Raw genomic sequence first — 1,114,385 nt, 5'->3', positions numbered from 1 at the left:
CATAGCAAGATCCCATCTCTACAAAAAGAAAGAAAAGGCCCGGTGCAGTGGCTCACACCCGTAATCCTAACACTTTGGGAGGCCAAGGAAGGTGGATTACCTGAGGTCAGGAGTTCAAGACCAGCCTGGCCAACATGGTGAAACCTCATCTCTACTAAAAATATAAAAATTAGCCAGGCATGGTGGCACATGCCTGCATTCCCAGCTTCTTAGGAGGCTGAGGCAGAAGCATCGCTTGAACCCGGGTGGCAGAGGTTGCAGTGAGCTAAGATCGCGCCACTGTACTCCAGCCTGGGCAACACAGAGAGACTCCATCTGAAAAAAAAAAAAAAAGAAAAAACTAAAATTTTAAAAATGCATCTTTAGGAATGCATATAGATGCAATAAAACTACCTAAAAATGAAAACAAAGGATTGATGGACAGAGGAATCAGAATGATTCCCAATTTGGGGAGTGGGGTGGGAGGAGGATATGGTTAAACGTAAGTTATTGCCAAGGCCCTAGCTTTTGCTTTGAGTTTACAGGGCCTTATTACATTGGAATAAACGAATGAATGAAAGTGGACTGTCCGTGGGTGAATGATGAGTGTGTCAGAATTCCATTATGATGATTAACCCAATTCTGTGCATCCTGAGGTCCAATTTAAAGAAAAGCTAGGTTAACAGATGAAGAAATGATGTGGCATGATGCATTATCAGCTCTTGGAAGGAGGGATTGAATTATCTTCCCAGTTTTGATCCTCAGCTGTGTGCCTTGAAGAAAACAATCACAAATGACAGCACAAAGGAACCCAGAGAGAATACATGAACTTGAACCCACTGATCACTGCAAGCAGGGCAGGTTAGTTAAGAGGGGATTCCGTGGCCAAGTGAAGTGTGACTTCAGCAAAGGCTCTCAAAACTATGATGCCTCCCACACAGAGAGCACACATGCATGCATGCACACACACCTGCTGCTGCTATGGTAAAAAAAAATAAAATAAAATAAAATAAAAATAAAACACCTGTAACACCCACAGTCCAGGAGAAAACCTGAAACGCAAATGCTTCCCCAAAGGTGACATGTGCATTTAAAATCACAGTACGATGTCAATGACGTATCTTCTCTCCTAGAAGTATATTTCTCACATGGAAAGAGGGCTATACCACATGAGAGAGAAGAAACAGAGCAGAAAGAGTGGCTGAGAGAAGTCCAGGTAAATTTTGCTGGCTTTTTATAATTTCTACTGGCTCCCTCTGAAGACTGGGCAGTAGAAGTTCCTCCTCCCTGGGGATGTTGAGTTTATCCATTCTCCCATGACACAGTCACCAAGTTCTGAGACCCTGCTGGAGACAAATGTCCACAAGGAGGAGGCAGCGAGCTGCAAAGAGCCTGGCACTCAGTGAAGGAGCCTTCCTGGACGCGCAGCTTCCCCCACAGCCTGTAGCTGCTGTGCTCTGTGCTACAGGAGAGCACTACCACGCTGATGACCATTGGAAGGACCACAGGCTGAAATCCCAGCTACTTGGAAGGCTAAGGTGGGAGGATCGCTTGAGTCTAAGATGTCGAGGCTGCAGTGAGCTGTGATCACTCCACTGCACACCAGCCTGAGCAACAGAGACAGACTCAATCTCAAAAACACAAAAACCAAAACCAAGAAGGACCACAAGCTCCTGGAGTCTAGTCCATGGGGACAGTCTCTCTCTCTTTTTCTTTTTCTTTTTTTTTTTTTTTTTTTTTTTTTTTTGAGATTGAGTCTTGCTCTGTCACTCAGGCTGGAGTGCAGTGGCTTGATCTCAGCTCACTGCAACCTCCACCTCCCAGGCTCAAGCGATTCTCCTGCCTCAGCCTCCAGAGTAGCTGGAATTACAGGTGCCCACCACTATGCCCGGCTAATTTTTTGTATTTTTAGTAGAGACGGGGTTTCACCATGATGGCCAGGCTGGTCTCGAACTCTTGACCTCAGGTGATCTGCCCACCTCAGCCTCCCAAAGTGCTGGGATTACAGGCATGAGTCACCGCGACCGGCCCCATGGGGGTGGTCTTAATGCCACAGGTTCCAGGTAAGAGTGGCTATTGTATGTCCCAGGAATTACGGTGTTGGGGCAGATATGGCGATGTCACCGAGCACTTTCTGTACACTTCTGGAGAGACAGATCCCCTTGGCGTCTCCTCCTCTTGATCCTGACTGAGTGGCAGGATAGGCTGGAACTTAGTGTCTACGAAGTTCTGTGTGCCAAAGAGTTTTTCCAACTATGGAGCTAAAAGCACCAAACAAACCTCCACAGTCCCCTCCTGAGCCACAGCTCTCGGCTGATGATTCTACCAGCAGAAGGCAGCTGCAGGATGGCGGAAAGTGTATCAACATGGGGCCAGACCACTAGGGACTGAATCTTGGCTCTGTCTGCCATCTGCAGGATCTTGGTGATTAACTTACTGTCCCAGAGGCTCGCTTTCATGATCTATAAAATGGGAAGAATTAGAGCTTCCTCCAGGGGAGAATTGGATAAGATTAAGTAGATAATGCTTGCAAAAGAGTCTATGACATCATGTGACACATTGATGTCACAATAAAGGTTCACTTGTTCGTCATGCATCCTTGTATCTCCCAGAAAGCACCCAATGGTGCAAACAACATGGCAGCAGAAAACTGGCATCATGGGCAGGGCCTGGGCAGCCTTACAGAGGCTCTCTCTTATTAGAGGCTGCTTTTCAATGGTCAAAAATGTGGCTCCTTGGGGTGCTGGGACAGGAGAAGGTATCACTGGGGGACTTTTCTAGGGAAGGAAATGTTGGTGCCTAGCGGCCACTTCCTGGGTGAAGCCCTCCCCAAGTCCCACCTTCCTCCTCACCTCCAGGCAGAGCAAGTGGTCATCCTCTCCTCCAGACTTCTGGCACGCTCAGCCCATATTATTCACAATGACAGCTCCTATATTGAGCACTCAGTATATACCAGGCACTTACCGTGCACTCTTTTTTTTTTTTTTTTTTTCTTTTTTTAGAGACAGGGTCTCGCTCTGTCACCCAGACTGAAGTGCAGTAGAGCAGTCTCGGTTCACTGAAGCCCCTGACTCCAGGGTTTAAGCGATTATCATGCCTCAGCCACCCAAGTAGCTGGGATTACAAACGCACACCACCACGTCCGGCTCATTTTTGTATTTTTGGTAGAGATGAGGTTTATCATGTTGGCCAGGCTGGTCTCGAACTCTGGACCTCAGGTGATCCACCTGCCTCAGCCTCCCAAAGGGCTGGGATTACAGACTTAAGCCATCGGGCCCAGCCGCATTCTTTCATTTAATCCTCATAATGACACTTTGAAAGAGGAAAGTGAACATTAGCAACATGAAATAATAAACAAAGCTGCACACATGGCACGCAGTGGAGTCAGGATGCAACCCGAGTCTGCTGGATCCGAGCTTGAGCTTTCAGCCACTGCACTGCACTGCCTCCCTCATGCACCATCATGACCCTTATCCCATGATATGATCTTTCTGCACCCGTTAGCCACAAGTGGTAGACTGTCAGTTGTTTAGAGTCAGGAACTGTAGCTCTTTTGTCTATTTATCCTGAGTGCCTAGCACAGTACCTGGCTAAGAATGAATGAATGGATCAATGAATGAATGAATGAATGAAGAATAAATGAACAGATCTTCTCCAAAGCCCCAAGGAAGGAGACAGCACCATTGTTCCTCCTAGGTCAATACAACTCAAAACCTCCATCCCCATCCAAGCATGCCAGAGGGGGAGGGGACAGGTGGCTGCATATGGAGGCTGCCTCCCCTGCAGTGCACCCCTCACCCATTCCAACACCCCAGAGCATAATCATGGGAGAAATGTTGCTTTGAGCTGAGATTGCGCCACTACACGGGCAACCGAGCAAGACTCTGTCTCAAAAAAAGAAAAAAGAAAGACTACAATAGTATTGTATTGTATTGTATTGTATTGTATTGTATTGTATTGTATTGTATTGTATTCTTTCTAAGATTACAATATAACATATTGTATTTAATATATTGTATTTAGGAAAAAATATTATATACTATACTATAAGAAAAAGAAAGTTATCTAAATACAAAGAAGCCATCCTATGTAATATTATATATTAATATATAATATAGTTTTCTCAAATATAATATAGTTCAGCCTTAGAAATAAATGAAATTCTGACACATGCTACAACATGGATGAACCTTGAGAACATTATGCTAAGTGAAATTAGGTAGTTACAAGAAGAAAAATGCTGTGTGATTCCACTCGTATAAGATACCTATATTTCCTATGATATTCCACTCCTATGAGATACCTAGATTAGCCAAATGCATATAGACACTGAGAGTAGAATAGTGGTTGCCAGAGGCTGGTTGGAAGGGGAATAAGGAGATGTTGTTTAATGGGTATAGAGCGTTAGTTTCACAAAACAAAAAGAATTCTGGAGATGAGTTGTAAAACAATGTAAATGCACTTAACACTACTGAACTGTAGACTTTAAAATGGTTAAAATGGTATATTTTATATTACGTATATTTTACCACAATTTTTTAAAATGTAAATGAGAACAAATATATATATATATGTGTGTGTGTGTGTGTGTTTTGTTTTTTTTGGGTTTTTTTTTTTCTGAGACAGAGTCTCACTCTGTCTCCCAGGCTGGAGTGCAGTGGCGTGATCTCGGCTCACTGCAACCTCCACCTCCCAGGTTCAAGCGATTTTCCTGCCCCAGCCTCCCAAGTAGTTACAATTACAGGCACACTCCACCACACTTGGTTAATTTTTGTATTTTTAGTAGGGACAGGGTTTCACCATGTTGGCCAGGCTGGTCTGGAACTCCTGACCTCAAGTGATCTGCCCACCTCAGCCTCCCAAAGTGCTGGGATTAGGCATGAGCCACCGCACCTGGGAAACAAAAATATAATTCTTGGAAACTGAAAAGAATTTTGCTAAAAAGTAATGCATTGTAAGGATTTTAAAGATGAGAGTAAGGAAATATCCTAGTTCATAGTGCAAAAAAGACAAAGAGATGGAAAATGATAATATCTGACTACTTGGGAACTTCAGAAAATAGTAGTAACAATTAAGGGGAGAAAAAAATTAAAGGAAGAGAATTTCCCAGAGAGGAAAGGAGACACACATCTTCAAATTGAAAGGGTAGACTGAGTACCCAGCACAATAGATGTAAATAGGCGTATGGTTATATAAATTCATGCAGAATATCAGAAAACCATAGATTAAGAAAAGATTTTAGAGGCCAGGAGCAGTGGCTCATGCCTGTAATATGAGAACTTTGGGAGGCTGAGGCGAGGGGATCACCTGAGGTCAGGAGTTAAAGACCATCCTGGCTAACATGGTGAAACCCCATCTCTACTAAAAATACAAAAATTAGCCAGGCATAGTGGCATGCGTCTGTAATCCCAACTACTACTTGGGAGGCTGAGGCAGGAGAATCGCTTGAACCTGGAAGGCGAAGGTTGCAGTGAGCCAAGGTCATACTACTGCACTCCGGCAAAAAGAGAGAAGCAGGAAAGAAAGAAAAAGAGAGAAAGAGAGAGAGAGGGAGGGAGGGAGGGAGGAAAGAAGGAAGGAAGGAAGGAAGGAAGGAAGGAAGGAAGGAAGGAAGGAAGGAAGGAAGGAAGGAAGGAAGGAAGGAAGGAAATGAAGGAAGAGAGAGAAAGAGAAAGAAAAAAAAAGAAAGAAAAGAAAGAAAGAAAGAAAGAGGAGAGAGAAAGAAGAGACAGAGGAAAGAAAGAAAGAAAGAAAGAAAGAAAGAAAGAAAGAAAGAAAGAAAGAAAGAAAGAAGAGAAGCGAAGCGAAGCAAAGCGAAGCAAAAAGAATAGAAAAGCAAAGCTTCCAAAACAAAAAAATAAATACTAAAATAGACCATCCCCAAAGGCAGAGGAATTAATCTGGCAAAAGACTTTCTGTGAGCAGCACTTCAATCAGCAATGTTAGCTCCTAAGAGTACCCAGGAAGACAATGCAGTGATGTCTTCAAACCCTCGAGAAGGAGCTTTCAACCTGGAATTCCAAATCCAGCCAAAATTGAGTAGGAGCAGAGCAAACACATTTTCAGATATGTAAAGAGTCAGGAAGTTCACCTCCCATGCTCCCTTTCTTAAGCAATTATTTACGTAAATTCTTAAGTCACTTCTTTGAATACTTATTCATGAGGAATAAAGCAAGAAAAGTAAACCAAGTTCATGAGAGAGTAGACCAATAAAGCAGAATAAATGAGCCACAGAAATACTGAATCTGTGTAAGAATAGAACTAAAGGAAAATGTCAGAGCTATAGCTACGCAGCAGGCCCGGAAAACAACCAGTTCTCAGAATAAACAGATAGAACACTGTGTCAGAGAGGTTTGTGAGATGATGTAGATGAGAGCTTAGAAAACGAGCCTTGAGCATCTGTTGAAGGCCCTGAATTCAATGTTTAAAAACAAATTAGAGCCAGGAACAGTGGCTCATGCCTGTAATCTCAGCACTTTGGGAGGCCAAAGGAAGATGATTGTTTGAGCTCAAGAGTTCAAACCAGCCTGGGCAACATGGTGAAACTCCATTTCTACAAAAAAATTAGCTGGGCGTGGTGGCTCATGTCTGTGGTCCCAGGTATTCAGGAGGCTGAGGTCGGAGAATCTCTTGAGCCTGGGAGGTCAAAGGTGCAGTAAGCCATGTTCGCACCATTGTACTCCAGCCTTGATGACAAGGTGAGACCCTGTCTCAAAAAATAAAAACAAAAATAAAAAATTTGAAAAGTAAATTAGAAACTCAGGGGGAAGAAGTAAAACAAAGTCATTATCTAAATACAAAGAAGCCAATCCATATCAGAACATGAAGTCACTGAGATTCAAGAAAATAATGGAATGCATACCAAAGAGTGGAAAGCTGGAAGATATGAGGAACATAATAAAGAAGACATGCATTTTCTTTCTCAACAAGCAAAAAGAGAGGCAATCATAAACTTAAGAGAAAACAGTAAGTATATATAAAAAAAAGTGCAGATTAAAACGATGCCATGATTTTGAGCAATGGATGTATTATTAAAAAAGAGTGAGTGTAATGTGATACCTTAAATTAGATCCTGGATCAGAATTAGGAAATTGGGTAAAAACTAAGGAAAGGCAAGGGAAAAATAGACTTCCGTAATAGTGTATCAGTATTGGTTCATAGCTGTGACAAAGACACCATAATAATGTAAGATGTTCCTAGCAGGAGAAACTGGGTGTGGGATACACAGGAGCTCTCTGTACTAACTTTGCAACTCTTCTACCAACAAAATAATTCTCAAATTAAAAAAAAAAAAATTAAAAAGTCAGGCACGGTGGCTCACGCCTGTAATCCCAGCACCCTGGGAAGCCGAGATGGGCGGATACCTGAGTTCAGGAGTTCAAGACCAGCCTGGCCAACATGGTGAAACCCTGTCTCTACTAAAAATACAAAAATTAGCGAGGTATGGCAGTGGGTGCCTATAATCCCAGCTACTCGGGAGGCTGAGGCAGGAGAATCGTTTGAACCCGGGAGGTGGAGGTGGCAGTGAGCTGAGATCATGCCACTGCACTCCAGCCTGGGTGACAAGAGTGAGACATTGTGTCAAAAATTAATTAATTAATTAATTAATTAAATTTAATAAAACTTGGTTTTTTAAAAAAGTATATCTGAAAGAGGTTGGGAAATGACAGGGGAAAGAAGTGAAAAGAAGGATAGGAATGCTAATGCTTCATCTTAGACCTTGGCAACTCCAAAAATACAATCTACGGTTCACAAAGCAAGGAATGGAGGTTGGAGTCTGTTGTGTGAAATTGCAGAGTCGACTGGTGGAAGAACAGAAAATGATGGCATAACTATATTGCAAAGAATGTGCAGAGGAAATATAAGGGTACTAGTCAACAATGTTTGTAACTGGTAGACAAAAAAAATGGTGTTATAGGAACAAAAACAGACAGAGCTAAAAAAAAAAAAAAAAAAGGAGCAGGGGCAGGGGGAAGTTTCCTTGGAGGAGGACTGGGGGTAGGGATAAGAGAGATGTCTAAGACCTTCCACACCATTTAAATTTTTGACAATATGCATTTGTTACTTTGATTAAAATTTTCAAAATGAAACAAACAAAAAAATTTACCTATCCAGTTTACATCATGACAGATATGGAAACAGAATCCATCATAGCGATGATGATTCTCAAAGGGCTGAAACTTTCTGTATTAACATGTAAAGGAGCACTCTTGGCAGGCACAGTAGCACATGCCCGTAATCCCAGCACTTTGGATCACCTGAGGTCAGGAGTTCAAGACTAGCCTGGCCAACATGGTGAAACCCCTGTCTCGACTAAAAGTACAAAAACTAGCTGAGCATAGTGGCACATGCCTAGAGTCCCAGCAACTCAGGAGGCTGAGGCAGGAGAATCACTTGAACCAGGAGGCGGAGGTTGCTGAGTCGAGATTGCACCATTGCACTGCAACCTGGGCAAAAATAATGAAACTCCATCTCAAAAAAAAAAAAAGAAAGAAAGAAAGAAAAAGAAAGAAAGGAAAAGAAAAGAAAAGAAAAAGGGAGCACTATTGAGAATCTCACATATCAGGGAGATACTGATAGAGACTAATTTATCAGGGAGGGCAAAAACTACTATTAAAATGGAAATGTGGACTATAAACCACAGACGTAAGAAGGAAACTGTCAACTGAACCATGTAACTCCAAACTGCTGATCCCTGGGCTGCAGTTATGCAGGAATGGAGCATACAAACAAAGAAGGGGAGGCCAGGTGTGGTGGTTCACACCTGTAATCCCAGCATTTTGGGAGGCCGAGGCGGGCGAATCACGAGGTCAGGAGTTTGAGACCGGCCTGGCCAACATGGTGAAACCCCGTCTCTACTAAAAATACAAAAAAGTAGCTGGGCATGGTGGCGGGCACCTGTAATACCAGCTACTCGGGAGGCTGAGGCAGGAGAATCGCTTAAACCCAGGAGGCAGAGGTTGCAGTGAGCCAAGATCATGCCACTGCACTCCAGCCCAGGAGACAGTGTGAGGCTCTGTCTCAAAAAACAAACAAACAAAGAAGAGGAACTGAACACAGGAAAGTCAATATTCACACCCTGATAACTAGGACTGGAAGAGGAAACTTAGAGACACACCTTAGGACTCCATATGCAGAAACATCTCCCAGGCAGAGGGAGCTGAGGCAAGAGGCAGCTACAGGAGAGGGGAGTTAACAGCTGGCAAGAAAGCTGCCCCTCCCTGTTTGGGGGAACATGCATGAGACAGTCCTTATCCATACAAATGACCTCCCTAGCACATGGAGACAGGATTAGAAAATGTCACTTCTAAAACTTTTAGATCAGAAGCCCTGCAGAATGAGCCACGCATCCTGAGAGATGGTCTGCAAATGTACTTACCAATGACACTTGAATGGCCCCAGATCTCAGAAAGATATCAATCCAAAATGTAATTACTATGAGAATAACTTGAATTTTAAAATTATTGTGTTAATTTAGAATGTCACAAAAAAAAAGGTCCAAAGGACATGAAGAAAAAAAAAAAAAATGATTAGAGCTTGAAAAAATTTTGGTATGTTTTCCCAGGAAAGATAATACTCTAATCCGAATGAAGGACTTTTAGTTTTAGCTTTGACAGGTGAAGAGCTAGAGGTCATCACCCCCACTCCTTACAATAGGAAAAAGCTGAACAAGCTCAAAATCAATGACTTTTCTTGGACCATCAGAGAACTGAGTTTGCAGGGAAACCTGCTCCTCTGAAATCTGGAGAGACAGATGCATCCAGAAAGTCACAGCTGAGATCTACTTACCTGGAGCAGAAGCCACTGGAACCATGAGCTGGTAGAAACACTTATACGGTAATTTTGAGGAACTGTTGGAGGCTGAGTGTGGACTAATTTGAAAGTGAGAAATTCCTGGGGGTCGGTCTTAGGTGGATACCCACATTTTCATGGACTTTATCTCCAGGAACCCCACCAGGTTCTCATGGTGATGACTAGGAAAATCAAAGACAGAGAAAAATCTTGAAAGAACCCTAAGGAGGAAAAAGCAGTCTTCCTGTAGAGGGGCTAGAATGAAAATTATAGTAAACTGCTGGGCGCGGTGGCTCACGCCTGTAATCCCAGCACTTTGAGAAGCCGAGGCGGGCGGATCACCTGAGGTCGGGAGTTCGAGACCAGCCTGACCAACATGGAGAAATCCCATCCCTACTAAAAATACAAAGTTAGCCAGATGTGGTGGCACATGCCTGTAATCCCAGCTACTCAGGAGGCTGAGGAGGAGAATCACTTGAACCTGGGAGACAAGGTTGCAGTGAGCCGAGATTGCACCATTGCACTCCATCCTGGGAAACAAGAACGAAACTCCGTCTCAAATTAAAAAAAAATTATAGTAAACTTCTCCTCAGAAAGTATGCAAGCATTGGTAGCAAAACAGGATGACTATAGTTAACAATAATTGAGTTTATATTTCAAAATAACTACAGGAGTGAAATTGGAATGTTCCTAACACAAAGAAATCATAAATGTTTAAGGTGATGGGTAGCCCAGCTACTCTGATTTGCTCATTCACATTGTACACTTACATAAAAATATAGCATGTACCCCATGAATACGTGCAACTAGTATGTATCCATAAAAATTTTAAATTAGAGAAAAATAATTTAAAAAAGAAAGTATGCAAGCAAAAACACAGTAGTATAAAATATTTAAAGTGTTAGCGGGAAAAACCATCAACCTAGGATTCTATATCCAGGGAAATTATCCTTCAAAAATGAAGAAGCACTGGGCATGGTAGTGTGTGCCTGTAGTGTTAGCCCTTTGGGAAGCTGAGGTAGGAGGATCCTTTGAAGCCAGAAGTTCGAGACGAGCTTAGGCAACATAGCAAGAGCTCATGTCTATGAAAAACTTAAAACATTATCCAGGTATGGTACTATGCACTGGTAGTCCCAGCTACTTGAGAAGCTGAGGCAGAAGGATCACATGAGCTCAGGAATTGGGGGTTGCAGTGTACTATAATCCTACCTGTGAATAGCCACTTCACTCCAGCCTGGACAACATAGCAAGATACCATCTCTTAAAAAAAATGAAGAAGAAATAGATACTATAAGACAAACAACTGAGGAATTTGTCATCAGCTGACTTCCCTTGCAAGAAACGTTAAAAAAAATTTTTTCAAGCAGGACAGTAACACATATCAGAAACTTGGATCTATATGAAGCAAAGAAGGGTGTCAGAGAAGGTATAAATGAAGGTCAAATAAAAATCATATTTTTCCTATTCTTAATTGATCTAAAAGATAACTGTTTAAAGTAACAATAGTAGTCAGTATTTAATGATTATAGCATGTCGATAAATGACATAAATGATAGCAATGTCAGAAGGCTGGAAGGGAGGACTCAGGAATACTGTTTTTAAGGCACCTGCACTACACATGAAGCAGAAATAGTGTTATTTGAAGGTAGATTTAGTTTAGTTTTGAGAATATCCTGTAAACTCTAAAGAGAACTGCTTAAATTTTTTTTTTCAGATGAAGTTTCACTCTTGTTGCCCAGGCTGGAGTGCAATGAAGCAATCTTGGCTCACTGCAACCTCTGCCTCCCGGGTTCAAGTGATTCTCCTGCCTCAGCCTCCTGAGTAGCTGGGATTATAGGCACGCACCACCACACCCAGCTAATTTTTTTTTTTTTTTTTTTTTTTAGTAGAGACAGGGTTTCACTATGTTGGCCAGGCTGGTCTCAAACTCGTGACCTCAGGTGATCTACCCACCTTGGCCTCCCAAAGTGCTAGGATTACAGGTGCCTAGCCTAAAATTTTTTAAGAAGAATTTTTTACTGATATTCTGAGAGAAGATAGAATTTTTAAAAATCATATAAATTGCTCAGAGTGCAGAAGCAGTAGCATCTGTAAATGAATAAAAAGCAGTTACAAACATGGTCAATATTAATCCAAATATAGTAACAATCACTTTAAATATGAATGGCTTAATACACTAATTAAAGGACAGAGATTGTCAGAAGGGATAAAAGAAGAAGATCCAATTATATGCTGCCTACCAGAAATATACTTTAAATATAAAGACTCCAAAGTTTAAAAATAAAGGGATGGAAGAAGTTATACAATGCACTGATCAAAAGAAAACTGGAGTAGCGATGTTAATTCCAGACAAAGAAGACTTAGAACAGGGAAAATTGTTAGGAATAAACAGGAACGCTACCTAATGACAAAGGGAATTAGTTCTCCAAGAAATGTACATGCACCTGATAACACAGTGTCAAAATACATGAGGCAAAAACAAATAGAAATAAAAAGAGAAAAAGACAAATCCACTGTAGAGATGGAGAATTCAAAACCCTCTGTCAGTAACTGATAGATCTAGCAGGAATACAATACATAAAGGATATAGTTGATTTGAAGAACACTATCAATCAACTCGATCTGATTGGCATTTATAGAATACTCTACCCCATAATAACAAATACACATTCTTCTCAACCTCACCTAGAATGCTCACCAAGATAAGACCTCAAAACACATCTTAACAAATTTAAAAGAATAAGAACACACAACATATGTAATTCTAAATTAATAGTATTGTTACATAACGGACACATTCTCTAAAGAATATCTACTTTCCTTCACTTTTATTGTTTGCTCATGTGAAAGGAAAAATGAATCTTGGGACCCCAAAACCACTAAGCTAAAGGGAAAAGTCAAGCTGGGAACTGCTTAGGGCAAACCTGCCTCCCATTCTATTCAAAGTCATCCCTCTGCTCACTGAGATAGATACATATCTGATTGCTTCATTTGGAAAGACTAACCAGAAACTCAAAAGAATGCAAACATTTTTCTCTTATCTACCTTTGACCAAAAAGCCCCCTCCCCACTTCGAGTTGCCCTGCCTTTCTGGACCAAACCAGTGTACAGCTTACATATATTGATTGATGTCTCATGTCTCCCTAAAATATATAAAACCAAGCTGCCCCCAAACCACTTTGAGCATGCCATCAGGACCTCCTGAGGCTGTGTCATGGTGTGTGTCCCTAACTTTGGCAAAATAAACTTCCTAAATTGACTGAGCACTGTCTCAGATATTTAGGGTTCACACACAACAATATGCCTTCTGATGATCTCTTCTGCCTAGCTAATGCCTGCTAATACTCAGCCCAAACTTAAAGATTAAAAACTTTAATACAGTATAATAAAAGCATAAACAAAGTTAATCATTGAAAAGTAATCTACAGCCAGGTGCAGTGGCTCACGCCTGTAATCCCACCAATTTGGGAGGCTGAGGCAGGCAGATTGTTTAAGCCCAGGAGTTCAAGCCTGGGCAATGTGGCAAAACCCTGTCTCTAAAAAGATACAAAAATTAGCAAGGCATGGTGGCACACACCTGTTGTCCCAGCTAGTCAGAGGGTTCAGGCAGGAGGATTGCTTGAGCCTGGGAGGTTGAGACTGCAGTGAGCTTTAATTGAGCCACTGCACTCTAGCCCGGGTGACAGAGTGAGACCATGTCTCAAAAAAAGCAAGAAAAAAAAGAAAAGAAATCTATGGAAAATAATGCAATATTTATGACATAAAGGATTAATGCCCATAATATAAAAATCAATTTTATAAATCAATAAAAGAGCACATTCATTCTTGACTTAACTTACTTTAAAGTAGTGTCTTTAAAACCCAAATCTAGCCATGCCATTTCCCTACTTGAAGTCCTTCAATGGTTTCACATTGATCTTAGAATGAAGTTCAAAAGCCTTAACAAGATCCACATGATCTGGTCCTTATCTATCTCTAGATTGGTCTCCCATTACCCTTCTCCTGTCTTTCTCAGGACTCTAGCCACACTGGTCTTTTCTCAGCTCTTCACACCTTAAAACCTTTGCATATACTGATTGCTTTGCCTGGAACCACCCCACCACCACCACCCTCTTCGACTAATGACCACTTTTCCTTCAGATCTCAGCTTAAACATCATTTCTCATGAAAGTCTTCCATCATCAATTCTGGATTGGTTCAGATCCTCTGCTATTTGCTCTATAAACCTGAACAAACAGAATAATGTTTCTGAACCTTCAGAACTCCAAACAAGACCCTGAGAAGTGAACCTTCCAAGGAATGTGAGGTTCCAGACAAAGCCTCTAGAATCTTCTTATCTATAGTAGTCAGTGTTGTTGAGGAAGCTCAGGAGAAAGTTAAGATGAGCAAGTCTAAGCTATTCATTCTGTACTTTTTTTGAGTATAAACAACTTTGAGAACTTAATAAAATCTATAGGATTCATTTCTTCTTCTGGAGATTTCTCCTCCCCCAGAAAAAGGCACAGAAGCAAAACTTTGTGTAACGTTATCAATGTTGCAAAGTTCCCCTAACATACATTCATCCATTTATTCACCTCACATTAAGAACTCCAACCATCGGATGGTATGTATTTGTCACAGGCTGAAAAAAAAATCAGCCCAGTGAGAATCTCATAAAACAAGCACATTGTTTCCCTAGCTTTGTTCATTTAATCATTGACTATCTACAGTATAGTGATTCCAGCAATAAAGCTTTATAAATGAAATTTGCTTTACAATTTAAAAGAAAATAAAGACTTTTCATATGCATTGTCTCACTCTTCCCCCAAACCCAATAAAGTGGGCATAGATTACTCTACCTATTTTGCAAATGAGAAAACATAAGTAATCCCAGGGAACACGAGTGATCTGGCTCACGCAACTCAGCCAAAAAGGAGTGAAACCCAGGAGTAAAATGTACTCTTTTAACCCTAAGCCTGGCTCTTTCCTTTCATGTTGATACTGACTCCAAGGTCCGGTGGGTGGTACTAGGACTTGTCCTTAGTAATCTGATAATAATCCCAGGGGCCACAGTCTCAGCCTCCAGTTCCCATGGTGGTCAGCCTCACGCTCTCATATTACAGGTGATGATGCAATTTTGCCAATCAATGGTCACAGCAGCAGGACTCCCCTAATGTTTAGGGGAAGTAGCCAGAGCTCTTCATCCCCTTTCCGGAGAGCGTAATAGCTCACATTTATTGAGTTCTTAGTACATGCCGGGCACTGTTCTAGGCTTTTTACATGAATTAACTCATTAAATCCTCAGAACAAAACCATGAGGCAGGTACTATTATAATATTATCTCCATTTTGTGGACACTTAGGAGAGATTAATTTGCCCGAGGTTACACAACTAATAATTTTCAGAGTCAAGATTTGAATCCTGGAGCCTGTGCTCCTAACCAAACCACCATCTGCCTCTCCTGGGCCCATTGTTCTTAACTTCTTGGGGTCAAGTATACTGGAGAGAATGTGATTAAAGCCCTGGACCTTCTCCCTAGGAAAATGCAGGTAAGCAGAATTTAGCATATTTCAGGGACTTTGGGGACACCTAAGACCCATCGTCTGTCGACCTCAGGCTTAGAATCTCTATTTATCTCATACATCCTGGAGAGAATCGTCCAGGGACAAAAACAGAAGCGCCGCCAGCGCCGCAGGACTTCGCCCCTGCAAACGTGTGAGGAGAGCTGCGCTGCGCTAAGCTGCGTGGTGACGGAGATGCCCGTTCTCTCGGAATCAGGAACGGTGAGCTCCCAGGACTGCAATGCCCTGAGAACGCAGCCGGGTCGCTGAGCCTCCGGAGTCCGGTAGCTGAATGAAATACGCAGGGATCACCAGCCGGACCCAAATCTTGCGTCCCTGCCAGCATCCTGGAGTCCTAAGAGGCAGGGATTGGAGCTGACAGGATCTCAGAACTCTGGTCCCAGGCGCACAACGGCGGAGTCGCTGTTCCTGGTGCTGAAACACTCTGTCCTGGAAGAGCGTGGCCGCCTGCCCGCCTGGTACCGCGCCGCGGCCGCTGCGGGGAACTGTCCAGTGCTGAAAACGGATGCGGCCCGGCCCGCAGGGCTCAGACCCGAGCCTGCCGCACCCAGCGGAACTCGGACCGAGCTCCTGGAAGCACTGACGCAGAGCGCAGGGAGAGTCGGAGTGGCGAGCTCCAAGTCGGGCATGGACCTGCAGAGACCCGATTCCTACCAGGGAGGAGCTGGCCCTGACTTCAACGAGCACGTCCTACATAAGGTAAATATCTCCTGTATTTCCCAACCTAACCGTTGGAACAGGCGCCAGCACCAGGAGTTTTCTCCACTCCCCTGACTTTGCTTTGGGACTTAATGAGAAACTAGCTTGTATCTATGAGTCTGGGGAGCCCTTTCTGTCTGATCCTGTTTCCTGCTCAAAATAGAGATGGGTGAGCTCTTGGGGAAGGGCTGCCTCCAGAGGCTCAGATGGTCAGAAGCTTCATTCATTCACTTAAATCATCTGTGTTCCTTTTTCACCCCTCCTTCTCCTTGCCTATTTATGCCCCTGTATGCCCCCTGGCACCTTTGCTCTCCTAACCCTTGTAGGAGACTGCATTTGTCCCTGTTACGTCTGCTAGCAGTGGCCAAACACCTGAATTTCTGGCCAATTTGTCTGAAATTAGAGAAATGGTCTGCAGCAGAGATGAACTGCCGTTTTCAAACCAGACTCCCTCATGGCTCCAGAAAGCTTCCCTCCAGCCATGACTCACTCACAGCCCCTGTAAGCATTTGCTTATTTCAAAGCACTAACACATCCATTGCTTCCTTCATTCAAGTTTCTTATGCAACTCAGTTTTCAGTAAAGCAGGTCTCCCCCTAAGACAGTTGGAGGGGAAAATAGTAGCCTCTCTCAGGATAACAGTTTTAATTCAAAATCCATCACTCTGAAAGAATCAAAGCCTTATATTTGCCATAATAAGTTATGGCTCACCTTCCCTTTCTCTGACTTTCCCATGCCCTCCTACTCCAGCCCTTATAATTTCTGCTTTGATAACACCAGTTCACCTGTTAGTCCCTTGAAAGGCTGTATGTGATCCTGTAGGTGGAGTTTTTTAATCAAAACATCACTTTGAAGAGTCTATGAATGCAAGCTTTGAAATAACCTAACCCAACCTCCTCCTCTATCACACAGCTTTTATTTGAGGAAATTAAAACCCAGAGAGGAAAAATGACTTGTCCAAGAAAGCAAGTTGGTAAATGGCAGAGCTGATACTAAAAGCCAGAAATTACTACTCCACATGTAGTATTCTTTCCTCTATATCCTTACTAAACTTCTCATCAAAGTATTCAGTCCATGGACCAGCAGCATTGGCATTACCTGGGAACTTATTACAATAGAAAGCAGAATCTCAGCCCTGACCCTAGAGTGGCTGAATCTGAATCTGCATTTTAACAAGATCTCTAGGAATAAATATGCACAATAAAGTTTTAGGTGCATGGCTCTGTGCCATGCTGCCTGTTTCTGACACAAATGAAAGAAAATCAGCTACTGAAGGAAGCAGGTCTGTAGATCTGACAGTCCATGTATCTTCTCCCTCCAGGTCTCTAAATTACTAGGATATAGGGAAGGAGAAAAAAATGTATAACCACTACCCCAGTCTAGAAATTTTGAAGTAAACTAGAAGTTCTGTGCTATTTGATGTTGTAAAGTTAGCCCAGTAAAAAGTGCATGCGAGGCCGGGCATGGAGGCTCACACCTGTAATCTCAGAACTTTGGGAGGTTGAGGCTCACTTTGGATCACTTGAGGTCAAGGGTTCGAGACCAGCCTGGCCAACATGGTGAAACCCATCTCTCCTAAAAATACAAAAATTAGCTGGGCATGGTGGTATGCACATCTGATCCCAGCTACTCAGGAGGCTAAGGCAGGAGAATTGCTTGAGCCTGGGAGGCAGAGGCTGCAGTGAGCCAAAATCATGCCCCTGCACTCCACTCTAGCCTGGGCAACAAAGCAAGACTTTGTCTCAAAAAAAAAAAAAAAAATGTTTATGCAAGCAGAGGAACATAATTACAAATCAATTACAAAATTGTCCTGGCAACTAGATAAGTGAGTCTCTCCAAGTTTATACCATCCTATAAACGTATAAATATTCATTTTGAAAGCTTTAAGATTGGGAGCTCAGATTATTCAAAATATTGATCAGATGTGGTATTTTCCATTTCAATTGCCCACACATGAGATGTAGGATGTAGTTCATGAAAACTTTTACTTCCTTTGAGTTTATTGATCACCAAATTGAGAGTGGGAACCCATTCCAACGAGTTCCAATATATTTAGAGGCAAGTGTCTATTTACTACTAGTAAAGGCTCAGTGTCATCAGCTTGGCTGTGTGAGCACCCTGAGAGTGGAAGCCAGCCTTAAGCCTTCTGTGGTGCCCAGCAGAGTGACATATGTATGTAAGGAAAGTTTTCCTTCCTATATAGTGCTGACAACCTCCTCCTAATACCACTTTATGATTGTGCATGATGTTTTTTTTTTTTTTTTTTTTTTTGTTTTTTTTTGAGACGGAGTCTTGCTCTGTAGCCCGGGCTGGAGTACAGTGGCCGGATCTCAGCTCACTGCAAGCTCCGCCTCCCGGGTTTATGCCATTCTCCTGCCTCAGCCTCCGGAGTAGCTGGGACTACAGGCGCCCGCCACCTCGCCCGGCTAGTTTTTTGTATTTTTAGTAGAGACGGGGTTTCACGGTGTTAGCCAGGATGGTCTCGATCTCCTGACCTCGTGATCCACCCGTCTCGGCCTCCCAAAGTGCTGGGATTACAGGCTTGAGCCACCGCGCCCGGCTTTTGTGCATGATGTTTTATTGTGATTCACTTAAAACGCTTTTTGTAAAGGGGCAGGGCATCAACTTATTTGTATTATTTTAAAAATTACTATGTAGTAGAGTCCAAGGAGTTCCCACTGATTAATTAGTGTCTATTGTCCATGAGAAGCAGGGCTCCCCTCCAACATTAATTGCTAGGATAAATTTTTTTTTGAAGTGGGGTCTCACTCTGTCTCCCAGGCTGGAATGCAGTGGTGTGATCTCAGCTCACTGCAACCTCTGCCTCCCAGGCTCAAGTGATCCTCCCACCTCAGCCTCCTCAGTAGCTGGAACTGCAGGCATGTACCACCATGCCTGGCTAATTTTTTGGTTGTTATTGTTTTGTAGAGAGAGTTTCATGATGTTGGTCAGGCTGGTCTTGAACTCCTGGCCTCAAGAGATCCACTCACTCAGCCTCCCAAAGTGCTGGCATTATGGGTATGAGCCACCATGCCCAGTATGGAGAAATGATTTTTTAAATAGACTTGTTATTGACACATAACAAACACCACTTTGGGAAGCTGAGTCAGGCAGATCACCTGAGTTCAGGAGTTCAAGACCAGCCTGGCCAACATGGTGAAACTTTGTCTCTACTATAAATACAAAAATCAGCCAGGTGTGGTAACACACTCCTGTAATCTCAGCTACTAGGGAGGCTGAGACAGGAGAATCACTTGAACCCAGGAGGTGGAGACTGCAGTGAGCCAAGATCATGCCACTGCACTCCAGCTTCAGCGACAGAGCAAGACTCCATCTCAAAAAACAAAAACAAAAACAGAAACAAAAAAAAGAAAAGAAAAATGACAAACACCAAGCAATCCTGAATCTTATGTGTCTACCTTGGTGAATCATCACAAAGTGAACATACCTGTGTAACCACTATCAAGAGAAACAAATAGAGCCTTGTCAGCTTCCCAAGAGCCCCCCTCCCACATTCCGTTTGCCACACGCCCTCCCCCAGAGATTATCATTATAGAGGAAGAAGTATCATCTTGCACTGTGACAGCGCAGCAGATGTTATGTAGGGTAGTCCTAGAAACTTGCCAGAGAGGAGACATTGTTGTATGATGAAACGAAACTCCAGGCTTGGAATAAGCCAAACCTTGATGTGACTTTGAGCAACATCTGTGAGTCTTACTTTTCTTAGCTATAAAATAGGAATGATAATACCTGCCTTATTATTTTTGAGCAAGGATGTTAGATAATATAATGTAAAGCATATATATAAAATATCTGGAATATAGGAAGCATTCAGTAAAAGTGGTTGTACTAGCTGGGCACGGTGGCTCCCAGCACTTTGGGAGGCCGAGGAGGGAGAATCATGAGGTCAGGAGATCGAGACCATCCTGGCCAACATGGTGAAACCCCGTTTCTACTAAAAATACAAAAATTAGTGGGTGTGGTGGCACACACCTGTAGTCCCAGCTACAGCTACTCGGGAGGCTAAGGCAGGAGAATCGCTTGAACCCGGGAAGCAGAGGTTGCAGTGAACCAAGATCACACCACTGCACTCCAGCCTGGTGACAGAGTGAGACTCTGTCTTAAATTTAAAAAAAAAGAAAAAAGTATTAGGGCATGCATCTTGGGCTCCAAAGCGGCTTCAATGGGTGTCACATTCAGTCTCACCTAAAATGATGAGCTTTGTGAGAAGAGCAGCAGCTTCATACACAGAGAACCTCAGAAACACACACACCACATATTTCACAGGCAGAAGTCTGAAGTCCATGGAAACAAACTCACACAACCCGCCTATACAAAAAGCGTGACTTCTATGCAAACATCCCAGTTCTGACTTCCTAAGTTGAATATCTTTTTTCTCTTGAAGGCAATGTATGGGACATGATGAAATTCATTTATATGAAAAACGTACGCCAAATATCATCACAGGCATTGTGTAGCTCTTGCACTTTAGCTGGTCCCGGTAGTTGGAGGCTAACCCAGGCAAGCCCAGGTAACTCTTAGAAGATTCCCGGAGGGTGGGCTGGAAACTGGGAACTGACTGAAAACATTGAGCTCATCCATCATGTGCCTGGAGTTTTTAAATAGAGTTGTTGCCACAAATCTGAATATTTGATGCGACTAAATAATTTAAAACAAATGAGCAACCTGGTTGCTCTTTTCCTCAGAGAACTCTCAGTTCTCTTTTGCCACCAGCTTCAAGAGCCATCCAGGGCAATGGTACGGGGTAGGGGCCCTACTGTGCCAGGGTCTGACCTTGAGTTCTGGGAAAATGAAAAGATTTTCATTTCATTTTCACAGAGAGGGCAAGCTTTTGCCCCAGATACCAGTGAATTAGGACAAAAGGGCTTCAGTTCAAGCACTTACTTCCTAATTCCCCATCACCAGGGCTCTAAGGAACACCCACATACCAGTCTAACTTCCAGAGGGACAAACAGTTCCTAGGACAAAGTCAGTCTCAGAAAGACCGGGGGCAGGGGGCAGAAAAACGAGAGCTGCTCATCCATTCATCCAGGGCTTGGTTCTCGTTGGGTGAAAAGGGATTACCAGGTCTCTGTCTTCCAAAGTATTTCCATTTCCTCCGACCGCTCTAACACCTCTTCTGGGTGAAAGAAAAGGCAAGCAGGTAATATCTGCCACTCTCCCCCATCTCTTGCACTTGTTCTTCACTTCCTTCTACTACCCATCTCATAATTTCTGTGTCCCTCAAAAGTCCGCATGCCTCATCGATTCATTCAGCAAACATGCATTGGACATTTCCAAAGCGTAAAAAACTAGGCTGGTCATTATCGAGAACATAGATGCATATGATTCCCATCTTCACTAAGCTTACGGCCTAGAAGGCATGCACACAAATGGCTATACTTCTATATAATCCCAGAAGTGTCCTAAGATAGATACGGGTACCTGCAGGAGAATGACCCAGGAAGCAAAGGTCATGTCTGACTCCATTTGAAATGTCCTCTCTTATTTATGGCTTCTGATTAAAGTTAACATCCAGGCTTGGCGTGGTGGCTCACACCTGTAATCCCAGCACTTTGGGATGCTGAGGTGGGTGGATCATGAGGTCAGGAATTCGAGACCAGCTTGGCCAACATGGTGAAACCCTGTCTCTACTAAAAATACAAAAATTAGTCAGGCGTGGTGGTGCACACCTGTAATCCCAGTCACTCAGGAGGCTGAGGCAGGAGAATCGCTTGAACCCAGGAAGCAGAGGTTGCAGTGAGCCGAGATCACACCATTGCACTCCAGCCTGGGCGACAGAGCGAGACTCTGTCCCCTTCCACAAAAAAAAAAAAAAAAAAAATTAAAATTAAAAAATGAAAAATAAAGTTAACATCCAGGAGATACAGAGTTCCACAAACAAACTAGCTCCCTCCCCATGGGACCGTCACCTATTAATCCTAGGGAAAGGTCTGGATACAACAGCATTGTCCTTCCCTGCCAGAAAATTGTACAAGAGAAAGACAAATAAAACAACGAAAGACCGTACTCGCCATTCTGTATTCCTCTCCCATTCTCTATCCCACAGGTGCCTCTTTTTTTTTTCAATGAAATAATGATAATGGTATGCAAATTTGTCCTCAAAGAATCCAAATCCACAGAAAAATCCATGCCCTGTAAGTGAAGACATTTTGTTTTCAAAGTGCACTAGCTCCTGTTCTCGAAAGATTTCTATTGTCAGCTCAGGAACAAACAAGAAAGCCAAGAAAAGCTAGCTGCTCCCTGTATAATATTTCCACTGGCTTGTTTTCCTCTCTTGCTTGCTCTGAAGGCTTACAGATAAACAAATGAAGTGTATATTACATCACTGGCAATCTGGGACCGTCTGGGACTCCTTTGGCTAATAGGTCGGTCCTGCCCAGATCCCAGAGCAGGCAGCTGGTGTGGGGAGTGGTGCCTGCTAGTTCTCTTAGGACAACCTCAGCAGGAAATGATGGTGACTCAGTTCAATGCCTCAAAGTCGTTTTCCAAACTCTTCAGACTTTCCTCTCCTAAGCATCCTTCCCTTTAATTTGTGGTCCCTGGGGCCTTTTGTGAGAAAATGTCTAAGACTCACTCATGTTGCTGCCCTAATGTTTCCTCTCATAAGCTGTTCTGGGGAGGGACTTCCTTCAGTTTCAGGGCAGGAAACTCCGCCTGGCTGGGTAGAAGTAAACAGCCAGAGGTGAGCACCAGGCTGGAGAATTGCTGAACTGGGCATTTGAAGTGGATCTAAACTTATCCCAATAACGCTTCTTGCTTCCTTCCTCCTCTTCTCAGGCAAGAGAAACAGTCTCTAGAGACTGCGAGTGGGAATGGAGATCACAGCTCCTTGTTAACTCACTCAGGCAATGCAGTTCCCAGCTGGGAGTGGCCCTGGACATCCTCCCATCCCTTAACCAGAGGAGGTTTTTCTGGGGCCAAGAGAGACAGCTCCAAGCAAACAGATCTGGAAAATCTTAACCCCTAACTGATGACACCAGCCCTTACCCTGCTCCTAAAGGGAGCAAGGCCTTGAGTGGTACAGTGAAAATAACTTGAGACATGCAGGGTTCAAGAATTCCCCTAGCACATGGTTCCTGACCTTGATGCCAAAGTCAACTCCCTCCCTTCTCATTTGCTTATTAGCACCTTCTCATTTGCTTATTAGCAGACAGTTTCTACCCATCAACATGAGGATGTTCTTTAATCATTTGTGCTTCTGCAAACGCACATGCTTGTAGGTATCTTAAACCAAGCTGTGTTTAAGTTCAAATTTTCTCTTGCTTGCTAGCCTTCTGCCCCTAGCCGCCACCACACACACACACACACACACACACACACAGGCACACACACACGCACACGCACACATATGCACCCTTCCTCTCATGAGCTGCGGGCAGGGCCAGTGACCATCCGTTTTTGTTCTCTGTCTCCCCTTATCTTTTGTTATGAGCCTTTTAAAGGCAAAGCAGGCTGGGCGCAGTGGCTCAGGCCTGTAATCCCGGCACTTTGGGAGGCCAAGGCAGGCAGATCACCTGAGGTCAGGAGTTCGAGATCAGCCTGGCCAGCATGGGGAAACTCTGTCTCTAGTAAAAATACAAAAATTACCTGGGCATGGTGGCGGGAGCCTGTAACCCCAGCTACTTGGAAGGCTGAGGCAGGAGAATCTCTTGAACCCAGGAGGATGAGGTTGCAGTGAGGTTGCAGTGAGCCGAGGTTGCGTGACTGCACTCCAGCCTGGGCAACAAAGCAAGACTCTGTCTCAAAAAAAAGACAAAGCAAACATTTCTCCTCCTCTTCTTCCTCCCTCTCCTGTTTGATTTTTGCATTCATACCATCTCCCAGCAACTCTGTTTATTAAAAATCGGAACTGTCGTTTATTAGAACAATAGCTGTAGGAGAGAGTCAGGAACTGGTAACACCTTCCCCAAGCTCATGTTAAGAAGCAGTGTAAGCTTTGGAAAAGAATAAAGCCTGGTACCCAGTCCACATGAGGCAGACACTCCCTTTCAGCCCCTGGAATCTCCCTCCTCACCTCCCCCTTGCCTTTACCCAGATCCTTCTTCCTTCTCTGGGTCCCACCTCGGGTTTCCTTCAGTCATCAGGTGAGAAATATTAAAAATCATCTCTGCACTATAATCTACAGGGACCCAGTAAGACTAATAATTGTTCCCAATACATTATCCAAATAAGCATATGGTTTATTTGTGCAGCATTTTACCATTTACAAAACACTTTAATATATGCCAAGATATTTTGTACTTAACATATGCTTTTTTCCAGATGTTACTGTTAATTCCATATTAATAGGACGGGGAAACAAAGGCCAGATGGCCAGGCATGGTGGCTCCCACCTGCAATCCCAGCACTTTGGGAGGCTGAGACGGGCAGACCACGAGGTCAGTAGTTTGAGACCAGCCTGGCCAACATGTTGAAACCCTGTCTCTACTAAAAATACAAAAACTAGCCAGGTGTGGTGGCACATGCCTGTAATCCCAGCTACTCAGGAGGCTGAGGCAGGAGAATTGCTTGAACCCTGGAGGCGGAGGTTGCAGTGAGCTGAGATTTCGACACTGCACTCCAGCCTGGGTGACACAGCAAGACTCTGTCTCAAAAAAAAAAAAAAACAAAAGAAAGAAAGAAAAAAAATGACTTGCTCAAGGTCACAGCCAGCATTGTGGAAGCCGGAATCATTACAGCAGATCCTTAGACAGCACTTGCATGCCAAGTAATATTCTAAGCACTTAACATCTCTTAACTCACTTAATCCTACAACAATCCTATTTTAATCTCATTTTACAGATGAGTGAACTGAGGCACAGAGACATTAAGAAATTTGCCTATAGTCGAATCCAAGCAAGGTAGACAGGCAGAGGGATAGAGTCAGGAGAGGACAAGGGGCTTCACCAAGAGGGTCACAGACGGTCACTACTTTAGGGCATTGACCGCAGTCCATTGTGTGGCCTTCAGCTATGTAGAGCTGGTTTTGCTCACTCACCCAAGAGTGGCTGCATCTCTCCAGTCAGGCTGATGTTAATCAGACTCACAAGACATGTATTGCCCTAGATGCCAAGCCACATTATAATCAGGAGATTGTTTGCTAAGCATGAAATCCAGGGGGGAAAATGGAACTTGGAGGATTCAAATGTTTAATTCTATCAGGCTGACATGATTTGGTAGCTGGCTACACTATAGGGACAGCCTCAATCTACAACCCCACCAGCCCCTTCTACCCTTAGGTCCTCCCCCCGACCCCATCTCTGCCTCCCTCAGCTGTATATATTTAACTGCCTTGGGCTGGGCAGTCATTCTGTTCTCTCCAGGTCTGTATTTCCTGCAATCCTTTAAGAACCCCTTGCCTTTGAGCTTGAGAATTCCCTGGACTTGACCTGGTTATGATGAGGGAAAAGGAAGGGATGTTCCATCTTCAGAAACCTCTGTCAGTCATCGCCAGAAGTTGTCATTTCATACTTCTTCCTGCATCTCACTCAAGGCCTGTGTCCGAGCCTTATGGACTTGGGTTTCAGGGGCAAGAACCATGAAAGAGTAGAAAGGTGATTGGGGTCATTTCCTTATATCCCACCACCACCCATGTCCACGTGCTCCCCTTGAAATCTGATATTTCTGCCTGAGAATCCTGAGGATCAATTCACCAAACATTTACTGGGCACCACATGCCAGTCCCCAGGAACAAAACCCACTCTTCATTCCCCAAGGAGCTGAGTCCAGCAGGCTGGGTGGATCAGAGGGATGGCACAGAGAGAGATAGCTAAGGCCACATCTGACTGCAGCCCAATGTGCCACATGGACCTTGGTGCCCATGAAGGTCAAAGACCTCTAGTCTCATATGGTGGGAAGCTGGGCCCTTGGGGACCAGGTCAAATGCTTGCTGCTCTAAAGGCTGCCAACTTCTGGCTCCTGGCTGATTGACTGATCTGAGGGGCTATAAAGCCCAAAGTCACAGGATGGGGTCTCACCTCTGAAGGTCAGAGGGCTCTGAGCCCCCAACACAGGGATCCCTTCAAGCCCATGTCCAAGAAAGGAAGAGACTCCTGGTGCACTTCTGAGAAGTGCCCAGTGCAAAGATCCCTGTCCAAGCATGGCAGAGTCCAACACATAGAAACAAAGCTGGATCCCTTCCATGAACATCTCCAAAGACAGAAGCTGAAAAGCACTCAACTACACCCAAAACACCAGGATCCTAGCCCTTGGGATGGCAGCGTGGCACACAAAGAGAGGCTTGAGAAAGACAGAGGGAGAAGCCAGGTGAGCTCTGCAGGCATGTCCTCCAGGACCCACACTCTCCTTTCCCTGAAACCAGGTATCCTCCAGACGGCAGACACATGAGAACCAGGATAGCATAGGCCCTGGCCATCATCTGTCCTGACCACCACCTGTGCTGTCTACCACCTGTCCTGTTCACCACTGGTTCCATCCACCACCTGACCTGCCCCATCCATCACTTGTTCTGTCCACCACCTGTGCTGTCTACTGCCTTCCCTCTTCACCCTCATCCTGTTCACCACTGGCCCTGTCCACCACCTGTCCTGACCACCTTCTGCCCTGCTCACTGATTTTCTTAGAGTAGGAGGCAGCTCATTAGCAGAGAAAGAGAACTGGGCTTTCAGTACCAAAGAACCAAGCTTGAGCCCTGTCCCTGCTGTTAGCTAACTCTGCATCCTAGGTCATTCCATTCCAACAGCACTTTCCAACTTGCAGAAAACTTGCACATAAATCATCCCAGTTGATTTCCCCAGCACTGTTTGTAAAGAGAACAGGCGTTATTCTTGACTGCAAAAGGGGAAATCTTATGATCAGGACTCTTGATTTCCAGTGACAAAACCCAACTCAAATCGGCTTAAGCCGAAAAGAGAATTCACTGGTTCCTGTACCAGAGAAACCTGGAAAGTGCAGCTGACATCGAGCTCAGCTGGATCCAGGGACTCTCAGTGACTTCAGCCTCACTCTCTGTCTCTCTCTCTCTCTCTCATTTTTCTCTCTGGCTTGGCTCCATTCACTGGCAGGCTTCTCCTCGTGAGGCCCCATCATTGACAGCAGCCCCAGGATCACATCCTCACAGCTCCCAGTTCCAGCCAAAGTCCTAGATCCAACACTTACAGGAGACTGAAATTGCCACATGCCCACCCCTGAACCAATAATATAGCCAGAGGGTAGAACACGATGGACAGCTTAAGCCCAGGTCACATGTCCACCCCGAAGATGGAGTCAATCCCACCCAATCCTGTGGATCAAGAGTGGAATAAAGTGGGCCAGGCGTGGTGGATCACGCCTATAATCCCAGCACTTTGGGAGGTCAAGGTGGGTTGATCACCTGAGGTCAGGAGTTCGAGACCAGCCTGACCAACATGGGGAAACCCTTTCTCTACCAAAAATACAGAATTAGCCAGGTGTGGTGGCACATGCCTATAATCCCAGCTACTTGGGAAGCTGAGGCAGGAGAATCACTTGAAGCCGGGAGGCGGAGGTTGCGGTGAGCCTAGATTGCGCCATTGCACTCCAGCCTGGGCAACAAGAGCGAAACTCCGTCTCGGAAAAAAAAAAAAAAAACCGTGGAAGAAAATAGTTTCCAGGGAAAATGGGATGGTGTCATCTGGAGGCTAGCCATGCAAAAACAACAGATGTCCCATGGTAATCCCGGGCAAGGCTGGGTCCCAGCATTTTTAAATCTTTAATGAGAAGTGACTGAAAAGAAATGAACTGGACTTGTCACAGTCCCACCTGAACTGGGCTCTCACTGCCTCCCACGTAGTGTCATTTAAGACTGAATAACTGGATTTGGATTATTAATGACTGGACTTGGGAAATAAACTGCTGTCACCCTATGAAGCGATCGGCTTATTGGGGCTGCAGAGCCAGACATCCCTCTATGGGTGGGACTAGAATTTTCTCTGAAGGAAATAGATGATCCAGCAGTGGACCATCCTGGGAAGAGGTTGATTGGAGAAGGGAATGAGGATTCAGGAAGCGGAGCTCAGACAGGAATGAGGGGAAGTTCTTCCACCTATCTTAAGGACCGTGGTTAGCTGCTATGGAGACGCCTGACTTTTTCCATTGCTGGGTAGGGCGTGTCAGCCCAAGGCTACATGAACACAGATGAGAAGTGAGGCAGAAAAGCACCAAACAAGGCCAGCTTTATGGGTATGCCACCTACAAAGTCACATAAGGCCCTGCACTTAGAAGGACCCTGCATTTGGCTTAACACTTTGCATTCGCCATCTTTAAAGTCTTAATAATATTTGTACAACGATCCCTGTATTTTTATTTTATGTAGCCATTCTTGCTGTCAGATAAAAACCCCTGCTGCAACGTCTGAGCCTGGCTCTGTGCGGTAGTTTTGAGCTATTCCCTGGGGCATCTCTGCCTTCTGATGGCCTCACACCACGCCTGGTTTTGGATGTGCCCCGAGTCACCAGGGAAGAGTCATCTTATGCTTTGGGTCAGATGGCAAAGGAGTAGGCAGCACCACAGTGGCATTCACTGTCGAGGGGTGGCTGCATCCCCAGGACAGCATCTGCGAGGGTCACAAGCAGCAGGAAGTGTGGCCTGGAAGGCAGATCAGACAGTCGCAGGGTGGATGGGCGGGCAAGTCCTCGGGGGTAAGTGGCTGTGATAGAGGCAGGGGAAGAAGCAGACAGGGGTCATGTTTGTGATCTGAGCATTGTGCTGAACAAACAATAAGGTTGTATTGGTGGCTGTTAGTGAATAATGAGAGTCATTATTTTATTTATTTATTAATTTATTTATTTATTTATTTATTTATTGAGACGTGTCTCTGTCACCCTGGAGTGCAGTGGCATGCACTCTGCCTCCTCTGCCTCCTCACTGCAACCTCTTCCTCCCAGGTTCAAGGGATCCTCCCACTTCAGCCTTCCAAGTAGCTAGGATCACAGGTGTGTGCCATGAAGCCCTGCTAAATTTTTTCTTTTTCTTTTTCTTTTTTTTTTGTATTTTTAGTAGAGATGGTATTGGCCAGGCTGGTCATGAACTCCTGACCTCAAGTGATCCACCTGCCTCAGCCTCCCAAAGTGCTAGGATTATAGGCGTGAGCCACCACACCCAGCCAAGAGAGTCATTATTATTAATATATTTAATTGCAAAATTAAAAACGTGAAAAACAAAGAAAAAATTTCCTGAGAATGCCACTGTTTCAAAATACATATCTTAAAAATAAAAATGGGCTGGGCATGGTGGCTCACACCTATAATCCCAGCACTTTCGGAGGCCGAGGTGGGTGGATCACTTGAGGTCAGGAGTTTGAGAACAGCCTGACCAACATGATGAAACCCCATCTCTACTAAAAATACTAAAAAGTTAGTCAGGCATGGTGGTGGGTGCCTGTAACCCCAACTACTCAGGAGGCTGAGGAAGGAGAATCACTTGAACCTGGGAGGCAGAGGTTGCAGTGAGCCAAGATTTTGCCACTGCACTCGGGCCTGGGTGACAGAGCAAGATTCTGTCTCAGAAAAAAAGAAAATGAAATTGCTGTGTAAAAAAATATATATGTGTTTATTTATACATACGTGTGAGATAGATAGATAGATAGATAGATAGACAGACAGACAGACAGACAGATAGATCCATCATAGGAATTTTGTTACACACATTCTTACCTTCATTCTTTTTCATCACTACATAGCATTCCATTGTATAGATAAATGAAAATTCATGGTTTGTTGTGAAATTTTGAAACTTCATAGAAAGGTACGAAGACTAGAAGAACAAAAAGAAAATGACACATGTACCTACCATCTACATTTACTAAATGCTAACATTTTGCCTCAAAAACAATAAAAAACAAAGGAGCCTCCTACAGGTAGCTGGGATCCACTTTGCGAGATAGCCATGGGACAGAAGGTTAATTTGGTTACTTTGTTTTTCTTTTTTTTTTTTTTTTTTTTTTTTTTGAGACGGAGTCTCGCTCTGTCGCCCAGACTGGAGTGCAGTGGCGTGATCTCGGCTCACTGCAAGCTCCGCCTCCCGGGTTCACGCCATTCTCCTGCCTCAGCCTCCGGAGTAGCTGGGACTACAGGCGCCCGCCACCACGCCCGGCTAATTTCTTTTTGTATTTTTAGTAGAGACGGGGTTTCACCGTGTTAGCCAGGATGGTCTCGATCTCCTGACCTCGTGATCCGCCCGCCTCGGCCTCCCAAAGTGCTGGGATTACAGGCTTGAGCCACCGCACCCGGCCTTGTTTTTCTTTTGATATGGAGTCTTGCTCTGTCGCCCAGGCTAGAGTGCAGTGGCACGATTTCAGCTCACAGCAACCTCCGCCTCCTGGGTTCAAGCGATTCTCCCACCTCAGCATCCTAAGTAGCTGGGATTACAAGTGTGCACCACCACAACCAGCTAATTTTTTTGTGTTTTTAGTAGAGACTGGGTTTCACCATGTTGACCAGGCTGGTCTCTATCTCCTGACCTCAAGTGATCAGCCTGCCTCGGCCTCCCACAGTTTTGAGATTACAGGTTTGAGCCACTGTGCCCTGCCCTAGTTTGGCTACTTTGAAATCGCAGCCTGGTGGGTCTGTGGCACTTTTTTAGTTATACTTCATTTTGTAGAAGAGAAAAGAGATCTGAAGGATATTCAGTGGTTGTTCAAGGGCACTCGGCAGGGAATAAAAGAGAAACCCCAACCCAAGCTTCAACTTCTGCTTATCCCTTCCTAGATTCCCAGGGTCCTTAGGCAAGGGAAGGCTTGGACTGGGAGCTCCCTCAAACCCCTTTTTCACTGACCTCCAGAAATGCTAGTGAAGCCCAGGTGACAATCTCAGCCTGGCCCAGGATAAACACCAAAGCAAAATCAATGCCAATGGCAGACATTCATTCACAAAGTGGATTCAAGACCCTGCAGGCAGAGGTGCTCAGATGAAGCAGGCCCAAATGCAGTTAGTCACTGTTAATTGGGTCTTAGGTGTGGAAGAGCCAAATAACAGCATCCCCTGGGGATTTGCCTCCATCAACCCAACTGCAGGGTAAGAAGCCCAGGAAGGCAAGCCAAGCCTTGCGAGCACCAGCACTGCTCCTGGATGGACTCTTCTTCACTCTACCTCCACGTCCTCCACATACTCTCCCATCTGCCCTCATATCTTATTATTTTTTTTTTTCTTGAGGCAAAGTCTCACTCTGTCACCCAGGCTGGAGTGCAGTAGCACCATTTCGGCTCACTGCAACCTCTGCTTCCAGGTTCAAGCAATTCTCCTACCTCAGCATTTCGGGTAGCTGGGATTACAGGCACATGCCACCAAGCCTGGCTAATTTTTTGTATTTTTAGTAGAGATGGGGTTTCACCATGTTGGCCAGGCTGGTCTTGAACTCCTGAGCTCTGACAACCCACACACCTCAGCCTCCTAAAGTGCTGCGATTACAAATGTGGGACACCACGTCCAGCCTATTATTATTATTTTTGAGACAGAGTCTCGCTCTGTTGCCCAGGCTGGAGTACAGTGGCACCATCTCAGCTCACTGCAACCTCCACCTCCCGGGGTTCAAGTGATTCTCCTGCCTCAGCCTCCCGAGTAGCTGGAACTACAGGCACGCACCACTACACCTAGCTAATTTTTGTATTTTTTTTTTTTTAGTAGAGATGAGGTTTTGCCATGTTAGCCAGGCTGGTCTCTAACTCCTGACCTCAAATGACCCACCCGCCTAGGCCTCCCAAAGTGCTGGGATTACAGGCATGAGCCACACAACCAGCCTCTTATTGTATTTTAAACTGATATACTGTACCTACATCTCCACTGGTTCTTTCCCTTGCCACCTGCCAGACAGCTGGATGTTACAGTGCAGGGATGCAAGATCTCTGGGGAGCAGTCCTTCTTTGCTTATGATTAATTTTGCACAGGCTGTGTGAGGTTTTGAAATGAGTGCACCGTCTGAATTTCGCAACTCTTTCCACTGAACTGAGGGCAGGCACTGGGAAGTATAGCTGAGATCAGGGTCTGTGACCTGTTGCTTCTCTGTCGTGGAAACCCTCCATGTCATTGATAGAGGGCAGCATTCTGCATGTAAACGCCAACAAGTGCCAGTGCTCTGCTCTGCTCATAGCAGATTTCTACTATGCAAGGGTGCAGAATGTCGCTTCTGTATTTCTGACCTTGGGGGACAGTCTTTCCCCTCTCTTAATTCTGAGCCCCTCCTCAGAGGTATCTCCAGGAAAACAAATGAGTTTATTTTATTTGTTTATTTGTTTGTTTGTTTGTTTGTTTATTTATTTATTTATTTATTTTGAGATGGACTCTTGCTCTGTCTCCCAGGTTGGAGTGCAGTAGTGCAATCTTGGCTCACTGCAACCTTCATCCCCCAGGTTCAAGTGATTCTCCTGCCTCAGCCTCCCAAGTAGTTGGGATTACAGGCATGCGCCACCACACTTGGCTAATTTTTGTATTTTTAGTAGAGATGGGGTTTCGCCATGTTGGCCAGGCTGGTCTCGAACTACTGACCTCAGGCGATCCGCCTGCCTCGGCCTCCCGAAGTGCTGGAATTACAGGCATGAGCCATCACACCCAGCCAACACACCCTTTCTTGATGCAAGAGTTGCAGACCCTCAGGACAGGACCATGTGAGGATGTGGTCACAGTGGACTACTTTGGGGAAGGGGTTTATGCTGGGGCAGGAGGAATCTGATTGCTTCAAGGGGCCCTTTCACAACTAATGAAGAGCTCTACAGCCCTCATGAGTGACAACCTTCATCAGCCTCCAAACAAAGAGGGTCACTAGAGGCCCTCAGGGGAAGACTCACTACACCAGCGGACAGAGACATGGTGGAGAGGATCCATGCCTGGAGAACAGTGTGAACCAGATCCATGGCTGCCAATTCTGAGTCCATACCTAAGTACCAGCCCCTGACCAAGTACCAATTGATGTGTAGGAAATGATACACACACACCAGTAGATGTTACCAACTGTCCTTTCTTAGGAAATACGATCATCTCGAGACTTGGGGTGCTCAAAGATCCTTTCTTTTATGAAGTTATGGTGACAATGGATTGTTGAGTAGAAACTTTAAGCAACCCCTCACTTAACCAACTTATTAGGTCAACCAATACCTTCAATCTCTTACTGGAGCACACTGATTAAGCCTGAGACTGAGTGCGCACAGCTGGCGGGCTCTTCTCTGCTCTGATGGTTGCGGTACCTGGTTAACAAGAATGCGTTTGGGCCCATACTTGCTTATGCTGGTCGTATGTGTTAACTAGAATGATGTACTTGAATCAATTCACCCATAAACAAATGAATTGGCCGGGCATGGTGGCTCATGCCTGTAATCCCAGCACTTTGGGAGGCCAAAGCAGGGGGATTACCTGAGGTCAGGAGTTCGAGACCAGCCTGGCCATCATGGTGAAATCCCATCTCTACTAAAAATACAAAAAAATTAGCCGAACATGGTGGCAGGTGCCTGTAATCCCAGTTACTTGGGAGGCTAAGGCAGGAGAATTGCTTGAACCTGGGAGGCTGAGGTTGCAGTGAGCTAAGATCGTGCCATTGTACTCCAGCCTGGGTGACAGAGTGAGACTATACCTCAAAAAATAAATAAATAAATAAAATAAAAAATAAAAGGAAAAGAAAAAACAAAGGAATTTAAACAGAAAGACTATTGACCAATAAAATAAGAGTTAAAAAAAAAAGAGAACTGTTATCTACAAAAACTAAACTGAGTGCTTTGGAAAGACTGTAAAAGCCTGTCACTTTTTAAAATGCTATCAAATTAGGAATGAATGAGAGAACTGTAAAATATTGGAAAGAAATGCATAAAAATGAAGAAGGATTTTGCAGTCAGGTGGCTTCCTAAGTTTCTAGAATTTATTGCTTCATTTTAAAGAAACTGGAACTGAAACCCCAGGACCATGAGTGTGTGGTTTGTGCAAGAAAGGCAATGGGCCCCACTTTTCAGCAGACTTGTAAGCAAAGCAAAGGCTTTAGGTCTACATCAAAATACTTGCTAATAACTACACATTTAGATATTTTAAGTCAAAATAAAACATGTAGAGGAAAAATAGGCTGGGCACAGTGGCTCACACCTGTAATCCCGGCACTTTAGGAGGCTGGGGCAGGTGGATCACTTGAGGTCAGTTCAAGGCCAGCCTGGTCAACATGGTGAAATCCTGTCTCTACTAAAAATACAAAATTAGCCAGGTGTGGGCCGAGCATGGTGGCTGACTCACATCTGTAATCCTAGCACTTTGGGAGGCCGAGGCGGGCAGATCACCTGAGGTCAGAAGTCCAAGACCAGCCTGACCAACATAGTGAAACCCCATCTCTACTAAAAATACAAAAATTAGCCAGGCATGGTAGCACATGCCTGTAATTCCAGCTACTTGGGAGGCTGAGGCAAGAGAAACGCTTGAAGCCGGGAGGCAGAGGTTGTGATGAGCCAAGATTGTGCCACTGCACTCTAGCTGGGATAACAGAGCAAGACTGTGTCTGGAAAAAAAAAAGAAAAGAAAACATACAGTATATCTCTTTTATGAGTTCCTGGTTTAACAAACTTTTTCAATGAACTGGTCAATTACCAATTCCAGTGAAGTAAAATTGAATAAGAATTTACCTACTTGGTTCAGACATATTTGACTTTGGCAAAGAAAACTAAAAAGCAAAAAATAAAAAATAAAAATGTGCCTACTTGGTAGAATAAAAGGCTGATCACTGTATCTGTCCTTGCCAATCTAAAAATTTATTGGTACATGAAATCAACCAATTCCAGCAGTCTGCGCTTTCCAAGGCTAAGCAGTTGTGAGCTCTATTTTTTTAAGATGTCAAGCAAAGGTAGCCTTTCACTTCACTTCAGTGCAAATTTATCTTACTCATGGATTTTAGAGGTTGCCAACTCAGTGTTTTTTTTTCTCCCTCAATTGACTCTCAAACAGTGCTGTCTTCTGAAAGCCAATGATATGCACATAGTTCTCAAAAGGAGGCTGTCCAAACCTTACAGGCTTATCAAGAGGAATCTTTTTTGAGACAAGGCCTCACTCTGTCCCCGAGGCTGGCGTGCAGCGGTATGATATCCGCTCACTTGCAGCCTCACCTTCCTTTGTTCAAGCGATCCTACCCCTCAGCCTCTGGAGTAGCTGGGACCACAGTCGTGCACAACCACGCCCAGCTGATTTTTTTATTTTTGGTGGAGATATCCTTTCTGCAGGCCTCCCTATGCTGCTCAGGCTGGTCTCAAACTCCTGGGCTCAATCTATCACCCACCTTGGCCTCCCAAAGTGCTGAGATTAGAGGCGTGAGCCACAATGCCTGGCCTGGAATCTTTAAATATTAATAATTCAAAAACCAGGAAGGGAAGCCCCAGCAACTTTAGATGGCTATAAATAATTAGGCATTCAATCAGGATTGAGTGCTTAGAAATCTTGGAGTTTGTTTTAACAGAATGTGCTTTCCTGGAAATCATACAGCAAGATAGTAAATGCTACCCTCACTCAGACCTGAGGAACCATATTTAAGTTCTCTCTTTTGCAATAAACGTGCTAGCCAGCCACCCAAACTCTGCCTTAGCAAAGTCATGACAGGGCGCAGGAATACGACGGAGACACACCCAGATACAAATCTGTAGACATTATGAAGCAATTTCCTTTCCTGACTCTTGTGTATATCTGCCTCCCTTCTCTTGCCCCAGCTACTTCTCTAGTGCGCTAAACTCTAGCTCAGGCTTGAGCAAACCGGGCTGGATTAGCAGCTGACTCCTACAGTCATAGCACCGCACAGAGAGAACCCAGACACTTCCTATCAGGACCATAAGGCAGAGATCTGCTCTGTCCAACTCTGGAATTGACTGGACTGGCTCATGACTATCAACCCATTTCTGAGAATATGAAAAGGTCCCTTTCAGACTGCCACCAATTCAGAGGGCTAAAACTTTAGATAAAAACAGTATATCCAGGGCCGGGCGCAGTGGCTCAAACCTGTAATCCCAGCACTTTGGGAGGCCGAGACGGGTGGATCACGAGTTCAGGAGATCGAGACCATCCTGGCGAACACGGTGAAACCCCATCTCTACTAAAAAATACAAAAAACTAGCCGGGCGAGGTGGCGGGCGCCTGTAGTCCTAGCTACTCGGGAGGCTGAGGCAGGAGAATGGCGTGAACCCGGGAGGCGGAGCTTGCAGTGAGCTGAGATCCGGCCACTGCACTCCAGCCTCGGCGACAGAGCGAGACTCCGTCTCAAAAAAAAAAACAAAAAACAAACAAACAAAAACAAAAAACAGTATATCCAGTAATCTATTCTCTCTTGTAGAAACTTCCTTGTTTTTTTGAGACAGGGTCTTGTTCTGTCACCCAAGCTGAAGTACAGTGGCATGATCACAGCTCACTGCCGCCTGGAACTCCTGGGCTCAACTGATCCACCTGCCTCAGCCTCCCAAGTAACTGGGACCACAGGCGCCTGGCTAATTTTTGTTTTGTTTTGTTTTTTTGTAGAGACGGAAATCCTCAAGCAATCCTCCCACCTCAGCCTCTCGAGTAGCTGGGACTACAGGCATGCGCCACCACACCCAGCTAATTAATTAATTATTGTATGTCTCCCTATGTTGCCCAGGCTGCTCTCGAACTCCTGGGCTCAATCAATCACCTGCCTTGGCCTTTCAAAGCACTGGGATTATAGACGTGAGCCACCATGCCCAACCTGTAGACACCTTTTTCCAAAGTTTGACTAAGGCAACTAAAATGGATCAGAATGGATCGGTCTTCCCATGCTGTTTCAAAACTCTTCAGCTCAGCCAGGTCACAACCTTCCTCCCAGCCCATGTCCACCATCCAGATGAAGGTAGAAGCAGCCCAATTCCTCCAACCAAGCCAAATTGAGCTAAATTCTAGTCTTCCCTGTGTGTCTAGCCTAATGTCAGAAGTTTCATGGCAATAATCTTGGCTGGGATCTATGATTGTATATTACCAGAAAAGATGAATTCCTTTCTATCCAACATAAGCATGTACTTATACGTTCTGGGTAGTGCTGGCTGCTTGAAATAAACTCTGAAATAAGTCCACTTCATGCACGATCGTTGAAATGGCACAGTGATGCTTTGGCCCCAAGGTCTTATATTATTACTTTTATTCTTATACCTTGACTTACTCTAATTTGGCTCTGTTTTGAGCTTTTCCATTTTAAGATCTCTCTGTGGGCGCTTCTTGCTCTGTAAATTTAAAACAGTCTATGTCAAAAACAGTCTCACTCTGACCTGACCAGCTTAGACGACTAGCTCAAGAATAGTTAAGCTTGCTTGGGCTCTGTGAAGTCCCCCAGGACAGAAAAGCCCTGGAGATTCCAGGGAATCATTTTTGAGGTCATGGGAGCAGGATCTCTCCACCAAGGTCACCAATGCCAGATATGTGCATAGCTATGAGGTGTCCATAGCTATGAGAAGTCAGGCAAACCCCAGGACACATTGATATGGACTGCTAAACATGCCCACAGCCTCCTACCCGCTGGGTCACCAGCCTGTGGTGCTCAGGCACAGCTCGTCGTCTCTTCCCAAGCCATGATGCCTTTCCCTGACACTTTATCCCCAACCCCTCCCTACAATCCACCTGTCCAACAAAATCAACCGAGGTGAAGTGATAGACATTTGTCCTCCAGCCAGGGAACATCGTAGTCCCTTATGTCTCCCCAGTTCTCAGGAGGGGAAAAAGGAGTCTTTCCACTTCACGCTTCTGGGCAGTCAATCCTGAAATTCCTTAGGCTGTTTGGCCCAGGACTTCCCTCCCAGAATGGTGAACACCGCTGCCTTTGCTCTGAGAGCTTGCCTTCTGCTCCAAATGCACTGCTTATTCATTGAGTCAACCAACAAACATTTGAGAACCCACCATGTGCCAGACAGTAACTAGGCACGGGGGATAGAAGAGTGAATGAGACAAAGTCCCCACTTAAGGCAGCACACTGCCTAGTGGAGATGGGGAAAATGATAAACATAGACCCCACTAAGTAAGTCACTTCACCCAAGGAAATAAAGCAGAGCAACGAGACAGAGAGAAATTGGAGGTGGGCTGCAGGGACCACTGCCCCTTAAGTGGCCAAGGAAGGCCTCTTCTAAGAGGTAACATTTAAGCTGAGATGTGATGATAAAAAGGAGCTAACTATTCGCCAATCTGCGGGAAGAGCATTCTGGAAAGGAGGAATAGCAAGTGCCAAGGCCCTAAGAAGGGAGCAAGCCTTATCTTGTTAGAAGGACAGAATAAAAGCCGGTGTGCATGGAGCAGAGCCTGTGAGAGACAGGGTGGATGGAGATGGGGGTGAAGGGGCAGCCAGCAGCCCATGGATCCCCTGAGAACTTGCAGGCTGGGAGAGAAACCACCAGAAGGCTATAAGCAGGGAGTAATCACATCTGTGTTTGGAAAAGATCACTCTGGTTGCTGGGAGGAGAATGGACTCCACTGCAGAGAATGAAAGAGGAAGACCAGGCAGGGAATGGTTGCTTGGGCTAGGCTGGTAACCACAGAAATGATGAGACATAGTGGGGTTCAGGGTACTTTCTGGAAGGAAGACTGTCAGGTTGCTAGAATAAAGATAGTAAGTCCAGGCAGGTGTGGTGGCTCACACCTGTAATCCCAGCACTTTGGGAGGTCGAGATAGGCAGATCACTTGAGGCCAGGAGTTCGAGACCAGCCTGGCCAACATGGTGAAACCTCATCTCTACTAAAAACACGAAGATTAGCCAGGCATAATGGCAGGTGCCTGTAGTTTCAGCTACTTGAGAGACTGAAGCAGGAGAATTGCTTGAACCTAGGAAGTGGAGGTTGCAGTGAGCTGAGATCTCACCACTGCACTCCAGCCTGGGGGACAGAGTGAGACTCCATCTCAAAAAAAAAAAAAAAAGATAGTAAGTCCAGCATCTGTAAATGCTCATGATCCCATGTACACACACACACACACACACACACACACACGTGCACATATACACTATCCTTCTTATACAAACAGTGCAGACTCCAGGCTCTGGTGTCAAATGTGCTCAAATTCCAACTCACCTGCTTACTTGCCATTAAACTTGGTTCAAGTCACTGAACCTCTCCATCCCTAGGGTTCCTCATCTGTAAAAAGGGGACAATAATAGAAGTGCCTCATGGTTGTTGTGAGGATTAAATTAGTTACTACATGGGAAGCATCTAGGGAAGGGCACCTGCCATGTACTGTATGAGTTTCCTGTTGCTGCTGTAACAAATTAGCACCAATTTCGTGGCTTATTAAAAACAACACAAATTTATTCTCCTGCAATTCTGGAGGCCAGAAGCTCAAGATCGGTTTCACTGGGTTCAAGTCAAGGCATGGGCAGGGCTGGTTTCTTTTGGAGGCTCCAGGCGGGGGAATCCGTTCCTTGCCTTTTCTGAAGGCTGCAGCATTCGTAGCCCCTGCTCACATCACACCCATGTCCACTTCCGTCATCACATTGTCTCTTCCTCTTTGACCTTCTGGCCTCCTTCTTATGAGGACCCTTGTGGTGATATTTTGGGCCCACCCGAATCAGCAAGAATAACCTTCCTATCTCAAAGTCTTTAACTTATATACATCTGCACTGTCCCTTTCTGCCACAGAAGGTAGCAGTCATAGGTTCTAAGGATTAGGACACAGATATCTTTGGGGGCCATTATTCAGCCCATGACATGTGGTAGGCAATAAATAAAGGTTCATTGTATTATGATAATGATACTTTACAATAATAATGATAGAATAATGATAATATTTTTATCATTATCATCTTTATCATTCCCATGAAAGCCCCAGAGCATATCCCTAGTCCCCTCCTCAGTTATGTAGGAGAGGAGGGGATGTTTAGAGAACCCCAACTCCTAGAAACCCCCTGAGACTTGGCCCCAAGTCCAGGCCAGAGCTGGGGGCAATGCTGGCTGATCAGGCAGAGGCACAAGTCCCCGGGGTTGGTCCTGATGAGGGGAGCAGGGCACAGATGGTCAATGAGGCAGGAGTGTGCTCACAGCCTGGGGTCCAAGAAGGAGCCTGGAGTGCAGGCTAAGGCCTCCTAATGATGCTGTATTCCGTGGGATCCTCAGGGCCTCCACTGGGGATGTGGCTACTGAGGGGGCCCATGTTGCAGTAGGTTGGCTCCTGATCCTCAGCAGCCAAGGTCAGAGATGCATAGGAAATGTCCTCCTTCGGGAAGGGAGCCTGCAGCAAAGGTGGGCGCCAGGTCAGAGAGGACAGCAGGAAGTGACAGTCACGGGGCAGAGGAGCCGTTGGAGGAGGCTAGTGGGGGTGGACCTTTCAGGGCTTCTGATCCCTCTCAAGCCCTCCAGCTTCCCCCCGACTCTGCCAAGCACCCTGAGCTTCAACCACAACAGAACAGATTGTCCCCTAACGCTGCACCAGGGCAGCACATTTCCTGTGGAATCCCAAGTCATTCGGCCTGTCTGGGACTCTGCTGCCCAGCGTGGGGACCATGTTTAGCCAGTCCCTGGGTCCCTGGGGCCGACTTGCCTGGGGGAGCTCCTAGGCGAGTCCTGCAGTGACTATGTCTTTGCCCCACACCCACCTCTTCTATGCCCACGTGAGCGGGAGAAAGCCCACCCTCCAATGGGGCACAACAGCAGGCCTGTGCCCCCCTACCCCAGCCTCACAGCAGCCCCCACGGAGGACGCACCATGGTGACATATTCCACTTCCACCTGGTCAGCCTGGGCAGAGAAGGAGAGCTTCGTGGTAGCCTTTCGTGGGGAGGTTCTGGTCAGCTGCTGGGTCAGGTCTGCATAGCAGAGGTCGCCCTCCAGGGGCTGCGGCACCTGGGACAGGGAACACAGGCTGGGGAGTCACAAGGTCTCTCTGTGGACACAGGTTCCTTTTCCGTGGTGGGACAAGAGCCTCTCTGCTTCCCTGGGTGCCCCTCTCCCAGTTCCTTCTGTGTCCCCACTTCTCAGGCTCCCGTACCCCTCAGCCCTCGTCCCCCTGGCTGCTTCCAGGCCCTCAGCCCCCAGACCCTGCAGGGGGCCATGAGGACGGGATACTTTGGCACAGGACTTATCTGATATTTTGGACCTTCTGGGAGATGGAAAATGAGGAAGGGGAAAGAAGCTGCCTGGTCTCTCTGGTCCAACCTTGGGGAGTATCTTACCTGCTCTGGGGACATCCCAGCCGCTAAAAGACAAACAACAATGAACAATTAGAAAGCCCATTCCCCAGACTCACAAGCACCCCCAGGTCTAGCCAAGAGAAATATGGAAGAAAAGAGGTGAATTAGGTCCAGGCTCAAAGACAGGGACCTGGTTCTAATTCTGACTCCTCAGATGACACACTCTGTGACACTGGTCACGTCACCTCTCTGACCTTTCCCTTCCCCACCTGAAAAAGAAGGACATCCCAGCCCCCTGCTCCCCACATCATAGAACTGTGCACTCAGCTGATCACGTGGCCCTGCCAGTCATCGGTCCCCAGGGAGTGAGTTTGCTTCTGCAGAATCCCGACTTGGCCTGGAATTCCACCATGTATCTCTACCCGATTCATCCTTCAGGGGTCAATTCAAAGTCATGCCTGCCTTCCGCAGCTACCCAGGCTGTCTAATCCCCCTCCCGGGCCCCCGAGGGGGCATGTGCTTTATGTCTGTCTCATCATCTTTATCCCACTGAATTCTAGTTAGTCCTCAGGTGGGCTGTAAGCTGCAGGATGGCCGGGCCTGTCCCTTCCTTACAACCTGGGTGCTTGGCTGTGCTGGGCAGGTGGTGTTCCATCAGTAAAAGTTGTCTGCAGAGACAGGCTTGCACCAAGCTGCCCCCCAACCCCAAGTAGAATGTATGAGCTGGGTCGGCACAGTAGGGACGGATTTTGTTTGGTTTGGTTTGGTTTGGTTTGGTTTGGTTTGGTGTGGTTTGGTTTTGAGATGGAGTTTCTCTCTTGTCGCCCATGCTGGAGTGCAATGGCACGATCTTGGCTCACTGCAACCTCCACCTTCCGGGTTCAAGCGATTCTCCTGCCTGAGCCTCACGAGTAGCTGGAACTACAGGCGCATGCCACCACATCTGGCCAATTTTTTGTATTTTTAGTAGAGAAGGAGTTTCACCACGTTGGCCAGGCTGGTCTCTAACTCCTGATCTCAAGTGATCCACCCGCCTCGGCCTCCCTAAGTGCTGAGATTATAGGCCTGAGCCACCGCATCCGGCGATTGGATTGGATTGTTTTTCCACTGGGATCGATTTTCAAGTGGTTGCTGGTCACTGTCTTCTTTCTCCCCTCCTGGGCCACCGCCCCCACATCCCTGCTCTAGGGACAACAAAGAAGTGGGGGGGTTTCCCCTGGTTTCAAAAGTCTAGATGCTGAAGAACACAGAAAGCACTTAGACCTTAGGTCATGGGAGAAAAAGTGATGAATAAGAGTCAGGCTCTAATTTTTAAAAAGTGTCACGGAAAACAAACTAACTAACAGAGAGTCAGGCTCCCCTCTTCCCAGGCGAAAGATTTCCCAGGCTGTGGGGAGGGAGAAGTGTTGGAGAGAACCCCATGAGAGCCAGGACCCAGCTGTTCTAGAAGGGGAAAGAGGTACAATTGTGTGAGAATGTGGAAGTGAAGCCAGACACAAAAGGGTTTAGCTGAGGCCAGGCCTCATGATCTGTGAGTGCAGGCTCCTGCGCCAAGAGGTTCCTCCCTGAAGGGCAAATGCACACAGGGCAAGTTCACACTGGGAAAGTCCAGTGGGCAGGGGAGGGACAGGAGGAAAGGCCATTCCAATTTCCTGATCAGACTTGGAGGGCAGTGTGTGTATGCGCGCGCGTGTAATGTGAGGAGTGCACACGCACTGTGGGATCCATGCAGTGTGCGTGCCCGTGATCGGGCATGTGTGTGTGCATGCACTGGTGTGTTTGTGTCTGTTTCTCCCTCCCCATTCCATGTCAGCTCAGTACCTCCTTGACAACCACACAGACCCGACTCTAGCATCTAGTCTAGACACCCCAGACTGGACCACCCACCTAAGACCATCGACACTTCTGCCACCAAGAGCCAATCCAGGAAAGAGAGAGGGAGGTGGATCAGAGAGAAGAGAAGGGGAAGGACAGAGATGCAGGGCAGGCGGCAAATGCCAAAACCTCCTGGGGCTCCCCTACAAGCTCCAGAGTGCCACCCAGCCGCCTCGCACTGCCAGCTGCCGAGGGCCTTTGGGACAGCGCCCTTTCCAGATTGTGCGGGTAATTCGCTTGGACCAGATAGCTCCCAGATGCCAATGCTGGCCATTGGCCACACCCCCAGCCACCCGGCCCAGTCTCAGCCCAGCCTCACCCAGGTCCTCTCACCTTTCTGCTGGCACTTCATTATCCTCCAAGCCAAGAGCGAGGCAGCCACCAAAAGCAGCAGCAATATGGTGAAGATGAGGGGCAGGAGGACGCTGAGCTTCAGGAGGTTGTGCCTAGAAACAATGGCAAGTGTCCCCTGCACCCCAGGCTCACCGTCTGCCTCTCAGCCCAATCCCTCCCACCCAGTAGCAGGGGAGGGCCGCACACCTGATGAGCTGCAGGCCTGTGGTTTGCAGCCCAGGAACCCTCACTCCTGGGGACCCTCAAAGATGGGTTTACAATGAGTACACACAGACACAAAGAAGGGAACGGAACAAGAGACACCAGGGCCTACTTGAGGATGGAAGATGAGAGGAAGGAGAGAATCAAAAAACTACAAACTACCTGTTGGATACTATACCTATTACCTGGGTGACAAAATAATCTGTACACAAAATCCCAGTGACATGCAGTTTACCTACATAACAAACCTGTACACAAAATCCCAGTGACATGCAGTTTACCTATATAACAAACCTGTACATGTACCCCTAAAGCTAAAACAAAAGTTTAAAAATTTAAGAATTTTAGCAAAAGATAGTTGTTTTTATTTTTTGTTTGTTTTTGAGACAGAGTCTCACTCTGTCACCCAGGCTGAAGTGCAGTGGCACGATCTCAGCTCACTGCAACTTCCACCTCCCAGGTTCAAGAGATTCTCCTGCCTCAGCCTCCCAAGAAGCTGGGATTACAGGTGCCCACCACCATGCCTTGCTAATTTTTGTATTGTTAGTAGAGACAGGATTTCACCATGTAGACCAGGCTGGTCTCGAACTCCTGACCTCAAGTGATCCACCCGCCTCGGCCTCCCAAAGTGCTGGAATTACAGCCGTGAGCCGTGGCGTCCCAAAGTGCTGGAATTACAGCCGTGAGCCGTGGCGTCCGGCCTTAACAAAAGATAGTTTTTAAAAAGAGAAAGGGGTTCCGTGAGTGGTTTTAATGTGTCTAGAAGCCTAACAGAAAGTGTAGGGCAGCAGACTCCTGAAACACCTCCTGCTTCTACACCTGCCCTCTCTACTGGGTTGAATAGCGTCCTCTTCCCCTCCAAATTCACATCCACTCAGACCCGTGAATGTGACCTATTTGTGGATGTAATCAAGTTAAGATGAGGTCATACTTGATTAGCATGGGCCCTGATCCAGCGACTGGTGTCCTTACAAGAGGGAAATTTGGACACATAAACACACAGGAAGAAGACCATGAGATGACAGAGACAGGGATCAGAGTGATGCCACCACAAGCCCGGAGGATCGCAGGCGCCCACCAGCAGCTGGAACAGAGGCATAAGACAGACGCTCCCTTTGAGCCCCAGGGCGGAAATGACCCTGGCGACACCTTAATTTCCAATTCCTGGCCTCCTTAGCTGTGAGAACGTATTTATTTTGCTTTGAGCCACTCGTAACGGCAGCCACAGGACACTGACAGGCCCTACTGTAGTGGATCATCGCCACAGCAGCCGGAGGAGCCTGTGAACCCAATGTCAGCACACGCCCCTCCCTTGCTCAAAATTCTGCAACAGGCCAGGCACGGTGGCTCATACCTGTAATCCCAGCACCTTAGAAGGCTGAAGTAGGCAGATCACTTGAGGTCAGGAGTTCGAGACCAGCCTGACCAACATGGTGAAACTCCGTCTCTACCAAAAAATACAAAAATTATCCGGGTGGGGTGGCATGCGTCTGTAGTCCCAGCTACTTGGGAGGCTGAGGTGGGAGAATTGCTTGAACCCAGGAGGCGGAGGTTGCAGTGAGCTGAGATCATGCCACTGCACTCCAGCCTGGTCGACAGAGCAAGACCGTGTCTCAAAAAACAAATAAACAAATAAATAAATTAAATTAAATTAAATAAATAAATCCAGTAACAGCCCCATTTCAGTCCATGAAAATGGCCAGGGCTGACAATGGCCTCCACTCCTGCCTACGTCTCACCCCTGCCTGCTTCACTCCAGCCTCACTTCCTGCTGCTCCTCAAATACTCCAGGCACACCCCCACCTTAAGGACCTTATTCCAGTAGCATTTTTCTCCAGGAACATACTCCCTCCAGAGCTCTGCTTGGCTCACTCTCTCACCTCTTCCAGTCTTTGCTCAAGAATCACTCTCTCGACCACGTGCAGTGGCTCACACCTGTATTCCCAGCACTTTGGGAGGCCGAGGCGGGCAGATCACATGAGGCCGGGAGTTCGAGACCAGCCTGGCCAACATGGCAAAACCCCGTCTCTACTAATAATACAAAATATTAGCCGGGCATGGTGGTGCGCATCTATAATCCCAGCTACTCCCAGCTGCTTGGGAGGCTGAGGCAGGAGAATCGCTTGAACCCAGGAGGCAGAGGTTGCAGTGAGCCGAGATCCTGACACTGCACTCCAGCATGGGTGACAAAGTGAGACTCCATCTCAAAACAAACAAACAACGACAAAAGAAAACTGTTGTGGGCTGGGCTGGATTGTACACCACCACCCCCAACCCCAATCCATATGTTGAAGTCCCACCCTCTAGTATCTCAGAATGTGATTGTATTTGAAAACAGGATCCTTAAAGAGGTGATTGAGGTTAAATGAGGTCACTGAGGTGGGCCCTAATCCATTATGACTGGTGTCATTAGAAGAGATCAGGACACAGACATGCGCAGAGGGACGACCATGTGAAGACATCGGAAGAAGACAGCCATCTACAAGCTGAGAGGGCTCAGAAGAAACCAACCTCGTGGACACCTTGATCTCAGACTTTTAGCCTCCAGAATTGTGAGAAAATAAATGTTTGTGATTTAAGCCCCCATTCTGTGGTATTTTGTTAGGGGCAACCCAAGCAAACTAATACAAGGACTGTCTCATTCATCACTGGATGTGCAGAAATTTGAAGAAGAAATTCATCAATCAATTAATTGTGTCAACCCTATGTGGTTACACTAATTAGCTCTAGATTGTAAGTACCTCGAGGGCAGGCATTTTGATTATTTGGTCCATTCTTGTACCATTTTTAATTCCCTTAAACAGTGACAGGCTAGAGTGAGTGCTCAAGAGTTATGTGTTCAATAAATGAGTGAATAAACCTTGTCATGCTAATCAAAGGCCCTAATTGGGTACTTACATATGGCTTCAATTCATAAAATAATTTTTTAAAAAATCTTAACTATTACTTATTTGAAGCAGTTTGATAGAAAATAAACTTTCAAATCAGAGAGCATCCTGTATTGATTTGCTTAGGAAAAAGAAAAATAGGGACAAAGCGAGGTGGCTCATGCTTGTAATCTCAGCACTTTGGGAGGCTAAGGTGGGCATATCACTTGAGGACAGGAGTTGGAGACCAGCTTGGCCAACATAGCAAAACTCTATCGCTACTAAAAATTGGCTGGGCATGGTGGCTCACACCTGTAGTCCCAGCTACTCGGGAAGCTGAGGCACAAGAATCACATGAACCCGGGAGGCAGAGGTTGCAGTGAGCTGAGATCATACTACTGCATTCCAGCCTCGGCAACAGAGTGAGAATCAGTCTTAAAAAAAACCAATTAGCTGGGCGAGGTGGCAGGCAACTGTAGTCTCCGAGTTACTCAGGAGACTGAGGCATGAGAATCGCTTGAATATGAGAGGCAGAGGTTGCAGTGAGCCAAGATGGCACCATGCACTCATCTGAGCTACAAAGCAAGACTCTGTCTAAAAAGAAAAAAGAAAAAGAAAACCTTAAAAAGTTTAATTAAAAAGAAAAAAAACAGAAGGCAATGGGAGAGGGGCAGTAGAAGGATCTCGGGTGGTCAGAATACCAGGGACCTCACACAGGGATTTTGTGGCAAGGTCCCAGCAATAGGAGACCTTGACACTTGGTGGACCTAAAAACAAAGTCAAGAGGGCCAGGGAAAGTGAAAGGAGGAAATGAAAGGGGACGTTCCACTTCTAGAAAGCCCAGCTGACTGCAAGTGGTTGGCCAGGGCACTAAGAGGCGTGACCCAAGCTATGGTGTAGAGCCCAGAGACTTCCATCCAAGCGCCAGTGCCACTCGTCACTGAGGAAGGGACTGAGGCTCGGTTCCTTCTTCTGTAGAATGGGAACATTTATATCTGCCCCTTCTTCCACATGAGGTGGGTAGGAAAGGTCAAAGAAAACAAAGTAAGGCACAGGAAAGCCTTTTGTGAACTGCCAGGTGCTCCAGAGATGTGAGAAACTATCGGCATCACTGTTCTTGCCATAACAGTAATCACAGGAAAATTAAAGGAAACAGGACTTCCCCAAGCCCTGCTTTCCTTGTCCTCCCAGAAGTTGGACCCAAGAGCCATCCCTGCAGCTCCATGACCCCACGGCCCACTCACATGAGCCACACCGTCCTCACTGACTGCCAACTCATCCGTCGCCCACACTAAGCTCTGCGCTCCACAGGGACCGTCCATGTCTGGATCCCCTGAGCTCAGCACGGTGCAGCCAGGTCGAAGTTATTATAACACAGTAAAAGTGGGGTGAATGAATGAACCTACAAACAGCACTGAGCTGCAGAATGAAGGATGTGTGGAGACTGAAAGGACACCGTGTGGTCTGACAGCAAGTGGGAAGGGCTCCCAGCTTCCTCATCCTCACCAAGGAGCATGCAGGTCCCAGACAAAGCTCAGGCTGGAAACTGGGACTTCGAAGAGTTCTCCATTGGAGGAGTTTGGGCCAAGTAGTCCACAGGGGAACCAGAGTTGGTTTACCTCTTGTCCAAGTGGTGGCCAGTCAGAGTTGGGGAGTTGCTGGTTTCTTCCGGGGTGACTGGTGCTGTGAATGTAGTGGAGATAGACGTGGTGGGGGCAGCAGTTGACGCTGTAGGTGATGCTTGGTGTATAGACCAGATCACAGAAGACCCTGCCCATGAGCCCACCCACAGCTCTGCACGCGGCTCTGAGCCTGGGCGGGGGTCTGGACTGCTACTATGGGAAGGGGCTGCAGCCTGGACTGCTCATGTCTCCCTGGCTTCTAGGAGACTCCAGAGGCTCCTGGGGCTGGGCAGGGTCCAGGGAGGATGCTGAGCAGGCCCTGGGAGGGTTAGAGGGGGTTGGGAAGAGCCTAAGGGCAGCTGGAGATCAGCTGAACTTGAGCAACCCTGCTGCTTAGGACAGCGCCTTGGCCAATCTCCACCCCAGCCCTGTTTATCCATCAACAACAGGAGCAGAGTGGGAACTTGCACAGTGACCCTAGATTTGTGACATCAAAGATCAGGACCAGCCCTGAAAGAAATCATAATATTCAGGAAGAACCTTGACTTTGGGCAAGTTACAAAGCTTCAGTGATGGCGATGCCCCCTTCTGAGGGGTATTGTTAGGACTCATTGAGACAATGCACGTTCAGCACTTTGCAAACTAAAACATGCCCCAGAGGCTCCAGGTGCAGCATGGGGCCCTGAGGACTGTGGTGCTCCCTCCATGCCACAAGGGCCCTCGAGCTAGTGCTGCTCATCTTCTGAGGGACAGCAGAATAAGCCCAACAAATAAACGCATGCAAACCAAGGCACTGGGAACCCTGAGCCGACCCTCCCAGGAGTGTCTGCATTCTAGAAGGAAATAGGAAGAGAACATCATTAAGTCTACATGCACAAATGGCTCATGGTGAGATGTCAGGGACCAGAAATGCAGCTGTTTGACTGTGAAGACCTTTCTGGACTTGGGAATTAGACGCCAGCACCCCAACTATGCTGAGCCTCTTTTTCCCCCAAGTTAAATGTGGAATGGGAGGTGGCAACAGCAGCTGTGAAGCCCCAGCCCAGAACTCCACCAAAAGCAGGACACACCTGGGCACCAGAGGTCTCCAAAAAGCAATGGCAAGGATTGAGGTCACTGGGTACCATGGGAAGGCATCCCTTTGGCCCATGGGCTGAAACTGGGACCATCACCTTGTCCTCAGGCACTGAGCTGGGCAGAGGTAAAAAAATGTGCCTAGAAAGTCTTGATTCCCGGCCGGGCGCAGTGGCTCACGCCTGTAATCCCAGCACTTTGGGAGGCTGAGGCGGGCGGATCACGAGGTCAGGAGATCGAGACCATCCTGGCTAACACGGTGAAATCCCGTCTCTACTGAAAATACAAAAAAAAAAATTAGCCGGGCGAGGTGGCGGGCGCCTGTAGTCCCAGCTATTTGGGAGACTGAGGCAGGAGAATGGCGTGAACCCGGGAGGCGGAGCTTGCAGTGAGCAGAGATCAGGCCACTGCACTCCAGCCTGGGGAACAGAGCGAGACTCCGTCTCAAAAAAAAAAAAAAAAAAAAAAGAAAGTCTTAATTCCCATCGTGGAGGGAGCCCTGGGAGCCATGGGGGCATTGAAAAGAGGCCCTGCTCCCCCAATCCCAGGTGGTCAGTTAGGGTTCTATGAGAATCAGGACTCAAGTGATAGATCACTCAGTGACAATTAAGTCACTTGAGTAGGACCTCAGAGACCGGGACAGAGCAGGCCCTGAGAGACACACACACAGATATACACTCCCTCTTACCTGGGTCAATGATCACTTGAACTGTGACCCCAAGGTCAGTTCCAGTTCTCTCAATTCCACACCAGTAAGTGTCAGCATCAGTTTGCATGAGATCCTCCATGGTCACAGTGAATGTGTGGTTTTTCTGATTGTCCTTGATGGACACCCGGTCCCTCTTCACCTCCTGCTCCGATCCAGTGGTTTTAACAAGGATCTTGCAGCCATACCAAGTAGCTCCTCGACACCACCATTTCAAGTAGGTCTCCCAGCCTGAGTTGTAAACACACTGCACCATCAACGAGCCCCGCTCCGGGCCATTCACTGTCATTGGACCACTGATGTCAGTGGCAATGGAGTAGCCTGGAAAACACAAATTCATGTGCTGTCACCTCTACCCCAAGGGCAGGGCCACAGCTTTCTGTTTAGGGAATAGTTCCCAAATCCAAAGTTTCACAGGTTAAATAACAGTCAAGGAAGAAATACACCTTCCACAGACAAAACTTTTGTCCTTCAGTTTTCCACTGGGTCAAAGTCACCAGGAAAATCACTGAATAGCACAACAACAGATCCCCAAAAAAATTAAAATATTGGCACTAAGCAATAATAGCTTCCTGCAGTTCACCCCTCTCTCCACCCTACAGCCAAGGTAATCTGTATATTTCAAGGAATATCCTTTTGCAGCCATCTTTGTGTTAGACCGGTCTGGTGGAGAGGAAATACCAGAAAACCCATTTCCACAGGGTCTTACCTTGACTCTTAGCACTGATGACCCTCATGAGGTGGAGCTGAGGCAGCCACATCAGATGGCTGTGGAGAGGCTATCCCGGTGGTCCTAATGATTTCTAGTGGTTTTGGAATAAACCAACCTGGATGAATGCCTTTGAAGTTGACCAAAACAGCAACGGCAACTGGTCTCCATGTGCTATGGGATCCATACAACACAGATCCCACTTTCTTCAATGAATTGCTTTGACCCCTTTGTCAAATTGCAAATTTATGGATTTCCCATTCTGTTCCACTGATCTATTTGCCTACCTTTCTGTCAATCCTACACTCTCCTGATTACTATCACCTTGTAGAAAGGCAAGTATTATAGACAGTAAAGCAGTGTTTGCTTTCTTTCTTTTTTTTTTTTTTTTTTTTTTTTTTTGAGACAGGCTCTCACTGTATCGCCCGGGCTGGAGTGCAGTGGCACAGTCATGGCTCAATTATGGCTCACTGAAGCCTTCACCTCCCAGGCTTAATTGATCCTCCCACTTCAGCCTCCCGAGTAGCTGGGACTACAGACACATGGCTCCACGCCTGGCTAATTTTTGTAGTTTTAGTAGAAACAGGATTTTGCCATGTTGTCCAGGCTGGTCTCGAACTCCTGGGCTCAAGCGATCCACCCATCTTAGCCTCACAAAGTGCTGGGATTACAGGCAGGAGCCACAATACCTGGCCTGCATTTTCTTAAAATATATGTTTTCCTTCAAAATCATGTCCTTTGCAGCAACATGGATGTGGCTGGAGGCCATTATCCTAAGTGAATTAACGCAGAAACAGAAAACCAAATACCACATGTCCTCACTTAGAAGTGGGAGCAGGCCGGGCGCGGTGGCTCAAGCCTGTAATCCCAGCACTTTGGGAGGCCGAGACGGGCGGATCACGAGGTCAGGAGATCGAGACCATCCTGGCTAACACGGTGAAACCCCGTCTCTATTAAGAAATACAAAAAAAACTAGCTGGGCGAGGTGGCGGGCGCCTGTAGTCCCAGCTACTCGGGAGGCTGAGGCCGGAGAATGGCGTGAACCCGGGAGGCGGAGCTTGCAGTGAGCTGAGATCCGGCCACTGCACTCCAGCCTGGGTGACAGAGCGAGACTCCGTCTCAAAAACAAAAACAAAAACAAAAAAAAAAAAAGAAGTGGGAGCAAAACATTGGTTACACATGGACATAAAGATGGGAACAACAGACAGAGGAGGGAAGCAGGCAAGAACAAAACAGAGGAGGGAAGGGAGCAAGCACTGGAAAAAACTACCGATTGGGTACTGTGTTCACTATCTGGGTGACAGGTTTGATTGAGGCTCAAACCTCAGCATCATGCAATATATCCAAACCTGCACAGATACCCCCTGAACCTAAAATTTAAAAATTGTTTAAAGGAAAAAAAAAAAAAAATATATATATATATATATATAAAGAACATATATATATATATGTTCTTTTTGTTCTTTCTCTCATATTCTCACCTTTGAAAGATTCCAGATACAGGGAAATATTTTTTTTTTTTTTTTTTTTTGAGACGGAGTCTTGCTCTGTCGCCCAGGCTGGAGTGCAGTGGCCGGATCTCAGCTCACTGCAAGCTCTGCCTCCCGGGTTCAAGCCATTCTCCTGCCTCAGCTTCCCGAGTAGCTGGGACTACAGGCGCCCGCCACCTCGCCCGGCTAGTTTTTTGTATTTTTTAGTAGAGACGGGGTTTCACCGTGTTAGGCAGGATGGTCTCGATCTCCTGACGTTGTGATCCACCCGTCTCAGCCTCCCAAAGTGCTGGGATTACAGGCTTGAGCCACCGCGCCCGGCGATACAGGGAAATATTTCTTTACTTAAAAAAAAAAAAAAGGCCCGGCTGGGTGGCTCACACCTGTAATCCCTGCACTTTGGAAAGCAGGCAGATTACCTGAGATTGGGAGTTCGAGACCAGCCTGACCAACATGGAGAAACGCCGTCTCTACTAAACATACAAAAATTAGCCAAGCGTGGGTGGCGCATGCCTGTAATCCCAGCTACTCGGGAGCTGAGGCAAGAGAATTGCTTGAACCCAGGAGGTGGAGGTTGTAGTGAGTCAAGATGGCGCCATTGCACTCCAGCCTGGGCAACAAGAGCAAAACTCTGTCTCAAAAAAATAATAAATAAATAAAACTAAACAAAACTAAACTAAACAAAAACCCAGCACTTCAAGCACAACAACAAATGCCACAGACATAGGGCCTCAGTGTCAGAGAGACCGTGGGAAGGGGTGAGGACCACGGCAGCCTGGACTGGAGAGCAGAGGATCCATGGGAAGGCACAGCCCTCCTTCCACTCCAGCCTGGGTCCTGGGGAAAGAAGTGGGCTCTGTGACAAGAACACACAATGGGGAAAGGACAGTCTCTTCAATAAATGGTTCTGGGAAAACTGGAGATCCACATGCAGAAGAATGAAGCCGGACCTTTATCTCACAACATATACAAAAATCAACTCACAATAGAGAAGACATAAATGTAAGACCTGAAACTTAAAGCTCTCAGAAAAAAACCTAAGGGAAAAGCTCCACAACATTGGTCTGGGCAATGATGTCTTGGAGAGGACGCCAAAAGCACGGGCAACAAAAGCAAAACTAGACAAATGGGATTCACAAAACCAAAGAGCTTCTGCACAGCAAAGGAAACAATCAAGAGAATGAAGCAACAGCCTACAGACCGAGAGAAAATATTTGCAAAACATACATCTGATGAAGAGCCAATATCCAAAATACATAAGGAACTCAAATCAATAATAAGAAAACAAATAATCTAATTAAAAACTGGGCAAGGAATCTGACCAGATATTTCTCAAAAGAAGAGCTATAAATGGGCAACAGATCTATTTTTAAATACTCAGCATCTCTAATCACCAGAAAAATACAAACTAAAACCAAAAGAGGGTCAGGCACAGTACTCACACCTGTAATTCCAGCACTTTGGGAGGCCAAGGTGGGTGGATCATCTGAAGTCAGGAGTTTGAGACCAGCCTAGGCAACATGGTGAAATGCTGTCTCTACTAAAAATACAAAAATTAACCAGGCGTGGTGGCATGCACCTGTAATCCCAGCTACTCGGGAGGCTGAGGCGGGAGAATCACCTGAGAATCACCTGAACCTGGGAGGCAGAGGTTGCAGTGAGCCAAGATCGTGCCACTGCACTCCAGCCTGGGCAACAGAGTGAGACTCCATCTCAGAAAAAGAAAAAAAAAAGAATTAAAAAGGGTATGTGACTGTATATCCTGCACTTATTAAAAAGTTAATAAACCATGAATAAGATAAAAGGATATAATAATAAAAGGATATTTAAACAATGTTATGCCAATGGAATAAACAAATTCCTAGAAAAAAATTATACAGGCCAGGCACTGTGAGAGGCCAAGGCAGGTGGATCAACTGAAGTCAGGAGTTCAAGACCAGCCTGGCCAACATGGTGAAACTCTGTCTCTACTAAAAATACAAAAATTAGCCTGGCGTGGTGGCACACACCTGTAGCCCCAGATACTTGGGAGGCTGAGGCAGGAGAATTGCTTGAACCCAGGAGGTGGAGGTTGCAGTGAGCCAAGATCGCACCACTGCACTCCAGCCTGAGCAACAGAACAAGACTCCATCTCAAAAAAAAAGAAAAAAGAGAAAGAAAGAAAAGAAAAAAAAATACAATATGCTAAAATCAGCACAAAAGAAATAGAAAACCTGAATAATTCCACAGCTATTATATTTAAATAAGTCAAATCCCTTGTTTAAAACTTCTGCCAAAATAAAACTCCAGACCTATACAGCTTCAATGGAAATATTTACCAAACACGTAAGGAAGAATAATGTCTATTTTATAGATAATTTTGCAGAGCATAGAAAAAGAAGACGAAATCCCAAATCCATTTCACGAGACTAACATAATCTTGATGCCAAAACCTGACAAGGGCAGAGCAAGAAAGTATCGTAGGCAAATATCACTCATTAACATAAATGCAAAAGCCTGAAACAAAAAATCAGCATACGGAATCTGGTGATACATAAACAGGATGAAACATTATCACCAAGTTGGGTTTATGCCAAACACCCAAAATGGTTTTTAACATTAGAAAATCAATAAGGAGACAGGCGCGGTGGCTCATGCCTGTAATCCCAGCACTTTGGGAAGCCGAGGTGGGCAGATCATAGGTCAGGAGATCCAGACCATCCTGGCTAACACGGTGAAACGCCGTCTCTACTAAAAATACAAAAAAAATTAGCCGGCGTGGTGGCAGGTGCCTGTAGTCCCAGCTACTCGGGAGGCTGAGGCAGGAGAATGGCGTGAACCCAGGAGGTAGAGCTTGCGGTGAGCTGAGATCGTGCCACTGCACTCCAGCCTGGGCGACAGAGAGAGACTCCATCTCAAAAAAAAAAAAAGAAAAGAAAAGAAAAGAAAAAAGAAAATCAATAAGGAGGCTAGGCACGGTGGCTCACGCCTGCAATCCCAGCACTTTGGGAGTCTGAGGAGGGCAGATCACGAGGCCAAGAGATCAAGACCATCCTGGCTAACATGGTGAAACCCCGTCTCTACTAAAAATACATAAAATTAGCTGGGCGTAGTGTCATGCCCCTGTAGTCCTAGCTACTTGGGAGGATGAGTGAGGCAAGAGAATCGCTTGAACCCAGGAGCCAGAGGTTGCAGTGAACCAAGATCACACCACTGCACTCCAGCCTGGAGACAGAGCAAGACTCTGTCTCAAGTAAAAAAAAAAGAAAGAAAGAAAAAAATCAATAAGGGTAATACGCCGTATTAACAGAGTCAAGGAGAAAAATCATGTGATCATCTTAGTAGATGCAGAGAAGTACCTGATAGGAATTGACACTCATTCATGATTTTTAAAAAACTCTTAGCAAACTGAGAGAACTACCTTTATCTGATAAAGATTGTCTATCAAAAACCTCAGCAAGCACCACACTTAGTGCGAGACATTCATATGTACTTTATAATAATTTGTTAACATGGATATTGATGTTTTATGCACTTTTTTGTACATTTGATTTTCTACAATTAAAAAGACTTTTAGGTCACCATAAACCAAGAGCCAAATTATTCTTTTTTTTTTTTTTTTTTGAGATGGAGTCTTGCTTTGTCACCCATCACCCAGGCTGGAGTGCAGTGGTATGAACATGGGTCACTGCAGCCTCAACCTCCTGGGCTCAAGTGATCCTCTTGCCATAACCTCTTCTGTAGCTGGGACGACAGGACCACAGGCGTGCACCACCATACCAGGTTAATTTTTTTTTTTTGGAGAGACAAGGTCTCACTTTGTTGTCCAGGCTGGTCTCAAACTCCTGGACTCAACCGTTCCACCTGCCTCAGACTCACAAAGTGCTGGGATTACAGGCGTGAACCATCATGCACCACCAGCCAAATTATTCTTAACAGTGAAATACTATAGGCATTCCTATTGAAATCATAAACAAAACATGAATTCCCAATATATATAATAACATGATTCCAGAAGTTCTTTTTTGTTTGTTTGTTTTTTTGAGATGGAGTCTCGCTCTATCGCCCAGGCTGGAGTGCAGTAGTGCAATCTCAGCTCACTGCAAGCTCCACCTCCTGGGTTCATGCCATTCTCCTGCCTCAGCCTCCTGAGTAGCTGGGACTACAGGCACCTGCCACCACGCCTGGCTAATTTTTTGTACTTTTGGTAGAGACGGGGTTTCACCATAGCCAGGATGGTTCGATCTCCTGACCTTGTGATCCACCTGCCTCAGCCTCCCAAAGTGCTGGGATTACAGGCGTAAACCACCACGCCCTGCCTGGAAGTTTTTTTTTTTTTTTTTTTTTTTTTTTTTTGAGACGGAGTCTCGCTCTGTCGCCCAGGCTGGAGTGCAGTGGCCGGATCTCAGCTCACTGCAAGCTCCGCCTCCCGGGTTCACGCCATTCTCCTGCCTCAGCCTCCCGAGTAGCTGGGACTACAGGCGCCCACCACCTCGCCCGGCTAGTTTTTTGTATTTTTTATTAGAGACGGGGTTTCACCGTGTTAGCCAGGATGGTCTCGATCTCCTGACCTCGTGATCCACCCGTCTCAGCCTCCCAAAGTGCTGGGATTACAGGCTTGAGCCACCCGCCCCCTGGCAAGGTTCTTTTTTTTTTTTTAATCAATATAGGAAGATAAGGAAAAACATAAAATTTATAATTATCGCCCAGGCTGGAGCGCGGTGGCTCAAGCCTGTAATCCCAGCACTTTGGAGGCCGAGACGGGCGGTTCACGCCAGGTCAGGAGATCGAGACCATCCTGGCTGGGAACACGGTGAAACCCCGTCTCTATTAAGAAATACAAAAAACTAGCCGGGGAGGTGGCGGGCGCCTGTTAGTCCCAGCTACTCAGGAGGCTGAGGCCTGAGAATGGCGTAAACCCGGGAGGCAGAGCTTGCAGTGAGCTGAGATACCGGCCACTGCACTCCAGCCTGGGTGACAGAGCGAGACTCCGTCTCAAAAAAAAAAAAAAAAAAAAAAATTTATAATTATCAAAAGGGAAATGAAAAGTTAGAGAAAATTTTTAAATTTTAAATGAAAAAGTATTTTAACTCATAATTGAATTTAATGCAGTGGCTAAATAAACTATAAACATGTAAAAATCAATGGCTTTCCTATAAACCAGTAAGAAATAATTGGAAAATAAAGTAGAAAAGTGCTCATTTACATTAGCAATAAAAGTGTATTAAGTTCCTAGGAATAACTTTAACAGAAACAATAAAGACTTGTAGGAAAAAAGCACAATGAGGCCAGGTGCGGTGGCTCATGTCTGTAATCCCGACACTTTGGGAGGCCAAGGTGGGTGGATCACTTGAGGTCAGGAGTTCGAGACCAGCCTGATCAACATGGTAAAACCCCATCTCTACTAAAAATACAAAAAAAAAAAAAAAAAATTAGCCAGGCATGGTGGTACACCTGTAATCCCAGCTACCTGGGAGACTGAGGCAGAAGAATCACTTGAATCCAGGAGGCAGAAGTTGCAGTGAGCCGAGATCACGCCACTGCACTCCAGCCTGGGTGACAGAGCGAGAGTCTGTCTCAAAAAAAAAAAAAATCTCTTCCTTGCCAGGCATGGTGGCCTATGCCTTTAATCCGAGCAACTCATGAGGCCGAGGCAGGAGGATCACTTGAGCCCAGGAGTTGAGGCTGCAGTGAGCTATGATCATGCCACCGTACTCCAGCATAGGCAACAGACTGAGACCGCAACTCAAAAAAACAAAAACAAAAACAAACCTTCTTTTCTCACAGAAAACGAACTTCCTGATGGGTTTTTTTTTTTCTTGGGTGTTTTAAAACAACGAATTATTTAGAAGAGGTAAGCAGGGTAAGCGCACTTGCTAATTGTAGGTGGAAGTTCTGCGGGAGAGGCTGGCAAGAGCTGATGCACGAAGGCTCACAGCGGTATCTGGGCTCCGTGTTGGCGCCCACAGCTCAGTCTGCTGGCTTTTCTGCCCGCTTCAGACAGGTCCCAAACCACTCCTGCCCCCAACACGACTCTCACATCTGCTCGCTACCAAATTCTCCCATTTCCAGATGTCAGAAAAAAAGCAGCCACACCTGTCCTGGTCACTGTGCCAATGCATTTCATAACATCTCACCCAAAGTCTGCCTTCTCCACTTACACGCTGAGACTTGGGGTCAAGTGTCGATGAGCCACTCCCTGCTCTGCCTTTACCAGTCTAGCTGTCCTGGATAAGTCACTTTCTTCCCCAAGACCTTTTCTCCAATCTGCCCCACCAGGCTCTTCCGAAGCATGTGGCCAAGCCATGCTGACCTCCCTCTTCCTCAGACATGCCCAGGCCAAGCTCATTCCCACACAAGAGCCCTCGTATCTGCTGTTCCCTGTGCCTGGAAAACTGGTCCCGATCCTGTGTCTGATCCTTCTCCTCCTTCTTTTTCCAAGGTCTCGGCTCGGACAGACATCTGGGACCCTCTTCAGGGGGGTTGTTTCAGCCCACCTGACTTAAAGATCCCCCCACCTGGGTCCCACTGTAACAAATCATCTTGTTCTGTTTTCCTCACAGTACTTATCACTTCTCACTTCTTGAAATTATTTTTTTTTTTTCTTTCTTTCTTTCTTTCTTTTTTTGAGACAGAGTCTCGCTTTGTCACCCAGGCTGGAAGGCAGTGGTGTGATTACAGCTCACTGCAGCCTCCAACTCCTGGGCTCAAGTGATCCTCATGCCCCAGCCTCCGGCCTCCCAAGTAGCTGAGACCACAGGCGCATGCCACCATGCCCGACTAACTTTTGTACTTTTTGTAGAGACAGGGTTTCACCGTGTTACCCAAGCAGGTCTAGAATCCCTGAGCTCAAGCAATCAGCCTCCCAAAGTGCTGGGATTACAGGTATGAGCCTCCTTGCCTGGCCTCCTTTCATTTTTAATCAAAATTCTACACACCAACTTCAGGTATCTCCCACCCTCTGGCTCTGCCCACATCTCTGTCCCTCCTCTCCTCTACTTCCCTGCCTGGCTTATCTCCTCTCAACCTTTCCCGTCCCTCAGCAACTTCTACTATTTCCTTCTGCCCCAAATGCCTAGAACCACCACTCCCTCTCTGCCCAGCAAACTCCCTCTTCCCTCCTTTCAGAGCCCTCCAACCTCACCTCTTCCTTGACGCCTGCCCTTGCTCAGAACACCTCCACGCAGGTGACGGACCACCCAGTCCAGGATCAGGCACTTGCCTGCTCTCCTGAGCAGCCTGTGTTCCTCCTCTGCTTTTCCCTGGCCAGCAGGGCCTACGGTCTGTCCATTTCACACCATCAGCCCCTGGGGGTCAGGAATTCTGCCTTACACTGGCTTCATTATGAAGGAATGCCCTGTATTCCTGCCTTGGCAACAGAAACGCTGGGTGAGTGGGTACGTGGAGGAGACGCACAAGGCTCATGCCATTAAGAACACCTTCTGGCCGGGTCCCTTCTTCCCTCTATCAGCCACCTCCTCCTGCTGGCTAAGCTTCTCCCAAGAGGACAGACCCAGGCCCACTCACCTGAGAGCCAGAAAAGGAGGGGGTAGAGCATCAGCAGGGGCATCTTCTCTTCAGATGGGTCCCCCTTCCCCTCGGTGGAGCCTGGCAGCAGGAACAAGCTACAGACTGTGCTCCATCTCCCAGCCTTCTGCTGGCGTTCACTCTCGCCCTTGAACTTCCTCCTTCAGTCACTTCCCATGGGTAAATGAGACTAAAAGAGGAAGGAGGTGGTTGGTCGGGCACGGTGGCTCAGGCCTGTAATCCCAGCACTTTGGGAGGCCAAGGCGGGCGGATCACAAGGTAAGGAATTCAAGATCAGCCTGGTCAACATAGTGAAATCCCAACTCTACTAAAACTACAAAAATTAGCCAGGTGTGGTGGCACACACCTGTAGTCCCAGCTACTCGGGAGGCTGAGGCAGAAGAATCGCTTGAACCTGGGAGATGGAGGTTGCAGTGAGCCAAGACCACGTCACTGCACTCCAGCCTGGGCGACAGAGCAAGACTCTGTCTCAAAAAAAAAAAAAAAAAAAAAAAAAAAAAGAGGAAGGAGGTGGAAACTGTGAAATTTCGAGACAGTTAGCAATGCAAGGTGTCATAGCGATCATAAGCTTCTGAGAAATACCTCTCTGTCCACAGCCCCATGGGTTCTCTAAGAAGAGAATTTGGTGGCTCCTCTGTCACGTGGAAACCTGCAGACATAGACCACTGGGTCTGGCCAGCCCTTATCCAATCCTCCAAACCTGGTGGGTTGGCTGGGGGCAGGGGCACGTGGCTCTACCAGAGAGCCACGGCTGATAGATACAATGTCCTAAACCTGGAGCTTCAAGTGTAGCCAGATGCTTGGGAGCCCAGAAGGCCAGAAGTTCAAGAGGATTGAGGGGCACTTGGGGCCAAAGTCAGAAAGCCAGAGGAGAGATTCCAGACCAAAGGTTGGAAGGCAGGTATGAGGAGACTGATTGGGTATCCAACCCTAGACTACAAGGCCAGGTGTGGTGGCTCACATCTGTAATCTCTGCACTTTAGGAGGCTGAGACAGAAAGATCACTTGAGGCTGGGAGTTCAAGACCAGCCTGGCCAACGTGGCAAGGCTTCATCTACACACACACACACACACACACACACACACACACAAATGGCCAGGTGTGGTGGCTCATGCCTGTAATCCCAACACTTTGAGAGGCCAAGGTAGGCAGATCACTCCAAGTCAGGAGTTAGAGACCAGCCTGGCTAACATGGTGAAACCCCATCTCTACTAAAAAATACAAAAATTAGCTGGGCATGGTGGGACACACCTGTAATCCCAGTGACTCGGGAAGCTGAGGCAGGAGAATCACTAGAACCCAGGAGGCAGAGATTGCAGTGAACCAAGATCACACCACTGCACTCCAGCCTAGGCAACAGAGCAAGACTCTGTCTCAATAATAATAATAATAATAATAATAATAATAATAATAATTAGTTCTGCATAGTAACATACGCCTGTAGTCCAAGCAGTCTGGGAGGCTAAGGCCTGAGGATCACTTGAGCCCAAGAGGTCGAAGCTGCAGTGAGCTATGATTGAGCCACTGTACTGTACTCCAGCCTGGGCCAGGGATACCTGCATCTGCTGGAATCTCCCAGAAACCTGTCCATTGTACCAGGGGGTCTACCTGAGGAAACCAGTTCATTGCTCAGGACTATTACCCCCTCGCTCTACCCCCCACCTTATAACTATTTGTTGAAGGAAGGAAGGAAGGAAGGAAGGAAGGAAGGAAGGAAGGAAGGAAGGAAGGAAGGACCAGTTTTGTGCCTCACTCTCCTCCTTCTGACAATCATGCCCATCCCCCATCTCTCCTTTCCCAACAAGATCCCAGCAGGTCACTAGGGTGGGGACTGGGGATATAAAAGGATTAGGAAGGGCCAGGCTCAGTGGCTCACACTTGTAATCCCAGCACTTTAGGAGGCCGAGGCAGGTGGATCACCTGAGGTCAGGAGTTTGAGATCAGCCAACATGGCGAAACTCCGTCTCTACTAAAAATACAAAAATTAGCCGGGCGTGGTGGTGGGTACCTGTAATCCCAGCTACTCAGGAGGCTGAAGCAGGAGAATCACTGAACACAGGAGGTAGAAGTTGCAGTGAGCTGGGATCGTGCCACTGCACTACAGCCTGGGCATCAAGAGTGAAACTCCGTCTCAAAATAAAGAAATAAATAAAAATAAATAAAAGGATTAGACCTTTCTCACCTTCTGCACCTGAAGCCACTTTTGCCGTGTGTCACATACACCCTGTGACATCTTGACAAGGGAGTGAGTCTCAAAGAGGGACGCAACCCCCTCACACCCTAATCAGGAATGAGTGGGTGTACAGGAGGGTTATTTGCACAGAAAACCACAGCAGCTGATAAACCATGACTTTTCCAGGACGTGGCCAGAGATGGCCTCTCGCTTTACATATCTGCAGACCATAAAGTAGGTCAAGAATTTGGGGTGAGGGCTCAGCCAGCACTTTGGTCCCTGCTGCATGTCAATAGGTCCTCTGCCTGGGGCACCATGCAGACACACAGAGAGCAATCAGCCTTCCGCAGTAGGGAAGCCATTGGCTTCCAGGAAAAAAGACCAGGAATTAAGCAGAATGGGGGAAGCCCTGAAAAGCAAGGGGCAGATGTATCGAGGGTCGTGGGGTAAGCTTTCCTCTCTTGGGCATGGGCAACAAGGAGGGAACAGCACTGTCAGAACTGCCTGTGGCCAGACCCTCTGATCCTGGCCTCTCCCAGACCTGGCCTCCCCAAGGAGGATTCCCCTTTGAATCAAGAACAGAGAATTCAGGCCAGGCACAGTGGCTTACACCTGTAATCCCAATCCCAACTCTTTGGGAGGCAGGAGGATCACCTGAGGTCAGGAGTTCAGGACCAGCCTGGCCAACATGTCAAAACCCCATCTCTACTAAAAAATACGAAAAATTAGCCAGGCATGGTGGTGGATGCCTGTAATTCCAGCTACCGAGGAGGCTGAGGCAAGAGAATTGCTTGAACCCAGGAGGCGGAGGTTGCAGTGAGCTGAGATCACAGCACTGCACTCCTCCAGCCTGGGTGACTGAGCAAGACTCTGTTTCAAAAAGAAAAAGCAGAGAATTCGCCAAGCGGTTCTGAGTAGCTGCTCCTCTAACCAAGTGCCTATGGGGAATACAGGAGAATCGGCTCTTTCGGAGGCCTTGTGTCCTCAAAAACTCATTTGAGCCCGTAATCCTGGTTTGGTCATTGACCTATACACAAGCCAGTTATCTCCCTGGGCTTCCCTGTCCCCATATGTGAAAGAAGGGATTAGACAGGTCATCTGAGATTCTCCCTGCTCTAAAGCACCTAGGTATGTATGTGTGTGTGTGTGTGCATGTATGTACGTGAATGGTTGTGCATGTACATGCATGTATGCACACGTGTGTTATGGATGCTCATGTTTGTGAGGGGGAGTTGTGTGTATACATGTGTTCATTGCACATGTGTGTGCTACTGGGGTGTGTGTGAACGTGTGTTGTGTGGGCATGTGTATATTTGCACGCTGCAGTCCATGTGTGTACGTGTGTGCGTCTTGATGCCTTCATTGGGTTCTCCCAGTTACAAAGACAGAAATGTGCTGATGCAACTTCTCTTGGTCACTTTGGACTTGAAAACTGTAGACGATCTTTTCGGAACCCACCCTGTCCAGGTGGAAGAGCTCCTGGGTTGCAAGGGTCAGTTCCGCTGGGTCTCTCCTACTCTGCAACAGAAGTTCACAAGACGTTTGTTGCAAGGCCCACTTGAGAATTTGAAAAACCAAATGTCTGAACCAGGTAGAACTAAAAAAGTCCAGAGAACTAAGCCTCTCAGTAGAGGAAGTAACTGGAGGCTCACGCCTGTACTCCCAGCACTTTGGGAGGCTGAGGCTGGTGGATCACCTGAGGTCAGTAGTTCAAGACCAACCTGGCCAACATGGTGAAACCCTGTCTCTACTAAAAATACAAAAATTAGCCAGGCATGGTGGTGGGTACCTGTAATCCCAGTTACTTGGGAGGCTGAGGCAGGAGAATCACTTGAACCCGGGAGGCAGAAATTACAATGAACTGAGATCACGCCATTGCACTCCAGCGTGGGCAACAAGAGCGAAATTCCATCTCAAAAAAAAAAAGAGAAAGAGAAAGAAAAGCAACAAGAAACAGCATTCAGCCAGACTTCATAGGGACCCAAGCAGAAAGTGGCTCAGACCGCAGGGCCAGAGGGGCATGACTGAGGGGCTCTGCCACTGGAATGATTGTGGCTGGGCTGTGCTCCTCTTCTCAGCTCCACTCAGAGGGGCTTGTAGGGATTGCCAGGAAGCCAATGGAGGCTAACCGTCTGAATCCCCAACTTCATCAGGCTCCTTTCAAGACCTTATACCCATTTTGTACTTCTAATTTAGACATCCTTTTTCTTCATAAGGACCTCTAGGATTGCATAAGCTTCGGGCTATGGTGGGTGGATGCAGGGTGCCTCCTTGCATACACACTACTTGACCTCAGAGTTCTTTTTTTTTTTCCCTCTTGAAACAGTCTCGCTCTGTAGCCCAGTGGAGTGCAGTGGTGTGATCTCAGTTCACTGCAACCTCCCTCTCCTGGGTTCCAGCGATTCTCCTGCCTCAGCCTCCCAGGTTGCTGGGAATACAAGCATGCACCACCACACCCGGCTAATTTTGTATTTTTAGTAGAGATGGGATTTCACCATGTTGGCCAGGCTAGTCTCGAACTCCTGACCTCAGGTGATCCGCCCACCTCGGCCTCCCAAAGTGCTAGGATTACAGGCATGAGCCACGATGCCCAACTGACCTCACAGTTCTTCTTGCTACAGAGACAAGTCTATTACCTAATCCCCTTGAGTCTGGGCCTGACCGATGACCTGGTTTGCTCAATAAAATATAGCAGAAGTGATGATGTGCCAGTCCAAACCCCAGCTGCAGGGTCTCCTGCGTTTCCTCTCTCTCTCATACCTCCACTTCTGCCACCCAGGCTGGCCTGCTGGAGAGAAGCCAGAGACATGGGACACAGTCAAGCTGCCCAGCCCATGGCCAGCGGATCCCAGACGCAAAAGGGGGCCCAGCTGAGACCAGAATGGCCACCCAGACTAAACTGCTGACCCACAATGTTGTGTGCCACCGGGCTTTGGGTAGCATTATTACGGTGATAGAAAATGAAAAGAAAAACTCGCAAAACCTAGACCCAACCCAGGGCAGCTGCTTCACCCTCCACTCTGCACAGCGGTGACTGCCAGGTGGCTTCCACTCCCTTCCGTCTGTCCCTCGAAGCTCTTCACGATGGCCTGTCCTGCCTGTCCTGCTCCAGCCCCCATCCTCACAGGTGGCTCCCTCTGATGCTGTCAGATCATAGCAGGCCTTGGACCTAGAGAGCCATTTGCAGCTTGTGATTGAAAATAACAAGTATGGGCCAGGTGCGGTGGCTCACACCTGTGATCTCAGCACTGTGGGAGGCAGATCCCTTGAGATCGGGAGTTCGAGACCAGCCTGGCCAACACGGTAAAACCCCACCTCTACTAAAAATACAAAAATTAGCTGGGCATGGTGGTGCATGCCTACGTGGGAGGCTGAGGCAGAAGAATTGCTTGAGCCTGGAAGGCAGAGGTTGCAGTGAGACGAGATCGCGCCACACACTCTAGCCTGTGTGACGCAGAGAGTCTCTGTCTCAAAAATAATAATAATGTTTGTCTGACTTACAAAAGCGACATGTGTTCATTTTAGGAAAATAAATTGTGAAATACAGACAAGGTTGTTTTGGGGGGTTTCTTTGGTTGTTGTTGTTTGTTTTGAGACACAGTCTTACTCATGTGTGAGTTTACCAACTGGACTACTACCTTTATTAGGGCATTTTAATACAGGAAAAATATAAAAACAAAGCATGGCAGTGGAGGGTGTTGATAATGGGGAAGGTTATACATGCATGGGGAAAAAGGGTCTGTGGGAAATCCCTGTATCTTCTGCCCAAGGTTAATGTGAACTTAGAAATTCTCTAAAAATTAAATCCTCCTTTTTAAAAAAGAGAGACATGGCCAATAACGCCAGCTCTGAAATACCTCCAGTTAGTACTTTCTTTAAAAAGGTAAAATGCAGCCGGGCGCGGTGGCTCACGCCTGTAATCCCAGCACTTTGGGAGGCCGAGGCGGGCGGATCACAAGGTCAGGAGATCGAGACCACGGTGAAACCCCGTCTCTACTAAAAATACAAAAAATTAGCCGGGCGCGGTTGTGGGCGCCTGTAGTCCCAGCTACTCGGGAGGCTGAGGTAGGAGAATGGCGTGAACCCGGGAGGCGGAGCTTGCAGTGAGCCGAGATCGCGCCACTGCACTCCAGCCTGGGCGACAGAGCGAGACTCCGTCTCAAAAAAAAAAAAAAAAAAAAAAAAAGGTAAAATGCAGGCCAAGTGTGGTGGCTCACACCTGTAATCTCAGCACTTTGAGAGGCCAAGGTGGGTAGATTACTTGAGCCCAAGAGTTCGAGACCAGCCTGGGAAACATGGTGAAACCCCATCTCTACAAAAAATACAAAAAATTAACTGGGTACAGTGGCATATGCCTGTAGTCCCAGTTACTTGGGAGGCTGAGGTGGAAGAATTACCCGAGCCCAGAGAGGTCGAGGCTGCAGTGAGCCATCATCGTGAGCCACAGCACTCCAGACTGGGCAACACAGCACAAACTCATCTTAAAATAAAATAAAATAAAATAAAATAAAATAAAATAAAATAAAATAATTTGCTCACAATTGCTTTTCTTTTTCTTTTTCTTTTTCTTTTTCTTTTTCTTTTGAGATCGGTTCTCACTGTGTCACCAAGGCTAGAGTGCAGTGGTGCAACTACAGTTCACTGCAGCTGTAATTCTGGAAAAACTCCTGGGCTCAAGTGATCCACCTGCCTCAGCCTCCCCAGTAGCTGGGAATACAGGCATGCACCACCACGCCCAGCTTATTGTTTTATTTATTGTAGAGATAGGGTCTTCCTATGTTTTCAGGCTGATCTCGAACTCCTGGGCTCAAGTGATCCTCCTGCCTTGGGCCTCCTCAAGCACTGGGATTACAAGTGTGAGCCACTGGACCTGGCCAAGCAAATTATTTAAATAATTTTTTTTTAAACATAGAAAAAGATTAAATGAAAAGTAAAAGTCTTATCTCCATTTCCCACCTACCAGCCCCTGAACCTCAAAGGCAATCCTGTTGGCCTCTATTGCCTCCCTAAGAAAAGTTAATCATACTCCAGCAGATAAACCTAAGTAACATACACACACTCATCATACTATATACATCACTCTGCCCCTTGCTTTTGCTTAATAATGAACTTTCTCCCAAACAGTGAGACAGGAGAGTTCCCTTGACCCTTTTGCAGGTAGGAACTGGAGGGCACCAGCTCTGGGTCCAGTCGGCCACTTAGGCACCAGCAGGGATGAACTTTACTTGCTGGAACCTACTGGGTTCAGCCCATCATGAGAGGGAGCACACAGGCAAGTGGGTGCTGGGGCTGGGACGAGTACTTTTGGGCTCTGGCCCCACAGCAGCATGGAGGGGTGTGTTACAATTAAGGTTCTTTTAGGCCAGGCACGGTGGCTCACACCTGTAATCCCAGCACTTTGGGAGGCCGAGGTGGGTGGATCACCTGAGGCCAAGAGTTCAAGACCAACCTGGCCAACATGGTGAAACCCCATCTCTACTAAAAAAAAATACCAAAAGTTAGCAGGGTGTGGTGGCAGGTGCCTGTAATCCCAGCTACTTGGGAGGCTGAAGCAGGAGAATTGCTTGAACCCAGGAGGCGGAGGTTGCAGTGAGCCAAGATCCCGCCATTACACTCCAGCCTGTGTGACAGAGTGAGCCTCTGTCAAAAAGAAAGAAAGAAAGAGAGAGAGAGAGAGAGAGAGAGGGAGGGAGGGAGGGAGGGAAGGAAGGAAGGAAGAAAGAAAGGAGAAGAGAAGAGAAGAGAGGAGAAGAGAAGAGAAGAGAAGAGAAGAGAAGAGAAGAGAAGAGAAGAGAAGAGAAGAGAAGAGAAAAGAAAAGAAAAACGCAATTAATGCTCTTTTAGCAGTTGCCATCCACAGACAGCTAAGTTTTAACCAGCTCAGCGGAGAGTCAAGGTGACAGTCTTTTCACACCCTGCCCTCTTGGTACAGAGTTAAGTGTTAACCAGCTCAGTGGAGAGTCAGGGTGACAGCCATTTACACCCTGCTCTCTTGGCACCCGGGTTCTTGTTGGGTGTCCGGGAAGAATCAGGTCACATAGACTTGAAGGATGGTGAATGCAGAGATTTTATTAAGCAGAGGAAGTGGCTCTCAATGGTAGAGGAGCTGGGAAGGGGATGGTGTGGGAAGAAGGTGATCTTTCCCTGAAGCCTGGCCAGAGATAACCGGGCTCCTCTCTGAAGTCGTGCCATCTGAAGTTAAGCCGTGTCTATCCATATGCTCCATGCTCAGTTGCTTCTTCTCTCGACGTTCAGCTGCTTGTCTCTTCTCTCCTTCTCAGCCACACCTCTCTGGTCCTCTGCCAGTGGAGCTTGGGCTTTTTATGGGTACAGGGCTGGGGACATGGTGGGCCAGGGTGGTTTTGGAAAAGGCAATATTCAGGCAGGAAAACAGGAATGCATGTTCTCATTTAGGGCCGTAGGTCCAGGCTTGAAGGTGGAGCCATCACCAGGACCTCGCCCTCTTTTACCCAGTATCTCCCTGCCGCCTGTCTGTATCAACAGTACATACATATCTTCCTCATCCTTTTACTGTTTTCACAGTACTGCACTGTATGTATATTCTAGAGTTTACTTCACCAGTCTCTACTGCTGAATTATTTGTTTTTGCAAACACTACAATGAGCATCCTTACACACATATCTTGGTTTACTTTTTTTTTTGGATGGAGTCTTGTTCTGTCACCCAGGCTGTACTACAATGGTATGATCTTGGCTCACTGTAACCTCTACCCCCCAGGTTCAAGTGATTCTCCTGCCTCAGCTTCCTGAGTAGCTGGCATCACAGGTATACGTCATCATGCCCTGCTATTTTTGTATTTTCAGTAGAGACAGGATTTCCCTATGTTGGCCAGGCTGGTCTCAAACTCCCAACCTCAAGTGATCTGCCTCAGCCTCCCAAAGTGCTGGGATTACAGGCGTGAGCCACCAAGCCTGGCCTTCTTGGTTTACTTTTGCAAGGAAAGCCATAGAGTTGCTGAGTCAAAGGAGTTTGTACTTGAAACCCTGATAGATATTGTCAATTGCTCTGCAAAATGGTTGCTCAATGTATACTCCCACTAATAGTGTATGTATGAGTGCCTGTTTCCCCAAATCTAAACCAGTACTGACCATTACCAAACTTTTATCAAGCCACTATACATTATATTGTCATTGTATCGGTTAGGGTTCCCCAGAGAAACAGAAACAGCAGGCTATATATAGAGAGAGAAACAGAGATGTGTCCAAGAAATTGGCTTACATGACTGTGGGGGCTGGCAAGTCCAAAATCTGTAGGGCTGGCTCAAAGGCTGCAAATTTTCAGGCAAGAGTTGCTGCTACAAACACGAGGCAGAATTTCTGCTTCCTCAGGGAAACCTCAGTGTTGCTCTTAAAGTCTTTCAATTAATCAGGGGACACTCACCCAAATTACTGAAAACTTAAAGTCAGCTGCTTGGAGATGTTGACCACATCAACAAAGTTCCTTCACAGCCACATCTAGATTCGTGTTTAATTGAATAAGTAGGACTATAGCGCAGCCAAGCTGACACATAAAACTAACCATAGGTACACAAAAAAATATATCAACCTATTCACATCCTTTGTTCACTTTTCTATTGAAGTTGTCTTCTGAGAACTCTCCTTATATGAGGGATATTACCATTTGTCATATGTCTTGAAAATATCTTCCCTGTACCATTTCTCATTCGACTTTGTTTCTGGAATCTTCTGTCAACCAAAACATTTTTATTGAAGCAAATCTATTGATCTTTTCTTTATGGCATCTGAATTTCCTGTCTTGTTAAGAAGGTCACTCAGAGCCACTTTAGGAGCCATGGTAACCACCCCACTTATCAGGTTTTCTAAAAGCTGTCCCTGAATAATAAAGTCACAAAAAAGCAGCAATAGTGTACTTAGACAGCATTAGCCTGGCTCCCATCAAGAGGCCTGGATAAAGTATGATTTAACGTCATGCCCTGGGTTTATCAACAGTCGATACGGTGGCTTTAGAAAAAGCTTTGCATCTTCCACAAAATTGCAATTGCCCATTTTGTTATTCAGGGCCCCTTGCAGAAGAATCCACTTAACAGATTCCTTATAGCAGTGTACACCAGGAGAAAACACTCAATGGAAAGGACTCAGGCATACAATGTCAGACAAGTACCATACACCCCACCTGGTTTTCCACTTTGCCTTGACTGTCGGGAAACCTAGAACCAAACACAATGCTCAAACGCAGTAACAACCCAACCTCACTCTGGGGTGGAAGATTAGACCCAACCCACCCCACCCCTATACACACACCCCTATTCTTTGTATATTTTTTGAGACACTTTCTTGAACTGCCTTCTCATACTTGTGGGTTTGTTTGAAACCACCTATCCCCATTGGAAGTGAATGAGGCGCAAATACAGATATAAACAAAATGACTCAAGAAGAGAGAACAAAGACACTTGTCTGAATGGTGGCAAACTTGACCCAGAGGTTTCTGTCTGAACCACAATTAATTCACTTTTTTTTTTGAGAGGGAGTCTCGCTCTGTCGCCCAGGCTGGAGTGCAGTGGCATGGCCTCAGCTCACCACAACCTCCGCCTCCCGGATTCAAGTGATTCTCCTGCCTCAGCTTCCCGAGTAACTGGGACTACAGGCACGTGCCACAATGCCTGGCTAATTTTTGTATTTTTAGTAGAGTCGGGGTTTCACTATGTTGGCCCGGCTGGTCTCGAACTCCTGACCTCATGATCCACTTGCCTTTGCCTCCCAAAGTGCTGGGATTACAGGCATCAGCCACCGCACCCAGCCATAACATTTTCATAAATGCTAAGAGAAGCACAAAGAGGGAAGGCATGGTGAAAAATCTGAACCCAAAGTTGACATTCAGCTTCTCCAAGCAGTGAAACTGGGAACCAACCTGGAGAAATTTAAGGAATTTTCGGCAACTGTTGAGTGGCGAGAGAAGCTCTGCTGTGTTATCTGTGAAATCAGAAAATCTGAGACAGGTCTCAGTTAATTTAGAAAGTTTATTTTGCCAAGGTTGAGGACATGCCCATGACACAGCCTTAGGAAGTCCTGATGATATGTGCCCAAGGTGGTCAGGGCACAGCTAGGCTTTATACATTTTAGGGAGACATGAGACATCGATCAAAATATGTAAGAAGTGCATTGGTTTGTTCTGGAAAGGTGGGACAACTCAGAAGCAAAGGCAGAAGACTAGAAACACAGAGGGAGCTTCCAGGTCACAGATAGTTGCATTCTTTTGAGTTTTTAATGAGCCTTTCCAAAGGAGGCAATCAGATATGCATCTATCTCAGTGAGCAGATGGGTGACTTTGAATAGATGGGAGGTAGGTTTGCCCTAAGCAGTTTCCAGCTTGAGCTTTCCTTAGTGATTCTGGGGGCCTAAAGATATTTTCCTTTCACATATCTGTCTCACGTGTCCATGTGAAGAGACCACCAAACAGGCTTTGTGTGAGCAACAAGGCTGTTTATTTCACCTGAGTGCAGGCGGGCTGAGTCCAAAAAGACAATCAGCAAAGGGCGGTGGGATTATCATTAGTTCTTATAGGTTTTGGGATAGGCGATGGAGTTAGGAGCAATGTTTTGCGGGCAGGGGGTGGATCTCACAAAGTACATTCTCAAGGGTGGGGAGAATCACAAAGAACCTTCTTAAGGGTGGGGGAGATTACAAGGTACATTGATCAGTTAGGGTGGGGCAGAAACAAATCACAATGGTGGAATGTCATCAGTTAAGGCTATTTTCACTGCTTTTGTGGATCTTCAGTTGCTTCAGGCCATCTGGATGTATACAAGCAGGTCACAAGGGATATGATGGCTTAGCTTGGGCTCAGAGGCCTGACAATATCTAACGTAATGGATTTAGGCAGCTCCATTCCTAATATTCAGGGGCCAGGGCTAGAATACAAATGGAGGCCCACAGACCGTGTGTCTCAGTTTCTTAACATTCTAAAGCAAGCTCAAAAAGCCAACAAATCAAGTGTGTCTAATCTTCCCTCCTGAACAAAATACCTTCTTACCAACCTGGAAGCCAGGTTAGCATGTAGGATTCTCAGAAGTTCCACACTAAAATGTGGCAGCCTAGGGACAACCAACCTCCTGTCCCCAGCCCCCACCCACAAGCTCCTCTCCTTCTCCCACCGTTGCACACCCAACCCCAAAGGCTCTCAGAAGAATGCACGAGGCTCCACATCCAAGCTCTGTCCACAGCCCCTGCAAACGGTCACCTCTTGACCATGCCACAGACCTAGGGATGTCACAGTAACAGTGACCTTGGGGCAAAGTGCAGTTAGTCTACAGGTGGAACAGGAGCCTTTGGCCATGTGGACACCTCACTTCATGGGGAGGAGCACAGAGGATGAGCAGGCCTAAGGGAGGGCCTAGGTTTAGGAAGAGATAATTCAACAATGCTTGTAAATAGACCAGCGCTGAGCTCTCCATCATGGCCTACGTAAAAAGCTCTTAGAGTCACTATCAGTAGCTTTTTGTTGTTGTTGTTGTTGAGATGGAGTTTTGCTCTGTCACCCAGGCTGGAGTGTAGTGGCACGATCGTGGCTCACCGCAACCTCCATCTCCCAGGTTTCAAGTGATTCTCCTGCCTCAGCCTCCCAAGTAGCTGGGATTACAGATGACCGCGATCATGCCTGACTCACTTTTGTATTTTTAGTAGAGACGGGGTTTCACCATGTTGGCCAGGCTGACCTCAAATTCCCGACCTCAGGTGATCTGCCCATCTTGGCCTCCCAAAGTGCTGGGATTACAGGCTTGAGCGATCATGCCCAGCCATTGTCAATAGATTTCTGAAGCTGATAAAAAGACCTGGCAGGGCACGGTGGCTCACACCTGTAATCCCAGCACTTTGGGAGGCCGAGACTGGTGGATCACAAGGTTAGGAGATCGAGACCATCCTGGCTAACACGGTGAAACCCCGTCTCTACTAAAAATACAAAAATTAGCCAGGTGTGGTGGCGGGCGCCTGTAGTCCCAGCTACTTGGGATGCTGAGGCAGAAGAATAGCTTGAACCCGGGAGGCAGAGGTTGTTTTGAGCCGAGACTGTGCCACTGCATTCCAGCCTGGGCAACAGAGCGCAACTCTTGTCTCAAAACAAAAAACGAAAAACAAAAAAAAACAAAGACCATGACCGATATGAGAGGATCATCCTGCCCCGCCCCGAGCCAAGGTTCAGCTGAATCTGACCTCGGTGAGCTGGAAAAGGTCCCAAGAAGACAGGACTGTTTCCTATGATGAACCTGTATGCACCCCTAGACCTCGGTGAGCCAGAAAAGGTCCTGAGAAGACAGGACTATTTCCTGTGATGAAAATTGATGGAAACTCCTCACCCTGGAAAGGAAAAGGATAAAAGCGAAAATAATTAGAATCTGTCATGTTCTTTAGGACGCGAATGAGGGGAACGTAGATGGACTACCCCTCACATTCTGGAATATTCTTTCTAGGAAACACTTCTTAAAGCCTGAGGAAGTTAGATTCTAGATGTAAATTGTTAAAACCACTGCATATAACAAACAAATGAGTTCTCTAACCCAGGAGGAAATAAAAGCTGGAGAGGTTCAAGAGGTGGGTGGGGGCACAGTCAGGGGACATCCAAAGTCAATGCCATGGACAAACACTGATATGCATTCCCTTCCATGCCATTGCCAGAGTTGAACAGTCACTGGTCCCGACTCAAGGAGGCCCAGCCAGTCTCTATGCTTTTATGGTTTTGTTGTTTTAATGTCTTTATGTTTTTACAAGTCCAGCTAAAGTTTGCACCTCCTAGTCCTTTCAAACAGCCTTGATTCTTGTCATTGAAAGGAGGCCACTGTCCACATCCACTCACCAATTCATTCATCCATTCATTGAGGGTACCAGCCTCTGGGTGCATGTAGAGTTCTTCTCTTTTGTTTATGATTTTCTTTCAAACATTTCATCTGAACTTCCAAGCTAATTATCACCCCTACTCCCTCCCAGTTCAGACCTCCCAGAGGAAGGCGGCCTTCTCCCTCTTTTCCCAGAATCTGCTTCTCTTTGAAATGTTGTCTGCTCCTTGTTCTAAGGCCAAGTGTGCAAAGCACATTCCAGCCATCTGATTTTGTTTTATTCTGTAGACTGGTTTTTGGGGGCTCTCCACACAGGAGATCTATGGACATCGTGTTAGTCCTGGTCTTCCAAAGAGGAGATGTGAAAAGGGAATTAAATGTGCAAGGGTTTTACTGGGGGAAATGCCTATGAGAGAAATAGAGTAGGCACCAGCGAGGCCAGGGGAGCCTTCAGACCATGATGCAGGCTGGATCCCCGTGAAGGAAAGAGGGCAGAAAGGTTGTATGGAAGCATCCCAGACCATGTTGCAGTATCTGGAGGGTTGTGCAAGGCCATGAGGGAGTCCTTGAGCTAACTCAACTATTAGAGGGTCCTGTGTCTCCCAGGAACAGGCCTGCCGTGCTCCACCTTTGGCTGGTAATTGCCCGTAGGAAGCATGACCTCAGTGCAAACACGATGACGGCTTTCAAAGCACGGCAGTGGGGACCCTCGGTCATTGATGCGCCTGTGGTTGGAAGTCTGAGAGACACATTCACATGGTCACTTCAGATGCTTATTAACTTGGGTTGGAGGGAGATCTCCTCTGTGCCTTCACACCCCTTTCAGTGACTTCAATAGAAAATTGAGACTTTAGTGTGTTTGTGTGTCTAAGTGTATGTGTGCGTGTCTGTGTGCATGTGTATGTGTTTGTATGTATGTGCGTGTCTGTGTTTGTGTTTATGTTTGTGTGTATATTTGTGCATGTGTGCATATTTGTGTGTATGCTACATGTCTGTGAATGTGTGTGTCTGTGTATTGGTGCCTGTGCATATGTGTCTGTGTGTATGTGTGTAAGTGCATATGTATGTGTATATGTGTTTGTGTTATACATGTCTCTGTGTGTGCATGTCTGTGTATGCATGTCTGTGTGTTTCTGAGTTCATGTGTGCATGTGTGTCTGTGTCTCTGTGCATGTCTGTGTATGTGTTTCTGTGTGCATGTGTGTGTGCACATGTGTCTATGTCTGTGTATATGCATTTCTGTGCGAATGTGTGTTTCTGTGTTACTGTGTGTTTGCATGTGTGCTTGTGTCTATGAATGCACATGTTGGTGTACATGTGTTTCCGCATGTGTCTGTGTGCATGTGTGCGCTCTCTGTGTAGGTACATGTGTGTTTGTGTGTACGTGTGTGTTTATGTGTATTGCGTGTGTGTTTCTGTGTGTAGATGTGTTTTTGTGTGTCTGTGTATGTGTATCTGTGTGCATGTGTGAGTTCTCTCTATGTGTGTGCATGTATGTTCTGTGTGTATGTGTTGTACAAGTGTGTCTGTGCCTGTGGATGTGGATGTGTGCGTGTATTTCTGTGTGTACACGTGTTTTTCTGCCTGTGTGTGCGCACATGTGTGTTTCTCTGTGTGTGCATGTGTTTGTGTGTGCATGTATGTTTCTGTGTCATGTGTGTTCTGTGTGTATGTGTTGTACATGTGTGCATGTGTATGTGTGTGCTTCTGTATGCATGTGTTTGTGTGTGCTCTGAGTACAAATATGTTTGTGTGTTCTGTGTGTACATGTGTTTTCTGTATGTGTGTCTGGTGCATGTGTGTTTCTGTATGTGTGTGCATGTGTGTGCATATGTTTGTGTGTGCATGTGTGTTCTGTGTATGTGTGTACATGTGTTTTTCTGTCTGCATCTGTATGTGGGTCTTGTGCTTCTGTGCTTCTGTGTATGCATGTGCATGTGTGAGCATATGTTTGTGTGCATGTGTGTTCTGTATGTGTGTCCATGTTTTTCTGTATCTGTATGTGTCTTTGCATGTATGTTTCTGTGTCATGTGTGTTCTGTGTGTATGTGTTGTACTTGTATATGTTTGTGCTTCTGTATGCATGTGTTTCTGTGTGCATGCGTGTACTTGTGTGTGCATATATGTGTGTGCATGTGTGTTCTGTGTATGTGTGTACATGTTTTTCTGTGTCTGTATGTGTGTGTCAGTGTCTTGTGCATGTGTGTTTGTGTGTGTATGCATGTTGTGCACATTCGTGCTTAGAAAGAACCCACTCCCACAGCCACAAGGACACCTCTGAGGCCAACTCACATCGCAGGCCCTCACCCCTCTCTCTATTGCTCCCTTCTAGACCATCCTGGTGGGCGACAGTGGTGTGGGAAAGACGTCTCTGCTGGTTCAGTTCGATCAGGGCAAGTTCATCCCCGGCTCCTTCTCGGCCACTGTGGGCATTGGATTCACGGTAAGCACTGGCCGACACTGCCAGCTTTGGGCCTGGGCTCAGGACTCCAGCGTGTTTTTGCTGAGCGCCAGCAGGAAACAGGTGGACACTCGCACTGGACCATTCAAGGAGGATTAAGGAGAAGACTGTTCCCCAAGGTGTAGGAGGGTGTTGGGTGACCAGGAGGGAGCGTGCACTGCCCCTGGGTAGTCCAGGAACTCCACCCACCTTTAACCTCAAGCGGGAAGGGAAGGCACCCTCACCAGAACCCAGGGACAAAGCGGGCTGCTGGGTGAGCTGCCTGGCAGGAGCTGTGTGGGACCTACAGTGGAGGGACACAGCAGCCCATGGGAGCCCCCGAGGGAGGCAGCCAGGAGAACAATCCCCTGTCCCACCTTGCTCTCCTCCTGCTCCCCATCTCCTTCTGGGGCTCCACACTGGATGAACGCAAGTGGAAACCAGAAAGCAAAAAATATTTTAATATGGGATAGCTCAGGTCAGCCCTCCAAGGCAAGAAGAATCTGGAGGGACAGAGGGACGACAAAGTTTTCAGCACAGTCCAAACTTAGCATTGTCACACGGGTCTCAGGGAGCTGGCAGGCCAAGGTTACAGTTCCGTGTTTACCCCTCAGTAAAATGGTAAAAGGGCAGCTTGGGTTAAGGAATCCCAGCACCCTCTTTTTAGGAATCCCAGCAGCTTTTTCTGCCCACAGCCCCTCTGAGGGACAAGAGATCCCTCCTCTCTACCGTACATCCCATCTCCCCACATTGCCCCGTGCCTGCGGCTGCAGCTGCCCTTGAATTCCTGGGAAGATCTTGGGAGAGGGTTCCACTCCTCTCTTGGACTGTGGCAGGAGGAGCAGGGCCCTCCCTTGGGACCCCAGAATCGTAGCATCTTGAGATGGGGAAGAGCAAACATCTCTTCTTGGATAACACGGATGTTTGGGAGCCTCTGGGACCGGAGCACAGGGCCTGCGAGGTCACATTCAAGGTCAGTACGCAGCAGTGCCACGCTGATGGGAACAGACAGAGGAAAACTCAGAAAAATGGGCTTTCCCACTGGGTCACAGCCAGGAAGTCAGGGGTTCAGAACGGACATGGCTTCTGGGTGACCTTCCAGGAGGCAAAGCGGAAGTGAGTGCCTGACTCGGGTGTGTTCTCGGGCCTAGAATCGACCCTGAAACACCAGTGCCCAGGGCTCTCCCCCGCGATGGGACCAGCTGGGCTCTAGTAGTGCTAAATAGGGCAGGGCTGAGACCCAGGAGGCCAAGGCTGCCTGGCAATCCCCGAGGTCTTGGACCAGGCTGCCATGAAGCAAACCAGGATGACCTGGTGCCAGGCGTCACCCACCTCAGCCCAGGCCCAGTCTGCCCTCAGCAGCCAGGGCACACCCTGCCCTCAGGGTCACACCCACATCTCTTCACCCACCCTTCTGCCTGTCTGGTGAGGAAGGAAAGAGAGTGGGGTGGATGTGGCTGTGGACATGCAACGTCTGATTCACATTCCAGACCACAGAGGTGAGATCTCTGAATTTTGCTGCTAGCTTGGCAAGAAAATTGGGGCCAATTTCCTGTGAAGGAAAAAGAAAGTGCGTGGTCAAACTGTGTGCTCAAAGCTGCCTGAGATGGGACAAGCTGGACTTTCGCACTGACCTTAGGCTAGGGTGGGCCTCCTAGAGCCTGGGCTGCCTGCTTGGCACCAGCCAGCACCCAATGTCCTGGTGCATCTCAGGACAAACCTGTTGGTTGCTTACGCTGAGTGAGGGTCTGAGCCCCTGGCCAGAAACTCAGCCTGGGGACACCTGAGCAAAGAACTGGAGGACATCGGGGTCTCCTCCAGATATCAGCGGTCTGGGGGTCCCCGGAGAGCCAGGTTACCAGACACTTGTTCACCCATCTGTCCTTCACACTGAGGTTGGAGATATGACATGGATAAGGGCCCTGCCGCTGGCCTGGCTGTAGCCTGGAACTCCTGTGTAATGGGAAGGGAGGCAGAAGCTCCCACTGGCTCCACTCAAGAGGCTGAGTGCTGCCCAGGTGGCAGGGGAGGGACGGAGCCCCTGGTCTCCCACTTTGGAGGAGCCAGAGGTGAGCAGGGTGACTACCCCCGGCATGCCTTCACCCATAAACTACCAGGCCCATTGCCTTCTGGAAGTGGGACCTGCCCAGGTCCTGTGTAGATGCCTCTCAGTCAAGACGTTCCCTAAATTCTCCACCACCAGCTTCATCAAACTGGCTGCGGGGGTCCTGCTGATGGGGTTATGGGGTACTGACACCGATGGGGTTCACACAGCGGTCTTTCCAGTCAGCCCCTCCCACCACAGTTCAGGTCCTCCTTGTTACCTCTCTCCTCAGTTTCCCCCAAATTCCCTAGTCTTGCCTAAATACTGATGCAAAATTCCTCTTTCAAAACCCTTACTCAGGCCAGCCGTGGTGGCTCACACCTGTAATCCCAGCACTTTGGGAGGCTGAGGCAGGCGGATCACTGGAGGCCAGGAGTTCAAGACCGGCCTGGCCAACAAGGCAAAACCCCATCTCTACTAAAAATACAAAAAAAATTGCCAGGCGTGGTGGCACACGTCTGTAATCCCAGCTACTTGGGAGGCTGAGGCAAGAGGATCACTTGAACCTGGGAGGCAGAGGTTGCAGTGAGCCAAGATCACACCATTGCACTCCAGTCTGGGCAACAGAGTGAGACTCCATCTCAAAACAACAACAACTACAACAAAACCTCACTCTGCTCATCCCCCACCTGAACATTCATGGTTCACTATTGCCTTCCAAATAAAGTCTGAATCTCTCATCTGCTGGTCAAACTGTTGCACAGTTTAGACCAGTGGTTTTCAAACACTCCTTCAGCGTGCATAAAAGCCTCCAGGGAGAAGTTCATCTGAAAGGCAAATTCCAAGCTCCCTCATAGACATGCTGCTTTAGTAAAACCACGTGGGGGGCCCAGAATCTGGGGGCTCTGACCCAGGGGGTCCACGCGCCATGTTTTGCAAAACATGAGCTGAGGCCTTGTCCCTCTAGTCTCTGCCCGGGTCTCCTTCCCACATCCCGACCCTGTGCTCTTTGGCTGTGCTGTTCTCCAGCTCTGGAGTTTTCTGCCATCCACCTCGGTAGCAGGGAGGCCCTTGCCCCTGCCCCCCAGAGCTCCAGGGCTGCACACAAGAGCCCCCCGCCTCTCAACAAGCACGAGGGCCTGTCTCACTGACACTTGGTACCTTCACTATCAGCAGGGCTGCATGACTATGAGGGTGTGATCTGTGAAAAGGAGGGCAGGGGTATCTATTTGGGGGTGTTGTGGGGGTGTGCGTTTCAGATCTGGAGGCAGTAAGAGGTGTTGGCGGTAATTTACAGGCTGATATACACATTAGGTGATGGTGTGAGGCATGGGGTCCATTGGAGACGCAGGTGCTTGCAGAGTGATGTGGCATAGGCGTCGATGGTGTGAAATAAACTGTGCCTGGAGTTGCATTATGGTGACAGGAGTTGCATTATGCACAGGTGAAATAAACTGTGCCTGGAGTTGCATTATGTGTTTGGAGTAAAATGAGGTATGTGTGTTTGGGGGTCATGTAAGATATGTTGTAGGTGTGTGGTATGATAGTACGTGTGTTTGTTTGTAGTATGAGGTAGTTTGAGGCATAATATAAAGTTGTGTGTGGGGCATGTTATGAAATGTGTGTTTGTGGTATAATATAGGGTGTGAGGCGTGTGTATTTATGGTATGATGCGAGGCAGATGTGTGTGGCCTGATGTAGGGTGTGTGTGTATATATTTGTGGTGTGATTTGAGGGTGTGTGTGTGAGTTGTGGTATGAGGTGTGTGTGTAGGGCATGTGTGGTGTGATTTTGTGATTTGAGGTGTGTGTGTGGTATGAGGTGTGTGGTGTGATTTGAGGTGTGGGTGGTGAGGTGTGTGGTGTGATTTGAGGGATGAGGTGTGTGTAGTGTGAGGTGTGTGTGTGCATGTGGTGAGGTATATGTGTCTGTAGTGTGATTTGAGGGTGTGTGTGTGGTGTGTGTGTGTGTGGTGTGAGGTGTGTGTCTGGTGTGATTTGAGGGGGTGTGTGTGGTGTGAGGTGTATGTGGTGTGATTTGATGTGTGTGTGTATGTGGTGTGAGATGTGTGTGGTGTGATTTGAGGTGTGTGTGGTGAGGTGTGTGGTGTGATTTGGGGGTGTGTGCGGTGTGAGGTGTGTGGTGTAATTTGAGGTATGTTGATGAGGTGTGTGGTGAGATTTGAGGTGTGAAGTGTGTGGTGTGATTTGAGGTGTGTGTGGTTTGAGGTGTGTGGTGTGATCTGAGGTGTGTGTGGTGAGGTGTATGGTGTGATTTGAGGGGTGAGGTGTGTGTGGTCTGAGATGTGTGTGTGTGTGTGGTGAGGTGTGTGTCTGTGGTGTGTTGTGGGGTGGGTGTACACGTGTGAGTGTCTGTGGTGTGTGTCTGGGGAGAGACACAGGCTACCACAGCACATGCACAGCCTCAGAGTGAACGTTAAGAGGCCCAGATTTCCTCCCCAGAGACCACACGGATCCCTTAGTGAGTGCTTGTTCTGCACAGCCCTTGTTCCCTGTTCTGAACATTCTTGACCCCAACCTGCTTCTGACTCACCCAAGGCTGCCCTTGAACACCCTACAGGACATTACAGTGGCCCTGGGGACAGTGTACACACCCTCCAAGCATAACATTACCCACACACCGCAAACCCAGCAGGCCAGACAGGGACCGCCTGGAGGAGAGCCCAGAGCCCCTCTCTCCGTGTTCAAAGACTTCTTCCCTAGGTCAGATTCCTCCATCCAGTCTAGCGCAGCAACGCAGCAAGGAAGTGCTTCAGGTCACTGCTCCTTCTGGATGATTTGAGCTAATGTTCAACCTTCTGTATTCCAAACCCACCACAGGACAAAGAGGGCCTTGGAGCCAACAACACAAACCACAGCTGGAGGCTAGAAATCTGAACTCAGGGTACCAGCAGGGCCACACTCCCTCTGAAGGCCCCAGGGAAGGGTCATTCCTTCTCTTCCACGGCCCTGGTGGCTCCCAGGAGACCTTGGCATTCCTTGGCTTGCAGCCGCACTGTTCCCATCTCACCTCTGTCGTCACCTGGTTGTGTTTTCCCTGTGTCTCTTTCTTCTTATGACACCAGTCCTACTGAATTAATGGCCTGCCCTATGCCAGTGTAACCTCATCTTAATAGTGATATCTGCAATGACCACATTTCCAAGTAAGGGCACGATCTGAGGTACTGGTGGCTCAGACCCCAACCTTTCTTTGGGAGGACACAATTCAATCCATAACAGCATGGTTTAGATAGAAGGTGAGCATGAGGCATGCCCCTTCCCGTCTCTCATTCTTCCTCCACCATTTCCCTCCTGCAATGAAAACCCGCATCCTGGCTGGGCAAAGTGGCTCACATCTGTAATCCCAACACTTTGGGAGGCTAAGCCAGGCGGATCGCCTGAGGTCAGCAGTTCAAGACCAGCTCAAGCCTGTAATCCCAGTCCAACGTCACGAGGTGAAGACCATCCTGGCTCATGAAACCCCCGTCTCTACTAAAAAATACAAAAAACTAGCCCGGCGGCGAGGTGGCGGGGCGCCTGTAGTCCCAGCTTAGCCAGGCATGAATGGCATGAACCCTGTTGCAGTGAGCTCCCACTGCACTCCAGCCTCCAGAGCGAGACTCCTGAGGTCCACGTGGTGAGATCTTGCTTGAATACAAAAATTAGCCAGGGATGGCATGCACCTGAGGCTGCAATGAGCTGAGAATGCTTGAACCTGGGAGGCAGAGGCTGCAATGAGCTGAGATCCCACCACTGCACTCCAGCCTGGGCGACAAAGTGAGAATTCGTCTCCAGGAGCCCACGGCATTGAGCAGACCTCGGCACTATTTGAAGCAAGAGCCTCTGGCATCCAAATAGCAACCAACACCACACCTCTGTAGTGTGCTGCACAGCCTCCACTCTCCAATCTGTGGCTCCCTGTTTGAGTCCCACCCTAAGCCCAGCTGAGGTTATAGCACGCTCACCTCCAGAAGAGGTAACCCAAGCTCTTTACTCTACTGGAGATCACCTCTGTCCCCACTCTGAGCGCTTCTCCCAGCTGACAGAAAATACCTCCAGCTAATATCAAAAAATACAGGACTGGAGGCTGGCGTACAAAGTCAGTCCCCACAGGCCAATGGTGGCCCATAAGCCATGTCTACCCCTGCCCTCACCTCCACACCTAAGAATTGCAGGCCGGGCGCAGTGGCTCTAGCCTGTAATCCCAGCACTTTGGGAGGCCGAGGTGGGCGGATCACCTGAGGTCAGGAACTTGAGACCAACTTGGCCAGCATGGGGAAACCCCATGTCTATTAAAAATACAAAAAGAAAAAATAGCCGGGCGTAGTGTCGCGCACCTGTAATCCCAATTACTCCGGGAGACTGAGGCAGGAGTATCGCTTGAACCCGGGAAGCAAAGGTTGCAGTGAGGCAAGATCGCACCACTGCACTCCAGACTGGGCGACAGAGTAAGACTTTGTCTCAAAAAAAAAAAAAAAAGAAAAAAGGTGCGGGTACCCGTCTCCAGGTACCCCTCTCCAGCTCTCCCCTCGCTACACACCCCTCAAACAGTCCCTCTGTAAATCACCCGTCCTATTCCTTGGTAACCTGAAGCTGCTTATAGAATGTGGAGATGGGGGTAATTGAAAGGTCGGCCCAGGCCACAGAGTCCCTAAGCTCTGCTACGGGCAATCCCAGCTGCACTCTCCACCTTCTGTCACCAGGAGCTGCCGGGCGCCTGGGATATCCTGGCAGCTCTGCTCAAAATGATCCACGACTTCATGAATTTATTTGGCTCCTCCTCGGGGCCAGGAGTGAGTGTCATGGGTAAATAAGGCCGGCCCCGCCTTCAGGAGCGGTCCACTAGGAGATGTGTGCTGTGCAGCCCTCTTGCGAAAGCTCTACCCTGGCGGGACATTCAAGCCCAACAGGCAGGGGGAAACGAGAGGTGATCCATACTAAAGGGTCAAAGTCCCAGCACCAGACAGAGGTCCCAAAACACCGCAGCGCACATGTGCTGCAAGGCGAGTATGGGTTGGTAAACAAAACTATATTCAGATGAGCTCGGGCCGGGTGCCTTAGCAGAAGCGGAACTGTCTCGGCGCCATCCGCGGAGGCGCAGCCCAGGGGTCCTCAGCTCTCCGCCTCGCCACCTGGGGACCGCCCACGGCCCGGGACTCGGGAGCCGCCTGCTGTCGCGCCGCGCAGCGATTACGGATTTTCCGCAGCAGACGGGGTCTCCGCAGCCTGCTCCCCCGGGGGCAACTAAGCGACCACAGGGGACCAGTCCCGGGGCTGGATGTGGCCCACGCCCTAAGCGCACGGAGCCGGGCCGGGGTTGCTCAGGGAGGCTGCCCGCCCCTTGGTGCGGACTCTGCGGCTGTGCGCGCCCTCAGGGAATAGCAAGCTCCGAGCCGGTGTCGTCGAGGGGGCGGCGGGACGGAGGGAGGAGCCTGCGGGGTCCGGGTCGAGGGAGGGGGGAATGGGCGGGGCCGGGGCGGGTCGGTTCCTGAGCTCTCCTTCGCCTGCGGGCCGGCAGTGCTCACCTCTCGTCCAGGGACATGACGGGCACGCCAGGCGCCGCTGCCACCCGGGATGGCGAGGCCCCCGAGCGCTCCCCGCCCTGCAGTCCGAGCTTCGACCTCACGGGCAAGGTGGGTGGGCCTCTTCCGTGAGACCCCCGCCCTCCTCGGCGCTAGCCCCTTCCTGGCTGCGTCTGGGTTGGACTCAGCCCTTTCCCTCAGGCAGCTGGGTCTCCCAGAGGAGGGAGGGAGAGAGGGTCAGGACACAGCCCCTGGGGCCGTCCCAAGCTCCAGGGGTCTCTGCTGGCTCGGTGTGGGCGGGTCGCAGAAGATCGCAAAGACTGAGTCATCCCCCCGCCGGCCCCAACTCAGTTCTCTTCTGCCACACTGTGGCAAATATAAGTCCTCGGGAGCCCATGCTTCTTGGTGAGGGTTAAGCGCGCAACTCTGGGGACTCAGGCTGGGAAGTGCTGGGAGATGGGGACCGCCCGGAGACTCGGAGAGGACGTCCTCTGCTGGCGGAGAAACTGGTGTTAATGCCATTTTCCGAGCTAAGCTCTCAGTTGAGATCTGACATCCCGGTTTAAGGCCTGAGGTCCCCCAGCTGCTCCCCTCCCAGTGGCAGCTGGGAGGCACTGCCTCCCACTTTCCTCCCTGCAGTCGGAAGCCCCTCCTCCCAGAAGGATGTTGCGAACTGGCCTGCAGGCCACCTGGGAATTTTTCGAACCTGAGAAAGATCTCAGTGGTTGGTCTTTCGCATCCCGCACTTGAGAGAAATCCAAGGCTGCTCTCTGGGGCTTGCTCCCTCTACAGGGGGTGTCCTGTATGGAAACAGGTAGAGGCAGCAGTGGACTGGTCTGTCGCCTTCCATCTGTGTGCTTGGAGTGAGCGGGTACCAGAAACCGAAAGAATTGCTGAGGGAGCCTAGAGCTTCCATTCTTCCTCTGCAGGGTTGGGAATGGAATGAGGGCTGTCCTGGATTCCGCTGCATGGCCTTGAAGGAGACCTGCCTCTTTCTGGGCCTCGGTTTCCTCCCCGACACCAGGGCTCACCCATGCTGGGAGCCTCAGCCTCCACCCCCGTGTTTCGGGGGAGCCACCCTGCAAGTCATCCGCCCAGAGCCGTTGAGATAGGCGTCCTGTGTGGGCTTGCGGCAGGAAATGGGCCCCTGCACCCTCGGAGAGGAGGGGCTGCTGTTGGCCAGGCCCCAGGCTGAGGGGGACTGCCTGACCTTGTTGCCCTGCAAACCAGCTGGGTTGTTTGCCTAGGAGGTGGCCAGGCTAGGCAGCTGTTTGTGTTTGGTGGAATCACCGAGCTGGGTGGGTAGCTGGCATCGTTTGCTCAAGGCAGCTGTGATCTGTAAAGTACACAAAGACTGGCCCTGTCTCCCTCCTTCCTACTCTGGGGCTGGGACCCAGGAGCCAGGGAGGAGTGCAGGCTCCAGGGACCTCCTATCCCCCACCCCTTCATGTGTTCCCTGGCCAAGCGACATTGGCAGGAGAGTTGGTCCCCAGCCTCCCCGGGCCTGTCCCAGGGGACTGAGTCCAGGACCCTCTGAGAAAGCCTGGCAGGAACTCCTTGGACCAGACTAGGGGTGACGGGGCCCACAGGCGGACAGTTCCCACCCCTGGGCCACTCTTCCCTGGGTCTTAGGTGATTCACCACGATGATTGGCCCTAGCCATTAACAGACTCTAGAAAGACCTCAAAGAAAGTATCCCTCCTCCTTCTACCCACTATGGAAACCATGCCACAGAAAGGTTAAGGAATCTTCCTAAAGTCACACAGTAGGCCATTGACAAACCAAGACCCATCCTTCATACCCTTCTGCTCAGCCAACCCTGCCTCTCCACCAGAGTTAACCAATCCCAGTACCCCATACCACAGCAGGAATGCCTTTGGGCTCCACTGTCAAGTTCAGAACCTCAAAATAATTAAAACCTAGTCCCCACTCAACCCATTAGGCTATCTACCCAGCAGTTGGGAAAATTCCAGCATTGGATCTAGACCCCTGTTCTCCAAGACTGGAGAAGATGGGACAAAGGGCTCCTCTCCACCATTCCTGCGTGTCCCTGGGAAAGATGAGCAGAGCACAGCAGAGCCAGACTGTAAAGGAGAGGGCCACACCCCCTTCATAGGTTCCCTCCTTGGTACTCCTGCTACCCACAGCAACCCCAGGATGCCAATCTGCAGCCACGCCTCCCATGTGGGAGGTTTCTGCTGAAAGAACTTCCGACTACATCTCCCCACTTTAGTATAAATTTCAACCTTCCCTAATTCATGCAACCTTTTTTTTTTTTTTTTTTTTTGAGACAGAGTCTCGCTCTGTCACCCAGGCTGGAGTGCAGTGACACAATCTCAGCTCCTGGGTTCAAGCTACTCTCCTGTCTCAGCCTCCCGAGTAACTGGGATACAGGTGTGTGCCCCCACTCCCGGCTGGTTTTTTGTATTTTTAGTAGAGATGGGATTTCTCCACGTTGGCCAGGCTGGTCTCAAACTCCCGACCTCAGGTGATCCTCCTACCTTGGGCTCCCGAAGTGCTGGAATTACACACATGTGCCACCACGCCCGGCCTTATGCAACCTTTTAATAAACATAAAATGTCATTAGAAACTTCCGGTTGGGCCGGGTGGCTCATGCCTGCAATCCCAGCACTTTGGGAGGCTGAGGCAGGGGGATCAGCTGAGGTCGGGAGTTCAAGACCAGCCTAACCAACATGGAGAAACCCCGTCTCTACTAAAAATACAAAATTAGCAAGGCGAGTGGCACACACCTCTAATCCCAGCTACTCAGGAGGCTGAGGCAGGAAAATCGTTTGAACCTGGGAGGCAGAGGTTGTGGTGAGCCAAGATCTCGCCATTGCACTCCAGCTTGGGCAACAAGAGCAAAACGAAGGAAGGGAGGAAGGGACGAAGGAAAGAAATTTTGTGATCCCCCCAAAAAAAACCCCAAACAGTAGTCATTATAGAGTATGCAAATGACCATGCCCCACCCCCAGTAGATTTTGATAGACTCCTTTGGGTGGGATTCCTTGTCCAAGATATTGACACTTCCCTCTCCTGTCAGTGTAGCCCAGCCCATGCGTGTACTCACGAGTGGACAAGGGATGACACGAGTACACAGAGGGACGGAATCCCTGCATGGTGTGGCTATGAGCAAATGTGGCCAGTGTCTAGATTGTGCAAATGTGATGGTTCTCTGGGGCCACAGAGCACACTTGGGGACCTGTTCATGGTGAGGTCATAATTCGGGCCTCTAGGAACTTGAGTGAGGACAGGAGGGTCTAGAGGGAGAGCCTAGGAGGCTGAGCCAAGGAGCACAGAGAGGAGAGGCAGGGTGAAGGCGCTGGCAGGCTTTCTGGAAGCAGGTGCCCCTTGGTGCGGTCAGCATTCATGCCAGCCCCCTCTTCTTCTCTGATCCTCTCCATGTGTCTCTCCTGAAATGCCAGAAGCTCCCCCTGACTCCCCATTAACTGCCTCTGCCCCTACCCCCTAGGTGATGCTTCTGGGAGACTCAGGCGTCGGCAAAACATGTTTCCTGATCCGATTCAAAGACGGGGCCTTCCTGTCCGGAGCCTTCATAGCCACCGTCGGCATAGACTTCAGGGTGAGGTGGTTGCAGGAGCCTGCTTCCAGCAGCGAGCCAGGGCTGTGGCTCAGGCACAGGGCGGTTGTCCCCCCTCCCTTGCTCACCCTGGCTCCCAGGGACTCCCGAGGCTCATGCCTGAAGGGCACACAACTCGCTCCCCGAGGACCACAGAGGTGGCTGGGTCAAAGTAGACTGGGCAAGGTTGGCTCCTTGCCCACCTATAGGATGCAAAAAATTAGACTGAGTCTTCGTTTCCACCTCCATTCCTGGGGAACTTCTCCCAAGCAAGGCAGCCGCAGGCATGGCATAAGCTGAATGTCTTGGCCCACAGAGGCCCTGCTCATTGCCCTCCTACCTGGGCCCCTTTGGCAAGACCTCAAAAGTCAATTAGCCTTTCTGGAGTTCCCGGGAAGCATAGCCCTACACTGGGTTTAAGAGCTGGGCTTGGGCCGGGTGCGGTGGCTCACGCCTGTAATCCCAGCACTTTGGGAGGCCAAGGCGGGCGGATCACAAGGTCAGGAGTTCAAGACCAGCCTGGCCAACATGGTGAAACCCCGTCTCTACTGAAAATACAAAAATTAGCCGGGTATAGTGGCACGCTTCTGTAGTCCCAGCTACTCGGGAGGCTGAGGCAGGAGAATCATTTGAACCCAGGTGGTGGAGGTTGCAGTGAGCTGAGATCGTGCCACTGCACTCCAGCCTGGGTGACAGAGCGAGACTCCATCTCAAAAATAAAAGAAAAGAAGAAAAAAAAAGCTGGGCTTGATCGGGCACAGTGGCTCACACCTGTAATCCAAACACTTCGGGAGGTCGAAGCAGGAGGATCACCTGAGCTCAGGAGTTCGAGACCAGCCTGGTCAACATGGTGAAACCCTGTCTCTACCAAAAATACAAAAAAATTTGCCAGGCGTGATGGCGCATGCCTGTAATCCCAGCTACTGGGGAGGCTGAGGCAGGAGAATCTCTTGAACCTGGGAGGCAGAGGTTGCAGTGAGTCGAGATCGTGCCACTGCACTCCAGCCTGGGCAACAAGAGCAGAAACTCTGTCTCAAAAAAAAAAAAAAAAAAGAGCTGGGCTGGCCATGTAGGGAGACAGCAGCTCACCAGGGACCCTCCCTCTCACCTTGACGGCTCCATCTCACAAATCCGCGTCAGGGATGCTGGGCGCTGCACACCCAAAGTGTTCAACAGAGGAAAGGTCTCACCCTGGCAGGCGGGGCTCTACAGCTCCAAACAGGCAGAAAGCGAATGCTTCCTTCACCAGGTAATTAGTGGGCAGCTAAAGAAAAGATGCTGCTGGCAGGGCGCGGTGGCTCAAGCCTGTAATCCCAGCACTTTGGGAGGCCGAGACGGGCTGATCACGAGGTCAGGAGATCAAGACCATCCTGGCTAACACAGTGAAACCCCGTCTCTACTAAAAAAGTACAAAAAACTAGCCGGGCGAGGTGGCGGGCGCCTGTAGTCCCAGCTACTCGGGAGGCTGAGGCAGGAGAATGACGTAAACCCGGGAGGCGGAGCTTGCAGTGAGCTGAGATCCGGCCACTGTACTCCAGCCCCGGCGACAGAGTGAGACTCCGTCTCAAAAAAAAAAAAAAAAAAAAAAGATGCTGCTACAGATGTAGCCTCAGGTCCCCAGGATGCAGGCAAGCACCCCATTTCCAGGGGCTTGGTCATAATCCCAGGACCAGGCTCCAGGAGATGGAGACTGAAGTGGGGAAAAGGCAGGGCCTCCAGTAGCACCCAGCCCTCCAGCCCTGGGCTGCCTGATCCCTGGAGAGAGCCAGGAAGCTTCTCAGGCTCCTCTTAGCCTGCTGTTGTGAGAAGGGCAGATACAGTCCCCAGAAGAGACGACTCCACAGTGGAGGTGTCTGCAGATGGCATTCCTGCTGCCCTGATGGTATGATGTGGCTGGAGACAGTTCTGGGGCTCGCTGCACCCACTCTAGGCCTGGAGAGGGACGAAGACAGGATGTCTGCAGAGCTGAGGAGCCACGCGACTCCCACCCTCCCATCCTCTGCCTTTTTCTGTTTCAGAACAAGGTGGTGACCGTGGATGGCATGAGAGTGAAGCTGCAGGTGAGACCAGAGGCTGGAGTTGGGGAGGGAGGATGGAGGACCTGCCCTTCCTTCTCACCCTGAACCACAGGAGGCCTGCAGCCCTGCCCTCTGCCTGGGGCAATTTCCTGTGGGGCCCATGAGAGGAAACGGCTTTTGTTTATTTGATGTCTGCAGAAAAAGCAGTTCCCAGGCACCCTCTCATCTGTGAAAGGTAGCTCCAAATGCCTTCAGACAAGCTTAGCCTCCAACCATCTCCTCCCCAGCTGCCTGGGCTTTATCTGCTCTTAGGAGATTGGACATCCCCAACCCCTGGGCTAGGGGAGAGGAGAAGATTCCCTTTTTTTTTTTTTTTTTTTGAGATGGAGTCTCACTCTGTCGCCCAGGCTGGAGTACAGTGGCGCAATCTTGGCTCACTGCAACCTCTGCCTCCTGGGTTCACGCCATTCTCCTGCCTCAGCCTCCTGAGTAGCTGGGACTACAGGGAACAGGGGCCCACCACCCCGCCTGGCTAATTTTTTGTATTTTTAGTAGAGATGGGTTTTCACCATGTTAGCCAGGATGGTCTCGATCTGCTGATCTCGTGATCCGCCCGCCTCAGCCTCCCACAGTGCTGGGATTACTGGTGTGAGCCGCCACGCTTGGCTGAGGAGATGATTCTGAAGGAGCTTGAGAACTCAGTAACTGCTACTGTCCAGGTCGTTAGATGCTCAAGAGCTCATGAGAATTTAAAGAAGGAAACAGCCCCACCTTCCCACAGATATCTCATACCACAAAGCAGGCCCTCTCCAACCAGTACATTCCTTGCACCTGCCTCCTTCTGACCATTTCTCCATCCCATCCCCTCCCAGATCTGGGACACCGCTGGGCAGGAACGGTTCCGAAGCGTCACCCATGCTTATTACAGAGACGCCCAGGGTAAGTCCCTCTCACCCTCCAGTCCCTACCCCAGCCCCTTGGTAGCTCCCATGCTGCTGCCTAAGTTCCCTCTGTGATCCTCTCCCCCTCCAGCCTTGCTTCTGCTGTACGACATCACCAGCAAATCTTCTTTTGACAGCATCAGGGTAGGTCCTCCCTTCCCCTGGCCGCTACCCATAAGCAGCCAAGGTAAGGTCTGTGCAGGCTGAGGTTGCTTCCTGCCCTGTGGAAAGGGGGTGGAGCGTGGAATCCTGCTGCCTTCTGAAAAACACCTACTTGTGACTCAGAAGTCATATCTTCTGCCTTGTATTTGGTGGCCACGTGGGCATGAAGGCCAAGCAGACTGTTGTGACCCCGTGCCACCTTCTTAGCTCTCACTGTGATTCATGAGTGTGTTTTGTGACAAAGTGTTCAGAATGGCCCCCACTCCACCCTAGATAATTATCCACAGAGACCAAGGGAAAAACACAACCAGAAAAGTCCACACATATATCCAGGGCAAGTTGCAAGAAAGTGACTCAGTCAGACAGAGTGAGTGGCTATATCCTCACAACAAAACTATTATGGAGACAAAAATTTGATAAATTCAAGCACCAGTTCTGTGCACGACATTGTATAGGTTTCATGAATTCCCTGACCTCAAGGACAGTTTGCTGACAAGCAAAGTAGGAGAATAAAACATTTATGTAGAAAAAATATGGAAAATCCATGGCACTCATACTCCCACCTCCTACCCCATGCTTATGGCAGACATCACTAATCACTCACAGTACTTTTGATCACTGAAACCCTTATGTGGTCTTAGAATCTTCAACAGGGCACTCCAAGAAATCACTGGTGACAACCAACTGATTTGTGAGATAAGGTCTCCATGCATCTGGATCTTCCATAGAACTGATAGTTGAACAGCATAAAATGGGGAGGGTGGGGCCACTGTGGTTCGAGCCACCAAGGAAGGCCACCCAGGCCTGGATTGGCCAGAACAAAGGTACAGATAAGAGAATGCACAGGGCATCGTATTCAAGGCAGTGAGTAGCTGAGGACAGTCAAACCGAGCAGAAGAAGAAAGGGGCAGCGGGAGGAGGAGAATGCCAGTCTCAGCACACCCTTTCCCACAGGCCTGGCTCACTGAGATTCATGAGTATGCCCAGAGGGACGTGGTGATCATGCTGCTAGGCAACAAGGTGAGTGGCTCCAGGGCAGGGTCAGCCCAGCCCTGCACTTCCTCAGCCCTAGCCAGCCCCATAACCACCCAAGAACAGTTATCTAGGCATCCTTCCTGAAAAGGACTCTGCAGGCTCCAGCTCAGGAGTCAGACGTATCTGGAGGCTTCTGCCTATCCCACGTGCCCCTTCCAAGGAAAAATCCAAGCTGTTGCCTGAGAAATCAAGGGGTGCCCAGTGCTCAGCCCCCATTAGAACAGAGTGAACAGGGTCTCAGGTCAGGGGCTAAGACTGCAAAGGGTTAGCCCCAACTGCTGTCCCCTTCCAAGACTGAGTCATCACACCCTTTACCAAAGGTGAGATCCCAGGATTAGGAGCTACACTGGGCAAAAATCCTGGCCCCAGGCCAATCACACCTGCTTGCAGTCCCTTGGGCCACCAGCAGAGGGCAGGCAGTGCCTGCTTCTGGGGCAAAATATGGGCCCGCTGGGGCGGAGGCCTCCTTCCCCAGAGTGACCCTTTTGGGCTTGACAGGCGGATATGAGCAGCGAAAGAGTGATCCGTTCCGAAGACGGAGAGACCCTGGCCAGGGTAAGTGATTTCTGTGGGACAGGGTGAAGGGTGGGGGCAGCCCGAGGCTGGCCCTGAGGACACTCTCTCCCGGGCAGGAGTACGGCGTTCCCTTCCTGGAGACCAGCGCCAAGACAGGCATGAATGTGGAGTTAGCCTTTCTGGCCATCGCCAAGTGAGAGCTGGACAGGGAAGGGAAGTGTGCGGGGCGGGGCGGCACCCTCCAGGAATCCAGTAGGGCCCGGCCCCTGGCCCAGCCCCTGGACACACCTGCATTCTGCAGGCTGAGGTCCATTTGCTCTGGGCCACTGGGAGGTGGGAGGGGACTGCTCAGCTCCTCACCCCAGCCCACCCCAGCCCAGCCCATTGCCTCTTCTTCAAGGGAGCTGAAATACCGGGCCGGGCAGCAGGCGAATGAGCCCAGCTTCCAGATCCGAGACTATGTGGAGTCCCAGAAGAAGCGCTCCAGCTGCTGCTCCTTCATGTGAATCCCAAGGGGCAGAGAGGAGGCTCTGGAGGCCCACGGGATGCAGCCGTTCCCCCCAGGCCTGGCTTATTCCAAGCGGCTGAGCCAATGGGGAGAAAGATGGAGGACCCAGTGCACAGCCTCTTCCTACTAGGGAGCTGTACTCCAGCTCCTACTTGAGTTCCTGCGGTCTCCCCGCATCCACGGGGAGGGTAAAACACTTAGCTTTTATTTGAATAGTACATAATTTAATACCAAAAAAAAAGGCACCTGGATGCCCAAAAAACCGAGGCTGGGCCCTAGTAACCCTTTTGCTTTCTAGGACTTGGGGGGCTGGCCTTCCCTCCTAAGCATAACAAAGGTGGTGTTGCTCCAGCTCAGCCCCAGGGGACACGGATGCACTTTGGGGGTGAGGGCAGGTAATGACTCCATCGCACCCTCAGTTCAGCTGGAGAGAGGCTGAGCTGACCCCAGCCTTCACTGTCTCCTGCTCTCCAGGAGCTTATCTTCACCCCATCCCCCAAATAAGTGGGCCCTTGTGCTGTGAGGGAGACCAAAGCCTCAGGGAAGATAAGAGATAAGGAGATGGGAGGTGGAGGACACGGGGCAGAGAGTAGGGTCGGGCTGGCTACCTCTGGCCTTACTAACACCCCCTTGGAGGCATGCCCCTTTTCTCCAGCACACAAGCACATTGGGGCACCTGGAAATATTGGTTCCCGGCTCCTGTTCTCTGGACCTCAGATCCTGGGGGAGACCCTCCCCATGGAATCCCTGGCTTGGCTACCTTCCTGCCTGTGCACCTAAAAACCTCAGGTCAGAACCAGGAAAATAGTTTTGTTTTTTATTTTTTTGAGATGGAGTCTCGCTCTGTTGCCCAGGCTGGGGTGCAGTGGTGCAATCTCCGCTTACTGCAACCTCCATCCCCTGGGGCTCAAGCGATCCTCCCACCTCAGCCCCCCCAAGTAGCTGGGACTACAGGTGTGCACCACCACACCTGGCTAATTTTTGTATTTTTTGTAGACACAGGGTTTCGCCATGTTACCCAGGCTGGTCTTAAACTCCTGAGCTCAAGCGACCTGCCGGCCTCGGCCTCCCAAAGTACTGGGATTACAGGCAGGAGGCACCACGCCCAGCCGAGATGTGTCTTATCCCAATCCTTTGGCAGGCATGCAGCTCCACAGGCAATTTCTTCAAGCAGCTGAAGTGTTTAGCTCTCCCGGGTTAAGAGCCAGATAAGGAGAAATCCCTTTCCTAGGTTTGGAATGTGTTGTGAAAAAGAAATCCCTGGCTCCTGGAGCTGGTGGGAGACAAGATTAAGCAAACCTCCCCCCACGTGTATCCCTTTGACCCCAAGCTCTGCCTCCTCCCTGACCACCCATGCCCTTTCCTTTAACTTCTCAAATAGATACCAGGGCCTAAACTGCTTTACCTCCCCACCTACTCTGTCAGGTTAGGGGGTGGGAGGTCACCCATCTCTGAATTAAACCAATGCAATGTGAGTAAAACAAGGTCATGTGGGTATGTCGGGGGTAGAGAGAGGGGTAGCAAGTTCATGTGGCCTCTTTGGTCACATGTCTCCCAAAGCTCTGACCCCTGCCATTGGAACTGGACAGGAGACATGAGGTCATGACCTGCAGGCACCTTTACTGCAGCTCTGCAGGCCTGGGTGGGGATGGGGGGGAGGAAGAAGTATGCACTGCACATTTCTGAGCCTACAGCATTTGCTTTCAAGGCAGAAATCTTGCTCTGAGCAGTCAGCGGCTCCAGTTTGGGCCCGATGAGGAAGCTCTCCGTGGCCTCTCCCAGGCAGAGCAGGGAGGAGGCTGACATTGCCAGTCTCTTCTGGGGCCCAAGGCAGGTTGCAGGAGCTCCAATCCCGTAGACAGCTCTGGGCCTCTTGCATTTGAGTTTTTCAGAATTAAACTGCAGTATTTTGGAAAGCACATCCTGTCCACTGTTTGAAGTAAGCGTGGCAGGGGGGTCCTGTTGAAGGAATTGTCATTCACTGCCAAAATCATTCCATCCTCCTTCCTCAGTGTCTGTCCTCAGATGGCCAGCTACCCTCCTAAGAGATTGTCTCCCCGCCTCTGTGACCAGCCTCTCTTTGGCAAGAGTGAGCTAGAAGGCTTTACGGTCCTAATCATTTTTCTCTGTTGAAAAAAAAAAAACCAAGGCCTTTCCCTGTGGAGCGTACCCAGAGGTTGATTACCTGAGTCTGTCCTGCCTCCCCCCACCCCACCTCCCTAGTCAAACGCTGCGCCAAAGCCCACGCCATTGGCCTAGATGGCCTGTCTTCAGTGGGCTGCCCCTCGGGGTCCCAGGCTCTCCTTCGCTGAGCCCTCATCTTCCCAGCAGGGATCAGAACCTGCACTCCTCTATGCAAGTCCTGGGACAGCACAAAGTGGATTAGGGTTAGGGTTCCCACAAACGGAAAAATGTTATTCAAACAACTCTGTAGGTTCCCAGGAGGCCCTCCGTCTTAATTCTCGAGACCGCTAGGCCCTCACTGCCCCGAGCGCAGGAGTGGTTGCCACGGCAACAGCCTCTCCCTCTCAATTGGAGCTGCACCCAGGCTTTGGCTAAAGGCTGTTAAAACGTTGGCCAGGTGCGGTGGCTCACGCCTGTAATCCCAGGGCGGATCATCTGAAGTCAGAAGTTTGAAACCATCCTGGCCAACATGGCGAAATTCCGTCTCTACTAAAAATACAAAAATTAGCCCGGCGTGGTGGTGCGCGCCTGTAATCCCAGCTACTCGGGAGGCTGAGGCAGGAGAATCGCTTGAACCCAGGAGGCGGAGGTTGCAATGATCCGAGATCGCGCCACCGTACTCTAGCCTGGGCGACAGAGCGAGACTCCGTCTCAAAAACAAAAAAAAAGTTAGAGCCCTTTATCCGAGGGCCAGCTCTCCTCACTCCCCGCCACAGGTAGGGGAAACCAGGCCTGAGCCAGCGGGCCCCACCGCCCAGAACCGGGAACTCGGCGGGCCACGCCCCTGCCACCCCAGCGCCGGCCGCTCGGTAACAAACACTTCCACTTCCTGAGCGCACTGTCTTCGCCCGCTGCGGGGCGCAGTGCCGAGCACAGGCCCCGCCCCGCGCGTTCCCATTGGCCGGCGCCGTTCACCCGGACGGAGCGCTCCGGCCCGCAGCCCCCTATTGGCCCGCGGAGGTCCCCACCCTCAGCGCGGCCCCGCCCCCGGGGTAAGGAGCTGGGGCGGGCTCTGGAACGCTCAGACGCCGCGCGGGGCGGGGATTGGTCCGTGCAGTTCTTTCGGCTCCTCGCGGCCCGTGGCGGCCGGCGGTTCCTGGGACACCTGCTCGCTTCGCCCGTCCGGCGGCTCAGGGCTTCCCCGCTGCGCTCCCGGTTTGCTGGACAGGAAGAAGGGCTGGGCCGTCCCGTCCCATCCCCAACGGAACCCCAAGTCGCGCCGCTGACCCGTCGCAGGGCGAGATGAGCGCGGACGCGGCGGCTGGGGCGCCCCTGCCCCGGCTCTGCTGCCTGGAGAAGGGTCCGAACGGCTACGGCTTCCACCTGCACGGGGAGAAGGGCAAGTTGGGCCAGTACATCCGGCTGGTGGAGCCCGGCTCGCCGGCCGAGAAGGCGGGGCTGCTGGCGGGGGACCGGCTGGTGGAGGTGAACGGCGAAAATGTGGAGAAGGAGACCCACCAGCAGGTGGTAAGCCGCATCCGCGCGGCACTCAACGCCGTGCGCCTGCTGGTGGTCGACCCCGAGACGGACGAGCAGCTGCAGAAGCTTGGCGTCCAGGTCCGAGAGGAGCTGCTGCGCGCCCAGGAAACGTCGGGGCAGGCCGAGCCGGCGGCCGCCGCCGAGGCGCAGGGGGCTGGCAATGAAAATGAGCCTCGCGAGGCCGACAAGAGCCACCCGGAGCAGGTAAGCTCGGCCCCGGCCGCGCAGGCTGGAATGGAGTGGGAGGGGGATCTAGAGAGACCCAGGTGCCCCGGCCGTCCAGCCCCGCGCCGGCCGTCGTTTTTCTGAAACTCGAGCTGCGATGGGGAGACCGCTTCCGCCCGCCTACCAGGCGCTCTGGCACGTCCTAGGCAGGCCTGGGGCTGCGTCCCGCGACCTCCTCTCCTTCCCAGGCTGTGCTGGGAGCCTGAGAGCCTTTGCCGCCTGCACCTCTTGTTCCCTGGCCTTTGGGAGGGCGGCGCAGGGGAACCCAGCCCCCCTTCCCTCGGGTCTGCGGGTGTCTGCTCCCCTTCCTCGGAATCCCCCAATCCTGCCCGTCCCCTGGCGCCCTCTCCTCGTTCACCCCAGTCCGCAGATGGGCCAGGGAGGAAGGGCTCTCCTCCCCAGAGGTGCCAGCTTCCCCCGCCACTCCTACGTCAAAAGCTAGAGAAATAGCATTACTCCTGTGCGGAGCCCCGGCGCGAGGAGGCCCTCCCCGCAGCCCGCCGGTGTGTGTCCTGAACTTCAGTCCTGCAGGACTTCATCCTCCCGGGACTTCTAAGGGAGAGGAAGCCCCACCATCTCAGGGCGGTGTGGGGGTTGCCTGGCGGGGAGGAGGAGCCAAGGCATCTCGGAGTGGTGGTTCTGCCACCTCAGAGGATTTACGATTCTCAGGAATGTGAGGAGTAAGCGCCTAGAGCTGTATCTGGGAGGGGAGGGGGAAGACCTTAGAAGAAGAGAAAGATGGCTAGGGGGAGGGGAGAGAGCTCCTGAGGCTCACGGCCCTGTGTGCGCCAGCGGAGCTCACGGTGAGCCGGTGGTCTTGCCCTGGCCTTGCCACGGTCACTCTGGTGCCCACACAGCCAGCAGGCCGGTTGCTTTTTGCCCATGTTTGGTGTTTGCCCATAGGATCCCAGTTTGGATCAGCTGCAGGAGGGGCAGCTGGCAAAACAGGAGTTGTGCTGAGCCTCCTGTCCCCAGAGAGTGGAGTGGTGTACTGTGTAGGGCAGGGCGTGAGCCTCCCAGGGCCCCTTCAGTTTGCACCAGCTCGCCCTGGTGGCAGTGTCTGATGGGAGTGTCCATGGGGACCAGGAAGATCCTTCTGGACAGAGAAAGGGTACAGTTTGGCATTAAGGGAGAAGGCAAAGCCCTAGAGGATCAACTGGTTTGGTGGAAGTGAGGTCACCAGAAGCCCTGTCCAGCCAGAGGTGGGTGCTGGGAATGCCAGGGCCACCAGGCTCCCACTTCCTGCCCCTGCCAACCTGGCATTGGCAAGGAGAGGGGGAAGGGACCTGAGCACCCGTAGCAAGGGGGTTGACACCAGGGAGTTGGGGCTGATGATCTCCAGTCCCAGGCAGAAATCCAGTGTGAACTTTATGCTGAGTCCATCGATCGATTTGACATTCTTTTTTTTTTTTTTTTGGACTTTGGAACCCACACAAATACTCACCCACCCCCACCCCCCACAAGTTACAGTCTCATTCAGCTCCTCCCTTTGCCCTTTTGGTTATGCTGCTGGGTGCCAGAGGGCCTGGGAGGCTAATGTGGAGGCCTGGCATAGCACATGTGCCCAAAGGCAGCAGCTTTGAGCTTCCTGGGTAAGCACAGAATCAGATTCCTGCATGTTTTGGAGGGACACCTACATTTGTGTGTACTTTGTTAGGCCAAGAGATGAGAGAAGAGCCACCAGCAAATCCTGGGGACACCATCACCAGCCAAGTTCCAGGACTTCTGAGCTTTGGTTCTCCCATCTGTGAGATGGAGGCATTGGGCGATGTGATGCCTGCCTTCTCTAGAATTGTAGAAATGACATGAAGTACCTGAGCCTCTTATTAAAGTTTTAAATGCCGAACCGCACTCCTTCATGCCTGGCGTTTGAATCCCAGATCCTTAAACTGACTCCTAGTCAACACCATTGAGTCCCTCTAGCAGAAAATCCCCGCAACCCTGTGTGTTGAGCATACAGATGGCCCGTGCGGTTATTGCAAAAAAATGTTAACAGACATTGTAAGAGTTCTTTTTTCTAAAACACACCCCTTTACTACTAAAGCATCAAATGGAGGTTTGCCAGTTCGTTTTAGTCTGAATTTGTGTGCAAAGTGGGGCTGTTTCCTTATCTTCATTAGCCCTCCACTTACTAAGTGAGGATCTCAGTGGAAAAGTGTGGCACAGAGAGTGGTTAACTGGGTGGCCTCTGGCTGGGAAGACCAGCCGTGTCCAGAACCACTCATGGCAGAGGCTGATGGGTGCCTGTAACACTGGCCGTCCCCGCTGGGATGTCTAGGCCTAAGGAGGTAGAAGTGGCTCTCCAGCTCTGCCCACCGGCTTTGCTTTGTGGATGGCCTTCCCCTCATCCCCCATGGGGACAGAGGGGCAGCAGCACCCGCCCTGCTGCTCCCCTGCTTAAAACCCTCCTCCCCCGATTCACCACCAGTCACAGGATGAGGCCTAAACCCTTGAGTCTGGGTTCAGAGTGCCGGCTGCGCAGAGCTGAGCCAGCTCAGCTGTACTAGCCAGGCTGTGCGGAGCCAAGTTACTTCACCTCTGTAAGCCTCCATTTCCTCTTGTGTAAGTTGTTGGGGGTGATGGCAGCCACCTCGGAATTGCACGAGGCTGTGTGTAAAGCAGGTAGCTCAGTGCCTGGCACTGAGTCCAGGCTCATCCAGCCTTTGCAGTTGGTATTGGAATGAATACATATTTCACAGTGATCATTGCACATCTATCATGGGGCAGCTAGCACTGGGTCAGCCTCTGCCTAGTTGGGCAAGTGCCACTGTGGCCAAGCCTGGCACCCAGTCAGTGCCCGATCAATGGTCACTGTGGGTTAAGAATGATATGTTGTGGCCAGGTGTGGTGGCTCACACCTGTAATCCCAGCACTTTGGGAGGCCAAAGTGGGAGGATAGGATCGCCTGAGCCCAGGAGTTCGAGACCAGCCTGGGCAACATGACAAGATCCTGTCTCTATTAAATTTTTGTTTCTTTTTTTTTTTAAAGAGTGATATGCTGTTCCATGGCCCTTCTCCATCTGTCATCCTGTTCTCACCACTACCTCCCTATCCCCAAAACCACACCCAGGGTCCGAATTCGTCTCTAGCCTCTGAGCCTTCATACCCTGACCGTTCTGTCCCTTTCCAGGGAGCCTGTCCTTAATCCAGTAGGCAGAGTTAGCATTTCCTTTCCTTCATTTTTTTTTTTTTGAGACAGATTCCACCCAGGCTGGAGTGGTGTCACAACCTCGCCTCACTGCAGCCTCGACCTCCAGGGCTCAAGCGATCCTCCCACCTCATTCTCCCTAGTAGCTGGGACTACAGGCATGCACCACTACGCCCAGCTAATTTTAAAATTCTTTGTAGAGCTGGGGTTTCGCCATATTGCCCAGGCTGGTCTTGAACTTCTGGGCTCAGGCGATCTGCCCGCCTCGGCCTCCACCTCCTCTTTGTCCTCACATCTTTTATCGCTCTGAACACACAATATTTTAATCATCTGTTTGTGACCTTTTTCTCCACTACATGGTAAGCCCAAGGGCATCAACTGTGGCCTATTTGTGTTTCTATCCCCAGCCAGTCCTTGGCACACGGCAGGGAGGCTCTCAAAAACAGTTTTTGAATTAATGAATTAATATATAACAACAGTCAGGGACCTTTGTCCTCATTTAGCTCATCCCGCCCTACCCAGAGATTGGAATTCCAGATAGAACCTACCAACTCCTCTTTCTTGCCTGCTAGCAGCTTCCATTTGAAAACTAGAAAGCCAAAAGTCCAGGCTTTGGGGTCAGCCAGATCAATGTTGAATCCCAGCTCTGCTGTGTGCTGGCTCTGGGATCCTGGGAGTTCATTTTTCCCTGCAACCCTCAGCCTCCACCTCTGTGAAGGGCACTGCCCGCAGGGTTATTGGGAAGATTTGGTGACATGACAGGTGTGTAAATGAAAGTGCCCAGCTTGGGGTGTTTCCGGCCAGCCCTGACCCTGATCCCAGAGGCAGAGAGTGCAGGCACCCCAGGGAGCAAGATGGGTGGTGGGGCACAGTTAGCTGGAGGACCATCAACCTCTTTGCCAGGGTGGGCAGGCCATTTTACACCAACCAAGTTGGAGCTCTGGTAGGGGCAGAACAGAGTTCGAGCTGCTGGGTGTTTGGATTTCAGATGGACAGGGTATGTGATTGTGTGTTTGGATCTTTGCTGGCAAAACAGTGTAGCCCTGGTTCTTACCTTCAGGCTCCTGTTAACTCAGTAATTCTGGAGATGATTCTCTTGGAGATAGAGGGGGGCTTCTTGGCTGGATGCAGTGACTTGTGCCTGTAATCGCAGCACTTCGGGAGGCTGAGGCAGGAGGATTGCTTGAGCCCAGGAGTTTGAGACCAGCCTGGGCAGCACAGTGAGACCTCGTCTCTACCAAAAAAAAAAAGAGGGGCGGGGGTGAATGGGGGCTTCCTTCTCAAGGAACTCCGTATGTCTAGATGAGGTCCTTCTCCCCTTTCCCAGATGTCCCATCTCAGTGGTCCCTGGGAAAGTGGGGTGGGGAATTAAATAAGAAACTCAGGCTGGGCACGGTGGCTCACGCCCGTAATCCCAGCACTTTGGGAGGCTGAGGTGGGCAAATCAGTTGAGGTCAGGAGTTCACGATCAGCCTGACCAACATGGTAAAACCCCATCTCTACTAAAATACAAAAATTAGCTAGGCGTGGTGACAGGCTCCTGTAGTCCCAGCTACTTGGGAGACTGAGGCAGGAGAATGGCTTGAACCTGGAAGGTGGAGGTTGCAGTGAGTCGACATCGCGCCACTGCACTCCACCCTGGGTGACAGAGTGGGACTCGTCTCCAAAAATAAGACGAAATTCAGCCGAGGTCTTGTTGATGCTGCAGCGCTCTTTATAAAGAGAAACCAGAGCTCTAGACTCCAATAACAAGTGTTCCTCTGCTTTCGTTGCTCTAAGATAGAGTGGCCCTACCTGGAAGGAAACTTAGGTTTGTAATGTGCCTTTAGGCGCTCTACCTATGACATAAAGATGTTGAGGCCGGGCGCGGTGGCTCAAGCCTGTAATCCCAGCACTTTGGGAGGCCGAGACGGGCGGATCACGAGGTCAGGAGATCGAGACCATCCTGGCTAATATGGTGAAACCCCGTCTCTACTAAAAATACAAAAAACTAGCCGGGCGAGGTGGTGGGCGCCTGTAGTCCCAGCTACTCGGGAGGCTGAGGCAGGAGAATGGCGTGAACCCGGGAGGCGGAGCTTGCAGTGAGCTGAGATCCGGCCACTGCACTCCAGCCTGGGCGACAAAGCGAGACTCCGTCTCAAAAAAAAAAAAAAAAAAAAAAAAAAAAAAAAAAAAAAAAGATGTTGATATGCATTTCTTTCTTTCTTTCTTTCTTTTTTTTCCCTGAGACAGAGGCTTGTTCTGTCACCCAGGCTGGAGTGCAGTGGTGTGGTCTCAGCTCACTGCAACCTCCGTCTCCCAGGTTCAAGCAATTCTCCTGCCTCAGCCTCCCATGTAGCCGGGATTACAGGCACCTGCCACCACACTGTGCTAATTTTTGTATTTTTAGTAGAGACAGGGTTTCACTACGTTGGCCAGGTTGGGTGGCACCTGCCACCACACCCTGCTAATTTTTGTATTTTTAGTAGAGACGGGGTTTCACCACGTTGGCCAGCTGGTTTCAAACTCCTAACCTCAGGTAATCTACCTGCCTTGGCTCCCAAAGTGCTGGGATTATAGGCGTGAGCCACCGCGCCCAGCCGATATGCATTTCATTGTCCCCCAGACAAATTAGCTATGGTTTTCTCCATTTTGTAGGTTGACAGTAAGTGTTCAATACATAGTAGCTACTATTTGTGTTAGCAGTGTACTAAGTACTAACCCTCCCTGTCTCATTTAATCCATATGACCACCAGTGAGGCAGATATTGGCCCCATTCTCTGCCTATGGAGGCTGAGACTTGATCAGTTCAGGTGGCCATGGTGGGTCCCAGGACTCTCAGCTAGCAACTCCTCCCACACAGCGCAGGGGTGTGTCTGGGAACCCAGCCCTCTGACTCCAGTGCCTGCACAGCCATTTGGCCACACGAGTAGTCTGTGCTTGATGCCTGACTCTGCCAGGTGTTTCTGCCCATCATATTCTGAGCCACAGCTGGACTTATGTTCCACACATGGCTGGCATTATATATCTACTGGACAGTGCTCCTCTGGATCCGAGCTGAAATCCTGCCTTCGCCCATCAGCCATGTGTACTTGAGCAATTGACTCCAGCTTTTTGAAGCTGAGTTTCCTTTTCTGTGAAATGCTTGCAATAATACTTTCCTTGTAGGACTATAATTGGCTCCTAAGAAAATACATGTAAAGAGCTCGGTGCCTAACATATAGTAGGTGTTCAGTAACCAGCGGCTCCTATTTGTTACTTCAGTGTTGAGCCTCAATTTCACAAGCTCCTTGAAGGTTCTTAATAGCCCCTTGGGACAGCCCCTGGGGGTTAAATCCAGAGACTTCTGGGAGGAGGGTGAGGGATAAGGAGGGAGGCAGAAGGGAAGGCACGGGGCGGCCAGCCCTGGATGGTGTCCAGCCGGGCTGCAGCCCAGGTACCAGCCTGCTCCATCCCAGGCTTGCCCAGCCCTGGGGAGACCTGAGCCAGACTCTGCCCCCTCCCGCCCCCGTGGGAAGAAGAGGTTACTAGCCAGAAGGAGAACCTGGTTCAGACCTCTGAGTCCTGGGGGTATCTGTCAGACCAGCAGCCCTCACTTTAGTGTATGACTCCCTCCTGGTTCCCACCCTACCAGACTCCAGGGAAAGCTCTTCCCACTGAGAAACAGGAGGGAGGAGATCAAGGGCTAGGAGCAGTGAGTGACCTTTTTTTGCAAATGGAGGCATCCAACATTCCCCACCGCCTGCACAGACCTGGAGGGATATGGAGGGTGGAAGGAGGTCCTGTAGGGTAAGATGAGGTGACATCAGGGCCACTCGGCAGGGCCAGTGACAGCCAAGCCCCCTGTACCTCACCTAGGGTAAGGAGAAGACACCTTCTGCCTAGAGGTGTGGACACTGGCTGAGTGTCCGGAGTCCCTGGTCACTTCCCAGTGCCCCCAGGCTGCCTGTCACACAGCTCTCCAGGCAAGGCCAGCTGTCTCCATCCTGGCTTCCTTGAAGAGCCAGCACCAGAGACCCAGGCCTGTCTCCAGAATCTGGGGAACAAACTGAGCTGCCTCCCAGAGCAAACATGGCCCTTACCCCCAACATACTCTTGACACACACACCCCAGCCCCCCGAGAACAGCCAGGGCTCCCTCCTGCCCCCTTCCATCCTCTTGTTGGGTCTGATTTTCCTGTATTGGGCATCGTGACACTGGTCTTCTTTGCATAAACAAGAGCCCTGGGCCGGGGGAGGTGCAGTCTTGAGAAGTGGGGTTACCTCTGTTGTTCCCCTGGACCCGCAAGTGGTCTTCCTACTCCTCCAGCCGCTTTCCTCTGGGGTCCTGAGCTGGCTGGCTCGAAGGAAGCGGGCTGGCTATTTCTGTAGGGCCCATCACTATGGCATCAGCCAGGGAGGGGCTGGGCCCAATGGGGCGTTGGCCTCAGGCTCCCACAGCCTTCCCCGAAGGGAGGAAGGAGGAGCAGGGAGCGGCCCTGGGCCTGCTCCCCAGAGACGGTCACTGGGATTAGGGTATCGACTTTCCCCAGCTTTCCAGGTGACTGCTGGTGGCGCCTATTGAATTCCGTGCCCGCCATCCGCTCCCTGGACTGCGTGGGTGGAGGTGATGGGGTGGGTGGAGGTGATGGGGCGGCCACTTGGGGTGGGGTGAAGCTCCCTGGGGGAAAGGACAGATGAAGGGAGGCAGCCTGAGGGTGGAGGAGGTCCTGGGAGAAGGGTGTGGGGTCAGCTCTCCCGGCAGGGTCTTTTCTGGAAAGCCAGCCAGCATTGTGTGAAAGTGAGAGTCTCCAGCCTGTCCAACCCTGGGTCACCCTGGCCCAGCTGCGCTGCCCATCGGCTGCGTGGCCTCATGTTCCCTCCTGTCAATTCTGGCTCTCTGCCAGTCTCCTCTCTGAGCAGATCCTGATTTTGTCTTGAACTTGGGTCTCCCGAGCTGTCGTCATCACTGGAGATCCACTTTGCCCTCTGGAACTCACTGGGGCTATGTTCCTTTTTAGGTTCCTCCTCCCACCATGCTTTGGGCCCCTCTGTAGCTGGCTCCTCCTAAGCTCCTGGGGGCCACACACCAAGCCCAGCATGCCTGGACGTCACTCCCATTTGCCCCCTTCCCCAGAACCCAACCCTGTCCCAGCTTGAGGGTGAGGGTCCAAGAGCAATGGTGGCTGAGCTCGGCCAAGTACCCCACACCTCCCCATCTTCTCTCAGTGCTGGGCCTGGAGACCACAGGCCAGGCCCCACGGATCCCCAGGGGGGCTGCCCCAAGGGACTCCCCCTGCCAGCCCCAGCCTCCACCCAGGCTGGGATGGGCTGGCTTGATGGGCTGACTCAGCAGCTGGCACTGACACCTCCTGGAGACAGCTGGGAGGCTCCTGCTGGGGGAGGGGTGAGGAGGAACAAGGCTGGTCTCCCTTGGAGAGTGGGAACCCCCTTCCCGTGTGAGGGGAGGCAGTCTCTAGGGACTTGGGGAGGAGGCTCTACAGGTGCATTGGAGCTGTTTAAATGCCGGTGGGGCCTACCTGGGGCTTCCCATCTCCTTGTCCAGCCACCCCCTCAGGTCCTAGAGCCACCACAGAGCCACGTCTAGACAGAACAGTGGAGCAGTCCCAGTGCAGAGGAAGGGAACAGAGGGCACCTGAGCCCCTCAGTCTGGGTCCCCCGTTTCCCCTTGAACTGCATGACTTGGTGCTGGCAGAGCGGAGCAAGGCTCAAAGGAGGCCCTGGAGCTTTGGCACCATATGTCACTAGGCGAGGGGCACTGGGGTGAAGATCAGTGAGGGAAGCCCACAGCACAGAGACCAGGGCCAGAGGACGGGCATCTCAAAGGCAGCGAGCACAGCCCTGCCCTGCCAGCCGGGGGAGCGCCCAGAGCCACCTGCCCCCACTCCAGCCATGCCCCTGTCCCATCACCCACGCCAGGCTTCATCCCCCAGCTCAGGCCGTAGCTCCAGCTACGAGAGGCCCTGAGCACCTGGAAGGAAGGCTGTGGTTTCTTCAGCTCCCAGCCCGCCTCCAGCAGAGGCTGCAGCCTATGCCCTGGAGAGAGCTGCTGTCTGCCCGCCACTGCCTGACTCCTGTTGGGACCTCACCTCCCAGTGGATTGCCCCATTCTGGACTTGGATCCTTAAGGAGCACGCTGCAGTGTGGTGGAAGGAGGACAGGTTCCAAGTCAGAGACCAGGGTTGGAGTTCTGGCTGTGTGATGTCAGGCTGTGGGCTCAACATCTCTGAGCCTCAGTTTCCCCGTCTCAAAAACAGCTGACAAGCCCCAGCCAGGTTATGGGAAGGTTTTTGGGAGCGCGGGGACTGTGGAGAGAGGTTGGAGGAGGTCACTAGAGCTGCCCCCTGCCTGTCCTGAGATTTCACCCTCCCCACTTTCTCAGGGTGTCGGCCAGGTCCTGCAGCTCGGTCTGGCTGAAGCAGAAAGCTGCGCCTGTCCTGGTGACGGCAACTGGTCAGACTTGTTTCTACTCACCTAGGGCCTGGGGGAGGGCCTGGCTGGGAGCTTTGTGGAGGGATTAGCTCTAGGGGAGAAGAGCCTCACTTACTCCCGGAACAAGATCCCGTAGGGCTGTGGGAGTGCCAGGGGTGAGCCTGGGGCAGGTGACAGCTGAACAAGCGGGGAGTGGGCCCTGCAGTGAGGCAGGGGATGGGCCAGGGAGAACAAGGCGAGAGGCTTCATTCAGGGTTCCTAAGCCTTTGTGAGCCCCTCACTGTTTTACCACTCACTTAACCGTCTTTGTTGTTGGGGTGAGGGGCCCTCAAGCCTGGATTTGGGCATGAAACACAGGAAGAAAGACCTGCTCGAGCCTTTAAAGGAATGCAAAGTCATCCTCTAGCCACCCCCAGAGACCGAAAGGCTGGGGATTGAGTCTGCTGCAGATGGTGGCAGCCTCCCGGGGCTGGCAAGTTGGGACAGAGGCCCGTACACCCTCCTGGGCACGCCTTCCCACTCCTCTCGGCCCTCTCCACTCCCAGCTGGGGATTTGGGTTTCAGAGCAGCCTGGCACACACACCCCCACCCCACCAGAATCTCACTCCCAGCTTCCTATGACTCTTCATTAGTATTCACAACAATGGGAAAGTCTGGGTGTGCACAGAGATTTTTTACAGTTAGAAAGTGTTTAAGGCAATGACCTCACTGGGCCTCAGCCACCCTGGGAGGCAGATGGCAGTCCGAATGATCCATAAATGACCTGCCCCAGGTCACACAGCTCCTAAACAGGGGAGCTGGAACCTGGCTCGGAGCCTTGACTATCCACTGCTCATTGCCTGATGTGCTGAGTGATAACGCAGGGCCAGCAGGTTGGACAGCAGCCAGTGGCTCTGCAGCAGGCCTGGAGGAGGGGAGAGGGACAGGGACTCAGGCGTAGTCCTTGGGCACAGGCTTCAGCCACCCACACCCATATTCCCTCCATCATACTGTGTGTCCAGGCCTGCAGCTTCTAAGCTGAGCTGCTTACTTTGGACCAAGCACGTTGGAAACCGTTTTCAGCTGAGTCTGAGCACTCAAAAGAAATCTGCGTGTGCCCTTTTAGTAGGTCACACCCTCCAGGCCACAGCCACACTGGGCTCCCTTTAGCCCAGCCCTGCTTTTCCCAGTCCAGTCCCCTCCCCATTCAGGCTCCTTGGTTTCTGGGGTCTCTGTGCTTCCGTTGCCACCTCTACCCTCAGGCAGCGGTGTAGGGGGAGGAGGTCCTGGAACGCCTGAGGATGGCCCCCTGTCTTATCCAGGTCCCTTGCTGTGCCGCACAATAGGTTTTTGGTTATCTGCTCCTTCTGGCTCCCTTTTGGCTGGGCCATTTGGCTTGGTGGGGGTGAGAGAGAGTTCGAGTATATGGAGGAAGGCTTTACTGTAAACACACGGGTCAGCTTTCAGTAAACACCTGCCTCTTCCTCCCCTGATGCAGAGAACAGGGTACAAAGGGGCTGGGGGTCCTCAGCCGTATGCCCCAGGTCCCCAGCCAGGCTGACAGGGGTGCCACACTCTGCCCCCTCTCCAGGAGGGCCAGACTGAGCCACCAATGGGGAGGGATAGGGGCCCGATCAACACCGCATGCGATTCACCTTAGACTGTCAGAAGGGACAGGCATGTGAGAGCTAACCTGGTCCCACCCCTCATTTCCCAGAAGAGGAAACTGAGGCTTGGACAGAGCAGTGTTTTACCCACATCACCTAAGCAGGTTGCTGCGGTGCTGGGTGTCCACACAAGTCTTTTGAGTCCTGGGCCAGAACCCTCTCAAATTGCTGTGTAGGGATCTAAGCAAATTTGCGTCCTCCCAAACCTTCCTTGTTTGGGGAGATGGGGCCGGGCAGAGGACAGGGAAGGCAGAACCTAGGGCATTGTGGAATAGCCATGGACCCTGTCTCTGCAGCGCAAGCTTCGGCCTCGGCTCTGTACCATGAAGAAGGGCCCCAGTGGCTATGGCTTCAACCTGCACAGCGACAAGTCCAAGCCAGGCCAGTTCATCCGGTCAGTGGACCCAGACTCCCCAGCTGAAGCTTCAGGTCTCCGGGCCCAGGATCGCATTGTGGAGGTGATGCTTCTTGCCCTCTTCCTATCTGACTGCCCCGCTCCCTGCAGATCAGCAGCACCTGGGGCAACCATCATACCTTCCTGGGCTTGATTAGCCCATGGGCATAGCCAGCCTGGAGCGGCTGGATGGATGGGTGGATGGGAGGGAGACAGGGAAGGGTGGTGATGGATAGATGGAAAGATAGATGAACTGACTGACGGATTCCTTTCTTACCTCTACTCTCCCCTGAACTCCTCCTTGCCAAGCAGATAAACTGGGCAGCCTGTGATTCACCCATCGATCAGGCAGATGTCTGGGGACATCTCCAGAGCTTCCCTGCTGCCAGGCACACAGAGGCGGGTGGCAGTAACAAAACCCCTCTCCTGAGTTAGCCTTTTTTTTTTATATATATATATATATATATATATATATATATTTTTTTTTTTTTTTTTTTTTTTTTTTTTTTTGAGACGGAGTCTCGCTTTGTTGCCCAGGCTGGGCTGGAGTGCAGTGGCACAATCTCAGCTCACTACAACCTCTGCCCCCCGGGTTCAAGCGATTCTCCTGCCTCAACCTCCTGAGTAGCTGGGATTACAGTTGGCCAGGCTGGTCTCAAACTCCTGACCTCAAGTGATCCTCCTGCCTCAGCCTCCCAAAGTGCTGGGATTCCAGGCGGGAGCCAACTCGCCCAGCCCCGAGTTAGGCTTTTAGACTCACTCATTCGGTGCCCTGGCTCTGGTGTACGCTCCTGGGAGGTGAAACGTGAACCAAATGCTCAGGCAGGTCCCAGAATCACAGTCTTAGAACCTTAGAGCTAGAGATCAGCTCTCCCAAGACTTCTCATTTTACACGTGAGAAAACCAAGGTCCAGAGAGGGAAGTCGGACAGCAAGTCCTTACCCAGGCTGGGCCCCACCCCGGCCTCCCAGCTCGCTCCCATCCCATCTCTCCCAGCTGTGTTTGTTTAGTCTCGTCTGGATATTTTCGTTGGCCCTTCCCATGTATCCTGCCTCCCCAGCTGACTGTCCACGGGAGGACCCCTGGCCTAGTTCAGGACTCTGCAGAAATGGGGGTCAGTATCCCCAAGTTGTGAACTGCAAACTGGCTGAGAACCAAGGTGGCCGCCCCCGCCCCCAGCCCTCCTCCACCTACCTGCCCCAGAACCAAGGCCTGTGCCCGTAACGCCTCCCCAACCCCACCCTGCAGGTGAACGGGGTCTGCATGGAGGGGAAGCAGCATGGGGACGTGGTGTCCGCCATCAGGGCTGGCGGGGACGAGACCAAGCTGCTTGTGGTGGACAGGGAAACTGACGAGTTCTTCAAGAAATGCAAAGTGACCCCATCTCAGGAGCACCTGAATGGTAAGCCGGGTGGGGCCGCTGGCCGTCCTGGGGCTGGAGGCCCCCAAGTCAGGAATGTGAGCCAGGGCTAAGACTTTGCTGGGTCCCAGGCGAGGGGTGGGCAGCTTTCCGGCGTGGCTGCTCCCTCCTTCTCCTTCATGGGAGGCCCAGAGGTGTGGGCTGGGGGAGTGGGGGCCTAGTGTAGGGAGTGGCAGTGGGTTTCCGAGGATGGCTTGTGATAGGGTCAGCTGGCATGAGGTCGCTGAGAGAAATGGACAGATCTTCTGACTCCCGGCCAAAGCTGCAGCCCCAAAGGAGGCCTGAGCCCCCAGTCCTGTCCCCACCAGCAAACTTTCAGGGCAGTGTCGACGTGAGGAAAGGGTTAACTCCGGGGAGGCCTCCAGCCTTTGCTTGGTCAGATCAGAGTCCAGTGGCAGGGCCCAGTGCCTCCCCTCCCTCCGCTCAGGTTGTCTTGGAAACTCAGCCTTGCTGGCTCTAGAGAGTAGTGGGTCCTCCTTCAAGCCCTGGGCCCCTGCCCTCCCCATCCCCCAGCATCACCCTGCCAAGCCTGGCGCCTCCCCCTGCCCAGGCCCAAGCCAAACAGGGCAGGGCTGCTGCATGGGGCAGGGAGGGGTTAAGCAGTGCTCTGCTCCTTGGTCTGGACTTTCTCCCTGGGAAGATGGCTCCCTGGAGCGGGCAGGGGTGCTCACTGGGCCATACTGAGGGTGGAACCTCTTGGGACTTTGCAGTGGGTGGGGCCTCCTGGAGACTCAAGGTTGTATGTGTAAAAGGGGATTCACACAAAGGTCTTGCTGCAGACTCCCATCCCCAGTTGGAAGGGACAACTGGGGAGGCCCTGTCCCCTTCTGGCGCAATCCAAGGCCTGGAGGCTCCTAGAAAAGAGGATGGCCCCTGGAAGTCCCTAGCTGGCTCTGGGCATGGGAGATGGGGTACCACCTTACCCTTATCTCCCAAGTTCATGGAAACCAGGTAACTCAGATAATCCCCTTCTCCACTGATGGGGAGACTAAGGCCCAGAGAAGCCCCAGCCTTCCTCCTAGGGATCTGATATGAGGAAGACACAGCTGGAATCTGGATTCCACTCAGCTCCTGGGATAGTCCCCTGCTTCCCCCACCCCTTTGCCCTGCAGGTAATTGGCTCCCTCAGACATTCCTGCCTCTTCTGCCTGTCTCTTGGGCTAGAGGGGCTGCAGCCTCTGGCCAAAGGACCTGAAGAGGGAGAGGCCTGGGGACAGTCTCCTCCCCGGAGTCCCTCCAGGATGGCATCCTCACTCTTTCCATAGAGAGGAATGCCCCCCTGTCCGGCAGCCAGGGTTTCACTCTGACCACTGTGAGCTGATGGGGAGGGGACAGTGAGTGTCCCTGGTGTCCCAGCAAGGCTGTGGGTGTCAGAGGGGAGGAGAAGATGAGAGTCAGGTATCTCTGGCTGTGTCCTGGACTGGGGACAGGGAAAAGATGACCAGGAATTTTAAGCTAAGAGTTCAGAAGAAGCCTGCCTACGCTGACCAGTCCCTGGAGATGGCACAGCCACCCCTGAAGCCATGTGGGACCCCTACCCTGAGTGAGCCCAGTGAAGGTGACCCCAGACCTGTCTTCTCTCCCTCTGACCCCTCCAGGTTTCCCACTGGCTTGGGGAGGGGATACCCAGGACACACCCCTTGAGCCTTCTTGTCCCCCCTCATTTCCTGATTGGCAAATAGGAGTTGGAATTATTTTCTCTTTTTTTTTTTCTTTTGTTTGGAGACAGAGTCTTGCTCTGTCACCCAGGCTGGAGTGTGGTGGTGCAATCTCAGCTGACTGCAACGTCTGCCTCCTAGGTTCAAGTCATTCTCCTGCCTCAGTCTCCTGAGTAGCTGGGACTACAGGCACGCGGCACCATGCCCAGCAAATTTTTATATTTTTAGTTAGAGATGGGGTTTCACTATATGGCCAGGATGGTCTCGATTTCTTTTTTTTTTTTTTTTTTTTTTTTTTTTTTTTTTTTGAGACGGAGTCTCGCTCTGTCACCCAGGCTGGAGTGCAGTGGCCGGATCTCAGCTCACTGCAAGCTCCGCCTCCCGGGTTTACGCCATTCTCCGGCCTCAGCCTCCCGAGTAGCTGGGACTACAGGCGCCCGCCACCTCGCCCGGCTAGTTTTTTGTATTTCTTAATAGAGACGGGGTTTCACCGTGTTAGCCAGGATGGTCTCGATCTCCTGACCTCGTGATCCACCCATCTCGGCCTCCCAAAGTGCTGGGATTACAGGCTTGAGCCACCGCGCCCGGCCGGTCTCGATTTCTTGACCTTGCGATCCACCCACCTCGGCCTCCCAAAGTGCTGGGATTATAGGTGTGAGCCACTTTGCCTGGCCTTTTTTTTTTTTTCTTCTTTCAGACACAGTCTCACTCTGTCGCCCAGGCTAGATTGCGGTGGCACGATCTCGGCTCACTGCAACCTCCGCCTCCTGGGTTCAAGCAATTCTCCTGCCTCAACCACCTGAGTAGCTGGGATTACAGGCGCACGCCACCACACCCGGCTAATTTTTGTATTGTTAGTAGGGATAGGGTTTCACCATGTTGGCCAAGCTGGTCTCGAACTCCTGACTTCAGGTGATCCACCTGCCTCGGCCTCCCAAAGTGCTGGGATGACAGGCATGAGCCACCGAGCCCGGACTATTTTCTCTTTCAGTTGAGGCAGATACTAACTGTAGTCTGGGGTGTGGTTCCACTTTCGGTGTCATCATCATCACCTGGGAAGCGTTTGGAAAATGCTGATTCCTAGGCCTGCCCACTAAACCAGAATCTGTGCTGCCAAGGTCCAGGAATCTATACTTTAACAAGCTTCCCATGTAGGAGTTCCCAGATAGGAATTAGGCAGCCATCCTGTAATTTCATCTCCATCTGGGACGATGCATTTTTTAAACACCTTGTGACCCACCAGTGCCTCATAAGATCATTTTGGTAGATAGAGACCAGCAGGGTTGGTTTGTTTGTTTGTTTTGCCGGAGTCTTGCTATGTTGCCCAGGTTGGAGTGTAGTGGCACGATCTTGGTTCACTGCAACCTCCACCTTCTGGGTTCAAACGATTCTCCTGCTTCAGCCTCCCAAGTAGCTAGGATTACAGGCGTGTGCCACCATGCCCAGCTAATTTTCTTTTTGTCTTTTTTAGTAGAGACAGGGTTTCACCATGTTGGCCAGGCTGGTCTCGAACTCCTGACCTCAAGTGATCCAGCTGCCTCGGCCTCCCAAATTGCTGGTGTGAGCAACTACACCTGGCCCAGAAACTTTTTTGGTTTTTTTAATGACATGAAATTAAAAATATCAAAGAACACTGTAGTAAGGGTATTGCTTTGTGAAACTTTTGTTACACAAAATTTTTGTGTGTGCTGAGTCATCAAAATGCAAACATAGGCCAGACATTTGCTCACACCTGTAATCTCAATACTTCGGGAGGCCGAGGTGAGAGGATTGCTTGAGGCTAGGAGTTTGAGACCAGCCTGCACAACATGGCAAGGCCCCATCTCTATAAAAAAATTTTTTTTAATAAATAACAAGGCAAATGTACTCATGGTGGGTGGACATCAGAAAAGTTTGAGATGTTGACCCAGGGAACAAGATCTAATGATCTGCCCAACCCCAACTCCCGCCTCCTCTCCACGCTCTATTCCATCCCCATTCCGGACTCACCTCTGCTCTCTCCTTCGCCTAGGTCCCCTGCCTGAGCCCTTCACCAATGGCGAGATACAGAAGGTAAGGGCGGGTCCCCTGTTTCTCTGGATTTCAATCCTGGGGGTGCGGGAGACAGGTCAGAAGGTGCTATGGTTGGTAGGATAGCCATCTGGCTAAGGCCAAAACCTCAGGGTCCCCAGTTCCAGCTCCTTCTTTGGCTCCAAACTATAGAACTGCCAGAACCCTCTTGGCCTCTGCCTGGGGCCAAAGCTGTTGGGAGGGAGAGGGCTGGCTGGGCCCCTCTGCAGCCCGCCATCCTGGGTGACAAGCCCCCGCCTCCAACTCCCCACCATACAGAAGGGGCCATTCTTCCCCCCAAGAACAGAGCTTCAGTGTCTGGCCACGGGCAGCCGGGCCCCTGCTACTTCCAGTCTGGGTTGGAAGAACAAAGCCCCTCCTCCCCGCTTCCCTGGGCAGAAGGGAAAGGGGGTGAGGCTGGGGAAGAGATGGTGGGGCTGGGCGCCAGCTGAAGCCATGGAAGAACCCAGGAAAGGGCTGGGTGCCAAGCTGATGCCCCAGCCAAAGCCTTCACTCTGGGACAGGCCGACTCAGTCAGGCCACAGAGTAGGAACTTTCTGCAGGGTCTGCTCAAAGGTTCCCCTTCCCTAGGAGCTCCTGCCAGGGTACTTGACAAGGGGGAGGGTCCTTGGACCCAGGCCTAAACCTTCTGTCACCTCATCTTTGGATCTAGAACGTTCCATCTACTTTCTTCCTTCAAGGCCTTCCTTTGCTGCTTCAGGGTTAGGGTTTCAGGATTCCTGGGGTCAAATCCAGGCAAACAGTCAGGTGGACCACAGGAGATTCAGGGAGCACCACATGGGTTCCCCATGCCAAGCAAAGAGGCCTCCAGTGTCCCCACATTCCAAGAAGCCCCTCCCTGGTCACTGGCTCAAAAGGCAAGTCAGTATCTAAAAGCCACATTGGAGCAGCCCAGGGGGAGGGAGCGCTAATCCCATGATATCTGTACCCCTCCCATCCTTCTAGCCTGAGCAGAACCAGCCTGCCCTCTGATCCTCGAAGGAATGTAAAAAGGAGCCCCAGCAGGCTCAGGCGGTGGGAACCCGGGGTGGGTGGCCAGGGCATCAGTGCTACCTCTTCTCAGTCTGGGGCCCCTACTTCCCCAGGAGCTCCCTCCTGCCTCAGGACTCCCTCACCCCATCCTGTGACAACCCACACCCCTCTTCTCTCTGCCAGGAGAACAGTCGTGAAGCCTTGGCAGAGGCAGCCTCAGAGAGCCCCAGGCCAACCCTGGTGAGATCCGCCTCCAGTGACACCAGCGAGGAGGTAGGCCAGCCATGCAGGGGGTAGCAACTGGGTTACAGGAAGCCGATTCCCAGGCCCCACTTGTTCCTGGCACACCAGCCTGCCTTTGAGGTCACATGCTGAGCCGCATTCTGTTCTTGTGACCTGGCTTCCCTGGGCACAGCCCCAAGGGAGCCACCTCACTGAGGCTGAGGACCAGGGAGCCTAATGAGGGACTGACTCCCAACTTCCTGCCCCCATTTCTCTTTACAGCTGAATTCCCAAGACAGCCCCCCAAAACAGGACTCCACAGCGCCCTCGTCTACCTCCTCCTCCGACCCCATCCTGGACTTCAACATCTCCCTGGCCATGGCCAAAGAGAGGGCCCACCAGAAGCGCAGCAGCAAACGGGCCCCGCAGATGGACTGGAGCAAGAAAAACGAACTCTTCAGCAACCTCTGAGCGCCCTGCTGCCAGCCACCCGGTGACTGGCAGGGCCGAGCCAGCCTTCCACCCCACCTTTTTCCTTCTCCCCAGTTACTCCCCTGAATCAACGTACAAATCAGCACCCACATGCCCTTTCTTGACAAATGATTTTTCTAGAGAACTATGTTCTTCCCTTACCTTAGGGAAGGTGAATGTGTTCCCGTCATCCTGCAATTAGAAAGGAGACTCTGCCTCCCTCCTCCTCACTGAGTGCCTCATCCTACCAGGTGTCCCTTTGCCACTCTGCCTGGGATATCGCTGGGACCTGCACCATGCCAGGATCGTGGGACCAGGCGAGAGGGCACCTTTCCTTCCTCCCCCGTGTGATAACTGGGTCCAGGGCTGATCATTGACTGCAGAACTGCCACTCTCAGTGGACAGGGCATCCGTTATCCTGAGAGCTGTGGCAGACACATCTTGCTTTCATTTGATTTTTGTTGTTAAGAGTGCAGTATTGCAGAGTCTAGAAGAATTTTTGTTTCCTTGATTAACATGATTTTCCTGGTTGTTGCATCCAGGGCATGGCAGTGGCCTCAGCCTTAAACTTTTGTTCCTACTCCCACCCTCAGAGAACTGGGCAGCACGGGGAGGGTTTGGCTACCCCTGCCCATCCCTGAACCAGGTACCACCATTGTAAGGAAACACTTCAGAAATTCAGCTGGTTCCTCCAAACCCTCCAGCCTCTGTGTCTTCCTTGGGAGTTTTGTCCTCTGGCCTTGGACCCCTTATAGGTAGAAAGTGAGAAATGGTAAGCCAGGGTGGTCTTTGGCTGGGAGGGTGGCGTACACTGGAGGGAGGGCCACCTAGGGCTCTCTGTGACCCCAAGCCTGAGTAGCTTTAGCTAGAGGGCCTAGCTGCGGAAGTCCTGTGGGAAGGAGGATGCATGTACCCAGCCGGGTGTTGAGCGTGCCTGTGTCCCAGGCTGTAGGCACTGATGTGGGCTAGGGACCCCTTGACTAATAGGGACATTTACCAGAGGAAGTGGGAGCTCAGACATGCTCAGAGGACTCTGGGAGGTTCCTGTAATTCCAGAAGCGTGGAAAGTGTGTCCCAGGATGGAGCTGGGTTTGGAATGTAAGGACTTGGCTTTACTCTTTCTGCCTACAGCCAGTGGGTGCAGGATTCCCAGGGGCAGGCTGGGCTGGTGCCAGATCCTCTATCTTATCTGGCCATTGTGACCTGATTGGAGGGCAAGTGTCCAGTGCCAGGGGAAAACAAACCGGTCCACTGAGCCCTGGGACATGCTGTGTGGCTAGGTGGGGTGGAAGGGACTTTTCAAGGGCGAAATGCCCTATCCCCAACAAAAGACCCAGGTCCCTGATACCTTTGGCACCTGAAGCCTGATGTGGAGGTCTGGGAAGGTGGCCTGCAAGAGCTAGGCTGCAGGGCGGAGAAGTTCCAGGCAGGTGCTCAGAAGGAAGGTGCCCCCAGGCTAGTCTCCACCCAACCCAAAGGACACTTCTCAGAAGACAGGCTCTGGGCAGAGGGGAGTGAGTAAAGCAGGAAGATCTGGAATCAGGGAGTGGGCCGTGTCCGCAGACCAGTCACTATCTGGCCATCTGTTCCTTGTTAGAGGAACCATCCAAAACCCTTATCACAACAGCACCCTGTTCAGCTGACCTGTCCCCACCCCACCCTTGCTTCTACCCTTTGACCCCTGACAGATTCCCCCTGACAGGGGTTGTGGAGGGGCCCCTCCCTACCTCATCTGCCAGATGGGGAAGCCCTGGGGGACCTTTGACTCTTCATTAACCTGAAGACTGGTGGAAGGAATGGGTGGCCTGGAGGGAACTCCCATTGCTGAGGTACACGTGGAACGAAGGGAGCCACAGCAAACAACACGTTCATTTTATGATGTTCGTTTTATACTGAGGCATGTTTTCAGTTTCAGTTTTTCACATGCAGTCTGGTGTGAGACTCCAGGATCAAGGGGGTTCGGAGGCCTTAGGCAAGTCACCTTACTTATTTAAGACTGTTTCCCCGCCTGGAAAATACCCTGCAAGCCTCCTGTGGTTGTGTTTTGAAAGCATGCCCGGCCTTTCTTGACAGCCACCCCAGATGATGGCAGGGCATGGAAGACTGTTAGGAGTCAGAGTGCCCCCTTCAGGTGGAGGGAGACTGGGCCAGCTCTACTTTGTGAGCCGTGGGCGCCAGGTAGCCCGGCCACCCTGAGCTTGTGCCTCCACTGCCCCCACGTGGCCAGTCAGGTGCAGCTGCTCCTAGAGGTGCAGGGTGAAGAGCAGATGTGAGAGCACCAGAAGGACATAGCTGATGGCCTGACGCTGTCTTCAGGAGGGCACCCCGAGGGGCCTCTGCTTCCTCAGTGCACCCTGAGCTTCATCAACAGAGGGGTGTTCTCCGGCCACAAGGAGCTGTATCCAACACTAATGCCTTTAAACTCAAGACTGGCTCCAGGAGACAGGAGGAGGGACGCTAGGTTGAGGGGCCAGGCCACACTCTCTCTGGACCACCTGCTGTTCCCGGGTCAAGCTCCCAGGGTCACAGCAGCCTGCTTCTGCAGGACAAGAGGACCAAGCTGCCCTTGAGTAGACACGGAGGCTGGGCCTCCTGGTAGCTCTTGTTACAGACTAAATGGGAAAACTAGGAAAGCTGGCCATGCTTGGAGCTTCACTCCCAGCCAGGGCAGCACCTCTGGCCTCCAAGGAGAAAGGTCTCTCCACTCCCATCCATGCTCCAGGTACCCCTGCACCTCCAGCTCCCACCTTCATCCCAACATCTCCCATGGATTCCTGCCCTCCATGCCAGTTTCCTAGAGTCTGGGTCTGGCTTTGGCCAGGAGGGGAGAAGAGAACTGGCCCTGGCCCTGGCCCTGGAGTCTGCTCAGCCACACCGCCAGCTGGAGGGAGGCCACAGCAAGCCCCGCCACAGTCTGAAGGGCCCCGAAAGGTGATTCCCAGCCTGGGGCTGGGCCAGGAGCACTCTCCCAGTGCAGGGCTCTGGTCTTTGGAGTGCGTGGGCCCAACACCCTGCTCACAAAGGGTGGCTGCCCACAAGGCCCAGCCATCAGCAGGGCTCTGCCGACCCATCTCTGTAAGGCTTCTCTTCCACGTGGCTGGTCTGCTCCAGAAGCCACTGATGCTCGGACTCACTCACTGTCAGTCGGAGGGTCACTTCCTGAAAAACGCTGCTCGCAGCTACCTACGTGAGCCAGAGAGAACAAAGCCTGCTAAGTTACAGTATTAACACCACCAGGCCCACCACCCAGGTCTAGGCCCCACTCCGCCCAAGGACATCCTTACCTGCTCAAAGTGAAGTTTCTGGAACATCCGGATGCTTGGTTCATTTTCTTGCCCAATTTTAGCCTCAAACTTGGTCAGACCCAGTGTGGTCATTCCTCGCAGAGATGAGAGAGGGGCAAGTAAGGAGGCGCCTATCCCCACCCCTCCTGTCCCAAGCTGCAGAGGAGGAACCTTCACCTGCCCCCAACCCTCAGACCTGAACAAGGTTCACGTGGGGCCTGGCCACTTCCCGCATTGTCTGCTCACACTTTCTTACCATAAGACAGCATCGCGAGAACGGCCTCAGTGCCAAGGCCCTTACCCCTGCAGCTGGGCTCTAGGAGAAACAACAGGAGTGGCACTGATGCTATGTGCCAGGCTCCAGTGTGGGCACTTGACAGACACCATCTAATTCTCAACAACTCTGAAGTTGCTACTATCATTACCATTCTGCAGACGAGGAAACAAGCACAGAGAAGTGCGAAAGGCCTCACAGCTTGCAGCCCAGCAATTTGACTTCAAAGCTGACTCCTTTACCTCATGGAGTCAGTATGCTGCCTCACAGGGATAGTCAGTAGCCACCTGGGGGAAACTGAGGACCAAGAAGGAGCAGAAACAGGAGGGCCTCCCCCTGTAATATAAGATGCTCCAGAGAAGACCATTTATTTTCTGAGGGTCCCCAAGCCCACCCCAAGTATGGGACTGACCATCCTTGAATATACCCCATACCAAGGGTTAAGTTCACGCCTAAGTACAAGGAGTAAAGTGATGTGCCTGGGGGTGTACCACCAGGCTGAGGGGGGCTAGGTGGGCAGGCTGCCCAGCCAGGCCCTGGGCTCACCAACATGGAGCCTCCCAGTGAGCCCTGTGAGTGCCCACCCTATGCGGCCTCTGCAGGCTCAGGGTCAGCATATCTGACAGCCAAGAGTTGGGGGAAGGCAGGGCTAGGTGAAACAAACCTGCAATCATGACCTCGATCTCCCCCAAGGTGGGGTCTTCTAGATCTGTGAGGAAGAGGTTCACATCTCCCACCATGCAACTCTCTTCGGTGGCGCCTGGCTGGGCCTGCCACTTCTCGGCATCCAGCACAATGAAGGTACACTCTGAGGAGGAGGTGACAGGGCTATGACACACACTTCCCAGAGGAGAGAAGAGAGGATGGTATTCCTACCCAAACCAGAGCACTGCAGACCAGCATCTCTGAGTCTGCCAGAAGAGGGGGTCCCAGAGCTTCCTTCAGCTCATTACAAAACTCCATATCTGCCTCCTACAGAAAAAGCCTCTCCAACCAGCAACCAAATTCTAAGACAGCAGGGAAGACAGAGGAGCACGGTCACCACACTAGGCTGTGGTGAGGGATGTGAGGGGCAGGGTGGAAATTTACAGCCAGAGCCCCAGATGCTCTACTTTCTCTAAATCCTTCCAAGCCCAACGCAGTGCGTGGGGAAGAGGACAGAAGGGTCAGCCACAGGGACTGGCTTCAGGGGCATGAGAATACAGGAGTTCCAGCACCTTTCAGGCTTTTCACAAAACTTCTGTAGCCGGGACTGGGAAAGGGAGGGAACCTGGAGACTGACTGTGGATCAGCCCTCCCAGTACCAGGGCTAGGGGGAGTGGGGGGCACTCCTCACTGTCTGCATCTTCCCGCCAGCTGCGCTGCATGGCATACTCCTGCTCCAGGGTCAGCGGCTCTGAGGCTGTCAAACGCTGCAGCTCCTCTGATTTCATCCACTCATGATACCTGCTGGGACAGAGGGGTGACCTTAGACACGGAGGACTCGTTCAGAGGCATATGTCTGACACCTTATAATGTGAGGGTCCAGAACCCCACAGGGCTAACATAGGGCTCAAAGAAGACCCAAAGGGTTATGACTGCTCCTAAGGCAGGGGCCACAGGCACAAGACCCAGAAGCAAGCTAGTCTTACACGAGAACAGCAGGAGGAGTCAGTTCTATCTGTCCAACTTCCTATCCTGTCTCGGATCAGTGCGGAGGAGCAGTCTGAAACCAAACATTCTTCAAATTCCAGAAGGGGAAGTATATGGCAAGCTGACTTCAACAAAGGCGGCTGGACAGATCCCCACAAAGTTAGGGCACCAGGAACCCTCAAACCGAACACTACAAGTAGAGAATACCCAGCTACAGCACCCCTATCCCAATCTACCAGCCATGTGCCAACTGCCCCCACAGGAATCCCATCAGGACTCAGTCCTGGCCTTTCGAATGGTAGATATCACAACTCATCAGCTCAGAGTTTAAGGACAAGCTAACATTAAGTCTCCAAGAACTGAACATAATCCCTGGCACCAGGGAAACATCACTAATTTATGATAAGGTGAAAAGACAATTTCTTTTTTTTACACATTTTAGTTTACATAAAGCAATTCCTTCCTGAAAGGCCAAAAAGAAAGCTGAGAGAAAGAAAGGGAAGAGGATGGGCAGCTCCTTCCAAGGAAGTCACAGTCCCCAGCTTCTGCTATTTTTTTTTTTTTTTTTTTTTTTTTTTTTTTTTTTGAGACGGAGTTTCACTCTTGTTGCCCAGGGATCACAGGCATGTGCCACCACACCCAGCTAATGTTTTTGTATTTTTAGTAGAGACGGGGTTTCTCCATGTTGGTCAGGCTGGTCTCTTTTTTTTTTTTTTTTTTCTGAGATGGAGTCTCCATCACCCAGGCTGGAGTGCAGTGGCGTGATCTTGGCTCACTGCAAGCTCCGCCTCCTGGGTTCATGCCATTCTCCTGCCTCAGCCTCCCAAGTATTAGGGACTACAGGTGCCCGCCACCATGCCCAGCTAATTTTTTAATATTTTTAGTAGAGACGTGGTTTCACCGTATTAGCCAGGATGGTCTCAATCTCCTGACCTTGTGATCTGCCCACCTCAGCCTCTCGTGCTGGGATTACAGGCCTGAGCCACTGCGCCCAGCCTTTTTTCTTTTCTTTCTTTTTTTTTTTTTTTTTGAGACAGAGTCTTGCTCTGTTATCCAGGCTGGAGTGCAGTGGTGTGATCTCGGTTCACCGCAACCTCCCCCTCCCCGGTACAAGCGATTCTCCTGCCTCACCCTCCCAAGCAGCTGAGATTACAGGTGCCTGCTACCAAGCCCAGCTAAGTTTTTTGAGCTTTTTTTTTTTTTTTTTTTTTTTTTTTTTTTGAGACGGAGTTTCTGTCGCCCGGGCTTGCAGTGGCGGATCTCAGCTCACTGCAAGCTCCGAGTTTACGCCATTCTCCTGCCTCAGCCTCCCGAGTAGCTGGGACTACAGGCGCCCGCCACCTCGCCCGGCTAGTTTTTTGTATTTTTTAGTAGAGACGGGGTTTCACGGTGTTAGCCAGGATGGTCTCGATTTCCTGACCTCGTGATCCGCCCGTCTCGGCCTCCCAAAGTGCTGAGTTTTCTTAAAGACAGGGTTTCATCATGTTGGCCAGGCTGATCTCGAACTCCTGACCTCGTGATCCAACTGCCTCAGCCTCCCAAAGTGCTGAGATTACAGGAGTGAGACACCCGGCCTTTTTTTTTTTTTTTTTTTTTTGAGATGGAGTCTCGCTCTGTTGCCCAGACTGGAGTGCAGCAGTGTGATCTTGGCTCACTGCAACCTCCGACTCCCTGGTTCAAGCGATTTCTCCTGCCTCAGCCTCCCGAGTAGCTGGGATTACAGGTGCCTGCCACCAAGTCTTGCTAATTTTTTGTATTTTTAATAGAGACGGCGTTTCATCATGTTGACCAGGCTGGTCTCGAACTCCTGGCCTCATAATCCGCCCGCCTCAGCCTCCCAAAGTGCTGGGGTTACAGGTGCCAGCCACTGTGCCGGCTTTTTTTTTTTTGAGACAGGTTCTTGCTCTGTCACTCAGGCTGGAGTACAGTGGTGCAATCACAGCTCACCGCAGTCTTCAGCTCCTAGGCTCAGGCAATCCTCCCACCTCAGCCTCCCTAGTAGCTGGGACTACAGCTGTGCACCACCATGCCTGACTAATTTTTATATTTTTTGTAGAGACGAGGTCTCGCTATGTTACCCAAGCTGGTCTCGAACTCCTGTGCTCAAGCGATCCTCCTGCCACAGCCTCCCAAAGTCCTGGGATTACAGGCGTGAGCCACGGCACCCAGCCTTTTTTTTCCCCCCTCATATGTAGTTATTTCTCACAACCAATGTTTCTTCTTAGGGGAAACAGCCCTGAGACTGGGGCTGTACCTTACATAGCTCTGGATGCTGCTACGCGCCCTATGTCAAGCAGGAAAGATACCTGGGCACATGCTCCGAGGTGTAGGGTACAAGTACCACCTTCTTCCCCAGCAGCATGGTGTTCTGATTCAACCTCATGGTAGCAGCCTGCATGCAGAGAGGGAGAGCAAAGACTTCAGGACCCTGAATTTCCTCCAACTTTGGGTGGGCGCTCCGGCGTTCCTGCTGGGGCTAAGTTGACTTACGTCATTCTTTCCTTCCAGACACTCCAGAGAATACAGACTCCAAAAATTCTTGCAAGAAAGAGAACCGGGCTGGTTAAGGATAATTAAACAATCTTTGACTCCCACCCTAGGGGGCCAAGCCTGGGCTCCGTTTCTGCCGGTTCCTTCCGTCCACTCCCCAGAACTTCGATTCCTCAAACCCAAGCACCAAGTACCAAGCCTTATCTCCAGAGCTCCCATTACTTGCCCCAGTCCAGGGATTCCAACCCAGAGTCAACTTTCAGCCCTGCCTTAAACCTGCTTCCAACCTCACCGTGGCGACCACCCCACGGGGCTCTGCCCACTCCCTCCTCCCCGCCCCCGACCACTTCAGGGTAAGGCGGGCTTAGTCTCAGGCCCTCCCCTTTAAGTGGCGTTCTAGACCACTCTCCTCGACCCTCCAACCACGCGAACCCGGGTACTGCCAAGCTCACACCCACCCACCACCGACGAAGTCGTCCACTGCAGAAGGGGTGATCCACCTCCTCCAACCAGCCACTCTCCCAGGCCCGACCGGCTGCCGCCCCTCCCGCATGCGCGTGACAGCGCGCCCCGCCCACTTCCGCCATGCTGACGGCAGCCGCCTTGCCCCAATCCCGGTCCCGCCCCCGCGAGACGCCCAATCAGCGCGCCCGAAGAAGGTGGGCTGCGGGGCGGGCGCATGCGCGCCGCGGACGCTGGTGCGGGACAGCTGGCGCCGGCAGCAGCCTACCGGCGGGAGGTGGTGGCTTCGGAGCTGGCTGTGCTGCAGGTGTCGGGTCGGGTCGGGTCGGGTCGGGTCGGGACGGGCGAGAGAGGACTGGACGGGATGGGATAGGTTGGGGCGGGGCGGGGCTGCATCAGACTCGGGACTCCTCCAGGAGGCAGAGAGAGGGAGAGGCTGGGAGTGGGGCTCTTGAGAAAAGAGGGAGCTTTGAGGGTGGGGAACCCTAAGAGATTAGGTTGGGCCAGGGAGTGGAGGTCCCGTTAAGAAAAGAAGGCCTTAGGGCCTTGAGTGGGGTTGGAGGGGTAATGTAGGAAAGCCCCCAGCTCCCTGCCCTAGGCAGAGGCGGCAGACAGTTCCTTGGGCTCCCCTGTGTGGTAGCGAGCTCCTGGTTCCTGGAATTAAATGGGGATAACCACCCCAGAGCGTGGAAAGGGGGCTCTTGTGGTGAGTGAGACTTAGTGGCTTTAGAGGCCCCTTCAATCACTTGCACTCCGAGCAGCATTGAAAACATCCGTGCTGGGCACAGAGCAGTGCCATGCACAGCAAGGGAAAAGTTAGAAGAAATCGTCCAGATTTCTGTCATCCGGGGTGACCCCTCCCTCGGGGTTGAGTCTTGTGACAGATACTGAGGCCCTAAGTGTCTGTGATAAAAGAACCAGAGGTGGTGGGGGAAGTCTACAAGCCTCCTCCCACCCCTATCTCAGTCCATCCGACAGGTGAACTCCGCTCTTTTGTTTTAAGGAGCTGCAGCAGCCGCCGCCCCTGCACCTAAGGAACCTCGGCTGCCAGCCCTTCCTCACTTTTGGAAATGGCGGGTGAAATTACAGAGACCGGGGAACTCTATTCTTCCTACGTAAGTGTGACTTATAGAACCTTTTGCTCACTGAAGTGTTCCTGGCTTCTAGAAAAGCACACTGCTTCCTGGGGATGGGACTAGTGAGTGCTGCTGCTTGAGCAAACAGTGGTGGAAGCAGGATGGGGGAGTTCCATGGGGCAGCGGCTACATGGCTACTCTGGTGGCTCAGAATGTAAGTCAGATTTATTCTCTTTTTAAGGTGTTTGTCAGAGTGGTCAAACCAAACAAAATCGCCGTGCTGTTTGTAATGTTAATCCTGGGCGAGGTGGGCTCACACCTGTAATCCCAGCACCTTTTGAGGCCCAGGTGGGCAGATGTCCTGAGGTCTGGAGTTCAAGACCAGCCTGGCCAACATGGTAAAACCCTGTCTCTACTAAAAATACAAAATTAGCCGGGCATAGTGGCATGTGCCTGTAATCCCAGCTACTCGGGAGGCTGAGGCAGGAGAATCACGTGAACTCGGGAGGCGGAGGTTGCAGTGAGCTGAGATCGAGCCATTGCACTCCAGCCTGGGCAAAAGGAGCGAAACTCCGTCTCAAAAATAAATAAATAATGTTCATCTCCAGGCTACCACTTGCCTGCAGTGCTGCCCTTCAGATGAACAGTGATTGACAGCTGTTGACTCTGGGTTTTGCTCATCTCAGTAGTTGGAAACCACTTTGATCTTTACTGAATTTTAAATTGCACAACTTTTATAGTCTTGGATGGCATAAGAAGCAGCGAAAGCATACAAAGACTTCTAATTACAGTTTGGTGGACTCTGCAATTAGAACAGCTAGCATGATTGATTTCACTGTCTTAGGTCTGTGTTACCTCTCGCTGCCCCCAACACATACTCAATTTCTCTTCTCTATGTAACGTATAATTGGTCATAGTTGTTACATCACAGGGCCATCTTGTCTGGATAAGTAGCCAGAGGGTTGGAATAATCAGATGGTTGACTCAGGTTGTTACCAACTATCCCAGGCAAAAGCAGCACTGCCCTAAGTAGCAAGAGTCTTCTTTCTAGAACTTGACCTGCCTTCAACAGCTGCCCTGCCTTGTACATAGCTTCCTAGCCTGGGGATCCCTGGTCTTTTTCTGCTAGCTTCACAGACTAGCATTGTGGTGTGATGGACAAGGAAGTGTCTCCACAAGGAAGTGTCTTAGAGATACTTCCTTCACAGCTGGAAGAAAGCCTTCCTGATTCCAGAGTCTTCCTATTGGGCCTGTGCCATTCATGTGTGGCAGTAAAGGAACCTTCTTCACCCTTCACCTCTGTAATTTCTCAGGGGAAGTGTTTTTTTGTTTTGTTTTTTTGTTTTTTGTTTTTTGTTTTTGAGACAGAGTCTCGCTCTGTCGCCCAGGCTGGAGTGCAGTGGCGCGATCTCGGCTCACTGCAAGCTCCGCCTCCCGGGTTCACGCCATTCTCCTGCCTCAGCCTCCCGAGTAGCTGGGACTACAGGCACCGCCACCACGCCCGGCTAGTTTTTTTGTATTTTTAGTAGAGACGGGGTTTCACTGTGTTAGCCAGGATGGTCTCTATCTCCTGACCTCGTGATCCACCCGTTTCGGCCTCCCAAAGTGCTGGGATTACAGGCTTGAGCCACCGCGCCCGGCCTTTTTTTTTTTTTTTTTTAAAGACAGAGTTTCACTCTGGTTGCCCAGGCTAGAGTGCAATGGCGCAATCTCGGCTCACTGCCTCCGCCTCCTGGGTTCAAGCGATTCTCCTGCCCCAGCCTCTCAAGTAGCTGGGACTACAGGCTTGCACCACCACGCCTGGCTAACTTTTTGTATTTAGTAGAGACAGGGTTTCACCATGTTGGTCATGCTGGTCTTGAATTCCTGACCTCAGGTGATCCACCTGCCTTGTCCTCCCAAAGTGCTAGGATTACAGCTGTGCGCCACTGCACCCGGCCTCTCAGGGGAAGTCTTTCATGAACCCTGGAATGGAATGAATAGTGTCCCTCTCATTTGTGGAATTATGTAACAGCTCTCAGCCTCCTGCTGTCAGCGATGAAATCTCCATGCTGTCTATTAATATAAAAGTCACCACAGTTCCTGCTTTTTCTTACAACATCTGTAAACTTAAAGATAAGGAAATGAGTCATCCCTGTAACTAAGTTTTGTAAGGAAAACACTTTGATATGTCCCCATTTCTTGTATGTCCAGTTGTTTAAGGGGTCCTTTCACAGGTCACGTGCCCACAGGAAATCAGGAAGTTAGGCCCGCAAGCTTCAGTGCCCTCTGCCCCTTTTTGTTCTCCATCTCCTATGTGTTTTATTTCGTTCAAGGTCTTTGTTGCCCAGAGGGCCAGCTCTGGGCATTGGCCATAAACAAGTGCTTGTGTTCTTTTATCCTGCTGGTGAAGAGAGATGTAGGGAGGAGGTGGGGTGGGGTGGGGATGATGTGGCATCAAACAGGAGGTATAGTGGTCAGTGTTCTGAGGGGAGAAGACGCCTGCTTCCTAAGGGTTCCTTCACTCCCCCATCCTGGAACAATTCTTGGTCCTCTGTAAGACCAGAAGAGTTTGTTGTCACTGAGCTCAGATAAGCTGTGGAACTAACTTGCTGCTGATGCTGCTCTGACTACCCCCGCAAGCCCCAGCTCAAGACAATGTGAACAGAACTCTGCTCTGGCTGCCTTGGGAAACCAAGAAACGGGGCATGTAATTCATACATGTGCTTCAGCCCATGGTCATTTAGAAGACAAAGCCTCTCCTTAGTTCTTTATTGCCCATTCATTTTGAGTTCTTTTCCCCTTCAGGAGTTCCAAGGATGTTCGCTTTAGCTTGAATTATTCTGCCTAAAATATTTGTAACAAGTAGATGAGCCACCTAGGTGGCTCAGATGTCCCACTCTCTCAAGGATAGTGCTGAACACAGGAACATGGTTCAGACAGGTACATGTCCCCGTAAGGGATCTCAGGACAGGCATGTCTGTTTCTCCATTTATGAGGACCAGGAGTGACACAGAACTGAAGTGGTTGTCGTGTGATCAAAATACAGGATGCCGTAGGTCACGCCCGACAGAAGGGTCAGCCACTGAGGGTGCCTCTGCCTGCTGGTTCCTGCTCAAGATTGTTGTGGTTGCTTTCGAAGGAGAGAGTGCTTGTTTCACACCCTGAAATCCTAGTCATTGCTTCCGCATCTTTGCTGCCTTCTGTTTCCTTTGACAACTGTCAGAGGGGAAGCTGTTGAAAGATACTGGTGACGTCTGCCCCATGCAGGTCATGAGTGAGGCTGCTGGGTGGAGGTGAGGCATGTGGGATGCTGCACTGAGCTCTCTAGAGCATAGGAGAGCAGGCCAGCAGTCCCAAGGAGCGGTGCCTGTGCCTCCTCCAGTGCAGCCACAGAGGAAGAGGTGAGAATTGGAGATAACTCAGTTTAGGACGCATGTATTGGTCTTCATTATCGAGACTGCAGTAGAGCCTGTTCCTCAGCTTTCTGCCACTACTTCCCAGAGTCTGGCCCACAGAACCGTCCCACGACCAACAGAAGAGAAGGTCTCCCTTCTCTTCCTTCCCCACAACCCCTCCTGACCCAGCCAGTGGCTCAGCCCAGATTTGCTTCCTGCCTCTATGTCTGCTCCTTGTGATTGGCCCTCACTGATTACCTTTACAGAAGGTAAAGAGGATTGAATGCTTACCAGGACTGCCGCAGTCCTCAGAAAGCAGAGAAGTCCTACATTACCCTGTAGGATTCCCTGAGCGCCCACTAAACACACAGGGCTTGCTTTGGAACTGAAAAAATTGCAACAAAGCAAGACAACTGCAGTTACCCATTTCTGCTCTCAGCTGTAGTTTCTCTCTTCATTCATTTCTTTGTAAAGTTCTTAAAGGTCCATAAGTTTCTTTTGGGAGCATGCTTATTTCGTTGTACCTCTACAGCAGTGGTTGTCAACTAGTGGTGATTCTGCCCCTCAGAGGACAGTAGGCAGTGTCTAGAGGCATTTTTGATTGTCAGGACACTAATGGTTGGAGAGAGGTTGTTACTGGCACCTAGTGGACAAAGGCCAGGGATGTTACTAAACATCCTACAATGCACAGGACAGGCCCCTATCATGAAAAAAGACCTGGCCCCCAAATTTCCACAGGGCCCAAGCTGAGAAACCCTGATCCACAAGAGACCTTTGACTTTTACATCCCAAGACCTTTAAGCTTCCCTGAATTTACAAATGCCTCTTCTACTGTTTAGTTTCCCCATAAAACTTTTGCCCAAGAACCATTACTTTCTTTGTTTTTCTTAAGACAGGGTCTCACTCTGTCACCCAGTGAGCAATTACAGCTCACTGCAGCCTTGACTTCTGGGCTCAGGCGATTTTCCCATCTCAGTCTTCCAAGTAGCTGGGACTACAGGCGCTTGCCACCATCCCTGGCTAATATTTCTTATTTTTTGTAGAGGCAGAGTCTTGCTACATTTCCTAGGCTGGTCTCAAACTGCTGGACTCAAGCCATCCTCCCACCTCAGGAGTGCTGGGATCACAGGCATGAGCCACCATACCTAGCCTAGAACTATCACTTTCTTATGCCTCTTTGCTTTCTCTTTGCTTCCATTATGGGAAATCTTTCTCCATAAAGAAATAAGGTTTTTATCCCTTTGTAAGTATTACTGCTTACAAAAGTGATAAGCAGAGCACAGAGCTGCAGGGAGGGCAGATGTTAGGTTGTCTGCTGGGGTCTGTTCTGTTAGTGCCCTGCTCCAAATGCTCCAAAACATCCAACCCCCGTCCCATCCCAAAGGGCTCTGCGCAGTCTGACTGCAGCCTCTTCCAGCCCTGCCCCTGCCCAGCTTACTGTGCTTCAGCCACACAGGCCTTCTGAAAGCTCCTCCAGCCTACCTGCCTCTTTCCCACTGTAGGCCTCTGGACTGGGAAGTCTCTCCCTCGTCTGTTGCCTGGGCAGCACCTTCTCATCCTCCATCTCCCTTCCTGGGGTATCCACTGTTTCCAGTGCTTTCCCACTGTGTCTTCTCACAGCGCCCTGATTCTTTGCTTCATAACGCCTCTCTCAAGCTGAAACCGTAGTTGTTTTCTTCCCAGGCTAGAGTGCAGTGGCATGATCTCAGCTCACTACAACCTCTGCCTCCCGGGTTCAAGTGATTATCATGCCTCAGCCTCCTGAGTAGCTGGGATTACAGGCGTGCACCATCATGCCCGGCTAATTTTTTGTATTTTAGTAGAGATGGAGTTTTGCCATGTTGCCCAGGCTAGTCTCGAACTCCTCAGCTGAGGCAATATGCCCACCTCAAAGTGCTAGGATCACAGGTGTGAGCCACCGCACCTGGCCTGTAGTTGTTTTCTTGTTGTCTGTCTCCTCCTTAGAATGTAGCCCCATGAGTTCAAGGGCCATATCTATCTGGTTTATTATCATCCTCAGTTCCAAGCACAGGGCCCAGTCTGTAGAAGGCTCTTGTTGGTTGTTGAATAAATGAACAGAACTGAACTAGCTAGATGACCCATTCCCACCCTTGTACACACGAGCATGAAAGTGCCAGTGATTGAAACTAACCTCAGCAAAAGTAAACATGAGTTAGTTATAGACATTCACAGTTACTGTGAAAAGCCAGAACTTCCCATTCAGAAGACCAGCAGTGGGCTGTGTGTTCCCTGTCTCGCCCAGCTTCTGCCCTCAAAATTATTCTAGCAGCACCACTCTGAGCCAGGACTCCCAGAGGGGAATCATATCATGATGATGATGTGACCCAAGCAAGGCAGTAGGAAGATGATTCAAACTTGTTTTCATCCTTCTGGGATTTGTCTGTGGGATCAAATTGAGGTTGCGGACTGGGTGCAGTGGCTCACTCCTGTAATCCCAGCACTTTGGGAAGCTGAGGCGGGTGGATCACCTGAGGTCAGGGGTTAGAGACCAGCCCGGCCAACTTGGCGAAATGCTGTCTCTACTAAAATTACAAAACTTAGCCAGACATGGTGGTGGGTGCCTGTAATCCCAGCTACTCCAGAGGCTGAGGCAGGAGAATCGCTTGAATCTGGGAGGCGGAGGTTGCAGTGAGCCAAGATCACACCACTGCACTCCAACCTGGGCAACAGAGCAAGACTCCGTCTCAAAAAATAAAAATTGAGATTGTGATGTCCAAAACTGGATGATGAAGACTCTCAGCCTCACGTCAGAGATAACCCAAGCAGGGTCCAATGCAATCAGCTGGGTGTTCCCATCTCCAGCCTGTGTGCCAGGCACCCTGAGAAATGCAGAAAGAAGTGAGACACAGCCCACAGTCACAGTGAGCTTCATGTTTAGTAACACGGAAAAGAGAAATATGCCAATATCTGAAACCCAAGAGAGGGCAAAAGAAGTGTTATTGCCACAAGGATTCAAAGGCGGGAGGCAGGACAACTTTGGGAGCCTGGGAAGGACTTTGTGGTAGAAGTTGCATTAGAGGCCGGGCGCGGTGGCTCACGCCTGTAATCCCAGCACTTTGGGAAGCCGAGGCGGGCGGATCATGAGGTCAGGAGATCGAGACCATCCTGGCTAACACAGTGAAACCCCGTCTCTACTAAAAATACAAAAAATTAGCCGGGCGTGGTGGCGGGCGCCTGTAGTCCCAGCTACTCGGGAGGCTGAGGCAGGAGAATGGCGTGAACCCGGGAGGCGGAGCTTGCAGTGAGCACTCCAGCCTGGGCGACAGAGCGAGACTCAGTCTCAAAAAAAAAAAAAAGGCCGGGCACGGTGGCTCAAGCCTGTAATCCCAGCACTCTGGGAGGCCGAGGCGGGCGGATCACGAGGTCAGGAGATCAAGACCATCCTGGCTAACACGGTGAAACCCCGTCTCTACTAAAAAAATACAAAAAACTAGCCGGGCGAGGTGGCGGGCGCCTGTAGTTCCAGCTATTCGGGAGGCTGAGGCAGGAGAATGGCGTAAACCCAGGAGGCGGAGCTTGCAGTGAGCTGAGATCCAGCCACTGCACTCCAGGAGTCTCAAAAAAAAAAAAAAGAAGTTGCATTGGAATGGGCCCTGAAGGCTGGGTAGGAGTTGAGGGGCTGGGGAGATGGCACGAGAGGGCTTTGGTCCTGTGCCAGGTATTCACGTACTGCAGGCAGAGAGCTTTCCTCTCCACAGGGTGGCCTCCCTTATGTCCTGCTCTCAAATGTCCAGTTAGCACCTGCTGGGAAGCCTGTCTTTTCTAACCACTGCCCAGCCCCTCCTTCCCCCAGCCAATAGCCCCAAGGCGGGAGTTGGCCATCTCTATTTCTTCATGCTTTTTTTTTTTTTTTTTTTTTTTTTTTTTGAGATAGAATCTCGCTCTGTCGTCACCCAGTCTGGAGTGCAGCGGCGCGATCTTGGCTCACTGCAACCTCCACCTCCCAGGTTCAAGCAATTCTCCTGCTTCAGCCTCCTGAGTAGCTGGGATTACAGGCACACACCACGGCCCGGCTAATTTTTGTATTTTCAGTAGAGACAGGGTTTCACCATGTTGGATAGGCTGGTCTCAAACTCCTGACCTTGTGATCCACCCGCCTCAGCCTCCCAAAGTGCTGGGATTACAGGAGTGAGCCACTGCACCCGTCCTCTTCATGCTTTAAAAAAAAACATAATTGACCGAGTCTGGGAGAATGGGCAGCAATTTGTGTGTTTCTGATCACAAATTCAGCATGTGGCTATCTCAGAAAACTTTTAAAATAAAGAAAAGCGCATCTTTCTAAGAACAGGAGGAGAAAATGAGAAACGAGTGAGCATTCCCAGAGATGGGGTGTTTGTCTTTTTTAATGATCAGAAACAGGTGGTAAAGCATACGGTAAGTCGCCCAATTTAGCAGAGTACAGGAAGACCAGTTAGGAGTCTACTGCACCAGTCCAGGCCAGAAAGACTCATTTGAATTGTAAATAAGGATAGGAGCCAGAGTTAGCCACCAAAGAAGTTCCAGAAATAAAGTCACTAGGACTGCGATCTGGGGGGGAAGGAAGGAGGATGGGCTACTAATGGGGTGTCTAGGTGTAGGTGACTAGCAGGCAGCTGGACTTGAGGTCTGCAGAAAGGTTGATACTAAGAGAAATACACGAGGAAAGGAGGCGTGTGCTTGGTGGAGCCTGCTGATTGCACCAGTGAAGGAAGCAGATGATGCCAAAATAAGGGTGGGCTTCTGGGAGGGAGGGTTGGCAGGGGAGGAGGCTGGGGGATTGGAGAGCGTCACAGAAGGGTAGGGGCTTGGGTCAGACAGGAAGTTCACGGTTCAGATCTTGGAAAGGGAATCATTGTGAACTGTGGGTTGGTTTAAAAACCTGAAGTCAGTGACCTGAGAAATCACCCTGAAGTTGGGTGGGCAAGCAGGGAGGGAAGAATGGGGAGTGGCTGCTAATGGAAATGGGTTTTTTTGGGGGGTGATAAAATGAAATTAGCTGGTGGTGCTGGTCACACAACCTTGTGAATGTTACTAAAACCCACTGATGTATGTACTTTAAATGGGTGGATTTTATGGTATGTGAATTATATCTCAAATTTATTAAAGAAAACCTGAAGTTGATACGGGGAGGGGGTGGAGAAAGGGAAGCATGAATATCCATGTCCCAAAGGACAATGGCAAGGACCTTGAGCCCACATGCTCAGTGGTCTTGGAAAAGTGGGTGTTTCTTCGAGGTCAGCATTATGCGCTCACCTTCATGCCAGGTACCCCGCCTGTGGTGCTCTGACCCCAGGAAGCCTACAGCCTGGTTGAGCAGAGTGCTAGCATCTACGATGCAGCTTTAGGAGGGGACGGCAGTGATGACAGTAGGAATAGAGATGAAACTGAACCCCAGGGCTTGAGTCATCCACGTATTCATGTTTGGTTAACAGGCTCTATGGTTGCAAGGCCTGGCTCCTTAGACCCCGGGTGTAATTCTCCTGTCCTGCCTCCTTCCCTGTCTAAAGTCTGGCCTTCTGGCCTCCACAGCGGTGCCATCACTAGGGTCGTTCCTTGGGAACTGTTAAGGGGAGATGTTGATTAAGTTCTGGGCTTGAATGTCGCCTCTGTCGGTTCCAGGTTGGGCTGGTGTACATGTTTAACCTCATCGTGGGCACGGGTGCACTCACCATGCCCAAGGCCTTCGCCACCGCCGGGTGGCTCGTCAGCCTCGTCCTGCTGGTGTTCCTGGGCTTCATGAGGTGAGAGGCAGTGGGGGCTTTCCCACAGGGGCCAGGAGTGGAGCAGGAGGCAGTCGGCCCAGGAAGCCCGAACATGAGGGCACTGAGGGGTGGGAAGACCTGTCTACCCCGTCTCTAGCTCAGTGAGTCCCTGCCAGGGTAGTCAGAGAGGAGACAGTAGTCACAGAGGCCTCCTGGTGGCTTGTGTTAGTGGAGCGGTTACACAGCCCTGGTCAGATAAAAACCTGGACGTCCACTAGGCTTTGGAATGTTTCATATGATGCTGGCCTGTTTCTTCCCTGGCAGATTTACCTCCCCTGCTATTAAATGTATGCTTTATTAACATTACCATCAAGTTTTGCCATCTGAGAAAATACCACCCAGCCACAGAAAAAGAATCTAACAAACATTTAAGGTGATATGGGAAATCAGTTTGGAATTTAGAATTTACTTAAGGTAATTCACAAATCAGGTGATAAACACACGCCTGGGTGCATGATCAAGCATGGCACTCGCCTGTCGTGTACCTCCCCAGGTCTTTAGGGACGCCTACTCCTTGAGCCAGGTGTGTGGGCCTCACCAGCCGGTGCTTCAGGGAGGGTGGGTTCCACCTGTGGCTCTTCTCAGGATTCCCACACACGTGGGGACGGGACGGGTCTGAAGTCGTCAGCAAGTGCCCCAGGCCAGGAAGGGATTTAGGACTAGGCACTTCCATCCTCAACCAGGTAGGAATCCACAAACTGCAAAAAAGAGATGGGAAGGAGCACCTGGAAATACCTCCCCTGAGAGAAGCGACCCCCGACCTGTGCACCAAGCACCCTTCGGGGTACTGAGGGAGCCTCACCAACAACAATCTCTGCCTGTGCAGACTTGACTTTATTTTGTGGGGAGACAGACAGTGAGCAGTGAGGATAATAAATGGGTAAATTGAAGAGTGAGCTGGAAGGCAGTGAGTGCTGTGGAAAGAGGAAGGCATAGCAGGGCAAGGGGACTAAGATGCCGAGTGAAGCAGGGTTAGGGAGGGCTGCATCTAAGTGAGGATCTGAATGGGGAGGGGGTGGGTGCTGGTGGAAGGATGAGACGGAGCTTAGTAGTTGGAGCAAACTAAGACGTACAAGAAGCTGAATGGGATAGGAAAGCACCCATGGTTTTCAGTTTCTTCATGCATTTCTTTTGGGGAGTTTTAAGAGTGAATCTTGGGGCACTATTGGTTCATTATCTACTGTGAGCCCTGGCAGCCAAGAGCTCTAGAAGTCTTTGTCCTTACATGACTCTGCTGTCCCCTTTAAAGGACCGTCAGCACAGGCAGCCATCGAATGGGAAGTGTTCATTAGGGGCTCCCAGGCAGGGGGCGCCACACCCCGCTCCTTGCTCAACCCATTTGTGTTTGAACGTGATCAATGAGTTGGCCTTCCGCAACCATGACAAGTCTCTTTATGCCTTAATTAAGATTGATTTTAATTTCACTTCCAAAAAGAAGGGTAAATCCAAAGCCTTTAAAATGGTCACTTAGGCAAGATAATGAGAAACCTTTCTTGGAGATGCTGAGGCAGTTGGAATGGGGGTTTCAAAGCTGGCTGCTCCCCGAGAGTGGGAGTGAGTGTGGGTTTAACTGATGTGGGGCCAAGCGACTCCTCTGCCTCCTGCCACCTGACCTCGGGGCGAGCAGTCAGCCCCCCATCCCTTGTCAATACTCAGGGAGGGGCAGGGGTGAGTCTGATGGCAGAGCTGTCCTGGCCTCAAGAAAGCAGGAGATGAGTGTTCGTCCCACGCTGTTCCATGGCAGAGATGGATCCATACCTCAGGTTTTATTAGCAGGAAGGCAGCCCACTTCTGTATTCTCCGTTAACAAAAGCATTCATGCATTCCAGCTGTCATCTAGGTCTCAAGTTTCTTTAAGAGGAAAAGAAAAGATGATTTTTCCAATCTAGTCTGACTTCTCGGCAAGCATCTGATGCCACCTCCCAATCTCCCTTTCGAATTGGTCCGTAGAAGTGCGAGCTTATTTTAATATTAGCCAGATTATTTGGAAAGTAAAAAGTACTGCCAAAGAAAAAAGGGATGGGGCCGGGTGCGGTGGCTCAAGCCTGTAATCCCAGCACTTTGGGAGGCCGAGGCGGGCGGATCACGAGGTCAGGAGATCGAGACCATCCTGGCTGACACGGTGAAACCCCGTCTCTACTAAAAAATACAAAAAACTAGCCGGGCGAGGTGGCGGGCGCCTGTAGTCCCAGCTACTGGGGAGGCTGAGGCAGGAGAATTGCGTGAACCCGGGAGGCGGAGCCTGCAGTGAGCTGAGATCCGGCCACTGCACTCCAGCCTGGGCGGCAGAGCGAGACTCCGTCTCAAAAAAAAAAAAAAAAAAAAAAAAAAAAAAAAAAAAAAGAAAAAAGGGATGGATTCCGGAGCCGAGTGCCCATTTCCAATTATCCATGCCTGTGCTCCTTCCATTAGTGTATGTAATTGGGAGGTGACCATTTGCCTGTGTCCTTGCAAGGTGAGGTGAAAGCTGCCTGCTGTCCTTCCAGAAGCTGGGGGGACCCTTTGTGAGGCAGCCTCCCCTCACTGAGAGCATCCTTTGGCATCTGTCCCCCACAGCCCCTCCTGGGTGTGCAGCACAGCTTGTCCCAGCGTTGCTTCTGCCCCCAGCTCCCTCTCTCCTTTGGGTAGTTTCCCTCCCATCACTCAGCTCACGCCCCTCTCTCTCGTGCACCGGAAATACGTTCTCACCTTAGACAGCAACATCAAAGCACGCACACCTTTTTACCAGGTAAAGCCCATCTCTAGGGAACAGCTCTCAGGAAAGAAAATGGTCCGGGCTGGTGGGTCTGGTCTTACAATGGTGTCTCCCTTCTCTCTGTCTCCTCCATCCTCCTGTCTGCCTTTGGTGCTGGGCACTTGGACCCCTCAGCTTCGTGACCACCACCTTTGTGATAGAGGCCATGGCCGCAGCCAACGCGCAGCTCCGCTGGAAGAGGATGGAGAACCTCAAGGTGTGTGTGTCTCTGGGCTATGCCTCTGTTCCACAAGCTACCCAACAGGCAGTCTCAGCAGCCCATTCTTTTCCTCTCAGTGCACGGCGGGCTCTGTCCACAGCACTGCTCCCGGACCCCAGTCCCAGAGCTGAAGCTTAATAGCCACCTAAAGCTTAAAGCACAGATGGAGCCTCTGCCACTTTCCCGTTTCAGCCTCAGGCCCTCCTACCCCCACCCGCACCCAGCTCAGCTGTTTGAAAGCTTTGTACCCAGGAACTGTGCTGTTTCTTCTTCCGGAGTGAGTCTCCACCACCTCTAATGGGGCAGCATAGCTGTGCTGAGAGCTTCCTAATCAGATACAGATACCCTGCAGAAAGAACACGGGGGCCAGTGCGGTGGCTCACACCTGTAATCCCAGCACTTTGGGAGGCCGAGGCAGACGGATCACTTGAAGTCAGGAGTTCAAGATCAGCCTGGCCAACATGGTGAAACCTCATCTCTACTAAAAATACAAAAGTTAGCCAGGCGTGATGATGTGTGCCTGTAATCCCAGCTACTCAGGAGGCTGAGGCACAAGAATTGCATGAATTGGGAGATGAAGGTTGCGGTGAGCTGAGATTGCGCCACTGCACTCCATCCTGGGCGACAGAGTGAGACGGTATGGAGTGGCAAGTGTCTCAAAAAGAAAAAAGGCACAGTGGCTCATGCCTATAATCCCAGCACTTTGGGAGGCCAAGGTAGGTGGATCACCCAAGGTCAGGAATTCAAGACCAGCCTGACCAACATGGTAAAACCCCATCTCTACTAAAAATACAAAAATTAGCTGGCCGTGGTGGCAAGTGCTTGTAATCCTAGCTACTCGGGAGTCTAAGGCTGGAGAACCACTTGAACCTGGGAGGCAGAGGTTGCAGTGAGTTGAGATCGTGCCATTGCACTCCAGCCTGGGCGACAAGAGCAAAACTTCATCTCAAAAGAAAAAAAAAATAAGAACAAATGAAGCAGGTTCACCATTGTCCCAGGGCTTTTCTGTAGAGTTCCGTGCTCTTTTTTTTTCTTTTTCTCTTTTTTTTTTTTCTTTTGAGACAGGGTGTTCACTCTGTCACCCAGCCTGGAGTGCAGTGTTGCAGTCACGGCTCACTGCAGCCTCGATCTCATAGGCTCAGGTGATCCTCCCATCTCAGCCTCCCAGGTAGCTGGGACTACAGGCACATGACACCACACCTGGCTAACATTTTGTATTTTTCTGATGTGCTCTTTTGTTTTCCTTTGTTTTTCTCCCTCCTCCTCATCCATCCTACCGCCTCCCAGGAGGAGGAAGATGACGACTCCTCCACAGCCTCAGACAGCGATGTTCTCATCCGGGACAACTACGAGCGGGCAGAGAAACGGCCCATCCTGTCTGTGCGTAAGTCTTGGGGTCCTCACGGGTCCGCACTTCCCTCTGGGCCACAGGGTTCCCTTTCTTCGTGGAGAGGCCCTGGGGAGTCTCCCTGCAGACTCTGGCATTTCCTGCCCCTGGTTTCTGATGCAGGCCCTGTGGTAGACTCAAAAGATCACAGGGTTTCAGTCCTGGGCACAGGCCTGGCCCCTGCTGGCTTAGCCACTACTCAGATTTGCTGCTTGGTGAGTTCCTTGACCTCTGCACCTCAGTTTCCCCCCACCCCCCTTCCTGTTGCTGAGATGATTAAATGCCTGGTTCCTTGCCTGGTGCACCCTGGAAGCTTGAGTAAATGTCGTTCTGTGGCATCTCTTCCTCCTCCTGCCCTGTGCCCTCATGTTCATATATGCCCCTGCCTTGCTGCCTCCTTTCTGGTCGGCGGGGTTGGGCTCCAATGCCTGCCCTCCCTTTCACCCCAGCAGGAGCATCTCTGAATTCCCTTTAAAAAAAAAAAAAAGACTGTTAAACCATGTCAAGCAGGAAACATTAGGAAAAGTTTTCTCGAGTTTGGACACTTGGGGATTTCACGGTTTAAATAATTCAGTGAGGTCCACACCACCCTCCAAAGCTCTCCCCGTGAAGAACCACTTCCTCTTTGTTGTTCTTTTGGCTCCACAGAGAAACGTGGATCTCCCAACCCATTTGAAATCACAGACCGGGTGGAAATGGGACAAATGGCCTCCATGTTCTTCAATAAAGGTAGAAGTTCTTTTGGGGGTGGGGTGTGGGGAAATGGGGAGCTGGTGCTTCCCTGCAGACCTGCGCCCTTGTAATGAGGGCTCCACCCTGACAGCCAGACCATGGGGCAGAGCAGGTGGTAGAGCTGCTCCCTCAGCACCTGGAAGCCACCTTGCTGACCTGTTTTCCTCGATTCCTCCCTCTCTGTGGGCATTAAAAACAAAGAGGCAGCTTCTTTAGTGGAAGTCAAGAACCCAAGGAAGCTACTCCAGCAGAGGTCAGGAACCCCAGGCAGCTACTCCAGCGGAGGTCAGGAGCCCCAGGCAGCTACTCCAGCGGAGGTCAGGAGCCCCAGGCAGCTGCTCCAGCGGAGGTCAGGAGCCCCAGGCAGCTGCTCCAGCGGAGGTCAGGAGCCCCAGGCAGCTGCTCCAGCGGAGGTCAGGAGCCCCAGGCAGCTGCTCCAGCGGAGGTCAGGAGCCCCAGGCAGCTGCTCCAGCGGAGGTCAGGAGCCCCAGGCAGCTGCTCCAGCGGAGGTCAGGAGCCCCAGGCAGCTGCTCCAGCGGAGGTCAGGAGCCCCAGGCAGCTGCTCCAGCGGAGGTCAGGAGCCCCAGGCAGCTGCTCCAGCGGAGGTCAGGAGCCCCAGGCAGCTGCTCCAGCGGAGGTCAGGAGCCCCAGGCAGCTGCTCCAGCGGAGGTCAGGAGCCCCAGGCAGCTGCTCCAGCGGAGGTCAGGAGCCCCAGGCAGCTGCTCCAGCGGAGGTCAGGAGCCCCAGGCAGCTGCTCCAGCGGAGGTCAGGAGCCCCAGGCAGCTGCTCCAGCGGAGGTCAGGAGCCCCAGGCAGCTGCTCCAGCGGAGGTCAGGAGCCCCAGGCAGCTACTCCAGTGGAGGTCAGGAACCTGAGGCAGCTACAAAAGAAGCTTTTTCCTTTTCCTGCAAAGGAAGCTGATGGAGGCCACTGATGGTTTTGCACCTCCTGCTTGATTGCCTCTGACCTTGCCCTCTTCTGGCCGATTCTGTCTAGAATAACACCTTCTGACAGCGATGGGATCTGCTACACGCACGCCTGGGTCTGGTTTCCCAGTGGCCGGCAGAGGGCGCCAGGAGCCCACACCCAGGCTTGCCAAGTGAGACCGGAGCCCTAAAGTGTGCTGGTGAATCTGCTCCTTCCTGGGATCTGGCTACAACCATAGGGGAGCCACCCAGCTCTGGGGTTGAGTTGTTGGGTGTTCCAGCGACATCTTATGTCTCATGGCAAATCTGGTTCTTTTGGAATATGAGCTATTTAAGAGTTTAGTGGCCCGGCACGGTGGCTTATGCCTATAATCCCAGCACTTTGGGAGGCGGGCGGATCACTTGAGACCAGGAGTTGGAGACCAGTCTGGCCAACATGGTGAAACCCCATCTCAAGTGAAAATATGAAAGTTAGCTGGGCGTGGTGGTGCACACCTGTGGTCCCAGCCACGCCGGAGGCTGAGGCACAAGAATCACTTGAACCCGGGAGGCGGAGGTGGCAGTGAGCCAAGATCACACCACTGCACTCCAGCCTGGGCTGCAGCGTAAGACCTGGTCTCAAAAAAAAAAAAAAAAAAAAGAAAAGAAAAGAAAAAAGAGTTTAGTTTTCAATGCCCAGACCTGTTTATTTCCATTTCATTGAGAGCCACATTCTCAGTTCATCCTTCCCCTTGCAACTGTCTTGGAAGATTTTCTGCCCCTTTGTCAAAGCCCCATTTGTCGAGTGGGCTGCCCTACCAGTTCTTTCTAGTCTTAAATGTGACTGCACTTAACTTAGAGCCGGGGGGGACTGTAGGAACTAGAATCTCCTTGACTGCTTTTAGGACATTAAGCATTTAGTTTGTCATTGGCGAAGCAATGTGATTATCAGCCAAAGGCAGCCCTAGGGCCTGGTTCACCCTCCCTGCTGGACTGGCCTCACAGAGGGTTTTCAGAATTCAGCAAAACCAACTGGTCAGGTTCAGCCCACATCTGTGCTTCTCCTTTGTTCCATTTCTATCCCTCCCGTCTCACCAGCCTGAGCAAGCATAAGCGTTTCCTCCTGGCAGCCACGCAAAGTCCCCTTCCAAATGCAAGCTTTAAAATAAAGTGCACATTGGAAGGAAGACGCATGCCTTTTAAACCTCCTTTCTCATTTTCGGGTTCTGCAATCTGCCCTGATTTCTGTAAGAATTCTGGGAACCAGCAGTTTTGCCTTTTTTCCCCCCACCACAGACTAGACTCTTAATTTGCCCAAATCTAATGGAAAATAAAGACGTTTGTCTGAGACCAGCCTCACACTTAGAGGGAGTCTCCTTCTCTACCCCAGAGTTTCTCCAGCTCAGTCCTGTTGATGTTTGGGCTGGGGAATGCCTCGCTGTGGGCCTGTTCTGTGCGTGGTAGGGTGCTGAACAGCATCCCTGGCCTCTGCCTGCTAGTTGCCAGTAGCACCTCCTACTTATGACAGTCAAAACTGTCCTCAGACATTGTCACATGTTCCCAGTAGGGTCTGGGAGGCAAAATCACCCCAGCTGAAAACCTCCGCTCTGCTCCGTTCCTGAGTCACAGGCTGCCAGATTGTCATCTTCTCCCTTGGTGGGGCTGCCTCCTCTATAGGAGGCTCCCTTAGAGTCCCAGCTCATTTCTTGTCATCAGAAATGCGGGCCTGGGGCCGGGCGCGGTGGCTCAAGCCTGTAATCCCAGCACTTTGGGAGGCCGAGACGGGCGGATCACGAGGTCAGGAGATCGAGACCATCCTGGCTAACACGGTGAAACCCCGTCTCTATTAAGAAATACAAAAAAACTAGCCGGGCGAGGTGGCGGGCGCCTGTAGTCCCAGCTACTCGGGAGGCTGAGGCCGGAGAATGGCGTAAACCCAGGAGGCGGAGCTTGCAGTGAGCTGAGATCCGGCCACTGCACTCCAGCCTGGGTGACAGAGCGAGACTCCGTCTCAAAAAAAAAAAAAAAAAAAAAAGAAATGCAGGCCTGGCCATTGATGTCTTCTCAGGAAGTTCATTGATCCCTTATTTTGTGTCTAGTAATGAAGTTTATTGACCAGGGAGGGCCAATGGCAGTTTGTAAACAGAGCCAGGGTCCATTGGCAGGTGGAGGAAAGGCTGGGAGTGGGGTGGGGGACAATGTGTCCCCTCAGAGCAGAAAGCAAGCTGGAGTGCAGGCTGTACCTGGAGCCCGGGCCTGAGTGACAGGCTAACCCCAGAGGCCACTAAGCTTGGACATCAGGCTATCTGACATGTCAGGGAAGGACATGCCATATTCAAGAAGTGGGTGCTGAGGCCTCCTGGGTCCCCTTGAGGATCACGTTTTCTTAGTCTTTTCCCCGCCAGACTCCTAGGAACAGAGCTGACCTCACATGGCCCAGGAGTAACATGTCCTAGGCTTTCCCTTGGGGACCCTGCAGGCTTTTCTGAGCCACCAGGATTAAAAAGGAACTGTCACTTCATTTTTCTTTATGTTCTCAGAGAAACCAGCAGCTTGAGACCAGTGACATCAAAAACGTGAGCCTCAGTCTGAGCAAGGGTGGAGACTGGTTGTCTGGGCCCTTAGGTCGTAGGGCCCTGCCACTCTTTTCAGAGCCATTGCACCTGGCTTTTCTATCTGGAATCATTTATGGAAGATGGCCCAGGTGGGATTCTTATCCTCACAAGTTAGGAGACGTTCATGGACTTGCCGGGGTCCTGAAACAAGTCTGATGGGATTAGGACTAGAGCCCTGTGTTCCCAGCTTCTCGTTCAGCCTCCTGCAGGAGTGGGAGGGGACAAATGTCGCCTCTGCAGTGGGTGTGTCAGTGTCACGCACTATCACTGCTGTCCCTTGGGAGTGCTTCCCGTAAGAAGGAAATGGGCCTGTCTTGAGCACCATCTCCCCAGCACACCAGACCACCACGTGCTTGGGATCAGTCAGATTCAGAATGAGGCACTTGGCCTTTGGAAATCCAGGGCTTTTTGCCCTTTGGATCCCAGCTTCAGAGAGCTGGGCTATTTTCTGTCAACTTCTCTTTGCTTCAACTCTTTTAGTAGCAATCTCTTGTCTTAGAGCCCGGTGTTGGCTGACACCAGAGGGGGCCACCAGCCCTGATGCACCCCGGGGGTCAGGCTCCTGACTCGGGGCATCTCTCCTCCCTCCTCACTCCCTGGCCATGCCAAGCCTCACACTCATCGTGCACCTATCTGGCTTCAAAATCTCTCTGAGCCTCCCAGCCTTGTTGAGTCCTCTCAGGTGAGAGTCATGAGCCGATCTGTCTCTTGTCAGCATCACAGTGTAGCCAGCCAGAAAAAGAAATAGGACTTTGGGGTCATTTTTCCACTTTTTGTAGAAAGTTAACAGCTCAGAGAACTGAAAGCTATGAAAGAGGTAGAGATTTAGTCAAAAAAAAAAAAAAACAAACATGCAGACATCTCTTTGTAGCTGCCTGACTGATGGCTGTGTTCTTTCAGTGGGGGTCAACTTGTTCTATTTCTGCATCATCGTTTACCTGTATGGGGACCTTGCCATCTATGCTGCTGCCGTGCCCTTCTCCCTCATGCAGGTGACCTGGTGAGTACCCTCCTGATCCCCAGGCTGGCAGTAGCCAAAGGGGCTTCCTCGGCCAGCCAGAGCAGAGTGTCCAGGGGAGAAGCACCATGCCAAGTGAGTTCATTGCATCTAGGGAATGCAGATGCCCAGGCCCTTTTCTGCACAGACCACAGCCAGCCATGCTGTCTGTCCTTAGCTCATGTCACTGTCCCCTTCCCTGCCCCACTAGGTTCCCACCAAGGGCTCCTGAGTCATTGGGAAATGATGCTGCAGGAACAAGGAGGGCGCGTCCTCAGAGATGCATCCCGCAAAGTGCTTTGTGAAAAGTCTGATTGTTGATGCTCAGGCAGCTGTGCAGGGAGTGGCTTCTGTCTCCCCCAGCCCAGCCAGGCGGCCTCGCTGAGCCTGGGCTTGCTGTCATTCTTTTTATCAGCAGCGCCGCTGGCAACGACTCCTGCGGTGTGGAAGCAGACACCAAATACAATGACACCGACCGGTGCTGGGGGCCCCTGCGCCGAGTGGACGCCTACCGCATCTACTTGGTGAGTGTCTGTGCCTCTGTGGCCCCTGCCCCAGCCTGGCCTGGGCAGCTGAGGGCATCTGAAGTGCCTTTACTTCCAGGTAGAATCGCTTCCCCAGAGAGGAGGGTCTACCCTTCTCCACACTCTGGCTAAGCACTGGGGCCTTGGCCCCAAGCAGAAATGGATCGCGTCACTAAGAGTCTAGCCCCCAAGGTTCCTGGCAGCAGGCCTCAAAGTCAAGCATGGTTTGGAGTAGGCACTCAGGTCATAGCCAGATTCAGGACCGTGACTGTTGTAAACTGAGCTCAGGCTCTAGGACCACCCTCAGCAGAGTTCTCCAGGAGTGCCACATCTCATTTTTTCCAGAAACTTTCCATATTTTGACCTTACTCCTGGCCAGCTCAAGAGCGTATGGTTCGATGCTGGGTCTGGCCATAAACATCCTCTCCAGATAGGGAAGGGTCAGCCCACTCTCTTCCTATCTTCCCTCCTCTCATCCTCCCAGCGGACAAGAGAAGACGATGAATCTCCAGGCTCGTTCTTGATTGCTTTGTGCTGTTGGCGGGGGGCAGGGAGCTGAATAATATGCCAGACAGGTCCTGGATAATAAGATACAAAACCAGAGACAGTTATTTATCTCTGCCTACTTTGGGGGCGGGACTCAGAAATGTTTTTCTTCAACTGTTGCAGTATCTGTTAATATTCTCTGCTTCCTCTTGGTCCTCCTCAGCCCTGACATAAATTTAGGTGTGCTAGGTGACACACAGTGTGACACGTGGCCACTTGGCTGATCTGGAGCAGGGAGGCAGGGACCAAGAGACAGCCAAGCTTTTCAGGGAGCTGGCCTCCCGACTTCATTATCCCTATCTGAGGAAAGGTTTCCACAGGCCCTGCAGGCTCTTTGGGGTTGGATTTGTTAACCCCAAGGGTACACTGAATGGTTTTTCTTGCCCTCCTAGTCCCACTCTACAGCCGTGCTGCAGGAGCCCTATGGCCTGGGCTGTGGAGAGGTTGCTTTTCCTCTCTGCATCTCTGGAGCAGTCAGCTAATGGTCGGTGTTTCTTCTGCACATTCATCTGTGGCTGGCAGTTTGTCTTTTAGTAGAGCTGCGTCCCTGATTCCTCCGTTGCAGGTCTGGTGGGAATTTGGTAGCAGGTTAATTGTCTGGCACCCTTCTCTACCTCCCCCAGCCTTGGGGCGGGAAAAGGCACCAGCATAGCAGCCGGAGGGGTGAGCCCAGGCACTAGTAGCACAGCTGAGGCTCGTTAGCCTCTTCGCACTCAACAAACCATGATTGATAAAATTAGCAGAGGTATTAGTAAGTGAAAGGCCCCGTCTGGATCTCTAGCAGGGTGGATGGGCAGAAGGAGGGGATGGAGGATGGGGTTTGAGTGGCTCAGACAGACACGGTGGCCGATGTTCAGGGCAGAGCAGCCACAGCAGAGCCAGTCTGGTGGGTCTTTGCTAGGGAGGCTGCTGGAATCTAAAGACCGTGCCAGGCAAACTCCCCGCCCACCAGCAAAACGGATACTACGCACTGGGAATATTGGCTGCTGCTATTTGCCTGATAAATTATTTAGAAGCATTATTCTTGCCTTGTTAAATGGTTCCCTCACTTATTCCTATAAACTTTCCACATGATGGAAGCCTCCCTCCCTGGATCTCAATAACTCTCTGACCGAACAGAAGGAACCCTTCAGGAAAACAGACGGGCATTAATTACTGCCTTCGTCTCCCAGATATTGCACTTATAACTCATAGAGCTAATTGTCATCAGAGCCTGCAAAAGCCACGAAAACAGGAAGCAGAGGCCGCAGAACAGGAGTGGAGACCCTGACTGCCCACAAGAGCCTTCTTTTTTCTGGGCCAGTGACAGTATCCTTCCCCCATAGCCCAGTCCCCTGCTGGGGGCTTCTGTTTGCTCAGAGGCTTTTGGTTTGCATGGGCTCTTCTACCCAGTTTGGAGAAATCAAGGCAGATGGGCCTTGGCATTGTCTCAGAAGTCACTTCACAGTTTTGCATGTGGCTCCCAGGGTGTGAGGTTCTGCAGAACAGTAGCCTGCTGTTCCCCTGACCCCAAACTCTGGTGCTTTCTTTGCTCTGCAGGCCCTTCCCCTCCCTCAGTGAGTTGGAAGGGGCAGAGTGACTGGCGGAAGAGGTTGGCAAAGATGTGGGTGTCCTCCCTCAGTCCTGAGCTCTCCTGCAAGTCATGATGGCATCTTCCCCTCCCAAGTCTGACCTGCAGGGCTTATCCCTGTGTGTCTTTGTAAAGGTCAGGGGAGTTAGATTCCATCAGCTGGCCCCTTGGGCCCCAGAGGAGGAAGGCTGTCCTTACCGGCTGCCCCCTGGTCATTCTGTTTCAGAAGATTGTCCATCCCTTCTAGGGACGCCACGCTGCCTTTTACCACCAACTGTTTCTGATTTTGCTGCCAGCCAGACTTCACTCAAAGTGTTCAGCAAGGCAACGAGTAGGTCAGGGGAGGATTGAAAACTCCTCCCTACTCTGCACGCAGATCTTGTTTGTCTCAGGTACATGAAGCCCCTACCCAGCCTGCATTTTTAAAAGGGTCTACTAATAACCTCTTCTTCATTGCTGTTCTACAACAGTGGTTCTGGGGGACAGAGATACAGACTTTTATATTGTGGTCTAACTTTCAGAAAGTCGTCTGGAAGCGATTCTTCTGTGTCTTCCCAGGAATGCTCCTGAGATGTACACGCACAGTGAGAATCCTTGCTGTAGGAACTGTCTCCAGGGCTGGCCTGTGTGTAGCATTGTGATTACTTACAAAAAGGGAGATGCTTCTACCAGCAGCTCCCAGTGACCTCCCAAAGCCCTTGACCTTCACCAGTGGAAAATTCCAACCCCCCTCCTTGCGCCTGACGACCCTTGTCCGTATCCTGTGCTTCCCGTTACAGCTGATAGGAGTCACTTTCTCCCTCTCCTTCCCTGGAGGAGCCACAGAGCAGGGTGTCATGGGGCGCAGGTCCCCTGAATTACTGGCTGCTTCAGTGGGCTCTCTGGGGTGTCCCAGCAGGCCACTGCAGCTGGAGCCAGCGGTGACCTCGGCCCTGTTATTAGAGCCCATGGAGATGATCATCAGGATCCACTGTCAGCTGACCTTGGATTCTCAGGCCCCCACCCACCCAACCCTCCTGCTCTTTTGAAAAATCAAATGGGAATGTGAGAGATGCTCCAGCTCTTTCAAATGGGTAACCTTGCCTCCAGGCTAGGGAACATCTCAGGATTCTTTCTGCAGTTTCTCCGGCTTTGGTAGGCAACACAGTCAGAAGTTGGCATTTCATTCCTTCCTCTACAGCATGAAGGGGCCAGGGGCCCCTGGCAAGGTGATAGGATTGCGTATGAACCAGTTCTGTTTGGGACTCAGACTGTCCCAAGTGTCTGGGACGCAGGCGTGTGTCACTCTCCCCTGGGATCAAGGGCACTGCCCAGCGCCTTTGTTGCACTTCCTCATTCCTGCATCACCTCCCAGCCGATATTCCTGTCCCCTGCCTGGACCCATCCCTCCTATAGAGAGTCAGAGGGAAGCAGTGTCAGAGGGGACAGTGGGGACTCCCAGGTGCTGAAAGCCTCTCACCGTTAGGAAGAACGCTTTAAGCAGCATCCACCGCTCACAGGTGGACAGATGCTGCTGGGTCGCAGGTGGCCCGGCAGGCCCCGGCCGAACAGAGCCGGGAGCGCAGATGGCAGAGTGGAGCTGATGCCTGGCTGGAGACCCGGCCGCAAACTGGCCGTGTTGAGCAGGGGGCCCCTCGTTGGCTGCCCTGGGACAGGACAAGGTCACCCTGGCCTGCTATCCTGCCTTGAACACAGGAGCTGTGAGATCCACCTCCAGGGCACAGGTGACTCAGGAGAGGGATACAGCCTGCAAGTGCCTGGCCAGTACCTGCCATCCCTTGTGACAGAGAGAGTCTTCCCAAGCTCCCTCCAGACACCCTCCTGAAGAAGTGGAGGGCCAGGGGGATTTCTGTCTGCTAGCCTCTCTTCCTAGAGGGTGAGATCAGCCTCGGATTCAGGCTCACGTTGACACCGGAAGGGTCAAGGGTCCTTCCAGGCCTTCGCTACAGCCCTGTTTTCTCTCGCTCTGCCAGGATTCCATCTTGGCTCCCTCTCCCATGGCAACACTGGCCTTTGTCCGTTTGCAACACTTAAAATGGTGTGCAGTCCCCATTTCAAAACCAAATGGCTTCCTCCTAAAATAGTACCACTCAAGGAGAAAATATCCTTTTCGTGAGGGTGGAGAGGGAGTGATGTGCCCGCCTGGCAGTGCCATGCGTGCCATGAGTGCCCCGCCCTCCCACGGTTTACCTTGCATCGGTGTAGCGCATACCAGTGACTTTTGACCCCCAGCCACACAGTACACAGTGTCATCCCATTTCACAGAGGGGAAACTGACTCAGACGGGAGCTTCCTGGGATCCCGGAGCTGAAGCAGACAGACAGCAGCTCAGCTCTTTGGCCTCTCAGCTCTGTCCTGCCCTGGTGACACAGGCTTGCTCCACTTGCCCAAGACTCAGTTCCATAGGCTCCGCTTTGGGGGTGGCTCCCACTGCCATGTGCAGGCCGGGGCACAGGGCACCTGTTATCAGCCCTGGGAGCCTGACGTTTTCAGGCAGTTGGGGTGACACAGCTGAGCATGTTCCCTGGTGAGTGAGCACCTTTGCACGTCTGCCCATCATTGTCACCGACTTGATTGATGCCCCGTCTGCCTTGGTGCCCCCACTCCTAGATAGCAAGGCCAGCTTTTCCGGGGCACTCAAGTAGTGTTGGAATTAAGTGCCTCTTCCCAAGGACACTTCCTTCCCCTGCCATGGTCTCTGTTCTTCTAGCGTCAGCCACTGTGCCCTGGGGCTGTGGCATCTGCTAATAAGTGGGTCAATGCTGCCTTCACTTGGATATTTATTCTTACCAGTGCTGGGGCAGGAGGTGGCTTTGAGGCCTTCAGGACCAGTGAGGAAGGAAAATTAGTGAAGCAACAAGGTTTAGGAGCAGCAGGGACTTCACCGGACTTGGAGACTCTGGGGACACTGTGCCGCCTGCCTCCCAGGCACCACTCCTGTTGCTTTCAACATGAGTGGTGCCCCCAGAGCACAACTCCAGTAGAACACAGGTGAACACTGCCCCCAGGTTTGTGCAGCGTTGACGGGATTGGAGTGAAGCGCAGTCAGACAGCAAAGGTGACCCGGGTAGGGCCCGGCAAAAACGTAGACAGGATAAGCGAGCTGTCTCTGGGAGGAGTCTAGTGCGTTGGCCCATCTAGAAACGGAATGCAGGACCCTCAGCCCAGAGAGCAGACAGCCTGTCAAGAGTGTCCCTTCCTGGGCGACATTCACCCTCTCGTCTGGTTCATGTGAGTTAGGACTCAGCCTCACACCAAACCAAGACGAGTCAGGAGGAGACTCCAGGATACCTGGAGGGGGAGGGGTGTTGTTTCCAGGGTCAGGGACATCCAGGTGCCTCCTTAATAGGATGGTGACCATGTCGGGGCTCACTGGGGTGACCTGCGAAGTCCATCTTCTTTCCTTTCCTTTTCTTTCTTCTCCCTCCCAACGCACCTCTTGTCAGTTCCTCCTCATTCAGTTCTGGAGACTCTAGAAAGGTCGGGTTTGTTTTGCCTTTCACTCTTTCCTCCCCTCTCGCCTGTGGAGAGATGCCCGTCACACCTGGTGGCACCGCAAGTGCGCTGAGTGCAGTCGTTCTAACCCGTGCCCACCACCGCCAGGAGCTGGACTCGGTGAGCCTTCAAGATTTCTTCAGCCAGCTTTGGTGTGGGGTTGTGAGCCCCTAAGATGCATGTCCCGGGTCCTGTGTGTCCCGTACATGCTGAGCTTTCTGCAGTCATCCCATGAGACTGGGTTTCAAGGAAGAATGCATTTCTTCCCCACACCCCAAAAATGTACATGCCCATACCCGCTACCCAAGCAGAGCTGGGAGTCTAATGCTGGGTGAACTCTTAACTTCAGGCAGTGACCGTGCTCAGACTGAAATGGTGACCTCAGAGGATTAGCTTGTCTCTTTCTTTTTCAAGGAAATCAATAATACAGGGACAGGCCTGTGTTGTTCTTGCTTGCTTGCTTTTTTTCCTGAGGAGCTGTCTATATATCTTAGACCAGGAATGGCTTCTTGTCCTTCCATGTGCTTTCCATCCCCCTACCCCAGCCCTCCCTAAATGAAATTCAGGTTGCCTGTCACTCACTCCCACACTGCAGCTTGTCTCTCTTAACTCCTAGCCAGGGACAGCGTGAGCCCCCACCACCCCACCCATTCCTCCACCACTGCTGCTCCTGTCTGAGCAAGACCCCCGTCCCTCCTTTCTTCCCCGAGTTGCCCCAGCCCATCCCCTCACCTTGCTGAGGACACCTGGGTGACGCCTCCCTGAGTTACTCTGTGGCTGCCTCCTTCACCCTCACCCCAGTGCCCATGCTTTCTCCTCCTGCTCAGTGAGAGGGTTGCTGTTTTTGTTTTTTTTTTGAGACGGAGTCTTGCTCTGTCGCCCAGGCTGGGGTGCAGTGGCTGGATCTCAGCTCACTGCAAGCTCCGCCTCCCGGGTTTATGCCATTCTCCTGCCTCAGCCTCCCGAGTAGCTGGGACTACAGGCGCCCGCCACCTCGCCCAGCTAACTGTTTTTAATGTCACTCTCAGGGACGTGGGTTCGGTTGACTGGCATTATGCCCACCATCCATCACGCCCCATGACCTGTCCCCACCTTGGCCAATACCTGTGCGCCAGTTGAGAGGACGATGCCTAGTCCCCTGTGCCACTGCCTCCATGGTCTCAGTACAGGTGCCAGACTGGGGGACTCGGGGTCACAAGACAGCAGGCATTGGCTTCTTCCCCCTACCACTCCCTTCCCCAGCTCAGAAGCTGCTCATGGGCCTCCGTCAAGGTCCTGAGGGGTGATGGGATCTTACATTCTTGCTTCTGAGTTGGCGACTGACATAGCCCCTTCACAGGATGTCAGTGGGGTGTCTCTGGCCCTGGTAGAATGTGCAGGTTGGGTATCCCTTCCCCAAAATATTTGGAACCAGAAGTGTTTCTGATTTCAGATTTTCTTCAGATTTTAGAATGTCTGCATTATACTTACAGTAGAGCATCTCAAATCCAAAATTCCAAAATGTTCCAATGAGCATTTCCTTTGAGGATCGTGTCAGTGCTCAAAAAGTTTCAGATTTTGGAGCATTTCAGATGTTGGATTTTTGGATTTGGGGTGCTTAGCCTAAACCATACTTCTTTCTTTCTTTCTTTTTTTTTTTTTTTTTTTTTTTGAAACAGAGTCTCGCTCTGTCGCCCAGGCTGGAGTGCAGTGGCACAATCTTGGCTCACTGCAAGCTCCACCTCCCGGGTTCTCGCCATTCTCCTGCCTCAGCCTCCCAAGTAGCTGGGACTACAGGCACCTGCCACCACACCCAGCTTATTTTTTTTGTATTTTTAGTAGAGACGGGGTTTCACCATGTTAGCCAGGATGGTCTAGATCTCCTGACCTCGTGATCCACCCACCTCGGCCTCCCAAAGTGCTGGGATTACAGGTGTGAGCCACCACGCCCAGCCTAAACCATATTTCTTTACCCCATCTCCATTGTCTGTAAAATAATGAGTATAGCCTTGCAAAGACCACCTGCCCACAGCAACCCAGTTTTACTCCCAGGCATGTGGGGAAAACGGCAGTGTAACTTACCTGGTTGCTCATCCCTCACCCCACCCCCATTCACCAGTTTACCCAGGAAGTGAATGGAGATGGGAAATGATCTGTTGCCATGACCTTGACCCCCACACACCCACCATTCTTAACTCCTAGGAACCCCATTATATGAAAATCCAAAGGTATAAAATAAATTGGGAGGGTAGTTACTTGTTACAAAGTGATTCCTTACTTTACAGAAGGATTTGCTTCAGATTTCTCTTAAGTAGTTAGTTTCCCTAGTGTATTTAAAATGTTATTCTGTGAAAATTAAGCATTTATAAAACAACTTTAGGATCCCTTCTCTTGTGTAAAGGGAGGTATCCGTGTATTCATATGCAAAGGTGCAGAACCCCAAAGCCCAGTTCATGTTGCTGGAGAAACAGGCAGACAGGGCTTAGGGTGGATATCATAGGCAGCCCACCTGAAAGAAGTAACCAGTGATGCCCCTTCCCCTCTCCCCATCCACATCCCTGAGCTGGGAGAGCTCCGTGGAGCCTGATAAGTGTATACCCGAGCCCCACACCTGTGCACAGGCCAATTTGGTTGGGAAGCTTCCAAGTAGGGCTCCGTGGGGGAGTATCCATTCCTGCTGGGGACCTTCTGTGCTGAGCTTTTTCAGGACTGTTTCTTTGCAGGTCTCATACTGATCCCAGTCAGACCCTGAGCTCAAGGCTTGAGCCCTCCTTGTTTGTGAGTGGTGCAGTCAGGGATAAAAACCCGGTGTGCCTCGCTTCCCAGGCTACGTGGGCTGATCCTGGCCACTGACCCGTGTGTGCACACGCATTTCCCGTCATTCCCCTGGAGAAACTGAGCCCCGGGCAGACTCCCAAAGCTCAACGGCCCAGTCCGTCCCACACTCTGCACCCCCTCTGCTTCCAGAACTCCCATTTCTGGGCAAAGAACTAAAAATAATTTTATTATATTTGTTAAGGGTACATCCCAGTTGTTGATTTCAGATCTCTCCCTGCCACCTTTTTTTATTTTTTATTTTTTTCTTCATTTCACAAAAAAAAGTGCCAAAAAACCTCCATAGTCTGTGGAATCTAGCAACCTCCCAGTATTTTGAGAGTAACGTGGAATGTTCTTAAATATTTTGTGCTAACTAAAATGAAAACTGTATATACCACACTGTTTTTCTTTCTGCTCCGTGTCTGTCTACTCCTTTTATCCTGTAGATCAGTCTGTGGCATTTGTGGTGGCCCTGCCAAGTTTTGTGAGGCTGTGCTATTCCCTGAACGATGCTTGCTCTGTTACAGGGGGCATATCATAAGCAGAACCTGATGTCTTTCTAAATAGCGCTCCAGGGCCCTAGCAGTAATTGTTTAATTAAATAAAGCACTCACTCTAAAGTAATAGCCATGATCCTCCGTGTGGCCGGTGTCGCAGCCAGCAGTGCTGGCCCTGCACACTGGCTCAAAAGCAGCACCTGTGTGCAGAGAAGAAATAGCTGAGTGTGCGCTCTGCAGTGCACCCTGGCCTTGAGGAGAGGAGCCACAGAACCCCAGAGGGTTTACAGCCAGCAGAGAGGTGCAAGGGACTCAGCTGGGACGGCCCTTACACAGAGCTGAACGGTTAGGGTGCACGTTAATGATGATATCGGATGAATTAGCATAAGCCCAGATGTCTTGTGGATTCGATGACAGTGGACCAAGGAACATTTTCATAAGCCTCAGGCACAAAGGAGGCACTGGGGTTGCGGCAGCAGGTACCCCATGTGAGTGTGACTCTAGAACGGTCATGAGCCTCCGCGGGGCATGTGTAGTTTGGCTGTGGCAAGAACTTCCTTCAACCATGGATTGAGATATTTTCTGAACACCTTGATGGGAAGAGAATGCAGGGCCCTGTATCGGGTATTGGGTGCTGGCTGAGGCCGGGAGGCCTCTGCGGTCTGTGATGTCCAAGCAGTTGTGGCACCTTCTCCCACACTTCTGCAGGGAGGCTGTGCTTCACCTGAGAGGCAGGTGAACGGTCTCTGGGAACACTTCCCAGCTGGTCCCCTTCCCCTGGATCGGGAAAGTGTTTCTCAAGATCTGGTTGCCCGACCACTGGCGCAAGAATGCCTTTGGGCTCTTAATAAAAATGGAGATCCTTGGGTCCTGCGCCAGGCCTGATGCAGCATATTCGAAGGCCATGGGGCCCAGGAATCTGCATTTCCAACCAGTTCTGAGGAGAATTCTGTGTGCTCTTCCCTTTGAGAAATCCTGCTGGTGCAGACCTCTCGAAGTGATAAAAGGTTTCCCAGGGAGAGGCCCACTCTGGTCTTCCTTCAAGAACTGCTTCCCACAGCACTGGTGGAGACAGCTGTCAGGCTCTTCCCGTGCCAGCCTCTTGCAGGGAAAGGAGAGGGGCTGGGCCATCCACAGGTCTCTGGCCTGGTGCTGCCACATCCTGGAGTCCACACCTAAGGCGCTGCTAGAGAGAAGAGGGGCTCTGCACGCCCACTGCCTCGGGGCTGCTTTGTCACCTGCGGCTGATGGGTACCTCCCATGTCCCTAGTGGGTGATGCTCTAGGCTTCCCCTGTAGCTTCCTCTGAAGCTGCTGGTTGGGGGCTCTGTACCCCACAGCGTGCCAGCTCCCCAGAGAGGACGTCTCACTCTGACCCCCGACTAGGGAGGAAGCTGGGGGCTTGCTGATGTCACTTCTCAAATCCATTTCAACACAGCTTGTTAATCAGCCAGCTTGATGTGCCGTCTCCCCTCCGTCCCGCCTCCAAGGTTACTCAGTTCCTGGTCTATTTCGAGGCCAGACGTCAGCAGAGAAGGGGTGGAGCCAGCTGGGCCTGTGCAGCCCTCTCTGCAGGGCACCCGTGTTCTGGGCACCTGACTTCCTTCCCTCCCTCGCTTCCTCCAGCTCCTGCTGGAGCGTTCCCACTGCCATTGCTCTTCCTGCACCGAGAGCATGGGCCGAGGAAGGGAAGATGCCGAGAGCATCTCAAGCGATCACCTGGCACCTCTCCTTGAGTGACGCACAAGCTCCGGGCAGCAGAGGGCGACGGCACTGCCTCCTCCTGTTCCCAGGGCAGGGCGGGGGATTGACAGCAAGCCTCTGGGCACCAAAAGCCATCAGATGCCAGCTGGTTACTGGAGATGCAAGCGGCCTTGGGTTCCAAGGCCCGTGGGCACATGCATCGCCACCATTGAATGTTCTGAGCAGTTCAATTCCTGACAGAATCAGGTGGTTGGAGGTGTGGGTGTTTTTTTCCCAAGGGAGCTGAGGGGCTAGATTGATGGCCCGGAGGGTCCCCCATCCTCTGTCACTCACGGCACAGCCCACCTGTTCCTCTCACGCCCTCTTGTTCTTAGGACCTGTGAGGACCAAGTTGACCCCTAGCCTGGCCCCAGCAGTGGTAGCCCAGCCCCCAGCAGTTATGTGGCCAGGCAAGGATTGCCCCAGCCTTCTCACTGGTATAAGATAGTGGTATACTGTGACCCAGGCTAACCCAGGCCCAGCCTTTCCAGGCACAGCCGCCAGGGAGAAGAACGCCGTGTACCCATCCCCTCCCTCCTCCTTGACGTCCAGCATAAATACTAAAAGAGCTGTTTTTGTCGAGAGATCTCAAAAGCTAAAACATGATAGCCAGTAAACCACACCCGTAGCGCCCAGAGAAGTTTTGGTCCTTGCATCTGTTAACTCGGCCGAGGAGAGCCCGGAAGAGACGTTATCATGCTCTTCAGAACTGCCAAACCCTCTAGAAGAGCCCTGTCTTCCCTCACAGTTCCCATTTTCCTCCTGCCATGAGGAAGAAAGGCTTCTCTAGAGCCTGCCCTGAAAAGTGGGCATCCCTTGCTCTGTCTCCCATCAGGTTCCCTGGGAGGGCCTAGGATGGCCTTTTCACTCCTCTGTCCCAATAGGATGGGAATGAACTTCCCTGATCTCCGCCTATCCCTGTCTATGCTCCTAGTTCAAAGGATCAAAGTCCCTTTTGAAAACCTCATCATGTTAGGAGGGGTGTCCGGCCCCAGGGCTCCATGACAAGGGACAGCCCGTCACAGCCCCCACCCTGGTGTGCAGACCCAGCCCCTCACAGCAGAACTGCCCCAGGCTCATGAAGGTTTCCCGTGTCAACCCTGATTCTAGGTCAGTCTGATTGCCGTCTCCCTGCTTAAAACCCTGTAGAAGCTCCTCTCCAGAAAGCAAAGTCTAAACTCCCTCACATGGCATGGTCTGCCCCAGTCTCATTCTGGAGCCTTCTCTCTCCCCCAGACACCCCCCACCCCGCCACCAGTGTCATCCCCAGACATCGAGTGCTTTCATGTTCTGGCCTACCACATGCCTGTGCCTTGCTTTGGAGTCAGAGAAGCGTTCCCCTAGTCCACACTGAGCTCAGGGCCCCTCTTCCCCCACCCCTTACCATGGCGTTATTTGGGCTTTTATGATTATTCCATTCCTTGACCTCATTGTGAGCTCCTCTAGGGCACGGGCTGCATTTCGTTCACCTTTCCGTCTAGAGCCAGCGTGGCCCATCACAGTGCGGTTGCTCCCCGAAGGTTGGAATAAGGGAAACTGCTTACAGGTGGACGCCACTGCTGGGCCTGTGGTGGGGCATTGGCACACATCCCTCCCCTGGGCCTTGGCCTGCTGATGGCCAGAGCCCACCACAGCTAGTGGCTGCTGCTCCGGTGAGACAGACTCCATGCACAGCCAGCCCCTCCTTTCCCAGCAGGCGGATCATCCTCTGGTCCTCGCTGCCAGGACAAGCTTCCCCTCCGCAAGGGCCAGGGCACCCCATCTTTGGGGGGCAGAAGTAGAAGGGAGCAGCTGGAATCCGTCCACTGCCATGAAGTCACAGACGGCTCGCCACCCATCTCTTTCTCTACCACCACCAATTTGCATCTGAAATTTGGACAGTGACAGATTAGGGTAGGCGCCAGCTCCAGAGACAGGTCTGTTCCTCACGTCCCACAGCCTCACGCACATGCACCCTCTGCCCCACCCCAGCTCCTCACGTAACATCTGTGAAGCTCTCCTAGGTCAAGGTCAGAACCCATGGTCTTTTCACCTGGACGTGCAGGTGCTGGATTCTGTGGCCTTCCGTCAGGCTTGTGAGGAGCCGGGCTGTCCTCTATAAACCCTGATGGCTCATAATCATTAGGCAAATGACTGTGTGGGTTTTCCACAATATTTATCTTCCCCTCCCCCCCAAACCACAAAAGTTGCAGCTCTGGCATCAAATACTTGGAACTCTGCCCACCATCGGGTACCATCTGGTTTTTCAGCTGAGAAAGAGCCCACACAGGCAGGCAACTTGTCCTCCAGTGAGAGGGTGAGGGAAGCACCAGCCAGGCCAGGCAAGGCCACTGGGCCAGCCCAGTCCTCCTGCCCTGAAGGCGCCAGCCTTGAGGCCAGCCTTGAGGGAGCCACAGAATAGATGGCAGAGGAGACAGCCCTTCCATCAGGGTGTAAGCAAAGGAGGCAGTTGAATGCTCTCAAGAGGGACCAGGCTTTGACTGAAGATAGCCTGGTTCAAATCCCTGCTGCATCCAAGTAGTGTGAGGTTTGGGACAAATGAATCCCTCTCAACCTCAGTTTTCTAAAGTGGAAGCAGTCACCAAGGCACAGGTGTCTGCAGGGAGGAGCTCGCCTTGGAAGATGCCATCCTGCCTGGGCACTCTGGTTGTGCCTGGCAGTGCCAGTCCACTTGCTGGTTCGGAGCCTAGTCTTCCCTGCCCCGGGGCAGAGCCTTCTCTAGAATGACAGACATCAGTCTCAAGTGTCTTGGGAAGCTTGGAGAGCTTGGGAAGGTAGAGAAAGGTATCACGTTCAGGGGCTGGGCTCTTGCCACCAACATCCCCTCAGTGTGAGCCTAATACCAGCTCCCAGCTGGAAGCTTGGAGATAATAGGCAGGGTATTACCAGGTGTGTGGACTCCTCCTGGTTCCAAAGTTGGGTGGAGTCTGCTGCCTGGGGGCCACAGCATGTGTTCTGGGCAGACACAGGCTCATTCCTGCAGCGGCCACAGTTTCCTGGCAAGTCACAGCCAGGCTGCCCACCCAATGCGGCAGGAGCCCCTAGTGGGTCATGGCAGTAGTCTCCCTCCCGGGTGGCGCCTTCCCCCACATGCCTCCCACACACGGGCCCCTATGAGCCACACTCCGCCTGATAGGAAGCTTCCTGATGTTCCTTTTTTACCATCAAGGGGTTAGAGAGAAGATGCTCATTTTGTTGCCTCCCAGAGCTCCAGTAAAGATAGGTTACAAACCTCAGGTCTCTAACTAAGAAATTCGGCATGTCATTTAAGTAGGGGTACGGAGTGTTCAGAGGAGGTGGTTCAGAAAAGGAAGTGATGTGGGTTTTTCTTGGCTCTGTTTCCACTTGCCTTAAAAAGGGGGAAGCAGAGGTTTGAGGAAGGGACCTGGGAAGGTTTTCAGCTGTCAAACATTCAAGAACTGCCTTCCAGATGCCTCTGGTTGTCTCCTTGCTGACAGGGCTGAGCCTCAGAGCAGACTCCCCCAGGCTCCTCAGGAGTCGTGAGCGATGCCCCAGTGGCTCTGGACTGTCCCGTGCTGTCCAGCTCTCCCTGTCTTTCTCGGAGCCAGCACAGGGGAGTCCAAGGAGCTCTCATCCCATGCAGCCTGCGTCACAGCTGCCATGGGATGGCCAGGCTCCCAGAGCGGGTGCTGCTTCAGTTCTGTGCGGGAAGCTCTCACACATCCCCTTCATGCTGCCTCCTTCCCAGCCACAAACAGGCTAACATTGCATCCTGGGAGGTGGTGTTCTGGACCTGCAACAGCTCGGGCAGGCGGTGCACCAGAGCTGCTTGAGAACCCTGGCCCCCCAGGTCCAAGGGGGGAACATTGCATAAAAGAGACCATCCATCCACCTTTCCCCTGGTTTATTTCTCCCTGAAATCATTCTTCCAGGCTCCGCAGCATCAGAGTCAAATAACATTTGCACAAGTATCTGAGCAGAGGTAGCATAGGCGCCCCACTGTTGGCCAGTCTGTACCTGTACCAAGAAGGTGCCCAGAGTTCATTCTTATCTGCGCTAGCCGGACAGAGAGACGGGTCTTTCCTCCCGAGCAGCCCCTGGTTGCTGAGCTCCTGCTGCGTGGATTTGGTTTCTTTTCTCTGCTTTGTAGCTTGGTGGCGGCTTTAGAACACCCTGCTGGGACCTTCAGTTTTGGCTCATGATTGACTCTGCCTGGAGGCTCAGTGTCCTCCCACCTTTGGGAAGAGCTATAGATCTTCCGTCTCTCCACTCACTCATTCAGAATGAGGCTACCAGCTTGGCGTGAGCAGCCATGGTTTTCTACTGAAGAAGGTGGTGACCCAATGACAAGATGCATAGAGCTGACCTCTAATGCACAAGGGGCACCTACTTCTTCCAAGTCATCTGGGCATCAGCCATCAATTCTATCTTCAGTCATCACCTGAATCTTTCAAACTTGGAGTCTATTCAGCAGGCATATCCCAAGGACCTTCTAGTTGAAGGGTTTGGGAAGATCAGGGGGAGCCAGGGACAAGGGACCATGGTAACTTGTTCAAACAGTGCCTTATGGCAGATGTTGGGCTGACACTAATCACTGCTGCAGAGAGGGACTTGCACTGAGGGAGGCAGCCAACCTCCGCCTGTCCTCATTACTTACTCTGCATCAGGTACACAGTATCTGAGAACTAGCGGGGGAAAGATTGGCACTGTCTGTCATGCTTGGGTTGGTGTCTAGAACCCAACAGCCTGTCCTGGCACAAATCCCATCCCCTCCCAGGCTCTGGATCAGCCCATTCTTGGGCTGGTCTTCAGGAGGGGCGCTGCTCACCCCCTGCCCTGTTGAGAACATTTTAGGAAGCTCATCCTTATATAGTTCCTTGTGAAAGTGCAGTCATCTGCAGAATTCGGATGACCTCCTCTAGATGGCATGGTGCCTCTCGTCACAGAGTTTTGGCAAATAAGCCGTGACAGTGGTTCGAGGGATTTGGTACACACAGGCTGGCGACATGGTTTCTGACACGGCTCCTGCTCTCTTTCTCTGGCAGACATCTTCTGCACGGTGAATGATCCTGTGTTTGGTTGGAAGAACTTGGACTGTCGTAATGAGCATTTGTACTGTAGTTGAACTTGGGCGGAGGTCATGGAAATCAAATGAGAATAGTACTAGGGCCGGGCACCATGGCTTAAGCCTGGAATCCTAGCACTTTGGGAGGCCAAGGAAGGCAGATTGCTTGAGCTCAGGAGTTTGAAACCAGCCTGGGAAACATGGTGAGACCCTGTCTCTACAAAAAATACAAAAATTAGCCAGGCCTGGTGGCACATGCCTGTAGTCTCAGCTATTCAAAAGGCTGAGGTGGGAGGATTGCTTGAGCCTAGGAGGTCAAGGCTACAGTGAGTCATGATCACGCCACTGCACTCCAGCTTGGGCAACAGAGCGAGACCTTGTCTCAAAAAACAAACGAACAAACAAAAAAACGCATTTGGACCATAGTTGAACTTGGGTGGACCTCATGGAAGTCAAATAAGAATAGTAGAATAGTATCGGGGGCCAGGCATGGTGGCTCAGGCCTGTAATCCCAGCATTTTGGGAGGCCGAGGCAGGCAGATCACTTGAGGTCAGGAGTTCATGGCTAGCCTGGCCAACATGGGTGAAATCTTGTCTCTACTAAAAATACAAAAATTAGCAAAGCGTGGTGGCACACGTGGCTGAGGCAGGACAATCGCTTGAGCCTGGGAGGTGGAGGTTGCTGCGAGCCAAGATCACACCACTGCGCTTCAGCCTGGGCGGCAGAGTGAGACTACCTCAAAAAAAGAAAAAGGAAAAGAATAGTATTGGGGCTAGGCATGGTGGCTCACGTCTGTAATCCTAGCATTTTGGGACGTCGAGGCAAGATGATCACTTGAGGCCAGCAGTTGGAGACGAGCCTGGGCAATATAATGAGACCCTCATCTCTGAAAAAAAAAAAAAAAATTAGCAGGATGTGGTGGCATGCATCTGTAGTCCTAGCTACTCCGGAGGCTTAGGCGGGCAGATCGCTTGAGCCAAGGAGTTCAGGGCTGCAATGAGCTATGATCGCACCACTGCACTCCAGCCTGTGTGACAGTGCCTCAAAAACAAACAAAAAAAAACAACGAAGAATAGTATTGACAACATTCTTACGTTCTTTGGATGGAGCTCCTTGCTTGGCTTCAGGAGTGCTGCGTTCCCCACCGAGGTGTTTGGACGGGAGTGATGATCTGGTCTGTGCTGACACAGGGGGTCAGGAAGCTGCGCTCATGTCTGTTGAATGTCTTCTGTGCACACGCTTCATGCTTTGAGGGGTTCAGGAACTTGAAGGGTCTCACAGGTAGCAGGGACATCAGGACGCAAATCCCACCCTAGCCACATGACCCTGAAGCCTGTGGTCCTTCCGCTGACCCACACTGCCTCAGAACTCACCTTCCTGTGGGTAAATCCCCAGATACTGTAATTCAAGTTGAGAAAATAAAAACTTCCAAACCAAAACGTTCACAGCCACTTGAGAAATAAAAATAGAATCCTTGAACATTTCTTCACTACACTTCAAGGACGTGTTGAAAGTTCACTTCCCATTTAGGGATGGGTTCATGCTGAGTTACCATTAACCCCAATTAACTCTTAACCCCTTGTACCCACCAAGAGCAGCCCTGGAGTCTGGGGGATCCTTTCTTCTATCGCTTGAAATAACCTCCAGGATTAGGGAGCTCGGCTGTGCGGTTTGTGTGCTCCACCTCCGCCCAGATGAGCCCCCCTGTGCCCTCCTCACTCCAAGCCCGAATGCTCCGTGGTCAGCCCCCACAGGTCCCTGTGCGTTTAGCGTAGCCCTTTTCAACCTTTCAAGGCTTGCTGCTGTGTGAGAAGTGCCTCTGTCACCCCTGCTACCTTAACAGAAATCCCCGTCAGCCCCCAGCCCTGGAGTGAGAAGGCTCAGGGTGGACCTGCTGGCCTCCCATGTTGAAACTCTGGGAGCTGACAGCTGGAGTGAAGAGAAAGCTGCTGGTGCCCGAATTCTTGGCTCTAGAAACTCCATCTCACTACACCGTGGAAGCCAAAACCAAAAAAGCCTCATATTTTTAGAGGGAGAGAAATAAGCACACATTTAGAGAACTGCCCACATAGTAACCAACTAGTCCACTGCCTCAGTAGTGTTCATGGAAGCCAGCGGGTCACAGTGTCACTCCCCTGCCCCGCCCCACTTCGGTTCCAAGCCGCCTTGCTGCTCCAGGATGAGAACAAAAGCATCGCCTGCGTGCTTCCCTGGTCACTGCTGGCTGCTTCGGCCACTGGCATTTGTCTCCATGGGACACTGCCCACTTTTCAAGTCTCACTCAGGAGGCAGGGCTGGGAGGGGCCCTCTCCTGGGAATCAGCAGTCGGCTGACGGCTGCCCTTCCAGGTGCTTTCTCTGTCACTTGGTGCCGAGGGCAACTGCGCATCACTCTCTGTCCCATGGGTTAGTTTTGGTGTGGCGTTGCTCAGAAAGTTCTTAGGACATTTGTCCTTTGTTGCAGCCCTCTTCAGCCCCTCCTTCTCCTGTCTCCCTTTTCTTGTGGGTGTTTTGTTTTGTTTTGTTTTGTTTTGTTGAGACAGGATCTCGCTCGGTCACCCAGGCTGGAATGCAATGGCGCAATCTCAGCTTACCACAACCTCACTACAACCTCTGCCTCCTGTGTTCAAGCCATTCTCCTGCCTCAACCTCCTGAGTAGCTGGGATTACAGGTGCACACCACCACGCCTGCCTCATTTTTGTATTTTTAGTAGAGACGGGGTTTGGCCATGTTGGCCAGGCTGGTCTTGAACTCCTGACCTCAGGTGATCTGCCCGCCTTGGCCTCCCAAAGTGCTGGGATTACAGGTGTGAGCTACCATGCCCGGCCTCCTGTCTCCCCTTTCTACCAGGGAAGCAGCCCCTCTGTCTTCTTTCCCCTTTTTTGAGGGAACTGAGATGGAACTGTGAGTATTGTTGAATTTCATCAAAGTCTAAGTTCCAGTTGGAATCTGCAGCCCACTCCATCTCCTTCCAGCCAGAGGGAAGATGATGACCAGCAGCACTTGGGGTGTTAGTTTTGTCTTGTAAGCATTTTGGTGGGTGGCAGTGGGTGACTATTAGGGACACTGACTCCACTGTCTCCAGAAAGCAGGGCTGGAAAGGATCACTCCTTTGAAGAACTTGAGCTTCTTCACTTTAGGTGAAAATGTCTTCTAAGACACCACCCAGCAGCCAAGCAGACCGAGAGTGGTCACAGTTCACCGGGGTCTGATCCCCTTCCTGTGGGGATCTTGGAGATGCTGGTGATCGTGGGAAGCCAGATACCCCAGACCACCTTCCTGTGGAGATATTGGAGATGCTGGTGATGGTGGGGAGCTGGGCACCCCAGGCTCTTCTCGGGTGCACTCTCTCCTTCATGGAGGGATGGATATCATTCTCCTTGAAGCCAGTGGGTAAACTCAGAGCCATGCTGTTTTGGTTTGGTGTGTGTTTCCTAAAATCCTAACATGTCGATTCCTCAGCTGTGTTGGGAAGAGTTATTCCCTGGCTGTGTGCCATTTTCAGGCGGAGCAGATGACTCTTGCCCACGTGCTGCTGGCTTTGCCGGGTCAGGCACTGCCCCCCGCAGGAGGCATGGAAAACGTGTACAAGGCAGGTTGGCAAGACTGGGGCTGCCTCTTCACCCACTCTACCAGGCACTCCCCCTACCAAATGCAGTACATTTTACAAAGTTTTTGTGAGTATCCCATGTTTGAGAGCCTTCCTAGGTGCTGCGACAAACTAGAATGCAGTCCTTGCCCTCAAAGGGCTTACACTCTGCTGGGGACACAAATCAACCCAAGAGAAAGCAGCAGTTCAGAGCCCACCAGAATGAAGTCAGGTGGTATCAACTGTGTGTTGGTAATTCAGTCAAGAGCCCCCAGGGACGATTAAAATAGCTTGCAGAGGAGATTGGCACTTGAACAGGGCTCAGAAGCGGGTAGGAGTGAGGAAGGTCACAGGGGAAGATTCTTTGCCAGCAGGAGGGTGAAGGCATGAGGTTGAAAATGTGGGAACGGGGTGCCAGAGAGGGGGACCTTCCCTTCTCCCTCTGGCGCTTTCTGGCTATGCCACTGAACCTCTCCAGCCCCCACAGTTTCCTCATCAGTAAGATGAGGGCATCGTCACCTGCACCAGTGACCTTGCAGGGGGTCATGAGCATGAAATGAAACCGTGTGTGTTAGCACTTGGCAGAGTGTGGAGGGGCTGCAGCTTGGGTAGCAGTGTTATCACAGGGCAGCTTTGATAGCACAGGGCAGGGCCGATCAAAGGACCAGTGGCCGGGAAGATGCGGCCTTGGGATTGGCTCTGACAGATCTGCAGGCAGAGGGTAGGACCCAGAGATGGTACAGCGTGTTAAACAGGGTGTTTAATTTGAGATTGGCACCAAGTTTAAAATTTCATTTTGTTTCTCTGACCAGCTAAATAGGCAGAGAAATTTGGGGATGGGGAGGTAAGTGTCTACCCGCTTTGCTTCTGTGCTCTGATGTTGACACCCTCACTCACACGCTCCTGTGTGGTGCAGTTAAACAAAGGGCATAACACGTTGCCCAGTCCTGCGCTCCTTTTGTATATGACACAGAAGCAGGCTGAGTCGGAGCCCTTCTTCCGTAAGTGTCGTGTGCTGTAGGGTTAGAACTGGAGAGGAGGGAGGCAGATGGTGGACACAGCTCAGCCTCAGCAGGCGTGAGTTGAGCGTTCTTGATGTAAAGATCCATTCTCAGAAGTAGCACAGCATTTGTTTCTCCCATTCCATAGCTGGGCAGCTGACTCTTCAGTCTGTTCCAAACAACTCCAAGAGGAAAGTGGAGGCTCCGGTTAGTGACTGAGCCTTTGGTACCCAGATGCCAGGCTGCTCAATCAGGCACAAGTGTCTGTACTTCCGGGTCCTCAGCAAAGCCACGTCCTGTCCAGGGAATCTCCAGGCACAGCCCACAACAGGTCCCCGTGAGGCTGCAGGGTCCCTTCCCTACATCTTTGAGTCACTGATTCTGTCCAGGGGACAGAAGGCTGGGGTTGAGATTAGGTGCTCTCTTTACTCCCTGCTTTGTGCTTAAATCTCATTTCTGGTGGCATCTGGAGAAACGGCTCCTCCCTGTCAGCCCCATCTTTAATGCGTATTTAGAGCTGGGCTCTGTCCTGTGGGGGGTGCTATTGGGAGCCTTGCCTTGCAAGAGGGCACCTCTGGCCTGGGAGAGAACACGTGTCTGTGGTTTGAAGTCCCCCAGTTTGTGGTCATCTGTAATAGCAGCCCCAGGAACCTAATGTAGAAAGCAAGGAAGGAGTCAGAAATTGTTGGAACTCTGGAGCCTGGGCAACTGGAGGTGGGCAGTGCATGTAAGGGACACAGGAGGACAGGTAGCCCTGTTGAGCTGTAGACTCCAGAATGTTCTGAAAGAGCTGTGGCTGAGCATTGCCTGCATTGCCCTGGGAATGTGAGCCTCCTTGTCTCCATCAAGACTTCAGCAAGGCTGCTGTGGGGCCTCTGGTGTCATCTAAACTCACTAACCCAAAAAGAAAGAGGATCTGAACGGACCCATTTGTACCCTCCTGGGTCCATCCGGACTTTATTTCCCATGACCAGTTTGAAGATTTTATTAGAAATCAGAAGTTTTTTTTTTTTTTCTTTTCTTTTTTTTTTCTTTTTTTTTTTTTTTTTTTTTTAGAAATGTGCTTGGCTGCAGCGACTCGTGTCTCTGCCTCCTGTAATGAGTTGGGCTACAAGAGTCCTTGAGCAGAGACTGAGTTTGAACTGATCAATGGCATTTGGGGGTTGGAAAATTGCTCGGGAGCCAGCTAATTTATAATGTCATATGGGCTAGACTGGAAGACCCAAGAGAGTAGGCTGTCTCTTTGGCTTTTTATGTCTCCTTTTTCAAAAAGGAAAGAAAACACGAAGTACCACGCTTGGCTGTTGTGCATTCAGAGATGGACACTGCCCCGGCTAGACCATCTGGAGACGGGGGCTATGCCTTCTCCCGCCCCCCTCCCTCCGCAAGACCTCAGCGGCCACACCGTGGCGTGGCAGCGTGTGCCACTGCCTCTGTCCTCATCCTTTGTCACTCCAGATGCCTGCTCCTGCAGTTGCTGAATTCTGGCTCTAAGTAATTTGCAGAGGACACCTGTTCCTTAATTAGCCCCAGCTCGCAGTCTGTGTCTTCATCTGGGTGCTCTCTGATGCGTGAGCTCGCAGGCCCATGGAAGGGCTGCTGTTTGGCAGTCTGTGCATGTTTGCTGTGACTAAGTGGGCCCTGAGCCTTCCCAAGTGTTATGGTCGGTCTGTACTCCTGAGCATTAAAAGAAAAAGAAGCCACATTCCAACCATCATCCATCTATGGACGTTGCAGCCATTGGCCAGATCTTCCATAAGAGTCCTTCACTGCTAGTTCCCATGCTGAGGACAGACCTGCTGTCCTCAGGACTGGGTCTGAGAACACTAAGCAGGTGTGAACCTTCATTTCGACTCCTCTAGATTCATATTCCTGGTCACTCAAGTGGCACCTCACATATACCACTTACAATACCTTTCAGAGGTGCGTCTGATTAAATAGAGGGATGCTCTCAGCGGGCTGGGATTCATCCATACAGGGTTTTACAGAATGAGACCTTTTGTGTCCTAGGATCTTGACAAGCATCTGCCGAGGACAAGGACAGACATGGACAGGGCCCCTGGAGGACAGGACCCAGGCAGCCTGCAGGAGCATTCTCTGCCTGCCTTTGGGGGTGGTTCTGCTGCCCCTCTATTTTTATGGTGTAGAACCTTCTAAAAACCAGTCTTTAGGTTTCTGAGATGAGATTTGACCTCCCACGTAAGCCACCCCCAAGATCTCCAGCCCCCACAGCTGGAGGACCGTGATTTCAGTGGGAAGTCAGAGGCGAACTGTCCAAACACCCAGGCACACCAGGAGTCCGGTTTCCGGCAGACCACAGTTACTTGGAAACATTTGTGGCAGGTGGCTCTGTGTTTATGCGTTCTTCTACCTGACATCTCCCTCTTCATCCTTCAAAAGAGAAATTCATCAGTGGAAAGTTTCCCCGAAGTGGTAATTTTCCTAAATGACTTACTGATGGTGCTGCGTACAGAGCTGCTCTGCCAGAGTTAACGTTCTGCATGCGTTACCGTGTCCCTAGCTCCTCTCCCTGGGCTGAGGGGACAGCGGAGGCTCTCCATTGCTTTTGCAAGGAGAGCCCTTTCCTCTGCCTTTCCCTGCCCCACCCCGCTTCCCAAGCCTAATAGAAAGACTTCTTTCCCCTCTTCTGAGTGGAAGCAGGGCCAGTTCTGAGGCCCCCAGCAGAAAGCTCTTCTTTCCAAAGTCCTTCGCGCCTGGTGACTGCCAGGTCGCCTTCTCCAGCCCAGCTAATTAGAGCCTTTCCTTAAGCGGCACTTCACTCCTCCGTGTCACTCATCCTCTCAGTGATAATGGACTTGGATAAGGGGTCACAGCTTCTCCCACATCCTGCCCTCCTTATGGCCAGAGGTTGCTGGGGGCGGTGCAGGGCGGGCTCAGTTCCCCTTCTACGGGGTTCCCGCCTGCCAGCCACAGGGGCTGGCCTAGGGCTGAGCAGCTGTGATGGATTCACCCGGATGACAGGCCAGAGCCCGACTCCCTGAGTGGGCCCTCTCCCCACATTCATTCAGGGTTCCGAGCCGCCTGCCGCATCTCTGGTGAGCGTCATTAGCATTAACGTGATAAAATGGCACTGTGTAAATGTTAATAAGGTCTGATGCCTCACACTGCTTCCGAGTGGCAGATTGGAAATGGTACCATCATCTTAACTGCAATGAGCAGCTCTTAATTCCTCTACTCCCTGAGCAACCAATTTGGCATGGAAATCCTAACCTTCCCCACACCCCAGTTTCTGCTCTGTCACGTTTACCCCCATTTTCCTTTGCAAAGAAGGTTCCCATTTCCCACAGACCAGTTTTCTGAGACAGAGTTTGACTTTCATTTTTTAAGTCACACTTTCCCCTGTTCTCCAAAGAGAAACGAGAGGATCCGTGCCAATCAGCACCCCCTTCTCTGCCTGGGTCCCGTTCTCAGCCCAGGACTTCTTTGCCCTGGTTTTCCTAGATGCACCTCCCTTCTTTGGTCATCCTGGGTACTTCCAAGGGGCCTGCCCTGAAAGCCAGGGGCTCTCGTTCTCCAGACTTCTCCTCTTGAAGCCAAAAACGTGGCCCATGCACATCCCGATCACTCCTCTCCAAGCGCTTCAGAAGAAGTGTCCTCTCCTGCGAGGCTTCGTCAGGGCTCCTGGGGCCCCTCCCCACTGTGTCCTTTCTTCCCAGTAAACCGAGAGCCAGAGACGTGGCTGGTGCTTCTTTTGGATCCTTCTTGCCATTCCGTCTCTAGCCCATGCTCATGGGCAGTTCGAGGGTGGGCACGTTGTGGATCATCAATCTGTGTTTGCTGAAGAGAGCAGGATGTTCCATCCCTGGAACAACACCTGGGCCTTGCCGAGGAGGCACAGCATTGTCGGCACAGTCCATGTGAGCAGCAGCAGGGAAGCATGCCTCTGGAGCTCTTGTTCCACCCCTGGCGCTGGCACTTACCCAAGGTGACCCCAGGGAGCCTTTGCCAGTCCAGGTGTGCCCAGTCAGGCCCGGCCTTAGCTGCGGGCAGAGGCCACATGAGCAGCAGCGTCTTCCCCGTGCAGACGGTCTGCGAGTGCAGCCTGCATCCCCCTTACTCTTGTTTCCATCCCCCAGGCAATCTTCACTCTCCTCCTCGGACCATTCACCTTCTTTGACGTCCAGAAGACCAAGTACCTGCAGATCCTGACCTCTCTGATGAGATGGATCGGTGAGTCTGAGAAACAGCTCGAGTCTCTGCGCTTTCTCCTCTCGTCCCTTCCCTCTCCTTTCGCGAGAGGCCGTGCAGAGCCCCCAGCCGTAGCTGGAAAGTGGTTGTGGTTTCCATTGACTCAGGCCTGTCTGGGCCTCCCACCTTTCCAAAGGACAAGGAGGGGCAGATACTCAGCTTGCCTTTTACTGCTGGGGAAATTTAGCACCAAAAAAAGATGATTTTTTCGAGGTCACATAGTGTGGATGGAGCTGGGGCTAGAGCCAGGATTGTTGATTCTAGGACCAGCTTCTCTCTCATACAACCATGCTGGGTGCCCACTGACCCACAGGCGTGCGGGGGGGCTCCCAAAAGCCTGGGTTGGGCTGTGCCCTGCAGGGTACGGGAGCAGCGCGGCTCTGCATTCTCGTGAGTGTGCTATGCGGCGTAACCATAAAAGCCAGCGGGCCGTGGCAGCAGCCACTCTCTGCCCCTGGGTCTCTGGCCACCAGGGCGTGAAAAGACACCCCCTCCACAGCATCTTCTAACCGACGGACACCCTGCTGAGCATGAGCGCCATTGTCCTCAGCTGCGGTCTGGGGAGTCTGTTCCCCCAGACAGGTTGGTGGTTGGGGGCTGGTCCACTTCTGCCACACCATCCTGCCAGCCACCTCAGGGAAAGGGCTGGCTGCCGATCCACCTGGACGGAGGACAGGAGCAGGTGGGGCCTCTGTGGCCAGCACGGCTTTGGGCGTCCATTGGACCCCTCTTCTGTTCAATCCAAAAGCTAAGAAGGCTGTTGCTGTTCTGATAGAGGGGCCTGGACAGAGTGGGTGTGTCCAGGCTCCAGGAGCTCGCCTGCCTCTCAGCACAGAGGCACTTGGCTCTAGAGGAGCCAAGGTTGGGGCTCCTCCTTCCTGACCACCTTCCCCAGCCCCCTTTCCCGCTGCGCTTGCCCATTCTACCCTCATCCAGACTCTGGGGGTGGACGCTGATCCTGATTCCATGCCAGGACTCAGCAGTGGGTCATGGTCGCCGAGGACACTTTCTGGTCTAAATGACTTCCAGCAGCTTGACATCTGCAATTCCCCTGGTTCCCCAGACTTAGGGGATTACATGATGTCAGTGTAAGGAACCTCCGTACACAGCAGTCTTGGCATCTTTAGTTGGAAGGGGCCACAGCAGTCAGGTAGCCAGGCCTCGCCCCTCTGGGAGCAGGCTGTACAGCACAGAGCACGGGGTGGCCTTCGGGGCCCAGAGCTCATGACTGCATGAGGCTCGCACTCCGCTCTGAGGGGTGTATGTCAGTGCTGGGAAGGTTTTCCTTGTCTTGAGCCACGCTCACCAGCCTGTAACTTTTTTGCCCTCTTGGTTTGTCCTTGCAAGGAGATGAGAGCAGGATGGAGATGAGTTGTGAGGCCCCCACAGGGGCACATCATCTGGGCCGAGCCCGTCCTTGGCTATCCAGCTGACACGAGGGAGCGGGAGGACACCTGTCCATCCCTGGACAGGGCGGAAGTCTGCATCTGCTCCATTCAGTCTGTCTGGTCACGTACTCACCAGTGAGTGCTGTTCCCAAATTGCACTCACAAGTTCCAAGCCCCAGGTTAAATTAACATGACTACCTGGGGGAAGATGGGGATTGTTACTTAGAACCTGGGGATCCCACCAGCTCCAAGGACGGATTTAGAATGGAGCCTCCCTGGGTGCCAGGAGGGATTGTGTCCAGAAGTCAGAGTCAGCAGGGATCAGAAACACCAGGGCTCAACTGTCCACCCTTCCTTTTTCTCTGCTTATATGAAGTATTTTGAGAGTTCTGGGTAAGGCCGAGTGGGTAAAACCTGGTGGTCTCAGAAGAACGCGTTTTCTCAGTAAAGCAGGATTTGGAGAAAACTGTTCTCCCCCTTGCCTTCCTGGCCTAAGTCTGGTGCTCCAGCTCCTGTGGCTCCCAGCAGCCACATCTGTAGCCCCAAGGTCTGGTCCCTACCCTACGTGGGACTGGCTGCACTTGACCTGCCCCTCAGCACTGGGGACGGGGAAAGGGCCCCTTGGGCGCTGGCATGGAGAAAGCTGAGCTGATTTCTGTCTCCTTCCCCTCGTCCAGGAGGACAGGAGCAGGGTGGGGAGAGGTGGAGGGGACACTCCTGCTTTAGCCAGCATGACAGCCCAAGAGGGGATGACACCCAGGATAGTGACAGTTAATGGCTTCCGAAGACCCCTGCACTTGTTTAGGGTGACAGATTCCTCCCCGTGTCTGGGGAGCAATACATTTGTTGAAAGGGAGAAGACTATGAAAAGGAGAAGAGGCGGCTGAGGGCACATAAAGAGCGATTGTCTCAGAGCAGGAGACCAGCTGTACCCCTGCATCAGTCGGAGGAGGAGCTGAGTTCTGTGGCCAGCAGGGCCCCGGGGTCCTGGAAGGCGGCTGGGGACAGCCCGGGCCCCTTGCCATTCTGCTGTTGGAGACACTACTTCCCCAGAGTCAGGCTCACAGTAGACTTGGCAGTTGCTTTAGAAAATTGACTCCTGTTTCCCCCAGCCCCTTCCCACCCCCAGGTCTCCCACCCTGAGGCTCCTGGGGCCCTGCAGTGCTGCGGAGCAGGTGACAGTGGCCTCAAGAGAGGCTCTTGGCAGCCTCAGGAGCTCGAGGTGGAGACCAGCTCGTGAAGGTCGACAGCACTTGTTTTTTTGGTGGTGACATTGTTGTCTTGACATTGTTGTCTTAGCAAGTCATCTGCCTCTCTTTTCCCTTTGATCCAAGAGATAATCAAATGTCAGGAGCCTCTCAGGCAAACCTTTTCTCCAGAGTGCTGCTGGGGGCGACCGCAGAGGCAGTGATTTTTCTCCATGAGAGACTCAGACCTCTGGGCTTAACAAGCGAACCTTTCTGTGACACAGCCCTCTTGCCAGAAGAAAAATTGCCCAGTTAGGTAAACTCGGACGCACAGCTGGGTCTGGGGTTCCATCCCCAGCAGCCAGCACTGGAGCCAGTGGGGCATTTTCTTCCTAGCGTTTCTTCCTAGGCAAGGGGTGTTCCCCTCTCAGCCCCGGGCCGCAGCGGGGCTCGGGAGGGGAGGAAGGGGATGGAGGTCTCCCAGGAGCCACCAAACAAAGCAAAACTGGCAGCCCCTCCATGGGGGAGGGACCCCACGAGGGTTTCTCACCTCTGGGCCAAGCTCACCCCAGGCAGTTTTTCGAGAACCACCCTAAAGGCAGTGACCTCAAAGGCCTATTTGTCCTCTCAAGTCTGTGCCAAGTTGTCAGTTCGCCACAAACTCCCTTTTCATTCTGTCTTAAAAGCAGCTGTGTGACCGAGTCCCACACACCCCTCCCTCCTTCCCACACACCCCTCCCTCCTTCCCACACACCCCTCCCTCCTTCCCACACTCCCGCCGCACCCCTTTCCCTCCTCTCTCCCCAGATGAGGCCATGCTTTCCCAGTAACCAAGTGGGGAGCTCGGGTTGGAAATAAGCTGGCTTGGGTTCCAGGAAGACAAAGGGGAAGAATGAGCACCAAAGGGACCGGAAAATCATAAATAAATGTGCTGAGCCGGAAACTTTCTTGGGCTTAATTAGGAATTAGTTCTGCCATCTGTTGAAACGAGGCCGGAGGAGACTGCAGGCCCCGGAGCTGTGCTGAGGAGCCTTCGGGCCAGCTCCTCTGAGGGGCTCTGCTCTGCCCTCCTCCCCCTTAGTAGCCTCGGAAGCCCCCTCATTCTGCCAGAATGGCACTGAAAGGGTTAAATGGCCTTTGTAAATAACCACTTGTCCAGGAAAACTCAAAGCGTGGATGACATGTGATAGTGTCTGTTCATTTCTTGTGCTCCCCAAGTAAGTTCTGGGGAGACGGGATTGGTCAGTGTGGGATGCCTGGGTGGCAGATACTTCTGAATCCACATGAGGAAGGAGGGTCTTGGTGTGCTGTGCCCAGCAGTGAGGCTGTTGTTCTGGCCCTGGCAGACCTGGCTGGCTCACCCCCAGGTGGCCACTGCAGATTCCTGAGCAATCAGGTCTCCGGTGGCTGCTCTGCGCCAGGTGGCGCACCTACTGGAGGTGACGCTGGACCTCCTTGCCTTGTTCCCCCACCGTGTGGGACACTTGGCGTTTACTCCCAATGTGCGCAGATGGATCGAGGCTTCTCCGCCAGGTTCGTTGTCTGTGCAGTGGCAGCGAGGCCTCGATGGGGACGTTGTTGTTAGCACAGCACCTGCGCAGTGTGCAGAGGGGAGCCACAGTGAGCGCGATGTCTTCAGCAGCATCTTGGTCAGCCATCACATCCCAAGAGTGGCCTCAAGATGAGCCTCTCTGAGGGCTGGCCATAAGACCGGGGACATGACCTCAGCTACCTCAAGAGAGCATGGCACTCGGTGTCCACATGGGTTTCACAGTGAGATCTAGAAGCATCCAGGTTGGCTCTGGGCAGCCTCCCCTGTGCCACATCCCAGCTGTGGTGCCTGGAGAGGAGCCCTCTCTGCTCCGCCGCCCCCAGCATCTACTCGCACGCACTTTGAAGAAGCTCTGAGCTGGGAGAATGAAAGGCAGGCCCATCTCACAGAGGGGCAGGGGCTCTAGCCTCTGCCAGCCACAGGTAGACCAGGGATGCTGAGGGGAGACGCAGCACAGAGGATGTTCTTTGTGCTCACAGGCCCAGCGCAGGGACTTCAGAGCCCAAGCCTGAGCACCTAAGCCGATGGCTAGAGGCTGCCCCCGCCTCACCGCATGGAGCTCTCGGGCTGGAAGGGGCCATGGCAGCTTCATTACTTCAGTTCCATTACCAACTTTCCCCGGCAGATGCCTGCAGGCGTCTCCCATGAACAGCTGGCTCGGCACAGGGCGCCCCATTTGGGGTTGTTAAAAACCCGATCCTTTCTAATAAAGGCTGCTCTGGAGCGCCACAGCCCTCCTCGGGCCTGGGCTGCCGAGGACCGCAGGGTTCCCTTCCCTCTGATTGTGTATGCAGAGCAGACGCCACACACTCTCTTTTTGCATCTGTGTTCCCCCCAAAGTGGGTCAGACACCGTCCTCTCCAGGCGTTTGTGGATGAACTTGGTCCTGCCTCATGAAGTTCTCGGCCCCACTCTCTCCACCTCCCTCAGCAACTGCCCCAGATTTGTTTTCCAAGCTGACAGGGAGAGGTGGGACGTGGTGGTGGTGGCAGGTGAGGCCCCTAAGAGGAAGTCATCACCTGGGGACATGAGGCCTTCTGGTGTTTACCTGTCCCCAAACCCATGACTGATCCCTGCAGACTGCCTCCCGCGCTGATCCGTCACCACCGGCAGCCAGGGGTCTTGTGTCTGGGCCATCTGGTGCCCACTGCTGCCAGGTTGGCATTGGAATTCCTCCACAGCCACTCAACTAGTGCCTCTCAGAGGCCCCAGAAGGACCCCCCAAAATGCCCCCTGTGCATCCATCCAGACAGCCTCATGTGCCAGCACCACGCCACCCCGCTGTCAGCAGCCCTGCATGGCCCGGGTCTCTGCGGCAGCCCTGCCCACCTTCCAACTGGGCCACTGTCCAGGGCTCTCCTAGGCTGTTCCGTGTCCAGCCATGACTGGTTACACTCCCAGTGCAGGGAATCTTGAAAAACCTTTTGTATATGTTTCATTTTGGTCTTAATTTTATTCTTGGTTTTCTAGAAGTTCTTTTTGCAAATGCACAGAGGCCCATTTATAGGAGAGGAACCCAGTGTTTGTTTTAAGGTAAAGTAGGCAACTAATGAACACTTACTGGTGAACAGCCAGCCATGTGCCGCCAAATTACTCCCTTCGTTAGCATCAGTCAGAACTGACCTGAGAGTTCACTTGGCCCCAAGCAAAGGTTGTTGCCCTTTCGTCCCTACCTCTCCTCTAAGCAGCCTTTGTTATCAGCTCTGATCCTTGTACGGCCGAGATGGGCAGCTCCAGCTATCAGACAAAGAATCCTGCAATTTCCAGGAGGTTGGTGGCCCAGCTGTCCGCCACTGACAAGGCAAGGAAACTAAGTCCCAGATCACTCGTGGCCATAGGTCGAGTCTGACCCAATGATGGTGACGGGCATGGCCTCTGTGCAGAACTGGGCTTCATGTGGGAGGGTGAGTCTTAACCTTGCAGCAAGTCGGGCTGTCATATACATCTGCAGGGCTGACACGGCCCACGGCAACCCTGGCGCTCCAGAGTTACGTTCAGACCCAGGAGGGGCCACCCATCCTTGCTCGGTACCGCCTCTCCTCTTCTTCCTCACTCTCTCCTTCCTGTCTCTCTTGGCATCTAGCTGGCTGCTGGAGAGGAAAGGGCTGAGCAGCCTGCAGGAAAGGTGGCAGCGCCTGAAATTTTCTGTTTCCAATCTCCAGGAAGGAGATTAGTCAGCCAGCAGCCAGAGGCCCTGCCTTCCCAATGATTGCACACTGAGCTTGCTCTGACAACTTAAGAATGAAAAATTGAGACCCTGCCCTCCCAGGCACCACCTGCCAGGCTCTGAGGGTGTGGGGAAGTGGAAGGATGAAAGGCCAGAGCCCGTGATTTCCGACAGAAGGCTTGATTGCTCCAGAGGCCCAGACATTTGCCCTTCACCAGGCTGCCGCCGCCTCCTGCCACCCTGGGGAGAGGGGGACTCTGCTGTCAGTCCTTTGGGCTAAATAATTTAGCCGCAGGATAGAACCTAGTCCTATAAAGCTGGTTGTTTCAGCGCTCCTCTCTTCTCCCAGGGTAAGGAGTGAACAAAGCTAGAATCCTCCAGAAAACACAGGAGCTGGCCCACATGGGAAGACCAGCTGGCTTTAGATTCCCTCCTTTCAGCAGAAACCCAAGTGAGTGGTGGGTGAGTTGCTAGGCAAAGCTGGCATATGCTGGATGCCCTGCAGGTCTGAAATGAAAACCAGACCCAGGGCCGAGATGCTTTTGGTGCCTGGCATATCCGTGTGGGGGCTTCCCATAGTCCCCAAAGGGAGCTCCTCCCAGACAAAGCCCTCATCCGCACCACAGCCCAAGCACAGGTAGATGCCACCCCAGGAAGGATGGGCCAGCTCAGGCTCCAAAGACCCTGTGTCCTTTAGCCCCTCCCGGAGAGGGCACACACCTGGAGGCCCCAGAGGTGGGGTGGTGGGGATTGCTTGGCCTTGAGGGGCCTTAAAGATGCTGGCGGTGGTGGGGGTGGACAGGGGCGTAAGAGGAGGAACTGAGGGTCGCTCTGGTTGGCAGAGCAGGGGTGAGCAGCCTGTTGGGGTCCTCCTTGCCCCCCTCCCCATCCCTGATCCCCAGAGCCCCAAAGGTTAGCTGAGGCCAGTGATGGGGTATTCCTGGGAACTGTTCTGACAGCAGCTTGACCTGGCCAGGAAGGCGGGGTCACTAGTATCATCCAGTCCCCCTCCTCAGAGCACAAGGGGAGCTAGATGAGAACTCAGCACTGACACAGTTTTTCCTGCTTGCCTGGGAACTGGGCTTTCAGCAGGGGCAATGGGTTTCTGCAATGATAGACGGCACGTGCAGCTTCCTGAGTGACTGGTGCGAGCCAGGCTTTACCAACGCAGCACTGCCCTATCTCACTCCAACCCTTCAGCCTTCCTACAATCATCTCTTTTTTTTTTTTTAAGACAGTCTTGCTCTGTCATCCAGGCTGGAGTGCAGTGGCACAGTCTCGGCTCACTGCAACCTCCGCCTCCTAGGCTCAAGTGATTCTCCTTCCTCGGCTTTCCGAGTAGCTGGGATTACAGGCATGGGCCACCACGCCCAGCTAATTTTTGTATTTTTGGTAGAGATGGGTTTTCTCCATGTTGGCCAGGCTGGTCTCAAACTTCTGACCTCAGGTGATCCACCCACCTCGGCCTCCCAAAGTGCTGGAATTACAGGCATCAACCACCATGCCCGGCCTTATCTGTATTTTTAAAGGTGATGGAACAGTTTGCCCCAAAATTACACAGTTGAGTGGCAGATTCAGGAGCTGTGTCCAGTGTAACTTGGCCATTTCCAAGCCAGGACTGTGTCCTGGTGTCGCTCACACCTCTAGGCTGCAGGATCCTTGGGCTCTTCCACCTCCAGCCTGCAAATGTGGGTCTCCTTTTGCCATGGTTGGTCTGGTTATTTAAGGAACAAATACCCAGCCACCTCCCCCTGTTTTAGGGCCAAGAGGCTGGTCTCCAGTGGTTCTCTGCTCAGGCTGGTGTTGCTCACCCACCCCTTCCGACGGCCCAGCTAAAGCCAGAGACCCCTGCAGCCCGGCGCCCTCAGAGGGCTAAGCGTTGGTGAAGGGGGGAGCTGGCGCCAAGTCCTCCCCTAGTCCTGTTCCCCGCCTGGAGTGCCGGTGCCTGAGCTGGTGATGGGCACACAACTGGCCATTCGTTATCATTAGTCCTGGCATGTTGATTCTTTGCTTGGAAAAGAGTGTCACTCCCAGACAGCCACCGTGACAGATGGCCTCCACCTCCCAGTGTCAGAGCCAGAGCCACACATGGGGAGCAGGGAATGGCCTGGAGCTTGGGGCGCCCTGGCCTCAGGGACATCTGGAGCCAGGTTCAGAGGTTAGAGAGTTGCGGGGGCAGCTCTCCAGGAAGCAGCCCTGCCAAGGCACAGCTCAGCACTGGCACATGGGAAAGGCCTGGGGGCCATGCCTAGGGGAAGACCCTTCACCCTTGGCCCTCAGGGTCATGGCTCTGAGTATGTGTGCACAACTCAGTACGTGGGCACCCAAAGGGATTAGGGAGGAGGAGTGTGCCGCGTGTAGTCTGCCCCTAGTGGATGCGTGTCCCCATACTCCTCATCCCTTCCAGGCCCTGTAGAAGGGGATGAATGGGCTGGGGGTGGGGGCTTCTAGGCAGGGACCATTGGGCAGGGCCCTCCATGGTTCCTGAGAGCCTCTGTTCCAGCTCATGCCCTTATGGAGATGTCCCTCTGATGGTGGCCCAGGACCACAGGCCAGTTCCATAGCACTCCAGACCCAGCCAGTGCCTCCCTCGCCAGGTCAGGCTGCCCTGGGGGTCACAGCCCGAGGGCACTCAGAGCCCATTTGTCCTTGGGCTTTTCCAGAAGGATTGGTGCAGCGTCACAGCTCCACCCTAGGTCTTCAGTGTCCCCATGCAAGTCAGGGCAGGTGACAGGGTTAGAGTGAGGAGTCCTGGACCGAAGTTGGTGGCAGAAGGGGGAAATCTTTCAAATCCTCAGTATTTCAGGTGCTTCCCAGGTGTGCACAGCCCACAGACCCCCAGCACAGGAAACCCCCACTGAGACGCCCATAGAAATACAATGCCAGCCACCTGGGGGAAACTTAATTTTTAGCGACATCTTGAAGTTCAATTCATTTTCATAAAATACTTAACGTATCAAAAATATCTTTCAACGTGTAATCATGAAAAAAAATGACAAGTGGGATACTTTACATTCCTTTTCCATGCTAATCTTTTTTTTTTTTTTTTTTTTTTTTTTTTTTTTTTTTTTCCGAGACAGAGTCTCACTCTGTCACCCAGGCTGGAATGCAGTGGTGCAATCTCAGCTCACTGCAACTTCCGCTTCCTGGGTTCAAGCGATTCTCCTGCCTCAGCCTCCCTAGTAGCTGGGACTACAGGCGCGTGCCACCACGTCCAGCTAATTTTTGTATTTTTAGTAAGGACGGGGTTTTGCCATGTTGGCCAGGCTGATCTCAAACTCCTGGCCTCAAGTAATCCGCCCACCTCAGCACTGGGCCACACACCAAGTCTTTGAAACCCGGTGTATTTTACGCTTGAGCACACCTCAGTTTGAGCCAGCCATGTTCCAGTGCTCAGTAGCCTCGGCCTTGTGTGGCCCTGGTGGTCAGCACAGCTCTAAATGCTTCTCGGTGCTTCTCCATCAGAGCCCGGTGGGTTTGTTGCCACCTTCAGGGAGAGCATGGGCAGCATTCAGGCTGCCCAGAAGTAGCCCTTGCTTAATTCCAGAGCCGGCGATGGGGATGAGGAAAACAGGAAAGCCACCAAGATGGACTCAGTGCCTCAGCATCTCATGCTCATGGGGGACCTTCATGTGTGCCCCCAGAGTGGAGGTGGGGGCTCCTGGGAGAGCTCTTTCTGCTCCCCCCTCTCCCCACCCAGGCCTGGAGAGCTCTGGCCTCTGTGCCCCCACTCCAGTGGTGCCTAGGAAGGTCACCCAACTCTCTCCAGCCCCACACAGACCCCAGCATTCTGTAAGGAAGGCAGAGTCCTGCCCAGGCCTCACATGGCTCAGAGACCAAGGCAGCGCTGCCTGGGAGGACCTGGAAGGAGCTCATCTCTCTCCACACCTCCAGCTCAGCCAGCCCTTATGTTGACGCTCAAGGGTGTGTGTTCAGCGCAGGAAGGAAGGAGCTGACTGCTGACCACCCTGATCTTTCTGTCCCTGCCCACAGAGACCCAAGAGAGGTGAACTGGGGTTGCTGGTAGGACTACCGGAATGTGAGCATCAGGGCCCTGGGCTCCAGACACCTACTCATCCCTGTCTGGCCCCAAGAATAAGTCACCTTCAACTGCTACAAGGGCTTGGCCCAGTCATGGCTTCATCCCGCCAATAAGGCCCCCTTCTTCCCCCAGCCCCCCAGGGTGAGGTTCAGGAGGGCAGGGATATTCCGGAAGGGACGGATTTGGGAGAGACGCGGGTGTTTGTTGACTTTCATCCCCTTATAAACCAGTGCTACCTTTGCCATTTGGCAGGTGTTCAGAGTGGGTGGGCTCACCTGTCCTCCCTGCCAAGGAGAGAGGCCGTGAGGACAGATGTGGAGGCAGTGCCTGCAGGGACTTCTTATCTGGCTTTTGCCAGGCTGAGGCTATCTAGGGAAAGGCTGCTTCTGTTCGCTTCTCTTCTGACTGCTTTAGGAGCCTGAGGACTCAGATGTTGTAAGAACATATCTTGATGTGAAATTGCACCTTGACTGCCACACTTGATGTTGCTGCAAAGCCGATATTAACATGAACCTTGGCTTGCCCATACAGTGGATGTGCCTCCTGGCAGCTCAGTCCTTATGTAAATTTTACTTCTAGCCTCCTCAGAAAGGGAAGGGAGGCGACTTCTCTGACTGGCCTGTGGCAGCTCAGGACTCGTGCCTGTTTTATCTCAGCTCCAAGACAGTGACTTGTGTGCCTTCACTCTGTCTTCCTCACTCCCGCCCCAGGTGTCAGTGTGCAAGGGAGGGGAGCGGCTGTGGCCCAGGTGATTCCATGTGGCGAGGCCCGCGTGTGGAGCTGAGATCCACTATCAGGACAAGCCTTGTGAGCAGCCAGCAGCCATGGCAGGCGACCTTGCAGGGCCTTAATGAGGCTCTGCCTATGGATGTCCTTGGGGGCCCCCCTCCTCATCTCCACCCCACATTGAGCTGCTCCTCCTAAACCGTGAGGAGTCACAGCAGCCATAGACCTATAGGGTTGGAACGGCCCCGACAGGTCCTCCCTGTCCCGTCTGACACCTGCTTCCCTTTTGGGACCCCCACCACGTGGCCTCCTACCCTCAGGCTTGGCTGCCTGCTGCGACGGGGATCTCATCATGTACCCCACAGCTAGTGTGCCTGATAACCAGCCTGTTCTTTGGTTGTAATTTGTCCCCTGTACTTTCCACCTGGACTCTGGTCCTCCGGACTCTGGGCTCCAGAAGGACAGGGCCCCTGTCTCAGTGTGCTGTCCCCAGACAGCCAGCATAGTACCAGGGAACACTCAGTCCCTTGTTGTTGAAGGAATGAACAGTCCAGTTGGGCCCATGGGTGACACAAGACAAATGCGGTGGCTTTTGCATTGGCTTTTACTCAGATATTAAGAGAGAAGTCTCCTGCCACCCCTTGTCATTTTGTAGCTGAGCCTTCCGAGGCCCAGCAGCCGCACGTGTGACCTATGTCAGCCTCCTCCTCTGTCCTCCCTTCTGCCTCCTCCCAGCTTCTCACTGCTGCTCTGCACCACTAAGCAGGACTCCTGGTGTAGAATTGTGGGTGGGGACGCGAATGTTCTGGGCACTGCCTGTGATAGGCTCTTGGGGAACTGCAGGCCCTGCTGGGGGCCGACCCCCCACACATCTGACTGTGAAGTCCTGGGTGTCTGGCCCTTAGCGTGCCTGGGGAGCACTTTCTGCTCTGTCCCGCCTCCGCGCCCGTCTGCCCTCCCACGCAGGCTCCACGAGGTGGGTGCAGGCTGTCTCCGCGGCTGTGGCCGAGCCCTGGGCGTCAGTGTGGCTCTCGGAGCCCTGTTCCCCACCACGCATCCTGGCAGGGTCTCCACCACCTGTCATCCTTGTTTCATCTTGATTTATGATCAGACCTAATGAGTTTTTGGAGCAGCTGTCTCCCAGGGATGCGGCGATCAATCTAGGAGATGGCTATTGAACTCTGCTCCTCCCGCAGCCAGAGGAGGCAGGTTGGGGCCAGACAAAGGGGCGGGTCACAGGGGCCTGGCCAGGTGCACAGTGGGGGTTAAGCCTCGTGCCATAGTCCCAGCAAGGTCAGGGCCCTGACCTCCCCTTCCTCCCTTCCTCCCTCCTTTCCTTCTTTTCTCCCTTCCCTCCCTTTCCTCCATCTCCTAGGGGAACTAGAGGTTCTAGATGGTGCTAGTTTCTTTTGAATTTGCTGGTTTGGAGACCAGGCTGGAGCAGTTCCCTTCACTCTCCACTCCCAGGGGACAGATCCCAGCCCCCGCCTTCATATCCTCATGGTGGTGGGGAACCAGAGGGCCTTGCCCCCTCCCCAGGTAGCTGGGTTTACCTTCTGCCCCGACTGGGGCCATTTGCACTGGGAAGCTGGTCCTCACCCCTGTTTTGGGGGCATGGCTCTTCTAGAGCCACCTGCCCTTCCCAGATGTGCTCCTCACCATGGCAGCCTCTCCCTTTCCTGGTGTGTGAACGCCCTGAGTGCAGGTCGGGATTCATGGGTGAATGACCCACCTCTGCTGAGTGTGCACTCGGTCTGCTCAGCCCCAGAGCTGCTGGCGTCTCCATGCAGCCGAGCTGCCACACAGCTGGGTGAGCTTTTGACAGCAGTGCAGGGTGTGACCAAGGGGAGCTCACGAAGGCCCACACGGCCCTGCAGCTGCACCTGCCCCATCAGGTGTTTATCCCATTTTCTTGTTTTTATTTTTTTTTTTGAGACGGAGTCTCGCTCTGTCGCCCAGGCCGGAGTGCAGTGGCCAGATCTCAGCTCACTGCAAGCTCCACCTCCCGGGTTCACGCCATTCTCCCGCCTCAGCCTCCCAAGTAGCTGGGACTACAGGCGCCCGCCACCTCGCCCGGCTAGTTTTTTGTACTTTTCAGTAGAGACGGGGTTTCACCGTATTAACCAGGATGGTCTCGATCTCCTGACCTCGTGATTCGCCCGTCTCGGCCTCCCAAAGTGCTGGGATTACAGGCTTGAGCCACCGCGCCCGGCCAATTTATCCCATTTTCTAACACTCTGGAATCACCTCCCAAGAGCTTCTAGCATCTGCTTCTGACTCCCAGGCGGCAGCAAACATCCAGCCCACGAAGGGAGACTTGGTTTTTGCAAATAGACTTGTTTAAGACAATCAAAAGAACCAAATGGGTGACTAATCTAGGTAATCTAGGTAGTGGCATTAGGAGGTGAACATAATTATGGCTAGAAGATCGTGAAATCATTTTTTTAATTACCCATAGCCGTGAATTTGTTCTTTTTGTTTGTTTGTTTGCTTTGTTTTGTTTTGTTTTGTTTTTTGATGGTGGAGTCTCACTCTGTCACCCAGGCTGGAGTGCAGTGGCACAATCTTGGCTCACTGCAACCTCTGCCTCCCGGGTTCAAGCAATTCTTCTGCCTCAGCCTTCCGAGTAGCTGGGATTATAGGTGCACACCACCAAACCCATCTAATTTTTAGTAGAGACAGGGTTTCACCATGTTGGCCAGGCTGGTCTCAAACTCCTGACCTCAGGTGATCCGCCTGCCTCGGCCTCCCAAGGTGCTGGGATTACAGGTGTGAGCCACCGCACCCAGCTGCCGTGGTTTTGTTCTAGCTTAAGGTTCTAGAAGTTGTTCCACATCACTGTTGGTGTCAAAGGCACCTCTTCCCAAGACAGCTGCTCTGGAGGACACCAATTAGAAGGTGTACATTTCGGGGGATGCGTGTGTGTGTACAACCGTCTCATTTCTTTGGAAACCTACTTTGTAAATTGGTTTATTTACCGTGAGGAAATCTCACAGGCAGGGCTGTAAGGAGAGCTGCCCTTCTTTGGAGATGTGAGGCTGGGGAGTTAGAGGAGCAGAGAAGCATGGGCTGTGTTCAGGGCAGGAGGAAGCAGTGGCAGGGATGCTCACGTCCAGACAGCTGACCTCTTCCTGCCTTCTTGCCTGCTTGCTCACCAGACCCAGGGCCCAGGGCCGAGTGACAGACAGCTGGAGGAATTCTCCACTTGCCTTTTTCTAAGTTCATGCCAGCCTTGGCCAGGGCCAAGTGCCAGGTCTCAAGGTGGTGCCTCGAGATGGCAGTGGCAGTGCAGGATTTGAATCTTGCCCTACAGCAGCTGCCCCCGTTGCCCTGACCCTCATGCCCCACTTATGGTGGCAAAACAGTCTGCTGCAGCCTCCTGAATAACAAATCACCAGGTGCCCCTGGGCCCAGTCTGGCCTCTGTACCCCCACCCCATCCTGCTCAGCTCTGCTCTGTAGCCCTTTCTGGCTCACAGGGACTCCACCTCCAGCGTGTCTGCTCTCTCCCCGGTACCCGCCCACACATCCTGCCCTGGCACACCTCCTGTGGGGTGCATCTCTCGCATAGCACTGCTGGGCACACCCCCCTCTACCCAGCCTCAGAAATCTCTGGGGCGAGCAGATTGCTCGGGGTCCTGGGCTGTCCCACAGCTGTCCTGTGCCATCCATCCGCAGTGGGTAAAGCTGGAGGCAACTCCCTGGGCTGAGACTGGAAGGAGGAAGTAGGCCGCCACTTCCCCTTGACTGACCAGGGTTGGAACGATTTGTGATACCGGGGGAGGAGTCCCCAGGCCCTCAGAGTCAGGAGTGGCGGGGACTGGAGCGGGTGGTGAGAGGCAGAAACAAATCATCTTCTTTGCTGGCAATGTTCTCAGGCTGGTTTCAACGCTCCCTTCCTCCCCTCCTGTCCCCGACAGTGTTAGGCAGTTCTGATTAAAAGTAATAGATGAAGATTCCATCCCACTCCCAAGTGTCATTGTGGGAAGACATTGCCTGATTTCCTGTGGGTCCCATCAGAGCCACCTCTTCCTTCCAGGAGTCAGGGAGTGGGCCTGGACCAAAGGGGACCATGAGGTCCCCAGCTTCCCACTTGGAGAAGAGCCCTGGGGCTCTGTGGAGGCCCCCAGACAAGAGTCACCGAGCTGCGATCTGGCCTCTGTGGCCACTGCCCCTTCACACTTGCCTGTGCTGCTCACCAAGAAATGTCACGTGTCCCCGTGGGCTTCACCTGAGGGGTGAGGGCACAGGCTAGAGAGGCTGTCAGATATGTTCTGAACAGAGAGAGCAGGGCTTGGTCAGCTTCAGAACAGACACGGACACCGGTGGTCTCCGTGTGTGAGTAGCTAACTGTGGTTCTGGGTAGCCCGGAGAGCAGAAGCCAGAGACAGAAAGATCTAAGAGTGCCATCTCCTCAGAGCGCTGGGAACGCAGCCCCTTGTGCCTGGGGTGCACAGGCTGCCTCTGCGGAGCTCAGCCTGGGGGGTGTGCTGTGAGCCTGTCTCCAGTGGCAGCCCAGAAGGAGGGCCACCATAAAAGGCTGCGAAGTGAAGCCAGCCTGGTCTCCATCAGCAATGCAAGCTGTTTGCTCTGGACAGATAGGGTCATGGGCCCCCTTCCACTTCCACAGAGTCCCCTGTCCCCTAGCTGTGCTGCCAGGCCCAGGAAAACAGAGCCACATGCCACCTGCCTCCAGTCTCGGTGTCAGCAGCCCAGGACTTGGCAGTCCGCAGCCTTGGTCCTTGGTGCTCTTTGTGCCCTGGCATGACCACTGGCAACTTCCTGCCTGCCCTCGGCCCCTAGGTACCCACCTGTCTGCCCAGGGCTCCCAGCACTCCTGCCTATTGGCTTCGGCTGTGTCTAGCAGATGCCCTCGGCCCAGGAGGACACCTCCTCCCAAACACTCCATGCCCTTCTGCATCTACCCCCCAGCTCCCCAGCCTCACATTGGGCATCATTCTCAAACCAAGGGAGAGAGTGTGACCCTGTGTCCTGACCCAGCCTGCTCCCTGCCAGGAAGCTGGCAGAGCCCCTGAGAGCCCTGGGGGGCCGATGAGGGAGCCAGGCAGTGCCTGCCCCAGGATTCACCCTCCTCTAAGAAGACAGAGTTGCTACCTCTGCAAAGCCGGACCACCCTGCCCCTGGCCCCACTGCAACCCAGGCCCCTTGCTCAGCAGGGAGAGGGGAGAACAGGACAGAGAGAGATGCGGGACCTTCCTCTGATGAGCAGCCACTGTTGAGCCACCCAAGAATAGGGCTGCCTGAATGTGCATTTAATGACTCTCTCTCATGGGGCTATAGGCCCTGCAAAGGTGCCCCCCAGACCAGAAACTCAGGGTAGGGCTGTGCCTGTCTGCACTGGCTGACTCCCCTCTCTTGTTTCCCAGCTTTCGCCGTCATGATTGTGCTGGCCCTGGTCCGCATCGGGCATGGACAAGGGGAGGGGCACCCGCCCCTGGCCGACTTCTCGGGGGTCCGGAACCTGTTTGGGGTGTGCGTCTACTCCTTCATGTGCCAGCACTCCCTGCCGTCCCTCATTACCCCAGTCTCCTCCAAGCGCCACCTCACAAGGCTGGTGTTCCTGGACTACGTGCTGATCCTGGCCTTCTACGGCCTCCTCTCTTTCACCGCCATCTTCTGCTTCCGCGGCGACAGCCTCATGGACATGTACACCCTCAACTTCGCACGCTGTGACGTCGTGCGCCTGGCCGCTGTGCGCTTCTTCCTGGGCCTCTTCCCCGTCTTCACCATTAGCACCAACTTCCCCATCATTGCCGTGACCCTGCGCAACAACTGGAAGACGCTCTTCCACCGCGAGGGCGGCACGTACCCGTGGGTGGTGGACCGCGTCGTGTTTCCCACCATCACCCTGGTGCCGCCTGTGCTGGTGGCCTTCTGCACCCACGACCTGGAGTCGCTGGTGGGCATCACAGGGGCCTATGCGGGCACCGGCATCCAGTACGTCATCCCCGCCTTCCTGGTGTACCACTGCCGCAGGGACACCCAGCTGGCCTTTGGCTGTGGGGTCAGCAACAAGCACAGGTCCCCTTTCCGTCACACCTTCTGGGTGGGCTTCGTGTTGCTCTGGGCTTTCTCCTGCTTCATCTTTGTCACGGCCAATATCGTCCTCAGCGAGACCAAGCTCTGATGGCAGGACAGGCAGGTCTAGTGACGGGAGGCAGAGGGGCCCCAGCCCCACCCCTCGCCCGCAGAGCCCAGATTTAGTTGCTCCCAGGTCTTCATGGGGCAGGTGAGACTGCGGCTCTAGGGGAAACCCCCTGTCCAGCTGGGGGTCTTCTCCCCACCCCACCTTCCACCCAGTCCGCACCTGTCCTCACTCCCCCTGGCGGCTCTCCCACCAGGTCCTCCTGCCTGGGTGACACATGGCTGCTCCCAAGTTCTAGGACTCATTACTGGAATCACACCCCTCTCCTACATCTTCCAACATGTTCACCCCCCACCCCACCTCCACAGCGGGCTCCTCCCTGCACGGTGGGAGATGCAGTGCTGGCACTGCCATCATTTGTCCCAGACCCATGCCCCTCCCCTCTCCAGCCCTGTCCTGCGTCCTTGTCTAAGAAACCTTCACTAGCAACTGCTGCCTCTTCAGAGGCGAATCCCAGGCTGGAAGCATCTTAGCCAGGCCTGCCTGTGACAGCAGGGCCCACCCTCCCACCAGGCCTGGGAGGCGCTAGGTGCCACCTCAGAGAGGGCCTGGCTGGCCCCATGACAAGAACAAGAAGTGCTAACTGGTACCAGAGTCCCCAGATAGAGCTGCGAGGGCTCTCGCTGTGGGCGCAAGCTCCAGAGTAGCAGGCTGGATGGAGTGTCCCTTCTATAGGGACACAGCCGCCTGCCAGCTGGGCCTAAAGTCTGGAGCTTGTCCCTGAAAGGGACTGTCTGCTGCCCTCGCTGCCCCATTGGCGCCCTCAGGGCCTCTCGCAGTGCGGGTGGTCCTACTAGAGGGCAGCCATCCCCACCTGGCACCTCAGTGGCTTGGCGGTGACATGGCAGTGGGAGGGCTCTGAGGTTCCCACCCTGACAGTGGTCAGGCTGCCCGTGCTCCCATTCCAACGCTAAAGACAGCTCCCTTAGGGGCTGGGCGTGGGTGCTCAGTGTTCACGCTATGTCCCTTGGGCAATGTGGGGTTGGATGGGGCCCCCACTGCCGTTCCCATGGAAGGAGGCCAGGTTCCTAGCCACCTCCCACTCAGCCATGCACGCACTTGCTGGGCTGGCCTCCTAGGAAACACAGGTGACTCGAATGAACTCTGTATTTTCAACGTGCCTTCTACTGCTTCAGGACCTGGGGGTCCCCCTGACCCTCACTGGCTTGCCCCCAGCCCTGGGCCTGGTCCCGCCTGTCCTGGAGCTGCCTCTCTGGGGTGGGTCTCAGGCCCGACCCCTCCCTCTTTTGAGTTCAGTGCCTTGCTCAGCGCCTCCCCTGTATCTCAGCGTCTTCAGACCTCTGACAGAGCGACGATGTAGGGTCTCCTGGGGCCCAAGGGTCTCAGGGTCAGGGGGATGTGGGATTTGCAGGGAACGCGGGGAGTCCACAGGCTGCGCCACCTCTGCCCTGGCAGCTGAAGCCTGGGAGTCCCTGTGCGGTGTAATTGGCCTCAGCCTGCTTTCTCTCTGCCGACGCACCTCGGCGGTTCTCACAGCTTGTCCCCACATGTCATTTTCCATCCACGGGAAAAAAAAAAATGCCCCTTCTCCATCTGCCATTGCGGCTTCCTCCCAGGAGACCCCTCAGGATAGGTAGAGCAGGGGCCTGCAGTGGTCAGGCCAAGAGCAAGGAAGACCTGGCTGCACCCCTGTGGCTGAAAACTCAAAACATCTGGAATTACCCTTCTCCAGTTATGTTCCCTCTTGCTTAAAGACAAAGTTGATTAAATCATCCTGCCACCCCAGACTCCAAACCAAATCTTGGACGCAAATTCATGAGCTTCATAAAGCCCAGGTTAATTTATGTGACAGTCTGGAACTGCCCAGCCATGGAGTCAGTGGCCATGTTCCCCGCCACCTCTGAGCTGGGGCAGCCCCGGCCCTGGAGGGAACTGGCCCACAGTGACCACATCGCTGCTGCCAAGTGGGGACCCTCACCACTGCCGTTGTCTAGCTGCTTTGCTCCTCAGTGTCCTCCTGCTGTAAGTCAGATGAGGTCACCTTCCTCTCCATCGATGCCAGGCTTCTGCCGCTGACGGCCAGTGGGGCTTGGGGCCAGGGGCAGAGAACCCCAACAGCAAGACAGCCCCGGGTGATGCTGGCTCTCCACGTGCATCAGGCACATTTCACTGGAGCCATCATCAACTTGGCAAAGTAGGCAAGTTCAGCTTGTGGTTTCCATATTGCAGATGGGCCCCCGAGGTCAGTGGTGGGGAGAGCAGAAGAGGATGCCAGCCCAGCCTGGCCCAGGAGCAGGTGTCGCTGTGGAGGAAAGCTTAAACTCAGCAGCATCTACCCAACATCTGCCACCTGCATGGCCCCAGATGCCCCCAGGGCAGACCAGGTCAAGGTGGTAGTAAACTTTCTTTGCCTCCCTCCCCGCAGAAGCACCAGACCCACCTGAGCCCCAGAGCCTCGTGCCAGCAGCTCCTGGCTGTTCCTCACCTGAGGCTAGAGCAGCAGCTGCTGGCTTATAGATGGGGCGGATAGCAGGTGACAGACTGGGAGGTACTGCTGGGTGGTGGAGGTGGGCAGTGGCACCATGATGGGCCCTTAGCCACACAGCCGTCCTCACCCTGGGGCCAGGAGCAGCCTCGGCAACAGGCAGAGGCTAGAGTCAGAGTGGTGGGGAGGACAGGGGCTGCTGCGCCGCTCCTGGAAAGCCACTGCGGAGGGGCAGTGGCTGGCAGTGCCAGGCCTGGGGGAAGTGGAAGCGTCCTGTGTGGGGCCATATTCCCAAGCAAGGGTGACCCATGGTTAAGGGCCACTGGAAAGTTGGAGAGAGCTTGGGATCTCTTCCACCTGGGGCCGATGGTGTTGATTGCAGACTGGAGGGGTAACCTCCGCTGAATGTCATTATATGCCAGGCATGGCATTGGGTACTTTCTGTGTGGACCAGGCAGCTGGGCCTGCCATTTGCAGGCAGCGAGCCTCCGTGGTCTGTCCTTCCTCATTTGTAAAGTGGGGTAACAGCAGCTACGTCACTGGCCAGTTGTGGGGATTAAAGTGCTGAGCTTAGTGCCCAGCATAAAATGCTCAATAAAGCTATTCAGTGACACCTGTTTCCCACATCACTCGCCAGACTAACTACTTGTAGCCAGGGACCCCCAACTCATTAGGACTCCTGACACCTACTTGGTTTCATAGCCTCCTAATGAGTTGTCACTGGATTGCGATTCGGAAACAGAAGATTGGTCTGAATTATCTGGAGTCTAGAGGGCTTTGGGGATAGGGGTTGTCTCTCGTTCCCCAGTCCCCTAGGAAACTTGAGGACAGTCCTTCCCTTTCAAAGAGCAGGACAGGCTAGGCTGGAGGGTCCTGACTGAAGACATCAGCCTGCCCTTTTGCAAGCTCTGCCCTCCTCCCCTCCACACACCTGGCTCCCTGCAAAAAGCTGGCTTGGACCACAAGCCGCTCAGCCAGACACAAGGAAAAACAGCTACAGCAGCAACAGAAGGGACCCCAGTTAGTAAGATTTTCCTGCTCTGAGGCCAGCCACAAGGGCCTCTCTCTGTATCTCACCCAAAGAAAAAAAGTGTTATTTGAGCATGTGGGTCGCCAGGCCCTTGTTTATGACGCTTTCACATCTGTGGCCTTACTTACTCTCCTCTCCCCTGCCACGCTTTCTTCCCTTCCTTTGGTGGTGCAGGAAGCCAGGCCAAGCTAGTTCTGAACTCAGGATGCATCCTTCCTGCTACCTGTCCCCCAGGATTCATAGCCTCCTGCCCCCGCCCCCAGATATATTCCTAGAGAAGGAACAAGGCAGCCAGCGCCTGGCCCAGGAGCAAGAGCGGCCCTCAGAGCCAGCAGCAGGCTCAGTTCCACATTGGAGGCTCAGCTCTTAATGATCTTTCCAGTTCTTGGTTATTAATGATCTTGGGCAGAGAGCGGAGCAGCCCTGATCTCACAGCTCCTCCGGGCTGCCTCACCTGCCACAGCCTTCCTCCCAGGGCCGAAGGCAGACCCTGACTCCGGGAGGAGGAGGGGCTCGGTTCCAGGGGCTGGTGGCCAACAGTTAACCCTCGCACCACTAGTGGCTGCAACCAAGGTCAAGCTCCCTTCCAGAGTGCTGGCCTCCAACACTCACCTAGACAAACTCCCGGCCTGCTGTCCTGAACCTGGATCCAGCCCATGAAAACCCATAGGGTAGAGAGCATGAAATTGTAATGGACAGGGCCACCCACTCTTGGGGTACTCTCCTACCAAGAATAGAGGTGTATCCCACCCTACCATTTCAGCTGCCTTCACCCCTAAAACCCCCCAAAAAAGTCCAGTTCTTATGGCCCCAACCCAAGTAATGGGGTCTTCAGAGACTAAAGAGGCCATCCGGCTTCCTGGGAACCAGCAAAGAGCTCTAGGGGAGGGCACTGGCAGAGACAGCCAGCACCGCCCCTCGGGCTTCCTCTCTGTCACGTGGAATTAGCCTCTGGTCTGCCTCCACGAAACTTGTCAGGACAGCCAGGGCTTGGCCTTTACATCCTCAGCCGTTAGAAAAGGGTCTGACAGAATCAATAGTTCCACTGTTTGTGGAACGGATAGAAGCATGAAAGCCTGCTTGCTCCACAGTCATTGTAGGGGGGATAAGTATAATTGCAGATGTGAAAACATTGAAAATGGTAAGCAAAAGCCATCTTTTCAGATGGGCCAGAGGCAAAGATGTGTGATAGAAAAAGGAAGTGGGCTAGAAGCCCCAGAGGGAGGACAGGATGAGACCTCAGGCAGATTCTCCCACCACAGGAGTCCTGGCACCAGCGAGGCCAAGCTGTGCCTGACCCTGGCAGCCACCTGCACCAGGATTCCAGAGCCCAGGCAGTTCCAAGCCTCGCGTGTCAGAGACAACGTGGCCAGCCAGGGTTTAGCAAACCTACAAGCTCCCTACCTTTCTCTGCCTCTGCCACCATGGCACTGTCAGGCTCCCCAGGGCGTCCCTGGCAGGGCGGGGCAGCCACCACCCCTGGCACAAGCCTCCCTTTTCAAGGAGACTGAGGGATGAATGCCATCCATCATCACCAGAGCCCCTGTGCTGAGCACACATGTTACATCCGGTGCCAGGATGGGTGGGAGCTGGCCCTGAATACCAAGTGGCTTCTGCTGTCCAGAGCCCCCTCTCAGCCTCACCTCCTTCCCACATCCCTCCCAGACGCTCCCAAGGCTCCGCCTCCCTGAGAGGGAGCTGCCCACCTGCTTTAGGCAAACACCCCACCTGGGATACTCCCATGATGCCCCTGTTGTCTACGGCCTGTGCTGTGCCCCTTCCAGAATGCAGAATGAAGCAACCAGGACCAGTGTGTTGTAAAAGGTTGGTTTAATGTCCCAGTGCTCTGATGAGAAGAAACTCCAGCCAGGTAGAGCAAGGATCAGGATGACCCTGCCTCAACCACAAGTTCCAGTCTCCATGCCCACAGCAGCCATGACCAGTAACTGGCTAGCCCCAGGGCAGGGAGAGCCTCAGGGGTCTGACCCTCACAGCACACCCTCCTGGCAGAACTCTGCATGATAAGAGGACAGCAGAAGCCCAACCCTCACCACGATTTGAGGCTACTGAGGTCACTGATGACCATGGAAGATATCATCTGTCACTGGGGTCCCATGGCCAGGATTTCATGGTAGAAGCGAGAAAAGCCCAATCCTGCCTGCCGCTTAATCCTGACAGTGCCAGGCAGAGAATCCAGCTGGCTCGAAGCCCGAGTGGCTGATAACTCACACTTCTGACTCCAGACTGGAGATCCGCCTCCAGGTGCAGGGTCCCGGGAAGCCTTGCGTCCCACAGGCTACCCTGCTGACCTCGTCCAGTCCCCCACTGTCCCTGTAGCCTGTGCCCAGCCCCAGAGTTCTGCCCCTGTGCCCCAGAGGCCCCCAGGCCCCAGAGAGCCAGGAGCCCTGGCTGGCACAGGGTGGAAGGTGAGGACAGACAGCCCCCCAGCAAAACGGCAGGTGGGCGTGGGCGTGCAGGCAGACATGCTGTCTGTGCTGCCAGGTGGGGGCCCCTGCCTGCTCGCCCTCCTGGCAGGCCTCCCGGTAAGTCGGCAGGCACATCGACTGCGCCTGCGCCAAGCGCCTGCAGGCCGAGTGGCCGTCGGGGCGGGCGCAGGTGAGGCAGGTGCACCCAGCGGGCAGCGAGCTGGGCCGAGCGAAGGCCTCGGCCAGGGAGCTGGGCAGGGAAGCGTGGCGCGGGCGCGAGCCCCGGGCCCAAGCTGCGTGCAGCAGGGCCTCCCGCCGGGCCAGCTGCTCCAGCCCGAGCAGCGGCAGGTCCTCCGGCTCCGGGGGCTCGGGGAAGAGCGGGAGGAAGGGGCGGCCGGATCGGTCGGCTCGAGGAAAGGAGCTGTAGTGACAGCGCGCGGGCGACAGGGGCCGCTCTGGGAGCGCGCGCCGCTCGGAGGCCGAGAGGTGCCTCCCGCAGTGCCCGGCCCGCACCGGCCACCGCGCCTCCCAGGCTGGGCGGCGCGACACTCGGGAGACGTCGGGCAGGGGCGGCCCCGGCGTCGGGGGACGGCCCGGGGGCTGCGGAGCCCTGCGCACAAGCGCCGCGCGACCCCCGCCTGGCGGTCTCCAGCCCCTGGGGCTCGGCTCTGGGGCCGAGCCGGGGGTGGGCAGGCATGGGCTGGGGCCAGACCGCGGGGTCGGGCAGGGGGGCGGTGGGGGCGCACGGCGGCCGCCACCCCAGTTCTCGATGGTGCGAGTGGCGCGGTCCAGGGAGCTGCTCACGCCCGCCGTGGTCACCATGTCTCGAGCCGCCTGCAGCATCTTGAGCACGCTGGCCTGGGCCGAGCTGGCCGTGAGGTCCGGGCTGGGCTGCCGCGGTGGGCTGGCCAGGCTCTGCACCCCGCTGAAGCAGCTGTAGATGCCCTGGGCAGTAGGGAGACGACAGGCCGTGAGCAGCGCCCTGTGCTCAGGGACCCGCCACGATTGTCCCCGCCTGGTCCCAAGGCATCATCAGCCTTCTCTAAGTCTCAGGAAGCAGCTAACTGGGAAGCAGCTCCCATGTGCCAGGCACTGTGCTTTGCAGATGAATGAGTGGTCCGAGTGCCCAGGGTGACTCATTCTCCTAATCACTCTAGTTAGCACCTGGCACATGAAGGTTCCAACCTGGGCACACCTGTGGGGGGAGGGCTCTGCCCCTCTTCAACCCTGCCACCCTGGTGAGCCATGCCACCTCTCAGGACTTTGGGTTTGTTTTTTGTTTAGACACAGGGTCTCACTCTGCTGCCCAGGCCAGAGTGCAGTGGCGCCATCTCGGCTCACTGCAACCTCTGCCTCCTGGGCTCAAGTGATCCTCCCAACTCAGCCTCCTGAGTAGCTGGGACTGCAGGCGCGCACCACCACGCCCAGCTCATTCTTTTATTTTCTGTAGAGATGGGGTTTTGCCATGTTGCCCAGGCTGGTCTCGAACTTCTGGACTCAAGGGATCCACTGGCCTAAGCCTCTCAAAGTGTTGGGATTACAGGCATGAGCCACGAGCCCGGCCAGAACCTTGGTTTTACCTCTGGAAATGGGCCATGGCCAGCCTGGACTTATCTGGGTAGGTGCCCTTAAAGCTTTGGCTTGTGTGGGGAGGGATGGGCACCCACCCTGCTGAAAGCCAGCAGGAAGTCCAGCTGGGATGTGTTGGGCACCGAGTGGCGCAGCTTCCAGTAGACCAGGTGCTCCCAGGCGAAGACCAGCAGGGCCAGCCCCATGGCCACCAGCAGCATGTAGAAGACACCTGCCATGTTGTCGATGTCCAGCTTGCTGCTCATCACCTCGTTCTTCTCATTCTGGCAGATCCCCGAGAGCCACACTGTCTCCAGTTTCTGTGTCTCTCCTGGAGTTGAGCGGGGATACACATCTGGCTCAGGAAACCCCCCTATAAGCAACCCCCTTACAAAGCTCAACACAAGCCTGGAGTAAGAACGGATCTGGGGCCAGGGCGCCACCCACTTCTTCCTCAAGCAGACCACATGGAGATCTAGCCTGGCCGGGGCAGGGTGGTGGGGCGGGGAGTTGGAGGGTCAGTGAGCAAGGAAATAGGAAAGCAGGGTGCAGACTGGAGTGGGCAATGCTGGCCTTTGGGTCCTCCCCCTGTGCACCCCCAGTAAAGGCTTGTTGATTGGGTAAATGTTAACATTCATTCATTCACTCATCTTCATATACTTATTAACCATCTACATGCCACTCATGGAGCTGGGCACACAGAGACAAAAGGCCTAGGCTCCTAAGAGACACGCATTGTGATCGCTCTTATTATTATTATTATTATTGAGACAGTCATGCTCTGTCACCCAGGCTGGAGTGCAGTGGTGTGATCATGGCTCACTGCAGCCTGGATCTCCTAGTTCAAGTGATCCTTCCACCTCAGCCCCCTGAGTAGCTGGGACTACAGGCGCACCTCCACACCTGGCTAATTTTTGTATCTTTTGTAGAGAGAGGGTATCCCCATGTTGTCCAGGCTGATCCCGATCTCCTAGACTTAAGCAGTCCTCACACCTTGGCCTCCCAAAGTGCTGGGATTACAGGTATGGGCCACCTCACCTGGCCACTCTCATTATTATATGGTTTGAAAAATCAGATTTTTTTTTTTTTTTTTTTTGAGACAGGGTCTCACTCTGTCGCCCAGGCTGGAGTACAGTGGCACAATCATGGCTCACTGCAGCCTCAAACTCCTGGACTGAAGGGATCCTCCTGCCTCAGCCTCCCAAGTAGCTGGGATTATAGGTATGTGCCTAATTTTTTTAAAATTTTATTTATAGAGACAGGATCTTGCTGTGTTGCCCAGGCTGATCTCAAACTCTTGACTTCAAGTGATCCTCCCACCTCAGCCTCCCAAAGTGCTGGGGTTATAGCCATGAGCCACCACACCCAGTCTAGACCATGTCTTATCTAACAAGAATGGAACTCCTCTAAACGCAAAGCTCTCTCTGGGTTTGGGGGCAGGCTGGGCTGGACCACTCACACATGTGGGACTAAGCAGATCCATAATCTCAAGATGGCCATGGAGATACTATACCAAGCAAAGGAGGTGCTCATCTGGGAGAGATCATGGGAGGGGGCTTAGGGAAGAAGAAAGGAGTTCAGCCACTCCACCCATCCCCACCCTCACCGTGAGGCCTGAGCCCCTTCCTGTCTTCCTGCCTTTGAGGGAGTCTCTAGCCCAGTTCCTGCTCCCTCCCTGCACACCTATCCCTTCCTCAAGTCTCTCTCCAGTTGCTCCTATACCTGCCCCCCTCAACTGCCCCAACCTCTCACCCCCCAGAGACCTCTCCCTGCCCACAGGCCTTGGGAACTTGAGTGGTGGTGGAAATGCTGACAACCTTGGGCTCCACAGCCCACCCTGGGCATCCCAGCAGTGGCAGTACCCACCGTCCCCCAGGAACTGCAAGAGTGCCAGGTCTATGGCCCGCTTCCAGTGGGAGTCCTTCTGCATGGCGATGCCGTAGCCAGTGGTGGCAAAGACCTTGCCAGACCCAATGGTGACCAGCTTGCAGCCCTCGTCCTTGCCTGCCATGTAGTTGAGGACAGCAGCATCATAGATGAAGGCATCCAGCTTCCTGGGGACAGGCTGAGCCTCAGAGCTAGGGACCATATGGGAGGGTAGGGGACACCGAAACTGGGGCGTGACAGGGGTCTAAACCACATGAGCTTGCTGGGCACCCCCGGGAGGGACCAATGGGCAGAGGCTTGTCTGGTTGTCTTGGGTCCTGGATGCAGTGAGGACCCCTCCCACCCTCCTCCGCAGAGTGGCCAGGGGACTCTCTGTTCCCAGAAGACACCACCCTTTCTGCCACCCCCTCCATGCTCCTAAGGCTCAGAGGATGTCCCAGCCACCACCTCAGGCCGAGGCTGAACTTCAGTCGGCACCACAGCTGTGTTCTGAGACACATGGTGGCCTTCCATTTTTGCCTCAAGCTCCACTCTGCCCCAAGACCTCCTCCCTCCACCCCCCAGGAGTCCTGCAGGGCAGCTCAGTCCCACTGTCCCTACATTGAGAGCTAAGGCTGGTCACTGGGGAGACACATGGATGGAGACAGCGGGTGCAGGGCTGGGGACGCACCCCATCTTGAGGCTGGTGAGCGCGTCCTCCACCGAGCGCTGGTTGAACTTGACCATGTGGGTGTGCATGTCACGGTAGTTACTGCGGATGTTCCGCTCTGTGCTGCCGTTGGGCACCGTGCCAAAGCGGAAAGGTGGGTACTGATCCTGAGGCCGCTGAAACTGCAGGTGGAGGGCAGCAGCCAGTCACAACCCTTCCTCCAGCCTTCCAGGCACCAAAGCCCCAAACCCACCCCAGAGCCCAGCCCCACAGTGTGGACTTGCATAGTCAGAGCAGAAGGTCTTAAAGGCTGTCCAGGCCACTCCTGTGTTTTCCAAATGGAGACTCTGAGGCCCAAGACAGGGAGAGACTTACCCAAGGCCTCTCAGTCGGTGACCCTGAGCCATCTCTTGCCCCAGCCCCCACCCCCTCCTCAGCAGGCCCTGAAGCTTCTTCCTGCCCCAGCTTCCAGCTCAAATTCCCCAGACTCTGACTGTCCTGGGTCTGCCCACTCACGGCCTGTCCCCACCCTCAGTGTCCCCCCACCCTGTGGCCCCACAACCTTCTTGTCACTGAGGCCCGACACAGTGTCGATGTATTGCTCCTGGATCATGAAGGCGGCCAGGTTGGCCGTGTAGCTGGCGAGGAAGATGACAGCAAAGAAGGCCCAGACCAGAACCATGATCTTGCTGGTGGTGCCCCGCGGGTTCTCGATCGGCACCGAGTTGTTGAAGACCAGCGCCCACAGCAGCCACACGGACTTGCCAATGGTGAAAGATGGGCCCCCGGACTCTGGGGGCAAGAGGGGGATGCTGGGGCTCCTCCTGCCCACCATGAAAGGGCTCAGGGCTCAGCCTGGCCTTGGGGGGCATCCGTCCCTGGCCATTCCCTCACCAGGTCAAGTGAGCTCGCCCGTGTGTGTGTGTGTGTGTGTGATCTGACTGGCCCCCAGCATGTGTCATCCAAAGGCAAGGGACTTCCCAAAGGTATTCTCTGGAGGACCCATTGCCCCTGAGCCCAACCCTCAGGGTGCCCAGGCCCGCCCCTCGTGCCAGGTCCAGGCGAGGCTTACTCTTGCCTCTAGTGAGGTTCTGGTTGTAGCTGACGGGGCTGAAGTACTCGAACATGAAGACGGTGATGGCCACCACGGTGAGGCACATGACAAACATCATCACCCACACCGCAGGGCTATATGGCTCTGGGGACAGAGGGAGGCAGTTCAGAGGCCTCGGCATGTTCCCTGTCCCTGCCCCCAGCCCGGAAGCACTGGGTGGAGACAGGTGGGGTCCACGTGGTCAAAGTAGGGGCCCACCAGCTCTGCGGACCCAGCCAAGGGGGCCCCTGACTCAAAGCAGCAGAGCCCCGGGGAGAGGCCCCCAAAAGAGGTCAGGATCTCCAGCATCCTTAGTCTCCCCCTGCCCCCCACTTCCCTGGGACAGGTACAAGTCACCCACCCCAAGAAACGTTCTTTTGACTTCACAACCCCTGCCTGTCCCCAAGCGGATGATCTGGTGGTTCCGCCTGGAATCAGGGCCCCTGAGGCCAAGTCTTACTCCTCATCCTACCAACATGGAAACCCATGCCCAGGGAACTGGAGAGACCCACCCCAGGCCCCGGACAAGACTGTTTCTATCTCCTAGAGTAAGAAATCACTACTGCTGGCTGGGCTTGGTGGCTCTCACCTGTAATCCCAGCACTTGGGGAGGACGAGGTGGGCAGATCACCTGAGATCAGGAGTTCAAGACCAGCCTGGCCAACATGGTGAAACCCCGTCTCTACTAAAAATACAAAAATTAGCCAGGCATGGTGACACACGCCTGTAGTCCCAGCTACTCAGGAGGCTGAGGCAGGAGAATCACTTGAACCCGGGAGGCGTCAGTTGCAGTGAGCTGAGATCGCACCACTGCACTCCAGCCTGGGCAACAGAGCGAGACTCAGTCTCAAAAAAAAAGAAAAGAAATCACTAGTGTTGGCCAGGTGCAGTGGCTCACACCTGTAATCCCAGCATTTTGGGAGGCTGAGGCAGGTGGACTGCTTGAGTCCAGGAGTTTGGAGACCAGCCTGGGCAACATAGTGAAAACCTGTCTCTATACAAAATACAAAAATTAGCCAGGTGTGGCGGCATGCACCTGTGGTCCCAGCTACTCAAGAGGCTGAGGTGGGAGGATCACTTGAGCCCAGGAAGTCCAGGCTGTAGTGAGCCGAGATGGCACCACTGCACTCCAGCCTGGGTGACAGAGGAAGACCCTATCTTAAAAAAAAAAAAAAAAAAAAAAGGAAAGAAGAAAGGAAGAGAAGGAAGGAGAGAGGGAGGGAGGGAGGAAGGGAAATCACTCCTGCCATGAGCCTTTGCTATGCTATGAAGTGGGTTTTGTTTTCTCTCTTCCGTGGCTGAGGAGCCTGCTCAGAGAGGTTCTGTGACTTGCCCAAGGCCGCACAGTAGGACAGGACAGAGCCGAGGTTTTCACTCCTGTTTGGCCAGCCTCAGCTCTTCCCCTGCCCCTTGCCTGTGCTCACAGCTCTCTGCCACCTCATACTGCATGTCCCACGTGACCTCTGACTGGGCACTGTGGGAAGGCAAGGATTATGGCTGTAGCCCCAGCACCCAGCATGGGACCTGGCTGCCCAACCAATGCTGGACTCCTCACCCAGGAAGCAACACACCTCTTCCCACACTACACTCACTCCTCGGCTCCCCGCGGGCCTCCCCCACTTGTTCCACGGTCCTGGCCCATGGCCCATCCTGAGGCCAGCCTGCCTGCCAAGTTTTCCTGTCACTCACAGGGGCACCATGACCCATCCCACACCCCCAACCCCACCCTCGCCTGGCAGCCATACCTAGAACCGAACACCGACCTCACTTCTCTTGTCTCCTTTCCACTCACCTCCAGCCAACCTCCAAGACCCAAGGCTGCTGTGCTTGGCCTCTGAGAGCCCACCCAACTCCCCATCTCCACCCAAGCTGTACACACCCTCCTTGTGGGCCCCTCTGGCCCCGAAGCCATCTCTGCCCACCCTGGGCCTCACCCAGGAAGGCCGAGGGGGAGACGGTGCCATTGCTGCGAGCCACCATCACACTGATGCCCGTCTCCACGAAGGGCACAGAGAAGTCTACGATCTCGGAGCGCTCCTCATTGATGGTGAGGGAGCCGATGGCCATGTCTGCCCGCTTGTAGTACACCTGGGGGCCAGACGCCACGGAGGTTTGGAAAAAGGGCTCCCGAGGGGTAGACACACTTCACAGGCACCTCCAGGCACCCCTTCTAACACCCACCGGCTGAATCAGTCGTTCCCTCTGGGGCCCTCAGAGCTCAGCTTTCAGTACTGACCATCCCAGGAGTCATCCCTGGTGACAGCCCATGCCCCCCTCTAGAGGGCATCTGAGAGCCGCATGGGGCCTGGGCAGCAGGCAGACAGGCGGGGCAGGTGAGGAGGGAGTGGGGTGGGGCCTACCTCCCCAATCATGCCGTTCCATACGCCGCGCACCCGCTTGCCATGCTTGCCGTTGGTCACAAGGTACAGGTCGTAGGAGAATTTGACCACCCTGGCCAGCTTCTTGAGGATGTCGATGCAGAATCCCTTACAACAGAGCTTGGTGTAGGGGGCCACGTCCCCGCTGCTGCAGTCATGCCACCATGAGACCACCGGGAGTTAGAGCACATCGTGGCCCAGCCCCTCCCCAGCCGCTCCTCCCAGCCTGGCACGTGGACCCCTGCCCCACACCCAAGCATGAGACATACACAACACCTGACCATCACACAGCAGCACCCAGCTCACACCAGCCTCCCAGGGCACTCCGCAGACCTGAAGGTGTGGTTGCTCTGCCGGCGGCAGGGCACGGTGTTGGGGACACAGCCTCCTGTGCCAGGGTCGGGGCTCTCCACGATGACAAAGGGCCTCTCTTCCAGTGTGGCCACCGTCAGGTGCCGACTGTCCACCACGGGCTGCAGAGAGGCACCGTAGCGAGGCCACACAGGGTACTTCATGTATAGGACGCCATGCTCCCAGCGCCCCACCTGTGGAGGGTGACAGTCTCAGCCTGGGGCCTCCAGCCCTACAGCCCCCGCCCTCTAGGTGGAGCCTGCCAGGGCCAAGAATCTCCCTCTCTCACCTGGGGACGCTGGGGTAGGTCAGAGTAGGGCTGCTCCTGGCAGCCTCCCCCAGCCTCGGGTCCCTGTGTTCTCCAATCCAGCTCCACACTGACCCACAGCGTCTTCCTAAAGCCCAGACCTGACCCTGTCTCACTCACTGTACTGGTCCCCCCTGACTTTGACAGAAAGTCCTTAGCTGAGCACTCAAGGCCCTTCATGCTCAGGTCCAGTGTCCCCCCATCACTCCTACCTCCTCAGTCTGCACACCCCCAAACACACCCCTGCATCACTTAAAAATGCCCCAAACCCTTCTGCCTCTCTGTCTCTTCCAGGCTAACACCTCTTCCTGGTGGGCTCCTACTCAAACCTCCACAGCCCAGCTCAAATATCCCATCTTCTGTGACCTCTTCCCCAGTTTCTTCCTTTGAAGGCAGAACTAATTCCTGTTCCTCATCTCCAATCCCACAATCTTTTGCACACGTCTACTCAAGCACTGATCTCTCCATATTGTTTACAAGCCTGTCTGGCCAGCATGGTCATGGGTTACTCCTGCAGGGGCAGGACCAGGAGATAGGAGCACTTGAAATGTTCTATAGTGGAGGGAAGCTGGGGTGTTATGGGAGCCCAGAGCAGGGCACCTCACCCACCCCGGGGCACCTGGAGGCTTCCCAATGGAGGAAATGTTTGTTTCAGCTGAGACCTGGAAGATGAGGGGTTGGATAAGGGACAGAGGGACTCTCTACTCAGCTGTGGGCACAAGAGGAGGCGGGGACAAAATGAGAGGACACTGAGGGCCCCTGGGCTCACCCCCTTCTCACCATCTCCCAGAGGCGGTGCCGGTTGAGGGCGATCACCACCATGGTGGGCTGGACCAGGTACCCACCAGGGCTGAAGGAGAAGTCTCGGCCCTCCCAGGTGACATTCAGTAGGTGCCTGCCAGAGGGGAGAGATGCCTGCAGCCCTGCCAAGGACCAGGCACCCCCTGCCTCTGCCTCACTGCCACCACCGACAGCAGGTGGCCTTGATTGTGTTTATTGTTCAAAGTGCTTCCCTATATTGGCCCCACGATCCTTGCCACACCCTGACACCTGCTGTTTTTTCAGATGAGGACACTAAGGCACAGACAGGTGGGGTAATGTGGCCCCAGGCACGCAGCTAGGGAGAGGTGTAGCTGGCCAGCCCAAGTTCACTGCCACCCAGGTCCCCCGAAGTGCTCCCCACCTCCCTACCCCTATGCCCCGGGCAGGTGCCCACCTGTAGAAGGCCTCCCGGGCAGGGCTGACGGGCCCAGGGTGAGCGCGGCAGTCCCCGGCTGGGGCTGGCAGGGTTCCGTGCTGGCGCCGGTAGCCGTGGGCGCCCAGGGCCAGAATGGCCACGCCGTCGCGGACCTTCTGGCGCAGGCTGAGGCGCCAGCTCTCAGTGACGACGCTGATAAGGCCCACAGGAAAGGTGGCAGGGGGCGCATCGGTGCTGCCCAGCGCCAGGTTGGGCACCAGCCACACGTGGCCGGGCCCCACCAGGCCGGCCTGCGCCGCCTCGGCGAAGAGTACCTCGGCCTCCTCGCTCGAGCAGTAGGCCACGAACACGGGCGCGTCGAGCTGGCGCAGCAGGCGCTGGGTGCGCGCGCGCGGCCCTCCCGGGCCCAGCTCTAGCGTGACCACGTCCAGCAGCCGCCAGCTCAGGTGACTGGCGTCGGCGACAGCGCGCACGCCCTCCAGGAAGAGCGCGTGGCCCGGGTGCAGGCTGGTGATGACCGCGAAGGCGCTCCAGTCGTACTCTTCCAGCACCTTGAACAACACCTGCAGCTGCTGCTCCAGGGACACGCCCAGCTGCAGGAAGGCGGAGCCCGGCTCCTGGGGGCGGGGCGGGGCCTGAGCCGGGGCGGGGCAGGCTGAGCCCCGCCTCGCGCCCCTTCCCCGACCTCGACCCCTCCATCCGCTCCCAGGCGCCCTTGCGCGGGTGGATGCTCCGCATTCCGGGAGTCCCCTGGCCTGCGCCTCCCTCGCGCCCCAACGTGGTTCCCCGCTGCCCATTAGCATGGTCATGCCCGGCCCCCAGCCCACCACGCTGGCCCGCAGACCCGCAGCATCAGCACCACCGGGGAGTTTGTCAGAAATGCAGATTCTCAGGTCGCACCCCACACCGACCGGATCGGAGTCGCTGGGTATGGCGCCTGGCATCTGTATTGTAACAAGCCCTTCAGTGGACCCTTGAGCCCGCTAGACTGAGAAGCGCTGCCCCAGACCAACTGAATCTGAATTCCAGAGGTGCAAAGCCAGGCGTCTGTATTTCCTAAGAGCACGATGAGGGTCGAGAGCCAGTGTCCTGAGATCTTACGCCGGGGACCCAAGAGGACTGGGAAACACCACCTGGTCGGAGCCCTGAGGGTGGGAATGCTCCTCTCCACCCCCTGCCACCACAAAAGCCCAAGGCACTGCCGGCTGGCACCGGGGCCAGCGCAGTCCCCTCCTAACTGGTCTCACTGCTGCCACTGTCCCAGTCTTTTAAAAAAGCAAATAAGGGAAAATTCAGAGGCCAAGCAATGCAGTTTCTTCAAAAAACAAATTGCAACGAAAAAAGAGGGAGAGACAGAGGAGGGGCCCAGAGGTTGAGAGAAACTTAGAAGCCACACCAACCAACCGGCACGTGTGGACCTGATTTGGCTCTTGATTCGAGCAAACAGGCTGCAAAATAAACATTTATGACAGTTATGAGACAATGGGGAAATTTGAACACTGCCTGGATAGTTGAAGGAATTTTTATTATTTTTTAGACATGATGATGTATGGTAGTTTTACTTTCTTAATCCCTTATCTGCCAGGGATACATACTGAAATATTTGTGGATGGAATAAGAGGATGCCTGGGCTTCGCTTCAAATTAACACAGAAGAAGGGAAAGGGGGTGGTGGTGAGGCTGGGGTGGATGACCAGGGCGAACAGGGGATATATAAGCCTTCCTTATACTTTTTAATGTATACTCAAAATTCTTCATATAAAAATTAATGAAACAGGCCGGGCGCGGTGGCTCAAGCCTGTAATCCCAGCACTTTGGGAGGCCGAGGCGGGTGGATCACGAGGTCAGGAGATCGAGACTATCCTGGCTAACATGGTGAAACCCCGTCTCTACTAAAAAAATACAAAAAACTAGCCGGGCGTGGTGGCAGGCGCCTGTATTCTCAGCTACTTGGGAGGCTGAGGCGGGAGAATGGCGTGAACCCGGGAGGCGGAGCTTGCAGTGAGCCGAGATCACGCCACTGCACTCCAGCCTGGGAGACACAGCGAGACTCCGTCTCAAAAAAAAAAAAAAGAAAAAATTAATGAAACAAAGGCAAATCAGATCAGTCTCTCCCCTCGACTCTCCTGTGCTCTTCCCTGAGTGGCTAGATCACCAGGGGCAGGTCTAGGAAGCTCACAGGGCTAAGGTGGGCACGGACCACGGCCACCGTCACAGCCCGCTTGCCCTGCCCTGGCTGCCCACTTGCTTAGGGAAAAGCCCAAATGTCTTCCCAGGTGGCCAGGCCCCCGCCTCCTTCTCCAGGCTTTTCCCTCTATTCCTCCAAAGCTCTGAGCTCCTTCCCCACCTTGAGAACTTCATCCCACCTGCTCCTCTGCCTGGGCCTCTCTCCCTCCCCACTGACTCGCCCTTAGGCCCTCAGCCTAGACATCATTTCTCCAGAGACCTTCCCTGGCCAACACCCTATGCATGAGCCATGCGTGAGCTGCCTCACAGCATCCTGTGTTTTTCCTTCAGAATGCTTGTCCCAGTTGTAACTGCGGATGGGTGTGTGTTTGGAACGTTCTCCCCCAGCCCTGCAAGGGCAGGGCCGTTTCTGCCTCCCGCAGGGCTCCAGGGTTCCCTGGAGTGCTCACCCTACAGGTGAACTACCACTGCCCGAAGGGCATGGCACCACCTCCATGCCCGGCCGGCCCTCTGGGTCTTCACCCTGACCTAGGAAGCTGAGGGCAGCAGACAGGAGGAGGGCTGGGGCCTGAGCCCCGCAGCCAGAGGTGGGCCTGCACCCTGCCTACCCCTCATCCAGACACAATGTGAGGGCAGCCCAGAATGTCTCTCGTCTAGAACATGGGCTGTCATTCCCATAGCCATCTCCCCATCACCCACGTCATGCCCTCAGCCCCCACCTCCCTGCCGGTCCCGTCTAATCCCAGCTTCCCAGAACCTAAGCACCGCCCGCCCCAGCCTGGTTCCAGGCCTGAGGCACGAGGGGACATGAGTTTGGACATGCACCTTGGGGGAGAGGACCACAGCGGAGCCTCCGCTGATGCTGAGGATGGGCACATGGGTCTGGGAGGAGATGAAGTCAAGGATCTGGGCCACCGCCTCGGTGCCCACGTTGTCCTCAAAGACAATGCCGTGGACGCGGGCAGCACCCAGGAGGCCGCAGATCTGGGTGAGGAGGCTGCTGGGGTTGGTGTTGTTGACCCCCACTGTGAGTGGCTGGATCTCCAGGGGCAGGTCCAGGAAGCTCTGGGGGGTGAGGCGGGCACGGACCTGGGCCTGGGGCGGCCCCGAGCTGCCAAACACCACGGCCACCGTCATGCCCTGCTCGCCCTGCCCCGGCCCCGGCCCCGCCCAGGCACCGAAGAGCGAGGTGAGCAACAGGGCCGGCCCCAGGGCCCCACCCATGTCCACCGGAGGGTCCTGCGGAGAGACCAGGACAAGCACAGGTAGGGAAACAGAGGTTTGGAGAGAGGTAGATGGACAGACAGGAGGGACAGAGGGGCACACATACAGAAGATGAAAGAGAAGAAGGGAAAACCTCCCTCCCCGAAGAGAGGCGGAGAGAGAGGGAGACAGACAGACACAGACAAAGAGAAAGAGACAGAGGTTAGTTGAGCATCCTAAGGTCATCCCGGAAGAGCAAGGGCCAGGGAAGAAGAGGAGCCACAACCAGGACCCAGCCCTCCAGTCTACCGATGAACTGCACACTTGGCTGGAAAGGCAAGGCCTTCCGAAACACAGCCACCGGGCTCTGCCCTAGGAAGTTATACTGAAAATGCTAGTCTGGGGTTCAAGTGCATGGATTTGAGTCAGAGAGATCTGAGTTCATGTCCCAGTTCTGCCACTAACTGGCTGTGTGATCTTAGGGAAGTCACTTAGCCTCTCTGAGCCATGTTTTCTTGCCTGAAATCATCACAGCAGTGTGGGACTTAGATGAGCTAACAGGCTATTTGCTGGGATTAGTGACCTTATCCTGCAGGTGACAGGCCCCCAGCCAGGTGAAGGAAGACAGCTCTTGCATCACCCCCAACCCCCCGCCCCGCTGCCAGTCCTCTCTGTAGTCTAAACGGGATCTTCCATCTGTCTCTCATCAGGGCCTGTGCTACTGGTCCAGCGTGCCCTGCTTGCCATGGGGCCAGCCCCAAGGGCCCTGCTCTGCATGGCTCTGCCTGGCACAGAGCCCCCTCCTCCTCAGCACTGGACGTCACTACAGCCCTTCCTTCTGTGGCCTCAGCTAGCAGCAGCTCTTACGCAGCAGGGTGCAACAGCGCTCACTTGTTCAGAGCTCAGGGGTACCCGAAACCCCAAGCTGGTGAGCTGGGGTTTGGTCTCGTTTCACATGAGCTGGTGGGCTGGCCTCTCAGGCCATCACTGGCGTGCAGGATCTTTTTAACCCGATCCAGGGCCCTGACATGTATCCTTGCTAAATGTCATTATTTTGGATTGGGATCAAGAGCCACAGCAGTGAGGGTAACGCAAAGCCTGAGTGGAGTGGTGCCCACGGATGTCGCTCTCCCTCCCAGCTGGCCATCGGCCACGGCACTGCCACCTCTTCCATCTTCATCACATCCCCAGCAAAACTTCTGAGCAGGGGAGAGCTAAAGGGTGGACAGGATGAGCCTGCCACTCTAGCCCTCCCGCCTCCCCCAGGATCTGCACATTTCTGCTACAGAAATGCTCACGAAAATCAAGAAGTTGCCAGAAACCGCGCCTCGGAAAGGCAGATGCCCTTCAGGGCTGGGGCCCGAGGCAATGGCTGGGCAGGCTCCAGCTTTCTCACAGGGCCTTCCTTTTGCCTGCCGCCAAATTTCTCTCTCTTTTTTTAATCCAAAGCCTAATGTCTTACAGACATATGGGCCTTCTTGGGTCTCTAGTCCTCTAAGGAATCCAGAGAGCGGGGAAGTGCAAGAGGCTACCGGGAACATTCAGGAAAGTTCCTCTTCTCCCCAGGGTGGCACTGAAAGGATCCCTCCAGGGGAACCCACTAGACTGACTTTAGTGCAGAAACATAAATTGGCCATGTGTGCTGAACCCCTTCCCTGCGGTCGGCACTGGATGGTCGAATGTCCCTGTGGGTGAGACATGGTCCCTCCGCTCCAGGAACTTAGAGTCAAATCTGCAGAATGAGCATGCTGCTGTTAGCACCTCCAACCTCATCTTTTTCTAAATGTATTTCTCTTTCCACCCTTCCCTCCCTACTTCCCTCAAACTCCCCAGCCTCCCCCTCAAGACCTTCTCTTAGCTAAGGATCTAGAGCTCATTCACAGGAAGGTATAAGGGACTGATAATAGCTGAAAGGGTTCTCATTCCCAAGAGAGAGGTAGTTGAGCCTTAAGCTAAAGTGCCAGGTGGTAGAATTTCAGGCTAACAAGACAGGAGTTTTAGCAAGGAAGGGAATATTGTTCTCATGTTGGTGCCCTTGAAGTCTTCCCATGTGTATGGTTCCCTAGTACAGTGACACAGAAGTGACAGAATTGACAGCCCAGAGACATGTTTGAGTCTGGCATGGGATCGATCAGTGCCACGCCATGCCTCAGCTACCACCACCAATCAGGGATGTCAAATCTCGAGCACAAAGCTCACTGATATGCTTGTCGCTCCCCTTGTAAGGCCTCTGTCTGCCCACCTCTGCCCACACCTCCAGGTCCTAGAGGTTCCTTGCCCTCTGGGAAGCCCCAAACCTCCTACCACCACTGCCTCCCAGTGATAAGCTCTAGATCTGTGCTGCCCAGTATAGGAGCCACCAGTCATACATGACTATTGGGTACCGGAAACATCTCTCACCCAAACGGAGGTTGCTACCAGTATAAAATTTCATCCCACACTGCACACTGAAGACAATAGGGAAAAAGAATGTCAAAATCTCATAAACATTTGTATCTTAATTACATGTTGAAATAATAACATTTGGGGTATGTTTAGTCAAGGAAAATATACTATTAAAATTCATGTCACCTGTTTCTTTCTATTTGTTGTAATGTGGTTACTAGAAAACTTTAAATTGTACTTGTGGCTCCCATTTTATGTATTTATTTATTTTACTTCTCTGGACAGTGTTACCCTGGATGAAGGGCCCAGGCTCCTCAACTGCAAAGGGGCAGAATAAGCAGTCTGCCATGAGTGTCTCCAACCTCCTTCTTCTAAATGTATCTCTCTTTCCACCAATAGCCTGCCCTCCCTACTCCCCTCAAACTTCCGGCCTCCCCAGTCAAGACCTTTTCTTTTTTTTTTTTTTTTTTTTTTTTTTGAGACGGAGTCTCGCTCTGTCACCCAGGCTGGAGTGCAGTGGCCGGATCTCAGCTCACTGCAAGCTCCGCCTCCCGGGTTCACGCCATTCTCCTGCCTCAGCCTCCCGAGTAGCTGGGACTACAGGTGCCTGCCACCTCGCCCGGCTAAGTTTTTGTATTTTTAGTAGAGACGGGGTTTCACTGTGTTACCCAGGATGGTCTCGATCTCCTGACCTCGTGATCCGCCCGTCTCGGCCTCCCAAAGTGCTGGGATTACAGGCTTGAGCCACCGCGCCCGGCCGACCTTTTCTTAACCAAGGACCTAAAGCTCATTCACGCGCAGGAATAGGGTCTGATAACAGCTGAAATGTTCTCATTCCCACTCTTTCTAATAGGAAGGCATCCTCCTGGGCTGGGGACACCAGAGACTCTCTCCAAAGGGGTGTCCTCCCGGGCTGGGGGGTGGGGGAGTTGAGGCAGGTTGTACCTCTAACCAAGGGGCCTAAAATGGGGGAGGGATCCCAGAATACCTCGAGAGAGAGGGGCCAAAACTAGGTAAGTCCCTGGGCTCCAAATAGCAAGGGGCAGACTCAAGGAGCTTCTGACGTCTGTCTTATTACCCTGTCTAACCCCGCCGCCCTACAGAGGTAGGAGGGACAAACCCCGCTCTGGCCCACCACAATCTCCTCCCTTGCCTCCCCCTCCCCACCTCCCATCTACCCACCCCCACCAGCCCCACTGCACTGCTGAAGCCTCCCTCCAGCCACTGCTCCCTCCTCACACAGGACAGCTACTCCCTGGTGCCCACAAATGAAGTCCGGACAGCTTGGTCCCATAGACAGAGCCCTCTGCACCCTGACCACAACCAACCATCCTCCCATCCCTGGAGCCCACAGCTCTGCCAGTCTGCTGGCCAAACAGCCCCATTCTGCCCTCGTCTCCAGGCCTTGTTCCAGCATCCCCCAGGCTGGAACGTCCTCATCCCAACAGAAGTCTACTCTCCTTCAGGGCCCAGCTGAAATCCCTCTCCCACAGGCACCTGCCTTGATGCTTCAGGCTCCAGGTGCAGGGTCTGCGGCGAGGCTGAGGCAGCTGCCCTTCTTCCCTTTCCCCTGGCTTCCCCTCCTGGGTGGGGAGCTCTGTGCAGTAGTCCCCTCCACCCCTCCATTCTGTCCTGCGGCAGGTGTGTGTGTGTGTGCACTCATGAACACCCTGCCCCACACTGGACTGCCAGCTCCTTGAGGGCAGACACATTGTCTCAGAGACCTCTGCCCACCCACCCACTCAGGGTCTCACCCCTTCCACAAACAGCCCTTAAACTAATGTTTGACAAACACAGAGATCCCCAAAGAGCCCCAGAGAGGATGGCAGTGGTCAATCCTTCAGGACACAGCAGCATCTGGAAGGGTCTGAGCACCTTCCCAGGCTGGGGGCCTTCTTCCTGGGTCCCCACAGCTCAGCCAGATCCCCTGGCACAGACCTGCACGCACATGCACACTCCCGCACTCACACCGGCTCACATCGGAGATACCGATGGCTCCCCCTCTCCCAGGCTAGGAAACTTGGTCGCTGGAGTCCTCCCCACCCACCAGCAGAACCCCAGACCCCTGCCCTTCCGGTGAGCCGCCCTTCCTTTGCCGTCGGGTTTCCCTCTCTCCCTTTTGCCCAGCCAAAACCCGAACTGAGGCGCCAGGGGAGAGGACCGCCGTTCTAGCATGCCCCACTGCTGGGGGCACGGAGTTCTCGCTCCTCCAAGGCTACCGCCCCCAGTCTCTGCTGACCAAGCCCGGACTCCCCCCGGCCCCCGGGACGCCCCGCCCCCTCCCCTCCGCAGGAATCTCTTACACTCGGGCTGTGAAGTTCGGGGTATTTTTAGGCCGGCGATAAATAATTCATAGGGAACGTGGCATCAGGCTCCCCCCGCGGGAGAAGGGGGCGCAAGCAGCGAGAGCCACCGTCACCCGCGGCTCAAGGACACTCGCGATGCGGCGGCGGCGGCGGCGGCTCCGGGCGGGGACCCGCGCCACGCCTCCTGGCGGCGGAGCTGGGCACCACGCACCCGGCGCCCCCCGCCCCGCGCTGTCCCCGCCGGCGTCCGCGGCTCCTGCGCCCCCACCCCCACTCCCCCAAGCTGGGTCATGATCCTGAGCCCCGCAGTGGGGGGACCAAGCCAGTCTGGCAGGCGGCCCTGGTACCAGCCCAGGCCTGCCCCGGGGCCCTGGGCGAACCCAGGTGTCCCGGACCTGCCTACCTGCCTCTTGCACGCTCTTATTCTTCGGGAGTTTAGAAACAGGCTCAAAGTCACTAGCCCCGCCAAGACCTGGACGGGCTCCGAAATACAGCCAGCGGAATGGTACCCTCCCCAAATAAGTTTCTTTCCTCGATTTTCCTGTGGCCTGGGGTCAGGGACTGAACTAAGATGACGCCACCATCCGAGGGCTGGGGGACCGAGCCAGAAGTCCCCTTGGACGACCAGGGCTGGGAAACCGAGTGGACGAATAGGGTGGGCATCGGGGCCTGGCGGGAATTTCTGTCTTGCTCACCCAGCAGCTCCTTGCAGGGTCGCGGGACGCACCTGGAGGTTCAGGTTGCCTGGTGCCTTTGCTCCGTGTGTCCCCGCCTTGCCCGCCTAGGCAGGAAACAGGAGGCTCGAGGCTTCCCCTCCCCGCCGTCGGGGATCCTGGGTGAAGCCCCCAGAGACTGGCGCAGGCGGCTGGTGCGCAGCCAGGGCCCAGCGCCAGGTCACGCTCGCCCAGCGCCCTCTCTGCCTACCCTTCCCTTCGCGCGCTGGAAGCCCGGAAGCCGGGCACGGGCCAGCATCTGCAAGATGCCACTACTCTGGAAGCCCACTCCGATTCTCCCAGGTCGCAGGAGGGAGAGACCTAGGCTGGGGCAGAGGAGATGGGGCAGAGCTGGAGGGGAAGAATCGGGACCCACGGCGGAGGAAGGGGTCTGGGCGCCGAGGCAAGTGTGCAGCAGGTGCCCAGCAGACCTAGGGAAACCGGGGCACTGGGCTGGGGAGCCGCACAGCCCCCTTTCGCCTTCTCGATTCCTTTCCAACCCCTCGCTCTGGTCGATGCCAGCCCTGGCCCCAGCTCCCTGACCTGTTCCCCGCCCTCCGCCCCGGTGGCTTCCAGCAGCAACAGTTGGGGTTCGCGGCAGCCCAGACTCCCCCGCTCCCGCCGTGCCGCCGCGCCAAGCGAAGGAGGAGGGGGGCTCGGCGACCCCGGGGACGAACGTCTTAGGCGCTGCACCCGCGTCCTTCTCTCACGTCCGCCGCGCGCCTGTCTCCTCGGCCTCTTCTTCACCTCCTCTCCGGCCGCCCGGGTCCAAACCCAAGGCCGGGTTCTCGAGGGTCCGGGTCCTCCAGCCGCCCCCTCCTCGCGACCCGAGAGTCCTGCGCGGGCCCAGCTCCCCCCGGGTGTCCCGCCTCTGTCTCCGCCGTCCTTGCTCGCGCGCCGCGGGAACCCAGCCCCAAGTTGGCGGCGAAGTTGGCGCCCCCCGCCCGCCGCCTGCCACTCACCAAGAGGAAGGGGCGCTGCGTCCGCGCCGAGAGCCCACGCCGGCCGCCTCCCTGGCGGTGTCTGTCCCAGAGCCTCGGCCCCGGAGGGCTGGCGCGCTCAGTCTCAGCTCCGCGGGCGCCGGAGCCAGGGCGCGGCGGGGCGGGGGAGGGTGGCGCGGCCTGGCCGGCTGGCCCCGACCCGCCCCCGCGCCCCGCGACCCTCCCGAGGCTCACACGGCGCCCGGCTCCATCCCGGGCTGGTCTGCGCGCCGAGCCTCCTGCTCCCAGGGCTCGCAGCCGACTGTGCAGGAGCTTTCACCGCCGCCCGCGAGGGCCCGCCCCGCCGGGGCCCGTCGCCTCCGCCCCGGCTCGGCCCGGCCAGCCGCCCCTCGATGCCCCTCCCGCCGCAGGCCCGGGTCCCTCTCTCCTCTCCGGGACCGCGTCCCCAGACTCGACACTCGGGGCAAGTGCACCTCGGAGGAAACGCCAGCCTGCCTGGAACCTGGGTTTGAGCCCGCAGCTCACAAGTGTGTGACCTTGGGCTAATTTCGAGGACCCCTCAGTTTATAAAGCGAGGCAGCATCTTGGGGGCTGCCATGAAAGGGAGTGACCACTCTCCGGACACTGCAAACCCCTAGGGAGATTGAGGCACTATTTTTAAAGGCCAGTGGGTCTGACTGGAAACAGAGGCAGGAACGTTTTGGGAGCCAAAGAATGGGCCCCGGGCTAGACTCGCCTGGGGCACCCAGAGGTACAGGGGACAAGCTGCTGCTCAGTCCCCCTGCTCCCATTTCTTCTCTTCTGTTTTGATTGTACTGAGGTCTCACCAGGGAGGGGGGGTCCCGGTCCCAGGCAGCCCTAGTGTGGACAGAAGACAGGCAACCCGCAGCCACAGCAGAGCCGAGCGGAGAAAGGAAAGGTGTCTATGCCAGGCCTGGCTGCCGAGCCCCACCAAGCCCCCGAAAGGCCCCGGAGCAGGGAGCCGTCTCTGCAGCGCCACCTGGTGACGGTAGGGGAGCTACGGCCAGAAGGTGACCCCCGACCCCAACCCTTCCAAAAAAAGTCCCCCATTAACCATGGCTTTTGGTTGCAGCTGTTTTATTTCCAGCATGTTCCCAACCTGGTGACCCTCCACAGTCCAGCAGTAGAGAGGTGGGTAAGGAGTTAGGTCGGCCCGCACCTCCACCTGTCCCTAAGGTTACCTCGGTTGCTGAAAGCTAAACCCTCGGGCGCAAGGGCGACCTTCCCTAGGAGGGAGGAGACGCTGGAATAGCAGCCAAGCCTCCAAGCCACAGCCAGCTGGGATCAGCAGAGGTTGCAAAGTCCCACTCAGACGGATGGAGCCCTTCCCCTCCCAGCATTCATCCCTTCCCTGCCAGGGGCAGGGGCTGGGGCTGGGCTCAGTGCCCCAGCAGGCGTAGCATCTCTTGAGGATCCACCAGCTTCTCCCTGGGCTTCCCTGTGCCCTGGCCCCGGGCCACCTCCTCGGCATCTAGCTTCTCCCAGTCTGAGAAAGAGACTGGCCGGACCCCTGAAGCAGAGGGGAGATTCTTAACACCTCCTCCTTCACCCCTCCCAGAACAAGCCCCTCCCAAAGAGTGAGGCCCCAGAGAAGGACCACCCACCCCACCTCCCAGGACCTCCGCATCGGGGCCCAGACCTCGGCTGCTGAGCAGGGCCTGGATGGCAGCGTAGCCAGGCCTGGGGCCCAAGGGGAGCAGCCCAGCCTTCAGGTCCTGCAGCAACATCTGGCCAGTGAGGAAGCTGTCAGTCATGGTTGTGGCTATGACACCTGTAGGTCCTCTCTTCACCCAGCCGCTGCAGTAGAGGCCTGAGAGGGGGTAACAAAAGGGGAAGGAAGGGAGGTGGCTGGATACCACCCTGGCCATCCTGTGCCCACAATCTATACCATGTGCACGCACAGACACCCCACGCCTCTCGGCAGACTGTCGGCTAAGCCCGCTGTGGCCACTGGTCCACTGCCCTGGATTCTTCTCGCCCTGTTTTTACCAGGCTGACCCCCTTATACCTCTGTTTCTCTATAGATGAGGGGATCCCTAAGCTTAGGAGCTGAGGCTTGCTCCCCTGCAGTTTCAGTAGGCCCTTGGTAAATGTTTACCAAGTGAATTAATCACTAGATAGGTATGTGGGCCCTTAGTAAAGCTGGAAGCTCCCTGAGGACACAGGTTGCCTTATTAATCTCCAATCCCAGCACTAAGCACAGGGCCTAGCCCAGAACAGACCTCAGTAAATGTCTGTTGAATGACTTAATGACCCGACATATGGCCCATATGTCCTAGCTAGACTGGAACTTCTCTCAGGGCCAAGAGGAGGGTGGTACTGGGTCCTGGAGAGGGCCTGCCCTACAGAAGCTTCTCAGTGCGTGTTGCTAGATGAATGAACGTGTGGCCCCAGGAGATACCAGCTTCTCGGCCTCTCACCATAATTCAGCACCCAGCCTCCTCACACCCTCTCACCTGGCACATCCATAACCCGGCCCTCCACATTGGGGATGACCCCAAGCTTGGAGTCAAAGGGCACGCTTGGGTCCACAGGACGGCTCTTATATCCAACGCTGCTGAGCACCAGCCCACAAGGGAGGTCTTCCATGTCTCCCGTGGGCACTGCACGGGTGGCCTCACCGACACCCTGTTGGGGAGAGTGTGGGCAACACCAGGCTGGGGTGGCAGAGGCCTGGGAACGGGGTGTCTTTGGGAAACGTGAGACTCACCTCCAGTCTAGTGACTGCCAGGCGGACACCTGCCGCCCGCCGCCCATCTGGTGAGGGCAGCACCTGCTGGGGGCTTCGGAAAAAGCGGAGGCCCCAGGCACGGGAGGCTGATGCCCAGCGGGCAGCCTCCTCTGGCCCTGGCTTCTCCGTGGCCGTTCGAAGCAGCAGTTCCGTCAGCCGCTTCCTTGGGCGGGGGACCTCTGTTGGCAACGTAGAATGTCTCCAGGCTGTCCCTGGGCCCCAGCCCTCTCCCTGCACACCCTTCCCCAGTCCCTGTCTGACCTAGGCCACCCTCCCCCTAGTATTTGGGGGGCCAGGCCAGGGTCCCTCACCCTTGATCTTGTCCTGGAGGCCCAAGAAATCCGCAGGATCCAAAATGGGCCGCGCTCCCGGTAACTGAATCATCTCCCGAAGCTCCTTGAAGATGGGGGCAGGGAAGGGGGAGGAGGTCAGGCCCGGGACACAGTCCACCTCAGCCCACCCCAGGGTCCAGCCCAGGCAGGAGACACCTCCCCCTCTTCCCTGAAGGCACAGGGCCCCCGGGGCCCTGGCTGCTCCCCTTCTTCCATCCCAGGCAGCAGCTACTCCCAGGGGCTCTGCCCCACCCCTGCTCCTTAAGGAGAGGCCCCCTCCACTTGGAACCCTGGCTCCTCCCACTCTGGCCCCAGCACCTTAATGGTGAAGGCCACTTGCAGGGGTCCACGCCGGCCCACTAGCCACACTGTCTTCACTCGACTCTGCCTCAGTACACCCAGGGCTGCCTTCGTGATGTCCGTTCTCTGGCACAAAAGGAGGGCCTTGGAGTCATCAGACACTGACCCAGGAAAGGGCACTCTCCATTTGGTCATGTCCCCACCGTGGGCCAGACGGCTGGCGGCCCAAAATTGCACCACTGCTCCCCCCTGGTGGCCAGATGGAGCATTGCTGCCAACTCTGCAAATGGCTCCAACTAATAGCACACCAGACCCACACGGTCATTCAACAAGTATTCACTGGGCCTCTACCATGTGCTCCCCGACATGCGAAGAGCTTGGAGGAGCAGGGGTGGTCAATGGTGAGCAAAAGAGACAAGGTGCAGGCCCTCACAGAGCTTCGGATCTGCTGGGGAGATAAATACTCATCAAACACTCATCAATGTGTGTAAAATTGCCGTGGCGATAACAGGCTGTGAAACAGAAGCAGACGGGGCTATGGGAGGAGGCATGATGGGGGAGTGGACCAATTCAGGGACGTTCTGGTGGAAAGGACAACTGAGCCAAGATCTCAAAGGTGAACTTTAGCCGTTAACTGGTGGGAGGTGAGTGGGGATGATCCAAGCAGGGGATGGTGTGAGCAAGGGTCCTGTGGCGTACTGAAGAATAAGAGAAAAACACCACTTAGCTGGAGTGCAGAAAGTGAAGGGAAAATGGTAGAAGAGGAAGCTCATGGCACTGCCCTTCAGAGGGCCTCTGCCTGGGCACCACAGGGAAACAGAGGCACTGAGTCCAGCTTGGAGAGGTGAGGCCTGAACCCTGCAGACAAGGGCACTCTATCCTCAGGGTGACTCCCCCTAAACCCCCCCCAGCCCCGACCTAACACTCACCTCCAGGTGCTCAGGTGGGGTCAGTAGGATGCGGGCCACATCCAGAGCCACGTTCCCCTGCCCCAGAATCACGGCTGTGTCACAGCTCAAGTCTGGCTCCAGCTGGAGGGAAAAGGTCTCGATAGGGTCCCCCGGCCTTGCTCCACTCAGCTCATCTCAGTCTGCAGGTGCCTCACGCCTGGTCCCCACTGTGCCCTGGGGCTTCCCCACACTGGTAAAGTCCACAACTCTGGTCCCTCCTCCCCCACCTGGACCCAGCTCTCCCCCAAGGTCCTCCACAGCTGGCCTCCCACCTCAGTCAGCATGAGGTCACGTCTCGCCATTGAATGGCAGCTCCCTCCCTCTTTCCCCAGGGCTGGCATTAAAAGGCTGAGGGGCGGGGAGGAAGAGGCAGCAGGCATGCTCCCCAAACTCACCTCCCGGTTCTCAGGAAGCCCGTTGTACCAGCCCACGAAGGCCCGGGCGGAGCACACACCTGGCAGCTCCTCACCAGGAATTTCCAGGGCCCGATGGTCCTCTGCCCCGTAGCTCTGATGAAAGATGGCAGGCCCAAGACCCACAGCCCTCAACACCAGCACTGATGGGCCGGGCAGCCCCCCAGGCTCCCAGTGGCCTCCTTCCAGCTTCTCCTCAGCAGCTTGCATCCTGGCCTCACCCCTGCTGCCTTCCACCCCCAGCCACCAGTCCCCTTCTGCAGCCCCTGCCTCCCCGACCTAGGGCCTAGCTGCACTCACCAGCACCACAGCATGGTAGGCCTCCCGCAGCTCCGGCACCGTCACGTCCCTGCCCACCTCCACGTTGCCCCAGAAGGCACAGCGGCCAGAGTGGGCCGTCTGGGTAAATGTGTTGATGACATTCTGCCAGGTCCCCCAGGAATGGGAGGGGTTAGAGGGTGAGGTAGCTCCAGGGTCCACGTCTGCACCACCCTCACCGCTCTGTGTCCCCAGGATGAAAGCTGGGCGGCATCGGCACAGACGGCATGAAGTCCTGTCATCCAGCCAGGGAGCCTCCCTGCTCTCCTCATCTTGACCAAAGCCTCCAAACCCCAGCCTCCAGGCCCACAGAGACCCACCTTCACCTCGGGGTGATCAGGCGCCACGCCAAAGCGCACCAGGCCAAAGGGCACGGGCTGCTTCTCGTAGATGTCCACGTGGGCCTGGGGGTGCTGCTGGGAACAGGGTGGCAGCTGGTGGGGCTGAGAGAGAGGCTGGGACCCCCCAGGTCCTCCCCTTCCCCAGACAGAGCAGGAGAGTTCAGGACTCTGGGCTGAGAACACAAGGTTTCCACCCTCTGCAAGGAAAAAGAGCACTCACTCCTCGCGGCGGCTCGCGCCTGTCAGCCCAGCACTTTGGGAGGCTGAGGCGGGTGGATCACCTGAGGTCAGGAGTTCGAGACCAGCCTGACCAACATGGTGAAAACCGTCTCTACTAAAAACACAAAAATTAGCAGGGCATGGTAGTGGGCACCTGTAATCCCAGCTACTCAGGAGGCTGAGGCAGGAGAATCACTTGAACCCGGGAGGCAGAGTTTGCAGTGAGCCAAGATCACGCAACTGCACTCCAGCCTCGGTGACAGAGCAAGACTCTGTCTCAAAAAAAAAAAAAAAAAAGAAAAGAAAAAAGGAGACGGCCAGCCCTTGGAGATGGGGAGAAATGTGGCCAGCTGAGGAGGCTGTGGCTTTCCCCAGGTGGCATTGTATCAGGGCGGCTTCTTGATCTTCTCAGGTCAAGCGCAACCCACAGCCCTGGCCTCCAACCCTTCGACACTTGGGACCCTCAGGTCCCAGCCAGTCTGAGGACCTGAGGGCCACCCTCCAAATTCACAGGTGCCTTAGCTCTAGTGCCCAGGACCACGCTCTGGGAAAAGGGGAGCAGCAGGACAGGGAGGGGGCAGAGCTGGGGATTCATGGGGAAGAGAGGTGGAAATGGGCCTGCTCCCAGTCTTAGAGAGACAGTCTCAGGCAGTGGTTCTGCGCTGACCGCCTTCCCGGGGCACCTTGAGAGGCCATGTGGAAGGCACAGGGTCGGGGGTCCAGCAGGCAAGTCTGGTCTGGCTCTGCCACCAACCAGCCACATGATCCCAGCAAGTCCCAGGGCCTCCCCAGGTCTCAGTCTCCCCCTCTGCACACTAGGACGGATGACAGCTCCCTCTCACAGCTGCTGGGAAGCATCAGGAGGTCAGGGTGGTGGGACTCTGGGCCACAGGCCGGTTAGCAGTAAAGCAGTTAGGGGTGCTACGGCTGATACGCCCAGCCCCCCATCCTATCATAGGTCCTCACTATGACACCTCCAGCTTCACTGGGACTCAAGACAAATAAGCCCCTGCCCATCAGTCTCCCTACCCACAACTAAGGCTCCCACCCACCTCCTCACCTTTGCCCAAATCCCCTCTTCCCCTCCACTCCCCTGCCTGTACCCAAGTCCACCCTCCCCCACCTCCTGCCTCTGTCCATCCCAGGCCAGCCACAGGGGGCTCCCCAAACCACCTCCCTCAAGGCCCACGATGTTGTACCCACAAAGTGCTCCCAGCTTGGAGTCAAACAGGTAGCCTTGGGTGCCAATCCCAGCTCCAGCACTAGCTGGCTTATGGCCTGGGCAAAGTTTCTTCTCTGTCCAAAAGAAGAGCCCTGCGGCGTCCTGCTCAAGGTTAAATGAGTAATCAGGCAGCCCGGGGTGCAACCTACTCTGAGTGTTCAATCAAGAAGGGAGCTATCATTACTATTCTGTTGCTGTATGTCACTGCCTTGCTCAAAAATCTTCGCTGGGGCCCAGTGCCACAGCATAAAGTTCAAACTGCTCGGCCTGGAGGTCAACACCTCACCCAACCGACCTCTCTATCCTTATCTTCCATTCTTTCCTGTGACGGATCCTTCACTCTGGGTCACGTTGTCCTCTCCAAGGCCACCTCCGGAACACTAAGTCTGCCAGATATTCTTACCCCTTATCTCTCGTGGCTGACCTCATCTTCCAGGTTTCCTTCCTCCCTCCCGTCCCTCCCTCCCTCCCGTCCCTCTAGCTGCTCCCCGCTAACAAGGACATTCTCTGAGGTTCTTCCGATGTGGCCCCCCTTCCTCCTCCCTGGGGATTTAACCCACTCCCTCCTGCAACCCCAAATTCCCTTTAACTTGCTGATGACTTTCTACTCTCTCTCTCTCCTGCCGAGACATCTTCCCAAGCTCCAAACCTGAGACCCCTGGATGTCCCACCCCAGATACCTCAAATCCATCCAGATTTAAGCCAAGTCCCCTTGCCCCAAACCGCTCCCCTTCTGCTCCTGTTCCCTCGACCCCATCCACTCAGGGCCCAAGCTGGAACTTGGGGCTCCTCCCTGAACCCCCACCTGATCCCATCTAATCCCCTATCCTCCCAGTCCTCTTCCTCACTACCACCCCAGCAGCTCCCCACTGCTCTCTGGCCACCAGCCCTGCCTGGACCTCCCCTGCAGGCAGAGGGGCATCCTGAAGGAAATCAGCACCCTGAAAACTCTCCAGTAAAGCCAACCACCTACAGCAGTGGGCACAGGAATCCTTCAGGGTGTTCAACATTGCTGACTCTTGGGCCCAGCCACAGAGTTTGATTAGGTCCGAGCTAGGCCCAGAAATGTGTATTTTCATAAGATGTCCCAGGAGACTCTGATGGGGGAAGAGGAGACAGCTGTGGACACCTCCCAGAGAAACCTGCCTCCAGAGCCTGGTCAGTGGCTTCCAAGCCCCCCAGGATCTGGGTCCTACCTACCTCTCAGCCTCGGCTCTCACCTCCTCATTCCTTACTGCACACACACACCTTCCAGAACTTGCCCTTTCCCCAGAGGGCCATTCTCTTCCTCTTTGTTCACACGGTTTTCTGTGCCTGGGACACTCCTGCCATTGTCCCCCAACCTGACATCTACTGCCCTTCAGACTGCAATTGGGACATCTCTTCCTCCAGACTGGGCATGGACCCCCTCCCCGCACCCCAGTCTCTGTGCTTACAGCCGTCAGAGCCCTAAAATACCTTGTAAATTATCCACCGGTCCCCCCGACATTCGAATGTCAGGTCCTCGAGCACAGGGACGTCTGTCCTGCTCACCCCCATGTTCCCAGTGAAGCCTGTGCCCAGAACATGTCACGTCCAGTAAATGGTTACTGAATGGACGAACATGGATGGCCTCGCATGGAGCTGCCTTCGCTGAGACCCCAGTGCCGTCCCTGCTCCGCAGTGGAAGCTTGGACAACCTCACTCAGCCCTGGCATCCTTACCTGTGAAGCAAGAGGCATGACACCTGCTTTGCAGGTTGTCATGAGGATGCTACGAGATGCTGTGCTCAGTGCCTGACTCAAGCTAAGTGCCACTGTCCCAAACGTGCTGCACGTGGTCCTGTCTTAGGAGCACAGCCAGTAGCTTGGAGCTCCCTGTGGGCAAAGATCAGCCCAAGGATCAGAACAAGGGTTGTAACTGGCCTGAGCCCCTCCCCATCCCATTCCACAAGGAAAGCATGCACGTGTCTGCCAGCTGAGTACAGTCGTGCCAAGAACACTGCCCGGCCGGGCGCGGGGACTCATGCCTGTAATCTCAGCACTTTGGGAGGCCAAGGTCAGGAGTTCAAAACCAGCCTGATCGACATGGTGAAACCCTGTCTCAACTAAAAATACAAAAATTAGCTGGATATGGTGGTGTGCGCCTGTAACCCCGTTACTCAGGAGGCTGAGGCAGGAGAATCGCTTGAACCTGGGAGGTGGAGGTTGAAGTGAGCTGAGATTATGCCACTGAACTCCAGCCTGGGTGACAGAGCCAGACTCCATCTCAAAAAAAAAAAAAAAAAAAAAAAAAAAAAAAAAGAGCACTGCCTGGAAGGCTTACTCTCCCCGCTTCCAAAATTTCAGGCTCAGCTAACAAAATGTCCCTTATACGAAGCCCTTCAGGGCCTCTCCAGCCCCTGTGTGCTCCCTGATTTCCATCCCAGAGCCCAGGCTGTCCTCCCTCCCACATGGCAGCGTGCCCATGGCCTTGCATTCCAGGATGACTCCCCACATGTGGGAGGCCCTCGCCAAAGCCCTTGGTCTGCTTCAGTGCAGCTCAAATGCACTCTCTTTTTTTTTTTTTTTTTTTTTTTTTTGAGACAGGGTCTTTCTCTGTCGCCCAGGCTGGAGGTGGCTCAATGCCACCTCCACCTCCTGGGTTCAAGCGATCCTCCAGACTCAGCCTCCTAAGTACCTGGGACTACACACATGTGCCACCACACGTGGCCAAATTTTGTATTTTTAGTAGAGATGGGGGTTTCACCATGTTGGCCAGGCTTGTCTCAAACTCCTGACCTCACGTGATCCACCTGCCTCGGCCTCCCAAAGTGCTGGGATTACAGGCATGAGCCACCTGGGCTTCCGGCCCAGGAAACAGTTTCTGATTGACCCCACCTGCCTCGGCTCACGCTGCCCACACTATTGTAATTAGCTCTTTCAGCTGTGTTGCCTGGGAAGCATGCATGGGTCACTTTTCAGCAGAGTGATCAGCTCATCCCGGTTTCCCAAGAACCTTCAGCTAGCGCTGAAGTCCCTTGTCCTAGGCAATCCAGGCCAGTTGGTCACCCTACATTTCGTGTGTGTGTGTGTGTGTATAATTAAGATATTCATCCTTTCTCCTATCTCCACGGACACTCCAAGCCTCTCCAAAGCTAGGCAATTGTCTCGTGTCTCAGTTAACCTGGGTATCCCTTCTCTACTCTGTCCCAAAGTCTGATGTGCAGTCTCAAGTATAACCTGTAGACTTGGCTTGGGGCCCTTCCTGCCAAGGCGGACGCTGAAAGCCTTGAGATCCTGGCCTTCACAGGGAAAGGGAGAGGGGCAGAGGGCAGGCTGAAATAACAGAATGGCATGGAGGACTGGAGCTATGGGTGAGGAGGGCATCGCAAGGCAGGTAAAGTTACAGAAAGCAGAGGAGGTAGGTAGCCTCGAGATGCAGGATGTTTGGGACAGAGTGAAGACAGAGGAGAAAGCAGGGAAGATAAAGGAGAACAAAGTCATTTTGCAGGTCTACATAAACCCCCCGGAGTGCTTGGCCAGGGAGGCAAAGCTGACTACCTGCCACTGACCACTCACCACCAATGTGTGTTTTATACCTCTCTCACACTGAGGACATGAGGGGAGGGGAGCCTCAGGTGTAGGTGAGGAAGCACGTGGGAAGTATCCAGGCCAGATGGCTGGGAGCCCCTTCCCCATCAGGCATCCAGGAGTACTCTTAAAACCCAAAGAGGGTGAGCCTTGCCCTTAGGACTGGAGCAGCAGGTGAATGATGGACTATGAGTAAGTGGTTTACCTTTAGCAGGTGTTGGGCTGTGTAGAAGCCAGCAGGGCCACTGCCCACCACACAGATCTGAGGGGTCTTCTCCTGTGTGGATAAATGGTGGCGGAAGCCTGGGGCCAGGCAGAGGAGAGGGAAAAGGTCAAAATTAACTTCTCTCCCCAGTCCCAAACCAACCTGAATATCCAACAGAAGCTGGAACTTCCCAAGCTTCACCCTCACCTGCATCCTCCTTCTCTTGTTCCTCAAGGCTGTGGCATTTGAGGGTCTCTTACTTCAACTGAACCCCCAAAGGCTGTGTGTTCATCCAGAGCCTCACATCTCACCCATGAACCTACTACACCACTGCCAATGGCCTGCCCAATAACACTTCATTCCCTGTCCAATCCGCTGGAATCCCACATCCTTCCAACGGCCTCCACATCATCCCAATCTCGCCCCCGTGGGTCCACAAAACGCTATACTGCCCATATAGACCCGTCTTATTCCTACAGATCCCTGTTTCGACTCAGACTTCGCCTCTCGCCCCACAGACCTCCGTATCACTCGCCATTCACCCTGTCTCACACCTGTGGATCTCAAAGTCTCTCCTTTTCACCTTTGTTGACCTCCGTCTCTCACCCTAGGAGCCTCACATCTCACGCACAGATCTCCGCCCACCCCCGTACACTACCGCGATCTCGCTAGCAAGAAGACACTCCTTCAGTCTCATCCCTCTCCAGCCCTGCCCCAGCTCGGCTCCGACCCCTACTCAGCGCTCGCAGGCCTCCCCGCCCTCCCATCCAGCCCCAAAGGCGCCCTGTTCCTACTCGGGGTGCTCCCGGCGGGAGGCGGCCGGGTCCGAGGCCACGCTGACCAGCCCCACCAGCGCCAGCAGCGCGAAGCCATGGCTGGGAACAGCAACCTGCAAGCGGATCCGGTCGTGGCTACTGCCCCGCAGTGCAAGCCCGCCCCTGCCCGGGCCCGCCCACAAGCGAGGCCCTGCCCCTAACCCCGCCCCCCGCGCTCCGGGAAAGCAGAGCGTTGCGGCTCCACCCCTACTCTCAAGAGAATCCCGCCCCCAAAAGAGAGACCCGCCCTTAACTACGCCCCACCGTGGAAGCCCCGCCCCTCAGAGCATCCGGGGTATACGCGATTTAATACATTTCTCCCCAAGCCTCACCTTCCCCCCAAATCCCGGAAGCCTAGAAGACAGCGAATCTCCATCGCTGTTTCAGTCTTTTCCCAAGGAAATAACCAATTAGAAAGGAGCCTATTTTACTTAGCCGCGCCCCTCTCGGGCGGCTCTCGTCGCTCGCTGATGACGCATACGCCCGTGCCATTTGATAGCGAATCCTCCCGCGTGACTTCGTTCCAGCCAATCATTAGTCCGGCTCCAAGCCAGCCTTCCCGCCTTTGGGAAATAACCCGAGTGCGGAAGTCCGGAACAAGGGAGCTCCCGTGCGGAACCCAGCAGCTTCGTTCTTGGACCCCGGGTGTTGTGCCGAGGTAATCCCTCAAATCCCTGTCTTTGTCGGGCCAGGGAGAATATTAAACCCTGGAAAGCTCGTCTCACCTCACCTCCTTTCCCATTACATAGGTGAAGAAAAGGGGGGCGTGGCAGTGTACTAGTACCTATGGTACTAAGTACAGAGCCTCCGACCCCCGTGCAGCCGTGTCGGGACCAGGGTTGAGGTACTCCCCTCGGGTTCAGAATTTAAGGGGGCTCCAAAACACTCAGTAATCAAGATAAATATAATACCGCAACGTTTTAAAAGGTCATAATTAATGCAACAAGTCTATGACCAAAATATTTTTTAAAATCAGAACAGGATCCGTAGTCACAGCTGACCCAATAAACCTAATCCCTCTTCCTTTTCCCCATGGGCCTTCTTGTCAAACATTACTTCCTTGGAGAAGCCTTTTCTCTGACCCGCCCCCTCCCAAGTTCCAAGGAGTTAAAGCTTCTCATTCCACAGCATCCGACCTTTCCGCATCATGACTTACTACACTGTCGTTTTTAACGAGATTTTAAATTCAAGAATAACATACAGAAAAGTGCACAAATCATAAGTGTACAACTTGACAATATATCACAAGGTGTAACCATATAACCACCACCCAGATCAAGAAATAAAGCATGGCCAATATCCCAGTAGTCCTCTGTGCCCTTACTGGTCACTTCCCCTCTCGCCCGCTGGTAAGTAAATACTGTTCTGCTTTCTAATAGGTCCTGTGTTTTATGCCTGTCCCACTAGACCAGGAGTAGGCAAACATATAGATTGCAAGCCAAATACTGTCCACCAAATACTGTCCACCAACATGTTTTGAATGACCAACAAGAATGGCTTTTACTGTTTTTGGTTTTTTTGAAGGTTTTGGGGTTTGGTTTTGGTTTTTGAGACAGGGTCCCGCTCTGTCACCCAGGCTGGAGTGCAGTGGTGCCATCTCGGCTCACTGCAACCTCTGCTTCCTGGCTCAAGCAAGCCTCAGGCCTCGGCTTCCGGAGTGGCTGGGACCACAGGTGCCTGCCACCACACCTGGTTCATTTTTGAATTTTTTGTGAAAAATGGGATTTTGCCATGTCGCCCAGGCTGGTCTCGAACTCCTGAGCTCAAAGTGATCCTCCCACCTCGGCCTTGCAAAGTGCCAGGATTACAGGAGTGAGCCACTGCACCCAGCTGGTTTTTACATTTTTAATGGTAAAAAATAAAATCGTGTGACATGTAAAAATTACATGAAATTCAGACTTCGGTTTGAATAAAACTTTTTATTGGAAGACATCCATGCTTCTTTACATATTGTCTATGGCTATATTTGTGCTTTGACGGCACAATTGAGTAGTTGTAACAGAGATCATACGGTTCGCAAAGCCCCAGATACTTACTATCTGGTCCTTCACAGAGTTTGACCACCCCTGCACTAGACTATAAGCTCCACGAAGATGGGGACCCAATCTCATTAGCTCTTACATCCCCAGGGCTTCACACACTGGCTGGCACATAATGGAAATTCATACAATCGAAAAGTATATGTAGGGCTCCCCATCTAGAGGCAGTATATCTGGTGGTGAAGAGGATGGATTCTAGAGTCAGACAACACTAGGTTTGAATCCCTCTTCCTCCACTTACTAGCTATATAACGTTGAGAAATTTAATCTCTCCAGGACTTTTTTTCACCATCTGTAACATTCAGGGGAAATATGAACAGCGGCACTTTGTTGTAGACATTAAAATCAGGTGATGTAGCTAAAGACAACTTCCATAAATGCTAGATAAACATTAGCTATTATCATTGTCATCCATATGTATTATGACCGTCTCCCATATGTCTCTATAGATTAGACCTTAGGCCTCTGCAGAGACCTGGATATAACTCCTGTCACCTCCCTCACCTCTCAGGCCCCAGAAATTCCCAGCCCACATCCTAAGCGAAACAGAAAATGGAGCCTCAAAGCAATCGAGTGACTTGTTCCCAGGATACCCATGGTACAGCCAGATCTGGCACCAGGGCCTGCAGCTGCTGCCCATACCCCAGTCAAGTCAAGATCAATAACAGTGAGTCATTGGTTATGTATTTGGATGGTTTTCATTATGAGCCAGGACTGTGCAACTGGGGCCTTTTCTGCCACTGCATTTCTCAGATGGAGAATTAGCAGTTTGATTAATTACACCCCTAGACCTCAAGGCCATTTCTAAGCTGCTAATGCATTTCCAAGGAGCAGCAATAACATATAGCAAAGCGGTGGCTGGGGAGCCGCCAAGCCTGCCTCGTGCCAAGAGGGCTGCCTGGATCCAAAATTCCAGTCTATCAGCCTTCTAGCAGGAAACAGATGGCACACTCAAAAGGGGTGATTGAGGACAGTTTAATGAAGGAGTTTGTATACAGAGGTATGAGCAGGGTGAAGGGAATGGAGAAGCACCCCAGGCTAGCAACAGCTGGAAGCCACTACTACCACAAGCCTGGAGGGAGCTGTTTCAGACTGTTTAGGAACTAGTGAGAGCCTGTAGCTATGGAAAAGGGCGTCTAAAGGAGCTGCAGTCTTTGGTAAAGGAAGGTGTGGTGGAGATGAGTGGGGAGTGCACCTAAAGGAATCAATGGCCTCTCTGCAGCTGCCTAAGGCCACACCACAGAGGGGCTCTCCAACGGAACAGGGCTCAGGGAATGCCTGTGCCTGTAGCCACACCCCTCTGCCCATCCCACAGGCTCCCATTTGCCGGCAGTTTGTCTCCTTATCAGCAGGGTCAGCACGCCTTTCACCCCATCCAAGGCCTTCACTGAAAAACAAGGCAATTACGTGCTCAGAGAATGACTTGCATGTTCTCAACTGGGTTGACTTGGCAATGTCTGGAGACATTTTTGATTGTCACAACTTGTTCCCAGCATCTAGTAGGTAGAAACCAGTGATGCTGCTAAACATCCTATAATGCACAGGACAGCCCCCAACGACACAGAATTGGCCAGATAAAATGTCAGTAGTGACCAGGCACGGTGGCTAATGCCTGTAATCCTAACACTTTGGGAGGTCGAGGTGGGCGGATTGCCTGAGCTCAGGAGTTCAAGACCAGCTTGGGCAACATGGTGAAACTCCATCTCTACTAAAATAACAAAAAATTAGCCGGGCATGGCGGCAGGCGCCTGTAGTCCCAGCTACTTGGGAGGTTGAGAATCGCTTGAACCCGGGAGGGGGAAGTTGCAGTGAGCTGAGATCGTGCCACTGCACTCCAGCCTGTGCAACAGAGCAAGACTTCGTCTCCATTTAAAAAAAAAAAAAAAGTCAATGGTGCCGAGGTGAGAGACCCTGTTTTCAACTAATGGGTCTGGCCTCCTTCTCTGTCTCTCTGTCAGCCTCCACCTGGGCACTTCCTGGCACCCTCCCAGTCCAGCCCCCAGCTGGGGCAGCTCCTGGCCCTCTCAATACTACCCACTGTAGGCTGAATCTCAGTGGTGTCCCCCAGCACCTTGGCCTCTTCCTCTGCCTGGCATTGGCAGTTCCCTTATATTCCCACCTCATTCCCAGGCTGCAGACCATCCTTCCACAGCCCCGCCCAGCCCTGACTTCAGGCTCTTCTATCTGCACCCCACCCTCCTCCCATTCCTCTCTGAGGCCATCTGTCCTCCAGACCCTGTTCCCAGAACCCCCTCCAACCCCAGCCCCCTCCCACAAATTCTTCTCTCTCCCAGTGGATGATCCCCAGGTTCACCACTTTTTTTTTTTTTTTTTTTTTTTTTTTGAGACGGAGTCTCGCTCTGTCGCCCAGGCTGGAGTGCAGTGGCCGGATCTCAGCTCACTGCAAGCTCCGCCTCCCGGGTTTACGCCATTCTCCTGCCTCAGCCTCCCGAGTAGCTGGGACTACAGGCGCCCGCCACCTCGCCCGGCTAGTTTTTTGTATTTTTTTTTTTAGTAGAGACGAGGTTTCACCGTGTTAACCAGGATGGTCTCGATCTTCTGACCCCGTGATCCGCCCATCTCGGCCTCCCAAAGTGCTGGGATTACAGGCTTGAGCCACCGCGCCCGGCCCAGGTTCACCACTTCTAAACATCACAGAACAAAGCAAACTGTTTGAACTAGCCAAGGTCACATTCAAAGCTATTTATTCTTTTTGTTTTGTTTTTTTTTGTTTTGTTTTGTTTTGTTTTGTTTTGTTTTGAGATGCAGTCTCGCTCTGTCGCCCAGGCTGGAGTGCAATGGTGCAATCTTGGCTCACTGCAACCTCCACCTCCCAGGTTCAAGCGATTCTCCTGCCTCAGCCTCCACAGTAGCTGGGACTACAGGTGTCCGCCACCACACCCAGCTAAATTTTTGTATTTTTAGTAGAGACAAAGTTTCACCATATTGGCCAGGCTGGTTTCGAACTCCTGACCTCGTGATCCGCCCGCCTCGGCCTCCCAAAGTGCTGGGATTACAGGCGTGAGCCACCTCCCCCAGCCTGCTATTTATACTCTTTCCCGACTCTGTCCCTGAGGAACCTTCTCCCCTCACTTCCCCTGGAGTTCCCTCCCCACAAAACACACTCACTTTTATCTCACTGATACTGCGGCCTGGGGAACTGCTGAGCCAGTACCTTGCATAGGTTCCTTTGGCTGAGGATCGAGGAAGGCCTGCCAAAAGCAAACTCACCCTGAGGTCCCCAGGGAGAGGGCATCTTGGTGCGCAGAGCCTGAAGGAAACAGTGGCCAAGGCCATGTGGGGCTGTCCCAATGCCAGGGAGGTCCCAGCCGAGGGAACTGACCCTGATCTCTCTGTGCCCCCTGCTGTCTCCCAGGTGGCCCCTGCACAGTATCCCTCCTCACTCACCTTGTCACCTCCCCTTAGTCCTACCAAGGATAGAGCAGGGGGAAGGACCCAGCTCGTTAGTCCTGAGATGAAGTTGCTGAGGTCCCGACTGACCAGAATGCACAGCCACCATTACCACCTCCCCCAGACACCCCTCAAAACCCAGAAAAGCACGCAAGGCAGGTGGACCCCAGACCCCAGGCCTGCGTTCCCCTGCCCCCCTGCCTGCCTGGTGCCTCCACTCTCCAGGTCCGCCACCAGCCACTGAGCCACACCGCCTGGGCCAATAGCAGCAGGAGGGCCAGGGAGGGACGGGGTGGCTGCACTGGCCCGGCCTCATTGCAGCCCCACGAGCTCAGTGATAGGTGGGGCCTGCACCATGAATTCCTCATAGCAATGGAGAAACAGCCGGAAGCGAGCCAGGTACGAGTCCTCGTTGTACGGTAGCTGCTTCTCATGGAGGAACTGGGACACCACGGGCTTCACCTGGTGGAAAATGGGCAGGAGAGGGGCCTATGAGCCGGGGCTGTGGACAGGCCCATCATCCTATGGTGGGTGGCGGGGGGCATCATCTTCCCACCCGCAGCTCCTATCGGCCTTGTTCCAAGATTCTCCTGAGGAGTAGAAGGGCTTAAGTCAGAGAATTCTTGTCCCCAACCCAGCAGAAGAAAGGAGTAGCTTCTCCCCAACATCCAGGGATCCTGACTGCGTGACAGCCCTCCTTGGCACAGGGGAATAAAAACCAGAGCTCCCTTTTACCAAGCACCTACTGTGTGCCGAACATTTCAGATATATTTCTCCATTTCATCCTCGAAGCCTGTCAACATAAGCCCTTCTACTTCCATTTTACAGAAGAGAAAGCTGAGGCCTGGAGGCATTCAGTTCACTTGTCCAGAGTGGCCCTGCTAGTAAGAAACCTGGGTGTCTCTGATCTGAAACCCATACTGCTGTGGATATGCTGGGCTGCCCTTCCTGGGTGACCTCTGACCAGGCCAGTTGGGGGACTTGGAGTTCAGGTGAACCCTGAAGGTTCGTCCCTCCCCTGCCACATTTTTTTTTTTTTTTTTTAAGACAGCGTCTTACCCCATCACCCAGGCTGGAGTGCAGTGGCGCGATTATGGTTCATTGCAGCCTCAGCCTCCGCAGACTCAGGTGGTCCTCACCTCAGCTTCCAAGCAGCTCAGACCACAAGCATGTGCCCCCACACCTGGCTAATTTTTGAATTTTTTGTAGAGACGGGGTTTCACCATCTTGCCCAGGCTGCTCTCAAACTCCTGGGCTCAAGCCATCTGCCCACCTCAGCCTCTGAATGTGCCAGGATTACAGGTGTGAGCGACCCCGCTGGGCTGAAGAATCTTCCTTTCCACCCTCTAACAGTCCCTTCATTCCAGCACCCCCAGCCCAGCCCTCGACTACCTTCAGGCACATGTTATCAGAGAGCCTGGGGAAGAGGTGCTGTTCCACATGGCAGCTGATGATCGAGTGGCCAAACGCCCAGTCCAGCACAGGCACCCGGGCCAGGTTAAGCACCCTCAGGCTCATCATGTGTATCCGGCGGGGCTTGTCCCGGGAGAACATGGGCAGCCAATGTGCTGTGACAGACACGTGGGTCACGCCGGGTAGCCTGGACCTCCCCACCCGACTTCAGGTGTCCTGGGATCTCATGCTACCCAGAGGATTCTTGTGTCCCCCACCTCCCATGTGGGGGGACCTGGTAGAGGGGTTCCTGGCCCAGCTGCGATGACGGCCCTCTCTGTTTTCCGTACTGAGTCTCATCCATCTCTGGGCCTCCCTCCCCATCTGAACAGTGAGGGGCTTAGCCTGGGCACGTCTCAGGTCCCATGGTTCCCTAATGCTCTCAACTGCCTACCACTCAGTCTCATCACACCATGCCCTTGCCTCGTCCTGAAGAGACCCTTCCTGCTCTGTTCACCAGTCAAGATCCTACTCATCATTCAAGATCAAGTTTAACAGTGTCAAGTGCTTCCTCTGCCAGGTGCTGTCCTAGGTCAGGAACTCGGAGGTGACCAGGAGCTTCAGTGGGTGCAGGACAGGACACAATTGTGGAATTAAGTAATTAAGTTGTTAACAGCAGTTGTGGTAAGTGCTAGACAAGGAGGTACAGGAAGCTCTACTCTGGGGCCTTCCCTGAGCAGGAAACAGGGAGATGTCCCTGTGGAAAAGACGCCGGAGCTGAATGCTGAGCCCTGGCCTCCCATGAGGAACTCCGTGTCCAGTTCCTCCATCTGCCTCAGGGCAGGCACTGGGGCCTTTATCTCCTACCACTTGGCATCTACGCATCTGCCTGCCTTGGGGCAGTCGCTGAGGCCTACCGCTTGGCATCTGCGCATGGAGGGAGGCAGCCGACTATGTTGAAGAAGAGCTCACTTCTTTTTTATTTTTATTTTTATTTTTGTTAGCCAGAGTCTCGTTGTGTCCCCCAGGCTGGAGTACAGTGACACAATCTCGGCTCACTGCAACCTCCGCCCCCCAGGTTCAAGCGATTCTCCCGCCTCAGCCTCCCAAGTAGCTGGGATTACTGGGGCTTGCCACTATACCCAGCTAATTTTTGTGTTTTTAATAGACAGGATTTTGCGACGTTGGCCAGGCTGGTCTCCAACTCCTGACCTCAGGTGATCCACCCACCTCGGCCTCCCAAAGTGCTGGGATTACAGGAGTGAGCCGCCGCACCCAGCTGAGAAGCTTGCTTCTTACCTGAAACCAAAACTCTTGAATGATCCTTGGAGTTAGGGGTGGTCAGGAAGGGACGACATACCACAACTGCTGTTAATTACTTAATTCCATAATTGTGTCCTATCCTGCACCAACCCGAAGCTCCTGTTCACCTCTGAGTTCCTAGACCTAACATAGTGCCTGGCAGAGGAAGCACCTGATACTACCTGTGCAATTTGACTGTGAATCATGAGTAGGATCTTGACTAGTGAAGACAGCAGGAAGGGTCTCTCCAGGATGAGGCAAGGGCACAGTGTGATGAGAGCGAGAGGGAGGATACCTCATCCTTCAGGTGGCCCCTCTCTCCTCACCCTAGAGTCCAGCCTTCAGTCAGGGCCCCTGGAGAATGTCCCCCTTAGCTGCCCAGTGCCCAGGTTGGGGTGGCCTCACCTGGAAAATGTTGACGTGGTGGTAGGGGTGGGCCAACAGGACTGGTGAGGAACATGCAGCCCAGGGCCGAGCTGGGGCTCTTGAAGCCTGACACGTTCAGGAGCAGCCAGTAGTGAGAATAAAGGCCCAGGGAAATCAGGGCCAGCGTCCGCAGGGCCGTCCTGAGCTCCACCTTCCTCAGCCGCTCTGCCGGAAGGGCAAGACATGGAGGGGACAGGCAAGGCTCAGATCCATCAGGAGCAGCTCTCTGCTGGCTCAAGCATGCTAAGGCGTTGGCGGGGGCACCCTGAAAAGCAGGGTCCCCATTGTGTGGATGAAGAAACAGAGGCCAGGCTTGGTGGCTCAAGCCTATAAACCAAGCACTTTTGGAGGCCAAGGTGAGCAGATCGCTTGAGCCTATGAGTTCGAGACCAGCCTGGGCAACATGGTGAAACCCCACCTCTATCAAAGATACACAAAATTTGCTGGGCGTGGTGGCACACACCTGTAGTCCCAGCTACTCAGGAGGAGCCTGACCTCCAGGCTTGGGTGATCCTCCCACTTCAGCCCCCTGAGTAGTTGAGACTACGGGTGTGTGCCACCTGCAGTGAGCTGAGATTGTGCCACTGCACTCTCTAGCCTGGGCAACAAAGTGAGACTCTGTTAAAAAAAAAAAAAAAAAAAAAAAAAGCGAGAGAGAGAGAGAAAAGAAAAGAAAAGAAAAAATGAAAAGAAAAAGAAAGAAACAGAAACATTAAGCAATCTGACCAAGTCAAGCCCTGGGATTTGAATCCAGGTCTAGCTGCCCCATCGCCCCTGCCTCCCTCCACCATATGACATCACTCTCCTGATATCAAAGCTGATAACAGGAAGTATTATTTCTGCAAAGCAATTTTTTTTTTTTTTTTGGAGACACAGTCTCACTCTGTCACCCAGGCTGGAGTGCAGTGGCGCGATCTCAGCTCACTGCAAGCTCCGTCTCCTGGGTTCAAGTGATTCTCCTGCCTCAGCCTCCCAAGTAGCTGGGACTACAGGCACCCACCACCACACCCAGCTAATTTCTTGTGTTTTAGTGGAGATGGGGTTTCACCATGTTGCCCAGGGTGGTCTCAAACTCCTAAGCTCAGGCAATCCACCTGCCTCAGCCTCTCAAAGTGCTGGGATTACAGGTGTGAGCCACCATGCCTGGACCCTGCAAAACATTTTTATACCTAGGACCTCATTTTCTTTCATACCGTACTTGAGGAGCAGGTACAGGACCCGAGACTCAGACAGGTTAAATTATCTGCCCGTGGTCCCCAGCTAGTAAGTGGCAGAACCAGACTTAGCTCTGGGTCCGAGGCTCTTTCTACCCTGCCATGCTGTCTCAGCAAGAATCTATCAGGCTTTCCTCTATAAGCAGCCTCCATGAAGCCAGGCAGGGAAAGAGAGCAGGAGAACCAGGTCCATGCAGGGCACTGCCGACTTGGGCTCTGATGGCACTCACCGACAGCCACCAGTGGAGTGGCGATGGGGAGGAGGAAAGGAGCAAGGAATGTGTAGACACAGCAGTTGAGATAAGGCAGCCTCCACGTGCTGGAGTCCCCCAGGCCCACCACGTTGGTGTAGTCATGGTGCATCTTGATGTGCCCATGCGTGGTGTGCTCTGCAGTGAAGATTGTGCACACCTAGAGGAGGGAACCAGAGATGACACTGGGGTCCGTGTCAGGCACAGTTGAGCAATGCAAGACCTTTGAGAGCCTGAAGAACACCCCCACCCCCTCAAACCCTGCATGTCCAGGGCCATCCTGCCTTATAGCCCCAGCTAATCAGCTTTGACCATCAGCTCTCAGGTATCTATGACCACGGAGTGACAGTCAGTCAATACAATCGCGTCTGTTTGATGAGGCTCTGCAAAGCATTTGGGGGTGGGAGGCTGGACCCCTGGAGTGCCAATCTGCCAGTGACTGCCCAAGCAACGAGTCTCAGAGGCTATCGTCATTGGAGGCACTGCAGGTGATGATCCCGGCATCTGATGTAATGATTTTGTGTGTGTTTCTCTTAGAAACATCTGCTCCTTCATAACACTGAGCACTCTGAGCCCGGAGCAGCAGCCAGGAGGGGCTGCAGGAGTGGTCTGAGAGTGCAGGACACCATCCCCGGAACAGTCCACAACGTGGGAGCGGTGCCCTGATGGGGGCCGAGAGCTTCTCCCTAGAGGTGACTCTTCAGCATGGATCCCCAGTGGGATTCTCCGAAGCCGCTGGGAGCAGCAGCAAGCGCTCTGACTCCTGGAAGAGCCCTCAGTCTGGAATGCAAAAGCCACGCTAAGGTGTTTCTTAAGCAGATACCTGCAAATGTATGCAGATGTAAGCCTCTTCCGATATTTTATCTAGGACAGAAAATGTGGCTAATTTTATTGAAGGTGCTGCCTGTTTCTGGAACGACGTGAAAAGTTTCCCAACACCAGTCGCTGCAAGCCAGGTAAAGACAGCAGCAGCACACCCCGCAGAGGGCTCACTGCACCAGGCTCCACGCCCGGCACTCGCACACTTCCTGAGGGCGGTGGCAGATGACTACATGCTGCTGAGTTAGCTGGAAAATGGATGGTCCTGCTGAAAAAGATCATTTATTTTATTTTTTTGTTTTGAGACGGAGTCTCGCTCTGCTGCCCAGGCTTGAGTGCAGTGGTGAACCTCCACCTCATGGGATCTCGGCTCATGGCAAACTCCGCCTCCCGGGTCCTCCTGCCCCAGCCTCCCGAGTAGCTGCGACTACAGGTGCCCACCACCGCGCCTGGCTAAGTTTTGTATTTTTAGTAGAGACAGGGTTTCACCATGTTGGCCAGGCTGGTCTCAAACTCCTGGTTCATGGGATCCACCCACCTCAGCCTCCCAAAGTGGTAGGAATACAGGTGTAACCCCAACACTTTAGGTGGCCAAGGCGGGCAGATCACTTGAGGTCAAGTCTGGTACTGTGCTGCTTCCCACAGCCTTTGTCCATACTTTTGTTCTGTCTGAAGCCACCTTCTTGCTCCTTAGTTTGGCCAACTCTGTCCTGATAGCATCTACCCTGGAAACTTTCCCTGGAGTTTCTCAGTCGTGCATGATTCACATTTGGGACTCAGGCACTTTTTGTGTCAGGGGCTGTCCTGTGCACTGTAGGACATTTAGCAATATCCCTGGTCTCTACACACTTGATGCCAGTAGCATGCGCACGCACACACAAACACACACACCACTCTTTTTCTTTTTTTTTTTTTTTTTTTTTTTTTGAGACAGACTTTTACTCTATCGCCCAGGCTGGAGTATATGAAGTATAGTGATGAAATCTTGGCTCACAGAAGCCTTGAATTCCTAGGCTCAAGCAATCCTCCTGCCTTAGCCTCTCCAGCCTCACAAGTAGCTTGGACTACAGGTGCACACCACCACATCCAGCTAATTTTTGTTTTGTTTTGTAGAGACAGGCTCTCTCTGTGTTGCCCAGGCTGGTCTCAAACTCCTGGGCTCAAGTGATCCTCCTGTCTTGGCCTCCCAAGGTGATGGAAGCCACTGAGCCTGGCCCACACCCCCATCTTGATAGCCAAAAATATCTCCAGACACTGTCCGATATCCCTGCCCTGCTCTTCCCACCCTGAGCTCTCAGAGCTTTCACTCCACCCTGGTCGATGCCCTCATCACATTCTGCCTGCCCCAGTCACCTACCAGCTGGCATGGCATTGCACAGTGGCTTAACCTCCCGGATCAGTGTTTCCTCATCTACCAAGTGACAATAGCTTCACCCTCGTAGGGAGGTGTGACTCTGAAATGAGATAATTTACATAAAGGATGCAGGAAGCAGCCAGTAAGCGTTAGCTAGTGCGATCAGGATTTATTATTATTATTTTGAGATGGAGTCTTGCTCTGTCGCCAGGCTGGAGTACAGGGGCACAATCTCGGCTCACCACAACCTCTGCCTCCAGGGTTCAAACAATTCCCCTGCCTCAGCCTCCTGAGTAGCTGGGACTACAGGCACGCGCCACCACGCCTGGCTAATTTTTTTTTTTGTATTTTAGTAGAGATGGGGTTTCACCACATTGGCCAAGATGGTCTCGATCTCATGACCTCGTGATCCGCTCTCCTCGGCCTCCCAAAGTGCTGGGATTACAGGTATGAGCCACCGCGCCCGGCCAGGATTTTTTGTTGTTTTGATGTCATTTGTATGTGTCTCTTTTGCACTTGACTCTGAGTCCCTGGGCAACTGGAACGGGGTCTTATTCACAGTATGTCCCCAGCATCTATTGGAGCATGGTGTAGGTGGAACTGGGACACCACACACAAACACACACACACACACACACACACAGAATACCAATGTCCATTTCCTTGGTTTTGATATTGAACGACACTTAGATAAATGTGACTATTGGGCCAAACTGGATGAAGGCTACACCAGACCTCTCTGTTCTATTTTTGCAAGGCCTGTGAATCTATAATTTTTTTTTTTTTTTTTTTTTTTTTTGAGACGGAGTCTCGCTCTGTTGCCCAGGCTGGGGTGGAGTGGCCGGATCTCAGCTCACTGCAAGCTCCGCCTCCCGGGTTTACGCCATTCTCCTGCCTCAGCCTCCCGAGTAGCTGGGACTACAGGTGCCCGCCACCTCGCCCAGCTAGTTTTTATGTATTTTTTAGTAGAGACGGGGTTTCACCGTGTTAGCCAGGATGGTCTCGATCTCCTGACCTCGTGATCCGCCCGTCTCGGCCTCCCAAAGTGCTGGGATTACAGGCTTGAGCCACCGTGCCCGGCCAAATCTATAATTATTTTAAAAAAAGCGTTTTACAAAAGTATATTTTTGTACTGCAAATCTGAGTTTTCCCTCCAAATAAATATTAAAGATTAAAAAAATAAGAAGTCGTAGTTGAACTTAGGCAACTGTAAAGGTAAACTGAGGCTGGAGCCAAACCGGGAACAAAGACACAAGGCAAATGGCAGTGAGAATAGCCTTTTATTAGGACTCGCGGGCGAGGTTCCTCGGTCCAAAGGTGTGGGCCAAGGAAGTGGCGCTGAGGGAGGAGGGTAGGGGCTTCTTATAGCCCGAGAGGTAGGGAAGCTGGTTGTGCAAACAGGGCCTGGGGGGTCTTGAAACTACTAGGGCAGGAGTTGAGTAAGGGTCATGAGGAAGGGGTCTTTGGAAACTGTCAACCGAAACTGCTGTTTACGAACTTGTGGAATGCAGGTGAGCTGCAGGTCATGGGGGAGTGTGGTTGCCCAGCCAGAACTCTGACGCATGTAGGTCTGCGGGTGTGTACAAGGGTGAAGGGAGTCTTTAACAAAAGGCCTGCTACGCCCGTAACGCCGCCATGTTGGGTCTAGATTCCTGCCTAACAGCAACAACCGTCGAGGTTTGCGTGGGAACAGACAGAGAGAAGGTTGGAGAGACAGCTCAGAGGGTAATGACCACACTGAACTTCCATGAGAAGAGAACGTTCCAGGATCACGACTTAGGTGGGGGGAGGGCGGTTCCTGACCCTGTTTCCACCCCCACAAGAGCCCTAAAGGAAGCCGATGGCATTCCCCTATGAGGCGCCCCTCCCCCAGGGCAGAGCTCCGGTCCAGCAGCTGCGGTTCCACCCCTGCAGCCTGAAGCCGACTTCACAAGGAGGATTTGAAGAGGAGACCCTGGAGCTTAGGAGCTGGCATGGTCTGTTCCCTCCCACTCAGGGGAGCATCTTGGATTGTGAGTGACATGCAGGAGAGTCCCTAAAGCCGTCTGATTTCAGGAGTTAATCTTTCCCAAGCTTCGGGGCTTAAATTACGGGGACCTGCCCAGCCCACACTGCCCCCCACCTTCCCGTGGCCATCTGAGCACAGCACAGTGCCCCTCATTGGCAGTCCCCGAGAACACGCCCGGCAGTCCCCATGGTGATCCAGGACAGGGCTGGGCAGGCACTCTCGCTGGGGAAGGCCAGGGTTATCAGTGGCAGGAGAGAAGGTCAGCGTGAGGCTACCTGGAGGGATAGAACTTTCCTATGTGGAACACAAATGGGTCTTCGGAGGTTGGATACTTTAGGAGAGAAACAACAGCCTGGAGTGGAAGCCTCCGCCTCCAACCTGTCTGCCCCTCCCCCAGATCCGACGGCCTAGCCTGGAGCTGATAAACCCTGAGACAAGCCCAGCAAAAGCTGGGCGCCCAGGAGAGCCAATGATACTCAGTTAATGCCTGAGGCTGCAGCATTTGCCAAACAGCAAAAGGAGCCCAGGGCCTGTGGCTGCATTATTCTGCAGTGATGATGTCTCCTGAGCGTCAAGGTTTGGGAAAAGCACAGATACTCCACAAGGAAGGATCCTAACAGAGAAGGCACCAAGACATGGGAGGAGAGTCAGAGATCCAGGAAGGTTCCCGGGGCATCCTCTGAGGTCCCAGGCAGCAAGAACGTGTCCTCTGCGCCCGGCAGAGGCCCAGAGGCCACAGCACCTAACCCCCCAACATATACACAGCCCCATTGAGGTTTGCAACCTTGCAGTTAAACAAACAAACATGACAGGCCGGGCGCAGTGGCTCATGCCTGTAATCCCAGCACTTGGGGAGGCTGAGGCAGGTGGCTCACCTGAGGTCAGGAGTTCAAGACCAGCCTGGTCAACATAGTGAAATCCTATCTCTACAAAAATACAAAAAAAAAAAAAAAAAAAATTAGCCGGACATGATGGCGGGTGCCTATAATCCCAACTACTAGGGAGGCTGAGGTAGGAGAATCACTTGAACCCTGGAGGTGGAGGTTGCAGTGAGCCGAGACCGTGTCATTGCACTCCAGCCTGGGCAACAGAGCGAGACTCAGTCTCAAAAAAAAAAAAAAAATGACAAATAAAGCAAACAACAACTGCTAACCCTTTCCTTGCAGCTGACCACGTCAACTCCAGAGAAAGAAAGTGAAGATCATACTGGTGGAGCGTGTCAGCACCAGGCTCTCTGTTAAGGTCTGCACTGTTTCGTTTAATTCACTTGCTGGCCTCATGAGGGAGGTCATGTTATTTCTTCTGCTTATCAGGTGAGGAAACTGACACTTAGATGTTGAATTAAGTAACTTGCTCAAGGTCTGGGCAGCCAGTGGGGCTGGGATTCCAACCATGGCTTCAAAGGCTGGTCTTGAACTCCTGACCTCAGGTGATCCTCCCACCTCGGCCTCCCAAAGTGCTGGGAGTACAGGCGTGAGCCCCAGACACTGCCACCCTGTGTGGCAGACAAGACCAGCACCCTCCTCCAGCAGTGCACTTGCCTCACCAATGCCAGCCAGACTGGGGAGACAGGTACGCCCCTTCCCCCACACTGGGAACTGGACCCTCCCCAGAGGGTAGCTGGAGGGCACCTGTGGGATGAAAAAATCAGACGCATCTCACTCTCCCACGTAGGTTAGTCAGAGGCTTGAGTGATAAACTACTCGGGCCCTGTTCCTCAGCCCACTGCAGTCCACCAGACAGGGGTGATGACACGAGGCAGGAGCCAAGCCTTCCCTCCCCAGCTTCGAGGGGGCTGGCAGGCCTGAACCTGGTTCCCTGGACAACTCAGGGTCATCTCAGCAAATATTGATGGAAGAATATTGCCAAGAGCTCAAGTCTGTGCCAGGAACTGAAGAGTCAAAGAGGCACAGATGAAGCCACTGGGTTTACAGGGACAAGACAGCATTCACAAGCAGAATACAGCCCTGAGGCTACCGGGGTATCTCATGCGTGCTGGGTGTCGGCTAGAGCACTCCAGTAGAGAAGCCCAGGAAGGCTTCTCAGAGGAGGTGTCCTTGGCCTCCTGCGTTCATTTGGCACACATGATAGCTACTGTGTGGGTGTAGCACTTTGGTGGGTATCAGATTCACCTGTAGAACTTCGTAAAAACACAGTGGCCTGAGTCCTCTTCTCCAGCAAGCCTGGGCCTCCAGATCATTCTGCTACACACCGAAGTTTGAGAAGCACTAGATCACCTCTGTGCAATAAACCCTTACAGCCAAGCAGTCCCAAAGTCTCAGTACCTGCTCCTCATTCTCAGCTGCCTCCAGGCTCCTGGTACTCAGTACAGCTTTTTTTTTTTTTTTTGAAACACAGTCTCACTCTATCTCAGCCTCCCGAGTAACTGGGACTACAGGCGCCCGCCACCACGCCCGGCTAATTTGTTGTATTTTTAGTAGAGACGGGGTTTCATCATGTTAGCCAGGATGGTCTCGATCTCCTGACCTCGTGATCTGCCCACCTCGGCCTCCCAAAGTGCTGGGATTACAGGCGTGAGCCACCACGCCTGGCCAATGTTTTGTTTCTTAAACTGGGTTCTAGTTAACCTTGAGTGTTCAGTTTGTAAAACTTCACCATGCTATACTGTTAGGGTAGATGCATTTTTCTGTCTAGGTGTTATATTTTAATTACAACAATTTTATATTTTCTTTTTTTTTTTTGAGACGGAGTCTCGCTCTGTCGCCCAGGCTAGAGTGCAGTGGCTGGATCTCAGCTCACTGCAAGCTCCGCCTCCCGGGTTCACGCCATTCTCCTGCCTCAGCCTCCCGAGTAGCTGGGACTACAGGCGCCCGCCACCTCGCCCGGCTAGTTTTTTGTATTTTTCAGTAGAGACGGGGGTTTCACCATGTTAGCCAGGATGGTCTTGATCTCCTGACCTCGTGATCCACCCATCTCGGCCTCCCAAAGTGCTGGGATTACAGGCTTGAGCCACCGCGCCTGGCCAACAATTTTATATTTTCAATTGGTAATCACTTTTTTTTTAAAATTTTATTTATGTATTTTGAGATGGAGGCTCATTCTGTTGCCCAGGCTGGAGTGCAGTGGTGCAATCTCGGCTCACTGCAACCTCTGTCTCCCGATTCTCCTGCCTCAGCCTCCCCCAGTAGCTGGGATTACAGGCATGTACCACCACGCCCAGCTAATTTTTTTGTGTGTTTTGTGTTTCTATTAGAGACGGGGTTTCACTATGTTGGCCAGGCTGGCTCGAACTCCTGACCTCAAATGATTCGCCCACCTCAGACTCCCAAAGTGGTGGGATTACAGGCGTGAGCTACCTTGCCCAGTCGGTAATTGCCTTTTGTAGAGGTATAAATCAGAAGGTAAACTCACCCCTAAACCCAGCACAGTGGAGCATGGGAAGGCAGCGTGGGGCTGGCCTATGAGTTCCCTTGGCCATGGGATCGGCATGAGTGTGGGTGGGTAGCAGAGCAGCCAACCTACCCCTGCCAGCTGCCCCCAGAGTCTGAGTGACAGCCCCCAACTCCTCTCTATCCCTCTGTCATCTTGTCCTGACCTCTTAGCCATTGGTACCCCCATCCCTGCCTCGGGATCCTGCTCACAAAGTGAGGCTGAATTGTCAAGCCTGGGACGAGGCGCTTTGGACGGCAGGCCTGCACTCACTGGGGCTCCCTGCTTCCGTGTTTCCCAACAGGCCCTGGAGGCCTAGTAAGCAGGCCTAGGCAGGCTCCTTAGCCTCTGCCCACAGTGGCAGAAACAGCCAGGGGCTGCCGACTCTCCCAGCTACCCTCCCCTAGACTTACCTTTACCCCCACCCAAGTCCTCATCTGTCTGCACAAGACTCAGCATATGTGAAGAGCACAGTGGGGTTTTGGAGTCCGGCACGCTTAGTAGCTGTGTGACCTTGCATGAGTTACTCAACCTCTCTGAGCCTTGGTAGCTTCATAGACACTAAAAAACAGACATTTAAAGAAGTGAGATAGGCCAGGCACGGTGGTTCACGCCTGTAATCCCAGCACTTTGGGAGGCTGAGGTGGGCAGATCACAAGGTCAGGAATTCGAGACCAGCCTGGTGAAACCCTGTCTCTACTAAACATATAACAACAACAACAAAATTAGCCAAGCGTGGTGGCGGGCGCCTGTAATCCCAGCTACTCGGGAGGCTGAGGCAGGAGAACTGCTTGAACCTGGGAGGCAGAGGTTGCAGTGAGCTGAGATTGCGCCACTGCACTCCAGTCTGGGCAACAGAGCGAGACTCCATCTCTAAATAAATAAATAAATAAATAAATAAATAAATAAATAAATAAGTGAGATAAATGTGAATGGGAGTTTACCATTTTCTTCTTGTGCCCCAGTGGATTGATGTGCACACCCACACTGGAGACCACTCCAAACTTCTGACAATCATAAGATATTTTAGATCTTAGGCTATCAAAGTAAAGTAGTCTGGAGCCTAAGGTCTAAATTGCTCGGCTTGGCATTTGAAGGCCTCCAAGTTCCAGCTCCGTCTCCAAATACCCTCCTGCTTGGGCTGGAGTGACTGCTCACTGATCTCTGACCCACGGATAAGTGCTGCCCTTTCTCCCCTCCAGGTCTTTCTTCCCAGGGTAACTGTCTCTACTCCTATCCCCCAAGCAAGCTCCACCCATCCTCTGGGTTTCTGGCAACATCAGCTGCCACTGCAAAGCTCTTCTAATATTTTCGTGTATTTCATTCATCCTATTTTACTGAGCACCTACTATGTACCAGGCACTCCACCTTTCACCGTTCATCCTTCCCCTCCTCTGACCTCATACCCACTACCAGCTAGTGGTATTGGTGGTATTGGTATAGACGTCACACATTACCTCACAATGAGCACTCCTGGACACTGTGATCCAGCCACAGGATTCAAGCTGTTCCCCTGCGTGCACTGTCTGCTTGTATCAGTCAGGATAACCAACATTAGCTGTTATAACAAACAACCCCAACATCTCAGTGGCCAAACACAATACAATACAGATTTATTCTTTTTTTTTTTTGAGACGGAGTCTCGCTCTGTCGCCCAGGCTGGAGTGCAGTGGCACGATCTCGGCTCACTGCAAGCTCCGCCCCCCGGGTTCACGCCATTCTCCTGCCTCAGCCTCCTGAGTAGCTGGGACTACAGGCGCCCGCCACCTCGCCCGGCTAGTTTTCTTGTATTTTTTAGTAGAGACGGGGTTTCACCGTGTTAGCCAGGATGGTCTCGATCTCCTGACCTCGTGATCCGCCCGTCTCGGCCTCCCAAAGTGCTGGGATTACAGGCTTGAGCCACCGCGCCCGGCCTACAGATTTATTCTTGCTCACATCACCATCCAATTTCAGGTTCCTTACATCTGTGATGCCTCCTCCAACACAGGGCTGCCACAGGATTGCCAGGGGATGGGAAAGGAGAGCATGGGAAGGTAGTTTTAGGTCCAGGTCTGGAAATGGCACACATCACTTCCATCCACACTCCACTGGCCAGAATCCAGGTATATAGTCCCAGCCACAGGCCAGCTTGGAACTGTGGACTTTCTGTGTACCCAGGAAGAAGTTGCATAAAGGAGTGTATAGCCAGCCTCTTCCCCGTAACCAACTGCACTGTGAGCTTCCAAAAGGCAAGGATCCTTCCCACGCCTTCCTGATGTCTCCCTGAATCTCCTCCATAACTTCCAATCGGCCTGCTTCCCAGTGCATATCACCCACCCATCATGCCCAGCACACTGCCCTGTACCCAGCTGGTGCTCAGTATTTACCAGCTGATGGATAGACTAGTGTGAGTTGAAACAGGCTGACTGAAGGAGAAGAGCATAGGACTTGGTGGAGAGACAGGTCCTTCCTGTTCTTTGGATGACACAGCTTCCCAGACCTCACGCTGGGAAGGTGCTTAGTAGGTGCTCATAGTAGGTGCTGGCACATAGTAGGTGCTCAGTAAGCGTTTGCTGACTATGTGAATAGACAGACACATGGAATGATGAGGAGAACAGGCCCAAGAGAATGAAGGAGGTGGTAAAAGGTTTGAAAAAGTGTTCAATGGTGGAAAAGACTCGGGTCCAAAGTCGAGACAAACATGCCTTCCCAAACCTTACCTGGACGGGGAGGTGGTGCCCTCCTCCCCAGCCCCAACAGACTGGGGGCATCTGGGCCTACTCAGGCCACAACAGTGGGGCAGGATGTGTCAGATGAGCCAGGGCTTGGCCTTCCTGGGCCCTCTGGAGTTCCCCATCCTGGGGCAGTGATGATCCCTCCTTTCTGTGATTTGGATCTTTATTTGTTGGGGTTCACTGGGGTTAATTATTGTTGTGGTTGGATAGGGTGGTGGGAAGGGCCCCACCCTGGCCCAGGGCCTGGAGAAGAATCCCAAGTGTCAGATGAGTCTGGAGACCTGGAGGGCTGGTACCAGGGCTCAGGGGTGGCACTGGATGGCTTAAGAAGGTGCCTCCTGCCAGCAATTTAACCGTCTCTATGCCCCGAGCCTAGGTGGCTGAGTCTTTAACCCTTCCTTGTACCTCTTCCATTCATGCCACCCTCCCAATCATCAAAGCCCGAGTGAGGCCCAGCTCCATAAAGCAACTGGCATTATTCACAGGGGTGGGGCTGGGCAAGCTGCAGGAGAAGTGGCCTGGCCTGTGGCTCAGATCCTGGCCAGCTGGGGGTAGGACCAGCACCCTGAGATACCCTGGCTCCAGTAGGGCAGGGCCACATCTGCTGCATCTCAGCATCAGCCACACCTCTTAGGACCCTTGGCCTTCTGCTGCGACCCCAAAGCCTGCATCTGGCCCTCCCAGGCAGCTGCTTTCCTGTGGGGACGAAGCCAGGTTAGTAGTGGCCCAGCGAGGCAGGGCAGGGGAGGGACGGGAGGGATGGAGCGAGCCAGCCTCTAGCTGGCAGGGGCTTACTGAGGCGCCAAGGACTGTCAGCCTCTCCTCACCTTGCAAGAAGGGAAACTGAGGACTGAGCCCCAGGGTTACTCTCCTAGCTGCATAGCAAGTTAGATCCTTGGCAACCCAGGGCTGGGGTTGTGAGCAGTGTAGACGCTGTTCCACTTGGTCTCTCCTCTGCGTCAGATCAGCACCACAGTCCCTTGTGTGAGTGGCTTCGGGATGTAGATGAGCCCAAAGGATGTGTGTTGGGCCTGGTGGGACCAGTGCCAGAGCTGGGAGGGGAGTGAAGGCTGTGATTCCTGCACAGTGCGAAGGCACCCAAAACAGAGTCTAGAGCAGGACTCTGGATCAGACACACCCAGGTTCTAGTCCTTGCTGTGTGACCTTCGGTAAGTCTTTTAACCTCTCTGAGCCTCGGTTTTCTGAGAGGGTGATTTGGAGTGGATGAGGGTGATGCTACCCACGTCATCGGATCACCGGGGAGAGCAATGACATCATTTCTGTACTGTGGATATCGTGGGCCACGGCAGGGCACGTGCTCGTGGTAGATGTCACTATATCATAGAGTTATCATAAATATAACATGATTGTGATGATTGTGATACTGAGTTGTTTAATTTAAATCTAGCATATATTGCTACTGATAATAACAATGATAGATTGTTTTGGTTTCCAGCAGGAAAGGAGCCGGAACATGCACATGCTCTATTTCCTCTCCTCTTCGCCCATGTCTTCCCTCGAGGGCTGGGGGGCCAGGCGAGTGGTGTTCCTTTTCAGCCCCGCGCTGTAATACTAAACAGGCTGTGCAAGGCTGTGGTGGGCGCAGAAAGGGTGGCTTGGGGGCAAACCAGTCTTTCAGTTCTCTCTGACACCAGCTCAGGGCTGCCCAGGCCTGGCTGATGCCCACTGAGCCCTCCCCATCCCCAGATTCCCATCCACCAGGTCCCTGGGCTGCTCCTCCTCCCACTGGGCATTGAGCCCTGAGCTAAGCGCTTTACATTCATGCTCACAACTGGCCTACAATGCGGGGGAGGCGTTCAATCATCCCCACTCACAGATGGAAACACTGAGGTTTAGAAAGTTGAGCTGGCCTTTCCAGGAAGTAGCAGAGCTATGCACTCAAACTGGACACCCCTGCCGAGGGGGAGAGCCCACCCAGGCCCCTCAGCACCCTAGTGCCCCAAGAGGTAGACTTGCCTCCGCCCTATCCCATCAGTTCTTCTCCCACTACAGCCCACACTATCCCCCAGGGCTGGGACCCCCAACAAGCCAGTCACCCAGAGAGAGGGTGAGGGAATCTCTCTGTAGAAACCCCCAGTTCAGGGTGAGGGTGGGGCGAGGGAAGGTGGGGTGTCCAGGAACTTCAATCTTCCAGTCTAAAGGAACCGGGGCCCTAAAGATAGATACCAGGGAAGAGGAGGAATCTAAAAATAGACTCCAGATGAAAGTGATGGAGCCCTCTGTGGGCGCACACCCGCACACACGTGCACACACACACCCCTCTTCTGGGAAACTTGGAGGCACTGAATCAAAGACAAATGAGCAAAATCACAGACACACACTCAGCTCACAAATAAACACAACCAGCCAGCGTGGCGGCTCATGCTTGTAATCCCTACACTTTGGGAGGCCGAGGCAGGCGGATCACTTGAGGTCAGGAGTTCGAGACCAGCCTGGCCAACATGGTGAAACCCCATCTCTGTAAAAAAAAAAAAAAAAAAAAAAAAAGTTAGCTGGGCATGGTGGCGGGGGTGCCTGTAATCCCAGCTACTCAGGAGGCTGAGGCAGGAGAATCACTTGAACCTGGGAGGTGGAGGTTGCAGTGAGCCGAGATGGCGCCATTGCACTCTAGCCTGGGTGACAGGGCCAGACTTTGTCTCAAAATAAAAAATAAACACAACTTTCCAGGAAAGCTCTGACCCACTGCACCCACCCCATGCTCACAGAGATGAACATGTCCCCACCCGTGCTACACACACACACACACACACACACAGGCTGCACAGGCACACATGTGCACACACGAGCATAGAGCCGCAGTGGTGTATCCAGAGGAGGGAGGTGCCCAGGGACAGAGGGAGAGGAGAGGCAGCGAGTCCTGCCCATCTCCCACCGCACCTCCCCATGTCCCACCAGTTGAGCCCGTGTCCCTGGCCTGTTCCTGGCAGCCCCTGTGCCAGGTAGGAGCCTGGAGAGATGGTTTGGTGAATGGGGTGGGAGAAGGCTGGGGCTGCCATGGAAAGAGCCAGAGTTTGAGGTTCAAATCCCACAGCCCCGACATTCTGCACTCCAAGGTTCGGAGAAATGACTTAACCTGCCTGAGCGCAGTTTCCTTATCAGATAGGCAGGTCAATGAGACCGCTCTCATGGGCTTGCCGTACCTGGTATGTAGAAGGTGCTAGATACATGTTTTGAGAAGGCATCTAGCAGCCTGGAGCAATGTAGTTTGGACCAGACTGTACATCCCAGCCTATGCACCTCCTAGCGGGTCATTTGCCATCCCCCACCTGAACCTCAGTTGCCGAATGTATAAAATGGGGCTAGTCAGTGATGCCTCTGCCTCGTCTATCTCGGACCACTGTGGTGAGGCTCGAAAAAATGACCCTGTGAGGAGTGGTTTGGTCCTGTGGGGGAGCCCCATGGGGCAGTGATGTTGGGGGCCAGGGAATCGCTGGCAGCTACCGTTTCCCCCATCCTCTCTCCTCCATGAGAACACCCCTCCCCCACCCGCCAGGGCACCCACCAGCTATCGTTTGGGGTCCAGTGGAGAAACTGCCCCAGGGTGTGCATTTCCAGAGTAGGGAACGGCTCCAGCCAGAGTGGTATTGGAGGCCGGAGCTGGGGGATACATTTTCATATGGGGGTTGGAAGGATTGCTCCCTGGAATTGCCTAGGACCCATCCGCTGAGCAGCTCAGCCAACCACAAATGCAAGGAACACCCCATGGCCAGTCTCAGACCAACAACAACTATGACCATTATTAACTAGTGCGTACTAAATACCAGGGAGTGCGCTGAGTGCTATCTGTGCATCATCATTTCACCCTCCTAATAACCGATGGGGTTCATGCTGTTATTATAATACCTATTTTTACATATCATGAAACAGACTCAGAGAGGCTGGGTAACTTACCCAAGGCCACACAGCTAGAAAAGGGTGGAGCCAGTTTTGCTGCCCAAATCTGGCTGTCCCCTGAGTCCTGCCACCTCCCATACAACCTGGGCCAATCTCAGAGGAGGTCACAGACAGAGCATACACTGGAGGGACGGGGTGCCATGCTGTTGGGGACTGGTCATAACATGGGGACAGAAGGTAGCGGGCACTATCAGGAGACCTAGTGCTGCTTTGCCCACTGGCGAGTCAGTGACCTTTGGCCAGCCCCTTCCCCTCTGGGCCTCAGTCACCTGTCTGTAAAATGAGAGGGTTGGGCCACGTCCCCTGGAGGCCCTCTCTGCCTCTGATTCACTCCACCACCCCACCTCCAGCAAGTTGATCATCTCATGTCTCATGTAGGATGTGTTCATTTCACAGCTGTCTAACCAAGGCTTCTTAACCGATGCGGTCACCAGACCTCTCTCCATGAGCTACCTGGGGTATGAGCAAAATTGCATATGAGTGTGTGTGCACAATTTGCATTTTTCTAGGAAAAGTGTCCATATTTTCACCAGAGTCTAATCCCAAAAGGCTGAGAACCATTAATTATTCTAATCTTCTTATTTTATTTTTTGTTTTTGAGACTGAGTCTTGCTGTTGCCCAGGCTGGAGTGCAGTGGCGCAGTCTTGGTTCACTGCAGCCTCCGCCTCTCAGGTTCATGCGATTCTCGTTCCTCAGTCTTCCAAGTAGCTGGGATTACAGGTGCCTGCCACCATACCTGGCTAATTTTTGTGTTTTTAGTAGCGATGGAGTGTCACCATGTTGATCAGGCTAGTCTTGAACCTCCTGACCTCAAGTGATCCACCTGCCTCGGCCTCCCAAAGTGCTGGGATTATAGGCATGAGCCACCACGCCTGGTCTTTTTTTTTTTGAGACAGGGTTTCATTCTGTTGCCCAGATTGGAGTACAATGGTGCAATCATAGCTCACTGCAGCCTTGACCTCCCCAGCTCAAGCAATCCTCCCACCTCAGCCTCTTGAGTAGCTGGGACCACAGGCGCACACCACCAACCAGGTTAATTTTTCAATGTTTGTAGAGATAGGGTCTTGCCATGTTGCCCAGGCTGGTCTGGAACTTCTGGGTTCAAACAATCCACTCACCTCTACCTCCCAAAGTGCTAAAATGTCCCTGTTCTTCTTTTTTTTTTTTTTTTTTTTTTTTTTTTTTTTTTTTTTTTTTTTGAGACGGAGTCTCACTGTTGCCCAGGCTGGAGTGCAGTGGCGCAATCTCGGCTCACTGCAAGCTCCGCCTCCCGGGTTCACGCCATTCTCCTGCCTCAGCCTCCCAAGTAGCTGGGACTACAGGCGCCCGCCACCACAGCAGGCTAATTTTTTGTATTTTTAGTAGAGACAGGGTTTCACCATGTTAACCAGGATGGTCTCCATCTCCTGACCTCGTGAATGTCCCTATTCTTGATGTAAACTTTTAGGGAAACGAGTCACAAAAGTTGAGTCCCTACCATATAATGTTCTTCTCTTCGCTTGTGTTGAACATCCCCACAGGCTCCCTGGAGCAGCTCCTGCTCCTGGCACCGCAGGCTTCCGCCCTCGAGCCACACTGACCCACAGAGCCCCTCATCCCGCTGCCTCCAGTTCATCTCTGCCAGGATGCTGAAGTGCCCGTCGGCTCTCTGTCTTGTCATTCCTCACGCCTGTGTCTTCTTCTGGACCATCCCGGCAAGGACCAGTGAGTCTTTCATGAGGTGGGTGCAGTGACCAGGATGGCCAGCAGAGGCCGCACGGAGATGCACCCCCAGGGCATGGCAGGTGGAATCCTGTTGTGTTGGTGCACTTGGCAGCCTGAGTGTGAGGACAGCATGGCGGCAGCCAGAGACTCGCATTTTGGGTCTGACTCTTCCCCTCTGTGGGCCTCAGTTTTTTCATCTGTAAAGTGGAGGGAGGTGGCTTGGAACCCCTGGATGGTTGCTAGGCAACTTTGCTGCATCAACATCCTGGGGACCTTTCTGATTGATGCTGGGGGAAGGGAACTGTCTTGAACTCCCTTTGGCAGAAAAAATTCGCCCAGCAGCCTTAGGCAATGGAGCAAGATTACTCCAGGGCCCATCCTCAGACGTGACTGAGAAAACAGAGCCCACTAGGCACCAGCTTACAGAGGGGACTCACCCCTGGGAGAAAGCAGGGCTTCAAATCAGGCTGCCCATGAGCTGCCTGTGGTGATGTGGGACATGGAGACCCCTCTGGGCCTCCGGAGGGCCCTCATGGAGACCCCTCTGGAGGCCCAGAGCCCAGGTGACGGGCGGCAGCCTCCTGGAGTACGTTTCTGCCCATCTCTGGAAAAGCCCAGGCAGGCCTTGGTGGGAAGAGAGAACACGCACCCTCCTGCCCTCCACAGCTGCAGACCCTGGCAACAAGCCTGGAGGCTCAGTCATCCTCCTTGCTCGGGGGGACTCTCCTGCCCTAGTTCTCAGCCCTGCCTCTCCACCAGCTCCTCATTCTGGACTGAGCTAGGAGAGCAGGGTAAAGGCCTAGGGATCTCTTCAAAGATGCATAGCATGGGGGCTCGAAGACACTCCAGAGAACAGGGCCCAGGACCCAGTCCTCACAAGCACAGAGAAGACCCCTCCCGCCCCACCCCCACCCCCACCCCCACCCCCCACTCTTCATACCCAAAGCATTAAAGGACAAGACACAGGCATGACACTGGTGGAGAACATTCTCTACAAAAGTGGTAATGAGCCTGCAGGAGGGATTCAGGCTACAGTGGTGGGCACACAGAGCCTGCTCCACCCCAGCAATGGCTAGAATCAGGAGGGGCTGCGGCAGTAAATGGACAAGGAATGGGAGAGAAGGGGCAGCACCTGGGGCTCTGGGAAAAACAAGTCGGCACTTGGGGGTGGCCCCAGGCTCAGGCCCAGAGAACAGGGAGAAGCACTGCGGTGGGCTCCAGATAGCAGTGGCAGGCAGCCAAGCCCTCAGTGTCCTGCAATAGGACAGGGACCATCTCCTCCATGCCCCCACTCTGGGCATGTATATGGGAATGGGAACCCCCGGACAGACCAAAAAGAGGCCTTTCAGGGCTCTCTTTCCCCTACCCCAGCCAAGGGGGCCCCGGGAGGAGCTGGGGACTGTGGCCATGCTCCCAGCAGGAGCTGCTTCCCAAGCTGAGGTCAGGGATGGGGGGCCATGGCTGAGGAAGGAGGAGAGCACCTCTGCATGGGGTGCGAAGGGGCACACACATGTCAGCGGGCTCCTGAGGGACTCTCCCATATCTGTGACCTCGGTCTGGCTGGAGAGCTCTGGGGGCACATGTCTGAGGACACATGCTCTGACCACCCTCTGAGCTGGCCTTTCCCCTGGTCTCACCATCACAGGGCTGGGACACAGGCGAGCTCTCCCTTAGCCCCGATCCAGCAGCCCAGCCCCTCTTTGGTAAAGAGGGAAACTTACCAAACAACACCCAAGGTGAGCGCGCACACACGCATGCATGCACACACACACGCATAAACACACACACATGTGCACGCATGCACACACATGCATAAACACACACAAACACCCGCACACATGCACACACATGCATAAACACAAACACGTGCGCACATGCACACACACACGTACACACACATGCACGCACACACACATGCATGTGCGTGCACACGTACGCAAGAACACACACACAAGCACACACACACCACACACGTACACACACATGCACGCACACACATGCATACACGCACACACACAGCCCTGGTGACCTGGGGATAATCTGCAGTTTAGATTATCCACTTTCTCCAGTGTCCATATCGCAGGACTTACCCAACCCAGGCCCAACACCCAGCCACACCCTGTTCTGCCTGTCCCAGGCCTGGGAGACTGAGGAGGTTGGCAGACACCTTTCTCTGGCCCAGCGCATGCCTGCCAGGCCTGGGGGCTATAACACTGCAGCCTGTTGGTCTAGCACCTTGCATCTAGTGCCCTGGCCCTCTGGGGTCCCTGGCGGGGCCGGGCTGCACAATGAAAAAGCGGGAGGCTGGAGGAAGACAGGCCAGGCTCCATCCCTGGATGAGCTGGGAAGGGCGTCAGTACCCCCAGCCTGGCTCTCCAGCTCCGGGCCTTGGCCACTGGCTGAAGGAGGGGATGCTGGCTGTGCTTGGAATGGGTGCAGACTGAAAGTTGGGGCATTTGGCTGAAGAGTCTGGCTGAGGAACTTCCCCTCTGGGGTGGACTGGAAGAGGGGAGGCAGCCCAAACTCTTCCCTTCACAAAAATGCAGGAAGTGAGCAAGTCTCCGGCCTGAGCACAAGAGAACAAGACCATCAGGGGAGGGGCCCGGGACAGGCACGCCCTCCGGCATTCACCTCCCACACTCCCATCCAGTTCCATGCCCCTGCCCTCCCTCTGGGGTAAGCCTCCCCCAAGTCTACATGTCCTTTAGGGCTGCTCAGAATGGGTGGCTCAGGGCCTTTGTGACCCCTCAGAACTGGAGGGGACATTCTCTTGCCCCTCTGGTGCCTCCAGGCTACACCCTCTGCTTCAAGGTGTGGACAGCCTTTCAAAGGAGTCGACCCACGTGGTCCTTGCTCCTGGGGAAGGGGGCTGCAGGACTGGCGACTGTGAGGACCTTGAGGCCCCACCACAGGTTGTGGCAACTTGCAATTCATTTTGGTCTGGGGAGAGGAGCCCCCCGTTATCTGTGGAGGAAGAGACAGAAAGAAACAGATTTCACGTGAGGTCCTTTAGAGGCATCATTTTCACCCAGGACAGCCATCTGGACAACTTAGCCTTCCCATCTCTCAGCAGGTTGATGGTCAGGGATGGAGGATGCCAGCCTACGGGTGACCTCCCCATCCCCAAAACTCTAAACCAGCCTGCCTCCCCACACCCTCCCTGCCCCAGCCACTCAGGATAAAGGCCATAGATACCTAAGAGGAAATGAGGACAGCATTTGTTGGGCTTGTGGGATGCTGCAGGGGAGGGGCCAGGGCAGGGGCTGGCCACAGCATGACCATTGTGGCAGCGGCCTTGGCCAACTATGACGGGCTTTGGAACATGAACTCTGCCTCCAGAGCATTTGGGAGCATTTGCCCACGTTCCTGGTTGCAGAGTTCAGGAATAGCAGGTAAAACATCTGCCTAAAGCCGGGTGCGGTGGCTCACGCCTGTAATCCCAGCACTTTGGGAGGCCGAAGTGGACAGATCACCTGAGGTCAGAAGTTCGAGATAAGCCTGGCCAACATGGCAAAACCACATCTCTACTAAAAATACAAAAATTAGCTGGGCATGGTAGTGCACCCCTGTAATCCCAGCTACTCAGGAGGCTGAGGCAGGAGAATTTCGTGAACCCGGGAGGTGGAGGTTGCAGTGAACTGAGATTGTGCCACTGCACTCCAGCCTGGGCAACAAGAGGGAAACTGTCTTTAAAAAAAAAAAAAAAAAAAAAATCTGCCTGAGGTCTTGGGCAACTGAGAGGCCCTGCTGACTGCAAGCCCTGCATCCCATGGGAGCCACTTTGACCCCAGGCTCTAAAGCCATGCAGACCAGGGATCAAGCCCAGCTCCATGTTGAGCAGCAGCAGGACCTTGAGGTGAGCTATTCTAACTGTCTGAGCCTCCACTTGCTCATCCGCTATAAAATGGGAACGATATAATCCACCAATACAGTCCGGGCACACGGGCTTTTAGAGGGATTAAGCAAGAGAACTTGTTCAAGGGCACAACCCAGCACCTGGGAGGTGGGAGGGCTCAAAAACACCCCAACTGTGATTCCCGTGACTGTTGAAACTCGGTGACACTAAGACGACCATTTCCCCACATGTTGATGTCCCCAAAATCGAGGTGCACTTTACACTAGCTGTGATAAGAATGCCTTGGGTCATCATTAAATTGGCAACTTCTTTTTCTGAGCTGGTGGTAAATAAAATAAGGGGGCCTTTTATCATCAATGGCCCCATTTCGATTTTATGAAATACAGTAGCCCCCACCCCCTACTCCTGAATAGGCAGATCTGTACTCCCTCCTCAGGGGCCTTCCAACTCCTGTTCCTCCATCCCCCTGCCAGGCTGGACACTCACAGCTCTGTGTCCTCCAGGGCCGGCGGGCGCTCCATCGCCTGCCGCCGCCTCCTCACGGCCCCCAAGATCTTCTTTCGGGGCCCCAGGGGGACGCTGATGCTGCGGAGGTCGAGGTCAGAACATAGCATCAGAGCCTCGAGGTCAATCTTCTCCTGCCGCAGGAGGGCGGCAAAGTCCTCCATGTGCAGAGAGGCCAGAAAGGTCTCCAGCGGGCCGGTCTCGGGCTCCAGGTCCTCGTCCAAGCCTAAGTCCAGCTCGTCCCAGGGCAGCTCCTCCCCACAGCTGCGGTCCTGCAGGCTGTTGGCACTGCCCAGGCTGTCATCGTCCAGGCTAGGGGAGCTCTGCAGCCGACCCCGAGGCGCTCCCATCCCGTCCAGCCCCCCATCCTCGCGGCCCAGTCCGTGCAGCCCACTGCTCAAGTAATTTCTGCGGAACACCATGGTGCCCAGGCCGGGGCGGGTAAAGAGGGAGTCGTGGCCTGAGTCGGTGCTGACCTCCGAGTGGGCAGGCTCGGCTGCCAGCGTGGCACGGGAGACGCTGTCCTCGTCCGAGAGGAACATGTCCCGGAGCGGGGCTCGGCCCCACTCCTTGGGATTGGCGTAGGTGCCCTGGCGCACGAACATCACGTCGTTGCCCAGCTGCAGGCCCGAGAGCGAGCGGGCGCTCTTGCGCCCATCCTCGGAGACTTTGAAAGTGCCTTCGCCGCCCTGCTTGCGCCGCTCCAGCTTCTTCTGCATCTTGGTCTTGCCCCTGGCCGTGCCGTGCAGCGTGGCCTGCGAGTACGGCAGGTGGCTGCCCAGCGCCAGGTGCTGCAGCCGGCGGCTCAGGGTGCTGGACGTGAGGCTGGAGAAACTGAGGGTGTCGGAGCGCTCGGCCAGCTCGCGCCGGTAGCGCCGCTCCATGCGTTCGTGGTGCTTGCGCTGCAGCTTGGCGCACTCGCGGATGCGCCGCTCCGCCTCGCGGAAGGCCTTGTCCTTCAGCTTACCCACTAGCTTGGGGTTGAGGCTGCTCTGCTTGGCCGCGATGGAGTCCAGGTAGCGCACGCATTCCATGTGGCCCTTCATGGCAGCCATGTCCAGCGGCGTGTGGTAGTCGTTGTCTAGGCACCAGATGTTGGCCCCGAAGGACACCAGGAAGGACAGGCAGTGCAAGTGGCCATTGGAAGCTGCCAGATGCAGGGGTGTGTTGCCCCAGATGTCACACTTGTCCGGGTCACCCCTGCAGGGAAAGCATCCAGGAGGGACTAGTGACGAGTCCTGGCTGGGGATGGAGGTGGAGGGAGTGGAGGGGGGAAGGGAGCTCCCCCACTGTCACAGCAACCCCCAAAGGGACTGTGGGCCTGAGACCTCTTCGACTCCAGGAGACCTGCAGGCCTGAGCCACCCAACAGGTGAGCCCAGGGGTGAGCCCAGGGGAAAATGGCCCCAGGTGTGCAGGGGGTGGGGTGTCAGAGAAGGCGGGACTGGGGCGGGACCTTCCCCAAGCTAACTGAGGACTGGGAATCTCAGGGGATAAATATTTGATGCCCTGAGAGAAGGGAGTAAATTATTCATGAGGCCCAGCACAGAGCTGGCCAGAGCACTGGGGGGCCGGGGCCGCGTCTGGGTCTCTAGGCAGGCATGGTGGTGAGTGTGGCTGCGTGTGCCGAGTGACCGTCAAAGAGAACAGACCAGAGGGTGGTGTGTACCGGGCCCCAGCCCCGGGTCAGCGTGTGTGAGGTGTGGGCTTGTGTGTCAGCAGGCAGGGCCCTGTCTGCAGGGAGCAGGGCCAGCCCTGGCAAGCCCGAGTGTGAGAGGAAGTGTCGGGCCTTGGCCTGGGCCAGGAGGGGAGTGCGGGGGCAGCCAGGACTGGAGGGGAGGAGGAGGGAAATCAGCTGCCTGCGCTCCGAAGCCCTCCCTTCCCCAGGCTGCCCCCTCTTTGTTATCCCTTCAAGGCTGTCTCACTTGAGCCTGTCCAGGGACCCCCGACAGCCCCCACAAGCACCCCTCACACCAGACTGTGTCCCTCAGGGCAAGCTCCCAAGACTCCTCCGGAGCTCTCCCTCCCTTGGGGGCCCAGCACAGCACCCCTGCCCTGCACTAATGAGGCCACGAGGCCAACCCCCAGGGCTGGGGGAAGAATCACTCCCTTGTCTCAACAGCTCCTCACACACTCCCTCCTGGGCCTCCCCTCCTGGCCACCAAGTCCTACAGGCCAGTGTGGGAAGGGCCTGCCAGCACCCGACCCACACCCCATCAAACACCAATCCTGGTCTCTGGAGGAGTTGGGGCTTGGCATACCCAAGGGGAGACCTCTTCCCCTTCTCCCTTCCTCCCATGAGCCTCTCTGAAGGGATGGCAGGGGACAGTGTCACTGTGTGCTCTCCTGGGATGAGGAGGGGCCAGTCAGCCTTGGCCTCCCGGGACATGGCTCAGCTGCCCAGGCTTCGAGGCTGCTCCCACCTGATGCTGGGCCCAAGGAGCAGCCCAAGGAGGGGGCAAGAGGGAGGGGTCTCCAGCACCCACTACATGATCAGGCCATAGGCCAGTGCCTGGGCCCCAGCCCTCTCTCCCATGACCTGAGACTTCATATCAACCCTCCTGGGGTGTCCTGTCCACCCCTCATCCTGTCCAGGCCGCCCTGGTGTTCAGACCAACCTGACTCCTCTTTATAAAGCCATTGGGGCTGAGGGAGTTGGTCACAGTCATTTGACTTTAGCCCCAAGGAACCCATGTCAGTGGCTCTAGTCCTGGAGGTGGCTTAACTGCCACCTCCAGGCCCCTTCCCTGGCGCTGACACCTGCACTCTATGCCCACCCCTCGCCCTAGGACAACTCCAAAGGGAGGGGGAGGGGAGAGAGGCCCCTTCAGGGTGACCACATCACAGTCTCCCCATTGCTTAGCTATGCCCGGCTGTGGGGGAGGGACTTGGAGAGAGTTAATGGGGTGGCTGAATCAGTGACATTTGGCGCTCTGGACAGTGTCCATAAATCCCCGGGCAAGCGCTGTGTGACACCAGCCTGCCAGGGAAGGTGGGTGCTGGCTGGGAAAGCCCTTTGGATCCAAGGCTGCGGAGTGGGCAGTGAAGACCCTACCCTTTCTAGCCCCCACTGCTGGCCCCTCCAGACTTCCCAGCCTTCTCTCCGAGTCTCATTAAGCCCCTCACTCTTACTTTCAGGGGGACCCCAGCCAGGGGATCTCTCCCACCTTCCCCTCACTCTGCAGCAACCCCCCATAATCAGGAACCCCCAAATCCCGGTTTCTCCCCCTCCTAGCCCCAGATCGAGGTCACAAGTGTTACAAGTGTCAGATGCCTCTGCTTGGGTCCCCCTCCACGTGTGTCTCTCCCACAAACGCCAGGGTCTAAGGGTCCACCTGTCTGCAGGGGAAGGAGGCAGCTCAGAGGAGGGGTGGAGGATGGATCCCAGGGAGTCTGGGGTGGTCTCAGGGGTCTCAAGGGCGCTGGGTGGGGAGTACTCACCCGCGGCTCACAATGAGGCGCAGCGACTCCAGGTGGCCGTGGTAGGCAGCCCAGAGAGTTGGGGTCATGCCATCCTCATCGGGGGCATTCAGCTCCTTCCGGGTGGCCTCCTTGAGGAGCTCCAGGTAGCCATCCCGGGCTGCCCGGTGGTACTGGTCGTTCATGGCGCCCGAAGTGGACGGAGTGGGCGGGGGACACGGAGAAAGGCCCCCCGCAGGGGAGGGCGGCGGGGTTAGGGCTGAGGCATGAGGTTGGGGGAGGGGGCCGGGCAGGGGCCGGAGCCGCCAGCCCCCGCTGCCGCAGACGGAGGGTGCGGAGCGCCAGAGCCGCGACTACCGGGACATCTGAGCCGCTCACCCGGCGGCGGAGGGGGGCTGCGGGGGGAGCCGAAATCTCCCTCTGTCCAGGGAGCCGCCCCCGGTCTTCCCCTGGGTCCTAAACACCCTGCATGCACCTCAACGCACGAGGGTGACCCACGCAAGGCCCTGCCCTCCTCTTCAAAAGTGCCCATCCCGGGGCCCCGCCCTGTGACGCCCAGTCCGGGGACAGTCAGGGGTCTGTCCTCACTAGAGCCTGGGGCGCTGTGGCTTCCTATTTCTCCACCTGTCAGTGGAACGAGCCGAGAGCTGGGGAGGGGTGCCGGAGGGCGGGGTGGGTGAGCCGTCCTGAGCCCCAGGACAGTGGACCTAAGAAGGGGCACCAGCACCGACCGCAGTATGGTCAGCGAGTGGGACAGGCCAGGCCGCCGCCGCCCGCACGGAGTCCCTCGACCGCGCTCCAGCAGAGGGCGCTAGAGGACTGGCAGCGGCTCCGTGCGCCGCGTGGAACTTCGCACCCAAGCCCTGGACTTCGCAGCATCCAGCAGAGCGCGGGCCGGCGGGGGCGCGGGCAGGGCGGTGGGATAGAGGAAAAAAGAGCTTGGATCACTGCGAGGACTGCGGGGGAGAGGGGGGCTGGGGTTCCCACCCCGAGCAGGAGCAGAGGAGCACAGGATTCAGGGTGCGTCGCGGCTGGAGGGCGTCAGGGTGCCCGCGGGCTTTTGGGACGTCTCTTGAGCTTAGCTCTCGGGGCTCTGGGCGCCTGGAATGCTGCACGCCAGGGCGCGGTGGGCACCGGGGGCGGGGTGCCCTCTGGGTGCCTCAGTGCGGGGCCGCGCCCGAGCCTGGCCGCACCGGGGTGACGGAGTGGGGTCGCCTCTCAAAGGGTAAATATGAATCTTGCCTTATCTGGCTCCTGCGGGCTCTTCCCTAAATTCACCTTGGAGAAAGATGGATCATGTGAGCGGGACTGAGAGCTTTATGGAGCCGAACTCCCGCAGCTGTAAATCACCCTGTCCGCCTGGGTATAAAGCGCCTGTCCATCCCGGCGTGGGAGAGAGGAGACGTTCACCGTCCCCTGACCCCCAGCTCAGCGCCGGCTCCAGGCCCAGCCAGGTGGGTGCCCCGGGCCAAAGGGCAGTCGGACTTGGGGAGTGGGGACCTTGGAGGGGTCCAACCGGGTGCTGCCGCTTCTCCTTTCTTTCTTCCTGTCCAGCGAGAGGGGCAGGTTCCGTGTTTTCTCTTCCCCTTTCCCAGCGCTTCCTCCAGCACCTGAAGCCCCCACCCTGCGGGTCAGGAACTCCCTAGTCCCCAAATCTAGGGATGAGATGGGGGAAAGAGAGCTGTCGGGGTTGACCTGGAGTTTTATCCGCTCCTCCCCGACAGTAATCCCTCTAGCCTTCTCCAGTCGCCCCCGCCATGTCCGAGGAGCTGGCCCCGGGCCCCAAGGAGAGCCCCCCGGCGCCGCGGGCGGGCCCCAGGGAGGTGTGGAAGAAGGGCGGCCGCCTGCTGTCCGTGCTGCTGGCCGCGAACGTGCTGCTCCTCGCCTGCACGCTCATCAGCGGCGGAGCCTTCAACAAGGTGGCCGTGTACGACACCGACGTGTTCGCGCTGCTCACTACGATGATGCTGCTGGCAATGCTCTGGATCCTCTTCTACCTCCTCCGAACCGTGCGCTGCCCCTGCGCGGTACCCTACCGGGACGCGCACGCTGGCCCCATCTGGCTCCGAGGTGCCAGGGGAGGTGGGGGCGAGGTGGGGTGGGCACAGCAGGGAGCTGCAGGCTAGGGCTCTCACAGGAGTTGCAGAGCCCAGGGTGACATATAAGGGTGAGAGTTTGCCTAGAGAGGACCAGGAGGACCGGAGGGTGAGGTGGGCTGCAGTTAAGGATAAAGAGGAAGGGAAGGGGTCCTGGGGAAGGGATAAATAGAGGGATGGGGTGGGACCTCTTTGTCCCCTGGTCTGAAGATTGGAGAAGGCTGGCTAAGGGAGGGCCTTTGATGGAGAGCAGGAACCAGAAGACAGCAGTCACTGAAAGAGCCCAGCCAGGGCCCTTTGCGGTATCCACACAGCCCCAAAGAGACGGGGGCTTGGTAGCAGGTCCATCCATCCACCCACTCAGTCATACACTCACCCTTCCATCCACCCATTCACCTTTCAGTCTGTCTATACACCTATCCACCTATCCTCCCACCCTCCCCACTGATCCATCCAACAGTGCTCTCACTCACTTGTCCACCCACCCATCTAGCTTCCCATCCTCAGGGCCTGTCCTCAGCTGGGCAGGTCTTCTCTCCTGCCTCTCTGATCTACCACCACCACCCACTCGCCCTGGTTCTCAGGTGGACTGGTGCTGTTTGGTATCTGCACCCTCATCATGGATATCTTCAAGACCGGCTACTACTCCAGTTTCTTTGAGTGCCAGTCAGCCATAAAGATCCTGCACCCTGTCATCCAGGCTGTGTTTGTCATCATCCAGGTAAGTGTCGCTGTGTGGAAGAAAGGAGCTAACACTTGGCCATTGGAAAGGACCCAACAAGGGGTCGGAGACCTGAGCTCCACCCGCCTCGTATCCTGAGCTATTAAGTAAACTGGGGACAGGGCTGTAGAGAGCATCACAGGAGTCCATCAATGCGGAAACACCTCATAATGAAGTAATATCCCAACGTGAGCTCCCACTTGGAGCTCTGCAATGTTATTTCAACTTAAGCAGTGCCAGTAATTAACACCTAGGAGGTGTGAGCTGTGACAGCCAGCCCTGTCTCCTAGAACCTGGCCTGCCCTCCTTGGGTACCCGTAGGGGGCTTCTGTATCAGTCCAGGCTCCTGCCAGCTTGGTCCCTCTGTTCTGTATTTGTTTGGAAAGTAGGGTAGCCTGTAACTGGGATTTCTCAAACATTCGTTTTGTGGTGGTTGTTGCATAAACAATACTTTGAAAGATCTTCTGATTGAGCTGAGACGGGACTGGGCTTAGATGGGATCAGAACAGCCCCCAGCCCTCTATCATGACCAAAATGGCGTCATGGATGATGTCCTCCCCAGAAACATCACCCCTGCTGCCCAGGTTTTCACAGTTCAGCACACGTGTGGTTGTGGCACTTATGTAGCTTTAGTCTTTCATATTTTATGGGTTTGAAGAATACTCAGATAAAATGAAAATATAGATATCCCCACATCACCAAATGCCATAGCAGGGATTCACAGGCAGCCAGACGGTAGCAAGGCCTGGTATGGCGACAGAGGAAGAGGATGAGCAGGGGATGTTGTCAAAAGAAGGTGAGAAGTCCACAGAGGCTCCTTCCACCCTGAGCAAGACCTAACCTGAGGCTGGCCTTGCTCCCAGGAAAAAAAAAAAAACTAGGTAGTCAGAAATCTACTTGACCCCCACCTCCACACAAAATAAACCCCACCACGGGCAGGGTTTTACATGTGATGTTTTGCAAACCTTTAAAGAATGGAGAACCACTATTTTATACAAACTGTGTCAGAATAGAAAGAGACAGTGTTCCCCACCTCATTTTTTTTCTTTTTCCTTTTTTTTTTTTTTTTTTTTTGAGATGGAGTCTCACTCTGTCGCCCAGGCTGGAGTGCAGTGGCACAATCTTGGCTCACTGCAAACTCCGCCTCCCGGGTTCAAGCGATTCTCCTGCCTCAGCCTCCCGAGTAGCTGGGATTACAGGTGCATACCACCACACCCAGATAATTTTTTTGTTTTTTTAGTAGAGATGGGGTTTTACCATGTTGGCCAGGCTGGTCTCAAGCTCCTGACCTCCAATGATCCACCTGCCTCGGCCTCCCAAAGTGCTGGGATTACAGGTGTGAGCCACCGCACCCAGCCCCTGCCTCATTTTGTGAAGCTAAAATGAACCTGATGACTCGGTGTAAGGTTCCTCAGGTGGAGAGAACAAGATGGCATGGGCATGGGTGCACTGGAGTTTTGTCCATCTATGGAGTAAATGACTCTCACCAATGTCTCTCAATACAGACCTACTTCCTCTGGGTCTCCGCTAAAGACTGCGTTCACGTCCACCTGAATCTGACCCGGTGAGAGCTGCAGCTCCATGCCTGTGCCCAGTATGCTGGTGTTCACCTTGCAGGAGAGATTCGGGCTTTCCACCCCGGAGCAGGGCCTCTCTTTATGTCCCCTGGGTGGGGTTGCAGCCCAGGCCTCCTTGCTTTGTCAGGCTGACTTCCACTACTTTGTGGGGCCCTTTCTCCCAGGGGAGGGAGTGGTGGTGGCCCCCGGGAAAATCTCCTAGCCCTGTCTTGGGTGTCATACCAGCCAGGCTGTGTTCCTAGCAAAATCAGCTTCCCTGTTCACACAGGCCTGGCTGCTTTCTCATTTCTCAACACCAGCTTTCAGTATTGCTCCCCAACCTGCCAAAGGGTCACAGGCTTCTTTGTCCCTGCCCCCAACCCCAAACAGGTGTGGTCTCATGTTCACACTCACCACCAACCTGGCCATCTGGATGGCGGCCGTGGTGGATGAATCTGTGCACCAATCCCACTCCTACAGCAGTTCTCACAGCAACGCCAGCCACGCCCATCTCGCCTCTGACCGTGAGTTTCCCCTTAATGCTGGCCCTGTGGCTACCAGGCCTTGGGCTGGGTGCTTTGTGAGTTTGTAACGTCAGTCTCCCATGAGGGCATGGAGGCAAAGGAGAGAGCCAAGGACCTCCTCCTGCTGCAGGATCTACCTCTGCAGGATAGGTGTAGGTGACCCCAGAAGGGAAGTATCGGGGCACCCTTTTATCCTTGAAGCTGCAGCCCAGGCCCCCCGTCCAGTCTCCATCCCACCAGGAAGGACCCAGGACCAGGAGCAGTGGTTCATGCTTGTATTCTCAGCACTTTGGGAGGCCAAGGCAGGTGAATTGCTTGAGCTCAGGAGTTCGAGACCAGCCTAGGCAAGATGATGAAACCCCATCTCTACAAAAAATTAGCTGGGTGTGGTGGTGCATGCCTGGGGTCCCAGCTACTGTGGGAGGCTGAGGTGGGAGGATCGCTTGAGCCTGGGAGGTCGAGACTGCAGTGAGCTGTGATTGCGCCACTGCACTCCAACCTCGGTGACAGAGTGAGACCCTGTTTCAAAAAAAAAAAAAAAAAGACAGAGAGAGACCAGACCCAGAATCCAGGAAGAAAGGGCAAGAGTGATCAAGCTGGGAAAGGCAGAAGGGAGGCAGAGTGGTTCTTTGGTGCAAGCATGGATCAGATGGGAGAGCCCGGGGAGGAGGAGAAGGTGAAAAATAATCATGGCCCTGTGGCTACCAGGCCTTGGGCTGGGTGCTTTGTGAGTTAATGTTAATGGTGACAATTTACTGAGGTCTGTATGTCAGGCACTGTGCTGAGTGTTTTAAACACCGCATTTAACCATCAAGACTTCCCTGTGGGCCGGGCGCGGTGGCTCAAGCCTGTAATCCCAGCACTTTGGGAGGCCGAGACGGGCGGATCACGAGGTCAGGAGATCAAGACCATCCTGGCTAACACGGTGAAACCCCGTCTCTACTAAAAAATACAAAAAACTAGCCGGGCGTGGTGGCGGGTGCCTGTAGTCCCAGCTACTTGGGAGGCTGAGGCAGGAGAATGGCGTGAACCCGGGAGGCGGAGCTTGCAGTGAGCTGAGATCCGGCCATTGCACTCCAGCCTGGGCGGCAGAGCGAGACTCTGTCTCAAAAAAAAAAAAAAAGACTTCCCTGTGAAATGGGTACTCTCCCCATTCCCATGCATAGGTGCAGAAACTAGGGCAGAGAGAGCTTAAGTAACTCACCCAAGGTCTAGCACTAGCGTTCATATCCATCTTTGTTTTTAACCAATATGCTAAACTAGGGAGGAACGGGATCCAGTCTCCAGTCTTCATTCTCTGGACTTCTCTAGGGTCCCCCAATAGCCAGGACCAGACAAGATAACTAAGACATGCATGCTCCTAGCATGGGAAGGTCCAGCAACAAAAAGCATGGCCCCCACCCTCAGGGAGACCCCAGCCCAGCGAGCCTTACAAAGGACCACCCTGAACAAAGAGGACTCCTGAGGGTGCAAAACCAAACCAGGGAGATGATGGACTTCACGTGGGGGCCTGCAGACTGGAGAGAGAGGCCTGCCGGAGAAGTGCCTGTCCCAGGCAGTCAGAAGTCAGGCAGTTTGCATCCACTCTGCATTTACAAGTCACGTCACCACGTTGAGCTTCAGTTTCTTCATCTGCAAAACCAGCAGGGCTAGTTCTTAGGATGAAAAGAGACATTTGCCAAAGCCCAGAGTATCCTACAAATACATTCTGGAGTCAAGTCAAGACTCCCTTCCATGTGGTACAAACAAAAGTAATGGGAGGTCATGGTGGAGACTTGGGCACAGCAGCTGGCTTTCTGGGCTGATTCAGATGGTGGGGAGAGCCGTGAGGAAGCTTGAACTTTAGAGGTTCCCAAGAGCCACTTTCTCTCTCAGGGAGCCAGAGCAGGAAGGGATGGAAGGAATGGAGTGAGGTAAAGTGAGCAGCCCTGGGGTTCAGACTGTTTCTTTGTTTTGTTTTGTTTTGTTTTGTTTTGTTTTGTTTTTGAGACAGAGTCTTGCTTTGTTGCCCAGGCTGGAGTGCAGTGGCGCGATCTCGGCTCACTGCAACCTCTGCCTCCTGGGTTCAAGCAATTCTCCTGCCTCAGCCTACCATATAGCTGGGACTACAGGTGCATGCCACCATGCCTAGCTAATTTTTGTATTTTTGGTAGAGACGGGATTTCACCATGTTGGTGAGGCTGGTCTCAAACCCCTGACCTCAGGTGATCCGCCCACCTTGGCCTCCCAAAGTGTTGGGATTACAGGTGTAAGCCACTGCACCTGGCCTAGACTGTTCTTACTGAGCACTGATGTATCCCAGTCTCTGGCACACAGTAGGTGCTCAAGAAATGTTTGTGAAGTGAAGAAGTGTGCCATGCCCTGTGAAGGCATGAGGGATACCATGGTGAATATAGCAGGCGTGAAAGACAGGGACCCTGCCCTTAACAAAGGTCACAGGCTAGGTTGGGCGTGGTGGCTCACACCTGTAATCCCAGCATTTTGGGAGGCTGAGGCAAGTGGATCACTTGAGGTCAGGAGTTCGAGACCAGCCTGGCCAACATGGCGAAACCCTGTCTCTACTAAAAATACAAAAATTAGCAGGGCGTGGTGGCAGGCGCCTATAATCCCAGCTACTTGGGAGGCTGAGGCAGGAGAATGGCTTGAACCCGGGAGGCGGAGCTTGCAGTGAGCCAAGATCACGTCATTGCACTCCAACCCGAGCAACAAGAGTGAAACTCCATCTCAAAACAAAACAAAAAGGGTCACAGGCTAGGGGTGAGACCTCTCTAGGAAGGTGGGAGGGCAGTCCAGCCCTGTGTCTCTCTCTCCACGACAGAGCGTGCGGGCAACCCAGTCGGAGGAGACTCCTGCCTCTGCAGCACGGCTGTCTGCCAGATCTTCCAGCAGGGGTACTTCTACCTCTATCCCTTCAACATCGAGTACAGCCTCTTCGCCTCCACCATGCTGTACGTCATGTGGAAGAATGTGGGCAGATTCCTGGCCTCCGCCCCTGGCCACAGCCACACCCCATCCCCTCTCAGCCTCTTCCGGGAGACCTTTTTTGCTGGCCCGGTTCTGGGCCTGCTGCTCTTTGTGGTAGGACTGGCTGTCTTCATCATCTATGAGGTTCAAGTGGGCGGGGGCGGGGGCCGCACCCGGCAGGCCCTGGTCATCTACTACAGCTTCAACATTGTCTGCTTGGGACTTACGACCTTGGTCAGCCTGAGTGGCTCCATCATCTACCGTTTTGACCGCCGGGCCATGGACCACCATAAGAACCCCACGCGCACCCTGGACGTGGCCCTGCTGATGGGTGCCGCCCTGGGTCAGTACGCCATCTCCTACTACTCCATCGTGGCCGTGGTGGCGGGCACACCCCAGGACCTGCTGGCAGGGCTCGACCTCACCCATGCGCTGCTCATGATTGCCCAGCACACCTTCCAGAACATATTTATCATCGAGAGCCTTCACCGAGGACCGCCCGGGGCTGAGCCTCACAGTACCCCCACCAAGGAACCTTGCCAAAACCTCACCTTCACCAACCTGGATGCCTTCCACACCTTGCCTGCCTGCCCACCCACCCCCAGGCTGGTTAGCCCCAGCCCCGCAGACCAGCGAGAAGCAGTGGCCATCATCTCAGCCCCCAGAAGCCAATGGAGACGCCGGTGCCTAAGAGACATTTCTCTGTTTCTCCTGCTCTGCAATGTCATCGTGAGTAGCTGGGGCAAGAAAGGGTGGGCTTGGGAGATGAGGCTGAGGAAGGATGCTCTTGCAGGCTTAAGCCCTTAGCCTCCTCTGTCTTGCCCCCAGCCCGCCTGAGAATCTTACAGCTCTCTAGGAAAGGAGCAGGTTCAGAGGAGGCCAGCTGTAGCTTTGGGGCAAATGGCATCTCAGGGCACACAGAGGAAATGAAATCCTAACATTCTGGCATCTAGGCAGCAGGTGGAGCTGGAGGGGTCACAGGGAAGGTTGACACAGGGGCTGGGCAGAGGTGAGAGGGAGCTGAGAGCTGATGTGGAAGGCGGGGTCCTCACCCCCCAGTGGGAGGTGTGACTGCTCCTGGGAACTTGTGACCTGCCTGCTTCTCAGAATAATTGGAGCAGCCTCAGGAAGTAGCGGAGACCAGTGTAAGTGTGAGCGGTCTGTTAGCAGAGTGAAGTGGGAAGGAGGGTGTCTACAACAGCCACCCCCTCCCCAGTGACTCAGCGAAGATTAAGAGCAACAGACTTGGCCGGGCACAGTGGCTCACGCCTGTAATCTCAGCACTTTGGGAGGCTGAGACAGGCAGATGACTTGAGGTCAGGAGTTCGAGACTAGCCTGGCCAACATGGTAAAACCCCATCTCCACTAAAAATACAAAAATTAGCCAGGCATGGTGGTGTGCGTGCCTATAATCTCAGCTACTCGGGAGGCTGAGGCAAGGAAATTGCTTGAACCCAGGAGGCGGAGGTTGCAGTGAGTTGAGATTGCACCACTGCACTCTTGCCTGGGCAACAGAGTGAGACTCTGTCAAAAAAAGAAAAGCAACAGACTTCACCCAATACAGATATGTTCTCTGTATAGAAGTACCCCAGGGCAGAAACACTGGTAATGAAAGTACATCCCAACAGGGAAATGCTCCTGGTGTTTCTAGTACAACCCAAGACAGAAGTGGCCCAGTGGGGGGCTTATTATTACCTCTGATATAGAAACATGTACCTATGTGGGTACATCTCAAAGAGAAAAAAAAAATTTTTTTTTTGAGACGGAGTCTTGCTGTGTCGCCCAGGCTGGTGTGCAGTGGTGTGATCTCAGCTCACTGCAAGCCCCGCATCCTGGGTTCACACCATTCTCCTGTCTCAGTTTCCCAAGTAGCTGGGACTACAGGTGCCCACCACCACACCCAGCTAATTTTTTGTATTTTCAGTGGAGACAGGGGGGTTCACCGTGTTAGCCAGGATGGTCTCGATCTCCTGACCTCGAGATCTGCCCGCCTCAGCCTCCCAAGGTCCTGGGATTACAGGCGTGAGCCACCGCACCCGGCCAAGAAAAAAACACTTCTAATGAAGTTTCACTCAATAGAAAAACAATCCTTTCAGCTATAACCTCCAATAGAAAAATATCCCTAATACAGAAAATTACTTAATGTGGGTATATCCCAGTACAGAGCAAGAGCACCACAGTGAATTGTACCCCATGAAATTCTACCTGCATGAGGTACACCAGCGGCCCTAAGAGTCATTCTTAGTGAGGTCCCACTCTGAAGGACCATCCACCAGGTCATGGGCCCCACAGGTGTGGGATGTTGCCATGCAGGAGCCTTCCAACACAATCAATTTCACTTCAAAAAAAACGTGGTCATCAGTTTCTGACCCTACCAGTAGACTCATTAAGGCCCAGACCTCGGCATGTCTTGGACCGGCTTTGGTGCCTGCCCCCTGCCCTCTGGCCCCACCCCCACCTTCCACCCAGGCCTGGCTTATAGGCTAGGGGCCACCTTCTGGGAGGCTATTCTTGGTCCAGGTATCTGAGCCTAAATCACCTCCAGTAGCAGCTTCTCCATCTCCTTCATTTTATAGGATGGAACAGGCTCAGAGGGGACTGTGATGTGCCCAAGGATGAAGTTAATCAGGGGTAGGGGTGGGGCTAGCCTAGAAACCTTTGTTCTTTGCTTCTTACCCACACCTGAACCTTCTGAGCTCATAGCCAGAGAGGAAGCAGGATTCCAACTTCCACCTTCTCCCACTCCTAGGAAGGGAGAAGGGGATAAGGGGAGAGCTGGAGGGCAGAGCTCAGGGAGGGCTGGGGTGGGGTGGCCTTCTGTCTGAACCTCAAACTCCCTGCCCTGAGCCTATCTGATTCTGCCACCCCCACCCGTGTGCACACAACCCCCCAGGACAGAGCTGCTGATTTTGCTGCTCGTACCTCTTCTTCTAGTGAAACCTCTTCTCCCCTCCCTGATCGCACACTGAGGCCCTGCTAACATTTTGGAAGAGGCGATCACAGGTGGACTCCTAGCCTGGGGATGGCAAATTCAGTGGGGCTTACTTCCTGAGCCCCTTAGAGAGTGCCAGGTCCTGTCCAAAATGCTAGAGCTGCCCATTCATGGACACCCAGCCCTCCCTGTCCACCAAGCTAGAAAGATGGGCCCCCATCTAGCCACAGCCCAGCAAAGCCCACAGCATCATCCAGACCAGCTCCTGAAATGCTCCTCTCTCCACACAGCTGTGGATCATGCCTGCCTTCGGGGCCCGCCCTCACTTCAGCAACACAGTGGAGGTGGATTTCTACGGTTACTCCCTCTGGGCAGCCATCGTCAACATCTGCCTCCCTTTCGGCATCTTCTACCGCATGCACGCCGTCTCCAGCCTGCTGGAGGTCTACGTGCTGTCCTGAGGCCTGCAACAGACGTGGGGGGCAGGAAGAGGGGGCTCAGCTCATGTGCCCACTCAGATACCCTCTGGAAATGAATCCCAGCTGGTGCCATATGACAGTCCATTTCCTGCTGGTCCCAGAGTGGAATTTTCACAAAAGTTATTTTTCCAGGTTCAATTTTTAAATCACAATCAGGACAGGCCCATCCACCCCAGTATGACCGTGGGGCATGAGGTGACTGGGGAAGGGAGACCTCTCTTGGCAGCATTGCTAGGACCCAATGAGATCTGGAAGTGCCGGCTCTGGCTCCCTCTCTAATCCCATCCTGTGGCCTGGCCAGTGCACTGCCTGGAGCTGGAAACCAATAAACCTGTGATTTGGCCCCGTCCCCACTGTTTGTCTCTGTTGTCCCATCTGAGGTGGTCACAGGAGAGGATCTTGGGAGTCAGAGCGGGAAGGGCCCCTGGAGATTTTCAGATCTCAAGCTTTGCAGTGTAGTGAGCAAACTCCAAGTGACAGACTAGCTACAGAGTGGGTGACTGGAGTTCCGAAACTGTCATCTTCCTCTTCCCTTTATCTCCAAGCGACATACTTTTTTTTTTTTGAGACCGTATCTCATTTTTTTGCCCAGGCTGGAGTGCAGAAAGCTCACTGCAACCTTAACCTCCTGGATTCAAGAGACCCTCCCACCTCAGCCTCCTGAGTAGCTGGAACTACAGCTACTACTGCCACCACGCCTGGCTAAATTTTCTGTGTGTGTGTGTGTGTGTGTGTGTGTGTGTAGATGGGGGTCTCATTGTGTTGCACAGTCTGGTCTTGAACTCCTGGGCTCAAGTGATCCTCCCGCCTCAGCCTCCCAAAGTGCTGGGATTTCAGGCATGAGCCACAGCACCCAACCTAATCATTCTTTTCGTGTGTGTGTCCCATGACACAAGAAAGTTTAGGAAGCAGCGACATAGTCGCTGCTGCATTTTACCAAGAAGGAAGCTAAGGCCCAGAGAGGTAAAGTGACTTCCCCAAGGTCACACAGCTGCAAAAAGTCCAGAGCCTTTCTGCTAAGAACAATAATTTTGAAACTTTGTTTTCAAGCAGAACATTTTTTTCCCTTCAAATAAAATATTACAGGAACCTAACTTTATAACATAGATACAGGCCGGGTGCGATGCCTCATGCCTGTAATCCCAGCACTTTGGGAGGCCGAGGCAGGCAGATCACTTCAGATCAGGAGTTCGAGACTAGCCTGGCCAACATGGCAAAACCCTGTTTCTACTAAAAATTACAAAAATTAGCCAGGCATGGTGGCATGTGCCTGTAATCCCAGCTACTCAGAAGGCTGAGGCAGGAGAATCACTTGAACCCAGGAGGCAAAAGTTGCAGTGAGCCAAGATCATGCCACTGCACTCTAGCCTGGGAGTCAGAGCAAGACTCTGTCTCAAAAAAAAAAGAAAAGAAAAAAAATATATATAGAGAGAGAGAGAGAGAGGGCAGTTCTAGTTTAAAAGGAGTTGGGAGTCTCAGATCCTCACCACGTGGGCCTCCCCTGACCTCCCCCTGCCCCGGGAGGTCCCCTGGGAGCTTCCCCTAAGCCTTAGGGTTTCTACTCTACAAAGGGTACAGAGATGCTTAGGAGGGAAGACAGAAGAGAGACGGGAAGGAGGCTCCACAGTTAGAAGAAGAGTGAAAGGTGGTGGTGAGCATACAGAGGCAGAGGGAGGGGGAGTGCTGGGCGTGACCCATGGAGCAGATGGCGTTTGGGGGAGATATAGGAACAGCAGCACCGGGAGTTCAGGGGACTTTGAGGAAACTGTGCCTGGACGCTGTCAGCAGAAGGAGGTGAGTAGTTCTCAGAGGCCGCAGGTGCAGCTGAGGAGGCCTCCACCCCTGTCAGAATGGCGCTCTGCTCCAACTCTTCCCCACCAAGTTTAGGTTTGACTTAAGGAAAACACAGGGTCCTGCGAGGGTGCCTCCAGGCCTGGGGCTAGGTAGGGTACAGGAAAAAGCGACTCCAGGCCTGGAGGGAGGGCGTCCATTCCCAGCTTTATCACTAAAGGAAAGCGAGGCCTGAATTCCGCAAGCTCTTCACTGCGGGCCTAAGAACACTGCACCCCTCTCCACCCCACCTAAGGGCGGGCTGCGAGTCGGAGACCCTGCAGGTCCGCGCCTGCACAGCCCTCGGCCCCGCCCGCTCGTCCAGCTGCCTCGCAATTGGCTGCACCCTCTGGGTCCGAGCCCCCGGCAGGGTAATTAACGAGGGATTAATGAGATTTCCAAAGTCAACAGAAAAATCGATGGGCCGCGGAGCCCGAGCGGCGGCTGCGCAGTCCCGCTGGGGGAGGGCGTCGCGGGCATCGGTCTCACTTGGACGGACGATTCGCTCAGCGCCCGCAGTCGGTGGTTAGCCCGCGGCGATGCCTGCCCCGGCCTCAGGTAAGTCGGGAGCGCCGGCAGAACTTTCCCAGCTTGCGCACCCCAGACACTGGCACATACTACACCCCCAAAAGCGGGGTTCACGAGCAGGAGATGCAGGGATTGGAACGGGAAAATGGGGTGACTGTGGAGAGGTCAACTCCCTTTGATCCGAGGCCGGCCCCTCTACCCGCCCCTCAACCCGGGCTCCGCGTCCCTACTCCTTTCCGTGGACCCGGGGGGCACAGAGGGCCGCAGGGCGAGGCTCCTCCTGGCGGGGCCCACACAGCAGAAAGCGGGCGCGGAGGCCTGGGGTGTGGGGTTGGTTGGGGCTGTCTGGACGCCGGGTCTGGGGCACGCACGAAGCGTCTACCCCCGGCCCCGCAGTCCCTAAAATGGCTCGGAAGGAAATCCCGAAGGCGTCTGCACTAGCAGCCTCCTCCGAGCCGGCCCTGCGTTTCTGGGCCGGGCGCCGGGCCCGACGGCTCCGCGGCTTTCATCACCGCTCCAACCGAGACCCACAAACCAGTCCGGTGTTCCCACCCTCCCTTGGACTGGCGTCGCGCCCAGGGGCATGACAGGGGGCGGCAGAGTCCTGCTTGTCAGTTCCAGGCGCCCTTGCCCTAGCTCTCTGCCCGAGACCCCTACGTGCCCACTCCAGCCCCCTGCCCAGCCCAGGACGAAATTTGCTCCTTTGAAGGCTCACTCCAGCGGCCTTTGGAGGGTTGGACCCCAGGGTGGGAGACGGGGAGGCTGTCAGGGCAAAGACCCCAGAGGGAGAGAACCTGGAACCTTGTCCACCAGTGTCCCCTCCAGGCCTCCAGTCTGAATAAAATCCACCCTTGAAATTCACCAGTAATCCCAACCCTTCCCAGCTCTCCAGGACCTCAAAAGAACTGGAAGGAAATGCAGAGATAACCAACACTGAGCTTTCTGGGCGCCAGGCATTACTCTCTACCTGTGCTTCTTGCATGTATTAAATCATGTCATTCTGACAAAGCCCCTATTCGGCATTAATCCCTTTTTTTTTTTTTTTTTTTTTTTTTGAGACAGGGTCTAACTCTGTCCCTCAGGCTGGAGTTCAATGTCACGATCACAGCTCACTGCAGCCTCAGCCTCCCAGGCTGAAGCAATCCTCCCACATCAGCTTCCCGAGTAGCTGGGACCACAGGTGCATGCCACTACACCTGGCTAATTGTTTGGTATTTTTTGTAGAGACGGGGTTTTGCCATGTTCCCCAGGCTGGTCTCCAACTCCTGGGCTCAAGGGATCCGCTCACCTCAGCCTCCCAAAGTGCTGGAATTACAGGCGTGAGCCACTGCAGTCAGCCTCATTCAGGAAGTCTTTATTGAGCATCTACTATGCACCAGCTACTATTCCATAGTTGTGTATCCGTTTTGCAGATGACAACACTGAGGCACAGAGTCTAAGTAGCTCTCTGTAGTAGTCTCAGTAGTCTAAGATGACAGAGGTAATAAGTGCTGGAATCTGAGCTCTTGATCATTAATCTACCCCGCTTCAGGGCCGGAGGAGAGGGGGCAGGTTTGGGGGAAGGGGAAGTAAAGCAGTTAGAATTGGGAGATGAGGAGCAGGGAGGCATCCCGGTGAGACCCAGCCTTGCTCAATTTGGGTGGAGGAGCTTAGGAGGGAAAGATAAAGATCATCTGGAGTCTCCTCCCCAGCCAGCCTGGAAAGAGTTTAATGGGAAGGGTCTCTGTCCACAACTCTGGTGCTGAAAATTCCCCAAAAGATGCCAGAGTCAGCTGGCAAACACTGGGTGAATGTCACGTCTGCACTAGGTTTGGGGGGTCCGAGTTAAGCAGGACCCAGTCTCTGTCCTGGAGGAGTTCCAGGCCTTAATGGGAGCTAGCCACACCCACAGCACACCAAACAGGGCACACCTACTCTCAATAGAGGGGAGTGGCCCCAGCAAAGTAGCACCAGAAGGCTTAGGCAGAGACAAAGCCTTTCCAGGTGGGTGGGGAGGATGGGTGAGTGGCCGGGGGTGGGAGGGGCAGAAAGAAGAGCAGTGTCCAGGAGGGATGGCAGGAGGCAGGAGACCACGGGAGAAACAGAGAACTCTCTACCTGGGCCTGGGTGGATGTCGGAGGCAGGTGCCTTGAATACGGCAGTGGAGGTGGGTGGGGACAGGGAGGAGACAGAACTTGGGCAAGGATGACAGAGTGGACTGGGAAAGAGGAGAAAATAATTTATAGAATCTGGAAAAGGGGCTCAAGTTTTAGTGCTCCATCTGCCCCAGAAGAGAACAGCAGAAAGTATAAATATGGAGCAGGTGGAAAATGGGAGAATATGCCCAAGGGAGAATGGGAGCCTGGAGAGGTTGCATTTTCAAGCCAGATATGGTGAGGGTCTTCTGCTGTTGCATAGAGGGCACGTCTGAAGCTCCTGAAGCCCGGGGTCTCAAGGGAGAGAGAGAGCAAAGCACAGCTAATGGAAGCAGAGGACAATGGGTGGTCAGTGTGGGATGAGGTGGGAGTGCTGACGAGGGAAGGCTGCAGAGAGGAGGCGGGGTCTGTGCCAAGTCCTGAAGCACAAGCTAGAGTTACCCAAGGGGCAAAAGGGGTAGGCATTAAAGGCAAAGGATAGGGTGTGAGCAAAGACTGGGTGCATTCCAGGAAGTGCAGCAAGATGGTGTAGCCCAAGGAGAGGGGAGTAAGGTCTGAAGACAATGCTAGAGGGGTAAGTTGAAGCCAGACAAGCAAGCAGCAGCAGCTACTCTGCCTTGGGCAGAGAACCTGGAACCTTGTCCAGGCCCATACTAATCATATACCTCTCATTTTGAGAGGCCACGCAGGCTGTGTCAGCAGTTTGGACTTTATACTGAGGGCAATTAGTTGCCTTTGCAGGACTTTCAGTAGGGGAGAGGCACTCTGGGCAAGGAGACCAGTCCAAGAGAGCGAGGATGGGGGCCCAGACTAGGCAGTGGTTGAGGTCAAGAAAAATCCGTGCCAGTCATGGTGGCTCACACCTGTAATCCCAACACTTTGGGAACCTGAGACAGGAGGATCACTTGAGGCGAGGAGTTCAAGACCAGCCTAGGCAACATAACGCAACGGTGTCTCTGAAAAAAAAAAAAAATTAATTAGCCGAGCTTGGTGGCACACGTCTGTAGTCCCAGCTACTCATGAGGCTGAATCGAGAGGATCACTTGAACCCAGGAGTTCAAGGTTGCAGTGAGCTATGATGGTGCCACTGCACTCCAGCTGGGTTGCAGAGTGAGACCCCAGCTCTAAAAATAAATAAATAAAAATCTAAGAGCAACTTTTGAGCTGGAATGAACAAGCTTGGGGCCTAAGAGAATGCAAGGGATGAGGGGAGAGGCAAAGAGGGCGCCTAGTTCTCCGCTAGGAGATGTGGAGATGGAGATGTCACTCTGAGATTGTGACATTAGGAAGCAAGAGAATGGGAGTAGCGAGCACCTAGAACCCTGAGCCCAGAGCGCGAGGCAGCGGCAGGACAAAGGAAGAGCCTGGGCAGAACAGGGGGTCTCTAGGGAGCCTTGTGGGTCAGCTCAGCCTCTCCACCAGGAGAGCACCCAGAAGCAGCAGAACCGTCCCCACTCTCAACAGTATCTCAGTCCCACCAGGAAGAAGGAGTGTCCAGTGGAGAGCGTATGCTGGACTCAGAGCTGCAGTCATTGGATGCCCCAAAATCTGGTCTAAGCAAGTGGTGACAAAGTGGTTGGCCTACGTGAATGCTTGGGAGAGGTGAGGAAATGGCAGGAGACATTCAGGAAAAGAAGAGGGTAAAAGATCGTGTTTCCTACATTATGTCAGGCACTCGTGGGACTTCCAGGAGTGCGGGGAGGGGCAGAGAAATGGAAGTCAGTTCCTTCAAAGTTAAGGGCATGGCCGCGGTGCTGATCCAGGCCTGTCCCGTGCTCTCAGCAGACATTGTAAATCAACCCCAGAGCCTTTTCCCTAAACCTTTAATGTACTTTAAAATTATTTCATTTATTTATTTATTTATGTTTAAACGCAGAGTCTTGCTCTGTCAGTCAGCTTGGAGTGCAGTGGCCCAATCATAGCTCACTGCAACCTTGATTTCCTGGGTTCAAGCCATCCTCCTGCCTCAGCCTCCTGAATAGTTAGGACTATAGGCATAAACCATCATACCTGGCTAATATATATATTATACACACACACACACACACACACATATATATATGTATTTTTTTTTGTAGAGACGGTGTCTTCCTATGTTGGCCAGGCTGGTCTTGAATGCCTGGGTTCAAGCAATCCTCCCACCTGAGCCTCCCAAAGTGCTGAGATTACAGGCATCAGCCACCATGCCCAGCCTAAAATTACTTTTAATTACATAAGTACTGTGCTAATTTAAAAAAAAAAAAAAAAAAAACTAGAACAGTAAAGCCAAAAAGTCTGCTACCCCCAATCCCAGTACCCTCATCCCAGAAGAAACTCCTACTGTGAAATCGATGGGTAGCATCTAGACCAGGAGTCCCCAGTCCCCAGGCTGCAGACCAGTACTGGTCCATGGCCTGTTAGGAACCAGGCCGCACAGCAGGAGGTAAGTGATGGGGAGGGAGCATGATGCCCTGAGCTCCGCCTCCTGTCAGATCAGCAGTGGCAACAGATTCTCACAGGATCACGAACCCCATCGTGAACTGCGCATGCGAGGGATCGAAGGGTTGCCCACTCCTTATGAGAATCTAATACCCAATGATCTGAAGTATAACAGTTTCATCCCGAAACCATCCCTCCACCTTCCATCCATGGAAAAATTGTCTTCCACAAAACTGGTCCCTGGTGCCAAAAGAGCTGGGGAGGGGACTGCTGGTCTAGACCTTTTAAAAGTAATTGTATTCTCCTGCCTCAGCCTCCCGAGTAGCTGGGACTACAGGCGCCAGCCACCACACCTGGCTAATTTTTTTGTATTTTTAGTAGAGACGGGGTTTCACCATGTTAGCCAGGATGGTCTCGATCTCCTGATCTCGTGATCTGCCAGGAGGCAGAGCTTGCAGTGAGCTGAGATAGCGCCACTGGACTCCAGCCTGGGCGACAGAGCGAGACTCCGTCTCAGAAAAAAAAAAAAAAAGTAATTGTATAGGTTCTTGTACGTTCCCGTAATACAGTATTGTTTCAGATCACACCATTCTTTCTTACCAAGCCCAGACACAGCCTCAGGATGCTTCTCTGCAAAACATTTTAGGCAATCATTTCCCAACCAATCAGGGTCAGAATAAGAGAGGCCACGAACTTGCCCTCCCTGGTGTCGGAAGTGAAATTCCTCCCAGAAGGCGGAAGGACACCGCTGCCTTTCGATGGCAAAAAATCACAGCCCTGGAAACTGACCAGGCACTAGGCAGACGCTCACTTTAGGATCAGGCACAAGTCAGGAAGTGGGGTGGACAGGGAGGGCGTGATCCTCACGCCAGTCAAACTAATTCTCCATGTTTATGTGCAGCACAGGGGGCTTCCATAGGGTCTCCTGGTCTGTTTGAACCTCCTCAGGTCCTGTAAGGTAGGTGGGGCAGCTGCTATTAGTTCCAGTGTCCCAACCAGAGAGGCCGCATAGCTGACCCTGGGTCACACAGCGGTTAGGGGCAAAGTGGACTTGAACCCAGGAGAGCCTGGCAGTTAACCCAGGACCCTTTCTCCATCTCCAGCCCCTTCTGAGGCTACACCCATGCCTTCTTCAGAAGCACAGGAGACTGAAGCAGCCCCACATAAGGAGAACCGAGTGGATATGGGGGCCAAGGAGAGAGCGGCCACCGACCCGCTCCAGCAGAAGTCCTGGCTGGTGCGGCATTTCTCCCTGCTGCTGCGGCGGGACCGACAAGCCCAGAAGGCCGGGCAACTCTTCTCGGGGCTCCTGGCCCTGAACGTGGTGTTCCTGGGCGGGGCCTTCATCTGCAGCATGATCTTCAACAAGGTGGCCGTCACTCTGGGCGACGTGTGGATCCTGCTGGCCACGCTGAAGGTCCTCTCCCTGCTCTGGCTTCTCTACTACGTGGCAAGCACCACCCGCCGACCACATGCCGTGCTGTACCAAGATCCCCACGCGGGGCCCCTCTGGGTGCGGGGTGAGTGTCAGGGTGCTGGGGTGCTGGGCAGGGGTGGGAAGGGAGAGCCGGTTCCGGGCAGGTGCCAACGCCCGCCCGCACGTCCGGCCAGGTTCCCTAGTGCTCTTCGGCACCTGCACCTTCTGCCTCAACATCTTCCGAGTGGGCTACGATGTGAGCCACATGCGCTGCAAGTCACAGCTGGAGCTTGTCTTCCCTGTCATCGAGATGGTCTTCATCGGCGTCCAGGTGACAGGCTTCTCCCGTCCCCACACCACCGGGGACATACACTATCTACCCATGGTGTGCACACACCTCCCACTACCTGTGCCTAGAAGCAGCCACATAGGCAAATACCTAATGCCGCAGGGTCTTTGCGCACACACCACGCCCCTCACACAAGTGTCCACGTCCACACATACCCATGGGTTCCTGCATCAACACACACACCGTGGCACCAAATGTAGACACTTAGAAGTCCAGCTGCCTATGTGTATGTAGGCGTATCCCTGAATATACACTCCCTAGATGCACAAACCTTGTCTTAAGAATACAATCTCAGGGCTGGGTGCGGTGGCTCAAGCCTGTAATCCCAGTGTTTTAGGAGGCCGAGATAGGCGGATCATGAGGTCAGGAGATCGAGACCATCCTGGCTAACACGGTGAAACCTCGTCTCTACTAAAAAAAAAAAAAAATACAAAAAAGTAGCTGGGCCAGGTGGCAGGTGCCTGTAGTCCCAGCTACTCGGCAGGCTGAGGCAGGAGAATGGCGTAAACCCGGGAGGCAGAGCTTGCAGTGAGCTGAGATTGGGCCACTGCACTCCAGCCTGGGTGACAGAGCGAGACTCTGTCTCAAAAAACAGAACAAAACAAAAATAATACAATCTCGGTCGGTCGCGTTGGCTCATGCCTGTAATCCCAGCACTTTGGGAGGCCGAGGCAGGTGGATTACCTGAGGTCAGGAGTTTGAGACCAGCCTGGTCAACATGGTAAAACCCTGTCTCTACTAAAAATATAAAAATTAGCCGGGTGCAGCACACGCCTGTAGACCCAGCTACTTGGGAGGCTGAGGCACGAGAATCGCTTGAACCCAGGAGGCAGAGAGTTTGCAGTGAGCCAAGATCGTGCCACTGCGCTCCAGCCTGGGTGACAGAGTAAGACTCTGTCTCAAAAAAAATAAGAATACAATCTCCAGCTTCCTCTTAGGTTTCTCTTGTCGCCAGGCATTGTGTTGGCTGTTTTGTTCCCACCGTCTTATTTCCCCAACAAGAAGGCATTTACACAAAGGGTGGGTTTTTTCGTCCCTTTTCACAGTTGAGGCAACTAAGGCTCAGAGATGGTTTGCCACTGACTCAATACCACACAGCAAGAAGCAGTAGAGCCAAGATTCCGACCCAGTCTTTCTCCTTGTGTCTTTCACTGTAAATACACGCATGCGCCCCAGGAACTCGCACTGTGGTCCCACCACCTCCACCAGCCCCTGGGCTCAAGGCCCTGTCTCTTTCAGACCTGGGTGCTCTGGAAACACTGCAAAGACTGTGTTCAGGTCCAGACCAACTTCACTAGGTAAGATTTCTCTCCCTCCCAAACCCTCTGGCCTCTCTGTCCTCCCCACCACTTCCCTGGTCAGGGTGGCCCTGGGGCTATAGGTTAGTCTGGGATGTGTCCTAGGTGGCCCCAGGGCTGCCTCTTGTGTCCTAGTGCCAGCGTGACACTAGGGAGTGAGTGGTTGGGAGTGAGTGGTTGCCCAACAACAGCGGATGGTGAGGGTTTGGCGCCTGGGGAGCCGGCCAGGGTGTGTGAGAAGAGTGTGGCACTTCCCCCAGATGTGGCCTGATGCTGACCCTGGCCACGAACCTGCTGCTGTGGGTTCTGGCCGTTACCAATGACTCCATGCACCGAGAGATCGAAGCTGAGCTTGGCATCCTCATGGAAAAATACACAGGTATGGAAAGGAGACCAGGTCTTCCTTGCCCTGAAACACACACACACACAGACACACACACACACACACACACACACACACGCTACATTCCCTAAAACAGGTGAGGCTCAGTAAGTCTATAGTTGGGAGTAAACTCTAGAGGCCAGATTAGGAATCAACAGAAAACTGAAGTTTGCCAGTGGTCCCCATCCCACCCCATCAGGTGCTGACGCCCTGTACCCCACTCCAGTCGTCAGCAAGCCAGCCATTGATCCCGGCTGAGCTAGCCACTAAGTCCTTCAGGTATGCACCCCACCCATGGTATTTGCATTTTACTTGCAAGCAACTCAACAGCCTCCAGGGTTGAAAGGAATGTCTTCCTAATACAATTTTAGGTGCCTGGCTCTATCAATCAGGTGGGACAGAAGATTTCTGGGCAGAAAAATACTCCCAAGATTGTCCCATATGCCTCACCTCCTATCTTAGAGGCTGCATCCCATACCCAACATGGGAACACTGCTCTGTAGGATTGAGCCACACCTGTATGTACATGCCCCACCCCACCCCGGGCGGCATCACCATCACGCCCTGCAGCCCAGCCCTCCCAGCACATCCACATATTCACATACCCGCTGCATCAGTCACGACACGCCTGTGTACTGTGGGCATTCTGTATACTCTGCTTGCGTTTCTCAGAAAAGCAGTGCAAAGAGAGAATTTTTGCCAAGTGACATCATGGATTTTGATATTATAAAATAATTCAAGGCTGGGCGCGGTGGCTCACGCCTATAATCCCAGCACTTTGGGAGGCCGAGGCAGGCGGATCACCTGAGGTCAGGAGTTTGAAACCAGCCTAGCCAACGTGGTGAAACCCTGTCTCTACTAAAAATACAAAAATTAGCCAGGCATGGTGGTGGGTGCCTGTAATCCCCGCTACTTGGGAGAATCTACCCAGCTATTGAGGCATGCAAATCACTTGAACCCGGAAGGTGGAGGTTGCAGTGAGCTGAGATCACGCCATTGCACTCCAGCCTGGGTGACAAGACTGAAACTGTCATAAAATAAAATAATAAAATAAAACAAAATAAAATAATTCAAGCATTACAAATGAGTAGAAGAACAAGACATACCCATCACCTAGGCATAATAATTATTAACATTTGGCCATATTTACTTATTTTTACTTTTTGCTAAAGTACTTAAATTACAGAAATCATAACATTATATCTCAAAATAGTTCAGTATGCATCTTTTTTTTTTTTTTTTTTTTGAGACAGGGTCTCACTCTGTCACCCAGGCTGGAGTGCAGTGGTGCAATCATAGCTCACTACAGTTTCAAACTTTTGGGCTCAAGCTATCCTCCCACCTCAGCTTCCTGAGTAGCTGGGACCACAGGCACATGCCAGCATGCCCAGCTCATTTTTAAAATTTTTGCAGAGATGGGGTCCCACAAAAAAATTCTGAGCCCAGACTTGTCTCAAACTACTGGGCTCAAGTGATCCTCCCTCCTCAGCCTCCTGAAGTGCTGGGATTATAGGCATGAGCCACCATGCCGGGCCAAGTGTGCATCTCTTTAAAAACAGATATATTCCCCCACATGACCACAATGCTATTATGGTTGTTAACAAAATCCTTCAACTTCGTTCTATCCTCTGAATCAATCTATATCCCACTTTCTCCAGTTAATCCCAGAAATGTCTTTTGTTTTGTTTGTTTTTTGTTTTGTTTTTTGTTGTTTTGTTTTGTTTTGTTTTGTTTGAGACGGCGTCTCGCTCTGTTGCTCAGGCTGGAATGCAGTGGTGCCATCTCGGCTTACTGCAAGCTCCGCCTCCCGGGTTCACGCCATTCTCCTGCCTCAGCCTCCTGAGTAGCTGGGACTACAAGCGCCCGCCACCACGCCCGGCTCATATTTTGTATTTTTAGTAGAGACGGGATTTCACTGTGTTAGCCAGGATGGTCTCGATCTCCTGACCTCATGATCTGCCCGCCTTGGCCTCCCAAAGCACTGGGATTACAGGCGTGAGCCACCTAGAAATGTCTTTTATAGACATTTTGTTCAAACATGCAATGCATTTGGTTAAATCTAAATTGGTATTTTCCCACTGACCTTGAGACTTGTCAGGTTTCTTCCTCCTGGCAGTGTTTAACTTGCTTCCCTCACCCTTACCTTTCCTTGGAATGGGAAGTATGGACAAAATCTTGATTAGATTCAGGTTAGATATTTTTGGCCCCAGCTTCTTCCAGTTGATGCTGTGTGCTTTGAAGGATAGCGATGCCAAGGTACTAATGACTGATGGCCAGACACTGAGTGCTGCTAAGGCCGATCGCTGGGTTCAGCTGTCACAGCCACGGGTTTTCCCTTGAGCCCAGGAAGTCATCTGTGGAGGTGACCTTTGGCACCAGAGACATCACGTGAGGGTTTTGGGGGTTTCGGTTTTTGGTTTATTTGAGACACGGTCTCACTCTGTCACCCAGACTGGAATGCAGTCATGGGAACACGGCTCACTGCAGCCTCAACCTCCCAGGCTCAAGTGATCCTCCCACCTCAGCCTCCCACATAGCTGGTACTACAGGCGTGTGCCACCTGGCTAATTTTTTTGTTTGTTTGTTTTTGTTTTTTTGTTTGTTTTTGAGATGGAGTTTCGCTCTGTCGCCCAGGCTGGAGTGCAATGGCACATTCTTGGCTGACTGCAACCTCTGCTTTCCGGGCTCAAGCCATTCTTCCGCCTCAGCCTCCCAGGTAGCTGGGATTATAGGCATGTGCCACCATGCCCAGTTACTTTTTGTATTTTTAGTAGAGACGGGTTTCACCATGTTGCCCAGGCTGGTCTTGAACTCCTGACCTCAGGTGATCCACCTGCCTCAGCCTCCCAAACTGTTGGGATTACAGGCGTGAGCCAGCACCCCTGGCCATGTTTTTTATTTTTAGTAGAGACGAGGTCTCACCATGTTACCCAAGTCAATCTTGAACTCCTGAGCTCAAGCAGTCTTCCTGCCTTGGTCTCTCAAAGGGCTGGGATTGGAGGCATGAGCCACTGCGCCTGGCTGGCATCATGTTTTTAATGCTTTACATAAGCTTGGCATCTCAAGTCTTCAATTCCTCTGAAAAAGAATGGCCATTCTGTGGGATTTCTGATCTCTTTTCTGATCTCCTCAGTTTTCACATCCATAAAATGAGCGACTGGGTCTCTTTCAGCTCTGGTGTATTCCAGGGAATGGGAGGGATCTGTGTAGCCAGTCTCCTCAGAGCAGGGCCTGCCTGAATGTCTGCCCCTCCCACCCTGCCCCCCCGCACCAGGCAATGAGACCAAAACCTGTCTGTGCCTCAATGCCACCGCGTGTGAAGCTTTCCGAAGGGGCTTCCTGATGCTGTACCCCTTCAGCACTGAGTACTGCCTCATCTGCTGTGCCGTGCTGTTTGTCATGTGGAAGAATGTGGGCCGCAGTGTGGCATCCCACATGGGTGCCCACCCTGGCACTGTGCCCTTCCACCTGCACGGGGCCATCTTCGGGCTGCTGCTGGGCCTGCTGGTGCTGTTGGCAGGCGTGTGCGTCTTTGTGCTCTTCCAAATCGAGGCCAGTGGCTCTGCCATTGCTTACCAGTATTTCACCCTCTACTATGCCTTCTATGTGGCTGTGCTGCCCGCCATGAGCCTGGCATGCCTGGCAGGCACAGCCATACATGGGCTGGAGGAGCGAGAGCTGGACACGGTCAAGAATCCTACCCGCAGCCTGGATGTGGTGCTGCTGATGGGTGCTGCACTGGGCCAGATGGGCATCGCCTATTTCTCCATTGTGGCCATTGTGGCCAAGCACCCGCATGAGCTGCTCAACCGCCTCATCCTGGCCTACTCGCTGCTGCTCATCTTGCAGCACATCGCTCAGAACCTCTTCATCATCGAGGGCCTGCACCGGCGCCCACTCTGGGAGGCAGTTCCCGAGGGCCTGGCAAGAAAGCAGGAGGCTGAGCCTCCCCGCAGAGGCTCCCTGCTGGAGCTGGGCCAGGGCCTGCAGCGGGCCTCACTGGCCTACATCCACTCCTACAGCCACCTCAACTGGAAGCGGCGGGCCCTCAAGGAGATCTCACTCTTCCTCATCCTCTGCAATATCACAGTAAGTGACTGGGCTAAGGGGTCTGGGGGATAGAGGCGCCAGGCAGACCCAGAAAGCCTCACTCAGGAAGGGATGGATCAAGGACACATCTTTTTCCAACTAGCTTGATGCTGCTTAAGAGTGTCCCCCCAGTTCCCTACAAGGTGCCTGGCATGAATGAATGTGCCAAGCACTTGGCTAAGTGCTCTTCGCAAACAAATATATAAGGCTTCTACCTTCCAGTTACTTCCCATCTAGTTAGGAAGACACCACTGAATTCATCATCCCTGGATTCAGTCAAAGGAAGAAATCAGGAAGTACCTGATTTTCTAAGACACTCCTAGTGGAAGATGTTGATAATGGTTGCCCAGTTTCTGGTGGATATCCCAGGTACACCTTTCTATGCAATATCTCCATACCTCATTGAATCATCACAGTAACTCCATGCAACAGACACTATTGCTGTCCCTTTTCACAGAGGAGGAAACTAAGGCTTAGGTTATTGGACCTGCCCAAGTACCCACAGCCTGTAAGTAGCAGGGCTGGGACAACTCAGGGTTGTTTGACCCCAAGCACTCAATGCACTGAAAACATACCCCAGAAATGAAACCTCTGGTCCAGGCAGAGGATAAATTGGCTCTAAAGTGCATTAGGAGCTCAGCAAAGGAACTGCGGGTCTGTATAGCCAAGGAAGGCTTCTTGAAGGTTTGACTTGAGCCTTGAGGAATGGGTAGAATTTGGACAGGAAGGTAGGAGGGGGCAGGGGGTTATAACTAGCAGAAATGACGGGGCACAGTGGTTCACACCTGTAATCCCAGCACTTTGGGAGGCCGAGGCAGGAGGATCCCCTGAGCCCAGGAGTTTAAGACCAACCTGGACAACACAGGGAGACCCTGCCTCTACAAAAAAATTTTAAAATTAGTCTGGACACGGTGGCTCACTGGACACAGTGGCTCACAGTGGCTCACGGTGACTCCCAGCACTTTGGGAGGCTGAGGTGGGTGGGTCACTTGAGGCCAGGAGTTGGAGACCAGCCTAGGCAACATGGTAAAACCTCATCTCTACTAAAAATACAAAAATTAGCCAGGCATGGTGGTGCACACCTGTAATTCCAGCTACTCGGGAGGCTGAGGCACAAGAATCGCTCGAACCCAGGAGGCAGAGGTTGCAGTGAGCCAAGACTGTGCCACTGCACTCCAGCCTGGGTGACAGAGTGAGACTCTGTCTCTTAAAAAATAATAATAATAAAAATAAAAATTAGCCAGGCATGATAGTGCATGCCTGCAGTCCCAGCTACTTGGGAGGCTGAGATGGGAGGATCACTTGAGCCCGGGAGGTTGAGGCTGCATTGAGCTGTGATCCTGCCACTGCACTCCAGCCTGAGTGACAGAGTGAGACCTTATCTCAAATAAATAAATAAATAATAAAAATAAAAAGTAGCTAGCCGAGGAGTGAAGCCCGAGCTCAGGTACAGGGTGGGGGTGCCCAGCTTGACAGAGCAGGTGGCACGCTAGGAATTCCTGCTTCTCCCCACACATGGCGGCAGCCCGGGGTCTCCTGACCCATCTGAAGTTCAGGCTGGCCACAGGCAAGCTCATGGAGATGGCTGGGGATGGCTAAGGCCTTCTGCAGTAGAGTGAGAAAGATCTGGGGAAAGAAGAGCTCATGCTGAAAGCCCAACGGTTAGAGGAAGATTGAGTGGGAGGTGGGGGTGGCACTGAAGGGGCTGCAGGTTTGGGGGCTGCCTCCCCTGAACGGAGTGCCTTAGGGCACAGGAGAGCCCTTCCCTAACTCAGCACATCCTCTCCCCCAGCTGTGGATGATGCCTGCATTTGGCATACACCCGGAGTTTGAGAATGGGCTAGAAAAGGATTTCTACGGCTACCAGATATGGTTCACCATCGTCAACTTCGGCCTGCCTCTGGGGGTCTTCTACCGCATGCACTCTGTGGGAGGCCTGGTGGAGGTCTACCTGGGGGCCTGAGGCTGCCCACCCCCGGCAGAACCTTGAAGTGCCAAGGCAGGGAAGATGGTAGCCCAGATGCCTCATTCTGAGGTACAGAGACCAGCCTGAGGCTCCCAAAGCCTCCTGCTCCCCAGAGCCTCACTGAAGGGGAGGGCACGGCCTATAGTCAGAGGCCAAGGGCAGGGGCCTGGACACTGAGCTTCTGATGCCCATGGCCAGGCCTGGGCACATGCCTGCCCCCTGCCTTTCCACCACAATCAGCGAGCCAACGGTGCACCCCAGGAGGCTGACAGGGGCCCCCTTACGGCTACTCTCTGGGAGGGTCAGACCTACATGACCGAGTCTGGGGAGCTTAGCGAGGGGCGCCCCTCTCCAGCCAGGCCTCAGGGGTCTGCCCCCTACTGCAAGAAGAGCACCTGGTCCTAGCGTGGCTCTGGACATCCTCAGAGCTCAGAGCTCCGAGCTGGGAGGCCAGCTCCTTTCCCCACACACCTATCTCCTAATGAGCTCATTCATTAGGTGCCAGGCAGGGTTCAACAGCTCTCTCCTGCGGCATAAACCCTATTTGTTTGATCGATTTTTTGCATTCAGGCTTGTGGCATTTGTTCCCAGGAACAGAACTGCTCCTTCAGGCATGGTGGGAAGGAATGGTCCTTTTGGGTAGGGCTGTGGGGCTGGGATAGTCCTGCTCCTGGGACTGTCCTCCTGGGCCAGGAGGGTCACCCAGTTCTTCCTTGGTCTGATCCAGGGGAGGAGGTGGGAGAGACAGGTCGGGGCTCGTGTCTCTCCACCCCCACCCCTCCCCAGCACACCCTCTGTCTAGGACAGAACCCCCAGTGACATTCTGCAGCTGGCTCTCCATGCAGGCTGTGGCCCCTGGCTGATCTCCTGAGCCATCAGGTGGGGCAGGAATGGAAGGGAAAGGGCAGGTGTGGCAGGCCATCCATCTCCCTGAGCCCAGTGCAAACAGCGGGCTCTGCCTGGGGCGAGGCCAGAGAGGGCAGCCCTGGCCCTGCAGATGAGGCTCTGCCCTCCTCCTCATGCCCCCCCCGCCGCCCCCTGCCACTGAAGTGAATCACTAGCAAGCACAGCCCTGCCCGCGCTGTCTCAGTAGCTGCCTGGGGTAGCCCCATGGCCTCTCCTGTGGGCTCTTTCTCTGGGTGGCAACAGCCCAGGGGCCCCAAACCCTAGGTGACAGGGTCTAATCCTGCTTTCCCACCCAAGAAAATAACAAATGCTGGTTCCCAGTCATGCACTGGGGGCCCTCTGAGGTGCAGAGTCCCCAGCTCCAATGAAGACAAGAGCCACACCTGGCCCCTTGCCTCAACCGCAAAGTCAGAATGTGGAGCAGGAGGTTTTATTGTAAAGAGGCCGATTGTACAGAGCAAAGATTGTTCTGACACAGGGGGTTGGGGGGCGGGACCCAGGGGCCAGAGCTGGGGGAAGGATGAGGGGGTGACATCGCCCCATCCAGGCAGTGGGCAGGGCAGGGAGGACTAAATGGCTCCCCCCGGTTCCCTTCCCTACCTCTCATTACTGAGTAAGAGGGAGCCAGGCTATTTCCACGGACCAGGAGAATACAGCGGGAGACCCTCACCACCCCACACCATGCCCAAGTATACGGGAGGTGCCCCAGCCTGGCTTTTGCAGTCAGCCAGCTCCCAGCCTCCTCGAGGAGCAGCCTGGCCACACCTATTTCCCCTGGAGCCTGGAACAGCTGGCTTCGGGTTAGGAGGCTGGAATAACCCCCTCACCCTTCCCAGGCACCTCAAGGGACAGCCCGTGGTTCCTTGGTCAAACCCCTTAGGGCACAGTGACCTGATGGCTTCTGCCTCTGGCACTGGGCAGGACAGGAGTGGGTGGGCACTGAGGGGACATCACTGAGCCAGGTCTTAAAGGGGGAGTCTGACTATTGGGGGCAGTGGTCTCTGGTGGGGGCTTAGCCCCGGAGATGAGGCTCCTGTGAGTCCAGCCTAGGGGTTGAGGGAGATCAGAGTCGGTCCACATTGTCCTGGCCACAGGGGTCTCTGGGGCCTGACACTCAGGACTCGGCCACTCTGCCTGTCCCAGGCCCTGATCGTGGTAATTTAAAGCTCAGAATGGTGGGTCAGGGAAGCCTCAGGGACCAGGGCCCTGCCTTCCCCTAGACTGAGTCCCTCGTCGGCTTCATCCTCACACCCGCTGTATCTCAAACAGCTTCACATCAGTGTCGTACCAGACAGGGGGGTCCACATTCCTGTGGAGGAAGTGGGGGGTTACCCAGGTGCTGGGGCACCTTGCAGACAAGGCACCAGGAGGAGCTGGGTGGCAGGAATGGCCAAGCCAACCCTTTCCATCGCGATGTCCCACCCTGGGCTGCAGGTGCCACCCTCAACCAGGCAAGGCTGCCTTAGTTGACTGTCTTGACATGAAGTCCACCATGGGTGGTGGGGCCCAGAGCTGAGGTCCCTGCTGAGGCCTGCTGGGCAGGCTCTCAGGCGGACACCACCCCACCCCCTGGGGCCCACCTCAGATAGATGACGCCCCACATGTAGGTGCGGAACCACATGGCAGTGCCCGAGTTGGCCTGGTACTTGCGGATGAGGATGGGGTGGGGCACGGGCAGCAGCCCCACCAGGGTGCCATGCTGCAGGAACCGTAGGATCTCAGACTCATCCGTCAGGCCCCTGCAGGGAGAGGGGTGTCTCCAGCACACTCACGTGGTCTAGAGGAGCACAGGGCTCACTCTGGACTCCCAAGACCCATGCTTCCCATCATACACCCACCTAAGCCTAGGCTGGCCCCGCCCAGAGTCCACACCCCTGGCCCCGCCCACACTCCGGCCCCGCCCACACCCCGGCCCCGCCCACACCCCCTGGCCCTGCTGGCGCCCGACTCACTTGTCGATGCAGATCTTCTCCACCTGCGGAACCAGCACCTGCAGCAGCCTCATGATGGTCTGCAGCGGCAGCTTTGACTTCCAGGAGAGGACCTGGGGAGGGATGGGGTTCCTGGGGCTGAGAAAGCAACCCCTGGAGGCTGCAGGGCAAGCCTGACCCTGACCCAGAACCACAGGCTCCCCAAGGCAGAAAGCACCCCTGCTCCCTGCAGCACGAGCCTGGCACCAAGCAGGACCCCGGAACCGTTCATTGTTATTGATGGCAAGCGCCATGGCTCCGCATAAAGCCATGGCTCCGCACTAAGCCATGGCTGTGCCACGTGCCTTTCGGGAGACTGTCGCCTTTAGCCCTCACAACAGCGTGGTCAGGCAGGAACGGCAGTTATCCCTGTTCCAGTGCAACTGGCGTGATCTCAGGAGACACAGGGCGTGGGGATGAGATTCAGGGAAGGAAGTCGGAAAGAGTGATTTATTAAGGAAGAGAGCACTGAGGGCGCCTGGGGCTTAATCCTGCTGGGGACTCTGGCAACAGTGGAGACAAAGGAAGCAACTGAGCCAGAGAGGCCGAACACGTGGGATGTCACCAGCCGGAAGGACCGAGCCGGAGCCAGGCTGCTACGCCAGGGTCCTTCGATTCGGACTCATTGCCATCCTCACTGAGCTTCCCTGGGCCAGGGAACCCGAACCCAGCTCCCGCCCCTGTACCATCTGCCCAAACCCCAGCCCCTGCTCGCCTGGCATGGGGTCCCTCACCCACTCCGGCGTTGGGCTCCACTGCCCACTGGCTGATGAACTGGATGGTCGCCGCTGCTCCCTCCATGCCTGGCTGGGCTCCTGGCCCCCAGAAAAGAACAGGGGTGAGGGATGGCAGGGTTGGGTGAGGGGTAGAGTGGGGGGCAATGAGCCCTCTCCACTGGCAGCTGGAAATCCCACAAAGGGGAAGGCCCAGCCCAGCAGCCTTTGCCCCAGGCCCCAGGCCCAGCCCAACCTAGTGACAGGTTTAGGGCCAGCGGCTGACAGGGCAGGCTGGGTAAAGGCCAGCTCAGATAAGGCGGAGGGATGAGAAGTCTGAAGGCCAAGGGCTTCGCCGGGACCAGTAAACAAGGGAGGGATCTGTGAAAGGCCCCCACCCCCAAGGGAGTCAGCATCGCTGGCCCTAATGTCCTGGGCACTGGGTGTCTGCCCCTCTGCTGCAGGTGACCCCAGAGTGCCCCGGCCCAGCCCCCACTGCAGAGGCCAGGGGAGAAGGGAAGGGCCAGCCACGCCTGGCTCCAGGAGTCCCCATCACCCACCCCCTTGGCCGGGCTGCCGTCCTCTGAGCTCTGCTGGGGCTCAGGCTCCAGGGACCGCAAGGTGCCATCCTCTGACACCTGGGACTTCTCCGTCAGCTTGTCAATGCCTGGGCAGGGCACAGGTGGGAGTGAGGACCCCCCTCCACAGTGCCCCTTCTAGCCCTTCCTCCACCCACTTTACTTTTTATTTGTGTTTGTTTTACTCCTGCTTCCCTCTGGAACCTCCGCTGGCTCTAGAGGCAGTGTCTGATCATTGCAACACCCTCTCCTGTGCTCATCCCTCCAGAGTCTACACTCGTCCTGAGGCTCTGCCCCCAACACCAAGCTACACATGCTAAGCCCACCCAGTACCCTCCCCCCATCCCTGTTGGCCAGCCCCATCCCCTCGGATTCCATACACAAGCCACGCTATTTGCCAGAGATGGGGGTGACACCCTGAGACCGTGTCCCTCCCCCAGCCACACCGGTATCCACGCTCCTCTCCCTTCCACTAGCACTAGACCTGGAGTAGCCACCAGGCTGGTCTTGAGGGTGCCTGGCTCTGCAGGGGCGGCGGGGCGGGAGCCCTCCATGGAGGTGCCCTCCTGGGAGCCGGTGCGAGACAAGGGCTCGGGTGTCCGCCGGCGCCGCTGCAGGGCCTTGTGAATGGTGGGTGGGTCCGTGGGCAGGTTGGCCAGCTGATGGAAGACGCTGCGCTTGCGGATGATGGCGTAGACCAGGTTGGAGTTGCCTATGGGCAGGGAGCATGCCTCACCTCAGGGAGGCCCCCTCCAGCTCCCCACGTCCAATCTGGGTGGGCTTCCTGGAAGGGGGAGTTTGGAGGACAGGAGGGTGTCTGCCCAAGGGGTTGGAGATGGTACAGGGAGCCCAAGAGAGAGTGCTGGGGCAGGGCTGCTGGCACTGGCTATGTGTGCCCACTATGGCTATCCCAGCATGTCAGACCAGAGCACCCCACAACACCCCTGCCCCAGTGCCTTTGAGTCCCCCTCCACAACCCAGCACTAAAGGGCTAACACCTGGCAAGGAGGACAGGCCCCAGCATGGCAGCGTCCACAGCAGGCCAGCTGTTAAGTATTCTGCCTCTCCCCGAGCACGGTGGCCAGGAGGAGTCACGGAGGATAACGTGGCGTGTGCCTGCCGTCCATCCCCCACCACTGACTTCTCCCAGCTCTCAGGCCCCAGTCCCCATCTCTGGTCCTGCCTCATGCCATACTCTTCACTTTCAGTTCCACATCCCACCCCAGGGCCTTTGCATGTGCTGTCTCCTGCCCCACCTTACCCCTATTTCTCCCTCAGAGATCACTGCAAATTTGACCGACTTTGGACATAGCAATAATAAAAATTGATCATTTTTAAGTTGCCAGGCACTGTGCTAAGTGCCTTTTGGGGGTTATTTTGCTCTATCTTCCCAATACCTTCTGAGACCAGGACTCTTAGAACCATTGTTATGAGCAACTTACAGATGAGGGCACTGAGGCTCGGAGAGGTCAGGTGACGTGCCTCAGTCACAGGGCTAACGAGTGGCAAGGCTTGAAGTGACAGCAGGCAGCCGGGTGTCTGCGACACTGGGCAGACAGGCTGCTAAGATGCCCATCAGGGTCTTACTACTCTGCACTTCCCTTTTATCACACTTCAGGCCAGGTGTGGCAGCTCATGCCTATTATCCCAGCACTTTGGGAGGCCGAGGCAGGTGGATCATTTGAGGTCGGGAGTTTGAGACCAGCCTGGCTGACATGGTGAAATCCCACAAAGGGGAAAGCCCAGCCCAACAGCTCATGCCTGTAACTCTGGTGCTTTGGGAGGCCAAGGCAGGCAGATTGCTTGTCTCTACTAAAAGTACAAAAAGTTAGCTAGGTATATTGGGGGGCGCCTGTAATCCCAGCTACTTAGGAAGCTGAGGCAGGCGAATTGCATGAACCTGGGAGAAGGAGATTGCAGTGAACCAAGATCACGCCACTGCAGTCCAGCCTGGGTGACAGAGTGAGATGCCATCGGAAAAAAAAAATTCAGATGTCCATTAGAGGGTAATCATCTGTTTGAAGCCTCCCTCCCTGCCTCCAGCCCCAGCTGTGAGCTCCACAGGGCAAGAAGCAAAGCTTTGTTCCCCACTGTATCCCCTGCACCCAGGTACACTATAGATGCCCAATAAATGTACACTGAATGAATGAACTGGGGGCAGAAGGCAAGCAGTCCAGCACCTCCCAGAGGCCACCTCCTGGGCTGTGCCCTCCTTAGGTAGGAAGGAGGCCCACTGGCCACCCTGATCACCAGGGCCTCAGGCTGGTGCCTCACCGTCGAACTGGTACTGGATGATGTTGTTGAAGACCTCCAGGAGGAAGAAGACCAGGTGGTGGTTCTGGGCGGCAGAGAAGAGGAACCAGGTGGTGGAGAAGGCCTCCAGCAGGTGCAGCAACTTGTTGGCAGTCACCATGGACAGGCTCTTGAGGTAGGGGGACACTGTAGGGGAGGGGCCAGCTCACTCCTGGGCCCCCCGCCCCACCAAGCCATCCCTGCACATCCTGGGCCCGGGTGGAACAACAGGCTCCTGCTCCCAATCCCTCCCTGACCCCTGCAGAGCCAGGAAGTCCAAGGCCCAAGAGGCCGAGTCCACACTGGCCATACTGCGTGCAGAGTCCTGGGAGGCAGTTAGGCCTCACCCTCACCCCTCGACTATGAAGACGGCTTGTCCTGCTTACACAGCCACACGCATCCCACCCATGCCAGTCCCCCCATACCATGAGGGAGGCAGGACACAGACAAGATCATCCCCATTTTACAGATAGGTAAACTGAGGCTCAAAGAAGATTGTAAACTTGGCCCAAGTTCCCCAGTAATGAAATGATCGTGCAAGGATACAAACTCAGGACTTTAAATCTTTCTGGAACGTCAAGCTGTCATGTCACTAGAGATGTATTTTGGGGCCCCACCCTGGGGGCACACCCAGCCAGACATTCCACGCTGATCTATCTGCACGCTTCCTTATCTTGTGTCATTTTCCCTCCCTAGGCTGAGGGCTCCGCAGGGCAGGGACCGGGGCTGTCTTGTTCACAAATGTGTTCTCAGAACTGCCTCAGTTGAGATTTGTGAGATGGAGCCAGAGGGTGAACCAGGAGGGAAAGGGACAGTCCTGGCCCCAGAGATCACAGCCCAGCTAGAGGCCTCTACCACCCCACACTACCCACCCTGCAGTCTAAACCAGGCCACAGACAGGCCAGCCGGCCCTAGCCATGACCATCCTCTCCAAAAGATGTTCACATTGAAGGCATTTTGCCCCAGCCCTTGGCCACCTGCCTTGCTAGGTCCTGAACCCCAGGGAGCCTGACTCCTTGTGCTTCCTCTCCCCAGCAGCTGTGTGCAGTCCTTGCTGGGTGAGGGTGGGGACTGGACACGGATGGCAAAGGCAGAAAGGGTGGGGCTTCCACATCCCCATATTGTGTGACTCCAATTATCCAAACCTGCACTGCCCAACACAGTGGACATCAGCCATGTATGGCCACTTCGTGCTTGAAACACAGCTAGTCCTAATGCGTATGCTGCACAAATGAAACACACAAGAGGCCAGACACAGTGGTTCACGCCTATATAATCCCAGCACTTTGGGAGGCTGAGGCAGGAGGATCATTTGAGCTCAAGAGTTCAAGATGAGCCTGGGAAACAGTGAGATCCCATCACTATAATTAGAAATAAAATGAAATATGGCCGGGTGTGGTGGTTCACGCCTGTAACCCCAGAACTTTGGGAGGCCAAGGCAGGCAGATTGCTTGAGGCCAGGACTTCGAGACCAGGCTGGCCAACATGGCAAAACCCTGTCTCTACTAAAAAAAAAAAAAAAAAAAATTTAGCCAGGCGTGGTGGCACATGCTGTGATACCAGCTACTTGGGAGGCTGAGGCATGAGAATCACTTGAACCCGGGAGGTTGCAGTGAATGGAGATTGTGCCACTGCACTCCAGCCTGGGCAACAGAGAGTAAGACTCTGTCTCAAACATAAAAAAAATAAAATTAAATAAATAAATAAAGTAAAAGTGTTATTGGACTACCAATGGCTCCGATAAACAGGGCTAAACTCCTTCAGATGTCAAAGAAATGGTTAAAATTTAAAAAAGAAAAAAGGCCAGATGCAGTGGCTCATGCCTGTAATCCCAGCACTTTGGGAGGCTGAGGTGGACGAATCATCTGAGGTCAGGAGTTCGAGACCAGCCTGGACAACATGGCAAAACCCTGACTCTACTAAAGACACAAAACTTAGCCAGGTGTGGTGGCACACGCCTGTAATCCCACCTACTCAGGAGGCTGAGGCATGAGAATAGCTTGAACCCAGGAGGAGGAGGTTGCAGTGAGCTGAGATGACGCCACTGCACTCTAGCCTGGGCGACAAGACTGAGTGTGAGAAGGGAATATTAAATATCTCATTAGTAATTTTTACATAGGCTACATGTTGAGATGATGGTGTTTGGGATACAGTGGAATAGATAAAACATATTATTAAATTGTTGTCACCCTTTTTTTCTAATGTGGCTACTATGAACGGCACACAAGTTTGCTTTCTTTCTGTGCTGGAGGGGCTTGAACCCCGGAGCGGGTGGCAGGTTGGTCTGTGGCCTGGCACCACCTGGTGGTGAGTGCAGGGAGTGCGAGCTCCGGGTCCCTACCGTTGACCACGATGGTGAGCAGGCAGTCGAAGAGGGGCTGCAGCCGCTGGTGCCCGCTGGTGATGATTTTGTGGAACACCTGTGCCGGGAGGGACAGGGGCACTGTGGGCTCCCCGCTGCCTCCAGACTCAGCCAAGAGGACGCCGCCCCTGCACCAGCTGGGCCCAGCCACACGAGCCCCCTCACCACAATGAGCAGGTCGGCGTGGGTCCCCGTGAAGACTGGGATGTCCATGGGCACGCGAACCGAGTAAGGCTTGTTCAGCCGCACCCCAAAGTTCCGCTCCCCGCTCAGAAGCAGCAGGATGAAGACACCAATGTGCATCAGGCCCACCCGAGCTGCGGCAGGTGACGTGGGAGGGGTCACTCGGGTGGGAGGGGGAGGGAGGGGCCCAGACAGGGACCATTTTGGGGGCCTCCCTCCCGGGAGGTTAGAGTGCCAGGCCTGAGCTCCTGGGAGGCAGGGCAGATGGCGGGCCCTCCACCTCGCCACCAGGAAAGCCCCCAGCATCCCACCCCACCCTGGTCTTACATTGATCGGCCCGGGCATCGTTGAGGAAGAAGAGGATGGGGACAAGGATGTCTAGGACGTCACTGCTCTTCAGTACGAAGAAGAGGAATTTCTGGGGGTGCGGGGAGGGACCAAGTGGGCTGAGTTCGAGGGGGGGCAGCTCTGCCCCACCCCCCTCAGTCTGACACTGTCCCCGCCCCTGGGCTATTGGAGCAGCTGCTCTCCATCTTCCTGCAGGGCCCCTCGAGGCTGGCCCACCTTGTTGAAGTCGCAGAGCTTCCAGAAGAGAACTAGCAGCTCCTGGTGGAACTGGATCTTCTTGGTGGAGTTGGGCAGGTAGGTCTGGAGCAGGGGGTTGGACAGCAGCCGGGCTATACCCTTGAGGATGAACTGGAAGTCCTGGGGGTGAGGACAGAGCAGCGGGCCTGTCCAGCATGATCCCCACAGCTCCAACTTCCCAGCCTAGGCCCCCCACAAATGCCTCCTCCTTCCCCCAGAGCCAGATCCCACCTCCAGAGACCGAGGGCCCTGATGCTATCATCCATAGCTGTCCTGGGGCGATGCCTCAGGAAACGGAGTCCCTCATAGGTGTGGACAGCCCTGGCCCCTCCACCAGACTGCAGACTCTCTGTCCTTGGGCTGTGCACCCCTTGAGCAAGGCTGCTGCTCCCAGTGAGCTCCCACACATGCACACCCTCAACCTCGTCCCTGCCCACCTTAGACTCATGGTTGACAGATTTCATCCTTCTACCCCTCCCCAAAATACTCCCCCATCACCCCATCACACTCGAGGGGCATTCCACTGTTGTGTCATTTACTGAGACCTGCCACCAGCTGGGGTGAGAAGGCAGCTAGTGTCCTATGTTTTAGCTGCAGAAGTTAGAACTCTGGGAGTTCAAGCACCTCACAACCAAGATCACAAGACATGTGAACTGGGACTGCCTGGCCTGAAGCCCTTGTCCACTGTCATTCCCCTCTCTCCCCACCACCTCTGAAATGACATCAGCCACCTCCTCCTAGAAGCCTTCCCAGTTACTTCTACCCAGGTGAGGCCATCAGCCCTTCCTGCACCTTGAAACCCTCACAGCCCTGCCAATATTTCATCTGGGGTGGCCCCAGCCCACAGAGAGCATGGTTCCTTCATGGAGGGGTCAGGATCCCCCATATCCCTGTCTCACTTGCATCCCCCCGCCCCCTGCAAAGCCACTGTGGGGAATGGACTTGCCTCCTCACGATGGATGCGGGACAAGTAGTTCACAAACAGGTTCTCGGGGCCTGGAGGCTGCCAAGAGGAGAAGCCCGTGGTAAGCAGGCGTCCTCCCGGCCACCCGCAGCCCCAGCAGCTGCCCTTCATGCTCCCATGCTTACATCGGCATCATCCATGGCGGTGCCAGTGGTGGTGCCGTCCACAGTGGGGCTGGCACTGCTGGCGCTGTCGTGGTCCAAGGTGACAATGAGCACCTGGGCAGCCTCCTCCACCAGGGGCTCCCGGTAGTCAGAGAAGAGCAGGTGGTTGTAGGGGATCCCGTAGCCCACAGGGTCATAGGCACACACGGTGTTCAGGAGGGAGGTGAAGAGGGGCAGGGCATGTCTGCAGCAGGAGAGGGGACAAGGCTGCAGAGGCTCCACCGGGGCCCAGCCCCCTGGCCACACCCCTCTGGCCACATGGGAGGATCAGCCTCATTCAACAAGCATTTTAGCGCCAGGCCAGGGAGTGGCTTGGAAAGAGTGGGTGGGGGAAGCCCAGAACCATGAGTAGGGCACATTCATACCCCTTAGGGTCTAAAGGGGCAGATACCCTCCCTCAGGACCTCAGAGATGGGATTGGAGGCCCATGGAGAAGGCGGGCTTCCCCTCGGGGAGCAGAGCCCAGGCTCAGCCAACCAGTTCCCAGGCCACAGAATGACTCCACTCAGACTCAAGAGATGTCAGGGTTCAAGCTGCTCGTCTTACAGATGAGGAAGCTGAGACCCAGAGAGGTTAAGTGAGGGACAAAGGGTGGCAGTTTGCCTGATAAGGCTGGTGAGAAAAAAAGCTCTGGCCAGCCTCTGACCATGGCTGGTGGAGGGGACTGCCTGGCTGCCTTCTCTTCTGGAGTAGGGTGGAAGGTTGAGCAGAAGACTAGGAAACCTGAATAAGGCGTGTCATGTAGGGACCAGAGTCTGAAAGGCGGAGGTTGACCGCCACCTGCTGGGCACTGACCCTATGCGGCCAACACAGCTCCCCATGGGAGCTACCTGCTCAAATACTCAACCCTGCCATGTGACACGTGTGACAGCCCCCCGCCCCATGCTCACGTGTCCCCCACAGTCCATAAGTGCCTCATGTGGGCTGGGCCTCCCTGCCCTTCGGGGTATTTGTCACACATACACCCCAACCCGGTCTCTAAACTGCAGGATCCCACACAGCAGCCTCAAGCCACAAGGAGCTGTCGAGCCCTTGGAATGTGGCTGATTGGAACTGAGACCTGCTATAAGTGCAGAATACACACTGGATTCTGAAACCTTAGTATGAAAAGGGGGATGTGCCAGCCGGGCGCGGTGGCTCACGCCTGTAATCCCAGCACTTTGGGAGGTCGAGGCAGGTGGATCACGAGGTCAGGAGATTGAGACCATCATGGCTAACACGGTGAAACCCTGTCTCTACTAAAAATACAAAAAAATTAGCCGGGCATGGTGGCGGGCGCCTATAGTCCCAGTTGCTGGGGTGGCTGAGGCAGGAGAATGGCGTGAACCCGGGAGGTGGAGCTTGCAGCGAGCCGAGATCACACCACTGCACTCCAGCCTGGGAGACAGAGCGAGACTCCATATCAAAAAAAAAAAAAAAAGGGGGGGGTAATGTAAAACAGCTCAATAATGTTGTATACTGATTCCATGTTAAATGCTAAAGTTTGGGGTATATCGGGTTATATGAAATATATTATTAATTAATTTTATTTATTTATTTATTTTTTGAAACGGAGTCTCACTTTGTCACCCAGGCTGGAGTGCAGTAGCGCAATCTCGGCTCACTGCAACCTCTGCCTCCCCGGTTCAAGTGATTCTCGTGCCTCAGCCTCCTGAGTAGCTGGGATTACAGGCGCCCACCACCAAGCCCAGCTAATTTTTGTAATTTTAGTAGAGACAGGGTTTCACCATGTTGGCCAGGCTGGTCTCAAACTCCTGACCTCAGGTGATCTGCCCACCTTGGACTCCCAAAGTTCTGGGCTTACAGGTGTGAGCCACCGCGCCTGGCCCAATTTTACTTTTTAACGTTTTTTAATTTTAAAATTGCACTCGTGGTTTACATCCTATTTCTACTGGACAGGCGGCTCTTGATGGAGAACCCAGGGAGGGATCACTGAGGGGCCCCCAGATTCTGTCCTGTCCAGGACTCCAAAGAGAGACTGAAGGGGCTGGTGTAAGGTGTTGCTGGTAAATTAAAGTTTATCACCACCAGGGGGCAGCACCTCCCCTCAAACGAGACCCGGGGCTGGCGAGTGGACTCAGTTCTGGGTTGCCTGGAATAAGAGGGAGGAGAGCGGCAGAAAGGCGGGACCTCACCTGTTCTCCGTGGAACAAAAGAACTGAACCCATGGGTTGGTGCTGCCACTTTCCGGAGCTGGGGGCAGGTACATGGCCTCGGAGAAGCATGTCAGCAGCAGTTTCAGCAGCTCCATCCTTGGAGGGGGGAAGGGGGGGACCTTAGAATCCCAGTTCCCTCTTGGAGGTGCCGCCCACCCAGCCTAGCGCCCCAGTCCAGGTCCATGGAAGGAAGTGACCCCTGCTGACCCCTGTAAGGCCAAGGTCGGGTCACAGGTGAGGTCGGTCTTCTGGGGAGAGCCCATGGGCTCTCTCTGAGCTATGTGGGGGCCAGGCCCGGAGCCCAGCTGCAAAGAGGGCTCTGGGCCTGGGCAAAGCTCACCGGTTCATATCATGGATGTAGTTAGGCTGGGGGGAGTGAGCGAAGCCCACACCAGCCTCCCAGATGTATTCACAGCTGTCCAGGGAGTGGACATCCTCCGCCGAGTCCTCGGGACAGGGCCAGGAAGAGGCCAGGTTAGGGGTCGAGAGGTGAACAGCAGCCTGGGTCAGAACCCTACCACCTAGAGCCTCGCACAGTCCCATGGGGCAGAGACCCCCCATTCTCTTAAAGACAGGTCCTCAAAATGGCCCGGTCCTCATGCACAAGGGCAGGAATGAATATTCTTAGGCCTCTTGAAAGCTCGTTTTTCTTTCATCTCACACTGGTTCTTTCACTTGCTCAGTCCAGCATGGGACAGGGAGAGAGGGAGGGAGGGGCAGGGGATTGGGTGCCGCGGGTTTGGGGGTGGGCAGAGAACTCAAGGTGAAGTCCATAACGCCACAGGAAGCAAGAGGGCTGGGCCTCCTGTGTCCAAGCCCTGCACCCCACCCACCCTGGGCAGGCAAAGACAATGGGTGTCTGTGCCCAGCCATCCGAATGCAGCAGGCAGGGCCAGCCCCAGCTGGCTTCCCTCCAGCTGTACCAGTCACCACCCAGGCCTACACGTGCCAGGCAGCTCAGCTCTCCTGGAGCCCCCTGGCCCCCAGTGCAATCTGCCCAAGGGAACTTCAACTGGCCCGGCCCCAACCCAGGACCGGAGCCTGCTCTGCCTGGGGGTGGGGGGCTGAGGGACCCTCACCACAGTGCTCCTCCGGTGGCTCTGGACTGTGAAGTCCGGGCAGAAGAGCAGGTCAGCAATGGCCAGGAGCAGGGACTCGGCCAGGGGCCTGGCATTCTCATCATCCTCTTCTCCCTGCTGGGGACACAGCACCCACAGGCTGCCTCAGTGATAGCTGGCCAGGGAGAGGTGGCCCAGGGCTTACGGGGTGGTGGAGGACAGGGGCTGAGCCCAGGCAGGCACCCATGGGCAGAGGAATGAAAGGACAGGAAGTGGACTCCTGGTTGCCCCAAACCTCCCAAGGCAGAAGTGGGGCAGAGCAGGGAGCCTGGCCGGGAACAGCAAGGGAAACTCCCCTACCAACTGGTGGGGACTGGGCAGCGACCCCCAACATCAAGAGTCTCAGCCCTGCTAGGAATCGCTGTGTTGCATCCCTCGGCACCTCACCCAGAGATAAACCCAGGGCAGGTGGTGTGGGGGAGAGAGGACAGTACAGTCCCTCTCCGGCCCTCAGAGGGCCCAGTTCCTCTGCCCCCACCTCTGCCCGGTGACCCCTGGCTCTCAGCTTCTCTCCACACCCTACTTCTTCCGGACTGTGGACACAGAAACCCCCATGGGAGGGGAACTGAGGGCCCAAGGAGGTGGCGTGAACACCATCCCTCAGCAGCACCCACTGGCCCCACCCCCACACTTCCCAAATCCCAGAAGAGGCTTGGAGGAGCATGGCCGGCCCTGAAGGGCGCTCTCCCTGTGACGCCAACTCTGCCTCCCACCCAGCCCTGGCCAGGCCCACAGACCCCTCCTCGCCCTGCCCCGGGCACTGTGGACCAGAAGAAGCCCCTCCAGTCAGGATCCTCAAAGATGTAGGGCAGCACGCGGGTGAGCAGCCGGCTGCAGTTCAGGACAATCTGCTTCTCCTTCTCCGAGTGGCAGCCACTCTCAGCTCCCTGTACCAGCTTCTCAACGGCCTGTGGGGGCAGGCAGGAGCAGAGGGCAGGCTGGAAGGTGGGGAGAGGACCCTGGCACTTGGGGTCAGGTGGGCATCCAGGCTGCAGAGGAGAGACAGTGGGGCCACAGGCGGAGAAGCCACCTGGAGTCGGGGTCAGCCAGCCTGGCGGGACGGGGACACAGGCCAGAGCAGCTTGAAGCATCAGGACAGCCAGGGCCCAGGTCATCACTGGATGGCTGAGGCCTTGCTAAGTGAGTCTCCCAGCCTCAGTTTCCCTATCTGTAAACTGGCGACACTAGCAGTACCCACCCCACAGGGGGAGCTGAATGAACCGATCTATAGAAGGTGCTCACTTAGATGTGGCCCGGAGGATTCCCCCATAAATGGCGGCTGCCATGGTCCCTCCGCCCAGTGAGGAGACCCACAGAGAGAGAAGTGGGAGAGCTGGGTGAAGCCACAGGGCTGCCCGGACCTGGGGGTCGGGAGGTCCTGGATATGCCTGCCTTCTCCTGCTGTGGGTTGGGAGGGTGGAAGAGTGGCAGCGAGGGACTGGGCAGCCCTCACCTTGTAGCACAGGGTGGCCAAGTTGGAGGGTGACTCTTCCCGCACGGCCCGGATCTCTGCTGCTGGCACCAGTGCAAACACATCCTGCACCGAGGTGGCTGTGTCTGCCCAGAACTGGTCCCAAAAGGCATCATCGGTGGCTTCCACAGGCTGTCGGGGGACCAAGGGTCCAGAGTTATACAACTCCTGGCCAGACGGCCCACAGTTTGCCCAACCTGTGACCAGGAGAGACCCCGAGAGGGAAGCCAGAGTCCCCCTACCAGCTGGGGTCCCAGAGCCTTCCCACATGGGTGGGGGACATCCTTCAGCCACCACAACCCCTGGATAGCACAGTCAGGCTGCAGACACTGGGCGTGCATGGTCGGGGTCAGCTAGGCACAGTCAGCCAAAGCCCAGCACCACCCCTGAGGGGCTGTGTGACCCTGGTTAAGTCACCATCCTCCCCTGACAAGGCAGGCTGACCTCGCACCTCGGCACAGCCCCAGGCCACACCATTAGGTCAAATGCCCGGGGATCCAGGTCAAGACTGTGCCCTCTCTCCATGGGAAGAAGACCAAAGGCAACTTGTACTCCGTCCCCAGTCACCCAGGCTGCCCGCCACAGGCCTCCAGTCTCTACCCTCTCGCAGCACACCCAAAATAGCTGCCACATCTGGTGAATTCACCTCTGCGGCTCTCGGACCCCAACTCGCTCCTCTCAGCGCCCACCTCCAGTGCTGCAGCTCAGGCTGCCCTCGCCAGGGCTCCCGCCTTCACATCCACCTCCTTCAATCCTGCCTCTACGTTGCTGCCCACCCATGCACCGAGGTGGCATCCTGCATGTACCGCTGCCACAGGCACTGCTTCCTCACCCAGAGCCCTTCAAGGGCTCCCCACTGCCTGCTGGGACAAGTCCAAATCTCAGCCCAGCACTCAACCAAGATCTCACAGAAACATGCCTTACCCACATGCACACAGACACACATGCATACACATGTGTATGTTATACACACACACACCTGCATTTACTACCCCAGGACTCCACCCTGCCATCTCTTCTCTTTACCTTCACCTGAGCTGTTCTCTCTTCTCCTCTTTCCCTTTTCCCCACAACAATATATTCCAAAATCCATTCCCACAGAGGCAACAGGCCTTAAAAACACACATGCCCAGCCGGGCACAGTGGCTCATGTCTGTAATCCCAGCACTTTGGGAGGCCAAGGCAGGTGGACCCCCTGAGGTCAGGAGTTCGAGACCAGCCTGGCCAACATGGTGAAACCCTGTCTCTACTAAAAATACAAAAATTAGCCGGGCGTGGTGGCAGGCACCTATAATCTCTGCTACTCAGGAGGATGAGGCAGGAGAATTGTGTGAACCTGGGAGGCGAAGGTTGCAGTGGACCGAGATCGTGCCACTATACTCCAGCCTGGGAGACACAGCAAAACTTCGTCTCAAAAAAAAAAAAAAAAAAAAAAAAAACATATATATGCCCTTCGAGTCATCTAGGCAGTCATCTAGGCAATGAAGGCAACTAATTTGAATCATAAATTTCACTTCTAGAAATCTCTCCAAAAGAAATCATTAGAGATGTGCACACGGGAGCATGTATATTGTTGATAGCAGTGCAAAGTTGGAATCAACCTAAATAAACAACAATTGGAGAAGGCTTAAAAAATGAAGGCAAAGCCATACAAGTGAATATTATGCAGCCATCAGAATCATGTTTTCCAAGAATATTAACAAATGGAAAATGATTACACTGTTATGTGGAGAAAAAAAAAAAAAGACAAGATGGCCAGGCACAGTGGCTCACGCCTGTAATCCCAGCACTTTGGGAGAATGAGGTGGGTGGATCACCTGAGGTCAGGAGTTTGAGATCAGCCTGGCCAACATGGTGAAACCCTGTCTCTACTAAAAATACAAAAAATTAGCCAGGCGTGGTGGCAGGCACCTATAATCCCAGCTACTCAGGAGGCTGAGGCAGGAGAATCACTTGAACTCAGGAGGCAGACGTTGCAGTGAGCCAAGATCATGCCACTGCACTCCACCCTGGGCAAGAAGAGCAAAACCGCATCTCAAAAAAAAACACACACACACAAGATATAAAACCTCCTCTAGGATGGTCACAATTCATTTTAAATTATACATGAATAAAAGACTAGAATAGGCCGGGCGAAGTGGCTCACGCTTGTAATCCCAGCACTTTGGGAGGCTGGGGCAGGTGGATCACGAGGTCAGGAGTTCAAAACCAGCCTGGCCAAGATGGTGAAACTTCTCTACCAAAAATACTAAAATTAGCCGGGCATGGTGGCAGGTGTCTGTAATCCCAGCTACTCAAGAGGCTGTGGCAGAGAACTGCTTGAACCCAGGAGGCGGAGTTTGCAGTGAGCTGAGATCGTGCCACTACATTCCAGCCTGGGTGACAGAGCAAGACTCTGTCTCAAAAAAAAAAAAAAAAAAAAGAAGAAAATGAACCAGAATGTTAATAGCAACTCTCCCTTTGCATGGTTTTATATTTTTCTTTATGTTTTTCTGTAAGAACACGTTACTATTTTTCTCCTCTTGAATGTTCAGGGACCAGAATGTCCAAGGCACGTGCACCTCCTCAGGCCCATCCTTTTACGGCTCCTTCCAAGTACCACTTCCGGCAAGACCCCTTCCTGCTTTCTCCAACACGGCTTTCTTCCTTCTCTGAAATCCTACAGCCAATAAAACCTGAGGTCGCTGCTACCACCACACGTCTGCACTTCATACACGTTACTCTTATCATCAGAAAACAATATATATCTTGTTTAAAAATAATTCTGGGGCCGGGCATGGTGGCTCATGTCTGTAATCCCAGCACTTTGGGAGGCCAAGGTGGGAGAATTGCTTGAGCCCAGGAGTTCACCACCAGCCTGGGCAACATGGTTATTGTAGGGACCCTGTCTCTACAAAAAATAAAAACAAATTCACCAGGTGGGCCCGCCCAACCTCTAAGGAGGCTGAGGTGGGAGGATCCCATGAGCCCCAAAGGTCAAGACTACAGGGAGCTGTGATGGCACCACTGCCCTCAAGCCTGGACAACAGAGCAAGACTCTGTTAAAAAAAAAATAATAATGGCCAGGCGCAGTGGTTCACGCCTGTAATCCCAGCACTTAGGGAGGCCAAGGCAGGCGGATCACAAGGTCAGGAGTTTGAGATCACCCTGGCCAATATGGTGAAACCCCGTCTCTATTAAAAATACAAAAATTAGCTGGGTGTTGTGGTACATGCTGTAGTCCCAGCTACTCAGGAGGCTGAGGCAGAAGAATCGCTTGAACTCGGGAGGCGGAGACTGCAATGAGCCAAGATCACACCACTGCACTCCAGCCTGGGCGACAGAGTGAGACTCTATTTCAAAAATAATAATAGTAATAACAATAATAATAATAGGCCAGGCGTGGTGGCTCACACCTGTAATCCCAGCACTTTGGAGACCGAGGTGGGCGGATCACAAGGTCAGGAGTTTGAGACCAGCCTGGCCAATATGGTAAAACCCCTCTCTACTAAAAATACAAAAATTAGCTGGGCATGGTGGCGTATGCCTGTAATCCCAGCTACTGGGGGAGGCTGAGGCAGGAGAATCACTTGAACCCGGGAGGCGGAGGTTGCAGTGAGCTGAGATCGCACCGCTGCACTCCAGCCTGGGCGACAGAGTGAGACTCCGTCTCGAAAAAATAAAAAATGTAATAATAATAATGACTGGGCACGGTGGCTTACACCTGTACTCCCAACACTTTGGAAGGCTGAGGCAGATGGATTGCTTGAGCCCAGGAGTTTGAGACCAGCCTGAACAACATGGCAAAATACCATCTCTACAAAAAAAAAATCAAAAAACATCAGCTGGGCATGGTGGCACACACCTGTCATCTCAGCTACTTGGGAGGCTGAGGTGGGAGGACTGCCTAAGCCCAAGGAGGTTGAAGCTGCAGTGAACCAGGATCGTACCACGGCACTCCAGCCTCGGTGACAGAGTGGCTCACACCTGTAATCCCAGTGCTTTGGGAGGCTGAGGTGAGAGGATCACTTGAGCCCAGAAGTTGGAGACCAGCCTGGGTAACAGACCCTATCTCTACAAAAAAAAAAAAAAAGAAGAAGAAGAAGAAGAAGAAAAAGAAAAAGAAAAAATTAGCCACGTGTAGTGGCACGCACTTGTAGTCCCAGCCACTCAGGAGGCTGAGGCAGGAAGATCGCTTGAGCCCAGGAGTTCAAAGCTGCAGTGAGCTGTGATTATGCCACTGTACTCCAGCGTACATGACTGAGACCCTGTCTCTAAATATTTAATAATAATAATTCTGTTCTCTGAAGCTACTTCTTCTAAGAAGCCTCCCAGAGCCCCAGACTTGCTTGCTCCCACCTGGGAACCTCCGGCCCCACCCCTCCCCCCACCCTGCGTAGTTCCTGCCTCCACAGTCTGGGTGCACGTGCTTTGAAGCCCTGTCAATCCCTGACCTTGCCGGTAAAGCATATGGCAGATGTTCAGCCAATGTCTGTTCCACCGAAGCTGCGCTCAGTCCTGGGGACCCCTTCAGCCTGACCACAGAGCAGGGCTGAGCACCAGTGGACCTCTCCAAACTCAGAGTTGGGGTCGCATGCCTCACCAAGGTCCAGGCATACCCCAGCCCACTCCCCGAGCAGACACCCCCACCCCACCCCAGGGAGCTGCAGGGTAACATGTGGCCATGATTCTCAGTCCCGGAACTGGTAGAGCCAGTTCTTCACTGGGGGAGAGGAACAAAGGCTAAAGGAGGGCCCTGGGGCTGGGGTTTGTTGGCCCTTGGGCCCTCAGCCAGGACAGCCCTCTGGCACTCCCTGGAGTGCAGGGACATGGCACCCCAATGCCATGGTGGGGTAAGGAAGGACATCCCAGGAAACCCACAGAGCCATCTGGGAGCGCCTCCGGGAAGCTGCCATCCCTGACACTTTTCCCACCTCCCAGGCAGCTACTACCCGCTTTGAAGGGCAGCAACTAAGCACAAGCAGGCATGACCTCTGACCTAGTTCATCAGGCAGTATCACTGGGGGACTAAATCCAAAATGAAGAAAGAGACTTAATAGCCCATTCTGGAAGCAGAGGAGAGATTCCAGCCACGACAGATCCCAGCCTTGAACTTTAGGAACAGAACTTTGCCTCCCTCTTTCCTCAGCTTGGGCCTCCTCTCCTGGTCCCACTGTGGCTTGGACATTCAGATTTGGTGATCACCTGCCCAGGCCAAGTTGATGCTACAGGCATTAGTCAGGGTCACGGAGGCCCCTTAGGCTTCTAATGCGAGATACATGGCTCGGCGCCTACCTTAATGACCCCAGTTGGCCTCCACCCAGCCCAAGGAAGCTTCTAATACCTGATCTTCGAAGGAAGTGTTTTTGCTGGAGGTAGGCAGGCCCCTGCTTCTAGGGTCACAGAAACTGAGCTACTCTGGTGGAAAACCAGGTATCCTTCTTCCCTTATTCTTTTTCTTTTGTTTGTTTTTGAGTCAGGGTCTTGCTCCGTTGCCCAGACTGGAGTACAGTGGCGCAATCATAGCTCACTGTAACCTCAAACTCCTGGGCTCAAGCAATCCTCCCACCTCAGCCTCTGAGTTGCTGGTACGATAGGTGCACCCCACCCAGTCCAGCTAATTTATTTTATTTTATTTTTTTTTATTTTTTTTTATTTTTTTTGAGACGGAGTCTCGCTCTGCCGCCCAGGCTGGAGTGCAGTGGCCGGATCTCAGCTCACTGCAAGCTCCGCCTCCCGGGTTTACGCCATTCTCCTGCCTCAGCCTCCCGAGTAGCTGGGACTACAGGCGCCCGCCACCTCGCCCGGCTAGTTTTTTGTATTTTTAGTAGAGACGGGGTTTCACCGTGTTAGCCAGGATGGTCTCGATCTCCTGACCTCGTGATCCGCCCGTCTCGGCCTCCCAAAGTGCTGGGATTACAGGCTTGAGCCACGGCGCCCGGCCATATTTTATTTTATTTTTTAGAGATAGGGTCTTGCTGTGTTGCCCAGGCTGGTCTCAAACTCCTGGGCTCAAGCAATCCTCCTGCCTCCACCTCCTAAAGTGCTAGGATTACAGCCATGAGCCACCACGCCTGGCCAAAATCAGATTTTTTTTTTTTTTTGAGATGGAGTCTCGCTCTATTGCCCAGGCTGGAGTGCAGTGGCCGGATCTCGGCTCACTGCAAGCTCCGCCTCCTGGGTTTACGCCATACTCCTGCCTCAGCCTCCCGAGTAGCTGGGACTACAGATGCCTGCCACCTCACCCGGCTAGTTTTTTTGTATTTTTTAGTAGAGACGGGGTTTCACCGTGTTAGCCAGGATGGTCTCGATCTCCTGACCTCGTGATCCGCCCGTCTCAGCCTCCTGAAGTGCTGGGATTACAGGCTTGAGCCACCGCGCCTGGCCAAATTTTTATATTTTTAGTAGAGGTGGGTTTTCTCCATGTTGGTCAGGCTGGTCTCAAACTCCTGACCTCAGGTGATCCGCCCACCTCAGCCTCCCAAAGTGCTGGGATTACAGGCGGGAGCCACCGTGCCTGGCCCAAAATTAGATGTTTTTGTTTTGAGACAGTGTCTTGCTCTGTCACCCAGACTGGAGTACAGTGGCACGATCTCGGCTCACTACAAGCTCCGCCTCCTGGGTTCACGCCATTCTCCTGCCTCAGCCTCCCGAGTAGCTGGGACTACAGGTGCCCGCCACCAAGTCTGGCTAATATTTTGTATTTTTTTTAGTGGAGATGGAGTTTCACCGTGTTAGCCAGGATGGTCTCAATTTCCTGACCTCGTGATCCGCTGCCTCGGCCTTCCAAAGTATTGGGATTACAGGCGTAAGCCACCGAGCCCAGCCCCCCAAAATCAGATATTCTTAACCCAGCTTTTCCAGGCCCCTGCTCAGACCAGACACCCACTCAGACCTGGGGAGCAGTTGTATCTTTTGACTCTCAAGTGTGCAGGGGGAAGGTACCCTAGTACTCGAGCCTGGTAAGCCTGCCTTGGAGGACTGTGTCACCATGCATTTCCGCGCACATACATGTATACACGTGTAAATATTCACCCGCCAGGTTCATCCGGCCTGCAGCAGAGAATTCCAAACACGCGGGATCTGGGAGAAGGTTCCAAGTCTGGGAATGTCTCCCTCCAGAGCCCCACCTACTATGAGGAAGGACCAGGAAACAGCCAAAGCGGCTGGCTCTCAGGACCAGGGTCAGGCCTGACCCAGGACTGGACGGTGGGGCAGGAAGAAAACAGGATGCAGGGCAGGAAGGCGAGGAAGGTGGAGCAGCAGGGACACAGGCCCAGGCCACGGGAAGAGGTGCTAGGTCGGCCTGTCTGCTGCCCAAGCCACACCCTGTAAGAGCCTGGAACCACATATCATCCTATGGACAACTGGCCTGAATCTCCTTGGGGACTCCAAGTGGTAAGGTCAGTGATGACCGTCTGGGTTCTGGTCCTCACACCCAAGCCACTCAAGCCACCCAAGCCAGGTCACTTACACAGAGTCCAAGGCTTCAGCCACTGAGGGCCTCTCCCTCCGGGCATCCCAGGCCCCCGCCCGCCTACAGGACCTAGTGCTCTCCGGAAGGCTGGTCTGATCTCCAGCCTAACCAGGTTCTATTCCAAGACCACTCACTGTCCTCAGCTGGGAAACAGAACAGCACCATCTCAAGTGGCCCATCATAGGGCCGTAGCCAGGGAAAGAAAGAGGGACACAGTATTTTGGGGAAAAGCACAGTATTTTGGGGAAAAGGCCTGAGCAGGTAGGAATCTAGGCCACTCCAGAGCCTTTGGTACCCTGCTGAGCTGGCCCCACTGGCCTGGCAAGGCACCCCAGCTGCCGAGCCCAAAGCACAATCCTCCAGCAAGGTGCTTCTTCTCCAGGCAGTTAAACATGGGAGCCTCCCTTCCTCCCTGCCTCCCCGCTCCTCTCCCTACAGCCCTACACTGAGGGGCTAGCCCACTTGCCACCTTCCCTGCCACCCACAGAACGAAAACCCCATCCTAAAAAAGCCAAGCTCCAGAACGACCCAGGAGCTGTGGGGAGTGAAGTGCGGTCTGGTTTCTATCAAGAGTCTTTCAGCCCAGGTTGGACTCTCCAAAGGCCCTGGGCATTTGCTACGCACTTGACCCTTCCAGGGTGGGGAAGCGGGTGAGGGAGCAAGGTCTGGCCCCTGGAGCTGTGACCAGCTGGCCGTGGGAGCTGGCTTCCTCCATCCCACTGTGCCTGCAGCAAGAGAGAGCTCCGGAGAGCAGGAGGTGGGGAACCAGGAAAGAGGAAGGTCCCAGATGGCAGCAGGTCCTGAGTCCCCTGAATATGGGGGACATGGGGAGTCAGGGCTGAGCATCTCTGTGGCCAGAGTGGCCTGGTTCAAAAACCCAGGAGAGAAGGGGTGGGCAGACAAGAAGTCTTGCTGGGGCCAGGTGATGTGTGTTGGGGACAAGGAGGTGGCCATTGGGCCACTTGTGGACTCACCAGAGAGTTAAAAGCACGGACTAGGCTGGAGGGTCCCTAGGCCCCTCACCAGCTGCCTGAGGGCCATCCTGCGGGTTCCCACCCCTGAGCCAGAGAACAGAGCACACAGGCTAACAGCCTTTCCCTCGCAGGGCCTCGCGGGGAGGCCCCTGGAGAGGTCCCCAGCAGGGAGGCTGTGCTCAATAGGCCTGGGGACAGGGCCCCTTGCCACGCTGCCTCGCTGCCCGCCACTCTTTGCGTGTTCCCAGGAAGACCTGGGCCTTCCCTGCCCACGGGCATCTACCAGGGCCCAGCGAGGCCGCTGCCGCGCACACCAGCTGTTTTTCTGACCCGGGGCGGGCGCCAGCCAGGCTTTGTTTGTATTGAGTCAACCGGGACTGTGCGTCCGGGACCCGCGGGCAATGAGGGACAGGGAGGGGAGCGGACGGTGGATGGGTGGGTGGGGGCGGCAGGAGGCTGGAGACGCGAAGCTGGGGACGCCGGGGGGCGGGACAGGAGGCGGACAGCTGTGTCGCCGGCTCGGGGAGTAGGCACACGTCAGCCTAAGGTGGCAGCAGCGGCTTCGGGGAGAGGGGTGTTCCCAGGAGAGGAGACTGAGGGTGGGGGACTAGCGCCAGGGAATGGAGCTTCGAGGTACAGGCCGCAGGGTCCCGTTCCGGCGCTGGCCTTGGCGTCACGCTCGGGGCCCGCCCGTCCCCCATCTCCCGGCGAGCCAAGTTCGCGTACCCCCGGCCCTGCCCAGCCCCCAGCCCGGCAGGTGGATGGGGAGGCCGGGGCCCCCGTGGCGCACCTGCGTCTTGGTGGTGAGCTGGATCACCGCCTTCCGGAAGTTCAGCTTGGAGTCGGACGACCCCATGGCGCTGGAGCCCGCTCCGGCCCGGCCCCCGCCCCGACTCCAGCCCGGCTCCGGCTTCAGCTCCGGCTCCAGGTCCGCGGCCCCCGCGGCTCTCGCAGGAGACTAGCGGCGCGCCCCGCCCACGGCCCGCGTCGGCCCCGCCCCTCGCTGCCCCGCCCCGACAGGCCCCGCCCCCGCGTGGGTCCGCCTCCTGCACCTGCCGTGCCCGCCGCCGAAGACCCGCGGAGTCCGTGGTTCCAACCCAGCGCCGCCGCACGCTGGGTGCCTTCTCAGCTCCCACCCGGAGCCTCGGCGCTCTTCCTTCTGCGTCGGAGCATTGTACCCGCCTCTGCTTCCATCTCCTTCGCTGCCACGCAGTCCCCAGGGCCCAAAACCCCCCTCGCAGCTCGTCACCCGCCAAGGTCCTCACCCTTCATCCCTGCTCCGGCCCCGGGCCCACGTCTCAGCTGGCCCTCTCCACCCCACTTTCCTCCTTCTCAGTCTGTCTTGCCCATTAATGTTTTCTGAGCATCCACTCTCCTGGTTCCCCCTTTTTATGACCTGTCAAACCCACGTGTTCAGACAGTCCCGCAGGCCCTCGGTTATGAGGGAGGGAGGCGCTGACTCAGTTTCCCTCCTCCGAGAAGGCAGCTCCTCGCCTTGATGAGAGCGGGAGTCCCTCGTGGTCCCGACTCCTCTAGCCACCAGATTCCCAGAGAATCCTTTGAGATTCATCCATTTCAACAAATGTGCTGAGGGTCTGGTATTTGTCAACTCTGTGTCAGGGACGGGGTGCAGCGGACATAAATCATACAGCCTGCTCTTTATGAGTGAGCAGCTAGGGAGAGGGACAAGGAAAGAAGCGGCCAGGGCCCAGCCAAGTAAGCCTGTAATAGAGGCAGATTCATCATCAAAACAAGGCCGGATGCTGTGGCTAACGCCTGTAATCCCAGCATTTTGGGAGGCCGAGGAAGGGGGATCACGAGGTCAGGAGTTCGACACCAGCCTGGCCAACGTGGTGAAACCCCATCTCTACTAAAAATACAAAACTTAGCTGGGCGTAGTGGGGCTCGCCTGTAGTCCCAGCTACTCAGGAGGCTGAAGTAGGAGAATTGCTTAAACCTGGGAGGCAGAGGTTGCAGTGAGCCGAGATCGCACCACTGCACTCCAGCCTGGGCGACAGAGCAAGACTCCATCTCAGGGGAAAAAAAAAAATCAGAACAAGATGACGATGACGATATCTCTAATAGCTACTTCTGAGGTATTATTGTATCCCCATTTTACACTTGGGGAAAGTGAGGCTTAAAGCAGTTACTTGCCCAAAGTCACACAGGTGGTAAGGAGCTCATCCAAATGAGGCTGCACTTTTTCCACAACATAATTTTGCAAGCTATGTCTGGAAGCTTCTGGAAATCTTGGATGCTTTTTTATTTTTATTTATTTATTATTTTTTGAGATGGAGTTTCGCTCTGTCGCCCACCCAGGCTGGAGTGCAGTGTCACAATCTCAGCTCACTGCAGCCTACACCTCTTGGGTTCAAGCAATTCTCTTGCCTCAGCCTCCTGAGTAGCTGGGACTACAGGTGCCCGCCACCACCTCCAGCTAGTTTTTTTGTGTTTTTAGTAGAGACAGGTTTTCACCATGTTGTCCAGGCTAGTCTTGAACTCCTGACCTCAAATGATCCGCCTGCCTCGGCCTCCCAAAATGCTGGGATTACAGGTATGAGCCACCACGCCCAGCCCTATTATTTATTTATTCATTAATTCATGCATTCATTTTAGAGATGAGGTTTCACTCTGTTGCCCGGGCTGGAGTGCAGTGGTGCAAACATAGCTCATTGCAGCCTCAAATGCTGGGGCTCAGGCAATCCTCCTGCCTTAGCCTGCTGAGTAGTTAGGACTACGAGTGCACACCACCATGCCCAGCTAATTTTTTTTCATTTTTTGTATAGACAGGATCTTGCTACATTGCTCAAGCTAATCCTGAACTCCTGGTCTCAAGGGATCCTCCCACCTCAGCCTCCCAAAGTGCTGGGATTACAGATGTAAGCCACCATGCCTGTATCTTAGATGCTTCAAAAGGATGTGACATTCACTTAAAGAGGAATTCTACAGGTGAAAAATGAAGGGTGCGCCATCTGGGAGCAAAAGTGTGGCAGGGTGGAGAGGGTGTGGAGGGAGAGAGGAGTGCGAAGGGTGTCGCCATTTCCCTGAACAAACAAACTCCAATCATAGGGTAACTCTAGCCTTTCTCCAGAGGTGAGTTTTCCCCGCCCTGGGCAAAATCCTTGGCAGGTTTCATGGTTTTTCTAATCATTTCAAGATAATGAATGAATAGTTCCTTTATTTGGCATTTAAAAAAATCCAGTCTGTTCTACAAATCACTCAACCACATTCCAGGCCAGAGTAACCTTAAAAACTCTCAATCATAATCATTAGGGAAAAGCAAATTGAAACCACAATATGATAACACTACATAGCTAGCACAATGACTTTCAAAAACTGGCAATATGCTGACAGTTTCTTTCTTTCTTTCTTTCTTTCTTTCTTTCTTTCTTTCTTTCTTTCTTTCTTTCTTTCTTTCTTTCTTTCTTTCTTTCTTTCTTTTTTTGAGATAGGGTCTCCCTCTGTCACCCAGGCTGTGTGCAGTGGCACGATCACAGCTCACTGCACCCTCTACCTCCCAGGCTCAAGCAATCCTCCCACCTCAGCCTTCCAAGTAGCTGGCACTACAGGTGCACACCATGACGCCCCCCCTAATTTTGTATTTTTTATAAAGATGTGGTTTTGCCATGTGGCCCAGGCTGGTCTCAAACTCCTGAGCTCAAGTGATCCTCCCGCCTGGGCCTCCCAAAGTATTGGAATTACAGGCAGGAGCCACTGTGCTCAGCCTTTAAAAAGAAGAAAAAATAAGGCCGGGCGCGGTGGCTCAAGCCTGTAATCCCAGCACTTTGGGAGGCCGAGACGGGCGGATCACGAGGTCAGGAGATCGAGACCATCCTGGCTAACACGGTGAAACCCCGTCTCTACCAAAAAAATACAAAAAATTAGCCGGGCGTGGCGGCAGGCGCCTGTAGTCCCAGCTACTCGGGAGGCTGAGGCAGGAGAATGGCGTAAACCCCGGAGGTGGAGTTTGCAGTGAGCTGAGAGCCGGCCACTGCACTCCAGCCTGGGCGACGCAGCGAGACTCCGTCTCAAAAAAAAAAAAAAAAAAAAAAAAAAAAGAAGAAAAAATAATAAAGGCAAGTGAAGGTATGAAGAAGGAGGAGGAGGAGAAGGAGAAGAAAAGAATTGAGAACTCTTGCTAACCAGCCACTCCAGGTGAAATTTTGACCCCTTTGGTCTTGCCCATCACTCAGAGCCATTTCTTTTTTTTTTTTTTTTTTTTTTTTTTTTTTTGAGGCGGAGTCTCGCTCAGTCACCCAGGCTGGAGTGCAGTGGCGCTATCTCGGCTCACTACAAGCTCCGCCTCCCGGGTTCACGCCATTCTCCTGCCTCAGCCTCCCGAGTATTTGGGACTACAGACGCCTGCCACCTCGCCCCGCTAGTTTTTTTGTATTTTTTAGTAGAGACGGGGTTTCACCGTGTTAGCCAGGATGGTCTCAATCTCCTGAGCTCATGATCCACCCGCCTCAGCCTCCCAAAGTGCTGGGATTACAGGCGTGAGCCACCGCGCCCGGCACTCAGAGCCATTTCTGTGATTTGCAACCAGGAACTCCAAGTGACATGGAAATATTACTGGATTTAATTGAGTCCACCCTCACCTAGCCTCAGGGGGTTTTCTCCCACTCAAGTGGGCATTCTCCTCCTTAGATCATCTTTTGTTTGTTTGTTTGTTTTTGAGATGGAGTCTCGCTCTGTCACCCAGGCTGGAGTGCAATGATGCAATCTCAGCTAACTGCAACCTCCACCTCCCGGGTTCAAGCAATTATTCTGCCTTGGCCTCCCAAGTGGCTGGGACTACAGGCACATGCCACCATGCCCAGCTAATTTTTTTGTATTTTTAGTGGAGATGGAGTTTCACCATGTTAGCCAGGATGGTCTCAATCTCCTGACCTTGTGATCCACCCCCTTCAGCCTCCTAAAGTGCTGGGATTATAGGCATGAGCCACCGTGCCAGGCCCTTAGATCATCTTAATGCCAGGAAATCTTACAAGGTCCCTGTGCGTTCACCCCACCATGGCATGGAAAAAAACATAACATTGTCCAGAGGAACTTGACCACTAACATACCTAAGTGGAAAAATACTCATTCATCCCTGCCCTTTGTTTACATTCTCTAAGTTAACATCCTGCCTAGTTCCACCAATAATCATGTTTTTAAAATGCTGTCAGTTGTTTTCCAGTGATGCATATTGATGTCTGTAGTGATTGGGTATTTGCTTTTAAATCTTCTGCAGCAAAGAAAAACAATTTGTTCCACTATTCTCTCTACTTTTGTGTGTGTGCGAAAACTTTTACAGTAAACACTTTAAGAAATAAGTCTGGATGTGTGAAGAAAAAATACTTTTGGCTGGGCGCAGTGGCTCACGCCTGTAATCCCAGCACTTCGGGAGGCTGAGACGGGCGGATCACAAGGTCAGGAGATCACGACCATCCTGGCTAACACGGTGAAACCCCATCTCTGCTAAAAAAAAATAAAAAATAAATAAAAATTAGCTGGGCATGGTGGTGGGTGCCTGTAGTCCCAGCTACTCGGGAGGCTGAGGCAGGAGAATGGCATGAACCCAGGAGGTGGAACTTGCAGTAAGCCGAGATCGCACCACTGCACTCCAGCCTGGGTGACAGAGCGAGACTTTGTCTCAAAATTTTTTAAATTACGTGTCCCTGATCAATTTGCAGTTCCCTGGTAGGTTCTTTGCTGTGATGTCTCATAGAGAAACCATGTCCTATTCTCCTTCGTGCCCAGCATAAAAGGAAGACTCGCAGGTCTGTGGCTGTCATGGCCCTCCCTGGTACCCTTTTTCTGAGTTCAACCGTCAATCATCCAACAAACATTTACTGAGGCCGGGCGCAGTGGCTCACGCCTGTAATCCCAGGACTTTGGGAGGCTGAGGCAGGTGGATCACCTGAGGTCAGGAGTTTGAGACCAGCCTGGCCAACATGGTGAGATGCTGTCTCTACTAAAAATACAAAAATTTAGCTGGGCGTGGTGGTGGGCACCTGTAATCCTAGCTATTTGGGAGGCTGAAGCAGGAGAATCACTTGACCCTGGGAAGTGGAGGTTGCAGCGATCTGAGATCATGCCATTGCACTCCAGCCTGGGCAACAAGAGCGAAACTCCATCCAAAATAAATAAATAAATAAATAAAATTTACTGATCATCTGCTAGTACTGGGTACTGAGCATCTGCTAGTACAAGAGACTAGTGACTCAGCTACAAAGGCAAGTTTCTACTTCGGAGAGAGGGAGACACCGAGGGCAACAATACAGGCCATAGAGACTCACAGGGTCAGGAGAGGAAGTCTGTCCAGGGCCCTATTGGAAACAGAGAGGAAAGACTCGACAGAGTTGAGGAAGCCAGGCTGAAGCTGGAAGATGACAGAGGGTATCAGCCAAGGTCTCAACAGAAACACATGGAACAATGGAACATTCATACAGAGTAACCAAAGAGAATTCACCAAGGGACAATTTATAAAAATAAGGGAAGACAGGCCGGGCGCAGTGGCTCAAGCCTGTAATCCCAGCACTTTGGGAGGCCGAGACGGGCGGATCACGAGGTCAGGAGATCGAGACCATCCTGGCTGACACGGTGAAACCCCGTCTCTACTAAAAAATACAAAAAACTAGCCAGGCGAGGTGGCGGGCGCCTGTAGGCCCAGCTACTGGGGAGGCTGAGGCAGGAGAATGGTGTGAACCCGGGAGGCGGAGCTTGCAGTGAGCTGAGATCCGGCCACTGCACTCCAGCCTGGGTGACAGAGCGAGACTCCGTCTCAAAAAAAAAAAGAGAAAAAAAATAAATAAATAAGGGAAGACAGAAAGGCCCATGGAGCACTCCGGGGCTGGAAGCAGTGGGTAACTTTGCCTTGACAGGGTCAGGGATGGAATAGTTGTCAGAACCTGGAGAAAGGCTGCTGCAGAAGAGGCCCAGCAGGAGATGAGGCCTCCCAGGGTCTGGAAGGGATGGAGCTGTGGAATACCCCACCTTTACTCCACTGCCCTCAAAATTCCTGCTGGTGCTTCCCATCAAATAAACCCACGCAAAACAAGAGAGCAAGGGACCCCACGGAAGCTCAGCCTGCTGGGGCATGGAGCAGAGTGCAAAAGATGGAAAGAGGTCTGAAGGGCAAAGAAAAAATTTCCAGGCCAGGCGCAGTGGCTCACACCTGTAATCTCAGGACTTTGGGAGACTGAGGCTGCCGAATCACTGGAGGTCAGGAGTTCGAGACCAACCTAGCCAACATAGTGAAACCCTATCTCTACTAAAAATAAAAAAAAGTAAAAAAAATTAACTGGACATGGTGACATGTGCCTGCAGTCTATGCTACTTGGGAGGCTGACGCAGGAGAATCACTTGAACCTAGGAGGAGGAGGTTGCAGTGAGATGAGGTCATGCCACTGCAATCCAGCCTGGGCGACAGAGTGAGACTCCGTCTAAAAAATAAAGAAAGAATGAAAAAATTTCCAGAATCCAGTTATTAGGGGGAGCAGGCAGAAAGAAGGCCTGGAAGTGAAGAGAACCTGGCTCATCCAGGGAACAGAAACGCCTGGTTGAGCCGGGCATGGTGGCACGCACCTATAATCCCAGCTACTCAGAAGCTGGGGTGAGAGGATCGCTTGAGCCCAGGAATTCAAGGCCAGCCTGGGCAACATAGTGAGACCTTGTCTCTACAAAAAATAAAATAAAATAATTAACTGGGCAAGGTGGCATGCACATGTAGGCCCAGCTACTCGGGAGGCTGAGGTCAGGGGTGGTTTGAGCCCAGATGTTCAAGGCTGCGGGGGATCCACGATCATGCCACTGTGCTCTAGCCTGGACCACAGAATGAGACCCTGTCTCTAAATAAATAAATAAATAAATAAGACCAGGTACAGTGGCTCATGCCTATAATCCCAGAATTTTGGGAGGCCGAGGTGAGAGGATTGCTTGAGGCCAGGAGTTTGAGACCAGCCAGGGCAACATAGTGAGACCCTGTCTCTATTATAATATTTTTATTTTATTTATTTATTTATTTATTTTAATTTTGAGACGGAGTCTCTCTGTCATCCAGGCTGGAGTGCAGTGGCGTGATCTTGGCCCACTGCAACCTCTGCCTCCCAGGTTCAAGTGATTCTCCAGCCTCAGCCTCCTGAGTAACTGGGATTACCGACACACACCACCACACCAGGCTAATTTTCGTATTTTTAGTAGAGTTGGGGTTTCACCTTGTTGGTCAGGCTGGTCGCCAACTCCTGACCTCAGGTGATCCGCCCACCTTGGCCTCCCAAAGTGATGGGATTACGGGCATAAGCCACCACTCCTGGCCTCTATTATAATATTTTCAAAAATCAAAAAAAGAAAGAGAGAGGAGGGAGGGAGGGAGGGAGGAAGGGAGGAAGGCAGACACCAGGTTTGAGTGAAATGTAGAGAGACAGGAGATAAGTTTGACGTGGACCAGGAGCAGACCATAAAGGGCTGCATACATGCTGATAAGAGGCATTCATCTTATTCCATGAGCAACAAAGAGCCTGAGAAGCAGGGGAGCAATGTCATGAGATGTCATTAGATCCTAATGAAGCCATCCTGGCTGCAGCAGGAGAGAGAAATGACCGGAATTTGGGGAGTCCAGCTGGGAGGTGAGAGCTAATGAGGGCTGAACCAAAGCAGTCACAGGTGGATGGAGAGGAAGCAGGCAGGTGGTATTGATGGGATGGAGTCTTGGAACTTGGTTTTCTTTTTTTTTTTTCTTTTTTTTTTCTGAGACAGAGTCTCGCTCTGTTGCCAGGCTGGAGTGCAGTGGTGCGATCTCGGCTCACTGCAACCTCCACTTCACAGGTTCAAGCGGTTCTCCTGCCTCAGCCCCCCAAGTAGCTGGGACCACAGGCGTGCACAACCACGCCCAGCTACCCTACCTATTTTTAGTAGAGATGGGGTTTCACCATGTTGGCCAGGATGGTCTCAATCTCCTTACCTTGTGATCCACCCTCCTCGGCCTCCCAAAGTGCTGGGATCAGCAGCGTGAGCCACTGTGCCCGGCTGGAACTTGGTTTTCTATCTCATATGTGTTCTAGGTACCTTTGCTGCATAACAACCTCTCCACCAAACTTGGTGTCAAACTATAACGATTTTATTATGTTCACAAATTCCATGGGTCAGTAATTGAGACAGTACTCAGCTGCAGTGATTGGTCTGTGCTTCACAATGTCTGGGGTCCCGGCTGCGAAGACCAGAATGACTGGTGCTGGGGTTAACTTGGAACAGCTGGGGGGCTGAAATCACCAGGTAGCTTTACTCATATATCTAATGCCTGAGCTGGCAGGACCCAAAGGCTGGGCTCAGGGAGGCTGAAGACAGACACATCAATGTGTGACCTCTCCACGTGGCTTGGGCCTCTCTCAGTAAGGACACTGGGCTCTGTAAGGGAACACCCAAAAGATGCATATGAAAGGAGGAGGGGGACACGGTGGCTCACACCTGTGATCCTAGCACTTTGGAAGGCCAAGGCAGGAGGATCACTTGAGCGTAGGAGTTTGAGACCACCCTGGGCAACATAACAAGACTCCATTTCTTTTTTTTTTTTTTGAGACGGAGTCTCGCTCTGTCGCCCAGACTGGAGTGCAGTGGCGCGATCTCGGCTCACTGCAAGCTCCGCCTCCCGGGTTCACGCCATTCTCCTGCCTCAGCCTCCCGAGTAGCTGGGACTACAGGCGCCCACAACCGCGCCGGGCTAATTTTTTGTATTTTTAGTAGAGACGGGGTTTCACCGTGGTCTCGATCTCCTGACCTTGTGATCCGCCCGCCTCGGCCTCCCAAAGTGCTGGGATTACAGGCGTGAGCCACCGCGCCCGGCAACAAGACTCCATTTCTATAAAAAAATAAGAACAGCCGGGCGCGGTGGCTCACGCCTATAATCCCAGCACTTTGGGAGGCCGAGACGGGCGGATCACGAGGTCAGGAGATCGAGACCATCCTGGCTAACACGGTGAAACCCCGTCTCTACTAAAAAATACAAAAAACTAGCCGGGCGTGGTGGCGGGCGCCTGTAGTCCCAGCTACTCGGGAGGCTGAGGCAGGAGAATGGTGTGAACCCGGGAGGCGGAGCTTGCAGTGAGCTGAGATCCGGCCACTGCACTCCAGCCTGGGCGACAGAGCGAGACCCCGTCTCAAAAAAAAAAAAAAAAAAAAAAAAAAAAAGAACAAAAATACTTGCCAGGTGTGGTAGTGAGTACCTGTAGTCTCAGCTACTCCGAAGGCTGAGGCAGGAGGATCGCTTGAGCCTGAGAGGTTGAGAATGCAATGAGCTATGATCCCACCACTGCACCTGGGTGACAGAGCGAGGCCCTGTCTCAAGAAAAACAAAAAAAGAGAGAGAGAGAGGGAAAGAAAAGAAAACAGGGTGTTCAAGAGAACAAGGGGGAAGTTGCGTGTCTGTTCAGCACCCAGCCTGGGAGGGAAGTAACATAGAAAGTCACTTGTAGCACACTCTATTGGTCAAAATAATCACAAGGTCACCAGATTCCCAGGGAGAGGACCTCTACCCCACCTCTCCATGGAAGGAGTGACAGAGAATTTGGTACCATATTTTATATTATTTTTATTTTTATTTATGTATTTATTTATTTATTTTTTGAGACAGAGTTCCGCTCTTGTTGCCCGAGCTGAAGCGCAAATGCAATCTCGGCTCACTGCAACCTCTGCCTCCTGGATTCAAGTGATTCTTTCTCCTGCCTCAGCCTCCCAAATAGCTGGCACTACAGGTGTGCACCACCACACCCCGCTAGTTTTTTTATTTTTAGTAGAGACGGGGTTTCACCATGTTGGCCAGGCTGGTCTCAAACTACTGACCTCAAGTGATCTGCCTGCCTCAGCATCCCAAAGTTCTGGTATTACAGGCATGAGCCACCACACCTGGCCCCATGTCACCCTTGATGCCTCTCTTCCTACTACCAACCCCTTCAACCCCGGCCAGTCCATCACCAAGTCCTACTGTGCTATCCATCAAACATATACATTGTATCTTCCTACTGCCCTTCATCTCCCCCGCCCTCACATTTGCCAGGGTCCCATCACCTCCTGTAGCAGCCTCCACTCATCCCCTCTCCCACATACTCTCTGCAGCCCAAGTAATTTGAACATGCAGCTCACAACACTCCCCCATGAAGACTCCTCTGAGCACTGCGTCAGGAGCAATCTCCAAGGCCCTGCAAGGTCTGAGCCTGCTTCTCCTCCCTTCAGTCCCTGGGTTCCACCCACGTGGGTCTTCCTTCATTTTTCTCAACTGCTCTATGTCTTTCTGCCCAGGATCTTTGTATAGGTTGTTTGTTGTGCCTGGGACATCCCTCCTCGCAGTCCTCATGTGACTGTCCCCCTTTCATCATCCGGGGTCTTATCTTAAAAGTCTCTTTCCGGCCGGGCACGGTGGCTCACACCTGTAATCCCAGCACTCTGGGAGCCCGAGGGGGGGGTTGAATAACGAGGTCAGTAGTTCAAGACCAGCCTGGCCAAGATAGTGAAACCCATCTCCACTAAAAATACAAAAATTAGCCGGTCACGGTGGCAGGTGCCTGTAATCCCAGTTACTTGGATTGGGGTGAGATCATTCAGCTACTTGGGAGGCTGAGGCAGGAGAATCACTTGAACGTGAGAGGCAGAGGTCACAGTGAGCCGAGATCGTGCCACTGCACTCCAGCCTGGGTGACAGAGTGAGACTCCGCCTCAAAAAAAAAAAAAAAAAAAAAAAAGTCTCTTTCCCTGAGAGATTTCCCAGCTCCACCATTGTTACTTTGGTCCCCTGTGTTCTTAACACTATTGTAAATATTTTTGCTTCAGCATCCTGAGTAACTGGGACTACAGGCGCCCGCCACCAAGCCTGGCTAATTTTTTTTTTTTTTTTTTTTTTTGTATTTTTAGTAGAGAGGGGGTTTCACCATGTTAGCCAGGATGGTTTCGATCTCCTGACCTTGTGATCTGCCCGCCTCGGCCTCCCAAAGTGCTGGGATTACAGGCATGAGCCACTGCGCCCAGCCTATTTTTGCCTTTTTAATTGTTTTATGTCTGTCTCTTCTACTGAAATTCAAGCTTCCTGTGAGCAATGACTGAGTCCATCTTGTTCTCTGTATCCTCAGCACTCAGCACCGTGCCTAGCACATCATAAATATTTATTGGATAAATGAATGACAATAACTCCTGGGCTTCCAGCTTGGGTGATTACAGGAGGAGGAGCCACTTGATCGCCCACTTTAGTCAATAGGAATGACACATTTTGGCCAACTGTTTCTCAGATGTATCTTTTTTTTTTTTTTTTTTTTGAGATGGAGTCTGTCGCCCAGGCTGGAGTGCAATGGCACAATCTCGGCTCACTGCAACCTCTGCCTTCTGGGTTCAGGCGATTCTCCTGCCTCAACCTCCCAGGTAGGTGGGATTACAGGCGTTCACCACCATGCCCATCTAATTTTTGTATTTTTAGTAGAGACGGGATTTCACCATGTTGGCCAGGCTGATCTCGAACTCCTGACCTCGTGATCCACCCTCCTCGGCCTCCCCAAGTGCTGGGATTACAGGCGTGAGCCACCGCGCCTGGCAGATTCATCTTTGAGTAGTTTTAGGAGTTTTTCAGGCGGGGCAGGTGGATCTGACCTGGGGCAAAGGGATAAGGAAAGCTGTGACATGTCTAGTTAGGGGGTCATTGGGAGGAAGGATGAAGAAAGAAGGCCAAGAAAAATCGCTTAGAACGTTTCTTCATTCATTGGGGGACCCGCCATGTGCCAGCCAGAGTCCCTGCCCTCAAGGAGTTCTCAGTCTGCCAGGAAGCGGAAGGGTCCCACACAGAGGGCCTCCATGCTGTGACGCGGCGTGCTAGAGGCGGCGGAGCCCAGGCGGCCCGCAGCGGGCAAAGGCACCTGAGGCTTCTCCCCAGGTCTCTTCTCCCAAGACTGAGCCTTGACTGCAGGCTCCATCTGCCTCCCCAGCCAGGAAGGTAAAGTCCCTGCACAGGCATCCCCAGCCTGTCTTAGGAGCCCTGCCAGAGACGGGGTAGTGAAGGGCAAGGAATAGTTCCTCGAGGTGAAAACCTATAATAAGACCCTAATAGTCACTGACTAGTGCTCCGCAGACCCCAGCGCTGATCTAAGGCCTGGGCGTGCATGAACTTATCCTACCCTCCCAACCAACCCAGGAGATATCAGAGGAGTAAGGTTGGATATCATCAGCACAAGTCTCCTAAAGTTCACCCCACCGATGACAGGACTGGAGGGTTCACACTGCAGGGATCTGAGGTAGACATATGGAGGCACTCCCCGACCACAAGGACCGTGAGAATCTGAAATAATGTACCCTTCAGAGCACACGTTATCTGGAACAAACTCAGACGGTGCATGGGGGAGACGGGGATGGGCAGCAGATGACCTCACTCACTCCAATGTCCTGAGCGCCTTACCCCGCCAGGCGCTGACCTCAGACTGGCGGAGGGGGCAGATGGGGCGAGATCATTCAGTATAGTGTGCGCCCAGCGCTGGAGCGACCGTGTCCGGGGACAGGGAGGGAGGAGCCGCCTGCAGAGGTGTGGGGACCCGAGGAAGGTTTCCAGGTGTCGCCCGATCCTTTGACCTTAACCCGAGATGCGCCGCGCGCGAGGTCGGTCGCCGCCCTCCGCCTCCCGCAACGCCGCTGTGCGGTTGGGGGCGGTGCGGTCCCTCAGCCGCCTGCGCAGCCCGCGCGCCGTCACTTCCTGTGAGCTGGGCCGAGCCGGGCTGCGCATGGAGGTGGGGGATGCAGGCTTGGGGGACCAGCAGCGACGGTGCCATCGGCTGTCGCATCGGGGTCCCCAGCCCCGCCCCGCGCCGAAGCGGCGCTCGCGGGGAGGGCCTGGCCGTCTTCGCGCGGTGGCCAGGAGCTCCCGGGGTCCCCTGCCTGTGCCCCGCTCCCCCATCCAGGACCTGGGCTGGAGGTGCCAGGGAGCTCTGGGAGCCTGGGGTGCACGCAGGGAAGGGCCCGGGGCCGCCGGGGTCACAAAACTCCAGGGCTACACAGTGCCCAAGGCTTGGGGGCCATCGAGCCCACCGAGGGCTCTTTGCCATCAGCGCTGTGTTTTGATGCCCGCGACAAGGAACACCACGAAATAGGTTTCCTGACACTCAGGTGAGGTGCCAGGTCCTGGGATACCAAGGTCAGGTCAGGTGGTCTGTACTTGCCGCCCCGATCGGCTCTCTACCCTGCTTGACTACATCACAGGAAAAGGCTTGAAATGGATCTGGGGCTGGTTGACCTGTAGCTCATGGAGGCTGAAGAATTTCCTCCTTGAAGGCAGACGTAATTTTCCTCCTCATGGAAGAGTTTAGGCCAGCCATAGTGTGTTATTTTATTTTATTTTATTTTATTTTACTTTATGTTATTTTTAAGACAGAGTCTCACTCTGTTGCCCAGGCTGGAGTGCAGTGGGGCCATCTCAGCTCACTGCAACCTCTGCCTCCCAGGTTCAAATGATTCTCCTGCCTCAGCCTCCTGAGTAGCTGGGATTACAGGCGTGCACCACCAGGCCCGGCTAATTTTTGTATTTTTGGTAGAGATGGGGTTTCACCATGTTGACCAGGCTGGTCTCGAGCTCCTGGCCTCTAGTGATCCTCTTGCCTCACCTTTCCCAATAGCTGGGATTCCAGACACATGAACTTTATTTATTTATTTATTTATTTATTTATTTATTTATTTATTTTCGAGACAGAGTCTCACTCTGTTGCCCAGGCTGGAGTGCAGTGGGGCCATCTCAGCTCACTGCAACCTCTGCCTCCCAGGTTCAAATGATTCTCCTGCCTCAGCCTCCTGAGTAGCTGGGATTACAGGCGTGCACCACCAGGCCCGGCTAATTTTTGTATTTTTGGTAGAGATGGGGTTTCACCATGTTGACCAGGCTGGTCTCGAGCTCCTGGCCTCTAGTGATCCTCTTGCCTCACCTTTCCCAATAGCTGGGATTCCAGACACATGAACTTTATTTATTTATTTATTTATTTATTTATTTATTTATTTTCGAGACAGAGTCTCGCTCTGTTGCCCAGGCTGGGGTGCAGTGGCGCAATTTCGGCTCACTGCAAGCTCCACCTCCCAGGTTCACGCCATTCCCCTGCCTCAGCCTCCCAAGTAGCTGGGACTACAAGCACCTGCCACCACGCCGGCTAATTTTTTTAGTAGAGACAGGGTTTCACCGTGTTAGCCAGGATGGTCTCAATCTCCTGACCTTGTGATCCACCCACCTCAGCCTCCCAAAGTGCTGGGATTACATGTGTGAGCCACCTTGCCCGGCCATGAACTTTATATAAAATGGAATCGTGCAGTGCTGTGACAGAATCATAACTACCAAAGATATCCACATCCTAACCCCCAGAATCTCTGAATACATTACCTTACCCAACATAAGAGACTTTGCAGATGTGATTTAGTTAAGGACATTGAGACAGGGAGATTATCCTGGATTATTCAGTGTGCCCAGTTTAATCACAAGAGTCCTTTATAAGAGGGGGGTGGAAAAGGTAAAAGTGATGGGATGTGAAAAGGATTCCACCTTCTATTGCTAACTTTGAAGATGGACAAAGAGGCCATGAGCCAAGGAATATGGATGGCCTCTAGAAGGTACAAAAGACAAGGAAACAGATACTCCCCTGGAGCCTCCACAAGGAACACAGCTTCTACCAATGCTTTGACTTTAGCCAGTGATCCTTGTCAGACTTCTACAGAATTGTAAAATAATAAATTTGTGTTGTTTAATAAATTTGTGAAGCAATAAGAGACAAATGTATTTTCAAGTGTCTGGCATCTTTCACTTAACTTTTTTTTTTTTTTTTTTTTTTTTTTTGAGGGGTCATTTGTTACAGAAGCAATACACCATTCTCCTGCCTCAGCCTCCCGAGTAGCTGGGACTACAGGCGCCCGCCACCTACAGTTTTTTGTATTTACTCTGACCTTGTGTCTGGCCTCCCAAATCTTTCACTCAACTTTTTTTTTTTTTAACCCAAGCCCATGACAGTAGATCATTTTATTTGTACTATATAACATCCCATTACATGAACATGCCATATATTCTTCAACTGTTGATGGACATTTGTATTGTTTCTAGTGTGGGCTGTTATGAATACCGTGGCTATGAATATTCTTGTACATGTCTTTGGGATAAGGTATGTGCATATTTCTGTTGCACATATATAGGAATAGAACTGCTGGGTTATAGGGTATGCATGTATAGTGGCTGCTGTGATGCATCACCAGCTCTTTCAGAATGAAAGGACCTGTTCTCTTAGCTGCTGGGAGGACCCCTGGCTGGCAGTCCCAGCTGCCAGGCCTCTGTGCAAACTAGCCTCAGCTGAAAAGAACGTATTTGGCCAAGGTCACGCATGCCTCCTAGGGATGACCTGCGTCATTCAATGACTGGTTGATATGTAAGGGTGGGGGATATAAAGGCCCCCTCCCCCACTGATACTTGGAATAGCTTTGAAGGGTCACCCCAGATTCAAAGTTCTTCAGGGATCAGAGGAGGCTTTTGCAGAGGCTATATCCTAACCCGGCTTCTACCCCACCAACCCTGCTTCCCTCGCTTTCCTGCAGGTGTTGATCCTGAGAGCACTCCCTAGTCAACTTCCTTTATTTTTTTTCCTTTCTAATCCAATATGATTGATATCCCTAATCAACTTCCTGCATGCTAATCTCCATCTCAGGATCAGCTGCCTGGAAACACAACCTACAACAGCTTACATTATTCAGCTTTCATGGTTATCAAGCAATTTTTTTTTTTCCGAGACGGAGTCTTGCTCTATTGCCCAGGCACAATCTCAGCTCACTGCAACTTCTACCTCCCAGGTTCAAGCGATTCTCCTGCCTCAGCCTCCCGAGTAGCTAGGACTACAGGCATGTGCCACCATGCCCAGCTAATTTGGTATTTTTCTTAGAGACGGGGTTTCACCATGTTGGCCAGGCTGGTCTTTAACTCCTGACCTCAAGTGATCCATCTGCCTTCGCCTCCCAAAGTGCTGGGATTACAGGCATGAGCCATTGCGCCCGGCCACGTCAAGCAGTTTTCTAAAATTGTTGTTGTCCTATGTATTCCCTCCAGCAGGGTGGGTGAGAGAGCTCAACATTCTTGCCAACACTAAGTATTTTTTGTCTTTTTTTTGAGACAGGGTCTTGCTCTGTCACCCAGGCTGGAGTGCAGTGGCATGACCACAGCTCCCTGCAGCCTCAACCTCCTAGGCTCAAGCAATTCTCCCACCTCAGCCTCCCAAAGTAGCTGGGACTACAGGCGTGTGTCACCATGCCCACCTAATTTTTATTTTTTAATTTTTTTGTAGAGATAGGGTCTTGCTATGTTGCCCGGGCTGGTCTTGAACTCCAGGCTCAAGTGATCCTCCCAACCTCGGCCTCCCCAAAGTGCTGGGATTATAGGCGTGAACCACCAAGCCTGGCCTGTTTTGTTTTGTTTTGTTTTTTCTAAAGTCACTCTGATGATTGGGTAGTGGTACCTCATTGTGGTTTCAATGTGCATTTTTCTGATGGCTAAAGAAGTTCAGTACCTTGTTGCATGTTTATTGAGTTATTTGTGTATCCTCTTTTGTGAATTGCCTGGTCAAATCTTTTACCCATTTTTCTACTGGGTTGCGTGCCTTTTTCTTATCAATATGCAGGTGTTCTTTCTATATTCTGGATACAAGTCATTTGTTGGATATATCACAACATTATTCAGAGATTCTCAGTGGCGCCAGCACATTCTGGGTCCCAATAAAAATGAGTTACAAGAATGCTTGAGTCCGAAAACTCCTCTAAGGAAAGAATGCTTGGACGGATGCAAATGTGTATGGTTTTAATGGGTATAATTGGATATCAGATATGGGTCCCAAGGAAAGGAAAACAGAACCTTGAATGCAGGTAACACACCCTCAAACTAGCCACAGGCAGTTGTCCCAAAGGCAACTGTAAATTAGTATTCATTCATTCAAAGAATGTCGATGGAAGGTACCAATGACCAGCATGTTGTTTGTTTTTTGTTTGTCTGGTTTTTTGAGACAGAGTCTCCCTCTGCCGCCCAGGCTGGAGTGCAGTGGCGTTATCTTGGCTCTCTGCAACCTCTGTCTCCAGGGTTCAAGCGATTCTCCTGCCTCAGCCTCCCGAGTAGGCATGCGCCACCATGCCGGGCTAATTTTTGTATTTTTAGTGGAGGCGGGGTTTCGCCATGTTGGCCAGGCTAGTCTCAAACACCTGACCTCAGGCGATCTGCCCGCCTTGGCCTCCCAAGGTGCCGGGATTACAGGAGTGAGGCACCGCGCCCAACTGGTGAGCAGCCTGTTCTAGGAGGTGACTAGCCAGCTGTGAAAGAGAGACAATATTCTTGCTTCCAGGAGATCTAGGAGAGACGACAACTTCTAAAATAACATAATTTTAGACATGAGACATAAACTGAATCGGTCGTCGGGGGAAGGACGAAAAAGGGTCGATCTAGCAACTCCCAGACCAAGACACCAGGAGGGTCCCACCCTCGGCTCCGCCTCCAGCTTTGCATACGCCTCCTGATTGGTCGGCGGCGGGCGGCCCCACCCCGCGGAGCCGGGCTCCGCAAGCTGCAGGCGGGCTCCGCCAAGATGCAGCGGCGGCTCCGGGTGTCGCCGGGCGGGCCAGGGGCAGCGCGGACCCGAGCCGGGCAGGGGGCGCCCGCCACGGCACCCGCGCGCTCCTAGCGCCCCAGACCCGCCTGCAGACCCGATCCTCCCTGCCACCGTCCCACCCGCAGTCCCCGCCCCTCCACCCTTTGTGTAGCCGCCACCCGGCGCCCCCGGCTCTGCGCGACCCCGGCCGGGCCGGACCGTGGCAAAGCGCCAGGCCCCGCGTGGGCTCCCGGCGAGCGGCTAATGGCGAGGGGGCGCGGCGCGGGCGCTGTAGCCCGAGTTCCCAACGCTGGAGGCCCGGCCCGCCTCCGCCGCATTGTCCCGGGCCGCGCGTCCCGGCCCTGAGCCGCGCCGCCGCAGCACCCGCCCGCCGCCCGCGGGGCCATGCGGAGAGCCGCCGGGATGGAGGACTTCTCCGCGGAGGAAGAGGAGCCCTGGTACGACCAGCAGGACCTGGAGCAGGGTGAGCGCGGGGGCGACGGGGGCGGGAAGGCGGGGAGCGCCCGGTGACCCCTGTCCGCTTCTCCATTGTTGGGCGCTATCACCCCGGGAGGGGCTGGGCTGGACCCGGCGCGCCTGACTCGGAGGAGCGACGCGTCTGGAGAACCGGGACGTGGAGAGAGGGGGCGCTGCCGGAGAAGACGCGGACCGGACGGGTGGAGACCTGCAAAAGTGGGGGTCGGGGGGCGGTCTTCCTATTTTCCCAGACCACAGGGCATCCGTCATCCAACTCGCCCACCCCGTCCTGGAGGCAGCAACTGCCCAGCCGCCCCTGGTATTGTTACGGGGCCTGAGCGCTGGCTAGGAGTCTTTGGAGGCCGGGAGGCGGCTCCTTCGTCATGTTTTGCTGGGAGGGTGGCGTGTGTATAGAGGGAAGTTATCTCACACCAAATCCAGCAGCACCCGTCCCTGCCAGGATTTATGAGCTCTAAGACTCCCAGAAAGTTTCCCCGACTCGCTTCCTACTCAGGGAGAAGTGGTACCGGGTCTTTGCTGGTGAAGAAGCAGAAAGTCAAGTCTCCCATCTGCCTTCAAGAGTCAGGAGTCGCTTAGCCCTCCCCTGCCCGGTCCCCTTGCAAATGGCTCATGGTTTGGAGGGGGTCAGGTTCGGGAATCCCGGCCAGTGTGCCAGATGAGAGACTGAATAAAGAGGGATACACCTCCGCTGCCCCCAGTTGCCATCTGAGGGCAGAAAGGGCGATTGGAAGGGGGTTAGAAGCTGGTGATGAGGTGGCCGAAGTGACATCACTAGGAGTGGGGGATGGGGCTGTTGGGACAGGAAGCAGGAGGAGGCCTGCTGGAGTGGAGTCAGTTCTACCCTCTCCTCCCCCAAGATGCCTCGTTCTTGGATGGTGAGAGCTGGAAGGGGCGAGGAAACGAGTCCAGGGAGCAGTGACCTTCCCACAGCCTCCAGCAAGCTGGGGGGTGTGGACACAAGTCTGCTGCAGTTTGTGCCATCGTGGCGTGCTGTGGTGTGCCCACACCCTGCTCTCCATCCACAAGGCTCTAGAGGGCTGGTTTTGCCCTGATGTGCAGCAGCTACCCGGATCCTGAAACCCCGACCTACTTCCCCACATGGCCAAGATTGACTGGCAGATGAGGCTCTGTCCTTGTGTTCAGGACAAGGGTTAATCATAGCCTCAGGGGGACCAGGGTGGGACTGGGGATGCTGGACTAGACCCTGCCGTGGTCTGTGCCCTGGACTCTAACCTCAGCCTCCTTGCCTGGAATGAGATACAGCTCCCCTCACACACACACACGCACACACAGGCACACACACACACACAAACACACACACACACGCACACACAAACACACATATCCACACATTGTGAAAACCCCCTCTCCCATCCTGAACAGCAGATTTTTCCATGAACACCTATTAGGCTCCCTTTAAGTAACAGACACCATCCTGGGAGCTGGGAATAGTCACAGCCCTGACCCTGAGGGTATACCCTGGCAGGTGAAGGAGGCAGGCTTGTAACTAAGTGCAGGTGGCACAGTATATTTTTCTTTTTTATTTTTATTTATTTCTTTATTTTGAGACAGAGTCGCCCTCTGTCACCCAGGTTGGAGTATAATGGTGCGATCTCAGCTCACTGCAACCTCCACCTCCCGGGTTCAAGTGATTCTCCTGCCTCAGCCTCCTGAGTAGCTGGGACCACACCCGGCTAATTTTTGTATTTTTAGCAGAGACAGGGTTTCACCATGTTGGCCAGGCTGGTCTCAAACTCCTGACCTCAAATGATCCACCTGTCTTGGCCTCCCAAAGTGCTGGGATTATAGGCATGAGCCACCGCGCCCGGCTGGTGGCACAGTATTATGGGCAGTGGGGAGGGCTTCCTGGAAGAGCCAGGCTTAGAAAGAAAGATTGGAAACAGTTCTTGAGAAGACAGTTTTCAGGTAGGCCGATGCTAATAGTTGCTGTCTCACTTAATTCCTGCACCCCTAATGAAGGCTTTGGCACTGTTCCTGGCCCAGAGATGGGAAAGGAGCCAGGGTGTAGAGGTGGGAGATGTGCAGAGATGCGCGGCTTCTTGAGAGAGAGAAGTATCTGAGACTCCAGCTGCACTGGGTGGCCATGCTCTGGGCTGCCGGGAGGGATGGGCCCTGCAGGCCTTTGCTTCTCTGGCCCTGCTGGTCTGCAGCTGTCGGCCTGACCCAGCAGCACCAATGGTAGCCAAAGGCCAGGAATCAGGAGGGAAAGCAGAAATGAGACAGCCTCAGAATAAACTGGAGCTTCCTGCCGAAAGTTGGATGTCTGCTTGCTGTGGGCCAGGTGCTGTGCTGAGCCTGAGGACATAGTCTCTGCCCTCAGAGAGTCCGCATTACATTAGAGAAGACAGAAATAGGACCAAACGTACAGTGGCATCAGAGTGAGGGGTTCTGCAGCTGTAGACCCAGCGACAGGGACAGCAGAAACTCAGAAAGGTTTATGCCAAGGCCCTTTTGAGCTGGAGGCTCTCCAGGAGAGGGAGGGAAGAAGTCATTCTAGGGGGAAGGGACACTTGTACCAAGTCATGGAGCGACGTGAGAAGGCTGCAAAGTAAGGAATGAGGGGCTGAAGGAAGCATTGGACACGGGTTCTGAGGGGCATTCCCATGGGCCCCACCTGCTCTGTGCCCCAGGGGCCAGGCATGGAGAACTGGATGGTGGGACAGAGCAGGGTCTAAAGGCCAGCCATATTGGGTGTCAGAGGCCTGTTGCATCTCCCAACCCATAAATTCTCTTCCACCTAGCTGCTCCCTGCTTGCCTGTGAGTGTCCCAGAAATGGTTTTCTCAGCCAGCCACCTGGTCTCACCTCCCATCTGTTTCCTCCTGCCCCAAGGGCAGGCCCCAATTCCACTTTCTAGAAGCTTGACTGTAGAGATCCTGTTTGACTTTGGTGCTCTGTCCTGGTGGAAGGCAGCCGTGGGACAAGTGAGGTCCTAGATTCTCACTGTGTTCCCTCTGCCTACTGCCATGAACATCTATAAAAATAGAAAAAGCCAGCTGGGCACAGCAGCTCACGCCTGTAATCCCAGCACTTTGGGAGGCCGAGGCAGGCGGATCACCTGAGGTCGGGAGTTCGAGACCAGCCTGACCAACATGGAGAAACCCCGTCTCTACTAAAAATACAATATTAGCCAGGCTTGGTGGTACATGCCTGTAGTCCCAGCTACTCAGGAGGCTGAGGCAGGAGACTCGCTTGAACCCAGGAGGCAGAGGTTGTAGTGAGCTGAGATAGTGCCATTGTACTCCAGCCTGGGCAACAAGAGCAAAACTCTGTCAGAAAGAGAGAGAGAGAGAGAGAGAGAGAGAGAGAGAGAAAGGAAGGAGGGAGGAAGGGAGGGAAGAAAGGAAGCAAGGAAGGAAAGGAGGGAGGGAGGGAGGGAGGGAGGGAGGAAGGGAGGAAGGGCCATTGGTTATTAAGCACTGGCACTCCCTCCTTTGGCCCACCTTCCTCCCCCACCTTGGACCAGGCATGGTAGGCCCTGTGAATTCCTCTTTCCAGGCTGAGAGGCGGCTGCTGAGTCACAGATTTGAAGTCCTTGGTACCTGTGCTTTCCCCGCCTGCCTAGCTGACCTTGAGTCCTCAGCCTCAGGAGAGCTCTGACCTGGCAACAGGAGGGAGATCCTGCCTCCACCCCGGTTACCCCAAAGGTGACCTGACCCTGATTCTGTGGACCCAGAGTGGCTGACAGTCATGCCCTGGAGCTGAGAACAGCCCTGCCAGGTAGTACTTGTGTCCACTACCTGGAGCCCACACCCTTACCTTTGTCCTCCCTGAAAATGTCCCGTCCCTTTGCTGCATCTCTGCTGTGGAATTTGGGGTGCCCGAGCCAGTAAGGGACAGTGGGATTTCTAAGTTTCTTTTCAAAGACAGGCTCTGGGCTCCCCAGACATTCCTTCTCAGGCCTCTGGGGCATTGCTTCATGTAAAACCACTAAAGCCTCCTAAAGGAAACCCCAGAAAACCCTGCGGTCCAGGCAGGGGAGGTGACAACCCAGACTTTATTTTATTTTATTATTATTTTTTTTCTTTTGACCTGCACGGTTCAAACCCATAGCCCAGACTTAGTACCTTCCCCAGCTTGGTCCGGTGTGTCCCATTCATCCAGCTGTGACAGGCTGTTACTCCACTTTGACTTCCTGCCTAGCCAGCTCCCCCATTCTCCCGTTCTCAGGCCTCTCTCCTCTGAGCCGGGAGCCGTCACCAGCCCTCTGCTAGCTGGTGTTCTCTCCCTAGCACTTGGCTCCACTCATTTCCCTGCTCTGCAACTTCTAGACTCTTCCCTGATCCCTCCTGGCGGCTTTGACCAGCTTAGCTTGCACTGTGATCCAGTTTCCCTAAAATGATCTGAGACCTGCCTCTCTGCCCCCAAACAGCTTCTATTGTGTTTCTCTTTCTACCTGTCCCTGAATCACTAGGTGGCCCAAGTCGATTCACTGCCTTCAAAGGGCAACCTTTGATGTCTCTGGTGTGTAGGGTGGTATACCACCCTGGCCTGCCAGCATTAGAAATCTACACACAGCCCAGACGCTCACCTGGAAGAGGGGGGCATGATGCTGCACTGCACTTGGCCTTTCTTCACTCACCTCTGATGCAGTGGCTTTGCATTCTAGTTAAGCTGCAGGGGCTCCATGAAGGCCACTTACATGGAGCATGTCCTCCAACACCCACGGCAGGAGGTAGAATCAGTAGCAATGGCCTCTTTGCAGACCACGTAACAGTTTCCAAGGGGGGAAGCATTTAGGAGGGTAGCTCTCTGATCTCTTTCATGTATATCTGAACTACTGGATACTGTTCAGGATGAGCTACATTTGAGTCCCACTATGGAAAACAGGAAGATAGCATGGCTCTCTCATCACAAACTGAAGATGATTTTGCCCAGCTCCTGAGTCCTGAGTTACTGCCATGCACACAACATAGCATACGGCCGTAGTTCCATCTTTTTGTTGAGACAGAGTCTCGTTCCATCGCCCAGGTTGGAGTTCAGTGGCACAATCTCGGCTCACTGCAACCTCTGCCTCCCGGGTTCAGGCAATTCTCCTGCTTCAGCCTTCCGAGTAGCTGGGATTACAGGTGCGCACCAGCACACCCAGCTAATTAATTTTTCTGTAGCGACAGGGGTCTCACTATGTTGCCCAGTTCAATGATCTTTACATCAAACCTTACAGTTTGTAGATACCTCCAGATTTTTGCCCAACTTACAGTTAATAAATTCATACAGCATATATTCTCATTCCCTTACTAGGTTTATGTTACGTAACTAGTTTTTCTTGGCATCCTCATCAGAAAGTTAATTGCTCAAGGCTAAAGGTTCTCATCTATGATTTACATGATTTGGTTTCTTTGTTGTTGTTGTTGTTGTTGTTTTCAGTGACTGAGGGAGGTGTTTGGGAAAGCTGCCTTTGTTTTTCCAGGCTAAGTTGCTGCAGCCTTGCTCTAGGATAGCAGCTTTGCACTCCTTCTCCAGATGACACAGGGCCCGCCTTTGGCTAAAACCCAGCCCTGGAGGCTCCACTTTGGCCGTTTCAAAACCTCACCTCTGTGCACGGGAGCAGGCTCCAGATTTGTTCCTGTGGGGCAGCTCAGCCTTTATGTCCAGGCTCGGTGGCTGGTCAGGCCCCTCTGCCTCTCACAAGGCAACGTCAGTTCTGCACCCAGCTTGGCTGAAGGCCCAAGGCTCTGCCCTCAGCTGCCCACCAAGAGTCACTGCTTGCCCGGGCTCGTCCCAAAGGAAAACTTCCACCCCAGGTCTAGAGTTCTTTTCAAAGACATGCCTTGTGCTCCCCAGTTATTCCTTCTCAGGCCTCTGTCCATTGCATAGCAAGGGCTCAGCCAAAACAACCGTATCTAGGAAACTTTCTGTCCGGGAGTATAGAGCCCATCTCTCCTCCAGAGACCCTAGAACTATCACTGTGTCTAAAAAGGGAAAGCGGTAGAGAACTGGATCCCTGAACCACATCATATTGGCCCCAGTAGAGTTGTCTTCACGCATCTTGATCTGATTTACATCGTCAGCCTAGATTGAGAGCTGTTTTAAGAAGCAGCCTCATAAAGTGAAACAGACCGGTGCTTTCCTGGACAGTCTTTTGACAGAATGCCTCAAGAAGGCCTACCTTTTGTCCCAGGAATTCTGTTTCTAGGAATTCTGTATCTAGGCCTACCTTTTGTTCCAGATGCCTAGGCCTACCCTTTGTTCAAGGAATTCTGTGTCCTAAGGAATTGGGCGGTGATTTGCACAAAACGTTTTGTACCACAAAGTTAATTAGTTTCATTATTCTTTTTTTTCAGAGATAGGGTCTTGCTTTGTCTCACTGGAATGCAGTGGCGCAATCATACATTACTGTAATCTGAAACTACTGGACTCAAGCAATCCTCCCACATCAACTTCCCTAGTAGCTGCAACCACAGACCCACCACCTAGTAGCTGCACCACCATGCCCAGCTAATTTTTACAATTTTTTTGTAGAGATGGGGTCTCGGGTAGGGCGCAATCCCAACACTTTGGGAGGCTGAAGCGGGCGGATCATGAGGTCAAGAGATTGAGACCATCCTGGACAACATGGTGAAACCCCGTCTCTACTAAAAATACAAAAATTAGCTGGGTGTGGTAGCGCGTGCCTGTAGTCCCAGCTACTCGGGAGGCTGAGACAGGAGAATTGCTTGAACTTGGGAGGCGGAGGCTGCAGTGAGCCAAGATCGCACCACTGCACTCCAGCCTGGTGACAGAGAAAGACTCAATCTCAAAAAAAAGGAAAAAAGAGATGGGGTGTCGCTATGTTTCCCAGGCTAGTCTCTAACTTTGGGCCTCAAGCTATCCTCTCACCTCAGCCTCTCAAAGCACTGGGATTACAGGCATGAACCACTGTGCCCAGTCTACACTTTCTTTTTTCTTTTTTTTTTTTCTTTTTGAGAGACAGTGTCTCACTCTGTCATCCAGGCTGGAGTCCAGCGGCACAATCACAGCTCACCAAATAGCTGGGATTACAGGCATATGCCAAGACACCCCACTAATTTTCTTATTTTTTGTAAAGATAGGGTCTCATTATATTGCCCAGGCTGGTGTTGAACTCCTTTGCTAAAGCAATCCTCCCACCTTGGCCTCCCAAAGTGCTAGGATTATAGGCATGAGCCACCATACCCAGCCTGGCCTGTAATTTTTAAATCACCAGTTTGTTATTGTTTGTTTGTTTGGTTTGTTTTTTTGAGACAGAGTCTCTCTCTGTCACCCCGGCTGGAGTGCAGTGACACAGTCTCGGCTCACTGCAACCTCTGTCTCCCAGGTTCAAGTGATCCTCCTGCCTCAACTTCCCAAGTAGCTGGGACCACAGGCACACGCCACCACGCCTGGCTAATTTTTGTTTTTAGTAGAGACAGGGTTTTACCATGTTGGCCAGGCTGGTCTCGAACTCCTGACTTCAAGTGATCCACCCACCTCGGCCTCCCAAAGAGCTGGGATTATAGGCATGAGCCACTGCGCCTGGCCTAAATCACCAGTTTTTAACCTTTCTGTACTGTTTGATTTTTTTACACCAATCATGCTTTATGAAAAACATTAAATCTATTTTAAAAAGAAAACAGCCTTGTGAAACTCAGCCTGAGCCTGCTGTAATGACCTCTTTAAGGACCCGCTGTCCCCCCTCTTCTCTGACTCTGGATTAAGCAGCCTAAATCTTTTTTTTTTAACAGATTTATTGAGATTTAATTAATACACAGTACAGTTCACTCATTTAAAGTGTGCAATTCAACGGTTTTTATTATATTCACAGAGTTATGCAACCATCACCACAATCAATTTTAGAATATTTTTATCACCCTGCCTCTTTTTAAAACAAAAAACAGGCCAGGCACAGTAGCTCACACCTGTAATTCCAGCACTTTGGGAGGCCGAGGTGGGTGGATTGCTTGAGGTCAGGAGTTTGAGACCAGCCTGACCAACGTGGTGAAACCCCATCTCTATTAAAAATACAAAAATTAGCTGGACGTGGTTGTAGGCGCCTGTAATCCCAGCTACTTGGGAGGCTGAGGCAGGAGAATGGCGTGAACCCGGGAGGCGGAGGTTACAGTGAGCCGAGATTGCCCCACTGCTCTCCAGCCTGGGAGACAAAGCGAGACTCCGTCTCAAAAAAAAAAAAAGGAAAGAAACAAAAAATAATAAATATATTTAATATACATATGTGTGTTGTTGGGAAGGTTGTATCCACTCAAAATGTCTAGGTATCATCACACAACTCAGACCCACAAAGAGAACTTAGGGATTTTAGTACCTGCCGTTTGCTTCTAACTCCTCTCTACCCACCCATCCCCCTGAAAACAGACGGATTCCCTCCTGGCTTATCTGATGGGTGCTCATTTCCCTTGGACTGCGGTCGGGGAGGGAAGGTTCCAGTCCTGCAGGGTACAAGCACCAGGGCTGCCGCGGGAAGAGGATGGTTCTGCTGCTTAGGGAAAGGAGAAGGTTTGAGAGAGGGGCACATGTCACTAGGGTCAAATGGTACCCAACCAGGAGCCCAATACCTGAATTATCCCCCCAGCATGGACATAAACCAGCTGGGTGACCATGGGCAAGTCACTCTGCTGTCCTGCTCATTAGCCATAAAATCAAGAAGTTGGGCAAAAAAGTTCTGAATCCTCTTCCAGTTTTAATATTCAGCAAGCCCTTCTGCTCTCTCTGCCTCTCAGCAAGCTCCTATTCACCCTTTTCTTTTTCTTTCTTTTTTTTTTTTTTTTTTTTTTGAGACGGAGTCTCGCTCTGTCACTCAGGCTGGAGTGCAGTGGCACGATCTCGGCTCACTGCAACCTCTGTCTCCCAGGTTCAAGCGATTCTTCTGCCTCAGCCTCCCAAGTAGCTGGGATTACAGGCTTGTGCCACCACACCCAGCTAATTTTTGTATTTTTAGTAGAGATAGGATTTCACCATGTTGGCCTGGCTGGTCTCGAACTCCTGACCTCAAGTGATCCTCCCACCTTGGCCTCCCAAAATGCTGGGATTACAGGTGTGAGCCACCGCACCCAGCCTCCTATCCACCCTTCAAAGTCTGACTCGAAAGCTGCCCGTTTGCCTGAGCCTCCCAGGGAGAGTGAAGCTCTCCCTTGCCCATCACTCCACAGCACCTGGCCCCTATGTCCATCCATGCTCTTATCACTCACTTATTCTTCCCAAAAGACAAATTATGCACTGACTGTGTGCTAGATACTGTCCTAGGCCCTGGGGATATTCATGAGCAAAACATAAAAATCCCTGCCCTGCCAGGTGCGGTGGCTCACGCCTGTAATACTAGCATTTTGAGAGGTCAAGGTAGGAGGGTCGCTTGAGGCCAGGAGTTCGAGACTAGCCTGGGCAATATAACATGACCCTGTCTTTACAAAAAAATTTTTAAAATGTTAAGACGGGTGTGGTGGCTCACGCCTATAATCCCAGCACTTTGGGAGGCCTGAGGTCAGGAGTTCAAGACCAGTGTGGCCAATGTGGTGAGACCCCATCTCTACTAAAAATACAAAACATTAGCCGGGCGTGGTAGTGGGTGCCTATAATCCTGGCATAAAAAATATTTTAGAAAAAAAAAAAAAAGGGCCAGGCACTGTGGCTCACGCCTGTAATTCCAGCAGTTTGGGAGGCCGAGGAGGGTGGATTATGAGGTCGGGAGATCGAGACCATCCTGGCTAACACGGTGAAACCCCATCTCTACTAAGAATGCAAAAAATTAGCCAGGCATGGTGGCAGGCGCCTGTAGTCCCAGCTACTTGGGAGGCTGAGGCAGGAGAATGGTTGGCAGGAACCTGGGAGGCGGAGGTTGCAGTGAGCCAAGATCGTGCCACTGCGCTCCAGCCTGAGCAAGAAGAGCAAAACTCTGTCTCAAAAAAAAAAAAATACTACGCCTGTAGTCCCAGCAACCGGTATTATAGTCCCACGCCTATTCACAGGCGTGATCATATACTCTGTAGCCTTGAGCTCCTGGGCTCAAGGGATCCTATCCCAGGCAGCAGTATTGCACGACCTTTTTTTTTTTTTTTTTTTTTTTTTTAATAGAGATGGGATCTCACTATGTTGCCCTGGGAGGCTGAGGGAGGAAGATCGCTTGAGCCCAGGAGCTCAAGGCTGCAGCACATATGATCACACCTGTAAATACTCACTGCACCCCAGCCTGGGCCCCATCCCTTAAAAGAAAAAAAAAAACTGCCCCATGAGCTCGCAGTTAGTTGGGGGAGCTGAAAAAGATAAAGGAGTAACTTCCTTGGGAAATTAGATGGTGCTAAGTGCTAAGGAGAAAGATGAAGCGGGAGAGAGACTGCAGGGCAGGGAACAGTGTGACTGAACCAAGTGATTGGAGAAAGTGACAGGCATAGACTTGAAGGAGAAGAGTGAGCAAGTCCTGGAAGTGTCAGGAAAGAACATTCCAGGCAGAAGTAACAGTGCAAAGGCTTAGCTCCTGGCTTACGTCTCCTCCCAGGCCTGGAGGCTCCTGGTGTCTTGGTTATTTTGGGATCACCTAGAGTAGATGCTCGGAACATGAATGGGCATCCTCTGCCTTTGTTCTCATGCTCACGTTTCTCCTATCCTAGACTTGCACCTAGCTGCAGAGCTGGGGAAGACTCTGCTGGAGAGGAACAAGGAGCTGGAGGGGTCCCTGCAGCAGATGTACTCCACCAATGAGGAACAGGTGCAGGAGATCGAGGTGAGGGCCCTGCATGTGCTTGCCCACACCCCTCAAGGGCCCCTTGGCCTGTGTGTGACTTTATGCAACTTAGAATAAGGTGCCGGCTTATCAGACACAGCCTTAGCCCAATAGCCTGGTATAGTTCACAACTGTGCTATCCTGTACAAGGACAGCACAGCTATCTCAGGCAGCTCTATTGCACCATCAGTTTTGTGGTTTTTTTTAAATAGAGACCAAGTCTCACCATGTTGCCCAAGCTGGTCTCTAACTCCTGAGTTCAAGTGGTCCTCCCACCGCAGCCTCCTAAAATGCTAGGATTACAGGCATGAGCCACCATGCCCAGCCTGAACAACCATTTTTAAGCCCCACTCAGCTGAAGACAAATACATCAAAGCAAACTTGTCCTTAGAAGGGGAGAAGAGGCTGGGCGTGGTGGCTTATGCTTGTAATCCCAGCACTTTGGGAGGCCAAGGTGGGTGAAATACTTGAGCCCAGGCAACGTGGCGAAACCTTGTCTCTACAAAAAATACAAAAATTAACTGGCTATGGTGGCATGCGCCTGTGGTCCCAGCTACTTGAGAGGATGAGGTGAGGATCGCTTGAGCCTGGAGGTTGAGGCTGCAGTGAGCCGTGATTGTGCCACTGCACTCCAGCCTAGGCAACAGAGCAAGACCCTGTCTTAAAAATAAATAAATAAAATAAAAAAGATTTTAGAAGTTAAAAAAAAAAAAGAGGCTGGGGTGGTGGCGCACGCCTATAATCCCAGCACTTTGAGAGGCAGAGGCAGGCAGATCACTTGAGGTCAGGAGTTCAAGACCAGCCTGGCCAATATGGTGAAACCCTGTCTCTACTAAAAATACCAAAATTAGCCAGGCATGGTGGCGGGCACCTATAGTTCCAGCTACTCAGGAGGCTGAGGCAGGAGAATCACTTGAACTCAGCAGGCAGAGGTTGCAGTGAGTCGAAATCACGCCACTGCACTTCAGCCTGGGCAATACAGCAAGACTCTGTCTCAAAGAAAAGAAAAGAAAAAGGACAAAAAAAGAAGTAGGAGGAGGGTCTAGGCAGAGACATTTGCCCCTGCCCAATTCCAAAAGGTTACTCAATGTGCTTCCACCCCCAGTACCTAACCAAGCAGCTGGACACGCTGCGGCATGTGAATGAGCAGCACGCCAAAGTCTACGAGCAGCTAGACCTGACAGCCCGGGACCTGGAGCTGACCAACCACAGGCTGGTACTGGAGAGCAAGGCCGCCCAGCAGAAGATCCATGGGTGAGGGCCCGGGTGAGGGCCCGGGTGAGGGCCGGGGGGCGGGCGAGGGAGAGCCCCAGGGCTGAGTGTACACAGGAGCCCATGGACTGATGGGTGTGACTTGTGCATGTCTCCCTAGGAACCTGGGATGGGAGTGAGCTTGTCCTTGTGGATTTTGTGTGGTTTAACATTCAGGCCGCAACCTTGCTTTAAGCACCAACTATGCGCTAGGCTCTTTTTTATACACTGGGGATGCAATGATGGGGAAACAAAGGCATTGTCCTGCCCTATAAGACCTCACAGCCTGGAAGAGAAGGCAGGCATGTAAATATTTTATGGCAGTGCAGGACAATAAGTGATAGAGGAGTGACAAGGAACTGAGGTGGCACAGAGGAGAAGTCATCAGCTCGCCTGAGAGGTATAAAAGAAGGGCGGGTCCTTGGGCATGCAGAGAATTCCCCACCCTACCTCAGGACCAGACAGCGGCTCAAGGGTACCTGTCTACCTCCTACCCAACGTCCCTCCATCTTCAGGGAGCCAGGGCTGCCATGAGGCAAACTGGCCCCATCCCCTTAAAGTCCCTGTGTGTCCACCGCCCCACCCCCAGGCTGACGGAGACCATTGAGCGCCTCCAGGCCCAGGTGGAGGAGCTGCAGGCCCAGGTGGAGCAACTAAGAGGCCTGGAGCAGCTGCAAGTGCTCCGGGAGAAGCGGGAACGCAGGCGTACCATCCACACCTTCCCCTGCCTCAAGGAGCTATGCACCAGCCCCCGGTAGGTGAGAGTGCTCCTTGGTGTCTCTGGGATTGCCAGCTATGGGAGGTAGGAGAGGCAGCAGACAGCAGGGTGCTGTTGGTGCATCATCCAGGCCATCAGAGAGACTGGGCCTGTTGCTAATGACAGTCATAGCAGCTGGCGTTTACTGAGCCCTGGCTGTGTGCTGCCACTATGCTGATACAATTTTTCTTTTCTTTTTTTTTTTTTTTTGAGACGGAGTCTTGCTCTGTCGCCCAGGCTGGAGTGCAGTGGCGTGATCTCGGCTCACTGCAAGCTCTGCCTCCCGGGTTCACGCCATTCTCCTGCCTCAGCCTCCCGAGTAGCTGGGACTACAGGCGCCCACCACCACACCCGGCTCATTTTGTGTGTGTGTGTGTGTGTGTATTTTTAGTAGAGATGGGGTTTCACCATGTTAGCCAGGATGGTCTCAATCTCCTGACCTCGTGATCCACCCGCCTCAGCCTCCCAAAGTGCTGGGATTACAGGTGTGAGCCACCGTGCCTGGCCTAAGCGGATACAATTCTTTTTTTTTGAGACGGAGTCTCACTCTGTCGCCCAGGCTGGAGTGCAGTGGCCGGATGTCAGCTCACTGCAAGCTCCGCCTCCCAGGTTTACGCCATTCTCCTGCCTCAGCCTCTCGAGTAGCTGGGACCACAGGCGCCCACCTCCTTGCCCGGCTAGTTTTTTGTATTTTTTAGTAGAGACGGGGTTTCACCGGGTCAGCCAGGATGGTCTTGATCTCCTGACCTCGTGATCTGCCCGTCTCGGCCTCCCAAAGTGCTGGGATTACAGGCTTGAGCCACTGCGCCCGGCCAGCTGATATAACTCTTATGGCAACACTGTTCGGGTGTTTTATGATGCCTACTCTCCAGATGATAAAATTGAAGCACAGAGGTTGTGTGTCTTATCCAAGGTCACCTGTTTAGTAAGAGGTTCAGCCAGGATGCTAACCCAGGAGAGGTAACCCACTGTGCTTTTCAGTTCCCATTAAATCTAAGACCAGACAACCACTTAATAATGGAATAATACATGCTTCATATGTAGTGGGTGTTTCAATAAGGGTCCTGGCAGGAAACAGTCTCTTACACAGAGTAATGGAAAAGTTAAATGAAGAAGAGGTGTGGGCAGGGCGTAGGGAAACCACAGGGACACTATAGTGCCCCAGGGTTGCAGCAGAGTGGAGCTGCCACCAGGCCTAAGCCTCAAAGAACAAGGGGGAAGGGAGGTTACCAGCACCTAGAATGTATGGAGAAGGCTGCCTGGTCACCATTAACCATGGAGAGCCCAAGGAAGACACACTCCACGGCCTCTGCTCCCCCCTCGGATCTCTAGCCAGTGCCTGCCATGTGCCAAGCTCAGGGGAGAACCAAGCGACCTGGCAGAGGCGGTCCGTGGTGGTCAGCCTCCAGGGGCAGAGAGCAGGGGGAGAAGGGTGGAGGAGGGCGGAGAGCCAACCGAGAGGGGCAAACAATTTCAGCCCAGAAAACAAGAGAGATGTAAGGGCTGGGCTTCTCAGCCTTGGCCGTGACCGTGACCACTGCCCTCTCCTCCGCCCCCACCCCGCTCGGGCTTCCACTCCCCGCCAGGTGCAAGGATGCTTTCCGCCTACACAGTTCCTCCCTGGAGCTGGGCCCGCGGCCCCTGGAGCAGGAGAACGAGCGGCTGCAGTCCCTGGTGGGGGTGCTGCGCTCCCAGGTGAGCCAGGAGCGGCAGCGCAAGGAGCGAGCAGAGCGCGAGTACACCGCGGTGCTGCAGGAGTACTCCGAGCTGGAGCGCCAGCTATGCGAGATGGAGGCCTGTCGCCTGCGCGTGCAAGAGCTGGAGGCAGAGCTGCTGGAGCTGCAGCAGATGAAGCAGGCCAAGACCTACCTACTGGGCCCGGACGACCACCTGGCCGAGGCCCTGCTTGCACCCCTCACGCAGGCCCCTGAGGCTGACGATCCCCAGCCCGGCCGCGGCGACGACTCAGGCGCCCAGGACGGTGTCTCCTCACCTGCCGCCTCCCCAGGCCATGTGGTGCGCAAGAGCTGCAGCGACACTGCGCTTAACGCCATCGTGGCCAAAGACCCAGCCAGCCGGCACGCGGGCAACCTCACACTGCACGCCAACAGTGTGCGCAAGCGGGGCATGTCCATTCTGCGGGAGGTGGACGAGCAGTACCACGCGCTGCTCGAGAAGTACGAGGAGCTGCTTAGCAAGTGCCGGCAGCACGGGGCCGGGGTGCGGCACACCGGTGTGCAGACCTCGCGCCCTATCTCCCGGGACAGCTCGTGGAGGGACTTGCGCGGGGGTGAGGAGGGCCAGGGGGAGGCCAAGGCAGGTGAGAAGAGCCTAAGCCAGCACGTGGAGGCTGTCGACAAGCGGCTGGAGCAGAGCCAGCCCGAGTACAAGGCGCTCTTTAAGGAGATCTTCTCCAGGATCCAGAAGACCAAGGCTGACATCAACGCCACCAAAGTCAAGACGCACAGCAGCAAGTGACCCTCGCCCGGCCTGCAGCCTCCCCCAGGGTGGAGGCCGTGGGGTCCCTCAGGCCTGGGCGGTGCAGCTTCCAGAGAGCCAGCGCCCTTTAGCGGCCTGCCACCACAGCACGCGACCTCCTGATCCGGAAGCACGCAGCATGTTCCCTGCTGAGCCGAGGCAGCCCACGTGTTCTGCCTCCCAGGAGCCCTTGGCCACCTCGCGCCAGCCCAAAGGCGCAGCTCAGAGTTCAAAGCCAAATGTCCCCACTACCCCAGGGATCCCCCAGCTCCCCCAGCTCCCCCAGCCCCAGGCTTCCTGACCCTGCACCTCACCCTCAGACTGGTGGCCAGGCTTCTGAAGAAGCCATTCTGGATCAGTTGGCTGTTTTTTGGTTAAGTTTGTTTTTTTCTAAGAGATTTGCAATGCAAGGTCTCCTTGACCCCTTGCCACAACTGGAAACACTTGAAAGGGGACCCCAGGGCCAGCTGTTTCAGGGGTTTCCTGGACCACCCACTGCTTCTCCCCAGCCCTGATGTGCTGACATTCCCTTAGTGCCAGCTGTCCCACCCCCAAGGTCCTGACCAGGTCAGAGATGTCCCCTGCCATGCAGAGCAGGAAGCCTCAGCTGGGCCTGGAGTGTCCCTGCTCCAGCCCGGCCAAGGACAGGTTTCTCCCTGGATACTCTTGGCCCACCGCAGATCTGTAGCCAGTCAGAGGAGGAGAAGGAGCCCCTCAGCAGACTGATGCAGTTTCGCTCAGAGCCGGCCTCCTTGGCTTCCAACCTCAGAAATGCCTGCTGGGCCTTAAGCTTTCCAGGGGCCGGGGCAGTGGGGAGCCCTCATCCCTTCACACCGCCTCCAACTAATCAAGCTTGGCCTCTGACTCCCCTCTCTGTGCTTGCCCCCATCTCAGGGACCATGATGTCTCAGTCACTCCACGCTCCTCACAGGCCAACCCTGGCACAGGTCATGTCTGCAGTCCCCAGAATGTTCTGGACATGCACCACCAGCCAGTGGTCCCAGTGTCCACCCCTGCCTGCCCTTCACTGGGGACTGGGGTTTTCACCCCATGCTGCATCCTGTTGAATTGGGATGGGGCTGAGGAACATGCTCCCTCCCTCCCTCCCTCCCATAAAATGCCTGCTCTTAACTTCCCACCTTTGTGGGGGGCTTTTGAGGACCCAGCTGCATCAGGGGTTTTGCTTCAAGATGTCAGAAAGTCAAGGTTCAGCTAAGAGACACCCAGGTCCCCAGCTTGCCCTGAGCAGCTTCTGGTTCCTTCTGCCACCCTTTCTGAGACCCTAGAAACTAGAGGAGCCATACAGTCAGTGGAAGGCGGGGGCCCTGGCCTCTGTACCGGGAGCCCAGTGGGAACCTTCATGCCTTATTTATTTCTAATGGGTAAAGGGGTTTTCTTACCAAGCATCCCTGACCTCCTGGAGACACCACCTGCTTTCTGGGCGGCACTGTGATGGGAGCTGGTGGCGACTGTGTCCTTCTGCACATGCAACTGGGAAGCTTGTCCTTTGAGGCTAGGCAGCTCCCTGCCCTACGTGTGTCTCTGTTATCTGGGCAAAAGGAGTGTGGAAGGGTGGGGGGAAGAGCTCCAGCCTGTTTGCTCCCCAGCTCTGTAGTGGCAGACCAGCGTCACCTTTGAAGTATACGTGAGAGAAATATATTTACAAATGCTTTATTCTCTTCTTTAATAAAAAATGCACCCGTATTCTAAAAGCAGACACCTGCCTCGCATCACGCCCAGCTGTGGGAGAGGGTAGCATCCTGGGTCCCACTTCCCTGAGACTGAACAGCTCCAAATAGCAGCCTCTGGCAGAAGTTTCTATATTTATTGAGGGCCAGCTAGGGATACATGGTGAACAAGCCAGCAGGGCCCCTCTTCCCTTGGAGTTTACATTCTTGTGTGGGGAGATCCACCCAAAATAATTAAACAAAAGATGTAGCATGATGGAAAAATCAGGGCAGGAGGGTAGTGCTACCTCTCGGCTAGAGCACCTGGGTTCAACAGGGTGAACCAAGTTTAAAAAAAAGAAAGAAAGAAAGAAAAATCGACCTGGCACAGTGGCTCATGCCTGTAATCCCCGCCCTTTGGGAGGCCACAGTGGATCACTCGAGCCCAGAAGTTTGAGACCAGCCTGGGCAACATAGCAAGACCCCCTCCCTCTACAAAACATTTTTTGAAAATTAGCAGAGCAAGGTGGTGTGTATTTGTAGTCCCAGCTACTCAGGAGGCTGAGGTGGGAGGATCACAAGCCTGGGAAGTCAAAGCTGAAGTGACCTATGATCGCACCACTGCACTCCAACCTGGGCAACAGAGCGAGACCCTGTCTCAAAAAAAAAAATCATATCTAGATATATAAATACAGCACATGAAGAGATACACAGTGTTACTAAAATTCCTGGGGGAGCAATTGGGAGAAAGTGTCTAAACAGGCTCTTTGAGGTGGGAATGCGGAGCAATCATGGAAAAAAAAGATTGAGAAATGCTAAGCGAGGGTGGTCGGGGCACCTCTGGAGAGGTGATGATGAAGCTGAAACCAGAAGGCTGGGGAGGAACCAATGGGAAGACCAGTGGAGGCCCAAGGAGCAGGGGGGCAGTGGGGGGCGGGGCCAGGACAGAGGGTGGAGGCCAGGCTCCCAAAGCGCCCAAAGGTTCAGGGGAGCTCGGGCCTCCTAAGTGCAATGAGAGGCCATGGCAGTGAGTCCAGGGCCAGACTGATACCCTGAAGGACCATGAGGGGTGGGGAAGCTGACCTGCCTTTGGTGAGCCACCCATTGATGACACAGAACAGTCACAGGAATGACAAGAAGGCCATCTCCTGGTGTTTTTCAAGCTGATAAACCCCACATCTCTCTTCCATATACATGAAAAACCTCACCACTCCCATTCTTCCTCAGACATCCATCTCCTCCCCATGTTATAGAGAGAACGGTACACAGAGGGGCTCATCTTCTGGAGGAGTCCCCGTCACCAAGATTCCGCCAGCCTCCCTCTTGTTCTGGAAGTGCCATCAATCCATTGGGTTTTTTGTTCTCCTCAATGCAAAATGATAGGCCGGGTGCGGTGGCTCATGCCTGTAATCCCAGCACTTTGGGAGGCTGAGGCGGGCAGATCATGTGACATCAAGAGTTTGAGACCAGCCTGGCCAACATGGTAAAACCCTGTCTCTACTAAAAATACAAAAATTCTAGCTATTTAGGAGGCTGAGGTGGGAGGATCACTTGAACCGGGAAGTAGAGGTTGCAGTCAGCCGAGATCACACCACTGCACTCCAGCCTGGGAGACAGAGCGAGACTCCATCTCAAAAAAAAAAAAAAAAAAGCGAAATGATAGCACTTTTTCAGACTTCCCATGCTCCACCCAACCCTCTCCAGATTTAGTAATGTCCATCCTGAACTTAAGAATTGCTGTCCAAGAAAAAATTAGCCGGGCGCGGTGGTGGGCACCTGTAGTCCCAGCTACTCGGGAGGCTGAGGCAGGAGAATAGCGTGAACCCGGGAGGCGGAGCTTGCAGTGAACCGAGTTCGCACGACTGCACTCCAGCCTGAGCGACAGAGCGAGACTCCGTCTCAAAAAAAAAAAAAAGACAGAAAAAAAAAGAATTGCTGTCCAAGCTCAGATATTGGAAGCCTAGAAACAGGACTGTGGATCCTGATCAAAGGGGGCACCTCTAGGGTATCCTCCTTCACTTCACACTGCCAACCCCACCCACCCCTTCTCGCACCAGCAGCCTGGATGGACCTTTCCGATGGGTGACTTCCAAAATCAGAGAGGAAAATGCTCCTGAATCTTTGAGGGGTTTCTTGCTAGCTTCTTCACTCTTCTGTCTCCAGACAAAAAAGGCAGCTCTGTGGACCCCAATTCCACCAGCCCACATGACCTGAGTCTGTGGAACAGCTTCCAAAGTCTTCCCAGGGAAGTAGACTCGGGCCAGCTGGAGCTGGGGAGAAATGCAGGCTTCACCCAAAATTCCTTCCCCAGTGTCCTGATGGGGAACAACTTCCCTTGAACTCAGGAGGGGAGGTGAGTGTGGTGTGGGGCCGGGCGCAGTGGCTCACGCCTGTAATCCCAGCACTTTGGGAGGCCAAGGCAGGAGGATCACTTGAGCCCAGGAGTTGGAAACCAGCCTGGCCAACATGGCGAAACCCCATCTCTACTAAAAACACAAAAATTAGCCAGGCATGGTGGTGCACACCTGTAATCCCAGCTACTCTGGAGGCTGAGGTACAAGAATTGCTAGAACCCAGGAGGTGGAGGTTACAGTGAGCCTAGACCACACCACTGCACTCCAGCCTGGTGATAGAACGAAATTCAGTCTCAAGAAAAAAAAAGTGCGATGTGGCGAGCCCGAGCCCAGGGCTGGGCCCCAAACTGCTGTGCTTAGTACATCAACTGAACAGCATGGGGGTTTCACAAGGGCAGCGTGCAAGTGGCTGTGGGGTTTTCCCATCCTGTTGTCACCTGTCATCACCAGGATGGGGAGCAGGTGGTGATGACCACATGGAGCAGTCACACCTGAAAGATGAAGGAAGCTGTGGCATGTATCCAGCCACCCTTCTCTCCCTTTTTTTTTTTTTTTTTTTTTTGCAGACAGGGTCTTGCTTTGTTGCCCAGGTTGGAGTGCAGTGGCACAACTGTAGCTTACTCGGCCTCGGCCTCCAACTCCTGGGCTGAAGTGATCCTCTCCCTTCAGCCTCTCCAGTAGCTGGGACTATGCTGGCTTTTTTTTTTTTTTTTTAATTTTTTGTAGAGACCAGGTCTTGCTATTTGTCCAGGCTGGTCTTGAACTCCTGGGCTCAAATGATCCTCCCACATTGGCCTCCCAAAGTGCTGGGATTACAGGAGTAAGCCACCATGCCTGGCCTCCCTCAGCTTTCTAAACTTCCCTCTGGATGCATTTCTTTCCCTTCTTCCCTCCTGATCACCATTTTGTCCTTGCTCTGTGGGCAGATACTCCCTGCTGCCTCCCCAGGGGCTCCTCCCCGCAACTGCCCCCCTGCCCCTGCCCCATTCTCTCCTCCCCTTCTCCTCTCCCAGGGCCAAACCCCCTGCCCCACTTGGGGAGGGGAGCTAGCCAAACAGACCTGCCTCTGCCCTCCCTGGGGATCCTGAACTGAGAGCTGGGGGGTGGCCTCAGTTTTAGGGGACCAGACAGATAAGGGCTAGCAATGAAGGAAGTACCTTCCAGGGAGAGGGGGCAGCTCTGTGCTGCCCATCCCCTCAGGGAAGAAGGAAAGAGGGTTGGAATAGAGCTCGTCAGACTGGATTTCCCACTCCAGGGCTACAGAGGAAAAATGACAACAGTAGTCAGGTGTCTCAAAGAAAAGGTTCCCTTAGGAATCTGCATGCACGTTGCATCTCTTAGTAGCAGCTAATTTTGTTGCCTGCTGACTTCATGCCAAGCACTGTGTTAAGTGTTTTATATGTGTTTACTATCCTTAGGAACTTTATGAGATGACTATAAAATCTCCATTTTACTGATGAGGATACAAAAACTTAGAGGTCAGGTTAGTAATTCAAGGTCACATAGAAATATTCAAAGTTAGCTGGGCATAGTGGCTCATGATGATTATCCCACCACTTTGGGAGGCCAAGGTAAGTGGATTGCTTGAGCCCAGGAGTTCAAGACCAGCCTGGGCTGGTAGAGACAAGAAACCTTGTCTCTACAAAAAATACACAAATTAGCCAGCACATGCCAGTAATCCCAGCTACTTGGGAGGCTGAGGTGGGAGGATAGCTTGAGCTAGGGAGGCCAAGGTTGCAGTGAGCCATGATCATACCAGCACTCCAGCCCGAATGACAGAGTGAGACCTTGTCTCAAAAAATAATAATAATACAATTTTAAAATAAACTCATAGTCACGGGTACCAGCAGTTAGGACATGGACACATTGTCTATTTTTTTAATTAAAAAAAAATATTCAAACTTAGTCCTGACCAATCCACCATGCCTCATTGAACATTTCCTATCTACACATAATGATGAGTTTTGTTTTGGCTTTTGTTTTTTGGGGATTTTTTTTTCTTTTTTTTTTTTGACACAGAGTCCTGCTCTGTCGCCCAGGCTGGAGTGCAGTGGTGCGATCTCAGCTCTACAACCTCCGCCTCCCGGGTTCAAGCGATTCTCCAGCCTCAGTCTCCCAAGTAGCTGGGATTACAGGTGTGTGCCACCACGCCCAGCTAATTTTTGCACTTTTTTAGTAGAGACAAGGTTTTGCCATGTTACCCAGGCTGGTCTTGAACCCCTGACCACAGGTGATCCACCCACTCTGGCCTCCCAGAGTGCTGAGATTACAGGTGAGAGCCACCACACCTGGTCAATGATGAGTTTTAAGAGGCCATCTGGCCGGGCATGGTGGCTCACGCCTGTAATCCCAGCACTTTGGGAGGCCAAGTCAGGCGGATCACGAGGTCAGGAGTTTGAGACCAGCCTGGCCAACATGGTGAAACCCTGTCTCTGCTAAAAATACAAAAATTAGCTGGGCACAGTGGTGCGCGCCTGTAGTCCCAGCTACTCGGGAGGCTGAAGCAGGAGAATTGCTTGAACCCAGGAGGTAGAGGTTGCAGTGAGCTGAGATAGGCGCCACGGCACTCCAGCCTCGGCAACAGAGCGAGACTCAATCTCAAAAAAACCCCAAAAAAAACCAAAAAGAGGCCATCTGACCCAGGGCAGTACAGAGAAGAAGAAAGGGGAATTCTGTGGACCCCCTACATAGGAATAGTACCGCAACTCATAGGCCCTATAGAAGGGCTGGTGTCTGCAAGTTCCTCAGCTGCCAGGAATGACCTCTTTCCTCTTCCCCCATGAATGTCCCCTCCCTGAAGCACCATCTCAGCCTATAGAGAACCAAGGAGGAGAAAGGGAAGACTGGCCTCAGCCTTTAGGGCCCATCTTTTTGGGAGAACAGGTGGCCCCTTTCTGGCCTTTTTCTCCCAGGGCCTCCATTCTGGATAGTTCACAGCGGCAGCAGGTAAGAGGAGCTCACCAGCTGCTCCTCTCTCCACCCCAGGGCAGCTTGTCTCATTCTCTCCTCTACCCACCTCCTCTCCCAGAATCCAGGCCACCAGATGGCCCGAGCAGGCTGTGTTTATTTGGGGCCATGGAAACCTGCAGCTTCCTTTTCCTGTTGCCTTGGGTCAGGTGCAGAGCTGGAGCCCAGCCTCAGAGCAATGATGTCATGGAAAGGTTCTGACTTTATTACTTATAACCCCTTAGCCCCGGAACTGAGTGAATGCCTGGTTTTGCTCCCCTGAGCAGCTTATTCCAGTTGCCATGGAGATGCCTCTATTCCCTTTGAGGTCTTGGGACTAAGTCAGACAGGGCAGAGACTCCTCCCAACCTAGAGCGCGAGATATGTCAATTGTCACCCCTTCCTATCTGAGCTTATAAAGTCAGTGCTTGGAAAGTGGTTTATTCCTTCTTAAAGATTTGCTGTAGCAATGATGCTGAGATGGTAAAAGCTTGGTTTGATAACAATCTCCTGTTTAAATCAGCCATCATCCCCGGGGGCACATTTTTCTAGAGAATTATGCTTGTTTCTAAAAATAGAACTCTACATTAAGAAACAATCGCTAGCATTACTAATAATTATGAACATTTATTTAGCCTTGTTTCCATTTACCACATTGCCTCTCAACAAAATAACTTAACTAAGGTTTAGCTGTTTTCAAACACTGCTTGCTCGACTTTGAACCTTTTTCAGAATTGGAACTTGTGTGTAGTTCAGCCCTTAACGGCGCTATGAAAGGGTTCCAGTTAGCCAGCAGTTCTCTGAATTCTCTCCCTACTTCCCCAGGGGCTCCCTCTCTCCTGGCTGGAAGAAAGCACCATCTTGCTCCATAAAGCTGAAGGGCGGGGGATGACGTTCCACGTTTTGCGAACCTTTCTTTGGTGACCTGCCTCCTCCTCCCATCTGGTATTTGTCCTGCAGAGCTGCTGGGTACAAGCCATTACACACACGTGCTCAGCGGGGAATTTGCGCATAGGCTGCCTTGTAAAAAGAGGCTGGCGTTCCTAAAACTCAGGTCTACCAGAACCCAGCTTTCAAAAATACATTCCTACAGAATTCATTTTATCAGTACTCATGAGGTGTCCACGATGTGCCATGTTCTCGGTGCTGGGGATACAGCAGTGAGCCGGTGCCCTCCTGGAGCTCACATTCCAGCTAGGAGACAGCAATTAGACAATTAGGACTGAGTGATTTTTGTAAAGGAAGAGAAAAAAGATAAATTAGAGCAGAGTAAAGGGACTGGGAAGCGCGGGGCGGGAGACGCCCCAGGCTTGCCGGGCAGGCCTCGCTGATGTTTGAATTGGGCAGGGGGCGGTCCAGGCGGAGGGCACGGACTCTGAAAGGGAGAGAAGTGGTGTTTCTCGGGCACACAAGATCGGGACACTCTTCCTGTAGTAGCTCGCTGTCTGGCCACCGTCTTCTCCCGCCAACCAGGCCTCCCGGAGGCGGCCGGCCCGGGAGCATAGCCGGAACCCCAGCTTGCCGCCTCCCTTCGGCGGGCCCTAGAAACTGCGCGGAACCAAAGGTTGAGGGCCACTGGAGTTTGCGGACCGCTGGGAGAAAGCGCCCGCCGGAAACAGTCGCAAGACCCAAGCATGGCGGCCACCGGGTGCCTGCGCTGGAGCCTGAAGCGAGCCGGAGTCTGGCTGCTCCCACCGCCCACACGGTGCCCACGCCGGGCGCTGCACAAGCAGAAAGATGGCACTGAGTTCAAGAGCATCTACAGCCTGGACAAGCTCTACCCCGAATCTCAGGGCTCGGACACCGCTTGGAGGGTCCCGGTGAGCCGGGAAGGACTGGACGGAAGGGGCGTTTTGTTAGGCTGTTGGGTGGCGTTAGGAACTCCGGGCCCCATTGGCCGGATGTGGAGCTACGTCGGGGGGCTGCGTGACGGTCGCCGCGGGAGGGGGCTGGCTGTCCGCGCTAACCTGGCCGGGAGTGGGGTGCTTGTTGTAGCGCGAGATGTGCCGGAGCCGAGAAGGCCGGCTGGGTATACTTCTTTCGGGGCCGCCAGCTTTTCCACGTTCGTTTCCTTGGCCCTCAAGACCAAATTCCAGTCCCAAGGGGAAATATGGGCATTCTGGCCCCCCCAAGGCGGACAATAAAGGCAAGAGGCTGCCAGGTTGTTTGCTACCCTTTGGGACGTTACACTGACCATTGCCTCCAGTAACCCCAGGACACGCGAATAAAACGGCTTCTCGATCGTTCCTTCAGGAGCATTTATTTAGCCCGCTGTGTGCAGGCACTGAATCAAGCCCCGGAGCAAGAGAGATAAGACCCACCCAAACCTGTTGAGCTTCCACTTACAGGACTGGAAAAGACTATCCATTCATTTGTTCATTAATTCACTCGCTCACTCAACAAAAGCTGTGCTAGGCTAGGGGATGGAGTAGCAAACAAAATTGAAATTCTTTTTTTTTTTTTTTTTTTTTTTGAGACGGAGTCTCGCTCTGGCACCCAGGCTGGAGTGCAGTGGCCGGATCTCAGCTCACTGCAAGCTCCGCCTCCCGGGTTCACGCCATTCTCCTGCCTCAGCCTCCGGAGTAGCTGGGACTACAGGCGCCCGCCACCTCGCCCGGCTAGTTTTTTGTATTTTTTTAGTAGAGACGGGGTTTCACCATGTTAGCTAGGATGGTCTTGATCTTGTGACCTCGTGATCCGCCCGTCTCGGCCTCCCAAAGTGCTGGGATTACAGGCTTGAGCCACAGCGCCCGGCCGTTTTTTGTATTTTTTAGTAGAGACGGGGTTTCACCGTGTTAGCCAGGATGGTGTCGATCTCCTGACCTCGTGATCCGCCCGTCTCGGCCTCCCAAAGTGCTGAGATTACAGGCTTGAGCCACCGCGCCCGGCCCAAAATTGAAATTCTAAAGCTTGTGGAGCTTATGTTCTGGTGGAGGGAGACAGACAATAAGTAAATGGACTAATATGTGAGGTAGTACTTTGGAGAAAATAAAGCCAAGAAGGCAGAAGTAGTGCCAGAGGTAGGGAGTAGGATGGCAACTTTAAGTAAGATTGTCTAAGAAGGCCCTCAATGAGGTGACATTTGAATAACAACCTGGAAGAAGCCAGACAGCAAGTCATGAGAATAGCGGGGAGATGAGCATCGCAGGCAGAGGGAAGGGAAAGTGTAATAACCTGAAGGCAGTAGCAGTCCCTAGGTGTGGCTCAGCAGGCGAGTCAGGAGGAAAAGCCAAAGAGAGGGATGGCTGGGAAAAGGCCTGTTTCTAGGACTTACTGGCCTCCAGCCTTTCCTTTGAATGTAAGGCAGACCTATTGGAGAGCTTGAAGCAGGAGAATGGAATTATTTTAGTTTTACAAGGATCACTCAGAGAGCCTTATAGAGAACAGATGGAGGATGCCAAGATCAGGGAGACAAGTAAGGAGATTGCAGTATAGGGCAAGAGATGATAAGCAGGGTGGAAGCAGCAGGAGTCATGAGAATTCTAGACATATTTTGGAAAGAAAGCCTGCAAGATTTGCTAACTGATTGGATATGAGAAGTGAGAATAAAAGAGGAATTGAAGTCTGGGGCCTTTTTTTTTTTTAAGACGGAGTCTTGCTCTGTTGCCCAGGCTGGAGTACAGTGGCACCATCTCTGCTCACTGCAACCTCTGCCTCCCGGGTTCACACCATTCTCCTGCCTCAGCCTCCTGAGTAGCTGGGACTACAGGCGCCCACCACCACACCTGGCTAATTTATTTATTTATTTATTTGGTAGAGACGGGATTTCACCGTATTAGCCAGGATGGTCTCCATCTCCTGACCTCGTGATCTGCCTGCCTCAGCCTCCCAAAGTGCTAGGATTACAGGCGTGAGCCACCATGCCTGGCCCTTTTTTTTTTTTTTTTTTTTTGAGACAGGGTCTCACTCAGTCATCCAGGCTGGAGTGCAGTGGCGTGATATCAGCTCACTGCAACCTCTGCCTCCTGGGTTCAAGTGATTCTTGTGCCTCAGCCTCCTGAGTAGCTGGGGTTACAGGCGTGCACCACCATGCCCGGCTCATATTTTTGCATTTTTAGTAGAGACAGGGTTTTCACCATGTTGGCCAGGCTGGTCTCAAACTCCTGACCTCAAATGATCTGCTCGCCTCAGCCTCCCAAAGTGCTGGGATTACAGGCATGAGCCACCATGCCCAGCCAGGTCTGGGGCCTTGAGCAATGAAAGGATTGAGTTGCTATTAACTGAGATGAGAGATGTTTATTGTATACCTACTGTGTCAGTCACTACTTCAGTCTAGCATATACAGCCATGATAAACAAAACAGACAGGATCTCTCTCCTTTGTGGAGCTTAATTCTAGTGGAAGGAGGAGGCAGTAAACAAATAGGGAAACCATTAGGTAGTGAGAGGTAGTGTGATGAATAGACCAGGGTGCTGCAACAGAGTGCTGAGGCTACCTCAGCTTGTTAGTAAGGGAAGTCCTCTGAGGAGACTTAAGGTTTGAGTCCATTAGACATCTGAGAAGAGATGCTGAGTAGTCGTTGGGTATATGGGTATGGAGTTGAGGAGAAAGGTTTGAGTTTGAGCCAGAAAGTTGGGTGTCAAAAACAGGCTATTTTCTGGCCAGGCACAGTGGCTCATGCCTGTAATCCCAGCACTTTGAGAGGCCAAGGTGGGTAGATCACTTGAGGTCAGGAGTTCGAGACCAGCCTGGACAACATGGTGAAACCCCGTCTCTACTAAAAATACAAAAATTAGTCAGGCGTGGTGCACACACCTATAGTTCCAGCTACTCAGGAGGCTGAGGCAGGACAAGTCACTTGAACCCAGGAGGCAGAGGTTGCAGTGAGCCGAGATTGCACCACTGCACTCCAACCTGGGCGACAGAGTGAGACTCCGTCTCAAAACAAAAACAAAAAACAGGCTATTCTCATCAGCATAGATGAAGTATTCTAGGGAAAGAAAGAGAGAGAGAAGTATTTCAAGGGCATGTCAGTGTTTAAAAGTTGCAAAGAGCTATCTGAGTGAGAAAGAGTCCTAGGAAGGTAAAAGGAAAATCTCAGAAGGAACAGATAGAACATGCTTCAGGAAGGAGGGTGTGGCCCATGATCTTCAGTGCTGCAGACAGGTGGAGTAGGATGAGGGTTTCACCCCAAATAATTCTTTTTCTTTTTTTTTTCGAGATGGAGTCTCGCTCTGTCACCCAAGCTGGAGTGCAGTGTCCCAGGCAAGAGTGCAGTGTCATGATCTCAGCTTACTGCAACCTCCATCTCCTGGATTCAAGCAACCCTCCCGCCTCAGCCTCCCCGAGTAGCTAGGATTACAGGTGTGTGCCACCATGCCTAGCTGATTTTTTTGTATTTTTAGTAGAGGGGAGGTTTCACCATGTTGGCCAGGCTGGTCTCCAACTCCTGATCTCAAGCGATCCACCCGTCTCGGCCTCCCAAAGTGCTGGGATTATAGACATGAGCCACCGCACCAGGCCAACTCCCAAATAATTCTAAGATAAAAGAAATGAAGGCAAGCTGGGCATGGTGGCTCACACCTATAATCCTACCACTTTGGGGGACAGATCATGCCTGTAATCCTAGCCAAGGCGGGCATATCACTTGAGGTCAGGAGCTCGAAACCAGCCTGACTAACATGGTAAAACCCTATCTCTACTAAAAATACAAAAAAAAAATAAGTAAATAACTGGGCATGGTGGCATGTGCCTGTAATCTCGGCTACTCAGGAGGCTGAGGCAGGAGAATCACTTGAATCCAAGAGGCAGAGGTTGCAGTGAGCTGAGATCACACCATTGCACTCCAGCCTGGACTACAGAGCGAGACTCCGTCTCAAAAAAAAAGAAATGAAGGCAGTTAGGGAGAGTGCACCTGAGGATACTGATGCTTTGAGCCTGGAGGGCCAGAAAAGCCTTGGAGTGGGTGGCGTTTGCACTGGGCCTTGTGGATACAAAGATTTAAGGCTGAAGGGCATTGCTGCTTGAGGAACGGTAAGGGAGAGAGAGACATGGAGGTGAGAAGTCCTCGAGTGAGTAGTTAGTTTGACAGAAGCCCTCAGGGTGCATTTACAGTCACTGTCCAAGATGGACTGCGTCGTGTGGGAGTCTCCTGTGGCCCGGAAAGAACAGGGTGGCCTGCCAGGGTGTTTTTTTTTTTTTTTTTTTTTTTTTTTTGAGACAGAGTCTCGCTTTGTCACCCAGGCTGGAGTGCAGTGGCCGGATCTCAGCTCACTGCAAGCTCCGCCTCCCGGGTTTATGCCATTCTCCTGCCTCAGCCTCCCGAGTAGCTGGGACCACAGGCGCCCGCCACCTCGCCCGGCTAGTTTTTTTGTATTTTTTAGTAGAGATGGGGTTTCACTGTGTTAGCCAGGATGGTCTCGATCTCCTGACCTCGTGATCCGCCCGTCTCAGCCTCCCAAAGTGCTGGGATTACAGGCTTGAGCCACCGCGCCCGGCCGGCCTGCCAGGCTTGTTGCTCCAGGTTGACAGAGGGTGTTGCTTTTGGAGGCTCCCTGATGCATGTGCCCTGTGGTTCCTCCTCCTGCTGGAGCCAGGCCTCTGATGGTGCCTGACACTAGCTAAGGCTAGGGCAGGGAAGGCTGGAGACATCAGATCCATTCTCCTAGAGGAGTGTTTCTGAGGTGGTACCTCTGGAGTCTAAGGATGCTTTTTCTGTCATTGTGATATGATTTTGCAGGGGACCCGAAAATACTAATGTATAATGTTTGTGTTGTGACTTTACATCATTTCTTTGTTGCCTTGAACCAGTTAGGAGTTACCCAGCAGGTAATACTTATTTGACAGTGTGTACGTTACATTACAGGATGGTGCAAAGCAAGCCGACAGTGACATCCCTCTAAGTAAGTAATTTTGTTTTCTTAAAAATCAGTTGGCTGTATGGTGGCATGTGCCTGTAATCCCAGTTACTCGGGAGACTGAGGCAGGAGAATCGCTTGAACCCAGGAGGTGGAGGTTGCAGTGAGCCAAGATTGTGCCATCGCATTCCAGCCTGGGCAATGAGAGCAAAACTCTGTCTGGAAAAAATAAAAAATTTTTTAAAAATCAGTTGGCCAGGCATGGTGGCTCATGCGTGTAATCGCAACAATTTGGGAGGCCAAGGTGGGTAGATCACTTGAGGCCAGGAATTTGAGACCAGCATGGCCAACATGGTGAAACCCCATCTCTACTAAAAATATAAAAATTTGGCCAGGCACAGTGGCTCACGCCTGTAATTCCAACACTTTGGGAGGCCAAGGCCGGTGGATCATCTGAGGTCAGGAGTTCAAGACCAGCCTGGCCAACATGGCGAAGCCCCATCTCTACTAAAAATACAAAATTAGCCGGGTGTGGTGGCGCATGCCTGTAATCCCAGCTACTTGGGAGGCTGAGGCAGGAGAATTGCTTGAACCCAGGAGGCAGAGGTTGCAGTGAGCCAAGATCCTGCCATTGCCTGGGCAACAGAGCGGGACCCAGTCTCAAATAAAATAAAAATACAAAAATTGGCTGAGTGTGCCTGTGATCCCAGCTACTCGGGAGGCTGAGGCACGAGAATCACTTGAGCCTGGGAGGCAGAGGTTTCAGTGAGCTGAGATTGCACGACTGCACTCCAGCCTGGGTGACACAGCGAGACTCTGTCTCAGAGGAAAAAAAGAAAAGAAAAAATCAGTCATTTCTCTCATCCCTCACACATTCCTTCCAGATCTCTCCAGCCCAATTGAAGAGACCGTCTCTGGGTGTGCAGAAGTAGAATCTTTGTAGCATTATTTAGAATAGCAAATAAATGATGGCGTGGCCACTCACATCATACTGTGCCGTGTGCCACCTGAGTGGAGAGCTCTTGACATTCTCATGACGTGGAGCACTCTTCACAATAGATGAATCGAAAGAGGAAGACACAGGAGAGTTTATAAGCTACCATTTGTGTTTTACGTATCTATATCTCTGAAATATCTTTTTTTCGGAGTCTCGCTCTGTCGCCCAGGTTAGAGTGCAGTGGCACAATCTCTGCTCACTGCAAGCTCCGCCTCCCAGGTTCACACCATTCTCTTGCCTCAGCTTCCTGAGTAGCTGGGACTACAGGTGCCCGCCACCATGCCCGGCTAATTTTTTGTATTTTTAGTAGAGACGGGGTTTCACTGTGCTAGCCAGGATGGTCTCGATCTCCTGACCTCGTGATCTGCCCGCCTCAGCCTCCCAAAGTGCTGGGATTACAGGCATGAGCCACTGCACCCGGCCTGAAATATCTATTTCTGAATATCTGTATCAATATATCTGTGTCTATTTTTATATCCATATCTGTGTAGAAAGATATCTAGATCTGAAAGGAATGCAGTGACTGCCTGGAGGAATAGAGAGATAAGACAAACTTGGTGGCTAGGAGACAAGAGTGAGAGACATTTTCATGTAAATAAACCATTTGCATAACTGTAAAATTTTGTACCTGTCAAGCATAAGCAAGGCCTAACAGTTACAGCCTGTAAAGAAACAATGAGCCTTTTTGAGATTCAGACAGTGTATGACTTCCATAGACAGTGCAAGGAAGAGCAACCAAAGGTACTGGTTTCCTGTGGCCCTTGCTCAAGATGACTCTGAAACAGAGGCCAGATGACCACAACCCAAGGGACAGGATACCCTGTGGCTGAGGAGCCACATGCTGCAGCAAAGCAGTTTTATAGCTTGAAGCTGTGCCTGCCTGTAGTCTCAGCTCCTTGGGAGGCTGAGGTCGAAGGATCCCTTGAGCCCGGGATGTTCGCTTGAGCCTGGGATGTTGAGGCTGCTGTGCCGCTGGACTCCAGCCTGGGTGCCAGAGTGAGACCCTGTCTCAAAAAATAAAAACGAGGCTGTGCCGTAAGGGCAGCATGTGTGTAGGGGAGGAGGCAGAAAGCCTCCCATCTCATCAGAACTGGAGGTGAAGAGAAGTGTCTCGTGACAGCCTCCTAGGGGGAGACAGGCAGGCAAGTGGGCAGTGGCCTGGTAGTAGCTCCTCACCAGCCTCCCACACTCATGAATCCCGAAGCATTCCATTCCTATAAAGACTTCAGTCAGCTGCAGCTCAAGCTTTGCCCATGTGCAAGGTTGCCAGCGATCACCATGGCAGAACTGTTCCCCTGCAGTGGCACGTGCACTTGTTACCTAGTCAGAAAGTGGATTTAATTTGATTTTTCCAAAGGAGGAAATCCTCTTAAAAGCAGTCCCAAGATGAGTCACTACTGCTCACTGAGGCCAGCTCTCTGCCACCATGGTGCCACAGTTCCTTGCCACCCAAACTTCTTGCAGTTACTCAGATTTTCCCAATATAATGCCTTCCCTCCATTCCTCAGATATGACAAGACTGCTTCTCATTAATTATAAAAAGGGAAGGATGAAACCTAATTTTACAGATTAAAAACAAACAAAAATTAGACCAAGAAAAACAATGAGACTTTGCCAAGATCATGGTCACTTCGTGATGGAGCCAGTGTTTGAAGCTAGAGCTCCCAGCTCCTCATACATCCAACAGATGTTTTAACACTAACCGTGAGCTAGGCCCAGGGAACAGCCATGAACACACCATGAATAAAACACAGTCCTGCCCTCTTGGAGCTTATATAGTCTGTTGAGATTCCACATCCACCACATCTTGGATGAAACTAACTCCGTCCCTTAGTTTGAACTTTTGAAATAATCCTTGCTTTAAAACAAACAGAAAACAAGCAGCAAAAAGTGAGGGCAGCAGATCAGGTGGAATGTACGGGGCTAGAAGCAGACAGCCAAGTCCTGATTTTACTTTTGCTATCTGTGTGACTTTGAGAAAATTACTTACTCTAATTTCAGTTTTGACATCTGAATAATCTCCAGCTTCACTGACCCAGATGTTACATTTATATATATAGTTGGCCCTCTGTATCTGTGAGTTCCACATTCACGGAGTCAACCAACTGTGGATCAAAAATCTTTGAAAAAGAGGCTGGGCGGCCGGTCGCGGTGGCTCAAGCCTGTAATCCCAGCACTTTGGGAGGCCGAGACGGGCGGATCACGAGGTCAGGAGATCGAGACCATCCTGGCTAACAGGTGAAGCCCCCGTCTCTACTAAAAAATGACAAAAAACTAGCCTAATTTCGGTGGCGGGCGCCTGTAGTCCCAACTACTCGGGAGGCTGAGGCAGGAGAATGGCGTGAACCCGGGAGGCGGAGCTTGCAGTGAGCTGAGATCCGGCCACTGCACTCCAGCCTGGGCGGCAGAGCGAGACTCCGTCTCAAAAAAAAAAAAAAAAGAAAAAAGAAAAAGAGGCTGGGCACGGTGGCTCACACCTGTAACCCCAACACTTTGGGAGGATCACTTTAGCCCAGAAGTTTGAGACCAGCCAGGGCAACATAACAAGACCGCGTAACTACAAAAAATTAAAAAAAAAAAAAAATCAGCAGGGTATGGTGGTACATGCCTGTAGTCTTAGCTACTTGGGAGGCTGACTCAGGAGGATCACTTGAGCTCAGGAGTTTGAGGCTGCAGTGAGCTATGGTCGCTGCAGTGAGCTTTGATTGCGTCACTGCACTGTATCCTGGGTGACAGAGTGAGACTGTTAAAAAAAAAAAAAAAATTGAAAAAGAACAAAAAGGATGGTTGCAGCTTGTGCAGAATTTTTTTTTCTTCTTTTTTTTTTTTTTTTTTTTTTTTTGAGACGGAGTCTCTGCCGCCCGGGCTGGAGTGCAGTGGCCGGATCTCAGCTCACTGCAAGCTCCGCCTCCCGGGTTCACGCCATTCTCCTGCCTCAGCCTCCCAAGTAGTTGGGACTACAGGCGCCCGCCACCTCGCCCGGCTATTTTTTTGTATTTTTTAGTAGAGACGGGGTTTCACCGTGTTAGCCAGGATGGTCTCAATCTCCTGACCTCGTGATCCGCCCGTCTCGGCCTCCCAAAGTGCTGGGATTACAGGCTTGAGCCACCGCGCCCGGCTAGAATTTTTTTCTTCTTATGATTCCCTAAACAATACAGTATAGGCCGGGCGCAGTGGCTCAACGCCTGTAATCCCAGCACTTTGGGAGGCTGAGGCCTGATCACGAGGTCAGGAGATCAAGACCATCCTGGCTAACATGGTGAAACCCCACCTCTACTAAAAATACAAAAAATTAGCTGGGTGTGGTGGCGGGCACCCGTAGTCTCAGCTACTTGGGAGGCTGAGGCAGGAGAATGGCATGAACCCGGGAGGCGGAGCTTGCAGTGAGCAGAGACCGTGCACCACTGCACTCCAGCCTGGGTGACAGAGTGAGACTCTGTCTCAAAAAAAAAAAAAAAAAAAACCACACAAAAAAATACAGTATAACAAGTATTTACATAGTGTTTATAGCATTTATATTAGGTGTTATAAGCGATCTAGAGATGGTTGTAAGTATGCAGGAGGATATGTGCAGCTTATTTGCAAATATACCATTTTATATCAGGGACTGTGCATTCACAGATTTTGGTATCCACAAGAGTCATAGAGCCAATCCCTGATAGCTACTGAGGGATGACTGTATATAAAAGTCATTGATTGGGAGGCCGAGGCGGGTGGATCATGAGGTCAAGAGTTTGAGACCAGCCTGATCAATATGGTGAAACCCCGTCTCTACTAAAAATATAAAAATTATCCGGGTGTGGTGGCGCGCGCCTGTAATCCCAGCTACTCAAGAGGCTAAGACGGGAGAATTGCTTGAATCCGGGAGGTGGAGGTTGCAGTGAGCCGAGATTACGCCACAGCCCTCCAGCCTGGGCAACAGAGTGGGACTCTGTCTCAAACAAACAAACAAAAAAAAGTCATTGAAAGAGAAAGATATATAATAGGGATAGCTGTGTTGATAGTTAATTAGCAGTTTGCACATTTGCCATGAGGTAATCAGTTTTGTGTGTGTACTTTCTTCTGTTTTACAGATCGCTTGACAATATCTTATTGTCGGAGTAGTGGTCCTGGGGGGCAGAATGTGAACAAAGGTACGGAAAAAAGGTGGGAGGTGGGCTTGAGGAACTCTGTGGTTCCTTGATTTTTGCTTTTTTTTTTTTTTTTTTTTTTTTTTTTTTGCTTTGGAAAATGTAGCTCACTGCAAGGCCTCCCGCGTTCCCGTGGCCTCCCTTGGGAGGCGCCGAACTGGCTAATTTTTTGTGTTTTTTAGAGACGGGGTTTCGCCGTGTTCATATGGTCTCGAATAAAGGGCCTCCCAAAGTGCTGGGATTTTTCAGCAGAAGCTTTAATACTGCTGGCTTATAATAATCCTCTCTATTCTTTTGAATGTGGTCTGATTCTCAGACATTCAGCTGTGGGTTGCTAGGACTAGGATCGGCTTGTGAGTCTAAACAAAGAGAAATCGCAGTGTGAGGTGGCAGCCAGCTCCAAGAACAGGTTTCCTTCATTCTGGTGCAACCCGTTCCCTCCATTTTTTTTTCAACCCAGTAAAACTGTAAGAGAAGCACTGGGTGCTTAGTTACCGGAAGTCTATTTTTGCCCAAGAGTGCCTCACTGTCTTTGCAGACTTGTTCATAGCCAACTTGGACATAGGCTAGAATGTACATGGTTAGGTCTCTGGCCTCCCTTTGTTTCAGGATGGTCACTGGTCACCCGGGGGTTGATCCTTCCTGGAAGTCTCAGGCACCCATGCTCCCTTCTCCCTTTCATCCACAGTGAATTCCAAGGCGGAAGTCAGGTTCCATTTGGCAACTGCCGACTGGATCGCAGAGCCTGTGCGGCAGAAGATAGCCATCATGGTAACCACCATTCCTTTCTTTCCCTAGAAATCCCTCAGTGGCTTTTAAACCTTTACTCTGTAGGACTCCAGTTTTTCCTTTGTCTTCTGCAGCATAAAAACAAGATCAACAGGTTAGGAGAGTTGATCCTCACCTCTGAGAGCAGCCGCTATCAGTTCCGGAATCTGGCAGACTGCCTGCAGAAAATTCGAGACATGATCGCTGAGGCCAGCGAGACACCCAAGGAGCCAACAAAAGAAGATGTTAAACTTCAGAGAATCAGGTACCAGGAAATGCCCTAAGTTGCTATAAACTGATTTGTGTGGACAAGAGTCTACACAGGTAAGGAAGGGGCAGGGGAGAGTCCAAGGCCGGCCATGGGAGAAGCTCTAGGAAGAGGAGGATGCTGACCTGGGACGGAGGCCTGCGGGCTAGTGCCTGCTGGTATAACTGCTCGGCTTCCCGGCTTCCCGGCTTCCCGTTGAGCTTCCAACTCCTCTTGCCACTTTGAAAAGCACTGATTGAGCATCTGGGCCTAATTGCAGTCTTTTTGTTTTCAGGATAGAAAACATGAATCGGGAAAGGCTGAGACAAAAGAGAATTCATTCTGCTGTAAAGACAAGCAGGAGAGTTGACATGGACTGAAATCACCCTCTGCAGCTGGGAGGGCTCGTCTGGGTGTCAGGGCAGCTGCAGCTGAGAGGCCTTTCACACCATAAGGAGATTTCCTTTTTTCTTTTTGGCTGTTAATGCTTGTCTATAACATTGGAGCCATCACAATAACGTTCATTTGGAATGAAGGTTACAGGCACTGGTTGCAAAAGTCTTTATAGGCAGTCACCATATTGTCAAACCTTAATAATGCATCTAATGTGTTAGCCACAATAAAATTCAAAACTCATTAGGTTTCCCTTCTCATTCAGAATGCTTCAGAAAACAATTCCTACCTTTTCTCTCAGTTAAATCAGCTGCACAGTTATTGACACAGCACTGGGGAACAGGAAAGGGTGCTGGTGTCTGCTGTGAAAGAACACACAGGCCAGGCATGGTGGCTCATGCCTGTAATCTAAACACTTTGGAAGCCAAGGCAGGAGGATCACACGAGGTCAGGAGTTCAAAACCAGCCCAAGCAACATAGGGAGATCTAATCACTACAAGAACTACAAAAATTAGCCAGGCGTGGTGACATATGTCCATAGTCCCAGCTACTCGGGAGGCCGAGGCAAGAGGATCACTTTGAGCCCCCAGGAGTTCAAGGTTGCAGTGAACCGTAATTGAACCACTGCACTTAAGCCTGAGCGACAGAGCAAGACTGTGTCTCACCAAAAAAAAAAAAAAAAAAAAAAAAAAAGAAACTGCCTTGGTGGCTCACACCTGTAATCCCAGCACTTTGAGAGGCTGAGGTCGGTGGATCGCCTGAGGTCAGGAGTTCAAGACCTGCCTGGCCAACATGGTGAAACCCTGTCTCTACTAAAATAGGTGCTGGGTACCTGTAATCCCAGCTACTCAGGGGTCGAGGCAGAATTGCTTGAACCCAGGAGGCAGAGGTTGCAGTGAGCCAAGATCACGCCACTGCACTCCAGCCTGGCGACAGAACCAGACTCCGTGTCAAAAACAAAACAAACAAACCACCACACACACAACCAGGTAGGAGGGCTGAGACAGGTAAGTGGGCATTTGAGCTGGGCTATGGAAAAGGCATAGGACTTTCATCAGTAGAGGGGAGGAGGACATGCCATTTGAAGGGAATAGTTTGAACACAGGAGACTGAAGAGGCTGAGGTGGAGGGGGTGACAAAGAAGGCAGAAGCACTGAATGGTGGATTCATGCAGGGCGATCCACCATTGCAGTGGGAGGTGAGCCTGGAGAGAGACCAGCTTGATGTGGAGAGCCTTGAATTCAAGTTAAGGAGTTTAGGTTTTTTTATTTTGAGATGGAGTCTTGCTCTGTTACCCAGGCTGGAGTGCAATAGCGTGATCTTGGCTCACTGCAACCTCCTTCGCCCAGGTTAAAGTGATTCTCCTGCCTCAGCCTCCCCAGTAGCTGGGGTTACAGGTGCATGCCACCATGCACAGTTAATTTTTGTATTTTTGTAGAGATGGGGTTTCACCATGTTGGCCAGGCTGGTCTTGAACTCCTGACCTCAGGTGATCCACCCACTTCGGCCTCCCAAAGTGCTGGGATCACAGGCATGAGCCACTGCGCCCAGCCAAGGGGTTTAGGTTTTAAGAGACGTGGGTAACAGAAAGCAGTTGGGAGAAAAGCTGTGTTGGAAGAGAAGCTGAGGCAGCGCTTGCTTGTCAGCTAGACTTGCTGGCTCCTTGCTTCTAGCACTCCCATTATCTCAAGTAGTCATATGTTACATGTTTCTCAATCACTTGATACACTGTTTCCTTTCAGCTCCCACATCCTCACCACCTGTTTCTTTGAGCAACAATAAATACTGTGGGCTCCCAGAGATCAGGGCCTTCACAGCCTCCACACGATGGCCCCCTGGTCCCACTTTCTCAAACTTGTCTTTTTCTAATTCCTTTGACTCTGCCAGACTTTGTTGCACCCGTGACCTGGCGTTGGGTCTGATCACCCCAACATTCCCAACGTGAGGTGACAAAGACCCTGGTGAAGGAACGCTAGAGCGTGTGAAAGCGGGGGATGCATGGTCAAAGGACACCCGAGGGCGTCTAAACAAAGCTTGACGGGAAAGCTGAGTGCTCAGAAGAACTAGGGTAACAATGGGATAAAGTGAAAGCAGATATTCTGCTTATTTAAATTTCTTAAGGTGTTTATTACGAAGAGGGGGAGTGAAAGTTAGTACTCAGAATTTGTTATCACTCTTTAGTACAGTAAAGCAGTTTTGCCCATGGTTTCCGAAACAAGGGACTATAGAGTTAGATGAATGGCAGAGAATTGGCAGAGATTTTTAAAAGGCGTATAAAGAAGGAGCAGAAATTGGAGTTTGTTTGGTCAGTGTGGGCGCTAATAAAGGCAGCTCTTCAGCCATTTCAAAGAGATGATGAGGCAGATTCAGAGGAGGACGAGTGTAAAAAACTACAGATTCTGAGTGTGAGGAACAGCTACCGGAGGAGATTAAAGAAAAGAAAGGAAAACTAAAAAAAGTATGTTCTATTAGCCTGTCTGCTCCACCTGCTGAATTAAGTGAATGGCCACCTCCTCTCTCTCCAAATGGGTGAGAAGATGAATTAGCTGAAAAACTTACTGCTTCTGAAGTTGCAACATTAAAACCTGGAGCAACTGGTGGTGCTATACAAAGTTATATTCAAAAAGCTAGAGCCGAGGGAGACTTGAAGCATGGCAATTTTCTGTTACTATCATCCAGTACAGAGGACAGAATACAGCTAATTGGCCACTTTTCCTTTTAAGTTACTAACCGAATTTAAGCAAGCCGTTAGTCAATACGGACCGAACTCTCCTTTTGTGCAAACTCTATTAAAAAATATGGCTCTTGATAGTAGATTAATACCATGTGGCTGGGATACTTTGACAAAATCTGTTCTCACTCCATCTCGGTATTTGCAGTTTAAAACATGGTAGGCTGATGAAGCTCAAACTCAGGTAAGGGAAAACATACAAGCACAGCCACCTGTGCCTGCTTCCTTTGAACAGTTAATGGGACTTGGCCCTAATTGGGGTCGATTAGAGAATCAAGCAGTAATGGAGGATGTTGCCATTGTTCAGCTGTGCTTTGTGTGCTTACCAGCATGAGAAAGGATAAATGTTACAGGGGAAAAATATCCTTATGTCAGTTCTGTCTGACAAGGACCCAAAGAACTGTATATTGATTTTATTGCTCCACTCCAAGAGGCTGTGTATAAAGCCATAACTGATAAAATGGCTCAGGATGTAATACAGCTTCTTGCATATGATAATACTGATGCAGAGTGTCAAACTGCTATTAGACCCCAGAGAGGGAAGCCTTATTTAGCAAAATATATTAAGGCTTGCATTGGCATTGGAGGTAACTTACATAAGGCTACTCTTTTAGCTCAGGCTATGGCTGGATTAAGAGTAGGAAAGAATATGCCCCATTTCTCAGGCTCTTGCTTTAATTGTGGGCAATTTGGACACACAAGAAAGGAATGCAGAAAAGGAAATCAAAAGCAAACATTTCTACCATCAGTCAACAGAAAAGTCCCGGCATATGTCCCTGGTGTAAGAAAGGCAAAAACTGGGCAAGACAATGTCATTCTAAATTTAGCAATGATGGACAACCTCTTTCGGGAAACGGGAATAGGGGCCTGCCTTGAGCCCCTCAACAAACTGAGGCATACCCGGCACAGCCAGTGCCCCGTGCAACAACTGTCCCCTGCCTCAGCAGGCAGTGTGGCCATAGACCTCTACAGCACAATTCCTGTCTCCTTATGAGAGGTGAAGCCGGCTGGGCTTCTGAATCAGGTGGGGACTTGGGGAACTTTTCTGTCTAGCTAAAGGATTGTAAACACACCAATCAGCACTCTGTGTCTAGCTAAAGGTTTGTAAACGCACCAATGAGCACTTTGTAAAGTGGACCAATCAGCAAGATGTGAGTGGGGCCAAATAAGGGAATAAAAGCTGGCCACCTGAGCCAGCAGCAGCAACCTGCTTGGGTCCCCTTTCATGCTGCGGAAAGTCTATTCTTTCGCTCTTCACAATAAATGCTGCTGCTCACTCTTTGGGTCCGCACTACTCTTATGAGCTGTAACACTCACTGCGAGGGTCTGCGGCTTCATTCCTGAAGTCAGCGAGACCATGAACCCACCAGGAGGAACAAACAACTCTGGACACGCCACCTTTAAGAGCTGTAACACTCACTGCGAAGGTCTGTGTCTTCACTCCTGAAGTCAGCGAGACCACAAACCCACTGGAAGGAAGAAACTCCGGACACATCTGAACATCTGAAGAAACAAACTCCAGACACACCATCTTTAAGAACTGTAACACCACGAGGGTCCGTGGCTTCATTCTTGAAGTCAGCAAGATCAAGAACCCACCAGAAGGAACCAATTCCAGACACACTTCCTGGGGAGCCACCAAAGAAGGTCCCCATGGGAGTTAGGGGACCCTTATCCTCAGGAACAGTCGGTCTATGACTTGGAAGGTCTAGTCTAAATTTAAAAGGTATGCCAGGCACGGTGGCTCACGCCTGTAATCCCAGCACTTTGGGAGGCCAAGGCAGGCAGATCACGAGGTCAGGAGATCAAGATCATCCTGGCTAACATGGTGAAACCCATCTCTACTAAAAAATACAAAACAACAACAACAAAAAAAATAGCTGGGCGTTGTGGTGGGCGCCTGTAGTCCTAGCTAGTCGAGAGGCTGAGGCAGGAGAATGGCGTGAACCTGGGAGGTGGAGCTTGCAGTAAGCCAAGATTGAGCCACTCACTGTACTCCAGCCTGGGAGACAAAGTGAGATTCCGTCTCAAAAAAAAAAAAAAAAAAAAAAAAAAAAAATTTAAAAGGTGTTACTGTACATACGGGAATAATTGACTCTGATTATACCGGAAAAATTCAATTAGTTAGTAGTCCCTTGACTCCATGGTCTGCCTCCCCAGGAGAAAGAATTGCTCAGTTGTTGCTGTTACCTTACATAAAACTAGGAAGCAGCACAGTGAAAAGAACAGGAGGCTTTCGTAATACTAATCAAGCAGAAAAGGCTGTGCATTGGGTTAATCAAGTGTCTGACAAAAGACATATTTGCACAGTAACTATTCAGGGAAAAGATTTTTAAAGACTAGTAGATACTGGAGCTGATGTCTCTATTATTGCTATAAATCAATGGCCCCTGCATTGGCCTAAACAAAAGGCATCCACTGGTATTGTTAGAGTAGGAGGTGCCTCAGAAGTTTTTCAAAGTTCTTTGATTTTACCATGTGAAGGGCCAGATGGTCAGGAAGGGACAATTCAGCCTGTCATTACACCTATTCCTGTCAGTTTATGGGGTAGAGACTTATTGCAATAATGAGATGCTGAAATATCTATTCCTACGGATCAATATAGTAGTAATAATAGTAGACAAATGATGAAAAATACGGGACATTGTCTGGGAAAAGAACTAGGAAAAAATTTAAATGGCCAATGAGAACCTTTAGAAGGACAAATAGATCGAACCAGATTGGAGTGTCATTTTTAGGAGCAGCCATTGTTGAGCCTCCAGCTCCCATTCCTCTTGTTTGGCTAACTGCCAAACCAGTTTGGGTAGAGCAATAACTGCTGAAACAGGAAAAACTGAAGGCTTTAAAAGAACTGGTGCAGGAACAATTGCAAAAGGGACATATAGAGCCTACTCTCTCCCCTTGGAATTCTCCTGTATTTATCATTAAGAAAAAATCAGGGAAATGGAGAATGTTAACAGATGTAAGGGCTGTTAATGCTGTGATTCCACCCATGGGCACGCTACAACCAGGGCTGACCTCCCCAACAATGATCCCAAAATACTGGCCTCTCATAGTGATAGATCTAAAGGATTGCTTTTTTACCATTCCTTTAGCTGCCCAAGATTATGAAAAATTTGGTTTTACTGTTCCCACCATAAATAATAAACCAGCAGATGATCTGGTTGAGTGGCTTTTTCTACCTCACAATACAACCAAAACTCTCACTCTGTACTTAGATCAAATTGCTGTGCTAGTACGGCAAGCGAGGCTGCGCACAACAAAGCTAATGAGATATGATCCAAATCAGATTATAGTTTCATTAACTAAACAACAAATTCAACAAGCCTATATTAATTCCCAAGAATGGCAGGTTAATTTTGCCAGTTTTATTGGCATTCTTGATAATCATTATCCTAAGTCTAAAATCTTCCAGTTTCTAAAATTAACATCCTGGATATTGCCTTCTATTACTCAAAAAGCCCCTATTGAAGGAGCCATTACCATTTTTACTGATGGATCTAGTAATGGAAAAGCCTCATTTGCAACACCTCAACAGCAAGTTTTTCAAACAGACTGCTTCTTTCTGCTCAAAGGGCTGAACTTATGGCTGTGATTATAGTGCTAAAAACTTTTAAGCAGCCAGTAAACATTGTTTCTGATTCAGGCTATGTAGTGTAAGCCATGCAAAATACTGAATGTGCCTTAATTTGAAATGTAGCTGATGAACAACTTAATCTTTTATTTCATTCTTTACAGCAAGCAGTGCAACAAAAGCATTCCCCTTTCTATACCACTCATATGAGAGAACATACTAACCTCCCTGGCCCTTTAACTAAACTTAATCAAAGGGCAGATGCACTGGTGTCTGCAGCCTTTGCTGATGCACAAACATTTCATTCTTTAACCCATCTTAATGCCTCAGGCCTTAGAAAAAGATATGGTCTATCATGGAAACAAGCTAAAGAAATTGTGCAACACTGTTCTGCCTGCCAAGTCCTGCATCTGCCACATAAAAGGAGTTAACCCTAGAGGTTTATCTCCAAATTCCATCTGGCAGATGGATGTAACACATATTCCCGCTTTTGGAAAATTGTCCGTTGTTCATGTTTCAGTAGATACCTATTCACATTTTATTTGGGCCACATGTCAAACAGGGGAAGCTACAGCTCATGTTAAAAGACATCTTTTATCTTGCTTTTCAGTTATGAGAATCCCAGAAAAAATCAAAACTGGTAATGACCTAGGATACTGTAGTAAAGCCATGGCTACATTTTTTCAACAATGGAATAGTACCCATACTACAGGTATTCCATATAACTCACAAAGACAAGCATTACTGGAAAGAGCTAATTGTACTTTAAAAACTCAAATACAAAAGCAAAAAGGAGGGAACCAGGAATATAAGACACTACATATGCAATTGCATTTAGCTTTATTAACATTAAATATTTTAAATTTACAAAAAGATCAACCCGTGACTGCAGCTGAACAACACCTGACAGGACAAAAGGAAAATAAAAAGCCTGGACAAGATATATGGTGGAGGGATGCACATACAAAGAGCTGGGAAAAAGGAAAGATAATTTTATGGGGAAGAGGATTTGCTTGTGTCTCTCCAGGTGACAATCAGGTACCTCTGTGGGTGCCCACCTAACATCTGAAGATCTATCATGAACCACAGCATCTAGTGGCCCCACCTGTACAGTGCAAATTGAAAGTTTAAGGATTGCTTTTATTTATTTATTTTGAGATGGAGTTTCACTCTTGTTGCCCAGGCTGGAGTGCAATGGCGTGATCTTCACTCACTGCAACCTCTGCCTCCCAGGTTCAAGTGATTCTCCTGCCTCAGTCTCCCAAGTAGCTGGGATTACAGGCATGCGCCACCACGCCTGGCTAATTTTTTTTCTTTTTTTTTTTTTTTTTGTATTTTTAGTAGAGACGGATTTTCTCCATGTTGGTCAGGCTGGACTTGAACTCCCAACCTTAGGTGATCCTCCACCTCAGCCTCCCAAAGTGCTGGGATTACAGGTGTGAGCCACTGCATCCAGCCTTTGGATTGCTTTTAAGCCTCAGTTTGCTTTCTCTGTGCGTTCTGTTAGAAGGGGCCTGCTTCTCATTATCAACGGTAAGTTTTATCTCACAGTAGTTAACCAACGAGACCAAAACTGAGTTACAAATGCTTCAGTAATGGCATGTCTCCCAGCTACAGCCACAAAAGTTTTTGCTTCTGTTTCAGTAGATTTACTAACATGGGGGTGAGGGTATGCTTGTGTTTTTGCAGGAGATGAACAAACCGTGTAGGTGCCCTCAACGTGTGTACAACCATGGAAGAGGAGACTGGAAGGAGCCATGGATCCCAACCATGTGCCGGGTTCCCCAGTATAAGCCATGCTGAGAAACTGCTGGAGCACCAGGGTTTTACCTATAGATGCTTAACGGACCAATGCTTTCTGACTGAACTCCTCCCTACCTGAATACAAGAGACCCTAATAGATAGGCAGGAGTATCATCGCCCCTACTCAGCATGAAGAAGTTACAGAAAACAGACCTTCATTCTTCTGCAACCCCTAGGATTAAGGGTCCTCTCATAAAAGGGAAAGGGGAGATACGTGGGAAGCATTCAAACCAGAGCAACTCCATTTTGAATAAGGGCTAAGAAAAATGAAGCTGGATCACCAACTGGCAATTAAGGGCTGCATAACCTGAAATTGCCTTGCCCAATTAATTTAAAAAAGAGGTCACCTTATGCTAGTAATAATGATAGTAGCTGTGGTGGTTTTACAAAAAGAGAAGCAGGGCATGTTGGGAGAAAAGCTGAGTGTTGGGAGAGAAGCTGAGGCAGGGCTTGCATGTCTGCTAGACTTTAGCTCCTTGCCTCTAGCACTCCCATTATCTCAAGCAGCCATGTTTCTCATTCACTTGATACACTGTTTCCTTTCAACCCCCACATCCTCACCACCTGTTTGTTTGAGCACCAATAAACAGTGTGGGCTCCCAGAGGTGGGGGCCTTCACAGCCTCCCCACTCGCGATGGCCTCCTGGTCCCACTTTTTCTCTCAAACTCTTTTTCTCATTCCTTTGACTCCACCAGACTTCATCGCCCCCACGACCTGGTGTTGGATCTGATCACCCCAACAAAACCAGTGGGTATCTTGAGTAACAAAAAGTATTGTGTGTTAGGTGCTGTATTAGGCAGTGGGTTTTAGAGGCACGAAGAGTAAGTTGGAACTGGAAGGAGAATTTTGCAATCCTCTCAGGCTAGCATTGCAGTAGCAGATTGCTCTGGCATGTATAAATTTCTTAAACTGTTCTATATGATTTTGATCTAGTTGATGTGAGCACATGAGTCTAAACAAGGGGAAAATTCATTTACAAATGACTTACAAAATACAAAAATTTGCTCACTTCAGCAGCACACATACTAAAATTGGAATGCCAGGTGCGGTGGCTCATGCCTGTAATCCCAGCACTTTGGGAGGCCAAGGCGGGCAGATCACAAGGTCAGGAGATCAAGACCATCCTGGCTAACACAGCAAAACCCCGTCTCTACTAAAAATACAAAAATAAAATTAGCCAGGCATGGTGGCGGGTGCCTGTAGTCCCAGCTACTTGGGAGGCTGAGGTGGGAGAATGGCGTGAACCTGGGAGGTGGAGCTTGCAGTGAGCCAAGATTGTGCCACCGCACTCCAGCCAGCCTGGGTGACAGAGTGAGACTCTGTCTCAAAAATAAAATAAAATTGGAACGATACAGAGAAGATTAGCATGACTCCTTTAAAGGAAAGACGTGGTCCGTGTCCTCAAGGGACTCAAGAGTCTGGGAGGGAGCTGAGGCTCATATGCAGGATGTAAAAAATTTACTAGTTCATTCAGTAATTCAGCAAATGCTAAGTGAATGCCAGGCACTCAGAGCGTGGGGTGGGGAGGACTCAAGTGAATAAAGCAAAATTCATTCTTCCAGAGAATTGACATTTGATCAGGTGATAATAAAAGCTGAGAGGAAAAATGGATTCCTCTTACAGTAGCAGGACCTGAAGCATCATGAATGACGTAAGAAAGGTCTCAGTAGATTGCTGGAGGCAGAGGAGTGACTAGTTCCAGCTGGAGGGTTGGAGAAGATGTGCTTGAGATGGGCCTGAAAGGAGGGGAGGAACTGGCAGGGTAACAGCATGTCACTTGGGAGGCTCCAGTGGTGGCCAACAGCAAAGGCTAGGAAAATGGCAACTGCAAGGCCTGCCTGCGGCTGGACAGGAAACTTGTGGTTGAGAGAATGGGCTCTGAAGAGGACTGCTCAGGGCCAGCTCCCATCCGTCCACCTCCCCCAGCTGCTATCTAACCTCTCTGAACCTTAGTTTCTCCACCTATAAACTAGGGGTTTTTTTGTTTGTTTGTTCATTTGTTTTTTGAGACAGAGGCTCACTCTGTCACCCAGGCTGGAGTGCAATGGCACAATCTCGGGTCACTGCAACCTCCACCTTCTGGGTTCAAGCCATTCTCTTGCCTCAGCCTCCCAAGTAGCTGGGAACTCAGACGCCTACCACCACACCCAGCTAATTTTTGTATTTTTAGTAGAGACGGGGTTTCACCATGTTGGCCAAGCTGGTCTCAAACTCCTGACCTCAAGTGATCAGCCTGCCTCAGCCTCACAAAGTGCTGGGATTACAGGTGTGAGCCACTGTGTTCAGCCTAAACCAGAGGTTATGTTATTAACGCCTACCTCATAAGGTTATTGTGGGATTTCAGTGAATAGATACGTGGTTAGTGGCACTGAGCTGGTACTTGGGCAATGTCAGCCATGATTTGTAGCCCAGTTTGGCTGGAACCCAGAGGGCGAGGAGCTGTGAAAGATGAGTCTGCCACATTGACTGGGATCCTTAAGAAAGGACTTAAAAGTGACAGCTAAAGACACTTAGTCTTTCCCCTACAGAAGCTGTGGCAGGAAGACTGCTCTGCCTATGACAGAACGAGGAGACTGGAGGAAAGTGTGCGTGGCTGGCAACTGACCTCATGTGAGCAGTCAGGGACATGTTCTGGAACTAGGGCGGTGGCAGCAGGGATGGGGAGGAAATACCGAATGCTGGAGGATTATGAGGACAGAAAATTGGCCTGGGTGGTGTGGGAGTGGGGGTGTGACATGGATGATGTTGTGCACTCAGGAACGTCATGAAGGGGAGTGGCCTTGGGAGGACAGCTGCATCAGTGTGGTTTTGCCTTCGAGCAGGGGTGCCCAGTGGTGATGCCCAGGAGAGGGAATGGAATCCTGGAGCTGGGAGTGAGGTTGGAGCTGGAAGAACCAAGACCCAGGGAGACAAGAGTATTCCTGGGGACGAATAGGAACAGCTGAGCGAGGCAAGGCTGAGCCCCGGGCAGGCGTGGGGTGGGTGGGGGGACATGCCTGGCTAGAGGGCGGCAGCAGGAAAGCAGAGAAGGCATCCCTGCAGGTTGGCCCTGGAGCAGAGTGCTGGGTCCCAGCAAGGGACAAGTTAGTTAACTTAAAGTGGGGGCATCCTCAAGGCAGTAAACTGGAGCCAAGTGGGTTAAATCCTTCTTGCTGCTATTAAGAGGAGGAGACAGGTTTCTGCAGATTCTACATTTTGGAGAGAAACAAAAAAGAATGTCCCCAAGTTTCCTTTGCCCTGCGATGCTGGGCCAGATTGGCAAGGTCTCAAGAGAAGCACAACGGTGACTGACGCTGACGCTGCCCTTGGATGAACTTCTGTTAAATCCTTCGGATGTGAGTAGACTTCATATATATATATACACACACACACACACACACACACACACACACACACACACACGTACGTAATTTTTTAAAAAAAATGAGACAGCGTCTCGCCATGTTGCCCAGGCTGGTTTTGAACTCCTGGGCTCAAGCAATCCCCCCACCTCGCCCTCCCAAAGTGCTGGGATTACAAACGTGAGCCACCGCACCCGGCCTGTAGCCTTTAATAGTAGATTTTAAATGTGCGTAACATTTTAAAATGTGCTTATTCTTTGTTAGAATTAGGGTGAAATATCTACTTGGCTGATTTTCCTTTCTATCTACTCTATACTTGTAATATCGAGTATACATATTTCTACTATTATAATCGGAAGGACTTGTTCCCCCGGTTGTACATTCCCTCATGATAAGCAAGACTTTCAGTGTTTGTTTCAATATTCATGATTAATACTTGTCTGTTCTCCTTCACTTCCTACGCTACGTTTTCCTAAAATTCCTGGATTTGGTATCAGTTCTGTAGAGGTGGACAGCAAGGCTCAGGGCGGTAGGAAGGAAACTCCTCCAAACCTCAGTCTTCATACCCCATGGTCCGGGTGTCCAGGCAACCTCCAAGCGGACCCTCCGGGCCCCATGGAGCGTCCCAGTGCCGGGGGCTAGAGGCTGGTGCTCGCTAAGTAAGGGTGGGGGCAGGTCCCTGCGCACCGCGGTATCTTCCCGCCCGCTCACCAAACGTGCGCGCGGCAGGAAGGGACCCACTCGATGGATCGCGCCTCTCTGAGGCCTTCTCTAGAAAAAGGGGCCACTCGCTTATGAGGGCAAAGGATGGCGCAACCACGTGTCACAAGCCCCAGTGGCCTAATGGATAAGGCACTGGCCTCCTAAGCCAGGGATTGTGGGTTCGAGTCCCACCTGGGGTAAAAGTGGCAAGTTTCTTCACGGTTTTTTTTTTATTTATTTTCTCTTCCCTTCTCAGAGACGCTGGAATCCACTTTGGTCTGTGGTTCGACACCCGTGCAACGTGTTGAGGAGGAGCCACCTCCTCCAAGTACCGAAAGCCGGTAAGCGCGGATCTCGCCAAGCCCCTGAATGAACAGCTTTCGTCCGGGTAGGGCCCCACAATTTCGAAGCTGGGGTAAGTCGTAAGAATAAAGTTGCTCAAAGGGTTCCCAGGACACCCCAGCTCCACCTGGCGGGGCAGCCCCGGAGAACCAGGGGTAAATGACCACCGCGACTGCAAACTGAGGGTCCTGCAAGAGAAGGTGAGGGGCGCAAACCAGGGCAGAGGCAAGCAAGTAGCGGGCAGGTGGTGGTGGATTCTGAGGTCTCCGGTTGCCAACACCAAAAGTTATCTTGAGAGCACACTCCCACCCCAGGTGGGACTCGAACCCACAATCCCTGGCTTAGGAGGCCAGTGCCTTATCCATTAGGCCACTGGGGCGCGGTAAGACGCCAAACCCACGTGCTCATTGATAGGCATACGACCATACGTGCCCAAACACGGCCCTGCAGTGGGTCACCGCGCTCCAAGCCTGAGAAGCCATCGGGACAACGGGATGAACCGCCCGCTGGGCGCGGCGTCCCCACCGGGCTACGCAAGAGCTCCACGCGGTGGCGATGCGCGGGGAACAGGAGCCCGCGGTGCCCTGTAACGCCGAGAAGCAGCACTCGGCGAGCGCAGAGCCCGGTGGAGCATAGCTGGGAGGATTAGGGATGCAGGAGGACAGAGGGAAGAACAAACCCTCAAACGATGCTGGGGTTCGGGCACGGGCTGCTCGCTCAAAAAGAACCCGACCACAAAGGAACCTTAAATCTTACGATCTGAAGTCAGACGCCTCAACCCTTAGGCCACGCGATCACAATTCCCAGGGAAGCTCTGAGACTAGTCCAGGTGCTGCTCCGCTCGGGGGTGACTACGCGTGCGGCTGGGGCTAGAGGGAGGGTGAGCGCTTCGCTATAGGCGGACAGGGTGCGAGCACCGAAGCTGCGCCACGCCCGAGCATTTAATAACCATCAAATTGGTCTCCCGGGTAAGCAAACATAGAAGGCGACCGCGTGGCCTAATGGATAAGGCGTCTGACTTCGGATCAGAAGATTGAGGGTTCGAGTCCCTTCGTGGTCGGAATATTTTAATCCTTGCAACTGTAATCTCCGTCTCTTGTTTTAGGCCCAGAAATGCCTTCCAATCTCTCGGTACCGGGGCTCCCAGGATCCGATGCTGGGGAGCTGCTTCTGTCCAATCAGGCTTTGCATCCCGGGACGCTTCCGGTTATGGCGTCATTACGCAGCCTGTGGCGTCTCATTCTAAAAGACGTGATCGCGCACGGCTTGCGTGCTTCCCCGGTGGCCTAATGGATACAGCGTTGGACTTTTTTAGGGTTTGGGCTCTGGGTTCGAACCACGTTTGTGGTGGCGTAGCCTACCCGCAGAAAGCTGATCTTTTGAGATCCATTTTAATAGAAGTAATTTTTTTTAAAAAAGTTATAACGTAAAAAACAAAAACCAACTGGCACGTTTTGTCTTTTTAACATCATTTACCTTTATTTTGTGCATGTGTCTATTTCAATTAATTTTCCTTCTAGATGAAGACTGACTGAAAGGCAAACCGATGTGAGGATAAGTGGGGCCCCATTTCTTGTTGTCTTGTACCTTGAACGAGTTCAACATCCAAACATTCGCCTCGTAAACGTGCTCTACAAGCTACAAACCCACAAGCAAATGAAACGGGGCGGGTTATGTTTCGGTCTATCCTTATGAAGTTAAACAGCAGACAAAACTCTAGTCTCTGGCCAGGCCCAATGGCTCACGCCTGTAATCCCAACACTCTGGGAGGCTGAGGCGGGCGGATCACGAGGTCAAAAGTTCGAGTCGTGATCGCTCCACTGCACTCCAGCCTGGGCAACAGAGTGAAAGTCTGCTTCAAAAAACCAAACAAACAAAAAACTCCAGTCCCTAGCCTCAAGGGCAGTGGGGGTGCTGCCCAACTCTCCGGCCTCAGTCCTGCTAGTGGGCTCTGTCCACATTCAGAGGGCACCCACCACCCCACTACCCTGTCCTTGGAGGAAGAGGGTGTCAGCATGCTTGTGTGTGCAAGTGTACTTGGACATAGGGGAAGAAAAATGCTAATTTTTTATCTTTTTTTTTTTTTTTTCTTTTTCTTCTTCCCTGAGACAGAGTCTGGCTCTGTCACCCAGGCCGGAGTGCAGTAGCATGATCTCAGCTTATTGCAAGCTCCACCTCCTGGGTTCACGCCATTCTCCTGCCTCAGCCTCCCAAAGTGTTGGGATTACAGGCGTGAGCCACTGGGCCCTGCCAGGGACTGGAGTTTTGTCTGCTGTTTAACAGCAGACAAACAAGCTGGGACTACAGGCGCCCGCCACCACGCCCGGCTAATTTTTTGTATTTTTAGTAAAGACGGGGTTTCACCGTGTTGGCCAGGATGGTCTCGGTTTCCTGACCTCGTGATCCACCTGCCTCAGCCTCCCAAAGTGCTGGGATTACGGGCATGAGCCACCGCGCCCGGCCAATGCTAATTTCTTTTACCAGTCAGCGTCTGGAAGGAAGAAGATGGCACACTCCCACTGGGTAATCCGAGGAGCGTTTAAAGGAGGCCCGTTTAGCAAGGGCAAGTGTAAGGAAACGTGAGGACTCCAGGATGGGCATTAGTAACGAGCTGTCCCCATCACCAGGCCTAAGGGCTACAAAAGGCAGCAGCTCCTGGAACCTGGAATCGGGTTTGGAAAGTCGCCCCCAGGAGCCAAGATGTCAGGTCCAGAGATGCAGAGAGCCCTTGGTGACCTTATCGCAGGGAGGGAGCCAAGGGAGTAAATACTCGCCTTCAGCTTCCTCCTTCCCTCTACTCTCCCGCTGCTGAGGCTCGGCCTAAAGCCAGAGGGCAGGAAGCCTGGTGGTGCCTCCCAGACATGATGGGGTGACAAGCAGAGGAGCCGGGGAAAGGCGGAGAGTCGGGCTGCAGGGTTAAAGGGGATGACATCCGGCATTCAGAGTTTGCCAAAAAAAAAAAAAAAAAGCCTTCATTTTACTCATAACCCTCACAACAACGCTGAGAGGGAGGAAGGGGGCTGATGGATGAGAGGAAGGAGTCTCCAGGAGTAGGCAAAACGAAGTCAAAATAGTGCTACTCTGGGATAGGGGTAGCTTCAGAAGCGCTTTGGGAAGCTGCTGATTTTCCCATGAGAACAGGTCTGTTCCGCCTGTGAAACATCAGAGCGGTGTACACTTAACGATGTTCTCAATTTCCTCTGTATGCATTTATTTATTTATTTTTATTTATTTTTTTTTTTTTTTTTGAGACGGAGTCTCGCTCTGCCGCCCAGGCTGGAGTGCAGTGGCCGGATCTCAGCTCACTGCAAGCTCCGCCTCCCGGGTTTACGCCATTCTCCTGCCTCAGCCTCCCGAGAAGCTGGGATTCCGTTAGCTGGGACTACAGGCGCCCGCCACCTCGCCCGGCTAGTTGTTTTTTTTTTTTTTTTTTTTTTTGTTGTTGTTGTTGTTTTTTGTAGAGACGGGGTTTCACTGTGTTAGCCAGGATGGTCTTGATCTCCTGACCTCGTGATCCGCCCGTCTCGGCCTCCCAAAGTGCTGGGATTACAGGCTTGAGCCACCGCGCCCGGCCTGCATTTATTTTCTTTTAGTAAAGTGCTGTTTTGTTTTTGTTTGAGACAGAGTCTTGCTCTGTCGCCCAGGCCGGGGTGCAGTGGCGCCATCTTGGCTCACTGCAGCGTCAGCCTCCTGGGTTCAAGCGATTCTCCTGCCTCAGCCTCATGAGTAGCTGGGACTACAGGCGCCTGCTGGGATTGCACCATATTGGTCAGGCTGCTTACGAACTGCTGACCTCAAATGATCCACCTGCCTGGGCCTCCCAAAGTGTTGGGATTATAGGCGTGAGCCACCGCCCCCAGCCATGTGTGTTTGTAAGTATACTATTCTGTATTCTGGCCAGGGATTTGGGGTGTTTGTTTGTTTGAGACGGAGTCTTGTCGCCCAGGCTGGAGTGCAATGGCGTGATCTCCGCTCACCGCAACTTCCGCCTCCCGGGTTCAAGCGATTCTCCTGCCTCAGCCTCCTGAGTAGCTGGGATTACAGGCGCCCGCCACCACACCCGGCTAATTTTTGTGTTTTTAGTAGAGATGGGGTTTCACCGTGTTAGCCAGGATGGCCTGGATCTCCTGACCTCGTGATCCGCCCGCCTCGGCCTCCCAAAGGGCTGGAATTATAGGCGTGAGCCACCGCGCCCGGCTTTGTTTTTGCTTTTTACTTGAAAATCTTCGCTCCTGCGGAGCTTTGGGTGGGCTTCCCTGGTTGTATACATGGCAGCTTCCCATCAGCCTATTCCAGGTTGAATACTGCAACATTTTGAGGATACTATATTTACTATTTACTTAGGGAGCGTCCATTGTTTCATCTTTTTTTTTTTTTTTTTTTTTTTTTTTCTGAAATGGAGTTTCGCTTTTGTTCCCCAGGCTGGAGTGCAATGGCATGATATCAGCTCACCACAACCTCTGCCTCCTGGGTTCAAGCAATTCTCCTGCCTCAGCCTCCCGAGTAGCTGGCATTACAGGCATGCCCGGCTAATTTTGTATTTTTAGTAGAGACAGGGTTTCTCCATGTTGGTCAGGATAGTCTCGAATTCCCGACCTCAGGTGATCCGCCCACCTTGGCCTCCCAAAGTACTGAGATTACAGGCGTGAGCCACTGTGCCCGGCTTTTTTTTTTTTTTTTTTTTTTTTTTTTTTTAAGACAGGGTCTCACTCTGTCACCCAGGCTGCACTGCAGTGGTGCAATCATAGCTCACTGCAACCTTGAACTCCTGAGCTCAAAGAATTCTCCTGCCTCAGCTCCCTGCCAATCCCAAGTAGCTGGGACTAAAGGCACATACTACTGCACACTGGTTTTGCTTGTTCATTTGTTTTAGATTCAAGGTCTTGCTTTTTTGCCCAGGCTCGCCTTGAACTTCTGGGCTCAAGCAATCCTCCCACCTTGGTCTCCCAAAGTGCTGGGATTACGGGCATGAGCCACTATACCTGGCCTCATCAGATTCTTGGAAGTCCTTGATTCAAAAAAAATTTTTGACTTAAAAATGTGATCTCGTACTTATGTAAAAGAAACAACGAACCAAACTAGAAGAACAAACTTCTCTTGTCCCTTCTCCAGGGCCATCCAGAATTCTTACCGTTCTCTCCATCCAAGACCAGCACCAAGTTGAATGGACACTACTTTTAAGCTGGCTCTGGCTTCCAAGCCCTGGCACATGGTGGCAGCAGCGTGTCTCCAGCCTGGACACTAGAGCCATCACTGCTTTTCTGGGCTTCAAGCTTCGGTTCCCCACAAACCACCCACCAGGCCCTGCCTCGATGGGACTTACACTCTAGTGAGAGAGAGGGACAATGAACAAACCAATAAACAAGATGATTTCAAAGGAAAGAGGGTGATGGGAAACTTTTGACTAGTGAGAGAGGAACAGTTGAGGAGGGGCATTTGGTCCAGCCCTAAATTATGGGAAGGGGCCAGCCACATAAAAAGATCCTATAAAGGCCGGGCACGGTGGCTCACACCTGTAATCCCACTTTGGGAGGCAGAGGCGAGTGGATCACGAGATCAGGAGATCGAGACCATCCTGGCTAACACAGTAAAATCCCATCTCTACTAAAAACACAGAAAAATTAGCTGGGCATGGTGGTGGGCACCTGTAGTCCCAGCTACTCAGGAGACTGAGGCAGGAGAATGGCGTGAACCTGGGAGGCAGAGCTTGCAGTGAGCCGAGATCTCGCCACTGCACTCCAGCCTGGGTGACCGAGGGAGACTCTGTCTCAAAAAAAAAGAATTTTCACTTGTATATTTAAGTTATTTGTTTATCCTATAAATACTTGTTTAAGAAAGTCAGGATGGGCTGGCCGCGGTGGCTCACGCCTGTAATCCCAGCACTTTGGGAGGCCCAGGCGGGCAGATTACCTGAGGTCAGGAGTTCGCGACCAGCCTGACCAACATGGTGAAACCCCATCTCTACTAAAAATACAAAAATGAGCTGGGTGTGGTGGCAGGCGCCTGTAATCCCAGCTACTTGGGAGGCTGAGGCAGGAAAATTGCTTGAACCCGGGAGACGGAGGTTGCAGTGAACCAAGATAGCACCATTGCACTCCAGCCTGGGCAACAAAGAGGGAAGCTCCTCCTGGGAAAAAAAAAAGAAAGGCAGGATACTTAATTTTTGTCCTTCGATGCCAGCTTTTAGAGTAATCTCGATACAGCCAACCTAGCCAAAGACAGACAGCTTGTACTTAGATATGGGGTTGACTCAGTTTGAATTTTGCCTAACAGGAGGTCTTTACTGATTCATATTCATCATAATTATGTTTGATTCTGTAATTATGCTATTTAATTCTGTAACTTTTGCTATATAGAATGTACTTTTCCCCTCCTAGTGATTTGCAAAGCGTAATCCTATTTTTACTACTACTACTACTTTTTTTTTTTTTTTTTGAGGCGGAGTCTTGCTCTCTCACCCAGGCTGGAGTGCAATGGTGCCATCTTGGCTCACTGCAACTTCTGCCTCCTGGGTTCAAGCCATTCTTCTGCCTCAGCCTCCTGAGTAGCTGGGATTACAGGAGCCTGCCACCATGCCCGGCTAATTTTTATTTATTTATTTATTTATTAGTAGAGACGGGGTTTCACCATGTTGGCCAGGCTGGTCTCGAACTCCTGAGCTTGGGTGATCTACTCTCCTAGGCTTCCCAAAGTGCTGGGATTACAGGTGTGAGCCACCGTGCCCGCCAATAATTACTTTTTTTTTTTTTTTTGAGACTGAGTTTTGCTCTCGTTGCCCAGGCTGGAGTGCAATGGTGCGATATCGGCTCACCACAGCCTCTGCCTCCTGGGTTCAAGCGATTCTCCTGCCTCAGCCTCCCGAGTAGCTGGGATTATAGGCATGCACCACCATGCCCGGCTAATTTTTAATGGGTTTTTTTTTTGTTGTTTTTGTTTTTGTTTTGTTTTTTAGTAGAGACTGGGGTTTTTCCATGTTGGTCAGGCTGGTCTCGAACTCCTCCCAACCTCAGGTGATCTGTCCGCCTCGGCCTCCGAAAGTGTTGGGAGTACAGGCGTGAGCCACCGCGCCCGGCCCAATTACCTTTTAATGTAAAATTAATGCATGTACAACGCAAAAATGCTGAACAATCCAAGAGGGCATTAAAAAATAAAAGTACTTCCTTCCCACCCAGGTGCCTTTAGCTGAGCCTGTTCCCAGTTGCTTGCTCACTGTTATTTAGCACAGGGAATCTCCCAAAGGGCTCCCCCTAATGCTGGGGATGCCCCCTTCACATCCCAACACCTTCACGGGGCTCGGCAGTGCTCGGTGCTCTCCTTGAATAGCGCGAGCTCTAACCAGGCATTTTTTTTCTCAAATCCCTGCGCTTTCACTAGGCTGTCGTCTGCATCCTCAGATTCTCAGAGGGATGGCTGAGTGCCAGTTCAGTGACTGCAGTCTCGCAGGGGAAGGGTGTGGTACTTCTCTTATGCACATTAAAGGCCTTGCACAACTACTGCTCCTCATCTCTTTCCAGTCTTATTGTTGACTCCAGTAGTTTTGGGAGGAGTAGACTCTGCCCTTCTGCTGCCTTCCATCTTCAACCCGGCCTTACTCCTACCAATCAGGAGCCACACACCCAGGCTCTCCTCTGCTTATGTTCTTAAAGACCACACAGATTTCTCGAGGGTTGTCAGGCACTGTTGCTCTTCTACAATATACTGCGCCTGCAGAAATGGCTGAAATGGGCCAGGCGCGGTGGCTCACGCCTGTAATCCCAGCACTTTGGGAGCCCAAGGCGGGCAGATCACGAGGTCAGGAGATCCAGGCCATCCTGGCTAACCCGGTGAAACCCCGTGTCCACTGAAAATACAAAAAATTAGCCAGGCGTGGTGGCGGGCGCCTGTAGTCCCAGCTACTTGGGAGGCTGAGACAGAATGGCGTGAACCCGGGAGGCGAAGGTTGCAGTGAGCTGAGATCGCACCACTGCATTCCAGCCTGGGCGACAGAGCAAGACTCTGTCTCAGAAAAAAAAAAAAGAAAGAAAGAAATGGCAGAAATGTCACGTCTCCCCTGCGTAGAATTATGTAGACTTTTCTTACAGCATTTAAGCCACATCAAGTCAGCCTTTGCCTACTTTCTTACCTAGAAACTTCCCCGGTTATCTCATTTAATTCTCATTACAATCCTGATATTTGTAAATGAGAAAACGAAAGTTTCAAGCCAGTAAACAATTAATCTAAAATCAGCAATTAGGTGATAGGCATAACAGGTCCTCTGACTTTAAGGACAACTCTTTCTACCACCATACTTTTTTTTCTTTTTTAAAACTTGCATTCCTCTATGATCTACTACCTTGCTTTAAACCATCTCTATTTCCTGACATTGCTCAGGAGGTCTGCTAACCATAGTAAATAGTGGGGATTTTAAAACTCTATGAAGTTAAAATAATTTTCCATGTTCAAATGCAAAAAGCTGTAAATTAACTTTGCAGCATGAAAGTTTTCCTTTTTTGGCCGGGCGCGGTGGCTCCAGCCTGTAATCCCAGCACTTTGGGAGGCCGAGACGGGCGGATCACGAGGTCAGGAGATCGAGACCATCCTGGCTAACACGGTGAAACCCCGTCTCTACTAAAAATACAAGAAAATTAGCCGGGCGAGGTGGCGGGCGCCTGTAGTCCCAGTTACTCGGGAGGCTGAGGCAGGAGAATGGCGTGAACCCGGGGGGGTGGGGCGGAGCTTGCAGTGAGCGGAGATCGCGCCACTGCACTCCAGCCTGGGGCACAGAGCAAGACTCTGTCTCAAAAAAAAAAAAAAAAAAAAGTTTTCCTTTTTTTAGAGGCAAAGTCTCACTCTGTCACTCAGGCTGGAGTGCAACGGCACAATCTCGGCTCACAGGAACCTCTGCCTCCCAGGTTCAATCAAGCCTCAAGCTGAGACTAAGATGCCTCAGCCTCCCAAGTAGCTGGGATTACAGGTGCCCCCCACCACACCCGGCGAATTTTTGTATTTTTAGTAGAGATGGGGTTTCACCATGTTGGCCAGGCTGGTCTCGAACTCCTGACCTCAGGTGATCCACCCACCTGGGCCTCCCAAAGTGCTGGGATTACAGGCGTGAGCCACGCCCAGACCAAAGTTTCCTTTTCTAATACCACTTTTGTGCTCAAAAACTGAAGCACAGAAAAGTAAAGCCCTGCTGTTACACCTAGCCATTTGGACCAGCTGTTTTTGTGACTTACTAATGGACAAGCAGGAGTACTCCCTTGGAACCAGGGGTTTGAAACCTAAGAGGAAGTTGAAGAGAATCAGCATGTAACAATTCTTTACCACATCACAGTGAAATACACTGCCATAGCACCTAGTGTTATTTGTTGCCATTTCAGCAGTCCTGGGGCCTCAGTAAGTGGCACCTACATAGCCTGTCAGACAACCAGCCCAACAAACCTCTCTAGGCTCACCTTTCTATTTAAATAAAAAGTCCACTGCCAGTGAGGCCACCTCAGAAGAGAGGCTTAGTTATCTCAACCAGAGAAGAAGACACACCCAGAACTGTGTAATTATTATTTTTAATGTCCAGAATGTGTAATACAAGGGCCAGAGCTTCCTCCTGGACTCAATTTTATAAATTCTCGATTGGTTGGTGAGGCCAATAGGGATACTTTTTCTTGTCTAATTTGGTTTCTGGGAAAGCTTCGTTCAAGTCCTCAATGGTCATCTGATCAAATGGAATTAAGTTCTTCATCTTCTCCATCTGGAAAGAGGGGAAATGTGTTTAGTTAATGTAAACAGAGACGGAAAGCAGAATATCCAAGGCAGGTTCCTGCCACCAGGTGGCCATGAAAGAAACGATATTATAGGCAACGGTTACCCATCATCCTTACCTGTTTCTCATATTCTACAATCCTGGCCTTTGAGAGAGACACCCACTCAGCACAAGATTTCACCTTTAAGAAGAAAGAGAAATTCAGTTCTGAAACCAGGCTGCATTCTACCCCAGCAGCTGCTAAAGTAGGAGTCGTCCCAATCCACTCCTGCTGTCCTATTGCTCTATGGAGAATCCGTGGTTACCCTGACCTCTTGGGGGCACTCACTCTTGAGAGGCAAACCACAGCTTTTACTAACACTCACAAAGAAGCCCATACTGGAAAACCAGCTTAGGATGGCAGCACCCGGCTGCTTCTGCAAGTTCCTCATCCGGAAGACCTACAGAATGCCTGTTTTCACAGGGCTCAGCCACTGAATGGTCAGGACACGCCACCTGAGCACCTAGCCAGACTTCTCTTTGGTGGAGCCACTGAGTTCCAAAGTTTGGCCTTCAGTGCTTTCAAGCAAATACTTAGGTATTTTAATACTACTTGGATAATTTTTCTAATTCCAACTCCTTGTTTTTAACAGCTTTGTTGAGGTATATCTGAAATATGAGAAAATGCACATATTTAAAGAACACCATTTGATAAGTTTTGATATTTGTATCCACCTGTGAAACCAGCAGTCCCCTCTCAACCATCCCCAGGCAGCCACTGTAGACTTAACTACATTTTCTAGAGTCTTATAAAGATGGAATCATATGCTATACTCTTCTTTTTCTTGTTGGCTTCTTTCACTCAGCATAATTATTTTGAAATTCGTCCATGTTGTTGCATTTATTGACAAGCCATTCCTTTATGTGGTTGTTAACTCTTTAATTTTCCATTTAATTCACTCTACCTTAACCTAGCTGTAATAAAGAGTCACGATCGAGAGAATTTTAGAATAAGCAAGAGCCTCAACTACTTACATCTTCTTTTTCTTCGGCATCCACCTGGGCAGTATATTTATCCTCTGGCACAGGAATCTTCAGGGCATTAAACTACAAATACAAGGACAGTGAGTTGTCGCCAATACACCCAGGAGCCCAAAGGGCTGGAAGCTACTAATCCAGGTCAGAAACAGAGCAGGTCAAAACTCCTGTGCTGATCAGAAAGCCCTCTGGCTCCCAGATTAAGGCTACACTGTACTGCTGAATGAACAGAGCCTAAATTCCTGTGCCTATTTACAGTTCAATCAACCACAAGGCCTTTGGCCATAGGCATCTTTCCTAAGCTTCCTCAGGGATCTGGCTGTCACGCTGCGTATGTAATTATCCCTGTTCCTGCTCCCCACCCACAGGCATGTTACAAGCTCAGTGCTTTAGAGGTACGAAGTCCCACCTTTTTCTCAAAGTCATCCACCAAGCCGGCCTTGGCCACATTGGCCTTGTAGTAAGCCCAGTCGATAGCTGGTGGAGTCTCAGGTAAAGCAGCCAACCTGCCCACAAGGAATGGCAAAAGTTAGCATTGTTCATAAGCAGTAGAAAATTCACATGGTAATTTTCCTATCCCTTCCTCCTATGGCCTGGAGGGTCACCACACTTTCCTAGGATCATCATGAAAATGCCAGGATTTCTTTATAGGTTGTCAGAAAGGCATCAATAATTCATACGTAATTCCTTAATACTGTTTTGTTTCTAGATTCAGTGGCAAGTATGGGGTTCCCTCTCAGAAACATACTGACCTGGAGGTGAGGGTCTCATGCCAGGACTTCAGGGAACTAGCAATGGCCTTTTGGTTCTGGGGTATGATCTCCGCAAAAGCTACCCAGTCAATGGTTTTTAGAGCAAGTTTTCGCCCAGCCATCTTGGGATCCTGAAAAATAAGTCAGATAAAAACAAGGCTTTTTTATGAGGTGAATTTTCAGTTGGGAAAAATGATAAATAACAAAATAAGACCTCTTAGAGAGAATCCTTTAAATCTTAGAAACATGCAAGTCTTCACAAGAATCACTTGAACCCAGGAGGCGGAGGTTGCAGTAAGCCGAGATCACATCACTGCACTCCAGCCTGGGAGACACAGCAAGACTCTATCTCAAAAAAAAAAAAAAAAAAAAAAAAAAAAGTGTTACCTTTTCAAATTCAAGGTAATTCAAGGTGTGCAGCCAGGCATAGTGGCTCACGCCTGTAATCCCAGCACTTTGGGAGGCCAAGATAGTTGGATCACCTGAGGTCAGGCGTTCAAGACCACCATGGCCAAAATGGCAAAACCCTGTCTCTACTAAAAATACAATAATTAGCCAGCCATGGTGGCCCACGCCTGTAATCCCAGCTACTCTGGAGGCTGAGGCACAAGAATCACTTGAACCCAGGAGGCAGAGGTTGTAGTGAGCTGAATCGCACCAGTGCACCCCAGCCTGGGCGACAGAGCAAGACTCCGTTTCAAAAAGAAAAGAAAAAGTGTGACTTCAAATTCAAAGTGTGCAAACTGGCATAGAAATACATTCTCGCCCAACTCCTATTTAGCCTTAAAAGTCCAGCTCTCTAGGCTGGGCACAGTGGCTCACGTCTGTAACCCTAGCACTTTGGGAGGCTGAGGCAGGCAGATCACTTGAGGTCAGGAGTTCAAGACCAGCCTGATCAATATGGTGAAACCCTGTCTCTACTAAAAATAGAAAAATTAGCCAGGAGTGATGGCATGCACCTGTAGTCCCAGGTACTCAGGAGGCTGAGACAGGACAATCGCTTGAACCTGGGCGGCGGAGGCTGAAGTGAGCTGAGATAGCACCATTGCACTCCAGCCTGGAAGACAGAGACTCTGTCTCAAAAAAAAAAAAAAAAAAAAAAAAAAAAAAAAGGCCCAGCTCTCTTTATCCCCTCCATGTACCTCTGGAAATATTACTAAAAATAACACTCAGGTTGCATAAAAGTTAATAAAGACATTTCCACCCAGATTGTGTTTTATTCACTGATTCTCCAGTAGACAGAAACTGACACATACCTAAATTTCAACAAGCTTTACATAGGGCACTCTCTAGGCTACAATTTACTTATGTGTAAAATGGGCATTATCAGTCCTGCTTGCCCGAGGGCTGTTAAAAGTATCACATGAAATTGTGCATATCAACTTGCTCCATAGTTTTACACAAACTTAAAGGGGCTCTCTATGCCTTTCCAACTAGATTGGTAATACACCTGTACGTTCTTATGCAGGTCGGATTATACCCTAGCAGCACCAGCACACGTTCTGCACTTTTTTTGGGGGGGATGGAGTTTCACTCTGTCCCCTAGGCTGGAGTGCAGTGGCATCATCTCGGCTCACTGCAACCTCCACCTCCCAGGCTCAAGCAATTCTCCTGCCTCAGGCTCCCGAGTAGCTGGGATTACAGGCGCCCACCATCACACCCAGCTAATTTTTGTATTTTTAGTAGAGACAGGGTTTCTCCATGTTGGCCAGGCCGGTCTGAAACTCCTGACGTCAGGTGATCCACCCGCCTCAGCCTTGCAAAGTGCTGGGATTACAAGCATGAGCCACCGCGCCCAGGCCTGCATTTTAAGAGGCATTTAATACATGTGAAAATGTGAGAAAAATATGGAAAATGACTACAGCCACTTAAAAAAAAAAAGAATATAGGAAAATAGTCCTCTTTAAGATCAGGGTCAGATATTAAAAGACTACAAAGTCAAAGATCTCTATAAGCTTGGAGTGGAATACAAGGGAGGCTGAAGCAATCTTAGGATCTTCAAGAAAGTTGTCAAACACCTGTCCCGTCGTTCCTTTCTTTCTTTCTCAGGACAACTTGTTTCCTGTTGTGGAGGGGAGGTGTTAAGGCAATTGGTATATGACTTTAAAGTTACTAGGGAATCAAGCGCCCTTACAGACTTTCCTAAGTACCAGTAGAAAGTAGAAGCCACAAATAATTTTTTTTTTTTTTTTTTTTTTTGATGAGACAGAGTCTCGCACTGTCCCCTAGGCTGGGGTGCAGTGGTGTGGTCTCTGGCTCTCTGCAACCTCCGCCTCCCAGGTTCCAGCGATTCTCCTGCCTCAGCCTCCAGAGTAGCTGGGATTACAGGCGCCTTCCACCAGGCCCAGCTAATTTTTTGTATTTTTAGTAGAGGCGGGGTTTCACCATGTTGGCCTGGCTGGTCTCGAACTCCTGACCTCGCAATTCACCGCCTTGGCCTCCCAAAGTGCTGGGATTACAGGCCTGAGCCACTGCGCCGGGAGACATTTTTTTTAATTCTTAAAAATCTATTGCTTAATCCCCAGCGCCTAGAACAGATCATGCGCATAGCAGGTGCTCAATAAATCTTTCTTGAATGAGTAACTGAACTCTGCACCTGAGGAGCCCTGAACGCTCTACACGTTCGAATCCTGGAAGCCGCCGGAGGGAGGGGAAGGGCGCAGGCCCGCAGCCAGCTGAGCGTCCCTCGGCAAGTTAACACTGTCTGCGTAACGTTTCCCCAGTCCCCCCACCAAACTATTGAAGTCTGCCGCGCTGGGAGCGGATTGCACGAGACACGGCTTGTGGCAGCGCCTAAATCAGCGGCGCCCAGGACACAGCCGGGGCCCCTTGACCCCGCGCGCCCAGGAGGGCTGAGGAAGGGATCGCGGGGCGAGGAGCGGCAGCTACACAAGGAACACTCTGACAGCGGGGCAAGCCGACGGCCCGGAGTTCTTGACGGGGGCGTGACAAGAGTCGGCGTGAAGTCTAGAGAGGGCAGAGCAGAGGAGCCCTCCAGGTATCCGATCCAACGCCCCAAGCCCCACTCACCTTCACCGACCCTGGCTGCCCACGGTCCACCGCAGCAAATAACGGAAGTGGGTCACCGGAAGATCTTTCCTCAGCCAACCCCAAAGCCAAGGGGGTGGGCCTTGCTTCGCAGATCAGCCAATAGAGATGAGGGCTGGTTCCGGAAGTCTCTCCCCGGGGGCGGGCACAGCGCCTCCGCCGCGCGGGTCCCCGGGCGCTGGTTGGGGGCGCTCCCGTCCCTCTCCCCTCTGCCCCACCCCCGCCGATGGGCCGGCCCGGCTCTCCCTGCCGAGAAATGGGCCGGCCCGGCTGCGCGCGGGCAGCGGCGGCGGCGGCGGCGGCCCAAGATGGCGGAACTACAGCTGGACCCGGCGATGGCGGGGCTAGGAGGGGGCGGCGGGAGCGGGGTGGGCGACGGGGGTGGCCCAGTCCGCGGGCCCCCCAGCCCACGCCCGGCTGGCCCCACGCCCCGCGGGCACGGCCGCCCGGCTGCCGCCGTCGCACAGCCGCTGGAGCCGGGTCCCGGACCACCCGAGCGGGCAGGGGGCGGCGGCGCGGCCCGCTGGGTCAGGCTGAACGTGGGAGGCACCTACTTCGTGACCACCAGACAGACCTTAGGCCGCGAGCCCAAGTCATTCCTCTGCCGCCTCTGCTGCCAGGAGGACCCGGAGCTGGACTCAGACAAGGTGTGCCCCGCCCTCGGGCGCGCCCCCGGGCCTTCGGACCCCCTGGTTTCTCCTAGATCAGTCCCCGGAGTCCTGAGAAACGCTCTTCACAGGCAGCCCCCCTCAGGCTGGGCCCCCATCCTCCCCCTGCTTCCCACACTACCCGCAGGGGCCTCAGAGGGACCTCCCTCTCCCCTTCTCCCATGCTGAGGCATACTCCGATTTTCTCCCCGACCCCGCCCTTCGTTCTTCGAGACTCCTTCCCACACTGCGCCCACCCGCACCCACGAGAACGCACTCCACACCCCTTCTCCATATTCTCTACCCCTGACATCCCACTGAGATATGCATGAGTTTTCCCTGGCTCCTCTTCAGCCCCCCACTGCCAGTGCCAGATGCATCCAGAACTGGGTCAGGGTGAGCTCAGGCATCCTTGTAGCTTTCTCAGACTCCCTCTCGGACCCCTCTGCCAAGTTGGGCTTCGACAGCTGCAGGAAGCGCTTCTTGTGATATCACACTGCTTTCCTATAGTCCTGGTCGCAGAACTTTTATCTAGTAACAGTCACTGGTTTAGGTCCATATATAGATCAAATGCGTTTTTTGGAAAGACGTTACCGTTTACCGCTGCAAATCTAGGCTCAGACAGAAGGAAAATGAAAATTTTCCCGGGAAAATTTTGGGCAGGATCATGGCTGCTAACCAGAGGGTTGAGAGGTGACTAGACACTTAAACCATTTCTAGTTTGAACTGTGTCAATTTATTTTTAACTTCACGTGTTCACCTTTAAGTTCGCTACTTAAAGGCACTGACCATAACTCATACCATCTTATATCCCGTATAGCATTCAGCTGGTCACCTCAAAACACAGCTGGAGTTGCGTAAACATTTGTTTTCGTTTATTCCTCTCCTCTAAGAAATCTCAGATTGATGGAAACCTATCCTGCCCTAACTTTAAAGAGATTTCAAAACCTTTGCTTATAAAGGAATTATTTTTATCTACCCTATATCCTCCTTGTGGTAACAGAAGCCAGTTTCTTCTTGTTCCTTTTACTGTAAAGATGAGTAGGATTAAAGCTGCTCAGAGCCAAGTCCTGGCAGTACCAAGCTTCCTCTGGGCACAGAGCTGGGGTGTGTGAGATTACAGCTGGCAGTGCAAACTCCCACTGATGTTGGCCTTGAGCTCAGCAGCATTGCCAACTACACAGAGGTTTTCTTGGAATTAGGAATGCAGTTCAGAGGCAGTGGAAAAGTCAGAATGTCCATCTCAAGCAAATATTTCAGTTACTCAGCTATGGCATTTTCTCCATTTCTTAATAAGAAACACCCTACTGAAGAATGTGTGTCACTGTAATTATTGTCCAGCCAAAGATTTCGAATCCCAGCCAGTAAGTAAACACTTAAATGAGTATGACTGTTGGTCTGTAACACCGTACCTAAGATGATCTTAATGTACAAGACACATAAAGCTAGCTTTCTTACCAGTAGTTTGTGATAAGCAAATGTGTAGCAAAACTTGCCATCACTGAAGTCTTTTTTAGCTGATGGAATGGATTCTTGTCTTGGGGCACTGACAAAGATGGTGAAACCCTGCCCTGCCTTTGTTTAAAATACTCCTCAAAGCTCCACAATGATACCCTTGTGTTTGGTTGGCAGGATGAGACAGGGGCATATCTGATTGACAGGGACCCCACCTACTTTGGTCCTATCCTAAACTACCTCCGCCATGGGAAACTCATCATTACTAAGGAGTTGGCAGAAGAAGGTAAGAGCACTGTTTTCATTGGCGATTTTCAAAATGCAAGTAGAATCTTTAAAATTGTTTTCCAGATTTAAATTTTGTTTGAGATTTTCATCAAGCTCATGTGTAGGTATAGTTTCAAGTTTATGAAACTGAGCAGAAACTACCAGTCTTGTCTGAGGGAGTCATGATTAAGGAAGCCTCCTTAGGCTTTGTTCAGCTTCTGGGTGAGAAGGAAGATAGGTAGCTCAGCTCTGCAGATAACTTCAGGAGTTTTTTCCGAATCTCCACAATTGTCATGATCCTTTTTTTTTCTTTTTTTTTTTTTGAGATGGAGTCTCGCTCTGTCGAGGCTGGAGTGCAGTGACGCGATCTTGGCTCACTGCAACCTCCGCCTTCCGGCTCATGCCATTCTCCCGCCTCAGCCTCCCCAGTAGCTGGGACTACAGGTGCCCACCACCACGCCCAGCTAGTTTTTGTATTTTTAGTAGAGGCGGGGTTTCACCGTGTTAGCCAGGATGGTGTTGATCTCCTGACCTTGTGATCCACCCGCCTCGGCCTCCCAAAGTGCTGGGATTACAGGCGTGAGCCACCGCGCCCGGCCATCACGATCCTTTTTTTACATTTATTTGTGTGCAGTGAGTGTCTGTAGTCTGAAGAAGCAAGACATCTCTGACATTCAGTTATTTATAGTTTTAATTTTGGTTTGAACTCGCAGTAGTACAAAAATAATAAAGGCTTGGCCTCATTTATTTTAACACTCTGGCCTCATGCTTCCTTGTAAATGTTTGCAACTGACCTAATTCATTCTCTAGTTCATTGTCAGGTGTATCATCACTTGCCTCATCTTTTTGGTTTGTAGGGCATTGGGACTGTAAGTGGGTCTAGTCCACTTTCTACAAGGCTTGGCGTGGTCCTACTAAAGGCATTCGGTTGTAAAGGGGATTGTCCCTAAATCCAGGGCATCCTGATCTGGGAGCTTTGGCTCTGAGTAAGAAAGCTTGTAATGGTTGTACTAGTTAGTGAAGTGACTACAAAACAACTCTGTTTCAGCCAGTAGAAAGAGGAATTGCTCTCTCTTTTTTTAAATGTCCCTTTGTAAATAATATTTGAAATACATACAAAACTAGTGGGAATAGTACAGTGAATTCCATGCATCCACTGTCCAGCTTCAACAATTATCAACTCGCGGGTAATCATTTCTTTTTCTAATTTTTGTGCGTGCATAGTAGGTGTATATATTTATGGGGTATGGGGTACATGAGATTTTTCTTTTTTTTTTTTTTTTTTTTTTTTTTTTTGAGACAGAGTCTCGCTCTGTCTCTCAGGCTGGAGTGTACTGGCACAATCTCGGCTCACTGCAACCTCTGCCTCCCCGGTTCAAGAGATTCTCCTGCCTCAGCCTCCCAAGTAGCTGGGATTACAGGCGTGCGCCACAACACCCAGCTAATTTTTTGTATTTTTTAGTGGAGACGGGGTTTCACCGTGTTAGCCAGGATGGTCTCAAACTCCTGACCTCGTGATCCGCCCGCCTCGGCCTCCCAAAGTGCTGGGATTACAGGTGTGAGTCACTGTGCCTGGCCTTTTTTTTTTTTTTTTGAGACGGAGTCTCTCTCTGTCGCCTAGGCTGGAGTGCAATGGCACAATCTCAGCTAACTGCAACCTCTACCTCCTGGATTCAAGCAATTTTCCTGCCTCAGCCTCCCGAGTAGTTGGGATTACAGGTGCACGCCACCACGCCTGGCTAATTTTTTTATTTTAATAGAGACGGAGTTTCACCATGTTGGTCAGGCTGGTCTCAAACTCCTGACCTCGTGATCCACCCACCTTGGCCTCCCAAAGTGCTGGGATTACAGATGTGAGCCACCACACTCAACCTTTTTTTTTTTTTTTTTTTTGAGGCAGAGTCTCGCTCTGTCACCTAGGCCGTAAGTAGTGCAGTGGCGCCATCTCGGCTCATTGCAAGCTCCGCCTCCCGAGTTCACGCCATTCTCCTGCCTCAGCCTCCCGAGTAACTGGGACTAGAGGCGCCCACCACCGCGCCCAGCTAATTTTTTTATATTTTTAGTAGAGACGGGGTTTCACCATGTTAGTCAGGATGGCCTCGATCTTCTGACCTCGTGATTCACCCACCTCGGCCTCCCAAAGTGCTGGGATTACAGGTGTGAGCCACCATGCCCGGCCCCCTTTTTTTTTTTTTTTAAATCATATTTGCATTGTCCTTCATTCTTCCCCCCCCCAGCCCCATCCTCTTGCCTCTCCCACCACAGTTCTTATTTCTGAACTATTTGAGAATAGATTGCAGATTTCACCCCTTAATATTTGTATATATTTCCCAAGAGCAAGGATATTCTCTTATGTAACCACAGACAGTACAGTTATCAAACTCTGGAATTTTAATATTGATGCTTTTACCTACAGCTTATATTGCAGTTTTGTCAATTGTCCTAATAATGGCCTTTATAGCAAATTTGTTCCTATAGGATCACACATCTCATAGTTGTCCTAAGGTCTTTGAGTTCATTTAGCATGCAAGTCTTTCAGTTGTTGCCTCTTACATCGTTCAAATGATTAGCATCCTATTAATTTTGGCCCACATAAATTTGTACATGACTTCCACCTCCACCCCCAGTCCTTTTGAGGGCAAATTGGACAAAAATACCAACTTCAGGAGTTGTCAGTGTGACTAGTTCCAGGAACTAGGTGACATATGGGAAAAGTGTCCTACAGCTAATGGGCAGGTGCCAGGTAGGGAAAGGAGGGTTGAAATGGAGTGAGCAGAACATACCCTAGTGTTTGACTAATTTGTGTTGGAGAAAAGGTCATGAGTTTACTGAAAATAGCAAAGAGATATTTCCTAGCAGAAGGAGAGAGATTAGATTTGCATTTAAATAATGCAGTTTTTAGGCCGGGATCTGTGGCTCATGCCTGTAATCCCAACACTTAGAAGGCTAAGGTGGGCAGGTCACTTGAGGTCAGGAGTTCGAGACCAGCCTGGCCAACATGGCAAAACCTCGTCTCTCCTAAAAATAAAAAAATTGGCCAGGCGCGGTGGTTCACGCCTGTAATCCCAGCACTTTGGGAGGCCGAGGCAGATGGATCACCTGAGGTCAGGAGTTCAAGACCAGCCCGGCCAACATGATGAAATCCTGTCTCTACTAAAAATACAAAAAATTAGCCTGACGTGGTGGCAGGCCCCTGTAATCCCAGCTACTCGGGAGGCTGAGGCAGGAGAATCGCTTGAACCCAGCAGATGGAGGTTGCAGTGAGCCAAGATCATGCCATTGCACTCCAGCCTGGGCAACAAGAGTGAAACTCTGTCTCCCGCGGGGGGAAAAAAATACAAACATTAGCTGGGCGTAGTGGTGCATGCCTGTAGTCCCAGCTACTCGGGAGACTGAGGCAAGAGAACCATTTGAACCCAGGAGACAGAGGTTGCTGTGAGCCAAGACGCACCACTGAACTCCAGCCTGGGTGACAGAGTAAGACTCCATCTGAAAAAATAAGTAAATAGATAAATAAGCAGTATTTAGCAAGCATGTAACCTTCAGCCTCGCCTTGGTGTTTTTCTGGCAAACTCTCGCACCTATCTGACTGCAGTTTGGTCCTTGTTCCAGGTGTGCTGGAGGAAGCGGAGTTTTACAACATCGCGTCCCTTGTGCGGCTGGTTAAGGAAAGGATACGGGACAATGAGAACAGAACTTCACAAGTAATGTGTTTGGAACTGTTAAGGAGGGATGTCTCAAGTGGGCTTCTGTCAGTCGGTCTGTGATTTGAAAAGGATGCCTTTCCCCTTAGAGCTGGAGGTCTGTGTGGAACACCGTTTGCAGCACAGGGAATGCACACTCAGCAATACTGCACAGGAGAAAACAAGAAGAAACCACAAAGGAAACAGAATAGGCATATGTCCCAATAGAATGAGAAGATTGTTGCTGCTTACCAGATGGCAGGAGGAGGCGCCCAGGGCACTTCAGGTCCAAAACCTGTTCTCTCTGCCCGAGTATGTCTCCCTTTTAAAGACCATAGAGGTCTTGGTTCCACTTGTTAGCTGCTTTTTTTTTTTTTTTTTTTTTTTTTTTTTTGAGGCAGAGTCTCGCTGTCTCCCAGGCTGGAGTGTAGTGGTGCGATCTTGGCTCACTGCAACTTCCACCACCCAGGTTCAAGCAATTCTCCTGCCTCAGCCTTCCATGTAGCTGGGATTACAGGCGCTGGCCACCACACGCGGCTAATTTTTGTATTTTTTTTTTTTTTTAGTAGAGACGGGATTTCACCATGTTGGTTGGGCTGGTCTGGAACTCCTGACCTCAGGTGATCCACCTGGGATTACAGGCTTGAGCCACCGTGCCCGGCTTGGCCGCTCTTTATGGATATGAGCCTTTAGCATGTGATTGAGTCACATACGGCTCCTGTGAGCCACTTGAAACCAGTCTCATAGGGTAGGCTTTAGCAGCTGCTTGTGAACCATGGTTTTTTGTTTTGTTTTGTTTTGTGTTTTTTGAGACAGAGTCTCACTCTGTCCACCGGGGGGCAATCTTGGCTCACTGCAAGCTCACCTCCTGGGTTCACGCCATCTCCTGCTTCAGCCTCCTGAGTAGCTAGGACTACAGGCTCCTGCCACCATGCCCGGCTAATTTTTTTGTGTTTTTAGTAGAGATGGGGTTTCACCGTGTCAGGATGGTGTTGATCTCCTGACCTCATGATCCACCCACCTCGGCCTCCCAAAGTGCTGGGATTACAGGAGCGAGCCACTGCGCCCAGCCTGAACCATGCTTCTAAGAACATGATATCAAGCTGCTCTTTATGATGGCGGGTAGAGAGGGGACAAGGTCTCACTCCCGTTGCCCAGTTTGGAGTACAGTGGAATGATCAAAGCTCACTACAGCCTTGGCTTCCCAGGCTCAGGTGATTTTCCTACCTCAGCCTCCCAAGTAGCTGGGACTATAGGTGCAAGCCACCACACCTGGCTATTTTTTTATGTTTTGGGTAGAAACAAGCCTTGTTGGCCAGGCTGGTCTCAAACTCCTGAACTCAAGCAATCCGCCCACCTCATCCTCCCAAAGTTCTGGAATTACAGGTGTGAGCTACTGCACCTCGCCTTGATTCTCATATTAACTCAGATATAGTAACAAGAGTGAAACGGAATTTGCCCACCTAGTTAGAGGAAAGAAAGATGTTAGGGCACATCTATTTCATATCCTGCCATTCATCATATGTTTTTCATGTGTTTGAATGGCCATAATAGCTTCTATTTGACCCTTGGGATCCTGTAAGTAATTGAAAGTCCTTGCCTTCAAGAAGCTTGAAGTTGGCCGGGCGTGGTGGCTCACGCCTGTAATCCCAACACTTTGGGAGGCCGAGATGGGCAGATCACGAGGTCAGAAGATCAAGACCATCCTGGCTAACACGGTGAAACCCTGTCTCTACTAAAAATACAAAAAAATTAGCTGGGCGTGGGTGGCGGGCGCCTGTAGTCCCAGCTACTTGGGAGGCTGAGGCATGAGAATCGCTTGAACCCGGGAGGCGGAGCTTCCAGTGAGCCGAGATTGCACCACTGCTCTCCAGCCTGTTCGACGAGAGAGACTCCGTCTCAAAAAAAACAGAAGCAGCAGCTTAAAGTCTAGCAGGAAAATAGATCCTCTCTTTCATGCGATTAAACTGTTTTAAGAAACTGCGACTACAGAGTTAACAGTAAGAGGGCAGAGTCGTGCTCCACCGTGACTACCTGTCTTGTAGCATAATTGCCTCTTTTCCCATCAGATACTGGTGGTAGATACTTTAGATATAATCTATTGCAGCACAGAATTTTCCTGCCATTAAGAAGGCAGGAAAATTACTCTTTTTTCTTCTTTTTTCTTTTTCTTTTTTTTTTTTTTTTTTTGAGATAGTCTCGCTCTGTCACCCAGGCTGGAGTGCAGTGGCATGATCTCGGCTCACTGCAAACTGTGCCTCCCAGGTTCAAGCGATTCTCATACCTCAGCCACCTGAGTAGCTCGGATTACAGGTGTGTGCCACAACGCCTGGCTAATTTTTTTTTTTTTTGAGACAGAGTCTCGCTCTGTCGCCCAGGCTGGAGTACAGTGGCCAGATCTCAGCTCACTGCAAGCTCCGCCTCCCGGGTTCCCGCCATTCTCCTGCCTCAGCCTCCCGAGTAGCTGGGACCACAGGCGCCGCCACCTCGCCCGGCTAATTTTTTGTGTTTTTAGTAGAGACGGGGTTTCGCCGTGTTAGCCAGGATGGTCTCGATCTCCTGACCTTGTGATCCGCCCGTCTCGGCCTCCCAAAGTGCTGGGATTACAGGCTTGAGCCACCGCGCCCGGCCGGCTAATTTTTGTATTTTTAGTAGAGATGGGTTTCTCCATATTGGCCAGGCTGGTCTTGAACTTCTGGCCTCAAGTGATCCACTTGCCTCTGCCTCCCAAAGTGCTGGGATTACAGGCATGAGCCACCATGCCTGGCATAAGTTTACTTTTAAAAGTAAAAAATAATGCCTTGCTCTTTCTCTGTTAGACTTCATATATCAAAGTTTTCTGGCTCTAGGCCAGGCATGGTGGCTCATGCCTATAATCCCAGCACTCTGGGGAGGCTGAGGAGGGCAGATCACTTGAGGTCAGGAGTTTAAGACCAGCCTGACAACATGGTGAAACCCTGTCTACTGGCCACGCACGGTGGCTCACACCTGTAATCCCAGCACTTTGGGAGGCTGAGGCCGGTGGATCACCTGAGGTCGGGAGTTCAAGACCAGCCTGACAAACATGGAGAAACGTCGTCTCTACTAAAAATACAAAATTAGCCGGGGTGGTGGCATATGCCTGTAATCCCAGCTGCTCAAGAGGCTGAGACAGCAGAATCACTTGAACCTGGGAAGTGGCGGTTGCGGTGAGTTGAGATCACGCCATTGCACTCCAGCCTGGGCAACAAGAACGAAACTCTGTCTTAAAAAAAAAAAAAAAAAGAGGCCGGGCGCGGTGGCTCAAGCCTGTAATCCCAGCACTTTGAGAGGCCGAGACGGGCGGATCACAAGGTCAGGAGATCGAGACCATCCTGGCTAACACGGCGAAACCCCGTCTCTACTAAAAACACAAAAAATTAGCCGGGCGAGGTGGCAGCGCCTGTGGTCCCAGCTACTCGGGAGGCTGAGGCAGGAGAATGGCGTGAACCTGGGAGGCGGAGCTTGCAGTGAGCTGAGATCTGGCCACTGCACTCCAGCTTGGGCGACAGAGCGAGACTCCGTCTCAAAAAAAAAAAAAAAAAAGAAAAGAAACCCCGTCTACTAAAAACACGAAAGTTGGCCGGGTGCGGTAGCGGGTGTCTGTAATCCCAGCTACTCGGGCGGCTGAGGCAGGAGAATCACTTGAACTGAGATAGCAGAGGTTGCAGTGAGCTGAGATGGCATCACTGCACCCCAGCCTCGGCAACAGAGGGAGACTCCATCTCAAAAAAAAAAAGTTTTCTGGGTCTAAATGGAATATTTGGATGAATAACTGACACTAATGATGAAAAATTAACTCTTTTTTTTTTTTTTTGAGACAGAATCTTGCTCTGTCACCCAAGCTGGAGTGCAGTGGCGCGATCCTGGCTCACTGAAAGCTCCGCCTCCTGGGTTCACGCCATTCTCCTGCCTCAGCCTCCCGAGTAGCTGGGACTACAGGCGCCCGCCACCGCGCCCAGCTCATTTTTTGTATTTTTAGTAGAGACGGGGTTTCACCGTGGTCTCGATCTCCTGACCTTGTGATCCGCCCGCCTCGGCCTCCCAAAGTGCTGGGATTACAGGCGTGAGCCACCGCGCCCGGCCAAAAAATTAACTCTTTTATCCACTTTATCTCCAGCAGTTTGCAAAGGTGAAAAGAAGGGCTTATTCATTTAGTTTTCTTCCATCTAGCCAACAGATGAAAGGCTCCTTTTTGATGTTCAAAGGTAGCTTTGTAGTTGGTTTGCAGATTACCACTTGAAATGTGATCCAGTGTCACCAATCTCTGTGCTATCTTAGGTTGACGTGGTGTCTTTCACTATTGTAGATATTTAATAGTTTAGACATTTTGGTAATCTAGCCTTATCCTCAATTTCCCACATTCTAAAAAAAGTGATTGCTTACTATAGATTTTGATGGTACCATGAATTATGTAATTTGAAATGATTCAAGTCATGGTACCTGAGCATTCTCCCTTCTTCGTCATTAGCTAATTCCTAGAGAGCGTTATAAGATTTCTGTTTGATGACCACAATTAAATTAGTCTTCTAGATTCTGAAGGCTTGTGGATTTATACCCCTTTGGAAACTTTTTTGTTCTAGGAATGTCAAGACCTTTTTGATGTTAACTGTCTTTCCATCTTTCCATCTGTCCTTGTTATGTAGTGAAACTGAAAAATGGATTTGATGTTATTCAGAGACACCTTCTTTTGTACTTGTTGTACATGACTCTAAGATGAAGTTGGCCATGTGTGGATTTTCATTTTGTTTCATTTTGTATTTTTCTTTATTTTTTTGTGTGTGGATTTTCAAACCTGTTACCTCCTTGAGCTTACCCATAGCCCTCACACAGGCAGCGTTCAAGCCGAGCCCAAGATGCAGGCCTCAGCCCGACCTTCAGTTTCATGACCTTTTAGCTCTTAGTGGCTGCTGCCTAACTACTTTCCTTAGAGTCTCGCTGTGTTGACCAGGCTGGAGTGCAGTGGCGCGATCTCGGCTCACTGCAACCTCTGCCTCCCAGGTTCCAGCGATTCTCCTGCCTCAGCCTCCCGAGTAGCTAGATTACAGGCGTGCACCACCATGCCCAGCTAATTTTTGTATTTTTAGTAGAGATAGGGTTTCCCCATGTTGGCCACGCTGGCCTCAAACTCGTGCCCTCAGGTGATCCACCTACCTCAGCCTCCTAAAATGCTGGGATGACAGGCGTGAGCCACCATACCCAGACTCCTATTTCTTTTTTTTTTTTTTTTTTTTTTTTTTTTTGAGACAAAGTCTCGCTGTGTCACCCAGGCTGGAGTGCAGTGGCACAATCTCAGCTCACTGCAAGCTCTGTCTCCTGGGTTCATGCCATTCTCCTGCCTCAGCCTCCTGAGTAACTGGGAGCATAAGCGCCCTCCACCACACCCGGCTAAGTTTTTGTACTTTTAGTACAGATGGGGTTTCACTGTGTTAGCCAGGATGGTCTCGATCTCCTAACCTAGTGATCCGCCTGTCTCGGCCTCCCAAAGTGCTGGGGTTACAGGTGTGAGCCACCGCGCCCAGCCTCCTATTTCTTATAATAGTATTTTTTGTAGGTGATTGATCTTGGTGCATTTGAGAGCACAAGTGGTTTACTTTGGAAGAGAGGAAAAAGAGGCAATATAATGGCATCTTAAATACCTGGGACTTGGACAGATGTGGCCAACATCACAGATCTTTTGTGATAATATAAATTTTTTACTTACACAATTGGTTTCTAAAATATGTGGTTAGAACCAATTAAAATCTTCAGAGGATATGTCCTGTATGTAATATGGAAGGAAATCTTTAAAATCCTTAGTACTTTGGTTAATGATAATTATACCTCCTTTTTTTTTTTTTTTCTTGCTCTGTCGCTTAGGCTGGAGTGCAATGGCCGGTCTCAGCTCACCACAACCTCTGCCTCCAGGTTCAAGCAATTCTCCTGCATCGGCCTCTTGAGTAGCTGGGATTACAGGTGTGCGCCACCTCACCTGGCTAATTTTTTGTGTTTTTAGTAGAGATGGGGTTTCACCATGTTGGCCAGGCTGGTCTCGAACTCCCAACCTCAAGTGATCCGCCCACCTCTGTCTCCCAAAGTGCTGGGATTACAGGGGTGAGCCACTGTGCCCGGCGATAATTATACCTCTTTTAGAAAAAATACAGCATTGTCAGCTGGGCGCGGTGGCTCACACCTATAATCCCAGCACTTTGGGAGGCCAACATGGGTGGATCGCCTCAGGTTGGAAGTTCACGACCAGCCTGGTCAACATGGCAAAACCCCATCTCCACTAAAAATACAAAAAATTGGCTGGGCTCGGTGGCTCATGCCTGTAATTCCAGTGCTTTGGGAGCCCAAGGCCGGATCACCTGAGGTCAGGAGTTCGAGACCAGCCTGGCCAACATGGTGAAACTCCGTCTGTACTAAAAATACAAAAATTAGCCAAGCGTGGTGGTGGGCACCTGTAATCCCAACTACTTGGGAGGCTGAAGCAAGAGAATTGCTTGAACCCAGGAGGCGGAGATTGCAGTGAGCTGAGATGGCACCACTGCACTCCAACCTGGGCAACAGAGAAAGACTGTCTCAAAAAAAAGGAAAAAAAGAAATACAATAATTAGCTGGGCGTAGTGGCACATGCCTGTAATCCCAGCTACTCGGGAGGCTGAGGCAGGAGAATTGCTTGAACCCAGGAGGTGGAGGCTGCAGTAAGCCGAGATGGTGGCATTGCACTGCAGGCTGGGCAAGAGTGAGACTCTGTCTCAAAAATAATAATAAGGCTGGGTGCGGTGGCTCATGCCTGTAATCTCAGCACTTTGGGAGGCTGAGGCAGGTGGATCATGAGGCCAGGAGTTCAAGACCAGCCTGGCCAACATGGTGAATCCCTGTCTCTACTAAAAATACAAAAATTAGCCAGGCGTGGTGGTGGGCACCTGTAATCCCAGCTATTCAGGAGACTGAGGCAGGAGAATCGCTTGAACCCGGGAGGCGGAGTTGGAGTGAGCCGAGATCATGCCACTGCACTCCAGCCTGGGTGACAGAGTGGGACTGTGTTTTAAAAAATAATTATAATAAATAATTTTACCTTGTTTTTGACTTGGGGAAATGGATTAAATCTAAATTTGTCGGCATAGTTGCTCAATCATTCATACCTCTGAAGTTCAAAATTATTTTACCTTTTTTTATTTCATTCCTTGGATGTGTTTTTATTGAAAAGCCACAGTATGCTGGCTTGTGGCCTTTTAAAAAGAAAAACATTTTTTAAAGAGAAGGGAAAAAAAACGCCACAGTACTATTTGTAAAAGGAGATAGTGGGTGGCTGCCAAGAAAAGATTTCCAAGCAAACTCCTTTTCAGTGTTTATTCATTTGAAGAGCCTCCTTGGGGCAGCTGCAAACTGTGGTGTCCTTGGTGCTGTTCTCAGTCTGCGCCTGGTCATTGCAGGGCCCCGTGAAGCACGTGTACAGAGTCCTGCAGTGTCAGGAAGAAGAGCTCACACAGATGGTGTCCACGATGTCTGACGGCTGGAAATTCGAACAGGTACATCTCTTACAGAGCAGCAATCCCAGGTCCCGTTCAAGGGGTCTGCAGCTCTTCAAACAATCACTGTAGATGGCCAATTAATAACCATGGGAGATGGGTAGGGCCAGGTGGGATCCTATTCCAAAACATGGGCAAAGAGCCATTTGGTAGGCACTGCTGCCCTAGTGGTACATGAGGAGTTGGGGGAACAGAGGAGCATCATGTCTTAGCTTCACGCCCAGACTTTTCAGGGGAGCCAATGAGCGGTTTAGGCTTGAAGTGCCTCAAAGCCTTTGGTTTTCGTTCCCTCACAGGGATTGTAGAATGAGTCCCTAAAGGAGACTGGGATTCGACAGCAATCCTTCCATTTCTTTTCCCCGGGTCAAAACTTTTTGCTTCTGAATGTCTTTGTAATCCACTACGAAGAACTTGGTGAACAGCTGTGCAAGGAAGGATCAGGCGCCATGGGAAGTGTGGTGCGGTCGCTTCCCGCGCTTGTCTCCGCCGGGGGTTACGATTGAGCTATCAAAACAAAGCTATGACAGTTGGAGCTTCACTGTTTTCCTCCAGTAGATGGCAGACTTGTTAAATTGTCTGTTGCCTTCAAAACACAGGAAGGCCAGAGAGAACAGAGTAAATATGATTTTGTATGGATTATGCCTACTTATGTGTAGAGTTTTAAGAGGTCAACAGCTGTCTCACCAGACGCTTACCTTCTAAAAGAAAACTCACGCTTTGCATTAATGCTGCTGTCTCTGTCTTCAGAGCCCGCGGTGATTATTCCTCACACTCAGCTTCCACCACAGAATCCACTCTGCCTGTGTCTGTCAGCCTGGTTCTTACTGGGCATGGGTTGTAAAACGTTGCCAAGAGTTTAATGCCCTCCACTCCAGAAGTATTTTTCCCAATATGCGCTCTTAAGCAAAGGATTTTTTTAATGTATTCTTTGTGAAACTAAAACGAATACTTTCTTGTAGCATTTCTCATCTTATTACATTTCTCATCTTATTACTATTCTGTGGGAAGATGGAGGTGTTCTCATTGCCTCCCTTCTGGATAAGGAAGTTAGTTTCAGGCAGGCGGAGGCGCCCCCAGCCCCATCCTACTGCAGTCAGCCATGCCGCCCACATGAGGCCTCGCCTGCTCACTGGGATGCCCTCACCCTCTGCCTGAGCTGCTCCCCTGCATGTGTATTTCCTCTTTAGAATTAAATTCTGAATTCTATACTCCAAAAAGGTTGAAAGTACCAGCATGCTGGGCACGGTGGTTCACACCTGTAATGTTGGCACTTTAGGAGGCCATGGTGGGAGGATCGCTGGAGTCCTGGAGTTCGGAGACCAGCCTGGGCAACATAGTGAGACCCCCCTTCTCTATCAAAAATAAAAGAATTAGCCAGGCATGGTGGAACACACCTGTAGTCCCAGCTACTCAGGAGACTGACGTGGGAGGATCACTTGAGCCCACGAGGTGGAGGCTGCAGTGAGCTGTGATTGCACCACTGCACTCCAGCTTGGGTGACAGAGCTAGACCTTGTCTGGAAATAAAAAGTACCAGCAGCATATGACTTCCAGTAGCAGATCAGTGATTGACTTGGTGCTTTCCAGAGCCTCCTGTCTCCTGTCTAGGGCTTCTGCTGATAGAGGAGCCAGCTCTGTGTGTGACTGAAGCAAGTGTCCATTTTGTTCACAGATGTGTTCTGTCTCCCCTGGGTGTGCTCGAGGGGGCGTGGGCGTGTTAATCCTGCCACTGACTGTGGGGGGACTTCAGAGCTTGGGTGAGGGGACAGTGGAGCTCATACTTTCCCTCCTGGGGAGGCCTCACCGATGACGCCCAGATGAAGAACAGGCCCATTTCTCCCCTGGGGCTTTGGTAGTCGCAGAGAACTCATAAAGAGTTAAACCTTTGAGAACTCATAAAGGATAAATCTTTGAGAAGTAAAACAAAAGTTCAGTTGGAGGAGGAGTGATTGTGTAGCACTTTCGTATGTTAAGGTCGCCATGTTTATGTTCACTGTATTCTTGGTTCATCAGCTCATCAGCATTGGATCTTCCTATAACTACGGCAATGAGGATCAGGCAGAATTCCTCTGTGTTGTCTCCAGAGAACTAAATAATTCTACCAACGGCATCGTCATAGAGCCGAGCGAAAAGGCGAAGGTAAGGAGCCCCTCCCCCGGGCAGTTGCCTCTGGCTTGCTTGTTCGCACCCCCTCCGTGGGCTTTTCCTGAACTCTTGCTCCTCACTTCTTCTCTGGCCTTCTAGAGCCAGCGTTGCATTTTCCCCTCGTTTTGTTCTTTTTGACTGTTGTAATTTCAATTGGGATTTACGGAGCACTGAGAGTTTGTTTAGTTGGGAAATACGAACCTAAAAAGAGTAGACTTTCTCCATCCTCTGCTGAATCAATGAAAAAGAAAAGCTGGTTGCCACTAATTACTACAGGGTAGGATTTCTGAACTCAGACTTGGAAAGTGTTTTGCCTTTGTTCTTTAAAACTCTTCTTTCTTCATTGCCTCAGGAGAAAGGGTGTTTTCTTACCTTCGTGAACTTTACCTCCCTTAAGTTCCTGGAAAATGGTTTGACACTGTTTCTTTTCCCTCCACTGTGCACCCTCCTCACACCTCCTACACACACACAGCTGCTTTTTTTTTTTTTTTTTTTTTTTGAGACGGAGTCTCGCTCTGTCGCCCAGGCTGGAGTGCAGTGGCCGGATCTCAGCTCACTGCAAGCTCCGCCTCCCGGGTTCACGCCATTCTCCTGCCTCAGCCTCCCGAGTAGCTGGGACTATAGGCGCCCGCCACCTCGCCCGGCTAGTTTTTTGTATTTTTTAGTAGAGACGGGGTTTCACCGTGTTAGCCAGGATGGTCTCGATCTCCTGACCTCGTGATCCGCCCGTCTCGGCCTCCCAAAGTGCTGGGATTACAGGCGTGAGCCACCGCGCCCGGCCCACACACACAGCTTCTAAATCGTGGATACCAGGTAAGCTGGAACCACTTCCTTTCAGTTGGCAAAGCTTTGGTCCAACAGCACATAAGCTTTAGACCCAGCTGTGTCCAGCAAGAGAGTTTCGCACCAGAAGCACTGCGGGTGAGGCCGAGGCTGCACCCCTGCTTGCTTTCTGGGATGACAGGACCATCATGCCACTCATCGGGTCCAGTGGAAAGCATCCCCTGGCGCCTCTCTCTCTCCGTCAGCCTCAGCCTCTCCCCCATCTCCGACTTTCAGATTCTTCAGGAGAGAGGATCGCGGATGTAAACTAAGACCCCAAAACTCCAGACCTTCAGGAGAGCAGTCAGCAGAGCCCCTCTGTGAAGTGAAACCTCGCTCCTGTCCAGTGACCGAGCCACTGCAAAGCACAGCTGAGCCTGGCCCCCTGTGAAGAAGTGTTCTGGTCAAAACTAAAGGAACTCCCTCCCCACCCATAGGACTCTGAAGACAGATGCGACTTCTGGCTGCAGAATATACCTTTTCAGAAACCTGCTTTCATTTGCTTAGCCAGTATTAGAACAGATCTTTACAACAGCAACTGGGCTGGGTTCCCAGTCGGAGCCTTTTGGGAATCTGGGGGATGAGGACGGAAGGCCTAGCTCCTTGGAAATGGCCTGTACTTTAAGGAAGCTGGAGCAAAGAGGATTGTTCCTGTGCCGTGCCATGGTTTCACCCTATGTGTGCCACATTGGATGTTATTAGCTGCTTCGGAACACCGTCCCTCCTATGCACCTTCAAAGACCTGCAGCACATGCAAAGGGTTCTAGCTGCAGTTTGTGGAATTGAGGTTTAAGGTAAAACGGAGTTGCCAGGGTACCCCACATTCCCATGAATAGAGCCTCCAAGGAAAGGAGGGATAGAGTGTCCTTTGTTGTGGTTGGAGGTTGGTGATCATTGCTCTGGATTTGGGGCTCCCGGCTGCCAGCACATGCAGCTTTGCCTAAGTGTTCTCCAGCAGCCGGGACCCTCTGGAGAGCTTGCTTTCCCTCCAAGAGGAGGTTTGAGACAGGCGGCGTCCTGCACTGAGTCAGACAAGTGGGAGCTGTAGGGAGCTGGTGGAACTGCGCCTGCAGCCTCTTCTTACTCCCCGTTGAGCCTGTCTTCCTTCCCTGGCTTTTTCAACTGGACCAAAGATGAAGGCACTTACGGACCCTTTGATGGCTTGGAGTGGGGAAGGCTGTTTCTTTGAAAGTTGCCAAATGTGTTATGTTGTTGTGTCTTAAAGAGAGAGTTATTTCCGTGACTGTCTCTTGGAAATGCCTTGACTGAATGTGCAATATTTGTGTCTCTTGGTTTCTAACCTTGGCGGACCTGCTTCCCTCTGTACTGTCCTCAGTGGTGTGTATGTATGTGCTAGGCAGCCTGGGGACCGCCTGTGTCTCTGCCAACCCCCCACCCCCGCCGTTACTTTCTTTTCTGGAGTGCCATGCTGGCGAGGATCCCGATGCGGCAGCACCCTCTTTCGGGCTGCGTCCACAGAGCTTGTGTCCACACTTTCTCTCCGAGCATGTGGGTCTCGCCGAGCAGTCATGGAATGCGGTGGAGCCAGGGGACCCTGTCCGTCCCTGATAACTTTCAGTAGTATGGCAGATGGCATGGAGAAGGGGAAGGGGCTCTGGGGACTGCTCCTATGAAAGCCTCCTCGAGCCAGGTGCTCCTGGGCACCTTCCGAGGTGATGTTCTCTGTGCTCCACAGCTTACCTGCTTGCCAAGGTGTGTCTGGGTAGTAATTTCTGGAAATGACTACAGACTCTGCCAAATGTCTTTTGAGCTTCTGACCTGACCATGCCCAGATGGCTTAACTTTTCCCTAGGATCCTCACTCTCCTTGTTTCTCTGTGTCTGTAGCATAGCATAGAACCTGGTATACAGGGGTTTCTGCTGACGCATCAATGTCTACACATCTACACGCCACATTTTACAGCTGTAAAATGTTAGATGAACTGCCATCCTCAGTAAAAACAGCCACCCCTTCAACAGTCACAGGCATCCATCCAGTTACATCTTTCAGAGAAAAAAAAAACAAAGATGTAGCCAAGGAAAGTAGTGATCACGGGAAGGACTGCTCTGAGCCAGGAAGGATGGAAGACTTTGGAAGAGGTGCTCCTTGGCCAGGTCCAGTGAGTAATGTCAGACTGACAGAGGAAAAGCAGCTTGGTTTGTGGCCTCGTGCCCAGTCTTGTTGAGGCGCTTGTCCCTATCTGCTTTCCTGGGGCATGCCTGATCAGCGTGGGCTGGGGCTCCTAGACCAACCCCAGCTTTCTCACCAGGTTCAGCAAGGAGGCCTGGGGGGCAGACACCAATGTTGAGCACCTCCTGAGGGCGCCGTTTCCTTCATTCCTCTTAGATTCCACAGTTGCCCTCATGAAAAGACTGCTCCTGAGCCCCAAGGCACGTGCTCCGAGAAATAGACAGGAGTGGTATTTCCGCCCTCTCGGAGGGCTGGTGTTCACCAAGTTTCCCTCCTCGCTGCAACCCGATGACACCTGTATTGTTCCAGTGCTCCAGAACTCTGGTTTCCTAAGATTTCTGGGAGCGTTGTTCACCCACCCCCTTTAGGAACCAGGCTGGTGTTCTTGCTTGAAAGCCTTGTGCCCTCCGAGTGTCTGGCTGATCACGTCAGAGAGGTCTGCGTGTCAGTTTGGGGCTGTCACGTGACCAGTGACCCACACTCCGCTGCCCAGTACTGCCAAGTGGGGAGGGTCCTGTCTTTTTCTCTGCCCCGGGTCTGGGACACAGGTGATGCCAGCCAGGCCCAGGAGTGCCCAGCATCCCCCAGCTGATGACACAGTAGCACTGATTCTGTCTTTTCCTCAGAATCTGGCCTTTTTCCATGGCAATGAAGTAGGGCCCAGCCTCCTCTAAAGTGGCTTTGTTTCTGCACAGTTGTAACTGCTCTTGGGGGTGTCAGTGAGGCCGGGGGCAGGGAGCCACGGGACGCTGAGAGAGGAGGCCCGAGAGGACACCCCACCGTCCAGCGTGGCCTTTGATCCAGACCTTAGGGACGAGGCTGTCACTGGTGGGCACCCTCTGTTCCTGTTTGTGTGTTTGAATAGTCTGAAATGCTGTGACTTTTTTTTGTGAATAAAGATACGAAACAAACTTCTGAATCTCAAGAACTCTGGTGTTTTCCATTACTGTAGTCTCCCGGTTCCCACTGTCACTTCCTGTCGATGGTTCTCTCACGGGTCTCAGGAGATGACTTAACTACCTTTCTCACCGGGTCAGCTAACCAAGTCCGTTTCTCCTGCTACTGAAACCGCCAAAGTGGGTATTGGAGCTTCTGCCTCCTCTGTTTCATTTTACTGAATCTGAAAAGATCCAGAGAATGCAGAGAAACAGAAGGTGGGACAGATGGGCTGCCCACCAGAGAGCTGGAAAGAGACAAGGGGAGGAGTGTGAGATTTTTTTTTACCCCCAAGATGGAGTCTCACTCTGTCGCCCAGGCTAGAGTGCAGTGTTGTGATCTCGGCTCACTGCAACCTCTGCCTCCCGGGTTCAAGCAGTTCTCCCTCAGCCTCCTGAGTAGCTGGGATTACAGGTGCCTGCCTGCATGCCTGGCTAATTTTTGTATTTTTAGTAGAGACAGTATTTTGCCATGTTGGCCAGGCTGGTCTCGAACTCCTGACCTCAGGTGATCCCCTGTCTTGGCCTCCCAAAGTGCTGGGATTACAGGCATGAGCCACCATCCCCAGCCGTGAGATTGTTTTTAAGGGACAAGTCTTTCTGGAAGAGAGTGAGTGACTAGGTACAAGGAAGAGGATGAGTGAGAAACATTTGGTGACAAGTAACCAACAAACAAGTATCAATCACTTCAGCATCAGGCAGGGCGTGGGATCCTCAGAAGGTGTTAGTCCCTTCCGGACAGCACTTTAAGATAGGGAGACAAAATGGACTCACACAGTTTAGTGAACGGGATATGTGGGTGCATCCGTTAGGGTCCAATTGAGAGACCACAGCAGTTGTTAACTGGTAGTGGAGAAAGGGCAGGAGTGGACACTGAGGCATCACAGATGTGGGGATTGCCGGGTGCAGTCATTACTCCTGGGACCTGAGAACAGTGGGAAGACATTGGGATTATTAAAACGGAGATTTGGCCGGTCATGGTGGCTCACCCTTGTAATAGCACTTTGGGAGGCCGAGGCAGGTGGATCACCTGAGGTCGGGAGTTCGAAACCAGCGTGACCAATGTGGAGAAACCCCATCTCTATTAAAAAATACAAAATTAGCCAAACGAACTGTGCAGGAGGCTGAGGCGGGAGAATCGCTTGAACCTGAGAGGTGGAGGTTGCAGTGAGCCGAGATCATGCCACTGGACTCCAGCCTGGGCAACAGGAGCAAAACTCTGCCTGTAATCCCAGCACTTTGGGAGGCCGAGACGGGCGGATCACGAGGTCAGGAGATCGAGACCATCCTGGCTAACACGGTGAAACCCCGTCTCTACTAAAAAATGCAAAAAAAAACTAGCCGGGCGAGGTGGCGGCGCCTGTAGTCCCAGCTACTCGGGAGGCTGAGGCAGGAGAATGGCGTAAACCCGGGAGGAGGAGCTTGCAGAGAGCTGAGATCCCGCCACTGCACTCCAGCCTGGGCGACAGAGCGAGACTCCGTCTCAAAAAAAAAAGGGAGATTCATCTGCACTTTGGGAGGCCAAGCTGGAAGGATTGCTTGAACCGAGGAGTGTGAGATCAGCCTGGGCATCATAGTGAGACTCTGTCTCTACATAAAATTAAATTTAAAAATAAAATAAGGCCAGGTATGGTGGCTCACACCCGAAATCCCAGCACTTTGGGAGGCCGAGGCAGGCAGATCACTTGAGGTCACATGTTTGAGACCAGCCTGGCCAACATGGTGAAACCCTGTTTCTACTAAAAATACAAAAATTATCTGGGCATGGTGGCGCACACTTGTAAGCCCAGCTACTTGGGTGACTGAGGCACAAGAATTGCTTGAACCAGGGAGGTGGAGGTTGCAGTGGGCCGAGATCGCACCACTGCACTCCAGTCTGGGTGACAGAGATTGTGTCTCAAATAAAATAAAATGGAGACTCAAGAGGAGGGATCTGGTGGAGAAGGAGGTGCTGGCCAGTGGCAACTGCTGCCTCTCAGAGGGTGGAGAAACCACCAAGAAACCAGCGCCACTCCTGGAATCAGCTATGCCAGCACACAGCAGTGTTCTGTGGTTTGGCTGACAACAGGAAATATATCGTCCCTCCTTTTTTCCTCTCGGTCTGCAGTCTCCCTCAGCCTGTCCTACCAGGTTGAGCTAGGAGGGGGAAAATGTGGCTCGGAGCAGAGTTCAGAGGGTGGGTTTGGGGCTGAGAGACAATGGGGTGATTGGTTCAGTCCACCTCTTTGGTTCCTCTCACATGTACATGCTTCTGCACATACTTGAACTTGCATAGGATGGTGAAAAACGCTGGATGTGGTGGCTCAAGCCTATAATCCCAGCACTTTGGGAGGCCAAGGCAGGTGAATCACCTGAAGTCAGGAGTTCGAGACCAACCTGGCCAACATGATGAAACCCCGTCTCTACTAAAAATACAAAAAATTAGCCAGGCGTGGTGGCGGGCACCTGTAATCCCAGCTACTCTGGAGGCTGAGGCAGGAAAATCTCTTGAATTCAGGAGACAGAGGTTGCAGTGAGCCGAGATCATGCCACTGCACTTGAGCCTGGGCAACAAGAGCGAAACTCCATCTCGAAGAAAAAGGAAAAAAAAAGGATGGTGAAAAACAACTTCATGCCTCCACGGAACAAGATACAACTGCCCTTCTACAAGCAAATAAAATAAACACGAAGTGCCAAGTCATTGTATCCCTGTCTCGGAGACAGTCACTATTTCGGGGCTATGTTAATTGCTCCTAATTGCCAGGCTCACACCTGGAATCCCAGTACTTTAGGAGGCTGAGGTAGGAGGACTGCTTGAGGCCAGGAGTTCAAGACCAGGATGGGCAACATAGGCCCCATCTATACAATTTTTTTTTTTGAGACAGAGTGTCGCTCAGTCACCCAGGCTGGAGTGCAGTGGCATGATCTCGGCTCACTGCAAGCTCCGCCTCTGGGGTTCACGCCATTCTTCTGCCTCAGCCTCCCAAGTAACTGGGACTACAGGCGCCCACCACCACACCTGGCTAATTTTTTGCATTTTTAGTAGAGACGGGGTTTCACCGTGTTAGCCAGGATGGTCTCGATTTCCTGACCTCGTGATCCACCCGCCTCGGCCTCCCAAAGTGCTGGGATTACAGGCATGAGCCACTGCGCCTGGCCTACAATTTTTTTTTTTTTAATTAGCCAGGTGTGGTGACACATGCCTGTAGTTCCAGCTACTCAGGAGGCTGAGGTGGGAGGATCATTTGAGCCAAGGATTTCAGAGCTGCAGTGAGCTATGCTCTCTAGCCTGAGACACAGAGTGAGACATTGTCTCTTTTTTTTTTTTGAGACAGAATTTTGCTTTTGTTGCCCAGGCTGGAGTGCAATGGCATCATCTCAGCTCACTGCAACCTCTGACTCCCGGGTTCAAGCAATTCTCCTGCCTCAGCCTCCCGAGTAGCTGGGATTACAGGCGCCTGCCACCATGCCCAGCTAATTTTTGTATTTTTAGTAGAGACAAGGTTTTATCATGTTGGCCAGAATGATTTGATCTCCTGACCTCGTGATCTGCCCGGCTCGGCCTCCCAAAGTGCTGGGATTACAGGCGTGAGCCACTGTGCCCAGCCAGACCTGTCTCTTAAACAAACAAACAAAAAAATTGGCCAGGTACCATGGCCCACACCTGTAATCCCAGCACTTTGGGAGGTTGAGGCGAGAGGATTACTTGAGGCCAGGAGCTCAAGACCATCTTGGGCAATATAGCAAGAGCTGTCTCTACAAAAGAAAAAAATTTTTGTTAATTACTCCTAATTGGGTTGGTGTAAATACACAACACTTAGTTGGTGACGGGCAGCTCAGGCCACAGGGTCACTTGATGTCCCATGAACTAGGTGTTCCGTCTCTGCCAGGGCCCAGTAAAGAAGTTATTTGCAAAAGAGGACATGGATCTGCCCAAAACCCTGGAGTTCTGCATGGCCACAATCCAGCTGGGGCTTGCAGGAGGCTCTGATACAGCATCTGTACTGGCAGGAGATAATTCCAATATCACTGGATCTCCTCAGCCATAAAGCCTAGGTGGCAGCACAGAGCTAAATTTTTAATAAGAATCACACCATACAGAAAGATTTTCATCAGTAAAGCTTCCCCCTGGAGTAAACTGTTACTCTGTGAAGCCAGATTAATTCCTTGATCAGTTTTCTATATAGGGAAATTAAACTGCTTCTAAGTTTTCTATTTTCATTTTAATTTGTAGTTAAAACATACTTTCATTAAGATCATGGATTTCCCAGAATCTTTCTGAACTTATTCTGATTCAGAGGTCTGCCCAATTTAAAAAAAAAAAAAAAAAAAGATCAGGGCCGGGCGTGGTGGCCCACGCCTGTAATTCCAGCACTTTGGGAAGCCAAGGCGGGCGGATCACAAGGTCAGGAGATCGAGACCACGGTGAAACCCCGTCTCTACTAAAAATACAAAAAATTAGCCGGGCGCGGTTGTGGGCGCCTGTAGTCCCAGCTACTCGGGAGGCTGAGGCAGGAGAATGGCGTGAACCCGGCAGGCGGAGCTTGCAGTGAGCCGAGATCGCGCCACTGCACTCCAGCCTGGGCGACAGAGCGTGACTCCATCTCAAAAAAAAAAAAAAAAAAAAAAAAAAAAAAAAAGATCAGGGCCGGGCGTGGTGGCCCACGCCTGTAATTCCAGCACTTTGGGAAGCCAAGGTGGGCAGATCACCTGAGGTCAGGAGTTTGAGACCAGTCCAGCCAATATGGTGAAATCCCGTCTCTACTAAAATACAAAAATGAGCCAGGCATGGCGGCGGGTACCTGTAATTCCAGCTACTCAGGAGGCAGAGGCAGGAGAATCACTTGAACCCAGTAGGCAGAGGTTGTAGTGAGCCAAGATCATGCCACTGCACTCACTCCAACCTGGGCAACAGAGTGAGGCTCTGTCTCAAAAATAAATAAATAAATAAAAATAAAATATTGGCCAGGTGTAGTAGCTCATTCGTGTAATCCCAGCACTTTGGGAGGCCGGGGCAGGTGGATCACATTCAAGGCTGCAGGGAGCTATGATTGCGCCACTATACTCCAGCCTGGGCAACACAGCAAGGAACCCTGTCTCAAAAAAAAAAAATAAGAAAAAAAAATATTCTTGGCCAGGAGCGGTAGCTCACACCTATAGACCCAGGTACTTGAGAGGCTGAGGTGAAAGGATTGCTTGAGCCTGGGAGGTCAAGGCTGCAGTGAACTGATGTGATGGTACTGCTCTCCAGCCTGGGCTGGGTGACAGAGCAAGATCCTGTCTCAAAGAAATAACAAATTATTGGGTTGTTTTTTGCCCAAGATTGGACTACTGTTTCATTGCTTCTACTCACATTTCATTCTGATAACTTTACACACATTGTACTATCTACGCAATTGGCAAATCAAGAGCAAAACATTCTCAAAATATGCCCTGCTGGCCAGCATGGTGGCCAACGCCTATAATCCCAGCACTTTGGGAGGCCGAGGCTGGTGGATCATCTGAGGTCAAGAGTTTAAGACCAGCCTGGCCAATATAGTGAAACCCTGTCTCTACTAAAAATACAAAAATTAGGCTGAGTGTGGTGGCTCACGACTGTAACCCAGCACTTTGGGAGGCTGAGGCAGGAGAATCGCTTGAACCCGGAAGGCAGAGGTTGCAGTGAGCTGAGATCATGCCATTGCACTCCAACCTGGGCAACAAGATTGAAACTCCGTCTCAAAAAAAAAAAAAAAAAACTAGCTGGGTGTGGTGGCAGGCACCTGTAATCCCAGCTACTGGGGAGGCTGACGCAGGAGAATCACTTGAATCCAGGAGGCAGAGATTGCAGTGAGACAAGATGGCACCACTGTACTCCAGCCTGGGTGACAGGGTGAGACTCCATCTCAAAAAACAAAACAAAACAAAAAAATGCCCTGCTTTGCTCAGTTGGGATGTACAGCTAACAAGCCCTCACCCCACCCCCTTTTTTTTGAGACAGGGTCTTGCTCTGTCGCCCAGGCTGGAGTGCAGTGGTGCTATCTCGGCTCACTGCAACCTCCGCCTCCCAGATTCAAGCAATTCTCATGCCTCAACTTCTTGAGTAGCTGGAATTATAGGCCTGCACCACAAAGCCCGGCTAATTTTTGTATTTTTGGTAGAGACAGGGTTTTGCCATATTGGCCATGCTGGTCTCAAATTCCTGGGCTCAAGTGATCTGCCCGCCTCAGCCTCCCAAAGTGCTGGGATTACAAGTGTGAGCCACCATGTCCAGCCACAAGCCCATATTTTTATTTTTATTTTTTTTAATTAATTTATTTATTTTGTTGAGACGGAGTCTCGCTCTGTCTCCCGGGCTGGAGTGTAGTGGCCGGATCTCAGCTCACTGCAAGCTCCGCCTCCCGGGTTTACGCCATTCTCCTGCCTCAGCCTCCCAAGTAGCTGGGACTACAGGCGCCCACCACCTCGCCCGGCTAGTTTTTTGTATTTTTTTTTAGTAGAGACGGGGTTTCACTGTGTTAGCCAGGATGGTCTCGATCTCCTGACCTCGTGATTCGCCCGTCTCGGCCTCCCAAAATGCTGGGATTACAGGCTTGAGCCACTGCGCCCGGCCAAGCCCATATTTTTAAAAGATGGCTTTGGGTTATGCCATAGGGTTCTTGAACTAGATAGACCATGAAGATGGATAAGGATGTGACAGCCCAGTGCTGGAAAGCCTTGCAGTGCTGGTTTCGCTATCACAGATCACAGGACAAGAGCAAACATCCAGTTTCCTTTTTGTTTTTGTTTTTTGTTTTTGTCTTTGTTTTTGAGACAGGGTCTCGCTCTGTCACCCAGACTGCAATGCACTGGTGTGATCACAGCTCACTGCAGCCTGGACCTCTCTGGGCTCAGGTGATCCTCCCACCTTAGCATTCCAGGTAGCTGGGACCATAGGTGTGCACCACCACGCCTGGCTAATTTTTCATATTTTTTATAGAAACAGGGTTTCACCCAGGCTGGTCTCAAACTCCTGGGTTCAAGTGACCCTCCCAATGTGCTGGGATTATAGGCATGAGCCAATGTGCATAGCCAAAAATACGCTTTTTTAAAAAATGTTTTATTTTAACTTATTTTTCGAGATGGAGTTTCACTCTTGTTGCCCAGGCTGAAGTGCAATGGTGCGATAGCTCACTGCAACCTCTGCCTTTTGGGTTCAAGACATTCTCCCACCTCAGCCTCCCAAGTAGCTGGGATTACAGGGATGAACCACCACACCCGGGTGCTTTTGTATTTTTAGTGGAGACAGAGTTTCACCCTGTTGCCCAGGCTGGTCTTAAGCCCCTGGGCTAAAGTGATCCACCCACTTTGGCCTCCCGAAGTGCTGGAATTAAGGTGTGAGTCTCCATGCCTGGCCCAGACATACACTTTCTTACTGCCATGTGGCTGCACAACTGCCCCGTGCCAGGACCATGCTGTGCACTGAAGAACCGAAACTGAGTTTTGAAGGCCTGCAGAAGACAGGATGGGATGGGGGATGCTGGAGGCCAGAAGAGATTGGGCAGAACCCAGGCAAGGGCAGCGGGGATGGAGTGGCAGCTCCCAGCTGGATCAAGCCCCACGCAAAGACTTAAAAGTTAGACTCTGTGGCTGGGTACGGTGGCTCACGCCTGTAATCTCAGCACTTTGGGAGGCTGAGGCGGGTGAATCACAAGGTCAGGAGTTTAAGACCAGCCTGACCAACATGGTGAAACCCCATCTCTACTAAAAATACAAAAATTAGCTGGGCGTGGTGGTGCGTGCCTGTAGTCGTAGCTACTGAGGAGGCTGAGGCAGGATAATTGCTTGAACCCTGGAGGCAGAGATTGCAGTGAGCTGAGATCATGCCCTGCACTCCAGCCTGGGCAACAAAGCGAGACTCCATCTCTAAGTAAGTAAGTAAGTAAATAAATAAATAAATATGCAGATGCCCTAAATATAAAAAAGGAAAAGCTTTTAAAAAGCCAGATGATGCTCTATTTCTGAGGATTGTGGACCACATAATTCTGACCAACATTCTCTCTGAAAAGAGCTGGAAAAAGAGAGAGAGACACATACATATATACATGGGGTGGGGGTGTGTGTGTGTGTGCGCGCACGCGCATACAGGTGAATTCTAGCACAGCATTACAGGGCCAAGATCAGTAGAAGAAGGAAACCTGGGCCCAGTGCGGTGGCTCACGCCTGTAATCCCAGCACTTTGGGAGGCCAAGGCGGGCAGATCACGAGGTCAGGAGATCGAGACCATCCTGGCTAACACGGTGAAACTGCAACCTCTTAGCAGAAAATTTTCTGCTAAAAATACAAAAAATTAGCCAGGCGTGGTGGCGGGCACCTGTAGTCCCAGCTACTCGGGAGGCTGAGGCAGGAGAACGGCGTGAACCCAGGAGACAGAGCTTGCAGTGAGCCATGATAGGGCCACTGCACTTCAGCCTAGGCGACGAGCGAGACTCCATCTCAAAAAAAAAAAAAAAAAGAAGAAGAAGAAGGAGGAAACCCGGAGAAGTGACCCAGCATTTCAAGGCTTTTCTCCTTGGTGGATCTGCTAATTCTGGTAGGGGCATCTGAGAAGCTGTCAAAGCTGCTCCTGGTTCACAGGGATATGGAACAAATATTGAAGATCAGGTTGTACCAGGGAAGGGCCCCGGCAAAGCCTCTGTGCTTAGGGTTGGGATCCTGAGGGAGCACATGCCGGGTGGCAGGATGAGCCAAAACAGACCAGACCTCCGAAAGGACTGGAGTCCAGTTTTGAGTCATCTTAGTCCCTGACTGGACTAAGGTGATTTAGGATTGCTGGTGTCCCTAGCCTCCTGCCAGTAACAGTCATAAATCCGTTCTGAAGGAATAGAGTACTATCCTTAGCCTTAAATCACCACTCCAATTCCTCAAACACAATGTTCAGTAGACAATCAACACAAACCAGGCAGAGACAGCCAGACATTCTGATTTTAAGCAATCAGAAGTAGATGACACCAAGCATGAAAGTTGCTTGCCAAAAACTAAACCTGAATCCCAGCAGCTTACAGGAAACACTGAGAATAGAGGAACAGGGGAAATGGTACATGGAGATCCAACCAGCCACACCCAGAAAGGGGAAACTGCAGAGGTCAAACGACTCTGTTTCTTCAACAAAAAAGTGGCGAGGGGGAAAACATGGGAGAAAGAGCTGTTATTATTATTATTTTAGATGGAGTCTCACTCTGTCACCCAGGATAGAGTACAGTGGTGAGATCTTGGCTCACTGAAACCTCTGCCTTCCAGGTTCCAGTGATTCTCCTGCCTCAGCCGCCCCAGTAGGTGGGACTGCTGGCACGTGCCACCATGCCCGGCTAATTTTTGTATTCTTAGTAGAGATGGGGTTTCACCATGTTGGCCAGACTGGTCTTGAACTCCTGATCTCAGTTGATCCACATGCCTCGGCCTCCCAAAGTGCTGGGATTAGAGGCATGAGCCACCACGCCCGGCCCACTATTATTTTTATCATTATTTTTGAGACAGGGACTTCCTCTGTTGCCCAGTCTGCAGTGTGCACTAACATGATCTCTGCTCACTGTAGCCTCAACCTCGCGGGCTCAAGCAATCCTCCCACCCCAGCCTCCCAAGTAGCTGGAACTAGAGGCAGGAGACACCATGCCTGGCTAATTTTTTTTTGTATTTTTTGTAGAAACGGTGTTTTGTCATGTTCCCATGAAGGGAGCTGTTATAAATTTAAGGAACATTTAGAAACCAAATGCAAAACCCCGCACTTTGGGAGGCCGAGGCGGGCGGATCACAAGGTCATGAAATCGAGGCCATCCTGGCTAAAATGGTGAAACCCTGTCTCTACTAAAAATACAAAAAAACTAGCCGGGCGTAGGTGGTGCACGCCTGTAGTCCCAGCTACTCAGGAGGCTGAGGCAGGAGAATGGTGTAAAACCTGGGAGGCGGAGCTTGCAGTAAGCTGAGATCACACCACCGCACTCCAGCCTGGGCAACAGAGCGAGACTCTGTCTCAAAAAAAAGAAAAAGAGCCGGGCTCGGTGGCTCAAGCCTGTAATCCCAGCACTTTGGGAGGCTGAGACTGGCGGATGACGAGGTCAGGAGATCGAGACCATCCTGGCTAACACGGTGAAATCCCGTCTCTACTAAAAAATACATAAAACTAGCCGGGCGAGGTGGTGGGCGCCTGTAGTCCCAGCTACTCGGGAGGCTGAGGCAGGAGAATGGTGTGAACCCGGGAGGCGGAGCTTGCAGTGAGCTGAGATCCGGCCACTGCACTCCAGCCTGGGCGACAGAGCGAGACTCCATCTCAAAAAAAAGAAAAAGAAAAAGAAACCAAATGCAATGTGAGGACCTGTGGGGATCCTGATTGTAACTAACAGCAAAAATGCATTTATATGACAGTTACAGACATTTAAACATTGACTGATATAAAGGAATATGTACGTGAGAGAGAAAGAGAATGATATTGTGGTTTGGTTTTCAAAAGAGAGAATTCTTATCTCTTAAAAGTAAAGACATTCATATTTGTGGATGGAATTCATGTTTGGCATTTGCTTTAAATACTCCAGTGAAGGAAGGAGAAATGAGAGCAGATAATAGTGAAACAAGAGATTGGTTTCATGTTAATAACTGATGAAAATGAATGAAGGTTACATGAGTATTTTTTTACTTGTGTTTCTCCTTTTAAATATGTTTACAATTTTTTTTTCTTTTTTTCTTTTTTTTTTTTTTGCTGAGACAAAATCTCACTCTGTCACCCAGGCTGGAGTGCAGTGGCAAAATCTCGGCTCACTGCAACCTCTGCCTCCCAGGTTCAAGGGATTCTCCAGCCTCGGCCTCCCGAGTAGCTGGGGCTACAGGTGTGTGCCACCACACCCAGCTAATTTTTGTATTTTTAGTACAGACAGGGTTTCACCATGTTGGCCAGGATGGTCTCAATCTCTTGACCTCGTGATCCACTCACATCGGCCTCCCAAAGTGCTGGGATTATAGGCGTGAGCCACCGCGCCAGGCCATGTTTACAATTTTTGTAATAAAATTATAGGTATATAAGGAAACACTACAGACATATGAGAACAAAAGACGATCTGACTAAAAACCAGGAGGAAAAAATGGAAAATAGCCATAGAAGATATAAGCCAAGGCTGGGTGTGGTGCCTCACGCCTGTAATTCCTGCACTTTGGGAGGCCGAGGTGGGCAGATCACACGGTTGGGAGATCGAGACCATCCGTGTTAAGGATCACAAGGTCAGGAGGTTGAGACCACCCTGGTTAACATGGTGAAACCCCACCTCTACTAAAAATACAAAAAATTAGCTGGGCGAGATGGCAGGTGCCTGTAGTCCCAGTTACTCGAGAGGCTGAGGCAGGCAAATGGCATGAACCCGGGAGGCGGAGCTTGCAGTGAACCGAGATCGCACCACTGCACTCCAGCCTGGACGACAGAGCAAGACTCCATCTCAAAAAAAAAAAAAAAAGAAAAAGAAAAAGAAAGAAAAAAAGAAGATATAAGCCAAGGCAGGATGATCACTTGAGCCCAGGAGTTCAAGACCAGTCCAGGTAACAAAGTGAGATCTCGTCTCTACAAAAATAAAATTGAGAAAAAGAGGATACAGATAACGGAGTTAGTAAATATAAATTGAAAAATAAATATGGATCCAGCATGGTGGCTCACAGCTGTAATCCCACACTTTGGGAGGCCAAGGCAGATGGATCACTTGAGCTCAGGAGTTTGAGACCAGCCTGGCCAACATGGTGAAACCCCATCTCTACTAAAAATACAAAAATTAGCCACGCGTTGGTGGCAGGCACCTGTAACCCCAGCTACTCAGGAGGCTGAGGCAGGAGAACCACTTGAATCTGGGAGGCGGAGGAAGTGGTGAGCCAAGATCGTGCCACTGTACTCCAGCCTGAGTGACAGAGCAAGATGCCATCTCTAAATAAATAAATAAACATAATGCATTCAAGAAAAGAAAACACGGCCGGGCGTGGTGACTCACGCCTGTAATCCCAGCACTTTGGGAGGCCAAGGCGGGCGGATCACAAAGTCAGGAGATTAAGACCATCCTGGCTAACACGGTGAAACCCCGTCTCTACTAAAAATACAAAAAAATTAGCCGGGCATGGTGGCGGGTGCCTGTAGTCCCAGCTACTTGGGAGGCTGAGGCAGGAGAATGGCGTGAACCCGGGAGGTGGAGCTTGCATTGAGCGGAGATTGCGCCATTGCACTCCAGCCTGGGTGACAGAGCGAGACTCTGTCTCAAAAAAAATAATAATAAAATAAAATTTAATTTAAAAAAGAAAAGAAAACACAAGACTGGGAATTTAACCAATAACTATAATAGAAACTATAAAAAAAGAAGCAGGCCAGACACAGTGGCTCATGCCTGGAATCTCGGCACTTTGCGAGGCCGAGGCAGGAGGATTGCTTGAGCCCAGGAGTTTGAGACCAGCCTGGGCAACATAATGAGATCTCATTGCCATAAAAATTTTTTTTTAATTAGCCAGATATGGTGGCATGCATCCGGAATCCTAGCTAGTAAGGAGGTTGAGGCTGCAGTGAGCTATGATTGTGCCACTGTACTGCAACCTGCGCGAGAAAGCAAGACCGTCTTTTTTTTTTTTTTTTTTTTTTTTGAGACGGAGTCTCGCTCTGTCGCCCAGGCTGGAGTGCAGTGGCCAGATCTCAGCTCACTGCAAGCGCCGCCTCCCGGCTTCCCGCCATTCTCCTGCCTCAGCCTCCCGAGTAGCTGGGACCACAGGCGCCGCCACCTCGCCCGGCTAATTTTTTTGTGTTTTTAGTAGAGACGGGGTTTCGCCGTGTTAGCCAGGATGGTCTCGATCTCCTGACCTTGTGATCCGCCCGTCTCGGCCTCCCAAAGTGCTGGGATTACAGGCTTGAGCCACCGCGCCCAGCCGCAAGACCGTCTTAAAAAAAAAATCTTATAAACACTACTGAGGAAGAAAGTGGTACGTTGTGTGAGGGTTTCTTTCTTTCTTTCTCTCTGTCTTTCTCTTTCTTTTCTTTTCTTTTCTTTTTTTTTTTTTTTTTTTTTTTTTTGAGACGGAGTCTTGCTCTGTCACCCAGGCTGGAGTGCAGTGGCACTATCTCAGCTCACTGCAAGCTCTGCCTCCCGGGTTCACGTCATTCTCCTGCCTCAGCCTCCCGAGTAGCTGGGACTACAGGCACCCACCCCCACGCCTGGCTAATTTTTTGTATTTTTAGTAGAAACAGGGTTTCACTGTGTTAACCAGGATGGTCTTGATCTCCTGACCTCGTGAGCCAGCTGCCTCGGCCTCCCAAAGTGCTGGGATTACAGATGTGAGCCACTGCACCCAGCTTGCTTGCTTGCTTGCTTGCTTGCTTTTTCTTTCTTTCTTTTCTTTCTCTTCTTCTTTCTTTCTCTCTCTCTTTCTTCTTTCTTTTTCTTTCTTCTTTCCTTCTTTCTCTTTCTTTCTCTTTCTTTCTTTCTCTCTGTCTTTCTTTCTTTCTTTCCTTCTTTTTTTTTGATGAAGTCTTGCTCTGTTGCCTAGGCTGGAGTGCAGTGGCGCCATTTTGGCTCATTGCAACTGCTACCTCCCAGGTTCAAGCAATTCCCCTGCCTCAGCCTCCCGAGGTAGCTGGGATTACAGACACCTGCCACCACACCCAGCTAATTTTTGTATTTTTAGTAGAGATGGGTTTTCGCCATGTTGGCCAGGCTGGTCTCGAACTCCTGACCCCAGGTGATCCACCTGCCTTGGCTTCCCAAAGTACTGGGATTACAGTCCTGAGCCACTATGCCCAGCTGTGTGAGGGCATTTTCAACTGTCCATCTGTCAGCTCTTAGGACACATTCCCAGAAGAATGAAAAGATAGTTTATGTAGAAATACATGTGAAGTGTCATTAGTGGAAAAAACATTTTTTAAACAAAGTGTGTAACCATATTTAGCTGTATAAGAGAAATTTATTTGTGTACACAGTATAAAGTTAATTTTTTTTTTTTTTTTTTGAGACAGAGTTTCACACTTGTTGCCCAGGCTGGAGTGCAATGGCACGATCCTCCACATCCCGGGTTCAAGTGATTCTCCTGCCTCAGCCTCCCGAGTACCTGGGATACAGGCATGTGCCACCATGCCTGCCTAATTTTGTATTTTTAGTAGAGACGGGGGGGGGGGGTTTCACCATGTTGGTCAGGCTGGTCTCGAACTCCTGACCTCAGGTGATCCACCTGCCTCGGCCTCCCAACCTGCTGGGATTATAGGCCTGATCTACCGCACCCCGCCTAAAGTTAATTTTTTCAAGGATTTAAATACATCTTTTGTTAGGTTTTTAAAATAAAAGCAGATTGAGTCAAGTTTATTGAAACTTTATATTGAGGGAAAGAATATGCTAATTTGACATTTTGGAGAAGTTTCATTGCAAGCGTTTGTTGTCCCAGCTTAGAGATTGGTGGGTGAGGTCTGTGTGTGTCATTTCCATGTTCCAAAACGGTAAGCTTTATCTTACGTTATTTTTGGTGGATGTTGACTTAGTTCATGAATGTTGTCACTTCTAAATGTGGACAGTTGGGCTGGAAGATGACACAGCGTCTTTCGGAGCCTAGTAATCCCTGCCAAGCCCCCATCAGTCATATTTCTAAATGAAGACATTATTTTTTTCACATTTCCTTGGAAGAAAATCAAGCAGCTATTAAAGTCATGGTCACCGGCGTCATGTTGTGACATCAAAAGGTACTAGTGAGTTAAATAAGGATGGGGAATTGTATGTATGAAACCTATATCAACATATCAAAATACAAGTGCTTCACTTCAGGTTGTGTGAATCCTCTCCACTTTCCTCCATTTTCCTTTCTTTTTTTTTTTTTTTTTTTTTTTTGAGACGGAATTTCTCTCGTCACCCAGTCTGGAGTATAATGGCACGATCTCAACTCATTGCAACCTCTGCCTCCTGGGTTCAAGCGATTCTTCTGCCTCAGCCTCCCAAGTAGCTGAGATTACAGGCATCTGCCATTTTGCCCAGCTAATTTTTGTATTTTTTGTAGAGACCGGATTTCACCATGTTGGCCAGGCTAATCTTGAACTCCTGATCTCAGGTGATCCACCCGCCTCAGCCTCCCAAAGTGCTGGGATTACAGGCGTGAGCATCCATGCCAGGCCGCCTCCATTTTCAAATTGTGTTTAAGGCTGGGAGCGGTGATTCATGCCTGTAATCCCAGAACATTGGGAGGCCGAGGCAGGCAAATCATTTGAGGCCAGGAGTTCAAGACGAGTCTGGCCAACATGGAGAAATCCTGTCTCTACTAAAATACACCAAAGAATATATATATATTAGCCAGACATGGTGGTGCATGCTTGTAATCACAGCTACTCAAGTGGCTGAGGCATGAGAATCAAGAATCGCTTGATCTGGGAGGCAGAGGTTGAAGTGAGCCAAGATTGCACCACCGCACTCCAGCCTGGGCAACAGAGTGAGACTCTGTCTCAAAAAAAAAGAAATAACGGCCAGGCGTAGTGGCTCACATCTGTAATCCCAGCACTTTGGGAGGCCGAGGCGGGCGGATCATGAGGTCAGGAGATCGAGATCATCCTGGCTAACATGGTGAAACCCCGTCTCTACTAAAAATACAAAAAATCATCCAGGCGTGGTGGCGGGCATCTGTAGTCCCAGTTACTCAGGAGGCTGAGGCAGGAGAATGGTGTGAACCTGGGAGGTGGAGCTTGCAGTGAGCCTAGATCGTGCCACTATACTCCAGCCTGGGTGACAGAGCGAGACTCCGTCTCAGAAAAAAAAAGAAATCAAATTGTGTTTACTATATTCTATTATATATATATTTATTTATTTATTTTGAGACAGAGTCTCGCCCTGTTGCCTAGGCTGGAGGGCAGTAACTCAATCTCAGCTCACTGTAACCTCCACCTCTCAGGTTCAAGCAATCCTCCTGCCTCAGCCTCCCAAGTAGCTGGGATTACAAGCATGCACCACCACGCCCGGCCTATATTTGCATATATATATATGTATATATATATATATATTTTTTTTTTTTTTTGAGACAGAGTCTTGCTCTGTTGACTAGGCTGGTGTGCAATGAGGCGATCTTGGTTCACTGCAACCTCTGCCTCCCAGGTTCAAGCTATTCTCCTGCCTCAGCCTCCTGAGTAGCTGGGATTACAGGCAGGCATCACCATGCCTGGCTAATTTTTGTATTTTTAGTAGAGACGGGGTTTCATCATGTTGGCCAGGCTGGTCTCAAACGCCTAACCTTGTGATCTGCCTGCCTTAGCCTCCCAAAGTACTGGGATTATAGGTGTGAGCCACTGCGCCTAGCCGACACCTTTTTTAAAAATTTTTTTTTGAGACAGAGTCTCACTCTGTCGCCCAGTCTGGAGTGCAGTGGCACAACCTCTGCTCACTGCAAGTTCTACCTCCCGGGTTCACGCCATTTTCCTATTCTCCTGCCTCAGCCTCCTGAGTAGCTGGGACTACAGGCGCCTGCAACCACGCCTGGCTAATTTTTTTAATTTTTAGTAGAGACGGGGTTTCACCGTGTGAGCCAGGATGGTCTCGATCTCCCAACCTCGTGATCCACCCGCCTCGGCCTCCCAAAGTGCTGGGATTACAGGCATGAGCCACCGCGCCCAGCCTGACACTTTTTTTTGAGACGGAGTCTCGCTCTGTTGCCAGGCTGGAGTGCAGTGGTGCAATCTCGGCTCACTGCAATCTCCACCTCCCAGGTTCAAGGAATTCTCCTGCCTCAGACTCCCGAGTACCTGGAATTACAGGCACATGCCACCACACCCAGCTAACTTTTGTACTTAGTAGAGATGGGGTTTCACCATGTTAGCCAGGATGGTCTCTATCTCCTGACCTCAGGTGATCTGCCCCCACTTGACCTCTCAAAGTGTTGGGATTACAGGCGTGAGCCACCTCGCCTGGCTAACACTTTTTTCATTGCAAGATTTTGTAGCCGGGCACTGTGGCTCACACCTGTAATCCCAGCACTTTGGGAGGCCAAGGCGGGAGGATCACGAGGTCAGGAGATCAAGACTATCCTGGCTAACATGGTGAAACCCCGTCTCTACTAAAAATATAAAAAATTAGCCGGGCATGGTGGCGGGCGCCTGTAGTCCCAGCTACTAGGGAGGCTGAGGCAGGAGAATGGCATGAACCGGGAGGCGGAGCTTGCAGTGAGCCGAGATGGTGCCACTGCACTCCAGTCTGGGCGACAGAGCGAGACTCTGTCTAAAAAAAAAAAATATTTTGTAAAACAGCTGGGTGTGGTGGCTCACGCCTGTAATCCCAGTACTTTGGGAGGCTGAGGCAGGATGATCACTTGAGCTCTGGAGTTTGAGACCAGCCTGAGCAACATGGCAAGACCCCATCTCTACAAAAAGTAGATAAATTAGCCTGGCGTGGTGGTGCACACCTGTAGTCCCAGCTACTCAGGAGGCTGAAGTGGGAAGATGGCTTAAGGTGGGAAGATGGCTTGAGCCAGGGAAGCAGACAGAGGTTGCAGTGAGCTGAGATTGCACCACTGTGCTCCAGCCCGGGGGACAAAGCGAGACCCTGCCTGAAAAAAAAAAAAGAAGACTTTGTCAGTGAAAGAAGGACTATATTGATTTACAACCTGGCATGAGCTTATGTTGCTAAGGGCCAGCAGTGGTTAGTGGACAGCACTTGGAATCGCACTGTTGTGTAATATAACAATGAAAATGCCCGTTGCTAGGATAGGTAGTGACTATAGGCTTATGTGGGACTGGGGCCTGGCAGCACTGCCCCAGGGCACCCACATGGCTGTATACCTGCTACGCCCCTCCTGGCCCTACTGCCTCCCAGAGCTCTCCAAGACCCCTTCCTGTGGCCTGAAACCCTATGATCATCACTGTCAGAAGCAAATAACGTGATTCCTTCTAACAGAGACAGGCTCTCAGCAAGTGGGAGCAGCCCTCCAAGCGGAGGGCTAGACCGTGGGCCATCCAGCACTGGGCTCTCATCCTCATTAAGCTGAGCAGATGAATGCATGGGGGATGTTTCTGCTGGGCTCGGACATGGGCCTGTTTGCAGAAGGGCTTCTCCAAGGCCACTTCTCTGAATCAGGGGCCCCTTCTCCTCTCTCCCAACACTCTACCCTAGGTAGAGGTTCAAAAGGTCCAGGACACTGTGGAGAACCAGATGCTGATCATCGCCGCTGACAGTGAAAAGCACCAGGGCCGGGTGGCCTTTCTCTCGATAAGGCTGGCCCACCCCACCCCAGGCCCAGGCTCCCCAGCGCCCTGCATCGGGCTGCAGGGACTTCTCAGGACTTGGAGTGGATGGTGTGGGACCAGGCAGGCAGGGATAGGATTCCTACATGGGCTCCGGGCTGTGACAGTCGGGTTGCTGGAGTGGAGCTCACAGACGCCTCTCTCCACACCCCACAACATCCAGAAACTGATCCAGCCAATGCGAGGTGAGGTGAACACCCGCTTCTCAGAGATCATCCAGGAGGTCGAACAGCTGCAGATGCAGATCTTGGGTTTCGTGGAGAAAGAGGAAGCGGCCGCCCTGGGGATACTGAGCAGCTCTATTCAGCAGAGCCACAACCGGTTCCTGAAGCTGGAGGCAGACACTCTGCTCATCAACCAAAGCGACCGGCAACTTCTGCAGGCAAGGTCCCACCCCTCTGCCTCTGGCTCAGGCCCCATCACAACTTCCACTCTCCCTCCACCCACAAACACGTCAGATCTCGGTCAGGTGTGGTGGCTCATGCCTGTAATCCTAACACTTTGAGAAGCCGAGGCGGGAGGATCACCGGAGGTCAGGAGTTTGAGATCAGCCTGACCAACATGGTGAAATCCCATCTCTACTAAAAATACAAAATTTAGCCAGGCGTGGTGGCAGGCGCCTACTTAGGAGGCTGAAGCAAGAAAATCGCTTGAACCCTGGAGACAGAGGTTGCAGTGAGCCAAGATCATACCATTGCACTCCAGCCTGGGCAACAAGAGTGCAACTGTGTCTCAAAAAAAAACACACACACTAGATCAGCCTTTAGGGTGCATCACTGTGTCCATTCCCCTGCCTCAGGGAGCCTCCCCATTCCAGGTCTTCTGTCTCGAGCTTGCACCAACACCCTTGGCTTTCTCCACTTCAGAGCTCAGCCTTACCCTAACTTTCCTGCCTTGGTTTCCCTGGAACACATGGGATTCCAGGCATCTAACACAGTCTAAGTTTCTCCAGATTTCCCTGGATCGTGGCTGAGAGTGAGGCCAGAACAATCTATATAGCCTGGAATGAAATCCCTTTTCCAGCCCAGGAGGTGGAGGTTGCAGTGACCCAAGACTGCACCATTGGACTCCAGTCTGGGCAACAAACTAAGACCCTGTCTCAAAAAACAAGAATCGTGAAATCCCTTTGGCTTCCCCAATCCTGGCCTGGCCCTGAAGCCTGGACTGATGCTGCTGTAAGTAGCCGGTGGGGCCAAGCAGCAGCCTTTTCAGGACGGGGTCCGGACTAGAGTTCCCTGTGCTTGGGAACTCCAGCTTCCTTTAAGCTGCCATCATACCCTGGGCAGATGTCTAGGGCAACCGCTCACCTTGTCCCCTGTGCACAATGGGAAGCATTTGGCAATGGCTTTTATTAAGCAGTTCAAGGCGCAACTAAAATACTCCCATCATTTTCTGAAAATCCCCTTTGCCTAATGCACACTAGGCCACAGTGGCCAAGTCCTTGGCAAAGCCCTGACCTCTGATGTCCAAACAGCTAGGAGGAGGAAAAGGAGATGCCCAGGTTTGGAAAGGGGGAGCTTCTGCTCCACAGGCCCATGACTCTGGAGGCCTCTGGGCCCCTGGCATCTGTGTGGTTCCTGGCTAACAGGTGGTACCTCTGGCCCCTCCCTGCATCCAGGAGATCCTCTGACTGAAGCAGTTCTCAGCCTGCATGGAACCCCTGATGGGCATCAACTGTGAGGAAACGCAGAGCTTCCCCTAGCTGCCAGAGACCTGGTTGAGCTCTGGACCCGGCTGCTGGACGTGGGCCTCAGCTTCTTCAACCAGCTCTCAAAGTGCTGGGATTACAGGATTACAGGTGTGAGCCACCGTGCCTGGCATTTTTTTTTTTTTTTTTTTTTTTAAAACAGAGTCTTGATCTGTCTCCCAGGCTGGAGTAGTGCAATGGCATCATTTCGGCTCACTGCAACCCCCACCTCCTGGGTTCAAGTAATACTCCTGCCTCAGCCTCCCGAGTAGCTGGGACTACAGGTGCCCGCCACCATGTCTTGCCATTTTTTTGGTATTTTTGTTAGAGATGGAGTTTCACCATGTTGGTCAGGCTGGTCTTGAACTCCTGACCTCAAGTGATCCATCCGCCTTGGACTCTCAAAGTGCTGGGATTACAGGCATGAGCCACCTCACCGGGCCCCCACTCAGTCTTGTGTGCCTGAACAAATACAAAGGGAGATGATGTTAGGGTCTGATGGCGGGGGAGGAGGGCGACTTTGGGCAGCACCCACTCACTCTCCAGGCTGTGTCTGAGCATCAGGCTGAATGTGTGGACAGGAGCGTGGATGGAAGCATCCCCTGACTTGTATGCAAATGCCTTGCAACCCAGCGTCCTGCCCTGAATGAAGGCTGCTGATCTGGCTTCCCCATCGCCACCCTACAGGTTACTGCAACCTGAACTTTGACCCCACTACAGCCGGTGATGTTCCTGCTCTAGGAGACCCGCTCCATGCTGAACCTGGGGATCCTCCTGGAGCCCCTGCCAGGGGGCGGCCCCTTCCTAGGCTTCAAGCAGTGGCCGCAGGTGCTGTGCTCCCGCGGCCTGTCCGAGGGCCACCACTACTGGGAGGTGGAGGTGTCCAATTCGTGGGTGTGCCTGGGAGTCACCTACCGCCGCAGCTCCCCGCTCGGCGGCCGCCCGCGCCGCAGCGTGGTCTACCTGCAGAGCCGCAACCCCTACTCGTGGTGCCTGGAGTGGGACTCGCTCAAGTTATTGGTGTGGCACGACAATGCGCAGACCGTGCTGCACGGAGCTTACCACCGCACGCTGGGCGTGGCGCTCGACTGCGGCGCCCGCTGCTTGTCCTACGGCCTGGCGGGTGGCGCCAGCCTCTTCTATCATTTCCTGACTGCCTTCCTCGAGCCGCTCTACCCCGCGGTCATGGTCAGCAGCGGCGCCTCGGTCACGCTCAAGCGGCGCCCGGAGCCCAAGCCTCCCGTGGCAGCCCCCCATAAATAAACCTGAACTTATCTAAGCGCTGGCTAGCGCGCCAGGAGGGTCCCCGGCCCTGCAGGATCCCACCTCCCAAAACGCGGGCGACCCTTTCTCGCCACAGCCACAGGAGGGCTCTAATCCGGCTAGAGTTACCCCAGGGACGGGGGACAGTCCCTGTGGCCTTGTGGGTGGGGGATTCCTGACTGCGGTGCACAGCCCACTCCCAAACCCCATCCCAGCAGAGTCCCCTGGCTTTGGTTCTCCAGGCTGGTCTTCGCCGGTGGCGCTGAGGCCTGTCCCAAAGGCTTTGATGTTTGAGAGTGGGCAACGTTTGAGCCAGGTGGTCAGACTGAGAGATGGCGCCAGATGGATTGGGGTACGGGTGGGCTGTCTGAGTGGCTTCATTGTCGCCTGAGAGGTTAAACTGGAGGAGCCCAGGCCTACCTCAGATCCAAAAATGATGGGCTGGGGACCCAAGCCCAGGCAAGGGTGGGGCTGCTGCCCCTGCTGCCCAGAGCAGAGCTGCTCACTCAGCTGGTGTTTTACAGCCTAGAGGGGGTGTCACGCTGTCGTGGGTGGGTAAACCTTAAACCCCCTCCACCCTGCTGAATGCTGCTAAAAGCTGCTCCCCCATCCCCAGCCATCACCAACCCACTCAGCTCTCAGAAGGTAGCACTGCTCACTGCAGAGGGACTACGTACATATCCAGGCCTCTGCCATCCAACCAGAGGCTGAACCCAGGCCGAAACACTGCCAGGGGACCCTGGCCAGGCCATGACTGAGAACTCAGCTCCTCCGTCTGGGGAAGCCGAAGATTTGGGCACACCATGGAGCCACCTCCACATTTCCAGCCTCAACCAGTCACTTGTTCCTGTGGCTTCTCAAGCGAGGGCTCTCAGCGAGGTTAATGATTGGCTCTGAAGAGGAACTGATACAAATCATGGAAGAAAAAAATCCCAAGGGCAATGCATTCCAGAACCAGCCCACATGGTGCCCCAGGGGTGTTCCTGAATTCCGTCTCCACCTGGTGTGTTCCGGGAAAAATTAGTGACCTGGGTTTTTCCTTCGAGGTGGTCATTTTGGAGCCAGGAGGGCACGGGGGGAGCAGAGTGTGCTCTGAAGGTTGGCGGGAGTGGCGGGGGGGGGCTCCTCTGAGGAAGCCCTGGCTGCAGCCTCGTAGTGGCCTTTGCTCAGCTCTGATCCCAATGACTCATTCCCCACAGGCTGCTGCCCCTGTGAAGTAAGGAATGAGCTTGAATTCTTTGCCCTTTATTGAAAGACCTTTCACCCAAAACCCACGTCTTGCCTCCCCATCCCACAGTCTTCCTCTTGGCACCAGTGGCCACAGGCTTCTGCAGAGAAGGGCTCAGGTCAGGAAATGCTGAAAAGGTGAATGCATGACCCAAGTGGATAGCAGCGGCCACATACATCTCAGAGTCTTCCCACATCACGGGGCTGGCAGGGACGGGGGCTTCCTCGCCAAGTCCTCCCAGCTCTGAAAGACACTTGGTGGCAGGATGGTGCGTGACACCCTCAGGCACACATCCAAATGTCCGGGGGATGATACTTGCTCTCAAACAGCTGTTCCTTATTTGGGGGAGTCCTGGGCCCCCATAGGTCCACAGTGGTAGTCCTGAGGATCCTGAAACTCTTTTCAGTACTCCTACGAGCCAGATGGCAAGCAGGCCCACGTTTCAAGGAGGCAGGTTAGCAAACCGAATGTCAGGGTGTCTGGTCTCTGCCTAGCCTGTTCCTGGAGAAATTAGTGACCCAGGTTTCAGCCTGTGCTTCATGGGGGAAAACATCACGGGGGGGCAGGCAACGGTGGCGCATGACTCTAATCTCAGCATTTTGGGAAGCTGAAGCAAGAGGATCACTTGAGCCTAGGAGATCCAGGCCAGCCTGGGCAATTAGGTGGGTGTGGTGGCACACATCTGTGGTCCCACTACTTGGGAGGTTGAGGCGGGAGGATTGCTTGAGCCTAGGAGGTTGAGGCTGTGCAGTGAGCTGTAATCATGCCACTGCACTCCAGCCTGGGTGACAGAGGGAGACCCTGCTTAAAAAACAAAACAAAGGCCGGGCGCGGTGGCTCAAGCCTGTAATCCCAGCACTTTGGGAGGCCGAGACGGGCGGATCACGAGGTCAGGAGATCGAGACCATCCTGGCTAACACGGTGAAACCCCGTCTCTACTAAAAAATACAAAAATCTAGCCGGGTGAGGTGGCGAGCGCCTGTAGTCCCAGCTACTCAGGAGGCTGAGGCAGGAGAATGGCGTGAACCCGGGAGGCGGAGGTTGCAGTGAGCTGAGAGTCCAGCCTGGGTAACAGAGCGAGACTCCGTCTCAAAAAAAAAAAAAAAACAAAAAAAAACAAAAAAACAAAAAAAAAAATCACAGAGGGGCTCTTTGGGGACAGCAAGTTCAGCCAGTGCTCATGAATAACCCACAGCAGTGGACCATGCCCCTCCCTTTTCCCCCACTGTGGGGCCCAGGGCAGGGACTGTCCCTGAATGCCACCCACTCACTCTTCCGGCCCTGCTTTAGCACTCAGGCTAAATCCAAACAGGTTGTAAACAAATCTGCCTCCAAGGATTATTTGAAAAAGGTTTCCGGCTGGGCGCAGTGACTCACGCCTGTAATCACAGCACTTTGAGAGGCCGAGGCAGGTGGATCACAAGGTCAGGAGTTCAAGACCAGCCTGGCCAAGACGGTGAAACCCCGTCTATACTAAAAATACAAAAAACTTAGCCAGGTGTGGTGGCGGGCACCTGTAATCCCAGCTAGTAGGGAGGCTGAGGCAGAGAATTCCTCGAATCCGTGAGGCGGGGATTGCAGTGAGCCAAGATAGTGCCACTGCATGCCAGCCTGGGCGACAGAGCCAGACTCTATCTCAAAAAAAAAAAAAAAAAAAAAAGTTTCCGCTTTTTTTTTTTTTTTTGAGACGGAGTCTGGCTCTGTCGCCCAGGCTGGAGTGCAGTGGCTGGATCTCAGCTCACTGCAAGCTCCGCCTCCCGGGTTTGCGCCATTCTCCTGCCTCAGCCTCCCGAGTAGCTGGGACTACAGGCGCCCGCCACCTCGCCCGGCTATTTTTTTGTATTTTTTAGTAGAGACGGGGTTTCACCGTGTTAGCCAGGATGGTCTCGATCTCCTGACCTCGTGATCCGCCCGTCTCGGCCTCCCAAAGTGCTGGGATTACAGGCTTGAGCCACCGCGCCCGGCCAAGTTTCCACTTTTATATTATTCCTTGTAAAAGACTCTATTCATATATTACTTGGGTAATTATTAAATTAACAAAATCTTGTGCTTTTTCTGAGACAGGATCTCATTCTCATTGCCCAGGCTGTAGTGCAGTGGCATGATCACAGTTCACTGCAGCCTCAACCTCCTGGGCTCAAGCGATCCTCCCACCTCAACCTCCTGAGTAGCTGGGACCACAGTCACAGGTCACCATGCCAGGCTAATTTTTCATTTGTTGTAGAGATGGGGTATCACTGTGTTACCCAGGCTGGTCTGCATTTCTGACTATAAAAGTAATTTTGCATTTATGTAATGTACTTCCATAGTGCCTACAATGTGCCAGCCACCATTCATAGCAAATAGAATGTTAATAAGCATGAACTTGCCAGGCGAGGTGGTTCACGCCTATAATCCCAGCACTTTGGGAGGCCAAGGCTGGCAGATCACCTGAGGTCAGGAGTTCAAGACCACCCTGGCCAACATGGGTTGGCCTAGTATCCCTACTAAAAATACAAAAATTACAGGCCGGGCGCGGTGGCTCAAGCCTGTAATCCCAGCACTTTGGGAGGCCGAGGCGGGTGGATCACGAGGTCAGGAGATCGAGACCATCCTGGCGAACATGGTGAAACCCCGTCTCTACTAAAAAAATACAAAAAACTAGCCGGGTGAGTTGGCGGGCGCCTGTAATCCCAGTTACTCGGGAGGCTGAGGCAGGAGAATGGCGTAAACCCGGGAGGCGGAGCTTGCAGTGAGCTGAGATCCGGCCACTGCACTCCAGCCCAGGCGACAGAGCGAGACTCCGTCTCAAAAAAAAAAAAAAAAAAAAAAAAAAAAAAATTATGCAGGCGTGGTGGTGTGCGCCTATAATCCCAGCAACTTGGGAGGCTAAGGTAGGAGAATCGCTTGAACCCGGGAGGTGGAGGTTGCAGTGAGCCAAGATCACACCACTGTACTCCAGCATGTGGACAGAGGGAGACTCCGTCTCAAAAAAAAAAAATTACAAACTCATTCAATTCTTTATAACTCTACCAATATGCATCATTAATTATCCCCATTTGTATGGATGAGGAAACTGAGGGATGACAGGATAAAGGACTTGCCGAGGTCATGAAGATATGCAAGTTAGGAAGCCAGGATTCAAACCCAGATAGTCTGCTTTTTTAATCACTGTAGTACACCACTTCTCCTATAATGCATATACTGTAGAAAATCTACACAACATAGAAACACATAAAATAAAAGCTGCTGGGCATGGTGGCTCATGGCTGTAATCCCAGCACTTTGGGAGGCTGAGGCAGGTGGATCACTTGAGGCCAGGAGTTCAAGACCAGCCTGGCCAACATGGCGAAACCCCATCTCTACTAAAAATACAAAAAATTAGCTGGGTTTGGTGGCGTGTGCCTGTAGTCCCAGCTATTCGGGAGGCTGAGGCAGGAGAATGGCAAGAACCCAGGAGGCAGAGGTTGCAGTGAGCAGAGATTACACCATTGCACTCCAGCTTGGGCAACAGAGTGAGACTCCTGTCTCGAAAAAAAAAAAAAAAAAAACAAAAAAAAAACACCCATAATCCTACCCCCAAAAGATAGCCTCTCCTGCAGTATTTCCCTGCAGTCTATAACAGACAGAGCAATGTAGCAGCTGAAAATGTAGGAAGCTAGAAGACAGAGTAACAGGTCATATGGTACTTTTTTTTTTTTAAGAGATGAAGTCTCACTATGTTGGCCAGGCTGGTCTGGAACTCCTGAGCTCAAATGATCCACCTCAGCCTCCCTAAGTACTAGGATTACAGGCATGAGCCACCATAACCAACCTGAGCCACCACACCCAGCCATATGGTACATTTTCACCAGTATCCATACTATGCATATTTTCCCAAATTACTGTCAAAACAGAAAAAGGACTTGTTTATTTTAATCATGAGACAAAAACAGCTTGTTCACTGGTGGCATAATATTATTAATACATCCTACAAATCTGTCCAATAGCTTTGTTTTGTCCTTAATCTCTTCCCTGGTTCCCAGTAGAGGTGGGTGACAAGAGGCAGCCCAGTCAAAGCCATATATGTTGCTTCCTCGATGTGACTCCAAGTTTGACCCAGACTCAGGAGGGTCCAAGTAGAGCCAAAGAACCTGGAGGCATCCCATCATCCCATTTTCACAGGTGGGGAGGAAGCAGGGGGCAAGACTAGATGGCAGGTGACTGGGGAAGGAGCCTTTAACTCTTCCCTCCCCACACGGGCAGTGTGCTCAGGGCTGGGCTGGAAGGGAGAGGGTGTCTGTGGGAGCCTTAGTAGAGGCCCTGCCTGGCATACCATGGGTACCCAATGACTGTCGGGAGCATCTTTCCCAAGAGAACATAAGTTCACCTCTGTACTTTTCCTGGGAGGAAGGCAGCTGGTGGCAACCTGGACCAGGCGCTACCAGCTAAGGAGAGGTGGGCCATCTTCAGCCCGCCCTGCCAGCTCGTTTCTTCCCCTATTTCTTTCCAACTCCCTGCCATGAACACCTGTCTCCATAGCTCCCATTGTCTTCATCACCAGCCCCCTTCATCCCCGCTCTCACCCCACTCCATTCCACCCCCAAAGCATCCCACCTCCTGGCCTTTTTGCTCATGCTGTCCTCTCTGCCTGAAGCACCCTTCACAGCCACCCCCTGCTTGTGTTATTCCCACTCATTCCCTAAGACTCAGTTAAGTGTTCCAGGAAGTCTCAGTCTCCACTCTCCAAGCCAGGCGGGTTTCCCTCCCATCTGCTCCATAATACCCTTTGCACATGTGCCCCTGCAACCCATGTTGCATCGTGCTTCATGTGTGAATTCACCATCAGACTCAGGGGTCAGCTGGGTATGTCATGTCTATGACTCTAATGCTTCCCGTGTGCCTGACATAGAGCAAATGCTTAATAGTAGTGGACCCGAGAACTAAGGAACCCTTCCAGAGGTTGGAGGGTTGGGCCAAGCTGGGTGTGGATGGCCCAGGCATACTCGTTTTTCTCCTTCCTTCCCCTCCGGTGCCATCCCCTTCATCCCTTCTGTTTTTTTTTTTTTGTTTTTTTTTTTTTTTGAGGCGGAGTCTCGCTCTGTCCCCCTGGCTGGAGTGCAGTGGCGCGATCTCGGCTCACTGCAAGCTCCGCCTCCCAGGTTCCTGCCATTCTCCTGCCTCAGCCTCCCAAGTAGCAGGGACTACAGGCACCCGCCACCGCGCCCGGCTAATTTTTTGTATTTTTAGTAGAGACGGGGTTTCACCGTGGTCTCGATCTCCTGACCTTGTGATCCGACCGCCTTGGCCTCCCAAACCTTCGTCCCTTCTGAAGCTGAGTCCATGTACCTACTGCATCTAGGCAGAACAAAAAACCTGCCTGTCGCCTTCTGTGTCCATTCTGACCTCCCTGTAGCCTGAGATTCTTTGGGCCTGAGGACCCTCCTGAGCAGGTGGGTTAGGGGAGAGACACATGCCTCTCCCTGCCTGTTTCCTGATGTGTAAAATGGCATGGCTAAGGATGCCATTCATATTGACTGAGGCTTATATGACTCCCAGGGCTTCTCAGATGACCAGGGGGTTGGGAAACACAGGGTGTTGTGAGCGGGGCAGTGACCAGAGTGAGGGAAGTGAGACAGTCACCTGGAGTGCAGTATTTAAGGGAAGGCATCAAAAACTTAGCAATCAAGATAAATAATATTGGCCAGGCATGGTGGCTCACACCTGTAATCCCAGCACTTTGGGAGGCTGAGGCAGGCAGATCACCTGAGGTCAGGAGTTTGAGACCAGCCTGGCCAACATGGTGAAACCCTGTCTCTACTAAAAATACAAAAATTAGGGAGGCTGAGACAGGAGAATCACTTGAACCCGGGAGGCAGAGGTTACAGTGAGCCAAGATCGCGTCACTGCACTCCAGCCTGGGCAACAGGAGCAAAACTCTGTCTAAAAAAAAAAGAAAAGAAAGAAAATTAGCCAGATGTGATGGCACGTGCCTGTGATCCCAGCTACTGGGGAGGTTGAGACAGGAGAATTGCTTGAACTCAGGAGGCAGAGGTTGCAGTGAGCCAAGATTGTGCCACTTCACTCCAGCCTGGGCGACAGAGCAAAACTCGGTCTCAAAAACATCAATAAATAAAAAATAAAATAAATTAAAATAATATTGCATTAACTTTTTGTCTTAATTACTGAGCTTTTTGGTATCCCCTAATATTCTGAGCTGGAGGTGAGTGGCTCAGTCACCTCATCCTAGTGGAGGATGTCACAGACAAGGAGGGGGTGTCAGGGATGTCAAATGTTCTGCAGTGCTCGAGTCCAGCCCCCAACACCGATAGCGCCCCTATTGGTAATGTGTAGGTATAGGAACAGTGCATGAAAAGTGATGAAGGCCGGGCGCGGTGGCTCAAGCCTGTAATCCCAGCACTTTGGGAGGCCGAGACGGGCGGATCACGAGGTCAGGAGATCGAGACCATCCTGGCTAACACGGTGAAACCCCGTCTCTACTAAAAAAATACAAAAAACTAGCCGGGCGAGGTGGTGGGCGCCTGTGGTCCCAGCTACTCAGGAGGCTGAGGCAGGAGAATGGCGTGAACCCGGGAGGCGGAGCTTGCAGTGAGCTGAGATCCGGCCACTGCACTCCAGCCCAGGCGACAGAGCGAGACTCCGTCTCAAAAAAAAAAAAAAAAAAAAAAAAAAAAAAAAAAAAAAAAAAAAAAGAAAAGTGATGAAAAGTGAAATTAACATTCCTGTAGCCAATTGCTCACTCTTGCCAAAGTAAATTAGAATCAAAGTGTCAGAAGTCAGTGTCAGGGGCACTGGTTAAAAGGCTTTTGGGTCCCTGCCAAGTGTTTCTGGAAGCTGCATCTTTCTCGTTGACATTTCCTGCCTGGAGGTCAAAGGCCTTGTTGACTTTGTGTTTCACACAGTGAACCACACAGCTGGAGATTGTTCAATTTCTGCCCGGTTTGCTTCAGTGCTCCGTAAGTGTCCCGTGAGTGGCTCCTGTGGGTGAGGCACAAGGCCCTGCAGGGTGGGTGCGGTGGGGAGCAACGTAGACCCAGTCCCTGCCCCCACCACAGCTCAGGGGTTTGGGGGAACAGACCCTAAGGTCGGTCACAGTGGTGCCCACACTGAGCTACACACTGAGATAAAGGCTTTTCAGGACTGGGTGTGGTGGCTCACACCTGCAGTCTCAGCACTTTGGGAGGCTGAGGCAGGCGGATCACTTGAGGCCAGAGTTCGAGACCAGACCGACAAACATGGTGAAACTCTGTCTCTACTAAAAATACAAAAATTGGCCAGGCGTGGTGGCCGGCACCTGTAATTCCAGCTACTTGGGAGGCTGAGGCAGGAGAATCGCTTGAACCTGGGAGGCAGAGGTTGCAGTGAGCTGAGATCGTGCCATTGCATTCCAGCCTGGGTGACTGACCGAGACTCCATCTCAAAAAAAAAAAAAAAAATCTTTCCAACCTTAAAGTAAACAAAGATAGGACACAAAAAGAACAAACTGTAGGAAAAAATATATATATAAACTGGACTTCATCAAAACTAAAACCGTTTGCTCTTCAAAAGATACTGTTAAGAAAATTGTGCCTGGTGCGGTGGCTCACACCTGTAATCCCAGCACTCTGGGAGGCCGAGGCAGGCAGATCATGAGCTCAAGAGATCAAGACCATCCTGGCCAACATGGTGAAACCCTGTCTCTACTAAAAATACAAAAATTAGCTGGGCATGGTGGCACGTGCCTGTAGTTCCAGCTACTCAGGAGGCTGAGGCAGGAGAATCGCTTCAACCTTGGAGGTGGAGGTTGCAGTGACTGAGATTGTGCCACTGCACTCCAGTCTGGTGACAGAGTAAGACTCCATCTCAAAAAAAAAAAAAAAAAAAAAAAAAATTGGTTTGGATGCAGTGTCTCACGCCTGTAATCCCAGCACTTTGGGAGGCTGAGGTGAGTGGATCGCTTGAGGTCAAGAGTTCAAGATCAGCCTGGCCAACACGGTGAAACCCTGTCTCTACTAAAAATGCAAAAATTAGCTGGGTGTGGTGGCACACACCTGTAGCCCCAGCTACTCAGGAGGCTGAGGCAGGAGAATCACTTGAACCTGGGACACGAAGGCTGCAGTGAGCTGAGATTGTGCCACTGCACTCAGCCTGAGCGACAGAGTAAGACTCTGTCTCAAAAAAAAAAAAAAAAAAAAAAAAAAACAGAAAGAAAGAAATTGCGATTTAGGGGTCATGCAGCCCCTGGCTGCAGGAGTCTGAAGCTTCCCAGATTGCTCCTGGGGATAACATCACAACTGCAAAACCTAAGACCAGTGCTTGAGATATTTTGTAGACTCTGAACTCCATGGATCAGCTGACACCACCCAGACTGGTAATCTGGCTCAACCACTTCTGCCATCCCACCCAGGAATAGCGGACAGCAAGAAAACCTCACTTCAACCCCTTATGATTCCGTCTCCAATCTGACCAATCAGCACTCCCCACTTCCCCAGCCCCTACCCGCCAAATTGTCTTTAAAAACTCTGATCCAAGGCCGGGCACAGTGGCTCAAACCTGTAATCCCAGCACTTTGGGAGGCTGAGACGGGTGGACCACAAGGGCAGGAGATTGAGACCATCCTGGCTAACACGGTGAAACATTGTTCTCTACTAAAAAAAAAAATACAAAAAAAAAAAAAAAAACTAGCCTGGCGAGGTGGCAGGTGCCTGTAGTCCCAGCTACTCGGGAGGCTGAGGCAGGAGAATGGCGTAAACCCAGGAGGCTGAGCTTGCAGTGAGCTGAGATCCGGCCACTGCACTCCAGCCTGGGCGACACAGTGAGACTCCATCTCAAAAAAAAAAACAAAACTCTGATCCCCAAATGGGAGACTGATTTGAGTAGTAATAAAACTCCGGTCTTCCACGCAGCCAGATATGCGTGAATTAGTCTTTCTCTATTTCAATAGCCCGTGTTTTGATAAATCGGGTCTGTCTAGGCAGGGGGCAAAGTGAACCCATTGGGCAGTTACAGTGGCTGAGGTCAGTCAGTGAAGGAGAATGATTTGAGACCAGAAAGTGGGTAAGGGCTAGGCTTGGAAGGGCCCTGTAGCCACCTCAGGGGCTCACCTTCATCTCCAAGGCCTGAAGGGTTTTTGTGGGTTTTTTTTGTTTGTTTTTTTTTTTTGGGGTTTTTTTTGTTTTGTTTTGTTTTGTTTTGAGACGGAGTCTCGCTCTGTCGCCGGGGCTGGAGTGCAGTGGCCGGATCTCAACTCACTGCAAGCTCCGCCTCCCGGGTTTACTCCATTCTCCTCTCCTGTAACTGGGACTACAGGCGCCCGCCACCTCGCCCCTCAGCCTCCCAAGTAACTGGGACTACAGGCGCCCGTCCGGCCTCGCCTGGGATTACAGGCTAGTCCCAGCCTTTGTTTTTTTGTTTTTTTTAGTAGAGACGGGGTTTCAGGCTGGAGTGCAGTGGGGTTAGCCAGGATGGTCTCAATCTCCTGACCTCGTGATCCGCCCGTCTAGTTTTTTTTGTATTTTTAGTCGGCCTCCCAAAGTGCTGGGATTACAGGCTTGAGCCACCGCTCCCAGCCTTGTGTTTTTTTAATACCAAGTTTCGCTCTTGTCACCCAGGCTGGAGTGCAATGGCATTATCTCACCTCACTACAACCTCCACCTCCCGGGTTAAAGCGATTCTCTTGCCTCAGCCTCCCGAGTAGCTGGGATTATAGGCATGCGCCACCACACCCAGCTAATTTTTGTATTTTTGGTAGAGACCGGGTTTCACCATGTTAGCCAGGCTGGTCTCGAACCTCTGACCTCAGGTGCTCTGCCCACCTCAGCCTCCCAAAGTGCTGGGATTACAGGCATGAGCCACTGCGCCTGGCCAAGGGGCTGCAGGGTTTTAAGCAGAGTTGGCAGTAGGGCAAGATCAGGCTTAATGGATCCTAAAGATCAGTCACCTACAGTGTTGAAAAGGAATCTGAGGTCTGAGCTGGACCACAGGTGGCGGTGGATGGTGCAGGGATGGAGATGAGGGTAAATGGTCAGGTTAGAGAAACAGTAAAGGGGTAAAGTGAGTGGGACTTGGTTGTGGATTGGTTGTGAAAGAGGTGAAGGTCAAAGAGACTCATGGGATTTGGCTCAGGCACCTAACTAGATGTGGAGCTGTAATTTGCTCAAGCATGGAGCACATAAGGTATCCCAGGTTTAGGAGGGGCAGCAGAGGACAGTGTCAACGGCGAGTTCTGGTCAGTGTTGGGTTTTAAGATCCTTTGAGGCACAGAAGGATAGGTTCCAGGTTGAATATCTGGACTGGACATAAAAGGCACCGGGTCGCGAGTATACAGGATGAGGTTGGAGTCACAATGTGGAGTGAGAAGAGGGAGGGTGAAGGTCGGAGGCTGTGAAACTCCACTCCACCGTCCACAGATCAAAATTAAACAAGGCCAGGTGTGGTGCTCATGCCTGTGATCCCAGCACTTTGAGAGGCCAAGGCGGGTGGATCACCTGAGGTCAGGAGTTCAAGACCAGCCTGGTCAACATGGTGAAACCCATCTCTACTGAAAATACAAGAATTACCCGGGTGCAGTGGTGTGCACCTGCAATCCTAGCTACTCAGGAGGCTGAGGCAGGAGGATTGCTTGAACCCAGGAGGTGGAAGTTGCAGTGAGCTGAGATTGTGCCACTGCACTCCAGCCTGGGCGACAGAGCTAGACTCCGGCCAACTGAGTACATTTTACCTAAAGCACATCAAGGGCTGCCCAGGTAGGGGAAGGGGGAAAAACCTGAAAAGGGCCTGCAGTTCTGAGGGCCACATGCAGAAGTGGTGGGTGTCCTCTCACCTGCTCCCAGGGCTGAGGGGTCTGCCTGCTCCCCTACATGGGACTGCCTGGACTCCCACCCGCAGGCTCAGCCCTCAAAGCTCGAGACTTTCATTGGAAGCGCTCCTGGGAAGGGAAAGCGCAGAAACAAGGGATCCTCAACCTCGGCCTCTGCGCCTTCCCCACCCCACTTCCTGGGAGGTGTGGTCTCTTTATGGCGTGTTATCTCCGCCCCACGCCCGGGGCCCTAGACCCTGAGCAGGGAAAATCAGAAGCTAGAAAGAAGGCATCCCGGTTGTGCAAATTTCCGACACGTGGATATCCCGCGGCGCTTGCGTCCGGAGCCGGGCCCGGCTGCTGGACGGTGCCCGGCCACGCCCGCCGCCCCTCCCGAGGCCTGGCCCCTTCCCCACCCGACGGAATCCAGGGGAGGCTGGAAGGTGGGTCCCCGCCCACGCGGCCCTGGGCCGGCCCTGCCTGGCCGCGGCGCCTGACCCTGTTCCGCAGTCTTCGTCGCGACCCGCCCGGGCCGCAGGACGCCGCGCTCGGGGAGCTGAGCCACCTCTCCGCCAGGCCCGTGCGAGCGGGTGAGCGGGCTGCCCGAGCCCCACTGCCTCGGACGCGTCCCCTCCTCGCCCAGTCCCCGCTAGTGCTGTCGCAGACCTCCTGCCGGGGCCCCCATCCCTTCCCTCTTGGGCGGGCTCAGTAGCGGTGAGGATCTAGAAGAGTTTTCCTGTCCTGGTCCTGGACTGCCCCGGGGCCTGGGGTGATGACCCCCAAACCCGAGCGCGCTCGGACTCCTGGCCCGAAATTCCAAGGCGGACACAGCCCGGGATCCTAGCAGCCCCACTCAGAGGGGCTCTGTCCCGGGGAGGGAGGGAGAGGGAATGGAAACCATATTCCGGGGCAGGACTGCGGGAATGGGCAGGGCGAGAGTACGGCCTGAGGTCCCAGTTGCCTGTCCCAAACCCGTGCTGGTCTGCAGGAAATGTGGGGGAACAAGGGGAAGGGAGGGAGTGACTTGCCCCAGCCACCCTACCTCTGTGGCTGCCTCCTTCCTCCTTGGGCCAGCCACAGGGTTGAGAGTTCCTCAGCCCCAAGCTCAAGCCTGCCCTTGCTGCTCTCTGCTGGGCAGCAGCCCTTCTGCTGCCCGCCTGGGTCCTGGGCACCAGCCCAGAAGCCTGCTTGATATGGGAGTGAGGGAGGGGTCCCCAGGGCCTTCCTCATTTCCAGCCCGGGACTCTCCCACCGGGAAGAGGAAGAGGAAGCCCCCTGGACTCTGGACACCAGGCCCCTAGCCCGAGACACCTGGATGAGAGCATCCGCTCTCCCCTGTGACCAGGCCTTCGAGGTCCAGGGGCAGGGAAGGGATTCCCAGGGCCTAGTGAGGCCCCTGTTATCAGATGAGGCACCCTGAAAACATAGGCTGGTCTTGCGTGAGATGGGAGAAAGACCAGAAATATCACCTAAACTTCTCTCTGCCCACACATCCAACTTCATGGCACTGGGCTATGAAGCCGGTCTCATTGGGCCTAGGGGTCCTTGAGGCAGCCCCTGGGGCCCAACCTCACCCCTAGTCCCAGCAAGTGAGAGCGAAGCAACTTGCCCTGTCTACCTCGTTGCCCAAAGCACACACCAGGCAGTGACCATGATTCATGGTTCCCAGTACAAAGAAAAGACCACTTCCCTGCTGGGGCAGAGGCCAAGCCAGAGCCCTCGCCCCATCACCTCTCTGCCCTGCTTGAGTCTGGAATGGACCTCCCTGCCTGGAAGCTGCATGGCCTTTGGTCCTGGGCCTGCCTGCCCCCTGGGGAACACAGGTGGGTCACGTTCATCTCCTCTTTTGTGCTCAGCCGGAGGCTGGGTGCGGGTTCATGAACAGGTTCTTGCTCATAGTGTGGAAGAGGGTAGCAGGGTGGAGGTAACGATAGACAAGGGGGTGATCCACTCCTGTGTGGTGTGAAGACCACTATTAAGGTGAGAAAACAGGCCGGGCACGGTGTCTCGCCTGTAATCCCAGCACTTTGGGAGGCTGAGGCAGGCGGATCACTTAAGGTCAGGAGTTCAAGACCACCTGGCTGACATGGTGAAACCCCATCTCTACTAAAAATACAAAAATTAGCCGGACATAGTGGCATACGCCTGTAATCCCAGCTACTTTGGAGGCTGAGGCAGGAGAATTGCTTGAACCTGGGAGGCAGAGATTGCAGTGAGCTGAGATTGCACCACTGCACTCCAGCCTGGGAGACAGAGCAAGACTCCATCTTGGGAAAAAAAAAAGGCAGAAAACAGGAAGGAGGTGCAGCCCAGCCTGGGGTGGGAGTCAGGGTAGCTCTCAGGGATGCTGCTACAGCTGAATCTTTTTTTTCTTTTCATTTTTTTTGAGATGGAATCAAGCTCCACCTCATGGGTTCATGCCATTCTCCTGCCTTAGCCTCCGAAGTAGCTGGGACTACAGGTGCCCGCCACCACGCCCAGCTAATTTTTGTTTTTTTTTTTTTTTTTTTGAGACGGAGTCTCGCTCTGTCGCCCAAGCTGGAGTGCAGTGGCCGGATCTCAGCTCACTGCAAGCTCCGCCGCCCGAGTTTACACCATTCTCCTGCCTCAGTCTCCCGAGTAGCTGGGACTACAGGCGCCTGCCACCTCGCCCGGCTAGTTTTTTTGTATTTTTTAGTAGAGACGGGGTTTCACCGTGTTAGCCAGGATGGTCTTGATCTCCTGACCTCATGATCCGCCCGTCTCGGCCTCCCAAAGTGCTGGGATTACAGGCTTGAGCCATCGCGCCCGGCCAATTTTTGTATATTTTTTAGTGGAGATGGGGTTTCACCGTGTTAGCCAGGATGGTCTTGATCTCCTGACCTCGTGATCCGCCAGCCACGGCCTCCCAAAGTGCTAGGATTACAGGCGTGAGCCACCACACCCAGCTGGGCTGAATCTTCTAAGACTACTCAGGAGCTGTAGTGAGAAGCAGGGAAAGAGTAGAACAAGGAGTTTGATCTGTACCTGCCTGTGAACAATTAACTGAAATAACTCACAACCTTTGGAGCGGCCTAAGGGCTGAATTTTTTTTTTTTTTTTTTTTTTTGAGATAGAGTCTCACTGTCACCCAGGCTGGAGTGCAGTGACGTGATCTCGGCTCACTGCAAACTCCACCTCCCGGGTTCAAGCGATTCTCCTGCCTCAGCCTAATTTTTTATTTTTAGTAGAGACAGGGTTTCACCATATTGGCCAGGCTGGTCTCAAACTCCTGACCTCAGGTGATCTGCCTGCCTCGGCCTCCCAAAATGCTGGGATTACAGGTGTGAGCCACCGCGCCCGGCAGGGCTGAATTCTGAAAGATCAGTTGACTGGAGAAACCGCTTGATGGGAGGGGAAGCTGGACAGCCGACTGGGCATCCACACCGTGTATGTGACCTGGGACTTGCTGGGAGTGGGAGAGGAGACATGGAAGTCTGCAGCGGGGGTCCCAGAGAGAGGCGGGGGAAGGGGGTCCTCAGACCTCGGCAGCAGGGCTTTTTTTTTTTTGGAGACGGAGTCTCACTCTGTTGCCCAGGCTGGAGTGCAGTGACATGATCTCGGCTCACCACAACCTCCACCTCCTGGGTTCAAGCGATTCTCCTGCCTCAACCTCCCGAGTAGCTGCGACTACAGGCGAGCCCCACCATGCCCGGCTAATTATTGTATTTTCAGTAGAGACGAGTTTCACTATGTCGGCCAGGCTGGTTTCAAACTCCTGACCTTGTGATCCACTGCCTCAGTCACCCAAAGTGCTGGGATTACAGGCGTGAACCACCGCGCCCGTCCTGGCAGCAGGGCTTCTAGCGTGCAAAGGTACATAAGGATTCCTGGGCTCGGATTGGCCTGGGACCTGGAGAGAGGAAATGGTCAGGAACAGCCAGCTCCACTGAAAGGTTCCAGAGGGAAAGTGGGATCCAGAGTGAAGGTCACAGGAGCCTGGGCAAAGTCCCCAAAAACATTGCCCCAAAAAGTGGATGCTGAGAAGAGCTCTTCTCATAGAAAGAGACTTCTCCATAGACTTCTTCCCGGCAGAGCAAGAAGGGACAGGGCCAGGCAGTGGGGAGAGGGAGCGGGGCTGGGGTCCAGCCTCCAGGCCTCCCAAATGCCGCCAGGGCCTCCGGGCCTGGGAGTGCCAGGGCTGGGTGGCAGGGAACAGGGAAAGGCAGGAGGAAGCCAGGAAGGCTGTGGCCTTTGCGGGAGGAAGAGGTGAGAGTGTCAAGTGGGAGAGTGGAAGAGCTGGGGAGGAAGGGCGAGTTATGGAGCAGGGCTGGAACCTTGACACTGGGGCAACACAGAGGATCAGGTGGCGCCTGTGGCCTTTTCGTTTGCTGAGGGAACAGAAATCCTGGAAGAGGCGAGGGCTAGTTTGCTGGAGAAGCCTTATTTGCTATATTGCCTGGCCTGGAACTGGGCCAGGAGGAGGGCCGGGCTGGGAGGATCTCTAGCCAGAGGTCCTATGCAGAGGGCAGGAGGGCAGGCAGTGCTCTGCCCCTGCATGTGGGTCACACACCCTCACACCCTGGGACTGCGATGAATGGGACGGGTCACCTTGATGGGACTCCCAGGGTCCTCTGGGAGGGTGGAGGATTGGAGACCTCGAAGGAGGCAGTTCAGGGTGGAGCCGGCTTAGGTGCTGCTTTAAAACTAGGCCTGGAGGGAAGCAGTGGGGTGCTGGGCTTGGCAGGAAAAGGGGGTTTCATATTTCTGGTAGTTTTCTGAGTTTCCTCGGAGCTTCCCAGGACCTGGGGTGAAAGGGAGGGAGGCTGTGGGAACAGCAACCCCAGGATGCGTGGGCTTCACTGAGGTGGAGGCTGCTCCCTTGCAGTGCCTGCTGTAGCCTAGACCCCCAGGCGGTGAGGTCTGAGGGGTCTGGGGGGGCAGGGAGCAGGAGGCAGGATGGGAGGGGGTTGAAAAAAGGGGTCCAAACTTGGGGAGGGGACTTTGGGACTTTGGAGGCCTGGTTATGGCAGCTTCTGTGATGAGGGGAGTGGCCTGGGTTGTGTTGAACTAAGATAGGACTGGCTGCACCTTGCTGAGCCAAGGACGTGAGGTGGGTGGGTGTGTGTGCGCACAGGCACATGTGCATGTCTGCATAGTGTGTGACTGTGTGTGTCTGTATGTCTGTGTAGCATGTGTGACTCTGGGCATGTCTGCATGCATGTACGTGTGCGTGTGTCTCTCTGTGTGTGTAACTGTGTGCGTGTCTGCTAGTGTGTCTTACGTACCTGCTTGTATGCCTCTGTGTGTGAGTTTGTATGCTTGAACTGTGTGTGACGGTATATATCTCTGTGTGTTGGTGTGACTGTCTACGGATCTGTGTAGTGTGTATCTGTCAGCGTCTCTTCATGTCTCTGCACTTTTTTGAGTGTCTATGTAAGTGTGTGTCTTTTTCTTTTTCTTGAGACGGAGTCTTGCTATGTCACTGGGCAATCTCGGCTCACTGCAACCTCCGTGTCCTGGGTTCAAGCGATTCTCCTGCCTCAGCCTCCCAAGTAGCTGGGATTTTTGTATTTTTAATAGAGATGGGGTTTCACCATGTTGGCCAGGATAGTCTCGATCTTCTAACCTCATGATCCGCCTGCCTCGGCCTCCCAGAGTGCCGGGATTATAGGTGTGAGCCACCGTGCCCAGCCAAGTGTGTGTCTTTATATGAGTTTGTGTGCCTGTGTGGTCTTTGTGTGGGTCAGTGGATCTCTGTGTGTGTAACTATCTGAGTGTGTGTGTGTGTGTGTGTGTCTGTATGTTTCTGTGCTGTCTGCGTGAGTGTGTGCTGTGACTGTGTCCGTGTGTGACTGGGTATGTGTCTGTATCTGAGTGCCACTGGGGGTGTGTGTGTGTGTGTGTGTGTGTGTGTGTGTGTGTATTATTCCATGTGACTGAGTAACTTGAGTCTTGGCCTTGAGCTCTGTGTGAAAGGAGTATTGCAGGGGGATTGCAAAGGGGCTGATGGGAAAGGCGTGGGGGTGTGTGGGTTGATGAGGCCCATGCCTTCTCTAAAGCTGCTGGTTGGGTCCTTGTTCAACTCTTTTGTGTATGCTCCGTGGCTGCGCCCAGCACCGGCCTGCTCATTCGGGCCTTCACAACAGCACCAATAGTAACTTTGCTGCCTCTGAGGCATTGTGAAAGTCTGTGTTCTTATGCAGGAACTCTGGGCAGGAGTGTCTGAAATGTATCCGTGTGTGCATTTGGGGGCGTTGGAACCACACTGACCCCAGAGGTCTGCTGCATTCTACAAGCAGTGACTGAGTGGGCCAGGAGGTCCCCCTGCTGACTTCTAAGTGATGTAACAATTAGAAACAATTGCACCCCATTGCCTGGTGCCACCTGCCCTGCCCCGTCCTGTCCTTCCTGTCCTTCCTGCCACCTCCTGCCAGGCTGGCTCTGGGAAGTGGGTGAAAGGAGATGCCAAGGCCAATGCGTGGGCCTCTGGCCACCTCCCAGGGGCGGTGCCCCTCTGTGACACCTGGTACTTGGGTGTGAGGAAGGGACTGCTTAGCTGCTGAGAGAAGGTGGTAGGTGGGCCAGGAAAGACGGGCAGCCTACTGAACACCAGGCTCCATTCTGTCGCCTCTCCAGGCAGCAGCCACAGTGGCAGTGAGGCCGTGGCAGCGTCGGCAGCAGAGGATGCCCCAGGCCCTGGAGCGTGCAGATGGCAGCTGGGCCTGGGTGGTGCTGCTGGCCACCATGGTGACCCAGGGCCTCACCCTGGGCTTCCCCACGTGTATCGGCATCTTCTTCACTGATCTGCAATGGGAGTTCCAGGCCAGCAACAGCCAGACCTCTTGGATCCCCTCCATCCTTATGGCTGTGCTCCACATGGCAGGTGAGTGGCCTGGGGAGGGGCTGATGAGAAAGGCCTGGGGGTTGCAGGGAAGCCACAACCCTTCTGGTTCCCTCTCTGGCCTTCTGGTTCCCTCTCTCTGAGGCCACAGGCTTTGCCTCCTGGGTGAATTCCTAAGGTTTCACCGGATTTCACCAGGGGCCCCTGGCTGGAATCCAGCTGGACTGGGCTGGAGCTGGAGAGAGAGTGGGGAGGTGCCTGGGTTACAAAGCCAGGTGGAGCCTTGTGTCCTTTCTGTGGGATCCATTCAGACACAGGTGTAGGTGTGCTGGGGCACACAGTGCCAGGCTGGGAAGAGCGCTGGGGCCAGCCCACCAAGGCTCTCCTGCTTTCCAGCTGGCCAGTCTCTCTGAACCTGGGTTGCTTCCTCTGAAGTCTGAGGGTAATGCCTGGCATCCCGCCCAGCTCCCACGTGGAATAGCAAGGAAGACCACTGTCTTCCCTGGAGGTGCTGGGAGCTGGGAAGTGTATGCGGCTGTGAATTATTAATATTTTGGAGACCCTCACTGGGGCAGGGAGTGGCTTCAGGATAGGAAAGGGGATGTAAGGAAGACACCAGGAATGGCCGGGCGCGGTGGCTCACGCCTGTAATCCCAGCACTTTGGGAGGCTGAGGTGGGCGGATCACCTGAGGTCAGGAGTTTCAGACCAGCCTGACCGACATGGAGAAACCCTGTCTCTACTAAAAATACAAAATTAGCCGGGCGTGATAGTGCATGCCTGTAATCCCAGCTACTCGGGAGGCTGAGGCAGGAGAATCGCTTGAACCCGGGAGACAGAGGTTGCGGTGAGCCGAGATGGTGCCATTGCACTCCAGCCTGGGCCATAAGAGCAACTGTCTCAAAAAAAAAAAAAAAAAAAAAAAAAAAAAAAAGAAGACACCGGGAACAAGAGAGGGACAAGGCCAGGAGCCCCAGCTCTCCCGGGACTCCTTGCAGAGAAGAGGTTGCTAAGTGGGAGTGAGGGAGGAAGGCAGCCCCTGCCTGCCCCTTCTCCTGGCTCTGTCACCACAGGCCTCAGAGGCCCCTGTTTCCTGGCTGACTTTTCCAGGAGCGTGACTGCCTCACCCTGACCCCAGCGTTGGGAACAGGGCAGAGGGAGGGTTCTCTGGGCTCCTTGGGAGCTCTCCAGGGAGACTGCATAGACCCCAGCCTTGGAGGGGCCTGGAGCCCAAGCTGATGGCCCACAGGCCTCTGCAGGCGTGTGTCTGCTGGCCGCAGCTGCCCATCTCCCCGGCTAGCTCCCGGTTACTCCCTCCACTTGCCACCAGCAGCCTGCTTATTATTCCAGGTCCTGCCCTCAAACTGGGAGGGAGGTTGGGCTGGGAGAGAGCGTGACCCTCCCGGGTGAACTCTGAATCTGCCACATGGCCTCTCGCCTGCAGGGTTGGGGCAGGGAGTGGGAATCCCGGAGGACTTCTTCTCACACAGGCAGAGCAGGGTGCCTGGGCCAGGGGCTAGGAACCGGGCATCTGGTGGGGAACCTACTCCCCAGACAACTCGGAGCTCACCACCCACAGCAGGCATCTCAGCAGCTCCATCAGCATGGGATTCCTGGCTGGCCATCTCTCTCATATACACATACACGTGCATGAGCCCGTGCTCATTCAGAGTACTGTAGACATTTTCTTCTATCTATGTTTATTTATTTATTTGCTTATTTTTGAGACAGAGTCTCATTCTGTCACCTGGGCTGGAGCACAGGGGTATGATCACAGCTTACTGCAGCCTTGACCTTTCAAGCTCAAGCGATCCTCCCACCTCAGCCTCCCGAGTAGCTGGGACCACAGGTGTGCACCACCATACCCAGCTAATTTTTTTTTGAGACGGAGTCTCGCTCTGTTGCCCAGGCTGGAGTGCAGTGGTGCAATCTCGGCTCACTGCAACCTCCGCCTCCCGGGTTCAAGCAATTCTGCCTCAGCCTCCTGAGTAGCTGGGACTACAGGCGTGTGCCACCACGCCTGGCTAATTTTTTGTATTTTTAGTAGAGACAGGGTTTCACCGTGTTAGCCAGGATGGTCTCGATCTCTTGACTTTATGATCCGCCGGCCTTGGCCTCCCAAAGGGCTGGAATTACAGGTGTGAGCCACTGTGCCCAGCCCATACCCAACTAATATTTTTATTTTTTCTAGAGACAGGGTCTCACTATGTTGCTCAGGCTGGTCTCAAACTCCTGGGCTCAAGTGATCTACCTGCCTGAGCCTCTCAAAGTGCCAGAATTACAGACATGAGCCACGGCACCTGACCACAGTATTGTAGAAATTTTTAAACATGATGAATCAGGGATACTTTCACTGATCCTTTCAAGTGTCCCTGCCCCTACATACACCTCTTAGAGGTAAGGATAGCAAGCAGGCACAAAATACAAGACCTGCTCAAGGCTGAAGAGTGAGTTCACGGCAGAAGGAGCGCCCTGCAGAGGAAACGCCCTGCCTGCCGCCCAGCCACACCACCCTCAGCTATGCAGCTGGCCTGCAGCCCCGTCCCCACCCCCAACCCTATGACTCAGGGCTTTCCTCAATGTCACCTTCCCTAAATCAGGCCAGAGTCTCTGGCATGGGGAAGATCTGTGGGTCAGTCCTTTCCAGAGCCACCTGCCCCTTTACAGTGGCAGAGACGCCGGGCCACCAGCCTCTGCTTGATTATGTCTGAGGATGGGCTGCTCACTTAGTCTGTCACTTTTTTTTTTTTTTCAGAGGAGTCTCCCTCTGTCACCCAGGTTGGAGTGCAGCAGCGTGATCTCTGCTCACTGCAACCTCCACCTCCCGGGTTCAAGCGATTCTCCTGCTTCAGCCTCCCTAGTAGCTGGGATTGCAGGCACCTGCCATCACACCCGGCTAATTTTTGTATTTTTAGTAGAGACGGGGTTTCACCATGTTAGCCAGGCTGGTCTGGAACTCCTGACCTCAGGCGATCCATCTGCCTTGGCCTCCCAAAGTGCTGGGATTACAGGTGTGAGCCACCGCACCCGGTCGGTCACTCCATCACTTTTTTTTTTTTTTTTTTGAGATGTAGTTTCACTCTGTCACCCAGGCTGGAGTGCACTGGGTTCCGCCTCCTGGGTTCAAGCAGTTCTCCTGCCTCAGCCTCCCAAGTAGCTGGGATTACAGACATGCACCACCACGCCTGGCTACTTTTTATATTTTTAGTAGAGATGGGGTTTCACCATGTTGGCCAGGCTGGTGTCGAACTCCTGACCTCAAGTGATCCACCCACCTTGGCCTCCCAAAGTACTGGGATTACAGGCATGAGCCACCGCACCTGGCCTACTCTGTCACTTTTATACTCACACTGGCTCACACCACACATCCCCCCTCCACCACAGACACACACAAGCACCTCATGCACACACACTTCCTCTGTCCCTTTAGTTGCACTCTCAGAGAGTGAGTTAGAGAAGCTCCCCATGTCCTTGGGTGAATGGGGTCCCTGTGAGATGCCAAGGAGCAGTCTGCAGCTCTTTTCTATTTTTTTGGGGTGTGGATTGGTGAGAAAGCAGCTGGGAGCCAGGCAAGGAACAGGGCCCTGTCCACAGTGAACCAAACCTAGGGGTAACTTCATGTTCAGAGGCACAGAAAGAAGCTCCTGTGGCTTGGTCCTAGTGGTGCAGACTTTGGTGGTGCTGGAGGTGGTGCGGGAGGAGAGAACCTACCCTGCCTGATTTTCTTTTTTTTTTTTGAGACTGAGTCTGGCTCTGTCGCCCAGGCTGGAGTGCAGTGGCCGGATCTCAGCTCACTGCAAGCTCCGCCTCCCGGGTTCCCGCCATTCTCCTGCCTCAGCCTCCGGAGTAGCTGGGACCACAGGCGCCCGCCACCTCGCCCGGCTAGTTTTTTGTATTTTTTAGCAGAGACGGGGTTTCACCGTGTTAGCCAGGATGGTCTCGATCTCCTGACCTTGTGATCCGCCCGTCTCAGCCTCCCAAAGTGCTGGGATTACAGGCTTGAGCCACCGTGCCCGGCTCTGCCTGATTTTCTGCAGAACACTCTAGAGGCCAGTGCAAGGAGGCGCAGAGGGGCCCAGGGCTCCCCTCAGCTGTAGGGCTGAGAAGGTGGTGGAAGGGTGGGAGGGATCTAGCCAGTCTTCCTGAGGATGCTGGGGGTGGGGGTGGAGCAGGTAAAACAGGATCTGAAGGTGCACACTGTGGTCTAGATGTCCTGGAACACTACCCTGACTCCTCCCACCAACAGACCCCCAGCGAAGTCGGGGAGGTCGTGAACTCATGAACCAATCTTGTTTCACCCAGACAGAAGGAGCAGCCTCAGTTCGGTGCAGTGCAGGGTCTTGCTCCACCTTTCTGGGAATCCTCATCAGGGTTAAACATCACCCAGTCTGAATCCTTTGTAGGGGAAAAAACTGAGACACGGAGAGGGATCAGGCCTCGCTCAGGCCACGTGGCAAGTCCGTGGCAGGTGGGTATATCAGAATCCAGGCCTGCTCCTGCCCTTGAAACCACCTGACTAGTTCCTGCTGACACTGCCCTCCCCCAACCACTCTCCTCCTCTCCCGCCACCTCCTCATTCAGCTGCTACCTTCGGGCTGTCTTCTCCCACAGGGCCCCTGTGCAGTATCCTGGTGGGACGCTTCGGCTGCCGAGTGACCACGATGCTGGGAGGTGTGCTGGCCAGCCTGGGCATGGTGGCCAGCTCCTTCTCTCGCAACCTCAGCCAGCTCTACTTCACAGCAGGATTCATCACAGGTGACTATCACTTCAGCTCCAGAATTTATAGGCAGCTGCTAGAAAGCGCCAGGCACAAGCGGACAGGGCAGGCAGGCCTCTTAATCTTCTGGAACTGCTGGCTGGGTGCGGTGGCTCACGCCTGTTATCCCAGCACTTTGGGCGGCTGAGGCGGGCAGATCACCTGAGGTCAGGGGTTCGAGACCAGCCCAGCCAATGTGGTGAAACCCTGTCTCTACTGGAAAAAAAAATACAAAAATTAGCCAGGCTTCATGGCAGGCCCTTGTAGTCCCAGCTACTCGAGGCTGAGGCAGGAGAATCACTTGAACCCGGGAAATGGAGGTTGCAGTGAGCCAAGATCGCACCACTATACTCCGGCCTGGGCAACAGACCAAGACCCCATCTCAAAAACACAAAAAACAAAGTGCTGGGATTACAGGTGTGAGCCCACCACACCCAGCCCTTCCACAGCATTTTGTTCTAAGGGGACTAGAGGAATAGACTATACCCGGAAGTGGTTATGACGTCAAGAGAGTTTTTTTTTTTTTTTTTTGTAATGGGAGAAATAACTAAGGAGAATGATCTAGGAAAGAAGAGAAAAAGGATGACTCAGGAGAGAGGGGACTTGCTAGAGGGGTGCCTCTGAGTGGAAAGGATGTAGGGCAGAAGGGAGGGACAGCCACTGGGGGAATGGGCAAGCCATTGTCACCAGTGGGCAGGCATGTGGGCAGCCAAGCATGAGGATGGGGAGGGGGTGTTGGGTGCACAGAGGAAGAGACCCAATAGTCACCTAGCAGGGCAGGCAGGGCACGATTGAGGGAGCTGTAGTGGCGTCACAGGCAGCCTGAGGGCCCGCCTGAGGCCATGATCACACACGATTGACAGCTTTCTCTCCGGCATGCTCAGGTGCGCAGGTGCAGACACTGAGTGGGTGGGAAGCTGGGAAGGCCCCTCTGGAGAGGTGGTGTCTGAACTGAGAGGAGAGTGGAGGAAGCAGATTCCAAGCAGAAGGAACAGCAGCTACAAATGACCTGAGGTCCCTAAGGGCAGCTTCATGTTCAGAGGCAGAGAAAGAAGCTCCTGTGGCTTGATCCTAGTGACAGGGAGCGGCCTGAGATGGCATCGGAAAGGTGGGCCGGAGCCAGACCACAGAGAGCCTTCCAGGGCATTGTGGAGACTGTGGATTTTTTTGTCAAGTGTGATGGGAAGTCTTTGGAAGGTGTTAAGCCAAGAGAGACTTAATCCAATTTGGGGTTTGTTTGTTTTTGAGACAGAGTCTGACTCTGTTGCCCAGGCTGGAGTATAGTGGTACAATCTTAGCTCACTGCAACCTCCACTTCCCAGGTTCAACTGATTCTCCTGACTCAGCCTCCTAAGTGGCTACTACAGACTACAGGCACCTGCCACTAGGCCTGGCTAATTTTTTTGTATTTTTAGTAGAGATGGGGTTTCACCATGTTGGCCAGGCTGGTCTCAAACTCCTGACCTCAAGTGATCCACCAACCTTCGCCTGCCAAAATGCTGGGATTACAGGCATTATCCACCATGCTCGGCCCAAATTGGGTTTTTAAAAGATAACTCCCGTGCTACACCTAGGGGAATAGGGATGCCCTGGCAGCCTTGGGAGGGCTGATCTGGGGTGCGGTGCTTACAGGGAGGTGGCAAGGCCAGCTGATTCCATCTTCAGTCCCCGGGGACTTGGAGCTGGGTGTGGACTAGAACCAGAGGAGGGCAGGTGTGTGAAATGACCCCTGACCCCACCCCTGGGTGCAGGTGGAAGGCCCCACTGTGCCTCCAGGCTGGTATCCCCTCTTGCCCCATAGGCCTGGGCATGTGCTTCAGCTTCCAGTCAAGTGTCACGGTGCTGGGCTTCTATTTTGTCCGCCGGCGGGTGCTGGCCAACGCACTGGCCTCCATGGGCGTCTCCCTGGGCATCACGCTCTGGCCACTGCTCTCCCGCTACCTCCTGGAGGACCTGGGCTGGAGGGGTACCTTCCTTGTCTTCGGCGGGGTCTTTCTCCACTGCTGCATCTGCGGGGCCATCATGAGGCCTGTGGCCACCAGTGTGGCCCCTGAGACCAAAGAATGTCCCCCACCACCTCCCGAGACACCTGCACTTGGCTGCGTGGCCACATGTGGCCGGACCATCCAGCGCCACCTGGCCTTCGACATCCTGCGGCACAACACAGGCTACTGCGTGTACGTACTGGGTGTGATGTGGTCCATCCTGGGCTTCCCACTGCCACAAGTCTTCCTGGTGCCATATGCCATGTGGCACAGGATGGACGAGCAGCAGGCAGCCCTCCTCATCTCCATCATTGGCTTCAGCAACATCTTCCTGAGGCCCCTAGCCGGACTGATGGCAGGACAGCCAGCTTTTGCTAGCCACCGCAAGTACCTGTTCAGCCTGGCATTCCTGCTCAATGGGCTCACTAACCTGGTGTGTGCGGCATCAGGTGACTTCTGGGTGCTCGTGGGCTACTGCCTGGTGTACAGCGTGTCCATGAGCGGCATCGGCGCCCTCATCTTCCAGGTTCTCATGGACATCGTCCCTATGGATCAGTTCCCCAGAGCCCTGGGACTCTTCACTGTCCTGGATGGCTTTGCTTTCCTCATCTCCCCACCACTGGCCGGTGAGGAGCTGGGAGGGAGGGTAGCCAAATAGTGTGGTACAAGGGGAACAGTTTAGACAGATCTGGGCCCCGTCCAGCATCTCCAGAGGTTTGTGCTACAGCTGATTTCTCACCTGGCACTCAGAGTATGAACAGTTAAAAGCATGGGTTTGTGACTGAATGCGGTGGCTCACGCCTGTAATCCTAGCACTTTGGGAGGCTGAGGCAGGTGGATCACGAGGTCAGGAGATCGAGACTAACCTGGCTAACATGGTGAAATCCCATCTCTACTAAAAATACAAAAAAATTAGGTGGGTGTGGTGGCGCGTGCCTGTAAGTCGCAGCTACTCAGGAAGCTGACACAGGAGAATCGTTTGAACCCGGGAGGCGGAGCTTGCAGTGAGCTGAGATCACGCCACTGCACTCCAGCCTGGGTGACAGAGACTCCATCTCAAGAAAAAAAAAAAAGCATGGGTTTTGTGTACCAGACCTCAGTCCTCCATCATCCTCCCTGTACCTCCTTTTTCCTTTTTGTTGAGACAAGGTCTCGCTCTGTCACCCAGGCTGGAGTGCAGTGGTGCAGTCACAGCTCACTGCAGCCTCAACCTGCCAGACTCAAGAGATGTTCCCACCTCAGCCCCCCAAGTAGCTGGGACTACAGGCACATGCCACCACACCCAATCAATTTTTTTTTTTTTTTTTTAATGGAGATGGGGTTTCACCATATTTCCCAGGCTGGTCTCAAACTCCTAGGCTCAAATGATCTGCCTCCCTTGGCCTCCCAAAGTGCTGGGATTACAGGCCTGAGCCACTGTGCCTGGCCACCTCCTTTTTCCTATCAGTAAAGTGGGGATAAATAGAATCTACCTCCAAGGAAAGCTTAGGAGAGAGTGTGGTGTGCAGTCAGCATCCTGCAGAGTTTCCTGTAATGATCATCATCCTGGTTCTCCTGCTTCCTGCCTGTGGGACCCGGGCAAGTCTTTTTCCTTTTTTGAGCCACAGTGCCATCTGCAAAATGCAGAAGAGAACACCTGCCCTAACCATTTATTCAACTCTGCCAGCCTCTGGGTATGCATGGGGATCAACAGGTCTCCATTCCCAGCCTGACCAACATGGCGAAACCCCATCTCTACTAAAAATACAAAAATTAGCTAGGTGTGGTGTGCGTCTATAATCCCAGTTACTTAGGAGGCTGAGGCAGGAGAATTGCTTAAACCCGGGAGGTGGAGGTTACAGTAAGCCAAGATCACACCACTGCACTCCAGCCTGGGCGACAGAGTGAAACTCCAACTCAAAAAAAAAAAAGGTCCCCATCCTCTGGGGGATTACCTTCTAGGGCAGGAGTCAGGAGTGAAAACAAAGAGACACATCCACAACCATAGTGGTGATGTATGACGCGAGGGAAACCGAATAGGTAAGTAGAGGTGCATGTGAGAGGCAGCTGAGAGCGTGAGATTCCGAGCAAATGAGGGCAGGTTTGTAAAGCCCTTGATAATAGGGAGCAGTAAGACAACACAAGGCGGCGGTTATTAGAGTAGATCCAGGAGGTTGAGTTCAGCCCAGTGGGGACTCCGTCCAAGTGTGGCATTGGAAGTCCCAGTTTCCAAGGGAATTCTTTTTTTTTTTTTTTTTTTTTTTTTTTGAGGCAGAGTCTCACTCTGTCACCAGGCTGGAGTGCAGTGGAGCGATCTCAGCTCACTGCAACCTCCGCCTCCCGGGTTCAAGCAATCCTCCTGCCTCAGCCTCCTGAGTACCTGGGACTACAGGCACGCGCCACCACACCCGATTAATTTTTGTATTTTTAGTAGAGATGGGGTTTCACTGTATTGGCCAGGCTGGTCTCAAACTCCTGACCTCGTAATCTGCCAGCCTCGGCCTTCCCAGAGTGCTGGGATTACAGGTGTGAGCCACCGCTCCCTGCCTTAGTTTTTGTATTTTTAGTGGAGACAGGGTTTCACTATGTTGGCCAGGCTGGTGTCGAACTCCTGACCTCGTGATCCACCTGCCTTAGTCTCCCAACGTGCTGGGATTACAGGCGTGATCCACTGTGCCCATCCAGGGGAATTTTTTTTTTTTAATGGAGTCTCACTGTGTTGCCCTGGTTGGAGTACAGTGGCACAGTCTTGGTTCACTGCAACCACTGCTGTCCGGGTTCAAGCGATTTTTCTGCCTCAGCCTCCCAAGAAGCTGGGATTACAGGCGCCTGCCACCGTGCCTGGCTAGTTTCTGTAATTTTAGTAGGAACAGGGTTTCACCATCTAGGCCAGGCTGGACTTGAACTCCTGACCTCGTGATCTACCCACCTCAGCCTCCCAAAGTGCTGGGATAACAGGCGTGAGCCACCATGTCAGGCCCCAAGGGAATTCTTTAAGCAAACAAGTGGGGAGAGCTCTTCAGAAGGAGGCACGGGTGAGACCTGTAGGGTGGCTGAGCAAATATCCCAGACTCCACTAGTTCCCTGCCACCACATGCCCTTAAGTTCTCTTGTAGCCTGAAGATTCTTCCTGCCCAGGCCAGAGGAGGTTTCGTGTTTCTTCCCCTCCTCTCATTCAGCAAGTATCTGTTGAGTGTCTACTGGGTGTCAGCCACAATTCCTAGTGCAGAAGAAACAAAAATAAAATCCCTGCTGTCAGGGAACACAGGGTTTAGTTGGGGGGAGGCCTGGTAGCACTAGCCTAACTTGATCTCTGTCCCCCAGGGTTGCTCCTGGACGCCACCAACAACTTCAGCTATGTTTTCTTCATGTCCAGCTTCTTCCTTATCTCAGCTGCCCTCTTCATGGGTGGCAGCTTCTATGCCCTGCAGAAGAAGGAGCAGGGCAAGCGGGCTGTCGTGGCAGATGCCTTGGAGCAGGATATTTTCTTGGAAGCCAAAGATGGTCCTGGGAAGCAGCGGTCCCCTGTGATCATGTATGTAACCAGCGTCTAAGACCCAGGGGTCACCTGTGTGACCAGTGTCTGAGTCCTGGGGTCACTGAGTGAACACCGTCTCAGCCCAGCCCAGGAGGGGGACCTTCAGCTCCTTCACCAGGGGCTTGCGTGAAGCGCAGCCCAGGAAGCCCGGGCTGTCCAGGCTCTGCAAGCTGGGACTCTGCCAGGAACTGGGACCTTGGAGGATGGCCTCTGAAGACGCCCTGAGAAACTTTTTTTTTTTTTTTTGAGGCAGAGTTTTGCTCTTGTTGCCCAGGCTGGAGTGCAGTGGCACCATCTCGGCTCACCGCAACCTCTGCCTCCCAAGTTCAAGTGATTCTCCTGCCTCAGCCCCCCAAGTAGCTGGGATTACAGGCATGCACCACCACTCCTGGCTAATTTTGTCTTTTAGTAGAGACGGGATTTCTTCACGTTGGTCAGGCTGGTCTCGAACTCCTGACCTCAGGTGATCTGCCCACCTTGGCCTCCTAAAGTGCTGGGATTACAGGCATGAGCCACTGTGCCTGGCCAGAGGAACCCTCTTCTAACTAGCAGAATCCAGGAGCGGACCCTCCCAACTTTTTTCCTTGGGCACCAGGGTACTCGGGGCCCAGGAAGCCAGGTCTGAACCCTGCTCAGGTTTGTCCCGGCCGGCTCAGCGCAGCTGGCTGTGTGTTGCTGCTCCTACAGCTGAACGCACTGGACCTTCTAGTACAGCCTGGATACCTCCATCATTTCTTTATCTTTCTCTGGCCTCCAGACAGTTCTGAAGAGCTCACCTTCCTCCAGGTTCCTCCTGCCCTGCTCTTCCCAAGTGACCCAGCCCTCACCTGTAGGGCAGCCAAGGCTGGTGGTGCTGCTGCCCCCACGAAGGTCACTGGACCTCGCACTGATGGTGAGAGGCAGTGCAGAGGTCCAGACTGAGGAGTTGGCTGGCTGGATAGGGACAGATTAAAGGTTGAGTGGCACGCCCATCCTGGCGCCTGTGTGGAGAACAGGAGGGGGGCCCCTGGCTTGGATCCTAAAATCTGAGGGCGCCCCCTGCAGTCTCAGCAGGACCCGCTCTATCTAGGGGCTTCCTCCTTCCTTTCCCCACCCTGTTTCCTTGGCGGGGAGGATTAGTGCTGGCTGGGGGAAGCCAGACATTTGACTGACGGAGAGGAAGGCTTGCCAGGCAGCCTGAAGACTGCTGTGAAAATGGGGCTGCTTTTGCAAGAGAAGTTCTTTTACTCCCCATTCCTGCCCTCTGGAGGCCCCCCTTCTCCCTGCCGTGTTAGAGGTGTCAACCCTGGGGTAAGTGGCTGGCTGGACTCACCCCTGCTGCCTGTTCGCCTGTGCCTGTGACCTGGAGGTCTGAGCTCCCGCCACACACAGTTTACTGGTGCCTTTCCCTGAAGTCACCACCCAGGGGCTGGCTGTCATCAGCCCGTTCTTGTCCCAGCAGGGTACCGAGGGAATGAGAAAACAGAATGTGTTTGAATTATACACAGAAATGTTCCCTGCAGCAGGTCATAAACTCTGTGAACTAATGAAGCTGAAAAACAGCGCTGGAGTGCGTTTCCCCTCACCCTTTCCTCCCAGCTCAGCAAGGGGTGCTCAGGTTCAGGGTGATGTTTGTTGATTCAGGCTCAACCAGGCTCTGGCAAGAAAACCTTATCAGATTTTATTTTCATGAACGGGTGCCAGTCTTCCTGCCTGCCATGTCCAGCTGGCGTCAATAAGCATCTTTGGGGATGTCCTGCCTCCTCCAGGACCAGCCATGAGTGCCTCTTATAGCCAAAGGCAGTACTGCAGGCCAAGCAAAGGGCTCTGGGCTGGAATAGCCCTCCCTGAGTGCCTTGGACTCCACCACTATCTGCCATGTGACTTTGGGCAAATTGTTGACCACCTCTGAGCCTTGAAAAAGTAGCAGGTTACTTTGTTAGAGCGAAATAATAAAATTTAATTTTAAAAAAGAAAATGTAGGAGGTTTGTCTGGATGAGCTAGTCTCTTCTAGTTGAAAAGTCTGTGGCCGGGCGCGGTGGCTCACGCCTGTAATCCCAGCACTTTGGGAGGCCGAGACGGGCGGATCACGAGGTCAGGAGATCGAGACCATCCTGGCTAACACGGTGAAACCCCGTCTCTACTAAAAAATACAAAAAACTAGCCGGGCGAGGTGGTGGGCGCCTATAGTCCCAGCTACTCGGGAGGCTGAGGCAGGAGAACCCGGGAGGCGGAGCTTGCAGTGAGCTGAGATCCGGCCACCGCACTCCAGCCTGGGTGACAGAGCGAGACTCCGTCTCAAAAAAAAAAAAAAAAAAAAAAAAAGAAAGAAAAGTCTGACTTGGTGAGCGTCTGGAAGACGCCACTGCCTTCTGGCTCCCCACCCAGTCTTACTCTTGGCAGCCATCAATAGCACGCGCTCTGAAGGGAGAGTGCTTGCATGTACTTTGCCAAATCCTGTCTCCTCCATCTCAGTTGAATGGAAAAGGAGGGAGGTGGGGCTGGTAGATAGGTGCTTTTGGTGCTAGTATCCACCAGGTTTTGTGTGCATCCCGTAATGAGCCCACTTCCTGAAAACATTTAAAGAAAAAAGATATCAGCTGGAGATGGTAGTGCCCACGTGTAATCCCAGCTACTTGGGAGGTTGAGGTGGGAGGATCACTTGAACCTGGGAGTTTGAGGCCAGCCTGGGCAACACAGCAAGACCCTGTCTCTTTAAAAAAAAAAAAAAAAAAAAAAAAAGGCCGGGCATGGTGGCTTATGCTTGTAATCCCAGCACTTTGTGAGGCCAAGGCGGGTGGGTCACTAGAGGTCAGGAGTTCAAGACCAGCCTGGCCAACATGGCAAAACCCCATCTCTACTAAAAATACAAAAATTAGCCAGGCATAGTAGCAGGAGCCTGTAATCTCAGCTACTTGGGAGGCTGAGGCAGGAAAATTGCTTGAACCAGACAGGCAGGGGTTGTGGTGAGCTGGGATCATGCCACTGCACTCCAGCCTGGGTGATGGAATGAGACTCTGTCTCAAAAAAAAAACACAAAACACTTTGGGAGGCCAGAGCAGGAAGATCTCTTGAGACCAGGACTTCAAGACCAGCCTGGGCAACACAGAGACCCTGTCTCTACAAAAAAATTAAGGGGAAGAAAAAAAAAAAGCCAAGTGTGGTGGATCATGCCTGTAGTCCCAACACTTTGGAGGGTCAAGATGGGAGAATCACTTGAGAGGCCACCCTAGGCCACATAAGGAGACCTCCATCTCTACAAAAAATTTTAAAATTAGCTGGACATGGTGGCACAGGCCTGTGGTCCAAGCCACTCAGGAGGCAGAGGTGGGAGGATCCCTTGAGCCAGGAAGTTCAAGGTTGCAGTGAGCTGTGATCACACCACTGCACTCCAGCCTGGGTGAGAGACCTTATTCCCCGCCCCCCCCCCCAAAAAAAAGGTATCAATGGGTGTTCTGCACAGGAAACTTTGATCTCACCTGCTCCTAGGCAGAATAGCAATCATCTCTGGGCAGAATTCCTTCACTAAATATTTCTTGAGTATCTACTGTGTGCCAGAGACTGGGCAGAGGTAAAACCTACCAAGGGCTGAGAATTCTACCCCAAGAAGGAGGGCCCCTCCCTGAGGCCTTAAGAAGGGAAGACTGGCGGGGCATGGTGGCTCATGCCTATAATCCCAGCACTTTGGGAGGCTGAGGCAGGTGGATCACGAGGTCAAGATATTGAGACCGTCCTGGCCAACATGGTGAAACGCCGTCTCTGCTAAAAATACAAAAATTAGCTGGGGACAGTGGTGCGTGCTGGTAATCCCAGCTACTCAGGAGGCTGAGGCAGGAGAATCACTTGAACCCGGGAGGCAGAGGTTGCAGTGAGCCGAGATCGCCACTGCACTCCAGCCTGGCAACAGAGCGAGACTCCGTCTCAAAAAAAAAAAAAAAAAAAAAAAAAAAAAAAAGGGGAGAAGACCAATGAGGGAGGATGGGATGGTCCATCTGATTCTGCAATCCCCACTTAGCTGACGGCCTGCGAACCTCTAGAGGAGGTCTGGGGCAGTTCCCGGGCAGGGAGGATGGAGCTTACTTCCATTCTCCCTATTTCTGGGCTCCTATTTGCTGCTCTGTCCAGCAAGAGGCAGAAAAACTCCTTGGGCACCCTGGGGTGACATGCACTTCCCAGGCTGCGGAGGCTCCCAATAGAAGCCAAAGGGCTTTGGTGAGGGTCCTCGGGCCTAGGCACACAGACTAAGGTCGAAACTCCTGCGTCAGAGGATGTGCATAGGGCAGGGGCTGACCACAAGGACCTGAAACCTCGGAGGTGAGGCCTGCTTCCAATGGGGCTGCAGCTGGCTGGAGCGTGTAGGCCACTCTGCCTTCACCCAGGCCCAGGACTTAAGATATGGTCCTTGCCTTTGTCAACCTTAATAGGAGAGGCTCTCTCAAAGAAAATAGTATCTATTTGGGCATAGGGCATTGCAAAGGTAGTATCCATGCCATAGTAAACTATATGGGTATTCAGGGAGGTAAAGAAAGAAAGGCTTTAAGGGAAAAAATAGGATTACATAATTGTTTTGAGATAATTATCCTTAGGTAGAAGAATTAGTAACAAGGGTGACCAGTTCAACGTTGGACAGGAAAGTTGCTGGGCAGATGGCCATTCAAAAGTATGTTTTGTGCAAGGTTGGGGTTTTTGCAGAATCTTTGTGATAGTTTTCATTATCAGATATTTATGCATGAGAACCCTCTTGTCATGGTTTTCTCCGACTCTGTCCGGGTTTTTTTGTTCTGTTTTTTTAACACAAGTGACTCCAATTAGATTAACAACTTTTGCATTCTCAGGACACTCACAGCCTAAGCCACCTCTCTACCCCTACGTTGTCAAACGCGATGGGAGTGTAGTAAGGCCACCTCCTTCCCTGGTGCTTTGTTCCCTGTAACCACGAGTAGTAATCCATCACACACCTGCTTCCCGAGAATCCTCGAGAAGGAATCGGCCGAAGGGCTTCAGCATCCAGAAAGCCCCGAAAGCGCCACAAACAAGGCTCTTCCTCGGGCTCCCCGGTGCTGCCCCGGGCGCGCGCCATCCACCCGGCTGACAAAAAGCACCAGGACATGACCCCGTCCCCTTTGATTTCTGTCCAGAGGTGGCGGACTCACCTCGGGGCTGGGATAGAGGACGGGTCCGGGTCGCTACGCTTTTTGCAAAAGGGTCAAAAGACTGATGGGGGTGGGTAAGGAGCTGACGCCCGCGCTCTAAAGGGGCGTCCTGGTCAAGGAGGCTGGGCCGCCCCCGCCAGCCATGGGGATCCTGGAGGTGCTTCTGCCTCGACGTCCTCCCAACATGGGTGCTGCCAGACTCCGTTGCGCTCCTGAGTTGCTCCTCACGGAATTCCAGCCGCCCGACATGGGTGTCTCACTTTCGGCTTCTGGGCCACGTCGGGGCGGCGGAGGACCCGGGGGGCCGGGCGGGAGAGTGGGAAAGGTGGGGCGGGAAAGCCGAGAGAGGCCCTCACCCGCCTTCCTGTTGGCGGGGGCGGCAAGTGGGTTTCTTTCTTGCGTTCAGATTTTGCAATAATTTGCAGCTGGACATAGGATATGGGAGACAAGGCTGCTCCTCGCAGTACACCCACCCACGCCCATACCTCCCTCGGCGAAGCGTGTCGCAGCGGGTTCCAGCGCAGGCTAAAGAGCTTCCGCAGCCAGAAAACCGAAAGCGCGCCGCGCACGCGCGCCAAGGAGTTCGGCGACGGCCCCGCCCCTCGCCTGCCTCGTCCCGCCCCTTCCGCGCCTTGGAGGGTGGGGACAGCGCGGCTTCCGCCGGGAGCCTGGAACCGAGCCCGGCAGCCGGGGGCTGGGCGCCAGTAGCCACTCCGCCAGCCCCAACCAGCAGACGGTTCCCTGTCTCCCGCGCCCCAATTTCGATTTTCAGACCCAACTCCTACAGGATTCTGAGACCCCGGCCCATCTCCCCACATTCCATTTCCAGCTGCAAATTACTGCAGAGTCTGAACCCAAGAAAGAAACCCGTTTGCCGTCCCCGCGTCTTCCCTCGCCAGACAGGTGGAGAGTGGGTGAGGGTCTCGCTCGGCTTTCCCCCTGCACCTTTCCCACCCGCCCGCCCGTCCCTGGGGGTCCTCCGTCACGCCGGCCATGGCCCAGAAGCCGAAGTTGGACCCCCACGTCGGGCGTTTGGGATACCTGCAGGCGCTGGTCACGGAATTCCAGGAGACCCAGAGCCAAGGTGAGAGCCACGGTGGGACCAGGTGACAGGGTCGGCTGTGACCGCCGCCCGGACCTGGCTCCAGTGCCGCTTTCCCGTTGCAGACGCCAAGGAGCAAGTCCTCGCCAACCTCGCCAACTTCGCTTATGACCCCAGCAACTACGAGTATCTGCGGCAGCTGCAGGTCCTGGATTTATTTCTCGATTCGCTGTCGGAGGAGAACGAGACCCTGGTGGAGTTTGCTATTGGTAAGGGCTGGGCCCGTTCGCTAGATGGCTAAATGGGCCGGGGTGAGATAAGTGAGTTACAAGTGAGTCCTTGGGGCCTGGCGTGGTGGCTCACACATGTAATCCCAGCACTTTGGGAAGCCGAGGCGGGGGGATCACCTGAGGTCAGGAGTTCGAGACCAGCCTGGCCAACATGGCAAAACCTCGTCTCTACTAAAAGTACAAAAATTAGCTGGGCATGGTGGCGAGTGCCTGTAATCCCAGCTAAGCGGGAGCAAAAATTAGCCGCACACAGTGGTGTGCACCTGTAGGCCCAGCTACTCTGGAGGCCGAAGCAGGAGGATTGCTTGAGTCCGGGAGGCAGAGGCCAAAGTGAGCTGAGACTGCGCCACTGCACTCCAGCCTGGGCGACGGAGTGAGACCATGTCTCAAAAAAAGATGTTTTAAAAAGAGCAGTTTTGTAGCCAGGCGCGGTGGCACACGCCTGTAATCCCAGCACTTTGGGAGCCCGAGGCAGGCGGATCACCTGAGATCAGGAGTTCGAGACCAGTCTGGCCAACATGATGAAACCCCGTCTCTAACTAAAAATACCAAAATTAGCCGGGCGTGGCGGGCGCCTGTAATCCCAGCTACTCGGGAGGCTGAGGCAGGAGAATCACTTGAACCCGGTAGGCAGAGGTTGCTGTGAGCCGAGATGGCGCCACTGCACCCCAGCCTGGGCAACAGCGAGACTCCGTCTCAAAAAAAAAAAAAACAACAATTTCAGGTGGGTGAGGTGGCTCACACCTGTAATGTCAGCACTTTGGGCGGCCGAAGCAGGCAGATCACTTGAGTCCCGGAGTTCAAGACCGGCCTGGCAAAAGCCCATCTCTGCTAAAAAAAAAAAAAAAAAATTAGTCTGGCGTGGTGTCCCAGCTACTCAGGAGGCTGAGGTGGGAGGATTGCTTGAGCCTGGAGGACGAGGCTGCAGTGAGCTGGGATTGGGCCACTGTACTCCAGCCTGGGTGACAGAACGAGAATCTGTCTTAGAAACAAAAGTAACTCATATTTAGTGTTTTCATATCAGGAGAAGCAGAGATGGCTTGCAGTCTGTAACTTACGGCTTCTTTTGTAGTTATGATCTTAAGACCTATTGATTTATTCACTGGGCAGATATTTACTGGGCATGTACCGTATATGTAAACTACTGCTCTAAATGCTGGAGTATGGTGAACAAGTTAGGGGAAGTGTTTGCCCCTCAGGAGCTTACATTCTAGTAGGGGGGACAGGTGGTTAGCAAACAAAAAAGATGATGCTCAGCAGCAAATAAATGGGGTGATGAGAAACAGCAGTAGAAGGTGGTGGTTACTTCTGTTTTGGCCATCATGAGAAAGGCATTTTAGCAGGGACACAGCATGGGCAAAGGCCTTAAAACAGGAAGGAGCCAGAAGGAAGATGAATGTGGCAGGATCGTTATAGTGAAGTGGAGAATGGCACAAAAAGAGGATAGAGAGTTAAGCAGCACTAGAGCTTGCCAGAGCTTAGATCTAGGCCGTGGGAAATAGTTTGAAGCAGACAAAATTTTGAGAACAAACAAAAATCCCTTTTTCAAGCCATGCACAGTGCTCATCTGTAGCCCCAGATAGGAGGATCGCTTGAGCCCAGGAGTTTGAGGCTGTAGTGTGCTACGATTGCATGATTGCACCTGTAAATAGCCACCGCACTCCAGCCTGGGCAACACGCGCGTGATCACCTGGCTGAAGTCTTGTCAGGCTTCTCCACTGTAAAATTACTCTTTCTTTCCCCTCTTTACGTTTTTTTTTTTTTTTTTTTTTTTTTTTTTTTTTTTTTTTTTTTTTGAGACGGAGTCTCACGCTGTTGCCCAGGCTGGAGTGCAGTGGCGCGATCTCGGCTCACTGCAAGCTCCGCCTCCCGGGTTCCCGCCATTCTCCTGCCTCAGCCTCCTGAGTAGCTGGGACTACAGGCGCCCGCCACCGCGCCCGGCTAATTTTTTGTATTTTTAGTAGAGACGGGGTTTCACTGTGGTCTCGATCTCCTGACCTTGTGATCCGCCCGCCTCGGCCTCCCAAAGTGCTGGGATTACAGGCTTGAGCCACCGCGCCCGGCCCCTCTTTACGTATTATGTATTATACCCATTGGAAGGAAGTCACTACATAAATTATCTTAAATCTTTTTCTTTTTTTTGAGATAGGGTCTCACTGTGTCACTTAGGCTGGAGTACAGTGGTGTGATCATAGTTCACCATAAATTTAAACTTCTGGGCTCTAGCAGTCTTCCTGCCTTAGCCTCCTGAGTAGCTGTGACTACAGGTGGACACCACCATGCCTGGCTTTTTTTTGTTTTTAATTTGTTTTCGAGAGGATCTCACTGTGTTGCCCAGACTGGTCTCGAACTCAGCTTTTTTTTTTTTTTTTTTTTAATTTGTTGTCAACACACGGTCTCACCGTCTTGCCCAGACTGGTCTTGAACTCCTGGCCCCAAGAGATAAATCGCTTGTAACCCTAAACAGACCCTCATTTCATAACACTGCTTCTTGAAGGCCCCAACCAGGAATGCAAATGTTCCCCCTTCCGGTTTGTCTCATTGCCTCTTTGTGGTTTGTTTCTTTATCCCCTTTATTTCCTATAATCTAGAAATTGGGTTGAAAGTCTTGATAGGATCAAGTAACACATTTTATTTTATTTTATTTTATTTTATTTTATTTTATTTTATTTTTTGAGATGGAGTCTTGGTCTGTCACCCAGGCTGGAATGTGGTGGTGCGATCTCAGCTCACTGCAACCTCTGCCTCCTGGGTTCAAGCAATTCTCCTGCTTCAACCTCCCGAGCAGGTGGGATTACAGGCGCCCGCCACCATGCCTGGCTAATTTTTGTGTTTTTAGTAGAGATGGGGTTTCATCATGTTGGCCAGGCTGGCCTCAAACTCCTGACCTCAGGTGATCCGCCCGCCTCAGCCTCCCAAAGTGCTGGGGTTACAGTCGTGAGCCACCACGCCTGGCCCAAGTAACACATTTTTAAAAATACATTATTATAAGTGTGATTCAAATTTTTCAAAGACCGCCCAGGTCTCCTCTAAAGAGGAGAGGAGAGGAGGTTCCTGGGACTAGACTACAAATGAGGGTCTCCTCTCCATGAGGGGGCTCCAGCACATGTGTGAGCAGATTCACACCCCCACAGACAGCTGCCCCTTGGCCACTCCCTGGGTTTGGAAGTGCACACACCAACGGTGGCATTCACCCTTGGGAGTCAGGATCCAGGAAAGAGGCCCATGCGGCCGTGGGAGCGGGTTTAGGGCCTGGAGCTCCAGGTACAGGGGAAGGGCGGCCCTGGGCTTTGGGTGAGTTCCCTGGACTTACTGCCCTGCAGAGGACCAGAGTAGGGCCTGCTAAAGCCAAGCCAGCGCAGGAGCCCTAGTTGCCCAGGTCCCCGAGTGATGCCAGCTCCTCTAGAAGATTATTATGCCAAACAAATATTCTAAAAAGTTGGTCTCTAAAATGTCCTCTGTCCCCTCCCTTTTCATGCCTCTGCCCCACCCACAGCTGCTGCTTTCTGAATGGTGACTGTGGCCCCTGCAGATGCATGTGGCTAAACCTCCACCAGGGGGCAATAGAGCTCCTCCAAATCAAGCCGCTGACCCTGGAGAAAAATTGGCGGAAGTCACAGAGCAGTCCCCACAAAAAATGTTTACCAAGTGGGGTCTTTCCTGCTGGCGTTTCCTCAGGGTCAGGAAGCAACTTTCCCAGGACAGGGGTACCCTGAGGTCCGGGTCCACTGAGCTATGGGGGCGGCGTGAGCCTGGCCTGGGTTCTTGCCACCCTGGGCAGCTTCCCCGCGTGGGTGACTGAGCCCCAGCGTCTCCACTTTTCAGCTGATTCCTAGCTGACTCCCGTCCCTTCTCCGAGCGTGGTTTCCTCACCTGCCTTGCCTGCCTCGCAGGTGGTTGTGGGAGCAGAAGTGTGGGTGTGTGTGTCTGTGCATCTGCGCCTCTGTGCTGTTACTTTATCTAGAATTGTTGGGATCATTATCACCAGTTTTACTTTTCCCAACCGTTTTTTCCTCCTTTTTTTCTCTTCTTCTGCCAGAGCAAGCCCCGCCCCGCCCCAAGCACGGTAGCTTTCTCAGCATGGAATCCCTCCGTGGGACCCTCTGCAGATGAAATTTCTCGTATATTTATTATGCATAACTGAGAAGGAGAGCCCCCGCGTATTTTCTTACTGGCGTCGTTTCCCTTTCTCTTAGTGTCTCTGCTTGGGGATCCCCGACAGGCACTTATTCTGCTGTTTCCGGAGAAGGCTCCGTGCTGCGCTTTGGAGCTTTGAGTCTTTTATCCCCTGTGGCAGCCCTGAGATTGTGACTTCCCTGAGCCCGAGCCAGCCTTGCTTCTGTCTGCATGGTTTGAGTGCTTAGGCCTTTTGGCCTAGGGAGGAGGAGAGAAGGGGAAGGAAAAGCAAGGGATCTTCACTTAATAAGTGTGGAGTCCTGGCCATGACTTGGTGCAGCACCCCTAAGCAGGGTTGGTTCAGGTGGCTCACACCTGTAATCCCAGCACTTTGGGAGGCCGAGGCGGGTGGATCACTTAAGGTCAGTTTGAGACCAGCCTGGCCAACATGGCAAAACCCCGTCTCTACTAAAAATACAAAAATTAACTGAGCATGGTGGCGCGCACCTGTAGTCCCAGCTGCTTGGAAGCTGAGGCAGAAGAGTCACTTGAACCAGGAGACAGAGATTTCAGTGAGCCAAGGTCACGCCACTGCACTCCAGCCTGGGTGACAGAGTGAGACTGTCTCTTAAAAAGAACCAAAACCCATATCTGCTTGGTTGAGCAGGGTGGTTCATACCTGTAATCCCAGCATTCTGGGAGGCTGAAGCAAGAGGATTGCGTGAGTCCCCAGGAGTTCGGGAGGAGCCTGGGCAACATAGCAAAACCCTGTCCCTACAAAAACAAACAAAACAAATGTCTGCTTGTTGGCAAACAGCACAGTGAGTTGGACGAGAGCTGGGCATTGGGGTCAGGCAGGCATCTGGGTGTGGGCTCTTCTCCAATCATCTGTCAGATGGGGACAGTGCCAGCAGCTGCTTCACATCGAGAGAACTGAATGAAGCACTACAGTGCTCTTTTAGGGTCAGTGTCTGCAGCCTTCGACAGGATCCCCTTGGTCGCCATCCAAGACAAATGATACCCAAAACCCTTTGAGGGTGAGCAGTCGCCCCTTCTCCCAGAGTGGTGAGGTGGGGGATGGGATAACGTCTTATCAAGGGAACCACTCATCTGCTCCAGGAATTCTTTTTTTTTTTTTTTTTTTTTTTGAGACGGAGTCTCGCTCTGCTGCCCAGGCTGGAGTGCAGTGGCCGGATCTCAGCTCACTGCAAGCTCCGCCTCCTGGGTTTACGCCATTCTCCTGCCTCAGCCTCCCAAGTAGCTGGGACTACAGGCGCCCGCCACGTCGCCCGGCTATTTTTTTTTTTTTTTTGTATTTTTAGTAGAGACGGGGTTTCACCGTGTTAGCCAGGATGGTCTCGATCTCCTGACCTCGTGATCCGCCCTTCTCGGCCTCCCAAAGTGCTGGAATTACAGGCTTGAGCCACCGCGCCCGGCCCTGCTCCAGGAATTCTTACCTTCTGGAAAAACATCACGGAATGACAGGAACGCCGATCCTCAGCCTCCCAGAGGGTGCCCAGGCAATGTTAGGTGGGGAGAGCCTGGCTGCTGGCCCGGTACTGTTGTGTCCCCATCACGGATGGCATTAGCTCACACTTTGGGAGCACCCACTGGGTGCCAGGTGCTTGCTTCTTGTGCATTAGAGATAGTACTGAAGTAGATGTGCTTACACTGCCTTCTTTCCAATCAGGACTTTGAGGCTTAGGGAGGTTCCGTGGGCTGGCCAAAGGTTTAAAGAGTACCAGATCTAGGCCGGGTGCAGTGGCTCATGCTTGTAATCCCAGCACTTTGGGAGGCCAAGGTGGGCAGATCACCAGAGGTCGGGAGTTTGAGACCAGCCTGACCAACATGGAGAAACCCCATCTCTACTAAAACTACAATTAGCTGGGCGCGGTGGTACGCACCTATAATCCCAGCTACTCGGGAGGCTGAGGCAGGAGAATCGCTTGAACCCAGGAAGCAGGGTTGAGGTGAGCCAAGATCGCACCATTGCACTCCAGCCTGGGCAACAAGAGTGAAACTCCGTCTCAAAAAAATAAAGAGTACCAGACCTGAGACTTAAACCCAAAGCAGTCAGAGTCTACAAGCTATTCCCTTGGCCCTTTTCCTGCCCTTACAGGAGTTCCAATTCCTAGGATTGTGGAGTGAAAGGTAGGAAGGAGTTTACTCCAAATGGCTCATTTTATCAATAAGGAAGCTGTGGTGTAGACAGCTGCCCCTTGTCTGGCTGTCACAGGCCAGGGTGAGAATGCAGGCTTCCTTCCGTCTGTGCCTACAGCGGCCACACTCACAGGTGCTCTTCCATGCTGGCTTTGCTGTGGCAGCTCTGAGGCCTGCTCTTTGGCCCAGCATTCTGCCTCCTCTCTGAGGGCTGGAAGCTGGATGCTATCCAACCAAATGGATTGGCTCACCCTGCACACTAAGGCCAATTACTGACAAAATTGCAGTGCGAGAAAGTGAGGCTTTGTTTTCTGTTTTTTGTTTGTTTGTTTGTTTTTGAGACAGAGTCTCACTCCGTTGCCCAGGCTGGAGTGCAATGGCGCGATCTCGTCTCACTGCAACCTCTGCCTACCTGGTTCAAGCAATTCTGCCTTCAGCCTCCTGAGTAGCTGGGGTTACAAGCACCTGCCACCACACCTGGCTAATTTTTTTTTTTTTTTTTTTTTTTGAGACGGAGTCTCGCTGTGTCTCCCAGGCTGGAGTGCAGTGGCCTGATCTCGGCTCACTGCAAGCTCCGCCTCCCGGGTTCATGCCATTCTCCCGCCTCAGCCTCCCAAGTAGCTGAGACTACAGGCGCCCGCCACCATGCCCGGCTAGTTTTTTGTATTTTTAGTAGAGACGGGGTTTCACCATGTTAGCCAGGATAGTCTCGATCTCCTGACCTCGTGATCCACCCGCCTCGGCCTCCCAAAGTGCTGGGATTACAGGCTTGAGCCACCGTGCCCGGCCACACCTGGCTAATTTTTGTATGTTTAGTAGAGATGGGGTTTCGACATGTTGGCCAGGCTGGTCTCGAACTCGTGACCTCAGGTGATCCGCCTGCCTTGGCCTCCCAAAGTGCTGGGATTACAGGTGTGAGCCACTGTGCCCAGCCCAAAGTGAGGCCTTTATTGCGGGGTGACAAGCAAGAAGAATCCGGCAGCTCATGCTTAAGACCCAAACTCCCAGATGGCTTATGGGTAAGGGTGTTTAAAGGCGGGAGGCAGAGGTTACAGACAAAGTTTTAAATCAACACCAGGAGGCTATATATTGGTTTGGCCTAAGAAGGCAGGATGGGCCGGGCGCGGTGGCTCAAGCCTGTAATCCCAGCATTTTGGGAGGCCGAGGCGGGTGGATCACGAGGTCAGGAGATCGAGACCATCCTGGCTAACATGGTGAAACCCCGTCTCTACTAAAAATACAAAAAACTAGCCGGGCGTGGTGGCGGGCGCCTGTAGTCCCAGCTACTCGGAGGCTGAGGCAGGAGAATGGCGTGAACCTGGGAGGCGGAGCTTGCAGTGAGCCGAGATCGCGCCACTGCACTCCAGCCTGGGTGACACAGCGCGAGACTCCGTCTCAAAAAAAAAAAAAAAAAAAAAAAAAAAAGAAGGCAGGATGTCTCCAAGGGATGGGCTCATAGGTGGCTTCAAAGATTTTCTGGTTTGTGATTGGGTAGGGAGGTGAGGCTTTGTCTACAAATTTGGCATCAGCAAAAAAGAATGTTAGCTATGACCTGTGAGCGTGTCCCCCAGGCCCCTCAGGGAGTCTAGAGAGTGGTCAGAGTGCAGTTTTCAGTTCCCCTTATCTGAGGTCTCAGTGCCAGGGGAACTGTTTGTTGGGGGTCCAGGTTTCTGAAAAGCAACTCAAGGACAGATGTTAAGATGTTATCTTTTTTTTTTTTTTTTTTTTTTTTTTTTTTTTTTTTTTTTTTTTTGAGACGGAGTCTCACGCTGTTGCCCAGGCTGGAGTGCAGTGGCGCGATCTCGGCTCACTGCAAGCTCCGCCTCCCGGGTTCCCGCCATTCTCCTGCCTCAGCCTCCTGAGTAGCTGGGACTACAGGCGCCCGCCACCGCGCCCGGCTAATTTTTTGTATTTTTAGTAGAGACGGGGTTTCACTGTGGTCTCGATCTCCTGACCTTGTGATCCGCCCGCCTCGGCCTCCCAAAGTGCTGGGATTACAGGCTTGAGCCACCGCGCCCGGCCAGATGTTATCTTTAGGCTGGGCGCAGATGCTCACGCCTGTAATCCCAGCACTTTGGGAGGTTGAGGCGGGTGGATCACTTGAGCTCAGGAGTTCAAGACCAGCCTGGCCAATATGGTGAAACCCCATCTCTACTAAAAATACAAAATCTAGCCGGGCATGGTGGCAGGAGCCTGTAATCCCAGCTACTCGGGAAGCTGAGGCAGGAGAATCGCTTGAACCCAGGAGGCAGAGGTTACAGTGAGCAAAGATCGTGCCACTGCACTACAGCATGGGCGACAGAGCAAGACTGTCTCAAAAACAAACAAACAGATGTTATCTTTAATTTCTGTGGGGGAACCAGACATCCCCTGATTCTGACTTCCTTGGCTATTGTTTTAAGCTAACTGTTAAACCTTCTTGCTTATCAAGTTGTTCATTTGCTTCTCAGGGCTAGCTAGGTGCCTGGAATTTCATGAAGGGACTCAAGATTTTCCTTTATTTCCATGCTTGGGGGCCTGCAGGCCCCGAGAGAAGCCCCTGCTCTCTCTCGATGTCAGCCAGGGCTTCAGTCTGGCCCTGGCTGCCACCCTGCTGCCACTGCAGTTCCACCCATCAGCGGTGGCAGCGGAACTGCAGTGGCAGCAACCACTCACCAGCAGCAGCCTGGCCTCGCTCACCTTCCTCTCTGGGGGGGGGGTGTCTCCTGTGGCTTCCTCTCAGTTGCCTGCCGTGGGCACGCCACAGCCGTGAGGAAGGATCTGGTTACAGCGATTGCGGAGAACATGCATGGGTTTTCAAGTCTCTGGCCTCTTGTGGCCTCTCGTGGATTTGCCCATTTAGAGCAATTTAGAACTAGTTTATTGACTCTTTCCTGTGCTTCTGGCTGCCTTTTCTCCCTAGGGTGCAGGGCTCTTGTTTGGGTGCTGTTGGGATTAAAAGCTGCCTCTTCTGGACGCCCACCCAGTGCACACCATGTGCTCACCACACACCCACCTGAACCCGCCCTGCCCACAAGGCCTCTGAATCTGTCATTAACAGCAAGGCGGATGGTTCTAACCCCTTTTTACATATCAGGAACCCCCACCACCAAGTGAGGGCAAGTCCACTGCCTGGAGCTCCCGCTGTTAGTGATGACTGGAACCAGGATTTCGCCCTTGTCATCCAGGATCCAAATTCCGTGCCCCGGGAACCCAGCTGGCACCAGGCTCAGACTCTAGTCCCTTGTTCTTTTTTTTTTTTTTGAGGCAGAGTCTCTGTCACCCAGGCTAGAGTGCAGTGCTCACTGCAACCTCTGCCTTCCGGGTTCGAGCGATTCTCCTGCCTCAGCCTCCTGAGCAGCTGGGATTACAGGTGCATGCCATCACGCCCAGCTGATTTTTTTGTATTTTCAGTAGAGACGGGATTTCACCATATTGGTCAGGCTGGTCTCAAACTCCTGACCTGATGATCCGCCCACCTCGGCCTCCCAAAGTGCTGGGATTACAGGCATGAGCCACCCCGCCCAGCCTCTTCCTTTGTTCTTTGTCTCTCTGGCACCTTGCTGCCTCTGCCACATCCCTGAGTGAGTTCTGGTGGGAAGTAATTTCTGCTGCAACTGGTAGTGCCCACAGTCGGGGGCCACATTGTACCAGTGTCACAGAGGAACTGCCACTGGGGCTGGGTGCAGTGGCTCATGCCTGTAATCCTAGCACTTTGGGAGGCTGGGGTCGGAGGATCACTTGAGCCCAGGAGTTTGAGGCCAGCCTGGGAAACATAGTAAGACCCCATCTCTACAAAAAAAACCTATAAAAAATTAATGAGGCATGGTGGTACACGCCTGTAGTCCCAGGTACTTAGGAGGCTGAGGCAGAAGGATCACTCGAGCACAGAAGGTCGAGCCTGCAGTGAGCCATGATCACAACGCTGCCCTCTAGCCTGGGTGACAGAGCAAGACACTGTCTCCAAAAAAACCACAAACAAAAAAAGAAGGAACAGACACTGGGAGGGAGCCTTGGTTAGGCCAGAGCTGCCCTTGTTTGGGATGGGAGGTGGATGAATTATGGAAACTAGATGTAAAGCCAAGATCTCAGTAAATAGTCGTTGAATGAAAGAATTCTGAGTTCAAGTCCTAAATGAAAGCATTGGTAGCCTTTGGAATTCATTTGGGAGTGTCTGCCCACAGCACCATTGACTGACTCTTAGATGTCCTGTATACCTGCACCATCCTAGATGTTGCATGGAGATATGAAGGAATCAGGAGATAATTTTCTGCTTTCATGAAAACTGGTTGAATCCAAGAGAATCATAGATTACTTAGCAGTTTTGTTACTGAAACAGTTTAAAGGTGGGGTGCGGTGGCTCACGCCTGTAATCCCAGCACTTTGGGAGGCCGAGGCGGGCGGATCATGAGGTCAGGAGATCGAGACCATCCTGGCTAACACGGTGAAACCCCGGCTCTACTAAAAAATGGAAAAAATTAACCGGTCATGGTGGTGGGCGCCTGTAGTCCCAGCTACTCGGGAGGCTGAGGCAGGAGAATGGCGTGAACCCGGGAGGTGGAGGTTGCAGTGAGCCGAGATCGCACCACTGCACTCCAGCCTGGGCGACAGAGTGAGACTCCTCAAAGAAAAAAAGTTTTAAGAAGGTGGCCTCCTAGAATTCAGGTCAAACTCTTTCCTGTGTTCTGTTTCCTGCAATACATGTAGCTGCCACCAGATGGTAGTGGTGTTCCGATAAAGGCTGGTAAATGAATCCTCATCAGCCTTTGGAAAACAGTGTTTTGGGCTGGGAACGGTGGCTCATCCCTGTAATCCCAGCACTTTGGGATGCCGAGATGGGTGGATTATTTGAGGTCAGGAGTTTGAGACCAGCCTGACCAACATGGTGAAACCCCGTCTCTACTTAAAATACAGATAAAATTAGCCAGGCGTGGTGGTGCATGCCTGTAATCCCAGCTACTTGGGAGGCTGAGGCAGAATTGCTTGAACTCAGGAGGCGAGGGTTGCAGTGAGCCAGTATCCTACTACTGCACTTGCAGCCTAGGCGACAGAGTGAAGCTCCATCTCAAAAAAGAAAAAAAAGGCCGGGCGCGGTGGCTCACGCCTGTAATCCCAGCACTTTGGGAGGCCGAGGCGGGTGGATCACGAGGTCAGGAGATCGAGACCATCCTGGCTAACACGGTGAAACGCCGTCTCTACCAAAAATACAAAAAATTAGCCGGGTGTGGTGGTGGGCGCCTGTAGTCCCAGCTGCTCAGGAGGCTGAGGCAGGAGAATGGCGTGAACCCGGGAGGCGGAGCTTGCAGGGAGCCGGAATTGGGCCACTGCTCTCCAGCCTGGGCGACGGAGCAAGACTCCGTCTCAAAAAAAAAGAAAGAAAAAGGAAAACAGTATTTTGTAAAGTTGAAGATAGCAGGCGCACCCCATGACCCAGCATTTAAATCCATAGGGCTAGGGTACGTGCACATGCAGTGAAATGCCACCAGCAGCACTGTCTGTAACAGTCCCGAACTGGAGACAGTCAGCAGGAGAATGGATACTGACATCACAGGATATTTTTCTTTTTTTTTTTTTTTTTTTGAGACGGAGTCTCGCTCTGTCGCCCAGGGTGTAGTATAATGGTGCCATCTCAGCTCACTGCAACCTCTGCTTCCTGGGTTCAAGTAATTGTCCTGCCTCAGCCTCCCGAGCAGCTGGGACTACAGGTGCCCGCCACCACACCCGGCTAATTTTTGTGTTTTTAATAGAGATGGGGTTTCACCACATTGGCCAGGATGGTCTTGAGCTCCTGACCTTGTGACCCACCCACTTCAGCCTCCCAAAATGCTGGGATTACAGGCGTGAGCCACTGTGTCTGGCCAGATATTTCTACTATTTAGCAATGAAAATGAAATCTACAGTTCCACGCAACAATCTTACAAACATAATATTTAGCAAATGATGCTATACACATAGTAATACTTACAGTGTGATTAGGAAGGTGTGCACCTCTGAGGGAGGGAGAGGAGTGGATCAGAAAGGCACATGTGAAGGCTTATGGATCACCTCAGTACTGGCTATGCAGGCACTTGCTTTCTCGTTGATAAACTGCCTGTATGTGCCGGCACTTTTCTGTGTGTGAGGCTGCAGGTCTGGCGCTGCCAGCCCCTGGCTCTGAGCAGGTGCATGCTCACTCCACATCACCTGTGTGTGCGAGCAAGATGTGCTGATCACATCATTTACTTTCTCTGCCCATTTTACTGGTGAAGAAACCAAGGCTTAGAGAAATTCAGTAGCTGGCTCTGGTTGCCTGGTCCTCAGTGGCAGTGCTGGGGTTCTCACTGGGTCTGCCTGACACAGAGCCCTGCTTCCTTTCTGCATTGGGTGGCTGCCCTGTGTCTCCTTCTCTTACTGATCCTGGGCCACACGTCTTTCTGCTTCAGAAGAAGTTCTCCTGCCATCCACGTGTAGCGGGATTCCCATCTCAGGAAGGAGGTGACATTGAGATTCTCGCTCCATTAATCTCTCCCTGGATGTCTCCAGCCGCTTTCACCATTTGTTCAGCAGGCTAGATTCAGGCTGTCTCCGACCTACGCAAAGGCCACCTCCCCATATGCCCTGACTCCCAGACCAATTCCCCCTCCCTTTAGTACCAGGCACAAGCAGGGTGCATGTGTGTGCACGCTGTCTATGTTAATACATAACTGGTTCAGGTGGTATGAAATTCAAAGAGTCGTGAACAGTAGCTCTCCCTCAGTAGCTTTTTCCAGAGGCAACCACAAGTATTTGTTTCTGTGTGCTCACCAGGGATATTTTCAGGATTTATAAACAAATATGTATACAGTAAATTTCCTGCATGTTGTACACATGTGGTGGCATGCTGTCTCTATGTGCTGTATCTTTTTTTCAAGACAGAGTCTCACACTGTTGCCCGGGCTGGAGTGCAATGGCAGGATCTCGGCTCACTGCAACCTCCATCTCCTGGGTTCAAGCGATTCTCCCGCCTCAGCCTCCCGAGTAGCTGGGATTACAGGTGCCCACCACCATGCCTGGCTAATTTTTTTTTTTTTTTTTTTTTGAGACGGAGTCTCACTCTGTTGCCCAGACTGGAGTGCAGTGGCGCAATGTCGGCTCACTGCAAACTCCGCCTCCAGGGTTCACGCCATTCTCCTCCTCAGCCTCCCGAGTAGCTGGGACTACAGGCACCCGCCACCTGGCTCAGCTATTTTTTTTTGTATTTTCAGTAGAGACAGGGTTTCACTGTGTTAGCCGGGATGGTCTCGATCTCCTGACCTCGTGATCCACCTGCCTCAGCCTCCCAAAGTGCTGGGATTACAGGCGTGAGCCACCGCGCCCGGCCACGCCTGGCTAATTTTTTGTATTTTTAATAGAGACGGTGTTTCACTATGTTGGCCAGGCTGGTCTCTAACTCCTAACCTCAGGATCTGCCTACCTCAGCCTCCCAAAGTGCTAGGATTACATGTATGAGCCACTGCGCCCAGCCTCTGTATCTTTTTTTTAACTTAGCAACAAATTTTGACACCCTTGCCCTGTCGGTCAGTAAAGAACTGTCTTGTTTAAATGCTGTGTGACAGGCCAGGCACGGTGGCTCACACCTGTAATCCCAACACTGGGGAGCCCTAGGTAGGTGCATCACTTGAGGCCAGGAGTTTGAGACCAGCGTGGCCAACATGGCAAAACCCCATCTCTACTAAAAATACAAAAATTAGCCGGGCGTGGCGGTGCATGCCTGTACTCCCAGCTACTTGGGGGGCTGAGGCAGAAGAATCACTTGAACCTGGGAGGGGGATGTTGCAGCGAGCCGAGATCGTGCCACTGCACTCCACCTTGGGCAACAAAGCACAACTCTGTCTCAAAAAAAAAAAAATTATGAAAAGCCGCAATGCATAAGTCAAAACTGTATTACAGGGTATTTTCAGAAGTCTCACCTCCATTCTGGTCCCTTCTCCCTTGTTCCCTGTCTCATACTAACCCGTTTCCTTATTACACTTTGGCGTCTTGCAAGGGTGAGTTCATACACGGAGGTGTGTTCCTGTTCACCCTGCCTTCTTACACAAAGGGTGGCTTACTCTATGTACTGTCTGTCCTTCAGACTTGAAATCGAAGGAGACACTTGCAAGACACTGAAGGAAAGCCCAAGAACAAATAATCCGTTGTGAAGATATATGTATATATAATATATAATATAGGCCGGGCGCGGTGGCTCAAGCCTGTAATCCCAGCACTTTGGGAGGCCGAGACGGGCGGATCACGAGGTCAGGAGATCGAGACCATCCTGGCGAACACGGTGAAACCCCGTCTCTACTAAAAAAATACAAAAAACTAGCCGGGCGAGGTGGCGGGCACCTGTAGTCCCAGCTACACAGGAGGCTGAGGCAGGAGAATGGCGTAAACCCGGGAGGCGGAGCTTGCAGTGAGCTGAGATCCGGCCACTGCGCTCCAGCCCCGGCGACAGAGCGAGACTCCGTCTCAAAAAAAAAAAAAAAAATATATATATATATATATAAAATATATGTAATATAAAATATATATGTAATATATAAGATATCATATATTATATATTATATATTTTATATAATTTATATAACATATGTATTGTATATTTTATATATTATATATATTATTTATAATACTTGTTATGTAATATATATATTTTTTTTTTGAGATGAAGTCTTGCTCTTGTCCCACCAGGCTGGAGTGCAATGGCGCGAGCTTGGCTCGCTGCAACCTCCGCCTCCCGGGTTCAAGCGATTCCCTGCCTCAGCACCCCCGAGTAGCTGGGATTACAGGCCCCTGCCACCATGCCTGGCTAATTTTTTGTATTTTTAGTAGAGACGGAGTTTCACCGTCTTGGCAAGGCTGGTCTAGAGCTCCTGACCTCAGGTGATCCACTGGCCTCGGCCTCCCAATGTGCTGGATTACAGGCGTGAGCCACCACGCCCGGCCCCCTGTGAAGACTTTGACCCTGGGTTGATTCATCTCAGCATGGGCGAGTCCCCAGATGTAGCTGTATCTTGAGCTGCCCTCACTGAGGGCCTGCCCAGCCACCACGTGCCAGGTGCCAGCTAAGCACTTGTCAGAAGCATCACCTTGTTTTGTTGTTTTGTTTTGTTTTTGAGATGGAGTCTCACCTGTTGCCCAGGCTGGAGTGCAGTGGCACGATCTGGGCTTAACTGCAACCTCCGCCTCCCGAGTTCAAGCCATTCTCCAGCCTCAGCCTCCCAAGTAGCTGGGACTACAGGCGAATGCCACCATGCCCAGCTAATTTTTGTATTTTTAGTAGAGATGCAGTTTCGCCATCTTGGCCAGGGTGGTCTTGAACTCCTGACCTCAGGTGATCCACCCTCGGCCTCCCAAAGTGCTGGGATTACAGGTGTGAGCCACCGTGCTCGACCACCATCACCTCATTTAATCCCTGGGACCATCCTTTGACCTTCCCCTCATGGTCCGGGTTGTCGCTGCCTGCACCAGTGCCCGACATGGCGTGTGAGCTGAGGTCACCCACCTGACCTCCCCGAATCTCTAGCTTTCTCATCTTGCTTTCATGTGGGGTTTCCTCTTTTGCCTCCCTCAGGGTTCTCGTATAGAGTTCCTGTGTTTCCTGAAGTCTCGAAGGCCCAGCCCTTGCTGCTTGTTTTCTCTGTCTTGTCCAGAGTCTGTTTTCTGTTTTATAATCGTTTTTCAGATTGCAGTATGGTGGCGGGGCCCAGTGGCTCATGCCTGTAATCCCAGTTCTTTGGGAGGCTGAGGTGGGTGGATCACGAGGTCAGGAGGTCGAGACCATCCTGGCTAATACAGTGAAACCCCATCTCTACTAAAAATACAAAAAAATTAGCCGGCCGAGGTGGCGGACGCCTGTAGTCCCAGCTACTCGAGAGGTTGAGGCAGGAGAATGGTGTGAACCTGGGAGGCGGAGCTTGCAGTGAACCAAGATGGTACCACTGCACTCTAGCCTGGGCGACAGAGCGAGACTTGGTCTCAAAAAAAAAAAAAAAAAAGATTGCAGTATGATCAACAGAATAAAATGCACATATCTGAAGTGCCAGTTTGGTGAATGTTGAAATTCACTGAGCTATGTGTACATCCATGTAAGCAGCTTCTAAACCAAGACATAGAAATTCCCTTCACACCCACGCTGGGTCAGTATCTCCCACTCCAAGGCAACCACTATTCTAACCTCTATCCCCTGGATTTGTTTTGCCTGTTCTTGAACTTCATACAAACAGAATCATGCAGGATCTATTCTCGTATCTCGTTTCTTTCACTCAACATTACGTTTTTCAGATTCATCTAAATGGTTGCAGTATCATCGTCCATTCCTTTGGATGTTTATCCATCTACCTGTAGAGGGAGATTTGAGTTGTTCCTAGTTTGGAAGCTTTATGAATGAAGCTGTTAGGATCATGTTCATACAAATATGTACTCATTTCTCACCTAGGAGTGGAGTTGCTCAGTCTTGGGGTAGATGTGCGTTTAACGTCATGAGAAGCTGCCAAATCACTTTCCACGTAGTTACACCAGGTTATGCTATATGCTCCACTTCCTTGCCAACACTTAGTATTGGCCATTTCTTTTGTTTCTGAGATGGAGTCTCTCCCTGTCATCTACGCTGGAGCACAGTTGGCGCGATCGCAGCTGGCTACAACCTCTGCCTCCTGGGTTCAAGCAATTCTCCCACCTTAGCCTCCCGAGTAGCTGAGGTTGCATGTGTGTGCCACCATGCCTGGCTAATTTTTGTATTTTTAGTAGAGACAGGTTTTTGCCATGTTGGCCAGGCTGGTCTGGAACTCCTGACCTCGAGTGATCCACCCCCCTCAGCCTCCCAAAGTGCTGGGATTATAGGAGTGAGCCGCCATGCCTGTCCCCGGCTTTTTTAATTTTTAAAAGAATATCTGTAGGGATAACAGTTTCCTATTTATATTGAACACCTGCCACATGCGAGGCTGCCGATAGAGAGTGAGACAAGGCAGAGTCCCCATTCTCACGGAGTTTATAGTTTAGTGGAGCAACAGCCAATAAACATTTCGACAGATAACTACTGTAATGTCAGTAAGTGTGAGGGAAAGAAGCAAAGCCTGGTGCGGGGGACGTAGTTGGGGGCAGGTTAGGTGGTCACAGAAAGCTCTCAGAGGAGGTGGCATCTTAGCGGGCCTATCTTATTGTATGTACAATCTGGTGTCCTTCTTCCCTCCTTCATCTTAAATTACAGGCATTTTCTAACATGAATCATTCTTTGGAGCCTTTTTTTTTTTTTTTTTAATTTTTGAGGTGAAGTCTCACTCTGTCACCCGAGCTGGAGTGCAATGGCGCAATCTCAGCTCACTGCAACCTCCACCTCCTGAGTTCAAGCAATTCTCTTGCCTCGGCCTCCTGAGTAGCTGGGACTACAGGGATACACCACCAGGCCCAGGTATTTTTTTTTTTTTCTTAGTAGAGACGGGGTTTCACTATATTGGCTATGTTGGTCTTGACCTCGTGATCCACCCACCTCGGCCTCCCAAAGTACTGGGATGACAGGCATAAGCCACCACACCTGGCCTTTGAAGACTTTTTTTTTTTTTTTTTTTTTTTTGAGACAGAGTTTCGCTCTGTTGCCCAGGCTGGAGTACAGTGGCGTGATCTCTGCTCACTGCAGGCTCCGCCTCCCGGGTTCAGGCCATTCTCCTGCCTCAGCCTCCCGAGTAGCTGGGACTACAGGCGCCCGCCACCGCGCCTGGCTAATTTTTTGTATTTTTAATAGAGATGGGGTTTCACCGTTTTAGCCAGGGTGGTCTCAATCTCCTGACCTCGTGATCCACCCGCCTCAGCTCCCAGAATGCTGGGATTACAGGCGTGAGCCACCACGCCCAACCTGAAGACATTATTTTTAAGAACTATAAATATTGCCAAACACAACAGCTCACACCTGTCATCCCAGCACTTTGGGAGGCCAAGGCATGAGGTCAGGAGTTCGAGATTAGCCTGGCCAACATGGTGAAACCCCCGTCTCTACTAAAAATACAAAATTAACTGGGCGTGGTGGTGCATGCCTGTAATCCCAGCTACTTAGGAGGCTGAGGCAGGAGAATCACTTGAACCCAGGAGGTGGAGGTTTCAGTGAGCTGAGATCGTGTCACTGCACACCAGCATGGGCGACAAGAGCGAGGCTCATACTCAAAAAAAAAAAAAGTACTCTATACTGCTTCATCATATACATGTTCCATAATTTAGCCATCTGACTATTACCGAGCATTCTAAGAAGCTCCCAGTTTCCACGTTGCTCTTTTTCCATGGCCTTCCTCAGTTCTTCAGGGCAGGTTCACACAGGGAGACCCAGGGAGAAGCTCAAAGCAGCTGTGGCCTCTTGTGGGTACTCTGGCGCCATCTCGGCTCATCTTTCTGCTCCAGGTCAGCCTTCCTGCCCTGAAGCTCTCTGCCCTTTTCTTTTCTGGCCCTCACCCCCTTCTTCATCTCTAAGGGACACTGCCCATCAGGCAGAGGGACTTCAGGAAGGTCCCTGCTACTGCGGAGGGTGCCCAAGCAGCTGGTGAGCTCCGGCAGGCCCCCGGCCCATCCTTGGAGACTCCCGGGCCTCTGCGTGGGGAGGGAGGGGAGAGAGTGGCTTTCCTGAGGCCGCCTCCTGCCCCCACCCTCTGGTTTTCTGCAGTCTGGGTGGCCGTGTCCTGCCCAGGTGCACCTGGGTGTGGTGATGACTCAGCTGGCAGGCCGTGACTTGGGCTTCATCTTATCACACTTTACACAGAGAGAAATCCCATCACCCCACCCACAGTCCAGTGTGCACAGGAGGCCGCTCCCCTGTCAGCTCGGGAGACATGCCGCGGGTGTGTCTGAGCAGCTGAGTCCAACCATAGCACTTCCACGGCCCCTGCTCCGGACTGAACCTGGCATCTGCCCAAGGCTGGATGAGCTGTCCTTACTGCTTCCAGAGGGCCGCCATTTCCCTTGGGAGGGGCAGAAGGCTCCCCCTCTTTAGCGTTGTGGGCAGCTCACTCAGCCTCTCATAGCCTTGACTTCTCCCACGGAAATGGGGGTGATGATAGCACTTGTTTCTAGGGTTCAGTCATGTGTCCAGTGTATGCTCAGTGAAGTGTCCACAGTTCCAGGAGCTTGAGCCCTGCCTTACAGCTCCTGGCGGAAGGACAGAAGGCAGCCATGCTAGGGGCCACCCTGTGCTTTAGGAAGTGCTGAGGTGGGACTGGCAAGGGAGGCTCCAAGGGCCCCATGGGGAGAGGCTCTCTGTCAGTGCCTAGTTGCCCTCTGCCGCTGCTCCTCTTTCTCAGGACTCCAGAGAGGCCAAAGAGCCCCCTCCGCCTCTCAGACATGTCCTGCCTATGAGCTGCAGCCCAGATCTAAGAACTACAGAAGTCTAGGGTGGGCGGGATGTCAGGGAGCCATCCTGTCCAGCCCCCTGACCATCCATGGTTCTTTCAACCCTTTCCCCCCCGGGTCAGTGCTTAAAGAACTGGGTGACGAAGGGCCACCCCGACATGGCAGAGCACCTAGTCTGGTATCCCAGGAAGACGCAACTCACAAGGAGAGCCGTGGAGGGCTTGTTAGCAGCAAGAGGGTGTCAGCGTGTGACAGCTGGGGGCTGAAAGGTCTCAGGGATGGACTGAGGTTGGCGACTGCAGTGAGTGCCAGGGAGAGGGAAGAACAGACAGGACAGCTCAGGGGTAAGGAGCACACGGGGTCTGGAATTTACTCTACATGCAGTGGGATCCTGTAATAATGTTCTTCCAGCTGGGCGTGGTGACTCACGCCCGTAATCCCAGCACTTTGGGAGGCCAAGATGGGTGGATCACCTGAGGTCAAGAGTTTAAGATCAGCTGGCTAACATGGCGAAACCCCGTCTCTACTAAAAATACAAAAAAATGAGTTGGGCGTGGTGGCATGTGCGTGTAATCCCAGCTACTCGGGAGGCTGAGGCAGGAGAATCACTTGAACCTGTGAGGTGGAGGTTGCAGTGAGCCAAGATCGCACCACTGCACTCCAGCCTGGGCGACTGAGCGAGACTCCGTCTCAAAAAAAAAAAAAAAAAAGTTTCCCCAAAGCAGGACCAGTCTGACCCAGGTGCTGCTCGGGAGCAGGCAGCAGAGTGAAACCTTGACAGGCTCCTGCCCCCGTCAGTGGAGGAGGGTCCTTGGCAGGGGCACCATGGGCACCTGTCCCTCTGGCTGGGGAAGATGTCTTAGTTGGGTTTCAGGTTCAGGTAAATCTTCTCTTTGTTAGTTTCCAGAAAAACAGGGCAAGTGGGTGAAGCTGTGGCCTTCACTCCTGATTGATCACTCAGGACACTGGGCATGTTTTGCAAATGAGCTGAGAGGTGGCTTCCTCCACTGAGCAGGAACCAAAGGGAGGGGTACCGTGATGACAGGAAGCTGCGTTAGGATGCACGGAAAGTCATCTTCCCGCAGTGAGCAGCGGTGCTGAGCGGAGTGACCTCCAAAACAAGGTAGCATCTGTCCCCAAGGCCAAGAGGTCATTACACTGAGGGGGCCTGACCTGAGGGAATGGGGTGGGATTCCGGCCACATTACCTGAGCACATGAGTTCTTTGATGCAGAACCAACCACTGATGTCTCACTGTTGCCTTTTCTGTTTTCCTCCAGAATCCTAGTAACGGTGACATGGAAATAACTTTAAAATGCTCTGATCTCTTAATTACAGTACATAAGTCAAATGGTACACTCCTTACCATTAATCTACAATGATTGCATAGCCATGAATGTGCATTTATTGGCATGGAAAGATGTTCACAATACATTGTTTTTGGGTTTTTTTGTTTTGTTTTGTTTTTGAGATGGAGTTTCACTCGTTTGCTCAGGCTGGAGTGCAATGGCACAATCTCGGCTCACTGCAACCTCAGCCTCCTGGGTTCAAGCGATTCTCCTGCCTCAGCCTCCCTAGTAGCTAGGACTATAGGTGGGCTCCACCATGCCCCGCTAATCACAATATATTGTTAAATGTAAAAAGCTGGGGCGGGTACAGTGGCTCATGCGTATAGTCCCAGCACTTTGGGAGGCCGAGGCGGGTGAATCGCCTGAGGTCAGGAGTTCGAGACCAGCCTGGCCAACATGGTGAAACCCCGTCTCTACTAAAACTACAAAAATTTAGCCGGGCGTGGTGGCACATGCCTGTTATCCCAGCTACTTGGGAGGCTGAGGCAGGAGAATCACTTGAACCCAGGAGGTGGAGGTTGCAGTGAGCCGAGATCACGCCACTGCACTCCAGCCTGCGTGACAGAGCAAAACTCTGTCTCAAAAAAATAAAATAAATAAATAAATAAAATAAAAGCTGGCGTAAACCATGCACAGTGGTGCATGCCTGTAGTCTTAACTCCCAGGGAGGCTGAGGCAGAAGTATGACTTGAAGCCAGAAGTTCAAGACCAGACTGGACAACATAGGGAGACCCGACCCCATCTCAGAAAACTGATCAAGCAGCAAGCAGAGTATCCCATTTTTACTAAATACTTACATGTATTCACATATTTCAAATTGTGGGATGAAAAACCAATGTTCAGTCAGCCGCCTGACACTTGAGACGTACTATTGCTCTGTCGCCCAGGCTGGAATGCAGTGGTGCCATCTCAGCAACCTCCACCTACCGGGTTAAGCTATTCTGCCTCAGCTTCCCAAGTAGCTGGGATTATAAACATACGCCACCAGGCCCAGCTAATTTTTGCATTTTTAGTAGAGATGGGGTTTTACCATGTTGGCCAGGCTGGTCTGGAACTCCTGACCTCAGGGTGATCCATCCACCTAGGCCTCCCAAAAGTGCTGGGATTATAGGCGTGAGCCTATAATTTGTTTGTTTGTTTTTGAGCCATTTGTTTATTTTTGAGACAGAGTCTCACTCTGTCGCCCAGGTTGGAGTGCAGTGGTGCGATCATGGCTTACTGTAGCTCCACCTCCTGGGTTCAGACAGTCCTCCTACCTCAGCCACTCAAGTAGCTGGGGCTACAGGCATGTACCGCCACGCCTGGCTAATTTTGTGTGCTTTTGTAGAGCCAGAGTTTTGCCATGTCGCCCAGGCTGGTCTTGAATTCCTGGGCTCAAGGGATCCTCCTGCCTTGGCCTCCTAAAGCACTGGAATTACAGGTGTGAGCCACTGTGCCCAGCCCATTCTAGTATTTTTACCAGTTTTATTGCTATATTATGGACATAATAAACTGTACATATTTAAAGGATACAATTTGATAAATTTTGGTGTAAGTGTATACCCATGAAACCATCATCTTATATGTTTATAATTTTTATAAATTGTTCTAAGGTGATGATACATTATAGGTTTTTTATTTTTTTCAGATAGGGTCTCACTCTGTTGCCCAGGCCGGAGTGCAATGGTGCAATCTCGGCTTACTGCACCCTCCGCCTCCCAGATTCAAGCGATTCTCCTGCCTCAGCCTCACAAGTAGCTGGGATTACAGGCACCTGCCACGCCCGACTGATTTTTGTATTTTTAGTGGAGACAGAGTTTCATCATGTTGGCCAGGCTGGTCTCGAACTCCTGACCTCAGGTGATCCACCCACCTCAGCCTCCCAAAGTGCTGGGATTACAGGCGTGAGCCACTGTGCCTGGGCCGGCCTTGTTTTAGGTTTTTACATTAAAGGGAAAAAAGAAAGCGTATCAGCCATTGAACTGGCTGAACCGAGAGGGAAAGGGATTTGTGCGCACCTCTGGAAGGCTGGGCTGTGGCAGGTGGGAGCAGGCAGGCCTTTCTAGAACCGAGAAGGCAGGAGCCGGAATGGGCTTTGGATCGCTTGTGCTGGGACCAGCTTCTCAGCCTGGGCCCTCCCTGGGGTTCATGAGCTGGGGAGCTGGCAGGAGGCCCAGGGCTACAGCATCCAGATTGTTCCTTGGTCTCCCACAGGAGGCCTGTGCAACCTGTGCCCAGACCGGGCCAACAAGGAGCACATCCTGCAGGCAGGAGGTGTCCCACTCATCATCAACTGCCTGTCCAGCCCCAACGAGGAGACGGTGCTGTCTGCCATTACCACGCTCATGCACCTGAGCCCGCCGGGCCGCAGCTTTCCCCCGGAGCTGACCGCCGCGCCCGTGGTGCAGTGCATGCTTCGCTTCTCCCTCTCGGCCAGTGCCAGGCTCCGGAACCTGGCGCAGATCTTCCTGGAGGACTTCTGCTCCCCACGCCAGGTGGCCGAGGCCCGCAGCCGGCAGGCGCACTCTGCCCTGGGTATCCCACTGCCGAGGAGCATGGCCCCACGGCAGCGCTGATCCACGGGGACCGCGAGACTGTAGCACCCCTACTGTTGGAGACCACAGTCCTGATGTGGACGCAGGGAACGGGGAGCATATGCTGCCCCACTGGTGCCTTTTCAGCCATTTGAAAGGCGGGTTCTTTCAGCAGGACAGGCATTTACACTGTAATGAAACGCCGTCAGGAGTGAGGAAGCCAGACTCCGAGGCACGCGGAGATCAAACTGGAGCTGCTTTCATAGGCCGGCACTCTCTACCCTACGTCTGGTGCCACCACTGCCAGGCTCAGGCCCTGGTGTAAGAAGTGGCCAAGTGCCTGGACCCAGAGGCTTCGCAGTACAGTGTTCTCAAGAGCTGGGACTGAGGCTTAGGAGAGCTGCCTTTGCTGCGGGAAATCAGGGATTATCCCTTAACAGAAGTGTCTGGAGTAGTTTTCAGGGATAGGAATGAGATGCCTCATGGTAAAAGATGTGGTGCCCCCTCCGGGGCTGTGGAGGATGGATACCTCCCCCAGGGGCTCCCCAAGCTGGGCATTTGGGCCTGGTGGATGCCAACCTGGATAACCTGTGGCCCAGCATTGACTGTCCACCCAGCCCTGCTATCTGCTAGGCACCATGATTCCAAGATGAAGATAGGGTCCCTGCCCTTGAGTGACAGCCCAGTGACTTAATGTGGCCATTGGGCATCAAGCACAAGGCCATGCAGGTGATGAGATGTCCGAGTAGAGGCGCCAGCCCTGGGAACTGCATCTTCTCCCCTTGCCACCCCACGGCCCCAGCTGAAGGCTTTGGCCCTCCTCCTCCCCCCCCCCCTCACCACTCCACCGCCCCAGCTGAAAGCTGTGGCCCTCCTCCTCCCCCCTCACCACCCCACGGCCCCAGCTGAAGGCTTTGGCCCTCCTCCTCCCCCCCCCTCACCACTCCACCGCCCCAGCTGAAAGCTGTGGCCCTCCTCCTCCCCCCTCACCACTCCACGGCCTCAGCTGAAAGCTGTGGCCCTCCTCCTCCCCCCTCACCACTCCACGGCCCCAGCTGAAAGCTGTGGCCCTCCTCCTCCCCCCTCACCACTCCACGGCCCCAGCTGAAAGCTGTGGCCCTCCTCCTTTGCTGTCACACTCAGTGATGGGGAGCCCTACCCCAGAAGTGTATCTCATGAGGGACGCAGTGAAAATGGTGCTCAAGGGAGACAGGAAGAGACAGCAACATAAAGGATGTGGCTCCATGTCCACGGCGCCACCTGGTCAACAGAAGGTGCGTGGGAGCTGATGGGAAGTTGCTCAGGGAAAATGGGGGGTCCTTGCCTCTTGTGTACCTCCTCAAGGCTGACCCCTTACATGGCCCAGGAATGGCAGGTGCTACAAGAATGATATCCACATGGGCATGGAAATGGGGCAGATTCAGGGACCACTGGGCTCAGAGGGGAGGGAAGGGCTCATCAGCACCCACCCAGGGAGCCTGTCCCTTTATGTTCCCAAATAAAGGGTCCTAGAACACCAGAAAACCAAGGTCTTTTATTAAAGAGTTCCAACTGGTTTTCCCACTATTTCCACGCAAGCCAGGGGCCAGCGGCAGCCTCTCGGAAGGTACCGGGTGGCCGGGCCTGGGGCCTGGCAGCACAGCGCTTAACGGTATCTGCCTGCTCCACTGCACAGGGCCAGAGGCACCAGCACGATGCCGCCCTGACTCGGCTCTGTGGTGGCCTCTGCCCGCCCTTCAGCGCCAGCTGCTGCCCGCGGCATCCCCGCTCATTCCCGCTGCGCGGCTCCTCGCTTGCTGTCTAAGATCTCCCTCCAGTTGTCACTCCAGGAGAGCAACCGTCTCTTTGTCGGGGGCAGGACCAGGTGCCGATTGTGACAGCAGGTGAACAAGATGTGCTCCCAGCGCGGGGTCTCCTCGTCGCCTGGGACAAGAAAGGCAGCGCTGACATCTGTAATGGGCATGATTACTTCCTCTCCCTAATCAGGGCAGGCTAGAGGCCTGGAGGCTGCCAAGGATAACGGATCCAACCTCGAATTGTGTCCTTGTCATCAATGAGCAGGTCCCCCAAGACCACCGTCTTGTCCCTTGTCAGGATAATTCGTTCTACGAACTGGGGCCCCAGGTGCTGCTCCACCCAGCGGTACTGTGTAGAAGACACAGGTCTGTGAGTAGGGCCTGATGGGAGCCGGAATTCAGGGACAGGGAGTGGGGTCTAAGCCTTTGAGAGCCCCCCACCCCCGACCTTCTGGGTTTCTGGTGGTTTCTTTTCAAAATCAGGATTTAGGCAGCTCCACGTGCGGAGTAGGGGCGGGGCAGCCACACCTTCTCACCCACACAGTGGTCGTACTTCAGCAGGGGGCTGGTGCAGATGAAGACCTCCGTGCTGCGGGGAAGGTCGCGGTTACCACCGGGAGCCGGGAGCCCGCCCAGGACTCCGCCCGCCCCCACTCTCCTTACTCCGGTAGGTCGTTCATCTCCCGCACAGCGTCCAAGGCCCCCGGGATGGGCTCCAGGTCCAGGAAAAAGCCCGGGGCTTCGTACACACTGGCCACTTTATCCTGGAAGACAAGAGTTCTGGGTCCCGGCTTCTGCCTCCGGCAGATGCAGTTCCCACGAGGACTCGCAGGGAGGCTCCTGGGGGCTCTGGGCCCGGGCTCCGAGCTGCGGAGGGGTCTTTGGTCAGGGGCACGCGCCCAAAGGCTCCTCCCCAGGGTGCGCTGCCCGCGGGTGCCAGGGTAAGGGCTCTGCGCCCTTCACACAGAAGGGGGTGACCCCGGGAACGGAGCGAGCCGGCCCTGCCCGTGTGGGGACCCCGCGCCCCCTACCGCCAGGTCGGGCCGCAGGGCGCGGTACTGCTCGCGGGCCAGGAAGCCGCGGCGCTGCTCCAGCGGCACGTGCGGCTCCTCAGGGAAGCGGCGGCGGAAGCCCCGCAGAAGGCCGGCCTCGAAGTCGGCCAGGACGCCGTCCATGTCCACCAGCACACGCAGGCGCCGCGCCATCGCCGCCGGGCCGGGGCTGCAGACTCTCGGCGTCTGGGGGGCGCGGGCCCGGCCGGAAGCGCGGGGAGTGGGAGGGGATCGCTGCTTCCGGAGCCCGGGCGCTGGACGGGGTCCGCTGGGCTGATTTGCATAGAGCCTCCGGGACGCCCCGCCCAGGTCGTAAACCGCTGCCGAAGGCTCTGCGCGAGGCCTTCCTAGGGTTCGGGTGCAGGGACAGCTTTGGGGGGCACTTTTCTGACCCTGCGCTTTCTCGGGACCCAGCCTTTGTCCGCATCAGACGCCCCCCACTTTACAGCAGACGTACCCCCGTTCACCTCACGTTATTAGTAGGGGACCGACCTTCCAGGGGCCCAACAAAGGGTTGATCTGAAATACTAACGAGGAAGTCAAGGGTCCTAAACCTGTGGGGCTAGCTCCACGGTTTTTTTGTTTGTTTTTCTGAGAGGGAGTCTTGCTCTGTCGCCCAGGCCGTATGCGGTGCAACAGTGGCGCGATCTCGGCTCACTGCAGCCTCCGCTTCCCAGGTTCAACCGATTCTCTTGCTTCAGCCTCCCGAGTACTTGGGATTACAGGCACCTGCCACCACGCCTGGCTAATCTTTATTTTTAGTAGAGACGGGGTTTAGCCATGTTGGTCAGGCTGATCTCAAACTCCTGACCTCAAGTGATCCGCCTGCCTCGGCCTCCCAAAGTGCTGGGATTACAGGCGTGAGCCACCGCGCCCGGCCAAACTCTTTTTTTTACCACAATGCCATGGTCTCAGTGGATTGATTTCGTCTGTGAGTGGGGCAGTCTCAGTGGATTGATTTCGTCTGTGAGTGCGGCAGTCTCAGTGGATTGATATCGTCTGTGAGTGGGGCAGGAACAGTCCCTTGAGGACTACAAAGTGAAATGAATCTGTTAACTGCTTTGTGTAAGTCTAGCTGGTTAAGAGCTAATTCACACTAGAGTTGGCTTGAAACATGGGAGCTTCAGCGTGGTTTCCCCTGGAAAGATGATTTTGATCAAACATAGGTAATTAGGACTGTCCTCAGGACTTTATGTGGAACTGACATGGCTTACCTACTCCCGTCTAGAAAATGCTGAACCGGGCCAGGAGCGGTGGCTCACGCCTGTAATCCCAGCACTTTGGGAGGCCAAGGCGGGCGGATCACGAGGTCAGGAGATCGAGACCATCCTGGCTAACACGGTGACACCGTCTCTAATAAAAATACAAAAAATTAGCTGGGCGAGGTGGCGGGCACCTGTAGTCCCAGCTACAGTGGAGGCTGAGGCAGGAGAATGGCGTGAACCCGGGAAGCGGAGCTTGCAGTGAGCTGAGATCACACCACTGCACTCTAGCCTAGGCGACAGAGCAAGACTCTGTGTCCAAAAAAAAAAAAAAAAAAAAATTGGAGGACATCTAGCTGGTATCCACTGCAGAACTGCTTGCTTGCTTGCTGGTGGGGAGAAATCCCCACATATGTAAAGTTGGAGAACACTTTTTTTGACACACGGTCTTGCTGTCACCCAGGCTGGAGTGCAGTGGTGCGATTGTGGCTCACTGCGGCCTCGATCTCACAGGCTCAAGCAATCCTCCTGCCTCAGCCTCCTGACTAGTCGTGTGTCATCACACCTGGCTATTTTTGGTAGAGATGAGGTTTCACCATGTTGCCCAGTCTTGGAGAACACTTTAAAATGTTACTGCCCAGAACAATGGGGAGGTAGAAGAGTCTAACCTACTTTAGAGACTTCTTCAGAAAGAAACCCACTTCTCTCCGGGTCTTCATGTTTTAACTTGTTTTTGTTTGTTTTTTAAGGAGGTCTCGCTATGTTGCCCAGGATAGCCTCAAACTCCTGGGCTCAAGCATCCTCTTGCCTTGGCTTCCCAAGTAGCTAATTACAGGCATATCTGGCTATTTAACTTCAAATGACTCATCCAATCAGTGGGCAGGATTTATAGTGACAAAGAGAAAAGCATCTAACCAGAGAGAACACTGAAACTATCTCAAAAAGAAGACACAGTACACAGTGTTTCAAAATGTGGATATTGTTTACTTGAAGCAACAGTCCAGGATTGTGAAATACAACACACATTTTAAGGATGAGACTTTCCTTTCACGGTCAAGCACCAGCATCATGCACACAGCATCAAGTTATTTAAAAAAACACCCCTGCGGGATCCCGTTCCTGGATGAAGGCCCACTTCGGTGTGATTGCCTCCCTTGCTTCACTGCTCTTAGTTCCAGTCAGTTTCATTGTACATCCAAGCCTTCCTCTGCCTGAGAGCAGAGGCTCTGCTCATCAGCCAGCCAGTCTTGTTACTATCTGGCTACTTTTTAAGGTTGAAAAATAAAAGGCAGTTTCTTTGCTTTGCAGGCGGCAAGGCATGAGGCACAGGCCTCTTCATTGTTCACATGGCACAGGAGGAGGCTCTGAGCAAAGGCCACTGGCAAGTTAGGGCAACACCAAGGCGGCTCTGTGGAGAGACTCCCTGTGCTGAGGCCTGGCAGGAACGGTGCCTGGGGACTGTTCATGGTCTGACCAGTTGAGGCTTGGTAAACCCAAGTAAAGTGTTAAAAACCTCAGTACAAAAGATCCTCTAACACATCTGGAACCAAATTATTTGTTCTTAAAAACACAGTACTAAGTGTCACAAAGCTTTCCCTCCAATCTACTACTAGAAAACACTCATGCCACGGCCCACAGACCCAGGAGTCAGGACAGAGAGAAACCTGTTCTTCAAAAGAAAAAAAAGAAAAAAAAAAAAAAAGACAGCAGTACATAAAGTGCTTCTTTTTAATGAAACAAATCCAAGAGATGTACAGTCAGGCTCAAGTTGTGCAGTTCACAAGCATGGAGAAAACAGACAAAACGACAGCGTTCAGGACAGTCAGAGCTAACCCAACACGAGGCTGGACTTGCCGCCAGGGGGATTTCTTCTGGATGGCACTGGGGCCGGGGCCACCGGGCTGGGCACAGGCGCAGCAGGCACCGGCTTCTCTTCACTCTGCCCCAGGCTGCCTGGCAAGTCTGTGTCCACATTTTCTATGAAAACAGGGAATAGAAATAACACTCATAACGACAGCTATTTCCTGTTAAGATTAAGGATCTTTTTTTTGTTTGTTTTTGGTTTGATGGTTGGAAACATACCTAAAGGTATAAAGAAAATAACAGTCACCCGCCACGCTCCCACTGCACAGAATTCACCAGTGTTCATCTTTCCATATCTGTCACCTGCCACGCTCCCACTGCACAGAATTCACCAGTGTTCATCTTTCCCATATCTGTCACCCGCCACGCTCCCACTGCACAGAATTCACCAATGTTCATCTTTTCCCATATCTGTTGTTTACGTTCTTTTCTAAATTACACAAATACATGAAGACATGAAGATTTTTAAATAAGAACAGGGAACTCTAGCTCTCTGGCCCCTTCCAGCTTCAGGTGGGTCAGGCTCTCACTATTCCCAGAGCTCCCACTGCAAGTCCTGTGCAGCCTTCTAGTCCACTTGTTTTATGTATATTTATTTACATTTAGCCAGGTAACATGCAACATGTTTTGGTTACATTTAACATAAATGGTATCAACTTCCTTTTTTTCACTCTTGAAAATGTATCCATATTTACAAACAGGGTAGTAATTCACCTTGCTTATTAACTATTTTTTCAAATCTCTCACTTCACTGTCAAGCTTCATTTCTTTATAGTAATTATCCCATGACATAGGCTATTTATCCAATTCTCTGACAGCAAAAAAAAAACGAACAATCCAACCTTTCCAAACGAATTGTTTCTCGTCAGGATTGTTTCCAAACCGAGAAAAAACACTGATTCAAAGTGAAAAGTGAATGCAAAAATTCTGTATTTTCTATGAAAGGAAAATACTAAGAGTTTAATAGTTGACATATTTTTTTATTTTTAATTTTTTTGCGGGGGGTGGTGGTGAGGGATATTGAGACAGGGTGTCACTCTGTGGCCCAGGCTGGAGTGCAGTGGCTCAATCACAGCCCACTGTAGCCTCAAACTCCTGTGCTCAAGCAGTCTTCCTGTATCAGTCTCCCAAACAGCTGGGACTATAGGTGTGCACCACCACAACTGGCTATTTTTTTTATTTTTAAAAGATGGAGTCTCCTTATGTCACCCAGGCTGGTCTCAAATTCCTGGGCTCAAGTATCCTCCTTCCCATCTCAGCCTCCCTAAGTGCTGGGATTATAGGCATGAGCCACCTTCACCCTTCACACAGCCTAGTTTTCTTTTTTTTTTTTGAGACAGGGTCTTTAACCTCTGCCTCCCAGATTCAAGCAATTCTCCTGCCTCAGCCTCCCGAGTAGCTGGGATTACAGGCACACACCACCATGCCTGATTAATTTTTGTATTTTTAGTAGAGACAGGGTTTCGCCGTGTTGGCCAGGCTGGTCTCGAACTCCTGGCCTCAAGTAAGCTGCCTACCTTGGCCTCCCAAAGTGCTGGGATTATGGCATTAAGCCACTGCCTAGTTTTCTTTTTTTTTTTTCTTTGAGACAGAGTTTCGCTCTTGTTGTCCAGGCTGGAGTGCAGTGGTGCGATCTTGGCTCACTGCAACCTCCACCTCCTGGGCTCAAGCGATTCTCCTACTTCAGCCTCCCAAATAGGTGGGATTACAGGTGCACGCTACAACGCCCGACTAATTTTTTGTATTTTCAGTAGAGACAGGGTTTCACCATGTTGGCCAGGCTGGTCTCAAACTCCTGACCTCAGGCGATCCACCTGCCTTGGCCTCCCAAAGTGCTGGGATTACAGGTGTGAGCCTCCATACTCGGGCCTAGTTTTCTTTTTAATAGCAAGTTTATTTCAGTATGAACCAATCAAATTAAGTTGCATATTCTAAGATATTTGTACAAATATTTCATAGAAGCCCTTTTGCCTGAAAAGGCAGTAAGGGCAGTTAATAACGCTCCTATATTAATGGAATTTATTTTTTTTTTTTTTGAGACTGGGTCTCATTCCGTCACCCAGACTGAAGTACAGTAGCGCGATCTTGGCTCACCATAACCTCCGCCTCCCTGGCTCAAGCAATTCTCCTGCCTTAGCCTCCCAAGTAGCTGGGGTTATAGCCTCAGGTAATCCACCTGCCTCAGCCACCCAAAGTACTGAGATTACAGGTCTGAGCCACTGTGCCCAGCCAAGAAGAGGTCTTTAAACTAAAAATATATATTCTTGCTGGACGTGGTGGCTCACACCTGTAATCCCAGCACTTTGGGAGGCCAAGGCGGGTGGATCACCTGAGGTCAGGAGTTCGAGACCAGCCTGACCAACATGAAGAAACCCCATCTCGACTAAAAATACAAAATTACCCAGGCATGGTGGTGCGCGCCTGTAATCCCAGCTACTCAGGAGGCTGAGGCAGAAAAATCGCTTAAACCCAGGAGGTGGAGGTTGCAGGGAGCCAAGATCACGCTACTGCACTCCAGCCTGGCAACAGAGAGACTCTGTCAAAAAAAAAAAAAAAAAAAAAAAAAGTTTTTAAACACTTATTCTCAATTCATGTACTTACCTCATTACAGGCTAGAAACAAACCAACCTCCCTCTTCTGTGGCTGCACTATTTCTGACTGGACAGACATTTATTTTATTTGTTTATTTTTGATGCTTTGTTAATGTTAACATGCTACTGCTGCTTTTAACATTTCATGAATTTCTGGAACATTCTATGGAAGTAACATATAAAATGTTCTATACTATTTAACTACAAGCAAAAATAGAGTATGAAGCTTTTCAGAACAATAGCCGTCGCAATTATGAACTAAAACTCAGAGAAGGTCACCCATTAGTTTCCTATGGTTACATCCATTGTAAAAGAAGCAAGATGTCACGCCTGTAATCCCAGCACTTTGGGAGGCCGAGGTGGGTGGATCACGAGGTCAGGAGATCGAGACCATCCTGGCTAACACGGTGAAACCCCATCTCTACTAAAAATGCAAAAAATTAGCTGGGTGTGGCGGCAGGAGCCTGTAGTCCCAGCTACTTGGGAGGCTGAGGCAAGAGAATGGCGTAAACCCTGGACGCGGAGCTTGCAGTGAGCTGAGATCGCGCCACTGCACTCCAGCCTGAGCGACAGAGGAAGACTCCGTCTCAAAAAAAAAAAAAAAAAAAAAAAAAAAGCAAGATGAAATGCGTTGGCTCAGATACACAAGTCCTACAATAAGTGCCCCTGAAATAACCTAAATATAATTGTAAATATAAAAGAAAAACAAAACTCCACATTTAAAATATTCAAGATAAAGAGAATTCGGACTGAGACAACTTGTTAGTTCAAGCAGTTTCATTTCTGCAGGTGGGACATGGCCTCCTGCTATACATACAGGATCTACTGAAGTCTTCATTCCCTGTCTGAATCAAGCAGTTAAGGAACATTCTGAAGAACAAAAAATTACCTTGCAGTCCTGCCATGGTGGTTCATTTTCATAAAGTCCTCTTCAGATGAATCAAGCTCAATCCTACTAATCTTATATTTGTCTTACATGATTACTAGAACTGTTTTGTTTTTCATAAATACATAACATACTAAAGAAGAAGAAGAAAAAAGCACCTATGGAGACTAAACAAGCAGCAATAGGCCTTACTTTAAATATCTGTCCAGGCCAGGTGCAGTGGCTCACGCCTGTAAATCCCAGCACTTTGGGAGGCCAAGGCAGCCGCATCACCTGAGATCAGGAGTTTGAGACCAGCTTGGCCAACACGGTGAAACCCCATCTCTACAAAAGTACAAAACTTAGCCGGGCGTGTGTGCGCGCCTGTATTCACAGATACTCGGGAGGCTGGGCCGGAGAATGGCTTGAACCCGGGAGGCGGAGTTTGAAGTGAGCCAAGATCGTGCCACTGCACTCCAGCCTGGGCGACAGAGTGAGACTCTGTCTCAAAAATAAATTAAATAAATGTCGGTCCAGTCAGAAATACTCCAGTCACAGAGGAGGGAGGTTTGTTCGTTTCCAGCCTATAATGAGGTAAGTACAGGAATTGAGAGTAAGTGTTCAGAAACTTTTATTTATTTTTTTAGATGGAGTCTCTCTCTTGCCAGGCTGGAGTGCAGTGGTGCGATCTCAGCTCACTGCAACCTTCACCTCCCGGGTTCAAGCGATTCTCCTGCCTCAACCTCCCGAGTAGCTGGAATTACACGCGCGCACCACCACGCGTGGCTAATTTTTGTATTTTTAGTAAAGACAGGGTTTCACCATGTTGGCCAGGATGGTCTTGATCTCTTGACCTCATGATCCGCACACCTCGGTCTCCCAAAGGTGTGAGCCACCGTGCCCAGCCAAATGTTTAGAAACTTTTATACCAATTTGACACAGAAAGCTTTTGTCTGCTGAATTTAAAAAAAAAAAAAAAAAAAGCTTCAAATGAAATTATTTCTACCAAAATATACATTTTAGACACTCCTAACTTGTCTCTCTTATTTGGCACATCAGTAAGATAACTGAACAAAGACACCTCTATCTGAATAGAAATGATTCATTGTAAGCATCCAAGAATCAGAGCTGGAAGAAATAGAGCCGACCATCTAACTTGCCCGCAGTCAGGGAGGCTTCTCTGCCTGAACTGCCGGGACCTTCTCCCTCTTAAAAGATTTCTCAAGACGGAAACTCCAAAGTCATTCCTGTAGCCATTCCTGCGTTTAATAGCCCAGGAGGTAAAAGAAACTTCCTGTACATCCAAAGGGAATCTATCTTAAACTGAATTGGGGTTGACCTTTCATCCTCTAGATGTATCTTATTACTGTACCCCAGCCAGGCACAGTGGCTCATACCTGTAATCCCAGAATTTTGGGAGGCCAAGGCAGGAAGATCAACATGAACCCAGGACTAGCCTGGGAAACATGGCAAAACCCTGTCTCTACGAAAACTACAAAAACTGGCCAAACGCGGTGGCTCACGCCTGTAATCCCAACACTTTGGGAGGCCGAGGCGGGTGGATCACGAGGTAAGGAGTTCGAGACCAGTCTGGGCAAGATGGTGAAACCGTCTCTACTGAAAACACAAAAATTAGCTGGACACAGTGGCGGGCACCTGTAATCCCAGCTACTCAGGAGGCTGAGGCAGGAGAATTGCTTGAACCCAGGAGGTGGAGGCTGCAGTGAGCTGAGATCATGCCACTGCATTCTAGCCTGGGCAACAGAGCAAGACTCTGTCTCAAAAACAAAACTACGAAAATGAGCCAGGTGTGGCAGCATGCAGCTGTAGCCCCCACGACTAGGGAAGCTGAGGCGAGAGGACGGCTTGAACCCAGAAGCCAGGGCTGCAGTGAATGGCGATTGTACCACTGCACTTGTGGCCTAGGCAACAGTAAGAACCTGTCTCAGTAAAGAAAAAATATTATTGTGCCCCTTGTCATTTTAAGACAGATGAACTAAAAGTTGCAGCAGTCAACAACACAGAATATATCAGGTCAAAAACTTAAAAGGAAAAAGGCCAGGCACAATAGCTTACACCTGTAATCCCAGCACTTTGAGAGGCCAAGGCAGGGGGATCACCTGAGGTCAGGAGTTCAAGACCAGCCTGGCCAACATGGTGAAATAACGTCTCTACTAAAAATACAAAATTAGCCAGGTGTGGTGGCACATGCCTCTAATCCCAGCTACTCGGGAAGCTGAGGCAGGAGAATCGCTTGAACCTGGGAGGTAGAGTTGCAGTGAGCTGAGATTGTGCCACTGCATTCCAGCCTGGGCAACAGATCTAGCTCAATTAAAAAAAAAAAAAAAAAAAAAAAAAAAAAAAGGAAAAAACAACAACAGGTAACCACTGGGGGAGAAAAGAAAGGACTTAGGAGTTTGTGACCAGCCTGGCCAATGTGGTGAAAACCCCGTGTCTGCTAAAAATTAAATCAGCTGAGCGAGGCTGGGCACAGTGGTTCATGCCTCCCAGTACTTTGGGAGGCCAAGGTGGGTGGATCACCTGAGGTCAGGAGTTCGAGACCAGCCTGGTGAACATGGCGAAACCCCGTCTCTACTAAAAATACAAAAAATAGCCAGGTGTGGTGGCACACACTGGTAGTCCCAGATACTTGGGAGGCTAAGGCAGGAGAATCGCTTGAACCTGGGAGTCGGAGGTTGCATTGAGCTGAGATCACACCACTGTACTCCAGCCTGGGTGACAGAGCAAGACTGTCTCAGAAAAACAAAAACAAAACTGTGAGGGGAACTGAACAGGGAACAGATTATTAATTATGTGGTAGGACTAATGACACATTGTCGACATATTTCTCCAGGTTCCCCTAACTTCTAGTTATAGTAACTGGCCAAAATAATTGAATAAAGATTACCTGAGTGTTGCTAAATAAGGTCTGACAGTGAAAGTATTCAGAATATAGAAAGCAGTGGAACCACCCGGGCCTGGTGGCTCACGCCTGTAATCCCAGCATTTTGGGAGGCCGAGGCCTGATCACCTGAGGTCAGGAGTTCAAGACCAGCCTGGCCAACATGGTAAAATTCTGTCTTTACTACCAATAAAAAAAAAAATTAGCCGGGCGTGGTGGCGGGCCTTGTAGTCCCAGCTACTCAGGGAGGCTGAGGTAGGAGAATCACTTGAACCCGGGAGGCGGGAGTGAGCCAAGATCGTGCCACTGTACTCCAGCCTGGACAACAAGAGCGAAACTCTGTCAAAGAAGGAGGGGAGGGAAGAAGGAAGGAAGCAAGCAGTGGAATAAAAAAACCTAGATTTTACCTCCAGAAGTCTTTCCAGAACGGTACAAATAGAACACAAACAGTAACTAATACACACATCTTCGGTCCAATGCAAAAGTAACTGGTCCTATGATATTATCATATACATACATGGATGAAAATATACACACACAATCTGTTTTTGTCCATGGCTACTGGCCAGTAACTCCCATAGCCCTTGATACAGTCTTTTGTTATAATGGGGTGCATTAAGCCTCAGGAACAGCCCTCAGGAAACAGAATCTCTTTGTGACCTTCTGTCCTCCTTTTATCAGCCCAGGGCAGGACTGTAATCTGATGGCAGGTCAAAAGACCCTCAAGCCAGAGGGTTCTGCTCCATACCCTGGAGGAGGGAATGCTACGTGGAGAGGCCAAGAATCTGAACAGATGGGCCTTCTGAGTCTCCTTGTTCAGTCCACTGGTATGAAATCAAACCTTTTGTCTAATCACATTTCTGTACAGTTGTCAATCATGCTTATGTAATGAAGCCTCCATAAAAAACCAAAAGGGGCCAGGCATGGTGGCTCATGCCTGTAATCCCAGCACTTTGGAAAGCCAAAGCGGGTGGATTACTGGAGGTTAGGAGTTCAAGACCAGCCTGGCCAACATGGTAAAACCTCGTCTCTACTAAAAATACAAAATTAGCCAGGTGTAGTGGCGTGCATGTGTAATCTCAGCTATTCAGGAGGCAGAGACACGAGAATTGCTTAAACTCAAGAGGCGGAGGTTGCAGTGAGCCGAGATCATGCCATTTCACTCCAGCCTGGGCAAAAAGTATGAAACTTGGCCAGGTACGGTGGCTCACAGTCATAATCCTAGCACTCTGGGAGGCCGAGAAGGGTGGATCACCTGAGGTCAGGAGTTCCAGACCAGCCTGACCAACATGACAAAACCCTGTCTCTACTAAAAATAAAAAATTACCTGGGTGTGGTGGTGGGCGCCTGTAATCCCAGCTACTCAGGAGGCTGAGGAAGGAGAATCGCTTGAACCCGGGAGGCGGAGGATGCAGTGAGCCAAGATCGCACCACTGCACTCCAGCCTGGGCAACAGAGTGAGACTCCATCTCAAAAAAAAAAAAAGAGTGAATCTCCATCTCAAGAAAAAAAACCCAAAAGGGGCTGGGCATGGTGGCTCACTTCGGGAGGCGAAGGTGGGAAGATTGCTTGAGTCCAGGAGGTGGAGGCTACAGTGAGCCATGATTACACCACTGCACTCTAGCTGGGGTGAGAGCAAAACCCAGTCTTAAAACTCAAAAAAAACACCAAAAGGATGGATTCTGAGGACTTCTAGATAATTGAACATGTGGAAGCTGACAGGAAGGTGCAACAACTCATCCATGTGCCAGGAGGGTGGCACACCCCAACTCCAAGGTATGGGAGCTCCTGCACTTGGGACCTTTCCTTACCAGGCCCCATGTATCCCCTCACCGGGCTGTTGATTTGTATCCTTTCAAATATCCTTCGTAAAAACCCAGGTGCAATGGCTCATGCCTGTAATCTCAATACTTTTGGAGGCTGAGGCGGGAGGATCACATGACTAGCCTGTGTAACATAACATAGTGAGACCACATCTCTACAAAAAAGAAAAAAAATTAGCCAGGCATGGTGGCATACACGTATATCCCAGCTACTCGGGAGGCTGAGGCAGGAGGACTGCTTGAGCTCAGGAGTTTGAAGTTGCAGTGAGCTGTGAGGGCGACACTGCACTCCAATCTGGGAAACAGAGCAAGATTCAGTTTAGAAAAAAATGAAAAATATATGTATCATATATTCATAATGAACCTGTAAACATAAATGTTTCCCTAAGTTCTTTTTGTGAACCTCTCTAGCAAATTAAAACCATAGAAGGAGTCACAGGAACCCCAACTTGAAGCCAGTCAGTCAGAAGTTCCAGAGGCCCAGGCTTACAACTGATGGGAAGGAAGGGGCAGTCTTGTGGGACTGACCCTCAACCTGTTGAATCTGAGGTTATCTTCTGGTAGAGGGTGTAGAAACTGGATTGGAGGACTCCCAGCTGGTGTCCACTGATTGGTGTGTGGGGAGAAACCCCCAACATTTGGTCACAGGTGTCTTCTGTGTTGCTGATTGTTGTGGTGTGAAAAAAGAGGAAAAACACATCTGAGTGTTTTCCCCCTAAACAGGTCCTATAAGGAAGAACCCAGGCAATGCTCCCAAAGGCTCAGAGGCTTCTCCTCTAAACCCCACCAAGAAACACTGTGAGGCCGGACGCAGTGGCTCATGCACCCGGCTTATGGTGCCACGTGCCTGTAATCCCAGCTATTCAGGAGGCTGAACCAGAAGAATTGCTTGAACCCGGGAGGCAGAGGTTGCAGTGAGCTGAGATCCTGCCACTACACTCCAGCCTGGGTGACAGAGCCAGACTCCAACTCAAAAAAAAAAAAATCAACCAAAAAACAGAACACTGCGTAGAAGGCAGAGAGGAATCTGCTTCTTCAACCTTTCTGTGTGTCCTTGTGAGCACACCACAAAACATAAGGGTAGGAAAAGGCCTTAAGAGGAAGCTGCTGCTCTGTCTAGACCAGAGGGCTTGTGACTGCTGCACTTCACCGACTGCTACCGCCTGACACTTATAAACCTTGCGTTCATCAGCAATTCTTTAGCACTTATTAAAGAAATGCCAATAAATACTTCCAAGATTTAAGATAATTAAGTCAATGATCACAGCTCATTTCCACCTATAATTGGTAATATGGATGGTTAGCTGAAAAATTACATCTGCCCCCTAAATCATCATTTACAAAATCACCAAGCAGGTAACCAATGTCTTGCTGAATAAGCACCTCCCTATAAAAACAAATGAACTTTGTGAGCTGAGCTTGAAATGCTTATATTAAAAAGCTCTCTCTGGCTGGTGTGAGTTATCTCGATTGTTCATAGTTACAGATCAACCTCCTTGTTTTACTCTTTCCCCTCTTCTCTATACTGCACTTGGCTAGTCTGTAATAAATAACCACATAAATACAAAAAGCTCTCAGCTGGGCGCTGTGGCTCATGCCAGTAATATCAACACTTTGGGGAGGCTGAGGTGGGAGGATCACTTAAGCTCAGGAGTTTGAGACCAGCCTGGGCAACATAGTGAGACCTTATCTCTACTAAAAATAAAAAGAAATTAGCAAGGTGTGGTAGTGTACCCCTGTAGTCCCAGCTACTCGGGAGGCTGAGGTGGGAGGATCACTTAAGCCCAAAGAAGCCACAGTGAGCTGTGATTGCCCACTGCACTCCAGCCTTGGCAACAGAGAGACACCTGGTCTCAAAAAAAAAAAGTTCTCATTAAGTGTAACAAATACTGACCTGATTAATATGTGTGTGTGTGTATACATATATTTTGGTTTAGTTTATTTTTTTAAGGCAAGGTCTCACTCTGTCACCCATACTGGAGTATAATGGTGTGATCTCTGCCCATTGCAACCTCCACGTCCTGGGCTCAAGCAATCCTCCTACCTGAGCCTCCCGAGTAGCTGGACTACAGGCATGTGTAACCATGCCAGGCTAATTTTTGTACTTTTTTATAGAAACAGGGTTTTGCCATGTTTCCAGGCTGGTCTTGAACTCCTGGGCTCAAGCAATCCACCTGCCTCAGCCTCCCAAAGTGTTGAGATTACAGGCGTGAGCCACCATGCCCAGCCAATATATGTAATTTTAAAGGATTCTGTTTTTTTTTTTTTTTTCCCTTCTATTACATTTCTAGCACTGATCGCATTACTGGCAGATTAAAAATGTGACCATGTTTACTAACTTTCCAGTTTCATTTTTGTTCCTCTCCACCCAGAGTATGGCGACACTTGGGGCATGGCCAGGTTTCACTCCCCTGTCTCTTTCCCCATGATTTAAATCAAGATTCAGATCTGTCCTGAAACCATGGACAGAGCCAGAAATTTGGTCTTCAGAAGTACTCACCATGAATATCACCTTCTCCCTAGAAAAGAAAAAAATTCAAAAATTTACTTCCTATTTTAATTTTGGAACACACAAAACAGTCATAGTTCATAGCAGCTAACATCTACTGGAAACCAAATGTGACATTTCATTGTGATGCAATCAAGTACAGGGTCAGTCGGCTACCTCTGTCCAACTTAGGACAATGCTATGCAAAAATTCTGCATGATAAATTGCTCTAGTGCCAGTACCACATCTAAAACAAACAAACAAACAAAAAAACCCAACATTTCCTCTGATGACCTAACACCAATTAGCATTTCAGTGATCTTTTATTAGAATGGAAAACTGGTGAATCTATCCTTTCATCTCTCTCCTTTCCCCTCATCTAGTTGTGGAAGGACCCCTATCAGTTCCAAAGCCCTTCTCCAGTTCTCTCGGCACTCAGACAGGTGACGCCTCACTGTGCTCTGAGGGCTTTAGTGCTTAGTCAGGCAGGGTCTTTCCACTTTGCAGCACACACCCTGGGGGGCTTGGTGGCAGTACTCAACTGCAGACACAACTAATGGTAATGCCAGCACTAGTCTCCTGGAGTTCAACGCAAAGCAGTATCTGCAAAAAAACAGCCCCTGAACTCAGAAACACTTCAATATATGAGACACACAGGAAGTGAGAAAGAACCACAAGTTCCAAAAATCAATATGGGAGATAAAACAAATCCTAATGGTAAAAGAGATACAGAAACAGACTGAGACCATGTTAACACACTTCTATGATTTTACTATCAATCTTCCATTATCAATATGGCCTAGTCCCTTTCCTAACTACATCAATGTAAAATTCCAGTGGGAGAACTGAAACTCTTAGTACAAATTTCAGAATCATATTGACCTCAAAGCCTTTCTGGCCTCATGCTGTCACACTGACCTTCAGATCTAAGAAGTCTCCGGAGCTTGCTTCAGAGGAGTTCCTTCTCTGCAGTCCAGATGACTCCAAGTCTTCCCTGCCACCGCTAGACTTGGCACCTAAAAATCAAAATATACTTTCTTCAGAAATACAATAGAAAAACTCTAAAGCAAAACACTTCAGGCTGGGTATGGTGGCTCATGCCTGTAACCCCAGCACTTTGGGAGGCCAAGGTGGGCGGATCACCTGAGGTCAGGAGTTCAAGACCAGCCTGGCCAACAGGGTGAAACCCTGTCTCTACTAAAAATATAAAAATTAGCTGGATGTGGTGGTGCATGCTTGTAATCCTAGCTACTTGGGAGGCCGAGGCAGGAGAATCATTTGAACTTGGGAGGTGGAGGTTGCAGTGAGCCAAGTTGGCACCACTGCACTCTGCACTTCAGCCTGGGCAACAGAATGAGACTCTGTCTCAAAAAAAAAAAAAAAAAAACACACTTCAGCAATTGACGTTATGTGTTAGTCTCATATTATGAAATGAGGAAACAGTCTTAAGGAAGTTAAGCTGATCACTTAAACATTAACTCAGTCTGACTTCAGTCCTTACTCTGATACATCACATAGCCTCTCAGTATTTCCCATTTCTTTCCTCTCAGGCTAAGTCTAAACTGTTGTTTATTACCATTAAGCTAGATTTTGTTATTAGTTCAAAACCAGCTGTAGTTGGTTTTTCTTTTGTTTGTTTTTGACACAGGGTTTCACTCTGTCACCTAGGCTGGAGGGCAATGGCTCAATCACAGCTCACTGCAGCCTCCACCTCCCAAGCTCAGCAATCCTCCCACCTCAGCTTCCCGAGTATCAGGGACTAAAGGCACACTGCCACTACCACCAGCTAATTTTTGTTTTGTTTTGTTTTTTAGACACGGGGCGGGGGCACATGTTGGTGCCCAGGCTGCATCTGTGGCTGTTGATGCTGGGCCCATCCCTTTGAACAGTGAGCACAGATAACAAGAGTACCTGCCGACTTGGCCCAAGAAGCTTGATTTTCTTCAGGTGTCCCAAATATATTAGAGGCCATTTTGTTCTTCCTCACAGGTTGTTCTGTTGGTTCATCAAAACCTAACGAAAAATTGGATCCACCACCTGGAGGCCGCAAAACCCTACAAATAATGGCAAAACATCAACTTCAGATCATACTGAAACATTTCTTGGCATAAATCTTTTCAGACAACTTTCATTTCACTTTCCTCACCCATTCATCTCCCTCACCCCCACAACAGATAGCTGCTAACAGGAAAAGCGTCTACATTCAATGCTGGATGTTAAGATACTAAGTACTGCTTTATAATACTTGTAATAAGGTCATCGATCACACAAGGCAGCTCAAACAGTGTGGAACTCATCACAAATAACAGCCTGGTTGGTGTCCCCTTTTTGGAAATGGCAAAAGACCTAATGCACCTTACTCTACTGGGCTTGGCTGAATATATTTGCAAAGAAGTTTAGAAGCATTTCTTGTTATTATTCATTTAAAAATCGTTTCCAGGCACAGTGGCACACACCTGTAATCCCAGCACTCTAGGAGGCCAAAGCAGGATCATCATTTGAGCCTAGGAGTTCAAGACCAGCCTGGGCAACATAGCAAGACCCTGTCTCTATAAAAAAAAATTAAAAATTAGCCAAGTGTAGCGGCACATGCCTGTGATCCCAGCTACACTGGACTCTGAGACAGAAGGATCGCTTCAGCCCAGGAGGTTAAGGCTGCAGTGAGCTTTGTTCACACCGCTGAACTCCAGCCTGTGTGACAGAGCAAGACTGTCTCAAAATGTAAAAAGTAAATAATATATATATATATATTTTTTGAGACAGAATCTCGCTCTGTCGCCCAGGCTGGAATGCAGTGGCACACTCTCAGCTCAATGCAAGCTCCACCTCCCAGGCTCACGCCATTCTCCTGCCTTAGCCTCCTGAGTAGCTGGGACGACAGGTGCCTGCCACCACGCTTGGCTAATTTTTTGTGTTTTTAGTAGAGACAGGATTTCACTGTGTTAGGATGCTCTTGATCTCCTGACTTCATGATCCGCCCACTTCGGCCTCCCAAAGTGCTGGGATTACAGGCGTGAGCCACTGCGCCCAGCCAAAAAATGTATATTTTAAAAAAATCACTTCCTTCTTTTTTTTTTTTGAGACGAAGTCTCGCTCTGTCGCCCGGGCTGGAGTGCAGTGGCCGGATCTCAGCTCACTGCAAGCTCCGCCTCCCGGGTTTACGCCATTCTCCTGCCTCAGCCTCCCGAATAGCTGGGACTACAGGCGCCCGCCACCTCGCCCGGCTAGTTTTTTGTATTTTTTTTAGTAGAGACGGGGTTTCACCGTGTTAGCCAGGATGGTCTCGATCTCCTGACCTCGTGATCCGCCCGCCTCGGCCTCCCAGAGTGCTGGGATTACAGGCTTGAGCCACCGCGCCCGGCCAAAAATCACTTCCTTCTTATTTTCAACTAGATAAATAACTTGGGGGTCAGTAGCAGGCCCCTGTAGTCCCAGTCATTCTGGAAGCTGAGTCAGGAGGATTGCTTGAGCCCAGGAGTTCAAGGCCAGCCTAGGCAACATAGTAAGATCCCCATCTCTAATCATTTATGCACTTACACGCACATGCACACGTACATGCGCGCGCACACACACACACAAGTTGGCTTGACCAATTTAGAAGCCCAAGAAGAGCTGATGATAGTCTCTTCTATCTCAACCTCACTAAAAAGCCATTTACATACTTGTACCTCACTATTCTCACAATAAACTTAAGTAACTACCCATGAGGACAAAGTCAGTATGAGAAATTAAGTAGAAGATTCCATGGCATGGTCTATGTCAGTATTCCTTTGAACATCATCTATAGCTCTCTGTTCCAACATGGTAATATATTTTTTAACATTTCCAAATCTTCCTGCCATAGGTTGACCAATTTGTCTCCTCCTTGGAAAAACTCAATTTAACTCCTCATGCCACCTTTCAAAACAAAAAATGCAGGTGGTTTTATGGAAATACTTTTTTTTCTTTCTTTTTTTTTTTCTTTCTTTTTTTTTTTTTTTTTTTTTTGAGACGGAGTCTCCCTCTGCCGCCCAGGCTGGAGTGCGGTGGCCGGATCTCAGCTCACTGCAAGCTCCGCCTCCCGGGTTCACGCCATTCTCCTGCCTCAGCCTCCCGAGCAGCTGGAACTAAAGGCGCCCGCCACCTCGCCCGGCTAGTTTTTTTTTTTTTTGTATTTTTAGTAGAGACGGGGTTTCACCATGTTAGCCAGGATGGTCTCGATCTCCTGACCTAGTGATCCGCCCGTCTCGGCCTCCCAAAGTGCTGGGATTACAGGCTTGAGCCACCGCGCCCGGCCTCTTTTTTTTTTTTTAAGGCATAATCTCACTCTTGTTGCCCAGGCTTGAGTGCAGTGGTGCAATCTCTCGGCTCACTGCAACCTCCGCCTCCCGGGTTCAAGCGATTTTCCTACCTCAGCCTCCTTAGTAGCTGGGATTACAGGCACCCGCCGCCACCACAAACAGCTAACTTTTGTACTTTCAGTAGAGATGGGGTTTCATCTTGTTGGTCAGGCTGGTCTCCAACTCCTGACCTCAGGTGATTCGCCCACCTGGCCTCCCAAAGTGCTGGGATTACAGGCGTAAGCCACTGCACCTGGCCTAATTTTTTTTTTTTTTTTTTTTTTTTTTTTTTTTTTTTGAGACGGAGTCTCGCTCTGTCGCCCAGGCTGGAGTGCAGTGGCCGGATCTCAGCTCACTGAAAGCTCCGCCTCCCGGGTTTACACCATTCTCCTGCCTCAGCCTCCCGAGTAGCTGGGACTACAGGCGCCCGCCACCTCACCCGGCTAGTTTTTTGTATTTTTTTTCAGTAGAGACTGGGTTTCACCGTGTTAGCCAGGATGGTCTCGGCCTCCCAAAGTGCTGGGATTACAGGCTTGAGCCACCGCGCCCAGCCTAATTTTTGCATTTTTAGTAAAGACAGGGTTTCACCACGTTGGTCAAGCTGGTCTTGAACTCCTGAGCTCAGGTGATCCGCCTGCGTCGGCCTCCCAAAGTGCTGGGATTATAGGCATGAGCTACCGAGCCCGGCCAACTTTTTTTTTTTTTTTTTTTTTTTACTTTTTCTTTTTTTGTTGTTTTCCTACTGCCTGTGTAATTACAGAATACGGAAGGACTTTCTAACTACTGATTCAATTCCTTTACTGGTGATACGAGTGGGTCTGGTTTTGTTTCTTCAAAAGGCAGTTTGAATAAGAAACATTTTTCTTTCTTTCTTTTTTTTTTTTTTGAGACGGAGTTTTGCTCTTTTTGCCCAGGCTGGAGTGCAATGGCGCGATCTCAGCTCACCGCAACCTCCGCCTTCCGGGTTCAAGCGATTCTCCTGCCTCAGCCTCTCGAGTAGCTGGGATTACAGGCATGCGCCACTATGCCTGGCTAATTTTTTTGTATTTTTAGTAGAGACGGGCTTTCTCCATGTTGGTCAGGCTGGTCTTGAACTCCCGACCTCAGGTGATCCACCCGCCTCAGCCTCCCAAAGTGCTGGGATTACAGGCGTGAGCCACCGGGCCTGGCCATTCTTTCTTTCTTTTTCTTTTTTTGAGACGGAGTCCCACTCTGTTGCCCAGGCTGGAGTGCAGTGGCATGATCTCAGCTCATTGCAAGCTCCGCCTCCCAGGTTCACACCTTTCTCCTGCCTCAGTCTCCAGAGTAGCTGGGGCTACAGGCGCCTGCCACCGAGGCCAGCTAATTTTTTGTATTTTTGGTAGAGATGGGGTTTCATTGTGTTAGCCAGGATGGTCTCGATCTCCTGACCTTGTGATCTGCCCGCCTCCCAACGTAGTAAGATCCAAACTGCTGGGATTACAGGTGTGAGCCAGCACGCCCGGCCAAGAAACATTTTTCTAAGAATATATAGCACTTCTAGCTGGGTGTGGTGGCGCGAACCTGTAATCCCAGCTACTCAGGAGGCTGAGGTAGGAGAATCGCTTGAACCCAGGAGGCGGAGGCTACAGTGAGCTAAGATCGTGCCACTGCACTCCAGCCTGGGCAAAAGAGCAAGACTCCGTCTCTAATAATATTAATAATAAAATTAAGGCCAGGAGCGGTGGCTCATGCCTGTTTTCCCAGCACTTTGAGAGGCTAAGGCAGGCGGATCACGAGGTCAAGAGATTGAGACCATCCTGGCCAATGTCGTGAAACTCTGTCTCTACTAAAAAAGTACAAAAATTAGCTGGGCATGGTGGCATGTGCCTGTAGTCCCAGCTATTCGGGAGGCTGAAGCAGAAGAATCGCTTGAACCTGTGAGGCAGAGGTTGCAGTGAGCCGGATATCATGCCACTGCACTCCAGCCTGGCAATAGAGTGAGACTATGTCTCAAAAAAAAAATTAATTTTAAAAAATAAGGCTGGGCGCGGTGGCTCACGCCTGTAATCCCAGAACTTTGGGAGGCCAAGGCGGGCGGATCACCCGAGGTCGGGAGTTTGAGACCAGCGTGGCCAACATGGAGAAACCCTGTCTCTACTAAAAATTAGCCAGGTGTGGTGGTGCATGCCTGTAATCTCACCTAGTCGGGAGGCTGAGGCAGGAGAATCGCTTGAACTCGGAAGGCGGAGGTGAGCAGAGATTGCGCCATTGCACTCAAGCCTGGGCAAGAAGAGCAAAACTCCGTCTCCAAAACAAAAAAAAAAAATCAAGAAAAAGACACTAGTACCCAAACACCAGCGTAAGAGCAAGTCAAAACTCTAATCAGTCCAACTTTCTAAAGGTCTCTGTTCCTCCTGCAATAGCAGGTAGTCACCAACTCGGATGACGTCAGTGTTGTAGAGACCATTTGTAATAGTGAGACATCCCCAAACAAAGGATGTAGATCATAAGGCAGAAAGTATCTCAATGTTTTAGGATCCTACTATTCTTTCAGAATCATACATGACAACTAAATCAGGATTATATATTTAAGACTGAACAAAAATGTGTCCATGTACTGTAGATAACGATTTTTTAAAAATTACTCCTTTTCTTTCTTCTCTCTTTAAATCCCGAAGTTTCCGTATATCTTTGCAGATCATTCCTTACCAGACTAAATTTATAACGAGTTTATGGGGCCAGGAGAACATTATTGGACAAAATTAAGTTTATGAGAATTAGGTGAGATTATAGAAAAAGGGAAGGTAGAGAGACAATAAAATGACAATGCGACTACAGTCCCTAGAGCACAATACTGGAGAGAAATTGATGGCAAAAGGTGAATTAAACATTCATTCCACAGGATCAAAACTCATTTGTCTCACATTTCAAATGTACATATGAAAAAACTAAGTGTGAGGATTCATTTGACCTGATTACTGAAATTCTTTGCAAAACACTAATATGAACTCAACCCCAAAGAATAAAACCCCAGATTACACATTATCATTCTGACGACTGAAGTCTAACCGGCAGAAAGTTGGCCTCACAACACAAAATGAAAAACCAAGGCTCAATCTGTTCCTGTCCGCTGAAAAAATTATCTCATTGGGAAGAAAACAGAAAGGGAGCAACCAGTTTCCTGTGCTACTCAAGTTCCCTATCCCAGTAATCACCAATTTATTTTTTTGAATTTTACCCAATTTTTTTGACCTTGTAAACCTGAAAGAAATGAGTTGTAAAGGAATGTCATTTCCCATGCTTTCCTCCTAAGGCTCAATTGCTGAGTGAGGCGTGCTTTTTGTTCCCAAGTTCTCTAACCCCTGTGAGATATTGCTATTTCACGTGTCTTCTTAGCCCCACAAAATGGCTCCCTTTGTGCCACTTGGCCAGGACCCCGAGGCTAGCCACACATGAATGCAGGTCATAATCGATGTAAAATACATGCTCAAAAAAGTGAAATTTAAGCTTCCTCCAAGCCTTGAGGAGGATCCCAGACATAACTGTAACCCACCTTAAAGAACAGTGTGCAATTAGCTGAGACAATGTGGACACCTTCTACAGAATCCAAACCCTTCCACCAAGTTAAGCAAGGACTTGAAAAGGGTTCCTGTCCAAACACTGTACCCAGTGCCTCAAGCCCAAAAAGCAGTGGGATGAAGGGCAAGAAAAATCCCCCGCTTCCCAGGTAGAGCTACCACGTTAGAGACAATGGATGTCTCCGGCCCCGCCCAAGAACAAGAAACCTCCTCCTGCAAGGGAACCAGGGCCAGGGATGAACTCATTGGGCAAACGTCAAAGGAGGAAGCGAAGGTAGGATGCAAAGACCATCGTCCGAAGGTTTAAGCGCAGAAAACCCACTCGGGTTGGCTCATTCCCCCTCCCTCTTAGAAATGAGCGCAGGGAGGGGGAGAAGGGGTCTTTCCTTTGTTAGGAAAGGGGAGACACTTGGAAGAGGGGAGGCACTTCGAGGAGGGGAAGAACGGTTGGGTCCTGAATGCGGGGTGAAGGGTCGTGATGACCAGCCCCGCCCGACCACAAATGCACCTGCCAGGTAGGTCCGAATAAGGAGTGGGGCACGGCGAGGGTAAGGAGCCCCCCGGACCTAATCGATCCGGTCTCCGGATCCGATGGCTGCGCGCGAGAGCAAGACCAACCGCATGCCACGGGCCAAAGGCAGGAGCGCGTGGCCCAGCAATGGGACAATAGGGCCTGACCATGCATGGGGCCCTAAAGGCTCCCCGGGCACCTGGGGGGCCAAGCCCACCACCCTGGGGATGGACCAGCCCGGATGCCCACAGAAGAAAGGGAAGCCCTCCCCACAGGTTCCGATTAACGAAAACCGGCCGTGCTCCGAGGGGCGACCAGCTCCGGCCTCCCCAGCCCCTGGCTCCGTGGGAGGAATGAATGGAAAGCAGCAGGGACCCGGGTGGGGCCGGCGCGCAGGACTCGCCAGGCGGCACAAAGGCGGCGCCGACGGCAGAACCCCGCCACCCGCCCCGGAGCGAGCACAGCGCACCGGGCTTGTTACCCGCAACGACCGGCGCGAGGCCCCGCCGGCAGCGGCCCTCCCGGCCCCTCAGCCCCGTGCGGCTCGGGCGCGACCCGGTTGCCTCACCGGGAGCTATTCCTGCTGTTAGGGTCGACTCCCTTGAAGGTGGTCGTCGTGGTCATGGCGCCGAGGAGCGAGGTAGGCTGGCGCGGGAGCAGAACGCTCAAAGGGTCGGACCCCAGGTGCGCAGGGTAACTCCACACCCAAGAGCCGGCCACCGCCGCAGGAGCCGCCGCCGCCGCCTGTCCGGGCGATCGACGCCTTTATAGACATCTCAAAGCCCTCCCCCTAATCCTCCGGCATTGGCCGATTCAAATGAACCCTTTCGTTTCTATTGGCTCTCTGGAGTGCCAAGCACCATGCGGCATTACGATGGGCTGTGGCGGCCACGGCTCAGCCTAAGCCCGCCCCCTTCCTGGACTGGGAAGGCCTTGGGACGCTCTCCCCTCCCCCACCCCAAAATCTCGGCGATGATTGGACAGAAGGCGAATCTAACTCGCGCTGGGTACAAGTCGTGCTGGCTGTCACTTTAAAACGTTACCTGACAGAGGGTGAAGCTCTTTCTTGGGGAGTTACAACCTTGGCAAGCAGAAGGGAGATTTGTCACTGTTACTATTCTCTCATTTGCTTTACTGATGGTGGAATAGTAAGGGCATCCTCCTTAAAGGATGAAAAGTACTGCAACAAGTTGACATATTTATTGAATACCTACTGTGTGTCCCATTTAGAAACCTAATAGTCTCAAAGCAGCAGCACTATGAGTCAGCAACAGAGAGCACGCCAAGATGATCCCTTTTAAAAGGACTGGAAATTCTTTACATTTTAATCTTACTGTTTAGTTGTAATGGGTGGTGCATGTACTGGGTGAAAATTACAGTCGCTCCTATTTGGGGGCCTATTCTAAGGCTGGTTAATGCCTGGCACCAGGAATGGCCTCATTCCCTGCTACCAAGACTATGGGAGCAGCTCAGGCCTCTGCAGCTGTTTATAACCCTTAAGTCATGACTCTTCCACCTGTCTGGGTAAATCTATCCACGCAACAAATGCAGACACACTTGGAGGACTCAGGAATGATGGTTTACAAGATCATAATAGGAAAGCCTTGGGCAAAAGAGGGCAGGCAGTTGATAGATAAGCCCTTCTCATGTCTTGCATATTTCCTCAAGGCAGATGTCTTTGCTCAATATTTCCAAAATAATTGAACCACATTCCTCTTTGCAAAGCCACCTTCCAGGTAGTTGGAAGTTTGTATTCTGGGCAGTCTAGGTTAACCACCCTCCGCCTGGGCTTTCATGAAAAGCCAGTGAGAAGTTCTCTTCTAGAAAGCATGGATCATGCATTTATGTGCTTACCACAACAGTGTGAAGCACACCAATTTTTTGCGTTAGAAAGTTCCCTTTTTTCTTTCTTTTTTTGAAGTGGAGTTTCGCTCTTGTCACCCAGACTAGAGTGCAATGGCGCTCAATGCAACCTCTATCTCCCAGGTTCAAGCAATTCTCCTGCCTCAGCCTTCCTAGTAGCTGGAACTACAGGCACGTGCCACCACCCCTCATTTTTGTATTTTTAGTAGAGATGGCATTTCACCATATTGGCCAGGCTGGTCTCAAACTCCTGACCTCAGGTGATCCACCCTCCTTGGCCTCCCAAAGTGTGGGGATTACAGGCGTAAGCCACCACACCTGGCCAAAATCTTACCATTCCTTTTTTTTTTTTTTTTTTTTTTTGAGACAGAGTCTTGCTCTGTCACTCAGGCTGGAGTACAGTGGCGTGATCTCTGCTCACTGCAACCTCCACCTCCCAGGTTCAAGCGATTCTCCTGCCTCAGCCTCCCAAGTAGCTGGGACTACAGGTGCATGCCATTATGCCTGGCTAATTTTTTGTAGTTTATTAGTAGAGACAGGGTTTCACCATGTTAGCAAGCATAGTCTCACTCTCCTGACCTCGTGATCCACCCACCTTGGCCTCCCAAAGTGCTGGGATTACAGGCATGAACCACCACATGCCGGGCCCATCTTCCCAATCTTTTTTTTTGAGATGGAGTCTTGCTGTGTTGCCCAGGCTGGAGTGCAGTGGCACAATCTCAGCTCACTGCAAGCTCCGCCTCCCGGGTTCACGCCATTCTCCTGCCTCAGCTTCCTGAGTAGCTGGGACTACAGGCACCCACCACCACACCCGGCTAATTTTTTGTATTTTTAGTAGAGATGGGGTTTCACTGTGTTAGCCAGGATGGTCTCGATCTCCTGACCTCATGATCTGCCTGCCTCGGCCTCCCAAAGTGCTGGGATTACAGGCGTGAGCCACTGCGCCTGTCCAATCTTCCCATTCTTAAATGGCTGAGCCTACATTTCCAAAACCTTAAAAGAAAACAAAAAATCAGACCAATCTAGTCAGTGAGCATGCCTTCCTCAGAAATCATATAATTACCAACTAGGAGGTAGTGGAGTATAGTGGTTGCTGGCTCAGACTCTCATGGGAGAAATTGGGATTGGAATCACGACCCTTACCTTTTCTGAGCACTAGTTTTCACCTTTCTGAAATAAACACACAATAGTACCTGGGGTCCATGGAGTTTTGAGGACTAAATGACCTCATGGATGTAAACTGCTTGGCTCAATATACAAGTCATCAAAGTGATAGTCCATTTTATTATCACACTTATTTAGAAAGCAATCACATACTCGTATGTTAAATGAGGGGTTTGGACTTGACTCACAGGGTCCTTTGGCTTACATTTTCAGGTTGTACTTATTTCCTTGCAGTCTAGTAGAAGATAGCTTGGTGAGGCAATGCTACAATAGACTAGAAATCAAAAGACCGAAGTTCTGGTTTTGCCTTTTCCCAATATAAGACACTGGTACATCATTCATGCCGTCAAGCCTCATTTTTCTTTTCTATAAAATGGGATTGCAGGCTGGCCACGGTGGCTCACGCCTGTAATCCCAGCACTTTGGGACACAGAGGTGGGCGGATCAGAAGGTCAGGAGTTCGAGACCAGCCTCACTAACATGGGGAAACCCCATCTCTACTAAAAATATTAAAAAATTAGCTGGGCGTGGTGATGCACCTGTAATCCCAGCTACTCACAAGGTTGAGGCAGGAGAATCGCTTGAACTCGGAAGGCGGAGGTTGCAGTAAGCCGAGATCATGCCATTGCACTCCAGCCTAGGCAAAATGAGTGAAACTCCTTCTCAAAAAAAAAAAAAGGGATTAACAGCACTTGTGTTACTGGAAAGGTGTCCCAATCCAGACCCCAAGAGAGGTTTCTTGGATATCATGAAGAAGAGTTCAGAGCAAGTGTCTATAAAGTGAAAGCAAGTTTATTAAGAAAGTAAAGAAACACACCGGGCGCGGTGGCTCATGCCTGTAATCCCAGCACTTTGGGAGGCTGAGGCGGGCTGATCACGAGGTCAGGAGATCGAGACCATCCTGGATAACACGGTGAAACCCCATCTATACTAAAAATACAAGAAATTCGTCGGGTATGGTGGCGGGCGCCTGTAGTCCCAGCTACTCAGGAGGCTGAGGCAGGAGAATGGCATGACCCTGGGAGGCAGAGGTGGCAGTGAGCTGAGATCATGCCACTGCACTGTAGCCTGGGCGACAGAGCGAGACTCCGTTTCAAAAAAAAAAAAAAAAGTAAAGAAACAAAAGAATGGTTACTCCACAGGTAGAGCAGCCAGGAAGGCTGCTGGTTACCCATTTTTATAGTTTTCTTTTTTTTTTTGAGACAGAGTCTGGTTCTATCGCCCAGGCTAGAGTGCAGTGGCGTGATCTCGGCTCACTGAAACCTCTGCCTCCCAGGTTCACGCCATTCTCCTGCCTCAGTCTCCCAAGGCAGTGGGGACTACAGGTGCCCGCCACCACGCCCGGATAATTTTTTATATTTTTAGTAGAGACGGGGTTTTACCGTGTTAGACAGGATGGTCTTGATCTCCTGACCTTGTGATCCGCCCGCCTCAGCCTCCCAAAGTGCTGGGATTGCAGGCATTAGGCACCGCGCCAGCCAGTTATTTCTTGATTATATGCTAAACAAGGGCTGGACAATACCCAGAACTGAGGGTTTCTCCCCTTTTTAGACCACATAGGGTAACTTCCTGATGTTGCCATGGCATTTGTAAACTGTCATGGTGCTGGAGAGGCTGTAGCAGTAAGGATGACTCTCTTTTTTTTTTTGAGATGGAGTCTTGCTTTGTCACTCAGGCTAGAGTGCAGTGGCGCAATCATGGCTCACTGCAAGCTCTGCCTCCCGGGTTCACACCATTCTTCTGCCTCAACCTCCCGAGTAGCTGGGACTACAGGCGCCCGCCACCACGCCCTGCTAATTTTTAGGATGACTCTCATTGCCATCTTGGTTTTGGTGAGTTTTGACCGACTTCTTAACTGAAAACTCTTTTATCAGCAAGATCTTTATGACCTGTATCTTGTGCTGACTTCCTATCTCATCCTGTGACTTAGAACGCCTAATTGTCTGGGAATGCAGCCCATTAAGTCTCAGCCTTATTTTATCCAGAACTTATTCAAGATGGAGTTACTCTGGTTCAAACGCCTCTGACACCTGTTCTGAATTATGAAGGCTGGAATGAGATAAATATAAGAATGTACATGCTGGACAGGCAAGGTGGCTCACATCTGTAATCCCAGCACTTTCGGAGGCCAAGGTGGGTGGATCACGAGGTCAGGAGTTCAAGTCCAGCCTGGCCAGTATGGTGAAACCCCATCTCTACTAAAAATACAAAAATTAGCTGGGTGTGGTGGCACACCCCTGTAGTCCCAGCTGGTCAGGAGGCTGAAGCAGGAGAATCGCTTGAACCTGGGAGGCGGAGGTTGCACTGAGCCCAGATCATACCACTGCACTCTAGCCTGGTTGACAGGGCAAGACTCCATCTCAAAAAAACCAGAGGCCGGGCGCGGTGGCTCAAGCCTGTAATCCCAGCACTTTGGGAGGCAGAGACGGGCGGATCACGAGGTCAGGAGATCGAGACCATCCTGGCTCACACGGTGAAACCCCGTCTCTACTAAAAAATACAAAAAACTAGCCGGGCGAGGTGGCGGGCGCCTGTAGTCCCAGCTACTTGGGAGGCTGAGGCAGGAGAATGGCATAAACCCGGGAGGCGGAGCTTGCAGTGAGCTGAGATCCGGCCACTGCACTCCAGCCTGGGCGACAGGGCAAGACTCCGTCTCAAAAAAAAAAAAAAAAAAAAAAAAAACCAGAAAACTTTCTATTAGAAGTGCCCCATCCTGGCTGCACATCAGAATCACCTATGAAATTTTTGAAGAATACAAATGAATGCCAGGTCTCCACCCAAAATCTACTAAATTGCAATTTCTGGGGTGAGGGTTTAGTCATGGATATCTTTAAAATGTTAAACAGGTAATTCTCATTTACAGCTTAGGCTGAGAACCTTTGCTACAAAGGTAAGGAATCAGTCCCAGGAGAACCCTTTTAATCTAAACTGATTTATGAATCACAGCAAATGTATGTAAAACAAACAAGTGAGTAAGGCTGTTGGCCTATTTGGCATATTTGTTTAAGTTCTCAAGTTAACCAAAAAATCAAAGGAAACAGAAGAAAGATTAATTCTGATGACAAGGAATGGTCTAACAGCTTCTTCATGACCTATAGCAGTGTTTCTTAAACTTATTTTTTTTGAGACAGAGTCTTGCTCTAAATAACCCAGGCTAGAGTGCAGTGGCACAATCTCAGCTCTCTGCAGCCTCCACTTCCTGGACTCAAGGAATCCTCCCACATCAGCCTCCTGAGTAGCTGGGACTACAGGCACATGCCACCACACCTGGCTTTGGTTGTTGTTGAGACAGAGTCTTGCTATGTCACTGAGGCTGCTCTCGAACTCCTGGCTCCAAAGGATTCTCCCACCTCTGCCTCCCAATGTGCTGAGATTACAGGCTTGAGTTAACTGTGCCCAGCCTCTTGAACTTCTCTGAAAGCAAAACTCATATATATAAAATAGAATTAACAGCAAAGCAGCTGTGATTAAAACTGGGCAGAGGGTCCCAGATCCTGGCCCTCTCTCCCTCTGTCCTTCGTCACCTTTTTCTTGACTGTCCTCATAAAACAATACCAGGTTTCCATTAAGATTCCATTTTAAAACCACCGCTGGCCAGGTGCGTGTTGGCTCACGCCTATAATCTCAACACTTTGGGAAGCTGAGGCGGGCAGATCACAAGGTCAACAGATCAAGGCCATTTTGGCTAACTCAGTGAAACACCATCTCTACTAAAAATACAAAAATTAGCCAGGCATGGCAGCACGTGCCTGTAGTCCCAGCTACTCAGGAGGCTGAGGCAGAAGAATTCGCTTGAACCTGAGAGGCCGAGGTTGCAGTGAGCCGAGATCCCACTACTGCATTCCAGCCTGGCAACAGAGCTAGACTCCGTCTCAAAAAAAAAAAAAAAAAAAAAAAAAAAGAAAGAAAAAAAAAAAGCAGGGGGGTGGTGGCTCAGGCCTGTAATCCCAACACTTTGGGAGGCCGACACGAGTGGATCACAAGGTCAGGAGATGGAGACCATCCTGGCTAACACGGTGAAACCCTATCTCTACTAAAAATACAAAAAATTAGCTGGGCACAGTGGCGGGCGCCTGTAGTCCCAGCTACTCAGGAGGCTGAGGGAGGAGAATGGCGTAAACCCAGGAGGCAGAGCTTGCAGTGAGCTGAGATCCGGCCACTGCACTCCAGCCTGGGTGACAGAACAAGACTTCATCTCAAAAAAAAAAAAAAAAAAAAGTTACAAAAAATTAGCTGGGCGTGGTGGCACATGCCTGTAGTCCCAGCTACTCAGGGGGCTGAGGCTGGGGAATCACTTGAACCCGGGAGGCAGAGATTGCAGTGAGCTGAGATGGCGACATTGCACTCCAGCCTGGGTGACAGGGCAAGACTCCATCTCAAAAAAAAAAAAGAGGGCCGGGCGCGGTGGCTCAAGCCTGTAATCCCAGCACTTTGGGAGGCCGAGATGGGCGGATCACGAGGTCAGGAGATCGAGACCATCCTGGCTGACACGGTGAAACCCCGTCTCTACTTTAAAAATACAAAAAACTAGCCGGGCAAGGTGGCGGGCACCTGTAGTCCCAGCTACTCGGGAGGCTGAGGCAGGAGAATGGCGTGAACCCGGGAGGCGGAGCTTGCAGTGAGCTGAGATCCGGCCACTGCACTCCAGCCTGGGCGGCAGAGCGAGACTCCGTCTCAAAAAAAAAAGAAAAAAGAAAAAGTCACTGCTATGGCCGGGCGCAATGGCTCATGCCTATTAGCCCAGTACTTTGGGATGCCAGATTACCTAAGGTCAGGAGTTTGAGACCAGCTTGGCTAACATGGTGAAAATCCGTCTCTACTAAAAATACAAAAATTCGCCGAGCATGGTGGTACACACCTGTAATCCCAACTACTCAGGAGGCTGAGGCAGGAGAATTGCTTGAACCTAGAGGTGGAGGTTGCATTGAGCCAAGATCATGCCACTGCACTCCACCCTGGGTGACAGAGCGAGACTTCTCAAAAAAATAACAACAAAAACCCACTGCCTTATATACTTGTCAATTTCACCTGCTTTTAAAATGCAGGTATGAGGAGAATGGGCTAGGCACAGTGGCTCATACCTGTAATCCTAGCAGTTTGAGAGGTTGAGGCAGGAGGATTGCTTGAGCCCTGGAGTTCAAGACAAGCCTGGGCAACATAGCAAGACCCCATAACTAGTTTTATTAAAAAGTAAATGTAAGGCCAGACACGGTGGCTCACGCCTCTAATCCCAGCACTTTGGGAGGCTGAGGTGGGCAAACCACTTGAGGTCAGGAGTTTGAGACTAGCCTGGTCAACATGGTGAAATCCTGTCTCTACTAAAAGTACAAAAATTAGCTGGGCATGTCAGTGGGCCCCAGTAATCCCAGCTACTTGGGAGGCTGAGGCAGGAGAATCCCTTGAACCTGGGAGGCAGAGGCTGCAGTGAGCTGATATTGCGCCACTGCACTCCAGCCTGGGTAACGGAGGCTGTTTTTTGTTTGTTTGTTTGTTTGACTCCATCTCAAAAAAAAAAAGAAATTGGGCCACGCGCGGTGGCTCACGCCTGTAATCCCAGCACTTTGAGAGGCTGAGGCAGGCAGACCACAAGGTCAAGAGATTGAGACCGGCGGGGGGCGGGGGCTCAAGCCTGTAATCCCAGCACTTTGGGAGGCCGAGACGGGCGGATCACGAGGTCAGGAGATTGAGACCATCCTAGCTAACACGGTGAAACCCCATCTCTACTAGAAAATACAAAAAACTAGCCGGGTGAGGTGGTGGGCGCCTGTAGTCCCAGCTACTCAGGAGGCTGAGGCAGGAGAATGGCGTAAACCCAGGAGGCAGAGCTTGCAGTGAGCTGAGATCCGGCCACTGCACTCCAGCCTGGGCGACAGAGCAAGACTCCGTCTCAAAAAAAAAAAAAAAAAAAAAGAGATTGAGACCATCCTGGCCAACATGGTGAAATGCTGCCTCTACTAAAAACACAAAAATTAGCTGGGCATGGTGGCGTGTGCCTGTAATCCCCGCTACTCAGGAGGCTGAGACAGGAGAATCGCTTAAACCCAGGAGGTGGAGGTTGCAGTGAGCCAAGATCGTGCCACTGCACTCCAGCCTGGTGACAGAGCGAGACTCCATCTCAAATAATAATAATAATAATTTTTTTAAAAGAGCAGAATGAGCAGTTGCCCATACTCTTGGTAACTTTTCATGCTTTTAAGTGCTCTTCAATTTCCTTTAGACCCCTGCTGCTATTTTCCTACCATATTCAAAGCCCTAGTCTTCCATTTGTAATTCAGAAAGCTTAGTAATCAGTTTTCACAGTAGGCTTTTGCAAACCCAGTATTCTCAGTATATTCTCAGAACACAAGATACTGTTTTGAAGCAAGTGGCAATAAATCCTTACTATTTAAAAGGTATCAGAAAATGTTTGAATATTTAAAACCCTAATAATTTTCCTTTAATATGGACAGGAATCCTGTTAGATTTGAAATTTGTTGCTGGGTAAGTGAAAAGTTTTACTCAAGAATATAAGGCCAGGCACGGTGGCTCACGCCTGTAATCCCAGCACTTTGGGAGGCTGAGGTGGGCGGATCGAGAGGTTAGGAGTTCCAGACCAGCCTGGCCAACATGGTAAATCCTCATCTCTAGTAAAAATACAAACATTAGCTGGGCGTGGCAGTGGGTGCCTGTGCTCCCAGCTACTTGGGAAGCTGAGGCAGGAGAATCACTTGAACCCTGGGAGACGGCGTTCATGCCATTGCACTCTAGCCTAGGCAAAAGAGCAAGACTGTGTCTCAAAAAAAAAAAAAAAAAAAAAAAAAAAGGCCGGGCCCAGTGGCTCACACCTGTAATCCCAGCACTTTGGGAGGCCAAGGCGGGTGGATCACCTGAGGTCAGGCATTGAGACCAGCCTGGCCAACATGGTGAAACCCCATCTCTACTAAAAACAAAACACAAAAATTAGCCGGGTGTAGGCCGGGCATGGTGGCTTAGGCCTGAAATTCAGACACTTTGGGAGGCCAAGGTGGGCAGATCACCTGAGATTAACATTTGAGACCATCCTGGCCAACATGGTGAAACCCTGTCTCTACTAAAAATACAAAAATTAGCCGGGTGTGGTAGCTGAGGAGAATCACTTGAACTTGGGAGGCAGAGGTTGCAGGGAGCCAATGTCGCCCACTGCACTCCAGCCTGGGCAACAGAGCAAAACTCCATCTCAAAACAAAACAAAACAAAAAGCTGGGTGCAGTGGCTCATGCCTGTAATCCCAGCACTTTGGGAGGCTGAGGTGGGCGGATCACAAGGTCAGGAGATTGAGACCACGGTGAAACCCCATCTCTAGTAAAAATACAAAAAAATTAGCTGGGCGCAGTGGCGGGTGCCTGCAGTCCCAGCTACTCGGGAGGCTGAGGCAGCAGAATGGCGTGAACCCGGGAGGTGGAGCGTGCAGTGAGCAGAGAATGCACCACTGCACTCCAGCCTGGGCAACAGAGCGAGACTCCATCTCAAAAAAAAAGAAAAAGAAAAAAAAAGAATATTAAAAAAATATAAGAAGCCTGGATAACATGGCAATACTCCATCTCTACAAAAAACAGAAAAGTTAGCCAGGAGTGGAGGTGCCTGCCTTTAGTCCCAGCTACTCCAGAGACTAAGAGGTGGGAGGATCAATCTGGCCTAGTGGCTCACCCTGTAATCCCAGCACTTTGGGAGGCCGAGGAGGGTGGATCACCTGAAGTCAGAAGTTCGAGATCAGCCTGGCCAACAAGGTGAAAACCCATGTTTACTAAAAATACAAAATTAGCCACACGTGATGGCACACACCTGTAATCCCAGCTACTTAGCAGGCTGAGGCAGGAAGAATCACTTGAACCCAGGTGGCACAGTTTGCAGTGAGCCAAGATCTCCTGACCTCGAACTCCTGACCTCATGATCCATTCACTTCAGCATCCCAAAGTGCTAGGATTACAGGCATGAGCCTCCATTTCTGGCCTCTCTGTAATTTTAACCAGCCTCAACTTATCCCAGAATGCCAAAGGAAATGGCAATCTACACTGCCCTTCTTCTTGCAATTTACTCTCCCTAGATTCTGCGATCTAGATTGAACCAATCTCAGATGGTGTCTTTCAGTATGATCCAGTAGACATATATTATTTTGTTTTTTGGTTTTTTTTTTTTGAGACAGAGTCTCGCTCTGTCACCCAGGCTGGAGTGCAGTGGCATGATCTCAGCTCACTGCAAACTCCGCCTCCTGGGTTCACGTCATTCTCCTGCCTCAGCTTCCCGAGTAGCTGGGACTACAGGTGCCCACCACCACCACGCCTAATTTTTTTTTTTTTTTTTTTTTGTATTTTTAGTAGAGACAGGGTTTCATGTATTAGCCAGGATGGTCTTGATCTCCTGACTTCGTGATCCGCCCGCCTCAGCCTCCCAAAGTGCTGGGATTACAGGCAAGAGCCACCGCGCCCAGCCGACATATATTATTTTGAACTCCATGAAAAAGCAGATATTTGACTGGTTTTGACCTACAATAGTAACTGCCTAGATTCACAATAGTTTAATATACATTCTTAGTATTTCCTTCATGGGTTTGTTTTTGTTTTGTTTTGCTTTTGAGACGGAGTCTCACTTACCTGTCACCCGGGCTAGAGTGCAGTGGTGCAATCTCGGCTCACTGCAACCTCACCTTCTGGGTTCAAGCAATTTTCCTGTCTGAGCCTCCCAAGGAGCAGGGACTACAGGCACACGCCATCATGCCCAGCTTATTTTTGTATTTTTAGTAGACATGGAGTTTCGCCATGTTAGCCAGGCTGGCCTCGAACTCCTAAGTTCAAAGCGATCGGTGCGTCTCAGCCTCCCATAGTGCTCATATTACAGGTGAGAGCCACCATGCCAAGCCCACTCTTACATATTTTTTTTTTTTTTTTTTTTTTTTTTTTTGAGACAGAGTCTCGATCTGTCACCCAGGCTGGAGGGCAATGGCGCGATCTTGGCTAACTGCAACCTCCGCTTCCAGAGTTTAAGCAATTCTCTGCCTTAGCCTCCCGAGTAGCTGGAATTACAGGCACCCGCCACCATGCCCGGCTAATTTTTGTATTTTTAGTAGAGATGGTGTTTCACCATGTTGGTCAGGCTGATCTCAAACTCCTGACCTCATGATCCACCCGCCTTGGCCTCCCAAAGTGCTGGGATTACAGGCATGAGTCACCGCGACCAGCCTGTCTTATGTATTTTCTTTTTTTTTTTTTTTGAGAGGGAGTCTCGCTCTGTCGCCCAGGCTGGAGTGCAGTGGCCGGATCTCAGCTCACTGCAAGCTCCGCCTCCCGGGTTTACGCCATTCTCCTGCCTCAGCCTCCCGAGTAGCTGGGACTACAGGCACCCGCCACCACGCCCGGCTAGTTTTTTGTATTTTTTTTTTTTTTTTTTTTTTTTTTTGAGATGGAGTCTTGCTCTGTAGCCCGGGCTGGAGTGCAGTGGCCGGATCTCAGCTCACTGCAAGCTCCGCCTCCCGGGTTTGCGCCATTCTCCTGCCTCAGCCTCCTGAGTAGCTGGGACTACAGGCGCCCGCCACCTCGCCCGGCTAGTTTTTTGTATTTTTAGTAGTTAGCCAGGATGGTCTCGATCTCCTGACCTCGTGATCCGCCCGTCTCGGCCTCCCAAAGTGCTGGGATTACAGGCTTGAGCCACCGCGCCCGGCCAATTTTTTGTATTTTTTTAGTACAGACCGGGTTTCACCGTGTTAGCCAGGATGGTCTCGATCTCCTGACCTTGTGATCCACCTGTGTCGGCCTCCCAAAGTGCTGCGATTACAGGCTTGAGCCACCACGCCTGGCCTGTCTTATGTATTTTCTATTCTACTTTATTTCATTATTAGAAGAAAATGCTAGTCGCCGGGCATGGTGGCTCACGCCTGTAATCCCAGCACTTTGGAAGGCTGAGGCAGATGGATCACCTGAGGTAAGGAGTTTGAGACCAGCCTGGCCAACATGGAGAAACACTGTTTCTACTAAAAATACAAAATTACCTGTGCATGGTTGCACATGCCTGTAATCTCAGCTACTTGGGAGGCTGAGAGGAGAATTGCTTGAACCCAGGAGGTGGAGGTTGCAGTGAGCCAAGATGGTGCCATTGCACTCTAGCCTGGAAAACAAGAGCAAAAACTCTTCTGGAAAAAAAAAAAAAAGAAAGAAACAAAAATGCTAGTCATGTGCTTTTGAACTTGGTTAAGTTATTGAACTAACAAAATCATGCAGGGACAAGTATTTCCCCCAAACTTTACTTCTCAATCCCAACATCTCAGGGTGTCCCTTAAGTGTATCACTTGTGACTTAACCACATCTTCATAGACACATTCTGCATCCATTACTTCGAAGGCCAAATTTAGTATGCATCTGTCCATTCTTTTCTTAGCTGTATCCTCACAAAAAAAAGACAGATCAATGTACTGGAAGAGACAGCTCAAGGAGTTTATTTCCTTTTAAAACTCATTTGCCATTAAACAAATAAACTGAGAGTTCTCAAATGTGGAAAATGGCTTTGTCAAGTTTATGTCTTCCCTCTATTTCAAGTTAAAGTTAACAGAATAGCACACACACTCTACTAAGGTCTGACATGACCCTCTTGGGTCCTTTTTAACCGCTCTAAAGTGTAGAGATGGAGAGCATTATTCCTAAATTGTCCTCCTCAAGAGGAAATTCATATTTCCTCCTCCTCAGAGTAAGGACTGAATAAAATTATGTGGTTTAAGTTTCTCTTGTTTACCCCAATACTATGCTGCGATTTCTCTATTTAAAAACAAGCAGAATCCCAGCACTTTGGGAGGCAGAAGCAAAAGAACTGCTTGAGCCCAGGAGTTCAAGATCAGCTTGGGCAACGTGGCAAGATCCCATCTCTAAAAAAAATACAAAAACTTTTTTTTTTTTTAGAAAGAGTCTCGCTTTGTCTCCCAGGCTGGAGTGCAGTGGCGTGATCTCAGCTCACTGCAACCTCTGCCTCCTAGGTTCAAGCGATTCTTCTGTCTCAGCCTCCCGAGTTGCTGGGACTACAGGCGCGTACCACCACGCCTGGCTAATTTTTGTATTTTTAGTAGAGACGGGGTTTCACCATATTGGCCAGGCTGGTCTCAAACTCCTGACCTTGTGATCCACGCGCCTTAGCCTCCCAAAGTACTGGGATTACTGGCGTGAGCCACTGTCCCCAGACAAACTTTCCTTTTTTTTTGAGATGGAATCTCCCTCTGTTGTCCGGGCTGGAGTTCAATGGCCGAATCTTGGCTCACTGCAGCCTCTGCCTCCCGGGTTCATGCGATTCTCTGGCCTCAGCCTCTCAAGTAGCTGGGATTACATGCACCCACCACCAATACCTGGCTAATTTTTGTAGTTTTAGTAGAGACGGGGTTTTGCCATGTTGGCCAGGCTGGTCTCAAACTTCTGACTTCAGGTGATCTGCCTGCCTCAGCCTCCCAAAGTGCTGGGGTTACAGGCGTGAGCTACTGCACCTGGACAACTTTTTTTTTTGTTTTTTTTTTGAGACACAGTCTCGCTCAGTTGCCTAGGCTAGAGTGCAGTGGTGTGATCTCGGTTCACTGCAACACCTCCCAGGTTCAAGCAATTCTCTTACCTCAACTTCCCAAGTAGCTGGGATTACAGGCGCCCGCTAACACGCTCGGATAATTTTTGTATTTTTAGTAGAGATGGGGTTCGCCATGTTGGCCAGGCTGGTCTTGAACTCCTGACCTCAAGTGATCCACCTGCCTTAGCCTCCCAAAGTGCTGGGATTACAGGCATGAGCCACTCTGCCCGGCCTACAATTTTTTGTATTTTTGTATGTATGGTGGTGTGTGCCTGTGGTCCAAACTACTCAAGAGGCTGAGGCAGGAGGCCTGCTTGAGCCCAAAGGTTTAGGCTGCAGTGAGCCACGATCACACCACTGCACTCCAGCCTGGGTGATAGAGCAAGAAGACCGTTTCAAAAAAATAAAAAAAAAACAAGAAAACCCCATTACCCATCTGTCCTGTTCTCCTAGAGAAGAATTTAGCCTCCTTTGCAAATATATTTGTTAAAATTACAAATACATAACTTCAAAGGGTATCCCCAGAAAAAAATGTGGAAAAATTCTTCCCTTAACATTCTAAATTCTGTAACTTGTGGCAAATTTAGCCACATAAGATACCTTTAAAATATAAACAGTAAAAAATATATATATATAATTTATATATTTTTTGAGACGGAGTCTCGCTCTGTCACCCAGGCTGGAGTGCAGTGGCGGAATCTTGGCTCACTGCAAGCTCCGCCTCCCTGGTTCACACCATTCTCCTGCTTCAGCCTCCTGAGTAGCTGGGACTACAGGTGCCCACCACCATGCCCAGATAATTTTTTTTTATATTTAGTAGAGATGGGGTTTCACTGTGTTAGCCAGGATGGTCTCGATCTCCTGACCTCGTGATTCACCCGCCTCAGCCTCCCAAAGTGCTGGGATTACAGGCATGAGCCACCGCACCCGGCCAAGAAAACAAATATTAGGTGATAATTTTGGACTTTAAAGTGTTTCACAAAGCCCTCGGGGTATAAGAAATCCTAAAAGTGCCTCATACACCACTGCTTACAGGGAAATAACAATCTACAATTCAAATAACAGATTAATTCCAAACTAGTTTATATACTCTGTTCTAATTATGTTTTACCTCGAGGAACTTTTTTTTTTTTTTTTGAGACGGAGTCTCGCTCTGTCGCCCAGGCTGGAGTGCAGTGGCGCGATCTCGGCTCACTGCAAGCTCCGCCTCCCGGGTTCATGCCATTCTCCTGCCTCAGCCTCCCGAGTAGCTGGGACTACAGGCGCCCACAACCGCGCCCGGCTAATTTTTTGTATTTTTAGTAGAGACGGGGTTTCACCGTGGTCTCGATCTCCTGACTTTGTGATCCGTCCACCTCGGCCTCCCAAAGTGCTGGGATTACAGGCGTGAGCCACCGCGCCCGGCCCTCGAGGAACTTTTTAAATTAGCTAACCACTATAAAAACCAAAGTCTCATTATAAAACATGCTTACAGGCATGCCTCATTTTATTGCACTTTGCAGATACTGTTTTTTGGTTTTTTTTTTGAGATGCAGTCTCACTCTGTTGCCCAGGCTGGAGTGCAGTAGCGCAATCTCTATTCGCTGCAACCTCCGCTTCCTGAGTTCAAGCAATTCTCTGCCAGGGATACAGGTGTCTGGGATATCCAGGCTGCACTGAACTGTGATTACATCCCTGCACTCCAGGCTGGGTGGACCAAGCAAGACCCTGTCTACAAAACAAAGTACTTCAAGGTATGGGCCAGGCACAGTGGCTCATTATTCCTAACACCTTGGGAGGCTGAGGTGGGAGGATTGCTTGAGTCCAGGAGTTCGAGGCTGCAGTAAGTTATAACTGCACCACTGCCCTCTAGCCTGGGCAACACAGAAAATAAAATCCTGTCACCCCCTCCCAAAAAATAAAAATTAAAGTATGTATTTTTTTTTTAAGACATAATGCTACTGAATACCTTACTACAGTATAAACTTTTTTTTTTTTTCTAAGACAGGGTCTTACCCTATCAACCTAGCTAGACTGCTGTGGCACGATCACAGCTCATTGCAGCCTCGGCCTCCCCCCGGGCTCAGGCAATTTTCTCACCTCAGTCTTCAGAGTAGCTGGAACTACAGGCATGCACAACTGCATCTGGCTTTTATTTTTTGTAGAGATAGGGTCTGACTATATTTCCAGGGCTGAACATAACTTTTATATGCACTGAAAAACGAAACAATTTGTGGGACTCGTTTTATTGAGATTATCTTCTTTATTGTAGTGCTGCAGTCTGGGACCAAGCCCGTAGTCCCTGTGAGGTATGCCTCTATTTCCTACCACAACCAGCAGTAACTTTCAAGTCACAATGTAGATAATCAGAACTCTAACTCATCCTATGGATGGATGCTTTGCTTCTTAGGGTATCAAAGAGACAGTGAGACTCTGTCTCAGAAAAAGAAAAAAAAAAAAAAAGACAAAAACAAGAAACAACTTGGCCGGGCGTGGTGGCTCAAGCCTGTAATCCTAGCACTTTGGGAGGCCGAGACGGGCGGATCACGAGGTCAGGAGATCGAGACCATCCTGGCTAAAACGGTGAAACCCCGTCTCTACTAAAAAATACAAAAAGCTAGCCGGGTGAGGCGGCGGGCGCCTGTAGTCCCAGCTACTCGGGAGGCTGAGGCAGGAGAATGGCATGAACCCGGGAGGTGGAGCTTGCTATGAGCCAAGATTGCGTCACTGCACTCCAGCCTGGGTGACAGAGCGAGACTCCGTCTCAAAACAACAACAACAAAAAGACTGTAGTGGTTGGGCATGGTGTCTAAACCCCAACACTTTGGGAGGCCAAGACAAGGGATTGAGGCCAGAAGTTTGAGACCAAACTGGTCAACATGGTGAGACCACACCTCTAATTTTTTTTTTTTTTTTTTGAAACGGAGTCTGGCTCTGTCACCCGGGCTGGAGTGCAGTGGCCGGATCTCAGCTCACTGCAAGCTCCGCCTCCTGGGTTTACGCCATTCTCCTGCCTCAGCCTCCCCAGTAGCTAGGACTACAGGCGCCCGCCACCTCACCCAGCTAGTTTTTTGTATTTTTTTAGTAGAGACGGGGTTTCACCGTGTTAGCCAGGATGGTCTCGATCTCCTGACCTCGTGATCCGCCCGCCTCGGCCTCCCAAAGTGCTGGGATTACAGGCTTGAGCCACTGCGCCCGGCCTACACCTCTAATTTAAAAATAATAAAAAATTTGGCTGGGCACAGTGGCTCAAGCCTGTAATCCCAGCAGTTTGGAAGGCCAAGGCAGGCGAATCACCTGAGGTCAGGTCGAGACCAGCCTGACCAACATTGAGAAACCCCTTCTCTACTAAAAATACAGAATTAGCCAGGCATGGTGGTACATGCCTGTAATTCCAGCTATTCCGGAGGCTGAGGCAGGAGGATCAGTTGAACCTGGGAGGCGGAAGTTGCAGTGAGCTGAGATCATGCCACTGGACTCCAGCCAGGGCAACAAGAGCGAAACTCCGTCTCAAAAATAAATAAACATTTTAAAAAAATTTTAAAGGGGCTGGGCGTAGTGGCTCATGCCAGTAAACCCAGCACATTGGGAGGCTAAGGCAGGTAGATCACTTAAGATCAGGGGTTTGAGCCCAGCCTGGACAATATGGCAAAACTCTATCTCTATAAAAAATACAAAAATTAGTGGGCTGTGGTGGCATGCACCTGTGGTTGTAGCTACTCATGAGGCTGAGCAGGGAGATCTCTTAAGACCTGGAGGTGGAGGGTGCAGTGAGCCGAGATCACACCACTGCACCACTCCAGACTAGGCAACAGAGGCATAACCTCTTTCAAAAAGACCTAAGATGGGAGGCTGAGGCAGGAGAATGGCGTGAACCTGGGAGGCGGAGCTTGCAGTGAGCCAAGATTGCGCCACCGCACTCCAGCCTGGGCGACGGAGTGATGCTCTGTCTCGAATCACCACCACCACCAAGAAAAAAAACCTAAGAAACAAAAATTAAAATAATAAAGACTGCAGTGACCAGTATATTTAAGGTTCTGAAGATGGATATAGATATTTTGTCCCTCAATATTCTTGAATAAGCCAGGCGCGGTGGCTCACGCCTATAATCCCTGTACTTTGGGAGGCTGAGGCGGGTGGATCACCTGAGGTCAGGAGTTCAAGACTCCCAGCCTGGACTACATGATAAAATCCCATCTCTACTAAAAATAGAAAAAAAAATTAGCTGGGCGTGGCGACTTGCACCTATAATCCCAGCTACTCAGAAGGCTGAGGCAGGAGAATCGCCTGAACCTGGGAGGCGGAGGTTGCAGTGAGCCGAAATCATGCCACTACACTGCAGCCTGGGCAACAAGAGGAAAACTCCGTCTCAAAAAAGAATCCTTGGATAAGGAACGAAAACTTTTATTTTGCCGGGCGCGGTGGCTCAAGCCTGTAAATCCCAGCACTTTGGGAGGCCGAGACGGGTGGATCACAAGGTCAGGAGATCGAGACCATCCTGGCTAACACGGTGAAACCCCGTCTCTACTAAAAAATACAAAAAACTAGCCGGGCGTGGTGGCGGGCGCCTGTAGTCCCAGCTACTCGGGAGGCTGAGGCAGGAGAATGGCGTGAACCCGGGAGGCGGAGCTTGCAGTGAGCTGAGATTCGGCCACTGCACTCCAGCCTGGGCGGCAGAGCGAGACTCCGTCTCAAAAAAAAAAAAAAAAAAAAAGAAAAGTTTTATTTTAGGTTAGGGAGTATTTACTTATTTAAGTGAGGGCTAGAATGGTTCAGTTTTATCAGCAACAAAGGCAAATCACAACTTTTTCCTTGCCACGTGTGCTACCCTATACCCTACATTCTGTGCCTCACTTAATATACAGAAAATACTTGGAAATCCACAATACTATGGCCCAATTTTTCTGCTAGTATATTTGCATATTAACATGGGACCTAGAGAAACTTTTGGAACAAGGTGATATTTATAAAACTGTTATTCTTTGTTTCACATTAGTATCAAGTCTGTCAGAAACACCAAGTAGCTTTATTACCTTCTTGAAATGTTACTTCTAAGCAGGCCTATTTATGTGTTTTTTCTAAGCCTCAATTTTCTATTTAATATTTCTCAGAATAAAGAAAACAGCTCATTTTAAACAAGAAGTTTATTTAAACAACAAGACGCTTGACTGGAAGGGAAAACTATCTAAGATTCTTTTTTGTTTTAGAGTAATTTATCCCTACTTAAAGACAGATTGCCCTACATGTAACAGCTACGTACAAAAAAGTTATAAAATTGTCCTTGGTTTTACAATGATAAATGAAAAACATTAAAATTCTCCAATTGAACAAGGTATGCAAGGATTTTTATGATGTGTGTTTTTGTTAAAACAGTGAGAGCAAAATAACTTACTGGAATATAAAGATAAGAGCTGAATGAGCATGCCACTAATGGAGAAAGGGGGTATTTTCACAGAATCAGTATTTTTCCCCATCCCGTCTCCACTTGATGTCAATTAAAACATACCATTGGCTGTTTAGTTAAAAAAAAAAAAAAAAAAATGCAATATGCTTGTGCACATATACCAGTTACTTTATGTACAATAAAGGAATGGGGAAGGGGGAAATGAAAGAATAGAGAAAACTATACGGTAGTAGTCAGGATGTGGTGGAACCAAATTGCAGTTTTCTAATTGAGAATGTAATCTTGGTCTTTAAAGAACAGAGTTCTGGAGTAAAGAAGCAGGTTCCCTTTTCAGTAGACACCTCCCGTCTGCTGTTGGAACACATCAATTGTATCTTCATCCTCCATTTCCAACTAGCATAAAAGAAAAAACAAATGTAAGAGCACTGATTAAGTTCTGAAAATTAATGATTTTCAGGTTTAAGTATGCTGAAAACATGTACATGTTCCACTAGTTCCAAGTTTCATTATTTTAGATGTCTCATAGCTTAATGTATCAACACACTTGGTTTAAGTAATTTTTTACTTGGCTTCCTTTTTTATGACTATTAGATAAAACTTAACTTGTTATGTGTGTTTTTTTTTCTTTTTTTTTTTTGGAGACAAGATTTCTGTCACCCAGGCTGGAGGGCAGTGGCGTGATCTCAGCTCACTGCAACCTCCATCCCTCAGGTTCAAGCAATACTCCTGCCTCAGTCTCCCAAGTAGCTGAGATTACAGGCATCCACCGCCATGCCCAGCTAGTTTTTTTGTATTTTTAGTAGAGACGGGGCCTCCCAAAGTGCTGGGATTACAGGCGTGAGCCACTGCGCCCAGCCAAAACTTAGTTTTTGAGTAAAAAGCAGAATATTATCCAGGTGCGGTGGCTCATGCCTGTAATCCCAGTACTATTAGAGGCCAACATTGGAGGACTGCTTGAGCCCAGGAGACCTAGACCAGCCTGGGCAACAGAGAGAGAGACAACATCTCTACAAAAAAAAGTAAAAAAAAAAAATTAGCCAGCCACGGTGACACACGTCCATACTCCCAGCTACTCAGGAAGTCAAGGTGGGAGGATCAATTGAGCCCATAAGATAAGGCCGCAGTGAACTGTGACCACACCAGCTCACTCCAGCCTGAGTGACAAAGCGAAAGACCCTGTATCAAAAAAAGAGAAAAAAAGGCAGGGGCCAGGCACAATGGCTCACTCCTGTAATCCGAACACTTTGGGAGGCTGAGGCGGGCGGATCACCTGAGGTCAGGAGTTCAAGACCAGCCTGGCCAACCTGGTAAAACCCCATCCCTACTAAAAATATTTTAAAAATTAGCCGGGCATGGTGGCATGTGCCTGTAATCCCAGCTATTTGGGAGGCTGAGGCAGGAGAATTGCTTGAATCCAGCAAGCAGAGGTTGTGGTGAGCCAATATCGTGCCACTGAACTCCAACCTGGGTGACAGAGCAAGACTTGGTCTCAAAAAAAAAAAAAGAGAGAGAGGCTGAGGCAGGCAGATCACCTGAGGTCAGGAGTGCGAGACCAGCCTGGCCAAAATGGTGAAACTCAGTCCCTACTAAAAATACAAAAAAAGAAAAAGAAAAAATAGCTGGGCATGGTGCCGCACGCCTGTAATCCCAGCTACTTGGGAGGCTGAGGCAGGAGAATCACTTGAACCCGGGAGGTTGAAGTTGCAGTGAGCCAAGATCATGCCATTGTATGTGACGAGAGAGAAACTCTGCCTCAAAAAAAATTAAATCAAAGCTAAATATGTGTGTGTCGAGGGTCCACAGAAGGGTGATATGTTTAAAGAATCTCGCTGCACTGTTCAGCAAAGACTGAAAATAAATCTCAATAAAAACCCAAATTAGGCCGGGTGCCAGGGCTCACACCTGTAGTCCCAAAACTCTGGGAGGCCAAGGTGGGCGGATCACAAGGTCAACAGGTCAAACCCATCTGGCCAACATGGTGAAACTCCATTTCTATCAAAAATACAAAAATCAGCTGGCCGTGGTGGCACACGCCTGTAGTCCCAGCTACTCAGGAGGCTGAGGCAGGAGAATCAGTTGAACCCATGAGGTGGAGGTTACAGTGAGCCATGAGTGCCCCACTGAACTCCAGCCTGGCAACAGAGCAAGACTCTGTCTCAAAAAGAAAAAAAAAACCCAGGCTGGGCACCGTGGCTAACACCTGTAATCCCAACACTTTGGGATGCCGAGGCAGGTGGATCACGAGGTCAGGCATTCAAGACCAGCCTGGCTAAAATAGTGAAACCCCATCTCTACTAAAAATACAAAAAATTAGCTGGGCGTGGTGGCAGGCGTCTGTAATCCCAGCCACTCGGGAGGCCGAGGCAGGAGAATCGCTTGAACTTTGGAGGCAGAGGTTGCAGTGAGCCGAGATTGTGCCACTGCACTCCAGCCTGGGTGACAGTGGGAGACTCCGTGTCAAAACAAAACAAAACAAAACAAAAAAAACCCCAAACTAATAAAACATAGTATGCTCAGATATTAAATACCATATAGCTGTTAAAAAATACATAGATTTTCATGTACAGAAGTGAAAATATCTTTAAGATACAGTAGATACAGTGTTAGGCTAAAAACACAATTTTAAAACTAAGCAGCAGCCAGCTCTGGGTGCACTGACTATATATAAGTTAGCCATGCTTTGTAAGGAGCAGTTAAAAAAAAAAAAAAGTACACCCCAAGGAGCAAAGCCGCTTATTGTATGACTAAATTTGTTTTTTTTTTTTTTTCTTGCGACGGAGTTTTGCTGTTGTTGCCCAGGGTGGAGTGCAATGGTGTAATCTCGGCTCACTGCAACCTCTGCCTCCCGGGTCAAGCAATTCTCCTGCCTCAGCCTCCCAAGCACTTGGGATTACAGGCATGCGCCACCGTGCCCAGCTAATTTTGTATTGACTCCGTCAATACAAAAAAATACATAAATAAAACAAAAACAAAATTAGCCAGGCATCGTGGTGGGTGCCTGTAAATCCCAGCTAATCGGGAGGCTGAGGCAGGATAATCACTTGAACTCAGGAAGCGGAGGTTGCAGTGAGCCGCGATCATGCCACCACTCCAGTCTGGGAGACAGAGCAAGACTGTCTTGAAAAATAAAAAAAATAAAAAAAAGTTGGGGAGGCGGGGGCAGGCAGGAGGCCTGCTAAGATGTTTTAATTTATCACAATCCTGTTATCAAAAAATATTGGGAGAACAATTCTAAAACGAATCAATTCCAAATTCTTCAAAATGAAGTAAAATTAATTGCAAAGTCAACCTGAAGATTTTTAAATGCCTCAAGGTCACAGATCCAAACAAATAACTGCTTGTTTAATATTTGTAACTAGTATAGCAGATAATCCCGTTTTACTGGTGGGTAAGGAGGGCTTAGAGAGGAAATACATTCTAATAACTGAGAGTATAGCACAATGGATACTTTTTACTACTTCTTTTTTTTTTTTTTTGAGACAGTCTAGCTCTGTCGCCCAGGCTGGAGTGCAGTGGTGCGACCTCGGCTCACTGCAAGCTCCGCCTTCCGGGTTCACGCCATTCTCCTGCCTCAGCCTTCCCAGCAGCTGGGACTACAGGCGCCCACCACCTCGCCCGGCTAATTTTTGTATTTTTAGTAGAGATGGAGTTTCACCGGGGTGGTCTCGATCTCCCGACATCTGCCCACCTTGGCCTCCCAAAGTGCTCAGATTACAGGCATGAGCCACTGCGCCTGGCATATTTCTTTTAAAACCAAACAAGCCTGTCATCTATCTACTAAAACAAAATTATCCAAATGTGAAGTTTTACAGTGAAACTTTAAATGCCTTTAAAAAATGAAGTTCCTGTTCCAGCCTCATTTATCAACAGAATTTAGCTCCTCCTTGTGGCTATATACCATAATTGCGCTTTTTTTTTTTTTTTTTGAGATGGGCGTTTCACTCTCACCCAGGCTAGAGTGAAGTGGCATGACCTCCACTCACCGCAACCTCGGCCTGTCTACCCCCCCGACACCTTCCCCCCACCCAGATTCTCCTGGGTCAGCCTCCCGAGTAGCTGGGATGGGATTACAGGTGAGCACCACCATGCCTGGCTAATTTTTGTATTTTTAGTAGAGACAGGGTAGTTTTGCCACATTGGCCAGGCTGGTCTTGAATTCCTGACCTCAGGTGATCAACCCGCCTCTGCCTCCCAAAGTGGTGATTACAGTGGTGAGCCACTGTGCCCAGCCTTTTAAATTTTTTTTTTTTTTTTTTGAGACAGAGTCTCGCTCTGTCGCCCAGGCTAGAGTGCAGTGGCCAGATCTCAGCTCACTGCAAGCTCCGCCTCCCAAGTTTACGCTATTCTCCTGCCTCAGCCTCCCGAGTAGCTGGGACTACAGGCGCCTGCCACCTCGCCCAGCTAGTTTTTTGTATTTTTTAGTAGAGACGGGGTTTCACCGTGTTAGCCAGGATGGTCTCAATCTCCTGACCTCGTGATTCGCCCCTCGGCCTCCCAAAGTGCTGGGATTACAGGCTTGAGCCACTGCGCCTGGCCAATTTTTTTTCTTTTTCTTTTGAGACAGGGGCTGTTACCCAGGCTGGAGTGCAGTGGCACGATCTCTGTGCTTCAACCTCCGCCTCCCGGGTTCAAGTGATTCTCCCGCCTCAGCCTCCTGAGTAGCTGGGACTACAGGCATGCACCACCATGCCTGGCTAATATATATATATATTTTTTGAGATGGAATTTCGCTCTTGTTGCCCAGGCTGGAATGCAATGGCGCAATCTCCAGCTCATCACAACCTCTGCCTCCTGGGTTCAAGCGATTCTCCTGCCTCAGCCTCCTGAGCAGCTGGGATTACAGGCCGCCACATCCAGCTAATTTTGTATTTTTAGTAGCGACAGCGTTTTTCCCCATGTTGGTCAAGGTGATCTTGAACTCCCAACCTCAGGTGATCCACCCGCCTCGGCCTCCCAAAGTGCTGGGACCACAGGCGTGAGCCACTGTGCCCGGCGATGCCTGGCTAATTTTTGTATTGCTTGGCAGACATAGGGTTTCACCATATTGTCCAGGCTGGTCTCAAACTCCTGACCTCAAGCGATCTGCCTGCCTCAGCCTCCCAAAGTGCTAGGATTATAGGTGTGAGCCAGTGTGCCCAGCCCATAATTCCTTTTTAGAGACTGTCACCAGTTGAAATTTCTTCAAAATATTCTTCTTTTCAGTACACCTCATGGGCTTTTCCAATTTTCAAAGATTATCAACAAAACTACAATCTGGATGTGCTGCTTCATGCCACATTTATCATTTTCTAGTTTTTACTGGGTGATAAAGTTGAAATTCAGAAGTACATGGGATCCAATTTAAATTTCTACTATCACAACATTTTAAAATATTTTTCAAAAACTGTAAATCTTCTATTTTCGAGACAGTCTTGGTCTATTACCCAGGCTAGAGTGCCATAGTACGATCATAACTCACTGCAGCCTGAAACTCCTGGACTCAAGCACCCCTTCCACTAAACTTCCCAAGTAGCTGGGACTACAGACACATGCTACCATGCCCAGCTCTTTTTTCTTTTTTTTTCCCTGTAGAGACTGGGTCTTGCTATGTTGCCCAGGCTGGTCTCAAACTCCTGGCCTCAAGCCACCCTCCTGCCTGTGTCAGTTTCATAAAGTGCTAGGATTACAGGCGTGAGCCACCAAGTCAGGACAAGACTGGAAGTTTTTTTTTTTTTTTTGAGAGAGGGCCTCACTTTGTTACCCAGACTGGTGTGCAGTGGCGCCATCTTGGTTCACTGCAGCCTCCACTTCCTGGGCTCAAGCAATTCTTCCACCTCAACCTAAGAAGTAGCTGGTACTACAGGCACGTACCACCACTCCCTGGCAAATTTTTTATTTTTTTGTAAAGACAAGGTTTTGCCATGTTGCCCAGGCTGGTCTTGAAATCCTGGACTCAAGTGCTCCGCCCACCTTGGTCTCACAGTGCTGGCATTACAAGCACTTTGTAATCTTGACAATGGCTCTCATGAGCCATCTTGCTAAGCCAAAACTGGAAATCTTTAATGGAACTTTGAGAGGGTAAAAAGAAACAAAGAGCTTCTGCCACAGAAGACAATCCAGCTGATCCTACAGAAAGTGACAGAACAAAATGAAGTAGTATGTAAAGAGAGTTAAAGGATCAGAGAGCATCACGTTTTGTAGTAAGGGTTTGGAAAATATATCATCAGGGGCTCCCCCTGTCAAACAAAGCTATGGAACGCGGCAGTTAGGGCCATTAGTTCCCTTTCATTCATGAAGACACGTAAAAGAGAATTTTTTTTTTTTTTTTTTAGAGACAGAGTCTCACTGTCGTCCAGACTGGAGTGCAGTGGCGCGAACTCGGCTCACCGCAAGCTCCGCCTCCCAGGTTCGCACCATTCTCCTGCCTCAGCCTCCCCAGCAGCTGGGACTATAGTAGCACGCCCCCACACTTGGCTCATTTTTTGTATTTTTAGTAGAGACAGGGTTTCACCGTGTTAGACAGGATGGTCTCGATCTCCTGACCTCGTGATCCGCCCGCCTCGGCCTCCCAAAGTGCTGGGATTACAGGCGTGAGCCACCGCGCCTGGCCGAGAATTTCAATTCAGCATGTAGAACTAAAATGGTGAGGATTTGGCTGGGTGCGGTGGCTCACACCTGTAATCCCAACACTCTGGAAGGCCGAGGCAGGTGGATCACTTGTGGTCAGGAGTTCAAGACCAGTCTGGCCAACATGGTGAAACCCTATCCCTACCAAAACTACAAAAACTAGCTGGGTGCAGTGGTGCATGCCTGTAATCCCAGCTACTCCGGGAGGCTGAGGCAGGAGAAAGGCTTAAGCACAGGAGGTGACAGCTGCAGTGACCCAAGATCGTGCCACTGCACTCCAGCCTGAGCGATGGAGACTCTGTCACAAAAAAACAAACAAACAAAAAACAAACACAAACCACTGGTGGGGTTGGGAACATTGATTTGCGCCTATAATCCCATCACTTTGGAAGGCCAAGGATGCAGTGAGCTATAATGAGGCCACTACACTTCAACCCACGCAACAGATAAGCCCTATCCCTAAAAAAAAATTAAAATTAAAAATAAATGAATAACAACCATTGGCATTTCCCGAGCCTATTCCTATTTTCCTTTCTGTTCCCCTTTGGTCATACTTCCCAAAGCTCTGAACTCTACAAGAACTATACTCCAGTGTCTCAACGTTCAAATTCATAAACATAGCTGTTCAAAAAATTACAAATGGTAATTTTTCTAATTAGGAGAGATTTTTTACCTGTGCAGGTGTGTCTGTTTCATTGATTGGTTGCCCGTCGAATCGGAATCTGATCTGCCTCATTGACAATCCCTGAACGAGAGAATTTAAAAGCAATAAACGGCATTAAGAGAAACAGAATTCTATTTAGATAAAAGTACATGCATATTTAGCCATGACTATATTAAAGAAATAGCTAAATAAACAATCGCCAACATGTTAACATACCCTATAAATAAAAAGATTTGGGGTGATTCTCATTTTCTTTTTTTTTTTTTTTTTGAGACAGAGTTTTGCTCTGTTGTCAAGGCTGAAGTACAGTGGCGTGATCTTGGCTCAAGGTAACCTCCACCTCCTGGTTCAAGCGATTCTCCTGCCTTAGTCTCCCAAGAGTAGCTGGGACTACAGGCCCCTGCCACAACAACCGGCTAATTTTTGTAGTTTTAGTAGAGACTGGGTTTCACCACGTTGGCCAGGCTGGTCTTGAACTCCTAACCTCAGGTGATCCATCCGCCTCGGCCTCCTGATCAGCTGGGACTAGGCACGTGCCACCACGACTGGCTAATTTTCGTATTTTTTAGTAGACAGGGTTTTGCTATGTTGGCCAGGCTGGTCTCGAACTCCTGACCTCAGGTGATCTGACCACCTCAGCCTCCCAAAGTGCTGGGATTACAGGCATAAGCCGCCTGTTTGTTGTTGTTGTTGTTTGAGACACAGTCTCGCTCAGTCGCCCAGGCTGGAGTGCAGGGGCACGATCTTGGCTCACTGCAAGCTCCGCCTCCCGGGTTCATGCCATTCTCCTGCCTCTGCCTCCCGAGTAGCTGGGATTACAGGCGCCCGCCACCACGCCCGGCTAATTTTTTGCATTTTTAGTAGAGACGGGGTTTCACCATGGTAGCCAGGATCGTCTCGATCTCCTGACCTTGTGATCCGCCCGCCTCAGCCTCCTAAAGTGCTGGGATTACAGGTGTGAGCCACCGTGCCTAGCCTGTTTGTTTGTTTTTTAAGACAGAGTTTTGCTCTGCCGCCCAGGCTGGAGTGCAGTGGTACGATCTTGGCTCACTGCAACCTCCGCCTCCCGGGTTCAAGCAATTCTCCTGCCTCAGTCTCCCGAGTAGCTGGAATTACAGGTACCCGCCACCACGCCCAGCTAACCATGCCTAGCTAATTTTTGTGTTTTTAGTAGAGATGGGGTTTCACCATTTTGGCCAGGCTGGTCTCGAACTCCTGACCCCAAGTGATCCACTCACCTCAACCTCCCAAAATGCTGGGATTACAGGTGTGAGCCACTGTGCCTGGCCAGTAAGTCATTCTTTTAAAAAGCTTTACTGCTTTTCAGACACAGCTACTATGTTAAATAAAACATACCTTGAGACAAATATGCATTTAAATGAGTTAGACACTGAAATGAATTTTTTTGTTTTTGTTTTTTTTGAGACAAGTCTCACTCTGTCGCCCAGGCTGGAGTGCAAGTAGTGCAATCTCAGCTCAATGCAATATCCACCACTGGAGTTCAAGCAACTTTCCTGCCTCAGCCTCCTGAGTAGCTGGGACTACGGGCTCATGCCACCATGCTGGGCTAATTTTTTGTATTTTAGTAGAGATAGGGTTTCACCATGTTAGCCAGGATGGTCTCAATCTCCTGACCTCGTGATCCCCCACCCAGCCACTGACAGGAAATTTAAAGAAAAAAAAAAAGCCCATTTAAAGACTTTCCAGGCAGAGCTCGCGGGCTCACGGTGTAATTCCAATGCTTCAGGAGGCCAAAGTGGATCATCTGAGTTAAGGAGTTCAAGACCAGCCTGGCCAACGTGGTGAAACCCCACCTTTACTAAAAATACAAAAATTAGCTGGGCGTAGTGGCGCACACCTGTAATCCCAGGTATTCGGGAGGCTGAGGCAGGAGGATCGCTTGAACCTAGGAGGCAGAGTTTGCAGTGAGCCTAGATCATGCCATAGCACTCCAGCCTGGGTGACAGACCAGACTCCGTCTCAATAACAACAATAACAACAACAAAATCGACCTAAAATGCCACAACCTATACCCTTGAACTACCTGGAATAGCTTTAAAAAAGCACCTGCTTTTTAATTTCCTTTAATACTTACCCAAATCTGTAATTACTTATCGTCCTACTAGAAAACACTCTTCAGGAAGTATAGGAACCTAGACTGTTTTACTTACAGTCTATTCCTTGCACATAGTAGGTGCTGCTCATTAAGTATCAGTGAAATAAAAGGGATGAAAAACATTACATAACCATAATCTACTTAAAAACGAAGGCCAAGTGTGGTGGCTCACGCCTGTAATCCCAATACCTTGGGAAACTGAGGTGGAAGATCACCTGAGGTCAGGAGTTAAGAGACCAGTCTGAGGCCGGGCGCGGTGGCTCACGCCTGTAATCCCAGCACTTTGGGAGGCCGAGGCGGGCGGATCACAAGGTCAGGAGATCGAGACCACGGTGAAACCCCGTCTCTACTAAAAACACAAAAAATTAGCCGGGCGCGGTTGTGGGCACCTGTAGTCCCAGCTACTCGGGAGGCTGAGGCAGGAGAATGGCGTGAACCCGGGAGGCGGAGCTTGCAGTGAGCTGAGATCCGGCCACTGCACTCCAGCCTGGGCGGCAGAGCGAGACTCCGTCTCAAAAAAAAAAAAAAAAAAAGAGACCAGTCTGTCCAATGTGGTGAAACCCTGTCTACTAAAAATACAAAAATTGAGCACGATGACACACGTCTGTAGTCCCAGCTACTCCAGCCAGAGGTTGAGGGGGGGAAATTGCATGAACCTGGGAGGTGGAGGTTGCAGTGAGCCGAGATTGTGCCATTGCCTGGGCGACAGAGTGAGACTATCTGAAAAAAAAATTTTAATAAATAAACAAATAAAAATACAAAAAATTAGCCAGGCAAGGTGGCAGGTACCGTAATCCCAGTTATTCAAGAGGCTGAGGCAGGAGAATCGCTTGAACCCAGGAGGCAGAGGTTGCGGTGAGCTGAGATCATGCCACTGCATTACAGCCTGGGCAACAGAGCAAGACTCCATCTCAAAAAAAATTTTAAAATTTGCATGGTGGCCAGGTGCAGCGGCTCATGCCTGTAATCCCAACATTTTGGGAGGCCAAGGCAGGTGGATCACCTGAGGTCAGGAGTTTGAGACCAGCCAACCTGATCAACATGGTGAAGCCCCGTCTCTACCAAAAATACAAAATTAGCCAGGTGCGGTGGTGCATGCCTGTAACCCCAGCTACTTGTGAGGCTGAGGCAGGAGAATCACTTGAACCTGGGAGGCAGAAGTTCCAGTAAGCCTAGATTGCGCCATTGCATTCTAGCCTCAGCAACAAGAGGGAAACTGCATCCTAATCCCAGCATGGGATTACACTGGGAGGCCAAGGTGGCGAGGTGGGTGGATTACCTGAGCTCAGGAGTTCGAGAGCAGCCTGGCGAACATGGTAAAACCTCATTTCTACTAAAAATACAAAAATTAGCCAAGTGTGGTGGTAGGTTCCTATAATCCCACCTACTCAGGAGGCTGAGGCAGGAGAATTGCCTGAACTCGGAGGTGGAAGTTGCAGTGAGCTGAGATTATGTCACTGCACTCCAGCCTGGGCGACAGAGCGAGACTCCGTCTCAAAAAAAAAAAAAAAAAAAAAAAAAAAGAAAGAATTGCACAGTGGCACAAGCCTATAGTCCCAGCTACCTGGGAGCCTGAGGTGGGAGGATTGCTTGAGCCTGGGAGTCAGAGGATGCAGTGAGCCATGATCATAAATAATCCTGCCAATACACTTCACCATGGGCAACAAGGCAAAACAGTGTCTTAAAAAAAAAAAAAAAAAAAGGCAAAATTTTGCAATTGCAGAAAAGTTAAATAAGATATGCATAAGAATAGTGTTCAAGGCCGGCACCAGTGACTCACGCCTGTAATCCCAGCACTTTGGGAGGCTGAGGCAGGCGGATCACGAGGTCAAGAGATCGAGATCATCCTGGCGAATACTGTGAAACCCCGTCTCTAGGAAAAATACAAAAAGTAGCCGGGCGTGGTGGCGCACACCTGTAGTCCCAGCTACTCAGGAGGCTGAGGCAGGAGAATTGCTTGAACCCGGGAGGCAGAGATTGCAGTGAGCTGAGATCTCACCACTGCACTCCAGCCTGGGCGACAGTGTGAGACTCTGTCTCAAAAAAAAAAAAAAAAAAAAGAAAAAAAGAAAATACTGGGCCGGGCGCGGTGGCTCAAGCCTGTAATTCCAGCACTTTGGGAGGCCGAGACGGGCGGATCATGAGGTCAGGAGATCGAGACCATCCTGGCTAACACGGTGAAACCCCATCTCTACTAAAAATACAAAAAACTAGCCGGGCGAGGTGGCGGGCGCCTGTAGTCCCAGCTACTCGGAGGCTGAGGCAGGAGAATGGCGTAAACCCGGGAGGCGGAGCTTGCAGTGAGCTGAGATCCGGCCACTGCACTCCAGCCTGGGCGCAAAGCGAGACTCCGTCTCAAAAAAAAAAAAAAAAAAAAAAAAAAAAAAAAAGAAAATACTGTTAAAAACCACCAAAGTGAAGCATGATTCTGTTTGTGGTTTTGAGACAGGGTCTCACTCTGTCACCCATACCGGAGTACAGTGATGAGATCATAGCTCACTGCAGCCTAGACCTGCCAAGCTCTAACAATTCTCCCACCTCTGTCACTGAAATAGCCTGGCCTACAGGTGTGTGCCACCACACCCAGCTAATTTTTTTTTTAAGAGATGAGGTCTGGGCCAGGCACGGTGGCTCATGCCTGTAATCCCAGCACTTTGGGAGGCCGAGGCAGTTGGATCACGAGGTCAGCAGTTTGAGACCAGCCTGACCAACATGGTGAAACCCCATCTCTACTAAAAACATACAAAAAAATAGCTGGGCGTGGTGGTGGGCGCCTGTAATCCCAGCAATTTGGGAGGCTGAGGCAGAAGAATCGCTTGAAACTGGAAGGCGGAGGTTGCAGTGAGCTGAGATTGCGCCACTGCACTCTAGCCTGGGCAGTAAGAGCAAAACTCCATCTCAAAACAACAACAACAAAAAAGATGAGGTCTTACTATGCTGTCCAGACTGGTCTTCCAGCCTTGGCCTCCCAAAGTGCTGGATTACCATGCCTAGTCTATGATTTTCCATTTTGTATGCAGTTTTGCTACAGAAGTTCTCCAAAAGGATTACCATTTAAAATTCCCCTGTATCCTGAAGGGGCACTAGTGTTCAAATATAGAAGATACCAGTGGATAAATTATTTAGCACAATTCGTAAGTTCATGTAGGGTAATTTCAGCAAAATTATTCAAATAAGAGTATATGGTATACTGCCGGGCACAGTGGCTCACGCCTGTAATCCCAGCATTTTGGGAGGCCGAGGTAGGTGGATCACCTGAGGTCAGGAGTTCAAGACCAGTCTGACCAATATGGTAAAACCCCATCTCGCTGAAAATACAAAAATTAGCTGGGCGTGGTGGCCTGCGCCCGTAGTCCCAGCTACTCGGGAGGCTGAGACAGGAGAATTGCTTGGTCCCGGGAGGCAGAGGATGCAGTGAAGTCAAGATCGCACCACTGCACTCCATCCTGGACAACAGAGCGAGACTCTGTCTCAAAAAAAAAAAAAAAAGATAGTATCTTCACAAGGAACTACAAAAAGAAGGTTTACATATGAAGAATTATGAGCATAGTATTTTCTTATTACATTGTAAATACACTAAGCATAAAAATACTTCAAACATTCTAAAGTTTCTTTTTTCTTTTCCTTTGAAATGCTCTTGCTCCATCACCCAGGCTAGAGTGCAGTGGTGTGATCTTGGCTCACGGCAGCCTCCACCTCCCAGGTTCAAGGGATTCTCAGCTTCAGCCTCGGGAGTAGGTGGGATTATGGGCGTGTACCATCATGCCCAGCTAATTTTTTTGTATTTTTTGTAGAAATGGTATTTTGCTGTGGTGGCCAGGCTGATCTCAAGTGATCCACCCGCCTCAGTCTCCCAAAGTGCTGGGATTACAGATGTGAGCCATTGCACCAGGCCTAAAGGAAGTTTTTATTTTCACTGATCTTTCAAGTATCAACTCAAACTCAATTTCCCAACTTACATAGGTTTAAGCCTTATTCTACTTTGAAGCTGTTTAGGACAATCTGAAGGGGCCAGGCACAGTGGCCCACGCCTGTAATCCCAGCACTTTGAGAGGCCAAGGTGGGCGGATCACTTGAGGTCAGGAGTTGAGGTTAGGTCTACCAAAAATACAAAATTAGCTGGGCATGGCGGCGCACGCCTGAAATCCCAGCTACTCAGGAGGCTGAGGCATAAGAATAGCTTCAACTTGGCCGGGCACGGTGGCTCAAGCCTGTAATCCCAGCACTTTGGGAGGCTGAGACGGGCGGATCACGAGGTCAGATCGAGACCATTCTGGCTAACACGGTGAAACCCCGTCTCTACTAAAAAAAAAAATACAAAAAACTAGCCAGGCATGGTGGTGGGCGCCTGTAGTCCCAGCTACTCGGGAGGCTGAGGCAGGAGAAGGGCATAAACCCGGGAGATGGAGCTTGCAGTGAGCTGAGATCTGGCCACTGCAGTCCAGCCTGGGCGACAGAGCAAGACTCCGTCTCGGGGGGAAAAAAAAAAAAAAAAAAGAATAGCTTCAACTCAGGAGGCAGAGGTTGCAGTGAGCAGAGATTGAACCACTGCACTCCAGCCTGGGCAATAGAACAAGATTCTGTCAAAAAAAAAACAAAAAAAAACAAAAAAACCCCCACGATTTACAAGGTAGATAAGTTCTAGCTTAAAAAAATACAGCAAGACTCCCATCTCAAAAAAAAAAAAAAAAAAAAAAAGACTTCTTGGTCTGGCGCAGTGGCTCATGCTTGTAATCCCAGCACTTTGGAAGACCGAGGCGGGTGGATCACCTGAGGTCAGGAGTTTGAGACAAGCCTAGCCAATATGATGAAACCCCATCTCTACCAAAAATACTAAAAAAAATTGGCCAAGCGTGGTGGCAGGCACCTGTAATCCCAGCTACTCAGGAGGCTGAGGCAGGAAAACTGCTTGAACCCGGGAAGTGGAAGTTGCAGTGAGCTGAGCTCACGCCACTGTACTTCAGCTTGAGCAACAAGAATGAAACTCCGTCTCAAAAAAATAAAATAAAATAATAAAAGACTCTTAAGTAATTTTACCAAGTTCACTCTTACTTTCTTATAAACATAAAATTACATTTCCTTGGTTAAAAAAAAAACAAAAAACAAGTATTGTAAATACAATTTGATGGATTTCTGGCACAGGACTGGAACCACATATAATACTAAGCAAATCATCCTAAGGGTTTTCATGAGCAAGCTACCAAGTGCACGATAAAACTGACATGCCACGTACAAGTGCATATTCATCCCATCAAAAAGTCACTGTAGTATTATGCCAGGCTAGTTTTTGTTCCCATGAAAATAAGATTTTTAAAAATAGTTTTATTCAGTGGAAGTACACATATGAATTCCTCACCTGTCGTTCACAATAGGCTTTCATTAGTTTACTAAGTGGTGTATGCCTCTTAATCTTAAACTGCACCACAGAACCATCCTGCCCCGCCACCTTCAAATTAATATGATCGTTGTTCTCAGTCTTGACTCCTTCCTGTTAAAAGAAAAATAAAAGTATAATTTGGGAAATGTGATCAACACACACTTTTATAAAGCAGCAGCAGCCCTAAGTTGCTTCAAAAATCAACAGGTTTCTCATACGGTATGCTAAAACGGCATACGGCTGTTTTCAGCTGCTGAAATCAATGTGAAAGAGGAGAAATCCTGCAGCAACAGTATTAGATAGCTGTCAGATACAGAAAAGCCTACATGCAATACTATCAGTAACAACTATACATGTTTAAAGTTGGGTCCTATTCAGTGTATTGAACGTTCTCTTGAAGCTAAACTTTCTAAAATGGCATATATCACTCCCAAAATATATATTTTACCCCCAAAAAAAGTTAAAAATAAGAGTCTCTTTTCTAAGCACTTTAAGTACAACTGCAAGAAACAAAACAATAAATCTACAGCCTGCCATTCAAAACTCATTACCGTTGTCGTTAAAAAGTTACCAAACTCAGTTTAATAACCTAAATCCAATCTCCATTAAAGTAAACACACACACGAAAAATCGAAGAATATCCCGATTCCCTCCGGAACAGCGGTAATACTCAGGACCACAGTTACGTTCTCCTCTATTAGCAGCTTCATTTTTATCTTCGGTTAAGAGCACTTATTCTCCCCTCCCCTTTGTTGTCATGGGTCAAATACACAGTTTTATCCCAAGTGTTTCTTGTAGATTTCGACCCAACCTAAAGTTGTCCAAAATCGAGTGTAGAAGGCATGCTGTAGCCCTAAAACGCTTCAGAAAGTAAAGGCGCGAGAGGCGGGAGGTGTCACCAAACTAAAAGCAGCAAGTCCCGTGTGCCCCGATGATGGGTGTCCCCCAGTCCTCCCGGGAAGTCTTCGGGTGCCTCAAAAGCCGCATTCAAAAGTTAAGCCGCACAAAGTCTCTCTGCTCCTACCTGTGCCTCCAACTTCATGAAACCACATGGTCTTCGCGGATTAGGGGTTCGCTGGCACCCAGGGAAAAGCCGCTGCCCCTCCCCCCTCAGGTCCCTGAGGCCATTAAAGTGGGAAATACTCCACGGGAATCCCCCTACCCCCAGGCCCAGTACGGCGGCCAGCGGGCATCCAGGTTCCTGCTCATCAGCAGCCCATTGATTCGCCCCGAACCCTCGCCCCGCCGCCGCCGCCCCGGGCAGGAGTCCCCAGATGCCCGCGGTTTCTACCCCTGAGAGGTGAAGCCCGAGCCCAGGGGACTCCCCGCCGCCTCGGAGACTGCAACACCCGACGCGGGGTCGGCGCAGGGTGGAGACCCCGCGCGCCCTAACGCCCCTCCTCACGCGCGCCGGTCGGCTGGGCCAAGAATCCCCGTTCGGGGCTGGTGGGCCCGCGGGCGTCCGCGATCTGCCCGCCCAACTCGCGCCCCGCGCGCACTCGGAGGCCGCCGGGGGCGGGAGAGAGCGGCGGGGCCTCCTCCGGCGCGGGAGGGAGGAAGAGAGGGAGGGAGGAAAATGGCGCGGAGCGCCGGGGCCTGAGCTGCGGCCGGCCCTGTGGGGGGCCCGGGAAGGCGCTGGGAGCCAGCGGCGAGCTCTGGCCGGACCCCGGCCCGCGCCCTGACCCCGACCGCGCGGCGAGGCGAAGGGGCCGGCGCCGAGCTCACCTTGGGCTTTTCGTCGGCCATGGCGAGCGCCGGAGTCTCCTCAGCTGCCGCTTCACAAAAGAGGTACCAGGTCCGCACCAAACGAGCACACAAGCAGCACCAGGAGCGGCAGAAGAAGGAGGCGGCAGCGGTGGACGAGGGAGAGGGTGCGCGCACGTCGTGCGCTCCCTCCCCCCACCCTGCGTGCGCGAGCACGAGCCGCCGGGGCCTCCCATTGGCTGGCGCCTCGCGGGAGCGCGCAACGCTTACATAACCACCCCCACCCCCCGCCCCGCGCCACCGCGTCCTGGGCCAGGCGCCCGCCCGGCCGGCGGGAAGAAGCGCGGACACGCGCACCCGGCCCGCCGCGGGGGCGCGCCTGGCTCTGGGCGGGGCTGTATTGTCCTCCTTCGTGGTGGAGCATAATCAAAATGGCTTCCAGCTGGTCCTCGGTGGGAACGATGAGGCTCGAGGCTTTAGACGTGAGCCATAGGCCAGGGAAGGCTGACTGACTAGAGGAAGAAGGGGATTCCTAAATCAAAGCCCCAGCATGAGGTTCTGGAAAAATCTCTCTCTTTCAGTGGACCAGCAGCCCTCCCATGGTTACTTCCTCTCAGTCAGTCTTAACCTGCTTCCCACCGGACTCTTGCCTCAAATGCAGTGTCTTCTTCTTTTTTTTTTTTTTTTTTTTGAGACGGAGTCTCGCTCTGTTGCCCAGGCTGGAGTGCAGTGGCACGATCTCGGCTCACAGCAACCTCTGCCTCCCAGGTTCAAGCGATTCTCCTGCCTCAGCCTCCCGAGTAGCTGGTATTACAGGCGCATGCCACAACACCCGGCTAATTTTTTGTATTTTTCGTAGGGACAAGGTTTCCCCGTGTTAGCCAGGATGGTCTCGGTCTTCTGACCTCGTGATCCGCCCGCCTCGGCCTCCCAAAGTACTGGGATTACAGGCGTGAGCCACCATACCTGGCCTGCAGTGTCTTCTTCTGTCCTGCTGGTAACCCTAGACTTTGACTAGCTACGGGAAAATGTTCGTGTATTCATTCAACGAACTCCTTACTCATCGCCTATCTTCCAAGAGGAAACAGTATCCTTAAGCGAGAACTACCCAACAATCAAGCTTCCAGCCAATTTAATCATTTCCTCCTTGCATCCAGTTAAAACATAGACATGCATCCCTCCTGTCTGAAGAACAATCCAGTGTGTGCACTGGATTCCATCTTGCTCCTCCCCCTGGGCTTTATTATTTGCTTTTGTCCCTGAATTTTCTTCCTCTCCTCCGTTAGTATAGAAAAAAAAAAAAAAAAGAAGAAGCTCTCAATTCTATTAAGTTACCATCCTATCTCTCTCCATTCTTGGCCAAACAGCTTGAAAAAATGTCCCTGCCAGCTGTCTCCAACCCCTCCCCTCCCACTCACTCCTCAACCCACTGCAATCTGGTGCTGTCCCCAAAGTTCCACTAAAACTGCTCTCCACAAGGTCACCGCAGACTTCTTTGCTGAATCCAGTATGCTTCTCAGTTTGTCACTCTTTCTCTTGAACTTTGCAGGAGGTAGGTTTTCCTCTCATCTCTAGCCTGTCCTTTGTTCTCTCTGCAATTTCTTTTTCTTACTCACTCCTTCCCTTAACTGTTCCTTAGGGTTTTCTTCAAGATCCTTTTATCACTCAATTCCCTCTCCGAGGATGATTTCACCCGCTTTCGCTGCCATCTCTTTGCTAATGATCCTCAAATCTGTTATTTCTAGTCCACATCTTTCTTCTGAGTTTCCAGTTGGATGTCCCAGAGGCACCTCAAACCCAGCAACTCTCAACTAAAACTCCTCACTTTACCTTCCGCGTGGGTTCTTCTTCCTGACCTACCACTCTTAAACTGTGTGACACACCACTAAAACAGCTGCCCTAAGCTGGAAAGGCCAGCGACATTCCTGACTTCTTCTCCTTCACACACTCCTCATCCAATCAATCACCAAGTCTTGTCTATTCCACCTTCTTACCAAATCTACTTTCTTCAGCCTCTGGATGGAGCTGCATTTGTTGGCCTTCTGTAGGTCCTCTTTGGGTAGGAAGAGGCTCAAGACCTTAGATATGTGATAGGCCAAAGTAGGAAGACTAACTCTATCTAGTTCAGATCAACACTCTCAAAAGATACTGCAATATCAGCTGGGCATGGTGACTCACGCCTGTAACCCCAACACTCAACACTTTGTGAGGCTGAGGCAGGCAGATCACCTGACGTCAGGGGTTTGAGACCAGACTGGCCAACATGGTGAAACCCTCTGGTGGCTCATGCCTGTAATCCCAACACTTTGGGAGGCCAAGGTGGATGGATTGCCTGAGGTCAGGAGTTCGAGACCAGCCTGGCTAATATGGTGAAACCCTATGTCTCTACTAAAAATACAAAAATTAGCTGGGCGTGGTGGCAGGTGCCTGTAATCCCAGCTACTCGGGAGGCTGAGGCAGGAGAATCTCTTGAACTCAGGAAGTAGAGGTTGCAGTGAGTCGAGATCACACCACTCAGTGCACTCCAGCCTGGGCAACAGAGCAAGACTTCGTCTTGAAAAAAAAACAAAAACAGGCCGGGCGCGGTGGCTCACACCTGTAATCCCAGCACTTTGGGAGGCCGAGACGGGCGGATCACGAGGTCAGCAGATCGAGACCATCCTGGCTAACACGGTGAAACCCCGTCTCTACTAAAAAATACAAAAAACTAGCCGGGCGAGGTGGCGGGCGCCTATAGTCCCAGCTACTCGGGAGGCTGAGGCAGGAGAATGGCGTGAACCCGGGGGCCGGAGCTTGCAGTGAGCTGAGATCCGGCCACTGCACTCCAGCCTGGGTGACAGAGTGAGACTCCGTCTCAAACAAACAAAAAAAACAAAAAAAAACCAAAAAACAAAAACAAAAAAACACAAAGATACTGCAATATGGAAATATCCTCCTAACTCATCTGTTTTTGTTGTTGTTGTTGCTTGTTTGTTTTGTTTTAGACGGAGCCTCACTCTGTCGCCCAGGCTGGAGTGAAGTGGCACTATCTCGGCTCGCTACAACTTCTGCCTCCTAGGTTCAAGCTATTCTGCCTCAGCCTCCCAAGTAGCTGGGACTACAGGCACGTGCCACCACGCACGGCTAATTTTTTGTATTTTTAGTAGAGATGGGGTTTCACTGTGTTAGCCAGGATAGTCTTGATCTCCTGACCTCGTGATCCACCTGTCTCAGCCTCCCAAAGTGCTGAAATTACAGGCATGAGCCACCATGCCTGGCCGTTTGTTTGTCTCTTTGAGACAGAATGTTGTTCTTGTGGCCCAGGCTGGAGTGCAATGGCAAGATCTTGGCTCACTGCAAACTCTGCCTCCTGGGTTCAAGAGATTATCCTGCCTCTGCCTCCTGAGTAGCTAGGATTACAGGCATGCCATGCAGCACCATGCCCAGCTAATTTTGTATGTTTAGTAGAGACGGGGTTTCTCCGTGTTGGTCAGGCTGGTCTCGAACTCCCGACCTCAGGTAATCTGCCCACCTTGGCCTCCCAAAGTGCTGAGATTACAGGCATGAGCCACTGCGCCTGGCCTAACCCATCTGCTTTAAAGTACCTCCATTATGCCTGGATGTTTAAGTGAGTCAGAATAATCTAAAGGGCTGGTTTAAATACAAATTTTGGGGACCCTTGGAAGGTTGGCTCTGGAATTCACCTTATTTATTTATTTTTTTTCTTTTTTAAGAAAGGTCTGCTTTCCACCCAGGATAGAGTGCAGTGCCACAATCATAGCTCACTGCAGCCTCGAACTCCTGGGCTTAAGCCATCCTCTCGCCTCAGCCTCCAAGTAGCTAGGACCACAGACATGCACCTCCATACTCACCTAATTTATTTTTATTTTTTATAGAAATAGCATCTCCTGGCCAGGCGTGGTGGCTCATGCCTGTAATCCCAGCAAGAATCACTTGAACCCAGGAGGCGGAGGTTGCAGTGAGCCAAGATCACGCCAGTGCACTCCAGCCTGGGCAACGAGTGAAACTCCATCTTCAAAAAAATGATGGAAGAAATGGCGTCTCCTGGGCTCAAGTGATCCTCCAGATTCAGCCTCCCAAAACGCTAGGATTACAGGCATGAGCCACTGTACCCTGCCAAATCTGCCTTTTTTTTTTTGGAGGGTCTCACTCTGTTGCCCAGGCTAGAGTGAATTGGCGTGATCTCAACTCACTGCAACCTCTGCCTCTTGGGCTCAAGGGATCCTCCTACCTCAGCCTCCCAAGTAGCTGGAACTACAGGTGCATGCCACCACACGAGGCTAATTTTTTTTATATTTTTTGTACAGATGAGGCTCTCACTATGTTCCTCAGACTGGTCTCAAACCCCTGAGCTCAAGAGATCCTCCCACTTCAGCTTCCCAAAGTGATAGGATTATAGGTGGGAGCCACTATGCCCAGCCCTGGTGTTTCTTTTTTTTTTTTTTTTTTTTTTTTGAGACGGAGTCTCGCTCTGTCGCCCAGGCTGGAGTGCAGTGGCCGGATCTCAGCTCACTGCAAGCTCCGCCTCCCAGGTTTACGCCATTCTCCTGCCTCAGCCTCCCGAGTAGCTGGGACTACAGGCGCCCGCCACCTCGCCCGGCTAGTTTTTTGTATTTTTTTAGTAGAGACGGGGTTTCACTGGGTTAGCCAGGATGGTCTCGATCTGCTGACCTCGTGATCCGCCCGTCTCGGCCTCCCAAAGTGCTGGGATTACAGGCTTGAGCCACCGCGCCCGGCCCCTGGTGTTTCTTAAACACACTAAAGTTTGAGGCCGGGCACAGTAGCTCATGCCTGTAGTCCCAGCACTTTGGGAGGCCAAGGTGAGGGGATCATCTGAGCTCAGGAGTTCAAGACGAGCCTGGACAACATGGTGAAACCTCGTCTCTACTATAAATACAAAAATTAGCCGGGTGTAGCTGGCATACCCAGCTACTCTGGAGGCTGAGGCTGGAGAATTGCTTGAAACCAGGAGGCAGAGGTTGCCGTGAGCTGAGATTGCGCAATTGCATTCCAGCCTGGGTGACAGAGTGTGACTCTGTTTCAAAGAAAAAAAAAAAGGAATAAATAATAACGTTTGAGAAACACAAGCCATTATAAAATAAATATAAACCAAAAAGGTCGGGCACTGTGGCTCACACCTGGAATCCCAGCCCTTTGGGAGACCAAGGCAGGCAGATCATCTGAAGTCAGGAGTTCAAGACCAGCCTGGCCAAAACATGTTGAAATCCCATCTCTACTAAAAATATAAAAATTAGCCGGGCATGGTGGCAGGCGCCTGTAGTCCCAGCTACTCGGGAGGCTGAGTCAGGGGAATCACTTGAACCCGGGAGGCAGAGGTTGCAGTGAGCAGAGATGGCGCCACTGAACTCCAGCCTGGGTGACAACACAGCGAGACTCTGTCTTAGAATAAGTAAGTAAGTAAATAAATAAATAAATAAAATACAAAAATTAGCTGGGCATCGTGGCAGCCACCTGTAGTCCCAGCTACTCAGGAGGCTGAGGCAGGAGAATTGCTTGAAACTAGGGGGCAGAGGTTGCCGTGAGCCGAGATTGCGCCATTGCACTCCAGCCTGGGCGACACTGCAGACTCTCAAAAAAATAAAATAAAATAAATAAAACTAAAAAATAGGCCGGGCGCGGTGGCTCACGCCTGTAATCCCAGCACTTTGGGAGGCCAAGGCGGGCGGATCACAAGGTCAGGAGATCGAGACCACAGTGAAACCCCGTCTCTACTAAAAATACAAAAAATTAGCCGGGCGCGGTTGTGGGCGCCTGTAGTCCCAGCTACTCGGGAGGCTGAGGCAGGAGAATGGCGTGAACCCGGGAGGCGGAGCTTGCAGTGAGCCGAGATCGCGCCACTGCACTCCAGCCTCGGCAACAGAGCGAGACTCCGTCTCAAAAAATAAAATAAAATAAAATAAAATAAACCAAAAGAAGTTTCTGACACTCCCTGGTTCCTCACTAATCATCTGCTTCATAGGATAAGACCTGCGTGCCCTTTGAGAACTAATCCAAACCAACCACTCTAGCCTTGTTTCTCATCTTGAAGCCTCTGCTTTGGTCATATTCAATTACTTGGGGTTCCTAAATGTTCCCTCTCAACTTCAAGCTTTTGTACATTGTAGGCATTCGAGGATTCACTGAATGAATGAATGAATGAATGAATGAATTGAAACTATCAGCTGGATGCAGTGGCTCATGTCTGTAATTCTAGCACTTTGGGAGGACAAGGTGAGAGGATTGCTTGAGCCCAGGAGATTATGGCTGCAATAAGCTATGATCGTGCCTCTGCACTCCAGCCTGGGTGACAGAGTGAGACCCTACCTCAAAAAACAACAACAACAAAAACCTATTACTAGGCCAGGTGCAATGGCTCATGCCTGTAATCCCAGCACTTTGGGAGGGCAAGGTGGGTGGATCACCTGAGGCCAGGAGTTCCGAGACCAGCCTGGCGAATAGGCGAAACCCTGTCTTTACTGAAAATACAAAAATTAGCCAGGCATAGTGGTGCATGCCTGTAATTCAAGCTACTTGGGAGACTGAGACAGGAGAATCGCTTGAACTCGGGAGGTGGAGGTTGCAGTGAGCCGAGATTGTGCCACTGCACTCCAGCGTAGGTGACAGAGCAAGACCCTGTCTCAAACAAAAACAAACAAAAAAAACTATTACTATGTGTAAGATCCTATGACACTGGAAATACCAATAAGGGGAGACAAAATCTCTGACTCATATAACTTATGATTGGCGGAGGAGGGCCGGGCGCGGTGGCTCACGCCTGTAATTCCAGCACTTTGGGAGGCCGAGGTGGGTGGATCACGAGGTCAGGAGATCGAGACCATCCTGGCTAACACGGTGAAACCCTGTCTTTACTAAAAATACAAAAAATTGGCCGGGTGTGGTGGCGAGCGCCTGTAATCCCAGCCACTGGGAGGCTGAGGCAGGAGAATGGCATGAACCCAGGAGGCGGAGCTTGCAGTGAGCTCAGATCGCACCACTGCACTCCTGCCTGGGCAACAGGGTGAGACTCTGTCTCAAAAAAAAAAAAAAAAAAAAAGATTGGCGGAGGAGGAAATACACAAGAAGTGAAAGAGAAAGAGAACTGACAACTATTGAATACCTGCCACTTCTCAGGCACTAAGTGGGACATTACTAATGTTAGCTCATTTTCTGCTTACACAAACTATTCCAAGCAGGTGTAGTAGTTATTTGCTACTCACTCTCAAAGGGGTTAAGTAACCTGTTATCACACAGCTAGAAAGTAGTGTTAACTGAGCTCCTACTATGTGCTAAGGAAAAGACCAAGAGATACTGGCTGGGCATGGTGGCTCATACCTGTAATCCCAGCACTTTGGGAGGCCAAGACGGGCCGATCACCTGAGGTCAGGAGTTCAAGACCAGCCTGGCCAACATGGTGAAACCCCGTCTCTACTAAAAATACAAAAAAATTAGCTGGCGTGGCAGTGGGCGCCTGTAATCCCAGCTACTCAGGAGGCTGAGGCAGGAGAATCACTTGAACCCGGGAGGCAGAGGTTGCTATGAGCCAAGATTGCACCACTGCACTCCTGCCTGGGCGAGAGGAGCAAGACTCTGTCTAAAATAATAATAATAATAATAATAATAATAGTAATAATAATACCTGCCAACCTATTACACTAAATTACAAAATCACCTTCAGGCAAAGGAGGAATTTGTATAAGATGCATGTTCGGCAGGGGGCAGTGGCTCACGCCTGTAATCCCAGCACTTTGGACGGCCAGGGCGGTTGAATCACGAGGTCAGGAGTTCAAGACCAGCCTGACCAACATGGTGAAACCCCATCTCTACTAAAAATACAAAAAATTAGGTGGATGTGGTGGCAGGCACCTGTAATCCCAGCTACTCAGGAGGCTGAGGCAGGAGAATCACTTGAACCCAGGAGGCAGAGGTTGCAGTGAGCTGTGATCGCGCCACTGCACTCCAGCCTGGGCAACAGAATGAGACTCCATCTCAAAAAAAAAAAAAAAAAAAAAAAAAAAAAAAAAAAATCAAAATAATAATAATAATAATAATAATAATAGTAATAATGCACATTCAAGGCCGGGCTCAGTGACTCACTCCTGTAATCCCAGCACTTTGGGAGGCTGAGGCGGGTGGATCACCTGAGGTCAGGAGTTCGAGACCAACCTGGCTAACATGGTGAAACCCCATCTCTAATAAAAATACAAAAATTATCCGGGCGCAGTGGCGCACACCTATAATCCCAGCTACTCAGGAGGCTGAGGCAGGATAATTGCTTGAACCTGGGAGGCGAAAGATGCAGTGAGCTGAGATCATGCCACTGCACTCCTGCCTGGGCAACAAGAGCAAAACTTCATCTAAAAAAAAAAAAGGCCAGGCACAGTGGCTCATGCCTGTAATCCCAGAACTTTGGGAGGCCGAAGCAGGTGGATCACCTGAGGTCAGGAGTTCAAGACTAACCTTGTCAACACGGTAAAACCCTGTTTCTACTAAATATATAAAAATTAGCTGGGCGTGGTGGTGAGTGCCTGTGATGCCAGCTACTCAGGAGGCTGAGGCAGGAGAATTGCTTGAAACCAGAGGTTGCCATGAGCTGAGATCACGTCACTGCACAGCCTGGGCAACAAGAGCAAAACTTCATCTCAAAAAAAAAAACAAACAAAAGAAACATGCTCAAATATCTGAGCAATACATATTCCAAGGGCACATTGAAATTCTGGGAGCTGGACCTAGGGAATGTAATGAAATTATATCCTGAGAATCCTTTTGCAATTTCCAGGAAAAAATTGTGAAGAGATAGAAATTTCCACCGGGGGCGGTGGCTCACGCCTGTAATCCCAGCACTTTGGGAGGCTGAGGCGGGCAGATCACGAGGTCAGGAGATCGAGACCATCCTGGCTAACATGGTGAAACCCCGTCTCTATTAAAATACAAAAACATTAGCCGGGCATGGTGGTAGGCGCCTGTAGTACCAGCTACTTGGGAGGCTGAGGCAGGAGAATGGCATGAACCCAGGAGGCGGAGCTTGCAGTGAGCCGAGATCGCGCTACTGCACTCCAGCCTGGGCAACAGAGCGAGACTCCGTTGCAAAAAAAAAAAAAAAGAAAAGAAAAGAAAAAAGATAGAAATTTCAGGCCGGGCGCGGTGGCTCACGTCTGTAATCCCAGCACTTTGGGAGGCCGAGGCGGGTGGATCATGAGGTCAGGAGTTCGAGACCATCCTGGCTAACATGGTGAAACCCCGTCTCTACTAAAATTACAAAAAATTAGCCGGGCGTGGTGGCATGCGCCTGTAGTCCCAGCTACTTGGGAAGCTGAGGCAGGAGAATGGCGTGAACCCGGGAGGTGGAGCGGAGCTTGCAGTGAGCTGAGATTGTGCCACTGCACTCCAGCCTGGGCGACAGAGCGAGACTCCGTCTCAAAAAAAAAAAAAAAAAAAAAGAAAAAAAAAAAAAGAAATTTCCTATTAATATTCTCCCTCCATCATTTTTTTTTTTTTTTTCGAGATGGGGTCTTGCTCTGTTGCCAGGCTGGAGTGCAGTGGCGCGATCTCCCCTCACTGCAACCTCCACCTCCCGGGTTCAAGTGATTCTCCTGGCTCAGCCTCCTGAGTAGCTGAGACCACAGGTGCGTGCCACCACGCTCAGCTAGTTTTTTATTTTTAGTAGAGATAAATAGGGGTTTCACTATGTTGGCCAGGATGGTCTTGATCTCTTGACCCTGTGATTGCCCACCTCAGTCAACCAAAGTGCTGGGATTATAGGCGTGAGCCACTGCACCTCTCTCTCCATCATTTTTATAGGGGTGGGAGGAAAGGGATAGCTGTGCACTGAAAAAGGATGCTTTAGAAAAAGAAAGTGGGTCTGGGCATGGTGTCTCACCCCTAGAATCCCAGCACTTTGGCATGCCTGGCAGGCCGAGTTGGGTGGTTCGAGGCCAGCCTAGGCATCATGGTGAAACCTTGTCTCTATCAGAAATACAAAAAATCAGCCAGGCATAGTGGCGCTTGCCTGAGGTTCCAGCTACTCAAGAAGCTGAGACGGGAGGATCACTTGAGTCCAGGAAGCAAAGGCTGCAGTGAGCTGTGACTGCACTACTGCTCTCCAGCCTGGATGACATAATGAGGCCCCATCTCAAAAAAAAAAAAAAAAAAAAAAAAAAAAAAAAACAGGAAAAGAAAAAGAAAGTGGACTGGGAGACAGTGGCTCATTTAAGTAATCCCAGCACCGTGGCAGGCCAAGGCATGAGGATCACTTGAGGCCAAGAGTTCAAGACCAGCCTGGGCAACATAGCAAGACCTCTGTCTCTAATAAATAAAAAATAAAATAAAAAAAATAAATAAATAAGAATAAAAAAAATTTTTTTGAGACAGAGTCTCACTCTGTCACCCAAGCTGGAGTGCAATGGTGCGATCTTGGCTTACTGCAACCTCCACTTCCTGGGTTCACGTGATTCTTTTACCTCAATCTCCAGAGTAGCTGGGATTACAGGCTACGCCACCATGACTGGCTAATTTTTGTATTATTGTTATTGTTATTTTTAGAGACAGGGTCTTGCACTGTCAGCCAGGCTGGAGTGCAATGGTGCAATCTCAGCTCACTGCAAATCTCCCGGGTTCAAGCAATTCTCCTGCCTCAGCCTCCTCAATAGCTGGGATTACAGGTGTGTGTCACCACGCCCGAATAATGTTTTTTTTTTTTTTTAGATGGAGTCTTGCTCTGTCGCCCAGGCTGGAGGGCAGTGGTGTGATCTTGGCTCACTGCAAGTTCCGCCAACCAGGTTCACGCCATTCTCCTGCCTCAGCCTCCCAAGTAGCCGGGACTACAGGCATGCGTCACCACGCCCAGCTATTTTTTAATTTATGTATTTTTAATTTTTTTTTTGTATTTTTAGTAGAGACGGGGTTTCACTGTGTTAGCCAGGATGGTCTTGATCTCCTGACTTCATGACCCACCTGCCTCAGCCTCTCAAAGTGCTGGGACTACAGGTGTGAGTTTGAGACAGAGTCTCCTTCTGTTGCCCAGGCTGGAGTGCAGTGGCGTGATCTCTGCTCACTGCAACCTTGCCTCCTGGGTTCAAGCGATTCTCCTGCCTCAGCCTCCTGAGTAGCTGGGGTTACAGGTGAGCGCCACCAAGTCTGGCTAATTTTTTTTGTATTTTTAGTAGAGATAGGGTTTCACCATGTTTTTCAGGCTGGTCTCGAACTCCAGACCTCGTGCTTCGCCTCCCTTGGCCTTCCAAAGTGCTAGGATTACAGGCATGAGCCACCGGGCCCAGTCAATTTTATTTATTTATTTATTTTTATTTTTTTTTTGAGACAGGGTCTCACTCTGTCATCCAGGCTGGAGTGCAATGGCACCATTGCATCATCTCGGCTCACTGCAAGCTCCGCCTCCCGGGTTCACGCCGTTCTCCTGCCTCAGCCTGCGGAGTAGCTGGGACTATAGGCTCCCACCACCACTCCCGGCTAATTTTTGGTGTTTTTAGTAGAGACAGGAATTTTATTGTTTTTGTTTTGTTTTGTTTTCTTTTCTTTTTTTTTTGAGACGGAGTTTTGCTCTGTCGCCCAGGCTGGAGTGCAGTGGCGCGATCTTGGCTCACTGCAAGCTCCGCCTCCTGGGTTCACGCCATTCTCCTGCCTCAGCCTCCCGAGTAGCTGGTACTACAGGTGCCCACCACCATGCCTGGCTAATTATTATTATTATAATTTTTTGTATTTTTAGTAGAGGTGGGGTCGCACCATGTTAGCCAGAATGGTCTTGATCTCCTGACCTCGTGGTCTGCCTGCCTCAGCCTCCCACAGTGCTGGGATTACAGGTGTGAGCCACTGCGCCTGACCAGAACTGAGTAATTATTAAGTGGAACTCTGGGCTAAACTCTTAATTCTCACAAAGCCTCTGTCATAATTATCCCCATTTTACAGATGAAAAAAGTGAGACAGGCCGGGCGCGGTGGCTCATGCCTGTAATCCCAGCACTTTGGGAGGCCGAGACGGGCGGATCACGAGGTCAGGAGATCGAGACCATCCTGGTTAACACGATGAAACGCCGTATCTACTAAAAAATACAAAAAACTAGCCGGCGAGGTGGCTGGTGCCTATAGTCCCAGCTACTCGGGAGGCTGAGGCAGGAGAATGGCGTAAACCCGGGAGGCGGAACTTGCGGTGAGCTGAGATCCGGCCACTGCACTCCAGCCTGGGCGACAGAGCAAGACTCCGTCTCAAAAAAAAAAAAGAAAAAGAAAAAAGTGAGACAGAGAATGGATGGGCAACTTGGTCACCTAACTTGAAGTGGCAGAGCCAGTGTGGAACTTAGATCTTCTGACTCAGAGCCCAGTGCTTAATTATTGTAGAACTGCTGCTGTGGAAAGCCACAGAGAGAAAACATACCAAAGGAAGGAAAAAAAGAAAAATTCCGGCCGGGCAAGGTGACTCACGCCTGTAATCCCAACACTTTGGGAGGCCGAGGTGGGCGGATCATGAGGTCAGGAGATCGAGACCATCCTGGCTACAGTGAAACCCTGTCTCTACTAGAAGTACAAAAAATTAGCCGGGCATGGTGGCGGGCACCTGTAGTCCCAACTACTCGGGAGGCTGAGGCAGGAGAATGGCATGAACCCGGGAGGAAGAGCTTGCAGTGAGCCGAGATCATGCCACTGCACTCTAGCCTGGGCGACTGAGCGAGACTCCGTCTCAAAAAAAAAAAAAAAAAAAAAATTCATAGAATAGTACCAGGAACACCAGTCGAGTTGTCGTGACCTAAATTTGTGTGTGTGTGTGTTTTGTCTCCTCCAGTAGAATAGAAGTTGCACAGAAGCAGAGGTCTGTCTGTAGTATCACACTTTTATTTCCAGCAGCAAGCACAGTTTCTGGGTCCTACTAGGTAAATAAAAGAATTAATGGGGAGAGACAGTGAGCAGTTTGTACCATTAACGGTTAACTAGAAACTCTGGTAAGAGGCCCAGTGCAGTGGCTCACGCATGTAATCCCAGAACTTTGGGAGGCCGAGGTGGGCGGATCACCTGAGGCTGGGGGTTGGAGACCAGCCTGACCAACATGGAAAAACCCCGTCTCTAGTAAAAATACAAAATTAGCTAGACGTGGTGGCGCATGCCTGTAATCCCAGCTACTCAAGAGGCTGAGGCAGGATAATCGCTTGAACCAGGGAGGCGGAGGTTGTGGTGAGTTGAGATCGCATCATTGTACTCCAGCCTGGGCAACAAGAGTAAAACTCCATCTCAGAAAAACAAACAAACAAACAAAAAAGAACTACAGAGTAAGGGCCAGGCATGGTAGCTCACGCTTGTAATCCCAGCTCTTTGCAAGGCTGAGGCAGGCAGATCACCTGAGGTGAGCAGTTCAAGACCAGCCTGGGCAATATGGTGAAACCCCGTCTCTACTAAAAATACAAAAATTAGCCTGGCATGTTGGCATACGCCTGTAATCCCAGTTACTTGGGAGGCTGAGGCAGGAAAATCACTTGAACCTCGGAGGCAGAAGATACAGTGAGCCGAGATAGCACCACTGCACTCCAGCTTAGGGACAGAGCGAGATTCTGTCTCAGGAAAAAAAAAAAAAAAAAAAAAAAAAGAAAAGGAAAAAGAAATACAGAGTAAGAATAGAGTGAACTGTCAGGGTGCAGTGGCTCATGCCTGTAATCCCAGCATTTTGAGAGACCAAGGCAGGAGCATCTCTTGAGCTAAGGAGTTTAAGACAAGCCTGGGCAATATAGCAAAACCCCATGTATGTTGCAAAAAAAAAAAAAAAAATTAGCAGTGAGCCAAGATTGCACCACTGCACTCCAGCCTGGGTGACAGAGTGAAACCCCATCTCTCTCTCTCTCTCTCTCTCTCACACACACACACACACACACACACACACACACACACACAAACACAAAAGGATCAACTAGCCAGAATTCTGCAGGATCAGCTGCCAAAGAAAAATACATCATTCCTAAAAGGGGTAAGAGGGCCGGGCATGGTGACACACGTCTGTAATCCCAGCACTTTGGGAGGCCAAGGCAGGAAAATCACAAGGTCAGGAGTTTGAGACAAGTTTGACCAACGTGGTGAAACCTTGTCTCTATTAAAAATACAAAAATTGGCTGGGCGCGGTGGCTCAAGCCTGTAATCCCAGCACTTTGGGAGGCCGAGACGGGCGGATCCCGAGGTCAGGAGATCGAGACCATCCTGGCTAACATGGTGAAACCCCGTCTCTACTAAAAAATACAAAAAACTAGCTGGGCGAGGTGGTGGGCGCCTGTAGTCCCAGCTACTCGGGAGGCTGAGGCAGGAGAATAGAGTAAACCCGGGAGGCGGAGCTTGCAGTGAGCTGAGATCTGGCCACTGCAGTCCAGCCTGGGCGACAGAGCGAGACTCCGTCTCAAAAACAAAACAAAACAAAAAAACCCAAAAATTAGCCAGGTGTGGTGGCCCATGCCTGTAATCCCAGCTACTCAGGAGGCTGAGGCAGGAGAATTGCTTGAATCTGGAAGGCGGAGGTTGCAGTGAGCCGAGATCGTGCTGTTGCACTCCAGCCCAGGCAACAGAGCGAGACTACATCTTGAAAAAAAAAAAAAAAATTAGCCAGGCATGGTGGCACACACCTGTAGTCCCAGCTACTGGGAAGGCTGAGCCAAGAGAACTGCTTGAAGCCAGGAGATGGAGGTTGCATTGAGCCGAGATCATGCCACTGTACTCCAGCCTAGGTGAGAGAGTGAGACTCTGTCTCAAAGAAAAAATCTAAAAGGGGTAGGAGAACAAGAATCATAGAGTTTGGCCGGGCGCGGTGGCTCAAGCCTGTAATCCCAGCACTTTGGGAGGCCGAGGCGGGTGGATCACGAGGTCAGGAGATCGAGACTATCCTGGCTAACATGGTGAAACCCCGTCTCTACTAAAAATACAAAAAACTAGCCGGGAGTGGTGGCGGGCGCCTGTAGTCTCAGCTACTTGGGAGGCTGAGGCGGGAGAATGGCGTGAACCCGGGAGGCGGAGCTTGCAGTGAGCCGAGATCACGCCACTGCACTCCAGCCTGGGAGACACAGCGAGACTCCGTCTCAAAAAAAAAAAAAAAAAAGAATCATAGAGTTTTGTTTAGAGCTTTAAGTCCTCGCCAGAATCCCTAAACACATACCAAATTTATAATACACGTGACTAAACTTGTGTACTTTATACCACCAAATTTTCTTTTTTTTTTTCTTTTTGTTTTTTTTTGAGACGGAGTCTCGCTCTGTCGCCCAAGCTGGAGTGCAGTGGCCAGATCTCAGCTCACTGCAAGCTCCGCCTCCCGGGTTCACGCCATTCTCCTGCCTCAGCCTCCCAAGTAGCTGGGACTACAGGCGCCCGCCACCTCGCCCGGCTAGTTTTTTGTACTTTTTAGTAGAGACGGGGTTTCACCGTATTAACCAGGATGGTCTTGATCTCCTGACCTCGTGATTCGCCTGTCTCGGCCTCCCAAAGTGCTGGTTCACCGCGCCCGGCCAAAATTTTCTTTCATTCTATAACATAGTTTAGTTGAGTACTTCAGCTATTTGTGAATACTGTACGAATGTGAATAGTGAATTCTGGCCAGGTGCAGTGACTCACGCCTGTAATCCCATCACTTTGGGAGGCCAAGACAGGTGGATCACGTGAGATCAAGAGTTCAAAACCATCCTAGCCAACGTGACCAAACGCTGTTTCTACTAAAAATACAAAAATTAGCTAGATGATGGTGACGCGTGCCTATAATCCCAGTTACTCAGGCAGCTGAGGCAGGAGAATCGTTTGAGCCTGGGAGGCAGAGGTTGTGGTGAGCCAAGATCCTGCCACTGCAATCCAATCTGGGTGACAGAGAGAGACACTGTCTCAAAAACAAACAAAAAAAACTGAATTTCTCAATACTGCAGGAAGCCTGGCGGCCGAATGCTGATGATATTGTAGAAACGCTATCGGCTAGGCTTCAGGGCTCACACCTGTAATCCCAGCACTTTGGGAGGCCGAGGTGGGCAGATCACTTGAAGTCAGGAGTTCAAGACCAGCCTGGACAACATGGTGAAATATCGTCTCTACTAAAAACACAAACATTAGCTGGGCATGGTGGTATGTGCCTGTAGTCCCAGTTACTAGGGAGGCTGAGGCATGAGGATCGCTTGAACATGGGAAGACGAGGCTGCAGTGAGCTGAGATCCTGCCACTGCACTCCAGCCTGGGCAACAGTGCAAGATTCCATCTCAAAAAATAAAGTAATTTTAAAAAAAACCTCTTTCTACCTGTGTCATGGCAAAAATGATGGGACCCAAGATTGTACTCGCAGTGAATGCCAAGAAGCTAGCACAGGCTGAGTGTCTCTAATATGAAAATCTGAAATGGGAAATATTCCAAATTTCAAAACTTCTTGAGTACCAACATGATGCCACAAGTGGAAAATTCCACACTTGATACTTTGGCTTTCTTTCTTTCTTTTTCTTTTTTCTTTTTTTTTTTTTTTTTTTTGAGACAGAGTTTTGCTCTTGTTGCCTAGGCTGGAGTTCAATGGAGCGATCTCACCTCACTGCCACCTCTGCCTCCTGGGTTCAAGAGATTCTCCTGCCTCAGCCTCTCGAGTAGCTGGGACTACAGGCACCCACCACCATGCCCGACTAATTTTTATATTTTTAGTAGAGATGGGGTTTTACCATATTGGCCAGGTTGGACTCGAACTCCTGACCTCGTGATCTGCTGGCCTTGGCCTCCCAAATTTTTTTTTTTTTTTTTTTTTGAGACGGAGTCTCACTCTGTCGCCCAGGCTGGAGTGCAGTGGCCGGATCTCAGCTCACTGCAAGCTCCGCCTCCCGGGTTTGCGCCATTCTCCTGCCTCAGCCTCCTGAGTAGCTGGGACTACAGGCGCCCACCACCTCGCCCGGCTATTTTTTTGTATTTTTTTAGTAGAGACGGGGTTTCACTGTGTTAGCCAGGATGGGACCTCCCAAATTACTGAGATTATAGGCGTGAGCCACCGTGCCCGGCCTTCTTCTTTTTTTTTTTTTTAATTACGTTTTATTTTATTTTGTATTGGGACAGAGTCTTGCTCTTTGGCCCAGGCTGGAATGTAGTGACATCATCATGGCTCACTGCAGCCTCAACCTCCTGGGCTCAAGCGATTCTCCCACCTCAGCCTCCCATAAGTAGCTGCGACCACAAGCATGTGTCACCATGCTAATTTTTTAATTTTTTAATTTTTTTCTCTTAATTGTGTTATATTTGGTAGAGACAATCTCACTATGTTGCCTAAACTGGTCTCAAGCTGCTGGGGTCAAGCAGTCCTTCCCACCTCAGTCTCCCAAAGTGCTGGGATTACAGGTATGAGCCACAGCACCCAGCTCACCTTTGCTTTCTTTCTCTTTCTCTTTCCTTCCCTCCCTCACTCCCTCCTTCCTTTCTTTCTTTTCTTTCTCTCTCTCTCTTCTTTTTTTTTTTTTGAAACAGGGTGTCACTTTCTCACCGGAGTGCCAGGATCTCGGCTGACTGCAACCTCTGCCTCTGGAGCTCAAGCGATCACCCCAACCTCAGCCTCCCGAGTAGCTGGAACTATAGCATGTGCCACCACACCTGGATAATTTTGCTATTTTCTTTTTTTGAGACGGAGTCCCGCTCTGTCACCCAGGTTGGAGTGCAGTGGCCGGATCTCGGGTCACTGCAAGCTCCACCTCCCGGGTTTACGCCATTCTCCTGCCTCAGCCTCCCGAGTAGCTGGGACTACAGGTGCCCGCCACTTCGCCCGGCTAGTTTTTTGTATTTTTTAGTAGAGACGGGTTTTCACCGTATTAGCCAGGATGGTCTCGATCTCCTGACCTCGTGATCCGCCAATCTCGGCCTCCCAAAGTGCTGGGATTACAGGCGCGCATCACCAAGTCCGGCTAATTTTTTTTTTTTTTTTTTTGGTCACCCAGACTTGAGTGCAGTGGCACGATCTCGGCCGACTGCAACCTCTGCCTCCTGGGTTCAAACGATTCTCTTGCCTCAGGTGTCCGCCACCACGCCCAGCTAATTTTGTAATTTTAGTGGAGATAGGGTTTCTCCCCGTTGGTCAGGCTGATCTCGAACTCCCAACCTCAGGTGATTCACCCACCTCGACCTCCCAAAGTGCTGGGATTACAGGCGTGAGCCACCGCGCCCGGCCTAAATTTTGTATGTTTAGTAGAGATGGGGGTTTCCCCATATTGGCCACGCTGGTCTCGAACTCCTAAACTTGTGATCCACCCGCCTCGGCTTCCCAAAGTTTGGGGATTACAGGCGTGAGGCACCGCACCCTGCCCAAGCCCGGCTAATTTTTAAAAATATTTTTAGTAGTGACGAGGTTTCATCATATTGGCCAGGCTGGTCTTGAACACCTGACCTCCAGTGATCCGCCCATCTCGGGCTGCCGAAGTGCTGGGATTAGAGGCTTGAGAGCCACCTCAAGCCTCTAATCCTTCAGGAGCATCGATTTTGTCCCCGTGCCTCTTGTGTGTGTTCTAGTGTGGGAGTGACGGCTACTGCTTTCCAGCACAAGCCCATTTGACTGTTTGGGTTTGGACAAGTGGCTGCTACGACACTAAGGTGGAGATAAGGATGGAGCGAGGACTCCCAGAGTTGAGAAAGCTTGCAGGCTTACTGGGACCTCAGTCCGGCACAAGTTACCACCCAGGTGCCGCCGCCCCAGCCTACGCACGCGCAGTCGCACCGTCTCTGGCCAAGGGTTCCTCCTGCCCCGCCCGCCCTCTCCGGGGGCCTTCTCTCCGCTCGGCACCAGGGTGTCCGCGGCGCCGCCTGATCCTGTTAGCGCGGTACTGTGAGTGCAGTCCGTCCTCGGCGCTGTTTTCCCTGACTTGCTGTCGACGCCAGGAAGGAAGGACGCGCGCAGAGGACCGCAGAGGGGTGGCCGTGGCTGAGGGAAGAGAGCGCCGCAGCACTGAAGGTTTGGGCTTGCAGGCGCTGCAGGAGGCGCCCAGGCGGGGTCCTGTCGCTCAGCCAGCTCTGAGCGGGAGGCCTGAGCGGGAAGCATTGACGTCCCGGCGACTTCCCAGACCCTGGGCTTCGGCGCTATGGAGGAGCTCGATGGCGAGCCAGCAGTCACTGTAAGGGCACCCCGAACAGGCTTGATCGTCCTTGTGGGTTGAGAACTGCGTCTGCTTCGTTACTTCAGGCTTGTCTGCTTCCCTACTGGCCGCGAGGCTCTCGTCCCCTTCCCTTGATTCAGTTGCCACTTTCCGGAGGTCGCAGTGTTAACGAGGTGCCCGACCTCGGGTCGTAGTGGTCGCGGGGTTTCTGCCACCAGTCACAAAGCCAGGCCTCGAAGGTCCCAGTCCGTCCCTTTCCTTCCTTTGTCTTGCTGACCTTTCTACTTCCCTCGCATTTCCTCTTGGGTATTAGAGTGGGTTCAGCCCAAGCAGAGGAATTTATGTTTTTCTTCCAGCCATATTAAGCTCTGCATCGCGGCACGTTGAGTTTCTGCTTGTGTGACCTAAGGTTTATTAAACGTATTATTTCAGGAGACTATTCATATTTTATCGCTGTGCATTCAATTCCATTTGAACTTTGAAGAGAGTATGTCAACTGTGGATGATCTGTGATGTGTATAAAAAAAATTTGGCCGGGCGCGGTGGCTCAAGCCTGTAATCCCAGCACTTTGGGAGGCCGAGACGGGCGGATCACGAGGTCAGGAGATGGAGACCATCTTGGCTAACATGGTGAAACCCCGTCTCTACTAAAAATACAAAAAACTAGCCGGGCGAGGTGGCGGGCGCCTGTAGTCCCAGCTACTTGGGAGGCTGAGGCAGGAGAATGGCGTGAACCGGGGAGGCGGAGCTTGCAGTGAGCTGAGATCCGGCCACTGCACTCCAGCCTGGGCGACAGAGCGAGACTCCGTCTCAAAAAAAAAAAAAAAAAAAAAAAAAAAAAAAAAAATTCATGGACTTTATGTGCGACATACCTACCGTTTCTGCTACTTGGAATGCTTTTGTTTTCCCTCTTTCTCTTGTTAACCGCTGACTGAGGCAGGTCTTAACCGATAAAGGTTTATTTAGCTAAGGTTGAGGATCCAACCGGGAAAAAACACAGGTCCCAGGAGGATCTGAGACTTGTGCTTTTTCCAGAGATGGTTTTGGGAACATCAGTAGTTAAAGAGGAAGGAACTAGCAGGAGGGGCAAAAAAGGGAGGTTAGGCAGTGAGGAGGCAAATGGTTACATTCTTGTGAGTCTCTGATTAGCCTCAGTAAATCTGCATTTTACCTGTGAAAAGAGGGAGTAGAGGAAAAATTTATGTATGCATTCATCTCAGGGTAGGTAGAGGGATGGTTTCATTTCTTTTTTTTTTTTTTTCTGAGACGGAGTCTCGCTCTGTTGCCCAGGCTGGAGTGCAGTGGCGCCCCTCTGGGCTCACTGCAAGCTCGGCCTCCTGGGTTCACACCATTCTCCTGCCTCAGCCTCCCGCAGTAGTTGAGACTACAGGCGCCCACCACCATGCCCGGCTAATTTTGTTTTGTATTTTTAGTAGAGACGGGATTTCACCGTGTTAGCCAGGATGGTCTGGATCTCCTGACCTCGTGATTTGCCCACCTCGGCCTCCCAAAGTGCTGGGATTACAAGTGTGAGCCACTGCGGCTGGCCTCTTTCTTTTTTTGAGACGGAGTCTCACTTTGTCACCAAGGGTGGAGTGCAGTGGCGCCATCTCATCTCACTGCAACCTCTGGCTCCCAGGTTCAAGCGATTCTTCTACCTCACCCTCCTGAGTAGCTGAGATTACAGGTGCGTGCCACCACACCCAGCTAATTTTTATATTTTTGGTAGAGATGGGGTTTCACCATCTTGGTCAGGCTGGTCTTGAACTCCTGACCTCGTGATCCGCCTACCTCGGCCTCCCAAAGTGTTGGGATTACAGGCGTGAGCCACCACACCTGGCTAGGAGTTCGAGACCAGCCTGGCCAACATGGCGAAACCCCGTCTCTACTAAAAAAAATACAAAAATTAACCTAGCGTGGTGGCGCATGCCTGTAATCCCACCTACTCAAGAAGCTGAGGCAGGAGAATCGCTTGAACACAGGAGGCAGAGGTTGCAGTGAGCGGAGATCGTGAGATCGCGTCACGGCACTCCAGCCTGGGCAACAAGAGTTCGAACTCCTGACCTCAGATGATCTGCCCGCCTCAGCCTCCCAAAGTGCTGGGATTACAGGTGGGAGCCACTGTGCCCAGCACAAAATGAATTTTTCTTACTAGTGTTATAAGAAAATGTTATTGGGCGGGGCGCGGTGGCTCAAGCCTGTAATCCCAGCACTTTGGGAGGCCGAGACGGGCGGATCACAAGGTCAGGAGATCGAGACCAGCCTGGCTAATACGGTGAAACCCCGTCTCTACTAAAAATACAAAAAACTAGCCGGGTGAGGTGGCGGGCGCCTGTAGTCCCAGCTACTCGGGAGGCTGAGGCAGGAGAATGGCGTAGACCCGGGAGGCGGAGCTTGCAGTGAGCTGAGATGCGGCCGCTGCACTCCAGCCTGGGCGACAGAGCGAGACTCCGTCTCAAAAAAAAAAAAAAAAAAAAAAAAGAACATGTTATTGAAGGATACAATGTTATTACAGGACCAGCTGTGCTCTTCACTTAAAGTGTTTTTCAGCCAGGCCGGCATGGTGGAAAGTGTTTTTCAGCCAGGCGGGCACAGTGGCTCACGCCTGTAGTCCTAGCACTTTGGGAGGCTGAGGCGGGCGGATCACCTGAGCTCGGGAGTTTGTAACCAGCCTGGGCAATATGGTGAAACTCCATTTCTACTAAAAATGAAAAAAAAAAAAAAAAGCCGGGTATGGTTGCACACATCTATAGTCCCAGCTACTCAGGAGGTTGAGGCAGTAGAAGACCTTGAACCCAGGAGGCGGAGATTGGAGTGAGCTGAGATTGTGCCACTGTACACCAGGCTGGGAGACAGAGTGAGTCGCTGTCTCAAAAAAAAAGAATAGAACGACTTCAGTAAGAAGAACATTCTTCATTTTAGATTTCTATGTCTTATTTACTAGGTGATTCCAGGTGTGAATTCCAAGAAGAACCAAATGTGTTTTGACTGGGGTCCAGGGGAGATGCTGGTGTGTGAAACCTCCTTCAGCAAAAAAGGTAGGGGTTTTTTTTCTTCCAAATTGTCCATCTTGGCACATCTGGTTGTTTTTCTGTTTATTACCTCAGATTTGACTAGTTGTGGACTGAAACAATTGAATTTGTTTTGTACCATTTTAATTTTCTTTATTTTGTTTTCAAGATACAACAGGGTTTTGTTGTGTCACCCAGGCTGGAGTACAGTGCAATCATGGCTCACTGCAGCCTCTCCCTCCTGGGCTCAAGTGATCCTCCACCTCAGTCTTCCTGGTAGCTAAGACTACAGGTCACCGTGCCCCCACACCCAGCTAATTTTTTTTTTTTTTTGTAGAGATGGGAGTCTCGTTTTGTTGCCTAGGCTGGTCTCACACTTCTGGCCTCGAGTGATCCTGCTGCATTTTGGCATTTTTATTTTTGAAATGTTAGCTATTTTAGATTTTCATTGATTTTTGAGATCTTGAAGATGTTGAATCCTGGAAAAAAATTAACAGTAGTTTTCATGAAAAATTTTCTTCATATTTAAAATGTCAAGCTTTTTATCTGTTTTTCTTTGTCCAAAGTGACCAAATTCCTCAGTAGCTTCCTTATTGTGAACCTTGCAGATGCTTGGCCATCACTTTTGTGTCCATAGCATGGATTCAGCTGAATAATAGTTCTGTAGGCTGAGCTAGCATCCAAAGCACAGATGGAGCTGGAGAGTGACATAGCTTGTCCTTGGCTTGATTTTCTAAGTTCCATCAGCTATTGGATAGGATGTGAATCTTTTTCTTTTCCTGATACAGTCTCCCTCCAGTAGCAGGATAAAACTGGAATCTTGACATTTGATTTGTTTTCTTTCTTTCCCTTCCGTCCGTCCGTCCGTCCGTCCGTCTGTCCGTCCGTCCATCCTTCCTAGATGGAGTCTCACTCTGTCCAGGCTGGAATGCAGTGGTGCGATCTTGGCTCACTGCCACTTCTGCCTCCCCGGTTAAAGCAATTCTCCTGCCTCAGTCTCCTGAGTAGCTGGGAATGAAGGCACGCGCCACCACACCCAGCTAATTTTTGTATTTTTAGTAGAGACAGGGTTTTGCTATGTTGGCCAGCCTGGTCTCGAGCTCCTGACCTCGTGATCCGCCTGCCTTGGCCTCCCAGAGTGCTGGGATTATAGGCATGTGCCACCGTGCCCGGCCACAAAACATTTTTTTTAGAGTAGATTGACTTTTGGGGATGATCGTAATAGATGTTAATTTTTTTTTTTTTTTCCTGTTTTGTTTCAGAAAAATCAGAGATGGTGCCAAGTTGCCCCTTTATCTATATCATCCGTAAGGATGTAGATGTTTACTCTCAAATCTTGAGAAAACTCTTCAATGAATCCCATGGAATCTTTTTGGGCCTCCAGAGAATTGATGAAGAGTTGACTGGAAAATCCAGAAAATCTCAGTAAGTTGGTTGCTGTTTGGTGTTGAAGCCCACTCTACACTGTGGAAAGCCAAATGAAGTACATTGTTGTCTTTTTGTGTGTTTTAAGGGTTGCGTAAAGAAATAAGAGACTCCTGGTTCTAGTTGAGGCATTAGTACTGGACAATGTACATTAGCAGTGATGGGAAGACTTAGCAGGAATATGCAAATGCTGTTGATTGGCTGGCTTGACAAGCTTTATTTATAGTGCTATTTTACTTACCCTCTAAAGAAGAAAATTTAGGCCACACAAGCATGTGAGAGTCATTGAATGAGGTCACATTGTTGGGAGATTTGAAAATTAATATAACAGTTTTGTCTCTAAAAATTATGGTTGAGACATTATCTGACAACAGACCAGAAAACTCTTGTAGTATTTATAGATTAGGATTTTCTTGAATTGTAGTTCATAACTTCATAATTATCAGAGTAGTACTTGTAAATTGTAGACTTTTGGGACCCACCGCAGATCATCAAAATCAAAATCTCTGGTTGGATCTTAAAATCTCCAGCACACTGGAGTTTAAGAACTCCTGTGTTAGACTTTTGTCAGCATCCCTTCACATGGCTAGGGCATGGGCAGTGTTGGTATATTACTTCTTTGATAAGCTTTTCACAAATGAATCATTCTGGACAAGACCCAGGTCAACTTCTGTGTGAGTGTGTGTGAGAGTGATTATTGGTGGTTTTTCTGTTTTTTTTTTTTTTTTTTTTTTTTTTTTTTTTTTTTTTGAGACGGAGTCTCGCTCTGTAGCCCAGGCTGGAGTGCAGTGGCCGGATCTCAGCTCACTGCAAGCTCCGCCTCCCGGGTTCACGCCATTCTTCGGCCTCAGCCTCCTGAGTAGCTGGGACTACAGGCGCCCGCCACCTCGCCCGGCTAGTTTTTTGTATTTCTTAGTAGAGACGGGGTTTCACCGTGTTATCCAGGATGGTCTCGATCTCCTGACCTCGTGATCCACCCGTCTCGGCCTCCCAAAGTGCTGGGATTACAGGCTTGAGCCACCGCGCCCGGCCTTTTTCTGTTTTTTTCAAGACAGAGTTTCACATTGTCGCCCAGGCTAGAGTGCAGTGGCGCGATCTCTGCTCACTGCAAGCTCCGCCTCCTGGGTTCAAGCCATTCTCCTGCCTCAGGCTCCTGAGTAGCTGGGGCTATAGGTCCCCGCCACCACGCCTGGCTAATTTTTTGTATTTTCAGTAGAGATGGGGTTTCACCGTGTTAGCCATGATGGTCTCCATATCCTGACCTCGTGATCCACCCGTCTTGGCCTCCCAAAGTGATGGGATTACAGGCGTGAGCCACCATGCTCGGCCCTGTTTTTTGGTTTTTTTTTTTTTTTTTTTTTTTGAGACGGAGTCTCGCTCTGTCGCCCGGGCTGGAGTGCAGTGGCCGGATCTCAGCTCACTGCAAGCTCCGCCTCCCGGGTTTACGCCATTCTCCTGCCTCAGCCTCCCGAATAGCTGGGACTACAGGCGCCCGCCACCTCGCCAGGCTAGTTTTTTGTATTTTTTTTAGTAGCGATGGGGTTTCACCGTGTTAGCCAGGATGGTCTCGATCTCCTGACCTCGTGATCCGCCTGCCTCGGCCTCCCAGAGTGCTGGGATTACAGGCTTGAGCCACCGCGCCCGGCCTTTTTTTTTGTTGTTGTTGAGACGAAGTCTTGCTCAGTCACCCAGGCTGGAGTGCGGTGGCGCCATCTCGGCTCACTGCAAGCTCTGCCTCCCGGGTTCACGCCATTCTCCTGCCTCAGCCTCCCGAGCAGCTGGGACTACAGGTGCCCGTCACTACTCCTGGCTAATGTTTTTGTATTTTTAGTAGAGACGGGGTTTTACCATGTTAGCCAGGATGGTCTCGATCTCCTGACCTCGTGATCTGCCCATCTTGGCCTCCCAAAGTGTTGGGATTATAGGCGTGAGCCACCGCGCCTGGCCGTGCCCTGTTTTTTTTGACTCTGTTACCTGGGCTGGAGTGCAGTGGCAATCTCGGCCCACTGCAGCCTCTGCCTCCTGGGTTCAAGCCATTCTCCTGCCTCAGCCTCCCGAATAGCTGGGATTACAGGTATGTGCCACCACGCCTGGCTAATTTTTGCATATTTAGTAGAGAGGGTTTCATCATGTTGGCCAGGCCGGTCTTGAACTCCTGACCTCAAGTGATCTGCCCACTTCGGCCTCCCAAAGTGCTGGGATTATAGGCGTGAGCCACTGCACCTGGCCTGATTATTGGTTTTAAGGGACTCTGGTGGGTAATATTGGTGAGTTTGAGAAATCTATTGTCACTTCTAGGAAAAAACATGTCAAAAGTCCTATAATTCCTTGATGGCAGGGGACCCTGTCTTATTTTTTATTTTTTATTTTTTTTTGAGATGGAGTCTCGCTCTGTCGCCCAGGTTGGAGTGCAATGACATGATCTTGGCTCACTGCAATCTCCGCCTCCCGAGTTCAAGAGATTCTCCTACTTCAGCCTCCCGAGTAGCTGGGATTTTTGTATTTTTAGTAGAGACTAAGTTTCACCAGGTTGGCCAGGCTGGTCTCAAACACCTGACCTCAGGTGGTCCGCCCGCTTTCACCTCCCAAAGTGCTGGGATTACAGACCTGAGCCACTGGGCTCGGCCATTAAATAACTTTATGTATCTATTTTTTTGAGACAAGGTCTGACTAAGTAGATTTCATCTGCAACAATTAATGTCAGTATGGGTTTATGGATATTAACTTTAGCCCATGGGTTGTTTTGTGGCGTTTTATTTTGTTGCCCAAGTTGTTCCAGCTTCAGAAGGTTACGAGCTCCTTCACAATGGCTCCCCTCTTTCTTTCAGCAAATTTCTACATTTATTTGAGTGTTTTCTTCTTTTCTAGCACTACAAGATGTTCCAGGCTCATCTTGTGTGTTATTTCATTTTTTATAGATTGGTTCGAGTGAGTAAAAACTACCGATCAGTCATAAGAGCATGTATGGAGGAAATGCACCAGGTTGCAAGTAAGGACTGTGTGTGTGTGTGTGTGTGTGTGTGTGTGTGTGTGTGTGTGTTGGTATTTTGAGTATTTATGCATAAATACTGTGAGGTAAAGTTTGATTGATATTCCAGTCCAAAACTTACTTTTCCATCTTTCACAATCTTTACTTTTTTGGTAATCATTTAGAGTATTTTTTTTTTTTGAGACCGAGTGTCACTCTGTCGCCCAGGTTGAAGTGCTGTGGCATGAACTCAGGTCACTGCAACCTCCACCTCCCAGGTTCAAGCGATTCTCCAGCCTCAGCCAGCCTCCCGAGTGGCTGGGACTACAGTTGCATACCACCAAGCCCAGCTAATTTCTGTATTTTTAATAGAGGTGGGGTTTCACTATGTTGGTCAGGCTGGTCTTGAACTCCTGGTCTCAAGTGATCTGCCTGCCTTGGACTCCCAGAGTGCTGGGATTACAGGAGTCAGCCACTGTGCCTGGACTTTTTTTTTTTTCTGAGACAAGGTTGCCCAGGCTGGAGTGCAAAGACACATTGTGGCTCATTGCAGCCGTGACCTCACTTCCTGGGCTCAAGTGATCTTCCTACCTCAGCCTTCCAAGTAGTTGGGATTGCAGGTGTGTACCACCATGCCTGGCTATTAAAAAAAATTTTTGTCCCCTCTTCCTCAGAGACATTTGTTCTGATAATTTTTAAATTTTTTGTAGAGACAGGGTCTCCCTAATTTTGCCAAGGCTGGTCTTGAACTCCTGGGCTCAAGCAGTCCTTTCACATCAGCCTCCCAAGTGTTGGGCTTACAGGTGTGAGCCACACATGAAGCCACTCTGACAAAGGTCAGAGACCTTTATGGTAACTTTGTTGCAGTTGAAAGTGCCATTTGGGAACTTCAGGGCCTTTGGTTTGAGAATTGAAGGGATATGAAGCATTAATAACAAAAAAATCCATAATTAGAAGAGATTATAATTTCTTTTAATTTTTGTCATTAAAGGAAACAAAGGCTCAGGCCATAGACCCTGGAATATTCAGCTATGAAAATAAGCCTAAGAGTTCCATTGCTCACTTAAAATGTTTTGTGTTTCGTTAGTTGCTGCTAAAGATCCAGCCAGCGGCCGCCAGTTCAGCAGCCAGGTAAGGGGAGTCACCTTTGTTGTTTTAGCACCACTGTGTCCTGTGTCCTGGGCACCCACCTGGGGTGGCTTTGCAGTTCCTGTTACGGCAGAAGTCTCTTCAGGTAGATAGGCAGCTCCTTTGGGTGACAGTGATTGTCTTGCCCCTTTCAAGGTCTAGCTCACAAGGAAATGCTTGTTAAATACTTGAGTGAATGTTTGGTTCTTTTTTTTTTTTTTTTTTTTTTTTTTTGAGACGGAATCTCGCTCTGTCACTCAGGCTCGAGTGCCCTAGGTTCAAGCAGTTCTCCTGCCTCAGCCTCCAGAATAGCTGGGTCCTACAGGTGCGTACCACCAAGCCCAGCTACTTTTTGTATTTTTAGTAGAGATGGGGTTTCACCATGTTGGCCAGGCTGGTCTCAAACTCTTGAACTCAAGTGATCCACCCGCCTCGACCTCCCAAAGTGGTGGCATTACAGGCGTGAGCCACCGTGCTGGCCCTGAATGTTCAGTTCTTATGGAACATGTATGTCCTGACCAAATTGTGTTGAGGGGTTGTCACCCGAAATGGAGAACTAATCTTGTGAGATCACTGTTCAGTCTCATAAACACTACTCACTTCTCGAACTCAATATTTTTTTTTTTCTTTGAAAGACAGGGTCTCTCTATGTTGTCAAAGCTGGTCTCGAACTCCTGGGCTCAAGTGATCCTCCTGCCTTGGCCTCCCAAAGTGCTGGGATTATAGGTGTGAGCTGCCACACCTAACCAAACTCAACATTTTTACTGAGTTGTAAGTGGCTCTACTTTACTTGGAGCTGGAAGATGACTTTTTCCTTAGTAGATGCTTCATATTAAATACTTTTCAAAGTCACTAAGTGACTAGGCGGTAATTCAGTGTCTCTGAAGTACCCTTATAAACAAGTCATCGTGGTGTCTGTGGACCGAAGGATGGTGAGGAGAGGAAGCCTGCATATTCCTAAGGGCAAGGTCCAGGTCTGATTTATTTCGGGGTCTTATATTGGGCTTTCCCATTAATAGACTGTTTCCTAAACTTCAGTCCTTGGAATACCAGCTTCACAATTCTTGCTCTGTCTACGTGTTTCGTGTCATCTACTGAATATTTTTGTAAATATCGTCTCTTCCTTTTACTCAAATGAAGTCCCTTGCTAAAGCATCAATTCATCGAGGTAGGCTGGGAGCAGTGGCTCACGCCTGTAATCCCAGCACTTTGGGAGGCTGAGGTGGGCGGATCTCTTGGGGTCAGGAGTTCGAGACCATACTGGCCAACATGGAAACCCCATCTACTAAAAATACAATATTTAGCCAGGCATGGTGGTGTGCACCTGTAATCCCAGCTGCTCGGGAGGCTGAGGCAGGAGAATTGCTTGAACCCTGGAGGCAGAGGTTGCAGTGAGCCGAAATCATACCAGTGCACTCCAGAGTGAGACTCTGTCTCCAAAAAAAAAAAAAAAAAAAAAAAAAAAGCCAGGTGTGGTGGCTCATGCCTGTGATCCCAGCACTTTGGGAGGCCAAGTTGGGGGCGATCACCTGAGGTCAGGAGTTCAAGACCAGCCTGGCCAATGTGGTGAAACCCCGTCTTGACTAAAAATACAAAAAATTAGTTGGGCGTGGTGGCACACGCCTGTAATCCCAGCTACTGGGGAGGCTGAGGCAGGAGAATCACTTGAACCCAGGATGCGGAAGTTGCAGTGAGCCGAGATTACGCCACTGCACTGTAGCTTGGGCAACAAGAGCCAAACTCCATCTCAAAAAAAATAAAAAAGTAATAATTGGTGACATGCAAGTTATATTTTTTTCTTTTTTTCTTTTCTTTTCTTTTTTTTTTTTTTTTTTTTGAGATGGAGTCTCCCTCTGTCGCCCAGGCTGGAGTGCAGTGGCACGATCTCAGCTCACTGCAAGCTCCGCCTCCTGGGTTCACGCCATTTTCCTGCCTCAGCCTCCCGGGTAGCTGGGACTATACGTGCCCACAACCACTCCCAGCTAATTTTTTGTATTTTTAGTAGAGACGGAGTTTCACTGTGTTAGGATGATCTCGATCTCCTGACCTTGTGATCCACCCGTCTCGGCCTCCCAAAGTGCTGGGATTACAGGTGTGAGCCACCGCGCTTGGCCATATTTTTTTCTTTTTTTAAATTTTGAGACAGGGTCTCACTCTTGCCCAGGCAGGAACGCAGCGGCACGATTATGGCTCACTGCAGACTCAACTTCCTGGGCTTAAGTGATCCTCCCACCTCAGCCTCCTGAGTAGCTGAGACTACAGGGATGTATCACCACACTTGGCCAATTTTTATATTTTTTGTTGAGACAGAATCTCGCAATGTTGCTCAAGCTGGTCTCGAACTCCTAGACTCAAACATGCCACCTGCCTTGACCTCCCAAAGTGCTGGGATTACAGGCATGAGCCACTGCACCTGGCCAAGTTATTTTTGTAATGCACGGTAAAATAAAATCACAACCACTAAAACAAAATAATGTTAGCCTCCATCCCGCCGCCTAACATCCTCGTGCTGACTCCCCTCTGGGAAATCCTCCTGTAGGATTGCAGTAGCTGTTGGGTTAAGGAATGACTGTCGTGTGAGTCAAGGCCTGCTTTATCCCTTGGCTCTCAGAGCAAAGCTCAGGAATGATTTCAGGTGAAACCTGTCTCCATTTCTCCCTTAGGTCTCCATTTTGTCAGCAATGGAGCTCATCTGGAACCTGTGTGAGATTCTTTTTATTGAAGTGGCCCCGGGTAAGCATGGAATAATTTCACCTTATAACATCATAGGTGTCCCCTGCCATCTTCTGCTCTTTCCTCATCTTTCCTGTGCATGGTGATGAGTGTTTTATTCCTGAGAATGTTCTTTCCATCATTATAACCACGGGAAATCGTTAGAAAACACCCAAAGAAACCTGACCATTTTGTCAGGTGCTACAAAAAGAATCATGCAGAGTGCCTCCTAGAAAGCTAAACCGTCACAGGTACTGAGAAATATTAAACTAGTGTGTGAAAGGCGGGGTCAGTGTTAACATCATGAACTGGCTAAGCTCAAGAAAGTTTTATGAACGTGGGGTGGGATTAGGTGGTGAGAGGCAAAGTCACGTTGGGAATTCTGTCACTAATGATTGGGACAGGGCAATTCTGTGTGTTAACTCTGCCAATGGGAATTTTTTTGTTGATCTTTTTTTTTTTTTTGAGATGGGAGTTTTGCTCTTGTTGCCCAGGCTAGAGTGCAATGGCGTGATCTCGGCTCACCACAACCTCCAACTCCCAGGTTCAAGTGATTCTCCTGCCTCAGCCTCCTGAGTAGCTAGGATTACAGACATGCGCCGCCATGCCCGGCTAATTTTGTATTTTTAGTAAAGATGAGGTTTCTCCATGTTGGTCAGGCTGGTCTCGAATTCCCGACCTCAGGTGATCTGCCCACCTCAGTCTCCCAAAGTGCAGGGATTCCAGGCTTGAGCCACCGTGCCTGGCCTTCTGTTGATCTTGAATTAAACTGTGATCAGTATAGTGTCATGGCCTGTATGAGCTCTCTGTGGATCTGCTGCAGCTTTTTTGCATTTCTTTTTTTTTTTTTTTGAGACGGAGTCTCGCTCTGTCGCCCAGGCTGGAGTGCAGTGGCCGGATCTCAGCTCACTGCAAGCTCCGCCTCCCGGGTTCGGGCCATTCTCCTGTCTCAGCCTCCTGAGTAGCTGGGACTACAGGCGCCCGCCACCTCGCCCGGCTAGTTTTTTGTATTTTTTAGTAGAGACGGGGTTTCACCGTGTTAGCCAGGATGGTCTCGATCTCCTGACCTAGTGATCCGCCCGTCTCGGTTTTTTGCATTTCTTCTAAGGATTTATGTTTGCTATTTCCCATAAATGAGTAGTAACCTCTGTGTAGCCCTAGCATTTTATTCATACTCTCACTAAAGAAGTGAAGAACTTGGCCGGGCGCGGTGGCTCAAGCCTGTAATCCCAGCACTTTGGGAGGCCGAGACGGGCGGATCACGAGGTCAGGAGATCGAGACCATCCTGGCTAACATGGTGAAACCCCGTCTCTACTAAAAAATACAAAAAAACTAGCCGGGCGAGGTGGCGGGCGCCTGTAGTCCCAGCTGCTCGGGAGGCTGAGGCAGGAGAATGGCGTAAATCCGGGAGGAGGAGCTTGCAGTGAACCGAGATCGCGCCACTGCACTCCAGTCTGGGCGACAGAGCGAGACACTGTTTCAAAAAAAAAAAAAAAAAAAAAAAGTGAGAAACTTGAAATTAGAGTTGGTTGTTCAGAGGCCTCCCTTCTCCAGTGGATTTTTGAAGAGGTTACAGTTGGCCGTTTGTATCTGCAGGTTCTACATCATGGATACAGAGTGCTGGCTATACTCTGCCATTTTATTTCATTTTATTTCATTTTATTTTTATTGATTGATTGAGACAAGATCTTACTGTGTCACTTAGGCTGGAGTGTGGTGGTCCAATCACGGCTATTGCAGTCTGGACCTCCCAGGCTGAAGTGATTTTCCTGCCTCAGCCTCCTGAGTAGCTGGGACTACAGGCGCGTGCCACCGTGCAGGCTAAGTGTTTGTGTGTATGCGCTGGGGGAGGGGAGACAGGGTCTTGCTCTGTCACCCAGGCTGGAGTACAGTGGCGTGATCACAGCTCAGCAGCCTTGACTTCCTGGGCTCAAGCAATCCTCCTGCCCAGCCTTTTAAGTAGCTGGGACCACAGGCACGCACCACTACGCCCAGCTAATCTTGTATTTTTTGTGGAGAGGAAGTTTCGCTGTGTTGCCCGGGCTGTTCTTGAACTCTTGGGCTCAAGCAGTCTGCCCATCTTGGCCTCGCAAAATGCTGGGATTATAGGCATGAGCCACAATTCCTGGCTCAGCTAATTTTTTTTTTTTTTTTTTTTTGTAGAGATGGGGTCTCCCTATGTTGCCCAACCTAGTCTCAAACTCCTGGGCTCAAGCGATCTGCCTGCCACAGCCTCCCAAAGTGCTAGGATTACAGACATGAGCTACCATGCCCGGCCATATTATTTTTTTGTTTTGTTTTTTGAGACAGAGTCTCACTCCATCACCTAGGCTGGAGTGCAGTGGTGCGATCTTGGCTCACTGCAACCTCTCCCTCCTGGGTTCAAGCAATTCTGCCTTAGCCACATGAGCAGCTGGAATTACCACGCCTGGCTAATTTTTGTATTTTTAGTAGAGACAGGGTTTCACCATGTTGGCCAGGCTGGTCTCGAACTCCTGAGCTCAGGTGATCCACCTGCCTTAGCCTCCCAAAGTGCTGGGATTCCAGGTGTGCGCCACCAGCCCCTTGGCCATATGTTTTTTATCATCATTGCATACCTGGCTGCTTGCTAGTCAGTACTGGTTCCTAAACGGCCATTACTTGTGTATTGAGTATTTGTGAAGAATCTGGTGGTGAGGTCTGCATTCCATTTTCACCCCTTTCTGGGGACAGTTAAAGATGGAGCTGCCTGGCACAGAGGTAATATTTGGTGAAAGTGCACTTGCTTTTTCTTAGCACAGTCCTTCATTCAGGACCACGTGTGTGGCTGCTGAAAAGGGATAAACCCGTGTAGTCAGCTCGTCTGCCTTAACGTTCTCTGTTCTTTGGATAAAGTGGAACTTGCTGCAGGTGAAGCTGAGGCTTTTGTGTGTGATGAGAGTCTCTCCTCCCAGCTGGCCATCTCCTCCTCCACCTCCTTGACTGGGTCCGGCTCCATGTGTGCGAGGTGGACAGTTTGTCGGCGGATGTTCTGGGCAGTGAGAATCCAAGCAATCATGACAGCTTCTGGAACTTGGTAAGACAGGCTGGGCCCCCACCTCTCACCATGAGTCCTACTGTCCCTGGTGCCGCTGGGTGGGTCTGAGGACACCCACCGGGCCTCCAGCAGTAGGCTGGCTTTCGGAGTCTGTTACTATGGAGACTCTTTTGGATCTTTTCTTCCCTGGATTTGGATTTAGACTATGGGAGAGTCTAAAACCGAGGTAACATGTAAGAAAAATAATGCTTTGAAGACTTTCCAGAGTAAAAGGAAATTTGATTTTTTTGTGGGTCTAAGAAAGAGAAGACATAAAAAGTAATACAAAACCTTTTTTTTTTTTTTGAGACGGAGTCTCACTCTGTTGCCTAGGCTGGAGTGCAGTGGTGCCATCTCGGCTCACTGCAAGCTCTGCCTCCTGGGTTCACGCCATTCTCCTGCCTCAGCCTCCCAGAGCAGCTGGGACTACAGGTGCCCGCCACCATGCCTGGTTAATTTTTTGTTTTTTTTTGGTAGAGACGGGGTTTCACTGTGTTAGCCAGGATGGTCTCAATCTCCTGACCTCATGACCCGCCTGCCTTGGTCTCCCAAAGTGCTGGGATTACAGGCATGAGCCACCGTGCCTGGCCTTTTTTTTTTTTTTTTGAGAAAGGGTCTTGGCTGGGTGCAGTGGCTCGTGCCTGTAATTCCAGCCAGCACTTTGGGTGGCCAACTCAGGAATCGCTTGAGCCCAGGAGTTTGAGATTAGCCTGGGCAACAAAGTGAGACCCCCATCTCAAAATAAATTAATAAATAAAAATATGAAAGAAAAAAGAGAATCTGACTCTGTTCCCCAGGCTGTTGTGCGGTGGCATGATCTTGCTCACTGCAGCCTCTACCTCCTGTGCGGTCCTACCACCTCAGCCTCTCAAGTAGCTGGGACCACAGGTGCGAACCACCATGCCTGGCTAATGATATAAAACCAATTGATAGGGGCCGGGGTGCCTACGGGGTTGGATGTAAATGAGCTTGCACATTACTTTGGATTATCAGTTTGGAAGTCAGCATGTCGTATGTGTGTATATGGATGTATTATCTATGTGTTAGGTATTTCCATTCACCTCTGCTGACTGACCTAATTGGGAGGTGGCAGGGAGAAGATTGCTAGTTGACTGGGCTAATGGAAAGTTGACTAAACGTATAAAACCTGAAATTGGGAACAGATTGTGAGGACAAAAAAGAAAAGAAAACCTGTAATTCGGCCCAGCACGGTGGCTCACGCCTGTAATCCCAGCATTTTGGGAGGCCGAGGCTCAGTGGGATCACCTGAGGTCAGGAGTTCAAGACCAGCCTGGCCAACATGGTGAAACCCCCATTTCTACTAAAAATACAAAAGTTATCTGGGTGTAGTGGCAGGTGCCTGTAATCCCAGCTACTCAGGAGGCTGAGGCAGGATAATTGCTTGAACCTGGGAGGCAGAGGCTCCAGTGAACTGAGATGGTGCCGCTGTACTTCAACCTGGGTGACAGAGCGAGACTCTGTCTCAATTAAAAAAAAAAAAGAAAACCTGGAATTCAAATAAGGAGTTGTTACCGTTGGGGCTATTTCTAGGCCTTATGGTGCTGGGAGATCTGTGCAGGTAAGGGAAGTGCCTTTGTTGAGGAAGTAGTGGGCCAAATGTTTGAGTCTCTGATTGATTCGCTAAGGTTTGTTGTTGTTGTTGTTTAGAGACAGGATCTCGCTTTGTGGCCTGGGCTGGAGTGCGGTGGCGGGATCATGGTACACTGCAGCTTTGATTTCCTGGGCTCAAGCGATCCTCCCACCTCAGCCTCCTGAGTGGCTGGGACTACAGGCGCATACCACCATGCCTGGCTAGATTTATTTTTTGTAGAGATGAGGCCTCACTGTATTACCCAGGCTGGTCTTGAACTCCTGGGCTCAAGCAGTCCTCCCACCTCGGCCTCCCAAAGTATTGGGATTGCAAGTGTGAGCCACCATGCCTGGTCATTCACTGAGTATTTATTGAGCCCCTTCTATTTGCAAGGCACCAAGGAGACAACCATGACTAAAACAGGCAAAGATTCCTGCCTTTATAGAGTTTATATCCTGTGTATGGAGACAGAACAGCAACCCATAGGCCAGTACCATGTATCCTGGCACATAGTGAAGTGCTCTGGCAAGGTGCCAAAAAGAGGGGAGGCTGCAAGTGCTGGAGTGGCATCAAAGAAGGCCTCCCTCATGAGAGATTAGAGGTGAGACCTGAAGGAGGTGAGGAGAGCTAGGCTGAAGAAAGCATTCCATATCGCAGGGCCCGCAGATGCTGTGTTCTAGAGCCAGGGTGGAGCAGGAGGGGCGGTGCTGTGTAGGGATAGGTGGGAGGGATGAGTTGGGGAGATAAAGACAGATACCAGTCTGAGGGCCCCCTGAGTTGTCACTGAGACTAGCTTTTTGCAGCCTACATAGCAGGGTGACTAAGAACATGGTCTGTGGTGCCACACTGCCTGGGTTAGCTTTCTAGCTCTGCCTTTTACTAGCTGTGAGGTGGTGGGGGTTTTTTTGTGTTTTTTTTTTTTTTTTTGAGACAGAGTCTCGCTCTGTCATCTAGGCTGGAGTGCAGTGGCACAGTCTCGGCTCACTGCAACCTCTGCCTCCGGGGTTCAAGTGATTCTCCTGCCTCAGCCTCCCGAGCAGCTGGGACTACAGACGCGTGTCACAACACCCAGCTAATTTTTGTATTTTTAGTAGAGGTGGGGTTTTACCATGTTGACCAGGCTTGTCTTGAATTCCTGACCTCATGATTCGCCCACCTTGGCCTCCCAAAGTGCTGGGATTACCAGCGTGAGCCACCATGCCTGACCTTTTTTTTTTTTTTTTTAAATACAGTTTTGCTGTGTTCCCCAGCTGCAGTGCCCAATCACCACTCACTGCAGCCTTGGCCTCCAGGGCTCCAGTGGTCCTCCTACTTTAGCCTCCCAAGTAGCTGGGACCACAGATATGTGCTACCAGCACCAGCGAAAGTTTTTTATTATTTGTTTGTTTTTTTGAGATGGAGTCTTGCCCTGTTGCCTGGGCTGGAGTGCAGTGGCGCTAGCTCAGATCACTGCAACCTCCGCCTCCCTGGTTCAAGCAGTTCTCCTGTCTCAGCCTACTGAGTAGCTGGGATTATAGGCATACACCACAATGCCCAGCTGATTTTTTTTTTTTTTTTTTGTATTTTTGGTAGAGATGGGGTTTCACCATGTTGGCCAGGCTGGTCTTGAACTCCTGACCTCATGACCTCAAGTGATCTGCCTGCCTCCCTCCGTCCTAATTTTTTTTTTTTTTTTAAGCCAGAGTCTCGCTCTTTTGCCCAGGCTGGAGTGCAGTGGTCCGATCTTGGCTCACTGCAAGCTCCACCTCCTGGGTTCACTCCATTCTCCTGCCTCAGCCTCCTGAGTAGCTGGAACTATAGGCGCCTGCCACCACGCCCGGCTAATTTTTTGTATTTTGTTTAGTAGAGATGGGGTTCCACCATGTTAGCCAGAATGGTCTCAATCTCCTGACCTGGTGATCCGCCCTCTGCGGCCTCCCAAAGTGATGAGATTACAGGTGTGAGCTGCCGCACCTGGCTAACCCAATTATTTTTTATTTTTATTTATTTATTTTTTGAAACAGAGTCTCACTCTGTTGCCCAGGCTGGAGTGCAGTGGCGCGATCTTGGCAGGGGTTACAGGCTCCTGCCATCTTGCCTGGCTAATTTTTGTATTTTTAGTAGAGATGGGGTTTTGCTGTTTTGGCCAGGCTGGTCTTGAACTCCTGACCTCAAGTGATCCACCTGCCTCAGTCTCCCAAATTGCTGGGATTACAGGCTTGAGCCACCATGCCCAGCCAAATTTTTTAATTTAATTTAATTTAATTTAATTTAATTTTATTTTATTTTTTGAGACGGAGTTTCACTCTTGTTGCCTAGGCTGGAGTGCAATGGCACGATCTCAGCTTACAGCAACCTCTGCTTCCTCAGCTCAAGCGATTCTCCTGCCTCAAGCCTCCCGAGTAGCTGGGATTACAGGCATGCACCACCATGCCTGGCTAATTTTGTTTTTTTTTTTAGTAGAGACGGGGTTTATCCATGTTGGTCAGGCTGGTCTCGAACTCCTGACCTCAGGTGGTCCGCCTGCCTCGGCCTCCCCAAGCGCTGGGAGTACAGGCATGAGCCACCACACCCAGCAATTTTTTTATGTTTTGAACTCCTGGCCTCAAGCAATCCTGCCTTGGCCTCCCAAAGTATTGAGATTATAGGTGTGAGCCACTGTGCCCAGCCACTAGCTGTGAGATCTTGAGTGAGCTACTTAATGGCCCTAAGGGTCCTCATCTGTGTAGTGGAGATAATAATACTTGTCCCACGGGGCTGCTGTGATCATTAAATTAGTTAAAGGACGTAAATGTGGTTGAAGTAGTTGACATGGTTGATGCACAGTAAAAGCTAGTCTTTTACTTCTAAGCCAGATGGGGTGAGGGGGCATTGGAGAGCTGAGCAGAGGAAGCCTGAGATCTTACTTAGGTTCCCAAAGGCTGTCCTGGCTGCCATGTTGAGACTATACAGCAAGGATCGAAGCAGGCCAGTCCGGATTCTGCAGTACTAAGCCAGGCAAAAGATGGTGGTGGTGTAGGCTAGATATGTTTGAAGAGAGTTGATGGGGTTTGCTGATGGATTGATTTGATGTGGGCATGCAAGAAATAGAAGAATGTGGGAGGATGAGGTTGGTGAGTTGGAGGCAAACTGGTGTTTAATTTTAGACGTTTCTCTCGTGTGTGTGTGTGTTTTTTTTTTTTTTTTTTTTTTTTTCTGAGACAGAGTCTCTTGACTATGTTGGAGTGCAGTGGTCGGATTACAGCTCACTGCAGCCTTGACCTCCTAAGCTTAGGTGATCCTCCCACCTCAGCCTCCCAGGTAGCCAGGACTACAAAGGCGTGCCACCACATCCAGCTAATTTTCTTATTTTTAGTGGAGATGGGGTTTTGCCGTGTTGTTCAGGCTGGTCTTAAACTCCTGGGCTCAAGCAGTCCACCCTCCTTGGCTTCCCAAAGTGTTGGGATTACAGGCGTGAGGCACCATGCCTGTCCGACATGTTACGTTTTAAGATGCCTATTCAAGATCCAAGTGGAGATGTTGACTAGGCCCTTGGATATACAAAGCTGGAATTCAGAGAAGGAAGTTTGGGCTAGAGTGGAAAAGTTGGGAGTTATTAGTATGTGTATGTATATATATTTGTGATTTTTTTTTTTTTTTGAGATAGAGTTTTGCTCTTGTCGCCCAGGCTGGAGTGCAGTGCCTTGAATACTGAATTAGTGAATGTTAAACCATTGCTTCTAGGGGAAATACAGGGTTAGGTTCCTGCAAGCCTCTGGTCACATTTTGTTCAACCAATCAATATATAACTGATCACTTATTTTATGTGTGTTTCTGTTTAGAGACAACTTACTTGACATAATATTGTTGATTCATTAACAGTGAACTCAGGGCCAACAGCACTGTGATTTGTGCCTGACTGAACCTTATCCAACACCTCCCATAGTTCTTGCACTTAGCAACACTAGAAAGCACCTCAGTACTATACTTGGGGACCCAACAAAATGTACACAAATGAAAAAAAGTAGCATTAACTGCATCACAATAAAGCCTTGTTTAGTGTGTGTCAAGCAACTCGATATTCTTACCACTCTGTACACGTCCATGAATTTTGATTTGAAAGTACCACAAATATTAATTTGGGGGTTACAAATAAATTTTAGTGAGTAGGCAGATTCATAGATAAAGACTGAACTGTGAGGACTATTTGGTTGAGTGTATTTTTATTTTATTTATTTTATTTTATATTTTATATATATTTTTTATATTTTATATTTATTTTATATTTTTTATATTTTATATTTTATATTTTATTTTATTATTTTATTTTATTTTATTTTCAAGATGGAGTCTCACTCTGTCGCCTGGGCTGGAGTGCAGTGGCGTGATCTCGGCTCATTGCCACCTCTGCCTCCCGGGTTCAAATGATTCTCCTTCCTCAGCATCCCGAGTAGCTGGGACTACAGGCACACACCATCACACCCAGCTAATTTTTGTATTTTTAGTAGAGACAGGGTTTCACCATGTTGGCCAGGCTGGTCTCAAACTCCTGATCTCAGGTGATCCACCCGTCTCGGCCTCCCAAAGTGCTGGGATTACAGATGTGAGCTACCGCTCCCGGCCTGAGTGTATTTATTTTACATATTTATATTTGAACTGAAACTTTTATGAACCATTTTATTTAATGCATTCTGACATTTTCTATTATTTCATTTTAATTTTTTTCCAAACAAAACTTCTCACATATTTATTATTGAACCAGCCTACCAGTGTAGAGCTTATAATCAGAGAAAAACCATTTTCTCAACAAAGTATGTCCACCTTTCCAGATAGTGGTGACAGTTTCAGCTTGTTGTGATAAGGTGTGCTGCATCTCATGTGTAATTCCTGGCAGACCCAGCTTGGTTCTTCTCCAGTCCCTCCTCTTGGGGTTGTAGCTAACTGTATTAGCAGTTTTTTGTTTTGTTTTGAGATGGAGTCTCACTCTGTTGCCCAGGCTGGAGTGCAGTGGCGCAATCCCAGCTCCCTGCAACCTCCGCCTCCCAGATTCAAGCGATTCTCCTGCCTCAGCTTCCTGAGTAGCTGGGACTACAGATGTGTACCACCACGCCTTGCTAATTTTTCTGTATTTTTAGTAGAGATGGGGTTTCACCATGTTAACCAGGATGGTCTCAATCTCCTGACCTTGTGATCTGCCTGCCTTGGCCTCCCAAAGTGCTGGGATTACAGGCATGAGCCACCACGCCTGGCCCTGTATTACCAGTTTTAATCTGAATCCACTGGGGAATGGGACGATTTTGCTTTTGTTTCTCGGCCAGGAATTGCACGATCCTGAACGTTTTGTGAGAAGACGGTGGGAGAAAGAATCAACAGCACACACCATGATGGTGGAGAAGGGGTGGGGGGAAGCGGGTAGAGGAACATGTTTCTCTGTTTCATTTATTTTTGAAAAGCTGGGTCTGGGCGTGGTGGCTCACACCTATAATCCCAACACTTTGGGAAGCCGAGGCGGGGAATCACTTGAGTTTAGGAGTTCGAGACCAGCCTGGCCAACATGGTAAAACCCTGTTTCTACTAAAAACACAAAAATTAGCTGGGCGTGGTGGCATGTACCTGTAATCCCAGCTACTCAGGAGGCTGAGACAGGAGAATCACTTGAACCCGGGAAGTGGAGGTTGTAGTGAGCCAAGATTGTGTCATTATACTCCAGCCTGGGCAGAAAGAGCGAAAATCTGAAAAAAAAAAAAAAAAAAAGCTGGTCACAGACTATAATGGACTACAGCTGGCTGTTTGAAAAACATGGTGGAAGTGGCAAAGCCATGAGACTGGATGTGATAGATTACTTCTGGAGGGAAAGAGCCATCATTCTTCCCAGGGCCGACTCAGGGGCAGAAAGAAGCCTATGTGTGAGGAGTTAAAAAGCCAAAGTGTGGCTGGGTGCGGTGGCTCACGCCTGTAATCCGAGCACTTTGGGAGGCCAAGGCGGGCAGATCATGAGGTCAGGAGATCAAGACCATCCTGGCTAAGACGGTAAAACCCTGTCTCTACTAAAAATACAAAAAATTAGCCAGGCATGGTAGTGAGCGCCTGTAGTCCCAGCTACTTGGGAGGCTGAGGCAGGAGAATGGCATGAATCCGGGAGGCGGAGTTTGCAGTGAGCCGAGATCACGCCACTGCACTCCAGCCTGGGTGACAGAGCGAGACTCAGTCTCAAAAAAAAAAAAAGCCGAAGTGTGGGGTGAGGGGACTGGCCTCCTCACGCCTCGGCAGGGTCAGGCCTCCTGCTAGTGCTCATGGGCCCGATCTCCTCCCAGGTGACCATCTTGGTGCTGCAGGGCCGGCTGGATGAGGCCCGACAGATGCTCTCCAAGGAAGCCGACGCCAGCCCTGCCTCTGCAGGCATATGCCGAATCATGGGAGACCTGATGAGGACAATGCCCATTCTCAGTGTACGTGGGGGTAGCTTTGCTCTGCTGGGTCACAGGAGATGGGTGATTCACTAAATATAAAGAGTTTGGGTGGGATGATGTCTCATGGCTGGTCTCTCCCTTAGCCCGGGAACACCCAGACACTGACAGAGCTGGAGCTGAAGTGGCAGCACTGGCACGAGGAATGTGAGCGGTATCTCCAGGACAGCACATTCGCCACCAACCCTCACCTGGAGTCTCTCTTGAAGGTCTGGGAAGCAGTTCAGATTGCATCCATGTTGGCTTCCTGTGGGGGCTGTGGCATCCAGTGCAGCAGTGGCAGAAGCTTGGTCCTCTTTGGATAGGGCTGTCTGTTGCTCTGCCATGATGGTGAGAGCTTTCAGACTAGTTGAAATCCAGTGCTCTAGCTGAGAGCAGGAGCATTATGGAGAAGGTACCCCTGAAAGGAGGACAGAGTTCAGCACAAATGTCTCTTCCTCAGATTATGCTGGGAGACGAAGCCGCCTTGTTAGAGCAGAAGGAACTTCTGAGTAATTGGTATCATTTCCTAGTGACTCGGCTCTTGTACTCCAATCCCACAGTAAAACCCATTGATCTGCACTACTACGCCCAGGTGAGTGAGCTTGGGGTGGGCAAGGGTGGAGGTAGGAGTCCTGGTGGCGCCGTGATGGGTCATTCTCTTTGAATTTGTCCCCGAGGAACAGGAAGACCCTTTCCTTTGGCCCTTAGTGAAAGAACATGGCACCCTTCTCTGGGGTTCCTTATACAGCAGCCCTGCCTGTCCCCTGAGTCTCTGCTTCCATCCTCGGGATTGAGTGTTTCATCACCTTTCCACAGTCCAGCCTGGACCTGTTTCTGGGAGGTGAGAGCAGCCCAGAACCCCTGGACAACATCTTGTTGGCAGCCTTTGAGTTTGACATCCATCAAGTGATCAAAGAGTGCAGGTAGGATCTCTCCCACCCCCAACTGTAACCATTGTTAGGTGTGCAAATATCACCACCATCCGTTTCTAGAGTGGCCTGTTCTTCCTTACCCTTCTTTCCTCAGACCTGCTATCTTAGTCCATCTCTTGCTGCTATTGCAGAATACCTGAGACCAGGTAATTTATAAAGAAAAAGATTATTTTCTCACAGTTCTGGAGGCTAGGAAGTCCAGGATCAAGGCACTGGCAATGTTTCTGGTGAGGGCTGCTCTCTGCTTCCAAGATGGCACCTTGAACAACTGTGTTCTCATGTGGTGGAAGGGCAAGAAGGACAAACTGCCTTCGTCAAGTCACTTTATGAGGGCACCCAGTCACATTCATGAGTGAGGAGTCCTCCTGGCCTAATCACCTCTCAGAGGCCCTACCTCTTAATACTAGCACATTGGCAAAACTGGGGTTTTAGAGGGGATCCCTTCAAACCATAGCACCTGCTCCCCTGCTTGGCCTGCTACAGGTAGATAATGGCTTCTCCCTGGGTGAGCTTGGGGACTTCCTGGAGGCTTGAGGGCTACCATATACATAACTGTTTCTATTTTAGGGATGTTTATTTAAAATAACATTGCAGGAAATTACTTTGACAATTTAAAATCTAGAAAAAGCCAGCAAGCCTGTTTCGTGGCACCTAATGGATACGTATTCACCTAATGGGATGGCATGTTCCAACAGTCTCACTCCAGTGACGTGAGCTACCGAACCAACGGGCTTGAGGCTGGGTATTATTCAGAATTTCCAGCCCTCTATCCAAAAGAAGGTGTTCTGTCATTGCACTGAATCTTTAGCAAGGCAGGAAAGGGTGTGCCAAACATAATGAATCAGAGATAAACCTTTCCAGAACTCTCCATATATGTTAAGTCAGAAAGAATGTCCCCTTCCTTCTTGTGCACCCTGGATGGTGGGCATTGCACTGAAGACCTGCTGGGAAGGGAGGAAGTGGGTAATAGCAGAAGATGGCCTTGATCAGGTGGCAGATTCACTGACCTCAGCTGGCTCTTTGTAAATCTGGGTATGGGAAGAGTTTCCTTAGCCCTGCCCGCTCTTCTTTTGGCCAAAAGAAAGCCAGGGCTTCAAGAAAATGATTCAAGATTTGGGGAATGAAAAAAGTTTTTTTTTTTTGTTTGTTTTTGTTTTTTTTTTTTTTTTGAGACGGAGTCTCGCTCTGTCGCCCAGGCTGGAGTGCAGTGGTGCGATCTCGGCTCACTGCAAGCTCCGCCTCCCGGGTTCCTGCCTCAGCCTCCCGAGTAGCTGGGACTACAGGCGCCCACAACCGCGCCCGGCTAATTTTTTGTATTTTTAGTAGAGACGGGGTTTCACCGTGGTCTCGATCTCCTGACCTTGTGATCCGCCCGCCTCGGCCTCCCAAAGTGCTGGGATTACAGGCGTGAGCCACCGCGCCCGGCCAAAAAAAAAGTTTTTTGTGTGTTTGTTTGTTTCTAGGGTTTTGTTGTTTTTTTTTTTTTGAGACAGAGTTTTGCTCGTTGCCCAGACTGGAGTGTGGTGGCGCGATCTTGGCTCACTGCAACCTCCACCTACTGGATTCCAGCGATTCTCCTGCCTCAGCCTCCCAAGTAGCTGGGATTACAGGTGTCTGTCACCACGCTGAGCAAATTTTTGTGTTTTTCTTTTTTTTTTTTGAGACGGAGTCTCGCTCTGTCGCCCAGGCTGGAGTGCTGTGGCCGGATCTCAGCTCACTGCAAGCTCCGCCTCCCGGGTTCCCGCCATTCTCCTGCCTCAGCCTCCCGAGTAGCTGGGACTACAGGTGCCCGCAACCTCACCCGGCTAGTTTTTTGTATTTTTTAGTAGAGACGGGGTTTCACCGTGTTAGCCAGGATGGTCTCGATCTCCTGACCTCGTGATCCACCCGTCTCGGCCTCCCAAAGTGCTGGGATTACAGGCTTGAGCCACCGCGCCCGGCCAAATTTTTGTGTTTTTCAATAGAGACAGGGTTTCACCATGTTGCCCAGGCTGGTCTGGAACTCCTAACCTCAGGTGATCTGCCCACCTCAGCCTCCCAAAGTGCTGGGATTACAGGTGTGAGCCACTGCCCCCTGCCAAGGTTTTTTTTTGGTGTTTTTTTTTTTTTTTTTTTTTTTTTTTTTTTTGAGACAGGGTCTTACTTTGTCACCCAGGCTGGAAGTGCAGTGGAGTGATCTCAGCTCTCTACAACCTTGACCTCCTGGGTTCAAGTGATCCTCTTGCCTCAGCCTTCCAGGTAGCTGGGACTACAGGTGTGTGCCACCATGCCTGGCTAATTATTATTATTTTTTTTGTAGAGATGAGATTTCACTATGTTGCCCAAGCTGGTCTTGAACTCGTGAGCTCAAGTGATCTGCCTGTCTCAGCCTCCCACAGTGCTAGGATTACAGGCGTGAGCTGCCATGCCCGGCCTGATAGTCAAGTTTTGTGTCAGTATTTTCACAGGCCTGTAAACATCGTGGGAAGTCCCTGCATGGAGGAATTAGAATAACTTAAAAACACACAAACACACCATCACTTGGCTTTTTTGGTGTCTCTGCCCATAGTTGAGTATTCCTAAATTTCCTGTCCGTTATAATAGTGAATGCGTTTCACCAGGGCTTCCTTTATAAGCTGTATCTGGATTTTTAGGAATAAAACAGATTTGAGCAGAACAAGTCTCTTGGATGCAGGGAGTATAAAAGGGGAAAGCGTCCTGCTATTTCCAGTGGCAGAAGAAAAAGAGAAGCAGCAGTGAAGAGGGGTGAACAACAACACTCTCGTGCCGGACACAGACAAGGAAGGGTTAGGCTCACAGTCCCCCAGTCTCGGCCTCTCTCCACCCTCACAAGCAGGAAGGGATCTGAGCTCTGTTAGTGGGAAATCTTGGAGTTTGCATTTCTCTGATGGCGAGGCTACCTCCTATCCTGTTTTGAAAGAGGAACAGAAAAGCAGAGCTTGTCCCAGGAATTGTGAAATGGGCTGAAATGTCTTGAGAGACAGTAGCAGTTTTAGAAGTGTGCCTTCCTGGCTCTGGGGAAAGATTGAATTGGGGTCTTGTGGGCACATGTTTTCTCATGGGATGTATCAGTCAGACCCATGCACACTTCCGGGGGGCAGGGAAGTGTCTCTTTCTGGACTTGAGCCAGTGGGCTGCTGGCATGCCTTTTTAAAGGCATTAGAAAGAGGTTTCTTTCTCTTTTTCCTTTCCTGTTCACACCACCTTCATATGAACATGGAGAAGGGAGGTTTCTAAGTGGGCCCTTGATTGACTCCTATGTCAGTAGTCATGCCAGACCCTAAGGGGCAGAAAAGGCAGCCAGGGGATCCTGACTCAGAGGCTGTAGTTCCTCAGCCCTGCTAAAGGGCCAGGGGTTTGTCTGTCAGCGCCTGGCTGGGCATGCTTGACTGTTAACCCCTCAGCTGAAAAGATGGCAGGATTCCTCCATGGGGTCCTCCACAGGGTCCCTTCTTCCCTCCTGGCTTACAGCTTCCTCTGAAGACGGGCCAATTCCTTGCTCTCTGGCAAGAGGAAACAGAGCTGGGGTACACTTCACTGGGAATTGGGCAAGATGTCGGCAGTTTCCTGGTGCCCTTCAAGTCCTCCAAAAGTATCGAGCTAAAAGGTGACAAGTCTTCCTTCAGTAACCAAGAAGAGTTCCAGTTCAATGTCTGCTGAATCTAGAATCTTCTGACTTGTTTTTTGGCCCAGCACACAACCTTGGATGCAGGGTGCAGCAGTGTTTGCAAACCTCACACCCCATTTCCAGAATAGCAGGCAGAGGCTCTGGAGCTTTGATTACTCCAGGGCCCCCAACAAGCAAGATGGGGCCTGGGTAAGGAGTTGACAGTGACCTTAGTACAGGACAAACAGCTCATGTGGGGCTATGGTTGCCCAGGGGGGTCACCTTCATCGTAGCTGGTCTTCCCAACTCCACAGCGTTCTTTCGTTTTCAGCAGAGGGCTACTTCGGAGCTGATAATTAGGCCTTTCCTGCCTTGAATGTTGAGGTTGCCCGCCTGCTCTGTGTCTCAGCTGCTCACTCAGAATCCTTCAGAGTGAGAGAGAGAGAGAGAGAGAGAGAGAGAGAGAGAGAGAGAGAGAGAGAGAGAGAGAGAGAGAGTGTGTGTGTGTGTGTGTGTGTGTGTGTGTGTGTGTGTGTGTGTGTGTGTGTGTGTGTGTGTGTGTGTGTGTGAGAGAGATCTAAGACCTAACTGTATGGTTCAGGCCTGCTGGGCCCTGCGGGGAGACCGTGGTGGCCTTGTGCAGCACTAGGTCTGGTCTCCGTCACTTGAGTTGTATTGTGGGCAGAGGCCCTCAGTGCTTGCTGCCTTCCAGCCTGGGAGGCTGCTGGATCCTTTGGGAAGACACCGGGCACCGTCTCAGCCCTTCCTTCCACTGGCGGGTGACTTTCATGCAGGCTAAGGCTTTGGCTCCCTTAGCCTGGGTCCCCTATAGCCTTTTCACTGGCTTCTCTAATGGTTTTGACATAACCATCAGCTATAAATCTGGGTAGCAACAGCTGTTTTGGGAAGCTGAGGTGTCCTTTCCCCTGGGCCAGCCCACTCCCCATTTTTTTCCCCAGCTTTATTGAGGTGTGATTAACAAAGTAGTATGTATTTAAGGTATACCACTTTTTTTGTTTGTTTGTTTTAAAGACAGTGTCTTGTCCTGTCGCTCAGGCTGGAGTGCAGTGGTGCGATCTCAGCTCACTGCAACCTCTGCCTCCTGGGCTCAAGCCATCTTCTGCCTCAGCCTTCTGAGTAGCTGGGACCACAGGCACTTGCCACCACGCCCAGCTAACTTTTGTATTTTTGGTGGAGATGGGGTTTTGCCATGTTGGCCAGGCTGGTCTCAAACTCCTGAGCTCGAGTGATCCATCCACCTCGGCCTCCCAAAATGTTGGGATTACAGGAGTGAGCCACTGTGCCCAGCCAAGGTGTACATGTTTTGATAGACGTGTACATTGTGAAATTAAGCTAGTGAGCACATCCGTCACCTCACATAGTGACCCTTTTGGTGTGCGTGTGGTAAGAACATTCAAAAGCTGCTTTCTGGCTGGGTGTGGCAGCGCATGCCTGTAACCTCAGCTACTGGGGAGGCTGAGGCATGAGAATTGCTTGAACCCGGGAGGTAGAGGTTGCAGTGAGTCGAGATCTCACCAGTGCACTCCCACCTGGGTGACAGAGCAAGACTCCGTCTCAACTACTTTCTGAGCAATTTTTTTTTTTTTTTTTTTTTTTTGAGATGTGCTTGTGCTCTCTCACCCAAGTTGGAGTGCAGTGGTGTGATCTCGGCCTACTGCAGCCTCTGCTTCCCAGGCTCAAGCAATCCTCCCACCCCAGCTTCTCAAGTAGCTGGGATTACAGGTGTGTTCCACCACACCTGGCTAATTTTTATATTTTTAGAGATGGGGTTTTGCCATTTTGCCCAGGCTAGTCTTAAATTCTTGGGCTCAGGTGATCTGCCTGCCTTGGCCTTCCAAAGTACTGGGATCATGGGCATGAGCTACCATCACACCCGGCCCCATCTCTCTGAGGGATAGGACATGTGGGGTTCTTGCTCACCCCCGCTCTTGTGGGACACGGCCTCTGCCCTGACTCTCCTTCTTGCTTTGGTATCTGAATCTGCAGCATCGCCCTGAGCAACTGGTGGTTTGTGGCCCACCTGACAGACCTGCTGGACCACTGCAAGCTCCTCCAGTCACACAACCTCTAGTAAGTGGCCTGGACGCACCGATCCTCCTCCTCTTACCACCGAGCCCTCGAGGGGGGGGTGAACTGAATGCCTGGAAGGGAGGTTGGGCTGAGGAAGGGGGCCCTGAACAGGGCAGGCCCGGAGTCTTGGTCTTTTGGTATGTTTTATTCCAGTTTCGGTTCCAACATGAGAGAGTTCCTCCTGCTGGAGTACGCCTCTGGACTGTTCGCTCATCCCAGGTAGGAAGGCTCCCACGGGTGCAGGCTGTGCCGTGTGCTCTTCAGCATGCGGGTGCCACTGGAGCTTGGACTGTTCTCTCCCGGTTGGCTCCCTGCAGGCTACAGAAGGGTCAGTGAAAGGGAGCTGCAGGTGCCAGTCCCCAGAGCCACGAGGCAGCACCTCATGTCTGTCTTCCTCGAACCTTTGCAGCCTGTGGCAGCTGGGGGTGGATTACTTTGATTACTGCCCCAAGCTGGGCCGAGTCTCCCTGGAGCTGCACATTGAGCGGATACCTCTGAACACTGAGCAGAAAGCCCTCAAGGTGCTGCGGATCTGTGAGCAGCGGCAGATGACTGAACAAGGTGAGCTGGCCCTGCTCCCAGCCTTACCATCTGTGGGACGTGGGAGTCGGGACCCTGAGGTCACACTTTGTGCCTACCCCAGCCATTCTCCTCCTCACGAGCCACACTGGAGAGAGGTGGGGCTGTGGACGCCAAGAGGTAAACTAAGAGATGGGATAATTATTTGGGAGGGACAGGAAAGCTAGGGATCCTCTGGAACCGAGACAAAATCTACACACCACCTGGAAAGGCGTGAGCTGCCCCTTTTCTCACACACTTGATTCCACGAGGTCAGGGCTGGGGTCGGCGCTATTTCCCTGTCCAGGTGGGTTGCTATTGCTATCTCAGCCAGGCTCAATGGGGAAGCAGTGCTGGAGGTGGCTCCAGAAAAGCAGAGAGAGTGGAATGAAGATGACCAAGTCTGCCCCTTCCTTTCTCCCCTCACTGTTGAGTGATGTAAACATGAGTTACTACCCTGCAGAGAGACAGCTGGCATGTTCACGACCATTTCTGAAAGCATATGGTATTCATGATCCACAGGAAGATAGGATTTGAGGCATCTGGAGAGGTAATAGAAGAGCTGACACGTAGGGAGAAACAAAAATCTTTTGCTACCCTTGAAGCCACACACACTCACGGAGCCAGTCCTGCCGTGACGGGCACTTACACTCTTAGCAGAGCCCAGACACTGTTAATCAGCCTGAGTTTCCAGCTCTGCCAATCCAGCTGCGTTTAGAGCCCACAGAGTGGCTTTGGGGTGGAGTGAGGCTGTGAGGCCACTCTGGTCCCCACAGGGCTCAGGAATGGAGTGATTTGTGGAGTGAAAGCCGTTCATCTTTTCTTTTCCCTCACAAAGTTCGCAGCATTTGTAAGATCTTAGCCATGAAAGCCGTCCGCAACAATCGCCTGGGTTCTGCCCTCTCTTGGAGCATCCGTGCTAAGGATGCCGCCTTTGCCACGCTTGTGTCAGACAGGTGGGTACCGCTGGTGTTGGCTTCCCAGGGACTGGGTGGTTGAGGTGGGCCTGAGACTGCTGCTCTGATGTCTGGGCTGGGCCCTGCAGGTTCCTCAGGGATTACTGTGAGCGAGGCTGCTTTTCTGATTTGGATCTCATTGACAACCTGGGGCCAGCCATGATGCTCAGTGACCGACTGACATTCCTGGGTGAGTCCCTGGGTTTTGTGCCCTGTGCTTTAGACACAAGTGGGTAGTTGGGGAGGTTGGAGGGATCATATCAGACCTCCCAGCACTTCCTTCATATATTCCCATTGCATCAGTGGCCCCAGAAACATCCTCCGTCATGTCCAGGATCGTGAGTTTGGCTGTCACATCTCCTTAGTGCCTCCATGTTTCTGTCTTTTTTTTTTTTTTTGAGACAGAATCTTACTCGCTCTGTGGCCCAGGCTGCCAGGCTGGAGTGCAGTGGCATGATCTCAGCTCACTGCAACCTCCACCTCCTGACTTTAAGCAATTCTCATGCCTCAGCCTCCCAAGTAGCTGGGATTACAGGCATGCGGCACCACGCCTGGCTAATTTTTGTCTTTTATTTATTTAGCTTTTTGGGACAGTCTCACTCTGTCACCCAGGCTGGAGTGCAGTGGCGTGATCTCGGCTCACTGCAACGTCTGCCTCCCGGGTCCAAGCGATTCTCCTGCCTCAGCCTCCCAAGTAGCTGGGACTACAGGCATGCGCCACCATGCCTGGCTAATTTTTTGTATTTTTAGTGGAGATGGGGTTTCATCATGTTGGCCAAGCTTGTCTCGAACTCCTGACGTCAAGTGACCTGCCCACTTTGGCCTCCCAAAGTGCTGGGATTAGAGGCGTGAGCTACTGCGCCCGGCCAGTGCCTCCATGTTTCCTTTTTTTTTTTTTTTTTTTTTTTTTTTTTGAAAGATGGAGTCTCACTCTGTCTCCCAGGCTGGAGTGCAGTGATACGATCCCGGCTCACTGCAACTTCCACCTCCCAGGTTCAAGCGATTCTGCCTCTTCAGCCTCCAAGTAGCTGGGACTACAGGTGCATGCCACAATACCTGGCTAATTTTTGTATTTTTAGTAGAGATGGGGTTTCACTATGTTGGCCAGGCTGGTCTCAAACTCCGGACCTCAGGTGATCCACCCAGCTTGGCCTCCCAAAGTGCTGGGATTACAGGCATAGGCATGAGCCACTGCACCTGGCCTAGTAAATCTTTTAATCCATGACTATTGTTACGTATTTTGACTCTGATGTTTCCCCAGATTTGGCTCTTTGGAGTTCTTCCAAGTCTGCTTTGAACGCTCTTGGTCTGCATCTCATTGGGGCCTATGAGTTTGGAGACAGAAAAAATCTCCTGCTCTGTAGAGTGGCTGGTCTGTGGTTTTTCTTCTCTTGTTTAGGGCCAGGGTGACTTTTGTAGGTGTCACTTGGGCAATTTGGGGGAATATGCACGTTACCTAGTGCTCTTGTTTCGCCGTAGGAAAGTATCGCGAGTTCCACCATATGTACGGGGAGAAGCGTTTTGCTGACGCAGCTTCTCTCCTTCTGTCCTTGATGACGTCTCGGATTGCCCCTCGGTCTTTCTGGATGACTCTGCTGACAGATGCCCTGCCCCTTTTGGAACAAAAACAGGTGAAGGTTGCAGCAGGGTGGTTTTCTTTGCTTGTCGCTGCTGGAGCTTAGTTGTGTAGCTGTTGGCAACGTGTGTTTCCTCCCTTGTCGTTCTGCCTGCGCACGTGTGTTCCCCTTAGCACCCTCTCTGGAATTCCAGACTCACACAGGAAACACTGCTTAATTTGAAATGAGGTCTTCCTGTACAAAGCACACTGTTGCGAAAGGCATGAAAGGAAGAACGTCCGAACGTGGGCCCCTGCCCAACCAGTGCAGGCCTGGGCTGGGGGCAGCCAAGCAAGGCAGGCTCTCTTCCCTAGGTGATTTTCTCAGCAGAACAGACTTACGAGTTGATGCAGTGTCTGGAGGACTTGACGTCAAGAAGACCTGTGCGTGGAGAATCTGATATTCAGCAGCTCCAGGTCATTTTCACTTCTGGGCTGATGGTTCCACATGGAGGTGGGAAAAGGCTCCCTCTATCTCAGACTTCCCCTTCCCTCCAGAAACACTGGCTCCTATGGACACATGTGCCTCTGTTCCCCTTAACCTGTGTCATTCACACACCACCTTCTTTTAGGAGGAAATGAGCGATTCTAGTGTTCTGACCTCTACATTTTGCTCTTTCCTGTTCATCATTTCCAGTATGGCCCTTTGGTATTGCTTTCTTTTATATTGATAATTTTCTGGAAGCTACTATGAGTGTTAAGTGCCCTCTACCTTTGGATTAGCTAGAACCTTCGGGAGTGTGAAAGGGCTCCTTCCTACTCGTCTCATGCTGGTGCTCTCTGCTTTGCAGGATGAGGACATAGAAACCACCAAGGTGGAAATGCTGAGACTTGCTCTGGCACGAAATCTTGCTCGGGCAATTATAAGAGAAGGCTCACTGGAAGGTTCCTGAGAACTGCTTCATTGTGGTATCTTTGTATGGCAATGTATATAGATTTTTTAAAGGAATAAATGTGTTGCAAATGTAGGTTCTTAGAGTCCACCCAGGGAGTTTATCTGTCCAGTCTGAACCTGAGGTAGTAAGATTAAAAAATGCTTGTTTTATGTTTTTTTTTTTTTTTTGAGACACAGTCTTGCACTGTTGCCTGGGCTCGAGTGCAATGGTGCCATCTCAGCTCACTGCAACCTCCGCCTCCCAGGTTCATGTGATTCTCCTGCCTCAGCCTCCCAAGTAGCTAGAATTATAGGTGCACACCACATCCAGCTAAATTTTTTGTATTTTTAATAGAGATGGGGTTTCACTGTGTTGGCCAGACTGATCTCAAACTCCTGACCTTGTGATCTGCCCGCCTTGGCCTCTCACAGTGCTGGGATTACAGGCGTGAACCACCGCACCCAGCCTTCTCTTATGTTCTATTTGATGTGGAACTGTCTTCCTGTGCCTCCTTAGATAAGAAACCACTCCCAGGTCTGGCGCAGTGGCTCACGCCTGTAATCCCAGCACTTTGGGAGGATCCCTCAACCCCAGGAGTTTGAGACCAGCCTGGACAACATAGGGAGACCTCATCTCTGTTTAAAAAAAACAAAAAAGAGGCCGGGTGCGGTTGCTCAAGCCTGTAATCCCAGCACTTTGGGAGGCCAAGACGGGCGGATCAGGAGGTTAGGAGATCGAGACCATCCTGGCTAACATGGTGAAACCCTGTCTCTACTAAAAAATACAAAAAACTAGCCGGGCGAGGTGGCGGGCGCCTGTAGTCCCAGCTACTCGGGAGGCTGAGGCAGGAGAATGGCGTAAACCCGGGAGGCGGAGCTTGCAGTGAGCTGAGATCCGGCCACTGCACTCCAGCCTGGGCAACAGAGTGAGACTCCATCTCAAAAAAAAAGAAAAGAAACCCCCAAAGTTATGGTGCCTACAGTGTCTTGGAAATTTGAAGAGCCCTTGGTGGTATACTTGTGCTTCTGACATCTTGCCTCACCTCTTCTGCAACACTTAACATTTTGGTTATTTAGTTCCCTTAAAATAGAAGCATACAGGAACCTGCACTTTTTTTTTTTTTTTTTTTTTGAGATGGAGTCTCGCTCTGTCGCCCAGACTGGAGTGCAGTGGCCAGATCTCAGCTCACTGCAAGCTCCGCCTCCCGGGTTTATGCCATTCTCCTGCCTCAGCCTCCCGAGTAGCTGGGACTACAGGCGCCCGCCACCTCGCCCGGCTAGTTTTTTGTATTTTTAGTAGAGACGGGGTTTCACCATGTTAGCCAGGATGGTCTCGATCTCCTGACCTTGTGATCCGCCCGTCTCGGCCTCCCAAAGTGCTGGGATTACAGGCTTGAGCCACCGCGCCCGGCCAGGAACCTGCACTTTTAACAAAAACCTTGGGCAGTTCTATCACAGGCTATCCACTCATGTATACCTGGAATTCATAGGTGGTACCTTTTCCTCCATCAGGGTGAATGGCGTCTATATTAGGAAGATTCCAAGTACAGTGAAAATGGTTTTATTTAACATGCAGCAAAACAAGGGCAGCAGAGTTGGTATATCCAGTACAGCCATTTGCCACGAAGCATTGACCTCAATAGTAACGAGTAACACTCAAATAACTGTAATGTCTAGAGCGTAATAGAAAGTTCCATTTCCACAGAGTAATTCCAGACATTCCCAGGGCTGCAGCAGCCAGTCTCTGGAAAGCTCTTGGGTTTATTCTTTAGTGAAAAATGATTCACTTTTGACCTGTCCTGTTCTAATGAAGCAGTGAAACCTGCTTGCTAAAGACAGCGAGGGGCAGGGAAGGAGTATGACCTCTTGATCCATAGGAAGGAATAAGGAAGCCTGGCAAGGGGCAGGGAGGAACCAGGGAATGTGGTCTGTGCCACCTTCCTTTCCCCCAGAGATGTCCGATTGCTGAGCTTGTTCATCTGAGCTCTGCAAGCCTCCCCGTGTCTATGGCAGCTGGTGATTGTTTTTTCTTTTTTTTTTGTGAGGGAGGCTTGGAATCCCTGTCCCAGGATCACATCCAGCAGCCAGAGTGGCCAGGACAAGCTGGCTGGGGCCAAGCACTGTTGAAGCAATAGGGTCTGGTGACTCGGCTCAAGTGTGGCCCCTGATCTCATCACCTCCAGACCCAGCATTTCGCTGACAGTGCCCCTCAGGAGCTGGGGAACAGTCGAGGTTTCTGGGCAGCACATTAGGACATACGTCTAGTGTAACATCTGTGATCCTGAGGCCCCCTGTGTCCAGCCACAGGTGCCACACCACATGCCATCTGGTGAGAGGGGAGGGAGGCCAAAGCAGTAGGATGCAGAGTGGCGGGAGATTGTAAGGGGAGGATAGCAGTTTATTTCATGCCAAGCAAGAGGTAGTCAGTAGGATGGCCTGTCCCCACGGCTGGAGGCACGCTTTTCCCAGAAAGCTGAGTACCTGCTTCTGGAGAAGGGGAAACACTGGCTCTCTTCATTTTCCTTCCTATCCCTAGTTGGGCCTGTCATGAGGCCAAATTCCATGTCCTGCCAAGATGTCCATAGGACACAGCCTGCCACTGCCAGGGATAAGCACACAACTCATTACTCCATGGCCATTCCAGGATGATGCCGTCCACCAGAGGCAGGGCTGGGGACTTTGCAGTATGCCAGTTCCTTATTCTGGGCCAGGTATCTTCCTGGGCCACTGAGCTTGGCCCACCTCCCTGGGGATGGCAGCAGGAGCTGGCTGGTGGGGGAAGCATGGAATTGCAAAAGGGCTGCGGCCCCTTGGGCCGTGCATCTGTCAGGTGTGAGGATGTGGCTCTTGTGGGGAGTGAGCCGTGACAGCCTCCCTTTAGAGTCTCCCACCCCCACCCCGGTGGCTTCAGTGAATGCCAGTAGAAAGAAGAAAACACCTACGCCAAGCCTGGGGTCCATGTTCCCGGGACAGCAGTGAAGTCAGGGGCCACTCCCCACCCCTGACAGCATATGGCCACTTCAAGTCACACAGGTAGATAAAAACAGGTCCTTTTAGGGGCCAAAGGAGAGGTTACCACAGCAGCAGTTTGGTTCCCAGCAGAAATGCCCAGGGCCCCTGTTCCACATCAAAGCTACAAGCACTGTCGTCAGGGCATGGAGAGTGATGGGACCAGAGCCCTCCCGGTCTCAGGGCAGCCTGCCTGGCTTCAAGGTGGAGATCACAGCATCCTCTGGGGTCATAGGTTCCCCCATTGCTCCACAGGAGGGAACTGGTCCACCTCGCCCAGCTCTGTGCTCAGCTGCTCCCCCAGGGCGAAGGTCAGCTTATAGCGAAGCCGCACCTTCTCCTGTGACAGAGGGCAGCGAGTGAGATCCAGCCCAGGCGGCCCCTCAGCAGGACGCCCTCTACTCTGCTACCCTCTCTGTGCTACAGGAATGGTCCCTTTTCCCCACAACCCCCAACCATGCTCAGCTGCTTAACCTGAGGCAGCAAAGGGATGTGTCAATCCTACAGTCAAAACACTTCCGGCTGGGAGGTGGTGGTCCTGAGGTCCTAATCTGGGGCAGCTGGGGCCTCAGGCTGGGACCCCGGGTGCTTTGCTACTCACCTTCAGTGGATTGGCCAGCAACATGACCTGGGTGATGGCTGCCGGTGGCTGGATGGGGCTGAATGGAGAGAGTTCTGTCCCGGAGGGTGGCTGCAACTTCACTTTCATTGACTAAAGAGAGAAGCTCCTTTGAAGACAGCTGGCAGGTGCCCCAGATGGAACCCACAGTGCACATACACACTGCCACCTGCTGGCTGCAAAGGCCTCCACACAATAGGGTCAAGCTAAAGCCGTTTTGGCCCCAGGGAGACACTCGTACCTTGGGCACTGCAGCCTGCAGCACGATGCTCTTGACAGGCAAGGGTGCTGTGTTCAGCATGGACACCACCACCACCAGTACGTCAGGTCGTCCTGGGGGACACTCCTTGGCAAAGTGGAAGAGGATGCGGAAGCCGTTTTTATCATAGGCTGTGATGGGAAGGGCACTGCCTGCAAGAACGTGGCACGTGGGTGTGGGAGGAGCAGCACCAGAGACACCCAACAGAGCCCTGGCGGTGAGGGGACAAAGGCTACTCCGTGGCCGTGATGAATCCAATGCTTCCTTATGGAATCTGGGAGGGGCGCTCAGTGAGGAGCTTAAGGCCAAGAATGCAGGCAAGGAGGACTGCCTGGCTCTAAGGGACCCCCTGCAAACAGTGCCTGGATCCACCCGTCGCATGTCCTACAGCTCTGTGGCTGTAGGCCCCACTGCCCTGCCCACCTCAAGCCTCCAACACCTACTAGGCTTGATCGATTCCAGGGGCACGTGGATGCTGGCCAGGGAGAGCTCAGGCCCCTTCAGGGGGCTGCCCTGGGACTGGAAACTCAGCGGCTGGAAGAGTGGGCTGCCAGGTGCCGTGCAGAAGGGCAGGAGAGGCCTGGCTGGGGTGGTGGTGGAGATGAGAGGGGAGGTGGCAGGTTTCACCAAGCCTGAGGTCCTGGGAGGTGGGAAGGATGGAAGGCACATCAGAGAGCCAGCCAGAGCTGGACTGACCCTCACCCAAGGCCCCTGGCCATGCTCTTACCCAGGCCCACCCCTTGCCTTCCAGCCTGACTGATGGGACTACAAGGCACCCCCACCCCTTCAAAGTTAACTCTGGTTCTGACACATTCAGGCCCAACCCCACATCTCCTCCCACTCATTACACTTTGGCCTCTTCTAGAAGCTGATCGAGGGCATCCAGGTGGTGCAACACGCTGTCACCCAATGCCAAGCCATGGTGCCCAGGGACTGCAGGCTCAACTTTTGGGGCCAAAGCTGGGGCCACTCCAGTAGAAAATAAGAAGGAGCCCGCACTGGGGGCAGGAACACTGGCTGGGACCACAGGAGCTGGGAAGGGAGACGGCAGTGGAGCTTGCGAGCTGCTTGAGGAGGGGGCCGAAGGCTGGAGAAGAGGAGCGTCGGAGGCGCCACAGGCAGTGGTCCCCGGCCTGGGGCTGAAGAAGTCCAGGTCGGACTGTTCCCTCTATGAGCAATGGAAAAGGTGGTGAGCCGAGGGCTGGCGGGGAGGGGCTGCCGCTGGAGCGGGGCACAGCCCTCCAAGGACCGCACGGAAGACAGACCCGGAAACACTCATTGTTCCCCGCTGCAGCTGGCAGGCTCTGGAGGGAAAGGACAGCTAACTGTAGCCCAGGAGACATGACACTGGAAAGTGGAGGTCCTTGGCACAGTAGTGCTGTCACCGATCCTGTGCCCCTACCTGGAGTAGGTGCCACTGGCTGTTCCCAGCTGACTCTTTGGGAGGGACATTAGGGGCTGGGTCGGCGAGGCCTGACAACAGAGAAGAAAACTGGATGAGAAGAGACTGAGCTGGGCAGCCCTAGCCCCGCCTTGCCTGGTCAGGTGACAAGTGACATCAATGGGTGAAGGCACAGGGAGAAGCTGTTCTGCAGGCAGCCTCCAGAGGGGAATGGAGCCCTCCAGTCCATGATGCAGAAGTGGGGGGTTTGTGGAACGGGGTGCAGGGCAGGAGGCAGAGTCCACCGGGAGGATGGCTGTGGGGCCCTCAGGGTTGCTGAACTTCACTGACTACCTACAACTCAGGGCTCTTTGCCCACCTCAACAGTCACACTGGGGCCCCGCTCAGGACTCCTCCTAATTCCACACACCCTTCTTCCCCCCGAAGCCCTGTCAGGGGATGGACAGTCCCCTGCGGGTCGTACCCAAGCAGAGCAGCTCCTCATCCAGCAAGGAGAGGGCGCTGCTTGTGCTGTTGGGCCCCGGGGTGGCCTCGGCCTGGCTAGAGGAGCGGCTACGTGGAGGTCCTGAAGCCTGGGGTGGTGGAGGGAGGATCGGGATGCCCGAGGAGGGTGGAGTGGGTGCTGGGGCCAACACGGAGGACAAACTGTTTGTCGTGTCCAGCTCGGCAAGGTCGATGAGCGTGCCTTGGTTACTGCACTGACTGTTTCCTGGATGGGTCAACAGAGTGGAACAGGAATAATTAGCGGTCTTCTAGTGGCTGTGTGGCAGGAGGCAGCACCCTAGGCACAGTGGTTACTGCTCCAGCCTCTGGCCTAATCCAATGGCATCTCTGCCAGGGGATGCTGTAAAGCAAGCCTGAGAAAGCAGGCGGGGAAATTCCCACCCACATCTCCAGGCCTCCGGGAAGCTGAAGGACTGCTTGGAATGGCAGAGAACCCCCTCGGGCCTTGTGCAACACCACGCTGGTCAGCCTACACCCGCAGCTTCATGGTCGTGACCTGAGGCTGGTCTGGAGGAGTCTAGAGTTGGGGACCAGAGCATCTCACCTTCTGAGTCAGGCAGGGTTAAGGTGGCCACCTCGCCATTGATGACCTGCCCTTCAATAATTGTTTTGTAAGAGTTGATGACCCGGGAGAGGTTGTCACTGGCCTGCAGGATGTCCCCTGGAGCAGGAAAGAGAGACTTCTCACTCCTGTTGTGACAGTTCCCACCTACGTATCTAAACGCCTGGCTCATCCCTGACAGTTGCTCTTTCACTTACCCAAACTGTTATCATTGTCCTCAGTCTCACTGGCGAGTTTAAATAAAGTCCGCCTCTTGTTCTCACACCGATCAAACAGCTCCTGAAAGAGACTCAAGACATAAAAATCAAACCACACAGGCCCTTAGAGATCATCTGATTCATTCAGGGTTCACACCCAGAAAACGACGGGGATCTGCCAGTTGCCATGGTCAGTTACCAGCAGAGCTGGGACCACAGCGCACGTCTTCTTGCCACCAGCCACCACCACACCACGTCACCCAGGGTGTTGGTTTAGGTAGCAGTCACCAGGATGGATGAGGGGAAGTCAGTCCCCCTCCTGCCTTCCAGGCTGGCATGCTCCTCAGAACTCAAAATATCCACCCAACCATGGCCTGCACCACATGGGCATCAGGGTCACAAGGAAGCCTCTCTGTCTCAACGTCCCCAAAGCAGTAAGGAAAGGCAGAGAGCAGGGGTGAGCACCGAGGGCGTGGTCTCTGGAGTCAGACTCAGGTTTCCATTCAGCCCTTACACCCTGGGCAAATCAGCTGATCCCAGGCAGCAAATGGGGACGCCACTCTCTACTGACGTGGCTGCTGTGCAGATGAGTAAGGTCATGAATACGCTGCCAAGTGCACAGCCTGTGTCTCTGACAAGGCAGGTGCTCAGCAAATGCTGGCTGAGCTCCTGGAGGGCAGCGTAGCCCCGGGAGGCAGCGTTTGCCGTCGACGGTCCCACCTTCATCAGCTCTCTGTCCCCGTCCGAAGAGTCCTCCTGGCTGTAATGAAGCAGCATCTCATTGAGCAGTCTCACATTGTTGTTAACTTCCTCTAACGTGTGCAGACGCTTGGTCACCTTCTGGATCCGTGCCTCATCCTGCCCCAATTAAGAAGATCAGGAGAAAGAGAGCTTCACTTGACTGTCTTTCCACTTCCGCCAGGTCATACCTTACCCCACGACACAAGCGCAGAGGCATGGAAGCTCCTTCCAGTGTTGGGTGCCTGGGGCCCAGTCTACACTTCTGCTTTCACATCCCTGCTCCCGTCCCACTCCTCTCTTCCATGCTCCTGTGGAAGCTATTGTGCTCCTCCTCCCACTCTCAGCCTCCGGGGCACAGGTAGGGCAGCTGGCAGCAGGGGAGAACAAAACAGGCTGTGTCCAGGGGCAAAGAGGCTTCTGCTGTGTGGTCATGGGTTCCTCCACCCTGTGCCTGAAGGACCCACTCACTTCCTTCACCATGGACTTGATGAGCTTGTTGGCCTCTTGCAGGTCATCTGGGTTCTTGCTTTTCAGCAGCTTGGCTAAAAGCTGAGAGGAGAAAATCAGAGGTGAAGGGAAGAGGTAGCATCCCTACCCCGGGGAGACCCCAGAGAGCTCCCCGCAGCACAGTGCAAACCACATTCCCCTGGTGCTACCCTCTCTCATCTGAGAAAATCCCAGGCCCAGGGTGCTCTTTACCTTAGACTTCTCCTCATCATCAAAAACAGGGTTTTTGGGACGAGGTGGTGGAGAGGGGATCAGCGTCCTGTCCACAGGAATTGGTGGATCAGACTGCACTATGCCTGAAAGGGGACATGGCAGCATGTGCACTCAGGCTGTGGTCACCTTGTCACCCCTCCTCATACACCAAGGGCCACGTCCCTGTGATCAAGACCTGCAAAGGGTAGTGGGATGGAGGGCAGGCTGCTACACCTTATCCCATCCAACCCGACTCAGCCTTGCCTGGGGACAAATGCTGTTCGCTTCAGGAGGGACTCTGGGGATCCCAAACCTTCCCTTCTGTCCTTGCCTGGGCCAGCCTTTGAGGGCTGCCTGGAGGCTGTGGGCAGGCAGACACGTACCCTGTCTCTTCAGCATGTGGTAGGCGTCTTTGATCTTTGCTTCTTCTGGCAGGGCCATGGTCCAGCTGTATAGCAGCTCAATAACCTTGGTCTTCACTTTCTCAGACACCCTGTCCCCCAGGTACTACACGGCAAGAGAACAGGAGAGGACCTAGTAACTGCAGTGTTGAGGCAGAGAAAGTGTAAGGTTCCCTTCACAGCAATGGCATGGCTGCTCAGCAGCTATGGTCCTACTCAAAACCCACAGGTGTCCAAGTGTGTGTGAGACAGCGTGGGGAGGGGAAGGACCTCCCTGTGGTGTGCTTGTGTCCACTGGATACAGTCTGTGGATAGGCAGGGGGCCAGGAGGTCATCACTGCATTTTCACACACAAGTTGCCAGAAACAAACTGCATTTTATCTTGAGGGTGTTTATGAGAATGTCTTTAGCCTGAAAAAGTATTCCCTCTGCTTTAAGTGGGGGCCCAGAGCTGTGCCACACCAGCGTGCAACAGAACATGGCCAGCTGAGCATCGGAGCAATGACGGAGGCCAGCTCCCCTTATCCACGAGAGACAGGCCAAGAAAACCCACGAAACCCACAACTGCCGTGTGCCAGGAGCCTAGAGTCCCATACTACATGGGCTCTCACCTTGGACAAACACACAGCCACTGCCACATCACCTGTCAGATTTGGGTTGTGGGTGCTTCAGAAAAAGCTGCTAGTCCCTGTGGCCTGTTTGGTCATCCCGTTACCTCCAGGGCCTAGCTCTCTAAGGACAAGACACGAATAATCTCAGTTCCTTGGAGATGCTGGATGGGCAGTGAAAGCCAGTATGATGGGAGATGGAAATGAACACAAAAGAAGTCCCTAAGAGCGAGGAATCCGCCGCTGACTGACCTTTGGAGAGACGACTTTGATTAACTCATTCAAAAAGCGGAACTTCCCCACTTCGTTATGAAATCTCCTCCCACAGTTCTTCATGCACGCCTCCAGCACCTGTAGCCGCGCAGAGGAGAGGCGCTGAGTGAGGGTGCGCTCGGGGCTGGGACCTGGCACTGGCAAGACCCCTGGCACCCAGCGAGTGCTGAATAAACACGCCCACAGGAAGGAGCTCATCACAAAAAGCGGTGTGCACTGCCTGGGGACAGTGCAATTAAGCAATGGGATCGCCCACAGACCACGTCCCTCCAACTGCAAACCTCTGCTGGGAAAGCTGGGCAGGGACTAAAGCAAGAAACCCCGAGAACCCGACCCCAAGAAGGCCTGGATGCCAGTCCTGGAAGGTGCCTTCCTTAAAGATTCTGGCCTTGTGTTTTACAATGAGGGAGGTGAGGTCCAGGGACAAAGTTTCTCTGACTCGGTGTCCCGGGTGCTTTCCACAAGCTCACCAACAGTTGTGCAGGGGGTGGGAGGGATGTTTAAATCCTGTTATCTTTGAGAAAGATGACAGGGTATTTTACCTCCCTCCACTGATCTCCCTAACTTACGCTTCGGCTTTCCTGTGCTGCCTGTGGTCCCTGGCACTGTGGTTTCTAAGGCGGGGTGGGGTGCACTGTCCATGCTCCCTTTCTTGGCTTCTGCATTTTAAAGCAGGGTTTCTCAGATGAGGCCTGGATGATACTTTGGGCTGCTCATTCTTTGTCACGGGGGGCCACTCTGCACTTTATAGTGTGTTGAGCAGCATCCTTGGCCTCTGCCTACTTGATGCCGGGAGGACCCCTACCCCGACGTGTGACAACTAAAAATGTTTCCAGACATTGCTAAATGTTCCCTGGAGGGCCCTGTTGAGATTCACTGGTTTGTGTTTTGTTTTTTGTTTTTTTTTGAGACAGAGTCTCGCTATGTTAGGCTAGAGTGCAGTGGTATGATCACCACTGTACTTTAGCCTCAACTTCCCAGGCCCAAGCCATCCTCCAACCTCAGCCTCCCGAGAAGCTGGGACCTCCCGAGAAGCTGGGACCACAGGTGTGTGCCACCATGCTTGGCTAATTTTTTTATTTTTTGTAGAGACAGGGTCTCACTATGTTGCCTAGGCTGGTCTTGAATTCCCTTAAGCAATCCTCCCGGCCTAGGCCCCAAAAAGTGCTGGGACTATAGGTACAAGCCACCATGCCCTGCTGAGAATCACTGTTTTAAGAAATTCGTTCTACAGCAAACACGACTGAGGGGAGCATGTGAGCTAGATAATATTTCTTTTCTCTTTCCAGGACCCGAACGCAGTAGGGCTAAAGCCCCGGATTCCTCAGATCTCGGCTGCTCTTTGGTTTAGGAGCATGTGGAGGCACTGAGGGCCAGGCACCATTCCATGCCTTAAATTCCCTCAGTCTGAATAGACACCAAGATCTGCCCCAGGGGACTCAGCCATCAGTGCGACACCTTCGCTAGTGACCGGCATGATGTTTAACTACAGAATGAATGGACTCACCTCTCTTTTCTTCCCCCGGCCAACTCTGAACTATCAACACAGCCCTGTCAGCATCTCGTCACAAAGGCTTCTCCTGCCCCACAGGAGGCTCAGGGCCTTGACTCTGCGCTGATTTCCTTAGCCCTCTGCCTCACACACTAACCGTGTGGCTGTGCTGGCAGGGATGGCACTGCAGTCACCTAACTGCAGTTAAGGAGATCAGTGGAGGGAGGAGAAATACGCTGTCATCTTTCTCAAAGATAACAGGATGTAAACATCCCTCCCACCCCCTGCACAACTGTTGGTGAGCTTGTGGAAAGCACCTGGGACACCGAGTCACAGAAACTTTGTCCCTGGGCCTGGCACAACGCACACACATTTGTGGAACGGCTGGCTGAACAGATTCTAGATCTATCTAGTCTGTATCAAGGACTTTCTGTTGGCTTTTGGGATGAGCCCTGAGAACCACTATGGGGGCATGAGGAATGGCGGGGGCATGAGCAATGGCGGGGGCAGGTGAAGGGCTGCAGCTTCCATCTCTGGAGAGTGAAGAACCTACTGTCAGGGCCTGGAGTGCCTCCCATTCCTGCGGGGACTGGATCTTGTGGGCCAGCAGTCGGACGGCGATCTGTGGCCTGGGGGACAAGCAGAACACACTTCAGTGCACTAAGCCTGGGGCTACCTGGCTGGCCCTCCTTGGCCATGATTGTTCCCCTTCCCAGTCTGCTCCCTCAGCTGCCCCCACAGTGCTGAGACTCACCCTTCGAGCTCCTTGTTGATCTGATCGCAGAAGCCAATTATGTATTCCCAGTCCTCCTGGCGGTTGGAAGGATTGGTGGCTTTATCTTGGGACAGAACAAAGAAGAAGACAAGTGTTAGGAAGAGCAAGGAGGATGCAATGGAAGGTTTTCTTCGCAAGTTTTAGGCACTAAAGAGTTTGCTTTCAACTTTACTCTATAATACAGAAGCCTCAACAGTTGAGTCAGTAGCAAGGAGAAAGGAAAAAAAAAGGGTCAGTAGGAGAGCAAATACAAATACTGCTTTCTGATCAGTATTTTGAAAGCCACAAATAAAAGAGAAAACAAATTCTGTCCCGTGAAGCTTAGAGTGGATCAAGGTCAAAAGGACAAACACAAATAATTAAAATATTCCCAAATAAATGCCTACATAAAACATGTAAATATAATAATAAAGGGAATATAAATATAATAATAAAGGGAACTCCAGCTGTATACAAATGAGCTCAGTGTTAAGCAAGTGGAGATGGTCAGGAAGGGTTTGTGGGGAAACTGAAATCAAATTGAACTAGATAAAAAATATACATATTTATAACCATGAATTTTTTTTTTTTGACAGAGTCTCACTCTTGTCGCCCAGACTGGAGTACAGTGGCGCAATCTCAGCTCACTGCAACCTCTGCCTCCCGGGTTCAAGTGATTCTCCTGCCTTAGCCTCCCAAGTAGCTGGGACTACAGGTGCGTACCACCATGCCCGACTAATTTTGTGTTTTTAGTAGAGACGGGGTTTCTCCATGTTGGTCAGGCTGGACTCGAACTCCCGACCTCAGGTGATCTGCCCGCCTTGGCCTCCCAAAGTGCTGGGATTACAGGCATGAGCCACCGCGCCGGGCGAATATTTTCCACATACCTGTCAAAAGGTTTTTCCAGACCTAGCCTTCCATAATGCTTTAAGTACTTTTGAAATTGCACATAATGCTCATCACTGTCAAGTCAACAACATTTACTTAGCCCCTACTAAGCCCCGGTCACTGTGCAATCTCCCTGGGATTGCAGCTTGAGTATCTAGCACCCCCAGGCTCTAATGGCCTTCCATGGTCAAGCACAAACACAAGTACTAGAGTTCTCAGAGGGCCACTGGGATTTAAAATCTAGGCACTAAATGCAAAGTTCCAATATTTGGTATGGGCTCTCCTCCCTGTTACCTTCCCAAACCTGTGATTACACTGAAGAGCCCTGCTGACGGTGGCTACATGGGTTCCCATCTCTGATTCAGATCCAGAGGCTCCCTCTTCAGAAAGCACTCTCCAGCTGTTTGCTAAATTTAGGGCTTTGGGTTCCAAAGACAAATGGAAGGCTGAAGACACACACCCTTTGAAACACTCCTGCTCCCAGCTGGGTGCAGTGTCTCACGCCTATAGTCCCAGCACTCTGGGAGGCCGAGGCAGGCGGATCATGAGGTCAGGAGATCAAGACCATCCTGGCGAATACGGTGAAACCCCGTCTCTACTAAAAATACAAAAAAATTAGCCGGGTGTAGTGGTGGGCGCCTGCAGTCCCAGCTACTAGGGAGGCTGAGGCAGGAGAATGGCGTGAACCTGGGGGGCGGAGTCTGCTGTGAGCCGAGATCGCGCCATTGCACTCCAGCGTGAGTGATAGAGCGAGACTCTGTCTCAAAAAACAAACAAACAAACAAACCCAAAACACTCCTGCTCCCTCCCCAGATCTCCATGAAGGCCCAAGGCAGGGCGTCAGAGCCCCTCCCGACAAGCCCCTCTTTGTCAGAAGTTTCTAAATTCTCATTTCTCATAATTGTGTTTTGTTAACTTTAAAAATCACCAGCTGGGCTGGGTGCAGTGGCTCACGCCTGTAATCCCAACATTTTGGGAGAACGAGGCAGGCAGATCACCTGAGGTCAGGAGTTCAAGACCAGCCTGACCAACATGGAGAAACCCTGTCACTACTAAAAATACAAAATGAACTGGGCGTGGTGGCGCCTGCCTATAGTCCCAGCTACTCAGGAGGCAGAGGCAGGAGAATCACTTGAACCCAGGAGGCGGAGGTTGCCTTGAGCAGAGACTGCGCCACTGCACTCCAGCCTGGGCAACAAGAGTGAAAATTCCGTCTAAAAAAAAAAAAATCACCAGCTGGATGAGCAAATCCTAACAGAGACTCCAGCTCCTTCACTGGGAACAGGGCTGCAAGGATCTGAGTAGAGACAGCTGCCAAGCAGAGGGAAGGCCCATGGCAGCCAGTGTAGCACCCTGCTTCCCAGGTCCGGGCTCGGCCTCCCCGGCAGTGTTTCTGTTCTGGCTGCAATGGCTGCGAGGGGAAGATTCTGATGGTTTAGATTCATATTTATTTATTTATTTTTTGAGATTGAGTCTCACTGTATCACCCAGGCTGGAGTGCAGTGGCGCGATCTGGGCTCACTGCCACCTCCGCTTCCTGGGTTCGAGCTATTCTCCTGCCTCAGCCTCCTGAGTAGCTGGGATTATAGGCATGCGCCACTACGCCTGGCTACTTTTTGTATTTTTAGTAGAGATGGGTTTTCGCCATGTTGGCCAGGCTGGTCTAGACCTCCTGACCTCAGGTAAGGAGGTCAAGACCAGCCCCAGCCTCCCAAAGTGCTGGGATTACAGGCGTGAGCCACCGCACCCTGCCTAGGTTTCTATTTAGAAGAAAAGAAGGTGTCTGTCTTCAATCTTGAAAGAGAATCAGTAGGTCCTTCAAAATCTCGAGCTTGAAAGGAGGGGAGTTGAATGTAATCAAGGGTGGCCATCTGGAAAGAAATGTCTGGCAATCCTGCATTACTGTACGGTAGCCTACCAGCTCTCACATTCCAAATGCCGAGTCTCTCCCACCAATTGTCTGAAACCTTCTCAGGTGTTAGCATTAGTGTGGCTCTGTTACTAATTCCTATCGGGTGCTTAAAGTTCTCCATAACACCAAAAGGCTGCAGGGTACAAAAATTAAATGGTCTGAGGAGCCGTCCCCATCCCCCGGTGCTATTATTTTGGGAACCGTCATACACCTTGTGATAGAAGAAAAATTGGCCCACTCCCACTTTTTGCACGGGGAAAAGCATCTTCCAAGTACAGAGTAAAATGTGGATCCCCCCACTCCCGAAGCAATGGGTATTCACCACAAAATATCTTCTTCCCAAGCCTATTAGTGTTCCAACAGCATTTCTACTTCCAAGAACACTCCTGCCCACTTTTCACTCGTATTAATTTCTCTAGAATCTCACTTTCTTCCACCTTGATAGACCTTTTTACGGCAGATCCACAGGGAGCTCTTTGCCTACTCAGGGGCACAAAAAGCCCCGGTTTCTGCAACGGTCAGTTCCATATCTATCTCCTCCAGCTCTCTGGGCAGCTCAGAAAGCAGAGCTCACCCGCCCACAGGAATGGGAAGGAACCTCTGGGGATAATTCTGGGTGACTTGATCTCTCCATCTGCCTACTGCCTCCCCAGCAGATGCACACAGCCTTCCACCCACTCAACATTTCCTTCACCTGGCACAGAGGTGACACCCGAGCTTCCCCTACAGACCTTGCCTTCCCGAACCGCCCCTCTGGGCTCCGCTCTGACTCATGATTTCTGTCTATTTTCGGGCCTCTGTTGAAAGCCTCATCTGTTTCTGTGTCTCTGGATTTCCTGCTTTCATTTTTTCAGCTTCACTCCATTGCTAGCCTAGACTCTCGTGGGATTTAAAACGTTATGTGGCGATGGAAACAGCAGCATTGGGTACCCCATTCCAGCATGGCTCAGACATTCCAGAGAAAACAATATCTACATAGCAGGCTGGATGTGGTGGCTCATGCCTGTAATCCCTGCACTTTGGGAGACCAAGGCAGGTAGATCATTTGAGGTCAGGAGTTCGAGACCAGCCTATACAACATGGTGAAATCCTGTCTCTATTAAAAATACTAAAATTAGCCGGGCACGGTAGCACACACCTGTAATCTCAGCTACTTGAAGGCTGAGGCTGGAGAATTGCTTGAACCCAGGAGGCAGAGGTTGCAGTGAGCCATGATTGTGCCACTGCACTCCAGCCTGGGCAACAGAGTAAGACTCCATCTCCAAAAAATAGAAATAAAAATAAAAATATACATATACATATACATATACATATACATATATATATATATGGGCTGGGCATGGTGGCTCATGCCTGTAATCCCACCATTTTGGGAGGCCGAGGCAGGTGGATCACCTGAGTGAGGTTAGCAGTTCGGGACCAGTCTGACCAATATGGTGAAACGCCATTTCTACTAAAAAGACAAAATTAGCTGGGCATGGTTCCGTGCGCCTGTGATCCCAGCTACTTGGGAGGCTAAGGCAGGAGAACCGCTTGAACCCAGGAGGTGGAGGTGGCAGTGAGCTGAGATCAGGCCATTGCACTCCAGCCTGGGCCATAGAGTGAGGCTCCATCTCCAAAAAGAAAAATCAATGTAACAAATGACTTATAAACAAGCAGACACAAGAACATGGGCTGGAAAGGGAGTAAAGGTCAATCTTCAATGGTAGGGTCCTGAATGGAAACACAAACTTAGTCAATCACCAAGTCTTTGTTAAGCACCCACAGACAACGAAGTAAACAGCATGTCAGCATGCCAGACCCCGGAGGGACTGCAGAAACAGTTCGAGACACAGATTTTACCCTCGAGGAGGCTGTGCTCTCCGGGTTCAATACATGAAAAAAAAAAATCAGTTCAAAACACAAGACAGTACATAATTGGGCTAATGTGGTACAGAAATGAGTCTAAAAACAAATGTATGGCCCGGGCTCACACCTGCAATCCCAGCATTTTGAGAGGCTGAGGTGAGTGGATCACGAGGTCAGGAGTTCAAGACCAGCCTGGCTAAGACGGTGAAACCCTGTCTCTACTAAAACTACAAAAATTAGCCAGGCGAAGAGGCAGGCACCTGTAATCCAGCTACTTGGGAGGCTGAGGCAGGAGAATCACTTTAACCCAGGTGGCAGAGGTTGCAATGAGCTGAGATTGTGCCACTGCACTCCAGCCCGGGTGACTAGAGTGAGACTCCGTCTCAAAAAAAAAAAAAAAAAAAAAAAAAAAAAAGCATCACTTCTCTTTCCTGACTTCCCTATTTCTTTTTCTTTTTTCTTTTTTTTTGAGACAGGGTCTCACTCTGTCACTCAGGCAAGAGTGCAGTGGTGTGATCATGGCTCACTGTAGCCTCAACTTCCCAGGCTCAGATGATTCTCCTATCTCAGCCTAGCTGGGACCACAGGTACTCACATCATGCCCAGCTAATTTTGTGTACTTTCGGTAGAGACAGAATTTTGCCATGTTGCTCAGGCTGGTCTTGAACTCCTAGGCTCAGGCAATCCGCCTGCCTCGAACTCCCAAGGTGCTGGGATTACAGTTATGAGTCCCAGTGCCTGGCCTCTTTCGTTTTTTTTTTTGTTGTTTGAGATGGGGTCTCATTCTGTCACCCAGGTTGGAGTGCAGTGGCTCCATCACGGCTCACTGCAGTCTCTGCCTCCCAGGCTCAAATGATCCTCCCACCTCAACCTCCCAAGTAGCTGGGACCACCCACAGGAGTGTGCTCATTCTTTTTTTAGAGATAGGGGTCTCACTCTATTGCCCCAGGCTGCAGTAGGCAATCATGGCTCACTGCAGCCTCCAACTCCTGGGCTCAAGCAATCCTCCCACCTCAGCCTCCTGAGTAGCTGGGACCACAGGAATGAGCCACTGTATGTGGCCTATTAAGTCACTATTCCTATAAATAGTACCACCTTCCAAAAGTCCCCTAGGCCCCCATCTCTTTTTTGACTCCTTCTTCCCTCCCTCCTCATCCATTCCTCTCAGTCCTGTGGTCCTTTCCTTCTCAATGTCTTTTTAAATCCCTTCCTTCCTTATCCCTATCTTCCACTCCTTCTCACCTGCTTCTAGAACTTCCATTCTAATCCATCCTAATCCTATGTAAAGTCCTTATATGAAATCAAGCCTCTTAAGACACCAGGCCAGGTGCGGTGGCTCACGCCTGTAATCCCCCAGCACTTTGGGAGGCCGAGATGGGCGGATCACGAGGTCAGGAGATTGAGACCAGCCTGGCTAACACGGTGAAACCCCGTCTCTACTAAAAATACAAAAAAATTAGCCGGGCGTGGTGGCGGGTGCCTGTAGTCCCAGCTACTTGGGAGGCTGAGGCAGGAGAATGGCATGAACCCGAGGCGGAGCTTGCAGCGAGCCGAGATTGCGCCACTGAACTCCAGCCTGGGCGACAGAGCAAGACTCCGTCTCAAAAAAAAAAAAAAGACACCAAAACACCGATTTCATCTAGTACAGAAAGAATGAGGGCCTGATAACTGCAGAAATTTAAACTTCTTTGGCGGGGCCGGGCGCGGTGGCTCATGTCTATAATCCCAACACTTTGGAGGGCGCTGAGGCAGGTGGCTCACTTGAGGTCAGGAGTTCGACACCAGCCTGGCCAACATGGTGAAACCCGATGTCTACTAAAAATACAAAAATTAGCCAGTTGTAGCGGCACATACCAGTAGTCCCACTTGGCACCTCCCAAGTCCCACTACTTGGGAGGCTGAGGCTGGAGGATCGCTTGAACCCAAGCAACAGAAGTTGCAGTGAACTGAGACTGTGCCACTGCACTCCAGCCTGGGTGACAGAGCGACTCTGTCTCAAATAAATAAATAAATAAATAAATAAAATAAACTTCTTGGGCTGGAAATTGGAGACTTGGTAGAATTTGGTCTTCACTTCCCAGCCTTATCTTCCCTCATTTCCAAACCCCTCTGTTACTGTGTGCCCCAAACAGGTTTGCTCTCTCTACATCACCATCTAATGTGTTTGTTTGTTTGTTTTTTGTTTTTTGCGCCAAATTTTCCCATTCTTCAATGGCTAGCTCAAATGCAGTATCCTCACTGAATCATCTGTTCCCCCATCCCCAGTTCCCTAAAGAGAAAGCCTGCGTTTTAGCACTGCCTTGTATCTTTATCTTTTAAGAGTTCTTTATCCACTCCAGCATCAACCTCCATCCAACCACAGGCAAAATCTTTTTTTTTTTCTTTAAGACGGAATCTCGCTCTGTAACCCAGGCTGGAGTGCAGTGGCGTGATCTTGGCTCACTGCAAGCTCCACCTCCCGGGTTCATGCCATTATTCTGCCTCAGCCTCCCCAGTAGCTGGGACTACAGGCGCCCGCCACCACATCCGGCTAATTTTTTGTACATTTAATAGAGACGGGGTTTCACCGTGTTAGCCAGGATGGTCTCGATCTCCTGACCTCGTGATCCGCCCGCCTCGGCCTCCCAAAGTGCTAGGATTACAGGCATGAGCCACCGTGCCTGGCCGCAAAATCTTCTTAAACTTCCCAACTCCTATAACACCCCACATAGCAGGTACTCATTAAACATCGCTTGACTGATCGCGGTGGGACTTGAAAGAAGACTGAAGTCATCAAGAGATAGTTTGTGAGAAAAGAGAATCTGAGATGGTTTTTCAAGCATTTAGTTGAGGAAAGGGGAGCAGGGCTTCCACGTAAGGAGAGCAACGTGTATTGGTAAGCTAAGAACATCAGACTGAGCAGAGGAGAAAAACGTGGAAGCCACAGAGAAAAAGGCCTGGAACAACCAAGGCCAGATTACAAGCAACAGTGGAATGACTTGATTCAACACAAGCACGCTTCTGGGAGCAGAATGGACTGAGGAGAGGTGAGGACGGGAGAGACCTGAGTCTCTGGGCCAAGCAGAGGCTTCTGCAACCATTCAGGCAAACGTGGGGTGACAAGGACCCTGAGTGAGATGATGCTGAATCCCAAATGCTGGTTTGCTCAACTGGTACAGTTCACATCATTAAGTCCTAACAACCGTGAAGCTTGTGTCTCTACAGATAGCATGTGACTCCCCCCCCCCCCCGACCAAGTGTCCCTCTCACTTCATAATGTGACTCTAGGCTGGGTGCAGTGGCTCACGTGGCTCACGTGCGTAATCCCAGAACTTTGGAAGGGAAAGGTGGGAGGATCACTTGAACTCAGGAGTTTGAGACCAGCCTGGGCAACATAGCAAGACCTCATCTCTACTAAAAATCAAAAGAATTAGCCAAGCGTGGTGGTGTGTGCCTATAGCCCCAGCTACTTGGGAGGCTGAGGCAGGAGACTTATTTGAGCACAGGGGTTCAAGGCTACAGTGAGCTATGATCGCGCCCCTGCACTCCAGCCTAGACAACAGTGCGAGACTCTGTCTCAAAACCAAGTAACAAAAACAAAATGTAGCCTATTAAACTCAGCTTAGGTCATTTAAATTATTCAATACCCATATTAATATCTTCAAAGCAAACTAATTCCACTGTGGTTATAGCAAGTTAGGTATTTCTAGGCAAGTGGTTTGATTGGAGTCAGGATGTCCTCTTTTTGTGAAATTATGGCAGTAGTACCTGCTTTGCTAGGATACTTGATAAACGAACTTAATGAATATCTGTAAAGTACTTTGAGCTCCTTGGAGAACAGTTCCATATATAAAGAAGCCTTATGACCTGCCTGCAACTGTAGATTTGGCAAACGTAATCTTACTTTTTTTCTCTTTTGGGATATGCTCCCCTTTAAACTGAAGCTCAACCTCCTGAAGGGGGTTTCTTACTAGGAAAAATCAGACAATTTAAGGAAATAGCTATCACCTCCAAGATCCTGGAAGTACTAAATAAAAGACCTCAGAACGAGGCAGTACTAGGTATCTCGCCTATCCCATTACCAGTCCAATTTTTCTCTCCACTTCAAGGAGGCTTCCAGGTCTAGCCTATAGAAAAGTTCACTTATTAACCCTCAGGCCGAGTACTACCTGCTAACCAGATTAACACACATTTCCTTCGTAGCACTGTAATTCACAGTGCAATGACAGCAATACGCCTCTATAACTACAGCTTCAGACTGTGCTCCTCGGCCTTAGAATAGGCTGTCAACACTGACTCGTTAGGATGTTCAAAGGGGTATATGTATGTGTGCGGGGTGGGGGAGTCCTCGATACCGATTTCACCATGCTTCTGTGGTCACTGCAAGAAAAAGGTAGAGCTCTCTGCTCTCTATCGTCGCTCTCTTTGGAATATTATTCTCACTTCAAGCATTCTGCCTGAGCGAAGCCGTCACTTCTTCAACACATGGTCGCAATTCTGAAGCTGCTAGGCGACTGAACGCAGTCGGCAGCACCCACCACTACCGGAGATTCAGCCCCAATCCGAAGCTTTTCCCTTAGTCAGGGGGCGCTAGGTTCCTGGAGTCACCGCCGGGCGGCGACCCCACCACAATCTCCCCAAAGCGCCGAAGCATGTCAGCCCTAAGATCGTGGCTGTCGCTTTCCCCCGAGCCTGCGGTGCCCGACGGGACCCCGAGTTCACGCCGCCGCGCGCCAGAGCAAGAGGACGAGCCGCAGCTAGGGAAGCGGGGGCGGGGATGGGGCCCCGGCGCCCTGATAGGGAAGGGGCGTGATAGCATGCTGCTCGCGGCGAGGGCGAGCCCGGGCGTGGGCTCCTAAGAGGTGAAGCCGTGGAGCCCGAGGAGGGGACGTGGGGGTAAAGAGAGGGGCAGCCCAGAGGCTCGAGGGCAGCCAGAACCGGCCGCGGCTACTCACTCAGCCAGGACTCCAGGCTCTCCCCTTCCGCCTCCGCCATATTGCAGCCGCCCGGGCCGGCCCCGCCGCCTCAAAACTCGCGAGAGTCTGCACGAGCTGAGGCGGGGCGGGGCCTTCATGGGGGCCTGAGAGGAGTGAGTGCCGTCACCTAGGGCCGCGCCAGAGTGCGACAGATATTGGGAGGGCAAGTGTTTCCTTTTGGCTCTTCCCTTTGGTCCCCAGAGTGAGAAACTCTAACGTCCAGATCAGTGGAGAGAAACGCAGATTTAGGACCCTGAGGAGTCTTTGTCACCCGTTTCGCGTCATTCGCTCAGGCGCGCCGAGGGCAGTCCTTGTGGGGTCCTCGTGACCAGCCAAGATGGCTGCCCCCGCAGTGAAGGTTGCCCGAGGATGGTCGGGCCTGGCGTTGGGCGTGCGGCGGGCTGTCTTGCAGCTTCCAGGGTGAGAGGGCGGTGGGCAGCGGGGGGCGCCGCTTGGTTCTACACGAAGGGACCTGCGAGGAAGGAAGGGGGCCACAGGCAGGCCTCGTGGGGCCCTGGAGAGAGCATTGCCCTGGGGGCCGGAGTATCTGGATTCAAGCTTCTAAGTTAGCTGCGTGACCCTGGACCAATCTGAAGGTTTAGTGACTACCTCTCGCCTAAGGGGTCTGGCTGATCTAGGGTCTAACGCGGAGCTGAAAGTGCGGTTCAGCTAAAGAGCTCAGAGCTGGGATCGCCTGTGAATTGGGAAGGATGTGTAGGCGCCAAGCCCATCCTTACCGTTAGCACTTGACCAGGAGGAGACTTGACCCGCCTGCTTGAGGGATGTCCTACTTCTTGGGACAAGGGCCTGAATTGTTGTGGCTCAGCTTTAGCTCGCAGTCTCCGCGCCGCTCTCCTTAGTCGGCACGTTGGCAGCCATGCCTATTGTTAAGTCAAACCTACTCGCTTGTGGAGTCAGCTTTTGCCTGTCTCCTCCTCTTCCCCCTCCTAGGTTAACTCAGGTGAGGTGGAGCCGCTATAGTCCTGAATTCAAGGATCCCTTGATTGACAAGGAATATTATCGTAAGCCTGTGGAGGAGCTAACTGAGGAGGAGAAGTATGATCGGGAGCTCAAGAAGACTCAGCTCATCAAAGCTGCTCCAGCAGGGAAAACAAGTTCTGTGTTTGAAGACCCAGTCATCAGGTTAGATGGAAACAAACATTTGTTACATGGACTGGGACTATCCCAGGGAGGGTCTCTTGTGAGGATTCCGTGATACAGCCTTGGAGAGCTGAACATGTTGCTTTTCTCTTTGAAGTAAATTCACCAACATGATGATGAAAGGAGGAAACAAAGTACTGGCCAGATCCCTCGTGACTCAGGTAAACAGCACCTCCCTCCTCAGTCATCTTTCTTTTGCCCCCCACCCCGTAGCCTTGTACTTGGTACTTTCAGTGTAGCTTAAGAGGAAATGGATTCATATACCTATTATTAAGATTAATTTCTCTGCATGTGTACGGGCTTTAATGAAGCCCTGTAGGAGTCAACAACTGCCATTCCTTGGTGTTTCGGAAATAAACACACAATTACAAAAAAAGGTAAAATAAAACAACTGCCATTCCCCACCTCACTCACCCCCCCCTCCATGCCACAAATCTCAGTCCACTCTTTTTGTCCTAGTCTAGCAAAGGGGGAGGCACTTAAAAACTTTGTTTTGGATGTGCTGTGAGAGGAGCTGCATTGCCATAGCAGAACCGGAGGATGGGAGTAAAGGGCAAGGTACTAGCTTGGCTGGGTAAACCCTTTAGGGAGCCTGGGGCAGCCTCTTCCACTGTATTCTTTTGCAGACTCTGGAAGCTGTGAAAAGGAAGCAGTTTGAGAAGTACCATTCCGCTTCTGCAGAGGAACAGGCAACCATCGAACGCAACCCCTACACCATCTTCCACCAAGCACTGAAAAACTGTGAGCCTGTGATTGGGCTGGTACCCATCCTCAAGGGAGGCCGTTTCTACCAGGTGAATGAATGGCCAGGGCAAGAAAGCAGGATCCCTCACATGTGAAACAAGATAGGTGGTACTTGGGAGTTGGGTCAAGATAGCTTTCTAGCTGGTGCAGTGGGATTGCACCTGTAATATCAGCACTTTGGGAGCCTAATGCAGGATAGCTTGAGCTCAGGAGTTAGAGACCAGCAGGGCAACATAGGGAGACCCCAGCTCTACAAAAAAAAAAAAAATTAGCCAGCTGTGGTGGTGTGCACCTGTGCTCCCAACTACTCAGGAGGCTGAGGTAGGAGGATCACTTGAGTCCAGTAGGTTAAGGCTGCAGTGAGTTGTGATTGCGCCCTAAAGCTTGTCTCAGAAAAAAAAAAAAAAAAAGCAGCTGGGCATGGTGACTCATAGCTATAATCCCAGCACTTTGGGAGGTCAAGGCCGGTGGATTACCTGAGGTTGGGAGTTGGAGACCAACATGGAGAAACCCTGTTTCTACTAAAAATACAAAATTAGCCAGGTGTGGTGGCGCATGTCTGTAATCCCAGCTACTTGGGAGGCTGAAGCTAGAGAATCGCTTGAACCCAGGAGGTGGAGGTTGCGGTGAGCCGAGATCACGCCATTGCACTGCAGCCTGGTGACAGAGCAATACTCCGTCTCAAAAAAAAAAAGAAAAGATTGAGACTGTCATGGTCCACTCATCTGAGTCCTATAGCAGAAAAATTATAGGCAGAAGATGGAAGAGAGCAAAAAGTACCTAAATAACATCTGGGAGCCCACCTCCCTTTACCTTCTTCTGTCAAGCATCCTGTGTGTCCTAACCTGTAAAATTCTCATGGTGAGGGACTATTCATATCCTATCTTCGTATGCCAGTGTTTGCCATAGTGCTTGACCCATAACTGATGCTTCATCCGTGTTTGCTGAGCATTACTAGGTACCTCTTTCATAGCATTTAATTATATTGTATTGTCCTGAGTTTTCTTGTGTTCTCCTTTTTCAGTATCAACTCCATGGGGTAGGGACTTTTTCATTATTGTCTGCACTCTTGTGTCTGGCATGGTACTGACACATAGTGAAGGCCTAGCAAATTATTTTTGGACAGGGGGTTTTGTTTTTTTGTTTTTCTTTTAACTTTTTTTTTTTTTGAGATGGAGTTTCACTCTTGCCCAGACTGGAGTGCAGTGGCGTAATCTCGGCTCTTGGCTCACTGCAGCCTCCGCATGCCAGGTTCAGGAGATTCTCCTGTCTCAGCCCCTGCACCCCACCCTCCACCACCGACCCCGAGTAGCTGGGATTACAGGTGGCCGCCACCATGCCAAGCTAATTTTTTTGTACTTTTAGTAGAGTATGTTTGTATTTTAGTAGAGGGTTTTGCTGTGTCTGAAGACTGAAGGGGTCTTGTTTTTAGGTACCTATGGTCTGAGGCAGATAAGTCACCCCAGCTAATAGGGCTTTTCCTGTTTGGTTCTTATAACAACTTGGTAGGACTACCATTTAGGAGGGAAAATGGCCAATGCTTTTCTTCTTTTTCTTTTTTTTTTTTTCTTTGAGACGAAGTCTTGCTCTGTTACCCAGGCTGGAGTGCAGTGGTGCAATCTTGGCTCACTGCAACCTCTGTCTCCTGGGTTCAAGCAATTCTACCTCAGCCTCCCAAGTAGCTGGGATTACAGGCGCCTGCCACTGCGCCCAGCTAACTTTTGCATTTTTAGTAGAGACGAGGTTTCACCACGTTGGCCAGACTGGTCTCGAACTTCTGACCTCAGGTAATCCGCCTGCCTCGGCCTCCCAAAGTGCTGGAATTACAGGCGTGCACCACCACGCCTGGCCTTATTTTTCTTTTCGATATATGGAGACAAGGTCTTGTTAGACCAGCCTGGTCTTGAACTCCTGGGCTCAAGCAATCCTCCTGCCTCGGCCTCCCAAAGTGCTGGGATTACAGGTGTGAGCCACTGTGCCTGGAGAGGCCAGTGCTTAATGAGTGTTTGCTGAATGAACGCCTCTTATGTCTGCTGCACTGGGGTCACCTGAAGGTGAGGGAAGCTCAAAGAAGACAAGACAGGCCCTTCTCACCAGGCCTGACCAGGGCTGGTCCAGAGGGAACGTGTGGCTACTCCTTAGAATTAGGCAGGAGGCCCCAAACCCTGGCAGACTCTTGGACCAACTTGCCTATGTCCTGTCTCCCCAGGTCCCTGTACCCCTACCCGACCAGCGCCGCCGCTTCCTAGCCATGAAGTGGATGATCACGGAGTGCCGGGAGAACAAGCACCGGCGGACACTGATGCCGGAGAAGCTGTCACACGAGCTGCTGGAGGCTTTCCATAACCGGGGCCCTGTGATCAAGAGGAAGCATGAAATGCACAAGATGGCAGAGGCCAACCGTGCCCTGGCCCACTACCGCTGGTGGTAGAGTCTCCAGGAGGAGCCCAGGGCCCTCTGCCGCAGCAAACAGTGTGAGCCACTGCCAGGCTGAAAGCTCCCTGTGGGTTAGGGATGTGGTTCCTTTGTAAGGGTGGGCAGGCCTCATGAGAAAGAGGGAGCAGCATGTTCACTATCCACGAATCCTTCTTTCTTTGAGGCTGGAACTTGCTCTCTCTGCCCCCATTTCCTTATAAAGAGGGAGCACATTGACTTGGGAATTTCCTCCAGGAAACTCAGGGCCGTCTTCTCTTCCCTTAGCTTGGGGTGGACCATTGGATATAAAAGGAAGCAGTTTTAGTATTAGAAAAGATTTATTAGAAACTTCTCACGCTGAACTGGTGTAGCATGTGGTGCAGCATTCATTGAAACTGGCTGGAGGAAATAGGCTTGCTTCCAGAGTTGTCCTTGTACAAAATGTATAAAAAGCAGTTTCTGGTATGACTTGTGCTCTGCCTCCGCCCGTTGACATCCCAAAGCATCCCAATGGCTATGCTTACCCATTTTACAGATGGGTAAACTGAGGCACCAAGGTAGTAGTTGCACTAATGGTTACACAGTGCAGTGGCTCTTAGGAGTTGCTCTTCTCTGCCTGGCCCTGGTGGGAAGGTGGTGGGGAGAGGGGCTCAGGGCAGGACCATGGCATAAGTGGGAAACATCTCACCAGGAGATGGGAAAGTCTAGAAGGGAAGACACTCAAAGTCTGGAAGGGAAAAGTCTTTGGGTGAGGCAGAGACTCCACTGCCAGTTTCAGAGGTGTGTAGAAGAAAGGCCAGTGCTGGCAAGGAAGCCCTGATCTGGAGGCCTAGTCGGAGACTTCGCTGTAATAATACTTGTGAGCAGCTGGCGTCGTCTTCCAGCCAGCCGCCCGGAACTCAATGATCTCCAGCAGCAGCAGCTGGGCCAGGGAGCTGAGGCCAGTTGGGAGCAGGAAGCCATCCCGGATCAGCACAAAGAGCTCATCCATGCGCTGCCCATTCATTTTCTCCAGCTGCTCCCCGACCCGGTGCAGCTGTAGCACCAAACAGTCCACCTGCAGGGGACGGCGGGGGGCGGGGGGTAACACGAGTGAACTGGGGCAGGGTCAGCCTGTCACACAGCATTTGCCAAGTGCCAGGTGCTGTGCCTTGCCTTTACACTCATTCCCTTGCTCCCTCCTCACCATCCAGTGGGTACTTCTTCACCATTGAAGCAGAGCTATCACTAATGGTCTGAATTTGACTGGTTTTACAGCTCTGCAGTGTTAGTAGAGTTTTGCAGGAGCCAGCTGTGCTGTGCTGATGGTATCATTCTCTTACTCAAGCATTTTCAGTGGCTCCTAGCAGACTTCCACATCTTACACAGAAAGAAATGAGTTCCAGGACTTCCTGAGGTCCCTCGTCTGGCCAGGCTCCACTCAAGCCTGTCTCCAAACCACTCCTTCATCCCGCTCTCCTGCCTCCCTCACACTGCCTGACCCTGGTTTGGCTTTGGGGCCATCTGTACCCACAGCTAGCCATGGCTCGCACAGCTGCCATCAGAGGTTGGCCTTCTGACTGAGAAGGAAGCTGCTGAGCCAGTAGGTTTTGGCTGCTGTCTGTATTGGATAAATTCCAGACCTGGCAGCTTGTCCTGTAATTCTGACAGGCCTTAAACACCCCCACACTCCTGCCCCAGAAGTGACACCGTCCTAAAAGGCCTCCATGAGCAGTGAGCTGACACTCGGCTGAGCCAGACTGTCCATCCCGCAGCCTTCTGTGCTTGTACCGGGGCTGGGGCCACCCACCTCCTCCTCCTTGCTCAAACTGTCTGGCTGGGCCAGCCGGAAGAGGCAGTCATAGACAGGGTTCACCAGGGCCATCATGGGCATGTTGTTCACCTGTGAGGGAGAGGAGGGGTCAGAGCACCAGGCTTAGTGGCCGAGGGAAACAGTCCAACCTGGGCCTCGGGTGACAGGCCATGTCGCCTCCCAGGGTGGCTGCCGGGGCCTCACCCTCAGGTAGTCAAAGATGTTGCAGATAAAGGTGACATAGCAGACCCAGCCCTGCAGGGAGCGTGCTCGCAGCTGCTCCCGAGCCTGGTACTCCTGCTGCAGCCGGTTGAGGAGTCCACGCCGGAAGACACTCTGGCCTGCTTGTTTACTCTCTGCCTGTGAGCCAGGGAGAGGAAGGTGAAGGGTGGGGGGCGGTGCCCCTGCAACCCCACCCATCCTATGCCTCTTTATGTCTTTGAGCTAGACCCTGTGCATCTCTGTCCTGCAGGCCAGGCCTCTGCCCACTCCTGAAGCACTTTCCTCAAAGCAGCTTCCTTTACTCTCCCGACCCCCAACCTGAATGATGGCGTAGCACATGCGTCCTGCTTCCTTGCTGAACACACAGTCCTGCAGAGAATGGTCCACAATGACATTGGCCACTTTCTCCAAGTCCACAGCACCCGGATCTAGGGGTAGAGATATGAGGGGAGCCTAGAGCTGCTGCTTTATCACATTTGCCTCCACCTGCTTCTAAGAACTTGAGATATTTAGAGTAGAGCACTCTCATATGCTTGAAGTGAAAGAGATCAGAAATCATACAGAGGACAGTGACTCCAGTGGTGCAATCAGCGCATGGTACTTACAAGAAATCATGGCCAATGGGGGAGGGATTGCATTGGGAGTTATACCTGATGTAAATGACGAGTTGATGGGTGCTGACGAGTTGATGGGTGCAGCACACCAACATGGCACAAGTATACATATGTAACAAACCTGCACGTTATGCACATGTACCCTTGAACTTAAAGTATAATTAAAAAAAAAAAAAAGGCCGGGCACGGTGGTTCACGCCTGTAATCCCAGCACTTTGGGAGGCCGAGACGGGTGGATCACGAGGGCAGGAGATCAAGACCATCCTGGCTAACATGGTGAAACCCCATCTCTACTAAAAAATACAAAAAACTAGCTGGGCGAGGTGGCGGGCGCCTGTAGTCCCAGCTACTCGGGAGGCTGAGGCAGGAGAATGGCATGAACCCGGGAGGCGGAGCTTGCAGTGAGCTGAGATCCGGCCACTGCACTCCAGCCTGGGCGACAGAGCAAGACTCCGTCTCAAAAAAAAAAAAAAAAGAAAAAAAAAAAAGAAATCATGGCCGAGCTCAATGGCTCACGCCTGTAATCCCAACACTTTGGGAGACCAAGGTGGGTGGATCACCTGGGGTCAGGAGTTTGAGACCAGCCTGGCTAACATAGTGAAACCCCATCTCTACTAAAAATACAAAAATTAGCCACGTGTGGCAGCTTGTGCATCATCTCATGTCATCCCAGCTATTTGGGAGGCTGGGGCAAGAGAATCGCTTGAACTCGGGAGGCAGAGATTGTAGTGAGCCGAGATCATGCCATTGCACTCCAGCCTGGGCGACAAAGCAAGACTCCGTCTCAAAAAAAAGAAAAAGAAAAAGAAAAAAGAAATAATACAAAGGGCCCGGTGTGGTGGCTCACGCCTGTAATCCCAGCAGTTTGGGAGGCCGAGGTGGGTGGATCACCTGAGGTCAGGAGGTCAAGACCAGCCTGGCCAACATGGTGAAACCCCGTCTCTACAAAAATACAAAAAAATTAGCTGGGCATGGTGGTGGGCACCTGTAACCCCAGCTACTTGGGAGGCTGAGGCAGGAAAATTGCTTGAACCTAGGAGGCGAAGGTTGCAGTGAGCCGAGATTGTGCCATTGCACTCCAGCCTGGGCAACAAGAGAGAAACCGTCTCAAAAAAAAAAAAAAAAGAAAAGAAACCATACAGAGGACAGTAACCATACAAACAGCTTTAGCCTGTCTGTCTGCTGACTGTTGCCCAGTCAGAGAAAATGGGGAGGGGTTATGTGGCTGGTAGGAACCAATCAAAGTAAGAATGTAGTTTCTCAGGAAACACATCTTTTCCTGGCACTAGGTTGAGGAAGGAATACTAACCAGGACATGCCTCCAACAGCAGTTTCACAAGTTTTTTTTTTTTTTTTTTTTTTGAGACGGAGTCTCCCTCTGTTGCCCAGGCTGGAGCGCAGTGGCCGGATCTCGGCTCACTGCAAGTTCCGCCTCCTGGGTTTATGCCATTCTCCTGCCTCAGCCTCCCAGAGTGCTGGGATTACAGGCTTGAGCCACCGCGCCCGGCCAGAAATAGTGTTTTTATAAGACACAGGGCCTCCCAGCAGGCTCAGCTTGGCACATGATGGGTGCTGCTAATTATTAGTTGAAGACAAACTTCTGTCCTGCGTGTTACAGCGGGAAGGCATCAGGCGAGGGCAATTACTATAGCTCCTCTGGCAGACGGAATATTCTCCACCTGTCTCAAAGCACGCAGCTGTGCATTCAAGAGACGGGGCTATGGCAGCACAGAAACGAGCAATTCAAATGTAAGCGCTTCAAGGGCAGGAGCTGTGTTCTTTTTTTTATGATTAAACCTTTTGTTGTTGTTCTTGAGACAGGGTCTTGCTCTGTTAGCCAGGCTGGAATGTAGTGGCAGGATCATGGCTCATGGCACCCTCACCCCCCCAGGCTCAATCAATCCTCCCACCTCAGCATTTTAAGTAGCTGGGACCACAGGTGCGTGCCACCATGACCGGCTAATTTTTCAATTTTTTTTTATTTTTTTTATTTTTTATTTTTTATTTTTGAGACGGAGTCTCGCTCTGTCCCCCAGGCTGGAGCGCAGTGGCCGGATCTCAGCTCACTGCAAGCTCCGCCTCCCGGGTTTACGCCATTCTCCTGCCTCAGCCTCCCGAGCAGCTGGGACTACAGGCGCCCGCCACCTCGCCCGGCTAGTTTTTTTTTTTTTTTTTTTGAGACAGAGTCTCGCTCTGTCGCCCAGGCTGGAGTGCAGTGGCCGGATCTCAGCTCACTGCAAGCTCCGCCTCCCGTGTTTACGCCATTCTCCTGCCTCAGCCTCCCAAGTAGCTGGGACTACAGGCGCCCGCCACCTCGCCCGGCTAGTTTTTTGTATTTTTAGTAGAGACGGGGTTTCACCATGTTAGCCAGGATGGTCTCGATCTCCTGACCTTGTGATCCGCCCGTCTCGGCCTCCCAAAGTGCTGGGATTACAGGCTTGAGCCACCGCGCCCGGCCGCCCGGCTAGTTTTTTGTATTTTTTTTTTTAAGTAGAGACGGGGTTTCACAGTGTTAGCCAGGATGGTCTCGATCTCCTGACCTCGTGATCCGCCCATCTCGGCCTCCCAAAGTGCTGGGATTACAGGCTTGAGCCACCGCGCCCGGCCCAATTTTTTTTTATTTTGTAGAGATGGGGTTTACACCATGTTTCCCGGACTGGTCTTGAACTCCTGGACTCAAGCAATCTGCCCACCTTGGCTTTCCAAAGTGCTGGAACTACAGGCATGAGCCACTGCGCCTAGCCCTATGGTTAAACTTTTTAAAAAGTCTTTACAGTCTGAGAGGTGACTGATTCATACTCCAAAATAATGGCCTCAATGTAGCTTGTCTCCAGTTCAAGAATTACGTTGCCGATTCCTATCGTCAGAGAATGAGGGGAGGGGTGGAGGCATTCACCAGGCTCAGCCTCTGGTGCTGCCTACAGGAGCCCTTCTCTGTGGCTCCTGACCCCAGCTCAGGAAGGGGTCCCGTGCTCACCTTTGAGTGCTGTCTTCAGCAGCTGCTGGGTCTCTGCATCAAAGGACTGGATTTTATACTCCTCTCTACTGGGCTCCCCCATGACTAGCCAGCCCCAGTATCTCTTGACTGGGCTGGGACTAAGGACAGCACCTGGGGAAGAGAAGAGGCGAAGGGAGCGGCCTCAGGTGTGGAGCGCAGGGCGGGTTCCGTCCTGCAGACCCTGGGCGGGGCTGACGGCGCTCGGACAGGGGCTCCAGGGCGGTCCGTGGCGTGCGGTGGTTGGCTGACGGCCCACCAGGCTTGGCTTCTGGCGGGGACTGGGCATCAGCCAGGCACCTGCTGCTCAGTTTAGAAACCCCTTGCTTGTGGGATTACACAAGAGCGAGAAGCTGAAGCAGGAAAGCGCCCACCCTCCAGTCCCAGCGGGAGGGAGGAGTGGACTGGGGCAGGGTGTGTGCGGGCGGACGTTACGGTTGCTTAAATAAACCGGCCTGACGCTGCTGGCCCAGCAAGATGCCGGGTGAAAGCCAGGCTGGGAACTCCAAGCGGTGCGACTCTGTCCCCAGCAGGGCTCCAAGGCCCTCTCCCCAACCCTCCCTTTCTGGCTTTTGCCTAGTCCTTCGGTCTAAACACCCGCCGCTGCATCCCCCGGATGGGGCCGGCCTGCGTAGGTAGGAACGCAGGCGCCCTGTCCGCCCCCTAGACCCGGGCCAGCTTCTCCCCGGGACAGACTGGTGGGACCGGCTCCCGAGTGGCTGTAACCCGGCCTTACTCACTCGAGACTCCTAATTCCTAAGCTCCATTATGGAGCTTTCCTCTTACAGTGGGGGGCAGGATGATGCGCCCCCGAGAGGTGGCTCCCGCCGGAGGCTCCCCTCTGGCCATAGGAGGCGCCTTTAGGGTCTCCAGCCCTCGACCGCTCCCCCCGTGCCCAGAACGCCCCTTCCAGCAGCACAGGGCGGACTGCGTAGCCCACGGCGCAGGATCCCGCGGGCGGGAGAGGCGGCGTGGGCGCCGGGACCCACCTGTCGGGCCGGCGGCGCGCGCGCGCGTGCCCGGGGCCGCTCGGCCGCTGGGAGCGCGCAACCAGCGTCCGGCGCTGCGGGGGCCGCCGTGAGCTCATCTCCTCGCGCAGCGCTGGGGAAGGGCCGGCTCGCCGGCGCCACCTGCCGAGCCCCCGGGGCACTGCCCTGGCCTCCAGGCCGCCCCGGAAGCCACCTCGCCCGCGTGGCATCCTGCTACGCTGCCACTCAGCCGCAGGCGGAACTCGCTCGGCTCGTCACCTCTTCACCCGGTGCGCCTCGGCCCTGTCCGGGCCCACGCCGGACCTGCCGGATCCTCGATCTTGCGCGTGGCCCCGCACCCGGCCCTCCCCGGAGCTCAGGTGCACGGGGCCGGGAGACGCCGCTGGGCTGCGCGGCGTGGGAGGAGCCTGCAGAGGGCGTGGTGGGGACCCGGTGGGAGAAGGAACAGCATCTGCCCTGGTCGCACCACTTTCCCCGTTCCCCTCACCCAGGTAGAGAAGGCAGGGGCTGCAGGACCCGGGCCAGCCACAACCCTCTCCCGCTCCAAGGAGGACATGGTCGAAGCGAGTTTCAGGTCAGAGGGGCAGCCCTGAGAAAGGGGCCCCGTGGGCAACTCGCGGCCGTCGGTTGTTGCGAGTGCCCCTGAAGTGGCGCGGACCGGTCCACCGCCCGGCGTCTGCCCTGGGTGACAGGAGGGCACCTAGAAGAGGGGAAGAACTGCCGCCGCTCCTGCCGCGGGACCGGGAGGAGCGTTGCCGGCGCTGCCCGCGTTTTCGCCTCCTTTTAAAAGAACCGCCAAAGTGGTTACCGAAAACGGAGAATAAAGAGAACGCTCAGCTGCAGCAAAAGAAACCAGTGGGCAGGAGAGATGAAGAGAAGGAGCTTTAACGGAATTTCATAAAAAATACATTCAGGCAGCTGCATCCTCGCGGCCCCCGCCGCAGCCTGGACCTTGGGAACCAGCAGCCCTGAGCCAGGAAGCCCCAGCATTCAGGGCCCAGACAGACTCCAAAATCCCAGACCAGAGGCAGGGAAGGATGGTGCGAGGAGGAGCCCAGGACCCACACGCCAGGGCCAGCGCCGGCTCCCAGTGGGTGCCTCCTTCCAAGGCTGGAGAGGGAGGCAGAATGGAGGGCTTCCCAGGTCGGAGCAACTCTACAGGCCAGGCAGGTGGAGGGAAGGGTGCAGGTCATGTTCTGGAGACCTCCCCGCAGCCTGGAACTGGTTTCTCCTCTGCCTCTCTGCCTGTGGGTGTCCCTGTGCTCTGGTAACACCCCAGGCACCAGCTGTGCCCTCACCAGGCTGCCTGCCCGCCCCTTCTGCCATCCCCATCAGCGGGCTGCTTCAGAGCCACGGCCCTTCTGCGGCTACAGGGGCGGATGCACCCACAGCATGCTCTGCACTGAGGAGCAGGCAGTGGGCGCTGATGCCACCTGCCCTGCCGACAGCTCCTCACCCAGCAAGGCCGACCCAGCCCCGGGTGAAAGAGGAGCGAATGAGGTAGATTCGGGAGAGGCTGCACCTTCACCCATGCCTGCCCACAGCATGGCCCCTCCACTTCCTGCACGGGCGCTGGGAACTGCTTTCCATGGAGCCCCACGGCCATGACCAGCCCGGTGCTGGGAGAGGACGGCCTGGGTGGTGTGTGTCTGCAGACACGAAGATCTGGGCACGGGGCCCAGGAAGTGAATGGCTCAGCCTGGAGTTTCCCCCAGCACTAGAAGCAGAGCTGCCAAGGGCTGCAGCTGTGGAGAACATGGGATTTGAAGAAGGCGGGAGTCTTTTCCGTCATACTTTGTGAGCAGGCAGATGTGCCAGGGGAGACGGAAGATAAGGAATGTGCGTTTAGCTTTAATGTCTGTTAAATAGGTTGGGAAAAACAGGCCGAGTGTGGGGACCTGACTCCTGCAAAGGGCCTACTGCAGCCCTCTGCACTCAAGCAGCAGCCCCATCCGGACCAGGAGCGTTCTGTTCTCCGGGCAGACAGGGCTGACAGGTGTAGGACGGCATCTCTTTCCTTTGGAGTGTGGGCTGGGGTCAGAGGAGAAACAGCAACTTCCTGCTTCTTCTCGCTGTGTCGTTGGTTCACCGTAGACCACGTCCTGCATTCCCTCTGATCCTCTCATGGGGAGAGCCCTGGACCTTCTGGTGGTGTCCCAGCTGGGTGGGTTCAAGGCTGCCACCCTGCTGGGGGCAGCTGGCCCGCAGGGAAGGGCCAGACAGCACCTCTCAGTGGAGACTGAATCTTCCTTCAGGAGGCTGCCTCCAGGAAAGACCTGGGGTCCTCCCTGCGCTCAGCGCTGGCTGGCTGTCCTGTTCATGCAGTGGAAGACGTTACAGAAGAATTCATACCAGAAGAACATGAAGCCTGTGGAGAGGGCAGCCTTCAGCAAGCTGGGGGACAGGCCCTTGAAGAAGCCCAGGGCACCTTCCTTTTGCAGCACCTGCTTGGCACAGTCCATGAGGCCCTTGTATCTGCGCACCTGGGGAGAGGAAAGGGATGAAAACATGGATGTCCACTCTGCTCCCATCAACACAGCCCGTGGCACATCACAGCTCTTAAGAAGTACTTGCTGGACAAAGGAATGAATGCAAAATAGCAAACATTTTTATTTTCTTTTTTTTTTTTTTTTTTTTTTTTTTTTTGAGACGGAGTCTCGCTGTGTCTCCCAGGCTGGAGTGCAGTGGCGTGATCTCGGCTCACTGCAAGCTCCGCCTCCCGGGTTCACGCCATTCTCCCGCCTCAGCCTCCCAAGTAGCTGAGACTACAGGCGCCCGCCACCACGCCCGGCTAGTTTTTTGTATTTTTAGTAGAGACGGGGTTTCACCATGTTAGCCAGGATAGTCTCGATCTCTTGACCTCGTGATCCACCCGCCTCGGCCTCCCAAAGTGCTGGGATTACAGGCTTGAGCCACCGCGCCCGGCCTTTATTTTATTTTATTTTATTTTATTTTAATTTTTATTTTTTTTGAGACGGAGTCTCGCTGTGTCTCCCAGGCTGGAGTGCAGTGGCCTGATCTCGGCTCACTGCAAGCTCCGCCTCCCGGGTTCACGCCATTCTCCCGCCTCAGCCTCCCAAGTAGCTGAGACTACAGGTGCCCGCCACCACGCCCGGCTAGTTTTTTTTTTTTGTATTTTTAGTAGAGACGGGGTTTCACCATGTTAGCCAGGATAGTCTCGATCTCCTGACCTCGTGATCCACCCGCCTCGGCCTCCCGAAGTGCTGGGATTACAGGCTTGAGCCACCGCGCCCGGCCTATTTTATTTTTTTCATTGAGGCAGAATTTCTCTCTGTTGCCCAGGCTGGAATGCAGTGGCACAATCTTGGATCATTGCAGCCTCCGCCTCCCAGGTTCAAGCGATTCTCCTGCCTCAGCCTCCTGAGTAGCTGGGATTACAGACACACACCACCACCCCCGGCTAATTTTTTGTATTTTTAGTAGAGATGCAGTTTCGCCATGTTGGCCAGGCTGGTCTTGAACTCCTGACCTCAGGTGATCCACCTGCTTCAGCCTCCTAATGTGCTGGGATTACAGTCGTGGGCAACCATGCCCAGCTCAAAATAGCAAATAAATTAATCTCATTCTTTGTACTGCAATTAGGTTAAGACTGAATAGCTGACAGGCCTAGAAATCAGCAGCTGGACAGACCTCCTTCCTGCCCAGGAAGAACGGCTGCCTGTGGCTCCAAAGGATCCAGCAATGGCTCCGGAACCTCTTCCCAGAGGTGTCTCTGACCCTTCACCTCATCCCACCTGATCCCCCTTGGGCAGCAGATCTGAACCTGGCCCTCAGTAGCTCTCAGCCAGGCCTCCCTGCCTCCAGCTCACCCTCTCCAGCTGACCTCATGCACTGCTGCCAGACTTTCGTCCCCAGGCACAGCCCTCCTCAGGCCTGGCTTCCCTCCAAAAGCTGCAGTAACTCATAGTGACAACATCATGAGAAATCAAGTTCAAACCCCAAGATCTGCCATTCAAGGCACTGCACCATTTCGCCTTGATTTCCCTCCATGATCTGACCTCCACTGTCCTCCCACATGCCCTTCCCACCTCTGGCCAGACTGGATTACACTAGTCTTCGTTAGCAGCAAGGCCTCCCTCTGCCATCCTGGGCTCCCACCATCACTCCCTGTCCAAATTCAAACTGTCCCTTCATGCTGGGTGCAGTGGTGCATGCCTGCAGTTCCAGCTACTTGGGAGGCTGAGAGGGGAGGATCGCTTGAGCCCAGGAGTTCGAGACCAGCCTAGGCAACAGAGTGATGTCCCATTTAAAAAAAAAAAGAAAGAAAAGAAAACAAACTCTTCAGGACAAGTTGGTAAGTGGAAAAGGGAGGTTACAAACCTTGTATACAGTGTATCCCCATTTTTGTTAAAATGTACACTGTATTTATGAAAAGAAATAAAACTACATTGAACGTTTCTATGTGGTTATCTGTGGTAGTGAAATTACAAGGGATTTTGGTCTTTTTTTTTTTTTTTTTTTTTGAGACAGAGTCTCACTCTGTCGCCCAAGATGGTGCGCAGTGGTGTGATTATAGCTCACTGCAGCCTCGAACTCCTGGGCTCAAGCAATTCTCCTGCCTCAGACTGTCCAGTAGCTGGAACTACAGGCACACACCACCATGCCTGGCTAATTTTTAAATTTTTATTTTGTAGAGACGGGGTCTTGCTATATTGACCAGGCTGGTTTCAGACTCCTGGCCTCAAGTGATCTTCCCATTTTGGCCTCCCAAAGTGTTGGGATCACAGGTGTGATCGACTGCAGCTGGCTTGGTCTTTGTTTTTGTCTATCTAAATTCTCTAAAGTTTCCTACAAAGAAAATGCATTATAACTACAAACCCAACTCTTTCTCTTCCCCCAAGGAAGGAATGCTCTCTCCCTACCTTGCCTCCCATTCCATGCCATCCCTCTCCTCTGACATTGTCAGGCATATGTTTTCATGCCTCCACATCTCAGGTTCCAGGATACACAGGGGAGAGCCCTGGAACTGCCCATCCTTACCCTACCCCCAACCCTACCCATTGATGACCAAAAGAAAGGGAGTATGTAAAAATCTGAGCAACTGAGGAGTGACTACTAAGACTACAACATGACCTAGCATGGGGCTTCTCTGAATGGCCAACTCTCCTAGCGCGCATAAAATACAACTTCGGGCCGGGCGCGGTGGCTCAAGCCTGTAATCCCAGCACTTTGGGAGTCTGAGACGGGTGGATCACGAGGTCAGGAGATCAAGACCATCCTGGCTAACACGGTGAAACCCTGTCTCTACTAAAAAATACAAAAAACTAGCTGGGCGAGGTGGCAGGCGCCTATAGTCCCAGCTACTCGGGAGGCTGAGGCAGGAGAATGGCGTAAACCCGGAAAGCGGAGCTTGCAGTGAGCTGAGATCCGGCCACTGCACTCCAGCTGGGTGACAGAGCGAGACTCCGTCTCAAAAAATAAATAAATAAAAATACAACTTTGGCCCGGGTGCGGCAGCTCATGCCTGTAATCCCAGCACTTTGGGAGGTTGAGGCGGACAGATCAACTGAGGTCAGGAGTTCGAGACCACCTTGGCCAATGTGGTGAAACCCCATCTCACATGGTGAAACCCCATCTCTACTAAAAATACAAAAATTAGGACATGGTGGCGGGCGCCTATAATCCCAGCTACTCAGAGGCTAAGGCAGGAGAATTGCTTGAACCAGGGAGGCAGAGGCTGCAGTGAGCCGAGATCACGCCACTGCACTCCAGCTTGGACAAAAGAGTGAGACTCCGTCTCAAAAACTATATGGCCAGGCACAGTGGTTCATGCCCGTAATCCCAGCACTTTGGGAGGGCGAGGCAGATGGATCACCTGAGGTCAGGAATTCGAGACCAGCCTGGCTAACATGGTGAAACCCTGTCTCTACTAAAAATACAAAAAATTAGCTGGGTGTGGTGGCACGCGCCTGTAATCCCAGCTACTTTGGAGGCTGAGGCAGGAGAATTGCTTGAACCCAGGAGGCGGAGGTTGCAGTGAGCCAAGATCGCGCCATTGCACTCCAGGCTGGGCAACAAGAGCAAAACTCCATTTCAAAACAAAAACAAAAAAATACATATATATAACTTAGTTGCTCAAATTCACCCCATTCCAGAACAGCTACAGCAAAACCCCTTTTCTGTGTTCTTTAATATTTGGGGACCTTCCCTATGTGAATGTATTCTACGTCCACACTGCACTGGACATGTTTTGTTTTTTTGGTTTTTTTTGAGACGGAGTCTCGCTCTGTCACCCAGGCTGGAGTGCAGTGGTGTGATCGCGGTTCACTGTAACATCTGCCTCCCAGGTTCAAGCGATTCTCCTGTTTCACCTTCCCGAGTAGCTGGGACTTCAGGTGCCCACCACCATGCCCAGCTAATTTTTATATTTTTAGTAGAAACGGGGTTTTACCACGTTGATCAGGCTGGTCTCGAACTCCTGATGTCAGGTGATCCACTAGCCTTGGCCTCCCAAAATGTTGGGATTACAGGTGTGAGCCACAACGCCCACACCCAGCCTCTGGACATGTTTTTTTTTTGAGATGGAGTCTCACTCTGTTGCCCAGGCTGGAGTGCAGTGGCGCAATCTCAGCTCACTGCAAGCTCCACCTCCTGGGTTCATGCCATTCTCCTGCCTCAGCATCCTGAGTAGCTGGGACTACAGGTGCCCGCCACCACGCCCATTTAATTTTTTTTTTTTTTTTTTTTTTTTTAGTAGAGATGGGCTTTCACCATGTTAGCCAGGATGGTCTCACTCTCCTGACCTCGTGATCTGCCTGCTTTGGCCTCCCAAAGTGCTGGAATTACAGGCGTGAGCCACAGCGCCCGACCAGGACATGTTTTAAGAGCAGAAACTGGGCTAGGTGCAGTGGCTCACACGTGTAATCCCAGCACACTGGGAGGGGAAGTCAGGAGTGTTCAAGACCAGCTGGGGAAACAGAGTGAGACCCTGCCTCTATTTTAAAGAAAAAAAAAAAAAAAAGAGCAGACACTATATGTCCTTGGCCCAGATCCTTCCACAGTGCTCAGGACCCAGGGCTCGCATGCAGCTTTCCCACATGCTTGGGGATCTCCAGGGATAGACTGGAGGTGATAGGGCCCTGGCCAGGGGTAATGTTGCCCAGTGGGTAGCAGGTGACTACTGGTTCCCTCATGTGCCCAGTGATGGCAAGGGTCAGAGCTGTCTGCCCGGGAATGAATGGCTCACCTGGCCAAAGGCAGCTCTGGCGTGCTCGAACCCTCCAACCTGTAGCCGCTTCTTGAAGAGGTCCAGTGGATATGTCAGGGTCTTGCTGATGACACCAGCTCCACTACCACAAAGCAGGTTTTGGAGGTTCTCTGAACCAGAGAAGTGGGATTGGGAGAACGGATGAGAGAAACGCAGTCTATGGGTGACAACTTAAAAGGCATCAGGGCTAATCCTCCACCACAAATCAAACCCCACAAGCGCACTTCTTTTTTTTTTTTTTTTTTTTTGAGACGGAGTCTTGCTGTGCCCCAGGCTGGAGTGCAGTGGCGCGATCTCGGCTCACTGCAAGCTCTGCCCCGCCGGTTTCACGCCATTCTCCTGCCTCAGCCTCCCAAGTAGCTGGGACTACAGGCGCCCGCCACCTCACCCGGCTAATTTTCTTGTATTTTTAGTAGAGACGGGGTTTCACCGGGTTAGCCAGGATGGTCTCGATCTCCTGACCTCGTGATCTGCCCATCTCGGCCTCCCAAAGTGCTGGGATTACAGGCTTGAGCCACCGCGCCCGGCCCCACAAGCGCACTTCTATCTGACTCCACTGGTCCTCCCATTCCAAAGAGCCAGACATAGCCACTTCTGGCGGAGTGAGCCGGGCTGGAAGGGCTGGAGGCCGTAGTCCCTCAGCTGGAGGCAGTGTGGGCCTCAGGCTCCGCAGCATGACTCAGTTCAGGGCTGGAGAGGGACCAGGATGCCCCACCCCTCTCCAGCCTCTCCCTGCCCACACCTCCCGCTCCCCCTGCCTGGAAAAAGCAACGGAAGAACCTCAACCAAAAAACAAGCAATTTGCAATTTGGACTTCTGACAAAAATGAAAACCATGACCAATCACGGGACGTAAATGTCAGTAATGCCAGTGATGGGTGTGGCATGAGCTGGGAGGAATCAAGTTCTCTCCAAGCAGCTGCAGTTGCTTTGTTTGCCACATTACAGAGCCGGGTACAGAGACCCACAGTCTTCGATTTGGACAGAACTTTAGCTCCCTCGTGATTTGGAAGAGGGCATTCTGGCGGCTGGGGTGGGAGGGTTCCCTCTCGCGTGAGGGCTGCCTCACCATTTTTCTTTCCTTCGGCTGGCATGGCCCACTTGTACAGGTGCTTCAGGGAGCTGTAGCAGGAGAACTGCAGCCCGGCGTAGGGGAAGATGGCGATCAAGGTGGGGGCCAACCCTTTGTAGAAAACCCGCGGGCCCTCGCTCCTATACATGGTCCCCACGGCGTGGCGCAGCGTATTATAGACCTGGACACACATACGCACTTTGAATGGTCTCAGTGAGGTGATTTTAGCCCTGGAACAGCCCATCATAGCTCTGTCCCCTCGCCTAAAAACCCAGTTACCAGGAGTGAAACTCCTCCTGCCAGGAAGACAGTCAAGGAAAACGCTGGACAGAGATTCAAAGAATGGCATTTTCCAGAAACTCCCCCTTCCACACATGTATACCACTGTTCTATCCACAGGTGTGCACAAAGGTACATGTCCAAGAGTCACTGCAGTGTTCTGGGGAAGAGCTAAAGATGCGATGTCCATCTGTGGGTGATGGTTACATGAATTACGGGACACCAGCTCACAAGAACATAGTGCAGCTGTTAAAACAGGAAGGTGCGGCCCGGCGCGGTGGCTCACGCCTATAATACCAGCACTTTGGGGGAGGCAGAGGCAGGCAGATCACTTGAGGCCAGGAGTTTGAGACCAGCCTGGCCAACATGGTGAAAGCCCATCTCTACTAAAAATACAAACATTAGCCAGGTGTGGTGGCTCACGCCTGTAATCCCAGCTTCTTGGGAGGCTGAGGCACAAGAATTGCTTAAACCTGTGAGGCAGAGGTTGCAGTGTGCTGAGATTGTACCATGGCACTCCAACCTGGGTGAAAGGCGGAGACTCTATCTCAAAAACAAAAATAAATAAATAACAAAAATAAAGTAGAGGCCGGGTGCGGTGGCTCACGCCTGTAATCCCAGCACTTTGGGAGGTCGAGGCGGGTGGATCACAAGGTCAGGAGATCGAGACCATGGTGAAACCCCGTCTCTACTAAAAATAGAAAAAATTAGCCGGGCGCAGGGGCGGGCGCCTGTAGTCCCAGCTACTCGGGAGGCTGAGGCAGGAGAATGGCGTGAACCCGGGAGGCGGAGCTTGCAGTGAGCCGAGATTGTGCCACTGCACTCCAGCCTGGGCGACAGAGCGAGACTCCGTCTCAAAAAAAAAATTAAATTAAAAAAAAAAAATTGGCCGGGCGCGGTGGCTCAAGCCTGTAATCCCAGCACTTTGGGAGGCCGAGGCGGGCGGATCACGAGGTCAGGAGATCGAGACCATCCTGGCTAACACGGTGAAACCCCGTCTCTACTAAAAATACAAAAAACTAGCCGGGCGCGGTGGCAGGCGCCTGTAGTCCCAGCTACTCGGGAGGCTGAGGCAGGAGAATGGCGTAAACCCGGGAGGCGGAGCTTGCAGTGAGCTGAGATCCGGCCACTGCACTCCAGCCTGGGTGACAGAGCAAGACTCCGTCTCAAAAAAAAAAAAAAAAAAAAAAAAAAAAAATAAAGTAGAGAGGAGGTCTTGCTATGTTGCCTAAACTGGTCTCGAACTCCTGACCTCAAATGATCCTTCCTCCTTGGCCTCCCAAAGTGCTGGGATTACAGGCATGAGCCACTGCACCTGGCCAAGCATGTTACTTAGAATTATGGAAGGAAATAATCAAAGAAACAATTGTAAGTATTAAAAGTAGTCACCTCTGGGGATTGGAATCCGGGAGCAGCTGGTATTTTTTTTTTTTTTTTGAGACCGAGTCTGGCTCTGTGGCCCAGGCTGGAGTGCAGTGGTGAGATCTCAGCTCACTGCAAGCTCCAGCTCCCGGGTTCACGCCATTCTCCTGCCTCAGCCTCCCGAGTAGCTGGGACTACAGGCGCCTGCCACCACGCCCGGCTAATTTTTTGTATTTTTAGTAGAGACGGGGTTTCACCGTGTTAGCCAGGATGGTCTCGATCTCCTGACCTCATGATCCGCCCGTCTCGGCCTCCCAAAGTGCTGGGATTACAGGCTTGAGCCACCGCGCCCGGCCTGCTGGTATTTTTTAAAATTGTAATTCATGAAGAACTGTCTTTGTAACCTTGATACACTTCATATGTTGTAAAATTTTTTATCACGCAAGGTCAGGTTTACAATATGGTTGTGACTAGTCTAAAGCAGGTGGAGGGTCTGGTAGGTTTTACCCAGGTCTCTTCCCCTCACTTTCATGACCAGATATTCTCTGATCATTCTAGAATCTAAAATCCAACATGTCCATAGTTTAAGCTAGAGGTAATATGCTATTATCTTTTTTTTTTTTTTTTTTTTTTTTTTTGAGACGGAGTCTTGCTATGTTGCCTAGGCTGGAGTGTAGTGGCACAATCTTGCCTCATTGCAGCCCCCACCTCCCAGGTTCAAGCGATTGTCATGCCTCAGCCCCCCTCCCCCAGTAGCTGTGATTATAGGCACCTGACACCACGCCCAACTAATTTTTGTATTTTTAATAGAGACGGGGGTTTCATCATGTTGGCCAGGCTGGTTTCAAATTCTTGACCTTAGGTGATCTGCCTGCCTCAGCCTCCCAAAGTGTTGGGATTACAGATGTGAGCCACCGTACCTGGCCTAAAAAAAATTATTTATTTGTTATTATTATTTGTTTGAGATGGAGTTTTGCTCTGTCACCTAGGCTGGAGTGCAGTGGCACGATCTCAGCTCACTGCAAGCTCCACTTCCCGGGTTCACGCCATTTTCCTGCCTCAGCCTTCCGAGTAGCTGGGACTACAGGCATCCACCACCACGCCCGGCTAGTGTTTTGTATTTTTAGTAGAGATGGGGTTTCACCGTGTTAGCCAGGATGGTCTCCATCTCCTGACCTCGTGATCCACCCGCCTCAGCCTCCCAAAGTGCTGGGATTACAGGCATGAGCCACTGTGCCCTGGCCAAAAAACAAATTTTTTTTAAATTTTTAAATAATAAAGAGATGGGGTCTCGCTACATTATTCAGGCTATAGTGTGCAGTGGCCATTTACAGGCACAGTCATGGCACACTGCAGCCTTGAACTCATGGGCTCCAGCAATCCTCCTGCCTCAGCCTCCCAAATAGCTAAGATAATAGCTATTAGCTCATTCTCTTTTCTTAATATTTTCTTCACTTCTTCCTCCTCACAGATTTTTACTGAAGGTTGGAAAGAAATACAGAAGGATTATGGTAGACCCAGAACAGGAAAGCTGGACTGATAGGAGCCATCTCTGCCTCAGCTCTGCGGCTACCACGCTGCAGAGGTTGGTCTGTGCTCTCTATCTGCAAACACCTTCCCCTCCATTTCTGCTTTCAGTTCCTAGGGTCCCTCATCCCATTTCCCTGCAACGACTGTCATCCCAAACTTCCAGTTTTCTACTGAGTTATCATACAGAGCAATTGACCTCTTATGCCCCAATTGTTTTCTTTTTTTCTTTTACATGGAGTTTTGCTCTGTCACCCAGGCTAGAGTGCAGTGGTACGATCTCAGCTCACCACACCTCCACCTCCTGGATTCAAGCAATTCTCCTGCCTCAGCCTCCTGAGTAGCTGGGATTACAGGCGTGTTACCACGCTCAGCTAATTTTTGTATTTTTAGTAGAGACGGGGTTTCACCATGTTGGCAAGGCTGGTCTCAAACTCCTGACCTCAAGTGATCCACGCGCCTCGCCCTCCCAAAGTTCTGGGATTACAGGTGTGAACCACTGCGCCTGGCCTACAATTGTTTTCTTTTTCTTTTTTTTTGGCAGGTGAGTTGTGACATACTCCTTAGTGGATTTCAACTTCCACAGCCGCCATCCTGCCCCAATCCTTTTCCTTCGGATTGTTCCCAGGGGACTTTGCCCTTCTCGACCAAAAAAGTCATGAGGCTGTCTCCTAAACAAAAGGGCTTCCCCACCCAGGACCTGCACGCCAACCAATACAAAGAACTGGCAGAATTGAATCCACAATTATTCTGCACTAGTCCAGATCAAATTCTATTTTTTTTTTTTTTTTTTTTGAGACGGGATATCTCACTTTGTCGCCTGGGCTGGAGTGCAATGGTGCAATCATGGCTCACTCCCCAGGCTCAAGCAATCCTCCCAACTTAGTCTCCCAAGCAGCTGGGACTACAGGTGCATACCACCATGCCTGGCTAATTTTTTTGTATCTTGTAGAGAGCCATGTTGCCCAGATCAAACTCTTAAACAAAGTATCCTTCCTTTCCACTAACAGTATCCTAAAGCAGAGTTGAGACAGTGGAAAAATTGTTTCTCAGCCACGTGTGGCAGCTCAGCCCTATAACTGCAGCACTTTGGGAGGCCAAGGCAGGAGGATCGCTTGAGCCTAGGAGTTCGAGAACAGCCTGTGCAACATGGTGAAACCCCATCTCTACAAAAAATACAAAAATTAGCCAGGTGTGGCACTGAGCACCTATGGTCCCAGCTACTTGGGAGGCTGAGGTGGGAGGATTGCTTGACCCCAGGAGGTGGAGGCTGCAGTGAGCTGTAATTATACCCCTATACTTCAGCCTGGATGACAGAGTGAGACTCTGTACTAAAAATAAAGAAAAAAAGACCAGGCATGGTGACACATGCCTGTAATGCCAGCATTTTGGGAGGTTTAGGCGGGCAGATCACTTGAGGCCAGAAGTTCCAGACCAGCCTGGCCAACATGGCAAAAATCTGTCTCTACTAAAAATATAAAAATTAGCCAGGCATGGCCAGGCACGGTGGCTCACACCTGTAATCTCAGCACTTTGGGAGGCAGAGGCGGGTGGATCACAAGGTCAGGAGTTCAAGACCAGCCTGGTCAACAAGGCAAAACCCCGTCTCTACTAAAAATATAAAAATTAGCCGGTGGCAGGCACCTATAATCCCAGCTACTCAGGAGGTTGAGGCAGGAGAATCACGTGAAACTGGAGGGCAGAGGTTGCAGTGAGTCGAGATCACGCCACTGCACTCCAGCCTGGGTGACAGAGTAAGACTTTGTCTCAAAAAAAAAAAAAAAAATTAGCCGGGCAGGGTGGCAGACCTGTAGTCCCAGCTGCTTGGAAGCCTGAAGCATGAGAATTGCTTGAATCTGGGAGGCGGTCGCAGTGAGCTGAGATTGTGCCATTGCACTCCAGCCTGGGTGACAGAGCGAGACTCCATCTCAGAAACAAACAAATAAACAAAAACAACCAGGAGTTCAAGACCAGCCTAAGCCTGACCAACTGAGCAACATGAGACCCTGTCCCTACAAAAAGTAAAAAAATAAAAAATTAGGTGTGGTGGCACACACCTGTGGTCTTAGCTACTTGAGAGGTTGAGGCAGGATGATTGCTTGAGCCCAGGAGTTCGAAGCTGCAGCAAGCTATTGCAGCCATTGTACTCCCGCCTGGGTGAAAGATCAAGACCCTGTCTCAAAAAATATATACAAATAATAACAATAAAATGATTCTTTCTTGGTTGAGAACACACAGACACACACACATATGATGCTATTCTTAAATATGTCTAGGAAACAATATGGTGGGGAGGTCTATTTCAGGATTTAATCCCTTGTTTTCTTTTTTTTTTCTTTTTTTTTTTCTTTTTTTTTTTTTGAGACGGAGTCTCGCTCTGCCGCCCAGGCTGGAGTGCAGTGGCCGGATCTCAGCTCACTGCAAGCTCCGACTCCCGGGTTCACGCCATTCTCCTGCCTCAGCCTCCTGAGTAGCTGGGACTACAGGCGCCCGCCACCGCGCCCGGCTAGTTTTTTGTATTTTTTAGTAGAGACGGGGTTTCACCGTGTTAGCCAGGATGGTCTCGATCTCCTGACCTCGTGATCCGCCCGTCTCGGCCTCCCAAAGTGCTGGGATTACAGGCTTGAGCCACCGCGCCCGGCCCCCTTGTTTTCACTCAGTAAATTCTTCCTCGAGTCTATCCTATTTCCACCACCCCATTCTTTGTGGAAACCAAAGACACTTGGAATTGGCCGGGTGCGGCAGCTCACGCCTGGAATCCTAGCATTTTGGGAGACCGAGGCCGGGGATCACCTGAGGTCAAAAGTTCAAGACCAGCCTGGCCAACACGGTGAAACCCTGTCTCTATAAAAAATATAAAAATTAGCCGGACATGGTGGCATGTGCCTATAATCCCAGCTACTCAGGAGGCTGAGACAGGAGAATCGCTTGAAGCCGGGAGGCAGAGGTTATGGTGAGCTGAGATCACGCCACTGCACTCCAGCCTGCGCAACAAAGTGAGACTGTCTCAAAAAACCAACCAAACAAACAAACAAAAAAACAAAGACACTCTCATAATAATCCAGCAATAAGTTCTCAAGTCCCACTTTCCCAGATGCAGTCCTTGATCCAGCCCACTGCTGGGTATTTATTTGTTCTGTTTCATACCGGTAGGCTGTGAGCTCCTTTGAGGGAGGGACATAGAGCACCCTGCACCATGCTGCCCACAGTCATGGGTTTTACAAACTGACTGCCAGACAAACTGAAAACCCGAACCTCTCCCAGCTTTACTTTCTGCAAGGACAAGAACTCAACCTCTGCCGAGTGCGGTGGCTCATGCCTGTAATCCCAGCATTTTGGGAGGCCGAGGCTGGCAGATGGCTTGAGCTCAAGAGTTCGAGACCAGGCCGGGCGTGGTGGCTCACGCCTGTTATTCTAGCACTTTGGGAGACCGAGGTGGGCAGATCACGAGGTCAGGAGATCGAGACCATCTTGGCGAACACGGTGAAACCCCGTCTCTACTAAAAAATACAAAAAATTAGCCAGGCGTGGTGGCGGGCGGGCGCCTGTCAGCCCAGCTTCTCGGGAGGCTGAGGCAGGAGAATGGTGTGAACACGGGAGGCGGAGCTTGCAGTGAGCTGAGATTGCGCCACTGCACTCCAGCCTGGGCGACAGAGCGAGACTCCGTCTCAAAAAAAAAAAAAAAAAAAAAAAAAAAAAGAGTTCGAGACCAGCCTGGGCAACATGACGGAACCCCATCTCTAAAAAAATACAAAACTTAGCCAGGTGTAGTCTCAGCTACTGGGGAGGCTGAGGCAGAAAGATCACTTGATCCCAGGAGGTCGGGGCTGCAGTGAGCAGTGATCGTGCCACTACACTGCAGCCTGGGCAATAAAATAAGACGTTGTCTCAAAAAATATATATATAGCCGGGTGCGGCGGCTCACGCCTGTAATCCTGGCACTTTGGGAGGCCGAGGCGGGCGGATCGCTTGAGCCAGGAATTCGAGACCAGCCTGGCCAACATGGTGAAACCTCGTCTCTACTAAAAAATACAAAAATTAGCTGGGCATGATGGCAGATGCCTGTAATCCCAGCTACTCAGGAGGCTGAAGCAGAAAAATTGCTTGAACCTGGAAGGTGGAGGCTGCAGTGAGCGGAGATCGCACCACTGCACCTCAGCCTGGCGACAGAGTGAGACTCCGTCTCAAGAAAAAAAATAAAAATAAATAAAATAAATAAAAATAAAAATGAAAATTATATATATGTGTATATACATACACACACACACATATAAATGTATATTATATATATTTTAAAAAACAGGCTTATCAAATAAAATAAAAAAATAAGTTGGGAGCAGTGGCTCATGCCTGTAATCCCAGCACTTTGGGAGGCCGAGGCGAGCAGATCATGAGGTCAGGAGATTGAGACCATCCTGGCCAACATGGTGAAACCCTATCTCTACTAAAAATACAAAAATTAGCTGGGCGTGGTGACATGTGCCTATAATCCCAGCTACTCGGGAGGCTGAGGCAGGAGAATCGCTTGAACCAGGGAGTTGGAGGTTGCAGTCAGCCGAGATTGCACCACTTCACTCCAGCCTGGCAACAGAGCGAGACTCCGTCTCTAAATAAATAAATAAATAAATAAATTCATTCTAGGCCAGGCGCGGTGGCTCACACCTGTAATCCCAGCACTCTGGGAGGCCGAGGCAGGCAGATCACGAGGTCAGGAGTTCAAGACCATCCTGGCTAACACAGTGAAACCCCGTATCTACTAAAAATACAAAAAAATTAGCCAGGCGTGGTTGCAAGTGCCTGTAGTCCCAGCTACTCAGGAGGCTGAGGCAGGAGAATCGCTTGAACTCGGGAGGTGGAGCTTGCAGTGAGCACAAAACAAAACAAAAACAAATAAATAAAAAATAAAGAATGCAACCCTTGTGACAACACCTTTTTTTTTTTTTTTTTTTTTTGAGACGGAGTCTCGCTCTGCCGCCCAGGCTGGAGTGCAGTGGCCGGATCTCAGCTCACTGCAAGCTCCGCCTCCCGGGTTCACGCCATTCTCCTGCCTCAGCCTCCCGAGTAGCTGGGACTACAGGCGCCGCCACCTCGCCCGGCTAGTTTTTTGTATTTTTTAAAGTAGAGATGGGGTTTCACCGTGTCAGCCAGGATGGTCTCGATCTCCTGACCTCGTGATCCGCCCGTCTCGGCCTCCCAAAGTGCTGGGATTACAGGCTTGAGCCACCGCACCCGGCCTACAACACCTTCTTTATTTGGGCTACCTCATCTGGCCCCTGGTCACTCACCTTGGGCTCACCCTGAGCTGCAAAGCGGGTGCGCAGAACATCCACGGGGTGCACAGTGAGGGTGGCCGTACAGGCAGCCAGGCCACCGCACACAAAGTGCACTGAGAATTCCCGGGCGTCGTACACGCTGCCTCTATGGACCAGCTCCGTCAGCATTTCAAACGATAAGAACTGGAAGAGTAAGTGAAGAAGTCACTGACAGCCCAAAGGATGAGGGCGAGGACCAAATACTCCCCAAACACATCACCTGTGACTTGGCTGGGGCCCAGGTGGAGCAGGGAGGAAAAGGTCAGGAAATGTTCTTCTTGAGCAGTGACAGCATATGATAAATATAAAATTCTATGTAAAACTCAGATGCCATTTGATACTTGAGTAGAGTCAGACACTCAAAGGTTTAAGAAGATATATGGGGGCCAGGGGCAGTGGCTCATGCCTGTAATCCCAGCACTTTGGGAGGCCGAGGCGGGCAGATCACGAGGACAGAAGTTCGAGGCCAGCCTGGTTAACATAGTGAAACCCTGTTTCTAATAGAAATACAAAAATTAGCCGGGCATGGTGGCGGGCGCCTGTAGTCCCAGGTACTCGGGGGACTGAGGCAGGAGAATCACTTGAACCCGGGAGGCAGAGGTTGCACTGAGCCGAGATCATGCCACTGCACTCCAGCCAGGGCGATAGAACAAGGCTCGGTCTCAAAGAAAAGACTGGGTGTAGTGGCTCACGTCTGTAATCCCAGCATTTTGGGAGGCCGAGGCAGGCAGATCATGAGGTCAGGAGTTGGAGACCAGACTGGCCAATATGGTGGAACCCCGTCTCTACTAAAAATACAAAAATTAGCCAGGCATGGTGGCGTGTGCCTGTAACCCCAGCTACTTGGGGGGCTGAGGCAGAAGAATCGCTTGAACCTGGGAGGTGGAGGTTGCAGTGAGCCGAGATCACGCCACTGCACTCCAGCCTGGGAGACAGAGTGAGACTCCGTCTCAAGAAAAAAAAAATAAATAAAAGATACATGAGAAAAATGTGTATCAGAAAATGTCACTGGCTAACTTAGTTTTCTGAGAACTGGGAAAGATGGCCATGCTCTGATTCCCGCAGGGATCCCTTCCGTGCAGCTGGCGGCGGCCCTGTTGGAGAATCATTCTTTTCTGGGGCAGATTCTTTCAGGAACGTGTTCAACAGGGTGACCCCCTTACATTCAGATCTTTGTTTTCTTTTTTTGTTTTTGTTTTTTAGAGATGAGAGTGTCGCTCTGTCACCCAGGCTGGAGTACAGTGGCACAAACACGGCTCACTGCAGCCTCCACCTCCTGGACTCCAGTGATCCTCCCACATCAGCCCCTCAAGTAGCTGGGACTACAGGTGCATGCCACCACGTCCAGCTAATTTTGGTATTTTTTGTAGAACCAGGGTTCCACTATGTTGCCAAGGCTGGTCTCAAACTCCTGAGTTCAAGCGATCTGCCTGCCTTGGGCTCCCAAAGTGCTGGGATTACACACATGAGCCACCGAGCTTGGCCCTGTTTTGCTTTTTGAGACAAGGTCGCGTTCAGTTGCCCAGGCTGAAGTGCAGCGGCTCGATCATAGTTCACAGCAGCCTTGACTTCTCTAGCTCAAATTATTCTCCTGCATCTGGAATAACTGGGGCTAGAGGTGTGTACCATCATACCTGGCTAATGTTTTTTTTTTAGTAGAGAGGAGGTCTTGCTATGTTGCCCAGGCTGGTCTCAAACTCCTGAGCTCAAGCCATCCTCCCACCTCAGCCTCCCAAAGTGATGGGATTACAGGTGTGAGCCACTATACCAGGGCTACGCTCAGATCTTCCTTCAGCCAAATGAAGATGGCCTGGCTTCTTTTCTTTTTTTTTGAGACGGGGTCTGGCTGTGTCGCCCAGGCTGAAGTGCAATGGCATGATCGTGGTTCACTGCAACCTCCACCTCACCTCCTGGGCTCAGGTGCTGGGATTACAGGTGTGAGTCACCGAGTCCGGCCTAGGCCTGGCTTCTTGAGACTATCCTGTTGCTGTATTTATTTGTCATGTTGCAGTATCTGTTTGCAGACAAGTGCAGAGACAGGATCACAGGACATGCCCAGCCAGTAAACACATGACTTGGGCGGTCACTGTGATGTCACAGGAGGAGTAGGCAGGGCACTACTCCTCTGGCACTAGCTGCCTAGGTGGGGGTCGTGGCTCTGCCATTTTCTAGCTAGTGACTTTGGTTGGGTTAATTATGTAAGCTCTGTCCACCTCAGTCTTCTCATGCGTGACATGGGAGGGACAACAGCCCCTACCTTAAGGACTGCTGTGACTGTATGTGAAGTGCTTCCAACAGGGGCCTGGCCCATTGTTTGCACTGTACAGGGCTGGTTCTTACCATGTCCACTGCATAAAATCACACGCTGTGCACTATGACTATACTGGTGCTCCACTGAACGAAGCGTGAGCTCTAACCCTAGCCCTACCATGTGCAGGCTGTGTGGCCTCAGACAGCTGACTTCACCTCCCTGAGATCTACATGACACCTACCCTGCCCTCCTCATGATGGTGTGGTGAAGTTCAGATGAACCACGTATGTGAAGGTGTATTTCAAAAATTGAAATGCATTAGTGCTGTCCTTCGCCAAGCCCCACAGAAGGCATGACATCAAATCAGTCTCCAAGATGCAACATCTAAGTTACACAGGATAGATGCGGGGACATAGGGGAGGGGAATGCCTACAGTACAGCTGGTCAGGAAGGCTCCCGGGTGAGGCAGGTGGGAAGCGTGGGGCCTGCCTCTCCCGTCCTGCCCTACAGGGCATTCCTGCTTGCCTCACCCTCCCTCTGCTCCTCCATTGAGCAACGTGACCACAGAGGCCTGGCCAGGTCCCCTGCCACCTACTTGGACAGCTCCATAGCCTATGGAGAGAATCTGAGCTGGGATGTGTCCCTTCCAGAAAGCTGTCAGCCCCTCCTCCTGCAGAATCTGCCTAGAGGCCTGGAAGATGCCATGGTACTTTGCGTTGGGGTCCCTTCGAGACAGGCGCTCATGCTGAAGCTGGGAATCAAAATAAAAAAGGTCAGGACAGCGGGGTGGGCTGGAATGTGAAGGGGAACTTTCAGAAAAGGCAAGCCCTTCATCTGGATAGAATTCCAAGTTTTAGGAACTGCTTTTGCAAGAAAGACTAAACTTGTCCTCCAGTCCATTGCATGGAAAAAGGGGAAGAGTACCTGGAAACGGATCTTGATGACGTCGAAGGGACTGATCAGCGCCCGAGTGACAAGTCCAGACACAGACCCAGCCACTGCCACCTGGAGCTTGGTGTTATTCCTGCCATCTGGTTTGGGGTCATAGCCAACCATCCCTGCCTCTGGCCCACACAATGTCCATCAGTATCAAGCTAAATGCAAGAGATACGGAATAAACACCAGGCAAGTTTCTTATGGTCTCTGCTCAAATACCACCTCCTGAGAGCAGCCCTCCCTGACTAGACTGGAGTTCAAGTCAGGAACTCCAGGAGTTCAAGAGCTCAGGAGTTCAAGACCAGCCTGGGCAACACTGCAAAACCCCAACTCTACAAAAAATACAAAAATTTAAAAATAAAATAAAATAGCACTTGTTTTATTGTTCTTTACAGTACTTATTACTATGGCATATTCGTTTACTTTTTTAGAGACAGGGTCTCACTCTGTCACCCAGGTTGGAATGCAGTGGTGCCATAACTCACTGCAGCCTTGAACTCCCGGGCTCAAGTGATTCTCTTGCCTCAGCCTCCCAATTAGCTGGGACTTACAGCTGCAGGCCTGGCTAAGTTTTTTTATTTTTGTAGAGATCAGGTCTCAATATGTTGCCCTGGCTGGTCTCGAATTCCTGGCCTCAAGTGATCCTCCTGCCTCAGCCTCCTGAATTGTTGAGATTACATGCATGAGCCACAGCGCCCAGCGCACCATGGGTTATTTATACAGTACATTTGTTTCTTGTCTCTCTCCCTAACTAGAATGTAAGCCCATGGAAACATGGCCTTGCTCTCATTTGTTCACTCATAAATTTCCAGTTCCGGGTATAGAACTCATCATGGTAAGTACTTAATAATATTTGAGAATTGAATGAACAGGCTTGATAGGCAACTGTTGGTCCCAGAGAGCAACTGGCTTTCCAAGACATCTGGCAACTTTATAACAAACTCCTGCTCACTGAGTGAGCCTACTCAAGTGTAATGCTGAGGGACTGAAGGACATGCAGGGCTTAGAACAGGGATTGGGATTCTTTAACAATCCCCCACTGTCCAAAGGAAGAGCCCTGAGGCCCTGAGCCCCTTAACCTTTCCCTTTCCCCTTCTGCACACACCTCAGGCCTCCCCGGCACAGTGGGGCCATGCTATGCTAGCAAATGATGCTTCTGGCCAGGCGCGGTGGCTCATGCCTATAATCCCAGCACGTTCGGAGGCCAAAGCAGGCAGATCAGCTGAGGTCAGGAGTTCAAGACCAGCCTGGCCAATATGGTGAAACCCTGTCTCTACTAAAAATACAAAATTAGGCCGGGCGCGGTGGCTCAAGCCTGTAATCCCAGCACTTTGGGAGGCCGAGATGGGCGGATCACGAGGTCAGGAGATCGAGACCATCCTGGCTAACACGGTGAAACCCCGTCTCTACTAAAAAATACAAAAAAATAGCCAGGCGAGGTGGCGGGCGCCTGTAGTCCCAGCTACACGGGAGGCTGAGGCCGGAGAATGGCGTGAACCCGGGAGGCGGAGCTTGCAGTGAGCTGAGATCTGGCCACTGCACTCCAGCCTGGGCTACAGAGCGAGACTCCGTCTCAAAAAAAAAAAAAAAAAAAAAAAAAAAACAAAATTAGCTGGGTGTGGTGGTGGGCGCCTGCAATCCCAGTTACTCAGGAAGCTGAGGAAGGAGAATCACGTGAGCCTGGGAGGCCGAGGTTGTCCTGAGCCGAAATCACGCCATTGCACTCCAGCCTGGGCGACACAGTGAGACTGCATCTCAGAAACAAACAAAACAAAACAAAACAAAAAAGTACCGAGCGCGTGGCTCAGGCCTGAAATCCCAGCACTTTGGGAGGCCAAGGCGGGCGGATCATGAGGTCAGGAGATCGAGACCATCCTAGCTAACACGGTGAAACCCCGTTTCTACTAAAAAATACAAAAAATTAGCCGGGCGTGGTGGTGGGCGCCTGTAGTCCCAGCTACTCGGGAGGCTGAGGCAGGAGAATGGCGTGAACCCGGGAGGCGGAGCTTGCGTGAGCCAAGATCACGCCACTGCACTCCAGCCTGGGCGGCAGAGCGAGACTCCGTCTCAAAAAAAAAAAAAGAAAATTACGCTCCTGGGCTCCCCTGACTCACACCTACTGACCTCTTTAGCCTCACTCTGGACCATTCTTTTCTTCCCTCACTTAACCAGAGTGGTCTGACTGCTTCTGCCCAGTTCCTGGAAAACTCGGCGAGCGCTCCTATCTACTGCCTTGCCTGTACTCCTCCAGTTCCCTACGTCTGAAATGCAGCCCCATCTCAGCCCCTACTCACTTTTTCAAGGCTAGCTCCTCTCCTCCACCAGAGCCCAGCTAAAAAGCATCCTTTCCAGGAGATGTACTTTTTTCCTTTTTTTGTAAAAACAGAAAACAAAAACAAAAAAACAGTAATACCTATATATGCTCTGTAGAGTTGTACAAAGCATAAAAAGAAGTCTGTAACCAGACACACATCAACAGATAATTGATCACTGGGAGAAGGGCTGGGAAGGGAAGAAGGAAGGTAGATCTGTCGATGTAATTCTATATTGTTTGAATTTGTTATGGAAAAAAAAAAAAAAATCCCTAAAACTAGCTTTCAAAATTACTTTAGTTCTTGAATACTTGTATTAGCGGGGGTGGGGGTGGGGGAGGAGGGGGGATACTGCCTACAGGATGACAGCCTCCACCCCAGACATCAATTCCTTGTCTCCTCTCACCCACCCTGGAACTCCTCCCCAGGCGCCCATGAGGAAGTTTAAACATGCGGCAAGCGACTGAGAGGCAAAACCTCTCCAGGAGTTACCCAGGGACCGCTCAGGTCACACAGAGCAGTGTCAGTTTCCCGCCCATCTGGGCAGGAAGGAGGAGCAAGCCCGAGTGGCAGGTGTCCTGGATCGGTGTCAAGAGGAGACCGGAGCATAGCAGGCTCTTCCCGGTGTTCGGGTGCCCATGTGCCCAAGGGTTCAGCTGAGCAGCTCTGCAGAGGTCTCCGCGTGGGTACTTAGGTGTCCACGTGTGCCTCGGGGTGTGTTTTTTCTCCCCGAGTCCGAGGGGACGCCCTGGAGCTCAGGTGCTCAAGGGCGAGAGCGGGGCTCTGCCGCCGGTGTCCCTGGAGATGCTTCTCGGGTCAGGTGTGACACGTGTGTACACAGTCCCCGCCCCTCGTAAGCGCCCGGGTGCGTGTGCTCCCTCCCTACCGCCCTGCGGAGCGAGGGTGCAGGTCCCCGAGAGGACGGCGAGAAGGACGGAGGTAGAGGTTACTCACACGGCTCGGCGGGTGCGGCCCGGCTACGCGCGCTCTGCTCTCTCCAGCACCTCGCGCAGTCTTAACAGCAAAACTCTACTGAGCTCGGGCGAAAGTGGCGGTCTCCTGGGCCAATCACCGTGCAGCTCCCCGCCAGACGCTGGACCAATGGTTTTGCGCTTGAGGTCTGGCAACCGCCTCCCGCAAGGTATCACTGGGTAATGTAGTCCTTTGCGACCAAGGGCAGGTCCGCTGGACGGCGCACAGCCTCCTGGGAGATGTAGTCCGGCTGCTCGCGGGCGCGCGAGGGCGACCGACGCGTTAGAAGGAGGTGGCTTGCGAAGCCGGGCTGCGACCTTAGGGGTCGCGGTGCTCTGGCGTGTGGCTCGAAAGTCAGCCTGCAGGCGGGGTCCAGGGTTAGGGCGCGGTGAACTTGACGCGCTTTCCTTAAACTCTGTTAATGACACAACACGGATAATCTCAACTTGGTAAAGATGGCAGGAAGCCTAGCAAAAACCTGGAGGACGTGGGGAAGAGAATAGATGAGAACAGTCTCCTCGGGGACAGGGAGGGCAAAAACACTAGTGTCTCCCCGTCTCACCCCGAGTTTTGGTATTTCTCATTATAAAAGTAATATTAAAAGTATATAGACAAAAAATGTAGAAACGAAGGAGGAAATGATTCATCCTGCCGCCCTCATACAGCTAGCGTCACGGTTTTGCACGACAGGATTGCCTCCTGACTTTTAAATTGCATTTTTTTATATTCGTGTTATTTTGACGCACAATTTTAAGACATTTTTATTGTAGAAAATTTCAAGATATACAGAAGATTTCAAGATATACCTGATGAAGCCGCGTAGAGTCGCTATCCGACCTAAGCAGTTACACGACCCACGGGGCAGTCTGTTTCCTGTGTTTCTGCACCTACCTCGAACCCGCTGCCCAGCGTTATTTTGAAGTAAATACCAGACATCATGTGTCCTCACCAGTAAATATTTCAGTATATGTCTTTAAAGGACAAATATTCCCTTTTTAATACGTATACATTATGTTTCATACACACACAAAACTGTCACTTCGACCCCAAAAAAATACTTTCTTAATATCAAGTATGAATTACTGTTTACACTCCTCTAAATGAAAAAAAGTCCTTCTTTTTTTTTTTTTTTTTTTTTTTTTTTGAGACAGAGTTTTGCTCTTGTCGCCCAGGCTGAGTGCAATGGCGCTATCTCAGCTCACTGTAACCTTTGCCTCTGAGGTTCACACGATTCTCCTGCCTCAGCCTCCCGAGTAACTGGGATTACACGCGGGCACCACTATGCCCAGCTAATGTTTTGTATTTTTAGTAGAGACGGGGTTTTGCCATGTTGGTCAGTCTGGTCTCAAACTTTTTTTTTTTTTTTTTTTTTTTTTTGAGGCAAGAGTCTCATTCTGCCACCCAGGCTGGAGTGCAGTGGCACGACCTCGACTCACCACAACCTCCACCTCCCGGGTTCAAGTGATTCTCCTGCTTCAGCCTCCTGAGTAGCTGGGACTACAGGCGTGCACCACCACATCCAGCTAATTTTCGTAGTTTTAGTAGAGACGGGGTTTCACCATGTTGGCCAGGCTAGTTTGGAACTACTGATCTCAAGTGATCCACCCGCCTCGGCCTCCCAAAGTTCTGGGATTACAAGCGTGAGCCGCCACACCTGGCCAAAATGTCCCTCTTTTTTTTTTTTTTTTTTTTTTTTTTTTTTTGAGATGGAGTCTCACTCAGTCGCCCAGGCTGGAGTGCAGTGGCACGATCTTAGCTCACTGCAAGCTCTGCCTCCCGGGTTCACGCCTTCTCCTGCCTTAGCCTCCCGAGTAGCTGGGACTACAGGCGCCCGCCACCGCGCCCTGCTAACTTTTTGTATTTTTAGTAGAGACGGGGTTTCACCGTGGTCTCGATCTCGGGACCTCATGATCCGCCCGCCTCGGCCTCCCAAAGTGCTGGGATTACAGGTGTGAGCCACCGCGCCCAGCCAATGTCCTTCTTAAAACAAGTTTGCTTTTCTAAGTGACAGAGCTCAGAAAACAAACAAACAAAAATGTTTGTCTGAATTGAGATCTTGGTTGGGTGCAGTGGCTCACACCTATAATCCCAGCACTGGGAGGCTGAGGTAGGTGGATCACTTGAGGTCAGGAGTTCAAGACCAGCCTGACCAACATGGTGAAACCACGTCTCTACTAAAAATACAAAAATTAGCCAGGCGTGGTGGTAGGCGCTTGTAATTCCAGCTACTTGGGAGGCTGAGGCAGGAGGATCATTTGAACCTGGGAGGGAGAGGTTACAGTGAGTTGAGATCGTGCCACTGCATTCCAGCCTGGGCAACAGAGTGAGACTCCATCTCCAAGGAAAAAAAAAACATTTGAGATCTCAACTGAACATTGCAACTGGAAGTCCTTTTAAAAATCTATCGTTTTTCTCAAGTTTACTTTTTTTTTTACTTGAAATTTATTTTCTTTCATTTCCTTTCATTTTCCTTTCTTTCTCTCTGTTTTATTTTATTTGTTTTTTAAGAAACTAGATAGAGCCAGGCTGGGGGTGCACACCTGTAACCCCACTATTAGGGAGACTGAGGCAGGAGGATCCCTTGAGCCCAGAAGTTCAAAGCTATAGTGCGCAATAATGGTGCCTGTGAATAGCCACTGTGCTCCAGCCTGGGCAACGTAGCAAGACTCCATCGCTACAAAAACTAAATAATACATTTTTAGGCCGGGTGCGGTGGCTCAAGCCTGTAATCCCAGCACTTTGGGAGGCCGAGGCGGGTGGATCACGAGGTCAGGAGATCGAGACTGTCCTGGCTAACATGGTGAAACCCCGTCTCTACTAAAAATACAAAAAACTAGCTGGGCGTGGTGGTGGGCGCCTGTAGTCTCAGCTACTTGGGAGGCTGAGGCGGGAGAATGGCGTGAACCCGGGAGGCGGAGCTTGCAGTGAGCCGAGATCACACCACTGCACTCCAGCCTGGGAGACACAGCGAGACTCCATCTCAAAAAAAAAAAAACAAAAAAAACAAAAAACTAAATAATACATTTTTAAAAAGAAAGAAATTAAGTGGTTCATGCTGTGGCATTTTCCCTAGTCTGGATTTTGCTGATAGCATCCCTATGGAGTTGTTTCCACATCTTCCCGTGTCCCTTGTGTTTTTTGTTTGTTTGTTGTTGTTGTTGTTGTTTTTGAGACGAAGTCTCACTCAGTTGTCCAGGCTAGAGTGCAATGGTGCAATCTCAGCTCACTGCAACCTCTGCCTCCTGAGTTCAAGGGATTCTCCAGCCTCAGCCTCCCAAGTAGCTGGGATTACAGGCACCCACCATCATGTCCGGCTAATTTTTGTATTTTTAGTAGAGACGAGGTTTCACCATGTTGGCCAGGCTGGTCTCGAACTCCTGACCTCAGCTGATCTGCCTGCTTTGGCCTCCCGAAGTGCTGGGATTATAGGCGTGAGCCACCACACCTGGCCCCTGTGCCCCTTGTCTTCTCTGCTAATTGGTAGTTAGATCTAAAAGGTTTGATTAGACTGGGTTTGACTTTTTTTTTTTTTTTTTAAGATAAGGTCTCACTTTGTCTCCCAGGCTAGAGTGCAGTGACACGATCTCAGCTCACTGCAGCCTCTACCTCTTGGGTTCAAGCTATCTTCCTGCCTTAGCCCCTAGTAGCTGGGACTACAGGCGCACGCCACCACACCCAGCTAATTTTTTGTATTTTTTGTAGAGATGGGGTTTTGCCCATGGTGGTCTTGAACTCCTGAGCTCAGGCATTCCACCTGCCTCAGCCTCCCAAAGTGCTAGGATTACAGGTGTCAGCCACTGCACTTGGCCTGATTTTTAAAATGTATTTATTTTTTGCGATGGAGTCTCACTCTGTCCCCCAGGTTGGAGGCAGTGGCGTGATCACAGCTCACTGCAACCTCCAACCTCACCAGCTGTATGACAGTTCTAGTTCCTCCACATTTCTACCAGTACTTGGTAAGGTCAGTCTTTATAATTTTACCTGTTTTTTTAGGTACTCAGTGGTATCACATTATGTGATAGGGAAATTACATTGTGCCTGGCCTGATTTTCTTTGTTTGTTGGTTGGTTTTTTGTAGAGATAGAGTCTTGCTGTCTTGCCCAGGCTGGAGTGCAGTGGCACAATCTTGGCTCACTGCAACCTCCGCCTCCCCAGTTCAAGCAATTCTCTTGCCTTAGCCTCCTGAGTAGCTGGGATTACAGGCGCCCTCCACCATGCCTGGCTAATTTTTGTATTTTTAGTAGAGATGGGATTTCACCGTGTTGGTCAGGCTGGTCTCGAACTCCTGACCTCAGGAGATCCACCTGCCTCAGCCTCCCAAAGTGCTAGGATTATAGGCGTGAGCCACGGTGCCCAGCCAATTTTTTTTTTTTTTTTTTTTTTATGAGACTACTTACATGGTGTTGTGTATTTCCATGAGGAACATCGTAATGCCTGCTTGTCTCTCATTTTGTGATGTTTGTAGGCATTGTGCCTCAAAAAAGAATTGGTTCCTGGCCAGACGCAGTGGCCCATACCTGTAGTCCCAGCACTTTGGGAGACCAAGGTGGGTGGGTCACCTGAGGTCAGGAGTTCGAGACCAGCCTGGGCAACATTGTGAAACCCCATCTCTACTAAAAATACAAAAATAAATAAATAAATAAATAAATAAATCCAAAATTAGTGGGGCATGGTGGCACACGCCTATAGTCCCAACTATTTGGGAGGCTGAGGCAGGAGAATGGCTTGACCGGGAGGTGGAGATTCCAGTGAGCCGAGATGGCTCCACTGCACTCCAGCCTGGGCGATAGAGAAAGACTCCATCTCAAAAAAAAAAAAAGGCTGCCCCATTTTATTTTCTCACCAGCTGTATGACAGTTCTAGTTCCTCCACATTTCTACCAGCACTTGGTAAGGTCAGTCTTTATAATTTTACCTGTTTTTTTAGGTACGCAGTGGGTTATCACATTATGTGATAGGGAAGTTAATTTGCATTTCCCTGATCACTGATGTTGAATATCTTTTCAGGTCTCTTTCTTCCTTCCTCTGCCTCTCTCTGTTTCTCTTTCTTTCCATAGGGTCTCACGATGTTGCCCAGGCTGACCACAAATCTTTTCATATCTTCTTGTGAAGTATCTATTCAAATCTTTTTGTTTGTTTTGTTTTGTTTTGTTTTGAGACAGTGTCTCCCTCCGTCACCCAGGCTGGAGCCACACCACTGATCTTTGATCAAGATATCTTCCTGGCCCTGCACAGTGGCTCAGGCCTGTAATCCCAGCACTTTGGGAGGCCAAGGTGGGTGGATCATCTGAGGTCAGGAGTTCGAGACCAGCCTGACCAATATGATGAAATCCCATCTCTACTAAAAATACAAAAATTAGCTGGGTGTGGTGGCAGGTGACTGTAATCCCAGCTACTTGGGAGGCCAAGACAGAAGGATTGCTTGAAGTCAGGAGGTGGAGGTTGCTGTTAGCCAAGACCACACCACTGCACTCCAGCACTCCAGCCTGGGTGACAAAGCGAGACTGTGTCTCAAAAAAAAAAAAAAAAATCCTCCCATCTCAGCCTCCCGAGCCGAGTAACTGGGACCACAGGTGCACACCACCATGCCCAGTTACTTTTTAAAAATTATTATTATTATTTTTGAGACAGAGTCTCACCCTGTTGCCCAGGATGGAGTGCAGTGGTGTGGTCCCAGATCACTGCAACCTCTGCCTCCCAGGTTCAAGTAATTCTCCTGCCTTAGCCTCCTGAGTAGCTGGGATTACAAGCGTGGGCCACCATACTTGGCTAATGTTTTTTTTTTTTTTTGAGACAGAGTCTCACTCTGTTACCCAGGCTGCAGTGCAGTGGCACAGTCTTGGCTCACTGCAACCTCCTCCTCCCAGATTCAAGCAATTCTCCTGTCTCAGCCTCCCAAAGAGCTGGGACTAAAGGCACACACCACCATGCCCGACTACTTTTTGTATTTTTAGTGGAGACGGGGTTTCACCGTACTGGTCAGGCTGGTCTCAAACTCCTGACTTCAGGTGATCCGCGTGCCTTGGCCTCCCAAAATGTTGGGATTACAGGTGTGAGCCAGTGTGCCCAGCCTAATTTTTGTATTTTTAGTAGAGATGGGGTTTCACCATGTTGGCCAGACTGGTCTCAAACCCCTGACCTCAAGTGATCTGCCCACTTGAGCCTCCCAAAGTGCTAGGATTACAAGAATGAGCCACCGTGCCTGGCCTTAATTTTTGTTAGAGACAGGATCTCCCTATGTTGCTCTGGCTGGTCTTAAACTCCTGGGCTCGGGTGATCCATCCACCTCAGCTTCCCAAAGTCCTGGGATTACAGGTGTAAGCCACCATGCCTGGCCTGTACCAAAGAAATCTTTGCCTAGTCAAAGGTCATAAATATTTTCTCCTATGTTTTCTGTTTTTTTTGTTTTTTTTTTTTTGAGACGGAGTCTCGCTCTGTCGCCCAGGCTGGAGTGCAGTGGCCGGATCTCAGCTCACTGCAAGCTCCGCCTCCTGGGTTCACGCCATTCTCCTGCCTCAGCCTCCCCAGTAGCTGGGACTACAGGCGCCCGCCACCTCGCCTGGCTAGTTTTTTGTATTTTTTTTTAGTAGAGACGGGGTTTCACCGTGTTAGCCAGGATGGTCTCGATCTCCTGACCTCGTGATCCACCCGTCTCGGCCTCCCAAAGTGCTGGGATTACAGGCTTGAGCCACCGCGCCCGGCCTCTCCTATGTTTTCTAATAGAAATTTTACAGTTTTAGGTTTTACGTCTAGGTCTCTGATCCATTTTTAGTTAATTTTTGTTTGGTATGAGATATTGAAGGTTTTTTTTTTTTTCTTGTATTTGGATATTTAATCATTCTAGTACATGGAACCCTGTTTTTGTTGAAAAGTCTATTCTTTCTCTACTAAATTGCTTTGTTCATGTTTGTTGAAAATCAGTTCATATGTACACAAAATGATGACCTTTTTTCTTTTTTCACTCAATGCAAGTCATGATAAGCATTGTCCACATAGGAAAAAGAGAGTTAAACATGTTGCCGGGCACGGTGGCTCATGCCTGTAATACCAGCACTTTGGGAGGCCGAGGTGAGTGGGTCACCTGAAGTCAGAAGTTCAAGACCAACCTGGTCAACATGGCGAAACCCCATCTCTACTGAACGTACAAAAATTAGCTGGGCGTGGTGGCAGGTGTCTGTAATCCCAGTTACTCAGGAAGCTGAAGCAGGAGAATCGCTTGAACCCAGGAGGCAGAGGTTGCAGTGAGCTGAGATCATGCCACTGCACTCCAGCCTGGGTAACAAGAGTGAGACTCCATCTCAAAAAAAAAAAAAAAAAGGTGTTAAGGTGGGCTTGGTGTAGTGACTCATGCCTGTAATCCCAGCACTTTGGGAGGCCAAGGCAGGTGGATCACTTGAAGTAAGGAGTTTGAGACTAAGGGAGGAGACCACCCTTCACATCATCTTATGCCCAATTTCTGCCTCCAAAGAAAGAAGAAGTAAAAACTGAAAGGGAGAAATGAAATCCACAGGCAGACAGCCCAGCACCGCACCCTGGGCCTGGTAGTTAAAGAGTGACCCCTGACCTAATTGGTTATGTTATCTATAGATTACAGACAATGCATAGAAATGCACTGTGAAAAATCTCTATCTTGTTTTGTTCTGATCTAATTACCAGTGCATGCAGCCCCCAGTCACATACCCTCTGCTTGCTGAATCAATCACAACCCCCTCACATGCACCCCCTTAGAGTTGTGAGCCCTTAAAAGGGACAGGAATTGCTCACTCCGGGGGCTCGGTTCTTGAGACAGAAGTCTTGCCAATGCTCCCGGCCAAATAAACCGCTTCCTTCTTTAACTCGGTATCTGAGGAGTTTTGCCTGCGGCTCATCCTGCTACAAGACCAGGCTGGCCAACATGGTGAAGCCCTGTCTCTACTAAAAATACAAAAATTATCTGGGCGTGGTGGAAGGCGCCTGTAATCCCAGCTACTCAGGAGGCTGAGGCAGAAGAATCACTTGAACCTGGGAGAAGGAGGTTGCAGTGAGCCGAGATCACTCCACTCCAGCCTGGGCAACAGCAAGACTCTATCTCAAAAATAAACAAAAATAAATAAATAAATAAAGATGTTAAGGTGGCCCATAATGAGCAGAACCTAAAAAACAAATTTGACTTCCTGTTCTAGTCGGAAGCATTTCTCACTGTGGCCTTCAGGCTGCACTGTCCTCCCTCACTCCGTTTGTCTCCTTGCTTAGGGATTGCCTTATTTCCCCATGCAAGTGCAGCCTTCATGTTTTATCTCTGTTGTCCAGGTCAGTTTGTGAACTGATGGCTAACCTCTTTCCAGATCATCTCTTTGGCTAAGGAGATCTTTGGCCCTACTTTGTCTTCCTGAACTACAGCAAACCTACATTTTAGAATGGACCTCTTCAAAGGCCAATCAGCAGATAAGCCAGGAAGGACCTTTGACTACGGCTAATTATAGGGTGACTTGATGCAGGGCACCACAGATGGTCAGAACTGGAAAGATTCATGGACATCATTTCATCTGGCCGGGGCCCAGAAGGACTAGGAGATGTGCCTGTGGTCGCTCAAGGTCAGGTGGCAAATTGGTGACTGGGATGAGATGAGACTGGAGGTAGATGCTAGTTTTCCTGGGCTTACCCGGATTGTAGTTTTTATATATTTGAAATTTGGCCATTTCATTTTAAGTTAAATATGTTAATTCGTAAATATGAAAAGAGAAACCAGAAAGTAACGGTTCCTGTCAGCTTGGGGAAGTGAATCCTTTTGTGACCTCACCAACACTTACCCTAAAGAGGCCTATAAAAAGCTCCTTTGGACTTCCCCCGCCTCCTCAGAAGGAGTAAATATCTCCTTGGCCTTGACCAAATAGAGGTGGTATTTAGCAGCTGCTTGAGTTGATGCTTCTGAGGCAAATGAGTCTCTTAACATCTAAATGAGTTGGTCAGCTCTCTGTAAGAAGCCTGAAAGTCAGAAGGCAGCTTGCTGTGTGTCTCTGGCAAGTAACTTTCCCTCTCTGGGCTGCAGTTCCTTCATCTGTACAGATGGAGTTGGACTACAGGGTAGGTCAAGCCTTGCTGCTTCTGCACCTCCACAGTTTTTTTTTTTTTTTTTTTTTTTTTGAGACGGAGTCTCACGCTGTTGCCCAGGCTGGAGTGCAGTGGCGCGATCTCGGCTCACTGCAAGCTCCGCCTCCTGGGTTCACGCCATTCTCCTGCCTCAGCCTCCTGAGTAGCTAGGACTACAGGTGCCCGCCACCGCGCCCGGCTAATTTTTTGTATTTTTAGTAGAGATGGGGTTTCACTGTGGTCTCGATCTCCTGACCTTGTGATCCGCCCGCCTCGGCCTCCCAAAGTGCTGGGATTACAAGCTTGAGCCACCGCGCCCGGCCTACCTCCACAGTTCTAAAATATAATCTGCATTTTTTTTTTTTTTTTTTTTTTTTTTTTTTGAGACGGAGTCTCACGCTGTTGCCCAGGCTGGAGTGCAGTGGCGCGATCTCGGCTCACTGCAAGCTCCGCCTCCCGGGTTCCCGCCATTCTCCTGCCTCAGCCTCCTGAGTAGCTGGGACTACAGGCGCCCGCGCCACCGCGCCCGGCTAATTTTTTGTATTTTTTAGTAGAGACGGGGTTTCACTGTGGTCTTGATCTCCTGACCTTGTGATCCGCCCGCCTCGGCCTCCCAAAGTGCTGGGATTACAGGCTTGAGCCACCGCGCCCGGCCTTTTTTTTTTTTTGTTTTTTTGAGACGGAGTTTCGCTCTGTTGCCTGGAGTGCAATGGTGCAATCTTGGCTCGCTGCAACCTCCGCCTCCCAGGTTCAAACAATTCTCCTGCCTCAGCCTCCCGAGTAGCTGGGATTACAGGTGCACATCACTATGCCTGGCTAATTTTTGTATTTTTAGTAGACACGGGGTTTCACCATGTTGGTGAAACATGGCTGGTCTGGAACTCCTGACCTCAGGTGATCTGCCCATCTTGGCCTCCCAAAGTGCTAGGATTACAGGTGTGAACCACCGCACCCAGCCATAATCTGCCTTTTTAGTAAACATCCTAAGTGGTTCTCAGTTTCAGCTGATACAAGAATCACTGTACGCTTGTTTTATTTTTTTGTTTGTTTTTTATTTTTTGTTTGAGATGGGGTTCCACTCTGTTGCTCAGACTGCAATGCAGTGGCTCGATCTCGGCTCACTGCAAGCTCTACCTCCCAGGCTCAAGCAGTTCTCCCACCTCAGCCTCCTGAGTAGCTGGGACCACAGGTGTGTGCCACAATACCCAGCTAATTTTCTGTATTTTTGTAGAGATGGAGTTTTGCCATGTCCCCTGGGCTGATCTTAAACTCCTGGGCTCAAGCAATCTGTTTGGGTCAGCTTCCCAAAGTGTTGAGATTACAGGAGTGAGCCACTGTGCCTGGCCAGATGTTTATTTTAAAATGTGGATTACCTCCTACCTAGGGACACTTATCCTGATCAAGCAGGTCTGGGTGGGGCCTGGGAATAAGCATTTTGGTTGGTGGCCCACACTTTCAGGGACCAGACTGAACTGGAGATATCTCAGCTGATGATCCCAGGATGCCCTTGCTTCTTTCTACCTTCTTTTCACTCAGGATAAGATGAAGAGCCTCTTTTTTCTTTTCTTCTTCTTCTTCTTCTTTTTTTTTTTTTTTTTTTTTTTTTAATGGAGATGGAGTCTCATTATGTTGTCCAGGCTGGTCTCGAGCTCCTGGCTTTAAGCAATCACCTCGCTTCAGCCTCCCAAAGTGCTGGGATCAAGCATTTGAGTCACCATATGACTGGACTTTAAAAAGAAAAAAAAAACTCATCAAATATTGAGGGGCTGTTTTGACCAGACACTGTTTCAGATGCTGGAGATTAAGCAGTGAACCAATCAGAATTCTTGCCCTCTTGGATCTGACTTTCTTTCACTCAGCAATATGCAGCTAAGGTTTTTCCACAATTTCTCCTGGCCTGATAGTGTGTTGCTTTTTGGTGCTGAATAACGTCTCATTGTGTGGATCCAGCACACAGTTTGCTTATCCATTCATCTATTAAAGGATATCTTGGCCGGGCGCGGTGGCTCAAGCCTGTAATCCCAGCACTTTGGGAGGCCGAGACGGGCGGATCACGAGGTCAGGAGATCGAGACCATCCTGGCTAACACAATGAAACCCCGTCTCCACTAAAAATACAAAAAAATTAGCCGGGCGTGGTGGCAGCGCCTGTAGTCCCAGCTACTCGGGAGGCTGAGGCAGGAGAATGGCGGGAACCCGGGAGGCGGAGCTTGCAGGGAGCCGAGATCGCGCCACTGCACTCCAGCCTGGGCGACAGAGCGAGACTCCGCCTCAAAAAAATAAATAAATAAAATAAAAAAATAAAGGATATCTTTTTTTTTTTCTTCTTTTTTGAGATGGAGTCTCTCCGTGTCCCCCAGGCTAGAGTGCAGTGGCATGATCTCAGCTCACTGCAACCTCTGCCTCCCGGGTGCAAGCCATTCTCCTGCCTCAGCCTCCCAAGTAGCTGGGACTACAGGCATGTGCCACCATGCCCGGCTAATTTTTTGTATTTTTAGTAGAGACGGGATTTCACCTTGTTAGCCAGGATGGTCTCGATCTGCTGACCTTGTGATCCTCCCGCCTCGGCCTCCCAAAGTGCTGGGATTACAGGTGTGAACCACCCCACCTGGCCTTAAAGGATATCTTAGCTGGGCGCGGTGGCTCATGCCTGTAATTCCAGCATTTTGGGAGCTGAGGCGGGCAGATCACGAGGTCAGGAGTTCGACATCAGCCTGGCCAACATAGTAAAACCCCTGTCTCTACTAAAAATACAAAAAATTAGCTGGGCATGGTGGTGGGCACCTGTAATCCCAACTACTCAGGAAGCTAAGGCAGGAGAATTGCTTGAAGCTAGGAGACAGAGGTGGCAGTGAGTCGAGATCGTGCCATTGCACTCCAGCACAGGTGACAGTGCGAGACTCCGTCTTAAAACAAAAAAACAAAAAAAAAGAACATCTTAGTTGCTTCCGAGCTTTAGCATTTATGAATAAAGTTGCTATAAGCCTTCATGTGCAGGTTTTGGTATGAATATAAGTCTCTGTCATTTTATTTTATTTATTTTTAAATGAGATGGGGTGTGCCCAGGCTGGTCTCCAACTCCTGACCTCAAGCAATCCACCCACCTTGGCCTTCCAAAGTACTGAGATTACAGGCGTGAGCCACCATGCCTGGCCTCCATTTTATTTTTTAAAACTTAAGAGAGCTACAGGGCTGAGGAAATAATGAGAAGCCAACCACTGCTGGAGTATTCTGGAGGAAGTCCTGATAGGCTGCAGGCCCCAAAGATAGGGGCACCTCGGCAACAGTTCCTTTTTTTTTTGTTCTTTCAGATTTACTCAGCAAATGACTCAAACACCAGGAAACTAAAATTAAAAGAAAAAAAAGAAAGAAAGAAAGGATTCACTGTCCAGTAACTTTCAATAGCTGATTTCTTATGCATTTCGACTTTCTTCTGTCGCTCTTCTGAGGGGAGTCAAACATCAAGAGGCTACAGGGGGCCAGGTGCAGTGGTTCACGCCTGTAATCCCAGCTCTTCAGGAGGCGGAGGTGGGCGGATCATCTGACGTCAGGGGTTTGAGACCTGGCCAACGTGGTGAAACCCTGTCTCTACTACTAATAAAAATTAGCTGGGTGCAGTGGCTCACGCCTCTAATCCCAGCACTTTGGGAGGCCGAGGCAGGCGGATCACCTGAGGTCAGGAGTTTGAAACCAGCCTTGCCAACATGGTGAAACCCTGCCTCTACTAAAACTATAAAAATTAGCTGGGGCCGGGCACGGTGGCTCAAGCCTGTAATCCCAGCACTTTGGGAGGCCGAGACGGGCGGATCACAAGGTCAAGGAGATCGAGACCATCCTGGCTAACACGGTGAAACCCCGTCTCTACTAAAAATACAAAAACCTAGCCGGGCGAGGTGGCGGGCGTCTGTAGTCCCAGCTACTCGGGAGGCTGAGGCAGGAGAATGGCGTGAACCCGGGAGGCGGAGCTTGCAGTGAGCTGAGATCCGGCCACTGCACTCCAGTCTGGGCCACAAAGCGAGACTCTGTCTCAACAACAACAACAACAACAAAAATTAGCTGGGCTGCCTGTAATCCCAGCTACTCAGGAGACTGGGGCACAAGAATTGCTTGAACCCGGGAGGTGGAGGTTGCAGTGAGCCGAGATCATGCCACTGCACTCCAGCCTGGGTGACACGGTGAGACTCTGTCTCGAAAAAAAAAAAAAAGGCCAGGCACGGTGGCTCATGCCTGTAATCCCAGCACTTTGGGAGGCCGAGGCGGGTGGATCACGAGGTCAGGAGATCGAGACCATCTGGCTAACACAGTGAAACCCCGTCTCTACTAAAAATACAAAAAATTAGCCGGGTGTGGTGGCAGGCGCCTGTAGTCCCAGCTACTTGGGAGGCTGAGGCAGGAGAATTGCGTGAACCCGGGAGGTGCATCTTGCAGTGAGCCGAGATCGCGCCACTGCACTCCAGTCTGGGCGACAGAATGAGACTGTGTCTCAAACAAACAAACAAAAAAAGCCAGGCGCGGTGGCTCACGCCTGTAATCCCAACACTTTGGGAGGCCAAGGCGGGAGGATCACCTGAGGTCCCGAGTTCAAGACCAGCCTGACCAACATGGAGAAACCCTGTCTCTACTAAAAATACAAAATTAGCTGGGCCTGATGGCACATGCCTGTAAGCCCAGCTACTTTGGTTCTCTGACTTTGGTTCTCTGACCAGATCATCAGCTGTTGTGGGTGACCGTGCCTCCTCACTCATCACCTGTTTCTGAGCTTCTGTGAGAAAGAATTTTCTGGCCGGGCGCGGTGGCTCCTGCACGTAATCATAATACTTTGGGAGGCTGAGGCGGGTGGATCACCTGAGGTCAGGAGTTCAAGACCAGCCTGGCCAACACGGTGAAACCCCGTCTCTACTAAAAACACAACAAAAATTAGCCAGGCGTGGTGGAGGGCGCCTGTAATCCCAGCTACTCGGGAGGGTGAGGCAGGAGAATCGCTTGAACCTGGGAGGCGGAGGTTGCAGTGAGCCGAGATCACGCCACTGCACTCCAGCCTGGGCAGCAAGAGCGAAACTCCATCTCAAAAAAAAAAAAAAAAGAACTTCTGCTGTGTCTGTGGGAAGCGCATCTTCACCCTGCCTGCCATCAAATGCACACAGGGAACAAAGTGCAGCCCCGTCACGAAGGTAGAGGTGTCTGTGTGTGGAAGGGTTGCCATGTCCCACATCAACCACGAACCATTTCTTCTTTCATTTATTTATTTATTTATTTATTTATTTATTTATTTAGAGACAGAGTCTCACTCTGTAGCCCAGGCTGGAGTGCAGTGGCAGCGATTTTGGCCCACTGCAACCTCTGTCTCCGACGTTTCAGCAGTTCTCCTGCCTCAGCCTCCTGAGTAGCTGGGATTACAGGCACGTGCCACCACGCCCAGCTAATTTTTTATTACTAGTAGAGATGGGGTGTCACCATGTTGGCCAGGCTGGTCTCGAACTCCTAACCTCAGGTGATCTGGCTTCCTCGGCCTCCCAAAGTGCTGGGATTCCAGGCATGAACCACCGCGCCCAGCCGCAGACCATGTCTTCTTCCCCGACAACTTAAAATTCCTGACTCAAGGATGACTATCTCTCTCAGCACTTTGGAAGGCCGAAGCAGGAGGTTTACTTGAGCCCAGGAGTTCAAGACCAGCCTGGGCAATGTAGTGAGACTTTGTTTCTACTAAAAAAAAAAAAAAAAGCTAGATGTGTAGCACACGCCTGTAGTCCCAGTTCCTTGGGAGGCTGAGGTGGAAGGTTCTCTTGAGCCGGGGAGGTCAAGGCTACAGTGAGCCAAAATCATGCCACTGCACTCCAGCCTGGGAGTGCAGGACCCCGTCTCAAAAACAAAAAATGGGCCGGGTTTGGTGGCTCAAGTCTGTAATCCCAGCGCTTTGGGAGGCCAAGGCAGGCGGATCACAAGGTTGGGAGATCGAGACCATCCTGGCTAACACAGTGAAACCCTGGTCTCTACTAAAAACACAACAAATTAGCTGGGCATGGTGGTGGGTGCCTGTAGTCCCAGCTACTCGGGAGGCTGAGGCAGGAGAATGGCGTGAACCCGGGAGGTGGAGCTTGCAGTGAGCCAAGATCGTGCCACTGCACTCCAGCCTGGGTGACAGAGTGAGACTCCGTCTCAAAAAAAAAAAAAAAAAAAATTGGCCGGGCGCGGTGGCTCAAGCCTGTAATCCCAGCACTTTGGGAGGCCGAGACGGGCGGATCACAAGGTCAGGAGATCGAGACCATCCTGGCTAACACGGTGAAACCCCGTCTCTACTAAAAATACAAAAAACTAGCCGGGCGAGGTGGCGGGCGCCTGTAGTCCCAGCTACTCCGGAGGCTGAGGCAGGAGAATGGCGTGAACCGGGGAGGCGGAGCTTGCAGTGAGCTGAGACCCGGCCACTGCACTCCAGCCTGGGCGACAGAGCGAGACTCCGTCTCAAAAAAAAAAAAAAAAAAAAAAAAAAAAAAAAAAAAAAAAAAGATGATGACTACTTTTGGGAGCTCCAAATCTAAGAAGCAGGCTATGAGGAAATGGGTCTAAAGCCTCCTCAAATCCATAGCAAATCAGGCAGGGTGGCCATGTCAGTACTCCCAAGACAGAAACAGATTTTTCCTGTCCCAGTATTGATACATTTCCTTCCACTGTGCTTTTGCTGTATTTAAGTAATGTGTTTTTTTTGTTTTGTTTTGTTTTTTGAGACGGAGTCTTGCTCTGTCGCCCAAACTGGAGTGCAGTGGCCGGATCTCAGCTCACTGCAAGCTCCATCTCCCAGGTTCACGCCATTCTCCTGCCTCAGCCTCCCGAGTAGCTGGGACTACAGGCGCCCGCCACCTCGCCTGGCTAGTTTTTTTTTGTATTTTTAGTAGAGACGGGGTTTCACCGGGTTAGCCAGGATGGTCTTGATCTTCTGACCTTGTGATCTGCCCATCTCGGCCTCCCAAAGTGCTGGGATTACAGGCGTGAGCCACCGCGTCTGGCGTGATGTGTTTTTGTTTTTAACACAATTATAATCCTACTGTACATGTAAGATTATGTACTTTTACTTAACATTGTACTATGATGATGTTTTCCATGTTTTTTAAGTTTTTCATAAACTATAATTTTTGTTGGTTGTATCATGATCTTTTTCTTCTTTTATGAGATGGGGTCTTGCTCTGTTGCCCAGTGGCACGGTCATGATTCATCGCAGCCTTGACCGCCCAGACTCATGAATTTTTCTCCCACTTCAGCTTCCTGAGTAACTGGGACCTCAGGTGTGTACCACCATGCCAGGCTAATTTTTATTTTATTATTTGTAGAGATGAAGTTTTCCTGTGTTGTCCAGGCTGGTCTCCAACTCCTGGGATCAAGCAGTCCTCCCGTCTTAGCCTTCCAAACTGCTTGGATTACAGGCGTGAGCCACTGCACCTGGCTCAGAATGATTTTTAAAGTGTATTTATATTAAGATATAATTCACGTAACATAAAAAACATCACAAAACTGTATGTTTACAAATATACAGCTCCATGGGGTTTGTTTAGTGTATTGTGCAATCATCACCACTATCCAATTCCAGAACTTTTTTTTTTTTTTTTGAGACGGAGTTTTGCTCTTGTCGCCCAGGCTGGAGTGCAGTAACACAATCTTGGCTCACTGCAACCTCTGCCTCCCAGGTTCAAGTGATTCTCCTGCCCCAGCCTCCCGAGGGTGGGGAGGGATTACAGGCGCCCGCTACCATGTGAAGCTAATTTTCGGATTTTTGGTAAAGACAGGGTTTCACCCTGTTGGCCAGCTGGTCTCGAATTCCTGACCTCAAGTGATCCACCCACCTCGGCCTCCCCAAGTGCTGGGATTACAGGCGTGAGCCACCGCGCCTGGCCAGCACCATCTTGTTAATACATTCCCACCAGCAAGGTCTGCGGTTCCAGTTCCTCGCCATCCCCGCTAACGCTCGGTGTTTTCTCTTTGGTGGACACTCATGTGCTTCTGCATGAGCATTTTTCCCTCCTTTCCCCACGCCTCAGCTCTAGAGTCACCGTCTCTCTGAAGTCTCTCCTGACCCCATCCAAGTCTGTGTCCCTTCTGCTCCCCATCCCCTGCTGGCTTGTGGGATGGATTACTGCTCAGTATCTGCCACAGTATCTCCGGCTCCCTGAGGGCTGGTGTTTGGTAACTTTCTTATGCATCTCTGTCTCCAGCATCTGCGCCTGTGTTCGAAGCCTGGGTAGACACTAGAGTGCAGGGATGAGGGAAGTGATTTCCCCCTTCCACATCCTCATCTGCCTCCACCCCAAGAAAGTATTTATAGACAGGGAATCATGCGAGTGGAGAACTACGTATATAGCAGGGTTGAGTAGAGGAAGATGGGAGATGTCCACAGACGTCTTTTCTTTTTTTTTTTTTTTTTTTTTTGCAAGCTTCGCCGCCCAGGCTGGGTTCACGATCCAGCTCACTGCAAGCTTCGCCTGCCTCAGCCCTCCTGCCTCAGCCTCCCGAGTAGTTGGGACTACAGGCGCCCGCCACCGCGCCCGGCTAGTTTTTTGTATTTTTTAGTAGAGACGGGGTTTCACTGTGTTAGCCAGGATGGTCTCGATCTCCTGACCTCGTGATCCGCCCGACACAGACGTCTTTTCTTTGCTCCCCTTTGTGGTGGGGGTTCTGAAGATGTCAGGGACTGTGGGGATTGGCTGCTTGGTAGACAGGCATGAATGATGGGGTATCAGGACTAGATTCAGCTGTCCTGAAAGTGACAGAGCCCTACAACAATAGTGGCTTGAATTTATCAAAGTCCAGAGTAAGCTGACCAGGGCTGGTTCAGCCACTGTCTCCATCAACTTCCCAGGAGCACCTCTCCCTTCCAGCCCCCCATGCCACAACCCCTAGGGCACAAGTACCCAACCCAGTATGGGTCCGTGGCCTGTAAGGAGCTGGGCCCCACAGCAGGAGATGATGGTGGGCGAGCAAGCTTTACCGCCTCCTATCAGATCAGCGGTGGCATTAGATTCTCATAGGAGCATGAATGCTACGTGAACTGCGTATACGAGGGATCTAGGTTGCATGCTCCTTATGAGAATCTAATACCTGATGATCTGAGGTGGAACAGTTTCATCCCCAAACCATTCCCCCTCCACCGTGGGAAATTGTTTTCCATGAAACCGGAAACTAGTGGTGCCAAAAAGGTTGGGGACCGCTGCCCTAGGGTGTGGCCCTCAGTGTCAGCAGCCAGAGCTCCAGACATCACATGGGTAGTGAAGCAACAGGATGGAGACAGGATTGCAAGAGAAAGGGGTTCCAGGAAGGTTATCTGGGGCTGCCATGTGAAAATTCTGCTTGGATCCTATTGGCCAGAGCTGAGTCACATGACTGTACCTAAATGTCAGCAGCTGGGACAGGTGGCCTTTACTCTGGGTAGTCATAGGCAAGCTAAAAATTGGGTATTCTCTGGCTGGGCATGGTGGCTCACGCCTGTAATCCCAGCACTTTGGGAGGCCGAGGTGGGCGGATCACTTGAGGTCAGGAGTTCGAGACTACCTTGGCCAATACGGTGAAACCCCATCTCTACTAAAAATACAAAAATTGGCCGGGCGTGGCAGTGGGTGCCTGTAATCCCAGCTACCTGGGAGGTTGAGGCAAGAGAATTGCTTGAACCTGGGAGGCAGAGGTTGCAGTGAGCCAACGTTGTGCCACTGCACTCCAGCCTGGGTGAAAGAGTGAGACCTTGTCAAAAATAATAATAACAATTGGGCATTTTCCTATTATGGAAGAGGAGAGGGGAAGGTGGCAGATAGCATGTCCGCCCAGATGGATAGATGAAGAGAAACATCTACTGAGGAAGTATACGATTCCTCTGGCATTAGGCTGGATATTTTATTTTATTTTATTTTGTTTTTCGAGACGGAGTTTCGCTCTTGTCGCCCAGGCTGGATTGCAATGATGCGATTCAGGTCACTGCAACCTCCACCTCCTGGATTCAAGTGATTCTCCTGCCTCAGCCTCCTGAGTAGCTGGGATTACAAGCAAGGGACACCAGGCCTGGCTAATTTTTTGTATTTTTAGTAGAGATGGGGTTTCACCATGTTGGTCAGGCTGGTCTCAAACTCCTGACCTCAAGTGATCAACCTGCCTCAGCCTCCCAAAGTCCTGGGATTACAGGCTTGAGCCACTGTGCCCGTCCAGGCTGGGTATTATATACATTAGTCACGTCTCCCAAAAACCCTAGGAGGCCAACATCATATTCTGTCATACTGCTGAGGAGACAAGCTCAGGGGCATCAGGCACCTTGCCCAAGGTCACATAACTAGCGGGATCTGGAGCTGGGACCAAGAACCCGGGTCTGTGGGATTTCATTATGCACCGCCCCAAATTCATACTTTGAGGCCCTAACCCCACAATGCAGTGGTGTTATCAGTTTGCTCTCATACTGCTGTGAAATACCTGAGACTTGGTAGTTTATAAGGGAAAGAGGTTTAATTGGCTCGTGGTTCCGCAGGCTGTACAGGGAGCATGGCTGGGGAGGCCTCAGAAAACTTCCAGTCATGGCGGAAGGTGACGGGGAAGGGACATCTCACATGGCTGGAGCAGGAGAAAGAGAGCAAAGGGAAAGGTGCAATATGCTTTTTTTTTTTTTTTTTTTTTTTTTTTGACAGGGTCTCTGTTGCTCAGGCTGGAGTGCGGTGGCATGATGTTGGATCACTGCAACCTCTGCCTCCCAAGCTCAAGCAATACTCCGACCTCAGCCTCCCCAGTAGCTGGGATTACGGGCGCCTGCCATCACGCCTGGCTAATTTTTGTATTTTTAGCAGAGATGGGGTTTCACCATGTTGGCCAGGCTGGTCTCAAACTCCTGACCTCAAGTCATCTCCCCACCCAGCCTCCCAAGGTGCTGGCCCAGCTGCCCTGTGTTTTCGTTTGAGATCATGCTCCTCACCCATCTGTACTTTGAGTTCTACAGCTGAGGGGGAGAGGCCTTCTCCCCATGGATTACTTTTCTAAGACTGCAAAAGTGTTTGGAAGAGCGTCCTCATGGTCAGAAGGCATTTGAAAAACAACTTATATTCCTTACTCAGAACGAAATAGTTTTTGTTTAGTTTTTTTGAGACGGAGTCTCATGGTGTCACCCAGGCTGGAGTGCAGTGGTGCGATCTCAGCTCACTGCAACCTTTGCCTCCCGGGTTCAAGCAATTCTCCAGTCTCAGCCTCCTGAGAAGCTGGGACTACAGGTGCCTGCCACCACGCCCAGCTAAATTTTCATATTTCTAGTAGAGATGAAGTTTCTACATGTTGGCCAGGCTGGTCTTGAACTCCAGACCTTAAGTGATACACCCACCTCGGCCTCCCAAATTGCTGGGATTACCGATGTGAGCCACTGCGCCCGGCCCATTTGCTCCTTTAATGAACTTTCATCTTCACTAGTGGTCTCAGGACAAGCAGAGCAGGCAGTGGAAGAGCCTTGGAGCTCACCTGGCCATGGGCTTAAATGTGTCATTTAGACATGACTTTGAGGCTAGGCATGGTGGCTTTCACCTGTAGTCCTAGCACTTTGGGAGGCTGAGGCAGGAGAATTGCTTGAGGCCAAGAGTTGAAGACTAACCTGGCCTGTAACATAGCAAGACCCTGTCTCTAAAAAAATAAAAAATAAAAAAAAAGACAGAATTTTGTCTGGATGAGATCAAATGCCAAACCACTGCACACAGACAGGTAATTCAGTAGGGAAGTGAGATCAACATTTGTACAGAGAAATCAATACCTTCCCATAGAAAAATGACAGCTAGTTAGAAAATGGGAGGCCGGGCATACTGGCTCCCGCCTATAATCCCAGCACTTTGGGAGGCTGAGGTGGGCAGATCACTTGAGCTCAGGAATTAAAGCCCAGCCTGAGCAACATGGCGAAACCCCATCTCTACAAAAAGTACAAAAATTCTGTGGGCATGGTGGTACTTGCCTATAGTCCCAGCTACTCAGGAGGCTGAGGCAGGAGGACTGCTTGAACCCAAAGGGTTGAGGCTGGGATGAGCTGCGTTCACACCACTGTACTCCAGTCTGGGTAACAAAAAGAGACCATGTCTCGATAAATAAATAGATAGACATAAATTTAAAAATAAAAATAAATAAATTAGCTGGGCACAATGGCACATGTCTGCAGTCCTAGCTACATGGGAGGCTGAGGTGGGAGAATCACTTGAGCCCAGGAGGTCGAGGTTTCAGTGAGCCATGATCGCACCACTGCACCCCAGCCTGGGTGACAGAGCAAGACCTTATTAAAAAAAAAAAAAAAGGCTGGGCGCAGTGGCTCAAGCCTGTAATCCCAGCACTTTGGGAGGCCGAGACGGGCGGATCACGAGGCCAGGAGATCGAGACCATCCTGGCTAACACAGTGAAACCCCGTCTCTACTAAAAAAATACAAAAAACTAGCCGGGCGAGGTGGCGGGCGCCTGTAGTCCCAGCTACTCGGGAGGCTGAGGCAGGAGAATGACGTAAACCCGGGAGGCGGAGCTTGCAGTGAGCTGAGATCCGGCCACTGTACTCCAGCCCGGGCGACAGAGTGAGACTCTGTCTCAAAAAAAAAAAAAAAAAAAAAAAAAAAAAAAAAAAAAAAAAAAAAAAAAAGATGGAAGAAGATAAGGGTCTGCTTTAAAATATCAACAAAGATGATAAAATATCTGGGAACAAATGTCACAAGAAACACGCAAAATCTCCATAAGGAAAAAGTTCCCAAAGGACATGAAACTGGAAAGACATGCCAAGTCCTCGGATAGGGAGACTCAACAACATAAAACGCCAGTTCTTCTTAGTTTACAAATTTAACATGATCCAAATAAAAACACCAAGAGCCTTTTTTCTGGAAGGAAACAAGCTGATGCTAAAGTTTACATTGAAAATATAAATAAGGCCAGGTGTGGTGGCTCATGCCTGTAATCCCAGTACTTTGGGAGGCCGAGGTAAGCGGATCACGACGTGGTCAGGAGTTCAAGACCAGCTTGGCCAACATGGTGAAACCCCATCTGCCTCTCTCTCTCTCTTCTTCTTTTTTTTTTTTTTTTGTGACAGAGTCTTGCTCTGTCGCCCAGGCTGGAGTGCAGTGGCGCGATCTCAGCTGACTGCAAGCTCTGCCTCCTGGGTTCACGCCATTCTCCTGCCTCAGCCTCCCAAGTAGCTGGGACTACAGGCGCCCACCACCACGCCTGGCTAATTTTTTGTATTTTTGGTAGAGACGGGGTTTCACTGTGTTAACCAGGATGGCCTCGATCTCCTGACTTTGTGATCCACGCACTTCAGCCTCCCAAAGTGCTGGGATTACAGGGGTGAGCCAACGCGCCTGGCCTTTTTTTTTTTTTTTTTTTTTTTTTTTTTGAGATAGGGTCTTGCTTTGTTGCCCAGACCAGAGTGCAATGGCGTAATCTCAGCTCACTGCACTCTCTGCCTCCTGGGTTCAAGCGATTCTCCTCCCTCAGCCTCCTGAGTAGCTGGGACTACAGGTGTGTGCCATCACATCCAGCTAATTTTTGTATTTTTAGTAGAGACAGAGTTTTACCATGCTGGCCACGCTGGAACTCCTGACCTCAAGTGATCTGCCCGACTTGGCCTCCCAAAGTGCTGAGATTACAGGTGTGAGCCACCATGCTGGCTGGGGAAACTCCATCTGTATGAAAATACAAAAATTAGCCAGGTGTGGTAGCCAGTGCCTGTAATCCCAGCTACTCGGGAGGCTGAGGCAGGAGAATTGCTTGAATTCGGGAGGCAGAGGTTGCAGTGAGCTGAGATCACGCCATTGCACCCCAGCCTGGGCGACAGCGAGTTTCCGTCTCCAAAAAATAAAAATAAAAAAGGAAAAGAAAAGAAAAGAAAATATAAACAAGAAGAGCCAGGATATTCTGAGAACAGCAATGGAAAAAGAATGGCCCGATCTGACATCAGAATCTTAGTGTGTGGCACTAGCCCACAGACAGACTGCAGAGTAACAGAGGCCCAGAAACAGGAGCCCAGTGTACAGAACACACGGACACTCAGAATACAGAACGTACCCTCTCGCAGGGGGCTGCCAACGGACCTGTGAGTAAATACTATCCAGACAAGCATGTAGCCATCTGGAAAAACGGAGAGCTGAATCCATCTCTCACACCAATATCAGGATACCTTTAAACAAATCAAAGATTTACACAGGCCAGGCGCAGCGGCTCACGCCTGTAATCCCAGCACTTTGGAGGGCCAAGGGGAGATCGCTTGAGCTCAGGAGTTGGAGACCAGTCTGGGCAACATGGTGAAACCTCATTGCTATTAAAAATACAAAAACTTAGCCGGACATGGTGGTGCGCGTCTGTGGTCCCAGCTACTTGGGAGGCTGAGGTGGTAGGACTGGTTGAGCCCAGGAGGTGGAGGTTGCAGTGAGCCGAGGTCATGCCACTGCACTCCAGTCTGGGTGACAGAGTGAGACTCCATCTCAAAACAAAAAAAGGCCAGGCACAGTGGCTCACACCTGTAATCCCAGCACTTTGGGAGGCCTAGGTGGGTGGATCACCAGAGGTCAGGAGTTCAAGACCAGCCTGGCCAACATGAGGAAACCATCTCTACTAAAAAATACAAAAATCAGCCAGGCGTGGTGGCACATGAATGCAGTCCCAGCTACTTGGGAGGGTGAGGCAGGAGAATCACTTGAACCCGGGAGGCGGAGGTTGCAGTGAGCCAAGATTGTGCCATTGCCCTTCCAGCCTGAGCAACAGAGCGAGACCCGTCTCAAAAAAAAAAAAAAAGAAAGAAAGAAAATACAGCTGGGTGCGGTTGTAATCCCAACACTTTGGGAGGCTGAGGTGAGAGATCACTTGGAGCCTAGGAGTTTGAGACCAGCCTGAGTAACATAGTGAGACCTCATCTCTACAAAAATATAAAAATTACCTGGGTGTGGTGGTGTGTTCCTGGAGTCAGCTACTTGGGAGGCTGAGGTGGGAGGATGGCTTGAGCCTGGGAGGTTGAGGTTACAGGAGCTGCAGCTGTGTCACTACACTCCAGCCTGGGTGACAGAGTGAGAGCCTGTCTCAAAAAACCCGCAAAACCAAAAAACAAAAACGTATGAATTCTTTTGCCCTCAGTAAGAACAGAATAAGAATCATGGATGGGCCCAGGGCTGACCAGAAGCTGCCTAAACTCAAAATGATTTACCAGGTGTGGGCACTAGCATAGATTAACCCACCTTGCGCTAGTTACTTAATACACCTTTTCCTGTGTAATCTTATAACCTACACTCAGCCTAAATTCTTTTTCTTTTTTTTGAGATGGAGTCTTGCTCTGTCATCCAGGCTAGAGTGCAGTGGTGCAACGTCAGCTCACTGCAACCTCTGCCTTCTGGGTTCAAGTGATTCTCCTGCCTCAGCCTCCCAGATAGCTGGGATTACTACACGTTACACCACACCCGGCTAATCGGGGTGTGTGTGTGTGTGTGTGTGTGTGTGTGTGTGTGTGTGTGTTTTAACAGGGAGTTTCTGTCACCCAGACTAGAGTGCAATGGCGCAATCTCGGATTACTACACATTACACCACACCCGGCTAATCGGGGTGTGTGTGTGTGTGTGTGTGTGTGTGTGTGTGTGTGTGTGTGTGTGTGTGTGTGTGTGTTTTAACAGGGAGTTTCTGTCACCCAGACTAGAGTGCAATGGCGCAATCTCGGCTCACTGCAACCTCCGCCTCCCAGGTTCAAGCAATTCTCCTGCCTTAGCCTCCCAAATAGCTGGGATTACAGGCACCTGCCACCACGCCTGGCTAATTTTTGTATTTTTAGTAGAGACGGGGTTTCACCACGTTGGCCAGGCTGGTCTTGAACTCCTGATCTCAAGTGATCCGCCCGCCTTGGCCTCCCAAAGTGCTGGGATTACAGGTATGAACCACCGCTCCCGGACAATTTTTGTGTTTTTAGTAGAGTTGGGGTTTTACCATGTTGAACAGGCTGGTCTTGAACTCCTGACCTCAAGTGATCCACCCACCTAGGGCTCCCAAAGTGCTGGGATTACAGAATTGAGCCACTGTGCCCATAGGAAGATGGAGGAAGGGAGGATGGAGGAAGGAGGGATGGAGGAAGGGAGGATGGAGAAAGGGGGGATGGAGAAAGGGGGGATGGAGGAAGAGGGGATGGAGGAAGAGGGGATGGAGGAAGAGGGGATGGAGGAAGGGAGGATGGAGGAAGGGGGGATGGAGGAAGGGAGGATGGAGGAAGGGGGGATGGAGGAAGGGGGGGGATGGAGGAAGAGGGGATGGAGGAAGGCGGGATGGAGGAAGGGAGGATGGAGGAAGGGGGGGATGGAGGAAGGGGGGATGGAGGAAGGGGGGATGGAGGAAGGGGGGATGGAGGAAGGCGGGATGGAGGAAGGGGGGATGGAGGAAGGGGGGATGGAGGAAGCGGGGATGGAGGAAGGGGGGATGGAGGAAGGGGGGGGGATGGAGGAAGGGGGGATGGAGGAAGGGAGGATGGAGGAAGGGAGGATGGAGGAAGGGGGGATGGAGGAAGGGGGTATGGAAGAAGGGGGCAGGCAGTTGGGATTTCGAGACTGCAGGGGAGTAAAAGCCCCCTGGGAGCTGGTCAGGAAGGGGTTCTCAGCAGATGTGGGGTCTGTAGAGCCAGTTCTCATGACAGTCTGGGGATAAGCAGAGAGCAGAGAGGAGGGGCTGAAGGTTAGAAAGGAGAGGACAGTGGCCGGGGCAGAGGTGGCCTGTGAGTAAATACTATCCAGACAATCATGTAGCCATCTGGAGAAAAGGAGAGCTGAATCCATCTCTCACACCGATATCAGGATACCTTTAAACGAATCAAAGATTTACACAGGCCAGGCGCAGTGGCTCACGCCTGTAATCCCAGCACTTCGGAGGGCCAAGGCCAGGGGATCCCTTTAAGGGAGGAGACCACCCCTCATATCACTTTATGCCCAATTTCTGCCTCCAAAGAAAGAAGTAAAAACTAAAAGGGAGAAATGAAATCTACAGGCAGACAGCCTGGCGCCACACCCTGGGCCTGGTAGTTAAAGATCGACCCCTGACCTGATTGGTAATGTTATCAATAGATTACAGACATTGTATAGCAATGCACTGTGAAAATCCCTATCCTGTTTTGTTCCAATCTAATTACCGGTGCGTGCAGCCCCCAGTCACATACCCCCTGCTTGCTCAATCAATCACGGACCCCCTCACACGCACCCCCTTAGAGTTGTGAGCCCTTAAAAGGGACAGGAATTGCTCACTCGGGGAGCTCGGCTCTTGAGACAGGAGTCTTGCTGATGTCCTCGGCCGAATAAACGCCTTCCTTCTGTAACTCGGTGTCTGAGAAGTTTTATCTGCTGCTCGTCCTGCTACAACTTGAGTTGAGGAGTTGGAGTCCAGCCTGGGCAACATGGTGAAACCCCAGTGCTACTAAAAGTACAAAAATTTAGCTGGACATGGTGGTGCGTGTCTGTGGTCCCAGCTACTTGGGAGGCTGGGGTGGTAGGATTGGTTGAGCCCAGGTCTCGCCTGCAATCTGGGAGAAAGGTAGATGCTGACCGAAGGCAAAGACTCACAAGGGATTTGGTTGGCCAAAGGCTTGAAGAATTGGACCAGGTGCAGACTGTATGAGCTCTTAATGCCAAGATCCTAATCAGCAACTGTCACGATGCACTTAATCATTTCAGTTGCAAAATACCTGTGTACATAATCATGTTGGATCCTCAGAGCAAACCTAGTGACATTTTCGTTGGTTTGATTTTTAAACAGATGAAGGAAGGGGGTGAGAGGTTAAGGGCCCTGGTCATGGCCAGGCGCCATGGCTCACACCAGTAATCTCAGCACTTTGGGAGGCCGAGGCGGGTGGATCATTTGAGGCCAAGAGTTCAAGACTAGCCTGGGCAACATAGCAAAACCCCATTTCTATTAAAAATACAAACAACTAGCCAGACATGGTGGAACGTGCCTGTAATCCACTTGGGAAGCCGAGGTGGGAGAATCGCTTGAACTCGAGAGGTGGAGGTTGCAGTGAGCCGGGATTGCATCACTGTACTCCAGCTTGGGCTATAGAGTCTTGCTCTGTTTCTTTTTTCTCTTTTCTTTTTTTTTTCTTTCTTTTGAGACGGGGTCTTGCTCTGTCCCCCAGGCTGGAGTGCAGTGGCGTGATCTTAGCTCACTGCAAGCTCTGCCTCCTGGGTTCACACCATTCTCCTGCCTCAGCCTCCCGAGTAGCTGGGACCACAGGCGCCCGCCACCATGCTCAGCGAATTTTTTGTATTATTAGTAGAGACGGGGTTTCACTGTGTTAGCTAGGATGGTCTTGATCTCCTGACTTTGTGATCTGCCCACCTCGGCCTCCCAAAGTGCTGGGATTACAGGAGTGAGCCACTGTGCCCAGGCGAGTCTTGCTCTGTTTCGGAAAGAAAGAAAAAAGGGGGCCCTGGTCACACAGCGAGGAATAAAGGCCCTGGCCTCAGGCCTGCAATCTCATGCTCTGTCTTACATCACACTGCTCCTGAGGGGCAGGAGCCTGGACTTTGCCCTCTTTGGACAGGCTGGGGAAAGAGGCAGGGTGGAGAGACAGGAGGAGGTTTTGTGGCCGTGGGGAGAGGGGGACAAGGGGCTGGGACCAGGATGGTACCAGGGAGCGTTTTCCCGAAGCCTGTCCCTGGAGCCCCGCGGCGTCCCTGGTCCTGTGGGCTCTTGGCTCACCTCCTGCCGCTCTGCTCTGGCCTCTCTCCTCTGTGCTTCCTGCCTTCCCCTCACCTGGCCCTCAGGGCTGTGCTTCCTTATGGGGACTGGAGTATGTGAGGCCTCACCTGTGGCCATGGTTTCAGGGCCACCTCCACGCTGACAATCCCTGGATCTGGATCCCCTGTCAGATCTGTCTCCTGAGCTCCAGGTGAACACACTCTGCTTTCTAGATGTTTGTCCTCAGGCACCTCAAATCCAACCCTCCAGCCTTTCTCCCCGCCTCACCCCACCCTGCCCATCTTCCCCTAGTTCCCCATCTCAACAAACAAAAGCCACAGATCCCCCCACTGCCCTGCAGCCATCTGGACCTGCCTTTCCCTCCACCCCAGGTCTTCCCAGCTCCTCCTCCTAAATACAGCTCAACGCCACTGGCTTATATGGCCCTCTGCCACTCCCTTCACTGGGACAACCGCAGCAGATTCTTTTCTTTTTTTTTTTTTTTTGAGACGGAGTCCGCTCTGTCGCCCAGGCTGGAGTGCAGTGGTGTGATCTCCGCCCACTGCAACCTCCGCCTCCCAGGTTCAAGCGATTCTCCTGTCTCAGCCTCCCGAGTAGCTGGGATTACAGGCACCCGCCACCATGCTCGGCTAATTTTTGTATTTTTAGTAGAGACGGGGTTTCACCATATTGGCCCGGCTGGTCTCAAACCCCTGACTTCCGGTGACCCACCCACTTTGGCCTCCCAAAGTGCTGGGATTACAGGCGTGAGCCACTTCACCTGGCCAACAGCAGCAGTTTCTTACAATCCAACACAATCGTGTCTGCTCCTCTGCTTAAAACCCCTCCAGGATATGGCTGCATAAAGCCTTGTACATCAGCCGGGCGCTGTGGCTCACGCCTGTAATCCCAGCACTTTGGGAGGCGGAGGCGGATGGATCACGAGGTCAGGAGATTGAGACCATCCTGGCTAACATGGTGAAACCTAGTCTCCACCAAAAACACAAAAAAATTAGCTGGGCGTGGTGGCGGGCGCCTGTAGTCCCAGCTACTTGGGAGGCTGAGGCAGGAGAATGATGTGAACCCGGGAGGCGGGGCTTGCAGTGAGCTGAGATCTGACCACTGCACTCCAGCCTGAGGGACAGAGCGAGACTCCGTCTCAAAAAAAACAAAAAACAACCTTGTACCTCAATGTTCATAGTCGTGTTATTCACAACAGCCAAACAGAAACATCCCCAATACCTGTCAATTGGTGAATGGATCAACAAAATGTGGTATATCAGGGCAATGGAAAATTATGATTCCATCATAAAAAGGAGTGAAGTACCAGCTGATCCATGCTGCCATGTGGATGAGCCTTGAAGACATTATACTAAATAAAAGAAGCCACATCCATAAGCCACATATTGGGATTCTGTTGAAATGAAATGTCCCGAATAGGAAAATCCATAGAGACAGAAAGTAAACGGTGGTTGCTGGGATCTGGGAGAGGTTGGGGGATAGATAATAGGGCATGATTGCTAAAGGGTATATGATTTCTTTTCCTTTTTTTTTTTTTTGAGATAGGGTCTCACTTGTCATCCAAGCTTGAGTGCAGTGGTGCAACTGGGGCTTACTGCAGCCTCCACCTCCCAGGCAAAGTTGATTCTCCCACCTCAGCCTCCCAAAGTGCTGGGATTACACGCCTGGCTAATTTTTGTATTTCTTGTAGGGGTGAGGTTTTGTCATGTTGCCCAGGCTGGGGTATATGGTGTCTTTTGGGGTATGACAGTGTTCTAAAATGGATTGTGGTGGCTGGCACAGTAGATCATGTCTGTAAATCCCAGCACTTTGGGAGGCCGAGATGGGAGGATCGCTTGAGGACAGGAGTTTGAGACCAGCCTCAGCGACATAGTGAGACCCCATCTCTACTAAAAAACATAAAATAAAATGGATTGTGGTGATGATTGCATAACTGTGAATACTAAAACACATTGAATAATATACTTCAGATGGGTCACTTACATGTTACATTGATTATGTCTCCACAAAACTTTTTTTTTTTTTTTTTTTGAGACAAAGTCTTGCTTTGTCACCCAGGCTGGAGTGCAGTGATGCCATCTCGGCTTGCTGCAACCTCTGCCTCCTGGGTTCAAGTGATTCTCCTGTTTCAGCCTCCTGTGTAGCTGGAATCATAGGCATGGGCCACCATGCCCGGATAATTTTTGTATTTTTAGTAGAGACTGGGTTTTACCAGGTTGGCCAGGCTGGTCGTGAACTCCTGACCTCAAGTGATCTGCCCCCATCGGCCTCCAAAAGTGCTGGGATTACAGGCATGAGTCACCATGCCCAGCCTCTTAAAAAAAAAAAAAAAAAAAAAAAAGGCTGGGCGCGGTGGCTCATGCCTGTAATCCCAGCACTTTGGGAGGCCGAGGTGAGTGGATCACCTGAGGTCAGGAGTTCAAGACCAGCCTGACCAACATGGAGAAACCCCGTCTCTACTAAAAATACAAAATTAGCCGAGTGTGGTGGTGCATGCCTGTAATCCCAGTTACTTGGGAGCCTGAGGCAGAAGAATCGCTTGAACCCCAGGAAGCGGAGGTTGCAGCGAGCCGAGATCGCGCCACTGTACTCTAGCCCGGGCAACAAGAGTGAAACTCTATCTCAAAAAAAAAAAAAAAAAAAGGCTGGGCACGGTAGCTCATGCCTATAATCCCAACACTTTGGGAGGCCGAGGCGGGCAGATCACTAGAGGTCAGGAGTTCAAGAACAGCCTGGCCAAATTGGTGAAACCCTGTCTCTACTAAAAACACAAAAATTAGGCCGGGCACGGTGGCTCACTCCTGTAATCCCAGCACTTTGGGAGGCTGAGGCAGGTGGATCATGAGGTCAAGAGTTCAAGACCAGCCTGGCCAGCATGGTGAAACCCCATCTCTACTAAAAATACAAAAAAAATTAGCTGGGCATGGTGGTGCACCTGTTGTCCCAGCTACTCGGGAGGTTGAGGCAGAGAATTGCTTGAACCCAGCAGGCGGAAGTTACAGTGAGCCAAGATTGTGCCACTGCACTCCAGCTTGGGCGACAGAGGGAGATTCCATCTCAAAAAAAAAAAAAAAGGCCGGGCGCGGTGGCTCAAGCCTGTAATCCCAGCACTTTGGGAGGCCGAGACGGGTGGATCACGAGGTCAGGAGATCGAGACCATCCTGGCTAACACGGTGAAACCCCGTCTCTACTAAAAAAAATACAAAAAACTAGCCGGGCAAGGTGGCGGGCGCCTGTAGTCCCAGCTACTCGGGAGGCTGAGGCAGGAGAATGGCGTGAACCCGGGAGGCGGAGCTTGCAGTGAGCTGAGATCCGGCCACTGCACTCCAGCCTGGGCGACAGAGCGAGACTCCGTCTCAAAAAAAAAAAAAAAAAAAAAAATTAGTCATGGTGGCGGGTGCCTGTAGTCCCATTTACTCAAGAGGCTGAGGCAGGAGAATTGCTTGAACCCAGGAGGCGGAGGTTGGAGTGAGCGGAGATTGTGCCACTGCACTCCAGAGTGAGACTCAGTCTCAGGAAAAAAAAAAAAAAAAAAAAAAGGCCAAGCGTGGTGGCTCATGCGTTTAATCCCAACACTTTGGGAGGCTGAGGTGGGAGGATCCCTTGAGTGCAGGAATTCAAGACTAGCCTGGGCAATATAGTGAGACCCCATCTCTATGAAATTTTTTAAAAAAATTAGCTGGGCATGGTGGTGTGCACGTGCCAGCTACTCAGGAGGTTGAGGTGGGAGGATCACTTGAGCCCAGGAGTTCAAGGCAGCAGTGAGCTATGATCATGCCACTGCACTCCAGCCTGGGACAGCGAGACCTCGTCTCAAAAAAAAAAAAAAAAAAAAAAAAAAAAAAAAGGGGGCATAAGAGAGAAATTGGCTTATCCTATGCAGCTAGGTCTGGAGAGTGGGGTTCGTGCAGAAGAGCCAGCACCGCCTGTGAGGAGATGGTGCGGGTGCTGGTCTTATGAGAGCTGCCACTGCTGCTTCCTTCTATTTTAGATGACAAGCAATTCTACTTCCTTTTCCAAAACCTCATATTTTTCTTTCTTTCTTTCTCTTTTTTTTTTTTTGAGACGGAGATTCGCTCTTGTTGCCCAAGCTGGAGTGCAATGGTGCAATCTTGGCTCACCGCAACCTCCGCCTCCTGGGTTCAAGCAGTTCTCCTGCCTTAGCCTCCTGAGTAGCTGGGACTACAGGCATTTGCCACCATTCCTAGCTAATTTTTTTTTTTTTTTTTTTTTTTTTTTTTTTTGAGACAGAGTCTCACTCTGTCGCCCAGGCTGGAGTGCAGTGGCGGGATCTCAACTCACTCAAGCTCCGCCTCCCGGGTTCATGCCATTCTCCTGCCTCAGCCTCCTGAGTAGCTGGGACTACAGGCAACCGCCACCACACCCAGCTAATTTTTTTTGTATTTTTAGTAGAGACGGGGTTTCATCATGTTAGCCAGGATGGTCTCGATCTCCTGACCTTGTGATCCACCCACCTCGGCCTCCCAAAGTGCTAGGATTACAGGCATGAGCCATCACGCCTGGCCAAAACCTCATATATTTCACTGGGCCTCTCAAGTTTCTCCCCAGGTCCTATCCCCAGTGTCGTCCCTGGATAGGCAGTGTGGCTGCTGTAACAGACACCTCTCCTCCCCCCACATCAGCGGTGCAACACAGCTGATTTTTGTTTTGTTTTTCTGAGACAAAGTCTTGGTCTCTCTGCTGCCCAGGCTGGAGTGCAGTGGCAGAATCACGGCTCACTGTAGCCTCGACCTTCCAGACTCAAGCAATCCTCCTGCCTCAGCCTCCTGGGTAGCTGGGACTACAGGAGCACACCACTGTGTCAGTCTAATTTTTTGTAGAGACAGGGTCTCACTATATTGCCAGGCTGTTCTCAATCTCCTAGGCTAAAGTGATCCTCCTGCCTCGGCCTCCCGAAGCGCTGGGATTATAGGAGCCACCGTGCCCCACCCTAGACATGTTCCAAATCTAACAGGTGCTCTGGGTCTTCTGCCGGCTCTCCTGCATCCACCCATAGGCAAGAGAAACAACAAAGTGGGGAGGCCACAAGGCCCAAACACACCACACACGTCAGGACTGGAGCGCATGGCTGCTTGGAACAGAAATGAGGTTGGGCACATGGTCCAGACAACTGGGAGAGAGCCGGGTGAGGTCACTGGGCAGGCTCCACCACAGAGCCTGACTTCACTCAGCTAACATGACCCCAGCCTCTTCCAGGCTATCTGGATTCTGGTCTCCGCACCGCTGCAAGTTAGGTGTTCCTAAAACTCATCTTTCATCATACCGCTCATCTATAAGAGCTACAGAAGCAGCCAGGCGCGTGGCTCACGCCTGTAATCCCAGCACTTTGGGAGGCCGAGGCGGGTGGATCACCTGAGGTCGGGAGTTTGAGACCAGCCTGGCCAACATGGTGAAGCCCCGTCTCTACTAAAAATACAAAAATTAGCTGGGCGTGGTGGCACACACCTGTAATCCCAGCTTCTGGGGAGGCTGAGGAAGGAGAATTGCTTGAGCCCAGGAGGCAGAGGTTTCAGTGAGCTGAGATTGTGTCACAGCAATCCAGGCTGGGTGAGAGTGAGACTGTTTTTTTTTTTTTTTTTTTTGAGACGGAGTCTCGCTCTGTAGCCCAGGCTGGAGTGCAGTGGCCGGATCTCAGCTCACTGCAAGCTCCGCCTCCCGGGTTCACGCCATTCTCCGGCCTCAGCCTCCCGAGTAGCTGGGACTACAGGCGTCCGCCACCTCGCCCGGCTATTTTTTTTTTTGTATTTCTTAGTAGAGACGGGGTTTCACCGTGTTAGCCAGGATGGTCTCGATCTCCTGACCTCGTGATCCGCCCATCTCAGCCTCCCAAAGTGCTGGGATTACAGGCTTGAGCCACCGCGCCCGGCCGAGACTGTTTTTTTAAAAAAAAAAAAAAAAAAAAAAAAAAAGCTACCAAAGGCTCCTGTGTCAACAGGCAGAATGGGCATCACTCAGCCTGCATTCAAGGCCCCCACAAACCCCACTTGGGCTCTTTCTTCCTCGCTGCAGGAGGCCACTCAGGCTCCCTCGAGCCATCTCCAGGCAGGTGCTTGCTCCCACCACCAGGCCTCTACCAGACCACCTGCCCTGGTGTCTATTAGTCCTATTAGTCACTGTCCAAACTCATTTCACCCAATCCCCAGGGCAAGTCCCATCTGCCTCCAAGCCTCCCTTTGAGCCTGTGCTGTCTACATTTCCTCTTTGAAAGTCTCTCTCATGCAAGGGCTTGCATAATACAAGAATCAGAACTGAAGAGTGCGTCTGTGTCAAGGACAGAAGGCTCCCGTGGGGCAGTTTCCGGTTTCAGGGTGACTCAGAGCAGCAATGCCACCATGCAGCAATCGAAAGGGGTGGCTGATGGTGTGGGAAGACACGGGGGCCCTCCTCAGCCTCCAGTTAAAGGGGAGAGAAGTGCCTCCAATTCCACACGCCCCAGGAATGACATTCACCGACAATCCCCATAGGTGTGGGCAACACATCTGTAACAGAGTAAATGAAAAAGAGTACACCCCTCGCCCCTTGCTTCCCTAGCACAGCACAGGATGAGCGGTGGGGTTACAGCAGGAGGCAAACGTCCACCCTTTCACCCCAGGCTCGGGCCCTTCCACAGGCCTGCAGCACGAGGCGAGCTCTCAGGACCTGGCAGCTGCTATTTTGGAGGCCAACACTGCTGTCACCACAACTCATACCCAAGGAATGGCTGCAATAGCCATGCTTTCTCAATCCGAATCCAGGAATGTTAAAAAAGGCGGCTGGGGCAGGGCCCGTTGACTCACGCCTGTAATCCCAGCACTTTGGAGGCCGAGGTGGGCAGATCACGAGGTCAGGAGATCAAGACCATCCTGGCCAACATGGTGAAACCCCATCTCTACTAAAAATATAAAAATTAGCTGGGTGTGGTGGCGGGTGCCTGTAGTTCCAGCCACTTGGGAGGCTGAGGGAGCAGAATCGCTTGTACCTAGGAGGCGGAGGTTGCAATGAGCTGAGATCACACCACTGCACTCCAGCAAGAGTCAGACACTAACTGGAAAAAAAAAAAAAGAAAAAAAAAAGAAGGCTGTCCTTGGAGACCTAAGACCAGTGTTGCTCTCGGATGGGCCAGAGTCGAGACTTAAAATATGTCTCAGTAATTTCTTTTTTGGATGGGGTATAGTATGGCTTTTAAGTGTTAGTTTTAAAAGTAGTGTTTAGAATGCACTGAGCAGTAAGTGGCTTAATCAATATCACTATCATGCAACATTGATCTATCAGTGCTGTTGGCACACAGAATTGTATTCTTTTTTTTTTGAGATGGAGTCTCACTCTGTCGCCCAGGCTGGAGTGCAATGGCACGATCTCAGCTCACTGCAACCTCCGTCTCCCGGGTTCAAGCGATTCTCCTGCCTCAGCCTCCCAAGGAGCTGCGATTACAGATGCCTGCCACCACACCCACCTAATTTTGGTATTTTTAGTAGAGCCGGGGTTTCACCATGTTGGCCAGGCTGGTCTTGAACTCCTGACCTCAGGTAAGGAGGTAAAGACCAGCCTCAGACTCCCAAAGTGCTGGGATTTCAGGTGTGAGCCACCATGCCTGGCCTGTACTCTTATTTCTTCAGTGGTGGTAAGTACCCCCAAGGAAAGCCATTATTTGGGATTCTGACACCAGCCTTCCTAGGGGTGAGCACGATTCATCTGCCTTGGCACAGCTGACTGCAGGGAGGAGCCAGGACCCCACCAGACTGGGGCTAAGCTTCAGAAGCTCCCAATGAACACATCTTAAGCCATGTGCATCTTTCTCTTTATTCGTGAGTATAAAATGTGGCTCTGGTCTGGGGAATTTGTATTTATTACACATGTACACACAGTATCTCAAGTTAAAAGTATTTCCAGCCAGGAGCAGTGGCTCACGCCTGTAATCCCAGCACTTTGTGAGGCCGAGGCGGGTGGATTACAAGGTCAGGAGATTGAGACCATCCTGGCTAACACGGTGAAATCTTGTCTTTACTGAAAATACAAAAACAAAATTAGCCAGGTGTGGTGGAGGGCACCTGTAGTCCCAGCTACTTGGGAGGCTGAGGCAGGAGAATGGTGTGAACCCAGGAGGTGGAGCTTGCAGTGAGCTGAGATCACGCCTGCACTGGCCAGAAGGCTCCTGGAAGAGGCTGGGAGAATTCCCAAGGCACCCCACCCAGATGCCTTCCCAGGAATCCTGGATCCCTGAGGAGGGAGATACAATCACTAAGAAATCTGTGACCAAACTGCTGCTGATCACAGAAAAGTGGTGATTTTCCCATTAATTCTGAAACAAGTCAAATGCGAGGGAGGGGACAAATTGAGCAAACAGCCTCAAATGAGGCTAAATGAGTCACCATGCCCAGCCTTTTCAATTAAATAGCTCCATTTTGTAAATTTCTGCTCAGCTTCAAGGAGGCCAGCCCAAGTGGACCACAGGACTAGCAGCCTTGACTCTCGCTGGGTCAAGATCCTTATCACATATAGCTACTGCAGGGGAGGGTCAAAAACGTCCCAGGCCAGGCACATACGCACACACACACGCCTGGATTCCCAGCACTTTGAGAAGCCAAGGGTTGGGGGATATCTTGAGCCCAGGAGTCTGAGATCAGCCTGGGAAACACAGACCCCACTGTACAAAAGAATGAAATGAGCCGGGTGCAGTAGCGTATGCCTGTAGTCCCAGCTACCTGGGAGTCTGAGACGATCACTTGAGCCCAGGAGATTGAGTCTGCAGTGAGTTATGATCGCACCACGGCACTCCAGCCTGGGTGGCAGATAAAGACCCTGTCACAAAACAAAATGACCCACAGACCTCCCCTGCTCAGTGTGGTTAAACCAAGAATTCAAGTCAGGATTTCTTGGGTATTTTTTTTTTTTTTGGTGATAGGTCTCTCAGGCTGGAGTGCTGTGGCACGACTTCAGCTCACTGCAACCTCCACCTCAGCCTCCTGAGTAGCTGAGACCACAGGTGTGCATCACCACACTCAGGTCATTTTTGGTAGACATGGGGTTTCACCATGTTGCCTAGGCTGGTCTGGCATTCTTGAGCTCAAGCAATCCACCTGCCTCGGCTCTCAGTGTTGGGATTACAGGTGTAAGCCACTGAGCCTGGCCCTTATTACCTTTTTTTTTGAGACGGAATCTTGCTCTGTCACCCAGGCTGGAGTGCAGTGGCACGATCTTGGCTCACTGTAACCTCCACCTTCTGGGTTCAAGCGATTCTCCTGCTTCAGCCTCCCGAGTAGCTGGGATTACAGGTGCCCGCCACCATGCCTCGCTAAGTTTTTTATTTTTAGTATAGATGGGGTTTCACTATGTTGGCTAGGCTGGTCTTGAACTCCTGACCTCCTGATCCACCCGCCTCAGTCTCCGAAAGCGCTGGGATTACAGGCGTGAGCCACCATGCCTGGCCCTTTTTTATTACCCCTTTTTTTTTTTTTTTTTTTTGAGACGGAGTCTCGCTCTGTCGCCCAGGCTGGAGTGCAGTGGCCGGATCTCAGCTCACTGCAAGCTCCGCCTCCCGGGTTCACGCCATTCTCCTGCCTCAGCCTCCCGAGTAGCTGGGACTACAGGCGCCCACAACCGCGCCCGGCTAATTTTTTGTATTTTTAGTAGAGACGGGGTTTCACCATTGTCTCGATCTCCTGACCTTGTGATCCGCCCGCCTCGGCCTCCCAAAGTGCTGGGATTACAGGCGTGAGCCACCGCGCCCGGCCCTTTTTATTACTTTTTTGAGACAAGGTCTCACCCTGATGCCCAGGCTGGAGTGCAGTGGTGCAACCACAGCTCACTGTGGCCTTGACCTCCTGGGCTCCAGTGATCCACCTCAGCCTCCCAAGTAATTGTAACTACAGGCGTGTGCCACTGCATCTGGCTAATTTGCTTTTTGTAGAGAGGCGGGGAGTCTCCCTATGCTGCCCAGATTGGTCTCAAACTTCTGGGCTCAAGTGATCCCCCACTTTGACCTCCCAAAGTGCTGGGATTACAGGCATGAGCTACCATGGCTAGCCCTCATTGCTTTTTTGTTAAGTATTCTTTGCCTCTGTAGCCAACGTGTGTGTAAACATGCCTCGTCTCACCCTAAAAGCAGCCTATTGAGCAAACAAGTAGGTTTTACTTACTTAGCACATCAGAATCATTTCTTCATAGGTGTTTCTGTCCTTCTCCTTGTTTAACACAGAGAACAGGAGAACGAAATAAGCCAAGCTCTTTATCCTCCCAAAGTCCTTGGTCTAGACCAGAGTCCCCAAAGCGTGGTCAGTGGTTTCTCTACATCAGAAACAGCGGGGCATGTCTGTGTCCTCAAAGTTAATGTCCAAGGATGGGGGGCGGTTTGCAATTCTGTACTATTAATAGGCTCCCCAGGAGTTCCTGACAGCTAACTATGGGCATCGCTCCCAGGAGGGCCTGTGAGCCCCACATGCTCCCCTAGGGGGATGTAAGCTGGGAGTCTGAAATAAGGACCCAAGATTCCTGACTCCCCAAGGCGGTTTTTAAATTTTTAAGGCAGACAAGGGGAAAAAAAGATACCAAGTGAAGAATTCATTGTATGTTTATTATTCACAGTTAATCACTACCTACCAAATGCTATCTGCAGAGTTAAAGGATTAAGTACATAGGTCTTTCTTTAAACACTGATTTTTTTTTTTTAAATATATACACACAAAACTTAGTTCAGCAAGGCTTCATGATATACACCAATTCCAAAATAAAACAATCAAATGGTCCAGGTGCAGAATGCCAGATTCCTTTTATCATCAGCGAGGAAAGGAGAAGCAGAATGAGGAGTGAGGGAAGGCAGGGACAGGCTCTGCCCAGAAGGGCTGCCGCCTCCTGGCACAGCGAATGCTCCAGGCCCAGGCCCTGTTCATATTCAGAGTCGGAGGGAGACTCCCATCAGCCGCTTTGGGACCGAGAGGACCAACTGTCACCAACTCTCCGGAGAGAGGGAGGCAGCCTTGTTTTTGTCGTGGAAAGGGGAGTGGGTGGAGAAAAAGATTACAGGCACATCACTACAGGGGACCAGAAGTGGAGAGAAGACAGAGATCTCTGCCGAGGCCTTGGTCTTTCTTTCCAATCTTGTCTTCCCCAACTCTCCCTGCTTCCTGGGACCATCTGTAGGGGTGGGGAGCAGCAGTCAACACAGCCCACTGGCAAGGCAGGCACAAGCAGCACTCTGGCTTCCCAATGCTGCCCTCACGCTCATCTGGACAGGTCAGGGGACACAGGATGAAAGCCACAGCCCAATCTAAGAGCAAGACAGGTGAGAAGTGAGTACTCTCATTGTGCACTCCAGCATAGGAATAAGGTGAAACCTGCTACAACCGGAGGCTGCGTTCCCATGACTTCCTCCTTCGCTCTCCTTGTCTGGGGCTTGCTGGTTCCAGGGGTGCATATAGTGATGGGGTGGGGGCCACAACCCCTGAGACAGTGAGGACAGGCTTCCAACCCCCTGTAAGCCAGATCCAGTGGGATGTGGGAGAGCTGGGTGGTCACCTTCCCTCTTGCCCCGGTGGCCCGTCACACTCACACTGCAACCTGGACAAGCAGTTCCCTGAACCCCCAAGGGGCTCACACACCTTAAAGCTGGAGCTTAAAGCCTCCTGGCTTAGTACAAGCAGGAGAATGCCTCACCTTCTACTCCTGCTTGTCTCCCTTGCTCTACCCTGCCCCAAGGGAAAAATATTTACACAGAGTAGGAGACAAATTGGCTGAAAAGCTCTGGACTGTCTTTAACTTATTTTAAAACAAAACAAATTAAAAACAAAAACAAAAACAAAAAACACCACCACTCAGAAGCAACCCTCGAAATAAGGAAAAAGGCACTATGAAAAAACAACATGCTCGATAATCCCACTGGAAGGGCCAACAAAGTGGAAAGAGACAGGCTGTTGGGAGGGCTTTTTTTTTTTTTTTTTTTTTTTGAGATGGAGCCTCGCTCTGTCACCCAGGCTGGAGTACAATGGCATGGTCTCGGCTCACTGCAACCTCCACCTCCCAGGTTCAAGTGATTCTCCTGCCTGAGGCTCCCGAGTAGCTGGGATTACAGGCGCATGCCACCACACCCAGCTAATTTTTGTATTTTTAGTACAGACAGGGTTTTGCCATGTTGGCTAGGTTGGTCTCGAACTCCTGACTTTGTGATCCACCCACCTTGGCCTCCCAAAGTGCTGGGATTACAGGCGTGAGCCACCACGCTGCCCGGCCCAGGCAGGCTTTCTAGGGAAGCCATGGAGGCAGCGACATGCTTTCCTTCTACCCCACTCTACTGCCAACTTGGACAAAATACACTGGGGGTCTGGGCTGGAAGGCAGATTCCTACAAGCCCCCTCCTCTGGAGGAAGTTAAACAGCAAAGGTGTCGAGCTGCCCTGCCCCCTCCTTTTTGTGTGTATATACGAAGAACACAGAAACAGTGGTTCTTCTTTCAGTCATTCCAACTAAAACAGACATTTTGCATAGAGAGAATACCAGCCCACTTGGTTTCTTGTCTTTTATTATTGGCGTCAGCTAGGACTATACGTGGCCTTAAACGTCATGCACTGATGGACAGAAGAGAAAAAAGGATGAAAAAAAGGGCAAAGGAGGGGAAAGAGGAGCAGCAGTGAAAATTTGTAATAAAAACTCTTCTTAATTTATAGGTAAGTTTTGGCATTTTTAAATCCAACGCCCCCTCCCACCCCCTAAAGTTCCAACCAAAGTGAGAGGGTCACAGGGTGACCCGGCCAGGTGTTCTGCACTCCCTCACAGGCTGCTGTTAGTGGCAGCTTGTGGGTTTAATTCTTTTGTATGTGTTTTACATTTTTCACTTTCTTTAAATAATTGCTTCTTGATTCTTAGACGTTCCGGTTCACGGGGGTGACGTAATTGCGGGGAAACATGCCGGTCTGCCCGTGGCAAGCTCCTTTCCACCAGTTGGGGTCTGAGTTATCCATGACATGGATAAAATCTCCCCGGCGGAAGCCCAGCTCTCCATCCTCCTGAGGATCAAAGTCAAAGAGGGCCTGGACGTATGTCGGCTGCTGCAAAACAGGAGCAGGAAAAACCCATATTGCATTCCTGGTCTGTGGCCGGCCACCTCCGAGGCCAGACGGGTTCCAGGGGGAAACGAATGCGTGCCAAATTCTCCATGTTTTCTAAACTCACCTCCCATCTCCCAACCCCCCATTTATTCTTACCTCTTCTAAGTTTACAGGCCAAGCGGGTTTAGTGTGATCTTTCCCAGTGCTCAGAAAATGCTAGAGTATGTCTCCCAGAGGAGGGTGGCCAACTGTGCCATATTATCAAGTAGAGGGCAGGCAGTGCTTGGAGGGGAAAGTTCTTCAGAAACAGCCGTCTGTGTTTAGGCTGTGGGCCCAGAATCTGCAAATCCCTTCTACCACACCCTTAAGATATTAGAGCCTAAAATTCTGGAGCTCGCATAACATAAAGGACTCTAACTGTAACTTATGACCAGGGCTCGAGGGACAGGAACGGTGCCGACCTCACTCCCTCACAAGCATAGTTTTCCTCATAATTTGCCTCCAGGGACAGGATCTTTGGGTGGGTGTGTTAAAGACCATCTCCCTAGAGAGACTGGCAAGCTGGCTACACACTGCCTCTGGAAAAGCAAAAATCCTCTATTTAAAACAACAAATCTTTGTTTTTTTTTTTTTTTTTTTTTTTTTTTGAGATGGAGTCTCCCTCTGTCACCCAGGTTGGAGTGCGGTGGTACAATCTCAGCTCACTGTGACCTCCACCTCCTGGGTTCAAGCGATTTTTCCATCTCAGCTTCCCAAGCGCAGGTGGGCGCCACCACATCTGGCTAATTTTTGTATTTTTAGTAGAGACAGGGTTTCACCATGTTGGCCAGGCTAGTCTCAAGCTCCTGACCTCAAGTGATCTGCCTGCCTCAGCCTCCCAAAGTGCTGGGATTACTGGCATGAGCTACTACGCTGGGCCAGAAACAAGAAATTTTTAGTGTGAATGGAAGGTAACGTGTTCAGTAACGAGCACAGAAGCCCCAGTGGCAATCCCTGAAGGGCGCCTGCATGTTGATTGAGGGTCACCTCCCCCTTCCCACAGGAATGCACACTGAGGAGCTATTCTTAATTTCTAAAATGATCCCATCTCACCCTGATGAGGCTTACCTGTGGCACCTGTTCTATGTCCCGCAGGAATATCTGCTGGTTTCTGGAGACAGATGTAGATCTGTGATAATCCACCAGCTCATTCAAAGAATTGAACTTCACCACCCAGAGGAAGTACTTGCCGGCTCCGTCTCGGAGCACCTTGAAGTGCTGCACATCGTTTCCAAACCTGGGAGGGACAGAGAGCACATGGACCGGCTAAAGGCTCTAACCTGGCAAATCGAAGGCTATCTGCCCATATAAGCGATATCTTGAGAGAACCACTGTCCCGGCAGCACTCCTCAGGGACTGCAGAGTAACAAGTTTCCTCACTGCGTGTCCCTGGAACAGACCCCTCCCTATGACTGATGGGCACCAGGACAACATGAAGAAACCAGACAGGGACAGGCCATCAGTCACTCTCATTCTGAAGATGTTTGTAAGATAAAGAGTCCAGGCTGGGCACGGTGGCTCACACCTGTAATCCCAACACTTTGGAGGCCAAGGCGGGCAGATCACTTGAGGTTGGGATTTCGAGACCAGCCTGATCAACATGGAGAAACCCCATCTCTACTAAAAATACAAAAGTAGCTGGGCGTGGTGGTGCATGCCTGTAATCCCGGCTACTCGGGACACCAAGGCAGGAGAATCACTTGAACCCAGGAGGCGGAGGTTGCAGTGAGCTGAGATTGCGCCACTGCACTCCAGCCTGGGTAACAAGAGTGAAACTCTGTCTCAAAAAAAAAGAAAAAAACAGTCCATGTGCCCTGAACCCTAACAAATAAAACAGCCTTACTTAAGACAAAGAAGTGTGACTTAACTTCCTTTGAATAAAAAAATAATTAAAATGTTATATGCAGGAAGAAGGTGAGGAGGGCTGGAAATACTTTCAACAATTCTCTCGTAACTGCGAATAGTTCCAAGTCATGTTTTCCATTCAGGAATTTTAGATCCACTCACGGGGAAAAGGTCTCTGAATGAAAGGACACACTGGCACAATAAAAGAGGCCCAGGCTTCGAAACCCAAAAGCTTCTCCATCACCAGATCACACCCTTTTACACTGGCTAGCAAAACCAGCAACAGTGTGGCTGGCTGGTACTAGCTCACAGGGTCTGTCACAGGATATTTGGCTAGAACACCAGCCCAGCGAGGGCGCTTCTGCCTGTCCTGTTCACCTGGCCAGGCGCTCAAAAAGGCATTCTCGGCCAGGCGCGGTGGCTCACGCCTGTAATCCCAGCACTTTGGGAGGCCGAGGTGGGCGGATCACAAGGTCAGGAGATTGAGACCATCTTGGCTAACACGGTGAAACCCCATCTCTACTAAAAATACAAAAATTTAGCCAGGTGTGGTGGCATGTGCATGTGCCTGTAGTCCCAGCTACTCAGAAGGCTGAGGCAGGAGAATCGCTTGCACCCAGGAGGCAGAGCTTGCAGTGAGCTGAGATTGGGACACTGTACTCCAGCCTGGGTGACAAACGAGACTCCGTCTCAAAAAAAAAAAAAAAAAGGCATTCTCCGAGAGTGCCTGTTCAATGAATGGAGTCCCTCCTCTCCTTCAGTCCTTTAGTCTTTCAGCTGACGGAAACTAAAGGCGTCAGAAAATCAATCCAGCAGGTGGCAGCACTGAGCTTCAAGGAAGCCAGTGAGCACAAGATGCCCCGCATTTGGAAAAAATACTGCTTTTACATGTAAGACAAAATGTGAAAGGTGAAAGCTTCATTAGCAAGGGTATATCCCACGGCACTTCTGGCCCCACAGAGGCCTACTTCCACCCATGCAACGCAGGTGGTTTCTAAAAAAGCCCAGGGCCCCAATAATGAGCAGCATGCTAACTACTGTGTTTCAAATCACAGGCTCAAAACATCCTAAAACTAAGAAACATCTGAAGACTGTTGATTCTTGAACCTCTTTTGCAAAGGGGTGTGTGTGTTGTTAAAGAGAGTCATGACACCTGTTTTGCTTCTAAAACAATAAATGCATTAAATCCTTAAAAGATTCTACTTGAGAAAATGGAAGTTTGAGAGCTTCTGCTGAGCAAACAGGCAGCCTCCAGCCGAGCACGTGGCTGCCCCCGTGGTTTTGGCCACCACCCAGTGATTTATTGCTTGTTCCCCTCATTTTATATGGTTTCAGTTACATTTGGGTCAGCATAAAACTAAAGAAAGACAGGTGACAGTTTTTCTTTTCTTTTTTAAAGATGGAGTTTTGCTCTTTTACCCAGGCTGGAGTGCAGTGGTATGATCTTGGCTCACTGCAGCCTCGACCTCCGAGGCTCAAGCAATCCTCCCACCTCAGTCCCCAAAATAGCTGAGACTACAGGCAAGAGCCACCACGCCTGGCTAATTTTCGATTTTTGCAGAGATGGGGTTTTGCCATGTTGCTCAGGCTGGTAGCGAACTCCTGAGCTCAGGCAATCCACCCGCCTCTGCCTCCCAAAGTGCTGGAATTACAGGCTTAAGCCACCATGCTGGGCCATAACTATAAATTTAAAATCTACATTTCAAAAAAAAATCTACATTTTAATCACACATTAAGTGATTCTAAAACCAAATGAGATACTCAGTTCATTCATTTATTCTTTTTTTTGAGACATAGTCTTGCTCTGTCACTCAGGCTGGAGTGTAGTGGCGTGATCTTGGCTCATCCTCCTCCCGGGTTCAAGTGATTCTCCTGTCTCAGCCTCCTGAGTAGCTGGGATTACAGGCACATGCATGCCACCAAGTCCAGGCCATTTTTGTATTTTTTTTAGTAGAGACAGGGTTTCACCATGTTGGCCAGGCTGGTCTCGAACTCCTGACCTCAGGTGATCCGCCTGCCTTGGCCTCCCAAAGTGCTAGGATTAAAGGTGTGAGCCACTGTCCCCAGCTTTTTAAAATTTTTTTGAGACAGAGTTTTGCTCGTCGCCCAGGCTGAAGTGCAGTGGCGCCATCTCGCCTCACTACAACCTCCACCTCCTGGATTCGACTGATTCTCTGGCTTTAACCTCCTGAGTTGCTGGGCCTACGGGTGTGTGCCACTATGCCTGAGTTATTTTCTATTTTTAGTAGAGATGGGGTTTCACCATGTTGGCCAGGCTGGTCAGTTCATTTTTTTTTTTTTTTTTTGAGACAGAGTCTGGCTCTGTTGCCCAGGCGGGAGTGCAGTGGCCGGATCTCAGCTCACTGCAAGCTCCGCCTCCCAGGTTTACGCCATTCTCCTGCCTCAGCCTCCCGAGTAGCTGGGACTACAGGCGCCTGCCACCTCACCTGGCTAGTTTTTTGTATTTTTTAGTAGAGACGAGGTTTCTTTTTTTTTTTTTTTTTTTTTTTGAGACGGAGTCTCGCTCTGTCGCCCAGGCTGGAGTGCAGTGGCCGGATCTCAGCTCACTGCAAGCTCCGCCTCCCGGGTTCGGGCCATTCTCCTGTCTCAGCCTCCTGAGTAGCTGGGACTACAGGCGCCTGCCACCTCGCCCGGCTAGTTTTTTGTATTTTTTAGTAGAGACGGGGTTTCACCGTGTTAGCCAGGATGGTCTCGATCTCCTGACCTCGTGATCCGCCCGTCTCGGCCTCCCAAAGTGCTGGGATTACAGGCTTGAGCCACCCAGGCCCGGCCTCAAAAACAATCTTAATGTAATGTAAATTAAGTAGTGATCTGAATGTTGAACCTAATCACTTCTTTATATATAAGTGATGAAGTGATCTGTCAGACTCCTGGGGAGGGTCTTATGATAATACATTAACTAGAAAAGAACTGAAAGTAAAAAACATATAGAAATAAAAATTTAGGCCGGGCGCGGTGGCTCAAGCCTGTAATCCCAGCACTTTGGGAGGCCGAGATGGGCGGATCACGAGGTCAGGAGATTGAGAGACGATCCCGGCTAACACGGTGAAACCCCGTCTCTACTAAAAAAAAAATACAAAAAAATAGCCGGGCGAGGTGGCGGGCGCCTGTAGTCCCAGCTACTCGGGAGGCTGAGGCAGGAGAATGGCGTAAACCCGGGAGGCGGAGCTTGCAGTGAGCTGAGATCCGGCCACTGCACTCCAGCCTGGGTGACAGAGCAAGACTCCGTCTCAAAAAAAAAAAAAAAAAAAAAAAAAAAAAAGAAATAACAATTTAATTCAAAATCCTGACTTCACAGATGAGGTGCGAATTGTTGAGAATCTTCAAGTGCTGATTTCTATTCTCCACAATTCTCCATGGCGACAGAACTTCTTGTCTTCTCCATTCCCTGCTTACCTGCTCCCTTTCACACCTCAACTTTCCACCGGGAAATGCGAGCCCCAAATCCCCTGCAGCAGCCTTCTTAAGTGACTGTGAGGGCTTAGGATGGGGCTGGTGGATTTAAGCCAGGGGATCTGAGCAAGGCAAGCCAAGGCAGCCGACAGGCGCACCACTATTCCATTTGAGAGAACTGCGGGAATCCCTCAGAGGGCAGAAGCTCAGGAGTGCTGGGCACTAGGGAAAACCGGCAGGCTCCAGCTGGCTGCAGGTGTGCTGCTCACCTCCTGAAGGCTGTGTCCACATGGGAATCTACATCCAGTGCTTCTAGAACTCATTTTGAGAGGAGCCAGAAATTAGGATTTTAATGTGAAATGAAGATACTGTTTAGGCTAAGCCTCCACCATTTTGTGTGTAGCCAGGCACCTGACCGATGGCTTCACAATTTGGATCAGTCAGAGACAGGATTCCAGGCAACTGCAGCAGGAAATACTTACTTGACAGAGAGGGAGAAGTCCCCAGGAGCGCTCTCACTCTCTCGGATAAGAAAGGCCCCATCGTGCCGCTGTTTGCTAAGCATTTCTTCTGCCTTGGCTCTGGGGATTTTGCCAAAAAACCACCTAAGGAAGGAAGGCAAGCTGGTCAACATCTGCTTCCCCACAAAGAAACGGGATATCCAGCCTTCGAAATTTGAGTAACACAACACTCCTTGCCAGAGGAAGGGGCCTCCCTCCTCATCCTCCAGCCTCACAGTGCCCAAGATCGACATTGGGTCAGGTCCCCAGAGATGGACCTTCAAAGGTCTTTACCCTACTCCATTTCCCAGAAAGCGACTCACCCCAGGCACTAATCATGGGTCACTCTTTCTATAGAGGAAGACATTTGAAAATGGGTCTTCCAGGTCAAAGCGCCCTGGACTCCCTACTGACTCATGACAAAGGTGTCTGGGGAAAAGCCCAGGCCTTTGGGTTTGGTGTACGGGATGAACTGGCCAAGGAGAGACTGGCCCCTTCCTGCAGCCATGTGATAAGGTCCTGGCTTCACCACAGTGGGACTAAGGGAAAGTGGGGAGGAAAGCTGGAGGGCCAGGAGCTGGAGGCAGGGTTACTTCTGCTAACAGCCCAAAGGCAAAAGGTTCAGACGGTATGAGGGTGCCTCTACCAGTAACTAAGGTCAGCATTCCTCTCAAGGCCTGCCTCTGTGGTCACTGCTCAGAGTTCAGCTTTCAGAAGCCACTAGGAATATTGTAATTTACCATATGTGCAGTAGTTAGCTGCAAAATTCAGATTTTTGAGGCAAGTTGCAGACTCTTTTGTTCCCAATTGCTGATTCACCTTGGCCAGAAGAAAAAGTGGCTAAATTCATGAAAAACTGTGAAGCAACTGGCTGTGGCTTATCAAGAGGAAGAGGAGAGGAACACTTCTACAAGAGCTTAAAGTCAAGCTGCCCAGCTATTTCAAATGAAAACTATAACTAATTAGGAAGGAGAAACTGTGAAAACCATGTTCTCTTAAAATTGTCTTTAGTTATCAATTTTAAAAGCAAGAGTTATAGCAAATAAAGACCTATTTACATGGAAACCGGCATTCATTTAATATGCTAATTTGATATGAAAAGTCCTTTTAATGGACCAGCTAGTCCATTAAAGTTGTAAATCTGACTTATGTATCTTTTATTTATTTATTTTTTTTGAGAAGGAATTTCACTCTGTCGCCCAGGCTGGAGTGCAGTGGCGTGATCTCGGCTCACTACAAGCTCTGCCTCCCGGGTTCATGCCATTCTCCTGTCTCAGCCTCCTAAGCAGCTGAGTAGCTGGGACTATAGGGGCCCGCCACCATGCCCAGCTAATATTTTGTATTTTTAGTAAAGATGGGGTTTCACCATGTTAGCCAGGATGGTCTCGATCTCCTAACCTTGTTGATCCGCCTGCCTTGGCCTCCCAAAGTGCTGGGATTACAACAGGTGTGAGCCACCGCGTCTGGCCGTTTTTTTTTTTTTTTTTTTTTTTTTTTTTTTTTTAGACAGAGTCTCACTCTGTCACCCAGGCTGCAGTGCAGTGGCACGATCTTGGCTAACTGTAACCTTCAACTCCTGGGTTCAAGCAATTCTGCCTCAGCTTCCCCAGTAGCTGGGATTACAGGTGGTTACCACCATGCCCGGCTAATTTTTGTATTTTTAGTAGAGATGGGGTTTCACCATATTGGCCAGGCTGGTCTTGAATTCCCAACCTCAAGATCTGCCTGCCTCGGCCTCCCAACCTGCTAGGATTACAGTCGTGAGCCACTGCGCCCGACTAACTTACATATCTTACTTATAAGCAACCATATTGGAAGATGTCCCTAAAATAATATACTATACTCAAATTCAAACAGAAAGATGTGAACTGCTAGGAAGGATGCATTTAGAAGCCTCCCTTAGTAACTTTGTCCTTGTGTGTGTGTGTCAGCCTCTAGGGACCCTTAGTAACTATGAATAGTCTGACATCTACCTGCTGGAGTCTTTCTCATTTTGCATACTCTACTGCCAGGCTGCTGAGGAGATGGGATAATAGATCCTCCTGCTTCTGCAAATAACTCAAGGCTAGGGCCTGCAGTGCCTGGAAATCAGGCCACACAAGAGAAATCACGTATCACTAGAATAGAATGCTCTCTAAATATAAAAGGACAGGTTGGGTGCCTGTGGCTCACACCTGTAATCCCAACACTTTGGGAGGCTGAGGTGGGGCGAATCACTTGAGGTCAGGAGTTTGAGACCAGCCTGGCCAACATGGTGAAACCCGGTTTCTACCAAAAATAGAAAAATTAGACGGGCACCTGTAATCCCAGCTACTCGGGAGGCTGAGGCAGGAGAATCACTTGAACCTGGGAGGCGGAGGTTGTAGTGAGCCAAGACTGCGCCACTGCACTCCAGCCTGGGCAACAGAGTGAGAGTCTGTCTCAATAAATAAATAAATAAATAAATAGGAGGCTGGGTGCGGTGGCTCATGCCTGCAATTCCAGCACTTTGGGAGGCTGAGGTGGGTGGATCACCTGAGGTCAGGAGTTCGAGACCATCCTTACCAACATGGAGAAACCCCATCTCTATTAAAAAATACAAAACTAGTATGGTGGCACATGCCTGTAATTCCAGCTACTCAGAAGGCAGAGGCAGGAGAATCCCTTGAACCAGGGAGTTGGAGGTTGCAGTGAGCCAAGATCGTGTCACAGCACTCTAGCCTGGCGACAGAGCAAGACTCCGTCTCAAAAAAAAAAAAAAAGATGGGCTTTGGCAGGGTGCAGTGGCTCACATCTGTAATCCCAGCACTTGAGGCCAAGACTTTGAGATCAGCTTGGCCAACACGGTGAAACCCCATTTCTACTAAAAATACAAAAATCTGCTGGGAGTGGAGGCACTCGCCTGTAGTCCCAGCTACTCGGGAGGCTGAGGCATGAGAACCACTTGAACCCAGCAGGCGGAGGTTGTGGTGAGCTGAGATGGTGCCACTGCACTCCAGCCTGCGCGACAGAGCAAGACTCCGTCTCATAAAAAGAACAACAACAACAACAAAAAACAACCAGAAAAAAGTGGGCTTACACAACAGAAATAGCAAGGGCGAGAGCTAAGGGGGTAGGGGGAGAAGGCTAATTTTCCAATATAATTCTTTACTACATCCTATAGGCTCCTATCCATATGCATGTAACGTGAAAAGCACACATTTGGATCCACCCCTCAAGCATATACAACTCACGCTGCAGCACTAATGCCAACAATCATTTTGTGGTCTGTGTCTAATTTGTTAACTTGAATGCTGTATTAATTGACATGGTGTTCCATTTTATGCTTCCCTCTTCCTCCATAACTCCTGCCCCCCAACCCCCCCCAACAAAACCCAAAAAAACCAGGAGGTGGTAGGATGGGGAGAAGGCCTGGTGCGGACCCTGACCCTATACACACAAGCATCCAGTCACAGAGCAGCCCTATACAACAGCAACCGCGTCTGCAAGGCCGCACCCTACACAGGCACAAGCATGCTCTTTGTCAGCAATATGGTAGACCTGAATAAATAAGGGTTTTTCAGTTGCTAGTTGCCTTTTCAGAGCTCAGAGTGGCTAAGCACTGCCCAACCTTTGGCCAGAGTCTGAAAATAACAACACAGCTGAGCCTGTGCTGGATGCTTCTCAATCAATTCTTCTAAAGTTCTTCATAGTGGGGGCAAAAGGTCAAGGCAAGGGAGTGACTGTCCCAGTCAGCCTGGCAGTAACTACAACTTTCCAAGGAAGGTAGCCTTTCCTATCTTTCCTCAATAGTCAGATTTAAATGCCTGTGTTACCCGAAACACTGAAGAAAAATAAGAATTTCGAGCCACAGGCATGTCATAAGAAGTATAGTATGATGTTCTGTTGAATTCCCTTTCAATCTGAACACATGAAAATAAAAGGGAACTGAAGTCGATGTTGTGTTTGGATCTAATGAAGGAGCCAGCAAACAATGGCCTTTGGCCGAAATCTGCCCATAATCTAAGACTGTTTTTAAAATTTCTACTCGATTGTTAAAAGAAAATTTTTACGAGGAATATTTGACAGGATTGTATGCAGCCCACAAAGCCCAAATTACTTGCTATCTGGCTCTTCACAGAAAAAGTTTAGCCAAACCTTGACCTACAGTTTCTTTTCAGGACGACTGAAGGAAACAGAAGTTCATAAATTATGTGACTTATATGGGACCTGGGGAGGATGTGCTGTGATCCAACAGGCCCCTCTCACTCAAGATGCAACAAGCCACCTGAAAGTCTCCGCCACCAGCTGGTGTAAAAGCAAGCGGACAATGTCCAATGGCATTCTAGTCTAAGCGTGGAAAGCCTCGGCTCCCCTGACACACTTGCAAGGCAAGCCAACAACTGCTTCTGTGCTAGCAGCAGGGCCCGTGAATGAGGGGTAGGTGAGGATGGGAGGACAGTGGTCTGCAGGAGCTCCTGGGGTTCCACTATGTTGCGTTATCAATAAAATCGTGGCAGGGGTAGCTTCTGAAAAAAATTAAAAATATTGACTGCTCCCAGCAGCCTGGAGGACAGCCTATTTTGTTCTCTCAGAAGTAGGAACACTAGGATAAACAATTATTGAGAACTATTAGAGGCCAAGCACTGTGCTCTGGGGATACAAAGATATTAAGATACTGTCCCACAGGATTAGCACATATAAACACAAAATCACCTAAGTACCTTTTCCAAAACTCAAAAAAAATGCAGAATTATGAAACATATCTGGCCCTGAGACATGTTGAACAGAAAAAGAATTACGGACCCGCACAACTATTGTTTTATTTTTGAAGATCACGGAAAGCTTTAAATTATCAATCTAAAACATATAATATTATTGACTATTATGTATTATTATATACTGTTAACATGTACGATCAATATCCTTTGTTAATTCCCTAGAAACGTGAATAAAAAGTATGACATCCATCCCAGTGATCTCAGTTTTAAAAAGAGTGTTTGAAACAAGGAGGTGGGTCCAACCCTTGCAAGACTAATGGAACTCAACTCACGGATGTGGTTTCATTTCTATGTAGTTCTTGGGAATGAAGCCGTCTTTTCCATTAAGCTCTGCCTTGTACCAGTTCTGATCACATTCTTCATTCAAAACCTGAAAAGAAATAAGACAACAAAAAACCCCAATCATTTCCTTTTCCCTTTAAAAAGGTAGTTACAATTATGCTGCCTTTTAGGTTTGTGAACGGTTTCATTCAAAGTATTATCAGTTATACGGATATAAGACTCCTTGTAACTTCAAACAACCGGCATTATGTTAAACTCTGTCAAAATGAAACAGAAATTATCTCTGAAAATGAAAAGTCAGGCTCCCAAACATCTGGAATGAAACCCTCAGTAAGGAAGGAGAAAGAAGAATGGCAAGAGTTAGTTTTCTTTCTTTTTTCAGATGGAGTCTCGCTCTGTTGCCCAGGTTGAAGTGCAGTGGCGCGATCTCGGCTCACTGCAACCTCTACCTCCTGGGTTCAGGTGATTCTCCTGCCACAGCCTCCCAATAGCTGGGATTACAGGTGCATGCCACATTGCCCAGCTAATTTTTGTATTTTTAGAAGAGACGGGTGTGGGGAAAAGGAAGAGAGATCAGCCTGTTACTGTGTCTATATAGAAAGAAGTAGACATAAGAGACTCCATTTTGTTCTGTATTTGTGATGCTGTTAATCTGTGACCCTACCCCCAACCTTGTCCTTTGCAAGAGACATGTGTTGCGGTGACTCAAGGTTTAATGGATTTTGGGCTGTGCAGGATGTGTCTTTGTTAAACAAATGCCTGAAGGTAGCTTGCTGGTTAAAAGTTATCACCATTCTCTTAATTTCAACTACCCAGAGACACGTACACGGCCAAAGGTCGCAGGGACCTCTGCCTAGGAAAGCTAGATATTGTCTAAGGTTTCTCCCCATGTGATAGACTGAAAGTATGCTGCTAAAAGGTTTATGGAGATGTTTGCATATGCATCTCAAGGCACAGCATTGTCCTTTGAACTCATTCATGTCACAGAGGTGTTTGTTCATATGTCTTACTGCCGATTTCCTCTTTTTTCTTTGATCCTATTGTCCTGCCACTCCCCTGTCTTTAAGATGGTAAAGATAATTATCAATAAATACTAAGGGAACTCAGAGACCGGGGCCGGCGTGGGTCCTCTGTAAGCTGAGCGCCGGTCCCCTGGGCCCCGCTTTTCTTTCTCTATACTTTGTCTCTGTGTCTTATTTCTTTTCTCAAGTCTCTCGTTCCACCTTACGAGAAACACCCACAGGTGTGGAGGGGCAGGCCACCCCTTCAGATGGGGTTTCACCATGTTGGCCAGGTTGGTCTTGAACTCCTGGCCTCAGGTGATCTGACCACCTTGGCCTCTCAAACTGCTGGGATTACAGGTGTGAGCCACTGTGCCCGGCCAGTTTTTTTGTTTTGTTTGTTTTTTCTAAGAGAGAAACCTGGAGAGGAGGTTCTGGAAAATGGCAAACACAAAGGAGAATAAGGGAGCCTGACGAAGACAAAGTCTGCTCTCTGGGAGAGACAGGTGACACAGTAGAACTGAGCATCTACAGAACCTTTTATTAGACTCCTCTAGAGATCTTCCAACCGACCTCCAGAATCTACAGTGATAAAGTCCTGATCCCCTCATGGCTTCTCTTGGTTACTGCAAGTATGGGTCACCACCAAACAGCTCCACAACACTGCTGCTTCTGAGGACAACCATATGCCCTCGTATGGGACAACTATTTTAAGGAAAAAGCATGGCAAATCCTACTCAGTTCAATAACCCAAATGCCACACTGTATTAAAGTCAGATAGTGCTGAATGTATATCAACCAGCACAATTCAGGCAAACGCCTTGGAAATCCTGTAACTGAACCACTGCATTCTACAGATGTAAAAAAACAGACCAATGGCCACCCCAGGTTATGAGGTAGTGACCCCAGAGAGCTAACATCACGTCCAGACTTTCGTATTCCCAATGACCGTTCTCTCCAATGCTGCCTCTCGAATTGCACAGATAGGCCAGGCCATGACACTGTAATGTGTACAGTAATACAGTAGTCCTCCGCCTGTAATCCCAGCACTTTGGGAGGCCGAGGCGGGCGGATCACAAGGTCAGGAGATCGAGACCACGGTGAAACCCCGTCTCTACTAAAAATACAAAAAATTAGCCGGGCGCGGTGGCGGGCGCCTGTAGTCCCAGCTACTCAGGAGGCTGAGGCAGGAGAATGGCGTAAACCCAGGAGGCGGAGCTTGCAGTGAGCCGAGATCGCGCCACTGCACTCCAGCCTGGGCAACAGCGTGAGACTCCGTCTCAAAAAAAAAACAAAAAAAAAAAAAAACAAAAAAAAAAATACAGTAGTCCTCCTTATCATGATGGACACGTTTCAAGACCTCCAGTGGGTGCCTGAAACCATGGATAGTACAGGACTCTAGATATGCTATGCTTTTTCCTACACTATACACATACCTATAAGTTTATTATTATTTTTTAGATTTTTAGATTTATTTATTTATTTTGCCCAGGCTATTCTTGAACTCCTATACTCAAGGGATTCTCCTGCCTCAGCCTCCCAAAGTGCTAGAATTACAGGTGTAAGCCACCATGCCAGTCCTACCTATAATTAATCCTGGCAGTCTGGAAGGCTAAGGTGGGAAGACTGCTTTAGCCCAGGAGTTTGGGACCAGCCTGGGCAACATAGTGAAACCCTGTCTTTATATTTAAAAAGTGTAAAAGAAAAGTTGTAACAATATACTGTAATAAAAATTTATGTGAATGTGTTCTCTCTCAAAATATCTTTTTTTCTGCTTTTGAGTCAGGGTCTTGCTCTGCTGCCCACGCTGGAGTACAGTGGCCCCATCACAGCTCATGGCATCTCAATTTCCTGGGTTCAAGCGATCCTCCCATCTCAGCCTCCTGAGTACCTGGGACTACAGGCACTTGCCATGTTGCCCAGGCTGGTCTTGAACTCCTGGGTTCAAGTATCCTCCTGCTTCAGCTTACCTAAGTGTTGAAATTACAGGTGTGAGCCGCTGCGCTTGGCCGAAATATATTATATATATGTTGGACTGCAACTGGCCGCAGGTAAGGGGGGACTAGTATATACAGCGCAGAACAGAATCAGGTACAGTGTGAAAGCCACCCTATGAATTCTAGACTTACAACGAAAGGCAAAGGGCGGAAGGCATAAGGTTGGTAAAAGATAAAACAGAAATGTGAATACAACCCCAAAATGGTGGGCCCAGGAAAATGTTGGCTAGTACAGTGGTAATCTACACTACATAACAAAGTTCTGAGAGGAAACTGGTAAAATTCTTTACAAAACGATTTATTCAAGATGTTGAACAATGAATGCTGTACTCAGAGCCAATTAGAAGCTGGATTGCTCTAAAGTGAGTGCTGTCTGTGTACTGCCATTCAAAGTGAGATGCAATAGAAAGGGTAGATAAGAATGACAGATAATCAACAACTGGCCAGGCTGCCTTAATGACTACTCTAGGCTAATTTCTTTCTTAATAGAGGGTATGCCCTGCAGAGCTTTGCAATGCTGGTGCTTATCTGCTATGCTTGCCAAACTCTGGCTGCAGGTGCCAGACACTGGGTTTCAATGCTTAGGATAAGGTGGTAAATCCTGCAAGAGCTAATAAATATGTGTAGCAAACTCTCAAAAAAATTAGCTACTGGTAAATCCCAGCGTATTCAAAGTTTCCAAGAGTCACACACACATTAAGAGTATTGATGAAAATCTTTTAGTCGTCATTTCATTTCTCTTAAATTACATTAAACACTGGAATGAGATAAAACAATATATGCAAGATACACTCATAATTTTAAAATCTTCATTTTAAAACCACTGCATTGCGCTGCGGCCAGCAATGGTGCTGCATTGATAGACAATTATAAAGTACACACCAAGGACAAGTTTGAGGAGGGAAAGTGCGCTTCAATCCTGCCAGGCCACCACCACCTGCCCCTGTACTGGCAGCACAGAAAACTCTGAATAGCCTTTGAGAAAAGGAGCTACTTTAAAAGTTATTTAAGGCCAGGATTCTGTGATCTACCAAAAATAAGGTCTAGAAGGAAAATGTGGTCTAATAATGATCTTATAAAGCATCATCCTATAGTAATAATAAAAACCCCACAGGCTTATAAACAATATTTATTATTTCATTTCAGAGACAGAGTTTCACTATGTTGCTCAGGCTGGAGTAGCTGGGACTACAGGTGCGTGCAACCATACCAGCTATGAGGAGTTTTTGAAAATGTCTTAACTCCTGAAATGGTGAGGTATGTCTACTTTTACTGTATACACTTGTTCTTGGAAGACAGACGAGAGTCAGACTGACAAAGAGCTGCTTGTAACCTATTTGTGCATCAAAACAGAACAAAGTAATCATTAGAAAGGGACACTTTCGGTTTGTGACCAATAACTTTGCAGAAAAAGCTAACTATTTACCTGCCAGGAGTTCATAGAGCTACACTGTCTTCTTGTCACCTTCACCAAGACAGAGGCAAATCTCCCTAAAAAGTGTCCCCTCCCCCAATAAACACAACTCCAGGGCAACTCCCAGATTTGACATCAACTTAGAACTATGGCTGTCTACAGAATAAAAATTATTACTTGGTGTTTAGTATGTTTTTCTCCCCCAGAAAGCAGGAAAACATGGAATTAATGTTTTTAAAAATGTAATTTTTTTTTTTTTTTTGAGAGAGTCTTGCTCTGTTGCTCTGTCACCCAGGCTGGAGTGGAGTGGCATGATCTCAGCTCACTGCAACCTCCACCTCCCGGGTTCAAGCGATTCAAGGGCCTCAGCCTCCCAAGCAGCTGGGATTACAGGTGTGCGCCACCATACCCAGCTAATTTTTGTATTTCTAGTAGAGACAAGGTTTCACCATGTTGGCCAGGCTGGTCTCAAACTCCTGGCCTCAGGTGATCTGCCCACCTTGGCCTCCCAAAGTGCTGGGATTATAGAAAGGAGCCACCGTGCTTGGCCACAAATAATTTTTAAAGGCCTACTCAGACTCCTGAGCATGAGCAAGCTGCTCCCATCACCGTGTCTTCACTTGCTTATTCACTCCCTCTGCACAAATCCATGGGTGAGTTCACAAAAAAAGTTTCCTTCAGCTTTAAAATCTCTAAGGAATGTTTTTAGCTACTACCCCACAGCTGCATTTTCTATTCCAACCCCCATATTCCCTCGAGTTATGACTTTGTAGCCACACAAGACACTTTGGTTTAACGGAAGCAGATTGATCAAGAGATGAGATTATGAAAGTAGGAAGAGACAAGTTTCAGTGAAGAGAGTTCTTTTTTTTGCAAAGAGACTGAAAATAATGTTAAGAGCCCAAATCAGGAAGAAATTTAAGAGATGAGGAATGAGGTGAGCTTTCTACAGAGGAATTAAAAATATACAAGTCCTTTCTGTGCTGATAACACTCACGCAAACGGTCAACGTTCCTACAACTCGCTGGACTCTCCGTAAGAAGTGTGGCAAGCACCAACCCCACGAAGTGACACAGTACAAGAGGGGCAAGGATTCTCTGTATGCCCAGGGAAAGCGGCGTTATGACAGGAAGCAGAGTGGCTACGGTGGGCAGACTAAGCTGATTTTCCGGAAAAAGGCTGAAACCACAAAGACTGTGCTAAGGCTTGAGTGCGTTGAGCCCAACTGCAGATCTAAGAGAATGCTGGCTATTAAAAGATGCAAGCATTTTGAACTGGGAGAAGATAAGAAGAGAAAGGGCCAAGTGATCCAGTTCTAAGTGTAATCTTTTGTTTTATTATGAAGACAATAAAATCGAGTTTATGTTCACTTCAAAAAAAATATATATATATGTACAAGTCAATGGAAGGGGACATGAAGGAACTCCGGAGGTGCTGTTTATCTCACATTTCCTGACCTGGGTGTGTTTTGTTTGTGAAAATTCACTTAACTATAATGATATATAAATTTTTCTTTTCCTTTTTTTTTTTTTTTTTTTTTTTTTTTGAGACGGAGTTTTGCTCTTGTTACCCAGGCTGGAGTGCAATGGCGCCATCTCAGCTCACTGCCATCTCTGCTTCCTGGGTTCAAGTAATTCTCGTGCCTCAGCCTCCCAAGTAGCTAGGATTACAGGCGCCAGCTACCACACGTGGCTAATGTTTTTGTATTTTTAGTAGAAATGGAGTTTTGCCATATTGGCCAGGGTGGTCTCAAACTCCTGACCTCAAGGGATCCACCCACCTCGGCCTCCCAAAGTGTTGGAATTACAGGCGTCAGCCACAGCACCCGGTCCTTGCAATTAATTTTCTATACAAATTATAGAAAAAGGTGTCATTTAGAAAAATGGCAAGTATTTTGTTTATAGATTGCTGCATTTTGAAATAAGGGGGTATTTTCTAGCCTGAACATATTCAGTCATCTGAAAATGAATAAAAAATAGAAATCTTTTTTTTTTTTTTTTTTTTTTTTGAGACGGAGTCTCGCTCTGTCGCCCAGACTGGAGTGCAGTGGCCGGATCTCAGCTCACTGCAAGCTCCGCCTCCTGGGTTTACGCTATTCTCCTGCCTCAGCCTCCCGAGTAGCTGGGACTACAGGCGCCAGCCACCTCGCCCGGCTAGTTTTTTGTATTTTTTAGTAGAGACGGGGTTTCACCGTGTTAGCCAGGATGGTCTCGATCTCCTGACCTCGTGATCCGCCCATCTCGGCCTCCCAAAGTGCTGGGATTACAGGCTTGAGCCACCGCGCCCGGCCGAAATCATTTCTTTTTTTAAAGAAATAAGCTGTACATTTATGGTCCCATCAAGCCTTTCAACAAGCACTCCAGTTGCAACAGCTTGCAGAAAGTTCAACATTTCTTCAGGGAAAAATTATTCAAAGTTTTATCAATCTGTGAAGCAATTTGTGTGAGAGCATTTGTGCATGAATGATGGGAAGAATTACATTTTCAAGCTCTTAACATGTAAAAAACCAAAAACACTATTTATAGCTGGTCCCTGCAGTGCAGAAATTCAACATAAGCCAGTGCGGTGTCCCCAGTTATTCAAAGAACCCAGGTAAAACTAGTCTAACTCCTGAGTATCACTCAGTCAATCCCAAAGGAGCAATACTGAAATTCTGCTATGACTTGAAGACAAATTTCAAGAATTCTAGTGGTATCTACTACATAATTTCAAGTTCCTAGAAAAGAGAAAACACACATGCACGCATGCTTTTAAAAGACTTTAACCCCTAGGAACAAATTCTAAGGGCCCTGGCGGGGGTAACAGTACTGGGAAGCCACTCAAAGTCAGTTCTCTTCAGGTGCCTGATTACATATTTTATTAGAAGCTATTAGAATGCTCTTCAACTTCCCTTAGTATGGCTAACTGACTCAGTTTCAAGCTATAGTGATTCATTACTAACACTTTAAATAAGTGCTTTACAATCACCACCTCCATCTGTTACAGTTTTTCTGCAACATGAAAAACATCTTGGCAATGCTGCCTGCTATGCTGTGTGCCAAATCATGAAAAACACCCACAGTGCAGATAAACTATTAAGAATTTTAGTGATGAGATAACCAGCAAAGGTAGTTCAATAATTAAGGTTCCCAGTCCCACAGAGAGCTTGAATTGCTCACCCAGGAACACAGAGAGAACAGTTCTCACATTTGCCGAGCAGATCAGTCTCCATTTGGAATGACTGCAACTACAGCAAGGCCACGGCTCAACAAAAATCTGAAAAGCATCTTCGCCAACCAGGCCAGGTGATAGGTACTTGACTTTTAACAACCAGAAAGTTGAGAAGAAATGAAATGCATTTATGAAGTTTTAAAACTCTCCTGGCCAGGCGCGGTGCCTCACGCCTGTAATCCCAGCACTTTGGGAGGCTGAGGCGAGTGGATCACCTGAGGTCAGGAGTTTGAGATCAGCCTGGCCAACATGGTGAAACCCCGTCTCTAGTAAAAATATAAAAAATCTGCTGGGTGTGGTGGTGGGCGCCTGTAATCCCAGCTACTCAGGAGGCTGAGGCAGGAGAATCGCTTGAAGCCAGGAGGCACAGGTTGCAGTGAACTGAGATCATGCCATTGCACTCCAGCCTGGGTGACAGAGTGACTCCATTAAAAAAAAAAAAAAATCACAAACGAAAAACAAAGGGTATTTGTTAGTCAAGTACACCTCCTGACCCCTGGTGATGGAATGATGAGAGGTTCTGACTTAGCACCTTTTAAACGTTTTTAAAGGAAAGGAAGAAAAAAGAGGGGAGGAGGAAGGAAAGACAGGCAAGAGGACAAAGTCCCCAAACTCCAACTTTCCATGGTAAAAATCATTCATTACTTTATACTTCCCTCTGCCTACGAAGGAAGGAGTCATGCCCCATGAATACTGCTTTCTTTCCAACTGCCACCTTTCTGAAAAGTAGCTGCTCAAAGTGAGGATCAGTGTGAAAGGGGAACATCGGCGAGTCAGGAGATGGGAACCCACCAAATGTCCAGGCAACAAGGCTTAAGTGCCCCCAAAGTTAACCACTGCCATTTTTCTGTTAAAAAGCCTTAAGTATCCTTCTACAAGTGCAAATATAGCCTGGCATTCCGGTTTTCATAATTTGGCCATCACCAACTATCTGCTCTGATCATCCATTGCTTCTCCAAATGAGCCCTGTCGTGCAGTCAGCTAGTCAACTCACCGACCTCTAAACACACTGTACTCCTCCCCACCGCTTGTCTGTACTTTTCCTTGTCTATTGAAATCTTTCAAAATTCAGTTCAGAGCTTACAACCACCCTGGTCACGTTTCTCTCTGCTTCAATCTTATAGTATTTAATGGAGGATTACTGTCAACAATATAATCCCCTAATGGTATCTCGTCTATCACTATTTTGTACCATGTGCTGCTATGACTTGGCCCCCTCCCAAACTAACCCGCAAGCAGTGAAGCTGGCTCCATATCCAGTTCTCATTTGTCTTCCTCACAGCTCTTAGTATGGTATCTAGCATATTTTGGGGAACTGACTTACATGTGGGGGCTTTGTTCTAAATGTTCTAAGTAATACGTTCAGGGCCCTAGAGCAAGCTGGGTCTACAATAATTTATACATTCTCTCTCTACCTTTTTAATAAAAACTTGAGACGAGGGTCTTGATATGATGCCAGGCTGTTTTCCAATTCCTAGGCTCAAGCGATCCTCCCACCTCAGCCTCCCAAAGTGCTGGGAATACAGGAATGAGCCACCATGCCCAGTCAATTTGTACATTCTTGGTGATAAACAAGAACCTCTTAAATAGATCCTAGAAAGACTGATTGTCATGAGTTTGTTGATCCAAGCAAGGAGAGGTAAAGGAGGTAACAGAATTAGACAATCAGTCTTCCTGTAACTTAAGCACCCTGCCTAAAGGCTATGTGGAGTACCTTTCCACAAGGCCACCTACTTCTTTGTCTAAGATAAAAAGATGTAGGCCGGGGTGTGGTGGCTCACACCTGTAATTTCAGCACTCCAGGAAGCCAAGGTGGGAGGACGTCTTGAGCCTCGGAGTTTGAGTCCAGCTTAGAGGGTACAGGGAGACCCTGTTTCTACAAAATATTAAACAATTAGGCTGGCATGGTGGTGTACACCTGTAGTCCCAACTACTCAGGAGGTGGAGGTGGGAGGATTGCTTGAGCCTGGGAGGTCCAGGCCTGCAGTGAGCTGTGATTGCACCACTGTACTCTAGCTGGGGTGACAGAGAGAAACCTTGTCTCAAAAAAAAAAAAAAAAAAAGGTATAAGCTTGGGAAGGAGTGGGGGTGGGTGGAGAGAGAAGGGAACTTTCAGTATGACAGGGATAAAGGGGGCTGGACTAGGGAGAGAGGAGGTGTAAGTGTTTCTACACATGTCCTACTAATCCCTCTCAGGATGGGGCGCTTCCTGGCAATGTGATGTCTAATTCTGATTTGGTCTGCCTGTCTGACTTGTCACAGACTTTTGCAGGGTGGTAATTTTAATAGCTACAACTCTTCCAGCAAAATTTGTATGAAACAGTCTGGAAGACCTTGGACTTTTTGATTCACCCACTGACCAGCAACTAGGTTGATGGAGAAAAACGATCACATTAACAGACCAGGACTATTCATGCATTAAAAAAATTTCTTCATAATGTTCACACGTTAGAAGATGAACAATTAAGACGACTAACCAAATTACAAGATATTTCTTTCTCTGAGAAATATTTTAGTTCAAAAGATAATTAGGTTATACTCATCAACCTCTTCAGCTGACCTCTTATCATCAAGAGAAATTGCTCATTTTTAACAAAACAGGAAGGTAGTTCACACTTATGTGATATTACTCCACCCAGATAAATCTGGAGGCAGCGAAACCTAAACGCATAGACAATACCCCAAAATAAACTTCTACCGAAGGGGTACAAAAAGTTTCCATTCAAAATAACTGTTTTGCGTTTTGTCACACGTGCAAGTCCTATTTGGTGGAGCTGAAATGCTTTTGGAATGTCAGAATTTCAACTGCAGGAGTAGGGAGAAGAAAGGAGAGGAAGGGAGGGGGTAGAAAGAGACCTACGTAGACACACAGAGATCCAGAGGTTTCAAGAAAAATCTGTGTATTTGAAAAATTCAACAATCATATGATGACCTGTACTAGACAAAGACCAAGCTCTGAGCTCGGTGAACTGAGGATAAAATGGACACCCCTCCCAAGGAGCTCAGGAACTAGAAAGTTGCCAGGCACATCACAGTGTGATGGATGTCAGGAACGGGGAGTTATGGGTACTATGGCAGGCATCAATTCAACAGAAAATAGCTGACTTCCAAACACCAAACACGATGACTTAACTCCAGTTTAGGTGGTATCAGGAAAACATGCCAGATGAACTGTGAACTTGGTTATTCCCTGTCTGCATCTTTAGCTCTGCTTAGTCTGTTTGGATTATGAGTAGAAGGAACACGGCAGACTCTGCAACTTGCAAACAGAGGGATAGATTGTTCTCTTGGCCAGATTTGGCTGCTATTAACTAAAAGACTGGGCCGGGCGCGGTGGCTCAAGCCTGTAATCCCAGCACTTTGGGAGGCCGAGACGGGCGGATCACGAGGTCAGGAGATCGAGACCATCCTGGCTAACACGGTGAAACCCCGTCTCTACTAAAAAATACAAAAAACTAGCCGGGCGAGGTGGCGGGCGCCTGTAGTCCCAGCTACTCGGGAGGCTGAGGCAGGAGAATGGCGTAAACCCAGGAGGCGGAGCTTGCAGTGAGCTGAGATCCGGCCACTGCACTCCAGCCTGGGCGGCAGAGCGAGACTCCGTCTCAAAAAAAAAAAAAAAAAAAAAAAACAAAACTAAAAGACTGGTTAAGCTTCTTTTAGCTTAAAAGTAAAATCTTTACTAATGGTATCAGAACTTCTAACTGGAAATAACCCAAATAATCTCAACTGTAGCTGATTTTTTTTTTTTTTCCCGGACAGTCTTGCTTTCGTTGCCTAGGCTGGAGTGCAATGGCGCGATCTCGGCTCATTGCAACCTCCACCTCCCGGGTTCAAGCGATTTTCCTGCCTCAACCTCCTGAGTAGCTGGGATTACAGATGCCTGCCACCAAGCTGGCTAATTTCTATATTTTCAGTACAGACAGGATTTCACCAAGTTGGCCAGGCTGATGTCGAACTCCTGAGTTCAAGTGACCTGCCTGCCTCGGCCTCCCAAAGTGCTGGGATTTACAGGTGTTGAGCCACCGCGTGCGCGCCCGGCCTCAACTGTAGCTAATTCTTTACTTCAATGACAAATATTTAGCAAGTGTCCTTTTCATCCTTTCATTAAAACAGAAGAAGGTTTTTAATCTTACATGAAATCCTACACTCCTCTCTTCAAAAAAATAAAACACAAAGCCCCCAGCCTGGGGCAGCAGCCATTACTCATGTTTTGTGATGCTAACAGACAAACCACTCCTGTGTATCAGTACCACCCTCTAAGGTCTCTACTCACATCCCACTGCCTCAGCATAAAGCAGAAAACAGGAGCTCAGACCTCCACCCTGAAAATTAATGACAACAGAGTTTGTTTAATTCCACGTAAGACTTTACGATTCAAGAGGTCAATGAAAGGACTGATCGATTTACAGTCGTTCTGTGACTCAAGAGCCACCTCAGAGGATGTTACTGAAAGAAGAAAAAGCAACGTTGGTCACAGAGCTATTCACCAACATGTGCATAAGGATAGACTGAAAAACTCAAGGCTGGGGTCCTTCCACCAGGACGCCGTTAATTTCCAACTCAAAAAGTTAGTTCCAAATGCATTTTCTACTTCTGAAGCAGTTAATCTAGTTCCAAATCGGGAAAGGCTTGCTATAATCACATGACAGACGAAGAGGAACTGGGGTAGAGTGGTGAGTCCCCACCCCACCCCCACCCTCAGGGTGGAGGCGAATGCAGAGAGTTCAACAGGTAATGACAATACAAACGGCAAATGTGGATTCCAGCCAGTGGACAGGGTCAGGGAGCAGAAAACACAGGGACCTAAACTAGTTTGGGGGTGGGGGCTGTCAGAGAAAGCCTCCCCAAGCCAGTGACATTTGAAGGGAGATCAAAGGCTCTCCTGTGGGTGGTCTGGCAGAAGACCACAGTATGCAAATTAAGAAGCTCAAGCTTATATGTTACAATCATCAGAAGTCACTGAGAGTGACATTCAGGTTTGCATTTTTCTTTTTTTTTTTTTTGTTGAGACAGAGTCTCGCTTTGTCACCCAGGCTGGATCTCAAGTTCACTGCAAGCTCCGCCTCCCGGGTTTTGCGCCATTCTCCTGCCTCAGCCTCCCGAGTAGCTGGGACTACAGGCGCCCGCCACCTCGCCCGGCTAGTTTTTTGTATTTTTTTTTTTAGTAGAGACGGGGTTTCACCGTATTAGCCAGGATGGTCTCGATCTCCTAACCTCGTGATCCGCCCGTCTCGGCCTCCCAAAGTGCTGGGATTACAGGCTTGAGCCACCGCGCCCGGCCAGGTTTGCATTTTTCAAAAGCTCTTCTGCTGACTGTGAGATGAACTGCAAGGAGGTACAGGTGGGTGGGGCAGTGAGGTAAAGAGGAGAGAGTCGAGGTATTTCTGGAGGTAGAATCAAAAGGACTTGGTGATGAGATGCTGCTCAGTGGTCTTCCTCTCGGTTACTGATTTTTTTTTTCTTTCTGAAAAGTGTTTTAGAAAAACTGCTATATTGGCTGGGCACAGTGGCTGATGCCTGTAATCCCAGCACTTTGGGAGGCCAAGGCGGGCAGATCAGTTGAGGTCAGGAGTTCAAGACCCGCCTGACCAACATGGTGAAACCCTGTCTCTACTACAAAATACAAAAAATCATCCGGGCATGGTGGCGGGCGCCTGTGGTCCCAGATACTCGGGAGGCTGAGGCAGGAGAATCGCTTGAATCTGGGAGGCAGAAGTTGCAGTGAGCCAAGACTGCGTCACTGCATTCCAGCCTGGGTGGTAGAGTGAGACTCGTCTCCAAAAAACAAAGACAGGTATCAATCTTGTGCTGGTATCCTCCATCTGTCTCTCCAGATCCAGCTGACAACTTGCTTTTCTTCCTTTTTTTTTGAGACAGAGTCGCACTCTTCGCCCAGGCAGGAGTGCAGTGGTGCAATCTTGGCTCACTGCAACCTCCACCTCCCAGGTTCAAGTGATTCCCCTGCCTTAGCCTCCCAAGTAGCTGGGATGACCATACCTGGCTAATTTTTGCATTTTTTAGTAGAGACGGGGTTTCACCATGTTGGCCAGGCTAGTGTCAAACTCCTGACCTCAAGTGACCCACCCACCTTGGCCTCCCAAAGTGCTGGGATTACAGGCGTGAGCCACTGTGCCCAGCCTGCTCTGACTTTTTGGATCTGTAAGGACTACATCAACAGGCTCCCTCACTCTCTGGCTCCCAGTGCTGTGAATCAATGGGGAGGCCTGCAGAAGGTGAGAGGAAGGGAGGGACAGCTCAGGGCATTCATTCTACCAGCTCCCACCCTGGGAGTGTCTGTGGACAGTCTTGGACTCTCAATTGAAAGTAAGTCCTTTCCTTCTCCAGGTTTGGGCAACTCCTGCCCCTTCCTTCTCCCCGTCTTAGGCCTCATGGTGGTAACCTGATTACCAGCTGTGGACGCTGCATCATCCCTGTGGTTTCTAGAGAAACTTTGCCCACACTGATAGCGGCAGGAGGCAGACAAACGCCTCACAGGGGCAGGTCCCCAGTGAAACCCCACCTCTAAACCAAAGACAATTGAAAGCCTGAAAGCCACACTACAAGTCAAATCCAGGGACCGGACCAAGAACCCATCTTCCCATTTGGTAGGCTTTCCTGATTGATCCCCACCCTTCACCTATTTTACATCTACCTACTCTTTCCTAATTGATTTTCTACACTGCCGTGCCCACCTTTGAGTGGTGCCTTTGCTTTAGCCTTGCTTTGCATGCCCACAAACCATTCAGCATGGATGCCCCTATTGTGAGTCCATAAAAGCCCTGACCCAGCTACACTGGGAGAGAAACCACCAGACTTCAGGGGTTGGGAACCACCACCTCCCCTCCTGAAAGCTGTTCACCGCTCAATAAAATTCTTCTCCACCCTCCTCACCCTTAAATTGTCAGTGTATCCTCATTCTTCTCGGACACAGGACAAGACCTTGGGAACTGCTGAACATGGGTACAAGCTATAACACAGGTGAGCTGGGGCATACCTTGCCCAGCCATGAGCTGAGCTGGTGCACAAGCAAGACTTAGCCTGGGTGGGCTGAGTGTGGAGGTCCTCAGCTGGGGTCAACACCTTGCAAATAGTCTCATTATTAAAATCCCCTCAATTTAAGTGTGTCAGGTGTTCTCTACCAGGTCTCAGACTGAAATTAGCTTAAAATCAGTTGTATACGTCCTTTGGAATGCATTAAGGAGATGCTCCTTTATATAAAGTGACATTCGTTATGGAGCAGAAAGTGTCCAAATTCTACCAACTACTTGGGAGAAGAAAACCATAAAAGAGTCAAACAATTCTGTTAACTACTTTTTCAAAATTTGAGACAGGGTCTTGCTCTGTGGCCCAGGCTGGAGTGCAGAGGCACAATCACAGCTGAATGCAGCCTCAACCTCCCGGACTCAAGTGATCCTCCCGCCTCAGATCTTCCCATAAACAGCTGGGACTACAGGTGCGAGTCACTATAGTTCGCTACTTTTACAATTTTTTGTGGAGGCAGGGTCTCACCATATTGCCAAGTCTGGTCTGGAACTCCTGGTCTCAAGGTATCCTCCCATCTCAGCCTCCCAAAGTGCTGGAACTATAGGTATGAGCCACAATGCCCAGCCCTATTCTGTTTACTATTAAAAGCTGAGAAAGGGGGTGAAGGTATAAAATCTGAGATCTGTAACCTGACCATTTTACTAGACTGTCATAATGACTTGCAGTAGCTGTCCCCTTTGAATTGCACTTAAGTTAATGTTCAAGTGTCTACTACACTGAAAGCATTGTGTTAGGAAGCTGAAAAGGGAATAAGAATAAAAGGCATGGTCTCTGCCCTCAGAAATGTTTATGAGCTATGGGAGCTATGTGTGTAAATAAAGAAGAAATAAGTAAAAAAGTGAGATAAGGTTAATTGCTGATTGTGAGTTGGACACAGAATTGACAGCTACATGTTTCTATTTACTTTTTAGTTTTGGAGACAGGGTCTCACTCTGTCACCCAGGCTGGACAGTGCAGCGGCACCATCTCTGCTCACTGCAGCCCCTGCCTCCCAGGCCAAGTGAACTTCCCACCTCAGCCTCCTGAGTAGCTGGGACTACAGGCACATGCTGCCATGCCTGGCTATTTTTTGTAGAGACGGGGTTTTGCCATGTTGTCCAGGCTGGTTTTGAACTCCTGAGTTCAAGCAATCCGCCCACCTCAGCCTCCCAAAATGCTGGGGTTTCAGGCATGAGCCACTGTGCCTAACCCAGCAACATGTTTCTAAATTAGCTCCATGGCTGACATGGAAAATTCAACTCATGTATGGAGGTTCTACAATAAAGGACAACTTCAAATAGTCTAGGAATAGGGCAAGAACCTAAAGGTAGAACAGCTTATAACAGGTGAGAGGGTATGGTAAACAAAGTAATTTTCCTTCTTGTACTTCCATTTGAGTTTAAATAAAAGAAGCAGCCATTCTTGTTTAATCCCACTCTGTCCTCTGCCAGACTATACATTGCCCTCTGTTGATGGAGCTGTCATATGTTTAAATGACAAATGGTAATTTCTTTTTTTTTGAGACGGAGTCTTGCTCTGTCGCCCAGGCTGGAGTGCAGTGGCCAGATCTCAGCTCACTGCAAGCTCCGCCTCCGGGGTTCACACCATTCTCCTGCCTCAGCCTCCCGAGTAGCTGGGACTACAGGCGCCCGTGCCACCTCGCCCGGCTAGTTTTTTTTTGTATTTTTTAGTAGAGACGGGGTTTCACCATGTTAGCCAGGATGGTCTCGATCTCCTGACCTTGTGATCCGCCCGTCTCGGCCTCCCAAAGTGTTGGGATTACAGGCTTGAGCCACCGCGCCCGGCGATAAATGGTAATTTCATACATTTGGACAGCTGGATATGGCTCAATCAAGGAGGGTCATCTCTTACAGGTAACCATGCTGACCATGTTACTAAAACTACTGCCTAACAGATAACACAAGCGGTCCTCCCTGTTGCCTTCAGCCTGCTAAGGCTGCAAAACCTGAGAGCCCAGAAACCTTCAAGGACACATGTAGGCTTGCTGGGATAACCAGATCAACGGGCTTGTTCAAGCCTTCTGTTTGCATAACTTAGACTTTTTTTTTTTTTTTTTTTTTTTTGAGATGGAGTCTTACTCTGTTGCCCAGGCTGGACTGCAATGGTGTGATCTTGGCCCACCACAACCTCCGCCTCCCAGGTTCAAGAGATTCTCCTGCCTCAGCCTCCTGAGTAGCTAGGATTGCAGGCGCCTGCCACCACGCCTGGCTAATTTTTGTATTTTAAGTTGAGACGAGGTTTCACCATTTTTGCCAGGCTGGTCTCGAACTGCTGACCTCAGGTGACCCACCCACCTCGGCCTCCCAAAGTGCTGGGATTACAGGTGTGAGCCACCGTGCCCAGCTGACTCAGACATTTGATAGCCACACACTGCCTCACTTTGGATGATCATATTGGCAAAGACTAAAATAATTTAATACTCAGTGATAGGGATATTATTGGTGGGAGTATAAAAAGGTATATGGCTTTATGAAAAGCAATTCGACTGTATGTATTAAAGATCTAATGTTCTTTTTTTTTTTTTTTTTTTTTTTTTGAGACGGAGTCTCGCTCTGTCACCCAGGCTGGAGTGCAGTGGCCGGATCTCAGCTCACTGCAAGCTCCGCCTCCCGGGTTTACGCCATTCTCCGGCCTCAGCCTCCCGAGTAGCTGGGACTACAGGCGCCCGCCACCTCGCCCGGCTAGTTTTTTTTTTTGTATTTCTTAATAGAGACGGGGTTTCACCGTGTTAGCCAGGATGGTCTCGATCTCCTGACCTCGTGATCCGCCCGTCTCGGCCTCCCAAAGTGCTGGGATTACAGGCTTGAGCCACCGCGCCCGGCCAAAGATCTAATGTTCATACCTATTAGTAATGCCATTCTTAGGACTCTATCCTAATAAAACAACCAAAAAAAAAATACATAGTCAAGACGGGCACAGTGGCATGTGCCTGTAGTCCCAGCTACCTGGGAGGATCCCTTAAGCCCAGCAGTTTGAGGCTGTAGTACACTATGACTGCACCTGTGAAAAGCCACGGCACTCTGGCCTGGGCAATATAGCAAGATCTCATCACTGGGGGGAGGGAGGAAAAAAAAAAAAAAGACTGAGTAAACAAGTGTGAGTGAGTGCCTATTTTGAGTTAGGAACTATGCTAGGTCCTGGGATACAATTTTAAAAATGAGCCTTACTTTCAAAGAGCTGACAGTAGGGGAAGCAAGTTCACTACAACTTCAGGTTTAAGTTCTATGAGTCCAGGGTGCTCTGTATGACAGCACATCTTAGAGACCGAATCTAATCAATGCACAGATGGGAGTCAAGGAAAGCTCACTTGGGCGGTAATATTTATTTATTTATTTATTTTTTTGAGACGGAGTCTCGCTCTGTCGCCCAGGCTGGAGTGCAGTGGCCGGATCTCAGCTCACTGCAAGCTCCGCCCCCTAGGTTCACGCCATTCTCCTGCCTCAGCTTCCCCAGTAGCTAGGACTACAGGCGCCTGCCACCACACCCAGCTAAAATTTTTTTTGTATTTTTAGTAGAGACAGGGTTTCACCATGTTAGCCAGGATGGTCTCCATCTCCTGACCTTGTGATCCACCCACCTCGGCCTCCCAAAGTGCTGGGATTACAGGCATGGGCCACCGCGCCCGGCCACTTGGGCAGTAATATTTATTTATTTATTTTTTTTTTGAGACGGAGTCTCGCTCTGTCACCCAGGCTGGAGTGCAGTGGCCGGATCTCAGCTCACTGCAAGCTCTGCCTCCCGGGTTCATGCCATTCTCCTGCCTCAGCCTCCCGAGTAGCTGGGACTACAGGCGTCCGCCACATCGCCCGGCTAGTTTTTTGTATTTTTTTTTAGTAGAGACGGGGTTTCACCGTGTTAGCCAGGATGGTCTCGATCTCCTGACCTCGTGATCCACCCGTCTCCGCCTCCCAAAATGCTGGGATTACAGGCTTGAGCCACTGCGCCCGGCCGGGCAGTAATATTTAAATGGAAACCCTGAGTGTAAGTAGGCTGCAGTGAGGCTTGGGGGTGGGCATGGAGGACACAAATGAGAGCAAGAAACATTCCAGGCACAGGCAGGGGCAGGTGCAAACGTTCTCAGGCAGGAAGGGATGTGGCATAGTCTAGGGGAGATCAGGGACAGAGAACTGAGCCCGACTGTGCAGGGTAGAGTAAGGACTCGGGGAATTTGCTCATTAGGATGGTGGTTCGGGCTTGTGTGTTCACACAGCTCTGAGGGGACAAAGAGCAGCAGCAGGAAGATCAGGTGGAGAAGGGGCTACTGCAGGGAGCCAGGAGGGAGCAGCAAACAGGAACTGAGATTAGGGTAGGGGGGCTTCTGTCTTGAAGAGAATCTAAAATGAACACTAAAAAACCCACACGCATTATTTTAAGAATCTAAGTTTATCTCACCCTCCCAAAAGATTCCCTCTGTACTTTTGTAGGAACAGGGTGCACAGGACCATACAGGATGAGACATCAAATTTCATGTTGTATCATAGGCTTCTCAAGGTGACAAAATTAAAAATTAGAGAAAGATGGTCAAGTGCTGGTGGCTGACACCTGTAATCCCAGCACTTTCAGAGGCTGAGGCAGAAGAATAACTTGAACCCAGGAGATCAAGACCAGGCTGAGGGATATAGCCAATAACTGTCTCTACAAAAGTTAAAAAAAAAAAAAAAAAATAGCTGGGTGTAGTGGTGTGCAGCTGTAGTCCCAGCTACTCTGAGGCTACAGTGGGAGGATCAGTTGAACCTGGAAGGTGGAGGCTGCAGTAAGTTATGATCATGCCACTGCACCCCAATCTGGGTGACAGAGCAAGACCTACCTCAGAGAAAAAAAAAAAAAAAAAGTTTAATTATTCTCCACCATAAACAAAGAAAAAGAGAAAGAAAATATATAAAAGGGATACTCCCTCACCTAGAAGGAATGATCCCATTCTTCGATAATATAAGTGATATCTTAATTGTGGTACAATTAAAAACAGCTACACAAAACTGCTCATAACCAATTACCAATTCAAATAAATATACAGAAAATCTTTGTAATCTATGAAAATTCTAACTAGTACACTCTGACACATTTTATTCACTTATCACGTATAGTTACTTCACTTCAAAGACTGACATTAGGGGGCTTTCAAGACCCCAAGTACAGGCCCTTGCATTAAGAAAATGGACATCAGGGTTCAGGGTGTAACAACCTTTTCCTAAGCATCTCTAATGGAATTGGAGACAAATATAACTGTTGTTAACAGGCAGGCTAAATTAACTACCTCCTTTTGCTGCTGGACCAGAGGCTTCTCTAGTAAGTAATTAGCCCGGTCCTGGCATCCTTCAGGCAGCTGCACGGCTCAGGAAGAGCAGGTTCAGGTTCGCTGTGAGGGCTGGGGGGCAGGGCAGCCGCAGCACAGCCCCTGCTCTTGGCAGGCACCATCACCAAGAGACAAGCCCAGCCTTGCTCCGCCTCTAGATCTCTCTAAGCACCTACACGCTGCTCCATGTGAAAAATCAGCATTTTCGTCCCACAGAACTGTCACAACCTGCAGAGAAGAGAGGGACTAAGAGGGCTAAATGATAGGATGTATTAACACAAACAACAGGCTTGTCAGACCCGCAACTCCGTGTTACAAGAACAACTTCCTGATTTCATGTTACACTTAAAGGAGAAACGTGTGTACCATCCCATGATTCTGGGTCAGCTCCCAGTACCAACAGAACATCCATGCTCCCTGGAAATGGAAGGGTGACCAGGCATAAACAGTTCACTCTCCTGCCCACAATAACAAGTAGTTTTCCAAAGGAGAAAAGTGATCAGACATATTACATGACAATTAAGATATGCCTACTGTTTGCAGCTACAGCCTGGTATTCAGCCTTTATGATCCCCTCTATGCAGTAGAAGTGTTTTAATGTCATGAATGTCTATGTATAAATCTATAATGATTAAGGCTATCAACTCTGAACTGACTAGAACCAAAATTTCCAGTTTTCTCCAGTTGAATTTTCATCATCAAGCTCACAAGACCACCCTCTGGGAGAAAAAGTTAGCTTGGTTTTTTTGTTTTTTTTTTTTTTTGAGACGGAGTCTTGCTCTGTCACCCAGGCTGGAGTGCAGTGGCCGGATCTCAGCTCACTGCAAGCTCCTCCTCTCGGGTTCACGCCATTCTCCTGCCTCAGCCTCCCGAGTAGCTGGGACTACAGGCGCCCGCCACTTCGCCCGGCTAGTTTTTTGTATTTTTTAGTAGAGACGGGGTTTCACCGTGTTAGCCAGGATAGTCTCGATCTCCTGACCTCGTGATCCGCCCGTCTCGGCCTCCCAAAGTGCTGGGATTACAGGCTTGAGCCACCGCGCCCAGCCAGCTTGGTTTTTTTGTTTTGTTTTGAGATGGAGTCTCGCTCTGTTGCCCAGGCTGGAGTGCAGTGGCACCATCTCAGCTCACTGTAAGCTCCGCCTCCCGGGTTCACAACATTCTCCTCCCTCAGCCTCCCGAATAGCTGGGACTACAGGCGCCCGGCCACCACACCCGGCTAATTTTTTTGTATTTTTTTTAGTAGAGATGGGGTTTCACCATGTTAGCCAGGATAGTCTCGATGTGCTGACCTCGTGATCCGCCTGCCTCAGCCTCCCAAAGTGCTGGGATTACAGGAGTGAGCCACCACGCCCGGCCTAACTTGGTTTTTTAAAAAAAGACACAGCTGTACCTTGTATTCGTGGGGGACTGGTTCCAGGACCCCCGCATATACAAAAGTCTGTGCATACTCAAGTCGCACAGTTGGCCCTCTGTGTAAGTGGGCTGTGCATCCTATGAACATTGTCTTTTTGATGCACATGTAGATTGAAAAAATCCATTGTATAAGTGGAACCACGCAGCTCAAACCTCTGTCGCTCAAGGGTCAACTGTACTTCCTTTACTGATGGCCTTCTGCATTTCCTCAAGTTTCCATGACTTTAAAAAAAAAAAAAAAAACACATTTTTGCCGGGCGCGGTGGCTCACACCTTAATTCCAGCACTTTGGGAGGCCGAGGCAGGCAGATCATGAGGTCAGGGGTTCAAGACCAGCCTGACGAACATGGTGAAATCCCATCTCTACTAAAAATACAAAAATTAGCCAGGCGTGGTGGCACATGCCTGTAATCCCAGCTACTGAGGAGGCTGAGGCAGGAGAACTGCTCGAACCCAGGAGGCAGAGGTTGCAGTGAGCCGAGATTGCGCCATTGCATTCCAGCCTGGGCAACAAGAGCGAAACTCCATCTCAAAAAAAAAAAAAAAAAAAAAAAAATTCTGGCCATGTACAGTGGCTCATGTCTGTAATCCCAGCACTTTGGGAGGCTGAGGCAAGTGGATCACCTGAGATCGGGAGTTCAAGACCAGCCTGGCCAACATGGAGAAACCCCGTCTCTACTAAAAATACAAAAAATTAGCCGGGCGTGGTGGTGCGTGCCTGTAATCCCAGCTACTTGGGAGGCTAAGGCAGAAGAATCGCTTGGACCCGGGAGGTGGAGGGTGCAGTGAGTTGGGATCACATGCCATTGCACTCCAGAATGCGCGACATAGAAAATGTGCTTGAGGGGCAAATGTTTTGAGTCCTTGCATGTCTGGAAATGTCTTGATTCTATGTTTATACTTGAAGGCTAGCTCAGTTGGGTATAGATTTCAACAGAATCCTGGGCTGAACAGCATTTTCCCTCAGAACTTGGAAGAGACACTGTTTTCTGGTATTCAGAGTTGTACAAGCAAAGTTTATTCACAGTCTGGTTTTTTTTTTTTTTTTTTTTTGGGAGATGGAGTTTCACTCTTGTCGCCCAGGCTGCAGTGCAGTGGCGTGATCTCTGCTCACCGCAACAACCTCCACCTCCCAGGTTCAAGCGATTCTCCTGCCTCAGCCTCCCAAGTAGCTGGGACTACAGGCGCACGCCACCACGCCTGGCTAACTTTTTTTTGTATTTCAGTAGATAGAGTCAGGGTGTCACCGTGTTGCCCAGGCTGGTGTTGAACTCCTGAGCTCAGGTAATCCACCTGCCTTGGCCTCCCAAAGTGTTAAGATTACAGATGTGAGCCACTGCACCTGGCCCTATCCATCTTAATTTTTAATGCGTTTCAAAGTTACAGATATGAGTACATTTTCCCCTCAATACTTCAGTATACATATTATTACCTTTGGCTAAATATTTGGGCCGGGTACAGTAGTTCATGCCTGTAATTCCAACACTTTGGGAAGCCGAGGCAAGACGTTCGCTGGAGCCCAGGAGCTCAAGACCAGCCTAGGCAACATGGTGAAACCCTGTTCTCTACAAAAAACTTAAAAATTAATTAGGTGTGGTGGTGTGTGCCTGTGGTCCCAGCTACTTGGGAGGCTGAGGCAGGAGGATCACTTGAGCCCAGGAGGTCGAGGCTGCAGTGAGTCATGATCGCATCACTGTATTTCAGCCTAGGTGACAGAGTAAGACCCTATCATTGGTTCACTCATAAATATTAGTTTGCATGTATAATTTACATATCCTCTACTTTTGAGAGAAAGAACACATCTATCACCACAGCAAGTTTCCTCGTGCAGCTTTCCTTGTGCATACCCATCCTCTCTGAACCAGCTCCAAGCACGGTTCCGCTCCTACCACTCTACTGAAACTGCTCAAGGTCACCAATCAGCTCCTACTGCGAAATGCAGAAGTCAATTCCCTGCCCTTATCTGACTTGGCCTATAAGCAGGGCAAAACAGAAGGGATCATTTCCTTCACCTTGAAACACTTTCTTGGCTTCCAAGATGCATCATTTCCCAGCTTTTCTTCCTACCTAACTGGCCACTTCCTGTTGAGTCTCCTTTGCTAGTTTTTTATCTCACTTTTAAACATTCAAGTGCCCCAAGGGTTCCATCCCTGGAACTCTTTGCTTCTCCTCTATACTCATTCCTTTAGTTTCCCCATCCAGGCTCATGGCTTTTATAACATCCCCAAATGGAACACTTCACTTTTACCACCATCACTCTGATCCAACCTATCATTTTTGCCTTGGATTACTGCAGTGGCTTCCTAACCTGTCTCACTGCTTTCACTTTGCCACCATCAGAATCTTCTGAATCCTGCAATCAGAATTAGCATCATTAAAATGTAAGCCAGAAATGGTTGAGGTTTTTTTCTTTTTGATTTTTATTTTCTTACTCCACACTGACGTTGTTAAGTCAGAAATGTCACAGCCAAGAGGAGTCTGGAGAGACATGATGACTAGGTATAATGTGGTGTCCTGGATGGGACCCTAGAACAGAAAAGGACACTGGGAAAAACTAAGGAAATACTGAATAAAGTATGAACTTTAGTTAATGATAACGTATCAATATTGGCTCAATCAAAGTAAATACACCATAATAATGTTAGTTACAGGTGAAAGTGAATGTGGGCCATATGAGAACTCTTTGTACAACTTCTCTATCAATCTAAAATTGTTCTTTGAAAAAATAAAGTTGTGTTCTTTTAAAGTTGGACTGTCAGGTCATTTGACTTCAAGTCTTTCAATGGGGCTGGGCACGGTGGCTCACGCCTGTAATCCCAGCACTTTGGGAGGCCAAGGCGGGCGGATCACGAGGTCAGGAAATCGAGACCATCCTGGCTAACACGGTGAAACCCTGTCTCTACTAAAAATACAAAAAATTAGCCGGGCGTGGTTGCAGGTGCCTGTAGTCCCAGCTACTCGGGAGGCTGAGGCAGGAGAATGGCGTGAACCCGGGAGGCAGAGCTTGCAGTGAGCTGAGATCGCGCCACTGCACTCCAGCCTGGGCGACAGAGCGAGACTCCATCTCAAAAAAAAAAAAGAAAAAAGAAAATCCTTCAATGGCCCAAATATTCCATTCCTCAAATGTCTGGTGCTCGTTGATGGTCTGTTGGTCTGTTCATGCTTAAAACTGAGGCAGGCCAGGTGCAGTGGTGCACGCCTATAATCCTAGCAATTTGGGAGGCCAAGGTGGGTAAATTACCTGAGGTGACAGGTTCGAGACCAGCCTGGCCAACAGGGTGAAACCTTGTCTCTACTAAAAATATAAAAATTAGCTGGGTGTGGTGGCGGGCGCCTGTAATCCCAGCTACTCGAGAGGCTGAGGCAGGAGAATCACTTGAATCTGGGCGGCAGAGGTTGTAGTGAGCCGAGATCGCACCACTGCACTCCAGCCTAGTCGACACAGTGAGACTCTGTCTCAAAAAAACAAAAACCAAAAATTAGCTGGGCATGGTGGCGCACGCCTGTAGTCCCAGCTACTCAGGAGGCTGAGGCAAGAGACTCGCTTGAACCCGGGAGGTGGAGGTTGCAGACAACATGCATGAGCCGCCATGTCTAGCCTGAAATTACTATTGATTTAATCTAAATGATGGTATTTGCTATGTTAGTCAAAGGTGAGCTCTCTAGAATTGATTTTTAAAATTCTTTAACCTAATTTTTAGGTTCACTGCCCACACAAGTAAAGAGGAAGAAAAAAGCTAAGTAAACAAATATTTAAACCAAAAAGGTGGCCACAAGGCCTGTTAAAATTATTCCAAATTGCATTTCACCTAAATTGTTAGAAAAAAATTCAAATATTTAACATTTTGACTAGAGTTTTAAAACTGCAATTCATGGCCGGGCGCGGTGGCTCACGCCTGTAATCCCAGCACTTTGGGAGGCCGAGGCGGGCGGATCACAAGGTCAGGAGATGGAGACCACGGTGAAACCCCGTCTCTACTAAAAATACAAAAAATTAGCTGGGCGCGGTTGTGGGCGCCTGTAGTCCCAGCTACTCGGGAGGCTGAGGCAGGAGAATGGCGTGAACCCAGGAGGCGGAGCTTGCAGTGAGCCGAGATCGTGCCACTGCACTCCAGCCTGGGCTGGGCGACAGAGCGAGACTCCGTCTCAAAAAAAAAAAAAAAAAAAAACTGCAATTCATGTTACTAAATATCTCCTACACTATGAGTGGAGTGTGTTTTTGTGTTTTAAATTCCAATTTAAGTTGCATTCTAGCCTCTCTCCATTGTTTATCTGTGGCATGCTCATTTCCCATTACCTTGGAGTGTTTGCTGAGCAGTTAGTTCTGCATATTCATGGCATTATCCTAAAAGGGAGAAACATGTTAACACTGACAGAGGTGTCATTAAGTTCATTAAGAGTAATAGACAGGGCTGGCTGTCATGGCTCACGCCTGTAATCCCAGCACTTTTGGGAGGCTGAGGCAGGCGGATCACGAGGTCAGGAGATCAAGACCATCCTGGCCAACATGGTGAAATCCTGTCTCTACTTACAAAAAAAAAAAAAATAGCTGGGTGTGGTGGCACATGCCTGTAATCCCAGCTGCTCCGGAGGCTGATGCATGAGAATCACCTGAACCCAGGAGGCGGAGGTTGCAGTGAGATGAGACTGCGCCACTGCACTCCAGCATGGTGACAGGGCAAGACTCTGTCTCAAAAAAAATAAAATAAAATAAAAATAAATAAATAAATAAATAAATAATAAAAATAAATAAAAATAGGCCAGTGGCTCACACCTGTAATCCCAGCACTTTGGGAGGCCAAGGTGGACAGATTACCTGAGGTCAGGAGTTCAAGACTAGCCTCACCAATATAGTTAAATTCTGTCTCTATTTAAGAAACGCAAAAATTAGCTGGGTGTGGTGGCACATGCCTGTAATCCCAGCTACTTGGGAGGCTGACGCAGGAGAATTGCTTAAACCCAGGAGGCAGAAGTTGCGGTGAGCAAGATCATGCTACTGCACTCCAGCCTGGGTCACAGAGCGAGACTCCATCTCAAAAAAAAAAAAAAAGGAATAATAGACAATACCACTTTGGTTAAATTGTCTCCAAACAGCTGATGGCTCATACATGTAATCTAGCACATTGGGAGGCCAAGACAGGAGGACTGCTTGAAGCCAAGGGCTCAACACCAGCCTGGGCAACAGAAGTGAGACCTATGTCTACAAAAAATACACAAATTAGCCAGGCACGGTGGCACATGCCTATAATCCTAGCTACTTGGGAGGCTGAGGCAGGAGGGTCACTTGAGTCCAGGAGTTCGAGGTTTCAGTGAGCTATGATCATGCCACTGCACTCCAGCCTGGGTGACAGAGTGAGGCCCTGTCTCAAATTAAAATAAAAAAAGTGATTTGAGATTGGTGTGAGTAGTACAGCACTGAAGATAAAGCTCTCCACGGCCCACACCTTGCCTAACTCCCCAGTCTTCATCTGCCAGTCCCTGTCATCTCCTGCATTCCTGCCTTGAACTCCAAGTTTCAACAACACGAAAGCTACCTGTGGTTTCCCAACTGCCAGAATGTTTTATGATTTTCACACTTGTATATGTTGTTCTCTCTGCCTAAAATGGCAAACTCAAGACCTAATTTAAGAATCACTTTCTTTCCACCACTGAACCTTGTTTCCTGTCTCAATATACTCTTTTCTCTACTAAATCCAACTACTCGCGGGTAGTATCCTCAGCTATTAATCTTGAGTATATACTCAAGGGCATTCAGTAAGTTTTTGACTTGTCCTGGAAAGATAAGTGTTGTTGGAAAAAATGGTATGTTCTTTCTGTCTTAAAAAAAAAAAAAAAAAAAAAGACAGACTGGGCATGGCGGCTCATGCTTGTAATCTCAGAAATTTAGGAGGCTGGGGGGACAGGACTGCTTGAGGCCAGGGGTTAGAGACCTGCCAGGGCAACATGGTAAGACCCTGTCTCTAATATACTTAAACATTAAAATTTAAAAAATGATAAACAATCCCCCAAACATAAAGGAGGAAATGTGATTATAATGATTTTTCTGTTTTCTTTTAATTCACAATAAGCAAATGCTTCAATAACTTAAATCTCAAAAACATGTTTTCAGCAGATTACAAGTTTAGTCCCCCCATTACTATCTTAGAAACATAATTCTGGACAACAGGAACTAGTTTTCTGGTCTGGAACAATTCCTGGTAATTGTAAGCCCTTGACACACAAAAATCAAAGGACCAGATGGCATTTTAGAGGATTTTCCCATCCATATTCCTATCATAAAGCCTAGTAACTGAAGTCACAAATACAGGCAAAGTAATTCTCTGATTTTAGAAGGCTTCCACAAAACTCACAGAAATGTGATCCCCTACTGATTCAACTGAGGTCAAAGCCAACACTAGTTCACACAGGACAGCACACCAGCACCATTACCACGTGTATCTGTACAGTAAGGAGTGATCTAATACAAATGCAAGGTTTGTGGGGCAAAAAGGACACACAGGGACCTTGTGGCATGGGCCCAACTGCTCCTGCTCACCTTGCTCTCTGGCCACTTGGCTTCTCTGGGCCTCAGATAAATCCCCTTGTAAAATTAAGAGTCCTATAATGCTATGTTCTTTTTTACTTTAAACCTTTTTCAATTTTTTTCTGAGACAGGGCTCTTGCTCTTTCACCCAGACTGGAGTGCAGTGGCGTGAACACAGCTCACTACAGCCTTGAACTCCCACCTCAGCTTCTGGAGCAGTTTAGGACTACAGGCGTGTGCTGCCACGCCCAGCTAATTTTAATTTTTTTTTGTAGACATGGGGTCTTGCTCTATTGACCAGGCTGGTGTCAAACTCCCGGCCTTAAGCGATCCTCCCACCTTAGCCTTCCAATGTGCTGGGATTTCAGGCATCAGCCACTATGCCTAACCTAAAGTCAAACTTTTAAAAGGTACACTATATTGTGTACCTGTTACACTTCCTTAACAGAGAGAGTACTTTTATTTTACAGATGAGCAAACCAGAGCTCAAACAGGTCAGGTGTCTTGGACACAAACACATCCAATAAAAAGAAAAATTGCAATTCAATTCAAATTCAGGTCTGTGTTGTTCTCAAAAACATTTTGCTAACCTGTCTTAAACAGGGAAAAGGGAAGAAACTAAACTACAGAGTGGCAAAGATCCAAATGCACGTCTTTCCTTCAGGCAGTATAAGGACAGAAAAATAGGTCAAGATAATCTCCTATGCTGTGGGAAGGATAGGGAAATCCTCAGAAAAATGGGTCCAAACACTTGACTCTTTAAAAGTCATCATAAATCTTATCGTCTCCTTACCAACTAACTGCGTAATTTATCAGGAAACACTATTCCCCTCAGATATCTAGGCTTATCATATTACAAAGGTACCAAGTTATCTACTTGCAAAATACCAAACATGGTATGAGGGAAATAGTCATACACAGAGTCTGAGGAGCCATCTTAAAAATCACGGGGTGGGGAGAGGGTGATGCACGCAGGGCAATAAACTCCCCACCAAACTAGGCGGGGAAAGCTTCCCAATTTACTAAGTTTTAATATCCCTGAAAACATTACGATTTCATGAGCAAAATATATTACGCTCATTACACAGCCATTACTAACTGAGCAACTCTATTAAAATGAGAGATGGGAGGATTGCTTGAGGCCAGGAGTTCGAGACCAGCCTGGGCAACATAGTGAGACTATGTCTCTATTTAAAAAAAAAAAAAGAGCTGGGCACAGTGGCTCAAGCCTGTAATCCCAACACTTTGGGAGGCCAAGACGGGCGGATCACGAGGTCAGGAGATCGAGACCATCCTGGCTAACCCGGTGAAACCCCGTCTTTACTAAAAAATACAAAAAAGTAGCCGGGCGAGGTGGTGGGCGCCTGTAGTCCCAGCTACTCGGTAGGCTGAGCTTGCAGTGAGCTGAGATCCGGCCACTGCACTTCCAGGCTGGGTGACAGAGCGAGACTCCGTCTCAAAAAAAAAAAAAAAAAAAAAAAAAAGGATTATTAAAATAATATTCATTTCTTCTCACCCTTGGTATTTTTCAGATTTTTTCCCCTCATGTTTAATGCAACTGCTAGGCTCTCCAATATAAAGGATGTATATAAAGCACTGCTTGTATTCCTGGTAAGCGTCAGAATCACTTATATTGTGCCATAATAATCCTAAAAGTACCCACTGGCATTCCTGAAGCACTTCAGGTAGTGACACCATTCATCACCCTCAGGCCAGTTTTAGAGAGGAGAAAAATAAAGAAGCGGCACTAGCCTCTCCAAGACACAGATACTTAGGTCCTACAGGTCCTCAAAGGGGAGAGCCCCACCTGTCTCAGTCTTCTTCTTAATCGTCATCGCCTCCGCCATACCTTTGTAGACATTTTTTCCTTAATTACCACTTCTCATGAAATTTTGATACCACAGATAAAATACATATATATTCATGTACTGTACTGTTTATCTGTGCTTTATGCATAAAGAGTTGAGTTTTGTTTTTTCAACCTTCAAGAATCAAATTTCAATCCTTTGAGGGAAAAGTCAAGATCTAGCTCATTCACTCCACCAAATCACTCAGAACACACATTAAGTCAGAAACTATTAACAATTTGGGAGCCAACAGATATTTTTTGATGTGTTGGTTTTACCAATAAGCAATAGACACAAAGACTTAATAATTTTCATTTTGGCCGGGCGCGGTGGCTCAAGCCTGTAATCCCAGCACTTTGGGAGGCCGAGACGGGCGGATCACGAGGTCAGGAGATCGAGACCATCCTGGCTAACACAGTGAAACCCCGTCTCTACTAAAAAATACAAAAAACTAGCCAGGCGAGGTGGCGGGCGCCTGTAGTCCCAGCTACTCGGGAGGCTGAGGCAGGAGAATGGCGTAAACCCGGGAGGCGGAGCTTGCAGTGAGCCGAGATAGCGCCACTGCGCTCCAGCCTGGGCAACAGAGCAAGACTCTGTCTCAAAAAAAAAAAAAAAAAAAAATTTCACTTTATCCCTGTTCTTAGTATTTTTAATTACTAGGTGTTAAACAGAAACAAAAGTTCTATCTGTTGTAAATACAGTTTATTCCACTGGCCTCATTAGGTACATGGCTTTTGTCTTACTTTAAAAATTCTAAAACTAGGGCTGGGCGCGGTGGCTCACGCCTGTAATCCCAGCACTTTGGGAGGCCGAGGCGGGCGGATCATGAGGTCAGGAGATCGAGACCATCCTAGTTAACATGGTGAAACCCCATCTCTACTAAATATACAGAAAAAAATTAGCCAGGCGTGTTGGCGGGCACCTATTGTCCCAGCTACTCGGCAGGTTGAGTCAGGAGAATGGTGTGAACCTGGGAGGCGGAGCTTGCAGTGAGCCGAGATCGTGCCACTGCACTCCAGCCTGGGCAACAGAGCAAGACTCCGTCTCAAAAAAAAAAAAAAAAAAAAAAAAAACACCTAAAACTATACATGCTCCCACCCACAATATCATGTTTTTGTGTTCAAAATCTAGCCAGCTTGCTCTGCTCCTGTGTGGGTACCTAAGTACAATGGTGTGTGGGCCAATCTTAAAAAGGGCAGAACAGCCCCCCACCTCCAGTCAAGCTCACCCAATTACTAATGTGACAAATACTGACAGCCAAATAAAGTACTACAGTTAAATGCTAAAGGCTTTCCCATTTTGGGGGTAGAGGAAGGAAGAAGGGTAAGTTTAGGGAATGGAAAGGAAAAAAATTATGACTGTTTGAGGTGGGTAATAAAAGGAGACAGAATGGACAGTAACTGCTCTAGGTGCCCAGCAGAAAGTATAAAACCCTTTTAAAAGCCCAGCAGACAGTTTGTTCTGGACACCATATTTCACGACCTATTCCTGTCACAAAGGATGGGTATCTGTTTGATTTGGGGGGAAAGGGAAGGCTATTTTCCATCCTATAGATCTCCTGGTTTCTAATTTTAAGAGCCAAGAGTCCCATTCTCATAGATAGGGCAGCATCTCACCTAAATTATCTTCTTTGGTCAATGTGTGCCCTGTACCCACCCATAGATAAGGAACTGCCAGGTCACAGGTCACCTCCAAAATCAGTTACAGAGGATAGGCTACTTTTACTTCCACTCATTCTCATTTCATTTTCTGCTTCTAAACTTTCTCCATGGAGTATCTTTTCCACTCTGGAAAGCTATGTGGGTTGTGGGGAGGACAGTGATAGATATATTGTCTATTATTTCAGGAACCCAAAAGCACAACAAATTAATGTTATACTCTATTTGCAAAATGCTTTACTAAGTCTCACGCTTATTAAATCACAACTCTGAATTTTTGCTGAGCTTAACAGCAAACTAGCTAAAGAACATAAAGATACAGCCAGTGTGTGTGCACCAAAAAGTCAGTGGATATTCCCGGTAAAGTTTTACAAAGGCCTCTTCTGGCTTCAGAAGCGGCAGGACTACTTCCACGGCGTGGCTCACTGCAGGCTCCTCTTTAAAAGTTTTGCATTCCAAAAAATATTATATCTCCCACATTATCTTGCCCAATTATTAGTACCCACAGCCACCAAGCTGCCTTGTACATTGCCTCTACTAGTGAACTCAAACCAACTGGGCTTAAATCGCCAGCCCATATCCTTCACAGTAGTGGCTGTGGTTTTACCACATACCTATATAGATGCTCAACATGTTTGAGAAATGAGTTAGTCTCTCCTTTAATAAACAGTAGCTTACATTTAGTAAAGATGTATTATGTACCAGAATTCATGACAAACTAGGCCATTTCATCCTCACAACTCCGTAAGGTGTATAGGTATTATAACCATTTTACAGATGAAGAATCTAAGGTTCACCCAGAAAGACCAGATACCTTGCCTAAGGAGACAGAGCTTACAAGTGGAAGAGGCAGGATTGGAACCCAGGACTGACCAATTCCAGAGTCCATGTTTGTAACCACTATGTAAACGTCCCTCCCTGTGTTGTTTTGTATCGTCTTTAGTGGACACCCAAAGACCCTTGTCCATACTATTTCTGACCAGTACCTCCTGTAATCAGTCATCTAATAGGTTTCTATTAGGGTGGTCTATTTTCTGCAGCTGTAGGGAATGAAGGTATTTCAGATTTAAGACTGTTATGAACAATGAACTCAGAAGAACAAGATTACTCTGAACTACTTCACAGACAAGTATCTAGTACCCAATCTAATCTCTCCATTCTATACAAACATAAAAACGCAGCCAAACACAAAAAGGCAATGTTTTGAGATCCACTTAGGAAAAAAATCTACTTACTACTTATTTACTTAGGTTAATTCTCAAAGGGAAAAAGGTCTCTCATTTTTCAGAAGACAGAGCAATGTGAAAACATCAAAATTGTTTTTATTTGGTAGTTTTGAGCCTAATACCCAAACTTCTCATGGCAGACCATGAAAAGTAAAATCAAACGAATCTTGTACTGGCCATCTTTATTTTTAGGACATTCTCTGGCAGTTCCAGTATCAAATGATTGCTATAATGAGAATATGTGAGCGCCACAAGCTGGCAGGTGTCCGACACCAACCCCACTGCAGCTCCATCTGCTGCCCACCCAGAGGCTTATGTTTACAATAGGAAAAGTCCATCAAGGGGGCAGAAAGGAACGGCTCATCTTACACTAGATCTCCTACGGTTAACTTTCTCAAAACAAAACAAACAAAAAACAAAACCCCTGAAACCTCTAAATTAGAATCATTTAAATCTTCCTGGACAGAACCTTATATCCAAGAATTTCTAAATCCTACTTTAATGAATTCTACTTTGCTATAAATAATGGTACAGAAAAGCTAGCTATTCTTTTACTCAGAATAAATCAGTTTTGCATTTTTAATAAAAGTGAAACACAGAAGACTGGATGGGGACAGGTTATTCTAGTAAGAAGATGACTTAAAAGGTTCACTTTATGTAACTATGGTAGTAATGGATTGCTTGGTTTAACTTGATAAAGAAACATCTGTTACAATCTATACCAAAGCGAAAAAGTTCAAATTAAAGTACAACAAAGAAAAAAGAAAGTACAATGGAACTATGGGGGATAGAAAGAAAATGAGTGAAAGAGAAAAAAAATCACCATCAGTACAATTAGTCATTAAAAGATAAAACAGAAGTGATTAGAAGCAATTAATAACCAGTGGGTGCCCACAGTTGCTCGGGAGCACCAAAAAGATGAACAGAACGGCTAGAGGAATGGACTCACACTCAGCATGCCCAGCCCAATCCATCAGTTGCCCCTGTCTCCCTTCTATTGAAATTGTCCATTTCTATCTGTAGAAATATCACTTTTCATACTATTTCTCCTCTTTCCTCTCTTTCATAGTTGTACCTAATCATGTATCAAGTTTTATTCTTCCTTTAAAACACATGTAAACATAACAAGGATGTTTACCTAAGCATTATTTTAATAGTGGGAGGCAGAAAGGAAACTCCTACAATGTCCAGTAGAACAGTTAAATAAATTACAGTGCATTCATAGAATGAAATACCCTGCACCCATTAAAAATTTCAGGGCAGAACTTGAAAAAAAAATCATGGAGATGCTGAGCTTGAGCCCTGATCAAACTTTATCTGATCTCTATGCTACCTTTCAACTTTTTGATTATGTGAGCCAATACACACATAACTCGATTGTGTAGGCCAGTATAACACATTCTGTTATCGACAAATAACAGTGGCTTAACACAATGGGAAAATGTTTATTTTTCAAAAAGGCAAGTTATACACAGTATGATCTCTACTTTTAAAATGCCCAGGACAGGCATGGTGGTTCACACCTGAAAACTCAGCACTTCGGGAGTCTGGCACAGAGTAGTTTGAGATCAGCTTCCAAAAATACAATCAATCAATCAATCAATCAATCAATAAAATAAAAAGGCCGGGTGCAGTGGCTCACACTGTAATCCCAGCACTTTGGGAGGCTGAGGCAGGCGGATCACTTGAGCCCAGGAGTTCAAAACCAGCCTGGGCAACATGGCAAAAACCCCATCTCTACAAAAAAACAAACAAAAATTAGCTGGGTGTGGTAGTGCATGCCTGTAGCTACTTGGGAGGCTGAGGTGGGAGGATCACCTCTGAGCCCAGGAGGTGGAGGTTGCAGTGAGCCATGATCGCATCACTGCACTTCAGTCTGGGTGTCAGAGTGAGACTCTGGCTCAAAAAAAACAAGAAAGTAATCCAACAAATATTTTTTTTTCCCTGAAATAAGCCAATGAAAATGAAAAATACTTCTTAAATCTCAAATAACTAGTTCACCAATAAGCTTAAGGTTCCCAGGTAAAATTTCCTGTGATACATACTAATAAAAACTCAAAAAAGAAAAAAAAGGAAAAAAAATATGTAAGGCTTCAGTACATGAGGGTCTTACCATTTAGATGTGGGAATTCTCACTCGAATCTATCATTTATAGGGCCACACTATTCTTATGAGGCACAAATAAAATTAAGGCTTACTATAACCAATTCAGAAAGTCTATGGTAATGGGATCTAGTGTTTGTCACAAAGATCATAATCAGACCCACTGCTCCTTTTTTTACCCCTATTCAGGACAGGGTCTTACTCTGTCACCCAGGCTGAAGTGCTGTAGCATGATTATGGCTCACTGTAGCTCCGACCTCCCAGACTCAAGCGATCCTCCCACCTCAGCCTCTGGAGTAGTTGGGACTACAGGTGTGCACCACCACACCCAGCTAATTTTTAAAAAAACTTTTTGTAGAGGTAAGAGTTTTACTGTGTTGCTCAGGCTGGTCTTGAACTCCTGGGCTCAAGTGATCCTCCCATCTCAGTCTCCCAAAGTGGTGGGAGTAGAGGCATGAGCCACCGAGCTGGGTCTCTCAAAGTGGTGGGATTAGAGGCATGAGCCACTGAGCTGGGCCGTTACCCTCTTTTTTTTTTTTTTTTTTTTTTTTTTTTTTTGAGACAGAGTCTCGCTCTGTCGCCCAGGCTGGAGTGCAGTGGCCGCATCTCAGCTCACTGCAAGCTCCGCCTCCCGGGTCTATGCCATTCTCCTGCCTCAGCCTCCCGAGTAGCTGGGACTACAGGCGCCCGCCACCTCACCCGGCTAGTTTTTTGTATTTTTTAGTAGAGACGGGGTTTCACCGTATTTAGCCAGGCTGGTCTCGATCTCCTGACCTTGTGATCCGCCCGTCTCGGCCTCCCAAAGTGCTGGGATTACAGGCTTGAGCCACCGCGCCCGGCCCGTTACCCTCTTTTTAAGGGAGATCATGAGGTAGAAACTGCCTAGAGCAGTAAAGTCTCAGAAGTGACTCATGTTTCTCAAGGTTAAGGCTGCTTCTTGCTGGGAAATATGCATAAAGAAGTTACCTTGTGAAAGATGAGTTCAGCCCTTTATTGTTTACTTGATACAGTAGTGGGCAAAGATTCTAAACTATCCACAGTATTTTTTTTTTTTTTTTTTGAGATGGAGTCTCGCTCTATCGCCCAGGCTGGAGTGCAGTAGCACAATCTCGGCTCACTGCAAGCTCCTCCTCCTGGGTTCACACCATTCTCCTGCCTCAGCCTCCTGAGTAGGTGGGACTACAGGCGTCCGCTACCACGCCCGGCTAATTTTTTGTATTTTTAGTAGAAACACGGTTTCACCGTGTTAGCGAGGATGGCCTCAATCTCCTATCCACAGTATTTTTAGTCGAACTTTTTCCTATGGTTTTAGCATTCAGTCTCTTACTTTCCCCAATTAGATAATGCCTAACTTACTCATTTCTGTTAATGACACCAATATTTCCTCGGCCTCAAAGCCCTGGAATCCTCTGGCTAAACAGAATGTCTCATCTAATCATTAAATCCTGTTATTTCTTCTCTTAAAATACCCTTTAGATTTTTTGTTTTGTTGTTTTGTTGTTTTGAGATGGAGTCTCGCTCTGTAACTCAGGCTGGAGTACAGTGGCGTGATGTCAGCTCACTGCAACCCCTGCCTCCTAAGTTCAAGCGATTCTCATGCCTCAGTCTCCCAGGTTCAAGAGATTCTCGTGCCTCAGTCTCTGGAGCAGCTGGGATTACAGGCACCCACCACACGCTTGGCTAATTTTTGTACTTTTTGTAGAGATGGAGTTTTGCCATGTTGGCCAGGCTGGTCTCAAACCCCTGACCTCAGGTGATCTGCTCGCCTTGGCCTCCCAAAGTGCTGGGATTAAAGACACGAGCCACTGCGCTCAGCAGCCTTTTTTTGCCTTTTGTTTTTTTTTGAAACAGAGTCTCTTGCTCTGTCACCCAGGCTAGAGTGCAGTGATGCAATCTCAGCTCACTGCAACCTCCGCCTCCAGGGGTCAAGTGATTCTCCTGCCTCAGCCTCCCAAGTAGGTGGGATTACAGGTGCCCGCCACCATGCCCAGCTTTTTTTTTTTTTTTTTAAACTCTTAGCAGAGATGGGGTTTCACCATCTTGGCCAGGCTGGTCTCGAACTCTTGACCTCGTGATCTACCCACCTCAGCCTCCCAAAGTGCTGGGATTATATGCGTGAGCCACTGCGCTCAGCCTTTTTTTGTTTTTAAAGATAGGATCTTGCTCTGTCACTCAGGCTTGAGTGCAGTGGTGAGATCATAGCTCACTGCAGTCTCAACCTCCTGGGCTCAAGTGATCCTCCCAGATCCTCCCACCTAAGCCTCCTGAGTAGCTGGGACTACAGGCGCATGCCACCATACTCAGCTCATTTTTTATTTTTATTTTTTTGTAGAAATGGAGTCTCACTGTGTTGCCCAGGCTGGTCTTGAACTTGGCTCAAATGATTCTCCTGCCTCGGTCTCCCAAAGTGCTGGGATTATAGGTGTGAGCCATTGCACCCAGATAATATGACTCTTCCATTTCCACTAACATACTCCATCAGCTTGCCTGAAACAAAACTGCTTCTTATATACTTGCTATTTCAAGTGCTTCCATATTTCAGTTAGTTTAATCCTCACAATATCTAGTGAGTCAAGAACCCATTTTTCCAATGAGGAAATTTTGACACAAATAAGTTTAAAAAAAAGAACAAAACTTGCCCAACATCATGATCATGGCAAATGGCACAGCCAAAGTTTGAACCCAGATAATCTGGCTCCAGCCTGGGTCCTCTGTATCTGGCCTCTTCCCTACTTCAATTCACACTACTCAAAGGCATCTTTCTAAAATACAGCTGTGGTATATAAATATAACATCTTAGAAATTTAAAAATTAATGATCGTCCTCATTTTACATGAACTTACCACTAGATATTACTAACCTAGGAGTTCATAATGGGATATATCAAAAGTAATGTATTTAAATGATTTTAAGCTGGAACAGGAGTAGCAGCACAATATTCTAGGAAAACTGAAGGGTTTCTTTACACCACAGTCCATGAGTCAAAGATATGAAAATTTACGAAGGCAAAATATAAGAATACAAAGTCAACCTTATATTGAGAAAAACTCCAATTTATTCCTTTGCTGCTCTGAGCAGCTGTTAAATCAGAATGTTGAGACTGAGACAAGGACTTTGGATGGATGGGTATGAGTTGCACTGGTTAAAAACTGTTTCTGGGCCGGGTGCAGTAGCTGACGCCTGTAATCCCAGCACTTTGGAAGGCCAAGGCGGGCTGATCACTTGAGGGCAAGAGTTTAAGACCAGTCTGGGCAACATGGTGAAACCCCATCTCCACCAAAAAAAAAAGAAAAAAAAAAAAAAAAAAAGCCAGGTGTGGGGGTGCATGCCTGTAGTCCCCAGCTACTCAGGAGGCCGAGGCAGGAGAATCGCTTGAACCAGGGAGGCAGAGGTTGCAGTGAGCCGAGATCGTCCCACCGCACTCCAGTCTGGGCAACGGAGACTCCATCTCAGAAAACAACAACAACAACTGTTTTTGACTCTGACTGATAGTATTTAAGAACTTACTGACTCTGATGCAAACGTACCTACCACTACTAGAAAAACAACTCAAAGCATATATGTTACTTTCCTTGAAGGATGGCATTACTAACTCAAAACATGGACCATCACAGTACTAATGAAGAGGTAGGGACACTCAATGAATGAATGCTTAAAAGTGATGCTCAGACTGACTCTGGAGGCAATGGCTAAAGCCAGGTCCCATGAGAAATGCAAATTCATTATTTTGTGGATATCATATGGTTAGCATGTTAACAGAGGTCACTGATGCAACATTCAAGCTCCAAGTTTGCGACTAATATTCATACATTCCAAGAGCTGGCTACTATGGGCAAATTTAAAAAGAGATATTGGTGCCTTGTTGACTGAAACCCACTATTCCGGGCCTGGAAGAACTGAAATGTCAGTGGATGAAAAAAATTTTCAGAAGTGTGTCAAATCTGTCCGCATGAATTTCAATACGAAGGCTTTCCAAACTCTGACTAAGAGAGAATTTGTACCACTTGTTCCTTCTAACTTCAATATCTTGTTCGGTTTGGACACCTTCCAGGCTGGCTACAGCTATGTTTGGCACCACAAGGCATGCCAGGCAGCCCTAGCTGTGTTGCTAATAAGAGGTCAGAACGCATCCCTGGAAATACAGAGACACAATTAAGACTTCAAACAGCTGTTTGTTAAGCCAAGTGTTCTGGCAAAGCTTGAAAAAAAGAAAACCTTCCCCCTCAATCCAGCTCACTTTTGTAGCAGCAAAGTAAACTCCAGAGAGCCATCTGATACAAAGGGATTCTTCTTCCCAGGAGGACTTCAGTCCTCTGCAAAGCTGTTCTTTGGCACTTTCCCTAGGCCTATGGGTTGTGTAAACTATGTAAATTAGAACGAATCATCACAGTTCCTTCAAACTCTCCCTGTGAGTTTTATTCTTGTTTTTATACCTCCAAAGAATAAAGAACAAATTCAGGTGGGAAAGCCAATGTGTTCGATGCCTCCTTTCATAGCTGATCTTTCTTACCCATGTTTGGACAATCTACTAAAGTATAATGCCACCACGATGTTAGATGGAACAAATGTCCAAAAACAAAAGCCAGTGGAAACTTGGAATGTTTATTGGGCAGTGGCTTTAAGAAATAAAAGTGAGGCCAAGTGTGGTGGCTCATGCCCTTAATCCCAGCACTTTGGGAGGCCATGGTGGGAGGACTGCCTGAGTCCCGGCGCCCGAGACCAGTCTGGGCAACATGAAGAGACCTCATCAATACAAAAATAAAACATAAAAATAAAAAATAACACTGATTAAGTATTCTTTAGATTACAGTAAAGTGTAATTATACTTTACAATGACTCAAAGAAAAGTAGTTAAGAAACCTAACCAAGGTTCTGGCAAGAAAAATAAAGGAATAAAAAAAAAATTCAAGGGTTCCTATTTCTGGTCTGTTGTCTAAATAAAGGCAAAAGAGCTGCGGCAAAGTAAGAATCAAGCCTGAACTCCGGCAGGACAACACTGAGTGACAAAAAGAGGATATCAACTATAGACTCGGTTCACACTGAGTAGGATGAACATGGTGTGAATCTCCTCCCTTCTTGCCTCCAACACATTCAACTATGTTGCTAGGCAACTGTGCAAGATGCTGATAGAGGAACCTACTGTGAACTGGAAAAACAAAAGCACACTGGTGGCAAGAGGTACACAAGGGTGCTCAGGGGCAGTGGAGGGTAACCTGACGGAAGAGAAGAACACCCAGAAAACCTTCTGGAGATTGGGTCTGTTCTAAGCAACGAGGGGTGGCCAAGGCATGTAAATTCTAAAGGTTACACCAGACAAAAGGAACAACATGACTGAAGACTAGAAATGTGAGATAGCCCAGTGGTCAGGGAAAACAAGCAACTAACCGAAAATTGACAAAATTTTGTTTAAATATAGAAACTAAGATCACCCAACCCATTATTTCTGACATTACTGGCAAAAATGTTGACCAACGGAACACTGTAGACCTTTCTGGATGAGGATGGTAAATTATGCAAAATTGTGGTGCAAGTTAACACAAAGAATTAAAATGAGTATCTACAATAAGAGTAAGACTGTGCCGAAGATTATTTGCGTAAAACAGAGTTCTGAAAAGAAAACACAGTAATTATGGTTATGCTGAATTCAAAGAAATGCTGCCTCTGCTCTCTGGATATGTCTCAGATGCTGCTGTCTGCACATTTAGCTCAAGACCACATTACACATCCAATGACACAAGGCACCCAAATTAGAAGAGAAAGCACTAGACTCAAGAACATCTTACAGGCCACCCCCGAGCAGTGAGCCTAAGAGAAGAACTCTTTTATTTCCACTAGTGAAGATGTAGAACTAGGTGCAACAGGTTCCCAGTATCTATCTGCCTCTGCACAGGCTGGAGGCGGAAAAGGTGAAGAAGGGGTTTGGGAAATAAAAGGTTCACAAGGAAAGGGAACAGTGCAGACAGGCAAGTGACTCATGAGAACGGGAACACCTCACCCCAATTCTACTTCAAGTCCACAGCAAAGCAGTTTACTTTCCACTCCCATCCCAATTCTGCCCAAGGGCCTCACCTCCAAAGACCACAATAATCACCAGGAGTTTATAACAAGAAGGGAAGACACGATTTCTAGCATTTGAAAGTGGAACACAAAATACTTCAAGCCACGAAACGTGATTCCAGAAACACTGGTGACGTTCTACAGCAGGGTTGTCCAGTAACACTTTCTGCATATGTCCTGTATCTGCACTGTCCAATACAGTAGAGTCTCTATCCACTCACAGCCACCGATAACTTGAAATACGGCTGCACTGGTGAATTTTTAGCCTAATATAAATGACAGCCATATAAGCTAGGGGCCACAGTACTCCACAGTGCAGCTTAGAGTACTATGTAAATATCAAACACATGGAAGACAAATACTTTGTGGTGTCACCTTAAAACACTATTAATATGCATTCAATGAGAAATATCTTCCACAGAAACACCAATTTATTAGCTTTTAGAAAATAATTTGTCACTACATAGGAACTAATAAAGTGCTAAAAGAACAGATATTTAGCTGGGCACAGTAACTCATGCCTGTAATCCCAGCACTCTGGGAGGCTGAGATGGGCGGATCATTTGAGGTCAGGAGTTTGAGACCAGCCTGGCCAACATGGTGCAACCAAATCCCCGTCTCTACTACAAGAACAAAAATTAGCCAGGCGTGGTGGTGGGCACCTGTAAACCCAGCTACTCGGGAGGCTGAGGAAGGAGAATCAGTTGAACCCGGGAGGCAGAGGCTGCAGTAAACTAAGATCATGCCACTGCACTCCAGCCTGGGGGACAGAGAAACTCTGTCTCAAAAAAAAAAAAAAAAAAAAAAAAGAAAAGAAGAGAAAAGAAAAGAAAAAATCTACTTTCATAGAGTATTTCCTTAAGCAAGAGTGAGGCTGGAGGCATGAAGTTTGGAGGTACTTATCTACAGCCTTTCACAGAATGTCAAAGAAGTGTCATAAGTATTCTGAAGCTCTTCATATGCCGTGCCGCTATCAATATGGCTCATGTCTACTTTTATAACTCTGCCAAACACACTGAATGGCAATTTAACTTCCAAGTTTAAGTGTTCTAGGACAACTCCAACATCTCTTCAGAGTTGACAGTAATCTTGGCTAATGTTAGAAACAAAAGTCCTCAGTAAGTCAGCCATATCTGCATGGACAAAGCAGTCCTGAGTGCTGCTAAATTAGCTGAGAAAACTTTTCAACACTCACGTCTTACTAAGTCTGTTTCATTCAGAACATTACATACACATCTTTAGCAAAGCTCTTAAAACAGTGTATTTATTAAATTTCACATCTGTAATTCTGCTCTTAGTATCCACCTTAGCACTAAACACAGTACCCTTTGCTTAGGAGATACTCAATAATTTGTTGCTATAATTAATCAAGGTACTGGTATTCTTAAGAATTCATTAAGGCCGGGTGCAGTGGCTCACGTTTGTAACCCCAGCACTTTGGGAGGCCGAGGCAGGCAGATCACCTGAGGTCAGGAGTTTGAGACCAGCCCAGCCATTATGGTGAAACCCTATCTCTTCTAAAAATACACAAATTAGCCAGACATAGTGCTGGGCATCTGTAATTCCAGCTACTCAGGAGGCTGAGGCAGGAGAATCGCTGGAATCCGAGCGAGGAGGTTGCAGTGAGCCGAGATCACACCACTGCATGCACCACTGCATGCACCCCAGCCTGGGAGACAGAGTAAGACTCCATCTCAAAAAAAAAAAAAAAAAAAAAAAAAAAAGTTCCTCAAAATGCTACATTTGGCTGGGCACAGTAGCTGACACCTGTAATCCCAGCATTTTGGGAGGCCAAGGTGGGTGGACCACTTGAGCTCAGGAGTTTGAGATTAGCCTGGCAACATGGGAAAATCCTATCGCTACAAAAAAAAAAAAAAAAAAAAAAAGCCAAGTGTGGTGGCACATACCTGTAGTCCCAGCTACTCAGGAGGCTGATGTGGGAAGACTGCTGGAGCCCAGCAGATTGAGGCTGCAGTGAGCCACGATCACGCCACTGCACTCCCAACCTGGGCGACAGAGCAAGACTCTGTCTCAAGAAAAGAAGAAAAAAAAAAGCTACTACTATCATGACATTCTCAAATAACTCTACATGGCATATGCTCTCTGCACAGCATTCGAATTCATGCATTTAAATAATTCTGTTTCTTTTTCTTTTTTGAGATAAGGGGCCTCATTCAGTCGCTCAGGCTACAGTAGAGTGGTGAGATCATGGTTCACTGCAGCCTCAAACTCCTGAACTCAAGTCATCCTCCTGCCTCAGCCTCCTGAGTAGCTGGGACTGCAGATGTATGCCACCACGATTGACTAATTTAAACTATCTGCTTTTTTTTTTTTTTGGAAGACATAGGGGTCTCACTTTGTTGCCCAGGCTGGTCTCAAACTCCTGGCTTTAAGGGGTATTCCTGCCTCAGCCTCCCAAAGTGCTAGGAATACAGATGTGAGCCAGCTAGCCTGACCTACATAATTCTATCACTATACTTCTCATGCCAATCATCACATCACATTCTATGTCTGATCTTTCATGTTCTCAATTGGATATAAGTCCACAAAAGCTCACGTTATTCTTTCCTATAATTGCTGATTATGAATTATGATGAATTTCATTGTAGTTAAATCCATTTGAAAACAACTTTCAGAAAAAAAAAAAAAGAGAAAGTATTAACCAAGAGATCTAACAACATCTATAGAAGACTCTACCCAACAACAGCAGAATAAAAATCTATCTCAAGCGCGTAGGAGAACATTCTCCAGGAAAAACCAGATGGTAGGCCATAAAACGAGCCCCAATAAATCTGAAAGGATTAAAATCATACAAAAGTATGTTCTACAACTACAATGAAAATAGAAATCAGCCGGCACAGTGGCTCACACCTGTAATCCCAACACTTTGGGAGGCTGAGGCAGGCAGATTACGTGAGGTCAGGAGTTTGAGACCATCTTGGCAAATATGGTGAAACCTCATCTCTACAAAAAATACAAAAATTACCTGGGCCTGGATGGGTGCAATGGCTCAGGCCTGTAATCCCAGCACTTTGGGAGGCCGAGGCAGGCAGATTGGCTGAGCTCAGGAGTTCGAGACCAGCCTGGACAACATGGTTAAACCCCATCTCTACTAAAATACAAGAAATTAGCCAGGCGTGGTGGCATGTGCCTATAGTCCCAGCTACTTGGGAGGCTGAGGCAGGAGAATTGCTTGAACCTGGGAAGCGGAGGTTGCAGTGAGCCGAGATCGTGCCACTGCACTCCAGTCTGGGTGACAGAAAGAGACTGCATCTCAAAAATAATAATAATAATAATAATAATAAAATAAAATAAAAAATTACCCGGGCCTGGTGGCATGCCCCTGTAACCCCAGCTACTCGGGAGGTTGAGGCAAGAAAATCTCTTGAATGCGGGAGGTGGAGGCTGCAGTGAGCTGAGACTGCACTGCTGCACTTCAGCCTGGGAAACAGAGCAAGCGAGACTCTGTCTCAAAAAACAAAACAAAAAAGATTAGCCAAAGCATGAACTTCTACCGATTGTCTTGCACATAGACATTTTTAGCCTGTATGACATAATCTGTAACCAATGATTATAACTTACATATTTACTATCCAATGGAAATAAGACAACTCTGGTTTCAGGAGTATCCTCCCTTCTTTTAAACTTTCCTAAAAACCTTTCACAGGCCAGGCAAGGTGGCTCACACCTGTAATCTATAATCCCAGCGCTTTGGGAGGCCAAGGTGAGAGGACAGCTTGAGTCCAGAAGTTTGAGACAAGCCTGGGCAACATAATGAGACTCCATCCCTACAAAAAAAAAAAAAAAGAGTTGGGCATGGGGGTGGACACCTGTAGTTCCAGAGACTAGGGTGGGAAGATCAACTAGCCTAGAATGTTGGGGCTGTACTGAGCCATGACTGTACCACTGCACTCCAGCCTGGGTAACAGAGCCAGATCCTGTCTCAAAAACATAAAACAGACCTTCACAGCTGGGCCCAGTGACTCACATCTATAATCTCAGCTACTTGGGAGGCTGAGGTGGGAGGATCACTCAAGACCAGCCTGGGAAACATAGTGACCCCCTCTCTACCAAAAAAAAAATATATATATATATATAAAAAGTTACAGTTTTCAAATACAGGGTGCGGTGGTGCACATCTGTAGTCCCAGCTACTCAGGAGGCTGAAGTGAGACGATCACCTGAGCCCAGGAGTTCGAGGCTGCAATGAGCTATGGTGGGGCCACTGCACTTCAGTCTGGGGTGACAGAATGAGGCCCCATTTCTATTACAAACAAAAAGCGGCCAGGCGCAGTGGTTCATGCCTGCAATCCCAACACTTTGTGAGGTCAAGGCGGGAGGACTGCTTGAGGCCATGAGTTCGAGACCAGCCTGGGCAACATGGCGGGATCTTGTTTCTACAAAATACAAAAAGTTAGCTGGGCATGGTGGTGCTCACCTGTTGTCCCAGCTACTCAGGAGGCTGAGGTAGGTGAATTGCTTGAGCCTAGGAAGTTGAGGCTGCACTCCAGCCCAGGCAACAGAGCGAGACCCTGTCTCCAAAAAAAAAAAAAAAAAAAAAAAAAGGCCGGATGTGGTGGCTCACACCTGTAATCCCAGTACTTTGGGAGGCTGAGGCAGGTGGATCACTTGAGGTCTGGAGTTACAGACCAGCCCGGCCAACATGGTGAAACTCTGTCTCTACTAAAAGTACAAAAATTAGCTGGGTGTGATGGCACCCGCCTGTAGTCCCAGCTACTAGGGAGGCTGAGGTGGGAGAACTGCTTGAACCTGGGAGGCAGAGGTTGCATTGAGCCAAGATCACGCCACTACACTCTAGCCTGGACGAGAGACCAAAACTCTAAAAAAGAAAACAACCTACGAAGAAACAAACAGCAAAACAAAAAAAATCTTTCACCTTGGGACAGGCTTCAGAACAACCCCCAAGTCTGCTGGTGTGTCTTCCCACGTCGATTCTCATTTGCCAGGCCTTCCAATAAACCTTTATGAAATCATTTCTGCCCCAACAGCCTTAGTTTCAGTTGACAATATAAAACCCAAACCTGGGCCAGGTGCAGTGGCTCATGCCTGTAATTCCAGCACTTTGGGAGGTGGAGGTCGGGGGGGATCACCTGCAGTCAGGAGTTCAAGCCAGCCTGGCCAACATGATGCAACACCATCTCTACTAAAAATACAAAAATTAGTTGAGCGTGGTGGTGGGCACCTGTAATCCCAGCTACTTGGGAGGCTGAGGGAGGAGAATCCAAGGAGGGCGGAGGTTGTAGTGAGCCGAGATTTAGCCACTGCATTCTAGCCTGGGTAACAGAGTGAGACTGTCTCAAACAAACAAACACCCAAACCCAAAAGCAAGTTATACAAGAATAATTTTTCATGAAGTCACCTGAGGATATGTAGGTGAGAGGCATATCCTTTTTGCTAGGCCTTTAATATCTAACAGGGAAGGGATGAAGTGAGAGAAAAATATAGAAATTTCACACGTGAACATATAACACTAAAAAATTCATAGCTGGCCGGGCGCGGTGGCTCAAGCCTGTAATCCCAGCACTTTGGGAGGCCGAGGCGGGTGGATCACGAGGTCAGGAGATCGAGACCATCCTGGCGAACACGGTGAAACCCCGTCTCTACTAAAAAAATACAAAAAACTAGCCGGGTGAGTTGGCGGGCGCCTGTAATCCCAGTTACTCGGGAGGCTGAGGCAGGAGAATGGCGTAAACCCGAGAGGCGGAGCTTGCAGTGAGCTGAGATCCGGCCACTGCACTCCAGCCTGGGCAACAGCGCGAGACTCCGTCTCAAAAAAAAAAAAAAAAAAATTCATAGCTAAACATGAAAATTACTACTAAGAACTTTAAAGATAACAACTGTTCAGGTGGGTGTAATTCTATTACAAGCTTAAAGAAGGCAGATGACAGGCCTCTGAGCAGATACAGTGTGACTTTCTCCAAGTTTACGAACACTAAAGTATTAGTTCTTCTGTACTGGTAACCTAAGTATAGAAGGAGACCAATTAATTAAGGGAAGGCTTGTAGAGTCTACCAATTCTCACTTCTAGCATTAAATGAGGCCATTAGTTACAAATTCACTGGGATATATGACGTGGACTACTTCAGCACAATGTTTTGGAAAATTCACACAAATTTCGGTTCACAATCTATTCTGACTTAGCTTTAATGCGATTTTCTTTTTTTTTTTTTTTTTTTTTTTGAGGCAGAGTCTCGCTGTCTCCCAGGCTGGAGTGCAGTGGCGCGATCTCAGCTCACTGCAAGCTCCGCCTCCCAGGTTCACACCATTCTCCTGCCTCAGCCTCCCAAATAGCTGGGACTACAGGTGCCCGCCACTGCGCCCGACTAATTTTTTTTTTTGTATTTTTAGTAGAGACGGGGTTTCATCGTGTTAGCCAGGATGGTCTTGATCTCCTGACCTTGTGATCCGCCTGCCTCGGCCTCCCAGAGTGCTGCGATTGCAGGCGTGAGCCACCGTGCCTGGCTAAGAAAAGTCTTAATCATTGTATCTTCTCTAAGAGCCTGGTATAGAAATCCTCTGAGCTACTACCATTTTCTAAAGAGGTACACTTCAACAGAAATGCAATTCTTCTCTCCAAAGATGAAGTATCTGCTTACTTTCATTATAAAATTCTGAATATGGTTTCACTGTTATGTTTTATTGTACCAACAAACTGCAATAAAAGTAACTATGGCTATATGCATTAAATGTTTTTTTTGAAAGGTTACAGAAAATCTGAATAGTGATTTTCTTTGGGAAGAAGGTTTGTCATATAAATTTTCTAATGATGAGTGAGACATTTATTTGCTTATTTAATTTCAAAATTGTTATCTGGGCATCAGGAGGGAATTATGACCTAATTTCTTTTATGCTTTTTCTATTAAATGAGTCTAATAAAAATTTTACAAGAATTAAATAAAGAAGACATTTGATTTCCATTAAAAAAAAGAAAGACAGGGTCACACACTGTCACCCAGGCTGGAGTACAGTGGGGCAATACAGTGGGGCAAACATAGCTCACTGTAGTCTCTGCCTCCTGGGCTCAAGCAGTCTTCCCACCTTAGCCTCCCAAGTAGCTGGGACTACAGGCATGCACCACCACACCTGGCTAATTTTTTTGATTTTTAGTACAGACAAGGTCTTGCATGTTGCCCAGGCTGGTCTCGAGCTCAAGTTGTCCTCCCATTTCAGCCTCCCAAAGTGCTAGGATTACAGGCCACCTTACCTGGTCACTTGATTTCTTAATGAATGATAGATAGCTAAAACCCACTATTAATTTCATATCTTTGTCTTTTAATTATACTTTTCAAAGTCAAGCATTTTATAAAAGTTGATACATAATAAATAGAATTTTGACTGGGGCTAAAAATGCAGGAAAGCCAAGGAAGGAGAAACGGAAACATGAACCTCTGGAAAACTGCAATTTGTTTCATTAGTAATTTTAATGCAGTGTGGAGACTGACCTAAATCAAAAGTACGTATACAAGAAAGCATATAACATTACTTTCACATCCCATGTGGGGAAAAGATAATTGAGATATAACTAGAAATCTAGATAGCAAGACCAGTTTTAGGGCCAATCTGTTTATTCGTAAACAGCTGAACATGTCATGTTTCTAGTTTATCATATTAGATGCTACAAAATTTCTATGTAATAACCTCATATAGTGTGGAAGATGAGGTACTGTCTACACCAAGAAGAGTTTTAGTAGGAAACGAATTTGCTCCATGAAGCTGTGCACAGTGATTTTTTCTTTCCTTGTTAGACAGCAAAATGGCCCTAAAATATTTGTTGACCTGCAAACTGACATCTGGAAAACTACTGAAACTACTGTAGTGTTTTTTTTACTGCTTTTTCTGATTACAAAACTAATAGCTTGTAGTTTAAAAAAAAAAAAAACACTATTATAGAAATGCATAATACAGAAAGTTAAAGTTCTCCATAATCCCTACATCCAGAGAAAACCAACTGTTACCCAACATCACACTCTTCTTTTTTCTTTATATTGCAGTATATGTGAGTGAGGATGTTGCATTAAGTTACAATACTTTCTTCTCAAAAGTTCTCAGCAGGGCCTCCTGGCTTAAAGCTAAACATTTGCAACACAAACTAAACAAAGACTGGTTTGTCTGTCTTCCCGTCTTGTTCCAAGCATGAGTTAGGATGGATGGTCTCCCTCTAGAAAATATTCATTTAGTGCAAAGACAAATTAAATTATGAATACATGCCAGATTTCTCTGCTATCATAATCACTTATGAATTTAACCTGACAAAGCTATAGAAAAAGGAAATTAACCACCTAAAAAAATAGCATAAAATAAAACATGCGGCCAAAAACTGTGTCAAGCATCTTACATGCTGAGGGAAAGATGTTTAACCATCTCACAAATCTGGTTAACATAGTCCTATAAAACACTGTCAAACTTTGAAATAATGTTCTATTGTTAAAGGAGACTAGAGAATGAAGCAAACATTAGCTGTGCTATTATTATGTATTCTGGCTAGGGATTATGGGCCATTCTCATTTAAGGTCATCTTAAGTAGGTAATCATTTGTTCAGCCATTCAGACAATAGGACAATACATATATCAAAACCTCCCTTGAGATTATGAACTAAATTATTAACAGAAACAAGTGAAATGTATAGCAATAGGGAAATAGTTAAGTCAATTACAGAACATTAACCTGATATGTTATACAGCCACTGAAAATAATTAGTAAAACTAATATGGAAAATGGTAACATTTTAAATTCACTACAATTACAGGATTATAAAAATGTATACATAGTGATAAAGCTTAAGAAAAATCTGAAATAGTAAAAATACTGGAATAGAGGGACTTATGCAGAATTTTGAGTTTCCTATCTATTAATGTATGCTAAAGTAACTTTAAATGTTACAGTGAAGTGGAAATATTGCTAATAAAATAATCTAAATATATTCTTTTTCCCCAGCATTCCTTTTCAAACTCCTCTTCATAGTTACCTATGAAAATAAAGATACGCCAGGTGTAGTGGCTCATCCCAGCACTTTGGGAGGCGGAGGTGGGCAGATCACAAGGTCAGAAGTTCAAGACCAGCCTGGCCAACACAGTGAAACCTTCGTCTCTACTAAAAATACAAAAAAATTAGCCAGGCATGCTGGCGGGCACCCGAAATCCCAGCTACTTGGGAGGCTGAGGCAGAAGAATTGCTTGAACCCGGGAGGCGGAAGTTGCAATGAGCCAAGATCACGCCATTGCATTCTAGCCCTGGTGATAGTGATGAGACATGAAATGATCAAAATTTCCCAAAACACATACCCCTTTCTTGTTCTCAGTGAATCCTACAGTTTTAGGTCCAAAATACATTTTTTTCACTGCATAACTAAAACTGATGCTCTTGTATTTTTCAAATTTACCAAGGGCTTTTGCCATTTTGTTAAACCTAGATTTTAAAAGTCCTGGGTTCCTGTAATCCCAGCACTTTGGGAGGCTGAGGCGGGCGGATTACAGTGTCAAGAGATCGAGACCATCCTGGCCAACATGGTGAAACCCCGTCTCTACTAAAAATACAAAAATTAGTTGGGCGTGGAGGCGCCTGCCTGTAGTCCCAGCTACTCAGGAGGCTGAGGCAGGAAAATCGCTTGAACCTGGGAGGCAGAGGTTGTGGTAAGCCGAGATCACGTCACTGCACCAGCCTGGCGACAGAGTGAGATGCCGTCTCCAAAAAAAAAAAAAAAAAAGTCCTTCAAAAAAAAGGAATAAAAACTCCACTGTTAAACTAAAGAATAAATTAGTTGAAAATAAAAGCCACTGTTAAAATGAGGAAAAAAACTTTCAATATTTTACTGCTAATAATTAATACAGGTTGTATATCCCTTACCTGAAATAAGGGACCAGAGGCATTTCAGAGTTTTCTGGATTTTGGAATATTTGCATTTATATGGGTTCTGCATCCCTAAATCTGAAAATCTAAAATGCTCCAATAAGTACTTCCTTTGAGTGCCATGCTGGCGCTCAAAAAAGTTTCAGATTTCAGATCTTTGGATTAGGGACACTCAATATGTAGTTCTTTTGATAAAAATGTTAGGACAAAAAGTATAAGAACTACTGCTAGAAACTGGACCAAGGTGGGCTAAACTTTCTAATAAAGAAGGAAATATTAAGCATTATCTATAGCATCCTTAAGATTTTTTTAAAGTTGTTTGGGAAAAATACATCTATTCTCACTATTGAGACTACAGAGAATGTTTACCCATGGCTTCTCATTGAGGGCAGTTAGAGATAATGAAATCGTCCTTAATATCCTTACAGTAAATAGTATGAGTTTTCCCCAAGGCTGTTTTTTCAAACATTCCTTACTGTTAGGCAATTGCACAATCCCAAAGCTTCGGTAAACTAAAGAAACTTATAAAAGAGGCCCCCAATAAGACACAGCATAGGTATCCATCTATTTGTTATAGATGTGTAAGAACAGAGAAAACCCCTCCAACAATACAGTGCTTTCAGCTAAGCTCTGGGACAGGGTTGGAACAGTTCTGAGTCTGAGGTAATAGCAGGTAACCTTTGGCCAGTTTTATGGGTAGAGTCATGTGACTCAATAGTTTCCTGAACCCGGGGTCTGGACTAATCACCTCTTATCAATGTTGTATACCTGAATAGCATTAACAAAACTAAAAGCTAGCAATTACTGTTGACTTTATGCTAGTTACTGCTTTAAAAACACCAACATAGGCTGGGCACGTGGCTCACGCCTGTAATCCCAACACTTTGGGAGGCTGAGGCAGGCGGATCACAACGTCAGGAGTTCGAGACCAGCCTGGCCAATATGGTGAAACCCCATCTACTAAAAATACAAAAATTAGCTGGGTGTGGTGGCATACTCCCGTAGTCCCGGCTACTCAAGAGGCTGAAGCAGAAGACTGCCTGAACCCAGGAGGCGGAGGTTGCAGTGAGCCAGGATAGCGCCACTGCACTACAGCCTGGGTGACAGAGCCGAGACTCCTTCCCAAAAAGAAAACAACAAAAAACACCAACATATTGGCTCTTTTAATATTCACTATGACCCCAGGAAGGTAGGTGACTATTGTTCCCATTTTGCAGATGTCAGAACCAAAACACAAAGCCATCCCGTAAATTGCCCAAGTAAATTGCCCAACATCGCAATGCCAGATCTGCCTGTGACAGAGCTGGGATTCCAAGCAGGCAGGTCTCGCCTAGAGCCAGTATTCTTTACAATACTTCAGATGTCTCTCATTCCACATCCAGAAGGAGGTAAAATTAAGGGAGTAGCTGCCGAAAGGACAAAGATTTTCCTCAAAAAGTCATTTTGGGTCACTTTTTCAAATGTCTCAAAGTTTTATGACACTGAGCACAGTCACAGTGATCTGCGGCCTGAAAGATTTAAAATCAGGTTAAACCTCAACCCTTAAAAAACAAAACCACTCCTCAGCAGAGCACTTCACCTTCCTAGAATATCCTTCGAGGTAAACTAGATGCAGAATGTAAACTGCTTACTATCTGAATGTAACTTTTTTGTTTTAATAAAACTGATAGCTGGGCAGGGTGGCTCACGCCTGTAATCCCAGCACTTTGGGAGGCCGAGGCAGGTGGATCACCTGAGGTTGGGAGTTTGAGACCAGCCTGGCCAACATGGTAAAATCCCATCTCTACTAAAAATACAAAAAATCAGCCAGGTGTGGTGGCGTGTGCCTGTAATCCCAGCTACTCAAGAGGCTGAGGAAGGAGAATCGCTTGAACCCAGGAGGGGGGAGGCTGCGGTGAGCTGAGATCGCGCCACTGTACTCCAGCCTGGGCATGCGGTGAGCTGAGATCGCGCCACTGTACTCCAGCCTGGGCAACAGAGACTCTTGTATCAAAATAACATAAAATAAATAATAAAACTGATACATATGTTAAGTAATTCAAAAGAGAATAAAGAGTAAAAATCACCTGAAAATCAGTTACTTCTTGGGAGAGCATTCAGAAAGAGATCTATGTACATAATAAACAAAGAGGAAAAGACAGCATTTTTTCCTAAATGGCCTCTCTCTCTAGTTTGACCTCATTTGTGTACAGAAAGGCTTTATTTACAGAGGCTGGGTGCAGTAGCTCATATCAGTAATCCCAGCACTTTGGGAGGCAGGCGGATCGCTTGAGCCCAGGAGCTCGAGACCAGCCTCGGCAACACAGTGAGACCTCCTGGCTCTACAAAAAAAAAAAAAGGCAAACAAACAAAAAATTTAAATTATCCAGGTGTGGTAGTGCACACCTGTACACCTGTAGTCCCACCTATTCAGGAGGCTGAGGTAGGAGGATTCCTTCAGCCCGAGAGGCTCAGGTTGCAGTGAGTCAAGATCATGCCACTGCATTCCAGCCTGGGTGACAGAGCAAGACTCTGTTTCAAAAATGAAAATAAGGCCAGCCGTGATGGCTCACATCTGTAATCCCAGCACTTTGGGAGGCTAAGGCAGGCAGATCACCTGAGGTCAGGAGTTTGAAACCAGCCTGGCCAACATGGTAAAACCTTGTCTCTACTAAAAATACAAAAATTAGCTGGGCATGGTGGCAGATGCTTGTAATCCCAACTACTCAGGAGGCTGAGGCAGGAGAATCACTTGAACCACAGAGGCAGAGGTTGCAGTGAGCTGAGATCGTGCCATTGCACTCCAGCCTGAGCAACAAGAGTGAAACTCCGTCTCAAAAATAAAAAGAAAATAAAAAAATAAAAAAGAAAGAAAGAAAGAAAAAAAGAACATAAAATTAGGACTAAAACAGACTGGATCTGAATCCTAACTTGTGAATTTGGGCAAACTATTCAATCTAAGCCTCAGATTTTTTTGTCAGTAAAATGAGGATAACAGCATCTGCCTTTACAGGATTTGTGTGAGATTAAAAAAGAAGGGAAGTTGAATACTTAGCTTAGTGCAAGGGCATGCTAAGTATTTAATATGTTAGTTATATTATTACTTATTAAAACAGGATCCATTTAAACATTTCTCTGTGCAAGTGTAGGCATTATTCTGTGTTGATATAGATCAACATTAACACCTTCATGGTATTCCACTTAATAGGTGCCATTATCTACTTCTGTAAACCCCACTAATTGGTTTTGTTTTTTGTCTAGTATGGCAATGTCATCAACTGGAAGATGCATGCCACTTTTACGTGTCTTAACATCTCTAAAATGCATCTTACAATTGATAGTATTGGCAGAAAAAAATTTTTCTAGGTGGCACATAGATAATTGAAATAAACATCCTTATGTCTTCATCTTTAAAAAACTTGTTTAAGAGGTTCTTAGAATAAATTCTTTTTTTTTTTTTGGAGACTCTGTAGCCCAGGCTGGAGTCAAGTGGCATGATCTTGGCTCACTGTAACCTCTCCCTCCCGAATTCAAGCGATTCTCATGCCTTAGCCTCCTGAGTACTTGGGACTAGAGGCAAACATCACCACGACCGGCTAATTTTTGTATTTTTAGTAGAGATGGGATTTCACCATGTTGGCCGAGCTGGTCTCAAACTCTGACCTCAAGTGATCTGCCTGCTTTGGCCTCCCAAAGTGCTGGGATTATAGGCATGAGCCACTGTGCTCAGCCTCAGAACAAATTCTTAAAATTATAATTGCTGGATCATTTTATGTTCTGATACCTATTACCAAGCCACCAGTGAGAAAGACAACATTGGTAAAAATCTCCAGAGACATGGGATGGTGGTACCCATTTCTTCACACTGCAGTCAACAGAGGAGGGGTCAATCTTTGTCATATCTGGTAATCTGACATACAAAATGACAAACTTAGTCTAGACAGGAAGTCCAATAAATCACTCATGGAAGCAATGCCGGGCAGTTGAACAAAGCAAGACTACTGATACCCTAACCTTTCTAGTTTGCTAATACTGGGACAGTTAAGAGGGGTATCCATGTATTGTGACGGGTACACCACAGCAAGTTCTAAGATCAGACTCCATCTCTGTCACTTGCCAGATGTGTGAATCTGAGCAAGTTTCTTAAGCTTTGAGCCTGTTTCTGCACCCATAAAATGGGGTTAAGAATGCCAATCTCAGCCGGGCGTGGTGGCTCAAGCCTGTAATCCCAGCACTTTGGGAGGCTGAAACGGGCGGATCACAAGGTCAGGAGATCGAGACCATCCTGGCTAACACGGTGAAACCCCGTCTCTACTAAAAATACAAAAAACTAGCCGGGTGAGGTGGCGGGCGCCTGTGGTCCCAGCTACTCCGGAGGCTGAGGCAGGAGAATGGCGTAAACCCGGGAGGCGGAGCTTGCAGTGAGCTGAGATCCGGCCACTGCACTCCAGCCTGGGCGACAGAGCCAGACTCAGTCTCAAAAAAAAAAAAAAAAAAAAAAAAAAAAGAATGCCAATCTCACCCAGCATGGTGACTCAAGCCTGTAATCCTAGCCAAGGCGGGTGGATATTTTGAGGCTAGGAGTTCGAGACCAACCTGGCCAACCTGGTGAAACCCATCTCTACTAAAAGTACAAAAATTAGCAGGGTGTGGTAGCACACGCTTGTAGTCCCAGCTATAGGCTAAGGTGGGAGGATCGCTTGAGCCTGGGAGACCGAGGTTGCAGTGAGCTATGACGGCACCACTGCATTCTAGCCTTGGTGACAGAGGGAGACTGTCTTTTAAAAAAAAAAAAAAAAAAAAAAAAAAAAAAGCCAATCTTTCAGGACTCAAGATTAGGAATAACCTATAACTTAGTAGGCCGGGCCTGGTGGCTCACACCTGTAATCCCAGCACTTCGGGAGGCCAAGGCGGGTGGATCACTTGAGGTCAGGAGTTTAAGACCAGCCTGGCCAACATTGTGAAACCACATCTCTACTAAAAACACAAAACATTAGCCAGGTGTGGTAGCAGGCGCCTATAATTCCACCTACTCGGGAGGCTGAGACAGGACAATCGCTTGAACCCAGGAGGTAAAGGCTGTAGTGAGCCGAGATTGCGCGATTGCACTCCAGCCTGGGCGACAGAGCAAGACTTCGCCCAAAAAAAAAACACAAAAAAACCCCAACAACTTACTAGCTATTCAACCATATGGTTTAGAGGTGAAACTGAAAGATTCTGAAGGACTACTACATTTCCTTACTCATTTCCTTTTCCAACCAGGGGGAAGAATCCTCTTCAGCCAGTCTCCCAAAGAGTCTTATTTATATAGGAACTGAAAGTTCATTCTCAGCACCTATGTGGAAATAGACGATTCAGCTGACAAAATGAATATAATAAAAAGCAAGCAGATTATTTGCTTTAAGAACACTCAAACAACAAACTGCCCCCTTCCTTTTTTTGTTTGTTTGTTTTTTTGAGATGGAGTCTCTCTCAGTTGCCCAGGCTGGAGCGCAGTGGCACAATCTCAGCTCACTGCAACCTCCACATCCCAGGTTCAAGTGATTCTCCTGCCTCACCCTCCTGAGTAGCTGGGATTACAGGTATGCACCCACACCACCGGGCCCAGCTGTTTTTTGTATTTTTAGTAGAGACAGAGTTTCACCATGTTGGCCAGGCTGGTCTCGAACTCCTGACCTTAAATGATCCATGCGCCTCGGCCTCCCCAAAGTGTTGGGATTCAGGCATGAGCCACTGCACCTGGCCACAAACTAACCTCCTTCTTAAAGATTAAATGCAATATTCTGGTTCAGTCAACAAGATTCGTAAGAATTCTTACCAAAAGGCAAAGGCTGGGTACAATGGCTCACACCTGTAATTCCAGCACTTTGGGAGAAAAAATTAATGCTTCTACAGAGCATACTGATACTAGGACTTTAAAATAGTGGGTGGGGGGAACCTCCTTTTTTCTTTTTTAATTTGGAGATGGGGTCTCGCTTTGTTGCCCAGGTTGGGCTCCAAGTCCTGGGCTCAAGCCATCTTCCTCTCTCAGCTTCATGAGCAGGTGGGGCCTTCAGGCTTGTACTAGCATACCTGGTTTTTTATTTAGATTAGGTAATTCGAACCCCTGAAATGGGACTTGTGCACTGAAACACAGGACTTACAACTTGTGAAAACTCTAACCAAGCAAACTAGGGTTTGGCTCTTCACTGATCTTCTCCATTGAGGATCATAATCAAAGGGCATTTCTTTCTTAGGAGACTTACTCAAATGCCTCTATCTGACAGGCAGAAATCCTGTGATTTTTCCTTTCAGTATCTTTCAAACCACTCCCCTCCTTCATTTCTAGTATCCCAGGTTGATAGAGATTACTTGACACCATCCAGGCTTGGGATCCCAGACTTGCCCCCTTGCAATTCTTTACACACAGACAACACTCTTCATCGCTAAAAACCTTCCGAAGCTTCTTAAGGACCAGATCAAACTCTTAACTAGGCTTTTCTTACCTCGCTCCAACTCTACCTTATTTTCCACTTTGTCAGTCTAGATTCTTATTCCAGCCTTCCTATCTCAAACACAACAAGCACAACTTCTGTCTCCCTTGAAATGTGCTCCTTCTCTTAACCTACACGTCTTGTTCTCCTTACAAGGTTCAGTTCAAGTCACAACTCTGCACACACCTGACTGATGTCAGCGCTTGCCAGTCTCATCTTTCCTGAATGACTAGCAGTTACAGTGTGCATACCATCAAATACTCCTAAGAATCACTACTACAAATCACTACTAAGAATGACAGTTGTGTGATCTTGGATAGATCATTTAACTCTATGGGCCACCATTTCCTCATCTGTAAAATAGTAAATCTAACTTAAGAAATTTTAAAAGATCGTTCCCTTTTCTAAAAAAATTTTTATATACCATCTTGTACAGTTTCACATATTAATCTCAGTTCTCTTGAGACTTTGGAGCTTCTGAAGGGACTAAGAACATCTTATATTTTTCTCCCAACTCTCAAAGCAACTTATCCCAGTATCTGGCTCAAGAGATGCTTAGTGAGTGTGACACTGAAATAGGCCAGGCAGTGCTACCAAGACAGAGGATGGTTTGAAGATCTCAATGTGAACTCAAGACCTGTTTTTAAAGTAGTTTAAGAAACTAGTAAAGGTAGTCAGTGCCAGAGAAGGTAGAATACAACTAGATGACCCAGGGCTGGCTCTCCACTAGAGTTGAAGGAAGCAAGAAGCTGGCTCTAAAACAGAATGAGCACAGATTTGAGAGCTCAAAATGGTCTCTTAATTCCTATGCAACACAATTTGAAGTAAGTATACATAAGCCCCTAAATGGCAGCTGCAGCTCCTAGGTAAGCTCATCCAGTTTTATGTGCTCTAGTGTAGACTATTTAGGGGTCTTGTCAGTGGAGAACCTCCGGGACTGTCTCAAGTCTGCCCTACAATGGTGGGAGGAATTCTGATTTATTCCAACCACACCAGGCCTGAAACCTACAGAGGAAGGGCAATTCCTTCTATTTTACATCTCAGTGTCCTCTCCCTCCCCCAGCCAAGAAAAACACAAGCTTTTGTAAGACAGAGAAACAAAGGCAGACATATTGAACCATTCAACTCTATTTTAGGAAAATGCTTTTATTTTTTCCTCTTTTTCTCAGGACAGTAACAGGTCAATGTGTAGACAGAAAGTAGGGAAGGGGTGTGCTGGAGGAAAGGAGTCACCATTTTTAACTAAAAGTTAACCAGGAACTCCAAGACACGAGAAGATGTGACCCTTCTGAACTATAGTCAGAGGGTGAAGGCTAAGTGCCTTTCTATTTCATTATCTTGAAATGAAACTTATTCAATATCCATATGCACATCTCCTTTATCAAGAGAGGCATGCATATATATGCCTATTTCAATGAAAGTTAAATTGGTCAATGCTATTCCATCAACTTTTAAAACATGTTTTGGCTTACAATTAATACCCTCAAGACTTACCAAATCAAAGCTATCCAAAGGAAGAATCAAATGAGAAAAACTCTGTTTTTTTAACTAATAGCTTTTAAGAAAGCATGTTCCTCCTCTTCACCCAGCCATTTCACACAGTTATGAGACAAAGGGCAACTACTGTATCGTCACTCTTTTTTTTTTCTTTTGGAGTAAAGCCACAACATTACCAACAAACAGCTAATGGCCACAGTTCAAAAGCAATAATGGCATTATGACTTCATATCTCAGTTATCTACCAAATTGAAAAGAACCACATATATGTATTTTTCTGTCTCCTCAAAGAAAATCTGAAAGTGAACATGAATATTCTGATTTACTTTCTCCTCCATAATAAAAATTTCTGAGGGATCGTTAAACAGTATATTCTTCCCTAATAAAAGGATGGGAGAGAAGGTTTTTACACTTGTTCCTGAGTTTACTAATTTAAGTTAAAGAATTTATAAAATGTTCATGGTCTAGGTCTAGGACAAACTTCAAAGACAGAAATCAGGGAAAGTTCTTGTTTAAAAATTCTTAAAAAGAGGCTGGGTGCGGTGGCTCACGCCTGTAATCCCAGCACTCTGGGAGGCTGAGGAGGGCAGATCACGAGGTCAGGAGATCGAGACCATCCTGGCTAACACAGAGAAACCCCGTCTCCACTAAAAATACAAAAAATTAGCTGGGCGTGGTGGCAGGCGCCTGTAGTCCCAGCTACTCGGGAGGCTGAGGCAGGAGAATGGTGTGAACCTGGGAGGTGAAGCCTGCAGTGAGCCCAGATCTTACCACCACACTCCAGCCTGGGTGACAGAGCGAGAGTCTGTCTCAAAAAAAAAAAAAAAAAAAATTCTTAAAAAGAGACCGCATGTCCCTAGTTTTGTTTTGTTGCTTCAGTGCTTAATGTGCAATGGGACAGATTTGGAGAAAAATATGAACTACCAGCCTTCTAGGTTCAAGTTTCTAAGATAAACTTATGAAATCTAAGTTTATATCACAAACAAAAAATACTGGCCCAAAAGGGTTTTTGTACAGGTTATAAATGGCGGCATTTGAGTAGCCTGTCTTATACCATCACAAGTAGGTTATCTGCAGAAAACAGTAATCACCCACAGAAACATCAAATTTCCTCTCCCATACACCAATGAAAACTGAGCAATTTTGTAGTCTAAGTTAACTTTGCCCTGATCTCTAGCTGGGCATATTTTCTCTAGTCCAAGAAAATAGAAACCTAGAGCTGGTTCCTTCTGCTTCCTGACAATTGAGTGCTGACTTTGAGAATATCCCCGAAAAGCCACAAACACAGCTTTGAAATGAACACACAGACACAGAGCTTTCTTCTCTTTAACCGGCTCTGCAGCATCACCTTCTATGAGGCTCAACCTATGTTTCTAACATTAAGAAATTCCTGGGCAGTTAACTTCAGAGTAGAACTCTACACTTGGGGCAATGAGGGCAAAATAGACTATCAATAAGTCCACATAACTTAAAAGTAAAAAAACTGCATGTCCTTTTATAAAGAACTGTATTTCTACATCTCCACTTGCTTTCTCTTTACAAAACTCTAAGAATTTCATTCAGGAGTAGTAAACAAATGAGGTAGCAAATTCCAACAATCAGTCTAAGGCTCTGAAGGAAAAATGTCAAAACTTGAGACATAGGAAACACTCAAACATTAAGCTTCAGACTTTCCTCCTTTAAAATTAACATACTCTTTGATAACACTCATCCTCGTTAAAATAAATTACACATCCAAAAGGGCAAACTGCTCCCGTCAATTGGGTAAACAACATAATTAACATGTGCTGGGGGAGAGCAAATCCTCACATAAATAGTGGGGCTCAAAATAAGCTGCACACGGTATAGAAGCTGATTTTTAAACTGTCAGCAGGTTTGTTTTCGTGCAATTAGAGTTTAATATGGGGTAATTGCTCCTCAAGTTTCTTTTAAGAAAGTGGAAATCTGACTTGTACAATAGCAGGTTGCACCTTATTATTTTGAACTCCATTTGTTTTTTCGCAAAGAATAAAAATACACTGAGGTTCTTTAATGAGTTTTGGTATGCACTTCTAACAACCTCTCTAAATTGGGAAAATTAATTTTTAACCTACCAAAATCATATTCTAGAAAGCAAAATCTTTTGGCTATATAAGACTAACTGAATGTTTTTACATAAATACTTCAAGTCTAGGTCTTTTTAAAAAATGCTATTTTTAAAATAAAACTCTACAGGGCAAATCAATCTACTCATACACTTCCTTTCTACAATCACACTATTTTGACTTTACTTGAAATATTACCAATATCAACAGACAAACAAATACTTGAAGCATTCACACAAAGGCAGTTAAAGACCACACATCACACCAACTCACTTAAGTCATATTTAATATTCTACTCAGCATCTATCTCAAGCTCTCCAGATCAAATATGATGGTAAATGTTGAAAGTCTACAATGAAAAACACAGCTTCTTTGTGTGTAATCAGGGCGAAAGAAGGTGAGTGAGCACAAGGAAAGCGATCTCAGCATTGTGCTCGGCATCAGCACTTACCTTGAGGATGTCCCCCCTTTTGAAGCTCAGCTCGTCGTCTGCAGTAGCTTTGAAGTCATATTTGGCGATGGCTTCCATTCTGAGCGCTGCTCAGTGCTCAGCAGCCTGAAGCAGGGGGAAGGGAGTCTTCCCTGCTGAAGCAACCCAGCACTCTGGGCTTAGCCTCGCCTCTCTTCTGGGACTCGCTCCGGCACTCTGGGACACACAATGCCACCCTGAAGCAGGAGAGGGACGATTAAGAGAAGTGGCCAGGATTGAAGGCAACCCCGCCCTGCCAATCGGCCTGCTGTCCCAGCCCCCACGCCCCCTGGCTCGGCCTGGCTCAGCCCTCCTCCCTCCCTTCCAGGCAACGGCCCCCCCCCACTTCTTCCTCTTTTCAGCCTCAGCCCCCAGGCGACTGACAGGCCTGTCGGCCAATGGCACAGCTGCCTGAGCTATTCCTGAACACACTTCCTCTTCCTTCCCGCTGGGTGTGCACTGCGTGCAGGAACCGGCTGGAGTCCCGCTCAGTCTCCGCCTTTCCTCCTTCACTCCTCACAGGCTCTTCTCCAGCACCAAATACGGTCCACTGAAAGGAAGGCCTCACCCTGGGGATGGCACCTGTCTCTTCTCGGTTAAACAGGCCTGTCTCCCTCCCTTCCCCCCACCTTCCCTTCTGGTCTTCTGAGAATGCTGGCTTCCCTATTCCACAGTCAAGAGCAAGCAAAGCAAGACTCTTTGGTCTCGAGCTGGTGCACTCATCTCGAAACTAAACCATGGTCTGCTCCCAGGAGAGCAGGAGTAAGTAAACGTAGGAACTGCTTTTTCAATCCATTTACTGCTACAAGCACTGGCGGCTTTCCCCCAGCACTCCCATGTTGTGATCGGCAAGTTCAGGTAACCAGAGAAAGATCACAGCTCCGAGCCGCGTACGGTGGAAATAGTGGGGATGACGCTCTTGCATAAGGCTCTTTCCCCTGCAGATCCCCAAGACTCTGGGGTCCCCACCAGGAATGAAATAAATGACCAAGGCTCAGCACTCCAGAAATAGCTCCACATTATTTCTAACTAACCTAAGGAGCAGAGCTGAAGTCCTAATCTACACTTGAAAGGAATCCCTTTTTCAGAATCTGAGCTGCCAACTATCTTGTTTGGGAAAGAAAGTGCAGGGAGATGGTGCCCAAAGAAAGTTAAAGTGAAGTCTCTCTCTCAGTCACCTTGCACACAGCTTCTTAGAGCAAGCAGAGTATAAAACTGATGCAAACTGCATGTTGCAGGTAAAAGATTCTGTGAGAACCCTGAGATACTGTATCAGGTGATGATGAACTGGCAGTAGTACAATCACTGGTGTAGTGAAGCGTCTCCAGCCATGAATATAGGACACAACCTAGATCTGTGGATAACTAAAGAAAAATAAAGCCTTGTTCTGGTTAGCTCGGTCACTGTTTTCATACTTGCTAAAAAGCAGAAAACAACAGAACTGGGACAGATTATTTATAGTGACACCTTTCTTGGATAACTATGACCTAGTAGCTCATTTGAGGGGCACAAGTGATTATTATTCCTTTGTTCTAAAGTTGACAATTGGGGCACTAATCAAGCATAGCTGCAAATGGACCAAGTAGTGAGCCAGTGGGGAATATTAAGATTAGACCGAGATAAGTATTATCAAAAAGAAAATAAATCGTCTGATAATGAGTTCTTCAGTCAAATTCTGAAAGCCAAACATTCTGCTGCAAGTAACTAATAAACCAAATCAACGTTTATTCCTTCAGGCCATACCTAAGATATTCCATGTGGCGCCGCTGGCTGTAACAGGGGAAGTAAAGAAAGAATCCCAGCAAATATTAAAAAATGCAGAGGTTGATCTGAGAGTATTTATTTTTGTGTATCCTCAAATGCCCTTCACTTACACTCTCTGTAGTTATTTTGATCAAACTAACCCATGTACATAATTTTAAAAGTAAGAGTTTTAAAAGGCTTATGAAAAAGAGCAGCTCCCTACCAACACCCACAGGCGATCACTCTCAATTTTGTTTTTTGCTTTCTCTTTGTATTTAGAGTATTTTTCTGTTTTTTAATCTTGTGGTCAATGCACAAAATGGATACAGTATTTCTAAAGAATGTGCTTTTACTGCTTTCTTAGTTTATTCCAGCCATTATCTATTGTCTGCAAGGTGAAGATTTAGTTTCCCCCTGCCCTATACCAATAATATCACATATTCTGGTTTAATCAGTAGTATATCATGATATACTACTCACTGATAATTTAAATAATGCACTAAAACCAATCATACTTTTTTTTTTTTTGAGATAGAGTCTAAGATTGCCCAGGCTGGAGTGCAGTGGCATAATCTCGGCTCATTGCAACCTCCACCTCCCAGGTTCAAGCGATCCTCCTACCTTGGCCTGTAGCTGGGACTACAGGCACATGCCAACAAGCCTGGCTACTTTTGATATTTTTAGTAGAGACGGGGTTTCGCCATGTTGGCTAGGCTGGTATTGAACTCCTGGCGCCTCAAGTGATCCGCCCACCTTGGCCTCCCCAGGTGCTGGGATTACAGGCATCAGTGGCTGTGCCTGACCCAATGATACTTTTTTGTACAATCCTTCAATTTTCCCCAGCATTAGTAACTGCTTAGTGTTCTATTTTTTACTTGGCTAGTTCCCTGTGTATCTACTTTTACTTTTTCTTTTCTTTTTTTTTTTGAGACGGGGTCTTGCTCTGTTGTCCAGGCACAAGTGCAGTGGCATGTCATGGCTTACTCCTTGGCTCAAGCAATCCTCACGCCTCCGCTTCCCAAGTAGCTGGACCTACAGGTGTGGGCCACTATGCCCGGCTACTTTTTCTACTTTTTGTAGAGACAGGGTCTCACTATGTGAGACCAGTCCAGTATAGCTTAGTGTTGAATTTGCATGGTCTCTAGAGGCAGGCCCCTCACACTAACAGCTACAATTTTGGGCAAACTTTTGAAACAAGCTCCGGTTTTCTCATATGTAAAACGAGAATAATATCTACCTTTTAAGACCCAGGCTGGTCTCAAACTCCTGGCCTCAAGCAATCTGCCTGCCTCGGCCTCCCAAAGTGCTGGGGTTACAAGGGAGAGTGAGCCACCATGCCCAGACCTATGTTTACTTTTAACAAATGCTCCAAAATCTCTCCTACATGCTATCAACATTTTCCTCAGCCTGTTTATTTTAACTGGTCTCTATTGCTGAGTCTACGTATTAGTAATAGGAAGCTGAAGAATACTTAAAATGATAGGAAAAAAATAAGGAGTTTTATTTTTGAAAAACAGAAATCAGATAGAAACGAAAAGCCCTGTCACTATCAAGGTGCTATGTAGTAAGACCAGCCATAAGCTTCTGTGTCATTCAGGATTTAAGACAGCTGCAATGTTATTCAATAGCAGTACCAAAAAATCAAGACAGTTCTCCATACCTGCTTTCCTACTGCTACTCAACTCATCTGCTGAAAGCTTAAAAAGAATAACCTTCTTGAAAATCGTGTTTTGAGTAACTATTGCTTTGTGAGATGCAGAGCTTGACAGAAAATTAAATCCCTACTTCCAAGGCTGTGCTGAGTTAAAAAACTGAAAACTCGAAGAGGAAAGCTTATTAGGTTATCCACCCAAAAGAGTGTATTCGCTATAGGAATTCCAAAGGGTGTGTTTCAGTAAAGACAGAAAAAAATTCTAACACATACACAACACTAATTACTAAAAGGAAGAAATCTGAAAGCAGACACAATGTATAATGATTTTAACAGAGTAGATGTTGCTGTTCATTTCCCAAGAAAATGGGGTGTAGTGTACTATACACTGAAGCCTAATGAGAGTAACCTCAAAACTATTACCAGCCCATCCCAAGCAGTGAATTTTAAGAAGTACAGCTTTAATCATTCATTTCAAACAATACCAACTGTATCCAAAAAACTACTATCCTAAAAGTATTTGTAAGTTTTTTTTCTTTCTTCCATTTAACTCTCTTCTTCCCCAAATTCACAGAAAATAAAATACATGACCCCAGTCCAGTATAGCTTAGTGTTGCATCTTCATGGTGTCTAGAGGCAGGCCCCTCACACTTACAGCTACAGTTTTGGGCAAAGTTGTGAAACAAGTTCCAGTTTTCTCATCTGTAGAATGAGAATAATATCTACCATATGAGAGCCACTGAGGATTAAATTAGACAACATAGATAATATACATTAAATGCTTTGGATAGAGCCTGACATGTAATAATGACTCAAAATAAATTTATTTATTTTTATTTATTTTTTTGAGACAGCATCTGGCTGTCGCCCAGGCTGGACTGCAGTGTCACGATCTCAGCTCACTGCAACCTCTGCCTTCCAGACTCAAGCAATTCTCCTGCCTCAGCCTTCCAAGTAGCTGGGACTACAGGTGTGCACCACCATGCCTGGCTAATTTTGGTATTTTTAGTAGAGATTGGGTTTCGCCATGTTGGCCAGGCTGGTCTCAAACTCCCACCTCAGCCTCCCAAAGTGCTGGGATTATAGGCATGAGCCACTGCGCCCAGCCTTCAAAAGAAATTTAAAATGTTAACTCTACTTAAAACATACGAAAAGAAATGTAAATTAAAACAGAGTTCTTTCATATACTCATATACTAATTGGCAAATTTTAAAAAGATTTATAATATCCAATCTGCAATACTTTGAGTAAACAGACTTTATTTTTTCAGACAGGGTCTCACTCTGCAGCAAAGGCTGGAGTGCAGTGGTGTGATCTTGGCTCACTGCAACCTCCACCTCCTGGGCTCAAGGGATCCTCCCACCTCAGCCTCCTTAGTGGGGACTACAGACACCAGCCACCACACCCTGCTCATTCTTTTTGTAGAGACAGGGTCTCCCTATGCTGCCTAGGCTGGTCTCAAACGCCTAAGTTCAACAGATCTGCCTGCCTTGGCCTCCCAAAGTGCTGGGATTACAGGTATGAGCCACCGCACCAGGCAGACTTTTTACCCTACCAGGTGTCCATTCATCCAACATTTTGAGAAGTTACTGACAATGTGGCCTGGTGTTACATTATAACAATAAAATCACCACAGAACCCACACTACAGCAAGGAATTAATGAGCTCAGCTCAATCTTTTTGGTGAGTTATTTGGTAATCTATTGACAATTTTTATTTATTTTTATTTATTTCTTTTACAGAGACATAGTCTTGCTCTATCTTCCAGGCTGGAGTTCAGTGGTGTGATCTCTGCTCACTGCAACCTCCACATCCTGGGTTCAAGCAATTCTCCTGCCTCAGCCTCCCAAGTAGCTGGGATTACAAGTGCCTGCAACCATGACCAGCTAATTTTTGTATTTTTAGTAGAGACAGGGTTTCGCCATGTTGCCCAGGCTGGTCTTGAACTCCTGACCTCAGGTGATTCACCCATCTCACCCTCCCAAAGTGCTGAGATTACAGGCATGAGCCACTGTGCCCGGCCTATTTACTTATATTATTTGAGACAGAGTCTCGCTCTATTGCCCAGGCTGAAGTGCAGTGGTGCAATCATGGTTCATTTCAGCCTCAAACTTCTTGGCTCAAGCCATCCTCCTGCCTTAGCCTCCCAAGTACATGTGCACACCACCATGCCTGGCTCTTTTTTTTTTTTTGTAGTGACTGGGTCTCACCATGTTGCCCAAGCTGATCTCAAACTCCTGGCCTCAAGTGATCCTCCCCATCTCAGCCTCCCCAAGTGCTGGGATCTGGGATTCCAGGTGTGAGCCACCACACCTGGCTTTGACATTTTTTTTTTTTTTTTGAGACAGTGTCTCGCTTTGTCACCCAGGCTGGAATGCAGTGGCGTGATCTTGGCTCACCGCAACCTCCATCTCCCAGGTTCAAGCCATTCTCCTGCCTCAGCCTCCTGAGTAGCTGGGATTACAGGCCCCCACAACCACAATCGGCTAACTTTTGTATTTTTAGTAGAGACGGGGTTTCACCATGCTTGTCAGGCTGGTCTTAAACTCCTGACCTTGTGATCCACTCGCCTTGGCCTCCCAAAGTGCTGGGATTACAGGCATGAGCCACCATGCCCGACCAACAATTTATTTATTTATTTATTTTTTGAGACAGAGTCTCACTCTGTCGCCCAGGCTGGAGTGTAGTGACGCGATCTTGGCTCACTGCAAGCTCCACCTCCCAGGTTCCCGCCATTCTTCTGCCTCAGCCTCCCGAGTAGCTGGGACTACAGGTGCCTGCCACTAAAGGTCCGGGTAATTTTTTTGGTATTTTTAGTAGAGATGTGGTTTCACCGTGTTAGCCGGTATGGTCTTGATCTCCTGACCTTGTGATCCGCCCGCCTTGGCCTCCCAAAGTGCTGGGATTACAGGCATGAGCCACCGTGCCCGGCCCTGACCAACAATTTTGAAATATTCGTACATACCCTTTTTTTGAGACAGGGTCTTGCTCTGTCACCCAGTCTGGAGTGTGGTGGGTGCCATCTTGGCTCCCTGCAGCCTTGACCTCCCAGGCTCATGCCATCCTCCCACCTCAGCTTCCCAAGGAGCTGCGACTACAGGTGTGTGCCACCACACCTGGCTAATTTTTGTAAATACATACTCCTTTTTTAGAGATGGAATCTCGCTCTGTCACCCAGGCTGGAGTGCCATGGCACAATCTCAGCTCACTGCAATCTCTGCCTCCTGAGTTCCAGCAATTCCCCTGCCTCAGCCTCCCAAGTAGTTGGGACTGTAGACGTACACCACCATGCCTAATTTTTGTATTGTTAGTAGAGACGGGCTTTTTCTATGTTGGCTAGGCTGATCTCGAACTCCTGACTTCAGGTGATCCACTGGCCTTGGCCTCTCAAAGTGCTGGGATTACATGTATACCACCATACTTGGCCTCATGTTCCCTTTTTTCTTTTTTTTTTTTTTTTTTTTTTTTTTTTTTGAGACGGAGTCTCGCTCTGTCGCCCAGGCCTGAGTGCAGTGGCCGGATCTCAGCTCACTGCAAGCTCCGCCTCCCGGGTTCACGCCATTCTCCTGCCTCAGCCTCCCAAGTAGCTGGGACTACAGGCGCCTGCCACCTCGCCCGGCTAGTTTTTTGTACTTTTTAGTAGAGACGGGGTTTCACCGTATTAACCAGGATGGTCTCGATCTCCTGACCTCGTGATCCGCCCGTCTCGGCCTCCCAAAGTGCTGGGATTACAGGCTTGAGCCACCGTGCCCGGCCCCTTTTTTCTTTTGAGACAGTGTCTCGCTCTGTTGCCCAGGCTGGAATGCAGTGGCATGATCTCATCTCACTGCAACCTCCGCCTCCTGGGTTCAAGCGATTCTCCTGCCTCAGCCTCCCAAGTAGATGGGATTCCAGGTGTGTCACCACCACATAATTTTTGTATTTTCTTTTTTTGTGTGTGTATGTGTTTTTAATGTTTGTATTTTCAAATAGAGATGAGGTTTCACCATGTTGGCCAGCCTGGTCTCCAACCCGAAGTGATCCGCCCACCTCAGCCTCCCAAAGTTCTGGGGTGACAGGCATGAGCCACTGTGCCCAACCAATACATCTTCTTGACCAAGCAGTTCCACTTCCCAGATTCATCTCACTGAAACAATGAGACAAAACACAATGTGCAACATACACATATACACACACACCCTTGATCAATATCCATGAGCTTGTGTATGGAGTATCTACATAAACACCACGATATGTTATCGATTTTGGTTTGTTTTTTTTTTGAGACTGGAGTCTTGCTCTGTCGCCCAGGCTAGAGTGCAGTGGTGTGATCTCTGCTCAAAGCAACCTCCACCTCCTAGGTTCAAGCCATTCTCCTCAAATTTTTAAAGCTGCAGAAAAATTATAGTTTATCCTATTTCTGTAAGGCAAAATAATATATCAGTATGTGCTTAAAAAAAAAAGGCTAACAATGCTTATCTCTGCTAGCCAGATCACAGAACACTTTTACTTTCTGCATGATACACCTCAATTGTATTTTCATTATTCTTACAATACGCATATGTTACTTTTGTAGTTAGAATACAAACCAAAAAGTTTACTGACGCTCTGGAGTTAGACTTGGATTCAAATGTAACTTTTCCACTTACTAATGAGGGGACACTGGAGAAATAACTCACATTCTGTAATCCCTAGTATCCCTCAACTGGAAAACGGGAATAATAGCAGCAACTATCTTATAAAGTCATTTTGATAATTAAAAGAGATAATGGTTGTAAACTGCTTGGCAGAAGTCTCTGGCTCTCTCCAAAAGACTGAGCTAACTAATTATCCACTATAGTGTGGGCTGTGATGATTTTATTATTATAATCTCGTATAAGCTAGAGACCTTAACTAGTATTTTCAGTCTAGTTTATATTATTTTCAGTACTAGTTATTATTTATTATTATTTAATATACTATACTATACTAACTAGTATTTTCAAATACTAGCCTACATGTTCTAAAGTAAATCTGGAGCGTCCATCTGCATAGGCAGATATCCTGATGAAGCCATCATAAATTGAAAATATCGCCGGGCGCGGTGGCTCAAGCCTGTAATCCCAGCACTTTGGGAGGCCGAGACGGGCGGATCACGAGATCAGGAGATCGAGACTATCCTGGCTAACACGGTGAAACCCCGTCTCTACTAAAAATACAAAAAACTAGCCAGGCAAGATGGCGGGCGCCTGTGGTCCCAGCTACTCGAGAGGCTGAGGCAGGAGAATGGCGTAAACCCGGAAGGCGGAGCTTGCAGTGAGCTGAGATCCGGCCACTGCACTCCAGCCTGGGCGACAGAGCAAGACTCTGTCTCAAAAAAAAAAAAAAAAAAAAAAAGAAAGAAAGAAAGAAAGAAAAGAAAATATCGTTAACACTGAAAATGCATTTTAATACACCTAACCTACCAAACACCATAGCTTAGTCTAGCCTATCTTACCTTAAATGTGCTCCAACGCCGGGTGCGGTGGCTCAAGCCTGTAATCCCAGCACTTTGGGAGGCCGAGACGGGCGGATCACGAGGTCAGGAGATGAAGACTAGCCTGGCTAACACGGTGAAACCCCGTCTCTACTAAAAAATACAAAAAACTAGCCGGGCAAGATGGCGGGCGCCTGTAGTCCCAGCTACTCGAGAGGCTGAGGCAGGAGAATGGCGTAAACCCGGGAGGCGGAGCTTGCAGTGAGCTGAGATCCGGCCACTGCACTCAGGCCTGGGCGACAGAGCGAGACTCTGTCTCAAAAAAAAAAAAAAAAGAAAGAAAAGAAAATATCGTTAACACTGAAAATGCATTTTAATACACCTAACCTACCAAACACCATAGCTTAGCCTAGCCTACCTTACCTTAAATGTGCTCCAAGGCCGGGCGCGGTGGCTCAAGTCTGTAATCCCAGCACTTTGGGAGGCTGAGACGGGCGGATCACGAGGTCAGGAGATCGAGACCATCCGGCTAACACGGTGAATCCCCGTCTCTAGGAAAAAATACAAAAAAACTAGCCGGGCGAGGTGGCTGGCGCCTGTGGTCCCAGCTACTCGAGAGGCTGAGGCAGGAGAATGGCGTAAATCCGGGAGGCGGAGCTTGCAGTGAGCCTAGATCCGGCCACTGCACTCCAGCCTGAGCGACAGAGCAAGACTCTGTCTCAAAAAAAAAAAAAAAAAAAAAAAAAAAAGTGCTCCAAACACATCAGCCTACAGTTGAGCAAAATCATCTAACACAAAGCCCATTCTATAACAAAGTGATGAATATCTCCTGTACTTTACTGACTACTGTACTGAGAGTGAAAAACAAAACAGTTATATGGATACTAGAAGTACAGTTTTTACTGAGTGCTATTGCTTTCACACCACTGTAAAGTTGGAAAATCTGTAGTCTGAGTCTACAGACTCAGAAGAATTCTCTGGTAGGCAAAGTAATGACCCTATTAAGTATAAATTTCAAGTTAAATCACTCTACATCACAGTACTAAGAATGCTAAAAAATTTACACATGTAAAAATGAATCATGGTTATAGTCACTCATTCCATTAGGCTATTCTAAATACTCACTTTGTGTACACACAGAAAAATGTAATTTTAGCTTGAATAACTTAAAACCACACAGCGGTCTTATTATTTATGGCTACATTCGGTAACAACAGTTTTGATCCTTAGACCATCTGTATCAAAATCTGCCCATTCAGAGACTGATTCACTGTGGGGTACATTCTGGAGTTCTACCAGAACCTAATTTTAAAAAGATCCCCCAGTGATTTTTATGGATACTAAATTTTACATCATTGCTATACCATAAGGATGCCTTAACCAGATTTTAAAATTTGCATTCCAGATAATGCACTACAATGTCCTTGCATGAAATGAAAATAATGCATACTGGCAGGGTGCGGTGGCTCACACCTGTAATCCCAGCACTTTGGGAGGCTGAGGTGAATGGATCACCTGAGGTCGGGAGTTCGAGACCGGCCTGACCAACATGGAGAAATCCTGTCTCTACTAAAAATACACAATTAGCCAGGCGTGGTGGCGCATGTCTGTAATCCCAGCTACTTGGGAGGCTGAGGCAGGAGAATTGCTTGAACCCAGGAGGCGGAAGTTGCGGCGACCCGAGATCGTGCCATTGCACTCCAGCCTGGGCAACAAGAGCGAGAATCTGTCTCAAAAAAAAAAAAAAGAAAGAAAGAAAATAATGCACCGGCGCAGTGGCTCACGCCTGTAATCCTAGCACTTTGGGAGGCCGAGGCGGGCGGATCACGAGGTCAGGAGATCGAGACCATCCTGGCTAACACGGTGAAACCCCGTCTCTACTAAAAATGCAAAAATTAGCCGGGCGTAGGGGCGGGCGCCTGTATTCCCAGCTACTTGGGAGGCTGAGGCAGGAGAATGGCGTGAACCCGGGAGGCGGAGCTTGCAGTAAGCCAAGATGGCGCCACTGCAGTCCAGCCTGGGCAACTGAGCAAGACTCCGTCTCAAAAAAAAAAAAAAAAGAAAATAATGCATATTCACTTGGTACCACTAGGAAAAAGGCAACTTTGACCAAAAAAAAAAAAAAAAAAAAAAAAAAAAAAAAAAAGACTTTCAAAAGCCGTTCAGTAATGGTGGACAGTTCCTCTGAATTAAGCAAGTAAGTATTAATTTCTCTCCGGAGGGCATGGTGACTCTCTATTCTGTACCACTTCATTTCTCCAAAATCCATTCCTCTTCTGTTGTATGTGTAATAATTAGAACTCTGATGCACAACATGCGACGTGATAACAGCAATTACTGAGAAGAATCTCTAAGTACCATCACCAGTAGTATTTAAAACCCAGCAAGCCTCTCAAATCTGAGTAACTTGCTGACGGAGTAAAGTGCCTCAAACATTTAAATGTTTGAGTTTATGCAGGGCACAGTGGCTCACGTCTGTAATCCCAAGGCTGAGGTGGGCAGATCACTTGAGATCAGGAGTTCGAGACCAGCCCGGCCAACATGGTGAAACTCTGTCTGTACAAAAATACAAAAACTAGCCGGGCTTGGTGGCGAGCACCTGTAATCCCAGCTACTCGGGAGGGTGACGCAGGATAATCGCTTGAACCCAGGAGGTGGAGGCTGCAGTGAGCCGAAATAGCACCACTGCACTCCAGCCTGGGCTACAGAGCAAGACTCCGTCTCAAAAAAATAAAATTAAGGCCGGGCGCGGTGGCTCAAGCCTGTAATCCCAGCACTTTGGGAGGCGGAGACGGGCGGATCACGAGGTCAGGAGATCGAGACCATCCTGGCTAACACAGTGAAACCCCATCTCTACTAAAAATACAAAAACTTAGCCGGGCGAGGTGGCAGGCGCCTGTAGTCCCAGCTACTCGGGAGGCTGAGGCAGGAGAATGGCGTAAACCCGGGAGGCGAAGCTTGCAGTGAGCTGAGATCCAGCCACTGCACTCCAGCCTGGGTGACAGAGCGAGACTCCATCTCAAAAAAAAATAAAAAATAAAAAATAAAATAAAATAAAATAAAATAAATAAATAAATAAATGCTTGTGTTTAGTAGGAGAAAGCTGATTATAAGAATTAACTCTGGCCAGGCGCAGTGACCCACGCCTGTAATCCCAACACTTTGGGAGGCCAAGGCAGGTGGATCACCTGAGGTCGGGAGTTCAGGACCAGCCTGGACAACATAGTGAAACCCCCATCTCTACTAAAAATACAAAATTAGCTGGGTGTAGTGGTGAGCGCCTATGATCCCAGCTACTCAGGGGGCTGAGGCAGGACAATCACTTTAACCCAGGTGGTGGAGGTTGCAGTGAGCCGAGATCACACCATTGCACTCCAGCCTAGACAGAGCGAAACTCTGCCTTTAAAAAAAAAAAAAAAAAAAAAGTCACGTAAGCCCTGAGCCGACCCAATCTTCCTTACTATTATAAAGACATACTAGAAGAAGGCATAAGCAGGCACAAAAGCATAATCTTAAAAGAAAAAGACTAAAAGACAAAAATAACACAAGCAAACCACACTTGTGACCTAGTGGCAGGATTGATTTCTTAGGGATTAATTCAATCTTTTGAGCCTCCCTGTTCTCAGAGAGGGGACTTCAGCCTCCCACAGCTCTCTAGCAACCCTTCTGGCTGACTGCAGGGAACGCGCAAAAGTAAAGGAACGAAAGCAGGAAAGAGAGTCTCTTCCCGAGAAAAAACATGTAATATTGAAATGAGAGAAAACGAACAGCACGAAAGGGAAGAAACCTCGGAAAATTACGCCAGAGTGGGGACTACAAGGAGGAAGGGGAAGTAGATAAGAGAAAAAAAAAAAGGGGTGATGGGGGGAGGAAGGGACAAATGACTTGCATTACACAAGCATTTCGTGTCCCTAGTGGAATGGACAGAAGCAGAGAAGGAAGGACATAACTGGAGAAGTACTAAGTGAAAGAGAGGTAAGAAAGTCAAAAGAGACTAATGCTAATTTCTCTCATGTGTCTGACATTTCTGAAAGTAAACAACATCAAGAGGAGATAGACCTCAAGTGCACTTCAGTCCCCTGCAAACCGCACTTTCATAGCGTTTGAAGCTAGCCTTCAAAAACTTTCTAAACAAGCCATAACTCACATGTGGCTTACAATCACAGAGACGGCGCGCTGCAAATGAAAATTACCAGCGCCCGCTCTCGCCGCAATCCTTCCTCGGTGCAGTCCAACCTGCTGCTGTTGAATTTTTCTTGACAAACATTTTTCAAATAGTTTTTTTTTTTTTAAGTGTCAGAATAAAGGTATCTCCCCCGGCTCCAGCAGCAAACGTTCTACCCCAAGGTAGATTCCCGCACAAAATTAAGCCCAAAGACGCCAAGAGATGGTGACGTGGTTGCCGTGCAGGTCGAAAGCACATCAATCACCACAGCTGCAACCCACACCAAGTCCCCCGCCACCGGGCTCGGGCGGACTGACTCAGCCGGCGTTCTGCCCGCCTGGGCTTCCCGGGCATCTTCCGTGCAAACCCTCCCGATGAAGGCAGGGGACTTCGCCAGGGAGCCCCGACCTCTTCACCTGGACTCCCGGACTGCCCAGAGCCGAGAGCCGGAGGAGGACGGTCCCCAGGAAGGAAGCGCCCCAAAAGGCAAAACGTAGAGTCCGGAGCCCCGGGGATTCCGCTCCACGTCCCGAGCCTCGCCGCCCCGACCCGAACCCCGGGGCCGGTCCCGGTTCCCCCGGGGCCCACTCCCGCTGCAGACCGGAGAGGAAGAGGCACCAGTGCCGCGCCGAGCGCAGCCTCCCGCACTCACCGTGGCGCAGCTGCTCCGCTCAGCGTCCGGCCCGCCCCTCCACAACGCTGCGAGCGGCCTGCGACCCAGAGGCTGCTCCGCGAGGGCAGCGCTTGCTCCCGCCGCCGTCACCGCCACAGACACAGGCACAGCCACAGCCTCTGACACAGACGCCGCAGCCGCCCGGTCGCCGAAGCACTAGTGCCTCCTCGCTTCCGCTCCCCGTCGGTATCCCGCGAGAACTTCTCCACGAGGCCCCGCCCCGCTCCGCCCCCGCGAGACTTCCCCCAGCGGAAAAGGCCCAGAGCGCAGGCGCTCCTTCTCGGCCGGGCCCCCACAGGTGGGGACCAGCTAGCTGCCAGGGCGCATGCGCCAGACCGCCCCGCAGCAGGTGGCCCTGGCACGGCTCCGCCCCCGGGTCGCCGTAACCCTCTCGGTGCCAGAACAGGTAAATGACAACTTGGCCCTGAAGGACTCTTCCCCCGTCTAATCACTTTCTTTTCCTTTTCTACCAAACCGAGGCAGTTGGATGGATAAGGGCTGAGGGGAGGAAGAGATCTTCCAGCATGAAGCGCTCCACATAGAGGACCAGGTCTTGAAGTGTTTGAGAATCCGGTCCGTACAAACTCTGCAGTGTGGAATGATTGGTGAGTTTGTTTGCTCATTGATTGAATCGTGTGCCTAATAGAGACTGAACACTGTGCTGGGTATAGAACAGAAATCTTGGCCCTTAAGGAATTCACTGTCTAGGGAAGTCGAAGAAAAATTAACAAATAATGCCATAAGTACTGTTATAATTATTTGGAGTTGCTGAGGAAGCTAAAAGGATGGAGGAGGGACTGCTACACTGCCCATTGCAGAAGAGCCTTCACAGACGTGATGCGGCGATGTCTGAGCTGAGTCTTGGGAGGATGAGTAGGAATTTGCCAGGCAGAGAAGCCAGAGTAAGGGCATTTCAGGGAAAGGGAATGGCACGTAAGTACAGAGGCTAAGTACAGAGGAACGGAGGCGTGAAAGAGAAAGTCGTGTTCTGTGCAGTGCTAAGTAGTTCAATTCCTGTATGAGGCCGGTGAGTACGGGGGAGTGGCAGAAGATGAGGCTTGGAGAAATAATTCTTGTTTTTCAGTTCCCAAAGCTCTTCCAATTAAAGGATAGAACAGAACACACCTAGTGTTAATGTGCCTTCTGGAAGCCAACAAAATAGCGCTGAGATGAGAATAACCAAGCATCTGATTCTATAGAGAAAACAAGCCCATTGAAACACAGAAAATGAATTGTTCTTTCACCAAGTATTTATTGAGCATCACGTGTGTGCAAGGGGCTCTGGAGGGTAAAAGGCCAACCAGATAAAGCCCCTGCTTTCAGTGCTTTGTAATCTGGAGTTGCCTAATCTGTAAGACAGGTAGTTTGGCCCCAAGTGCCACTGAACTACACAGAGATGGCTGAGGAGGGAGCCAGTACTTGGTGATGAACTAATCAAGAAGGATTTGGTTTGAACGGCAAAGTGAAAACGGGGAGGAAAGAGGAAAGAGTAATGGAATCAGTCACTTTTTTTTTTTTTGAGACGGAGTTTCGCTCTTGTTGCCCAGGCTGGAGTGCAATGGCACGCAATCTTGGCTCACTGCAAGCTCCACCTTCTCCCATCTCAGCCTCTCAAGTAACTGAGATTACAGCAGCCCACCACCACACCTGGCTAATTTTTGTATTTTTAGTAGAGACGGGGTTTCGCCATGTTGGCCAGGCTGGTCTACGACTCCCGACCTCAAGTGATCCACCTGCCTCGGCCTCCCAAACTGCTAGGATTACAGGTGTGAGCCACCACTCCTGGCCATCAACCAATGTTTTTGATTAGTCTGAGCCCAGGAACTGGGGGGAAGAGTAATGAGAGAGAGGGCCAAAATGCAAAATCTATAGCTCAGGTGTCATAGTCAAGTGATAGGCAACCTCTGAAGGTTTGTGAGCAGGAGATGTCTGATATGAGGTGAAAATAACAAAAGGACCCTCTATTTACCACTTGATGCATACTTAAATCATAGCACCTCCACAGGGTGGGCAATATGCCCATTTTATAGACTTGGAAACTAAGCCTTAGCGAGGTTAGTAATTTACCCAAGGAAACCAAAATATAGTAGACCTAAGATTTGGACTAAGGCCTGTCTTGTTCTAAAATCCATGTTTTTTTCCCCCACTATGCCACTTTGTTCTAAAATAGCAGCCAGAAAAAAATAGAAATGGAAGGGAGGGACTTGGCTGCTAAGCAGAGAGGAAGACGTGAGGGAAGAGTTGCAGTTTTTTGTTTTGAGTGGGCCTGGGTAACGGGCAGAACACAGAAATTTGCCAGTCAAGAGGCATAGCTGACTGGAGGGGGTGGGCACAGAGAACAGGGAAGGGCAGGTGAGGAGATGATTGTAGGGGTGAAGGGAATTTTTCCCTTCCCCTCTTACAGTTTGAGTCTGCTGAAATAAACTGGAAATAGATTAACAGGAAAAGGCACATACAAATTTACTGACATGCAGTGTGCATGGTTGCCATACAGAATATGAGACTCAGAGAAGAGCCAGGTGACTGAAGCTTAAAGAGCAACATCTTTATAGAGGAGAGGGAGATGAGGGGAGGTCGGCAATACTGCGAGGTAGTCAGTGATTTTTAGGTAAAAGGAATGAGCCCAGACAATGGCCTAGGACAAAGTTCCTCTGAGCTCTGGGAGCTGGAGGTTGTGACAAATTTCAGGAAGGTGAGGTGCACCTTCCTGAAGGCTGTCTTACTATGCAGATAAAGTCTCCTAGATAATCTCAGCTGTCCTCAGGAGAGGAGATGTCCTCAGGAGAGGACATGTCTGTTTGCATGTGGTGACAACTTTTTATGTGGTGACAACTTTTAGTATTGTCCCTTCTCTGGTAGTTAATATTTCCTGGTTATTTGATGAGAGTCCTAGGGAGGAAATTTTAAGACAGTTGCATCTATTTTTCTTTTAGATGGAGTTTCGCTCTTGTTGCCCAGGCTGGAGTGCAATGGCGCGATCTTGGCTCACCGCAACCTCCGCCTCCCAGGTTCAAGTGATGCTCCTGCCTCAGCCTCCTGAGTAGCTGGGATTACAGGCATGTGCCACCACGCCTGGCTAATTTTGTATTTTTAGTAAAGATGGGGCTTCTCCTGTTGGTCAGGCTGGTCTCGAACTCCCGACCTCAGGTGATCCGCCCGCCTTGGCCTCCCAAACTGCTGGGATTACAGGTGTGAGCCACCGTACCCGCTCTTTTTTTTTTTTTTTTTTAAATGGATTCCTTCACAAATTTGCATGTCTTCTTGCTCAGGGGCTATGCTAATCTCTGTATCATTCCAATTTTAGTATATGTGCTCCCAAAGAAGTACACAATTGAATTTCTTTTGGTTTCTTGGTCAGTTAAGGGAACTTTCAGCCCCTGCATGCATGTGGGGTGGTGAAACGAGAGTTTAAAAAGTCCTTGGTTCTGAGGCAGCTTGTAAGTCCTTCCAATTTTCTTTCATTCAAAAGTGCTCAGAATGCCAGAGGAGCATACTTTGGGGTATCATTCTCTGAGCCCCAACATGATGATGACTCATTTTTGGAAATGCAGAATTCAGCATTCCAGGAGACATGCAGGTGGAAATATCCAGTATGCTGTTGAAAAGCTTGATAAGCCAGGCGCAGTGGTTCTCGCCTGTAATCCCAGCATTTTGGGAGGCCAAGGCAGGTGGATCACTTGAAGTCAGGAGTTCGAGACCAGCCTGGCCAACATGGTGAAACCTCATCTCTACTAAAAATACAAAAATTAGCTGGGCGTGGTGGCACGTGCCTATAATCCCAGCTACTCAGGAGGCTGAGGCAGGAGAATCGCTTGAACCCAGAAGGCAGAGGTTGCAGTGAGCCAAGATCATGCCACTGTACTCCAACCTGGGTGACAGAGCTAGACTCTGTCTCAAAAAAAGAAAAGAAAAGCTTGATGGATTCATTCCTTTTCTTCACTAATATTAACTAAGCTTCTACTGTCTTTGTTTGTTTTATTGTTTTTGAGACAGGGTCTCACTCTTGTCACCCAGGCTGGAGTGAGTGACCTCAGCTCACTGCAGCCTTGACTTCCCAGGCTCAGGTAATACTCCCACCTGAGCCTCCCGAGTAGCCAGGACTACAGGCATGTGCCGCCATGCCCAGCTAATTTTTTGTGTTATGTATGTATATATGTGTATATGTATTTGTTTATTTATTGAGACAGGGTCTCACTCTGTTGCCCAGGCTGGAGTGCAGTGGCATGATCAGGGCTCACTGCAACCTCAACCTCCTAGCCTCAAGAGATCCTCCTGCCTCAGCCCCCCAGTACCCGGGACAACAGGCACACACCACCACGCCTGGCTCAATTTTTGTGTTTTTAGTAGAGACAGGTATCACCATGTTGCTTAGGTTGGCGATACTCCTGGGCTCAGGCAGTCTGCCCGCCTTGGCCTCCCAAAGTGCTAGGATTACAAGTGTGAGCCACCATGCCCAGCCTAAAGCATCTACTCTCTAGAGAGGAGGACAACCTTTCACAGAGTCTGCAGCCTGAAGGGGAAGACATGTCTCTGAGAATTTGACCAGGATAGTGCTGGTGACTTTGGGAGCGTACAGCAGGGGACCTGACCTCATCCACTATGAGGGAAGGCAGAGGAAGTGGACTTTAAGCTGAGACCCTGGTTAGCCTAAGAGGAAGAAAGGAGCAGCAAGTGTGAAGGCCAGACAGTAAGCAAGGACAAAAGGAAGCCAATAGCTGGGACAAGGAAGGATGTGGCATATGGGTGAAGCAGCTGAAGAGGCTCATGAAGGGCCTTTGCTTTTCTTTCTTTCTTTTTTTTTTTTTTTTTTTTGAGATAGGATCTTGCTGTGTTGCCCAGGCTGAAGTACAGTGGTGTGATCACAACTCACTGCAGCCAGCCTCAACCTCCTGAACTCAATCCTCGGCTGGGCGCGGTGGCTCACGCCTATAATCCCAGCACTTTGGGAGGCCAAGGAGGGTGGATCACAAGGTCAGGAGATTGAGACCATCGTGGCTAACACAGTGAAACCCCGTCTCTACTAAAAATACAAAAAATTAGCCAGGCATGGTGGCGGGCGCCTGTAGTCCCAGCTACTGGGGAGGCTGAGGCAGGAGAATGGCGTGAACCCAGGAGGCAGAGCTTGCAGTGAGCCAAGATCGTGCCACCGCACTCTAGCCTGGGCGACAGAGCAAGACTCCGTCTCAAAAAAAAAAAACATAAAAACCTCCTCCCATGTAGCTGGGACCATAGGCATGCACCATCACCATGCCCGACTAATTTTTGTTGTTGTTGTTGTTTGAGACAGAGTCTTGCTGTCACCCAGGCTGGAATGGAGTGGCACCATCTTGGCTCACTGCAACCTCCACCTCCCAGGTTGAAGCAATTCTCCTGCCTCAATCTCCCCAGTAGCTGGGACTACAGGCGCCTGCTACCACGCCCAGATAATTTTCATATTTTCAGTAGAGATGGTGTATCACCATGTTGCCCAGGCTGGTCTCGAACTCCTGACTTCAGGTGATCCACACACATTGGCCTCCCACAGTGCTGGGATTACAGGCATGAGCCACCGTGCCCAGACTAATTTTTTTATTTTTTGTAGAAAAGAGGAGTCTCACTTTGTTGCTAGCCTGGTCTTGAACTCTTGATCCTCCCACCTCAGCATCCTAAAGTGCTGGGGTTACAGGCATGAGCCACTGCGCCTACCTTTCCATTATTGCTAAAGACTTGAGACTTGACTCTATGGAATACTGAAGCAGGAGCCGGCCATGGTCAAATATTTATCTTCCACATATTTCGTCACTCTGGCTGCAGAGTAGAAAACCAATTGGAACTAAGACATTTACCACCTACTGTCTCAAGTCCCTTACAAGGCCCTTAAAGATCTGGCCCTTCCAGCCAGTGCCACCTTCTCAGTCTCCAGCAACACACACTCCACCAATACTAACCCACTTGTGGTTTCCGGAAGGTACCATGATCCTTTGAGTGTCCATATCTTTACACATGCAATTTCCTCTGTTTAGTCGGCCTTCTCCCCTTCCTCTAGGTCCCTAAGTTAGTTTTCTTCTTCAAAATTTCCACAGTAGGTTGGGCACGGTGGCTCACATCTCACTTTAGGAGGTGGAGGTGGGTGGATCAGTTGAGCGCAGGAGTTCAAGACCAACCTGGGCAACATGGTGAAACCCCACCTCTACTAAAAATACAAAAATTAGCTGGGCAGGGTGGCGAACACCTGTAGCTGGGAGCTACTCAGGAGGCTGAGGTAGGAGGATCATCTGAGCCTGGGAGGTGGCGGCTACAGTGAGGCATGATTGTGTCACTGCATTCAGCCTGGGTGACAGAACAAGACCCTGTCTCAAAAAAAAAAAAAAAAAAAAAATTCCCACCATACCTCCAATTTCATTGCATCATGAATCATTCACCCATTCTCCCCCAGCACTTCTCCCCACAGTGGTCTACAAGCTCCCAAACAGACAGGGCCACTTTTTCACATTTGTATTCCCGGTACCCAGCACAGTGTATGCAGTGAATAAATGGATGGACAGATGAATGAATAATACAGGCTGACCAGAGACTGAAATGTAGCTGCTTTTCTGTGCCATGGTGATATTTAAAGCTAAGGAAGTGGGTGAGATCTCAGAAAAGAGTAGATGCCTAAGAGAACAGGAAAAAAAAAAGTTATGTATTTCCTTTTAAAATACAGCATTGATAAAAACAGACATTGAGTATGTCCGTGTAAAAGCATATGCATGGGAACCAGATTTGGAAGGGAACATTTAAATGTAAAAATAATATGTGTTAAAATGGTAGGCTCGTGGGTGACTTTTTTTTTTGAAGTCAACATTTGTTATATTGTCTTTTTGATAAATTTTTTTTCTCACAGACACAGACTCAGAAACTTGAGACAACATTGCCCAAGATCATTCTACACCGAGAAAAAAACATATTAGAGGCAGCAGTGTTTTGAATATGTGTATGGCTAGTGTTAAATAATGGAAAGAAATTGGAACAAGAGGCAAGTTGTAAAGTGAAAGTCACACCCTGGTATGAAAACCTGTTGTCACTGTAGGGAAACTTGCTAATTACAAACGGACTGCATCAGTAGCTTCATAATGCACAAAATTACCAAAAAAGTCTCTGTTTTCCTTGGGGGTTTTTAGTCGTCGGAAAGGGCTTCAGGCTTTGTTTTCAGTGAGTTACGGGGCTGCCACCTGCAGGTAAAATCTGGACATTGCCCTGAAATTTACCTAACCTTGGATACAAACCCGGCCTGACAGTAAGCCTCCCTCCCTTAAAACCTGGCTCAAGACCCTCTCAGGGTCATCCTGAGCCCATATTTCCAAGCTTCTCTTTAGTGGGAAAGCACTAGGTACCCAGTAACAGCCAGTGACAGCCTAAAATTGGGCATTTGAAATTCTATGCTCCCTTGCCCAATTGATCTTGGAGGTTCTCATCTAGAATTTCCTTCACTTAAGTTGTGAGCCAAGGCTGTGTACTCTTCTCAGGCTTCCAGTGTTCCCTCTGATGCTGAGCTTACCAATGAGACCAAGTGCTGTGACCCCTCTTCAACATCCTGGCCACCTTTTCCTTCCTTCCTTCCTCCCTCCCTCCCTCCCTCCCTCCCTTCCTTCCTTCCTTCCCTCCCTCCCTCTTTCTTTCTTTTTCTTTCTTTCTCTCTCTCTTCCTCTTTTCTCCTTTCTTCCTTTCTTTCCCTTCTTTCCTTCCTCTCTCTCTATCTTTCTCTCTCTCTCTCTCTGTCAGACAGAGTCCTGCTCTGTTGCCCAGGCTGGAGTGCAATGGCACAATCTCAGCTCACTGCAACTTCTGCCTCCTGGGTTCAAGTGATTCTCCTGCCTCAGCCTCCCAAGTAGCTGGGATTGCAGGTGCCCGCCATCACACCCAGCTAATTTGTGTATTATTATTATTATTTTTTGGGATGCAGTTTCACTCTTGTTGCCCAGGCTGGAGTGCAATGGCTTGAACCCACTTCGCCACAATCTCTGCCTCCTGGATTCAAGCGATTCTCCTGCTTCAGCCTCCTGAGTAGCTGGGATTACAGGCATGCACCACCATGCCTGGCTAATTTTTTATATTTAGTAGAAACGGGGTTTCTCCATTTTGGTCAGGCTGATTCCGAACTCCCAATCTCAGGTGATCCACTTGCCTCGGCCTCCCAAAGTGCTGGGATTACAGGCATGAGCCACCGCACCCGGCCCCTAATTTGTGTATTTTTTGGTAGAGCCGAGGTTTCGCCGTGTTGGCCAGGCTGGTCTCGAACTCCTGACCTCAGGTGATCCACCTGCCTCGGCTGCCCAAAGTGCTGGGATTACAGGCATGAGCCACTGCACCTGGCCTTCTTTCTTCCTCTTTTTTTCTTTTCTTTTCTCTTCTTTCTTTTTCTTTCTTTGTTTCTTTTCCTTCCTTCCTTCCTTCCCCCACTCCCTCCTTCCTTCCCTCCCTCCTTCCCTCCCTTTTCTTTCTCTTTCTTTTCCTTCCTTCCTTCCCTTCCTCCCTTCCCCTTCTTCCTTCTCTCTTTTTTCTTTCTCCTTCCTTCCTTCCTTCCTCCCCTCCCTCCCTCCCTCCCTCCCTCCCTCCCTCCCTCCCTCCCTCCCTCCCTCTTTCTTTCTTTCTTTCTTTCTTTCTTTCTTTCTTTCTTTCTTTCTTTCTTTCTTTCTTTCTTTCTTTCTTTCTTTCTTTCTTTCTTTCTTTTTTTTCTTCTCTTCTTTCTTTTCTCATAGCCTCATGCTGTTTCCCAGGCAGGATTACAGTGGGACAATCTTGCCTCACTGCATCCTCAACCTTCCCTGGGCTCAGGTGATCCTTCCACCGAAGCCCCCAAGAATAGCTGGGACTACAAGTGTGCAGCACCACATGTGGCTAATTTTTGTATTTTTTGTAGAGATGGGCTTTCGCCATGTTGCCCAGGCTGGTCTTGAATTCCTGGCCGCAAACAGTCCTCCCACTTCAGTCTCCCAAAGTGCTGGGATTACAGGAGCCACTGCGCCCAGCCTCCTGGCCCCATTTCCGTCACCTGACCTAACCCATGCCACCATCCTTCTTGGGTGGCTGCTCTAACCTGCTAACTAATCATCCTGGTCCCCTCCAATCATCCTGGTCCCCTCTACATTGGAACCAGAGCGGACTTCCTAAAACACAAATAGAATGGGGATGGAGGTCACAGATAAGGTCCAAAGTCCTCAGCATGCCCCATATGTCCCTCCATGGCTGGCCCCTGATGAAAACTCCAGCCTCAACCCCTTTTTCTAAAAGTTGTAAATATCTTCTACAAGTGGCCTCAACTCTTAGCCTAACCACGTTTTGAATTCTTTGTCCCCGCTCTTTTGAACTATTTACAGTTTCTCGAATAGCTCTATAACTCGTTTACTGTGTGTAGACTACTCCTTTGGGCTCGAATGCCTCCTCTCCTTGCCTTCCCCATCTTTAGCTGGCTCCTCTCTGTCCTTCACCACTCAACTCAGGAGCCGCCTCCTACAGGTCTCAAACTCCTGGGCTCAAGTGATCTGCCCACCTCAGCCTCCCAAAGTGCTGAGATTACAGGCATGTCTCCACTAAAAATACAAAAAATTAGCCAGGCGTGGTGGCACGTGCCTGTAATCCCAGCTACTCAGGAGGCTGAGGCAGGAGAATCTCCTGAACCCAGGTGGCAGAGTTTGCAGTGAGTGGAGATCGTGTCACTGCACTCAGCCTGGGTGACACAGCAAGGCTCTGTCTCAAAAAAAATCCCAAAAATATTAAAATTTTAAAAAATTTGGTTTTGATGGCCAGGTGCAGTTGCTCACGCCTATAATCCCAGCACTTTTAGAGGCCGAGGCAGGTGGATCACCTGAGGTTAGGAGTTTAAGACCAGCTTAGCCAACATGATGAAACCCTGTCTCTACTATAAATACAAAAAATTAGCTGGGCATGGTGGTGGGTGATGTAATCCCAGCTACTTGGGAGGCTGAGGGAGGAGAATCGCTTGAATGAAGGAGGTGGAGGTTGCAGTGAGCCGAGATCACGTCACTGTACTCCAGCCTGGGCAACAAGGGCAAAACTCTGTCTCAAAAAAAAGCCCAAAAAAACCCCAAAAACCTAAAAATTGTTTTTGAGACAGGGCCTCATTCTACTGCGTGTGCTGGAGTTTAGGCTGCAATCATGGCTCAATGTAGCCTTGAACTCCTAGGCTCAGGTGATCCTCCCATTTTAACCTCCTAAGTAGCTGGGTAGCTAAGTAGCCTCCTACAGGCTCATGCCATCATGCCCCGCTCATCATTTTGTAATTTTTGTAGAAATGAGGTTTTGCCATATTTCCCAGGCTAGTCTTGAACTCCTGAGCTCAAATGATCCACCTGCCTTGGCCTCCCAAAGTGCTGGGATTCCAGGTGTGAGGCACCACGACCAGCCAATATTAAATTTAAAAAAATATTGATATCTGGCCCCATCTCAGATAAATCAGAATCTCTGGGGTTGGAGCCTAAACATCAGTATTTTATTTTTTATTTTTGGAGACAATGTCTTGCTCTGTAGCCAAGCTGGAGTGCAGTGGCGTAATCATAGCTCACTGAAGCCTCTAACTCCTGGGCTCAAATGATCCTCTCATCTTAACCTCCCGAGTAGCTAGGACTACAAGAGTGCACCATCACACCCAACTAATTCATTTTATTTTTATTTTTAGAAACACGGTCTCACTATGTTGCTCAAGCTGGTCTTGCAATCCTCCCATCTCAGCTTCCTGTGTAGCTGAAATTATAGGCATGAGCTATCACACCCTCAGCATCAGTATTTTAATAGACTATGGAATTGCTGAATTAGTACATTTTCTCTCACTCATTCATTCAACAAACATATACTGAATGTGCATTATGAGCCAGGCACACCACCAGGCACTAGGGATGCATGAGTGAATTAAAAAGGACAGAGTTGGGCCAGGGCACAGTGACTCCGCCTGTAATCTCAGCACTTTGGGAGGCCGAGGTGGGTGGATCCCTTGAGCTCAAGAGTTTGAGACCAGCCTGGGCAACATAGTGAAACCCCATCTCTACTAAAAACACAAAAATTAGCCAAGTATGGTGGTGTGTACCTGTAGTTGCAGCTACTCAGGAGGCCAAGGTAGGAGGACTGCTTGAGCCCTGGAGGTCAAGGTTGCAGTGAGCGAAAATTGCACCACTGCACTCCAGCCTGGGCAACAGAGTGAGACCCTATCTAATAAATAAAAAAATAAATAAAAGGACAGGGTTCCTGCCCTCTCGGAGCTTACAATCATATGAGGAAAGGTGAACAACAAGCAACAAGCTAGTAAACAAATATGATTTAATGACTTTTTTTTTTTTTTTTTGAGATGGAGTCTCACTCTGTGGCCCAGGCTAGAGTGCAATGGCACAGTCTCAGCTCACTGCAACCTCTGCCTCCTGGGTTCAAGTGATTCTCCTGCCTCAGCCTCCTGAGTAGCTGGGACTACAGGCACCCACCACCATGCCCAGCTAATTTTTGTATTTTTAGTAGAGACGGGGTTTCACCAGGTTGGCCAGTCTGGTCTCGAGCTCCTGACTTCAGGTGATCCACCCACCTCCGCCTCGCAAAGTGCTAGGATTACAGGAGTGAGTCACGACACTTGGCCTAATTACAAATTTAGAAGCCTGTTTTAACCATCTAAGTGGACTTGAACCAAGAAGGTGGATTAGAGATCCACCTTGATCTCCGTCGGAGGCATTGGAGATGCCATGGGATGGGTGGACCTGAGATATTACTGGAGGGAGAAAACACAGGCAGCAGGGTTGGAAGTGAGAGGTGAGTGGGAGCGAGTGAGAAGCAGGACGACATCTTGAGCTTGAGGTTTACAGCTTGAGCACTGGAGGACCGACCAGAGAGACACAGTGAAATAAGAACAGGATTTAATGTAGGAGAGATGCTTCCAGTGCCAGCCAGCTGGTTCCCAGTGCTGACTAAGGAATTTGTGACATGTCTTGTGACTTGTTTGTGACTTAATTTCTTCATCTAGAAAAGTGTCAATAATAGTATATCTCAAAACAGTCCGGGCACAGTGGCTCATGCCTGTAATCCCAGCACTTTGGGAGGCTAAGGAGGGTGGATCACTTGAGGTCAGGGGTTTGACACCAGCCTGGCCAACGTGGTGCCAACATGGTGAAGCCCTGTCTCTACTACAAATACAAAAAAATTAGCTGGGTGTGGTGGTGGGCACCTGTAATTTCAGCTACTTGGGAGGTTGAGGCAGGAGAATCCTTTGAACCTAGGAGATGGAGATTGCAGTGGGCCAAGATCACGCCAATGCAGTCCAGCCTAGGCAACAGAGTGAGACTTCATCTCAAAATAATAACAATAATAATAATAATAAATCTCAAAACAGAGTTGACATGAAAATGAAACAAAATAAGACAATGCATATTGGCTGGGCGTGGTAACTCACACCTGTAATCCCTGCACTTTGGGGGGTCAAAGCAGGAGGATCTCTTGAGCCCAGAAATTTGAGACCAGTCTGGGCAACGCAGTGAGATCCCATTTCTCAAAAAAAAAAAAAAAAAAAAAAAAAAAAGATTATGTATATCAAAAGTGTAAAATGTTTCTTTCTTTTTTTTTTTTTTTTTTTGAGACGGAGTCTCGCTCTGTCGCCCAGGCTGGAGTGCAGTGGCGCGATCTCGGCTCACTGCAAGCTCCGCCTCCCGGGTTCACGCCATTCTCCTGCCTCAGCCTCCCGAGTAGCTGGGACTACAGGCGCCCACAACCGCGCCCGGCTAATTTTTTGTATTTTTAGTAGAGACGGGGTTTCACCGTGGTCTCGATCTCCTGACCTTGTGATCCGCCCGCCTCGGCCTCCCAAAGTGCTGGGATTACAGGCGTGAGCTCCCGGCGTAAAATGTTTCTTAATTGACCAGGTGTGGTAACTCACATCTGTAATCCCAGCACTTTAGGAGGCTGAGGCGGGCAGATCATCTGAGTTCGGGAGTTCGAGACCAGCGTGACCAACATGGAGAAACCCCATCTCGACTAAAAATACAAAATTAGCCAGGTGTGGTGGCACATGCCTGTAATCCCAGCTACTTGGGAGACTGGGGCAGGAGAGTAAGTTGAACCCGGGAGGCGGAGGTTGCGGTGAGCTGAGATCCTGCCATTGCACCCCAGCCTGGGCAACAAGAGTGAAACTCCATCTCAGAAAATTTTTTTTTCTTAATTATTACCTTTTAGACATTCTCCTCTCAATTTTCCCTTTCTTCGTCTTAACGATTCCACTTGGATCCACCATTCTTATAGTTATTAAAAGCTTCTCAGACAGTATCTTTTAGCTGTTCTCTCCTGAGCGTAACTGTGTTCCCAGTCACCCAATGATCTCAAAACACTTTGTAGATTATGGCCATTATTTATTTTATTCTTCTTCTTATATTTTTTTGAGACAGGGTCTCCCTCTGTCACCTGCCTTACCCTCCTTAGTAGCTAGGACAACAGGTGCTCATGACCACGCCCTGCTAATTTTTGTATTTTTATTAAAGACGGGGTTTATCCATGTTGCCCAGGCTGGTCTCGAACTCCTAGGCTCAAGGGATCTGCCCACCTTGGCTTCACAAAATGTTGGGATTACAGTGTTGGGATTAAGGCACTGTGACCAGTGCCTTAAAGCTTTATGGAAAAAATAATGGCAGGCCAGGCACAGTGGCTCACACCTGTAATCCCAGCACTTTGGGAGGCCAAGGCAGGCGGATTACCTGAGGTCAGGAGTTCGAGACCAGCCTGGCCAACATGGAGAAACCCTGTCTCTACTAAAAATACAGCCGGGCGTGGTGGCACATGCCTGTAATCCCAGCTACTTGGAAGGCTGAGGCAGGAGCATCACTTGAACCCAGGAGGCAGAGGTTGCGGTGAGTCGAGATGGCGCCACTGCACTCCAGCCTGGGCAACAAGAGTGAAACTCTGTCCCCCAAAAAAAGAAAAGAAAAGAAAAAGTAATGGTCCAGAGCGGTGGCTCACACCTGTAATCCCAGCACTTTGGGAGGCTGAAGTGGGTGGATCACAAGGTCAGGAGTTCAAGACCAGCCTGGCCAATATGGTAAAACCCCGTCTCTACTAAAAATACAAAAATTAGCTGGATGTTGTGGCGGGTACCTGTAATCCCAGCTACTGAGGAGGCTGAGGCAGGAGAATCACTTGAACCTGGGAGGCAGAGGTTGCAGTGAGCTGATATCGCACCATTGCACTCCACCCTGGGTGACAGAGGGGGACTCTCTCTCAAAAAAAAAAAGAAAAAGAAAAAGAAAAAAAATGTTTTAAGGCCCCTTTAGAGAGAAAACATTCCACTCCAGCCTGTAGCTAAGCAGGTGTACCCCTGGTGGACAAGTGACTTACCCAGGACGATCACTGCTGAGGCTGGGATTTGGGAGCTTTCAAATGTAAGTCGGTGGTTTCGCATTTTACATGAAAGCATACTTCACAGTTCTAATTAGCAAGTGGAATAACTTCTACTTGCTCATGTTGTCAGCCCTACGTGTCGTCATCAACTACAGGGTAATTAGTGAGGGAAAGGATCAAGAGGCTTCTGTTGTGACAAGGAGTGTGGCATTTCTAGGGTGATCCTTACATAGGATGGAAAAGCGGGCACTTCCCTTGGTTGCCATTAGATGTCACTCGAGACAGGCAAGCGCTTCTTCAGAGGCGGTTGTAAAACTAACTAACTGTAAAGGAATGCAGTACTTTGGCTCCAAAAATGGATTCGACCTCGCTGCCTGGACTCGCCGCACTAGGAGTGCCAGGAAACGTTGTTTGATGGAGCGTGGAGGAAATATCCTGTTGCACCAATGCAATGGAAACCCTATTTCCCTGGAACCAAAACAGAATTCAGGACCCAACAAGACTGCTCTCTCCCTCCCCCGCCAACTCCTAAATCTCTGTTAACCACAAGTTTCTTTTTTTTTTTTTTAGATGGAGTCTCGCTCTGTCACCCAGGCTGGAGTGCAGTGGCGTGATCTCGGCTCACTGGGAGCTCCGCCTCCCGGTATCAAGCCATTCTCCTGCCTCAGCCTCCTGAGTAGCTGGGACTACAGGCGCCTGCCACCACGCCCGGCTAATTTTTTGTATTTTTACTAGAGACAAGGTTTCACCATGTTAGCCAGGATGATCTCGATCTCCTGACCTGGTGATCCGCCCACCTCGGCCTCCCAAAGTGCTGGGATTACAGGTGTGAGCCACCGCGCCCGGTCAACCACAAGTTTCAATTCTTTGTGGTTACAAGAGAACAGAAATAATGTTTTCCCATTTATTTAATAAACTCAGAAGCTGCATTTTCTCTGCCTTCTATGAAACATATCTTCCCTTTCTGCTAGACTGTTTTTTTGGTTTTATGGCTCAAGGGCAGAAAGTTGTGGAATTTATTCTCTTTTCACTTCTAAAACGTTTTCAGACTTAGATTGCTCAGTGGCAAAGTCTGATGTCTTCCTCTCTGGTTAGGATCCTGAACGTATGGACATTTTGTCTTAAGAGCAAAAAGGAAATAATGCACACAGTGTGTTTAGCTCAGAGTCTAACCCTCAGCGAGTTCTTAAATGTTAGCTACAGTGGGGCACAGTGGCTCATGCCTGTAATCCCAGCACTTTGGGAGGCCAAGGCGGGCGGATCACTTGAGGTCAGGAGTTCGAGACCAGCCTGGCTACCATGATGAAACCCCGTCTTGTAATCCCAGCACTTTGGGAGGCTGAGGTGGGCGGATCACAAGGTCAGGAGATCGAGACCACGGTGAAACCCCGTCTCTACTAAAAATACAAAAAAATTAGCCGGGCGCGGTTGTGGGCGCCTATAGTCCGAGCTACTCGGGAGGCTGAGCCAGGAGAATGGCGGGAACCCGGGAGGCGGAGCTTGCAGTGAGCCGAGATCGTGCCACTGCACTCCAGCCTGGGCGACAGAGCGAGACTCCGTCTCAAAAAAAAAAAAAAAGAAACCCCGTCTCTACGAAAAATACAAAAATTAGCCATGCGTGGTGGCAGGCACCTGTAATCCCAGCTACTTGGGAGGTTAAGGCAGGAGAATTGCTTGAACCTGGAAGGTGGAGACTGCAGTGAGCCTAGATTGCAGCTTTGCACTCCAGCCTGGGCAACAGAACAAGACTCAGTCTAAAATTTAAAAAAAAGGTTAGTTACTACTACTACTGCTATTATTATTGTATGTCTGGATCATGACACTAATTGCCAGTTAGAACCTAGAGGAACAAGATTGGTTGCAAGGATGCAAGCCTACCCCAAGCCCCCAACCCCAAGGCATCTGGGCACCCTGAACCAGGCTGTCACTGGGAACAACCCCCTCCCTGAGCAGTCTGACCACAGGAGAAGGTGAAGTAGCGTGGCATAATGAAAACCAATAGTTTTGGTAGTAACAGACACTGTTTACTGGCTGTTTTATGTGACAGTATAGCTAAGGGTTTTAATTGGCAACTAGAATGTCCACTCCATTAAGCCTGTCTTGAACCCTTCTTATTACAAGCAATTAAATTAGGAGGAGAACTAACTCGTACAGAATACTGACTATGTTTTCGGGCCCTGTGCTGGACACTTGGCATCATTTCTCAACTAACTTCCGCAAACCTCAGAGTCCTCATCTATAATAATGTAAGGTGTGTGAGAAGTAATTGAGAATGTCCATTTTCCTGCTTTCTAGAGGCTTGTTTCATTTGCAAACAAGATAGGAGTGCTTGCAAATCAATTCCAAGGCTTTCTGCTTTTCCAATCCCTTCTCTTTTTTGGCCTAGCTGAGTGTTTTATGAGACTTCACTCAGTCACAAAGCCCCCGGAAGTTTACCAATACCGCCTCTGTTCTGTTCTGTTCTGTTCTGTTCTGTTCTGAGCTCCAAAGAAATCAAGCAACTTGCTTCAAAGTTCTGCTGGCAGCTTCTCTGGGGCTAACCATCAACCCGTTCCTGAATCTTTGGCCCAGCTCAAGAAATCGAATCTCCATCCTCTCCCAAATTAGCATGAGCGTTTGGTCTTTAGGAAAATTAAATCTCTATAAGTATCCTGAGCTAAGATCATTATAAATACCAGAACTGCCTAGCAACCAGAACGGATGTCATTACTCATTCTCTCTGATATTTAGCTGTGTCAGATGGGGAAAACCTTTTGCTTTATATAGCTGTGCTTACATACACCCAGGCTGAAGATGAATCAGGGAAGCCGCTCCAAATGCCTGTAGGATGCAAGGGAAGTGAAAATAGAGTGAAAGACAGGAGGGATCCTTCATGATATTCTGTGCAGAGAAAATTCTTCACCAGATTCTGTCCTGGTTTGGAGGCCATGAAAGGAGGGGCCTGAACCACAGGCCTCCGTGTAACTGAGGACTTAGAAATTGAACACAAATAGAGGCCGGGCACGGTGGCTCATGCCTGTAATCCCAGCACTTTGGGAGGCTGAGGTGGGCAGATCACTTGAGGCCAGGAGTTTGAGATCAGCCTGGCCAACATGGCGAAACCCCATATCTACTAAAAATACGAAAATTAGCCAGGTGTGGTGGCGCGCATGTGTAATCTCAAGCTACTTGGGAGGCTGAGGTATGATAATTGCTAGGACCCGGGAGGCAGAGGTTGCAGTGAGCCGAGACCATGCCACTGCACTCCAACCTGGGTAACAGAGCGAGACACTGTCTCAAAAAAAAAAAATAAAATAAACACAAATAGAAGATGAAAGAACTTAAATGCACTTTCATTTAGTATTAAAGGGACAAAGGCTTAGTGAACATCTTAAAGTACAAACTGTGATGAAAGACAACCACTGTTGCTTTCCCTATTTATTGGAAACCAGACAAATTCTAGCTTAGCAAATTCAGGTTAGATCAAGTGGGACCTTTTTGACGTAAGAATTAAATACTGGAATGTGTTGCTGAGGTTGCAGAATGTCTTTCAGTTGAGGTGATTAGGTACCTGTTTTTTTGGCATGAGGTCGGAGGCAAGGCAGTGAATTCGCTAAGCTCTCTAAATATATTTAATGTATTATATCTAAGCTCTGTAAATCTATAATAATACATAGTGGCCAGATGTGGTAGTTCACGCCTGTAATCCCAGCACTTTGGGAGGCCGAGGCGGGAGGATCGCTTGAGCCCAGGAGTTTGAGACCAGCCTGGGCAACATGGCGAAATCCTGTCTCTACAAAAAGGAGAAAAATTAGCCAGGCATGGTGGTGCCTGTGGTCCTAGCTACTTGGGAGGCTAAAGTAGGAGGATCATTTGAGCCCGGGAGGCAGAGGTTTCAGTGAGCCGAGATCATGTCACTGGACTCCAGCCTAGGCGACAAAGTGAGACCCTGTCTCAAAAAATAAATAAATAAACATAGTTACCCTATTAACAGTGTGGCACAAATAGCCCTGTTTATCCAATAAACAGGTGTGCCTAGGACTTCAACGAGTTTAAATTTGTCAAGTTGATCGTAGATAAATATAAGATCTGTACATTTTACAGAACAGAAGCTAGACTCCAGCAGCCAGGGGGAGAATGCAGGAAGGAATCCTTGATCTTTTCACATAATCTCTGATCACCGTCTCTTCCACCCTGTCCTTGCGACCCTCTAGCAGCTGAAGGCAAAGCTATGTGACCCCAAGTATGTCTGTCCAGGAGGGAAGAAAAGAATGTAAACCCTAGGGGAATGTCGGCAATGTGGGCTCGGCAAACGGGGAATGCCGGGAATGAGACCACAGTCCACGGTTCAGATAGCCCAGCGTGGCTCGCCCCGCCCTGATATCCTTCATGAAAGATGAAGCGAAGCGGCTCCTGGAGAGGGGCTCTCTGCTTTGGGAGCTGTAAATTCTGCTTGTGAATCATGTTGCTTTTCTGAGCCCACGTGTCTTAATATAGCTAGAAAGACTTCATCCAGTCTGGCTCAGGCTGCAGAGAACTAAATATGTTGTCTAAATACTCCCTAAACTCGGGGTCCAACAAGACCACACAGGCAGCTGTCTTTATTATCACACTATTCTGCTTAATACTTAGCAAAATATTTGTGAGAATGCTCCCATCGCGGTGCTCTTCAGCATGAATTTCCCTTGGAGGTAGTTTTTAAGTTAAAGAGAATTTCTGGGAGGATACTCATATATTAGTTGCCTCAGAGTAGGAAACCTAAGAGGTAGGAGACAGGGGTGGGAGAGAGACATATTTTTCACTGTATACTTCTTGATGTCTTTTTTTTTTTTTTTTTTTTTTTGAGGCAGTCTTGCCCTGTCGCCCAGGCTGGAGTGCAATGGCGCTATCTCAGCTCAATGCAACCTCCGCCTCCTGGGTTCAAGTGATTCTCCTGCCTCAGCCTCCCCAATAGGTGGGATTATAGGTGCGCACCACCAAGCCTGGCTAATTTTTGTATTTTTGTAGAGACGGGGTTTTACCATGTTGGCCAGGCTGGTCTTGAAAACCTGACCTCGTGATCCACCCATCTTAGCCTCCCAAAGTGCTGGGATTACAGGCGTGAGCCACAACACCTGGCCTTCCAAAATAAATTTTAAACCTGGGCCAGGCACGGTGGCTCAAGCCTGTAATCCCAGCATTTTGGGAGGTCAAGGTGGGTGGATCACGAGGTCAGGAGTTTGAGACCAGCCTGGCCAATGTGGTGAAACCCCATCTCTACCAAAAATACAAATATTAGCTGAGCGTGGAGGCACACACCTCTAATCCCAGCTACTCAGGAGGCTAAGGCAGGAGAATCGCTTGAACCCGGGAGGTGGAGGTTGCAGTGAGCCAAGATCGCGCCACTGTACTCTAGCCTGGGTAACAGGGCAAGACTCCATCTCAAAAAAAAAAAAAAAAAAAAAGGAAAAAAAATTTAAACCTAAGGCTTGTAAAATACTGTGTGGAATTTAACTTAGCTCCTTCTCTTGCAATTCAGGAGTTTATTTCTCTCTCTTTTTTTAGCTCTGAATTTAACTAATCATCACAACAACCTCATCTACCTTTTGCTGACCACTTCCTCCACATCTTCTGTTCATGATCTCATTTAACAAGCCAACGAGAAAGTTCCATCATTCTTCAATTTCTACAGACGAGGAAACTGAGGCTTAGAAAGAAGTTCCTTTGTCAGTGAAGTATCAGATCTAGAATTCAAACTTGAGTCTGTCTGACTAGGCACAGTTTGTAACCCGCACACCTACTGCCTCAGTAGCTGTAAGAGCACTGAAGTATTAAACTGCATCAAACACATTAGAAATTTTCTCACACGTTCCTTAGTCAACCAATTTCCTGGCTTGTCCCAGTGCAGTGGTGTTTACGGCTAGTTGATCACAACCAGTTACAGATTTTTATGTTCCTTCTCCAATCCCACTGCTTCACTTGACTAACCTTTAAAAATAAATAAATGGGCTGGGTGTGGTGGCTCATGCCTGTAATCCCAGCACTTTGGGAGGCTGAGGCGGACAGATCACCCAAGGTCAGGAGTTTGAGACCAGCATGGCCAACGTGGCAAAACCCCACCTCTACTAAAAACACAAAAATTAGCCAGGCGTCGTGGCATGTGCCTGTAATCCCAGCTACTCAGGAGGCTGTGGCAGGAGAAGCTTGAACCTGGGAGGCCAAGGTTGCAGTGAGCCGAGATCACACCACTGCGCTCCAGCCTGGGCAACAAGAGAGAGACTCCGTCTCAACAACAAAATAAAATAAAATAAAATAAAATATCAAGCTCTAAAAGACACTAAAGTAATGAAGCACATTTAATGCATGCTCTTTGACAACAAAGCTGGGTTTTCAGTACACGTCTTTTCATATTGGAGACATAAACTATTTCTGCAGGATTACTGGCTAGCCAGTTTACCAAAGTATGAGGTCTCTCTCTGGTCCCCTACAACCAAATCCTGAGCAAGGTCCCTCTTAGTGGGACACATCGTAAACAGCATTCAAATGGAAAGGGAAACCTTGGCCAGGCGCAGTGGCTCATGCCTTTAATCCCAGCACTTTGGGAGGCCGAGGCAGGCAGATCAGGATCAAGACCAGCCTGACCAACATGGTGAAACCCCATCTCTACTAAAAATACAAAATTAGCGGGGCATGGCGGAGGGTGCCTGTAATCCCAGCTACTTGGGGGCTGAGGCAGGAGAATTGCCTGATCCTGGGAGGCGGAGGTTGCAGTGAGCTGAGTCCACACCACTGCACTCCAGCCTGGGCAACAAGAGCGAAACTCTATCTCAAAACAAAAAGAAAGGGAAACATTTTGGTTTGAGTTAGAAGACATCACCAACAGACACACCAGCCCTATTTCTTGGTTTAAGGGGAAATGCTCTTGGGTTCAGAGCAAAGCTGCGAGAATCTTAGAGGCCCCATTAAAGGACAAACCCCTGCATTACTAGTAGTTTCTATGGACACAAGAAGAAAGGACAGGATTGCAATGAAAACTAACCAAGCAACCCGCAATTCAAGAGGAGGCTGCAGAAGGCCAGGTGGAATAACAGCTGATAATATATCACACACACACTCGTACAAAGCCACTGTCATCCAAAGATAGAAAAGGGGTTTGACAAACAGCCATCAATTACTCCAACTTTTTGTGGTGAAAATCAAGGCAGGGATCTGGTAATCATTCTTAAATAAAGCTGCCTTCCTTATGGAGCTTATGCCCACTGATAGAGGGAGGCTTTATAAGCATATTCTTGATAGGCTTTGCAGTTCAAAAGTATCTCCATGCCGGGCGCAGTGGCTCACGCCTGTAATCCCAGCACTTTGGGAGGCCGATGTCAGGAGATCGAGACCATCCTGGCTAACACGGTGAAACCCCATCTCTACTAAAAATACAAAAAAATTAGCCAGGCGTGGTGGCAGGCATCTGTAGTCCCAGCTACTCGGGAGGCTGAGACAGGAGAATGGCGTGAACCCGGGAGGTGGAGCTTGCAGTGAGCCGAGATGGCGCGCCACTGAGCTCCAGCCTGGGCGACAGAGCAAGACTCCGTCTCAAAAAAAAAAAAAAAAAGTATCTCCATGTGCATGATTTCATCTGAGTGAGCAAGGATCCTGTCTTCCTCCAGTGCTGGTATCCAATACCCTCTCTCTCTACATGCCCCAACAAATAACCAAGTGAGGTGGGCTGCCTTGGAATAGCAGCCCCTGGAAGGCAGCAGCAAGGGTTCTAAGTCTGTAGGCTCTGACCAGGGTAGAACATCTGGGGACATAGACTTGATTTCAAACAATGAGGGTCATGGCGATTCAGTGTTGGCACTAGAACAAAATGTAGGAGAGATTTCTCCCACCTTCAAAGTTTGCATCCATAATGCCCTTTTTTTTTTGAGATGGAGTTTCACTCTGCTGTCTGGGCTAGAGTATAGTGGCACAATCTTAGCTCACTGCAACCTCCACCTCCAGGGTTCAAGCAATTCTCGTGCCTCAGCCTCCGGAATAGCTGGGATTACAGGCATGTATCACCAAACCCAGCTAATTTTTGTATTTTTAGTAGAGACGGGATTTCACCATGTTGGCCAGGCTGGTCTCAAACTCCTGACCTCAAGTGATCGCCCCCCTCGGTCTCCCTAAGTGTTGGGATTACAGGTGTGAGCCACTGTGCCCGGCCTATTTATTTATTTATTTATTTATTTTTGAGGCAGAGTCTCACTCTGTTGCCAGGCTGGAGTGCAGTGGCACGATCTCGACTCACTGCAACCTCCGCTTCCTGGGTTCAAGCAATTATCCTGCCTCAGCCTCCCAAGTAGCTGGGACTACAGGTGCACACCACCACACCCAGCTAATTTTTGTATTTTTAATAGAGACAGGGTTTCACTGTGTTGGCCAGGATGGTCTCAATCTGTTGACCTCGTGATCCGCTCACCTCGGCCTCCCAAAGTGCTGGGATTGCAGGCGTGAGCCACCGCACCCAGCTTTATTTTTTAAATAAATAGAGACATTGAACTCCTGGGCTCAAGTGATCCTCCCACCTCAGCCTCTCAAAATGCTGGGATTATAGGCGTGAGCCACTGCACCCGGCCAAATGTTTATTTTTTAGGAATGTAATGTTTTTCCTAGGTGCAGCTGGTATTACAATGCTAGGAAGGAAGTCTGTTGTGTATGTTTTTATGTTTTAAAAATTTGGATTTTTTTTCAAATTAGATAAATTTGCTCTTTATCATCTGCTGGATGCTCATGTTTGTGCCTGGCTCATTTCAAGAGCATGATGAATGCAAACTTTAAAGAGAGGGTGGGAGAAATCTCTGACATTTTGCTTCAGTGCCAACACTGAGTCACCATTACCCTCACTTGTGGACCACAGATTTTAAAACATCTTTGACCAAGTTGTTCCTCTGCAACCCTTGAATAGCCTGGTTGTTTTTATTTATTTATTTATTTATTTATTTATTTATTTATTTATTTATGATGGTGTCTCGCTCTGTCACCCAGGCTGGAGTGCAGTGGCGCAATTTCAGCTCACTGCAAACTCTGCCTCCCGGGTTCAAGCAATTCTCTGCCTCAGCCTCCAGAGTAGCTGGGATTACAGGTGCCCACCACCATGCCCGGCTAATTTTTGTATTTTTAGTAGAGATGAGATTTCACCATCTTGGCCAGGCTGGTCTTGAACTCCTGACCTCATGATCCACCCGCCTCAGCCTCCCAAAGGCGTGAGCCACCACACCTGGCTAACCAGGTTGTCTATTAAGGACAAAGAAAGCAAGGTTGCGTACTGTACCTTCAAGTTAAGCTCGGATTTTCCCTTTTGGTCTAGAAGCTGGAATGACATGTTGAAATTCGCTGGGGTCACCAGGGATGTGTGAAGCAAGCATCTGCTCCCTAAATAACGTGCCCTATCCTCTTGCAAACTCAGACAGCAATGGAAAGTCAGCCTAATGTCTCCCACTGTGGAAAGGGTGTGATGAATGAGAAGCTTAGGGTTTATTTTCAGTGTCCACCCACAGTCCATTTATTGTGTGATCCTGAGTAAAACCACTTATCCTGGTTGTCCCACATTTCTGCCTTCCAGAACATGGATATGGTGTTGATACATCTGCAGGGATGTCTTAAGAGGAAGAGAGGTCAGTGGTAGAAAGCCCTGCGAGTACTCAAAAAAAATGTGTGGGAATTCAAGGGTTTATTACTAGAAAGGCAAATAGATCTGAACTTCTGTCTAATAAAGACATCCAAGGGGCCAGGCGCGGTGGCTCATGCCTGTAATCCCAGCACTTTGGGAGGCCGAGGCAGGCGGATCACAAGGTCAGGAGATCGAGACCACGGTGAAACCCCGTCTCTACTGAAAATACAAAAAATTAGATGGGCGTGGTGGCGGGCGCCTGTAGTCCCAGCTACTCAGGAGGCTGAGGCAGGAGAATGGCGTGAACCCGGGAGGCGGAGCTTGCAGTGAGCCGAGATCGCGCCACTACACTCCAGCCTGGGCGACAGAACGAGACTCCGTCTCAAAAAAAAAAAAAAAAAGACATCCAAGGAGTTCTATTTTTTTCTTTTTCTTTTTTTTTCTTTGAAATGGACTCTCACTCCGTCGCCCAGGCTGGAGTGTAGTGGCGTGATCTCAGCTCACTGCAACCTCCGCCTCCCGAGTTCAAGCGATTCTCCTGCCTCAGCCTCCCGAGTAGCTGGGATTACAGGCACGCACCACCATGCCTGGCTAATTTTTTGTATTTTTAATAGAGACAGGGTTTCACCACGTTGGTCAGTCTGGTCTTGAATTCCTGACCTTGCAATCTGCCCGCCTCAGCCTCCCAAAGTGCTGGGATTACAGGCGTGAGCCACTGAGCCTGGCGGTTTTTTTTTTTTTTTTTTGAGATGGACTATCGCACTGTCACCCAGGCTGGAGTGCAGTGGTGCCATCTCAGCTCCCTGCAACTTCCACTTCCTGGGTTCAAGAGATTATCCTGCCTCCGTCTCCTGAGTAGCCAGGATTACAGGTGCATGCCACCAGGCCTGGATGATGTTCGTATTTTTTTTTAGTAGAGACGGGTTTTCACCATGTTTACCAGGCTGACCTCAGATGATCCACCCACCTTGGCGTCCCAAAGTATTGGGATTACAGGCATGAGCCACTGTGCCTGGCCCGTGAGCCACGGCGCCTGGCCCCAAGGAGTTATAAAGTTCATTAGCTTCTAAACCACATGCTAACCGCACCCCATGATAAAATCAAAACAAAACCAAGGCAACAACTTGTGTCCCTTGGCCTTCTCTTCCAAGACAAACTGCCCAGCCACAGGGTTGTCTCTTCCTGAGAACAAGAGGACTGCTTTCCCAGAGAGAGCATCTGCATTTATTAGCTGACATCGCTCACAGTCATTGCTGTGCCAACTGGCCCCTGACCCCATCCCCTCACCCGGAGAAAGTGGTAAAAAAGGAATAGTGACAACTTGGACATCTGACACCACCAACCTGGCAAGGGACTGTCAAAAGCTAAGCAGTGGCCGGGTGTGGTGGCTCCCACCTGTAATCCCAGCACTTTGTGAGGCTAAGGTGGGCGGATCACCTGAGATCAGGAGTTGGAGACCAGCCTGGCCAAAATGGTGAAACCCCGTCTCTACTAAAAATACAAAATTAGCCAGGCATGGTGGTGGGCGCCTGTAGTCCCAGCTACTCGGGAGGCTGAGGCAGGAGAATCTCTTGAACCCAGGAGGTGGAGGTTGCAGTGAGCCGAGATAGCACCACTGCATTCCAGCCTGGACAACAGAGCAAGACTCTGTCTCAAAAAACAAACAAACAAAAGCTACTAAACCTCTACATTAAAAAAATTATTTTTTATTATTATTATTATTTTTGAGACAGGTTCGCTCTTTTTGCCTAGGCTGGAGTACAATAGCACGATCTCAGCTGACTGCGATGTCCGCCTCTCAGGTTCAAGTGATTCTGCTGCCTCAGCCTCCCAAAGTGCATAAGCCACCGCATCCGGCCTAAAAAAATATTTTAGTAGAGACAGGGTTTCACCATGTTGGCCAGGCTGGTCTTGAACTCCTGACCTCAGGTGATCCACAGGTGTGAGCCACCGCACCTGGCCTGACCAATTGTTTTGAATAGGAATATTATATTCCCAGATAGTGACAGCACCGCCAGATACCAACCAGCCACACTGCAAATTCCTGCCCTTGATCAGAAAGGATCCTGGGCAAAAAGTTGCAGGTGAATTGATACAAACACATCACTCCCCTTACACAAGGAGGAGCAACCATATGGGGAAATGACCTTCCATAAGGAAGTGCAAAGGCAACAGTTATTCCTCTGGGGGCATCTTCCTTCTCAGGGGCAACTCATCACCTCTCAGATTTGTGTGTACTCAGAAGTGATCAGGCCACTGGGTCAGGCAGGTGCTAACTGTGCTAACCAGGAATCTTAAGACTGATGCACGAGGCTGGGCACAAGGGCTCATGCCTGTAATCCCAGCACTTCGGGAGGCTAAGGAGGGCGTATTGCTTGAGGCCAGGAGTTTGAGACCAGTCTGGGCAATGTGGTGAAACCCCATCTCTTACAAAAACTAAAAGAAGAGTTAGTTGAGTGTGGCGGCTTGCACCTGTAATCCCAACTACTTGGGAGGCTGAGGTAGGAGGAGCACCTGAGCCTGGACGGTTAAGGCTGCAGTGAGCCATAATTGTGCCACTGCACTCTAGCCTGGGCAACAGAGCAAGACTTTGTCTCTAAATAAATAAATAATAAAACATTAAAAAATTAGCCGGGCGTGGTGGCACCTCCCTGTAGTCCCAGTTACTGGGGAGGCTGAGGTGGGAGGATTGCTTGAGCCCAGGAGCTGGAGGCTGCTGTGGAGTCACAATTGTGTCACTACACTCCAGCCTGAGTGACAGAGCCAAAACCCTGTCTCAAAAACAAAACAATACTATGTCAGGCATGGTGGTTCATGCCTGTGATCCCAGCACTTTGGGAGGCCGAGGCAGGCAAATCACCTGAGGTCAGGAGTTCAAGACCAGCCTAGCCAACATGGTGAAACCCTGTCTCTACTAAAAATACAAAAATTAGCTGGGTATGATGGTGGGCACCTGTAATCCCAGCTACTCGAGAGGCTGAGACTGGCAAATCGCCTGAGGTTAGGAGTTGGAGAGCAGGATGGCCAACATGGCGAAACCCCGTCTCCACCTTAAAAATACAAACATTAGCCAGGCGTTGTGGCACATGCCTGTAATCCCAGCCGCTCGGGAGGCTGAGGCAGGAGAATCTCTTGAACCTGGGAGGCGGAGGTTGCAGTGAGCAGAGATTGTGCCGTTGCACTCCAGCCTGGGCAACAGAATGAGACTGCCTCTCAATAAAATAAATAAATAAATAAATAAATAAATAAATAAATAAATAAATACTGATGTATGAACTAAATGGATGATGAATTCCCTCACTAGAGGAGGAGGTATAGCAAAGCAGTGAAGAACCCAGCTCTGTACCCACATGACCCATCAGTGGCACTCCTGGGCATCTATCCAAGAGAATGGAAAATACATGTCCACACAAAAGCTCTTACATGAATGTTCATAGCAGCATTACTCATAATAGCCAAAAAGAAAAAACAAAAGGAAACAATCTAAATGTTCATCAACTAACTGATGAATGGGAAAACAAGTGTGGTATATCCATATACTAGAATAGTGTTCAGCCCTAAAGAGGAATGGAATACTGATACATGTTACAACATGGATGAACCTTGAAAACATCATGCTAAGTGACAGAAGCCAGGTGCAAAAGTCCACATAGTATATGATTCAATTTACATGAAATGTCCTAAATAGAAAAATCCATGGCTGGGCATGGTATCTCATGCCTGTAATCCCAGCGCTTTGGGAGGCCGAGGTAGGCGAATCACCTGAGGTAAGGAGTTCGAGACCAGCCTCGCCAACATGGCGAAACCTTGTCTCTACTAAATACAAAAAATTAGCCAGGCTTGGTGGCAGGTGCCTGTAATCCCAGCTACTTGGGAGGCTGAGGCAGGAGGATTGCTTGAACCTGGGAGGCAGAGGTTGCAGTGAGCTGAGATCGCGCCATTGCACTCCAGCATGGACAAGAAGAGAGAAACTCCATCTCGAAAAGTAAATAAATAAATAGAAACATCCACAAAGACAGAAAGTAGACTAGTGATGGCCTGGGCTAGGGGAGGCAGTGACGGGAAATAGAAATGACTGCTTAGGGGCGCAGGGTTTCTTTTTTGAGGTGATACAAACATTCTAAAATTGGTTGTGGTGATGGTTGCCTAACTTTGTGAATATACTAAGTCTCATTGACTGGTATACTTTATTTTATTTTATTTGAGACAAGGAGTGCAGTGGCGCAACCTTGGCTCACTGCAACCTCTGCCTCCCGGGCTCAAGCGATCCTCCCACCTCAGCCTCCTGAGAGCTGGGACTTCAGGCGTGTACCACCATGCCTGGCTAGTTTTTTTGTATTTTTGGTAGAGACGGGGTTTTGCCATGTTGCTCGGGCTGGTCTCAAACCCTTGAGTTCATGCAATCTACCCACGTTGGCCTACTGAAGCGCTAGGATTACAAGTGTGAGCCACTGCACCTGGCCAGACGGGCACACTTTAAATGGATGAGTTGTATGGTATGTGGATTGTATTTCAACAAAGCTGTTTAACCCTTTTCCCGTTTGCCTAGAGAATACTTGGTGATGTTTGCGGCTGTAGTGTTTACCCTGAGACAATGTTACAATGAAATATCTCACTTTTATTATTATTTTCATATCACTCTAGTATATTGACATTAGAAACAAAAGCCATCGTTCTATTTACAGCATTCTGGTTTTAGTAGTGGTATTTCCTTTACAAAATATAGTAATACTCGATCGCTGAAAATGTCAAATCCTAGAAAACAGCATTCCTACAAGTGATGTTAACATGTTCTCAAACAGTTGTTGGCCAAAGATTCATTTGATGGATTTGATTTTTCTGAAATAGATGATTCGGATGATTCAGACAGTTCTGATGCTAGTTCTGTTTAGAAATAAATCCAAGAACAGTTTTTATATTTTATTTTCACATTGAAAATCAATCAGATGGCTGGGCACGGTGGCTCACTCTTGTAATCCCAGCACTTTGGGAGGCCGAGGCAGGCGGATCACAAGTTCAGGAGTTTGAGACCAGCCTGGCCAACATAGTGAAACTCTGTCTCTATTAAAAATACAAAAATCAGCTGGGCGTGGTGGTGGGTGCCTGTAATCCCAGCTACTCGGGAGGCTGAGGCAGGAGAATCACTTGAACCTGGGAGGTGGAGGTTGCAGTGAGCTGAGATTGCGCCGCTGCACTCCAGCCTGGGCGACAGAGCTAGACTCCATCTCAAAAAAAAAAAAAAAAAAAAAAAAAAAAAAAAAAAATTCAGATTTCCTTCAGCCTCAAAGATCATGTTTATGTAAAATTAAATGAGCGCTGGCGGCGAGCTGCACTTTTTTCTACTAAACGGGAAAAGGGTTAAAAAAAAAAAAGATTCTGGGCCGGGCGCGGTGGCTCAAGCCTGTAATCCCAGCACTTTGGGAGGCCGAGACGGGCGGATCACGAGGTCAGGAGATCAAGACCATCCTGGCTAACCCGGTGAAACCCCATCTCTACTAAAAAATACAAAAAACTAGCCCGGTGAGGTGGCGGGTGCCTGTAGTCCCAGCTACTCGGGAGGCTGAGGCAGGAGAATGGCGTAAACCCGGGAGGCAGAGCTTGCAGTGAGCTAAGATCCGGCCACTGCACTCCAGCCTGGGCGACAGAGCCAGACTCAGTCTCAAAAAAAAAAAAAAAAAAAAAAAGATTCTGGGCTGGGCGCGGTGGCTCAAGCCTGTAATCCCAGCACTTTGGGAGGCCAAGACGGGCGGATCACGAGCTCAGGAGATCGAGACCATCCTGGCTAACCCGGTGAAACCCCATCTCTACTAAAAAATACAAAAACAAAAAAAACTAGCTGGGCGAGGTGGCGGGCGCCTGTAGTCCCAGCTACTCGGGAGGCTGAGGCAGGAGAATGGCATAAATCCGGGAGGCGGAGCTTGCAGTGAGCTGAGATCCAGCCACTGCACTCCAGCCTGGGTGACAGAGCGAGACTCCGTCTCAAAAAAAAAAAAGAAAAAGATTCTGGCCTCAGTTTTTTAATCTCTGAAATGGAGATGATAGTTGTTATGTAAAGCACTCAGAACAGTGTGTAGTACATAGTAAGCCGTACATAAGGGTTAAGTATTACTGATATTATGTTTACTGATATGTGTCTCCTAGGACACCCCTTAGCTGGTTTTAAGGCACTCAAGAAGCTGAGTCAAAAGAATGCTTAGAAAGCATGAAGTCAGAAGTACGTGGATGTCCTTGTGGGATACTGCATTAGACCTTGGAAAGCCCTTCATTTGCTTATCCATCAGTTATATGAATATGTGCCAGGCACTGCTCTCAGTGCTGGGAAAACAACAATGACTAAAATAGACACAATTTCCTGCTGGTATGAAGCTTTTATCTTAGTAGAGGAAGACTGGAAATGAACAAATAAACAAACAAAAAATTGGAGCAGGCAGGGATCAGTATTCTGAAAAAACAAAAAGTTAGTATGATGGAAACCGGGGAGCACATTAGGTTGAGAGTCGAGGAAGTCCCCTCAGAGAAGGGGACATTCTGGTCCTGAAAACCTCTTGGGGAAGGGCATTCTGGCTGTGGGAATAGCTGCTGCAAAGGTCCTGAAGCAGGAACACACCAGGTATGTGGCAGGAAAAGAGAGAAGGCCAGTGTGGCTAGAATGTGTTGAGCTTGGAGGCAAGGAGTGGTGGGAAGTAAGGATGAAAACATAGGAAGGGCCTGCAGGTCATATGTGACAGCTGATTCCACGAGGGCCTCCGGTGATCCCTGCCTTATTTTAATTATTTGTTTATTTGTTTTTTGAAGACAGAATCTCACTTTGTCACCCAGGCTGGAGTGCAGTGGAGTGATCTCGGCTCACTGCAACTTCTGCCTCCCGGGTTCAAGCAATTCTTCTGCCTCAGCTTCCCAAGTAGCTGGGAATACAGGTGCGCGCCACTACCGCCCAGCTAATTTTTGTATTTTTAGTAGAGATGGTGTTTCACTATGTTGGCCAGGCTGGTCTCGATCTCCTGATCTCAAATGATCCACCCGTCTCGGCCTCCCAAAGTGCTGGGATTACAGGCATGAGCCACCATGCCCAGCCAATCCCTGCCTCTTGGTGTTAACTCCCTGCGTGGTCCCTCCACATTGAACAGGGCTGTCCTGTGTCCAATAGGATATTAGAGAAATGATGGGGTGTGGCCAGGTGCGGTGGCTTACGCCTGTAATCCCAGCACTTTGGGAGGCGGAGGTGGGCGGATCACGAGGTCAGGAGATCAAGACCATCCTGGCCAACACGGTGAAACCCCATCTCTACTAAAAATACAAAAAAATTAGCTGGGTGTGTTGGCGGGCGCCTGTAGTCCCAGCTACTTGGGAGGCTGAGGCAGAAGAATGGCGTGAACCCAGGAGGCGGAGCTCGCAGCTGTAGTCCCAGCTATTCAGGAGGCTGAGGCAGGAGAATGGCGTGAACCCAGGAGGCGCAGCTTGCAGTGAGCCGAGACTGCGTCACTGCACTTCAGTCTGGGTGACAGAGCGAGACTCTGTTTCAAAAAAAAAAAAAAAAAAAAAAAAAAAGAGATAATGGGGTGTGACTTCCAGGGATAGATCCTAGGAGACATTGAGGCCTCCTCCTTGTTCTTGCTTGGATCATTTGCTCTGGAGGAAGCCGGAAGCCATGTCCTGAGGACAAACAGCCCAGTGGAGAGTCCACGTGGTGGGGAACTGAGCCCTCCTGTCAACACCCAGCATTAACTTTTCATGTGAGTGAGGCACCTTGGGTGTCCTAGCCCCAGCTAAGCCTTCCGATGACTGAGCTGAGATCTTGACTTTAACCTCATGACCCCAGAGCCAGGCCATCGGAGCTGCTCCCAGATTCCTGACCTACAGAAACGGTCTGAAATAATAGATGTATAATTTTTTTTTTAAACTCTCTCTCTTTAAATTTTTTTTTCCCTTTGCTTTTCCTGTAAGTCAGGAAACAAAGATACGTGTTGTTTTTTGTTTTTGTTTTTGTTTTAGACAGGATCTCACTCTGTTACCCAGGCTGGAATGCAGTGGCGCAATGTAGGTTCACTGTAACTTCCACCTCCCAGCCCAAACAATCCTCCAACTTCAACCTCCCAAGTAGCTGGGACTACAGGCATGTGCCACCACGCCCAGCTAATTTTTGTATTTTTTTTAGAGATGAGGTTTCATCATGTTTGCCAGGGTGGTCTGGAACTCCTGACCTCAGATAATCCACCCGCCTCAGCCTCCCAAAGTGCTGGGATTACAGGCATGAACCATCGTGCCTGGCCCAGATTTGTATTGTTTAGAGCACCAAATTCCCGGTCAGTTTATTATGCAGTAATAGACTACCAGTATACCACAGTGACGTGGGATTTTAGTCGAAGTATGATGGAATGCCATTTAAGGAGTTCATGCAGGGGAAGGTCATGACCTGACTTCTGGTGTGGAAAGACCTTCTGGCTACGAGGTGGAATCTGGATAATAGGGAGCTAGAGAAGAAGCAGGGGTCTAGTTAGGAGCTATTTTTTTTTTTAGATGGAGTCTTGGTCTGTCGCCCAGGCTGGAGTGCAATGGCACGATCTTGGCTCACTGCAACCTCCACCTCCTGGGTTCAAGTGATTCTCCTGCCTCAGCCTCCCGAGTAGCTGGGATTACAGGCGCCCACCACCATGCCTGGCTAATTTTTGGATTTTTAGTAGAGACGGGGTTTCACCATCTCAGCCAGGCTGGTCTTGAACTCCTGACCTCATGATCCACCTGCCTTGGCCTACCAAAGTGCTGGGATTACAGGCATGAGCCACTGTGCCCAGACTTTGTGGTTGTTTTTGTTTCAGTTTGTTTGTTTGTTTTGAGACAGAGTCTCGCTCTGTCGCCAGGCTGAAGTGCAGTGGCATGATCTCGGCTCACTGCAACCTCCGCCTCCTGGGTTCAAGCAATTCTCCTGCCTCAGCCTCCCGCGTAGCTGAGACTACAGTCACGTGCCACAATGCCCAGCTAATTTTTGTATTTTTAGTAGAGATGGGGTTTCACCATGTTGGCCAGGATGGTCTCGATCTCTTGACCTTGTGATCCCCCTGCTTTGGCTTCCCAAAATGCTGGGATTACAGGTGTGAGCCACCACACCTGGCGTTAGGAGCGATTAAACTAGTACAGCAGGTGTTGATGATGGCCTGGACCCAGGTCGTAGAGTTGGAAATGACAGAAGTGGATATATTAGAGTTGTAATTGGAGTTAGAACCCATAGAACTTGCTGACAGATGAATATGGTAAAGGAGGCATATTGTATATGGTAAAGGAGGGAAGAAATCAAACATGCCAGGTTTTGACTGAAGCAACTAGGTATTCAGCAGTGCCATTTCCTGCCAAGGGGAGGCAGCTGGGATTACAGGTACCCTCCACCACACCCGGCTGTTTTTTATTTTAAAGACAGGGTCTTACTCTGTTGTCCAGGCTGGAGTGTATTGAAGCTGTCATAGCTCACTGAGGCCTCCAACTCCTGCCCTCAAGCAATCTTCCTGCCTCAGCCTCTCAGAAGAAAGTATTTCTAAGACAGAGAAGGGTGGGCCAAAAATAGCTGTAACTGTTTCAGGAAGCATGTTTTGTTACCCTACAAGGCCCTGACCATTCAGTGACAAAGAGTGCTTCTCTGCACAATGGTTGACTGCCTCTTGAATACTCTCCATCCTGTTCCAAATAATGTGTCTCCCTCTGTAGATGACCCAGTGTTCTATTGGACTGGGAGGAACCCAGCTACCTCCTCCCATTGGTGTACCTCCCAGATTGAACCAACTCAGTTTTAGAGAACCCCAGAGGCAACTATGTAAATATGGTTTAGATACAGCAGGGGGCTTCTTTGGCCCTTATAGATCTAGACACTGTTACTTAAACCCTGTTTGAAAGACTTCTTTGAGGCTGGGTGCAGTGGTGCACACTTGTAAGCCCAGCACTTTCGCAGGACAAGGTGGGTGGAACACTTGAGGTCAGGAGTTCGAGACCAGCCTGACCAACATGGTGAAACCCTACCTTTACTAAAAATACAAAAATTAGCCAGGCATGGTGGCAGGTGCCTGTAATCCCCACTATTCAAGAGGCTGAGGCAGCAGAATTGCTTGAACCTGGGAAACAGAGGTTGCAGTGAGCCGAGATCGCACCATTGCACTCCAGCCTGGGCAACAGAGCGAGACTGTCTCAGAAAAAAAAAAAAGAAGAAGAAGACTTCTTTGCAGGATCATATGTTCTCACGGTTGCTTCTGGTTCCCATGAACTGGTTTACTTCAGGGACTCTCCCACCATCCCACGGGTGTAGTTCCTTATCCAAGAGCACAGACTGAGATGTGAAACATATCCTTGCCGCTTGTCACCAAACCAACCACTCACACAAGGTTTCTATATATGTAGAGATCTCTGTAGAACAGTTGGGAAGATGCAGGGATTTACATCGTAGAAATATGAGCAGCTTTCAATTCAGTGTCAGTGTTTTTTCTCCAAAAGTCCTCTGCCATTTCCACAGTTCAGGATCCAGCTTCCTTACACTCAGCCTTCCTCTCTGCTCTCTCCTCTTTTTCTCTTCCAATTCTAATTTTTTGGTTCATTTTTAAAATGCATGTTGGGTATGGTGGCTCACGCCTGTAATCCCAGCACTTTGGGAGGTTGAGGCGGGCGGATCACTTGAGGTCAGGAGTTTTAGACCAGCCTGGCTAACACAGCAAAACCCTGTCTCAACTAAAAATATAAAAATTAGCCAGGCGTGGTGGTGCACACCTGTGATCCCAGCTACTTGGGAGACTGAGGTGGGAGGATTGCTTGAACCAGGAAGAGGTTCCAGTGAGCCTAGATTGCACCACTACATTCCAGCCTGAGGAACAGAGTGAGACTCCATTTCAAAAAAAAAAAAAAAAAAAAAAAGCAGCTGGCTCTCACACCTGTAATCCCAGCACTTTGGGAAGCTGAGGTGGGTGGATCACCTGAGGTCAGGAGATTGAGACCAGCCTGGGCAACATAGTGAAACCCCATCTCTACTAAAAATACAAAAAAGTAGCTGGGATTGCTGGTGGGCGCCTGTAATCCCAGCTACTAGGGAGCCTGAGGCAGGAGAATCGCTTGAACCCGGGAGGTGGAGGTTGCAGGGAGCTGAAATTGTGCCATTGCACTCCAGCCTGGGCAACAAGAGTGAAACTCCGTCTCAAAAAAAGAAAACAAAACAAAAACAAAAAACAAAAGCACTCCTCATTCTTCTCCCCACACCCCAGCCCCTGGCAACCATTTATGGCCGGGCACAGAGGCTCTTGCCTTTAATGCCAGCACTTTGGGAGGCCAAGGTCGGCAGATCACCTGAGGTCAGGAGTTCGAGACCAGCCTGTCCAACATGGTGAAACACTGTCTCTACTAAAAGTACAAAAATTAGCCACGTGTGGTAGCACGTGCCTGTAATCCCAGCTACCCGGTGGACTGAGGCAAGAGAAACTCTGGAACCCAGGAGGCGGAGGCTGCAGTGAGCTGAGATCATGCCACTGTACTCCAGCCTGGGTGACAGAGTGAGACTCCATCTCAAAAAATAAATAAATAAAAATAAACAGGCCAGTTGTGGTAGCTCACACCTGTAATCCCAGCACTTTGGGAAGCTGAGGGCAGTGGATCATTTGAGGTCAGGAGTTCAAGACCAGCCTGGCCAACATAGTGAAACCCTGTCTCTACTAAAAATACAAAAATTAGCTGGGCATGGTGGCAGGCACCTGTAGTTCCAGCTACTCGGGAAGTTGAGGCAGGAGAATCACTTGAACCAGGAAGGCAGAGGTTGCCGTGAGTTGGGATCACACCACTGCACTCCAACCTGGATGACAAAGCGAGACTCCATCTCAAAAATAAAATAGGCCGGGTGCGGTGGCTCACGCCTGTAATCCCAGCACTTTGGGAGGCCGAGATGGGCGGATCATGAGGTCAGGAGATCGAGACCATCCTGGCTAACATGGTGAAACCCCGTCTCTACTAAAAATACAGAAAAAATTAGCCGGGCACGGTGGCGGGTGCCTGTAGTCCCAGCTACATAGGAGGCTGAGGCAGGAGAATGGCGTGAACCGGGAAGGCAGAGCTTGCAGTGAGTGGAGATCGCGCCACTGCACTCCAGCCTGGGCGACAGAGCGAGACTCCGTCTCAAAAAATAAATAAATAAAATAAAATAAAAAATAAATAAATAAATGCAGAGCATTTGGGCTCATTCTCTTACTGCTTTGATGCAGGCTGACCTGGGCTCTGGGTCTCATCTTTTCTTAAAACATTTACCAGTGATTTTCCTAAACAAAGACAGTTTCCTCCCCAGGAGGAATTTTGGTGTCACCATTAGGATACAAATGTACCTGTCAACAATCCCTCTGATAATCTGAGAGAAACTAAAAAGTAGTAAGGCACTATCCATGCTCTCAAAGAGCTTAAAATTTAGTGAATGTAGTGATATTTACACCTCAAATGCTAAGAAACAGTGCAAAAATAGTCCAGAATGCCAGGCAGAGATGACTGGGACTGGTATTTGGGAAATAAAGTGCCAGATAAGGTTCCTGGGGTGGGAGTAGGGCTGGATATCTCGTCAGCTAGTGCCTGGACCACCACGGCTGGCTCCGTGTCCCTGCTGGCTCCTGTCTCTCTCTCTCTCTTTTTTTTTTTTTTTTTTTGAGACACAGTCTTGCTCTCTTGACCAGGCTGGAGTGCAGTGTTGTGCTCTCAAATCACTGCAACCTCTGCTTCCCAGGTAAAAGCGATTCTCCTGCTTCAGCCTCCCGAATAGCTGGGATTACAGACGTGTGCCACCACGCCTGGCTAATTTATATGTTTAGTAGAGACGGGGTTTTACCATGTTGGCCAGGCTGGTCTTGACCTCCTGACCTCAGGTGATCTGCCCACCCCAGCCTCCCAAAGTGCTGGGATTACAGGCATCAGCCACTGTGCCCGGCCCTTATTGTTCTTTTCTTTTCTTTCTTTTGAGACAATCTTCCTGTGTCACCCAGGCTGGAGTACAGTGACATGAACACAGCTGACTCTAGCCTTGACCTCCTGGGCTCAACGGATCCTCCCGTGTACTATAGCTGGGGCCACAGGCGTGCGTCGCCATGCCTGGCTAATTAAAAAAATTTTTTTTTTGTAGAGACAAGGTCTCACTTTGTTGTCCAGGATGGTCTCCAACGCCTGGCCTCAAGCAATCCTCCTGCCTTGGCCTCCCAAAGTGCTGGGATTAAACAGACGTGAGCTACCACACCTGGCCCAAAAATGCTATTTCTAGTTTATCTTCTACAAACTCATCTTCCTCTTAAGCTTGACTGTCTCATTTCTCTGCTTAAAAATGTTGGAGGAGGAAATGTTCTCCTCCAGCATTTATCTTCTGGTGATTCATAACTTCCCTGGCTCCTTAGAAAATAGTCACAATCTCTTCTAGCTTTATCTTCTGCTGCAGTCCCTCTGACCATACCCCAAACTATCCACGCACAACAGGTAATGAAGATTAGTCTCAGTTTCCACTAATGTGCAGTGAAATACAGCTTCTGCTCTGGAAGTTAAGATGGCTGCTTTGCAGCACATGGAAGACCTTGGTGTCTGTGAGTATAGACTAAGCCTACTGATTTCATTATTCCTGGAAAGCAAACAAAAAGAGGCTTCCAGTACAGGGAATATCAAAGATCAGTAAGATGATACATGCATGATGCTAAACTTATGGCTAGGCAACCTCTGCTCTATTGCTTTTTTTTTGAGACAGAGTCTCACTTACTCTGTCGCCCAGGCTGGAGTGCAATGGCATGATCTTGGCTTACTGCAACCTCCACCTCCGGGTTCAAGTGATTCTCCTGCCTCAGCCTCCCAAGTAGCTAGGATTTCAGGTGCACACCACCACGCTTGGCTAATTTTTGTATTTTTTTGTGGAGATGGGGTTTCATCATGTTGGCCAGGCTGGTCTCGAACTCCTGACATCAAGTTATCTGCTCACCACGGCTTCCCAAAGTGCTGGGATTACAGGTGTGAGCCACTGCTCCACTGACATTTTGAACCGGATGATTCTTTGTTGTGGGTGGTACTGTAAGTTGCAGGATATTTAGCAACATTCCTGGCCTCTACACATTAGATGCCAGTAGCAGCCCTCTCCCAACCCCGTAGTGACAACCAAAAATGTCTCCAGACATTGCCAAATGTTCCTAGGAGGCAAAACCATCCCCCGACTGACAGTCTGTGTAGGCTCACACCTAGAATCCTAGCACTATATATATACATATTTTTGAGACAGAGTCTTGCTCTGTCGCCAGGCTGGAGTGCAGTGGCATGATCTCGGCTCGCTGCAGTCTCTGCCTCCTCGGTTCAAGCGATTCCTCTGCCTCAGCCTCCCGAGTAGCTGGGATTACAGGCGCCCAAGACTATGCCCGGCTAGCTTTTGGTATTTTAGTAGAGACGGGGTTTCACCATGTTGGCCAGGCTGGTCAATCTCCTAGCCTCATGATCCACCTGCCTCAGCCTCCCAAAGTGCTGGGATTACAGGCGTGAGCCACCACACCTGGCTGAATCCTAGCACTTTGGGAGGCGGAGGCAAGAGGACTGCTTGAGTCCAGGAGGTTGAGACCATCCTGGGCAACACAGTGAGACCCTATCTCTAAAAAAAAAAAAAAAAAAAAAAAATTAGAAAGAGAATCTATGTGTGTGTGCGTGTGTATACATATACTTTTTTTTTTTTTTTTTTTTTTTTTTTTTTTTTTTGAGATGGCATCTTGCTCTATCGCCCAGGCCGGAGTGCAGTGGTGCGATTCAGGCTCACTGCAACCTCTGCCTCCCGGGTTCAAGCAATTCTCCTGCCTCAACCTCCCAAGTAGCTGGGATTACAGGTACCCAGCTGCATGCCTGGCTAATTTGGTATTTTAGTAGAGACGAGGTTTTGCCAGGCTGGTCTTGACCTCCTGACCTCATGTGACCTGTCTGCCTTGGCCTTCCAAAGTGCTGGGATTACAGGCATGGGCCACCTCACCCAGCTACATACATTTTAAAAATCGAGATATAACTTAAATACACTAAAACCTACAGATTTTAAGTATATAGTTGAATAAGTTTTGATAAATATATAAACCTACATAACTCTCACCCTAATCAAGATATGGGGCATTTCCTTCATCTCCTAAAAGTTCCCTTCTGCCCTTTTGCAGTCCGTCCTTGCCTATCCCCCAGATTCCCATCTTAGGAGTTGATATGAATGGAATTGCAGGGTACATAACCTGTTGTATCTGGCTTCTTCCCTTCCTCATGCCATTTGTGTGATTCTTTCAGATTGGGATGTGTATCAGTGACCTCATTTATGTATGTATGTATGTATGTATGTATGTATGTATTTTGAGAGATGGATTCTTGCTCTGTCACCCAGGCTGGAGTGCAGTGGCACGATCTTGGCTCTCTGCCTCTGGGTTCAAGCAATTCTCCTGCCTCAGCCTCCTGAGTAGCTGGGATTACTGGCACTCGCCACCACGCCCAGCTAACTTTTGTATTTTTTGTAAAGACAGGGTTTCACCATGTTGGCCAGGCTGGTCTTGAACTCCTAACCTCATGATCCGCCCACCTCGGCCTCCCAAAGTGCTGAGATTAGAGGAGTTAGCCACCGCATCCGGCCTCATTCACTTATGTGTGTGGCTAAGTAGTATTCCCTTGTTCAGATCCACCACCATTTGTGTACCTGTTCACCAGCTGATGGCTATTCAATTTGTTTCCCATTTGGGGTGCTTATGAACAATGTCTTTGGGTGGCCATTTCTTGTTACCCAGAGATCTAACTTTTGCAGACTGTGAATGCAGTGTGGGAATGGGACCGTGGTGTGGCCAGTGCTGATGTTGTGTCGTAAAGTTGTGCCATCTATTTCTGGACCACTCTTGTTTTTTTGTTTTGTTTTGGGTTTTTTTTTTTTTTTTTTGAGACAGAGTCTCGCTCTGTTGCCCAGGCTGGAGTGCAGTGGCGTGATCTCGGTTCACTGCAAGCTCCACCTCCTAGGTTTACGCCATTCTCCTGCCTCAGCCTCCCGAGTAGCTGGGACTACAAGTGCCCACCACCACACCCAGCCAATTTTGTTTTTGTATTTTTAGTAGAGACAGGGTTTCACCATGTTAGCCAGGATAGTCTTGATCTCCTGACCTCATGATCCACCCACCTTGGCCTCCCAAAGTGCTGGGATTACAGGCGTGAGCCACTGCGCCCGGCCTTTTTTGTTTTTTTGAGGCAGGTCTCACTCTGTTGCCCAGGCTGGAGTGCAGTGGCGCAGTCACAGCTCACTGCAGGCTCAACTTCCTGGGCTCAAATGATCCTTCCACGTCAGTCTCCTGGGTAGCTGGCACCACAGGTGTGCACCATGCCTGGCTAATTATTTTTATTTTTAAATTTTTTGTAGAAATGGAGGCTCCTTGTGTTGACCTGGCTGGTCTCAAACTCCTGGGCTCAAGTGACTCTCCCACCTTGGCCTCCCAAAGTGTTGGTATTACAAGCTTGGCCCAGACCACTCTTCAGGGGGACAAAGACGTGTCAGAATGGTCTTACTGGGAGTATTTACGACAATTTTCTTCAGCGGGACCTCATGGTTGAATCAGAGGGCCCAAGAGGAGCCCCTTGTCAGTGAGACATCACTACTGCGCGATGCAAGTATTAAAGGAGCAGCTTCTCCTAAAAATATCACTCACAACTTAGAGGCAAGAGGCTCTTGCCGATGGAGCAAGCCAATCGTGGGAACTGTCTGCTCAAGAATTGACAGCTCAGATAATTTCACCAGGCCTCACATCGCAAGTATCCTCAGTCTCAACCTCGAATGCCAGCCTCTGTCTTCCTCCACTGCTATCTCCCTCCAAACCTTTCCCCTGTGTTATGCGAAGCCCATTATTTCTTTTTTATTACTTTTTTCTCTTTTGAACTTTTTTTAATAGAGAAGGCATCTCGCTACGTTCTCCAGGCAGGTCTTCTAGGCTCAAGCCATCTGCCCACCTCTGCTTCCCGAAGTGCTGGAATTACAGGCATGCAGGCATGAGCCACCGCACCCAGCTCCCTTCTTTTTTTTTTTTTGAGATGGAGTCTCGCTTTGTCACCCAGACTGGAGTGCAGTGGAGCTGTCTTGGCTCACTACAACCTCTGCATCCCAGGTTCGAGCGATTTTCCCACCTCAGCCTCCTGAGTAGCTGGGATTACAGGTGCCCGCCACCATGCCCAGCTAATTTTTGTAGTTTTGTAGAGACAGGGTTTCACCATGTTGGCCAGGCTAGTCTTGAACCCCTGACCTCAGGTGATGTACCCGCCTCAGCCTCCCAAAGGGCTGGGCTTACAGATATGAGCCACTGCGCCCAGTCTCCTCCTGTTACTTTTAAACAAATGACTAGGTTGAAAAGGTGGCTGCCAGGCAGGATGGCCCATATCTGTAATCCCAGCATTTCAGGAGGCTGAGGTGGGTGGATCACCAGGTCAGGAGATCGAGACCAGCCTGACCAACATGGTGAAATCCCATCTCTACTAAAAATACAAAAATTAGCGGGGCATGGTGGCACACGCCTGTAATCCCAGCTACTCGGGAGGCTGAGGCGAGAGAATCGCTTGAACCCTGGAGGTGAAGGTTGCAGTGCGCCAAGATTGAGCCATTGCACTCCAGCCTAGGTGACAAGAGCGAAACTCTGTCTCAAAAAAAAAAAAAAAGAAAAAAGAAAAAAGAAAAAAAGAAAGAACTTTCAAAGCAAAGCATAGGGAACCATGTGACGAAGGAGCAGAGGTGGAAAGTTCTCTGACATGTTTAAAGAATGCTGGTGAATCTATGTGGCTGCAGGAATAGTTTAGCCTGCGGGAGTTCGATCTGGAAATGTATGTCTGAGTCAATTTATGAAGGGCTTTGAACATCAGGGAAAAAGATTTGGACCTATTTGCAAAGATGAACTATAGGTTTTTGTGTGTAGGGTAGTGACATGATTCCAACGGCGTTTTAGGCAACAGCTAAACTGGGTCATACAAGATTAGATGCCAAAATGCCATTTTCTTGTCCAGCTGAGAAAGGAATTTTAATTACGTAATTAAATTCATGAATGTGGGAAGGGGTTCTTACTTCACAGGGCCAACCTCAGCTCCTTCCCAATTTTATAAATAAGTTTTGTTTGTGTTTTTGTTTTTTTAAACAAGCCTTCCAGACTTAGATCTCTGGGAAAAGAGAAGTAAATACTGACACAGGCTTGTTTTGTTTTCCCAAGAGGGGTCTACCAGGCGATTTCTCTAATTACCTAGAAAAAAAAAATTAACTTGTTTTTCCCTTAGATTTCAGCCGAGCTGGAAGGGGGAGGGAGAATTGCAGTATTGCCTTAGATTTTCTAGCTTCGGTTTGGACGTAATATTCGTCCTGAGGGAGTCCCTCCAAGGCCTCTCGGAGCAGGGAGCCTCCAGGCATTTGTTCCCAGCAACAAGGAGGGAGCTTAGAAGAATTTAAGAGAGGCGGGGAGCTCTGTAAAGGGCTTATTTTAAAAAGAAAGGGAAAAAGGCGGTGGGGGGGCGTGCCGCCTATCTTTTTAGAATAATTCCGTAGGAAAACGAATTGAAGCTAAAGCCGTGCCCTCTGGTCAGGGCTTCTGGACTAGAAAGTGCCTGAGCATTACGCCCAGGAAAGGACAGTTGCTTTTCACTCTCCCGGTCGCATCACTCGGCACCTAATTCCGCCAGGCTCTCAGAGGGGCGGTTGCAGCTACAGCCTGGCACGCCGCGTAGCCAATAAGAAGCCAAAATTCACCCCCATTCTCAAATTCTGACCAATCGGTGGCCTGAACTTTAGCTCTCTGCCAGGCGCCTCTGTTGTTCGGAACGGAGGCAAGCCCCCTTAGAGTTGCCAGTAACGGACATGGCTGCGGCCCCCGGAGGAGGGGACGTGAAGTGAGGGGGCTGGGAGGGGAGAGGACGCGGGCGAGCAAGACCGGCCCCGTGGCCCCGGTAAGTACGAGAAGGCCCGTGGCCCGAAAGCGGGGAACAAGGGGGCGTGGGGCTCGGCCTTGCGCGTCCTTTGGATTCTTGGTCAAGGAAAGGGGAGTCTGGGGTCTGCACCCAGAGAACGGCCTCAGGGGATGCCTCCTGAGGGGGAGTCCAGGGACTGGCTCTGGTCTCCAGCTCTTGACCATTGCCTTCCCCCGAGTCTTCAGACTCTTGCTCTCGGCCCTGGATTGGTCCATTGTGGGGTCTCTCGCCAGAAATAAAGCCTCTCGCCAACAAAGAATCCCTGCCCCAGGTCTGTCGTGCCTGGGCCTTGGCCCAGAGGGCTCCCAGCGCCGACGCCCTGAGTATTTATTTGGAGGCCCCTGGAAGTCCTCATACCCCGACCCAAATAAAGACCGTTGTGCCGCCTGCGCGCGCTCTCCGCAGCCGCCCGGGGTCCTCGCGCGGCCATCCCCAGCTGGATGGAGCCGGCCGAGGGGCTCCTGGCAGCCCTCCCTGATCTTGCAGTTTGGAGCGTGCTTTCTTTTCCTTCCGCCTTTCCAGAAGCGTTTTCAGGCTCCTCAGAAGCAACCATAGGCTACCATCCATGGCATCGGATAAAGTGATTCCTGTGCAATGCCCCGGTTCCTGTGCCGCACACCCCTGGAGCCCAGGTCTCCCGGTTCCTAGCATGCCACGATGCGGCCCCTGCCCGCTGCCCAGCGCCAGATGCAAGCAAAGCCCGGCTCTTTCATTGGTGTGTCACCGCGGGCTGCACTTTGGCATTGCCTTGGTCACGTGCTGCTACATCCCACCCTCTCTCCTGAGTTTTTCGGTGGCTCTTGAGGGAAAAAAGGAGGGAGCTCGTTATGGAATCTGTTTTCCTTCTGGTGTGTGGGTGTGTGCATTGGAGAGAAGGATCGTTTTCTCATGATTTATCCAAGACGCTAAGCTTTAGTGACATAGTTGTTATTCCACAGGTAACCTTGGAAGATGGAAGCAGGGAGGGGGCAGTTTTAACATTTTCATTTTGCAGATGTGGAGATTGTTCAGAGAGGCAAGGCCAGGGTCACCTAGAGCCAAACTAGAATCCGAAAGTCCAGGGGTGTTGAGTTCTTTATCCGCCAGAGCCAGTTGTTTCCTAGGTGTGACCTGAGGAAATCAAGTTCCCTGACTCCCCTGAGCCTCTTGCAGGGTGGCTCTGGGCATTAAAAGTCGGATCCTCCTATGCTTCCTGGCAATTACTAGGGTCTTCATGCCTGGTTTGCATTCATTAATTTTAAGAAGCCAGCAGGTAGTTCTCTGGCGAACTACTCGTATTAATATTTATTGTTGTCTCTGTCTATATTGGGGGCATAAATTATTTCAGTGATTCTCAGGGCAGCGAGAGGCAGAGTAGGAGGAAGGTGTGCCTCTTCCTTGTTTTTTGGGAACCATTATAGTGTCATTAGAGATGTTATTCACAGGAACGCGTTGCATACAGGAACAGCGTGGAGGCAGAAAAAGATTGAGAGCCACTGAGGAGAGAAGAAATGGCACTGTGGTATCTCTTTATAGTACTTTTGGCAAAAGAAGAGCTGATCTTGGTATTCTAAAGAGGTGGTTAAAAGAAAATGTTAGATCCTGAGGCAGAAGTAAAATAATACAAATAAATAAAAAAATTTAAAACAATGGCATTAGTAAGGTTCAAAAGAGTCAAAATAATGCCTGTAATCCCAGCACTTTGGGAGGCTGATGTGGGAGGATTGCTTGAGCCCAGGAGTTTGAGATCAACCTGGGCAACACAGTGACACGAAAACCAAAAAATTAGCTGGGCATGGTGGCACATACCTGTGTTCCCAGCTCCTTGGGAGGTGGAGGCCAGAGGATTGCTTGAGTCCAGGTCAAGGCTGCAGTGAGCCATGATCATGCCACTGCACTCACTCCAGCCTGGGCAACAGAGCAAGACTCTGTCTCCAAAAAAAAAAAAAGAGTCATGGAATCAGAAAGTTTGCAAATCACTGTAAAGATCAGAGCACATTAAAATTTAGACTATGGTAACCCTAGAACAGGAGACAGCACGTTCAGATAAAATCCTCAAAACATTGCAAGTCTTAGCTGCTATGTTAGCTCTAACTTCCTTGCTCACTGGTTCTTTGTCAAAACTGCAAACAGGAAAACTGGTGGATACTGTGGAGTAGTACATTGACCAGGGAGGTGAAGTACAATCCATCCTCTTCATCATCAGCCCCCAAATAATGAGAGTTAACTGCCCTTGAACCGCCAGACCACCACGCCCCTTGTTTGTGGTGACTTGACATCAGATGAGACTGGGAGAGCTAGGCCTGGACAGTGAAATGGAAGAGAACAGAAACCCCTTGACATTTCTATTTTGAGAAGTTGCTAGGGAGTGCCAGCTGCTAGTGCTGAGAACCAGCCTTTTGGAAACCTTAACTCCTGTAGAAACTAATGAGAAATGAAGGTTGTGATCGTCTAGTTCATCCCTGCTGCTCTCTCCCTAAGTTGGGCTTGAGAAACAGTTTCTACAGGAGAGGGAGGAGTCCTAATGTAAATACTACCTACACCCAAGGCTTTATGTATTTAGCTTAATCTCATGAATCAAGTTGAACTCTTACTATAGCAGTCCGAGCCTGAACGCCACAAAGCCTTTAAGTCCATTCCTGGTGTTCAAGTGAGAAGCTTCTGGGTCAGGCTTGGCACCAGTTGGTAAATATGTGTCAATATTTCTTATCTTACTATTGTGTTAGTGTTGTTTTTACGATGGTGCCTTTCTTTACCAAAATGATAGGATTTAAAAATATTGTTTAAAGGCCGTTTCCAGGCAGGCCTGGATTTGTTTATAGCAGCACAGGTGAACTAGAGGGTAGGCCATGGCTGAAACAGGAATGCTTTTCTTCCAAGCAGACCCGCCAGCCAGAATGTGTGGTTTGGTGATCAGGGGTTTGTGTAATAATAAGCTTTGCCTGTGGCTGCTGAGATGGTAGTAAACAGGATGGGTCACATGGCATGACAAGTAGTTTAAGGGCCAGATTTAGACACTGATGGCCTGCGTAAGGAAGAGCAAACCACACACTGCTTGCTTTGGGTTTCTCTAGCTCCGAAGGCCAGAAGTGATGGGAGAGGGGTGAGGGGTGTCAGAGAGAAAAACCTTGAAAGGCTTAGAGTGGTATTTGAGGAACCAGAAATTTTAGTGTACTATGATTAAATGAACCCAATTTTCATAACTTCAGGGGCTTCTTAAAAAGGAGGTTCATGGTACCAGTCTTGCTTGGTAGGGAGGTGAACAGAAAAATACTGGGAAACACTTTACAAAGATATATGCTGGAGAAAGACTCAAAGGTGTATTCAAAGAGTGTAAACCTTCATTACGTTGGCATGAAAGCCAAGTGGGGCATATTGCTTAGCTATAAGGCAGAGCTTATTGCAAAATCAGAATCAGGAGTTGCTGATTTTTCTTTTCTTTTTTTTTTTTGAGACAGAACTTGCTCTGTAGCCCATGTTGGAGTGCAGTGGTGTGATTATGGCTTACTGCAGCCTTGATCTCCAGACCTCAGGTGATCCTTCCACCTTAGTCTCCTGAGTAGCTGGGACCACAGGCATATTCTACCACACCTGGCTAATTTTTGTATTTTTTTTTTTTTTTTTTTGAGACGAAGTCTTGTTCTGTCGCCCAGGCTGGAGTGCAGTGGCATGATCTCGGCTCACTACAAGCTCTGCCACCTCCCAGGTTCACACCATTCTCCTGCCTCAGCCTCCCAAGAAGCTGGGACTACAGGCGCCCGCCACCACGCCCAGCTAATTTTTTTGTATTTTTAGTAGAGATGGGGTTTCACCGTGTTCTCCAGGATGGTCTCAATCTCCTGACCTCGTGATGCACCCGCCTCGGCCTCCCAAAGTGCTGGGATTACAGGTGTGAGCCACCGCGCCCGGCCAATTTTTGTATTTTTTATAGAGACGGGTTCTTGCCCTGTTGCCCAGGCTGGTCTCAAACTCCTGTGCTCAAGGGATCTGCCTGCCTCGGCCTCCCAAAGTGCTGGAGTTACAGGCATGAGCCACCGTGTCCTGCCAGAAGTTGCTGAATTTTTAAAATTATGGAAAAAAATACACAGTATAATATTTTCGATTATAACCACTTCTGCGACATTAAGTACGTTTGCATTGTTGTGCAACCCTCATCACCATCCTTTTCCAGAACGTTCTTACTTTCCCAAACTGAAACTCTGTCCCCGTTAAACATTTAACTCCCCATTTCCCCCTGCTCCCACCCCCTGGCAACTGTCTTTCTACTTTCTGTCTCTGTGATTTGACTATTTTAGAAACCTCATATAAGAGGAATCATACAACATTTGTCCTTTTGCGATTGGCTTTTGTTTTGTTTTGTTTTGAGACAGAGTTTTGCTCTATCCTAGTCTGGAGTGCAGTGGTGTGATCTCAACTTACTGCAATCTCTGCCTCCCAGGTTCAAGCAATTCTGTCTCAGCCTCCCGAGTAGCTGGGATTACAGGCGCACACCACCGCGTCTGGCTAATTTTTGTATTTTTAGTAGAGCCGGGGTTTCACCATGTTGGCCAGGCTGATCTTGAACTCCTGACCCCAGGTGATCCACCTGCGTCAGCCTCCCAAAGTGCTGGGATTACAGGCATGAGCCACCGCGTGCAGCCTGAAGTTGCTGATCTTTTAAAGATATATTGGATACAGTCACATGATTTGAAAATCAAAAGGCACAAAAGTATGTGTATGCAAGGGCAGGAAAAAGTATAAAAAAGAATTTTTTTTTTTTTTGAGATGGAGTCTTGCTCTGTCGCCCAGGCTGGAGTGCAGTGGCCGGATCTCAGCTCACTGCAAGCTCCGCCTCCCGGGTTTACGCCATTCTGCCTCAGCCTCTCGAGTAGCTGGGACTACAGGCGCCCGCCACCTCGCCCGGCTAGTTTTTTGAATTTTTTAGTAGAGACGGGGTTTCACTGTGTTAGCCAAGGTGGTCTCGATCTCCTGACCTCGTGATCTGCCCGTCTCGGCCTCCCAAAGTGCTGGGATTACAGGCTTGAGCCACCGCGCCCGGCCAGAATTTTTTTTAAAAAGTGTCTATAGTAAAAATTCTCCTTCCTGCTCCCAACCATTCCCTAGCCACTCAGTTCCAATTTATTAATTTTTCCTTTTGTGGGTTATGCTTTTGGTACTGAATCTAAGAAATGTGACTCACAGTAGGCTGGACGCGGTGGCTCGCGCCTGTAATGCCAGCACTTTGGGAGGCCGAGGTGGGTGGATCACGAGGTCAGGAGATAGAGACCATTCTGGCTAACACGGTGAAACCCTCTCTCTACTAAATATTAGCCGGGCGTGGTGGCAGGCACCTGCAGTCCCAGCTACTTGGGAGGCTGAGGCAGGAGAATGGCCTGAACCCAGGAGGCGGAGCTTGCAGTGAGGCGAGATCATGCCACTGCACTCCAGCCTAGCGACAGAGCAAGACTCCATCTCAAAAAAGAAAAAAAAATAAAAGAAAGAAAGAAATGTAACCCACAGTCACAAAGACTTTTTCCTATCTCCTATATAAGTTTTACCATTTTACATTTAGGTCTATGATCCATTTTGAGTTAATTTTTGTATATGGTACAAGCAATATTTCCAAGTTCTTTTTTTTTTTTTTTTGCATGTGAATATTTAATTGTTCAGCACCATTTGTTGAAAAGACTATCCTGTCTCCACTGAATTGCCTTTCATCTTTCTCAAAAGTCACTTAAACATATATTCCTGAATCTATTTCTGTCTGCTACTGTCTAATGCCAGGCTATAATACGACATTGCTTTATCATTGTTGTTGTTGTTTTGAGACAGAGTCTCGTTCTGTTGCCTAGGCTGGAATGCAGTGGTACGATCTCAGCTCACTGCAACCTCCACCTCCTGGGTTCAAGGGATCCTCTTGCCTTGCCTCCAAGTAGCTGGAATTACAGGTGCACACTACCATGCCCAGCTAATTTTTTGTATTTGCAGTAGAGACAGGGTTTCACCAGGTTGGCCAGGCTGGTCTTGAACTCCTGACCTCAAGTGATCTGCCTGCCTTGGCGTCCCAAAGTGCTGGGATTACAGGCGTGAGCTACCATGCCTGGCTCCACATTGCTTTAATTACTGTAGCTTTATAAGGCTTGAAGTTAGGTGGTGAAAGTCTTCCAATTTTGTTATCTTGGCGTAGTCTGATTTGAATGTCTTTTTTTTTTTTTTTTTTTTTTTGAGATGGAATCTTGCTCCATCGCCTGGCTGGAGTGTAGTGGCGTGATCTCGGCTCACTGCAACCTCTGCCTCCTGGGCTCAAGCAATTCTCCTGCCTAAGTCTCCCAAGGAGCTGGGACTACAGGCACGCGCCACCAGGCCTGCTGATTTTTGTTTTTTTGTGTGTTTTTTTGTTTGTTTGTTTTGAGATGGAATCTCGCTCTGTTGCCTGGGCTGGAGTGCAGTGGCACAATCTGGGCTCACTGCAAGCTCCACCTCCTGGGTTCACGCCATTCTCCTGCCTCAGCCTCCTGAGTAGCTGGGACTACAGGCGCCCGCCACCACGCCCGGCTAGTTTTTTGTATTTTTAGTAGAGACGGGGTTTCACCATGTTAGCCAGGATGGTCTCGATCTCCTGACCTCGTGATCTGCCCACCTTGGCCTCCCAAAGTGCTGGGATTACAGGCGTGAGCCACCGTGCCTGGCCAATTTTTGTATTTTTGGTAGAGACGGGATTTCATCATATTGGCCGGGATGGTCTTGATCTCTTGGCCTCGTGATCTGCCCGCCTCGGCCTCCCAAAGTGCTGGGATTACAGGCATGAGCCACCACACCTGGCCTGAATGTCTCTTATATGCAGAGTTGAGCATCTTTGCATATGGAGAAACCATTGGATTTCTTGGTTTCACATTCTCTCAGGGTTAGAACTGTCTTCCTAATCTCTACCTCATGTATTAATTGTCTCCATAATTTCTCAGGCTCTGCTTGGTTCCCTCTAGTGGTGGGGAGCTCATGGCTTCACGGGGCAGCCTGTTCCATTTTTAAAAATACACAGTTCTGGCCGGGCGCGGTGGCTCACGCTTGTAATCCCAGCACTTTGGGTGGCCGAGGCGGGCGGATCACAAGGTCAGGAGATCGAGACCATCCTGGCTAACACGGTGAAACCCCGTCTCTATTAAAATACAAAAAGATTAGCTGGGCGCGGTGGCGGGCGCCTGTAGTCCCAGCTACTCGGGAGGCTGAGGCAGGAGAATGGCATGATCCCGGGAGGCGGAGCTTGCAGTGAGCCGAGATAGTGCCACTGCACTCCAGCCAGGGGGACAGAGCAAGACTCTGTCTCAAAAACAAAAAAAAACAAAAAAAACAAAAAAAACCACAGTTCTAAGGCTGGCCATGGTGGCTCACACCTGTAATCCCAGCACTCTGGGAGGCCGAGATGGGAAAATCGCTTCAAGACAAGCCTGGTTAACATAGTGAGACCCCATCTCTCTCTCTCTATATATATTTTTTTTAAAAAGAAAAATGTAAGTTCTAGGCTTGACTCAGTGGCTCACATCTGTAATTCCAGCACTTTGGGAGGCTGAGGTGGGAGGATTTGCTTGAGCCCCAGAGTTCTAGACCAGTCTGGGCAACATAGCAAGACCTTGTTTCTACAAAAAAAAAAAAAAAAAGCAACTGGTCATGGTGGCATGTGTCTGTAGTCCCAGCTGCTTGGGAGGCTGAAGTGGAAAGATTGTTTGAGCCCAGGAGTTTGAGACTGCAGTTCCAGTGAGCCATGATTGTGCCACTGCACTCCAGCCTGGGCAGCAGAATGAGAATCTGTCTCCAAAAGAAAAAAAAGGAAAAAATATATATATACAGTTTAAACTATATAGAAATAGAAAGATACTGTACATTTGAAGTCAGTCTAGCTCTTATAGCATCCTAGTTCCTGTTTTGGGGCCTCCCAGAGTAAGCCTGACCCTTCTCACTGCTTATAGCCATGATACCTTTCTAGCCCTGCTTGCACCCAAAATGTGTTTTTGGTGTACTAGCTAAGCATCTTCAGTTCTTTCTGCCATTTCTCATGTCTTGGTTTCTCCAACCTGGTTGCTGGTCTCTGAAGGCCTTCCAGTTTTGTTAGTGTCCTTCTTAAAGTGTGTGATGTACAACTGAACAAAATATTCCAGGTGTTCTCTGATATGTACAGAAATCAGACTTCCTCATTTCTTGTTAGGGACACGGGATATCTATTAATGCAGCCTAAATGTGAATGAACTTTGAGTGAGCACACACTCATATTGAAATTGCATCTAATTAATCCATTTGTGGTAGTTTTATACAGTAGTTTTTGAACCTAAGTGCAGGACTTAATATTTTTTCCAGTTAAACTGAACCCATTTGATTTGGCCCATCACTTCAGCCTGTTGAGAGCTTCTTGGATTTTGACTTTGATCTCCTTTCCAGGTTTATGCTATCCAAGAATTTGATTAGCATACCATCTGTTTCCTCACCCAAGTCATTGATAAAAATATTGACTATAATGCCACCAAGGATAGAATTCTACAGCTTGCTATTAAAAATTTCCCTCCAGCTTAACACAGATCTATCAATTAGTACCCTGTGGGCACCACCATTAAACTGAATACAAATCCACCAAACTGTATTTTTTGTGTGTTGGGCATGGCTAGCGTACAAGCACAGCTAATGAAGTTTGTCCTTGAAGGGATTAGAAGGACAGCCAACTCCTCATCTTGCCCTCAATCTGAGCCTTGGTCTCCCACTTAGTTCTTTTGGTTTTTTTTTTTTTTTGGAGACGGAGTCTTGCTCTCTTGCCCAGGCTGGAGTTCAGTGGCACGATCTCAGCTCACTGCAAGCTCCGCCTCCTGGGTTCACGCCATTCTCCTGCCTCAGCCTCCCGAGTGGCTGGGACTACAGGTGCCCGCCACCACGCCCGGCTAATTTTTTGTATTTTTAGTAGAGATGTGGTTTCACCATGTTAGCCAGGATAGTCTCGACCTCCTGACCTCATGATCTGCCCACCTTGGCCTCCCAAAGTGCTGGGATTACAGGCATGAGCCACCGTGCCCAGCCCTTAGTTCTTTTTGACCTTGTTTCTGAGCTTGGCATCAGGAAGCATCCACCCCTTTGTTTTCATGGCTACTATTGCCACCTTTGTCTAGATACTTGGCATGGCAAACCAAGATTATCGTCATTTTCTTCTAACTCTTCTGCCTAAAATTTCTTTCCTTTTCCCTCTGATCCATGTTCTACCCTCTTAAAATACTGCTAACAGCCTGGGTAACATAGACCCTGTCTCCAGAAAAAAAATTGTCAGGCGTAGTGGCACATACCTGTGATCCTAGCTACTCGGGAGGCTGAGGTGGGAGGATCACTTGAGCCTGGGAAGTTGAGGTGCAATGAGCTGTGATTGCACCACCGTACTCTAGCCTGGGCAATAGGGTGAGACCCTGTCTCAAAAAAACAAACAAACCTGTGGCCTACTCAGAAACCCAGACTCTTCAGTGACTCCTGAGAGCCTCTCCATTTTGGCCCCTTATCCCTGTGTATTTTTTCATTTTCTTTCTTTCTTTCTTTTTTTTGAGACGGAGTTTCGCTCTTGTTGCCCAGGCTGGAGTGCAATGGCGTGATCTTGGCTCACTGCAACCTCCGCCTCCTGGGTTCAAGCGATTCTCCTGCCTCAGCCTCCCAAGTAGCTGGGACTACAGGCGTGCGCCACCACGCCAGGCTGATTTTTGTATTTTTAGTGGAGACGGGGTTTCTCCATGTTGGTCAGTCTGGTCTCAAACTCCCGACCTCAGGGGATCCACCCACCTTGGCTTCCCAAAGTGCCGGGATTACAGGGATGAGCCACTGCACCCGGCTCTTTTTGTTGTTGTTGTTAGAGACAAGGTCTCATTCTGTTTCCCAGGCTGGAGTGCAGTGGCGTGATCATAGCTCCCTGCAGCCTTGAACTCCTGGTCTCAAGATCCTCCTGCCTCAGCCATATTCTCAGTCTTTTTCATTTTAGTCATTCTGATGGGTGTATATTGGTCTTTCATTGTGGTTTTAAATTTTTTTGTAAGACAGGGTCTTGGTATGTTGCCCAGGCTAGTCTCCAACTCTTGGCCTCAAGTCATCCTCCCCCGTCAGCCTCCCAAAGTGCTGAAATTACAGGCTTGAGCCACCATGCCTGGCCTTCTCATTGTGGTTTTAATTTTTGTTTCCCTAATGATTAATGTTGTTGACCATCTTTTCATATTCATATTGGCTGTTTGTATATCTTGTGAAAAGTCTGTTCAAATCTCTGCCTGTTTGTTTGTTTTATTTATTTATTTATTAAGACAAGGTCTCACTTTGTTGCCCAGGCTGGAGTGCAGTGGCGAGATCATGGCTCACTGCAACCTCCAACTCTTGAGCTCAAGTGATCCTCCTGCCTCAGCCTCCCAAGTATCTAGGACTGCAGATGTGTACCACCATGCTTGGCTGAAATCTTTGCTCATTTTAAAATTGGGTTGTTGGTCTTGTTACTGAGCCGTAAGAATTACACACACACGGCCGGGCGCGGTGGCTCAAGCCTGTAATCCCAGCACTTTGGGAGGCCGAGACGGGCGGATCACGAGGTCAGGAGATCGAGACCATCCTGGCTAACACGGTGAAACCCTGTCTCTACTAAAAATACAAAAAACTAGCCGGGCGAGGTGGCGGCGCCTGTAGTCCCAGGTACTCGGGAGGCTGAGACAGGAGAATGGCGTAAACCCGGGAGGCGGAGCTTGCAGTGAGCTAAGATCCAGCCACTGCACTCCAGCCCGGGCAACAGAGCCAGACTCCGTCTCAAAAAAAAAAAAAAAAAAAGAATTACACACACACACACACACACACACACATATATATAAAATAATCATTTTTTTTTTAATCCCAAAGACTTCAAAACTACTTTTGCTTTTTGAGACGTGATTTTGCTATGTTGCTCAGGCTAGACTCGAACTCTTGGCCTCAAGTGATCTGTCTGCCTCAGCCTCCCAAAGTGCTCAGATTATAGGCAGGAGCTACTATGCCTAGCCTCAATTTCTTTATGGCACGTTTTGAAGAGTGGAAATTTTTTTTATTTTTATGGAACAATTTATCAGTTGTTTCCTTTTATTTATTTGTTTTTTAGAGGCAGGGTCTCACTCTGTTGCCTAGACTGTAGTGAAGTGGCACAATCATAGTTCACTGTAACCTTCAACTCCTGGGCTCAAGTGATTCCCCTACCTCAGCCTCCCAAGCAGTTAGGACTACAGGCGTGCTCCACCAGACCTGGCTAAAGTTGCTTTCTTTTATGGTTTATGTTTTTTGTGTTTTAAGAAATCTTTGCTTATCCCAAGTTACAAAGATTCCTGTCCCCACCCCTCCTGCATATTTTCTTCTGGAAGTGTTATAGATGTAACCTTTATGTTTAGATGTGTGATCCATTTTAAGTTAATTTTTGTATATGGTATGAAGTAAGGGTCAATATGTGTGAATCTAGTACTACTCTGTTCTGTCCCACTGATTTGTATGCCTCTCCTTGTATCAGTACCACATGTTTTGATTACTGTAGCTGTATGTTAAATCTTCAAATCAGGTAGTGTAAGTCCACAGAATTTGTTTCTCTTTTCAAAATTGTTTTGCCTATTCTAGGTTCTTTATCTTTCCATACAAATTTTAGAATCAGCTTGCCAATTTCTATGGAAGTCCCAGCTGGGACTTTGATTAAGATTGTATTGAGAGGCTGGGTGCGGTGGCTCACACCTGTAATCCCAGCACTTTGGGAGGCTGAGGCAGATGGATCACCTGGGGTCAGGAGTTCAAGACCAGCCTGGCCAACATGGTGAAACCCCATCTCTACAAAAACAAAAAACAAAAAATTAGCCAGGCATGGTGGTGGGCACCTATAATCTCAGCTACTCGGGAGGCTGAGGCAGGAGAATCACTTGAACCCAGGAGGTTGCATTGAGCTGAGATTGTGCCATTGCACTCTAGCCTGGGCAACGAGAAGGGGAATAAAAAAAAAGATTGTATTAAATCTATAAATCAGGGAATAATTGTCATCTTAATACTGAGCCTTCCAATCCATGAACATTGTATATTTCCCCATTTATTTAAGTCTTCTTTAATTTTTCTCAGCAGTGTACAGGTCTTACATATATTTTTATTAGAATAATTTATAGGTTCTTTTTTTTGAGACTGAGTTTTGTTCTTGTCACCCAGGCTGGAGTGCAATGGCGTGATCTCGGCTCACTGCCTCCGGGGTTCAAGTGATTCTTCTGCCTCAGCCTCCCAAGTATCTGGGATTACAGGCACCCACAACCACGCCTGGCTAATTTTTGTATTTTTAGTAGAGATGGGGTTTCACCATGTTGGCCAGGCTGATGTGGAACTCCTGTCCTCAGGTGATCCACCCACCTCAGCCTCCCAAAGTGCTGGGATTACAGGTGTGAGCCACCGCGCCCGGCCATGCTGTTTTTATACTGTTATAAATGATATTAAAATTTTTATTTTCTGACATTTGATTATAGTATATAGAAATATATTTATATTTTGTATTTTGACCTTATATCCTACAACTTTGCACCCTTATTTGTTTTAGTATCTTATTTGTAGATTCCTTAGTATTTTCTCCATATACAGTTGATCTTGTCTTCTGCAAATAAAGACAGTTTCACTTATTTCTTTCCCATCATTATGCCATCCATTTGTTTTTCTTCCACCTTGCTTTTGAGTCCTTATTCTTCACCTAAGTGGCACTTGGTTCATATTTTTTGCTTGCTGCTGATAGTAATGGCAGTTGTCTATTGAGTACCTACTATATGTCAAATATTATACTAGATCCCCAGCATATACTATTTTTCATAATTCTATAGCTCCTCTGTGAAATAGGTATTGTCATTTCCATTCTATGAACAAAGAGGCTCAGAGGGACAAATAATTTGTCAAGGCCACTGGCGTTCAAGACAAACTGGAGCTAGGATTTGAACCCAGGGATATTTGGCTTTGAATCCTGTGCTTGTTTTCACAGTGGACTAGGAGCAGAACTGGCCCTTTAAGGACCCAGCTACTGGTTTCAGATCAGACAGTTAAGAATGGCTGTCTCCCAGAATCCCATGTATGGAATGATGGGAAAACAGAGACTCTTAGAAAAATGTCCTGTTCCTGGCTGCCCTCTCTGTACTGCTGTGGTTCCAGCTGGCCACAGAGTGATTTTGCTTTTCTAGCGTTGGCAGAAGGAGTTAACAGGCACAGTCCCCATCTGGCTCCTGGTGCTTTTCCCTGTGTGGCAACGATCTCATCCAGCCCCTGCTGGGTTGGGGTGCCATGGGGACCTCAAGCTGCAGTCGTAAACAGGACTGGGGCAGCCTGAGTCAGACAGTGGCCTTGGGGAGGAGTGGCTTTGGTCCCTCAGAATCCCATTTCAGTTGGCTGCCAAAGACTGAATGTCACTGCATTGCAAGGCCACTTCCAGCGTCCCTGTCTGTATCTGAGCCTTTGAGGCTGGCTCAGTTTTCAAAGGCAGAGGTGGGACAGACTTGGTTGCTCAGCCTGGAGCACCAGCATGGGTGCCACCTTGAGAGGAATTGGACGGGGTTTTGGAGTGGAGCTGGCGGTAGAACTGGGGACTTCTGGTTGGGTCCTCCGGACACAGCTTTTATTGTTTCTTGACAGCTTTTTTCTGGGTCAGTTCTCCTGGGTTTCTGCCTGGTACCCCTTGACAAGGCTTGCTGCTGGCCCCCAAAAAACTGTCCTAGTCGTTAGGTTAGTGCTTTCTCCAAGAGGAGTCGCTTGGCATCAAACCAGAATACTCAGTGTCACTCTTTGCTCAAACACACCCTGGTCCGAGATCATTAGAGTTGTGATGGCTGCCAGGGCGGGAGGGTGGGGGCTGGTGAGGGTAGGTGGGGAGGTAGAGCTAACCTCATTTTCCAGGTAAGCAGGCCCGCTTTTGTCAGACCTGTTGTCAAATTGGGCTGCCACTGCGTTCTGGGGACGCAGTGGACGTCCACCCTGCTGCTGTCCCAGCTGCCCGCTGATTATCCAACTTGCATATCTAGATTTCACTTGATGTTAAGACTAACCTTAACCCTAATTTTTTTTTTTTTTTTGAGACCAAGTCTCACTCTGTCGCCCGATTGGAGTGCAGTGGCACAATCTCAACTCACTGCAACTTCTGCCTCCCAGGTTCAAGTGATTCTCCTGCCTTAGCCTCCTGAGTAACTGGGATTATAGGTGCCCACCACCACGCCTGGCTAATTTTTGTATTTTTAGTAGAGATGGGGTTTCACCATGTTGGCCAGGCTGCTCTGGAACTCCTGACCTCAAGTGATCTGCCTGCCTTGGCCTCCCAAAGTGCTGGGATTACAGGCGTGAGCCACTGTGCTCGGCCTTAACCCTAAATTTTCAAAATGCTGGCTGGGTGCAGTGGCTCATGCCTGAAATCCCAGCACTTTGGGAGGCCGAGGCAGGCAGATCACTTGAGGTCAGGAGTTCATGACCAGCCTGGGCAACATAGCAAGACCCAATCTCTACCAAAAAAGTAGTAATAATAAAAATGCCAATAAACCCTTTGGGAGGCTGAGGTGGGTGGATCACCTGAGGTTGGGAGTTGGAGACCAGCCTGACCAACATGGTGAAACCCCGTCTCTGCTAAAAATACAAAAATTAGCTGGGCGTGGTGGCATATGCCTGTAATGCTAGCTACTCAGGAGTCTGAGGCAGGAGAATCGCTTGAACCCGGGAGGCAGAGGTTGCAGTGAGCTGAGATCATGCCATTGCGCTCCATCCTGGGCAATAAGGGTGAAACTCCGTCTCAAACAAACAAACAAAAAAAGCCAATAAACCAAGGCTTTTCCTGCATGCTGTAATTCAGTGATAAACAGAGTACATATGGAACAAAACACAGTGTGCCTTTGAAAATGAAGGTTGAGGCTGGGCACAGTGATTCACGCCTGTAGCCTGTAGTCGCGGAACTTTAAGAGGCTGAGGTGGGGAGCATTGCTTGAGTCTAGGAGGTTAAGACCAACCTGGGCAACATAGCAAGACCCCTTCTCCACACAGAATTTTAAAAAATAATAATAGCCTGGGCATGGTAGCTCATGCCTGTAATCCCAGCACTTTGAGAGGCTGAGGCAGGTGGATCACTTGAGGTCAGGAGTTCAAGACCAGCCTGACCAACATGGTGAAACCCTGTCTCAACTAAAAATACAAAAATTAGCCGGGGATGCTAGTGCATGCCTGTAATCCCAGCTACTTGAGAGGCTGAGACAGGAGAGTCACTTGAGCCCAGGAGGTGGAGGTTGCAGTAAGCAAAGGTCACGCCACTGCACTCCAGCCTGGGCAAGAAAGCAAGACTCCATCTCAAAATAGTAATACTAATAATAGAGAAAATGGGCGGGCACGGTGGCTCACGCCTGTAATCCCAGCACTTTGGGAGGCCGAGGCGGGCGGATCATGAGGTCAGGAGATCGAGACCATCCTAGCTAACACGGTGAAACCTTGTCTCTACTAAAAATACAAAAAATTAGCATGGCGTAGTGGCGGGTGCCTGTAGTCCTAGCTACTCGGGAGGCTGAGGCAGGAGATGCATGAACCTGGGAGGCGGAGCTTGCAGTGAGCTGAGATTGTGCCACTGCACTCCAGCCTGGGTGACAGAGCAAGACTCCATCTCAAAAAAAAAAAAAAAAAAAAAAGAAAGAAAGAAAATGAAGGCCGGGCACAGTGGCTCATGCCTGTAATTCCAGCACTTTGGGAGTCTGAGGTGGGTGGATCACGAGGTCAGGAGTTCAAGACCAGACTGACCAAAATGGTGAAACCCCATCTTTACTAAAAATACAAAAATTAGCCGGGCGTGGTGGCAGGTGCCTGTAGTCCCAGCTACTCAGGAGGCTGAGGCAGGGAATTGCTTGAACCCAGGAGGCGGAGGTTGCAGTGAGCCAAGATTGGGCCACAGCACTCCAGCCTGGGTGACAGAGTGAGACTCCGTCTCCAAAAAAAGAGAAAATGAAGGGTAAAAGAGAGAGAGTTTGTACCCCTCCAGAATCCTCTCTGTGGCCCTCTCCCTCCTGGGCTCAGAGAGTGGAATTCATCCAGAGCTGACTGCTGCTCGACAGGGCTGACCCCGTCTGTTGGTCAGTGAGTCTCGCTCTTTTCCACGTACCATGCTGTGGTTTAGATGATACTGTTATGTTGGGAGGCTGAGGCGGGAAGATCACTTGAGGTCAGGAGTTGGAGACCAGCCTGGCTAACATGGCAAAACCCTGTCTCTACTGAAAAATACAACATTAGCTGGGCGTGGTGACACACACCTATAATCCCAGCTACTTGGAAGCTGAAGCAAGAGAATCGCTTGAACCCAAGAGACAGAGTTTGTAGTGAGCCGAGATCTTGCCACTGTACTCCAGCCTGAGCAATAGAGCGAGACTCCGTCTCAAAAAAAAAAAAAAAACAGATACTGTTGTGTTTCACAGTAGCTGCCTGTTCCAGCAACCTGGGTGATTTCTTTCTTCTTTTTCCCCAGATGTTGGGACCGTGACAGACTCACCGGGATTTGTACATGCTGGGGAGGAGACTTCCTTTTGGGGGTGACCACATTCATCTGGGCATGCCTGCAGTACTCTTGGCCCATGGACCTGAAGGAGAAGCACCTGGTAGGCCATATCCTATTACCTTATAGGTATTGTCTGTGTGTCTCTGTTGAACTCTCCCTACTTGTTTTTGCCTGGGAGGTCCTTAACTGGGGGCTTTAAGCAAAAGTTGAGGGAGGAGGCATGGCTCTGAGTCTTGGGGGATGCAACTGTGACCTCTCGGCTGGAAAGCACAGACTCACGGAGCTATGAATAAAGGATGAAGGTGGACCTATTAACCGCATGGGACCAGGGTTTCTGATTTAGGTTGGCTCCAAGCCAGTCTTCCACTTCTTGCCCAGGGGTGTGTAATTTAGTTTGTTTGCCCTTTGCTAGGGCAATGTCCTAACCTGCTGAGCTGTGCTGAGGGCTGTTGGGCACCCTCTCTGTGGTTAGGGAAGAGCTCCCCAATCAGACTCCAAACACAGCTGCCTAATCAGCTGGTGGTGAGCAGCCAGGTGGCCCAGGCCATCCATAAAATCGGTCTTCTCCTCCCAGCCTGGCTTGGCCCAGGTTCTATGTACACCATCTTTGGATGGAGGTAGAGTTGTCAATCAGAAAACTCTTCTCCCTTGACAAAGGCTGCCCCAGAGGAAGTCCTTTTGTCTCTTGCCAACTTCTGCCACCCCTTCCTAATAGATCTTTCTGTCTCTGCTCATCAGCCTCCACATGGCTGCCACAAAACTGGTCACTGGTTCCACACGACCTACTTAACCTGTAGTGTGTGCAGAGCCCTCCAGAATCCTGCTCCTGCCCGTGGATTTGGTGGTCCTAGCCTCCCTGCTTTGACTTTAGCACTAGTAATTACTCTAAAATGCTTCCCACCCCTTTTCCTGGAAACTTCTGTTCTTCCTTCAAGACCCACTTTTGGCATCATCTTCTCCACTTAAGTCCTCCTTCCTTCCAGAGGTCCTTCCTTTCAGCATTCATAGCACCTCCACCATTGTACTCACTATTCTATGGAAATAACTCATCTCTTCCACTTCATCTCAGTATCCCTAGCTCACAGCACCGAGCCTGGCATGTAGCAAGGGCTTAGTACATATTTATTGACCTGAACTTCTGAATAGTGATCTTCCTTCCAGGGAGATCTTGGGAAGGTCTGGAGAGGGGGCTGTGGGCTCACTCCCTGGGCCTCTGCTGGCACCGGGCTGGCTGACTGCTTCCTGTTCAGCTCCAGGCCTCCTGTGTCTCTGGACCAGCTGTGCAATAGGCTTCTGGAATTGAACTTGAAGCAGGTGTGCTTGGCTTCCTGTTCACAGCCACCTCTGGGTGCTCGGCAGATATCTACCCTAGCAGTGATTGGCACAGAGGGAAAGCTACACTTGCCTCTCTCCTAGCTGGGAATAAGATCAGAAGGTGTCTTGGAGGAGTGGCTTTGGAGGGGCTGGCATAGTGGTCACTGATGGTAAGAGGGTCGTCCCCTGCAAACAGCCGCAAGGGCTCTGCGCTGCTCAGTTCCAAGGAGCACATCCCCAGAGGCTCTGCTGTTATGTAATGTGGTGGCCTGCCTGGGTGAGGCTGAATGCCCCCAAAACAGAGGATGGTATTGTCTTCTGGTTCCAGCCAGAACCACTGAACACTAGTGCCTAGTGTATGGGAGAAATAAAGTTCTGTATGGAGGGGCTGGCTTCTCTCTCCAGCCTGAGGGAGAAGACTTGAGGACCCAGCTGGATAGCTCTCAGGGGCCATTTTTCCTGGAGGGTTTCTCTTTGTCCTCCTCCTCTTTCTGGATAGGTGACCCCTGACCTGGAAAGCATTTTCAGTCATCACTGGCAGTCACCATACTATGGAATGGCAGCTTTGGGTTGGCAGAGCTTTAGGCACCAGGGAGGTGGCCCCTGGCTTAGAGAGGCTTATTGTCTAGTAGAGGAAGTGATAGTACGAGCAGGCTGGGCACAGTGGCTCACGTCTGTAATCTCAGCACTTTGGGAGGCCAAGGTAGGCAGATCATTTGAGACCAGGGGTTCGAGACCCGCCTGGCCAACATGGTAAAACCCCGTCTCTACTAAAAATACAAAAATTAGCTAGGCGTGGTGGCACGTGCCACTAATCCCAGCTACTTGGGAGGCTGAGGCAGGAGAATCGCTTGAACCCAAGAGGCAAAGGTTGCAGTGAGCAGAGATTGAACTACTGCACTCCAGCCTGGGCGACAGAACAAGACTCTGTCTCAAAACAACAACAAACAAAATGGATAGTACAAGCAGTAAAGTAATAGGACCTAGTAGGGCCTCTAGCTGAGGTAACTTGTGAGTTGTATAAATGGACTTATAAAGATAATCTCAGCTGGGTACGGTGTCTTATGCCTGTAATCCCAGCACTTTGGGAGGCCGAGGCAGGTGGATCACCTGAGGTCAGGAGTTTGAGACCAGCCTGGCCAACATGGTGAAACCCTGTCTCTACTAAAAATACAAAAATTAGTTGGGCATGGTAGTGTCTGCCTGTAATCCCAGCTATTTGGGAGGCTGGGGCAGGAGAATCTCTTGAACCTGGGAGGCGGAGGTTGCAATGAGCCAAGATTGGGATCACACCACTGCACTCCAGCCTGGGGGACAGAGCAGAATCTCTTAAAAACAAAACAAAACAAAACAAAAAAAAAACAGAGCATGTCTTGGAGGAGTAGACTTTGGAAGGGCTGGCATAGTGGTTATTGATGGTAAGAGGGTCGTCCCCAGGCTTAGCCCAGGAGCGGTTTGGCTCAGAGATGATTCTCTGCTTCTGATCCATCAGTTCTGTCTCCTTCAAAGCCCTCACCCCTGTCCTCAGTCCTCCAGCCCACAGTGGCCCTGCTGTAGCAGTGATGGCCTGGGTTCCTGCTGCTTGGGTGCAGGGCTCCCTTCTCCATTTGCTGAGGTAGGCAGTGTAGGAAGGGTGGCAGGGCCCAGAGAGGGCTGCACTGGGGCCTGCACAGCAGGTAGGCTAGTCCCTGTGTGCTATTCTTGCTGGGGCCTGTCACATAGAAGGGACAGTGTTTGCGGACTTGTAGCTCCCACCCGAGCAGTGCCTCAGGAACAGGAGAGAGGGGACAGGAGTCTTTCTCTTTGGCTACAGCCAGATTGCAGAGCAGCAGCATCCTCACAGTGGCTGGCATGGAAGCTGACCCCCACTGCCAACCTTTCCTGCTCTCCATGGAGTCTTCCTGTTCTTAACCTCTGTACTGCCTGGGCCCTCCCTTCTGTTCTCACTCAGCACTCTGTTTGGGGGCCCCACAGGGAGCTGCGCTCATGAAAGGGAATGGGGAGGCTGGCTTGGGCTGCTGAGGCTCCTTCTTCCCTGCAGCTTGAGATGGTGTCGTCTAGGAAACGGAGGGCCCTGGAGAAACATGCTCAGGCTCCAGCTCACACTCTCCAGCTCTGGAACCTGTGAGACTGTTTCTTCTCCCCTAGGGTGTGTAACCCCATTATAAGGATGGCTTTAGGCAGAGAAGTGTCCCATCCACTCCTCATGCCTTGGCCCCTCCTTCACTCAGGGTGTCTGTGCTGTGAGCATCCCGTATGTCAAACTCGAGGTCCCTGAATGATGCCCCTGGAGCCACGACTGACTTAGGCTCTGCCTGATGCTCTGGCACGTGCTGAGGCAGGAGCTCCAGGTATCTGGCCTCCTCTCTGCCTCAGGGATGCAGGGCCTGGGCATTCCTGGGCAGCCTCATGGGCCCAGCAGCACTTGGGCAGGTATGTCTGAATGTATTGGGGCATCACCGGCTGCTGGCCCAGCTCTTCCCTGCATGGCTGTTAGGGTGTCCATGCTACCTGGCAGGAAGGTATTGGAGTCTTCAGAGGCCCTTTGGGCTGGCTCTTCCTTCCCTACTGGATCCTTCCTTCTACCAGCTGCCTGGCCTTGGGCTTTGCCTTCCTAGAAGTCACTGCTTGAGTCTTCTCAGAGGCCAGTCCATCCCGTCCCCCTCCACACAGGATGTGCTGCTATTAATAACCCACAAGTCCCCTCTCCCCTCCTTCCTGCAGCTGTAACTATGGAAAGGGCTGTTGGCTTGGCTCCGTGCTGGGGAGTCGTCATGTGATTTGGGGGGTTCTTGTGGATGATGGGCTCACCCAGTGACTTGGGGACAAAGGACAGGTCATTTGGGAAGAGAGCTGGGATTTGTGTGTCCCAGGGTTCCCCTTGATCCTGACAGTTGTCTTCAGGTTTCTGGGACAGGGGCAGTTTCTCCTCCATCTGTCCCTCTGTCTGTCCATATCCTAGCTGCATGGTGCCCCTCAGCTCACCCCGCAGCGGCCTCCTCTGAAGAGCAGGCCAAGCTCCTGGACATCTGGCAGCGCATCGGACAAACTTTCTCTTCTCAATGCTCCCGTTTCCTCCCTCCTTCTCTTTCCTCTCCTCCCCTCCCTCCCGCCCTTCCAGGGCTGCTGCCTCCTCCTCCCTCCCTGAATCTGCAGCGTGACTAGAAATAGGCTGAATTAATCAGCAGATTGAAGCTCTGCTCTGCTGCGCCGATTCTCCGCAGCACCCGGCTCCTTGCTCACACACTCTCAGCTGTCTCCATCTCTTCTCTCGTCTTCTCGCTCTCTCTCTTCACCCTCCCCGCCTTGAGGGAGGTGTTGGAAGTTCTTGCAGCTGACTGCTTGTGGCTCAGGCTCTGGCCCATGCTCTTCAAGCAGGCAGAGCTATGGATGCCCCATCAGGGCAAAGGCAACAAAGTGAGTATGCTGGCGGGGCTTTTATGCTTCTCTTTAAAATGCTGTGTTCTCTGCTTTGTGTGGGAGTCTTTGGGTTAGCGGTTGCTGTGAGCGTCCTGAAGACAATGCAAAATGGGAGGCTGCTTGAATGAGCATGGGTAGCCGGGACCTGGGAAGGGGACTGGGAATGAGAGCCAGAAGGCCAATGTGCCTGGGGAGCTGCCAGCCAGGTGCCTGAGTCACCCAGAGCAGGACTGGACCCAAGCCTCCCAGGGGATACCCTGCCAAGGCATGTGAGGACCTGGGTTTCCATGCACAGGTGACAGTAGCTCAGGGCCAGGATGTCATCCCTCCTCAGGGCCAATGAAGGCATTTTGAAGGCACAATGAAGAACCACGTGGGGAACTAAGACAAAAGCCAACAGGGTGGGGAGGATTTTTTCCTAGGTCCTGATGGCTACAGGAGGTGGGGAAGAATGTGGGTGAAAGTGTTAAGGTCAGCATGAGCCAGGAAGAGGAGGAAGCAGCTACGCTCGAGGCTCTGATTTGCCTGGCTGCAGACAGAGTCCATCTGTGTCTGGCTCAACTCAGAAGAGTGTGTAGTGGCTGAATCTCTGCTTCCGTGATTCGGGCATTGTGTGGAGTCCAGCTTTGTGTCCCTTCCATACCTGCACTGACGACAATAGTGGGCACCCAGAGAGGGGGCCAGGCTTGAGATGGAGTTTCACTATGTTGCCCAGGCTGGTCTCGAACTCCTGGGCTCAAGCGATCCACCCGCCTCAGCCTTTCAAAGTGTTGGGGTTACAGGCATGAGCCACCATGCCCAGCCAGCCAGTTCTAATTAGTAGTTATCTGCTGTTGTCAAGGCTGAAGGTCAAGGTCTAAATTCATAACCTGTCTACTTGAGCCTAGGGGACCTTGATTCTGTTGCTCCTGAGACAGCTGGAGTAGAAAGGAGAGCAGCTGCTGTGCCCAGAACACCATGCAGGAGCTCTGAAAGGGGACAGGGCGGCCGGGTGCAGTGGCTTATACCTGAATTTCCAGCACTTTGGGAGGCCAAGGTGAGCGGATCACGAGGTCAGGAGTTCGAGACCAGCCTGGCCAACATAGTGAAACCCTGTCTTTACTAAAAATACAAAACTTAGCTGCACATGGTGGCTCATGCCTTTAGTCCCAGCTACTGTGGAGGCTGAGGCAGGAGAATCGCTTGAACCCAGGAGGAGGAGGTTGTGGTGAGCCATTGCGCCACTGCACTCCAGCCTGGGCAACAGAGCAAGACTCCATCTTTTTTTTTTCCTTTTTCTTTTTTTTTTTTGAGATGGAGTCTCTTTCTGTCGCCCAGGCTGGAGTGCAGTGGTGTGATCTTGGCTCACTGCAAGCTCCGCCTCCCGGGTTTATGCCATTCTCCTGCCTCAGCCTCCCAAGTAGCTGGGAATACAGGCGCCTGCCACAATGCCTGGCTGATTTTTTGTATTTTTAGTAGAGACGGGGTTTCACCGTGTTAGCCAGGATGGTCTTGATCTCCTGACCTCGTGATCTGCCTGTCTCAGCCTCCCAAAGTGCTAGGATTACAGGCGTGAGCCACCGCACCTGGCCAACTCCATCTTAAAAAAAAGAAAAACAAAAAGAAAAAAAGGAAAGGGGAGAGGGCCTGGGGCTTGGGGGTTTCGGGCTCTGGGTCACCTGATAAACCTGATGGAAGCGGCACAGGAGAGCTCAGGTGTGTCAGCTATCCAAAGTGCCTTAGTCTATCCAGATGCTCAGCTTCAGACCTCCAGAGCTGGGCCTGTTCAGTGGCAGACTCCTTGTGGTTCTGATTTGATGGATAGAATTCTTTCACCACCCTGCTGTTCCTCCAAATCCCCACGCCCTGCCAGCGTCCCCCTTTGATGATAGAACACAGAGAGCTGGCCGGGCGTGGTGGCTCATGCCTGTAATCCCAGCACTTTGGGAGGCCGAGGCGGGTGGATCACAAGGTCAGGAGATGGAGACCATCCTGGCTAACACGGTGAAACTCCGTCTCTACTAAAAATGCAAAAAATCAGCCGGGCGTGGTGGCAGGCGCCTGTAGTCCCAGCTACTTGGGAGGCTGAGGCAGGAGAATGGCGTGAACCCTGGAGGCGGAGCTCGCAGTGAGCCGAGATCGCACCACTGCACTCCAGCCTGGGCGACAGAGCGAGACTCCGTCTCAGAAAAAAAAAAAAAAAAAAAGAACACAGAGAGCAAGCCCTGTGATGGGCGTTTGCTGCCTGCCTCTCCTGAGTCAGGACTTCCTTAGAGCCGTGTTATTTTCTCCTCTTGCTCCAGTTAAGCCTGAGCAGTGAAAACAGTGGAATGGGGTTAGTGCTGCCTGAAAAGCATCCGTGTAATTTGAGAAGCAGGGCCTCCCTTCTCCTTGGCATGGTGGGAGTTTTTAGTATGTGGGAAGCTCTGAGAATCTCATGTCACCTTTGGGTACTTAAAGCCAGGTTAGATTTTTTCTCAGCCATCTTGGCCCCAGGAGTCAAGAAAAGGCGACCTCAGCTTGTGTGTGTCAACCTGGATTTCTGTTTCTCAGATAATAAGAACTGTGCCTGTTCCTTTGCTATGCCCTGCCATTGGTGCCCAGGCACATTGGGTACCCAGCCTAACTCCATGCTCTGGGAAAGGCTGGCAGAGCCCAATCACCCACCAACCCATTCTGAACTTCCTTCCAAAAGTATGAAGGTCTTCTGCTCTTATGTCACATGTCAAAGCTGAGGTACAATGAGTAAGAAAGCAGGCCAGGCATGGTGGTTCACGCCTGTAATCCCAGCACTATGGGAGGCGGGAGGATTGCTTGAACCCAGGAGCTCAGGACCAGCCTGGGCAACATGGTGAAACACCATCTCTACTAAAAATACAAACAATTAGCTGGGTGTCTTGGCATCACCTATAGTCCCAGCTACTTGGAAGGCTGAGGTGGGAGAATTACCTGAGCCTGGGAAGTCAAGGCTGCAGTGAGCTCTGATGGCACCACTACATTCCAACCTGGGCGACAGGAGTGAGACCGTCTCAAAAAAACACTAAAAAAACCCCTAGCTGGGCATGGTGGTACACATCTGTGGTCTCAGCTGCTTGGAAACTGAGGTGGGAGAATTGCTTGAGCCCAGAAGATGGGGGCTGCAGGGAGCCAAGATGGTGCCATTGTACTCCATCCATCCTGGGCAACAGAGCAAGACCCTGTCTCAAAGGAAAAAAAAAAAAAAAACGAGCAAGAGAGAGCAGTGACTTGACCCTTAACTCAGACCCCCTGCTGGAGAGGAAGGTGAACGTCTGGGCAGTTGGATAAGCTCAGTTGAAGGCCGCAAAGAGCAGACTGGCCCAGAATGCTGGGTCCCCACCGCAGGGCTGGCCTGTGCGGGCAAGCGCTTCCTTTGGGCGGCATGTAATTACAGAATGGCTTATTTTTCCTCTACTGTGCTGTCTTTAATCACCAGTCTGGAGCTGGTGTCCCTGGCCAGACATAACATGCGGGGGCAGATGCACACAGACAGCTCTGCAGGTGCCCTGCCCGGGAGCATCTGCCACCCTCTGGCCCATACCTCCCACACCTGGAGGGGAGCAGAGCACAGCTTCAAGGTACCTGGGGTAGAGACAGCAAGAGAGCAGATGATGGCCAGGCTGGGTGAGGAGGTCCTGGCTGCTTGGAATGAGGCAGCGGGTGTCAGGACAGCTACCATGTGGCCCACGGGAATCGATGAATGTCCAAGATCTTCAGGCCTGACCAGAGGAGGGACACCTCCCTGGCTCTCTGACTACTCCTCTTAGCCTTTTCTCTGCCTTGCTGGAAATTATCACCTTCCTGAGTGTGGTCCTCATTCCAGGCCGAGCATCTTCCTAGCCGTGTACAGTTGCCTGGTCCTTCCTCTCTTTCTCCCTCCCAGTCTCCATGTCTTGGGTGGACAGCCTTCCCCCTCTGCAGGCCAGCTCTTCCTGCCTCCAGTAAGTTTCTCACTTGATCATGTCTGGAGGCCAGGCCCAGGCATGGGTCATTCCGTCCTGGGAACACTCACATCCATCTCTGTGGTGAGGAAGCTCAGAAGGCTGAGCCTGCGGGGAAGGCACTGGAGGCCTGGGGTCTCAGTGTACAGCGTCTGTCTCCTAGATCCTCGTCTTCCCTGGGGTGGAAGGAACAGACATCCATGCCCACAGACAGGAGAAGGCCTATCGTCTCCTCTTCCTGTTTCTCTTCCTCCCTTACAACCCTCCCTTAAGCTTTCCTTCCCTCCATGTCAGGAGCTCCGGGAGGCAGTAGGACAGGTACAGGCATTCATTTGCCCTGGCCCATGGCCTCTTTGGGAGGCCTCAGGATCCTTGCCAAAGGCGGGTGGGTGCGTTGGAGCATAGTATTTACCCATGTGGGGGTGTGAGGCCCCCGCCCGGAAGGCCATTTCTTTCTGAGCTGAAATAACCAGTTTATCCCCTCTGGGAAGAGGCAGCTCTTATCTTTCTAATCCCCCAAAGCCACTGTGGAGAGCAGGATTAGGGGATATTTAGGCAAGGGAGCTGGGGAATCCTGGGGCCAGGCCCACTTTGGAAGCCAGGCCCTGTCCCTCAGGCCAGCACTGGGGGCTCCACTTGGTTGCATCCTGTGGCAGGGGGACAGCACCCCCGCGCCCAGCAGCCACTCTTAGTTATGGGATGTGCGCCCTGCCAGGGCTGAGGCTAAGTTGCGGAGGAGGGGGTGTGTGTGGAGATAGGCAGGAAGGAGTAAGTCCAGAAGGCTAGAGGGCACAGCCAGGGAAGGACTCTGGGAGACAGAACTGTGGGCCGCAGCATAGGGGGCAGGGAGGGCAGTGAGACGAGGCAGCCAGGGGTCCCCAGCCCCACAGCCTGTGGCCGAGCCTCCTCCGTGGCTGCCCAAAATCCCTTTCCTGGTGCCTGAGGTCTAGGGATTCGCTCTGCTTGCTCAGGAGGTTTTCCGGATGGAAGCTCACATGGATGCTTCTCAGGTGGCCCTGGAAAGACTCACTTCTCCTTCAGGTGCTGCCTTCCATGGGGCTCTTCTTTGTCCCAAGGCCTCAGAGCTGGGGTGTGGTGGCTCACGCCTATAATCAGAGCACTTTAGCAGGCTGAGGAGGGAGGATTGCTTGAGGTCAGCAGTTCAAGACCAGCCTGGGCAACATATCGAGGCCCCATCTCTACAAAAAAAAATGCAAAGGGCCAGGCGCAGTGGCTCACACCTGTAATCCTAGCAGTTTGGGAGGCTGAGGCAGGCAGATTGCCTGAGCTCAGGAGTTTGAGACCAGCCCGGGCAACATGGTGAAACTCCGTTTCTACTAAAATACAAAAAAAAATTAGCTGGGCGTGGTGGCGTGTGCCTTTAGTCCCAGCTACTCGGGAGGCTAAGGCAGGAGAATTTCTTGAACCCAGGTGGTAGAGGTTGCAGTGAGCCGAGATTATGCCATTGCACTCCAGCCTGGGTGACAGAGTGAGACTCCGTCTCAAAAAAGAAAAAAAAAAAAAAAAGCAAAGAAAATTAGCTGGGTGTAGTCCCAGCCACTCTGTAGGCTGAGGCAGGAAGATTGCTAGAGCCTGAGAGGATGGATGCATGTCCATGCCACTGCATCCAGCCTGGGCAGCAGAGCAAGACCCTGTCTCAATTAAAAAAAAAATATACATATATATATGTGTGTGTGTGTATATATATATGTGTATATGTGTGTGTGTGTATATATGTGTATATATGTGTATATGTGTGTGTATACGTGTGTGTGTGTGTGTGTATATATATAATGGGATTCTCTTTATCCCCAGAAATTTTGGTTTGGTAGGTCCGGAGTGGGGCCTAGACATCCACATTTTTAAAAGCTGTGGTGTCTCAGCTACAGATTTTGGGCTGACAGTCCCGATTAAGGTGAAGCCTTGACTAAGCTGCGGAATGCCTCGGGTTGTTCCTGTTGCTGTTTCATTGGGATCATTGCATTCATTCATTCATTCAGCAAGTATTCATTGAGCTTGTGTGTGCCATGCACTGTCTTAGCAGTTGGATGGTGAGGGTGTGTGGAAATGGAAGAATTCAGAGCCTGTTTTTAAGGAATTTGCAGTCTGGCGGGAGAGCAGGCATGTCAATCTGTGATTACAGTTGTGTAAGGTGCAGGCTGCAGGCCAGGTTGCCCAGGACACCATTGACATGTAAACCTCCACTGAAGTGCAGCCCCGGGTTTTGGGAAAATGTCCCAGAGGAGGTGATGTTTGAACTGAGTCTTGAAGGAGAAGCAAGAGTTGTTTGGGGTGGGGCACGTGTTTCTGGCTGAGAAACACATCAAGTATATGAACATGAGCTGGAGGGGCTCGGCTCGTGCCAGAAGGAGCAGGAAAGGAGGCCAGAGAGGCTGGCACGTCTGAAGGGCCTCCAGGAGCACACGCAAGAATCGGACTTGAGCCGGGCGCGGTGGCTCACGCCTGTAATCCCAGCACTTTGGGAGGCCGAGGCGGGCGGATCACAAGGTCAGGAGATCGAGACCACGGTGAAACCCCGTCTCTACTAAAAATACAAAAAATTAGCCGGGCGCGGTTGTGGGCGCCTGTAGTCCCAGCTACTCGGGAGGCTGAGGCAGGAGAATGGCGTGAACCCGGGAGGCGGAGCTTGCAGTGAGCCGAGATCGCGCCACTGCACTCCAGCCTGGGCGACAGAGCGAGACTCCGTCTCAAAAAAAAAAAAAAAAAAAAAAAAAAAAAAGAATCGGACTTGATTTTAAGGGTAAATAGGTCTTTGACCAACCAGGCATGCCCTGCACTGGCCAAGGTGTTCCAGTGGGTTTGGAAAAGTTAGAGAGCGTGGGGTAGAGTTTGGGCAAGCATAAGGCCAGGGTTTGGAATGTTCTAGACGTGAATGGGTGAGACGGTCACTATGGGAGGAAAGGTGACTCTGGCAGTAGAGCCAGGTGGCAAGTTCAAGTTTTTTTTTTTTTTTTTTTTTTGAGATGGAGTTTCACTCTTGTTGCCTAGGCTGCAGTGCAATGGTGCGACCTCGGCTCACCGCAACCGCCACCTCCCGGGTTTAAGTGATTCTCCTGCCTCAGCCTCCCGAGTAGCTGGGATAACAGGCATGTACCACCACACCCAGCTAATTTTTTGTATTTTTAGTAGAGATAGGGTTTCTCCATGTTGGTCAGGCTGGTCTCGAACTCCTGACCTCAGGTGATCCGTCCACCTTGGCCTCCCAAAATGCTGGGATTATAGGCGTGAGCCACCACGCTCGGCTTCTTTTTTTTTTTCTTTTTGAGACAGAATCTGGCCCTGTCACCCAGGCTGGAGTGCAGTGGCATGATCTTGGCTCACTGCAACCTCTGCCTCCCGGGTTCAAGTGATTCTCATGCCTCAGCCACCCAAGCAGCTTGGATTACAGGCATGCGCCACCATGCCTAGCTAATTTTTGTGTTTTTAGTAGAGATGGGGTTTCACCATGTTGGACTGGCCAGGCTGGTCTCAAACGCCTGACCTCAAGTGATCTACCTGTCTCAGCCTCCCAAAGTGCTGGGATTACAGGTGTGAGCCACCATGTTCGGCCCAAGTTCGGGTTTTTGGACATATTGACTCCTAGGTCCCTGTGAAGCAGCTATAGGCCCATTCAGCAGACGGATCCACATTCAGGGTAGTGGTCAGACTTGAAGTAAAATAGGAGTTGTAGGCTTGTTGGTGGCAGGTGATCCATGACTGTGGATGAGGTTGCTCTGGAAACCTACAGAGGGTGGTAATGTGTCCTAGGTGGCCTGTGGGGTAGACGGATGGGGAAGAACAGTCAAAGGAGAAAACAGGAGAGAAGCCAGGAATGGGGGAGTCCTGACAGGGAGAGGCTGGGCCACAAGGTCGCCTAAGATGACGTGGTTGGTCCCTGCATCGTCGGGGTCTACCCCATCCACACCGTGTCCCACTCATCCTTGGTGAGATGGGAGTGTGCCTCTGCACAGTCCTGCCCTGGGAATAGCTGCCTTTTTTTCTAATATTTTAGTGTTACAATATCCTCTCTTTCATGAAATGGTAGTTACAGAAGATGGTGGGTTTTTTTCCTCCCCTGCCCCCTTCTTCCTTCCCTCCGTCCCTCACAGAGTTTGAAGGTTTTTCCTTCATGTCTTTCCTAGGAACAATGAAATGCTAGCATCTCTTTTTGTTGTTGTTGTTTGAGACAGGGTCTCATTTTGTCATTTAGGCTGAAGTGCAGTGGCACAATCACAGCTCACTACAACCTTGACCTCCTGGGCCCAAGTGATCCTCCTCCCAAAGTGCTGGGATTACTGGCGTGAGCCACCACGCTGGGCCAAAAGATAGCATCTCTATGTTAGTTTCCCTCTCTCCATTTAAAAACAGATCTATTTTAGGCCAGGTGTGGTGGTTTACGCCAGTAATCCCAGCACTTTGGGAGGCCAAGGCAGGCAGATCACTTGAGGTCAGGAGTTCAAGGCCAACATGACGAAACCTCGTCTCCGCTAAAAATACAGAAAATTAGCCAGGCATGGTGGTGTGTGCCTGTAATCCCAGCTACTTGGGAGGCTGAGGCGGGAGAATCACTGGAACCCAGGAGGCAGAGGTTGTAGTGATCCAAGATCACGCCACTGCACTCCAGCCTAGGAGACTAAGCAAGACTCCATCTAAAAAAAAATAAAATTGTCCATACAATCAAAGGTTGGCCCCCTTGCAATAAATTGGGAGATCAGTGGTGAGCACAAGCTGGGTGGGCAGGGAGCTCACTGGTGGCAGTGGGGAAAGTGAGTTGGGGAACATGCAATAAAAGAAAAAGTTGTTTTGTTTTTTAACTTAGCTGTAAAGAGTAGGGTAGGAGGCTGTGCACTTGAACAGTTTGTAATTTAGTGGAGATGGACATGGTCACACCTTGAGGGGCCAGAGCTGGTAGGGGAAGAGATGTGAGGATCCCAGAGGAGGGGAAGGATGAAGGGCCAGGGAAGGGGAGGGTTGGGGCCCGCGTGCCTTGCACAGCCTCAGCCTGGCAGTGATGCCCAACGCCTCCTGCTTGCCTGTAGGGCGAGCCTCCCTCGGCCCTGGGCCTGTCCACGCGGAAGGCCCTCAGCGTCCTGAAGGAGCAGCTGGAGGCAGTGCTGGAAGGACATCTCAGGGAGCGGAAGAAGTGTCTGACCTGGAAGGTGAAGCTTTTTCTCGGGACCACCAGAGCCTGGCTGAGATGGCAGGGAAGTGGGAGGCCCCTTCTCAGGACTCTGATGCACCGTCTCCCTGGATGGTGTGACCCAACTGAGGCCTCATGAAATGTTAGAAAGAAGCCGGGGTTCCCCTCAGAATGGCTCCTGAGCCTGCTTGCTGCAGGAGCCCAATAGGATGGAGGCCGGCCAAGGTCAAAGGGAGGGGATCAAGGTGGCCATGGGGGCTGGGGAGGGTGCTGGGGGAGGCGGCCAGATTGGAATGGGACATTGTCCCCTCCCTGTCCCTTCCCAGGAGGTGTGGAGAAGTAGCTTCCTCCACCACAGTAACCGCTGCTCCTGCTTCCACTGGCCGGGGGCCTCACTCATGCTACTGGCTGTGCTGCTGCTGCTGGGCTGCTGTGGGGGCCAGCCGGCTGGGAGGTATGCACCCAGAGGCTGCTCCCCAACCTTTCCAGCTGTCCTGTCCGTCCTGCTGCAGCACCTGGGACGGCCAGGGCTCCGAGGGGGGCTGTCACCCCCAAGCTGCTCCTGGTATGTAAGGGAACCTCCTCAGTCCCTTGACTGGGGTCAGAGGCCTAGCTGGTGTCAGGGCACCAGAACGGGACACTTTCCACAAGGAACTGGGGTGGGAGGGAGCTGTGACCCAGGGGCTGCTGGGTGGGCAAGCCCTCACTCCCTGTGGGTGCCCCTCTCTTTCCTCCCGCCAGCCGTGGGGTAGGGCTGGTGAACGCCTCGGCCTTGTTCCTGTTGCTGCTTCTCAACCTTGTGCTCATCGGGCGGCAAGACCGGCTGAAGCGTCGGGAGGTAGAGCGGAGGCTGCGAGGGATCATTGACCAAATCCAAGGTGAGGTCAAGGGCAGGAATATTGATGGGAAAAGATGACCGGACATATCAAAGCCCTGAGGGCTCCCCTCATGCACCCCAGCACAGACGGGTCGCCTGTGGCCTTGCAGGGGCTGTTGTCATCTGGGGAGTTAGAAGGATGCCCACTCTCTTTTGAGCAGGGCAGTGAGAGCTGTGGGATGGTGGTGGGTGCCCAGGCAGAGGCTGGGCGGGCAGGAAGGCCAACGGTGGCAGGTGGGCCTGCGGGCTGGCTCGTGTTGGGAAACTAACAGGGAAGACCTCTCATGTGGCAGGAGGATGGTTGAAGTTTTCTCGTTCAAGTCCATCTTGTCTGGTGTACTGTGCCGGGAGACATGGGGAGGTGGGCAGAGATACCTGCAGGAATTGTGGTGGGGTAGGGGGCTGGGAGCCTGAGATGGAGCAGCCCAGTTCCAAAAGGGAAGGGAGTTGCTTGGATTTCTGCTTGGCCTTTCATTCAGGCGATGTTTATGCAGCTTGGCTGTGGATTGAGGGTTGTTGAGGCTCTTTTGAGGGACGGTGGCTCCTGCTGTCCAGGGGCATGTCCAGGGCAGGTGCTGTGGGAGAAGCAGCACCCGCTCATGAGACTTTCTCCAACAGAACTGGGTAGTGGACATTTAGTTGCCAAGTGAGAGTTTGTCCTTTCATTCTGAGATGGTTAATTGCAACCATGTGCCAGGCACTGGGAGTGCAATGCTGATGGCAAAAGACGGGCTCTGCTTTCCAGAGCTTAGTCTCCTGCCCAGGAGCATCAGTGGCTCCCTCTTGCTTATGGAAGCCATCCCAGAGGCACATGTGGCCTCCCAGAGCTTCCAACACAGGCCCACCTTCCTCTCCAGCCTCTTCTCTTCCTCCTCATTCTTACATTAAAACTACTCACCAGTCCTAGGCCCGCTGTGTATCAGCCTCTGCCCCTGTGCCTCTCTCCACTGTTCTCTGCTGGGGAGCTTCTCCCTCACTCATCTCCAGCTGACAAAATCTCACCCATTCTTCCAGGCCCATCCCCAGTAATTCCTCTTCCAGGAAGCCATCTCTGATCGCCCCAGCAAATCGATTTGCTCCCTCTTCTGGACTCCTGCAGCACAGGGATCTTTGTTAATGCTTAGCCGTGTTTGCCTTGTTTGGAGTTCCCTGTCCATATGTCTCATCTGCCCCACTGGGTTGAGGCTCGTTGAGGAGCCATGTTGTTGTCTCCACCCTGCACCCCTCACAGACCCTCCGCAGTGTTTGTGAAGTATATCTGAATGGGAGGGGGGTACAAAGAATGACAGCTCCAGGTGTTGAGAGGAGGTAGAGGCTCTGGGGCTGGAGTGGCCAGGTAGGGCTTCACAAGGGAGGCGTCCTTGAAAGCAGGGAAGTGTTGGAACGAGTGGAGGGTTTGCCATGGACCTCCTGGGAGAGGAAGTGGGCAGACAGTGCTGCTGTACCTGACCGGGGTGCAGGGCCATGGCCGAGAGGGTGGTTTCCCTCTTTCCATTCCCCTCAGATGCCCTCAGGGATGGCAGGGAGATCCAGTGGCCCAGTGCCATGTATCCAGACCTCCACATGCCCTTTGCACCATCCTGGTCCCTGCACTGGGCCTACAGAGATGGACACCTGGTCAACCTGCCAGTCAGCCTGCTGGTTGAAGGAGACATCATAGCTTTGAGGCCTGGCCAGGAATCGTTTGCTTCTCTGAGGGGGATCAAGGTAACTTGAGGCTTTCCTTCTCCCCTGGAAATGCGGTGGGAGCATCCACAGGCAATAATGGGAGGGTCCTCAGACTTCATCCTGAAGCTTCCTGGCCAGCTCACTTGGTTTTTGGCACAGGCTCTGGAACATCTTCCTCCACCCTGCTGTTTTGTTTTGTTTTTGTTTTTTTTTGAGATAGGGTCTCACCCTGTCGCCCAGGCTGGAGTACAGTGGCACGATCTTAGCTCACTGAAGCCTCTGCCTCCTGGGTTCAAGTGATTCTCCCACCTCAGCCTCCCTAGTAGCTGGGATTACAGGCATGTGCCACCACACCTCACCTGGCTAATTTTTGTAGTTTTTGGTAGAGACAGGGTTTCGTCATGTTGGCCAGGCTGGTCTCGAATTCCTGACCTCAAGTGATCCACCTGCCTCAGCCTCCCAAAGTGCTGGGATTACAGGTGTGAGTCACCATGTCCGGCCCCCTATGCTGTTCTTTATTCTCGCTAAGAGTCTAGTCCCACAGGCCCTGCCCCAGTAGACTCTGGGCTGATGGCGCCTAACCCCAGGGAATGTCTGTAGTTAGCTGAATTGTCCAGGAAGAGTGACCCCTGATAGGACCCTCTCGTTGCCCCCACTCTCCCACTTGCTGCCTGCAGGATGATGAGCACATTGTCCTGGAGCCAGGAGACCTCTTCCCCCCCTTCTCCCCTCCACCCTCGCCCGGGGGAGAAGTGGAGAGAGGGCCACAGAGCCCCCAGCAGCACCGGCTTTTCCGTGTCCTTGAGACCCCTGTGATTGACAACGTCAGGTAGGGGTGCCGCCCCGCCTCCTGCTGTCCCTGGTGCCTTCTGTGAAGAGGGGGATGAGACTGACAAGGAAGGGGTCCCATTCATCTCGAGGTTCTTTTGAGGGCAGGCATCTCCTTAGGCTCCTGTCTTCAGCATCTTGTGAGAATTCTTAGACTGGGTGGTGCCCTCTCCCAATCTCTACACTGAGGGAACAGCTCTGGAGGTGAACATGGGCTAGGGCCAGGGCAGAGCATGGAACTGCAGGACTCACGGTGCTTGAAGAAGCGGTATCTGGCAGAGAAGCCCAGAATCCTCCCAAGTTGTAGGTTTCTGGCCTCTTTGCCAAGTGAGATTGACAGTCACTTCTTTCTGCAGGTGGTGCCTGGACATGGCCCTGTCCCGACCAGTCACCGCCCTGGACAATGAGCGGTTCACAGTGCAGTCGGTGATGCTACACTATGCTGTGCCTGTGGTCCTGGTGCGTGCAGCAGGGGGCTGCACGGGCAGAGGAGAGGGCTGGACTTGGTGGGGGGAGTCTCAGGGCCACTCACGTGAGCGGGAGTGAATGCAGAGGGTCGCTGAGCGAGCCAGCCTGTGGAGTAGCAAAGGAAGGAAAATGGCAGTGCCTATGACACTCTAGAGGGGCGGGGTCAAGGCTGTGCCTCTGCTGTTCCCAACAGGCCGGCTTCCTCATCACCAATGCCCTGCGCTTCATCTTCAGTGCCCCGGGGGTCACTTCCTGGCAGTACACCCTCCTGCAGCTCCAGGCAAGGACCGCCCTGTCCTCTCTGTCATGCTTCCCTCCGACCCGCAGGGCTGGCTCTTCTCCTAGTATCCTGGCTGTCCCCTCCCTCTCTGCAGCCCAGAGGTCCCCTTAAACTTCAGCTTAAGAACACCTCTTTCTTGGCCGGGCGTGGTGGCTCAAGCCTGTAATCCCAGCACTTTGGGAGGCTGAGACGGGCGGATCACAAGGTCAGGAGATCGAGACCATCCTGGCTAACACGGTGAAACCCCGTCTCTACTAAAAAATACAAAAAGGCCGGGCGCGGTGGCTCACGCCTGTAATCCCAGCACTTTGGGAGGCCGAGGCGGGCGGATCACAAGGTCAGGAGATCGAGACCACGGTGAAACCCCGTCTCTACTAAAAATACAAAAAAATTAGCCGGGCGCGGTTGTGGGCGCCTGTAGTCCCAGCTACTTCAGAGGCTGAGGCAGGAGAATGGCGTGAACCCGGGAGGCGGAGCTTGCAGTGAGCCGAGATCGCGCCACTGCACTCCAGCCTGGGCGACAGAGTGAGACTCCGTCTCAAAAAAAAAAAAAAAAAAAAAATACAAAAAAACTAGCTGGGTGCGGTGGCGGGCACCTGCAGTCCCAGCTACTCGGGAGGCTGAGGCAGGAGAATGGCGTAAACCCGGGAGGCAGAGCTTGCAGTGAGCTGAGATCCGGCCACTGCACTCCAGCCTGGGCGACAGAGTGAAACTCCATCTCAAAAAAAAAAAAAGAACCCCTCTTTCCAGCCAAGCATGGGGACTCTCGCCTGTGATCCCAGCACTTTGGGAGGCCGAGACGGGCAGATCATGAGGTCAAGAGATCGAGACCATCCTGGCCAACATGGTGAAACCCCGTCTCTACTAAAAATATAAAAATTAGCTGGGCATGGTAGTGCGCGCCTGTAGTCCCAGCCACTCGGGTGGCTGAGGTAGGAGAATCACTTGAACCCGAGAAGCGGAGGTTGCGGTGAGCCGAGATCACACCACTGCACTCCAGCCTGGCGACAGAGCGAGACTCTATCTCAAAAAAAAAAAAAAGAACACCTCTTTCCCTTCTTTCCATTCCTGCCCGTGAGAGAGCTGGCCCTTCCTGCCCAGGGAATGGCCGTGGGGCCAGGGCAGCCCTTCCCTTCCCTCCTCCCCAGGCCCAGAGCTCAGGAGCCGTCTGTGTGGTCCGCTCCTTCCCAGGTGAATGGCGTCCTGCCCATCCTCCCCCTGCTCTTTCCAGTCCTCTGGGTTCTGGCAACCGCTTGTGGAGAGGCCCGTGTCCTGGCCCAGATGAGCAAGGCCTCACCCAGCTCCCTGGTAGGTTTTTCCAAGGCGTCTGGGGGAAGTGACAGGAACAAAAAGAGGGAGTTGGCTGTGCCAGAGGACAGGGGCAGAAGTCCAGCCCCACTTTGGGCTCGGCGTGTTGGTCAGCCTGGGCAGCTCTCCAGGCCTCGGGCCCTCTCCATTCCAGAAGGGCCCCTAGGCCAGGCCCTGGGTGTGGGTGAAAGTCTACCCTGGCTTCCACCAGGTGGGGAGTCAGGACGGCCCGGGCCCTTTACCAAAGGGGTTGGGAGCCCCGCTGGTGTGGGCCCCACCTCTGCCAGCTTGGAGAGACCTGTGTGAAGGCGGCTTTTTCCTCACTGAGGACCTCACCCTCTCTCCGTGCAGCTGGCTAAGTTCTCAGAGGACACTCTCAGCAGCTATACGGAGGCTGTCTCCTCTCAGGTACAACGCTGACCCGGGATGGCTTCTCTTGCAGGTCCCTATAGCCACAACCCTGGGACTCCCCTGTTTTTGGCCTTAAAGCCTCCAATCGGGCTCTTGGAGCCCCATGTCCACCCGTTACATGTGGACATAACCTGGGCCTGTTCCCATAATGTGTGCACGCCCTGCCCTAGAGAAGTGCCTCTCCACCCCAACTTCGTGGTGCTCCCCTGGATTTCCCCCTAGAGGCCATCTCCAGGGAAATGAGGCTGAGCCCTAAATGGCCTTGCAGACTTCCTCTCTCTCACCAGGAAATGCTGCGCTGCATTTGGGGCCACTTCCTGAGGGTGCTCCGGGGGACGTCGCCAACACTGAGCCACAGTTCCAGCCTGCTGCACAGCCTGGGCTCCGTCACGGTGAGGGTGGGCCTTGCGGGGAGGAGGCACCTGTTGTGCCCGCCCTGCTCTCTGGCTGGGCCTGGGCTGCCCACTTGCCGCTTGAGTGGCCCCTGGGCAGGGTGGGCCAATGCCAGGCTCCTTTCCTATCCCAAACGCTTTCCATGCAGGTCCTATGCTGTGTGGACAAACAGGGGATCCTGTCTTGGCCAAATCCCAGCCCAGAGACTGTACTGTTCTTCAGCGGGAAGGTGGAGCCCCCTCACAGCAGCCATGAGGACCTCACCGATGGCCTATCCACCCGCTCCTTCTGCCATCCTGAGGTAGAGGAGGAGGTACGGCCGGCTCCCATGGGCCCGACTCTGGGCCAGGCTATTTAGCCTTGGAGCCTGGCCAGGGAGGGTGAGGTTTAGGAGGGCGAAGGAGGGTTCAGCACCATTAGGATCTGCTTCTGGGCAGGTGAGGTGAAGACAAGGCAGCCAGGGGACCTACAAGTATTCTGCCTCCCCGGGCCATGGGAGCCACTGGTCCTAGCCTGTGCTCCTCATTCTCTTCAGCCCCATGAGCGAGACGCCCTCCTGGCTGGCTCCCTGAACAACGCTCTGCACCTTTCCAGCGAGCAGGAGCGTGGCGACTGGCCTGGCGAGGCTCCCAAGCCCCCCGAGCCCTACTCACACCACAGAGCGCACGGCCGCAGCAAACACCCATCTGGCTCCAACGTGAGCTTCAGCAGGGACACCGAGGGTGGCGAAGAAGAGCCCAGCAAGGTGAGAGGAGGAGGTGGCACGGGGCAGCCACGCCCTCAGCCACAGGCCGTCCTGGCCTCCCTGGCCAGCCTGGCACCACAGGGTCTGAAAGAGCAGGCGTCTCTGCCCTCCATCCCAGCACCTCCAGCCTAGGCCAGTGGCCCCCAAGGCCCTCCCCAAGTCTCTGCCGTGAAGTAGGCGGAGCCTCCCCCACCCTTCCATTCTCGTGGTCGCAATCACTGGTGTCCCTATTGGAACCTTCCAAACACACATAGCCCGGGGTTCCCTCTTAGAGATGTTCCCTGGCCACAAAAGATCCCTCAACTGTGTCCTCTTTGGTCTGGCCACCCCTCTTTTTGGCTCCTGCCAGTGTCATGAGATATATTAATACTTCCTAGAAGCAGACAGGAGCCCAAGAAGGACAGGAAGCAGATTTCAGGAGGGAGGGGAGTGGAAGAGAGTGAGCAGGAGCTCTCTCTTGGGAAGAGCGCATTTCAGGGGCAGGAGCCCTCCCCAGCCTTGGGAGGTGGGCGGAGCCAGTGCTGGCTTCCCCCGCACCCTCTCCCAGGCTGAGGCTCCTGTCCACGTTTCCCCCAGACCCAGCCCGGGATGGAGAGCGACCCCTACGAAGCAGAGGACTTTGTGTGTGACTACCACCTGGAGATGCTGAGCCTGTCCCAGGACCAGCAGAACCCCTCCTGCATCCAGTTTGATGACTCCAACTGGCAGCTGCACCTCACCTCCCTCAAACCCCTGGGCCTCAATGTGCTGCTGAATCTGTGTAATGCCAGCGTCACCGAGCGCCTGTGCCGATTCTCCGACCACCTGTGCAACATCGCCCTGCAAGAGAGCCACAGTGCTGTGCTGCCCGTGCATGTGCCCTGGGGCCTCTGCGAGCTTGCCCGCCTCATTGGTATGGGCCCCTGTGGCAGGGGATGGCTGGCTGGACCTGCCTCCTAGAAGAGGTCCAGTACTGACTCCTCATGGGACTTAATGGACCTGGCATGGCATGGCCCTAAGTTCCTGTTCCCTGCCCCTCAGGCTTCACTCCTGGGGCCAAGGAGCTCTTCAAGCAGGAGAACCACCTGGCGCTGTACCGCCTCCCCAGTGCTGAGACAATGAAGGAGACATCACTGGGGCGGCTCTCCTGTGTCACCAAGCGGCGGCCTCCCCTCAGCCACATGATCAGCCTCTTCATTAAAGACACCACCACCAGTGAGCCCTGGCTACCTCGGCCAGCATCAGGCCAAACCTTCCAGAGCTTGGCAGGGGGGCTCTACCCAACTCCACCCATTGCTAGGGAGGCCTGGGCAGATGAAAAGTAGACTGATTCCAAGTGCTCCACTGTGGCAGGGGCTGGACTTGGGGACCAGGGCTGGGATGGTGTTGACTCCAGAGGCCGGGATTGTCCAAAGGATGGGAATATGGTGTCTGCATTCCAAGCCCAGTGGCATTGCAGACCCTTGTTGATCGTGAGTCCCAGGGAGTCTCCTCCTCTGGCAGGGGCTCCTCAGCGCCCTTCTCCAGGAGGACAGTGTGTTGCCTGTCAGGTCAGAGTGAGGGCTGGGGGCTAGGTAGCGACACTCAGGGTTTGAACTCTGTTCCCCCAGGCACAGAGCAGATGCTGTCCCATGGCACCGCTGATGTGGTCTTAGAAGCCTGCACAGACTTCTGGGACGGAGCTGACATCTACCCTCTCTCGGGATCTGACAGGTGGGTGAGGAAGCATGTGCCAGCAGCAAGAGCAGTCACTCTGCCGGGGCACCTGCCCTTCACAGGCGGGACCGCTCACCTCACCTCCACCTGCTTCCCTGGCAGAAAGAAAGTGCTGGACTTCTACCAGCGAGCCTGCCTGTCTGGGTATTGCTCTGCCTTCGCCTACAAGCCCATGAACTGCGCCCTGTCCTCTCAGCTCAATGGCAAGTGCATCGAGCTGGTACAGGTGCCTGGCCAAAGCAGCATCTTCACCATGTGCGAGCTGCCCAGCACCATCCCCATCAAGCAGAGCGCCCGCCGCAGCAGCTGGAGCTCTGACGGTACCTCGTGCGTCTGTCCAGCGGGGCTGGTGCTGGGGCTCCCTTGGGCTGCAGAAGCCCAGGAGCAGGGAGGGCTTCTGTAGGGCGCTGGCACCCCCCACAGCAAAGGGTGCAGTGGCCGCAGCCCCAGGCTGGGGTGCCAGTGCGGCACTCTATCCAGTGACATGGGGAGTCCCTTAGTTTCCTCCCTTATCAGCGGTGCTCACTTGGCCTGCCTCACTGGTTGGTTGTGATGCTCAAGTGGGTAACATGTATCAGAGTGCTTTCCTGGGAAGTCACCAAGCAGCATTCATAGAGCATTAGGCTTGGCAGAATCGGACAGGAGACCAGGTCTCTCACCCCGCCGGTGCAGAGGGGCCCAGAAGCTCCACCACACCACCCCATTCCCACCAGACACACACACTTCCCGGGTTTTTTCAACCCAAGAGACCGTGAATTGAAGCTATTTCTGAGGGTGGGGCCGGTCCCCCAGCCCTGGAGCGGGGCTGGGGCAGAAGCTGAAGCCATGCCCTGTCATGGCTCCCAGCTCGGATTCAGCCACCTGACTGATGCATACCTTTCATTGTCTTTTCTCCTGTGTCTGTCGGCTCCGTGTGTCTTGGCTGTGTGCATCCGTGGCTGTGTGTGGTCCCCTGGGGCCTGTGTGCTCCTTGATTTGGGCGCGGCATCTGTGTGTGTGGCCCTGGGCTGGTTCCTGGGTGTCCTGATCGGGCTGTGTCCTGTGTGTCCTGCCTGAAGAAGGGATCGGGGAGGTGCTGGAGAAGGAAGACTGCATGCAGGCCCTGAGCGGCCAGATCTTCATGGGCATGGTGTCCTCCCAGTACCAGGCCCGGCTGGACATCGTACGCCTCATCGACGGGCTCGTCAACGCCTGCATCCGCTTTGTCTACTTCTCTTTGGAGGATGAGCTCAAAAGCAAGGTGGGGAGAGCCATCCCCTCTGCCACCACTAACTCTGTCTCCCATGGGCTTTTGGACCCATATGTTCATGGCTGTCTGCCCTTCACAGGTATTTGCAGAAAAAATGGGCCTGGAGACAGGCTGGAACTGCCACATCTCCCTCACGCCCAATGGTGACATGCCTGGCTCCGAGATCCCCCCCTCCAGCCCCAGCCATGCAGGCTCCCTACACGATGACCTGAATCAGGGTAAGGGCAAAGGCGTGGGGTGGGGACGGGGTGGTGGTGGGAGGATTCCCCTCCTCAGAGCCACAGCCAGGAAGAGCCTCCCAAGAGCCCTCCAGATAAATACATTCCCTTGGGAAATGGCTGTGATGTCCCTGTGGGAAACAGTAGTCAGCAGGAAGGAGTGGACACAGAGGCAGGAAATTCTCTGCCATCTGCAGGGCAAGGACAGGGCCCCAGAAGGCTGGCCCCAAGGTGAGGGAGAGGCTTTTGTCCCCACAGTGTCCCGAGACGATGCAGAAGGGCTCCTCCTCATGGAGGAGGAGGGCCACTCCGACCTCATCAGCTTCCAGCCTACGGACAGCGACATCCCCAGCTTCCTGGAGGACTCCAACCGGGTACGATGGCAGGATCTGTCTCACGTGTTCCTGTAGTGGTCCCATAGCTGGTCCAGGGGAGAGGTAGAGAGGTAGTGGGCAGGCACATGAAGGGGAGGGATGGAGGGATGCTGGTCCCCATCCTGAAGCCACTGGCATCTCTGCTTTCTCCAGGCTAAGCTGCCCCGGGGTATCCACCAAGTGCGGCCCCACCTGCAGAACATTGACAACGTGCCCCTGCTAGTGCCCCTCTTCACCGACTGCACCCCGGAGAGTGAGTGCTGTGGCCACGGGTACTTGGGCAGCCTGGTCCTTGTGGCTGAGCTCTGCCTGGGCCCAGGCACCCTGTGGGCTCTGGAGGGATGTAGGTTTTCCATGCAGGGAGTGAAGAAACCTGGGCTGGGATCAGCTGCGGAATCTTGTGGGTTGGAGTCAGAAGGGCCAATGTTCACATGATCCCGCTGCTGGGGGTGGGGTTGTTTCAAAGAGGGGCCTACCTCCCATTGCCTCCTGCTGTCCTGTCCCATGGGTCTGCCCAGCGCCCACATGGCGCTCTGCCTGCCTGACTCTTGTGCCCTCATATGCTGTCCTCAGCCATGTGTGAGATGATAAAGATCATGCAAGAGTACGGGGAGGTGACCTGCTGCCTGGGCAGCTCTGCCAACCTGCGGAACAGCTGCCTCTTCCTCCAGAGTGACATCAGGTCAGGGCGGGACCCTGGAGCCTGTGGGCCAGCCTCTACCTCCCACACCAGAGGGTCAGATGGGCCTGCATGGGGCTGGGGGTGTGTACCATGGCCGACCTCACCCTGGCTGGGACCAATGCACTTGGGCACGGTGGGAGAAGAGGGTGGGGTGCCCAGTCCTGTGGGAGATGCAGCTGAAGGGTGTGTGTCTCCCACCCTGAGCAGCATTGCCCTGGATCCCCTGTACCCGTCCCGTTGCTCCTGGGAGACCTTTGGCTACGCCACCAGCACCAGCATGGCCCAGGCCTCGGATGGCCTTTCTCCCCTGCAGCTGTCAGGGCAGCTCAACAGCCTGCCCTGCTCCCTGACCTTTCGCCAGGAGGAGACCATCAGCATCATCCGGCTTATCGAACAGGTGGGTGCTTTGGCAGGCAAAGGAGGAGAGACGCAGGACCCGCCCGGGGTGGGAGTAGCAGCACAGGACCTATTTGGGGGACCTCATGCCCCAGCCCTCCGAGTGGGCTCTCCCAGGCAGTAACATTCGCCTCTGCTCCCCTCATAGAAGCATCCTGGGAGTCTGTCTCTGGGCTGAAGTGTGTCACCTGTTGGGCCTGGGAGAGGACAGGCAGACCCAGCCATAATCTGTCCCTCTTGGTCCCTAGGCTCGGCACGCCACCTATGGCATCCGTAAGTGCTTCCTCTTCCTGCTGCAGTGCCAGCTGACTCTCGTGGTCATCCAGGTGAGGTGGGGCCCGCACAGGCATCACCCCCGTGCCACTCGCCCCTTCACTCAGGGGCCAGCTGAACATCTGAGGAGGGAGGCTGGGGGTAGCAGTACAGTCAAGGGGCCCCCAGAGCCCTGTGAAGCCCCTGGGCTTTTGGAGATGACACTCACTGGCAGAACAGTATTCCCTCCGGCCCCACTTCCCTCTGGCAGGATGTGAGCATCTATCTGGGCCTGGGGCAAGGGAGCTCAGGGGCTCCTATGCCCTTATTATTTGCCTGAATCGAACTGTGGCTCTTGGCTTCTTTCCTGGTTTAGTTCCTTTCTTGCCTGGTCCAGCTGCCGCCACTCCTGAGTACCACTGACATCCTGTGGCTGTCCTGCTTTTGCTACCCTCTGCTCAGGTGAGATGCCGTGCAGCTTCTCCACCCCCCAAGCCCAAGCTGGAGGTGTCTGGATGTCACTGTGCAGCCCTAGGAGCCCAAGGTTCTGGAACTGCTCAGGGCTCACCTCCTCTGGTACAGGAGACATAGAGGGAACCCCCTTTGTCTTTTTTTTTTTTTTTTTTTTGAGATGGAATCTCACTCTGTCACCCAGGCTGGAGTGCAATGGTGCAATCTCTGCTCATTGCAACCTCCGCCTCCCGGGCTCAAGTGATTCTCCTGCCTCAGCCTCCTGAGTAGCTGCGATTATAGGTGCCCACTACCACGCCTGGTTAATTTTTGTATTTTTAGTAGAGTTGGGGTTTTGCCATGTTGGCCAGGCTGGTTTTGAACTCCTGACCTCAAATGATCTGCCCGTCTCGGCCTCCCAAAGTGCTGGGATTACAGGTGTGAGCCACTGCCACCCAGCCTTTGTTTTACTCCATCCCCTCGCCAGACTCGACCTCACACGCAAGACTCCCTAGAGGCTCCCTCTGTGAGAATTGAGGGACAGAGGGTCATTGTCACCATCCCTCTACGTGATCTCTGCTTTTCAGCATCTCTCTGCTGGGGAAGCCCCCCCATAGCTCCATCATGTCTATGGCAACAGGGAAAAACCTCCAGTCCATTCCCAAGAAGGTAAGCGAAGCAGACCCCATGAGCCTCGCAAGTGAGCATGGAAGGGACTGAGGGTTGGGGGAGGAGAGAGGGGCTAATCTGGAAGGCTCTGGATGGGAGACTTCAGCAGAACTGGGAAGCTGGCACTTGGTTCCTAGTCTTCCCCCAGATCAAAGAGGAGGTGGCGGCACAGAGCTGGGAAAGATCCTTGCTGGGCCGTGAGCTCCCTATACCCCAGGCCTGACCATTTACTAAGAGCCTGTTGAGTACGTGGAAGAGCTAGGAGCAGCCGGCAGAGGGGCTGTGCGCCCCAGGAGTGACTGGCCTTGTTCCCCGGCAGACCCAGCACTACTTCCTGCTCTGCTTCCTGCTCAAGTTCAGCCTCACCATCAGCTCGTGCCTCATCTGCTTTGGCTTCACACTGCAGAGCTTCTGTGATAGCTCCCGGGCCCGCAACCTCACCAACTGCTCCTCCATCATGCTGCCCAGGTGGGTCCCAGCCCCGGAGATCCACCCATCGCCTGCCTCGCCTCAAGGCTTCCTCCCTCCCCTTCCTCCCTACCTCCCTGCGGCCCCAGAGGGGCTGAGCCCATGCCTCACTTTGGCAGCAACGACGACAGGGCTCCAGCCTGGTTTGAGGACTTTGCCAACGGACTGCTGTCGGCTCAGAAGCTCACGGCCGCCCTGATTGTTCTGCACACTGGTGAGAGGGCTCCCTGGGAGGGCACAGATGATGGTGGGAGAGGAGCTCCACTATGGAAGTCTGACCCCCACATCGCCCCACTTTCCCCAGTCTTCATTTCCATCACCCATGTGCATCGCACCAAGCCCCTGTGGAGAAAGAGCCCCTTGACCAACCTCTGGTGGGCCGTGACAGTGCCTGTGGTGTGAGTATTGCTAGGATGGAGGGCAGAATGCGGGCTGGGGAGGAGAGGGGTTTCTGCAGGGCTAGGATTGGAGGGCGGGACCGGGGCCAGAGGTTTAACTGTGCCCTGCCTGAGCTAACTGCTGTACCAGGAAGCAGGCAGTGTCAGGGCTCACACGGGGCCGCTGCCTCCCACAGGCTGCTGGGTCAGGTGGTCCAGACGGCCGTGGACCTGCAGCTCTGGACGCACAGGGACGGCCATGTCCACTTTGGCCTGGAGGACGTGCCCTTGCTGACATGGCTCCTGGGCTGCCTGTCCCTGGTCCTTGTGGTGGTGACCAATGAGATCGTGAAGCTACATGAGATTCGGTGAGCTGGCAGCAGGGCGCCTCCCTCTGGGCTCAGGCGTGTTCCCTAAACCAGTCACTCCCTTGGCGACACTCCCCCACCTTTCCGCTGCCCATCCCTCCCTTCTCCTCTGTTGTCCTGCCCTGGCCCCTGGTCTAAGGATCGTTGCCAACCTGTACTTTAATTTCCTGCCCCACCAGGGTCCGAGTCCGCTACCAGAAGCGACAGAAGCTGCAGTTTGAAACTAAGCTGGGCATGAACTCTCCCTTCTGAGCCACTGGCTGTGGTGGCCGTAGTTGCCCCCATCCCTGGGGCTAAAGCCAGACCCATTTCTGAACAGGGGAGTTGGTATCATGAATGTTTCCGGGTTTGCTGCACCCGTGGCACTGGAAGCCCAGCTCCCCGTGTCAGACCCCGCTGTCTTCCTGGGCCCTGGGGCTCACTGTGGAGGAGCTGACGGCTTGGGCCCTTGGCCAGTCCTGGCTCTTCTCTGGGCCTCACCAGGGACACTCTTGAATGTATGGCCTCAGGCGCTCCCTAGAGGGGCCCTCAACCCCCTTACCTGTGGGCTGCCCCCTTGGGGATCCCCTGCCCCCTTGGGGATCCCTTGCCCCCCAGTGCCTCTGCTCGTGGGTCCCTGGACATGGCCTTGAAGCGAACCTTCTTTGGAGAAGCAACAGCAGCAGCCTTGGCCAACGCGTCCAACTCCCAAGGCTGCCGTGGAGGGCAGGGTGGTGGTGCTTGCCTGGATGTGGCCCCGAGTGCCTCCCCTCCCTCCCTCTGCGGGGGAGTCTCCCGCCTGAACCTGAAGACGGAGCAGGGCCCCGCTTCGCCCTGGAGCCTCTTCCTGTGCCTGGCTCAAGCTGGCTGCCTGTCAGTCTGGGGGAATCTGGCCCAGGTCTCCTCAGCCTCTGCCCCAGTTCTGGGAGAAGTTTCTACTGGTGTATATTTTTTACTGGAAATGAGCCTTTTAGGAATGAATGTAGACTGGTTTGTATTAAAATGTGTCAATTGCTAAGAAACACCTGTGGCTGGTCTGTAAGGCCACTGCAGGGTCTGCCCACCCATGGCGGTGGCTGGCAAAGGGAGGCCTCAGCCTTCCTCCATCTACGCTGGTGGGTCCCTCAGGTCTGGGTCAGGGGTCCCCATGTCACAGAGGCAAACACACAGCCCAGTCACGTGGAATGGTGTTTTCATTGGTGTTAGTTGGGGGAAGAGGTTAATGGTTACAGAGCCAGGGCCTGGGCCAACGGGGTCAGGCTCTCCCTGCCCTCAGGTGGGCAGCCGGGGCTCCTGCTATGGTCCGAAGCCCCTCCCCCATTGTGTCCTCTCAGGCAGTTAATAGATAGAATAAATTCCATTTAAAATATATGCATTTCTCTCTGCTTAAAAAATAACATTTACAATTGAAAAGTTAGGACTTGTGGGATCTGTTAACCCCACTGCCTCCCACCCCTGCTAGCTCTGCCTCAGTGAGGGAAGGCGAGGGCAGGAGCTGCCTGGGCACCACCGCTGTGTATTTACATGTCCTCTGTACACCTACGGAGAGGGGGCCCGGCCAGACACACGCCTCCTCCAGCCTCTCAGGGCCTGGGCAGGATGGTGGGTGGCAAGAGGCATTCCCTTGGCACAACAACTTGGGACACAGGCTGGGGGGTACAGAGAAAGCACCCCCAGAGCCCCATCCCCGCTTCCTCCCTGAGGAGAGAGCTCTTACCAGGGTCCCTGTCCAGGAGCAGGGCTGTCGGTCAGATCACCCTGGGAGGGGCTTGGCTGAGATGCAGCGGAGGCCCCTCGCTAGCCAGGTTCTGAGAAGCTGGGCTGCCCCACGAGAGCTGCGGTGCCCACAGCCGCTGGCTTGGAGTGGGAAGGGGCCCTGCTAGGAGGGGCGCTTCAGCCTGACCAGCCTTTGGCCCATCCCTAGGGTGGCAGGGGCCTCTTTTGTGCTGGGGCAAAGGCAGTGGACTTCGGCAGGTCACAGTGGGCACTGCTGGAGGGCTCAGTCCAGCATGGCGTCCAGCTGGTCAGCTAGGGCATCGAACATGGTGCTGATGTCATCCAGAATGTGCTTGGTGGAGGCACTGGGGGCGCTGCAGCAAGGGGAAGGATGCGGTCAGATTAGCCACTGGCCTGTACCCCATTGGCCCTGGGGCAGGGAGCTGTCATAGCTCCCAGAGGCTCAGAGAGGCAAGGGACTGGCCAGGCTCATGTGCCTCCTAAATGGCAGCCACCAAGATTCCCTTATCTGGGTGAGTCCAACACCTGGCCTCTTATCCCATTAGTGCCTGCAGTGTCCCCCTCCAACATCCCCATGGTCCCTGGGCAGAGGATGCAGGAGCGCCGTTTCTCCGCAGCCTTCTCTCCCTCCCCATCCGGCCCCCCTCACCCCTCTTGCTCCTCCGTGCCAATGCTCTTCTCTGCGGCTCTCAGTGCAGCTGCCAGGGACGAGCTGGTCTGCTCTAGTCTCTGCTGGGCCTGGCCTGGGCCCACAGTCCCAGTGCTCTCAGGCCGTGGAGGAGGCACCGGGCGGGGGCCGAGCCGGGACGCTAGCTTAGGGCCAGAAAATGCCAGCTGGGTGCAGGCCACTGACACAGGCTTGGGGGCTGTTCCTGCAGAGACAAAATGGTTGGCCTGGGACTTGGCTGAGCCAGACATAACCCTGCCAGCAGTGCCTCTCCCACAGGCCTCCCCTCTTACCTGCTCCGGGCACCTTGAGGAGGGCAGCAGGGGCGGCCGGGGGTTCTGTCTCCCCATTCCACCGACTAGCAGCTGAGCTTTCCAGACCTGGCCCTGGGCAGGGTGGCACCGGAGGCTGCGTGGCAGGGCTGGGAGCAAGGGGGGTTGGAACTCCTTGGGCTGGAAGGCTGCTGGGCTCGGGCTGGGGAGGGCTAGAAGCTAAAGGAGACTCGCCAGGAGTTGGGGAAGGCAGGGGGGCAGCGGGGTCAGGCGTGGCGCTGGCCACTCCGAAGGCCAGCAATGCGGTCTGCAGCGGCTCTCTCTCGCGGCACTTGGGCCTCCGCTTAACAGTGTCTGATTCCGTGAGGTTGAAATCAAGGCCAGAAGGCACGGGTGTCTCTCGGGGCGGGGGACCAGCGGGCTTCGGGCGCTGTTTGATGGTCAGGTTCCCTTCCTCTGCAAACGGCAGCCCTTCCCCGGAGCTGCCCCGAGATGGGGGCATTCCCTCGGGGCCTGGCTCCTCCTCCTCTGTGTCTGATGCAGGCCCAGCCGCGGCAGGTGGGCCAGCGGGCTCTGAGGGGCCAGCGGGTTCACTCAGTGTTCGCCTTCGGGGCCCTGTGGCCCCTTCCTTGGGCCCTGGGCTCCCATCTAGTGGAGGTGGCTCCGGGCTGGGGCCAGAGACGGAGCTGAGGCGTTTGGGGGGTGGGGGCGGGGGGCCTTTGCGCCGGGCCCGCAGGGCGAAGGACTGACTGCGAGGAGTCCCCCGAGCTGGAGTTGGGGTCACGCTAGGACTGGTCCGGACAAGGGCGCTTCGTCCTGGCCGCCGGGTAAGGGTAGCATAACTGCCCAGGGCGCTGCCCACCGGCCCTTCGGCCTCCCCTTCAGCATCCCCCTCCGTGGGGCCAGGGCGGCTTAGGCTGTGGGACCGGCGTTTAGGTCGAGGCGGGTCTGGGGGAGTGGCAGGGGGCCCAGCCAAATAGGAGAAGGCCCAGGGTGCACCAGGAGGTGGGGCCCCTCCTGGGGCCGGGCTGGAGGGTGAGGCCTGGGGGTACATAAAAACATAGGGTGGGGGTCCTTGGCCAGGAAGTGAGGAACAAAGCTTAGGGGGCCGCTCTGTGCCCTCTGGAAGGTTCCTCTCCTGGGGGTTGCTGGGATCTCCACTGCTGGGCTGTAGGGCAGGCGGTTCCTGTGAGTGGCCAGACCCCCGTGAGCGTGCCCCGATGCTCTCCTGGCTGGGAGATCGGGCAGGTGGAAGGGGGAGTGGTTCAGGGCCACCCCCTGCCATGGCTGCTTGTAGCTCTGGGCTTAGTTCGCTGCCCTGGAAGGTGAGGAGCCGTGGGCCAGTCGTAGCTGGGCCTTCCCCGTTCTCCAGCCCCTCGATGGCCATCAGCTCCGGACCCTTGGCCAGCCGGCGCCCGCCTTCGCTGAGGGCCTCCCCCTGCAGCAGGCCCCGCCGAAGCTCTGCCAGTCGTTTCACCCCCAGCATGAGCTTCTTCTGATGCCCTGACATGGGGGACGGAAGTGGCAAGGTTAGCTGGGGCTGGGGTTGTCCTGGTCACCGCTGGGTCCCATTCTCTCTCCTCTTGGAGATCCCGGAGGCAGGTGGGGGCCCAGCCGGGCCTCAGGGCAGTCCTTACCGAGCTTGTTGACCCCAATCTCCTGCAGCTCCTCCCAGGTGAGGTCGGCCACCAGCCCCATGGAGTCGTAGCCACTGCTCACCAGCTGCTTGTGGTACTGCGGCAGCCCCAGTGCACACAGCCACTCCAGCAGGTCCGTCTGGAAGAACACCGTCCTCAGAACAGCTCCCAGCCAGCCCCTGCCCCCAGCCAGAGGGGAAAAGGCACCGCAAAGCCACAGCTGAGGGTGACAGCACATGCCCCACTCCCCAGTCACCCTTGATGGCTCACTGGGATGTAGCTGGGCAGCCACTCGGCGATGCTGAGCTGAGCGATCTCGGAGGCGATCTTCTTCCTGTGCCCAGGCTTGGTCACCCCGATGGCCGTCAGGTCCTGCCACACACAGTCTGGCCATCAGGCCCCTCCCCTGCCTGCTGGGCCCTCCCCTGCCCACTGGGCACTGCTTCCCAGCTGCAGCACCCACCTCAGGCGTCATGCGGCTGATGGTAGGCACATCGTAGCCGGCCTGCAGAAAGTGGGCAGTGTAGCCCTCCAGCTGGAACTCGCTTAGCCAGTTATGAATGGCCTGCGCGTCCTGCGGGGTGGGGGAAGGTGGCAGAATTAGCAGAAGCTGGACCAAGGCCCCAGCCCCCACCAGGAGCTCAAGGCCTGCCTGAGTGGGGCTTCAGTCCAGAGGCCCTTGCATCTCCCCTGCCCTACCCACCCCAAGGCCCACAGTGCACCCCAATGGAGGTCACACCTTCCCCTCCAGCAGCTGTTCTGGCCGCACGTCCTGGGTGAAGATCTGCTCCCCAGAGCGGCAGTTGGTCAGAGGGTGGTGGCTCAGGTTGTCTTCAAGGAGGGAGAAAAATGGAATGGAGAGGTGGCAGGAGGAAGGGGTGCCTATCCTTGGCCTCCTTACCTGCACCTCTCCTAGCCAACCCAGGTCCCCTGACCCTTCCTACCTGCCAGGGACGGTGGGTGGAGTCCTGGCAGCACCTGGTCCTCTCCAGCTGAGGGCAGTGGCTGGAGACAGGGCAGGAGCCAACTCAGCATGTGGGGAACTGGCAGTGGGGGGTGAGCCCTGCCCTGGTCCGTGACCCCACCATCCTACCTGGGCGTTCTCAATCAGGAGGCCAGGGCCGTGGCCGTTAGTGCCCTCAGAGCTCTGCCCGCTGCCGGCACTGCGGATGCTGCCCACGCTGCCCTCGCTGCCCACGCTATTCCTGTCACCTGCTGTGAGGGGCAGAAGCCAAAGGGTCAGAGCCCCAAGGGATGCTGCTGACAGCTGACTGGCAGCTTGCCCAGGCCACACGCCCACACAGTGCCCAGCACTGCCCCCTGGGAGCAGGTACCTGGGCTGTCTGGGCTGAGGCCCACCCGAGGGAGCTGGCTGTAGGTAAGAGGGTGCGGGGGTTCTTCGGCAGGAGGCTGTGGTGTTCGGGAGAAGCCTGGGCGCAGGGGGGCAGGTGCGGAGGGGAGGCGGGCTGCAGGGATGCCCACCCGCTTGCTGACCACCTCCACAATGCCCGGGGGGAAGTAGCCTATGCGGTCTGTGCCCCTCTGGCTCTCGTGGATGTGGCCCTTCCAGCGGCCGTCGGGATGCTGTTCCAGCACCTGTGGCCAGGGGTGGGGAGTGGGGACGGTCACTCCCAGCACCAGGCAAGTGGCAAACAGTTGTCTCTACAGCTGCAGTCCGGCAACCCTGGTCCAGCTCTTCCCCTACCCCTGAGGAGTTAGCCTCTGATGCCCACACTGGCCCAAGTTCCACCCCTGCTGCCAGCAGCCAGCTCAATCTCCCCCGTGCCTCCAGGGCAAGCCCCAGTGGCAGCCTGTGGTCAAATCCCAGCTCCACTACTTGCTAGCTGTGTGACCTTGGGCAAGTCACTTTAATTTCTCTTGATTTTATTTTGTTTAATTCTCAATTTTGTCATCTCTAAAGAAGAAATGCTAATAGCACTGCGTTCCCCGGCTTTGGGAAGAATTAAATGAGAGTACATATAGAGACCTCAGATCAGAACCTGGTAACATAGCAGGTACCCAAATAAGTAACAGCAATCATTTGTATTTGCAATGCCTGCTTGGGGTCCCTCACCGTGATGACATCCCCTGCCCGGACATTGAGAGCAGTGGGATCGTGGAGGTTCCAGAAATCTTTGAGTGCTCGGACCTTCAGGATCCCTGAGGCCTCTAAGAGAATGGGGCGGGGGACAGGTGTCATCTAAGGGTCCTTAGGGCATCTTTCCACCCCTCATCCCCTTGACAACCCTCCCCGAGGGACATCCACTCCCCCTCCACATCCTGGTACCTACTTGAGCAGCTCCAGGCCCCCCTGGGCAGGGTATCCTCCCCCCGCACTCACCCCGCAGTAGCTGCTTGATTTCCCGGCTGGCCTGGGAGGTGGTGAACTGATTCACTATGTCCAGCGCCGTCTGGTTATACGTGTTCCGGATGTTCACGTCCACACCTCCCTGGGTGCACAGCATCGCATGAGCACACACTGGGCACTTTGACACTCCTTACCCGATTCTCTCAGCTACCCGGGACATAGGTACTATTATTTTCAGATTTTACAGATGAGGAAATAGAAGCTCAGGGACTCAGTCAAGGACAAGCTCAAGTTCACTCAGCTAGTAAGAGGCACATCTGGGGTGCCAATCAGGTTGGTCTGCCCCCGATCCATCTGCACTGCCTCGGCACCATTCAGAAGGAAATCAGGCCTCTTCCCTGATGCTAATGCAAAAACCATGCTGGAGTCCTCCGTCCCGTACCTCCCCAGCCCAGTTGGGGCACAGGGCAGAGGCTCCATGGACACCTGCGAGGGAGCAGGGGCGCACACCCACCTCCAGGAGCAGCCGCACCACCTCGGTCTTGCCATACAGCGCGGCCTCGTGGAGCGCCGTACCCGTCTTGGTCTGGCGGTTGATCTCGATCCCAGCTCTCAGGAGCTGCCTGCAGTGGACAAGGGGAGTCACAAGGGAGGTGGGGCAGGAGGGGGTGCTGACTGCTGGGGGCCTGGGAGATGGAGAGCCTGGGGGATGAGGGCAGCAGGGGAGGGCACTGAGGGGCACCAATTGTCCTGCAGGCAGGTGAAGAGGAAGCGGGGGGACCCCCAAGAGTACCTGATGACTTCTCTGTGGCCATTCTTGGCAGCCAAGTGCAGGGGCGTGGTATAGTTGGGGTCACAAGGGTCCTTGGCCTCGCCCTCCAGCAGTGCCACACATAAGTGGCTGTTCAGTAGCAGCTGGGCCACCTGCAGCACCCAGCGCCCAGTTAGAGCCTCCTCCTGAGACCCTGTAGACGTCCAGGACCCAGCACCCCAGGGCTGCGGGCCTCACCTTGAGTCGGCCGAATTCACAGGCCAGGTCCAGGGGTGTCTTCTTGGCCTTGTTGACCAGGCATGGGTTGGACTGATGTTGGAGGAGCATTTCTGACTGGGGTGGGGGGAGCCAAGTGAGGGGGCCTGGCCTGTCCGGCACCCCACCCCGCCCCGCGCCATGCCCCTGTGGGCGGCCTCACGTACCACCTCATAGTGTCCATACTGCGCGGCCAGGTGAAGGGGGATCTGTCCGTCCAGTGAGGCGGCATTGACAGCCGCAGAGGCGCGCAGCAGCAGCCTCACAGGCTCCAGCCGGCCCTGCCAGGCTGCGTAGTGCAGCGGGCGCATGCCTGGCAGGAGGAAAGCGATTCTGAGGGAGGTCCTGGGATGGCCTTGGGGGTGGAGAGGAACTGAGCAGAGGATGGAGCAAGCCCAGCTGGGAGGGCAGAGCCCAAGGGGATGCAATGCTGGCTTCATCCAGGTGTGGTTAGGAAGAGGTCCGGCTTGACAGGGCTGAAGCCAGAGTCCTGCTGTGCCCATCACGGATCATGATGACCCCAGGACAGCAGCAAAACCTCGCTGAGCCTCAACCTACTCATCTGAATAATGGGATGTTAGTACCAGTCCCCTGTGCAAGAAGGCTGTGAAGATTAAACAGGGAAAAGCCACTTGCAAGCCCAGAGATGCTGTGCTAACAACTATTAGCATTGCTACGTTGTCATGGGAGCAAGTTCTGGTCCCAGGGTCTGGGTAGGGCCCCTACCTGCCTGGAGTGGGAGTCGGGGGCACATGGGGGTCTCACCATTGCTGTCCTTGATGTCAACAGTGGCCTGAGCCTCTAGCAGCAAGGCTATGAGCTCCAGGCTGCCCCCCAAAGCAGCATGGTGGAGGGCAGAGAATCTGGTGTGGGAGGACACAAAGTTGGGGTGTTGGTGGGCAGCCCCCACCCTCAAATCCTGGTCTTCCATACCCAAACCTATCCTGGGGCTGGCAGGGATGGGTTACTGACACCCCCACAACCCCGCCAGCCCTGCCATGGGAGCGCAGTGGCTGGCTCCCCGATACCCCACCAGCCCTGCCGTGGGAGCGCAGTGGCTGATCCCCCCACACCCCGCCAGCCCTGCCGTGGGAGCGCAGTGGCTGAGCCCCCCACACCCCGCCAGCCCTGCCGTGGGAGCGCAGTGGCTGAGCCCCCCACACCCCGCCAGCCCTGCCGTGGGAGCGCAGTGGCTGATCCCCCCCCACACCCCGCCAGCCCTGCCGTGGGAGCGCAGTGGCTGATCCCCCCCACACCCTGCCAGCCCTGCCGTGGGAGCGCAGTGGCTGAGCCACAGCATGAAAGAGCTCAGTGTCTGTGCTGAGAGGCCCGTTTGTCTCGCCCCCCCGTCCCAGCTGGCCCAGGGGAGGGGGCCGTGGGAGCAGAAGCCTGAGGGCTCCTACCCTCCAGGGAGAAAAGGGGGCCCCGAAGGAATCTGACCCCAGGAGGCCCCGCAGAGGGGCACCAAGGCCCCTCCCCTCACTTAGCGCTAACTCCACGGGCGGGCGGGTGCCCCCTCCCTCCAGCCTAGGGACAGGACCCACAGCTCGCAGCAAATACACTTCCAGGGCCAAGTTTGAGAGGGAAAGGGGCTCTGGGCCTCAGGGTCTTTCCCTCCAGCCCCGCCCCCGGGGCTCCGCTGGCCCCACCCGGCAGCTCTGCAGAGGGACGGGGCTCCCACTCACCCGTCAGCGTCCTGGTAGTTCACGTTGAGCCTCTTTGTGGAGCCCAGGAGCTCTGGGAGTCAGGGCAGGAGGTGTCAGGGCCATCAGATGACTGCCCTCACCCAGCATCCCTCCCCCCGCCTGTCGCAGCCCGGCTGACCTCTTGGCATGCAGGAAAGCACCTGCCCCATGGCCTTTTGCCTGTCCCGTCCCCGTGGCTTCCCACCCTGGCCCACCGGCCCAGCAGCGTGAGGGCAGTGAGGGCAGGCTGCTGCTGCGGCAGTCGGCTGGCTTCCCCTCGCCCCAGCCCCGCTTGTTTATAGAGCCAAAGGGGGCGGGGGGTGGGACTGGCACCATGTGCCCTCAGTGGACAGGCCCACGGTGTGCATGGTTAGCATTCCTGCCTGAATGGGCCAGGCAGCTGGTCACGTTGTCCTACTGGACCAAGGGGCCAGGGGAGAGAAGGAAAGAGGCACTAGGTATTCAAGGGCAGGCCACGATGCCCAGTCCTGGGGCATCCCCGGGGAAGGTGACATTAGAAAGACCTCTACCCAACACTGGCTCTGCCAGGCGCCAGCTGTGTGACTGTGACAAGTCATTTAACCTCCCAGGCTCAGTGTCCTCAACTGTGAAATGAGCTGATCAGAACCTGCTCACAGGGCTGTGAGTACAGTGCCTGACCTTGTCATATGCAAAGACAGGAGCTCTCACCATCTAGCCCTCCTGACGTGTTGGCCAATACCATCCCGATGTTAGGGTGATGGTCCACCAACAAGAGCTGGCACAGGGCCCGCACTGTCCCCATTGGGATCCCCATGGGTGCTCAGACTGCCCAGGGAGTCACTGCTACTGCTGACTTCACACCTACAGGGTCTTAGCTGAGGTGTCCATGCCCTGGACAAGGACTCTGCAGGTTGATGGCAAGAGGAGCTGGGGCCACCCCCTCTCGGGGCAGGGTTCAGGCAGGTGTGCTCCCTGTGAGAGCCAGGGAACTGGTGGGAGTGGTTCTTGAAGCGCTGGGGAGGGAAGGAAGGCCTGTCGTCATGGGCGGCCTCTGCCTCCTGCTAGAACCCACCCTGCAGGGAAGGAGTGGGCCTGGCTCGGCCAGGCCGGGCGGAGTGCCAAGCGTGCTGGCCCAGGCCTGCCCCCCAGGCTCCGGTGGGCCCCCGAATACCCCAGTAGCCTGGGCAGGACAGGGCTTCATTCCAACAGGGAGGGGAGGGACCAACCTGGCAGTGGGGAGCATGGCACAGAGGGAGGGGACAGCTACACTGAGGGCCAAGCTGAAGGACACTGTGCCACAAAGGTAAGGACAGAGCCAGGGAGGGACAAAACGCTAAAGGGGCTGTGGCCACTGGGAAGAAACACAGACCTCCATTTTCCTCCAGTCCCCTTGGAAAGTCCTTGTCATACAGAACCATTTGAGGCAGTAGAAAGAAGAGAGGCTCTAGAAGCAGAAGCGCTCAGTTCAAATGCTCACTCTGGCTGTGTGACCCTGGCCTGCCTCGGTACCTCTCTGAGCCCCAGTGGAGACGATGTGGTCAGCAGGGAAGAGACACAGAGCGCCCTTCAAGCCGCCCACGCTTCCCTTAGCCCTCCTCCTCCAATAGCCTGGACAATTTGGGATGAGGCAGCTGGGTGGCGGGATGCAGTCCCTCCAGGGAGGGGCAGGACAACGTGACAGGCAGGACAGGAACAGGGCAAGGGCCAGGCTGGGTGGCTCCGTTCTTTACAGAACAATGGCCGGAAAGGCGGTGGGGAAGAGGCTCAGAGTGACCGGGCTGGGGACCCTGGCGGGAGGGCAGAGGGTCTCGGTTCCTGGCAGTGACTCCAGGCACTTCCCCTGCGGTACAACCTTCTTCCCGGGCCTGGTGCTGGGGGTGGAAGGGTGGCTCCTGATTTAGGCTCCCGGGCAGAGGATGTGAGCTCAGCCGGCCGCCCCAGCATACCCCATTTCCTCTGGCCAAAGAAGGAGATTGTTCAGAAAAGGGAGTGGTACGGCGAGGGTGGGGAGCAGGGCCAGGGCAACTGTACCCCTCTTCTCTCAGCTACCTGCTCCCTGAAGAGGACCTGGGTGGGGGCAGGGAATTGCCCTGATATCAAATGCAGGAGGCTGAGGGAGCACCTCCCGCCTCCCTGTTCTCTCTCTGGATAGCTATAAAGCTCTAGCTAACCCCCAGAAGGAAAAAGGGGAGCCCTGACAACTCCCTTTTAGCAGTTTCCTTTGCCTTCTTGTGATATGGAGCAACAGTCCTCAGCCTCACTTCTGACAACTGTATCAGAATCACTGGGAGAACTTTCTGATTCACAGAGTCCCAGGCCCTCTGTGATGAGTCCGATTTTGAGGAGAGTTCAAAGTCTACACTTTTATTTTTATTTATGTATTACTTTCTGAGATAGGGTCTTGCTCTGTTGCCCAGGTTGGAGTGTAGTGGCACGATCTCGGCTCACTGCAGCCTTGACCTCCCCGACTCAAGCGATCCTCCCACCTCAGCCTCCTGAATAGGCAGGACTACAGGCGTGTGCCACCATGCCCAGATCATTTCTTAATTTTTTTGTAGAGATGGCATCGTACTATGTTGCCCAGGCCAGTCTCAAACTTCTAGGCTAACTAGGAGTCCTGGGGGATTCCTTCCTGTGCACAGGGCCAACAGGACTATAGGTGTGTGCCATCATGGCTGGCCCAGTCTGCACTTTTGAAACCATCCCTAGGCCAGCATGGTGGCACTGCCTGTAGTACTAGCCACTCAGGAGGCTGAGGTGGGAGGATGAGGCAGGAGGATCACTAGAGCCCAGGAGTTCAAGGCTGGGCAACATAGTGAGACTCCATCTCTTTCCCTATCTTTTTTTTTTTTTTTTTTGAGACAGACTCTTGCTCTGTTGCCCAGGCTGGAGTGCAGTGGTGCAATCTCAGCTCACTGCAACCTCTGCCTCCCAGGTTAAAGCGATCCTCTTGCTTCATCCTCCAGAGTAGCTGGGACTACAGGCATTCGCCACCACACTGAGCTAATTTTTGTATTTTTAGTAGAGATGGGGCTTCACCATGTTGCCCAGGCTGGTCTCGAACTGCTGACGTCAAGTGATCTGCCCACCTCAGCCTCCCAAAGTGAGACCCCATCTCTTTAAAAAGAAAAGAACAGAACAATCCCTAGGTAATTCTGATGGGCAGCTGAGTGTGGAGCACAGGGGACAGGGTGTAGCTTTGCCTCTGTTCTGCCATGCTATGGCTGTGTGACTTTAGGCAAGTCACTAACCCTCTCTGAGTATCACTTTCCTTATCTACAGAACGGATATTGAAATACCTATCTCACAGGCAAGTGAGGAAATTATAATATTTCATAGACTATAAGGTTTGCAAATGTCACCTTGTGATCTCACTTTTGTCACCAGCCTCTCCAGCTTCTTAGAGGACTGGGAGGGGAGGCACAGTGCCAGGGCCTCACAAGGAATCCCAGGCCCCAGTCACGCTGTGCCTGCGCCTACAGCCTGTGCAGGGTGAATTCTCCCCTTTGGGACTGAGGGAAGGGACCTCGTTCCCCACAGACGTTTCCCACTGGGCACAAGGGACCTTCTCAGAGCCTGAGTCTGGCTCTGCAGTTCCCGCCACCAGCCTTCAAACCCCTCCCTCCTGCCCTCCCTAGGGCCTCACTTTGAGGCCCCAGAGCTGTGAGGCCAGCAGCAGCTTGACCAAGGCCCCACTGGGCAGGTTGCCAAAAACAACACAGAGGTGAGAGAGGAGACAGAGGAGGGGAGTGGCTGCACTGCTGGACCTTAGGGCCCTCCCCCGGGACCTCCTTAGCACCTCCCCAGTGGCACCCACCCTGTGTCCACTTCCCTAGGCACAAAGACCATCCCATGGCTCCACCTCTCCAGGCCCTGCGTCTCCTGCCCCGGTGTGCCAGTGGACGCATGAGGTTAAGGCCCTTCCTCTGGCACCCATACCCCAGGGGTTCAGGTAGCCTGGGGTACTCCTTCCTGTGCACAGGGCCAAGGTGTACCTTGGGGCTAGAGCCCCTGAACTCCAGAGGAGACCATCCCATCCAGGGAACTCCTCCTGCCTCAGTCTGGTGGCAGGAACCACCTCCTGCTCATGCTGATCTGGGATCTCAAGGTGACAAGTCCAGTGGCCTCTTGGGACAGCCCAGAGAGCTCTCCCTGAAGCCCAGATGTCTGTTCTCCCTGTGGGGGGTCACACCACAGAGGGACCCAAGACAAGGGGCTCAGGTGTGGCCACTTGTGCATGGAGCCCCCACAGCCCAGTCAGGTCCCAAGGCTAGGTGAAAACTTCCAGTAAATGAGCTCTGGCCACACCCCACCCCAGGGCAAACATGTCAGGGGAAGAGAAACTTTAGCAAGTTGTTAGAGAGTGTTGAACTTTCTTTAAGCAGTACAACTCCCTTTTTAAAAGCTATCTTGTGGCCTGGTGCGGTGGTTCACGCCTGTAATCCTAGCACTTTGGGAGGCTGAAGCGGGTGGATCACCTGAGGTCAGGAGTTCGAGACCAGCCTGACGAAGATAGTGAAACCCTGTCTCTAGTAAAAATACAAAAATTAGCCAGGTGTGGTGTCAGGCGCCTGTAATCCCAGCTACTCAGGAGGCTAAGGCAGAAGAATCGCTTGAACCTGGGAGGCAGAGGCTGCAGTGTGCTGAGATCATGTCACTGCACTCCAACCTGGGTGAGAAAGCAAGACTCTGTCTCAAAAAAAAAAAAAAAAAAGGCTATCTTGTAGATATCCTCTTAAGACACAAACACACAAACACAGAGATGCTCCGGTTGGAATGTATGCATTTGAGGTTGGGGGTAGGGATGAAGTTCTATCTATTCAGTCTATTCAGTCTTCTCTAACTCATCGTCAGAAACCTCATGTCTCCAAAGAACACATCAGAAAGACCACCTGCTAGAAGGCAACTCCACCAAGACAGGAATTTAGGTCTGTTTTGTTCACTACTATGGTCAGTGCTCAGAACAGAGCCTGAGCCAGCCATGGTGACTCATGCCTGTAATCCTAGCACTTTGGGAGGCCTAGGTGGGTGGATCACTTGAGGTCTGGAGTTCAAGACCAATCTGGTCCACATGGTGAAACACCATCTCTACCAAAAATATTTTTAAAAATTAGCTGGGTGTGGTTGCACACACCTGTAATCCCAGCTACTGGGTAGGCCGAGGCAGGAGAATGGCTTGAACCCAGAAGGCAGAGGTTCCAGTGAGTCGAGATCCTGCCACTGTATTCCAGCCTGGGTGACAAGCAGTAGGCACTCGATAACAATGTGAATGAATGTACTTCAACCCTCTCATTTTGCAGACAAGGAAACTGCAGCCCAGAGAGGTTAAGTGACTTGCCTAAGGACACACAGCAAGGGGGACCCAACTTTCTCTCTGGCTTTCTCACACAGAGGCACTTCTTATTGAGAACAAGACAGTCCACCCTCCTCAAATATGCAGATCACAATGACCCACCCCCATCCCCCCACCCCCCCATCCCCCCACACCCCCCCAGCCTCTGTGAACTGAGCACTCAGAGGGCCTCAGCGGGATGCTCGTCCCACCCAGTACTCACTTGTCTTTGTGGCCTTGACCTTTGCCACCAGTTTCTGCACACCGGTCACATCTCCATTCTTGACAGCAAGGATCAGGTCCTGTTCACGACCCATCCTGGCTCCTGGGCTGAGCTCTGCGCTCAGGAGTCCAGGGCAAAGGCAGGCAACGGGTCCAAGATGGGGCGTCAGGACGCCATGCCGCAGCCCCTCAGAGGGCTCCTGGTTCCAGGGGAGCAAGTCTGGTATCCCAGGCAGCGGCTCCTCGTCAGGTGCTGAGGGATATTCCCAAAGATGCTCCGTGAACTGCCACCACACAAAGGAAAGCCAGTCTCTGAGGGGTGGAGGCTCTGGAAATCTGGATGGGTATCAGCTTGTGGCTTCTGACAGCTCCGGGATGGGCCGGGACCAGGCACACCAATCTTCCAGGCTTGGCTGGGGAACACTAGTGCCCACCCAGAGAGCAGCCAGCATTCCCTTGGGCCTCAGGCAGCAGCGGTGCACTGGTCTCAGGGGTCAGGAAAAGGCACAGGGCCTCTGTCCAATGCTGGGCCACAGCCTGCAAGGGTCCCAGAAGTGGAGTGCAGAGGATGAGCAGAACAAGACCTTCAGGGAGCCCCAAGCCACCCCGGCTCCCCTCGGAGTCGATGGTGATGCTGAGCCACTTGAAGTGCGGAGGAAGCTGCTGTGCATGAGAGGAGTATTGGTGGCGGGGAGGTGGCATTCTGGGAGGGGGAGGCTGAGTCACTGGGGCCCCAGGGCACCTGGCAGTACCTCAACCTTGGGCAGGAGGGGCCCTGGCAGCATGACATACTGGGGCAGGCCGGGCCAGCAGCCTGTTCTCCACAGCCCGAGGCTCCGACACCCACAGACAACTGGCGGGCCAGGAGGTGGGGCCGGGAGGGTCAGGCACAGGCAGGCGGGCAAGGGTCACTCCCTGTCAAAGGCACCAGCCCCCAGATTCCTCCCTACGGAGGCTTCAAGGCTTCACTTTAATGGCTGGATGCCCTAGCCCTAGGGTTCTTTGTGAACGGAGGGCATGAAGTGCTTCTGGCCCCCCATTTCTGGGGGCTCTGCCTGCCAGAGAGGGAAGCTGCACAGCACCTGTTGCTGACCCGTCCTCGCCCCTTGTGTCGGGTGGAGGAGCAGCTGGGCAGAGAACAGACACAGACACTGCTGACAAACGGGGCTCCCAAGCCCCCCAAGCCTGAACCTGAAGCCCAGACCCTGGACTCCACTGCAGAGAGGCTTACGTCAGTTTCTCGGTGGCCGCGAATTTACTGCCAGAGTCTTGTGGCATGAGATCCGCGCAGGCCTGGGGCCCTGGCCGGGAACCCCTCACTCCCCAAACGTCCCAAGCCCAACCCAGGGGCACTCCCACGCGGAGCCCGCGGCCGACACGGGCGGAGGACGCCCTTGGCAGTCAGTGCCTGGGGTCGGGCTGGCTCCCCCGCCCCCCGGAATGTCCCTCCAGCGCCGCGCAACCCCCCAGTCCAGCCCAGCCCAGGCCCACCGGGAAACAAAGCGGCGGGAGAAGCCGGGCGGGCCAAGTGCCCGAGGTATAAACGCGGAGGATGGAAAAAGGGGCGCGAGGACGACGGAAGGAGCGAAGAGATGGAGGCGCCCGCCGATCCCGCAAGAAAAGTTAGTTTGCGCCCGCCCCCATGGGCGCTGACCTCCAGCGCGGGCCCCGCAGCCTCACCTCTCCCGGCCGCCCGCCGGGGTCCGGCTGGCCCTGCTCGGCCCCTGGCACTCTGGACGGTGGCTCCCACTCCCCCCCTGCCCCCCTTTCTCCTTCTCCTTTTCCAAGGCCGGCTCGGCGCCTCCCGCAGGAAATCCCGCCCCTCCCCCCTCCCTCCCGCCGGATCGGGAACGGAGGGATCGTCCCGGCCGCGCAGTCAGGCTGTCAGTCAGCGCCGGCGGCTCCGCCCCCATCCGCGCCAGATCCCGCCCCAACTCGCGCCCGCCCGGACCGGGGGCGCTGACCGAATCAGCGCATGCGCCCAGGTGAAACGCGGGCGCGGGGGGCGCGGGGGGCGCGGGGGGCGCGGGGGGCGCGGGGGGCGCGGGGGGCGCGGGGGGCGCGGGGGGCAGAGGTGACCTGGGGCCCTGGACTTAGACCCAAGGGCGAGACACCCTGGGCCTGACTGGTGGGAGAGAAGACGTAAGGTGAAGGGGGTTGGCAACCAAGACGCGGGACCCCACTTGCAGTACACCCCGCCCGCGGCCGGCGTCGCCCACCCGTAGCCGCTGGCCGGTCAATGGCACCACCTAGCGGACGGCACCAGAGCGGCCCGCAGGGGCGGCGCGGGGACCCCAGCCTCGAGGAGGCGCTCGTGCCGGGCGGAGGTGGCGCTTCAGCACCGTCGTGGGCCGGACAGCGCCTCTCGCCCCCGGCCCTCGAAACCCAGCTTCGGAGCCCCGCCGTAGGGACCGGACGGAAGAGACCGAAGGAACGGCGAACCTCCCCGGACCACTCCTGACAGTTCCCGGGTAGCCTTCGGCCTGCAAAGTCGGAATCTGCACACCCCTTCTCCCTCCTTGCCCAGCCCGGGCGGTGGGAACTAAGCAGCGCGGGGCGGCGGAGGGGCGGTCACACGTGTGACCATTCGCACTGCACTCCAGCCGCCGGCTGCTCAGGCTTTACTGGAGAGAAGCCCCGAGGAGAGCTGGGGGCAAAAGAGGGGGCTCCTGCATCTCCAGCAACCTGCGAGCTGAGCTCCCAGACCCGGCGTCGGGGCGAGCGCCTCCGAGAGGGCGCTAGGACCCGGGACAGTCAGGAGGGCGCAGAGCGGACTGGGGCGGTGCAGGGGGCGGGGCTGCCGCGGCAGGGCAGATCGGCGGGCGCTAGGACAGCGCGGAGCTCCGGCGGCGGGCGGGGCGGGGCGTGGCGCCGCGCGTAGAGGCAGGCGGCGGCGGGATGGAGTCCGAGCCCGATCCCGCGGCCGTTGAGGTTCCCGCCGGGCGCGTGCTCAGGTGCGGCGCGGCCTGGCCGGAGGGGGTGTGGGAGGCGCGGGGCTAGCGCGGGTAGGGAAACCGGTCCTGGCGACCCCCGATGCGCGGCACTGACCCCGCGTCCCCTTCTCCTCCAGCGCCCGGGAGCTCTTCGCCGCCCGCTCGCGGTCGCAGAAGCTGCCCCAGCGCTCGCATGGCCCCAAGGACTTTCTGCCCGACGGCTCGGCGGCTCAGGCCGAGCGGCTGCGCCGATGCCGGGAAGAGCTCTGGCAGCTGCTGGCCGAGCAGCGCGTGGAGCGCCTGTGAGAGGGGCGGGCCCGGGGGTGAGGGAACCGGGGGCAAGGCGGGCCGCGGGGCCTCGCGAGTGGACTGACGCAGATCCCTTCCCACTCCTCGCCAGGGGCAGCTTGGTGGCTGCCGAGTGGAGGCCGGAAGAGGGCTTCGTGGAGCTGAAGTCTCCTGCGGTGAGCGGCGGGCTCGGGGACAGGGGACCGCCCTCCCTGCCCTCCTCCCTCCCTTGTGACGCTTGCTCTGGGCCCCACACAGGGCAAGTTCTGGCAGACCATGGGCTTTTCAGAGCAGGGTCAGCAGCGGCTTCACCCGGAAGAGGCCTTGTATCTGCTGGAGTGTGTGAGTGGGACCCGGGAGGTGGGGAAGGAGTTGGGACCAAAGAACGGGGAGGACACGTTTTATCGGAGAAAAAGCACACACAACCCGGTCTTTCGAGAACTGATAACCGAACTTCTAGAGCAAGAGGTAGTACGTTACAGGGAGCAGGGATTCCAGTCCAAATTAGTGATGCTGCCCCACTTTCCTGGTTGGTCACATTCTTGAGGCGCTGCTGAGAGGGGGAGGGGGAGGTATCAGAGCTGGGAAGTTGCCCCATCTCTCTGAGTCACTGCAGTGAGGGCTCATAAGCTGAGCTGTTGGCCCCACTTCCAGGGCTCCATCCACCTCTTCCACCAAGACCTGCCACTGTCTATCCAGGAAGCTTACCAGCTGCTGCTGACGGACGACACTGTGACCTTCTTGCAGTACCAGGTATCTGCCACCACCCTGCCCCCCGGGAGCCACCCATCCACTGAATCAATGAGTATTGACAAGCACCCGTAAGATGCCAGGCACAGTGTCACATGCTGGGGCTGCAGGGCAGACGAGGGCTGTGCTGTCACGAGGCTTACATTGTGGTGGAGGCCTGTTGGCTTCGCATAGAACCCAGGGCTGGAGAAGATAAGGTGGGAGAGGAGAATTCAAAGAGACTGGGCTGTTCATTCAGGTGAGAGAAGCTAGGGGCATGTCCCAGGTTGGGGGTGGGTAGGGTTGCAGTGAGTGAAAAATAGATGAATCTCAGAAATATTTTGAAGAAAGAACGGATAGGACTTTGCCAATGGATTGGATGTCAGGATTAAGGAGAGAGAAGAACCCAGGATTACCGCCCATGATTTGGGTATGCGCCAGTGGATGAAGGGTGGGAAGAATGAAGAGGAGCAGATTTGGGAGGAAGAAACCAGTCAAAAGAACTCTGTTTCCGATAAGTTAATTTTGAGGAGCTTCTTGGACATGCAAGTGAGTGTCAAGCAGACAGACAATTGGACTCCCAAGTCTGGAGTGTGGGGAGAGGTCAAGACTAGATGTAAATATGGGTACCATGAGCACATGGATGGTATTTAAACTGCTGGGTTCTGTGGGAGTTTCATCAGAGTAGAGGGCTGGGTCTGAGCCCTGGGGCTCTCTGAGTAGGTTAGGGGGCAGATAAGAAGCAGAAACAGACTGAGGAGTGTGGGGTGATGTAGGAGAAAAACCAAAGTCGCATCACAGAAGCCAAAAGAAGGTCTTTCAAGGAGGAAGTGGTTAGCTGTGCTGAAGCCTGCTGAGAGAAGCAGGATGGGGGACTTCTTGTCTATGTCCCTCTGATATGAACGCAGGGACACAAGGTTGAACATGTGGCTCCTTACCGGAAACTTCCCACCTGCATCGGTGGAGGTATGGGGCTGGAGAGATGCCCACCACCTTCTGCCGTTGTTTTATTCACATGGTGGTCGGCAGCTTCACTCTCGTGAGCTTTGTGTCAAAATACTCAAGTATTTCAGGGCATGGTGGTTTTCTGGTTTCATGGCTGTCAGTTTTTTGGGATTTGGCTAAATGTCATTTGTGCTGAGTAAGGTAAGCGGGAGGACAGGAATTCAGAGCCTGAGATATTTGGGGACGGTGTTCATAATGGAGCATGGTCCAACCTTAGTCACACGGTTTAGAATCTGGGGGTGTACAGGAGGGGCAGAGAGGGCTGTGGGGATGACCTATGTCTGGAGAAACCATTTGGTGTTTTCAAGAGTGGCCATCTGAGCTTTCCTTTTTTTTTTCTTTTGAGGTCTTCAGCCACCTGAAGAGGTTGGGTTATGTGGTTCGACGATTCCAACCAAGGTAAATCCCCTTGCTGTTTCCTTTCCACATATTCTAGTCCTGGGACCTGGCTGACTAGTCCTGGGTAGAAAATGGCCTCTCCTTACCTGGAACCCTTGGCTGGAGTGCAGCTCCTGGGGCACAGACTGGGGCCTCTGCTGGAAGTGTTCTGAGAGAGGCAGGTTGGGAGGAATCCAGGTCATTTTGTTTTATTCTGGGTTATGAAATCGAGCCCCCTCTTCAGATGACTTGCGCCTGCAGCTGAGTGTGTGTGAGTACTGAGAGGCAGGATTGGAACAGTGCCTGGCACTTAGTAGGTACGCAGGCAGATATGTAGAGTGTATGCTTAAATGAAGGACTGGGTGAGGAATTCACCATTAGTAGGGTTTCACATTTTTTATGCCAGGTTAAATGTTTTTTCCTTCAACACCTTAGTAATCCAGCATTGGTAAGAGGCAGAGATCTTCAGACTTGGAATGGAAACAGGTATAGCTTTTGCAGTTACAGTATGTCATAAAAGCTCTAAAGCAGGCACATCTTTTCTTTTCCTTTTTTTTTTTTTTTTTTGAGACAGAGTCTCACTCTGTCGCCCAGGCTGTAGTGCAGTGGCGTGATCTCGGCTCACTGCAGCCTCTGCCTCCTGGGTTCAAGCAATTTTCCTGCCAAGTAGCTGGGATTACAGGCGTGCGCCACCATGCCTGGCTAAATTTTTTTAAAAATTTTTAGTTCAGATGGGGTTTCACCGTGTTGCCCAGGCTGGTCTCAAACTCCTTACCTCAAGTGATCCTCCTGCCTCAGCCTCCCAAAGTGCTGGGATTACAGGCATGAGCCACCATGCCCAGCTCTACATCTTCTCTTTTCTGAAAGTGGAACCTATCCTAAGGAAAGAATCGTGGATGTGTGTAGTGGTTCACCTGTGAGAATGATCAACAATACTTATTATTTGCTGGGGGCCAGGCTCTGTACACATCGCTGAGAACAGAAGAGCAAAATCACTGCCCTCACAGAGCTTGGATTTAGTGAGGAGTCACACAGAACACCCTCACTGTGCAAAATCAGTGTACTTGCAAAGAAAAGTTGAACAGGAGACAGGCTCACACAAATGACAGGTTATCCCTTAGAGCAGCTCTGTCCAATAGAACTTTCTGTAGTGATGGAAATGTTCTGTGTTGGCTGGGCACAGTGGCTCACGCCTGTAATCCCAGCACTTTGGGAGGCCGAGGCGGGTGGATCATGAGGTCAGGAGTTCAAGACTCGCCTGGCCAAGATAGTGAAAACCCATCTCGACTAAAAAAACAAAAATTAGCTGAGCGTGGTGGTGGGTACCTGTAATCCCAGCTACTCCGGAGGCAGAGAACTGCTTGAACCCAGGAGGAGGAGGTTGCAGTGAGCCGAGATTGCGCCACTGCACTCCAGCCTGGGTGACAGAGCGAGACTGTCTCAAAAAAAAAAACCAAAATGTTCTGTGTCTGTGATGTCTAATACATGGGCTAGAGCAACTGTGAGACTGAATGTTAAATTTCATTTAATTTAAATGTATTTAAATCTAACTTAAATAGGCTGGGTGTGGTGGCTCACACCTGTAATCCCAGCATTTTGGGAGGCTGAAGTGGGCAGATCACCTGAGCTCAGGAGTTCGACACCAGCCTGGACAGCATGTTGAAACCCTGTCTCTACTAACATACAAAAAAAAAAAAAAAAAAGAAAAAAAATCAGCTGGGTGTGGTGGCAGGCGCTTATAGTCCCAGCTATTCAGGAGGCCGAGACACAATAATTGCTTGAACCCTGGCAGCAGAGGTTGCAGTGAGCTCAGATCTTGCCAGTGCACTCCAGCCTGGGCGCAAAAGCAAAATTCTATCTCAAAAAAAAAAAAACTTAAAAACAAACTTAAACAGCCACCTGTCGCTAGTGGTTCCTGTACTGAATAGCATAGCCTTAGAGCCTTACTTAATTCACAGCAGGGAGGCCAGGTGCAGTGGCTCACACCCAGCACTTTAGGAGGCCCAGGTGGGCAGATCACGAGGTCAAGAGATCAAGACCATCCTGGCTAACATGGTGAAACCTCGTCTCTACTAAAAATACAAAAATTAGCTGGGCATGGTGGCACGTAGTCCCAGCTACTTGGGAGGCTGAGGCAGAAGAATCGCTTGAACCCGGGAGGTGGAGGTTGTAGTGAGCCAAGATCCCGCTGCTGCACTCCAGCCTAGCGACGAAATGAGACTCTGTCTCAAAAAAAAAAAAAGAAAAAAATTCACAGCCGGGAAGAATGCTGCAGTGTCAGGGGGCTGTGTCAACAATATATTATTGAGTGAAAAAAATCACAAAGCAGTATGCTAGTATAATGCCATTTTGGTTAGGAAAAAATATACAGCGAGAGATTATTCAGTGTGTACATAAAAGAAAGAAAAATGTTAACAACAGTTATCCAAAGTTTTTATTTTTCTATATTTTCCAAGTTTGCTAGCTCCTCTGGGCCATTGCCTAGGCAGAGGCACATGGCTGGGCCTGTACTCCTCATGAAGGTCTGCTTAGGGCCTTAGCCCTTGAGTGTGGCTCCGATCCTGGCCCACTGACTGTCCCCTTGGCCCATTTCCTTACACATCCCACCAGATCCCCAGGCTGAGGAGGTGGGTCAGTGGCCCACCCACTGTTCTCACCCTGCAGCTCTGTCCTGTCCCCGTATGAGAGGCAGCTTAACCTGGATGCCAGCGTGCAGCACTTGGAGGATGGAGATGGCAAGAGAAAGAGGAGCAGCTCCAGCCCTCGGTAACGCCCACATCAGGGTTGCCCCCCAGGGAGTGCTAATGTCTGGGACCTTGGAAAATGCACAGGCTTTCTAAGAACTAGGCTTGGGCAGCTCCCACGCAGGCTCAGGGAGACACTAGGGGACCTGCTTTCAGCTCCCATGGGACGTGTGCACCTTAGCAACCAGGGGCAGATGTGCTGCTTTTCCCCCACATCCCCCAGGTCCATTAATAAGAAGGCCAAGGCCCTGGACAACTCCCTGCAACCCAAGAGTCTGGCAGCCTCCAGCCCACCTCCCTGCAGCCAGCCCAGCCAATGCCCAGAGGAGAAACCCCAGGAGTCAAGCCCCATAAAGGGCCCAGGGGGCCCCTTTAAGCTTCTGGGGTCCCTGGGGCCCAGCCCTGGCCCGGCCAGGGAGGGGGTGGGGTGCAGCTGGGAGAGTGGCAGAGCCGAGAACGGAGTCACGGGGGCCGGTAAGCGGCGCTGGAACTTCGAGCAGATCTCCTTCCCCAACATGGCTTCAGACAGCCGCCACACCCTCCTGCGCGCCCCAGCCCCAGAACTGCTCCCGGCCAACGTGGCTGGACGGGAGACAGATGCTGAGTCCTGGTGCCAGAAGCTGAACCAGCGCAAGGAGAAGCTCTCGAGGCGGGAACGGGAGCACCACGTGGAGGCCGCGCGGTTCCGGGAAGATGTCAACGCTGATCCCGAGGTGCAGAGCTGTTCCAGCTGGCGGGAGTACAAGGAGCTGCTGCAGCGGCGGCACCTGCAGAGGAGCCAGAGCCGGGCCCCTCACCTGTGGGGCCAGTCCGTCACCCCTCTGCTGAGTCCCGGCCAGGCCAGCTCCCCAGGTACCCCCTCAGCCTGCCACATCCTCGAGGGCCACTGGCAGCTGAGGAATCACAGGACTTTGGAAAGGGCATGGATGAACCGGGATGGATTGAGGCTTAAGAAAGATGTGGGAGGAGGGAGCGGACCCACAAGGACGGTCAGTTCTCCCGCGGCTGCAGCAGGGCCTGTGTGGGAATGATTAGAGATGGTGAGTCAGGAGAGGTAAGGAGGGGTAAAAACTATAGCCATATCCTTAAAATCATAAACAACATGCATGTGGATGACTTTGCCACCAACTAGCTGTGATCGCAACCTGTTAGATGGAAAAAGGAGGTGCCTTCTTGGCCAAGTGAAAGAAAGGCTTGCTGTCTGCTCTAAGCACAGGGAACCAATGGGGAAAGAATAAGCTCAGTGTGTTACCGGATCCCAAATTACTTAAAGCCTTCATGGGAATGCGGTAGATTGTAGGTAACTAGATAGGGTTGCCAGATCAGTTCAATTTGACTTTCAGTATAAATCTAATTTTTCACTATCAGTATGTTCCAAAAATTGCATGGGATATGCTTATACTAAAAAAAACACACACACACAAAAAAATGTTGCTAGGCTGGACACGGCTCATGCCTGTAATCCCAGCACTTTGGGAAGCCAAGGTGGGCAGATCACCTGAGGTCAGGAGTTCCAAACCAACCTGGCCAACATGGTGAAACCCCGTCTCTACTAAAAATACAAAAATTAGCCAGGTGTGGTGGTGCAAACGTGTAATCCCAGCTACTCAGGAGGCTGAGGCAGGAGAACTGCTTGAACCTGGGAGGCGGAGGTCGCAGTGAGCCAAGATCATGCCACTATACTCCAGCCTGGGTGACAGAGAGAGACTCTTGTTTAAAAAAAAAAGGAAAAAAAAAGTTGTTAAATCTGGCCATCCTAGATGGCAGACTGAGAAATGTGACTCCCCTCCCAGGACCTTGTTTTCTCTGTCCTTGTAGCTGTGGTCCTTCAGCATATTTCTGTGCTGCAGACAACACACCTTGCTGATGGAGGTGCCCAGTAAGTTTCCAAGCAGTGCCATCTCTGCAGGACCTTGGCCGCCAGGAATTGGTGGTTAGGATTTGGCTCCTGAAAACTGTTCCAGGGATCCCTACCCCTACACCTAGCTCTGAGCAACACCTACTGTTCATGTGGGTCTGGGGAAGAGGGAGAACAACCAGTGGGTTAGCCCAAGGGTTCAGAGTCCCCAACCCTCAAGTGGCACCTCTGTGAGGCTGCTTCCTGGCACTGATGGAGGGAAAGGGTGGGATGGAAAAGAAAGGTTGGGGAGAAAAGTTCATGTCATAACGTTTCTCATTGTATTGTCAGGCTGCTGGAGAAGTCTGGGGGCTTGGAAATCAGCTTTGATGTTTACCAGGCTGACGCTGTGGCCACATTCCGAAAGAATAACCCTGGCAAACCCTATGCCCGGATGTGTATTAGTGGGTACGCAGTGAGCCAGCATTGCCCCCCCCCCCCCCAGCTGCTGCCAGTTCTCCTGTGAACCAAGTGGGACTCCTGTACTCCCCTGGCCAGTGTGCCAATCTCTGAGAGGAACCTGAGGTCCAGAGAGGTGAAGTGACCTACACAAGGCCACACAGCCAGTTTGTGCTGCCCTACTCTGAACTCCTTGTTGCTAGCATTTTAGGGTAGTCTCTCTCCAATGCCATTTTAGTCTAAGACTCACCCAGCAGAAGGGATGTAGATTGTGGGAATTTACAGGCTAAGAGTGGTGAGCACCTTGCTCTTCTTAGCACCTCCCCAACCAGGGCTCTGGGGCCCTCTTCATTAGAGCCCTGTGTTTTGCAGACAGATGAGCTCATGGGCCAGAATTCTTGCACCCCAACTCCTTCCGTAGAATCTCTTTATCTGGGAGCCATGGAGCTTAGGAGTGGGCTATGGCCGGGTCTCACCCTAACCTTTTGTCCCTGCAGATTTGATGAGCCTGTCCCAGACCTCTGCAGCCTCAAGCGGTTGTCTTACCAGAGTGGGGATGTCCCTCTGGTCTTTGCTCTGGTGGATCATGGTGACATCTCCTTCTACAGCTTCAGGGACTTCACGTTGCCCCAGGATGTAGAGCACTGACCTCACAGCTCTGCAGGGGATAGAGCTCGCTCCAGGGGACCGGGACTGTCTGTTCTCAGGGACCATCTCGGCTGCCTCCTGTACCGACTCTAACCTGTAGCTTCAGGGGCCAGTATGGGCCTTGGCCCTGAGTGTCTGATACTCCCAGAGTAAAACTGTGACCCTCTCCCCTTCCCTGCTGCCTTGCAGTGACCCCTCTGGAACTCAGGACTCGATTTTAAGGACCCAGGAGGTGGGGCAGAAGAGAGGACTCTGTGCCTTTAAAGAGAGGGTGCCTGCTTCGTGCCATAAAGCCAAAGCCATTAAAAATAGATTTCTTTTCTGCTGTTTCTGTATGTACTGGGTAAACCCCTCTCGCCCCCGTCCCGTTGTCAGTGGAACTGCCCCCAGCCCCTCAACCCTGCTTTGCCCACTCAAGGACATCCGCTTCTTCTGGTGCAGGATCTAAGAGTGAGAGAAGCCCGCGGGAGGGCAGGAACGCGACCTCGAACCTTTTGAGCCTTTCCCGGGCCTGCGTCGGAGGGGATGGGGCGTTGCAGGGTTTCCTGAAGGGAGGAGGGAGGATGGCGCGCCGTCGGCCCTCCCTGGGCGCAGCGGGGTGCGGGTGGCGAGAGGCGCCACCTGCAGCTGGGCGGTGGAGCGCGCTGCAGCCCCGGCCTCCGCGCCCTTTCCGCTCCCGCTTCTCGTCGCTCCAACCTCCTCCCTCGCTTTTGCTAAAAATTCCACCCGTTGTTGCAGACCCTCCGGCCGACACGGAGGAGGTGGGCTTCCCCTCCGCCCCGCCCGGAGGAAAGGCGTCTAGCTGCGAGGCCCCGGTCCCCACACCACCCCTCTTGTGGGGCTAGAAACCCGGCCCTGCGTCGCCCGGTCACCCTGTCTGGGCTGGGCTCTGGCAGAGGAGCTGGCCCGGATCCGCCCCTCCCTCGGCAGCTCCGGGGAGTTGGAGGGACGACTCCCCTGGAGTCTGGGAGGTGGCCCGGGACCGCGGGCGTTCCGGGAACTATTTCCGCTTGCGGGAGGCGGCGGGACACTGGGCGCGGCGCGCCGTTCTGCGTTCAGGTGCTCGCAGGTGAGGCCGGGGCGGGCCGGCGGAGCCCCGAGCCAGTTCTCGAGGCCCCGCCCGGCGCTCCCCGGGGCCGCGGATTGGCCGGAACGCAGCCCCCACCCCCGAGAGTGCCCCCGCCCCAGCGGCGCCGAGCTGGGGGGCGGGCCGGGGGCGGGGCGCTGGGTCCAGGCAGGCTCGCCCTTTATGTAAATAGCGCGGCTCCGCCCCAGGCTCGCCGCGCCGGAGGTGAGCAGGAAGGAGACGGTCGCCCAGCAGCCCGTGGGCAGGCGCGGCAGAGCGAGCGGGGCCGGCGGCAGGCGCCGAGGGACGCCGAGGCCTCGGGCGGGGGCCGGCCCGGGGTTCCAGGTGAGGTGCGCGCCGGATTGGCCCCGCCGGGTCCGCCCCCTCGGGACTCCCACCCGGGGCGGGGAGGCCCAAGACCCCCTGGGCTGTCGGGCCAGGGCGGGAGGGCTGCGCCCAGGTCCGAGCGCCTCGCCCCTGTCCCCGTCGCTGTCGTGGCCTGGGAGAGAGACACCTGTAGAAAGTTCCGCGGGGAACTTCTCTGCCTAATCCGCGCGATGACTGAAACTTGGGCTTGGGTTTGCACAATAATGTTGGCTTAGCAGGAGAACAGGTGCCCGGGTCGGCTGGGTGCGGGGGGCACCGCGGGCAGAGACGCAGTCCCCGGACCCACGTGTAGGCGCCAGGCCAGCGGGGTCGGCGACGCGCGTTTGCGGTGACCCCCTCCCCACGGGCGGCGGCCGGAGCGCGGTGCCCCGGCGACTTAGCCCCTGCCCCTGCCATCTGGGCTGTGTCCCTGCCGGCCCTTTGTGCCTCCTAATCCCCGGACGCAGGAAGCCCGCGGGAGGGACTTCGGTCTCCGGCCTTTCTCCAGCCGGGGCGGCTTTGGACACCTTCACATGACGGTGCGGGGACCCAGTCTGCCTTCCATGCTGACGGGTGGGGTTCGCGCTGTGGGATTTGGCGAGAAGTGGAAAATTCTGTCTTGCCAAAGAAAGTGTGCCTGAGTTTGCTCCAGCTGGACGATTGGTGGACACACTGGGCCTTGGCTTGGGGAGAACTGACCGTAACCAGGGGAGCTGTAAAGTGGCGCTTTGAGGCTCTCACCTGTACAGGTGAGCTTTGAGTGAGTAGGGCGCCCCTTCCCCTGTGTATCCGTATGCGACTGCAGACTGCCGGCAGCCCTAACCTGGGCTCCGGGGACCCCCTGCAGGAGTTTGTAGTTCAAGAGAACCTTGAGTTCTCTTGAAGGGGCTACAGAGAGGATTCTGAGCAGGGAGCGGGCAGGGAGGGAATGGGTGTGTCAAGGTGACAAGGAAACCCTGGTAGGAAGAGCAGAGCTGCCACAGAAGAGCTGTGGCCCAGCCCCGGGGAAGCTAAGGTCAGAAGTGGCATTTGAGGCTGGGTGCATTGGCTCACCGCTGTAATCCCAGCACTTTGGGAAGCCAAGGCAGGAGGATCTCCTGAGCCCAAGAGTTTGAGACCAGCGTGGGCAGCATAGTGAGACCTCGTCTCTACAAATAATAACAAAAATTAGCCAGGCATGGTGGCGTGCACCTGTGGTCCCAGCTACTCAGGAGCCTGAGGTGGGAGGATTGCGTGAGCCTAGGAGGTAGAGGTTGCAGTGAGTCATTATAGCGCCACCACACCCCAGCCTAGGGACAGAGTGAGACCCTGTCTCAAAAAAAATAAAATAAAGTGGCATTTGAGGAAAACTGTCTGGGTCTGTGTGAGCAGAGGCACGAGGAGAATTGTGGGAGAGATGGCTCAACTTTATTTTATGAACTGGGATTTGGGGTTTAGTTTTCTTAGGCGATCTTCCCACAGTGCTGGCTGTGGCAGACAGAACTCAAACTCAGCTCTTGGGCTTCTAATCAGAGTTCACTCCTTTCCTCTGAAGTTAGACTGGGCCCATCTTTGTGGGGACCCCTGGACAGGGTTTCCGGGGTCCAGGGTCATTTGGCATCCCCATTCTTCCTTGAGGCAATGGAGTTTCCCCTTTGGTGTCAGATTAATATGCTTTTAATTACATTAAAATGACACTACATTCGTAAAAATAAAAGAGAAAAACTAACTTTTTTTCTCTTTTTTTTCTTTTTTTTAAACTAAGTTGACCAAATTCTTTTTTTTCTTTAATAGTGTATTTTTTAATTTGTAGAGATGGGATCTCACCATATGTTACCCAGGCTGGTCTCAAACTCCTGGACTCAAGTGACCCTCCCCCCAAAGCGTTGGGATTACAGCTGAGCCACTGTGCCCAGCTGTTAGTAACTTTTTTTCTCTTTTTTTGAGACGGGGTCTTGCTCTGCACCCAAGCTAGAGTGCAGTGGTGCAATCACTGGGAGATGGAGGCTCACTGCAGCCTCGACTTCCCAGGCTCAAGTGATTCTCCCACCTCAGCATTCTGAGTAGCTGGGACTACAAGCGTACAGCACCATGCACAACTAATTTTGTATTTTTTTAGAAAGGGGGTTTTGCCATGTTGCCCAGGTTGGTCTCAAACCCCTGGGCTCAAGTGATCCTCCTGCCTCCCAAAGTGTTGGGATTACAGGTGTGAACTGCCATGCCAGACCTGTTAGTATAAATAACTTTTTAATATAACACAACATTAAAAGAAAAAAAGGCCAGGCGTGGTGGCTTACACCTGTAATCCCAGCACTTTGGAAGACCGAGGCGGGCCGATCGCCTGAAGTCAGGAGTTTGAGACCAGCCTGACCAACATGGAGAAACCCCGTCTCTATTAAATATACAAAATTAGCTGGCCGTGGTGGCGCATGCCTGTAATTCCAGCTACTCGGAAAGCTGAGGCAGGAGAATTGCTTGAACCTGGAAGGTGGAGATTGTGATGAGCCAAGATCGTGCCATTGCACTCCAGCCTGAGCAATAAGAGCGAAACTCCGTCTCAAAACAAACAAACAAACAAACAAAAAATGTCCCATAATCCCAGGTGATCGCTGTTCATTTAAAAAATAAAAACAATAGGAGCCCATAGTGGGAAAAAGGAAATGTAGAAATTGTAAAATTAGAGAGCAAAAAATTAGGCCGGGCATCATGGCCTAACATGTAATCCCAACACTTAACACTTTGGAAGGCCAAGGCGGGTGGATCATGAGGTCAGGAGTTCGAGACTAGCCTTGCCCACATGGTGAAACTCATCTCTACTTAAAAATGCAAAATTAGCTGGGCATGATGGTACGCGCCTGTAATCCCAGCTACTCAGGAGGCTGAGGCAGTGATTACTTGAACCCAGGAGGCAGAAGTTGCAGTGAGCCGAGATCGCACCATTACACTTCAGCCTGGGCAATAGAGTAAGACTTCGTTTCAAAAAAAAAAAAAAGAGGCTAGATGTGGTGGCTCAAGCCTGTAATCCCAGCACTTTGGGAGGCTGAGGCAGGTGGATCACCTGAGGTTGAGTTTGAGACCAGCCCGGCCAACATGGTGAAACCTCATCTCTACTGAAAAGACAAAAAATTGGCTGGGCGTTGTGGCAGGTACCTGTAATCCCAGCTACCCGGGAGGCTGAGGCAGGAGAATCATTTGAACCTGCGAGGCGGAGGTTGCAGTGAGCCAAGATTGTGTCATTGTACTCCAGCCTGTGCAACGACAGTGAAATTCCATCTCAAAAAAAAAAAAAAAAGCAAAAAATTATCCCTCCTGCCTGACAGTCTTTTTCTTTTTTTTTCTCTTTTGAGACGAAGTCTCCTCTGTCACCCAGGCTGGAGTGCAGTGGCCGGATCTCAGCTCACGGCAACCTCAGCCTCCCAGGTTCAAGCAGTTCTCCTGCCTCAGCCTCCCGATTAGCTGGAATTGCAGGCAGGCGCCACCACGCCTGGCTAAGTTTTGTATTTTTGTATTTTTTGTAGAGACAGAGTTTCACCATGTTGGCCACGCTGGTCTTGAACTCCTAACTTCAGGTGATATGCCTGCCTCGGCCTCCCAAAGTGCTGGGATTACAGCATGAGCCACTGCACCCGGCCCCTGACAGTCCTTTATCTTCATCCTTCATCCTTCTATCCTTCATCTCTTTAAAAATAAAAAATAAAAAAATAATTAGGCTGGGCGCAGATGCTCACGCCTGTAATCCCAGCACTTTTGGAGGCCAATGCGGACGGATCATGAGGTCAGGAGATCGAGACCATCCTGGCCAACATGGTGAAACCCTGTCTCTACTAAAAATACAAAAATTAGCTGGGCGTGGTGGTGCGTGCCTGTAATCCTAGCTACTCGGGAGGCTGAGGCAGGAGAATCTCTGGAACCCAGGAGGTGGAAGTTGCAGTGAGCCAAGATCTCACCTCTGCACTCCAGCCTGGCGACAGAGCAAGACTCCATCTCAAAAAAAAAAAAAAAAAAATAACAATAATAATAATAATAATAATTTAAAGAAAAGATTTTTAGTATCTTTCTAGGCATCAGGTGTAGTTTTGACTCGTTCCTTGCCGAGTTCTTGCTGTGTGACCTTAGTGTGGTCACTGACCCATGCTGAGCTTTGTTTTCACACATGAGAAGATGAGAAAGGTCGCCAGCGCACGTGGCCTGCCACACAGCAGGCACCCAATGAGGGTGGACTCAGCTTCCATGAAGCATAAGAGGTGTTGGTCACTCCCAGGCCTTGGGGTGGGCACTTGGACCTTCTGGAAGTGCCTGATGGGTTTAGGGAATTTGTCTTCTCTGGAAATCAGCTGACAGCTCATGAATTTCTGATATTTTAAAGTCTCTGGCTGGACATTTTGGCTCATGCCTGTAATCCCAGTGCTTTGGGAGGTGGAGGAGGGAGGATTGCTTGAGCCCAGGAGTTCAAGACCAGCCTGGGCAACAGTGAGATCACATCTCTACAAAAATTTTTTTTAAAAATTAGCTGGGCATTGGCTGGGTGTGGTGTCTCACGCCTTTAATCCCAGCACTTTGGGAGGCCGAGACAGGCAGATCACAAGTTCAGGAGATCAAGATCATCCTGGCTAGCACAGTGAAACTCTTGTCTCTACTAAAAATACGAAAAATTAGCCGGGCATGGTGGTGGGTGCCTGTAGTCCCAGCTGCTTGGGAGGCTGAAGCAGGAGAATGGTGTGAAGCCGGGAGGCGGAGCTGGCAGTGAGCTGAGATAGCGCCACTGCACTCCAGCCTGAGCGACAGAGCGAGACTCCGTCTCAAAAAAAAAAAAAAAAAAAATTAGCTGGGCATCACGGTGTGCACCTGTCGTCTCAGTTACATGGGATCGCAGGAGGATCACTTGAGCCCAAGAGTTTGAGGCTGCAGTGAACTGTGATGGCACCACTGCATTCCAGCCTGGGTGACAGAGTGAGACCCTAACTCAAAAAAAGAAAAACAGTCTCTGGGGGTCAGAAGTTTTTCAGGGAGGACCTTTTTCAGGAGTTGAGGGCCGCAGTGGAGGGTGTGGCCTCTCCTAAACTGACCTTGCATTCCAGTGGCCCTTGATGCTTCCCCTGCTCCTTGGGAGGGCCGGGAGTGAGAGCTGGTTGCCTGGGAGTCTTTCCTGGGGTGGGGGTGTCAGGGAGTGCAGGATTAAACTTGCTCTGCATTGTGCTCCAGCTGGGGGGTGCTTGCTGGGTACACCCTCCTCACCCTGTTGGGCAGCAGGGCAGAGAGCACAGGCCTGTGCTGCTCTGTTGGCATTAAGGAGACTTTCTAGGAATGCCATCGTGCCCCCTTTCAACCTTGCTTGGGGAAGGATGTCCTCTCCTGCCAGGACTTCCCGGCCCTAGGACCCTCCCTTCGGAAGACGAAGTGCTGCCTGGGGCCGGGTGGCCCGTGAGCCCCTGCCCACACTGTGGGAGATCTGCGCATCTCCGGCAAGAGCCTGCAGGAGCCATCTAAGGAGTTTAGTTTCCCCAGGGAGCTATTCGGCCTTTCTGGTCTTTCCAGATGAGTCAAAAGCAGCTGTTGAGATGCCTGAGTTGGGGGCCAGGATGGAGGCCCAAGAGACCGATGTTCTCTCTCCTGGGCTGACTGCTTTGAGCAGCGCTGGCAGCCTGGACTCATTTGTCCTCAGTCCTCAGCTCTGAGAGGCCCTCTTATCTATCTCTCTTAGGTGATATCGTTCTCAGGGTTCCTCCTGGGGCAAGGCATGCCAGGTCTGCTTGGCAACGCTGTTTTTCCTCAGGAGCAATTTGCAGGGAGAAAACTGGGGACAGGGCAGGAGACGGGCATCCCCCAGCGGGGCCACCAGCAGTGCTTGCCCTCCCCAGCCCTGGCTCCCTAGGAATTCCAAGGAGACCCTCGCTCGCTGTGCCCATGGCCATGGCTTTGCCTAGGTCCCTTTGGGGTGGCCTTCCCCCCAGCCCTGCCTCTCAGAGGACAGTGGCTTTGAATACTCACCCCACTCTTCTTCCCAGGAACCACAGTGAATTCTTGAGCTAGGAGAGGCTGCTCTGGGCGTGGGGACAAGGAGGCTGCAAGGCACCTGACTCTACCCCTCAGGAATTCAGCAGAGACTGGAGCCCTCTTCAGACACCTGACTCAGTGTTCCCAGAGTTTGACCAGAGGGACATCTGATATATATGTGTGTGTGTGTGCGCGCGCGTGTGTATGTGTGTGTGTGTGTATATATATATACATATTTTTTTTTTGAGACAGAGTCTTACTCTGTGGCCCAGGCTGGAGTGCAATGGCGTGATCTCGGCTCACTGCAACCTCCCTGGGTTCAAGTAATTCTCCCGCCTCAACCTCCCCAGTAGCTGGGATTACAGGCACCAGCTACCATGCCCAGCTAATTTTTTGTTTGTTTGTTTGTTTTGAGATGGAGACTCACTCTGTCGCCTAGGCTGGAGTGCAGTGGCACGATCTCGGCTCACTGCAAGCTCTGCCTCCTGGGTTCACGCCATTCTCCTGCGTCAGCCTCCTGAGTAGCTGGAATTACAGGTGCCTGCCACCATGCCCGGCTAATTTTTTTGTTTTGAGACTGAGTCTCGCTGTGTCACCCAGGCTGCAGTGCAGTGGCGCAATCTCAGCTCACTGCAACCTCTGCCTCCCGGGTTCAAGCAATTCTCCTACCTCAGCCTCCTGAGTAGCTGGGATTACAGGCGCGCACCACCACGCTTGGCTAATATTTGTATTTTTAGTAGAGAAGGGTTTTCACCATGTTGGTCAGGCTGGTCTCGAACTCCTGACCTCATGTGATCCACCTGCCTCGGCCTCCCAGAGTGCTGGGACTACAGGCGTGAGCCACTGGCCCTCTAGTAAATAATATTTAATATCATTCTGGAATTCTCTGGGGGTCCTGGAGCTTTGGTCAAAGGCAGGGTCCACAAGGGTGTTCCGAACAGGATGTCAGTCTTGACGTCCAAGGGCCCTGGCCTTGGCTGGAGACTTGAGGACAGGGGAGGGAAGTTCCTGAGTTCCTAACTCAGTGTTTCGTGGGGTCAGTGTTTAGCAGATACCTTTCCTGGTTAATCCCTAGTCAGTCCTAACTCTTTGTTAATTCATTCAAGTATTTTCTTTTTCTTTTCTGTTTTGAGACGGAGTCTCGCTGTGTCGCCCAGGCTGGAGTGCAGTGGCGTGATCTTGGCTCACTGCAAGCTCTGCCTCCCGGGTTCACGCCATTCTTCTGCCTCAGCCTCCCGAGTAACTGTGACTACAGGCGCCCGCCACCACACCCGGCTAATTTCTTGTATTTTTAGTAGAGGTGGGGTTTCCCTGTGTTAGCCAGGATGGTCTCAATCCCCTGACCTTGTGATCCACCTGCCTGGGCCTCCCAAAGTGCTGGGATTACAGGCTTGAGCCACCGCACCCGGCCTGTTCAAGTATTTTCTGATGCCTCTTGTGTGGTTCTAGATGTTGGATGTGATCCTTAAACAAAGCAAAGATGTCGGCCATCATGGAAAGTTCTTTCTAAAGGGTGAGAAGCCTGAGTGACAGAAAGTAAAAGTAACTAATAAATTAGGTGTTAAAAGGTGATACGGGCTATAGGGTAAAAAGAACTAGAGCAACAATTGCGAACCCGCATGGTAGGGGGCAGGTTACAACTTTAACAGGTGGTTAGAGTGGGCCTCTGCCAGAAGGCGACATTTGAGCAAAGCCTTGAAGGAAGTGAGGGAGCTGTTCAAATAAAATTTCAGTCCCTCCCACAAGGCACTGGGGATGCAGCCATGGATGAGGCCAGCATGATCTCTACCTCCTGGAGCTGACATCTGGAAGCTTCTGGGGACAGCTGTTCCAGTTTTAGGGCAGGTAGGAGGCCCTAGAAAGGGGTCTGATTGGATGGGCTGGGTGGCCTGCCCACGCCAGCCCCAGGCAGGTGGTCCATCTTCTCCCCAGAATGGTTTTGCATTTCCTGGGACTTGACTTTCTGCCAGTCACTTCCCTGGAGAGAGAGTCTGGTGTTGGATTGTGAAAGGGTGCTAAAGCCCCCAGAATGGGGGTGCATGCCCACCTTCCACCCCATCTTACAGGCCCAGGAGGGGCAACAGAAAGGAAACTTCAGGAGGAGTCTAGGCACGGCGGGAGGATGCTCTTGGGGCTGTGTGGTGGTTGTGGTTCCATAGGATAGACGGTGCGGGGGATGGAGGCTGACTCCAAATGGGGCCGATCCAGCCTGTGAACAGGCAGCCCCTTTGTCCTGGGGGAGAGGCCTGACTTGAGCAGAGGATTCTGGAGTCAGATTAGAATGCAAATGGGATTTGGATTTTTTTTTTTTTTGGACTTGGATTTTTTTTTTTTTTTCTTAGAAAGGGTGTTGCTCTGTCACCCAGGCTGGAGCACAGTAGTGCTATCATAGCTCACTGCAGCCTCAACCTCCTGGGCTCAAGTGATCTTCCCACCTCAGCCTCCTGAGTAGCTGGGACTACAAGTGTGAGCCACCATGGCTGGCTAATTTTTAAGTTTTTGCTGAGACAAGATCTCCCTAAGTTGCCCAGGCTGATCTCAAACTCCTAGGTCCTAGATCCTCCTGCCTCGACCTCCCAAAGTGCTGGGATTACAGGCATAAGCCACTGAGCTTGGCAAAGGACTTGGACTCTTATTAACTGTTTGAGCTTGGGGCCACTCCTAATCGATCACTTCATAAGTAATTGTAAGAATTAAATGAGATGGATGTAAAGTGTTAAAGTCACATCCAACCATAGCTAGCTCTCAATACCTTTTACTACTTAACAGCAGCGGAGACGACAGTCCTCTGGTCATGCCCCTATTCCCTCTGGTTTGTGTTCCCCTACATCCCACTCCATGGAAATGCCCTTCAGCCGAGGTTTGGTTGCTAAGCTGCTGGCCAGGGACCTGCCTGGTACTTCTGGGAGATTGGGCTTCCCAGGACTACATGGGCACTTGCAAAGCGGCTACAGACATCTGAGTTGGCACAGATGCCGCAGGGGTCAGCAGCTGCCTCTGTGGTTTAGATCCCTACCCACCACTACCATCAGAGTAGGAGGTGCAGGGGCGGATTCACATCCGTCAAACAGGAGGCCACAGCCACACTCAGGCCTCACACAGGATGTTGTAGAGGGGAAGACAGCTTCTTAATCAGCAGCGGGCTGTGGGGAGCACGAGTGAAGAGGAGAGGAGAGCATGGGACATCAGGCGGCACGCCCTGAGAGCAGGCAGCTGGCACTGGGTGCGGCCCGTGGCCGTCTCTGGTTTGGGCTGGGTCTGGAGTCCTGCCGCTGGGTGTGGACTCTCCCAGCAGATCAATGAGATCAATGGAACTTCCTGAGCTATGGAGGGAGCTTCTTGAAGGCTGGCCCCTCCCACATCTCCAGGCCAGAGGGCTGGCTCGGCTTGGCCAAGCCTTGGTCTCACAGGGACAAATTAGCCCAGGTGCCCCAAACAGTGACAGGGCGGGAGAAGCAGTCTGACCTGGGAATCCCCTCTCCTCTCTGGGGCACAATCACATCTGCCGCTTAGAGCAAGGGGGGCCCCAGGCAAGACCAGCCCTGTGCAGTTATTCTCTTTCTGCCTCCACTGGTCTCTTTCCCGAGCTCTTGAATGGAAGGCGGGCCAGGGTGTGGATTATCTGGCCTGTCACCAAGTGGAGAGCTCTCCTGTTCTTTCCAGGTGGGTGTCCGGGTATGTGGACACCTGTCCTAGACCCAGAAAAGTTTTGCTGGCCAGCTGCAGAGGTGGGTGAGTGGAACAGTGAGGAGGGAGGGAAACTGGTCAATCAGCCGCCCACAGGGAGCTCTCAGGCTGGTTCCACATACAAGGCACAGGCTTGGGTAGAAAGTGGATGGGAACCAGCCACAAGGCAGCAAACCTCATGCGGCCCGGCTCTAAACCCTGGCGCCCGCCACAAGGGAACAGAGCAGGGCAGAACAGGGAGGGTGGCTCAGAGGCTGGTCTGGTGACAGGCCGGAGTGGAGACTGAGGTTGGATGGCCTTTAGAAGTTAGTGGGGTGGAGAAGGTTTTCCTAAGAAGTCTCATCTCAGAGGTGGCACTCTGGCTAGGTGGCAACTCCAGTGACTGCCCTAGACCGTTTCTGGTGTTGGACTTGAGGACTTGTGGCTCCTGAACTTGTCTCTTCTCCACGTTCCTCCCAGGTGTGTCACTTAAGTACACAGCACCTTAGAGTTTGCCAGGCCCGCTCTCTGGCCCTGCTTTAAAGCCTCGGGACGATGGAATAGAAAAGGCCTTTCTACTCAGGACCCTGAAGCCCACGATCGCACAGCGAGTCCCACCGGCCTGTCTCCCCGGCCTTCCGGGCCTGTCTAACTATTGGGTGTCTCTAGGGGGTACCTCTCCCTACTCAGGTTGCGGTGGCTGGAGAGGAGCCCACGCCTGGTGAGCACAGGAACATTCCACCAGCAGGACGGGCTGGACCCACCCTCCCGCCTGACCATGCCTGGGGCCTCATCCCTTCTCTCGTTTGATCCTCTTATCCACCCTGCCTAGGAGGCAGATAAACAAAAAGGAGAAAAAAGAATCACCACTAATCCCATAACCCTTCCAAGTACATTGTCAAACATAGGTATTTTTAATAGATTCTGCCTGATTCTTGGATTCTTTGTACATATAGTCCCATGCCATGAAATGGTCTTTTGTCTATTATTTATTTATTGAGATGGAGTCTCGCTCTGTTACCCAGGCTGGAGTGCAGTGGCACGATCTGGGCTCACTGCACCCTCCACCTCCCGAGTTCAAGCAATTCTCCTGCCTCAGCCCTCCAAGTAGCTGGGGTTACAGGCACCTACCACCATGCCCGGCTAATTTTTTTAGTACAGACGGGGTTTTGCCATGTCGGCCAGGCTGCTGTCAAACTCCTGACCTCCAGTGATCCACCCACCTTGGTCTCCCAGAGTGCTGGCGTTACAGACGTGAGCCACAGCACCTGGCCCTTTTGTTCCTTTAAATGACTGCAAGCCTTTTGTCATAGGCCTGAGCACACTTCACCTGTCCCCTGTTGTGGGCCATTTAGGTTGCTTCTGATTTTTTCTGACAGTTTCATAAACAGCACATCAAGGCCAGGAGACACGCATGACGCTGGGAGGCTGTCCCTGTCCACCATGGTTTTGTTTTTGTTTTTTTTTTTTGAGACGGAGTCTCGCTCTGCCGCCCAGGCTGGAGTGCAGTGGCCAGATCTCAGCTCACTGCAAGCTCCGCCTCCTGGGTTTACGCCATTCTCCTGCCTCAGCCTCCCGAGTAGCTGGGACTACAGGCACCCGCCACCTCGCCCAGCTAGTTTTTTGTATTTTTAGTAGAGACGGGGTTTCACCGTGTTAGCCAGGATGGTCTCGATCTCCTGACCTCGTGATCCGCCCGTCTCGGCCTCCCAAAGTGCTGGGATTACAGGCTTGAGCCACCGCGCCCGGCCTGTCCACTATGGTTTTAACCAAGCATTTTATCCTAAGGTGTGGTTCTTTCCCATCTGAACCCATCTTGACCCTTCTCAGGATTCAGATAAAATGGTCCCTTTACCCATTAGGATAAAATGATCCCAGGCTGGGTGTGGTGGCTCATGCCTATAATCCCAGCACTTTGGGGGCCAAGGTGGGTGGATCACTTGAGGTCAGGAGTTTGAGACCAGCCTGGCCAACGTGGTAAAACCCCGGCTCTACTAAAAATACAAAAAAATTACCCGGGCACGGTGGTGGACACCTGTAATCCCATAATCCCAGCTACTCGGGATGCTGAGGCAGGAGAATTGCTTGAACCTGGGAGACATAGTTGCGGTGAGCCAAGATCACACCACTGCACTCCAGCCTGGGGGACAGAGTGAGACTCCGTCTCCAAAAAAAACCCAAAAAATCCCTTAAAACCATGGTGGACAAGGACAGCCTCCCAGGACTCTGAGAATGGTCAGGATGGGTTCAGATGGGAAGGTTTTTTCGAAGGTGACTTCTTTTTTTTTTTTTTTTTTTGAGACAGTCTCTCTCTGTTGCCCGGGCTGTAGTGCAGTGGTACAATCTTTGTTCACTACAGTCTCCGCCTCCTGGGTTCAAGCGATTCTCCTGCCTCAGCCTCCTGAGTAACTGGGACCACATGGCACCCGTCACCACGCCTGGCTAATTTTGTGTCTTTTTAGCAGAGACGAGGTTTCGCTGTGTTGGCCAAGCTGATCTCGAACTCCTGGCCTCAAGTAATTCGCCCGCCTTGGCCTCCCAAAGTGCTGGGATTACAGGCATGAGCCACCGTGCCCAGCCTGGAAGGGGGCCAGGCTGATTGAGCAGGCAAGAAGGTATTTCAGACAGAATGGCAGGGACCATAGTGAATGGAGCCAGGGTAGGGCTGAGTAGATGGAGCAGCCAGCGCAGGGCCAAGGAGAGAGGGCCAGGGACATGGAGGAGGGAACGGGGTCGGAGGGCAGGCCCCATCAGGTCCCTGCCTAGGACAGCTCAGGAGGCCCACTTTGTCATCTCTCTCGTGTCATCTACACAGATCTCTGCATTGGGCCCCCCACTTGTCTTCATCCTGAAACATACAAGCCTGTCTCATCTTGAAGCTTTGCAGCTGTTGTTCCTTCTGCCTAATGCACTGTGCCCCAAGTTGTCTGTGGCTGGCCCCTTCCCACCAGTCAGTCTCGGTGGAGACCTCGCCTCCTTCCTCTGTTCATTCATTCATTCAACAGATAACGAGTGAGCCCTCGCTGTGTGCACTCGGATACAGCAGTGAATAAAAGGACAAAAGGCCTTGAATAGGAAAAAGAAAGCTACTGCCTGTGTAGGATTACACAGGTAATCAACAAGATTAATAAGTAAACTATTCAGTGTTTCCAAGCGTGGCCAGGTCCAAGCAGGGAAGGAGAGAGAATGTCCCAGGAGATTGCAGCTTCAGGTAGGGTAGGGCATGAAGGTATCTGGAGGAAAGTGACCCAGGCAGTGGGAACAGGGAACGCACAGGCTCTGACAAAGGAATGGTCACCGAGACCTCTTGGCCGCCAAAGCCTAGTTGCTGGATCTTCGCATCCCTTTTTTTTCTTTCTTTCAGTTCTTTTTTTTTTTTTTTTTTTTTTTTTTTAGAAACAGAGTCTCGCTCTGTGGCCCAGGCTGGAGTGCAGTGATCCAGTCATAGCTCACTGCGGCCTCAAACTCCTGGGCTCCACTGATCTTCCTGCCTCAGCCTCCCAAGTAGCTGGGACCACAGGTGCTTGCCGCTGTGCCTGGCTAATGCTTTTTGTTTGTTCGTTTTGAGACAGAGTTTCACTCTGTCATCTAGGCTGGAGTGCAGTGGCGCAATCATAGCTCACTGCAGCCTCAACCTCCCATGCTCAGGCAGTCCTTCCACCTCAGCGTCCTGAGTAGCTGGGACCACAGGTGCATGCCACCATGCCCAGCTAATTTTGTTTTTATTATTTGTAGAGATAGGGTCTCCCTATGTTGCTCTGGCTGGTTTTGAACTCCTGAGCTCAAGGGATCCTCCCACCGCAGCCTCCCAAAGTGTTTGGATTATAGGCATGAACCACTGTGCCCAGCCCTCCTTTCTTTTCAAAATTTTTATTGTTCCATGTAAATTTGAAAAAATCTCCTTTCCTTTTTTTTTTTTTTAGAGACAGGGTCTCACTATGTTGCCCAGGCTGGTCTCCAACTCCTAGGCTCAAGTGATCCTCCCACCTTGGCCTCCCAAAGTGCTGAGATTATAGGAGTGAGCCACTGTGCCCAGTCCATCTTTTTTTTTTTTAATCAGAGATAGGTCTAACCTCTGTCAGAAATCATCCCATTTTCTGGTTACTTTTTTTTTCATACAGAGTCTCACTCCATCACCCAGCCTGGAGTGCAGTAGTGCGATCTCAGCTCACTGTAACCCACCTCCCAGGTTCAAGCGATTCTCCTGCCTCAGCCTCCTGCATAGCTGGAACTACAGGTGCGCCCCACCATGCTCAGCTAATTTTTGTATTTTTAGTAGAGGCAGGGTTTCACCATGTTGGTCAGGCTGGTCTCGAACTCCTGACCTCAAGTGATCCGCCCACCTCGGCCTCCCAGAGTGCTGGGATTCCAGATGTGAGTTACCGCGGCTGTCTGGAAATCATCCCATTTTCTGATTTGTGTCCCGTGAAGTGTCTGTTGCTTCCCTGTCACTGCTATATCCCTGTCCTAGGACAGTGTCTGCTCCATGCCAAGCTCCTGCTCCTTCTATGCGATCCTTGTGGGAGGAGGAAGTGCCATCCACCTTTACAGAGGAGCTGTCTCTGGAGGCCATGCGGCTTGGGGGAGCTGTGCTGTGCTGTGCTGTGACAGCAAGCCCTGGCCTGTTGGCCCCTAGCCCGGGGCTCTTTCCCTCACAACCCTACAACCCCTGGCTCCCTCTAGGAGTGGGCTGAGTACATAGGATCTGTTCTTACCAGGCAGCTCTAGGCCTGGCTTCCTGAAGTTTCTCTGCAGAGAACCTACTTGTCTGGGGTGGGGAGCTGAGGAGCCACCTGGAGGTGAGCCCCACCAGGCCTAGACCAGCCCCCTCTTCAAGGAAGCGTGGTGCTTTTCCATGCCTTGACCTGGACAGTAAGTTGATTGGAGTGAGGGGATGCCATGCCCACCCTGCCTTGGTCCTCCTGGCTCCATCACCCCACGCTCATGAGGTCCCAGCCCCGTGTGGGAAGAGCAGCAGCAGGTCCATACAAGGCCACCAGCTCTGCCCAGCCAGACCTCGCCAGCACCTTGTCAGCAGTGGCCAGTCACCAGGCCCCAGACTGCTGGTTGGGCTCTGAGCGGCCAGCATCTGGAAGTGTGTCTGCACGTGTCCCTGCCTTTTAACTTCAGGGGTGTCGTTGGGCATCCTTTGTTCTGTATTATCCATCCTTCACTGCTACCCAGAGCCCTTCTGACTTGGGGTCCAGTCCGAGTTCTGCCGCTTCTTACTTGGTGACGTTGGACAGGGTGTTTTGCTGCCGTGGTCTGTTTCCTTGCCTGTCTAGTGGGGATGTTCCACTTACCTTTCAGACGGCTTCCCAGATCAGGGTGGTGTGAGGGGCTCCACGCTCACAAACTCACTCAGTGCCAAGGAAAGGAGGTGGCCGGGACATTCAGCAGCCCATGACTGTGGCTCTCTGGGTGCTGGGGTTTAGGGAGGATTTTCTCCTCTGTATTTGCTTTTTCTACAATGGTCACAGATTACTTGAGCAAAATGTTTTTTTTTTTTAGACAGAAGTGTCGCTCTTTTGCCCAGGCTGGAGTGCAGTGGTGTGAGCTCGGCTCACTGCAAGCTCCGCTTCCCAGGTTCACGCCATTCTCCTGCCTCAGTCTCCTGAGTAGCTGGGACTGCAGGCACCCACCACTGCGCCCGGGTAATTTTTTATATTTTTAGTAGAGACAGGGTTTCACCGTGTTGGCCAGGATGGTCTCTATCTCCTGACCTCGTGATCCTCCCGCCTCGGCCTCCCAAAGCACTGGGATTAGAGCAAAATGTTTTAAACGGAATAGGATGCAGAGGGTGTGGTACACTCACTCCCTGCTGCATGGCAGGTGCTCCAGGGAGCATTTGGGTGGGTGGGCGGTGCTCAGTGTCTGTGCCCTCCTGACCCGGTGGGGTCCTCCTGATGCCATTGGTACACCCTGTCTTCCTCCTTCCTACCGGCACCTTCTCCCAGCCCCCAGTTCTGCCTTGTCACCTTTAAGCCTGTGTGGAGTCTTTGGCACGAATGACCCTGTGCCCTCTTGTCCCCTCCCTGGAGTCTGCAGGCTGTGGTCGCTCTCCAGGGAGCCCCCACCAAGCTTCCTCTGACTTCTGACCCAGTGACCTTGGCCTGGGCCCCGGGTGGGGGTGTGAACCCTCCAGGAGTCCAGCTGGTTTATGAGCGTGAGCTGCCCTCCCCCAGGCTGGAACGCTGGGCCGGCAGATCCGGTGTCCCCTCACTTCCATTCCAGCAGCCCTCGGGGCTTTCCGGTGCCTGTTCTCTGAACGGCCTTGGGACCTTGGATCAAGTGGGCCCTGGGAGTTTCCCGGCCACCTGCTCTGCCCCAGCAAAGTGGGAGCCCCACCTCTGGTCCCCATCTCTGGTCTGACTCCTCCAAAATGTGAAGGCAGGAACGTCCTGGACTGACCCTCTTTTTCAGTTTCCCCAGAAGGTGACAACGCTCCAGGGGCTGGTTCCTGGTGTTCGTTTTTGAGGTAACTGACCCTGCAGATCCTTTCACTCAAGGGGGATATGGCTCTGCTTCTTTTTTTTTTTTTTGAGACGTTGTTTTTGCTCTGTTGCCCAGGCTGGAGTGCAATGGCCTGATCTTGGCTCACTGCAACCTCCGCCTCTTGGGTTCTAGCAAATCTCCTGCCTTAGCCTCCCAAATAGCTGGGATTACAGGCGTCCATCACCACATGTGGCTAACTTTTGTATTTTTAGTAGAGACAAGGTTTCACCATGCTGGCCAGGCTGGTCTCAAACTCTTGACCTCATGTGATCCACGTGCCTCGGCCTCCGAAAGTGCTGGGATTACAAGACTGCCTCTTTTTCAGTGTGATTTTGCAAAATCAGGTCACCCTGCCAGCATAGCAAGCCCTCGGTTCCTCTGCCCGAAGACACCCCAACTCTGCCACCCACGTTACCTACCTTCTCCCACCCTGCCCAGATCACATGGGATCCTATCATATGCAAAGTCCTGATCTGACGGTTAATTTTTGCCCCCTCCCAAGAACCAGAATTCCTTCAAACCTCAGCTTAGATGCCTTCTTCTCGAATATGACCTGCCCTCCCCACTTTGGGCCAGGTGTTCCCTCTCCCTCCTGCAGTCCGAGCACTCAACACTAGGCTGCCCTGTCTCTACCTGCCCCTGACTGGAGTATGCGCCTCCAGGGTGGGGCCTGAATCCGCTTCCTTCCCCCATCCTGCTGGGAGTGGACGGAGCTGTGCCCAGGGTGGGCCTTGTCTGTGTTTCCCAAGGATGGGCCTTGCTGTCCTATGGTCAGCAGGAGGCTGAGCTACTGGAAGGCAGAAGCTGGAGCACAGAGACTCCTTCCCCTTCCCCCAAGGATAATCCAGAAATAGTTTCCCCCTGGGCTGGGAATGGATTCTATGGTGGGCGGAGAGTTTGGGGGCCTTGAGCTGGTTTCTTTATTGGGAGCAGATTTCTCCTGATTATTCTCCACTTGGGCCCATGGGAAAGAGAACCTTTCTGAGCACACCCCATGAGAGCACAGGGAAGCTGGACTGGGGCTAGCCAGAGAGAGGGGACAGGACTGGCAGAGACCCCGGGCATGGTGGCAGGGGCCAGCACCCCCTGACTGAGTGCCCTGTGCCACCCGTGCCCACTCGAGTTCCTCGTAGCTGTGGCTGGTCGGAGGGGCTGAGGCCGAGGGTCCCTGGACAGCCTTCCCCGAGGTCAGAAGGAGGAAGCGTTTGCCTGTGGCCTGGCCTGGAGTCACTACAGGCCTCACCCCTGCCTGACTCGGGCTCTGATTTGGGAAGGATGGGCTTGGTGTTTCTACCTTCCAAAAGACTTGAGAGGAAGAGGCTTGTGAAGTTTCCCTTTCTGCTTAGCTGGAGTTTCATGGTTTCTCGGAAAACAGGTTAACAATTAAGCTAATTAACCTCAGGGCCCGCCGGCCCTCCTTGTGCTTATAAAGCCAGGCTAAATGGCTTCCTCCCCCAGCTTTTCCTGCCCCCATTAGAAGGCCACAGGTGGTGAGAGCCTTCAGCCCTGAGGTGGGCCGGCCTCTGGATCTGAGCGTGGGGAAGCCAGGGTGCATGGGCGGTCACTGTGAAGTTGGCCTGGCCCCACGGTGGCTGCCTACTGGACTCGGAGAGAGAGGCCCCGCTCCACTGTGTGGACCGGGCCTAATCGATACCTGAGTGCCAGGACAGGCCCCTGCAACTCCTTCTGTTTCTCCAGGTCTCCAGTGGGGGCTGCAGACTAAGCACAATGAGGCGGTTCCTGAGGCCAGGGCACGACCCTGTGCGGGAGAGGCTCAAGCGGGACCTGTTCCAGTTTAACAAGGTAAGTTAGGGAGAGCAGGGAAGATGACCCCCAGGTTTTGGGCCAGGTGGCTTAGGCTGGGGCTGAGGCATCTCTTACCTGGATTAAGGTACAGCTCTTATGTGGCTGCCTGCAGTGCCTCTTGGGACTTAGACTTTGGAAATGGGGCCTGGTTAAAGGGCTTTTATGGGAAAGAGGAATGGGTTGCCCTCACGAGTTGGGACTTCTCATCCCAAGGCTTTCACTGGCTGTGTGACCTCTGCAAGTCACCCCACGTCATCGAGCCTCAGTTTCCCTACCTGTATCATGGGAATAAAACGATCTGCCCTGCCTACCTCGGCAGAGGGTTGTCATGGAGGCTTAGGGACGTGTGAGATGAAAGGATGCAGTCTGCAGGGGTGATAATGTTCCAGTTCCCTTGGGGCCCTGGAGTCACAGGCCATGGCTGTTTCTCCCTTCTCAAATTGCCCTGAAGGAACATGCAGCTCCCCTGCAGGCTGAACACGTGATTCCTACTGGCTCTGGCCAGGGTGAGTGGGGAGAGGTGCCCAGGAGAATGAGCCAGAGTTGACCTCGGACTACCCCAATCCCAAACCTGCACCCGGGATACCAGAAGCCCTGTGGGGCTTCCCTTCAGGAGCCTGGGGCCTGAGAAGGTCAGGACCGGCCTGTACCTAGGAGACGTGCAGTGTGGCTCTTAAACTCCTGGGCCACCGAGCTGTGTGGGGCCTTGGGGGATAAATACCTTCTCACTTGTGCTTTGGCCCCTCTGCTGGGAAGGTGGGCTACAGGAACTGGGACACTGTGATGCTCTTCCCCCCGGGATCCAGGACCCTCCCAGCATGCTGAGGGCTGGACATGTGGCTTTCGTTGGGGGCTTCCATTTGGGCTCCCCTGCCCCCGAAAGGAAGCAGTGGATATGAGACCAGACAGTCTGGAAAAGGGATGTCTCCCTGTGGAGAATGAGGAATTCTCTTTGGTTGTATTTTTGTTTTGGATTTGAGAAGTGTGGAAGTCAGCCTCCCCAGGTGCAAACCCAACTTTGCCACGTAGAAGCTGGATGGCCGTATGGCTGTCGCCCACACCATAGGCTTGTTAAGGGCGTACGTGGGATGAGGTAACTTAAGTGCTAGGCACAGTGGCCCAGGAATGCTGGCTGCTGCTGTGGGCTGGATGGGACCTCCCTGACCTCCCTGTTGGGAGAGGTGGGTCATGGGTTAGAGGGACCTCCCTGAGAGAGGTGGGTCAGCGCTGCCAAGGTGCCCTGCCATTTCCCTCTGGGTTTCGTAGCCTGTGGGAGGAGTTGGTGTCCCTGATGGAGCTTTGCCACAGACATTCGCCTCTGGAATTAGGGCTTTCCTACGCCAACGTGCTTCCCGCCAGCTCACTTTTGGGCCTTGGGATATGGGGGTGCAGGTGTTGGGAATGGGAGGCCTCAGGACACCTACAGCCTCCTACCCTTGCTCTGGAGGGAGTAGCCTATGGGTGCTGGGTCTCAAAGCTCCAGTGTCCACAGGGGATGGAAGGGAGCTGGGTGACCCCCATCTGCGTCCCGTCTCTCACTCTGAAAAAGTGGCAGAAATCTGACAGACAGCCTCAGCAAACAGGGCTAAACACCCCCCACCCCTGCCCCCTCGCCCCCTTGCCCCAAATTCTCTCTGTGCAGCTGAGTGAGGCTGAGGTGGAGTTGGGGCGAGGAGTTGTCCCTCCCTCTTTCTCCTATCCCCCAGGGGTGTCCCCAAACTTGATTGTTCCACTCCCAGGCCTGGGGGTGGCAGAGGGAGGCTCCTGGGTCTCCTGCTCTACCTTCCTCTTTCCATTCAAATGCAAGAAGCATGCATTGAGCACCCCTGGATCCGCGGCCCAAGGCTCAGAGCTGTGGGAATCTCATTGGGCCTCTGCCCTCCACTTTCACAGTCTGCAGGAGGGAGGAGGCTGATGGCTTGACATTTCGGGCCCTGGGAGTGGAGAAGAGGAAGGGGAGAGCCCGGGGAATTCGGGAGCAGGGTAGACTCATCCAGGCTTGGGGAGTGTGGTGGGGCCAGCAGGGTGGGATTGGAGGATGAGGCCAGATCCCGGAGGATTTGGGATCCCGTCTGCTCTGCCCCTCCCCAGCCCCGGCTGTGAGGCAGGGAGGCTGCCAGCATCTGGGCCTGATCTGACCCTGCCGCCCCAGGGGGTTGTGAGCAAGGGAGCGAATGGTGGTCGCATTTACAATATAGGAACGATAAACCTGGAGATGTTTTTACCGTTTGGGCAAAGCAGGTAAGCTCAGAGTGGTTAGGAGTCATCGCGGTGACTAGATAGGTGACAGCCCAGAAGGAAGGGGCTGGAAGCCCAGCCGGGGGGGATGGGGACAAGGCATGATTGAGCAGGGTTTCTCCGCTTCAGCACTCGCAGGTATTTGAGGCTGGCTGTGCTGTGCATTGCAGATTATGTAGCAGTGTCCCTGGTCCTACCCACCAGATGCCAGTGGCACATACATACACACACACCCATCAAGATGTGACAACTAAGAATGTTTCCTGAGGGGTAAAATCGCTCCTGGTTTCAGACCCATGGAATAGAGAACGGTTCAGGGCATCCGATTGCCGAGATCTGCTAATGGGGCAGTAAAGAGAGGGGGCGGGGAGGGGAGGTGGGTGTCCAGGATGACCGTGGAGGTTCTGACCTGGGTGGGTGGTGGTGCCAGGTCTTGGGAGGGGGAGCCCAGGCCAGGAGTAGTGAAGAGCAGATTTGAGGAAAAGTAATATATTTCGATCGTTTTGATTTGGACACAGTGGCAACAACAGTGCTCTCCATTTACGGAGAGGTAACTTGCCCGGAGGTGAGTGGTGCCCACTGCCTGGCTCACCAGCTGTGTGACCTTGAGTAGGTCACGTGCCTCTGAGATAATGATAATCAGAGCCACTCCGTCCATATAGTTGGTGTGAGGACTACATGAGTTCCTGCGTGAATCGAAGGCCATGCCTGGCTGGCGGCCGCAGTGTCCAGCAGCACCGTGCTACGGTGGGTGTTATGTGGCTTGAGGTTGAGCCGGGGGAGCCTTGGGACAGGTCCAGCAGACGGTGGGATACCCAGGGCTGGAGTCTGGAGCGGCAAGTGGGCTGTTGGTGTAGGTGAGGGTCAGGCACCAGACAGCGTTCATGCCTGGCAACTCAGGTCATCTCTTCCAGTGGTCCTGGAAGGCCAGTCTGCTGGGTGCTATGACAGCTGGGACAGTGGCGCCGTCGCAGCTCGATCCCAGGTGGCTTGTAGACACTGGCTTCTGAACCAGTTCTGGCCTTTTCCTCCAACACCTTCTGGCTCAATTCCTTTACACCCACACCAAGCCCAGTGCCTCAAAGAGGGCAAGGACATCGCCCGGGGGGCCTGAGAGGGAGACGTCCTGTTTCTTTGGCTTCAGTACCTGCAGAGGATCTGTGATTGCAAACAGTCTCTGAACTGTGCCAGTGGCTGGCTGTCAGAGTGGTAACTCCAGTTCACCGAAGGCTGTGTGCCAGGCATCCAAGGCGCCAGGTAGTGGTCAGGGGCAGGGACTTTGCAGCCACATGGCCTGGGTCTAGGTGCTGGGTCTGTTGCTTCCTCACCGTGTAAGACACGGTGGACACAGTGGACGCGTTACTTAACCTGTCTGTTCTTTAGTTTCCTCATCTGTAAAATGGGCATTGTAGGGGAGCAAAAACTGGCTTCCCTCCAGCCTTCTAGGTTCTTTGGTTGGGCTATGAATTAAATTGACAGGAGGCCAGGCGCAGTGGCTCACACCTGTAATCCCAGCACTTTCGGAGGCTGAAGTGGGTGGATCACGTGAGGTCGGGAGTTAGAGACCAGACTGGCCAACATAGCGAAACCCCGTCTCTACTAAAAATATAAAAATCAGCTGGATGTGGTGGCCCACGCCTGTAGTTCCAGCTACTAGGGAAGCTGGGGCAGGAGACTCAGTTGAATCCCGGAGGTGGAGGTTGCAGTGAGCCGAGATCACCCCACTGCACTCTAGCCTGAGTGACAGAGTGAGACCCTGTGTCAAAAAATAATAATAATAAATGACTGGGGTGGGGTGTGACCAGGTTATAGGAAGGTGAGGGGAGGAAGTGTATGGTGACTGAAGGTTGTCTTGTTATGCAGAGAAGGGCTCTTGGTAATAAAAGTTGCGTTGGAGAAGCCTTCTTCCTGATACAGATATGGGCTGAGCCCACATGATCAGAAAATCTGAAATCCGAAATGCTCCAAAATCTGAGTTTTTGAAGTGCCAACATGACACTGAAAGGGAGTGCTCATTGGAGCATTGCAGATTTTGAAATTTTGGATTTGGGATGCTTGACTGATAAATATAATGTAAATATTCCAAAATCCAAAAGATTCTGAAATCTAAAACACTGTAGCCCCAATCATGTTAGATGAGGGATATTCAGCCTGTACTTGACTAATGTAGGTATTCAGCCTGTACTTGACTAATGTAGGTTTCCTTTGTGGATGTAAATTTCTTTTACAAAATGGCAGCTTTTCTTTTCTTTTCCTTTTTTTTTTTTTTTTTTAATTTGAGACAGAGTTTTGCTCTTGTTGCCCAGGCTGGAGTGCAATGGTGCGATGTCAGCTCACCACAACCTCTGCCTCCTGGGTTCAAGTGATTCTCCAGCCTCAGCCTCCCGTGTAGCTGGGATTACAGACATGTACCACCACACCCGGCTAAAGGACAGCTTTTCAGAGCTACTCCCATGTCTGCACTTTCTGAGAATAACCAGATCAAAGTATGCCAAAGAAATGGCCAGGCGCCGTGTGTCATGCCTGTAATCTCAGCAGTTTGGGAGGCTGAGGCAGGTGGATCACCTGAGGTCAGGAGTTCGAAATCAGCCTGGCTAACATGATGAAACCCTGTCTCTACTAAAAATACAAAAACTAGCTGGGCATTGTGGTATACGCCTGTAATCCCAGCTACTTGAGAAGGTGAGGCAGGAGAATCACTTGAACCCAGGAGGCGGAAGTTGCAGTGAGCTGAGATCGTGCCACTGCACTCCAGCCTGGGTGACAGAGCAAGATTCTGTCTCAAAAAAAAAAAAAAAAAAGCCAAAGAAGTTTATTTGGCCAGGCGCGGTGGCTCAAGCCTGTAATCCCAGCACTTTGGGAGGCCGAGGCGGGCGGATCACGAGGTCAGGAGATCGAGACCATCCTGGCTAACACGGTGAAACCCCGTCTCTACTAAAAATACAAAAAACTAGCTGGGCGCGGTGGCGGGCGCCTGTAGTCCCAGCTACTCGGGAGGCTGAGGCAGGAGAATGGCGTAAACCCGGGAGGCAGAGCTTGCAGTGAGCTGAGATCCGGCCACTGCACTCCAGCCTGGGTGACAGAGCAAGACTCCGTCTCAAAAAAAAAAAAAAAAAAAAAAAAGTTTATTTTGGGGGTAGCACATTCTGGTCTGCTATAGTGGTGTTTTGGGTTGGTATGTCCTGAGCTCCAACAGCATCATAATGATCCTAAGGGAGTGTAATTGCTTCAAACGGTCCCTGACACAGGTCGACGCCTTACCAGGACTTGCCTTGTCGTGGTGTCACACTCACAACAACTCAGGATGGGTGTTGCTCCCATTCTGCAGGGGAGGAGACTGAGGTCTGCAGGGCTTGCACAGCTGGAGCATATCTTGGGGGGCACTGGCTGGGGTGAGGACGTCCTGGTTCCACCTGCCGTTTGGCTGTGTGGCCTCAGAGCGGTGGCTTCACCTCTCTTCACACCACAGTTTACTTTGCCAGTGAAGTGGCAGTGAAGTTGCTATATATGGTGGGCCCTCAAGCCCATTGGAGGGATGGACAGACAGACAAGTCAGCTGCAGCACCAGGACAGGGCCACTGAGGACCAAGGGAAGGAACCATGGGACCTCAGGAGGGAGGAAGTGCTGCTGGAGAAGTCAAGGTAAAACCCGTTCCTAGACAACTGCTCACAGCCAGCTCCTCCCCTCGGCCAAACCCAGGCACACCCCAAGCAGCCACACCCATCAGGGCAAACAGGCTGCTGTGCTTGCCAGGCTGCCACAGAAGCACCTGCCTGGGCCTTCCCTGCCCGTGCCCACCCTCCCCTGTCCCCTTAGGCCCTGAACAAACAGTGCGTTCCTGAGCCAGCAGCCCCTGCGGAGGGCCAGGTTGTTCTGTATTGGCTTTTGCATGGCTGGGCCCCTGGTGTCAGGTGACAGCAGCCACACAGGGAGGGCCAGGCTGCTGCCACTGCCAGGAATCTGAGCTGGCCACACCCAGCCAGTATCGGGCAGAGTGGCCCAGCCAGGCGGGCGTGCTCCCCCACAGCCCTGGGCAGCCTCCGAGGGTCTGGTCCCCGCCACTCCCTTCTTCCAACCCCCTGAGGAGTGCCAGGGACTCCTCGGGTCCTAGCCCTTGGGCAGGGTCCTCTCTGGCTGCAGTCAGGATGAAGGCCCCGCTGTCTCTGACAACCAGACTTTGCCCACTCCCTCCCCTTCCGGGACCTGCAAAGGAGTCCCAGAGCCCGGGAGAGACCTGGGAGGGGCCTTCTCTCCCACTCCAGGCTAATGTTGCAGTCTGGCGGCTTCTGCAAGTCTTTGCTCTCCTTTCCCAGCCCCCCTGTCAAAAGAGTTCATTGTTCTCTCCTCCTTTGGCAGAGGTCACCTGAGCCAGGTATCAGATGTGGGCGGGGCCAGGTAGGCTGGATGCTATGCTCAGGAGGCCCCAGTGGCTGCCAGGCTTTGGTCAGCCTCCTGGTTTGAATCTGAAGAGGGATAGCTAGGGTCCTAGAATAGCTGGGGAGGACTGGTCTTGGAATTCCCTGACCACCCAGGGGCTGTTCCCCGTCCTGCCCTCTGTCCTGAGTGCAGCCATGATTCAGGGTTGCTGTGTGTATCTTTGCAGGAAGGCAGCCCTGGGGCTGAGCGCAACCTCCTGTGCTCAGGTGGGTACCTTCTTTCCGGGAGGCCATATGCACTCCCTCTAACAGGGACCTGGAGCTGTTCTGAACCCTAAACAAGGGGGGAGTCGCCACCTAAGTGATATAGAGCTTGTTCACCAGCAGGGAAGCTGAGCCTTACAAGGCTGGTAGGAGTTGGAGGTAGGATAGCCAGGGGCTGGGAAGGGCACCAAAGTAAGGCGCAGGCCAGGCACGGTGGCTTACACCTATAATCCCAGCACTTTGGGAGGCTGAGGCAGTTGGATCACTTGACTCCAGGAGTTCAAAACCAGCCTGGGCAACATAGTGAAACCTCATCTCTACAAAAAATACAAAAAATTAGCCAGTTGTGGTGGTGCATGCCTGTAGTTCCAGCTATTCAGGAGACTGAGGTAGATCACTTGAGCCCGGGGGGGCGGAGGTTACAGTGAGCTGAGATCGCACCACTGCACTCCAGCCTGGGCAACAGAGTGAGTCTCAAAAAAAAACAAAAAAATACAGGCCGGGCGTGGTGGCTCACGCCTGTAATCCCAGCACTTTGGGAGGCCGAGGTGGGCGGATCACAAGGTCAGGAGATCGAGACCATGGTGAAACCCCGTCTCTACTAAAAAGGGAAAAAATTAGCCGGGCGCAGGGGCGGGCGCCTGTAGTCCCAGCTACTCGGGAGGCTGAGGCAGGAGAATGGCGTGAACCCGGGAGGCGGAGCTTGCAGTGAGCCGAGATTGCGCCACTGCACTCCAGCCTGGGCGACAGAGCGAGACTCCGTCTCAAAAAAAAAAAAAAAAAAAAAAAAAAAAAAAAAATACAAAGTAGGGGGCAACTGGGGCACAGCCAGAGGTGCCCACGGAGCCTTCATCCTTTCCCTGACTGGTTTCCTCAGGACGCTAGGCCCTGGGTTTCTAGCTCCTCCCTGTCCCTTCTATTAACTGCTCTTAGTCCTGTTCCAAAATCCCAATCCAACAAGATCCCTTGGGCTTCCCATAAATAACCTAGGGCTCCCCTGCCTCTCTGCCCAGCCCGAGCCCCTGTCCTCGTAGGACTGCCCAGACCCCTGTCAAGGACCTCTGTCCTCCCTTGGCAGAGGTCACCTGAGCCAGGTATCATCTGTGGGCAGAGCCAGGTAGGCTGGATCCTCCCCTCCCCGACCTGGGGAATTCCCTGGGAGACACGTCATTTACATGTGAACCCACTCTCTTGGCCCTGTCCAGGTAGAGTCGCTGTGAAGGTCACTGCCCTTATTTTGGTTTTGGGGGAGCCCTGGTCCCTCCAGAGTTGCCAACTTGGAGAAGTACCCAAGGTGATACTATGGAACAATGGGAGCCTTGGAAGGAAGCAGAGGCCTTTTTGTGTGCTGCGAGGTGGCCTCAGGTCCATCATCTCCAATCCGAGGACAGCTCTGCCCAGTGCAGTCACCTGTACCATCCCGTTTATTCGATGAGAAGTGAAGTTCTGGGAGGCCCAGCAGCTCACCCACGACCAGATGCCTTGTATGTGGCAGGAAGGGATACAAAGCTTCGTGGGTCTGACTCACTGACCCTGTTCTAAATCAGCCTTTGGAAAAGAAGGTGGGGATGGGAGGGAGGGGTGGCCACAGTATCTCTAAGGCTTGAAGGGAATGAGGAATTAATGTGAGTAGTTGAAGGATGGGCCCAACCCTTTGTCTTCCTCTGAGTTAGAGGAAAGATGCAGAGCCAAAGCGGGAGTAGTGACTCCGGTGAAATGTTAAGAGAACTGTCCGCTTTTGACGTGGCCTGAGAGTCCAGCAAAAACTTACAGGCTGTTTTCTCTGGCCTGGCCTTCTGCTGATGCGTGGACTTGTCGAGGCCAGTAGGAATATAATATGAGCCACATGTGATTTAAAATTTCCTAGAAGCTGCATTGTAAGATTATTTAAATACGTGAATTTAATTTTAATTATATATTCTGGCTTGGTGTGGTGGCTCACACTTGTAATCCCAGAACTTTGGGAGGTCAAGGTGAGCAGATCACTTAAAGTCAGGAGTTCGAGACCAGCCTGGCCAACATGGTGAAACCCCCATCTCTACTAAAAATGCAAAAATTAGCCCGGTGTGGTGGTGCATGCCTGTAGTCTCAGCTACTTGGGAGGGTTAGGCAGGAGAATCGCTTGAACCTGGGAGGAGGAGGTTGCAGTGAGCTGAGATCTCCACTGCACTCCAATTGGGTGACAGAGGGAGACTCTGTCTTAAAAACAAAAAAAATCTAGAAGCTGCATTATAAAATTATTTAAACAAGTGAAATTAATTTTAATCCTATATTCCAGCTGGTCACGGTGGCTCATGCCTGTAATCCTAGCACTCTAGCACTCTGGCACTCTGGAAGGCTGAGGCCGGTGGATCATTTGAGGCCAGGAGTTTGAGACCAGCCTGGCCAACATGGTGAAACCCCGTCTCTATTAAAAATACAAAAATTAGCTGGGCATGGTGGTGTGCGCCTGTAGTCCCAGCTCCTCGGGAGGCTGAGGCAGGAGGATCACTTGAACCTGGGAGGCATAGGTTGCAGTGAGCTGTGATCGTGCCACTGTATTCCAGTCTGGGTGACAGGCGCGACCCTGTCTCAAAAAAAAAAAGTATATATTCCTTTTAATCCAACATATACAAAATATTTTGACATGTGATTAACTTACTAATGAGATTTTTTCAATTTGTTTTTTTGAATGCTAAATCTGTGAAATCTAGGTGTATTTTACACTTACGTCACATCTCAATTCAGACATTAAATCTTTTTTGGAAGTACTAGATCCGTATTTAGAATTTGGACGATTTACAGTGGGAAAAGGGAATTTGAAGCGTGGCCTGCCTTTGTCTAGCCCCTGTTCTTCTAGAACCTGAGTTGTTCCAGACATACTTGAAGGGTTTCCAAGAACTGACTTAACCCTCGTTGGTGACATGAGCCATACTGCAAGTACTTGGTGGCCCCATGGGGCTCCTGGCTACCGTTCTGGGCTCTGGGCTGCTCGGGGCGTGAGGCCTGCTCCTGGCCAGTCCAGCGGGCTCCTGTGGGGCGTTTCCACCAGAGTCCTCCAAATTCCAGAGGCTGTTCCCTGAGCTACCTCTGCTGCTGGGAAAGTGCTTCTGTCCCGGGGAGGCAGCTCCGGCTGCTGACTTCCTGAGGCCCCAGCAACCTGGGGCTCGCTGAAGTCTGGCGGGGCCCCTGTGGGAGCTTCTCCTGCACATCCTATTCTGCTGTCTACTCCCCTTTTCCTGGGAAATGTTTACATTCCAGACAGTTATCTCTATCCAGGGCTTCTCCAGGCTCTGCATTTTTCGCATAGCTGAGCAGGGAGCTGGGCTGGCCTGGGGGCCGCTGCTGGGCCCTATCTGGCCCCCTGGCTATCCCATTCAGGTATGACCGTTTACAGGGCAGGCCATGTTCCTGGCAAAGAGCCAGGCCTGAGGCACCCCGGCCCATCCTCTGACCTTTTTGTACCCAGGCATCCCCCAAAATAGGCACTTGTTGGAGCTTTCCTCCCTGCCTGACCCCAGTATGGGATTCCTTGTGAGAGCCATTGGACTAGACTGACTGATGGGGGAGGCAAGTAGCAATTGGGTTTGCTAAGCTATCATTGCTAGATCTCAACAGGAACTTTCTGCTGCTTTGAGGCCTGGTAGGGCTGCAAAGTAGGAGAGCCCAGGGCCTAAGGAGGCTGCCTCATTCTTGGGACCTTTTTCTGCAGGGCAGAGTCTCTGTGGTTGTTTTTTGTTTCAAGTCTTTAAAGCAACCAGTTGACATAGCATTGCTGTGTGCTGTTGTCACCTAGCTCTGCAGGGCCACTATCCCCTGGGGTGGGAGGTGGGGGTCAGATTGGGGTAACTGATTAAAAAACTGAACTAAAAACCTTCTTGAAGATGGTTTATCACTCGAAATTTGTAGCGTTTATGTTCATACCTTTCTTAACCCACAATTCTATCCCTGGGACATCTGCCCCAGGAAATTCTCAAGTGTTGCAGACAAAGATAGGAGTCCAAGAATGCCATCAACATGGTTGTGATTGCAAACCCTCTAGCAACAAAGTAAATACTCAACAATAAACCCCTGGTGAGTTAGGGCATCTCCTGGTAAAGAATATTCTTTAGCTGTTTTAAAAGTCATTTTAGGCCGGGTATGATGGCTCACACCTGTAATCCCAACACTTTGGGAGGCCGAGGCGGGCAGATCACTTGAGGTCAAGACCAGCCTGGCCAACATGATGAAACCCTATCTCTACTAAAAATACTAAAAATACAAAAATTAGCCAGGCATAGTGGCACATGCCTGTAATCCTAGCTCCTGAGGAGGCTGAGGCAGGAGAATCGCTTGAACCTGGGAGGCAGAGTTTGCAGCGAGCCGAGATCACCCACTCTAGGCTGGGTGATGAGCAAAACTCTGTCTCAAACAAAAAAAAAAGTCATTTTAGGCAGGTTGCAGTGACTCACGCCTATAATCCCAGCACTTTGGGAGGCCAAGGCAGGAGGATCTCTTGAGTCTAGGAGGTCAAGACCAGGCTGGGCAACATGACGAGTACCTGTCTCTACCAAAAATTAAAAAGTAGCCAGGCGTGGCGGGCATGGTGGTGCCTGCCTGTAGCCTCAGCTACTTGGGAGGCTGGGGTGGGAGGATCGCTTGAGCCTGTGAGGCCAAGGCTACAGTGAGCCGAAATCACGCCACAGCACCCAGCCTGGGAAACAGAGAAAGACCCTCAAAAAAAAAAAAAAATTTTTTTTATGCCAGGCGCAGTGGCTCACACCTATAATCCCAGCACTATGGGAGGCCGAGGTGGGTGGATTGCGAGGTCAGGAGATGAAGACTATCCTGGCTAACGTGGTGAAACCCCATCTCTACTAAAAATACAAAAAAATTAGCCAGGCGTGCTGGCAGGCACCTATAGTCCCAACTACTCGGGAGACTGAGGCATGAGAATGGTGTGAACCTGGGAGGCGAAGCTTACAGTGAGCCGAGATCGCGCTACTGCACTCCAGCCTGGGCGACAGAGCGAGACTGCATCTCAAAAATAAATAAATAAATAAAATGTTTTTTAAAGTCATTTTCAAGCTTTTAACAACCTTGGCTGGCTGTAAGTAGGAAAACAGGCTGCAAAGCTATACCTGTACATTAACTTGTATATGTATATCCATATGGCATGATCCCAATTATATTTTTCTAAATATAGACATGAGGCTGGGCGCGGTGGCTCACGCCTGTAATCCCAGCACTTTGGGAGGCCGAGACGGGTGGATCACGAGGTCAGGAGATGAAGACCATCCTGGCTAACACGGTGAAACCCCGTTTCTACTGAAAATAAAAAAAAAATTTAGCCTGGCACTGTGACGGGCGCCTGTAGTCCCAGCTACTCCGGAGGCTGAGGCAGGAGAACGGCATGAACTCAGGAGGCGGAGCTTGCAGTGAGCCGAGATCCGGCCACTGCACTCCAGTCTGGGTGACAGAGCGAGACTCCGTCTCAAAAAAAAAAAAAATAAATTGTGCAAACATTCACAAGTGCAGAAGACTCAAAGGACTTACACTGAGGTGTTAGCAAGGGTTACTTCTGGTTGTGGGAGTCTGGGTAATTTTTGTTCTTAAACGTCTTTATACCTCCCAAGTTTTTCACAGTGTGTGTGTATTACTTCTGTAATAAATGAAAAAACACGTATCTGCAACGACATTCCAGGAATTCCCTTTCTGGAAAGATGGTTGAAACTCAGTGACAGTAAGAGCCTATGAGACCCAGCTGACTAGGGCCTGGAGGGACCTGGAAGAGCCCAGAGCAGGTCAGAGCCTCCGCGGTACTCTGGGCCCCCGGGTGAGCCCGGAGCTGCGGTGCAACCAAGCTTTTCTCCCGAGAGACCAGTGTCTCCATTGCTCCAAACTCCCCCTACTTTCCCCACCCCACATCCATAAGGCCCCCATGCCACTGAGGAGGGCTGGGTCCGTCACCCAGGGCGCATGTGGTGGAGACACCAAATCAGTTCCTGGAGAGCATCGAGAGGCTGGCGTGGCATCCAGGAGGATGAGCTTGAAGGAGTGGCAATGAGGCCAAGGGCAGAGTCACAAAGGGACTGGGGGTGGGGCCTGGTAAGTTTGGGTTAGGCTCCAACACTCAGGTGTCGGGGAGGAACCTGAAAGGTTCCGAATCCCTGCTTCCTGCTGGCGTCCTCCAGTGCTGCAGCTCCGGCAGCCATGGTGGCATGAAGGGGAGAGGTCTGCAGGCCCACCCCGCGTGCTTCTCGTTGCAGACGGTGGAGCATGGCTTCCCGCACCAGCCAAGCGCCCTCGGCTACAGCCCGTCCCTGCGCATCCTGGCCATCGGCACCCGTTCTGGAGCCATCAAGCTGTATCCTCCGTCCCCTCACTCCCAGCCGGGCAGGGCCTTGGGGTGGGTGAGATTTGGGGAAGGACATCTTTTTTTCCTTCCTTGCCCATGGGCTGTTGGGATAAAATGAGAGACTTTCCTGATTTCCAGCTTTGGACATGATTTTATTCCAAAATGAGGTGGGTATGGTTGATGGTGGAGTGGGCACCTGGGCATGGTGGGATGTGACCCTGTCCTTTGCAGGAGGACAGTGAGGTTTGAAACAGACTGAGGAGGGCCGGGCGCGGTGGCTCAAGCCTGTAATCCCAGCACTTTGGGAGGCTGAGACGGGCGGATCACGAGGTCGGGAGATCGAGACCATCCTGGCTAACATGGTGAAACCCCGTCTCTACTAAAAAATACAAAAAAACTAGCTGGGCGAGGTGGCGGGCGCCTGTAGTCCCAGCTACTGGGGAGGCTGAGGCAGGAGAATGGCGTAAACCCGGGAGGCGGAGCTTGCAGTGAGCTGAGATCCGGCCACTGCACTCCAGCCTGGGCGGCAGAGCGAGACTCCGTCTCAAAAAAAAAAAAAAAAAAAAGAAACAGACTGAGGAGATACAGGCTTATTTTGTCCCTTGTGTCCTTTCAAGACCATTCATGTGGTCTGCTCCCTTTACTCAGTTTCCCCCTCTCACTTACTCCTGGAGGTTTCAGGAATCCCCCAGTCCTGGGCAGGGGCTGAGGATGCTGGGGGGCTCAGAAACCTGTTTTGCAGGGGTTGTGTTGGTGGATCCAGGGGGAAGGACCTGATGCCCGTGTCTCAGCCAATGCTCAGTCAGTGAGTGGCTGGCTGGTGTGTCAGTAGCAAGGCCTGGGCCCTTCTGTGCCCCTGCCTCCCTCAGTTCCCCACCTCACCACCAGAAAAGCAAGTTACTAGGAATGTTTTTAATTAAAAAAAATTTTTTTCAGCACTTTGGGAGGCTGAGGCGGGCGGATCACTTGAGTTCAAGACCAGTCTGGTCAACATGGTAAAACCCTGTCTCTACTAAAAATATTTAAAAAGTTAGCAGGGTGTGGTGGCACATGCCTGTAATCCCAGCTACTTGGGAGGCTGAGGTGGGAAAATCATTTGAACCTGGGAGGCAGAGGTTGCAGTGAGCCGAGACTGCGCCACTGTGCTCCAGCCCGGGCAACAAAGAGCGAGACTCTCTCTCAAAAACAATTTTTTTTTTTTTTTTTTTTTTTTTTTTTTTTTTTTTTTGTGGAGACAGGGTCTTGTGATCTTGCCCAGCCTGGTCTTGAACTCCTGGGCTCAAACAACTCTCTTACCTTGGCCTCTCAAAACGCTAGGGTTACAGGCATGAGTCACCGCACTCCCAGCCTGCAGTTTTGATTTTTAACCTATCATGATAAGAATCAGAGGTGGACTGGCCCCAGGTCCCTATCCACAAGCAGAGGTGGGGTGGCCTTGGGCCAGGAGAGCTAGGCTCAGGCAGCCATCTTCCAAATTCCACCCCCACCCCCACCCCCACAGGCGGCAGAGAGTGGAGAGGGCTCTGCCTGGCAGGGACAGTCCTTCCCCGGCCTGAGGCTGGACGTTGTCCAGTTGGGTCATCTTTTATCCAAAGCACTGGTTCTGGCCGACTGGGGGCTCCCGGTGTTTTCAGAGATGAAAAACCAGATCAGGTTGGGCACCCCGCCAGTCTGATCTGTGCTCCCAGGGCAGGACCCAAGGGAGTTGAGAGATGAGGGACCACCTCTGACAGCTTGACTGCCACCTCCAGCGGAGCCTGACCTCCCTCTTCCCCTCTGCCCGGTGTGGGGGAGGGGTATGGAGCGCTCGAGTTCCAGGCTGGGCTGGTGTACACAGAGAGCCAGGGCCTTGCTGCCGGCTCAGCCTTCCCTCACTGGTTAATCATTGCCAGGCCACAGCCAGACTTTGGTTACCAATCCCTGGTGCCGAGGCTGTTGGGGATAGGCCGTGTGTTTTTTCACAGGTGCTACCAAGCGACAGCCAACACGTCTGTTGTAGCTCAGAATCAGGGTGGCAGCCTGACGGTTGCCAGGGTAGGGCTTCACCTTTCTATGGAGTTGCTCCCACCGGCCTGACTGGGAAAAATCTCCCAGGGGTCGGGTCACTGGCCTGGTGCCCCAGGGCCAGGGCTGTTGTATCTCCTCCCCATCCCAGGCTCCATGCATGAGTCCTGCTGCCTGCGGGGAGGGCAGCCCCTCTCTGTGTTTGCACTCATTGCACGTGGGCCCCAAGGGCCTGGCACTCAAGGTGGGCAGGGGATGGTGTCAGGGGATGGTGTCTGGCCTTCCAGAGCTTTCCTGAGCCTGCTCGTAGCTATGGAGCCCCGGGCGTGGAGTTCATGGGGCTGCACCGGGAGAACAACGCAGTGACGCAGATCCACCTCCTGCCCGGCCAGGTGAGGGACCTGGGGTGGGACAGGAAGCCACCTCCACACCCTCCTTGCCCTCACTGCTTCCAGCAGGGCTGGTGTGGAGAGGCTGGCATTCAGTGGCCCTGGGTTTGCTGCTGCTGGAAAGGCCTGGGACCCCCTCCCTTTCCACAGCTGGGGCTCGTGGGCCACGCTGGGAGTGGCCAGGGGGTCTTTGAAACAACCAGCCCAGGCTGGGCGGCCCCAGTGTGTAAAGGCCCTGCTGGGTAGCAAGACCACATGCTCCCATCCCTGTGCCCTCGCCAGTGCCAGCTGGTCACCCTGCTGGATGACAACAGCCTGCACCTTTGGAGCCTGAAGGTCAAGGGCGGAGCATCGGAGCTGCAGGAGGATGAGAGCTTCACACTGCGTGGCCCCCCAGGGTAAGGGCTCAGTCCCCAACCCCTTCCACTCCCAGCCCAGCCTGACCCTTGCCCTTAGCTCTGGAGTGGACTCACCCTTCGTGGGGCCTGTTGCGCCCCTGGCAGTGCCTGGCATGCGTTTGACCCGATGCATCCCCATACTCAGGTGCTCCGAGTGGAGTGGGTGGGGCCGCAGCCCACCTCCTCCATCCGCCCACACCCCGTGTTATGCTGGAGGGCCCCTGGCGTCTTTCCTACCTCCTAGCCCAGCCTCTCTGCCATCTGTCTCCTGTCTTGGCAGAAAGTGACCAGTGTTTGTCCTGGGCTGAAAGGTTATGAACCCCATGAATTTTTATGGGCTTGTTTTCCCAGGAGTCAGGAGACCCTGTCCATGGGGTCTCCCCTGCTAGGCAGCGGTCAGCTCACAGGCAGCTGTTCTTGTCACAGGGCTGCCCCCAGTGCCACACAGATCACCGTGGTCCTGCCCCATTCCTTGTGCGAACTGCTGTACCTGGGCACCGAGAGCGGCAACGTGTTTGTGGTGCAGCTGCCAGCTTTTCGCGCGCTGGAGGACCGGACCATCAGCTCGGACGCGGTGCTGCAGCGGTGAGCCCAGAGCCCGGCTGCTGTTAACCCCATCCCCTCAAGTTAGGCATGGCTTCTCCCCTTGGTCCCAGGACTCTCTCAGGAGCTGTCATTTCTATGCTGGGAATTCCATGGGGCTAGCAGGGGAGGCTCTTGGCTTCCTACCTGTCCCCTACTGAGAACCTATTGGCCTATCATAGGTTAGCATCATAGCACTAAAAGGGGGACTTTGGGGGATCTAAAGGCCCCAAATGACTGTGTAATGTCACCGACTCTCAGTCCAGTGTCATTTGCACTTGCCATGGGTTTCAAAACCCCAGGGGCTCCATAGCGGGGAAGTCGGGCCCAGACCTCCCTGCATTACTAGAGCAGCTCCTGGTGCCACCCTGTGCTGTGGGCACTTTGCTGAGGTTCCATTTGCTCGCAGGCTCCGTGGCTAAAAAGCGTTGACCGCCACAGGCATGTGGGTCTGTTGAGATCATTTCAGAAGCTTTGCTCCGCTTGTCGATGGAACTATGATAGAGAGGGAGTCAGATCAGGTCCGGTTGTGGAGAATGGGATGGGACCCAAAAAAAGAGGGGATAGTGTCTGACAGGATCGTGTGGGGGCCAGGTCGCTTGTGGTGGAATGATCTGTGGTTCCAAGGGACAGGAGGAGGCCAGGGTGCTGGCCCCTGGCCCTGCAAGGCTTTGGACTGGGCCCAGGACACACTCCTGCAGCTGGCCAGCCCATCTCTCCAGCCCTGGGTGGTAATGAAGCAGGGACCATCTGCCCAGGGCAGGGCATTGCTGGGCTGGGAGGATCCCACTTGGGGCTATATCCCTCTGAGTGCAGACCTCTGCCTTTCCGGTTCAGCAGGGTAGGGCTCTGTGCCCAAGGTCAGAGCAGAACACTTTGCAGGATGACAAGTACCACAATGGGACACAGCCTGTGGGCAGGACAGCATGGGATGTGCACCCCAGCAGGTGGCCACACCAGTGCCTAGCCTCACCCTGTAGTTAGCTGGTGAGAGTCTAGTTGGCAGGGGGGCCCATGTGCCCTGAGAGCTCCTCCTGCCAGTTTATTTTATTGTGTATTATGTTTTATTTTATTTTTGAGATGGAGTTTCACTCTTGTTGCCCAGGCTGGAGTGCAGTGGCACGATCTTAGCACACTGCAGCCTCTGCTTCCTGGGTTCAAGCGATTCTCCTGCCTCAGCCTCCCAAGTAGCTGGGATTACAGGCATGCGCCACCACACCCGGCTAATTTTGTATTTTTAGTAGAGACGGGGTTTCACCATGTTGGTCAGACTAGTCTCAAACTCCCAACCTCAGGTGATCTGCCTGCCTCAGCCTCCCAAAGTGCTGGGATTACAGGCATGAGCCACAGCGCCTGGCCCAGTTCGTTTATTTATTAAAAAAAAAAACAAAACATTTTTTTTGGCAGTCTTACTCTGTCCCAGGCTGGAGTACAGTGGCACGATCTCAGCTCATCACAACCTCTGTTTCCCGGATTCAAATGATTCTCCTGCCTCAGCCTCCCGAGTACCTGGGATTACAGGCACATGCCATCACGCCCGGCTTGTTTTTGTATTTTTAGTAGAGACGGGATTTCACCATGTTGGCCAGGCTGCTCTCGAACTCCTGACCTCAGGTGATCCACCCACTTCCACGTCCCAAAGTATTGGGGTTACAGGTGTGAGCCACCGCACCCGGCCCCTTTTGGCAGTTTACATTCTCATCCACTTGATTACACTTATCTAAGTTTTTTTTTTTTTTTTTTTTTTGAGACAGTCTCGCTCTGTCACCCAGGCTGGAGTGCAGCGGCCGGATCTCAGCTCACTGCAAGCTCCACCTCCCGGGTTTACACCATTCTCCTGCCTCAGCCTCCCGAGTAGCTAGGACTACAGGCGCCTGCCACCGCGCCCAGCTAGTTTTTTTGCATTTTTTAGTAGAGACGGGGTTTCACCGTGTTAACCAGGATGGTCTCGATCTCCTGACCTCGTGATCCGCCCGTCTCGGCCTCCCAAAGTGCTGGGATTACAGGCTTGAGCCACCGCGCCCGGCCATCTAAGTTTTTAAAACGTCCAGCCCTTTAGTCTTGCAGCTCTGTCTCTGAGAAGTCTCTGTGTAAAGGTACAGGATAACAATGATCATTGTAGGACTGTTTTTAATGGCAAAAAGTTGGAAGCCCTCTAATTGTCTAACAATTTTCATCTGTATAAGGGCATTATTTGCATTTATTAAGAATATCTAGGCCGGGCGCGGTGGCTCACGCCTGTAATCCCAGCACTTTGGGAGGCCGAGGCGGGCGGATCACAAGGTCAGGAGATCGAGACCACGGTGGAACCCCGTCTCTACTAAAAATACAAAAAATTAGCCGGGCGCGGTTGTGAGCGCCTGTAGTCCCAGCTACTCGGGAGGCTGAGGCAGGAGAATGGCGTGAACCTGGGAGGCGGAGCTTGCAGTGAGCCGAGATAGCGCCACTGCACTCCAGCCTGGGTGACAGAGCGAGACTCCGTCTCAAAAAAAAAAAAAAAAAAAAAAAAGAATATCTAGATGGGCACAGTTGCTCACACTTGTAATCTCGGCCCTTTTGGAGACTGAGATGGGAGGGTTGTTTGAGACCAGCCTGGGCAACATAGCAAGACCCTGTCTCTCCCCACAAAAAAATAAAAATTAATTGGGCAAGGTGGCACACACCTGTGGTCTTAGCTACTTGGGAGGTGAGAGGATCACTTGAGCCCAGGAGTTGGAGGTTGCAGTGAGCCATGATCAGGTCGCTACCCTCCAGCCTGAGTGACAGAATGAGATCCTGTCTCTAAAAATTTTAAAAATTAGGCCGGATGCAGTGGCTCACGCCTGTAATCCCAGCACTTTGGGAGGCGGAGATGGGTGGATCGCCTGAGGTCAGGAGTTCGAGATCAGCCTGGCCAACATCGCGAAATCCCGTCTCTACTAAAAATACAAAAAATTAGCCTGGCATGGTCGTGGGTGCCTATAATCTCAGATACTTGGGAGGCTGAACCAGGAGAATCACTTGAACCCGGGAGGTGGAGGTTGCAGTGAGCTGAGGTCACACCACTGCACTCCAGCCTGGGCAACAGAGCGAGACTCCATCTCAAAAAAAAAAAAATTAAATATTAAAGTCCCCTTCAACTCTCACTCTCGATTCAGATTCTAATGTCAGTGAGGTCAGTGCTAGCAGTAGATGTGCCAGGTATAGATAATGTGGAGAGCTTGGGTTTAGTGTGGCTTGGGTCCAGGCTGGGTCCGCTTCCCACAGCCTCACTGTTGGCTGTTGGTCCTGTGCCTGCTGCCTTGTGGTTTTTTTGTTGGCTGCAACACCTCCAGCCCTCAGGTCAGCATTCCAGGCCTGGAGACGGGGGAGGGGTCAAGGCTCCAGGGCCAGGCCAACTCATAGAGTTTTGTTTTATGGGGCTAAAAAACTTCTTTATTATTAAACACTCCCTTTTGCAAAAATGCACTGAATATGAATGTACAGTTTAACAGATTCTTGTAGAGCATCCTTACAGCCATCCCCCCAGACATAGAAATAGAACTTTGATGCCCTCCGGGGGCCTCACGCACCCTTCCTAGTCAAGGCTCCCTCTTGCCCCCACGTTGACTTTTCCAGAAGTCACTGCCTTGCCTTGCCTTATAGTTGTACCGCCTGTATTTACATCACTGGAGGTTGTCTCCATGTCCCTGTCTTGTTCTACATGCTGCCCCCTATCCCCTTGGTGACATGTCCTAGCCATCTTTCCTTTTTTTTTGAAATGGAGTCTCACTCTGTCACCCAGGCTGGAGTGCAGTGGCGTGATCTCGGCTCACTGTGATCTCTGCCTCCTGGGTTCAAGCAATTCTCCTGCCTCCACCTCCGGCGTAGCTGGGATTACAGGCATGTGCCACCACGCCCGGCTAATTTTTTGTATTTTTAGTAGAGACAGGGTTTTGCCATGTTGGCCAGGCTGGTCTCGAACTCCTGACCTCAAGTGATCCGCCCACCTTGGGCTCCCAAAGTGCTGGGATTACAGGCATAAGCCACCACACTCAGCCATCCACTGCGCCCAGCCCCTAGCCATATTTCCATGCTGGCACATGGAGCAGCCACCTCTGCATAGGGAGCCCTGTGGCTGTGCCATTCTGGGGGCCATTCTCCCTGGCGGATGGCATCGGAGGCTCACGGCACTCCCCTCGTCTAGGTTGCCAGAGGAGGCCCGCCACCGGCGGGTGTTCGAGATGGTGGAGGCGCTGCAGGAGCACCCTCGAGACCCCAACCAGATCCTGATCGGCTACAGCCGAGGTCTTGTTGTCATCTGGGACCTGCAGGGCAGCCATGTGCTCTACCACTTCCTCAGCAGCCAGGTAGGCAGTGCCCAGGACATGGCGGGCGCCATGTTGCTCTCCCAGGGCCCCATGTGGCACATCCACGCTCTGTGCAGAGGCATGGGGTGCAGATGATGGGAATGCTGCCTCGGTCCAGCGTGCTGCCCTCTGTCTCTCTCCTCCTCTTCCATAGCAACTGGAGAACATCTGGTGGCAGCGGGACGGCCGCCTACTCGTCAGCTGTCACTCCGATGGCAGCTACTGCCAGTGGCCCGTGTCCAGTGACGCCCAGCAACCAGAGCCCCTCCGCAGCCTCGTGCCTTACGGTCAGTGTTTCACCCGCCGGGCAGGGCCCGCCCCCGGTGCCTCCTGGATTCAGGTGCAGGATGCTCAACTCTGAAGCAAACTCCAGGGCAAGAGAGGGTAAAGGCTTTGTCCAAAGCCACACAGCAGGGTTCCCCTCACCCAGTTTTTTGGGGGAACTTCTCAGAGCAAGAGTCCCAAGCACAGGTCTACCATGTGGATGTGGGCATGAGCTTGAGGCATCTGTGCCTGTGGGGACTGACACTTGTCTGAGAGTTGGAGGATCCGTTCAAGCTGATTCCTTTCCTTTCAGGTCCCTTTCCTTGCAAAGCGATTACCAAAATCCTCTGGCTGACCACTAGGCAGGGGTAGGTATCCGTGCTGGTCTTCTTTCCTTTCCAGAGCCTTCCTAGAGGGCTGGAAAGGTCACTTAGGCCTCTGCCTGGGAAGATGGTGCCAGTGAACACTCTCAGGTCCCATGTTGGGGTCTTGGACAATAGGGAGGGGAGAGAGGGTAGATGCTATTCACGTCTTTCAGCGGCCCAATTCCTGCCAAGTTCATTCCTGCTCCTTCCTTCCACCTTCCCAGAGAGACGGTGCTGAGCGGCAGGTCTCAAACTTCTTTAGTGGCAGCCCTGTTTCTTCTGACAAAATCACTCTGGATGATGTTCAAACAGAAATGGGGGGGAGGGCCGGGCGCGGTGGCTCAAGCCTGTAATCCCAGCACTTTGGGAGGCCGAGACGGGCAGATCACAAGGTCAGGAGATCGAGACCATCCTGGCTAACACGGTGAAACCCCGTCTCTACTAAAAATACAAAAAACTAGCTGGGCAAGGTGGCGGGCGCCTGTAGTTCCAGCTACTCGGGAGGCTGAGGCAGGAGAATGGCGTGAACCTGGGAGGTGGAGCTTGCAGTGAGCTGAGATCCAGCCACTGCACTCCAGCCTGGGCGACAGAGCGAGACTCCGTCTCAAAAAAAAAATAATAATTGTGGGGAGCACCCAGCTTGAGGCAGGAGTCGCTGCCGAGACTCAGAGCCACCAGCCTGGATGCCTCACCTTACCCCCAAGTACTCCTGGGCTGTAGCAGTTGGAAGGAGATGGGGTCCAGTCCCCCCTGCTCCTGGGGACCTTGACTGAGTGGTCACTTTGATCGCTGGTCTATGGCTGTTGAGGCCGTGCCAGGAGCCCCAGCCCACTGCTGCTTCTCTGTGCCTGCCAGGTTGCCCTTCACCATCTTCCAGGGCGGCATGCCACGGGCCAGCTACGGGGACCGCCACTGCATCTCAGTGATCCACGATGGCCAACAGACGGCCTTCGACTTCACCTCCCGTGTCATCGACTTTACTGTCCTCACAGAGGCGGACCCTGCAGCCGGTAGGAGAGCTTCAGGAGTGGGTACCCAGGGTTAGGTGTGGGAGGTGTGGGGCAGGGCCATCAGTAAAGACAGGGCCAGGTGCAGTGGCTCCTGCCTGTAACCCCAGCACTTTGGGAGGCCAAGGTGGGAGGATCGCTTGAGCCCAGCAGTTCAAGTCCAGCCTGGACAACACAGGGAGACCCTTGTCTCTACAAAAAATAAAAAAATTAGCCAGGTGTCGTGGCACATACCTGTAGTCCCAGCTACTCAGGAGGCTGAGGTGGGAGGATCACTTGAGCCCTGGAGGTGGAGGTTGCAGCAAGCCAGGAGCATCAGGAGCCACTGCACTCAGCCTGGGTGACACAGCCAGACCGTGTCTCAAAAAAAAAAAAAAAAGGGCTCTGCACAGGTGTTCCTAAGCCTACCACTGTCCTGAGTCGCTTAGCCTTACTGCACCCCAAGGTGAAGTGTCATCAAGGCCTACAGCTCCTTTCTCTGCCTCCCTGCCACCCTCCCCAGCTAGAGACCCAGCCCAGCCACACCTCCTGCCTGCCCCGGGCTCTCTGCCCTTTCCAGACTGTAATGGCACTTAGCCCACAGGGAGCTGATCCGTACTGTTGGATTTAACACCCACCCCGCTGAGGCAAAAGGGTCCTAGCTTAGAGATGGCAAAGCCCGCCTTCTGGGCAGGGCAGAAGGTGGCTGTGCAGCCTCCTGGAGCTCCAGCAGGACCGGCAGAGCCCTGAGTCAGCCTCGTAAATAGTGTGACAGGCAAGACCAGAAAGGGCTGCTGTTGAAACCTGGAGAGGAGGCCTGCAGGAGCTCTCCAGGAGGGAGGGCCCTCTCCTAATGACGCTGGCCTGAAAGGGCCTGAGGCCGAAAGGTGAGGGGGCGGGGCTGTTCAGGACACCTGGTCTGTGTACTCACGGCCTCTACCCTGTTCAGGGGAATCCCAAACCTGCTTTTCTTTCTTTCTCAGCCTCTCTTCCCTCCTCACACCCTGGATGCTGAGAGCAAGGCCCAGCTCTGCTCTTTCCACAGCATTTGGGCCATGTTGGCACAGAGCAGGGGCCTCTTGGGCTGTGGTGGCCACACTCCCCGGGCTGAGTTACCTGATTCCCAGCGGAAAGGTCAGGAAGGGACGGGAGAAACTTGCTGAGCTACAAATTCGAGACTGCTGGGGCTTTCTAGGACAGGCCACCTTCCTGCAGTTGTCCCTCTGTGTCCCCAACTCCCCGCAGTCCGGCAGGCCAGGAGATGGGTGCCTGATGAGTGGTGCTTCCCTCAGATGATACATGGGCACCCTGAGGCTCTCCCGTGATGGTTCTGCCGTGCCGGGTTGTGACCCAGCTGGCCCTGGTAGGCTTTCCTGTTTAATGAGCAACTGCTACATGCCAGGCCCTGTTCTAGAAACAGAGAGGGCCCCTGTTCCCATGGAACACAGATCTGAGTATGTGGACAGAGTGAGCAGGTTGCCAAATAACATCAGAGGTAAGAAAAAAGCCAGGCAGAGGACAGCAGTGCTGGTTTAGACGAGGGTTAGCAAGGCGTCCCTGATAAGGGGACATATTTGCGCAGACACAGGAACAGTCTGAGAGAGGGCTTGCCCCGTAGGGACATGGGGTGCAGACTGAGCTGGGAGGGCTCTTGGCTTGCTCCAGTGAGGTAGGGGCGAAGAGAGGGCAGAATGGCCCCTGTACGGGTCCAGATGTGGCCAGCGCCAGATCGTATAGAGCCGTGGAGGCACGGTAAGGACTTAGGATTTTAGGGAGATGAGGGCACTGAGCAGGGGTGCCATGATCTAGCCTCTGCTCCAAAGGATCTGTCTGGCTGCCATGTGGGGAACAGAGTGGAGCAAAGACGGGAGCCCCGTGAGAGCCGAGGGAGAGGTGACCTCGGCTTGGGCTGCGGTGCCGGCCATGGGGCTGACAGAAGGTGGCTGGGGTTACATTGTCTTTTCTAACATTCAGCATTGACCGAGGGGCCGGGTCAGGGCTCACAGACTGTTGCTATAAAGTGCTGGGTGGCTTTCTTCACCGCAGCTACTCAGCCTAATGCCATTGCAGAGCACATGCAGCCACAGACAACACAAGGGGTGTATCTGTGTTCCAGGACAGCCGTATTGACAGGAAGAAGCAGGAGGCCAGATTTGGCCCTCGGGCTGTAATTTGTTGGCTCCTTGTCTAGGGAGAGGTGAGAGAGGGGAGGAGAGATCAGTCAAGGATGACATGAGGGTTTACTGGGAGCACCAGGAATCCTGGAGAAGGTAGTGGCAAGAGGGTGCGGTAAGCTCAGCTGGGCGGGAATCAAATCTGAGGACTTAATCTCTCCTCTGATCTCCAGACCCATAAGGGAGATGCCGAGTACACAGCTGGGGCTTATGGGTCTGGAGTTCAGAGGAGAGATCGGGAAGGTGTCCATTTGGAGTCATCCGTGCAGAGACGTGTGAAGGCTGCTCAATGATTTTGAAGTATAAAGAAAAAGAGGCCAGGCGCAGTGGCTCACGCCTGTAATCCCAGCACTTTGGGAGGCCGAGACGGGTGGATCACGAGGTCAGGAGATCAAGACCATCCTGGCTAACACAGTGAAACCCTGTGTCTACTAAAAATACAAAAAAAAAAAAAAAAAAAAAACTAGCCGGGCGAGGTGGCAGGCACCTGTAGTCCCAGCTACTCGGGAGGCTGAGGCAGGAGAATGGCGTGAACCCGGGAGGCGGAGCTTGCAGTGAGCCGAGCTCACGCCACTGCACTCCAGCCTGGGCGACAGAGCGAGACTCCGTCTCAACAAAAAAAAAAAAAAAAAGAAAAGAAAAGAGAAAAAAAAAGAGAGATGTGAAACCAGGGGCCCTGAGGAGGCTGCCCAGGTGGTGAGGAAGACAGAAGAGAAGGCATGGGAAAGCTGAGCCCGGGCACCCTCAAGCCTTGGAGGCATGGAGTTTGGTGGGGATCTGGCCAAGAACACCTGGGAGCAGCCAGCGGGCAGCAGACCCCAGAGGAGCAGGGAGGACAAGCGCTTCAAAGAGGCAGCGTCAGCCAGGGGCAGTGGCTCAGCTGTAATCCTAGCACTTTGCGAGGCCGAAGAGGGCAGATCACCTGAGGTTAGAGGTTCGAGACCAGCCTGGCCAACGTGGTGAAACCCTGTCTCTACTAAAAATACAAAATTAGCCAGGCGTTGGTGGCACGTGCCTGTAATCCCAGCTACTCAAGAGGCTGAGGCAGGAGAATCACTTGAACCTGGGAGGCAGAGGTTGTGGTGAGCCAAGATCAGGCCATTGCACTCCAGCCTGGGCAACAAGAGTGAAACTCCATCTCAGAAAAAATAAAAAAGAAAAACACAAAACTTAGCCAGGCGTGGTGGTGGGCGCCTGTAATCCCAGCTACTCAGGAGGCTGAGGCAGGAGAATCGCTTGAACCCTGGAGGCAGAGGTTGCAGTGAGCCGAGATCGCACCACTGCACTCCAGCCTGGGCGACAGAGCAAGACTCCATCTCAAAAAAAAAAGAGAAAAAAAAAAAAAAAAAAAACGCCTGGGCATGGTGGCTCATGCCTGTAATCCCAGCATTTTGGGAGGCCGAGGTGGGCAGATCACTTGAGCCCAGGAGTTCAACACCAGCCTGAGCGACGTGGCGAAACCCGGTCGCTGCCAAAATTACAAAAGTTAGCTGGGTATCGTGACTCACACCTGTAATCCCAGCTGCTTGGGAGCCTGAGGCAGGAGGATCGCTTGCACCAGGAGGTGGAGGTTGCAATGAGCCAAGATCACACCACTATACTCTAGCCTGGGCAACAGAGTGTGAGACCCTGTCTCAAGAAAAGGAAAAAAAAAAAAACACAAATGGTTTCATCGTCCAGTGCACGTTTATTGAACACTAGCTGGGGCCAGGCCTGAGTGAGGTGAGGTGATTGTGTGCAGTAAAGAAAATGCCACCCCTAGCAACTGGTGTGCCAAAGACCACGCTTGCCACTGCCTGTGGGGAGGCTTGGCAGGCGCATCTGAGCAGGGAGGGCAGGTCCCATAGAGGAGGAACCAGGGAAGAGGGTTGGCAGGCACAGCTCCTTGCCTCTGGGGTGCCTATCCTGGTTGGGACCCTGCCTTCCAACCAGGTGTATCCCCTCCAGGAGCCCTGTGCCAGGTAGCTCTCAGCAGCTTTGCACACAGAGCCAGGGCTGCTGCCCACACCTGCTGCCCTCCTGGAGGTGGAAAGGCTTTGCTCAAGCAGCCAAGAACAGGGCTTTCTGGATCTGCAGATGCCCTGGCTCTAACCCTGGAGCTTCTGATTCCGCAGGGCTGGGCTGCTTCCTCCTGGCCCCAGCCCCTGATCCTTGGCCTGTACCCCAGCCTTTGACGACCCCTATGCCCTGGTGGTGCTGGCTGAGGAGGAGCTGGTGGTGATTGACCTGCAGACAGCAGGCTGGCCACCGGTCCAGCTGCCCTACCTGGCTTCCCTGCACTGTTCCGCCATCACCTGCTCCCACCACGTCTCCAACATCCCCCTGAAGCTGTGGGAGCGGATCATTGCCGCCGGCAGCCAGCAGAATGCGCACTTCTCCACCATGGTAGGTCCGGCCCTGGCCCAGCCCCACGCCAAGCCCCACCCCAAGACAAACTCTCCCACAGACTTCTTGGTCTCTTTCTCTAGGAGTGGCCAATTGACGGTGGCACCAGCCTGACCCCAGCCCCACCCCAGAGGGATCTGCTGCTCACAGGGTAGGGGACTTCGACGCTACCCTTCCTCTCCCCAGGAGGATGTGTGGGGTGGGAGCAGAGCCCTAAGGTGGACGAGCCAGCTCCTGGGCGCCCAGGTTGGCGTCCCTCTCATGCCCGGCAGATGGGCTCTGCCCACAGGCACGAGGATGGCACGGTGCGGTTCTGGGATGCCTCAGGTGTCTGCTTGCGGCTGCTATACAAACTCAGCACGGTGCGCGTGTTCCTCACCGACACGGACCCCAACGAGAACCTCAGTGCCCAGGGCGAGGATGAGTGGCCCCCACTCCGCAAGGTGAGGCCAGGAGCCTGGGACCCAGGAAGGGCAGAGGCCAGCTGGGTCCAGCCCCCATGGCCGCTCAGAGGGCCCCTCCCCTTCTCCAGGTGGGCTCCTTTGACCCCTACAGTGATGACCCCCGGCTGGGCATCCAGAAGATCTTCCTCTGCAAGTACAGTGGCTACCTGGCTGTGGCAGGCACGGCAGGGCAGGTAGCAGGCTGGGCTGGGGAGGGGAGCTGGGGAGGAGTGGTGGATGACGGGGACCCGCAGGGACAGGAGCCAGCCACCTGCCTGACGCACATTCTGTGTCCTGTGCTCTTCCAGCGGACGGAGGTGGCTTGATCCCCTTGGCGGGAGGTCCTTGGGACGGTTGTTTCTTCTCCAGAAATCAGAATTAAGGGTGGGCCGGGCATGGTGGCTCACGCCTATAATCCCAGCACTTTGGGAGACCAAGGCAGGCGGATCACCTGAGGTCAGGAGTTCGAGACCAGCCTGGACAACATGGTGAAACCTCGTCTCTACTAAAAATACAAAACTTAGCCAGGCGTGGTGGTGTGTGCCTGTAATCCCAGCTACTGGAAGGCTGAGGCAGGAGAATCACTTGAACCCAGGAGGCAGAGGTTGCAGTGAGCCAAGATCGTGCCACCGCGCTCCAGCCTGGGCAACAGAGCAAGACTCGTCTCAAAAAAATAAATAAATAAAAAATAATTAAGAGCTGAGGTTGGACGGAGGCCTATCCCTGCTTGAGCCTTGGGCCTTGGCCTGGGTTCAGCTCCTTTGCTGTCCCCACTAGTAGCGTCCTGCGGCCCTGCCGTCCCTTTGCTGAGGGCTTGCTGAGCCGCCTGCCACCCCGCCCAGGTGCTGGTACTGGAACTGAATGATGAGGCAGCAGAGCAGGCTGTGGAGCAGGTGGAGGCCGACCTGCTGCAAGACCAAGAGGGCTACCGCTGGAAGGGGCACGAGCGCCTGGCAGCCCGCTCAGGGCCTGTGCGCTTTGAGCCTGGCTTTCAGCCCTTCGTGTTGGTGCAGTGCCAGCCCCCGGCTGTGGTCACCTCCTTGGCCCTGCACTCTGAGTGGCGGCTCGTGGCCTTTGGCACCAGCCATGGCTTTGGCCTCTTTGACCACCAGCAGCGGCGGCAGGTCTTTGTTAAGTGAGCAGGGCAGCTGGGGCCGGGGGCTGGGAGTGGGGCCCGCGAGGACCCCCAGGACCTAGCAGCACTGACAGCCTGCCATCCCCCCAAGGTGCACGCTGCACCCCAGTGACCAGCTGGCCTTGGAGGGCCCATTGTCCCGCGTCAAGTCCCTCAAGAAGTCCTTGCGTCAGTCATTCCGCCGGATGCGTCGGAGCCGGGTGTCCAGCCGGAAGCGGCGCCCGGCTGGCACCCCAGGAGAGGTAAGGCCCGAGGGGAGGTTGCGGCCGGCCACCCACCCAGGTTCGGCTCAGAGCAGCCAGCAGGGGTCACACGGCCCCTGCCCCCCAGGCATGACAGGCTACAAACAAGACTCAGGGTCCAGGTCACATGGGTTTGCCGCCATGTGCGACCTCAGACAGGTCACGCTGCTTCTCTGTGCCTCAGCTTCCTGAGCAGAAAGGCAGTAACTGTAATGCTTACCCTAGAACTAATCCCCAGTAAATGTCAATGATTTCCTTTTTCCCTCTACAACATGCTGGGGACCCAGGTAGTCTCCCCCAAGGGCACCTCCCACTTGGACAAGGGTCCTCCTAGACACAGACCTGGCAGGTGGCTGGCATGGCCAGCCTTCTGATGCAAGGATCAGCACTGAGCAAAGCACTGTCCCTGGGGAGGGGAGGCCACAGCTGACCCTCAGGCTGGCCCACCCCTTGCAGGTGCAGGAGGGGAGCGCCAAGACTGAGCGGCCGGGCCTCCAGAACATGGAGCTGGCACCTGTGCAGCGCAAGATCGAGGCTCGCTCGGCAGAGGACTCCTTCACAGGCTTCGTCCGGACCCTGTACTTTGCTGACACCTACCTGAGGGACAGTGAGTGACCAGCCCGGGATTGAGGGGTGGGGGGCAGTAGATACCCCCTGACCTGGGGGCATGCCGGGGGCTGCTGCCTGCCTGGCTGGTAGGACCTAAGAGGGTTTCCCCTTGTGAGCAGGGGCAGACTGCAGCCCCTGCCTGCTTCCTCCCCTCCCCTGCCTGGGCCTCCAAGTCAGCTTGCCTTGGCTGTAGCACCCTTTAGAAGCATGGCTTCTGACCCGTCACTTGGCCTTTCGGGGCCTCAGCTTGCCCCTCTGTAAAATGAGGGAGTGATAGCTTCCTCCTAGAGCAGCTGTGACGATCGTGGATGGCAGAGCCTACTGGCCTCCAGAGGACGTGTGTCCCCCTGGCTGCTTCTCCCCTGCTGTATTGCAGCAAGGGCTGAGCTGACCTGGGACTGGGGTCTTCTATGTTGCGGCCTGTGTGGTTGTCAGAGAGCCTTCCAGCCTCTCCCAGGAGGGAAAACCTGGGAGTAAGCCCTGGTTGCCCAGCTCCACCCGACTCCCACGCCAAGGGTCAGACACCCACACATGGCTTCTCGGCAGGCTCCCGCCACTGCCCCTCGCTGTGGGCTGGCACCAACGGGGGCACCATCTATGCCTTCTCCCTGCGTGTGCCCCCCGCTGAGCGGAGAATGGATGAGCCCGTGCGGGCAGAGCAGGGTGAGTGCTGGGCAGGGAGAGCAGGGGGTGCTCGGGCTGCCTGGGCTAGGACCAGGGAGTGGCTCCAGCCCCACCACCCCCCACAGTCCCACTACCTACCTCCTCCCCGTAGCCAAGGAGATCCAGCTGATGCACCGGGCGCCGGTGGTGGGCATCCTGGTGCTCGACGGACACAGCGTACCCCTTCCCGAGCCCCTCGAAGTGGCCCATGATCTGTCGAAGAGCCCTGACATGCAGGGAAGCCACCAGCTGCTCGTTGTGTCGGAGGAGCAGTTCAAGGTGCCACACGGGCAGCGGCGGGTCTCCCTGGGACTCCCCGGGACATCCAGGAGGCTCGGACCTTGGGCACAAACGATGGCTGGGACTCACCTTGTTTGCATTGGTATCTGAGGGGCTGCAGAAGCACAGGAAATAAGGGAGGGGAGAGTCTCATGTGAGGACACTGAGGCAGGACCTATGTCTGTGGAAGGGATAAAATCCAGATGGGGGGCCAGGCTCATGCCTATAATCCCAGCACTTTGGGAGGCCAAGTCACGTTGGGAGGCCAGATCACAAGGTCAGGAGTTCAAGACCAGCCTGACCAACATGGTGAAACCCCAACTCTACTAAAAATACAAAAAAATGTAGCCCGGCGTGGTGGCGGCCGCCTGTAATCCCAGCTCTACTCGGGAGACTGAGGCAGGAGAATTACTTGAGGCGGAGGTTGCAGTAAGCCGAGATCACGCTGCTGTACTTGAGCCTGGGCAACAGAGCAAGACTCTATCTCAGAAAAAAAAAAAAGGCTGGGCACGGTGGCTTCCACCTGTAATCCCAGCACTTTGGGAGGCCGAGGTGGGCAGATCACGAGGTCAGGAGATCAAGACCATCCTGGCTAACGCGGTGAAACCCCATCCCTACTAAAAATACAAAAATTTAGCCGGGCGTGGTAGCGGGCGCCTGTAATCCCAGCTACTTGGGAAGCTGAGGCAGGAGAATGATGTGAACCTGGGAGGTGGAGCTTGCAGTGAGCCGAGATCACACCACTGCACTCCAGCCTGGGTGACAGAGCAAGACTCTGTCTCAAAAAAAAAAAAAAATTCCAGACAGGGAAGTCGGTGACCTCGGCATCCCCCCAGGCTGTGTCTGTGCATCTGAGAGCCAAGGGTTTGCCAGGACACCGGGAGGCATGCGGGGAGGGGAGGGCCCAGCACCTACAGCACCTCGCAGGAGAACTGGTTTGGCCATGGGCGTGAACGACCACCCCGCACCCCCAGGTGTTCACGCTGCCCAAGGTGAGTGCCAAGCTGAAGCTGAAGCTGACGGCCCTGGAGGGCTCAAGGGTGAGGCGGGTCAGCGTGGCCCACTTCGGCAGTCGTCGAGCTGAGGACTATGGGGAGCACCACCTGGCAGTCCTCACCAATCTGGGTGACATCCAGGTGGTGTCGCTGCCACTGCTCAAGCCCCAGGTGCGCTACAGCTGCATCCGCCGGGAGGACGTCAGTGGCATCGCCTCCTGCGTCTTCACCAAATATGGCCAAGGTGTTCGAGCTGGGCTGGGCGGGTGTGGGGGCCCCAGGCACTGCAGGGACGGGAAGGGTGGCCAGGGGTGTTGTGGCCATGGCCAGACTGGATGGGCCTTAAGCGGAGAACTGCGAGGGAACGCTAGCCCCTGCTCCCCCAGGTTGGGAAGCAGCCTTGGCAGCCACCAGGCCAGGCCACTAGCATTGCCCCCACTCCCCAGGCTTCTACCTGATCTCACCCTCGGAGTTCGAGCGCTTCTCTCTCTCCACCAAGTGGCTGGTGGAGCCCCGGTGTCTGGTGGATTCAGCAGAAACCAAGAACCACCGCCCTGGTAACGGGGCAGGCCCCAAGAAGGTGCCGAGCCGAGCCAGGTGAGTGAAAGGGCCAGAGGCCTCTCCTGCCCCTCCCTGCCCTCTCTGAGATACCCTGAGGCTCCCACTGCTGCCTGGCCAGAGACACCTCCCCACAGGCTCAGCCCACCCTCCCAGGCTCTGGCTCTCTATACCTCTTCGCGTGCCCCTTGCCCCTGTGCAAGCTGGCAGTCCAGGGCAGGACTCAGTTTACCTCCCAGGCTCTCCTGCTCAGGGCAGGCTGCACCATTGACTTTGTTCTCCATGGGACCAGGGCTCTCAGAGCTGGGCAGGGAGCCCAGAGGCCCTGGTCCTCACTGTCTCTCTCCCCACAGGAACTCAGGGACTCAGAGTGATGGCGAGGGTAAGACAGGCCTCCTGGGCCCATGCACACCTGGGCCACACCCAGCCCAGACCTGGGGCTGGACGGGAGGGACGGGGTCCTGAGTGAGCAGGTAGTGTTTGGGCTGGGAGTAGAGACGGCATTCCTTCCAGCCCTGGGCTTCCACATCCCGACCTCAGTAAGGAGAGAGCCAGGCCGAGGAGGGCCCAGGCGGGGCTCCCTGACCCGGCCTCTACCTTCCAGAGAAGCAGCCCGGCTTGGTGATGGAGCGCGCTCTGCTCAGTGATGAGAGTGAGTTGGGTGGGAGAGCGTGGGGCTGGCAGGAGGGGTGGGGAAGGGGGGATCAGGGTCAAGGGAGGCTGGGCAGGCCGTTACCCTGAGGCAGGGGACAGATCCATCCGGCACCCATGGTGAAAGGGGGTGGAAAGGCTGTGGCTGGCCGCCCCAAGGGCCTCAGTGGGCCTCTGTTCCCACCCGGCCTGCAGGAGTCCTGAAGGAAATCCAGAGCACACTGGAGGGAGACCGCGGGTGAGGCACCACCCAGGCTGGCTGGGGTGGGCTCGAGGCTCTGCCAGGGGGCTCGGGAGCGCTGGGAGTGGAGGCCCCCTGAGGTCATGACTCCCCTGTCTTTGCCCATGCAGGAGCCTCAACTGGCATTCACATCGAGCGGCCATGGGGCGCAGCCTCAGCAATGGCGGAGGTGGGGGCTCTGGGCTTGAGTGCAGTTGCCAGATGTGCTGGGAAGGGATGGGAGGAAGAGCCCTGGTCCCACTCCCCTGGATTCCACAGGGCCGTACACGTGCCCTGATGACCTGGAAAGCACCATGTCTGGGCTCAGTGTGGGCGGCTGGGGCACCCCGTCCTGCCCAGGGCGATCCTGAGCTGTCCCTGTGTGTCCTTCAGCAGAGTGAGTGGCTGAGCGGCCAGGCTGCACGATGAGCACACACTACTACTGATGGCCTTTTGGAGGTCCCTGCCCCAGCCGGAGAGGCCGGTGCACAGGGCCACACCAGGGGATAGGGGCGCCCCGGCTTCCACAATGCAGCTGCTCCAGGCCTCGGGAGAGGAGAGGCCCCGGCCCCTGGGGCTGCCCTTCCCGGGTCTCGTCTGTCTGGGTCCTTTGGTCAATGTTGCACAGTTTTTATTGCCCCCATCCCTTTTTGTAGTGGGCTGGGGTTTAAGTTATACATGGTAACTGCCTCTGGGTGAAAAAGTTTTTAATAAACACCTATTACCTCTTCACTGGACTGGTCCACCTACTTTAATATTTCAATTGTGTAGAAATTTTCCATGTGAATACAAAGTGGGAGCCGGTACCCTGCCTGTCCCCCGAGGCTCTAGCCCTGGCCTGGGCTGGCATCAGGAGAATCCACTTTGGGAGTCGTGTGAATCAAACTGCGTAGTTGTGTCTGAGCCCGGCTGTGCCTTCCCTCTCTGGGAACACATAGCAAGCACGAACCATCTTGAGTCTGCCTTACTTGTTTCCCTGGGTCCTGGCCACCCCTGGCTGGCCTTTCCCTACTGTCAGGAGGAGAAGGGCACCCCAGTATCTCAGACCTGTTGGCTTCCTCCAGACACCAGGGAGGACTGTGGGGTGCTGCTGAAGGGGAGGTGGTCCCCAAGGAGAAAGGCCTCCCCCAGGGGAGAGGCTGGGTTATTTAGATTGGACATGGGTTGGATCTTTATTGACTCGTCTTCGTTGAGCACCTACTGTATGGCCAGTGCGTGGGGTTCTCTGGTGTCTGAGACAACTGTGGTTCCTGCCACAGTTGGGGCTCATGGTCCTCAGTGGACACTGGTGAGAAACGCACCGGGGGGGGTGACCCGAGAGAACCAGGAATTGCCAGAGAGCAGGCAGACTCTTCCAGACAGAGGACAAGAGGGCTCAGCACCATTCCAGGAACTCACTCACCGTGGGAGGCAGTGGAGAGCTGAAGGTGGCTGGCAGGCAGGGCCGAAAGTGAGGCCAGACTAGGGAGGCCCAGTGAGGGCCAGGTGTGACAGGCGCCTGCTCTGCCTGAGTGAGGAAAGGCCTGTCCGGAGGAGTTGGGCATCAGGTGTTCCATCTGGCCATGTCCATCTCGAGATGGCCACTTGACCATCCCTTGTTAGACTTCTGAGATGAGCAACTCGGGAACTATGAGGAATATGGGGGAGCAGTTCCCCAAAGGGAGAGGAACACCATGCTGGAAGAAGCAGGGAAGGGACAGTGCCTGGCAGACAGACCAGCCAAAGAGATGGGGGACACCTCATGAGACACCTGTATTAGTCCCTTTCCATACTGTTTTTTTTTTTTTTTTTTTTTTTTTTTTTTGGAGACGGAGTCTCGCTCTGTCCCCCAGGCTGGAGCATAGTGGCCGGATCTCAGCTCACTGCAAGCTCCGCCTCCCGGGTTTACACCATTCTCCTGCCTCAGCCTCCCGAGTAGCTGGGACTACAGGCGCCCGCCACCTCGCCCGGCTAGTTTTTTGTATTTTTTTTTTAGTAGAGACGGGGTTTCACCGTGTTAGCCAGGATGGCCTCGATCTCCTGACCTCGTGATCCGCCCGTCTCGGCCTCCCAAAGTGCTGGGATTACAGGCTTGAGCCACCGCGCCCGGCTTCCATACTGTTATAAAGAACGAGAGGTGGCTGGGCACAGTGGCTCACATCTGTAATCCCAGCACTTTGGAAGGCTGAGGTGGGCAGATCACTTGAAGTCAGGAGTTCAAGACCAGCCTGGTCAACATGGTTAAACCCTGTCTCTACTAAAAATGCAAAAATTAGCCAGGCATGGTGGCTCACGCCTGTGATCCCAGCACTTTGGGAGGCCAAGGCAGGCGGATCACTGGAGGTCAGGAGTTCAAGACCAGCCTGGCCAACATGGTAAAATCCCGTTTCTTCTAAAAATACAAAAATTAGGCCGGGCACGGTGGCTCAAGCCTGTAATCCCAGCACTTTGGGAGGCCGAGATGGGTGGATCACGAGGTCAGGAGATCGAGACCATCCTGGCTACAGTGAAACCCCGTCTCTACTAAAAAAATACAAAAAACTAGCCGGGCAAGGTGGCGGGCGCCTGTAGTCCCAGCTACTCGGGAGGCTGAGGCAGGAGAATGGCGTGAACCCGGGAGGCGGAGCTTGCAGTGAGCTGAGATCCGGCCACTGCACTCCAGCCTGGGCAACAGAGCAAGACTGCGTCTCAAAAAAAAAAAAAAAAAAAAAAAAAAAATTAGCCGGGCTTGGTGGCGGGCACCTGTAACCCCAGCTACTCAGGAGGCTGAGGTGGGAGAATCACAAACCTGGGAGGCGGAGGTTGCAGTGAGCCAAGATCACACCACTGCACCCCAGACTGGGTAACAGAACAAGACTCCATCTCAAAAAAAAAAAGATAATGGTGATAATGCAAGTACCAGTGAATCAGAAGAAAACAGCAGAACCTGCACTTTTGTGGCACAGAGGAGCCTGGTGGCCACAGCACAGGTCTTGTTGATGAAATTGAACAAGAAGTCGAAAACACACAGCCCTGAAAATATCAGAAAGACTCTGAACATGGACTTCCTTCCATGCTCAATAGTGCTGAGCTTTGAGCTTCGCGGTAAGTACGCTGCGCTTGGAAGTATTCGCTAATGTCGGTTTGCATATTTCAGTTTAAGAAAATATTCTCATTGGAAGTGTGAGATGAACAATTTGTATTGATGGGTGTGCAAGATGGAAGGACGTTGCATCCTCCTCTCTAGAAAGTGAACTGGAGGGGCTGGAGGCGGTGGCTCACGCCTGTAATCCCAGCACTTTGGGAGGCCGAGACAGGTGGATCACGAGGTCAGGAGATCGAGACCAGCCTGGCCAACATGGTGAAACCCCATCTCTACTAAAAACACAAAAATTAGCTAGATGCGGTGGCACGCACCTGTAATTCCAGCCACTCGGGAGGCTGAGGCAGGAAAATCTCTTGAACCCGGGAGGCAGAGGTTGCAGTGAACTGAGATCATGCCACTCCACTCCAGCCTGGGGACAGAACGAGACTCTGTCTCAAAGAAAAAAAAAAAAGTTAACTGGAGGAAGCTGGGCTGGCAAAGGGAGAGAAAGAGCTGGGGTCCCCACAGCCATCCAGGGGCAAGGTGACAGTGGTGGTGAAATAGAGGCATTGAGGGGTTGGGTTGACAAGGACAGCTGCCAGATGGGAGGAGGTGAGTGAGTGTGAGGGCTACCTTTTGCCTCTAAGGACCAGGGAGGTATACAGCAAGCAACTGGATTCGTGGTCTGGATATTTATTTATTTTATTTTATTTTTATTTGTTTTTTAGAGACAGGGTGTCACTCTGTCACCTAGGCTGGAGTACAGTGGCATGAGATCATGGCGCACTGCAACCTTGACCTCCAAGGCTCAAGTAATCCTCCTGCCTCAGTCGTCCAAAGGGCTAGGATTACAGTCATAAGCTACTGAGCCTGGCCATGGAGACTGATTTATTTTAGAAACAGAGTCTTGCTCTGTTGCCCAGGCTGGAGTGCAGTGGTGTGATCATAGCTCACTGTAGCCTGGAACTCTTGAGTTGCAGCAAACTTGTAGCTGGGTCCACAAGTGCACACCACCACACCCAGCTAATTATTATTATTATTATTTTTTCAAGACAGAGCCTCACTCTGTCGCCCAGGCCAGAGTGCAGTGGCGCGATCTTGGCACGCTGCAATCTCTGCCTCCTAGGTTCAAGTAATTCTCCTGCCTCAGCCTCCCAAGTAGCTGGGATTACAGGCACCCCCCCACCACACCTGGCTTATTTTTGTATTTTTAGTAGAGACAGGATTTCACCAGGTTGGCCAAGCTGGTCTCAAACTCGTGACCTTGTGATCTGCCTGCCTCAGCCTCCCAAAGTGCTGGGATTACAGGCGTGAGCCACCACACCTGTCCTAATTTTTTATTTTTATTTTTATATTTTATTTTATTTTTTTCAGATGGAGTCTCGCTCTGTCGCCCAGGCTGGAATGCAGTGGTGCGATCTCGGCTCACTGCAAGCTCCGCCTCCCAGTTCACGCCATTCTCCTGCCTCAGCCTCCTGAGTAGCTGGGACTGCAGGCGCCCGCCACCACGCCCAGCTAATTTTTTGTATTTTTAGTAGAGACGGAATTTCACCATGTTAGCCAGGATCATCTCGATCTCCTGACCTTGTGATCTGCCAGCCTTGGCCTCCCAAAGTGCTGGGATTACAGGCGTGAGCCACCGCACCAGGCCTAATTTTTTATTTTTAAATTTTTTGTAGAGACAAGGACTCCCTACATTGCCCAGGCTGGTCTCAAACCCTGGGTCTCAATGGATACTCCTGCCTCAGCCTCCCAAAGTGCTGGGATCATAGGCATGAGCTGCCACACTGCCAGTCTGCAGATTTAGACGTGAAGGTCTTGGGCATTCAAAGTGGTGGAGATCTGGTGTTCGTTTAGCCTTTGAGGCCAGGCGGATCCAGCTCTTTTACACTGGCTTTCACGTGACTGGCTGCGTGAACTTGGGTGCATGACCTCACTCCCGAGCCTTAGTTTACTTATCTGTAAAGTGAGGGATAATAATAGGACCTACCTCAGAGGGTTGTAAAGGATTAAATGAGAGCCTGTAAAATCACACAGCACCTGACTCCTAGTAAACACCCAACCCTAGGAGGTGAAAGTTACTGTGGATGGTGGGTGAGGCCAGGAGAGAAGGAGATGGCTCCAGAGGAGTGTGGCAGGAAGTCCAGAGTCGACACACGCCCCAGGGAGGAGCTCACTGTACACTGGTGAGGAAAGCAGGCAACGGGAAGTCAATGGGAAAGTGGGAAGCGGAGGGGAGAGCCAGGCTCCGGGGTGCGGCCCATCTCCCTGCATGTCGAGATTAGCCAAGCTGTTCCCTGAAGGTTGTTCAAGGTCAGACACAGGAGGGTGGAGCAGTGCAGCTAGGATGGAGGACCAAGGCTGTCCGGTTCCAAGGCTGATTCCAGCAGAGGCGCTGTGGAGCTCCACAGTGTGGGTTCAGCAGAAAAGTGGGTATTAAAGGCCACAGGGCCTGGGCTTGGTCCTCAAGTCCATATTTACTGGTTATGCGTCCTTAAGCTACTGGGTTTTTTTTTTTTGAGACAGTCTCACTCTGTCGCCCAGGCTGGAGTGTAGTGGCAGTGATCTTGGCTCCCTGCAACCTACGTCTCCCAGGTTCAAGTGATTCTCCTGCCTCAGCCCTCTGAGTAGCTGGGACTACAGGCACCTACCACCATGCCCAGCTAATTTTTGTATTTTTAGTAGAGAAGGGGTTTTACCGTGTTGGCCAGGCTGGTCTCGAACTCCCGACCTCATGATCTGCCTGCCTCAGCCTCCCAAAGTGCTAGGATTACAGGCGTGAGCCACCGTGCCTGGCACTTAAACTACTTTTTAATTTTGTTTTTATTTTTATTTTTAGAGACGGGGTCTCGCTCTGTTACCCAGGCTGGAGTACAGTGGCACAATCATGGGTCACTGCAGCCTTAAACTTCTGGCCTCTCACGATCTTCCCGTATTGGCCTCCTAAAGCGCTAGGATTACAGGCACACACCTGGCTCCTTAAACTACTTAACCTCTCCGAGTCATTTTATCATGTGTAAAATGTGATCCTATTTCATTCCTAGAGGAGGAGGTTTAAATAAAATGGTACTTGGGAGGTTTAAATAAAATGGTACTTGGGAAGGAAACTGAAGCTCAGAGGGTAAGAAGCCTGCCACACCCACTGAGCTGAGTGAGATACAAGCACCAGCCTGGGTCAGCAGAAAGAAGAAGAGGCACCCAGGCCAGGCACAGTGGCTCACACCTGTAATCCCAGCACTTTGGGAGGCCCAGGCAGGTGAATCACTTGAGGTCAGGAGTTCAAGACCAGTCTGGCCATCATGGCAAAACTTTGACTCTACAACAAATACAAAAATTAGCTAGGTGTGATGGCACCCACCTATAATCCCAGCTACTTGGGAGGCTGAGGCAGGAGAATTGCTTGACCCGGGAGGGAGAGGTTGCAGTGAGCCGAGATCACGCCACTGCACTCCAGCCTGGGTGACAGAGCGGGACTCCATCTCAAAAACAAAACAAAGCAATAATTAGCCAGGCATGGTGGTGCGCGCCTGAAGTCCCAGCTACTTGGGAGGCTGAGGCAGAAGAATCGTTTGAACCCGGGAGGCAGATGTTGCAGTGAGCCAAGATTGTGCCACTGCACTCCAGCTTGGGCAACAGAGCGAGACTCAAAAAAAAAAAAAAAAAAAAAAAAAGGAAGAGGAGGGCACCCAAAGGGACAGGAGATTGGTCAGGGACACAGAGCTGAAGAGCTGGTCCCGAGAGCTTGCAGAATGCATGATAGTGGGCCACCGAGGAACTCGAGCTCTGTTTGGAGTGATGTTAGCTCCTTTTTTTTTTTTTGAGACAGAGTCTCGCTCTGTCTTCTAGGCTGGAACGCGGTGGCGCAATCTCAGCTCACTGCAACCTCCACCTCCTGGGTTCAAGCGATTCTCCTGCCTCAGCCTCCAGAGTAGCTAGAATTACAGGCACCCACCACCACACGCGGCTAATTTTTGTATTTTTAGTAGAGACGGGGTTTCACCATGTTGGCCAGGCTGTTCTTGAACTCATGACTTAAGGTGATCTGCCTGCCTCAGCCTCCCTAAGTGTTGGGATTACAGGTGTGAGCCACCACGCCCAGCCCAGCTCCTTTTTTTGTTTGTTTGTTTGTTTGAGACAGAGTCTCACTCTGTCACCCAGGCTGGAGTGCAGTGGCACGATCTCGGCTCACTGCAAGCTCCACCTCCCAGGTTCACACCATTCTCCTGCCTCAGCCTCCTGAGTAGCTGGGACTACAGGCGCCCGCCACCATGCCTGGCTAATTTTTTGTATTTTTTTAGTAGAGATGGGGTTTCACTGTGTTAGCCAGGATGGTCTCAATCTCTTGACCTCGTGATCCGTAGGCCCAGCTCCTTTTAAATAAAACTTTTAGCCATTGGTTTGTACTGAGTTCCTGCGCTAGACCCAGTAAACCAAACCAAAATGGAGTCACTCTTGCTCAAGTTCCACACCACCAAGCTGAAACTAAGTTGTTTATCTGACCTGCCAAGAAATCAAGAGAGAGAGAGATAACGGCCAAATCCCCAAACAGGCCAGTTTTAGCCAGCGTGATAAGGAAGTCCCCTCTGTGTTAACCTTACAAGGAAAATCATTTTGAAACCACCCATCTGGGCAGGGCGCAGTGGCTCACACTTGTAATCCCAGCACTTGGGAGGCCGAGGAGGGCAGATTACGAGGTCAGGAGTTCAAGACCAGCCTGGCCAACATGGTGAAACCCTGTCTCTACTAAAATACAAAAATGAACTGGCTGTGGTGGCGTGTGCCTGTAATCCCAGCTACTCGGGAGGCTGAGGCAAGAGAATGGCTTGAACCTGGGAGGCAGAGATTGCAACAAGCCAAGATCATGCCACTGCACTCCAGCCTGGCAACAGAGCATGACTCCGTCTCAAAAAAAAAACAAAACAAAAATCACCCATGTGCTTTCTGTTCTCTGTGTCTGTTTCCCTCGCCCCTTTTCTGTCTATAAAACCAGGCTCCTCTGCTCGGCTCATGAGAACATTCATTCTATTTTATATAATTCTATTTTATAGAATGAGATGTTGCCTTATTCTAGAATCACAAGTAAAAGTCAGTGAAGATCTTTTTTTTTTTTTTTTTTTAGACGGAGTCTTGCTGTCTCCCAGGCTGAAGTACACTGGTGTGATCTTGGCTCACTGCAACCTCTGCCTCCCGGGTTCAAGTGATTCTTCTGCCTCAGCCTCCTGAGTAGCTGGGATTACAGGTGCCCACCACCATACCGGCTCATTTTAGTTTTGTTTTTTGATTTTTTTTTTTCTGAGACAGAGTCTCAACCTGTCGCCCAGGCTGGAGTGCAGTGGCGCAATCTCGGCTCACTGCAAACTCCGCCTCTCGGGTTCATGGCATTCTCCTGCCTCAGCCTCCCGAGTAGCTGGGACTACAGGCGCCCGCCACCACGCCTGGCTAATTTTTTGTATTTTTAGTAGAGACAGGGTTTCACCATGTTAGCCAGAATGGTCTCGTTCTCCTGACCTCATGATCTGCCCGCCTCGGCCTCCCAAAGTGCTGGGATTACAGGCATGAGCCACCGCACCCGGCCCATTTTTTGTATTTTTAGTAGAGACAGGGTTTCACCATGTTGGTCAGGCTGGTCTTGAACTCCTGACCTCAGGTGATCTGCCCACCTCAGCCTCCCAAAGTGCTGGGATTACAGGCGTGAGCCACCGTGCCCAGCCTGCCAGTGAAGATCTTTTAACTAAATGTGTTACAATTTTTTTGACACTTCTCTCACATCCATTCTCCATCTGGGCCTTTGGAGCCAGATGGCCTGAGCTGGCATCCCAGCTCTGACACTCCCTAACTGTATGCCTCTGTGGTATCATCAGTAGAATGAACATCCTGATAGCACCTTCCTCTTACAGTGCTCTCAGGATTAAATAAACTCACAGAAAAGTGCTTAGATCCTGGCTAACATGGTGAAATGCCGTCTCTACTAAAAATACAAAAGATTAGTCGGGCGTGGTGGCGGGCGCCTGTAGTCCCAGCTACTCGGGAGGCTGAGGCAGGAGAATGGCGTGAACCCAAGAGGCGGAGCTTGTAGTGAGCTGAGATCATGCCACTGCACTCCAGCCTGGCAACAGAGCGAGACTCCGTCTTAAAAAAAAAAAAAAAAAAAAAAAAGAAAAGTGCTTAGAACATGATGTCTGGAGCATAAGAAGCCCTGAGGTGCTAGCTATCTGCTACTATTATTGTCGTTGTTTGTCCACGGCAAAACAGTGAACTCTCTGGCCAGGTGTGGGGGCTGACACCTGTAATCCCAGCACTTTAGGAGTCTGAGAGGGGCAGATCATGAGGTCAGGAGAGCAAGACCATCCTGGCTAACATGGTGAAACCACGTCTCTACTAAAAATACAAACAATTAGCTGGGCATGGTGGCATGTGCTCGTAGTCCCAGCTACTTGGGAGGCTGAGTCAGGAGAATTGCTTGAACCCGGGAGGCAGAGGTTGCAGTGAACCGAGATCACGCCACTGCACTCCAGAATGGGCGACAGAGTGAGACTGCGTCTAAAGAAAAAAAAAAAAAAACAAAACAAAACAGTGAGCTCTTTCTGTGTGCTATCTTAATTTTTTTGTTTTTTGTGGTTTTGGGTTTTTTTTTTTTTTTTTTTTTTGAGACGGAGTCTGGCTCTGTCGCCCTGGCTGGAGTTCAGTGGCACAATCTTGGCTCACTGCTACCTCTGCCTCCTGGGTTCAAGCTATTCTCCTGCCTGAGCCTCCCAAGTAGCTGAGACTACAGGTGAATGCCACCACTCCCAGCTAATTTTTATATTTTTAGTAGAGACAGGGTTTCACCATGTTAATCAGGATGGTCTCAATCTCCTGACCTCATGATCCGCCTGCCTCAGACTCCCAAAGTGCTAGGATTACAGGCATGAGCCACCACGCCCGGCCTGGTTTTTGTTTTTGAGATAGGGTCTTGCTCTCTTGCCCAGGCTGGAGTGCCGTAGCACAATCACTGCTCTCTGTGGCCTCCATCTCCCAGACTCAAGTGATACTCCCACCTCAGCCTCCCACCTTGGCCTCCCAAGTAGTTGGGACTACAGGCATGTGCCACCATGCTTAGCTAATAATTTTTTTTTTTTTGAGATGGAGTCTCACTCTGTCACTCAGGCTGGAGTGCAGTGGCGCAATCTCTGCTCACTGCAACCTCTGCCTCCCGGGTTTAAGCGCTTCTCCTGCCTCAGCCTCCTGAGTAGCTGGGTGTGGGCCGCAAGCCACCCAGATGCCGAGGCAAGAGACCGAGGGCCAAGCTGTTCCAATGTAATAAAATATATAAAATAAGAATAGTAGGCCGGGCACGGTGGCTCAAGCCTGTAATCCCAGCACTTTGGGAGGCCAAGACGGGCAGATCATGAGGTCAGGAGATCGAGACCATCCTGGCTAACACGGTGAAACCCCGTCTCTACTAAAAAATACAAAAAACTAGCCGGGCGAGGTGGCGGGCGCCTGTAGTCCCAGCTACTTGGGAGGCTGAGGCAGGAGAATGGCGTGAACCCGGGAGGCGGAGCTTGCAGTGAGCTGAGATCCGGCCACTGCACTCCAGCCTGGGCGACAGAGCGAGACTCCGTCTCAAAAAAAAAAAAAAAAAAAAGAATAGTTCTACTAGATATAGATCATAGATATGATTATATATGAATATCATTAATCATTAGTTTGTAGCAATTACTCTTTATTCCAAAATTATGATAATCCTCACTCTATAATCACAACCTAGGAAAAACCAGGCCATACAGAGATAGGAGCTGAGGGGACGTAGGGAGAAGTCACCAGAAGGCAAGTGTGAGCCGTCTGTTATGCCTAGACAGGGCCACCAGAGGGCGCCTTGGTCTAGTGGTAACGCCAGCATCTGGGAAAATGCCCGTTACCAAGTGGACCGTGGTCTAGCAGTAGCGTCACTGCCAAGGAAAAACACCTGCTACTCAGCAGACTGGGAAAGGCAGTCCTCCTTTCCCCGAAGGAGTTTAGAGAAGACTCTACTCTTCCACCTCTTGTAGAGGGCCTGACATCAGTCAGGCGCACCCACAGTTATCTAAAGGCCTAACCGTCTCCCTGTGACGCTGTGCTTCAGTGGTCACGCTCCTAGTCCGCTTTCATGTTCCATCCTATACACCTGGCTCTGCCTTTTAGATAACAGTAGCAAAATTAGTGAGAGTACTAAAAGTCGCTGATATGCAGAAATAATGGCGTAAGCTGTCTCTCTGTCTCCCTCTCTCTGTCCGCCTCGCCTGCCAGGCAGGGAAGGGGCCCCTGTCCAGTGGACATGTGACTCACGTGACCTTGTCAATCATTGGAGACGGCTCATACTCCTTACCCTGCCCCTTTTGCCTTGTATCCAATAAATAACAGTGCAGCCTAGCATTCGGCGCCACTACCGGTCTGCACGTCTTGGTGGTAGTGGTCGCCTAGGCCCACCTGTCTTTTCTTTTATCTCTTTGTCTTGTGTCTTTATTTCTATAATCTCTCGTCTCTGCACACGGGGAGAAAAACCCACCGACCCCGTGGGGCTGGACCCTACAGCTGGGATGACAGGCACCCGCCACCACACCCGGCTAATTTTTGTATTTTTAGTAGAGACGGGGTTTCAACATGTTGGCCAGGCCGGTCTCGAACTCCTGACCTCAAGTGATCCACCCACTTCGGTCTCCCAAGTGCTGGGATTACAGACAGGAGCCACTGCGCCTGGCCTCCAGCTAATTTTTGAAAATTTTTTGTAGAGACGGGGTCTTGTTATGTTGCTCTGGATGGTCTGGAACTCCCGGATCAAGTAATCCTCAGCCTCTCAAAGTGCTGAGATTACATTTGTGAGCCACCATGCCCAGCCCACTGTGCTATCTGTGCTATAAGATACAAATCAGGCTGGGCATGGTAGCTCATGCCTGTAGTCCAGCACTTTGGGAGGCCAAGGTGGGTAGATCACAAGGTCAGGAGTTTGAGACCAGCCTAGCCTACATGGTGAAACCCTATCTCTACTAAAAATGCAAAGATAGCCGGGCGTGGTGGTGTGCACCTGTATTCCTAGCTGCTCAGGAGGCTGAGGTAGGAGAATCGCTTGAACCCAGGAGGTGGAGGTTGCAGCGAGCCGAGATTGCACCACTGCACTCTAGCCTGGGCAACAGAGCAAGACTCCATCTCAAAAGAAAAAAAAGATACAAACCAACAGTGCACAAGTCATAGGAGAACGACTCAGCAAATCCCCACAAACTGAACAAACAGCATCACCCATATCTCAGAGCTTCCTTTGTGTCCCCTTTGAGTCACTACTGACCCTGGGGGGACCACTCTGTAGATCACTTTGCCTGTTTTTGTACTTTATATAAATAGAATGCAGTGGATACTCTTTCATGCCTGGCTTCCTTCACTCACCACTATGCTTGCAAGATTATCCATGTTGTTGCTGACAGCTGTAGACAGTTCTCAATGCTATGTATTAATCCGCCAGGTGAATACCTCACCCATGTTCTGCTTCTTACAGGAGAAACGAGTGCTCAGAATATCATTGTCCTTTGCCCCAGCACAGCTGGCAATGGGGGAGTACAGCTTGCAGACGTCTACAGGCTGAGGTTACCCGTGAGCTCGTAGTCCTTGGAACAGCTGCCTCCCTCTCCAGAAGGCTGCCTCCTTGAGCATGCAGACTGCAAAGGCCAGATCACTGTCAACTTGTTGCTCAAACCTGGCCTCTGGGCTGTGAACAGCCCTCTCAGGCAACGTGGGCGCTGGCAACAGCTGCACCCAGGTCTGAATCTGGTTCTAGGAGGTGTGCAGAGAGATGGGCGTAAGGCAGGCATGGGCTGACGAGAGCATTCTGAGGGAAAGTGCCGCAGTCTGGAATGTCACCTCCCCTGCTCCGTGCTGGGTGCTGCTCCTGGTGAGGAAAGGCCACAGCAAGCCGGTCAGTGGGGGCGTGGAGGCACGGAAGTCCCTGTGGGGTAGGTCACAGGCCTCACCTGGATGACTCATCTGATTCCATCGTGGGTGCCCTGAACCTGCCCCTGCACAGCTGCCTGGCCCCAGAGCTCTCAAGTGGCCTCACAAATCCTGCCCAGGTTTAACAGTCTAATCATCAAGAAACAGTCCTGACCGGGCGAGGTGGCTCACACCTGTAATCCCACCACTTTGGGAGGCCAAGTTGGGCAGATCACTTGAGGCCAGGCCTTCAAGACCAGCCTGGGCAACATGGTGAAACCCCATCTCTACTAAACGTACAAAACTAGCAGGGCATGATGGTGCACGCCTGTAATCCCAGTTACAGGCTGAGGTGGGAGGATCACTTGAACCTGGGAGGCAGAGGTTGCGGTGAGCCGAGATCGTGCCACTGCACTCCAGCCTGGGCAACAGAGCGAGACTCTGTCTCAAAAAAGAAACAGACCTGCTCACACCGAATAGAGAGATGGGGAAGGATGAGAAAAGAGTGGTCTCAGAAAAGGAAGCAGAGTGGCTCTAAGAGCGGGAGAGCTGCTTATTTTCACAGAGAAATGAGCTTAAAGAGGCACTGAGTTTATTTTTATTTTATTTTAATTAATTAATTAATTAATTTTTTGGGGGGATGGAGTCTTGCTCTATTGCCCAGGCTGGAGTGCAGTGGTGCAATCTCGGCTCACTGTAAGCTCCGCCTCCCAGGTTCACGCCATTCTCCTGCCTTAGCCTCCTGAGTAACTAGGACTACAGGCACCCGCCACCACACCCAGCTAATTTTTGTATTTTTAATAGAGACAGGGTTTCACCCTGTTAACCAGGATGGTCTAGATCTCCTGACCTCGTGATCTGCCCGCCTCAGCCTCCCAAAGTGCTGGGATTACAGGCATGAGCAACTGCACCTGGTCTATTTTTATTTTATTTAATTAATTAATTAATTTAATTTTTTTTTTTATTTTTTGGAGTCTCGCTCAGTCACCCAGGCTGGAGTGCAGTGGCATGATCTCGGCTCACTGCAAGCTCCGCCTCCTGGGTTCACACCATTCTCCTGCCTCAGCCTCCCAAGTAGGTGGGACCACAGGTGCCCACCACTACGCCCGACTAATTTGTGTTTTTAGTAGAAACAGGGTTTCACTGTGTTAGCCATGATTATCTCCATCTCCTGACCTCGTGATCCGCCAGTCTTGGCCTCCCAAAGTGCTGGGATTACAAGCGTGAGCCACCGTGCCCGGCCTTTATTTTAGTTTTTAAAATTATTTTTTATTGATACATATTACATGTACTTATTTGGGGGGTACATGTGATAATTTGATATATTCATATAATCAAAATTAGGGTATCTGTCACGTTATTTTTCTTTTCTTTCTTTTTTTTTTTTTTTTTTTTTTGAGACGGAGTCTCGCGCTGTCACCCAGGCTGGAGTGCAGTGGCCGGATCTCAGCTCACTGCAAGCTCTGCCTCCCGGGTTCACGCCATTCTCCTGCCTCAGCCTCCCGAGTAGCTGGGACTACAGGCGTCCGCCACCTCGCCCGGCTAGTTTTTTGTATTTTTTTTTTTTTTAGTAGAGACGGGGTTTCACCATGTTAACCAGGATGGTCTCGATCTCCTGACCTCGTGATCCGCCCGTCTCGGCCTCCCAAAGTGCTGGGATTACAGGCTTGAGCCACCGCGCCCGGCCTTCTTTCTTTTTTTTTAGGCCGAGTCTCGCACTGTCGCCTAGGCTGGAGTGCAGTGGTGCAACCTTGGCTCACTGCAAGCTCTGCCTCCCAGGTTCACACCATTCTCCTGCCTCAGCCTCCTAAGTAGCTGGGACTACAGGCACCTGCCAACATGCCCAGCTAATTTTTTGTATTTTTAGTAGATATAGGGTTTCATCACGTTAGCCAGGATGGTCTCGATCTCCTGACTTCTCAAAATGCTGGGATTATAGGCGTGAGCCACCGCACCTGGCTATTTTTCTTTTTTTAATACTAGGAACATTTGAATCATTTTCTGTTGGGGTGATCAGACCCAACACCAGGTCATGGGAGTCACAAAGTCCATCGGAGTCAAAGGAATGAGAAAAAGACAGTTTGAGAGAGAAAGTGGGACCAGGGGACAATCGTGAGTGTGGAGGCTGCAAAGGCCTCTATCTCTGGGAGCCCAGGCTATTTATTGGTGCTCAAATAAAGAAACAGGTGGTGAGGAGGTGGGGGTTGAAAGGAAACAGTGTATCAAGTGAACAAGAAACATATGGCTGCTTGAGATAATGGGAGTGCTAGAAGCAAGGAGCTAAAGTCTAGCAGACATGCAAGCCCTGCCTCAGCTTCTCTCCCAACACTCAGCTTTTCTCCCAACAGTTATCTTCTAGCTACTTGGAAATGTACAATGGATTAATGTTATCTATAGTCATTCTACTGATCTATTGATAACTAGATCTTATTTCTTCAAAGCGGCACTGAAATTTTGTCATGTTTCAGAGTGTTCGAAAAGAATGGTGGTCTCCCCTGTTGTGGTGGTGGTAATATAAATTGGCACAACCTTTGTGGAGAAAAATTTGGAAACCTCAAAATTGCAAATGCATGTGCCCTATGGTGCAGCAATTCTACTCATAGTTGATTCTACGCAGAATCTGGTGAAATTCTATTCCAATATTGGCTGTAACTTAAGCAAAAGATGAGATGAAGGCAGGATCTACTTTTTTTTTTTTTTTTTTTTTTTGAGAGGGAATCTTGCTCTGTCACCTAGGGTGGAGTAGGATGGGACAATCTCAGCTCACTGCAATCTCTGCCTCCTGGGTTCAAGCAATTCTCTTGCCTCAGCCTCCTGAGTAGCTGGGGTTACAGGCATCCGCTACCACACCTAGCTAATTTTTGTATTTTTAGTAGAGATGGGGTTTCACCATGTTAGCCAGGCTGATCTCGAACTCCTGACATCAGGTGATCCACCCACCTCGGCCTCCCAAAGTGCTGAGATTACAGGTGTGAGCTACCTCGCTTGGCCAGGATCCACTTTAGATATAAAAACCTATCAATAAGGCATTGGTTCAACCATGGTGCATTTATTTGCACCAGAGAGGGAGGAGAGAAGGGAGGAAGGCAGGCTGGTTTTTTACGGTATTATTATGAAATCACCAGGTTACATTGTTAAGTGAAAAAGGCAAAGTGGAGACCCCTGAGCTACATAAGCTGCCACTTATGCTAAATGGGAAAAATATATTTGCTTTTCCCTGCATGGAAAGTGTTTTGTTTTGTTTGGTTTTTTTTTGAGACAGAGCTTACTCTGTTGCCCAGGCTGGAGTGCAGGGGTGTGATCTCAGCTCACTGTAAGCTCCGCCTCCTGGGTTCACAGCATTCTCCTGCCTCAGCCTCTCCAGAGTAGCTGGGACTACAGACGCCCGCCACCACACCCGGCTAATTTTTTTGTATTTTTAGTAGAGACGGGGTTTCACCGTGTTAGCCAGGATGGTCTCCATCTTCTGACCTCGTGATCCGCCCACCTCGGCCTCCCAGAGTGCTAGGATTACGGATGTGAGCCACCACTCCTGGCCAGCATGGAAAGTTTTGCAAGGAAATACAGAAATGGGTAACCTCAGGGGAACACTGAGTACGCTGAGGGTCAGGAATGGGAGACTTTTATCTTGTGATGTTTGGATGTTTGAATGATGTGAATGTATTACCTGTTTTAAAAATAGGTATTTTAAAAACACACACATTGGGGCAATCAGGAATTTATGGGGTGTGATTCTGTTCCATAACTCCAAGGATGTAGACAGGCATGTTTTACACCAGTTCAAGATGGACATTTATGTTTTATCCACTTTTCGGTAAATTGTATTTATTCCACAATTGAAAAGAACAAACACCCTAACGACTCATGGAGTGCTGCCATGTGCTAGGGTGGGCCTGGTCCCAGACCCGTGGAACCCCCAGAAGGAAGAGGTCCAGACAGGTTCTCTGGGCCCTTCCCTGTTGGGCAAGCACTGAAGTGGGAATGGAGCATGGGCCCCCTCAGTCTGGCGCGGTGCCAGGCTGGCCTGGCTGGCAGCGCCTCCCGGTGGCACGGTTGCCCTGTCCGCAGCTGCAGCGTCTCCTGTTTCCTGGGAGCCTCTGCTCTATTGTTGGCCGAGGGGGTCAGGACCCGCCGCCCTCTGCATTATTGATGGTCCTGTAAGGCGGGCACGCTGGGGAGTAGGAGCCTGTAGCCCCTGCGAGAGCAGAGCCGAGGTAGTGCACTGCACAGAGGGTCACCGCGGGCGGCCAGATCCCCAGGGAGGGGAGAGGACCCGGGCGTCACGAAGCCCGCTTCCTCTGGGCCAGCCATGGGCAGGAACCAGGGCAAAGCGCCCCAGCGCCTGGCGAGGCCCGGGAGGCCGGCCTCAGGGGAGCAGGAGTCGGGGTCGGCCAGCGCGGACGGCGCGCCCAGCCAGGCACGACGATCCGATCGCGGCCAGGCGGTCAGGGCGAGACCAGCCGCCCAGCCCGCCACCGCCGGGGACCAGGGGACTGCTGGTGGCCGCAGGAAGCCCATCGCAGAGGAGAACGGCGGCTGCAGACGCCCAGGGGCTGGGTCGCCCCCAGAGGCCCAGGAGAGGCAAGGCAGCGCGCGGCGTGAGGGACGCGGGCCCAGGGGCGGCCGCAGGGGGCGCCTGGAGGAAGGCAGCCTCTCCCGAGGAGAAGGGCGGGGCGGCCGCCGTAGGAGGAAGGGGAAAGATCCGGGGCCCTCGGCTCAGCGGGGCCGCCGGGCGCCCCGGAGCCTCGATGGGGACACGTCGGGTGGGGACGGAGGCAGCTCCCGTCCGAACAGCGAAGCCCGCGAGGCCCAGGAGAGCGGCAGCCAGCGCATCGGAGCCCGGGAGCTGCGGCCCACCCTGGAGCCTAGGGTCACGGGCTCGGAAGGGACAAAAACCGGGCCGGAGTCAGCGCTGGAGCCAAGCAGCGACAGCCTGGACAGCAACTGGCCCCGCGCAGATCCCTGGGGCCGGGAAGGGTCGTCGGGGACGGGGCCCCTTGGAGCCAGCGAGCATTCCGGGGACGACTCCGACTCGAGTCTGCTGGAGACCGGACCTGGACGGGGCCCCCGGGCAGCTATGGCCTCCAGGACCTTCGAGGGCAGCTCGCGGGCTCCTCGGGATACCGGGCCGGCCCAGGACGCGTGCGACAACCGGGCGCAGCGGGGCGCCAAGCCTGAAACAATGCAGGCCTCGACGGCCCGGGCTCCGCGCCACCCGGTTAGAAAGGCGGCGGGGCGGGTGCCAGCGGCGGCAGGGGAGGGCGAAGCAGGAGCCCCAGCGGGAGTGGGGCCGGAGGACCCAGCCCCGCTGGCGGCCCTCCTGGTGGTCCGCAGGCTCCTCGCGAGGTCCCCGCCAGGCACCACTTCCCAGGCCGTGGGCCCCCCCCGCGCTGGCCTCAAGGAGCGGCTCCTGAGTGTAGCGCGAGCCCTGGGCCTCTTGCGCTGGCTGCGGCGGCGGCTTCGGCTGCGGCCGCGGCCGCGGCCGCCAGAGGGCGAGGGGCAGGGGGCGGGGCCACGGGCGAGCGAGGGGTGGGGCCGCGGAAAAGGGTGCGAGGGGCGGGGCCGCGGGAAAGCGGACGACGGGCTGGGTCATGGGAGAGGAAGCGAGGGGCGGGGCCACGAGAGAGGGGACGAGGGGCGGGACCACGAGAGAGGGGGCGAGGGGCGGGGCCCTGAGCCCGGGCTGCGGCACCGTCTAGCGTTGCGCCTGGCCGGCTTAGCAGGGCTCGGGGGTAGGCCGAGGGCTCCTCCTGGCGTCCTCTCGCGCCCCCCGCAGGTCCGGACAAGCCCAGTCCCCGACGACCCTTTCGATCAGGAGGACGGGACTCCAGATCCCAAGTTCGCAGTCGTGTTCCCCAGGATCCACAGGGCAGGGCGGGCGTCGAGCAGCCGCAGCTCTGAAGAAGCGTCCACAGATGCCCCCACCGGGAAAGGCCGAAGTTGGCCTCGTGCAGGGGCAGGGGGGCACAGTGAGGGGCGCAGGGCGAGTGAGGAAGGGGTGTCCGGGCTTCGTCGCGGCTCCCTCCTCGCCCCGACTGCCCCCGACGGGCCCTCGCTCGACGAGAGCGGCTCCAGCAGTGAGGCGGAGTCGGAGACCCTGGACGACGAGCCCCCGGTGCACTGGGCGCAGGGCTCCGGTCCCCGCAAGGGTCCTAGGCTTGGCGCCGCTGTGCTGCTGCCCCGACTCGCCCTGGAGACCCGCCTGCAGCAGGAGGGAGACCCGGGCCTCCGCGGGTCCCTGAGGGAGCGGTGGGAACCCGAGGATGAGGACGAGGCAGTGCTGGAGAGGGACCTGGAGCTAAGCCTCGGGCCGGGCCTGGAGGCGCCACCCTTCCCCGGTGCCGAGGGCAGGAGCCTCGGAGACGGCCTAGAAGACTTGGAGGACCTGGCCCGCTTGCGGTGAGCGGGCTCGGTGCCAAAGCTGCCATCCTCGGCTCACAGCTCCTCATACCCACCCTGCCCTCATCTTTATGAATTGTGTGTAGACCCTTATTGAATCCCTAGAAGGATGGGCTTGAACCCTCCTGGCAGGAAGGGGCAGGTGAGGGGCGACAGATGTTACCTCCCCAGGACTGCCTTTCTAATTAGTACAAAGCTTCCTTCTGGGTCAGCGCCAGCCCTACTTGTAGCCTCCCCATTACTTGACAGCCCAGCCCTCATTTTATGGATCAGGCTCTGGGAGGTTGAATGACTTGCCCGACGTGTCCCTGCAGTGGGTAGCAGAACTAACTCACAACCTCCTGCAGCCACAATTTATTGTCCCTCCACCCTGTTGTCCCCACAGGCTGATGTGTGACAGCTCCGTGCTGCTGTGCCTCAAGAAGAGATTCCACCTGGGCCGAATCTATGTATGGGGAGCCACGGGGAGGGACAGTGGGCCGGGATCCCCTTTCCTCTGGGGACAGAGGGCTCCCCAGCACCCCTAGAGGTTCTCTTTCCTCTTCCTCTCCGGGCTGGGCGCTGAACCGTCTCTGGAGCCCTGCAGAGTGGGACTTGGGGGCTGAGCTCTGTTTACATTCCCCCTGCTCCCTCCACACTCTGATGACACCTTGTTTTCCTCCCCAGACTTTTGGGGGGCCCCTCTTGCTTGTTTTGAACCCCCACCGGCCCTTGCCTCTCTTCTCACCTGAGGTCCAGGCAAGCTACCACCCCAGGAAGGCCCTCAGCACCACCCCGTATGTGACTCTGCCCCACTGACCCTCTGCTCACCTCCCAGACAGCCCAGTCCCTGCATGTCCCCTTGACTGAGGTCCCAGGGCCTGTGAGTACCTCTGCTACACCTCGGAGGGTCCCAGGTCCCCATGTCTGGCAACCTTCTCATCTCCCTCAGACATATCTTTGCCATCGTGGCATCAGCCTATGACCTGGCTCAGCATACTGGGCAGGACCCATGCATCCTCCTGCGGTGAGTGGTGGCCGTCCTGCGTGGCTGAACCCATGGGCCACACTGAGGGTTGGTGGGGCGGAGCCTGAGGTCTTCCCTGGAAGCCACTGGTCTGCTCCATTGCCGGGCTACAGTTCTGGACTCCACAGGGCCGAGCTCCCAGCTGAAATCATCGCATGAGCCCCTGGAATGTGGCATCTTGGGGACTTCTCTTTCTGTTGGGTCTCTCCATGCCCTGGGACTATCTTTCCACGTTTCTGGGGGTCTCTCCAGGCTAGCTGTCACTTCTGGGTGGCACATCCCACTTCCTGGATTCAGTGGGGTGGTCCTACGTGCCCCTCCCTGGAGACCCTACCAACCAACACATCCTTAGCTCCTCCCGCTGCAGTGGGCACAGCGGCTCAGGGAAGACAGAAGCCTCCAAAAAGATCGTGCAATTCCTAAGCAGCCTGGAGCAGGATCAGACGCGGAACCGAGGGTGTCAGGTGAGGGCCAGGCTGGAGGCACCTCATGGGCCGAGCTGGCCATCTATCTCCCTCCAGGAGACAGCTGACCATGTCCGAGGGATTATCTTTCTTCTTTCTGCCAGGAGAGGGGTGGTCTCCAGGCCTCTGGCATCTCCTGGGGTCAGCTGAAGGCACTGCCCTTTCTGATGGGACTGACGCCTCCCTGGACCTGCCCCTAGCTGGGATGCCTGCTGGTGGGGGCTACTGCTGCCCAGGGATGCTTGAAGACCCCTCCTTGTACAGGTGGAGGATGTGCTGCCCATACTCAGCAGCTTTGGCCATGCCAAGACCATCCTCAATGCCAATGCCAGCCGCTTCGGCCAGGTCTTCTGCCTCTACCTACAGCAGTGAGTGGCAGGGTTACAGGGGGCACCTACAATCACTTACCCTTGCTGGGTCCTTGGGCTTCTTCCCTGGGGTCCAGACTCTGGTAGGGCTTCTTGTGCACGAGGCCCCTGGGTGGTCTGCATCCTGGGCACTCACACCCATCTTCTGTGCCCCCAGAGGGGTCATCGTGGGAGCCTCTGTGTCTCATTATCTACTTGAGACCTCCAGGGTGGTGTTTCAGGTAAGGGCGGCCCTTCTATCCACGCCTCCCCAGTTCCCAGAGTAGGAAGGGCAGAGGGTGCCACTGTCAGGGTGTGGCCTTTGAGCCCCTAGGGCACTGAGCCCCTAAGCCAGTCCTGCCCCCAAGGCCCAGGCTGAGCGGAGCTTCCATGTTTTTTACGAGCTGCTGGCAGGGCTGGACTCCATAGAGCGGGAGCGGCTCTCCCTGCAGGGACCGGAGACCTACTACTACCTCAACCAGGTATGGGGAGCCCTTGTGGTGCGGCGGGGAGAAGGCCTGCCCAGAGGAGGATCTTGGCCCAGAGGTTTGAGAAGTAGCAGGAGGCTATGGGGTGGCAGGCCCCACCCCCTCACCCCTGCTGTGCCCTGCAGGGCCAGGCTTGCAGGCTCCAAGGCAAGGAGGATGCCCAGGACTTTGAGGGGCTGGTGAAGGCACTGCAGGGGCTGGGCTTGTGCCCGGAGGAGTTGAATGCCATCTGGGCTGTGCTGGCCGCCGTCCTGCAGCTGGGCAACATCTGCTTCTCCTCCTCAGAGGTGGGCTCTCTGGGGGCAGGGGCCATCCGGGGTGCTGGGTCTGCAGAATCAGGGCAGTGGTAATGACGCCAAATGCTTGTGTGTAGGAGACTACAGAGCGCTGGGCTGCCCTGAAAAGCAGGTAGATCCCCACTGTGTAGATGAGAAAGCTGAGACCTAGAGCTTCTCCACTCTCCCAATGTCTGTGCCTCTAAGCTGCCACCCCTAAGATGGCATTAGATGAACAGCTATGGTCAGGCATGGTGGGTCACTCCTGTGATCCCAGCACTTTGAGAGGCCAAGGCAGGAGGATCGTGTGAAGCCAGGAGTTTGAGACCAGCCTAGGCAACATAGAGAGACCCTATCTCTATTTAAAAAAAAAAAAAAAAAGGCTGGCCGTGGTGGCTCACGCCTGTAATCCTAGCACTTCAGGAGGCCGAGGTGGGTGGATCACTTGAGCTCAGGAATTCTAGAGCAGCGTGGGCAACGTGGCAAAACCTTGTCTCTACAAAAAATATCAAAAGATTAGGCCAGGCACAGTGGCTCATACCTATAATCCCAGCACTTTGGGAGGCCAAGGCGGGCAGATCACTTGAACTCAGGAGTTCGAGACCAACCTGGCCAATATGCTGAAACCCTATCTCTACTAAAAATACAAAAATTAGCTGGGTGTGGTGGCACGTGCCTGTAGTCCCAGCTACTTAGAGAAGCTAAGGCAGGAGAATTGCTTGAACCAGGAAGGCGGAGATGGCAGTGACCCGAGATCGTGCCACTGCACTCCAGCCTGGGTGACAGAGTGAGACTCCATCTCAAAAAAAAAAAAAAAAAAAAAAAAAAAAAAAAAAATCAGACCGGGCGTGGTAGCTCATGCCTGTAATCCCAGCACATTGGGAGGCCGAGATGGGCAGATCACTTGAGGTCAGGAGTTCGAGACCAGCCTGACCAATATGGTGAAACCCTGTCTCTGCTAAAAATACAAAATTAATCGGCCGTGGTGGCACATGCCTATAATCCCAGCCACTTGGGAGGCTGAGGCAGGAGAATTGCTTGAACGTGGGAGGTGGAGGTTGCAGTGAGCCGAGATCAAGCCATTGTACTCCAGCCTGAGTAACAAAAGCGAGACTCGGTCTTGGAAGAAAAAAAAAAAAGATTAGCTGGGCATGGTGGCATGTGCCTGTAATCCCAGCTACTGGGGAGGCTGAGATGGAAGAATTACCTGAACCCGGGACGTGGAGGTTGTGGTGAGCCGTGATCATGCCACTGCACTCAAGCCTGGGTGACAGAGTGAGACCTTGTCTCAAAAAAAATAAAAGAAGTGAACAAGCAGCTATTATGTACCCAGCACTGTGTAGATCACTTTGCATTTGTTTTCTAATTTAGTTTGTGAGACAACCCCCTAGCAAGGGTTACTGCTTCCCCTTTAGCAGTGAGGCCATGGGGGCGCAGGAAGGAACGAGCCTGGCCAGAGCTGTCTGCCAGCGAAGAGGGAAAGTAGGACTTGAACTCAGGGCCCTGAGAACCACAGCCTGGCTCCTAACGGCCCAGATCTCCTCATGTGACATATCTCCCCTTTGGGTGACAGGGCCACTTGCCGGGCAAAGCCTGGCCTGCCCTGCCTGGGGAGTGTGTCCGTTCCTGAAGCAGAGCTCTCCCTGTCCCTCCCTCGCTGTGTAGCGGGAGTCCCAGGAGGTGGCTGCTGTGTCTAGCTGGGCCGAGATCCACACAGCAGCCCGGCTGCTGCGGGTACCACCAGAGTGCCTGGAGGGGGCTGTCACCAGGAGGGTCACGGTGAGCCCGAGGGTCCCGGGGAGAGGGGCCTGGCCTGGCCGACCCGCAGACTGAGTAAGCACCTTGAGGGCTGTGGGCCTGACACACCAGCTGTGCCTCCTCTGCCCTCCAGGAGACGCCCTATGGCCAGGTCTCGCGATCCCTGCCCATGGAAGGCGCCATTGATGCCAGGTGACCCTAGAGACGGGTGAGAGTCAGAGCAGGGCCCGGGGCACGGCTCTATGTGACTCACCTCCCGCCATGCCTACAGGGACGCCCTGGCCAAGGCCCTGTATTCGCGCCTCTTCCACCAGCTTCTGAGGCGGACCAATGCACGGCTGGCACCACCAGGGGAGGAAGGCAGCACTGGCACCATCACTGTCGTGGATGCCTACGGCTTTGAGGTCACCCCTTGGGGTGGGGCCCAGAAAAGGGGGCACCCATATAATTCTGATGGATTTCTGGGACCCCCACAGCTCCAGCTTCCCTGGGGGTGCTCCCGAGGTGCTTGCCTGTCTGGCAGGGCGCCTTCAGGGCTCCTTCTGCATCTGCTGGGCTGAGCCTGCTGGGGTGGGGTGCAGGGATGGAGAGGAAAAGGAGCAGGGCTCCCTCTGGAGATTTAGAATCTCTTGAGGACTCGGACTGGCTGCGCACCTTGGAGTTCTTGCTTCCACTCACCTCCAGAGGACAATGCCCCCCGCCCCACACCCACGTTCATCCAAGCATGGCCTCTGCTCCCTTCTCTGGTGTTGGGCTGGGCAGCCTGGGCTGGGAGCGCTCTTGGCTTCTCTGGGATGGCTGGAGCCCACCACAAGCCCCAGCCTGGCCCGTGCTGTCCTCCCACTGGGAAGAGTTGCTTAGTGCAGCAGACAGAGCAGAGGTTCGAAGTGGTCCTGCCACTCACTAGCTCTGTGGCCTTGGGCAAGTGAATGAACCTTTCTGAGGTCCAGCATGCCCATCTATAAACTAGAAATCCCAGCAGGACCTACCTTGTGAGTTTCAGAGGCTTAATGGAGATGGTCCATGAGAGAGCTGTGTGCTCTGGGGCAGCCGTTCTGTCCCACTCTGGCCGGTCCTGCCTTCAGCATGGCCTGTCCTCCCTGGCCTTGCAGAGACACAGGAGCCTCAAAGGCAGTGGAAGACAGAGGCCCCAGGGTGGGCCCGCCCACAACCCCACTTCCCGCACACTAGGAGGGAAGGGAAGAGGGAGAGTCCCCCATCAGTCTGAGTTGGCAGAGACTCTACATCCCTTTACAGAGGATCCTGCTGCCTCAGGACAGCCAGGAGGGGGCTGGAGGGAGAGGAGGTGGCCCCTGCCCTCAGTCTCTGGACGGGCACTATTCATGGCCCCCTGTTCTGTCCCACACTCCAGTGTGTCCTCGTGACCGTGCCCTCCCTGAGGCTGGCGGTGACGGTGGCCTGTGTATGCAGCTGAGCTCCTGTGTGTGTGTTTCAAGGGTGCACAAAGCTGCATGAAGCTTCCTAGGAGAGTGCTGAGGGAGCACAGAGGAAGGCGCCTGTAATCCCTATAGGAGGAAGCCTGGAAGGCTTCCTGGAGGCAGCAGCCTGGAGTCCTGCTCATGAGGATGCGGGACTCTGATAGCCAGCCTGCTAGTTAGTAGGGAAAGGCGCCTTCCAAGCCACAGGATGGCTGTGACAGGAGGCCCGAAGGCTCGCAGGAGTGCTGCAGCAGAGGGCAGGGGTGTGGGCAACTAGAAGGACCTGTGGCTGGGCTGGGCGGGGCTGAGGTAGCCCATGTGCTGTGCTGGAGCCTTTGGACTTGACCCTGTTGGCTACACAGCACCAGCCCTGGGCATTACTCATCCCTACGCCCTGGCCAGAATGAAGGAAGCCTCTGGGGTGGTGGGAAGGGCACAGGCCTGTGTGCTGGCCCCTGCCAGCCCCATGTGCCCACCTCACTGCCGCACGCCCCTAGGCCCTGCGGGTGAATGGCCTGGAGCAACTGTGCAACAACCTCGCCAGCGAGCGCCTGCAGCTCTTCTCCAGCCAGATGCTGCTGGCGCAGGAAGAGGTAAGGGGATTGGGCGTGAACGTGGCAGGTGCCGCTTAGGCATTGCCCAGGCAGAAGCCATCCTTGGTGAAGGAAATTTGGGAACTGAGAGCTGTGCCTGGAAGACCCCTTTCCATGAGGCATCTCAGTCTTCTGAGCCTCAATATACTATTCCATAAGATAGGAGGGTTATCCCTGCTCCTGTGAAATGGCCAAATGCCGGCTATTCCCAGGAGGAGTGTCGGCGGGAGTTGCTGTCCTGGGTGCCTGTCCGTCAGCCTCCGAGGGAATCCTGCCTGGACCTCCTGGTAGACCAGCCCCACAGCCTCCTGAGTATCCTGGATGCCCAGACATGGCTGTCCCAGGTGAGGCCCAGGGTGGTGACCCCCCATCCAGTGTCAGGAAGAAGGGGTGGTGGCCCTGGGTGTCCAGGCTATAGCTGGCAGAGCCTCCCAGAGGGGACATGGTTATGGGATCCAGAGACCCTGCCCACAGTTCCTCAGCACAGCCTGGGACAACAGCAGTGAAGGGGAAGAACCCTGGGCTCCCGCAGAGCTGGATTCACATCTTGGGTGATCTTGACCATGACATCTGTCCTCTGAGGTTCCTCATGTACTTGCCACAGAAGGGGGACAATAGTGCCCGATGGGCAAGGTGGTGGGGACTGCACGGGGCTCATGAAGGGCTTCTGCAGGTCCCTCACAATTGTGGCCAGGTGGCTACTGAGGCTTCTGACCAGTCTGGGACAAGCCCCAGAGCATCATGCCCCTCATTCCACAGAAGCTTCCTGACTGCCTCCTGCCTGCTGAGACTTGAATAGCAGGCTCGTCCCTGTTTCACGTTTCAGCACGCATCCACATGCAGTCACAGCGTCCATTCATTCACTGACTCCTTCCCACACTAGACTGGGCTCCACAAGGGTGGGTGCCTGTCTGAAGGGTTTGAGCTCTATCTGCAGCACGTGTTAAGGAAATAATGAATGAATGAATAACTGTGCCAGGAACTGTGCTAAGGATAAAAGGTGAACAAAATTAGACCCAGTCTCTCCCCTCTTACAACCTGCAGTGCAGCAGGAGATAAATGTTAATTTAAAAAAACAGGCCTTGGCCAAGCTCGGTGGCTCACGCGTGTAATCCCAGAACTTTGGGAGGCCAAGGTGGGTGAATCCCCTGAGCCCACGAGCTCGAGACCAACATGACAAAACCCCGTCTCTACAGAAAATACAAAAATCAGCCTGGTGTGGTGGTGCGAGCCTATAGTTAGAGCTACTTGGGAGGCTGAGGTGGATGGATGGCTTGAGCCCAGGAAGTCAAGGATGCAGTGAGCCATGATCATGCCACTGCACTCCAGCCTGGGTGACAGAGTGAGACCTTGTTTCAAAAAAAATAATTAATTATAAAAAAAAAAAAAAAAAAAAGCACGCAAAGCCAAATACAAAATCATCCCTGCGCAGTTCCGTGGGTGAGTTTGTGGGACAGGGATTGCTGGGGTGGTCATGAGCCTCTAGGAGCTGAGGCTGGAATGTGGTGCGGGAGTTTCTGTGGAAGCTCAATATAACTTCCACAGATCCTGAACCCGGGGCGACCCTCCTACATTTTCCCAATTAGTGGTTGAAAATGAAAGGTGAGCCAGGTGCGGGAGGCTGAGGCAGGAGAATCACATGAACCCGAGAGGCAGAGGTTGCAGTCACACCTGTAATCCCAGCACTTTGGGAGGCTGAGGCGGGCAGATCACGAGGTCAGGAGATCGAGACCGTCCTGGCTAACATGGTGAAACTCCATCTCTACTAAAAAATACAAAAAATTAGCCAGGCGTGGTGGCGGGCGCCTGTGGTCCCAGCTTCTTGGGAGGCGGAGACAGGAGAATGGCGTGAACCCGGGAGGTGGAAGTTGCAATGAGCCGAGGTCGCGCCACTGCACTCCAGCCTGGGCAACAGAGTGAGACTCTGTCTCAAAAAAAACCAAAAAAACAAAAAAACAAAAACAAAAATTAGCCGGGCATGGTGGTGGGCGCCTGTAGTCCCAGCTACTGGGGAGGCTGAGGCAGGAGAATGGCATGAGCCTGGGCGACAGAGCGAGACTCCGGGTCTCAAAAAAAAAAGAAAATGAAAGGTGAAAAATAATAGTAAAATTGTGAAATATGTTATTGTAATAGTTCATTGATCACTGTCATATTAATGTAATACATGTCTTCATGTATAATATGATATAATAACAGGTCACATTAATATATAATGTTTATTTCTTAATACTTATACATATGTAAAATCTTGTACTAAATAATTAAGAGCATGTTAATTTATAAATGATTGTTTCTCCCAGTTCACATTTCATAACATTTTGTTAAAACTTGTCATGAGTGTCTTTGAGGTCCCAACATCACTTTTGGAATTCCCCAGCATGGTTTTCCAAGGCTCAGCAATATCGCTTAGGTCTAGTTTATGTGACATGTACCATTTTCTGAGTCCGAGGTGGGTGCTGAGCCTGGAATTGTTACCCTAAACCCAAGTTCTCATTTACATAACATTAGGCAAGTTCCCCCATGCACTTGCTATTTTATGTTCACTAGCTCAGTAAAATAACGTCCAACCAAGTCACTTTTTAGTTTTATTTTTATATTTTAAAAAATAGGCCGGGCGCGGTGGCTCAAGCCTGTAATCCCAGCACTTTGGGAGGCCGAGGCGGGTGGATCATGAGGTCAGGAGATCGAGACTATCCTAGCTAACATGGTGAAACCCCGTCTCTACTAAAAATACAAAAAACTAGCCGGGCGTGGTGGCGGGCGCCTGTAGTCTCAGCTACTTGGGAGGCTGAGGCAGGAGAATGGCGTGAACCCGGGAGGCGGAGCTTGCAGTGAGCCGAGATCATGCCACTGCACTCCAGCCTGGGAGACACGGCGAGACTCCGTCTCAAAAAAAAAAAAAAAAAAAAAAATAGAGGTGGAGTCTCGCTATGTTGCCCAGGCTGTTTCCAACCTTCTGGGCTCAAGCAATCCTCCCACCTTTGCCTCTCAAAGTGCTGGGATTACAGGCCTGAGCTACTGCACCTGCACCTGTCCTTGAGTTACTGTGTGTGTTTGTGTGTGTGTGTTTGTTTATGTGTGTTTTAACTGACTTACTATCATTCCCAACTGAGTTACTTTTTGAAGGTGATTTTTTTTTTTTTTTTGAGACGGAGTCTCGCTGTTGCCCAGGTTGGAGTGCAGTGGTGCGATTTCGGCTCACTGCAAGCTCCGCCTACCGGGTTCACGCCATTCTCTTGCCTCAGCCTCCCGAGTAGCTGGGACTACAGGCGCCCGCCACCATGCTCGGCTAATTTTTTTTTTTTTTTTTTTTTGTATTTTTAGTAGAGACGGAGTTTCACCATGTTAGCCAGGATGGTCTCGATTTCCTGATCTCGTGATCCGCCCGCCTCAGCCTCCCAAAGTGCTGGGATTACAGGCGTGAGCCACCGCACCCTGCCTGAAAGTGATCTTTCCAAGAGTTGCTTAAAAGCACATGTAGGCCGGGCGCGGTGGCTCACGCCTGTAATCCCAACACTGTGGGAGGCCGAGGCGGACGGATCACAAGGTCAGGAGATAAAGAGACCACAGTGAAACCCCGTCTCTACTAAAAATACAAAAAATTCGTCAGGCGCAGTGGCGGGCGCCTGTAGTCCCAGCTACTTGGGAGGCTGAGGCAGGAGAATGGCGTGAACCCGGGAGGCGGAGCTTGCAGTGAGCCAAGATCAGCCACTGCACTCTAGCCTGGGCGACAGAGCAAGACTCCGTCTTTAAAAAATAATAATAATTAAATAAATAAATACAAACACGTGTGATTCTGGGACTATTCTCCCAGGAATGATTGCTAAAACCGTACTAAAGCCCCCCATCCCCATTTCTTTCTTTCTTTCTTTTTTTTGATGCGGAGCCTAGCTCTGTCGCCCAGGCTGGAGTGCAGCGGCGTGATCTCGGCTCACTGTAGGCTCCGTCCGCCTCCCGGGTTCGTGCCATTCTCCTGCCTCAGCCTCCCGAGTAGCTGGGACCACAGGCGCCCACCACCATGCTCGACTAACTTTTTGTATTTTTTTAGTAGAGACGGGGTTTCACCGTATTAGCCAGGATGGTCTTGATCTCCTGACCTCGTGATCCACCCGCCTTGGCCTCCCAAAGTGCTGGGATTACAGGCTTGAGCCAACGCGCCCGGCCTCTTTTCTTTTCTTTTTTTTTTGTACTTATTTATTTATTTATTTTAGAAATGGGGTCTTACTCTCACCCAGGCTGGAGTGCAGTGACACCACCATAGCTCACTGCAGCCTCAAGCTCCTGGTCTCAATCATTCCTTCCTCCCAGCTAATTTTACTTTTTTCTTTTTTTTTCTTTTTTTGAGATGGAGTTTGGTTCTTGTTGCCCAGGCTGGAGTGCAATGGTGCGGTCTCGGTTCACTGCAACCTCCACCTCCCAGGTTCAAACGATTCTCCTGCCTCAGACTCCTGAGTAGCTGGGATTACAGGCATAAGCTACCATGCCCAGCTAATTTTTTTTGTATTTTTAGTAGAGACAGGGTTTCACTACGTTGGCCAGGCTGGTCTTGAACTCCTGACATCAGGTGATCCACCTGCCTCAACCTCCCAAAGTGCTGGGATTACAGGCATGAGACACCGCGCCTGGCCCCACCCAGCTAATTCTTATTTTTTTTTTTTTTTTTTTTTTTTTTTTTTTTGAGATGGAGTCTCACACTGTCCCCTGGGCTGGAGTGCAATGGCACCATCTTGGCTCACTGCAACCTCCACCTCCCGGGTTCAAGTGCTTCTCCTACCTTAGCCACCTGAGTGGCTGGGATTACAGGCACCTGCCATCATGCCCGGCTAATTTTTTTTAATTTTTAGTAGAGATGGAGTTTCACTATGTTGACCAGGCTGGTCTCAAACTCCTGACCTTGTGATCTGCCTGCCTCGGCCTCCCAAAGTGCTGGGATTACATGCGTGAGCCACCGCGCCCGGCCCAATTTTAAAATTTTTTGTAGAGACGGGATCTCACTATGTTGCCCAGGCTGATCTCACACCCCTAACTTCAAACGATCCGACCACTTCAGCCTCCAAAGCTACTATAAGGGTAGCCAAACCTACCCTTATAGTCAGTGTAGGCAGTACTCGTGCTCACCGGGAGAGGGCACCATCCAGGCAAGGACAGCTTGTGCAGAGGCGTGAAGGGAGCGCGTGGCTCCTCTCCTAGGCCACGGACCACACCTTCCTCCAGAAGAGCCACTATCACCATGGTGACCACCCCAGCTATGCCAAGCCCCGGCTGCCCCTGCCCGTGTTCACCGTGCAACATTATGCAGGGACTGTCACCTACCAGGTACCTGGCCTCAGGGACAGACCAGGGTGAATCAGCGAGGGCAGTGTCCCCTCCCAAGCTGAGTCACCCAACAGCGGAGAGGAGTGGGTGTGGGGAGGCCCCTTGCAAGGCCTGGACACCTGCCCCTGCCTGAGCCATGGGCCCTGCCCAGTTCTGAGCATGGTTTACTGAGTTCTAGGTGACAATAATGGGGTCAGGGAGTGGAAGCCTTGGGGCCCTCCAGACAAGTGGGCAGAGCACAAGCCTGGGACCTGATGACCTTGGCAGTTTACTTCACCTTCTGAGCCTCCATTTCCTCACCTGTGAAATGGGCTTGGAGACCTAAGCTCTGGCATTGCTGTGAGGTTTAGATGTACTAATGTGGAGATGGCCTGGCAGGTGCCTGGCACAGGGTAGGTGCTCACTGAATGAACTTCCTCTCCCCCTTCTGAGTTCTATGCCTACCAAGAAGCTGCACGCATGCCTACCCCAGGAGGAGAGGCACTGGGGATGGGGGAGTGGGGGCTGGAATAAAGGGAAGGACAGGAGGGAGAATCAGTTCTCCCTGAAGGAGATGGCACACTTGACTTGGAGAAGAAAAACTACAAACTACCCAGGAGTTGCCCCCCAAAAAAGAAATACAAGGAGTTCAAGAAAGCTAGAAAAATGTAAATCAAAAAAGCTTTAACGTGGAGAGGCAGGCAACATTCTTGTCTAGTCAAGCTATTGACTAGCACAGGTTAAAGCCCCAGTGGGGAGAGTGGGGTATTGCTGGGGACTGGACCTTTCCATGGAGTGGAATGGAAAGTCCAGTGACATTCCATGGCTAGCTAAAGGACTGGAAAATCACCAAGGCAGCCTTTCAGGTCACTTGGGGAGAGGGTAGATTCTTCTCCTCCATACCCAGCCTCCCCTCCTTGGTTCCTGCTCCCCTCCCTTTCTCCGCTTCCCTCCCCACCTGCATGGTCTCTTGTAGGTTCACAAGTTTTTAAACAGAAACCGGGATCAGCTGGACCCTGCCGTGGTGGAGATGCTTGGCCAGAGCCAGCTCCAGGTGCCCATCTGCCCTTCCAGGCCCCCACCTGCTCCATACTTTTTCCCCTAATTCTGTCTTTTTCCCCCTGAGTGCTCTTGCCCAAGGGTTGGCCCTCAAGTCTGTGGCACCTTGGGCCATGGGCTGAGCTTGCCAGGGTCTGGATGCTAAGGGCTGGCCCATTCTGGCTCTCCTGGGCTGCAGGGTGGATGGGCAGGCCCCAGCAGCCAGCTGGCTCAGCTCTTCACCCCCACAGCTGGTGGGCAGTCTGTTCCAGGAGGCAGAGCCCCAGTCCAGGGGAGGGCGAGGCAGACCCACGCTGGCCTCTCGCTTCCAGCAGGCCCTGGGGGACCTCATAGCCCGGCTGGGCAGGTGAGAACAGCGGCAGCCACACCAGACCCCAGGGAGTTATATGGGGCACTGGTCTGTGCCCAAGTGACCCCCCTTTCCCTCATCAGGAGCCATGTCTATTTCATCCAATGCCTCAACCCTAACCCTGGAAAGGTGAGCTCCCCAGCAACTGGCCTCGGGACCCTCCCCCGCGCTGCACCTCCCTCCGCACAGCTCCAGGCCCCTTGACTCCAGCTGTCTTTGGCTCTGTCTTGTGGCCACAGCTTCCAGGCCTCTTTGACGTGGGACATGTGACAGAGCAACTGCACCAGGCAGCCATACTGGAGGCCGTGGGCACCCGCAGTGCCAACTTCCCCGTGCGTGTGCCCTTTGGGGCCTTCCTGGCCAGGTGGGGCCCAGCACCTCAGGGCAGGACTGACAAGGAGGCCCCGGGAGTGACCGGCAGCCCTGGGGGTCCTTCCGATTGGAGATGGACTCACTCTGCCCAGGACTGGGCCTAGCCCCCAACCCTCCCTCTGTCTCCTCGTCCTCTCATCCTCTTTCTCTCTCTCTCTCTCTCCATCTCACTCTCTTCGACCATTCATCATTTCTCCTCCTCTCTGCAAACCTTTCCTGTGCTGATTCCCCGGGCACCAGAGATGAGGTGGGAGCAGTACCTGCCCTGGGCGGGGCTCACAGTCTAATACCCACGGCAGCTGTCCAGGAAGTGCAGGCTGAAGCAGTGAGATGGGAGGGGGGATGGAGTGAGAAAAGAGCCTTTCAGAAGGGCAGGAGGGGCGGGGTGGCATACGGAGCTGCCCGGAACCCGGAGGCGGCTTTGTTCCCGGAGTTCAGAAACCTCGAGAAAAGCTGGTGACATTGTCTGTTTTGTTGTTTGCCTATCTGGCCTTTGGCTATTGACTGGATGACCTCTTGGGAATCCTCTGAAGGGCTGGAGTTTCCCCCAAGGACAGGGACAGAGTGGGCAGGTGGAGTCACTTCTCGTTGATGTCCAGCCGAGCTGGGCTGGTGGCTGCCCAGAAGGGAGGTGGCGGTTGCTAGGAACAGCAGCTTCACCCCGGGGCTCTGCGGACCTCCTTAGCCTGTGATGGCCTTGGCAATGGGGATGGCCTGGTTGGGGGACTGAGCCGAAGGCAGGCAGTAGGGATGGGTGTGCCCAGCCTTGAGTCAGATCCTGAGAAGCTCCAGGGCGGAGCATGTTCAGTCTCTGCCATCTGGAAACCTACCAGCTACGGCAATTGTCACCTCCAACAAGAAGCCCTGAGCCCGGAAGCTGGGTGAGAGGAGCTTCGAGGTACAACTCTCCACCCAGCACAGACCAGGTCTGCTGATCTGTACCATTCCCTGATGCACTGTGGCATCCCGTGACCACAGACTGTCACCCATGTGTCCCCAGAAAGCAGAGTGCTTTCTTGGTATGGACTAACTACTGAGTGTCCATTGAGCCAAACTGGTACCACGATCTGGACCTGTGAAGTGTCCTTCAACACTCCCCCACCCACCCCTTCCTGCCATGCCCCTCCCTCCCTTCCACACCCCTCCCTCCCTTCCACACCCCTCCCTCCCTCCCACATCCCTCCCTCCCTCCCACAAACTTGCCTTGAGACCCACTGTGTTGGGTGGCAAGGAGACTAAGGCCTTGGGAACCACATTCCTGTTGCTCCCGTAGCCCAGAACCAGCCCTCATGCCTCCTGGGCACACCGTGTTCACCTGTTTTCCCCCTGAGCTCCAGCACAGAGGCCCTCCCTGCCCAAGTTCACTGCAGTGTCTCGGCGTCCAGCTGAGCACCTGGCATAGAGCAGGCAACTTCCAAATTTTTTTAATGATCTAGAAATGGAATAAATACCAAGGGGCTCAGGGTGTCGCACAGCAAGTGTGAAAGGACTGGGCGTGCTGGCTCACGCCTGTGATCCCGGAACTTTGGGAGGCCGAGGCAGGCGGATCACCTGAGGTTGGGAGATCAAGACCAGCCTGACCAATATGGAGAAACCCCATCTCTACCAAAAATACAAAATTAGCCGGGCATGGTGGCGCATGCCAGTAATCCCAGCTACTCAGGAAGCTGAGGCAGGAGAATCACTTGAACCTGGGAGGTGGAGGTTGTGGTGAGCCGAGATGGCACCATTGCACTCCAGCCTGGGCAACAAGAGCGAAACTCTGTCTCAAAAAAAAAAAAAAAAAAAAAAAAAAAAGTGTAAAAGGAGGTTCTGGCTATTCTGACCTCAGCTTCATCCTTGGAGCAGGTTCCAGGCCCTGGGGTCGGAAGGGCAGGAAGGCCTCTCTGACCGGGAGAAGTGTGGTACCATCCTGAGCCAGGTGCTGGGGGCCGAATCACCTCTCTGTCACCTCGGAGCCACCAAGGTGGGTGTGTGTATCCCTGTGTGCAGAGGGCAGCATGAATGGGAAAGGAGAGATGCAGTCTGGGCCCAAAGGGACAAACCCAGGATTTGGGGATCCATCCAAGTGGTGGGAGACAGAAGGACTGGGTGCCAGGCTGGCCCCAGCACCCCAGAAGAACAAATGGTTTGGCTGGAAGGGAAGAGGCTGAGACCAGAGAAGGAGAGCAGGCGGGGCTGGATCCTGGCTCCTGGCTCCTGCCTACAGCCTGCACCTCTGCCCACAGGTCCTGCTGCAGGAGCAGGGCTGGCAGCGGCTGGAGGAGCTCCGGGACCAGCAGCACTCCCAGGCCCTGGTCAACTTGCACCATAGCTTCCACACCTGCATCTCCCGCCAGCGCATCCTGCCCCGGATGCAGGCTCGCATGCGTGGGTTCCAGGCCAGGTCTGCAAGCATTGGAGCCAGGGCTGAAGTGGGTGTGGTGAGGCCGTGGGCTCATCCTCCAGGTGGTGGGGCAAGGTTGGGGAAACATAGTGCCTCAGGGCAAGTCATCCTGCCCCATTGGCATGTGACTGTCCTTGACGGCATTCCCCCCATACCCATGCAGCCTCTGCTTGAATACCCCAGTCACGAGAAACTCATTACCTGCTGAGGCCACCTGAACCTATGGTCCTGACTCCTTTATCATTCTCTTTTCTAGTCTGTTTTCCACACTGTGGGAACAATCTTTTTTTCTTTTCTTTTCTTTTCTTTTTCTTTTTTTGAGACGGAGTTTTGCTCTTGTTGCCCAGGCTGGAGTGCAATGGCACAATCTCAGCTCATTGCAACCTCTGCCTCCCAGGTTCAAGCCTCTCAAGTAGCTGAGATTTTTTAGTAGAGACAGTTTCACTATGTTGGCCAGGCTGGTCTCGAACTCCTGACCTTGTGATCTGCCTACCTCAGTCTCCCAAAGTGCTGGGATTATAGGCGTGAGCCACCACGCCTGGCCTTTTTTGTGTTTTTGTAGAGACGGGGTTTCACCATGTTGGCCAGGCTGGTCTCTAGCTCCTGGTCTCAAGTGATCCTCCCACTCCAGCCTCCCAAGGTTCAGGGATTACAGTTGTGATACAGGTATGAAGGTATGAGACACTGCATCCGGCCAATGATGTTACTTTTTTTTTTTTTTTTTTTTTTTGAGACGGAGTCTCACTCTGTCCCCCTGGCTGGAGTGCAGTGGCGCGATCTCGGCTCACTGCAAGCTCCGCCTCCTGGGTTCCTGCCATTCTCCTGCCTCAGCCTCCCAAGTAGCTGGGACTACAGGCGCCCACCACTGCGCCCGGCTAATTTTTTGTATTTTTAGTAGAGATGGGGTTTCACCGTGGTCTCGATCTCCTGACCTTGTGATCCGCCTGCCTCGGCCTCCCAAAGTGCTGGAATTACAGGCGTAAGCCACCGCGCCCGGCCGATGTTACTTTTTAATAAGTTCTGCTTCTTTTTTTTTTTACAAGACAGGGTCTGGCTCTGTCACCCAGGCTAAAGAGCAATGACCCAATCATAGCTCCTACCTCAGCCTCCCAAGTAGCTAGAACTACAAGGACACACCATCATGCCTGGCTAATTTTAAAAATCTTTTTTGTAGAGATGAGGTCTTGCTATGTTGCCCAGGCTGGTCTTGAACTCCTAGTCTCAAGCAATTCTCCTTCCTCAGCCTCCTACAGTGCTGAGATTACAGGCATGAGCTACCGTGCCAAGCTAAGGGAAATGATTTTTTTTTTTTTTTTTTTGGTCAGTGTGCATACGGGGAACTGATCTGAATGCAGGTAGTCTAGGCCCAGAGTCAGAGTCAGATCTTAATCCCTCAGGCTAAACAGCCTCTCAATTTACTTGTTCTCCTCCCTCCCTCCCTCTCTCCTCCCTCCTCCTCTCTCTCTCTTTCCTTCCTTCCTTCCTTTTTTCTTTCTTCTCTCTTTCTTTCTCTTTCTTCTCTTTCTCTTTCTTTTTCTCTTTTCTTTTCTTTCTCTTTCTTCCTCTTTCTTTCTTTCTCTCTTTCTTCTTTCTTTCTCTTTCTTTTTCTTTCTTTTCTTTCTTTCTTTCTTTCTTTCTTTCTTTCTTTCTTTCTTTCTTTCTTTCTTTCTTTTCCTTTTTCTTTCTTTCTTCCTTTTCTCTCTTTCTTTCTCCCTCCCTTCCTCCCTTCCTTCATTCCTTCCTGACTGAGTCTTGCTCTGTCACCCAGCCTGGAGCACAATGGCGCAATCTAGGCTCACTTGAATCTCTGCCTCCCAGGTTCAAGCAATTCTCATGCCTCAGCCTCCTGAGGAGCTGGGATTACAGGTGTGCTGTAATTTTTGTATTTTTAGTAGAGACAGGGTTTTGCCATGTTGGCCAGGCTGGTCTTGAACTCCTGACCTCAAGTGATCCACTCGCCTTGGCCTCCCAAAGTGCTGCGATTACAGGCATGAGCCACTGCACCCGACCCTTGCTCTTCTTTTGAAGTAGCCTATTCTTTTCCTGTTGTTTCTGTGAAGCATCCAGGGCTTCTCTAGTCCAAAGTCAGTTTTTACATGAATGTCCAGGCTTAGGGGATTCCAATGCCAGGCAGGAAGCATAAGTTTGGACTCTTCATTTTGCCCCCGCCCTCTCCCGGCCTCCAGGAAGCGGTGCCTCCGGCGGCGGGCAGCTCTGGGACAGCTGAACACCATCCTGCTGGTGGCCCAGCCCCTGCTCCGGAGGCGGCAGAGACTGCAGGTACAGGGGCTTGGTGGGGGCAGCTCAGGGTAGAAGCCAGGCTGCCTGAGCTGGCCGAACTGGCCAAATCTCAGCAGCATCGACCCTCTCAGCCCAGCATCTCAAGGACTGTGGCTTTGGACACAGTGCTCCTTGAACTCATCCCTTTTCCCTCCGGCCGGGGTAGGCTGGGGCCTTTGGAAGATGCTGTCTTCTTCCATTCCTGCCCACTCTCCCCAGGGCCTGGCTTTTCCCTCTTGCCTAGGGTTCCCATCCCCTCCAGGCTTCCCCTGGGCCCCTTCCGCTCCCCGCTTTTGCCTGATAACTCTCATCTAAGGTCTATAAAGCAGCTCAAAGGTCAATGCCCACGTGCTACCCCCTCTCTGACCCCTCCCTGCCTGGACTTTGTCCCCTGGGACCATTTCTTCCCTTCTTCCTGCCCTCTTCCCGGTGCCCTGGCAGATGGGCACGGACGCCCACAGCGCTAAGGCTGGTGAGGGCCCTGGAGGGCCAGGGGTAGCTGACCCCTCCTGATCTGTTCTCACTCCTTTGCTGAGAACCTCCCAGGGGCAGGAGGGGACAGCTGAACTTCAGAGCTGGGGAGGTGCCCCCAGGTGACTCACATGGGAGGCATCAGCTCTTTCCACATCTCCTCCAACAGCTTGGGCACTGGCAGGGCTGGCACAGCAGCGAAAGGGCCTTGGAGAGAGTGCCAAGCATGGTAGGTGGCCTGGAAGGTGGGGGGTTCTACGTGGGACTATGAACCTGCTGAGACTGGGATGGCTTAGAGGGCTGCCAGGGTGCTACTATGGGTCCTGTCCCTCAGGGCCAGACATTGCACCTCCTGAGAAGAGGACCTGGGTGCCCTTGGCTCTTGGTTTCCCTCAGAGGGTCCTTGGGGCTCTGTTTGTTTGAGTGTCCAGGGTTAGAATCCTTGGTCTTTGCCTGGGCGTGATGGCTCATACCCATAATCCCAGCACTTTGAGGCTGAGGTGAGAGGATTGCTTGAGCCCAGGAATTTGAGACCAGCCTGGGTAACATCTCTACAAAAACAGTAAAAGTCAGCTGGACACAGTAGCACACGCCTGTAGTCTCAGCTACTCAAGAGGCTGAGGCGGGAGGGTCGCTTGAGCTTGAGCCTCGGAAGTCAAGGCTGCAGTGAGCCGTGATCGCACCACTGCACTCTAGCCTGGGTGACAGAGACCCTGTCTCAAATTAAAAAAAAAAAAAAAAATACTTGGTCTCTGGAGGGGATGTTTATAATCTTGGGGGTAAGGGTGTGGGGATGGACACTGGTCCCTAGGCCCCTCCTGTGGATCCTGGGTAAATGGGCCCCGTCTGCCAGGAGCTGGGGCGCTTGGAGATTCCGGCTGAGCTGGCCGTCATGCTGAAGACGGCGGAAGGTAAATCTTGTTGGTGTCCTCTTGTTAGGACCCCCTCTCCAGTCCCTTTACCGTGGGATGTGTCTGTCCCTTGTGGTTCCTCCCTCTGATGCTCCAGGCTCTGCTAAGCTCACTGCTTGGGTCCCAGTGGACAGGGGTTGATGGCTCGTGGGGAGGGGTGGAGGTGGTCCCAGGGCCAGGTACCACACCTGGGTGCTCCTGGGCTGCCTCCCGGTGCTTGTTCCCAGGCCATCAGGATGCCCTGGCTGGGAGCATCACAGAGTGCCTGCCCCCTGAGGTTCCTGCCCGGCCCAGCCTGACTCTCCCACCAGACATTGACCGGTTCCCTTTCTCCAGCTTCGTCTCCATCGGCTTTCAGGTAGGTGCCCAGGCCTAAGCTCTTCCCACTAGCCTCACCATTCTGAGTTAGCACCTGCCTGGCAGAAGCTGCGTTTTTTCCCCTGCTTTCAGCTATTTCCCTCCTCCCTCCCCAGCCTTTAGGGCTGTGAATAGCGCTGAATTGCTCTGAAAATAACCGTTGAATGTAAATGTCTCACCATAGAGTGTTATCAGTGTTATTGGATGGGAGAAGTTATTTAGATCCACGATGCCACACCTTTGTTGTACCTGCAGTAGTGCCCTGCTTTTGAAGTCATGACCTTAACGATGTTTATTGACAAGGGAAACTGTCCAGACTTCAGCAGTAAATACAAAGGCAGGATTCAAAACTGCACATACAGTCCGGGCATGGTGGCTCATGCTTGTAATCCCAGCACTTTGGGAGGCCGAGGCGGGTGGATCACCTGAGGTCAGGAGTTCGAGACCAGCCTGGCCAACATGGTGAAACCCAGTCTCTACTAAAAGTACAAAAATTAGCTGGGCATGATGGCAGGTGCCTGTAATCCCAGTTACTCAGGAGGCTGAGACAGGAGAATCACTTGAACCTGGGAGGTGGAGGCTGCAGTGAGCTGAGATTGTGCCACTGCACTCCAGCCTGGGTGACAGAGCAAGACTCTTGCCTCAAAAGAAAAAAAAAAAAAAAAAAAAAAACAGCATTAAGATGCATTTCTGTCCAGCCCTCTGCCTCTCCCGAAGTGCCTGCTCCGGTGGGGCTCCCCTGGGTCTGTCTGACAGCTGGTGAGCGTGGACTAGCCCTCCTTCCTTGCAGGAGCCATCCCTGCCCAGGCCAGGGCAGCCACTGGTGAAGCCCCTAACCCAGCTGGACGGAGAGAACCCTCAGCATGCCCTGGACGTCAACAAAGTGGTGAGTGGTGACACATTGGAGAAGGGACAGAATGGGCGCCTGGGAGCCCTGCACGTCTTGTCCTTACCCAGCTATGTCGGCAGATGCTGCGGCTCCTGGGGGATGGATCCCTAGAGTCCTGGCAGAGGCAGACCATGGGCACATACCTGGTGCGGCAGGGGCAGTGCCGGCCAGGGCTGCGGAATGAGCTCTTCAGCCAGCTGGTGGCCCAGCTATGGCAGAACCCAGATGAACAGCAGAGCCAGCGGGGCTGGGCCCTCATGGCTGTTCTGCTCAGCGCCTTTCCCCCACTGACTGTCCTGCAGAAGCCGCTGCTCAAGTAAGGGGCCTGGAGGGTGGGGACCTGGCAGGTGGGGTCGCTGGATCCCCCTGCCTCCACTGCAGCTGTGCCTGCCCTGCAGGTTCGTGTCTGACCAGGCCCCCAGGGGCATGGCAGCGCTGTGCCAGCACAAGCTGCTGGGGGCCTTGGAGCAGTCGCAGTTGGCCCCAGGGGCCACTAGGGCCCACCCTCCAACCCAGCTGGAGTGGATGGCCGGATGGCGGCGGGGCCGCATGGCGCTGGACGTGTTCACCTTCAGCGGTGAGGGCTGCCTCGGTTGACGCCTCCCAGGCCTGAAGTGGGGCCAGCCCTACCCCTTTGCCCTCCCCGGAACCCCTTTCTGCCCCAGCCTTCCTGCTGCCCTGTCCTCAGTGACCCTGTTCTCTCTCCCCTCTGTCCTGCTTTTGAAACCCTCATGGGGACAGCAGCCCCTTCCTGTCAGGGTGGACCCTGCTGTCCCTCACTCTTGCCCCCGACCCCCGTGCCCCTATAGAGGAGTGCTACTCAGCCGAGGTGGAGTCCTGGACCACCGGGGAGCAGCTGGCTGGGTGGATCCTGCAGAGCAGGTATGGCGACCGGGGATGGGGGACAGTGTGGCCAAAGTGATCATTGTGCCCCCAGTCTCGGGGGCAGGGAGGGGAGGTGCCCTGGGGTGGGCAGGGGCCAGACTGCAGATGGCGATGGGGAGCCAGGAGCAGATTAGAAATGAGGGGCATGGGAGCTCCCATGGCCCAGATTCTAACTCAGTAGATCAGAAAATAAATGCCCACACTGGAGCCCTTGTGGAAATGGAGGGCCGTGAGGTGAGGAGTAGTCCCCGCTGCCGAGACAACCTGGGTCCCGGACCAGGTGGTTCCAGGGCCACCCTCCCTTCCCCAGTCCTCCGCCTTGTGGTCCTTGCCCCTTCTGGATGGCCGCCTGCCTCACTGACTGCTCCCCTCCCACCCAGAGGCCTGGAGGTGCCTCCCCGGGGCTGGTCCGTGTCACTGCATTCCAGGGACACATGGCAGGACTTGGCTGGCTGCGACTTTGTGCTGGACCTAATCAGCCAGACTGAGGACCTGGGGGACCCAGCTGCTCCCCACAGCTACCCCATCACTCCTCTTGGCTCGTAAGTGCCACCCAGGCACTGCTCTCCTGGCCTGCTCCTGCTGGGGAACCCCACAGCCACCCTGCCACACCCAGGGGTTTATAGGAGCTGCCACAGGCCCAGCCCTCCCACCCAGCCTCCTCCCAACCATGGGGCGACCCCCACAGCAGCTCCTACCTCTTGCCCTAGCCTGGGTGATCCTCAGCTTTGGCCACCCCCTTAACTAGATCCTGTTTCCTGCAGAACCGAGGCCATTCCCCTTGCCCCTGGCATCCAGGCCCCCTCACTGCCCCCAGGACCCCCTCCAGGTCCAGCCCCAACGCTGCCCAGCAGGGACCACACAGGTAAGGCTGGAGTGGGCACATGGAGGTTGGCAGAGCATGGGAAGCCCCATGCCCCGGGCCGTGGCACCAACCCTCTCCCTGCCCCACAGGGGAGGTCCAGAGATCAGGGAGCCTGGACGGCTTCCTGGACCAGATCTTCCAGCCAGTGATGTCCTCCAGCCTCAGTGTGAGTCCAGCACAGCCCCTGCATAACCCTGCCCCAACCCCCCAGGGTCTCTGCTGCCCCTTCCATTTTTCTCAGGGCTCTCACTCTGACCTGTGACCACTGTCCCTTCAGGATCTGGAACAAAGCTGGGCTCTGAGCAGCCGCATGAAGGGAGGGGGCGCCGTTGGGCCCACGCAGCAGGGGTACCCCATGGGTGAGTGAGGGCTGATTCCTCACCCAGGGCCTCCGGGCCCGGCAGCATGGCAGGCATGGCCTGGGACCTCTCTGGCAATGGCGATCGGTGCCCCGGCCAGCTCCCTGGTGCCTGATGCTCTTCTCTGTGTCTGGGGCTGGAGGGAGGTGGCATGTGGGTCCAGGCAGGGACTGACGGGGTGGGCGTGTTCCCTCAGTGTACCCAGGAATGATTCAGATGCCTGGATACCAGCCAGGCATGGTCCCTGCACCCATGCCCATGATGCCAGCAATGGGCACAGTCCCTGCCATGCCAGGTAAGGCTGGGCTGGGGGCACCAGAGTCCCTTCTCAGGAGAGCAGTCACCAGCTCTGGGACTGGAGGAGGGAGGGTCCTGCTAGGAGTCCCGAGTGCACAGTGGGCGGAGAGCTTTTGGCCATGGTGCCCACCGCTCTGGCCGCCTGCCGCCCTCACAGCCATGGTGGTGCCGCCGCAGCCGCCGCTTCCCAGCCTGGACGCAGGGCAGCTGGCCATCCAGCAGCAGAACTTCATCAACCAGCAGGCACTGATCCTGGTGAGTGCTGGCAGGGCCCTGGGGCTACCTGGTGGAGGGAGGTCTATGGCTCGGGGATGAGGGTCTGAACCGGCTGCTCCTCCTGCTTCAGGCCCAGCAGATGACAGCTCAGGCCATGACCCTGTCCCTGGAGCAGCAGACGCAGCAGCGGCAGCGGCAGGCTCGGGCCTCCGAGGCGGCGTCCCAGGCCTCACCCTCAGCCATCACCTCCAAGCCCAGGAAGCCCCCCACACCCCTGGAGAAGCCACAGCATGACCTGGAATCAGAGGGTGGCTGCCTGAGGGTGAGGAGGTGACCGTGTCCTCAGGAAGGGGTGTGGGGTGGGGGCTGCAGGGGCAGGGGACATGGGCAGGGTGAGTAGGCAAGTGCAGGGAAGAGGCTACTGGCCCAGGACTAGGGACCCGAGGGGTGTGGCGAGTGTGGCATCCAGGCTGGCTGAGCTGCCACTCACTTCTGCTCCTGCCAGGAGACCTCCGAGGAGGCTGAAGACAGGCCCTGTCAGCCCGAGAGCTTCCAGCAGAAACGGAACTATTTCCAGAAGATGGGTGAGGGCACTTGGGGCGGCAGGCCCCTGTAGAAACACGGCCAGTGCCCCTAGCCTGGGCCAGGGAGGGTGAGGTGTGCTCTGCTCCCCGGAGTTGGTGCGGCCCATCCAGGAGCCCAGCTGGGCTAGTGTGGTAACTTTGAAGGCCATCTGGACACTTGCAGGACAGCCGCAGATCACAGTGAGGACGGTGAAGCCTCCCGCCAAGGTCCAGATCCCCCAGGGGGAGGCGCAGGAGGAGGAGGAGGAGGAGCAGGAGGAGCAAGAAGTGGAAACAAGAGCAGGTTGTGGGGAGCTGGGCAGGGCCTGGGGCTCCTGTGGCTCTGCACAGCGTTTGACGGTCTTTCCTGTTTTCCTGGTCAGTGCCGTCCCCTCCTCCTCCCCCCATCATGAAGAAGCCATTGAAGCAAGGTGGGGCCAAAGCTGCAAAAGAGGCTGAGGCTGAGGCTGAGCCAGTCAAGGAGACAGCGGCCAAGGGCAGTGGCCAAGGGCCAGCCCAAGGCAGGGGGATCGTGGTGCGCAGCTCAGACCCCAAGCCCAAGCGGCCACAACCCAGCAGGGAAATTGGCAACATCATCCGCATGTACCAGAGCCGCCCGGGCCCCGTGCCTGTGCCTGTGCAGCCATCCAGGTGGGCCCCCAGGGGGAGGTGGCCAGGGCTGTCCTGCTCCTCAGGGAATCACCCTATGAACTTAGTGACCTCTCGCTTCTCCCACGAGGCCTCCCAAAACTTTCCTGAAGAAAATCGACCCCAAGGACGAGGCTCTGGCCAAGCTGGGTATCAACGGTGCCCACTCGTCCCCGCCGGTGAGCACCCCAACCTGTCCCCCTGAGAGTGTGCACTGGGGAGCCCAAGTTCACTGGGTGAACTTGGCCTTGTGCTGTGAATCAGCCCGTGTGCTTTCTCTATATCCCCCCAGATGCTGTCCTCCAGCCCAGGAAAGGGCCCCCCACCAGCTGTGGCTCCTCGACCCAAGGCCCCACTACAGCTTGGGCCCTCTAGCTCCATCAAGGAAAAGCAGGGGCCCCTTCTGGACCTCTTTGGCCAGAAGCTGCCCACTGCCCAGACACCCCCACCTCCACCAGCGCCACCACTGCCTCTGCCCGAGGACCCAGGGACCCTTTCAGCCGAGCGTCGTTGTAAGGAACCACACTTCCCCTGCGCCGTGGGCTTCACTGGGGCAGAGGCAGGGTTCGCACAGACTCTTGGTGCCCAGGGTTGAAGGCATTTTGGTGTGGCTGAGGCCAGCTGTTTGGGCTTCTGGACTTTGGAGCCATATGTAGCTGAGGAGTCCCAGCTTCCGTGTTCCTACCCAGGGCAGGGCCTGGGCATCTTTGAGGCTGTCATTGAGAGGCTGTCACACACAGGGTGTTGTCCTTGACACATACCTGACGGCTCTGTGGAGGAGTCAGTGGTATCACACACAGGGTGTTATCCCTGACACATACCCGACAGCTCTGTGAGGAAGTTAGTGGTCCTGGCTGACATGGTCTTAGAGGGCCCACGAGTCTCAGGGACTCCAGAGAAAGTTTAGGGCCAGAAATGGAGGCAGGAGATGGTGCCGTGGAAGGAGTAAGGCAGCTGGAGGTTGAGAGAGCTGGGCCCTTGGCGGGTTCTTGGGGACAAAGGTCTTCCCTCCCGTGCCCCCATCACTCTGGCTCTGAAGCCCCTCGCTGAGGCTCCTCACCCCTTCCTCCCTGCCAGGCTTGACACAGCCCATGGAGGACCAGGGCGTTTCCACCCAGCTACTCGCGCCCTCTGGCAGCGTGTGCTTCTCCTACACTGGCAAGCCCTGGAAGTTGTTCCTACGCAAGGAGGTGGGCATGAGGGTGGGGCCTTGGCCTGGCCTCTTTGGGCTGGCAGGGAGGCGGCAGGCTTTGTGTGTCCCAGTCTGGAACCCCAGCATCCCCTCCCCACAGCCCACCATCTCAAGGCTGATTTTCCAGGCCTGGGAGGGCAGAGGCTGGCTAGGCAGAGGCACCAGACCCACCGATCTTTGCCCTTCTGTGCCCTCCTCCAGGTGTTCTACCCACGGGAGAACTTGAGCCATCCCTACTACCTGCGGCTGCTCTGTGAGCAGGTGAGAGCTGGCCCACCTGCCAGCCTGAGACATCTGTAGAGGCAGCATCCCTGGTGCTCTTTGTCTAATGGCTGGGCCAGGTTAACACCATGTAGGGCATGTTGGCAGCCAGCACTAGGGGCCACTTCTTGTGTGCCCAGCCCTGCCTTCATTGAATCTTCACAACATCCCTAAAAAGTAGGGACCATGGCCAGGTGCGATGCTCACGCCTGTAATCCCAGCACTTTGGGAGGCCAGGGCGGGTGGATCACGAGGTCAGGAGTTCGGTACCAGCCTGGCCAACATGGTGAAACTCCGTCTCTACTAAAAATACAAAAATTAGGCATGGTGGTGCACACCTGTAATCCCAGCTACTTGGGAGGCTGAGGCAGGAGAATTGCTTGAACCCGGGAGACAGAGGTTGTAGTGAACCCAGATTGTGCCACTGCACTCCAGCCTGGGTGACAGAGCGAGACTGTGTCTCAACAACAAGAAGAAGAAGTAGGGACCATTATTCACCTAGTTTTATAGATAAAGATGAAAAGTAAAGTGTGTACAGTGCACAACACAGGCTCTAGCATGCAATAGGTACTTAATAAATAGTTGTGACTTTGCCACCTCTGAACGCTCCCAGGAGTGAGCCTCTGTTCCCCCAGATTCTGCAGTAGCAGCCGCCCCCTGCCCCAAACAATCATATATCTGGGCTGACCCAGGGGCAGTTACCATGGGGTCTCTGGGCAGTGGGTGAAAAGGGAGGGCTGGCAGTTGCAGGGGAGGGGACATGTGAGACCTGTGAATGGAGGTGGCCCAAGCCCTCCGTCCCTCCCTGCCCCACCTAGGCCTTCTGCTTAGCATACAGGCCACGGGGGCCAGGGCGCCCTCCATCAACCTCCCCAGCTTTTCCTTCATGCATGTTGATGGCTGCTCTGGGGGTGGGCTCTGTCTCAGGACCCAGTGGTGACTACCTAGCTCTGCCCCCAGATCTTGCGGGACACCTTCTCCGAGTCCTGTATCCGGATTTCCCAGGATGAGCGACGGAAAATGAAAGACCTGCTGGGTATGGGTCCAGGGACTGTGGAGTTGGGAGCTTGAGTGCTGGGGACTGCGCCTGCCCTGAAGGAGGGAGCAGCATGGGAGCAAACTCTAGAGCCCCCTCTGTGTGAGCAGAGGACAGCCCGGGTCCTTCCTGCCCACAGGAGACTTGGAGGTGGACCTGGATTCTCTCAGCACCACTGAAGACGGCGTCAAGAAGCGCATCGTGGTGGCTGCTCGGGACAACTGGGCCAATTACTTCTCCCGCTTCTTTCCTGTCTCGGTCAGTGGCGCTGGGGTAGGGAGTTGGGATGCCAGGCCCCCAACCTGGATCCTGGGGTGCATGGGCACGGACCCCCCACAAGCAGGAGAGCTGGGGGGCAGGCGCCAGGGGAAGGACAAAGCCCAGCCACTGGCCCTGGGCAGCTCCAGGGCATCTTGGGCAGTAGCAGGACCCAGGAGCCTGCCTGAGACCCACCACCTTCCTGTAGGGTGAGAGTGGCAGCGACGTGCAGCTGCTAGCGGTGTCCCACCGCGGGCTGCGACTGCTCAAGGTGACCCAAGCCTCCAGCCTCCGCCCACACCAGCTGAAGATTCTCTGCTCATACAGGTGTGCTGGCCCACGACCCTGGGCTAGAGGTGGGGGCAGGTGGCAAGGTGACCCCAGCTCATGCCCGGCCCCTGCGCAGCTTTGCAGAGGTGCTGGGTGTGGAGTGCCGGGGCAGCTCCACCCTGCAGCTGTCGTTGAAGAGCGAGCAGCTGGTGTTGCACACAGCCCGGGCAAGGGCCATCGAGGCGCTGGTTAAGCTGTTCCTCAGTGAGCTTAAGAAGGCAAGTGTGGGGTGCGGGTTGGGAGGCCGGGCGGGCAGCCCTCACCGATGCTGCATCTCCCCGTCCATCTTCCCTGTGGGGGCAGGGGCTGGGAGTTTGGGCTAAATCCCTGGAAGTCTGGGGTGCTAGGTGGAGGGGGAGGCCAGCAGGGGGAGCAGGTGGGAAGGCAGGACAGGGAGGCGCAGGCAGGCTCCCTGCTCCAGGCCCTCACCCGCTTGCCCGCAGGACTCTGGCTATGTCATCGCCCTGCGCAGCTACATCACTGACAACTGCAGCCTCCTCAGCTTCCACCGTGGGGACCTCATCAAGCTGCTGCCGGTGGCCACCCTGGAGCCAGGTATCGCCACAGGCCGGCAGGGGCTCACACAGGGAGGGCATCCACTTGGCAGAGGCTGCCTAGGGGCGGAGGGTCCGGCGGGTGAGCCACATCCCTGGGTGCCTTCCAGGCTGGCAGTTTGGCTCTGCCGGGGGCCGTTCCGGACTCTTTCCTGCGGACATAGTGCAGCCGGCTGCCGCTCCCGACTTTTCCTTCTCCAAGGAGCAGAGGAGTGGCTGGCACAAGGGTCAGCTGTCCAACGGGGAACCAGGGCTGGCTCGGTGGGACAGGGCCTCAGAGGTGAGGAAGATGGCAGAAGGAGAACCACAGGCAAGGCCTGCCTGAGACTGAGGAAGGAAAGGGGTTTGACCGCTCCCGAGGCTGCCATGCAGTGGGACCACCCTGCTGTCCGTCTCCTGTGGCTGCCCCTCTGCCCCCTCCTGATGGCTCGCCTTGTCTCTCCAGCAAGACTGTGCACTCCTTGCAGGCAGGGCAGGGCAGGGCTGGGCTGGGCGCTGCTCTTGGGTCCCGTGTGGCACTTAGTTCAATGCTGCCCTAGCAGATGCTTAATAAACAGCTCTTCACTTTCCTGGCTTCCGGTCTTGCTCCTTTGGTGTCTGGCTGGGGAGGGATGGGGCTGGGGCAGGACCCCTGGGACAGGGCACTGGACACTCAGGTGGCACCAGGTTTCTTGTGCTCCCAGCGCCCTGCCCACCCTTGGAGCCAGGCACACAGTGACGACTCGGAGGCCACCAGCCTGCCCTCCTCTGTGTCCTATGCCTCTCTGTCCACCGACTCCCACAACTACACCATGCAGGAATTCGCCCTGCGTTACTTCCGGAAGTCCCAGGCCTTGTGAGTGCACTGGGCCGACCCCTGTGCCTGTCTATCCTCAGTCTTCCCAAGAGAGCGCGCCCTGCTCTGAACCACTAGGCTGTGCTCTTAGCCCAGCCTGGCTGGCTGGGATGAGGGCAGGAGGGCCAAACAAGCTGGGCTGTCTCCCCCTGCCCCCCACAGGCCGGGCCAGACAGATGAAGGTGCTACAGGGAAGGACACAGACAGCCTGGTGCAGTACACCAAGGTGAGGGAGAGGCAGGGAGGTGTCTGGCCCATGGATCTGCCCTCTGACCCCCGCAGCCCCCAGACCCACAGCCTCCTCTCTTTGGCCACAGGCTCCCATTCAGGAGTCGCTCCTCAGCCTCAGTGATGACGTGAACAAGCTGGCTGTGGCCAGCTTCCTGGGTGAGTGGCCATGGGCATCCTGGGTCCCCATGTCTGCAGTGCCATGGACCTGGGTGTCTGGTCCCTTTATCTCCTTGAGCTCTGCCTGGCTCCATCCCAGTCTGCCAACTCCGGGAAGCTCACTGGTGGCTCCTGGACTCCAGGGCCCTCACCGCCTACTACTCCCACCCAAGGGTTGTGGGTTGTGTGGAGTCTGGGGTTGGAAGGCAGTCCATGGGTCCAGAGGATGCTATGTGCTGTGTGGGGTTTGGTACCCAGGAGCCTCAGTCTCCCCATGAGTCAAGCTACAACCAGCTACCCTGGCTGGCATCCATGCATTTTGAGAGTGAGGCATCAGATGGCAGGTGAAGTCCCTGCACAGCAACAGCATGAGCCGGGGCCAGCCCCAGCACAGCCCCAGCTGTGTGCCCTGTTTCTTATCCTGCCTGCAGCCCTGATGCGGTTTATGGGTGACCAGTCCAAGCCCCGGGGCAAGGATGAGATGGATCTGCTCTATGAACTGCTAAAGGTAAGCCTGGGCTGTGTGACGCCCAGCACCTGTGCCTGTCCTCCTGTCTGGGCTTGAAGGAGATCCCCTTCTCTTGGTCACTGTCCTTCAAATCATTCCAAACTATTTACTGAACACCCATTGCATGCAGCGGGTGTGGCTGTGAAGCCAGCAGGCTAAGTCTCTGCAGTGCTTACGATAACTTATGTGTCTGGGCGTGAGAGGTCACTGGAGAGTAAGAATGCAGGGAAGGCCAGGCACGGTGGCTCAAGCCTGTAACCCAGCACTTTGGGAGGCCGAGACGGGCGGATCACGAGGTCAGGAGATCAAGACCATCCTGGCTAACCTGGTGAAACCCCATCTCTACTAAAAAATACAAAAAAACTAGCCGGGCGAGGTGGCGGGCGCCTGTAGTCCCAGCTACTCAGGAGGCTGAGGCAGGAGAATGGCATAAACCCGGGAGGCGGAGCTTGCAGTGAGCTGAGATCCGGCCACTGCACTCCAGCCTGGGCGACAGAGCGAGACTCAAAAAAAAAAAAAAAAAAAAAAAAAAGAATGCAGGGAAGGGGCTGCTGCAGTGGAGAAGGCTTTGTGGCAGCCTTCCTACAGGGAGGGAAGGAGTGAGCACAGGGTGACACGGAAGGGCAGGCAACAGTTCAGGTGTGGTGGGAAGCCTCGGCATCATCACACACCAGCAAGGCCAGTGTGGCTGAGACTAGTGAGCAGCACGGAGAACAGAGGATGAGGACGGGGAGCAGACGGTGGGTCCAGGCCACCACAGGCCTTGTAAAATCATTGGCTTCTGATTTTTGGAAAGATGGGAAACCACCAAGAGGATTCTGGAGAGAGACTCGGCTTACGTTTCACAGGGTCACTCGGCTGTTGTTTGGGATTCTGGGGGCCTAAGTTTAAAAGCAAAAGGAAGTTATCTCAGTGGTCCCAGGTGAGGGATGGTGCTGGCAGCAAGGGAGAAGCAGAAGATTCAGAGCCAGCAGTGTGTGCTGACCAATCGCATGTGGGCTACGGGAAGGAGGACAACTACTGTCTTCAAGGAGCAGGTCTTGGCTGGTGGAGGAATCTGTTTTGAACACGTGAGGTCTGAAATCCCAGACTTCCCAGTGGAGGAGTCTGGGGTTCAAGGGAGAAGGCTGGAGGCAGGCACCTCATCAGATGGGAGCAGCTGAGGCCACAGGGAGAGGGGCAGACAGAGAGAGGTTCAAGGGCATGGCACCGCTCAGAGGTCAAGGAGTTAAGGTGAAGCCAGCAGAGATGACTAAGAGATCAGAGAAGCAGGGGCCAGACATGTGGCTCACGCCTGTAATCCCAGCACTCTGGGAGGCCAAGGTGGGTGCATCACCTGAGGTAGTTCTAAACCAACCTGGCCAACATGGTGAAACCCCATCTCTACTAAAAACACAAAAATTAGCTGGGCGTGGTGGAGCACCCCTGTAGTACTCAGAAGGCTGAGGCAGGAGAATCGCTTGAACCCAGGAGGGTGGAGATTGCAGTGAGCCGAGATGGCACCACTGTACTCCAGCCTGTGCGACAGAGCAAGATTGTCTCAAAAAATAAAATAAATATATGAAAAGACCGGGCACGGAGGCCCACACCTGTAACCCCAGCACTTTGGAGGCCAAGATGGGCGGATCATCTGAAGTCAGAGATTAAACCTGGCCAACATAGTGAAACCCCATCTCTGCTAAAAATACAAAAATTAGCCAGGTGTGGTGGCACGCCTATAGTACTCGGGAGGCTGAGGCAGGGGAATTGCTTGAACCTGGGAAACAGATTGCAGTAAGCCGAGATCACGCCATCGCGTTCCAGCCTGCGTGGCAGAGGGAGACAGGGAAGCAGCAAAGAGAGTGACTGAGTAGCCAGTGCAGTGATGCTCTTAAGCTGAGGGAGACAGCTTGACCCAGCCCCCGCCCACGGCCTAGCAGGATTTCTCCAGAGCTTCAGACCCCAGGCTCACCACTCCCATCCCTCACCCCACCTGCCCTTCCTATCCCCGCAGCTGTGCCAGGAGGAGAAACTGAGGGATGAGATTTACTGCCAGGTTATCAAGCAGGTCACGGGACACCCCCGGCCGTGAGTGGGGACCGGTGGGGTGGAGAGGCTTCTGGGGGCAGCTGGGCACTGTGGCCTGGCCAGCCTGAAGCCCGAGCTCTCTGCCCTGCAGGGAACACTGCACTCGAGGCTGGAGCTTCCTCAGCCTTCTCACAGGCTGCTTCTCTCCGTCGACCAGGCTGATGCCCTACCTGACCAAGTTCCTCCAGGATTCAGGCCCCAGCCAAGGTGCCCGTGGGAGGGGGAGATGGAGGGGGGGCAGGGGTTTCTAGGACTGGGAACTTGGAGGGCTCGGGGAGACCTGGCCACCTCATAACCCCAGCCTGGCTCCTCTGCAGAGCTGGCCCGGAGCAGCCAGGAGCACCTCCAGCGCACAGTCAAATATGGGGGGCGCCGGTGGATGCTCCCACCGGGTGAAATGAAGGCTTTCCTGGTACTGGGGGTGGTGGATGGGCATTGTGGGACACCCTGGGGTGGGGGGGTGTCCCCCACAGGAGACCACTGGCCGACTGACCACTGGTTGACTGACCCTGCAACCTGCCTTGGCAGAAAGGACAAGCCACTCGCCTGCTTCTTATTCACCTGCCAGGAGGTGTGGATTACAAGACGAATATCCATACTTTCACGGTGAGCTTGGGGGCCACCAAGGGAGGTGGCCTTGGGCATCAGTTCTGGGCCCTCCAGCGTCCCTCCCCCTCATCACAGCCTGTCCACATGCCCAGGTGGCAGCAGAAGTGCAGGAGGAACTGTGCCAGCAAATGGGCATCACAGAGCCTCAGGAAGTGCAGGAATTCACCCTCTTCCTCATCAAAGAGAAGGGTGAGCTTGGGGACGGAGCCTCACTGTGGGGCCCCTCCCCCACCCGGGGGTGAGGTGGTTTGGTTTCTGCTGGGGTGGCAGGGTGGGGTGTGCGTGGTCTGAGCAGCGGTGGACCTAGGGTCCCCATGCAGGCAAGCTGGTGCGGCCCCTGCGGCCTGCTGAATACCTCAACAGCGTGGCAGTGGACCAGGACGTGAGCCTGCACAGCCGGCGGCTCGGCTGGGAGACCCCACTGCACTTCGATAACTCCATCTACATCAGCACGCACTACAGCCAGGTCAGCCTGCCTGCCTCCGAGCCGCTGCTGCAGTTTGAGGGCGCGGCTTCCTGCCTGGGCGACTTCCAAGCCCCCCTCCCCACAAGGGTGTGGGTCTGTGGTGGCTGGGGGGTGACGGTGGCAAAACTAGGCTTGAGCCCCTAGAGCCACCAACTGATGGGGGCTTTGGGCCACCTCTGCTCTCCTCACCATGCTCCCCGCACAGGTGCTGCGGGACTACCTCCAGGGGAAGCTGCCGGTCAGTGCCAAGGCGGACGCGCAGCTCGCCAGGCTGGCCGCCCTGCAGCACCTCAGCAAGGCCAACAGGAACACTCCCTCAGAGTGAGTGGGGGCACCTCCCGCCCCTAAGCCCCTCCCCTTCTCCAAGGTCAAGGCCATTTGACTGGTACCCTTCCTGGCCCTAACTGGACTGGCCCAGAGCAGCGGGGCCTGGTGGACATCTGTCCTCTCCACCCCACCGTGAGCTCCTCTGGTTCAGGGCCCTCACCTCATTTATGTGTATGGATCCCTAGTCTTGCCCACAATAGGCACTGGTTCAGTTATTTGGCACATGCTGTATGCCCAGCCCTGTACCAGGTGGTCAGGGGCCAAACTGACTCCGGCCCCGCATCCTAGGCAGGACCTGCTAGCTTATGTGCCACAGCAGCTGCAACGGCAGGTGAACATGGCCTCCATCAAGAACCTGATGGGTCAGGAGCTGAGACAGCTGGGAGGACACAGCCCCCAGGAAGCACAGATCAGCTTCATTGGTGGGTCTGGGGCTGGGACCGCTGGGGTGGGGGCTGGAGGCCAAGAGGGAAGGAATGCAGGTAGAGGGGCGAGGAGGGGTCTGCACCTGCCCTGTCCCTCTCAGCTGACCTGAGGGGCCAAGCAGCACAGGTTCCAGGGCCCTAGCAGTCAGAATTCCTGCCTGCACCCTCTCCACCCGCAGAGGCCGTGAGCCAGCTGCCCCTCTTCGGCTATACCGTCTACGTAGCGCTGAGAGTGAGCATGCAGGCCCTGTCGGGACCCGCTCTCCTGGGGCTCAACCGCCAGCATCTCATCCTCATGGACCCCAGCTCCCAGGTGGGCAGGGCTCTTGCCCCAGCTCTGGCCGAGGGACCCTTGGGCCATTCCATCACCCACAGTGACCCCTCCCTGGAGACAAGACCAGCCCTGCTCTCTGCTGCCCCCAGAATCTGTACTGTCGCATTGCCCTGAAGAGCCTGCAGCGGCTCCACTTGCTAAGCCCACTGGAGGAGAAGGGGCCCCCTGGCCTGGAAGTCAACTATGGCTCAGCTGACAACCCCCAGACCATCTGGTTTGAGCTGCCACAGGTGAGTGGCCAGGCCTCTGGCCACCTTGGAAAGGTGGATGTGAGGACCTCGCCCCGGCATGGCATGCAGTGGGAGCCCAGGCCCAGGCTGATGCCCACTGCTCCGGAGTGCTGGCCAGAGGCGAGGGGCTGGTTGGGGAGCCCTCTTGTAACAGGCCTTTCTCTGGGCAGGCCCAGGAGCTGCTATACACCACTGTCTTCCTGATAGACAGCAGTGCCTCTTGCACTGAGTGGCCCAGCGTCAACTGAGAGGAGTGTAGGCCAGGGAGAGACGAGGGTGAGGCCTCCCCTGGCCCAAGTCTCACCCAGATGGTCTGCCTTGGATGCTATCAGACCACTGTTCCAGAACCTGCCACAGCACAGCCCAGCCGGCCCACATGCAGGCCATGAGGCAGGGGCTGCTATCACGTCACCAACAGGCAAAGAAAACAGCCAGAGCCCCTCCAGGACGGCCTGGGCCCAAAGAGGGCTGCAGGAACTCGCCTGGGGAATCTGAGGTTGCCCAGTCTGAGGGAGACGCCCACCGGCCCCAGGCTCCGCCCAGGCCCCACATTAGCACAATCCCAGGCATGGGAGAAACAGCTGCTGAGGAAATAAAACTCCCCGGAGAAAAGGGCTGTGTGCACGAGCGCATGCGCCACCACACGACTTTATTCCTCTCCCAAACACCTCGTCCGGCCTGGCCTTCCTGAGCAGGAGCCGAGCAGAAACGGGGCCTGGCTGCCTTTCCTCTGCCACAGTTCTGACCTGGGCAAGGCTGGAAGCTGGCATCGTAATGGATGGGGAGTGGGTGGAGGACCTGAGGTTCCCCTGAATAGGTCCCAATACCTTGGACAGGTGGGCCTTGTCCTGACTTAAAACTCGGGGAGGGGCCACTCTTCCTTCACCTTCTTCTGGCAGCAGCTCCACCACCCTCCACCTTCTGTCCCGGACATGTGTCCTAGAAAACCCAGCCATGAGGGCCAGGAGAGGCAGGGAGGCTCTGAGAAGGGTCTATAGGCTTTGCAAGCAGAAAGAAAGGTGGGCTGACCTCTGACCTGGATTCAGGGGGTGTCTGGGGTCATCCCCAAAGCCAAGTATGGTTGGAAGGGAGGAGGACTCAGAAAAGCAGGCGAGGCCCGGGCTGGCCCGTGCTAGAATCTGGTGGAGGATGCGGGCCTTGCCCAGCCACCAGCTGGTCATCTCTGGGGGTCACACAGGCCGTGCCAGTCAGCTTCACTCTCACACCGAGCCCGGCCATGGAAGAAGTGCCTGATGAGGTTCTGGGCCTCTTCTTTCACTACAGATTCAGGGTGGGGGCATGACGCGAGTGTCAGCCTCCTCCCTGTAGACCACCCTCCCAACTGCCTCCTGGCCCTGGCAATGCCAGCGCTCACCGCTCCTTCCAGGAGAGGGCTTCTGAGTCAGCAAGTGTGAGAGGTGGCGGGCGAAGGCTTTAAACACCTCCTGGAAGGGAGAGGCAGAAGAGAAGCAGAGAGCAGGACCCTGCCCTGACCCCCAGAGCGACCCAAAGCCATGACCCGACGGCAAGGCAGGCCCCAGGGAGGACGGGTGCGGGACTGGCCCTGGCCCAGCCTGCTCTGACCCACCGTGTTCTGGGGCTCACACTCCCTGCCTCGCGCCCCCAAGACACCCACATACCCCAGGCCTGGGAGAAGGCAGAGCCCACCCACTCCCCCTACCTTGGAAGCAAACTTGCCCTCCTTGTAGAAAGGGGTCAGGCACTTGACCACAACATTTGCAGCCTCCTTCAAGGAGATGCCAGGAGCTGAGAGCTGACAGGGGTCTTGAGCTGTGGGATTCAAGGTGCCCTGATCGCTGGCCAAGACGCTGCCCTTGACCTCGGCTAAGACGGAGGGCTTGGCTGAGGGGCGCAGTCTCTTCTGAGGCTGGCTCTCTGGGTTCTCCTGAGAAGGGCCACAGCAGAGGGTCACTCCTGAGTTCCCTTCCACTGACCTGCTCCCCTCCTCCAAAGACTAGGCCCCCACACCAGCCGCCCCCACACCAGCCCAGCCCATCTGCCGCCGGGTGTGGAAAGAAGCGCTGATTTTCCCTGACCCCTTGACCAGGGCACAACAGCTCCTGGCCTCGCCCACAGCCCTTCTCTCCTTCCCAACGGCCTCATCCCTGCCGGCACCTGCTGGGATGGAGGCCGCTTGCCCTTCCATGTGTCCTTTGCAGGGGTGGGCTGGACTTCAGGGGTGCCCTGATCTCTGGGCAGGCAGGTGCTGGTGGAGGGAAGAGCAGGCATCACAGCTCTGGGTCCTAGCGGCTCCCTCATCCTAGGAGGCCTAGGAGAGCCCATCTTAGGGATGAGCTCTGAGCTTCAGACGCCCAGGGAGCAAAGGGGATGCTGCCATGTGGATTCCAGAAGATTCTATGACTACCTCTACCCTTACCTTGGCCTCTCCCTGAGGCACTCTTCAGTCTGGGGAGGGGCAGGCGAACGTCCCCCGGCTCCATCTTCCTCCCCTGTGTATTTCTCTGGGGCCATCAGCGGTCCCTGAACCCCCTCACAGGAGGGGCAGGCACCTTCTGCCTCTGGGGCTGAGGCCAGCAGAGCTGGGCTTTCCTCCCTTCGGCAGAAGAAGCGGGCGATGCTCTGAGAATCCTTGTGGGCCGCTGCGGCTAGGAGCTGCTGTTTCTTGCTAGCCCGGCCCTTGGCAAGGGAACTGCCCCCAGAGGAACTTTTTGCCTTCTTCTCAGGGGAGGGCCCCCCACAGTGAGCGCTGCCTCCAGGGACCTCCCCTCTGGGCCCAGGGAGGGGCTCACTCCTGTCCTCATCCAAGAGGCCACAGGGCCGGCTCGGGGGCTCATGCTCGCCTCCCCGCTTGGGCTGGGGGGCTTGCTCCCTGATCCGAGTCGTCTCCATCAGTTCCGTGGCCGTCTGGAACGGGCGGGAGCCTTTGGGGAAACCAGCTCCTACCCGCTTGGGTTTGAGCTGTAAATGTGAGCAGGAGGAGAGGAGGTTCAGCCCACCAGGCCCCGTCGAGGGCTCCGCTGGCTGGACCAGTCGCTCACATTGGGCCGGGGCTCTCAGGAGTGTGGGAGGGAAGAGGCAGGCAGGACCCTGGTGGGGAGCCAGGCCATGGCAAGAGGTGCACCCCTGAAGGCAGAGGGGAAGTGGAGCCTTTCCTGGTCACAGGTCTGGAGGCCACTGGGCCACAGCTCACCGAGTACACATGGGAGGCCGGTGGGATGTCATACTCATTGGGCTCGGGGGGCGCAGCTTGGGCACTGCAGCTGTTGGCACTGCCTCCCACGTCATAGGGCTGCCCATCCTTGGAGGCTCTGTGGATATCAGCCACCTGGGCAGGGATGGGCAGGGAGGCTGTGGCACCCGCCAGCTCCTCCTGACGTGCCCCACCCAGCCCTCCTTTTCCACTAGGCACTAGAAGTGGGTTTCTGTGGCCAGTGGCTGCAGACAACTAACTACTGGGCAAGTTTTAGGCCTCCCATCCTCACAGGGTTGGCTAAAAACACCTCCGGCTAATGGAGAATGGAGCTCTACCCCCATAAACTGTCTCTGGGGTGGGCTGGGGAGGGTGGGTTCTGGGGTGCCCGTGCCCGGAGAGCTGGCAGACAGCTTCTGCCTCAGAGCATGGAGAGGCCCCTGCAACAACCCTTGGTCCGCCTGCACCAGGCCCACCTTCTTCAGCACGCTGGCCTTGTACAGGTTGGCCACCTTAGCATTCCGGAATGTCTCATGTTCCAGCTCCACGGCCTTGGCCCGGAGGTCAGCTCTGTGGGTGCAAGGTAACCGGCACAAGGTATCAGGTGGGCCTGGGCTTCTCCCTGCCAAGCTCCTGTGGGACTCGAGGCCTGGTGGGGTAGGCCTTGGGCACAGGGATTCTGACTAGGACTCTCTGGGCACCCTGTGGTTTACTGTCCCTCAGCAGCTGCTGGCAGCACCTAAGTTGCAGCCATGTCTGGCCCTGGTGGGGTTTAGGGGCAGTCCCCTGGAGTAGGAGAGGTACAATCTGGGGAGAGGTGGCCCAAACAGGCCAGGGTTGATAGTGTCCTGCAGTCTCCAAGGGAACGAGAGCTTGGAGGGCTCCTCTGCCCAGTGACTGTGGAACTCACTCATCAGTGGTACATGTGGACTGGCGGTTACTGCTCAGCGCCTCCTCCAGAAGCCCCAGGCAGTGTTCCCGTGCCTGGCACAGGAGAGTAAGATTGGTCACACGGCCTCGAGGCTGGGGGACGGCCCTGGGGGGTGTCTGAGGAGCTGCCCGTCTCTTACCTTCACAGTCAGCCTGGGGATCCTCCTGCTACAAGCCTCTTTCAGGGGACAGTTCTCATCTGTTGGTGGGGGAGGTCCTTGGTCTTTTCATTCCACCTTCTGCACTCTGAGGTCCCCCACACCCTAGATGAGAATCCTCCCTCCATGCCCCGGGAAGAGGCCGCAAGCCTCTAGGAACATTTTTGTACTGACCTGGGGGTACAAATTCTTCTATCTTGGGGTCTTTGCCCTGGAGGACAACATGAAGGGTCCATGAGGTGTCCTGCCCTGCCACAGGACAGTCCCATCCAGCACCAGAGAAGGGGCTGAGAGGTGCGAGCAGGGGGCCACCAGGGGCCCCGCACAGGCCACCGAGCGCCTCCCCTCACCTTGCGCAGCTGCATCTGCTTCTGATAGAAGAGGTTCCACTCCCGCTTGTGGGCCTCATCTCTGCCTTCATCCCCGCTGCCTCCAGAACCTTCGTCGTACCTAGGGACAGGCCAGGCATGAGTGGCCCTGGCCTGGACTCTGCCCTCCCCATGTGTGCTGCTGCTAGGATGGCAATGTCCCTGATGTCCTACCAGCCCAAGGGGGGACTGCAGCATCGTAGCACCTCTGGTCTGGCCTTAGCACCAAGGGAATGCCGGACGATTCCAGTGGGTTAGAGTCCCTGGCTTCTTGGCCCCTTACCTGCTGAAGCCCCCGTAGCCCTTGCGGCCTCCCTCATACAGCTCGGGGTCAAAGCCATTCCCCTGGGAGGGCCCGATGCAGGTCTTGCTCCAACTGCTGCTGCGCTCCAAGGCCTCCAGCTGCCTCCGCACGGCCATGGGGTTCTGGCAGTGGTCGCAGCCTTTGACGCAGGCAGGCGGCGCATCCCCGAAGTACTTGGCAATGGCAGCATGGCGGCACCTGGAGCAGGCAGCACCGCAGAGGTGAGGGGTGGAGAGCCCAGCCGGCTGGCATCTGTTCACCCGAGCCCTAATCGCTGGCTGAGCGAGCACTGCCATGTCCGGCATCATGCCAGGAGCCCCACACCCCTCATCTCATCCAAGCCGCACCGGGCATCGTTTGGCTCTGCCCACTACACAGATGAGGACAATGAGGTGAACAAACTTTCCCGAGGTCACGCAACACATGGGGGTCTCCCGGGAAGCAGGATATGAACCCCACTCTGTCCAGTTACTCCTCTGCTCCTCCCCTCTGTCCTCTGGCAATGGGATGTACTGCACAGAGTTCAGACTCTGGGTGCAGATGCCGGCTCTGTCATGAAGGCTGTCTTTTGGGTGACACACTTCACCTCCTAAAGCCTATGCGTTCCCATCAGTAAGATGGTGCAGGCCGGGCGCGGTGGCTCAAGCCTGTAATCCCAGCACTTTGGGAGGCCGAGACGGGCGGATCACGAGGTCAGGAGATCGAGACCATCCTGGCTAACCCGGTGAAACCCCGTCTCTACTAAAAATACAAAAAACTAGCCGGGCGAGGTGGCGGGCGCCTGTAGTCCCAGCTACTCGGGAGGCTGAGGCAAGAGAATGGCGTGAACCCGGGAGGCAGAGCTTGCAGTGAGCTGAGATCCGGCCACTGCACTCCAGCCTGGGCAACAGAGCGAGACTCTGTCTCAAAAAAAAAAAAAAAAAAAAAAGATGGTGCAGCAAGGCACCGACCTCATGGACTGAGTGAAGATGGCTGAGATGTCTGAAGTGCATTACAGTATAGTCACACCTCATGGAATGACTGCACAGCCAACAGTGGTCCCCTAAGATTCTAACACTGTATTTCTACTGTACCTTTTCTATGCTTATGTGTGCTTAGATATGTGAATACCACTGTGTTACAACTGCATATGGTACTTGGGACAGTAACATGATGTACAGGTTTATAGTCTAGGAGCAACAAGCTGTACCACATGGCCTGGGTGTGTAGGAGGCTATGCCGCTTAATATTTTTTTTTCCTTCTCTTCCCTGGAATTGCCGTTTGATTTCCTTAAGTATACTCTGTGACTGTGCAATGACAAGTTAAATTTCTCAAAACTTATTTGCATTGCTAAGGCAGGCATGACTCTGTAGTAATATGTCCCATCATCAACTTCTGAGGGTGTCACAGGTGGGGCCTTAGCCAGGGAGACGCAGCCTTGCCTGGAGTCCTCCTCTCGTCTTCCTCTGTCTCAACCCTGCTGCAGCCCTCCTGGGGTGAGTGGCCTCTGCCCATGCTGGGAGCAGGGAGCAGCCTCTGGCTGGCCCAGGAGGCTCTGTCACATCTCTGTTCCCTATGCATGGGGGTGGCTGTCGACCCTTGGGGCAGGTGCAGAGGCTGCAAGAGGGGCCATAGCTCTCTCAGGCTCCTTACAAACAGCCATTCCTGCCCCCAGGAACGTGGCACAGGGTAGGGAAGCCCAAGAGGAGATGCTGGAACAGAGGCAGGGCTGTCTGGGGTGCCACATCCCAGGGACGAGAATAGCTGGTGTTAACTGCTATAACTAGAACTCCTCCCAGTGTGAGCGCTGCTGGGGCTGCAAGAAGCCCTTTGAGGGGCTGCAACCCCAAGGCGCAGGCTCAAAGATCCAAGGCTGATTGTAACACCCCCCTAAGGAAGCAGGGCCTGGCTGACTTTCCTTTAGCTGAGTGAACGCAGCTCGGAAGCCTGACCTGGGCTGGGACAGCCGAGGCGGCCACCAGAGGGTGCTCCTGCCCCCACTCTGCTCCAAAGAGTAAATGCGACAAACGGTCCATCCCCAAGAGTCCGTGCATCTGCACAGCGGCCGCCTGTCCAGCCTTCTGGGAGGCTCTGGCATCCAAGTGGTGTGACCACATGACTGGCTTCCTCCCCCTGCCCTCCCCAAGCCCTGACTCACTGGGGTTTTGTGCTCGGACTCAAAGAGCTCCATTGACAGCGGGGCTGGGGTCAGTTTCTCTCCACACAGCCTGGCCTGCTGGGTGGCACAACCAGGCAAATGTCACAGGGCCCGGCCCCTGGACTCTGGAGCCCTGCCCTGACAGCTGGGCCAGGAGTGCAGTCACAGCCCCGGCAGAAGGCCCTCACCTCACGAGGAACATGAGGTGCCTTGCCGGGCACGCAGGCCACTCCCAGATCACTCAGGATTCCAAGTTCTCCCCCAGGACGCCTTCAGACGCTGAGTGGTACAAGGGCCTCCCCAGGGACTGGCTGCAAAGCCTCCTGCTCGGCTTGGGAGGGCACCAGCTCCCCACTGTTTACTGTTGTTCCTGAGAGGCCAGAGGGAGGGGCCAGCCAGGGAGTGGCCAGAGGGACAGAAGGGGTGGCCTTCCCGAGGGCAGGGTGGGTGCCCCAGATCTGAAAGCACTGCAGGACTCCCCTCCACAGGCTCAGGTGGCGCCTCCCCAGGGTCCTCCTGGCCAGGGAGGCCCTCCCTGGGCCCACCTAGAACTGCATGAGCCGACTTCTTTCTTCAGCTCCCAACTCAGGCCCAGCCCACGGCATGGGAGTAGGGGAGAGGGAGAGGAGGGGGAAGGAGGAAGGAGGAGGAGAGAGGGAGCTCATCCTGTCCCCGAGCAGCCCTCTCAGGGCAGAGGTGAGGCACCAGGACATGAAGTTGGAGGACAAGTTCCCAAGCAGGGCTTCCTCGGGCTCCCCCTCGCGACGGTAATTTGACACTTGGATCTCCAGGACGACCAACAACAAAAAAGCCAGGCAGAGACAGCAGCTGGCTGTCAGCAGAGGGGCTGGGCTGAGGCGCCCAGGGGAGCAGCGGCACCCGGCACCCACGGAGGAAGTACGAGGACAGCACGTGGAGGCTCCGCGCTGGGGCACTGCTGCTCAGCCCCCGACACCTGAGCTCCCAGGTGAGTGGAAATGGCCACAGAAGAAGGGGGGATAGTGAGGGAGCAGCAAGGGTCTCCTGCCCCCAGGGTGAAGGGCCACAGTCTACCATAAACACGGAGAGGTCTTGGGGGACACGCTGGGTCACTTTCCTGCAGGGAAATCAGGCAGCCTCCTGCACGCACCTGCACTCTCCCTCCTGCTGGGACCCTGCACTAGGGGAGGGCCGGGGGCTCTGCTCAGAGCGCCTCCCGCTCCGCCTGCTGTGCAGCAGAGGGGCCCCGAGGGCCTGCTTATTCTGCAAGTTCATTTCAGCTCTTTTATTCAGGGGGCTTAAAAGAGGGATTTGGCTGTCCAGCTTGGAAGAGAACGGCTGCCGGCCTGCTGAGCCTCCCTTTTTCCCAGGATTAGGGCAGAGCCCTGTCGAGGTCAGTGCGGGGTCTGCCCAGCCAGTGTGTGGCACCCCCAGCATGCAGCAGGACTCCACCCATCTGTGTCTGTTCGGGGGCTTGGCCCACTCACTGCCGGTGTTCTCAGTTCAGGGCTCAGCCTGGGTCCTCCTCCCTGGGCCCTCCTAGAACTGCATGAGCTTCCAGATCTCCCTCTGGTGACGAGCCTTGAACACCAAACCAGGAACCTGGATGACTGACTTTCAACCCAGGCTCAGGTGGGGAGGTCACAGAAATGAGGCTGGGAGGGACCACGCTGGCAACCAGGACCTCTGCTGTGCCACTGTGACGCACAGGTTGATGTGACACCGCCCCTAAGGAAGCAGGGCCCGACTGTTTGGTTCTTTGGGGAGCACTGAGAGCAGCCCTCCTGGGCAGGGCCCGTGAGCCGAGGCTGCCTACTCCTGCTTCCCTGTCCTCAAGCCAGCGTTAAAGCCACCACCTCCCATATGTTTTCCTCAAAGCAAACAAGCTGGCATCTAGTAAGAAAGGAAAACAATGACCCAGGGAAATGTGGAAACCAAGGACCAGTCCACGTGTTCCCAGCTTGGCAGAGGCTGGGGGCTTCGGCTGGGGCTGGTGCCTGTGGAGACGAGCTCCTGTGGTGTTGGGAGGCGCACAGCAGGGAAAGAGTCAGGCCAGGTGGGGGTGAGGGCACAGTGGTGAGCCTGGAAACCCCACTGGCTGTCACTCACAAGACGCCCCAGGCAGGCAGGTGGGGATCCCTGTCCTGCATCCACAGGACACAAGTGGACAGGGTCTCTCCAACATAGTCCCTGAACCAGGACGGAGAGGGAATGAATGGCCAGTTTCTGTAGCTGCAGAAGGAGCGCCTACTGTTTCTAATACCAGCAGCACAAAGCGCTTCCTCCTGTCCTGGGTGGCTACAGGAGCAGGGCCTGCCAGGGGTTCAAGCACCACTTTCTACTTCTAGTTGGAGCCAGGGCAAAAAGGGGAGTCACCCAAAGGCTCAGTGCCAGAAACAGGGGCATCCCCCCGGCTGCTCAGGCACAGGACCCTGCAAATCTCCCACAAGTGTCAGTTATGCCTCCTTCTAGTTGGACCTCAAGCAAGATAATGCCCAGTAGGGCAAGAGTGGCTGAAACCCACCATGACGAAACAACAGGGCAGAGCAAGCAGCCCTCTGGGCCCTGCGCCGCCAGCACACCTCACTTATCAGTCTCAAACACGCCGCCTGCTGCCAGCCCTTCCTTGTGGGGCGCCTGGGGTTGTAGTATCAGCTCTGCGAGGAGGAAACAGGGAAGCTTCGGGACCAAGTGGCAGCTGTCTGGCCTGCGGGATGCCTGCCTGTTGCAAGGCTCCGTGTGCCAGGAGATGCCACACAAAGGAATGCTTCCCATCCCTCCGGCTCTGTCAGCCTTCCCTGCCCTGCGTGTTTCCCCTGTGCTGACCACTACTGCAGCCAGGGCGCACCCTCTGAAGGCTCCAAGCAGGGCTGGCTGGGCAGCCTGGGCAGCAGGATGGCCTGGTGGCAGCTGGGCTACACTCCCTCTTAGGGCCAGAGGAAGCCACTACTTGCTCTGGCAGCCACTCAGGAACCCCTGAGGATCCTGAGAAACCTCCAACCAAGGCACTACTGAGCGTGGCGCTGGGAGGGATTCTAGTTGTCCTGGTTCACAGGTGGGCACTACTGAGCGTGGGGTTGGGAGGGATTCTAGTTGCCCTGGTTCACAGGTGGGCACTACCGAGCGTGGGGTTGGGAGGGATTCTAGTTGCCCTGGTTCACAGGTGGGCGCTACCGAGCGTGGGGTTGGGAGGGATTCTAGTTGCCCTGGTTCACAGGTGGGCACTACCGAGCGTGGGGTTGGGAGGGATTCTAGTTGCCCTGGTTCATAGGTGGGAAGGGTGGTTTCTGAAGGTGTTGGGTGAACCTGAGATAGAAAGACTGGAAAAATACAGGATCATCAGTAGCCCTCCTGGGCTTCCCTGCCTTCCTCCTGCCAAACCTAGGAAGGGAAAGGGGAGGAGAGGTGGCCAGCCTCAGCGCTCCCATGTTCCCCTCGCCACAGCTGGGAACACTAAGGTTCCCTTAGGAGCCGCGGCTGGGGCACACGCCACACAGTCACCTGACGGCTGCTGGTTATATTGGGCACCAAGCGTCAGGCACTCCTTGGCCTGGCTTTAAATAGCCCGCTGGGAAGACCGGCTGGGGACTGGCTGGAATGCGCGTCCTCCTCTTTAGAGAACAGGAACCCCCTGTTCCCCCACCTGCTCCATGAAGGTTCAGTCACGGGCTTATGCTCCAAATGACAAGAGATCAACTGCAAAACAAAGGGGGTCCTGGGGTTCCTCTCCAGCTCTCTGGGGGCAGAACAGCCACGTCCAATGGTCCCACTTCCGCTCACTGTGTGACAGGATATCGTCTGAGTACCCCTGGGTCAGACCCCAGGGCTGGGTGAGGCTGGCCATGCCTGGCTGGCAAATTCAGCCTCCAGTCAGCCCCCTAGGGAAGCCCTGGGCACCAAGCTATGCCACTATCCACAGCCGCAGCCTGCTGCTGCTGGGAACTGACACTTTTCCCAGCTGGGGGCCGGGGTCCACCCAGCATGAGTCTGCAGCTCTCCCACTTTGCAGACCCTGGAGGCTGGCCAGAGCTCCTCAGCAACAAACCCCACTTTTCCTGCACCAGTAAATTTAGCCTCAGTCCAACCATCTTCCTCCCTGTTCTGGTGAGCATGACCCCAGGTCTCCATGCCACTTCTCGCTCATAAGGAAAAGCTCCCCCCTGCTAACTCTCCCTGCCCGCGTCCTCTTTTAAGGAGTGTCTCTGCTGGGCTACACGAGGCTGTGTAGGCACAGTGCCAATCAAGCTGAAAACGCCAGACCAAGTGCAGAGAGGGAGGGGAGAAAGGCAGCCGAGCTCCTGAACCATGCACCAACTGTCCCGTAAGGGACACTGTCGGCATTGTCGTCCCTCTAAGAATGACGGAACCTGGAAAGCTAGGAGGTACCGGACCAAGAGGGGACCACTCTCCTTGTGCAAGCCTGCTCCACCTGGCCAGAGGGAATGTCCCATTCGGTCTGACCAGAGGGGTCAGTCCTACGCTCAGGCTGGCTAGGCACACAAGACCTGTACCTGTGGTGACAAGGACTCCAGGTAGTCTCAAAGGGCCTGGTGTGGCCCCGGCCTGGAGGCGATATGCTGATAAAAGCAGCTTCAGATCCACAACGTGGGCTGGGGCTGGCTGAGCACAGCCGGTTGGCTTCCAGGGGGCTCTGGGCCCTGGCTGCTATACTGAGCCCACTGCAAGGGCAGTGCCCTCAGGGGGGCTGCTCCTGGCTATCTTGCTGGTCTAAGCTGGAGACAGGCCTCCATGGGGAGATAGCGGGGGCACCAGTGGGGGTGCTGGCTGAGGCCCTGTCCTGCTGTGTAACCTCAGAGAAGCTGCTTGCTCTCTTGGGTCTCAGTTTCCCCATGTGTAGAAGGAAGGAGGTGGGAATGGATGATCTGTGGCATTCTAGGACCCTATGTCTCTCAGTACATTTGAAAACTGAGATCCTCACCTCTGCAGAAATGTAGTCACTCCAGGTGAGGTGTGAGAAGCTGGGTGGATCTAACTCAGGGAACCTCCTGCTTTTGACAGGAACTCACCTAATTTTCCACGGAGCCATCTTCTGCCTGCCACCCTCATTGTCACTTAAAAAAACAGCTCCCAAGGCCAAGCGCAGTGGCTCACATCTGTAATCCCAACACTTTGGGAGGCCAAGGAGGGCGGGTTACCTGAGGTCAGGAGTTCGAGACCAGTCTGGCTAACATGGTGAAATCCCGTTTCTACTAAAACTACAAAAATTAGCTGGGCATGGTGGCACGCGCCTGTAATCCCAGCTACTCCGGAGGCTGAGGCAGGAGAATCACTTGAACCTGGGAGGCAGAGGTTGCAGTGAGCTGAGAGCATGCCATTGCACTCTAGCTTGGGCAACAAGAGGGAAACTCCATCTCAAAAAAAACCAAAACCAAAACCAAAACCATGGCTCCCCACCTCCAGCTTGCCTGCCTTCCTTCAGGGCACACACCACAGACATCCTAGGACAGGCACCTAAGAGGTGTTGGGGGTGCTAGTGACGGTGCACGGGAGTGATAGCCCCCAAAGCCAGTGAGAGTCCTCCCAGGGGGGCATTCTCATGTGCTGGGCACCACCCCCGTGGCTGTCTACAACATGCTGCTAGATGGTCAGTCCTCCCAACAGCCTCAAAACATGAGCATCTCATTCCATATCAGAGACATGAAGCAACCTGTTCATGTCACAAAAGGAAGATGGAAGTGGCATTCAAGGAGGGGCAGCTGAAAACACTAGAGCAGGCCCCTGGCAGAGAAGGAAATCCAGAAGGTACATGCCGGCTGCCACCTTCCTTCTGAAGGACTATGAGGCAGAAGAGGGGGCAAGGTCTAAGTGACCACAAGTGGGACTAACTGGGGGCCAGCAGGGAGTCCGACCTTCTGCAGTAGGTGGGCTGCCTCAGCAGGCGGGGGTTCCTCACCATCCTGGGTGCTAATGCAAACGCCACATGGCCTCAAGGATGGCCGCAGGCCAAGTGCAGGGTGGAGGGCTCTGTTCAATGACCTTCATGGTGGTTCTAAACCAGCTCTGCCAAGGCAGCAGCACTGGGAGTGACCGGCCTCACTGACTGCAGCCATCCCAGCGAGAACCGGCTGAGACCCGGGATGAGGCAATGATCATTACAGGGGCACGAGCCCCTGGCCACCTGTCCCCACCACCACCCTGGATTAGAGCAACTGCCTTGGTGAACAGGATCAGGCTGGGTTGGGACAAGGCTGTCTCTGGCCCCTCTCGGAAGAGGCACCAGCTCCCTCATGCCCACAGGAGAGGCAGAAGGGGAAAGCGGCTCAAAGACACAACAGCCCGACAGCCTCAGCCTGGAGCTGCACCTTGGGCTTCTTGGGCACCCTGAGACAGGAAGAGGCTCTTCTGGGGCAGGGCTGGGAGTGGAGAGGACTTTCCTGGTCAGGCCAGAGAAACAGATGAAGCCAGCAGGGGAAGGGCTGGCTTGACATCCTGGGCCTCCTGACCCCCTCCCAACAGACAGGACAGAAACCCTGGCAAAACCTGGAGGGACACGGTGCAGCCTCCTGCCTCCGGCAGAACACGCATGAGTGCAGAAACTGGGCTGGTGGGAGAGGCTAGGCAGCCTGGGAGACGGGGGCAGTTTTCACCTCTGACTGACCCTGGCCAGAAGCCCCATGAACCTGCTCTTGGGAGAACCTGCTCCTTCTGTCCCCACATTGATGGAAGGCAAGATAACCAGTTTGGCATCCTATGCCAGTCTCCCCACCCCGAGGGGACCCGGGTGCCAGGAGGGAGCTGTGCCAGTCCCAAGCACCTGGGCAAAACCTAGGAGTGGTACCTCAAGACAAGGGAACGGAACAGCGAAGACAGAAACCACCACCAGCTTCAGCCTTGGCTGGCAGCCCCCGAAGCAAGCCCTTGGTCTCACTGTCCTCACCGGTTTCCTCCACCCTGAGCTGTGTCAGCTGGGTGGGGACTGAGGGCCACCACTAGGTGGAAGTCACCAGGGGTGCAATGTGCGAGACCTGACAAACTTGTTCTGCGGGCTGCGGATGGGTGCGAGGGTGGAATCTCAGTGCTGCGGCGAGTGTGGGGCCAGCCGTGGAGGCTCCAGGTGTTCTCTCTGCCCCAGCACAGCCCGGCAGGAGCCCCGACCCGAAGCCAGCGCAGCATGGCCGCCACCGACTTCGTGCAGGAGATGCGTGCTGTGGGTGAGAGGCTGCTGCTCAAGCTGCAGAGACTGCCCCAGGCTGAGCCCGTGGAGATCGTGGCCTTCTCAGTCATCGTCCTTTTCACAGGTTAGTTGGGGCACTCAGAGGCCTATGGCTCTCCCTGGCATCTGGGAGCGACCACACCATGGTGCCAGCCACAGGGCTGGCAGAGGTGGCAGGTGTCTCCCGGACCAAGGAGGAAAACCAGTTGTCCTTTGGGGGAAGCCGAGGGAGTTCCCTCATCCTCTGATATGCTGCTTGGGTGATGGGTGGTGCTGGGGACTGGGCCCCGCAGTACCCCGGGATCCCAAACACGGGGATGATGGGAGCCAGGCTTGGGCAGCGAAACAGAAGATACAACATGGAGGAGGTTGGTCCTGGCGGCTGGCGTGGGGACCGTCAACACCTCTCACCAGCCTCTCTGGTCTTTCTGACCTCTCCACCAGACCTGTGGGGGAAAGACCCTGGCACGCAGTGGGTTTCTCTGGGAGGAGGACGGGCATCCTTTCTCTCCCCAGCCTGAGTCCCGTGCTCTCACCCGGCCCTCCAGCCACTGTTTTGCTGTTGCTGCTGATAGCCTGCAGCTGCTGCTGCACTCACTGCTGCTGCCCTGAGCAGAGAGGCAGGAAGGTCCAAGTGCAGCCGACACCACCATGACGGACAGGGGATGGCTGAGGAGAAGCTGGAGAGGAGATGACCAACGCTATGACACAGGCCATCAGCCTGGCCCTGCAGCCCTCACCCCTCAAGACCAGGCTCCCCTGGCCCTAGCTCTGGCCCGGCCCAGGTACCTGGACACTGACAACTTGAGCCCTACCAAGGAAACCAGGGCTGGTATAGGTGCAAACCTCTCATCTGCCAGTGGACACTGGGTGCTGGGGAGTCAGCTGTTTCAAAGACTGGGTCAACTGCCTGGGCTTCTTCGCCTACCTGCACTTTTTAACAAAACAAGGAAGTAGGGGTCCCCATACCTTGATGGAGAACAGCCCCTACCTGTGGGCAATTGGCCCTTGGGGCTCTGCTGATCCATGCCAAAGAGGAGCAAGGCAATCAGAGGGGCTTTGTGCAATAGCTTCTGCATCCGAGCTCCTGCCACAGCGTAAGCATGTCAGTATTCTAGTCCAGTATTTGCCGGTTTCCAAGTAAAAGCTTTTGTGTTATGTTTCTGCGGTGCCGGACTCCCTGAGGTTGGGCTGGGCTCTGTGCATCGGGAGGGGGTATAGCTGGTGCCTGTCCTTCCCAGGCCTCTGCTTTCCCTGTGCCCACAAAAGCTGGAAAACCACGCAGAGAAGCGTGCCACACAGGCGGTAACACCACGGGACCCGTGGATGGTGCCACGAAATTCCTGTCATGCATCAGCTGCTAATGAGCTCTGCCAGGCCGAGGCACTACTCTGCAGTGGCAGAGACTGTGTTTGCCCAAAGGCAGGAGCTAGGCTCAGGAATGGCACTTCAATCTGTCCACTGCCTGCACCTTTGGCTGGCACACCCCACACTTTCCAGAGAACTTTCCAGGTAGAGCTACGAACCCAGGAGTGAGGGGAGGCTCCAGAAATGCCAATGGGTCCAGACAGAGCATCCTGAGGTGCCTCCCCGGGGCTTCCCCAGAGCCACGAGAAGTCTGTGTTTTTCACATGCTTCCATCATCTTGGCCTGCGACCTGGGAGCAGAGCCCTGTCTACCTGGGAAACATGTCATGGAGAGGGGAATGCCAGCCACTGTCACACCCCCGCCATTTCCAGCTGGCAGTCCAGGCCACACTGGCAATAGCAGGCAGAGAGGGGAAGCTCTCACCCTCTGGTTTCACTTTCTAGTGTCCACGGACTTGTCTGACAGGTTTAGGTTAAAGACCTGGAGAGTAAATGTTTTCATACAAAAGAAAAGAAATTCAAAAATTTGCCCATTCTCAGCCCCCTCCAAAGAACAGGATTCAGAATAAAGATGATGATGATGAAGATGGCTAAATTTACTGAGGGGTTACACATACTCAGCATCGTCTTCAGCATTTTGGTGCAGATAAACTCATTTACTCATCACAGTACCTCCACGTTGAAGATACCACTGTTACTCCCATTTTAGAGATGAGGAAACTGGGCCTCAGCAATGCTGGGTGACTTGTCTAAGTTCAACCAGCTGAAAAGCAGCAGAGCCTGCCTGAGTCCAGCCTATCTGGCTCCAGAGCCTCTGCTTACCACACCCAGGGCTCCAAGACCCAGAACTTGGCCTCCTGGATGCAGGACAGATAACGCTCTAATCCCATTATCCTCCATCGACCAACCCTATACCCAAAACACCCACACCCCAAACTCTGTCTCAAAATAACCTTCACAGGAGTGGGTGGGACCCAACAGGTAAGAGCTGGGGTGGTGCCCAGTGAGGCGTCCCTCCCAGAAGAAAAACACAGCAGAGTGGATGGACAGGAAACCCCGCATTTTCCATTCCCAGCAGCAAGGGCTGGGGGGTCTCCGGAAGCCTTCTGTTTGGGAGATGGTCAACAGGGAAGCAGCCTGGGTAACTTTTCCACAAGCCAGTTTTCATCAGCATAAGAATAGCCCTGCTCCAGGGCAGCTGAGGCTGAGGCCCTTTGCTAGAAAATATTCTGCTTCCCCAGCCCAGCTGCTCCAGGTGGGAACCACAGACAGCCCCGGACACGGACAGGCCGAATGGCCGCTCCAGGGCAGGCGGTACACAACTGCTAAGTCCACACAGGATTCGGTCTCTGCCCTCACAGGACTCACTCCTCTCTGCTCCTTCGCCAACTGGCACACACCGGGCCTGGCTCTCAGGCCAACTCCTTCGTAGGCTTCAAACCCACTGAGATTAACCAGACCGGCTCTCCGACAGTAGCCCGGCCCACTCCTTCAAGAAGCAGCTTCTCATGCCGGTCTTCCCTAGGGAAGATGGGCACGGAAAGGTGGCAGCAGTTGCCCGACTGTGGGAAAGAATAAACAGAAAGATGCTGCAGACCTGGGTAGCCTAAAGATGGGCGGGAGCCATGGAAGGGGTGGCCATCAGGCTGGTTTCCGGTTCAGAGGACGTCTGACTTGGCCACCACCTCTCTGTTCCCGCCACTGTGCCATCCTGGACCACGCTGCCATCAATGCTTACCTGTGGTCACTGCAGCAGCATCCTAAGAGGTCCCCACAATCATCTGGCCAGCCTCTTCATGCCCACCCCCAGCTGTGCCCTCCGCTTCCACCACAGGGCAGGCTGCTCTTGGCTCCTCAAAAGGGCTGCACTCTACTCTGAAGACCTGTGTGCCGTACTGTCTGTACATCATGCCTGATTAAAAGCTACAATCGTGGCTCCTGCCTGTAAACCCAGCACTTTGGGAGGCCGAGGCAGGCAGATCATTTGAGGTCAGGAGTTCGAGACCAGCCTGACCAACATGGTAAAACCTGTCTCTACTAAAAATACAAAAAAATTAGCCGAGTGTGGTGGTGCATGCCTGTAGTCCCAGCTACTCGGGAGGCTAAGGCAGGAGAATTGCTTGAACCCAGGAGGCAGAGGTTGCAGTGAGCTGAGATCATGCCACCACACTCCAGCCTGGGTGACAGAGCGAGATTCTGTCACAAATAAACAAACAAACAAAAAACTACAACAGACCAGCACAGTATATCACATGCATGTAATCCCAGCACTTTGGAAGTCCAAATGAGGTAGGATCCTTGAGCTCTGGAATTTGAGACCAGCCTGGGCAACATGGGGAGACCCTGTCCCTACAAACATAAAAAAAAATGAGCCAGGCATGGTAGCACATACCTGTGGTCCCAGCTAACTCCTGTGGAGGTTGAGGCAGGAGGACTGCCTAGGCCATGACAGTGCCACTGCAGTCTAGCCTGAGTGACAGAGCAAGACCCTGTCTCAAAAAAAAAAAAAAAAAAAAAAAAAAAGACAATAAAGCCACGGATACAAGAATCTCATTAGAAAAACTTGGCAGAGAGTATATATAAGTTTTCTCCCAGCCGGGCATGGTGGCACACAACTGTAATCCCAGCTACTCGGAAGGGTGAGGCAGGAGAATCGCTTGAACCTGGGAGACAGAGGTTGCAGTGAGCTGAGATCACCACTGCACTCTAGCCTGGGCTATGGAGTGAGACCCTGTCTCAAAAAAAAAAAAAAAATTATCCAATTGGGGCCGGCAGTTAATTGAAAGAGCTGGTCAAAGCAACTTTCGTTAAAGAGCACCTAAGTTCTCTAAACATCTATTACTTTTTTACATATCTCACATTAAATGGAAATATACACACACCTATTCCCTGGCTGGTCTTCCTGGCCTTTTCTCTGAGTGTGGGCTTGCCAACCAGAGTTCCTGTATTGTTATTTTCTAGTTTTGGTTTCTTTAAAGCAGAACAAAAACTTAAAGCCATAGGAACTTAAAGGCAAAGGAATCTGGGTGTGAAAGCCTTCTGGGTTTTTACAAAATGTCCCTAATGTTTAGTTATCGTGTCTGCACCTTTTTCAACAGGAACATTATCTGAGTGATTCCAAAGTCATCCCAAAGTGGTCAACAGGTATTTCTTTTTTTTTTTTTTTTTCTTTTTTTGAGACGGAGTCTCGCTCTGTCGCCCAGGCTGGAGTGCAGTGGCCGGATCTCAGCTCACTGCAAGCTCCGCCTTCCAGGTTTACGCCATTCTCCTGCCTCAGCCTCCCGAGTAGCTGGGACTACAGGCGCCCGCCACCTCGCCCGGCTAGTTTTTAGTAGAGATGGGGTTTCACCGTGTTAGCCAGGATGGTCTTGATCTCCTGACCTCGTGATCCGCCCGTCTCGGCCTCCCAAAGTGCTGGGATTACAGGCTTGAGCCACCGCGCCCGGCCTCAACAGGTATTTCTAGAAACAATTTGTTTCTCCACTCACTCTGAGGTGCTTTAGAGCTCAGACTGTGTGCTGCTGGATTCAAACTCCAACTCAGTTACTTACTAGCTGATGACCTTGGCTAAGTTATTTAACCTCTCTGTGCCCGTTCCCCACATGTAAAATTGGGGTTTCAGCTGTTATTGTTGCTTCATTGGTTCCCGGGATGTTAAATTCAATTATGTAATTACAAGTCCAACTGCCATGAACAGGTTTGGGAACCAACACCTGACTCTTGATAAGCATCTGACTTAACTGACCGAGCTGCACACACAGAGTGAGCTAGAGACTGGCCCACTGCTGTGAGCATTCAGCATGCCAAGGGCCTTAGTCAGTAAGTTTCACACAAGGAAACGGAAAACATCAGGTAACCTGGGTCAGCGACGCCAATGATAGTTAAGAACGACTGTTCTAAATCTGCCACCATCTGTCATCCAACCCTGGCCACACCTGGGGAGAATCACCTGGGGATGTGTAAACAATATGATGTCCTGGCACCCCCAGAGACTGATGTAAGTGGTACCAGGTGGGGCCTGGGCATTTCCAAAAGCTCCCAGATCTTTACCAGCTTTGATAAGCACCCGAGGGCTAGAAGGGAAGCGCTTGGAGGGCAGGGCCCGCCTCTCTGATCTCCCAACTGGACGCACAGTGCCTGTTTCCTGGCCACAGTGGGCCCTCACATCCTAGCTTTTAAAGGAGTAAATGGTGGCCATTAGGTTTCAAGCACCAGGGCACAGGCTTCATTCCCTCTTCCCAGCTTCCCTATTGTGCCAGTGGGCAGAAACCAACCACACAATGTTGCTTAGGCTGTGCCCGAGGGGCAGACAAAGGCACCAATGGGAAGCCTCAGCGGGGAGCAACCCTTCCCCCAGAAACAGTTCCAGGAGGCACCAGGTGCCACCCAGGGCTGCAGTTAATCATTCACCCCACAACACAGGAAGTAAGCCCTACGCCAGTCCCAGCCCCAGGGCTTCCCGAGCTCAGGGCAAGTCCGCAGTCCACACATCATCCAGACAGAGGACAGCCCAGCCCAGCCACAGGTGAGGTGGCCCGATGGCCTGGGGCAAAGGCCCTCGGTCCAGTCTCTTCCCCGTCCACCCCAAGTCTGACTTCTCTCAGGAGGGACTCATGAACACGTGCACTGAGCACCCCCAAAATGACATCACACAAGGGCAGAAAGGAGCCAAAGGGGGAACGTGAAAGGCAGAAAGGGAGCTGTGGTTGCCAGGCAACCAGTCCTAGCCCACCTTTGTTTGCTTTGGTGACAGCAACGAAGGTCTGGTCAGGGCCGCTTGGCCACGCTCACGCCTTTTCCTCTCAACAGTTGCTTCTTTGAGTCAGGGTGCAGCTCTGGTCACCTGACGGCCTCTTCAGCTCAGCCTCCCGCAAAGTGTGAGCCTGAAGGACCACCCTGAATTGCCCTTGTGGGACCCAGAACAGCTACCAGCAGAATCGGGTAATGGCTCCCTCCTCCTTCACCCGGGCTGCCCTCACCTGGCTATGGGCTTGCAGTCTGTGATAAGGAGCTCCACTTCTAAAAGACTGGTAAGTTCTGTTCTCAGCTGCTCCAAGGAGCCCACCAAGGCCTCAGCTAGAGTTGGCCACTCCTTGGCTCCTATACGCTCTCTCGAATGCCTCCCAAATGTTTGGCAGTTGGTGCAGGAAAAACAGTGAGGCTCTATCGTGATGCTTTTTACATTTTAGCCAAGTAGGTTTCAGGGATGAGAGAGAGTCCTTGCTCACACTTGCTACTCAGGAAAGAAGGACTGGAGAATCCAGGGGCAGGCCCCAGGAAAAATCCAGGGCCCCACTCCTTGCGCCAGTCCTGGCTCCTGTATCTAGAGCAGGGGAAATGCCATTTGCTGCTGGCTGCAGGCATCGAGCAGACTCCAGCCCTTTCATGTCCCCTGGCCGCCAGGCGGGCCGGCTGCTCACAGAAGCTGCTACAGAGGCTGGAGTCAGCGGGCAGAGCATAGCGCCTGGGACAGGGCCTGGGAGGGCTGCCTGCGCTCAGGTCCTCTGTCCCTCTTTTCCAGATTCTCATGGACCAACTGGTATTCAAAGAGACAATGTGGAATGATGTGTTCTGGCAGAACCCCTGGGACCAGGGGGGCCTGGCAGTGATTATCTTATTCATCACCGCTATCCTGCTTCTCATCTTATTTGCCATCGTGTTTGGTTTACTCACTTCCACAGAAAACACTCAGCGTGAAGAGGGTGAAGAGGAGTGACCTGACTTCCTGGGGACTGAGACGGCAGCAGGGGAGGCAAGCTGACCTGCCCCATTCTGGTGGTGGGCCCCTCCACAGTCCCCTCTGGCTCAGGGGCCAGGCCCTGGTGTCTTCCTTTCCCACCAGGAAAGAGTCTAGTAAAATATTCCATCTGGCTTAGGGTTGGTCAGACTAGTAAGATGGGGAGGCTGGTCTGAGACCAATTCTGGTGACTTGATCCTATTGGTTTTCGGGTTCCCTGACCAGAACACTAAAAGCACATGGAGAGGACGGCTCCACTGCCTCAGGTGGAAGGAGCGATGGCTAACAAGGTTTTCTAACAGGCTCACAGGCCCAGCCAGCAATTTCACAAATCCTTGACAGAGAAAGACACAACCAAATGAAGTAAAAATTCCTTTACAAATCTGCTAACTTGTGAGAGCTCATTTTTAATCCAGATAGAGCCACCAGAGCAAGCTTCCCGAACAAAGCCTCACCAGGGCCCGCACAGTCTGGCCTGTCTCCAGCCATCTCGCCCACCCCACCCCACCCTGCCCCTGGGTTCTCAGCGTGTCTTTTGGTTCTTGAATATGCCGTGTTCTCTCCCACCACAAGGCTTTTGCGCATGCTATTCTCATTGACTGGGATGCTCTCCCTCACACCACACTTGACTCCATGGCCTAGTTAGTCCTTCCTCATCCTTCATATCTCAGTTTGAACCTGACTCCCTCAGGTAAATCTTCCCTAACCCTCGAGGATTAGGGTAAGGCCACCTGTTTTATACTCTCGAAACACCATTTACAGCACTTATATGTCTTTTCTGTTTGTTTGTTTATGAGACGGAGTCTCGCTCTGTCGCCCAGGGTGGAGTGTAGTGGCATGATCTTGGCTCACTACAAGCTCCGCCTCTCAGGTTCATGCCATTCTCCTGCCACAGCCTCCCAAGTAGCTGGGACTACAGGTGCCCACCACCATGCCCGGCTAATTTTTTTCATATTTTTAGTAGAGATGGGGTTTCACCGTGTTAGCCAGGATGGTGTCGATCTCCTAACCTCGTGATCCGCCCGCCTCGGCCTCCCAAATGTTGGGATTCCAGGCGGTAGCCACCGAGCCCGGCCTTTTTTTTTTTTTTTTGGAGATGGGGTCTCACTCCCGTCGCCCAGGCTGGAGTGCAGTGGCACAATCTCGGCTCACTGCACGTTAGACTTCTGAGTTCACATGATCCTCCCATCTCAGCCTCCTGAGCAGCTGGGACTACAGGCGTGTGCCACCCATGCCTGGCTAATTGTGTTTTTTTGTATTTTTAGTAGAGACAGGGTCTCGCCATGTTGCCCAGGCTGGTCTTGAACTCCCAGGCTCAAGCGATCCTCCTGCTTCAGCCTCCCAAAGTGCTGGTATAACAGGTGTGAGCCACCATGGCCGGCTCTGGGACTTACATGTCTCTGCTGTGACTATCTGCAGTGCTCTCTTCCCCACTGGACCAAGCACCATAAAGCAGGGGACGGGGCTATTTCTGCCCACCAGTGTATCCCCCAAGTCCAATGTACCTGGCACAGAGCTGGCATCAGTCAATATTTGTCGGCTGAATAAATGACTGAATGAGTAAACACACAGATAAACAAGAAGATGCCGGGCTGTTGGGCACCCCCAGCCCCAAGATCCCAGGAGACAACAGGGCCCAATTCAATCCAGGTCTAAACACAAGGCTGCTCTTCCATCTCAAAATGCCGAGGCCTCAAGCTGGAGGTTGCTTCAAACCTAATAACAGTTCCCTATGACACTAAAAGACACTCATAGTCATGAATAATCAAACACTGCTTTTTCAAGGTTATAGCCCAGAGAAAGTAGCTACAGATAGAGAAGAGAGGAAAACTGCTGACTGCCACAGCTCCGCCTCATTAGTTAACTGACCTGAGTATCTTTTTTGCTGGTCCCACTCCCATGCGCCTCAGACCCCACAACAAACCGACCGGAAACCTACAGCTTCCTTTGCAGAAATGTACCCACTTCTGCTGAGCCCACCCCACTGGCTCTGTCCCTCGCTGCCAGGTGCCTACCCCAAGGGAACGCTGGTGGGAGGCTGCTTCGACCTCAGCCTCCAACGAGAACTATTCTTAGGGAGCAAATATCTGGTGGAGAAGGGGCTTTTTCTTTGTGCTACACACCCGTTATGAAATAAACAAACATTCACTTATTCAAAGAACAGTAGCCAATACAGACATACCAGCAGTGTTTATTCCAGCCTGCCGCCTGGATTTCAGAATCATCACATGTAGCAAAGGAGACACGTACAAGGCTGCACAAGAGGCAGCACAATGCTGTCACCTGGACTCCTTGGGTCCAGAGATGCCTAGACCCCAGCCCCTGGCAACCAGGCCACTGATGCACTAAGAAGTCCCAGCTCCCCGGAAGGTGACAGGAGAAACAAAGGCAGAAGCCCTTGGGAGGACCTGTTCCCTTGCCTGGCAGACTGAGCAGACCCTGGGGACGGGCAGAGTTAACCCTCCAGAGAGTATTCCAGAGCCTCGGACAGCCCCGGAGCTTTTTTCAGCAAAAAGGACTCACAATGAACAGGAACACTTGGCCCTTTCATTCCTCACCAGAAATGTAAGCTCTACTCAAGAAGCCTAAGGCGGCCAAATTTAGCAACTCCCGTATTAATTGTGCTTGAAAAGGGCTCTGGTCGCAATGGCTGCAGGCAAGGGTGGTCCTGGCACTGCAGCCACCACTTCTGCTGGGCGTGGTCTTGCCACAGAGGACAAATTAGAGACGGCAGTTTGGAGAAGAAAATAGCTTCAGTCCAGAAGCCACCGACTCACTGGTGAACAGGAGGAGGTGGAAATAAAAACACACAGACCAAAGAAGAGCTTCTCTGATTTCCTTGGTTTTTTCTTGCAAAAACCAAGATGGCCTAGGTGTATGAAAATGAGCATGCCGCTGAAAATCAGGAGCCGGGTGTTTAGTGGCCTCAGTCTACCACGAGCTGCGTGACTGTGACCTCTCTGGACCTCGATTTATTCACCTCTAAGTCTGAAGCAATCATGTCAGCGTCATCCCCCGACAGGATCATTCCATGAGATGAGAGGAATCCAAGAATTTTTTCGATCAAAATGTAAAGACTCCTCCTGGCTGTCTCTCACCCAGGCACTCATAGCTCCGCATGCCTGGACATGACCTGACTACACTGAGCAGCCCTTGGGCTCTTCCTGTGGCCCCTGCCCCATCGCCTGCAGATGCAGCTAAAACAGATGTGTGGGTTCAAAGCACATGACTCCCCGAGGTAAGCGGGGCCACAGGCTTCTGTGTGGGTCCTGGATAAGGGTGAGAACTACTCAAGTGATGCCAGAAGTCCCAGCTCGGTGGCACATGATGACCACAAAGCCGACAGCTCAGAGCTGGTCACATCTCTTGGAACTGAGTGGCCTGTGAGGCCAGCCATTCCAGAAGAGGGTGGAGTGGAGGAAAGGATACCACTCAGAAGACTGAGCAAATCCCCACACTGCCAGAGATCCTGGGGACTCCAATAGAGAAGAGCAAGGTCCTGACTTCCACGCTGCCCAACACAACAGCCTTTGCAGGCAGGGGTCCCTTGGTAGCCTACGGGCTGTCTTATGTCAGCTGCTTAACTAGCGGGGCCAGGGGAGTAAATGATCTCACTGACACTTTGCTCCACACACAAAATAAGTCACTTACCCCAGTTCTTCACAGAAGGTCACCAGGGCATCAAAGGCCAGGATAGTGGCTTTATCAGATGCTTTGTTCCCTCTCTTTTCCTGTGGACAAAAAAATGACACCTTAGCAAATCTTACAGAATTGGACTACCTTAGAGGCACAAAAAGTAATGAGGAGGCCGAGCACGGTGGCTCACGGCTGTAATCCCAGCACTTTGGGAGGCTGAGGCAGGAGGATCATTTGAGACCAGGAGTTCGACACCAGCCTGACCGACAAGGTGAAACCCCATCTCTACTAAAAATACAAAAAAATTAGCCAGGTGTGGCTGTGGGTGCCTGTAGTCCCAGCTACTTGGGAGGCTGAGGCAGGAGCATTGCTTGAACCCAGGAGGTGGAGGTTTCAGCAAGCTGAGATCATGCCACTGCACTCTGTCTCAAAAAAAAAAAAAGTAACAAGGGAGAAAAATATTAAATGACAGTAATAAAGCCATTTACAAAAGTGTCCCCAAACCTGACTATTTATCATAACCCCCAGAATACTGAACTGAATTTTCTGGGATGAGCTTTTGAGAGTTTCCCAAAAGCTTCTCAGGAGGTTCTCATGCAAAGGGCCCACAGACTGGCATTTAGGAAGCACTATATAACATCACCTACTTTAATAATAGTAAACACATGCATAAAGGTTGTAAACTTAACATATACGAAATACATACTTCTGTGTATATCGGAGGGAGATATATTAATGTTAAGTGATTCTTTTTGACAACCTTAAAACATGAATTTAAAATACAATTTAAAACCTGTAATCCCAGCTGGGCGCGGTGGCTCACGCCTGTAATCCCAGCACTTTGGGAGGCCAAGATGGGCGGATCACGAGGTCAGGAGATTGAGACCATCCTGGCTAACACGGTGAAACCCAGTCTCTACTAAAAATACAAAAAAATTAGCTGGGCACAGTGGTGGGGGCCTGTGGTCCCAGCTAATCAGGAGGCTGAGGCAGGAGAATGGCGTGAATCCGGGAGGCGGAGCTTGCAGTGAGCCAAGATCACGCCACTGCACTCCAGTCTGGGCAACAGAGGGAGACTCTGTCTCAAAAAAAAAAAAAAAAAAAAAAAAAAAAGAAACCAAGAACAAAACAAAACAAAAACCTGTAATCCCAGCACTTTGGGACACTGAGGTGGGCGGATCACCTGGGGTCAAGAGTTCAAGACCAGCCTGGCCAACATGGTGAAACTCCATCTCTACTAAAAATACAAAAATTAGCCAGGCATGGTGGCACACACCTGTGATCCCAGGTACTCAGGAGGCTGAGGCAGGAGAATCACTTGAACCCGGGAGGAGGAGGTTGCAGGGAGCTGAGATTGCGGTACTGCACTCCAACCTGGGCAACAGAGCCAGACTCCGTCTCAAATAAAATAATAAAGTAAAGTAAAATAAAATAATGCTTGACCTGCCGACTCGGAAACCCATGTGGGGTAGGGGTGGGCAGTCAACTACATCAGGAGAGCAAGATTCCCAAGCCCTTCTGTTGGCACCCAAGGGGCCAGTGTGTACCCCTTGGATCACACAATCAGAAAACAGGAGGACCGAAAAGGTTTCCTGAGTCTCTACTTACCAGGGAGGCTGGGTGCAGCCCTGCCAGCCCATCCCTGAGCACAGCATCCCAGATGGGGCAGAGCAGGATGTGGCTGGGCAGGGCAGGTGGGCTCTGGAAGGTGCTAATGGTAGCAGATAGGGTGTTGCCACCTGCCTGCAGGTAAGGAGCACCCTGAATGAGTGGGCTGAGCCAGGCTGGCCACCAGGCCTGGACCCACAGCTCCTTTGGCTGTGGACTAATATCAGAGGAGTGGCTTATGGGGAGTGGATAGCAGGAAGCTCTGAGGCCTGGCTCCTAGGCACAGGATAAAGCTGGGGGAAGGAGATGGTACTGTGAAGGCAGATAAAGGGACAAGAGCCTCAGGTTTCTGTCCCCCACCCCATGTCCCTGGGGCTTTCTAAGCCAAAGCCTGCAACTAACGTAAAAGGAAGAAAAAGCACTTAAGTTACCATCCACTACCAAACTCCCCCAAAGCCTCTCTCACAAAATCCAAATCATTTTCTCATCTCCACTCCTGCCTCCCCCAATACAATAGAGTTTCCTGTTTTCTTTTTAAAACGTTGCCTACCACCTCCCCACCTGCGAAACCCAAGGCATGACTGCTGGTGGCTGGTGACAGGCACACAGCGGGCAAAGCCCCACCTCTGGTGGTGGGACGGAAGGAGGTAGGGGCACCAGTCCCTGCCACATCCTCAATCCGCACTCATCAGCCAGCCTTCCCTTTGGCTCCCACTAGCGGGGAGTAGGGCAATAGCAGGCGGTCCCCACAGCTAAGCAACAGCTCCTGGCCTTCCCACCAGGAAGACCTCTGCACCCTTACCCAATTGAAAAGACAGTCTCACCTTGGGCCAGGAACCACTATTAGGTGAGGAATGGGCACTATACATTTCAAGTGTGGACACTTGGTCAGGGCAGTAGAACTCTAAAGATGGCAGCCAACTTCCTTCCTTACCCACTCCTGGAGGTAATTCCCCTCTTAGTGACCGAAGCTCTGGTGCAGCTCTGCTCAGAGACTGTTCCTGGCTTCACTCTGTTACAAGCTTGTCTATGGACTTGTGGCCGAATCAACTAGCAGAACAGTGAGCATCTGTGAGTGATGTGATTATGTATCAGTGGCCTTTTTTGTGTACATATCTATTTGCCAACATATCCTTTTAAAATACTTTGAATTATTTAATACAGAAAAGGAAAAAAAAAAAAAGCCCAGGCATGGTGGTTCATGCCTGTAATCCCAGCACTTTGGGAGGCTGAGGTAGGTGGATTACTTGAGGTCAGGAGTTTGAGACCAGCCTGGCCAACATGGTGAAACCTGTCTCTGCTAAAAAATACAAAAATTACCAAGGCGTGGTGGCGAGTGCCTGTAATCCCAGCTACTTCAGGGACTGAGGCATGAGAATTGCTTGAACCTGGGAGGTGGAGGATGCAATGAGCCGAGACTGCGCCACAGCACTCCAGCCTGGATGACAGAGGCTCTGTCTCAAAAAAAAAAAAACACCAAAAAAACAAAAACCAGACACTGATATCTGAGACATCATCTATTGAGTGTATGCTTTGGGCAGGTAACTCATCCCCACCAATACACACAAACGCACACAGATTCCGTACCCCCAACTTCCCAATATGTTTACAACACAATTTCTTATTAAGTCCATATTTTCCTTATTATGATTATGTCAACAGAGTTCACAGCTAAAACGAGTGATTGCATTTTTATATTCGCCGTGATCACATTTCCTTTCTTGTGTAACTGTGTTTCCCCTGAAACAGCTTTGTTTTTCTCTATTTACTTAGATTTCAGTATGTCATTAATTCACCTCTAACTGTCCTAACATAATGAACAATTCATTTCGATAGGAGCCAGAGATGCCAGCTTCCACTCTGATTTTTGGAACCTACCTTCCTGGAGTCTTCTGCCCCCTAGTGCAATCTGGACCAGTTTTCCCTAGGCCTAGGACACAGCTATCTTTCCGGACTACCCTCCAATATCGTCCTGCGCCAAGACTTACTCCTGGGTGAGTCTCCATCTTTGCTTTCTAGGTTTACTGCCTCTCTACAACGGAGAACATCCTTTAATAGCTTCTGAGACATGATATACCAGGGGAAAGTTTTTGAAACCTTTGTATCTGAAGATGTCTTTTTCTTTCTTTCAAGTTTCCACATACAGCATTTTGAATTTTGATTGATTGATTGATTGATTGGAGATAGGGTCTTGCTGCCCAGTCTGGAGTGCAGTGGCATGATCATAACTCACTGCAGCGTTGAATTCCTAGGCTCAAGCAATCCTCCTGGCTCAGCGTCCTGAGTAGCTAGAACTACAGGTACACATCACCATGCTCAGCTATTTTTTTATTATTGTTATTATTTTTTGAAACAGGGTCTCACTCTGTTACCCAGGTTGGAGTGCAATGGTATGATCTCAGCTCACTGCAGTCTTGACCTCCTGGACTCAAGTGATCCTCAAACCTCAGCCTCTTGCATAGCTGGAACTACAGGTGCACACCAACACACCCAGCTAATTTTTAAATATTTTGTAGAGATGAAGTCTTATTATATTGCCCAAGCTACTCAAACTCATGGTCTCAAGAGATCCTCCCATGTCATTCTCCTGAAGTGTTGGGATTACAGGCATGAGCCACCTCACCCAGCCTAAACTTGAGCATGTTTAAACATGTCATTTGATAAATTTTTCTGGGAACTTTCTTTTCATATTATTTGCTTTTCATATCCTTTGTTCAAGCGATTCTCCTACCTCAGCCTCCTGAGTAGCTGCAATTACAGGCACCCACCACCACACCTGGCTAATTTTTATATTTTTAGTAGAGTCGGGGTTTCTCCATGTTGGCCAGGCTGATCTGGAACTACTGGCCTCAAGTGATCCGTCCACCTTGGCCTCCCAAAGTGCTGAGATTACAAGCGTAAGCTCCCGTGCCCAGCCTTTTTTTTTTTGAGATGGGGTCTCACTTTGTCACCCAGGCTGGAGTGCAGTGGTGCGATCTTGGCTTACTGCAACCTCAACCTCCTAGGTTCAAGTGATTCTCCCACCTCAGCCTCCCCAGTAGCTGGGACTACAGGTGTGCGCCACCATGCTTGGCTAATTTTTGTATTTTTTGGTAGAGACAGGGGCTTCACTATGTTGGGCAGGATAGTCTTGAACTCCTAACCTCAGGTGATCTGCCTGTGTTGGCCTCCCACAGTGCTGGGATTACAGGCATGAGCCACCGCTCCTGACCCTAGAGCTTGTTTTCTCTTGATGAGATTTTAGTTTTCTTCATCTAAATCAGTGGTTGTCAACGTTGACATGGCCATATATTTAAAGCAACTGGGGAGCTTTTTCTTTTGTTTTTTTTTGAGACCAAGTTTTGCTCTTGTTGCCCACGCTGGAGCGCAATGGCGCGATCTCGGCTCACTGCAACCTCTGCCTCGTGAGTTCAAGTGATTCTCCTGCTTCAGCCTCTCCCGAGTAGCTGGGACTACAGGCATGCGCCACCACACCCAGGTAATTGTGCATTTTTTTAGTAGAGACAGGGTTTCTCCATGTTGGTCAGTCTGGTCTCAAACTCCTGACCTCAGGTGATCCGCCCATCTCGGCCTTCCAAAGTGCTGAGATTACAGGTGCGAGCCACCGCACCCAGCCTACTAGGGAGCTTTTTGAAAAAACTCTTGTTAACAGCTTGTAACACTTATTCCTAGGTATTTTATAAGTTTTATTGTTGTAAATTAAGTTTTTTGTTTGTTTGTTTCTATTTCTAGGTATTTCTGGTACAGTGGAGAAAAGCTACTGGTTTTTTTTTTTCCCTTGGCTCTCATCTGACTAGAGAAAAGCTACTAATCTTTAAACTATTTCTCTTATATTCAGCCAGTTTGCCAGGTTTTCTTATGAATTTGAGTAGATTTCTAGTAGGGTCTTTGTGTGTCTAGGCACAATGTGTTATCATTTCTATCTGCTGTTGTCTTCTCTCCTACTTTCGTTATCCTTGTGAATTTATATATATTTGTCCCTTTATTGTCATTTTTGCAGAGATTAGAAATAAGTACTTGGAGGCTGGACAAGGTGGCTCACGCCTGTAATCCCAACACTTTGGGAGGCCGAGACGGGCAGATCATGAGGTCAGGAGATCAAGACCATCCTCGCTAACACGGTGAAACCCCATCTCTACTAAAAATACAAAAAAAATTAGCCGGGCGTAGTGGTGGGTGCCTGTAGTCCCAGCTACTCAGGAGGCTGAGGCAGGAGAACGGTGTGAACCTGGGAGACGGAGCTTGCAGTGAGCCAAGATCGCGTCACTGCACTCCAGCCGGGGTGACTAAGCGAGACTCCATCTTAAAAAAAAAAAAAAAAAAAAAAAAGAAACCCCATATCTGCAAAAAATTGAAAAAAAAAAATTAGCTGGGCATGGTGGCACACACCTGTGGTCCCAGCTACTCAAGGTGGGAAGATTATTTATGGCCAGGAGTTAGAGGCTGCTGTGAACCATGACTATGCCACTGCACTTTAGCCTGGGTGACAGTGAGACCTTGTCTCTTAAAAAAAACAAACAGAAAAAAAAAAACAAAAAAAGGCTGGGTGCAATGGTTCATGCTTGTAATCCCAGCACTTTGGGAGACCAAGGCAGGTGGATCACGAGGTCAAGAGATTGAGACCATCCTGGCCAACATGGTGAAACTCTGTCTCTACTAAAAATACAATAATTAGCTGGGCGTGGTGGTGCATGCCTGTAGTCCCAGCTACTCAGGAGGCTGAGGCAGGAGAATCGCTTGAACCCGGGAGACGGAGGCTGCAGTGAGCCGAGATCGTGCCATCGCACTCCAGCCTGAGTGACAGAGTGAGACTCTGTCTCAAACCAACAAAAAGAAAAAACAAAAACAAAAAAATCCAGTATTAAGATAATTTAAATATTTATAAAGGAAAAAGTCTAGCCTAGTTTGTGTAAGCTGCCTCCCTACCCAACATGCCATTTCCCCTTGCTATACTTACAGGTTGGGAGCAGCCTTCTCTAGCTTATACAAGCATCATCTGAGTTCAGAAATCAGCTTCACAAAACTAGAGAGTGGTGGGTCAGACTGAAAGACCTTCTACTGCCCAGGCCTTACCTGGAGTTTTGCTACTTCCTTCCTGATCAGGAAGCTGACTTGGTCCCGGTCATTCCTTGAGTAATAGAGACGGCACCAGGAAGGCTTCCCATCCCTGCCAGCCCGGCCAGACTCCTGGTAGTATCCAGCCATAGACTTGGCAATATTCCAATGAATGACAAACCTGTAGGATCCAAAGGGACAAGGAGCATGAGATGGTGGAGAAACTGAGTGTCCTTTGGAGGAATAATCATGAGTAGGAGAGCAGGGAGGCCAGCAGATAGGGAGGGAGAGGGATAGTCCCAGAGTTAGAATGGTTAAGACACTGGCAGCCCATCTCCCTTCTAGGAGCAGCCCAGGTAAGAGGCCACAGCAGGAGTTAAGGGGGGCAATCAGCACATATGAGGGACCAAAAAACTCAGCCAGAACCCAGTGGAAAAAATACTGGACCTAAAGAAACAACATGAGGCTCTGCCACTTATGAGCACTGCAAATTTGAATAAGTTATTTATAACTTCTTTGAAGTGGGAAAGGAATAATATTTATTAAATACCTACAATGAGTCAGTTTATATATGTCTCATTTAATTGTTAGTCACCATCATGTGAGGTAGGCCATTCTCCAGAATATGAACTGGAGATTCAGAAAGGTAAATTTGTACAAGGCCACACAGTAAAAGGACAGCAGAGCTAAAATTTGGGCCTAGGGGTGTCTGCCTTCAAAACTAGCTCTTAACAAGACACCACAGACCCAGGATTCATTTTATTTGTTTTGTTTTTTGTTTATTTTATTTTATTTTATTTTATTTTTAGATGGAGTCTTGCTCTGTCGCCAGGCTGGAGTACAGTGGTGTGATCTCAGCTCACTGCAACCTCCACCTTCTGGGTTCAAGTGATTCTCCTGTCTCAGCCTCCTGAGTTGCTGGGACTACAGGTGTGCACCACCACACCCAGCTAATTTTTGTGTTTTTAGTAGAGACGGGGTTTCACCATGTTGGCCAGGATGGTCTCAATCTGTTGACCTCGTGATCCACCTGCCTCAGCCTCCCAAAGTGCTGGGATTACAGGCATAAGCCACCGTGCCCGGCCTTGTTTTTTTATTAAGACAGGGTCTTGCTCTGTTGCATAGGCTGGAGTACAGTGGCACAATCATAGCTCATTGCAGCCTCAGCCCCCTTGCCTCAAGCAATCCTTCCACCTCAGCTTCCCAATTAGCCAGGACTACAGGCACATGCCAAGATACCTGGCTAATTTTTAACTTTATAGAGATGGAGTCTTGCTATGTTGCCCAGGCTGGTCTCGAACTCCTGGGCTCAAGCAATCCTCCCATCTGGTCCTCCCAAAGTGCTGGAATTATAGGTGTGAACCACTACACCTGGCTGCAGACCCAGGGTTTGAACTGATTCTAAAGTCGGTATTCTTTCAAACTGTAGTGCACTATAAAATTTCTGCCCTAAGTCAGGGTTACTGTGAGGTTCACCAAGGCCATGTATGCAAACATGCTCCGTAAATCATACAAGGTATTATTACTTGGTGTTAATCAGACCAAAGGGCTTCAGGCTGTAGCCCAAAATGCCTCTTGATGATCACGGCCAGGTAAAAAAGACTTCCTAACAGTTGCCAGTGTGGGGCTAGGAGGCTGGGATGCACCCCGACTCTTCTAGACTATTAGTAAGCAATAACAAGGAATTATGATCCTAAGAGCCTTGCCTTTGACCTTCCACAGGGAGTAGCTTAAAATACAGTCACACATTACTTAATGATGGGGATACATATTGTGTATTTTTGTTTTGTTTTTGTTTGTTTTTTTTCTTGAGACGGAGTCTCGCTCTGTTGCCCAGGCTGGAGTGCAGTGGCCGGATCTCAGCTCACTGCAAGCTCCGCCTCCCAGGTTTACGCCATTCTCCTGCCTCAACCTCCTGAGTAGCTGGGACTACAGGCGCCCACCACCACGCCTGGCTAGTTTTTTGTATTTTTTTTAGTAGAGACGGGGTTTCACCATGTTAGCCAGGATGGTCTCGATCTCCTGCCCTCGTGATCCGCCTGTCTCGGCCTCCCAAAGTGCTGGGATTACAGGCTTGAGTAATCCCACCGCGCCCGGCCTATTTTTGTTTTTTTTAAGACAGGGTCCTGCTCTGTTGCCCAGGCTGAAGTGCAGTGGCATGATCCCAGCTCACTACAACCTCCGCCTCCCGGGCTCAAGCAATCCTCCCACCTCAGCCCCTAAAGTAGCTGGGACTACAGGCACGCACCACCACACCTGGCTAATTTTTATGTATATTTTGTAGAGATGGAGGTTTGGCCACGTTGCCCAAGCTGGTCTCAAACTCCTGGACTCAAGCGATCCACCTGCCTTGGCTTCCCAAAGTGCTGGGATTATAGGTATGGACCACTGTGCCTGACCAGGGATAGGGATACATTCTGAGAAATGACTTGTTAGGCGATTTCATCATTGTGCAAACATTACAGTGGATGATCTTTACATAAACCTAGATGGTACTGCAGCCTACACGGCTAGGCTGTAAACATGTATCGTGTGTTACTGTACTGAATATTGTAGGCAACTGAAACGCAAATACCATAACACAAATACTGTAACGCAAATCACTAGGCGATAGGAATTTTTCAACTCCATTACAGTCTTACAGGATCTCAGTCTATGGAGTCATTGACCGAAACATTAATATGAGGTGCGTGACTATAGTTCCTTTATTCCCACCTCCTCATAGGAACCACCTACTGAGATGTGAGTGAACAGGGCTGTGTTAAAGGACAAGCCTGACGGACTGCATGCTGCCCTGTCCTGGGCGGGGGTGCCAGAACCATGCTGTGCAGTCACCTGGGAGCAGGCCACACAGGAACTGTCAGCATTTAGGCTGTATTCTAAGGACTCTCTCCTGGAGCTTCCTTCCCCTCTGGCCCTCGAAGGAGTACATGCACCTGGTCCTTTAGGCATAGCACTAGGCAATCCACCCTGAGCCAAGCCCAGACCAGGAAGGCAGGGCAATAACCAAAGCTCACCTGACATTGGCTTTATCCACTCCCATCCCAAAACTAATGGTTGCAACAATTACAGGAACCTTCTCCTCCATCCAGTCGTTCTGCACCAGCGTTCTTTCAGAGGCCTTCAGCCCTGTAAAGAAGGGAAAGATGGAGAAGGGAACCCACATTTCCCTTGGGTTTACCCGAGGTCTATTTTGGGTTTAACACTGTGTGCTAGGCACTTCACAAACCCTGAATATTTCACTTTCCAGCTGTCCGACCTTACCTCAGGCGCTTAACTTTACTGAGCCTCAGCTGACAGGCACAAAGACCCTAGCCTATGTGTGGCAAAGAGCATTTGGCAAAGGTTTGGGCCATGATTCAAGCTCAAGCCTGCTGGCCTCCAAAGCCTGTGCTCTTCCTACAACAGCATTATCTTGGCTTGTAAAAACTTATCATTTCCTGCTGGGTAGGCATATACAGCGGGAAGAACTCAGGAGTCACAATTCTCATTTTAGACCTCATTCATGTCTAGACTCGTTTCAGGGGATTTAAGTGAATCACTTTAGCTCTGCCTGAGTATCTGCAATAAGATGGTGGGTCACCTGATAATCAGGATCTGTAAAGAACAAGAGACCCACCAAGAAGCCTCTGAGGGTGAAGAGAACCAAGTGGCCTGGGCGCCCCTTACCTGCATGGTAAGCCTTGGCGTTCACACCCCTGCAGCTGAGCTCTATGGCCAGCTGTTCACAAGCCTCTCTAGTCCTGCAGTAGACAATGCCGCAGCCAGACAACTGAATGGGGAGATGCAGGAAGAAAATAAGCATGGCAAGAACAGAACAATAGGCCCAGTGTAGTGTACCCTGCTCTAAAAGCAGCTCTGTGTTCCTTCCCTCATCAGTTTCAGTCCCCTCTGAGGCAGGACACCCAGTAAGGCTCTGTTACTTTATAAAAAGCAGGACCAGGCTGGTTCATGCCTGCAATCCCAGCACTTTGGGACACCAAGGTGGGAGGATCACTTGAGGCTAGGAGTTAAGACCAGCCTGGGCAACACAGAGAAACCCCGTCTCTGCTAAAAATACAAAATTAGCTGGGCGTGGTGGCGCATGCCTGTAATCCCAGCTACCTGGGAGACTGAGGCAGGAGAATCGCTTGAATCTGGGAGGCGGAGGTTGCGGTGAGCCAAGATCGCGCCACTGCACTCCAGCCTGGGCAACAAGAGAGAAACTCCACCTCAAAAAAAAAAAAAAGGCAGGCCAAAAGCTGCTCAAAACTCAACCTGTTTAACTTCTCTGCCTCCTCTTCACGAACTTTGCATGGGTCTGCAGAGGCCTCACACAGAGGGGCTGGCTGCTTGCCTTCCACAGAAGGATCCAGGACAAGGAAACCCTGGTAAGGAGGACAATGCCAGGAAACCAAAGGGACAACTCTTTTTGTGCACGAGTTTTAAGAAGCCTGGCTGAGAAAGCTAGAAAAAGCAAAGGTCTTAGAAGACCAATCTCCATCTCCATGCTGCATGTCACACTCCACTGCTCTAACAGCTGCTTGGCCTCCACCTCAGTGCCTCACCCCTTTATCAGCCTCCTGTCCAAGAGCCTTAAGGCAGAAGTCCTTCAGGTTCCCATAGGGATCAGAAATCAGTTCCTTGAATTGCACATCATAGAAGAGGTTGGCCCGGAAGCAGGGAGTCTTGAAGATGGCAACTGGTTTCTTCAGGTGCAGGGCAGCAAACACGTCCTCTTGGACCTGTGGGGTGGCTGTGGCGGTCAGAGCCACACAAGGGGCATGTCCCAGGCGGGAGCGCAGGGCACCCAGACGCAAGTAGTCAGGACGAAAGTCATGCCCCCATTGGGAAACACAATGAGCCTCATCCACCACCAAATAAGACAACAGGTGGCGGGACAGCAGGGAGTTCAGGCTGGGCTGGAAGGAGGAGGAAGCCGCCATCTCCGGGGTGATGTACAGAATCTTGGTCTGGGGCTTTTCTCGCTCCAGGTCAGCAAGCAGGTCCTTCCTTTCCTGTGCAGAGAGCTTCGAGTTCAGGGAACTTACTCGTACCTTTAGGGCTAGCAAGTGGTCCACTTGGTCCTAAGAAAAGAGAAAGGGGCTATAATTGGCCCTCAGGACTCAGGTAAACGTCACTGCAAGTCCCTGGAGGATTTCCCAGTCATAAACTGTCCTCCTCCCACCCTCCACTATGTCTTTTCTTTGCATAGAAGTAGTATAGGTTGAATATCCTTTATCAAATGCTTGGGATCAAAAGTGTTCTAGATTTCAGATATTCCTAGATTTGGGAATATTTGCAGATTGCATATACATAATGAGATCTCTTGAGGATGAGACCCAAGTCTGAACAAGAAATTCATTTTTTTCATGTATACCTTATACATATAGCCTAGGTGTAATTTTATATAATATTTTTAATAATTTTGTGCATGCAAAAAGAGTTTTGACTGAATTTTGACCACAGTCCATCACATGAGGTCAGAAAGGCGTGGAACTTTCCACTTGTGGCGTCATGTCAGCACTAAAATTCTTTGGATTTTGGAGCATTTCAGATTTCGGATTTTTGCATTAGGGATGTTCAACCATTATGGAAGGTAAAGTGGTTTAGAGGACAGGCTCTGAAGTCAGACAGACTTCAGATTTAGATTCATCCTGGCTCACTTAATCACTAACATGCTCGCTGGCTGTTTCTTACCCTCTGAACAAGTTATACAAGTCTATCTAACGAATTGTTGTATAACTTAAAATTTACATCTCAGAGGTGAAATTAATGTATGTAAAGCACTTAGCACAAAGGCTGGGACCTGGTGAACACTCACCAAGTTATTGCTGTTGTTCCCTGTCTCTCTACCTTTCTTCATGGTGGATGACTCTTACCCACACAGCCACACTTCCTCAATTCTGATTCTATCAGCCCATCTGCAGGCCTTAAATAGTCAGAACACCTGTAGAGCAGATGTTAATAAGGTCCCAGCCAGTTTCTCATCTTTTTTTCTGTTTCACATACTGTGCCCTTACCAAAATAAGCAGGACACCAGGGATTCCCCATATCAACTTAGCTATCTATCCATCTGCAACTTCTATCCCAACATCACGAGTGCACATGTGTATATACGTGAAACTGAGTATATATGTGTGTACAAATACAGTTTCATACTCCTCTGGACAAAAAAATAACGAGGGAGGGTGAAGGACCTCAGAGGAGTCATTCATAAACCCCCAGAGTGATATGCACCAGTGGAGAACACTAACTTGGGGAAAAACAGAAACCCAATACAGCAAATGAGATAGGCAAATCATAGAAAAAAAGAGGCAGGGGCGGGTGCGGTGGCTCACGCCTATAATCCCAGCACTCTGAGAGACCGAGGCAGGCAGATCGCTTGAGGTCAGGAGTTTGAGACCAGCTGGCCAACATGGTGAAACCTCATCTCTACTAAAAATACAAAAATCAGCCAGACATGGTGGCATACACCTGTAATCCCACCTATTTGGGGGACTGAGGCACAAGAATTCCTTGAAGCCTGAAGGCGGAGGCTGCAGTGAGCCGAGATTGCACCACCACACTTCAGCCTAGGCGACACAGTAAGACTCTGTCTCAAAAAAAGAAAAGAAAAAAGAAAAGAAAAGAAGAGGCAAAAGACCAATAGAGAAGTGAAATTTCCAGCCTCAAAAAACCTTCCCCGAGTCTTTTTGGGCTACCATCTTCGTTGCCCTAAGCCTCACCTGAATCAAAGCAATGAGAGGAGAGACTACAATGGTGATGCCTTTGGCCAACAGAGCAGGGAGCTGATAGCACAGGGATTTTCCTGCCCCTGTGGGCATGCACACAAAGACATCCTTGTTACCTGCAAAAATACAAGACAACAATATCTCAGTGCTTCCTGCCTTTTCATTGAAGTTGTTGAAAATTAAATGAGAATGTAGGAAAAGTACCTAGCAGAGTGTCTGGCACATGGAAGGGTCTCAATGTAATGCTAATACCCCTCCTGTCCTTTCTATGAAAAAGGCAAGGATCCGGGAAATTTGGATACCTGCCCAAACCATTTCTAGTAATGGTTAAAAACAAGATTTAAAAAGTCTGGGGCGGGCACGGTGGCTCACGCCTATAATCCCAGCACTTTGGGAGGCCAAGGCAGGCAGATCACGAGGTCAAGAGTTTGAGACCAGCTTGGCCAACATGGTAAAACCCTGTCTCTACTAAGAATGCAAAAATTAGCCGGGCATGGTGGCATGTGCCTGTAATCACAGCTACTCGGGAGGCTGGGGCAGGAGAATTGCTTGAACCTGGGAGGCGGAGGTTGCAGTGAGCCGAGATCGCGCCACTGCACTCCAGCGTGGGCGACAGAGCAAGACTCTGTCTCGGAAAAAAAAAAAAAAAGGAGTCTGAGTCTGCTGTGATATGGATGATTTAACTAAACAGCCATGAAAGCAGAGTACTGCTAGGTGACTGGGCACATCTGTGTAGACATGGCAGGACATTACTTAGAGAGCTTTTGTTTAGACATGTATCATTAATATTACATTGCTGCTCGCCTCTTGGCAACTTCCATTTGTCACCATATCTCAGATTTATAACATTATTACTCTTTCCTTCTCTTATCTGGGACCCAGGCCACTCAATCTTCAACAAGGGAATTACCTAGAAGGCCAGTGACCAAGTTAAGTTACTACTGCCACCCTCACTGTTGCTGTTTGTTTGTGTGTACAAACGAACAATAATGGGAATCTGAAGTGTTTTCAAATACCATGTGTAGATCTGGCTAGGAACTATAGACCAGCCGGGTGGTTCTGCCATTAAAACTACAAGCTTTGGGCCAGGCGTGGTGGCTTATGCTTGTAATCCCAGTACCTTGGGAGGCTGACGTGGGAGGATTGCCTGAGCCCAGGATTTGGAGACCAGCCTAAGCAACATGCCAAGACCCTGTGTCTCTAATTAAAACAAATAAATGCAACTACAAGCTTTGGGTGACAACTCTAAAGATTTCCAAATCCAGTTATGGACCAAAGGTGAGGCAGTGCGAAGGATCAGGAGGAGGGTGTTCTGCCGCAGCATTATGGTATAGTCAGCATAAATTTAAAGGAAGGTACCTTGGTAATGTTACCTTTTACTACTGCCATGGTCGCACTCTCCTGTAAAGGCGTCTTAAAAGAGTCAAACCCAAAGACCTTCTTCAGCGTACTCCGGACTCGCCGCTCAGGGTCAAGAGGAAAGGTGGTATGGTGGCTGCTCATCTTAGCCAAGAACAGTGGCCAAAGGTTAAGGCAAAGGTGGTAAAAGGTTGCCACGAGAACCCTATGTTTTGCTTTAAAAATACAGCTTATTTTTCTGTAACAATTTGCTATGTTACACTTAAATAATATATTAAAGTATTAAAGCTGAAAGTGAACTGCCTCAAGCAATACATTCCTGGGTAATTAATATCTCCACTTTTACGCTCAATGAAAATAAATACATTGAACTATTCCAGGCCATGGTATAGCACAGAGCTAGAAATCAGATCAAGAAAAGAAACACAAATGTCTTCAGAACAGTTTGGAGAACGAGGAACCGTTTTCCGAAGATCCACCACCTGCTCCTTCTTCTATAAGCGCAACCACGACAACCATTCTTCCACCCCGGGACCCCGACCCCCTTCTCCCTTCTTTCCTGAGCCCAAGATCCGCAATTTTCTCTCTTGGCCGGCCGACACCTCCCTCTCTTCACCCTAAGATATCAGAACCGGCCGTGGTCGGCCCAGGAATTAAAGGCCCTTACTGGGCCGCTGCAGCTGGCTGGTTCCGGAACTACTCGAAGACCCCTGTACACAAACCCAACTCAGAGAAGCCAAAGCGCTGGGAATTAAGCTTTAGCCAGAACCCACACAATCTTATATCCGTCGCGCAGTGATGACGTGCACGAGCGCTGGCATGAGGGCGGAGCCAGGCGCAGAAAACTGCCGTTTTGATTGGTTTCCAGTGTGGCGCGGGGTCTCCTGGGATCCGAGAGAACCTGCCTTTCCGCCCGGAAGTCGGCGTCTTTGAGTCATAGAAGTGAGCCACGCCGGGGCTGTGGGAATAAGATGGCGGGGAAGAAGAATGTTCTGTCGTCTCTTGCAGTTTACGCGGAAGATTCAGAGCCCGAGTCTGATGGCGAGACTGGAATCGAGGCGATGGGCAGCGCGGCTGGTAAGGCCCAAGTGGGAAGCTGGGAGAGGGAATCGGGTGTCTGCCCGGAATGCTGTACCCCTCGCTGGGCGGAAGGGAACTAGATGGTCATTGTGCCCCAAGCACCGGACCCCGAAGAATGGCCCGGGGTCCTGGATGAGATAGAGCATTAGAGACTCTGGACTAAGAATGAAGAATCTCCTTTCCGTTGTTTTGATTAATCTGCCTAAACTTACTGAAAGCCTCCGTGCCGGTTATAGTGATGGACAGAGGGATGGACGAAGAGGGAGTGGCTGCTGAGCCACTGCCTGTTCCCCCTGGGCTCGTTGTTTGATGAGGGAGAGCGATGAGTAAAACATACGTGGAAGATGGTAAAATTGTGTTTATTAAATTTATAGCTTTTAGTTAAGAATGTGCCCTAAACACATCTTGGAGCTTTTAAAAATAAAAACGTATCTGATCCCCAGAGCGAGAGAATCAGTTCTAATTTGGTAGAACTGGGGTAGGATGTGGACATTTGTGAACTTTTTAAGGATCCCGGGTGATTTTTCTTATTTTGTGAGTTTTTAAAGCCTATCGGTGATGTTCTCCTCCTCAGGTTGAGAAGCACAATGTTAGACAATGGAAATAGATTTCTTTGGGAGAATAGAGAACAAGTTACCTAACAACATATCTGGACCTTAGCTTCCTCATCTGGAAAGTGAAGGGGATTGGATTAGATTAGGTACTTTCATGTTTTGTGATTTTGTGGGGTCTCTTCCAGTCAGAAAGTTCTCTGATAGTTTCCTGTAAACACTATAGTGTTTGCTTAGTGTTTATAGCATTAGAAACAGAATTTAGTACTTGGTTTTGTTCCCTGACCTTTTAAAGGTTTTATTCACTAAATAATGCCCTTCTCAGAGAGCCGAATCTGGGCCTATTGTCACTTAACATGAGATTTAGGTTCCCCTTGTATCTTCAGAGATAGTCTTGGCCACTCAAATCTCTAGACATTTTTTCTTACCTTGTAACTCTTGATTTTTTTTTTCTTGCTTTTTTTTTGTTTGTTTTTTAACCTTTCAGAGGAGAAAGGCGGATTGGTATCTGATGCCTATGGGGAGGATGACTTTTCTCGTCTAGGGGGTGACGAAGATGGTTATGAAGAAGAAGAGGATGAGAACAGTAGACAGTCGGTAGGTAAATCTCCGAGATCCAGAGCTACTGAAAGCACAATTTCATTGTCAGATTTTGGAACTGTGCCAACAGTGTTCCATTTCATGGCTAGCTTCATCCCTTGCTCTCCACTTTTGTTTTAGTATTAGTGGAAGAAACTGGGTTGGATAGCAGTTCTGTTTGAAAATTTATTTTCACGTGGATCTTTTTTTATTAATCTTTGAGTTGAAATTTGGGGGGAAAGATAGTGGATTATTTTATTTAACCCAGATATCAACGGGTGTTTTATGTTGATTTTTCCCAGTTTAAATTATTTACTCCATTTATAGCAGGCATTCATCCTAATTGGTGTATCGTTTATATCTACAGTCAACTCTGCATTGTTTTTAATCTTGGTTGGGGCTCATTTAAATTTTGTCAGTTTATTAGCAAGATAAGAAAGGGAAATTTGTTTTCACCTGCTTTTTCTTCTTTTTTTTTTTTTTTTTTTTTGAGGTAGGGTCTCACTCTGCTACCCAGATTGGAGTGTAGTGGTGTGATCATAGATAGTTCACTCCTGCCTTGAACTCCTGGGCTCAAGTGATCCTCCCACCTCAGCCTCCCCAGTAGCTGGGACTACAGGTGGGCACCACCATGCCTAGCTAACTTATTATTAATATTATTATTTTGTCGGAATCTTGCTCTGTCGGCCATGCCAGGATGCAGTGGTGCGATCTCGGCTCACTGCACCCTCCTCCTCCCAGGTTCAAGCGATTCTCCTGCCTCAGCCTCCTGAGTAGCTGGGATTACAGGCACCTGCCACCACGCCTGGCTAATTTTTGTATTTTTCGTAGAGATAAGGTTTCACCATGTTGGCCAGTCTGGTCTCTAACTCCTGACCTCAGGTGATCCACCCACCTCATCCTTCCAAAGTGCTGGGATTACAGGTGTGAGCCACCGTGCCTGGCCTTCTTCTTTCTTGACATTTTACTTGGCACTTTTTATTATGATACCCTTAGATCTTGATCACAAATCTTGCCTGATACTCAGTAGGTGCTGGAGAAAGGAGAATCTGTGCTATGATTAACAAGAAAGGTTTTAGACACATAATCACCTGAGCAGCATGAGTCAGAATTTATGTTTGCAGAAAACGCAAAGAAATTGAGGCTGGTTCTTAGCACGAGACACGCAAAGTTGAGTCTCGATGTCGAATCTGACTACTTAGCAACAGTTTTAATCGAAACACTTAAAATATATTATTTGTTTGAATTTTTTGTTACATGTTGGTATGTAAATGTTAGCATTAAAATTCATTCCAGCCAAGCAGGGTGGCTCACACCTGTAATCCCAGCACTTGGGGAGGCTGAGGTGGGCAGATCATGAGGTCAGGAGATCAAGACCATCCTGGCCAACATGGTGAAACCCTGTCTCTACTAAGAATACAAAAATTAGCTGGGCACGGTGGCGCGCACCTGTAGTCCCAGCTACTCGGGAGGCTGAGGCAGGAGAATAGCTTGAACCCGGGAGGCGGAGGTTGCAGTCAGCCGAGATCACGCCATTGCACTCCAGCCTGGGTGACAGAGCCAGACTCCATCTCAAAAAAAAAAGAATTATTTCCACAACAAACAGAAATGCGTTTTGTACATTATGCATTTTGGGAGATATTTTCATGCCTTTAGCCCCATCCATTAATACTGATAATTCAGAGTTGACTGAAATTATTCAGAAAAGTTTTGCAAGTTGTTTTCTGACTTTTCTGAAGTACACACATTCTGGCTTAATATTCATAACTCTTTAGTACATTTGCATAATGTGTTTTTGAAGTGTTTCATATTTGCTTTGCTTAGAATTTTCATCATGTTTAAGCTTCATTTCATATTTTAGTAAAATCCCCTCATCAGCTCTTATTGTAGAGATTCTGAAATGTGATTGTATTTGAGCTCCATCTCTGTTTATTTGGCATGACTGATTTCATTTTAAGGAGATTATGGAGATTGCATTTAAAGCCTTGGACTCACTGGCACCTTACAGGACAGTTAAGTCTCCAAATCATCAGTCTAGTTTGTTCAAATCTCGAATGGTATTTATATTAATATATGGAGTGCTCTGTAACGTTTGGGCTGAAGTGTAGCTTTGTTGAAAATAGCAGTTTCAAATGAAACCATTTTTTCCTGGGTATTTAGTTAAAGGTTTCTGTGCATTGGGAGTGTTCTGGGTAGTGAAGGTGACATGGATTTAGCCAGCTAATAAGGTAGCTGGTCCAGCATCTGCTCCTGACCTTTGATCTTCATAGCATCAGCGTTAGTGTTCAGTGGAATGGCGGGCTCACTTTGGAGAATGTCTTACCGTGTGTGATCCTTTGTGTCAGGCTGACCTCATTTGAATAAGGAACAGGACTGGGTAGAATGGGTCTTTGGCAGTTCTGGGAGCACTTGGGTGGAGGCAGAGCCCACTCAACTGGGACTCCTGAAAGGTTGGGCATTGCCCTTTAGTCCTGCCTTTCCCAGGTCACTTGCTCTGGTCATTTGAGGCCTACCTTCCTGTGTTGATATTAGTGCAAATGCTGGTTGTGCTGTGATATAGCTGTGTGTAAGCCTTGGCACTTGGTGTTGAACAGTGTTACAGTAGGTCTGAGTCTGATGTACATATGTATAAGAAAAAGAAAGGGCCGGGCGCGGTGGCTCAAGCCTGTAATCCCAGCACTTTGGGAGGCCGAGATGGGTGGATCGCAAGGTCAGGAGATCGAGACCATCCTGGCTAACCTGGTGAAACCCCGTCTCTACTAAAAAAAAAAAATACAAAACACTAGCCAGGCGAGGTGGCGGGCGCCTGTAGTCCCAGCTACTTGGGAGGCTGAGGCAGGAGAATGGCGTGAACCCGGGAGGCGGAGCTTGCAGTGAGCTGAGATCCGGCCACTGCACTCTAGCCTGGGCGACAGAGCAAGACTCCGTCTCAAAAAAAAAAAAAAAAAAAAAAAAAAAAAAGAAAGAAGGCTCATAATCCTGGTTTGAAATAACTGATATTTCAGTGGAAACACGATGCCTGTTTTATTGTGTGGCCTGATCTTACTCTTTCCTGAAACATACTGCAATCTTTCTCCATTTTTATGTATGTGATTTTTAACTCGGGCATCTTCATTGATGTGGACTGTCTCATCACTAGAGTAACTTGACTTCTGAGCTGCTGATGCTTTTTTGTTCCCCTCCCCCCCGCCCCAGAATATCTCTTTTTCCCCTTATTTTTCTCTGGTTCTGAGTTATATGATAGGGGAGGGATTCTTGGTGGGATGACCCCAGCTGGGTAAATGGGCTGTTTGCTGCAGCCCCTAGTTATGCATGTGAGACTCCTCAGGCCCGCTCCTTTAAGCTTAATCCTCTAAATTCTTTGTCTTGTAGGAAGATGACGATTCAGAGACTGAAAAACCTGAGGCTGATGACCCAAAGGTATTTGGTGTTGGCTGTGGTGGGTGGCTGGATGCAAACAAGGTGTTTGAACATTATGGCTCAGTTCGTACGTCTGGTCAAGATCTGTCCCACTGACAAACTGTGCAACTGTGTGGACATTTTCTGGGATAAAATAAACTTTATAAAGAAAGAACCTGGAGACGACTCAGGAATGAACAAATCCTGAGACATTGGATTTCCAGCCTTTCAGATTGTGCCATATCTCCTGACTAGAAAGGCGAGAGGCTTGGCTGAGTCCAACAGCCCACTTGCATTCTGCCTCCCAGATGGGGCTTTAAGTGTCTCTGCCCTGCAGGTGGATTCGTCTGTTTCTAGACTCAGAAAGGTGTAAGGGCCGCCTTGCGTGCTTGGATTCTCTTTAGTCATCTAGAAGTGAACAACAGGCTATAAGAAGGTCAGACCAAAATGAGGCCTCTCCCCAGCTCTCGGGGATGGTGGGTCTAATTCTCATTTTCCCGGGGGTGTGTCCATCCACTTTTGGGCAAGCTGCGCGGAATGGTCTTTTTCAGAACAACATAACTATTCTCATAGTTCCATCCTAGTAGCAGCCAAGAGTAATTTGTAGCAATTCCTATCACATTCCTTAATGATCTGTTGTGAAGGTTAAGACACCCTTGTGTTGGTTAAGCTGCTGTGCTGTGCATTGGCCATTAGAAATGTGTACTTGTTGAAGAGGCATTTCTTTATGAGGAAAAACTTCTCCCCGCCCCATGCACCCAAAGAAAAAGACTTAATTCTACCACTCTAGACCTCCGGGGAATAAGGACCACGTTTTGCAGTTAAAAACTGCTTTGAGGCCGGGTGCGGTGGCTCACGCCTGTAATCCCAGCACTTTGGGAGGCCGAGGTGGGCGGATCACTTGAGGTCAGGAGTTCAAGGGCCAGCCTAGCCAGTATGGCGAAACCCCGTCTCTACTAAAAATACAAAAATTAACTGGTGAGACTGGTGGGTGGTGCGCACCTGTGATCCTAGCTACTGGGGAAGCTGAAGCAGGAGAATTACTTGAACCCAGGAGGCAGAGGTTGCAGTGAGCCGAGATCTGCCAATGCACTCCAACCTGGGCAACAGAATAAGAATCTGTCTCAAAAAAAAAAAAAAAAAAAAAAAACTACTTGGAAACCAGCTATAACTTTCAAGATGACCTAATAAAATTTAGGAGATGTATGCCCAATTATAATCTAAAACAGTAATAAACTTGAAAATATAGTGTGAGCTGTTCTGTATTTGAGCTGATTCTGTTATTGGATAGAACTGTGTGTAGCCACTAAAATCATGACAGGTTGTGAGTGAGAAAGGTAAGAGTGTGTTTTACCAAGAAAGAAAGTTTTGGCACCAGCATGCAGGAAGGAAAAAAAAGAACCCCTGCAAACTGTAGATGCAACCTACTTTCTATGCTGAGTGAAAAACCTGAAACCCAGGCCAAAGAACTCGCTCTGCCTGAGAACTGGCAAGATGGTATGGGCAGACCCATGGCCCATAGTTCAAAGTCAGTCACAGCTCTGCTCGGGCTTTCAGAACAAAAACACTCAGTAGTGATAGTCTTATCTGTCCTAGTATTTAGGGTGTATAGAACTTGGAGCCTGCATGGAAAACATGCTCAGGGAGCCATTAAGTATTTGGGTTTCAGTTGTGGAGGGAAAGGAGGATGTGGGTCCTAGAGTCTTTCTGGGTACAGTTGCATCTTTTTCTTAGGGCTGGAAGGCCTCCTGGGGAAGATGGCTGGAGAGGAGGGTACATACACTTAACGGTCACCCCTTCTAAAATCCTGTGATACAGGCATCAGATCCTTGGGGAAATGACATGGCTTTGTGAGTCAAGGTAAGGGCTACATGAAAAACAAAACAGACTTGACTACTGTCTGGTAGCAGTCACTAAAGAACGCGGTGGGAGGGACCCAGAAAAGGTGAAGCTGGGAAGATTGTGGAAATGCCTTTTGTGCTTAGGCTTCCCTTCTCAGCCCCACATCGTGGCTGACAGCCCCATCATTCCTGCCTGCTCCCTGACTGATGTGCTTTGCTGTTCCTCATTCACTCCTGTGCATTTCAAGTCTTACTGTGGAATGAAAAGTTTTCATGGAATAATTTCCATTCCTCTTGAGGAACACTCAGAAATCAGAACACAAAATCCAACCCTCAACGTCACTTGATTTAGTTCTTTTGGAGGGTAATGGAGAAGGATTTAGATAGAGCTTGCCAGCTTCAATGTTCTCCAATCCCCAGTGGCTGCCAGGCCTTTAGGAGTCCTCGTGTCTTCTCCGAGGACTACAAATTATCCCCAGCATGAGTCTTCTGTGATACTCTTATCTTGGTCCTGGCCCTGTCATCTTTCTGCTTGAGCTGGCCTCAGATTGTCTTCCACATAGCAGTGTATACCTGAAATCCAGAGCTCTCTGGCACATTTACATTTTATTTTATTTATTTTATTTTATTTATTTATTTTTTTGAGACAGTCTTGCTCTGTCGCTCAGGCTAGAGTGCATGGTGTGATCTCGGCTCACTGCAGCCTCCGCCTCCTGGGTTCAAGTGATTCTCCTATCTCAGCTTCCCAAGTAGCTGGGATTACAGGTGTGGGCCGCCACGCCCAGCTAATTTTTTGTATTTTTAATAGAGTCAGGGTTTCACCATGTTGGCCAGGCTGGTCTTGAACTCATGGCCTCAAGTGATAGGCCCGCCTCAGTCTCCCACAGTGCTGAGATTACAGGCATGAGCCACTGTGCCCAGCTCACATTTTAAAAAATTGATGTGTAACAATATTTTTTACATTAAAAACTCTTAATTTTGAACATTCTGCTTTAAGCATGTGAAGTTTTTTGGGTTTTTTGTTTGTTTTTTCAGATGGAGTCTCACTCTGTCACCTAGGCTAGAGTGCTGTGGTGCCATCATAGCTTACTGCAGCCACAACCTGCCAGGCTCAATTAATCCTCCCACCTCAGCCTCCCAAACAGCTGGGACTACAGGTGTGTGCCATCACACCTGGCAATTTTTTTTTATTTTTTGTAGAGAAAGGGTTTTGCCATGTTGCGCCGCCTGGTCTTGAACTCCTGGGCTCAAGCAGTCTGTTGACATTGGCTTCCCAAAGTGCTGGGATTACAGGTGTGAGCCACCAGGCCCAGTGCACATGAACATAAGGAAGTTTGTAACAATAGAATATGTTACAAGTGTGGATCTTCGTTAGAAGTGTCGTTTATTTTAACAATTAGATTACTGTCATAATTGTCGTCTCCACTAGATGGCATTCTCCTTTCTACTTTGGTTTTTTGTTGGGTTTTTTGTTTTGTTTTGTTTTTGAGTAGGAGTTTCGCTCTTGTTGCCCAGGCTGGAGTGCAGTGGTGCAATCTTGTCTCGCTACAACCTCCACCTCCCAGGTTCAAGCGATTCTCCTGCCTCAGCCTCCTGAGTAGCTGGGATTACAGACACATGCCATGTCGCCCAGCTAATTTTTGTATTTTTAGTAGAGACGGGGTTTCGCCATGTTGGCCAGGATGATCTTGCTCTCCTGACCTCATTATCTGCCCACCTCAGCCTCTCAAAGTGCTGAAATTACAGGCGTGAGCCAACACGCCCAGCCTCTACTTTGGTTTTTTAAGATCTTTTAATTTTTTTTCAGTAGTTCTCAAAACATTACACAATTAAAAATTGAAGATCTCAGAGTTTTTGTTCATTTTGGTTTTATGTATTGATGTTTGCTATTTTATAAGTTAAAACTGATGAAATTTTAAATTATTTATTTTAAAATAACAAACCCGGGCCGGCCACAATGACTCGTGCCTGTAATTGCAGCACTTTGGGAGGCCGAGGTGGGCAGATTGGTTGAGCCCAGGAGATTGAGACCAACCTGGGCAATGTGATAAAACCCCATCTCTATAAAAAATGCAAAAATTAGCCGGGCATGGCGGCGCATACCTCTGGTCCCAGCTATTCAAGAGGCTGAGGTGGGAGGATCACTTGAGCCTGGGAGGTAGAGGTTGCAGTGAGCTGTGATCTTGTCACTGCACTCCAGCCTGGGTGACAGACTGAGACCTTGTCTCAAACAAACCTATTACATATTAACATAAATAACATTTTTAGAAAAACTAAGTATTTCCCAAAAAATGTTAATGCAAAGAGTGGCACTGTGTCACCATTTTACAAATCTTTAATGTCTGGCTTAATAGAATATGACTGGGTACGTATAAATGCTTTTACATTCAGGTCATTATAGGTATTCTTTGATACTTTATCAGAACTCAACAGGTGATAGTTTCCTTGAAAGATTAGTTACATCATGGAATGTGAACCCTTACCAGTGAACTTTGTATTCTGCTTCCCTAAAATCCACTGGTCTGTCTTACCCTTTGAATGGGTCTTTTACCCATACATGACTTTATATCATCAGGCACTGGTGATTTGAAAATTGATGGTTTACTGAGTTATACAGATCTTAATGTTGACACGTTTTGTTCTGTGGTATCAAAAAAGTAACTTATTAGTGATGCAACTGATCTCACCGGAAAATCATTAACTGTTAGAAACCTTTTAGCAAGCCCACAATAAGGAGCAACACATTTTTCTTTTTTTTTTTGAGACAGAGTCTCGCTCTGTTGCCCAAGCTGGAGTGCAGTGGCATGATCTCGGCTCACTGCAAGCTCCGCCTCCTGGGTTCACGCCATTCTCCTACCTCAGCCTCCCTAGCAGCTGGGACTATAGGCGCCCACCACCGCACCTGGCTAATTTTTTTTTTTTTTTTTTTTTTTTGGTAGAGACGGGGTTTCACTGTGTTAGCCAGGATGGCCTCCATCTCCTGACCTCAGGTGATCCTCCCGCCTCGGCCTCCCAAAGTGCTGGGATTACAGGTGTGAGCCACTGCGCCCGGCCACACATTTTTCAAGATAATGTGTTTCTAATAATTTTTGTTTGAAAACGAGTTTTATCATTTTCAGTATGTACTATCAGAGCTTTCCTTGAAGTAACAGGCTTTGGTCTTGAGAAAATGTCTGCCAAATAACCAAGTCTAGATAACTAGTTTGTTTGTCATTCTTTCAAATATAAATGGTGATTCCTGAAGAAAAATGCCAGTTCAACTGGTGACTGAAATAATCACAAATGGTAGTCCATCCTTTTCCGTGGCTTCAGTAACCTGAGGTCAGCTGCAGTCTGAAAATATTACATGCAGTAAGCTATTTTGAGAGAGAGTTCACATTCACGTAGCTTTTATTACAGTATATCTTTCTAATTATTGTTGTTAATCTCTTGCTAGTTTATAAATTAAACTTTATCATAGATATGTATGTATAGGGAAAAAACATAGTATGTGTAGGGCTCAGTAATATCAGAGGTTCCAGGCATCTACTGGGAGTCTTGGAATGTATCCCCCAGGGATAAGGGGGCGTTGCTATGTGTACTTTTCCCTGAGACATTTATCTGACTTTGTTATGCCTCAGAAGTATTTATGCATGCCTCTCATGTCAGTGCCCAAAATATTAAAGAGATGTATATTCCAATGTCAAGATGTCATAAAACTAATCATTTTTACTGTTCTGGCAGAACGTTTTTTTTTGTTTTGTTTTTTGTTTTTTTGAGACACTCTGCTGCCCAAGCTGAAGTGCAGTGGCACAATCTCGGCTCCCTGCAACCTCTGCCTTCCAGGTTCAAGCGATTCTCTTACCTCAGCTTCCTGAGTAGCTGGGACTACAGGCACGTGCCACCGTGGCTGGCTCATTTTTGTATTTTTAGTACAGACAGGGTTTCACCATGTTGGCCAGGCTGGTCTCGAACTCCTGACCTCGTGATCCGCCCTCCTCAGCCTCCCAAAGTGCTGGGATTACAGATGTGAGCCACCACGCCCAGCCTATGGCAGACAGTTCTTAAGTGAAACTGGCTTTTTTTTTTTTTTTTGAAACCAAGTCTCGCTTTATTGCCCAGTCTGGAGTGCGGTGGTACAATCTCAGCCCACTGCAACCTTCACCTCCTAGTTCAAGCGATTCTCCTGCCTCAGCCTCCCGAGTAGCTGGGATTACAGTCGTGCACCACCACGCCTGCCTAATTTTTGTTTTTTTGTTTTTTTGTAGAGTTGGGGTTTCACCATGTTGGTGAAACTGGTCTGGAACTCCTGGCCTCAAGTGATGTGCCCACCTCAGCCTCCCAAAGTGCTGGGATTACAGGCATGGGAATCCCATGGGATTGCACCCAGCCCTTTTTTTAAATCAACTGAGCATATATAACGACTACGGCTACGGTTTGGTCCCGCCGCCTCAATTTGTTCTATAGTTTAGCGGTTTACCCACCATTGCTTGTGCAAATGTCAACACGATGAAAAAGACAAATGATGACCTAAAACAGTTTTGACTTTGCAGACCCCTTAGAAAAACTATTATTATTCTAAAACGGAAATCATGGGTCAGTGATTCAATAGTTGTTTAAGAACTGTTTTTATTGCTCTGAAAATGTCTGTTGTTAGCCTTATGGGGTCTTGAGCCATTTTGAGGATGGGTTAGTATTCAGAGTAAGATGATTCAGCCCTGGCATAGTGGGGAGGAATTCAAACTCTGGAATGAGACCAGGGTTTTCTTGGGGAAGTCCCTTAACCTCAGATTTTCTCATCAGGAAAATAATCATCATAAAATCTGCCTTATTGATTTTACAAGGTTCAACTAAGTAAAAGTAAAACGCAGTTGTCCCTCACTATCTGTGGGGATTCCAGGACCCCCCACCAGATGCTCAAGTCTCTGGTATAAAATGGTGTAGTATTTGCATTTAGCCTTGGGAATCCTGTATACTTCAAATCATCTTATACTACTTGATACAATGTAAATACTTTGTAACTAGTTGTTAGACTGTGTTGTTTAGGGAATAATGACACAAGCAAAAAAGTCTGACATGGTCAGCACAGACGTGATTACACACACAGACTTTCAACTGGAGGTGAGTTTTGGCCATGGATTTGGAACCACGGATCCAGCGGGCTGGCTGCACTTGGCTCAATATGTCTGGAGTGTCTTTGTTCAGTAGCATTGGCTGAACTGACCGTCATTTCCAGTTCCTCCTGTGCACACTTCCCAGGGTGGTCACACCATGTCGTCAGCCTGTTTTGGAAGAGCAGATTCCATGTTTTAAACTGGAGGGCACTCAGAGAAGAGCAGTCATAAAGGTGAGGGGACTCAAAGGCACATCACCTGGGGAAAAGGTAGAGCTGGAAGAGAGAAGACTCGGGAAGAGCCGGGGTTGCGCTCTGGTGTTTGAAGGTCTGCTGAGGGAAAGGCTAAGGCAGCCTGAGGCAGACCTGAAGCCGCGCATAGAATTCCACAGTTTACCTTCACATAAAGAAGGATCTTTTGTGATCTCCGGCCAAAAGTGGTTGAGCTGTTTCATAAGGTAGTGACTCCCTGTCTCTAGAGGTTTTTCAGGCAAGTTTTTTGTGTTTTGTTTGTTTGTTTGTTTTGAGACAGAGTCTCACTCTGTCGTCCAGGCTGGAGTGCAGTGTCATGATCTCAGCTCACTGCAAGCTCCGCCTCCCGGGTTCACGGCATTCTCCTGCCTCAGCCTCCCTAGTTGCTGGGACTACAGGCGCCCGCCACCACGCCCAGCTAATTTTTTGTATTTGTAGTAGAGGCGGGGTTTCACCGTGTTAGCCAGAATGGTCCTGATCTCCTGACCTGTGATCTACCCGCCTCAGGCAAGTTTTAAGAAAAGACTTGTCATCAACATCATAAAAGAAATGCATGAGTAGAAATTGGATTAATCGCCAAGGAGTTCCCTGGGAACCCCCTAGGAAAGGACTTGGGCATTATACATAAGCAAAGTTGAGTATTCTCTAACTTTATTATAATCTGATGACTTTAAAATATGCACAGACTGGGCCGGTCTGGTGGCTCATGCCTGTAATCCCAGCACTTTGGGAGGCTGAGACGGACAGATTACGAGGCCAGAAGATCGAGACTATCCTGGCTAACACGGTGAAACCCCGTCTGTACTAAAAACATAAAAAATTAGCTGGGCGTGGTGGCGGGCGCCTGTAGCCCCAGCTACTCAGGAGGCTGAGGCAGGAGAATGGCATGAACCTAGGAGGCAGAGCTTGCAGTGAGCCGAGATCACGCCACTGCACTCCAGCCTGGGCGACAGAGCGAGACTCCGTCTCAAAAAAAAAAAAAATGCACAGACTGTGGAATTGCCCTAGTTTGTATTGCTCTGATGTTTGGGGTTACCTGTGAACGCAGAGTCCCACGTTTGGGAGCGTGAGTAAGAACTAACCCTGGCCCACCTGTGCAGGGAGCCTTTGGTCCTGTCCTTTAGGTTGGGGCAACAGGGATTGGGCTCTGCGGGTGCTGAGTTTGCCCCAAACTAGTGAACAGGAGGTTGGAGAAGGAGGCTGGGCGTTGCATAGGAAACAAGCTTTGGCGCTTCTGTTCCATTATTTTTTTGTCTCTAACTTCAAGTTTCTGGTTTTGCCTCTTTGGTAAGCAGCAAATTAACAGGAGGTGGCACTGCTGTTCTGGAAAAAGAGCAGAAGTGACAGTCTTGGGACCAGCACCTCAGTCCGGGAAAGGAGTGCCTGATGGCTGAAGTGCTTCCTCCCCCGTTTACCTTTGGCACCCGAGCATCCCTTTCGCCACTCTCCTTTGTCCATTTTTACCTCGGTTGCCCTGGACAGTTTCCCTTGTTTATTTTTTTCTCCACTCCTACAGTTCCTGTGGATGAAGCTGTTTCCACTCACTCACTGTCCCTGACACACCCTTCCTTTGAAAACAAACATGGGGATTGAGGGCCTGGAGCAAGAAAGATGGAGCAGCCTATTGCCAGCTAACTGGGAGGAACTGGGATCGCCAGCCTCCCTGAGGTGCTGATCTAGGAAAAGAATCCTCCCGGCCCAGGAGTGCACATCTGTAAAAACAAAGTTCCGTTTTCTGGGTCAAGGAGGTGGCATCAGGTGGGGGTTGGGGGGAATTGTTCTGGCATTTTTTTTAAAGGCGTGTATAACCCCAGTTAAAAGAAGACATTTTAAAAATTCTTAGATCCCTAAAGTAGTACTAAAAGGTGGAGTTCACAACTTAGAGCTGGTCTGGTGGACTCGTGGTCCGAAAACCTGGGTTGTGCCCTGGCCTCTGGCTGTGGAACCACAGGCCTATAACTTAAGCTTCACTCGGCTCCATCTGGGCAGTGAGGGCCGTGAGACCCGCTTTACAAGGTGGTGATGACTGCGGCGTGAGAGAATGTACATGAATGTGCTTTTCACGGTATACAGTGCACTTGTTAGCAGTGCTTGGCCTTTGCAGTGTAACTAAGTCTGATTATATGCCCTCATCCTGTAGGTCAGAAGGTGCCACAGTTTCTTGGCTCACTGCCCTTTGTGTCTCCATAGTTTTTCACAGACCTCCAGAACCAAAAGAAATGCCTGACGGCTGAGCGCACACCTGTAATCCCAGCACTTGGGGATACCCGAGGTAGGAGAATTGCTTGAGCACAGGAGTTTGAGACCAGCCTGGGCAACATGGTGAAACCCGTCTCTACAAAAACTACAAAAGTTAGTTAGGCATGGTGGCGTGTGTCTGTAGTCCCAGCTACTTGGGAGGTTGAGATGGGAGGATCATTTGGTCCTGGGAGGCGGAGGTTGCCGTGAGCCGAGATCTGCACCACTGCACTCCAGCCTGGATAGCAGACCAAGACCCTGTCTGAAAAAAAAAGAAAACAAAATGCCTAACAAATGGTTCTGTTTCTTACATCATTCGCTTCAGACAATAAGTATTACTGTCCTCACAATTCAGTAGCTGCTTAAAAGTATGTGTAAGTGTGTGTGTGGTATGGGACGTGTGGAGTAAGGCTATGTTTCCTGTAACAGTTATGTTAAATATCCTGTGGCACCTTTGTGAGTTTGCTGGGTTACCCCAGGTAACAGTTTGGGAACTGTGGCAGTAGATTGTCTTAGACTTCCAGACTGGGGGCCTTGATAAGTCCTCACTTAGCCTTCTCTGGAGGCTCGGCCGGGTGAGTGGTTCTCTGCCTCAGTGGCTTGTTCACACCCACCCTGAAGAAGACCAGGTCTCCCAGTTGACTGGAGTTACTGACTCACAGTCTAGACAAGGATTTGTGTTGGGCAGAGCTGACTCGGTAATTCCCTCACCCACTCTCCTCTCAACTCCTTCCCACTGTCCTTGCATTACTACTGATCTTTTGAAGTACCAGAATCAAATATCTGAAAACTGCCTAAGGGGCTAATCTTCCAGGAATTTGTTGTTGACTGCTGATTACAGGAAGAACTTTGAGGAGCCTGCCAGCAATTGCATGCAGGCGGCACTGCAGGTTGAAATCTTATATTCTCTGTATTGAACACAGGCTCCAGAACATGGGCAGCTTCTGCAGGGTAGCTGCAGAGCACAAGTGTTTCCCATCTGGGCTGCTGGTGTATTTGCTGCCCTTCCAGGACTCTGGGATCTGAAAGGAAGATGCTGTTGCTTTTCATAAACAAGCAGCAAAGGGTTGCATTCCTGCTGATATTGAAGGATGTTTAGGAGGGTATGTGATGTGGTATGAGATAGGAGCCCCGAGTCCTTTTGCAGCATTGCAAACAGGTGGTTTGCGTGCCTCTGTTGATGCACTACTGGAGAGCCCTGAGAACTGAGAATTACTCTGTCCAACGGAAGAGCAAACTGGAGCTCTCAGAGCTTAAGCTTGGACTTTTTTTTTAATGGACAGAGTTACATTTTTATAAAAATACAATTTGTGGGCCGGGCGCGGTGACTCAAGCCTATAATCCCAGCACTTTGGGAGGCCGAGACGGGCGGATCACGAGGTCAGGAGATGGAGACTATCCTGGCTAACCCGGTGAAACCCCGTCTCTACTAAAAAATACAAAAAACTAGCCGGGCGAGGTGGCGGGCGCCTGTAGTCCCAGCTACTCGGGAGGCTGAGGCAGGAGAATGGCGTGAACCCGGGGAGGCGGAGCTTGCAGTGAGCTGAGATCCGGCCACTGCACCCCAGCCTGGGCGACAGGGCGAGACTCCCTCTTAAAAAAAAAAAAAAAATACAATTTGTGTTTATTTTTATTTTTGTCAAATTATTGTAGCAAGATTGAGTATGTTGCGAAAGGATAGAAATCACCTAATCCCATGATGCTAACCGTACAACTTTTTTTGTTGTTGTTGTTGTTGAGACGGAGTTTCAATCTTGTTGCCCAGGCTGGAGTGCAGTGGCGTGAGCTCGGCTCACTGCAACCTCCACCTCCCTGGTTCAAGCGATTCTCCTGCCTTAGCCTCCCGAGTAGCTGGAATTACAGGCATGCACCACCACACCCGGCTAATTTTGTGTATTTTTTAGTAGAGACAGGGTTTCTCCATGTTGGTCAGGCTGGTGCCGAACACCTGACCTCAGGTGATCCACCCGCCTCGGCCTCCCAAAGTGCTGGGATTACAGGCATGAGCCACCACACCTGGCCTCATACAACCATTTTTATTCTTCTTTTATGTTTGCCAATAATAACATATGTTTTGCATCCAGCTTTGTCTCTATCTATATATAAACATTTTCAATGTTGCTATACTGTGTAATTATAATAGCAATATGACACAAATGAACAGATAAAAACGAACACTGAAGAGTTGTAGGTGTATGAGGCCAGGCGCGGTGGCTCATGCCTGTATTCCTAGCACTTTGGGAGGCCGAGGCGGGTGAATCACGAGGTCAGGAGATCGAGACTCTCCTGGCCAACATGGTGAAACCCCGTCTCTATTAAAAATACAAAAATTAGCCGGGCATAGTGGCACGTGCCTGTAGTCCTAGCTACTCAGGAGACTGAGGCAGGAGAATCACTTGAACCAGGGAGTCGGAGGTTGCGGTGAGCCGAGATCACGCCACTGCACTCTAGCCTGGTGACAGAGAGAGACTCCGTCTCAAAAAAAAAAAAAAAAAAAAAAAGGAGTTGTAAGGTATGAATTATATCTCAATAAAACTGCTGTAAGAAAAAAAATTTTTTTTTTTTTTAATTTTTTTTGAGACGGAGTCTCACTCTGTCGTCCAGGCTGGAGTGCAGTGGTATGATCTCAGCTCACTGCAACCTCCTTCCTGGGGTTCAAGCAATTCTCCCGCCTCAGCCTCCCCAGTAGCTGGGACTACAGGTGCACACCACCACGCCTGGCCAATTTTTGTATTTTTTAGTAGAGCTGGGATTTCACCACGTTGGCCAAGCTGGTCTCGGACTTCTGACCTCAAGTGATCTGCCTGCCTCAGCCTCCCAAAGTGCTGGGATTACAAGCATGAACCGTGGTGCCCGGCAAAAAAAAAAAAAATTTAATTTTGAAAATATTCCAAATGGAGATTTTTTTGAAAACTTCCATTGCAAACAGGTTGTTTGTGTGCCTTTGTTGATGCACTGCTGGAGAGCCCTAAGAACTGAGAAATTACTCTGCAGAATGGAAGAGCAAACTTGAACTCTCAGAGCTTAAGCTTGGACTTTGGATCTCAAAAGTTGAGATCCACCAACTTTTGTTCTAGTGGTGACACGCACGAATCATTAGCCCCACAGATTTTCACATCATTTCCCTCATTCTCATATTTTCTTCAGCTATATAGGTTAAATCCAGAAATAAGCACATTACACTAGCAAAATATGAATGGGTTTTGTTTTTTTTTTTTTTTTTTTTTTTTTTTTTTTTTTGAGACGGAGTCTTTGCTCTGTCACCCAGGCTAGGGTGCAGTGGCGCGAACTCGGCTCACTACAAGCTCCGCCTCCTGGGTTTACGCCATTCTCCAACCTCAGCCTCCCGAGTAGCTGGGACTACAGGCGCCCGCCACCTCGCCCGGCTAGTTTTTTTTGTACTTTTAGTAGAGACGGGGTTTCACCGTGTTAGCCAGGATGGTCTCGATCTCCTGACCTTGTGATCCGCCCGTCTCGGCCTCCCAAAGTGCTGGGATTACAGGCGTGAGCCACCGCGCCCGGCCATGAATGGGTTTTTATAGTTGAGTGCTATGTCTGCAGTTTCCCTCTAATGAAGTTATCTGACGAACAGGAAACGGGCCATGTTCTTTACTTGGGTCAGAAGGAATAACTCATCCTTTAAGCTCGTGTTCTTATTGGAAGTCCACATGGTGGTTCACCCAGGAAGGGAGAAGAGCTGAGTAGAGTTCAGGATTTCGTAGCATTTTTTCTGTGAGTCCCCAGGAAGTCTCTAGGCTAAGGACAGGGTGGTAGCACCCACGGTTTGTGTGATTAAACCTGCAGGACCAACCATCCGAACAAGTTAACTCAGATGTGACTCACTGGGGCCCCATGGACTCTAGAGCTGTTTCCCCTGATCGTCATAGCTGAAAGATAATAATTCTGGCTGTCTTCCCTTAAGTCCAGGGTTTTAATACCTGCTTCAGTCTGACCTGCTAGAGAATCATTCCTAGAGAGGTGCTATTCTTTCTTGGTCTTTGTTGTTGGCTTACGCAGTGGTTAAACCAACAGCTTCCTAGAGACTGCTACCCTTTGCAGCCTCTTAGTCTAGAGGGAGAAGGTGGGAAGTTGGATAACTGGGCTTTGGAGCCAAACAGATTTGGCCTTGAATTTCACCATTGCCATTTATTGGGTCAGCTGCTTCATTGTGTTTTACCTCAGTTTACTTGTGTGCAAAATGGAAATAATAATGTCTACCTCATAAGATTATTGTGAGACTTGAATAGTGGTTAGCTTGTTAGTGGGTTCTATGTTTAGGGTGTCATATGGGGTGCTATGTGAGTGGGAGAGTATATGCGTCATCCTCAGTCTTGGTTTTATTAGTCCACCTGCCCCTGTGTTCTATCTCCCATACCCTGTAATCTCTTTTTTTTTTTTTTTTTGAAATGGAATCTTGCTCTCTCTCCCAGGCTGGAGTGCAGTAGCGCGATCTCAGCTCACTGCAAGCTCCGCCTCCCGGGTTCACGCCATTCTCCTGCCTCAGCCTCCCGAGTACCTGGGACTACAGGTGCCCGCCCCCATGCCTGGCTACTTTTTTTGTATTTTTAGTAGAGACGGGGTTTCACCATGTTAGCCAGGAAGGTTTCGATCTCCTGACCTCGTGAGCCGCCTGCCTTGGCCTCCCAAAGTGCTGGGACTACGGGCGTGAGCCACCGCGCCCGGCCCATACCCTGTAATCTTTTGAGTGCTGATTAGAAGGGAACAGAATTACAGTATGACTCACCCAGGAACAGAGAAGGAAATGGCCCTTGATCATTGCTGATTTGTGAGCCATCTACCACCCTTCTCTTGGAAGTTGTAATGTGGGCCTTAAACTGTTGAGAATGCTCAAGCCTGCCTAGCATTTGGCACTTCCCTGCACTCAACAGGATGGATGGTCTTTTTTAGACTTTTCCTCAGCAACACTAGGGTTACCTTGCACAGCTGGGAGACATGGAATTTCCAGAAGCTCGTGGAGTGACCTGCTGGGTGGTGACCGGATCTGCGCAGGAGACAGAAAGACAGGCAGGCCATGAAAGTCACTCTTTGATTGTCCCAAGGGAAAGAAATCCAAGCCTGCCATGACTTTGTCCTGCCACCTTCCAAGGAAGTCCTCAGTACATCATAAGCTGAACACTGCTGGTAGAAACTCTGGCAGTTGTTGGAAGTTGTGATTTCATGCAAAGTGGAACAATGACCAGTATTCATTATTCTCCCTCTGACCCCTCCTTGGCTCCATTGCACTGCCAGAGGGACCTTCTTGATGGCAGTTGATCCAAGTAACCTGAAGCTGAGACTCCAAGAAGCCCCACCTTACTCCTGTGGTTCCGCAGCCCACAGGGAGCTACTGCTGTGTCTGGTCCACCCTCCCGGCAGCCTTACAAGCCCCAACAGACCTCCTTCCCTTCAGGCCAGATGCCATGGATTGCTAACTGAGGTGTGGCTGGGCCCCTCCTTCCCCATCTGGGACTCATCTTTTTGAAATTATATGATGCAGAGAACTGCCTGTCCTTAGGGATCCAGCATTTCCGACCTTCATTCCATATTTTCATCCATGTCTCCTGAAATGCTGCTGTGTGATTTCTGGGTTCAATAGGATTCTGCTCATTTCTATTCCTAACTTTGGAGTTAGGTAAATATTTTCTGGGCTGTGCTTTAAAGATGCTGGCATTCTTTTTGGCCCTCTCAGTGACTCAGTCCCCTTCCTACCAGTGTCGATGATGACCAGTTTGCATTTCTGCCACCCTGACTTTCAGAGACTGCGAGTATATTTGCCTGAGATGTTGATGTAACTAACTCTTCAGCTTGTCAGCCAGCCTCTCAGATGGAACGCTTTTGTAATTTGGTAGCCATGTAGAGTTGTGTGCCTTCCAGACTAGCATTCTCAGCCTCACAAAGCTGTGTCTTTTGTCCTTTTCTGGCTCCAAGCTCCCCCTAACCCCCCAAATATATCAACCTAAAGCACAGAGATACTGTTCTTGTGGAAGTCTTGAAGGGAAAAAGCCTGTCCTAGCCTCACCACCAAGGGTTTGACTCAGATCCTTGGTGTGAGGCAACCTCTGGACCGAGATACAGCTGTTCCTGACACTCTGGGGATGAGACAGAAAGGGAATGGTTCTCTCTAACCATCTTCTATAATTTTCAAAAAACCAAAAATCTTAAAGTGTCTTGAATCAAATGTAGATTGCACTTAGAATAGTCGAATAACAAAAGTCTCCTCTTGGAAATTGCTCCGTGCATTTACATTGAAGTCTAGTTAATTGCAACATGTTCCATGTAACAGAACATCAGGAGCTATGCTGAGCCATGTGGGCTTTGTAAATTTAGCAGGATTTTTCAAATAGAGAAATTTTCCCTTCCCCCTCCCTACCTTGTCTTCAGTCTACAAGGCCAATTCTATAGCTGGCAAACTTGGCAAACTCCTGTTTCACCCATTCCTAGAAAAACCTTCTGTGGTTGGGGCCAGGCACAGTGGCTCACACCTCTAATCCCAGCACTTTGGGAGGCCGAGGCGGGAGGATCACGAGGTCAGGAGATCGAGACCATCCTGACTAACAAGGTGAAACCCCGTCTTTACTGAAAATACAAAAATTAGCTGGGCATGGTGGTGGGCACCTGCAGTCCCAGCTACTCAGGAGGCTGAGGCAGGAGAATGGCCTGAACGTGGAGGCGGAGCTTGCAGTGAGCTGAGATTGCACCACTGCACTCCAGCCTGGGCAACAGAGCGGGACTCCATCTCAAAAAAAAAAAAAAAAGGAAACCTGTGGTTGAGAGCAGAGCCTTCCTGTCAATAAGCGGTCTGAGAGCAAAGGCAACCCCAATGTGTCCCAAAGGGCCCCACCAACTTCCGCCCATTTTTCTAATAAATGGAGCGTTTCCATTCCCAGGCAGGCAGTGTGCCCACGGCAGTGGCTTAGTCCTGGCCGACAGGATACAACTAAAGGAAATGTGCTAGCGATGGGCTTTCTCTGGGGCTCTCCAGTGGGGGTGGCTGGCATCTGGCCCCCAGGGTGGGATGTTCCCATGCAGCATGGGTTTGGAGGCTTTACTGAACTGTTGACAGCTCTCACTCCTAGCCCCCAACCATGTCTCTGTCAAACCAACATCATTTTGTTCTGGAACTTGGAGGTATTTTATGAAGGTAATCCAGCATTGTTGCTTTCTTGGCAACCTGAAGTGACTCACATTGATCTCAGAAAACCTTGTTTTAACTATTACTTTGATGCCTCCGCAAGAGGGTATAGCAGTTGTTGGAGGATGGCATAGCAGTTGTTCTGAAGCAGTCGTATTGCCTGATGGTTAAGAGCACAGTTTCATGGGACTGTTGTGAAAATTAAATGAGATTCTTAATTGAAGAGCTTAACGTAATACCTAAACTTACTCCCCTAGATTGAGTTTTCATATTTTATCCTCAATGCTTGGCCCATTGCTTGGTGTATAAATGATGCTCAATAAATTAATTGAAAAAATAAATGAATTAACTATATAGTAATTCTTCTTGTCTTAGGATTTAAGAGCATTAGGCCCAGTGTTCAGAAATAGGATGCAGGGCCAGATGTGGTGACTCACACCTGTTATCCCAGCACTTTGGGAGGCTGTGGCAGGAGGATTGCTTGAGCCTACAAGTTCAAGAGCAGCCTGGGCAACATAGTGAGACCCCATCTGTACAAAAAATTTAAAAATTAGCCAGCCATGGTGGTGCATGCCTGTAATCCCAGCTACTTGGGAGGCTGAGGCAAGAGAATTGCTTGAGCCCAGGAGGTCAAGGCTGCAGTGAGCTATGATTGTGCCAGTGTACTCCAGCCTATGTGACAGAGTGAGACCCTGTCTCAAAAAAAAAAAAAAAATGATGCAGAAAGATGAATAAAGAATTGGGTTTGAAATTTTTTTGTAATTCAGCATTGGTGTCCCCTCCCCACCTTCTCCTGCTCCTTGGCAGACTTTTATTGCAAGCCTACAGCTGCTTTTCTGCTGCCTGTCCATCTGACATTTCTAGTGAATCTACACATGAAACTCACTGTAGAGTTGACCAGGCTGGGAATCTGAAGTTAAAACATAACAGCTGAAGGTAGGTGTGGAACCTAAACTTGACAAGACACACTGACAGTGTTTGGCGGGAGGTGTGTGTGTGTATGTGTGAGAGAGAGAGATCAGTGCTTGAGCACCTTTTGTGGGCCAGGCAGACTGTTACAGGTGGTGATTTTTGTGAGTACACAGAGTAGGGTAGTTTCTCTTCGTTGGCCAAGTGGGCGTGAGGGTAGAGGAAGGCTTCCCTGGGCTGGGCTGAGGCCTACACGGGGCTTTCTAGGCAGGAGTCGGGAGAAGGCAATTTCCGGGAGTAGGCATTGCAAAGATCCCGGGTGCAGAAAGGGGAGGAAGAGGCTGAAATGGCTGGCAGGGGATCCTCAGGGCTCGTGGGCCACAGTGAGGATCTGTTTTTAAGGAGCCACTGTGCTCGTGAAGTGAGATCTCATCAGGCCATGGGCTGTCCCAGGTCTGAGAGAATAAAGGTTTGAAAGGAGTCATTTTACTAATCTGCCTCCCTAGCTGCCACATACTTGTAAGATGCAAGATTACATTATCCAACAGGAAACTCCCAGTCTGTAGCATTCTCGCCCGTGGCCTCAGGGCTGGCTGCCCTGTGCCCCTGTTCAGAGTGCTTTCTCTGTGCCGGCTGCTCCCCGGCTGCTCCGAGCTGGAAGGAAAATGTGACATTTAGATTTGGCGGGATCTAGATGCTGGTGGCTGCCGTTGCGGAACTCAAGTTTGACACTGGAGCTTTGTGGGGCCGGTTCCAGGAAGGATTGAGGAAGCATTGTTGGCTGTAAATGAACCTCCATTCTCTTACTCAGGACTTGGTACTTCTCTGCTGAGTAAATCCTCCCAGCTCAAATGGCAGCTTGTCCAGTTTCATGGGTTTATATTGTTGTTGCTTCCTTCCTGCACTCCAGTCAGCTTCATCAGTGGCTGGACTTTTGTATTCTCTGCAGGAGGAACCATATTCCAGGTTCTGTAATTCCTGAGGACCTACAGCCATGACTGTTGCATCTTCCAAGTCTCAGTCACAGTTGGTTAAGAAACCAAATTGGCAGGTTGAAATCACTATTCTTGGCCGGGCGCGGTGGCTCAAGCCTGTAATCCCAGCACTTTGGGAGGCCGAGACGGGTGGATCACGAGGTCAGGAGATCGAGACCATCCTTGCTAACACGGTGAAACCCCGTCTCCACTAAAAAATACAAAAAACTAGCCGGGCGAAGTGGCGGGCGCCTGTAGTCCCAGCTACTCGGGAGGCTGAGGTGGGAGAATGGCGTGAACCTGGGAGGCGGAGCTTGCAGTGAGCTGAGATCCGGCCACGGCACTCCAGCCTGGGCGACAGAGCAAGACTCCGTCTCAAAAAAAAAAAAAAAAAAAAAAAAAAAAAAAATCACTATTCTTCTCCAGGGACAGCCCCCAGCCTGCCGCAGCCACCTCCTGCTCTGGTTGCTGGGCCTTTAGTCTCAGGTGGGGTCTGGGTAGATGAGGGGTGCAGGCGGAGGAGGAGACCTCAGCTCAGATTGGTGTTCTCCACCAGCTCAGCATTTAAACCATACTTCCTCTTTCCTCCCTTCTGTTTTCTAACTTGGCTTTTGTTTTTGTCTTCTTGTTTTTCCTTGTGTTTTTTTTTTTTTTTTTTTTCTGAGACAATCTTGCTCATTCAGGCTGGAGTGCAGTGGCGCAATCTCGGCTCACTGCAGCCTCCACGTCTCAAGTAGCTGGGATTACAGGCATGCACCACCATGCCTGACTAATTTTTGTATTTTTAGTAGAGAGGAGGTTTCACCATGTCGTCCAGGCTGGTCTCAAACTCCTGGCCTCAAGTGATGTGCCTGCCTCAGCCTCCCAGCACGCCCAGTCTGTTTTTCCTTGTGTCTTGATTGGAATTGAATGAGGGGCTGTCTTTTCTGCCAGGAGCGGCCTTCCTTTCCTAGGTGAGGCGCTTTGTTTTCACCTTCCTTAGGAACGGGGTGAAAAGCCCTCAGCCTGTTCTGGCTGTGGTGTTGCTCATGTCTCTGGGCTGCGGGTTCTGTGCCCTCTGGCTAATGTAGACGGATGCCTGGTGAGTAGACATGCAGGATGAGTTCATTACTTTGACCAACTGAGAATTTCTACCTGGAGGCCAGTGGGTGGATTCCTACGAGTCGAGACAGGTGTTTCCTGTGCATTTCAAAACGCCGCTGGCGGGGAAGAGATGAACAGTGCTTTCTTGTTGCTTTTTACTTGTATCCTCATAGCCCTTCTTCCCACTTCCTGCCTCTTTAAGGGCATAGTGAGATTCTCCCCCTAGAGCAGGTGGTATAATACCGGTGCCTTGAACGACTGGCAGTTTAATAATTGAGCCTTTTTTCCATCTCCTTAGTTCTATCATTTGAAATATTTCATTGGGAGGGACGTGAGGATTGAAAAATTACCTATCAGGTACGGTGTTCACTTTCTGGGTGACGGGTACACTGGGAGCCCAAACCTTACTTACCATTACACAATGTATCCATGTAACAGACCTGCACATGTACCGCCAAATCTAAAAATAAAATAATTTTTTTAAATGATAAAATAAATTGTTCATCACAGGTTTTTTTCTGACACGTGGCTGGCTTCCATGATAACTGTCATGGGTGCTTCGTTCGTTTTTCATACTGAATACCTGGTATCGGAGACATGACTGGTAAGAGGGTATCTCTTTAGGCCTGTCCTGCCTGTGGTGGAGGTTGTTATAGAGGAATATCGTTACTGTTTGAATAGAGGTCACTCTCATTGAATGAAACTTGATTCAGTGGATAGTTGTGTGTAAATGGTACTAAAAAGCAGCTCTGGGGTATTCCAGGGTCTCCGTGTGTCACCCAGGCTGGAGTGCAGTGGCATAATCATAGCTCACTGCAGCTTCAGCCTCCCAAACTCAGGTGATCTCACCTCAGCCTCCCAAGTAGCTGAGATGACAGGCTGGTCCCAAACTCCTGGATTCAAGCAGTCCGGCCCACCTCAGCCTCTCAAAGTGCTGGGATTACAGGCGTGAGCCACTGCATCTGGCCAGGTGGGCACTTTAGGATCCAGAGAACTTAGGTTGTTGTCTTTCTTCTTCAGGAGAAGCTCGGCACAGTGACAGAGGCGCCCAGGGCTCAGCAAGCTCACGACCCAGCTTGTTGGACTCAAAGGGCAGAAGAATCACGTTCTAAACATGACAAGGTATAGCCAGCAGGAGGCAGATTCCCAGCTTGATTCTCCAGAGCCTTCTAGGTCCCAAGGGTACCTGATACCAATGGGAATCTGAACCAACACAGACTCCAGAGTCGTCTTAGGAGACCCTAGTGCAGCAGCTCTGGCCTCCTCCTGAGCGTGCACACTCGTATGGCTTCTGAGCTGGCCAGGCTACTTCATGCATTTGGTTTGATGGGTTCTCGTAAGGCAGGAGAATCTTCTTGAACTTGGAGTTGGGTCTGTGGTCCATCGGTCATTACTTTATTCAGAGGCACTGAGGGTGGGAGGGCCCGTGGAGCTGGATTCTACTGCTGGGAAGTTGGGCGGGCCTTGTTTCTGGGCCTCAGGTTCAGTACTGAATGAGAGTCCTCTTGTTGCGAGTTGAAGGGGTGCTCTGGGCATGCCATGCCCTTTTTTTGTACTAAGAGGTTAGAAAAGCAAAGACCAGACTAGTTGGCAAATTGAAACCCAACTATCCAGTTTATTTATTTCTTAGGCATAGAAGGAATAATTTAGGGGGGACTGAAGAGCCAAGCTAAAGGGAAAGACTGAAATAAAGGGATAAAATCCTTCCTGTGATTTTGCCCCATCATCTCTTTTTTTCCAGAGACGTGACTCAACAACCTCAGCTGAGCCTGGCAGCACACACACCCCACACACCTTTCCATCTGCAGGGTCACAAAAGCCACAAGAAGCCACGGGGAGGCTCCTGGCCTCTTACTTGACCTAAGGAGCCTCTGAAGTGGCAAGTGTGTTTCCCTTTGAAGAGCCGTTGCGTGTTTGGTGACTAACTTCCTGTGGCTCTGGGGTAGACATGGTAGACTCCCCGCGTGATGATTGGGCCTCTGCAGTTGAGTCCATGAGAAGGGGCGGGTGTGGTGTGGTGCGGAGCCTTGGGGAAGGGTGAGTGGGGGCTGGAGGGAGAGTTAATGAATGGTCAGTCCCTGTATGATCAGCCAGCTGGCATGTGCGGGAAGAGCTGATGTTTTCCCACCATCAGCACCCAGAAAGCTGTTCTCTAGAGGGAGAATGTAAGGACATTTTACAGTCCCATGTTTTGTTACTAACACTCGTGAACATTGGTTTCCTCAGAGTCACTGCTACAAAGGGATTGTTGTTCGTCCCCTGAGAGACTGGCAGTCTCTAGAGAGCCGCTGATTTATGACTGCAACCTGAAGTTGGTGTGGCAGTCCTCCAGGCGCGCCTCCCTGCCCGCTCCCACCCTCCTCTTTGCCCACCTGATTGGCAGGGGGCAGTGGCTCGAAGAGATGGGTTGCTAAGCAGCCTGGCCTGGACGTGGTGCCCTGCCAGGTTGAATGAATAGCTGCAGTGTTCTGAGGAATGGGGAATTTGGCCTGTCCCAGCATCAGGAGGGACTTTTTGGGAAGGGGGCTAAGACTGAGTCTAGGTTCAGTGTGGGGAACTGGGTGGCCTTCCTGGCACCTTCCTTTCGGAGCCATGGAGTGGTGTGCCATGTCTGTGGAAGTGGAGCCGGCGGAGCTCTGCACCTGTCCTCGAGATCTTGTTGCAGAGTCTTCCTGTCTCATCTCCTCCCTTGCTCATCAGAGGGAAAGGACATGGGGTCTGACAGCTTTCTGTGAACTCTGCTTCTGCTGTTTTGATCATTAGCGCGTATGGCCCTTGAGATTGTTGATCTAACTGGGTTTGAGGGCCTGGGTGTCAGCAACCCAGAAATGGGGGAGACGTGTGTTCTTGCCCTTTTACACTTGAGACAGTGGAGGCAGGGGAAGACTTGTGACGTAGGACTTGGACCGTGGCTTTCTCAGCGTTGACTTTGGTTTAGATGAAACGTTTACCATGGAACAGTGAAATCCAGAAAATGTCTCAGAAGCCTTTGCTCTCAGGTTTCTGTAGGACTTGTGGACGTGGCTGTCATGGGATGCTGTTTGCATTAGGGATTGGAGGAAGCTTTTTTTTGGAGGGAGTATAAAGCCAGTGGAAAGGGAGCTGAGAGCCAGAGAGAGGCTGCCTTGATCCTGGGGCCTCTCTCGGATCCCCATTCTGCCACTTATTCAAGGTTCGCTACACGTTTTCTCTGAGGTTCCGTGAGCTGCCCCTTTATCCTTATGATGAAGCCTCCCTTTTTGAACTAAAAATAAGAGAAGTATCTTGGGAGCGGCTAGTCTGCATTTTCATCTCAGGAGTCTGCTGTTAGAAAGCAGTCGCCTCTTGCTTCCTTGGTACCAGCAGTAGAGGTGGTGATGTCTGGGCTGGCCGGGGCCTTGAACTCTGCACTCCATTCAGGCAAGCTTCCTCGGACCCAGGGGAGAGCAACAGGCAGGGTATGCGTTGCCCAGGTGGCCGCAGCAGGCTTGCTGGCGTGTGCTCTCCTCAGCGATGGTGGGTTTGGTCACTGAAGAGGTTTGGAGGAGAGACCGGCTTGGGCTCCAGAGCATCTGGCTGCTGCGATGCGGGAAGAAGAGGGTTCGGCGGCTTGGGGGTGCCAGAGGCCCCTGAAACATCAGCTTACCCTTAGTGTTCCTGGCAGTGCTTTTACTTTTTCTCCTTCCTTAAAAACCGTGAGTGGTCTCAGTGGAGAGTAGCTGGTTCAGGAGCCCCAGTCTTACCTCCTCGTGTTTGTTTCTCTTTTGCAGGATAATACAGAAGCAGAAAAGCGAGACCCCCAGGAACTCGTGGGTGAGTATTGGGGGATCCTGGGGACACGTTTCTCAGCCTTACCACTAGCAGCCTGGCTTTCGGCCATGCCACGCCTTCCGCCCCACAGGGCTTCTGTCTGCTGTGAGCACCATGTCCCTTCGGCTCCCTCTCAGGGCCTTTGGCATTTCCTAGGATGCCCGGGCGAGACGCCCAGGGAACAGTTCTTCTTTGAAAATCGTATTTGTGGTATGTTTTATTGGGCTTTGGTTGGTCGCCCACGCTGTCAAGAGGGAGTTCAGGGCCCCTCAGCTGGGAGCGTGTCTTGGTCTCTGCTTCCCCTAGTGCCCTGGGCTTGTCCTCTGTCTTTGCACCCCCTCCTCCCCCTCTCTGCTGGCATATGCATGCTGCTTAGGGAGTCAGCATGTGGCCTCTGCTGGCACTTTGCTCTGTCCCCAGGCGGGAGCATGCCTCACAGCCCTGGAGTCTGGGGCTCTTTGTGATTTGGGAGGAGCAGGGACACTATGTTTCTGGAAAACAGCACACATCATCCAAGTTCTGTGCTAGCCCCAGGCTTTTAATCCTTTTAGAAAGCCCCCCAGCTCCTTTCATGTGGCTCCCAAAGCCCGACCTGGGGGAGTTCCCGGCAGCTGAGTCAGGGCTCTTGGTGGAGTTGGCCCTCCCTCTCTGTGGCGGCCATTACCGGCTCTCAAACAGGCTCCTCCCTCCTGCGGTCTTGCCTCAGTGGCTCACTGGCTCCAGCCCTGGGGGTTCCGAGCCCAGGGACCACCTGGAAGCGCTGCCCCAGTAGTCAGTCCCTCCCACCCAGGCTTTCTCCCAGGAGGACCTTTCTGTTGGGAGTTCTGCTACGGAGTCTGTTCTCCTTTTCCTGAACTAAAGGAGCTAGGAATTGTTGATTCTGTTTGTCTTTTAAAGAAGGACTGGGGCCGGGCACAGTGGCTCAAGCCTGTAATCCCAGCACTTTGGGAGGCCGAGACGGGCGGATCACGAGGTCAGGAGATAGAGACCATCCTGGCTAACACGGTGAAACCCCGTCTCTACTAAAAAAAAAAAAAAAAATCCCGTCTCTACTAAAAAATACAAAAAACTAGCCGGGCGAGGTGGCGGGCACCTGTAGTCCCAGCTACTTGGGAGGCTGAGGCAGGAGAATGGCGTGAACCCGGGAGGCGGAGCTTGCAGTGAGCTGAGATCCGGCCACTGCACTCCAGCCCGGGCTACAGAGCGAGACTCCATCTCAAAAAAAAAAAAAAAATACAAAAAACTAGCCGGGCGAGGTGGCGGGCGCCTGTAATCCCAGCTACTCGGGAGGCTGAGGCAGGAGAATGGCGTGAACCTGGGAGGCAGAGTTTGCAGTGAGCCAAGGTCGCGCCACTGCACTCCAGCCTGGGCAACAGAGCGAGACTCCGGCTCAAAAAAAAAAAAGAAAAAGAAGGATTGGGTGGGAACACAGTAAGCTGAGCAGCCCAGACCCTCAGCAGGAGGGCCTTAATCCCTGGCTTCTCTGGTGGAGTTTCAGTCTTTCAAATCCTATACAAACCAGGACTTTCCTAAAACCTAGGGTTCGTTCTTTAGAAAGTGGCACCGTAGGAGTGCAACATTTGGCTTTGAGGGCAGAGGAAGCAGAGTTCACATCTGCTGGGAAGCTGATGGCCTGCCCTAAGGAGGCGATCCACCAGCAGGGTGTGGGCAGGAGCCTTGGCCTCTTACCCCACCATCACCCAAGCCAACTGTGCATTTCACTGTGAGAAACTGCACGGCCGGGGATCAGAGAGCAGCCTGTCACATGCCAAGGCAGAGATGCCCTCGCTCTTGCTAGCAGTGCTGAGCAGGCAGTGGAACGTGTGTGGGCGTCAGCCATTTCAGCCCCCAGTCGCTTCCAGAGCCAACTTGTCACTTTTCCTCCCTGTGCCATTTTTTGGAAATAGCTTTATTGAGGTGTAATTTACATAGAGTAAGACTTGCCAATTTTAGGGGTGCCATTTGGTGAATGTTGACAGATGCATGTAGTCGTGATGCAGAACGCGCCCATCACTCTGAAATGTTCCCTTCTGCCCCAATCCTGTTACAGCTGATTCCCTCCCTCAGCCGCGGGCAAGCCGTGATCTACACGCTCCTCACTAGAGCTTTGCCATTTTTTAGAATTTCCTGTAAATCAGGATCTCCCAGCCCTGGCCCTACTGACACTTTGGGCTGGATGATTCTTTGTGGTGGGGCTGTCCTGTGCTTTGTAGGATGTTTAGCAGTGTCCTTGGTCTCTGCCTACTCACTGCATGCCAGAAGCACTCTCCCTCCCCCAGATGTGACAGTGATCAATGTCCCCTTAGGGCAGAATCAGCCGCAGTTGAGAAGCAGGGTAGAAAGTTTTGTCTGGCTTCTTTCACTCAGTATGGTACTTGCAAGGCTCATCCATGTTGGGCATATCCAGAGTTCCTTTTTGTAGCCAAGTACTATTTCACTGTAGGGATACACCACAGTTTGTTTACTCATTCACCTGTGGAGGACAAAAATGGATCTTTAAGCGGCATTGTTTTGATTACTCGCCATTCCTCATTAACGAGTAGCTGGTTTAGTTCCTCTTACTAAAGACGTAATTAGTTGAAGGACAGTGGCTTCCATTCATGATGCAGTGCCTGTCAGCCTCTCTGCCTAAGCTTCTTTTGTCCGCTCTGGTGTCAGGACTCAGGTTGCTTACCAGGTATGGGAAGCATGTCCATGCATGTAGACAGCCCCAGCTTTAAGAGAACAAGCAGGAGAGCAGAGAAGCCAAGCCACAGGCGTCTGCAGCACTCAGCCCCTAGACAGAGCCAAGCATGCACACCCTCTCAGTGCCCTCCAGGGCCTCGCCGATGCCCACGGCTGAGCCTGGAGCAGTGGTGCTGGTGTGGCAGTGGGCGTGGGTTCTCTGTGTTACTCAGGAGCTGGAGATACTCTACTGTCCCCTGGAGCCCCCCAGCTCACTCACTCCCTGCCATCCCATGAGCCCGTCCAACTAGCTACTCCTGCACAGATCCCTCCATGGCAGCTGTGGGTACTCTGGGTGTTTTCTGACTTGGGCACGCACCAGGGCAACTCACGCTGACAGCTGGCTTCTCAAGTCCTAACTGCGGCTGCCTCTGAGAACACCCCCATCATGCCCAGGCAGCAGCCACAGACCCAGCACTGCTTCCAAGAGACTGTGGACACATTGCTCTATGGATGTCCTGGGGACATGGCTTGAGGTGGCCAGCGTGGTGAAACCCCATTTCTACTAAAAATACAAAAAAAAAAAAAAAAATTAGCCAGGCATGGTGGCACGTGCCTGTTGTCCCAGCTACTCAGGAGGCTGAGGCAAGAGAACTGCTTGAACCTGGCAGGCGGAGGTTGCAGTGAGCTGAGATCACGCCATTGCACTCCAGTCTGGGCGATAGAGTGAGACTCCGTCTCAAAAAAAATAAACAGAAATGTGGGGCTGGCGTCTCCCACATGAGATTCATTCCAGGACTCAGGAAGGAGAGGGTCACTGAAGGCTGCTTCCACGCTCTGTGTATACTTGTATCTAGTTTTCCTGAATGTGTCCCTTTATTTGACAGTAACTGCCTAGGAATTATCTTGTTTCAAGCCCCAGGCTCAGGAGGGGCTCCCCTCCTCTTATACTGTACACCATGTGAGCCCCAGAGTGTGACTGGGTTGCTGTGGCAACAGGGTCACACCCTGTTTTTCCAAAAGGTTTTCCTGGCAAATGCCAAAGGGCACTCTTTGTCTCTGTCACATGCACACATACGCACTCTCCAGCCCAGGGAAGAAGTTAACCCTGCTTATTTATGTACCCAGCGCCTGCCAAGGCCCTCCTTGCTTTTATTGCTGCTGCTTGTGAGATAGGACCAGCTCCCTGCAGCTGATTCCACTCTCCACCAGCTTCTGCAACCTCAGGCTTAGCACTTTCACGTATTCCAGGGCTGGGAGGAAGGAGGAAGTTGGAGGAGAGTTGAATTCCAGCCATATCTGAGTGTCAGCTTTGCTTGAGGAGTCAGGAGACCAAAGGAAGGTGCTGGGCAAAGAGAAGCACCTCGTCCCTGGCTCTTGGGCTGCACTGGCATCTGGGATCCACAGGACCTCTGATCAATGTGTCAGCCAGTCTCTGTCCTCTTGCCCTCATCCAAAATGGCAGATTGGTGCTCTGTTCTTGGGGTGCTTCCAGTGAGAATCCACTGACAGCAGTGAAAATCAGCGCATGAAGTCATGTTTTTAGGATGGCCCCAGGCTCGACCCCTGTCTCAGAGCGTATTTATAGTGTGCACGGGCTTGTCCTGCCGCAGCTGGACTGGCAGAGTCTGGGAGCCTTGTCCCCAGCCCTCCTCGGCACTGTGTTCTTTACAGTAACTTGAAACTCCAGGCAGAGATCAAAGCACCTTATCTACTAAGCAAACATTAACCCAGCCTGGGCAGAGGAGAAGGGGCTGGCCTTGCGAAGCCAGCCCGGCCAGCTCAGCAGTGGGTTAGCAGGCCTGCACACAGTAGGTGCCCAGTAAGTGCTTGCTGAGTGTTATTGGTGGTTTGTTCATTCTTTCTCTTCGTCCTGCCCCACCCTGCCTGCCTGCTCTTTGCTTATTGTATGATCCTTTTCATGAGGGAGTGTTTTGAAGAGCAGACAGAATCTTAACAACAAATAGCACATTGTCCCAGCGAGCCAAAGCAAGACTGCAGTGCCCGGGTGGCCCGAGGCTGCGGGGAAGGGGCTGGAGAGAGCAAGGCCTGGCGACCGTGGCAGATCTCTGAGGAAATTGTCCCCTGGGGGTTGTGGTTCTTCCCACCAGAACGGGCCTTTTGTTCTCAGGAATGAGGTGGGCTAAGAGAGAGTTGATTTGTTTATTTTTAAAAGATCCTCAGCTGATAACGGTAGTAAGTATCATTTATGCACACGGCCATTTTGTTTACTTTGCGACCCAAAACTTAGGGAACCCTGAATTCTGTTTCTCCTGGAGCCTAGGCAGGTTAGCCGTAGATGTAGACAGGTGGCACCAAGCACCTCTGAGTTTCAAAAGTCTTGCAAGTATTTTAGAGACATATCCAGTGGTGGCTGGAGCTGGTTTAAGAGACGTGCAGTGGTGGCTGCAGCTGGCTTACGTGGTGAGCCTATTGTGTACGTCTCTTCCCAGCCTTGGGTTCAGTGACTTTACCTTGGTAGCTTGAAATTGGCTATGGCAGAAGAATTTACACCACAAGAAATGGCAAATGCCATAGATCATGGTGCCTCCCCCCTTTCTCCATCCCCACACCCAGCTGGTGATTAAACATTTACCAGCACACTGCTGACTCTTCCTTAAAAGTTAACCGTTGTGGGCCAGGCATAGTGGCTCATACCCATAATCCCAGCACTTTAGGAGGCCAAGGCGGGAAGATGGCTTGATCCAACAGTTGAAGACCAGCCTGGGTAACATAACGAGACCCCATCTTTACAAAAACTTTTAAGATTAGCCAGGCATGGTGTCATGCACCTGTAGTCCTAGCTACTTGGGAAGCTGAGATGAGTTCGAGGTTGCAGTGAGCTATCATTGTACCACTACACTCTAGCCTGGGTTACAGACTAAAAGCCCTGTCTCTATTTCATTTTCTGTATTTTATTTTCCTTTTTGAGACAGAGTCTCACTCTGTCACCCAGGCTGGAGTATAGTGGCGCAATCTTGGCTTACTGCAGCCACTACCTTCAGGTTCAAGCAGTTCTCATTCCTCAGCCTCGCGAGTAGCTGGGTTTACAGGTGTGCATCACCCTGCCAGTTGATTTTGTATTTTTAGCAGAGACAGGGTTTCGCCATGTTGGCCAGGCTGGTCTAGAACACCTGACCTCAAATGATCTGCCCACCTCAGCTTCCCAAAATGTTGGGAGTATAGGTGCGAGCCACAACACCCAGCTGACCCCGTCTCTTTAAAAAACAAAAAAAAAAGGGAAACGTTAATTACTGTATACATTTATACCCTCTGTCTGAACTTTTCTTCTCCCAAGCTGGTACGTGGCCCACCCCTTCTGGTCATTCACTCTCAGCTGAGATGACACCTCACAGAGGCCACATCTGAACACTCAGTTGTACTGTTTTCATAGTGTTTATCCCTACCTGATAACATTTTATGTGCTTATGTTTTTTTGTCCATGTCTGTCCCTTGTTCTGATCCCCACCTACAGAATTTTTCCTTCTTCTCTCAATAGCCTCCTTTTCTGAAAGAGTTCGGAACATGTCGCCTGATGAAATCAAGATCCCGCCAGAACCCCCTGGCAGATGTTCAAATCACTTACAAGTAAGCATGAGGCTTGGCTACTGAGGTCGGATAGATTAGATAGCCTGGGTTATGTGTTTGGTTTGGTCTTAACCTTAAGAGACCATGGCAGGGAAAGGGACCGAGGTTTCTTTTTTTTTTTTTTTTTTGAGACGGAGTCTCACGCTGTTGCCCAGGCTGGAGTGCAGTGGCGCGATCTTGGCTCACTGCAAGCTCCGCCTCCCGGGTTCCCGCCATTCTCCTGCCTCAGCCTCCTGAGTAGCTAGGACTACAGGCGCCCGCCACCACGCCCGGCTAATTTTTTGTATTTTTAGTAGAGACGGGGTTTCACTGTGGTCTCAATCTCCTGGCCTTGTGATCCGCCCGCCTCGGCCTCCCAAAGTGCTGGGATTACAGGCTTGAGCCACCGCGCCCGGCCGGGACAGAGGTTTCTATAAAAGAAACTGACAGGTGGGAAGGATCCTGCAGTCCTCTTTACCTCCTATTAGCCTCATCTCAGGAGTTGGCTCCTACACCCACCACCATGTCCCCTGGTGCTGCTCCAGCAGGGCGGCCCTGGCTTGCCCTCAGTGAGGTCCTAAGCAGAGACAGAGAAAAGAACATAACCTTTTCTCTGCAGCCCTACTGGGCCAATGGGAGCTTCTGAGAAAGAGCTTTGCTAAGAAACTGAGGAACCCTCAGAATGTAAAATAAATTACAGAAATGAAAAAATCACAAGCATTTATATATATACATTTTTCTACGCTAATCTATTTCTAAAATGCTGATTCAGTAGCTTCTTGCTTGACAGAATGCAGCACTGACAGGAGGTTTTCAAATCCCAAGGAGTCGAAGCTTTTGTGCAGTTACACTCACGGGGGGGACATCTGGGGTTCAGCCCGTGGCTCTCCTTGTCCCTCTGTGGGTTCCCTTGTGATGAACAATAGAACAGGCACCCAAGGCTGCACAATCATGGCTCCTGGGCCACCTGCTTCACCTTTGATCCTGGAGCTTCCACTGGGGGCCTCTGGCTGCACAGCAAGCCTGTGACACCACCCTAACGGATGGATGACTAATGGGACCTGAGGCTAAGGAATGCAGCACGCTGGGGGAGGGCCAGAGTCAGAACTGGGGGTGCAGGGCAGATTATCTTCCCTTCCCGGAAGTCTCCTCCCATAGCTGAGTCGTCTCCCCACCACCACCCTCCAGAATCACGTCACCCTCCATGCCAGACAACCAGACAGCAAGCTCCAGCCTGTAAGGACAACTCCAGCAACCCGCCAGGCAGAGACAGCTGGCGCACTGCCTGCAGTGCCAAATGTGCCTCCTCTTTAGACCCTCCTGATGGTGGAAACCATGGCATTTGAGCAAACATTTTAGTTCATCTGGGGTGGTAGAACTGATCTTACGGCCCAGGAGACGCAGCCAAGTCATCTGTATGACATGGGTTCTCCTCAAGTTGCTGAGCCTTCTATATATGGCTCCCTCCATGACCCTGGAGGAGATAGCTTGGAGGACAGAAGTTCTTCAGTCTCGGCGATTATATCACAGACCTCCCTCTGCGGTTCAGCTCTTGCTCTGGCCAGTCTCGGTAGAAAGATTTGGCCTCTAATAAGGGGAGTGGATCACCCCTCCTGACATGTCCTAAATGCTGTCACCTGGGCCCTCCAGGCCTGCCCGCCCGCTTTGCTGGCACAGTGCCTCAGGTGTTTCCCTTCTGGAGAATCTCTGTTTAAGCCCCACTGCAGGGGGAGGCTGCAGGTAGATCTTGCCCTGGACCAGTGCCCGCCTTCCTGGCTGAGACTGCTCTTACCAGAGGTGGCTCTGGTGTCTTGGCCCTCTTCATTGGCACTGGGCCATGCTGATGCCATCTACTTTGGGCATCATGTCCATGGGCTGGGGAGGACCCCCTTCCTGAGGACGCCTGTGGCACTGGCCGCAGTAGGTCAGCCTGCATCCCCCGTGGTGGTTCTCCACTCTCCCACTGAGAGCCAGGCATGACCTGTGGGGAATTTGGGTGAGAGAGAAGCAGTTAACCCTTGATACCCTCGATAAGCCAGCGCGGACCAGCCACCTGTGCGCCTCCCCGTAAAAGACACATTCTAAAAAGCTTGCAAGACCGAATCCAAACAACTACTCCTGCCTCCCATGAAAAGGCCATAGCCCTTCCGAAGTCTCCTGTGGTTCACAGTTCTGCTGAGGACTTGACCTCATGTTAAAATTTAAAACCAGGATTCATTCCCTGCATATCAACACCAGTACCCTAGACCCTGCTTCGGATGATTCTGGAACTGATTAACCAATTGGGGCTTTGTTCATTTTTTTCTCCGTGGCTCCTCTGCTGTGATCTTTTCACTGCTCACTATATTGTCATCCAGAGAGTGTCAGGAAACCTCAGCAGTGAAAGCAGCCTGGTCTTGGTTTATGTTACTTGTGTGCAATTCTGGGCAAAAGGTAGGGTGGAAAAAGAGAATAGGTTAATTTTTTGTTTCGTGTTTTTGAGAGAGTCTCACTCTGTTACCAGGCTGGAGTGCAGTGGCATGATCTCAGCTCACTGCAATGTCCACCTCCCAGGTTCAAGCGATTCTCCTGCCTCAGCCTCCCAAGTAGCTGGGATTACAGGCGTGCCCCACCACACCCAGCTAATGTTGTTTGTGTTTTTAGTAGAGACGAGGTTTCATGTTGGCCAGGATGGTCTCAATCTCTAGACCTTGTGATCCACCCACCTCAGCCTCCCAAAGTGCTGGGATTACAGGCGTGAGCCACTGCGCCCGGCTGAGAATAGGTTAAATTCTCCGCCTTCTGGGTTCACGCCATTCTCCCGCCTCAGCCTCCCAAGTAGCTGGGACTACAGGTGCCTGCCACCATGCCCGGCTAATTTTCTGTGTTTTTAGTAGAGATGGGGTTTCACCGTGTTAGCCAGGATGTTCTCGATCTCCTGACCTCGTGATCCACCCGCCTTGGCCTCTCAAAGTGCTGGGATTACGGGCATGAGCCACCGCGCCCGGCCAAGAATAGGTTAAATTTTAACATGAGGTCAAGTTGGGCTTTGCGTGGCTCTGGAGCCTCACGTTCATGCTGCACACGTAGCTGGTGACCAGGGGCTGGGATGGTGGAGGGGTGGGCTTCTGTCATACACCCCTCTGCTCCTCTTCCATAGGACAAGATCCAGAAGCTTTATGAACGAAAAATAAAGGAGGGAATGGATATGAACTACATTATCCAAAGAAAGAAAGAATTTCGGAACCCCAGGTAAGTTTCCCTTGAGCCTGCAAAGTTTATTGAGTTATTAATGTTGGATTAAGGACGTCCCCAAGGAGGTGGTGAGGAAAAGCCCTGAGCCCAAACCATCACCCAGACTTGTCATTACACTGAGTGCCTGCTGGACACGGCAGACTATGCTAACCCAGCCAGAGGCTTGCCATTTAAGATCCTGACAAAACACAAAGCAATCCATACCGAGACCTAGACGGGGATGAGGGAGACCTGGCTGAGTTCTCGTCCCTGCTCTGAGCCTAAAGCACATGACCTCTCAAGACCCCTGTCCTCATGGAAGGAATTGGACTAGACAATTACTATAGGTTCATCTTTCAACTCTAAAAAGCTGATTTTTGCATATAGGTGAGAGGTCTTAGGACCAGAGCTATGTCTGGTCTTATTCCATTTAATGCTCAAGCTAGTGACTTACGGGGGAAAGAGCATGGCCCTTGTGTGGGCCTGAGTGTGGTGAGCCCAACCCAGCCATGCAGACTGAAGGTCAGTGGGACAAAACTCAGCCATCACCTTGACCCCATGCTCCTCCCGGCCCTTAGTTAACAGGTCCATCTCCCTGGGAGGGTGTAGGGCCATCAGGAAGCTTGCTTAGAGCAGCTGAGCTGGATTTAAAGGTTTTGAAGGTTTTGTGTCAGCCCCAGGAGCTGGATGGTTCAGGCCCCAGGCAGGGACGTGGACTTGTGCCTGCTCAACGCCTGTGCTGTTTTTTCAGCATCTACGAGAAGCTGATCCAGTTCTGTGCCATTGACGAGCTTGGCACCAACTACCCAAAGGTACGTCTGGCACACGGAGCTGGAGGGTGATGGGGACACCCGGGGTCCTGTGCTTGTTCCATGGGGTTTGACCTGCAGCCACAGAAGGGTCCATGTAGTGGCACCGCTAGTTGAAAGCACAGTCCCCATGTCTTGTGTTTGAGTCCCTATTGTTCTGAAATAGTCCAATAAAGAGATTCCAGTGGCCGACCTGGTGTCTGGCCCCTGACTGGTGGGGACATGTGTGGACCTGCTGCTCCTGGGGGTCACTGGATGGGGGCTTCATGCTCCCGTGTTCTTCAGCACTTGCCAGCTGCCCCTTGGCTAGAGACCAGGGATGACAGCCGAGCCCCAGGTAAGGGGACCCCAGACCAGGAAGCTCTGTGGAAAGACTCAGGCAAGGAACTTGGGTTTCTGAGTCATTTGTCATCTGACGGTTCCTACTAACTGCAACTTTCGCCTTTTCCTTTGCAGGATATGTTTGATCCCCATGGCTGGTCTGAGGACTCCTACTATGAGGCATTAGGTAGCCTTTCATCCCTCCTCCCATATACCTCGTCCGCCCACCCAACTGTCCCTTTATCCAGTCAGTTGGTTATCCAGGCAACACGTATTTCAGGGTCTCCTTTACGTCAGGCCATGTTCAAGGGGCTGGGTACAGGCCTGAATGAGACAGACCCACCCCTGCCTTAAGAGGCTTATGCCACAGCAAAGAAGATGCCAGTAATGCATCACGCCAGTAATGCCAGCATCGATGAAGTGTTGGTGATGACAGAGTTGCTGGGTACAGGGGAGCTTTGGCAAGCAGGGTCATCTAATCTGGCCAAAGGGATGGGAAGGTCTCACTGACAAAACTGTGTTCCAGCTGAGGTTTGAAGAGGCAGAGGGGCCAGGCAGGTGCAGGCAGAATGTTCCGAGGCCAGTGAGAGGGTGGCTTATTCTTAAGGTACCAGTTTGGGAGAACTGGGAGGAATGTCAAAGGGCCCAAACCCCTAGACCATAGGTCTTGAGCCTGTAGCCCATGGCCCAGATCTTGGCCTGTAGAGGTGCTTTGTTTGGCCTTCATGAATGTTACTGTCTTTTATTTTGAATTCATTGCCAACATTTTACATAATAATCTCTGATTCCAGCTTCTCTCAGTCAGTAGCAAGGTAGTCCCCATTGGGCCTGTATTTCCGTGTGTGGCAGTCCACAGGAGCTCAGGAGTAGCTGACCCTTCCAGACACAGACACGGGGCATGCAGCCCTCCAGTCTGGAGCTGAAGGCCCCTGCCCTACGCCAAGCAAGGGCTGGCTTCATTTTGCCTAGCACGAAGAACACTGAGCCCATGAAGACCTTTAGCCCACTGAAAAGAACGCAGGGATCAGAGTCGGCTCCCTCAGCCCAGAGCTGCTCAGGGGCCGCCTTTGTAACAGCTTCTCTTGTCTTCATAGCCAAGGCCCAGAAGATTGAGATGGACAAATTGGAAAAGGCCAAAAAGGAGCGAACGAAAGTAAGTGATGGCAGACCTCCTAGATGGAAAAGGCAGATGTGAAGTGCATGGGTCCTGCTGGCTGAGCCCAGAGGTTGTCCAGGCTGCCCCCCGCCCTGGCCCCATGTCAGTGCACAGGCCCTGCTCTGGGTTTGCAGTGCTCGCCTGCTGCCTTGCCCTTGGAGTCTTGCTTGCTGCGTTGTGACCCCCTTCCTCCCCTCAATTGCAGAACCTTGGGAGGCTTTGTCTATTTTGGGTCGTGGGTGCCCTCTGTGGCCTGAAGGGAGGGAAGTAATTCCCTAAGAGAGTGCCGGGCCCAGCTTGCTCTGCTCAGTGAGTTTCTTGGCCTCCAGAGCTGCCCTCGGTGGCCCGCCTGGGTGCTACCTATTAGGTCCCATGTTAGGGCCCTGAGCGCCACTTGTTCCCCAGCAGTGTGGTCTGGGTTCTTCAGGGAGCATCAGTTTGGCTGTGAGACCAAAGTGTTATCTCTGGGCCTTGTTCCCTTTGTGACCAGTCTCGGAGCCAGGCATCAGGACACCAGCTCCTCCCACGTCTGGCTCGGCCTGACCATCCTCAAGCAGCTGCGGCCTCCAGACTGCTTCCCTCACCCCAGGCAGAGGGGCTCTGGGGCCTGGGCATGCTGGTGGCCCTCTGGAGTCACTGGCTGCTGGGCCAGGAACGTGGGAGCTGGTGCAAGGGGATAATCGGGGTTTCTCATTCTTAACCCTTGATTGAATCTCCCTTCTCTCTCTTTCCCTCTCCCTTCCAAACCCCAGGCTTGTTGCAGGGACGTGTCTGCAGCGCCTGGGGACCGGAGCTGTCCTTCCCCTGTGCGGGCGGGCGCCGCCTCCTCCTGGGTGTGAGGAGGAGGGGCCTGGCCAAACGGTTCTGGGCATGTGAGGTGGGGCGGTGGGCCGGGGGTGCCGGGCATGTGCAGAGACCTGGTGATGCCGGGAGGGATCCAGTACTGTTTGGAAAGTTCTTTTAAGAGCGAAAAGCCCCTTTGGGTTCTTCTTAGACACCTCGCCCTCCCCCAGATGGTCAGAGCAGAGTTCATTTCCAATGCCTCTTTTGTGTAGTGCCAAGCTCCTGTCCCCCAGGAGCTGACGGATGGCAAAAGGCTATGGACACCCAGCTTTGCCCAGCCTTATTCTCTTCCCTCTCCCTCTCCAGATTGAGTTTGTGACGGGCACCAAGAAAGGCACCACGACCAACGCCACGGCCACCACCACTACCACTGCCAGCACAGCTGTTGCAGGTAGATTGCAGAGCTGCCCTGCCTCCCTGCCTCCTGCCATACACACGGAGCCAGTGTCTCCCTGGCTAGTTTGGGCAACAGACAACACGTGGATCTAGGCCTAGGCTCAGCCTTGCTCTTTTCTAAGCAGGGACTTTGAGAACCAGCTTTGGAGTCTTGGGGGGGCCCCTTCGGTTTCTGCTCCCTAGGCCCGTGCTGGCCTGCAGGGGAAGGGAGAGAGAGCGCTGCTCATTAGTGGATCGCGATCCTGACTTCTGCTTTATCTCCAGATGCTCAGAAGAGAAAGAGCAAGTGGGACTCGGCTATCCCAGTGACGACGATAGCCCAGCCCACCATCCTCACCACTACAGCCACCCTGCCAGCTGTCGTCACGGTCACCACCAGCGCCAGCGGCTCCAAGACCACCGTCATCTCTGCTGTGGGCACCATTGTGAAGAAGGCCAAGCAGTGACCTGAGGGGCCACCCTAGGACTCGAAAGGACTGTGCAGCCCAGTGACCACTGCCCAGTGGGAGGCGCCACTTTGTATATTTCAGGATTGGGACCTGCTCCCCTGATGCCACCTGAGAGGAGCTTCTATGTGGCATTCCAGACAGAAGGACAGGCAGCACAGGAGCCAGGTGCTGTGGACAGGGTCTGTCCACGCACCACCTGGGGTCTGCCGCCCATTAAAAGTGCCGTTTTCTTACCTCTTGGCATCTCAGATGCACTGGCCTCTCCTGCATTCTGTTTGCAGGCAAATGCTTCAGCTCACACGTCCCCCCATCTTGGTTGGGACTACTGCCTCAGGGTTGACGATAGGGTGATGGAGGCCTGGGATGCCGTTCAGAGGGGTGGCCCAAGAAGTCACCGTTGTGACCCGTGTACGCCTCTGGACATGGACAGGCGGGACCCCCCCCCAAGCTCCACGTTCGCTCCATGTGCCGCCTGGATCCCAAAACCCAGCCAGTTCTTGGGTGATGGTGGAGCTGTGCTCCCTTGGGTGCATTTGAGCACTCCCCAGTCCAGATCACTTCTTGGACACACCCAGGATTTTGAAGTCAAGCCAGTTTCCAGAAGGGCTGGGGTGAGATCCTGACCTGTGCAGGGAGTAGGGAGGCGTCAGCGCCTGGCCAGGGCTGCCCCAGTCCCTCGGTGCCCCGTGAGCGCAGCCAGCCAGGAGCTGAGCAGCGGGGGCAGATGAATCACCTCCTGCCCTGGCCAGGCGGCAGCTCATTGTTTACGGGCAAGCCCTGCTCCTGGGAGGGCTCCTGCCACCCCACCCTTCCTGTGCGTGTTATCTCTGCCCCACAGCAGCCCCTGGGCAGCGCCAGTGGCCACTGGGCTCCCCCCGGGGCTGAAACGGGTTTCCCAGACCGGGAGTCCAGAGGAGACTGTTTACCCTTCGTGACCTTTGGCGACTCTCCACTGGCGCGGAAGAGCTGTGTGTCAAAAGAAGGAAGCCGGGCTGTGAAGGGCCGTGTTGCTTTCAGTTGGTGGGCAGAGGTTTAGAAAGGTGGTTCTGAAACTGCACCTGGTACTCTTGTGGGACCTGAGGAATATAAGGAACTCTGTGCATGAGGTTTCAAAAATAAAAATTGAGTCCACTCCCCCCATACACACACTCGGCCACTTCAGCAGGTCAGGTCTCAGCCCTTCCTTGATGGGGCTTTGAAGCTCTGGGGAGCAGAGCCGCTCCCCACTCATGCCCCAGAGGGGCTCTGAAAAGGCTTCCCGTGGCCTCCGACAGGGGCCCCTCATTAGCCAAGGACGCTGTGGGTGTTTTGTGGGAGGCACCGTGGCGTTGCGGAAAGGGCAGTGGACATGGAGCCGGCACCTCTGGCCAGATTCTGTTAAAACCAGTTGAGTGGTCTCAAACCCTTACCTCTGTAAGCCTATTTCTTGTCTGAAAATCACGGTCATAAAGCGTCGTAAGTTGGTTGGGAGGAACCAGAGGTGACTTATGCAAAAGCTTTATAAACTGTAAAGTTCCTGCCAGTGTTTGTTGTTGGCTAAATCCAATTTTGTTTTGTTGTAGACCGAGGAGAGAAGCAAACTGGCCTGTTCCCCGTCTCATGCTCTGTCAGGGAGGATGGGGTTTGGCAGGTCTTTCCCCTACCCGCTTTCCTCTGGGCAGCCCCGGCCCTGCCATTTATCTGTTCAGTTAAAGCAGTAATGACTGTCTCTTGCGGGGCCCCAGAGGTGGGGGGCCTGGAGAGTGAACACAGGCTGAGAGTTGGGCAGCCGCAGGCAAAACTGCTGCCCCACTTAGCTTCGTGAGTTGGGTCAAGGTTTCTAATCCTTCTGGACTTTCATTTCCTCTTCTCTAAAATGGTGCTTGCCCACCTTAGTCCCATCAGGGATGGCCCAGAGGTGTGTGAACAGTTCTGTTGTGGGTGGATGGCCCAGGCACTAGGGGCCAAAGTTGTTTCTGACCAGTGTGTGTCTGCTCACCAAGAACAGTGTCCAAACTGAGCTCTGTCCACGGCTCCTACTGTCCCCCACTCACACACCCGCTACCTCTCCCTAGGGCTCTGATCTTGGGTGGGCATCGGGATTCATTTAGCTCCGCACCTTGCACATGTAATACCCCAAGATGTGTCTCAGCTTTTTATAATCCCCTCCTGACTGCTGGACAGCGGGGTGCTCCATTCTCAGTGCTTGCAGCACCCCCTTGCTTTTAGGATCACACTTCACTGCCTTGTAGCCTCTGCCCACAAATGGGGATGAAACAGCTCATGTCTCCTAGTTCTTGCAAGCAGAAACAAAGCAGCCATAAATACCAGTGTGCCCCAGTGCCTGGCATGAGATAAGTACGCAGGTGATTCGGAGGATGGAGGGATGAGAGGAGAGGTGAGTTTGCTTATCTTCCGAAGGGGTGGTCTCTGCTCCTATGGTCACTGAAATGAAAGTTTCCAGCTCCCAACCCTGTGCTCACAGCATCACTCAAGCCACCTAGGGCTGGATTCTGAACGGCTGCTGTCACTTGGCACTGCCTTGACAATTACTGAGGTTCGGTGATAGGTACAGGAGGGTTCAGTGTTTTTAATTTTGTATCTATTTGGAAATCTCTATAATAAAGGATTTTTTAAGGGCTGCTGAGCCTGGCGTGGTGGCTCATGCCTGGAATCCCAACACTGGGAAGCTGAGGTGGGTGGATCACCTGAGGTCAGGAGTTCGAGACCAGCCTGGCCAACATGGCGAAACCCCATCTCTACTAAAAATACAAAAATTAGGCCGGGTGCGGTGGCTCACGCTTGTAATCACAGCATTTGGGAGGCCGAAACGGGCGGCTCACGAGGTGGGGAGATCAAGACCATCCTGGCTAACATGGTGAAACCCTGTCTCTGCTAAAAATACAAAAAAAAATTAGCTGAGGCATGGTGGCGGGCGCCTGTAGTCCCAGCTACTCAGGAGGCTGAGGCAGGAGAATGGTGTGAACCCGGGAGGCGGAGCTTGCAGTGAGCCGAGATCTCGCCACTGCACTCCAGCCTGGGCGACAGAGCGAGACTCCATCTCAAAAAAAAACAAAAAAACAAAAATTAGCCGGGCATGGTGGTGGGCGCCTGTAATCCCAGCTACTCGGGAGGCTGTGGCAGGAGAGTCACTGAGGCAGAGGTTGCAGTGAGCCTAGATGGCGCCATTGCACTCCAACCTGGGCGATGAGCGAAACTCCCTCTGGGGCTGAGGGGGTTGGAGGGCTATTAAGCCACACAAAAAAGAACAAGGGGCCGGGTGCGGTGGTTCACGTCTGTAATCCTAGCACTTTGGGAGGCCGAGGTGGATGGATCACACGAGGTTGGGAGTTCAAGACCAGCCTGACCAACATCGTGAAACCCCGTCTCTACTAAATAATAATTTTTTTAAAACTACCTGGGCGTGGTGGTGCATGCCTGTAATCCCAGCTAGTTGGGAGGCTGAGGCAGGAGAATCTCAGTGAGCTGAGATTGTGCCATTGCTCCTCAACCTGGGCAACAAGAGCAAAAACTCCGTCCCAAAAAAAAAAAAAAAAAGGGCCGGCGCAGTGGCTTACGCCTTTTAATTCCAGCACTTTGGGAGGCCAAGGCAGGCGGATCACAAGGTCAGGAATTCAAGACCAACCTGGCCAACATGGTGAAACCCCATCTCTACTAAAAATAAAAAAATTAGTCGGGTGTGATAGCAGGCGCTTATAATCCCAGCTACTCAGGAGGCTGAGGCAGGAGAATTGCTTGAACCCGGGTGGCAGAGGTTGCAGTGAGCTGAGATCCGGCCACTGCACTCCAGCCTGGGCGACAGAGCGAGACTCTGTCTCAAAAAAAAAAAAAAAAAAAAAAGAAGGGAGGAAATACTATACAAAATAAAAAATAATTGGCTGGGCGTGGTGGCTCATGCCTGTAATCCCAACACTTTGGGAGGAGGCAGGCAGATCACTTGAGGCCAGGAGTTCAAGACCAGTCTGGCCAACGTGGTGACACCCCATCTCTACTAAAAATACAAGAATCAGTCAGTCATGGTGGTGCACACCTGTAGTCCCAGCTAGTTGGGAGGCTGAGGCAAGAGAATCGCTTGAACCTGGGAGGCAGAGGTTGCAGTGAGCCAAGATCGTGCCACTGCACTCCACCCTGGGCAACAGAGCAAGACTCTATCTAAAATAATAACAATTGCCAGGTGTGGGGGTATGCACCTGTAGTTCCAACTACTCAGGTGGTTGAGATGGGAGGATCCTTTGAGCCCAGGAGTTGGAGGCTGCTGTGAGCCAAGATTTCACCACTGCACTCCAGCCTGGGCAACAGCTCCTATCTGTCCATTGCAAGGAGCTAGGACCTCCTGCTTTGTGTATGGTGAGTTAAAAAAAAAAAGACCTGAAAGCAGTGACACCCTGGTAGCATCCAGCACACAGTACTCACATCGTGGTCTCTAATACCATTCCCTGCTGAAAGGAACCATGCCGGGGCCCCTTGGAGAAACAGCGGATCCTGAAATCTAAGTAGGACTAAGGCGGTTCTGGAAAGCAGGGAAGACATGGAAGTCAGATCGAAAGGTCAAAGAAGCTAGGGTGAAGGGATCTCCTACTGGCCAAATTTGGTTGCATTTGAACATGAAGGAAGAATGATTACAATGAGTTGTGTGTTTTGGGGGTTTTTTTTTGAGACAGCATCTCACTCTGTTGTCCAGGCTGGAGTGCAGTGGCACGATCCTGGTTCACTGCAACCTCTGCCTCCCGGGTTCAAGCGATTCTCCTGCTTCAGCCTCCCGAGTAGCTGGGATTACAGGTGCCCACCACCACGCCCAGCTAACTTTTGTATTTTTAGTAGAAACGGGGTTTCACCATGTTGGCCAGGCTGGTCTCAAACTCCTGACCTCAGGTGATCCACCCTCCTCGGCTTCCCAAAGTGCTAGGATTACAGGCATGAGCCACTGCGCCTGGCCTACAATGAATTGCAAACTATTGAGCAAATAAAAATCCTTTCATTCATAGTGATAATTTGGAAAAAAAATGTATTTGCCACCATTAGACTTGAATATATCTACTCCTTATTCTGAAATTGATAATTAGCTGAGAAGAATTAACCATTGTGCACCGTAGATGGGATTTTGAAGTGGAAGCAGGATGGCAGTTCTTCAAAAGTTTATTTTTTTTTAAGACAGTCTCACTCTGTTGCCCAGGCTGGAGTGCAGTGGTGCCATCTTGGCTCACTGCAACCTACTTCTAGGCTCAAGCAATCCTCCTACCTCATCCCCCAAAGTACCTGGGACTATATCCATTGGAGTAGACTACATCAATGTCCATTGACAGATGAGTGGATAAACAAATAATGATATATACATACAATATACATACACGCATATGTAAATATTCAGCCTTAAAAAGGAAGGAAATCATGTCACATTCAACACATGTGTGAACCTCAGGGACATTACGCTAAGTGCAATAAACCAGTCACAATAAGAAATACTGTACAATTCCATTTATATGAGACATCCAGAGTAGACAAATTCATAGAGACAGGAAGTAAAATGGTGGTTGCTGGGAACTGGGGATGCAGAGGGTGAAAGGGAGAGTTGCTTAATGGATACAAGATTTTAGTTTTGCAAAATGAAAAGTTCTGGCGATCTGTTACACAACAATAAATATATTGAACTGTACACTTAAAAAATGGTAAAAATGGTGAACTTTAACGTGTTTTTACCATCTTTTTATTTATTATTTTTTTTTTTTAATTTTTAATTTTTTTTTTTTTTGAGACGGAGTCTTGTTCTGTAGCCCGGGCTGGAGTGCAGTGGCCGGATCTCAGCTCACTGCAAGCTCCGCCTCCCGGGTTTGCGCCATTCTCCTGCCTCAGCCTCCGGAGTAGCTGGGACTACAGGCGCCCGCCACCTCGCCCGGCTAGTTTTTTGTATTTTTTAGTAGAGACGGGGTTTCACCGTGTTAGCCAGGATGGTCTCGATCTCCTGACCTCGTGATCCGCCCGTCTCGGCCTCCCAAAGTGCTGGGATTACAGGCTTGAGCCACCGCGCCCGGCCCTTTTTATTTTTTATTTATTTTATTTCTTTATTTTGAGATGGAGTCTTGCTCTGTCACCCAGGCTGGAGTGCAATGGCATGATCTCCACTTACTGCAAGCTCCGCCTCCCGGGTTCTTGCCATTCTCCTGCCTCAGCCTCCCAAGTAACTGGGACTACAGACACCGGCCACCATGCCCGGCTAATTTTTTAAATATTTTTTTGTAGAGACAGGGTTTCACCGTGTTAGCCAGGATGGTCTCGATCTTCTAACCTCGTGATCCGCCTGCCTCAGCCTCCCAAAGTGCTGGGATTATAGGCGGGAGCCACCGTGCCCAGCCTATCTTTTTTAAAAACAATGTTTTGGGTTGCTTTGCAATAGTGATTTTTTAAAGTTTCTGTAACTCAAAACTTTATTTAAAAAAGCATTTACCCTGCATTTTTAGGGGAACATAGTTCATTCCCAGTTGATTAAGGGAACCTCTATTTTTTTTTTTAATCAGAAAGACACTTATTAAATGTAGAAAGGGGCTGGGCACAATGGCTCACACCTGTAATCCCAGCACTTTGGGAGGCTGAGGTGGGAAGATCACCTGATGTCAGGAGTTCAAGACCAGCCTGGCCAAATGTCAAAACCCTAACTCTACTAAAAAAAAAAAAAAAAAAAAGGCAGGGTGCAGTGGCTCACTCTTGTAATCCCAGCACTTTGGGAGGCCAAGATGGGTGGATCACAAGGTGAGGAGATCAAGACCATCCTGGCTAACACGGTGAAACCCCATCTCTCTACTAAAAATACAAACAATTAGCCAGGTATGGTGGTGGGGGCCTGTAGTCCCAGCTATTCGGGAGACTGAGGCAGGAGAATGGTGTGAACCCAGAAGGCGGAGCTTGCAGTGAGCCGAGATCACACCACTACACTCCAGCCTGGGTGACAGAGTGAGACTCTATCTCAAAAAAAAAAAAAAAAAAAAAAAACAATTATCCAGGTGTGGCGGCGTGCACCTGTACTCAGGGGGCTGAGGCAGGAGAATCACTTGAACCCATGAGGTGGAGTTTGCAATGAGCCAAGATCACGCCACTGCACTCCAACCTGGGCGACAGAGCGAGACTGTCTCAAAAAAAAAAGAAAAAATTAAAAGTTAAAAAAATAGGGCCGGCCGGGCGCGGTGGCTCAAGCCTGTAATCCCAGTACTTTGGGAGGCCAAGGCGGGTGGATCACGAAGTCAGGAGATCGAGACCATCCTGGTTAACATGGTGAAACCCCGTCTCAACTAAAAATACAAAAAATTAGCCGGGCGTGGTGGCGGGCGCCTGTAGTCCCAGCTACTCGGAGGCTGAGGCAGGAGAATGGCGTAAACCCGGGAGGCGGAGCTTGCAGTGAGCCGAGATCGGGCCACTGTACTCCAGCCTGGGTGACACAGCAAGACTCCGTCTCAAAAAAAAAAAAAAAAAAAAAAAAATAGGGCCAGGCACAGTGGCTCATGCCTGTAATCCGAGCACTTTTGGAGGCCAAGGTGGGCGGATCACGAGGTCAGGAGATGGAGACCATCCTGGCTAACACGGTGAAACCCTGTCTCTACTAGAAATATAAAAAAATTAACTGGGCGTGGTGGCAGGCACCCGTAGTCCCAGCTATTCGGGAGACTGAGGCAGGAGAATGGCGTGAACCCAGAAGGCGGAGCTTGCAGTGAGCCGAGATTGTGCCACTGCACTCCAGCCTGGGTGACAGAGCGAGACTCCATCTTAAATAAATAAACTAATTAATTAATTAATTAATTAAAATGTAGAAGGAAGGTAGAAACAGAAAATTGCAATTTTTTCAGCCCCCAAAATAATACAGGTGCCCTTAGACTTATGATAGGGTTATGTCCAGATAAACCCATTGTAAGTGAAAAATGTAAGTGGAAGATGCATTTAATACCCTGATAAATCCATAGTAAAGTAAAAAAAAATCTTAAGTCAAATCATTGTACGTCCAAATGCTCAACTTATGATAAGGTTACATCCCAATAAACCCCATCTTAAAGTTAAAAAATGCTAAATCAAATCATCTAGGTTGGGGACAGTCTAACTGATTCAAGCCAGGGTCACCAATGCGTGCTAAAACGATTCAGTGAAGGCTTGTTGGGAGATGGACAGGGAGACAAAGGATCATCCTCCTCCTCTAGATCACCTTTTTTTTTTCTTTTTATTGTTTAATTTAATTATTTTATTATTATTATTATTATTATTTTTGAGACAGAGTCTTGCTCTGTTGCCCAGGCTGGAGTGCAGTGGTGCAATCTCAGCTCACTGCAACCTCGACCTCCTGGGTTCAAGCAATTCTCATGCCTCAGCTTCCCAAGTAGCTGGGATTACAGATACATGCCACCACACCCAGGTCTTTTTTTTTTTTTTTTTTTTGAGATAGAGCCTCTCTCTGTTGCCCAGGCCGGAGTGCAGTGATGCGATCTCTACTCACCACAATCTCTGCCTTCCGGGTTCAAGCAGTTCTCCTGCCTCAGCCTCCTGGGTAGCTGGGACTACAGGCGCCTGCCACCATGCCCAGCTAGTTTTTGTATTTTTAGTAGAGATGGGGTTTCACTATGTTGGCCAGGCTTGTCTTTAACTCCTGACCTTATGATCCGCTCTCCTCGGCCTCCGAAAGTGCTGGGATTACAGGCGTGAGCCACAACGCCCAGACTTTTTTTTTTTTTTTTTAGTAGAGACGAGGTTTCTCCATGTTGACCAGGATGGTCTCGAACTCCTGGCTTCAAGTGATGCACCTGCCTTGGCCGCCCAAAGTGCTGGGATTACAGATGTAAGCCACTGTGCCCGGCTTATTGTTTAATTTTAATTTTTTTTTCTTTTTTTTTTTTTTTTTTTTTTTTTTTTTTTTTTTTTTTTTTTTGAGACGGAGTCTTGCTCTGTCACCCAGGCTGGAGTGCAGTGGCCGGATCTCAGCTCACTGCAAGCTCCGCCTCCCGGGTTTACGCCATTCTCCTGCCTCAGCCTCCCGAGTAGCTGGGACTACAGGCGCCCGCCACCGCGCCCGGCTAGTTTTTTGTATTTTTAGTAGAGACGGGGTTTCACCGTGTTAGCCAGGATGGTCTCGATCTCCTGACCTCGTGATCCGCCCGCCTCGGCCTCCCAAAGTGCTGGGATTACAGGCTTGAGCCACCGCGCCCGGCCAATTTTTTTTTTTTTTTTTTTTTTTTTTTTTTTTTTTTTTGAGACGGAGTCTCGCTCTGTCGCCCAGGCTGGAGTGCAGTGGCGCAATCTCGGCTCACTGCAAGCTCCGCCTCCCGGGTTCACGCCATTCTCCTGCCTCAGCCTCCCGAGTAGCTGGGACTACAGGCGCCCACAACCGCGCCCGGCTAATTTTTTGTATTTTTAGTAGAGACGGGGTTTCACCGTGGTCTCGATCTCCTGACCTTGTGATCCGCCCGCCTCGGCCTCCCAAAGTGCTGGGATTACAGGCGTGAGCCACCGCGCCCGGCCCAATTTTTTTTTTCTTTTAGAGAGACAAGATATCACTCTGTCTCCCAGGCTAGAGTGTCATGGCTTGATAGCTCACTGCAACCTCGAACTCCTGGGCTCAAGGGATCCTCTTGCCTTACCTCACAGGTGCATGGCACCACACCCAGCCAATTTTATTTTTATTTTTTGCAGAGCCGGGGTCTCCCTGTGCTGCCCAGGCTAGCTTTGAACTGCTGTCCTCAAGCGATCCTCTAGCCTCGGCTTTCCAAAGTGCTGGGATTACATGTAGCTTACTTTTTTTTTCTTTGAGACGGAGTCTTGCTCTGTTGCCCAGACTGGAGTGCAGTGGCGCAATCTGGGCTCACTGCAAGCTCCACCTCCAGGGTTCATGTCATTCTCCTGCCTCAGCCTCCCGAGTAGCTGGGACTACAGGCGCCCGCCACCATGCCTGGCTAATTTTTTTTATTTTTAGTAGAGACGGGGTTTCACCGTGTTAGCCAGGATGGTCTCGATCTTCTGACCTCGTGATCTGCCCACCTCGGTCTCCCAAAGCGCTGGGATTACCAGTAGATTACTTCTTAATCACAAAGTGAAAATTGGTGTTTTTACATTGGGAGAGATGGCAGTCACTTCCTTAACCAAGTGATTGGCTTAAACCTCACTACGAGGCACCTGGTATCAATTGCCACCTACAAACCACACAGCACCACCTGTGACCATCCTTGCCAAAAATATTTAACTTAATTCTAATCTGACCTTTAGCCCTATCCTTCAGTTTACAAGGGGCAGAAAGAAAGGCCCAGCGACACCATGAGGAAGCATTGCAGAAGGAAGCCTCCCATGAGGAACACAAGTCCAGAAAGGGGAGCGTTCTGCAGGACACCTGGCCCAGCTCCTAAAAGGTCAACGTGGGGGCCGGGCACAGTGGCTCATGCTTTTAATCCCAACACTTTGGGAGGCCGAGGTGGGTGGATCACTTGAGGCCAGGAGTTCGAGACCTGCCTGGCCAATATGGCGAAACCCTGTCTCTACCAAAAAGAAAATACAAAAATTAGCCAGGTGCAGTAGTGCACACCTGTGGTCCCAGCTACTCGGGGGGCTGAGGCAGGAGAATCACTTGAGCCCAGGAGGCAGAGGTTTCAGTGAGCCAAGATCGTGCCACTGCATTCCAGTCTGGGTGACAAGAGCAAGACTGTCTAAAAAAAAGTGAATGTGGGGCAGGAGATGGGATGGTGAGGGTTCTATTTTAGAATAACAAAGAGAGAAAACAAATGCAATAGGCGGCATGGATTGGACTCAAATTCAAAAGGAAACCTTTAATAGACATTTTGGAGACAGCTAAGAAAATTTGAATATGAACTGAATCACACATCATTTAATGGAGACATTATTAATTTCCTTAGATGTGAAAAGGGGCCAGGCGCGGTGGCTCACACGTGTAATCCCAGCATTTTGGGAGGCCAAAGTGGGCGGATCACCTGAGGTCAGGAGTTCAAGGCCAGCCTGGCCAACATGGCAAAAACCCGTCTCTACTAAAAACACAAAAATTAGCTGGGCGTGGTGGCGGGCGCCTGTAATCCCAGCTACTCGGGAGACTGAGGCAGGAGAAGCGCTTGAACCCAGGAGGCGGAGGTTGCAGTGAGCCAAGATTGCACCACTGCACTCCAGCCTGGGCGACAGAGTGAGACTCCGTCTAAAAAAAAAAAAAGGAGAAGAAAAGAAAAGAAAAAAGAAAAAGAAAAATGGAGCCCTTTGGGATCATGGAGCTCCTTGAGAGGCTCTGACCTGAACACGCATGGTAACCAGTGGCACTTGAGAGACTGCTCTCAGAGGACTGACTGGAGGGAGGGGGCAGCTCCGTAACCAGCTTGTCAAGAACAACTGTAACAAGGCATGGAGTGCCAATCCATGCCAGGTCGGCACTGGCCTCTCCAGGGTATCATTGTTCACATTGTAAGGAGGTTTAAGTAGCTTGTTCAAGCGTGCACCGAGGACCCGACCCTTCCTCGGATCTCCCTCTGGACACAACGTGAGGTTAGGGGGTAGGAGGCTGAGAGGACCCTGTGAACTGCAGAGCGGAGCTGGGACGGGGAGTCAGGCCTCGCGATCGGGCCGGGGGCACTCCCTGGGCCCATGCCTCGCCCTGGCACGGGGAGCAGGGAGGGGGTACGCGGCTGACGGCCGTCGGGGCAGCAACAGCACAGCCCGGCGGTGGCTCGCCGCCCAGACTCGGGGCAGGGAAGGTTCCCGTGCGGGCGGGGGGCTAAGAGGCCGCCTCCAGCCCGGGGCATCCCGTGCACCCGAGCCTGGAGCCCGGAGCCTGGAAGGGTGAAGGGGCCCCGAGCTCGGGACCAAACTGGAGGCAGAGGGAGAGCGGTGGCTCCTCCCCCGGCCCCCGCCGCTGGCCGATCGGAGCGCTGGGCGGGCGCCGCGGGAGCCGCAGCCCTTTCCGGGGGGCGGACCCGGCAACGGCGGCACCCAGCTCCTGCCCCGACAGGTGCGCGCCGCGCGAAGGAATGCGGCCCGCCTGACTCACCAGCGCCTCCTTCCTACCTGCGCGCCCGCCCCATAAAGTGCTGCCCGCCCCGTCCTCCCCCCCCAACCCCCGTGCCCGCCCTCGGACCGTCCCGGCTCGCCCGCGCGCTGCAGCCCCATCTCCTAGCGGCAGCCCAGGCGCAGAGGGAGCGAGTCCGCTCCGAGGTAGGTCCAGGACGGACGCACGACAGCAGCCGAGGCTGACCGGGAGAGGGTGAGTGTCCGCGCCAGCTGGGCAGCCGCGCAGGGGAGCTAGTCGGGCAGGGCAGGTGGCTTTTATCTCCCCTTCCCCTCCCTGAAGGCTGGCAGGCCCGGGTCCCTTCGTCCACGCTGCCCAGGACAGGGGTCCAGCCTCCCTGGAGTGTGCCGGGGGCAACTGGGAGCTGAGGGGCAGGGCAGCTAGAGAAGGGTGGTGCCCATCAGACCTCCAGGCCAGAGGAGCGCCTTGGGTGCGCCTGCGGGAGAAGTGGGCAGAGGTCAGTGGCTGGCAGGCCTCTGGGGCTGGGTCCCTCTGGGGTTTGCAAAGAAGGTGGAGGAGAAGCTACCCTGAGCGATGGGCCCAGCCCATCATGGCGCATCTAATGATAAACCCACATTCCTGACTTTTATGTGAAGTTTCGTTGTTTCTAACATTGACTGCTACTTTTAAAAGCCACCCTGAGAGGCAGATGCCCTCCCGGCTCCAGGCAGGGCCTGCTCTGTGCGGTGCCACAGTCCATCTGGGGCTGGGGAGTCCCTGATTTTCCTTTTCTCTTGGCCAGGCACAGGCCTGCCTTCCTTCCAAAGTCAGCCCTAGGCGCCTTCCTTCAGGAAGCTCTACTGGCCTCACCCACCAGCCCTGGGGCTGTGCCCAACACTGCCACCTCCTGCAGCATCGGCCCTCTTTCCCACGGCTCGGCCTCTGGGGTGGCCCTCTGGCTGGGATTGGGGCTCTGGGGCTCCTAGTGACTCCCAGGGGCAGGGACAGGGCTCCTCCTCCACCCCATGGCCTTGCCACACCCTGAGGACAAGGACCAGGCACAGGTGGCATGGTTGTTGCTGTCTCCAACAGAGCTGGCAGTGAAGTCTTGGAGTCTCCATCCTGGGGACCGAGGGAAGGACAGCAGGAGGGACAGCAGGGGAGGTATGTCTGTCTACTCGACCCTGATTTCTCGGGGATGACACAGCAGCCAAGGGCCTAGGGTCCCCAGACTTCTGGCCAGCTGCCTCTGGGGGGCGAGGGACTGGCCTGGGTCCCTGAGGGAAGGAGATGTGACAGTGAGAGGGGATGGTGGGCAGGAGCAGATGTGCCCAGAGGGGTCCCCAGGGATTGGGATGGGGGGCCAGGGGAGCTCTGAGCCCGTGGGTGGGTGGACATGGCCTGTATGTGTGTGTGTCCCTGTGTGTGGGAAGCTGCCTGTGCTGCAGTGTGATGGCATTCAGGGTGGCAGTCACACACTCCAGGGAACTGCTGGCACATACAGTTGGGGCAGCCTGGTGGGGTCCGGGCCGCCTGGAGAGTGGGTGTCCTGAGCACTGGGCCCAGCCCATCATGACGCATCTAATGATAAACACGAATTCCTGACTTTTATGGGAAATCTCGTTGTTTCTAACATTGGCTCCTACTTTTAAAACTTTCTAAACAAGTTAAGTCAAGTCAAACACTCTTGGGTGCCTCGCCAACCCTCTAACTGCCATTTTGTAGCCTCTGCATGGAGGCTGCCATGGAGGTTGAAGGCAGGGCCTGCAGAGCAGGGCCCTATCCTGGCCCTCCCAGTGCGGGCCGTGGGATGGGGAAGCTCCACAGCCTTCTGTGCCTGGTCTCTCATCTGGGAAACGGGCAGAATGTAAGCATCTCCCCACCGGGCTCCTGTGCTGAGCAGTCACCTCCGTGAAGCCCTGGGCACATGTGGCGGTCAGGGTGTGCGAATCAGCACTGCCTGCGGGGGTGTGGCCGGGGCAGTGGGAGGAAGAGCTGGGCTCAGCTCTCCGGGCCTGTACCTGCCTGTGTAATGATGCCTGGGAGGCCTGAGCCTGCAGCCTGTATTGTGTAGCATGTGGGTGTGGCGCCTACACCCCGAGGCCGCAAGGAAGTCATTTCCCTCTAGGAACCCTGCTGTCCCCAGCCTTTCCCTGCTGGCTCAGGGCTGCCTCCTGGCCCCTGTGCCACAACTGCCCTACCTGTGTTGTCACTGCTGGGGCCTCCTCCAGGCTGCACACCTTAGAGGCAGGCTACACCCTCCTGCCCTTGGCCTGAGAAGGTCTTCTCCAGCAACTCGGGGACTGCAGCCCCCAGACCCTGGGGCGGCCAGTGCCCCAGAAGCCAGGCTGAGAAAGGATTCAATGGGGAGGGCCAGTGGGCAGGGCAGAGGCTTGGGCCCCTGGGAGACCTGGCCCTAGAGAAAGATGCGAGGTGCTCACCTTTGCCCCGGCCCTGCAGGCCTGGGTGGCTCTGCTGCCAGCCTCTTTTCTTGTCCAGGCTTCAGGCTGAGCATCTCTTAGAGGGCCTCAGGGATGCCCAGGCCTGCCCTGAAATCTGCTGAGGACTTGGGATGGTTTAATACTGAACCCACAGCCGCCGGGGATGCCTCAGGGCGAGCCACAGTGTGTGTGTGTGTGTGTGTGTGTGTGTGTGTGTGTGTGTGTGTGTGTGTGTGTGTGTGTGTGTGTGTGTGTGTCTCACTCTGGGCTAACTTGTGAAAGTGTGAACAGCTCAGGGGCCCCGAAAACTTAACTCTGGGGCAGGCAGAGGTACAGGGTAGGGCAGAGGATTCAGATCCCACCCTGATGGGCCGGGCAGTCACCGCAGAACCCAACCCGGTGCGGTAAGCTACTGCGCGCAGCTGTGGCCCAGCCCCAGGCCCCAGATATTGGGAGGGGCCCCTCTCCTCCCAGCTGTGCCACCCTCACCAAAGGGTAAGTGGGCCAGGACAGAAGGAGCAGGAGGCAGAACCGTGGCCGCCTCTCAGGGTGAGCCCTCACTGGGGCCTGTCATGGCCAAGCCTGACCCAGGCCCACTGGGAGCTAAAAGGCAAAGAAGAATAAACTCGGATCTGCCCTCAGGGAGCCCAGCGCTGACAGGCCCAGCGCTGGCACAAACTTGCAAACCAAAGTCCTTGAGGGCTGGAGGGGGCCTCCCTGGGCAGGGCATCCGGCCACTGCAGGGATGGCACGGAACAAGGCAGTGGAAAAGGCAGGAGTCAGAGGCCCAGGGCCCTACCTCTCGCAGCTGGGCGCCCTTGGTCCCATCACCGGCGCTCAGAGCCTCAGTTCCCACAGCTGTGCAGTGAAAGGGAGCTGAAGGCACCGACCATGGCTGTTGAGGCCTCATGTGTCAATTGTTGCTGTTCTGCAGGAGGAAGAGGATGGCAGGGCCACGCCCCAGCCCATGGGCCAGGCTGCTACTGGCAGCCTTGATCAGCGTCAGCCTCTCTGGGACCTTGGGTGAGTCCACGTTGCCCTGCAGCCCCTTCCTGGCATACCTTGGGCAGGCATTGCCCTTGCACAGGTTCTCACAGGGTCTCACCTAAACACTCTTGGCCATTCAGCAACTGACCACTGCCCACCTTCAGAGCACTGCCCACCTCAGGAAAACTTGAGGCTCCAAGCTCTTCAGCCTAGAGAATCTTGAGCACTGGCCACAGGGCCTGAGAATAGGAGGGAAGGAGGCTGTGTCTAGAGGAGACAGCAGATGCCCACCCAGGACTGAGGCACCCAGAGGATGCACTGAGGCCTCAGAGGTGGAGTCGAGAGGGTTATAGGAATTTGGAGAAGAGAGGGACTGCTGACGTGTCACCTGCTCTCTGAGTGTCACTAGTGGACAAATCACTGGAGCCAGCTCCTACCACTTGAATTTTGTCTGTCAGAGGGGGTCCTGCTGGTGGCTTGAAATAGACCATGACAGAAATGTTTACACCACAGAAATTGGCAAACGCTATAGGTCAAGCACCAGAGACCAGAGCCGTTGTTATTTATTTATTTATTATTTATTTAACTCAATGTATATGTAGAAACATGCTCTCACTCTGTCATCCCGGTGGAGTGCAGTAATGCCATCATGGCTCACTGCAGCCTCAACTTCCCAGGCTCAAGCAATCCTCCCACCTCAGCCTCCCGAGTAGCTAGGACCACAGGCGTGCACCACCATGCTTGGCTAATTAAAAACAATTTTTTTTTGTAGAGACAGTCTCACTGTGTTACCCAGGCTGGTCTCAAACTCCTGAGCTTCAGTAATATTCCTACCTCAGCCTCCCAAAGTGCTGGGATTACAGGTGTGAGCCACCTCACCAGCCACCAGAGCTATTGTTAAACACTGACCAGCACACCATTGCCTGAAACCTAGGAGACCTCTTACTGTGTACACCGGGTGCACACAGTAGGTCCTCACTGTGATTTTTAACTGAGCAGAGTCAATGGGGCAATCTAGAGTTTTACTTCATTCGTTACTGAGGACCCACTGTGTGCCGGGTGTGCTGGGTGCTAGGGCTACCATGATAAACAAGACATCGTTCCCTTCACCCTAGAGGAGGCTCAGAGGACAGACAGGCCGCGTGGCAGTGGTCTCGCTCTAAAGCACAAGCTGTGATGGAGGAGGGACTTGGAAAGGGCCCAGTGCTAGATGCAGCTCATCAAAGGTAATGGGGAAGGCTGAGGAACGTCTGCTGGACCTGAGGAGGCAGCAGGCCAGGGGCTGGCCAGGGTGTGCCAACACTGAATGTGCCAGTGCCACTGTCTCAGTCCCCACCTTCTGTCCTTCTGGCTTGAGTGGGAAGTCCCAGGTTTGAAACCACAGCTTGTTTTTAGCTGTGCTACCTGGGGTAGACCACACACCCTAGCCTCTGTAAAATAGGGAAGGGCTGGGTGCAGTGGCTCACACCTATAATTCCCAGCACTTTGGGAGGCCAAGGTGGGAGGATTGACTGAACCCAGGAATTTGAGGCCATCCTGAGCAACACAGGGAGCCCCTGTCTCTACAAAAAATAAAAAATTAGCTGGGCTACTTGGGAGACTGAAGTGGGAGGATTGCCTGAGCCCAGGATGTCGAGACTGCAGTGAGCTATGGTCATGCCACTGCACTCCAGCCTGGGTGACACAGCAAGACCGTATCTCAAAACTAAATAAAATTGAAATGCAGACTGGGCACAGTGGCTCACACCTGTAATCCCAGCACTTTGGGAGGCTGAGGCAGGCAGATCATTTGAGGTCAGGAGTTCGAGACCAGCCTGGCCAACATAGTGAAACCCCATCTCTACTAAAAATACAAAAATTAGCCAGGCATGGTGGTGCCCACCTATTATCCCAGCTACTTGGGAGGCTGAGGCAGGAGAATCACTTGAACCTGGGAGGCGGGGGTTGCAGTGAGCTGAGATCACACCACTGCACTCCAGCCTGGGCAACATAGCAAGACTCTGTCTGAAAAAAAAGTAAAAAAAATAAAAATACAACAACAACAAACCAAAATAAATACGTAAGGCCAGGCACGGTGGCTCCCGCCTGTAATCCCAGCACTTTGGGAGGCTGAGGCGGGCAGCTCACAAGGTCAGGAGATCGAGACCATCCTGGCTAACACGGTGAAACCCCATCTCTACTAAAAATACAAAAAATTAGCTGGGTGTGGTGGTGGGCACCTGTAGTCCCAGCTACTCCAGAGGCTGAGGTGGGAGAATGGCATGAACCTGGGAGGTGGAGCTTGCAATGAGCCGAGATTGCGCCACTGCACTCCAGCCTGGGCGACACAGTGAGACTCCGTCTCAAAAAAATAATAATAAATAAATACATAAATACACAAATACATAAATAACATAGCGAGGGAATCCCCACGTCTCCAGGTGAGGGTGCAGGTGGGAAAGTGCTTGCCTTTGCTGAGTGCCTCCCCATTCATGTGCCCACCTCCGCCCCCCAGCAAACCGCTGCAAGAAGGCCCCAGTGAAGAGCTGCACGGAGTGTGTCCGTGTGGATAAGGACTGCGCCTACTGCACGGACGAGGTGAGGACCTGGCCTGGGTCGGTGTGGAACGGGCAAGGGTCAGGAATAGCTGGTGGAAATGAATCTGGGGTTGGGGCAGCCAGGGAATGGGTGCTGCCCCCACTGACCCTCTGTCCTTCTGGCCAGATGTTCAGGGACCGGCGCTGCAACACCCAGGCGGAGCTGCTGGCCGCAGGCTGTCAGCACGAGAGCATCGTGGTCATGGAGAGCAGCTTCCAGATTACAGAGGTGCCTGGTGGGGGGACTGGGGTGGGGGCTCCCCATGCTCAGCCTGGCTATTTATGGGGGTGTATAGTGCCCCTTGGCTGGGCTGGGCCCCCATCGGGCCTCTGGAGTGACCCTCCAGCCAGCTGTCCCCTTCCACTGGCTGCAGGAGACCCAGATTGACACCACCCTGCGGCGCAGCCAGATGTCCCCCCAGGGCCTGCGGGTCCGGCTGCGGCCCGGTGAGGAGCGGCACTTTGAGCTGGAGGTGTTTGAGCCCCGGGAGAGCCCCGTGGACCTGTACATCCTCATGGACTTCTCCAACTCCATGTCCGATGATCTGGACAACCTCAAGAAGATGGGGCAGAACCTGGGTACAGCAGGGCCAGAGTGGAGGACAGCAGGACAGGAGGGGGACAGGGTGGGCGTCTGCTTGGGAGGCCAGGACTCAGGACAGCTGTACCCACCCAGAAGGAAACACAGGACATTTGAGCCCCCCAAAACCTTCCCTTCCATTCTCAGGGGAATAATCTCAGCCAGACCCTATTCACCACTGGGGACTTCTGAGAAGGCCCAGGGCAAGCAGGCAGTGGAGCCATCTGGCCCTGACAAGGAGGGTACCCCTGCCAAGAGGCTGTGGGGAAGCTTCTGCTCCTCAGAGCTGGGTTGCATTCCCAGCCACCCTGCCCTTGCCGTGTGTGTAACTCCAGACCCCCAGGCCCATTTCCCTCATCCGTAAATAGGAACAGACGATGTTGTGAGCATGAACCTTTGTCCAGCATGCAAAGTGTTAACTTCCCTCTTCCTCCCTTCTGAGCCAGCCTTTGGTGGGGGGGCCCATGTTTATGCCGGGCATCAGGGCTCAGCTATCCCCTCCCTGTCTTGTTGACATCCAGCTCAGGTCCTGAGCCAGCTCACCAGTGACTACACTATTGGATTTGGCAAGTTTGTGGACAAAGTCAGCGTCCCGCAGACAGACATGAGGCCTGAGAAGTAAGTGATTGGGTCCGCCCCATGGGTGGGCAAGGGTCCAGGCCATGTGATCCCCACTCCTCTTTCATCCACAACTTAAAATTCTTCTACGGCCTGGCATGGTGGCTCACACCTGTAATCCCAGCACTTTGGGAGGCCAGGGTGGGCAGATCAGCTGAGGTCAGAAGTTCAAGACCAGCCTGGGCAACATGGCAAAACCCTGTCTCTATTAAAAAAAACAAAAATCGGCTGGGCACGGTGGCTCACGCCTGTAATCCCAGCATTTTGGGAGGCCAAGGCGGGCGGATCATGAGGTCAGGAGATCGAGACCATCCTAGCTAACATGGTGAAACCCCGTCTCTACTAAAAATACCAAAAAATTAGCCGGGCGTGGTGGCGGGCGCCTGTAGTCCCAGCTACTCAGGAGGCTGAGGCAGGAGAATGGTGTGAACCCGGGAGGCGGAGCTTGCAGTGAGCCAGGATCGCACCACTGCATTCCAGCCTGGGTGACAGAGCGAGACTCCGTCTCCAAAAAAAAAAAAAATTAACTGGCCGGGCGCAGTGGCTCAAGCCTGTAATCCCAGCACTTTGGGAGGCCGAGACGGGCGGATCACGAGGTCAGGAGATCGAGACCATCCTGGCTAACACGGTGAAACCCCGTCTCTACTAAAAAATACAAAAAACTAGCCGGGCGAGGTGGCAGGCGCCTGTAGTCCCAGCTACTCGGGAGGCTGAGGCCGGAGAATGGCGTGAACCCGGGAGGCGGAGCTTGCAGTGAGCTGAGATCTGGCCACTGCACTCCAGCCTGGGTGACAGAGCAAGACTCCGTCTCAAAAAAAAAAAAAAAAAAAAATTAACTGGGCGTGGTGGGGCACGCCTATAATCCCAGCTACTCAGGAGGCTGAGACAGGAGAATCGCTTGAACCCAGGAGGCAGAGGTTGTAGTGAGCTGAGATCGTGCATACTGCACTCCAGCCTGGGCGATAAAGCAAGACTTGGTCTCAAAAAATAGAATAAAATAAAAAATAAATTTTCCTTCTAGTTGAAACGAGCTGGGGGCACTGCGGTCTGCAGTGTCTTCCCCCTGTGACACTCTCTGTCCCTCCCACCTCTGCCCAGGCTGAAGGAGCCCTGGCCCAACAGTGACCCCCCCTTCTCCTTCAAGAACGTCATCAGCCTGACAGAAGATGTGGATGAGTTCCGGAATAAACTGCAGGGGGAGAGGATCTCAGGCAACCTGGACGCTCCTGAGGGCGGCTTCGATGCCATCCTGCAGACGGCCGTGTGCACGGTGGGCACTGGGAAGGGCGTTGCCAGCCCAGGTCAGGGGCGAGCACTTCTGGGCAAGGGCCTGAGCTGCCCCCTGGCCTGCTCTGGCGCCAGGCTCACTGGCCCTGCGGAAAGCCTGGGAGCCTGCAACCCCTTTGCCCTAAGACAAGCTCAGACTCTGTGAGTAGGTCTCAGTTACAATCTGAGTTCAGATGTGCCGGGAGCCACAGTCCCCTGGCCTGAGCAGTCACAGCCTGGTTTTGTATCAACTGGGCTTTAGGGTTCTGGAATCTTTAGTACCCTGAACCCACCAGCTGCCCAGTCTCCACCTGTTCTGGGCATCCAAAGAAGCCATTACCTTTGATATGTACATCCATTTGTTCATTTTTAAAATAACATACTCATATTACTTACGTCAGAAAAAAAAAGCAAGGATCACACCTGTAATCCCAGTACTTTGGGAGGCTGAGGTGAGTGGATTGCTTAAGTCCAGGGTTTGAGAGCAGCCTGGGCAACATGGCAAGACCCTGTCTCTGTAGAAAACACCAAAATTAGCTGGATGTGATGCACACCTGTGGCCCCAGCTCCTTGGGGGGCCGCATCCTCGGCTCCTGTTTCTCAGCGTTGTCACTCAGTCATGTGCCATCACATGCATCTTTCATGAGGGTACTTGCTGTGAATCCAGTGGCTTAAGCCCAGCCCCATGTTGGGACCTGTGTTCCCTGTCCTACGCAACGCCATGACGCGTGTCAGCAGGCAGCCTGCTGAGTGGGCACACCTTGCCTTGCCTTCCCCAGAGGGACATTGGCTGGCGCCCGGACAGCACCCACCTGCTGGTCTTCTCCACCGAGTCGGCCTTCCACTATGAGGCTGACGGTGCCAATGTGCTGGCTGGCATCATGAGCCGCAACGATGAACGGTGCCACCTGGATGCCACGGGCACCTACACCCAGTACAGGACACAGGACTACCCGTCGGTGCCCACCCTGGTGCGCCTGCTCGCCAAGCACAACATCATCCCTATCTTTGCTGTCACCAACTACTCCTACAGCTACTACGAGGTGCGGGGCCCAGGCTCCACGGGCGGGAGGTGGTCAAGGCAGGGGGTCCATGGAGCTTCTCAGACACCTCTCCCTTCCTCCCTTCTTCCCTTCCTCCCTCCCTCCCTCCCTCCCTCCCTTCCTCCCTCCCTCCCTCCCTCCCCCCCCCCTCCCCTCCTCCCTCCCCTCCTCCCTCTCTCCCTTTTTTCCTTTCTCCTTTCCCAAAGCTTTTAGACCCCACCAAAAGTGGGCCCTGGTGGGAAGGGGAAGTCATGTGTCCATCCTCCACCCCAACTCCCAGGCAGGTGGGGGCTAACAGGGCAGGCTCTGCAACACCACAGCAGGTTCTAGGCCTCAGTTTCCCCATCCTCAAAGTACGAAGAATCCTAGAGCTATTCAGATTCATGGAGATGCTTAGCCTGGCCTTCTCTCCCACAGAAGCTTCACACCTATTTCCCTGTCTCCTCGCTGGGGGTGCTGCAGGAGGACTCATCCAACATCGTGGAGCTGCTGGAGGAGGCCTTCAATGTGAGGGCAGCTCGGGCTCCAGAGTCTGAGCCCTTCTGGGGCAGGGCAGGAGGTGGACAGGGTGGGCAAGAGGTGTCTTAGGTCATGGTTGCAAAAGGGGTCTGGGACAGGCCAGTGAGGAAGGGTCTCTGGTTATCCCTGAAGCCCTGAGGGGCCACCTGGGCCTGGCCCTGGCTCCTGCAGGCTCTGTAGCACCCCACATGATGCCAGTCGCACTTGGGGGTTGGGGTGGAGCACAGCCAGGCCCCCCACAGAGCACTGACCAACCTCCTTCCTCCTTTAGCGAATCCGCTCCAACCTGGACATCCGGGCCCTAGACAGCCCCCGAGGCTTTCGGACAGAGGTCACCTCCAAGATGTTCCAGAAGATGAAGACTGGGTCCTTTCAGATCCAGCGGGGGGAAGTGGTACGCCTCCGTGGGGGTAGCGGGGTGGGGGACAGGCATAGCGCCCCGCACGGAGTGGAATCGTCTAAAACAGCAGTCAAGAGCGTGGTCCCTGGAGTCGGGCAGGCCTGGGTGCAGATCCCTGGGCCTGGCCGCTTGGATGAGCCTGGCATGCTCCTCTGCTTGTTGGCTTCCTCGGCAGGCGAGCGTCGAGCCCCGAGGCTTGCTGGGGCAGTAAATGGGTTAGTGTCACGAAGCCCAGAGGCCCTGGCCACTGTCATTGTCACTGTGATTGTGACTGGCTGGGAAGGAGGGAGTTTTCAGCCCTGAGGGAGGTGAGCAGGAGCTCGTATCAGGGATCCAGACATCTAGGAACTTGGTGATCGAGGGCCTTCAGGCATCAGTGGCCCTCTGGTCCTTGGGGCTGGGCCTGCCTTGGCTGACCACGGGGCCCCTGCAGGGCATATACCAGGTGCAGCTGCGGGCCATCGAGCACGTGGATGGGACGCACGTGTGCCAGCTGCCGAAGGAGGACCAGAAGGGCAACATCCATCTGAAACCTTCCTTCTCTGATGGCCTCAAGATGGACGCGGGCATCATCTGTGATGTGTGCCCCTGCGAGCTGGTATGACGCAGCCCCGCTGGGCGGGAGGGGAGAGCTGAGCCAAGCACCCTGGGGGCCCGAGGAATGAAGCGGGACTCCTGTGCCCCATCTCCCTTGTGGGATGTCCTGAGGCACACAGGGCAGCAGAAGTGTCCAGTGGTCCCGGTCCTGCGCCCCCAACACACCCCACCACGGTCTTTCTCATTCCAGCAAAAAGAGGTGCGGTCAGCTCGCTGCAACTTCAATGGAGACTTCATGTGTGGACAGTGTGTGTGCAGTGAGGGCTGGTGAGTGGGGAAGAGAGGTGGGCATTGAGGACACCAGTGGCCCCTGATGGGAAGGCTGGGCTCCTGCAGGGACCTCACCCTGGGTGCACCTTGTACACCTGGCCGGGGGTGGGGCGGCAATCAAAGAAATGGCTAAGGGTGGGGCACACCCAGTTGTTGGTCAAACCCAGCTCAAAGCACTTTCAAATAGAGAGATATATGGGGCTGTCTCTAGAAAGAGATGCAAGGATTGAGACGGGGGTGGCTGCTGGGGCTGGAGTCTGGATATTGGGGAACAGGCACAGGAGGGAGACTTCCTTTTCGCTCCGTGCCTTTGGTATTCTGAGTCCTGTGTCATATTGCCTGATCAGAAGAGAGCTCATAAACACATGGCAGTAAGGACTTTAGCTTCACGACACTGGACGAGCTTGTCACCACTTGAGGCAGAGCAATGAGGAAAGGACACTGGAAGGGATGGCATGACAGGGCACTGGGGTTTAGGTCTCAGCTCAGCCACTTCTGTCTGCATGACTAGGAGCTGCCTCAGCTTCCTCATCTGTAAAATGGGACAGCAGGCCAGGCAAGGTGGCTCACGCCTGTAATCCCAGCACTTTGGGAGGCCGAGGTGGGTGGATCACCTGAGGTCAGGAGTTCAAGACCAGCCTGGCCAACATGGTGAAACCCCATTTCTACTAAAAATACAAAAAATTAGCTGGGTTTGGTGGTGCATGCCTGTAATCCCAGCTACTTGGGAGGCTGAGGCAGAATTGCTTGAGCCCGGGAGGCAGAGGTTGCAGTGAGCTGAGATCATGCCACTGCACTCCAGCCTGGGTGAGAAGAGCAAAACTCTGTCTCGAAATAAAAAATAAATAAATAAAATAAAATAAAATGGGACAGTAAAAGCCCCAGCTTTCCTTCTGGGCTGTTTCGGGGAAGTGACCAGTTCCTCCTTCAGGAGTGGCCAGACCTGCAACTGCTCCACCGGCTCTCTGAGTGACATTCAGCCCTGCCTGCGGGAGGGTGAGGACAAGCCATGCTCGGGCCGTGGGGAGTGCCAGTGCGGGCACTGTGTGTGCTACAGCGAAGGCCGCTACGAGGGTCAGTTCTGCGAGTATGACAACTTCCAGTGTCCCCGCACTTCTGGGTTCCTCTGCAATGGTGAGCACAACAGCTGCGGCCAATGCTGACGGTGGGGTAGGTGGTGGACAGCGAGCATGACCTTCCCATCATGACCCGGGTTGGGAGAGCCAGGCTTGGAATCAGAATCCCCAAGTTCAGGCCCAGCCCACTCTGGATGCCCTGAGGGCTGCCCCCGAGTCCTGCCCCAACCTGGGCTTCACTTCCCTTATCTGCAACGTCCATGCCCAAGGCCACTGCTGGCAGGAATTTCCCCTGGTTTTAAGAGTCCAACTCCCCTGAGGTTCTCTCTGGCAGTTCAGTTCTATGCCCACCCCCCTTCTCCACACCCCTAGCTCATTAGAGTGGGTGCCCCCAGCTCAGTCCTCCAATGGCTGGCAGATATATGGCATTATGATCTTTCCTCTCTCCAAAGATGCTAAATTTGTGTGTGTGTGTGTGTGTGTGTGTGTGTGTGTGTGTGTGTGTGTTGTTGTTTTGGGACAGAGCTTTGCTCTTGTCATCCAGACTGGAGTGCAATAGTACAATCTTGGCTCACTGCAACCTCCGCCTCCCCAGTTCAGGCAATTCTCCTGCCTCAGCCTCCCTAGTAGCTGGGACTATAGGCATGCACCACCATGCCCAGCTAATTTTGTATTTTTAGTAGAGACAGGGTTTCACCATGTTGGCCAGGCTGGTCTTGAACTCCTGGCCTCAGGTGATCTGCCCACATCAGCCTCCCAAAGTGCTGGGATTACAGGCATGAGCCACTGCACCCAGTCCAAAGATGCTAAATTTCTAGCTGGAGGGCCTGGAGCTTCCTCTGTATTCCCATGGGTCCAGGCCATAGGCACACAGTCTGGCCAGGAACATCAGATCTAGGCAGGGTCACAGAACTCAGATATGGCGGCATGTGGAAGGATTGGTAGTTGAATGGAGGAGGATGAATGAAAATCTACTCATCAAATACTTATGAAGCCCTCACTGTATACTTTCCAAGCCCCTGCTTTTCTACTCTTTCTTCTGTTTTTGCTTTTGTTCACCTTTTATTCTCTTCAACTGTCTGTTCCTGAGTGTGCTCAGAGAAACAGAAGAGAAAACTGGGCACCACTGGAAAAAGGCAGACAAGTGGCACAGAGGGAAGTATGAGAGAAGAAGGGAGGAAGGTGCCTCTGGGGAAGGAGGCAGGGCCAGAGTACAAAGGGCTTCAGTTCTAGTTCAGAGCAGGATTTCATCCTTTGGACAAAAGGGAGTCACTGGAGGTTTTAATTTCATTTTCTAACTATTTGTATATTAACCTTGTATCCAGCCACCTTGCTAAACACACTTATGGAACCTAATAATTTATCTGTAGATTCTTCTGCATACTTTGTGACATGTTCCTGATACTTGCAAATAATGGCAATTTTATTTATTTATTTATTTTTGAGATGGAGTCTTGTTCTGTCACCCAGGCTGGAGTGCAGTGGCATGATCTCAGCTCACTGCAACCTCTGCCTCCCAGGTTCAAGCAATTCTTCTGCCTCTGCCTCCCAAGTAGCTGGGATTATAGGGGCCTGCCACCACACCCAGCTAATTTTTGTATTTTTAGTGGAAACAGGGTTTCACCATGTTGGCCAGGCTGGTCTTTTTTTTTTTTTTTTTTTTTTTTTTTTTTTGAGACGGAGTCTCGCTCTGCCGCCCAGGCTGGAGTGCAATGGCCGGATCTCAGCTCACTGCAAGCTCCGCCTCCCAGGTTCACGCCATTCTCCTGCCTCAGCCTCCCAAGTAGCTGGGACTACAGGCACCCGCCACCACGCCCGGCTAGTTTTTTGTATTTTTTAGTAGAGACGGGGTTTCACCGTGTTAGCCAGGATGGTCTCGATCTCCTGACCTCGTGATCCGCCCGTCTCGGCCTCCCAAAGTGCTGGGATTACAGGCTTGAGCCACCGCGCCCGGCTACCCAGCTAGTTTTTTAATATTTTTTAGTAGAGACGGGGTTTCACTGTGTTAGCCAGGATGGTCTCGATCTCCTGACCTCATGATTCGCCCAAAGTGCTGGGATTACAGGCTTGAGCCACCACGCCCAGCTGACAGTTTTATTTCTTTTTCTCTTTTTTTTTTTTTTTTTTTTTTTTGAGACAGAATCTTGCTCTGTCACCAGGCTGGAGTGCAGTCTTGGCTCACTGCAACCTCCGCCTCCCGGGTTCAAGCGATTCTCCTGCCTCAGCCTCCTGAGTAGCCAGGACTACAGACATGCGCCACCACGCCCAGCTAATTTTTGTATTTTTAGTAGAGATGAGGTTCCTCCATGTTGGCCAGGATGGTCTCAGTCTCTTGACCTTGTGATCCGCCTGCCTTAGCTTCCCAGTGCTGGGATTACAGGCGTGAGCCACCTTGCCTGGTCTTCTTTTTTTTTTTTTTTTTTTTTTTTTGAGATGGAGTCTCACTCTGTCGCCCAGGCTGGAGTGCAGTGGCACAATCTCCGCTCACTGCAAGCTCCGCCTCCCAGGTTCACGCACACCATTCTCCTACCTCAGCCTACCAAGTAGCTGGGACTATAGGCACCCGCCACCATGCCTGGCTAATTTTTTTGTATTTTTTAGTGGAGGTGGGGCTTCACTCTGTTAGCCAGGGTGGTCTCGATCTCCTGGCCTCATGATCTGCCCGCCTCGGCCTCCCAAAGTGCTGGGATTACAGGTGTGAGCCGCCGTGCCCGGCCTTGCCTGGCCTTATTTCTCACCTTCTAAAGCTTATACATCTTATTTCTTTTTCTGACCTTATTGCATTGGCCAGGACCCATTAGAGGTTCTCAGTCAGGGGAGCAGGAGCCACATGATTGGATTTGTTTTGAGATGATTACTCTGGCTGCAGAGTGGAAGGTAGGCAGGATGGAGGCAGAATCTCCAGGGAAGGAGATTCCAGGAAAGTGAGGAAGAGATGACTTTTACCCCAGGGTAGTGGCATCCTAGCTCCCACAGTTCTGCTCCCACAGGTCCTCCTTGCCAGGTGGGCAGCCTGGACTACAGGCGCAGATGTAGCTCTCATCTCCCTTCCCTGTCCCTCTCTGCAGACCGAGGACGCTGCTCCATGGGCCAGTGTGTGTGTGAGCCTGGTTGGACAGGCCCAAGCTGTGACTGTCCCCTCAGCAATGCCACCTGCATCGACAGCAATGGGGTAGGCCTGGGCATAAGACAGTGTCTGTCAGGACAACCCACCCTCTCCAGAGAGAACCCTATGGAGAGAGGAGAGGGAACAGGCAGGGATGGGGCACAGCTGGCTCACTGGTGCCCCCTCCTACCCCAGGGCATCTGTAATGGACGTGGCCACTGTGAGTGTGGCCGCTGCCACTGCCACCAGCAGTCGCTTTACACGGACACCATCTGCGAGATCAACTACTCAGCGGTGAGGCCAGGACCTACGGGGTGTGGGCGTGGGAACCCAAGGCACAGGCGAGGGTGGGCAGGAGGGGCTAAGCCTGATGCCACAGGAGCTGGCCAAGGGCAAGAGGTTTGGGGAGCAGCGGGGATCTGGCAGAAGCCCACCCAACACAGTGCCTATCTGCCCTGCCTTTCCCCGCCAAGATCCACCCGGGCCTCTGCGAGGACCTACGCTCCTGTGTGCAGTGCCAGGCATGGGGCACCGGGGAGAAGAAGGGGCGCACGTGTGAGGAATGCAACTTCAAGGTCAAGATGGTGGACGAGCTTAAGAGAGGTAGGGGCAGGGGCTGAGGGTTGGAGGTGCTGAGAGCCTAGGCAGGGGGCATCCAACGGGGCAAGGATGTCATCACCTGGACAGGGGTTTGCAGTCTGGGCTAAGGCCACACAGTCCGGACAGGAACTCCAGAGCTGGGAGGGACCACAGAACCCAGATAGAGGACACCGAGTCCCAGAAAAGGGTAAAAGCCTGAGCAGGAGGCACAGAACCCAGGCGATGGGACACAGTCTGGCCCAGGAAGGTACCAAGAGTCATGGTGGGGGGCACCTGACTTGGGCAGGGGCATGCACACAGCAGGGGTACATGGTCACGCTTTGGAGACACGCAGCCTCCCCTCCTCGAGGTCAGATATGTTTTCTGGACACTGAGCTTCTGGGTGACGTCCAGGTCAGGGAAGTGGGGGAGGTCGGTTTCTAGACTCTGATGCTCCTGATCAGGGGAGCCCCTGCCCCCACCCGTCCCTGTGCCAGGTGAGAGCACGGCTTTGCAAGGACTTCCACTCTTCCCCAGGAGGCCCTGCTGTGGGTGAGGCAGGTCCCAGCGTAGGGGCCCCCTCACCAGACCCTGGGGTCCTCTGGGGCGGAGGGGTGTGACTGGGGTGCCCTGCTGACCGGCTGTGGGTACAGCCGAGGAGGTGGTGGTGCGCTGCTCCTTCCGGGACGAGGACGATGACTGCACCTACAGCTACACCATGGAAGGCGACGGCGCCCCTGGGCCCAACAGCACCGTCCTGGTGCACAAGAAGAAGGGTGAGCTGGTGGGGCCGGCTGCAGGGAGGGGCATGTTGTCAGAGCTTGGCGGGGAGGACAGGCACCACCTCCCGCTGCCTCTTCTCTCCAGACTGCCCTCCCAGCTCCTTCTGGTGGCTCATCCCCCTGCTCCTCCTCCTCTTGCCGCTCCTGGCCCTGCTGCTGCTGCTCTGCTGGAAGTACTGCGCCTGCTGCAAGGTAAGAGCCCGGGCCCCTCCCAGGGCCTCATCTCCCCAGGGTCCCCACCCCAACAGGGCCCCCACCCTCCACCAGGGTCCCCAGCCCCCGCCTGGGTCCGCATCTCCCCAGGGTCCCCACCCAACAGGGCCCCCACCCTCCACCAGGGTCCCCAGCCCCCGCCTGAGTCCGCATCTCCCCAGGATCCCCACCCCAAGAGGGCCCCCACCCTCCACCAGGGTCCCCAACCCCCTCCTGGGTCTCCACCTCCCCAGAGTCCCCACCCCAACAGGGGCCCCATGCTCCATCACAGTCCCCACTTCCCCAGGGTCCCCAACCCCATCCTGGGTCCCCACCTCACCAGGATCCGCAACCCCATCCTGGGTCCCCACCTCACCAGGGTCCCCTCCCTGACAGAGTCCCCACCCTCCATCAGGGTCCCCAAGCCCCCTCAGGGTCCCCGGCCTCCCTGTGGTTCCCCCAACAGCCCACCACCATGCCCACTCCTGCAGCTTTCTAGCCAGAGCCTTCAGCCCGTGGAGCCCAGCTGTCTGGATTCTGGTCCCAGCTGTGTGACCTTGGGCAAATTACTTAATCTCTCCATGCCTCAGTTCCCTCGTCTGTAAAATGAAGGTCATAGAATTGACCTCAGAAAATGGAGCTGAAGCTTAAATTAGTGAAGTTCAGAAGGGACTGACCTGTAGCATGTACCATTGCCCCCGCCCTACTTGGAAAGACCCACACCAACCCCATCCAGCTTCCCAAGTGACAGTCATGATGGTGACGCCTATGAGCTCCTAGCCCGAGTCATCCTGGAGCCCCAGCCCCCAGCTCAGCCCTTGCCAGCGTCCGCTCTCTGCTTAGCTCAGCGTTCTTCTTTGTGCTGTCGCCACAGCATGTCCATGTGACTCCATTTCTCCGCCCCCATCACCCCATGAGGCCAGTGGGGTAAGGTCACTATGCCCTATGACAGTTGGAGAAATTGGGGCTGAGAGGCAGGTGATAAATGCACAGTCCTCAGAAGGGGCTGAGGCAAGCTGAGCCCACATCTTCCCCAGCTCTAGCGCCTGCCCAGGACCCCCACTCCATCAGTCATCAATGGGCAGATCCCTGAGAGCACCTGTTCTGGGGTCAGCCACGTGCGAAGGGCCTGGGAGCCACAACAGGGAAGGGAGGGCCCTGCCCGCCA

At 51.6% G+C, this 1,114,385-nt stretch overlaps 36 protein-coding genes, 4 non-coding genes and 1 pseudogene across 124 annotated transcripts in view; 23 read left to right on the top strand and 18 right to left on the bottom strand.

Moving 5' to 3' along the window:
- Positions 1-15,823: 15,823 nt before the first annotated feature.
- Positions 15,824-94,153, top strand: RAB37 (RAB37, member RAS oncogene family). Of its 4 annotated transcripts, XM_050764430.1 has the most exons (10): positions 15,824-16,031; positions 75,801-75,911; positions 86,947-87,057; positions 89,073-89,114; positions 89,945-90,011; positions 90,105-90,157; positions 91,130-91,195; positions 91,709-91,765; positions 91,843-91,919; positions 92,127-94,153. In XM_050764430.1, exons 1-10 carry the CDS (start codon positions 15,960-15,962, stop codon positions 92,230-92,232), a joined length of 762 nt encoding a protein of 253 aa, XP_050620387.1. In that variant the 5' UTR covers positions 15,824-15,959; the 3' UTR covers positions 92,233-94,153. The 4 variants fall into 4 exon arrangements, with proteins under 4 accessions (XP_050620387.1, XP_050620389.1, XP_050620388.1 ...); XM_050764432.1 differs by lacking the exon at positions 86,947-87,057; XM_050764431.1 differs by lacking the exons at positions 15,824-16,031; positions 75,801-75,911 and adding an exon at positions 83,435-83,584.
- On the bottom strand, positions 39,215-60,807 carry CD300LF (CD300 molecule like family member f). 7 transcript variants are annotated; one of them, XM_050764411.1, is made up of 7 exons: positions 59,465-60,802; positions 49,742-50,080; positions 47,977-48,085; positions 43,269-43,381; positions 41,103-41,125; positions 40,636-40,773; positions 39,215-40,163 (listed from the first exon to the last, which is right to left on the bottom strand). In XM_050764411.1, exons 1-7 carry the CDS (start codon positions 59,505-59,507, stop codon positions 40,008-40,010), a joined length of 921 nt encoding a protein of 306 aa, XP_050620368.1. In that variant the 5' UTR covers positions 59,508-60,802; the 3' UTR covers positions 39,215-40,007. The 7 variants fall into 7 exon arrangements, with proteins under 7 accessions (XP_050620368.1, XP_050620369.1, XP_050620370.1 ...); XM_050764412.1 differs by having other exon boundaries at positions 47,977-48,040; positions 59,465-60,801; XM_050764413.1 differs by lacking the exon at positions 59,465-60,802 and adding an exon at positions 50,469-51,299 and having other exon boundaries at positions 47,977-48,040.
- Positions 94,154-95,428: 1,275 nt separating the features above from the next.
- Positions 95,429-115,229, top strand: NHERF1 (NHERF family PDZ scaffold protein 1). Its single transcript, XM_050764438.1, has 6 exons — positions 95,429-96,101; positions 107,623-107,784; positions 108,969-109,122; positions 112,810-112,850; positions 114,024-114,113; positions 114,345-115,229. Exons 1-6 carry the CDS (start codon positions 95,661-95,663, stop codon positions 114,531-114,533), a joined length of 1,077 nt encoding a protein of 358 aa, XP_050620395.1. The 5' UTR covers positions 95,429-95,660; the 3' UTR covers positions 114,534-115,229.
- Positions 115,230-116,404: 1,175 nt separating this feature from the next.
- Positions 116,405-218,289, bottom strand: NAT9 (N-acetyltransferase 9 (putative)). Its single transcript, XM_050764435.1, has 9 exons — positions 218,150-218,289; positions 122,672-122,724; positions 122,214-122,261; positions 122,030-122,115; positions 119,428-119,537; positions 118,756-118,899; positions 118,074-118,133; positions 117,818-117,912; positions 116,405-117,716 (listed from the first exon to the last, which is right to left on the bottom strand). Exons 1-9 carry the CDS (start codon positions 218,154-218,156, stop codon positions 117,582-117,584), a joined length of 738 nt encoding a protein of 245 aa, XP_050620392.1. The 5' UTR covers positions 218,157-218,289; the 3' UTR covers positions 116,405-117,581.
- On the top strand, positions 122,888-186,462 carry TMEM104 (transmembrane protein 104). 2 transcript variants are annotated; one of them, XM_050764309.1, is made up of 10 exons: positions 122,888-122,982; positions 123,679-123,790; positions 132,748-132,869; positions 135,760-135,841; positions 137,132-137,228; positions 137,880-137,960; positions 142,383-142,482; positions 142,895-143,003; positions 167,364-167,457; positions 183,924-186,462. In XM_050764309.1, the coding sequence occupies exons 2-10, from the start codon at positions 123,746-123,748 to the stop codon at positions 184,682-184,684; spliced, it is 1,491 nt and encodes a 496-aa protein (XP_050620266.1). In that variant the 5' UTR covers positions 122,888-122,982; positions 123,679-123,745; the 3' UTR covers positions 184,685-186,462. The 2 variants fall into 2 exon arrangements, with proteins under 2 accessions (XP_050620266.1, XP_050620267.1); XM_050764310.1 differs by having other exon boundaries at positions 122,904-122,982; positions 142,898-143,003.
- On the bottom strand, positions 189,998-209,905 carry GRIN2C (glutamate ionotropic receptor NMDA type subunit 2C). 2 transcript variants are annotated; one of them, XM_050764170.1, is made up of 13 exons: positions 209,792-209,905; positions 203,048-203,461; positions 200,055-200,653; positions 199,619-199,733; positions 198,514-198,725; positions 198,163-198,328; positions 197,737-197,890; positions 195,782-195,907; positions 195,272-195,501; positions 194,731-194,891; positions 194,040-194,227; positions 192,272-192,504; positions 189,998-191,549 (listed from the first exon to the last, which is right to left on the bottom strand). In XM_050764170.1, exons 2-13 carry the CDS (start codon positions 203,444-203,446, stop codon positions 190,404-190,406), a joined length of 3,729 nt encoding a protein of 1,242 aa, XP_050620127.1. In that variant the 5' UTR covers positions 203,447-203,461; positions 209,792-209,905; the 3' UTR covers positions 189,998-190,403. The 2 variants fall into 2 exon arrangements, with proteins under 2 accessions (XP_050620127.1, XP_050620128.1); XM_050764171.1 differs by lacking the exon at positions 189,998-191,549 and having other exon boundaries at positions 192,028-192,504; positions 194,040-194,251.
- On the bottom strand, positions 210,852-221,349 carry FDXR (ferredoxin reductase). 3 transcript variants are annotated; one of them, XM_050764307.1, is made up of 12 exons: positions 221,168-221,349; positions 220,374-220,471; positions 215,156-215,251; positions 214,818-214,940; positions 214,500-214,613; positions 214,084-214,185; positions 213,173-213,280; positions 212,834-212,918; positions 212,502-212,701; positions 212,248-212,419; positions 211,431-211,601; positions 210,852-211,301 (listed from the first exon to the last, which is right to left on the bottom strand). In XM_050764307.1, the coding sequence occupies exons 1-12, from the start codon at positions 221,244-221,246 to the stop codon at positions 211,171-211,173; spliced, it is 1,479 nt and encodes a 492-aa protein (XP_050620264.1). In that variant the 5' UTR covers positions 221,247-221,349; the 3' UTR covers positions 210,852-211,170. The 3 variants fall into 3 exon arrangements, with proteins under 3 accessions (XP_050620264.1, XP_050620263.1, XP_050620265.1); XM_050764306.1 differs by having other exon boundaries at positions 213,173-213,298; positions 215,156-215,248; XM_050764308.1 differs by having other exon boundaries at positions 215,156-215,248.
- Positions 221,350-249,815: 28,466 nt separating this feature from the next.
- Positions 249,816-255,291, bottom strand: USH1G (USH1 protein network component sans). Of its 2 annotated transcripts, XM_050764321.1 has the most exons (3): positions 254,929-255,291; positions 251,471-252,688; positions 249,816-250,092 (listed from the first exon to the last, which is right to left on the bottom strand). In XM_050764321.1, exons 1-3 carry the CDS (start codon positions 255,090-255,092, stop codon positions 250,089-250,091), a joined length of 1,386 nt encoding a protein of 461 aa, XP_050620278.1. In that variant the 5' UTR covers positions 255,093-255,291; the 3' UTR covers positions 249,816-250,088. The 2 variants fall into 2 exon arrangements, with proteins under 2 accessions (XP_050620278.1, XP_050620279.1); XM_050764322.1 differs by lacking the exon at positions 249,816-250,092 and having other exon boundaries at positions 251,467-252,688.
- A 1,009-nt stretch (positions 255,292-256,300) lies between these two features.
- OTOP2 (otopetrin 2) lies at positions 256,301-266,525 on the top strand. Its single transcript, XM_050764291.1, has 7 exons — positions 256,301-256,361; positions 256,632-256,977; positions 257,588-257,724; positions 259,230-259,288; positions 259,671-259,804; positions 262,623-263,497; positions 265,991-266,525. The coding sequence occupies exons 2-7, from the start codon at positions 256,665-256,667 to the stop codon at positions 266,159-266,161; spliced, it is 1,689 nt and encodes a 562-aa protein (XP_050620248.1). The 5' UTR covers positions 256,301-256,361; positions 256,632-256,664; the 3' UTR covers positions 266,162-266,525.
- A 1,820-nt stretch (positions 266,526-268,345) lies between these two features.
- OTOP3 (otopetrin 3) lies at positions 268,346-283,291 on the top strand. Of its 2 annotated transcripts, none has more exons than XM_050764284.1 (7): positions 268,346-268,567; positions 274,194-274,610; positions 274,702-274,838; positions 276,096-276,154; positions 276,415-276,533; positions 279,811-280,625; positions 282,418-283,291. In XM_050764284.1, exons 1-7 carry the CDS (start codon positions 268,549-268,551, stop codon positions 282,586-282,588), a joined length of 1,737 nt encoding a protein of 578 aa, XP_050620241.1. In that variant the 5' UTR covers positions 268,346-268,548; the 3' UTR covers positions 282,589-283,291. The 2 variants fall into 2 exon arrangements, with proteins under 2 accessions (XP_050620241.1, XP_050620240.1); XM_050764283.1 differs by having other exon boundaries at positions 268,429-268,534; positions 274,227-274,610.
- A 620-nt stretch (positions 283,292-283,911) lies between these two features.
- On the bottom strand, positions 283,912-369,700 carry HID1 (HID1 domain containing). 2 transcript variants are annotated; one of them, XM_050764225.1, is made up of 20 exons: positions 369,697-369,700; positions 307,274-307,403; positions 298,036-298,185; positions 297,320-297,490; positions 296,544-296,660; positions 295,805-295,911; positions 295,444-295,560; positions 293,270-293,492; positions 293,127-293,183; positions 292,160-292,300; positions 291,923-292,013; positions 291,578-291,729; positions 291,392-291,470; positions 289,033-289,197; positions 287,243-287,470; positions 286,741-286,847; positions 286,202-286,282; positions 285,450-285,541; positions 285,078-285,236; positions 283,912-284,806 (listed from the first exon to the last, which is right to left on the bottom strand). In XM_050764225.1, exons 2-20 carry the CDS (start codon positions 307,337-307,339, stop codon positions 284,743-284,745), a joined length of 2,367 nt encoding a protein of 788 aa, XP_050620182.1. In that variant the 5' UTR covers positions 307,340-307,403; positions 369,697-369,700; the 3' UTR covers positions 283,912-284,742. The 2 variants fall into 2 exon arrangements, with proteins under 2 accessions (XP_050620182.1, XP_050620183.1); XM_050764226.1 differs by lacking the exon at positions 369,697-369,700 and having other exon boundaries at positions 296,544-296,657; positions 307,274-307,477.
- On the top strand, positions 325,065-342,458 carry CDR2L (cerebellar degeneration related protein 2 like). 3 transcript variants are annotated; one of them, XM_050764315.1, is made up of 6 exons: positions 325,478-325,554; positions 329,087-329,308; positions 336,145-336,257; positions 337,363-337,511; positions 338,098-338,262; positions 339,852-342,458. In XM_050764315.1, the coding sequence occupies exons 3-6, from the start codon at positions 336,219-336,221 to the stop codon at positions 340,741-340,743; spliced, it is 1,245 nt and encodes a 414-aa protein (XP_050620272.1). In that variant the 5' UTR covers positions 325,478-325,554; positions 329,087-329,308; positions 336,145-336,218; the 3' UTR covers positions 340,744-342,458. The 3 variants fall into 3 exon arrangements, with proteins under 3 accessions (XP_050620270.1, XP_050620272.1, XP_050620271.1); XM_050764313.1 differs by lacking the exon at positions 329,087-329,308 and having other exon boundaries at positions 325,065-325,554; XM_050764314.1 differs by lacking the exon at positions 325,478-325,554 and having other exon boundaries at positions 328,999-329,308.
- Positions 348,327-361,285, top strand: MRPL58 (mitochondrial ribosomal protein L58). 2 transcript variants are annotated; one of them, XM_050764451.1, is made up of 6 exons: positions 348,327-349,530; positions 354,516-354,552; positions 359,578-359,637; positions 360,323-360,405; positions 360,477-360,667; positions 360,945-361,285. In XM_050764451.1, exons 1-6 carry the CDS (start codon positions 349,345-349,347, stop codon positions 361,027-361,029), a joined length of 642 nt encoding a protein of 213 aa, XP_050620408.1. In that variant the 5' UTR covers positions 348,327-349,344; the 3' UTR covers positions 361,030-361,285. The 2 variants fall into 2 exon arrangements, with proteins under 2 accessions (XP_050620408.1, XP_050620409.1); XM_050764452.1 differs by having other exon boundaries at positions 348,342-349,530; positions 360,498-360,667.
- A 3,621-nt stretch (positions 369,701-373,321) lies between the features above and the next one.
- Positions 373,322-373,394, top strand: TRNAR-CCU (transfer RNA arginine (anticodon CCU)). The gene has a single exon. It is a non-coding gene; the product is annotated as a tRNA-Arg (tRNA).
- A 448-nt stretch (positions 373,395-373,842) lies between these two features.
- On the bottom strand, positions 373,843-373,915 carry TRNAR-CCU (transfer RNA arginine (anticodon CCU)). Its single transcript has one exon. It is a non-coding gene; the product is annotated as a tRNA-Arg (tRNA).
- A 608-nt stretch (positions 373,916-374,523) lies between these two features.
- On the top strand, positions 374,524-374,596 carry TRNAR-UCG (transfer RNA arginine (anticodon UCG)). Its single transcript has one exon. It is a non-coding gene; the product is annotated as a tRNA-Arg (tRNA).
- Positions 374,597-383,062: 8,466 nt separating this feature from the next.
- On the bottom strand, positions 383,063-604,693 carry ATP5PD (ATP synthase peripheral stalk subunit d). 16 transcript variants are annotated; one of them, XM_050764473.1, is made up of 7 exons: positions 604,690-604,693; positions 388,075-388,110; positions 385,045-385,175; positions 384,702-384,798; positions 384,290-384,361; positions 383,394-383,456; positions 383,063-383,263 (listed from the first exon to the last, which is right to left on the bottom strand). In XM_050764473.1, exons 3-7 carry the CDS (start codon positions 385,164-385,166, stop codon positions 383,132-383,134), a joined length of 486 nt encoding a protein of 161 aa, XP_050620430.1. In that variant the 5' UTR covers positions 385,167-385,175; positions 388,075-388,110; positions 604,690-604,693; the 3' UTR covers positions 383,063-383,131. The 16 variants fall into 16 exon arrangements, with proteins under 16 accessions (XP_050620430.1, XP_050620427.1, XP_050620438.1 ...); XM_050764470.1 differs by lacking the exon at positions 604,690-604,693 and adding an exon at positions 604,124-604,192; XM_050764481.1 differs by lacking the exon at positions 604,690-604,693 and adding an exon at positions 583,911-583,914.
- Positions 388,401-407,757, top strand: KCTD2 (potassium channel tetramerization domain containing 2). Its single transcript, XM_050764427.1, has 6 exons — positions 388,401-388,739; positions 390,372-390,480; positions 394,074-394,165; positions 401,581-401,676; positions 403,689-403,814; positions 404,880-407,757. The coding sequence occupies exons 1-6, from the start codon at positions 388,401-388,403 to the stop codon at positions 404,907-404,909; spliced, it is 792 nt and encodes a 263-aa protein (XP_050620384.1). The 3' UTR covers positions 404,910-407,757.
- On the top strand, positions 441,185-460,138 carry SLC16A5 (solute carrier family 16 member 5). Of its 3 annotated transcripts, XM_050764324.1 has the most exons (6): positions 441,185-441,493; positions 442,573-442,726; positions 447,501-447,747; positions 452,316-452,459; positions 454,262-455,071; positions 457,749-460,138. In XM_050764324.1, exons 3-6 carry the CDS (start codon positions 447,549-447,551, stop codon positions 457,976-457,978), a joined length of 1,383 nt encoding a protein of 460 aa, XP_050620281.1. In that variant the 5' UTR covers positions 441,185-441,493; positions 442,573-442,726; positions 447,501-447,548; the 3' UTR covers positions 457,979-460,138. The 3 variants fall into 3 exon arrangements, with proteins under 3 accessions (XP_050620281.1, XP_050620280.1, XP_050620282.1); XM_050764323.1 differs by lacking the exon at positions 441,185-441,493 and having other exon boundaries at positions 441,502-442,726; XM_050764325.1 differs by lacking the exons at positions 441,185-441,493; positions 442,573-442,726 and adding an exon at positions 452,108-452,172 and having other exon boundaries at positions 447,671-447,747; positions 457,749-458,058.
- MRPS7 (mitochondrial ribosomal protein S7) lies at positions 455,108-627,143 on the top strand. Its single transcript, XM_050764436.1, has 6 exons — positions 455,108-455,117; positions 622,671-622,775; positions 623,307-623,498; positions 623,614-623,677; positions 624,143-624,310; positions 626,470-627,143. The coding sequence occupies exons 2-6, from the start codon at positions 622,693-622,695 to the stop codon at positions 626,689-626,691; spliced, it is 729 nt and encodes a 242-aa protein (XP_050620393.1). The 5' UTR covers positions 455,108-455,117; positions 622,671-622,692; the 3' UTR covers positions 626,692-627,143.
- Positions 463,718-506,853, top strand: ARMC7 (armadillo repeat containing 7). 4 transcript variants are annotated; one of them, XM_050764488.1, is made up of 3 exons: positions 463,718-464,179; positions 464,263-464,406; positions 506,269-506,853. In XM_050764488.1, the coding sequence occupies exons 1-3, from the start codon at positions 464,089-464,091 to the stop codon at positions 506,337-506,339; spliced, it is 306 nt and encodes a 101-aa protein (XP_050620445.1). In that variant the 5' UTR covers positions 463,718-464,088; the 3' UTR covers positions 506,340-506,853. The 4 variants fall into 4 exon arrangements, with proteins under 4 accessions (XP_050620445.1, XP_050620446.1, XP_050620447.1 ...); XM_050764489.1 differs by lacking the exon at positions 506,269-506,853 and adding an exon at positions 487,553-487,693 and having other exon boundaries at positions 464,263-464,342; XM_050764490.1 differs by lacking the exon at positions 506,269-506,853 and adding an exon at positions 468,473-468,601.
- NT5C (5', 3'-nucleotidase, cytosolic) lies at positions 489,391-490,964 on the bottom strand. Its single transcript, XM_050764469.1, has 5 exons — positions 490,700-490,964; positions 490,332-490,432; positions 490,197-490,257; positions 489,903-490,017; positions 489,391-489,795 (listed from the first exon to the last, which is right to left on the bottom strand). Exons 1-5 carry the CDS (start codon positions 490,871-490,873, stop codon positions 489,641-489,643), a joined length of 606 nt encoding a protein of 201 aa, XP_050620426.1. The 5' UTR covers positions 490,874-490,964; the 3' UTR covers positions 489,391-489,640.
- On the bottom strand, positions 492,886-628,881 carry JPT1 (Jupiter microtubule associated homolog 1). 4 transcript variants are annotated; one of them, XM_050764504.1, is made up of 6 exons: positions 628,878-628,881; positions 513,392-513,562; positions 506,366-506,508; positions 505,373-505,470; positions 504,467-504,485; positions 492,886-493,899 (listed from the first exon to the last, which is right to left on the bottom strand). In XM_050764504.1, exons 2-6 carry the CDS (start codon positions 513,445-513,447, stop codon positions 493,751-493,753), a joined length of 465 nt encoding a protein of 154 aa, XP_050620461.1. In that variant the 5' UTR covers positions 513,448-513,562; positions 628,878-628,881; the 3' UTR covers positions 492,886-493,750. The 4 variants fall into 4 exon arrangements, with proteins under 4 accessions (XP_050620461.1, XP_050620460.1, XP_050620458.1 ...); XM_050764503.1 differs by lacking the exon at positions 628,878-628,881 and adding an exon at positions 623,930-623,934; XM_050764501.1 differs by lacking the exon at positions 628,878-628,881 and adding an exon at positions 623,930-623,933 and having other exon boundaries at positions 513,392-513,577.
- Positions 532,503-549,457, bottom strand: SUMO2 (small ubiquitin like modifier 2). The gene is made up of 4 exons (XM_050764516.1): positions 549,269-549,457; positions 547,523-547,654; positions 540,060-540,131; positions 532,503-533,173 (listed from the first exon to the last, which is right to left on the bottom strand). Exons 1-4 carry the CDS (start codon positions 549,287-549,289, stop codon positions 533,111-533,113), a joined length of 288 nt encoding a protein of 95 aa, XP_050620473.1. The 5' UTR covers positions 549,290-549,457; the 3' UTR covers positions 532,503-533,110.
- NUP85 (nucleoporin 85) lies at positions 568,209-601,326 on the top strand. Of its 2 annotated transcripts, XM_050764262.1 has the most exons (19): positions 568,209-568,319; positions 571,246-571,339; positions 572,575-572,737; positions 575,656-575,726; positions 576,793-576,836; positions 579,497-579,566; positions 582,480-582,601; positions 590,465-590,599; positions 590,704-590,826; positions 591,060-591,191; positions 591,416-591,522; positions 597,146-597,229; positions 597,383-597,448; positions 597,639-597,790; positions 598,626-598,743; positions 598,833-598,933; positions 600,223-600,374; positions 600,674-600,775; positions 601,150-601,326. In XM_050764262.1, the coding sequence occupies exons 1-19, from the start codon at positions 568,287-568,289 to the stop codon at positions 601,249-601,251; spliced, it is 1,971 nt and encodes a 656-aa protein (XP_050620219.1). In that variant the 5' UTR covers positions 568,209-568,286; the 3' UTR covers positions 601,252-601,326. The 2 variants fall into 2 exon arrangements, with proteins under 2 accessions (XP_050620219.1, XP_050620218.1); XM_050764261.1 differs by lacking the exon at positions 601,150-601,326 and having other exon boundaries at positions 568,250-568,319; positions 600,674-601,124.
- Positions 597,440-868,469, bottom strand: GGA3 (golgi associated, gamma adaptin ear containing, ARF binding protein 3). 3 transcript variants are annotated; one of them, XM_050764239.1, is made up of 18 exons: positions 868,466-868,469; positions 622,335-622,392; positions 612,753-612,837; positions 612,552-612,627; positions 610,486-610,584; positions 609,608-609,731; positions 609,225-609,328; positions 608,994-609,074; positions 608,505-608,642; positions 607,785-607,866; positions 607,570-607,686; positions 606,985-607,230; positions 606,522-606,592; positions 605,968-606,287; positions 605,563-605,759; positions 605,102-605,271; positions 604,843-604,953; positions 602,778-604,581 (listed from the first exon to the last, which is right to left on the bottom strand). In XM_050764239.1, exons 2-18 carry the CDS (start codon positions 622,372-622,374, stop codon positions 604,471-604,473), a joined length of 2,172 nt encoding a protein of 723 aa, XP_050620196.1. In that variant the 5' UTR covers positions 622,375-622,392; positions 868,466-868,469; the 3' UTR covers positions 602,778-604,470. The 3 variants fall into 3 exon arrangements, 2 of the variants coding, with proteins under 2 accessions (XP_050620197.1, XP_050620196.1); XM_050764240.1 differs by lacking the exons at positions 602,778-604,581; positions 868,466-868,469 and adding an exon at positions 597,440-597,547 and having other exon boundaries at positions 622,335-622,591; XR_007720311.1 differs by lacking the exons at positions 602,778-604,581; positions 868,466-868,469 and having other exon boundaries at positions 604,855-604,953; positions 605,102-605,206; positions 622,335-622,610.
- On the bottom strand, positions 626,995-633,395 carry MIF4GD (MIF4G domain containing). Of its 3 annotated transcripts, XM_050764444.1 has the most exons (7): positions 633,288-633,395; positions 632,281-632,412; positions 630,902-631,021; positions 629,008-629,117; positions 628,672-628,827; positions 628,465-628,557; positions 626,995-627,732 (listed from the first exon to the last, which is right to left on the bottom strand). In XM_050764444.1, the coding sequence occupies exons 2-7, from the start codon at positions 632,360-632,362 to the stop codon at positions 627,505-627,507; spliced, it is 789 nt and encodes a 262-aa protein (XP_050620401.1). In that variant the 5' UTR covers positions 632,363-632,412; positions 633,288-633,395; the 3' UTR covers positions 626,995-627,504. The 3 variants fall into 3 exon arrangements, with proteins under 3 accessions (XP_050620401.1, XP_050620399.1, XP_050620400.1); XM_050764442.1 differs by lacking the exon at positions 630,902-631,021; XM_050764443.1 differs by lacking the exon at positions 630,902-631,021 and having other exon boundaries at positions 633,039-633,378.
- On the top strand, positions 634,189-635,021 carry LOC126938320 (uncharacterized; annotated as a pseudogene).
- On the bottom strand, positions 635,126-656,615 carry SLC25A19 (solute carrier family 25 member 19). Of its 4 annotated transcripts, none has more exons than XM_050764407.1 (8): positions 656,520-656,613; positions 655,548-655,621; positions 653,242-653,411; positions 652,913-653,068; positions 650,040-650,210; positions 641,584-641,767; positions 640,495-640,625; positions 635,126-635,770 (listed from the first exon to the last, which is right to left on the bottom strand). In XM_050764407.1, the coding sequence occupies exons 3-8, from the start codon at positions 653,371-653,373 to the stop codon at positions 635,582-635,584; spliced, it is 963 nt and encodes a 320-aa protein (XP_050620364.1). In that variant the 5' UTR covers positions 653,374-653,411; positions 655,548-655,621; positions 656,520-656,613; the 3' UTR covers positions 635,126-635,581. The 4 variants fall into 4 exon arrangements, with proteins under 4 accessions (XP_050620364.1, XP_050620366.1, XP_050620365.1 ...); XM_050764409.1 differs by lacking the exon at positions 656,520-656,613 and adding an exon at positions 656,058-656,508; XM_050764408.1 differs by lacking the exon at positions 655,548-655,621 and having other exon boundaries at positions 656,520-656,615.
- Positions 694,826-783,164, bottom strand: GRB2 (growth factor receptor bound protein 2). Of its 3 annotated transcripts, none has more exons than XM_050764449.1 (6): positions 782,933-783,164; positions 769,270-769,484; positions 708,122-708,219; positions 703,093-703,215; positions 698,420-698,588; positions 694,826-697,312 (listed from the first exon to the last, which is right to left on the bottom strand). In XM_050764449.1, exons 2-6 carry the CDS (start codon positions 769,345-769,347, stop codon positions 697,127-697,129), a joined length of 654 nt encoding a protein of 217 aa, XP_050620406.1. In that variant the 5' UTR covers positions 769,348-769,484; positions 782,933-783,164; the 3' UTR covers positions 694,826-697,126. The 3 variants fall into 3 exon arrangements, with proteins under 3 accessions (XP_050620406.1, XP_050620407.1, XP_050620405.1); XM_050764450.1 differs by lacking the exon at positions 782,933-783,164 and adding an exon at positions 778,539-778,666; XM_050764448.1 differs by lacking the exon at positions 782,933-783,164 and having other exon boundaries at positions 769,270-769,646.
- TMEM94 (transmembrane protein 94) lies at positions 783,366-871,311 on the top strand. Of its 9 annotated transcripts, XM_050764159.1 has the most exons (33): positions 783,366-783,558; positions 842,293-842,422; positions 845,868-846,069; positions 846,758-847,053; positions 856,034-856,153; positions 856,461-856,588; positions 856,876-857,012; positions 858,516-858,718; positions 859,357-859,508; positions 859,864-859,966; positions 860,169-860,255; positions 861,447-861,563; positions 861,915-861,971; positions 862,262-862,366; positions 862,516-862,680; positions 862,903-863,112; positions 863,689-864,004; positions 864,133-864,306; positions 864,702-864,804; positions 864,910-865,127; positions 865,866-866,047; positions 866,136-866,274; positions 866,533-866,648; positions 866,802-866,901; positions 867,222-867,330; positions 867,538-867,727; positions 867,975-868,052; positions 868,355-868,440; positions 869,016-869,097; positions 869,417-869,565; positions 869,685-869,963; positions 870,140-870,310; positions 870,490-871,311. In XM_050764159.1, exons 4-33 carry the CDS (start codon positions 847,000-847,002, stop codon positions 870,560-870,562), a joined length of 4,203 nt encoding a protein of 1,400 aa, XP_050620116.1. In that variant the 5' UTR covers positions 783,366-783,558; positions 842,293-842,422; positions 845,868-846,069; positions 846,758-846,999; the 3' UTR covers positions 870,563-871,311. The 9 variants fall into 9 exon arrangements, with proteins under 9 accessions (XP_050620116.1, XP_050620119.1, XP_050620124.1 ...); XM_050764167.1 differs by lacking the exons at positions 783,366-783,558; positions 845,868-846,069; positions 846,758-847,053 and adding an exon at positions 825,236-825,818 and having other exon boundaries at positions 862,516-862,668; positions 869,685-869,779; positions 869,870-869,963; XM_050764166.1 differs by lacking the exons at positions 783,366-783,558; positions 845,868-846,069; positions 846,758-847,053 and adding an exon at positions 825,236-825,818 and having other exon boundaries at positions 869,685-869,779; positions 869,870-869,963.
- LOC126939993 (U6 spliceosomal RNA) lies at positions 786,179-786,280 on the bottom strand. Its single transcript, XR_007720526.1, has one exon. It is a non-coding gene; the product is annotated as a U6 spliceosomal RNA (small nuclear RNA).
- A 153-nt stretch (positions 871,312-871,464) lies between the features above and the next one.
- Positions 871,465-886,951, bottom strand: CASKIN2 (CASK interacting protein 2). 4 transcript variants are annotated; one of them, XM_050764172.1, is made up of 20 exons: positions 886,839-886,951; positions 885,160-885,695; positions 879,623-879,674; positions 878,703-878,800; positions 878,105-878,250; positions 877,920-878,015; positions 877,704-877,834; positions 877,425-877,533; positions 876,944-877,052; positions 876,677-876,771; positions 875,937-876,198; positions 875,696-875,817; positions 875,547-875,607; positions 875,342-875,433; positions 875,066-875,176; positions 874,873-874,974; positions 874,603-874,741; positions 872,987-874,468; positions 872,676-872,898; positions 871,465-872,379 (listed from the first exon to the last, which is right to left on the bottom strand). In XM_050764172.1, exons 2-20 carry the CDS (start codon positions 885,251-885,253, stop codon positions 872,289-872,291), a joined length of 3,615 nt encoding a protein of 1,204 aa, XP_050620129.1. In that variant the 5' UTR covers positions 885,254-885,695; positions 886,839-886,951; the 3' UTR covers positions 871,465-872,288. The 4 variants fall into 4 exon arrangements, with proteins under 4 accessions (XP_050620129.1, XP_050620132.1, XP_050620131.1 ...); XM_050764175.1 differs by lacking the exon at positions 886,839-886,951 and adding an exon at positions 880,974-881,671 and having other exon boundaries at positions 885,160-885,173; XM_050764174.1 differs by lacking the exon at positions 886,839-886,951 and having other exon boundaries at positions 885,160-885,753.
- Positions 886,952-888,011: 1,060 nt separating this feature from the next.
- Positions 888,012-896,501, top strand: TSEN54 (tRNA splicing endonuclease subunit 54). 3 transcript variants are annotated; one of them, XM_050764303.1, is made up of 11 exons: positions 888,012-888,112; positions 888,229-888,393; positions 888,492-888,555; positions 888,638-888,721; positions 889,034-889,132; positions 890,460-890,512; positions 893,156-893,257; positions 893,459-893,948; positions 895,054-895,114; positions 895,424-895,540; positions 896,029-896,501. In XM_050764303.1, the coding sequence occupies exons 1-11, from the start codon at positions 888,057-888,059 to the stop codon at positions 896,169-896,171; spliced, it is 1,434 nt and encodes a 477-aa protein (XP_050620260.1). In that variant the 5' UTR covers positions 888,012-888,056; the 3' UTR covers positions 896,172-896,501. The 3 variants fall into 3 exon arrangements, with proteins under 3 accessions (XP_050620260.1, XP_050620257.1, XP_050620258.1); XM_050764300.1 differs by having other exon boundaries at positions 893,459-894,087; XM_050764301.1 differs by lacking the exon at positions 895,054-895,114 and having other exon boundaries at positions 893,459-894,087.
- A 933-nt stretch (positions 896,502-897,434) lies between these two features.
- LLGL2 (LLGL scribble cell polarity complex component 2) lies at positions 897,435-949,146 on the top strand. 3 transcript variants are annotated; one of them, XM_050764197.1, is made up of 26 exons: positions 897,435-897,590; positions 915,444-915,548; positions 928,658-928,755; positions 931,061-931,142; positions 931,422-931,537; positions 931,964-932,122; positions 936,285-936,447; positions 936,602-936,734; positions 937,025-937,079; positions 937,932-938,086; positions 942,404-942,621; positions 942,705-942,772; positions 942,911-943,064; positions 943,154-943,258; positions 943,907-944,199; positions 944,291-944,441; positions 944,898-945,048; positions 945,597-945,713; positions 945,826-945,992; positions 946,967-947,231; positions 947,434-947,584; positions 947,899-947,927; positions 948,150-948,197; positions 948,392-948,434; positions 948,548-948,606; positions 948,810-949,146. In XM_050764197.1, the coding sequence occupies exons 2-26, from the start codon at positions 915,474-915,476 to the stop codon at positions 948,815-948,817; spliced, it is 3,063 nt and encodes a 1,020-aa protein (XP_050620154.1). In that variant the 5' UTR covers positions 897,435-897,590; positions 915,444-915,473; the 3' UTR covers positions 948,818-949,146. The 3 variants fall into 3 exon arrangements, with proteins under 3 accessions (XP_050620154.1, XP_050620157.1, XP_050620156.1); XM_050764200.1 differs by lacking the exon at positions 897,435-897,590 and adding an exon at positions 915,117-915,256 and having other exon boundaries at positions 948,813-949,146; XM_050764199.1 differs by lacking the exon at positions 897,435-897,590 and adding an exon at positions 915,119-915,256.
- On the top strand, positions 922,511-1,084,456 carry SAP30BP (SAP30 binding protein). 5 transcript variants are annotated; one of them, XM_050764399.1, is made up of 13 exons: positions 922,511-922,514; positions 1,042,831-1,042,963; positions 1,044,005-1,044,114; positions 1,047,469-1,047,516; positions 1,070,766-1,070,808; positions 1,076,969-1,077,057; positions 1,080,176-1,080,267; positions 1,081,001-1,081,061; positions 1,081,515-1,081,566; positions 1,082,474-1,082,532; positions 1,083,288-1,083,368; positions 1,083,685-1,083,769; positions 1,084,039-1,084,456. In XM_050764399.1, exons 2-13 carry the CDS (start codon positions 1,042,858-1,042,860, stop codon positions 1,084,218-1,084,220), a joined length of 1,008 nt encoding a protein of 335 aa, XP_050620356.1. In that variant the 5' UTR covers positions 922,511-922,514; positions 1,042,831-1,042,857; the 3' UTR covers positions 1,084,221-1,084,456. The 5 variants fall into 5 exon arrangements, with proteins under 5 accessions (XP_050620356.1, XP_050620357.1, XP_050620358.1 ...); XM_050764400.1 differs by lacking the exons at positions 922,511-922,514; positions 1,047,469-1,047,516 and having other exon boundaries at positions 1,042,818-1,042,963; XM_050764401.1 differs by lacking the exons at positions 922,511-922,514; positions 1,083,288-1,083,368 and having other exon boundaries at positions 1,042,818-1,042,963.
- On the top strand, positions 965,612-1,002,800 carry MYO15B (myosin XVB). Of its 8 annotated transcripts, none has more exons than XM_050764134.1 (64): positions 965,620-967,797; positions 968,183-968,246; positions 968,464-968,573; positions 968,729-968,803; positions 969,171-969,267; positions 969,532-969,635; positions 969,793-969,856; positions 969,983-970,096; positions 970,228-970,389; positions 972,043-972,156; positions 972,269-972,327; positions 972,407-972,539; positions 974,072-974,167; positions 974,380-974,511; positions 979,358-979,483; positions 980,439-980,516; positions 980,752-980,867; positions 980,954-980,999; positions 981,110-981,234; positions 983,091-983,208; positions 983,471-983,628; positions 985,815-985,908; positions 986,549-986,608; positions 987,233-987,290; positions 987,518-987,648; positions 988,438-988,533; positions 988,617-988,852; positions 988,935-989,113; positions 989,346-989,418; positions 989,802-989,963; positions 990,186-990,286; positions 990,376-990,452; positions 990,564-990,645; positions 990,842-990,940; positions 991,100-991,197; positions 991,289-991,480; positions 991,664-991,742; positions 991,906-992,025; positions 992,105-992,372; positions 992,461-992,548; positions 992,662-992,881; positions 993,447-993,559; positions 993,763-993,822; positions 994,783-994,858; positions 994,998-995,116; positions 995,325-995,443; positions 995,523-995,664; positions 995,890-996,001; positions 996,111-996,280; positions 996,684-996,835; positions 996,998-997,061; positions 997,153-997,222; positions 997,654-997,730; positions 999,724-999,797; positions 999,889-1,000,004; positions 1,000,115-1,000,209; positions 1,000,326-1,000,403; positions 1,000,499-1,000,595; positions 1,000,727-1,000,872; positions 1,001,078-1,001,193; positions 1,001,488-1,001,621; positions 1,001,804-1,001,937; positions 1,002,048-1,002,188; positions 1,002,359-1,002,800. In XM_050764134.1, the coding sequence occupies exons 1-64, from the start codon at positions 965,708-965,710 to the stop codon at positions 1,002,434-1,002,436; spliced, it is 9,177 nt and encodes a 3,058-aa protein (XP_050620091.1). In that variant the 5' UTR covers positions 965,620-965,707; the 3' UTR covers positions 1,002,437-1,002,800. The 8 variants fall into 8 exon arrangements, 7 of the variants coding, with proteins under 7 accessions (XP_050620098.1, XP_050620096.1, XP_050620097.1 ...); XM_050764135.1 differs by having other exon boundaries at positions 965,621-967,797; positions 970,019-970,096; XM_050764136.1 differs by lacking the exon at positions 979,358-979,483 and having other exon boundaries at positions 965,621-967,797.
- Positions 995,814-1,017,572, top strand: SMIM5 (small integral membrane protein 5). Of its 2 annotated transcripts, XM_050764495.1 has the most exons (4): positions 995,814-995,817; positions 1,010,149-1,010,225; positions 1,016,331-1,016,496; positions 1,016,960-1,017,572. In XM_050764495.1, exons 3-4 carry the CDS (start codon positions 1,016,370-1,016,372, stop codon positions 1,017,064-1,017,066), a joined length of 234 nt encoding a protein of 77 aa, XP_050620452.1. In that variant the 5' UTR covers positions 995,814-995,817; positions 1,010,149-1,010,225; positions 1,016,331-1,016,369; the 3' UTR covers positions 1,017,067-1,017,572. The 2 variants fall into 2 exon arrangements, with proteins under 2 accessions (XP_050620452.1, XP_050620451.1); XM_050764494.1 differs by lacking the exon at positions 995,814-995,817 and having other exon boundaries at positions 1,009,868-1,010,225; positions 1,016,336-1,016,496.
- Positions 1,002,805-1,042,678, bottom strand: RECQL5 (RecQ like helicase 5). Of its 2 annotated transcripts, XM_050764201.1 has the most exons (20): positions 1,042,513-1,042,678; positions 1,041,901-1,042,044; positions 1,040,522-1,040,643; positions 1,038,362-1,038,880; positions 1,037,484-1,037,586; positions 1,036,832-1,036,943; positions 1,033,833-1,033,995; positions 1,027,167-1,027,246; positions 1,007,100-1,007,318; positions 1,006,799-1,006,898; positions 1,006,623-1,006,659; positions 1,006,431-1,006,489; positions 1,006,271-1,006,344; positions 1,005,837-1,005,930; positions 1,005,361-1,005,495; positions 1,004,587-1,005,128; positions 1,004,325-1,004,415; positions 1,003,870-1,004,094; positions 1,003,564-1,003,633; positions 1,002,805-1,003,466 (listed from the first exon to the last, which is right to left on the bottom strand). In XM_050764201.1, exons 2-20 carry the CDS (start codon positions 1,042,028-1,042,030, stop codon positions 1,003,366-1,003,368), a joined length of 2,976 nt encoding a protein of 991 aa, XP_050620158.1. In that variant the 5' UTR covers positions 1,042,031-1,042,044; positions 1,042,513-1,042,678; the 3' UTR covers positions 1,002,805-1,003,365. The 2 variants fall into 2 exon arrangements, with proteins under 2 accessions (XP_050620158.1, XP_050620159.1); XM_050764202.1 differs by having other exon boundaries at positions 1,041,901-1,042,678.
- On the top strand, positions 1,022,333-1,023,905 carry SMIM6 (small integral membrane protein 6). The gene is made up of 2 exons (XM_050764513.1): positions 1,022,333-1,022,808; positions 1,023,300-1,023,905. The coding sequence occupies exons 1-2, from the start codon at positions 1,022,764-1,022,766 to the stop codon at positions 1,023,492-1,023,494; spliced, it is 240 nt and encodes a 79-aa protein (XP_050620470.1). The 5' UTR covers positions 1,022,333-1,022,763; the 3' UTR covers positions 1,023,495-1,023,905.
- An 11,754-nt stretch (positions 1,084,457-1,096,210) lies between the features above and the next one.
- The window catches only part of ITGB4 (integrin subunit beta 4), a 37,464-nt gene continuing 19,289 nt past the window's right edge, over positions 1,096,211-1,114,385 (top strand). For 2 of the 5 annotated variants that reach the window (XM_050764153.1, XM_050764157.1), the window contains exons 1-19: positions 1,096,214-1,096,440; positions 1,097,278-1,097,349; positions 1,099,561-1,099,649; positions 1,102,108-1,102,190; positions 1,102,317-1,102,418; positions 1,102,564-1,102,768; positions 1,103,291-1,103,387; positions 1,104,486-1,104,657; positions 1,105,433-1,105,696; positions 1,106,114-1,106,203; positions 1,106,487-1,106,609; positions 1,107,049-1,107,213; positions 1,107,403-1,107,479; positions 1,108,414-1,108,616; positions 1,111,627-1,111,730; positions 1,111,860-1,111,958; positions 1,112,138-1,112,267; positions 1,112,897-1,113,019; positions 1,113,111-1,113,217. In XM_050764153.1, the coding sequence (XP_050620110.1) occupies positions 1,099,571-1,099,649; positions 1,102,108-1,102,190; positions 1,102,317-1,102,418; positions 1,102,564-1,102,768; positions 1,103,291-1,103,387; positions 1,104,486-1,104,657; positions 1,105,433-1,105,696; positions 1,106,114-1,106,203; positions 1,106,487-1,106,609; positions 1,107,049-1,107,213; positions 1,107,403-1,107,479; positions 1,108,414-1,108,616; positions 1,111,627-1,111,730; positions 1,111,860-1,111,958; positions 1,112,138-1,112,267; positions 1,112,897-1,113,019; positions 1,113,111-1,113,217 (2,223 nt within the window). In that variant the 5' untranslated portion in view covers positions 1,096,214-1,096,440; positions 1,097,278-1,097,349; positions 1,099,561-1,099,570. Of the gene's footprint in view, positions 1,096,441-1,097,277; positions 1,097,350-1,099,560; positions 1,099,650-1,102,107; positions 1,102,191-1,102,316; positions 1,102,419-1,102,563; positions 1,102,769-1,103,290; positions 1,103,388-1,104,485; positions 1,104,658-1,105,432; positions 1,105,697-1,106,113; positions 1,106,204-1,106,486; positions 1,106,610-1,107,048; positions 1,107,214-1,107,402; positions 1,107,480-1,108,413; positions 1,108,617-1,111,626; positions 1,111,731-1,111,859; positions 1,111,959-1,112,137; positions 1,112,268-1,112,896; positions 1,113,020-1,113,110; positions 1,113,218-1,114,385 lie in introns of all 5 variants that reach the window. The other 3 variants (XM_050764154.1, XM_050764156.1, XM_050764155.1) reach the window with 3 other exon arrangements.

The sequence above is a fragment of the Macaca thibetana genome, chromosome 16, assembly GCF_024542745.1.
Source record: "Macaca thibetana thibetana isolate TM-01 chromosome 16, ASM2454274v1, whole genome shotgun sequence".
NCBI lineage: Eukaryota > Metazoa > Chordata > Mammalia > Primates > Cercopithecidae > Macaca > Macaca thibetana.
The sequence above is the reverse complement of the archived record's forward strand: the minus strand, read 5'-3'. Positions and strand labels throughout refer to the sequence as shown.

Excerpts from the sequence above, each read along its gene's own strand:
- RAB37 (XM_050764430.1), top strand. The coding sequence starts at position 15,960 with ATGGACCTGCAGAGACCCGATTCCTACCAGGGAGGAGCTGGCCCTGAC. Across the intron at positions 89,115-89,944 it reads GCATGAGAGTGAAGCTGCAG|ATCTGGGACACCGCTGGGCA; the intron begins GTGAGACCAGAG and ends ATCCCCTCCCAG. Across the intron at positions 90,012-90,104 it reads TTATTACAGAGACGCCCAGG|CCTTGCTTCTGCTGTACGAC; the intron begins GTAAGTCCCTCT and ends CTCCCCCTCCAG.
- CD300LF (XM_050764411.1), bottom strand. The coding sequence starts at position 59,507 with ATGCCCCTGCTGATGCTCTACCCCCTCCTTTTCTGGCTCTCAG. Across the intron at positions 43,382-47,976 it reads GGCCACCACTTGGACAAGAG|GCACAACCTCCTGAAGCTCA; the intron begins GTAAACCAACTC and ends CATTGTTTCTAG. Across the intron at positions 41,126-43,268 it reads AATGAAGTGCCAGCAGAAAG|CGGCTGGGATGTCCCCAGAG; the intron begins GTGAGAGGACCT and ends TTTGTCTTTTAG.
- NHERF1 (XM_050764438.1), top strand. The coding sequence starts at position 95,661 with ATGAGCGCGGACGCGGCGGCTGGGGCGCCCCTGCCCCGGCTCTGCTGC. Across the intron at positions 107,785-108,968 it reads CCCAGGATCGCATTGTGGAG|GTGAACGGGGTCTGCATGGA; the intron begins GTGATGCTTCTT and ends CCCACCCTGCAG. Across the intron at positions 112,851-114,023 it reads CCAATGGCGAGATACAGAAG|GAGAACAGTCGTGAAGCCTT; the intron begins GTAAGGGCGGGT and ends TCTCTCTGCCAG.
- TMEM104 (XM_050764309.1), top strand. The coding sequence starts at position 123,746 with ATGGCGGGTGAAATTACAGAGACCGGGGAACTCTATTCTTCCTAC. Across the intron at positions 137,961-142,382 it reads CTCCATGTTCTTCAATAAAG|TGGGGGTCAACTTGTTCTAT; the intron begins GTAGAAGTTCTT and ends GTGTTCTTTCAG. Across the intron at positions 143,004-167,363 it reads ACGCCTACCGCATCTACTTG|GCAATCTTCACTCTCCTCCT; the intron begins GTGAGTGTCTGT and ends TCCATCCCCCAG.
- GRIN2C (XM_050764170.1), bottom strand. The coding sequence starts at position 203,446 with ATGGGTGGGGCCCTGGGGCCGGCCCTGTTGCTCACCTCGCTCTTCGGT. Across the intron at positions 194,228-194,730 it reads CTCACCAGCCTCAAGATGGG|GAAGCTGGATGCCTTCATCT; the intron begins GTGCGTCCCCAG and ends GCCTGTCCCCAG. Across the intron at positions 192,505-194,039 it reads CTTGCAGTTCCTGGGGGACG|GAGAGACACAGAAACTGGAG; the intron begins GTGGGTACTGCC and ends GCTCAACTCCAG.
- NAT9 (XM_050764435.1), bottom strand. Across the intron at positions 122,262-122,671 it reads GACGACTTCGTCGGTGGTGG|AATTTTTGGAGTCTGTATTC; the intron begins GTGGGTGTGAGC and ends CTTTCTTGCAAG. Across the intron at positions 118,134-118,755 it reads GATCGAGGTCATGATTGCAG|AGCCCAGCTGCAGGGGTAAG; the intron begins GTTTGTTTCACC and ends TGTTTCTCCTAG.
- FDXR (XM_050764306.1), bottom strand. The coding sequence starts at position 221,246 with ATGGCTTCGCGCTGCTGGCGCTGGTGGGGCTGGTCAGCGTGGCCTCGG. Across the intron at positions 213,299-214,083 it reads CCCCACCTGAGCACCTGGAG|GCCCTCCTTTTGTGCCAGAG; the intron begins GTGAGTGTTAGG and ends GATGACTCCAAG. Across the intron at positions 212,702-212,833 it reads CCTCCAGGACAAGATCAAGG|AGGTCCCCCGCCCAAGGAAG; the intron begins GTGAGGGACCCT and ends CGTTGCCAACAG.
- USH1G (XM_050764321.1), bottom strand. The coding sequence starts at position 255,092 with ATGAACGACCAGTACCACCGGGCAGCCCGGGATGGCTACCTGGAGCTC. Across the intron at positions 252,689-254,928 it reads CGCCTCATTGTGAGCCGCGG|GGGTGACCCGGACAAGTGTG; the intron begins GTGAGTACTCCC and ends CTTTCCCTGCAG.
- OTOP2 (XM_050764291.1), top strand. The coding sequence starts at position 256,665 with ATGTCCGAGGAGCTGGCCCCGGGCCCCAAGGAGAGCCCCCCGGCGCCG. Across the intron at positions 259,289-259,670 it reads GTCCACCTGAATCTGACCCG|GTGTGGTCTCATGTTCACAC; the intron begins GTGAGAGCTGCA and ends AACCCCAAACAG. Across the intron at positions 263,498-265,990 it reads TCCTGCTCTGCAATGTCATC|CTGTGGATCATGCCTGCCTT; the intron begins GTGAGTAGCTGG and ends CTCTCCACACAG.
- OTOP3 (XM_050764283.1), top strand. The coding sequence starts at position 268,429 with ATGGGCCGCGGAGCCCGAGCGGCGGCTGCGCAGTCCCGCTGGGGGAGG. Across the intron at positions 268,535-274,226 it reads CTCAGCGCCCGCAGTCGGTG|AAGCACAGGAGACTGAAGCA; the intron begins GTTAGCCCGCGG and ends TGCCTTCTTCAG. Across the intron at positions 276,155-276,414 it reads GTCCAGACCAACTTCACTAG|ATGTGGCCTGATGCTGACCC; the intron begins GTAAGATTTCTC and ends CACTTCCCCCAG.
- HID1 (XM_050764225.1), bottom strand. The coding sequence starts at position 307,339 with ATGGGGTCGTCCGACTCCAAGCTGAACTTCCGGAAGGCGGTGATCCAG. Across the intron at positions 287,471-289,032 it reads CATCCAGTACCAGTTCGACG|GCAACTCCAACCTGGTCTAC; the intron begins GTGAGGCACCAG and ends CCCTGCCCATAG. Across the intron at positions 284,807-285,077 it reads TGGGGCGTCATCTATCTGAG|GAATGTGGACCCCCCTGTCT; the intron begins GTGGGCCCCAGG and ends CTTCCTCCACAG.
- CDR2L (XM_050764313.1), top strand. The coding sequence starts at position 325,476 with ATGCGGAGAGCCGCCGGGATGGAGGACTTCTCCGCGGAGGAAGAGGAG. Across the intron at positions 336,258-337,362 it reads AACAGGTGCAGGAGATCGAG|TACCTAACCAAGCAGCTGGA; the intron begins GTGAGGGCCCTG and ends TTCCACCCCCAG. Across the intron at positions 338,263-339,851 it reads GAGCTATGCACCAGCCCCCG|GTGCAAGGATGCTTTCCGCC; the intron begins GTAGGTGAGAGT and ends ACTCCCCGCCAG.
- MRPL58 (XM_050764451.1), top strand. The coding sequence starts at position 349,345 with ATGGCGGCCACCGGGTGCCTGCGCTGGAGCCTGAAGCGAGCCGGAGTC. Across the intron at positions 349,531-354,515 it reads ACACCGCTTGGAGGGTCCCG|GATGGTGCAAAGCAAGCCGA; the intron begins GTGAGCCGGGAA and ends GTTACATTACAG. Across the intron at positions 360,668-360,944 it reads GTTAAACTTCAGAGAATCAG|GATAGAAAACATGAATCGGG; the intron begins GTACCAGGAAAT and ends TTTTGTTTTCAG.
- KCTD2 (XM_050764427.1), top strand. The coding sequence starts at position 388,401 with ATGGCGGAACTACAGCTGGACCCGGCGATGGCGGGGCTAGGAGGGGGC. Across the intron at positions 401,677-403,688 it reads ACGGCTGGAAATTCGAACAG|CTCATCAGCATTGGATCTTC; the intron begins GTACATCTCTTA and ends TTGGTTCATCAG. Across the intron at positions 403,815-404,879 it reads AGCCGAGCGAAAAGGCGAAG|ATTCTTCAGGAGAGAGGATC; the intron begins GTAAGGAGCCCC and ends TCCGACTTTCAG.
- SLC16A5 (XM_050764324.1), top strand. The coding sequence starts at position 447,549 with ATGCCCCAGGCCCTGGAGCGTGCAGATGGCAGCTGGGCCTGGGTGGTG. Across the intron at positions 447,748-452,315 it reads GGCTGTGCTCCACATGGCAG|GGCCCCTGTGCAGTATCCTG; the intron begins GTGAGTGGCCTG and ends CTTCTCCCACAG. Across the intron at positions 455,072-457,748 it reads CATCTCCCCACCACTGGCCG|GGTTGCTCCTGGACGCCACC; the intron begins GTGAGGAGCTGG and ends TCTGTCCCCCAG.
- ARMC7 (XM_050764487.1), top strand. The coding sequence starts at position 464,089 with ATGGCCCAGAAGCCGAAGTTGGACCCCCACGTCGGGCGTTTGGGATAC. Across the intron at positions 464,180-464,262 it reads CCAGGAGACCCAGAGCCAAG|ACGCCAAGGAGCAAGTCCTC; the intron begins GTGAGAGCCACG and ends TTCCCGTTGCAG. Across the intron at positions 464,407-487,552 it reads CCTGGTGGAGTTTGCTATTG|GAGGCCTGTGCAACCTGTGC; the intron begins GTAAGGGCTGGG and ends GGTCTCCCACAG.
- NT5C (XM_050764469.1), bottom strand. The coding sequence starts at position 490,873 with ATGGCGCGGCGCCTGCGTGTGCTGGTGGACATGGACGGCGTCCTGGCC. Across the intron at positions 490,258-490,331 it reads GAGATGAACGACCTACCGGA|CACGGAGGTCTTCATCTGCA; the intron begins GTAAGGAGAGTG and ends CCTTCCCCGCAG. Across the intron at positions 490,018-490,196 it reads ACCACTGTGTGGGTGAGAAG|TACCGCTGGGTGGAGCAGCA; the intron begins GTGTGGCTGCCC and ends TCTTCTACACAG.
- JPT1 (XM_050764504.1), bottom strand. The coding sequence starts at position 513,447 with ATGACCACGACGACCACCTTCAAGGGAGTCGACCCTAACAGCAGGAAT. Across the intron at positions 506,509-513,391 it reads AACAGCAGGAATAGCTCCCG|GGTTTTGCGGCCTCCAGGTG; the intron begins GTGAGGCAACCG and ends CATTATTTGTAG. Across the intron at positions 505,471-506,365 it reads TTCTTGGGCCAAGTCGGCAG|GTGCCAAGTCTAGCGGTGGC; the intron begins GTACTCTTGTTA and ends TTTGATTTTTAG.
- SUMO2 (XM_050764516.1), bottom strand. The coding sequence starts at position 549,289 with ATGGCCGACGAAAAGCCCAAG. Across the intron at positions 547,655-549,268 it reads TGGCCGACGAAAAGCCCAAG|GAAGGAGTCAAGACTGAGAA; the intron begins GTGAGCTCGGCG and ends TTCTTTTAACAG. Across the intron at positions 540,132-547,522 it reads AAGCCTATTGTGAACGACAG|GGATTGTCAATGAGGCAGAT; the intron begins GTGAGGAATTCA and ends TCTCTCGTTCAG.
- NUP85 (XM_050764261.1), top strand. The coding sequence starts at position 568,287 with ATGGAGGAGCTCGATGGCGAGCCAGCAGTCACT. Across the intron at positions 590,600-590,703 it reads GGACAATGCCCATTCTCAGT|CCCGGGAACACCCAGACACT; the intron begins GTACGTGGGGGT and ends TCTCTCCCTTAG. Across the intron at positions 591,523-597,145 it reads CAAGTGATCAAAGAGTGCAG|CATCGCCCTGAGCAACTGGT; the intron begins GTAGGATCTCTC and ends CTGAATCTGCAG.
- ATP5PD (XM_050764470.1), bottom strand. The coding sequence starts at position 604,192 with ATGGACCCCAGGCTTGGCGTAGGTGTTTTCTTCTTTCTACTGGCATTC. Across the intron at positions 385,176-388,074 it reads GGCAGCCAGGGTCGGTGAAG|GATCCCAAGATGGCTGGGCG; the intron begins GTGAGTGGGGCT and ends CTTATTTTTCAG. Across the intron at positions 383,457-384,289 it reads ATGCCGAAGAAAAAGAAGAT|GTGAAATCTTGTGCTGAGTG; the intron begins GTAAGTAGTTGA and ends TTCTTCTTAAAG.
- GGA3 (XM_050764239.1), bottom strand. The coding sequence starts at position 622,374 with ATGGCGGAGGCGGAAGGGGAGAGCCTGGAGTCCTGGCTGA. Across the intron at positions 612,628-612,752 it reads ATCAACAAGGAGCTCGAAGG|GCCACAGATCGCCGTCCGAC; the intron begins GTGAGTCTCAGC and ends CTTGTCCCCCAG. Across the intron at positions 604,954-605,101 it reads TGCAGGCTGCAGTGCCCAAG|TCAATGAAAGTGAAGTTGCA; the intron begins GTACGAGTGTCT and ends TTCTCTCTTTAG.
- MRPS7 (XM_050764436.1), top strand. The coding sequence starts at position 622,693 with ATGGCTGCCCCCGCAGTGAAGGTTGCCCGAGGATGGTCGGGCCTGGCG. Across the intron at positions 623,678-624,142 it reads CCAGATCCCTCGTGACTCAG|ACTCTGGAAGCTGTGAAAAG; the intron begins GTAAACAGCACC and ends ATTCTTTTGCAG. Across the intron at positions 624,311-626,469 it reads AGGGAGGCCGTTTCTACCAG|GTCCCTGTACCCCTACCCGA; the intron begins GTGAATGAATGG and ends CTGTCTCCCCAG.
- MIF4GD (XM_050764444.1), bottom strand. The coding sequence starts at position 632,362 with ATGGGGGAGCCCAGTAGAGAGGAGTATAAAATCCAGTCCTTTGATGCA. Across the intron at positions 629,118-630,901 it reads CTGTAACACGCAGGACAGAA|ATCCGGGTGCTGTGGACTTG; the intron begins GTTTGTCTTCAA and ends CTCTACCCCTAG. Across the intron at positions 628,558-628,671 it reads ACATCTTTGACTACCTGAGG|GTGAACAACATGCCCATGAT; the intron begins GTGAGGCCCCGG and ends TCTCCCTCACAG.
- SLC25A19 (XM_050764408.1), bottom strand. The coding sequence starts at position 653,373 with ATGGTTGGCTATGACCCCAAACCAGATGGCAGGAATAACACCAAGCTC. Across the intron at positions 641,768-650,039 it reads CAGCTCAGGGTGAGCCCAAG|GTCTATAATACGCTGCGCCA; the intron begins GTGAGTGACCAG and ends ATGTGTGTCCAG. Across the intron at positions 635,771-640,494 it reads CCAGAGCTGCCTTTGGCCAG|GTGCGCAGATACAAGGGCCT; the intron begins GTGAGCCATTCA and ends TCCTCTCCCCAG.
- GRB2 (XM_050764449.1), bottom strand. The coding sequence starts at position 769,347 with ATGGAAGCCATCGCCAAATATGACTTCAAAGCTACTGCAGACGACGAG. Across the intron at positions 698,589-703,092 it reads GACTTCTCCCTCTCTGTCAA|GTTTGGAAACGATGTGCAGC; the intron begins GTAAGTATTTCC and ends TGTCCCTCCCAG. Across the intron at positions 697,313-698,419 it reads ACATAGAACAGGTGCCACAG|CAGCCGACATACGTCCAGGC; the intron begins GTAAGCCTCATC and ends CCTGTTTTGCAG.
- TMEM94 (XM_050764159.1), top strand. The coding sequence starts at position 847,000 with ATGCTCTTCAAGCAGGCAGAGCTATGGATGCCCCATCAGGGCAAAGGC. Across the intron at positions 868,053-868,354 it reads TGACTCTCGTGGTCATCCAG|TTCCTTTCTTGCCTGGTCCA; the intron begins GTGAGGTGGGGC and ends TTCCTGGTTTAG. Across the intron at positions 869,964-870,139 it reads GCCGTGACAGTGCCTGTGGT|GCTGCTGGGTCAGGTGGTCC; the intron begins GTGAGTATTGCT and ends TGCCTCCCACAG.
- CASKIN2 (XM_050764172.1), bottom strand. The coding sequence starts at position 885,253 with ATGGGTCGTGAACAGGACCTGATCCTTGCTGTCAAGAATGGAGATGTG. Across the intron at positions 876,199-876,676 it reads GGGCAGGGGATGTCATCACG|GTGCTGGAACAGCATCCCGA; the intron begins GTGAGGGACCCC and ends CCCTGGCCACAG. Across the intron at positions 875,177-875,341 it reads AACAGCTGCTGGAGGGGAAG|GACGCGCAGGCCATTCATAA; the intron begins GTGTGACCTCCA and ends CCCACCCCGCAG.
- TSEN54 (XM_050764300.1), top strand. The coding sequence starts at position 888,057 with ATGGAGTCCGAGCCCGATCCCGCGGCCGTTGAGGTTCCCGCCGGGCGC. Across the intron at positions 888,394-888,491 it reads GAGCAGCGCGTGGAGCGCCT|GGGCAGCTTGGTGGCTGCCG; the intron begins GTGAGAGGGGCG and ends ACTCCTCGCCAG. Across the intron at positions 889,133-890,459 it reads TGACCTTCTTGCAGTACCAG|GTCTTCAGCCACCTGAAGAG; the intron begins GTATCTGCCACC and ends TTTTCTTTTGAG.
- LLGL2 (XM_050764197.1), top strand. The coding sequence starts at position 915,474 with ATGAGGCGGTTCCTGAGGCCAGGGCACGACCCTGTGCGGGAGAGGCTC. Across the intron at positions 942,622-942,704 it reads ATGCGCACTTCTCCACCATG|GAGTGGCCAATTGACGGTGG; the intron begins GTAGGTCCGGCC and ends CTCTTTCTCTAG. Across the intron at positions 943,259-943,906 it reads TGGCAGGCACGGCAGGGCAG|GTGCTGGTACTGGAACTGAA; the intron begins GTAGCAGGCTGG and ends CACCCCGCCCAG.
- MYO15B (XM_050764134.1), top strand. The coding sequence starts at position 965,708 with ATGGGCAGGAACCAGGGCAAAGCGCCCCAGCGCCTGGCGAGGCCCGGG. Across the intron at positions 970,097-970,227 it reads CCTACTACTACCTCAACCAG|GGCCAGGCTTGCAGGCTCCA; the intron begins GTATGGGGAGCC and ends TGTGCCCTGCAG. Across the intron at positions 996,836-996,997 it reads TTCCGGAAGTCCCAGGCCTT|GCCGGGCCAGACAGATGAAG; the intron begins GTGAGTGCACTG and ends TGCCCCCCACAG.
- SMIM5 (XM_050764495.1), top strand. The coding sequence starts at position 1,016,370 with ATGGCCGCCACCGACTTCGTGCAGGAGATGCGTGCTGTGGGTGAGAGG. Across the intron at positions 1,016,497-1,016,959 it reads AGTCATCGTCCTTTTCACAG|CCACTGTTTTGCTGTTGCTG; the intron begins GTTAGTTGGGGC and ends CCGGCCCTCCAG.
- SMIM6 (XM_050764513.1), top strand. The coding sequence starts at position 1,022,764 with ATGGGCTTGCAGTCTGTGATAAGGAGCTCCACTTCTAAAAGACTG. Across the intron at positions 1,022,809-1,023,299 it reads GCTCCACTTCTAAAAGACTG|ATTCTCATGGACCAACTGGT; the intron begins GTAAGTTCTGTT and ends CCTCTTTTCCAG.
- RECQL5 (XM_050764202.1), bottom strand. The coding sequence starts at position 1,042,030 with ATGAGCAGCCACCATACCACCTTTCCTCTTGACCCTGAGCGGCGAGTC. Across the intron at positions 1,027,247-1,033,832 it reads AGGAAGTAGCAAAACTCCAG|GAAAAGAGAGGGAACAAAGC; the intron begins GTAAGGCCTGGG and ends TTTTGTCCACAG. Across the intron at positions 1,003,467-1,003,563 it reads GCCCTCTCCTGGAAGGAGCG|TGAAAGAAGAGGCCCAGAAC; the intron begins GTGAGCGCTGGC and ends CTGAATCTGTAG.
- SAP30BP (XM_050764399.1), top strand. The coding sequence starts at position 1,042,858 with ATGGCGGGGAAGAAGAATGTTCTGTCGTCTCTTGCAGTTTACGCGGAA. Across the intron at positions 1,042,964-1,044,004 it reads GGCGATGGGCAGCGCGGCTG|AGGAGAAAGGCGGATTGGTA; the intron begins GTAAGGCCCAAG and ends TTAACCTTTCAG. Across the intron at positions 1,083,770-1,084,038 it reads TGCCAGCACAGCTGTTGCAG|ATGCTCAGAAGAGAAAGAGC; the intron begins GTAGATTGCAGA and ends CTTTATCTCCAG.